The sequence below is a fragment of the Lissotriton vulgaris genome, chromosome 7 (assembly GCF_964263255.1).
Source record: "Lissotriton vulgaris chromosome 7, aLisVul1.2, whole genome shotgun sequence".
Classification (NCBI taxonomy): Eukaryota; Metazoa; Chordata; class Amphibia; order Caudata; family Salamandridae; genus Lissotriton; species Lissotriton vulgaris.
The window spans coordinates 781941224-783094656 of NC_141695.1; the positions used below are offsets into that span (position 1 = coordinate 781941224).

At 45.5% G+C, this 1153433-nt stretch overlaps 3 protein-coding genes and 1 pseudogene across 5 annotated transcripts in view; all 4 read left to right on the forward strand.

Annotated features, from left to right (window-relative positions):
* Positions 1 to 187445: 187445 nt before the first annotated feature.
* LOC147702408 (alpha-N-acetylgalactosaminide alpha-2,6-sialyltransferase 2-like) lies at positions 187446 to 693237 on the forward strand. The gene is made up of 9 exons (XM_086931027.1): positions 187446 to 187763; positions 395116 to 395311; positions 434022 to 434187; positions 458776 to 458953; positions 562800 to 562938; positions 574885 to 574988; positions 589970 to 590053; positions 622620 to 622719; positions 688989 to 693237. Exons 1-9 carry the CDS (start codon positions 187642 to 187644, stop codon positions 689181 to 689183), a joined length of 1284 nt encoding a protein of 427 aa, XP_086787153.1. The 5' UTR covers positions 187446 to 187641; the 3' UTR covers positions 689184 to 693237.
* On the forward strand, positions 649158 to 651331 carry LOC147702409 (uncharacterized). Its single transcript, XM_086928791.1, has 2 exons — positions 649158 to 649865; positions 650141 to 651331. Exons 1-2 carry the CDS (start codon positions 649445 to 649447, stop codon positions 651157 to 651159), a joined length of 1440 nt encoding a protein of 479 aa, XP_086784917.1. The 5' UTR covers positions 649158 to 649444; the 3' UTR covers positions 651160 to 651331.
* Positions 693238 to 1017935: 324698 nt separating the features above from the next.
* The window catches only part of LMTK1 (lemur tail kinase 1), a 419869-nt gene continuing 284371 nt past the window's right edge, over positions 1017936 to 1153433 (forward strand). For 2 of the 3 annotated variants that reach the window (XM_086931028.1, XM_086931031.1), the window contains exon 1: positions 1017936 to 1018353. In XM_086931028.1, coding sequence (XP_086787154.1) covers positions 1018266 to 1018353 — 88 coding nt within the window. In that variant the 5' untranslated portion in view covers positions 1017936 to 1018265. The remainder of the gene's footprint in view (positions 1018354 to 1153433) is intronic. The other variant, XM_086931029.1, reaches the window with a different exon arrangement.
* Positions 1065580 to 1065714, forward strand: LOC147702411 (U2 spliceosomal RNA; annotated as a pseudogene).

Here is a 1153433-nt window from a genome sequence, read left to right on the forward strand (position 1 = left end):
AAGTTATACAATGCTAAGGAGTAAGAAGGAAAAGGAGAGGATGGAAGCAAGGATTAGAAAGCTTGTCCGTTTGGAGGAGGAATTAGTGGCAGCGATAAGCAGGCAGGAACCGATTGAACAAATCCTGTTGGTTCTAGAGGTTCAGAAGGCAGAGGCAGGGGTAAGTTTGGCCCAAAGGGCTGCAGGGAACTTTTCAGCAAAAAAAGAAAAATGTTACGAATACAATGAGAGGGTGGGCCACTTGCTGGCAATTAGGACTAGGCAAACTGTAGCAGCAGGGGAAATAAAAAAAATTAAGGATAGTACAGGGAATATAGTCAATAAGGTGGAGGAGGTACAGGAAGTGTTCAGGAGGTTCTACAAAACATTATATGAACAGGATACAAACAACATAGAGGGAGAGATGAAAGAATATCTGTCACAGATACTGCACGTAGGCTCAAGTTCAGAAGAGCGGGGAAAGCTAGAACAACAACTGATGCTCTAGGAGGTAAGAGAGGCGACATTTAGTCTTCCCTCTGGTAAGGCATCTGGCCAAGATCAAATCCCGGCAGAATTTTATAGGGCTTTCTGGGATGTGCTAGGAATGGACTTGTGGGCAATCTGCTGCATGGCGCAGGGGGGCAGGGTAGTCCCACAGTCATGGGCAGGGGCGGACATAATCGTACTATTAAAAAAGGATAAACCTCCAACAGAGCCAGGCTCTTATAGGCCGATCACGCTGCTGAATGCAGATGCCAAGATATTTTCAAAATCACTGGCTAAAAGGTTGAGCAAGGTTATTGAGGGGCTGGTATCACCGACACAGCATGGCTTTATCCCAGGTAAAGGGACCACCCAACATACAAGGCAGATGATTACTATTTTAGATGCAGCCGAGTTCGCAGGAGACCCTGTCGCAGCTATTTTTTTAGCTGCTGAGAAGGGTCTCCTGGGAGTATCTGTGGAAGGCCCTGGAATGGGCGGGAATAGGCAATGGATTTATAAAGGCAATACAGGCACTCTATAAATACCCATCCGCCAGGATAAGAATTAATAATTCTTATACGAAGGCAGTCCAGATTAGGAGAGGGACAAGGCAGGGATGCCCGGCCTCGCCTCTATTGTTTGCCATTTATTTGGATCCTTTTTTAAGAATGCTCGCCCATAACTATAGGATTCCCCCAGTTAGGCTGCACGGGCAGGAATACAAATTGTTCGCTTATGCGGACGATGTAGCCATTACAACTCCAGCACCGGGGGGGGGGCACTGCTTGAAATAGAGCAAGAGGCAAGGAAGTTTGGGGGATTTTCTGGCTACCTCATAAACAGAGGAAAGACACAGGTAGTGCAGAATAGGTTCACAGTATTCCAGGATACGAGGGTAGTGTTGGAAGCAATGTACTTGGGGGTTAGGGTGTCAGCGGATTTGGACAAATTAATCGAGATTAATATGGAGCCACTTTTAAGGAAGGTCAAAAGAAATACGGAGAGAATTAACAACTTACATTTGACGCTAATGGGGCGAATCAATCTGATTAAAATGGTTACCTTCCCGTAATTCTTATACATCTTCAGAGCGATTCCCCTGTATTTTGATGGCATATGGTTCAATAGGATAGAAACAATTTTGAATAAGTTAATTTGGGCGCAAGGGGAGACACAAAGAGCCTACCGCTTTTTGACACTACCAAGGGAGAAGGGGGGCTGGGGGGCGCCCGATTTTAGGCTGTACTATTGGGCAGTTGCCCTTCAATATTCTCAAGGGCTTTTAGGTGGTAGGGTCCAGAATGGTGAGAGAGAGGGCTGTGCGAATATCTATGAAGCAGTATTGGGGAAGGAGGCAGAGAATGCCCTACTAAACACAGTGGAGTATGCCTACTACAAACACACTAGGTTCAAGACCCTAAGTGCGGTATATAGAATCTGGAAGGCAGTGGGGAAAAAGCTAGGAATTGGCAGAGTCAATAAGTATTTGAGGCTGTATACAAACAATGATCTTCCTGCAGATGTCTTCAGGGATTCAGTTATGAGGGATTGGGATGGTAAGGGGATTAAGAAATTAGGGGACTTGTTGGATGTAAAAGGGGTGTTCTTACAGTTTCAGGACATTCAGATGAGATTTAAGATAACAGGTAACAATTTTTTTAAATACCTTCAAGTGAGGAGCTATTTTTATAAGAAGCAGGGTGGTCCAAAAGGGTTATCACACTGTAGGATTATGGACTATCTGGAGAATAGCATACGCGGCATGATTAGGCAACTGTATGCAGAGCTCTATGTACTAAAAACAGATGGTAGAGAAAAATATGCCAATAAGTGGGTGGAACAAGTGGGGGCGCACCCTGAGGGTTTACAAGCTTCATTAGACTTAGGTCGGTCTGTGCTGTGCTCGGCGACGTTACAAACCCAGCAATATAAAACAGTCTATTCTTTGTACCAGACACCGGCTAGAATTGCCCAGTGGGGAGGAAGCACCGGAACAACCTACCCGAGGTGTAACTCAAATGGAGCTAATATTACACACATGTTTGCACAATGCCCACAACTCTATACATTAAAACTGGCAATCGAAGAATTTCTGGAGGGCTCCTTGGGGCTGAAGATTAAATTAACAGATGAGCTGATAATGCTAGGGGTAAGGGTAGGGGATAATACCGAATACCCAGAATTTTTGTTTATGGTCACGGCAGTCCTCAGGATTATTATTGCAAGGGCCTGGCTAGACAAGACGGCACCTACATTCCAGACATGGATAGCAAGACTTCTCTCCACATACAATATGGAGAAAGCCATCTATGATAGAAAAGGCAGAAGGGCAAGGGCATTGGGGGGTAGGATTTGGTTTCTTATAGAGTAATGGAAGAATAGGGGGAAATAGGCGTTATAATCTGTTTTATCCCTGGTTTTTTTTGGTGTTTTTTTTGTGTTTGACTTTTTGCTGTTTTTTCTCTCGAGTGATGGTCTTTATGTGTATGTTATATTTGTACTGTAAAAATGTATTGGATCAATTGGAAAAATGTGGGGGGGGGGAAATTTAATAAAAAATATTTAAAAAAGAAGTTTGAAAAAGTTAAGCTCTTGTCAAGCTCCGATATGGCCCCAGTACCATCTGTGTACAGGCGTTTGGAGATGTGAGCCTGTGTGGTTTGGGCCCGCAAGCATCGGGTTAGGCATGACCCAACCTTGTCACCCCCTGTGTAAACATTTGATTGAGAGAGAGCAAGAGGCGGTCTGGTTTACTAGTGTAAGCAGAGCAGGCCTCGCAACGCAGTAAGCTGCCATTTATTTTGAAGGGAGGGTTGTTGGTGGCCCTTGCGTTCTAAGGTTTTGAGGTCATTAGTGAGGGATCTGGCTATCGCAATACAGGATATAACTCTCTGGTTGGTTGCCGTTAAAACATCCCATCTGACAGCTTCCGAAGTATCGGCGGTATTGTTTAGGATGAAAAAGGCCTTGATCTCTTTCCGGATATCTGCTGGATCGACTGGTTCCCGGAGGGCCTGAGGAGGTAGTCTCCAAAGGGGTTGAGTGATTCGTTGGGATTGAGGGGCTGAAGTGATATCGTTATATGGGCATGGTCAGATAGTGAAATGTTGGCAGCGGCTAGTGATTGGAGCAGGGGAAGGGAGAGAAAGTATTAGTCAATTTGTGAGTATGAGCGGTGTGCATGGGATAAGAATGGAAAGTCTTTGGCGGCAGGGTGCATATATCTCCAGGCATCATCTCGTTCTAGATCAGTAATGGCATTTTTAAGTGATTCGGACATGGCACCAGTGCCCTGATATGTGTGTGCACTATGATCCCAGACAGGATTCCACACTAGGTTAAAATCCCCCCCAAGAATAATCGCTACTTTAGCCGATTTTAGTAGATCACTTAGGTGTGAGCATAAGAATGCATCTTGGTGCCGCTAACGCTGATGGGCCGTATAACCCTAATGAAGATGATAGTGCTCCCACAGTTTTTATTCCTGTTTAAGGCTCTGCCGATCGTGCTGTCTAAATCCTTCTTCCATCGTCTTACTAGTCTACTGATCAAATTGGCATGGGCGGGCAAACAGCCGCGGGTCAAATGGACCACGCTCACTCTCCCATACAGATCGGGAGGGCTGGCGGCGCCAGATCTGGAATTATACTATAGAGCTGCCCAGGCGTCTCACCTACATACCTGGATCCATGGTGATAAGCTGATCCCGCATGTCCGGCTCGAACGTCTGTTTGCGCACCCAATACCGCTCCCGGCCATGATCTGCCAACCGCAGGATCGACGGACGGGAATACTGGATTCCATATCCTCCACCAATCACGCATGGCATTCACTCCTCTTGCGTCAAGGAGGGGCGTTGCTATATTCGCCGGAGATGCCGATTGAGTGGATACGTTGGCTTCCTCCCATGGCGGATAGGGCGACCACACGGGAACTCGTTAGTCTGGGGCTGAGCAAGGCGGGAGACCTCTTCCGTGACGGCACGGCCAAAACCTGGGACCAGGCGCGGGGAGACGGTGTTGAACCTCCGCTACTCCAGAGTTCCACTTCCACAGGACTCGAAGCGACCTCGCCGAACTCCTGGGTCTGGATATGTCGGAGCCGCCGGACATGCCGGAACTAACCTATGTGATTACACATAAAGACCCCAAGAAACTTCTGACGAACCTCTACGGTGTAGCGAGATCTCAGGGGGAACATCAACTTATGAAGGCTCGCTTGGAATGGCAGAGAGACTTAGATACCGCATTAGATGACTTGACTTGGAGCTACTGCTGTGAAAGCACAAAGCATATGTCCCTAAACGGGAAGCACCGACTCATACACTTTAAGTTCCTTCAAAGAGTGTATTACACTCCAGCACGGCTTCATAGATATGGGCTACGTGCGGAGGCGCACTGCGAGAGTTGCCACGCAGCAGATGCTGACTTCTTGCATTTGTCATGGGGTTGCCCGGGGATTCAAAGATTTTGGCAAGACGTGTTTGCCGAGATGAGTAGAATTCTGGAGGTCGACCTGGACATGGACCCGAGATTGGCGCTAATAGGTAACTCAAGGTGACTTCTGGGGTCAATACGCAGACTCACGGACTTGGGGATGCTGATGGCAAGGCGGGTGGTAGCCCAATGCTGGATGCGGGGCCCACTTCCTACCAAGGATAGATGGACGTGTGACATGCTCTATTGCTGCGCGCAGACGGAGGCCTACAGCGAGCTGTTACCCCCAAAAAACCGCCCGAAGAACTTCTGGGCCCTCTATAGGACCTACTTGCAGGGACAGCGGACCGAGGACAAGGACGCCACAGACAGCTCCCCCCCAGGGGCAGCCGCAAATCCCACACACGAATTGGACTAGGTCACCGTCGCTCACAGAGGACACTGGGAACAGAGCAGGGGGGGGAGGGTAACAGGGGTACACGGAGCTTAAAGTGTGAGGGTGGGGGGGGTTGGGATTCCATGGAGAGGGTCCTCACAGGGTAGGCCGCTCACAGTGCGATCTCTTCAATAGCGGGGGCACCATTTGCGGGGTTTGGGATCAAACCCCAGCAGGGCATCTGTGCTTCCAATGGGTCAGCCTCTTTGGGATTGAGGACCTGGGAGCAGACACGGTCATCGCAGAGTTGGCTCAGATCAAAGGAGCGAGGCACGTTAGTAGGGCGGGGGCGAGATTCGGGGAGGAGGGGTCTTGTGGTAGTTTAGGGGTTGTTGAGAAGGGCGAAAATTGAAAAATGCACAGAAAGGCGGGCACCCGCCCGCTTGTTTGGTCGATACTATACAGTGGAACTTGGAAGTACATGTACGCCGCCGGACCCCCGGGTTGTCGGCCCCAAGGCTGTGTAGAGTGTGTTAAGAACTTGAGACAAATAACTGGGTTGCGGCCGGCCCCGAAGGGGGTTGTAGGCCAGAAGCTGTGTAAACTGAAATTCCTTACTCTGTGCAATAAAAAAAAATGCATCTTGGTTCTGGTTAGGGGCATACATATTTACAAGGGTCACTAGTTGCATGTCCCAGTGTATTTGCATTTGCATCCCTTGTAACTTTAGGGGCATTTCCAACCCGACCAGCCTTAAGTAGTATGGCCACTCCAGCAGTTTTAGTGGAAGAACAGGCCCAGTGTTGAGGTGAATACTTAGTATGTGACATTAGGCGGGTGTCATTGGGAAGTAGGTGGGTATCCTGGAGGATTATAATGTCAGGGTCCTGGAGAAGAAGATGCCAACAGATCTGGCATCTCTTATTAGGGGAATTAAGTCCTTTAACGTTGTCGGCCCAATGAGGTGCCTAGTGTGCTGAGCCCATTAGAAGTGACAGTGAGGACCAAACTTCCCAGCTTGAGGGTCCCCAATACAGTAAGGTGGATAGAAGCATGTGCAAGGCAGTTGGAACAACAGGGTGTCCCCAAACTCCAGCCAAACTCACAAGGCTGGGAATACACAATTGTGACCCCCCCCATCAGTAGCGCATCCCAGGACAGACAACAGGACCAAACAAGGTCAATGTCTACCAGGAACAGCCCAGCGTCCAAAGGACGAGCCATTCTGAAGAATTTGCTCTTCAAATGGACACTGTAGATGTGTGGAGGGGTGGCAGGCGCAGGCAAGTCCTCAGGTCGCCGCTTCCAACGGCCCGCTGCAGGGTATCACCCAGAAGTCGCCCGCCGCCGGATCGCCTCTGGGAAAGCCAAAAGCCGGTGCCATAGTAGGCAATGACAAGGGCAAAAGTCTCAAAACAATGCTAAATGTGTCTTTGTGTCCTTTTTGTGAGGGTCCAAGTCTCCCCAGTGTGTTGAGATGGTTAGGCATGTTGTAGGAAGTTAAATTCTCTCCATCTTTTCTGAACTCTAGGTCGCTATGTTGGATCTAAGAGGCACGGAGAGACAAACATTCCCTGTCTGGATCATTCCTTATGCTCAGGAGATCAAGGGTGCAGAGTAGAGTCACTCAGAGACCAGATGTGACTGATAATCTCCTGTTTAGCCAGGGAGGAATCCCGTTCTCGAGGGCGTCTCCTGTGTTTGGGATGTGGGACAGTAAACAATTCTAGGCGGGGGTGTTTTGGAGCGCCCATGTGAGGAGGGAGGATCCCCATCTTCAGGATATAGTAGATGGAGGAGTTGTTTTGCTTCGTTCAGTGAGTGGAGGGCGCGTTGTTTGCCCTCCCATGTGAATATTAGCGCAAAGGGATGTCCCCATTGGTATTTGAAATTAAGTTCACAAAGCTTGTCTGTGACTGGCTTAAAATCTTTTCGCCTTCAGAGGGTGGCTGGGGCTATGTCTTGAGACATTTGGATCGAGTAGCCGTTATAGGATAAGGGTTTGACTCCCTGAACCTTTTCAAGATGGCTTCTTTTTTAGCGAAAAAGTGGACTTGTGTGAGTGTGTCCGGGATGAAATCCAGGTGATTTCTGGGGCCCAGAACCTGATGTGCTCTGTCCAGGATGAATCTTCGTTCTCGCAGATCACCTGGAGAAGGTCCACTGTGAAGGCCATGATGTCTTTGCCTTCCGCCCATGGGGAACTCCTCTGCTGCGTAGGTTATTATGCCTACTACGGTTCTCCAGGTCTTCCAGCTTGAGCTGTAGGCAAATGTTTTGCTCTTCTAACTCCGCCATCCGATGCCATAGGCCCTCGTCATCCTCTGACCTGGTATCCATGGTGCACTCAAGATCATCCACCGGCCCACCGATTTCTGTGACATCCCTCCGGATATCCTGCAACCCAGTCTTAAAGTCTTATTTAAGAGACCCTGTTTCGGCCTTAATCTCTTGGAGGAATGAGTTCATAAAGGCCTGTGTAATCGGTGTGTCAGGATGGGCTCTTTCCTTTGCAGACTCCAAAGAGACGGCTGCAAGCAGTGGCTGTGAGTTGGATTTTGACCACTGTGTTGTCTCTAGTCGAGGTAGCCTTATTTTTGGGGCCCATAGCTGGGTATCGCTCCTTGACGGCGTATCAACAGCTCCGACTGAAGTATCGCTGCAGCTTAGAGATGATCCTGCCAGATATGTGTCAAGTTCAGCTGTGGCCCAAGCTGTACTGATCCACCCCAGTAGAAGGCTATAAGCGGTAGGGGGGTGTAACTGTGTCTATAAAGCAAGATGCTGAATCCAAGACCCCCTGCTGCTCATTGAGTGGAATGTCACAGGCCTTCAATGAAGATTTTTGACTCACCCCCAGCTCCAGCGTGATCTCCTGGTTAGCCCAGACCGGTGAGCAGAGAGAAGGGCATTGTGCTTGAGATAGGCTTGTGGGAAGTCCTCCCAGGCTCAAGGCAGGGTCATCAGGGGGTCCCAGTAAGCCAGCAAAAGAAGTCAGGAGAAGTAAGGGGTCCCCAGCAACCAGGTCCCAGCAAGCCTGTTCCACCTAGGCCTCATGCAGGGGAATGGCGTTGTCTTTTGCGAGGTCTGGTCGCCAGTGATGCTGCACACCTCCCTGGATCTGTCTGGCTCAGCACAGCAGCATTCAAATGCTGGGAAGGACTCTCACCACCTCCAGGCAGTAAACCCGGTTCACAGTTATTCTTAGGCCCACCGTTATCTTGTAAGAAGCCCCACTATGATCGTCTCAGCTAACCAGGTCCGCTTTAGTTGGGGGACATAGTGCATACCGCCACCATTGAGGTATCCCCCAGGGTCACAGACTCCACAGCTGGGCAATCTTGTCTGCACGCTATTCAGAGTGCGCTTCTTGGTGCTCAAGCCTCCCGTGCCCAGAAGGCAGACCAGTAGGAGGCTCAGATATTTCCTGCTGTTCGTGCCGCTGATAATCGTGCTGCCACAAGGGTCCCGGCGTTAGGACCTGGAGGACAAAGATTATTCTTGGCAGCAAACCCTCCCAACAGCTCCCCAAGTTGCGGGGTTGAAGCAGCAAGACCACTGTCCAGGCCAGGGGTAGAGATTCCTGCAAACCACCACAGTGGCCCAATGGCAGCAATGAGCCTGGCAGATGCTCCCCTCAGTGGCAAACCCCGCTCTCGCTGATGCCCGTGGGACGGGGCAGGCCCAACTAAACGGAGACCACTCACTTCTCAGTATGCTAGGTGCCGGGTTGCACCGGTCATGAGCCTCTCCACTACCTCCGCAGCCTCTCTCAGGTGGAAGGCAGTTCCGCAAATGGTTCCGGCAGCTCTCCTGATGTATACCACCACAGGGGTGCTGGGCTCCGAAGCCGGGGACTTCCTGGCAATCCGAGCACGGTCCAGGGCCTTTTTGGGGCAAAGCAATGAGGCAGCAAGCCCAGCACCAGTGGCAGGGAGGAGATTCCGTTTAGCCGCTCCCCAGTCAAGATGGAGGCGGCGTACTCTGCAGTGACCCACCAGACGGCAGCCCACAGCTTCCATGGTGCCAGCAAAGCTGCCACCACACAGGTAGGAGTACCCCCTGTCATTCCGATGTTGGGCTGGGTACTCAGTGATGGTCGGCTAGTCCGGCAGCAAGGCTTTAAAGCTTTAACAGGCTGCGGTGGAGCGGAGTCTCAGCTATACATGTCTCACTCCATTCGCATCCTGCCCACACCTCCCTAAGCTATTGAAAGAGTCTGGAAAACATAAATCAAACATCAGGTAGGATCCACTGGAAATCGAAGGCAATCAATAAAATGAACACCATCATTTCTTCCTTTTCCCCAAACCTTATAAGTGAAGAAGATGACCCCATAACCAGATATGAAGACATAGTGCAATCAGTTGTGGCGACTGTTCAGGCAAAATTTAAAAAAGTAAAAAGGTCCCTGAAAAACAGAAATGTCTTGTAAGTTGTGGTACCGTCTGCTGCAGTAATACTGTTGGAGGCAGTAGTTGACTCACAATTAACGCAAAAGTACTATTAAAGTTCCCTACCTGTGAGTATACAGGGAGTACAAAACAACCTCAGTGGAAATTCTGTGAAAATACAGTATGCTAAAAAGATTGAAAGTTAAAACATCAGTTTTTATTAGAAATAGACCAAGGCATTACCCTGGGGTCAGTACATAACACAACAATTTCATACACACTGTTCAGGCAAATACAATCAGCAAGGATACAGGCAAAACCGACCACTACAGAAAGCAAACAGATAATCTGTCAGTATACTTAAATAATCTGACCAGAATGCAATGTGTATCCTTCTGTGCCACAAGACAAAGAGAAATAAGAAAGCTGGAAAAACGTTGTCAATGAAACAAAAAAAAAAGAAAAGCAAGCCCAAAGAATAAAAAATGGGTCGACATCCACACTACAGTAAAAAGTGGAAATAGCAAGGCATTCTGGCATATAGTAGCTGTACAAACGGGAATAAGAAAGTCAATCCAAGCGTCGCCAGTCCCATCATCTGAATGGGAAAAACATATTCTAAAATTATATAAATCTAACAATCAAATTCCAGCATCACACAGCCAGTGCCCTGGACGAAAGGGCCAATCAGATCAGGGCATGCTAGTTACTTCAGCTACACAGATCGCCGTGTTTATTAACACTGCCAGACCATCAGCAGCAATGGTTCCAGATACCATCCCGATCAAAGTCCTTCAATCAAACTCTGAAGACTGGAGCAAATTTTCAACCCCTCTCTTTCAATACTGTTTTGACACCGGGAATATACCAAAATCCTGGCGAGGGAGTATTGTGGCCCCCTTTTGAAGAAAGGTTCTAGAATGAATATAACTAACTACAGACACATTGGTATTCTTGATGCCACTGGAAAGATCTTTGCAGCATGTGTATTGGACCAACTAAAAGACTGGGCATTTTCTAACAACGTGATTTCTGCGACACAGGCTGGCTTCTCCCCAAACCACTCAGTCACAGACAATATTGCTATCCTTCAGACAGTCCTTGATAAGTCCATAGTCCTAAAGTCACAAATAGTTTACTGCACATTTATTGACTTTCAACCGCTTTTGACAGCGTAGATAGGCCAAGGCTATGAAAAAAGCTAGAGAGCCTAGGGATACTCCATGATCTCCGTACAATAATCATATCTTTGCACACAGCAACATGGTGTAGCGTCAAAATGGGGAGAGAAAGAGACCTAACTAGTCCAACACCCACGATGAATGGTCTGAAACAAGGTTGCCTCCTCGCCACCTTGTTATTTTTGATCCATATAAGTGGCCTACCGGGGTACTTCTCCCAAATTAAAAATTTTGCCCCAAAGCTAGCGCAAAGTGATATCCATAGCCTAATGTACGCAGACAGCATTGTTATATTCGATCATACCCCAATTGGTCTACAAAGAAATGTAATTGAATGAAATAGATACTCAAAAGATTTTTTTTAGTCACTGGGAGGTAAACCGATTGGGATAGTGAGGGAGTACGTTTATTTGGGCCAAATCTTTACGTATAACCTTCAAAATGCTTCCCATTTTCAGCACCGCGAGCGAAAGGCAGACTCCCATGTTGGGGCCATTACAGAGATTTTACTCCTCAACTGGGAATATGCATTCAAAATCCTTGCTGGAGGTCTAGCATGAAAATTCCACCCATTTTATCTTATGCCTTGGACTATATACAGATTAAAACCTGGCGACCAATAAAAGTGAAAGTAGGGACTATTCTACGAAAACTGCTAAAAGCCACCCAATCAGTCCCCGTAGAAGCCTTACGCCTCAAGCTTTCTTTACCAAGCACATATGCTCTAGCCATTTCTAATATTATACGGTGGGCCTTTAATCTTTTACATGCAGCTCCTGGCTCCTTAAGACAATTATTTGAGACTTTTAGAGAAGATTCGGCACTGCACACTTTTAATAGGAATCTTCAAATACCCCTCTAGGCACCTCAATGCACTTTTGGACTATTGCAGGCTTGGTCTCCAGCACATTTGAAGCTCTTTTTAAAACCTATGACGCCAAGAATAAGCTTGCATTAGATAAGGAGCATTGTACTCCATTAAAGTACTACAAAACATTTGCAGAAAATATAGTATATACAACTTCTGAGCATAATTTACAGTTTCAGCTATTACATAGAGTAAGGTGCTGTATTTTCCTGGTGCAAGTAGGAATTCTCTGTTGAGGAAGAGGAAATTAGGAGAGTTATTCAGTCTCTGTGGTATAATAAAGCACATGGGACCGATGGGTCTACTAGGATTTTTTCATCAGGTCTACCTTTCCCAAGTTGCCCACAAATTGGTGAATCTTTTAAACAATTCTACTAAATGGAGGATTGTTACAACCTCTATCAGTGAGACTACAATCAGGGTCATTCCTATGCTAGGTAGAAGTATGCTTCTTACAGACCTATGGCCTTTCTCAATGTGGATACCAAATTAATCATAAAAACATTAGCCTCTGGACTTGAAACAATTCTGCCAGACCTGACCCACCATACCAGCAGTCACAAGAGTTTTATTTTGTCAAACACCATTGCAGCTTGCTGGGGCCAGATTGTGTTTTCATTGTTCTCTATTACACTGCCATATAAGACAGGTGTTTAAGCAATCTTATGACGTAATAAGCCAAGCATTATGTGGTAGCAACTTCTGTGGCCATTACCGTTAATAGTCTATATGCCCATTGTAGGAAAGTGCCTCTTTTTGCATGGTTAGCCCAAACGTTTTGCCTGTTGCCTTATATGATTTCAAACTGTAAGTAAGCTGGGTCCCCAGTGCCAGATCACTTCCCCAAAACACTGTTCCACAATTGGCACAGTTTCAGCTACCCCTGTAAGTTACTAATATGTGGTACCCCTGGTACCTAGGGATGGGTACTGAAGAGGTTCCACTTAGGCTGCACCACTGATTGTGCCACCCAAGAGCCCCCACACCAAGGCTATGCACTCTGCCATTGCAGGCTACCTGTCTTGGTACAGGAAAATCCGAAGAGTCGACATGGCACAAAGCCATGTGTATCAAAGGATAGGCTAGGTGCACTGCTGGTTAAACAATTTTAAGGAAAGGTAAACACATGTAAATTTCGTTTTTAGGGATGTTTGGGTGCTCCAGCAAGTAACGTATCCGTCCGTGTACGTCTCTGAAATTCAACTGAATAGTGCACACATCAAAGGTGAGTGCATCCCTGCTATTGGGCACCCCTTTAGTTCTTCATTGAAGACTCCAAATGCTAACGTTTGATCAGTATTGATTTATTTTTCAATTTTTCAATTTTTTTTCAAAAGTTCATAAATGTTGTTTCCATTCAATATTATTTGTTCATATCAAATGTATTTGTCAGACATTGTCCGTGAGCTTGTTATAGCTTCTCCAATGCATTTCGGGCTAATAAAGCCCTTTATCAAGGAGCTGTAGAAATGCAAATAAACCATAATGTGTATCATTAGGCAGTTCACAAAGCATTGTCTAGCAAAATTAGGGAGGAGGAATTTGTGTCCAGTCGTTTCCCCATATGTGATATACACTATCAAGAATTAGACTAGGACACTTGTAACTACGTTACATGGAGTGGTATAGAGAACCCTCATAAACGCTATGATTTATCGTTAGTGCGGTATGTTTTGATTCTCCGCCCCTCATAGACGTTTGGCATTCGTCATCGGGTAATCTATTCGTGCAGCATGCCAGCCTCAAGCCTGAGGACCACTCTGGAGCAGCGTAGCAGTGTCCAGAAATGAGTTTGGCCGTTACCACTTAGGTGAAAGTTGAGGGTAGAGTTTTAATAAAAAACAAGTCATCACCTGTGCTACCATTTTATTCAAAAAAGGTGTGATTTGTTTTAAAATTGTTGGGGGTATACTATCAGATCAAGTTACTAGATCTTGGTATATCACTTAAAACATACAGTCGACATGTTTCAGCTTCGTATTACCCAGCCGGGTCTGTGGAGCTTTCGTCAGGACAAAACAGAGATAAAAATATGTATACTTACACTACTTGTGTAGTATAAAGGTGGATTGTATTGTACCCACTGTGTTAGATAAACAAGAATTGATTTTCCTGCAAGAAAAATCACAAATTGTAATGTTTTGTGAGATTATTTTTAGCATGCTATTTAACCAACCTCATTTGTTGAAGTAACATTATTACTCAGTATCAGAAATTTTTTCGATAGATAGAACATATTGAACAGAACATTTGGCGAATTACATAAGGGAAATGAAAAAGTGAGGAATGGCACTAGTCTTAGTTTTCTGTTAGATCAATTGTGAGTGTGAATTAAAATTAAAGTTAACGGCCAGGCTCTTTGTAGTTAACTTTAAAGGTAAGAAATGTACACATTCAAACACGTAGAATCCGTGTTGGAGCACACAGATTAAGTTACCTTATTGTTCACAAAATCAGGTCTCCTCGGGGTTATTTAAACAGGCTATAGTAAAAAGGAAAAGCGAGTGCTTAGTCAAAAACAAGTTATGAGTCAGTCGGGTCGATTCAGATATAAACACTGCATCGACGTTCTCTTACCCGCAGTCTGGAAAGTCTCCAACGTCTTGTGCTGGCGCTGCCCCCGGACACGGAAATGTGTCTGTTTCCCGGTTTTTCTGTATTAGGGAGGGCATAGATATAGACAAGAGACTACGTTTGAGTTAAAGAAATGGTGCAGAACCGGACCAAAAGTCGAAGAACACTGACAAAGGACTACAGTAATGTTCTTCTTATTAGAATCATCGACAAAAGGCCAATATTGTTGTCAGTTGTCCCAAAGTGTGTGAATATCAGAAATCTTGAGCTTGTAATGGTGAACATCATTTTAACAAACGTGACAAGGATAGAGACAGTACATGATGGAAATTTGTTTAAATGATAGTATAGATATTGTGGACTATGTACGGTCAATTTCAGAAAAAAGGGGAGTACATTATTCACGCAAAATGAAGTCATGGGACAGTATCATTGAGCCCTGTTAGATGAGTTTGTAGACGGTTCACCCATCGTTTCTCTCTTTCATATAGGACTTTCTCCGCATTGCCTGTTTTGTCCTTCAGCATTTCAAGAATAGTCCATCTTATGTCTTCCACTGTGTGGCCTGATTCAACAAAATGTGGGCAGAGTTTTGTGTTATTTTTCTTTAGCCTGATGTTGCTTTTGTGCTCACCAATTCTCAATTTTATTTTCCTGCAGGTCATTCCTATGTATTTCTTTTCACAAGGACACATGATCATATATATCACATGTGATGAGTTACAATTGGTATGTTGTTTTTGGGTCCAAAGTAGTGTTTCTGTTAATTGTAATGTTTTGGTTGTAGTTGTAGAATTACAGACTTGGCAGGTTCCACATGGATATTGTCCTGTGAAGATGGTCATATCTGTGTTTCTGTGCTGCCCACTCAGAATTTATTTTTGGGGGCGGGTATGGACCAATAAGTCTTTCAGGTTTCTGGTACGTCGGTTTGCAAACCGCGGTTTGGGCCAGTTGAGGTTGCCTGAAGTTAAGATCTGCCAGTTTTTGTTTATTATTTTCTGAACCTTGTAAGTGGCCGGGCAGTATGTTGTTACACAGGTGACTAGGTTGGGGGTTGGTTCCTTTTTTCTGGTTTCCAGCAAGGATGATCTAGGCTGATTGTTAGCTCTTTTCCGGCATTTGGAGATTGTTTGTGGTTTGTAATTGCGATATTCAAGTTTTTGACTCAGTTCTTGGGCCTTTTCCCTGTAGTCACTTTTCTGGCTCCAATTTCTTTTTAATCGTAAGAATTGGCTGTAAGGTAGATTATCTCGGAGGGGTTTAGGGTGAAAACTGTTATATGACAACAAACTGTTTTTCGCTGTAGGTTTTGTGAATGTTTTAGTTTCTATCTGTCCGTCCTTAATGAAGATAGTGAGATCCAAGAAGTCGATACTGGTCTTGTCTGATGTAAATGTGAACTTTAGACATTCATCTCTTGTATTCAGCCATTCTATGAAGAGATTCAGGTATGTGTCTTTTCTCCAAATCATAAGGACGTCATCAATGTATCGCTTCCAGTAAATGATACTGGAAAAGAAGGGATTGTCAGTAGAGAATACGTTGGTGGTCTCGAAATTGCTGACATACAAACCTGCCACTGAAGGAGCGAATGCACTTCCCATGGAAGTTCCATGTTTCTGTAAATATAATTGTCCCTCATATTCAAAATAATTTTCAGTAAGTGCCATCCGGCAACATTCGAGGACAAAGTGACGTGGCGTTTGATATGACCATTCTTTCATGAAAAGTGTGTCTTCAAGCATTTGTAATGTTTTTCTTTGTGGTAGGCTTGTATATAGAGATTCGACATCTAAGCCCACCAATAGCATGGTGGTTTGATCAAATGGCATCTCTTGTATCTGATTCAAAAGATCTCTTGTGTCTTTTAAATAAGTGGAAGTACTCTGCACAAGAGGTTTTAGAAATTGGTCCGCAAATTGAGACAGGGGCTCCAGTACCGAGCCTATCCCCGAAACAATCGGGCGTCCTGGTGGGGGAGATTTGTTTTTGTGTGTTTTTGGCAGAGAGAAAAAATAAGGTGTTTTTGGTTCCTTAGTGATGAGATAATCGGCCTCTTTTTTTGATATCCAAGCATTACACTCTGCCTCATACACCATCATTGCAATTGAATTCTGTAGTCTTGGGGTAGGATCTGAGATGATTTTTGTATAGAATCTTTCATCAGCTAACAGGGTTAGACATTGTTGTTTGTATCCTTCCTTTTTCAAAATGACGATTCCTCCACCCTTATCTGCGGGTTTTACAGGTGGGCGGATGTATACGCAGGAATGATGACATAGTCATAAAACCCGCAGATAAGATCCTACCCCAAGACTACAGAATTCAATTGCAATGATGGTGTATGAGGCATAGTGTAATGCTTGGATATCAAAAAAGGTGGGTACAATACAATCCACCTTTATACTACACAAGTAGTGTAAGTATACATATTTTTATCTCTGTTTTGTCCTGACGAAAGCTCCACAGACCCGGCTGGGTAATACGGAGCTGAAACATGTCGACTGTATGTTTTAAGTGATATACCAAGATCTAGTAACTTGATCTGATAGTATACCCCCAACAATTTAAAAACAAATCACACCTTTTTTGAATAAAATGGTAGCACAGGTGATGACTTGTTTTTTATTAAAATTCTACCCTCAACTTTCACCTAAGGGGTAACGGCCAAACTCATTTCTGGACACTGCTACGCTGCTCCAGAGTGGTCCTCAGGCTTGAGGCTGGCATGCTGCACGAATAGATTACCCGATGACGAATGCCAAACGTCTATGAGGGGTGGAGAATCAAAACATACCGGACTAACGATAAATCATAGCGTTTATGAGGGTTCCCTATACCACTCCATGTAACGTAGATACAAGTGTCCTAGTCTAATTCTTGATAGTGTAGTTCACAAAGCATACCATCATCATGTTCATTACATACTCGAATTTACATGCTAGACATTGTTCTACACGAGTGTTGGTGCCTGATCGGTGCTATGTGTGCCGATATTCCCATGTGATAGAGTGTGTCATGCATCGCATTAAGCGTAAAAGATGCTTACGTGAGCCGGTTCTCAGTTGGTTCACCGGCTGAAATAAAGATAGTGAGGGAAGGTTAGTGCCCAACATCCTCGCGGGCTAGCGTTATACGCAATTATCGGTACCTGAGGTATATGCAGTTGAACCGCTGACTTACTTGCTTGCGGTATAAGAAGTTGAATCCGAACAGGTTTCAGAGGCTTGGCATAACGCTTCGGGTGTGTGATCCGCTTAAACTTGCGCGCGTTAAATGGTGAAGTTCTAAACACGGAAGTGACATCACGTGCTACACGTAATTGGGGAACGAGCTGTGCTGGCGTATGTGAACGGTGGCGGCCATCTTAGACTAGTGTATTATGTACGAGCAGTAGTTACTGATTAAGGCTACATAACATAATAAGTATATGTAACAAGTTTTACGGGGGGGAAGATGGCGGCCGAGTGAGACGCCCGGTCGGAGAGCTCCTCGTGAGAGACCTGGAGATCGTAATGTGAGGCATGGCGGTATCAGCGCAAAACATAGGGACGGCGCCAACAAGAAGCATTAAGTCGCTCTAAAAGCAGACCTTGTCGTGAGCGTGAGCAAAAGCATTTTCCCTCGGGTGCTGCGTCCCGTTTCTGACCCGTTTCTGGCACCTCGAGCGAGCATAGCAAGAAGAAAGGAGCGGGCGTACAAAGGAAATAATCGGGGATGGTTAGTTACCTGAATCTTGGAGAACTGAGGTGGAGAACGGAGCCCAGTGAGACTGCTAACCTGTCGGTGAAAGTGACGAGACACGCATCGAACTGCAACGCGAGCCTCCTCGGTGTCTGGGCAGAGGCTGGGAAAGCGAAAGCAGTTCACAGGAGAGTGTTTGCAAGGCTTGGCTTCCTGTTCCGAGGTATCAGTGGCAGCGACAGAAACAGCAACGAAGGTGAGCAGAGCGTGATTTCGTGCTGCTCTGGGTTTCAGGACAGAGTCTCTCAGGAGGTGGAGGCTAGCAGCAACGGAGGAGCTCAGAGGGGAAATGAGAGTAAAGAGGGAGTGAATAGTGAAGCGAATTTAGCAAGCACAGTGAGAACAGCGTTAATAAACATTAATACAAATACAGACTGTTTAAAAAAAAGGGAGCCTCACATGAATAAGGAAGTGCAGGAGGAGGATGGTAATTTCAACTTAACTGGATTGAGAAGTGAAAAAGACAAAAATAAAGATACAGACACTCCTGAAAAGTGGGGAGGTTCAATAAAAACAGACAACTTGAAAAGTATAGAGGAAAAAAAAAGTGCAGTAGCTGTGGTTTCAAACTACAGCCTTAGGAACAGGAATTTCCTCAAACAAGAGCAATTCCCTAAAAATATTACCCCTAGAGAAGTAAAGAGAAGGAAGTCAAAAAAACCATCTCTACAAATCTCAAAGAAACTTCTAAAATTACCTGAAGACAAAGCTGACATAAGTCAGAAAATTAAGATCACACCCTCTTTAAGAACTTTTTTTAAAGTTCAGGTACAGAAAACAAAAGACGATATAAAACAACCTGCATTACTATCAGAAAAATTCGAACTAAACCCACTACAAAAAAAAGAGGAGGAAAATCACCTCTCACAAAAGGGGTCTCTCAATATCTCACAATTTAAAAATCCATATTTCTTTTTAAAAACTGGGACTAAAGCTGAGTCACAAAGCGAGATTAGAACCCATCTTGACTATCAAGAAATGGCTGAAGGAGGTGCAGAAATAGTCAAAGCTAATACGCTTACGATACAGGAAACAGTTGAGATAGAAGAAACACATACAGCAGGAAAAACTCAGATCAATAATAATGAAGTGACGGAAAAAAATAAAGAGAAAGAAACTGGGGAGGAGCATCAACGGACCGAGAAGGAAGGCCCAACGGGTCCCAAAAGTCCCAGAAGTCAAACCAATGATTTTCTTGAGAAAATATGGATCGAGATGAGAGACAAATTTGCCATATCTGAGGCAAAGCAGGATAAGATTCAAGAAGTTTGTGAAAAGTTGGATTGCAAATTAAACGCTCTAGGGGAGAGAGTCACTGCAATAGAAGGAGAAGTAAGCAAATTGAGTAGTAGGGTGGAAAGTAACAGGAAAGAAATACACACGCTGAGACAAGAGGGGAAATCTATAAGCGAAAAAATGGAATCTCTTGAAAATCAGGCAAGGAAAAATAATATAAGAATCTTGAATGTTCCTGAAAATAAAGAGGGTAACGACATTAAAAAATTCATTGTGGAATTATTAGTGGAACATTTCCCGTGGTGTGAAGCTGAGACACTAGGAGAAGATATACAAAGAGTTCACAGAGACCCCTACGGAAAGCCCAAAGATAGGAAAACACCCAGGAAAATTCTTATAAATTTCAAGACATACACATTAAAAGAAAGAATCTTGGGTGAAGCCCTGAAAAAGGGAAATTTCAGTAAAGACTCATGGTCTTTCAAAATTAGATCCGATATGTCCAAAGCGTCTCAAGATAGACAATGGGAATTGGGGAAATTCATGCCGGAACTACAAGCTCTAGGAGCTACAGTACAGATGAAATTCCCACCCTCTTTAAGAATTATGTGGCGTAACAAAATGAGGAACATTAGAGACCCTGAAGAGGTGAAAAATCTGCTCTGTCTAATGAAGGACACGGTTCAAATGGAAAACTCCACGATCTGAAAAAAAGGATTTCAAATATATAGAATGTAGAATAAGTGGGGAAAAAAAATCCGATAAAGAGAACGAAAGCGCTAGATCTCTTAATATACTACTCCAGGTCCAAAGAAGAGGAGCGAAAAGGGGGTAAGATGAAAACCCCAAGGAAGGAAGAAGAAGGAGGCTTCCCAAGGGGGGGTAGGAGTAAAACACTAAAACAGAAAAACGCAAAAAAAATACAAGATGGAAAACGGGTGGGGAGCAAAATGGGGAAAAAAAATCAAAAAAATAAATCCTCGATATTGAAAAAAAAATGGAAAAAAGAAGAACAGGACAACACCGAAACTGGCCAGAAAAAAAAAAAAGGATTATAAAAGAGAATGGGAGACACTGGTAGAAGCATAAAAATTCTATGTTGGAACGTAAATGGTATGAGAACTAAAAGTAGAAGGAATAAGATCTTGGAATATCTCAAAACATCTGAAAGCGAAATTATTATTCTACAGGAAACACACCTAGTGAAAGAGGAATGGGATCAGATAATGAAAAACGTAGGATGGGCGGATGCTTATATCTGCACAAACCAGAGATGCAACATTAAAGGCGTAATAATTATTCTAAAGAAATCCTTAAAGGCAAGTATAGAATCCTCAGAAGTCGACAGGAAAGGGAGATGGGCATTAACAAAAGTAAAAATAGGGAACATGGCATATACAATAGCAGGTTACTACGGCCCCAATCTAGATGACCCAGAACCCTTACAGAATCTGTACACACAACTACTAACAGCTAATACCCCAATAATTCTAGGAGGAGACTTCAATCTTATCTTAGATCCTAAAATTGACAGGTCTCCCCCAGGAAGAAATTTCAACTCACCTAATCTACCTAAAATGAGGGAGTGGATTGGCATATACAAGAGAGATTTAGATTTAATCGACATATGGAGAGAAAAAGGGGATAAGGGCCAGCCCTTCACTTTACATAATAAAAGATTGGGACATAGGTCGAGAATAGACTTCTTTCTAGTTGACAGAAGCTTACTGACAAAGGTAACAAGCTTAAATCACATTCCAGCCCATCTATCGGACCACTCAGCTGTACAGCTAACATTACAAACCAAGACAACCCATACACATAAAAGATTCACGGTGGAAAGAGCCATGTTTTCAGATCAAGAAATAGTACAAGCACTCAGGGAAGAAACAGAAGCCTTTTTTGAAAATAATAAAACAGGAACATCCAAACAAATAGTATGGGACACGTATAAGGCAGTAATCAGGGGTAAGCTACTCAGTCTAGGATCATATAGATCAAAGAAATTAAAACAAGAGGTACTAGATATCGAAAAAGGTATAGATGTGCTAGATACACAAATACTAACAGAAAGGGATCCGATTAAGAAAGAAAATTTGCAAAAAGATAGGCAAAAACAGAAAGACTGTTTAAGTGACACGCTAGAAGAAAGAGTAAAAGCTAAATGGGAAGCAAGTAAAATGGCAAAGCATGAATTTGGAGAAGGATGTGGGAAATGGCTCGCGTGGAAGCTAAAGACCGACTTAGTAAGAAACAAAATAAAAATCATAGGAAAACAAGACCAATCAAGTTTGACTACAGAAGAAGATGAAATCAGAAAAGAATTCGAGTTCTTCTTCTCAGAGTTATATGCTGAAGATATAAACCCATCTGAGGAACAAATAGAAGAATACTTAAAAGACATGCCAATGTTAATACTATCTGAGGAGGAGAAAAATGAGCTTAATAAGGAAATCACTGCCACTGAGGTCACAAATATAATAAAAACATTGAAAAAAGGGAAAGCCGCAGGCCCTGATGCACTACCGAGTGAACTATACCAGGTTTTAGCAGACACACTAGTCCCACAAATAACAGAATTAGTAAATTTGATACTTAAACAAAAAGGAATGTTGCCAGATACCTGGAATGATGCAACAATAACAATCATCTTAAAGTCAGGAAAGGATCCTAAAAAATGCGAATCATACCGGCCGATATCTCTGCTCAATGCAGATTATAAAATTTTCACTAAAATTTTGTCAACAAGGCTAGGAAAGCTTATACCCCAACTTATACACTCAGACCAAAAAGGTTTCACAAAGGGAAGACAATTGCATGAATTGACGCATGAACTTATAAGTACAATAGATATTGCCACATCAAAAAATATTCCTCTGACAATACTAACTGTCGATGCTGCTAAGGCATTCGATAGAGTGAACTGGGCTTTCTTGAACAAAATAATGAGTAAAAATAATCTGGGGGAATCCTTCCTTCATGCAATAGGAGAAATCTATAAAAAACCCCAGATCTAGAATCTTGGTTAATGGTAACCTTACGAATAATATAAAAATTGGTAGAGGCACGAGACAAGGGTGTCCTCTCTCTCCTCTGCTTTTTAACTTATACATAGAACCCCTAGCAAACAAATTCAGAAGCTGTAAAGATATAATTCCATTTAAATATCAGGGATGGGAGAAAAAACTATCACTCTATGCAGATGATCTGGTGCTATTCACAGAGGAATATGAGAGATCCAAATCAGCTATAGAAAAAATCATTTCTCAATTCGGCCAAGTTTCAGGATACTTAGTAAATCATACTAAAACAGAAATAATGACATGGAACACCCATTTTCACAGTCCAAACATAAAAAAAGAGATAAGATACTTGGGCATTTTGATAAATCAAAATATAGATAAAATACCGCAAAATAACCTAAACAAAGTAGCCCGAGATGTAAGAAAACTACTTAAAGTATGGTCCAGCCTGCCTTTGAGCTTTATAGGGAGGTCTAACATCATAAAAATGAATATACTCCCAAAATTCACCTTTCTGTTCAATAATATTCCTTTACAATTCAAAAAGGCTGAACTGAAAAAATTACAGGGAGAGATTGCAAGCTTTATATGGGCCTCCAAGGGAACCAGAATATCATGGAGAAAGCTAAGGAGAAAGAAAGAGAAAGGAGGTATCGCCAGTCCGGATTTGACAGAATACTGTAGGGCTTTCCAATTTAAAAATATAAGAAACCTTCTGGGAATACACCAGTATTACCCGGAATACTTGCAAGCGACTACAGGAGCAGAGGACCATTACCTCTTCAAATTTGGACATCCAAAATACTTTAAAAAAGTCAAATTAAAGGTACTTAAGGAAGCAGCAAAACTTTGGATACAATTGAGAACGATTTTAAAAATGCCCTACTACAGTGCAATGGCACCAATATGGAACTCTCCCGGAACCCCGAACTGTCTAAAGGATGCTATGGCCACCCCTTTAAAGCAAAACAATATTACATATTGGGGTCAATTACTAAATGGCTCAACTTTGATATCCTGGGAAGAAATGAATAAAATCACTAATGGTACAATATCAAAATTTAAGTTTTATCAACTGAATAGTTGGGCAAAAACACTACCATCGCAAGATAAGTATAGTAAAACCTTGGAAAAAGAAATGATAAAAATCTTACCCATAAACAAGGAGGTAGCAAAATGGTACTGGACTTTAATAATGGAAGAAGAGGAGAGTTCCCAAATAGCAGAACAAACGTGGGGGAAAGATCTAGATACAGAAGAACTAACAAACCTATGGGAGGACTCAATAGAGAAATGTTGGTCTACACTTAAATCGGTGAGATTGAAAAGAAATCACCTGTATACCCTGCACAGAGCCTATTGGACTCCGAAAAAACTTTCAAAATTTAAGAATGCAGGAATTAAAAAATGCCCAAAGTGCGGGGAAGAAAGAGCAGATGATATTCATATGTTCTGGAGCTGCCCATCTCTGAGAACTTTCTGGGAAGAAGTTGGTAAGACGTTGAGTATGATATTCCGAAAACATCTGAAAGTAAGTGAAACTCTTATTCTTTTTGGGATTGGTAACACAACGGAACAAGTAAAATTAACAGTAATGGAAACAAAACTACTTTTTGTGTTAATGGTGATAGCGAGGAGGGAAATATGCATCAAGTGGATTGGGCCAACACCCCCATCACATGGGGAATGAATGAACTCCGCTATAAAGATAAATAAATTAGACAGACGGGGTAACTGTAGTAAAAGGTTTAATTATTGGGAAATTTTGGAGAAACATCTAAATCCATAAAGAAGGCTAAGGAACACAATATCCTATGATTAAAGCGAAAGCACAGTCTGGAATATGAGTATGATACTCATAGAGTAGCCAAGGTGGCTAGCTCCCTCTCTCTTCGATTACAGACCTGTGAATATGTAATGGCAAGGGGTCTCCTCTGGCTAAACATGGAAAGGGAAAACTCCCACGGCAAGAGAGAAATGGGCAGTGACGGTACACAAAAGTTTCAGAGGTAGAAACCAAATTTTCCATACACATAGAATTTTCGCAATATGAGGATAAAAAAAAAAAAAAAAAAAATGTAACAAGTTTTACAGTAGGCAGCAAAAAAGTGTAATGCATTATGTCCCACCGCTTTGGTGGCTTATAAAAAACAACTGAATTCAGTCCTTTCGTTAAGCCCGAAGGGCTTCATGGCTTCTAATCGATATATCCAATTGATTTCTCTTTGGAGTAACATCTTATTATTGTCTTTACCCTCTTTCTTTTCCACGATTTCCAACACCATGAATTTGAGTTGTGCAATATTATGTTGTTGTTCAAGAAAATGCATTGCAATGGATGATTTTTCATACTTAGTCCGGAAGTTTGATTTGTGTTCATTCAAACGTGTTTTTATTTTTATTTCTCTTTTCCCAATGTAGATTTTGCCACACAGGCATTTCAGCAGATAGTTGAGGTTGGATGAATCACATGTCGCACTGACATTCAATTTGATGCTGTGTCCCTTCATAGGGTGGTTGATGGATGTGCCTTTCATAACGTTGTTGCAACTGTTGCAGTTCAAACACGGTTGGGTACCCTTTGGTTCTTTTTTGTTTTTTGGTTCTCTGGAGAGGATCTCTTTAAGAATGTTGTTACGGGAGTATGCAAATATTGGAGGATCTTTTAAATATATCATTGAACTCTGGTTCAAGTGTGAGAATCCGCCAATGTTTTAAGATAATCCTTTTGTAAGCCTTGCTTTGAGTCGAAAATTTAGACACAAGTACCATTCTGGTATCTTCCGGTTTCGGGGTTCTGGTTAGAGCTTTTTCTCTGGTGATTTTAGAAACACGATCTTCAGCTTCATTAATAATTACCTGTGGGTAGCCTCTTGTGGCAAATCTGATGCCCATCTCTTTGATCCGTTGTTTAAATGTTTCATGATTAGATGTTATGCTTTTGGCACGTAGCATTTGAGAAAAAGGTAAGTGTCGTTTGAGTGAGCCCTGGTGGAAGCTGGAGAAATGCAACGTATTGTTACGGTCTGTTTTTTTCCGAAAAATGTCTGTTTCAAAACCAGTGTGGGTCTTTTTGATTAGCACATCTAGAAAAGTGATAGTATCCTCATTAATTTGCCATGTGAGTTGCATTCTGTTATCTTTAGTGTTAAGTTCAGTGAGAGCTTCTTCCAAATTGTTTTTGGTATCCTTCCAGATAAAAAAGAGATTGTCAATATATCTGACAAATAACTTTAGGTTTTTATTCCAGTTGGGGTTCTCAAAGATGTTGGTGGCTTCAAATTCTTGCATGTAGATGTTCGCGTACGTGGGCGCTGCACAGTTCCCCATGGACATGCCAGATAGCTGCAAAAACCATTTGTCTTCATCTGTAAAATAGCTGTGATAGAGGGTATACATCATGAGTTCCATGAGGAACACTTGTAAGTTCTCATCTATGTTGCTGTTCAAGATCGCTTTTTCAATTGCCTTGATTCCTCCTCCATGGGGGATAGATGTACATAGGCTGTTTACATCGGCTGTACATAGTATCAATTTTTCCTCTTCATAAGTTTTAACTTCAGACAATTTTGTTTGGAATTCTGTCATATCTTTGATATAACTTTTCATTTGTTTGACTATTGGTTGGAGAATAACGATCCAGAAATTTCCCAATTGGCTCATGAAGAGAGCCCCTGGTAGATACTATTGGCCTGAAAGGAGGGTCCAATAAGTCTTTGTGAATTTTTGGCGTCATGTTGATGGTTGGGCTTTTTGGGTGTTCCAATAGTAAGTATTCTTTTGTTCATTCATCAATTGTACCATTTTTTAAGGCTTTATCAAGTATTTCCATTAGGACAGTCTTAAATTGGTTAGTAGGGTTGATTTCCAATTGCAAGTAAGTTCCTTGGTTAGATATGTGCTCCAATACTTTGTTTTGGTACATGCTGGTGTTAACTATTACTAAGGCACCGCCTTTATCTGCTTTTATGCATTTGATGTTTTTGTTTGCTGCTAGTTTTTTCAATGTATCTTTATCTTTTTGCGTGATGTTTTCCCTGGTTTTCTTGTGATAGTTGATTTTCAACAGGTCTTGTTTTACGAGTGACTCAAACATATCAATGCATTTATGACTGGTTGGAGCTAAATAGGTGCTAGCTGGACGAAGGCCTAGTAGTAGGTCCGGTTTTTGTACTGGACTTGGTAGTATGATGTTATCAAAGTGATGACGCAATCGAAGCTTCCGTGTGAATTTAAAAGTGCTGACTTCTAATTCCAATAGATTTGTTGAGGTAGTTGGAATAAATGATGTACCCTTTTGGAGTAATTTGATTTCATTGGATGTTAAGGTGGTATCTGAAATGTTGATGACTAAGTGTTCTTCTTCTTTTTGATGTCTTTCTTTTGTTGTTGGATTGTACTCCTCGTGTTGAGGTGATCTTTTTCCTTTCCTTTTGCCCCTCCTGGGTCTGCTGTGTCGCTTTGGCCTTCCCCTAAAAAAGGCTCCGTTGTAGATGAGTGTTCTTCTCAGGAGGCCGATCTTTCTCTGGTGTCTCTATGTTGTGCTGATGTAGTCGGAGGTGTTTGTCTCCGAGGGCGGTTAGATGTATCACTTCCAGAAGAGGAAGTATCGGTCTGTTGACTATAAGGTTTGTTCCAGCGTCTAATGGCGTATACATCCGCCCACTTGTAAACTTCGTTAAGTTTATAATCCAGAGTGTCACGTCTGAATTTACGGAGTTTTCGTTCGTTGATTTCCTTAGTGTGTTTGTCAATTTGTGTTTTAATATCTTCCAGGATTTTTGACCATTCATCAGATGGGATCTGGTCCTCTAGTTCCTTTTCGATTTCTTGAATTTCTTTAGTGAGGTCTATTAGAATGTTGGATAATTCTTCCACTATCAGCAGAATTAGGTTGAGGCTACATTTATTAAGAAATGCATTCCACTTATCTTGAAAACTTTTCTAGTTTTTGCAGAGAGAGGGTTTGAGTGCTATCCTTAGTCCACTTGGTATCCTGAGGACTTAATGATATTTAATGAGGGTATTTGCATGGAGTTTTTGGTTAATCGTGCGTTTTGACAGATACAATAGTTGTTTAATGCATTGTTCCTTTGAGCGGCCTGATGTTTCTTGTGTTAGATCGTCATTGATTAGGGCGTAAATGCATCTTGTTTCTTCATCTTCGTAGGCGAGTGTACTTGCTCTCGCTTCTACATTGGGAAAACAGAAAGAAAAAGAAAAACACGTTTGAATGAATACAAATCAAACATCCGGACTAAGTATGAAAAATCATCCATTGCAATGCATTTTCTTGAACAACAACATAATATTGCCCAACTCAAATTCATGGTGTTGGAAATCGTGGAAAAGAAAGAGGGTAAAGACAATAATAAGATGTTACTCCAAAGAGAAATCAATTGGATATATCGATTACAAGCCATGAAGCCCTTCGAGCTTAACTAAAGGACTGAATTCAGTTGTTTTTATAAGCCACCAAAGCGGTGGGACAAAATGCATCATACTTTTTTGCTGCCTATTGTAAAACGTGTAACATATACTTATTATGTTATGTAGACTTAATCAGTAACTACTGCTCGTACATAATACACTAGGCTAAGATGGCCGCCACCGTTCACATACGCCTGCACAGCTCGTTCCCCAATTACGTGTAGCACGTGATGTCACTTCCGTGTTTAGAACTTCACCATTTAATGCGCGCGAGTTTAAGCGGATCACACACCCGAATCGTTATGCCAAACCTCTGAAACCTGTTAGGATTCAACTTCTTATACCGCAAGCAAGTAAGTCAGCGGTTGAACTGCATATACCTCAGGTACCGATAATTGCGTATAACGCTAGCCCGCGAGGCTGTTGGGCACTAACCTTCCCTCACTATCTTTATTTCAGCCGGTGAACCAACTGAGAACCGGCTCACGTAAGCATCTTTAATGATTAATGCGATGCATGGCACACTCTATCACATGGGAATATCGGCACACATAGCACCGATTAGGCACCAACACTCGTGTAGAACAATGTCTAGCATGTATATATATCGTTAAATTCGAGTATGTAATGAAGATGATGATGGTATGCTTTGTGAACTGCCTAATGATACACATTATGGTTTATTTGCGTTTCTACAGCTCCTTGATAAAGGGCTTTATTAACCCGAAATGCATTGGAGAAGCTATACCTAGCTCACGGACAATGTCTGACAAATACATTTGATATGAACAAATAATATTGAATGGAAACAAAATTTATGAACTTTTGAAAAAAAATTGAAAAATTGAAAAATAAATCAATACTGAAATGTTAGCATTTGGAGTCTTCAATGAAGAACTAAAGGTGTGCCCAATAGCAGGGATGCACTCACCTTTGATGTGTGCACTATTCAGTTGAATTTCAGAGATGTAAACAAATGGATACGATACCAAACATCCCTAAAAACGAAATTTACGTGTGTTTACCTTTCCTTAAAATTGTTTAACCAGCGGTGCACCTAGCCTATCCTTTGAATGGTATTTATTGGATTGACACAATGTAGTCTCTTTTCCATGTGTCCAGCTACACGTATATCTTCCATGTTTATTAATGTCTCTCGCATGGTGGACCAATCACCTCTTCACCTTTTTTACCACGGGATCTGAACTATTCACCAATCAGAAGCCCGCTATCTGCACCACGTGATCGGAACTTTAAACCATCACACTACTCGTAATTGACTTTTGTGTCAATCCAATAAATACCATTCACCCTATTCACCCTTTCTTTCACTAAATTATTCTTTCTCTATGGATGTCTTTTCAACCTGGCTTTCGGCACATTCTGACTATTTTCTAACGCGCTTACATCTTCACGACCTCACGATCACGTGACTCCGGCACATCACTACAAAAATGCACCCAATAGGCTGACTAACTATTCCTTTGCTTCCGCGTTTGAATTTCATGCGGTATAACCCACGATCGTTACAAACTGTAAGTTATTGCTTTGCACGCTATTCTTTCGACAGTTATTCTTTTGACAGTGACACCGATACGTTTTATTAATCTCTTTTTATCGTGATGTATTGACTGTTTTTCCGAATTTTTGCATTAGATTTTCAATGATTTTAAGATCATAATGTGATTTGTTTTGATGCAATGTGATACAACCAAGGACACGCATTGAATGCTATGAGGATGTGATGAACAAACTTTATTTTTGAATACCAAGATTTTCGTTTTGAATGCTTAGGTCTTGTATGTTTTCGTTTTCCACAGGCCCCTGACGAAGGGTTTCTGTTTATAACCCGAAATGCATTGGGCATAATGTAACGTTGTGAAATACTCATGAACTAAAATGAATTAAAAAATGAATTTTTCCCTGGAAATGATGTCAATTTCTAAAGAAATGTTCTACCAATAAATACAATTGCTATGAACTAAACGATCTGAGAAAACCTTCCTATATGAACAAGGTTCCAAATTGTTTAACCTTAAATAAAACCATTCCGGTTTTATGTTGAAAGAGCGCGCCCTTTGTGATCAAGCGACCACACTTTCCAACCACATTATTAAGGCACTGACAGACACAGTGTTACAAGGACTGCGCCAACACGAGGAGTTCACCTAATTCTAATAACAGGAGAGCACGGAGATATAAGCTAATTCTATTCTGAAATCCCAGTCTAACCCATCTACTAGTGCACCCAATAAGCCACAAGATGCAATTCGACGATATAGCTCAAATTACTTCCAAACAAGCAGAATCGTTAGCCTTCTCACCGGAGGCAGCTCAAGAAATATACAGACTCATTCAAGAGACCAGAGCATTCAGCCCTAATGTTTCAACCACTGCTCAACTAATCCGGCAATTTGAATTTCTAAGCAAAAAAGAAATAAACCAAAGACTCCACGCAACCACACTCATCCACTACCACAAAAACAAAAGAATTACCCGAGGGCTTAGAATCGCCTTGAAGCCGATGTTGTGTAAAAATAATACTCAATTCATTGAAAGATGGTACCAAATCCTGAACAAATGTTCATTAGATCTAATTCTTTTAATTATACAAGAACTTTCAAATGTCCTGAAAGAAATAGAAAATGATCTAAACAACATGAAAAAAGAATTGGAAAAACTACCAGACCTACAAACAATGTTAGAAGACGTGAACAAAAAACTCGATAAGTACGCCAAAGAAGTCAATGATCGGAAAGTACGAAAATATAAAAGAGACACCATAGACTATAAGCATGACGAAGTATACACTTGGGCTGAAATATATAACCAAAGAAAGTGGCAACAACCCAAATCAAAAACACCTGCTACTTCATCTCAAGAAAGTCTAACTTCAGAATCTGATATAGCACAATCCAGACAACCGCTTAATAAAACTCAACAACCAAGTACATCATCCAACAAACCGTCCTTTTTAGACATAAGTCCAGCATCCAATGCACCACCTACAGACGCAACAGAAGGATCAGAAGAAACTGCAGCAGAAATAGCAAAAAGGACAAGGAGCCAGACAGCAAAAACAACTTAGTTATCAATATTTCTTCTAAACAACTCACGTCGGCACAACTGACGGTACTAAACAAAGGAACCTCATTCGTCCCAACATACAAAACTAATCTACCTAAAACAGAAATAGCACTTTTCAAATATTTCAGAATTTTGAAATTAAGATATTTCTTCAAAGATGCATCTCCTAATACCACAGATCAAGCAAAAATCTTTAAACCCAAAAGCTCTTTTTGTGCACCTTACTCTCACAAAACCATCGAAACTTTCAAACGAGCAGTACTTTCTGACATCCAAAAAATTTACTTTCGAAAAAACTATAAAAGTAACTTATCTAAAGCTGAATGGAGCACCATCTCAAACTTAATCAATGACCAAGAGCTAACATTCCAAAGAGCCGACAAAGGAGGGGCTCTAATAATAATGGACACCAGCTTCTATGAAAAAAGCGTAAATGAACATGTGAAGGATATCAACACCTATATTCCTTTAAACAATGATCCGACCGAAGAGTATCAAAAAATTCTTTCAACCATCCTTGATCACGGGATGAACTTACAACGGATTGACGAACAAACAAAAGATTTCCTGATGACCAATTATCCACGTAGACCCAGACTATACATGTTGCCTAAAATCCACAAAAATGATCGAACACCACCCTTCAGACCCATTGTATCAGCTTGCGGGTCAATATCAGAAAGTATAGGCAAATATGTAGATTGGTATCTGCAACCGATTGTACAAAAATCTCAGACCTACATTGAAGATCTTGCACCAGCGCGCTTTACTGCTGAGGCTTTTTAAACTGTGTGTGGCTTTTAAACCGTGTTGCTATTCTTATATTTAATTTTGCGTCGCGTTGCATCGCGCTACAGAGGCTATACTGTTCGCGCTGTTCGCGCTGTCAGCTCTCACCGTTTAGGGCCAGACTTGTAGGCCGGGGAATTGAGATCAGGCTTACCCGCACTGTAATTGTATTTTCACCCGCATTTGCCGGGACACAGCTAGTTTAGCGGGTCCGACCGCCATCTTGGGTTGGGGCGAAGGCGAGGAGCACTCCGGGCGCCATCTTGCTGAAGTCAAGGGACGCTGGAGGTGGACTTCTGCATTTTTGGTAAGCTTATAAGAGCTGCCAGACTGCAGCACAGGTTAGATCTTGCACCAGCGCGCTTTACTGCTGAGGCTTTTTAAACTGTGTGTGGCTTTTAAACCGTGTTGCTATTCTTATATTTAATTTTGCACCGCGTTGCATCGCGCTACAGAGGCTATACTGTTAGCGCTGTTCGCGCTGTCAGCTCTCACCGTTTAGGGCCGGACTTGTAGGCCGGGGAATTGAGATCAGGCTTACCCGCACTGTAATTGTATTTTCACCCGCATTTGCCGGGACACAGCTAGTTTAGCGGGTCCGATCGCCATCTTGGGTTGGGGCGAAGGCGAGGAGCACTCCGGGCGCCATCTTGCTGAAGGCAAGGGACGCTGGAGGCGGACTTCCGCTCGGTTGAATTTCCTATAAAGATGGCAGACCAGGCGCGCAGCGGTCACGCGCAGCGGGCGCGACGTAGGCGCGCCGGAGGTGCGCCAGAGGTAAGCCCGTTTGCTGCCGTTGGCGCATCGGGCGCGCTTAGGGCCGCTACCTCTGGCCATCTGCCCTCCTCTCACCTGACATACTCTCGGACGGATCTGTTGGAACTAAGACCGTCTCAGGCTCCCGTGGTACAGAGAGCCTCCGCACCCTCTCTATCTCAGCCCTTGTCCTGCGGGCTGCTCAATGTTCGGTCGCTTTGTAAGCAACACACTAAGATTGCATTTCTGATCGACTCCTCTGAGTTGGACTTGCTGTTCCTAACCGAAACATGGACTCGGGAGGACTGTTCAGTTGAACTGGGTTTGGCCTGCCTCCCAGGTTTTAAAATTATCCACACCCCTCGACCAAAGAACCGAGGTGGAGGGATCGGCATTATTTATCGCGAAGGGCTGGGCCTTTCCCAGCTTAAAATCAGTGAGGTTCCGGGCTTTGAGCTGATGGGGTTTTCCATCAAGGACTCGGAGAAAGCATTGATTTCTGGTGTGCTGTGCTACCGGCCACCTGGATCGGCACCCTCTCTACCAGAGTTCCTCGACCTAGTGTATGATCTATCCAACACCCACTCCAAGTTGCTAGTCCTGGGCGACTTTAACCTATGGCAGGGGGGCCCTGTAGACGGAGCATTCACGTCTCTTTGCCAGGCTCTTGCTGACATCCAACTGCAGCAACTAGTCCGCTCGGCGACACACAGGGGCGGTCACGTTCTGGACTTGATCTTCGCTGACAGTGACTCGGCAGTGATTAATGACATCTTAGCCCAGTGCTGGACCGACCATTCGCTTGTGGCTTTTTCTCTATGCTTAGGGTACTTTCACTCTGTTGGCGCCGGGGTAGGACTGGCGAAATGGGGCAGATCCTGGTCCTGACTGCTCAGCTCTTCCCCTAGGCCTTCCCTAGTACCCGCTAATTTTCGCTTGAGCAACTCAGCGGAGGAAAGCTACTCCTCGTTCTGCCGGTCGATTACTGACACGCTTGACAAGGTTGTACCCCTCCGTAAATCTAGAGGGAGAGTGAATAGGGCTTTTCCCTGGTACACGGAAGAACTACGACAACTGAAGCTGAGCTGTAAACGTGCTGAGAGAGAGTGGAGGAAGCAGTACTCCGCCCCGGCAAAACACTTGTACAGGCTCGCCTTGCGTGAATATAAGGCCCAGATCAAGAGGGCCAAAGCGACCTTCTTAGAAGCCTCCTTGACTCAGGCGTCTAATAAACCCCAAGCCCTGTTTAAAATTGTCAGGGACCTGTCCCACCCGGCTTGTGCGGCTAATACGGTGCGTGCGTCGCAGGCACTTTGTGACTCCCTCGCTATCGCTTTTGAGGAGAAGACTGCTAAGATCTTAGCGGGCCTAACGCATCCCTCACCCACTACCCCCGGCTCGGGAGCTCCGGTTGGCTCGTTCAATCGACCCCAGCCAGCTGCCGTTAGCACTGGTTTGGGAGCTCCGACCGCGCCTTCCAGTCGACCCCGGTCACCTGCCCCTCCTTCAAGTGTGTCGGAGCTGGGAGCTCCGGTTGATCTGCCCAGTCGACCCCGGACTGTCGCCTCGAGTCTGGGAGCTCCGGGTAGCTCATCCAGTCGACCCCAGCTGACCGGCCGTGTTGAAACCTTGGTAGCCCCGGATGTGGGAGCTCCGGTGGGCCTGCTCAGTCGACCCCAGACGGGTAGTGATGACCTCCGTCTGAGAGCTCCGGTCAGTCCATCCAGTCAACCCCAGATCAAGGCCCCTGACCTTTGTTTGGGTGCTCCGGTTACCCTCCCAGTCGACCCCAACTTAGCACTTTTCGTTCCACCTTCTTTCGAGGAATTTTGTAAGGTGGCACAAACGGTGTCCTCGGGGTCCCCGCTTGACCCGCTGCCCCCCAAATTTTGGAAGGTTTTTCATGCAGACCTTTTCCTGCCTTTGTTCTCGATCTGCCTCCAATCTTTGGAGTCCTCATCGGTGCCAGAGTGTTGGAAATTAGCAGTAGTGTCACCTCTGCTCAAAAAACCCACTTTGGATCCCACCTGTCTTTCCAACTACAGGCCCATATCCTTGCTCCCTTTTTCTATCAAGATTCTGGAAAAGTGGGTGACTCGTTCACTCTCAGGTTTCCTGGAAAACATCGGCTTGTTCGATGAGGACCAGTTTGGCTTCCGCCCCAGTCACAGGACGGAGTCCGCGTTGGTGACCGTGTTGGACAATCTTCGTTCGCGTGTCGACAGTGGTCGGGCAGCCTTTTTAGTGCTGCTCGACATGTCGGCCGCGTTCGACACGGTCTGCCACCGGACCCTTGTCAGGAGACTTGAGGAGTGTGGGGTCACTGAGGGGGCAAGAGACTGGCTGACATCTTATCTTGACGGCAGGCAACAGCTGGTTTCACTCCCACCATTCACCTCTGAACCAAGGAGTGTAGGACAGGGGGTTCCATAGGGCTCGGCCATCAGCCCTATACTTTTTAATTTGTACCTCCGCCCCTTAGTCCAGCTAATAAAATCCTTTGGTATCGCGGCATTTAATTATGCCGATGATACCCAGCTGGTCTTTTCATTGGAAGGGAATAATGCGGTCTCGCTGGATACTTTTCACCGCTGCATGGCAGCCACAGCAGACTGGCTACGAGCTAATTCTTTACAATTCAATAGCTCCAAGACTGAGGTACTCCACTGTTCTATCGACAGGATTCTGCGGGCACTCCCAGACAACTTTTGGCCTAGTACCTTTCTTGAGCCAGTACTGGCGGCGGAATCAGCCTGTAACCTGGGGGTGATTTTTGGCCCTAACCTACAGCTTGACATACACGTCAACAAAACCACCTCTACGTGTATGATGCTGTTGCGCATGTTGCGCAAGGTTCTGCCCCTTCTCCCCGCTCAGGCAAGGCCGGAAGTAGTTCCTGGGACCATATTAAGTCGCCTCGACTACTGTAATGGGCTTCTTTTGGAGGCCCCAAAAAATCTGACCGGTAAGCTACAGCGGGTGCAAAACATGGCCGCCAAGCTGGCTCTTTCCCGCCCTAGGTCCAGTTCCTCCACTCTTGCCTTAAGAGACCTACGCTGGCTCCCGGTTCATCTGCGGGTACAATACAAAGCTGCATGCCTTGTGTTCAAAGCGGTTCACCAACTAGGCCCCATCCCTCCGCAAAAGATGTTTGCTTGGTACTCTGCATTGCGACCCCTCCGCTCTTCTTCGGCGCATCTTCTTGCAGTCCCGAAGTTTCACAGAGTGAGGATGGGTGGCCGCTCCTTTAGTGTTGCAGCGGCCAAACTTTGGAACTCTCTGCCACTCTCTCTGAGAAGCCACAAGGACTACTTACCTTTTAGGAAAGCGCTAAAAACCCACCTATTTCCTTAAAAGGCTGAGCTATAAGGTTTTGGTTCCTGATCAAAGCACCAGGATGCCCTTTGGGTGACAGGTTCGCGCTTTACAAATACACTAAATAAATAAATAATAAAGATACAACAGCGTTTTTAAATTTACTAAGAACCATTGTACTTGATGAAAATACTGAATATTGGTTATGCACTATCGATGTGGTATCACTCTATACCTCAATTTCACACAACGAAGGCCTAGAAGTAGGTATGGGCGGAAAATCCGTTCCGCTCGCGGATTTTGCGGATTTTCGGGAAATTCGCAATCCGCGAGATTCGCGAATCTCCCGCAAAATCCGCAAATCCGCGAGCAGCGGATTTTGCTCGCACTGCTCGCACTGTTCGCGTGAGTTCGCGCCCCGCGAATAAGTGCAAAATTGCAGAAATACGATCTTAGCAAAACTGAAAGTAACTACTTACCAGGTTCAAAAGTTCAGGCTCATCATTAGTAGCCATTTCCTGTAGTGCTTCCTGAGGGGCCCCTCCAGAGTTCAGTTGCCAGTTGAAACTATTATGTGACCCTGCTCTGAACCTCAGAATAGTTACACATATGCCACAAAGGTCCTGAATTACAGCTAAGGGAGACAAGCAGGAGCCAGGCTGGAAGTTAAAATCCATTAATCAGCCCCTAATTCATTATTGTCAGTTGGGGCAGGGCAGGTGTTGTAACTAATTTTGCAACAATGAAAGCACTTAGCAAGTGCAAAAGATCACTAATCAGGGCGCACTAAGGAAGCAGGTGCCAGCTAAAAAAATATTCTGTGACACATTAATCAGCCCCAAATTAATTCAGGTCACTTGAGGCAGGGAAGGTGTGCTTTGCTTTGCCGAAAATAATGTACACTGGACAACCAGAGGGTGTGGTGATGAAACAGAGGGTGGCATGGGTGGGCCAGAGGGTGGCATGAGTAGTCAGAGAGTGGCAGTGGTGACAGAGAGTGGCAGTGATGAAGAAGAGTGTCCCAAACAGGCTGGACACGTAGAAACAACAAGTTCGCAAAACTTGCGACCCGACAGGTAAGTTCGCAAATTGCGAAATTGTAAAAACCCTCGCGAACTGGCAGAAACACGGGCGAACACAAAAAAAAAAAATCGCGGGAATTCGCGGATTTTGCGGATTGCGAGTTCGCAAATCCGCAAAATTCGCGAACGCGAGATCCGCAAAATTCGCCCATGCTTACCTAGAAGTATTAGAGCGGAATTTACTAAGAGAAGAGTATTGTGAAGCGAATAAAATCTTTCTGCTCGAATTGATGCATTTTGCATTAAACCATAGCTACTTTAAATGGCAAAAGACTTTCTACAATCAATGTAATGGCACTTCAATGGGCTTTGGGGGGGCCCCCCCATACGCAAATCTGTACATGACAAAATTTGAACATAATCACATTCTGAACAACACTAATTGGACTGTAAATTTGATAACATTCAAAAGATATATCGATGATCTATTTTTAATCAGGAAGGGAGACAAGGAACAATTACTGACCAACATCTGCACCCTAAACCAACTGAACCCCAGAATTAAATTCACACACACCATCAACAACAACACCATATCATTTTTGGATGTACAAATTAAAATCATCCATCATCAAATACAAACTCAAGCATTCAAAAAAAGCGCAGATCGCAACTCTTGCTTACTTTATCAAAGCTTTCATCCAGAAACTCTAAAAAACCATCTACCAACATCACAGTTTATTCGCTTGAAACGGATCACCTCTGACGTACAGATACTTGAGAATTCACTGATGGAACAACAACACCAATACCTCACAAGAGGTTACCCCAAAGAGATCCTCAATGAATCTATTAAGAAAGTAGCCAAACTTCCAAGAGAAAACTTACTAACAACAGTCCAGAAAACAGTTAATCAAAAAACAGTATGCGTGTTGAAATTCTCAACAGATACCAGGAAAATCAAAAAAATCATCAACCGACATTGGTTGCTAATAAAATTAGAACCTGATCTACACAATGTTTACAGTGATCGCATAACTTTTGCATACAGAAGATCACAAAATCTTAAGGAAATTTTGAACACTCAAGTTCAAGTTCAAGAATTTATATAGCGCACTACTCACCCAGCGGGTCTAAAAGCCCAACATAAAGGAATGGCAAAATGCCTAAATTGCATACATTGCAATAACGTAATAACTGGAAAAACCTTCATGCATCCAACTCAAGGCCACAAAATTAACCTTATGTACACAGGCACCTGTGATTCTAAAATTGTCATCTACGCCATCAAATGCCCGTGTGGTAAAATATACATAGGGCAAACAGAACAAAAAATCAAGATAAGAATATCAGAACATAAGAGTAATATCCGGACTAAGAACATGAAATCTGCATTAGCCACCCACTGGCTAGACTGCAACCATCAAATTGCTCAACTAAAATTTGCTATACTGGAGATACTCCCGCAACGCTGTATTATGGACCCAATTAAACAACCTCTGCAAGCCGAATTTTTTTGGATCAAAAAACTTAATGCTTTGCAACCAACTGGAATTAACGACAGAATTGAAATGTTGTGCTTTCTATAAAACTGTAATTCATCCTACATAACATTCGACCTCCATGGCTGACTCTTTCCCCTAAGCATATAAGATCTCTCAATACATCTCGTTTTTTGATATGTGTTAATTTATCTATGTACCAGTCACTTAACTTAGTAGCTTTATTTATTTATTTTTACACTGTATACCATATATTCGAATTTACAGTACACACTATGTATGTAGTCTCTTTTCCATGTGTCCAGCTTACACGTATATCTTCCATGTTTATTAATGTCTCTCGCATGGTGGACCAATCACCTCTTCACCTTTTTACCACGGGATCGGAACTATTCACCAATCAGAAGCCCGCTATCTGCACCACGTGATCGGAACTTTAAACCATCACACTACTCGTAATTGACTTTTGTGTCAATCCAATAAATACCATTCACCCTTTTCACCCTTTCTTTCACTAAATTATTCTTTCTCTATGGATGTCTTTTCAACCCGGCTTTCGGCACATTCTCACTATTTTCTAACACGCTTACATCTTCACGACCTCACGATCACGTGACTCCGGCACATCACTACAAATATGCACCCAATAGGCTGACTAACTATTCCTTCGCTTCCGCGTTTGAATTTCATGCGGTATAACCCACGATCGTTACAAACTGTAAGTTATTGCTTTGCACGCTATTCTTTTGACAGTTATTCTTTTGACAGTGACACCGATACGTTTTATTAATCTCTTTTTATCGTGATGTATTGACTGTTTTTCCGAAGTTTTGCATTTGATTTTCAATGATTAAGATCATAATGTTTGGATTTGTTTTGATGCAATGTGATACAACCAAGGACACGCATTGAATACTATGAGGATGTGATGAACAAACTTTATTTTTGAATACCAAGATTTTCGTTTTGAATGCTAAGGTCTTGTATGTTTTCGTTTTCCACAGGCCCCTGACGAAGGGTTTCTGTTTATAACCCGAAATGCATTGGGCATAATGTAACGTTGTGAAATACTCATGAACTAAAATTAATTTTTCACTGTAAATGATGTCAATTTCTAAAGAAATGTTCTACCAATAAATACAATTGCTATGACTAAACGATCTGAGAAAGCCTTCCTATATGAACAAGGTTCCAAATTGTTTAACCTTAAATAAAACCATTCCGGTTTTATGTTGAAAGAGCGCGCCCTTTGTGATCAAGCGACCACACTTTCCAACCACATTATTAAGGCACTGACAGACACAGTGTTACAAGGACTGCGCCAACACGAGGAGTTCACCTAATTCTAATAACACGAGCGCACGGAGATATAAGCTAAAACTTACAAGTGTTCCTCATGGAACTCGTGATGTATTCCCTCTATCACAGCTATTTTACATATGAAGACAAATGGAAAGGGGCGACCACTCGGTCCCCCCGAACATATGGTTGGGTGCCCCGATCCCCCCGGGAAACCATTTTGGGCGGGAGGGGAATCCAAGGAAAAGCACTGGAATGGATCACCTTGTTCCTCACCGGAAGAACCCAGAGAGTCCGCCTCCCACCATTCAAGTCAGAGGCCACTGAAGTTATTTGTGGCGTGCCACAAGGATCTTCTCTCAGCCCCACCCTCTTCAACGTATACATGAGCCCCCTTGCGGCCATCGCTCGCCAACACAACCTCAACATCATCTCCTACACTGACGACACTCAACTGATCCTCTCACTCATCAAAGACCCTAACACCGCCAAAACCAACTTACACGAAGGAATGAAAGAAGTAGCCGAGTGGATGAAGCACAGCCGTCTGAAACTGAACTCAGACAAAACAGAAGTCCTCATCTTAGGCACCTCCCCCTCCGCCTGGGATGACTCTTGGTGGCCAGAGGCCCTTGGAAAAGCACCCATCCCGACAGACCACGCACGGAACCTGGGCGTCATCCTGGACTCCTCACTCTCGATGACCAGACAAGTCAACGCCGTTTCATCATCTTGCTTCAACATTCTTCGCATGCTCAAAAAAACATTTTGCTGGATCCCCACCGAAACTCGTAAAACGGTCACCCACGCACTGGTCACGAGCCGCCTGGACTACAGAAACACCCTATACGCAAAACTCCAGAAAAAACTCCAACGCATCCAGAACGCTTCAGCCAGGCTCATACTAGACATCCCGCGTAAAGAACACATTTCTGGTCACCTGAAAAACCTCCACTGGCTCCCCGTAAATAAGAGGATTACTTTCTGCCTCCTAACCCACGCACACAAAGCACTTTACGAACTTGGACCCGAATGCCTCAACACACGACTGTCCTTCTACACCCCCTCCCGTCAGCTACGATCCTCCAACCAAGCCCTTGCCACTGTACCTCGCATCAATAAAACCACCATGGGAGGTAGATCCTTCTCCTACCTGGCAGCTAAAACTTGGAACTCTCTTCCCACTCACCTTCGCCTTACTCAGAACCACCTAGCATTCAGAAAGCAACTTAAAACTTGGATATTCGACAAGTAATTCCCCACCCTTCCTCAAGCGCCTTGAGACCCTATGGGTATGTAGCGCGCTATATAAATCTCTTGACTTGACTTGACTTGACTATGCCTGAAGTGGCGTAGCAGGGGCGCGCCCTTTCCCGCCCAGGAGGGGTTGTCCTAGATACCCGCACGGAAGACCACGCCCAGTAGGCGTACCGGAGGAGGGTCCCCGCCCTCCCGCAGATGAATAAATAGAGCGGGAATCCGAAGAAGCGTCCTCTTGTTCCTGTGCTCTGAAGGCTGCACCAACTCGTTGCTCGTGAGCCCTCGACGGAACAAGCGGCAATTTTGACCCACCCACCAGCCCCTTATGGCAATGTTTGTTTAAATAAAGTTTGATTAGATAGAAATGTATAGGCCTTTTTTCCTTTGTAGAGAAGTAAGGGAATGTGTCATATAATGATGTGGCTTCTGCTTTTAGGATAATGTTTCCCTTTGCAGGAAAATGAAGTTGATGACTCATCAAGGCTATGTCAGAAGTTTTTTTTTTTTAGTAGGTAAAACAACTGTCATATTTATTTTTTGGTCGGGCGGTAAGGTCATGATCAGTGAGCAGTAATTTCAAGGTCCCTAGAGGGGGGCGCCACCCAGAATGGATGGGAGCGCCCGGGGGGAGGCGGCCATTGGCCCCTTCCACGGGGAGGCAGCACCCACTAAGGATGTGTCGCCTAGGGGGAGACGGCCATAGGCCCCTCCCATGGGGGAGGCGGCTAGATGCCCCTCCTACGAATTTCCCGGGGGCCGGATATCCGCGACGGCGGATAGAGGGTGTGGGGATGGGAGGGAGTCCACGCTGTCCTTCCTACAGATACCTCACACGGGAACTCGGACGACCTTTAAGATGGCGTCGAGTGAAAATGGGGCCCCCACGACAAGGGAAGTTACAGGTGGCAATGAGGGTAAAGTCCTCTGCGCATGCGCCACTCACACCGTGAGGGCGGGATTTTGGTAGTAGGGATCTGACACCGGTTAAGACCTTGCCGTTGGCCCTTAATGCTAGGATGTACAATTTTAATTTAGAATGTATGCATTTTCAGGAAGCTAGACTCGGCTAGGAAACCTTTGTATTAGAGATCTGTTAAGGTTAGCCAAAGAACATGTCTTCATCGAAATGTAATAAATGTAAAATTGTACATAATTCATGAAACTTTTATTTAATGTTTTAAATTTTGTTTCATATTTTAATAAATACGGCCGGGGGTAACTCCCCCCCGCCTTCCAAAAGTTCAAACCTGTGTCTGTTTTCTCCCATTGGAAATTGGTGTTGGGAGGGGGTGGCGGGCATCCCGGCCATATGGTTTTTGCAGCTATCTGGCATGTCCATGGGGAACTGTGCAGCGCCCACGTACGCGTACATCTACATGCAAGAATTTGAAGCCACCAACATCTTTGAGAACCCCAACTGGAATAAAAACCTGAAGTTATTTGTCAGATATATTGACAATCTCTTTTTTATCTGGAAGGATACCAAAAACAATTAGGAAGAAGCTCTCACTGAACTTAACACTAAAGATAACAGAATTCAACTCACAGGGCAAATTAATGAGGATACTATCACTTTTCTAGATGTGCTAATCAAAAAGACCAACACTGGTTTTGAAACAGACATTTTTCAGAAAAAAACAGACCGTAACAATACGTTGCATTTCTCCAGCTTCCACCAGGGCTCACTCAAACGACACTTACCTTTTTCTCAAATGCTACGTGCCAAAAGCATAACATCTAATCATGAAACATGTAAACAACGGATCAAAGAGATGGGCATCAGATTTGCCACAAGAGGCTACCCACAGGAAATTATTAATGAAGCTGAAGATCGTGTTTCTAAAATCACCAGAGAAAAAGCTCTAACCGGAACCCCGAAACCGGAAGATACCAGAATGGTACTTGTGTCTAAATTGTTGACTCAAAGCAAGGCTTACAGAAGGATTATCTTAAAACATTGGCGGATTCTCACACTTTAACCAGAGTTCAATGATATATTTAAAGATCCTCCAATATTTGCATACTCCCGTAACAACAATCTTGAAGAGATCCTCTCCAGAGAACCAAAAAACAAAAAAGAACCAAAGGGTACCCTACCGTGTTTAAACTGCAACAGTTGCAACAACGTTATGAAAGGCACATCCATCAACCACCCTATGAAGGGACACAAGATCAAATTGAACGTCAGTGCGATATGTGATTCATCCAACCTCATCTATCTGCTGAAATGCCGGTGTGGCAAAATCTACATTGGGAAAACAGAAAGAAAAAGAAAAACACGTTTGAATGAACACAAATCAAACATCCGGACTAAGTATGAAAAATCATCCATTGCAATGCGTTTTCTTGAACAACAGCATAATTTTGCACAACTCAAATTCATGGTGTTGGAAATCGTGGAAAAGAAAGAGGGTAAAGACAATAATAAGATGTTACTCCAAAGAGAAATCAATTGGATATATCGATTACAAGCCATGAAGCCCTTTGGGCTTAACGAAAGGACTGAATTCAGTTGTTTTTTATAAGCCACCAAAGCGGTGGGACATAATACATTTTAATTTTTTGCTGCCTACTGTAAAACTTGTTACATATACTTATTATGTTATGTAGACTTAATCAGTAACTACTGCTCGTACATAATACACTAGTCTAAGATGGCCGCCACCGTTCACATACGCCTGCACAGCTCGTTCCCCAATTACGTGCAGCACGTGATGTCACTTCCGTGTTTAAAACTTCACCATTTAACGCGCGCAAGTTTAAGCGGATCACACACCCGAAGCGTTATGCCAAGCCTCTGAAACCTGTTCGGATTCAACGTCTTATACCGCGGGCAAGTAAGTCAGCTGTTGAACTGCATATACCTCAGGTACCGATAATTGCGTATTACGCTAGCCCGCGAGGCTGTTGGGCACTAACCTTCCCTCACTATCTTTATTTCAGCCGGTGAACTAACTGAGAACCGGCTCACGTAAGCATCTTTTACGCTTAATGCGATGCATGACACACTCTATCACATGGGAATATCGGCACACATAGCACCGATCAGGCACCAACACTCGTGTAGAACAAGGTCTAGCATGTATATATATCGTTAAATTCGAGTATGTAATGAACACGATGATGGTATGCTTTGTGAACTGCCTAATGATACACATTATGGTTTATTTACGTTTCTACAGCTCCTTGATAAAGGGCTTTATTAGCCCGAAATGCATTGGAGAAGCTATAACAAGCTCACGGACAATGTCTGACAAATACATTTGATATGAACAAATAATATTGAATGGAAACAAAATGTATGAACTTTTGAAAAAAAAATTGAAAAATTAAAAAATAAATCAATACTGATCAAACGTTAGCATTTGGAGTCTTCAATGAAGAACTAAAGGCGTGCCCAATAGCAGGGATGCACTCACCTTTGAAGTGTGCACTATTCAGTACAAAGCCATGTGTGCCATGCCCAACATACACTGTATAAGACATAGGTAAGTCTCCCCTACTGTAGGCCTTTAGCCTACAGCAGGGGAGACTTACCTATGTCTTATACAAGGTTGAGCGCATTATATTCTATGTGTTTGCATATCAGCATGAGCAGATTTGCCCCTATATTGTCAAGTCCATTCTGTGATGTTGTAAGTGAACAACAAGGGGTGGTGAGGGACAGAGTCTCTGAATTAAGCAGAAAGCTCTCACCCAGTCAAGAGATCAGGGCTAGATCCAACACCGTTTTTTAGCTCACTGCACCATCCCAGTTTCAGAACCTGGCTGTATGCAAATTAGTCTGTTCCTGTCCCAGTGCATGATGGGAACAGGGCAAACCAAACTACGAAAGCCAATTCTTACACTGGGAAGGAAACAAGCTCCCGGGGACCGGTTTCTGGCATTACAGCCGTCTTCGGCCCGGTTTGCTTGAATCCTGATGGTGCAATGAGCAAGGGTCTCACATCTGAGAATACCCTTCCATGCTTAGGGTGGACAAAATTATTTACAACAAGGGATGGTGAGGGACAGAGTCTCTGAATTAAGCAGAAAGCTCTCACCCAGTCAAGAGATCAGGGCTAGATCCAACACCGTTTTTTAGCTCACTGCACCATCCCAGTTTCAGAACCTGGCTGTATGCAAATTAGTCTGTTCCTGTCCCAGTGCATGATGGGAACAGGGCAAACCAAACTACGAAAGCCAATTCTTACACTGGGAAGGAAACAAGCTCCCGGGGACCGGTTTCTGGCATTACAGCCGTCTTCGGCCCGGTTTGCTTGAATCCTGATGGTGCAATGAGCAAGGGTCTCACATCTGAGAATACCCTTCCACGCTTAGGGTGGACAAAATTATTTACAACAAGGGGTGGTGAGGGACAGAGTCTCTGAATTAAGCAGAAAGCTCTCACCCAGTCAAGAGATCAGGGCTAGATCCAACACCGTTTTTTAGCTCACTGCACCATCCCAGTTTCAGAACCTGGCTGTATGCAAATTAGTCTGTTCCTGTCCCAGTGCATGATGGGAACAGGGCAAACCAAACTACGAAAGCCAATTCTTACACTGGGAAGGAAACAAGCTCCCGGGGACCGGTTTCTGGCATTACAGCCGTCTTCGGCCCGGTTTGCTTGAATCCTGATGGTGCAATGAGCAAGGGTCTCACATCTGAGAATACCCTTCCACGCTTAGGGTGGACAAAATTATTTACAACAAGGGGTGGTGAGGGACAGAGTCTCTGAATTAAGCAGAAAGCTCTCACCCAGTCAAGAGATCAGGGCTAGATCCAACACCGTTTTTTAGCTCACTGCACCATCCCAGTTTCAGAACCTGGCTGTATGCAAATTAGTCTGTTCCTGTCCCAGTGCATGATGGGAACAGGGCAAACCAAACTACGAAAGCCAATTCTTACACTGGGAAGGAAACAAGCTCCCGGGGACCGGTTTCTGTCATTACAGCCGTCTTCGGCCCGGTTTGCTTGAATCCTGATGGTGCAATGAGCAAGGGTCTCACATCTGAGAATACCCTTCCACGCTTAGGGTGGACAAAATTATTTACAACAAGGGGTGGTGAGGGACAGAGTCTCTGAATTAAGCAGAAAGCTCTCACCCAGTCAAGAGATCAGGGCTAGATCCAACACCGTTTTTTAGCTCACTGCACCATCCCAGTTTCAGAACCTGGCTGTATGCAAATTAGTCTGTTCCTGTCCCAGTGCATGATGGGACCAGGGCAAACCAAACTACGAAAGCCAATTCTTACACTGGGAAGGAAACAAGCTCCCGGGGACCGGTTTCTGGCATTACAGCCGTCTTCGGCCCGGTTTGCTTGAATCCTGATGGTGCAATGAGCAAGGGTCTCACATCTGAGAATACCCTTCCACGCTTAGGGTGGACAAAATTATTTACAACAAGGGGTGGTGAGGGACAGAGTCTCTGAATTAAGCAGAAAGCTCTCACCCAGTCAAGAGATCAGGGCTAGATCCAACACCGTTTTTTAGCTCACTGCACCATCCCAGTTTCAGAACCTGGCTGTATGCAAATTAGTCTGTTCCTGTCCCAGTGCATGATGGGAACAGGGCAAACCAAACTACGAAAGCCAATTCTTACACTGGGAAGGAAACAAGCTCCCGGGGACCGGTTTCTGGCATTACAGCCGTCTTCGGCCCGGTTTGCTTGAATCCTGATGGTGCAATGAGCAAGGGTCTCACATCTGAGAATACCCTTCCACGCTTAGGGTGGACAAAATTATTTACAACAAGGGGTGGTGAGGGACAGAGTCTCTGAATTAAGCAGAAAGCTCTCACCCAGTCAAGAGATCAGGGCTAGATCCAACACCGTTTTTTAGCTCACTGCACCATCCCAGTTTCAGAACCTGGCTGTATGCAAATTAGTCTGTTCCTGTCCCAGTGCATGATGGGAACAGGGCAAACCAAACTACGAAAGCCAATTCTTACACTGGGAAGGAAACAAGCTCCCGGGGACCGGTTTCTGGCATTACAGCCGTCTTCGGCCCGGTTTGCTTGAATCCTGATGGTGCAATGAGCAAGGGTCTCACATCTGAGAATACCCTTCCACGCTTAGGGTGGACAAAATTATTTACAACAAGGGGTGGTGAGGGACAGAGTCTCTGAATTAAGCAGAAAGCTCTCACCCAGTCAAGAGATCAGGGCTAGATCCAACACCGTTTTTTAGCTCACTGCACCATCCCAGTTTCAGAACCTGGCTGTATGCAAATTAGTCTGTTCCTGTCCCAGTGCATGATGGGAACAGGGCAAACCAAACTACGAAAGCCAATTCTTACACTGGGAAGGAAACAAGCTCCCGGGGACCGGTTTCTGGCATTACAGCCGTCTTCGGCCCGGTTTGCTTGAATCCTGATGGTGCAATGAGCAAGGGTCTCACATCTGAGAATACCCTTCCACGCTTAGGGTGGACAAAATTATTTACAACAAGGGGTGGTGAGGGACAGAGTCTCTGAATTAAGCAGAAAGCTCTCACCCAGTCAAGAGATCAGGGCTAGATCCAACACCGTTTTTTAGCTCACTGCACCATCCCAGTTTCAGAACCTGGCTGTATGCAAATTAGTCTGTTCCTGTCCCAGTGCATGATGGGAACAGGGCAAACCACACTACGAAAGCCAATTCTTACACTGGGAAGGAAACAAGCTCCCGGGGACCGGTTTCTGGCATTACAGCCGTCTTCGGCCCGGTTTGCTTGAATCCTGATGGTGCAATGAGCAAGGGTCTCACATCTGAGAATACCCTTCCACGCTTAGGGTGGACAAAATTATTTACAACAAGGGGTGGTGAGGGACAGAGTCTCTGAATTAAGCAGAAAGCTCTCACCCAGTCAAGAGATCAGGGCTAGATCCAACACCGTTTTTTAGCTCACTGCACCATCCCAGTTTCAGAACCTGGCTGTATGCAAATTAGTCTGTTCCTGTCCCAGTGCATGATGGGAACAGGGCAAACCAAACTACGAAAGCCAATTCTTACACTGGGAAGGAAACAAGCTCCCGGGGACCGGTTTCTGGCATTACAGCCGTCTTCGGCCCGGTTTGCTTGAATCCTGATGGTGCAATGAGCAAGGGTCTCACATCTGAGAATACCCTTCCACGCTTAGGGTAGACAAAATTATTTACAACAAGGGGTGGTGAGGGACAGAGTCTCTGAATTAAGCAGAAAGCTCTCACCCAGTCAAGAGATCAGGGCTAGATCCAACACCGTTTTTTAGCTCACTGCACCATCCCAGTTTCAGAACCTGGCTGTATGCAAATTAGTCTGTTCCTGTCCCAGTGCATGATGGGAACAGGGCAAACCAAACTACGAAAGCCAATTCTTACACTGGGAAGGAAACAAGCTCCCGGGGACCGGTTTCTGGCATTACAGCCGTCTTCGGCCCGGTTTGCTTGAATCCTGATGGTGCAATGAGCAAGGGTCTCACATCTGAGAATACCCTTCCACGCTTAGGGTGGACAAAATTATTTACAACAAGGGGTGGTGAGGGACAGAGTCTCTGAATTAAGCAGAAAGCTCTCACCCAGTCAAGAGATCAGGGCTAGATCCAACACCGTTTTTTAGCTCACTGCACCATCCCAGTTTCAGAACCTGGCTGTATGCAAATTAGTCTGTTCCTGTCCCAGTGCATGATGGGAACAGGGCAAACCAAACTACGAAAGCCAATTCTTACACTGGGAAGGAAACAAGCTCCCGGGGACCGGTTTCTGGCATTACAGCCGTCTTCGGCCCGGTTTGCTTGAATCCTGATGGTGCAATGAGCAAGGGTCTCACATCTGAGAATACCCTTCCACGCTTAGGGTGGACAAAATTATTTACAACAAGGGGTGGTGAGGGACAGAGTCTCTGAATTAAGCAGAAAGCTCTCACCCAGTCAAGAGATCAGGGCTAGATCCAACACCGTTTTTTAGCTCACTGCACCATCCCAGTTTCAGAACCTGGCTGTATGCAAATTAGTCTGTTCCTGTCCCAGTGCATGATGGGAACAGGGCAAACCAAACTACGAAAGCCAATTCTTACACTGGGAAGGAAACAAGCTCCCGGGGACCGGTTTCTGGCATTACAGCCGTCTTCGGCCCGGTTTGCTTGAATCCTGATGGTGCAATGAGCAAGGGTCTCACATCTGAGAATACCCTTCCACGCTTAGGGTGGACAAAATTATTTACAACAAGGGGTGGTGAGGGACAGAGTCTCTGAATTAAGCAGAAAGCTCTCACCCAGTCAAGAGATCAGGGCTAGATCCAACACCGTTTTTTAGCTCACTGCACCATCCCAGTTTCAGAACCTGGCTGTATGCAAATTAGTCTGTTCCTGTCCCAGTGCATGATGGGAACAGGGTAAACCAAACTACGAAAGCCAATTCTTACACTGGGAAGGAAACAAGCTCCCGGGGACCGGTTTCTGGCATTACAGCCGTCTTCGGCCCGGTTTGCTTGAATCCTGATGGTGCAATGAGCAAGGGTCTCACATCTGAGAATACCCTTCCACGCTTAGGGTGGACAAAATTATTTACAACAAGGGGTGGTGAGGGACAGAGTCTCTGAATTAAGCAGAAAGCTCTCACCCAGTCAAGAGATCAGGGCTAGATCCAACACCGTTTTTTAGCTCACTGCACCATCCCAGTTTCAGAACCTGGCTGTATGCAAATTAGTCTATTCCTGTCCCAGTGCATGATGGAACAGGGCAAACCAAACTACGAAAGCCAATTCTTACACTGGGAAGGAAACAAGCTCCCGGGGACCGGTTTCTGGCATTACAGCCGTCTTCGGCCCGGTTTGCTTGAATCCTGATGGTGCAATGAGCAAGGGTCTCACATCTGAGAATACCCTTCCACGCTTAGGGTGGACAAAATTATTTACAACAAGGGGTGGTGAGGGACAGAGTCTCTGAATTAAGCAGAAAGCTCTCACCCAGTCAAGAGATCAGGGCTAGATCCAACACCGTTTTTTAGCTCACTGCACCATCCCAGTTTCAGAACCTGGCTGTTTGCAAATTAGTCTGTTCCTGTCCCAGTGCATGATGGGAACAGGGCAAACCAAACTACGAAAGCCAATTCTTACACTGGGAAGGAAACAAGCTCCCGGGGACCGGTTTCTGGCATTACAGCCGTCTTCGGCCCGGTTTGCTTGAATCCTGATGGTACAATGAGCAAGGGTCTCACATCTGAGAATACCCTTCCACGCTTAGGGTGGACAAAATTATTTACAACAAGGGGTGGTGAGGGACAGAGTCTCTGAATTAAGCAGAAAGCTCTCACCCAGTCAAGAGATCAGGGCTAGATCCAACACCGTTTTTTAGCTCACTGCACCATCCCAGTTTCAGAACCTGGCTGTATGCAAATTAGTCTGTTCCTGTCCCAGTGCATGATGGGAACAGGGCAAACCAAACTACGAAAGCCAATTCTTACACTGGGAAGGAAACAAGCTCCCGGGGACCGGTTTCTGGCATTACAGCCGTCTTCGGCCCGGTTTGCTTGAATCCTGATGGTGCAATGAGCAAGGGTCTCACATCTGAGAATACCCTTCCACGCTTAGGGTGGACAAAATTATTTACAACAAGGGGTGGTGAGGGACAGAGTCTCTGAATTAAGCAGAAAGCTCTCACCCAGTCAAGAGATCAGGGCTAGATCCAACACCGTTTTTTAGCTCACTGCACCATCCCAGTTTCAGAACCTGGCTGTATGCAAATTAGTCTGTTCCTGTCCCAGTGCATGATGGGAACAGGGCAAACCAAACTACGAAAGCCAATTCTTACACTGGGAAGGAAACAAGCTCCCAGGGACCGGTTTCTGGCATTACAGCCGTCTTCGGCCCGGTTTGCTTGAATCCTGATGGTGCAATGAGCAAGGGTCTCACATCTGAGAATACCCTTCCACGCTTAGGGTGGACAAAATTATTTACAACAAGGGGTGGTGAGGGACAGAGTCTCTGAATTAAGCAGAAAGCTCTCACCCAGTCAAGAGATCAGGGCTAGATCCAACACCGTTTTTTAGCTCACTGCACCATCCCAGTTTCAGAACCTGGCTGTATGCAAATTAGTCTGTTCCTGTCCCAGTGCATGATGGGAACAGGGCAAACCAAACTACGAAAGCCAATTCTTACACTGGGAAGGAAACAAGCTCCTGGGGACCGGTTTCTGGCATTACAGCCGTCTTCGGCCCGGTTTGCTTGAATCCTGATGGTGCAATGAGCAAGGGTCTCACATCTGAGAATACCCTTCCACGCTTAGGGTGGACAAAATTATTTACAACAAGGGGTGGTGAGGGACAGAGTCTCTGAATTAAGCAGAAAGCTCTCACCCAGTCAAGAGATCAGGGCTAGATCCAACACCGTTTTTTAGCTCACTGCACCATCCCAGTTTCAGAACCTGGCTGTATGCAAATTAGTCTGTTCCTGTCCCAGTGCATGATGGGAACAGGGCAAACCAAACTACGAAAGCCAATTCTTACACTGGGAAGGAAACAAGCTCCCGGGGACCGGTTTCTGGCATTACAGCCGTCTTCGGCCCGGTTTGCTTGAATCCTGATGGTGCAATGAGCAAGGGTCTCACATCTGAGAATACCCTTCCACGCTTTGGGTGGACAAAATTATTTACAACAAGGGGTGGTGAGGGACAGAGTCTCTGAATTAAGCAGAAAGCTCTCACCCAGTCAAGAGATCAGGGCTAGATCCAACACCGTTTTTTAGCTCACTGCACCATCCCAGTTTCAGAACCTGGCTGTATGCAAATTAGTCTGTTCCTGTCCCAGTGCATGATGGGAACAGGGCAAACCAAACTACGAAAGCCAATTCTTACACTGGGAAGGAAACAAGCTCCCGGGGACCGGTTTCTGGCATTACAGCCGTCTTCGGCCCGGTTTGCTTGAATCCTGATGGTGCAATGAGCAAGGGTCTCACATCTGAGAATACCCTTCCACGCTTAGGGTGGACAAAATTATTTACAACAAGGGGTGGTGAGGGACAGAGTCTCTGAATTAAGCAGAAAGCTCTCACCCAGTCAAGAGATCAGGGCTAGATCCAACACCGTTTTTTAGCTCACTGCACCATCCCAGTTTCAGAACCTGGCTGTATGCAAATTAGTCTGTTCCTGTCCCAGTGCATGATGGGAACAGGGCAAACCAAACTACGAAAGCCAATTCTTACACTGGGAAGGAAACAAGCTCCCGGGGACCGGTTTCTGGCATTACAGCCGTCTTCGGCCCGGTTTGCTTGAATCCTGATGGTGCAATGAGCAAGGGTCTCACATCTGAGAATACCCTTCCACGCTTAGGGTGGACAAAATTATTTACAACAAGGGGTGGTGAGGGACAGAGTCTCTGAATTAAGCAGAAAGCTCTCACCCAGTCAAGAGATCAGGGCTAGATCCAACACCGTTTTTTAGCTCACTGCACCATCCCAGTTTCAGAACCTGGCTGTATGCAAATTAGTCTGTTCCTGTCCCAGTGCATGATGGGAACAGGGCAAACCAAACTACGAAAGCCAATTCTTACACTGGGAAGGAAACAAGCTCCCGGGGACCGGTTTCTGGCATTACAGCCGTCTTCGGCCCGGTTTGCTTGAATCCTGATGGTGCAATGAGCAAGGGTCTCACATCTGAGAATACCCTTCCACGCTTAGGGTGGACAAAATTATTTACAACAAGGGGTGGTGAGGGACAGAGTCTCTGAATTAAGCACAAAGCTCTCACCCAGTCAAGAGATCAGGGCTAGATCCAACACCGTTTTTTAGCTCACTGCACCATCCCAGTTTCAGAACCTGGCTGTATGCAAATTAGTCTGTTCCTGTCCCAGTGCATGATGGGAACAGGGCAAACCAAACTACGAAAGCCAATTCTTACACTGGGAAGGAAACAAGCTCCCAGGGACCGGTTTCTGGCATTACAGCCGTCTTCGGCCCGGTTTGCTTGAATCCTGATGGTGCAATGAGCAAGGGTCTCACATCTGAGAATACCCTTCCACGCTTAGGGTGGACAAAATTATTTACAACAAGGGGTGGTGAGGGACAGAGTCTCTGAATTAAGCAGAAAGCTCTCACCCAGTCAAGAGATCAGGGCTAGATCCAACACCGTTTTTTAGCTCACTGCACCATCCCAGTTTCAGAACCTGGCTGTATGCAAATTAGTCTGTTCCTGTCCCAGTGCATGATGGGAACAGGGCAAACCAAACTACGAAAGCCAATTCTTACACTGGGAAGGAAACAAGCTCCCGGGGACCGGTTTCTGGCATTACAGCCGTCTTCGGCCCGGTTTGCTTGAATCCTGATGGTGCAATGAGCAAGGGTCTCACATCTGAGAATACCCTTCCACGCTTAGGGTGGACAAAATTATTTACAACAAGGGGTGGTGAGGGACAGAGTCTCTGAATTAAGCAGAAAGCTCTCACCCAGTCAAGAGATCAGGGCTAGATCCAACACCGTTTTTTAGCTCACTGCACCATCCCAGTTTCAGAACCTGGCTGTATGCAAATTAGTCTGTTCCTGTCCCAGTGCATGATGGGAACAGGGCAAACCAAACTACGAAAGCCAATTCTTACACTGGGAAGGAAACAAGCTCCCGGGGACCGGTTTCTGGCATTACAGCCGTCTTCGGCCCGGTTTGCTTGAATCCTGATGGTGCAATGAGCAAGGGTCTCACATCTGAGAATACCCTTCCACGCTTAGGGTGGACAAAATTATTTACAACAAGGGGTGGTGAGGGACAGAGTCTCTGAATTAAGCAGAAAGCTCTCACCCAGTCAAGAGATCAGGGCTAGATCCAACACCGTTTTTTAGCTCACTGCACCATCCCAGTTTCAGAACCTGGCTGTTTGCAAATTAGTCTGTTCCTGTCCCAGTGCATGATGGGAACAGGGCAAACCAAACTACGAAAGCCAATTCTTACACTGGGAAGGAAACAAGCTCCCGGGGACCGGTTTCTGGCATTACAGCCGTCTTCGGCCCGGTTTGCTTGAATCCTGATGGTGCAATGAGCAAGGGTCTCACATCTGAGAATACCCTTCCACGCTTAGGGTGGACAAAATTATTTACAACAAGGGGTGGTGAGGGACAGAGTCTCTGAATTAAGCAGAAAGCTCTCACCCAGTCAAGAGATCAGGGCTAGATCCAACACCGTTTTTTAGCTCACTGCACCATCCCAGTTTAAGAACCTGGCTGTATGCAAATTAGTCTGTTCCTGTCCCAGTGCATGATGGGAACAGGGCAAACCAAACTACGAAAGCCAATTCTTACACTGGGAAGGATGGGGCAGTGAGATAAATAACGGTGATGGATCAAGCCCTGATCTTTGGTCTGGGTAAGAGTGGTCTGTTTAACTTAGACACTCTGTTCATCACCACCCCCTTTTCTAAATCGTTTTTGGCCACTATAGGTGTGGCAGGGTATACTCAGACATGAGTCCCTTTCTCACTGCTCCATCAGGATTCAAGCAAGCCGGGCCGAAGAAGGCTGAAATGCCAGAAACCGGTCCCCGGTAGCTTGTCTCCTTTCTGGTGAAGAATTGGCTTGGTAGTTTAGTCTGCCCTGCCCTGTTCCCATGATGCACTGGGCCAGGGACAGACTGATTTGCATATAGCCAGGTTCTGAGCTGGGATGGGGCAGTGAGATAAATAACGGTGATGGATCAAGCCCTGATCTTTGGACTGGGTAAGAGTGGTCTGTTTAACTCAGACACTCTGTTCATCACCACCCCCTTTTCTAAATCGTTTTTGGCCACTATAGGTGTGGCAGGGTATACTCAGACATGAGTCCCTTTCTCACTGCTCCATCAGGATTCAAGCAAGCCGGGCCGAAGAAGGCTGAAATGCCAGAAACCGGTCCCCGGTAGCTTGTCTCCTTTCTGGTGAAGAATTGGCTTGGTAGTTTAGTCTGCCCTGCCCTGTTCCCATGATGCACTGGGCCAGGGACAGGCTGATTTGCATATAGCCAGGTTCTGAGCTGGGATGGGGCAGTGCGATAAATAACGGTGATGGATCAAGCCCTAATCTTTGGACTGGGTAAGAGTGGTCTGTTTAACTCAGACACTCTGTTCATCACCACCCCCTTTTCTAAATCGTTTTTGGCCACTATAGGTGTGGCAGGGTATACTCAGACATGAGTCCCTTTCTCACTGCTCCATCAGGATTCAAGCAAGCCGGGCCGAAGAAGGATGAAATGCCAGAAACCGGTCCCCGGTAGCTTGTCTCCTTTCTGGTGAAGAATTGGCTTGGTAGTTTAGTCTGCCCTGCCCTGTTCCCATGATGCACTGGGCCAGGGACAGACTGATTTGCATATAGCCAGTTTCTGAGCTGGGATGGGGCAGTGAGATAAATAACGGTGATGGATCAAGCCCTGATCTTTGGACTGGGTAAGAGTGGTCTGTTTAACTCAGACACTCTGTTCATCACCACCCCCTTTTCTAAATCGTTTTTGGCCACTATAGGTGTGGCAGGGTATACTCAGACATGAGTCCCTTTCTCACTGCTCCATCAGGATTCAAGCAAGCCGGGCCGAAGAAGGCTGAAATGCCAGAAACCGGTCCCCGGTAGCTTGTCTCCTTTCTGGTGAAGAATTGGCTTGGTAGTTTAGTCTGCCCTGCCCTGTTCCCATGATGCACTGGGCCAGGGACAGACTTATTTGCATATAGCCAGGTTCTGAGCTGGGATGGGGCAGTGAGATAAATAACGGTGATGGATCAAGCCCTGATCTTTGGACTGGGTAAGAGTGGTCTGTTTAACTCAGACACTCTGTTCATCACCACCCCCTTTTCTAAATCCGTTTTGGCCACTATAGGTGTGGCAGGGTATACTCAGACATGAGTCCCTTTCTCACTGCTCCATCAGGATTCAAGCAAGCCGGGCCGAAGAAGGCTGAAATGCCAGAAACCGGTCCCCGGTAGCTTGTCTCCTTTCTGGTGAAGAATTGGCTTGGTAGTTTAGTCTGCCCTGCCCTGTTCCCATGATGCACTGGGCCAGGGACAGGCTGATTTGCATATAGCCAGGTTCTGAGCTGGGATGGGGCAGTGCGATAAATAACGGTGATGGATCAAGCCCTAATCTTTGGACTGGGTAAGAGTGGTCTGTTTAACTCAGACACTCTGTTCATCACCACCCCCTTTTCTAAATCGTTTTTGGCCACTATAGGTGTGGCAGGGTATACTCAGACATGAGTCCCTTTCTCACTGCTCCATCAGGATTCAAGCAAGCCGGGCCGAAGAAGGATGAAATGCCAGAAACCGGTCCCCGGTAGCTTGTCTCCTTTCTGGTGAAGAATTGGCTTGGTAGTTTAGTCTGCCCTACCCTGTTCCCATGATGCACTGGGCCAGGGACAGACTGATTTGCATATAGCCAGTTTCTGAGCTGGGATGGGGCAGTGAGATAAATAACGGTGATGGATCAAGCCCTGATCTTTGGACTGGGTAAGAGTGGTCTGTTTAACTCAGACACTCTGTTCATCACCACCCCCTTTTCTAAATCGTTTTTGGCCACTATAGGTGTGGCAGGGTATACTCAGACATGAGTCCCTTTCTCACTGCTCCATCAGGATTCAAGCAAGCCGGGCCGAAGAAGGCTGAAATGCCAGAAACCGGTCCCCGGTAGCTTGTCTCCTTTCTGGTGAAGAATTGGCTTGGTAGTTTAGTCTGCCCTGCCCTGTTCCCATGATGCACTGGGCCAGGGACAGACTTATTTGCATATAGCCAGGTTCTGAGCTGGGATGGGGCAGTGAGATAAATAACGGTGATGGATCAAGCCCTGATCTTTGGACTGGGTAAGAGTGGTCTGTTTAACTCAGACACTCTGTTCATCACCACCCCCTTTTCTAAATCCGTTTTGGCCACTATAGGTGTGGCAGGGTATACTCAGACATGAGTCCCTTTCTCACTGCTCCATCAGGATTCAAGCAAGCCGGGCCGAAGAAGGCTGAAATGCCAGAAACCGGTCCCCGGTAGCTTGTCTCCTTTCTGGTGAAGAATTGGCTTGGTAGTTTAGTCTGCCCTGCCCTGTTCCCATGATGCACTGGGCCAGGGACAGACTGATTTGCATATAGCCAGGTTCTGATCTGGGATGGGGCAGTGAGATAAATAACGGTGATGGATCAAGCCCTGATCTTTGGACTGGGTAAGAGTGGTCTGTTTAACTCAGACACTCTGTTCATCACCACCCCCTTTTCTAAATCGTTTTTGGCCACTATAGGTGTGGCAGGGTATACTCAGACATGAGTCCCTTTCTCACTGCTCCATCAGGATTCAAGCAAGCCGGGCCGAAGAAGGCTGAAATGCCAGAAACCGGTCCCCGGTAGCTTGTCTCCTTTCTGGTGAAGAATTGGCTTGGTAGTTTAGTCTGCTCTGCCCTGTTCCCATGATGCACTGGGCCAGGGACAGACTGATTTGCATATAGCCAGGTTCTGAGCTGGGATGGGGCAGTGAGATAAATAACGGTGATGGATCAAGCCCTGATCTTTGGACTGGGTAAGAGTGGTCTGTTTAACTCAGACACTCTGTTCATCACCACCCCCTTTTCTAAATCGTTTTTGTCCACTATAGGTGTGGCAGGGTATACTCAGACATGAGTCCCTTTCTCACTGCTCCATCAGGATTCAAGCAAGCCGGGCCGAAGAAGGCTGAAATGCCAGAAACCGGTCCCCGGTAGCTTGTCTCCTTTCTGGTGAAGAATTGGCTTGGTAGTTTAGTCTGCCCTGCCCTGTTCCCATGATGCACTGGGCCAGGGACAGACTGATTTGCATATAGCCAGGTTCTGAGCTGGGATGGGGCAGTGAGATAAATAATGGTGATGGATCAAGCCCTGATCTTTGGACTGGGTAAGAGTGGTCTGTTTAACTCAGACACTCTGTTCATCACCACCCCCTTTTCTAAATCGTTTTTGGCCACTATAGGTGTGGCAGGGTATACTCAGACATGAGTCCCTTTCTCACTGCTCCATCAGGATTCAAGCAAGCCGGGCCGAAGAAGGCTGAAATGCCAGAAACCGGTCCCCGGTAGCTTGTCTCCTTTCTGGTGAAGAATTGGCTTGGTAGTTTAGTCTGCCCTGCCCTGTTCCCATGATGCACTGGGCCAGGGACAGACTGATTTGCATATAGCCAGGTTCTGAGCTGGGATGGGGCAATGAGATAAATAACGGTGATGGATCAAGCCCTGATCTTTGGACTGGGTAAGAGTGGTCTGTTTAACTCAGACACTCTGTTCATCACCACCCCCTTTTCTAAATCGTTTTTGGCCACTATAGGTGTGGCAGGGTATACTCAGACATGAGTCCCTTTCTCACTGCTCCATCAGGATTCAAGCAAGCCGGGCCGAAGAAGGCTGAAATGCCAGAAACCGGTCCCCGGTAGCTTGTCTCCTTTCTGGTGAAGAATTGGCTTGGTAGTTTAGTCTGCCCTGCCCTGTTCCCATGATGCACTGGGCCAGGGACAGACTGATTTGCATATAGCCAGGTTCTGAGCTGGGATGGGGCAGTGAGATAAATAACGGTGATGGATCAAGCCCTGATCTTTGGACTGGGTAAGAGTGGTCTGTTTAACTCAGACACTCTGTTCATCACCACCCCCTTTTCTAAATCGTTGTAAGTGAACAGGCAAGCCATAAAGAGCACATGGGTTGGACACTTGACAGCATGGGTTTCATAGCTCCATGATGGCTTCACTGATTTCTAAAATGTTTGGTACAAAACATCTTGTCTTAATAAATCCTCGCTGATGTTAGTGTTGAATATATTAATTATTTCTCATAGGAGATCCTTTTAGAGGATCCCCTGAAAGTTAGCCAAACACTAGTGGGTGTCTGGCTGGTTTTCACCAACCTTCCATCACTAGGCATGTTTCTGACCTCATGGGGTGGAAGCCAGCACTCTCAGAAGACAGAAAAGATACCTGCTCTAGGCGGTGGGTATATCACACCTCCTTCAGGCTATGCTGCCTTTGAAATCCAACCCAGGAACCCCCAGATAGTGGGAGTGTCCCCTTTCCTGCTTCACTTTTGGATGGGGAAAGTTAGTTGGATGAGGAGGAGGGTCCTCCCTTAGCCTGTACCACCCCTAGGGCGGGGCAGGCAAGATGAACCTCTCTCCTCTAATTCCACCATCTTGAGAAGGTAAAAAAACTTCCAATCAGGGCTAGGATGGTGCCCCTTTCCCCATAAAGTGGCCACTAAAGGGTCAGTCAGTCAGTCAATAATCTTTATTCGGATATTCCATTATCCATAAAAGTACACACATAATTATGTACATGGTCAAGATAATAAAAACACTATAAAATTACATTAAAACGTTGTTAAGGTTTCCATATCATTAACGATAGCAGCAATACTTGCATAAAAATTTGTAAAGTGCATTATTTTCCAATTCTTCACCCACTTTCAGTAAAGTTCTATAGCAGCATCAATTGATATATACATATGCAGAGATCACCTTTAGAATAGCAGCAATGTATAAGGAGTAAACATTTCACAGGCATCGGCTACAGTGGTTTGCTAGCCTTTGGCATCGTTATCTAAAGTGCTAAATTAGTAAAGTGCATAGTTCATATTTACTGGACCATCTAGATGAAGTGCATAATACAAGATCACCCATGAAACATTAAAGTAAGCGGGTTACTATGGTTCATGTGTTTACAAATGGCAACGCAAGGTAAAGTGCAACAGTGCAAAGTGCAAGTGTGCAACACCACTAAGTGCATGTAATACCTCTTTGCCAGATAGACATTTATTCATCATTTACTATGGTTCATACATTTACAAATAGCAGCGTAGGATAAAGTATGACTATACAAAGTGCAATTATAAGCCAGCTCCAGCTATATATGTTGCATGTGGGTATAATAGGTGTTAATTCATAGAAGAGCGGGAACGGATGGCCATTTTTAAGAAGGCGCACACACGGTATATAATGCCATCCTCTTTAAGCTGAAGAACAGTCTTGTATGCCACTTTAAAATCCTTTGTACCTCTGGCTCTAAAAAATGGTATCAAGAGGAGTTTACTATACTTTTGATAAAAGGAGCAGAAGAACAGAAAGTGCACCATTGTTTGTTTCCCTGGATTTTGGCATGGGCAAGCCAAATTCTCGATGTTAGGCTGATAGCCCATGGAAAACACAGTAAATATTTTAAAGATCCTGATCTTAAACGAAATAGGAGGCTACGCTCCCAACATGTGATGTCTTTAAGGAGATATCCGGCAAGTGTGCACAGAATAGGCTCGGTGTCACTTTCTATTTGGGTATACTGTTTCACAGTGCTTTTAACAGATTCTTGTTTGTATCTGGTCTCCCCATAATATTTGTAAAGGATGTTACGGATGGTCTTCCCGTTAATCCCGTCTAATTCTTTGGGGCTATCAAAGATTTGCTCGAGGTTGACTGAAGCCAGGCTCGCCCGTACTTGAGCCAGCCAGGGGATTCTAATACCCTGGTCACATTTTAAGCAGTCAGCCAAGATTTCCCTGGTCAGGGAAACTTCTGGATTTTTCCAGACCTTTATCCAGAACAAGACCGGTCGGACCTTGATGTAGTCCTCCAAATAGGCCAGTTTTAGTTCAGTGTGACTTAAAAAAGTAGACAATGAGATTGGTATACCCAGGAGCCTTCTGCAGAATCTATTCTCCTCAGCCTGTGCATTTTTAAAATTTGTATATCCCCAAATTTTACTAAAGGGTGTAATCACCCTAAAGGAAGATAGCCTATTGCCTATTACCTGTCTCTTCTTGTAACACCCCTAAATTCAATATTTAGGTGGCTCCTCGAGACCTAAATCTCAGATTCATTGGACCAAAGAAAACCCGCAGCACAAGAAAGGAGGCCCAGCTGCAAACGAAAAAGGCGCCAAACCCTGCCAGCTGCTCCATGGATTCAACAGTTGCTGCCTGCTGTGTTGTCCTGAACCTGCAAGGACTCCAAGTACCTGCAAAGTTCGAGAAATCACCAAGAAGCTATCTTGGAGTGAAGGTATGACTCCCCTGCCCACCGCAGGCACTAATCCCACGAAGCAAACTTGCTGTTCCCCTATGACCTTGACGCTGCACCAAAGAATGAAGAGGTACAACAGTGCCCTAGGGATAGATATGCCTCTCTATCAAGTTTGAAGCACCAGGACCTACCAGAGTCGCAGCCTACCAATACCTGGAGTATGGGCCCACAATGTTAAAAGCCAAGCAGAAGAGTCCACTCTAGACTCTCAAAGCACCAGACATAAGCACAAGTTGAGTCGGTGACGGAGCGTCTCACGGACCGTTTTTCTGACTTTTTGGAATGCAAATTATCATGGTTGCAATACCAGATGGCTTTAACTGTGGGGCGTTTTTTTGTGAAACTACGACCATCGGCATACTTGTCTGTAGATACTAGGAGCACGTTACTCACTCTCCTGTTCAAGAATGCAGATTGTGGATCGGATATTTATATCTGTATACCATGGGTCCAACACATCAGTGACACCTTTGGCCAACATATACATGAATCAAGATTGGTACTGTGCTTTTATCGGGACTTTCTGTCCAGTTGACATTTGATTTTGTGGCATCTTTCTATACGCATCCTCCTACATATTTTTGGATTTCACTTCTGGATGCTTTTAAGAATTCTTTAATTGGGTACGTTTTATTGGGTTGGATGCGTGGTTCCTGCACAGCTCAAGCGGATTGGGAGACACTCACCAACTATATTTATGCCTTGATGAAGTCTCTGTGTGAGACGAAACACATGTTGGCGAATTACGTGCTGGGAGATTTTATATGAATTATGAACACCAATAAAAGAATTGATGAAATCTGAAGAGAACTATTATTTAATTTACTTTAGACTGTTTGGATCCATGCTAATCTAATTGATTTTTGCTATGTTCTTGCTCTGTTGTTTATGGTAGGCAGACTGTTCCTTCAATAAGCAATCACTCAAGCTAAGACTAAAAAATGTTTGATTCTAAGTTTGCTGTAGTTAGAACCGCATCCCCAATAGCACAAGTTGAGGGACATCGAGACACCTTAGATCCACTCCCTGAGTGCCCAGCTGTTCAGACATCGCTTCTCCAAATTGCCAGCTCCTGACCTCGAGGACCCTAATGACGCACAAAGCACGGCTGACCTGCTCTCTCTGCGCCCTGCCCAACAGGCCCCAGCACCGACTAACCAGGTCTGCTTCTATGGTCCCCAGGACCTTGTGACCACCGCCCTCTAAGGACACTCACCGAAAATACCTGTAAGCCCACCTGTGCAGTACATTTACAAGTGTCCTCCTTGTCGTTGTGTGCCAGTTTCCAAGTCCCTCAGCACTTTGCTCTTGCCTGAACTTGGAAGCGTCAGAATTTCTCCTATGGAACTTTGGACCTGGTCACAGCATTGACCTAAAACGAGAAGGTGATTTTTGTGACAGGAGTCCCAGATATTATATGCATTTTTCCATTGTTTCATATACTGTTTAGTTGCTCACAAAAGTGATATATTTTTCGAACTTTAAGAAATCCGAACTCTGAAAGTACTTACCTTAGAACTGTGTCCTTGGTCTTAGAAAATACATAAAAATAGACTTAATTTTTATAAATTGATCTTGGATTCACTCTTGTGTTTGAGTGTCTCAATTATTGTCTCTGTGAGTAAAACAAATGCTTAGCACTACCTTCTGATAAGCCTAACTACTCACCAACCCTACCACAAAAAAGAGCATTAGAATTATCTGCTTTTATCTCTATGTACCATTTGTGGATTCTCTGGACTCCCTGCACAGTGTACTTCTTTTTAGTAAACTATATAGAGAGCCAGTTTCCTAAATCCATGCATACTATGAAAGGGGAACACTCCATGTTCCTGAGAACTACCCCACTCATTATTGTTCCCACAGTACAGAGCTGATCTCATAATGGCGACACCCCACCTACATACTTTAAAGGCCACAGGACATCAGAGGGAGACTTATATACTGAAAATGTAGATACATTTTCACAGGGTAAAGCCTTTGAGAGGTCTACTGGGATGGAGCACCACTGGTTGCTTACCCTACAGGCTGGAAGAGGTGGTGAAAATCCAGAAATTTCTCCAGAAAAACCCTACCTGCACAGAGATACCTACACAGATGGTCAGTCACTGTCTGTGACTCTGTGTCCTGACTGGTCCTGGTTGGAGGCAGGGTCGCACTGCCAGAGATATCCTGCCTAGGCATGGGCGGTAAATTCCATTTCGCTGACGGAATTTGGGTAATTTCACATTCCGCAGAGAACGCGGAATTGCCAAAAATTCTGCGATCCGCGGCTTCATGGATTTTTTGCTTGTTTGCACTTTCAAAATGCGTGTTCACAAGATATTTCCCCCTGAGCATGCAAACAGCGTTCGCGAACAGGAAAAAAGCATCACGAATGTGCGGAACAAGCAATTCCGCGTGTTTACGGAACTCTGCATGCTTGCAGAGATTTTTTACCATTTTGCGGAGCTTTGTGGAGCCCGACTACACAAATTCCGCCCACCCATAATCCTGCCCTGGCTGTCACTTAAAGGCTGGATGATCACGTTATGGCACAACCTAGCACTGGTTGACTGTGTCCTGCTGCACTGGAGGCTTACAGGCTTCAACAAGCTGGTCCTAGCTACTGTTGGACAGATACAGGCTCTGTAAATGTGTGTGCTTCTGCCTGAGATATAATGGGGAGGATGTGCAACATTTATGTTCTGCTCACATGATCACTTATGCAAAATACCCACTATGCTGCCGTGACTTCCAATAATCTCCTTGGACATGGAGACGTTCTGATACTAAAGGCAAAAAAAATCTGAAGTGCCAGTACTCAGTTCTGCTGATGATCAGCCATTTAAATCACTGGGTGATTGACATTCCACGGCAAGCATTACGCTTAATTTCTCCTTTCCAGTAGGGGAGCTCCTTGTCCCTGCTTGTGTTTGCCCTTAGTATAGAGCTGTCCCAATTTTAAGACTTTTGGTATTCACAGAAGGCATTTAGGAGTCCTAAAGTTAGGACTCCTAACTTCTTTGAATACCGAAATGAGTAAGTGCCTTCTGTGAATACCAAAATGAGTAAGTGCCTTCTGTGAATACCAAAATGGTAGTAAGTTTAGGATTTTGTCTTAAGTTAGTTCTGTGAATCGGGTCCTAGATATTTTTTTTTGAACAGCTACAGAAACTGGTCTTGAGATTCATTTGGAATGGCTCCTGAGAATCCAATTGACACTACTCCTGTGTACAAAAGTAAAAGGGGAATCGGGGGGTGACCAAGTGGGCCAGCTTGGCAGACGCGTGTTAGATTTGCTCCACTAGCCCGACACAAAATCTGGCTGAATCTGAGACAGTTGCTGCCATAATCCCATGAATCAGTCCACAAGAAGTGGCAGACACGAAGGTGCAGGCATCGTATCTCTGTGTGACATGATTGCTGCGGTTGGAGGCCTGGTGCGGCATTTGTTGATTGGCGGCCTGAGTGGAGCTGCAAAGGGGTATGCACGTTGGGCGGCAATGGCTACAGCCCGTGGCTCAGCGGAGGCAGAGACTGTGGTCTCAGGAGTAGAAGATGCCGTCCATGTACTGCAGACTAAGGTCTCCTCCTTGGAGAAGCTCACCAAAGGCCTCACAACGCAGTTGGAAGATGTAGAGGGGCGGGTCCGCGGAAAAAATCTTCACCTGGGGGGCTTCCCTGAAAATTCGAAGGCAAGGACACAGAAATGTTTATTTTAGGATGGCTATTCTCCTGGATGCCTGGAGATGCCCTTTGCACCTGCTTCAATGTGGAACCCGTGCACAGGGCCCTGCTGCAGTGCCCACCTCTGCGGGCATGACCGGGGCTCATAATTGAGCGCATTTTAAACTACCATGATCGTGACTCAGTCTTTAAAAATGCCAGGACAATAGGGGACCTCTTCTATGGCTCTCATAGATTCATGATATTGCCAGACTACACAAGGATGGTCCTGCAGCAGCGACAATCTTTTCAAGGAGCCAAGGCGCGACTGCGAGAGCTCAAATTGTATACTTGCTCCAATTCAATGCTCGCTTACGAGTCGTACATATTTCACGTACTCTGTTCTTTGATACACCGGAAGCTGTTTTTAGCTAGACAGATGAACAGATACAAACCAAGCCTCACTCCCCTCCTCGTCATGATTTAGATTTGTCGTCCAGTGAATCGAATCACCAGCGAACAAAGCAAAAGGTCTACGTGGCGAGCTAAAATACAAGATGACAAACAAGGAAACAGACCGGTGGCATCCATCTAACAGTTTATTACATGTCAACACTGTCTCAATCAAATGAGGCCTCACAGGGTCAACTGCATATCATGAATTGACTGTAAGGGGCCTGCTTGATCAAATTAAACGAGGTACGATACTCCGCCAAGCAAAGCGGTGTAGAGCTGACATAGTACTGTTGCAAGAGACTCACCTTATGGGCACTAAGACTCCCAAGTGTTCCATGTGGGATTTGTGCAGGACTCTAGGGGGGTGGCCCTTCTGATACATCATCGAGTTCCATTTACACACATACGCCATAGGACTAATACACATGGGACATACGTTATCGTCCAAGGGACTGTCTATGGAGAGCAATTAGTTATGGGTAGCTTTTATGCCCCCCTGCACTATCCCAAATCTCCACTGATTGCCTAATAGAGGTATGGGGGCTCCTTCTGGAAAGCCTTGCAATTATGGGCGGTGACTGGAACAACGTAATGCATGTCTCCGCTGAAAGGCCCTGGCAATCGAAGCTACATTCCCTTGTAAACATGTTGGGTTCGGTCGATACATGGAGAAGGCTCCACCCACACGACACAGACTATACGTCTAAAATTCTACAAGGCAATAGACCCCCAATCCTGCAATCCCTGGTCAAGCCATACAAAGCCAACAGGAATCTAAAATCCGAGCACTTCTCGCCAGCTAACGTCCCCAAAATCAAGAAGGTGCGGTCAGGAGGACGCTCATTCTCATTCAATGCCTCCAAACTCTGGAATTCCCTTCCTCTCAATATTCGCAGGGAAACCGACCTACTAAAATTCCATAAGCTCCTGAAAACATGGATGTTCCCGTAGGTCCCCTCTGCCCCTGAGCTAATTCCATGGACCCTGCTCCACTATGACAGTTTCCACCCTGCCATTCAGAAGAATAGTGTACCGTTTGGGGAGTTTTTACGCCTCAGACGGAATTGCACTAATATCTTGGACTATGAGAATAGGTCAGTAACTATAAAACTGAAATTTCAAGCGATAGGTTACCCCAAAAAGATTGTGTGCGATTCATATAAGCGGGCTCGCTTTTACGATCGCCAGCACCTTCTAGAATCCACCAGAGACAAAAAGACCCCAGGATTAGTATTTATAACGAAACATTTGGTACTCAATGACAGAATCAGGCAGGCAGTATGTGCCAGTTGGCACATATTGAATGTCAATACTCCAAAAGAAGACCAATTACCCAAACCCATGTTTGCGTACAAACGCAACAAATCATTAAAAGACCATATTGTTAGGTCTCGTATGAATCAGAAAACGACAATTAAATCTTAACAACATGCAACTAGTGAGAGGGACATATAAATGTTCGAACTGCAAATCATGCAATTCAGTAATTCAAGGCCCAAGCTTGCACTTCAACAGTCAGGTTATTACTCCACAAGATTTAAGCAATTGCAGGGGTACTAATGTTGTGTATCTGGTCATTTGTCCTTGTAAGAAAGGATATGTGGGTCAGACTGGACGAGCCATGAATGTTCGATTAACTGAACATCAGTCAGCCATTAGGCCCCACAAAACTCTGGCACCAATGGTCAGTCATTTTCTAGACAATAACCATGCGCCAGAAGACATGAGATGGTACATCCTGGAAAGGATTCACCAAAACAGAGGTCTGGATTCAGATAAGATCAGGAAAATGCGTGAGGTATATTGGATTTTCATTTTGGAGACAGCAATTAAAGGGCTGAACAAGGAGATACCATGGGAACAGGCAATAAACTAGTACCCTGGGATCTTTATATACCAAGCCCTATGACCACTAGTACAGGTAAAATTGTGGGTGACCAGCCCAAATGAGAACGAGGGACAACAGAGTAATCTTGATCATCAGATCAAAACTCATACTAACAACACACAGTAGCTCTCAGACACTTGGCCAGTCCAAATGAAAATTAGAGGTACTGGTGAGGTCGTTAATATCGGAGATACATTCAGAGCAGCTTCTATAACTTAATTTATAGACAAGCTTCACCCACTACATACCAGACAGATATGGATCTAAGTGTTAAGTTATGTTCACATTACACATTGGCTTTACTGATAACCTGTGCAGGTAGCCCGAGTATCCCAATCCATCATGGCGGCGACATTATGAGGTATTGGTTATACTATTGTATACATACACAGTAATAACCGAGATAAGGTACGTCTAATATAGAAACGATTACATGTAGAATCCATAATTATGAAGTTACTTATAATCTATATAACAGGGAAAATACTGTCCAAACTTTACGGACCAAATGGAAAGAATCATGCACTGTCCATCGCATAAAACCGATAGTGTGAAGAAAATCACGAAGATTTAAAAGAATAGATCTACACGATTTGTTTAGCGTTTAGTGAGTAATCTCCGGTATAACGTGGCCTGAGTCACTAGCTGATCTGTAGTTCGGGTGAAATGGAGTGAGTTTTTTTTCATCCCCGCCCCTCTCAAACATCGCAATGGTTTAGAAATATAGCCGCGGAAATAGTGGCTTTATATGGCACGGGTATTTCGGGCGGACACAAAGTGTGCAGCGCGAAGACGTGGTGGAACATATCCGGTCTACTGGGACTGCAAGTAAGTTACATAGTCACGCGAAGGATTCTCGGCAAATTTTTGATGAGCCGTATGAACCCTTACAGGTTAGAGAGACAGAAACGGGAGGCATTATGTACACAAACCTCGAGCTAATAAGTAGGACATTGTATGGTGTTCTATATATACTTACGGGTCAGTCACCACAAGCATTTGCGATCAATTGAACCTCTTGCAGGCATTTTGGCATACTTCCATCAGCAGTGTTTACCTTTGTCAGGTAGAGAGTTGTCAACGGGAGGCGCCGTGTGTACCGAGTTCAGGCTGGAGACGGGCTCACCCGCTGGTGTTACATGGATGCGTCGGGTGTGGTCGGCATTGACATTCACGGGTAATGGGGCCTCCTATCATAAGAAACATAGCAGTTCGAACATGGACTCTAATTTACGCTGGCTAATCAGAAGGTTTAACTATGTGGAAGGTTAAGATCAGGTGAGACACCGTCTGTCGTGTTCTAATCTACGACCCCGATCAATACTGTGACCTTATGCCCCTATACGGCTTTAATCCATTCATACCCCTATAATGGCATAAACGATCAAGAGCGATATTTTAGAAACTTGTCTCTGGCCTAACACGATCAGAGCCACATTTCAGAATCTCTTCCTCTGCAGCTCATTAGAGCAGATGACACAGCAGAAGCCAATATCTTAGATTCCTAGATTACACTTCGAGTTCTTCAACAAGATAAAACTCAGCAACCTGGGAAAGCCCCGCTTGCTATGTTTTGATTAGTAATAGAACTCTAATGAGCACTGAGAGACGATCACTTCCTAGAGACATCTTTATTGACGTCTTATGTCCAAATACATACGTCAAACAAGGCACCTTTCAGGTATAAATATTACCAACGTTACCTTAAGCAAACGCTGCCGCGATGACATTGATGATAGCAATGGTGTAGTGAATACAGGAGCAGAACAGCTGTCCCTTGCAGAGCCCAGCAGATGCAAGCTGCCCACGGACGCTGCCCCTCCTCCTCCATGACCCGCTGAGAGAGACGCTGTCTTTTCTCTTGCCGAGAAAATCCAGCTCAGACGTTTCCTGCCTACTCTTGCGAGTGACTGGGATATGGAGTCCTGGAAGGAGATGCAAGACCTACAACATTCTATTTCAGAGGTATGGTGTTGTATAAACCCTTAGTGAGAATTCTTGAAGCAATCGTTGGCAAACCCAACTTAACTAAAACTGCTACTTACTTACTCCCTCCCACGTATTAGGCTTAGGTCAGGTAAACTGGTGTAGGCGTAGTTAGAAGCACCAGTTGAGCACGTTAGCTAAATGTATATATGAATGTATATATTTTATTCATTTTAACCATTGTATGGCTAAGAAACCATATCAATGCTTTTACAGTATTATTTCGCAATCCTCATTTTTACTGTACGCACTTTTTATAATAACTAGTCTTGCAATTGTGGCAATTCATTTCTCTTGCATGAGAAGAAAGACTGTTCAATAAATAATACCTTTTTATTGAAAACGCCGTCTCTCTATTCTCTGCATCTTGGTGAAAGTAATCTGCACAACTGACTGAGTAAAATAACTGTCTATTGTTTCACACGACTCTAGAGATTGACTCTTATTCTAAGGAGCAAAGTTGTCATGTTTATGCGGTTGTTGGAAAACTGAATCCCTTCTTGTCTGTACCAGGGAAGCTGATCACTTCCTATTCAGTCAAGAAAGTTTCCAGTGACCTCTGAGCTAGTTGGTACAAACCCAATTAAGTTTAGCATAGTCAGCAGAGACCTGGAAGACCGCACGTCTACGTCTATACTACTGTTTATGTTATTCCAATGCGCAGGGCCTATAGGCAAAATAGGAACTACACTACATGGCGCCCAACGTTTGGTAAGGCGATAAAACTAACGCAAGACGTTAGAGTAACTCAGTCGTGCATTTTTCACACAGACCCCTTTCTACCGTAAATACTCCAATAGACGTCTGGAGTGGGTGAAAGTTTAAAATCCGCCCGAACTTAGTAGGAAGAGATTCTTATGTAAAGCTCTGGTTTATTCAACGTTGAAGGATACAGTGTTCCAAAATATTGTGCACCTAATCTTTGTCTCCTTGGAGACCTGCTCTGCAAAAACCTTTTTTTGCAATAAAATGTCAAACACTGAAAACGGAACCGTTGATGCCGCAGTAAATGCGACTCAGCAGGGTCCCGATGAAATGAATGAACCGGGTGCAATAATCATTCCGGTACATTTAAGAAAATCTATAACGTTAAAACTTATAGACAATGGACTGACCACACAAGGTGGCACAGTTGTCTTCGTGATAGAGGCACACGAATATCGGCAGACAGAGGTATTCTATTCTTGGATAAAATTTCCAGCGGCAAACACCGCAACACACGAGTTCTTCTATTACAAAATAGGGGATCCACCGAAAGGGTACGCTCCTTTCGAGGAGATTTAAATTCCATTAAAATACCAAGAGCACCTGCTCTGGTTTAAAGGCGCCCTAAAACATAATGATCATATTACCAGGCTCGGTCCACTAGGTAGACCAGGAGCAACGTGGCCGATTCTAGCCAGCTACACACCACATCCAGACATTGCAAAAATGTCAAAAGAAGAGCTGCTAGTACAGCTAAAAACATTAATTAAAATACATAGACAATTAGTCCAATATGTAATGCGGACTGCTACAGTCCAAACAACTGTTAATGTACCACAGCTGACCCCTCATCAGGGGAACACAAATAAAATTACACCACAGAACATACAATCATGTCTTGGTAAAACACCCATAAAACGGGAACAAATTCTTTTCTGGTTAGCGTAGAAAATTGCTCAAATAGAGGCAGTATTTCCGAATACTAACCCTATTGAGAAAGACAGAATTCTGACCATCTGCCTTCCAATGGGGGTCGCAACACACGTGGAAGACTGTGACACTTGGGGTACAGTCTTTGCTTCCATTTACACAAAAACACATGGTGTTACGTCAATGGCGGTAATACCAGAAGTGCTAAAACAGATTCAGAATGAATACGGTCCAGAACCTGCTTTAACTCTTGGTATGAAATTACTGAAAGACTTCAAGCAGGTCTCGGCTATATTACTAGCCAATATAAAAGGAGAAGCAGCATCTGTGGCGATCTGCCAGAAATTGAAAGAAACAGATATAACAGATCAACCAATTGAGCTTGCCATAATTATAGAAAAATGTTATGAAGAACAAGGTAGAGACAGCTTGGGTGGAAAACCAGTAAAGCCCAAACTGCTCGAAAATCCTGAAAAATTATTTATTGAAAATAATTCAAACACTCCTAAAAAGAGCTGGGATGGAAATAAACAATCCATTCCCAAAGAAAAAGTTTTCCAGTCCAGAGGAAGGTCTCCTCGACGGAGGGAAAGAACTCCGACTCGAGAATACCAGTTCCCCCAGAGGGAGCCCTCTGAGAAAATATATAACCTTAGAAATAGGGATAATTTGAAGAAGCCTGATAGATATCAAAGTATTGATACATGTCCCTCTCAATCTTTTTCGCAGAAATAGGAAAGAAGAGGACGGTCAGACCCAGGAGAGCACACCAAGTCCAAAGACAAGGAACCTGCTCAAAGTAAAAAATCTCAATTTCCAAGAAAGAAGGTAGGCAGTATTAGAGTAATCGAACATGCCAAGAATACTGAGGACACAGTTGAAAAACGGGGAGTGGGCACAGACAATGCTAGACAGTGCAGCAGAAATCACCATAGCTCGCAAGATCCTGATGAGTCATCTGGAGACAGTGGACACGAATGAATACATTCAAGTAGAAACTGCTGACACCAGAGTTAGCGAGCCCCATAAGATATACGAAATAACACTTCGTATAGAGGGTGATAAGACTAGGGAAATAAGGGTTCTATTTTGGGATAAAATCTCAAAAGGCTATGACATTCTGTTAGCTGAAAAAGATTGGCCCCCGGAGTTTGTCAGGGAGTGCCCTCGTGGCAAAGAAATGATTATGCCTGCCTTCTCGAATCACATTCCGATTCACACTAAATATATATATGCAAGAAAATGGACAGTAGCCCAGGCACCAGCATTATATAAAAATCATGTAGGATGGGATGAGGACTCTCCTCCTCACAAAATCCAGTTAAAAAGTCAACCGACTGCACAAAGGCAGTATCCCATTAAGCAAGAAGCTAAAAAACAAGTCAGGGAGATTTTAGATCAACTTGAATAGCAGGGGGTGATTGAAACATGCACCTCTCAAATGAATAATCCTTTCTTTCCTGTCTCCAAACCAGACGATTCATATCGTCTAGTTTTGGATTACAGACACCTTAACTCATGTTGCAAAACATTTGCAGTACAGAATTTGCATAGTGCTGAACTAATGAATAACAAAGTTAGAAAAAAATATAAAACGACATTAGACATTTCAAATGGTTTCTTTTGTCAAAGTATTGCAGCAGAAAGCAGATACTTGACCGCTTTCTCAGTAATGGGGTCACAGAAAAATTTCTGTAGGCTCCCACAGGGATTCAAGAACAGCCCAGGACTATTTTCAGCCAGAGTAACAGAGTTACTACAAATATATGATGATGAGGCATTATCTTATGTAGATGATATCTATCTCACAGACGACGACTTGGAGACTCACTTGAAAAAAGTGAACACCATAATACTTGTCTCGAATTGCCCGTCTGACAGTATTATTTTTAGGATACGAATTATCAAGTGAAGGAAAAAGCCTAACGGACAACTTCTTAGAGAAGTACGCTGTGCTCCAAGCACCAAAAACGCTGAAGAACTTACAATCGATTCTAGGTTTCCTGAATTTCGGAAGAACTTACATTCTAAATTATGCGGAGAGGGTTAAACCTCTCTATGAACTAATTAAACCTGATTTTAAACCAATCACTTGGACTCAAAAACACACAGAAATTTTGAGATCACTGCAAACAGACATGTTAGCAAAAACAAAATTAGATACACGTGACAACACACGCAATCTTGTAATCAAAGTCATCCCAGGAAGATGCGGATTCACGTACCTAACCTCTAATGAGGGAGAAACGGTACCAATAGCTTACAAATCACACTTGTACACACAAGCAGAAAAAAACATTCAGTCCCACAGAAAATACTGTGAAAGTAGTAGAAACTGCATTAGCGAATGAACGAGAACCAGCACATGGCAAAAGTATCAATATCCTCACAGCGGAATCCGCCTTCGAGGCTCTATTCAGCCCAGTAAACCTGCCTACGGTGTCACTGGATCCGAAATGGATACAGTGTGTAAATTCTCTTGGAGCGGAAGATGTGAAATACTATTTCGCCCCGCAACTGAAAAAACTGAATGATTTGACTTATGAACAAGAATATCCTCTGCCAATCGAAATTCTGCCTCTCCAACAATACTCCTGTATAATCTATACAGATAGATTTGTACAGCATTTCAACGTAGAGAGCAAATCCTATGACGCAGCCTGTGCGATTATTAAAGGTCGCTGGCTGTGCGGTAAATTCAGACTGAAAATAACAAAAACTGAATCAGTGAGAAACTGTTCGGCTCAGAGAGCTGAAATCAGATCTTTACAGCTGGCGCTTGAAAATGCAGAACGTGAATTCCCGACACTAATCGTGTGCGATTCGCATTTTTGCGTCAACTCTTACAACAATAAGTTGCAGAGCTGGATTCGAAATGATTACAAAGATGACACAGGTTCCACAATCAAGCATAAAATGCTTTGGAAACAGGTAGTTCTTTTACAGAAAGAACTACAGAAGACTCACGTGATACACACTCTGAGTCATCAACGTGATAGCGTTCACGTTGCAGGGAATTCATTGGCTAATACAGCCACAGCGGAAGCAACTAAACCGGCTTCCGTAGCCACAAAAAAGCGTTCAGAAAAATACATAGACGGGGAAACCATGCTGGCAGTAAAAACGTCCTTAAAAGGCGACTGTGCAGCAATACCCGTGAACTATCCACTCAATTATGCATACGTAATTGATGCAAACTCCGTTCCTTTTGCTCGAATCCCTGGAGTGGGGGATAGGGTAATTCCAAACATGAACAGGAGAGGCTTCCTAGTGCAGGAAGCACATATGGGGTTGGGTCTGAGACACCAAACAATCAGGGACTCTCTGAAAGAATTACAATCAGAGTACTGGTGGCCGGGAATGAGCGTAGATATTCATTATTTTGCAAAAAATTGTGAAGACTGCAACAGAGATCGCAGTGGAGAACCGGCCAGCGTAGTGTCAGGAACCCTAATAGAAAGCATAAGGGGATCTATACGCATAATCAAACAAGAGAAATGCTTCCCATTGTATATCATTTAAGACTAAAATTCACTTAAAAATGTGGCCCCAGCGCTCGGCTGACGCCTAAAACGGTTATAAAAGATCTGCGAGTCTTTATCGGCGCATACGCAATTGCCATGTTCCATTCTGACCATGGTCCTGCTTTCAGCTCTCGAGCTTATAAGGAGGCCATGGCCAGCATGGGCGTTGGCTTGCGATACTCTTGTCCATCACACCCCAAAGGGAACAGTGTAGTGGAAAGAAAAAAACGGGACAAAAAGCAATCTATAACAGTGAAGGTATTAGGTTCGGGTGATGGGTGGGTCAAACATTTAATAAGTGTCCAGCTCAATCTTAACAATTTGCCAAGAAATTCTCTAAAAGGTTTCAGCCCATACGAACTATTGTTCGGAACTAGAATGTACATTCAGGACTTAGATAGTCAGGTATCAGTGGTAGAAGATAAGAATAAAAACTTTGACATCAAAGATCGTTTGGCTGTTTTACAGGACTTGAATGAAACAAGAAAATCCTTAAGCAACATAAAGTTAAAGCAACAGCCAACTACCACTGAAGAGGCACCACCAGCCCCAGCAAGGCCTGTCTGGATTCCAAAGATTGGGGATCTAGTCAAAGAAAAAATAGCGGTGAAGAAGGAATTTGGGCCTTCTTACAGAAAAGCAGTACCTGTCTTGGCAATCAACGGAACAAGATCAGTAGTACTACCGCCCCTTGCTGGTAAAAAGGAGAACAGAGTTGTATCAATCGACCTGGTAAAACCACAAGCATGTGGCCTATAATCAACAGTAGGCCCAGTGGACTCCCGAGAAACAACAGAATACCCAAACTTGCAACAATTCAAGAGGTTCAAACTGAAAGACTAATCACATTTGATAAACCTGCAGTGCACAGAGAGGGACTACGCAATAATGCCATGGAACTCGTGCCTCTTGAAACACAGATTGAAACAGTTCGTCATGAAACACCAGTCTACAATGATGTGGCATCAGAATGTGCTACCAAAAGACAAATTGAGAAAACAATTCCACAATTGACAGAACTGCCTCTGGCTACTTCATCAATTTCAACAACTTTTCTGAGGATCAAAGCAACCCTGAAGTGATGCCAGAAACAAAGACTTTTAAAGAAAAAGCAACAGAACTCTTTCATCAAATCAAAGAAGTATATCTGGATGCACCATTGATTGAGCATTGGATTATTTCAGGGGTATTTATACTCCTACTATGCCTAATTTTAGTTTTAATTTTAGGAAAGTTTATTACAGTTCAATGGACACAGCAAGTCAGAACATCAACTTAGTCCTCATACCACACAAATCATCCCACGTGAAGAAAAGAGAACTATCAACAGTAAATTTCACAGCCATTCCATTACCCGGCGGGGTAGTATGGGAAAAAACTGACTATGAAGTATATGGTCCGGTTGAAATCCTGAAATATCCTCACCAGTTCAAGGTTTCCTTAAGTGACTTTGTAAAACCAAGTACATTTTCTGATGATTGGGATTTTGAAAGTATTAATAATATGATGTCTGATTTAGTGTTGTCAGCAAGATTTACAGAACATGATTATTTGCAAGGTTCGTCTAGTTATGAACAGATGTACTGCTTCTCACATTACGGAGATCATTACTTACATAAATCTGCACAACCTAGAAATGTTTTTAAATATAACCAATGGGAACATTGTGCTACTGCACCTAAAAGCAGTTCTAAAACATTCTATGAGAAATTTCAGTACTTCTCAGGGTTTAACACCAGTGATGCAGAATCGTTTTATTATAAACTGTTTGATAAAACAGGGTTGAAAACAATGCTGACAAATACTAAATTGATATATTCAGAAGCATTTTATGAAAAAATGATGACATTTTAGTTTTGATTTTTGGAGAAATAATATTGAAACAAAAACAACTGGGGTACAAAAGATTGGCAGGTACAAGGCCTAGAAGCATTATTTTGAGCCTGCATGATCCCAGAACAAATAATGTTTTTAAATGACACAATTCACCAAACAACCTGTCTTGGCCTAGCTAAGATTAAAGACCTTAACAAACCGTCTATTCCAAAGCCAATACCTGATAATGCAACAACAGATATTGAAATAGACGTATCTAAAATTTTACATCTAAACAGAACACATCCCGATTGGAAAAAGTGGTTAATCTGGCCTATTGACACGAATAACTGTCAAGATAGATTCCTGAATAAAACACAGGGGTTAGCAATGACCAGACCCTAGATACTCCCAGAGACAACATCCAGGGATAGTAACAACATACAGTGTAGGGAAACTGTGCCTTGAATGGCTAGAATCACCCACAATGGCAGATATTAAGCAACACTTACCTTTACTTAAAGATGGTGCTGATTTGCGCTATTTCATTCTGGGACCTCGCAAACAGTGTCAAAAGCGTTTCATAGCGACCAGTATATATGCGGCTTACAGCGAGGTTTGGAAAGTAACACAAATTGAAACAGCTGGAAAAATACGAGAAATTGATCGTATTAATTTGGAAAAATCACTTTCTGTTGTGGACAATGGGTTAATGACTCTGTCCTCCAGAATATATTCACTAGACAGTATTGTATCATCTGCCATAGATATAATAGACAAAGACTTGCTAATGTTACAACATGGCCAGTCACAATTGCGTTCTATTGTACAGCTAGGCTGGACGCTGCAAAATCTTCGTTCAGGCTATGTGCCATGGCGTTTAATCAACACAACGTCATTGTTTTCCATCTTTAACCTTACTGATAAACACAGAAAGGAGCAGACTATACAATCCTGAGCATCGAAAAACTTGAGAGATTACCTTTGACAATGTCAGAAAGTCCTGTCATTGAATGGATAATACACGGGATTATCACAATTCCGATAACAACTTTCCGATTTAAAAATTGCCTTGAATACATACCGACTGGCCAGTATGAACGTTTGGGTAAAGGGTACATTAAGTCAGCATGGATATTACCATATACACACACATGCTATAGTGACAGCAACAAAAATGTATTTCTTAGTGGTGAAAACTGCAAACATTCACTAAGCGGTATACTTTTGTGCCAAGGTATTAATTTACACGGAGCCTGTGAAGGAAATTCAAACAACCTTTCATGCCACCAACATATCACACCTGCAACGCAGATAGAGCCTTTCTTTAAGCAACTCTCGAACAGGAGTTACATTCTAATAACGGATCACAGCTGTTGTGGCCTTTTGCCAGGGAAAGCATATCTCGTACAAGTAACTTCCATGGTCAAATGCTGTATGCAAGCATTGTTTCCAAACGGACCTGGAGACGCCGAGACTCCCATATGGCCTCGTTTGAATGTTTCTTTTACACAAATTGATACTTTAAGCAGAATGAAGTCTGTGCTTTTGCAGACAACAGTGCCCATCACGTCATCAAAAGAGACGTATGACCTCCAAGTTGCAAGGACAACATCAGAGATTCATGACCTTTCATCAACAAATTTCCCCGTGCATTTCACAGAAATGCTTAGCCAAATTCTTAATATGTTGAGTGCCATAGGCATCCCAGGCATATTTAAGACCATTTTTTCGGGACTGTTAACACCATTCAAAGCAATTTTGGGAATCATTCCCAAATTTGTCCATTCAGTCTTTGGCGGCATACCCCTGATTTTGGGACTTGTAGCAGGCATTTTATTTTTGACCCTCCTGCTCCGATATGGCAAGCCAAAACACAGACATGACTCCGGCAAGGATGGAAGAAACGATCCTAGCAATACGCTACCGGGCCCGAATAACTAGAGTCCTTGGATTGGCCAGGCTGAGAGATCTGAACATGACCTGGTTTCTTTCACTCAGACCTATATGGCAGACCTGCATCTTACCTGTGCTTCGATGTATGCTATGCGGAGATGAATGCGTGTTAGACACCTGTCTTGCACTCCCATCAGCAGTACCAATGGATATCGATACTTTGCTAAGTCCTGTAACGGCTCACGCATTGTGTTGTCCCCAGCAGCTACCAATCCTGATGACGGCATTCGTTGAGACTCCTGTGCTACGACTAGCTGGTGACAGTGGGGCGAGAAATAAAAGCAACATCACCCAGGTACGACCTTCTGTGAGCCTTGCTGATCCAGACTTTGATGATAGCAATCATTCTCACACCTGCCAAGTTACAGCACTATCGAACTTGCTTGAACTGTCACCTGATTTTGTAGACCAATTCTTTGAGAGCCTGTCTGATATGATGTTCTCCCCCGAACAGAAACAATAATTTTGGAAAGCATTCCGACACACAGCGTTCCCATGAACTCTGAATTCGGCCTTCAGTTTTGATCAACAAAAACTACTGAAAAGCGTTGGAACTCTATTCCCCCGTTCACCATGAAAATTCCTTTTTTTGAATTGAACTATTTCCCAAAATCCACGAAAATCTTTGCTTGAAGTAGACCTATTCATAAAGAACAGAACTTCTATTTTTAGGTACTTCCAGAGACATAATAACTTTACCTCAGCCTCTAGCACATGTTACACGAATTGCATTTCTATGTGATGAAATTATCTCGCCCTTCTTTTCTGTATAAAGAGATATTTCATGTGTAATTTTTTCGCAAAATCGTTCACTGATTACTTATGCTATAATTTTGAATGATTTCTATGCTTAAAGACGTACGGTACCAATATTTCCATGTATTTCAAATACGCCATTTCAAATGCAGATATGTATTTTGGGGTGGGCAATGTTACACATGCATCTTATTGCTTTAGTTTTTAGGAATTTGATGGACATAAATTCGTGGAGTGGGTATCGTGTTCTAATCTAGGACCCCGATCAATACTGTGACCTTATGCCCCTATACGGCTATAATCCATTCATACCCCTATAATGGCATAAACGATCAAGAGCGATATTTCAGAAACTCGTCTCTGGCCTAACACGATCAGAGCCACATTTCAGAATCTCTTCCTCTGCAGGTCATTAGAGCAGATGACACAGCAGAAGCCACTGTCTTAGATTCATAGATTACACTCCGAGTTCTTCAACAAGATAAAACTCAGCAACCTAGGAAAGCCCCGCTTGCTATGTTTTGATTAGTAATAGAACTCTAATGAGCACTGAGAGACGATCACTTCCGAGTGACATCTTTATTGACGTCTTATGTTCAAAAACTTACGTCAAACAAGGCACCTTTCAGGTATAAATATTACCAACGTTGCCTTAAGCAAACGCTGCCGCGACGACATCGATGATAGCGATGGTGTGGTGAATACAGGAGCAGAACAGTTGTCCCTTGCAGAGCCCAGCAGATGCAAGCTGCCCACGGACGCTGCCCCTCCTCCTCCTCGACGCGCGGAGAGAGACGCTGTCTTTTCTCTGGCCGAGAAAATCCAGCTCCGGCGTTTCCGGCCTACTCTTGCGAGTGACTGGGATATCGAGTCCTGGAAGGAGATACAAGACCTCCAACATTCTATTTCAGAGGTATGGTGTTCACTAAACCCTAAGAGAGAATTCTTGAAGCAAACCTTGGCAAAACCAACTTAACTAAAACTGCTACTTACTTACTCCCTCCCACGTATTAGGCTTAGGTCAGGTACACTGAGGTAGGCGTAGCTAGAAGCACCAGTTGAGCACGTTAGCTAAATGTATATATGAATGTATATATTTTATTCATTTTAACCATTGTATGGCTAAGAAACCATATCAATGCTTTTACAGTAATATTTCTCAATCCTCATTTTACTGTACGCACTTTTTATAATAACTAGTCTTGCAATTGTAGCAATTCATTTCTCTTGCATGAGAAGAAAGACTGTTCAATAAATAATACCTTTTTATTGAAAACGCCCGTCTCTCTATTCTCTGAATCTTGGTGAAAGTAATCTGCACAACTGACTGAGTAAAATAACTGTCTATTGTTTCACACGACTCTAGAGATTGACTCTTATTCTAAGGAGCTAAGTTGTCATGTTTATGCGGTTGTTGGAAAACTGAATCCCTTCTTGTCTGTACCAGGGAAGCTGATCACTTCCTATTCAGTCAAGAAAGTTTCCAGTGACCTCTGAGCTAGTTGGTACAAACCCAATTAAGTTTAGCATAGTCAACAGAGACCTGGAAGACCGCACTTCTACGTCTATACTACTGTTTATGTTATGTTATGTTATGTTATGTTATGTTATGTTATGTGGTTTTTATTTGGCGCACAGATGCTCCAGCTAAGGAGCGTCCTGGCGCCCGACAAGGCAGCTACACAACACAACTAAATAAAACAACACAAGCAGATGACTAAGGGAATAAAAATGTTTTCACATTTATGTTATTCCAATGCGCAGGGCCTATAGGGAAATTAGGAACTACACTACAGTCCACATCGGGAACCCATGCATATAACAAACATGCATGAAGGCTTATCAGAAAACCGTGATTGAACAGGTAAACAGTTGCTCGGCATTGAGGGAAGCGGGAGGTACTATGTATATGTCGACCTCGGGCTAGCATCCAATACGCGGGCAGCGTCATACACACATGTGCAGGGTAGCCGCCGTAGGTAATTAAGAGTAACCAAGCTTCCCTAACTACTTGCAGGTAGCGGGGGCAAAACACATTTCAGCTCCTCGAAAAGTGCATGATAATATAAAACCCACTGGAAGAATTGGTTATGAGACATATTTCAAACTATTACAGACACTAGATGATGTTCTTTACCTTCTAGAATCAGAGTTGACCTCTAAGAAGAGTGTAACCTCTACGAACATGGGCCATCTATTGCAAATCACCGCTTGACACATGATCCTTACCTTGAAGCCAGGTATTTTCTGAAAATCGATACTTAAACCTGCTATTTTATACCAGCAAAGTAATTGGTTAACTAGGGGATACTTACACTTAACCTTATTCCAAATATTTCTCCATCTCTTTTAGAATAATATAGATACAGCAGGACGTGTTTCTAGCTACCTAGGTCAAAGGGAGAGAGCAAGCTATCCACGCCACATATTCAGACACGTGATATTGTTTAATCCTTAAACATAGGTTACTAGGTATGTATAAATCTATTACTCACCTCATACTGGTTAAGGTTAGAAATTTGTGATAGCATATTAAATATGGGATTGTTCCTTTTTAACCTAGCACTACGAGATATCTTCAGACACAGGGGATTGTAATCCAGAGAAAAGAAAGATCAATTGACATCAAGACTTGCAGTGTAAGTAGGAGTTATTACTCATATTCCCCCATCTCAACCTAGTCTAAATAGGAGTTATGATAAATAAATAGTGATTTAACATAAGCCTATAATTTGGTCATTCTGGCAGATATGAAAGATATATGTAGAATCAGACATGATGTTGGATCACCTAATAATGCGATGTAACTCAGGAAAGATCAAAAGGATGCTACATATAATTCTTACAATAGACCACAAACAGCTAGGAAATACAAGATTAGGACTACCTAGCTCAGTTTAGTCATATTATTTTCCTGTCCCTATAGGCAAAGGGGGAAAAGGGTTCTTTTAGGTAGCGCAATCGCTATAGAAAGGGTATAAAGAAGACTTTTTGTAAAATATGTGAATAGGTTATGTATAAAGTGTAAATATTGTATGATTGTCTCTTATGTATATAACAATTGTATAGTATTGTATGTAATTAGTGATGTAATTATAAATAGGATGTGTACAGCACTGTATGTTATTAGGTATAAGATAAGTATTGTTTAGTTAAATGTTAGTAGCGCTTTAAGACCAAGATTTAGCATAACATTTTGTCACCCACACGTTATCTATGCCCTATATATATTTTCAGTTGGTACATGTTGTCACTTTAGATAATTGATATACATTTCTTGTCTCATAGTGCTATTGAGTTATACAGAACTCCTGAAGAAGGCAGTGGCCGAAACACGTTTATTGGTTCTGTGTACTATCAGCAAAGATCATCGCGACTATAATCCCTTCATCTTTATGATATCAATAACCTATATGATAAAATAACCATTGTATAACTGGGATCAATTGTCTATTGTTGTTAAAAGATATAAATGTGATTGGTTAGCAAATGATACAAGTAAAAGATGTATAATTTTTAAACAAGTAAACCATTAAAAAAAGGGTATTTAATAAAAAAAATTCTACTTCTTTGTTTAATTTAATTCATAATTAGAAGTGTTCAATGTATGGTTTGTTTTATATATATATGCACGGAACCCGGTGCTGCTTGTCCATTTTTCCAAAACTCCTATTCGGAATACACAAGGAGTGACCCTTACAGACCCAGCTGAGATTGCTAGTAGCTTCGCAGACTTTTATTGGGAACTCTACCAACCTAGAGAAGTCAAACACATCTCATTGATTGAGAGTTTCCTGGATGATATACCACTGCGTACCATCCCCGAGCATGCACGGAAATCCTTAGACACACCTATCACACTTGATGAAGTAATGACAGCTGTGTCCTTGCCCAGGACTGGCCGGGTTCCCTGCCCCAATGGCTTCCCAGTGAGTTCAACAAAACATTCATACCCCATTTAGGCCCTCATCTCCTCAACATAATTCAAGAGAAGGCACGGCTACCATCAGACTGGCGGCCCGCAAAAGTAGTGGTATTCCCCAAGCCAGGTAGACCCCTTGAACAACCCTCCTACCGCCTGATATCTCTCTTAAATACTTAAGCTAAATTCTCACCAAAATTCACGCGAGTAGACTGGTACCACAAATGTCAGGCACTGTCCACCTAGGCTTTATACCTCATCGCTCTACCCGCTATAACATTTGAAGAGCTCACAACGCATTTGCAGTTGTAGATCTCCTAGATAGACCAGCAGCTCTGTTATTGGCAGATATGGACAGAGCATTTGATTCTATTAGTTGGACCTATTTATTACCGATTTACGCCACTGGAGTAAAGCTATCCTGGCTGCAGACGACTGATAGTCAGAAACCGATCCTAGTAAATTTGATTCCGGTCCAGGGAAGACATGGCTTGGCAGTTCGGGTTGCACTGTTCCCATGAGGCACAGGGTCAAGACTGATTTGCATACGGCCATGTCTGAACTTGGGTGGATTGGTGAGCAAAATCACGATGGATTAAACTCAGATCTGAGACTGGGGGTGAATGTTTGCCATTGTGCAACATTCCGTCCATCATCTTGTGTATTTTACTGTTCACCCCATGTGGAAAGGGTATGCCCAGACATGTGTCCCGTGCTCACTACGCCACTGGAGTCAAGCTATCCTGGCTGAGGACGGCTGATAGCCAGAAACCTATCCTAGGATACTTCATTCCGGTACAGGGAAGACATGGCTTGGCTGTTCGGCCTGGACTGTTCCCATGAGGCACAGGGTCAAGGCTGATTTGCATATTTCCATGTCTGAACTTGGGTGGTTTGGTGAGCAAAATAAAGATGGATTAAACTCAGATCTGTGACTGGGGGTGAATGTTTGCAATTGTGCAACATTCCATCCATCATCTTGTGTGTTTTGCTGTTCACCCTATGTGGGAAAGGTATGCCCAGACATGTGTCCCTTGCTCACTACGCCACTGGAGTCAAGCTATCCTGGCTGAAGATGGCTGATAGCCTGAAACCGATCCTAGGATACTTGATTCCGGTCCAGGGAAGACATGGCTTGGCAGTTCGGGCTGGACTGTTCCCATGAGGTACAGGTTAAAAGCTGATTTGCATATGGCCATGTCTGAACTGGGGAGGCTTGGTGAGCAAAATAACGATGGATTAAACCCGGATCTGTGACTGGGGGATAATGTTTTGCCATTGTGCAACATTCCGTCTATCATCTTGTGTGTTTTGCTGTTCACCCTATGTGGGAATGGTAAGCCTTGACGTGGGTCCTGTGCTCACTACGCCACTGGAGTAAAGCTATCCTGGCTGCAGACAGCTGATAGTCAGAAACCGATCCTAGGATACTTGATTCCGGTCCAGGGAAGACATGGCTTGGCAGTTCGGGCTGTACTGTTCCCATGAGGCACAGGGTCAAACCTGATTTGCATATCGCCATGTATGAACTGGGGTGGCTTGGTGAGCAAAATAACGATGGATTAAACCCAGATCTGTGACTGGGGTGAATATTTTGCCATTGTGCAACATTCCGTCCATCATCTTGCGTGTTTTGCTGTTCACCCTATGTGGGAAGAGTATGCCAAGAGGTGTGTCCCATGCTCACTACACCACTGGAGTCAAGCTATCCTGGCTGAAGACGGCTGATAGCCAGAAAGCAGTCCTAGGATGCTTGATTCTGGTCCAGGGAAGACATGGCTTGGCAGTTCGACCTGGACTGTTCCCATGAGGCACACGGTCAAGGCGGATTTGCATATGGCCATGTCTGAACTGGGGTGGCTTTGTGAGCAAAATAACGATGGATTAAACCCAGATCTGTGACTGGTGGTGAATGTTTTGACATTGTGCCACATTCCGTCCATCATCTTTTGTGTTTTGCTGTTCACCCTGTGTGGGTAGGCTATGCCCAGACGTGGGTCACGTGCTTACTACGCCACTGGAGTCAAGCTATCCTGGCTAAAGACGGCTGATAGCCAGAAACTGGTCCTAGGACGCTTGATTCCAGTCCAGGGAAGACATGGCATGGCAGTTCGAGCTGGACTGTTCCCATGAGGCACAGGGCTAAGACTGATTTGCAGATGGCCATGTCTTAACTGGGGTGGCTTTGGTGAGCAAAATAACAATGGATTAAACTCAGATCTGTGACTGGGGGTGAATGTATGCCATTGTGCAACATTCCGTCAATCATCTTGTGTGTTTTGCTGTTCACCTTATGTGGGAAGGGTATGCCCAGACATGTGTCCCGTGCTCACTACGCTACTGGAGTCAAGCTATCCTGGCTGAAGACAGCTGATAGCCAGAAACCAGCCCTAGGATGCTTGATTCTGGTCCAGAGAAGACATGGCTTGGCACTTCGGGCTGGACTGTTGCCATGAGGCACAGGGTCAAGGCTGATTTGCATATGGCCATGTCTGAACTGGAGTGGCTTGGGGAGAAAAATAACAATGGATTAAACCCAGATCTGTGACTGGGGGTGAATGTTTTGCCATTGTGCAACATTCCGTCCATCATCTTGTGTGTTTTGCTGTTCACCCTATGTGGGAAGGGTATGCCCAGACATGGGTCCCGTGCTCACTACGCTACTGGAGTCAAGCTATCCTGGCTGAAGACGGGTGATAGCCAGAAACCGATCATAGGATGCTTGATTCCGGTCCAGAGAAGACATGGCTTGGCAGTTCGGGATGGACTGTTCCCATGAGGCACTGGGTCAAGGCTGAATTGCATATGGCCATGTCTGAACTGGGGTGGCTTGGTGAGAGAAATAACGATGGATTAAACCCAGATCTATGACTGGGGGTGAATGTTTTGCCATTGTGCAACATTCCATCCATCATCTTGTGTGTTTTGCTGTTCACCCTATGTGGAAAGTGTATGCCCAGACATGGGTCCCGTGCTCACTACGCCACTGGAGTCAAGCTATCCTGGCTGAAGACGGCTGATAGGCAGAAACTGGTACTAGGATGCTTAATTCCGGTCCAGGGAAGACATGGCTTGGCAGTTCGGGCTGAATTGTACCCATGATGTATAGGGTCAAGACTGATTTGCATATGGCCATGTCTGAACTAGGGTGGATTGGTGAGCAAAATAACGATGGATTAAACCCAGATCTGTGACTGGGGGTGAATGTTTTGCCATTGTGCAACATTTTCGTCCATCATCTTGCGTGTTTTGCTGTTCACCCCATGTGGGAAGGGTATGCCCAGACGTTTTTCCCGTGCTCACTATGCCAATGGAGTCAATATTTCCTGGCTGAAGACGGCTGATAGCCAGAAAACAGTCCTAGGATGCTTGATTCCGGTCCAGGGAAGAAATGGCTTGGCACTTCGGGCTGGATTGTTGCCATGAGGCACAGGGTCAAGGCTGATTGGCATATGGCCAGGTCTGAACTGGAGTGGCGTGGAGAGCAAAATAGCGATGGATTAAACCCAGATCTGTGACCGGGGGTGAATGTTTTGTCATTGTGCAACATTCCGTCCATCATCTTGTGTGTTTTGCTGTTCACCCTATGTGGAAAGTATATGCCCAGACATGGGTCCTGTGCTCACTACGCCATTGGAGTCAAGCTATCCTGGCTGAAGACGGCTGATAGCCAGAAACTGGTCCTAGGATGCTTGATTCCGGTCCAGGGAAGACATGACTTGGCAGTTCGGGCTGGACGGTTCCCATGAGGCACAGGGTCAAAGCTGATTTGCATATGGCCATGTATGAACTGGGGAGGCTTGGTGAGCAAAATAACGATGGATTAAACCCAGATCTGTGACTGGGGAGAATATTTTGCCATTGTGCAACATTCCGTCCATCATCTTGTGTGTTTTGCTCTTCACCCTATGTGGGAAGAGTATGCCCAGAGGTGTGTCCCGTGCTCAATACGCCACTGGAGTCAAGCTATCCTGGCTGAAGACGGCTGATAGCCAGAAACCGGTCCTAGGATGCTTGATTCCGGTCCAGGGAAGACGTGGCTTGGCAGTTCGGCCTGGACTGTTCCCATGAAGCACAGGGTCAAGGCTGATTTGCATATGGCCATGTCTGCACTGGGGTGGCTTGGTGAACAAAATCATAATGAATTAACACCCAAATCAGTGACTGGGGGTGATTGTTTTACCATTGTGCAACATTCCATTCATAATCTTGTGTGTTTTGCTGTTTACCCCATGTGGGAAGGGTATACCCAGACGTGGGTCCTGTGCTCACTACGGCACTGGATTCAAGCTATCCTGGCTGCAGATGGCTGATAGCCAGAAACCGGTCCTAGGATGCTTGATTTCGGTCCAGGGAAGACATGGCTTGGCAGTTCAGGCTGGACTGTTCCCATGTGGCATAGGGTCAAGGCTGATTTGCATATGGCCATGTCTGAACTTGGGTGGATTGGTGAGTAAAATAACAATGGATTAAAACCAGATCTGTGACTGGGGGTTAATGTTTTGCCATTGTACAACATTCCGTCCATCATCTTGTGTGTTTTGCTGTTCACCCTATGTGGGAATGGTAAGCCTAGACGTGGGTCCCGTGCTCACTACGCCACTGGAGGAAAGCTATCCTGGCTGCAATCGGTTGATAGTAAGAAACCGATCCTAGGATACTTGATTCCGGTTCAGGGAAGACATGGCTTGGCAGTTCGGGCTGGACTGTTTCCATGAGGCACAGGGTCAAGGCTGATTTGCATAAGGCAATGTCTGAACTGGGGTGGCTTGGTGAGCAAAGTAACCATGAATTAAACCCAGATCTGTGATTGGGGGGTGAATGTTTTGCCATTGTGCAACATTCCGTCCATCATCTTGTGTGTTTGCTGTTCACCCTATGTGGGAATGGTAAGCCTAGACGTGGGTTCCGTGCTCACTACGCCACTGCAGTCAAGCTATCCTGGCTCCAGATGGCTGATAGTCAGAAACCGATCCTAGGATACTTGATTCCAGTCCAGAGAAGACATGACTTGGCAGTTCGGGCTGGACTGTTCCCATGAGGCACAGGGTCAAAGCTGATTTGCATTAGGCCATGTATGAACTGGGGAGGCTTGGTGAGCAAAATAACGATGGATTAAACCCAGATCTGTGACTGGGGTGAATGTTTTGCCATTGTGCAACATTCCGTCCTTCATCTTGTGTGTTTTGCTGTTCACCCTATGTGGGAAGAGTATGCCCAGAGGTGTGTCCCGTGCTCAATACGCCACTGGAGTCAAGAGATCCTGGTTGAAGACGGCTGATAGCCAGAAACCGGTCCTAGGATGCTTGATTCCGGTCCAGGGAAGACATGGCCTGGACTGTTCCCATGAGGCACAGGGTCAAGGCTGATTTGCATATGGCCATGTCTGCACTGGGGTGGCTTGGTGAGCAAAATAACGATGAATTAACAACCAAATCAGTGACTGGGGGTGAATGTTTTACCATTGTGCAACATTCCATCCATAATCCTGTGTGTTTTGCTGTTTACCCTATGTGGGAAGGGTATGCCCAGACGTGGGTCCTGTGCTCACTAAAGCACTGGATTCAAGCTATCCTGGCTGCAGATGGCTGATAGCCAGAAACCGGTCCTAGGATGCTTGATTCCGGTCCAGGGAAGACATGGCTTGGCAGTTCTTGCTGGACTGTTCCGATGAGGCACAGGGTCAAGTCTAATTTGCATAACGGACATGTCTGAACTGGGGAGGCTTGGTGAGCAAAATAATGATGGATTAAACCAAGATCTGTGACTGGGGGCTAAAGTTTTGCCCTTGTGCAACATTCCGTCCATCATCTTGTGTGTTTTGCGGTTCACCCTATGCGGGAAGGGTATGCCCAGACGTAGGTCCCGTGCTCACTACGCCACTGGAGTCAAGCTATCCTGGCTGAAGACGGCTGATAGCCAGAAACCGGTCCTAGGATGCTTGATTTCGGTCCAGGGAAGACATGGCTTGGCAGTTCAGGCTGGACTGTTCCCATGAGGCACAGGGTCAAGGCTGATTTGCATATGGCCATGTCTGCACTGGTGTGGCTTGGTGAGCAAAATAACGATGAATTAAACCCAGATCTGTGACTGGGGGTGAATGTTTTACCATTGTGCAACATTCCATCCATCATCTTGTGTGTTTTGCTGTTCACCCTATGTGGGAAGGGTATGCCCAGGTGTGGGTCCTGTGCTCACTACGACACTGGATTGAAGCTATCCTCGCTGAAGACGGCTGATAGCCAGAAACCGGTCCTAGGATGCTTGATTCCGGTCCAGGGAAGACATTGCTTGGCAGTTCGGGCTGGACTGTTCCGATGAGGCACAGGGTTAAGGATAATTTGCATATGGCCATGTCTGAACTTGGGAGGCTTGGTGAGCAAAATAATGATGGATTAAATCCAGATCTGTGACTGAGGGTTAATGTTTTGCCATTGTGCAACATTCCGTCCATCATCTTGTGTGTTTTTCTGTTCACCCTATGTGGGAAGGGTATGCCCAGGTGTGGGTCCCGTGCTCACTACGCCACTGGAGTCAAGCTATCCTGGCTGAAGACGGCTGATAGCCAGAAACCGGTCGTAGGATGCTTGATTCCGGTCCAGGGAAGACATGGCTTGGCAGTTCGGCCTGGACTGTTCCCATGAAGCACAGGGTCAAGGCTGATTTGCATATGGCCATGTCTGCACTGGGGTGGCTTGGTGAACAAAATCACAATGAATTAACACCCAAATCAGTGACTGGGGGTGAATGTTTTACCATTGTGCAACATTCCATCCTTAATCTTGTGTGTTTTGCTGTTTACCCTATGTGGGAAGGGTATACCAAGACGTGGGTCCTGTGATCACTACGGCACTGGATTCAAGCTATCCTGGCTGCAGATGGCTGATAGCCATAAACCGGTCCTAGGATGCTTGATTCCGGTCCAGGGACGACATGGCTTGGGAGTTCGGACTGGACTGTTCCGATGAGGCACAGGGTCAAGGCTAATTTGCATATGGCCATGTCTGAAGTGGGGAGGCTTGGTGAGCAAAATAATGATGGATTAAACCCAGACCTGTGACTGGGGGTTAATGTTTTACCATTGTGCAACATTCCGTCCATCATCTTGTGTGTTTTTCTGTTCACACTATGTGGGAAGGGTATGCCCAGACTTGGGTCCCGTGCTCGCTACGCCACTGGAGTCGAGCTAGCCTGGCTGAAGACGGCTGATAGCCAGAAACCGGTCCTAGGATGCTTGATTTCGGTCCAGGGAAGACATGGCTTAGCAGTTCAGGCTGGACTGTTCCCATGTGGCATAGGGTCAAGGCTGATTTGCATATGGCCATGTCTAAACTTGGGTGGATTGGTGAGTAAAATAACAATGGATTAAAACCAGATCTGTGACTGGGGGTTAATGTTTTGCCATTGTGCAACATTCCGTCCATCATCTTGTGTGTTTTGCTGTTCACCCTATGTGGGAATGGTAAGCCTAGACGTGGGTCCCGTGCTCACTACGCCACTGGAGGAAAGCTATCCCGGCTGCAGACGGTTGATAGTAAGAAACCGATCCTAGGATACTTGATTCCGGTTCAGGGAAGACATGGCTTGGCAGTTCGGGCTATACTGTTTCCATGAGGCACAGGGTCAAGGCTGATTTGCATATGGCAATGTCTGAACTGGGGTGGCTTGGTGAGCAAAATAACCATGAATTAAACCCAGATCTGTGATTTGGGGGTGAATGTTTTGCCATTGTGACACATTCCGTCCATCATCTTGTGTGTTTGCTGTTCACCCTATGTGGGAATGGTAAGCCTAGACGTGGGTCCCGTGCTCAATACGCCACTGGAGTCAACCTATCCTGGTTGAAGACGGCTGATAGCCAGAAACCGGTCCTAGGATGCTTGATTCCGGTCCAGGGATGACATGGCCTGGACTGTTCCCATGAGGCACAGGGTCAAGGCTGATTTGCATATGGCCATGTCTGCACTGGGGTGGCTTGGTGAGCAAAATAACGATGAATTAACAACCAAATCAGTGACTGGAGGTGAATGTTTTACCATTGTGCAACATTCCATCCATAATCCTGTGTGTTTTGCTGTTTACCCTATGTGGGAAGGGTATGCCCAGACGTGGGTCCTGTGCTCACTAAAGCACTGGATTCAAGCTATCCTGGCTGCAGATGGCTGATAGCCAGAAACCGGTCCTAGGATGCTTGATTCCGGTCCAGGGAAGACATGGCTTGGCAGTTCTTGCTGGACTGTTCCGATGAGGCACAGGGTCAAGTCTAATTTGCATAACGGACATGTCTGAACTGGGGAGGCTTGGTGAGCAAAATAATGATGGATTAAACCAAGATCTGTGACTGGGGGCTAAAGTTTTGCCCTTGTGCAACATTCCGTCCATCATCTTGTGTGTTTTGCGGTTCACCCTATGCGGGAAGGGTATGCCCAGACGTAGGTCCCGTGCTCACTACGCCACTGGAGTCAAGCTATCCTGGCTGAAGACGGCTGATAGCCAGAAACCGGTCCTAGGATGCTTGATTTCGGTCCAGGGAAGACATGGCTTGGCAGTTCAGGCTGGACTGTTCCCATGAGGCACAGGGTCAAGGCTGATTTGCATATGGCCATGTCTGTACTGGTGTGGCTTGGTGAGCAAAATAACGATGAATTAAACCCAGATCTGTGACTGGGGGTGAATGTTTTACCATTGTGCAACATTCCATCCATCATCTTGTGTGTTTTGCTGTTCACCCTATGTGGGAAGGGTATGCCCAGGTGTGGGTCCTGTGCTCACTACGACACTGGATTGAAGCTATCCTCGCTGAAGACGGCTGATAGCCAGAAACCGGTCCTAGGATGCTTGATTCCGGTCCAGGGAAGACATTGCTTGGCAGTTCGGGCTGGACTGTTCCGATGAGGCACAGGGTTAAGGATAATTTGCATATGGCCATGTCTGAACTTGGGAGGCTTGGTGAGCAAAATAATGATGGATTAAATCCAGATCTGTGACTGAGGGTTAATGTTTTGCCATTGTGCAACATTCCGTCCATCATCTTGTGTGTTTTTCTGTTCACCCTATGTGGGAAGGGTATGCCCAGATGTGGGTCCCGTGCTCACTACGCCACTGGAGTCAAGCTATCCTGGCTGAAGACGGCTGATAGCCAGAAACCGGTCGTAGGATGCTTGATTCCGGTCCAGGGAAGACATGGCTTGGCAGTTCGGCCTGGACTGTTCCCATGAAGCACAGGGTCAAGGCTGATTTGCATATGGCCATGTCTGCACTGGGGTGGCTTGGTGAACAAAATCACAATGAATTAACACCCAAATCAGTGACTGGGGGTGAATGTTTTACCATTGTGCAACATTCCATCCATAATCTTGTGTGTTTTGCTGTTTAACCTATGTGGGAAGGGTATACCCAGACGTGGGTCCTGTGCTCACTACGGCACTGGATTCAAGCTATCCTGGCTGCAGATGACTGATAGCCATAAACCGGTCCTAGGATGCTTGATTCCGGTCCAGGGAAGACATGGCTTGGCAGTTCGGACTGGACTGTTCCGATGAGGCACAGGGTCAAGGCTAATATGCATATGGCCATGTCTGATGTGGGGAGGCTTGGTGAGCAAAATAATGATGGATTAAACCCAGACCTGTGACTGGGGGTTAATGTTTTACCATTGTGCAACATTCCGTCCATCATCTTGTGTGTTTTTCTGTTCACACTATGTGGGAAGGGTATGCCCAGACTTGGGTCCCGTGCTCGCTACACCACTGGAGTCAAGCTAGCCTGGCTGAAGACGGCTGATAGCCAGAAACCGGTCCTAGGATGCTTGATTTCGGTCCAGGGAAGACATGGCTTGGCAGTTCAGGCTGGACTGTTCCCATGTGGCATAGGGTCAAGGCTGATTTGCATATGGCCATGTCTGAACTTGGGTGGATTGGTGAGTAAAATAACAATGGATTAAAACCAGATCTGTGACTGGGGGTTAATGTGTTGCCATTGTACAACATTCCGTCCATCATCTTGTGTGTTTTGCTGTTCACCCTATGTGGGAATGGTAAGCCTAGACGTGGGTCCCGTGCTCACTACGCCACTGGAGGAAAGCTATCCTGGCTGCAATCGGTTGATAGTAAGAAACCGATCCTAGGATACTTGATTCCGGTTCAGGGAAGACATGGCTTGGCAGTTCGGGCTGGACTGTTTCCATGAGGCACAGGGTCAAGGCTGATTTGCATAAGGCAATGTCTGAACTGGGGTGGCTTGGTGAGCAAAGTAACCATGAATTAAACCCAGATCTGTGATTGGGGGGTGAATGTTTTGCCATTGTGCAACATTCCGTCCATCATCTTGTGTGTTTGCTGTTCACCCTATGTGGGAATGGTAAGCCTAGACGTGGGTTCCGTGCTCACTACGCCACTGCAGTCAAGCTATCCTGGCTCCAGATGGCTGATAGTCAGAAACCGATCCTAGGATACTTGATTCCAGTCCAGAGAAGACATGACTTGGCAGTTCGGGCTGGACTGTTCCCATGAGGCACAGGGTCAAAGCTGATTTGCATTAGGCCATGTATGAACTGGGGAGGCTTGGTGAGCAAAATAACGATGGATTAAACCCAGATCTGTGACTGGGGTGAATATTTTGCCATTGTGCAACATTCCGTCCTTCATCTTGTGTGTTTTGCTGTTCACCCTATGTGGGAAGAGTATGCTCAGAGGTGTGTCCCGTGCTCAATACGCCACTGGAGTCAAGAGATCCTGGTTGAAGACGGCTGATAGCCAGAAACCGGTCCTAGGATGCTTGATTCCGGTCCAGGGAAGACATGGCCTGGACTGTTCCCATGAGGCACAGGGTCAAGGCTGATTTGCATATGGCCATGTCTGCACTGGGGTGGCTTGGTGAGCAAAATAACGATGAATTAACAACCAAATCAGTGACTGGGGGTGAATGTTTTACCATTGTGCAACATTCCATCCATAATCCTGTGTGTTTTGCTGTTTACCCTATGTGGGAAGGGTATGCCCAGACGTGGGTCCTGTGCTCACTAAAGCACTGGATTCAAGCTATCCTGGCTGCAGATGGCTGATAGCCAGAAACCGGTCCTAGGATGCTTGATTCCGGTCCAGGGAAGACATGGCTTGGCAGTTCTTGCTGGACTGTTCCGATGAGGCACAGGGTCAAGTCTAATTTGCATAACGGACATGTCTGAACTGGGGAGGCTTGGTGAGCAAAATAATGATGGATTAAACCAAGATCTGTGACTGGGGGCTAAAGTTTTGCCCTTGTGCAACATTCCGTCCATCATCTTGTGTGTTTTGCGGTTCACCCTATGCGGGAAGGGTATGCCCAGACGTAGGTCCCGTGCTCACTACGCCACTGGAGTCAAGCTATCCTGGCTGAAGACGGCTGATAGCCAGAAACCGGTCCTAGGATGCTTGATTTCGGTCCAGGGAAGACATGGCTTGGCAGTTCAGGCTGGACTGTTCCCATGAGGCACAGGGTCAAGGCTGATTTGCATATGGCCATGTCTGTACTGGTGTGGCTTGGTGAGCAAATAACGATGAATTAAACCCAGATCTGTGACTGGGGGTGAATGTTTTACCATTGTGCAACATTCCATCCATCATCTTGTGTGTTTTGCTGTTCACCCTATGTGGGAAGGGTATGCCCAGGTGTGGGTCCTGTGCTCACTACGACACTGGATTGAAGCTATCCTCGCTGAAGACGGCTGATAGCCAGAAACCGGTCCTAGGATGCTTGATTCCGGTCCAGGGAAGACATTGCTTGGCAGTTCGGGCTGGACTGTTCCGATGAGGCACAGGGTTAAGGATAATTTGCATATGGCCATGTCTGAACTTGGGAGGCTTGGTGAGCAAAATAATGATGGATTAAATCCAGATCTGTGACTGAGGGTTAATGTTTTGCCATTGTGCAACATTCCGTCCATCATCTTGTGTGTTTTTCTGTTCACCCTATGTGGGAAGGGTATGCCCAGATATGGGTCCCGTGCTCACTACGCCACTGGAGTCAAGCTATCCTGGCTGAAGACGGCTGATAGCCAGAAACCGGTCGTAGGATGCTTGATTCCGGTCCAGGGAAGACATGGCTTGGCAGTTCGGCCTGGACTGTTCCCATGAAGCACAGGGTCAAGGCTGATTTGCATATGGCCATGTCTGCACTGGGGTGGCTTGGTGAACAAAATCACAATGAATTAACACCCAAATCAGTGACTGGGGGTGAATGTTTTACCATTGTGCAACATTCCATCCTTAATCTTGTGTGTTTTGCTGTTTACCCTATGTGGGAAGGGTATACCAAGACGTGGGTCCTGTGATCACTACGGCACTGGATTCAAGCTATCCTGGCTGCAGATGGCTGATAGCCATAAACCGGTCCTAGGATGCTTGATTCCGGTCCAGGGAAGACATGGCTTGGGAGTTCGGACTGGACTGTTCCGATGAGGCACAGGGTCAAGGCTAATTTGCATATGGCCATGTCTGAAGTGGGGAGGCTTGGTGAGCAAAATAATGATGGATTAAACCCAGACCTGTGACTGGGGGTTAATGTTTTACCATTGTGCAACATTCCGTCCATCATCTTGTGTGTTTTTCTGTTCACACTATGTGGGAAGGGTATGCCCAGACTTGGGTCCCGTGCTCGCTACGCCACTGGAGTCGAGCTAGCCTGGCTGAAGACGGCTGATAGCCAGAAACCGGTCCTAGGATGCTTGATTTCGGTCCAGGGAAGACATGGCTTAGCAGTTCAGGCTGGACTGTTCCCATGTGGCATAGGGTCAAGGCTGATTTGCATATGGCCATGTCTAAACTTGGGTGGATTGGTGAGTAAAATAACAATGGATTAAAACCAGATCTGTGACTGGGGGTTAATGTTTTGCCATTGTGCAACATTCCGTCCATCATCTTGTGTGTTTTGCTGTTCACCCTATGTGGGAATGGTAAGCCTAGACGTGGGTCCCGTGCTCACTACGCCACTGGAGGAAAGCTATCCCGGCTGCAGACGGTTGATAGTAAGAAACCGATCCTAGGATACTTGATTCCGGTTCAGGGAAGACATGGCTTGGGAGTTCGGGCTGGACTGTTTTCATGAGGCACAGGGTCAAGGCTGAATTGCATATGGCAATGTCTGAACTGGGGTGGCTTGGTGAGCAAAATAACCATGAATTAAACCCAGATCTGTGATTTGGGGGTGAATGTTTTGCCATTGTGACACATTCCGTCCATCATCTTGTGTGTTTGCTGTTCACCCTATGTGGGAATGGTAAGCCTAGACGTGGGTCCCGTGCTCAATACGCCACTGGAGTCAAGCTATCCTGGTTGAAGACGGCTGATAGCCAGAAACCGGTCCTAGGATGCTTGATTCCGGTCCAGGGATGACATGGCCTGGACTGTTCCCATGAGGCACAGGGTCAAGGCTGATTTGCATATGGCCATGTCTGCACTGGGGTGGCTTGGTGAGCAAAATAACGATGAATTAACAACCAAATCAGTGACTGGAGGTGAATGTTTTACCATTGTGCAACATTCCATCCATAATCCTGTGTGTTTTGCTGTTTACCCTTTGTGGGAAGGGTATGCCCAGACGTGGGTCCTGTGCTCACTAAAGCACTGGATTCAAGCTATCCTGGCTGCAGATGGCTGATAGCCAGAAACCGGTCCTAGGATGCTTGATTCCGGTCCAGGGAAGACATGGCTTGGCAGTTCTTGCTGGACTGTTCCGATGAGGCACAGGGTCAAGTCTAATTTGCATAACGGACATGTCTGAACTGGGGAGGCTTGGTGAGCAAAATAATGATGGATTAAACCAAGATCTGTGACTGGGGGCTAAAGTTTTGCCCTTGTGCAACATTCCGTCCATCATCTTGTGTGTTTTGCGGTTCACCCTATGCGGGAAGGGTATGCCCAGACGTAGGTCCCGTGCTCACTACGCCACTGGAGTCAAGCTATCCTGGCTGAAGACGGCTGATAGCCAGAAACCGGTCCTAGGATGCTTGATTTCGGTCCAGGGAAGACATGGCTTGGCAGTTCAGGCTGGACTGTTCCCATGAGGCACAGGGTCAAGGCTGATTTGCATATGGCCATGTCTGTACTGGTGTGGCTTGGTGAGCAAAATAACGATGAATTAAACCCAGATCTGTGACTGGGGGTGAATGTTTTACCATTGTGCAACATTCCATCCATCATCTTGTGTGTTTTGCTGTTCACCCTATGTGGGAAGGGTATGCCCAGGTGTGGGTCCTGTGCTCACTACGACACTGGATTGAAGCTATCCTCGCTGAAGACGGCTGATAGCCAGAAACCGGTCCTAGGATGCTTGATTCCGGTCCAGGGAAGACATTGCTTGGCAGTTCGGGCTGGACTGTTCCGATGAGGCACAGGGTTAAGGATAATTTGCATATGGCCATGTCTGAACTTGGGAGGCTTGGTGAGCAAAATAATGATGGATTAAATCCAGATCTGTGACTGAGGGTTAATGTTTTGCCATTGTGCAACATTCCGTCCATCATCTTGTGTGTTTTTCTGTTCACCCTATGTGGGAAGGGTATGCCCAGATGTGGGTCCCGTGCTCACTACGCCACTGGAGTCAAGCTATCCTGGCTGAAGACGGCTGATAGCCAGAAACCGGTCGTAGGATGCTTGATTCCGGTCCAGGGAAGACATGGCTTGGCAGTTCGGCCTGGACTGTTCCCATGAAGCACAGGGTCAAGGCTGATTTGCATATGGCCATGTCTGCACTGGGGTGGCTTGGTGAACAAAATCACAATGAATTAACACCCAAATCAGTGACTGGGGGTGAATGTTTTACCATTGTGCAACATTCCATCCATAATCTTGTGTGTTTTGCTGTTTAACCTATGTGGGAAGGGTATACCCAGACGTGGGTCCTGTGCTCACTACGGCACTGGATTCAAGCTATCCTGGCTGCAGATGACTGATAGCCATAAACCGGTCCTAGGATGCTTGATTCCGGTCCAGGGAAGACATGGCTTGGCAGTTCGGACTGGACTGTTCCGATGAGGCACAGGGTCAAGGCTAATATGCATATGGCCATGTCTGATGTGGGGAGGCTTGGTGAGCAAAATAATGATGGATTAAACCCAGACCTGTGACTGGGGGTTAATGTTTTACCATTGTGCAACATTCCGTCCATCATCTTGTGTGTTTTTCTGTTCACACTATGTGGGAAGGGTATGCCCAGACTTGGGTCCCGTGCTCGCTACACCACTGGAGTCAAGCTAGCCTGGCTGAAGACGGCTGATAGCCAGAAACCGGTCCTAGGATGCTTGATTTCGGTCCAGGGAAGACATGGCTTGGCAGTTCAGGCTGGACTGTTCCCATGTGGCATAGGGTCAAGGCTGATTTGCATATGGCCATGTCTGAACTTGGGTGGATTGGTGAGTAAAATAACAATGGATTAAAACCAGATCTGTGACTGGGGGTTAATGTTTTGCCATTGTACAACATTCCGTCCATCATCTTGTGTGTTTTGCTGTTCACCCTATGTGGGAATGGTAAGCCTAGACGTGGGTCCCGTGCTCACTACGCCACTGGAGGAAAGCTATCCTGGCTGCAATCGGTTGATAGTAAGAAACCGATCCTAGGATACTTGATTCCGGTTCAGGGAAGACATGGCTTGGCAGTTCGGGCTGGACTGTTTCCATGAGGCACAGGGTCAAGGCTGATTTGCATAAGGCAATGTCTGAACTGGGGTGGCTTGGTGAGCAAAGTAACCATGAATTAAACCCAGATCTGTGATTGGGGGGTGAATGTTTTGCCATTGTGCAACATTCCGTCCATCATCTTGTGTGTTTGCTGTTCACCCTATGTGGGAATGGTAAGCCTAGACGTGGGTTCCGTGCTCACTACGCCACTGCAGTCAAGCTATCCTGGCTCCAGATGGCTGATAGTCAGAAACCGATCCTAGGATACTTGATTCCAGTCCAGAGAAGACATGACTTGGCAGTTCGGGCTGGACTGTTCCCATGAGGCACAGGGTCAAAGCTGATTTGCATTAGGCCATGTATGAACTGGGGAGGCTTGGTGAGCAAAATAACGATGGATTAAACCCAGATCTGTGACTGGGGTGAATATTTTGCCATTGTGCAACATTCCGTCCTTCATCTTGTGTGTTTTGCTGTTCACCCTATGTGGGAAGAGTATGCTCAGAGGTGTGTCCCGTGCTCAATACGCCACTGGAGTCAAGAGATCCTGGTTGAAGACGGCTGATAGCCAGAAACCGGTCCTAGGATGCTTGATTCCGGTCCAGGGAAGACATGGCCTGGACTGTTCCCATGAGGCACAGGGTCAAGGCTGATTTGCATATGGCCATGTCTGCTCTGGGGTGGCTTGGTGAGCAAAATAACGATGAATTAACAACCAAATCAGTGACTGGGGGTGAATGTTTTACCATTGTGCAACATTCCATCCATAATCCTGTGTGTTTTGCTGTTTACCCTATGTGGGAAGGGTATGCCCAGACGTGGGTCCTGTGCTCACTAAAGCACTGGATTCAAGCTATCCTGGCTGCAGATGGCTGATAGCCAGAAACCGGTCCTAGGATGCTTGATTCCGGTCCAGGGAAGACATGGCTTGGCAGTTCTTGCTGGACTGTTCCGATGAGGCACAGGGTCAAGTCTAATTTGCATAACGGACATGTCTGAACTGGGGAGGCTTGGTGAGCAAAATAATGATGGATTAAACCAAGATCTGTGACTGGGGGCTAAAGTTTTGCCCTTGTGCAACATTCCGTCCATCATCTTGTGTGTTTTGCGGTTCACCCTATGCGGGAAGGGTATGCCCAGACGTAGGTCCCGTGCTCACTACGCCACTGGAGTCAAGCTATCCTGGCTGAAGACGGCTGATAGCCAGAAACCGGTCCTAGGATGCTTGATTTCGGTCCAGGGAAGACATGGCTTGGCAGTTCAGGCTGGACTGTTCCCATGAGGCACAGGGTCAAGGCTGATTTGCATATGGCCATGTCTGTACTGGTGTGGCTTGGTGAGCAAATAACGATGAATTAAACCCAGATCTGTGACTGGGGGTGAATGTTTTACCATTGTGCAACATTCCATCCATCATCTTGTGTGTTTTGCTGTTCACCCTATGTGGGAAGGGTATGCCCAGGTGTGGGTCCTGTGCTCACTACGACACTGGATTGAAGCTATCCTCGCTGAAGACGGCTGATAGCCAGAAACCGGTCCTAGGATGCTTGATTCCGGTCCAGGGAAGACATTGCTTGGCAGTTCGGGCTGGACTGTTCCGATGAGGCACAGGGTTAAGGATAATTTGCATATGGCCATGTCTGAACTTGGGAGGCTTGGTGAGCAAAATAATGATGGATTAAATCCAGATCTGTGACTGAGGGTTAATGTTTTGCCATTGTGCAACATTCCGTCCATCATCTTGTGTGTTTTTCTGTTCACCCTATGTGGGAAGGGTATGCCCAGATATGGGTCCCGTGCTCACTACGCCACTGGAGTCAAGCTATCCTGGCTGAAGACGGCTGATAGCCAGAAACCGGTCGTAGGATGCTTGATTCCGGTCCAGGGAAGACATGGCTTGGCAGTTCGGCCTGGACTGTTCCCATGAAGCACAGGGTCAAGGCTGATTTGCATATGGCCATATCTGCACTGGGGTGGCTTGGTGAACAAAATCACAATGAATTAACACCCAAATCAGTGACTGGGGGTGAATGTTTTACCATTGTGCAACATTCCATCCTTAATCTTGTGTGTTTTGCTGTTTACCCTATGTGGGAAGGGTATACCAAGACGTGGGTCCTGTGATCACTACGGCACTGGATTCAAGCTATCCTGGCTGCAGATGGCTGATAGCCATAAACCGGTCCTAGGATGCTTGATTCCGGTCCAGGGAAGACATGGCTTGGGAGTTCGGACTGGACTGTTCCGATGAGGCACAGGGTCAAGGCTAATTTGCATATGGCCATGTCTGAAGTGGGGAGGCTTGGTGAGCAAAATAATGATGGATTAAACCCAGACCTGTGACTGGGGGTTAATGTTTTACCATTGTGCAACATTCCGTCCATCATCTTGTGTGTTTTTCTGTTCACACTATGTGGGAAGGGTATGCCCAGACTTGGGTCCCGTGCTCGCTACGCCACTGGAGTCGAGCTAGCCTGGCTGAAGACGGCTGATAGCCAGAAACCGGTCCTAGGATGCTTGATTTCGGTCCAGGGAAGACATGGCTTAGCAGTTCAGGCTGGACTGTTCCCATGTGGCATAGGGTCAAGGCTGATTTGCATATGGCCATGTCTAAACTTGGGTGGATTGGTGAGTAAAATAACAATGGATTAAAACCAGATCTGTGACTGGGGGTTAATGTTTTGCCATTGTGCAACATTCCGTCCATCATCTTGTGTGTTTTGCTGTTCACCCTATGTGGGAATGGTAAGCCTAGACGTGGGTCCCGTGCTCACTACGCCACTGGAGGAAAGCTATCCCGGCTGCAGACGGTTGATAGTAAGAAACCGATCCTAGGATACTTGATTCCGGTTCAGGGAAGACATGGCTTGGGAGTTCGGGCTGGACTGTTTTCATGAGGCACAGGGTCAAGGCTGAATTGCATATGGCAATGTCTGAACTGGGGTGGCTTGGTGAGCAAAATAACCATGAATTAAACCCAGATCTGTGATTTGGGGGTGAATGTTTTGCCATTGTGACACATTCCGTCCATCATCTTGTGTGTTTGCTGTTCACCCTATGTGGGAATGGTAAGCCTAGACGTGGGTCCCGTGCTCAATACGCCACTGGAGTCAAGCTATCCTGGTTGAAGACGGCTGATAGCCAGAAACCGGTCCTAGGATGCTTGATTCCGGTCCAGGGATGACATGGCCTGGACTGTTCCCATGAGGCACAGGGTCAAGGCTGATTTGCATATGGCCATGTCTGCACTGGGGTGGCTTGGTGAGCAAAATAACGATGAATTAACAACCAAATCAGTGACTGGAGGTGAATGTTTTACCATTGTGCAACATTCCATCCATAATCCTGTGTGTTTTGCTGTTTACCCTTTGTGGGAAGGGTATGCCCAGACGTGGGTCCTGTGCTCACTAAAGCACTGGATTCAAGCTATCCTGGCTGCAGATGGCTGATAGCCAGAAACCGGTCCTAGGATGCTTGATTCCGGTCCAGGGAAGACATGGCTTGGCAGTTCGGGCTGGACTGTTCCGATGAGGCACAGGGTCAAGTCTAATTTGCATATGGCCATGTCTGAACTGGGGAGGCTTGGTGAGCAAAATAATGATGGATTAAACTAAGATCTGTGACTGGGGGCTAATGTTTTGCCCTTGTGCAACATTCCGTCCATCATCTTGTGTGTTTTGCTGTTCACCCTATGTGGGAAGGGTATGCCCAGACGTAGGTCCCGTGCTCACTACGCCACTGGAGTCAAGCTATCCTGGCTGAAGACGGCTGATAGCCAGAAACCGGTCCTAGGATGCTTGATTTCGGTCCAGGGAAGACATGGCTTGGCAGTTCAGGCTGGACTGTTCCCATGAGGCACAGGGTCAAGGCTGATTTGCAAATGGCCATGTCTGTACTGGTGTGGCTTGGTGAGCAAAATGACGATGAATTAAACCCAGATCTGTGACTGGGGGTGAATGTTTTACCATTGTGCAACATTCCATCCATCATCTTGTGTGTTTTGCTGTTCACCCTATGTGGGAAGGGTATGCCCAGGTGTGGGTCCTGTGCTCACTACGACACTGGATTGAAGCTATCCTCACTGAAGACGGCTGATAGCCAGAAACCGGTCCTAGGATGCTTGATTCCGGTCCAGGGAAGACATGGCTTGGCAGTTCGGACTGGACTGTTCCGAAGAGGCACAGGGTTAAGGCTAATTTGCATATGGCCATGTCTGAACTTGGGAGGCTTGGTGAGCAAAATAATGATGGATTAAACCCAGATCTGTGACTGAGGGTTAATGTTTTGCCATTGTGCAACATTCCGTCCATCATCTTGTGTGTTTTTCTGTTCACCCTATGTGGGAAGGGTATGCCCAGACGTGTGCCCCGTGCTCACTACGCCACTGGAGTCAAGCTATCCTGGCTGAAGACGGCTGATAGCCAGAAACCGGTCCTAGGATGCTTGATTTCGGTCCAGAGAAGCACATGACTTGGCAGTTCGGGCTGGACTGTTCCCATGAGGCACAGGGTCAAAGCTGATTTGAATTAGGCCATGTATGAACTGGGGAGGCTTGGTGAGCAAAATAACGATGGATTAAACCCAGATCTGTGACTGGGGTGAATATTTTACCATTGTGCAACATTCCGTCCATCATCTTGTGTGTTTTGATGTTCACCCTATGTGGGAAGAGTATGCCCAGAGGTGTGTCCCATGCTCAATACGCCACTGGAGTCAAGCTATCCTGGTTGAAGATGGCTGATAGCCAGAAACCGGTCCTAGGATGCTTGATTTTGGTCCAGGCAAAACATGGCTTGGCAGTTCAGGCTGGACTGTTCCCATGAGGCACAGGGTCAAGGCTGATTTGCATATGCCATGTCTGAACTGGGGAGGCTTGGTGAGCAAAATAACGATGAATTAAACCCTGATCTGTGACAGGGGGTGAATGTTTTACCATTGTGCAACATTCCATCCATCATCTTGTGTGTTTTGCTGTTCACCCTATGTGGGAAGGGTATGCCCAGACGTGGGTCCTATGCTCACTACTGCACTGGATTCAAGCTAACCTTGCTGAAGACGGCTGATAGCCAGAAACCGGTCCTAGAATGCTTGATTCCGGTCCAGGGAAGACATGGTTTGCCAGTTCGGGCTGGACTGTTCCGATGAGGCACAGGGTCAAGGCTAATTTGCATATGGCCATGTCTGAACTGGGGAGGCTTGGTGAGCAAAATAATGATGGATTAAACCTAGATCTATGACTGGGGGTGAATGTTTTGCCATTGTGCAACATTCCGTCCATCATCTTGTGTGTTTTGCTGTTCACCCTATGTGGGAAGGGTATGCCCAGACGTGGGTCCCGTGCTCACTACGCCACTGGAGTCAAGCTATCCTGGCTGAAGACGGCTGATAGCCTGAAACCGATCCTAGGATACTTGATTCCGGTCCAGGGAAGACATGACTTGGCAGTTCGGGCTGGACTGTTCCCATGAGGTACAGGTTCAAAGCTGATTTGCATATGGCCATGTCTGAACTGGGGAGGCTTGGTGAGCAAAATAACGATGGATTAAACCCAGATCTGTGACTGGGGGTTAATGTTTTGCCATTGTGCAACATTCCGTCTATCATCTTGTGTGTTTTGCTGTTCACCCTATGTGGGAATGGTAAGCCTTGACGTGGGTCCTGTGTTCACTACGCCACTGGAGTAAAGCTTTCCTGGCTGCAGACGGCTGATAGTCGAAACCGATCCTAGGATACTTGATTCCGGTCCAAGGAAGACATGGCTTGGCAGTTCGGGCTCTACTGTTCCCATGAGGCACAGGGTCAAACCTGATTTGCATATGGCCATGTATGAACTGGGGTGGCTTGGTGAGCAAAATAACAATGGATTAAACCCAGATCTGTGACTGGGGTGAATATTTTGCCATTGTGCAACATTCCGTCCATCATCTTGCGTGTTTTGCTGTTCACCCTATGTGGGAAGGGTATGCCTAGACATGGGTCCCGTGCTCACTACGCTACTGGAGTCAAGCTATCCTGGCTGAAGACGGCTGATAGCCAGAAACTGGTACTAGGATGCTTGATTCCGGTCCAGGGAAGACATGGCTTGGCAGTTCGGGCTGAACTGTACCCATGATGTACAGGGTCAAGACTGATTTGCATATGGCCATGTCTGAACTAGGGTGGATTGGTGAGCAAAATAACGATGGATTAAACCCAGATCTGTGACTGGTGGTGAATATTTTGCCATTGTGCAACATTCCGTCCATCATCTTGCGTGTTTTGCTGTTCACCCTATGTGGGAAGAGTATGCCCAGAGGTGTGTCCCATGCTCACTACACCACTGGAGTCAAGCTATCCTGGCTGAAGACGGCTGATAGCCAGAAACCAGTCCTAGGATGCTTGATTCTGGTCCAGGGAAGACATGGCTTGGCAGTTCGGGATGGACTGTTCCCATGAGGTACTGGGTCAAGGCTGATTTGCATATGGCCATGTCTGAACTGGGGTGGCTTGGTGAGAGAAATAACGATGGATTAAACCCCGATCTATGACTGGGGTGAATGTTTTGCCATTGTGCAACATTCCATCCATCATCTTGTGTGTTTTGCTGTTCACCCTATGTGGAAAGTGTATGCCCAGACATGGGTCCCGTGCTCACTATGCCACTGGAGTCAAGCTATCCTGGCTGAAGACGGCTGATAGGCAGAAACTGGTACTAGGATGCTTGATTCCGGTCCAGGGAAGACATGGCTTGGCAGTTCGGGCTGAACTGTACCCATGATGTACAGGGTCAAGACTGATTTGCATATGGCCATGTCTGAACTAGGGTGGATTGGTGACCAAAATAACGATGGATTAAACCCTGATCTGTGACTGGGGGTGAATGTTTTGCCATTGTGCAACATTTTCGTCCATCATCTTGCGTGTTTTGCTGTTCACCCTATGTGGGAAGGGTATGCCCAGACGTTTTTCCCGTGCTCACTATGCCAATGGATTCAAGATTTCCTAGCTGAAGACGGCTGATAGCCAGAAACCAGTCCTAGGATGCTTGATTCCGGTCCAGGGAAGACATGGCTTGGCACTTCAGGCTGGATTATTGCCATGAGGCACAGGGTCAAGGCTGATTTGCATATGGCCAGGTCTGAACTGGAGTGGCTTGGAGAGCAAAATAACGATGGATTAAACCCAGATCTGTGACCGGGGGTGAATGTTTTGTCATTGTGCAACATTCCGTTCATCATCTTGTGTGTTTTGCTGTTCACCCTATGTGGAAAGTGGATGCCCAGACATGGGTCCCGTGCTCAATACGCCACTGGAGTCAAGCTATCCTGGCTGAAGACGGCTGATAGCCAGAAACTGGTCCTAGGATGCTTGATTCCGGTCCAGGGAAGACATGGCTTGGTATTTCGGGCTGAACTGTACCCATGAGGCACAGGGGCAAGACTGATTTGCATATGGCCATGTCTGAACTAGGGTGGATTGGTTAGTAAAATAACAATGGATTAAAACCAGATCTGTGACTGGGGGTTAATGTTTTGCCATTGTACAACATTCCGTCCATCATCTTGTGTGTTTTGCTGTTCACCCTATGTGGGAATGGTAAGCCTAGACGTGGGTCCCGTGCTCACTACGCCACTGGAGGTAAGCTATCCTGGCTGCAATCGGTTGATAGTAAGAAACCGATACTAGGATACTTGATTCCGGTTCAGGGAAGACATGGCTTGGCAGTTCGGGCTGGACTGTTTCCATGAGGCACAGGGTCAAGGCTGATTTGCATAAGGCAATGTCTGAACTGGGGTGGCTTGGTGAGCAAAGTAACCATGAATTAAACCCAGATCTGTGATTGGGGGGTGAATGTTTTGCCATTGTGCAACATTCCGTCCATCATCTTGTGTGTTTGCTGTTCACCCTATGTGGGAATGGTAAGCCTAGACGTGGGTTCCGTGCTCACTACGCCACTGCAGTCAAGCTATCCTGGCTCCAGATGGCTGATAGTCAGAAACCGATCCTAGGATAGTTGATTCCAGTCCAGAGAAGACATGACTTGGCAGTTCGGGCTGGACTGTTCCCATGAGGCACAGGGTCAAAGCTGATTTGCATTAGGCCATGTATGAACTGGGGAGGCTTGGTGAGCAAAATAACGATGGATTAAACCCAGATCTGTGACTGGGGTGAATATTTTGCCATTGTGCAACATTCCGTCCTTCATCTTGTGTGTTTTGCTGTTCACCCTATGTGGGAAGAGTATGCCCAGAGGTGTGTCCCGTGCTCAATACGCCACTGGAGTCAAGAGATCCTGGTTGAAGACGGCTGATAGCCAGAAACCGGTCCTAGGATGCTTGATTCCGGTCCAGGGAAGACATGGCCTGGACTGTTCCCATGAGGCACAGGGTCAAGGCTGATTTGCATATGGCCATGTCTGAACTGGGGTGGCTTGGTGAGAGAAATAACGATGGATTAAACCCCGATCTATGACTGGGGTGAATGTTTTGCCATTGTGCAACATTCCATCCATCATCTTGTGTGTTTTGCTGTTCACCCTATGTGGAAAGTGTATGCCCAGACATGGGTCCCGTGCTCACTATGCCACTGGAGTCAAGCTATCCTGGCTGAAGACGGCTGATAGGCAGAAACTGGTACTAGGATGCTTGATTCCGGTCCAGGGAAGACATGGCTTGGCAGTTCGGGCTGAACTGTACCCATGATGTACAGGGTCAAGACTGATTTGCATATGGCCATGTCTGAACTAGGGTGGATTGGTGACCAAAATAACGATGGATTAAACCCTGATCTGTGACTGGGGGTGAATGTTTTGCCATTGTGCAACATTTTCGTCCATCATCTTGCGTGTTTTGCTGTTCACCCTATGTGGGAAGGGTATGCCCAGACGTTTTTCCCGTGCTCACTATGCCAATGGATTCAAGATTTCCTAGCTGAAGACGGCTGATAGCCAGAAACCAGTCCTAGGATGCTTGATTCCGGTCCAGGGAAGACATGGCTTGGCACTTCAGGCTGGATTATTGCCATGAGGCACAGGGTCAAGGCTGATTTGCATATGGCCAGGTCTGAACTGGAGTGGCTTGGAGAGCAAAATAACGATGGATTAAACCCAGATCTGTGACCGGGGGTGAATGTTTTGTCATTGTGCAACATTCCGTCCATCATCTTGTGTGTTTTGCTGTTCACCCTATGTGGAAAGTGGATGCCCAGACATGGGTCCCGTGCTCAATACGCCACTGGAGTCAAGCTATCCTGGCTGAAGACGGCTGATAGCCAGAAACTGGTCCTAGGATGCTTGATTCCGGTCCAGGGAAGACATGGCTTGGTATTTCGGGCTGAACTGTACCCATGAGGCACAGGGGCAAGACTGATTTGCATATGGCCATGTCTGAACTAGGGTGGATTGGTTAGTAAAATAACAATGGATTAAAACCAGATCTGTGACTGGGGGTTAATGTTTTGCCATTGTACAACATTCCGTCCATCATCTTGTGTGTTTTGCTGTTCACCCTATGTGGGAATGGTAAGCCTAGACGTGGGTCCCGTGCTCACTACGCCACTGGAGGTAAGCTATCCTGGCTGCAATCGGTTGATAGTAAGAAACCGATCCTAGGATACTTGATTCCGGTTCAGGGAAGACATGGCTTGGCAGTTCGGGCTGGACTGTTTCCATGAGGCACAGGGTCAAGGCTGATTTGCATAAGGCAATGTCTGAACTGGGGTGGCTTGGTGAGCAAAGTAACCATGAATTAAACCCAGATCTGTGATTGGGGGGTGAATGTTTTGCCATTGTGCAACATTCCGTCCATCATCTTGTGTGTTTGCTGTTCACCCTATGTGGGAATGGTAAGCCTAGACGTGGGTTCCGTGCTCACTACGCCACTGCAGTCAAGCTATCCTGGCTCCAGATGGCTGATAGTCAGAAACCGATCCTAGGATAGTTGATTCCAGTCCAGAGAAGACATGACTTGGCAGTTCGGGCTGGACTGTTCCCATGAGGCACAGGGTCAAAGCTGATTTGCATTAGGCCATGTATGAACTGGGGAGGCTTGGTGAGCAAAATAACGATGGATTAAACCCAGATCTGTGACTGGGGTGAATATTTTGCCATTGTGCAACATTCCGTCCTTCATCTTGTGTGTTTTGCTGTTCACCCTATGTGGGAAGAGTATGCCCAGAGGTGTGTCCCGTGCTCAATACGCCACTGGAGTCAAGAGATCCTGGTTGAAGACGGCTGATAGCCAGAAACCGGTCCTAGGATGCTTGATTCCGGTCCAGGGAAGACATGGCCTGGACTGTTCCCATGAGGCACAGGGTCAAGGCTGATTTGCATATGGCCATGTCTGCACTGGGGTGGCTTGGTGAGCAAAATAACGATGAATTAACAACCAAATCAGTGACTGGGGGTGAATGGTTTACCATTGTGCAACATTCCATCCATAATCCTGTGTGTTTTGCTGTTTACCCTATGTGGGAAGGGTATGCCCAGACGTGGGTCCTGTGCTCACTAAAGCACTGGATTCAAGCTATCCTGGCTGCAGATGGCTGATAGCCAGAAACCGTCCTAGGATGCTTGATTCCGGTCCAGGGAAGACATGGCTTGGCAGTTCTTGCTGGACTGTTCCGATGAGGCACAGGGTCAAGTCTAATTTTCATAACGGACATGTCTGAACTGGGGAGGCTTGGTGAGCAAAATAATGATGGATTAAACCAAGATCTGTGACTGGGGGCTAAAGTTTTGCCCTTGTGCAACATTCCGTCCATCATCTTGTGTGTTTTGCGGTTCACCCTATGCGGGAAGGGTATGCCCAGACGTAGGTCCCGTGCTCACTACGCCACTGGAGTCAAGCTATCCTGGCTGAAGACGGCTGATAGCCAGAAACCGGTCCTAGGATGCTTGATTTCGGTCCAGGGAAGACATGGCTTGGCAGTTCAGGCTGGACTGTTCCCATGAGGCACAGGGTCAAGGCTGATTTGCATATGGCCATGTCTGTACTGGTGTGGCTTGGTGAGCAAAATAACGATGAATTAAACCCAGATCTGTGACTGGGGGTGAATGTTTTACCATTGTGCAACATTCCATCCATCATCTTGTGTGTTTTGCTGTTCACCCTATGTGGGAAGGGTATGCCCAGGTGTGGGTCCTGTGCTCACTACGACACTGGATTGAAGCTATCCTCGCTGAAGACGGCTGATAGCCAGAAACCGGTCCTAGGATGCTTGATTCCGGTCCAGGGAAGACATTGCTTGGCAGTTCGGGCTGGACTGTTCCGATGAGGCACAGGGTTAAGGATAATTTGCATATGGCCATGTCTGAACTTGGGAGGCTTGGTGAGCAAAATAATGATGGATTAAATCCAGATCTGTGACTGAGGGTTAATGTTTTGCCATTGTGCAACATTCCGTCCATCATCTTGTGTGTTTTTCTGTTCACCCTATGTGGGAAGGGTATGCCCAGATGTGGGTCCCGTGCTCACTACGCCACTGGAGTCAAGCTATCCTGGCTGAAGACGGCTGATAGCCAGAAACCGGTTGTAGGATGCTTGATTCCGGTCCAGGGAAGACATGGCTTGGCAGTTCGGCCTGGACTGTTCCCATGAAGCACAGGGTCAAGGCTGATTTGCATATGGCCATGTCTGCACTGGGGTGGCTTGGAGAACAAAATCACAATGAATTAACACCCAAATCAGTGACTGGGGGTGAATGTTTTACCATTGTGCAACATTCCATCCTTAATCTTGTGTGTTTTGCTGTTTACCCTATGTGGGAAGGGTATACCAAGACGTGGGTCCTGTGATCACTACGGCACTGGATTCAAGCTATCCTGGCTGCAGATGGCTGATAGCCATAAACCGGTCCTAGGATGCTTGATTCCGGTCCAGGGAAGACATGGCTTGGGAGTTCGGACTGGACTGTTCCGATGAGGCACAGGGTCAAGGCTAATTTGCATATGGCCATGTCTGAAGTGGGGAGGCTTGGTGAGCAAAATAATGATGGATTAAACCCAGACCTGTGACTGGGGGTTAATGTTTTACCATTGTGCAACATTCCGTCCATCATCTTGTGTGTTTTTCTGTTCACACTATGTGGGAAGGGTATGCCCAGACTTGGGTCCCATGCTCGCTACGCCACTGGAGTCGAGCTAGCCTGGCTGAAGACGGCTGATAGCCAGAAACCGGTCCTAGGATGCTTGATTTCGGTCCAGGGAAGACATGGCTTAGCAGTTCAGGCTGGACTGTTCCCATGTGGCATAGGGTCAAGGCTGATTTGCATATGGCCATGTCTAAACTTGGGTGGATTGGTGAGTAAAATAACAATGGATTAAAACCAGATCTGTGACTGGGGGTTAATGTTTTGCCATTGTGCAACATTCCGTCCATCATCTTGTGTGTTTTTCTGTTCACACTATGTGGGAAGGGTATGCCCAGACTTGGGTCCCGTGCTCGCTACGCCACTGGAGTCGAGCTAGCCTGGCTGAAGACGGCTGATAGCCAGAAACCGGTCCTAGGATGCTTGATTTCGGTCCAGGGAAGACATGGCTTAGCAGTTCAGGCTGGACTGTTCCCATGTGGCATAGGGTCAAGGCTGATTTGCATATGGCCATGTCTAAACTTGGGTGGATTGGTGAGTAAAATAACAATGGATTAAAACCAGATCTGTGACTGGGGGTTAATGTTTTGCCATTGTGCAACATTCCGTCCATCATCTTGTGTGTTTTGCTGTTCACCCTATGTGGGAATGGTAAGCCTAGACGTGGGTCCCGTGCTCACTACGCCACTGGAGGAAAGCTATCCCGGCTGCAGACGGTTGATAGTAAGAAACCGATCCTAGGATACTTGATTCCGGTTCAGGGAAGACATGGCTTGGCAGTTCGGGCTGGACTGTTTCCATGAGGCACAGGGTCAAGGCTGATTTGCATATGGCAATGTCTGAACTGGGGTGGCTTGGTGAGCAAAATAACCATGAATTAAACCCAGATCTGTGATTTGGGGGTGAATGTTTTGCCATTGTGACACATTCCGTCCATCATCTTGTGTGTTTGCTGTTCACCCTATGTGGGAATGGTAAGCCTAGACGTGGGTCCCGTGCTCAATACGCCACTGGAGTCAAGCTATCCTGGTTGAAGACGGCTGATAGCCAGAAACCGGTCCTAGGATGCTTGATTCCGGTCCAGGGATGACATGGCCTGGACTGTTCCCATGAGGCACAGGGTCAAGGCTGATTTGCATATGGCCATGTCTGCACTGGGGTGGCTTGGTGAGCAAAATAACGATGAATTAACAACCAAATCAGTGACTGGAGGTGAATGTTTTACCATTGTGCAACATTCCATCCATAATCCTGTGTGTTTTGCTGTTTACCCTATGTGGGAAGGGTATGCCCAGACGTGGGTCCTGTGCTCACTAAAGCACTGGATTCAAGCTATCCTGGCTGCAGATGGCAGATAGCCAGAAACCGGTCCTAGGATGCTTGATTCCGGTCCAGGGAAGACATGGCTTGGCAGTTCGGGCTGGACTGTTCCGATGAGGCACAGGGTCAAGTCTAATTTGCATATGGCCATGTCTGAACTGGGGAGGCTTGGTGAGCAAAATAATGATGGATTAAACCAAGATCTGTGACTGGGGGCTAATGTTTTGCCCTTGTGCAACATTCCGTCCATCATCTTGTGTGTTTTGCTGTTCACCCTATGTGGGAAGGGTATGCCCAGACGTAGGTCCCGTGCTCACTACGCCACTGGAGTCAAGCTATCCTGGCTGAAGACGGCTGATAGCCAGAAACCGGTCCTAGGATGCTTGATTTCGGTCCAGGGAAGACATGGCTTGGCAGTTCAGGCTGGACTGTTCCCATGAGGCACAGGGTCAAGGCTGATTTGCAAATGGCCATGTCTGTACTGGTGTGGCTTGGTGAGCAAAATGACGATGAATTAAACCCAGATCTGTGACTGGGGGTGAATGTTTTACCATTGTGCAACATTCCATCCATCATCTTGTGTGTTTTGCTGTTCACCCTATGTGGGAAGGGTATGCCCAGGTGTGGGTCCTGTGCTCACTACGACACTGGATTGAAGCTATCCTCACTGAAGACGGCTGATAGCCAGAAACCGGTCCTAGGATGCTTGATTCCGGTCCAGGGAAGACATGGCTTGGCAGTTCGGACTGGACTGTTCCGAAGAGGCACAGGGTTAAGGCTAATTTGCATATGGCCATGTCTGAACTTGGGAGGCTTGGTGAGCAAAATAATGATGGATTAAACCCAGATCTGTGACTGAGGGTTAATGTTTTGCCATTGTGCAACATTCCGTCCATCATCTTGTGTGTTTTTCTGTTCACCCTATGTGGGAAGGGTATGCCCAGACGTGGGTCCCGTGCTCACTACGCCACTGGAGTCAAGCTATCCTGGCTGAAGACGGCTGATAGCCAGAAACCGGTCCTAGGATGCTTGATTTCGGTCCAGAGAAGCACATGACTTGGCAGTTCGGGCTGGACTGTTCCCATGAGGCACAGGGTCAAAGCTGATTTGAATTAGGCCATGTATGAACTGGGGAGGCTTGGTGAGCAAAATAACGATGGATTAAACCCAGATCTGTGACTGGGGTGAATATTTTACCATTGTGCAACATTCCGTCCATCATCTTGTGTGTTTTGATGTTCACCCTATGTGGGAAGAGTATGCCCAGAGGTGTGTCCCATGCTCAATACGCCACTGGAGTCAAGCTATCCTGGTTGAAGATGGCTGATAGCCAGAAACCGGTCCTAGGATGCTTGATTTTGGTCCAGGCAAAACATGGCTTGGCAGTTCAGGCTGGACTGTTCCCATGAGGCACAGGGTCAAGGCTGATTTGCATATGCCATGTCTGAACTGGGGAGGCTTGGTGAGCAAAATAACGATGAATTAAACCCTGATCTGTGACAGGGGGTGAATGTTTTACCATTGTGCAACATTCCATCCATCATCTTGTGTGTTTTGCTGTTCACCCTATGTGGGAAGGGTATGCCCAGACGTGGGTCCTATGCTCACTACTGCACTGGATTCAAGCTAACCTTGCTGAAGACGGCTGATAGCCAGAAACCGGTCCTAGAATGCTTGATTCCGGTCCAGGGAAGACATGGTTTGCCAGTTCGGGCTGGACTGTTCCGATGAGGCACAGGGTCAAGGCTAATTTGCATATGGCCATGTCTGAACTGGGGAGGCTTGGTGAGCAAAATAATGATGGATTAAACCTAGATCTATGACTGGGGGTGAATGTTTTGCCATTGTGCAACATTCCGTCCATCATCTTGTGTGTTTTGCTGTTCACCCTATGTGGGAAGGGTATGCCCAGACGTGGGTCCCGTGCTCACTACGCCACTGGAGTCAAGCTATCCTGGCTGAAGACGGCTGATAGCCTGAAACCGATCCTAGGATACTTGATTCCGGTCCAGGGAAGACATGACTTGGCAGTTCGGGCTGGACTGTTCCCATGAGGTACAGGTTCAAAGCTGATTTGCATATGGCCATGTCTGAACTGGGGAGGCTTGGTGAGCAAAATAACGATGGATTAAACCCAGATCTGTGACTGGGGGTTAATGTTTTGCCATTGTGCAACATTCCGTCTATCATCTTGTGTGTTTTGCTGTTCACCCTATGTGGGAATGGTAAGCCTTGACGTGGGTCCTGTGTTCACTACGCCACTGGAGTAAAGCTTTCCTGGCTGCAGACGGCTGATAGTCGAAACCGATCCTAGGATACTTGATTCCGGTCCAAGGAAGACATGGCTTGGCAGTTCGGGCTCTACTGTTCCCATGAGGCACAGGGTCAAACCTGATTTGCATATGGCCATGTATGAACTGGGGTGGCTTGGTGAGCAAAATAACAATGGATTAAACCCAGATCTGTGACTGGGGTGAATATTTTGCCATTGTGCAACATTCCGTCCATCATCTTGCGTGTTTTGCTGTTCACCCTATGTGGGAAGGGTATGCCTAGACATGGGTCCCGTGCTCACTACGCTACTGGAGTCAAGCTATCCTGGCTGAAGACGGCTGATAGCCAGAAACTGGTACTAGGATGCTTGATTCCGGTCCAGGGAAGACATGGCTTGGCAGTTCGGGCTGAACTGTACCCATGATGTACAGGGTCAAGACTGATTTGCATATGGCCATGTCTGAACTAGGGTGGATTGGTGAGCAAAATAACGATGGATTAAACCCAGATCTGTGACTGGCGGTGAATATTTTGCCAATGTGCAACATTCCGTCCATCATCTTGCGTGTTTTGCTGTTCACCCTATGTGGGAAGAGTATGCCCAGAGGTGTGTCCCATGCTCACTACACCACTGGAGTCAAGCTATCCTGGCTGAAGACGGCTGATAGCCAGAAACCAGTCCTAGGATGCTTGATTCTGGTCCAGGGAAGACATGGCTTGGCAGTTCGGGATGGACTGTTCCCATGAGGCACTGGGTCAAGGCTGATTTGCATATGGCCATGTCTGAACTGGGGTGGCTTGGTGAGAGAAATAACGATGGATTAAACCCCGATCTATGACTGGGGTGAATGTTTTGCCATTGTGCAACATTCCATCCATCATCTTGTGTGTTTTGCTGTTCACCCTATGTGGAAAGTGTATGCCCAGACATGGGTCCCGTGCTCACTATGCCACTGGAGTCAAGCTATCCTGGCTGAAGACGGCTGATAGGCAGAAACTGGTACTAGGATGCTTGATTCCGGTCCAGGGAAGACATGGCTTGGCAGTTCGGGCTGAACTGTACCCATGATGTACAGGGTCAAGACTGATTTGCATATGGCCATGTCTGAACTAGGGTGGATTGGTGACCAAAATAACGATGGATTAAACCCTGATCTGTGACTGGGGGTGAATGTTTTGCCATTGTGCAACATTTTCGTCCATCATCTTGCGTGTTTTGCTGTTCACCCTATGTGGGAAGGGTATGCCCAGACGTTTTTCCCGTGCTCACTATGCCAATGGATTCAAGATTTCCTGGCTGAAGACGGCTGATAGCCAGAAACCAGTCCTAGGATGCTTGATATCCGGTCCAGGGAAGACATGGCTTGGCACTTCAGGCTGGATTGTTGCCATGAGGCACAGGGTCAAGGCTGATTTGCATATGGCCAGGTCTGAACTGGAGTGGCTTGGAGAGCAAAATAACGATGGATTAAACCCAGATCTGTGACCGGGGGTGAATGTTTTGTCATTGTGCAACATTCCGTCCATCATCTTGTGTGTTTTGCTGTTCACCCTATGTGGAAAGTGGATGCCCAGACATGGGTCCCGTGCTCAATACGCCACTGGAGTCAAGCTATCCTGGCTGAAGACGGCTGATAGCCAGAAACTGGTCCTAGGATGCTTGATTCCGGTCCAGGGAAGACATGGCTTGGTATTTCGGGCTGAACTGTACCCATGAGGCACAGGGGCAAGACTGATTTGCATATGGCCATGTCTGAACTAGGGTGGATTGGTTAGTAAAATAACAATGGATTAAAACCAGATCTGTGACTGGGGGTTAATGTTTTGCCATTGTGCAACATTCCGTCCATCATCTTGTGTGTTTTGCTGTTCACCCTATGTGGGAATGGTAAGCCTCGACTTGGGTCCCATGCTCACTACGCCACTGGAGGAAAGCTATCCTGGCTGCAGACGGTTGATAGTAAGAAACCGATCCTAGGATACTTGATTCCAGTTCAGGGAAGACATGGCTTGGCAGTTCGGGCTGGACTGTTTCCATGAGGCACAGGGTCAAGGCTGATTTGCATATGGCAATGTCTGAATTGGGGTTGCTTGGTGAGCAAAATAACGATGAATTAACACCCAAATCAGTGACTGGGGGTAAATGTTTTACCATTGTGCAACATTCCATCCATAATCTTGTGTGTTTTGCTGTTTACCCTATGTGGGAAGGGTATGCCCAGACATGGGTCCTGTGCTCACTAAAGCACTAGATTCAAGCTATCCTGGCTGCAGATGGCTGATAGCCAGAAACCGGTCCTAGAATGCTTGATTCCGGTCCAGGGAAGACATGGCTTGGCAGTTCGGGCTGGACTGTTCCGATGAGGCACAGGGTCAAGTCTAATTTGCATATGGCCATGTCTGAACTTGGGAGGCTTGGTGAGCAAAATAATGATGGATTAAACCAAGATCTGTGACTGGGGGCTAATGTTTTGCCCTTGTGCAACTTTCCGTCCATCATCTTGTGTGTTTTGCTGTTCACCCTATGTGGGAAGGGTATGCCCAGACGTAGGTCCCGTGCTCACTACGCCGCTGGAGTCAAGCTATCCTGGCTGAAGACGGCTGATAGCCAGAAACCGGTCCTAGGATGCTTGATTTCGGTCCAGGGAAGACATGGCTTGGCAGTTCAGGCTGGACTGTTCCCATGAGGCACAGGTCAAGGCTGATTTGCATAAGGCCAAGTCTGTACTGGTCTGGCTTGGTGAGCAAAATAACGATGAATTAAACCCAGATCTGTGACTGGGGGTGAATGTTTTACCATTGTGCAACATTCCATCCATCATCTTGTGTGTTTTGCTGTTCACCCTATGTGGGAAGGGTATGCCCAGGCGTGGGTCCTGTGCTCACTACGACACTGGATTGAAGCTGTCCTCGCTGAAGACGGCTGATAGCCAGAAACCGGTCCTAGGATGCTTGATTCCGGTCCAGGGAAGACATGGCTTGGCAGTTCGGGCTGGACTGTTCCGATGAGGCACAGGGTCAAGGCTAATTTGCATATGGCCATGTCTGAACTTGGGAGGCTTGGTGAGCATAAAAATGATGGATTAAACCCAGATCTGTGACTGGGGGTTAATGTTTTTCCATTGTGCAACATTCCGTCCATCATCTTGTGTGTTTTTCTGTTCACCCTATGTGGGAAGGGTATGCCCAGACGTGGGTCCCGTGCTCACTACGCCACTGGAGTCAAGCTATCCTGGCTGAAGACGGCTGATAGCCAGAAACCGGTCCTAGGATGCTTGATTTCAGTCCAGGGAAGACATTGCTTGGCAGTTCAGGCTGGACTGTTCCCATGTGGCACAGGGTCAAGGCTGATTTGCATATGGCCATGTCTGAACTTGGGTGGATTGGTGAGTAAAATAACAATGGATTAAAATCAGATCTGTGACTGGGGGTTAATGTTTTGCCATTGTGCAACATTCCGTCCATCATCTTGTGTGTTTTGCTGTTCACCCTATGTGGGAATGGTAAGCCTAGACGTGGGTCCCGTGCTCACTACGCCACTGGAGGAAAGCTATCTTGGCTGCAGAAGGTTGATAGTCAGAAACCGATCCTAGGATACTTGATTCCGGTTCAGGGAAGACATGGCTTGGCAGTTCGGGCTGGACTGTTTCCATGAGGCACAGGGTCAAGGCTGATTTGCAAATGGCAATGTCTGAACTGGGGTGGCTTGGTGAGCAAAATAGCCATGAATTAAACCCAGATCTGTGATGGGGGGGGGGTGAATGTTTTGCCATTGTGCAACATTCCATCCTTAATCTTGTGTGTTTTGCTGTTTACCCTATGTGGGAAGGGTATACCAAGACGTGGGTCCTGTGATCACTACGGCACTGGATTCAAGCTATCCTGGCTGCAGATGGCTGATAGCCATAAACCGGTCCTAGGATGCTTGATTCCGGTCCAGGGAAGACATGGCTTGGGAGTTCGGACTGGACTGTTCCGATGAGGCACAGGGTCAAGGCTAATTTGCATATGGCCATGTCTGAAGTGGGGAGGCTTGGTGAGCAAAATAATGATGGATTAAACCCAGACCTGTGACTGGGGGTTAATGTTTTACCATTGTGCAACATTCCGTCCATCATCTTGTGTGTTTTTCTGTTCACACTATGTGGGAAGGGTATGCCCAGACTTGGGTCCCGTGCTCGCTACGCCACTGGAGTCGAGCTAGCCTGGCTGAAGACGGCTGATAGCCAGAAACCGGTCCTAGGATGCTTGATTTCGGTCCAGGGAAGACATGGCTTAGCAGTTCAGGCTGGACTGTTCCCATGTGGCATAGGGTCAAGGCTGATTTGCATATGGCCATGTCTAAACTTGGGTGGATTGGTGAGTAAAATAACAATGGATTAAAATCAGATCTGTGACTGGGGGTTAATTTTTTGCCATTGTGCAACATTCCGTCCATCATCTTGTGTGTTTTGCTGTTCACCCTATGTGGGAATGGTAAGCCTAGACGTGGGTCCCGTGCTCACTACGCCACTGGAGGAAAGCTATCCCGGCTGCAGACGGTTGATAGTAAGAAACCGATCCTAGGATACTTGATTCCGGTTCAGGGAAGACATGGCTTGGCAGTTCGGGCTGGACTGTTTCCATGAGGCACAGGGTCAAGGCTGATTTGCATATGGCAATGTCTGAACTGGGGTGGCTTGGTGAGCAAAATAACCATGAATTAAACCCAGATCTGTGATTTGGGGGTGAATGTTTTGCCATTGTGACACATTCCGTCCATCATCTTGTGTGTTTGCTGTTCACCCTATGTGGGAATGGTAAGCCTAGACGTGGGTCCCGTGCTCAATACGCCACTGGAGTCAAGCTATCCTGGTTGAAGACGGCTGATAGCCAGAAACCGGTCCTAGGATGCTTGATTCCGGTCCAGGGATGACATGGCCTGGACTGTTCCCATGAGGCACAGGGTCAAGGCTGATTTGCATATGGCCATGTCTGCACTGGGGTGGCTTGGTGAGCAAAATAACGATGAATTAACAACCAAATCAGTGACTGGAGGTGAATGTTTTACCATTGTGCAACATTCCATCCATAATCCTGTGTGTTTTGCTGTTTACCCTATGTGGGAAGGGTATGCCCAGACGTGGGTCCTGTGCTCACTAAAGCACTGGATTCAAGCTATCCTGGCTGCAGATGGCTGATAGCCAGAAACCGGTCCTAGGATGCTTGATTCCGGTCCAGGGAAGACATGGCTTGGCAGTTCGGGCTGGACTGTTCCGATGAGGCACAGGGTCAAGTCTAATTTGCATATGGCCATGTCTGAACTGGGGAGGCTTTGTGAGCAAAATAATGATGGATTAAACCAAGATCTGTGACTGGGGGCTAATGTTTTGCCCTTGTGCAACATTCCGTCCATCATCTTGTGTGTTTTGCTGTTCACCCTATGTGGGAAGGGTATGCCCAGACGTAGGTCCCGTGCTCACTACGCCACTGGAGTCAAGCTATCCTGGCTGAAGACGGCTGATAGCCAGAAACCGGTCCTAGGATGCTTGATTTCGGTCCAGGGAAGACATGGCTTGGCAGTTCAGGCTGGACTGTTCCCATGAGGCACAGGGTCAAGGCTGATTTGCAAATGGCCATGTCTGTACTGGTGTGGCTTGGTGAGCAAAATGACGATGAATTAAACCCAGATCTGTGACTGGGGGTGAATGTTTTACCATTGTGCAACATTCCATCCATCATCTTGTGTGTTTTGCTGTTCACCCTATGTGGGAAGGGTATGCCCAGGTGTGGGTCCTGTGCTCACTACGACACTGGATTGAAGCTATCCTCACTGAAGACGGCTGATAGCCAGAAACCGGTCCTAGGATGCTTGATTCCGGTCCAGGGAAGACATGGCTTGGCAGTTCGGGCTGGACTGTTCCCATGAGGCACAGGGTCAAAGCTGATTTGAATTAGGCCATGTATGAACTGGGGAGGCTTGGTGAGCAAAATAACGATGGATTAAACCCAGATCTGTGACTGGGGTGAATATTTTACCATTGTGCAACATTCCGTCCATCATCTTGTGTGTTTTGATGTTCACCCTATGTGGGAAGAGTATGCCCAGAGGTGTGTCCCATGCTCAATACGCCACTGGAGTCAAGCTATCCTGGTTGAAGATGGCTGATAGCCAGAAACCGGTCCTAGGATGCTTGATTTTGGTCCAGGCAAAACATGGCTTGGCAGTTCAGGCTGGACTGTTCCCATGAGGCACAGGGTCAAGGCTGATTTGCATATGCCATGTCTGAACTGGGGAGGCTTGGTGAGCAAAATAACGATGAATTAAACCCTGATCTGTGACAGGGGGTGAATGTTTTACCATTGTGCAACATTCCATCCATCATCTTGTGTGTTTTGCTGTACACCCTATGTGGGAAGGGTATGCCCAGATGTGGGTCCTATGCTCACTACTGCACTGGATTCAAGCTAACCTTGCTGAAGACGGCTGATAGCCAGAAACCGGTCCTAGAATGCTTGATTCCGGTCCAGGGAAGACATGGTTTGCCAGTTCGGGCTGGACTGTTCCGATGAGGCACAGGGTCAAGGCTAATTTGCATATGGCCATGTCTGAACTGGGGAGGCTTGGTGAGCACAATAATGATGGATTAAACCTAGATCTATGACTGGGGGTGAATGTTTTGCCATTGTGCAACATTCCGTCCATCATCTTGTGTGTTTTGCTGTTCACCCTATGTGGGAAGGGTATGCCCAGACGTGGGTCCCGTGCTCACTACGCCACTGGAGTCAAGCTATCCTGGCTGAAGACGGCTGATAGCCTGAAACCGATCCTAGGATACTTGATTCCGGTCCAGGGAAGACATGACTTGGCAGTTCGGGCTGGACTGTTCCCATGAGGTACAGGTTCAAAGCTGATTTGCATATGGCCATGTCTGAACTGGGGAGGCTTGGTGAGCAAAATAACGATGGATTAAACCCAGATCTGTGACTGGGGGTTAATGTTTTGCCATTGTGCAACATTCCGTCTATCATCTTGTGTGTTTTGCTGTTCACCCTATGTGGGAATGGTAAGCCTTGACGTGGGTCCTGTGTTCACTACGCCACTGGAGTAAAGCTTTCCTGGCTGCAGACGGCTGATAGTCGAAACCGATCCTAGGATACTTGATTCCGGTCCAAGGAAGACATGGCTTGGCAGTTCGGGCTCTACTGTTCCCATGAGGCACAGGGTCAAACCTGATTTGCATATGGCCATGTCTGAACTAGGGTGGATTGGTGAGCAATATAACGATGGATTAAACCCAGATCTGTGACTGGCGGTGAATATTTTGCCATTGTGCAACATTCCGTCCATCATCTTGCGTGTTTTGCTGTTCACCCTATGTGGGAAGAGTATGCCCAGAGGTGTGTCCCATGCTCACTACACCACTGGAGTCAAGCTATCCTGGCTGAAGACGGCTGATAGCCAGAAACCAGTCCTAGGATGCTTGATTCTGGTCCAGGGAAGACATGGCTTGGCAGTTCGGGATGGACTGTTCCCATGAGGCACTGGGTCAAGGCTGATTTGCATATGGCCATGTCTGAACTGGGGTGGCTTGGTGAGAGAAATAACGATGGATTAAAGCCCGATCTATGACTGGGGTGAATGTTTTGCCATTGTGCAACATTCCATCCATCATCTTGTGTGTTTTGCTGTTCACCCTATGTGGAAAGTGTATGCCCAGACATGGGTCCCGTGCTCACTATGCCACTGGAGTCAAGCTATCCTGGCTGAAGACGGCTGATAGGCAGAAACTGGTACTAGGATGCTTGATTCCGGTCCAGGGAAGACATGGCTTGGCAGTTCGGGCTGAACTGTACCCATGATGTACAGGGTCAAGACTGATTTGCATATGGCCATGTCTGAACTAGGGTGGATTGGTGACCAAAATAACGATGGATTAAACCCTGATCTGTGACTGGGGGTGAATGTTTTGCCATTGTGCAACATTTTCGTCCATCATCTTGCGTGTTTTGCTGTTCACCCTATGTGGGAAGGGTATGCCCAGACGTTTTTCCCGTGCTCACTATGCCAATGGATTCAAGATTTCCTGGCTGAAGACGGCTGATAGCCAGAAACCAGTCCTAGGATGCTTGATTCCTGTCCAGGGAAGACATGGCTTGGCACTTCAGGCTGGATTGTTGCCATGAGGCACAGGGTCAAGGCTGATTTGCATAGGGCCAGGTCTGAACTGGAGTGGCTTGGAGAGCAAAATAACGATGGATTAAACCCAGATCTGTGACCGGGGGTGAATGTTTTGTCATTGTGCAACATTCCGTCCATCATCTTGTGTGTTTTGCTGTTCACCCTATGTGGAAAGTGGATGCCCAGACATGGGTCCCGTGCTCAATACGCCACTGGAGTCAAGCTATCCTGGCTGAAGACGGCTGATAGCCAGAAACTTGTCCTAGGATGCTTGATTCCGGTCCAGGGAAGACATGGCTTGGTATTTCGGGCTGAACTGTACCCATGAGGCACAGGGGCAAGACTGATTTGCATATGGCCATGTCTGAACTAGGGTGGATTGGTTAGTAAAATAACAATGGATTAAAACCAGATCTGTGACTGGGGGTTAATGTTTTGCCATTGTGCAACATTCCGTCCATCATCTTGTGTGTTTTGCTGTTCACCCTATGTGGGAATGGTAAGCCTCGACTTGGGTCCCATGCTCACTACGCCACTGGAGGAAAGCTATCCTGGCTGCAGACGGTTGATAGTAAGAAACCGATCCTAGGATACTTGATTCCAGTTCAGGGAAGACATGGCTTGGCAGTTCGGGCTGGACTGTTTCCATGAGGCACAGGGTCAAGGCTGATTTGCATATGGCAATGTCTGAATTGGGGTTGCTTGGTGAGCAAAATAACCATGAATTAAACCCAGATCTGTGATGGGGGGGTGAATGTTTTGCCATTGTGCAACATTCCGTCCATCATCTTGTGTGTTTTGCTGTTCACCCTATGTGGGAATGGTAAGCCTAGACGTGGGTCCTGTGCTCACTACGCCACTGCAGTCAAGCTATCCTGGCTCCAGATGGCTGATAGTCAGAAACCGATCCTAGGATACTTGATTCCAGTCCAGAGAAGACATGACTTGGCAGTTCGGGCTGGATTGTTCCCATGAGGCACAGGGTCAAAGCTGATTTGCATTAGGCCATGTATGAACTGGGGAGGTTTGGTGAGCAAAATAACGATGGATTAAACCCAGATCTGTGACCGGGGTGAATATTTTGCCATTGTGCAACATTCCGTCCTTCATCTTGTGTGTTTTGCTGTTCACCCTATGTGGGAAGAGTATGCCCAGAGGTGTGTCCCGTGCTCAATACGCCACTGGAGTCAAGCTATCCTGGTTGAAGACGGCTGATAGCCAGAAACCAGTCCTAGGATGCTTGATTCCGGTCCAGGGAAGACATGGCTTGGCAGTTCGGTCTGGACTGTTCCCATGAGGCACAGGGTTAAGGCTGATTTGCATATGGCCATGTCTGCACTGGGTTGGCTTGGTGAGCAAAATAACGATGAATTAACACCCAAATCAGTGACTGGGGGTGAATGTTTTACCATTGTGCAACATTCCCTCCATAATCTTGTGTGTTTTGCTGTTTACCCTATGTGGGAAGGGTATGCCCAGACATGGGTCCTGTGCTCACTAAAGCACTAGATTCAAGCTATCCTGGCTGCAGATGGCTGATAGCCAGAAACCGGTCCTAGAATGCTTGATTCCGGTCCAGGGAAGACATGGCTTGGCAGTTCGGGCTGGACTGTTCCGATGAGGCACAGGGTCAAGTCTAATTTGCATATGGCCATGTCTGAACTTGGGAGGCTTGGTGAGCAAAATAATGATGGATTAAACCAAGATCTGTGACTGGGGGCTAATGTTTTGCCCTTGTGCAACTTTCCGTCCATCATCTTGTGTGTTTTGCTGTTCACCCTATGTGGGAAGGGTATGCCCAGACGTAGGTCCCGTGCTCACTACGCCGCTGGAGTCAAGCTATCCTGGCTGAAGACGGCTGATAGCCAGAAACCGGTCCTAGGATGCTTGATTTCGGTCCAGGGAAGACATGGCTTGGCAGTTCAGGCTGGACTGTTCCCATGAGGCACAGGTCAAGGCTGATTTGCATATGGCCAAGTCTGTACTGGTCTGGCTTGGTGAGCAAAATAACGATGAATTAAACCCAGATCTGTGACTGGGGGTGAATGTTTTACCATTGTGCAACATTCCATCCATCATCTTGTGTGTTTTGCTGTTCACCCTATGTGGGAAGGGTATGCCCAGGCGTGGGTCCTGTGCTCACTACGACACTGGATTGAAGCTGTCCTCGCTGAAGACGGCTGATAGCCAGAAACCGGTCCTAGGATGCTTGATTCCGGTCCAGGGAAGACATGGCTTGGCAGTTCGGGCTGGACTGTTCCGATGAGGCACAGGGTCAAGGCTAATTTGCATATGGCCATGTCTGAACTTGGGAGGCTTGGTGAGCATAATAATGATGGATTAAACCCAGATCTGTGACTGGGGGTTAATGTTTTTCCATTGTGCAACATTCCGTCCATCATCTTGTGTGTTTTTCTGTTCACCCTATGTGGGAAGGGTATGCCCAGACGTGGGTCCCGTGCTCTCTACGCCACTGGATTCAAGCTATCCTGGCTGAAGACGGCTGATAGCCAGAAACCGGTCCTAGGATGCTTGATTTCAGTCCAGGGAAGACATTGCTTGGCAGTTCAGGCTGGACTGTTCCCATGTGGCACAGGGTCAAGGCTGATTTGCATATGGCCATGTCTGAACTTGGGTGGATTGGTGAGTAAAATAACAATGGATTAAAATCAGATCTGTGACTGGGGGTTAATGTTTTTCCATTGTGCAACATTCCGTCCATCATCTTGTGTGTTTTGCTGTTCACCCTATGTGGGAATGGTAAGCCTAGACGTGGGTCCCGTGCTCACTACGCCACTGGAGGAAAGCTATCTTGGCTGCAGAAGGTTGATAGTCAGAAACCGATCCTAGGATACTTGATTCCGGTTCAGGGAAGACATGGCTTGGCAGTTCGGGCTGGACTGTTTCCATGAGGCACAGGGTCAAGGCTGATTTGCAAATGGCAATGTCTGAACTGGGGTGGCTTGGTGAGCAAAATAGCCATGAATTAAACCCAGATCTGTGATGGGGGGGGGGTGAATGTTTTGCCATTGTGCAACATTCTGTCCATCATCTTGTGTGTTTTGCTGTTCACCCTATGTGGGAATGGTAAGCCTAGACGTGGGTCCCGTGCTCAATACGTCACTGCAGTCAAGCTATCCTGGCTGCAGATGGCTTATAGTCAGAAACCAATCCTAGGATAATTGATTCCAGTCCAGAGAAGCACATGACTTGGCAGTTCGGGCTGGACTGTTCCCATGAGGCACATGGTCAAAGCTGATTTGCATTAGGCCATGTATGAACTGGGGAGGCTTGGTGAGCAAAATAAAGATGGATTAAACCCAGATCTGTGACTGGGGTGAATATTTTGCCATTGTGCAACATTCCGTCCATCATCTTGTGTGTTTTGATGTTCACCCTATGTGGGAGAGTATGCCCAGAGGTGTGTCCCGTGCTCAATACGCCACTGGAGTCAAGCTATCCTGGTTGAAGACGGCTGATAGCCAGAAACCGGTCCTAGGATGCTTGATTCGGGTCCAGGGAAGACATGGTTTGGCAGTTCGGGCTGGACTGCTCCGATGAGGCACAGGGTCAAGGCTAATTTGCATATGGCCATGTCTGAACTGGGGAGGCTTGGTGAGCAAAATAATGATGGATTAAACCTAAATCTGTGACTGGGGGTTAATGTTTTGCCATTGTGCAACATTCCGTCCATCATCTTGTGTGTTTTGCTGTTCACCCTATGTGGGAAGGGTATGCCCAGAAGTGGGTCCCGTGCTCACTAGGCAACTGGAGTCAAGCTATCCTGGCTGAAGATGGCTGATAGCCATAAACCGGTCCTAGGATGCTTAATTTCGGTCCAGGGAAGACATGGCTTGGCAGTTCAGGCTGGACTGTTCCCATGAGGCACAGGGTCAAGGCTGATTTGCATATGGCCATGTCTGTCCTGGTGTGGTTTGGTGAGCAAAATAACGATGAATTAAACCCAGATCTGTGACTGGGGTGAATGTTTTACCATTGTGCAACATTCCATCCATCATCTTGTGTGTTTTGCTGTTCACCCTATGTGGGAAGGGTATGCCCAGACGTGAGTCCCGTGCTCACTACGCCACTGGAGTCAAGCTATCCTGGCTGAAGACGGCTGATAGCCAGAAACCCATCCTAGGATGCTTGATTTTGGTCCAGGGAAGACATGGCTTGGCAGTTCGGGCTGGACTGTTCCCATGAGGCACAGGGTCAAGACTGATTTGCATATGGCCCTGTCTGAACTAGGGTGGATTGGTGAGCAAAATAACGATGGATTAAACCCAGATCTGTGACTGGGGGTGAATATTTTGCCATTGTGCAACATTCCGTCCATCATCTTGCGTGTTTTGCTGTTCACCCTATGTGGGAAGAGTATGCCCAGAGGTGTGTCCCATGCTCACTACACCACTGGAGTCAAGCTATCCTGGCTGAAGACGGCTGATAGCCAGAAACCAGTCCTAGGATGCTTGATTCTGGTCCAGGGAAGACTTGGCTTGGCAGTTCGGGATGGACTGTTCCCATGAGGCACTGGGTCAAGGCTGATTTGCATATGGCCATGTCTGAACTGGGGTGGCTTGGTGAGAGAAATAACAATGGATTAAACCCCGATCTATGACTGGGGTGAATGTTTTGCCATTGTGCAACATTCCATCCATCATCTTGTGTGTTTTGCTGTTCACCCTATGTGGAAAGTGTATGCCCAGACATGGGTCCCGTGCTCACTATGCCACTGGAGTCAAGCTATCCTGGCTGAAGACGGCTGATAGGCAGAAACTGGTACTAGGATGCTTGATTCCGGTCCAGGGAAGACATGGCTTGGCAGTTCGGGCTGAATTGTACCCATGATGTACAGGGTCAAGACTGATTTGCATATGGCCATGTCTGAACTAGGGTGGATTGGTGAGCAAAATAACGATGGATTAAACCCAGATCTGTGACTGGGGGTGAATGTTTTGCCATTGTGCAACATTTTCGTCCATCATCTTGCGTGTTTTGCTGTTCACCCTATGTGGGAAGGGTATGCCCAGACGTTTTTCCCGTGCTCACTATGCCAATGGATTTAAGATTTCCTGGCTGAAGACGGCTGATATCCAGAAACCAGTCCTAGGATGCTTGATTCCTGACCAGGGAAGACATGGCTTGGCACTTCAGGCTGGATTGTTGCCATGAGGCACAGGGTCAAGGCTGATTTGCATATGGCCAGGTCTGAACTGGAGTGGCTTGGAGAGCAAAATAACGATGGATTAAACCCAGATCTGTGACCGGGGGTGAATGTTTTGTCATTGTGCAACATTCCGTCTATCATCTTGTGTGTTTTGCTGTTCACCCGATGTGGAAAGTGGATGCCCAGACATGGGTCCCGTGCTCACTGCGCCACTGGAGTCAAGCTATCCTGGCTGAAGATGGCTGATAGCCAGAAACTGGTCCTAGGATGCTTGATTCCGGTCCAGAGAAGACATGGCTTGGCAGTTCGGGCTGAACTGTACCCATGAGGCACAGGGTCAAGACTGATTTGCATATGGCCATGTCTTAACTAGGGTGGATTGGTGAGTAAAATAACAATGGATTAAAACCAGATCTGTGACTGGGGGTTAATGTGTTGCCATTGTGCAACATTCCGTCCATCATCTTGTGTGTTTTGCTGTTCACCCTATGTGGGAATGGTAAGCCTAGACGTGGGTCCCGTGCTCACTACGCCACTGCAGTCAAGCTATCCTGGCTCCAGATGGCTGATAGTCAGAAACCGATCCTAGGATACTTGATTCCAGTCCAGAGAAGACATGACTTGGCAGTTTGGGCTGGATTGTTCCCATGAGGCACAGGGTCAAAGCTGATTTGCATTAGGCCATGTATGAACTGGGGAGGCTTGGTGAGCAAAATAACGATGGATTAAACCCAGATCTGTGACCGGGGTGAATATTTTGCCATTGTGCAACATTCCGTCCTTCATCTTGTGTGTTTTGCTGTTCACCCTATGTGGGAAGAGTATGCCCAGAGGTGTGTCCCGGTCTCAATACGCCACTGGAGTCAAGCTATCCTGGTTGAAGACGGCTGATAGCCAGAAACCGGTCCTAGGATGCTTGATTCTGGTCCAGGGAAGACATGGCTTGGCAGTTCGGTCTGGACTGTTCCCATGAGGCACAGGGTCAAGGCTGATTTGCATATGGCCATGTCTGCACTGGGGAGGCTTGGTGAGCAAAATAACGATGAATTAACACCCAAATCAGTGACTGGGGGTGAATGTTTTACCATTGTGCAACATTCCATCCATAATCTTGTGTGTTTTGCTGTTTACCCTATGTGGGAAGGGTATGCCCAGACATGGGTCCTGTGCTCACTAAAGCACTGGATTCAAGCTATCCTGGATGCAGATGGCTAATAGCCAGAAACCGGTCCTAGAATGCTTGATTCCGGTCCAGGGAAGACATGGCTTGGCAGTTCGGGCTGGACTGTTCCGATGAGGCACAGGGTCAAGTCTAATTTGCATATGGCCATGTCTGAACTTGGGAGGCTTGGTGAGCAAAATAATGATGGATTAAACCAAGATCTCTGACTGGGGGCTAATGTTTTGCCCTTGTGCAACTGTCCGTCCATCATCTTGTGTGTTTTGCTGTTCACCCTATGTGGGAAGGGTATGCCCAGACGTAGGTCCCGTGCTCACTACGCCACTGGAGTCAAGCTATCCTGGCTGAAGACGGCTGATAGCCAGAAACCGGTCCTAGGATGCTTGATTTCGTTCCAGGGAAGACATGGCTTGGCAGTTCAGGCTGGACTGTTCCCATGAGGCACAGGGTCAAGGCTTATTTGCATATGGCCATGTCTGTACTGGTGTGGCTTGGTGAGCAAAATAACGATGAATTAAACCCAGATCTGTGACTGGGGGTGAATGTTTTACCATTGTGCAACATTCCATCCATCATCTTGTGTGTTTTGCTGTTCACCCTATGTGGGAAGGGTATGCCCAGGCGTGGGTCCTGTGCTCACTACGACACTGGATTGAAGCTGTCCTCGCTGAAGACGGCTGATAGCCAGAAACCGGTCCTAGGATGCTTGATTCCGGTCCAGGGAAGACATGGCTTGGCAGTTCGGGCTGGACTGTTCCGATGAGGCACAGGGTCAAGGCTAATTTGCATATGGCCATGTCTGAACTTGGGAGGCTTGGTGAGCATAATAATGATGGATTAAACCCAGATCTGTGACTGGGGGTTAATGTTTTTCCATTGTGCAACATTCCGTCCATCATCTTGTGTGTTTTTCTGTTCACCCTATGTGGGAAGGGTATGCCCAGACGTGGGTCCCGTGCTCACTACGCCACTGGAGTCAAGCTATCCTGGCTGAAGACGGCTGATAGCCAGAAACCGGTCCTAGGATGCTTGATTTCAGTCCAGGGAAGACATTGCTTGGCAGTTCAGGCTGGACTGTTCCCATGTGGCACAGGGTCAAGGCTGATTTGCATATGGCCATGTCTGAACTTGGGTGGATTGGTGAGTAAAATAACAATGGATTAAAATCAGATCTGTGACTGGGGGTTAATGTTTTTCCATTGTGCAACATTCCGTCCATCATCTTGTGTGTTTTGCTGTTCACCCTATGTGGGAATGGTAAGCCTAGACGTGGGTCCCGTGCTCACTACGCCACTGGAGGAAAGCTATCTTGGCTGCAGAAGGTTGATAGTCAGAAACCGATCCTAGGATACTTGATTCCGGTTCAGGGAAGACATGGCTTGGCAGTTCGGGCTGGACTGTTTCCATGAGGCACAGGGTCAAGGCTGATTTGCAAATGGCAATGTCTGAACTGGGGTGGCTTGGTGAGCAAAATAGCCATGAATTAAACCCAGATCTGTGATGGGGGGGGGGTGAATGTTTTGCCATTGTGCAACATTCTGTCCATCATCTTGTGTGTTTTGCTGTTCACCCTATGTGGGAATGGTAAGCCTAGACGTGGGTCCCGTGCTCAATACGTCACTGCAGTCAAGCTATCCTGGCTGCAGATGGCTTATAGTCAGAAACCAATCCTAGGATAATTGATTCCAGTCCAGAGAAGCACATGACTTGGCAGTTCGGGCTGGACTGTTCCCATGAGGCACATGGTCAAAGCTGATTTGCATTAGGCCATGTATGAACTGGGGAGGCTTGGTGAGCAAAATAAAGATGGATTAAACCCAGATCTGTGACTGGGGTGAATATTTTGCCATTGTGCAACATTCCGTCCATCATCTTGTGTGTTTTGATGTTCACCCTATGTGGGAGAGTATGCCCAGAGGTGTGTCCCGTGCTCAATACGCCACTGGAGTCAAGCTATCCTGGTTGAAGACGGCTGGTAGCCAGAAACCGGTCCTAGGATGCTTGATTCGGGTCCAGGGAAGACATGGTTTGGCAGTTCGGGCTGGACTGCTCCGATGAGGCACAGGGTCAAGGCTAATTTGCATATGGCCATGTCTGAACTGGGGAGGCTTGGTGAGCAAAATAATGATGGATTAAACCTAAATCTGTGACTGGGGGTTAATGTTTTGCCATTGTGCAACATTCCGTCCATCATCTTGTGTGTTTTGCTGTTCACCCTATGTGGGAAGGGTATGCCCAGAAGTGGGTCCCGTGCTCACTAGGCAACTGGAGTCAAGCTATCCTGGCTGAAAATGGCTGATAGCCATAAACCGGTCCTAGGATGCTTAATTTCGGTCCAGGGAAGACATGGCTTGGCAGTTCAGGCTGGACTGTTCCCATGAGGCACAGGGTCAAGGCTGATTTGCATATGGCCATGTCTGTCCTGGTGTGGTTTGGTGAGCAAAATAACGATGAATTAAACCCAGATCTGTGACTGGGGTGAATGTTTTACCATTGTGCAACATTCCATCCATCATCTTGTGTGTTTTGCTGTTCACCCTATGTGGGAAGGGTATGCCCAGACGTGAGTCCCGTGCTCACTACGCCACTGGAGTCAAGCTATCCTGGCTGAAGACGGCTGATAGCCAGAAACCCATCCTAGGATGCTTGATTTTGGTCCAGGGAAGACATGGCTTGGCAGTTCGGGCTGGACTGTTCCCATGAGGCACAGGGTCAAGACTGATTTGCATATGGCCCTGTCTGAACTAGGGTGGATTGGTGAGCAAAATAACGATGGATTAAACCCAGATCTGTGACTGGGGGTGAATATTTTGCCATTGTGCAACATTCCGTCCATCATCTTGCGTGTTTTGCTGTTCACCCTATGTGGGAAGAGTATGCCCAGAGGTGTGTCCCATGCTCACTACACCACTGGAGTCAAGCTATCCTGGCTGAAGACGGCTGATAGCCAGAAACCAGTCCTAGGATGCTTGATTCTGGTCCAGGGAAGACTTGGCTTGGCAGTTCGGGATGGACTGTTCCCATGAGGCACTGGGTCAAGGCTGATTTGCATATGGCCATGTCTGAACTGGGGTGGCTTGGTGAGAGAAATAACAATGGATTAAACCCCGATCTATGACTGGGGTGAATGTTTTGCCATTGTGCAACATTCCATCCATCATCTTGTGTGTTTTGCTGTTCACCCTATGTCGAAAGTGTATGCCCAGACATGGGTCCCGTGCTCACTATGCCACTGGAGTCAAGCTATCCTGGCTGAAGACGGCTGATAGGCAGAAACTGGTACTAGGATGCTTGATTCCGGTCCAGGGAAGACATGGCTTGGCAGTTCGGGCTGAATTGTACCCATGATGTACAGGGTCAAGACTGATTTGCATATGGCCATGTCTGAACTAGGGTGGATTGGTGAGCAAAATAACGATGGATTAAACCCAGATCTGTGACTGGGGGTGAATGTTTTGCCATTGTGCAACATTTTCGTCCATCATCTTGCGTGTTTTGCTGTTCACCCTATGTGGGAAGGGTATGCCCAGACGTTTTTCCCGTGCTCACTATGCCAATGGATTTAAGATTTCCTGGCTGAAGACGGCTGATATCCAGAAACCAGTCCTAGGATGCTTGATTCCTGACCAGGGAAGACATGGCTTGGCACTTCAGGCTGGATTGTTGCCATGAGGCACAGGGTCAAGGCTGATTTGCATATGGCCAGGTCTGAACTGGAGTGGCTTGGAGAGCAAAATAACGATGGATTAAACCCAGATCTGTGACCGGGGGTGAATGTTTTGTCATTGTGCAACATTCCGTCTATCATCTTGTGTGTTTTGCTGTTCACCCGATGTGGAAAGTGGATGCCCAGACATGGGTCCCGTGCTCACTGCGCCACTGGAGTCAAGCTATCCTGGCTGAAGATGGCTGATAGCCAGAAACTGGTCCTAGGATGCTTGATTCCGGTCCAGAGAAGACATGGCTTGGCAGTTCGGGCTGAACTGTACCCATGAGGCACAGGGTCAAGACTGATTTGCATATGGCCATGTCTTAACTAGGGTGGATTGGTGAGTAAAATAACAATGGATTAAAACCAGATCTGTGACTGGGGGTTAATGTGTTGCCATTGTGCAACATTCCGTCCATCATCTTGTGTGTTTTGCTGTTCACCCTATGTGGGAATGGTAAGCCTAGACGTGGGTCCCGTGCTCACTACGCCACTGCAGTCAAGCTATCCTGGCTCCAGATGGCTGATAGTCAGAAACCGATCCTAGGATACTTGATTCCAGTCCAGAGAAGACATGACTTGGCAGTTTGGGCTGGATTGTTCCCATGAGGCACAGGGTCAAAGCTGATTTGCATTAGGCCATGTATGAACTGGGGAGGCTTGGTGAGCAAAATAACGATGGATTAAACCCAGATCTGTGACCGGGGTGAATATTTTGCCATTGTGCAACATTCCGTCCTTCATCTTGTGTGTTTTGCTGTTCACCCTATGTGGGAAGAGTATGCCCAGAGGTGTGTCCCGGTCTCAATACGCCACTGGAGTCAAGCTATCCTGGTTGAAGACGGCTGATAGCCAGAAACCGGTCCTAGGATGCTTGATTCTGGTCCAGGGAAGACATGGCTTGGCAGTTCGGTCTGGACTGTTCCCATGAGGCACAGGGTCAAGGCTGATTTGCATATGGCCATGTCTGCACTGGGGAGGCTTGGTGAGCAAAATAACGATGAATTAACACCCAAATCAGTGACTGGGGGTGAATGTTTTACCATTGTGCAACATTCCATCCATAATCTTGTGTGTTTTGCTGTTTACCCTATGTGGGAAGGGTATGCCCAGACATGGGTCCTGTGCTCACTAAAGCACTGGATTCAAGCTATCCTGGATGCAGATGGCTAATAGCCAGAAACCGGTCCTAGAATGCTTGATTCCGGTCCAGGGAAGACATGGCTTGGCAGTTCGGGCTGGACTGTTCCGATGAGGCACAGGGTCAAGGCTAATTTGCATATGGCCATGTCTGAACTGGGGAGGCTTGGTGAGCAAAATAATGATGGATTAAACCAAGATCTCTGACTGGGGGCTAATGTTTTGCCCTTGTGCAACTGTCCGTCCATCATCTTGTGTGTTTTGCTGTTCACCCTATGTGGGAAGGGTATGCCCAGACGTAGGTCCCGTGCTCACTACGCCACTGGAGTCAAGCTATCCTGGCTGAAGACGGCTGATAGCCAGAAACCGGTCCTAGGATGCTTGATTTCGTTCCAGGGAAGACATGGCTTGGCAGTTCAGGCTGGACTGTTCCCATGAGGCACAGGGTCAAGGCTTATTTGCATATGGCCATGTCTGTACTGGTGTGGCTTGGTGAGCAAAATAACGATGAATTAAACCCAGATCTGTGACTGGGGGTGAATGTTTTACCATTGTGCAACATTCCATCCATCATCTTGTGTGTTTTGCTGTTCACCCTATGTGGGAAGGGTATGCCCAGGCGTGGGTCCTGTGCTCACTACGACACTGGATTGAAGCTGTCCTCGCTGAAGACGGCTGATAGCCAGAAACCGTTCCTAGGATGCTTGATTCCGGTCCAGGGAAGACATGGCTTGGCAGTTCGGGCTGGACTGTTCCGATGAGGCACAGGGTCAAGGCTAATTTGCATATGGCCATGTCTGAACTTGGGAGGATTGGTGAGCAAAATAAAGATGGATTAAACTCAGATCTGTGACTGGGGGTGAATGTTTGCAATTGTGCAACATTCAATCCATCATCTTGTGTGTTTTGCTGTTCACCCTATGTGGGAAAGGTATGCCCAGACATGTGTCCCGTGCTCACTACGCCACTGGAGTCTAGCTATCCTGGCTGAAGACGGCTGATAGTCAGAAACTGATCCTAGGATACTTGATTCCTGTCCAGGGAAGACATGGCTTGGCAGTTCGGGCTGGACTGTTTCCATGAGGCACAGGGTCAAGGCTGATTTGCAAATGGCAATGTCTGAACTGGGGTGGCTTGGTGAGCAAAATAGCCATGAATTAAACCCAGATCTGTGATGGGGGGGTGAATGTTTTGCCATTGTGCAACATTCTGTCCATCATCTTGTGTGTTTTGCTGTTCACCCTATGTGGGAATGGTAAGCTTAGACGTGGGTCCCGTGCTCAATACGTAACTGCAGTCAAGCTATCCTGGCTGCAGATGGCTTATAGTCAGAAACCAATCCTAGGATAATTGATTCCAGTCCAGAGAAGCACATGACTTGGCAGTTCGGGCTGGACTGTTCCCATGAGGCACAGGGTCAAAGCTGATTTGCATTAGGCCATGTATGAACTGGGGAGGCTTGGTGAGCAAAATAAAGATGGATTAAACCCAGATCTGTGACTGGGGTGAATATTTTGCCATTGTGCAACATTCCGTCCATCATCTTGTGTGTTTTGCTGTTCACCCTATGTGGGAAGGGTATGCCCAGACGTGGGTCCTGTGCTCACTACTGCACTGGATTCAAGCTATCCTTGCTGAAGACGGCTGATAGCCAGAAACCGGTCCTAGGATGCTTGATTCCGGTCCAGGGAAGACATGGTTTGGCAGTTCGGGCTGGACTGTTCCGATGAGGCACAGGGTCAAGGCTAATTTGCATATGGCCATGTCTGAACTGGGGAGGCTTGGTGAGCAAAATAATGATGGATTAAACCTAAATCTGTGGCTGGGGGTTAATGTTTTGCCATTGTGCAACATTCCGTCCATCATCTTGTGTGTTTTGCTGTTCACCCTATGTGCGAATGGTATGCCCAGAAGTGGGTCCCGTGCTCACTACGCAACTGGAGTCAAGCTATCCTGGTTGAAGACGGCTGATAGCCAGAAACCGGTCCTAGGATGCTTGATTTTGGTCCAGGCAAAACATGGCTTGGCAGTTCAGGCTGGACTGTTCCCATGAGGCACAGGGTCAAGGCTGATTTGCATATGGCCATGTCTGAACTGGGGAGGCTTGGTGAGCAAAATAACGATGAACTAAACCCAGATCTGTGACTGGGGGTGAATGTTTTACCATTGTGCAACATTCCATCCATCATCTTGTGTGTTTTGCTGTTCACCCTATGTGGGAAGGGTATGCCCAGGCGTGGGTCCTGTGCTCACTACTGCACTGGATTCAAGCTATCCTTGCTGAAGACGGCTGATAGCCAGAAACCGGTCCTAGGATGCTTGATTCCGGTCCAGGGAAGACATGGTTTGGCAGTTCGGGATGGACTGTTCCCATGAGGCACAGGGTCAAGGCTGATTTGCATATGGCCATGTCTGTCCTGGTGTGGTTTGGTGAGCAAAATAATGATGGATTAAACCTAGATCTGTGACTGGGGTGAATGTTTTACCATTGTGCAACATTCCGTCCATCATCTTGTGTGTTTTGCTGTTCACCCTATGTGGGAATGGTATGCCCAGAAGTGGGTCCCGTGCTCACTACGCAACTGGAGTCAAGCTATCCTGGCTGAAGACGGCTGATAGCCAGAAACCGGTCCTAGGATGCTTGATTCTGGTCCAGGGAAGACTTGGCTTGGCAGTTCGGGATGGACTGTTCCCATGAGGCACAGGGTCAAGGCTGATTTGCATATGGCCATGTCTGTCCTGGTGTGGTTTGGTGAGCAAAATAACGATGAATTAAACCCAGATCTGTGACTGGGGTGAATGTTTTACCATTGTGCAACATTCCATCCATCATCTTGTGTGTTTTGCTGTTCACCGTATGTGGGAAGGGTATGCCCAGACGTGAGTCCCGTGCTCACTACGCCACTGGAGTCAAGCTATCCTGGCTGAAGACGGCTGATAGCCAGAAACCCGTCCTAGGATGCTTGATTTTGGTCCAGGGAAGACATGGCTTGGCAGTTCGGGCTGGACTGTTCCCATGAGGCACAGGGTCAAGACTGATTTGCATATGGCCATGTCTGAACTGGGGTGGCTTGGTGAGCAAAATAACAATGGATTAAACCCAGATCTGTGACTGGGGTGAATATTTTGCCACTGTGCAACATTCCGTCCATCATCTTGTGTGTTTTGATGTTCACCCTATGTGGGAAGAGTATGCCCAGAGGTGTGTCCCGTGCTCAATACGCCACTGGAGTCAAGCTATCCTGGTTGAAGACGGCTGATAGCCAGAAACCGGTCCTAGGATGCTTGATTTTGGTCCAGGCAAAACATGGCTTGGCAGTTCAGGCTGGACTGTTCCCATGAGGCACAGGGTCAAGGCTGATTTGCATATGGCCATGTCTGAATTGGGGTGGCTTGGTGAGCAAAATAACGATGAATTAAACCCAGATCTGTGACTGGGGGTGAATGTTTTACCATTGTGCAACATTCCATCCATCATCTTGTGTGTTTTGCTGTTCACCCTATGTGGGAAGGGTATGCCCAGACCTGGGTCCTGTGCTCACTACTGCACTGGATTCAAGCTATCCTTGCTGAAGACGGTGGATAGCCAGAAACCGGTCCTAGGATGCTTGATTCCGGTCCAGGGAAGACATGGTTTGGCAGTTTGAGCTGGACTGTTCCGATGAGGCACAGGGTCAAGGCTAATTTGCATATGGCCATGTCTGAACTGGGGAGGCTTGGTGAGCAAAATAATGATGGATTAAACCCAGATCTGTGACTGGGGTTAATGTTTTGCCATTGTGCAACATTCCGTCCATCATCTTGTGTGTTTTGCTGTTCACCCTTTGTGGGAAGTGTATGCCCAGACGTGGGTCCCGTGCTCACTACGCCACTGGAATCAAGCTATCCTGGCTGAAGACTGCTGATAGCCAGAAACCGGTCCTAGGATGCTTGATTTCGGTCCAGGGAAGACATGGCTTGGCAGTTCAGGCTGGACTGTTCCCATGAGGTACAGGGTCAAGGCTGATTTGCATATGGCCATATCTGTACTGGTGTGGTTTGGTGAGCAAAATAACGATGAATTAAACCCAGATCTGTGACTGGGGGTGACTATTTTACCATTGTGCAACATTCCGTCCATCATCTTGTGTGCTTTGCTGTTCACCCTATGTGGGAAGGGTATGCCCAGACGTGGGTCCGGTGCTCACTATGCCACTGGAGTCAAGCTATCCTGGATGAAGACGGCTGATAGCCAGAAACCGGTCCTAGGATGCTTGATTTCGGTCCAGGGAAGACATGGCTTGGCAGTTCGGGTTGGACTGTTCCCATGAGGCACAGGGTCAAGGCTGATTTGCATATGGCCATGTCTGAACTTGGGTGGATTGGTGAGCAAAATCACGATGGATTAAACCCAGATCTGTGACTGGGGTGAATGTTTGCAATTGTGCAACATTCAATCCATCATCTTGTGTGTTTTGCTGTTCACCCTATGTGGGAAAGGTATGCCCAGACATGTGTCCCGTGCTCACTACGCCACTGGAGTCTAGCTATCCTGGCTGAAGACGGCTGATAGTCAGAAACCGATCCTAGGATACTTGATTCCGGTCCAGGGAAGACATGGCTTGGCAGTTCGGGCTGTACTGTTCCCTTGAGGCACAGGGTCAAACCTGATTTGCATATGGCCATGTATGAACTGGGGTGGCTTGGTGAGCAAAATAACGATGGATTAAACCCAGATCTGTGACTGGGGTGAATATTTGCCATTGTGCAACATTCCGTCCATCACCTGCGTGTTTTGCTGTTCACCCTATGTGGGAATGGTATGCCCAGAAGTGGGTCCCGTGCTCACTACGCAACTGGAGTCAAGCTATCCTGGCTGAAGACGGCTGATAGCCAGAAACCGGTCCTAGGATGCTTGATTCTGGTCCAGGGAAGACTTGGCTTGGCAGTTCGGGATGGACTGTTCCCATGAGGCACAGGGTCAAGGCTGATTTGCATATGGCCATGTCTGTCCTGGTGTGGTTTGGTGAGCAAAATAACGATGAATTAAACCCAGATCTGTGACTGGGGTGAATGTTTTACCATTGTGCAACATTCCATCCATCATCTTGTGTGTTTTGCTGTTCACCGTATGTGGGAAGGGTATGCCCAGACGTGAGTCCCGTGCTCACTACGCCACTGGAGTCAAGCTATCCTGGCTGAAGACGGCTGATAGCCAGAAACCCGTCCTAGGATGCTTGATTTTGGTCCAGGGAAGACATGGCTTGGCAGTTCGGGCTGGACTGTTCCCATGAGGCACAGGGTCAAGACTGATTTGCATATGGCCATGTCTGAACTGGGGTGGCTTGGTGAGCAAAATAACAATGGATTAAACCCAGATCTGTGACTGGGGTGAATATTTTGCCACTGTGCAACATTCCGTCCATCATCTTGTGTGTTTTGATGTTCACCCTATGTGGGAAGAGTATGCCCAGAGGTGTGTCCCGTGCTCAATACGCCACTGGAGTCAAGCTATCCTGGTTGAAGACGGCTGATAGCCAGAAACCGGTCCTAGGATGCTTGATTTTGGTCCAGGCAAAACATGGCTTGGCAGTTCAGGCTGGACTGTTCCCATGAGGCACAGGGTCAAGGCTGATTTGCATATGGCCATGTCTGAATTGGGGTGGCTTGGTGAGCAAAATAACGATGAATTAAACCCAGATCTGTGACTGGGGGTGAATGTTTTACCATTGTGCAACATTCCATCCATCATCTTGTGTGTTTTGCTGTTCACCCTATGTGGGAAGGGTATGCCCAGACCTGGGTCCTGTGCTCACTACTGCACTGGATTCAAGCTATCCTTGCTGAAGACGGCGGATAGCCAGAAACCGGTCCTAGGATGCTTGATTCCGGTCCAGGAAAGACATGGTTTGGCAGTTCGAGCTGGACTGTTCCGATGAGGCACAGGGTCAAGGCTAATTTGCATATGGCCATGTCTGAACTGGGGAGGCTTGGTGAGCAAAATAATGATGGATTAAACCCAGATCTGTGACTGGGGTTAATGTTTTGCCATTGTGCAACATTCCGTCCATCATCTTGTGTGTTTTGCTGTTCACCCTTTGTGGGAAGTGTATGCCCAGACGTGGGTCCCGTGCTCACTACGCCACTGGAATCAAGCTATCCTGGCTGAAGACTGCTGATAGCCAGAAACCGGTCCTAGGATGCTTGATTTCGGTCCAGGGAAGACATGGCTTGGCAGTTCAGGCTGGACTGTTCCCATGAGGTACAGGGTCAAGGCTGATTTGCATATGGCCATATCTGTACTGGTGTGGTTTGGTGAGCAAAATAACGATGAATTAAACCCAGATCTGTGACTGGGGGTGACTATTTTACCATTGTGCAACATTCCGTCCATCATCTTGTGTGCTTTGCTGTTCACCCTATGTGGGAAGGGTATGCCCAGACGTGGGTCCGGTGCTCACTATGCCACTGGAGTCAAGCTATCCTGGATGAAGACGGCTGATAGCCAGAAACCGGTCCTAGGATGCTTGATTTCGGTCCAGGGAAGACATGGCTTGGCAGTTCGGGTTGGACTGTTCCCATGAGGCACAGGGTCAAGGCTGATTTGCATATGGCCATGTCTGAACTTGGGTGGATTGGTGAGCAAAATCACGATGGATTAAACCCAGATCTGTGACTGGGGGTGAATGTTTGCAATTGTGCAACATTCAATCCATCATCTTGTGTGTTTTGCTGTTCACCCTATGTGGGAAAGGTATGCCCAGACATGTGTCCCGTGCTCACTACGCCACTGGAGTCTAGCTATCCTGGCTGAAGACGGCTGATAGTCAGAAACCGATCCTAGGATACTTGATTCCGGTCCAGGGAAGACATGGCTTGGCAGTTCGGGCTGTACTGTTCCCTTGAGGCACAGGGTCAAACCTGATTTGCATATGGCCATGTATGAACTGGGGTGGCTTGGTGAGCAAAATAACGATGGATTAAACCCAGATCTGTGACTGGGGTGAATATTTGCCATTGTGCAACATTCCGTCCATCATCTTGCGTGTTTTGCTGTTCACCCTATGTGGGAAGAGTATGCCCCGAGGTGTGTCCCATGCTCACTACACCACTGGAGTCAAGCTATCCTGGCTGAAGATGGCTGATAGCCAGAAAGCAGTCCTAGGATTCTTGATTCCGGTCCAGGGAAGACATAGCTTGGCAGTTCGACCTGGACTGTTCCCATGAGGCACAGGGTCAAGGCTGATTTGCATATGGCCATGTCTGAACTGGGATGGCTTTGTGAGCAAAATAACAATGGATTAAACCCAGATCTGTGACTGGTGGTGAATGTTTTGACATTGTGCCAAATTCCGTCCATCATCTTTTGTGTTTTGCTGTTCACCCTGTGTGGGTAGGCTATGCCCAGACGTGGGTCACGTGCTTACTACGCCACTGGAGTCAAGCTATCCTGGCTAAAGACGGCTGATAGCCAGAAACTGCTCCTAGGACGCTTGATTCCGGTCCAGGGAAGACATGGCTTGGCAGTTCGGGATGGACTGTTCCCATGAGGCACTGGGTCAAGGCTGATTTGCATATGGCCATGTCTGAACTGGGGTGGCTTGGTGAGAGAAATAACGATGGATTAAACCCAGATCTATGACTGGGGGTGAATGTTTTGATATTGTGCAACATTCCATCCATCATCTTGTGTGTTTTGCTGTTCACCCTATGTGGAAAGTGTATGCCCAGACATGGGTCCCGTGCTCACTACGCCACTGGAGTCAAGCTATCCTGGCTGAAGATGGCTGATAGGCAGAAACTGGTACTAGGATGCTTGATTCCGGTCCAGGGAAGACATGGCTTGGCAGTTCGGGCGGAATTGTACCCATGATGTACAGGGTCAAGACTGATTTGCATATGGCCATGTCTGAACTAGGGTGGATTGGTGAGCAAAATAACGATGGATTAAACCCAGATCTGTGACTTGGGGTGAATGTTTTGCCATTGTGCAACATTTTCGTCCATCATCTTGCGTGTTTTGCTGTTCACCCTATGTGGGAACGGTATGCCCAGACGTTTTTCCCGTGCTCACTATGCCAATGGAGTCAAGATTTCCTGGCTGAAGACGGCTGATAGCCAGAAACCAGTCCTAGGATGCTTGATTCCGGTCCAGGGAAGACATGGCTTGGCACTTCGGGCTAGATTGTTGCCATGAGGCACAAGGTCAAGGCTGATTTGCATATGGCCAGGTCTGAACTGGAGTGGCTTGGAGAGAAAAATTACGATGGATTAAACCCAGATCTGTGACCGGGGGTGAATGTTTTGAAATTGTGCAACATTCCGTCCATCATCTTGTGTGTTTTGCTGTTCACCCTATGTGGGAAGGGTATGCCCAGACATGTGTCCCGTGCTCACTACGCTACTGGAGTCAAGCTATCCTGGCTGCAGATGGCTGATAGTCAGAAACCGATCCTAGGATACTTGATTCCAGTCCAGAGAAGCACATGACTTGGCAGTTCGGGCTGGACTGTTCCCATGAGGCACAGGGTCAAAGCTGATTTGCATTAGGCCATGTATGAACTGGGGAGGCTTGGTGAGCAAAATACCGATGGATTAAACCCAGATTTGTGACTGGGGTGAATATTTTGCCATTGTGCAACATTCCGTCCATCATCTTGTGTGTTTTGATGTTCACCCTATGTGGGAAGAGTATGCCCAGAGGTGTGTCCCGTGCTCAATACGCCACTGGAGTCAAGCTATCCTGGTTGAAGACGGCTGATAGCCAGAAACCGGTCCTAGGATGCTTGATTTTGGTCCAGGCAAAACATGGCTTGGCAGTTCAGGCTGGACTGTTCCCATGAGGCACAGGGTCAAGGCTGATTTGCATATGGCCATGTCTGAATTGGGGTGGCTTGGTGAGCAAAATAACGATGAATTAAACCCATATCTGTGACTGGGGGTGAATGTTTTACCATTGTGCAACATTCCATCCATCATCTTGTGTGTTTTGCTGTTCACCCTATGTGGGAAGGGTATGCCCAGACCTGGGTCCTGTGCTCACTACTGCACTGGATTCAAGCTATCCTTGCTGAAGACGGCGGATAGCCAGAAACCGGTCCTAGGATGCTTGATTCCGGTCCAGGGAAGACATGGTTTGGCAGTTCGAGCTGGACTGTTCCGATGAGGCACAGGGTCAAGGCTAATTTGCATATGGCCATGTCTGAACTGGGGAGGCTTGGTGAGCAAAATAATGATGGATTAAACCCAGATCTGTGACTGGGGTTAATGTTTTGCCATTGTGCAACATTCCGTCCATCATCTTGTGTGTTTTGCTGTTCACCCTATGTGGGAAGTGTATGCCCAGACGTGGGTCCCGTGCTCACTACGTCACTGGAATCAAGCTATCCTGGCTGAAGACTGCTGATAGCCAGAAACCGGTCCTAGGATGCTTGATTTCGGTCCAGGGAAGACATGGCTTGGCAGTTCAGGCTGGACTGTTCCCATGAGGTACAGGGTCAAGGCTGATTTGCATATGGCCATATCTGTACTGGTGTGGTTTGGTGAGCAAAATAACGATGAATTAAACCCAGATCTGTGACTGGGGGTGAATATTTTACCATTGTGCAACATTCCGTCCATCATCTTGTGTGCTTTGCTGTTCACCCTATGTGGGAAGGGTATGCCCAGACGTGGGTCCCGTGCTCACTATGCCACTGGAGTCAAGCTATCCTGGATGAAGACGGCTGATAGCCAGAAACCGGTCCTAGGATGCTTGATTTCGGTCCAGGGAAGACATGGCTTGGCAGTTCGGGTTGGACTGTTCCCATGAGGCACAGGGTCAAGGCTGATTTGCATATGGCCATGTCTGAACTTGGGTGGATTGGTGAGCAAAATCACGATGGATTAAACCCAGATCTGTGACTGGGGGTGAATGTTTGCCATTGTGCAACATTCCGTCCATCATCTTGTGTATTTTACTGTTCACCCCATGTGGAAAGGGTATGCCCAGACATGTGTCCCGTGCTCACTACACCACTGGAGTCAAGCTATCCTGGCTGAAGACGGCTGATAGCCAGAAACCTATCCTAGGATACTTGATTCCGGTACAGGGAAGACATGGCTTGGCTGTTCGGGCTGGACTGTTCCCATGAGGCACAGGGTCAAGGCTGATTTGCATATGGCCATGTCTGAACTTGGGTGGATTGGTGAGCAACATAAAGATGGATTAAACTCAGATCTGTGACTGGGGGTGAATGTTTGCAATTGTGCAACATTCCATCGATCATCTTGTGTGTTTTGCTGTTCACCCTATGTGGGAAAGGTATGCCCAGACATGTGTCCCGTGCTCACTATGCCACTGGAGTCAAGCTATCCTGGCTGAAGACGGCTGATAGCCTGAAACCGATCCTAGGATACTTGATTCCGGTCCAGGGAAGACATGGCTTGGCAATTCGGGCTGGACTGTTCCGATGAGGTACAGGTTCAAAGCAGATTTGTATATGGCCATGTCTGAACTGGGGAGGCTTGGTGAGCAAAATAACGATGGATTAAACCCAGATCTGTGACTGGGGGTTAATGTTTTGCTATTGTGCAACATTTCGTCCATCATCTTGTGTGTTTTGCTGTTCACCCTATGTGGGAATGGTAAGCCTTGACGTGGGTCCTGTGCTCACTACGCCACTGGAGTAAAGCTATCCTGGCTGCAGACGGCTGATAGTCAGAAACCGATCCTAGGATGCTTGGTTCCGGTCCAGGGCAAACATTACTTGGCAGTTCGGGATGGACTGTTCCCATGAGGCACTGGGTCAAGGCTGATTTACATATGGCCATGTCTGAACTGGGGTGGCTTGGTGAGAGAAATAACTATGGATTAAACCCAGATCTATGACTGGGGGTGAATGTTTTGCCATTGTGCAACATTCCATCCATCATCTTGTGTGTTTTGCTGTTCACCCTATGTGGAAAGTGTTTGCCCAGACATGGGTCCCGTGCTCACTACGCCACTGGAGTCAAGCTATCCTGGCTGAAGACGGCTGATAGCCAGAAACTGGTACTAGGATGCTTGATTCCGGTCCAGGGAAGACATGGCTTGGCAGTTCGGGCTGAATTGTACCCATGATCCACAAGGTCAAGACTGATTTGCATATGGCCATGCCTGAACTAGGGTGGATTGGTGAGCAAAATAACGATGGATTAAACCCAGATCTGTGACTGGGGGTGAATGTTTTGCCATTGTGCAACATTTCGTCCATCATCTTGCGTGTTTTGCTGTTCACCCTATGTGGGAAGGGTATACCCAGACGTTTTTCCCGTGCTCACTATGCCAATGGAGTCAAGATGGCTGATAGCCAGAAATCAGTCCTAGGATGCTTGATTCCGGTCCAGGGAAGACATGGCTTGGCACTTCGGGCTGGACTGTTGCCATGAGGCACAGGGTCAAGGCTGATTTGCATATGGCCATGTCTGAACTGGGGAGGCTTGGTGAGCAAAATAACGATGAACTAAACCCAGATCTGTGACTGGGGGTGAATGTTTTACCATTGTGCAACATTCCATCCATCATCTTGTGTGTTTTGCTGTTCACCCTATGTGGGAAGGGTATGCCCAGACGTGGGTCCTGTGCTCACTACTGCACTGGATTCAAGCTATGCTTGCTGAAGACGGCTGATAGCCAGAAACCGGTCCTAGGATGCTTGATTCCGGTCCAGGGAAGACATGGTTTGGCAGTTCGGGCTGGACTGTTCCGATGAGGCACAGGGTCAAGGCTAATTTGCATATGGCCATGTCTGAACTGGGGAGGCTTGGTGAGCAAAATAATGATGGATTAAACCTAAATCTGTGACTGGGGGTTAATGTTTTGCCATTGTGCAACATTCTGTCCATCATCTTGTGTGTTTTGCTGTTCACCCTATGTGGGAATGGTAAGCTTAGACGTGGGTCCCGTGCTCAATACGTCACTGCAGTCAAGCTATCCTGGCTGCAGATGGCTTATAGTCAGAAACCAATCCTAGGATAATTGATTCCAGTCCAGAGAAGCACATGACTTGGCAGTTCGGGCTGGACTGTTCCCATGAGGCACAGGGTCAAAGCTGATTTGCATTAGGCCATGTATGAACTGGGGAGGCTTGGTGAGCAAAATAAAGATGGATTAAACCCAGATCTGTGACTGGGGGTGAATGTTTTACCATTGTGCAACATTCCATCCATCATCTTGTGTGTTTTGCTGTTCACCCTATGTGGGAAGGGTATGCCCAGACGTGGGTCCTGTGCTCACTACTGCACTGGATTCAAGCTATCCTTGCTGAAGACGGCTGATAGCCAGAAACCGGTCCTAGGATGCTTGATTCTGGTCCAGGGAAGACATGGTTTGGCAGTTCGGGCTGGACTGTTCCGATGAGGCACAGGGTCAAGGCTAATTTGCATATGGCCATGTCTGAACTGGGGAGGCTTGGTGAGCAAAATAATGATGGATTAAACCTAAATCTGTGACTGGGGGTTAATGTTTTAGCATTGTGCAACATTCCGTCCATCATCTTGTGTGTTTTGCTGTTCACCCTATGTGGGAATGGTATGCCCAGAAGTGGGTCCCGTGCTCACTACGCAACTGGAGTCAAGCTATCCTGGCTGAAGACGGCTGATAGCCAGAAACCGGTCCTAGGATGCTTGATTCTGGTCCAGGGAAGACTTGGCTTGGCAGTTCGGGATGGACTGTTCCCATGAGGCACAGGGTCAAGGCTGATTTGCATATGGCCATGTCTGTCCTGGTGTGGTTTGGTGAGCAAAATAACGATGAATTAAACCCAGATCTGTGACTGGGGTGAATGTTTTACCATTGTGCAACATTCCATCCATCATCTTGTGTGTTTTGCTGTTCACCGTATGTGGGAAGGGTATGCCCAGACGTGAGTCCCGTGCTCACTACGCCACTGGAGTCAAGCTATCCTGGCTGAAGACGGCTGATAGCCAGAAACCCGTCCTAGGATGCTTGATTTTGGTCCAGGGAAGACATGGCTTGGCAGTTCGGGCTGGACTGTTCCCATGAGGCACAGGGTCAAGACTGATTTGCATATGGCCATGTCTGAACTGGGGTGGCTTGGTGAGCAAAATAACAATGGATTAAACCCAGATCTGTGACTGGGGTGAATATTTTGCCACTGTGCAACATTCCGTCCATCATCTTGTGTGTTTTGATGTTCACCCTATGTGGGAAGAGTATGCCCAGAGGTGTGTCCCGTGCTCAATACGCCACTGGAGTCAAGCTATCCTGGTTGAAGACGGCTGATAGCCAGAAACCGGTCCTAGGATGCTTGATTTTGGTCCAGGCAAAACATGGCTTGGCAGTTCAGGCTGGACTGTTCCCATGAGGCACAGGGTCAAGGCTGATTTGCATATCGCCATGTCTGAATTGGGGTGGCTTGGTGAGCAAAATAACGATGAATTAAACCCAGATCTGTGACTGGGGGTGAATGTTTTACCATTGTGCAACATTCCATCCATCATCTTGTGTGTTTTGCTGTTCACCCTATGTGGGAAGGGTATGCCCAGACCTGGGTCCTGTGCTCACTACTGCACTGGATTCAAGCTATCCTTGCTGAAGACGGCGGATAGCCAGAAACCGGTCCTAGGATGCTTGATTCCGGTCCAGGGAAGACATGGTTTGGCAGTTCGAGCTGGACTGTTCCGATGAGGCACAGGGTCAAGGCTAATTTGCATATGGCCATGTCTGAACTGGGGAGGCTTGGTGAGCAAAATAACGATGGATTAAACCCAGATCTGTGACTGGGGTTAATGTTTTGCCATTGTGCAACATTCCGTCCATCATCTTGTGTGTTTTGCTGTTCACCCTTTGTGGGAAGTGTATGCCCAGACGTGGGTCCCGTGCTCACTACGCCACTGGAATGAAGCTATCCTGGCTGAAGACTGCTGATAGCCAGAAACCGGTCCTAGGATGCTTGATTTCGGTCCAGGGAAGACATGGCTTGGCAGTTCAGGCTGGACTGTTCCCATGAGGTACAGGGTCAAGGCTGATTTGCATATGGCCGTATCTGTACTGGTGTGGTTTGGTGAGCAAAATAACGATGAATTAAACCCAGATCTGTGACTGGGGGTGAATATTTTACCATTGTGCAACATTCCGTCCATCATCTTGTGTGCTTTGCTGTTCACCCTATGTGGGAAGGGTATGCCCAGACGTGGGTCCCGTGCTCACTATGCCACTGGAGTCAAGCTATCCTGGATGAAGACGGCTGATAGCCAGAAACCGGTCCTAGGATGCTTGATTTCGGTCCAGGGAAGACATGGCTTGGCAGTTCGGGTTGGACTGTTCCCATGAGGCACAGGGTCAAGGCTGATTTGCATATGGCCATGTCTGAACTTGGGTGGATTGGTGAGCAAAATCACGATGGATTAAACCCAGATCTGTGACTGGGGGTGAATGTTTGCAATTGTGCAACATTCAATCCATCATCTTGTGTGTTTTGCTGTTCACCCTATGTGGGAAAGGTATGCCCAGACATGTGTCCCGTGCTCACTACGCCACTGGAGTCTAGCTATCCTGGCTGAAGACGGCTGATAGTCAGAAACCGATCCTAGGATACTTGATTCCGGTCCAGGGAAGACATGGCTTGGCAGTTCGGGCTGTACTGTTCCCTTGAGGCACAGGGTCAAACCTGATTTGCATATGGCCATGTATGAACTGGGGTGGCTTGGTGAGCAAAATAACGATGGATTAAACCCAGATCTGTGACTGGAGTGAATATTTGCCATTGTGCAACATTCCGTCCATCATCTTGCGTGTTTTGCTGTTCACCCTATGTGGGAAGAGTATGCCCCGAGGTGTGTCCCATGCTCACTACACCACTGGAGTCAAGCTATCCTGGCTGAAGACGGCTGATAGCCAGAAAGCAGTCCTAGGATTCTTGATTCCGGTCCAGGGAAGACATAGCTTGGCAGTTCGACCTGGACTGTTCCCATGAGGCACAGGGTCAAGGTGGATATGCATATGGCCATGTCTGAACTGGGATGGCTTTGTGAGCAAAATAACAATGGATTAAACCCAGATCTGTGACTGGTGGTGAATGTTTTGACATTGTGCCAAATTCCGTCCATCATCTTTTGTGTTTTGCTGTTCACCCTGTGTGGGTAGGCTATGCCCAGACGTGGGTCACGTGCTTACTACGCCACTGGAGTCAAGCTATCCTGGCTAAAGACGGCTGATAGCCAGAAACTGCTCCTAGGACGCTTGATTCCGGTCCAGGGAAGACATGGCTTGGCAGTTCGGGATGGACTGTTCCCATGAGGCACTGGGTCAAGGCTGATTTGCATATGGCCATGTCTGAACTGGGGTGGCTTGGTGAGAGAAATAACGATGGATTAAACCCAGATCTATGACTGGGGGTGAATGTTTTGCCATTGTGCAACATTCCATCCATCATCTTGTGTGTTTTGCTGTTCACCCTATGTGGAAAGTGTATGCCCAGACATGGGTCCCGTGCTCACTACGCCACTGGAGTCAAGCTATCCTGGCTGAAGACGGCTGATAGGCAGAAACTGGTACTAGGATGCTTGATTCCGGTCCAGGGAAGACATGGCTTGGCAGTTCGGGCGGAATTGTGCCCATGATGTACAGGGTCAAGACTGATTTGCATATGGCCATGTCTGAACTAGGGTGGATTGGTGAGCAAAATAACGATGGATTAAACCCAGATCTGTGACTTGGGGTGAATGTTTTGCCATTGTGCAACATTTTCGTCCATCATCTTGCGTGTTTTGCTGTTCACCCTATGTGGGAACGGTATGCCCAGACGTTTTTCCCGTGCTCACTATGCCAATGGAGTCAAGATTTCCTGGCTGAAGACGGCTGATAGCCAGAAACCAGTCCTAGGATGCTTGATTCCGGTCCAGGGAAGACATGGCTTGGCACTTCGGGCTAGATTGTTGCCATGAGGCACAAGGTCAAGGCTGATTTGCATATGGCCAGGTCTGAACTGGAGTGGCTTGGAGAGAAAAATTACGATGGATTAAACCCAGATCTGTGACCGGGGGTGAATGTTTTGTCATTGTGCAACATTCCGTCCATCATCTTGTGTGTTTTGCTGTTCACCCTATGTGGGAAGGGTATGCCCAGACATGTGTCCCGTGCTCACTACGCTACTGGAGTCAAGCTATCCTGGCTGCAGATGGCTGATAGTCAGAAACCGATCCTAGGATACTTGATTCCAGTCCAGAGAAGCACATGACTTGGCAGTTCGGGCTGGACTGTTCCCATGAGGCACAGGGTCAAAGCTGATTTGCATTAGGCCATGTATGAACTGGGGAGGCTTGGTGAGCAAAATACCGATGGATTAAACCCAGATTTGTGACTGGGGTGAATATTTTGCCATTGTGCAACATTCCGTCCATCATCTTGTGTGTTTTGATGTTCACCCTATGTGGGAAGAGTATGCCCAGAGGTGTGTCCCGTGCTCAATACGCCACTGGAGTCAAGCTATCCTGGTTGAAGACGGCTGATAGCCAGAAACCGGTCCTAGGATGCTTGATTTTGGTCCAGGCAAAACATGGCTTGGCAGTTCAGGCTGGACTGTTCCCATGAGGCACAGGGTCAAGGCTGATTTGCATATGGCCATGTCTGAATTGGGGTGGCTTGGTGAGCAAAATAACGATGAATTAAACCCAGATCTGTGACTGGGGGTGAATGTTTTACCATTGTGCAACATTCCATCCATCATCTTGTGTGTTTTGCTGTTCACCCTATGTGGGAAGGGTATGCCCAGACCTGGGTCCTGTGCTCACTACTGCACTGGATTCAAGCTATCCTTGCTGAAGACGGCGGATAGCCAGAAACCGGTCCTAGGATGCTTGATTCCGGTCCAGGGAAGACATGGTTTGGCAGTTCGAGCTGGACTGTTCCGATGAGGCACAGGGTCAAGGCTAATTTGCATATGGCCATGTCTGAACTGGGGAGGCTTGGTGAGCAAAATAATGATGGATTAAACCCAGATCTGTGACTGGGGTTAATGTTTTGCCATTGTGCAACATTCCGTCCATCATCTTGTGTGTTTTGCTGTTCACCCTATGTGGGAAGTGTATGCCCAGACGTGGGTCCCGTGCTCACTACGCCACTGGAATCAAGCTATCCTGGCTGAAGACTGCTGATAGCCAGAAACCGGTCCTAGGATGCTTGATTTCGGTCCAGGGAAGACATGGCTTGGCAGTTCAGGCTGGACTGTTCCCATGAGGTACAGGGTCAAGGCTGATTTGCATATGGCCATATCTGTACTGGTGTGGTTTGGTGAGCAAAATAACGATGAATTAAACCCAGATCTGTGACTGGGGGTGAATATTTTACCATTGTGCAACATTCCGTCCATCATCTTCTGTGCTTTGCTGTTCACCCTATGTGGGAAGGGTATGCCCAGACGTGGGTCCCGTGCTCACTATGCCACTGGAGTCAAGCTATCCTGGATGAAGACGGCTGATAGCCAGAAACCGGTCCTAGGAAGCTTGATTTCGGTCCAGGGAAGACATGGCTTGGCAGTTCGGGTTGGACTGTTCCCATGAGGCACAGGGTCAAGGCTGATTTGCATATGGCCATGTCTGAACTTGGGTGGATTGGTGAGCAAAATCACGATGGATTAAACCCAGATCTGTGACTGGGGGTGAATGTTTGCCATTGTGCAACATTCCGTCCATCATCTTGTGTATTTTACTGTTCACCCCATGTGGAAAGGGTATGCCCAGACATGTGTCCCGTGCTCACTACGCCACTGGAGTCAAGCTATCCTGGCTGAAGACGGCTGATAGCCAGAAACCTATCCTAGGATACTTGATTCCGGTACAGGGAAGACATGGCTTGGCTGTTCGGGCTGGACTGTTCCCATGAGGCACAGGGTCAAGGCTGATTTGCATATGGCCATGTCTGAACTTGGGTGGATTGGTGAGCAAAATAAAGATGGATTAAACTCAGATCTGTGACTGGGGGTGAATGTTTGCAATTGTGCAACATTCCATCGATCATCTTGTGTGTTTTGCTGTTCACCCTATGTGGGAAAGGTATGCCCAGACATGTGTCCCGTGCTCACTATGCCACTGGAGTCAAGCTATCCTGGCTGAAGACGGCTGATAGCCTGAAACCGATCCTAGGATACTTGATTCCGGTCCAGGGAAGACATGGCTTGGCAATTCGGGCTGGACTGTTCCGATGAGGTACAGGTTCAAAGCAGATTTGTATATGGCCATGTCTGAACTGGGGAGGCTTGGTGAGCAAAATAACGATGGATTAAACCCAGATCTGTGACTGGGGGTTAATGTTTTGCTATTGTGCATCATTTCGTCCATCATCTTGTGTGTTTTGCTGTTCACCCTATGTGGGAATGGTAAGCCTTGACGTGGGTCCTGTGCTCACTACGCCACTGGAGTAAAGCTATCCTGGCTGCAGACGGCTGATAGTCAGAAACCGATCCTAGGATGCTTGGTTCCGGTCCAGGGCAAACATTACTTGGCAGTTCGGGATGGACTGTTCCCATGAGGCACTGGGTCAAGGCTGATTTACATATGGCCATGTCTGAACTGGGGTGGCTTGGTGAGAGAAATAACTATGGATTAAACCCAGATCTATGACTGGGGGTGAATGTTTTGCCATTGTGCAACATTCCATCCATCATCTTGTGTGTTTTGCTGTTCACCCTATGTGGAAAGTGTTTGCCCAGACATGGGTCCCGTGCTCACTACGCCACTGGAGTCAAGCTATCCTGGCTGAAGACGGCTGATAGCCAGAAACTTGTACTAGGATGCTTGATTCCGGTCCAGGGAAGACATGGCTTGGCAGTTCGGGCTGAATTGTACCCATGATCCACAAGGTCAAGACTGATTTGCATATGGCCATGCCTGAACTAGGGTGGATTGGTGAGCAAAATAACGATGGATTAAACCCAGATCTGTGACTGGGGGTGAATGTTTTGCCATTGTGCAACATTTCGTCCATCATCTTGCGTGTTTTGCTGTTCACCCTATGTGGGAATGGTATACCCAGACGTTTTTCCCGTGCTCACTATGCCAATGGAGTCAAGATGGCTGATAGCCAGAAATCAGTCCTAGGATGCTTGATTCCGGTCCAGGGAAGACATGGCTTGGCACTTCGGGCTGGACTGTTGCCATGAGGCACAGGGTCAAGGCTGATTTGCATATGAGGTATGGGCGAATTTTGCGAATCTCGCGTTCGCGAATTTTGCGGATTTGCGAACTCGCAATATGCAAAATCCGCGAATTCCCGCGAATTTGCGGATTTTTTTTTTTTATGTTCGCACGGGTTTCTGCAAGTTTGCGAGGGTTTTGTACAATTTCGCAAATTGTGAAATTGTACAAAACGCGTGCGAATTTGCAGAAACCCGTGCGAACACAATGTGCCCAGTAGGGTATGTGCCTCTTGTGTGAATAAAAGGTCAGAGAAAGATCAGTTCAGCAGATGAAGAGAAAGAAGCTCGGGTATTGCGCTCGTGAAAGTCAAGGATGCAAAGCCTATCCAGCAACACAGCTGATTTTCCACGGTAGATTTGGGAAGAAGGCACACCTGTCCCGCCTCGACGACGCTCACGATTGTTTTTGGGCTAATGAATGAGTCACTGAATTTGAGCATCAACTAGTTCGAGCGACCATGTGTGTGTTACTATGCAATCGCCCCGAAGGGCGCAGGGGTCCCTTGAGTGAGCTGCAGACCTGACCTGTGCCCAGCCATGCAACTATTTTACAATGGCGCCAGCAAGCTGCCAGCGCCGTTGTAAAATAGTTACAAAGTTAGCTTGCACAGGAAGCACTGAGATAAAATAAAGCAGCACCTGCTTCGTTTTATCCTAGGATGCTTGATTCCGGTCCAGGGAAGACATGGCTTAGCACTTCGGGCTGGACTATTGCCATGAGGCACAGGGTCAAGGCTGATTTGCATATGGCCAGGTCTTAACTGGAGTGGCTTAGAGAGCAAAATAACGATGGATTAAACCTTGATCTGTGACCGGGGGTCAATGTTTTGTCATTGTGCAACATTCCGTCCATCATCTTGTGTGTTTTGATATTATGCAGCATCACACCTTCAGGTGATTAATGATTGGCGCAATGGGCCCAGCGACAATCCAGCATATTCAGTACAATGCTGAATAATGTACGACCCGTCCCTTAATCGCATCCATATAGTAGATCAAATCTCTATTTCTTGCTATCCGCCACCAGAGCAGTAATTCTTTCCTGGTGACAGTCTCTTCGAAGAATGGGGTGGTGGGGTCGTATCACCCGTGAAACACCACCATGGCATAAATAAATATTACCCCCATCTGGCTGGACTCTAGGATTTTCATGGATGGGATAGTATAGGAATCTCTACAATTAGCAATATCATGAGTGTCACAGTCCTCAAATCATTTCAAGCCCTAAAAGACGAATTCTCCATGCATAGTTCCCAGTTTTTATAAATATTTACAGCTTTGCCAAGCCATTACACCCCACATTGATAAACTAAAGTCACTCCCAGAATTTAATCAGTTAGAGGGACCGCTTCTCATGGGTGACCTAGGTGAACATAAGATAGCCAAGATATACCAATCCCTCATTACCCACAGAGCCACAACACTCGAGACACCTAAAGTTGCCTACCAAACAGACATAGGCCGCCTGGACACAGATGATTGGACCGAGGCCCTAGAATCTTCCTGTGGAGCAGCCATTTCCTCCCGCCTATGACTCATCCAGTTTAAATACCTTCATAGGGCATATTTTACATGTCATAAACTGTGGAGAGCTGGATTGATTGATTCCCCCGTCTGCCTACGATGTCAGAATGATGAGGGTTAATTTTTACACACAGTTTGGACATGCACAGCTCTAGATAGGTTCTGGTCTGGTGTATTGGCATGCTTAACTAAAATACTTGGGTGGGAATTGCCTAAATCCCCTACACTCACAATACTTCACATAACAGACGCAATTGGTGGCAACGTTTATAACCATCACCTCCTGTGGCTTGGCCTTACCGTCGCTAAGCGAGACATTGTTAGGTGATGATTATCGAAATCACCACCTACTATCGGGGCTTAGAAATATGGAATGGATTTTTGTATGGGACTAGAAATCCTGGTATTCTTAGCACGTGGATGGCCTCAGAAATATCCGAAATCTGGCATAGATGGGCAGACTACAGTGGTCTGGTCTTACCGCAGCAGACAATTATGTCAGATGTTGTTGACTCTGAAATTCACACTTATGATGCAAGAAGTGAGTTATACACCGAGACAAGATTTCTAAATAATGGTTCACATCTAGTTTCAGTATATGCTATTGGCACAAACTAATGCATTGGGGTTGAATTGTTGTAAAGTTATATCATTAAAAGTATATGATATGATACTGTATGTATATATCTGCAAGTAATGATGTAGTCCATCGGACAATCAGATTGCTTAAAATATATTAATAAAATCTGTTATGAAAAAAAGGGGGAATCTATAAAAGAAATGTAATGTACTACAGCAATGCAACTTCGCACTGTTGTGGAGTGAGACAAACTGGTGCAAGGACCAGGACTCACGACCTTGCCGTTGCCAAACACACCACAGTACTTCAATAGTGAATGTAGTCCAGTAGTAAGAGATGGCCCTTTCCATCAGCAGAGAGAGGGGGATGAAAATCATACCAGATGTATTTTAAGACGGTGTGGTAAAATCCTTTATGCAATGTAATTGGAGACCCACCTTGATGAACTGGAGACTCTGCTATGCCCAACTAAGTCACTGGGTCCCTAACCCACAAATGAAGCAAGCAACTACAAGAAGCAAATCCCTCTTTCAGACTCTGACTGTTAAGGTAGTGGGTTCAAAGATATCTAATACCTACTTAACACTTATGGACTCACTTCCCAAACCTTCCTTCGCACACATGACATCACAGAAGCCTATTTGGTTAAAAGGATCTTGTACCGACAATTGGAGGCATTAAGGAGGGTATACAAAGAAGCTTGACAGCGTTAAGAAATATGGTAAAACCCATATAAACTTCTTTATAGGTGGAACCTGACACCGGTATGGCTTCACCACGCAAACCCAGTTGGACTGTTGGGAGGGTGTTGTGGACATGGAGAGGTTTTACATATATGGTGGGAGTGAACCAGATTGGTGCCATTCAGGGAGGTTGTAGAGAAGATCTTGAAAGAGTTACTGGGGTATTAGAGGACCTGCTGTTGAGGCTGAGACCTGCTGGTTTAAAAGACCGATTCAACCTGACAAGACCTATCCAACCTGGCAAGACCTATCCAACCTGGCAAGACCTATCCAATCTGGCTGACATCTGACTGGGCAAAATTTAGGAGCAGCTAAGATGGCTATAGCATTTAACTGGAGGAAGAGAGAGCCACCCAAACCTTTTATAGATTATGGACCATTTTGATGCTGGAAGGATTGACCAGCAATCTAGTTGGGACTCACTTGCAGTTTAAGGGAAATTGAAAACCACTGTTTTATCATATTTTCAAGCGGCTTCCGCCTACACTGTGTCCTCTGAGGTGGAGAGCTCTGGGAAGGGGTATGTAGGGTTTGGTCATTGAATGAAGTAGTCTTTAATTGAAGAATACCTCAATGTGGCAAGTACAATTGCAGAACCTATGGGGAATCCATTTCTAAGAGAGTGTGAGGTCCCGGGTTGGAGGTGCCCATTCAGACTCTCTCCCATTCTGTAGCTGTGAATGTTATGCAACATACCTATGATTGTATCTGATGTCTAAGGATATACTAAAAAACGTTTGGAGTAAAAAAAAATAGGCGCCACTCTGCTGTATTTTTGTATGCTAAAAGTAGTGGGTTTTAACATTGCAAACTGTGTGCTCAGGGAGGGCCTAGTCTGAAAACAGGATGTTACACTTAGAGAAGTCCGTGTAAGCATAGCAATGAAAAAAACGAAATGTTAAACTAACGATTACTGCATCTATACACATGTCCGTTCATTGTATATGTGTCATTATTTGTTCACTGTATAATTTTACCTCATGTTGACATTGTAAGGTACAAAGGGCCTGTTCACTGCTACTTGCTGTGCTGAACATTATTCTGGCATACTCTGTCTTTGAAGTGCGGTTCATTCTTGTCATTGCATGGGTGCTAAAAAATGAATCCCAACTCTGAAACAATCACTCAGCTGAAAGCCGAAGCCATTTTTCATCGTTGCAACCCGGTTCTCCTTTCTTAACTCAAGCAGAATGTTTTTTGCCCTTCAATCACTTTCTTTTATTTTACCATCTTGGTTATTTAGGGCTCCCAGATTTTCTATTTTACTGATTTCTACAGATAAATACAGACAAAAAACTATCTGTATTTATTTTTAAATATAGAAACATTTGGAAAAAAGGTCTTTTGGATGATTCTCACAACTGTCACTCACGAGTGCCAGGTCAGTAGGTGTGCATATTTTGAGGTAGTGGAGTTTAAACAAAATACAGAAAAAAGATTTGCTAATGAAACTTAAAAAAAATTACTGTATTATACTGTAAACAGCTAAAATCTGTTGGACATTCAAATGTCTATATATATTCATCAGTTATATGAATGTGAAAATATGCCTGTTGTAGCTTCGTTTATACACAAAATAAAAATTAATCAATAAACATAAAATAAGCAAAACATTTATTAGGATAAATATAGATATAACTGTTTTTAAAAAAACACCATAAAACCAGGAGCCGTAGTTATAATGCATTGAATTGGCACCAGTAGGCAAACTCATCACACTCTCCTAAAGACCCAACTGGGGTAATAACCAAAAAGTTAGATAAATCCTGGATGAAAGGATATTTGTCTCTTTTACATTGCTATCATTTCTATCTTTCCTTTTCCATTATTTCCCTCAGCTTCGTTTTGTCTCTCGAATTCGTCTCTTGCCATTATATGTATTGCTTAATTTTCTGAATTTTAATCTTTTTTTGTTCCTTTCTTTATTGTCTTTCCCTATTTTACCATCTTTCTTTCATATTTATTTTGCTTTCTTTCTCTTTCCGCCTTTCTCCTTCATTTTCATTTATTTTCTATACTTTACCATTATTTCATTCCATCTTGTTTCACATATTGTTGTCATTTTCTAACTGCCTCTATTGATTTACCTATTTTGCACCACTGCTTTCCCTGTTTATCCCTTTTCACCTTGCTGTTATACTTTTGAATATTTCACATTTCACTTCATTCTGCCAATTTCTCAGAGCTGGACCCTTTCATTCTCTTCCACTATTATGCCTTTTTGTTAGATATCAAATTTCAACGATAGCCTAACGCTGTCCCTATGTTTAATTAAGGCTGAAACAAATCCGTCTCTGCTTTGATTGCCCCCCCCTCCCCTCCCACGGGACTACGGAGTAAGGGTTATCAGCAGGGGCAGACCTCTAATTCCGCCTACCTAACTTAGATATTTAAAATTATAGGTCAATTTTCACTGCTCATCACTACCAGAAAAAATCTGGCCATAAGAAGCAGTGAAAACTACTAAATGCTCTCCTCCTCCTGGGAGAACACAGACTCATAAATCCAGCAAACATTGAGAACTAGGACAAAAACTAGGGTGACCATGCAGAAAAGGCGGTTTTGAAACATCAGCTAACAATTCTTTGAATTCTGCTTTTAATTTCCAATGTTGCTTTTTTAAAGTTTTATACCACCCTCTTATTTTATTGTTCCCCTCTTTTGTTTTAAACTATCTTGATTTTTTTTGTTTTCCTCGTGGTGTTTTGGGTTCATTATTTCTTATATAGACACATTTATGTGTTTTTTAATTGGTTGTCTATTTGTTTTTTCTTTGCTTCCTTTAGTCAGCTATCACTGCACCTGCCAGACTAATTCAATCAACTACTCGTTTAACGTTAATGCTTCACTTAGTTTAAAATAGAAAAAGTACATGTAAGATGTATCTAATAGTTGATGGAATGTTCTGGTGTTGCCGTAGTTATGATTTGTAAGGAGTAGCCAGCATCATGAGTGTCATCAGCAGGACCGGCGTTAGGGCAGTGCGGCTGGTGAAGCTGCACTGGGCACTGACCTGTGGAGGGAGTGCCAACTTCAGGGGGGCGCTGTGTTCAGCAATAGCTTATGATTGGAAAGATGAGGGGCTCTTTTGTCTGGTGGTAGTGAGAGAATCAGAGGAGGCGGTCATGGGGTGTGGGGGTGCCAAAAATGATTGCTGCACCGGGCATTACCAGCGGTAAAGCCGACCCTGGTTAAGAGTATGGGGATTCACTCGAATACAGCTCTCATTTTCTAGTAAACTTGTTGCAGGTCCGTTACTTCACATGCTTAGCTGTAGAAGTTACCTGTGAGGAGAGACCTTGTTCAATCTGTGAAGATTGACATTTCTGGAAGCCTGTAAACAAATTGCCAGTGGGCTACGGGGGTGTGGGACTGAGGAGGGAGAGCATCAACTTTGATGTAAGCAGTGATGATTGACGTGGGAGATATCTGGAAGCTTTTTCTCACCAAAGTCTCAGACCAACCTCGGTTGTGCTCTTCGGATGATCTGTGGGTCTGTGCCTACTCTTAGAAGCTCATAGTACGGGCACACGGTATGGTAGTAATTTCCCCTTGGGTCACTGAACAGCGTATTAGGTGCCACCTCGGACATGAACAGCTCTTGGGCATCCCCAAAACCCACACTAGCAGGCACAGGTCATACCTTGTGGTCACCCTGTCCTGGGAATTAGCCTGGAGTACAAGGACTCTAAGCAAGCATGGTGAAGTGAACCCTCACCACAAACACACACACAAATACAGGCACACACTGCCTCTTCCACCATGGGCAGAGCTCAATGGTATTCATTAAAAGAGTTATTTACCACTAACTTATATTAAAAGTATTTTAGGTTGATAAACATGATTACCCTGTAAAGATACTGTATAGTCTTAACTCTCTTTTACACACTCATACCAGACCAATATACTTTAAATTTCATAATTTGCAGCACATGTCACCAAAAGTGTGCCACCCAGGTACCACGCAAAGTGCATGTTGTAAAAAGTCTCAAACTGCAATTAGTGCTACTTCTTATAATGGTGTGGCTGTGTGGGCCTATTTTGTGGCCAGAATTAGGATACTTTCAACTGATATTTGTAATCACAGATGCTTGAACTTGCTCTCATGGCTGTATTTTGCGAGCCCAGAGCTAAGAGTACCAGTGAGATATGGTCTGGTCAACTTGATAAGCTAAAAGTTGGGTTGCAGACTTCTGTAGCCACTTTAGAAGTGTAATCATACAGTGAAGAGGCCACCCGAGCAATTATATCAAATATGTTGCATAACCCAAGCAGACATCATCAAACAAAGGAACATTCTGGGAATGCCTAAAGTTAGTAATGGTCAGAGATGAATGACTGGTAAAGGGATTTGTTTTTTTCCTCCTCTATACTAATTACCTCTGTTAAGGTATGTCCATAATCCATTTAGGGCAGGATGCACTAAGCACGGGTCGCATAATACTGCTCACAATTTGCAACCAGTGCAATATTTTTTGTAAACCCACCGTTGTTCAAATAGGTAAGTTTGCAAAATTCTAAATTGCAGTGGGTCACAATTTATTTTATTTATTTTTTTATAAAGTTTTGTATAGCGCGAACTTGATCCCGAAGGATATAGGCCTATTCGTGAATATTAGTGAGGTGTGTTGCAAATTTTGGCCCACGACGATTCGCAGTTGTCACAGGGATAGTAGCCTGCTGGGGCCAGCAGACCCCCATGTCTGTGATGGATTTTAAATAGAGCAATCATTTTTTTAATGTAGCCAGTTTTCCTTAAAGGAAAACGTGGTGCCTTAATAAAATGTTCCTGTGAACAAGTCTGGTTTGAAAATGGGTTACCCCTCTACCTTTTTATAGTCATTATTCAGTCGCAAAACATTAACACATCAAATTCACAAATTGTATTTAGAAGGGACGTCCTAAACACGCCCTTTCCAAATAGCGAAGCGATATGTAGTCGCAAACAAAAATACGATTCGGAAACATGTTACCGAATCGCAGTTTGCCTTTGCTACTTACCAAAAGGCCTTTTTGAAATCACAAGCAGCCCGATCATTCAAATCGAACCCTTCACGAACGCACAAAGCCTTAGTACATCTGGACCGGAGTTCCACAAATTAATTAACCCAAATGGCCTTACCGGCATTGACAGCTGCAAATAACTTTTCACAGGCTCTGAGATCATAAAAAAGTGTTGGTCAAACAAGAGACCAGTGGACCCAAAGACAGATGTTTGCCGATTGGAAAACCTGACATCCTAACCCCAGGGGCTTTGGAACAGGACAGGCCACTTTCAACGCAGCGACAAATGTTGGCCCCCCTCCACATCTCCTCGCTCACTCTATCCATGTCTATCAAACACCTGCCAATGTGACGCATCGTTTGCGCCCATGCTCCTTGCAGTTCCGCGTGTGTGCTCTAATGGCCTCACACAGTTTTGCTTGTACTCAAATGTCCTGGTTGTCTTGACTGTTCACTTGGCGCCAAGTTCTTCACTGCCTTGCCCGCGCTTGAGGCTAGTCTATCTGACCTCCTCGGCTCCTTTAACACTGTCTGTCCGCGGTGTGTCCCATGTTATTCATCAGTGCGTGTCCCTGGGGGCCAATTGCCAACCGTAAAACTATTTACAATGACAAAGAAGTGACTCTCGCAGGAACTAGCAAAGAGTGAGCAGAATAATGCAAGCTACCCAGGCCTGCTGAGCACGCCCTACCCACCCCCGTGTTGGTCCCGCCAGAGGCCTTACGCGTTGTCATAGGAGCACCTGTCTAACCTACCCTCATCTCACGTCTCTCTAATCTCCGGAACAAAGGTCGCATTCGTTGCTACAAGGAGGCAACAGGAAGAATGAACCAAGCATATGTTTGTTTGTCACTTTTCTATCAAGTGTTTTTCTTTTGAAATGATGGCGGGATGCGGCTTTATCGGTTTTGCAGTCGGCTGTGAACAAAATGGCATCAATGATATGTTTCCCACTCGTCATTTATGGCATGGCCTTTGTTCTGTATTGGACAAAGTTCTTTGTCGGACAACTGCAAAACAGACAGCCCTAGAACTGTCAATGGGGTCTCTTCAATGCTGTGGCTGAATGTGTGCAGTTGGTTGGAGGCGTTGGGCACCAGCACTCAATTGTGGGAGCTTGTTTTTGGTCCTTAACTTTCACCCATAGCTAGAATGCAGGACTGCCCCGGGCCCACGCAGGGGCCCTCCTAAGAGGGCGGCCCCACTTAGTGCCACAGGATGGCACACGAGTCAGCCTCCCAGTGTTTAGGATCCTCGAGGGTCCCCTAGGCCGACGTCACTTCCGGCCAGGAGATGACGGGGGAGAAGTACTTATATCTCTCCCGCCTTCTGAACTCCCTCTTTCTCTTGCTTGCCTGACGCTGTTTGGTTCGTCCTGAGGTCGCCGCGTATCTTGGTCTGGCGTCGGGTTGTTACAGTGAGTGTGTTGGCACTGTAGCCACGGTCTCTCACTTTCGGTCTGTGGCTCCGCGTGGGAGTCTGGTCGCACTGGTCGTGGGGTTGGGGCCGTGGAAGACCCCGAGCCTGTTGGCCTTGGGTTGTGTGGCAGAGTAAGCAGCATGGTATTGTGCGGCGTGGTGGTGACTTTAAAGCGCCTTTGTTCCCAGCAGCGCTATTTGTGGGAATTTTCCTGCCCCAAACGTTTTGGTACTGAGAGGGAGGGGTCCCAGGGTAAGTGTAACAATGAACATACAATTTGTAAAAGAATTTAGAGAAACAATTGATTACAGATTATAATCGGTTGTTCGGTGCCCCAAGGTGCATTTCTATGTAAGCTCCTTGTTTGTCAACTTCACGCCAATATTTTGACATTAAATGTAATTTGTGAAGTAGGATATATGTTGATTGATGCATTGAACCAACGGTCTTTTGTTTTGTGTATTGAAACTTACATACAAATGCATCTCTGATACTTGGTTGATTTTACTGTCACAATTCCCTTTACCACACTATCCTCACCTAATCCCCTCGTCCTCCCCTTGGGGCACTGTACAACCGATTATAATCTGTAATCAATTGACACTATATTTAATATACCTATCCCCATTGTGAATAAAAACAATGCGGATTCATTCATTGTTTCTCTAAATTCTTTTACAAATTGTATGTTCATTGTTACACTTATGCTGGGACCCCTCCCTCTCAGTACTTATACAACCCAGGTCCCCGTGACTATGTTTGGGTAAACCCCCCTATATATACACCCAAACGTTTTGGTGGCACGCCGGGGCTGGTGAGGAGTGTTATGTTATGTTAATTATATTTTGATAGCGCACAGATGCCCCAGCAAAGGGGCGTCCTGGCGCTAGACAGGTACTATAACATAACACACAAAGGGAAAAAGAAGAAAATGGCAACTACTCGGAGGCGGGAAACAAAAAAGTTTTGATTGCACGTCTGAAGGTGGACATATCATTCAGGGCTCGAATGTGCACCGGGAGCGAGTTCCACAATCCCGCAGCAAGCACCCGGTAAGAGCGGCCACCCATTCTGCTAAGTTTAAAACGGGGGCAGACTGCTAGGTGAAGAGCCTCAGACCTTAATGATCTCGGAGGGATGTAGGGAGTGAGCAAGTTGGACCGTGCCGGCGATGAAGAGAGTTTCATAATTTTAAAGGCCAGACAGAGTGCCTTAAACTTGATCCGCTGTCTGACCGGAAGCCAGTGTAGGGCCGAGATGGTACCTGACACAGAACAATGTCTGGGAAGACCCACAATGGCTCGCGCCGCGGCATTTTGAACCCTTTGGAGCCTGGATGCCTCAGCCTGGTTTACCCCTATCATCAGCGAGCTACCGTAGTCCAGCCCGGATAGAATTGATGCCTGGACCACAAGCTGTTTGGTGGGGGGATAAAAATATTTCAAGACCGGCCTTATGCCACGCAAGATACCGTAGCAGGTAGCTGCAACCCTCTTCGTGTGGTCAGTGCAGGTGAGTGCAGGATCCAGCCAAATTCCTAGGTTTTTCACTCCAGAAGCTGGGATAGGAATAATGCCCAGCTCTGGGGGCCACCACTGGTTTCCCCATAGCTCGACATGTTTCCCTAGGACCAGCACCTCGGTTTTGGTGGCATTCAACTGAAGGCAATTGGTACGAAGCCAACTCGCTACTGCCACAAGTCCGGCTCGGAATTTGGGGGCCTCCACTTCAGGGTCTCCACTAAGTGTCACCGCCAGCTGCGTATCGGGTATCGTGGTATGGGAGAGACGGCTGGAGGCTTCTTGTAGCGTAAAGGTTTATCGGTATAGTGCTCCGATGTCTTTGGCGCTATATAAACATAGACCTGGAGAATGCATGTGGTGGCTGGCGGGCCCGGTGTGTCGTAATTGGTGGTACGGTGAATATACTGATTGTTCTGTTGGGCCGGAGTGAGCTCGATAGTTGCGGCCCCTCCGGGTGGAGTAGGGTGGCGCCTGGGCAGGTTCAAATCCCGGCGGTTGTTCAGAAGTCGCTACTTATGTAACATAGGCATAGATGCATCAAGCTAAACACCGCTCGCAAAGGGGCAGATTTTCAGAATCTGCCCCTTTGCGACCGGTATTTTTGCATTTGGGATGCATCATCTCAAATGCAAAAATCGCAATTAAAGAAATCGCAGAATTGTGATTACTTAAATTGATATTGCATTTAAGGAATCTCAAATTGAGATTCCTTAAATGCAATGCATTAAAGTAAAAAAAATAGCGATCTCGCTATTAGGGGGAGCAAATTACCATGAAGTTGAACTTCATGGTAATTTGTAAAAACTTTGAAAAATGCACTAAAGTGCATTTTTCAAAGTTCCATTTTACACACAAACATGCCCTTAGGGCATGTGTGTGTGCAAGATGTACCCATATGCAGATTTCAGGGGTGCAACAGGGTGTCCTTTTGACACCCTGGCACCCTTGAAATTACAATCTCAATTTGCGATTCTCTAATTGAGAATCGTAAATTAAGATTGTCTTCCCATTCATTCCTATGGGCCTCTGGGCCCATAGGAATGAATGGGGAGGTATTCCTTAATTGCGACTCGCAAATAGCGATTCGCAATTAAGGAATTTTAAGAAATCGCTATTTTTTAAGCGAGTTCTTCATGCATAGCATTTTGCTATTCCTTATTAGCGAATCCTTATTTTTTGCTAATAAGGAATCGCAAAATGGATGCTTGATGAATCTTTGGGATAATTTCCTAATCGGCGCTGAGGGGCGATTGTGTTGGATATTGGTGGGGAAACTGTGCAAAGCCTCCCTGCCTCCCCCCCCGGAACCTTGGTACTCACAGCAAGGGGTAATGCATAGTTTAGCATTGTAAATGTCCAGTGGTCGGATTTGATAACCATCGCAGTGAAGTGTTTTGAGAGTGAATTCAGCTCGGGACGACGCGGGCAGGCAGGCAGGCAGGCAGGCAAACACAGCCTGGGGTAGAAGGGCAGTAACGTTGGGCGAAATGATGTCCATTTGCAGTCGAGTCCTTCCTGGGTCAGGGTTGGTGGTGCCGACGGGCTTCGCGGGGGAGGGGGGGGGGGAGGAATCTGGCAAGTGCGGTCGTCCGCTACACAGAGGGGCCTGATTTGGGCTTCGCCTGGAGCCTTCAGCGTTTGGGTCGACAATGGACTTCTTTCTTTGAAGCATGTTGAATTTAGTGGATGATAGCTGTTCTGATGTTATGTGGATTTGGAAGAACAACGGCGGACTCCATGTGCCGCACTAGCCTTGGACAGCGTGCTCAAAGTAAAGTCTACAGTTCAAATAAAATGGGGGGTGTGCACTATCCTCTCCTGCACCTGCCGTTGGGGGGTGCAACGCGTGGAAGCCAGGAACAAATGTAAGCTAAACAATGGAGCGGTGCACTTCCCAAGTCATATGGTGTCCAATAAGGAAGCTCAATCAATGTCTTTGTTGGAAAAACTTTATTCAGGTGCATCAAACATGACAAGCAAACATAAGCCAACCCGTTTCATTCGGTTTTCGAACTTCGTCAGGGCTGGAATTAAAACATAATGACAAACATAAGTGTTATGAACAATATGCAGTGAGACATAAGAACATACAGTGTTAAGTCAGGAAAAATGTCCACATTTCAAAGTGGGCCTTGGTATGAAAAACGACAAAGGGCATTATGTACAATACATTTACATATTTACAAAAACTCATTAAGACATATATTTAAAACTATACCACATTATAAAATCTACGTGACCGGCCTGAGCTGGAATTGGATAGAGGGCCATCAGTTTCTTCAGGGATGCTGATGGTCTCTCTGCCTATAGTAGGCCATAGGCTTTAATCCAAAAACAATGTGACAAATACAGTGGGTGGAACACTCAATGGTATATTATGTACAAGTTTATGGAAGATAAATCTCATTTGGCAGGCAAGTCATATTTCCCTCATGCAAAATAACGGGGATAGATTGATTATATATTTGAAGTTATCATGGACTTTAGTCCGCAGGAAAGGGACAGCAGCAACATAGCAAAAAAAAACAGTTTCATAACTCCCATTATACATATTTAATTATACATTTGAAGTTATCATAGACTTTGGTCAGCAAGAAAGAGACAAAAACAACAGAGCAAAAGATTCAGTTTGATAACTTCCATTATACACGTTCAAAATATGTGCAATCCACAAGTTGTCTTAAAACAGATATATTTTTTACAAGTATATTAAAGACATATCTCATATAACAAGCAGACCATATTGCCCTCATTCACACATTCGAAACTAGATTGATAATATGTTACATATTCTCATAAACTCTGGTCAAATAAGGCAAAAAGAGAACCTATTACAGGTCACTTTTGTCAATCCTATTATACACATGAAAATGTGTGCAAAAAACACGATTTATTATAACAAAATGAGTCGATAATCTAATTGATAAAAGCGTATCTATGATCTTTATTCATATTAACTTCCGGGAGTGCAAGGCGTAGCTACATGTTCTAGGGCCTATAGCATCCAAAGCACAACATGTCGAGCTGGATACATACCGTGTATGTAGTATCTTTAAAAGGCGTGTATTCATTCATGAAAAAAGATCCAGGGTCATCAAGTGCAAATAAGCAATCAGCATGCCTGTGTGGCCTCCATGTTAAGAGCTCACAATCGATATTCTAAATCCCAGAAACAGGAAGAAATAGAAAGCACTATAACCAGTCTGTATTATATCATGAAGTTAGCCATAGACGAAGACGCCTGTTGAAGGACTGGGTTTTTCTAAGACCCAGCGGTGCCAGGGACAACACCTGAAACCTTCGTGGGTTACCTGTTCCGGCGTACAAATGACAAAGACACGGGACACTTCCTTCGGCGTCAAAGATTCGAGGTTTATTTACTGCAGGGAACACAGAAGTCACAAGAAGTACATAGCATGTAGGTTCAAGGAGACTGCTTCCAATTGTATCTGTGGATCGCTCCTTTTATACAGTTTTTCGTCATACGACAACATGGCAAACAAAAGGTTACAACCCGGTTCCCACAGTAAATTTCACAGGGGGTCGCTTTCATGTATTCAGGGTCCCGGAACATAATTACAGTAGCATTGCCGGTTCCCAACTGTAAAAGTACATCTTCTCACCATTAGTGCATTCCATTCCGGCAGTAAACGAATCAAGGAAGAGTCAGAAACAGGTGCAGAGGAAGACGAGGACAGTCAACAGATTGAAAAGAGTGTAAGGGGGTGCAATCAGAAACACGATTGCAGGGATCAAAGGAGACGTGCCTAATGAATGCACAACTGAAACAATAGACCGGCACGGCAAGATGAGCCTCGAGCGGGGCCATCTGCCTTGCAGTGTCATCCCCCTTGTCATAAAGACACCCTCAAAGGAACACGTGTCTTCCGCAAGAGTTTGGGAATCCCAGGGTCACGAAGCGGACAGTGTCCGTTCGCTGGCTGCTTGAGGGCAAGAAACAAAATGGATGCCGTATCTAAAATGGAATCCGTGGGTTCAGATGAAGAAACCCACGAAACAGACGAATGGTTTAGGTTAGCACAGCGAAAACGCGTACACCCACTAAACTCGTCATTTGCGGTTCATAGATACCAGACTCGACCATATTCTGGCGAGTCGAAAACACCACTTACAATTGTCACGGAACCTCAGACGCTCCTTTTGCCCTCATGTAGGCAAGCACTAGTCGGAATCAGAATCGATCTCGATATTCATCAGACCATCCAGATGTTGCTGCAACATTATTCTATCCATCAGTGCTTCCTTGGTAACAGGTGGCCGTCTTATACACGTCGTAGCACAGAGGCCACATAAGGCGGGACCACACTGCACACAAAGACAACACGTGAACAGAAATGCTACAACAACCCCAATGATCATCAGAATTTTCCAACCCCACGTCGACATCAGGCCCCAAAACCACCCTAGTAGCGTCCAATCCCCTATGTCCACGTGTATGGACTCGGAGATCTTATGCAACTTCAAGATGGCTTGATAGACAGTTGGAGCGTTGTCAGGAATGAAAATGCAGCTACTCGAATGGATCACCTTACATACTCCACCTCTATCTGCAAGGACAACGTCTAAAACCATACGATTTTGTAACGTCATAAGCCTGTCAGCCTGAAGCTCTGCTGTAATATTACCAAGGGCGCTCGCAGTGATATTAGCGGTCGATTCCACCACTCGAGTCAGTTGTCTCAGGTGGATCTATGACAGAATTTCGACAGACAGAATTTCGACCTACACAAAGATCGGCGTGATTATATCGATAGCAAAAATATCGACGCCCTATGTACAACATGGTAAGTACCAAAATATCGAGAAAAAAAATATCGATGTTAAAAATATCGTTGTTAAATATATCGTTTTTTTTTTAAAATAACATAAAAAATACTGTAAATAATAGTTAATAATTACTTAAACATATTTAAATATATATAATAATGGTTAAAAAAATAATAATACATATTTAATTTTAAAAATAATAATTAAAAATCATATATAATATATAATTACTTAACAATAATTACTATTCCCACTCCAGTGGGTGCAACAGTAGGGAAAACTGACCCTGAACCCTAAAAATACCCCTTTACCCATAAACCTAAAACTGACCCTGAACCCTAAAAATACCCCTTTACCCAAAAACTAAAAACTGACCCTGAACCCTAAAAATACCCCTTTACCCAAAAACTGAAAACTGACCCTGAACACCAAAAATACCCCTTTACCCAAAAACTGAAAACCGACCCTGAACCCTAAAAATACCCCTTTACCCAAAAACTAAAAACTGACCCTGAACCCTTAAAAAACCCCTTTACCAACAAACTGAAAACTGACCCTGAACACAAAAAATACACCTTTACCCAAGAACTGAAAACTGACCCTGAACCCTTAAAAATCTCTTTACCCACAAACTGAAAACTGACCCTGAACACAAAAAATACCCCTTTACCCAAAAACTGACCCTGAACCCTAAAAATACCCCTTTACCCAAAAACTAAAAACTGACCCTGAACCCTTAAAAAACCCCTTTACCAACAAACTGAAAACTGACCCTGAACACAAAAAATACACCTTTACCCAAGAACTGAAAACTGACCCTGAACCCTTAAAAATCTCTTTACCCACAAACTGAAAACTGACCTTGAACCCTAAAAATACCCCTTTCCCAAAAACTAAAAACTGACCCTGAACCCTTAAAAAAACCCTTTACCAACAAACTGAAAACTGACCCTGAACCCAAAAAATACACCTTTACCCAAAAACCCAAAACTGACCCTGAACCCTAAAAATAATCATTTACCCAAAATAAATTAATATTACAATTAAATTACTTCCCACCCTATTCCCCTATAAACCCACAACCTGCTCCAGCAGTAAAACATATAATTTAGTTAAAAATATAGATAAATTATCAATTAATTATTCTATTAATCAATTAAAATAAATCATTGCAAATTAATATTCCATACCAAAATAAAATAATCATTAAAAAATAATTTTTTCATTATAAATAAATTACTTCCCACCCTATTCCCCTACAAACCCACAACCCGCTCCAGTAGTAAAACATATAATTTACTTAAAAAATACATAAATTAGCAATTAATTAATCAATTAATCAATTAAAATAATTAATTGCCAATTAATATAGAATTGCAAAATAAATTAATCATTAAAAAAATTATTTAATTACAAATAAATTACTTCCCACCCTATTCCCCTAAAAACCCACAACCCGCTCCAGTAGTAAAACATATAATTTACTTAAAAAAATACATAAATTAGCAATTAATTAATCAATTAATCAATTAAAATAATTAATTGCCAATTACTATTGAATAGCAAAATAAATTAATCATTAAAATATTTAATTACAAATAAATTACTTCCCACCCTATTCCCCTATAAACCCACAACCCGCTCTGGTAGTAAAACATATTATTTACTTTTATATATATTTTTTTTCTAAAAACATATTAAACACATATTATAACAATTAATTTAAATACTTAACTAATATTTCTAACACATATTAGTAAATCGAAATTACTTACATCGATATATATGCTATCGATATAAGTAATGTCGATATTACTTACATCGATATATATGCTATCGATATAAGTAATTTCGATATTACTTACCTTAGAGTCGATATTCTGGCCATCGATATTCTGGACATCGATATTCTGTCCCATCGATATTACCAACTCGATATTAGTGTAAGTCGAAATAACAAAATCGATATTTTGACTGAGTACCGTCTCAGGTTCCTACTATTGATCATAGGTCCCCAAAACGGCAAGAAACCCTTAAAGAAGTATCCTGCTTCTTGACTGGCAGTGTCCTCTTCGCTAATCACGCCTCTCACAACTCTGGTCTTGTGATAATCCGACCCAACAGTAAAGGTCGGCGGCAACAGATTCGCAATATAACATGTGCCTGAGAAGTCACGAGACAACCATGTATATGCGCGGTCATAACAGACAAAGTAAGTACCCTTGGCAGTCAAAAGAACAGGGGAAGAGGCCGTCGGCAAAACATACGTTTCGGTACAGGCACTCCTCCCGAGCTGAGCTCGCGGGCTTCGGCCAAGGCCTTTCAGACAGAAATTACCGAGATGGGGTACGATCCAGATCGGAGACGAGCTTTTGAGCTGCTGATCACCCACTGACATGCTACACTCAGCCTCACTCAGATCTCTGTATGCTCGCACCTCATCCTCTGGGATAAGCGATGTGTCAAAGATATCCCTATCTAAATCGGCAATCGCTCTTGCCAAAGGCTTGTGGTACGGGCCAGGACCATGATCTGCAGTGCGTGGCTCTCGATGGGGGTAGGAATCTAGTGCGCTACGAAACATTGTTTGGAATGCTCGAGCTGAGCCCTGGGAACTATAAGGAAGGACCAAGTACGGAATTCCCCTATCCGTGGTATGTGGCATTAACCCACACACCCAACAGTTGGTAGTGTTCATCACCAACTGATGCTGATGAAGGAGCTGAACGAAGGAATTGTTCATGAATTCCACACGTCTGACCTGCTCGTGTTGGGGTAAGATGTGAAAGGAATGAGGAGAAACAGTGGAAGTGGGTTTGGGTTCAGAGGAAGGGGTAGGTGAAGCAGAAGGCAATAATGATTGTATCGCATAGTATACTCCACCCACCAGTAATGAGGAAACAGTTAGGAACAGTAGGAACACCTGAAACATAAAGCATTTGGTAAGTACAATCCTATGCAGTTCGAATCTTTACGCTTGAGTCTTCTCCACTTCCGACAACTTTGAGAATGCCATCCTCTAAAACCGTCCGCAACGTTCTTGACGCACTTCGTTCTGTGTAGCAATGGTCAATCCCCAGGAGTTCCTAGGAATCAACGGCCTCCGACCTAGTGTCAGGACCTACTAAACAGAAGGAAGTACCTGCACGGCCCTACGGTCAACCCGGATGTAAGGTTCTTTTAATCAAACAATATATACAAAATCTCCTAGCTGTGGAAAAACACACATATGTGGAAAAGAACTCAGAATTTGATAAAACCACAGTTGTTCAAAAATATTCAGAGTGATAATGGGGGTAACGTGAATTTCAAAAAGGAAAAAGCAAAAATAATTTTATTTGTCTCTGGTATTGGAACGGAGAAAATATCTGCTTCTTCCAGGACGAGTCTGCTCTTCAAACAATTGGTCGGATTGTGGAACAGAGTCCTGTCGGTCAGACGATAGTTCAGATCTTGAATTCTCCAATGGCAAAGGTTCAACAAAGTTATCTGGCTGCACTGAAGTATCTCCCACAGGCTGAGCGTCACTGAACGGCACAAAGTTCGGCAAAGCTTCTGTTTCTGTTGCAGCGATGCCAGTCCTCACCCACGAGTCCGCTGGTAAAGGTATTGGTACCTTTTTGGTGTGGTTGGCGTGCACCAAATGCTTGCGGCCCTCCAAACAAACAGCAGTTCTCGTGGCGAGGAGCACTTGGAAGGGTCCAACAAACCTCGGCTCGAGGTTTCGCTTCCGGCCGAAGTTCCTGGTAACCACCCAGTCTCCAGGTTGGAGCTGGTGGCCTGGACCCTCCGTCTGCGCCGGCAGTGCTTCAAAGACCTGTTGATGAATTAACCTCAGTTTAGCAGTCAGATCATGAAGGTAATCAATTAGCATTGGATATTCAAGATTTGTGAATGCACTGGGTCTAGGAACCCCCCAAATATTTGCAGGACGACCGAACACAATCTCATATGAGCTGATCCCTACTCGAGAGTGTACAGTCGCCCTAGTTGACAAAAGAGCCAGGGGCAAAGCGTCGGGCCATGAGAGACCAGTCGTAGCCTGAATCTTTGCTAGTTTTAGTTTTAGAGTTCCATTGTACCCCTCAACCAAACCTGCTGACTGGGGATGATTGGCGCTGTGGAATTTTTGTGTAGTTCCAAGGCCCTTACACACACTCTTCATCACACTCCCCACAAACTCACTTCCGTTATCAGACCATACAATCCGTGGCATTCCATACCGAGGAAAGTACTCCTTCAGTAGTACTTTCGCTGTGGATGGGGCAGTATTGTCTTTAAGAGGATAAGCTTCAATCCATCGAGAGAATGCACAAACCACAACTAAAACGTATTTCAGGTTATTACATTGCTCCAAATGGATGAAGTCCAGTTGGATTACCTCAAAGGGACATGTAGGAGGAGCAAAATGGCCGTGGGGTGTAGGAGTGCCCTTGCCAGGATTGTACATCATACATACCATGCAATTCTTAACAAATCTCTCAGCACATTTAGCGAACCCATCATTCTTCCATACAGGGGACAACAACTTGCAGATACCTTTCGTGCTAATATGTGACAAACCGTGTGCCATGGTCACAACAGCTAGCACATATGCATCCGGCAACATCCACCTTTGATTCTCCGACAAATCAATCCAACATCCATTTGCATCCAACTTTCCTGTGCTCTCCTTCCACTTGGTCTTTTCAGTTTTGGTGGCCTCATTCTGAATCGCTTTCACACTTTCGACAGTATCCTCACACATACCAGTTTCTGCAGGCCACCTTACCGAACTCGTCACATACATTCTAGTTGCAAGATTTCTCGCAGTCTCCTTAGCAATCTCATCAGCAAACGCATTGCCACGACCAACATCATCCATCACCTTACGGTGCGCACTGCATTTAATAATCGCCACCTGCTTAGTCAATGTGAGTGCGTCTAAAAGATCGTTCACAAGCTGTCCGTGCAGGTTCTTCGTACCATGCGATGTCATAAATAAGCATGGGCGAATTTTGCGAATCTCGCGTTCGCGAATTTTGCGGATTTGCGAACTCGCAATCCGCAAAATCCGCGAATTCTCGCGAATTTGCGGATGTTTTTTTTTGTGTGTTTGCGCGGGTTTCTGCCAGTTCGCAAGGGTTTTGTACAATGTCGCAAATTGCGAACTTACCTGTCGGGTCGCAAGTTTCGCGAACTTGTTGTTTCTACGTGTCCAGCCTGTTTGGGACACTCTTCTTCATCACTGCCACTCTCTGTCACCACTGCCACTCTCTGACTACTCATGCCACCCTCTGGCCCACCCATGCCACCCTCTGTTTCATCACAGCACCCTCTGGTTGTCCAGTCAGTGTACATTATTGTGGCAACGCAAGCACACCTTCCCTGCCTCAAGTGACCTGAATTAATTTGGGGCTGATTAATGTGTCACAGAATATTTTTTTAGCTGGCACCTGCTTCCTTAGTGCTTCCTGATTAGTGAACTTTTGCACTTGCTAAGTGCTTTCATTGTTGCAAAATTAGTTACAACACCTGCCCTGCCCCAACTGACAATAATGAATTAGGGGCTGATTAATGGATTTGAACTGCCAGCCTGGCTCCTGCTTGTCTCCCTTAGCTGTAATTCAGGACCTTTGTGGCATATGTGTAACTATTCTGAGGTTCAGAGCAGGGTCACATAATAGTTGCAACTGGCAACTGAACTCTGGAGGGGCCCCTCAGCAAGCACTACAGGAAATGGCTACTAATGATGAGCCTGAACTTTTGAACCTGGTAAGTAGTTACTTTCAGTTTGCTAAAATCGTATTTCTGCAATTTTGCACTTATTCGCGGGGCGCGAACTCACGCGAACAGTGCGAGCAGTGTGAGCAAAATCCGCTGCTCGCGGATTTGCGGATTTTGCGGGAGATTCGCGAATCTCGCGGATTGCGAATTTCCCGAAAATCCGCGAGCGAAACGGATTTTCCGCCCATGCTTAGTCATAAACCCTCTCTCTTGCCACAATCGTCCAAAGCTATGAGCGACGTCAAAAGCATACTGGCTGTCGGTAAACACATTCACCCGCTTTCCTTTCGACAAAACACATGCTCTCGTCAAGGCAATTAGTTCTGCCGCCTGAGCAGAATTCTGATTCAATCTCGCAGTTTCCACAACCGTACTCAACGTTACCACAGCATACGCAGTCGTCACATCACCATTCGGCAACTTAAAACATGAACCATCCACATACAAAGTACCATCGGGGTCTTCCAATGAAGTGTTTTTTAGGTCAACACGACCCTTCGTTTCTTCCTCAGTTCGCAAATAACAATCATGTGGTAATACCTCGTCTGATTCCATATTGATTGGCAACAACGTCGCCGGGTTTAGAACATTGCAGCGCTTTATTTGAATGTGACTTGCCAAAAGCGTCAACTCATAACCAGACAACCTTGCGCTCGTCAAGTGTTGGGTTTTCGTACGATTCCAGAGAGTGTCAACTGCATGCGGAACCATCACCGTAAGCATATTATCCATGACCAATCCCGCAGATTGTCGAATGGACACCGCAGCTGCCGCTGTCGCTCTTAAACAACTCGGCAATGCTCTAGCTACTGGGTCCAAGGTCGAGGAAAAATATGCACATGGACGCTGCTTACCGCCAAATTGCTGCGTCAAAACACTCAACGCACAACCTTCCCTCTCGTGAACATATAGTGTAAACGGCCTACTGTAGTCAGGGGTACCTAGCACAGGGGCCGAACACAACGCATCACGCAGTTCAGAAAAACTTTTCTGACACTCTTCCGTCCATGGCAAAGGAGTTGGAACATTCTTGCACGTGAGGGCTACCAATGGTTTTGCTAGCAAGGAAAAATTTGGAATCCATTGCCTGCAGTATGTGGTGATACCTAGAAAGGCACGCACATCTCTCTGAGTTGTTGGCACAGTCATTCGAGCGATCGCTGCAATTCTCTCTGGGGTCAACCTTCTTCCCTCCTTTGACAATAAGTGACCTAGATAGGTTACTTCTTGGCAACAATATTGCAGTTTAGAAGGTGACACCTTATGATGTAAGTCACAGAGATGTTGCAACAAAGACACCGTAGCAGTTTTGCAAATTTCTCGCGTGTCCGCAGCCACCAATAAGTCATCAACATATTGGATCAAGGCCGCACCAGCCGGTAAAACAAACGCGTCAAGTTGACTCTTCAGGGCTTGGCTGTATATCGATGGACTCTCACAATAGCCCTGAGGAGCGCATTTAAACCTAAAACTGCGGCCACCTAACGAGAAACCGAATAGATCCCTGCTTTCCTCAGCAATCGGAATGCTAAAGAAAGCATTCTTCAGGTCAATCACTGAGAACCAAGAAGCAGATGCTGGAATCAGAGTCAGTAAAGCCGTAATGTCAGGCACCACAGGGAACTGAGGAACCACAATTTTTTTCACCTCCCGTAAATCAATGACAAAACGATAAACAGGAGGCTTAGATGGATCAGTGCGTTTCAAAATAGGTAACACAGGACTATTACACACGTTTCCCCGAGTCTCCTCGATAACATCTTTCTCGATCAAGTCATAGATGATTGCTAACAACGCTCGCTCACCATCAAGGGAGATACGATACTGGAGAATACGTGGTAATCGCACATTCGATTTCAATTGGACAACATAAGGGGAGATGTCAAGCAGGCCCACGTCATTGGGACCTGTTGCCCACAAAGATGCAGGAAGAGAACTCAATTCCGGTGGGAGCTTATCAATGGACAAGTACATAGGAGAGATTACTCTCTCACCCAATGTAAGCTTTACTCCCGCAGGAGAACAATACAAAGTCGCATACAAACGTTTCAGCAAATCCAGGTCCAAAAGATTTTCACCACAACTAGTGGTCAAAATCAAAGGAGCTTTCAGCTCACGAGGCCCAATTGTAAGGGGCAAAGGGCGAGAAACCGGATTGCTAACAGGGGCGCCGGAGAATCCAACGGAGACATTTGTTAAGCCAGACAAAGGTGCGCCAGGGAGTTTTGAATGTCTGATGGAACTTTTCGCTGCACCAGTGTCCAACAGAAAAGGCTCAACTACGCCCGATGTGGCAACTGCCACGTAAGGCCCTCTCTGATCAACCGGAACTGATACTACTCCCTCTCCTTGTCTATGGCTGTCCTAGTAATTACCATTGTGAGTACCCTGGTCGACGTAATAATCGTCCACATTGTACTGTGCGGATCTACCTGACGATGACCCACGCTGATCAAAACAATTATTGGAATTAGAGGAATTATTAGAACGCTCATTTTGATTCTGAGTAACACCACGACCTCTACCTCGTGAAGCCTGTTGAGGACCACTACGACCTCCTCTAGAGGAATTGCCATTATTCCGATCGCGCAAAACCGGACAATCAAATTTCAAATGACCCTCACCTCTACAATAGGCACACTGATTGTACCCAAGCATAGATCTCTGCGAAGAAGAGTCATTCCGCGATTGCGACCTAGCGGGCTGCGATTGTGATCTATTCCGTTGTTGAGAATCGTTTTGATTCGAGCGCGGAGGATACGCTTGTTGTAACAAAACTTTCGTTTTGAGCTCTTTCGTCTTTTTATCTGCACAATCATTTTCCTCTTTCTCTCTATTTTCATAATATTGAGCCGTAGCCAATATCTGAGCAGAAGTAGAAACAGCCCACGCACTTTCTGAATTTCTTAATTTATTGCTAAGTTCAGGCAACAAATTTGGTACAAATTTATCCACAAACAATCTCTGACCTCCCTCAGTGCCCATATCCTGACCACTATGATCGATGAATGCCTCCTCAAATCTCGTAAAGAAATCAGAGACACTCTCGTCCTTCTTTAGCTTACAAGCAGCCAGTTTATCCCAGTTAACTTTCATTGCTGGCATAAGTGTCTTCATAAGGGTAATTATTCTTTGGGGGAGATCAGAAATGAGCTGTTCAGGCTTAGCCCCACCAACTTGTCGGACATCAGCCGCTGTAAGCGCAGCCCAATCACCACCTAATTCAGCTGCATGATCTTCGTGACGTATTTTCGCCCATACCGGTTGCGGTACAACACTGCCGAACAACATATCAATGTCGGCAAGATTCATTATCGTTGCATCCACTAGCTGGGACAATTCTTTATAGTACCCTGCAGGATTTTTGCGAGGGTCAGGCAAAGTTTGTTTAACCTGCAAAACTTCCGATCGTTTCCATGGAAGGTGTATCCACACTCTCTGGAAATGTGGCAAAATGGCAGGATTAGCAGCAGGATTACCTGGCATCCACACTGGTGGAACTTCTCGCATGGGATACTGACCAGGCGTCGACATCCATTCTTCATGTTCATCTTTAAACAGTGCACGAGGCATCAAAGTGGGACGAAAAGATAGTAGATGCTCGACAGCACGTCAAACATTGCTACCCACAATCATACCACTCGAAAACTGAAGCTGAAGTTCAGTTAAAGCGGCCAGTACATCATCTGCCGCGTCAACTGATATCTTGTCGCGTAAGAGTTTGCACATTTCTTCAAACACGAATCTCTGTGTTGGCTCATTAAATTGAGAGAAAGTGTCAACAACTATACATGGAGGATTCTTAAGGGGATACCTAATCCAATTTTTCGCCATTTTAAATAGCGTATCACGTTCTCTACCACCAGGAAGCTGACTTCGTCTTTGGGGAGCATCAGAATCAGCAGACCCAAGAATCGGTCCAAGAGGAGAGTAAAAGTTGGCAACAATATTAGGAATACGTCGCCGAACAGACGGGGAAGAAGAGAGAAGTAAAGGGGTAACAACAGGAGGACCAAAAACAGAAGGAGCAAGAGCAGTAGGAGTAGCCACAAGAGTGGAAGTAGCGGGAACAGTAGCTTGAGAAGGTATAGACGGTGGAGCAGTAGGGACAGTAGCAGGTAGAGGAATAGGGACAGAAGGATTCGCAAAGACAGGACCAGCGACAGGCTGATTAACAGCCGCCGGAACAGCAGGTTGAGGAACAGTGGGAACCACGGGAGCTGTGGTATCCTGTGCATATGGAGGTGGCGACTTCAGTAGATAGGACAACAAAGGATCCTCTACTGCTTCCTCTCCCTTCTTATCCGTACCCATCGGTAAAGCAGGATAACATTTATCCACGGTCATACGTTGTAATCTATCAAAAATTTCCTTTTCCTTCTCTTCTTTGTCTCGCTGAAACTGCTCTGCGTTTCTCATCATTGTAATGATACCTTCCCTCTTATTACGTTTAAGCTGTTTGATTTCTTTTTGCTTGGCTTCTTTATGCCATAACCGAAAGGAATCAAACATGGTTGGCCTTGCTTTTCTTTGAAACAATTTAGCTTCAAGATTATCTAAAATCGGGGTCTCAAAACTACCATGAGGTGGCCAACTAAGGACACCGTCATCTTTAGTATAACAGACCCAACAATCATTGAATGTGATAGGACCCACACCATGGCGACTATATAATTCATAAATTGGAGTTCCAACCGGAGGTATCGGACATGAGTCCTCCAATCGGGAATCCGCACCACAACCTCTAAAGCAACTGAACAAAGTACTACGGCCAGGCATCGTGCACACTAACCGAGTTTCACAAACGTCAAGGGTTATTGGATTACAATGTCCCACAAAAGTGCAAAAACCCTCGTTTTTTGGCGACTGCAGTCGTCAAATAGAATAACTAAGAGCAAAATACGAAGAACCACAAATGCAATGGAACCATGCAATAACTAAGCACCCACAACAACTAGGGATTTCTGGGGACGACCCACAAATACTTAACTCAAAGAAGCCACTTGTTTTGACAACAGGATCGATGAAGCAGGGTGCATCTTCCCTCGGAGATTTCACACGAAGTTCCTCACGATCGTCGGGCTTTGGACCGGTACCGCTGATGCCGCACCACGTTGGGCGCCAACTGAAGGACTGGGTTTTTCTAAGACCCAGCGGTGCCAGGGACAACACCTGAAACCTTTGTGGGTTACCTGTTCCGGCGTACAAATGACAGAGACACGGGACACTTCCTTCGGCGTCAAAGATTCGAGGTTTATTTACTGCAGGGAACACAGAAGTCACAAGAAGTACATAGCATGTAGGTTCAAGGAGACTGCTTCCAATTGTATCTGTGGATCGCTCCTTTTATACAGTTTTTCGTCATACGACAACATGGCAAACAAAAGGTTACAACCCGGTTCCCACAGTAAATTTCATAGGGGGTCGCTTTCATGTATTCAGGGCCCCGGAACATAATTACAGTAGCATTGCCGGTTCCCAACTGTAAAAGTACATCTTCTCACCATTAGTGCATTCCATTCCGGCAGTAAACGAATCAAGGAAGAGTCAGAAACAGGTGCAGAGGAAGACGAGGACAGTCAACAGATTGAAAAGAGTGTAAGGGGGTGCTATCAGAAACACGATTGCAGGGATCAAAGGAGTCGTGCCTAATGAATGCACAACTGAAACAATAGACCGGCACGGCAAGATGAGCCTCGAGCGGGGCCATCTGCCTTGCAGTGTCATCCCCCTCGTCATAAAGACACCCTCAAAGGAACACGTGTCTTCCGCAAGAGTTTGGGAATCCCAGGGTCACGAAGCGGACAGTGTCCGTTCGCTGGCTACTTGAGGGCAAGAAACAAAATGGATGCCGTATCTAAAATGGAACCCGTGGGTTCAGATGAAGAAACCCACGAAACAGACGAACGGTTTAGGTTAGCACAGCGAAAACGCGTACACCCACTAAACTCGTCATTTGCGGTTCATAGATACCAGACTCGACCATATTCGGGCGAGTCGAAAACACCACTTACAATTGTCACGGAACCTCACTGTGCTTAAACGATCATAAAGGGCGTGCAGAAACGCCACAAGTTAAGTTAAGGGAAAACGGGCAATTGCTAACTGTTAACTGCTTTAGCAGGATAATGCACAATGAATAAAACTCTTCGGTGAATGATGGACAATACGCACTGGCAGCAAAGAAGCATGTCAGGTTAAGACATGCAAATAAGAGACACAGCGCAACAGGTAGAAAGATCCAATATCATATTGGTTCATATCACGAACCGTAAATGCAGGCGCATTGAAACATGTCAAAGCCTTATACGGGCCACACCGGATGGTATAATGTGAGCCCTGTGTTTCTGCAAAAAGTCTCAAAGACTCTGGGGAATAATATCAAGGGGGTTTATCTCCGCTTTTTTGGCTTTAAAAGCCAAGAAAGCGGAGATAAAATGATCTCCCTATTACCTAGCTGTCGCTAACACCAGTTAGCGACAGCTAGTAGGAGATAGCGACCATCTTGGGCCCCACTTTGCATGTCAGTGATATTTATCACTAATGACATGCAAAGTGGGCGTGCCAAGATGTTAGCGACTGGAAACAGTCGCTAACATCGCTATCTCCTATTACAAGCCATGTGTAAGCAGATTACCAAAATCAAAAATAAAAATGCGTAATGTAAACTAAAAAGTGCAAGGTGAAAATCGGGAGCATGCGCAGAGAGCAACATAAATAAGTAGACCTCATAAAACCTGTCTAAACGCGATCTGACACTAAGACAGTGAGTTACAAGCCTTAGCGGGATGCAGTAAGAGGAAAAATAAACAGTACAGAGTGTCAGTGAAATCAGAGGCATGCACTTTCAAACTAACAGTCTATGCCCCACCACAAATAACCTGAGAGGCTGCCGTCTGGTGGCATAGAAGCCCATGCTACATGCAGAATCCAAGTTTGCGAGCATTCTTACCTGCCGCTATGGTCCGGGCAAATCAGCAAAGGTAAGCACCAAAGCTGGTGATTGCGTTTTAAATACGGAAAAATCCCGAAACTCCGGCGCGAAATTGGTGTAAAAAAATGCGCGAAAGGAAAACAGACTCAATTGGCAATCAGCCAATATCTGGAAAGAGGTAGTCTTCCTTTCCTTTCGTCGGCCAGTGCCATGGAGGATTCCAAATCTGCAAAAAGGCAGTTACCATGGAACCTTAAACAAAAGAGAGGGGCTCAGTATAATCCAAAAGGAAATAGAGCGCCAGGGGACGATGAAGTAAAAAAAGTGTTTCCTTTTGGAAGAATCAAATAGTGTCAAGCTCATTCACTCACTCTACTCAGTCAGAATCTCCACATGAGATTCAAACAAATAGCTCACTCCTGTGAAACACTTACAAGAAAAAGCACTAATTATATCAAAGCAGACTATTTATTCGCATAATAAAAAAACATTCCAATGAATGTGCAGTCAATGTAAAATATACATTTCATTTTTTTATAAACCAAAGAGACAAAATTACAATTAAAAACACTTTACATGAAATAGTACAGGAGAAAAAGGGGGGAAAGACAGTAAACTTTGTCTTATTGTTATTAATTCAGACCCTCTGTGGGCAACATGGGGTAGGGCTTCCCTTCCCTATATCCAATCGTTTGTTGACCACTTCCAAATTTAACAGCCTGTTCTCCACGATCTTAACGACGCGGAAAGGTTACCCGGGAACGTTGGCAGTCAGACTGCTAAAGCCACGAGCGATATGTACCCAGTGTCAGAAAAGAATATTGAGTGACAACGGTCTTCCAGGAATTAGGTGTGGGATTCACCGCCACAGAACAGTAATTGATCCTTAGAGAGGACTAACAGGTTTAACCAGCAGACACATGACCTGGAGGGGTAAACCGGATTTCATTTGAATTTATTTTTTCAACCGGTGACAAAGAATTAGGCAATATTGAGTCAAGTTTGCCTATGCCTACAACTAACCTAACAGCTTGGGAAACTGTGAGAAATTGACACAACCCATTCAAGATTTTAACCTAACAAATAGGTCACCCATGTGCGATTGCACAGGTGACTCTTTGGATAAGGAGAAATAAATAGCTGTTGTCCTGAAGAAGGAGGTTAGAAGCAGAGAAAACCTCCGAAACGCATCGACGCATTGTACATTTGTTAAATTTGGAAGTGGTCAACAAACAATTGGATATTGAGAAAGGAAGCCCTACCCCATGTTGCCCACAGAGGGTCTAAATTAACAACAATAAGACAAAGTTTACTGTTTTTCCCCCATTTTTCTCCTGTACTATTTCATGTAAATTGTTTTTAATTGTAATTTTGTCTCTTTGTTTTATAAAAAAATGAAATGTATATTTTATATTGACTGCACATTCATTGGAATGTTTTTTTATTATGCAAATAAATAGTCTGCCTTCATATAATTAGTGCTTCGTCTTGTAAGTGTTTCACAGGAGTGAGCTATTTGTTTGAATCTCATGTGGAGATTCTGACTGAGTAGAGTGAGTGAATGAGCTTGACACTATTTGATTCTTCCAAAAGGAAAAACTTTTTTTTACTTCATAGTTACCATGGAACCGCCATAAACAAAAGAAAGAGAAGCGAGAAGGTACTAGCAAATTAAAAACCACTACCATTACCGGCCCCCATGGTCGAAATTAGATAATTTCAAAAACAAACAAAAACACGGAGCAAATAAAAGGTGAGGGCAAAAAGAAAATATATATAGGCAAAATAAATGTTTTAATCATGCACAAAAATTAAACGAAGCCGATCTATAAGGCTGTAAGAGGTATAGTCAAGCACAGGATTATCCAACCGTCCCTAAATATGGTCACGTGGGTGTATAAAAGACAGGAGGGATAACAACATAATGATTATTTCTACCTGTTCTAACCCCTGCGACTGGTATATAATATGAGGGGAATTACAAAACCGCGGCCATGGAACCGATACACTGGATATGGTGACGTGGGTGTGTGAAAGACTGAAGGGATAACAACATAAAGGTAATTTCTACCTGTTCTTACCCCCGCGACAAGTATATAATACGAAAGGAATTACAAAACCGCGGCCATGAAACCAACACACTGTGCTTATGTCGAAAAGACAAATAAGAAAATTATGTTACAATTTAATTAAATAGAATAAAAGCCTAACCGTCTTTGAGGATAGGACATGGCCATGAATGCCACAGCTGAAATTTCAGCATGTTATCTGTTTGTGTGTCAGAGAGAGTTAAAGAAAAAATACTTTGGGTGATTTAGAGTGAAATATCACACGCAATAAAAGTCCAATGGCATCTTTCTAAACAGACGCAATGAATGTGATTGCGTCCTAAGTAATAGAATAAAGATCCAGGGTGAAGGAGCATACAAGATCAATATGAGATACGAGGTGCCTTAGAATGGGAATGTTTGAATGTAAGCTAGTGAGCAGTTGACTTCACAGTAACACTAGACATACCTAATGGAGTGTAAATGAGGGGGCCCTTTCTCCTCCAAATGTCATTAATATCCTACATGGTACAGAATCGGAGACAATAGTACATTTGTCTTTAGATGCAAGCGAAAAACATCTCCCAAAAAATACAGGGGAACAGCAAAAACGGGAATGGATCAACATCAACATTTGAAAAGGCAAAGGGAATGGCCCAAAAAAATCGTCATCAGCATAGCCCCAGGGACTGTGATGCTGTCAGTTTAAGAAATAGTGGAACTCGTGATCAGAATTATGTCCCTTTGAGACCGATTGAAGTCGACAAATCCATTTTGATTCAATCTGACGTAATCTCAATTTCCTATTGCCTCCCCGGTTATTTGACGCTACATGGTCAATACCTATAAAACTGAACGTACTGTCTCCCATGTGCCTTGTACGGTAATGCTCAGTCATAGGGTATTTCATATCATTATTGACCAATGCCCTGCGGTGTTCCTGTATGCGCTTTTTTTAGATTGCAGGCTGTACTGCCCACATACACCATACCGCAGGGACATTCCAAAATGTATACAACATATTGTGTATTACAATTAATGAAGTGTCTGATTTTGTGTGTTTTATTGGTGTTGTAGCTAAATTCCTTGCATTTATTCCGTTCATACTGACAGACATTACAGGTGGTACTTGTGTAGAAACCATTGGGTGCACCAGGTAACCAGGTTTTGGTGGCTTTAGTAGTGATGTAGCTTGGGCACAACATTCTCCTAAGCGTGCGGCCTCGTCTGTAGACAAGTGCAGGTTTCTGATTAATAAACGGCCGCAATTTGGGAATATCCGAAAGAAGGTGCCAGTGCTTCCTGAACACCTGAAAGATTTTATTACTGTGTGCCGTATAGTTAGTATAAAAAGAGATCTTGCTTCTGTATATGCCCTTGGTGCCATTACTCGTCGTCTTCTTATTGCTGTTCGTTAACAGGGTATGAGCCCTTGGGAGTTTCTGTACCCTTTTTTCTGCTACATTAACAATGTGTTGATCATAGCCCCTATTGGTGAACCTTTGTTTAATGTCAGTGATGTTTTCCCTGAATTCTTTTTCTCTGCTGCAGTTGCGGCGGGTTTTGACCATTTCCCCATAGGGGATATTATGAATTACTGACCGGGCAAGCGCACTCTCGGCATGCAGTACGCTGTTACAGGAGGTGTCCTTCCTGAACAAGGTACTACGTATACGATCTTCATCAATGAAGAAATGGATGTCAAGGAAATCGATTTGCTCCTTATGATGGGCCATAGTAAGCCGTTCATTGTAGGGGTTGTCGTTCAAGTACTCAAAGTATGTACTTAATTCATACGGTGAGCCCACCCATAGACAGATGATATTGTCTATGTACCTCCCCCAGTACACGATGTGTTTAGTCCAGGGGGAGGCACATGGGCTCCAGGCATGCTCCCTCTCATACCAGCCCATCAACAGGCCGGCATACGAAGGAGCAAACCTGGAACCCATCAGCTGTTCTAATGTTATGTGTTTAGTTTGTGAAAGATCGGATGGTTCCCGGTTATACTGTCGCCATGTCCAGACTATATCACAGTAACAGGTGTGTTTAGTGAAAGCCCTGTGGTCTCTGTGGGTTATGGCATAATATGAACCTGCTGGTTGTTTCTTTTTACAGTTTTTTACGATCTCTGTGGTTTTTCTTTGATCTGATAATGAACAGTCACTATGCACTTACTGTCGATCCCATCATCTCTCTTTCCGGGTGGCTTAGCACATTTTCTGAACTCAGGGAAGAGCTAGTATTCTTATTACTGAGCATATTAAACCTGCGTAATGCTTTTTCGCTTGTTGGTTCATCTGGCATGTTCCCACATATTCTGATGTTACGGCTGTTACCCCCGCCCCCCCCCACACGTAAGGGATACATCCAGTTTCGGTATTTCCTGCATTATGGGCAGTCAATACAGGTTTTTTGTTTCGAAAAATTTATTCAGGCCGAGAATTGTTCAGGCGGTGGTTAACGTCTCAAGGATGGCATCACTTGCAATGCGGGTTAGAGACTCCACACCCTTGGGTGTGTTTGCCCAAATGTCTACCTTGGAGTTAAGCGTGCCTAGCTGGTTATTGATCGTTAGCACACCCTGGGTGCGCTTATGTATGAGTGACACTGGCATTTCTAATTTGGGGAATTGCCACTTAACCACCCTGACTGCGGCCAATAAAGAGGAAGGTATAGTTTTTGGTGATATAATCAGGACTATTAATTGGTTGAGTGCGCTACTGGGGTGTATACGCATCCCTGTGATTGGGCACACTTATGTGGTTCTCTGTGTTGAACAACACGATAGATTCCTTAAAGTTCAAATAAAGTTCCAAATGAATATAGTTGTAGGATTTATTGAAAGTTGTAGTTGTCTATTTTTTTTACAAATCATCAGAGTTCTTGATAAACATCATCAAACGACATTAGATTAATGCTCCAATGCATTTTGGACTAAAAAGTCCTTTCTCAAGGAGCGCTGCAACAAAGAACAAAAAATAACCCAAATCAGTTTTTAGTACTATGAAATGTATAAACTAAGCAATGTTACATAACTTATGTGGGTGGATCAACCACATGCATCCAAAACAAACTAAAACACCTAACTTAGTGAAACTGCAGGGGCTGTTTGGACGGTGTCAAGACTGAGGGTGGATGTGCTGGGAGGTGAGGTGGAACGGATCATGCAAGGAAGGCAGAGGGTAGCGAGCTTTTAAAAGGAGCGAGGTGAGGTTGAGGAGTGTGGGGGCTATGAACAAAGTGAAGAAAAAGGAAACAAACTGCTCGAAGTGGTCGAGTCTTACGTAATCATCTTCAAGATTGTAAGAGAATACTCTGAAAGACATGAAAATTAGGAACATCTTTGAGAACAAATGTCAGGGGGAAAGCGGGTAACACGCGAGAGGAGGTCGCGCTTAGACTTACTGGAGTAACGTCGGAGACGTGTCTGGGATGATCGGGTTCAAAGTGCGGTAACTTCGCGTAGTGGACGCGGAGTTCCGGGAAAAAATAGGCAGAGTGGTAGAAACAGGTGAGGGACTAGGACTACTCAAGTGACGGGATTAAAGGGGAAGACATGTTGGAGTGGGGAAGAATAACATGGGAAGGGATTGTGGATGCAAGTAACATTGTAAAAGAACAATCAACAGAATGCGGATACAATGTATCAAAAAATGCCAATAGGCTTTACAGGTAGCAACTTAGTTCAGTCCGGTCATTAAGACCAAAAGGCTTCTGAGATTGGAGCCTGTATATCCAAGCTATCTCTCTTTGTAAGAGAGATTTGTTATTGTCTCTTCCTTCGATCTTTGGGACGACTTCAAGGACCATGTATTTCAATTGGGCCACGTTGTGGTTAGATTCATTGAAGTGAATGGCCACGTTGGATTTGGTGTTTTTTGTCCGTATGTTTGACTTATGTTCGTTGACGCGAACCTTAATTTTCCTGCTGGTTTTACCCACGTAAATTTTCCCGCAGGGGCATTTGAGGAAATAGATCAGGTTGGAAGAGTCGCATGTTGCATCGACACATAGTTTGATGTTAAAGCCTCTCATCGGGTGACTGATGTGATTGACTTTTATGATGTTATTGCAATTGTTGCAATGATGACATGGACGTGTGCCAGTGTGTTCCACTTGGGTGATGCTGGGTTTTGTGAGAATTTCTTTAATGTTCATGGAACGGGTGTATGCAAAGATTGGAGAATCCTTGAAGAGATCCCCAAAGTCTGGTTCAGATCTGGTTCACTCAACCAATTAACTTTAGGACGCACCTGAACAGTTACGTCACCTGTAGGAGCACCTTAAACTTTACTACACCCATCTCAACTTTGTCATTACGAATTTTTCAACCAACATTGCTGTGCGCCATACCTACATCACCTTGTTTGCATAATCAGGACTATCTCATTTGCAGAGTGACCAAATCGGGGAGTGTCCCCCTGGAAACATGACCCTGGTTCCCTGAGGCCCACCTCCGTTCGCGGTGCATGGGGCTCTCGTACATTAACAGGGGTTGCATTGGGTTGTTGCCATAACAGCATCCTAAATTTTTCTGTAAACCTGCAGCAATTTTCTCCACTAAAATTGTGTTGTGTCTGATTATTTCTCTGAAGTATTACTGTGGGAGGGATGGGGAGTGTTGCCGATATTGGCACTAAGAGAAAGATGAAGATCGAGGCTGGAGAAGGACAAAAGAGCTTGGAAAACCGTGTCAAAGAGAGAGAGTAGGGATAAAAAGAACCTGCAAGATTGAGCTAAAGAGACAGAGAGTGTAAGGAGATGGAAGAAAGAAAAGTGAGGTGGAAAACGGAATGAACCAAAACTCGGCAGGCTTGGGATTTGGCAACCACAGCATTCGGCCTCGCAGGCACGGGGCATCTAAGAAAAAAAAGAGTGGGGACCTATCCACGGACTTTTTAACACATTAAGCACAGCCCCTGGCTTGCCAAAGCAATGGCTTGGCAGTCATCGGAGGCGCGGAGGCCACACCCTCATCTGGGTCCAAAGGTAGCGACGCCTCTGACGGGCGGGAAGAGCGCACCTGCAGGTGAGGCGCGTGCTGAGCAGCCACTTAGCGGCGGTCAGACAGATAGCACTCTAGCGTCGGATACAAACCCAGGGGACACAGAGCCCCCGACGGGCAGGGGTGCTGGGCGGAGGAGCACGCACGCTGCCGAGACCGCTTCTGGGCTGACACCAATCAGGGAAGGAAGATGGGTGTCTGCGCGCGCTCCAGGATGAAGAAATTTGCGTGTGTCCTGCTAATCCTCTGCGTCTTGTACGGCGTGCTGCAGGTGGCCGAGCGCAAGCGACTCACTGCCGAGCTCTTTCCCAGGTGAGTACCGAGACGGAGGCAAGCGTGTCCTGCAGTTGGAGCCATTGAAGTGAAATAGCCTATGCTTTATACGCCAGTTGTGGGCTCGCGCCCAATAACCTGCCTCCATGGGTTATAGCCCAGTCACGGGCACAGGCATTCATCCTTCCGAGGTGATAAAAACAAGTACCAGTTAGTAGTAGAACCGCAAGGGGATTGCTCAAGACAGTTCACCTTAAAGAGGCGTCAAGGATGTAGGAGATACTACATTTCTAGTGGAGTGGGGGAAGCATGGAGAGCTAGGTCATAGGTAGAAGGCGAGCTAATTAAAGATGTGCATTAGAAAAAAATGGTAAAAACATTAAAATGAAAAAAAATAATATTATCAACACCTCTCAGTGTCTTAACTGGCATTTATTAAAAGTGATAATGTTTTAACATGAAACATCCAACAATACTTCCATGTCCCACGGACGTTGCCACGAATTACCCCAAATGGGACTGTTTGTCGTGTTCTCTATTTAAAAGGCAAATAGTGTTATTAAATGTGAACCAGAATTGTATATTAACCATGTATCAGTGGAGTTTTTGTATCCGGCAGCGAATTACTTCAATGTGCTCTAAAACTGGATGGTTAATGAAAGAGATAGATGGAGGAGTAAAGCAATGGGTTTTGAATCACACAATTTGGTCAAGTGGGGAAGCGAAGATTTGTGTCAAGGATTTCATACTGTGCAGTTAGAAGCTGTAGAGTTGCATCATTCTCTCTCCTGTTTAAGTCAAAGATCAGCACTTTGTGTTCATTTATCCAATTATTAATATTCAATTAGTATTAGTGTATGGAGTTCAATAAATATTCTTATGTCACCTTAAATAAAACAAACATATGTACATGCATATAGTCATTAGATTTAAAGGTGTGCTTTTCTGGTTTTAATGTTTTCACAGACACTCAAGCTCACACACAGTGCCAGAGCCTGCATGTCTGAAAAATGCTGTAGGGTAAACTTGGAGGGGGTTCCTATTTGAGGTTATTGGGGGTGTTGAGCCCCGTCATTAGCCCCCCCGCCCCCCGTCATCTCAGCCAAGCAAAAAGTAACTGTAGCATAAAAAAATATATACCGCCTTTCTATCCTCTGCTGACTCGCTTGGCTTGACAGACACGTTTTAGGAAAGTCTCAACACCTCAATTACACAATTAACAAACTAAAGATTCCTCCGAGCCCACACAGAGTTTGCTCCTCTAGTTACAACACTTCAAGGAGACTTAAGTGATGTGCAGTATGCCTTCGGAGAGACACTCTGCAAGTGTTTAAAATCAGTTTCTACTTAAAAATCTGGGGGCGAAAGGGATATATCCCTCTTGCCTCCCACGGTTCCTACGCCCATGAGTGGAGTAATGTTTTTAACTACAACTCAGCTCGTGTTTGTTATTTTTACTAATGTAAAGAGCTCTTCTAGTTTCAAAAAAGGGCAGGAGGACCAAGAACCTGGTCACCATAAGTCTAAAAGCACGGTTCGCACTTTAGGGGGGCATTGGAAGTATTTAGTTCCACCAGAACTCGTTGGAGAAATACATATTACAGAATTTCCAAGAAGATTTAATATGTAAATATATCTGTAAGGCTGAACAGGACAGGAGGATACACATTCTTGCTTGTAAAGAAATGCTAATCTTTTTCCAGCCTCTTCACTTAATAAGGAATTCTTTGAAAGCAGAAGGGCATGCATATCTTCAGCATTTCCTCCTGAAATAAAACCTTCATTGCCAGTGTGCCTGGAGTTGGCTGCTGAACCTTTGTACTTCTTTTATTTGTTAATGTTTTTTTTTGTTTGAAGGCTCACTTTGTATGAAAATAAGCATTGGCTAAAAGCCAAAATGTACTTTTTTTTTTTAATTTAAAAGCTCACATTGCACCAGCAGTCACTGGCAGGGCTGGACCGGGAACCAAAAGCAGCACTGACAAATGGTAACAGACCAGCCCACATTTCTCTGACCGAGCACAACTAGACATTCTGTTTCCTGAAGATTTGAGCACATTTCCCTCAAAGAAAGTATTGGAAACAATTAAGCCAAAAGGTGCATCTTACAATGGAATTTTGCATAAATACGTGTTGGTTTTAAAGGCAGTTCTGAAGGGAAACTATTGCACTATTTGGGCCTTGGTCCTTAACCGCAGCGTAAATTCTGCCGCGGTGCAGGAGTTCTAATGAGTGGGCGGGGCTGGGTCAACCAACGGACATGCGCAGCACTAGCCAGGTAGTGATCGCGACGGGGGTTGGCCAACGCGAGCGCGGAAGGGGTTAAGTCGCACCATTCTCAACAGCAGTGACTCGATGTTTCAATGAAGAAGCAGTTCCAACATGGTATACTCAGGGCCCCTGGAAATATGCAACCCTGCAGCCAAAGCTTTTTTTGTATGATTAAGGATCTACTGCATTTGCCACATAATTCATCATTTGCCACATAATCAGCAGATTTGAGCAAAAAATAATTGTTTATAGCTCAAATGGTTAAAAAGTGGCTAAAATGTATTGTTGTGTGTCCACAAGCATTGGAAGACCCTTTCCAAAAGTTAACCAATCATATTTTGTATGCTAAATTATGTATTTGGTTGTTTACCTGATCCTAACAGGGTTACATTTTTGCCCAGACAGTATTTCGATGTGTACAAATCACAAAATAATGACGTCATTCTATAAACAGTATGGCACATAATGACACATAATTTGCAGTTTCTTGCCGCATTATTTAGACAACCCTGCCACATAATTTAGTGCTTCCCTGATGCATAATTCCAGTCGCCCTGGCTTCACTTTTCAACAATGGAAAGAACAGTGGTAATCCCAGTACTAAGACATTCACAGGGCTGTCATGACGCAACTCTATATTGACCTTCATCGCTACACCCAGGGCCACTGGAATTATGTTGCAAGAGAGGACCAAATGATGCGGCAGGGTTAAGTAAATTATGCGGTAAGAAAAGTCAAATTATGCAGCACATTTTGTAATAGTATTACTTAATTATTTCATCATTTTGAAACTTGGTAACACTGTCTGGGCATTGATTGCACCTCATTAATACCTGTTTAATACCCAAATATAGCAATAAGCAACAGAAAGGGAATTAGTCAACTTTGCAAAGGGCCTTTCACTGAACAACAACACATGTTGCTGCATATTTTGTAACTTTTGAACCGTTTGACCTAAAAGATTTTTTTTGTTAAAATCTGCAGATTATGAAGCAGATGGTGGATTATGTTGCAAATGCGGCAAATCTAAAATCATGCAAACATCTCCACGGGCGCACAATCGCATAATTCCAGTGGCCCAGCTAAGCCATTACTGTGACATCCACAGAGCTATATAAATATTCCTCTATTTTATTTACCACTATGCATATAACCCCGGGACCAACAACCAGAGAGCTCCTAAAATGCACCTTCATTCTGACACACCATGCACAACTACTGAAGAGTTGGGTCAGCCTCTTACACTACGCCTTTATCCTTGCATCTATCAACAGACTACCAATAATGGAGCATTCAGGGAGCTCTTACATTAGCCCCTCTTTCCTGACTTTCAACATGCGCTAGAACCTCAGTGCAGAGGCCTGTAGCTACCCAGTGAAGAAATACTATGTACGATGCCTTCGGCCAGTTCTGTTTTTTTTAATCAACTGCGCTTCACATTCAGAGAGTCTTTTGCTTTTTATAATTCTAAGCATCGACCAGCTAGAAATGCTGCGGCTCATTTACGTGAACAACTACCCCGCTTCTTCCCCCACAGATTTAGGTTTCCCTGTCTTCACCTATTACCACTTTTATTCTTGTCAAATTCAGTGACTAAAAGATTTAGCTTTAAACAAAAATATAAAGCACCAATTACAATAAAATTGACACCAATTGAAATAATATCGCACAAGTTTTGGTCCAATGAACATCGCAATAAATCACATCCTCTAAGATATCCTCTAAGCTTTTTTTTTATACTGATTTAAACTTGTCATAAGTAGAAAACACTTGCATCTCTGTGGCAAGCGCATTAACCACTAGAGTTATCTTTAACCGTAGTACTCCTTGAGACTTGCTTGATGCACAGATTGCAGCCGAAGGTGACTTAACGTTCTAAGTTTAGCCTCCTTGTGACCAATAAAGTAACAACAGCTGTGCCGCATACAATACTGTAGGCGTTCATGCCTTTTAAGTGTGCAGATAGTATTGCAAAGTGCTCCGTCGCAACCAAAACAAAACGTGAAACTCTTTTCATAACAAAGATTAGCTCTTCGTTGCTGGAACATAAAGTGGATTTTCTTGAATTACCTGGGCAAGCAGCTGAGGACAGCAAATAGAGATGCCCATGTCTGCGGGTCAGCAAGGAAAAACTGGGCTGCTGGGGCTGGGTGCAGTTAAAGAAGTCCTCCACACATCTGGGGGATTGGAAAAGAAAGGGTGTTCTTCACACGACTCGACGCCACACACTGCCTGGAGGGGCAGGAAGAGGATGCACGTACTCACCTTGACAGGGTCGATCAGTCGTGGGTCCCATTCCTGTGGGTTGTGCACCTTGGCTGCTTGGGCCTCACACTTTACATTTTCTTTTCCATCAGCACTTTTCAATAAATTGACATCTGCGCACTCCGCTCACACAGAGCCTCACAGAATAGTAATTACAATTAACACGTACTTCACCACTGCTCTATGTGCTCTACAGAGAGGCCAAGGATTGGATGAGCTTTATAGTGGTTACTCTTTAAAAAGGAACCGTGAGAAACATGCACTGCTTTCAGCCTCCCTCCAGAGATCACAGTCGCACCGCCTTAGAGACCCATCCACACCCTGAACTCACGTCGTTATAAGCGACTTACATGTTGCATGAAAAACAAAACTACAGAAACATACCACCTAGAAAAAAAATAAAATGTTCTTTTTCTATTTTGGCATACCACTGCTATGGCATCGTGGTGGCAGCTAGGGTTGGAAAGAGTAGAGTCCTGGGGAATGATGTACCAGGTAATTGGGCTTTCATTGCACCACTATAAACTGGTGTGCATTGCCATTTTGTGAAAACACAAGATCCCAGCTCTGCATTAATCAACATGTATGCACACACGCTGGAGGGGCAAGCCGGGTACAACTAGGGTGTTGACCCACTGCCTCGCTCTGCTACTACTGCGCTGCATGTTACAGCTTTTACATGAAAACAAACAATCTCATTGATCTTTTATTTGCACGTAAAAGCTGTAATATATAGTGCCAATATCGGCAACACACCCAACCCGTAAATACAGCAATAACAGAATAAAGAACACACAAGACACATTGGTTGTTGGAGAAAACATTGCTGCAGGTTTATTTTGCATAAGAAATACGCCCACATGATGGGTCAACTTATGGGTGATCCCAGGGCAGGCAGCCCCTTTGCTGCCTGCCCACCTGATGAGCCAAATTACACAGTGTCATGACCAATCGGTGCTAACCATTTAAGGGATTACCCCTTCCCTCCTATGGACCACCAATCCACCCACTTACTTGCGCCCCTTGAGGGGGTGGAGCGTATCCAGGCAAGCCCCCGGTTGCTCAGGTTTACAACCGCCCAAAGGACAACAGGGCGCCGTCGTTCCTCCAGGGTCCTGCCGTAAGGACTTCCTGGGGCTATTTGGCATTTGCACCCTTCTTCTGGTCCTGAAGAGGGTACCCCTATGTACCATTCAGCCACTGGATCGCCCTGTAACTCCGTCACAGCTCTGGGAGTGGCACCCAGACAATCCTGATTTACCTTTGACATGGATACCAGTCCTTCCGGCTGGACAATTCACATTTACCTCTGCAGGTGCTTCCCAGCCCTATAGGGGAAATCTTGCGAGACCATGCTTAATTCTCCAAGCCCTTCAGAGTATATATGATTTTGGATTAGAGTTGACCAAGCCCTCATGCTTGATGTGCTTGCGCATGGCTTATTTACCCTTCCGTAGGCAAGTCCGATTGCCTTCACTTAACTTGTGAACTACTGTTCTCCATTTTACCCACACCTTTATTTACTGTCATGGGCGTGGTCAATGGTTTCCCCAGGGTTGCGGCAACTGATCTCTACTTTTACCACTTTTCAGGAAGACATCCCAATGGTGCCCTTTGCACCAATATGGCCTTCTTGTTAGGTGCTGCCACGTCATGTGTTTACCCATTACTGCTCAGTCCCTGGTATAAGGCTTCCCTTGTAATCAGGGTGGAGTTCGCCTCAAGGCCATCGGTATAATTGTTAACAGTGATTAATTGTGGCTGCACAATACCCTTCTCTCTACCTGCTGACCTCCGTTGTATGGGAGTACAGTGCCGGCCAGAGATATTACCACAGAAATTAAAACTACTTGACCAGGTTTCTGCATCGTATATTCCCTTGTCCACTGTGTACCATTAAGTGCAGTTCAATATGGGGGTTGACTAAGCCCTTGGTTACCCCCCTTGCTTGGCAAGACCACATTTGGGGTTCACTGATGACCCTGTGCGGTACCAAGGGAAATATGGATCCCCTGGAGAGGGTCATCAGGCGGGGGTAGGGGAGTCTTGTGACAGATGCTGTGATGCCATGCTGGTGTCCCCACCCGAGTAGTAGCCCATATATCGTTTAAGCCAACGGAATATCAGAGTGCCAAAAGGTTTGCCAATGATTTTGGATTTGAGGAATTTGAGGACATGAGGTAAAATATATGAGCAGGTGTACCTGCACCTTCTTGAATGTGAATGCACTGCATGCACTGGTAGTGTCCGAATTTGTGCTCCAACCCAGCTTTTTCAACACTGTTGAGGTAACAGCACCCTTTTAGGAAGACAAACTCACGCCCGACCTGAATGAGTAGCGCTTTTCCGTGTGTGGCCTATAACCTTACTTTTGCTAAAGGTATACCATATATGTGCCTAACACATGCCATTGCTTTTGGATTGTGATAACCTGTAGTGAATCATACAAGCAATTTACCTGGACCTTCACTGAAAATGCACATGTGGTCTGGTGGTTGTCAGCATATGTGCTCCAAACTCATCTGTCTCAACACTATCGAGGCCACCGCACACTTTTTAGATGATAACTAACGCAGCCCTGAGAGGGAGCAGGTTGTAATGGCTTAGTTGCAGGGACCCTTAGGCCACACTCATTCCTACAGTATTCTACTTCATGTCAGCCTTGCCTGTAAGCCAGTTACATCTGACAGCGATCTTTAGATCCTGAGTCGCCCTGCTGACGTACTTCCCTAGCGTGAGTAGCCCAGTGCAAAACTGCTGATCTTGTATACCAGGATACAGACCAGCGATAGAAAAGGTTCTGAATGGTGAGAACAGGAAAACAGTATGACAACATCCAATCCCCATCTAGTTGGGTGCTGTGTTGCCATATTGATGCACCCACCCCTCTATGATGTGTAAAGGATCAACTATCCTAAGAACCTAGAAATAAGTGACCGTAAGCAGGGGTCTCTTCAATGTCTCTTCACCTAGGAAAGATACATCAACCACATTGGTCATGAAAACCGTCATAAGCCCAACATTTTAACATGGACATACCTCAAAGTGAGGATGGCTCTACTCAGCCATACGCCCAGAGATACACATGCATTAAACCCACAGATACACCCTTGAGGTATGTTAACCTGCCCCAGAATCTGCTTCTCCCTGCTCCTGAAGTGGGAGCCTGTTGCCTGGAGGTACAACCCCTGTGCCCCTAGAACTGTCAATGATATCAGCAGGCTGAAGCTGCGACTCAATTCGTTACATTTATTTGCACAGGCCTGTTGAAAGGAAATTGAACTCTTTTCATTCGGAGTTTGGGTGAACATGGAGTGGGTGGGGGGACTAATATCTGCCTTTTGCTGTACCAGTATAATCCAACAATAGGGCAACCCACTATTCCCCAAGGAACTGGGTATATTCAATAACATTACAACAAGCGATCCTTGAGGACTCATTTACCATGATATACATTTTTTGAATTTGTCACATCCGTGAACATAATTTCATAAGACTCAAGAAATTTAGTCAAAACATATATCTTTTTTATCAAAGAGTTAATCAAAACATATATAGAGATATCTTTTTAGCATAGCATAGGCAAAAATTCATCCGACATATCATGTATGGCAACTCAATGTCTACTGCCTCTTTTCTTCTAACATATGCAGTATTTTTTTTACACTTTTTACAGCAATATGGACACTGTTAACCCCTTCCATGCTCATGACGGAACGGTTCCGTCATGAGTGTCGGTTGAGCTGTGCTCATGACGGAACCATTCCGTCATGAGCCGATAGGCTCATTAGAACCTTCAGCACAGCGCGAAAATTAGTGCTGCGCTGATGGGGTTAACACTTTAGCCATATATCTATTACTTAACAGTATACATACAGTTTCAATAAATTGATTAGTAATTGTATACAGTAAAACAGTGTTATTACATCGACGTATCGGTCACACACACTCTTATTCTTCGAGACCATCATCAGGACATGTGTTGCACGATGAATATTGATGACAGATGTTGACGAGCAGAGAGTGGATTAATTCAGCGATTCTCAAATAATACACTGATAAAGCACTGTTAAACTCTGTGTATCTATCTGTAAAACAGAAGCGGAAGGACATGACAGGCGGGGTTCACCACTACACTTTATTGGTCCTGATAAAAAGCTGACTAACTGCTCACACATAGGCAGAAACATGTTGACCACACCCTTTGGGATAAAACTGGACTTTTAATTTAGTCCTTTATCCTACACTTCTGTTTTTACTCATGTCTGATTGGCAAAATCAATAAAAGACTTTTTTGACACAATCTGGACATTTTTAACTCACTAACCCACCTTTCACCAATCACTTAACCAGCTTCGCAGTAAACTGGCGTTGTAGCACACTAGGGTGGCATTTGGCCACTCCTGGTGGGTCCCGATGATGAAGGATGTGACCAACTAGGTTGGTGAGTGAGGGCCTTCTGAAAAACCTAAAATTGGTTCTCTTCACAGGAAACTCATACTGTGAATGATAATACATGCTTGCTCTTCTTCCTTTTCATAAATACACTGCTTTGTTGATTCCAATTTATATTCTACAAATTATATAATTTTCCAACTTATGCAAAAAGTTATTTGTAAACAAGTGTGCCATGTTACTTCCTGGTGCCACTGCACTGTTTGCAGGTGCACGTGGTTTTCAAATTACAAGTATGAATGGTACAAAATTAGGTACAATATCTGTAGAAGAAATACTGATTTGTCTTCATCAAATCTGGAGTTGAGTAATACCTGATCTAAAGCTCCTTTACATTCTTCATGTGGAGATACTCCCACAAAGAGTTAGTACATCGTACCTTAATAGTTTATAATCATCCTAAAATCTGCATTTTTACCATCGTACTAGGATATAGGTAGTGCTTTTTATTAATGTACTGAGAAACTTCAAGAGTTCCCATAAATATGCATCTAGGTATATTGGCAATATAACAAAGATAGATTCCTGTCCCACCACAATGGATAGCAAAGGTGGATTTTCAATATTCTTGTGGATCTTTGGTATGCCATAAAGTGCAGTGTAATGTCCTACAGTCTGTAGTATTTTTTCTCTTTAAAATTAATTGTCACATTTTACCTGCATCTACACTCATACTTCCAATTTATGTTTTAATCTCTGCCTAGGAGCATTGTTGTAATGGCATCTACTTATGTTCCCCAATGAGTTGAAGCATTATGCCACTGTACCAGATTGTACTCATTAGGGCAATCATACCCCCCCAATTATTGTTGTAGCCATTTTATAAAAAGTTTTCAATAGTTTTGTTAAGAATCGGGCTTTTGATGAGAGACCCATCTTGGCTTCTAAGGACCAAATTTGCAATCTTTTTGTGCAATGCAGTGTAGCAACCAAAGTTGCTGCACTGCATTAAAGAGAGAGAAAAACTAGCATCATACCTACCAAGATATGTCACTGTTTTTCACTTCCACACCACTTGCCCACTTTACGCTGCCATGCACTAACGCACACACCCTTGCACTATAGTGCAAGTGTCTGTCCAATATGTTAAGCATAGGTTTTGTACTGAAAGAATCCTCATTAATCACAACCATCTCATCGATATAGACTTTTGAAACAGTCATCTTTCCGCCCAACTCATACATGCTGACATTTGTGGAGAGCTAGGGAGAATTAGAGAACAAAAAAGGTTTGCTCTAACTATAACATACCTTTAACCTTTGGTGTTTTTCAGTGAATATCTAAGTTTTAAAAAGTTTAAAGTAGCGCATTATTAATAGAATTCCTAACTCTAACGCCCCTTTACCCTTGCTTTTTTAAGTGAATTTTGAGTGTTGCATAACATAAAATAGGATGTCCATTGACGTGTGCGCTGTGGGTTTGGGTGCAGGGCCTGTCCTGTGGTCAGGCCCTGCACCTGAACCCCTGCAAGCGCCTTACCCCAGTGCGGGATTGACCTCACGGCCTGGCATTTGGTCAGGCACTTCGCCCAACACCCGGCAAGTGCCATACCTCCCATAGCACACGGCCTTCTGGCATGCGCAGTGTACACCTGATCTCGCAGGGCCTAGCTGCACTCAGGCACACTTACTGACTTTATTGAAGAATTACAATACCAAAGTAAAAAAAGTGGGCCTGTTGGCTTTGTCAAAGAGTGGGCATATCAATATATATTAAACAGATCTATCATCTTTCTCCAAAAATCACCAATAATTTTATTCAAATGTATGTTTCACTAATTCACACAATGGAATGCTTAATAAAAGTGATTACTATAAAATTGTTTAATAAAGTTTTAATTAAAAAATAAAATGTCTCTGAGTCTTTCTTTTAAAAATTTTCAGCCCAAAATGAAATGCAATCATAAAAACAACCACAAGAGGGCCTTTCACTTCAGTTGAAGAGGATAGATCGCCAGCAAGGAGTGCTTAAAAAAATATGGTACACTCTCCTGGGGTCATGGATTTAATGACCCAGGAGACTAACCATTTTTATTTATGATACTGGTGGGCTGCTGCACTCCCTGCAGCCCCCCATAAAAAACACTTGTTGGTGTCCCTCCCTGTTCTAGGAGCACCACCAAGCTCCAAAAAAATGTAAACAAAAAGCCATCGAAGGGTATAATGTTATGTTATGTTATGTTATTAACTTTTTGTATAGCGCGCAGATGCCGCAGCCAAGAGGCGTCCCGGCGCTGTTGGAGATAGAAGACATAACACAACAGTGATGACCAAACACAGTGCTATACAGCAGAGAATAGATGGGTTTTTAGTTGTTTCCTGAACTGAAACAAATCGTGAATGGAACGAAGTGAGGCTGGCAAAGAGTTCCATAGAGTAGCCGCCATCACCGAAAAAGAGCGTCCGCCCATTCTGGACTTTTTAAAACGAGGAACAATGGCCAGATTAGACCCTGCTGACCGAAGAGCTCTTGCGGGGACATAGTGGAGGATGGTCTGGGAGAGAATGGGGGGGGAGGCCAGTTTGAGAATTTTGAAAGTGAGGCACAAAGCCTTGAACTTAATTCTTTGGCCTACTGGGAGCCAGTGAAGGTCACGGATAGTACTACGAGCTGAGACAAATTTGGGGAGGCCGACCAGCATCCTAGCCGCCGAATTTTGTACCCGCTGAAGACGGGCAAGCTCAGCTTGGTTAACACCCAGAAACAGAGAACTGGCATAGTCCAATCTGGTCAACACCAGAGCTTGGACTATGATCTGCCTGGTGTCCGCGTCAAAAAATTTGAAAATAGGCCGTAGGCTTTGAAGAGCGCCGAAACAGGTTCCTGCAACACGTTTAATGTGGGGAATAAAAGACAATTGATTGTCGAGCCAGACGCCCAAATTTCTAACTTCGGTTACAGGAGTAGGAACAGGACCCAATTCAGAAGGCCACCATTGGTCTCCCCAGAGCTCGCTGTCTCTACCGAAGAGAATAACCTCCGTCTTGGTGGCATTGAGTTGTAGGCGATTGTTCGCCATCCAACCGGCGACCGCTTTGAGGGCTGCCTGAAAGGTGGAGGCGTTCATATGAGAATCGCCATTGAGTGACACCGCCAATTGTGTGTCATCGGCGTATGACACTATTGTAAGCCCAAAGCTAGCAGCTACCTGCGCCAGTGGAGCAACATACAAGTTAAAAAGGGTGGGGCTGAGGGCCGAGCCCTGTGGCACTCCCTGCAGAATGGGGCGAGGGGCGGAGATATAGGGAGGAGTAGAAACTTTAAAGGTTCGACCCGTAAGAAATGATCGAAACCATTCAAGCGCCTGTTCTCCGACTCCTGCCTCAGCGAGGCGATATAGGAGGATGTGGTGGGAGACCGTGTCAAACGCGGCACTTAGATCCAATAGGATCAGTGCCGCCGTCTGACCTTGGTCAAGTATGTTCCTGATGTGTTCCACCACCGCCAAAATAGCAGTCTCGGTACTATGACCGGCTCGAAACCCGTTCTGGGAGTTATCCAGTATGTTTGCGTCTTGCAGGTGGAGGGATAAGATCTTATTAGCGTGAGCTTCAGCTATTTTAGCCATCCAAGGAAGGAGGGAAATAGGACGATAGTGCTCCGATTTGGAAGGGTCAAGAGACATTTTTTTTAGGATTGGTAGAATAGTGGCCCGCTTCCAAGCAGTGGGAACACTACCAGTTCTGAAAGAAAGATTTATTAGGTTCTGCATCGCCGGATAACAGCAATCTGCGAACTCACGAAATTGCAAGGGTCTCATCGGGTCCTCCGGAGAACCTGATTTAACTTTAACCGTCAGATTTAGGAACTCCTCTTGAGTGGGACCTGGAATGACTAATAAGGGTTTAGAGACGGGAGGGGCACTGGTGGTTTCACTGACAAAAGGCGTGGTAAACGACCTATATATGGCCTCCACTTTTTCAACGAAAAATGAGGCCAGATCTTCACAATGCGTCATAGAAGCAGTGAACGTGGAGGCGGTTCTTTTGTTAGTAAGATCCTTACATACCCTAAAAATGGTTTTAGTAGGATTCGTGCTGCTTTTTATTTCTTGTGAGTAAAAGGCAGCCCTGGCTGAGCATATGGCCTTATGATACATCCTGATGCAAGATCTATAGGTTGCTTTAAGATCAGTATCATAATTTCTGCGCCAGGCGCGTTCTGCTTTTTTACAAGATGCCTTCAGTGCCTGGAGGGATTCGTCATACCAGGGACTGGGGGAGCCGGATTTAGCTTTGCTCCACCTTGCTGGTATGAGGGTATCCAAAGAATGCTCTAGCCACTTGCAAAAGTCGTCGTAGCCCCGGGAAACTTCCTCAGGAGGTTGAGGATGGTGCTGCAGCAGCAGATGGTGAAAGTGCTCTAAATTCAGGTTTCTCCAAGGACGCTTAAGAGTCTTAGGCAAGTTGTTATAGGCTAAGGGAATGTCAATGGCAATATGAGTTTCGATCAGGTGGTGATCAGTCCAGGCCATAGGCTTGGGCTGGAGCACTTTAATATTAGAGGAGATGTTTGTCAGAAAAGGATCCAGCAGGTGTCCACCAATGTGCGTCGGGGATTCAACCAGTTGGACTAGATGAAATGCCTCAAGATCGGAAAGCATGCTTAGAACTGGGTTGGAAAGTGGTGCTTCCATATGGAGGTTCAGATCACCAACAACCGTAAAATTGTTGGTTTTCAATACTAAAGAAGAGACCACATCCGGAAGGCTGGCACGAAAGGGTCCATCCGGACCTGGGGGCCTATAGATTAGTAGTCCCGCAAAGGTGAAGTGGGGACTTACAGTGATGTTAAAATGCGCACTCTCACAACCGGCGATATTAGTGGGAGACCAGGCACACGAATAGCAGGTTTTTAAAGCGACTGCAATGCCACCACTTCTCCCATTACGATGGGATGAGTGTAGGGTATAGCCAACTGGGAGGGCTAAGTTAATCACAGCCATAGAGTTGTCATGAAGCCACGTTTCGGTGAAGAAAAAGATGTCAGGATTTTCATCATTAATCAAAGAATAAATTTCTTGCGAGTGGCAGGCCAGTGACCTCACATTCAGTGAGAAAATCTTAAGAGGCGAAATGACATCAGGGATTGACATGTGGGATTCCTCAACAGATCTCTAAATAATAAATAAGCAGCCCAGCTAATTTATTATTCTATTTCTTCTTTTTTTAGTAATATTCTTTTTTCTGTGACATGATGCCCACTAAGGGTACTCACACCTTTTTTCAACTTTGGGGCTGCAAGGGAGTCTCAGGGCCCTAGCAGCCATGACTGGCTCTACATTAACCATTGTGAAAGAAGCATCTACACATTGATTTTGTAGTGGGCCATAGATGGATCTCCAGGGCCCCCATGGTTTCCCCTAGCTCCCATTGTGGTAGATAGTATTTTTCTGTATTTTTTGCAGGAGCCTCAGTACCTAACCAGAATACCCACATTTCTTCTTTTGTTGAGGGATGAGGGAAAGCCCCAAGGCCCCCACTGTCCTTGCCGGCTCCCTGGCTAGCACCATACTGGGTGCCAACAGAGTCCACCACCTTTGCTTTGCTCCTGCCCAGTTGGGAGCAGCACTTTTTATTGCGCCTGCACCTCCTGGCATCAGGAAGTTACCAGAGTGTGATAGCCGCAGCAGGTGGTGTGTCACAGAGCTGCCTGTCACGTTTCTTCATCTCCTTTCTGGACGCCATGATGCAGAGAATGCATCACTAAATACGCTTCCCCAGCACACAGGCGGCGCTGCAGAAGACAAAGCTGTATTTCTACCAAAAGGCACAGTTCCCACATGTAATAGGCTGCATCGATGGGACCCACATACGAATCTGCCCACCTGCTGCTACAGAATACGTATACCGCAACGGCAAATCCACTCACTCCATCAACGTGCAGGTGATATGTGATGCAGACTTCATCATTATTGACATTGTGGCCAAATTCCCAGGGAGTACCCATGACTCCTACATATTCAGGAACAGTGGGATCTATGCACGTCTGGCGGCTGGTGAATTTGGAGAAGGATATCTTCTAGGTAAATCAATGTGACACACCCTGATGTATACCTTGGATGAACTTATTGGTGACCCAAATTAATGGCACTTTCTTTCCCATTTAGGTGACAGCGCATATGCCGTTCGGTCATTCATACTAACTCAATACCTCAACCCATCCACCCCAAGGGAGAGTATATACAATGTTGCACTTTAAAGCACATGCAACATTGTGGAGCGCACCTTTGGACTACTAAAAAGCAGGTTCCGTTGCCTCCACAAAAGTGGAGGTGCACGTCAGTACCGCCCCATCATCTGCTGCAAAATAATAGCAACATGTGCAATGCGGCATAACATTGCCACAAAGAAAGGAAACGCAGTGGAACTAACTGACTCTGAGGACGAGTATGAGGACAATCCACAGCCAGAGCAGAGCGCAGCTGGTGAGGCAGCAGCACTGGATGGGAGACACAGACGGGTTGAGATAACATACAACTATTTCTGAGTGAGTAAGGAGACATAGCCAGTTACTGTATTTGAGTGATGGGTTTAATGAGCAGTGCACACCACCAAGATCAGAAGCAGTGTCCATACACCCATGGGTCACATCACCCATTTCTGTACAACCATGGCTGGCTCAATTTCTTGAGGCCACGTGCTGCACTGACACGTTCCTTTGCCCCACTGTCTGCACTGCCAGTTTGTCCTGGGCCAACGCTGTGGCGTTCGCTGCGCCTCCTTGTCTCGGTGGGAGAGGGCGTAATGCTACTATGGCTGGTAGCCTCCTCACTTTCCCCCCCATCTGCTGTAGTGCCAACCTTGTCTTTTTGCAGCAGTTCAAGTGCTGAGGTCACTGTGACCATCCCCCTAGTCACATCCCGTCTACAATGTGCCATCTCCTCCTGCATGGCTATTGAGCGTCTGCACATGAGGGAGGTAGCAGTGGACAGACGGTTCACTGCCTTGGTGTAAGCATCCAGTCTCTGCCTCTCGCTGCACCTAGACAGGCGGTCCTCCTCCAACTTGCTGCAGAGCTGCCTCACAGTCGACGTCACGTCACTCAAGCCCTCAGCCATGGTGGTGTTAATGGCACTGATGCCCTTTTCTATGCGATGCATGTGTGCATTCATGTGTGTCATCTCCCGCTGCACTGACCTAATCGCTCTCCCCTGCAGGTGCTGGACATCCAGCATGTTGCCTTCAAGCCCAGCGAACACACTGCCATCTTCGCCCTGGATGTGAGGACTGGTTGTCCTTGCCTTGCAGTGTCTGGAGGATGTGTGGGCGTGCTCTGATGGGGACTGTGATCTTTCCCTGTTGCCGTCCTCAGCCACGGTCAACTGTTGGCCCCCTGTGCTGTCCTCCTCGGACACCTCCATCTGCTGGAGGGTGGCCATGGCATGCCTCCTGTGTGACGTTGGTGGTGGCCTTGATTGTGGTAGTGGTGATGGTGGTGATGTGGCATTGTCTGGAGCTATGGTCATGGTGGTGGTGGTGGTGGTGGTGGTAGTGGTGGGGTGGTGTGCCCTGCAGGCGACTGGTCCTCCTCCTGTTGTCTCCCCTCTGGCCTGGGTGCCTTCCCTCTGTTCCCTCTGCTGCACTGCAAGATGTCTCGCCTGTAAAGACAGAATGTAGATATGCTCTCTTATCTGGCAGCATTTGCATTGTAATAAACATTATGCCTGCCAATCACACTGACTGTCCTCTGCTTGCTAATTGCTGTCACATGCCTCTGGGTTTGCTAGACTGACTGTTCTGAACATGTGTTACTTCTGACTACATCTCCCATAATGCATTGCAGGTTATGAGTAAAACATGGACTGGAGGGGGAGTCCCTATGCCTTTCTGGGGATTGGGGTTGGGGAGGGGGGTGCACAGCATGCTGTGCATGCATCTTACCTTGTTTGGTGGTAGCTCTGGCTGAGCTGTCTGCGTCACCAATGCCACTCACACTCTCTGGCTGGAGGGCGGACTCAACCATGAGCTCTAGGGCTGTTGGTGCAGGTGCTCTGCTCCTCCCTCCACCAGTTTTGCTGGCCTGCTTTTGCCTCTCCGACATCCTCGCCTTCGCAGTCTTCCTCAGGTCATACCATCTTTTTTTTATATCCTCTATGGAGCACTGGGTGACTCCGATGGCATTGATCTTGCTCTGAATAGCAAGTCAGATCTGTCTCTTCTGCGATTCCGGCACATGCAGGGACTGCTTGTCGAGCAACTTCTCATGGTCCTTGGTGACCTCTTTGATTAGTACCTCCAGCTCCCTCTCACTGAACTTCTGCTTTCTTTTCCTTTCTGCTCCCTCCTTCTCTCTCTCCTGGTTTGCCATTTTGCTAGGTTTTTTTGCAAAAAGAGGCTGTGTTGCTCCTGGCTCCTATGCTCAGCTACCTGCCTCACAGTCAGCTCCAGGTTCAGTGCAGCTGCCTGGGTATGGCCACTTCCTGTTTGGGAGGTAATTGGGATGCACAGGATTGGCTGATTCCACAATTTCCGAATTTTTAAATTACTGAATCGGTATTTACCGATTCGGTATTGGGATTCGGTATTTACGATTTGGTATTGGGGTTTCGGTATTTTTTTTACCGATCCATTCCGAATCACTATTTTTTACCGATTAATACCGATTCTGTAATTTTTAATTAATCTTTACGTACATCGGAGATTAAGATTCCTTAATACCGAATCGGTAAAATTCAGTATTAAGAAATCAGTATTTCACGATTACCTACATCTAGCCCTAAATTTAAAAAGGAACAAAATGAGGGCGTTCATTTTGCCATACAAATTATGGTTAGTGCTGTAGAAAGAAAAATTTGGACATGTTTTAAGTGAGATCTCAAATATCTTCCTGTTATATTTCAACAGGAGCAGCCTGTCAGTTGATGCCTTTTGTGTTCTACTGCAGCTTCCCAGAGTGTTCTAAAGAACAACTAGAGAGCTAACAGTCTTACTTATGACACAATTATGGCACACCTGAAGCCATCTTGATTGGAATAGACTGGTAACACTTAAAACATTTAATTTAAAAAGGAACAAAATGAGGGGGTTCATTTTGTCATAGAAAGTATGGTTAGTGCTGCAGAAAGAAAATTTAGGGCATGTTTTGAGTAAGATCTTAAATGCTCTTCTATTTCATTGGAAAATTCTGACATGCAGACTAAAACAATCACTTTCAATACCAGCAGTAGACTTCCAGTTATCTCCCTGGTGAGCAGGAGCTTTACTACAATGATCTAATGAACAACCAGAGTGCCAACATCCTGAATTTATGGCAAATGTGTGACACATCTGAATGCCTTCTTGATGGAATCAAAGTAAAAAACTGAAAGCATTTCCTACTGAGGAGACTGCAGTACATGAGGAAATTGGGAAACTTGATATCAAATAAGTCTCCTAAGATGGCCACCAGAGAAAAAAGAGCCCAAATGTAGCACAAATATCACCCAGATGTAGCCCACATATTGCCCAATGACAGAAGTGTGCAAAACACTATTTATTTTAAGTTTTTCTGCAGTTTAATATAGTGTAGACTGGTCAGGTATTGGAGTGTTACATCTTACTTGGACCCTTTATTGTGTATTTTGCATGAAGTACATGAGATTGATCTTGCTAACATTGAGCTTTACGATTCTGTTAACCTGAAGTTGACCTGAACCGGGCTTTGTAACACCTGTTTTTACCAACTGGTTTTAATTAATTCTCACTGTACTGTATTAGGAAAGAGGATTTACTGTTTTTATGTACACTTTTATGATCTATGTTTCTAAATCATATTGAATAAAGTTTAATGAATTCTATGGCAGGGCGGTGGAAAGGTTCACTTTATTTGCATAGCAGTTCAAAGAAAACGTAACCCAACAATCATTAAACAAAAGACTACACAACCCATGAACCATTAGGGGTGTAGTCTCCAAGGCAACTATAGTCCAATCATATCACCGTCCATCGTACATAATATCGTGACAACCCTTCCACTTCCTCTTTCTTCACTGCTTGTCAGTTAAGTGCATTCCTTACATTCTTGGCTTAATCTGATGTTGTTGCTGTTTGTATAGCAGTTTCTTGTGCACGTTATTAGCATTATTGCCTTGGTATTGTTTCATTATCCCTGCGCAGCAGGCTCTTGCCTGAGAGCGGTTTCCCCCTCGCCGTTTCTCCCGCTGTGCACTCTGTGCACGGTGAGATCCTGTCAGGCGCGTCTGGTCCGAGCGAGGCAGCTCCGTTGAGCGCTCCCACTGGTCTTTATGTGCGTTTGGGAATCCGGTCACTCCATTAGTGTCCGCTTGATTACCGACCAACCCTTTCCTAATTTTGAAACCGATATGCAGTGATTTCCCCACACAGCCATGTGAGTGGCCAGCACCACCTGGTGGTGGTAATTGGTATTGCGCCTCAGTCTATACAGCTTCGGGGAAAGCCCAGCTGTTGGAGCATCGGCGAGGGGGCTGCCTTAAAGGATTTTAAGGGCATTTTAAGGGCATTTGTTCTGTGCTCACACCCTCTGCTATCATGTCTTCTCCAGACGACCATTTTTACTCCTCCTACCAGGAAGTGGAGGAGGCATGGCCCCTCAACTTCTCCCTCCAGCAGTGGACCAAAGCCCTCTCGCTGGCTATTTCTAGGGCCCTGGCTCCTCTTAGGGATAAGGTTGATAAGCTGGCGAAAAGCATCCCTGGGGTGTTCAGTTACCCAGATCTGGTGGTGGCGGCTCCCTGTAGCTTCCAGATGGGGAATAAAAGGGCCATTAAGCATAATGTGGGGCACTTGGAAGGATTTGATAAACTTCCGGAGACCTTCCTCAAGAGTCCTCGAACGCTAAAACATGCACCCTGCCGGGAGGAGAAGGAATCCGGAGAAAATTGCGATGCTGTCACCACTATTGTAGACTCCGACAGCGGGTTTCCCTTAGAGGGAGAGGGTGTATCGGATGACGATTTCTCCTCTGATAAGGATAAGGACTCAGGCGTCCCTGGCATCCAGAGCCCCACTCCAATCAGTTCCAGGTTGGGGACAAGGTCCACTCTGACATGTTCGAGCGTACCCAAATTGACCATCTTAGGTCAGCGGAGTGGACCCCTGACACCAAAGTGGCAGAGTATGTGGTGGGGAACATCCATCAACCCCATGGAAAGGAGGTCAGGAAGAGGATGAGGGGAGAATGCCCCAGGCCCTCACGGAAGGGGAAGGCGGCACACACGCCTGAAATAGATGAGAAACTATGTACCTTTTTCTCCAAGTATATGAGGTATCCCAAGAAAGTAATTGATAGGTCTTGGACGTTGTAGGGCCCTTGACCCAAATGTTTCAATTGGCGGACCATTCAAAAGAGTCAGGATCCCCTCTGTCCACAGATATTGTGGCTGGTTGGACACACTACCCTAGACCCTAAAACACTACCCCCTCCACTACTCAAACACCACTGTACTACCCTAAACCCTAAAACACTACCCCCAGCAAAAAACCCTACACTACCCAAACATAACTGCACTACCCTAAACCCTAAAACATTACCACCAGCACGACTCCCTACACTACCCAAACACCACTGCACTACCCTAAACACGAAATCTACCCCAGCACAACCCCCTACACTACTCTAACACCACTGCAGTACCCTAAACCCTAAAACACTAGCCCCAGCACGACCCCCTTCACTACACAAACACCACTGCACTGCCTTATACCCTAAAACACTAGCTCCAGCACGACCCCCTTCACTACACAAACACCACTGCACTGCCTTAAACTCTAAAATACTACCCCAGCATGACCCTCTACACTACACAAACATCACTGTACTACCCTAAACTCTAAAACACTACCCCCAGCACGGCCCCCTTCACTACCTAAACACAACTGCACTACCCTAAACCCTAACATGCTACCCCCAGCACGACCCCCTTCACTACCCAAACACCACTGCATGGCCCTAAACCCTATAAAATGACCCCCTACACTACACAAACACCACTGCACTACCCTAAACCCTAAAACACTAGAACCCAGCACGACCCCCTACAGTACACAAACAACACTACACTACCCTAAACCCTAAAATACTACCCCCTACACTACACAAAGACCACTGCACTACCCTAAACCCAAAAACAATACCCCAGCACGACCCCCTACACTACCCATACACCACTGCACTACCCTAAACCCTAAAATACTACCCCCAGCATGACCCCCTACACTACTGCACTACCCTAAACCCTAAAATACTACCCCCTGCATGACCCCCTACACTGCTTCACTACTCTAAACCCTAAAACACTACCCCAGCATGACCCCCTACACTACCCAAACACCACTGCACTACCCTAAACCCTAAAACACTACCCCAGCACAATCCCCTACACTATCCAAACACCACTGCACTACCCTAAACCCTAGAAAAAAAACACCCCATGCCCAATCCCCCTTACCTCACTCCTTATGGTTCCTCTCTCCTCTAGGTTCCTGCTTCACATCGTCTCTGAGGGGCGGTGCACGTCGTAGTGAGGAAACGGAACAGCCTCTGCTTCCTTACAACAACGTGGATCGTCTACATGTTTTTTTAGAACGCATGGCCATTTACCATACATACCTTTACAACAAAATTTGTTGTACAGGCATGCTTGGTAAATGACCATGCGTTCTAAAAAAATGTATAGTAATGACTTTGCGATGTACAATGCATGTGTGGTAATGTCGTTGTAACGGCTGTTTACTGATCAAAGCTGGCCCCTGTTCTTTAGTGAGTTGTTTATTTGATTAATTAGGAGGAAGGAATGTGTTTTTTTTACCGAAAAGTGCCTTCCCAGCTGTTGTATTGTGAAAGTGTCCGCATTGCCTGGTTTCACTTCCGATGAGAAAATGGAAGAGTCTGTTTGGATTTAAAGGAGTTCTGTTGTTGGACAGGTCTGGCGGGACACGTCATCATAAAGCATAGCTAATGGAACGCGTCCTCCCTGAAGTGTGGAGCAGTCCCATGAGAGGTCAATGAGTGGGTGTCCCACCGCAGTATGACCGTACCGCGTGACCCGTGTGCTGCCTCCAGGGTACAGGAGGCAGAAGCAGCATCACAGGTCCTCTTGAAGACCGTTGCAGCACTAATTCTACATTTTGGTACTAGGGCATTTTAACTTTGTTGTTCCTGCCAGATACAAAAAGAAGATCCTGTGTTATTCAGTGCCCTCATTACCTTTTTTTTGGGTTGTGGTACTTGTCACTTCCCTGCCCCGCCGGTGCACACGACTGGGCACCCCACCTCTTGTGCCATCTGTTGGGCCTCTGCCCTCGGATCACTGGTTTCGGTTTCTGGAGTGGCAACATAAACAGTTGCTCCCAAAGGACTAGCCTGAACACTTAGGTGAATATCCCCTGCACCAGCATTCCACGGAAATTGTTTCCTAGCTCTCCCACGTCGATGAGGATGCCATAATAGCACGGCTCCGCTCGCGACACCCTATGACATCATCGGAGCCATAAGAGGACCTCGTTGGCGTGCTGACGTCAGTTCCATCCATTTTTTCTTTGCCACCGAGGCAAACAGGTGGACCGGGACATTTTCACATGTATACATAGTATAATAAATATATATATATTAACTGAAAAAAATCATAGGTTTCAGGCACGTTATAGTTAGAAATTAGCATTTAAAAAACCTAGGAAGCAGAAAAAGCTGCATATATCCACCGAGGCTGTCCCCAGATATGGAGGAAAGTGTGGGGAGCATGGAACAAATACAGGAGCTATATCTGTGATCCACATGGGTTGCCAAATGAAGAGATTTTGGATTGAGGAGGGGATGGAAAAAACAGAATGTGTGGGTTAATAGAAGAGATCCATCATGTAATATATGTAATAATGACGTGCTAAATGTCAAAAGAATTTGTATCAATCAACAACAATACGTGTTTACTTTGTATAACTTTACTATGCCCTGACTTTAATAAAAATAATTTTTTTTAAAACTTAGAAATTCACTGAAAAAAAAATAGGTTTCAGGGGCGTTATAGTTAGTTGGACATTTCACTTGTACAAAATCATAGAAATTCCCAACGTTATAGTTAGTCCAGCTAACTATAACTCGCACGCCCGCAATGTACTGCTGATGACGTCACGTATTACATCACTCATGACATGGTCAGTGACATCACTCATGACATCACTGATGACATCTCAAATGACAACACTCATGACATCATCCAGTGAATGTGTGTTTTTCTGAAAGTTAAATATGTTTTATATATGTATATCTCAAGGTCAATGGAAGAATAAATGGGTATATAAAAGTGTCTAAATGGATGATTTGTTTTGTAAAATTGATTGTATACCTGACTGATTGACTGACAATTTCTGGAACCAGCTCCCAGATTTCATCCATCCGCCTTGAATCTGACCATCTTAGATTCAGGAAGCAGTTGAAGACCTTCCTCTTTCCGTGATCAGTGGTGAATTAATATTGTCACAGGAAGCGCTAGGATGCCCATTGGTAGCCATGCGCTATACAAGTGCTCATTCATTCATTCACTGATTAAGTGTATCTTAGTGAATACATGGGTTAGTGAGTAATGTTTAAATATGTAAATATCTGTATCAGTCTCTCACTTTGTGTATAAGTGGCTGCATGTGTTTGTGAGTAGCAACTTGAGTGTCTATATGGGTTATTAATTGTTTTTGAGTATCAGTATGAGTGTGAGTGTCTGTATGTTTCCAGGGGGGTATTACTTAGTGCATAGATGTATGAATGAGTGACTCACTGTTTGTATGTGTTGAAGACAGCATGTGTGCAGGACTGTATAGGTGGATGAGTGTGTGTATGGGTGTGTTAGTGAGTGAATGACTGTCTCAATAGTGTCTTTATGAGTAACTACATATGTTTTAAGTTAGTATATGTGAGTATTTGTGAATATAAGTGAGTATATGTGAGAGTGAGAGATTGGAAGAGTTCCTGTACAAATAAGTAGGTGTTTCTATAAGAGATTGTTTAAGAGAGTAAGTATGTGTAAGTTTATGTAGAAGTAAGTGTGGTAGTGTGTGTATAGCTCTATATGCAAGTAAATGGATGTTTGCATGTGTGACTATGTGTGTGAGTATCTCTATGGATGAGTGGTGGTGTGTAACAGGATGTGTAGTTGTATGAGTACATATGATGAGTGAGTACATATATGAGTGTCTGTATAGGGGCCGTATAGGGACTGTTGGTGAATGAGTGGATGTGTGTGTAGATCTTGGAATTACTGAATAGAAGTGCTGTAACTGGTATTGTTATGTCCATTATTTTGAAAATGTTAGTTTGTATCTTTGAATGTGTGTATCAAAGGTTATATTAGGGTGAGAGGAGGTCTGCCACTCTATCACAAGGATGATGTCATCAGCGATGTCATTTGAGATTTCATGAGTGATGTCACTGACCATGTCATGAGTGATGTCAAATGTGACGTCATCAGCAGTGCATTGCGGGCGCGCGAGTTATAGTTAACTGCACTAACTTGAACGGGGGAATTTCTATGATTTTGTACGAGTGAAATGTCCAATTAACTATAACGCCCCTGAAACCATATATATATATATATATATATCGAAAACCTCCGTTCTCCTGCCACAATCACCTCTGCCCTGATTGCGCTGGAAACAGACACGGACCACGCTTGGATGCTGGTTAGTAGTATTTTATTCAGCTGTCGCCATAACGTTTCGGCTGAAAAGCCTTGATCACATGACAGCATATATATATATATCCATATCCAATTACCGCTCTTGGTGCTGAACCTACCATTCAGAGAAAACAACTCACTGCTGGCTGCAGTGATTCTTTATTTATTTAGTCATCAGCGCAAGAAAAACGGACAGGATGATGCGTTTCGGCCAACAGGGTGGCCTTGCTCACATACTGCCTTGCTGAACAAACTTGATTATTTACACCTGTGACTTAGTCACGTGATTGTGAGAACTACAATTCTGAAGGAAAGGGAGAAAGCACTAACAGGTAAAAACTACACATTTTTTCCCATTTTGCAATAGCTATGTCCCACATTAGATTGCAAGGGTCCGACAAACAGCAAAAAGAATAGAATGTCTTATACACTAAATTCTAATGTGTCATAATATAGTGAAAAATGCTGGCGCTCGCATGACAGGCATAAAATAACATTTCATCTCAAGAATAAATCTGAACATGTTTGCTCTATCAAAGGAAGAACAATATACACGTACAAATACACATGTGATGCTTCATTCAGTCAGGCTTGAACCTAACTGGCATAACGGGAGACAATGTAGTTGAAAACACGTAAGTATGTGTGTATAGAAAATGCTGCCTTTCTGTGTGAAATAACTGCTTAAATGCAGTGAGATGCTCTATGGTCCAAACCCATTTTAATATTCATTCAGCTACACAGGATATTAATATGTCTATGTGTATCAAGCTGATAGATATATGGAAACTGTTCAAATGCAAATTTGAAGGGAATGGAATTTTGAAACACAGGACAATACAATCCTATAGGAGACCTAAAATTTTACATGCTCCGAAGGCCATATAAGTTTCTATTCAAGCCAGCATTATAAGTTCAAAGTAAAGATTAATAAATATCCCTGTTTAAGCCGTACGCCAACATATTTGTTAGTCCGGACCATAATGATCAACTGTTGACCTATAATGTGATAAACTTGATAGAGCTTATAAAGTGACTCGTGCTTAAAAAACAACCGTTATTTTGGGTGTGAACCCGACATGAAAAAACTCACAATAAAGAGAAGGAGGGACGGCATTGAGTTGATAACAAAAAAAACCTTTTGATAAGCATAAGAACAGAGGCACATATGACCGCAATTCCCTTCCCATTGGCTGTGAAATGTCAGCAAAGAATGACCTGACAGTTGATCACCTTGATATCCAATACTTCACATCATTCTATGTGGTAGGGAATCATGAATTATATAACAGGAAGAATCAAATAAATATGTGAAACTCCTTATCAACCAGCACCGGACAAGTAGAATTCGAATCTATCAGTTTAACCTCATCATGACTGTGTATCTAGAGGGGAAAACCTGTACTGATGTTAAGAGCTCTTTAGAGGTAATAATGCAAGTCCTCGCATATATTCAGCCCTCTCGGTGACTTGGTATCTAGCTCTATTATGTATTTAGTCTCTACCAGTCTCAGTTTTTTCTCGCGATTACCTCCCCGCTGGCTGGGGGTGGGGGGAGCTGTCAATGACAAAATATTTCAGTACATTAAGGTTTTTGGCATGCTCCGCCTTTACGTGCATAGCCACCGGATAAGTGGGATCAGAATTTACTGTGGCACGTAAATGCTGAAGGATTCTTTGGTACGCTGGTAGTATGGTACTACCAACGTACTGTAATCCGCAGACACACTGAAGGATATACACTGCATGATCAGTGCGACAGGTGTAGAGTCCCTTCAGACTAATGGGCACGTCAGAGAAAGGACTTGTGTATGTTTTGACGTTTATGCCGAATTTACATGCTCGTCATGTACTGCATTTATGGAAGCCTCTACTCGCACTAAACCACCCTCCTTTTAGGTCGGATTCTGGGCTAGTTCTGTCTAACTCGCTACGCATAGATCGTGCTTTCCTGTATGTAAAATTGGGTTTCGCAGGTAATAATTGTGACAGTACTATGTCAGTTTGTGTAATCGGCCACTGGGCATTGATAATGCTCTTGATAGATTTGGCCTGCCTACTGTATGTTGAAATAAACCTACATATGATAGGTAAACTTGGTGTAGGAACAATGTCCTGCGACAGACATACATTGGAATCTACGTCTACTGCAACTTGTGCAGCTCGTGTCTGTAAAAGTTCCGACCTATCGCGTGAATTGGCTTTGCTGAGAGCAGAGTCAAGTAATTTGGCCCTCTTTGCAGAAACCTATCTCTGGCAGATTTTTGTGCTATTGCTAGTACCTCTGGTGTGCTGCATGCTTGTCGTATCCTCAAGAATTCACCATACGGTAAACTCGTAATTGTATGCTGAGGATGAAAACTACTCGCATGCAGCAGTGTGTTGCCTGCTGTTGGTTTGCGAAACAACCGTGTTTTCACTTTGTTGTTTTGTATGTACACATTGATGTCCCAAAAATTGACTGAACCCTAATCAACATGTGCTGTGAAATGCAAATTAAGCTGATTGTTGTTGATGGTATTTACAAATTCTAGGGCTTGATGTTCAGTACCCTTCCAGATGACAAAATTTCGTCGATGTACCTCCAGATGTGCGCCACATGTCTTTGAACTAACAATTTGTGCTCTTCCATAAGTACATGCTTCTCCCACCAGCCAACGTGCAAGCACGCATAGCTGGGGGAGAAGCATGCACCCATGGTTACACCCTGTAGTTGTCTAAACACCTTTCCTTCGAATAGAAACAAGTTATTATACAAACACCACCGCATTCTGCCCAATAACATGGCATTGTGGTTATACAGTGAAATACACCTATTTGAGTGGAAATACTCAGTTGCTGCAAGCCCTTCATCGTGTCTAATGCTCGTATAGAGCGATGTTATGTCTAATGTCATGAGCATGTAGTCACTTGACCATTGGATGGTACTTAGTTTCTGAAGGAAGTCCTTAGTGTCTCCTAAAATAAGTTGGTAATGCTGCCACATGTTCTTATAGATAGTGATCCACATATCTTGAAGTGTTTTCAAAGACGCTATCTCTTGCGGAGATTATAGGACTTCCGGGAACAGGCTTTGTCTGCTTATGAACTTTGGGGATCAGATAGAAGGCTGGTAACACGGGAAATTCTTTGTGAAGAAAGCCAAATTTGTCTTTGTGATGAGGCCTTCCCTTTTCCACCTGGTTAGTTGTTCTTTATAATCCTTGCTGACTTTGTTAAATGCTACCCCATTAGTCAGTTCATAACATTCAGTGTTGTTTAAATGCCTGTAGGCCTCTTCCTTGTAGGCTATTTTGTCCCATAAAACCAAGTTCCCCCCTTTGTCAGAGTTGTTAATTACAAGGGAATTGTTGTTCTTCAGTTTTTCGATCAATTGGAAATATTGTTGAGCTTTATTCCTTTTCACTTGCCGTTGGCTGTTGATTGTCTTACGATGTAGAATTTTCAGTTCCTCTGTGATGCGGTCATGAAAGATATCCAGGGTGCCACGTGGCATGATGGGCACAAATCTGGAGGGTGCCTTGAAAGGACTATTGCCCGGGGCTGAGATACCAAACCCTTCTGCATCCGCTATTCGTTGAGTGTCCACAGATTGTTCCTGTGAATTTGATGTTTCAGAACGGAGAAAGTGGAGAGATTTTAACAGCGGTATTTGCTGTACCGTTAAACCAGCAGGTGTGGGTGTTGCCGAATGAATCTCTGTGTGTGAGCTATGCTTTTTGATTCCAAAAAAATTTGCCAGCTTGAGTTTACGGATACATTTGTACACATCCACCCTGGTCTCCACGAAGTTGAAATTACTTTCAGGGCAAAAACTCAGTCCCAGTGTCAGCAATTGCATTTCAGCAGTATTTAGTACAGTATCGGTTAGGTTGATGATGGTATTTTTGGAACTATTATCTAGTTCTGCCAGTGTTTCTTTTAGTAAAATTGCCCTTTGCCTTTGTTGGTTGGAGCATTTGCGCCTTTGGCGCCTTTTACGATTTCTGCGCGCGTTTGCTGAGGATTTGGAATCCTTGGTCGTAAGGAAAGTTTTCTCTGCTCTCTTATGTAATCCATTTCCTACGCGTATGTAAGGGGACCCAACGCTGAAATACTGCCCGAGTCTGAGCCACTGCCATCCGTATCAGTTCCGCTTGTTAGGGTGCTAATATCTGAAGCGGAAACAGTTAAATTGTTGGAAGCGCCTGTTTGATCTTGGGCTCGCTTCTGAAGCGCAGCTGTCCCTCTTTGTTTTTTGACAAAATCGTATTTACGGGCAAAAGTAATCGCAAATAAGGAATATGTAGGAATCGCATTTTTTTTGTGATTCCTACATGAATCCCATTTTGCGAGCCTGTAATAGCGATTCCTTATGAATCGCTATTATAGACTCGCAAAACGGGTTGTTGGTGAATCAGGCTGATAATCCTCAAGCCTCTCGGTACGCGATCAACTTCATGGTACTTTTGAAGTGACTTAATTTCCCACCATTTAGTGAGTTCGCTACGGGTATTTTTCTCTAGTAATTTTAACAAGGATTTTACATCCGGACTTTGCTCAGCCTGTGTAGCTTGTTTGCCATTTGCTTCTGGGATTTTTGGTAAGTTAGTAAGCAATTCATCTGCCGCCCTCTCCCTTTCCAGCAAAGCCTCGTCCAACATCGCGCTACAATCAGATGAATTATTATTATGTTTAGGGGGTTGATTCGTTCAACTACAACGCAGCCAGCAGCTTGAAATACCTCTCCACCTGCGATGTGTGACACCGAAGCTTCCGACCTCCAGTCAGTCCTCGGGGTTCTCCCCGCGGCGGCTGCCACGAAAATCCACGCCTCCAGTCCCTGTAAGTCGGCACAGCTGCTTCACTTTTTCGTCACGCAGGGGGCTGTCCAGGTAAAAGCTCAACACAGCTTCCTTTCCAAATGGCTCGAAAAATGGACAGCCGACTTCACGGAGAGGGGTCCGTTACAGGAGGAACAAGCCAACCTCCTTGGGTTATATCCAATTACCGCTCTTGGTGCTGAACCCACCATGCAGAGAAAACAGACGCTTTGTAATTCGATCAACTCACTGCTGGCTGCAGTGATTCTTTATTTATTTAGTCATCAGCGCAAGAAAAACAGACAGGATGACGCGTTTCGGCCAACAGGGTGGCCTTGCTCACATACCTGCCTTGCTGAACAAACTTGATTATATACACCTGTGACTTAGTCACGTGATTGTGAGAACTACAATTCTGAAGGAAAGTGAGAAAGCACTAACAGGTAAAAACTACACATTTTTTCCCATTTTGAAATAGCTATGTCCTACATTAGATTGCAAGGGTCCGACAAACAGCAAAAATAATAGAATGTCTTATACACTAAATTCTAATGTGTCATAATATAATTATATATATATATATATTATACATCCACCTCCTGTCCACACTGAAAAGACAGGTACTGACACCACTAGGATTTTTAAAAATTTTTATTGTCAGCTCACTGCTACGACATGACGAGTTTCGACAGTCGAAGCTGCCTTGTAATTAATATATATATATATCCAACCATATCACATAAGCGCGCACTCAGGAACGATGGGCAGGCAAGTATTCGTCCAAGAAAGATGTATTGCGTCAGTGTGAAGCCTTCTGTTGCACAATAAACAGAATTGAGCATCTTGGTGAGTCCGGAGTATATCCTTTTGAGAAGGAAAGAAGAAATAGATATATATCCCTATATATAAATATATGTATACACACACACATATATATACATATATACACACACATACACACATATATATATATATGCACAAATATATGCGAAAAAGGAAGTAGAGATCTCTGAGTATATATTTTTGGCAGAAATGGTGTTAAGCTAAATAAATATTAACGCACCAACTTTGGGTTTCATCTCGTCTTTTTTGCGGCTGGACTTTCAGTGCTGACGTCTATCTACCTCATATATGTATATATATATATATATATATATATATATATATATATATATATATATATATATATATATATATATATATATGTATATATATATATATATATATGTGTGTGTGTGTGTGTGTGTGTGTGTATATATATATATATATATATATATATATATATATATATGTATATATATGTGTATATATATATATATATATGTATACATACATACATATATATAAACTACAAGTCCCAGCATGCATACCTGTTAAGTATTTCCTTCATTTCTATATATCACATGGAGGGGGTGAAAGCATCACAATCTGAAAAAAAACTGTATAAAAACTAAAAGTGGACTACATGTTTGTAAATTGAGAAAGAATACAGAGGTATTCGAAACGCGTCTGACCTGCATTTTTCCACAATATTTGGAGTCTGTTGTTCGTCCTTTGGTGGTGTTCCGGCTGGGCGCTGCAGAGAGGATCGAAGGTATCAAGATATATATATATATATATATGAATAATCCTGAAGCTCTGCACTTCCATCCACTTTTCGCGTTTCGGGTACCTAGTACCCTTGCTCACAAGTCAAAGTCATATATATATATTTCGTCAAACACTCACTTTTATCCAAAGAGAGAATGTCGAGACACTAGTGGATGCTTCAAAATAGTCCGTTTAATGACACTCCCGACGCGTTTCAGCTTTACGCCTTGTTCGCGGCAATAAAGTTTTTACAAAATACCGCTTAATATTAAAAAATAAACACCAAAAAGTGAAAATGGACTACATACAACACCACGTGATTTCAGTGAAGGGTTTTGGCCATCTTAGCCTGATATTTGCTGTTTCGGCCATTTTGACCTAGTCATAGTTAATATATACGGCAACTCATTATCCATCGGGCAATTTAACATTACACATTTTACTCTTAGAAATTGATGCATTCTCATAGTCTTGCCCCAGTAGGCTCAACATTTAGAAATTAATTAATTACAATGAAATAATCATCAAAATTTGCATCAAGCCAAAAGATTTGCTCACAAAAGACTGAACATCTGTCCTGCCCCAGTGGGCGTTTATACAATTCTCTATTTATAAAATACAATTACATGTCCCTTCAGTCCTCGCTTATCTCGATTTTTGCCAAATAAACATGTCTTGGTAAATCAGCTAGTCAATGATAGACATTTTCAAAATTACAGTACATCTCCTTTAGTACCAATCTACCATCAACAGTAATTCATATCTTGTGTTGCCGAAGACATAGATGACAAAATCAGATGGTTTCTCCAATATACCCTTTAAAACGAAGCTGAAAAGCACCTGTACCTGTGTGAATTTAAAAAAAAAATTGAAATAAAAACCATTACCATTTGAAAAACCATCTGGAAGGAATTTGCAAATTCACATATACATTTGCTTTTACATGCTCAAGTGGATTGCCAGTTCCTCATTGGAATTTAATCCTTTTGGCATCATGGTCTCAAAGTCAATAATATATTTCGATTCCAGCTTCCTAAGTGTTAGCTTTCTGTTGCCACCCCTGACATCAATGTCTACAGCATCAATTACCATCATTTTCAATACATTTTCATTTTGAAAACGGAAATCAAAGAAATTACGCGCCACCGGATATTGTTTGTTGTTATGTTGGATGGCGCGCACATTTTCATATATATATATAACTTGCAGCGAAAGACACGTAGCAGATGGAAAGTGGTTTGTGACTACAACGGGACAAAAATGCACCACCCACTGGAGGGTTAAAATTAGAACAGTCGCTGGTGAACCACAGATCCCATAAGGCAACACTCTAAAGGAAGTGATTCCAAACTGGGCGGGACCATCGGAAGGTGGATAAAAAAAATTACAAGCTCACCTGTGGGAAACTAACGATTGGTTTGGGGCAGGCACACCTTGGAAGAAGTTTCAAGATGAAACTAAACATGTCGGTGACGATGCCGTGTCCCGTTACTCTGCACGTAATAAATTGATGGAGGCAAGTTTGTGTGCGACTCGTTCATCTCGTGAGGGGGATGGTTGTTGGAATATATATATATATATATATATATATATATATATATATATATATATATATATATATATATATATATATATATATATATATATATATATATATATATATATATAAAATCGCACACAAGTTTGCCTGGAATAAGGGAGCCCAATCAGGAAGGTAAGATAAAGCCACTTTATTTGTGGTGATTGCAGTGGCTGTACAGGGAGCCACCTCACGCATTATTTTCCAACCCTGACGCGTTTCGTGTCTGACAACACTTTTTCAAAGGGGCGAGAACTTGCAAGCAATAAAACAGGTGTTTTTCCCAGCATACCTTATATCACTGGATTCATCCCGCCTCAGTGGGCGTGGCCATACGCATGGCCCTATGGTCCTTGTAGTACTGGGGTCTTACTATAGTGAGTTGCCTGTTCCAATCTTGGTGTTCTCGCTGTATCTCTCCTGATAATCCTGTATAAAAACCCCAGTGGGTATGGAGGGAGCTGAAGCACTCAAGTGTGCTGACTTTTAAATGTCCATAACACGGCTCTCCCTGGTTCCAGCGCGTTTGAGTTTTCAAACACTGGATCCGCATTAGCAGCAGGGCGTCTTCGCGGCCGAGCCAGCCACTAAAATCCATCAACACAGGTTGCCCCAAATGAAGACGCCGCTAGCCAGGGAGTAATGACACCTTTAATTAAGAATTTTCAGCACAGTGCGTTGCAGTCTTCCCTTCAATTATTTCACCAGCCCAACACGTTTCAAGCATATGTCATTCATAACATTAATTTTTTCAACAAAAAAACACAGAAATTCACTTGTTATAGTTAGTAGAGCTAATTATAACTTGCGCCCGCGCCATGCACTGCTTATGACCTCACATATTACATCACTTATGACATTCAATGACATCATTTGTGACATCAATGATGACATCTCAAATGATATCATTCATAACATCATACAATGAGTGTGTTAGTTTCTTTTATAGTTTGCATAGTGGCAGTTAGTTACCATGTAACTTTTCTACCTACGTTTTTGCCGCCTGTGCAGAGCTAATGGATGTAAGTGTTTACAAAACGTATGTGCTTCTAATGCATCATGGGTGTGTAGAGGCACTGAACACCTTATAAATCTTTTTATTGAAGAGTAAGTCTGTGTGTAAATGAGAGTTGACGACTTTTGCCCAATATGCTCCACATAAGTTTTCTGGTTACACTGAAAACGTTTCCAAGAGGGTAAAGATTCTACGTAGTAGATACTAACATTTGTAAGCAGTCTTGAGTTATTAGACAGAATTGTCTCAGTTTGACACTTTCTACATAATATAAATGACCTTGTGCTCCAGGGGCCAGATTAATGCAATGCAGCAACACACTCTGCTGCACTGCATGAAAGGGAGAGGGAAATAACATTATACAGCATGTTCCTGCTCTCTGCCTTCTATGCCTAGCGCCAACGGAGGTACCACAGGTTGAACACTGCTGGCAAGCGGGGTACCTGTAGCTGGAGTCCCCTGCACTGCATGGCTAGCAAGCACTGCCCACTGGCACCCACTGTGGGCGCGCAACCCACCTGCACTCCCTGACTCTCCTCACCATCAAAGTGGGCCACCAACCTCCTGACCCTCAACTTTATTTCCCTCTGCCGCGCTAGCCAGGTCGCCCCCCATTAGAGGTGTGGGCAACATCCCAACGTTTGAAAGTTGGCCCTATCGGCGCACTAGGTTGCCCCCACAGGGGCCTGCGGCCTCAACAGGGCCATAATCTCATGCATTGTATCCATCCTAAGACATCAAAGCCTTAATGTTCACATTAGCCTGTGGGTGCTTGGGACGTCTCCTCGGGTCACCCAGCATCCTCGCCCCAGGCGTCCTGTCAAAACCAAAAAAACATGTACCTGCTCACACTCCTACTCGGAAAATTGCAACTACAAACTTGATCCTCTTTTGTAAGCCAAGTGTTAGAACTGGCTATTTCTGGTAGGCTAAGGCTGACGCCAAAGCCAGGCAGAAACCACCATTCTAGTCAGGGCAAGGAAGTCACACGCCAAGATAACCTCTGCTCACCCCCTTGGTAGCTTGGCTCAAGCAGTAAGGCTAAACTCGGAGGCAATGTGTAAAGCATTTGCGCCAGCGCACAACAGCAACAACATACTAGGCACACCACAAAAGAGACTCCACACAAGGTTATTATAAAAATAACTTTTGTATTGTAAAAACACATCAGATAAAATCACACATATACATTGTGCCAACTGGCACGGGCAATATTCACAGGGATTATGTACACAAGACAGGGCCACATGGGCCACTGTCATATTCAGATATAGCACTTCTAGATAAAATGTAGAATATAAAGTAATAATCAAAGATAACAACCAGTAACCACTGGTAACAGGAACCAGGACCTTACTAGGACCACCTGTACTAAGAAAGAAGAACCACCTAAGTATCACTCAGCATTTAGGGGTCTAAGAAAGAATACATTACTCATGATGCAATAAACCTACATTCAGAGGAGTAGAAAAGACAACCACCTAAGTATCACTCAGCATTTAGGGGTCTAAGAAAGAATACATTACTCATGATGCAATAAACCTACATTCAGAGGAGTAGAAAAGACAACCACCTAAGTATCACTCAGCATTTAGGGGTCTAAGAAAGAATACATTACTCATGATGCAATAAACCTACATTCAGAGGAGTAATAAAGAAGAACACATGATGACTAAACATTCAGAGGTGTTAAGAATAGAGCACATGATGCAATAAAATACATTCAGGGGTGCAGCGCAAGAAGACACATGATGACTAAACATTCAGAGGTGCAGCGCATGGTAAGAAAGACACATGAAGCAGTAACACATTCAGAGGTGCATAATAAATCAGAAGTCAATAGCGCAAACAAAACACACAGTAGGCAATTACTATTAAAAACATAGGAATCACATTTGCACCTAACTTACATATGCCACCACCTGGGGCAGTCCCTAGGCCAACTTGTCTTGATGGGGCAAGGATGCCCTGGGTCTAATGTCAGGGCGCGCTGCCATGCAGCGCCAGTCCAAAGTACAAAAGCCTAAACGTGGCAGCTGCCCACAAAGTGCTGGGCAACTGTGTACTAAAAAGCTGTGGCAGGGCTCTCAGTATCCCCTAGAACAAATCTGCGCCACCTGAGCCACACAGGCTCTACAGCAAAACAATTATAGGCTCCTCGAGGCTCTTAACCAATCCCTCGCAGGCAGGAGGGGGGCGGGCACGGCAATATGCCCCGAGGCCCCCTCTTAACTAAAATGGCCCCCAAGAGCCTCTCATGGCTCTTAATAACTATGGGCCCCCTAGAGCCTCCGTGGCTCTAAACACAACTGGGCCCTCTGGGGACGGGCAACGACAATCTGCCCCGATATGCCCCCTTCGTTGGAGTCCCTCGGACTCATGAACACGGAAATGCCCCCGGAGCCTTCTCAGGGCTCGTGTACACAGATGGGGCCTTTGGAGCTTCAGGCTCCGCCGAAACGTTGGGGCAGCCCACTGCCTGCTGGGGCCGCCCTAGTGCTCTCGCCCCCTGTGCCACTCTCCGGCACCAACAGCCGCCGCATCGAGCCCCCCCCAGCCCTTCCAACTCACCGGGCTGTCTCCTGGGCGGGGCTCCTCCGGGCGGCGGCCCTCCTTCATTCTCGGGGCAGCCAGCACACGCGCTGGGTCAGGCGGAGGCGAGTTGGGCTCTCGTGCTCCTTGATGGCGAGACAACATCCTCGGCAGCCGGCGGGACTCTCCCCTCACATGGGAGCACTGCTGCCGCCGCCATCTTCACTCATCCCTTCCGCCTCCTCCCCCGGGCACCTTCTCTCCTCTCGGGCTGCGGGGGCGGGACTTCCGGCGGCCGCGCTGCGATTGGCCGGCCGGCCAAGCACTTCCGGGTCACAGCGGGCAGCGCGGCGGCCCGTTTTCAGTCAGGCAGGCTGGCAGGCAATAAAGATATCGGCGCGGGCAGCCGAAATTAAATAAAAGTCAAGAATAAGCGAGGTGGGCACTCGCCAAGGCGGGCAAAGCGCTCCTCAGCGCCATAATCAAAATAAAGCGCTCTAAAGCGCTATGGGGCAATAAAGCGCTCCCAAAGCGCTAGACACATACAGTAATTTACATTCTAAGTGCTATTTCTGAAAGTGTTACTTCTGATTCCTGACAGTGGTCCATGTGGCCCTGTCTTGTACATATCCCCTGTAAATACTGCCCGTGCCTCTGGCACATTGTAAAGTGTGTGTTTTTATCTAATGTGTTTTGGTGTAATACAAAGGCTATTTTTATATATAACCTTGTGTGGAGTTTCCTTTGTGGTGGGCCTTGGGTGTTGTTGCTGGGGTGCGTGCGCAAATACTTAGTTTAGCCTTGACTGCTCGCGCCACGTTACCTAGAGGGCGAGTAGGGGTTATCTTGGCGTGTAACTCCCTTGCCCTGACCTTAGGAATGGTGATCCCTGACTGACCTTGACGCGAGTCTTGGCCAGCCGGGATCCCATTTCTAACATTGGACGCAGCGGTGAGGATAAGGATTTGTGTTTGCGATGTACCACAGTGGCAACGGGCCACACTACAAAACTCTGCATTTTAGATAATCACATTTTGGGGATTATTGTATGGAGTTTGCTAAAAATGTCATTTCTGTGGAAATGTGTTTCTTGTGCACTTTGAGTTAGGTGTCCCTAGCTCGGGAGGGTAGATCATCCCCCTAAGTGCAGTGTGTTTTCTGGATTCACCATGAGGGTGGGATCCAGTGGTGGCAGCATAATGTGTTCAGTGCATGTGTCCCCCGTCCCTGCCCTCGAGTTATGGTACCTGTGTCACGTGTGGTCAGGTTGAGAAATCAGGGGTGGTAGAAACTGCCTTACCAGTCTGGGGAGGGGTGTGTGTGGATGAATGGTGTGTTGCACTGGATGTGTGTGTGAGTTCTCTGGATGGGAGCTTGCTGAATGCTTGTGTACTCTTGTTTCGCTCAGATACCTAAGTTCCGTATGTTAAACTTTTCCCAAGAACGTCTGCAGACAGTGGAGCCGGCTTTTGATTTCTGTGGTCTATTTAGAGACAGATGTTTGGAGTTGGTAATGTTTTGGGAGGAGAGAGGCATAGGGGATGGAGTGATTCCAAAAGGAGTGGCTGAGGTGTCTTCCAGCCCAGTGTGGTGGAAGAGGTTAAGTGTAGCCCAGCTAGGTCTCGGTGTAGGGGCTCACGTCCTGTCTCAAGAGGAGAAGGAGTGGGTGGGACTGCATGTCTCCATGTGCCCGAAACCCAGTGTCAGGGCCTGGAATGTTTCTGCAGGGAACGTCAGGTCGGGGGCCTAGGCTGTACCAATAGGTCATTTGAGGAAGATCTCCCATAGTATTTGGAGAATGTAGAACATCAGTGAACAGGGTGGCCCTGAAGCTCATGGGAGTTTCCCCTGCCCCAGTGCTATTGTGTTAATTGTTGGGGAGTGACCCTAAGGAAAGGTTCTGGTCTTCCAGCCCAGTGTGGTGGAAGTGGCTCGGAGGAGCACAAGCCTGGTCTTCGTAGTCTGGGTGTTTTTTTCTTTAGGAACACCAGGTGAGGGAGCCTAGCATGTCCGTATGGAGCGTCCTTCTAGGGAGATCTCCCAGCTTGGAGAGAACGTGGAGCGCCTGTAAGCAGGGCTCTAGTAGTTCTGTTGTCTGGCAGTACCGCTCCAGTTGGGAGGGTGCAGAAGTCCAGATGGAGGGGGGCGAGGGGGATAGGTTCCCCAGTGGAGTAACCAGTGGGTCAGGGGCCAACCAGAAGGGTTGTGTCGCCAAGGAGTGACCAGGGTGATGCCGCTTCTGTCCCGAGTGTCAGGCAGACTTGTACACGACACATTAGTTATGTGTCACCCTCAAGGAAGTCCTGGTGCGCCAGGCATCTGACCAAAGGGGTACGTCCCTCGGTTGGGGAGCCAGTAGCCGGTGTGTCCGGATCTGGACGTAAGGGCAACTGTATGTAGTGTCCTGAAGGAACTCCTGCCTGAAGAGAAGGAACCGGGTAAGCTGTATGGGGGATTGACCTGCAGTGGTTGCCTTGCTGCTGAAGGAGGAGTGAATTCGAATCCCAGGTGGTAGACCAGTTAGGGGAGCTGTGACTCTGTCATGACCAGCCTGGTGTCCTGTAGGCACCACACTGAGCCGCGTCTGCCTTCGGCCGCGCAGCCTATGCCGCTTGCCGTCCCCGTCTCGACGCGGTCCGTGAGCCGCCGCCTGCGCCGCATCTGGCAACCCGCAAAGTGCAACGCCTCACTACACCGATCTTGTGCTGGTCTGACCGTGGTCACTGCTCCTGAGGGAGTAAAGGTCCCGAACTGGTGGGAGAGTTGTGTTCTGGAGGGTGCTTCAGAAGTAGAGGTAGGGTGGGGCATTCTTGCCCATGACCTCTGGTCAGCCTGAGGGTGTGGACCCTAGGTTGAAAGATCAGTGGTAGTTTGGAACTACACTGAGAAAGGGAGTGGAGAATGGCTATTGTAGGCCAGGGGTTACCACCCCCCACTCTGTGGATTGGTAGGGACCAGTGGTATCTGGGTGGCCTAGGGCCTGGTCCTAGTCGTGGACAACTAAGGAGTACCAGTGGGGTAGCCTAGTTGGTCCTGTTTTTTTTTTAAGTATGTGCTTGTCATGGATAAACGTGGCATAGAACCGGAGGGTGTCCCTGCAGTGCGGGCCCGCGTCCGTGTTCTATCGCCCCAAGCAGGGAAGTCCATCACGGTGGTGATTGTTCTCCCCTGCGTTTTGGCTGGAAGGGGGTTGTGTTAGACTTGGCCCGTCTGGCAAGTTCACCCCTGAACTTTTTGCCTAGTGATTTCTGGTCTTTGCGCACTTTGACACTGTGGCGCAGTGTAAAGTGCGTGCGCTCCCTGAGTGCGTGTGTGAGATTGGCCTGCTCTCCCATAGGAATGCATGGGGAATGTCTGTGTCCCTGGTAGTTTCTGATGCGTGAGGAGTGCATGGTCAAGTTTGGTATGTGCGAACTCGTGAGAGTGAATGCTTCGCAACGATGTATGTGACATGGTTGTGTCTTGTGCGGAAGTGCTACTCCTAGACATGACTGTGTATGTGCTGTGAAGGTGCGGGCGTGTGATTGGCTGGAGCTGGCTGGGATGCCAGGCTCCAGGAAGTCTGTGTGGGTCTGCCCCGGTGGTGAATGGAGAGATTAGCATGCTGATGTGAGGGAGGGGCTGCGCCTGTGTCCTGAATGAGGCTGGATTTCCCCCACACAGTGCTGGCTCCGCCCCCTGTGGTGCGACTGATGACCCTAGCCTGCCTGATGAATGAAAGGGGTGGTTGAGCCATCAACAGTGCTCACAGACCAGCTGCGACTGGTTCTGCCCCCACCCTGCACCTAAAGACAAAGGGAAAAGGTGTATAAAAGAGGGGCTGTGACCCCAGGAAGATGTTCTTGTTTGCTGCTTGAATCTGCCAGGGGGCTGCTGCTGCTTGGGCTTAGGGGAAGGCTTGCCTCCCTGAGCCCTGCCCAGCCCCTGGACTGCTGAGATGCTGGATTGCCAAAAGGACTGGGTTGCTTTCTGTGCCTTCCTAGCGCCTGGGAGCGCTGTATTTCTATCCTAGCGCTTGGGAGCGCTTTGTCCTGCTTATAGCACTGGGAGCGCTGTTTTCATGCCCACAGCGCTTGGGAGCGCTGTTTATCCAAGCCGGTGCCCACCCGGCATTTGCCCCGTTCTGCGAAGGGCCCCTGGGCCCCAGCGAGTGCCTACCTCGCTTGATTGCTTACTAATTAATATCTCGAGGGAGCCCACTCCTCGGATAATGGGACCCAGCCTGCCTGCCTAAAACGGGCCGCCGCGCTGCCCGCGACGACCTGGAAGTATTGGCCCGGGCCGGCCAATCCCTGCGCGGCCCGGGAGAGGCAGCCGGAAGTCCCGCCCCCGCAACCAGGCCGCGAGGGAGAGACGCGAAGGAGAGAGCCCCACCGTCACCGAGGAAGGAGGATGCCGGTCCCCGACTGAGGGAGAGCCCCGGAGTGCTGCCAGCAGAGCCAGAAGAAGCCTGGCAGAGAGGAGCTGACGCCGCGAGGAGCCGCCGCCTCCCCAGACAGCCGGTGAGTGCGGGCGCCCCCGGGGTCACTTCTCCACCCCAGCGAGGCTCGAGGGCCAGATCGATTTCCGAGTCCCCGGAGGGGGGACTCCAGCATCTGGGGCCACATTCGTGTAGAGCCTGCAAGGCTCTTGGCGGCATTTTTGTTTATGCGAGTCCGGGAGGGACTCCAACCACAAGGGGGCATTGAGGCATTGCCACTCGAGTCCACGAGGGACTCCCACCAGCCGCCCCTTTGTTGTCCAGAGCCACGGAGGCTCAGGGGCATTTCTTTGGTTATGAGCCCTGAGAGGCTCGGGGGCAGAGTTGAAGAAGGAGCCCAGAGAGGCCCCACCCAGCCCCATTCAATGTAAGAGCCCAGAGAGGCTCAAGGGCGCATTTTGATTTCGTGAGTGCCCACATTGTGTTGGAGAGCCCAGAGAGGCTCGGGGGCCATTTATTTACTCAGAGCCCAGTGAGGCTACCACATCGTGTTTGCCCCATTCTCACCAGTTGCCCAGCACTTTGTGGGCAACTGCCACGTTTAGGCCCTGACTTTGGGACACCGGGACTGCCACAGGTGGTGGCGAATGTGGATTTTGCGCTATTGTGTTACTGTTCCTTGCACCTCTGATTGTATGTTATGCTTCATGTGCTTTACCTTTACACCTCTGAATGGGTAGTTTATTCATCATGTGTGTTGTTGCTTTTACACCTCTGAATGTATTTTGATGCATCATGTGTTTCCTTCCTTAGACCCCTACAGGTATTGTAATACTTAGGTGGTTGTTTTCTCCCTAGTGCAGGTGGTACTAGCGAGGCCCAGGTCCCTAGTGTAATCTCCTAAGGTAGTGAGGGTTGCATAGGTGGTGCTCACCTGGTACCAGTAGTGACTGGTTATATGTTATTTTTGTGCTACAGTAATTTACATTCTAAGTGCTATTTCTGAAAGTGTTACTTCTGATTCCTGACAGTGGTCCATGTGGCCCTGTCTTGTACATATCCCCTGTAAATACTGCCCGTGCCTCTGGCACATTGTAAAGTGTGTGTTTTTATCTAATGTGTTTTGGTGTAATACAAAGGCTATTTTTATATATAACCTTGTGTGGAGTTTCCTTTGTGGTGGGCCTTGGGTGTTGTTGCTGGGGTGCGTGCGCAAATACTTAACTCATATCGCCTCCAAGTTTAGCCTTGACTGCTCGCGCCACGTTACCTAGAGGGCGAGTAGGGGTTATCTTGGCGTGTAACTCCCTTGCCCTGACCTTAGGAATGGTGATCCCTGACTGACCTTGACGCGAGTCTTGGCCAGCCAGGATCCCATTTCTAACACCAAGCAAGCTACAATCTCCAAAGCCCGGTGCGAGCAGTGGAAAACAAAATTGTATGGTCAAATCAGATGGACGGTTAAATGGCAATTAAAAAAAAATGTCACTGCACACTGGACCTTAAGTGGGGCAAAGGCTATCACATAACCCCCACAGGGATAATTGGCACTCGAAAACACCAAGAGATTATCTATGCTTGAAACTGAGCCTACAAAATAATTACAGCACCCTGATTCAATCAATCAATCAAGAAATTTGTATAACGCGCTACTCACCCGAAGGGTCCCAAGGCGCTTGGGGGAGAGGGGTCCGCTACTGCTCGAACAACCAGGTCTTAAGTTGCTTCCTGAAGGAGAGGTGGTCTTGGGTAAGACGGAGGTGGATGGGGAGGGAGTTCCAGGTCTTGGCTGCCAGGTAGGAGAAGGATCTTCCTCCCATGGTGGCTCTTCGAATACGTGGAACGGCGGCGGGGGCGTGGCTGGTCAATCGTAGCTGGCGGGTGTGAGTGTAGAAGGTCAGGCGGTTGTTGAGGTACCTGGGGCCCAGGTCAAGGAGGGCTTTGTGTGCATAGGTGAGGAGACGGAACATGATTCTCTTGCTGACGGGGAGCCAGTGCAGGTCGGGGGATGTCCAGTATGAGTTGTGCGGAGCCGTTCTGGATGCGTTGGAGTCTTTACTGCAGTTTGGCTGTGGTTCCGGTGTAGAGGGTGTTTCCGTAGTCCAGTCGGCTGGTGACGAGTGCCTGGGTGACTGTCTTCCTAGTTTCGGTGGGGATCCAACGGAAGATCTTCCGGAGCATGCGTAGGATGTTGAAACACGATGATGAGACGGCGTTGACTTGTCTGGTCATCGAGAGGGAGGAGTCCAGGATGAAGCCCAGGTTGTGTGCGTGGTCCGTTGGTTTGGGTGCGCTGCCCAGGGCAGGGGGCCACCAGGAGTCGTCCCAGGCAGAGGGTGATGATCCCAGGATGAGGACTTCCGTCTTGTCTGAGTTCAGTTTCAGGCAGCTGTTCTTCATCCACTCGGCTACGTCTTTCATCCCTTCGTGTAGGTTGGTTCTGGCGGTGGCGGGGTCGTTGGTGAGGGAGAGAATCAGCTGGGTGTCATCGGCGTAGGAGATGATGTTGAGGTTGTGTTGGCATGCGATAGCCGCGAGGGGGCTCATGTAGACGTTGAAGAGGGTGGGGCTGAGTGATGATCCTTGTGGTACGCCGCAGATGACTTCCGTGGCCTCGGATCTGAACGAGGGGAGGCGGATTCTCTGGGTTCTTCTGGCGAGGAACGAGATGATCCACTCCAGTGCCTTCTCTTGGATTCCGACGTTGCTGAGGCGCTGTACTAGGGTGCGGTGGCAGACAGTATTGAACGCTGCGGATAGGTCCAGGAGGATGAGGGCCGCTGTTTCCCCATTGTCGAGCAGGTTTGGATGTCGGTAGTGGCTGCGATGAGGGCTGTCTCGGTGCTGTGGTTGGCTCGGAAGCCGGACTGTGAGTGGTCGAGGGATCCGTTCGTCTCGAGGAAGGCGGCAAGCTGTCTGTTGACGGTCTTCTCGATGACTTTGGCAGGAAACAGGAGGAGCGAGATGGGGCGGTAGTTCTTGAGGTCGGTGGGGTCCGCTGATGGTTTCTTCAGGAGGACGCAGAGTTCGGCATGCTTCCAGCTCTACGGGAAGGTGGCAGTGTTGAAGGAGCAGTTGATGATGTCCCGGAGTTGGGGTGCGATGACGGAGTCGGCCTTGTTGAAGACGTGTTGGGGGCATGGGTCGGTTGGTGATCCGGAGTGGATGGTGTTCATCGTGCGGATGGTGTCTTCGGTGCTGACCGGGGACCAGGCGCGGAGGGTGGTGGTGGGGGGCGTTGGTTCTGTGGTTGGGTGCATGGTCTGTTCGTCGAAGCTGTTGTGTATGTCTGCGATCTTGCTGTGGAAGAACGAGGCGAGTGAGTCGCAGAGGTCTTGTGAGGGAGTGATGTCGTTGTTTTCGGCGCTGGGGTTGGAGAGCTCTTTGACGATGCTGAAGAGTTCCTTGCTGTTGTGTGCGTTGTTGTCTAGTCGATCCTTGAATGCTGACTTCTTGGTGGTGTGGATCAGCTGGTGGTGTTTGCGGGTGGCATGCTTGAGGGCGGTCATGTTGTCTGTAGTCGGGGTTTTTCGCCAGGCTTTCTTGATGGTACGGCAGTTCTTCTTGGAGTTCTTGAGGTCGTCGTTGAACCAGGGGACTTTCTTGCTTCCGGGCCTGCTGGGATGGTTTTTCAGGGGTGCGAGGTCGTCAGCGCAGTTGGTGATCCACTGTGTGAGGTTGTTGGCTGCTTGGTTGGGGTCCGTTGATCTGGCTGGAGGGTTCTGGTTCAGTGATGTGGTGAGCTGGTCGGTGGTGATCTTATTCCAGCTCCTGCGGGGAACCTGTTGCGGGTGGAGGTGAGTCGTGGTCTTTCTGAAGCTGAAGTGGACGCAGCTGTGGTCTGTCCAGTGGAGTCCGGTGGAGTGGCTGAAGGAGATGTACTTGCTGGAGGAGAAGACTGGGTCAAGCGTGTGTCCGGCGTAGTGGGTGGGTGTGTTCACCAGTTGCTTGAGTCCGAGGTTGGCGAGGTTGTCCAGCAGGGTGGTGGTGTTGTTGTCATTGTTGTTCTCCAGTTGGAAGTTGAGGTCCCCTAGGAGGATGTAGTCAGCGGAGGGGAGGGCGTGTGGGCTGATGAAGTCTGCGATGTCTTCGCTGAATTGTGTGCGGGGTCCTGGGGGTCTGTAGATGAGGGTGCCTCTGAGTGTGGTCTTGGGGTCGGTGTGTATCTGGAAGTGAAGATGTTCAGCGGTTGAGAGGGTGTCGTCGGAATTGGTCGTGATGCGGATGGTGTTCTTGTGGACGATGGCGATGCCTCCTCCTGTCTGGTTGACGCGGTCCCTCCGGGTGATCTTGTATCTGTCCGGGATGGCGATGGCGATGTTGGGCGCTGAGGAGGCGTTCATCCAGGTTTCCGTGAGGAAAGCGATGTCTGGAGATGTGGTGTCGAACAGGTTCCATAGCTCCACGGCGTGTCTGTGGACGGAGCGGGTGTTGAGCAGGAAGCACTTCAGGTGGTTGCTGTTGGTGCTCGGCTTGGCGGGTGCGGGTGCGGTGCCGGTCCAGATGCAGGAGAACTTGCAGGACTGGCAGGTGAAGGGTCCGTGGGTGCGTCCTGGGGTGGCTCGGTGGCAGCCGGGGATCCGGCCGGTGTTGAGTGCGATGAGGGTGGCGGCGTTGTACGTCCGGCGGGTGGGATGGCATCTGCGGGGGCCAGGGGGTCTGGCGCTGGGCGCGGGCCAGGCATGGACGGACGCAGACGGGCTTGCCTTTGGCACGCCTTCGGCGCACAATCGACGCGCCCGCAGCGTGTGGACGCTGCGCGCACGCGTGAACTCTGCCATAAATGGAGAGTGGGGGGCGGAGCGAGGGAGGAGCAGCTGGGAGGCGGGAGCGGGGTGGCGAGTGGGGAGGGGAGCGGATCGGTGATGCTGGAGGGAACGGGGTTGGGGCCGCAGAGGAGCAGCGGCAGGGAGTGGGGAGCCGGGTGGAGGGGCACAACAGTTGGCGAGAACACAAGAATACAATTTACTGGCACAACATACAATTCGGGCAAAACATACAAATTACTGGCACAACAGGGCAGATACAATACGGTTTAAGGCGAGATCAGGGGCACAACAGAGGCACAACGGGCAGCGGCGGCGGCAATCGGAGACCGGGCACACCAAGGATGGGCCACGCGGCGGGTGGAGCGACCGGCTCTGACCAGGTCAGGTCAGGTCACAGCTCCCCACCTCGTGGACACAACCCTATGTTTCCAGTGGGAGGGAGGAGCAGCTGGGAGGCGGGAGCCGGGTGGTGAGTGGGGAGGGGAGCAGATCGGTGATGCTGGAGGGAACGGGGGTGGGGCCGTGGGGGAGCAGCGGCAGGGAGCAGGTAGCGGGGTGGAGGGGCACAGCAGTTGGCAAGAACACAAGAATACAATTTAGTGGCACAACATACAATGCGGGCAAAACATACAAATTACTGGCACAACAGGGCAGATGCAATACGGTTTAAGGCAAGATCAGGGGCACAACCGAGGCACAACGGGCAGCGGCGGATTAGAAAACTTAACAACAGAGTGGGAGTCTACCTTAACCCACTCTCTTGTTCCTAAACACTATAATCCCCAAGCCAGGCCCCCTGTGCCTCCCTCACCTCCACAGCCCAGTGTGCCCACCGGAGCCGCAACAGAGTGCAAGAATCCCAAGAATGCACTCGAGTTGGGCAAGAAAGCTCTCAAGCCAGTGCGGCTCCTTGAGGTACCTTCTACACTGTGGATGGACAACTGGCAGCAAAGCATGCTTGAGACATAGGCCTTGTCATTGAAAATCTGTAGGAAAACAAAAGAAAATTGCAGGAGATGAGGGGGTGCTCAGGAGCTCCTGGTGTTGTCCTAACTGAGACAGAAAGCAGGAAAAAGAAACAGGTCATCGCCTGCTAGCCCCCAGACTACTTTTAGATACCCGAGGCTGGCCATTAAGTTGCACCATATTCTAGGCAGAGATCATCAGACATTTTTGGCAGCCCCTGAGAGGCTCTCAGCCAGATTTTAGACACCCTTATTGACCCTTACAATGCACCCAGACCACTCTCAGAAACCCAGATTGACTTTTGTGGACCACACATCAGGCATGGCCCTTAGGCACCTCCATTTGGTCCATAGTCATCTATGTCACAATCTGATAATAAAAATACCAACTGTGCTCTCAGGAACTCTGCGTGTGCCCTCAGGCACATTTAGGTTGCCCTTATAATCCCCAGTCAGACTCCCCATGCCCTCAGCTGTGCATTCAGCGCTCAAAATCAGCCACCGGAGACCATTGGCTGCCTTCAGATACCTACAGCTTGCTAAAAACAGACACTTTGACTATCTTTAGTCACCACCAGCTGGTCTTAACACTCCCCAGCCAGCCCTTAGAGCCACACAGTGTGCCCTCAAATCCCACTACCAGGTACTCAAAAGACCCTTGCTCCACATTTGTAGCTCTTCAGCCAGACCTCTGACCTCACCCCCAGACATAACCAGGTGCCCTTCAGAGAGTACCAACATGCCTTCAGACACATCATTTAGTTCCTAGACATTGGTTTAACTGGCCCTTACATATGTTTAGAGATGCAGCCCGCAATTGCCCAAAAATGTCCTGGTTTGCAATGACTTAAGGTAAGGAGAAGGGGTGGGGGGGGGGGGCAGTGTCCCCTCTAGACCTCTAGATACTACCATTCTGACATTGGGATCCACAGTAGAGGCAGAGGGGAAACCTTGGTGAGTCCTCTGAAGAGAGGGATGTCTAAAGTCATCTTGAGCAGCCAGCTATCTTGCGGACCACACCAATGAATAAGAATAAATCACCACACAAACAGTGTGTGAACCATAGTGGAATTCGAGAATGGCATTTGAATATAAGCTTTCAAAACCCTATTCGCCATGTTATCCTGAATTTACAGTAAATAACGTTTTCAATCAAGTTATATCTACAAGCAAAACGTATGTTTAACATTTGGGTGGCACTGAATCTTTGACGTGGTCATAATTCTTTGTTGAATCCTTCCCCTGAGAACGGATGTAGTCATTTACAAAGAGGACGTGACAGGCACAAGGACTGTGTGCAACGTGGAAGGTATTTCATGCTTTTCTCACATCCTTTTATATGTTTATAGAGGTAAACAGACTGTAAAGATAAGTTCTGGCAGTTTGAGGTTTTCTTTGCAGTCCTTAACCTTGCTTTTAGCTTTCAATGAGTTAATTTATAATTGATGACTGCCAGATGGCTACTGTATGCTAGGCCCCCTCTCGTTTCCGCTTAGACTAGTTTAATGTTAACCGTTTTTTCGGTTTCACCTACACAGCGCTTGAGCTGTATTTGTGAAATCTTTTGTATTTAATTTAAAACTTAAAAGGGGCTTACCTCCTGCCTCCATACTTTCCTTGCTTTTCATTGGTTCCTGTGCTTGCCACTTACTTTTCCTCCATTTCTATTAGCTATAGCATATGTTCTGCATTTACCAATGCTTTTTTTCCCTCCTGTTTCTTCTCTTATCAGTTTCCCATCTGTAAAGTACTTTATCTATCTGCTTTTGGGGAACTATTTTTATAATGATTTTCCTGAACATCGCTTGCGGTGGGCTTGCTTATAATAAAAGGATAATTACGCACTTATATAACGCACGACTACCCGGAGTCATCTCGGCGCTTGTACGAATACTGCAGAGAAACCCTTCCTGGCCTTTCCCTGTGAGGAGCCCACTCCTGGGCACCCCCAAGGTGAAGGCAGGTATCCTCAGCATTGTTGGGGACGTTGTAGAGATTAAGCAAGCTATTGCCCAGAGGTGCAGAGTGGGGCTCATGATCAGAATAGGCACCGAGGCGAGAATGATCAGGTCAGAGGAAACTGAGCCGAGACAGGAATTGAACCCTGGTCCCGACCAGATTACTGCATCAGGGTCTGCCGCTCTAACCATTGAGCCACACTTCTCTACATCTTATCTAATCTCCCCTGCACAACACGGTCACCATTGTACCCCACATCGCATTTTCATACTTTTTTCCCCCCTTGCTGCATGCATTTTAAGTCAGCTCTGTTGTTTTTTGTCATTTAGCAGTTAGTATATGAGGTTTAGAACGCATCGTGCTCCTAGCCTCAGTTTCAGCCGAGACCACCCTCACAAAACCTCTAAGTGCAGCTTGGTGTGCCTGCACTCATTTAGTAGTACATGAAGCTTGTAACACACCGCACTCCAAACCCCAGTTCCAGTGGAGCCCGCATTCACAAAGCCTCTAAGTGTGGCTTGGTTTGCCTGCACTAATTTACTAGTGCATGAGGCTTGAAACGCATTGCGCTCCAAGCCTCTTTTTCATCCTAGCTCGCCTTCACAAAGCCTTAACGTCATGTCCCCATTTGAGACTCACCCACAGCAGTATAGTTGGTGTCTCACCAAGTATGCTTACAAGCAAACATGCGTGATGCGTTCATTTTGCATCTATTTGTTATAAAGCTGTAAGTACATAGGTGAAACAATTGCATTTACTAATGCTTGTTAATCCACATGCCTTTCCTGCACCAAACCTAGTATACCATTTGGTTCATCACTGATAAATATAAATATGGAATTTAGACAAATGAAACATGATTAAAACAAAATATGAAAATATGAATATGTCGGGAATTCTTCGTATACAATCTCCAGCGTGAGACACAAGTATAATAAAGAAAGAAGCATAATATTGAAGATGAATGCACTTGTGTTGTGCTAGTATTCATGAGACATGACAAAGGTGTGCACAATGTAAATGAGGCTATATTAAACTTGCTGGTTTCTCTTGCTCAACAGCAGAGCAGATGTTGGCAGAGTTGTAGTCCATTGGCCTCTGCATGAAGACTAAAACAAATTAGATTTTGTCCACCTCGCTTTATGCCAATGTTTTCGCCCAAAGATAGATACTAGTCACACATACTATAATAATAAAATAGGTCAGTGGCCATTTTGGGTCATGAAAGTTTGTCATCCTTCTCAAACTATACCACCAAACAACTCCTGAGTCTGCATTGACATTTATCCAGGCAAGTGACTTGTAACAAAGTGCCACGTAAGGTTGGTCACGTGTTACTTTTCAATCACAATAATAAGGTTATAGTTTAACAGGGCCCTTGACTTAAGTAAGGTTCAGGGCCTGTCATGTCACCTGGATGGACACACCACCTGTGCATTAATTTTGCTGATAGTAGACTGCTGACTCTGTCTGTGGTTTAGCATGTAGAATGACAGTAGCAGAATACAGTGTTTTGTAAATCAATAGTTGTTACAGGACCTTTTTATCCATGTCGATCCATTATGGATACCCCTAGCCTGTTCAGTTGCACAAGTTGGAGGTGAGGTTGTTTTCCGTGATAATCAAAGTGTATTTCTAACATTCCTAAAGATGGAATGAGGAAGCCTGGACAATAAAATGGAGAAAGAGAAAACAAGACTTCTTTAGAAATTCAATCAGGACTTTTTCTGAGAGGAGCTGTTGATTAGCCTTACTCTAGCACTGCCATTTGGGGGATGAAGAGTGGGACTGCAGTCTCTGTTTATCAAGGTAAAGAAGATATTTTGGTGAGACCAGCCTTTTGTCTTTCCACAATCACTGTTCAGTGTGGCTGATGATAGCCAGGTGCATAATGCTCACCTGACTACCCTGCTGTGAGAAGCATTGCTCTGCACAAAGGCTGTGTCCTGTGTCTGGGGAGCATCCTGGGAAGGACATCTGAAACAAGAACCACCCAAACCAATTCTGAAAGTGCAGACACTGGACCCACCTCTTGTGTTTTGTTTGACTATATGAAAGTGGGAGCTACAGACCAACTTGCTGTTCTTGTTCCAAGTTATCTTTGATGAAGAAAGACCGTGTTCCTTAGAGGACTGCTGTGCAACCAGTCCTGGTGTCTGCCTGATAGTCAGCGTTTCGGAGGGGAGAGGACAGAACCTGAATTCTTGCCTTGCTAAAGTAACCTTTTCATGGAACCTGAAGAACCCAGAAGACTGTCTGTCTGCTAAGAGGGAAGGACCCTGCTATCGCCACAGGATGAGTGAATGTCCAGTGCTGGAACTGGCACTTTCAGGTTGGGTGAGGCAGTGTTCTTTCCAGGTAGAACATACCACACTCGTCATGGGGTGGGTGATTACACTCACTGTATAACCTGCACTCATCCTTGGGTAGCTTGGAACTGGCAGTCAGGCTTATCACAGAGGTAATCTGTAATGCATTGCCCCAGCACTCTCACACAACAAACATACTGAGCGTCACAAGATACTTCACAAGTGGTGTATGTAAATAAAGTTTGTATTCTACACACACATTAATTAACACAACATGAACATGATGAATTTCTGTTCATAAATCACATTTGGAAATATTACCAGCAGTGCTGGGCCAGACTGTGTTAAAATTACATTAGTAGTATGCACACTCGGAAAAGATTCTACTTTACTCCCCAGGCACCCTTATGAGGTGCAACATGTTGTCAGAACTAGGCCCACCCTGGAAATTATTATAATTCAATACCACACAGTTGTAGGGTGCACCCCAGATCACAACAATATCAAAAATGCATACAATATATAATTACAATACTTTTAAACAGGCCACACAGGTCAAAAACAATGTCAAACGTGGTATTCTTTTAGCAAGGAATCAACGTGTAAAGCAACACCACTGGCCAGTATAATTAATAACAGGTGGTCCTCATGCAGTCACTCCCACACACTCACTCAGCACTGAAACGCGGTGCCACGGATATCAGGCAGGTCTCTTAGGACACACTTAACACACACGCACACAATGTTGTAATGCGATGCCACTGACATCTGGCAGGTCAGTTGATAATGCAAATGCAGACCCCATAGCCCAAGCCCTCCTCCTCCTTTCATCTAACTCAGACTACCCTATGCCCACGGGATGGAGATAAACTACCCACCCCTGATACTAGGCCAATTGTGGCCAGAGTCACACCTAGACAGGGTCCCAGAGAAGAAGGTGGGGAAGGTATCAGAGCTAATTAGTAAGCAGTCGACAAATAGGGGTTTGGCCATTACTCAGGAAATTCACCCATGGGATGCAGAGCAGAAGTAAGCTGAGGGCAATAGCTGTTCAATAACAAGATTCCACAATGTGTCTTTTCTGCACCAGCCCAGTTCTGCGGAGCACAGGAGGATCAAGCAGTCTCTTGATCTGCTTCTGACCACTCTTGAAAGCATTCCACAGTCCAGTCAATTACTCTCACCACCCTGGCCTGAACCAGGAAATACTACCTGGCAACACGAAGGGGTTGGGGCTGGGTGAAGAGAGGGCAGGTGGCCCACCGCACTGAGGGCACAAAAGGAACAATTGGTGAATGGGTGATGAAGCAGGGGAGCCTCTCAAAAGAAGGAGGCATAGCGTCAGACACACGTCGATCAAAGCAGCACCCAGGCAACCCGGGCGCAGCGGGACACAAATCTGTTCCTCCGCACCTCCCAGGAAATGAGGCACAATGTCTGATGTGTATTGATGTTGATACGAGTTGCACCAGACAGTTCTGGTTACACACAATGAAGAGTTTCAAACTCTGTACCTCTGTGGAAATGAGGCACAACCAGTGGTGGGTGGCATGAGTTGTGGGGGCGGTGGCCTCCTCCTGCTCTTACCTGCATCTCAGGGGCGGCACTCACACCTCCCTGTATATTGCGGCCATCACGGGGTGAAGGTACTCTCACCAGCACCCTTCCCCCGCTTTTCAATGTGTCCGCCGCCGGGCGGCAAACGCAGGGACGCCACGGGCGGCCATATGGCTAGCTACGACACTGGGCACTATGTCTAGGGTGCGTTAATCCAAATCGCATCAGACAGTCCCGGTCACACACAATGAAGAGTTGCAAATTCTGTACATCCCTGGAAATGAGGCACAACATCTGTTGCACATTGTTACTGTTCGCACCAGACAATACCGGTCACACGCAATGAAGAGTTGCAAATTCCGTACCACTGTGAAAAGGAGGCACAGCACCTGGTGTGCATTGATAACGGGTCACACCAGATAATTCTGGTCACACACACAGGTGCAAGTTTAGTAATGTTGCACCAGGTACAATGAGGCGCAACAACAGGTATGCCCTCTCTCCAAGGGCCTTAACATGTGAATCAGACACCGCACGCAATGAGCATGAAGTCGGCATGTTGCATGAGAGGGATGCAGCACGACTGACGAAGTGGGCCGTGCTGGATCCCGCAACTGGTGAATCCGCTCACCACTCACCACCATCAAGTCGCTTATAAGTCTTGTGACCCCCAAAATGCAGTGTCCACATTCCTTAAATGCAGACGATAGTTTTGGGGCTTCACACAAGGAAATCCAGTCTCTAGGAACAATACTTAGTTCCACGCTCACACCGAGCCACCACTTGGGGTCTAGCAGATGATGTGCGCACTTGAGAGGCTACCTCTCTCCAGGTGGCACAATTAGATGGTGTGGGTTCCTCCACAAGAGAACAGGTGGCAATCCAACAATGCCCTTGTCGAGCACTTCAGGGCGCCACACAGCAGCAGGTCATTAGCCCAGGACAGCCACTATTTAGGAATAGTGCACGGTCCCTTCTAATGGCAGTAATCGTCCTTGTGCACAACAGATTCCTCTGACAGCGTACACCGCGCAGTTCCTGGATGTATGATCCCACATCCCCACAAGTCTGTCTCTGCCCTGCTGAAGTATGGCCCCAGTTGTTACATTGTAGTGTGCCTTTCAAGTTGGGGGAGTCAGAGGGTTTCACTTTGAACCACAAATGTATCTCCTAAATTTCAGTCCTGTGTGCCATAAGGCCCTGTACTGTAGCCAAGTGTCAAAACCTCTCCTTCCAATCTATCCAGCCAGTCCCTCAAATGGCAGAGGTCTGTTGTTCCAGTTTCATACCCAATGTTTATAGCTGTTGCTGGAGAATGCACAGATGTGATCTTCAGCCTCCAGTGTGGACGGAGTGAAACTAAAAGCACACAAAGAGTTTTAGAGCAGAGAAATTCCCACTTTCTAGACGTCATTACATAACAATGGGGTGACCCAAAAATAATCTGAAGAACCTGGGTAGTTAATGATACGTGACAACAGTGGTCCAATCAGAAAGATCCACTATGAAACACATTTGAATGTATACATTTTTCTGTATTTTGAAAAACACCAGTTATAGGTACACTATATACATATATGGTTGCTCCAAAGAAATACGTGAAGGGGTGCTCATGAAAGGCATTAGAATTTATCAATTGTTCCGTGCTTGTGCATGAAGTTTTAGGAGAGAGGAGGTAGATCTATTACACAGATTATCTTATTTACCCAATCACCTGTTCATATATACTTATTATCCAACATAAGTATGGTTACATCTAAACAGAGGTAATTGTAACATTCATCATTTCCCCTTTGTGGAACCAATTGGCAATCCAGATTGTGGGAAATATCACTGTTTTCGACCTGGCAAGAAGTGGGGGGGATGGGGGCCCCAAAAGCGGCTCTTCATTTGGAATAGATATCCGTTTTAAATTGGGGAGGAACCTGGAAACTCAGCAAATGTGAAGACTGCAGAATTGATCATGTAATTGACAAGGGCTGCCTGGCTTGTAGACGATAGTGGAATTAATCCTTAAGGCAATTGGATGCTATTTGCCTTGAAATAAGATTAACATGTGTAACCCTGACGCAGGAGTCAGTTGATAACCTTGCTTGAAGCAAAGTGGTAGAGTAGAATTGTTTTAATGTGTAAAGGGAGGCTTCCTATTTACCCTGGCTCTCCTTCTGTAGCAAAGCATCAAAACAGACCGCCACCATCACAGAGCTGTGACTGAGAAGTGGGCCAGCTGTGATCCTCTCCACCTTAATCAAGACTTCTGCCTACAGCTGTGCATCGTGCTACTAGGAACCCCCTTTCAGGTGGTGTGGCTCATCTATGACCTATCCCCACATAACCTAGAAGTGGGCTGGAAACAGAGAGGGACCGACCCTGTCCCATGGGTCCTGTGTGTCTCTAAACACCTGTGTTCTTGCTCGAAGTCCTCGAGCGGCATTTCTCTTTGCTGTCTCTCGTCATGACCTACCTTGTCTGACAGAGGCTGCTCCTCTGAACAGTGCGTCTCCTCTCACAATCGAAAACGAGTGAAGATGCATGTTATAGGTTCCCTGCTGGCTGCAGCTTGAACACAGGAATGTACTGATCTGAATACTGCTTATCCTGAGCTGTGGTAAGCTGCACCTGATACTTGCTCTGTGCTGCGCAGGTACCCCAACCCTAGGGCGTTACGGCCTTACCTTAACAGAGGAAGGACACCCGGGTGAGGGACAGAATTGGATAGCATCCTAAGGCGCAGTAGCCCTCGCGCCGGTGCCTGTAGTTGTACCTGTTAGCATGTCTTGTGTAATATTCTGTTTAAAATATCTGTAAGACAGTATTTTTCCTAAGGAAAGGACATGGTTGAACAATCAGTTATTGCACTGCTGGGTGACTGTTGAGCTCTGAGTTTGTACACCCCCTCATTACCTCCCTGAGAAGCCTGTGACTCCTCACCATCGCCACCACTGAGTCAAGGGTAGAAGGGATTGTACTTGGCCCAGTTTGCGGAGCCATAGTAGGGTGTACTTCGGAACACCCGGGGCAGATGATCCCAGACCCCACAGACGAGGCCCTATAGCCTCTACATGTCCCGTAGGTCTGACAATTAATCTAGATATTTATACAATTATTGTCTGCCTCTGTCACTTTTCTGTCAGTTATTCTTACAAGTGTAGAATATGGTGTTTATGCAGCATTAAGGTAACAAACCAGTGTAAATGAAGGACATTTGTGGCCAGGAGACTCCAAGTCCAGCCATTAATAGTAGATTAAAGGAAGCTTAGAAGGTGCAAATATACTTCAGTGGCTAATTAAATTAAAATCCAACAATCAATATCGCACACCTCAAGAAAAAATGCCAGGAGTGGAAGCGTGGGATCTAAGCAATAACTATGCTCAACTCATACAACAGCTGGAAATCATGTTAATCATGATTATGGCCACTTTCACTCTGCACCCACTCACTCCTGTCCATTTCTCTCTAAAGCAAGGGAGCGAACCAGTGGTTCATTTGTGAAAAAATAAGTGGCATGTCTTTCGTCAGGGTGCAGGTTGAACCAGCCCATAGCTCCTATTAGTTCAGCCTATAACAGAACTAACCACTAACCAACAAACCCTACAAGTGGAGAGAGGATGTGGCATTACGACCAGAGCTCCAGACTTTTGAGCTGGGGAACCAGTTTTGAGCCTCGGCATGTGATTCTGGGCAAATCACTTAAGGTCCCGGTGCCTACAAAAAATGAATGTGTCCTTAACTGGTGCTCATGAACAGTGATCCAACACCTTTGGGTCGAGTTCATGCTATAGGCACCGGTGTTGAAGATAAAGGGCCAGTGCCGACCATCTGGAAACCCCCGGCTCAAATTAAGTACTGGAGGGAACCCCATTAACCTAAGTACTAAACAGGTGCTATTGTCCTTACGTGCTGTTTGGCATGCGGTTCCAATCATGTCAGAAATGAGGAACCAAGCTGTAATCTATGGGAAGATAATCTGAGCCCCAATGAGATGAAACTGCTGAGGTACCACAACCAGAGCTGTGTCACTTGGTGTCCAACAGGTGCAGCTCACAGGAAACAGTAATGGTATACAAAGGCTCTCCCAGCAGGTCACCGTCTTGCCGAAGTCAGTTCAGAAGAAGTGAAAGGCAAATAAAATACCAACGGCCAGTGGTGCACAGCAAGGCCCAGCAGCTTTACCAAACTGTCACACAGCACAGCCAAGGTCACGGTGCTGTATTGCGTGATAGAGAGACAGCAGGACAGTACCATAGCTACAGAGCTATGGTACTCTCCTGCTCTCCCTAGTGCTCTTGCACAATCAGGCTGTCAAGCGCTACACATATACCTTTGCACCATAGTGCAAAGGTGTCTGCGTGAGTCTAGCAGAGGTTTTGTACTGGAAGGGAGAATACTGTTGGTCAGCCTCAGGGGAGCAGAGAGTGGCCCAGTGCAGTGCACTGCATGTTCCTCCAAAATCATTAATTCCGGGTGAACATTTTTAAAAGAAGCCTGTGTCTCTTTAGAGACACACTGTCCTTTAAAAATGTGAACTTAGAATAAATGCATATGCAGGGGTTGAAGTCTGCTCTTCCTTGCAAACCTCCATCCTTGTGTTCACAGGAATCCATTGGAGGTCACAAAATACCTTCTGCCTAATTAATATTTATTAGACATATGGTTTTGTGACCTCCTATAAACCCACTAATTTTGATGTGTCTTACTAGTACATCAGTCACATGGCCAAATGATGCCCACGTCAAAACACAGTCAGAATGCAATTTATACATGCTATTTTGCGCCATAGGATCCCTACATAGGGATCAAAAATACTAAACCTTATGCTTCACCCTGATTGTTGACTTAACATGTTGTCCCGGCTATTTGTTTGGCACAATCCTTAACTATTTTGGATTTCAGGTGATGATGAGAATATAGTCGTTTTGCATGTGTTAATTTACTATGCATGTATTTGGAGTACCTCCTAAATGCAGCCAGTGCAGGCAATATGAATATAGCTAACTACCATCTTGAGAAAAATACATTTATACATCTATTAAAATAGCTGATAGAAATATAAAACCATTCTTTATAAAAGCAAACCAAGGGTTGTGCATAAGGCGAACAGACCAAGAGGAGTGTTAGGGTGCCTTGCCGGTATATAAAAAATCCAGGAAATTAGGGGATATAAATCCATAGAAAAAGAAAAGATAACATGCCTTAATAAGCCATTGATAAATCAGACGGGGGGAGGAGGAGAGTAATGGAGGAGTTAAAGGAATAAGAGTGCTAGTAAATCTAATGCCCAGACAAACAATGAGAAGTTGCATCACTAGTAAGAGGAAGATCACTTGCTTAAGCAGGAGTGTAATAAGTTACGATGAAGAGAGAAAAAAGAGTTCTGGAAATATAGTTTCAGATAGGAGCAATTGATCCTGAGCACCTTGCTCCGTTAGAGCTTGTGTGCTTGGTCATGTCCGGTAATTAGGGATTATTGGAGGGTGGCGAGCAGTATTTAATTTGAGCCTGTGGTTTCTGGTGCTCAGCACCAGTACCCTATTGTCAACACCGGCTCTTATAATAGATGCCACATGGTGGGGATGTTAGTCTAATTTTGTGAGAAGCATAACAACAGTTGTTTAATAATTAAATATACATTAAAATCAGTAATACCTGTCATCCAAAGCTTTAGGAATAGCTTGGGCGGCATGTATTATTCATTTTTAAAGTATATTTAAAGTCTGAATTGTCAAACTTGTATGAATGGGATGGTTAGTTGTGATGGTACTGTCACAGGCTGTGCTAATAGGGGCAATGGGCGGCGCACACTGCAATGGCCTCTTAAAAAGGCACTTTTGTTTTTTACAAATTAAGTACTGATGGTGAGTGAGGCCTCTTCTGCAATACCATCACTGAAGGTTGATGCTTCTTGAAGCACTGTATATTGGGGCAAACCCTAAACACAAACAAGAATTGGCAAAGTCAATCGGTCTCGGCAATGCAAGAGCTATTGGCTTTGTCAAGGTCAATGCATTTCAGCATTGCATGGCCAGAGTGTTCCCCAGACAGATGCAGCGCCCAAGCGCCTGCAGCTGTTGCACTGTTACGCCTTTGTGTAACCACGGAAATACATGCACAAGTCATCAAAAATTAAATGTAACATTTGATAAAGAGCAAAATACAATAGGAAATGTGCCCCTATTCTCTTTAATGAGTGGTGGCAAAATTACCTAGTAAAAACATGATATTTATTTTGTCAACCTATCAAGAGCAGAAGGTATAATCTGCCTTTGTGCAATTCATACTTGTGCCTTTCATGTCACACACACGTCTGCTGCAGGCACTCAACCCTCTGAGCTAGCCGACTGGCTAAAAGTATGAAGGCCAACAAACATCAAATGCAGAGATAATTGCAATGGAGTTCAAGTGCTAAATTGAATTCAGACATCTGACTTTGTGCCATCTGGGCCCCTTGGAGGAAAGAGCTCAGGAACCCTCATGACCCTCATGACTGGACGCTCCTGAGCCCTTCCTCCATGGGGCCCAGATGACCTAAAGTTGGGGTACCTATAGGCAGAAGATTTGAGAGGGTCTTGAGGCCAATCACAAATGCATTCTAAGTCAAAAAAGCCATTTTTCTTTTATTTTGGCGGGAGTTAAATTGCTCTTAACTATAGCATTTGTGCTCGTTTTGATTTTAACCATTGTTAAACGCTCACTCTCAGCACATGGTGGATTCCCAGTCAAGAAGCTGCAACCTGTTCTCCGAAGCGACCTGTGTGCACACACTTGATGTACTGCGGGGCTGGCATCGTTGATGGTACATGCACAGACACACCCACTCTGCCCTCCTCCTACAGCCGGAACAAACCTACTGTTGATATTTCACCTGGTAAAGCTCTCCGAACATAGACTCTGCCGATTTCACTCTAGTTTGAGCAAGGAGTTCTGCAGATTGGGCGGGGATTTTTCTTCCTTCTTCGGGTTATTACATTACAACATTTTCATGGAAAACGACACGCACTTCAGCAGGAACTCTCTGTCAAATATCAACTCCATAAAAGCTGGGAGTGTCTGTAATTACCAACCTGAACTGCACACTGACGGAGTAGTGAAAAGAGACACGAAAAAAACATGATTTTCAAACCTGTTTACAGAAACAGCACTTAGAGCTCAAAGCAAATTAAAAGTAAACACCCGAGGAGGGCTCTTAAAAAAAAGGGGAAAAAGTTCCCAAAATGGTTATAAAATGTGAAAAGTGGAGTAATAGTGTAATTGGTCCCTGCTCTTGGGGAGTGGTAAACACAGGAATGGATAAATGGGGAGAAAGAATAGGAGGGTGACGATGGAGCCAGCAAATGGGAAGCCTATGGGTGGGCTGTAGCCCAGAAGGTATTCAGCATGTCTCTTCGAGACTGTCTAGCAGAGACAATAATGTCTAATTAAGGTATACACAGAATCCCAGCTCTACCGAGATTTCGTGCAGTCACACCTTTAAAACTTGCATCAATAAATGTCAAATCCTCTGACAGAATCAGTTGACATTTTGCTCAATAGAAATCCATGATAATTCAAACTAGTTTTGAAATTTACCATCAGTTACGGAAATCGGCTTCTGAAGAAGTATGAACCAACCCATTATGAGGGTAGCTCATCTGCAATTGCAAAATCCAACATTTTTTTTCCTGAAGGGTGACTTCCATTGTAAAAGCTCATAATGCCAAGCAGAACTGCCAATTGTAATGCTGCATACACAACTACAGGGACCTCTCCTGTTCTCCTGCCATTGGAATGTGAAGATCAGCATCTATTGTGGCCATGAAATTATCCCTTGGAATTAAGGGAACAATCCTTTAGTGTGTATCCATTTTGAACGGAATTGTTTTCATAAACGCATTCAGTCTCTACACGTCAATAACAATTAAAAACCCTCTCTTCAGCTGGAGGAACTAGAAAAATAACTGAAAACACTCCTATCCTATAGTACAGGGACAATCACCTTCTTGGAAACAAGGTCATAAACCCCTTCTTCCATGGCCAGTCTCTATATGGCACTTTTGATAGGGTCCAGGTAGCCCCTGACTCCAAAGGCGAGGATAGAGACTCTACAGGCGCTATCTCGTAACATTCAATTTGATGGAACTTGAGGATAAATCGTACTGTTTCCAAAAAGAACAGGAATGCTTCCTGTCATTGAAGATCTTCTGCAATTGTGCATCCAATGCAGTACCCAAAAATATCACCCTTTCAAATGACATTCTTAGTACTGCTGATCTCTGTACTGAATCAGTGTGCCAGTCTTTTAAAACAAATGTCACCAGGCAGCCACAGAAGCAATACATGCTAATGCAGAAGTTCTCACTGTATTGTGCAAACTACCTGATACAAATTCAGCTTGACATTCCATATTCTCGAGTACATCAGAGCACTCTCGACCCTCGTTGCACAGCCGCTTTAAACAGTGCTTTAAAATTAATCAACAGACACTGGGCTGCATAAGTTCACTAAATTTCCACTCAAAGAGCCAGATGAGAACCAGAATACACTCTCTTCAAGGCAGAATCCACTATCTTCTGCTTCTGATTGTGAGAATCTTTTTTTCCGCCTAAAGAGTATCTCCCCAATAAACGTGCCAACACAGTCAAAATGCTTAGAACCAGATAATGTTTCTTCCATTTTATCAAGGTCATAGAGTCTTGGCATGGAGCTTGGAAAATTAATCCATTCATTCAAAATAACATCAAGGACATATCGATGAATAGGTACTCCAACATTAGGCAATTTCTTGAATTGCCTCAACATAGACTCTTTAATGTACCAGGACAGGCTTCAGCACTGGTGGCGTCCTGTGCAACAATGTTTGTTGGCGCCCCCAATTACCTTCTCCACAGGATCCCTCACTATCACCCTTTAACAGTGCCCCTTAAGTCTCAATAACCACACTCTAGCATATACATTTATTTTGTTTTATATCACCACTCGTACCTGTGTAAGGTGTCAGAGCACTTAACATCACACACACATTACACAGAGACAATGAATCATATGTGTGTAAATCAGTGTATAGGCAATGTTACATAAGACTGACGACTACAAGGTGTAGGAGGCACACATGTCATCCATATTGGTAGAGAGTATAGTTTAAGAGTGCTTGGTTTTTAGAATACAAACACAGAATTTAAAATGCAAAACCATGGTTGGGGTTGTCTTTACTAATAAAGATTTATGTCAAATGAACCCTTTTTATAACATTAGGATAACAAAAAACGGGAGGAAAATATCATAGCTCTCCAACCTATAGTTTTCAGTTTGCATGCAGATCTTTGATGATAGTTAATAGATCACAGTTCTATATTAGCATTTTAAACTATAAACTGCAAGTAACAAAGGATCTCTCTGACAAAAGCAGTAACCCACTGAACTAGCTACATTATATGCATTGTGTGATCTGCATGGTACATATTAACTCTACCTGCTACTTTAGTTGAGTCAAAACTGCCACTCGGCAAAACTCCGATCTCTCTCCAGCCGGTCCTTTAATCACCAGATTTATCCTGGCATTTTTATTGCTGCCCGACAATTGCCGGAGTCAAGGAAAGCGGCAACAGGTGCTTTTAAAATTATACTACACTTGAAAACACGGCGCCTCTGGAAGTCAGCACCCGGTGCGGTGGCACCGGCCGCACAGCCATAGAGCCTGTCAGAGACAAAGGATGGTATCAGCACCAAAACCACCCAATCGGAAAAGTTTTTGCAGAAGGGATACTTAAAAGACAAAGCCCCCAACTCCCCCAAGCGTTGCGCCGAGGTGATGGCCATCAAAAAATAAGTTTTAAAAGTCAAGAGTTTTAACTCGAGACCCTCAAGGGGCACAAAGTGAGCACTGGACAGGACATCCAACACCAGCTGCAAATTCCAAGAAGGAAAGGATAGGACAGGGCAAGGAAACAAATTCAACAGACCCTAAAAAAACGAGGCATCAGGCCCACGTCATCCCTCAAATTGCTCCAGGAGCCTCGAAAAGCCTGACTGGCCACTCACACCCGCAGACAAGCCACCGACAACCCCAGATGAGCCCCATCCTGAAGGCCATAGAGCCTGTCCTGTCTGCCGGGAATCCCATATTCTCCTTGATGTACCCAACAAATCACGCAATAAATTCCTGGAACTGGACTTCCTCTTCTGACCCACAGAGGGAGAAGAGTTCTCACTTCTTTCCTGACCCAAATAGATCAAGATATAGATTAATCTGGTTAATAGAGTCCTTTTCCTCAGGGCAGATAAAGTGCCCATAACAATTATTTGTATTCTATTTCTTACTCTCCTCTAGCATCCTTTGCCCTTTTAGGAGTGTGAAAAATGGACCATGAGAAGGTAGGAAGATGGAGACAAGTTTTTCCATTTCCCACAATGCATCTCCATCTTGTTCTGGTCCCAGCTCCAATCACTTCTAGTAAATTCCCAAAATGCTCACCTATATATATAAAAAAGAGTGCCAAACACAGAAGAGGATTGTGCTTTCTTAATGAAAATATGAACAAGCGCAGTGCTGTCACAGTCCGCACATTGGAGCAAAACAGCCCATCATTATCTTCATTCATCAGCATGCAATGAGTACAGCACTTGTGCATGCAGAGTCCAGAATACCTGCAGAATACACTTGTGTGGAGCAAGCAACATCAAACATGACTTTCTAACAAATGCGCTGAAAGCGGTGTCCCAGAAAGAAACTGGTACCCACTATTAAAAACCACAATCCGACAACATTGCCCACTCATGTATAAGGTCATACACCAGGGGAATATAGAGGTACGCAAAACATAACGCATCTTACCCTTAATTTCATTGAGTAAGGAATTATTTCATGCTTGGCACTCCCTCATGGTGTCTAGATTCTCCCACCCAACCCTTGCATGGGAGGAAATGCCATACAAACCAGTATGGAGATCATATTCTGGCAAAAACCTCAGTAGTCCTGGTCTCACGAGTCCGGCAACACAACAAGAGGAGTGCCGGAATGCTAACCCTAGCAGAGTGCACCAGCTAACTGCTTTGTCAAATTCTGCAAACTGCCATTCATCCCTACATTAGTGGTTTGTCGCTATACTCAGTAAAGCAACTTCTTCGCTGTTCTCGGTCTCACTCGGATCTTGTTGGAGGACTGCTAAACAAAAGTTTATAACTCCCTTTTTCAGGATTGTACTGCGTCCATTTCTATTGATAATGGCATTACTCCTAGTCCTGCTCCCTCACCTTTCTTCAGCACAAATGAGGCCCGCCTCCCCCCAGACCTACCCCCAGTCCATAAAAACTCGGCCCGCCCCCACCTCCACCTGTACGTAAACAAGTCGAGCAAGCACTCAGATGTACCGCACCAGGAGGGTGGGAGGGTCCTAGAAGAAAGGTGAGGGAGTAAAACTAGGAGTAATGACATTATCAATAGTAATGGACGCATTACCTCCCGTCCCTCCCTTGCCTTCTTTCAGCACAAATGAGGACATAGTAAGAAGAAAACAAAGACAGGTAACTGAGTGATGAAGAACACCAAATCTAATAATGTGCCCCAAACACAGCAGATCAACATCTCTAGTCCCTCATAGAGGACAGGACCCTGTGGCCCAGAACATTATCCAAACGTTCCAGCCCAGCAATCCGATAGTGACTGACAAACTTAGAAGGGGACAACCAGGTTGCAGCCCTACAGATCTCCACCACAGAAGAACCCTGCAATTCATCAATCGTAGCAGCAATACTGCGAGTAGAACGGCCTTGAACCCTAACCAGAAGATCCACCACACGCAACTTGTAAGCCAGCAAAATCGTGGTCCAAATCCAACGACTCAAAGTAGCCGTGGAAGGCTTCACATCTTTCTTAGCAGGACCAAAATTAACAAACAAAGCGTCCCCCTTCCGGAAGGACTCCACAACCTGCAGGTACCACAGCAATGCATGTTGCACATCCAGACAGTGCAAACAACATTCCTCAGCCGAGGAGGGAACAGGGCAGAATTCAGGTAAAATCACTTTCTGACTGAGTTGAAATGCCAAATTGACCTTAGGGACAAAGGACGGTATCAACACCAAAACCACCCAATTCGAAAAGATCTTGCAGAAAGGATACTTATAAGATAAAGCCCCCAACTCACCCAAGTGTCACGCAGAGGTAAAGGCCATCGAAAAACAATTTTTAAAAGTCAAGAGTTTTAACTCAAGACCCTCAAAAGACTCAAAGGGAGGACAGGAGATCCAACACCTGCTGCAAATTCCAAGAAGGAAAGGATTGGAAAGGGGGAGGAAACCAATTCAAAAGACCCTAAAAAAAACGAGGCATCAGGCCCACGCCATCCCACGTCATCCCTCAAAAAGCCTGATGGGCCACCCACACCACAGACAAGCCACCGACAACCGCAGATGAGCTCCATCCTGAAGGAACTGCATCCCCAAAAAGAGGTCAGCCATCGTGGGGTCAGCCTCCTTATCAGCACACCAGGCCAAAAAGGCCCTCCAATGCTTAGCATAGGGCAGAAGAGTGTAGGACATACGAGAAGCCTGTAAGTAACATCCAGATGGTCAGCGACCCCCAAAACAGCTAAACCCTGTCGCTCAACCACCACCAGGCCATCAGGCGTAACCACTGCAAGGAGCTCAGGGGAAGGGCCAGAAACACCAAAGGAGACAGAACCCCAGGAAGGACCCACTCCTGGCTACAACACAACCCGGTCAGGAGAAGAATCCAATTTGCCCGAGGCCAATGGGGCGCAACCAACAACACCTGAACACGGTCCCTCCGGACCAGAACCAGAAAGGCATACAGAATACCCCGAGGCCAAGGATAGATCAAGCCGTCAACTCCCAGAGCCCTGGGACACCAGCCCAGAGAACAAAACAGGCCCACCTTGGCATTGTCCGGGTCTGCAAAGAGGTCCACCTCAGGGAAGCCCCACTGACCCACCAACTGGTCGAACAAACTGGGAAGGAGGAAGAAATTCTTTGACGAGGTAATGTCCCTGCTCAATCGATCTGCCCGCACATTGTCCACCCCTGAATGTAGAGAGCAGACAGATCCAGCACCCAGATCTGAGACCACAGAAATATGTTGCTGGCAATCAAGTTCAAGGACCTTCGCCTGGTCCCCACTGAAGGTTGACATAGGAGTTCTCCACCAGATTGTCCTTCTGAACCAAAACCCAATGGTCCCACAGAGAGTCCCAAAAGGGAACCAGGGCCAGCCCAATCACCCGCAGCTCCCACCGGTTCGAAGACCTCCAGGAGTCATGCAGGCACCAGTACCCCTGAACCTGATCCGACCCCAGCCAAGCCCCCCTGCCGGACTGGCTGACTTCCGAAGTCACCAGAAGCGGAGCCAGAGGAGCCAAGGAAATCCCGGCCAGAAGATAATGCTGGCAGAGTTACCAGGAGAGCTCCTCAAGGATCCGGACCGTCATGGGCAATGGAGACAACAGACTTTGACACCCCAGATACCAATTCAACAGGATCCAGTTAGCCCAGCGAAAAAGGTGAAAACGAGTCCAGGGAACCAGAAACACCACAGAAGCCAAATGCTCCTGCACCCTCAGCCACTTCACCGCTGGAGGAGTCACCCAGGACATCAAGGCCTGAACCTGTGACTGAAGAGAGACCAGGCACCTGTGGAACAGAGTAACATGGCCCAGCAAAGTCTGAAAACAAGCTACTATGAACACCATGTCCTGAGAGGGGTCCAAAGAAGGTTTTTCCCAGTTCACCAAAAAACGTGTCCCTGAAGAACCTCCAAGGCCCTCCCGACCTGAGTGATCAAAAGATACTCCCCGGCAGCATGTAGGAAGAGGTCTTTCAAAGAAGGATGATTTAAAACCCCTTCTGCGAGAAGGAGAGTCATGAGGGGCGCCAGGACCTTCGTGAAGACCCTCGGCGAGGACTAAAGGCCAAAAGGGAAAAACACAAAACTGAAAATTGGCGTCCCCCACAGCGAACCTGAGGAAATGCTGAGAAGAAGCTGTGACAGGGACATGGAGATAGGCGTCCTCTAGATCCACGGAGGCCAAAAACTCACCCGGCCGAACCAGTGGAATTATCGCTTGAAGGGTCAACATACGGAAGTGAACTGTCCGAACCCAGGAGTTGACCCACTTGAGATCTAGAACGGGGCGAAAACCGCCTGACACCTCCTGCACCAGGAATAGAATGGAGTAGGCTCCTGTACAGATGTCTGCAACAGGAACCCGGCAGATGGCCCTTTTGGCAAGCAAATTGGACACCCCGTCCAGCCAAGTCACTCTGCGTGGACCTGAGACAGGCACTGGAGTCAGCCGAACCCCAGCATCCGAACGAACCTGCCAAAAGTCAATCACGTAACCATGAGCTACAGCTTAAACGCTGAACGGATATGCGATGGTCGATGCTATTCTTCTTTTCATGGAAGCTTATAATGGACTGAAGGCTGAAAACGCTGACTTTTGAAAACTCTAAAGATAAACGGGAATTGAACACTTTAACATCCCTTAGGAACTATATAGTGGCTGCTCAACATATATTTCCTAAGGTTACGCTACCTTATTTCAGGCGCGTTTCCAGCCTATAAACGAGGCCACCACTGGGTATATCCAAAGAGGCACACAATTCTGTACGATATAGGCTGTGCTGTCTTATGCTTGGAGGTTACTCTGGTGAAACGCTGTTACTGTTTGGCACACCTAAAGGAATCAGCATATGAAATAATATAGGCCTTCTGCCCCCCCCTTTTTTTATCTACTTTATGATACACTCGGTGGCAGCACTATCCCTTTGGTTGAATTTGACTTTTGGAGCTTCATCATTCGGAACCCACGATTCACACAATTGAATTAGTATTAAAGTACTGACCGAGCCATTCTCTATGTGATGACAATTTATGGAATTTTCCTCGCCTTTTAACGCAATCAGCTGATATTATGAAAAGCCCTGACGAAGTTCCCGTGGCACTGGGGAACGAATCGCATTGGCTGTGTGCCACTGTGTGCCACTCTTTTCAATGAAAATTTAATAAAGGAGGAACATTTTTATATTGACTTCATTATAGTGCACCTTCCTTTGTCTCTTTCTAATTGTATATAGACATTTCTCAGCAGCATTTGTCGGAAGTGGTTGCACATGTCTTTAAATTTCTGAAACTTAAAAAGTGTAGGTGCTTGACCGTGGTCTGCTGCTGTGTTCATACGAATTCATGAGCTACAGTGTTCAGGACCCAGCCATCCAAAACATCCTGCTGCCACTGTGGAAGAAAATGCTGGAGTCTCCCTCCAACCGGCAGTGAATCATCCAGACAGTTGTTGTTAGGGACACGAGACTCACGCATTGGGGATGACCGAGGGGCCCTATTCCAAGGCCTACTAGATGGAAACGAACCCCATTTATAGGACAAAGCATGCTTCCATTTTTTGAAAGCTTTAGAGATCATGGCCAGCAAATTTTCCCCAAACAGTGCCGGGCCACCAAATGGCAACTTTAACAAAGCCGCCTTCACCCCAGGATCAGCCTTCCAGTTTTGGAGCCAAAGGGAATGATGCGCCGCCACCAAGGCCCCAGTGGACATTGCCAATGATTTAATACCATCAGACGAAATGTCAGCCAACAGCTTAGCCTTCCATTGCAGCCAGAAGGTCAGAGTACTCAGAACCCTCCTGTACATCCGCCCCAAATTCTCGAAATCCTGCACCAATGACTGTGGGAATAAGCAGAGAAATGGCTAGCCCTCAGCAACAAGTTCGCAGCAGCAAAAGATTTCTTAAGGCCAAAGTCCACCTTTTTATCAGTAGCATCAGTCGGGGTACAATCCTCAGGCTGAATAGCCTTTTTGCGAATCAGGGTGGCCAGGATAGAGTCCAATTTCACATTGTGAGGAAAAGGGTCCTCCCATTTCCCTCGGGGTCTGGTAGGTAAAGTTTCTGGAGGAAGTGAGGGACCTGCAACTTGTCCACCTCACGCTATTCCGTTAGCACCATCTCTTTCACTGGGCCCTGAAAGGGCCTACCCAACCTGGAGGGTGTAGTATACTCAGGAAAAAGAGTCCCACAGGCCTCGCCTAGCTGGAACGAGGGAACCCCAAATTGCCCAGTACAAGGTCCCACATCTCCTCCCTGGCGATATACTTGCCGCCAGAGGAGGTAGAAGGACCCTCACCATCCGAAGGGGATAAATCGCCCATAGGATCCAATGCACGAGAACAAGATGGACCAGAAGGAACTGGAAGAGCCTGCAGAGCTCTAGTCACAGCAGCCTCAATCATGCTCTGCATCTCCTCCTTAGACATGAGAGGCACGTCACCCCCGAAAAGAACCTGGCTCCTAAGGCGCTTAGGGGGAAACAGAGAACCATCAGGAGATGAAGAGGAAGAAGAAGAAACCGACACAGGTTGTTGTTCTTAAACAACCTCTTGCAATCCATGTTTGTAGAAGAATGGAGAAGCTACCCTCCTGCACCTTTCTATAAGGAGGAAAACCAATCCAGCCGACAACCAATAAAAACTGCCCTTAAAACAACACCAAAATGGAAAAAAACACCAAATTCCAAGAAAGAAAATAAAATACTGGGTACAAACCCACCCTACCAGGTCTCCTCAAAGTGTGCAGGCACGGGCATAGAGGCTGCCTCATAACCCCCACCCGGAAACATAGCCCCAGCCAAAGGAGGACTTCCATACACGGTCTGGGCTTCCTGAGCAACCGCTCCCCCCACCCAGACCCCGAGAGGAAGCATCGTCAGGAGAATGCTGCTGAGGGCCCCGCCATCGCAGAGAACCAGACCCAAGACTCCCTGACACCACCACAGGGAGGAACTGCCTAAGGTAAATCTCACTTAGGGAGACAGAAAAAAACAGGTGGAGGTGGGGGCGGGCTGAGTTTTTATGGGTTAGGAGTAGGTCTAGGGCGAGGCAGGGCCTCATTTATGCTGAAGGAAGGTGAAGGAGGGACGGGAGGTAATGTTTCCTATCAAACGCTCATACTCCAGGCATTTTGGTTCTGATTGATATAAAAGTTGTAAATATCTGATTGCCAAGATGTATGTAGAGCTTATGAAGTACAGAGATTTAGGACTATTTATTTGATTCATAAAACGCCCAAGTAGATGCACGTGACAGCCGTGAAATTCAAAGTTTTAGCACGGTAATGTTCATTCACTCTTGGGTTACAACGGTTTTCCCTAACCTCTAGTGTGAATAGTCTCTGCATAGCAGAATCATGAATATTGAAGAAGGTCTACCTATGTTCCAGGCTCCAGGTGATTACAGAATGAAGATTGCCTCACAGGCCTGTTAGTTGTAGAATCCTACTATCTTGACTGTTTCAGAGCCACTCTCAATTCCCCCACCCTTATTCTCTGCGTCCAGACATTCTGGATTTGGTGAAGATATTTTCTACTAACTACACGCTAGGGAGTGAGTTATTGGGTCCCCATCGCTTGTTTTTATTATAATTGTTTAGAAAAATAGAAGTAATGGAACATTGCATTTCAATTCCATACAGTTCTCTCTCTTTGAATTCCATATTGTTTAATATTTGTAAAGGTTCATCATTTCAGTTCAACTGAGTTGTGAAATTACATGTAAGAATTCCTGTGCATAGTCAGTTAGTTTGTCAGGCAGAGCTCCAGACTCCTTCCAAACAAGTGGTTCTTAACGCCTGGGGGTCCACAAAACCTACTGACGGGGGTCTGGGACTGCCTACCTAGAAAAATAAATAACATTAACAGAGCAATAAAGTGCCTACAAATAAATAAGTAAAACAAAACTTGCCACTCAATTCTTTTTTTTAAAGTTCAGTAAATGTGAAGGAATTTGAAATTAGAGGCCACAAATTAAAATAGTATCCTTAGATTAATTCATGGGAGTAGTGCAAGTCCATCAAACAGAATTAATATGGACGATGACGGGCATCTCAATTGAATTTAGAAAAGCTCTAATTTCTTTATTAAAAATAAAATGTTTTTTTTAGATTTGCTTGCAAATTAAATAAAATGTTTTAGCATTCTGTATTTATTTGATGAATGCCTGTTTTTGTATTTATTGTTTTGTGGTTCAAATAACTGAAAATGCTTCCTTCCAGTAATGACTCAGTGGGGGGGCCCCAGATTCCAAAAATCATTCAGTGGGGGTCCCCGTGTTCCAGTAATGATTAAGTGGGGGGTTCAAAGAAGTCAAAAGGTTAAGAACCTCTGATCTAAATATTGTACATACTGTGGGATTCAGAGGAGAAAGATCCTCTCATCACATGCGATTGGATGTCTGGTGTATAATTTATTTTTAACAATATTTCAACAATTTCAACAATTTCCCTGTCATGCAGTGGCAATTCCTTCTTCTTTTATCGTGCTGACATAATGGCACACATGCCCCAAAGCTTCTACATCTCTTATGGCTGTTGCAGAATCACTCACTGAAGATGGCGGAGGCACAATCAAAATCGAAATTCAAACATTTGTTGTTAACCAACTTTTACTCTATTGTGAAGTGGCAATTCCTTCTTTTTATTACATTGACCCTAAAGCAAAGGCAGTTCATAGGCTGACACATATGTCCCATACATCTATTTCACATGTGGGCAGTAGAGAATACCACACATTAAATGCATGACACCGCAAAAATAGTGTCTCTAATGATACTGACCGAATCCATTTTGCCTGAGTCAGAAACACTCAGATGCGATACAGACAAGTGGCTTTATTCACAGAGGTACAAAGTAAAGGAGGACCCCGCACAGGCTAATAGGGGACTGGGGGGATAGTAGAAGAATAAGAGACAGGGGTGTCCCCACGCGAGAACAGTCTAAGACTGAGTTCCACACCTAGTTCTTGGGTTCTAGGGTGAATGTTCTATTATCAAAGGAACATATTTGTGAAGCATGCCACTACTATGGCGAGAGAGGTAAAGTTACAATAATGTGTACTCAACTTCTATCCGTGTATGGTAAGAGCAGCTATGTTTACCCACTCTTCTACTTGCTTATATCCCCAATGATGCCGAATTTATAGAGAAGATGACCAATATATACTCTTGTTCAGGATTACAGTTATTTGGTACTACCCACCATGAACACAATTTTTAGTTTTTTAAAAAAACAATGGTATACACAGAAAACAATGTTTAAAAATATAAAAAGGAAAATGAAATTTACCACACCCTGAGTTACTCTGTCAAACATTTATTGTATATACATATTATAAAATCTCATCATTACACAGTATACAATTTTTCAAAAAGTCAACATTAAATACATTTGAATAAATACAGTTAAAAAAAGAAGAATCACAGGTCGACGCGGCGTTTCGGTTTCTTGGATTTCTACCTTCTTCAGGACAGATTCTACATCAGATTTAAAAGATTTTTAAAAAAACAGAGTTACTCTACGTTGCATTGGTGCAGTACATCATGTATTCACAGATTTATGATTAGTCATACTCATGGTACTTAAAACTAATGTTTGGGCATCTCTAGTTACAAAGCAAGCATTCATCTATTAGTGCAGGGTTAGCATTTGCATGTTAAGCATAATCGTTTGACATGCTAAAGATTGTTTTGGTAAAAAGATTTTTTATATTATTTCTCACGTTTAAAACATTTAAGGTACGTGACATATAAACCATATTTTACTGCTCATACACTTCGAACAAAACTAAAACTGTTTACCTCTCCCATGGACTTATAACGTCCAATGCTTATGTCACTAAGAAGAAAGAGCTCCTATTCATACACTCAAGGTATTTCTCAATTAATTGCATACCTTTGGACAAGTGGATTGGATTCACCACCGGTCAGTGCTTTCTGTTCAGAACTTTGTTGCCGTCTTATTTATTGGCTTATTAACAATTTCTGTATGGTGTTTCACCTTGAATAAAATCAATATATGAAAGGAAGTTAGCAGCTGTATATCTACAGGAGATATACATGTATACAGTTGTCACAATGGACGCATTGATAGCTGAAGTGGGAGGTGGAAATTAATCCCCGTGCTGTGTAAATATATACCTTCTATTCACACTAGGTGCGCTTGGTCTTTGACTATCAGGAGGAGCCACCGGATTTTTTCATCATATTGGGTTTCTTCAATGACCCTAGGAAAACATTTAGTTGTTTAATTTACAGGTTCATACCATTTGTTTGGATCCAGAATATGGCCTCAGGGCATTATTTATTTGAATTATCACTCACCAAAAAAGTATTTCTGCTTGTTGCAGTCCCTTAGGTGTTCTGATTCTCAGTCCCTTTCTGGGTTTCAGAGTTCGTGGCTAAATTGGAAAATAGAATTTTTCTTGTATCTTACTGAATTTCATAAAGTTTTTCCCTTACTTATTTCAATCTTGGAATCTATATTTATAAAAAACTATCCAAGTATTAAATTTTACTAAAGGCTTATGTAGACCCTATTTGCATTATTAAAGGGTTTGAACCAAGCCCTCTCTATAGGTAGTCCTTACCTTTTCATTCAAAATCGGCCTCCCTGCTCCTGAATCCTGATAGTCTCTCTCAGCGTCCCTTCCTCGGTCTGCTCCGATCCGTCAGAAGAACTAAGTGTTGGTTACAGCGCAATATACTTATACTGCACGCGCGTTAATTGGCTGAGTATATCGCCAATGCTGATTGGATCCTCATGGGCCAATGAGATTGTGGTTACCAAGGTAACCGAATGCTTTCCGCCGAAACGCGGACTCGGCTTTCTATTTGTCTTTCCCATTAATATTTAGCTCCTTCGATAGGCTTGGTTGGTTGCTAGGGAACCTAGCGCCTTTCTCGTCGCTCACATACTGCGAACGACCTGAATGTAGGTTTGAGCGCGTTGTTCATGTCCTACATGCGCGTTGATTGGGTTAGTCAATCACCATTCCGGATTGGTTCTATCTAGACCAATCAGATCGCGGTTACCTAGGTAACCAAATGCTTTCCGTCAAAATACGGAACCGGCTTACTGTTTACTTGCCCTCTGTTACCTCACTCATTTAATCGGCCCGGTGGGTTGCTAGGAAACCTAGCGCGTTTCTGGTTACCTCGTCGTTATGGCCTTTCTAGATTTGCGTGGAGGATTATATTATTTACTAAGATTCCTTACGTGAGGGATATTACAAAATAACCCACGAGCAGGGTTTAAACGGAGATAAGGGTGTCCAACTTTGTAGATGTTAGGCTAAGCATAGCCGTACATAGATGTACCATCCCATTATTGAAAGCACTCAGGATAATTATTGTAAGAGGTATACGTTTTTATTATACAATAAACATTCAATGACTTGCACTATTACTTATTTAATACTCCTACTGCCTCATATAATGCACTATTTACTTGCCCCTTCCTTGTATATATACTTCACTTTTAAAGAGATGGGAGAGGTGTTATTCCCATTCCCATGGTGGATAGGTACACAAGTTTTGTTCAGATCTTGTATATCTATTGTTTATCATCCTTGTAAAATTCTCTCCCAATCCTCCTTTGAGTTTAAGCCACACCTGACACTGTTCAGGGTTGACATAAAGTATTGTTCCCTTCTTTTCCTCTTATTGTTCTGATTACCGCCTCTGATATTCTCACTTACTCTTTCTAGACCGCACCATTTTAAATCCTCAATTTTATGGCCAGCTTCCCTCCAATGCTCCGTCAGGGGGGCTCCAATTTTATTAGTCCTGATGGCTGAGCGGTGTTCATTCAACCGGAGCCTGAGTTCCCTGGACGTTTCACCTACATATGGTTTATTGCAGGGGCATTGAATGAGGTAGATTGCGTTTGTGGTTCTACAGTTGATGAAACTCCTAATATTGATTTTTTTATCATTCACTGAGATTGTGCTGCCTTTTATAATGTTAACACAATTGACACAACCTCCACACGGGTGGGTTCCTTTCGGAAAAGGCTTGCCATCTATAGTGGTTTGCACGTTCCTGTGGGACTCCTTATATGTATGTACAAGAGAGTTCCTGATAGTTCTATTTCTCCTGTATGAGATCATCGGCTTGGGGATGGACTCCTGTGCCTTGTCTGAGATGAGGTGCCAATTTCTATTTATTATATTTTTTACTTTGAAACTCACTTGGGAGAAGTTAGTCACGAACATGATTGGCTGCTCTTTTTGTTGGTTATTTTGTTCATTATTGAACAGATTTTCCCTGTTAAAATATTTCGCTCTTTTTAAAAGCATGTCTAATCATTCTCTTTGGGTAACCCCTTTCCAAGAATTTTTCTTTCAGTCTATTGGCATGGATTTCGTAATCTGTCATCGAGGTACAATTCCTTCTTAGGCGAAGGAACTGGCCAAAAGGAATGTTATTTTTCTGTGATGGTGGATGATTACTGTTGTAATGGAGCATACTATTCCTATCAGTTGGTTTGGTATATTGTTCCACTGTTAGTCTCCCTTCACGATGTTTGATCAGGATGTCCAAAAATTCTACCTGAGTCCTGCTCCTGTGGGATGTGAACTTTAAATTCGCATCCCCCAGGTTTAACCATATCAAAAATTCATCCAAGGTGTCCATTTCCCCTGTCCATATAAAGAAAATGTCATCAATGTATCGACCCCACTCCGAGATGTTTTCATAGAATGGGGCAGCAACATTGAAGACATGTTTCTCCTCAAATTTGGAAACATAAAGACATGCCAAGCTGGGGGCACAGGTGGCCCCCATACTGGTCCCCTTAATCTGTCTGAAGAGACAGTCCCTGTATAGAAAAATGTTATTCTTGAGAATGATCTTAATGCACTCGATTATAAAGGTTTGGTGATCTGTAAGATCCTGTTCACCCTCTCCCAATATCTCCTCCATAATGTCAATCGTACTGTCTTGAGGGATATTGGTATATAACGCTTCAATATCCAGAGTCACCAGTATCTGTGACTCTGGATTGAAGCTTAGGTTCTCTACTTTCTTAATCATTGCGGTGGTGTCCTTTATATATGCTTTCTGTTGTTGCACAAGAGGTTGCAGAAATATCTCGACGTACTTACTCAAGGGCTCAGTCAGCGACCCTATACAAGACACTATGGGTCTCATCGGGGGGTCACCAATATTTTTATGCACCTTGGGGAGGCCATATAGTGCAGGAATTAAAGGGTCCTTGTTTAACATGAATGCGAATTCTTCTTCACATATGATATCATCCTCTCTCGCTAACCTCAACATCCTCTCTATTTCCACCTTTAGGGTTTGCCACTCTCCTCTGTTCGATTTCCCATCTCTTTTAAAGTGAAGTATATATACAAGGAAGGGGCAAGTAAATAGTGCATTATATGAGGCAGTAGGAGTATTAAATAAGTAATAGTGCAAGTCATTGAATGTTTATTGTATAATAAAAACGTATACCTCTTACAATAATTATCCTGAGTGCTTTCAATAATGGGATGGTACATCTATGTACGGCTATGCTTAGCCTAACATCTACAAAGTTGGACACCCTTATCTCCGTTTAAACCCTGCTCGTGGGTTATTTTGTAATATCCCTCACGTAAGGAATCTTAGTAAATAATATAATCCTCCACGCAAATCTAGAAAGGCCATAACGACGAGGTAACCAGAAACGCGCTAGGTTTCCTAGCAACCCACCGGGCCGATTAAATGAGTGAGGTAACAGAGGGCAAGTAAACAGTAAGCCGGTTCCGTATTTTGACGGAAAGCATTTGGTTACCTAGGTAACCGCGATCTGATTGGTCTAGATAGAACCAATCCGGAATGGTGATTGACTAACCCAATCAATGCGCATGTAGGACATGAACAACGCGCTCAAACCTACATTCAGGTCGTTCGCAGTATGTGAGCGACGAGAAAGGCGCTAGGTTCCCTAGCAACCAACCAAGCCTATCGAAGGAGCTAAATATTAATGGGAAAGACAAATAGAAAGCCGAGTCCGCGTTTCGGCGGAAAGCATTCGGTTACCTTGGTAACCACAATCTCATTGGCCCATGAGGAACCAATCAGCATTGGCGATATACTCAGCCAATTAACGCGCGTGCAGTATAAGTATATCGCGCTGTAACCAACACTTAGTTCTTCTGACGGATCGGAGCAGACCGAGGAAGGGACGCTGAGAGAGACTATCAGGATTCAGGAGCAGGGAGGCCGATTTTGAATGAAAAGGTAAGGACTACCTATAGAGAGGGCTTGGTTCAAACCCTTTAATAATGCAAATAGGGTCTACATAAGCCTTTAGTAAAATTTAATACTTGGATAGTTTTTTATAAATATAGATTCCAAGATTGAAATAAGTAAGGGAAAAACTTTATGAAATTCAGTAAGATACAAGAAAAATTCTATTTTCCAATTTAGCCACGAACTCTGAAACCCAGAAAGGGACTGAGAATCAGAACACCTAAGGGACTGCAACAAGCAGAAATACTTTTTTGGTGAGTGATAATTCAAATAAATAATGCCCTGAGGCCATATTCTGGATCCAAACAAATGGTATGAACCTGTAAATTAAACAACTAAATGTTTTCCTAGGGTCATTGAAGAAACCCAATATGATGAAAAAATCCGGTGGCTCCTCCTGATAGTCAAAGACCAAGCGCACCTAGTGTGAATAGAAGGTATATATTTACACAGCACGGGGATTAATTTCCACCTCCCACTTCAGCTATCAATGCGTCCATTGTGACAACTGTATACATGTATATCTCCTGTAGATATACAGCTGCTAACTTCCTTTCATATATTGATTTTATTCAAGGTGAAACACCATACAGAAATTGTTAATAAGCCAATAAATAAGACGGCAACAAAGTTCTGAACAGAAAGCACTGACCGGTGGTGAATCCAATCCACTTGTCCAAAGGTATGCAATTAATTGAGAAATACCTTGAGTGTATGAATAGGAGCTCTTTCTTCTTAGTGACATAAGCATTGGACGTTATAAGTCCATGGGAGAGGTAAACAGTTTTAGTTTTGTTCGAAGTGTATGAGCAGTAAAATATGGTTTATATGTCACGTACCTTAAATGTTTTAAACGTGAGAAATAATATAAAAAATCTTTTTACCAAAACAATCTTTAGCATGTCAAACGATTATGCTTAACATGCAAATGCTAACCCTGCACTAATAGATGAATGCTTGCTTTGTAACTAGAGATGCCCAAACATTAGTTTTAGGTACCATGAGTATGACTAATCATAAATCTGTGAATACATGATGTACTGCACCAATGCAACGTAGAGTAACTCTGTTTTTTTAAAAATCTTTTAAATCTGATGTAGAATCTGTCCTGAAGAAGGTAGAAATCCAAGAAACCGAAACGCCGCGTCGACCTGTGATTCTTCTTTTTTTAACTGTATTTATTCAAATGTATTTAATGTTGACTTTTTGAAAAATTGTATACTGTGTAATGATGAGATTTTATAATATGTATATACAATAAATGTTTGACAGAGTAACTCAGGGTGTGGTAAATTTCATTTTCCTTTTTATATTTTTAAACATTGTTTTCTGTGTATACCATTGTTTTTTTTAAAAACTAAAAATTGTGTTCATGGTGGGTAGTACCAAATAACTGTAATCCTGAACAAGAGTATATAATGGTCATCTTCTCTATAAATTCGGCATCATTGGGGATATAAGCAAGTAGAAGAGTGGGTAAACATAGCTGCTCTTACCATACACGGATAGAAGTTGAGTACACATTATTGTAACTTTACCTCTCTCGCCATAGTAGTGGCATGCTTCACAAATATGTTCCTTTGATAATAGAACATTCACCCTAGAACCCAAGAACTAGGTGTGGAACTCAGTCTTAGACTGTTCTCGCGTGGGGACACCCCTGTCTCTTATTCTTTATTCACAGAGGTACACTTACACTCAGCACATTAAATGATAGTTGAGTCTTTGCAGTCATAAAAGTACTACATGTAAAATTACACTAGTAGTTTGTGAATAGCAAAAAAATAGTGAACTTACACCATAAGTGGTCGATTACCTTTATGAATACGGCCCTAGAAACCCAAATAGTACTAAGCTGTAACTCATTTGCTCACTAAGGGGATTATTAACAAAGGCATTTTCAGGTACATGAAGTAGTATTCCAGTATTACTCCCTTTTTTTTTTTACATTTTATTGGTATTTTGTCACATATAGCACAGCACAATACATACTGAAAAGCTCCTGTACACTTATACAACAGAAATGTGATTTAACAATATAAAAAGTAGCATAGCAGAAAAAGAAAACACACAAAGAAATTGTTTGCGGATTCCATTAGCATAATGCAGGTCTAACTATGAGCCCGTGGATACATCCTACCTCTGCTATTCCTCCTACCCTCTTTCCACAGCAATATTGGCTTCCAGATTTTCTTCCCTAACGCCCTCTCCCTCCTACCTTTCCTTGCGTATATACCCTTTTCCAGATTATAGATCGTGGGGAGGCTAGAGAGCCACCGTTGCATAGCTGGCGGGGATTTATCCAACCAGGTCCTGGCGATCACCAGTCTTAGGACAGCCATGGCTACAAATATAAATTCTCTGTACATGCTAGTCAATTCTGATGTAACTCCTAGTAGCATTAGACCCGGGGTAAGGGAGATGCTAGCCCCTAGCATCTGTGATAAAAAGTGCCCTTAATGAGTGTATATAATTGTGGGCATGTGGCAAAGATGTGTATAATATCTGCCTCTGGGGCATTACAGCGAAAGCATGTAGTCCCTGAGGTGCCGCCCCACTGAGCGATTCTTGCAGGTGTAAAATAGAGCGAGAACAGTGTTTTATAGTGCTGAGATTGTTGTGGGGCTGAGCACAGCACTGTGCTTCCTAGGTCTAAAGAATCTTGAAAACAGCTTATCTCGGTCCCTAACTTGCTAGCCCACTTGACACCATGTTTCTCAATATCATCTGGTTTTGCGGTTACCAGAACCGCATAAAATCTGCGAATCGTAGCCTCCCCGCCCCTTTCTATAGAATCCAGGATGCCGTTATTAGTGAATCCTGCCGCCCCCCGTTTATTACACAGGAAGCTGCGGACCTGTAGATATTTAAAAAAGCTACTCCTGCTTATGTGAAATTTGTCCTGTAAATCCACAAACTGAAGGATTCCATGGGGGCCCATTAGGTCTCCTATTTTTCTAATCCTTTTTCCTGCCCAAGCTGCCATAACTGAATCTGAAAACATTTCTGAGGGCCAGGATTTGTTTTTATATAGCCGAGTGTACCTGTTGAATCTTCCTAGACCAGATCTCTTCAAGAAGGCATCCCATATTTTATGCGCTGCCCACACTGTCTTGAATCGCATCCTTTTAAAGTAGGATGAATCCGTGCAGTTAGTTAAGGAATGCATTCTCCGCCTCGATCCCAAGAACGGTTTCATAAACCTCTGTGGAATTGGACGTGATTCTAGGCTCCAATCCGCCACCTCCTATCAAGCCCTGCATATACTGTACAGCGGCTGCCCAGTAATACTATCTGAAGTCTTGGCCCCCACATCCTCCTCTATCCCTGGGGAGGGTGATAAATCTGTACGCCCTCCTTGTCTTCTCATGAGACCAAATAAACCTATTCAGGACCTGCTCTAGCTTATTAAACCAGCTGGCTTAAAAAAATAGCGGAATCACCCTAAAAAAATATAAAAACTTAGGTAAAATAATCATCTTAATCACTTTCGTGCAGCCTACCAAAGTTAAGTGTAGATTATTCATTCGTATCAGATCTGAAGTTACTTTAGCCATCAAGGGTGCCATATTACATCCTACTACAGCATCCAAGTCTGCAGAGATCTCCACCCTGAGATAAACAGCAGAATTCACCACACAGTGATCATTGCATATAGCATGAGAGTTCTTAACTACCTGAGTCTTATCCCTATTTAATCTACACCCTGAAGCCTCTCCAAACCGCTGGGCTTCCAGTTCTACCTCTCGTATGGCTAAGGTGGGGTTAGGAGAAACAATTGCCACTTCATGCACGTAAGCGAATGTTTTAAATCGCTTACCGTTTATGCTCACTGCGGGGATATTTACATTGGCTTTTAATCTCCTCAACAGGGGATCCATGTAGAGCGCAAATAAGAGCGGTGATGCTGGGCACCCCAGCCTGGTCCCTCTGTTAATCTGCACTACAGACGTGTATACTCTGTTGATCTTAATACTGGCTGTTGGCCCCCTATACAGTTCCTGAATCACTCGAACATATCGCACGCCTAAGCCATAGCGGCTTAGTACTACCCAAAGGTAATCCCAGGAAACCCTATTTATTTATTTATTTATTATGCAACTTGTACTGCGCAAACTAAACCCGAAGGTGTCAAGGCGCCTATCAAACGCCTTTTCGGCATTTAAGAATAGAGCTGCGATTGGGTCCCCTGGAACCCCCGTGGCGTCAAACAGGGTGATTACCTGCCTGATATGCTACTTGGTTCCCTTCCCTGGGATAAACCCGTGTTGAGTACCACTAACCATACCCTCAATTACCTTTGATAGCCTATTGGCCAGTATCTTTGAATACACTTTCGAATCTGCTTTCATTAAAGGGATTTGTCTGTAGGATCCTGGGACCGTAGGCACCTTCCCCTTTTTTAAGATCACAATAACATTGCCCCTCCCCCCCCAGGATTTTGGAATGGAGTTCCCCTGCTGGGCCTGTAGCAACACATTTAACATCTCTGCAGCAATCACCCCCTGAAATACCTTATAAAATTCGACTAGGATCAAATTCGGGCCTGCTGCTTTCCCCGCCGGAAGGTCCCCCACTGCTCTGGCCAGCTCCTCCAAAATAACCGGGGATTCTAGATCTACCTTCTCTTCCTCCAAAAGGTTTGGGATACTTGCGTCTAAACTGTGATTAAGATATTCAATTATTCCTACCCCCCCACTGCCATCTTCTGTACTATAGAGGTCTGCATAGAATTGCTTGAACACCTCTCTAATGCCATCCGGATCCCTTATCAGATTTCCTTGGCTGTCCATGATCTCTTTAATTTCCCCTGATGTTAATTGCTGTCTAGTCCGGATAGCCAGGATATGACCGACTCTCTCACTTAACTCAAGTGATTGCTCTTTCTTGACTAAATATTTTGCTGCTGTGTTGCTTGCAATATTCTCTACTATTTCTGCTTTTAACTGGATAATTCTAAATAACAGCTGTTCCAGGGGCAAATTTTGCTGTATTAACGAGCTCAATTCTTTCTCTGCCTGTACAATTGTCCTAACTAACTGCTCTACTCTGTCTCTTTCGCACTTTTGTTTATGCATTGTATAGCTCATCGTCTCCCCCTGGACTCCTGCTTTGAATGCATCCCAGACAACACCTGATGCTGCATTCCCCCTGTTAAATTCCCAAAACTCCTGCACCCATTTATTTATATGAATAACATATTTTGAGTCCTTAAGCAGAGCTCTTTCAAATGCCCAGTTATTTTCCTTGACTGCCACCCCTTCTAGATTGACCGACATGACCAGAGGGTTATGATCTGATATGATTCTTGGATACTTTTGGATTTTGGACCTTGCCACTATAGAGTTAGAAATTAAAAAGTAGTCCAGTCTCACCAAAATTTTATGAGGTGCAGAATAAAATGTGGTACCATCCACCTGTGGGTGCATCCCTGCCCATACGTCACACATTGAGTTATGTTGTGCCATGGCTGTAATTGCTCGGAATACTCTTTTCTTCCTACCGGTATATCCCTGACCTGCTTGTAGTCCAATGCCTGAGGGCATACTAAGGTTAAAATCCCTGCAGCATATAACCGGTTCAGGCCAGCGTGCTAATTCTGCATCAAGATATTCAAATATCTCGGGGTCATCCTCCGTAGAGCCATATATCGAAACTATCGTAAACTTAACCCCCTTGTGCATTATTTCAACTATTACCCACCTACACCATTGATCTTCTTGCTTCTTAACCACTAAGCTATCCCTCCCTTTAGCCAGAACCGCCACACCCCTTGTCTTGGACCCCTGCCTAGTATGTGCAAGCAAAGTACAACCTAACTGCTCTAGGGGGAATTTCCCCCCCCCCTCAACATGTGTTTCCTGCAAACACACAATATCTAATCTCATCGTTTTAAGCAATGCAGCCACCCAGAGCCTTTTCTGGGGATCATTCAATCCGCAAACATTGATGGAAGCTATTCGACAAGTCATTTAGAATACATCAAAAGGTCCGTCTAATTTTCTGACTTTCTCTGTTGCTAAAAAAAATAGAAAAGTGCTGTGCTGTATGTGCTGTATGTGCCCCCATCCCCTCCTCCCCACCCCTCTTCCCTCCCTCTACCCCTCCATCCCCCTTACCGGCAAATAGGTCAGAAATGACCTTTGTGTGTACGCTTCAGTCTGCAACTGTCCCATCCTCCCCTGGCCCCCAGCAACCAACTACTACCTCCTTTTAAACATTGCCCATGCCCCAGTTTTTTTTTTTTTTTACCACCCCCCCTTAAGGAGACCTTGTGTTCCCAGCTTCCCCGTGATGTCAACACCCTGATTGGCTGCGAAGTTCTTCCACATACTCCTGCACTTTTATCTCTGAGAAGAATATTCTCGTCTGCCCTCTAGTTACCACCTTTAGCTTGGCAGGATACAGTAAGTAAGCCTCTGAGCCTAGTGCCTGGAGTAGAGCTATAAGCTGCCTTAATCTCCATCTCCTTTCGACTGTAACATGACAGAAGTCAGGTCTCTCACAGAATGTGATGTTGTTGACTGACCGCTTGGCCTCTGGTTTGGCTTTATCCAGGATTTCCTGCCTCAATAGATAGTTGCCTACATATATTAGAATAGCCCTGAGTCTATCAGTCCTGCCAGCCCCCTATGCCTTTCTAACCAATGGGAACCTGTGTGCTCTTTGAATTTCGCTCTCCCACTTCCAGGTAGTTAATTCTGGGAATGCTCCCCTCAATAGGCCTACAACAAAGCTTCTTGTATCTTGTCCCTCCAGTCCCTCCTCCACCCCCAATAGTCTTATGTTGGTCCTTCGCTGGCGGTTTTCATAATCTTCCAGCTTCCACTGAATGTCCGTCGCCATCTTCTGTTGTTCTTGCTTGAAGGATTGAAAGCTGTTGACATCATCCTCCAACCGCCCTGTTCTTTCTTCTACTTGGGTTACTCTCACAGCCACCTCTTCATATAGTTTATTCATTTTACAAAGTGAACTCTGGATTTTTTTGTCCCTTGCCTAGCCCTGCGGCTCTCAGCCCTTGCCTCATTCTGCATCTGTTTCAACGTGCTGAACAGGAGCTCTAGCGAAGTAGGTTGCGGGGGACTTTGGGTATGCCTGTCAATCTCCACCTGTGGGCTAGCATGCTCCTGATACCCCAGTGATGTTGCTGAGTAATCCCATGCTATTTTTTTGGAAGGATCAGAAGGACTCCCAGATGAATTCCCTTTCCTCCTGAATCTGCATTTTTTTGTGTAGATTTCTGGGCAGTAAAACTACTAGCTGAGTCCGTGTCACTGCCTGTATCTATTTCACTTGAAAGGAAAGACTCTGAGTCCTCATTTACAGAATAAAACTTATCTCCCTCTGGTGAGCCTCCCCCTGTTTTCCCCTGCACCCCTTCGCCACCAAAGTCAAATGTGTTGGGCTTGTGGTTGGAATCCTTATGCACACTTTGTGGTGAGCCTGCTTCTCCAACCAGCTGCTTTCCATCCTCGAGTTTATCCGAGTCCCCCACCTCACCGTGCTGATCTTGCTAAGTCTCTTGATTGAGCACTGCTACTGGGGTTACCTGACTATGGGCAACCATGCCGGGGGCTCCGTCACCTCCCGACTGATGTTGGCTTCCTTCAATGACCATCCGTGCCTCGGCGGTCGCGCTCTGTTGTGCCTTCTCCGCCTGCTCCTGGCGTTGCCTAGCAACTGCTAGTCCTGCGTCCACGAGGACGCCGTCAGTCTCCGTACGGGTGCCAGCTGCTGTTTCGTGGAGCCTGATGTTCGTGGTTTCTCCTGCCGCCTGGGTCTCTGCAGGTTTCCCCGGTGAAGACTTCCACTAAGGTAGGCTGCCGCAGGCTGTCCTTGTTTTTTATTTAGCCCCCAGCCCTTTCTGTGCAGGGGTATCAGAGAGGGCCTCAGTGAGATTTCCTGATGCCAGGGCTGAAGTCAGGGCTTCGGGATTCCTACCCTTCTGCTCGCCGCCCTTCTTCAACTGTTGTCTCCGTGCTGCACTGATTGAAATACCGCCTACTCGTTGTCCAGTATTCATTCCAGCGCCTTTCGTATCGTCTTTCTCTCTCTGGGGATCTTCCTTCTGTTCCTTGACTTCTTTGGCCGATTTTGTGGACCGGAGCGACATGGCCAGTGACCCCCTGACCATCAAGGCAAAGAAGCTGCTTAGGCTGGCTTGTGCACGGTCACTGAACCTGCTCAAAAGTTCTCGTAGAGCCGCAACAAGCAGAGGCTTCTTCTGGGTGAATTCTGTGTTTTGTTGAAATCGGAAGTGGTAATCATCATAAAGAACCGCTATTGGGCTTGAGCATGGTCCATCTGTGAGGGAGCCAGGGTTGATGCGACTCTCCGCTACAGACTACCCGCGGCCTTCTTGCCTCCAGTATTACTCCCTTTTTTATTCTCACAAATGCTATCTGCAGTCTTCTGGCCGTAGCTTTCTGCCTCCATCTCCCCTATCTTTTCTGTGCGGAGATTTCGCCATATTGATGTCTTTGACTTAGCAGTAAATGTGGGATAGTAATGGGGAGTGACTAGAAAATGTGGAATATTTACTACTAAATGGGAGGAATTTACAGAAATGTGAGGAAGGGTTTAGAGAGGGGCCATCAAATTCAATTCATTTCAATTCAATTGAGATTTATTCGACTTTTAGTTGCAAAATCATAAAAGCATACCGTGTTTCATTTATTTACAATGGATAAAATCTACAAGTTAAAACATAATTACAAATTCCATATTCCAATATAAAAAAATGGAAACGAGCTATAAAGTCGCAGTATATAATTTCATTATGTTTTTACAAATTCATCTAAATCTGTTTACTGGACATGCTAATTACAGTCACATTGGAATCGTCCTTCCGTTAGAATGATTGCAAATTTTAATACTTAATTGAGAAAGTTTGTTACAACAATAAAAGATGAGATAAAATAAAAGGGGGATAATTTTAGGGAGTTGGTTAGACAGCAGCGTTCAGCAGCAAAGCAAGGGATTGCATAAAAACTCATTATCCCACATGGTCATTCTAAATTATTTCCGTGGTGAACAATACACTTCAGAAAACTGACAATTAATATAGCAACCCGTTCTCCCTCCAGAAATTGTAGGAAGAGAAATGCAGGGCGGCATCTGTTGAACCCCTGTTGCTTTAAAAACAGTAGAAGCCACTTTGTTCTAAGCTCTCTATAGAACTTACAAAAAAGAATGATGTGTATTGTAGAAGTGTCATCACACAGACAAGGAGGGAGATCTTTTGCCCAGTTGTTTTTCGTTGGAAATGAAACTAATCGGTGGAAAAAGTTCAGCCTAAACCGTACCAAAAGAAAACGTTCATAACTGGTGGTGTTATAGGTTAGGTAAGGTTGAATGGCAAAAGTAGTTTGGATAGCCAGGGCGTGTCTAACTGATGGTTTCATGACCTCTCTTGTAAGCCGCACTTCTTCAAGATGGTTAAGGTATTTAACCTGGAAATCCTTCTTTGTTACCTACCGGACCAGGAGGGGATCATGATAGAATTTTTCCCATCCTATGTCAGCCAGAAACCTTCTCACGTATGATAACCATCTGAATCTGTGTGCATTCTCCAGAGTCATGCAATCTGAAATTATCATCTGCGAGAAGGTCGCTTTGTCCGACGTCCAAATGCGACGCCACAATAAAAGAGGTTGGATTCCAGCCATATCGGAGACGTGGGAGAGTCCCAACTCTGAATGACAAGAAAAAGTGGCCGTACTCTTTGGAGCCGATAGGAGGTACCGTGTAAAAACATTTTCCACCCTCTGGAGAGCGTCTGTTGGTACATGTCCCCAAACACCCGCCCCATATGTTGCCACCAACAGACATTTGTTTTTTATAGATCTTTATCAAATCCGACGGGGGCCTTTTCCCCAGTTTCCATGAGAAATTAACCAGTGCTGCAGTTGTCTAAGGAAGAGAAGTTTCCTGGTTTCTATTGCCAGCTTCCAAGTGAGTTTGTTGTCTATCAGTACTCCTAAGTAGGGATATTTTTGTGTAATTGCTAATTTCTCCTGGTTTAGATATATGTTCCTCATTTTGCTAGTGTGTCCAATCCCCGCCTTCATGACAAATGTTTTCCCGATATTGATGTTTAAATCTAGACTTGCCATGAAGGCGTAGTACCTGTTTAGTGCTTTTTGAAGTTCGATGGGGGTACGGGCTAATATTACCGCGTCGTCCGCGTAAAGTAACGCGGGAATCGGGCAGTTATTAGCTGTGGGAAGATCCTGGCACACCTTGAGCATTTGCTTCTCCAGGCCGTTAGTGTAGAGTGTGAAGAGAAAGGTAGCCAGGACGCAACATTGGCTGACTCCCCTCACCACACCAAACGGTGCAGTTAACTCTCCCCCAAGGCCAAACCTCACCCTTGCTGTCACGTCTGAGTACAATTCCCTTAGGAAAGTTACCAGATTCGGCTCAACCCCCTTCTCTACAAGAACAGCCCACAATTTAGCGTGGGAGACAAAGTCAAACGCGGCAGATAAATCCACGTAGACCACGTAGAGGACTCCTTCTTTGATGTTCACATATTTATCTATCAGGAGTGACAAGTTAAGCGCTTGATCAATGGTCCCCAGCCCCTCGCGGAACCCATATTGAAGATCGGATAAAATCCTACCCTCAACTGCCCAGTCCTGTAGATGCTTGAGGATTATGCGGCCCGCCACTTTACCCAGGGAGTCTAAAAGGAAAATTGGGCGATAACACGTTGCAGTTCCCCGATCCCTTTTTTTGAAAATCGGCACCAGTATTGACTTTGACCAAGACTCCATGAGTCCTACTGCACACGATGCGTTCAAGACCCTAGTCAAGAGAGGGGTCCAGAGTTCCATCTGGGCTTTAAAGAAAACTACAGGAACCCCGTCGGGTCCAGGGGCCTTCCCACTTTTGCTAGCTTTCAAGGCGTGTTCAACCTGATTTAGTGTGAACACCAAATTAATAGGGTAGGAGTTAGGTGCCTGGGCCTGGGGATTCTGTTCATAGGTATTTGTAGCCCCATTAACGTTGGAAAAGATCTTAGAAAAATGCTCGACCCATTCTTTTTCATTGATAGCGACTTCTATTCTTGGTAAATCTGTATCGCTATTCAAAAAGGGGGACTTTACCAATAACCAAAAGGCAGCGCTATTTTTTTGGGTGGAACTCTCCTGTAACTGCTCCCAGAGTTGTTGTTTTAGCTCAGTTTTTCTTTTCTTTAATGCAGCATTATATGCTTTCCTTAGGGCAATAATATCGTAAGGAACCCTAATTGTCCTCCGCAGAGCCTGTTTTAGCTTCGAATATGCTGCTGTGCAGTTATGATCAAACCAGCCCTTCCTCTTTTTTGATCGTTGTTTTGCTTTTACCCATAATGCATTATTTATGGCTTTTACTATTACTCCAAAGTTGGCGAGGACCTCACTGTCTGGTGTAGCCATATCCAGGCATTTCTGGATGGGAAGACGAGTACTTGTTATAACTATTTTAGTTATTTCCAGAGGGTCTATATTTCCCCACTTTAGCGAGTATCCGTTAAGCCTATCCAACATTTTCCACCCTCTGGAGAGCGTCTGTTGGTACATGTCCCCAAACACCCGCCCCATATGTTGCCACCAACAGACATTTGGTTTTTATAGATCTTTATCAAATCCGACGGGGGCCTTTTCCCCAGTTTCCATGAGAAATTAACCAGTGCTGCAGTTGTCTAAGGAAGAGAAGTTTCCTGGTTTCTATTGCCAGCTTCCAAGTGAGTTTGTTGTCTATCAGTACTCCTAAGTAGGGATATTTTTGTGTAATTGCTAATTTCTCCTGGTTTAGATATATGTTCCTCATTTTGCTAGTGTGTCCAATCCCCGCCTTCATGACAAAAGTTTTCCCGATATTGATGTTTAAATCTAGACTTGCCATGAAGGCGTAGTACCTGTTTAGTGCTTTTTGAAGTTCGATGGGGGTACGGGCTAATATTACCGCGTCGTTCGCGTAAAGTAACGCGGGAATTGGGCGGTTATTAGCTGTGGGAAGATCCAACGTCAAATTATTTTGTGTTAAAATACTAGAAAGGGTAAATTTTGAATTTTGAATCATTGGCAGGCTAACGCTAATGGGGTAATGATCACTCAGCGCAGTTGAATGTATGGTGAGTAATGAATCTATATTTCTCACTGCGTTAGAAACAAGAATATAGTCTATTGTGCTCTGAAGACCCCGCCCGTGGAAATTGAAAGGCATCACTAAATCTGTGGTGGTAAATTTATTCGCTATTGCAAGGTCCAATTCAAACATGATTTCATTTAGTCGAGTCCCTAAAGTAGTATGTCTAAAATGTAGGATGGGATTATTAGTCTCGTCTTGGATGCCACAAATATTTTTGTTACTGTCCTGGCATGGGCCCAAGTTAAAGTCTCCGCCCCATATGGTTATAACCTTTGTTGACGACCTCTTTATTTTAGTTAACAGCAGTGCACCAATAAGGGATATTACATTCACTGATTCACCCTCCTGGAGGTTATTATAAAAATTCACCAAAAGGAGGCTGTCTGCTTTATTTAAACGTATATCCAGGACCTGAAAATTGGGTTCCAATTTAGCAGGTTTAATTTCAACTGTGTGTAAAAGATTTGATATATATATCGTCAGACCTCCCTTAGCTCTCCCAGAGGGGCTCCTTTGTGCTGGCGAAAAGTAGGTTTTGTAACCTTCCATGTGTATCTCTTCTACCGCCCAAGTTTCCTGAAAGCATAATAATCTAAACCTATGGGTGAAATTAAGCCAAACCTCATTTGTTATTTTGGAACGCTGGCCTGCAATGTTCCAAAATAGAACATCCAATTGAGAATTATTACCCTCAGTAATACACCTCTCGGTATTTGTTGATAGTGTTGGAGCCGGTTCTGGGTTAGATACAGGTGGCAGCCCCAGATAGGGAAGTGGCAAAAGTTCACCTGAGTCCCCGTCCAGTAAATTAATATCTTGCTCTTGCTCATCTAAGTTCTGGGGGGACCCGTATTTTTGTTAAATGGTGCATTAGAGTCATTTCTGAACTTTTCTATTTCCCCCATCAAATTCAAAATCCAACCTCAACCAAGAGTAAGACTATTACAATTCACAAAACATACACCATTACTTACTACAATAGTACTACTGATGAAACAGAACCAAATCTAGTCCAGCCAAGCCTTGAAATAAGTCAAGCACCACACATGGCCAATCACTGGTATTGTAACATATCCTCACAGAAATCAATGACAACAAGGAATAACAGTAACACCACATGAGAAATAATGTAAATATTTTCTTTCAAAATTCATTTCTTTTTTTAAATATATATCAATGATAAAAGTATATTTTTGCATTTTTATACTTTAAATGTAATGTTTTTAAATAAATGTATTTTTAAAAGTAAAAACTGTATTATCAGACATTATACAATATTGATTACATTTATTTGATGTGATTACAATTTGTTTTAATTTTTTTATTTTAAATGCACAAGTAATGCAATAACTCTGTTATAATAAAGTTTCAAACAGATTCACAACACATGATACCGCAAAGGAGGAGAACAACAATAAAACAGTACATGTAATAAAAAAATATATTGTTAAAATGTATATATTTTTTTAAAGTAATGTAATACACGTACTGCACGCAGGTTTTGCATACACTCAAAACACCTGGTATTGCAAGGGGTAGAAATATAGTTAAAAGGCAGTAATTTCACACTCATTAACACCTGAAAGTTATTGTAACATATATACCAATTGGTGCTGAATTGAAGCTGATCATGTAGTTGCCTGTACTGATCAATAAAAAGATAAGTACAAGGCGTGTCTTCTGCTCAGTGAAGTTCCACTATCTCTTAAGTGTATTAGGGTGCATCCTAGTTGGTGTGCTATGATATGTGAGTGAAGGTGAAGAAGAGATAGGTAAAGGTGTTAGCCTACATTTTTTGATTTTTCATGCTAAATGTACGTGAGTTATTTGATTTTTCGGCCAGGTGTGTTGCGCCGTCCTCTTTTCCTCCATTTGGAGGTCTCTGCCCCAGAGTTGGGTAACTGCCTAAACAGGCTTCAGGTTTTTTGTAGTAATATTATGGTCAATAATTTGGTTGTAGAGGCTCCATCCCCTCATGGTGCCCTCCCGGCTTTTGCTGTGTTTATCATCTATAATTAACAAGCACGACCTAGCCCAGCTAGCCGACATATATTAGTTGTCAATGTTACAACTATCTTTAACACTACCTAACAGATAAAAGAACAAAGGGCTGGATTTACTGTTTGACAGGCAGCAGTCCATCCGCCTTCGTGGCAGAGAACATTACCTTTTCCACCCAGGTGGACTACCGCTGGTCAGATCTAGAGATCACTTCCGGGCCAGCAGTGACCTCTGTGCTTTCAAGGTTACTGCCCTCACAGTGATTCCTCTGAAGGTACTGAAAGTATAGTGAGCAGCCACTGTCTTTTAGGTGGCCACGTACCAAAGTTTTTGGTTTTTCAAAAGCAAAAAGAAAGTTTGTTATTGAAAAACAAAAACCTATGAACCCCACACTTTGAGAGTGTTCTCCTAGGGTTAGGGGGCCATCTTTCTTTTTTTTCTGATCGAGATGCCAGGTTTTTCATGGCAGTGACTGACAGAAACAAAAAAATCATCAGAACCTCCGCTTTAAATAAGGCAGGTGGTCTGATGTCCTTATTCTAACTGCCACTACACTGTTGGGCTGTCAGAGTAAACTTTCTGCCAGCAGAGCCAGTAGCGTCACAACTGTCCGTCAGCCCAACTCATAAAACAGAGGGCAGAACGACGACTACCCTATTCATCAAACTCTTAATCGGGCCCTTAGTTTTTCATTTTCAGACACAGTCATGGCGCTTCTGAATTTGCTCTCACAAGCAACAATTTGCTTATTCTAACTTCCATTTCAAGGAAGATTCCATCTCATCCATTACACTTACAGCAATGGATCCTCCTATTGTACCATCTTAAAAAACACAGGTGTAGTCTGTCACATATCTCTTTACATACTTGAAAGTTTATCATTGTATTTCTGTTTAATTGGGCATCATTCATAAAGTAACACGCCATTACCTTTACGATTTGTTTCAGTCTTCACAGGTTTATATTCATTTTGTACCCCCAGTAGCTTTGACAATATCTGTGGTGTTTGCTGTTCGACTGAAATACTTGTTGGCTGTTGGAAATTTGACAATACGTTTTGGATATAATTTGATAAATGTGCACAAAGTGGTACAACACAATAGCAAGCATTGGTACTACCAAAAGGTCTGGTTTCACTATGCTAGCATATGCAAACCCAGAGTTGCCCATATGTACACGTGTGCATGTCTTTGTTTGCATGTGTTAACATAGTAAAGCCTGTCCTTTTGGCGTAGTCAGTGCATGCTTAAATTGTCACATGAATCACAGCACACATCTCAGTCGTTTGTTTTATGTGCTGACCGTTCTAAAACACAAATGAACAAATATTTGGGTACATTTATACATCATAAACTTGAGCCACCTATGTTGGTGTTCTTCATATTAAAGAATGCTCCCTATTCCTTACATTGAGTGCAGGGACGATAAATGCACTATATGTGGCTTCTGGTATGGTCTGTATGGAAGTCTGCTTGAAACTAGTAACAGAGTGTGGCAAGGCTTTCTTGTAGTAATAATGCATGTTACATGCAAGACAGGTGCGACATGTATCCATGATTCCATTTATTATTAGATCATTCGTGTAATGGGCATAGGGCCTACAAAAGCAATGTAAAGCCAGAAAATGTGTGCTTGACCGCCATGTCTTCAGTTTAGAAACTCCAGGGTGAGAAAGCAAAAGACACACAATTGATGGACGGAATGCATAACAAATCAAACCATTCACCCCCAGTCTTTAGATCTGGGTTTAATCCACCATTCTTTTGCTCACAATGCCACCCCAGTTTAGACCTGGCCATATGCAAATAAGTCTTGAACCTGTGCCTCATGGGAACAGTTCAGCCAGAACTGCCAAGCCAGGTCCTCCCTGGACCGGAAACAAGCATCCTAGGACGGATGTTTGTCGTTACTACGTATGCTTTTACAACGCATGCCTTTACCACGCAGTTTTTACAACGCAAGTCGTTACAACGACTTGCGTTGGGGGGCGCTGGATAGTGAATAGTTTAATTTACTATTCCAACTCCAGTCCCCGTGGATAGTAGGGAAGGTTTTGGATAGAAAATTAAACTATTCCCTATCCTACAGCGCCCCCAACGCAAGTCGTTGTAACGACTTGCGTTGTAAAAGTTGCATGGTAAAGGTACTGCATGGTAAAAGTTGCGTTGTAAACGCTGTTCACCTCCTATGACCGATTTCGGCGTTTCATACCTCTTCAGCCAGAATAGCTTGATTCCAGTGGCACAGTGAGCCCTGTAACCACGTCTGGGCATACCTTGCACACTTAGGGCGAGAAAGCAAAAGACACACAATTGATGGACGGAATGCAGAACAAATCAAACCATTCACCCCCAGTTAAGAGATCTAGGTTAAATCCATCATTCTTTTGCTCACCATGCCACCCCAGTTTAGATCTGGCCATATACAAATCAGTCTTGATCCTGTGCCTCATGGGAACAGTCCAGCCCGAACTGCCAAGCCAAGCTAGATCTCTGTATTGGGGTCAATGTATGACATTGTTCTACATTCTGTCCATCAACTGTTGCATTTGCATTTGCTTGTTTCCAGTCCAGGGAGGACCTGGCCTGGCACTTTGTGCTGGACTGTTCCCATTGGGCTCAGGATCATGACTGATTTGCACATGGTTAGGACCAAACTGGAATGTCATGGTGAGCAAAAAAACGATGGATTTAGACCCAGATCTCTGTACTGGGGTGAATGTATGACATTGTTCTGCATTCTGTCCATCAATTGTTCTTTTTGCATGTGTCACCCAGAGTGTGACGGGTATGACCAGACTGTGCTCTCCTTGCCACTGGAGTCAAGCTATCCTGGCTGATGAGGGCAGAAAGCCCAAAAACCAGTCCTAGGATGCTAGTTTCCAATCCAGGGAGGACCTGGTTTGGCAGTTCGGGCTGGACTGTTCTGATTGGGTGCAGGGTCAAGACTCATTTGAAAACTGGAATGGCATGGTGAGCAGAAAAACGATGGATTTAGGCCCACATCTCTGTACTGGGGTGAATGTATGACATTGTTCTGCATTCTGTTCATCAATTGTTCTTTTTGCTTTTGATATCACTATGACAACTACCCGGCTCATCGTCGGAGTGGCCGTGCCCATTGTAGCACACTGGTTGAATAAGGCAGTGAGCTTGGGGATCAGTCGGGATGCAACTATTTTGTAAAAATGAGCTGTGAGCCCGTCTGGCCCTGGGTTTTTGTTTGGCTTAAGGGTTTTAATGGCTGCTTTCACTTTCTCAGGGAGAATTGGGCACTCCATAGACTCTCTTTGATCATCCACAAGTTTGGAGATGTGGACATTATTTAGTAAGGTATCTTCTTCCTCAGGTGAAAGTAATCCACTGGTATAGAGATTCTCAGAAAAATCCCGGAATTCGTCCACTTTCGTAGTCTCTTCGATTGGCATAGTCCCCGATGGAACTATAATTTATTTAACACATTCCCTTTCTCATTTGCCCTAAGGAGTAGAGCTTGTTGGGGGAGTAGGTCTCCATTTTGTCAATCTAAGAGTGATTTTTAAGATAGAGTAGTGAGAGTTCCACCTTTTTGGTGTAATACATGCAAAATTGGCCTCTTGGTTAATGTGTCATGAAGGCTGCTGCAGTATCTTGGCCTCCAGGTCTCAGATTTCTCCCTCGAGTCCCTGGACTTGTATAGGGCAGAGATGTCTACATTCACAGCTGTGGCTTTAAAGTGACCCCATATGAAATCTTTAAAAGCATCCCAAACCCTAGTAATGGCACCTCCTTCTCTTCATTGTGTTCAAAGTACTCATTATGTGTCGTCTATTTCATTTTTAATGACTAGGTTTCCTAGTAAGGATTGATGCAATTTCCAGTTACTCCCGGGCTTGCGCAGACCCAGGTTAAGCCGAACCACTACCGGGGTGTAATCTGAGACAGAGATTAGTCCTAGTTCTGCGGTGCAGTCAGGTTCTCTAGGGCATCGCTTACCCGTTTGTAATCAACCTGCAAGTGTGTACGGTGTGCATGTGAGTAAAAAATGAAGGCCACTATTGAGGGTTCTAATTACCACCATATATCTTGTAGACCTAATTCTCCCAGTGCCTTATTCAGTCTCTTGGAGAAAGTTCCTGAGTGGACGTCCCACCCTCGTTCCTAATCTTGATGTGGGTCCCACACAGTATTAAGGTCTCCTGTTAAAACAATATTGTCTTTGGGCCACCTTTGCCAGTGTCTCGAGGAACTCCACTAATTAAGAGTCATAAGCAGAATAGGGAGCATACACTGTGGCTACCGTTAGCGACCAGCCTCCCGGGGCACCTACCAGGATAAGATATTGGCCTTCTTTGTCCAAACAGGTGTGTGACACAGCCACTGTAAATAACAATTTAGCTATATGGACACTCCTCACTGTTTAGTGGTGGCCAGTGCATGGTAGCATTTGGGATAGGCTCGCTGTTTCAACTTACCCCAATCTTTTCCCAGGAGATGAGTTTCCTATAGACAGATTATATTAGGAGTAAAACTCCTAAGTTCCATCCAAACAGCGTTTGTTCGGGAATTCAGTCCCTGTGTATTAAGTGAGATGATCTGTATCATTGTGGAATATGAAAAGAAGATAAGCCGGGGTGAAAGCACTGACTATCGATGAAGGCAGTCAGTGTGATAGACTCAGTTGTGTATCCTCCCCTCTTCCCTCCTCAACCTCCCCAACAATATTAAAACTGGAAAAAGATGAAGCCAACCCAAACCAATATATACAAACATTATGAGATATTGGCAAATGGAAGCGCCACCCCACCCCTATCCCCAGGAAAACCCATGGAGAGAGCAGCAGCCCCTCAGGAACGCCGTACATGGGGGCAAGAAGATACTCTCCGTGGTTGGGACATGTCTCTCCACCCAGAATTCCTGGCCAGACCAAGGCAATGCACTGCAGAGAGTCCATGGCTCTCTCGCTGCCCCCACCGGTCATAGTCCAGGAACACAACAAAGCACAAATGACCATACCAGAGAATATTTGCACTGGGGGAAGGGTGGAGTCTGCTTCCGCTCACTGCCTCAGAGTGCAGGGACCACCTGATGGCTGCATCTAACTAGTGGGATGGCCCATTTGCAATCTCCCATTCCTCATTAGGGGTCATAGGTAGGGCATCCCCCAGTTTCCTAACAGGTGTGGATTCTCTATTCATAGTAATTCAGGGTACTGTTGTTCTGCAGAGCCATTCTTAAGGCCCTTGGCACCTCTCCAAGTCTGCTTCCAAGTCCCAAGGTGATCCCAAATTCCTGCCAATGCATTGTTTCCACTGGGGTAAAGACGGTACAGTCTCAAACTGTTTGCCCTTCTTGGCCCAGTAGGGCACCTGCTCACTGGACCTCTGCGACCATGTGGCGTCTGTCACAGAGTTCAAAATATAGGCCAAAGGGATGCAGCCAGCTGTAACGAACGCCATTCCCTCTAAGTTTATTATTGATGCGTCGAAAAACCCACATTTCTGCAGTGTAGTTTGGAAAATATCTTGGAAAAACGTGCAGGAGAAATTCAGAAAAGTTACTTCATCAACCTTCTGTGCTTGTTGGAGGATCTTCTCCTTTCTCAGAAAAGTTATGGAATTGTATGAGGAGGTCCAGAGGCTAGTGTTGTTGGGTTTGTCTTTTGTGGCCAATACAACAGATCTGATGTAAAGTGATCTCGGGATGGGCGTCCCCCAGCAGTAAAGATAGTATCCCCACAACAAAGGTTTCGAGATTATGTAAATGTGGGTGTACTTGTAAAGCGCACTGTGACTCTAAGGAGTATCCTGGCGCTGAAGACCGCTGGGGAACCCGTCCTGGTTTTCCCTGTGAGATGGTCCCTTTCTGGGTATCTCCAAGGTGAAACCCGGCATCCCCGGCGTCTGTGGGGGGCCGTTGTAGAGATGAGGCAAGTTTAATCCCCAGAGTTGCCGAGTGTGTTCCCTGGTTAGAGTAGGCACCGAGGCGAGAATTATCGAGTCCGTTTGACCCTGGTCCACCACCCTGCCGTGTCGGGGATTGAACCCTGGTCCCAGGCCGTTCTCTGCTTACGGGTCTGCCGCCTCTAACCAGTGAGCCACACCTCTCCATTATCATCTAAGATCTCCTCGCTAAGGCCTCTGAGGCAGAGGTTTTCTTGTCTCAATCAATTTTCGAAGTCTTCGGGTTTCTCCATGGCAGCTCTTTAGCTTGTTTTCCATGTGTGCCTCGCTGTGGTAGTGTGACCTCTCACAGCAGTATCCAGGCATGCTTCTTTAACTGTTACACGTTGTCATACTGAGCCCACATCCATTCTTAGAGGTGCTATTAGGTTGCATAGTCTGTTCGCTGTTACACTAAGTGTATTGTGAGATCTTGCTTGAGTCCTTCTGTGAGAACCATGTTGAAGATGCACAGACCATCAAGGAGCCCTGCCTATGTCAGCGCCATTGCTTGAGTCGGTGTCCCACTCCTTGAGTCTGCCGCATCAGGCTGGGAGTAGTCCAAATATGCAAGCAGCGTGTTTCTTGCCATACTTTTTAGGGGGCATGGAGGGGACCCCTGTCGGCCTGAGTTATACACCAACTAACAGGTCTCCTGATCGGCTCCTCGCAGTCTAGTTGCCAGTTGCAGCCGTCAGACCTCTGTGAGAGCTGCTGCCGCCTTATATCAAGGCAGCAAGGCCAAGGGCCTCCCTTGGCAGGCACCCTCAGAGGCAGTGGCACCCCGTCCTCATTCCAATGTGACCCACACAGTTCGGGCAGTGCATTCCCAATTCACCCCACTTTGGCTGAGCAGACATCAGGTAAGGTGGAGCAGAATGGTCACTTGGGGCCTATGAAAACCGTCAGCTGACGGGAATGATGACAAACAGAGTCTCAGTGCTCTGCCATCTTGGCCACAGCCTCAACATGTATATATTTTGAGAAGGATATAAACATGTTATGGTATGTGTGTTTAAGACAAAATCCTAAACTTATTACTTTTGGTATTCACAGAAGTTAGGATTTTGTCTTAAGACAAACTTAAGACAGACTTAAGACAGGCTTAAAACAAAATCCAAACTTAAGTCTGTCTTGAGTCTGTCTTAAGTCTGTCTTAAGTCTGTCTTAAGTTTGTCTTAAGTTTGTCTTAAGTCTGTCTTAAGTCTGTCCTAAGTCAGTCTTAAGTTTGTCTTAAGTTTGTCTTAAGTTTGTCTTAAGTCTGTCTTAAGTCTGTCCTAAGTCTGTCTTAAGTCTGTCCTAAGTCTGTCTTAAGTCTGTCTTAAGGCACACTAAGACAAAATCCTAACTCCTGTGAATACCAAAAGTGATAAGTTTAGGATTTTGTCTTAAGTTACTTCTGTGAATCGGGCCCTGTGTGTCTAGCCATGTCTATGGAAGGTTGGTTAATTGAAAAGCCATGTCTGCAGCTTCTTGCAGAATTCAAGAGAGGTGGTTTCTCTGATGTGAAGTATGAGGACGTTCCACACTTAATGAGAGCTGTAAAAGAATGTCTGTCCTCCTAATCTGGTTCTATTTTTGCATGGGATGTGTGCATGTAGAAGTTGTTTGGAGCAGAGGAGTCTGGGTGGTTGATAGAAGAAGAAACTAATACTGTTGAGGGAGGCTGGGCCTCATTTGTGTATTGCCTTGGACATTTTGTGAGGAGTTTGAAATTAGCGTATTTGCGTAACACGAGCCAGTGGAGATCCCTAAGGTCCGGTGTGATCTGAGTTCTGTGTGGAACGATGAGTCTGGCTGCCAAGTTCTGGATGGTTTGTAGTCTTTTAGGGAGTTGCTTGGTGATCCCGCAGTAGTCCAACTTGCTGGTGACTAGGAATTAAGTGACAGTTTTTCTAGTGTTGCTTGGAAGTCATTTAAAGATCTTGATCAGCATTTTCATGGTCTGGAAGAAGGATGCAGTTATGGTATTGACTTGTACAGTTCGCTGGTGTGGGTGCTAAGTGGGGTGAGGGGGGGCCTGAGTTTGGTAGGCCACCAGTTGGGTGTTTTCCCGGATTTCAGCTGTGAGAGGGCGTCCACGATTTCTTCCAATGTAACGGGGTCCTCCAGTGATTGGGAGTCTCACTGAGGGAGCGGAGGGAGGCTGACCGCATCTAGGAGGCGATTGTTGGCTGCCTTGTGTTTGTTTTGTGGTACTTCTTACAATTGCTCATAATAGAGGGATAAGGCTCGGGCAATTTCCGGTAGGGTCTGGTGTTTGTGGCCAGCCTCGTTTCTGATTTCTGGAGCTATTCTATTGGCCTGTTTGTGGGAAGCCAGCCAGTACAACATTTTCCCGTTTTTATCGCCCCTCCATAAATATTAACCATAGATGTTTGGACACTTCAATGGAGTGCCGTCGTATATCTTTTTGGAGAAGGAGCAGTTGGTAAGCCGTGGCTTCTCCTGGGTCAAAGAGAAGGTGGTGTTCCAGATGGACGGCTTGGGCTTCTAGTTGAGTGATGAGGGAATGGAGTTTGCGCTCTCGTGACCTACCCAAGCTCCTCACAAAGCCCCAGATGGTGGCTTTGCTGGCAGACCAGAGTGTAATTACTCAGGCCACCGACCCGGAGTTGGTATGGAAGTAGCATTGAAGTTCTTCTCTTAGGGCGTGGACAAAGGTATGGTCCTGCAAATACCACGTTTTGATGCGCCACATGTGTCTCTGCATCGTGTGGCGACCACCCAGGTCAAGGAGTATGGGAGAGTGGTCCTAGTCCCCTATGAGCAGTATGTCAATGCGGGTCAGTATTTGGCATTCCAGAGCTGGTTGAACAAGGTTAATGTGTGAGTGAGTGCAGTGGGAGGCAGAGGTGTATGTGTTCTGTTGGAGCGTCGGGTGCCAAGTTCGCCAGGCATCGCAGAGGCCCCAGACGGACAACCAGTGTGCCAGAAGTCTGGTTCCAGGATGTTTAGAAGTAGCAAGCCTGGTGCAGTCGCGGGACGGTGCAGGGACTGTACTAAAGTCATTTCATAGCATGGTGAGGCCAGTCGGGAGGCAGGCCAGGAGCGCCAACAGGTCAGACAGGCAGCCCCTCAGGGCGCCTAGGGGGATGTAGATAGGCTATAACAAAACCGCCTGCCCCTCCAGGGGGCCCTCCATTTGGTACAAAGCACCCCTCGGGATCACAAGAGACATGTGAAACCACCAGGGTGAAGGAGCGGTGGAGAAGAATGGTGATCGCCCTCCCCTCCGCGAGAACCCCGCATGGAAGACCTTTTCGTAGCCTTTGCGAGGTAGAAAAGGACAGCGCCCACCTTGGAGGTGGGTTTCTTAATGCAGGTGGACTTCTGGAAGGTGGCAGTGGACAAATGCGAATACCGCTGAATGCTTGATTCGGTCTAACAGGCTGTTAACGTTCCATGACAATACCTTGAACATCAAAGGGTGGGGTTAAGGGTGGTCACTGGATGGGCTGTATACCCAGTGGGGGCACAGGAAAGGCCTGCATGATCGGAGGTGGGTACCCCGGAGGCTGTAAAAATGGTCCATTGATGCCCGAAAGGGTAGAAAGTGTGCTAGTGCATGTAGGGAGAGATACATCTTGAACAGACAGTCAACAATGAACTAAATCCCCACCCCCCAACTCCCACCTCATACTTCTACCCCAGAAGCATCTGTCATCCAAGGAAAATTAAAAATTATAGTTAACATAGGTTTGTAATGATAGTTCTACAGCAGGGGTTGGAGTAAACCAAAGTGAAGACGGGATTCAGAGCGCCAGCTGCTACGAAAGTGTGAATTCAATGTCATGTTGAACTGAAAGTGTCACTAGGCTGCTGTGTCTCGGTACAGGCCGGGTGGAGGGGCCCTGTCGCTGTTTGAGGCTGTGTGGTCCATATCTGAGGCCTGGCCAAGTACGGGGCTGCGAGACAAATCTGAGCCTGCTTGAGGGCTGTAGCTGATTTCAGGGAGGGGGCAATGGGTGTGTCGCATTCCGTGATCCAGGATCTCCCTTTGAAGATGGTCCTTGGATGGGGCACTCGCATTATGACATGGTGATGAGAGGGAACCCGGTGGGGAGGCTGAGCTGCGGCGCTGCCTGTTGGGATGCTGTTAGGATCGTGCAGTTGAGACCACAAGCGGGCCTCAGGTGGCTGGGGAATTGGGTGGGGGGGCACTCTTGCAGTGGCCTTTCCTCTGTCAGCCACTGCCAGGCCTCCTCAGGTGTATCAAAAAAAATTGACTTGTTCCAGAAGATTACTCGGAGGCACAGTAAGAAAAGGAGGCGGTATTGTAGACCTATGTTCCGCAGTTTCTGCTTGACATCTTGGTAGGATCACCTGCATTGTTGGACTAACCCTGGTAAAGTAAAGGAAGATCATGACTTTGCTACCACCATGCATGAGGTCTGGTCTGGCTCGGGCCTCATTCAGGACCACGTTTCGGTCGTTGGGGAGCACAGGGTGGGGGCCGCGGGGCCAGGAGACGATGGGCGATTTCAATCACAAACCATGGAAATAAACGTCCTTAGGTATCCAGGATCTGAGCCACTTTTCCATGAGGTCTGGTATTTGTGGCAGAGTAGTGTCTCTAATGGATTCTGGGACCCCCCCAATATTCTGATGCTGTTTCGCCACAAGCAGTTTTACACATATTTTGTGCCATCTTTGACCATGGAGTTCCGGGACTCTGTCTCTGTGATCCAAGTTATGACGTTAAGTAGGTCTTGGCGAAGCAGCACCACATCCATTTTCACTTCTCCAACTCTTGCATCCACCGCCATTTGCAAGGTTTGGATCGCCTCTAGGATAATGGAGAGATTGCTGGTTGGGACCTCGGCTTTGCCCAGTTCCGCGGGGCCTGAGGCGCCGGAGGTGGGACAAATGAAGTGGGTGGTGTAGTGGTCTATTGTTTTTTTTGTTGTTTTTTTGTTATGGAGATAGCGGATATCAGAGCGCTTTACATGAGCACCAGTTGCATTACATGAGGACACATTCATTTTTGTTAGGCACGGGGAGATTAAGTGATTTGCCCAGAATCACAGGATGTTGGCGTCTTTGACGAGACTCAAACCGGGTTCACAAAATGTGAGGTCGACCGCCCTAGCCGTTAGGCTGTATCTTGGACTTTTACTAGGGACCGCAGTTTAATGCAGGCCTACAACCCCATGAGCAACCCTCGTACCTGAGGTTTGTAGGGTCCCTCACAGGAGAGTTCAATGATGCAGCCATTGTCCTCCAACAGAAGAAGTGGGCGTCCCTGTTTGCAGCAACGGATCTGGTTGTGTTGGGTCGCAAAGTGAGGGAAATCGTCGTCATCGCCCAGTTGGCCCCCTGGTGTTGTGCAGGCCTTAGCGCCGACTCAGCGCTGATCCATGCATCGGAGTCAGGCACAGGACTTTGGGGTGTTGGTTAGTTCTTGCCCGGGCTAAAAATTAGTTGCCGCCACCGGTGTCCCACAGCGGTGCAGCCGCAGCCTGGGTTCATAGGCCGCAGCAGAAGGTGGCGAGGATGATGATCATCCTCGGCTGATGATCCCTCAGGGGTGCTCTGTGGGCTCCAGCGCTGACCCAGCACTGATCCATGCAGCAGAGTCAGGCATGGGACCCCGGGGTGTCAGTCAGTTCTTGCTCAGGTCTGGAAGAGAGTGACCGTCACTTGGTTGGTGTGGTGTTGCGCTGTGACCCAGATTTACCATCCATGGCAGGAAACAGTGAGGAAAATAATCGTTGACACGCAGTGGGCAACCGTGACGCACGGGCATGCACCAGCACCAACACGCACCGATCAGGAGGAGTCAGATGAAGGACCCCAGGGTGTCGGTCAGTCCTTGCCCAGGCCCAAGAAAGGGGAATCAACGCCACTGGTGCCGTTGAGTGGTGTGACTGTGGCCCGGGTTTGCCGGCCATGGAAGAAGGCGGTGAGGAAAGTGGCAGCCGTTGGCTGGTAGTTCCCGTGGGGCATTGTGTGGGCCCCAGCGGAGACCCTGGACCGATCTGTCCTGTGGAGTCAGGCGCAGGTCCGAGGTGTCGATCAGACCCCGATCGGGCCCAGGGGAGAGTCACTGCTCGCGGCGAAGTGTGATAATCCGGCCGCGGTCCAGAGTCAGCGGCTGTGGCAGTGAGGGGAAGGTTTGCTGTCACCCAGTGGGTCCCCGGAGGCACCAGGTAGGCCCGGGTGCCGACTTTGCACTGATCCGTGTAGCAGAGTCAGGAGTGCGGCCCCAAGGTGTGTGCCAGTCCCCACCCAGGACCAAGAAAAATAAATCACCTGCGCCGCTTGGCAACACGGCCACAGCCTGATTTCGCCAGTCACAACAGGAAGCAACACAAGTCCCTGTAGGGGGCCTGGGTGAGGGCGAGAGAAGCACTGCAGTGGGCGGGCGGCCGGCTTCACCACGCCTCGTGGGTGGCTGTCCAACTCCAGCTGTGTGCAAGGCGGGAAGGCCTCCCCCGGGTTAGTCCAGGTCCTTAGGGGCAAGACCGCATCGCTCCACTCTCCTCCAGAGCATTGCTGATCTGGCCTCCTGCGGCCCGTTTGTTCTCTGGGGATTCCTCTGTCTCACTGCAGATCCAACCACTCTCCCCGGTACGTCGAGCAGGGCGTCACAGGTGTAGTGTCCTGCTGGACACAGTCTAGTTGTTCTAGTGTTGCTTTACACTGTGCACCCACCCACCACAGACGTCACTGGTCAGGTGACGCTGCTGCAATAAAAGTGGCCGAGCGCACGTGCTCTGGGCCAGTTCCACCCAGTAACCAGAGCGTCTGTGTCGCAATCATTTCTCCCAGCATGCAGGCCTAGCACCCGACTTTACACTGGCGACGAGGGTAGCTGTGCCCACACGTGCCACAGCTAAAAAGGAAACATCGTGGAAAAAGGGGAAGCGTGCTGTCTGCCTTGAAGGCACCCCCCCTGAACAGCGGCGACGTGCCGAGAGGCCCACGGGGCATGTGTTGAGCCTGCATGCAAAGGAGAAGGTGTCCGGGAGCCTACCCCGCACCTCACAAGCACAGCGTGAGCCGAGCCTTGCCGTGGGAGTGCCCCGGAGCGAAGAGCGGACCGAGCGGTTCCCACCCGCGTCGGCCGCAACGAAGAGACACCACCGTGGAAAGCGATCCGTGCGGAGCCCACCCGCATCGGCCGCTTCGGAGTGCCCCAACATGAAGTGACCAACGCGGAGCCCACCCGCGTGGTTGAACAGGCCCATAGGCCGGAGGTGAGCCCAGGCGCTGGGAAATGCCTGGGGGCAGCGCAAGCCAGAAGCTACCCCCCTTTATGACTGCATATTAAGCGGAGCCCACCCGCATAGTCATGGCACCTTGCTGGGCGCAATGCGGCCAAAAATAAACATATAGAGAAGCAAGGCCAGCGGAGCCCACCCGCGACCTGCCTGCAGCGTTCCCCGTCCCCCACCGCGCAGCGTATGTGAAGTGAGGCTGCGGCGGTGGGGTGAATAATCTTCAAAGGGACTGCCGCGCAGCATGTGGAGAGCTGCCGGGCACTGCCTGAAGTAAGCGTAGCCCACCCGCGAGAAAGCGCCAGAACAAAAGAATAGTCGACCGGAGCACCTCTACTGCAGTCTAGCAAATTCCGGGGCTCAGTAGCGGATGGCGTCTCAGATATTTGGCGGATTGGCAGAGCTCGCAGCTTAAGCGACCGCTATGATGGCCTTCTTGGCCATGCCCCCATTTAACATTAATCTATATTATTTATATTTTTAACTATTTTAGACAATTGAAATTAACATTATTTTCTCTGGGTTTTATTTTAAATCCGTACATCTATTCTTTTTATCGGCGAGTGTTGCAGTACCAGTGGTTGGCCTTGTATATGGCTGGACATACCACAAAAATGTAAGTTACAACGAAAGTGTAAGTTACACTTGCAAGCTACTGCATAACTGTAAATTACTACAAAAGTGAATTTTGTGAAAAGCACCTTCTAGTAAGTTTTGTAGTACTAATGTAGTGCTACAAACGGGACCACAAAATGCAGTTTGTGAATCAGGCCCAGAGTCTTTGAAGAAAAGGTTTTCGATCTTTACCGGCTTTAGAAGGAGGAATGAAATAGGAAACTCTTCAAAATAGGTGAGCGCTCTCAAAGAAGCAATGCTTCAAGTCTATATATTGAGTGGCATATTACCAACAAGTAGCGATATTTATCGCTAAATTGGCTTAGCGACGATTTTTTTTAACGCTGCCTATCGCTGGATATGTTAGCGGAGAAAACATGCTATTAGCAACGTTTTTCTCCATTTTGCTAAAATATCCAGCGATAGCGGCGAAATGCGTGAATATCGCTGAGAATACAGCGATATTCGCGCATTAGCGACAAAATGCTCTTAGCCATGTTATCCACCTCCCATTGGATATCATGGCTAAGAACTGGTCTGGGCAGGTGTTAGTATTTGGAGATATTTGCGCTTAGCGCAAATATTTCCAACGCTCCGCCTGCCTTGCTAATAGGTAATAGCAACGTTAGGGACTGCTTTCAGTCGCTAAATGGTTGGGTACGCCCACTTTGCATGTCATTAGCGATAAACATCGCTGACATGCAAAGCGGGCCTCAAACCGCTCGCTATCGCCTAAAAGCTGTCGCTAACATCGGTTAGCGACAGCTTGCTAATACGGCGATAAAATTATCGCCGCTTAGCGGCCGAAAACAGCAGCTAAATCGGTGATAATTGCCTATCGCCCCCCTTGGTAATATGCCCCTCAATTTTTGCCAATTATATGAATTACTTTAAATGGTGTGTTTGGCCAAGCAGCCACCTATAGGGAAAGAGAGTTACTTAAACAAACAAACAGCAAATCAAGCAGGTCCACTTGCATTACCTACGGCTGCACACAAACATTAAATATAAATAAATCCAGTTACAATAGAAATACGCCCAAAGCACATTAAATATCAACAATTGTTGAAGAGCCCTGCATGCACTTTTCTCCATATCTATAGTTTTCCCACTCCTCCTCATTTGCCCACCTCCCTGGTACCCCCAATACGGTTGTCTCAACGCCATCATAATCTTGGTTCAGTTCCTCTCACTCATCAGTTATTCGATGTCAGACCATACGTGCATCATCACTGACGTAAAAAAGACAACTCCATTGAAGATCCTCACAGTGGCACCTGTTCTCGCCCCTCAGCCGCATACTCGGCCCTACATATGTTTGTGGTTTAGTAGGAAACTGAGCATCAAAAATGTTCTCATTGCGGATGTGTGTACGTTAAGATCTTCAACTTATGACTTTGAAGAAAACATTCAATGTTTGACAACAGCGTCGAACTGGCCTATAGGGCAAACGTATGTCATGAAACAGTGGTTCGAGTGGCAAACAATTAAGTAAAGTAAATGATATATATACTGCACAATGGCATTCAACAAATGGATCATGTGGACGTCAGACAGAGAGGAGACCAAATACAGTTTGATTGAATATTTGCAGTTTATAACAGTAATTCAAATAGTTCCCACATATATACAAAGAAAAGAGTGCGTTGTGTCCCCAGTGTGTATTGGAACCAAAAACAAAAAGGAAACACATTTGTGACAGTGCTATACAGTTTGGATTCCTTCATACGAGAAATGATCAATGAAAAGAAATGATTATTTATTCAAACACTGTATTAAATATACCAATGTTGGTGTGGTGATTTATTTCTCTGAAAGACAGACTCTCACAGACAGACTCTCACAGACACTCTTTCACAGACGCTCACAAACACTCTCACAGACATTCTCACAGACACTCTCTCACAGACAGTCTCTCAGATTCTCACAGACACTCTCTCACAGACACTCTCTCACAGACACTCTCACAGACACTCTCACAGACACTCTCTCACAAACTCTCTCACAGACTCTCACAGACACTCTCACAGACTTAAACAGACATTCTCACATACTCTCTCACAGACACTCTCTCAAAGACTCTCACAGACACTCTCTCACAGACACTTTCTCACAGACACTTTCTCACAGACACTGTCACAGACACTCTCACAGACTCTCTCACAGACTCTCTCACAGACACTCTCTCACAGGCTCTCACAGACACTCTCACAGACTCTCACACTCTCACAGACACTCTCTCACAGACCCACTCCCGCAGACACTCTCTCACACACTCTCACAGACACTCTCACAGATACTCTCACAGACACTCTCACAGACTCTCACAGATACTCTTGCAGACACTCTCTCATAGACACTCTCTTACAGACTCTCACAGACACTCTCCCACAGACTCTCACAGACACTCTCCCACAGACCCACTCTCACAGACACTCTCACAGATACTCTCACAGACACTCTCACAGACTCTCACAGATACTCTCGCAGACACTCTCTCACAGACTCTCATAGACACTCTCCCACAGACTCTCACAGCCACTTTCTCACTGGCTCTCTCTCACACTCTCTCACAGACTCTCTCTCACACTCTCTAACAGACTCTCACAGACACTCTCTCACAGACACTCTCTCACAGACACTCTCACAGACACTGTCTCACAGATGCTCAGAGACACTCTCACAGACATTCTCTCAGACAATCTCTCACAGTCTTTCAGATTCTCCGAGACACCCTCTCACAGACACTCACAGAAACTCTCTCACAGACACTCTCTCACAGACACTCTCACAGACACTCTCTCACAGACTCTCTCTCAGAGACTCTCACAGACACTCTCACAGACTTACACAGACACTCACATACTCTCTCACAGACACTCTCTCACAGACTCTCACAGACACTCTCTCACAGACACTTTCTCACAGACTCTCAGACACTCTCACAGACACTCTCACAGACACTCTCACAGACACTCTCACAGACTTTCTCACAGACACTCTCTCACAGGCTCTCACAGACACTCTCACAGACTCTCATACTCTCTCACAGACACTCTCTCACAGACCCACTCTCACAGACACTCTCTCACACACTCTCACAGACACTCTCACAGATACTCTCACAGACACTCTCACAGACTCTTACAGATACTCTCGCGGACACTCTCTCACAGACTCTCATAGACACTCTCTTACAGACTCTCACAGACACTCTCCCACAGACTCTCACAGACACTCTCCCACAGACCCACTCTCACAGACACTCTCACAGATACTCTCACAGACACTCTCACAGACTCTCACAGATACTCTTGCAGACACTCTCTCACAGACTCTCATAGACACTCTCCCACAGACTCTCACAGCCACTTTCTCACAGACTCTATCTCACACTCTCTAACAGACTCTCACAGACACTCTCTCACAGACACTCTCTCACAGACACTCTCACAGACACTGTCTCACAGATGCTCAGAGACACTCTCACAGACATTCTCTCAGACAATCTCTCACAGTCTCTCAGATTCCCCGAGACACCCTCTCACAGACACTCACAGAAACTCTCTCACAGACACTCTCTCACAGACACTCTCACAGACACTCTCTCACAGACACTCTTCACAGACTCTCTCTCAGAGACTCTCACAGACACTCTCACAGACTTACACAGACACTCACATACTCTTTCACAGACACTCTCTCACAGACTCTCACAGACACTCTCTCACAGACACTTTCTCACAGACTCTCAGACACTCTCACAGACACTCTCACAGACACTCTCACAGACTCTCTCGCAGACTCTCTCACAGACACTCTCTCACACTCTCTCACAGACACTCTCACAGACTCTCACAGATACTCTCGCAGACACTCTCTCACAGACTCTCATAGACACTCTCTTACAGAGTCTCACAGACACTCTCCCACAGACTCTCACAGACACTCTCTCACAGACTCTCTCGCACACTCTCTCACAGACTCTCTCTCACACTCTCTCACAGACTCTCTCTCACACTCTCTAACAGACTCTCACAGACACTCTCTCACAGACACTCTCTCACAGACTCTCACAGACACTCTCTCACAGACACTCTCTCACAGACACTGTCTTACAGATGCTCACAGACACTCTCACAGACATTCTCACAGACACTCTCTCACAGACACTCTCTCACAGACACTCTCTCACAGACACTCTCACAGACACTCTCTCACAGACACTCTCTCGCAGACTTTCTCACAGACTCTCACAGACACTCTCACAGACTTACACAGACACTCACATACTCTCTCACAGACACTCTCTCACAGACTCTCACAGACACTCTCTCACAGACACTCTCACAGACTCACAGACACTCTCACAGACACTCTCACAGACTCTCACAGACACTCTCACAGACTCTCACAGATACTCTCTCACAGACACTCTCTCGCAGACTCTCATGGACACTCTCTCACAGACTCTCATAGACACTCTCTCACAGACTCTCACAGACACTCTCACATACTCTCACAGACACTCTCTCACAGATTCTCTCACACTCTCTCACAGACTCTCACAGACAATCTTGCAGACTCTCACAGACACTCTCTCACAGACTCTATCTTGCAGACTCTCTCTCGCACTCTCTCACAGAAACTCTCTCACAGACACTCTCTCACAGACACTCTCACAGACACTCTCACAGACACTCTCTCACAGACTCTCTCTCAGAGACTCTCACAGACACTCTCACAGACTTACACAGACACTCACATACTCTCTCACAGACACTCTCTCACAGACTCTCACAGACACTCTCTCACAGACACTTTCTCACAGACTCTCAGACACTCTCACAGACACTCTCACAGACACTCTCACAGACACTCTCACAGACACTCTCACAGACTTTCTCACAGACACTCTCTCACAGGCTCTCACAGACACTCTCACAGACTCTCATACTCTCTCACAGACACTCTCTCACAGACCCACTCTCACAGACACTCTCTCACACACTCTCACAGACACTCTCACAGATACTCTCACAGACACTCTCACAGACTCTTACAGATACTCTCGCGGACACTCTCTCACAGACTCTCATAGACACTCTCTTACAGACTCTCACAGACACTCTCCCACAGACTCTCACAGACACTCTCCCACAGACCCACTCTCACAGACACTCTCACAGATACTCTCACAGACACTCTCACAGACTCTCACAGATACTCTCGCAGACACTCTCTCACAGACTCTCATAGACACTCTCCCACAGACTCTCACAGCCACTTTCTCACAGACTCTCTCTCCCACTCTCTCACAGACTCTCTCTCACACTCTCTAACAGACTCTCACAGACACTCTCTCACAGACACTCTCTCACAGACACTCTCACAGACACTGTCTCACAGATGCTCAGAGACACTCTCACAGACATTCTCTCAGACAATCTCTCACAGTCTCTCAGATTCCCCGAGACACCCTCTCACAGACACTCACAGAAACTCTCTCACAGACACTCTCTCACAGACACTCTCACAGACACTCTCTCACAGACACTCTTCACAGACTCTCTCTCAGAGACTCTCACAGACACTCTCACAGACTTACACAGACACTCACATACTCTTTCACAGACACTCTCTCACAGACTCTCACAGACACTCTCTCACAGACACTTTCTCACAGACTCTCAGACACTCTCACAGACACTCTCACAGACACTCTCACAGACTCTCTCGCAGACTCTCTCACAGACACTCTCTCACACTCTCTCACAGACACTCTCACAGACTCTCACAGATACTCTCGCAGACACTCTCTCACAGACTCTCATAGACACTCTCTTACAGAGTCTCACAGACACTCTCCCACAGACTCTCACAGACACTCTCTCACAGACTCTCTCGCACACTCTCTCACAGACTCTCTCTCACACTCTCTCACAGACTCTCTCTCACACTCTCTAACAGACTCTCACAGACACTCTCTCACAGACACTCTCTCACAGGCTCTCACAGACACTCTCTCACAGACACTCTCTCACAGACACTGTCTTACAGATGCTCACAGACACTCTCACAGACATTCTCACAGACACTCTCTCACAGACACTCACAGACACTCTCTCACAGACACTCTCTCACAGACACTCTCACAGACACTCTCTCACAGACACTCTCTCGCAGACTTTCTCACAGACTCTCACAGACACTCTCACAGACTTACACAGACACTCACATACTCTCTCACAGACACTCTCTCACAGACTCTCACAGACACTCTCTCACAGACACTCTCACAGACTCACAGACACTCTCACAGACACTCTCACAGACTCTCACAGACACTCTCACAGACTCTCACAGATACTCTCTCACAGACACTCTCTCGCAGACTCTCATGGACACTCTCTCACAGACTCTCATAGACACTCTCTCACAGACTCTCACAGACACTCTCACATACTCTCACAGACACTCTCTCACAGATTCTCTCACACTCTCTCACAGACTATCACAGACAATCTTGCAGACTCTCACAGACACTCTCTCACAGACTCTATCTTGCAGACTCTCTCTCGCACTCTCTCACAGACACTCTCTCACAGACACTCTCTCACAGACTCTCACAGACACTCACAGACACTCTCTCACAGTCTCTCAGACTCTCACAGACACTCTCTCACAGACACTCTCACAGACACTCACTTACACAGACACTCTCACAGCAACTCTCTCACAGACTCTCTCTCACGGACAGACTCTCACAGACACTCTCACATACTTACCCAGGCACTCTCAGACTCTCTCACAGACACTCTCACAGACTCTCACAGACACTCTCACAGACTCTCTCACAGACTCTCTCGCAGACACTCTCTCACAGACTCTCTCTCACAGACTCTCTCACAAATATTCTCTCACAGGCTCTCACATACACTCTCTCACAGACTCTCACACTCTCTCACAGACACTCTAATAGACTCTCACAGACACTCTCACAAACACTCTCACAGACACTCTCTCACAGACTCTCACAGACACTCTCTCACAGACTCTCACGGACACTTAGACACTCTCAGACACTCTCTCACAGACTCTTACAGACACTTAGACACTCTCTCACAGACTCTTCCACAGACACTCTCTCACAGACTCTCTCACAGACTCTCTCTCACAGACACTAGGACACTCTAGCAGACACTCTCTCACCGACCCTCACAGACACTCTCTCACAGACCCTCACAGACACTCTCTCACAGACACTGACAGGCACTCTCTCACAGACACTGACAGGCAGTCTCTCACAGACACTCTCTCACAGACACTCTCTCACAGACACTCTCTCACAGATACTCTCTCACAGACTCTCACAGACACTCTCTCACAGACTCCCTCTCACTCCCTCTTACAGACTCCCTCTGACAGACTCCCTCTCAATGACTGACTTATTCTCACTGACTGACTTTCTCCCACTGACTATCTCTCACTGACTGACTCTCTCTCACTGACTGACTCTCTCCCACTGACTGACTGTCTCTCACAGACTCTCACACTCTCTCACAGGCACTCTCACAGATACTCAGACACTCTCAGACACTCTCTCACAGATTCTCACAGACACTCAGACACTCTCTCACAGACTCTCTCACAGACACTCTCTCACAGACTCACATACTCTCTCACAGACACTCAGACACTCTCTCACAGACACTCTCTCACATATACTCTCTCACAGCCACTCTTTCACAGACACTCATTCAGAGACTCTCACAGACACACACAGTCTCTCAGACTCTCACAGACACTCTCTCACAGACTCTCACAGACACTCTCACAGACACTGACAGGCACTCTCTCACAGACACTCTCTTACACTCTCTCAGACTCTCACAGACACTCTCTCACAGTCTCTCACAGACACAATCACAGACTCTCACAGACACTCTCTCACTCCCTCTCACAGACTCCCTCTCACTAACTGACTCACTCTCACTGACTGACTTTCTCTCACTGACTGACTATCTCTCACTGACTGACTCTCTCTCACTGACTCTCTCTCACTGACTGACTGTCTCCCACTGACTGTCTGTCTCTCACAGACCCTCACACTCTCTCACAGACACTCTCTCGCAGACTCACTGTCTCACACTCTCAAAGACACTCTCACAGACTCTCAGACACTCTCACAAACACTCTCACAGACTCTCTTACAGACACTCTCTCACAGACTCTCACAGACACTCTCTCACAGACTTTCACAGACACTCAGACACTCTCAGAAACTCTCTCACAGACTCTAAGACACTCTCACAGACTCTCTCACAGACACTCAGACACTCTCTCACAGACTCTCTCACAGACACTATCTCACAGTCTCTCACAGACTCTTCCTCACAGACACTCAGACACACTCTCACAGACACTCTCTCACAGACACTTTTTCACAGACACTCACTCACAGACTCTCTCACAGACTCTCACAGACACTCTCTAACAGACACTCTCTCACAGACACTCTCTCACAGACACTCTCACAGACACTCTCTCACAGACACTCTCTCGCAGTCTTTCTCAGAGACTCTCACAGACACTCTCACAGACTTACACAGACACTCACATACTCTCTCACAGACACTCTCTCACAGACTCTCACAGACACTCTCTCACAGACTCTCACAGACACTCTCTCACAGACACTTTCTCACAGACTCACATACACTCTCACAGACACTCTCACAGACTCTCACAGACACTCTCACAGACTCTCACAGATACTCTCTCACAGACACTCTCTCGCAGACTCTCATGGACACTCTCTCACAGACTCTCATAGACACTCTCTCACAGACTCTCACAGACACTCTCACATACTCTCACAGACACTCTCTCACAGATTCTCTCACACTCTCTCACAGACTCTCACAGACACTCTTGCAGACTCTCACAGACACTCGCGCACAGACTCTATCTTGCAGACTCTCTCACAGACACTCTCTCACAGACACTCTCTCACAGACTCTCACAGACACTCACAGACACTCTCTCACAGTCTCTCAGACTCTCACAGACACTCTCTCACAGACACTCTCACAGACACTCTCTCACAGACACTCACTTACACAGACACTCTCACAGTAACTCTCTCACAGACTCTCTCTCACGGACAGACTCTCACAGACACTCTCACATACTTACCCAGGCACTCTCAGACTCTCTCACAGACACTCTCACAGACACTCTCACAGACTCCCACAGACACTCTCACAGACTCTCTCGCAGACACTCTCACAGACTCTCTCTCACAGACTCTCTCACAAATATTCTCTCACAGGCTCTCACATACACTCTCTCACAGACTCTCACACTCTCTCACAGACACTCTAACAGACTCTCACAGACACTCTCACAAACACTCTCACAGACTCTCTCACAGACACTCTCTCACAGACTCTCACAGACACTACTCTCAGACACTCTCTCACAGACTCTTACAGACACTTAGACACTCTCTCACAGACTCTTCCACAGACACTCTCTCACAGTCTCTCTCACAGACTCTCTCTCACAGACACTAGGACACTCTAACAGACACTCTCTCACAGACCCTCAAAGACACTCTCTCACAGACCCTCACAGACACTCTCTCACAGACACTGACAGGCACTCTCTCACAGACACTGACAGGCAGTCTCTCACAGACACTCTCTCACAGACACTCTCTCACAGACACTCTCTCACAGACTCTCACAGACACTCTCTCACAGACTCCCTCTCACTCCCTCTTACAGACTCCCTCTGACAGACTCCCTCTCACTGACTGACTTACTCTCACTGACTGACTTTCTCCCACTGACTATCTCTCACTGACTGACTCTCTCTCACTGACTGACTCTCTCCCACTGACTGACTGTCTCTCACAGACTCTCACACTCTCTCACAGGCACTCTCACAGATACTCAGACATTCTCAGACACTCTCTCACAGATTCTCACAGACACTCAGACACTCTCTCACAGACTCTCTCACAGACACTCTCTCACAGACTCACATACTCTCTCACAGACACTCAGACACTCTCTCACAGACACTCTCTCACAGATACTCTCTCACAGCCACTCTTTCACAGACACTCATTCAGAGACTCTCACAGACACACACAGTCTCTCAGACTCTCACAGACACTCTCTCACAGACTCTCGCAGACACTCTCACAGACACTGACAGGCACTCTCTCACAGACACTCTCTTACACTCTCTCAGACTCTCACAGACACTCTCTCACAGTCTCTCACAGACACAATCACAGTCTCTCACAGACATTCTCTCACTCCCTCTCACAGACTCCCTCTCACTAACTGACTCACTCTCACTGACTGACTTTCTCTCACTGACTGACTATCTCTCACTGACTGACTCTCTCTCACTGACTCTCTCTCACTGACTGACTGTCTCCCACTGACTGTCTGTCTCTCACAGACCCTCACACTCTCTCACAGACACTCTCTCGCAGACTCACTGTCTCACACTCTCAAAGACACTCTCACAGACTCTCAGACACTCTCACAAACACTCTCATAAACACTCTCACAGACTCTCTTACAGACACTCTCTCACAGACTCTCACAGACACTCTCTCACAGACTTTCACAGACACTCAGACACTCTCAGAAACTCTCTCAGACTCTCAGACACTCTCACAGACTCTCTCACAGACACTCAGACACTCTCTCACAGACTCTCTCACAGACACTATCCCAGCACTGATCCATGCAGCAGAGTCAGGCATGGGACCCCGGGGTGTCAGTCAGTTCTTGCTCAGGTCTGGAAGAGAGTGACCGTCACTTGGTTGGTGTGGTGTTGCGCTGTGACCCAGATTTACCATCCATGGCAGGAAACAGTGAGGAAAATAATCGTTGACACGCAGTGGGCAACCGTGACGCACGGGCATGCACCAGCACCAACACGCACCGATCAGGAGGAGTCAGATGAAGGACCCCAGGGTGTCGGTCAGTCCTTGCCCAGGCCCAAGAAAGGTGAATCAACGCCACTGGTGCCGTTGAGTGGTGTGACTGTGGCCCGGGTTTGCCGGCCATGGAAGAAGGCGGTGAGGAAAGTGGCAGCCGTTGGCTGGTAGTTCCCGTGGGGCATTGTGTGGGCCCCAGCGGAGACCCTGGACCGATCTGTCCTGTGGAGTCAGGCGCAGGTCCGAGGTGTCGATCAGACCCCGATCGGGCCCAGGGGAGAGTCACTGCTCGCGGCGAAGTGTGATAATCCGGCCGCGGTCCAGAGTCAGCGGCTGTGGCAGTGAGGGGAAGGTTTGCTGTCACCCAGTGGGTCCCCGGAGGCACCAGGTAGGCCCGGGTGCCGACTTTGCACTGATCCGTGTAGCAGAGTCAGGAGTGCGGCCCCAAGGTGTGTGCCAGTCCCCACCCAGGACCAAGAAAAATAAATCACCTGCGCCGCTTGGCAACACGGCCACAGCCTGATTTCGCCAGTCACAACAGGAAGCAACACAAGTCCCTGTAGGGGGCCTGGGTGAGGGCGAGAGAAGCACTGCAGTGGGCGGGCGGCCGGCTTCACCACGCCTCGTGGGCGGCTGTCCAACTCCAGCTGTGTGCAAGGCGGGAAGGCCTCCCCCGGGTTAGTCCAGGTCCTTAGGGGCAAGACCGCATCGCTCCACTCTCCTCCAGAGCATTGCTGATCTGGCCTCCTGCGGCCCGTTTGTTCTCTGGGGATTCCTCTGTCTCACTGCAGATCCAACCACTCTCCCCGGTACGTCGAGCAGGGCGTCACAGGTGTAGTGTCCTGCTGGACACAGTCTAGTTGTTCTAGTGTTGCTTTACACTGTGCACCCACCCACCACAGACGTCACTGGTCAGGTGACGCTGCTGCAATAAAAGTGGCCGAGCGCACGTGCTCTGGGCCAGTTCCACCCAGTAACCAGAGCGTCTGTGTCGCAATCATTTCTCCCAGCATGCAGGCCTAGCACCCGACTTTACACTGGCGACGAGGGTAGCTGTGCCCACACGTGCCACAGCTAAAAAGGAAACATCGTGGAAAAAGGGGAAGCGTGCTGTCTGCCTTGAAGGCACCCCCCCTGAACAGCGGCGACGTGCCGAGAGGCCCACGGGGCATGTGTTGAGCCTGCATGCAAAGGAGAAGGTGTCCGGGAGCCTACCCCGCACCTCACAAGCACAGCGTGAGCCGAGCCTTGCCGTGGGAGTGCCCCGGAGCGAAGAGCGGACCGAGCGGTTCCCACCCGCGTCGGCCGCAACGAAGAGACACCACCGTGGAAAGCGATCCGTGCGGAGCCCACCCGCATCGGCCGCTTCGGAGTGCCCCCAACATGAAGTGACCAACGCGGAGCCCACCCGCGTGGTTGAACAGGCCCATAGGCCGGAGGTGAGCCCAGGCGCTGGGAAATGCCTGGGGGCAGCGCAAGCCAGAAGCTACCCCCCTTTATGACTGCATATTAAGCGGAGCCCACCCGCATAGTCATGGCACCTTGCTGGGCGCAATGCGGCCAAAAATAAACATATAGAGAAGCAAGGCCAGCGGAGCCCACCCGCGACCTGCCTGCAGCGTTCCCCGTCCCCCACCGCGCAGCGTATGTGAAGTGAGGCTGCGGCGGTGGGGTGAATAATCTTCAAAGGGACTGCCGCGCAGCATGTGGAGAGCTGCCGGGCACTGCCTGAAGTAAGCGTAGCCCACCCGCGAGAAAGCGCCAGAACAAAAGAATAGTCGACCGGAGCACCTCTACTGCAGTCTAGCAAATTCCGGGGCTCAGTAGCGGATGGCGTCTCGGATATTTGGCGGATTGGCAGAGCTCGCAGCTTAAGCGACCGCTATGATGGCCTTCTTGGCCATGCCCCCATTTAACATTAATCTATATTATTTATATTTTTAACTATTTTAGACAATTGAAATTAACATTATTTTCTCTGGGTTTTATTTTAAATCCGTACATCTATTCTTTTTATCGGCGAGTGTTGCAGTACCAGTGGTTGGCCTTGTATATGGCTGGACATACCACAAAAATGTAAGTTACAACGAAAGTGTAAGTTACACTTGCAAGCTACTGCATAACTGTAAATTACTACAAAAGTGAATTTTGTGAAAAGCACCTTCTAGTAAGTTTTGTAGTACTAATGTAGTGCTACAAACGGGACCACAAAATGCAGTTTGTGAATCAGGCCCAGAGTCTTTGAAGAAAAGGTTTTCGATCTTTACCGGCTTTAGAAGGAGGAATGAAATAGGAAACTCTTCAAAATAGGTGAGCGCTCTCAAAGAAGCAATGCTTCAAGTCTATATATTGAGTGGCATATTACCAACAAGTAGCGATATTTATCGCTAAATTGGCTTAGCGACGATTTTTTTTAACGCTGCCTATCGCTGGATATGTTAGCGGAGAAAACATGCTATTAGCAACGTTTTTCTCCATTTTGCTAAAATATCCAGCGATAGCGGCGAAATGCGTGAATATCGCTGAGAATACAGCGATATTCGCGCATTAGCGACAAAATGCTCTTAGCCATGTTATCCACCTCCCATTGGATATCATGGCTAAGAACTGGTCTGGGCAGGTGTTAGTATTTGGAGATATTTGCGCTTAGCGCAAATATTTCCAACGCTCCGCCTGCCTTGCTAATAGGTAATAGCAACGTTAGGGACTGCTTTCAGTCGCTAAATGGTTGGGTACGCCCACTTTGCATGTCATTAGCGATAAACATCGCTGACATGCAAAGCGGGCCTCAAACCGCTCGCTATCGCCTAAAAGCTGTCGCTAACATCGGTTAGCGACAGCTTGCTAATACGGCGATAAAATTATCGCCGCTTAGCGGCCGAAAACAGCAGCTAAATCGGTGATAATTGCCTATCGCCCCCCTTGGTAATATGCTCCTCAATTTTTGCCAATTATATGAATTACTTTAAATGGTGTGTTTGGCCAAGCAGCCACCTATAGGGAAAGAGAGTTACTTAAACAAACAAACAGCAAATCAAGCAGGTCCACTTGCATTACCTACGGCTGCACACAAACATTAAATATAAATAAATCCAGTTACAATAGAAATACGCCCAAAGCACATTAAATATCAACAATTGTTGAAGAGCCCTGCATGCACTTTTCTCCATATCTATAGTTTTCCCACTCCTCCTCATTTGCCCACCTCCCTGGTACCCCCAATACGGTTGTCTCAACGCCATCATAATCTTGGTTCAGTTCCTCTCACTCATCAGTTATTCGATGTCAGACCATACGTGCATCATCACTGACGTAAAAAAGACAACTCCATTGAAGATCCTCACAGTGGCACCTGTTCTCGCCCCTCAGCCGCATACTCGGCCCTACATATGTTTGTGGTTTAGTAGGAAACTGAGCATCAAAAATGTTCTCATTGCGGATGTGTGTACGTTAAGATCTTCAACTTATGACTTTGAAGAAAACATTCAATGTTTGACAACAGCGTCGAACTGGCCTATAGGGCAAACGTATGTCATGAAACAGTGGTTCGAGTGGCAAACAATTAAGTAAAGTAAATGATATATATACTCACAGACTTTCTCACAGACACTCTCTCACAGGCTCTCACAGACACTCTCACAGACTCTCATACTCTCTCACAGACACTCTCTCACAGACCCACTCTCACAGACACTCTCTCACACACTCTCACAGACACTCTCACAGATACTCTCACAGACACTCTCACAGACTCTTACAGATACTCTCGCGGACACTCTCTCACAGACTCTCATAGACACTCTCTTACAGACTCTCACAGACACTCTCCCACAGACTCTCACAGACACTCTCCCACAGACCCACTCTCACAGACACTCTCACAGATACTCTCACAGACACTCTCACAGACTCTCACAGATACTCTTGCAGACACTCTCTCACAGACTCTCATAGACACTCTCCCACAGACTCTCACAGCCACTTTCTCACAGACTCTCTCTCCCACTCTCTCACAGACTCTCTCTCACACTCTCTAACAGACTCTCACAGACACTCTCTCACAGACACTCTCTCACAGACACTCTCACAGACACTGTCTCACAGATGCTCAGAGACACTCTCACAGACATTCTCTCAGACAATCTCTCACAGTCTCTCAGATTCCCCGAGACACCCTCTCACAGACACTCACAGAAACTCTCTCACAGACACTCTCTCACAGACACTCTCACAGACACTCTCTCACAGGCACTCTTCACAGACTCTCTCTCAGAGACTCTCACAGACACTCTCACAGACTTACACAGACACTCACATACTCTTTCACAGACACTCTCTCACAGACTCTCACAGACACTCTCTCACAGACACTTTCTCACAGACTCTCAGACACTCTCACAGACACTCTCACAGACACTCTCACAGACTCTCTCGCAGACTCTCTCACAGACACTCTCTCACACTCTCTCACAGACACTCTCACAGACTCTCACAGATACTCTCGCAGACACTCTCTCACAGACTCTCATAGACACTCTCTTACAGAGTCTCACAGACACTCTCCCACAGACTCTCACAGACACTCTCTCACAGACTCTCTCGCACACTCTCTCACAGACTCTCTCTCACACTCTCTCACAGACTCTCTCTCACACTCTCTAACAGACTCTCACAGACACTCTCTCACAGACACTCTCTCAAAGACTCTCACAGACACTCTCTCACAGACACTCTCTCACAGACACTGTCTTACAGATGCTCACAGACACTCTCACAGACATTCTCACAGACACTCTCTCACAGACACTCTCTCACAGACACTCTCTCACAGACACTCTCACAGACACTCTCTCACAGACACTCTCTCGCAGACTTTCTCACAGACTCTCACAGACTTACACAGACACTCACATACTCTCTCACAGACACTCTCTCACAGACTCTCACAGACACTCTCTCACAGACACTCTCACAGACTCACAGACACTCTCACAGACACTCTCACAGACTCTCACAGACACTCTCACAGACTCTCACAGATACTCTCTCACAGACACTCTCTCGCAGACTCTCATGGACACTCTCTCACAGACTCTCATAGACACTCTCTCACAGACTCTCACAGACACTCTCACATACTCTCACAGACACTCTCTCACAGATTCTCTCACACTCTCTCACAGACTCTCACAGACAATCTTGCAGACTCTCACAGACACTCTCTCACAGACTCTATCTTGCAGACTCTCTCTCGCACTCTCTCACAGAAACTCTCTCACAGACACTCTCTCACAGACACTCTCACAGACACTCTCACAGACACTCTCTCACAGACTCTCTCTCAGAGACTCTCACAGACACTCTCACAAACTTACACGGACACTCACATACTCTCTCACAGACACTCTCTCACAGACTCTCACAGACACTCTCTCACAGACACTTTCTCACAGACTCTCAGACACTCTCACAGACACTCTCACAGACACTCTCACAGACACTCTCACAGACTTTCTCACAGACACTCTCTCACAGGCTCTCACAGACACTCTCACAGACTCTCATACTCTCTCACAGACACTCTCTCACAGACCCACTCTCACAGACACTCTCTCACACACTCTCACAGACACTCTCACAGATACTCTCACAGACACTCTCACAGACTCTTACAGATACTCTCGCGGACACTCTCTCACAGGCTCTCATAGACACTCTCTTACAGACTCTCACAGACACTCTCCCACAGACTCTCACAGACACTCTCCCACAGACCCACTCTCACAGACACTCTCACAGATACTCTCACAGACACTCTCACAGACTCTCACAGATACTCTCGCAGACACTCTCTCACAGACTCTCATAGACACTCTCCCACAGACTCTCACAGCCACTTTCTCACAGACTCTCTCTCCCACTCTCTCACAGACTTTCTCTCACACTCTCTAACAGACTCTCACAGACACTCTCTCACAGACACTCTCTCACAGACACTCTCACAGACACTGTCTCACAGATGCTCAGAGACACTCTCACAGACATTCTCTCAGACAATCTCTCACAGTCTCTCAGATTCCCCGAGACACCCTCTCACAGACACTCACAGAAACTCTCTCACAGACACTCTCTCACAGACACTCTCACAGACACTCTCTCACAGACACTCTTCACAGACTCTCTCTCAGAGACTCTCACAGACACTCTCACAGACTTACACAGACACTCACATACTCTTTCACAGACACTCTCTCACAGACTCTCACAGACACTCTCTCACAGACACTTTCTCACAGACTCTCAGACACTCTCACAGACACTCTCACAGACACTCTCACAGACTCTCTCACAGACTCTCTCACAGACACTCTCTCACACTCTCTCACAGACACTCTCACAGACTCTCACAGATACTCTCGCAGACACTCTCTCACAGACTCTCATAGACACTCTCTTACAGAGTCTCACAGACACTCTCCCACAGACTCTCACAGACACTCTCTCACAGACTCTCTCGCACACTCTCTCACAGACTCTCTCTCACACTCTCTCACAGACTCTCTCTCACACTCTCTAACAGACTCTCACAGACACTCTCTCACAGACACTCTCTCACAGACTCTCAGAGACACTCTCTCACAGACACTCTCTCACAGACACTGTCTTACAGATGCTCACAGACACTCTCACAGACATTCTCACAGACACTCTCTCACAGACACTCACAGACACTCTCTCACAGACACTCTCTCACAGACACTCTCACAGACACTCTCTCACAGACACTCTCTCGCAGACTTTCTCACAGACTCTCACAGACACTCTCACAGACTTACACAGACACTCACATACTCTCTCACAGACACTCTCTCACAGACTCTCACAGACACTCTCTCACAGACACTCTCACAGACTCACAGACACTCTCACAGACACTCTCACAGACTCTCACAGACACTCTCACAGACTCTCACAGATACTCTCTCACAGACACTCTCTCGCAGACTCTCATGGACACTCTCACAGACTCTCATAGACACTCTCTCACAGACTCTCACAGACACTCTCACATACTCTCACAGACACTCTCTCACAGATTCTCTCACACTCTCTCACAGACTATCACAGACAATCTTGCAGACTCTCACAGACACTCTCTCACAGACTCTATCTTGCAGACTCTCTCTCGCACTCTCTCACAGACACTCTCTCACAGACACTCTCTCACAGACTCTCACAGACACTCACAGACACTCTCTCACAGTCTCTCAGACTCTCACAGACACTCTCTCACAGACACTCTCACAGACACTCACTTACACAGACACTCTCACAGCAACTCTCTCACAGACTCTCTCTCACGGACAGACTCTCACAGACACTCTCACATACTTACCCAGGCACTCTCAGACTCTCTCACAGACACTCTCACAGACTCTCACAGACACTCTCACAGACTCTCTCACAGACTCTCTCGCAGACACTCTCTCACAGACTCTCTCTCACAGACTCTCTCACAAATATTCTCTCACAGGCTCTCACATACACTCTCTCACAGACTCTCACACTCTCTCACAGACACTCTAATAGACTCTCACAGACACTCTCACAAACACTCTCACAGACACTCTCTCACAGACTCTCACAGACACTCTCTCACAGACTCTCACGGACACTTAGACACTCTCAGACACTCTCTCACAGACTCTTACAGACACTTAGACACTCTCTCACAGACTCTTCCACAGACACTCTCTCACAGACTCTTCCACAGACACTCTCTCACAGACTCTCTCACAGACTCTCTCTCACAGACACTAGGACACTCTAGCAGACACTCTCTCACCAACCCTCACAGACACTCTCTCACAGACCCTCACAGACACTCTCTCACAGACACTGACAGGCACTCTCTCACAGACACTGACAGGCAGTCTCTCACAGACACTCTCTCACAGACACTCTCTCACAGACACTCTCTCACAGATACTCTCTCACAGACTCTCACAGACACTCTCTCACAGACTCCCTCTCACTCCCTCTTACAGACTCCCTCTGACAGACTCCCTCTCAATGACTGACTTATTCTCACTGACTGACTTTCTCCCACTGACTATCTCTCACTGACTGACTCTCTCTCACTGACTGACTCTCTCCCACTGACTGACTGTCTCTCACAGACTCTCACACTCTCTCACAGGCACTCTCACAGATACTCAGACACTCTCAGACACTCTCTCACAGATTCTCACAGACACTCAGACACTCTCTCACAGACTCTCTCACAGACACTCTCTCACAGACTCACATACTCTCTCACAGACACTCAGACACTCTCTCACAGACACTCTCTCACAGATACTCTCTCACAGCCACTCTTTCACAGACACTCATTCAGAGACTCTCACAGACACACACAGTCTCTCAGACTCTCACAGACACTCTCTCACAGACTCTCACAGACACTCTCACAGACACTGACAGGCACTCTCTCACAGACACTCTCTTACACTCTCTCAGACTCTCACAGACACTCTCTCACAGTCTCTCACAGACACAATCACAGACTCTCACAGACACTCTCTCACTCCCTCTCACAGACTCCCTCTCACTAACTGACTCACTCTCACTGACTGACTTTCTCTCACTGACTGACTATCTCTCACTGACTGACTCTCTCTCACTGACTCTCTCTCACTGACTGACTGTCTCCCACTGACTGTCTGTCTCTCACAGACCCTCACACTCTCTCACAGACACTCTCTCGCAGACTCACTGTCTCACACTCTCAAAGACACTCTCACAGACTCTCAGACACTCTCACAAACACTCTCACAGACTCTCTTACAGACACTCTCTCACAGACTCTCACAGACACTCTCTCACAGACTTTCACAGACACTCAGACACTCTCAGAAACTCTCTCACAGACTCTAAGACACTCTCACAGACTCTCTCACAGACACTCAGACACTCTCTCACAGACTCTCTCACAGACACTATCTCACAGTCTCTCACAGACTCTTCCTCACAGACACTCAGACACACTCTCACAGACACTCTCTCACAGACACTTTTTCACAGACACTCACTCACAGACTGTCTCACAGACTCTCACAGACACTCTCTAACAGACACTCTCTCACAGACACTCTCTCACAGACACTCTCACAGACACTCTCTCACAGACACTCTCTCGCAGTCTTTCTCAGAGACTCTCACAGACACTCTCACAGACTTACACAGACACTCACATACTCTCTCACAGACACTCTCTCACAGACTCTCACAGACACTCTCTCACAGACACTTTCTCACAGACTCACATACACTCTCACAGACACTCTCACAGACTCTCACAGACACTCTCACAGACTCTCACAGATACTCTCTCACAGACACTCTCTCGCAGACTCTCATGGACACTCTCTCACAGACTCTCATAGACACTCTCTCACAGACTCTCACAGACACTCTCACATACTCTCACAGACACTCTCTCACAGATTCTCTCACACTCTCTCACAGACTCTCACAGACACTCTTGCAGACTCTCACAGACACTCGCGCACAGACTCTATCTTGCAGACTCTCTCACAGACACTCTCTCACAGACACTCTCTCACAGACTCTCACAGACACTTACAGACACTCTCTCACAGTCTCTCAGACTCTCACAGACACTCTCTCACAGACACTCTCACAGACACTCTCTCACAGACACTCACTTGCACAGACACTCTCACAGCAACTCTCTCACAGACTCTCTCTCACGGACAGACTCTCACAGACACTCTCACATACTTACCCAGGCACTCTCAGACTCTCTCACAGACACTCTCACAGACACTCTCACAGACTCCCACAGACACTCTCACAGACTCTCTCGCAGACACTCTCACAGACTCTCTCTCACAGACTCTCTCACAAATATTCTCTCACAGGCTCTCACATACACTCTCTCACAGACTCTCACACTCTCTCACAGACACTCTAACAGACTCTCACAGACACTCTCACAAACACTCTCACAGACTCTCTCACAGACACTCTCTCACAGACTCTCACAGACACTACTCTCAGACACTCTCTCACAGACTCTTACAGACACTTAGACACTCTCTCACAGACTCTTCCACAGACACTCTCTCACAGTCTCTCCCACAGACTCTCTCTCACAGACACTAGGACACTCTAACAGACACTCTCTCACAGACCCTCAAAGACACTCTCTCACAGACCCTCACAGACACTCTCTCACAGACACTGACAGGCACTCTCTCACAGACACTGACAGGCAGTCTCTCACAGACACTCTCTCACAGACACTCTCTCACAGACACTCTCTCACAGACTCTCACAGACACTCTCTCACAGACTCCCTCTCACTCCCTCTTACAGACTCCCTCTGACAGACTCCCTCTCACTGACTGACTTACTCTCACTGACTGACTTTCTCCCACTGACTATCTCTCACTGACTGACTCTCTCTCACTGACTGACTCTCTCCCACTGACTGACTGTCTCTCACAGACTCTCACACTCTCTCACAGGCACTCTCACAGATACTCAGACACTCTCAGACACTCTCTCACAGATTCTCACAGACACTCAGACACTCTCTCACAGACTCTCTCACAGACACTCTCTCACAGACTCACATACTCTCTCACAGACACTCAGACACTCTCTCACAGACACTCTCTCACAGATACTCTCTCACAGCCACTCTTTCACAGACACTCATTCGGAGACTCTCACAGACACACACAGTCTCTCAGACTCTCACAGACACTCTCTCACAGACTCTCGCAGACACTCTCACAGACACTGACAGGCACTCTCTCACAGACACTCTCTTACACTCTCTCAGACTCTCACAGACACTCTCTCACAGTCTCTCACAGACACAATCACAGACTCTCACAGACATTCTCTCACTCCCTCTCACAGACTCCCTCTCACTAACTGACTCACTCTCACTGACTGACTTTCTCTCACTGACTGACTATCTCTCACTGACTGACTCTCTCTCACTGACTCTCTCTCACTGACTGACTGTCTCCCACTGACTGTCTGTCTCTCACAGACCCTCACACTCTCTCACAGACACTCTCTCGCAGACTCACTGTCTCACACTCTCAAAGACACTCTCACAGACTCTCAGACACTCTCACAAACACTCTCACAAACACTCTCACAGACTCTCTTACAGACACTCTCTCACAGACTCTCACAGACACTCTCTCACAGACTTTCACAGACACTCAGACACTCTCAGAAACTCTCTCACAGACTCTCAGACACTCTCACAGACTCTCTCACAGACACTCAGACACTCTCTCACAGACTCTCTCACAGACACTATCTCACAGTCTCTCACAGACTCTTCCTCACAGACACTCAGACACACTCTCACAGACACTCTCTCACAGACACTTTTTCACAGACACTCACTCACAGACTCTCTCACAGACTCTCACAGACACTCTCTAACAGACACTCTCTCACAGACACTCTCTCACAGACACTCTCACAGACACTCTCTCACAGACACTCTCTCGCGGACTTTCTCAGAGACTCTTACAGACACTCTCACAGACTTACACAGACACTCACATACTCTCTCACAGACACTCTCTCACAGACTCTCACAGACACTCTCTCACAGACACTTTCTCACAGACTCACAGACACTCTCACAGACACTCTCACAGACTCTCACAGACACTCTCACAGACTCTCACAGATACTCTCTCACAGACACTCTCTCGCAGACTCTCATGGACACTCTCTCACAGACTCTCATAGACACTCTCTCACAGACTCTCACAGACACTCTCACATACTCTCACAGACACTCTCTCACAGATTCTCTCACACTCTCTCACAGACTCTCACAGACACTCTTGCAGACTCTCACAGACACTCTCTCACCGACTCTATCTTGCAGACTCTCTCTCGCACTCTCTCACAGACACTCTCTCACAGACACTCTCTCACAGACTCTCATAGACACTCACAGACACTCTCTCACAGTCTCTCAGACTCTCCCAGACACTCTCTCACAGACACTCTCACAGACACCCTCTCACAGACACTCACTTACACAGACACTCTCACAGCAACTCTCTCACAGACTCTCTCTCACGGACAGACTCTCACAGACACTCTCACATACTTACCCAGGCACTCTCAGACTCTCTCACAGACACTCTCACAGACACTCTCACAGACTCTCTCGCAGACACTCTCTCACAGACTCTCTCTCACAGACTCTCTCACAAATATTCTCTCACAGGCTCTCACATACACTCTCTCACAGACTCTCACACTCTCTCACAGACACTCTAACAGACTCTCACAGACACTCTCACAAACACTCTCACAGACTCTCTCACAGACACTCTCTCACAGACTCTCACAGACACTCTCTCACAGACTCTCACGGACACTTAGACACTCTCAGACACTCTCTCACAGACTCTTACAGACACTTAGACACTCTCTCACAGACTCTTCCACAGACACTCTCTCACAGACTCTCTCACAGACTCTCTCTCACAGACACTAGGACACTCTCACAGACACTCTCTCACAGACCCTCACAGACACTCTCTCACAGACCCTCACAGACACTCTCTCACAGACACTGACAGGCACTCTCTCACAGACACTGACAGGCAGTCTCTCACAGACACCATCTCACAGACACTCTCTCACAGACACTCTCTCACAGACACTCTCTCACAGACTCTCACAGACACTCTCTCACAGACTCCCTCTCACTCCCTCTTACAGACTCCCTCTGACAGACTCCCTCTCACTGACTGACTTACTCTCACTGACTGACTTTCTCCCACTGACTATCTCTCACTGACTGACTCTCTCTCACTGACTGACTCTCTCCCACTGACTGACTGTCTCTCACAGACTCTCACACTCTCTCACAGGCACTCTCACAGATACTCAGACACTCTCAGACACTCTCTCACAGATTCTCACAGACACTCAGACACTCTCTCACAGACTCTCTCACAGACACTCTCTCACAGACTCACACACTCTCTCACAGACACTCTCTCACAGACACTCTCTCACAGATACTCTCTCACAGCCACTCTTTCACAGACACTCATTCAGAGACTCTCACAGACACACACAGTCTCTCACAGACTCTCACAGACACTCTCTCACAGACTCTCACAGACACTCTCACAGACACTGACAGGCACTCTCTCACAGACACTCTCTTACACTCTCTCAGACTCTCACAGACACTCTCTCACAGTCTCTCACAGACACAATCACAGACTCTCACAGACACTCTCTCACTCCCTCTCACAGACTCCCTCTCACTAACTGACTCACTCTCACTGACTGACTTTCTCTCACTGACTGACTATCTCTCACTGACTGACTCTCTCTCACTGACTCTCTCTCACTGACTGACTGTCTCCCACTGACTGTCTGTCTCTCACAGACCCTCACACTCTCTCACAGACACTCTCTCGCAGACTCACTGTCTCACACTCTCAAAGACACTCTCACAGACTCTCAGACACTCTCACAAACACTCTCACAAACACTCTCACAGACTCTCTTACAGACACTCTCTCACAGACTCTCACAGGCACTCTCTCACAGACTTTCACAGACACTCAGACACTCTCAGAAACTCTCTCAGACTCTCAGACACTCTCACAGACTCTCTCACAGACACTCAGACACTCTCTCACAGACTCTCTCACAGACACTATTTCACAGTCTCTCACAGACTCTTCCTCACAGACACTCAGACACACTCTCACAGACACTCTCTCACAGACACTTTTTCACAGACACTCACTCACAGACTCTCTCACAGACTCTCACAGACACTCTCTAACAGACACTCTCACAGACACTGACAGGCACTTTCTCACAGACACTCTCTCACAGACTCTCACAGACACTCTCTCACAGACTCTTCCAAACAGTCTCTCACTCCCTCTCACAGACTCACTCTCACAGACTCACTCTCCCACTCTCTCTCGCTGACTGACCCACTCTCACTGCCTGACTGACTGGCTCTCTCTCACTGACTGACTCACTGACTCTCTCTCACTGACTGACTCTCTCTCTCTCATTGACTTACTCTCTCTCACTGACTCTCTCTCTCACTGATTCTCTCTCACTGACTCACTCTCACAGACTCTCTCTCTCTCACTGACTCTCTCTCACTGACTCTCTCTCACTGACTCTCTCTCTCACTGACTGTCACTCTCTCTCACTGACTGACTGACTCTCGCTAAAAGACTGACTCTCGCTAAAAGACTGTCTCTCGCTAAAAGACTGACTGACTATCTCACTGACTCTCGCTCTTTCACTGACTGTCACTATCTCACTGACTGACTGACACTCTCACTCACTGACTGACTCCCTCACTGACTCTCGCTCTCTCACTGACTCTCACTTTCTCACTGACTGACTGACTCTCTCCCTCTCACTGACTGACTGACTTTCTCACTCACTGACTGACTGACTGACCTTCACCCTCTTGGAATTTATTTCCCCCATAACAACAAAAAACACAACAAGCAACCATTGGTACAGGCAGATACAAGGTGCCAGCATTGAAAGGACAAAAAAAACTCAAGACATTATTTTTAATACTTTTTTAATATGGTTGTTTAGTTGGACATAAGGCCTTTTTGGTCATATCTAAGGTAACGAAAATGCTTCTGATATGTCTTTATTATAACTTTTCTGCTGCAAACTTCTGTACAGCACAGCTTAAAGACATGTAAAATCAATATCTCTGGCTAAACACTTATAAGTTCCCAAAGGCGAGACCTATTGGCTTTGTCAATGCTTGTTTTTAGAAGTTTCTGGGGCTGTTTTGTAGTCACGTGGGCCGATTTTTACTGTTGATTTCCCTGATATTACCACAAGCTTTCCTTGCAGCAGGCACAAATACATACAATATTCCATATCTAGCCAGATGTAGTTGGGCAAATACCAGTCGGTAATGGTGAAATTTAACGAATTTCATCGTTACTGACCGGTATTTAGCCATGTGGGATGTAGGGAAGGAATCTCTAATAAGGAATCGGTAAATACCGATTCCTTAATACTGATGCCTTATTGGCCTTGCATTTAAGGAATCAGTAATACTGATTCCTTAAATGCAAGGTAGGTAGCACTTAAAACAGTGCACCTCAGCCTTAACGAATCGCTACTTACCACCAACTTCAAGTTGGTGGTAAGTAGCGATTTCCTTTCAAAAAGCACTTTTTTGCTTTTTGAAATATGCCATGTGTCACTCATCCATGCCCTTAGGGCATGCATGTGTGCCAAATGTGCAAACATGGACATTTTAGGGGTGCAACAGGGTGTCCTTTGGACACCCTGGCACCCTTGAAATACCTCCCAGTATTACCGATTTGGTAATACCGAATGTCTTCACATTCATTCTTATGGGCCTCCAAGCCCATAGGAATGAATGGGTAGGTATTTGTTATTACCGAATCTCAATTACCAATTCGGTAATAACAAATATTAAGATTTCTGTATTTTTTACCGAATTCTTACCTACATCTTAATTACCGATTTCTAAATAACGAATCAGAAAAATTCTGTATTTAGGAATTGGTATTTTCCTATTACCTACATCGGGACCGTGGTTCGCTAATTGGGGCCACTTCCACATTGGGGTCCGGGCCTACTTTTTGTCCTAATCTGACCATGTTTGACAGTCCATATGTGTTTTACTTCGTTATCACTGACTCACCTTTATTTAAGGCGGAGACTGCCTCAGTCAAAAGGTGAGGTGCACTTATTACACATGAGAAACACAAATGACATAATGTATTTTCACTTCAGCAGATAACAGATTGATAACCTTCTTCGTAAAGAAAGGGCCAATTAGGCGGGATTGCAATGCGGTATCAGTCTCAGATAAGAGGTGGATAACCACCAGGCCTGATTAGATAATTGACACACAAACTGTTTAGCTTCTTGGCTGACTGTATGTTCTTTTATAGCTGTTTTAAAATGGGTATGATAGGCTTTGGACTTCAGTAGAGTGGTATACATTGAGCTATGCGTGTCTGCCCCATGATGATGTTGCCAACAGCCGTGTCCAGAAAAAGGTCTCCCATTTGCAGAATCCTAGGATGGGGTGAAGTCCATACTTACAGTTCCATGGATAACAGCACACCGAAGCCAGCCATATTAACTCAACCTAATCTTTCAAACTCTGCATCATGTAATGGAGCAAATACTGTGTCTTTTTGTTTTTCTGTTTCTAAATGGTAAGTAGAGGCAGTTAAGAAGGCAGTCTAGAACTTGTGAGGTTCACCCACAAATTTGGACAGATGGTCACCACTGCTCCCTTTAAGCTGCGCACCAGAGCTCCGCGCATTTTTAATATATCTTTGCAAACTTGCTTACAAAAGATCCTCCAGCTGAGTAGCAGGAAAACTCCCTATGTGTTAACTGGGACCAGCCACATAAATGGCAGGCAATATACAGAGGCAGCAGCAATCTGAAAAGTGACACTAAAAGAGGGGTAAATGTTTTGGTACGTTAAAGTACTTCAGATAGTGCTTTATTTCAAATGCAAGAGGCACTTTAACATATCCTATAACTGTAGTAGCATTTGCTGACCGACTAGGCAAACTTTACTGCATACCTCATGTGACAAATAAGATCCTACTTAGATCAAGCAAATCACTGTAAAACTAAACAGGAAACATCTGCTCAGAAGACAAACTTATACATCACAGGGACCTTTTTCTTTTCAAGCATTAAAGTACCCTGTAACGTTTTTGACAGCATTACTAACATTTTAGCCCCTGGCCAAATTTTAGCTACAGGCCAAAGTTATCAGCACTTTACATTGGTGCAAAGTCACCAAACCTGAAGCAAACTGACACAATGTGTTAATTTGCTCTTTACTTTCAGTTGCAAAACTCATTTTGAAAACTTGCCTAAAACTAATGTGCAGCAGAGCTTTGTGCTGTTTTGTGTTACTTTGCATCAAGGGCACCCTGTGGCCGGTACTTGTGTGCTTCCATGCACCCATTCAAGGTTTTAGGAACAAAGCCCTATCCATTGACATTTGTAGATAGGGCTTTGCGCTGAAGAAAGAGGCAGTTTTTCTTTTCTCCAAACCTTTCTAACTTTGAATGCGTTCTGAACTGTCTATTCTACATACAAAGTGGGAAACGTTTAAAGTAAGTCTAAGCATAGTATGGTGTAATGGAAGGACATCCGTTCAGTACAACACCTAGGCTAGACTCACACAGACACCTTTGTACTATGGAACAAAGGTGTATGTGGTGCCAGTGAGCCACAAAGTTTACCATTCCTTGGAAGAGAGCAGAAACGCCTTATCTTCATATATGTGATGATGTCCTGCTATCTTTCTCTCTCTCTCTTTCACACCTCATGGAGCAGCAGCTTTGGTCGCTGTGCTACATTACCTGAAAAAATAGTAAATTTGCATCTACAGGTGCACTTTTCTAAACAACATACACAATAACTATAGAAATACTAAGCACATCAAGTAATGGCCAGCAAAATTCGGTCTTGGAAACGGAAAACTTGAAACCATATTGTAGAGGAAAATGCAACTGGCTGGACATCTCCTTTTCTTAATTTAAATATTTATATTCTGAAAATAACTACATGAGAACACAGGTGAGGAACTAGTGATGGCACTAAAATATAACAGAAAAAACGGTACTAAAAGCATTGATCGTTTTAGTCTCCCCATGCTTTAATAATCACTGGTTCCTCAAGGGGTAGAACACATCCATGTGGTGAGGTACATATCCCCTTTGTGAGGTGCTCACTTTAGCAATTCAAATCCAGACATTCTGCATTTTTGGACCTGCTTTAAAACGAACAGTCCAACCTAAACCACCAGGCCAGCATCCCTTCTGTTGGGAGCACAAGAAATGGTAAACATGTCCTAGCTCAGTTAGGCCCCATCAGTGAGGTATAACTTGAGTTCTGTAGCACAGTGAGCATACATTCATTGTAAAAGAATGTCTGTTGCAACAAACAACATATGGATGCAAGCATTGCTTGAATCTCTGTCACTGGCAAAAACTTGGGTTGCATTTCAGACAATTGTCTTTTTCCTCTACCACACGATTCAAGCAATATCTCTGTAAAGTGGCATAGTGAGTGAAAAACAAAGGACTGGAATGTGGAAGTTGAAGTTGAAGTTGAAAATATTTGTAAAGCACTCTGTGGCCAAGCGGCTTCCTGGCGCTAGGAGGTTGATTTTAGCAGGCGGAAGGAGCACCAGGGATAGATTTAAGAAGAGAAAGCTTGGGAGAAGAGATGGGTTTTGAGTGCCTTACGGAAATGTAAGTAGTCAGTGATGGATCTGATGGTCAATGGGAGGCTGTTCCAGAGACGGGGGCAAGGATGGAGAATCTGGTGCCACCTACTCTGGACTTGCGAAAGCGAGGAACGCTTAGGAGTGCCTGGCTAGAGGAGCGGAGAGTGCGGGGAGGAAGATAGTGGGTGATCATGGAGTTAATAAAGACAGGGGGCGTGCGGGCGTGGGCCATGAAGACCATGCAGCCCATCTTGAAGAGGGTTCTCTGCAGGATGTGTGGCCAGTGGAGGGACCTGAGAAGAGGGGTGGTGTGGTGAGATTTTGGAAGCCGATGGATAAGGCGAGCGGCCTGATTCTGGATGGACTGGAGGCGCAGCAGTTCGTAGGCAGGAATACCCAGGTACAGGCAGTTCCCGTAGTCTAACCGTGAGAGAATCGTGGCCAAGACAATGATTTTGAGGGCATCAAAGGAAAAAAACGGGAGATCTTTCGGATAATCCTAAGAGACAAAAAGCAGGATGAAACAACAGAGCTAACCTGGGGACGCATGGAGAGGTCCTGGCTGATTTTGATTCCCAGGGTTCTAGCTGAAGCAGAGGGAACCGGGGGAGGACCAAAGATGGAAGGCCAGAAGGCAGGGGTCCAGGGGCTGGTGGAACAGCCGGTCAGGACCAACTCCGTCTTGTCCGGATTAAGCTTTAGATGGTTTTGGTTCATCCAGTCAGAAATAAAAATAAGTGTGGTTTGAAATTTAAGAATGGAATCAGAGTCGTGGGAAAGGTCAAAAACAAGCTGAAGGTCGTCAGCGTAATTGTATACGGAGACCTCCATGTTTAACAAAGAAACAATAAGGGGATAGATATAAAGGTTAAAAAGAAGAGGGGAGAGGGAGGAACCTTGGGGGACCCCACAGGGCACCGCACGGGAGGGGGCAGAAAAACCAGAGAGACATAAAGCCTGCGTCCGACCTTGGAGGAATGAGGCGAGCCAGGAGAAGGCAGTAGCCTGGATGCCCGCTGCCCTGATACGGTCGAGAAGGATGGAATGGTCGACCGTGCCAAAAGCAGCGGACAGATCGAGAAGCACCAAGGCTTGGGGGGAGTTAGAATCAGCCTTGCTCTTCAGCTCATCCAAGACAGAGAGGACCACAGATTCGGTCGAGTGGACTGGGCGAAAGCCAGCTTGATGGGAGGCCAGAAGATGGTTGTCCTCGATGTAGCCCGAGAGACAGGCGGTGATGTGGCTCTCCAGGATCTTGCCTAAGTAGGGGAGCAAAGAAATGGGCATGAAATTGGCAGGGAGAGTGGGGTCAGAGCCGGGTTTTTTTAAGATGGGAATAACTATGGCTGATTTGAAGGAGGCTGGGACAATACCCTGGGTGGCTCAGAGTGCTTCATAATAGACAGGCAGCAACATCAGTAACTAATTGCCCCATCATATCCCAACTCGCCCCCACTCTTGAAGTTGAAACAAGGAACTTCTACCCTCGGTGGTCGCTTAGGAGCTTGCCAAAAAGTCTGTGGCATGGCACAAGTCCGAGGATGTAAAGGAGAAAGTAAGGAAAATGGAGCAAATGCACATTTTTACACTGCTGCAGGATTTACAAAGGGGCATGAAAGCAGCATGACAAATAAGTGTAGGAAGTAGAGAAAGAGGATAAGGAGTGAGGGAACTTCACAGATTTGCTGGCTGCTTTTGCGATACTGTTGGTCACTGCTATCAGTAAATACCTCAAACAGGGTGCCCACAATATGAGCAGCAACTGGTTTGCCATTGACAAATTTAGGCAGTATGATGGCAAGTCCTAGTTATAGGACAGGATATGGAATCTCCATCATGACGTTATTGAACCAGAAGGATCCAGATGAATTGATGGAACGAATTGGATCTAGGGTGAGGAACCTGGCCAAGCCAGAGACAGAAAAATGAATGACCAATAGCTAGCAAACCAGACATATTCTGGCCCACAGGCATTTCCCTGCCAAAGCATAGCCATTTTAGGTGCACATTCAATACCACACATTTGGGCGCTTAGGGAGCCAATCCTTCTTGCTGCTGTAGGTCCAAAAACACCTTGTGAGGTCTTGGTTCAGAAGCCCCACACCTAAGCACAGGCCAAATGGATCCAGCCCTCCAGTCTGAACCTATAACAGAACCTGAAGTCCTTGTAATATGTACAGCATCCACAACACTCACATTTGCAGATGTACACCTTGAAAGCACAGTTAGCACTGGCTCAGGGCTAGCAGCGTGTTTCAGGAAATCAGTCCAGACTTGTGATGTCTAAAACAAGATTTTGAAGCACTGAATGATTTAATGTGTTGCACTACCCTTTCTGGAAATTTCTATAAAACCTTGTGCCTATTTAAATAATTTTAGTGGGAATAATATTTAAAACGTATCCTTTACCTCGCTAATAGAAAAAGTGGAACCCAGTTGTACTTTAAGAAGAGGTAGCACACCTCCTCGCATAGCAACTCTTCTTGCTAAGGCTCACATACGCACACCACAAGTGTGCCCCTTTTGGGGAATTTGTTGAACAATAAATGGGCAGCTTTTACTATTCCTATTATAATCTAACCCATTTTGGGGAAATGTTGGACACTATAGTTGTGGCATTTACTATTCCGACTCCAATCTAAACCATTTTGGGGAAGATGTTGGACACTAATGGCCTTATTTATGATGGCTTGCGCCACCGTTGTATCACTTTATTGTGACGATGCAGCGGTGTAAACAATGAGCCACACTGCACCCCATTCTCAAACTGATGCATCTAGGCAGATGGGTCACCTTGTAAAGACATGAGCTACATTATACCTGCATCAGATATAATGTATGCAGAGTTGGCGTTCCCCCATACAATAGCCTCTAGATATTGTGCAGTGAAATCTATGTGATTTCACTGCGCCACTTATACGACTTGACTCAATCACAATCCTTACGCTTGCTTCAAGCAGGCGTAAGTAGTGATGCAGGCCCTTTTACATGGGACTCGCTCCATGTGTAATGGCACATTGTTGGAGTTACATCAGTTTACCGACACGCTTCAGCAAAGCGTCATTACTACGTCACAAGATATGTCAGGATTTCTGACGTATCTCTGCAACCCTTGCTACATGGAGTGCCGTAGTATAAATATGGCACACCCATGGTGTCGCAAGGATGGCGCTATGAAAAGTGTTGCATCATTGTTTTTCCTCAGCGAAGCACACTTTTCATAAATGAGGCCCTAAAGGAGGGACACCTCCTTTTCACACTCCAATTTAAATATTTTAGGGAAGATGTTGGACACTAATAGTTTCTCTAGCCAATCAATACCCCATATTCACAAATAATTGTTTTATGCATAAAATAAAAATAAAAATAAAGACCTATATATATTTAAACCTAAACATCAAAATATAAATTATTATTCTCACTGGTACTTTAAAAATATATATTTATTAATTTTTATCAATATTCTTAACTTTTGAAACCATATATATTTCTAAAGATGTCATAAATATAAATTATATTACATTTCAAATAGTAAATGTAAAATATATATTTCCAACAAAAGAAGGTAAACTAATAATTTAAAAAAACAATTAAAATAGAATGCATAAACCTATAATATATACATATACAAAAACATCTTCAATAGCACGCCATAAATACTAAATGTTTATTCTATTCCCATAATTTAATTTACATAATTTCAAATATTTTAAAAAAAAGAAAATAGATGTTTTTTCCACAATTTATTAACAATAACTTTATGATTTTCAACATTTTAAAAACCATAAATTGATTTAACATTTCTAATACAAATGTCAAATTAAAAAATTATTTACATTGAAAATATGTCATAAAACTCATTTTACAGAATGTTTACATTATTGCATTCACGTTTAATATGTATAAATTTTTCACATTTCTAGAATTAAACAAAAATATTTATGATAAAATACATTTTTATAAAATTATTATAATTTATTGATTGATTAGTAAATATAAAGTATTATTTATACCAATGAATATGTTAGCAAATTGTATTAAATAATTTTGCATTATTACTTTGCAGATCATTGAAAAAATTACATTACATTTAAATTAAAATATTACTATTCAAAACACCCTTTCACAAAATACATGTATAATAACACATACACTAGTAAATATAGTAATATTTTTAAAACAATGTTTTTAATGACATTAAACAAAACACTAAAAATGATAGGTTTACCTTTGATATTCCTGTCTGCGATATTTTTGACATCCCAAGGACAGTTTCCCTCACCCAGCTGTAGGTGGCATGCTTCATCATAGGGTAATCTCGCACTGTAAACCTAGTTGCAGTGCGGGCTACAACCCCCTCTCGTAGAGGGAGGATCTCAGGGATGTTTTGAATATAAAAAAGAGGTATCCTAAAGCATTGAGATGAGCAGGGTGTGGATGGAGAGAAGTAAGAAGTGAAGGTGAACTAAAACAAACTCCCTGGTTTGTCAGAGCAAACTTTAATGGGACACCCAGAGGTCAGGATTAAAAGGGTTGACCTATAGCAGGGGGATTCAACCTGTCATAGACTGGTGGTCGACATGTTATAGCCTGGTACCCTCTGTTAATTATTAATAATTATTAGTTTACTTGAGATGTTAATAACTGTTTTGCAATTTAAAAATAAATGTAACTTCATTGTTTTTTTTAAAAATTTGTTTAAATTATTTCTATATATAAAGTTCAAAAACCTTTTATACATAATAAATGAAAACATTTTACTTTCTATGTTTTTTGTTATAAATCTAAAAAAAGTTTATTTATATATTTATAATAAATAAATATTTAATTCAAAATTGGATTATAAGTACTGGAACAATTTCTTTATTTTGTTCTACATTTAAATTAAGTATATAACATTAATTTATACTATTATTTTAAAAAATATATATTTTTACAATTTAAAAAAACTTTAATAAAGTGTTAAACTTTTTCTTGTACTTTGCCATAGGGAGATCGCTGCTTCAGCAGCAAAGGATTCTGCCAACATGTGAAGAGTTACATAAAGTAGCATTGCTCTCCGTAAATAGAGAAGTATAATTCAACGCTTAGGACCGATCCGGGATCCGGAATGTTTTCCGACAGAGCCAAACTCCTGCAGAACGACCGACCGAGTACGATGCAGCCGAATGCTGCAGGACTCGGTTTGGTCGGACTCCCATAGAAGTTAGTGATAGCCAGTCGTACGACGCGTACATGGGCTCCCATTGACTGAATAGCTATGTCTCATACAAGTGAGCCCCTTACAGTGGGTACGCGTCAGTGCCATCCGCACCGTACATGCCTGTGTTGGGGAGACCCATGGGTCTCCCCCTGTGTCCGAGTCGTAAGGCTGCGTGGAACAAGGGGCCCAACGTGGACCCCTGAAGTCCAACTCCGGGAGCTATTGCGAGCCGGATGCTCCGACTCAAACTAGCTGTCCGAATCGAGCATCGTACTAGCTTGGTCGTCAAACGTCTCCATTGCGTGCCATGGTTTGCCTGTGACTGAGTCGTACGGAGCGGGTCCGACCCAAAATGATTCGGACTGAGATTTTGTGCTTGTTCGCATCGTACTTCAACGTACAGACACGTGTACGACTCGAACGGAAATTCAGCCTCCGAATTGGATCCGCTAATGCCAAACCCGATTTGGTGCCCTACCGACCGAGATTGGAATCGCAATGTAGTAAATTCATACTCAGAAACGGTGAATAGCCTAGAGTAGTGAATTCACTACATAGGCCCTCATTTCGATGTCGGGCAGAATTCCTTATGCCCGACACTGACTCATTACTGGGACTGACCGACACCCGGTCCGCGTTCCCGACCGGTCCATTACAATGCGACTGAACACTGTTTGGTCGCATTGCGTTTTTCTCAATTGGAGATCATGTTACTGCTGGAATCTGATGGTAACACAAGCTCCCGTTGAGAAATGGGAGGTGCAGTTCATCCACAAGGATCAACACAACAGAAGGCCGTGCACCCAAGGGGGCCCTGCTGGGGGCCCCCAAAGTCGAGTTTCAACAGCCTTTTCTTGTCCTAAAGGCCGGCACGGAAAGGCTGTGGAAACCCGACATTGTAATCTCAAGTGCCTTCCCTTGAGATTACAGGCTGAATTCTGACTGGCCGACGAGCTCCCCGAGCCTGTTGTAAGCCAGCCAGAATGACCGGCAGATTTAGTTTACGACCACCTCCATCGTAATGAGGCGTTGTAAAGTAAACCAACCGGTCCATTATGAAACGGCGGTAACGGCTCCAACCAACGGTCGGAGACTTTTACGGCCGCATCTTAATCGGCCCCATAGAGTAGGAGTAAACTTACATGTGTGATTTACACATGTGTACAAGTGTGTACAAAATTACCTTTGTGAATAGTCTCCTTAGTGTTAATGATTCGTGAAGACTAAGGGCCTTATTATGAGAGCGGTGGTCCTCAGGACTGCCGTACTTGTGAAGGCAGCCCAATCACCGCCACCACTGTCGGTCCACCCTCCGAATTCTGAGTGTAGTGAGCAGACTTTCACAAGACCACCGGTTCTGCTGGGATCCAAGATCCCGCTGTGCTGGAGGTCTGGAACCAGCTTCAATATTCTGGCAGTGCCGATGCTGCCACTGCAGAGCATATTGCAAGTTGGCTTTCCTCTGCTCTTTTCATGGCAGTGAGCCCGCCATGAAAAGGATGATGGAGAGGCAAAGGCAATTCTAGGGGGCCCTGATAGGGCCCCCTGTCACTTCTGAGCCTGGGGGTACATGCAGGGGCATATCATGTGCCCCCTGGAATTGCACCCATCTTTCCTGCACAGTGTGGCATGCATGCCACACTGTGCAAGAATGTGTTGCAGGTGCTGTCACAGCAGTGGTCTGCTGTTAATGTACTGCTATGATTCTTACTCAGCCGACGCTGTGAGACCCCAGCAGCACTGCCCGCCCACCCTTCATTACACTCGTAACCCAGCATGTGGGTGCTCAACGGCCCTGCAGGTCCCTTTGTCAGCGAAGCGAGCCGACAGGAAGACCGCCAAACTCATAATAAGGCCTTAATTCCCAGATTTAGGAAGCCTTCGAATTGTCATTACATGCAAAGCGATGCAAGGACAGGCTTCAGTAATATTTACAATTCCATGCACGGGGTGATTTGGGCTGCCTTGCGTGACTTTGTAAAGAAATGTAATAAAATGCAGCTGCTTACACTGCGTTGAATTATATTTCAAGCAGCACAGAGTTTCACTGGTGGAGCATAGTCATTCCCATCCATCCACTCATGGATTTGGATCATTCCCGGATTTACTAAAGAAAGTATCTTTATTTCTCTTTGTTATTTCCTTTTTCCACATATAGAGGAAAATGCCTCTACAGATTGCCTGTAACGCAGACACCCTTACACTATAGCTCCTTTTGTTCAGGAAAAATCCGAAGACCTGGTTGTTTTCAGCCTAGTCTCAGACAGGGCGGAGGGTACCAGCTAGATAGTGCTTAGCGCCAGGACACCCTAGGGTAACAGTGCGCTTTATAAACCTATATAACATAACATAACATAACTATAGTACAAGGGTGCCTGCACTGGGGCTATGCTGCAAACAGTGTGCCAGCACAAAGAGAGAGCACAAATGCTACATATTTTTGTAAATAAGATGCATTTATGTTGTCTACTTTCATGCGCAGCAGCACTATAAACTTTGCTTGCTGCACTGCATTGCGTGAATGAATCGTAAATATGCCCCTAAGGCCTTTTTTTCAGCTTGAACTGAACCTTGCTTCTTAATTAAAAGTAAACAGAAGTAGGTGACTTACTGCTGTTTTGTCCTTGCACTGATGCAATACATCTAATTTCTCTGTTTATTTTAAGTCGAGCTAACTTTCAAATGGCTGAGAGCCACCAGAGCTTCATTCATTGCAGAACAATTGTATTAGTGTGTCCTACCTCTGACCAAATATGTGTACTCATGGGCTTCATATTTGTATGATGTTCAAACCTATAACAGAGCACACAAGATGCTTCTGTAGTGTAGTGCATCAGTTTTAAAAGCGGGTCGGAGAGAAATACTTTATTTCACCAGTGCCATGTTTAAGCAAATGACGCTGCCTATTGCCAACCAACATTCACACATATGCAATGCACCTACGGGATGTTGAAGGTGACTGCAATCTCTACAAATTAAAGGGCTAGATCTAGTTGCAAAAAGTGGCTGCAATTTGCTGTACCAATAGGTCAGTTCACTATATTCTGATTCAGAGTGGGTCGGAGTGTGCCCTATCCAATAAATATCCATTAGGCAGGTTGCAAATTGTAACTCACTCTGATTGGCCACAATAACAGGGATGGTGGTCTGCAAGGGTCACCTGACCTCCACCCATGTGATTGCTTTTTAAAACTGAAAGTTTTTTTACACAGCCCCATTTCCTTTTATGTACCTAAAAGCACCTAGTGAAGAATTATGATTTAGAATGGGAACTCAAAATAAATGTTTGACACAACATTAAAATAAATGATGTTTCTTTTTGAGTCTTCCCGAAGCGGCTAGGACATGAAACATTATGTTAGCTGTGGATAGCGACGTTGACAGTGGATAATGATATTGTTAAAAAAGACTGTGGAAAGACCAGTCACATGATTGATTGTGGGTATAATCACTGAGTACAACGTTAAAAATTATTTTGGAAACTGAAATATTTTATGCAATTTAAGACTTAATAAAGTGGGCTGTTTAATGTAGAAATGTTCGGGCTCGGACCTCCTCTATGGACTTTTGATTTTGCTCTGTCTATGGCATTTTTTGCCACCTGATGGTTATAGGTGCAGTTTAGAGGTCTAGCCCCCGACACATATCTTTTTTACCCCTTTCCTATAAAAAAATAATCTGGTCTTTTGTTCCAGCTTAAAAAACAAATGGGTTCTGTGATACAGAGGGAGCCCGTAGCTCATTCAGAAAATAAGGCCAGCATGCATGGCAAGTGCAACTCCCATCAGGAAAATGTATACGTTGAACATCACTTGTGATAGAGCTTTTTTCTCCATTACACACTGAAGTAGCTTACTGATCTCAGCTTACTTTCTTCCCCAAAATTGGTACCCCAAAAGTGTCCTACATTGACAGAGACTGTGAACAAATAATGAACATTGATGCAAAACAGGGATATGTTACACAGTCTGAGCGTCCTTCCTCATAAACTCCCAATATGCCGGAAAATGTCAGACATGCCTGGGGTCTATGGATTCTGTGGTTTGCGACTTAGGTGAGATCCAAGTCTGGAGCAGTACCTACCTCCTACACAAAGAAACAGTGTCAAAAACCAAGTTCTCTATCTCTTTCCACGGGACTTGGTAAGCCTTTTATATGGAGGCCCCAGTGCCTCCTGAGTGCAACCAGAAATCGTTCGTTCTGGCCTCTTCCAACACCTCATTCTCTCCGGCTTTGCAATGCGTAGTGTTAGTGGAGTTTAAGAGGACCATGATGGCCAAAGCGAATCTGTCTGCCAGTGACGTAACCTTATTCTGGTACCCGTTGCTTCCCTTGCTAAGGTACATTGGCTGCAACAGTGGCATTTCGTCTTCATGCCATCTTTTGTCACATCTTCCAATTAAGGTTTTCAAATGTTTGACGGTTGTGAAGGAGGTATTTGGGAATCTCAAGAGAATGCACTTCTTGAATTATCTTTCAAACCTAAGGGTCTTGTGTTTCACAAAAGAGAAGATCTCTGCAGGTCAGGAAGAAAGTCAGGCAGATTTCCCAATGGAGTCTTGGATAACATTAGAGGAGAAAGATGATATTTTTATATTGGTGCAAAATTTCAATTTATTGTATGTGTTAGTGTGCATGTGTGATTTGGAAAGCATATTGCCAAGTAAGGCAGACAAGCTTGAGAAAGGCCAGTAGAGGAAGGCGTAGACGTTCTGGCACAAAATGATTTTGCAGGAATCCCACCCTATACCTTTGTTTGATCTACCAGAGTATATACATGGAGGCTAGAAAAGCATGCATACAGCAGCATACACTGCTCTATATATATAGAGGCTTTTCAATCTTTCTTCACATAACATTTTAATAAAGCTACTTTGTTTTCACACAGTCAACGAGCACATCAATGAAGGAAGCCAACCTGTGAATTTATTGAGATTGTCCCAATTCTGAAGCTAAAATACGTCATAAAGGGTGTTGGAATAAAGTGCATAAGAAGAAAGTTGCATTTCAATCTGGTATTTACCCCTGCAGATTTGACTCCCTTCAAGAGCAGATAAAGGCTGGAGTTCACTCTCGCCGCCACTCGCTTGCAAACTGGCACTGCATCTTAGACTTGGACTCTCCAGTCAGAGATTTTCTGCCTAAACGCAGCGGGCTAATCTACATGTAAAACGGAAGCAAAGCCACTTTGGTGCCATAGCTAAATATACGATTTTGCTGCCATCACATATGCCTTTACATGTGAGCACGACTCAACAACATGTATGTTTTTCACCTTCTGCAGATTTTCCAGTTGGAATTATATGTAGAACAAGAACATTAGGAGCTGGAAGACAAATTTTAATACATCCCGCCGCATGACATAAAGCGAGAACTGGTGGCAGGATCACAAAGCATTTTTCACTGCCACTATTTGATGTCCTTGGTTATAAGTTAAGGCATTTCCTGTTCTAAACATCTTTTATCAATGTATGAGAACAGGATTCTGAAAGTGGTAATGAACCTATACCTTACCTGTAACCTTCATTGCTCCGACTCAGGAGTTCCTCATCCCAGTACTCATAAATAAAGCTTAATCTTCCATGCAGCACCCTAGCAATCCCAGTTCCAATGGATAGTCCTTCATATATTTCCACCACCCATAAAACCCCCTGTGGTCTGACACTTCCTGCTTTAACAAGAAAGTTTTATAGGTGCCATGCTGAGAGGGTGTGTCGGGAACTTGGACAGGGATTAGGAGTTCCTGATTTAGAGTAATAATTATCACCAGTAAGTCATAGGTTCATTCCCCCCTCATCGTTGCTCCTGGTCCCAGTCCTCAAGAATGAGGATATTAGCAAGCCTCCTTGATAAGTATGAAAGGGAAATATCTTCAAGAAAGCTGTATTCCATTTATAAACAGGCAGGTACAAGAGAACAACTCGTAAGCTAGCTGTCTCCTCTCTAACTGGCTGTCCAACCTCCACAGGATTCACGTTCCATGTTCTATGGAACGGGAAGTCAGCAGAGTATTTGAGATAGCACAGAAGTATTAAAACAAAATATAACATAACACACCCCCATCCTTTTTTTATAACAATCAAAAAAAGTTTAAAAAATATATATAAACCTACATGCAAAAAACAATGGATGAAGAAATGTAAGAAAAAATGTATGAATATGATGAAATACAATAAAAGGAATGCAATTATAAAGTTACAAAGGAAAATGTTCTGAAATATAATCTTTTACCCGAACAGGAGTTTCTTTTCTCTCTTTGACTGCCTTGAATCGGAAGTCAGTTTTTCTTGATTTGATACAGAAGAACTTCCAATACCTGCTTCAGGACTATGTGACTCTAGATCCAGTGAATCATTTGAAGAATTATCGTTTACTATTCCAGGTGAATTCAAATTAGTGTTGATAAGAGAATTACCAATAAACAATGAGTCATCAAAATCATACATATTAGGTACCCATTTAGTACAAAATGAAGGTGCAGAGCATTTAGCAACCCTCCTAAGGTTCCAAACTTTTCCATCAGCGAGGCATACAGCATTGTTCATAATTTCAACCACTTGCAAAGGTTCATAAAAACTACTGTCCTCCTTAGAGATGTTACCAGTTTTTTCTTTACTCTAACCCATTGCCAATAATTATATCAGACTCTTTCACCTTAGTTTGGAATCGTACCATTATTTTCTTTTAGGTTTGAAGAGGATCTGCTCTTTCTCTTACAGTGTCTTCTGACCAGTGCACAATATTAGATTTAAATAACCAGCCAGGTGTAAACTTTGTTCTGGGATACCTACTACTCATAAAAACAAAAGGGGGATATCCAGTAGCATCCCACATCGATACTCTGTAAGCCAAACCCATTTTCAATACCTGGGTTTCCCAATCACCATGTTTAACAAACATCTGAATAGTGTTGTTTATAAAAGCGCTCAACCATGCCATTACTGTTTGGGTTGTACAGTGATGTAGTTCTGTGTTTTATACCCAGTTTAATAAAATATTCCTTGGCTTTATTTGACATAAACAGTACACCGGTATCAGAAGGGATACCTTCCATTTGAATCATGTGGTCAAGAAAATGAAGAACTGTATCAGTGTCTACTTTGCTAATTACTTTGACAAAAGGCCATCTTGAAAATAAATCCATAAGTACCAAAATGTATTTCTGCTCAATTCCAATAGAACCCATGATGTCAATTGCAGTATATTCCCAAGGTGATCTAGGTTTAGACATGACACCCAAAAGAGGTTTGAGAGAGACCAAAGATTTATCAGCAACTTCTGTAGCTGTAAAAAAGAAATTATTTCTGAATATCAGAGATGGATGTTTACTTATTGAAAACAAACCTGAATGTTGAATTCACATAGGGGGTGTGAGTGTTAAAATTTATGCAGATTCTGGCTCACCTTATTCCATTGTAAATGAGGATGTTTGGAAAAAGCACTTCATATGTAAAGTGGGTACCAAACTATTTTCCTCTGATATTTAACCAGAGGTTTTTTTTTGATAATCATCTTTATTGGATTTTTCAAAAGCACGGAAACTCATTGGCAGGAGATCATTCATCATTAAAAGAAACATGTCATTATACACAGTCAACAAGGCATGGACGGCCCAGCTGGGCTTGGTAAGGCAGATCAGATAATCATTGCAAATACATAGAATTAGACAGATCATCACATTGGTAGCAGATTAAACTATTTACCCCACACTTTACCAAATAAGTCAGGGCAGCCCCGGACTTCGAAGAGAGACTCCTCCAGCATTCCACACCAATCCACTCCTCTCTTCCATTTCTGTACAGTTGGCATCTTTGCCTGGGACCAAAGTGTAGCTATTTCTCTTTTCGCCACAGCCACGGCCGTCCTCAGAAAGCGCTTGTCTGCCCTAGAGCCATCCAGGCCATCGAACACCCCCAGCAGCAAGTGTCTCGGATCATGGGGTATCTCCCATCCCCGGGCCCGCATGAGTTCGAGCTCAACCCCTCTCCAGAACGGCGCTAAAGCCTGACATTGCCATACCATGTGATAGAAATCGGCTGGAGCAGAGTCACAGCGCGTGCATGCTGGGAAAGGTCTCAGGTGAGCCCAGAATAGGCGCGTCGGAGTGAGGTAGGCTGCATGAAGGTAGTAAATTTGGACCTGGCGCAGCTTGGAGGATGTGGTCAAGGTTTTGGGTACCATAAGGGCATCGCGCCAGTCCGCCTCCTCTAGGGGGCCCAACTATCCCTCCCATCGAGCCCGGAGCCGGTCCAGGGATGCGGGAACATTGTTCACCAATGGCCGGTATATGCAGGACACCTCCCCCCCCCCCCTCCCAGGTTCCCCATCATCACTTGAGCCTCCAGCGGGCTGAACTTCGGAAAAGAGGTAGGGGATAAAATGTGCGGAACCAGAAGGTTATGGTGGAGAAAAAATTTATATAATTGGTATTGGCTGGTTCAAATTTGAGTTAAAGAATCATCATTCCTATGGCAAATTGTACATTTCTAGAAAAGGTCCATCTGTTCTGGGATTGAAAGCTCAGAAAAATGTACATATTATTCTGGACCCGAACTCTGTGAAACAAGTTTTGGTAATGGATGAGGGCACGAAAGTTGGGGAAAAAAATCCTTCTGTTTTTCAAAAGAATATAGGCAAGTTAAATGGTTTTGAAAACAAAATAATACTCAAGGATAATGCCATACCCAAATTCATAATTTCCCTATTGCTTTAAGGAATGATGTTACTGTGGATCTTGATAGGCTAGTTTCCTCTGATATTATTGAGTCTGTCAAAGCTTCAGCATGGGTTTCTCCCTTAGTAGTAGTCAAACACAGTAATGTAAAATTGAGGCTGTGTGTGGACGAGAACATTGTAGTTGATCAATTTCCGTTGCCTAAAATTAATTAAATATTAACTTTATTAGACGGTGCTAAGTGGTTTTCCACAATTGATGTATCTGCTGCTTATCACCAGATTCCTCTTTCTAAAAGCAGCAAGAAATGTACTACATTTAATGCCCCATCAGGGTTGTTTATAATTCAAAAGGATGCCTTTTGGCCTAGCGTCCGCTGCGGCTGTTTTTCAACACCTTATGCATCAATAATTTTCCCATATCAAACACACTACATTTTTTCAAGATGACATTCTTGTTTTTGGTAAAAACAAAAAGGAGCATGAGAAAACTTTAGAGGCAGTTTTATCCATTTTAGAATCAAAGGGATTAACTATTGAATATTCAAAATGTAACATTTGCCAGCAATAATGTCTCTTATTTGGGACATGTTATAGATTGTGATGGAATCAGACCCAAGGCTAATCTTATTGATGCCATTAACTGCGCTCCTGCTCCCAACTGCAAAGATGATGTAAGATCTTTCATAGGTCTTGCTGAATTTTGTTCGAAGTATATTCCAAATTTTGCCTCAAGAACGTACAACATTAGGCAATTATTAAAAAATAGAAACAAATTTGAGTGGGCACCAGAGTTGAACAAGATGTTGATGATATTAAGGATTGCATTACTAGAGTTGCCTCTTTGAAAAGTTTTGACCCTGATGCCCAGAGTATGATTACAACAGATGTGAACAGCCGCGGCCGGTAGTGGGAGTACCTGCCGGGCGGTGACGTGGGGAGGGGGAGGGGCAGGGTGGGGGGTAGTAATGTATGGATTAGTTACAGACCTTAACCTCTTCTGTGCTGATGACGAGCCTAGGCTCGTCATGCAGCACAGTGCTCGTGTGCTGGTGATGAGCCTGGGCTCGTCATGAGCCGTGGAACGCTCACACGCGGGGATAATTCCCCTGCTGTGCTGAGCGTTCCATTGCACGGGCGGGCTCATGACGAGCCCAGGCTCGTCACCAGCACACGAGCACCGTGCTGCATGACGAGCCTGGGCTCGTCATCAGCACCGCGGCGCCGTGCGCGGCCCCCCTCCCCTCACGCCGTGGGGGAATTAGCCCCGCGGCGAAGGGGTTAACAGGTAAGTAAACATTTAAATAAATAAAACAAATTTTGTTGCGTGCACTGCATCACCAAATGCATCAACGCAATGCGCAACGAAATTCGTTTTATTTATTTATATGTTTACTTCCCTTACCCATCACGGCCGCGGCTCGATGTGAGTATCAAGAGTTTGGGAGCTATTCTTGCTTAAATTGATGCCAATGGTAACGAACATGTTATAGCATATGCTTCTAAATCCTTGTCACCTACTGAGGAGAAATACTCAGTAATTGAGAAGGAGACCTTTTCTTGCGTCTGGGCGGTGGATAATTTTCGGGAATTTGTATGGGGTAAACATTTCTCATTACGTTGTGATCACAAACCTTTACTCAAAGTTCTTCCCACTGAAGGCACTATAAATATGTCTGCAAGAGTTGCCAGATTAGCCATCAGATTACAAGATTATTGCTATAAAATGGAATTTGTTCCTGGAAAGAAAAATTCTATGGCTGATTTTCTTTCTAGAATGCCCAAACAACTTGATGAGTGTGAGGATGCAATTTGGAACTCTTTTCAAGTTGCTTATGTACAGGGTTTTGGCGATTGTGGCATTCTAAAAGAGAAATGGGAGGAAGAATACCTAAAAGATGATGATTTATGACAAGTTAAATTACATCTTAAACAGTCTTGGCCAAGGAAATTAGGCAAAGATCTTTTACTAAAACCATTCTGGGAAGTTAGATTTGATTCAAGTGTTCAAGGTGAAAATATTTGGAGAGGTGAAAGAGTTATTCCCCCGAAAGGTTTAAGTCATGAGGGCCATTTTGGCACGGTCTGCTCCAAACAGACTGTTAATTTTCTCTAAAGTACCAGTTGATTTACGTCAGAATAAGTTTTTTTTTTTAGGCAGATTACAGAGGCGGACAACGGCAGACACACTGACCGCACTTCCCCAGCAGTGTTCCTTTTGTGTAAAGATCAAAAGTCAATCAGGTTGGGTGTGCACAGACTACTCCAGCACCTGCTGTTGTTTGTTGCCAACTGCAACGCAGAGAGATTCTGAACCCAAGAGTGGACTGGTGCACTACCCATTTGTGTAGAGAAAGTTTTTTTCAATAAGTATTATAGTCTTTGTGGAGTTGTCTTTAAACAGTCCTTTACTGTAAAAATCTGAATATAGGAAATTGTCAGCCAACGCATTTCGTTCATAACAATGAATTTCTTCAGGGCACAATTGTACGTGGTGTATGGGTTGTAATGAGCGTGTACAGAGCAGCTGCAAGGGCCTCCTTGATAAGGGCTAATATACAACAGAATCTGTGTAAACGAGTAAAGAGCAGCCGTCAGATCTATCAGGTCGGGATTTTCTTTTAACAAGACGAAAAAATTATCAATTTCTGCCTTCCCAATCTAAAATGGCTGCTGTGCATGACGCACTACGTTCTGTTTCTGGAAACGTGTGATGGGTAGGCAGAATACTCTAAGAATCACAAGCGGCATGAGAGGCCAGCATTGTATGGTAAGACCTAGAATAAATAAACTTAAATCAAAGAAAACGTAATTATTTGTTGCACTGCTCACCAGTAAACTGTGCTGTTGTGTCCGTGTTGATTTTTCAACTCAGTACAAATGAGCTCCTGCAGAGTATGTACACTCTGCAGTCGCGTTGACTCTGCCTGTGTCTTTCAAAAAATGATGTCCTCCTTGAAAATCCCACTTGTTGTCATTTGTTAATTATGACTCTGGAGGAAACATCTTCAAGAAAGCTTTATTCCATTTATAAACAGGCAGGTACAAGAGCACAACTCGTCAGCTAGCTGTCTCCTCTTTAACTGACTGTCCAACCTTCGCAGGCTTCACGTTCCATGTTCTATGGAACATGAAGTCAGCAGAGTATTCGAGATAGCACTGAAGTAATAAAAAAAGTGTAACATAACACTCCTATACAACAATAAACTTTCATAATTACTTTTGTCCTCAGACACAACATCTGACCCCACCAATTCCAGTATTCACAACAATTAATTAATTGCAGCTTTCAATACCACTGTAGTAAAATTTAAGGAGTCATCTTTATTCATCTCCAAGCTATAATGTCGTGCAAAAGGATTAGGAGTGGACCAAGCTCGACACATCTCCTGTACCAACACCCCCACTGGCTCTTCCCGGGATGTTAAAACTACCCTGGTAGGTCTCCCTTTCTGCAGTAGCAACCTTCTAACCTTTATTTGTTGCTCCATGAGCCACAAAAAAATGCATTTGAGGATCACCACTCCTCAGTTCCTTCTAAATAGACTAGCAAAGCTCTTTTGGCACTCAATCCCTCCATGCCTCAGGGACCGAGTCTGCATCAGCTACCACTGCTACCAAAAGCAGGGCAATTTCCTATGAATAGTGAAACTTCTTCTGAATCTTAAATCAGGTCTCAACGCTGTTGAAGATGGATAATTAATAACCAAGCCCCGTCTCCCCCAACCTTTTGACTAAAGTTGTCACCAATTAAGAAACACCTGAGACCCAGGCCCTTTCCGCAGATTCTAATGCTGCAAACCTTTAAGAACCACACACAAATCCCTAGAAGGTGTATGCGAAGAGTTACTGATCTTTAGCTTAAAACTCTTCAAAAGTTTAAAAACCAAAGGAATAATGTTGACATTATCACCCACTGGTTCTCTATCACCTCTAATCACCGCCCGCTGGGCTGTCAAATATAACACAAACCATCACATAAAAAAATACAAAACAAGGAACTGGTCACAAGACCTTCTTTTAGGACCAGTTCTCAAAATTCTTCCCGTGCCTTGCATACAACACAGGAGGTGAAGGCTTTCTATAGGTCTGAATGTTAATAGCTACCCCCTTTGAACACATTTGACCCTTTTAGGCCTGCCGTTCAACCTCCAGGCTGTGAGATTTAAAGTCCCCAATACTACTAGCGACAGTGCCAGAGACGGAAAAGGTGAGCTGGGAAGAAGGATTTGAAGATATTGCCCCACCACCAACTAATTCAGTAGTGGAAACCAAGGCTGTCTGGAACAAAACAGAGCTACCAGAGCCACCTGTATCTGTTTTCTCTGTACCTTCTGCATTACTCTTGAATGTATTGGTATTGGGGTAAACGCAAATAGCATCCCTGATGGCCAGTTGAACTTACATTGCTTCTACTCCCCACACATTCTGTTGCCATACCTCTGAGCAAAAATGGGGTAGAAGGGCATTGCTTGGAGAGCCAAAGAGGTCCAACCAAGGTCTCCTGAACTTCTTTATTATGATTATGAACTGAAATGTTTCTCTACTTAGACGATATGACACTGAAGTTGGCAGATTGCAACTCAGCTTGCCCACCTATTTCTACCCCAGGAAATACATAGCTCTTAATTCCAAGGGGTACCTTGCTACTCATGTAAAAATCACTGAGGCAATCCTTGCCAATTCTCAGTTCATTTTGCCCACTTTTCTGCTCAGATATATACTTTTGCCACTTGGGTATCAGTTCTTAACAAGACCAAGGCATTCTCTATATGGCCTGCAAACTTCTGCAGGGAATACCATACTGCCCTTAACTCTTTGCAATTCAAGAAGTTAACCTTTTCTGCCTTTGACCATTCTCCCTTTACCTCCAGCCTTTTTCGAATGCCCCTCAACCCCACATACTTTTATTGGATGTTTAAGCTCATGGGCAATGAACCCACCTTCTTAGGTTCCCTAGATCCATTCCCCATTGTAAATATCATGTTATTGCTCTTGACACCGGAATTGGTGCCTTGTACTCTTATGTTACTGGGGTCCAATTGTCCAACAGGTGGTAAACCAGCGGTTTCAAATGGTGCAGTACCCAAGAGACCACAGCTGTTGTTGCTGATATCAGCCCCTGGATTACCAACCACAGCCTGGTTGTCACCTTGGATAATGGCAACATCAGGGTCATCTTTGCCTGAAGTAATTGCACCCTGCTCTCCCATAAGAAAACCCGCCTCTCCTGTGTGTCTATAAAGGCCACAATAAATGTCTTGAAATTTTCCGGGTCAGACTGGACATTTGATAGGTCACTATGAATCCCAGATCCTCCAGATAGGAGCACACCTTCTTCACACTGGAGTTCGTCTTCAAAGAGAAGAGTCAAAATAGACCTAGTTGTTGAGATATGGAAAGAACTGAATGCCCTGTAATTGTAAAAAAGAAATGGCTGGTGCAAATACCGTGGTGTATACCCTTGATGCTGATGACAGTCCAAAAGGAAGTGCTCTGAATTCAAATTTGTTCTCCTGAATCACAAACCTTAGGAACTGCAGACTCTTCCCTTACTGATACATGAAAATGTGTGTGTCCTGCAAGTCCAGAGTCACTAGGAAGTCCTTTTAGGAAGACCTACTTTGTCAGGATGAGAATCACCATCTGCAGCGTAAGCATCCTGAATGATGTTTATTGTACAAACTTGTTGAGCTATTTTAAGTCCAGAACCGTCCTGTATTTTCCCTCTGGTTTTAAAACCAAGAAGATGATTGAATAAACACCACCCCTTTTCTGAAAGTCTGGTGCTGGTGCTCTGACACTGAACACTATCTGCATACCCTACAGTATGGCCTGCCTTTTTAGTGGATTGTTCGGTACTGTAGTGCTCAGGAAATTATGTTTTGGTGGTTGGGAAGTAAACTCTATGGAATACCCCTCTCTTACCCCCTCCAAACCTATCTGTCTGATACCGCTCACACCTACTCTGGATATAAATCCCTTAACTGGGCTCCTACCGCCCTGTCCTGTCTGAATCGTTTTTGTCCACCATAAGCGTGGAAGGGTATACTCAGATGTGAGTCCCTTGCTCATTGCACCATCAGGATTCAAGCAAGCCGGGCCGAAGACGGCTGAAATGCCAGAAACCGGTCCCCGGGAGCTTGTTTCCTTCCCAGTATAAGTATTGGCTTGGTAGTTTGGTCTGTCCTGTTCCCATGATGCACTGGGCCAGGGTCAGACTAATTTGCATGTAGCCAGGTTCTGAGCTGGGATGGTGCAGTGAGCTAAAAAACGGTGATGGATCAAGCCCTGATCTTTGGACTGGGTAAGAGTGGTCTGCTTAATTCAGACACTCTGTTCATCACCACCCCCTTTTCTGAATCGTTTTTGTCTACCATAAGCGTGGAAGGGTATACTCAGATGTGAGTCCCTTGCTCATTGCACCATCAGGATTCAAGCAAGCCGGGCCGAAGACGGCTGAAATGCCAGAAACCGGTCCCCGGGAGCTTGTTTCCTTCCCAGTTTAAGAATTGGCTTGGTAGTTTGGTCTGCCCTGTTCACATGATGCACTGGGCCAGGGTCAGACTAATTTGCATGTAGCCAGGTTCTGAGCTGGGATGGTGCAGTGAGCTAAAAAACGGTGATGGATCGAGCCCTGATCTTTGGACTGGGTAAGAGTGGTCTGCTTAATTCAGACACTCTGTTCATCACCACCCCCTTTTCTGAATCGTTTTTGTCCACCATAAGCGTGGAAGGGTATACTCAGATGTGAGTCCCTTGCTCATTGCACCATCAGGATTCAAGCAAGCCGGGCCGAAGACGGCTGAAATGCCAGAAACCGGTCCCCGGGAGCTTGTTTCCTTCCCAGTATAAGAATTGGCTTGGTAGTTTGGTCTGCCCTGTTCCCATGATGCACTGGGCCAGGGTCAGACTAATTTGCATGTAGCCAGGTTCTGAGCTGGGATGGTGCAGTGAGCTAAAAAACAGTGATGGATCAAGCCCTGATCTTTGGACTGGGTAAGAGTGGTCTGCTTAATTCAGACACTCTGTTCATCACCACCCCCTTTTCTGAATCGTTTTTGTCCACCATAAGCGTGGAAGGGTATACTCAGATGTGAGTCCCTTGCTCATTGCACCATCAGGATTCAAGCAAGCCGGGCCGAAGACGGCTGAAATGCCAGAAACCGGTCCCCGGGAGCTTGTTTCCTTCCCAGTATAAGAATTGGCTTGGTAGTTTGGTCTGCCCTGTTCCCATGATGCACTGGGCCAAGGTCAGACTAATTTGCATGTAGCCAGGTTCTGAGCTGGGATGGTGCAGTGAGCTAAAAAACTGTGATGGATCAAGCCCTGATCTTTTGACTGGGTAAGAGTGGTCTGCTTAATTCAGACACTCTGTTCATCACCACCCCCTTTTCTGAATCGCCCTGTCCATACAGTCAGGATTTTTCCAGGCTGCTGAAGTTCAGACTGTGGTATGTTTTTTTAAAAGAGCACTGTCCCTAACCTCGGACCTTGCGGTAAAAGTAATGTTTCTTGTTCAACAAAATTCGCCCTGGTTTCCTCTGGAAAATGACTTATATGACAGAGTGACACGAAATCAGAAATATCTTCCTTCTTTCTGCTGATTTTTTTACCATCTCTTCGAGTTGTGAATCAATTCTATGGGATTCATATTTTGGGGGACGGGATATCCATCACCATTGTGATGGAGTAACCCATCCAACAAGATCTAAATCAGGCCCTCAGATCTTCACCGTCAGGCCACCAGAGACTCTTATTGCAAACACAACTAAAAGTGAGTCATTTTGCATCACTCTTGCGCTGCTTCCCATGAATTATTGTCCACTCTACACTGCTGCATGACCCTGAGAGCGCCAACGGAGCCTGAAGCCTTGGGCTGGGAGCCGATTCGTCTGGCCCGCACACTGCCACTGCCATTGTTTTCTTGCTGCCTGCTTTAGCCCAGCCTATGGCCAGGAACCATGATGGCCCCAATGCTGCTGGAAAGGGCTGGCAGCCACTCCAGCTGCACAACATTTAATATAGTAGTAATATTAGAAAATAAATATCTTACTGAACACCATGCTATTGAAACACCGGCACAAAACAGCACGCAGTACTGAGGGCAGCAAGGGTCTTTATGGCTAGTGGAAATAAAGGAAGGATACACCCATTGGTACTGTGTTTGCGAGGGGAGGCTAATGAAGACTGGGATGAGGAACGACAATGAGGAAGTAGTGCTTGACAAGAATGTTTGTGCATGTTTGCTGTTGTGGTAATGTGGTCTGTTGTTTTTCATGCTTCTTTGTTTTTGTGCTATATTATTGCAATGTAATGTTATTTTATTGTACTGTAGTATGTGTGTTGCATTGTGTTTTGACTGTTTTGTTGTCATGTGCCCTGTTATGTTTTAAATGTGCTGCTATATTGCTTAATGTATTTTATTGTGCTATGTTTTAGTTTTTTACTTTAGATATGTCAACAAACACTACAACCTTTTCTGTACAAAACAGCACCTTATTTTAAAATTCCCATGGAAAGTTACTATTTACTACAGTCTAAAGTCGTAAAATAGCGCCACTCCCTCTCTCCCTCTCTACATATATAATACGGCGGTAAAAGGTGTTTAGAACAAACACTGCCTTATCTTTTCATCAAGAACATGAAATAGTGCCAATAGAAAATGTTTTTATGATCTGGTCCACTGTCCTTGACACAGTTTTAGACTGGCTGGTCTTTTTAATAGTTGCTGAGATAGCAGGGCTTTAGACAGTGATAAATAGTTGCTTGTCATGAACTTTAGAGGCATGTGCTGCCTTTGGATGGAAATGTAGCAGCATTTGCTGGTAAACCAATGACTTTGGATTTACCTTACTGACCCATATCCTCAGATGATGGAGGCCCAGGTATGGAGATGTCCAGACTCGAGGTGACCTCTACTAACAACAAACTTCCATGTGGGTTTATTGATGGTGGGTTGCCCCTAGCCCACACCACCCGTCTGAAACTGCTGCTGAAATCTCAACTAGCATTTTAGCATCCATCTCTCTGGGGGCCCAAATGAGAGCTCTCACAATGAGCATTATCAGGGCGCCCAAGGAACCAGCTGCCCAGGTGAGTCCCAATTCCCTCAAATAGAGGCCCACTTGGAAGAGGCATGATTCAGACGCAGCTGGTTTGGACAGAGTTTCTAAAGATGACAAAACTAATAAACGACATACTATTCTTGCTGTCATCACAGTGTCACATGTATCGCCTGTTGCCTGCCTTGGTGCACACTAATCAAAACGGCTACATCCTAACCACAGAACCTCCATTAGCCTTTGCTATCTTTTCCGCATTCTAAAAAAAGGTTCCAGTGACTACTTAGATGCTATAGTCATTTCCATAAATTTAGAAAAAGCTTTTACTTTGACTCAAATGGAGTCACATTTTTGTGATTCTCCTCTGTATGTTGTTTGGAGTGCTGATGAACCTACTCTTGAGGGATGGGGAACCCAATTAATACAGTCCCGAAATTGCTCCACACTGCATTGAGATTCTGGAGAAAATGTGTGGTATTGATCAAGCAATCCTCATAGTATGCTCTCGTCCCTCCCTTGGTGCACCTGATATTAGTCAAACAGCAGAGACTGTGCGGACTGCTACTCCTCCAGGGTGTTGGAGGCATTTGAGAAAAGGATTGAGAAGGACAGACTGCCAGCTAGATAATTTCTTTTTTTTTCAGTTTAATAAATTTTTATTGAGCAGAAGAAAAAAAAAATGATACATCATAATATCACAACATAAGATAACGCAAAGTCAATAGAATATAATCATGAAAGACATTTTTTGAGATACAAAGAAAAAGAAACGGTAAAGTAAAATCATGTAATGTAAGAAAACCATATAGAGAGGAAAGAAGAGAAAGAAGAAAGAAGAAAAGAGAGAAAGAGGAGGAGAGAAAGAGAAAGGAAGGAAGGGGGGTTAAGGGGGGGGGAGGAGAGGATAAGAAGTTGGAGAAAGGTAGCCAGATAAGATCAGACTTAATTTTTAAGGTGACAGATGAAGAAGAAGCAATAGCAATTCTATGCTCATCACACACAAAATTCCACCATGTCTGCACAGACAGGTTAGAGTTATCCTTCCAGCAAGACAGGATTACTTTGTATGCAGTAGCAATGAATAGGTCAAACAATTTTGCATTATAAGAATGTAAGTCCAAAACATCAGATAAAGAACCTAGAAAAATATGCAATGATGAAAATGGTTCAGAAAAATGAAAAATACGCATACAGTATTTCCAAACTGATTTCCAAAAAGTGAAAACTCTTGGGCAATCAAATAAGAGGTGTTTAAGTGTGCCTGGGTGAGATGAACAGGACCAACAAAGAGGAGAGGAGGAAGGGGAGAATTTGGAAATGCTTATAGGGGTGAACAGAGCTCTATGGTAAATGAAAAAAAGAGACTGAGTAATACGAGCCGAAACCGAAGTCTTAAACAGTTTGGACCATAATCGATCCCAAGTATCAATAGAGAACGGAAAAGAGAAATCAGTTTCCCATGCAACTTCTATAACAGTTTTAGGTCTAGGACCAACATTCTCTAATAACAATTTATAAATAAAAGCAGCTTTGGGGATTTGTTGGGTGAACAACGGGTAAAGAGGGGTGGAAGGAGTAAGAGAGGGAAGGATGTCAAACGTAGGAAGGGTAGATAAGTGAGACACAATGGCATTAGTAATAATATCAAATTCATTACGGTGTTGTACAGATAAATCAAACTTAATTAGCATGTCCTCAAATGAAATAATAGATGAATCTGAAAAGAATTGATAAACAAACATAATATCCTTTTCCTTCCAATACTTGAAGTAGAAAGATTTACCCTTGTATTTAAGATATTTGTTGTACCAAATACTGGAAGAAAGGAAAATTTGTAAGGGCGATAAATCTTTTGAAAAAGTATTGTGTAGCAGGGTATGAGAATATTTCAGCACAGGGTAATGCGACAAAAATGAACAGTTGGACATAAAAAGGGATTGTTGAAAAGTGAAATCCTTTAATAGAGATCTCTCAACTGCAATCCATCTGGGCAGTGGGGTATCAGTGAAATCAAACGCCAATGAAAAGGCTTGTTTTAGTAAAAAGGCCGAATGGTATGATTGGAAGTCAGGGAAGCGAACCCCCCCTTCAGATTTAGGGCGTAGAAGTTTTGGTATGGAAATTCGGGGTCGCTTATTGTTCCATAGAAATTTAGAGCAGATGGAGTTTAGTCTATTGAAGTACAATTTAGGAATTTTTACAGGAAGCATGGAGACAGTATATAATATGTGTGGAGAGATCATCATTTTGATGGTGTCTAGGCGACCCCACCATGAAAGGAAAAGAGGAGACCATGTCTGAAGGAGTGAGTGAAGCTTTTGAGTAAGGGAGGTAAAGGTCAGTTTGAGTGTGTCACGTAGGGTGGGGGAAAACCAGATGCCCAGATATTTGATCTTGGAGGGACACCATGCAAAATCGGTGGAATCAAACATATACTGATAACAGGATGAGTTAAGGGGCAGAACTTCCGTTTTGGAAAGGTTAAGTTTATACCCAGAGACAGATGAATAAAGGCGAACCTCTTCCAAGAATGGGGGGAGGGATGAAACAGGGTTGGCCATATAGACCAGAACATCATCAGCATATGCCGAGATTTTTGTCTCAATCGAGGACTGTTTGAATCCCTGGATGAGGGGGTTGGAGCGGATTTTAATAAGGAAGGGCTCAAGGCAAAGAATAAAGAGTAACGGGGAGAGAGGACAGCCTTGTCTGGTTCCTCTAGATAAGGGGAAAAACTTAGAGAATTGATTATTAACAAAAACACTGGCACGGGGAGCAGAGTAAAGGAGTCTAACCAAGGAAATGAAGTGGGGGCCAAAACCAAACCAATGTAAAGCCTTAAACATAAATTGCCAATTAATTCGATCAAACGCTTTCTCTGCGTCTAGGGAAAGGGCAGCTAGAGGGGCCTTGAGACGGTTACTGTGGGAAATAATATTGGTAAAAACACGGGCATTATCTGCAGCGAGTCTTCCTTTCACAAAGCCAACTTGATCAGTCGAGATTAATAGAGGTATAAGGGATTCTAGACGGGCAGCTAAGATTTTGGCAAAAATTTTACAGTCGTAATTAATAAGGGATATGGGGCGGTAATTTTTGCAAAGGGAATGATCCTTATCCGGTTTGGGAATTATGACTATAAGGGCATCCAAAAATGAACCCGACGCTTTGGCATTTGCAATAAAGGAATTAAAAAGCTGTAAAAGTTGAGGAATAAAAATGGAATGCAAGTTGGCATAAAATTCGATAGGGAGACCATCTGGACCAGGGGCTTTCGCTTTCTTAAGGGAGGTAATAGCCTTGAGTATTTCCTGAGGGGTAATGTCAGTTTCTAATTGCTGAAATTCAGTAGGAAGTGATGGAGGAGGGGGAAGGCCTTCAAAGAAACGAGAAAGATCCTCATCTCCAGGCCGTGTATCGTCTGTATATAAGAGTTTATAATAATTATGGAAAACCTGTGCAATATCCTCATCAGAGGAAACCTTGGTATTAGTGTCTTCATTAAGAATAGAGCCAATTGATTTGCGTTTAGATTTGATTTTAAGGTAATTAGCCAACATTTTACCAGCCTTATTTTGACCCCCATGAAATTTGGATTTAATCTTTAACAGGGTATTGCAAGCTTCAACTGTGGCAATTTGATTAAGTTCAGATTTGGCTTTAATAAGGAGACGGAGAGTGTCAGGGTCCTTGGAAGAGAAGTACGAATGTTCCAGGGTTTTAATGTTGGCGAGTTGGGCAGTGTATTTGGCCCTGTTGATTTTCTTCTTCCTAGATACATAAGAAATTGTAAACCCTCGCAGTGCAGCTTTAAAAGCATCCCAATTGTTTGAAACTGATGTATCTTGGGGTTGATTGAGGGAGAAGTACTCAGAAATAAAACTCTTAACTTTAGACATGAATTCCGAATCAGAGAGAAGGAAAGTGTTAAATTTCCAGCGACTGAAAGAGGTGGTAGTATGGGACAGGTCAAAAGTGGCATACACAGGTGCATGGTCCGAAAGGAAAATAGAACCAATTTCAGATTTTTGGATAGCAGGGAGAAGAGATTTACTGACCAGAATGTAATCAATTCTGGACCTGGTATGGTGTACATTAGAGTAGAAGGTATATTCGAGTGAATCGGGATTACATGTTTTCCACACGTCAAAAAGGGGACGGGAGGCAATTGCAGATTGGAAAGCTTTGTGAGTCTTATCCGGTTGGAATTTGGATGAGGATAATCTATCCGAGAATGGGTCTAACCATTGGTTAAGATCACCAGCTATGACAACATTAGGGCAGTCAATAGAGGAAATGAGGATTTTAATATCATTCCAGAATTTAGGGTCAGGACGGACAGGACCATAGATATTGAGTAGCACCATAGTTTTACTTTGTATAGACACTTTTGACATAACCCAACGTCCCTCAGCATCTGACTGGGAGGATAAAATTTGAACGTCGAGACCTTTACGGAATAAAATAGCAACACCCCCTTTCTTATCAATCGCAGGAGAAAACACCACTTGACCCACCCAAGCCCTTTTGAGTTTCAATGATTCAACATCTGAACAATGCGTTTCTTGGAGAAAAGCAACCTGAGCATTCAATTTGGACAAGTGGGACAATACCTTTTGACGCTTAACTGGGTTGCCAAGACCACGAACATTCCACGTTACAAGGTTACACACGATGGGAGGTAAGGGAGGAGGGTAACAGTTGGGTCCGGTACACTGCAGGTAAGGAACTAGAGGGAGATACAAGGGAGACAAACATGTTAGAAATAACCATCGGGCAAATATAGGGGAACAAAATATGAAGGAACATCACAATCCATATAGCGAGGTAAAGATAACCATGAGGAATACTAGAGACTACGAGATAAAAGAAAAGAAGGGAAACAAAGAGGAGAACTGAACATGAATGAGCAAGAAATATGCAACATTGGCCTGTGAAAAGGGAGAGAAAGAGAAAAGAGGAAAAGAGAAGGAAACAGCTAAGAAACAGATCAAGGCAAGGATGCCAGACCTGAGAAATAAGAGAAGAGCTAAGTAAAGGAAGCATGGAGACGCCAACACGGGCGCCTAGCCAGCAGAGCTAGGAAAACGCGGGAAAATAAGTAAGATATAGTCGATGAAAAGTGAAAGGTTTTAGCAAGACAGGACAGGGAAGAAACCAGGACAAGGCCACAACAGTCGTCAAGACATTTGAAAAGCGATTTCAAAAAATAGAAGAAAGTTAGTTTCAGTCATTGGTGTCCATCGTCGGTGAAGAGACGGTGAGAAGATAGTCTCGAAGCTTCTGAGGATCCTCAAAGGTACGGGTGCGACCATTATGGGTTATTTTGCAGAGGCAAGGGTGAAGAATGCCATATTGGATATTGAGCTCCCTCAGGCGAGGACGTAGATTAAGGAATTCCTTACGACGTGCATTGGTAGCATTCGAGAGGTCCTGAGATACATAGATGGTGTGGCCCGACCATATGAGGCGACGTTTTGCTCTTGCAGCTTTAAGGACAGTCATTAATTCGGTGAATTCCAGAAACAACAGAATGATACCTCTGGGTTTGGCCGGGTTGGACGTTGGTCGACCCAGACGGTGTGCACGCTGAATGTTTAGTGGGATAGATTCAGGTGTAAGATCCAAAAGTTCGTATAGTGGCTTGCGGACGAAGGTCACCATATCGCCCTCCCCATAGGATTCCGGTACACCATAAATTCGGAGGTTGTTTCGCCTGTTACGGTTTTCAAGGTCCTCAGTATGAAGTTTCAGCTGCTGTATCTCCTTTTCGAGGAGAGGAATTTTTGTGGAGACGTCCTGGACGTCACTAATACGTTGCTCCATTTGCAGGACTTTGTTTTCCATGACAACCCATCTGTCTTCAATCTGTTTAAGTTTCTCATTAGTTGCCGTCATGAATAGTTGTAGGCCACGAACCTCTTCCAGAATAGAATCCAGCACCGGGTTTTGAGAGGTGCGAATTGGGGACGGAGGGTCATTCTTGAGGCGTTTTGGCTTCGTTCCGGTGACAGACGCTCTCGCATGGCCTGCGTCCTGAGACATGTTGCCAACAGAGGGGCAGACTATGAGGACCGCAGGAATAGAAACCAATTCAAAAAATGCAAAGTAGTAAGACCCGAACAGACAGGAGGTAGAGAATACCTGGTAAAGGAGGTCGTGGGCTGGGTAACACTGGAGAGGCACCAATTTAACGCATTCGACAGGTGTCAAGAGGCAGCAAAAAGCAGAAATACACATCCAAAAAACCAGCTAGGAATACAATGGAGATGACAACAGCATAGCGTCCATGAGTAATGGAAACGTGAGGATTACTCCTTGAGCAGCGGGAGAGTAGCAGGTATTACCTCAAAATGGCCGCCGGGAGGCAGATCAATAGTGACACTGAGGAGGATTTTGGTGCCAAGAGTCATAAAAATGCAGATGAGACATGATGCACAATAGTTATGACATACCTTGTCTGAATGCGACCTGTGACAACCATATAGAAGCAGGGATATTGCTGGAATCGCCAGAAAAAACGGAACGCGAATGCGACGGCACAAAATGGCGGCCGCTCGCGTCCGTGAATGGAAGGCAGAAGCTGCAGCTGAAAAAGATGTCAGAACGGCATTTTCAATCGCCGCTATCACTTGTAAGGCACGGGGACCATGTTCCGCCGTGCGTGGACAACTTTTTCCGATGTCCGTAGAAGGAATGGAAGCAGATATCGAAGAAGTACTCCCGCGTCGTCACGGAGCTCAGCCGGGCAGCGCCATCACACGCCGGCGCGTAAGCCACGCCCCCAGCTAGATAATTTCTATATATCTCCCTCTTTACTGTCTTGCGCATGTGCTTGGAGCCTGTGGAGGAGAACCCCCAAACCCATACACTTCTACAATAAGAAGTACCCTGCACGAGGGCAAAAGGTACTTTACATGGCTATGAAGAGCCCAGGATGAGAATCAGCTCAGATAGTGTGAGAAGCAAATGAGACCTAGATCCGGGGCACAAATTCAGCAATGAGTAATAGGTGCCGGAATCGACTTAATCTCCATGAAGTTCCTCTATACGTCTATATAATTTAATTACATTCGCAGAAAATATTTCACTCCCCAAAGGCTCTATATCATAATTGTACAAACCACTAGTGCGAGATGAGCATGTGGTGATGAGGGCTTCTTCCACATGATTTGGAGATGGTCCATCATTAATAGGTATTGTTAAAATATCCCTCAGATACTGGATGAGACCCTGGATGCTCTATTCTACAGGCACCAACCCACTGCCTGCCCGGCCTTTTCAATATCCTATACCAAAAAATGGAGAATAGATTTCTGGATTTGGTATGACTGCTAGTGAAAGGAACTACTGGCACTTCTTGGGGTTCATCCACCACACTGCTGATGATTCGATGGCAGAGAGAACTGCGAAGATGGGCAAAGTACAAGAGCTTTGCTCTCATCGCTTAGAGAACAGAGGCCTTGGCTAGGGTGTCCAGATTTTGAGGAGCAAAAACCGGGACAGGTCAGACACAGAAGTAGAAGTAATGCTATCAACCTTACTTCTACGACAGGCCAGACCTGATTTTTTTGGGGAAAACAAACTCTACACACACATTTGCGGTACATTTACATAACATTAGCTAAGGCAAGGCTTCTAACCTCTACCTTGAGTACCCCTGCCCTCCTCTCCGTCTCTCCTCTGCTGCAGCACGCATGCAGCCAAGGTCAACCTGCTGCTCATTGAAACAGATAAATTATTCAACAAAAGCATACCTTTTAATTCTCCTTTGCACGATGACTTAACTTTTGTCCCCAAAAACCGGGACATGTATTTAAAACGAATGAACGCATCGGGACACCGGGTCAGTCCTCTGAAAACCAAGGCCTGACTGACTACCTGGTGTTTTGGAATGCTGCCGAGCTGGGGGCTGATTGCACTGCGATGGGGCTGATTTCGTTGATTGAGACCTGGGTGTACTTCGAAATAATTAAACCAAAGCGAATTTCGTTCAGTACACGCAGGTCCCCATCTGCGAAATCAGCCCCCAGCTCCAGCAGCATTTCAAAACACCCGGTAGCCAGTAGGGCCCTGCTTCAAACCGGGACTGTCTGGGGAAATCTGGGTTGTCGCGTCACCCTAGCTTTGGAAGACGCCCCATTGCCCAGATATGAGACTAGGGGCCATATGTACAAAAACATTTTTGCCGTCGTAAATCGTTTTTTTTTAATATGTACAAAACATAAATTGTGATTCCGTAACATGTTACTGAATCGCAATTTTTGTTTACCAATTCGGTATGGAAGGATGTGTTTAAGACGTCCCTTTCATATACCAAATTTAGGGGTTGTATACAAATGTTTTGCAACTGAATTAAGGTTAGAAAACATTCATTTTGTACACCTCAAGTGTGGTGGTAACCATTCATAAATGAAAAAGGATTCCTATGGGACCACTTCCTTTTGTTGATTGTTGAAACTAATATTTTTTGAATGCAGGCAATGGTCTACTCTTAAAAAATGCTACTTTAACGTTTCTTTTTTTTCCAATTAATGCAATTTTTCATTAAGGAACTGGCTGCATTAAAAAAAATTGCTTTATTAAAAAGCATCCACAGACATAATTGTCTGCTAACCTTAACTGGTCATCATCCGTGTGATGGCTGCAATTCCTAATGGGTCGCAAATTGCAACCTTCCTCAATAATATTCATGAGGTAGGTCGATTTGTGACTCCATTAGGACCGCTTTCTGAGGTATGTAAGTTTTCTCACATTAGGAATTGCTATCTTCAAATTGCAATTAGATGAAAATCGCAATTCCTGTTTTTTACACAAAAGGCGCTCTATCCACATGCAAAGTCACAACCGCACAAGTCTAGGCTCAGGTGAAATGGCACTAGTCCCCTAAACCTCCACCTGAGGTTAGCAGTGTACAGAAAAAGTATGTAAATGACCCTCTGGATTAACTTTCCGCCAACCTCTTGAGGCCAATCTAGTAGCCTTCACAACAAAATACAGCTCCCCATTACACGATTACAGGTAGACAAAACCACCATGCATGACAAACCGCAACTAGATAGCAACACTCCCTGTAACTCCTGCTATCCACGCAACTTAAGGTTTTGATCTATTGCTGCTATCCTATGTGTTTAGCCATCGACGGAATTGTCCAAATATTGGCTCTTTGACCACCAAAAGCATTGAAACAGTAAAATTGTGGACAGTGGTCACATGAGAAAAAACGAGCAAACCAAAGGCTGCCTTATTAAAAAGACACATGAATAAATTGTACTCAGCGACTAGCCTTACCCTCAGACTATTAAGCCCTTGCAGAATATTGGAAAAAGGATGCGTCAAGCATTCCAGAGGCCCGAGGTAGCCAAGATGAATTGAGAAGAAACAAAGAACATTGATGGAGACCTTGGTGGACTCTGGCAAAGCACGCCACATCACCCTCTTGTGAACTAAGACAAGTGAACTAAAGGTCCGACAAACTGAGCATAGATAAGCCTTGTCGCCAACAAAAAAAGATGGGAAGGGACAGTGAGCATTCAGATGCACACCACGGGCAATGAAACGCATTAAAACTCCGTCACCCGGATAACTCCATTCAATTTTCTAACAATCTTGGGGTTGTTGCATTTTGGACCCAAATCCTTCATTGATATTACTCTTGTACAAGTGGTGACTGTGATCTTCTGATCTTTTAAGGCTGGGTACATCTGCATCTTCATTATGCAAACAACAGCTGTGGCCCTGGTTGGCTGATGCGTAGAGGCCGGAAGTTTTAGCTGTAGAAAAACTGGGCCTTTACAATTCAGAAAAAAGAACAGTGTCCCATGCAACTGCACTCTTTAACCGTGGCTAAGTGTGTAGGAACACACATATCACTGTCAGAGCAGAATGGTTAGTTTGCTGGATACTGCCTGACATAAGAGAGAGGGTCCGAAGGTCAACACAACGGTGAGGTGGAACCTCAACACACAAACTTGGGAGTGGCACCATGTCTCTGATACCACCATAGACACAGATGCAGATTAACAAAAGCAATGGCCATGGTCTGATCTGTATTGACGTGCGCCTATGCCGGGGCAGCCGCAGACCATCTTTTGAAGAGGTCCAGACTATGGCTGTGTCCTCCATTCACTAACTGCAGATCCGTATTTCCAGATTCCTTTGCCAATGTTTTGGAAATTTAGCTGACTTCGTTCTCTTTATTAAACAGTTAATTAAAACCGTAACATACTAACGACATATTGATATTCAATAAAATATTAAAATATGTAAAAATTAATAAAAGTTATGTACATATTTATAGATCTGGAAATGCAGGTACATTTAAAGTCCTAAAGGCAACATTCCAAGTTAGTTGAATACATCACAATTGGGCATTTGATCGAGAGAAGGTGTATAATATAAAAAGAAAAACCAATAACAAAGAGTGTCACAATACTTTTTACTGAAGGTTTAGCTTCCATCGACGTTAATTTATGCAATGAGAGTGGCGCTCAGTTTCTTAAGACTGGGCATTATGCAGTGCAGTTAAAATAATATTACCAAACTTCCCAGCTCTTGCTAGAACTTGGGCTGAATTGTTACAGAAGCACAGATCAGATGCTTCCCTGCAATGTCTCAGTAACTTTTCCTGAAAAACTGGAACCAGTAGGCGTCGGCGATCATTGGCAAGATGAGGGCAAAAACATAAAAAATGTAGCCAGGATTCATATGGATAACTGCAGAGACTACATGTTAGTTGGCCATTCCTCCGAGCCCACAGCGAGTTAAAGTCACAAATTAGAAGGGCTAGCAACCTCATATAAATGATTTTATTGTGAGTCTGTGATTGAAGGGAATAGTAAAAATATGGTTGCGGTTTTCCCTTAATACACGAGTCATTCAAAGCTGCAAGGAGTGGTTTTTTGGGGAGCCGAGCAACGGCTCTCTCGAATTACACTAGAATAGTTTTTTTGTTGTTGTTTTTTTCCACATTGACAGGGACACGATTGGATTAGAAAAGTTAACAATTTCAATCTTCAATGTGGAAATGGCCAAGTGCAGCTGTCTGTGCCAAGGGGAGAGTTCATCCGTAAACAATGATTGCAATTGCTCTTTCATGGATTGAGCTGGAGCGAGTAGGATGCAGATGTAGAATTTAATTAAGTCTCCGAGACAATGAAGATCTGCGCTTGCCAGGCCCAGCTCAAGTCTCAACCTCGCCCTCCTTGCATGCTGGGGAGCCTAAAATATTTTCTTATAGGCCATTATTTGATAGTTCGCTAAAAATGAATTCATTTTGCCAGGGAAGGCCAAATGGCCATAGGACATTGCCGGGAGTAGTTTGGCGTGTAGAACCCTTAAAATTGTCTCGGCTGTCGGGCTGTGCAATTGCTGATTCAAGCGCCTCAGACTATGAATTACCCCTGCTCCCTTGGAGCAAAGATGTTTGAGATGAGAAACTTGATTTGCCTTTTCATTAAGCCACACTCCTAGATAATTGTAGCTAGTGCAGGTAACTATGTGCAGGTCGCCTGCTCGCCAGGACAGATTTTTCTTTCTTTTATGTTTCCCAAAAATCATGACTTTGGATTTTGATTCGTTCATCAAAAGATTGTTTTTTATGTTATATTTATTGAGGGCAATGAGCGCTCTTTGTAGGCGTTTTTTTGTATGGTCCACGATGATAATGTCATCAGCGTATTGCAAGACCTGTAAACATATGCCACCCAGTTTTGGGGCAACCAACGTTGCACCTGCCAGTTCTTTGGGCAAATCGGCAGTATAAAGAGTGAATAATAGCGTAGCTAATACGCAGCCTTGCTTTAGACCATTTTTTGTTGCAATTTTTGCAATTATGGTATCCCCCCATAAGTATAGTTTGTTCCATAATGTCCCTCGGTTGACTCTATCGAATGCTGCACTGTAGTCCACAAAGCAGCAGAATAACGGTAGTTGATTGGCCAGAGTAGCTCTCCAGGACAGATAGGACAGTGCTATTATATTATCCGTTGGCCTAAAGCCTGACTGAATGCGGGGAAGAATGCTATTTTCTGTAACCCAGTTTTCAAGTTCTACCAGCAGGACTCGAGCATAGGCCTTAGCTTCAATATCCAGTAAAGCTATTAGCCTATAATTAGCCGTATTTGAGCGATTACCTTTTTTATAAATTGGATGTAATATTGAGCCATGCCAGGTGGATGGGATTGTGGCTGTACGGAAAGTTTGTTTAAAGAGAGGTGTAAAGAGCTCTGCCCAGATTGATCGGTTTGATTTAAAAACTGCGCCGTCATTCCTCATGCGGCTAATGATCTTATTTACTTCAGCTTCAGATATGCCTGAACCCTGGGCATTATCGTAATTTGGTGCTTGAGGTGAGGAGAAGACAGGCGACTCCCCTGTCCCGGTCCTGTAGAGCTGATTGATGTGATCCACCCAAACGTTCTCGGGTACCCCATTCTCCTTGGACTGGCCACTGTAACTGGCTTGGTTGATATATCTCCAGAATGGAGATGGATTTTTTCCTTAAGAAGAGAGAAGATTTTAACCAAGCTTCCTCTATTCGTTTAGTGCGTTGCTCCCATGCACATTTCTTATGGGCAGCTCAAAGTGTGGCACCCTGCAGTGCTTTTTCCCCTTTTTGTCTTGCATTTAGGGTAATTTGACGCCTCCATTTGCTTTCCGGCATTTCCTTGTTTGGGAGCTGATTTAGATTGTTTAGCACCCGTTTTTGTTGGGCATCCAGTGTTCCCCCCCCCCAGCGCCCGATGCAGGTCTAGCAGAAGGGTGGGCCAGTAGTCTAAGAGGGCTTGCGAACCAAAAGCAGTTTTTAAATGATCATTTTTAATTGTCTATGCAGACAGTTTTACAGACAGTTTTGTGCTAAGATTGGTAATCCATTTTATCCTGCATGGGACTTTGTCGCGTTCTTCGCCCGTGGATTCGCCTATAGATGTAGATTTGCAAGATGTGACAGTAGAAAGGCTAAAAGATGCTCTAAATGGCCTATGGTCCCACTCTACGCAATTATCGATGTCAAAGTCATTCGGATGCAACGCTAGTGTGCTTCCAATGAAAAGATAATCAATTGTGGAGATATTCCTGTATGTTGCAGGCGGGGTCCATGTTTGATCCTTGGCTTTCTTAAGTTTATAAGCAAAGGATATGGAGCAGGCATCAAATAGGGCTTGTAATACCTCGGCCCCTTTGGGGTGCTTATTCTCATTTCCTGTTTTGTCGAGAGATCTATTGTTAAAGTCCCCGACTATAAGTGGATTGTGGTGAGGATATCTAATGAGAAAATCTCCAATGATAGCTGCCTGGTCATTAAGTGCTTGATTTCTCTGGTGCAGGGCTGGATTAACATAACAGTTGAATAGTAACAATCTGAGCGGATAATGATGATTTTTTATTCCATTAATAAGTTATGCTTGAATCCCAGGTGAGGGAGGTGCAAGTGTAATTACTTCCAACCTTCAGGAGTGCTTGATAAAAACAGAAAGGCCACCCATTGGCTGCCCAAAAATATTACGTTTTAAAGCCAGGACATGGATTTCGAAAAGAACTACAGTTGATGTTGCCCATGTCTCCTGGAGGAAAATTATATCACTACTTTGAAGGTAATGTAAGGCCGAGTCATTTTTAGTCAGTTTCTGAAAGCCAGCCACGTTCCAAAAATGATTGTTAGGTAAGTATTTTGTTCATTTAATGTATGAATTGTGTTGCCTTTGAGAATCTTAGAGGTGCCGTCGGGCCGAATGAGAGCCATGTTTGGCCTAGTGTCCAAATCGGTTATTGATGTCCTGTTTGCTAGTAGAGACTCTTCTCTGATTAGTAGAGCAGGTGATATTCAGAGGTTCATGTTGGAAAAGAGTGCTGGTAAGTTTGTTACCGGGGTGGATAATGTCAGCGCATTTTAAGATGGAGTACGTTTTTAAAAATGTATTGAGTAAAACGTGACGATATCTATCTTGGGGTAAGCGCCTAATCTCAATGCCCCAGTCTGCCAATTGGTTGACTTCACACAGCATTGCCGTTTGGTGTGACTGTTGGTATAGCCCGACCACTGTAGATTCATCATCGAAGTCGCCTGACAGGCTTTGAAATTTGACCCAGGCGACATCTGCCGAGCTTATATGCTCTAATGATGGTATGTGAGAAAATAGGTGCAAGAGGTTGCCTCTGTTCAAAACGTCGTAGTTGCCTTTGGCATGATATCTTGGTGTAAGTTCAACCTCCACCAGTCCTGGTACTAAACAGCCAATGCTCGTAAAGGTTCCCGGTATGACTTGATTATGAGGTGTAAGTATTGGTTGATGAATTGGGAGGGTGCTATGTACCATTTGGCCTGGAGGGGATGTTGTCACCTGTTGATACTGCATGTCGGAACTATAGGCAGTACTGAACAGTGGTTGCGTGCCAGCCTCCGCCTGTGGCCCTAAGGTTGTGGGTAGTAATGTTGATCTGGAGACAAAACTAATCCTCACATTGGTACCTCCTGTCATTGCCTTTATTTCAGATGGGCGACACAGTGAAGTATCCCGAGCTTTGAGCTCTGTATATGTTTTACGACTGCTTTCAGGATGTAGTCGACTATGACTTTCTTCACTCACTATGATAGCAAAGTTTACTTTGCTGGAAATAGGATAGGGAGGCACCACTCACAAGTTCTTATTTTATGACGTGCAAAGTAATTTATAGTATGAATTATGCACAACAAAAAAGTATATTTGCTTCTGTCTGTGTGCTAAGCTGTAAAATTCCTTTTCTTTGCTGTTTTAAAGAATGCACTGTAGGTCAGGCAGATGACCTGATTAGTTAGCAATTAAGTAGACGAGCTACTGCCTTCCCATCTGCTAAGTGTGCCTTGCCCTTACTCTTTTTATGGTAATAAATAGTTTTCTGTACATAATAAGACAAATATGTATTCTACCTTTGCTTTTACATGACTGCAAGGGAGCTCAGAAACACAGGTATGGAGCTTCTCTCTATTTGTCCATCGGACACCAACGCCCAGCAGCAACTCTCGCACGGACCCACCCCAGAGTTCCACGCAGGGAACACCACGAGCCCCCACATTCCCAATACAGACCCAACACTCACCCCTTCCTTCATAAAATAATAAAGAAAAGCATGAAACACTGTAACATGGAAAATTCAACAGAACTAAAAACTTTAACTGAAACTATCCTAAAGCACACCAAATACAAGGACTAGAGAAATACCAAACAGTCAGGACAAACGGAATTACTGGCTAATATCTGCTATTAACCTTACATTTTGCAGAAACAAAAGGGTGAAACTCTCCTATTGTAAACAGGACTAGGTTCAGAATGTACCCCCAACTTCCCATTCACAATAGCAGCTTTGGATTCAGGCATCACCGAAACTGCACCTTTAGTTCATACTTTTCCATTTTCCAATACCACCACGCAATCTCTCACCTCCTTCATCCGAACAGGTGCAGAAAACAGTGAGGACCCCTTGCAAATAAAACCAGGCTTCTTGACTCTCGCCCAATCACCAATGCAAACCAGAGACACTCTCAACTGTTGTCTTTAATACCATACCTCTTCTGCATAGCAGTTCTCAAATCCACCACCCTTCGCATCTTCTCCAGGTCAACAGTTTTCCTGGACATCCAACTCTTGTTAAGTTTGGATACTGCAATCCTACCTCTTAATAACGTACAGGGAGACACCCCTGTGCCAATGTGTGGTGTGGTCCTTACCGCCCAAAACATATCTGCAGCTGCCTTCTTCCAATGCAACCCATTCACAAGAGCCAATTGCACATGATCCTTAATGATGGGGTTCATCCATTCAAACAAACCATTACTGCAAGGGTGGTAAAGAGAAGTGAGAATGTGTTTGATGCCATTCTCCTTCAGAAAAAATTCCATCTCCCTGGACACCAACTGTGTCCCATTATCTGTCACCAACTCTTCAGGGAATCCTTCTCTGAGAAACACTTCTCTGGAAAATCTAATGATTACATCAGCATGCACACAATCCACGAACTTCACCTCCGGCCATTTTGTCAAATAGTCCACCAAGACTAAAGCATACTTGGGTGAGCTACCAGTAACTCGAAAAGCTCCTGCAAAACCAAATGTAAGTTTGCACCAAGGTGTGTTCTTTACAACTATTGAGTCAACCAGAGAAGGGCACGTAACCTGCAATTTGTCATTAATAACACACATGCCCACACCAGGCCACAAAAAATCTTCCCTTACCCTACGCTTCATGACCCAAATGCCAAGATGACCCTCATGAGCTAGATCCAGGACCTTCATTTGCATACAACTTAGAACCATTAACTGATCACATCTGCGCATAATACCCCTTACAACGGAAAACTCCTCCCCAACTCTCCTGTGTAGAATACATTCAGTGGGCATATTATTACTCTAGGGCAAACCCACAGAAACAAAATTGGCCACACCTAAAAGCTCCTTGTCATCCCATACTGCCTCCAACCTTTTCTGCTCCGACAATGTCCCTTTAACAGCATCATCCACAGAACACACTACATCCAATCTCCAATTTCTCAGTTCTGCCCCTACCTTCCACATTCTTCACTAGAGGTAACCTCGACAAACAATCAGCCACATACTTCTTTGCACCAGCCACATACTTCAGTCTGTCATGAAATCCCTGCAATCTGTACTGCCACTTGGCAATACGCGGAGTAGCTCTTCCGCCTCCCTTTGTGGAAAAAAGATCTACCAATGGTTTGTAATCCGTTCTGAGCAAAAAAGTAAATCCCCACAAGAAGTTCCTAAAATGCATTACACGCCACCACAAAACCAAAGCCTCTTTTTCTATGGTGGAATATGTGCTTTCATCCCCTTGCAATGTTCTGTACGCAAAAGCTATGGCTTCTTCACAGCCATCACATTTTCTGCATTGACAACAGTGCCAAGACCCACATTTCTTGCATCAGTAGAGATGATGCATACATCATTGATATTAAATGTTCTGAGAGGGTAGACTTGCACCATTTTCTTCTTGATTAGTTCAACATTGCTCTCACACTCCTTGTCACACACATATATAGTATTTTTCTTCAAAAGCTCCTGCAAACACACAATCTTATCAGAGAAATTACTCACAAATTTAGCATATTACTCCACCAACCCGAGAAAAGAGCTGAGTTGGTCCTTGTCTTTGGGTTTAGGTGCATTTTGAATGGCTTTCAAAATCTTTACTTTGGGTTCCAAACCTTTACTAGAGATGTGATGACCCAAATAATCCATCATAATCCAGAACTTACATTTAACCCTTCCCAGGGTCAACCATCTCGACTTCACAATCTCCAAAACCTGTCTCACCCTGTCATCATGCTCAGACTCGGTTTTACCAAATATCGATATGTCGTCTTGGAAAAACACAATCACCACTGGGTTTTTAACCAATTTACTCAGCAATCATTGAAACACCACTAATGCCAATCCAAAAGGCATGCGGACATAGCGGTAGGCACCCTTGGGCGTAACAAAAGATGTGAAATGCCTGGAATCCCTACTCAATAAAATCTGGTGAAACGCCAAAGAAACATGCACCATACAAAGTCGCCAACATCTCGTTGATATTGATAAGAAGCTGGCGATCAATCCAAATACTGAAATTCAGATCTCACAAATCTACACAAAGCCTCAAAGCCTTGTCAGCTTTCTGCACCAAAACTGTGGGGGGCTAACCACTCCAACCCCTCAATGGTCTCAATTACTCCCATAGCACACAACCTTCTTAACTCCAGATTTAATTTGTTGTGCAGACATAGTGGTACTCTGTGCACTTTGTGAGCAACTGCTTATGCACCCTCCTTAATAATAAATATGTGTTGAAAACCTTTATTTTTCCCAAGTTCTCACTAAACACCTCAGGATAACTGCAGACCCAGTAATCAGCCAACAAATGTCCAACTACACACATACTTGATGGAGTAGCTCACTGCGGCACACAACGAAGCCTTTTCACCTCCCGCCTGGATAGCACCATGTTGGGATGATTGAGGTCCAAGATAATTCCCAGCTCTCCCTGCTCCTCCCAGCCCAACAGATTGGTGCAATCCTTAACAATTTAACTAGAGGTTTGGAACAAATGGAATGAGTATAGTGGTGTCATATGTGATCCCCCCCCTAGCGCTCGAGGTTGATAACTAGCTGTCAAACCTTGTCATGTCCTATTGCTAGCACATAAATGTACCTGATAGTCCCACTGTGCTCTACTGTGTGCCTTTGTAACTGCTTACGTGACCAATGTATGTTTTGTTTGTTCAAACTGTAATAAAAAGAATAAAAAAAAAAACAATTTAACTGGAACCTGTAACATAATTTCCACCAAACTCTAAATCAGCTTTAGGTATGGGTGAATTTTGCGAATCTCGCGTTCGCGAATTTTGCGGATTTGCGAACTCGCAATCCGCAAAATCCGCGAATTCCCGCGAATTTGCAGATTTTTTTTTTATGTTCGCACGGGTTTCTGCAAGTTCGCGAGGGTTTTGTACAATGTCGCAAATTGCGAAATTGTACAAAACGCGTGCGAACTTGCAGAAACCCGTGCGAACACAATGTGCACAATAGGGTATGTGCCTCGTCTTGTGTGAATAAAAGGTCAGAGAAAGATCAGTTCAGCAGATGAAGAGAAAGAAGCTCCTGGTCACAGGAACAGCACAGGTATTGCGCTCGTGAAAGTCAAGGATGCAAAGCCTATCCAGCATCACAGCTGATTTTCCACGGTAGATTTGGGAAGAAGGCACACCTGTCCAGCCTCGACGACGCTCACGATTGTTTTTGGGCTAATGAATGAGTCACTGAATTTGAGCATCAACTAGTTCGAGCGTCCATGTGTGTGTTACTATGCAATCGTCCCGAAGGGCGCAGGGGTCCCTTGAGTGAGCTGTGAGCTGTAACTATTTTACAATGGCGCCAGCAAGCTGCCAGCGCCGTTGTAAAATAGTTACAAAGTTAGCTTGCACAGGAAGCACTTAGATAAAATAAATCAGCACCTGCTTCATTTTATCTAGTGGTTCCTGTGCAAGCTAACTTTGTAACTATTTTACAACGGCGCTGGCAGCTTGCTGGCGCCATTGTAAAATAGTTGCATGAGTGGGGGTTCAACTTTTGAACCCGTTACGTTCGCGGATTATTTTTGCGCATTTTGCGGGAAATCTGCAAAATTCGCAGATTGCGGATTTCCCAAAAATCCGCAAAATCCGCGAGCGTAACGGATTTCCCGCTCACACCTAATCAGCTTCAAATTTACCTAAAACTTCCACCTTTTCCCCCCATAAGCAAAAATCCTTATGCTGGATTGGTGCAGCTGAATGTCCTCCTACTCCCCAAAATCCAGTGCATTCATGAGCGTTAAGGGGGAACCAGAATCAGCTAAAAGGTAAACCTTAACTTGTTGTTCACAGTGATCACACAAGCTGGAGACTTCCTTTTCCGTGACCTGCCTAAGGACGATATCTCCACTACCCCATTCGCCTGTAGTGATGAGGAAAACCGACGTCAACAATACACTGTTTTCCTCATCAGAGTTATTAAGGTTTTCCTCAATGGTTTTTATAGTTTGCATAAAATCTTTAGGTCAAGCCTAGAGCATCGCATTCGCTGCTTGCTCGACTTTAAGTAAGGGGGTTTTCAAAGTGATACCAGAGGCTTTTGCTGGCCTCAAGCTGGCGGTAACGCGCGAGTGCATGCGCGCAGCTGCCATCTGTCTTTTCTCCGTCATGGGTAATTAAGCAGACTGCACTTTAAACCAGCGATCGGTATCCCCTTTCATCTTCACTCAAAGGACATGCGAGTTCCCACAACTTAAATCTGTATAAAACAAATGTTATTCAAAGAAACACATTATTTTAGGTGACTTAATCTTTTCGAAGCGTTGTCTGTGATAAAAAAAACCAATGGTGGGTCTCTGGGCACTTATTCAATTGGTGCAGTTATCAAATATGTTTTATTTTATTAATCTACAATGGATACAAAGCTGGTTCAATTGCATGGAAAAGTAAATCTTAATTGATAAAGCAGAGATGAAAGGGGAGGATGCTTGCTGTTTTCTCTTCCCCCACCCATTCTTCAATTCCATTACACTGTCAGACCTCCCTTCCCTTTGTATTTTACTTCTTTTCTTCCCCCTTGCCATCGCACGAGCTGGGACCTTCCAGGCTATCACTCCTATTGTGCTTTGCATGCTACGCACTAGGTAAAAGTCAACTCTGGTGCAGTGTTTATGTTCAAATAGCGTGTGGCCGCCCCCCTCCGTAATTTATTTTCATGCCTCCTGATTAGTTAATTAAATACTAATAGTTTTGTGTTTTCCCTCATTGCAGCAAATTATAATAAACACCTGGCTACAGTATGAATGCAGCTCAATATAAAAAGATCCCCGGTGCTTAATTTTGTGACACTGAGTTTATCATGATTATGTTGTACACTAAACTGGTGAGGTGGGAATGGCTGACTTACTCCATTGTGGTCTATGAAGATGAAGGTCCAGACGCCCTGGGCATAGGAACAGCTGCCTGTTCATTTTCACTACACCTTGGCAACTGCTAACTCTCTCTCTATCCCCTCCCACCTCCATCTTTGCCCCTTTCATCATTATTGTATCCCTTCAACTCTGATCTTAGCACCTACACATTCCGAAAGGACAGTCGAGCTCTTACATACAGATAAAAGGCACTTAATACTTATAGTTTAATATCTACAAGGTTGCTAACAGGACAGTATGCATACAATATTCAGCGAAGTGCTCACTCACGCGTGCTCTTCCTATTGTCTCATGCAGTGGTGTAATTGCGGCGCTGCGGGGCACTTTACATGCGCACAGATTCCATCTTTCCTCTTTCTTTTAAAAGCACTATTCCTACCACCCCTGTTTTCCACTGTTTTATCTCCATTCCTTTCCTTCCTATTTTTTTTAGATAGGTCAAATGATCACTCCACTGCAAACAAAAAAGCACAACTAAAAAAATAAGTGTCATGTGCCACAGTAATAGCTCTAACGTTCACTAATACGAGACCGGTTGCATTGCAAATGCTTGTATGAGCAGTTGCCTTCAAGCCAGTCATCTACGCAAAGCCACTGCACGCAACTGCACTCCAACAACACCAACAGAAGCACAGCACCACCTCAGCATCACTCAGCCCAAGCACAGCACCACCTCAGCACCAGCACAGACCCCCTCCGCACCAGCACACTATCTCAACTCCACCTCTGCACCAGTGCAGCACCACTGCAATACCTCATCATCAGTGCAGCACCACCACAACAGCATCAGCACATCATCACTCAGTGCCACCACAGCTTCACTCGGCACCCTCTCAGCAGCAGTGCAGCATTACCTAAGCATCACTCAACACCAACACCTCAGCACAGCATTACCTCTGTCCGCATCAGTGCACCACTTCCTATCCAGCACCAACTCAGCACCAGCGCAGCCCCACCACAGCATCAGGACAGCACCACCTCAGCTGCAAATCTGCACCAAAGCATCATCAGCGCAGCATCACCTGAATATCACTAAAGCATCACTCAGCACCACTCAGAACCACCTCAGCATCACTCGGCACCACCTAAGCACCACCTTGCACAAGCACACCACCACCTCAGTATCAATCAGTACCACTTCAGCACCAGTGCAGCACCACCCCAGTATCAGCACCTGAGCACCTGAGCACCATTTCAACTCCACCACCTCAGCATGACTCATCACCACAGCATTACTCAGCACCACCTCAGCATCACTTAGTACCACCTAAGTATCATTCAGCATCACCTGAGCATCACCTCCAAACCTACACACCACCACTTCAGCATCACCTCAGTATCATTCAGGATCACCTGAGCATCACCTCCACCCCGCTCACCACCACCTCAGCATCACTCCGCACCACCTCAGTCTGGCCTCGGAATCTGGCATCTATTGATTCTTCCCTAGTGTCCGTCACCTGCTCCTATTATAATTGAGGTACTATTGCCAACTTCCACCCTCCTGTTGTTTATGTCACCACCCCCATAAAAAAAAAACTATAACAAATAAGCGTTAGAACAGGCAGGGAAAAGTTGCTAGAATGCATGAACAAAAAAACTAGAACACATTTTTTGTGTTAATTCTGTTTTTATTAGGATAGTTCAGTTGTATATAATGTTTTCTTGGTTGTATATAGGGTGACAAAAATGGTTATAACTCTTTTTTTATTATAACTTTTCAACATGCTGCACAACATTCACAATGCTCTACAACAGAGCTTAAAGACATTAACAAAGGCAGTAACTCGGTCTAAACACTTATAAGGTCCTGAAGGCGAGACCTATTGGCTATGCCTATGCTTGTTCTGTGTTGTAGTGTTCCTACACATGCGCTCAAGGTGCAGTTTCTCCTTTCTTTCCACACCTGAAGCATGTTTGATTTAAATCAAAACAAAATTGAGCATTTCCAAGATGGATGAGACCTGGTACTGCATCGGAAACGCATGAGTTCAGTTTTATCAAATTTAACTCTGGGCGGAGACCTCCGCTCTGCCAGCGGAGTGTGCGGAGATCGCGGAGAAGGCAAATCTCTGCACACACCGGAGCTGAGTTGGCCAACCCCCGCTTCCACCCCCTATATTAACAAGTAAATCTACATTACTTCTAGTAAATTGAAACCTGTTCCCTGGCATGCGACATCCCCGGGCTGCCCTCCAAAGGTTACGGAGACTAACCTTTGTCAAATAAATGAAATACAAAATAGGAGGAGGAGCACTGGAGGGAAATAACAGACGCCGTCAGCAGGAGGGACTCGACACTATTCTGGGATCTAATTAATAGAGCTAGACAGGGCAAATCCCAGCCATTAGCAACCCATATAACCTGCCAGCAATGGTTCAATCACTTTTCATCTCTGTATGGCGGCAGTGAAGATACATCTGGCCCTTTGGTTGCTTGTGGGGAGGGAAGGGAACTTGACGGGGAGACGGAGTGCTTATTCATGGCCTCCGAAGTAGTGGCAGCAATTAATCATCTGACGCCCAAAAAGGCAGCTGGGCCGGATGGGATCCCTGGGGACCTCTTGATTGCTGAACCCATAGCCTGGGCAAACTTAATAGCCACCATAATGAATTTGTTAGTAAAGGGGCACCCCGTGCCAGATTCATGGAAGGGTGCCGAGGTGGTCACAGTGTACAAGAAGGGGGCAAGAGATGACCCTGCCAACTACCGACCGATTAGTCTGATAGACATAATCCAGAAAGTGGTTGGCAGGGTCATTATCGCCAGGGTAGGCGACTGGATGGAGGAGGAAGCCATTCTCTCTCATCTGCAGGCCGGATTTCGACAAAGGGTGGGCACGATGGATCAGGTCTTTCGGCTGTTTGGGATCTATTGGAAGGCAGTTACCATCATGAAGGGGAGCCTATATATGGCCTTCATAGATCTCAAGACGGCCTTCGACCTGGTCCCCCGTGCTAAACTGTGGGAGATTCTGGAAGGTATGGGCTTTCCTGGCCCACTCTTAAGATTAATTGTAAGACTTCACGAGGGGACATACGCTAGGATTAGATGGGGTACACAGGGCCAACTGACAGATAGGGTACCTGTGAGGAGTGGAGTCCGTCAAGGGTGTGTCATGGCTCCGACTCTCTTCTCCTTGTTTGTGAATGGAGTGGTGGACCATCTGAGAGGAGAAGAGACAGATGCCCCAACCCTGGCGGGGGAAAAGATTCAGACCCTACTCTTTGCTGATGACACCTTACTGATAGCTAAGTCCCCGATAGGCCTGCACAAACTCCTGCAGCGTTTCTCCTCCTTTTGTACAGAGAGGGGCCTAACCATCAACACCACTAAAACCAAATTGATGGCCTTTTCACCCTCCAAAAATTTTAAAAACAACTTTCTGCTTAATGGGACTCCTTTGGAGTTGGTCGAGGCATTCGACTATTTAGGGATCCGGCTAAATAGCCGAATGACCTGGAAGGATCACTTAGCGAAAATGCTATTGGGCCACAAAAGAGTGTCGGGGGTGGTCTTACGAGAGCACCGGGCATCAACTAGCAAACCAGTGTCCCCGGTAATGGCCATCTACGATGGCCAGATACTCCCGGCTGCATTGTACGGCTCCGAATTATGGGGGTTCGACAATGTAAATGAGCTAACCTTAGCAGAAAATAAGTTTTTTAGAGATGTGGTGGCTCTCCCTGTTTCCACTCCGCTTATCCCCTTGCGGTTAGACCTTGGTAGACGTGCCCTAAAGGATATAGTGAGGCTGCGACCATTGCTTTTTTGGGTTCGCCTGAGAAGGACTAAGGAGTTGGCCAAATACGCTGAGGTGCTGGACGAGCTAATTTTACTCGACACTGGGTGTAAAATTGGCTGGTTGAAAAATTTGAGGCAATTGGTTTCCCAATTGGGTTTGAGAGATATTTGGGAGTCTCAAGCGCCCCCGCCCAAAATGGTTATCAAGAAATTATATTGGGATTGGGTTCAGGCTGAAGCATTATGTGGTATATCAGGGGGTTCACTTACAGAGTCCTTTCTGGAGTGTAAGAGTGCAAGGAAACTTGAACCCTTTTTTGACTTGATAACTAAGCCTCTAGACAGGTCCCTCTTTTTAAAATTAAGGTACGGTACCCTCCCGGTACGCGAATTCACTTCAAAATGGTCCAACCAGGGCGGCCTTTTGCGATCTTGTCCTGGTTGTGCGGCCCCTAAAGAGTCTGTGGCCCATCTTCTTTTTGCCTGCCCCGCGTATAAAGTGGCGCGGAAAAACTGGTTGAAACCAGTATGTAAAGGTCTGGGGATGAGGTGCCATCGCTCGGCATTACGAGTGATTACATCGGATCTATCATCTACCCCATTGATTTGCGGGGTGGCAAAGTTTTTAGGTAGTGCCTGGATCATTAGAACAAGATCATTGGGAATGATTGCAAGGCCTCTACCTACCTTGAGTGGAGTTGTTTGAAGCTGCTAAAGCAGAGTACCTGGAGTATTTTTCTTGTCTGTGGTTTTATCAATTATGTCAGTGTTGAGTCGTATTTTAAGTATGGTCAACCGTTGTTGCTGCTAGTATAACTTGATGGAATGAATTTTAAAATGTATATTGTTGTCTTTTATGGTGATCAATTTACCGAATAAAGATTTATACAAAGTTATAATGTTTTCTTGGTTGTATATAGGGTGACAAAAATGGTTATAACTCTTTTTTTATTATAACTTTTCAACATGCTGCACAACATTCACAATGCTCTACAACAGAGCTTAAAGACATTAACAAAGGCAGTAACTCGGTCTAAACACTTATAAGGTCCTGAAGGCGAGACCTATTGGCTATGCCTATGCTTGTTCTGTGTTGTAGTGTTCCTACACATGCGCTCAAGGTGCAGTTTCTCCTTTCTTTCCACACCTGAAGCATGTTTGATTTAAATCAAAACAAAATTGAGCATTTCCAAGATGGATGAGACCTGGTACTGCATCGGAAACGCATGAGTTCAGTTTTATCAAATTTAACTCTGGGCGGAGACCTCCGCTCTGCCAGCGGAGTGTGCGGAGATCGCGGAGAAGGCAAATCTCTGCACACACCGGAGCTGAGTTGGCCAACCCCCGCTTCCACCCCCTATATTAACAAGTAAATCTACATTACTTCTAGTAAATTGAAACCTGTTCCCTGGCATGCGACATCCCCGGGCTGCCCTCCAAAGGTTACGGAGACTAACCTTTGTCAAATAAATGAAATACAAAATACCAGCCTGGTGAGAGCACAAAACATTTTCTCTGCCTGCGTTCTCAGGCAGGCAATACAGAATTGCTCCTGCCCGGCGTGAGTTAGAGTAAAGGTGAGACTGCTGTGTGGGATCAATGCTGGCTCACCCTGCACCCAGAATGGGTGCAAACAGGGGAGTCTGTATGGCTGTGGGGGCCATAGGCCTACCCCACAGCCCTCAACGAGGGACATGTTGTGGGGTGCCCCAGGTACTTAAAAAATAAAAACAAAAAGATGCCAGCTCCTGTGGTAACAGTTTTCTGGTGGTGCCACATGGACTCTGGGGCTCCCTCCTGCACTCCACATCCTAAATAATGGTGTAGGGTGTCACACGTGGGCACCGGGGCACCCCAAACTCTCCAAATATATATATATTTAAAAACATGTTGTTAGCTCCTGCAAGGCCCATGTAGCAGCTTGCAAGGAGACGGTGGGGCTCCAGGACATCCAAAATAGAAATAAAAAAAGAATAATAAATTATCAGCAGCTGCTGCTAATTGATTATTCACTGGTCCTTGCAAGGAGTGCCTCATATTTTTTAGTGCCTAGCGGTATCCCTAGAAGGGACAGGGACACAACCAAGCATATTTTAATGTTCTGGGAGCTGCAGGGAATGCAGCAGCCTTCCAGCAATATTGGAAAAAACAAGAAGTTTCCTGGGTCATTACATCCATGTCCGCAGGAGAGATAACCATATTATTATTTTTTTTTTTTTTTTTTTTTTTTTTGAAAACCTTTATTTACAAGTGCACAATACACAGCATCTGCCTACAACCCGACCGGGCCGGCCGCTATGACAAAAACTGGTTGAGCAAAAAATATAATACGAGGCAGTACGTTGCTGGAGCAATCTATCACATCAACATTATCGGCAAGAGCGTAGTATCATACAAATAGGATAAGAGAGGTTTAATTTTATGTTTTTGTTGAAATGAACACAAACAAACAAACACATGGTATCATGGTGGCAAGGGTTGCTGGAGGTGGGAGGAGGGGAACGGATATAAGAGAAGAAACGAGTGTAAGGGGGGTGGCGCGCATAAGAGAGCAAAGCATGTGGTGAGTGGAGGAGAGCAACAGAAATCACGGAGAGGAGGGGAGAGGGATTTCGTAGTCAAGTGGAGGGGAACAGATGTCTCCACGATAAGTATTCCAGGGAGCCCAAACTCTGGACCACTTCCCTGGGCGCCCCCGGGCCTCATATACCGTCTTCTCTCGAAACATGGACCAGTCCATGTTTTCTTTCCAGGCACTGAGCACTGGCGGTCTAGGGGAGCCCCAGAGCTGTGCGATATCCCTCTTCGCGATCATATTGCCCAGGGTGACCCAAAGTGTCTGGGCAGCAGTGCAGTCAGACGGTTCCCACACATTCAACAGACAACGACGCGCCTCAGGAAGCAATGGGACCCCCGTGACACGACTCATAACTTCATGCACCCTCGACCAATACGCTACAATCACTGGACATTCCCACAGAACATGAAGAAAAGTACCATCCATCCCACACCCGCGCTTACAGTGTCCGTCAGCAACCAGACCCATTCGCACCAGACGCATTCCAGTAAGATACACGCGATGAAGGATTTTCAATTGGACAAAGCGAAGTCGTGCCGGAATAGCCACCTCCTTAGGGGAGGACACGGCGGACTGCCAGTCCTCGTCGTCCAATTCAAGTCCGTCAGCAGTCCAGGCAGCCCGGAGCTTCTCGAGCTGGTCAGCTCTGTTATGAATGAGCTTCTTATAAATTAAGGAGATGGTACTGTCTGGGACATGGCCATCTAGAACTCGATCCTCCAGAGGGGAGGACTGCGGAACGTCGGTACCGGAGGGGAAAACAGAAGACAAGGCATGTCTAACCTGCATATAACGGAAGTGCTCCCTATCGTCGAGCCGGTATTCCAGCTTTAGTGATTCAAAGGACTTAACCGCGCCACGTGTCCAAAGGTCCCCCACAGTACTAATCCCAATCATGTCCCATTTCTCAAACCCTTTCGTCTTCCACAGGTTGCCCAGTCGCTCCGAGTCGTACAGTGGCGTCATACGTGTCAGTCTACCACCCCAGCCCGTGGCCACCGTAGCATCCCGCCATGCCCGCACTGCACATTTCGTTGGGCCCGTAAGGAGTCGAAAGGGGGCTTTAGAGTATAGCGCCCTATTAAAGTTGCCGCCGGGCAACAACAGTTTATCCAAAGCAAAGGCAGGGGCTGGCTCCGGAGAATATGTCGCATGGTTGATGGCGCTCAGGTGCGAGGCCCAGTAGTACCGTCTAATATCCGGTAGCGCGATACCTCCATCGTACCAGGAGAGCGTGAGCTTGGATAAGGCAATTCGGGCACGGCCATCCCAGATAAGTTGCCGCTGTAGACTTTCGACTTCATGGAAATAGCGGGCCGGAACGGGGTCGAAGAAATTTTGCAGGGCATAGAGGAAGCGGGGAAGTGACATCATCTTAAAGAGCGCCGCCCGGCCCAATGGAGATAAGGGCAGATCGCGCCATCGCCGAACATCCTGCTTCAGCCTGCGGAGCGGAGCGTACAAGTTCCGCTCATAGCGGACCGAAGAGATCATGGATACATGGACCCCCAGATACTTAAAACCGTCAGTCGCAACCAGGATGGGAAATCTACGGGGGAGAGGCGGTAGAGTACCAGCTATGGCGTAGACACAGGACTTGGTCCAATTAATGACCAGCCCCGAGTTCTTACCGAAGGACGTGAGGACGTCGAAAAGGACATTGAGTGACTTCTGAGGGGAAGTAAGATAAAGGAGGATGTCATCTGCATATAAGGAAACACGATCCTCGAGGTCAGGGGACCATCGGATCCCTTTGATCGAGGGTTCCCACCGGAGCCACGCGGCAAGAGGTTCGAGTGCCAAGGCGAACAAAAGCGGAGAAAGGGGACATCCTTGACGTGTGCCACGGCCCAAAGGAAAGGGGTCTGAGCATCTGCCGTTCACAGCGACCTGAGCTAGCGGCTGTTCATAAAGAAGCTTGACCCATGCGATGAAGTTGGGGCCGAAGCCAAATTTGGCGAGGACTGCCCATAGATAAGGCCATTCAATGGTGTCAAATGCCATCGTGGCGTCAAGGGAGGCGATCACTGCTGGCTCGGCGAGAGTAGAAGCTCTCGCGAGGACACTGTGGAGCCTACGTAAATTTAGAGCAGTGTTCCTGTGAGGGATGAACCCGGATTGATCCGGATGGATCAAGTCGCAGATGACAGTAAGCATCCGATTGGCCAGCACCTTAGCAAGGATTTTGGGTTCCGCATTAAGGAGGGAGATGGGGCGGTACGAGGCACAACGGTCACGAGGTTTGCCATCCTTATAAATGACCACTATGGTAGCAAGGCGCTGCTCAAGGGGGAGGCATCCAGCCTCAACCGCCTCAAGAAACATGTGACGCAGATGGGCGGCCATCTTGTCAGGGCAAAGTTTGTAGAGTTCAATGGGGAGTCCGTTAGGGCCCATTGCCTTACCCGAGCGAAGGGAACGGATTGCGAGGGCAATCTCGTCGACAGTAAAGGGGGCCTCCAAAGCGAGGCAGTCCTCATCAGACACGGTGGGCAGAGCAATATCACGCAGGAGGAACCTGGAGTCGGCCTCATCTCGATCACTAACAGGCGTATAAACCATACGAAAGTGGTCAACAAAACACTCAACAACCTCACCCGGATCCGAGACAGTAACTCCAGAATCACGCACAATGGAGGGAACAACACGACTCGCACGCTCAGTCTTATCCAGCCATGCAAGAAGCTTGCTAGCCTTGTCACCCACATCATACAGTCGACCAAGTTGATTTGACCGCATCAATTTAGCAGCATCCGTGACACAGGCCTTATAGTCTGCTTGTTTCAATTCCAATTCATGCAACAGTGCAGGCGTGTCATTCCCACCCAACTCACTTTCAAGCGCAGTGATTTCAGTTTCAAGAGCCACAACTGCCTCCCTATTCACCCTACGCTCAGTAGCTATGAGTGACAGGGCGGAACCCCGAATAACCGTCTTGAAGGCCTCCCAAAGAACAGTGGGGGAAGTGACAGAGCCCAGATTCTCAGAAAAATAGCAATCTATTGCCTTCATCAAGTCCGAGCGGAGCCGGGGGTTTTTAAAATGCCAGGGGGGAATCGGGGGAACTCTGTTACCATGCAGACCGCCCACAGAAATCGTGATCAACAGGGGGGAGTGGTCCGAGATACCCCGGGGGAGGTGTCGAATCTCACGAACAGTGGACAAAGTGGAGGCTAACATAAGAAAATAGTCAATACGGGAGAGGCTGCCGTGCGCGCCAGAATGAAAAGTGTATTGTTGGAGCGTGGGATGTAATGAGCGCCAGACATCTACTAAGCCAAAAGTGTCAGCCATTTCACTGAGCCACATCTGGGACTGTGGTAATACTCTAGGGGGTAGTCGGTCACAGTCGCCGGACATGACAGAATTGAAGTCCCCGCCCAGGACCAACAAGCCGTCTGGCAGCCCTAGGAGAGTCCTACCTAAATCAGCATAAGTGGTAGCCTGTAGTCCCGGGGGGATATAGACAACAACAAACACGACCTGTTTACCCTCCCACCTCCCCGAAACGGCAGCATACCGCCCACGCTCATCAAGGATAACATCATCAATAGCAAGAGCAAGGGAAGACTTTACCATAATACCCACACCCCGGGAACCCGAAGTGAAACCCGCATGTGCAACCAGTCGATAACCCCGGCGGTCTAAGGCCTTGCAAGCGTTACCAATCAAGTGGGTCTCTTGAAGGAACACAACATCAGGGGCGTGACGCCTCAAAAATTGCAGTACAATGCCCCGCTTAATTCTGTCACCCAGACCATTCACGTTCCAGGAAAGAATCCGCAGTTCACCCCCCCCCCCATTTCGGCAGAAACATTCCAGACCCACCCCCCAGCAGGACCCACTATGAACAATCATTGCAAGATATGAAATACCATGAAACAGAGAACAGAACAAATTAAACAAAACACAAACCAGTCCCCAAACACCGACCCCAGAACCCAAACCCGTTACAACACCCCCCTCCCTGCACCCCTGCTGACTAAAAAGCCACCCCCAACTGCAGTGTGCCTGTCGCCCCATACTTCTACACAAAGAACCCCCCGAGGAGGAAGGGAGAAATCACCCGTTACCGCACCGCCACGGGCAGAGTCAGTAGAGAATCAGTCAATATGTACAGTACGTTGCATAGTCTCAATCGGAACCTCCAGGTCATCTGTTACTCCTGGGCCTCTGCACCACCTTCCGCACCACCAGGGCCTCCGCCCCCAAAGTCATCTGCCGGCAACGAGTCCAACCAGTCGGCAGCACGTTCAGGTTGATCAAAGAAATAGGCACGTTCCCGGTATTCAATCCGGAGCCGGGCCGGAAACAGCATGGCGTATTTCAGTCCCCGGTCCCTTAGGCGACGCTTCACTCCGAGGAAACCAGATCTTTGCCGCTGCACTTGAGGAGTGAAGTCGGGGTATATGGAGACAGAGTTATTGTCATACTTCAGGGGACCATGCTTACGGGCGGCCTGGAGGATAGCATCCCTGTCCCGGTAATGAAAGAGCTTGGCAATGATAGGCCTCGGCGGGTTCCCCAGCTTCACTTGACCTCCGGGGAAACGATAGGCGCGCTCAACGGCGAAGAACTTACTAAGTCCTGCCGGAGCCAGGTGGGCGACTATTAGTTCCTCGACGAGAAGATCAGTAGCTACCGAACCATCGCCCTCCGGAACCCCGACAAGGCGTATGTTGTTCCGCCTGGCCCGGTTATCATAGTCCTCCATCCGCTTGAGCAGCAAGTCGTGCGATGCACGCAGATTGCCAATTTCGGACTGCGCCTCAGCCATGTCGGTCACCAGGCTCGACGTTTTAAGATCCAGTGCCTTCACCCGCTCATTCGTTTTGGCCAGGTCGGCTCGGATCAGAGTCACATCCACCGCCACCGTGTCAATTTTGGTCACTACGGCCTCAAATTGTTGGCCCATGTCGGCCTTGAGTCCAGTGATGGCCGCCATAAGGTCTTGGAGCGATACTTCCGACGTAGACGATGTATCCGTTTGAAGTCCCTCAGCACCCATGCATACGGCCCCGGGGGAGCCTCTCGGCTGGGTATAGCGTTCGATCATGTTCGTCTGGATCGATCCCCCCCGGGTCGCAGCCTTCCGCCGTCTTTCGGCCTCCACTTTCGTCGCCATCTCGCCTTCAGAGTTGGGCGGTTAGCCAAAGGAGGTGACGAGCAGGTAGAAGAGTCTCGAAACTCCGATGCGCCAGTGAGGCAGAGGTGTAGCGGCCTCCTTGCCAGTCCAACGGAGGATCGTTCAGATCGAGTGGGCAGCAGTCGAGGCAGAGTAGGAGGAGACAGGAACAAAGGGAAGGAAACCGAAAGTGAAAGCAATACACCTCCGGCGGGCCAGACGCCAGGCAGCCGTTGTTGTTCAATTACATGTCGGCCACAGTGGGCAGCCGAGTCCCCGGTCGCGCCAGCGGGCAGGCCAGAAAGTTCCAAGTTGCAGAAAAATGGTCCCCAAGGTCCGATTTCGACCGGAAAAGGATCAGTAGCATCAGCGATGATAGTGCTGCAAAAGCCCGTCAAAATGACCAGGATAGGTGAAGGATAGATAAAGGAGGACGGCGCGGGTCTCGGGAGCTCTCTGCTCACGCGACCATCTTAGATGCCCGCGTAGCTCCTCCCAACCATATTATTTTGAAGTACTCCTTGGTGGAGCTTGATGCTCTTCAGCTGGAGTGCAGAACCTCCTTGTGGTTGGTTCTATGGCTCCACTTTGTAGCCTGAATTTTTTTTTTAAAAACAAAGACATTTTGATGTTTTTTCCAAGGCTTTTTAAAGTTTTTCAATGACAATCACTTTTACTACACATTGAACTGTGTGAATTTATTAAATATACATTTCATTATAATTACTGATCCTTTTTTGACAAAGACAATATATGTGCTTTAAATTTGTTGACATCCTGACCCCTTCATAAAGCAAATAGGCTTACTTTTTATATTTTGGTGTACTGACCCTTTGCCAAATTCAATAGCTCTGCTTTACTTTAAAAGACATCCTTTATGTTCAGCCATGTGCACCCTTGGGGGTTGGGTGCTGGGCCTAGCCTGCAGCCAACCCCATGCTGTACATGGCCAAAAGCCATGTGGGTTTCCCTGCCCGCGAGGGGGCCAGGCCCTGCAGTCAACCCCATGGAGCACACAGTCGCAGTCCTGGCATGGCGTAGGGTTGGCTGCCCGTAGGGGAATGGGTGCAATGACCTGTCACAGGCCAGGCCCTGCTGCCAACTCCATACCGAGCACGGCAAAGCACGGCAAGTGGCTTGGAATTGGCTGCCTGCGGGGTACCTTACTTTTACAGAAAGATTACCATTACTCTTTCTGCCTTGGTCTCCCTGCTTATGCTCTTAACCAACTCGATACGGTCAATCTAATATTCAGCCTACCTAGACATGCTCCTAACTCTTTGTTGCAGTCCCTTCATTGGCCCACTTTTCCAAACCACATCCCTCTGCTTTGCCCAACATGCCTTTCACAGAAAAGGGCATCGTAATCTTTAAGTAAAATGTCTTCACCATCTTCCATTTCGTTCTTTAAATTCCACTCCACTAACACTCTCCGTTCCACGGATTCTTTACTCTCTAGACTAGAGGTCTCTCTTTCTCTCTCGCAGTTGCCAAGTTGTGGAACTTTGTTCCCCTCTCTGTTCACGTCATTGATGATCAGCTCAATTTCATAAAGGCAGACATGACACTCTGCCCCTCACCAAGCCCCTGCCCACCCCTCCAAAAAAGATTCTTTTTAAAGGGTCACGCCTGACGTTGTTTGTGCATTGGTTTCTAGCTGTTTTTTCTCTGCCAAGTGTGATTCCGGCTCCTCACCAGATGACCGTGACCGTGTGAGCCAAAATCGTGTGACACACAATGGCACCCTGTGAGTTGGCAGCTCCAATAAAGCTCTCAAAACCCTCCCGTAGAACTCCTCGTTCAACCCTGCAGACCTGCAGATCCGCATAGTTGTTTCCCTCCACAAAGTCATAGACACCTGACTGCAGTACCAGCCACATTTGTATAAATAGCATCATGAGCATCAGCAACCAAGGGAGGCTTAAAGAGTCTCACAATATAGACCTCATAAGGTGATCAGGCTCCTTTGAGGGATGAGAGAATCTTGATGGATTTTGAGGAGGAAGTCGCTCCCCTATAGGTGGAAAGTTTTCACCACTTAATTGTAAGGACACAGTGGCCTTCGGGGATTTGATTTTCAAAAAGACTTTGATAAGAGGTAGTGAGAGGAACACTGGTTCAGAAGAAATAAACTAATTGTAGATCCTGTATAGTTTTTTTCTCTGATAACTACTATTGGTGCACTCAGGAAGTTGACCTTTTTAATCTCAGGTGGAAGTGGAATTATAACCACTGGACATGGGCGTTGCTACCAGTGGTGCAGCTAGTGCAGTATCACTGAGAAAAGGAGCTGTTTGTCCTGCACCAATTGCAGTTATGTTAGAGGGTTCCCTTTTAAAATATTTCAAACATAGACCTGCCTGAGGCCTGGTTTTATGTTTACTCTTTGTGGGAGAGTGAGGAGAACAGAAGAAATAGAAGATAATAGAGACCATGAAAGGCATGAAAGAACATGATCGGGTAAAAGATAGAATAGAGTGGAGGAGAGATAAACATGATCCTAGCTTTACGACTTTCAGTATTCACAAAAGGCATTTTGGAGTAGTAAAGTTAGGATTCCCAACTTTACTACTCATAAATGCCTTCTGTGAATACCGAAACTCGTTAAGTTAGGATTTTGTCTCAGATTACTTTTGTGAATCGGGGCCTTTAATTTTATCCTGTGTTCGGGGTGTTGCCAAGGAGGCCAAGATGATGGTAGAGCTTTAATACCACTTCCACCACCCAACTACAATTGCTGCCCATCCTGCCTGGCAGCACCGATTGAGAGCCGCCATTCTGGCCCCCCTATGAGGGAGATGACCCCCACTGTTGCCCCGTTGGGTCCTGAGATATCTGAGAGGGGTATCAGGGCTACACCGGTGAGCCGACGGGAAACCTTGATTCAACTCAAGATGGTCGACGGGACACTGAGGCCCTGTTGGTCCTGATGCTATGCTTGCTCTCTACTAGGCACAGCTGGTGCAGGGGCCTGCTGGATGCCCCCAGGAGTGGGCTGAAGTGACTTTGCTTCCCTTATCCTGGTTGGCTGCGGTTAGCGACCAACACCGAAGATGGGCCAGACCCTGCTGCATGGAAACCCATCGCGATTGGTGGTGCAGACCTCCTGGCGACCGTTGAAATGTGCCCTTGGATATGTGCCGTCCCAGGTGGCTGTTGTGCCCAGTCCTGAGTCCCGAGACCCGGTGGGGGCTCCCGCCATCGCTGCACTGAGGCCTGCCAGTGGGAGCGAGTCTGAAATTCTCCCTCTCCTCCTTCTCTATCTCCCCCATGCCTATTGTTTAAACAGGAAGTGGGCCGCCGAGGGGATCAGTCTCGGGTCCTTGCAACCCACAGCCTGAGGTCTGTGGGGCCTGCCTCCCAGCGCTGCTCTTCGGGCTGAGCATCCTGTGTGGTGCAGCAGGCGTCCATGGGCATCCGGGGTCTTGCAGAGCTGTGGTACCCTGCTGAGATCGCGAATGGGCATAAGTCCCCTTTCGGGACGGCGATCTTACTGCGGAGGTTCAGAGAGCTTGTAACGGACCTGCAGACCCTGCTGATATGCCAGTGCCCGAGATGGTGGCTGATTCTTGCCTCATACAGCCTCCTGATGAGGACCTCAGTTAAGGCCCCCCCTCCTTCAACAACTCCTGTTTCTGCAGGCTGGGGCTCCGGTTGCACCGCCGCACTTTGCTTACCAGACGTTTTCCTGTTGTTGTGGGTGACACCTGGCCCCTCCTCACTGGATTAGCCACTCCCTAAGAGGAACCAGCCTTGGCCTCCTGCTCCTCTGCCGTTGCGGGCTGGGAGATGCTAACGCCACCAGCCCAACATTGCCTGACGATACCTGGCTGGTTAGTGTGAATCATCTACTGCATCCAGCACTGTGTGCCTAGACTGCACATGCTGCTCCCAGAAAAGTGGGTCATGGGGCAAAACCACATGCATGGTGTGATTGACTGGCTTCAATCCTGCCGTCCAACAACTCTGAAGAGGCTGCTTCACGGCAGCCCCAACAGACTGGATGACCGTGCTGCCCCACCATGGCAAGCTGGCCTGTCCCCAACATACACCCCAACCGAGGCTCTGGCAGACAGCAGTTCAGCGATGGAACGCTCAAGACCACTTCAACATCCCTCGGATCAAACCAAGATGGATCAATATACACTCCCCGCAGATGGTACTGGAGAAGCTGCGTGCAACCTGGAACTTTTGATTCCGCCTCCATCAACATCATATCTCACACCAATTCTCAAGACAATCCAAGAGTCACATCAGGTGGTGGAGGTGCAAAGTGAACAACATCGGTCTGGACCTATCACTGTTGCAACAAGATCAGCACAAGGTGGCAGACAGAGTGACTGAAGTGAAGACATGAATCTCTGTGACTGAAGATGAAGTCGCCACCCTTAAGCAGCAAGTGTCCAAGTTGACGGCCTCGTTTGCCACACTCAGCAAGAGGGCAGAGGATGCTTAGAACCGCTCATGGCTTAACAACCTAAACCTAGTGTGCCTCTCCGAAAACTCAGCAGTGGACACCACCCTTGAAACCTGATTCTGCTCATGGGTCTCAGCTGACCAGCTCTCCAAGGCTTGGGAATGAGCTACGGAGGAGCGAATACTACAACCCTTGAACTGAGAAGACTGTTGAGATGGGCGTTCACAGAGATCCTGGACATGACTCCCAACAAACAGATCTGAAAAGAAGCGATCTCGATCCTGGAGAATGAAAGCCACCCGGTGGGAGTGCCTGAGTGGCTGAACGCCCATCGATCTGGGGCAGCACAGTCGGTGGTGGCACTTGATCCAACCCTTGAGGTGACTCTGCAGTAATCTAACTTACTTGACAACGTCCTGTCTTCATCAGAGTGCCCCTCTTTGCCACCGAACTGGCTATACGTCTTGCATAAGAAACCTGAGATTGCCCAGGGCCATGCCCAGAAATTAGTAAAGTTGCCAAGAGATCTGACGTATTCTTAGAACTGGGAGGAAGTGGAATAACTTTCCCTGGGGTACTCTTTGTTGTGTCAACTGTCAGCACACTGCATGTCCAGTCGCTGTGCACATTATTGTGATTGCATACCCTCAATGTTTTTACCTTATATGTGCTGTCAGGCATAGTATCCATCCCAAAGGTGTGCACACTGCCGTCAGACTCCTCCCCTGCATTACCTTTCTAGTACTTGTGTTGAATCATTATGTTTTGTTTAAATAGGGTGTCAGATGCTTCAAGGGAAGGAGTACGGGTAGGGGAAGTAAGGGGGGACTTCAGTTGGTTTTGAAGGGATTGTTATATTATTATAACTACGATTTTCCTTTCAGGTTTCTACGCAGCAAGCCATCCCAAGTCAAGCTATTGGCTTACAGGTCCACAACTTGGAGCCCTACTCGGGGCAGCCCCTGTCCCTGGCAGACCTCTGCCCAATTCACTAGAATCACACCACCTACCCACACGATGATAATATTGTCTTGGAGCACTAACAGTCTTCTGCACCGTATCAAAAGATCAACTGTATTACGTTACATCAAAAGATTCAAACCTGCGCCACCAAACAAGGAGCCAAAACAAAGGGTGTAGGAATTTTAACTGACAGAAGATCTGCTATCAGTAATCCACGTACCAAATCAGACTCACTAGGGAGGTGGGCCATCACTCAGATTCAACTCCATAATAATATTTCTTTCACCCTCTGCTCATTATATGGGAGCAATGCTGACGATCCTGGGGTCATCAATCAAGTCTCCAGCGAATTAGCACACTGGCACACCCCGATAGTGCTATGTGGGGACTTTAATATACATCTACCTGGCAATTGGGATACTAACACAACCTGGAGATACAAAGGAAGGAAGCCCCAAGTCTTTCAAGCCCTAACTAACCGTATACAGACTCACCGACTGATAGATAGCTGGGCGAGTAAAAACCCTTCACTACCTGGATACACTTTTTACTCGGCCCCGCATCAAGTACTGGTTAGATTGGACTACTTTTTTGTTTCTGCATCATTGGCCACCAGCTTTACTATAGATATTGCACACCGTTTTATGTCCGATCATAATCCTCTTATCCTCACCATAAGGGAGCTCGGGCAATCTAGAGAGGCTTCTAGATGGAGCTTCGAGAAAGCTCTAATGTATGATTCTAGCTATATTAATCACATGCAAGTATGGATACAGGAGTTCCTGGAGATAAATGTTGGTTCCGCTTCCCAAATGACAGTCTGGGACACCTTAAAGGCAGGTATCAGAGGAGAGACCCTCAGGTTCTCCGTCCCCAAAAATAGAGTGGAAAAAAATCAGGTCAAGGATCTCCAAGAAAAATTCAGGAAAATAGAAATAAAGCTACCCCATGCAATTCATGCAGGGCTAGATTGTCAACAAATCCAGCAAAAAGCAGTTCTGGCCAGAGCACAAATAGGGGCAGGGTTTATAGGAAAAAATTGCGGCTAAGTTGGCAGCGGCAAGGGAAAAGACATATGAATGCAGTGACAGCATTGGGCATCACTTAGCGGTTAGGACAAGACAACAAACTACCTCCAGTGAAATTCACAAAATCAGACTTCCTTCAGGCACAGAGGTAACCGATCCTAGCTTTATTCGGCATGAGTTCCAGGAGTTCTATGCAAAGCTATATAAGGAAGAAAGCTGCTTTATGGCCGATACCCTAGATAGAGAGATCCTTGAATATCTCAGCGAGATCGAACTAAGCCAGCTTAGCTTAGGAGGTAGTGAACTTTTGGACCTTACCCCTACATGGGAAGAAATCCAGGATGCCCTCAATAGTCTCCCTGATGGGAAGTCTTCTGAACCTGACAGCATCCCCGTTGAATTCTTTAAAATCTTTGCCAATCAAATCAAGGTCATACTTACAGAGGTAATAACATCAATCTTCGGCGGAGTCTCTCCCCCAGCCTCCTGGTCCAATGCTAGAATTTCCATCTTTCCAAAAAAGGATAAATCCCCATTAGACATGAGTTCTTATAGACCAACAACTCTTATCAACTGCGATTCCAAAATATTTTCCAAGGTATTAGCCTCCAGAATATCCCGAGTAGTAGAACCCCTTGTCTTAGTGTGGCAACATGGTTTTATACCCAAGAAGGGGACTACCGAACATGTAGTTATTACTCTGTTTGATGCTGCCCAAGTAGCAGTAGACCCGATGTCACTTATATTACTCAATGCCGAAAAGGCCTTTGACCGGGTCTCATGGCGATTTCTTTGGAGGGTAATGGACAGTATGGGGTTCGGGAGCAGGTTCATGCAGGCGTCCATAAATGGACAACTGACGGAGCCCTTTAAAATCTCACCAGGCAGGGCTGCCCCTGCTCCCCGTTACTGTTTGCCCTCTACCTAGATCCCCTTATCAAGCAAATAGAGAAAAATCACAACATTTCTCCAGTGATATATTTCCAAAACAGCTGTAAAATCTTGGCTTACGCTGATCTCGCCATTACTACTCTAGACCCTGCCAATTCTACACGGGCGCTAGAAAGCGAGGCCTACAAGTTTGGGAGATTACCTGGGTATGCCCTAAACAAGAACAAAACGCAGATACTAGTAAACAACAAAATTACCTGGACTGACGCCAGAGTGGTACCAAAGGCCAAATACCTGGACGTACTGGTTACACCTAGATTGGAGGATGTAGTCGCAGTCAATCTGGCTCCCCTTGCTGTCCAGACAAAGAAGGCATTAAAACAAATTGATCATTTACATCTAACGCTGGTCGGCACGTGCAACGTTATCAAAATGACTTATTTCCCTCAGCTACTTAATTTTTTTCGTTGTATACCCCTTGAGTTCAATAAAAAAGACTTACTCAAATTTCAACAAATTTTCACCCAATTTATTTGGGCATATGCTCAGCCCAGACGTGCATTAAAATATCTCACGTTACCGAAAGACAGAGGGGGATGGGCTTTTCCTAACATCACCTTATACTATTGATGAAAAAATACCAGTGCACATCCCTTCTAGTTACTTTTATCCAATAGGCATCCAGCCACGACAATCCAATATTTCCAATCTCCTTGCCGTCCACAAATATACATGCACAGTGTTCATTAGTATTCAATATCCATTATTATTGATTCCTTTCTTGCCACACCGTCACAGCCGACGCGCGTTTCACCCTCCGCGGGCTTTTTCAAGGCAAATATTGTATGGTGAGCAGTATGTATTCGCAAGAGTCAATAATTATCGCAGAACCTGTTGAACATTAGTCCTTTAAGCCTTTTGCTTTGTGCACCAAAGAGTTGTCAATATAGTTTCTATGTAGATAATCCAGTCATGTGTCGATACTCAAATTACTGTGCGCTATCTGGAGCCTTGATAAGTTCCATCGCCATAGCGCATTTGTTAGGCGCTCGCAGGGTGTCCTCCGTCCGCGTTCGCCTTCCCAGGAACTTTATACTATTGGGCGGCAGTCCTCCACTACAGTACAGTTCTACTAAGAGACCCCACTTTCAGAGCTGAACCGTCTCTACCCTCACCCTTTCGTTCCTTGTTAGGGGAACAACATTGGAGCTGCTTAATCCGAGAAACAACCTATGGATAGTACAATTGCGTTAAATTCAAGACGCTAATGAACTCTTATAAAGTTTTTCGCCATGTCCGGAGAATCATTGGAATTAGTAGATTCAACTTTTACTCCCCTATAACCAACAACAATAACTTACCTGCTATATTTAGCTCATCTTACCTGTCTGAATGTTACAGAGCAGGGATAATAAAATTAGGGGATCTCATAACAGCCAGGGGGATCAAATCCTTTTCGACTTAACAGACTAGATTCAAACTAAAAAGTCAAGATCTATTCAAATATATGGCCATCTATGACTACCTCTCCAGGAAAGTGGGAGGAGTCAACGGATTTGCTGAGGTTGAGCTTATGAATACTCCCAGGAATATCACTACTGCTCGCATTGGAAGTATATATCAAATATTAAACAAGGAAACCTCAGACGACTTAGAATCTATTGCTACCAAATGGCATGCCAAACTTGATTCCCCTCAAAGTGTTTTTTATAACTCCTTGCGGTCATCACAACAAATCCTAATTTCTGCCAAACTACAGGCACAACATTTTAAAACTATATTTTTTCTTTATATGACACCTAGTAAAATCATCAAGTGGGGATCTGGTAGAGGAACATTATGCCCACGTTGCTCTGAGGTTGGGGCGGACTCTATACATATATTTGCAACATGTCCAATCATTGACTCTACCCTACTCAGAATACAGAACTTACTTGGTGAAATAACAAACCAACCAATTCTCCTGAATCCTACGACCATTCTTTTGGGAACACAATCTGACTCTTTAAGAGTAAAGGAGGAAGGGTTGATTTTCATTGCAATGGCAATTTGGAGGATATGCGTTTCCTCCGGATGGCTAGATTCTGAGTCCCCCTCCTACGCACAATGGCTGGCTAGATTAGTTGCTACATACCATCTAGAAAAATCTGTATATGCCAAGAAAGGACGAATGAAAAGGAGGACTGGGCTTTAAGTTTGGGGGGCATTCTCCAAACGGATTGATCAACAAGGGCAAGGGGACCAAGAGACATAGTAGGGTCACTAGAAACCTACAATACCTCTTTTAGGTACATTCTTCTGTTACTGAGTTCTTTATTTTTGTCTTCTGTTTATGCTTCTTTGTACCTGTGCCATCAGCTTTTATTGGTTGTGAGGGGTGGGGGGAGGATGGGGGGGGTCACGAATTCTCTTGCTTGTGTTTCTTTGTTAAGATGCTGCTTTCGTGAAAAACCAATAAGAATACTTTAAAAAAAAAGATTCAAACCGACTATAGTCATATTTCAGGAAACTCATCTGCTGGGCACCAAATGCTCCCTTCTTGCTTGATTTGATTATTACAGTGTCTTCCACTCGGGTTTTGCTAGGAGCTCCAGAGGGGTTTCCCTTCTTCCCCACAAGGCCCTTCCATTGACAGTTACTAAAGTACACGAGGACCCCCAGGGGAGGTACGTTGGGATTGAGGATCACATGGCCTCTAGGCAATATAGCTTCGTCTCATGTTATGCCAGTCTGCAGCTTTTACAACCTACCCTCCTGGCGCTGCAAATCCCGGTGGAGTTGCTGCCCCCCGGGACTACCCTGGTGGGAGGGGATTTTAACACTGTTCCGGACCCCGTGCGAGACACCTCCACCAAACTCCACCCTGGCAGACAGGCCCACTCGGCAAACCTTGTGATTTGAGCTAACTCCCTAGGCCTATGCCATGCATGGCGCTCCTGACATTCCTCAATGCGGGCATATACCCATCGATCAGTAGCCCATGGCATAGAGGCCCGACTTGATCTGCTGTGGCTGCCCATGACAGATCTCCTTGCACTACACTCTGTCCACATTCTCCAACGTGGTTTCTCTGACCATGCCCGCCTCCAGGTGGAGTGGGTTATAAAACAGGGGCTGACCCAATGTAGTCAAAGGACCTGGGTATTCAGTAGTATAGACAACAATTGGTCCTTGACATAATTTTACCATAGAAAATAATCATTTCATTCGGTCAGGTTGATTTACTCCACATCAAGACTGAATCTATATTCTTAATCACATAAATAATACTAGCCCACATTAACAAAAAGTCACACAGTCAGTACCAATAAACCAATGGAACCGAAAAAAGTCCAATCAGGACGGTCAGTTTAATATGCAATTGTAACACAGTTTGGAAATCAAGGTATCTCTGTACATATATTTACATAAATACTAAATCAAAATACACTTTTATAAAAAGAGAGAACGTGCACAGAGAAAGAGGTAAAGTATGTGCTCAAGTGAATGATCAAGAGGATCAGAAGAACAGTGTAGACCATTTATATACAAGGAAAAACGAGCCTGCCCTGGGTAACGCTTGTAAAAAATGTACTTCTTTCTTACTAGCTGATATGCTATATACAATTCCTTAGTCCTTAAATTGCACCAATAGCAATAGGATTAACAGGAAAAAAGGGGGGGGGGCAGGGGACAGGCGTCAATAGGTGCAGGCTCCCAAAGGGGAATGTCGTCGACGTTTCGACCCAACCAAACAACGGGTGGTTCAAGTCCTCAACAACGGGTCTTCATCAGGACGGGGTAATAGGGGGATTCTTTCAGAGTGCACGTCAATTAAAAACTACTATCATTGGGCACCCTTTCGTGGTGCTTCAACAAAAACAATGCGACGATTGGTCCGCACTCAAAATAAGATAGTTTCCAAAATTATTACCAACGCATTTGTTCGGTGGTGTTTTTCAAGAATATTTCCCAAAGAAACTGACATCGAGTGCCCGTTTTTGCTATGAAAGCGTCGAGTAATTATCCCTCCCGCTCCGCTCAGTGGCGCACAGCTTCCAACTTCCACTTGCGTTATGGAATGTGGAAACTATCTTATTTTGAGTGCGGACCAATCGTCGCATTGTTTTTGTTGAAGCACCACGAAAGGGTGCCCAATGATAGTAGTTTTTAATTGACGTGCACTCTGAAAGAATCCCCCTATTACCCCGTCCGGATGAAGACCCGTTGTTGAGGACTTGAACCACCCGTTGTTTGGTTGGGTCGACATTCCCCTTTGGGAGCCTGCACCTATTGACCCCTGTCCCCTGCCCCCCCCCCCTTTTTCCTGTTAATCCTATTGCTATTGGTGCAATTTAAGGACTAAGGAATTGTATATAGCATATCAGCTAGTAAGAAAGAAGTACATTTTTTACAAGCGTTACCCAGGGCAGGCTCGTTTTTCCTTGTATATAAATGGTCTACACTGTTCTTCTGATCCTCTTGATCATTCACTTGAGCACATACTTTACCTCTTCTCTGTGCACGTTCTCTCTTTTTATAAAAGTGTATTTTGATTTAGTATTTATGTAAATATATGTACAGAGATACCTTGATTTCCAAACTGTGTTACAACTGTATATTAAACTGACCGTCCTGATTGGACTTTTTTCGGTTCCATTGGTTTATTGGTACTGACTGTGTGACTTTTTGTTAATGTGGGCTAGTATTATTTATGTGATTAAGAATATAGATTCAGTCTTGATGTGGAGTAAATCAACCTGACCGAATGAAATAATTATTTTCTATGGTAAAATTATGTCAAGGACCAATTGTTGTCTATACTCCAGGTGGAGTGGGGCACTAATTCACAGATGTTACGACCCATCTGGCACTTTAGTGCATGGCACTTGAAGGCCCCTGAATGTGTCTCCTTCATTGAGGAAGAACTCCAAACATATTTTCAAACTAATGACGGTTCTGTGTTATCTAAAGTGATGCTTTGGGCTGCATATAAACACTCCTTGATTGGGCTGATTAAGGGCTATGTCTGGAGACAGGAGTCATCGCAGCATGAGGAAGACGTGTGGTGCAGTAGCCACGGTGGCTGACTCCGGAACACAGGGGCTCACAGTTCGGTCACCAGCACCAGCGGCAGGCACCTAGTGACTCTGGCCAATGGTTCGTTTAATCTTCCTGAAGGCCCCCAGCGCAGGGGCACCTCGCCTGAGGTAGCTGTGTGTTTTACAAATGCTGTTATTATTATTATTATTATGAGTGGATGACTGACCTGAAAAACAAAATACTCAATTTACCAACTCGGTAGAGGTACAGTGTACGCAAACCGAACTGAGGCAGATCTCCCTCGAGGAGGGTGAACAGTGCTAGAGGGCCTCAGCTCAAAGGGTCTATGAATTGGGAGATAAGTCTATAAACTACTGTACTGGCTGGCAACCTGAGGTTTCCCCACTAGGGTGGTTCCTGTGATTAGAGACCCGACGGGTGACTTCTGGGAGGAGCTACCAGCGATCACACAGGTCTTTGCGACATTCTCTCAGAAGCACTACGCACATCGCTCAGTGCCTCCTTTGCAGATAGAACTCACTATTCTCTGTTACATCCCACCACCCGTGACTCTGCAATCCCTCGCTCTGGACCTTGACCGGCCTCTGATGGAGGAAGAGGTGGACCTAGCCATCTCCAAACTCCATTGGGGAAGACTTTTGGACCCAATGGGTATCCCATTGAATCCTGCAAGAGGTTCTGCTCCCTTACTACGTCCCACAAACTGAATTTCTATGCAGAGGCAATACAGTGGGGATCGTTTCCCACGTCCTTGACTGTGCCACCATTGTGGTCATCCCCAAGGAGGGCATGCCTCTGGACCACTGCGCCTCATATCGTCCGATCTCACTCATCAGCGAGGATATTAGGATCATCGCCAAAATTCTGGTGACCCAATTGACCCGAACCCTCACCTATCTTATTCACCTAGGCCAATGTGGGTTTATGCCGGAAAGGAGCATGCATCATTGCACTTTGTGGGTGCAGGTAGTGCTATCTCAGCCACAGAGTCAACAGCAAACTAGCCCACCTCCTTGTGGACTTTCAAAAAGCCTTCGACATGGTCTCATGGGAATTCCTGGAGGAGGTCATGATGAGGGTGGGCTTAGGAACAAACTTTCAGAGAATAGTCCACCTCCTTTATCATAACACCCTTGCTCAGGTCCGGATTAATGGCATCCTATCCACCCCCTTCCCGATCCTATGGGGTATGCATCAGAAGTGTCCACTCTCCGCACTGGTATTCACCTTAGTCATTGAACCACTGGCATGCCTCATATGATGCAATGCGCAGATACAAGGGTGGAGATGGAGGACTGGCCTTGAAGATCAGGTGACACTTTATGCTGAGGACATTCTACTGATCCTTAGAGGCTCTCCAACCTCCGGTACTCAATGTCTGGAGATTCTTCACCTTCATAGAGAAGCCTCAGGCCTACTTATTAATGCAAGCAAATCCATCCTGGTGGAGTTGAGACGGGATGCTGAGAGTTGAAGCTGGTGCCTGGACATTCCCCTGTGATGTGTTTAAATATTTGGGGATACCCATCTGCCCAGATTCACCTGGAAACTCAAATTCCAGGGCCTGGCCTCAGCCCTTGAAAGTGATCTAGACTGCTTGTGGAGATTGCCGCCTACCCCGTGGGACGCATTGTGGTCTATAAAATGATGTGTTTTCTCTGCATTTGACATGTCTAAATGTACTTCCCACACTCCATGCCCAGATAGCGGTGCTGATCCCTGGCCTCCAAGCTGACCACCTTCATCTGGACTGGGGGCCGCTAAAGAGTGGCTTATGCCTCGCCCCAGTAGTTACTCTTTGATGGCGGGGCTAGGAGTATCAGGTATCTATGCTTACTACTTGGTGGCACATCTGGACCCATTATTGAGTGGTTTCCAGGAGGATAGGATGAATCAGCTTATTTATTGGAACTTCATTTGGTGGTATTCAAGGAGCTTTTGGGCTACCTATTTGCGAACTCACAGAGATGGACTGGATAGGTCGGCGACCTTGAGAAGGCTGACTGGAGGGAAGCATGCCTGTCCCCCAGGGAACTGGCGATATCTGTGCGGGTGATACAAGAAAATTAACTCCTCTTGGCCTATCTGTCCCCGTACCGTATATACATCAGAGGTTCTCTCCGATACCCATCCTATCTGTGCACACTGTAGATCACCCATCGCTGACTTCTTTCAAATTGCATGGAGCTGCCCCAAATTGAAACCCGATCAACAAAAGGAGAGAAAGGGATTCGGGCACTCTCGGTCCCCAGTCAATAGCAAATAAACAAAGGAAGAGTGTCCGTCAGACAAGCGTTCAAAAATGATTATAGCACGTGAGATAGAGGCCAGTTGTAAGTGGTCGTATGGCAAGACCAATTTCAAGAAAAAATACAGTATTTAGGAGACTAAAGTACTGGAAAAAGGCCTAGGCTTTGTCCCGACCTCTCGCCCGACAAATTCCAACTCCACTGCAAACTCTCACAATTCTTTAGGAAACTCAAATTAAAGGCATTCTTTGTGTCCAAAGAGCAATCTACAATGAATGAACAGGAGTTTGATACCAACTTTAGATTGAAATCGACCTTCATGCCACCACCACACCCAATACCTGCAGTAATTACTGCTTTTGAACAAGCTGTTGTGAAAGATCTGGAAACCACTGAAAACCCTAAACGGTTTAACAACTTCACGGCTGCGGAACATAAAGCCCTGGAGAGTCTAAAGAATGATAAGGAAATTACCATCAAACCAGCCGATAAGGGCGGCGGGATTGTGATTCAGGATACTTCCGAATACGATAAAGTGTGCATGACACTCCTGAATGATAGGACAAATTATTTGCCCCTTTCTACAGACCCCACCGCAGAAATGAAAACACGCATAGAATCTCTTGTACGAGAGGCGGAGACCAATGAGCATATCTCCCCACATGAAGCTGCATACCTAATGGCAGGAGGCCCAACGATTCCCTACTTTTACACTTTGCCGAAAACCCATAAAAATGTCTTACCACCTCCGGGTCGGCCGATCGTTTCTGGAATCGGTTCAGTGTTGGAACCACTATCCACTTTCTTTGATCACTACCTGAAACCGCTAGTGCAGAACTTCATCACCTACCTAAAGGACACAAAGAGTCTACTCAGACTACTCCAAGACATCTCTTTTGCAAGGGACTCTGTCATACTGGTCACCATGGACATAGAGAGTCTTTACACCAGTATCCCCCAGGAAGAAACACTGCGGGTACTGGCGGAAGCACTAGATACAGGCAATTGGGAGTACACTACCCCAAAAAAATTCATTTTACAATGTGCGAGAATGGCACTCAGAGAGAATTATTTTGAATACAAAGGACAACTGTACCTCCAGTGCACAGGTACCTCAATGGGGAGTACTTTTGCCCCCAGCATAGCGGGGCTGTACGTATATGACTTTGAAACCAAGCATATTTTACCTACTACAAACCCCTATGCCTCCTCCATAGGATTATGGAGGAGGTACATCGATGACATTCTCCTCCTGTGGACAGGGAATGAAGACAGCCTCACACAGTTCCTGAGCTGGGTCAATACCCTTGACCCATACTTGAGATTCACCCACAACTATAGCAAGGAATCGATTGTCTTCCTTGACGTAGTGATAAGGATAGAGGAAACATCTCTCACCACTGTGACTCATCATAAACCTACAGCTAAAAATAATCTTTTGGAGTTCAGCAGTTTCCACCCAAGACCTCTACGAGAAAATCTGCCCTATGGACAATTCCTTCGCCTGAGAAGGAATTGCAGTACCATCACTGACTACAAGGTCCAGGCTAAAGAACTGACCGAAAAATTGAAGCAAAGAGGATATCCGCAAGGAATCCTTAACAAAGGTCAGACCCGGGCACGCAACCAACCCCGTGATGCCCTTCTTGAGGAGAATGTGAAAACAAACACAGAGGTGCCGCTCACTTGTGTGACCACCTACAGCACTCTCTCAGACAACATCAAGAAATCCATCAATAAAAATTGGAGAATAATCACCAGTACCATGAAAGATTGGGAGAAACCCCTTTTCTCTTTCAAAAAGGGCAGAAGCCTTAAAGACGCCTTGGTACACACAAGGCCCGCACCATGCTCAACATCGGCTACATTAACGAGGTCTGTCACAGAACCCTGGCACCTCCCTCCCATTACTGGTCATTTTCCTTGCACTGACTGTAATGTTTGCCACCTTACCACCCACACTAAACAACTCAATCTGGAACCCGGTAAAATTTGGATTCAAAAATCCCATACTAACTGTAACTCTGCTAACGTAGTCTATCTGATTACTTGCCCATGTGCAAAACGCTATGTGGGAATGACTACCCGTAAGGTAAAGACACGCATTGGCGAACATCGCAGCAACATTCGCTGCAAAAAAGTTACCACCAAACTCAGCGAACATTACCTGCAGGCACATCACACCCCAAATGACATGACCTGGACAGTCATCGAGCAGGTCAACAATCCAAGAAATAGAGACAGCATCCTGTTTGAGAAAGAACAGCGCTGGGTGTATAGACTCAGTACCCACATCCATGGCCTCAATGACCAAATTCCATGGACGAGTATCCTGAAACGTTAAAACCTATCACCCTCTGAACACTAACCAGAGCTTCATATAATGCTAGCCCTGCTCTGTCCTATCACAAGGCCGCACAATGTTTGCTTCCCAAGCCTCGTTTCCATCCCAATTCCAATCCTCGTCTTGACCAAGCCTATCGCGGGATTACGAGACTTGCCTTCCAAGCCTCATTTTGAATAGCGGCTCCCATTGGCCCAAACCCTGTCACCTCCCTCATAACACCGTGCTCGCCCTTCACTCTGGAACCACGAGATCCAGTGAGGGAACAGCTAGGTACCGAGAGGGTGCAGAGCGTTGCGGGCGTAAGGAACTTTTTCCGGACATCTTCCACCAAGATAAGTTTAGTGTACGAGATTCTGCCAGATCTCTAAAATCCTCTCTGTATGTGTTTTTCCTTTCCAAACAGGGTGTGCCATTTTCGCTCCCACCCCCCTCCTGAGTTCTATGGGGCGTGGTTCATTTTGTTTACAAGTGAGGATAATCTTCCTTTTTCACGCCCATGCATATGTGTGCTTGATCTAAGGTACAAGCCACGGCCAGCAGAGTTACCGGTATTAACCCGGCATCTTTGCCTTCATGCTCACCACTTCGGGGACCAACTCCTTGTCTCCCGACCATAGGTAGCTATGTAACAACGGGTGGCCACTCTTGGCCTCCCGCACGGTTGGACTTAACATTGTAAGTCTCCATTTTTTCAGTCTGTTGCCTTTAATCATGCAACAGAACGCGCTGGATCACACTTCTCAGCGCTAGTTGAGGCCCACCACCCAGGTTTGTGGCACAACTTCTCCTCCGCATCCCATTCATCACGGCCACGGCCCTTGATAGGTATGACAGCACGTGTCACGCCACCGAGTTGCATCAATTGTCATTAGAAATGAATAATATCAATTGATTTCTTGTTTCTTTGTCTGTTTACTCGTCTGTTTGTCTCACCATTTTGTCCACAGATTTCTTGGTTCCTCGTAACAGAGGTAAAACCCCAGACTGACAAGTTTGTATTTTTTAATGCACCTTTTTTACACATAGTGCTATTTTAACTTTCACTACCTTTGGCAGGGTGGGCCTTAGCGCGCCCAGACCTGTCAAGGTAACACTCGCTAACTGGTCCTGAAGAAAGCCCTGTAAATTCACACATACCACGGGCAGAAACATGTTGACCTTCCTTCAAACAGGGAAACACCAGTATACTTTATTTGGTTAGTTTTCCCCACACATAGTTTTTATTATGTCAGGTTGACCAGCCAATAAATGATTCTTTGGTACAACCCTGGACATTTTTAAATTCACCACTTTTTTCACCCCCTACCCTCACAAAAAACCAGCTCCGCAGTCGTGTGGCGTCGCAGCACACCGGGGAGGTATTCGATCTCTCCCGGTGGACCCGATGATGAAGCATGTCACCACTAGGGTGAGTGAGGGTTTCCTGAAAAAATACTGTATTTTTTCTTGAAATTAGTCTTGCCATACGACCACTTACAACTGGCCTCTATCTCACGTGCTATAATCATTTTTGAACGCTTGTCTGACGGACACTCTTCCTTTGTTTATTTCCAAATTGAAACCCTTCTGGAACGGGGTGGAGCGGGAGGTCTCAGAGGTCCTGGGACACCCTATTGAGCTAACCCCCAAGATAGCCTTGCGGGGACTGGTAGAAGAGCTTGGAGGTCCCTACTTTGAGCAACTTTTCCTGGGTATGACCTGTTTAGTGGCCAAACAAGACGCCTCTAGAAGCAGCTGATGCCCCTCTCATTATCGACATGGCATGCTGGAGTCGCCTGGTGTGCACAGCAAGAAAAACCCATATATGATGCCCGTTGATGTCCTCACAACCATGAGAAGATGTGGGGATAATGGTGGGCCTATCACAGTCTTTCCCCCTGAGTGGGTGGAGTCCTGCGTGGGTTGTCATGCATGTTGTTACATATCTGAACAGCCACATTTTCTCTCCTTTTTCTGTTGTAATACTTATAATGTATGGATGACGAAGGCTGTATTTCTAAACTAAATAAAGTTGGTTTAACAATATGAATATCTAGGAAGAATTTTGAATCTGAATGCTGGAACACATTTGGATGTAGGATTGCTTTTAATGAGTCAGTATATTCCCCATGAAGGTATTTGCCACTGGATTTTTTCCACTGCATATAGTTCTTTAATCTCTGCAACCACAGCTGAGTTCCTGACTTGTATTTCTACAGGGGTCTGAAGATGATTAATGGACACAACGTTTTTGGCATTTTGATGAATGACTTTATTGCAGTACCCCAAATTACCCTCAATCAGCTGAAAACAACTCCGGCAAAGATTCTGCGCAAGTACACTATCCCTCCTTCTTTTAATGCTACATATATTGGAGATGTGTATCCTGAGGAAGATAAAGCTTACCGGATCACGGTAAGTGCATTTATAGTCATTCAAATACGTTCTTTGATATATTATTTTTTTTTTTTAAACGAATCACGTTCAGGTGCTAGTTACTAATATGTCAATGAAGAGAATGTGGTTGAAATTGAAGGGCCAGGAGAAAGGTGTAAAAATACAGGTTTGAAACTCATGAGAAAGTGACAAGTGGTAAGGTATAAGAAGACTAAAGCCTTGAAATGCCCCTGTAATGTAAATTAAGCAAATACTCCTGGTGCCATTGCTTCATGAAATATCCTTACCTTCGGTTTGAAAACCATACGAGTACAAATATTAGATGACATGGCAAACAATATGAACAGCCACATTAATAGAGTGAGAATTGTGATAAAATCAGGATCAAGTTAAACAAAAATGGGTCTGATATTGCCCAAGTTTTTTTAACTGAAGCATAAAACATGCAAATGTCTATTGCACTATGAAAAGTCCTACCTACTTGGACAGAATAATCCACATAAGTAAACATGTTTCACATACGAAAATACTGAAGCTGTAGACTGTAAAAGTCTCAATAAGAATTGGCAATAAAGTGTGACCTGTACTTAGCAGTGCTCTTACACACACATTACCAACATTTCATGTATAAGATGTTTTTCCCTGAAGTAATGACTATGGGCCATATGTATCATCAAGCTGATTTGCGATTCTAAAATAGCGATTTTTTAGAAATAGCTATTTCAGAATCGCAAATTGGTATGTATGTACAAATTCGCATTTTTTTTGCGAATTCTTAGTATTCCTTAATTGCGAGTAGCAAATTGTGAATCGCAATTAAGGAATACTTTCCCATTCATTTCTATGGGCCAGGAGGCCCATAGGAATGAATGGGAAGTTATTCTCAATTTGCGATTCGCAATTTGAGAATTGCAAATTGAGAATAATTTCAAGGGTGCAGGGGTGTCCGAAGGACACCCTGTTGCACCCCTGAAATAAGCATGGGTGCACATGTGGCGCACATACATACCCTAAGGGCATGTATGTGCGTCACATGGCACTTTGAAAAATGCTAAAATGTGCATTTTTCAAGGAATTCGCAACTTACCACCAACTTGAAGTTGGTGGTAATTTGCGATTCCTTAAGGACAATTTGCATTTTTTTTTTGCTTCATACATTACATTTAAGGAATCGTAAAATTTGCGATTCCTTAAATGCAATTGCAAAATAAGTAATCTCAATTTTTGAGATTCCTTGTTTTGCACCAGATTTTTCTTCATACATACAATTTAGCAAATTCGCATTCGCAAAGGCCGAAATTCTGCGAATTTCGGCCTTTGTGAATGCAAATTTGTTTGATACATATGGCCCTTAGTAACTTAAAAATTGCAAAATAAGTGTTGGCAAATGTTTTAAAGCTAGTTAGCTCCTTTGTTAGTCCTTACAATGTAAAACTTGAATTCAAATTTTAATAATTTAGCTATCTTTAAGATGGTATCTCTGCCCAGCCTGCTATATCATTTACAAAATCATCCATACCCGGTCCCAGCCACATGGTTTTGGCAAATCAATGCTATCCTAAGCCAATTCATGTAGGGAGGGGGTACTAGCCGAGTGGTGCTACACACATGCTACCAGCAATGTTCCCTCTAATTGCTTTCCTCTGTGTGTGGCAGTTCAAGAACTCTGGGCGCTGCAAACAAGGCTATGTGCACCATGCAACTGATTATGCATGTCAGTGCTTAACTCAGCAATATAAATCTGTGACAATCAACACTCCAAACCTTTGTTTACAATGAGGGCGAAACAGGGGTATTACACGCACATATAGTTCTATTTAATAAGGTCTTGAGCCAGTTTTGCAATGTACATACACACTCTCGAGACATGAATTGTTTACTCCTATAGCATCTACACACCAGATTTTGAAAAGGACAGGACACAGAAGGTGCTACCAATATATGTATTAACTGAACAGCAGTGCAATCAAAAGAATGAGGCAGTTATTATTGAGCTCGAACGGGTTTGCGACCTGTTTGCGGATGTAAAATACAATTGGGCCATGTACTCACCCTATTTAGTAAGTCTCAATTCTTTTGTAACTCGCTAAATAGGATTCGCGAGTCACTATTAGGAAGGGGCATTCCGAGGGCGTCCCTTCCTAATAGCGAGTCAGAGGCATATGTATGACTGTTTTCCGACCGCAATTGCGGTCACAAAACAGTTGCAGTTTACCACCCTTCTAAGAAGGGTGGTAAATTACTCGCAAACGGGAAGGGGTACCTAGAGGACCCCTTCCCCTTTGCAAATGCAAGGGAGAATAATTTTTAGGGACAGGCAGTAGTCCCAGGGACCACTAACTGCACTTAAAAAATTAAACAAAAAGGCTTCATTGTTTTTTTTAAATGCATCCCATTTTCCTTTAAGGGAAACGGGCTGCATTTTTTAAAACTGCTTTATTTAAAAGCAGTCCCAGACATGGAGGTCTGCTGAGCCTAGCAGGCAACCATCCCTGGGAGGGCCAGCAATTCCCAATGGGGTCGCAAATTGCGTCAGCCTCATTAATATTCAGGAGGCATGCAATTTGCGACCTCATTGGGAATCGCAAACAGAGTCTGAGAAACTATTGTACATTGGAAATTGCGACTCACAATTTGCGACTTGAAATTTGGTGCAAATTGTGAGTCACAATTTCCAATGGTTGTACATCTGCCCCGAGTGAAATATGCTAAAAACGAATTCCTGGTGTAATCCGCAAACACCTGAACATATTGAGCATGGCCCACAGGTTGTCTGCTTTCAGTTCTGAGATGGAATTTGCAGGCAGTGAAAGGGCATTATTATTTACAATATTAGTAGGCCAAAAACAAAGGCCTCCTTTAAAAGGCCAATAGCCCCACTTTTGTTCAAGAATGATTCTGACTGGAAGCCACCTGGCGTCTAATACCTAGGTTCTAAAACAATGGAGGGTAAACAAAGGCACACAAGTATCAGTTTTAATTTTTATTTAATTTGCACCTTATTCACATACTCACTTGGTCCTGAGGAAAGCCAGTTTTAAATTAAAAAAGGCCTGGCTGAAACATGTAGACCACACAGGACGCAGGAGGTCTTAACTCGCACTCCAACGCGTCTAATTGCCTTTTTTATTGTTAACAGGGGCCCAGTTATTAAAACGTATCTATTTACCCTCGGGTACTGGGACCCACACTATAGCTTTTAATTTCACTTTCTCACTCACTACACTGCACACTCAGCGAACATACCATCTCCGCAGTAATCTGGCGTCGAAGCACACCCGGGACACATTCGGTGTCACTGTGGTGGGCCCGATGATGAAGCATGCCACCAATCAGGTTGGTGGGTGAGGGCTTCATGAACAAACCAACTGGTTTGCCAGCATGCGTACTTCTTTGAGTCCCTCTCCCCCTTGTAAACATAGCTAGTTCTATTTGATTTCTAATAAATATAAACGTCATCTTTTGTTTCTGGGTCTCAACATAGTGAAGAGAGACATAGCTCCGCTCTGGAAAGCGACCATTCATCCTCTGATAGAGGGTGGAAGCAAGGTCTCAAGTTCTGTATGGGCCTAGAGTGCCTGGTGTTAATGGCCCGAGAATGCCCACAGAAACCTGCCACAATATGGCAGCACTGGGTAGACTACTGGAGTATTCTCTTACCTCCCCCCCCGCCACAACTAAACACACACAACACACCCTAATTGAGGTATATATATATATATAAATCTAGGTTAGACTCTATATACAAGAAGTTAATCAGATGTCACTGGGAACCTGTAAGGTTATGCAATGGGGCTATGGCATGCGTTCGTACTATTGTTTTCTGTTGTTTAGTTAATCATATATCTACTATAAAAACTATGCCATTTACATGTATTCTACTGATATGCTCCTGTTTAATTGGCCCAACGGGTCAACTATAGCTACAAATACAAATAAAATATGTTGTGAAAAAATAAATGTAAAAATGTATACTTTCTCTCTTTAAAATACCCCTTTAAATAAATAAGAATCAGTAAAATATTAAGGGTCTAATCTTTCACAATAGTAGTTGCCCTCGAAAATGATGTGATTTCTCACAACTAATCCATGACTTTTCAAGGTTCACTCCATGAAATTGCCTTTATATAGAACATGAACTTATAAGAATATGAGTCACATGTATTGTTGCGTGACCCATCCATATATTCATATGAAGTTTGAATTATTTTCTAACATGAACAATGCATTTCCTAAACTATAAACAATGTATTTTCTCAGATCTTTATCTGGAGATATGTTCATAGGAGACACACAATAGCTTTAATGTGAATATAGATGTTCTGTGAATGTAGAATATGCCTGTTCTCAATTTAGAAACATTAATTATGGATTTTCAGGTTGATTGTCCATTGAATACACATACAAGCCCTTTCCCACGGCCTGCGGTCACTGGGACTTGCTAGCATTACTGATCTACACCTGTTTCCTAACCTGCTTCAGGATTATTCTTTTAAGGATATTCAGCGTGGTACCTTTTGGGACATTCTAATTTATGTCAGTGAAAATATGACAAGCAGCGTTTTGGGGGATTTCTGGCATAGAAAGGTTGGAATCTATGGTAGTCTGAAGTGTAAGTTAAAAGAGTTTGAGAGGTTGGCTCTAAAGAGTGTGGAGATTTGTGTTCAGTAGGACAGGCTTTTTGATGTCCTGTACCCTGTTTGGTCTCACAGGCAGTGCGATCAGAAACCTTTCATTCTTTGTGGGAGCGAATGGTATTTAGACCTCCAGTATGATCCAGATACAATAGACACAAATAAAACAAAATCATAATGTCCACTACACATACTAGATTTTGTTTAAAAGAAGTGAAACCCGTGCTTAACTTTCTTCTTCTCGAAAACTCAGAAGCAACATTAAAAAAGAACAACTAGCTGACAAATCCCAAGCAGTAAGAGGAAGTCTTGAAAAAAGCTGAAAACAAATATCTAACCTGGTTAATGAGAAATTCAATTCACTTTTCTATAGAAAACAGGTAGCTTATCACAACATAGGTCACTAGTTTGGTCGAAGATATTAGGCAGGAATACTATGTTCATATAGCCTTGTGTGCCTTTTCCAGGGTAAAGGTAGTATAATAGTCAGCTCTGTGTCTTTAATGTTATGTTGTGTCATGATTATTTGTATAGGGCACATCTCACCCGAAAAGATATCCGGGCCCTAGAAAGAAGGTGCTGTGCTTAGTCTGCTCTGACAGAAGCCTAATTGAAAAGCCATAGAGGACTAGGCTGGTGACTCTGATGTTCATGAGGAGGTTGTTCCAAGCTTCAGGAACCAAGCATGAGAAAGTGTATCTGCCTGCTCTAACACTTTGGTTGCCGGGGATGTGGGCAAGCAAGGGGCTGGCTGAGTGGAGGTTTCTGATTGGGGTAGGTAAACTGATCCAGCAGTAAATTTGTGGAGCCGAGATTTGTATGATTTGTACATGTGGACGAGGAGCTTCTAGAGTGTGCATTTGTGGACGGGGAGCCTGTGGCAATATTTGAGATGCCTGGAAATTTGCAAGCTGGGTGAGAGTTTGAGTGTGAATGTAGCTGCTGCATTTTGGATAAGCTGGAGCCTCTTCGTGACTTGAGCTCTGATGCCAACATAGTCCAGTTTGTTAGTGATAACAGCCTGAGTGATGGTTCTATGGTTCAATTCTAGGGGGAGGATCTTGAGAGTTTGGAAGCTGGAAGGTGATCGTACTGATTTGGTTACTCATGGAGAGTTACTTCTCCTCTACTATCCATGGGGTTTCTGGCTTTAGTGGCCAGAATGGGTGTTGAGCCAAGGCATCTGGCGACCAGTCTCAGGTCGACAGTGAGGTGTCTCCTCTGCTTTGTCTGAGCTGAGCTTCAGACAGTTGATGTTTATCCAGCTGGCAACTTCGGACATGCAAGTTATGAACCTGCTCCAAGTGTTGGGAGAGGCATTGCAGAGGAACAGGATGAGCTCGGTGTCTTCAGGATACAAAATGATGCTCATTCTGTGGCTTTGGATGATGCTGGCAAGCAGTGCCCTGTGTAGTATCCTTCACAGTACTTGTTAATGATCATGCCACACACGGAGCTTAGTTTTGCATGTCTTTATTCCTCAGTGTGTAATTGTTAGGTGAACATTCTACATCATGAATTTTACCACCCACGCCCACGCACTTAAGTCACTGTTCTATGGAGTCTGTCAGGAACCAAAAGGGCCCCATCATCTCTAACTCACAAGACACTACATCTCCCCTTTGTTAAATGAAAAATACAAATAACACATATATACATCACAACTCTGTTTTGGTGCTTGAGTCAATCACCCAGGCCTGGGCATGTGAGGCTGCAGAGATACCATGGAAGTGTCCATTAATGACACTGGTGACAGAGACATTGGTACAGTCATTGGGCTCTCTGGATTCTCAGGTAGATCAGTCGTGGACATCTGGAGTTGGCGAATGTCAAGGCAGGTGCTTTAAATACAAAGGATCTTGCATAATTGACTTTCTAGGAAGGTGAGCAATCACCCTGTGCTCTTTACTATTCACAAGCATCAGTGGGTCAGCATCAAAAAGAGCACCAGGTTTCTGTTTTTGCCTGACAAGAACTTGATCTCCTCTTTTGAACACAGTGTTCCAAGCACAGCATCTTTTGTCCGCATAGGTCTTCATTTTGCTTTTGTGAGACGAATCAGTGATTCAAAGCTTATTAATTTCAATAGAGCTTTCAGTAGTCCATTGCGGCAATTTGGTTCCTATGGCTCTCCGCAACATTAACGTGGCAGGGCTTTCACCCATGGTAGAATGGGCAGTTGACCTGTATGCACAAAGCGTAGACTGAAGAACTAACTTGAGTTCAAGTTTTTCCAGCGTAGCGTGCTGAACAGTCCTCTTAAAGGTGCACTTACATTTCTCGACCACATCATTCACCTGTGTCCTGAGAGGTGTGCTTTTCTGATGCTTGACATTTAGATGAGTGCAAAAATCTTTAAATTCTCAACTATTGAAAGGCGGACCATTGACAAATTTCCAAATCAAAGGGACACCCCAGATTGCCAAAATACTTTCCAATCTCTCAAAGGGGAAAACAGGGATATTCATAAAAAATTACAAGTAGATGATGTCCATTGTCAAGGGGTCCAAAGAAATTAATTGTAATTTTCTCCCATGAATGCTTTGGAAGATCAGACATATTTAACGGATGTGGGGTTGTTTTGACTGACAAGCCGTTGCATAAATGACATCCACTTAACTATTTTTCAACTCTTTCATTAAGACAAGGGGACCACACTCGGTCTCAGAGAAGTTGTTTAGTAGCAACAACTTCATGATGTACCTCATGGACGGTTCAATAACTTATTGTCTCAGGCTCTCTGGTATGACAATCCTCGACCCTTATAAGCTCATGCCTTCTGGGGTAACTGAAAGTTCTTCCTGCACATTTTTGAATTTCTGGTATTCACATTAGTGTCTCTTTCAGCATTCGTCATCTGAAGGAATCAGATAGACAACCGTCTATTACTCTGAGCCGCCATTGAACTCGTTGAACTTGCATTGCTTGATGAGCGAATCAAGTCTTCATTGTTTCACCAGCTTTCTGCCTTTCTTGGTTGAAAATGTACCTTACTTAGTCAACATTTGGCACAGGATTGAACTTGGTGTTTAGCAACTATTTGATTTGATGGCTCATCACTTCACCACCTGGTGGTATTTTTTGTTATCACTTCTTTTACTCCTTCACCCGCTAATTCTTCAGATATTTAAAGCTCTTTTTGTGATTTTTGTGATTTACCTCTTCCAGTCCATCAATGAAATCATTGAAGGTTTAGATCTAGGCAGTCAATCTATCACCAATATTCTGCTTTTTGGCAGTGTCGAAAGGAGGCGGTAGTTTTAGGAATACAGCAGCATCATAATCTGTGGAACTTTCTGCTGTCGGGGGCGAAGCTCGCTCCAGCAGCGTCTGCTGACCACTTGGCCCTGCACCTTGGTCAAGCACTAGCCGTGTGCTAACATTTGGGTTGTTGTGCCCACTCTCTGGTTGTGAGATGCTGTCTTATTCTCCTGCGGTGAGTAGCGGTTTTGTTTCTTCCACTTGTTCTTCCACCTTCTCACCTCTTTGAATTGTATCTCGTTTCTACTGTCTTTAGGATTTCTTTGCATCAGAAATGTTTTTACTTTTGGTGCTTTCTTACACTTGCCAACCACTGCCTTTAGTGCTTCTCTGTAACTGGTTGTCGCTGCCTTCAGCATTGTTGTACTGTATGAATGACGGCTCTGTGTTATGCTGTGGCACAGTACCTCTAGTCTCGACTTTACTAGCAAAATTCTAGCCAACAACAAAAAACTTTCTGTAAGGCCTTAACTTTTATCACAGGTTTTGCACTGGCTGGATTGGCGCTTTGACTCCACATACAGCAATTGCCGATTTCTTTTTGACTGAGGCACACAAGGCATGTACGAGCAGTTTGCTGGACCACGCCAAACTCTCCGAGATAGTACTCTTGGTTCTTTGGGTCACAGGGTTTGGGTCGTCCTGTATCTTGTCCCCGTAGATGTGTCCTTGCCAGCCCGAGTATTTGCTAATGATCACGCCACACACAGAGTTTGGTATTACACATCTTTATTCCTCAGCCTGTAATCGTTAACTGAATACTCTGCATCATGAATTCTATCACCCACACACTTATGCCACTGTTCTACGGGGTCCGTCAGGAACCAAAAGGGTCCTGTCATCTCCAACTCACAAGACACTACACTCAGTAGGCAATGAACAACTTGCGCCTGATTGAGGATTCTTGTGCACGCCGCAGATCAGGTTACCAGCAGCAGAGATGCACAGTGTCAGGCTGACTCTTTCAGTGCTTCTGATGAGAAAGGAGTTGATCCATTTGAGAGAGGGTATGTGTATGCTGGTTTTGTGGCATCATTGGATGGTGTGGGTGATAGTATTGAATGCGACTGAGAGGATGAGCATGTTTAGGTCTGTGGTGCCTCCTCTGTCCATGAACATGCAGATGTCATCAGTGTCGGCGACAAGACTTGTTTTGGTGTTGTGGTTGGGCCTGAAGTTGGATTGAGGGGGATTGAAGAAGCTTTTGTTTTTGAGGGGACTGATCAGTAATTTGTTGACAAGTTTTTTCAAGACTTTAGCTTGATAGAGAAGCAAGGAGATAAGTTGGTAATTCGCCAGAGTCTTCCATTCTGCTGAGGGTGTCTTCGAGAAGGGTTAGTATGGTGGCATGTTTTCAGGAGTCCGGAAGAGTGGCTGTGATGAGGGAGTCATTGTTTATCAGCGTGAGTGTGTAGTAGATGGGGTAATGTCCATTGGTAAAAATAACGTGTGGGCAGGAATCCGATGGGGACCCTGATTGAATGGAGTGCATGAGCGATGCGGTTTCTGGCATGGTTATGGTTAGATAGCAGGTCATTGTGGTTACCAGAGGGCTTGACTCATCATGTTGAAAGGCAGTGAGGGTGGATGGGTCCGGCTGGGGAGCAAAGCTGTTGTATATGTTTTTGAGTTTGTCACTAAAGTAATGGAGGAGTTGGGTGCAGAGCTTCTGTAATAGGGTGAAAGTCGTGGAACTGGCAGAGGGAGAGGTATGTTCTTCACTATGAATTTTTTTTATTTGGCATTGTTAGAGCTGTTTTCAATTTGCTCAGTTAGTGTTGATCGTTTGGTGGATCTGAATTTCTGATGGTAGAACTGGAGGGCTGAGTTGTAAGCACTTTTGTCATATTTGTCAAGGGTGTGACTCCATCGGCGTTCAAGTTGCTTGCAATGTGATTTGGTGAATTTCAGTTCTTCTGTGTACTAGCTCACATGAGGTTTGGTCACTGGAGTGGTGATAATCTTGAGCAAGCAAAAGAGTCTGTGCAGGCGGTGACCCAAACCTTTGAAGTCGAAGATGGATTGTAAAAAGGTTGTTATAGTGCTGAAGGTGGTGGATTTAATGTTCTGTGATCTATGTTTCTTTGGGGATCCTAAATTGGGTGGGACAGCTCACAGGAAGAGCTGCAGGTGGCACAGGAGAAGACATCTTCAGTGTTGCAGAGGAAGGCATGGGGCAGCGAGCAGAGCACTAGAGCTTCCATAAGGAGGTCGTAGAGGGGGGTAGGAGATCTGGAGGGCTGTGGCCAGGGTTGAGAGGGGACAAAGCAAGGAGCAGGAAAGTCGGTGGAGTGGTAGGGGAAAAGACAGGAGGGCTTCAGAGGGAGCAGGAGAAAGGACGCAAAAAAGAGGAAAGCGAAGGCTGCAGAGGAAAAAGAACACAAAGGAAAAGGAAAGAGAAAGAAAATGGGCAGAAATATAGACTTTGGTGAGGCAGCGCAGTCAAAATGGGCAGATGTATGAAGCATTTTCCCGTTCGCAAATGGGCCAATTCACAGAATCAGCTTGTTTGCGAACGGGGAAAAGCCTTTTGGGATGTATCCTCTCAAAAGGCATTCACAAAATAGGGAATTGCAAAAATTGTGATTCCCTATTTTGCAAATGCATTTAAGGAATCATAATTTGCGATTCCTTAAATGAAATGCAGGAAGCAAAAAAAAATGTGAGTTGGCTTTAAGGAATCGCAAACTTAAAGTTGGGTATTTTTCTAGGTGCCATGTGGCATACATACATGCCCTTGGGGCATGTATGTGCCCAACATGGGCACACATGCATATTTCAGGGGTGCAACAGGGTGTCCATTTGGCACCCTTAAAATTGCATGCGCAATTTGCGAGTACCTATTGGGTACTCGCAAATTGCGCATGCAATTCCCATTCATTCCTATGGGCCTGTAGGCACATAGGAATGAATGGGAAGCAAGTCGCAAATGGGAAGCGAGTAGGAATCTCAATTTCTTTTGAAAAACCTACATACATTGCATTTTGGGAGTTCATAATAGCGAATTGGTAAAATTTGCTATTATAGACTCGCAAAATGCAATGTTGATACATCTGGCCTAATATTCTATGTCACAGCTTTCAAACCACTCTTGGACCCATCCTGTCTATCAGCTCAAAATCCAACTTCTGACAACCTGCATGAGTAGACTAGTATAAGGCTAACATGAGTTCTGTTCCAAAAACCTTAATGGTCATGCATCCTTTGTAAAATAGACAGCAAATTCTCATCTATTTGACCCACCTGTCCAAAATTGGAGGACAAATATCAACAATGAGACCTGGTCTTCTAAGGCAATCATTTTCTTTACCTCATGAGTAGGACTTGGGAGTATATTTTCTTCCTCCACTACAACCCTTTTCCTTTTATCGGTGTTGTCCCGACTCAGAGTAGCCTTAATTTTTACATTGAAAAGAACCAACCTCAAAATTACCAGTCACTGTGTTCAAAAGAAATACCCCATACTGTCAAATGTGTATATATCACTCAAATGTGCACCAATGTGAAAAAAATTTAAACAAACGAGGTAGCACCTCACTTGCGCAATACCCAAGGGGCTGACTGGTTAGTAATCACCAGTTATGCCCACGTTTCTCATCAAAGTTTGCTACCCCGTAAAAACAAAAATTGTATAAAATGTCGTGGCAAATGTCCTGAAAAACCATGAATAACGGTGAACATATTTGTCAAAATAACACAATTCAACCCCGTGCAGGTATAAATTGAGATAAGCCACACAGTCACTTCAGATCCACTTTTATTCTAGACTTGTGAGCTTATTCAAATTAAAACATGCTGCATGTGTGCAAACCACTTAATGATGGGCCAATATGTTTCATTGCCTGTCAACTGTAGCAGCAATTTCTTCAGGGCTCGAGGACTTGGTCCACCTTTTCTGGACCCTTATTCTTGACACACAGAGACCAGTAGTAGCCAGGCCTCTCGTACCAGCTAGCCACCATGTCACACAGGGACTATAAATTCCTTAATAGCCCTGTTCCATCAACAAGACCGATAAAAGGAAAAGGGTTGTTGTGGAGGAAGAAAATATACTCCCAAGTCCTACACATGAGGTAAAGAAAATGATTGCCTTAGCCGACTAGGTCTCATTGTTGATATTTATGATTTGAGTTGGGGGCGACCTAGTCCGCAATTTCCCTCTGTTGCTCCTTATTGTATTCAAAATTGGAGGACAACAAACTGTATGGTATTCTAATCGAAATATACAACTGGTTCACTCACTGCAAGAATAGTACCATAGTCATGAATGAACTCCTACAGTTTGAGACACTTGTCCCTACACATATCCAATTGCAACTCAAGCTAGCTGTATTGAGGTTAGTCTTTGCCTGTATTTGGAAAAGGTTACACCCTCCTATGTGAACACTGAAGAATACATCCCAAGCCCATATACATGATGTTCTTAGTATATGAGGTAAATGATGCAGCCAACCTATCAGTTAGATCTTTATTGAACTGCCTTGACCTGAACATCTGCAACACAAATGTGTTCACCTGAAAGACCCCAGAGGAGATGGAAAACCATAAGATATTTTTAATGATGAATCTTTCACCAAGTTGAAGGGTTTAGTGGGTTTATTATATTAAGGTACATCTATATAAGAAGGGGCTCTGGATGCAACTGACACCCAACAGAACACCGGGGATAGAACATTCTTAGTTAGATCTAATGAAGTCATTACATTCTGAGCAATGCACATTACCACACATCTCCCTTTTTATAAAAAGAACAAAGGATTAAATGAATAAAGAAAGTAGAGCATACAGATAAAATCTATAAATGTGACAATGTTTTAAAATACAAAAACACTAAAATTAACATACTAATGTACTAAACATTTCAATAAGCATTTCATAAACACTTCATGAACATTAAAACTTTCCATAGTCCGCTACCCTTTTCTTTAAAGTTTTAACATGGGACAAAATCATCAAATTTTCTTGGTCTCATGGAAACATGATCACTTTTTCTATGTAAAAATAATTTGTTTTTGATACAATTCTCAATTTTTTCTGAAATTAGAGAATTGCGTGGAACTAATGCCACTCAAGTGATACCCCACCAGTTTCCATCAGAGAGTTTTACAGATTTTTTTCTTATTTCACAAACCTGTTCAGGTTTCTTAAATTGAGATAAGCCTTTGCCAACCAGAACGTGATTTTTAACCCGTGCCCAATCTCCTATTTTCAATCTACAAGACTCTCTTGAGACAGAATTTTTGTTAGTGGATCTTTTATAATTGAACAAATTTGAATTCAACTCAGCCGATTTACACCAACTATTAACATTCCCAGGTTTTGGTACCATTTTTAAAACCCAAGAAGGACAAAACTCCGTAACAGCTTCTCTGCCTCTCATTAATTCAAACTGAGATTTCCCAGTGATGGTGTGTGGAGTGGTACGATGTGACCACACCAGTTCTTGTATGGACTTTAAAATATCATATTTGCTTTTAATTGATGCTTGAATACATTCAACTAATACTTTGTTGAAGCGTTCAACTTTTCCATTACTTTGAGGATGGTATAGTGGTGCTCTTAGGTGTTTAATATTGCAATTCTTTAGAAAAGAAGACATTTCTGAAGGCACAAACTGAACCCCATTATCAGTAAGCAATTCCTTAGGAAGTCCCTCTCTTGAAAAAATCTTTTTGAAAAATTCTAGTACTTTCTTAGTAGTAGGTTCAGAAACAGGTTCAACCTCAACCCATCTTGATAAATGATCCACCATAACAATGAAGTACCTAAAATTGTGAGGTAACATTTGATAAGGACCTAGAAAGTCAATACCAATGCGATGCCAAGCTTCCTTAGGACAAAGATTAACAGATTCTATTTGACGTTAAGTGGTTAACACTTTGCCACTTGACATACACTTAATACATTTGGAAACAAAATCTTCAATTTCTGAGTCCATACGTGGCCACCAGAATTTTTCTTTAATTGACCTTTTTGTTAAAGTGATACCTAAGTGACCACTATGTGCCAAGTTAATTAGCTTTTACCTACAAGAAAAGGGTACAACAACTTTGTCACCACGAACTAAAATGTCATTTTCTAAAGATAATTCTTCAGCAATTTCCCAAAATGGCTGCAATTCATTTTTCAATTGTGATTCTTTAGGCCAACCTGATTTGAGTAAAGTAACTACTTCATTTAGAATGCAAACACTTTTAAGAGCTGTTCTCCAGTCATTTTCAGAAAAAGAAACATCTCATATGTAGGCAATGAAACACTCTTCAATTTCTGTCTCCCATTCTTGGTTTTCTGGCTCTTCAATAGGAAGTCTAGAAAGACAATCCTCACGTGAATTTTTCCCCCCTGGAATATATTGTACAGAAAATGAAAATTCTAAGATTTTTGCTGCAAGTCTAGAAATTCTTGCTGTAGTACGTTTAAAATTTTTTCCTGATAAGATGTTAACTAGAGGGCAATGATCTGTTTTTAAAATGAAGTATCTGCCCCATACATAGGCTTTGAACTTTTCTATACTCCACACACATGCTAATAATTCTTTTTCGATTACTGAGTACTTACGCTCAGTAGGTCTTAAAGTTCGGGAGGCAAAACCAATAGTATACTCTCGTCCTGAATCAGTTTGAGTGAGTACAGCACCAAGGCCGTATTCACATGCATCAACTGTAATAACAGTAGTTCTGTTCTCACAAAAAGATTGTAAGGTAGGTGCTTTAACAATTCTTTCTTTGATAACTTTGAAATAATGATCACAAGAATCATCTGACCAAATAAATTCTGCATTCTTTTTTAAAAGAGGTCTGAAACATTCAGTTAAATTAGCAATTTTTTTTAGAAATTTCGCATAAAACTTGCAAAGTCCTAAAAAGGAAAGTAACTGATCCCTGTTTTTTGGAGCAGGAGTATCCAAAATACTTTTCACCAGGCAACTTTTGGGTTTCACACCATGAGCCGAAAAGACATGACCTAAATATCATCGTTTTAAAAATGCATTTATCTTTTCTTAGTGTGGCTCCTCTAGACTCAAGTATAGTCAGAACCTTGTTCACAACAAGATTATGTTCTGATTCATTCTCTGTAAATATGAAAATTTCATCTTGAAAAACTGCTACTTGAGGTGTATCGTGAAACATTTCTGTCATCAACCTTTGAAAAACTGCTGCAGCAGAAGCTATGCCGAAAGGCATCCTGCAGAATTGAAAGGTTCCTTCAGGAGTCACAAAAGCGGTCAGATGACGAGAAGATTGATCTAAGACAACTCGATGGTACGCCAACCTGAGATCTAATTTCGTGAACCAACAAGAGTGAACAATTTTGGTGATAAGGTCCTCTATTCTAGGAAGAGGAAAATTATCAACCCAAATTGCCTCATTAAAGCTCCTGAGGGCGACACACATTCTAAGTTCACCAGTTTTTTTCTTTACGGGAACTATTGGAGATAACCCACAAGGTACCTTTCACCTTCTCAATATTGCCTTGTTTACATAAGTCCAAGAGCATGTCTGATAGTTCTTTTCTAACACTTAAGGGTATGTTACGCAATTTATGCTTTACTGGTAAAACTTGTTGCTTAACTTTTATGGAAAAAACTAAATCAGAAATTTTTCCTAGTTTATTTTCAAAAACTTTGTTACATTTCTTTTCCCATTCAAATTGTGAAGTTTGTTGCAAATTGTTAATCAACACATTTTGATGTGAATTTTGGTTCTTTTCAATAGATACAGGATTAGCGCTGGGATGCTTTAGGGTTACTACGCTTTAGGGTTACTACGCGCTTTACAAAACCTTTAAATAAATTAAATAAATAAGAGAACCAGGTCTGATGACCAAATTGAATTCAGCTTGGTGAATTAAACCAAGGACATTGATGCCTTTACGAGCAACATAGACTTTTCCATTAATGGATGAATCAAAAACTTTAATACTCGTTAAAAAAATAACCAATCAGATCCACTTTGCTACCTTCAAAGGCCACAGTTGTAACGTCTGGGGGAAGCAGAGCATGTTTACTCCATGAGTGTAGATATTTTTGATAGTCTATGATTGTGATGTGAGCTCCGGTGTCTACTAAGAGTTTAATGGAATTCCCACCAATAAACACTTCAATTTCAGGGTCTGCAACTAAATTAGAATTACATTCCTTTACACATCTGACACCTAATAACAATTCGCCAAAAGAGTCACAATAATCATTATCCGTTTCAACTTCACAATTTTCACTAACTAGTGAGCGAATAGGATTGTTAAATCTAGTACTTCTACAAAATTTCGAAAAATTACCTATTTTGTTGCATTTTTTACATTGTTGACCAAGTGCAGGACAATATTTAAAAGAAGAAACATGGTTAGGAGAACCACACCTAAAACAAATAATATTCCTAGAAAAAAAAGGTTTAACATTAGGTCTGAAGGAAGATTTGTTCTTTTTGTGGTCCACAGGAGGAATAGGTTTGTTGCTGATTGCGCCTGAAATGCTAGTTTTATTCAAAGATTCCTCAAGGAATTTCACATTTTGACAAGAACCTTCAATACTTTTAGCTATGTCAATAGCTTTGTCCAAAGGAGGATTTTTGCAAGATAGCAACCGTTCTTATTTTTTTTAGAACTACATCTAACAACAAGTTGATCTCTAATTAGTTGTGAAGTGAACTCTTCAAATTCACAAGTAGAGGCTAATACTTTTAGAGCAGTAACATATGTGTCAATATTTTCTGAGGGTTTCTGTACTCTAGTAACAAATTATATTCTATGAACCACAAGATTTTTTAATTTGGCAAAGTACTTATCGAGTTGAGCAATTGCAGTATCAAATTCGCCAATGTCATCATCTGATCCATCATACTCAGGTAAGTGATCAAAAATGTTTTGACCTTCAACACCCAGGTGATATTACATTAGGCCTTTTTTTCTTTCAGGCTTGAATTTAGTAGCATCAATTGCTATTAGATAGGCTTTAAAAGAACGAATCCACAACTTCCATTCAAGAGGAGGGTCGCCAGGATCTTGCATGAAGGGTGCTGGAGGAGAAACACTCTGCATATTGAAATATTCAAAGACAAAGCGTGTAGATCGCTGTGAATATTACTGAAATATTCAATGACAAAGCATGCAGATCGCTGTGAAGATTATTCATTTTTGAAGTATAGATCTGCACTCAAATATTAATATATGGATATGCACAAATGACATGAAAGCATGGAAATTGCTGAAAGTGTGCACATCACAGAAGTATTTACTTTTATTAGAATAGTGTGCACATCACAGAAGTATTTTTTTTAAATAATGTGCACTTCACAGAAGTCTCGAGCTCTTCTTGTGAGAATAAAAAAAGAAAGAAAGAGAAAAAGAAAAATATATGCGCAATACTGCCTGAAACCACTGGAGGGAGAACTACATTCCATGACAGACAAACTCTATGGTTTTAAAGTGAAGAAACGATAACTTCACCCCAGAAGAGCTTCAAAACGTGAGTGAATTCTTGCTTCTTCTTGTTTAGATTCGAAATGCCAATTATTAGGAAATACAAAGGCACTGATCCAGCGTCACTATAGAAATTCTGTCTCACATACACCACTATTCACTACCTAATACTCACCATACTAATTAATACCAAGGCCCATATAACTAAGACAGAAAATCTTGGAGCTGAATCATGTGGCCTAATTAAGTAAACTATTCAAACTCATATGTACAATATTTACAACTGCAGTATAACATTTTATTCATAAGTAAAAAGAAATAACATATAACTAGGCCACTTTGGCCGATGGTTCTAACTAATGGTAACGACTAAAATAATCAAGACCAGATTGACGTTTTAAGTCTTTTATTTAAAGATTCAAAGTTTTAGTTTCAAAATCTTCATTAGCTCATTTATTAATTTCAAACATTTATATTAAATCAGTTTTAATCATTAGATTATTGGCTCAAAGGTCTGACACTTCAACATTGCACAAAATTAATAAAATAAAATAATCATCAACCCTAATTCCCTATGTTAAGCTTTCTGACCTGAAAAAGAAAAGACATTTATTATTCATTCATAAATCCTTACGTGTCCAAAGGAAAATCGGACAGCACTTCGCCCTAAGGAATAGTCAGCCCCGCTCCCCTCAAAGGGCTAAGTTCTTATACTTTTTCTGACCCACTAATCTAACTAAAAAGGATATTTTAGTAAAATGCAGCAACCCAATTGGTTGTTGTCCATCAGACCACCGAGAGGCCATCGCATCAGTTCTTGTGGCATCATTATGTCATTGTCCATTGACACAAAGCAACACTGGCTTCCTAGAGATCGCAACATTAAACTAAATGTTCGTAGCAATTTCCTCCAGGATTTTAGCCAAGCTGCCTCTACACGCTTCCTTGGCCTTGACGTATTTACTTTCGGAGCACGTTGCACACATTGTCCATTTGTTTGAGCTTCTACAGGTTTCCGAGGAAATATTTATTAAAAAGCATCAACACTGCTATGCTCAGCTCCTTTCAGTCAGGCCAACCAACTTCCATTAGAACTAGGCCTCAAGCCTTTCTCTCGAGCTAGTATTTAAACAAACACAAAAAAGGTGATTAATTCAAGTAAAATAAACCCTTCTGTTACCCACCCTCCATTGCTAATATTTAACCCATTAATAAATGTCACCTAGCAGAAGCGCACAAATAAAGCAGCACATTTAATATCTACCATTCTTCTTAAAGTTCAGCTGAATTCTTCATTTATCTGAAAGAGTAAAAAGATAAACGAACAAAACATAGATAAACAAATACAACATAGACAAACACATAAGCACACATAATGAAAGCACATGCCACTAGATAATCAGCCGCATTAATAGTGACAAAGACAATAAGACGAACAAGACAATATTAATTATGTGTTACAGAACAAACTCGCTAATGCAACATGAGCACATAAATATTAATCCCGCGTGTTTGTGAATGCAATTTTACTCTAGGTTGGTTTAGTAATACAAATCATGCAACAATTCATTAATAAATTAGTTCATGTTACAGAGAATTAATTTCACGAGCCAGAATAAAATGATTGCTGAAACTCGCTCCATCAGCACTTAAGTGAAATTATATTCACTGCTCGTGTTTCACTTCGAGTGGCCGGAGGAGAGATGAACGATTTCGCTTAGTTCCAAGTGCAGCTTTCGCTTAGTTTCACGCGCACACAGCACGAGCAGTATTTATCAAGAAAAACAGTCCCAAATACTTAGCTCAACTTTAATTATATTACAGTTCACTTTTTGAATGAAAGGTAAAGCTCAACCTTATATTGAACTGCTCGACGTACGTAGGTGCAGACGTCTCTTGTCAGTTCGTTAGTGCGCTGAGCAACTAAATGCGCAGAGAAAGCCCGAAACACTGTGTGCATTTCCGTGAAAATATCAAGGCTACTTTTTCAGTGCGCTGAAGATGATCAGTTCAATATTGACAGAAAACAGGAGTTTCTCTTTAAATTAAGTCAATTTCCGCACTGAGAATTTGAAAACGGCTGTTGCTAGGCAACAGAGATACCGTAGACGAAAGCCAGTCATTTAAATCGATTGAAAACTCGATTATTGAAGACCGGAAATCGGCAAAAAGTGAAGATGTAATCTCTCTTACCTTTCTTGCTCACTCACTGGAAAATAAATATTTCTTCATTTAAAAATGAAAGTTCTTATCTTTTCTGGTTTTCGTTCTCTGGCCCCTTCACCATCAAGGATCTTCACCAAAGTGTAGAAACGATCTCCAAATGTCGCCAATTTTGTAATGATGAATCTTTCACCAAGTTGAAGGGTTTAGTGGGTTTATTATATTAAGGTACATCTATATAAGAAGGGGCTCTGGATGCAACTGACACCCAACAGAACACCTGGGATAGAACACTCTTAGTTAGATCTAATGAAGTCATTACATTCTGAGCAATGCACATTACCACAATAATCTCCACCCAGGGCATCCTGCATGTAATCATGGTCAACTGAGATGACTGAGCTATATACACTGACTGATGCGTAAGCTATGCTTTGTTGCACTAATTCTAGAAGAAAGCTCCAACTTGATGAAAGAAGGCACTTACCCTGAAAATGCCCATATGTTTTAGCACACCTGAATATCTTGTCCTTTCCTAATAGCGAGTCGCAAGGGCATGTACGATTGTTTTGCGATTGTAATGTGGTCGCAAAACAGGTACAAATTACTGCCTTCTTCACGTATGTGGAAAGCCAGTCGCAAACGGGAAGGAGTTCCCAGGGGACCCTTTCCCCTTTGTGACTGGCAAAAAAAACATTTTCTAAGAGCAGGCAGTTGTCCCACGGACCATTGCTTACTCTTAAAATATTTATCTGAAACGCTTTTATTTTTCTTTACATCCTGTTTTTCTTTATTGCAAACGGGATGCATTTTTAAAAAAAAATGTTGTTTCATTTAAAAGTAAATACAGACATGGTGGTATGCTATCCGGAGCAGGCCACCATCCCTGTGTTATTGCCCATTCCAATGGGTCACAAATTGCGACCTGCCTCATGATCATGAATATTGATGAGGCAGGTAATTTGCGACCCCATTGGGAATCACTAAATGTGCCTGAGAAACATTAGTACATTCCATATTGCAAGTCTCTAATTGCAAGTTGCAAGAAATAGCAATTAGCGATTCACAAAATGAAATGGAGGTACATCTGGCTCAAAGTGATAAAACTAAAAAAGGGCTAATCTTGAAGGTAGATGGCCATCACGGAAATTCTCATGTTATTCTGGTGCAAAGTCTGAGCAAATTACCAAATAAATCAATCAATCATTCAGGATTTATAACGCACGTCTAATCGCCCAATAAGGTATCCAGGCGCTTGCAGGTCCAGGAGGCTTATTCGTACAGCCAGATCTTGAGGTCCATACGGCATTCCACAAGTGAGGTGATGGTCTGGATGTATTTGGGGTGGCTGTTCCAGGTCTTTGCTGAGATGTGGGAGGAGTGTCCTTCACTTCTGCTTTGGTAGATGCGGGAGTATGGTTAAGTGAAAGAGAGGTGGAGAGTAGTCTTCTTGACGTTTGGTGGAATTTCAGGCTGTGGTTAATGTAGGCTGGTCCTTGGTTGTGTAGAGCCTTGAGTGCGTGGGTCAGCAGCTTGAATTGACATTTCTTCTGTTCCGGGATTCAATGGACTTGCTTGAGGGGGGGTTGGTGTGGGCTCATCGGGGAAGACTGAGGATAAGTCTGTCAGCAGCGTTCTGTATGGCCTGAAGAATCTGTAGGAGGTATGTGGTGATTCTTACGTAGAAGTCATTGCCATAGTCCAGTCAGCTGGTGATGAGGGATTGTGTCATAGGGCGTCTCGTGTGTAGGTGTAGCCACTTGAAGGTCTTACATATAATTTACAGAGTGAGTCGTTCCATCTGTTGCTGCTGATGCCAAAGATCTTGTGGGTGCTCTGCTGCCGGCAGTTTTTCTTCATCCACTTGGCGATGTTTGTCGTGCATCTGTGGAAGTTGGTTCTGGTGGTGGTAGGGTCATCAGTGAATGAGAGGATGAGTTGGGTGTTGTCCTCATAGGAAATTATGTTGAGACCATGGGATCTGACAATGTTGGCCAGCGGGGTCATATATCTGTTGAAGAACGTGGTGCTGAAGGGTGAGCCCTGGGGGACACTGCATGTGATCCTAACTTTACTACTCCTAAATGCCTTTTGTGAATACCGAAAGTTGCAAAATTAGTATTTTCTCTCAGTTTAGGAGTAGCAAGCTTAGGAATGTTAACTTTACCACTCCTAAATGCCTTTTGTGAATTACGAAAGTCATAAAGTTAGGATTTTGCCTCAGAGTACTTTTGTGAGTTGGGCCCTTTCATTGTAAAGACGCTATTGTGGTTCCAGCATTGTGGTAAAAACATTTGTGGTAAATGCCCTCGCTGTTCTGTCATACATCCCTCTTTCTCTGAGTCACGACCGATGAGGAAAAATAAGTACTTGTCCAGTGCAGTGACCCTACAACATAACTAAAATAAAAGTGGAAGTAGCAAGGCACTGACATTTTCCTGGATCTGCTTGTGGTTTATTCTAGAAAGAGAGGATGATGCAGTGTTTCAGGGGTCTTGAAGAACTCTGTAGCAGATACATTATTCAAGGCTGTAAATGCCTCTGAGAATTAAGGAACTGATCTGATGTATCCATGAGCCGGACCAAGGTTCCATTAATAAGATGACCACTTTTAACTTACTGACTAGTCTTAGGGTCTCTTCCCGTTCCAGAGACTTGCATGTGGTAAACCCGGATTGTAGTGAGTTAGAGGCAGTGGGAGGGCAGTGTGAGGATTCTGGGTTTTTGGAGATGGAAGCTCAGATTCTGAATATTTTGGAATAAAAAAACTTCAGTACAGCATCAAAGTATTGTTACATGACACCAAAATTGTTCTTGAGGGCTTCTGATCCAGACAGTTGTCTTTGAATGTTAATGAAATTCCTTATTTAGTTTGTGGCCTTGTTTTTGCATGTCAAAATGTATATTTTAAGCCCTCTTGATAGCTTTCTGATAGATTCTCGTGTGTCTCTTACAGCATTTCTCATCTTCCCCAGTCAACAACTAATAGGATTGATGTTCAAGACTGGAGCTGATATTTTTCAACTCTGTCAGCTTCCCGTTGTACAACTTGTAAAAGTGTACGAATATGGGGTCATAAAATTCTGAGTAAATATTGTGATCATCATCTATTTTTGCAACCGGTAATGATTTTTTAAAAATGACCTACGTACCATTAGATCGGTACTTAAAAATGTGAATTGTAGGGGATCGCAATCAGGACAGGGTTTCAAAATACAGTTTACTTTTTTTGTTTGATTAAGAGTGGCCATTGCCTACTCTTTAGTAAACATTTTTTTTACATTTAAAAATAAGGAAAGGCGAACAGAGTATATTACCACCTCCATTAGGTGTCGGTAAAATATCAATGTTTTTAGTATTAAATTTGTTTTATTGACAAAATACAGAGCAAGAAAAGATCCACAGTCAAAGTCGCCTACAACCCAGCGGGCCGGCGGTAGAAAGATCAGTTGCACATGCAAATCAATAACCATGAAGGGGTGTCAAACATTAAACACAGCAAGCAGCTTACAACCCAACAGGCCCGGCGCATCTTAAGGAAGGCGAAAAGCAGTGAAAGGGGGTGCTTGCTATCACACTTATCAATAAGGCAGCCAAAGGCCACCAATCATAGCCCACCCCACAGAGGTGACCTCTCTACAAAGCAGTCCGAGTCCACCCCGAAGCCCCATCAAGAAAAGTAAGGGGTGCAGTGTAGCTTACCTCTAAATACATACCCCAATACTGCCCCTCTGGACCACTCACCCAAGTCGGGCCACGGTGTAAAAGAACACTCGCGTTGGATCCCTTCCAACCAACTGTGGGCTAGGCTTGCAATCTTATCGAATATTGCCAACAAGAAAAGGAAACCAAAGAACCGCCCCCAACAAAAACAACAATCTACCCCCCACCCTACCATACCTTCCCCCTCATTACCCACCCCCCCATGGTCCATGTCCACCGGGCACTTTCAGCCAACCAACAACACTCCTTCTACTCCCACCCTCCCCATCTGTAAACTTCTACCCCGTGTCCGTAAGGCGCAACTGTCGGAGGTATCTGGGGTAAGTAACCTCTTGGAATTCGGAGGCCAACAGAGACAGGAAGGGTCGCCACAGATTAGCGTATTTGGCGCCCTCCCTGCTCTGGACAATGAGAGTTTTCCATTCCAAGCACCATCCAGAGGCAATGGAGCCACCCTTGGTGTGCGGGAACTTGAGTCGAGCCCCAGAGTTCCAGTATGTTCTGCATCGTTGACCCCAGGGCAATGGCTATCAGTCGGTCTCTACAGGAATCAGCGGGTATGTCAAATGGTTTGGGAGTCCCTGAAGGACATACGAAGAGAAACGCGGAATCTCTGTGTCAAAGTGGGTGTCTACATCATCAAGGATCTGCCTCCAGTACCCTTCAAGCAACGTGCAGTCCCAAAGCAAATGCACCAACGTACCCACTTGTCCGCAGTCGTGCCAACACAGTGCGTCTTTGGAGTGATCCATCTCGTGTAGGCGCTCAGGAGTGTAGTACCAATAGGTCGCTATCTTAGTGAGGGTATCAGTAAGCCCCATGTGATACGCTGAGTGCCACACTCTATAATATATCCCCTCCCATTCTTTGTGAGTAAGAGTCCTACCCAGTTCTCGCTCCCAGCGCGCCCTACCTGCACTCTATGTGTGAGTGTGTTTGCCCTGGAGCATCTTGTAAAGATCTGAAATCAGTTGCTTGTCTGTTTGATGAGTAATTAACCAACGTTCTTAAGGCATAAGGTGTCTGTCCACTAAAGGGCGTACTTGGTCACTGAGAGCCCAGTGCCTCACCTGCCAATAATTTAGTCACTGCGATTCCGGCAGCCAGAACTCCTGGCGGAACTGTGAAAATGGGATAACACCCTCCGGGGTATACATGTGATGAAGGAACCGGCAACCAGAGGGCTTCCACTTTGCAAAAGCCCCTGTGTCCTGCCCTGGCTGGAAGTCTGGATTTCCCACAATGGGGATGAGGGGGGACGGGAGAGTCGTGAGTTAGTGGCTCATGTTCATTCGGTCCCAGACCTTCAGCGGGACCCTCGTAACGTAGGAAGCATACAGGTTAGGAGGTCTATGTTGTCTATGTAAGAATGGGATCTCCTGCAGGGTTCTACCAGCAATGGCTTGGTCTTGAAATAACCAATGCTTCCCAGACTCCCACTTGCTCCACTCCACCAAAAAGCGTAGTTGTGCAGCTTGAAATTACACTGCTAAGTCTGGGACCCCGATTCCGCCCTGTTCAGGGGGCAACATCGCTAGTCGTAGCTTCCAGTGGGGGTTCCTCCCATTCCATTTAAACTATGACAGCTCAGATTTCACCTGCTTTATCCAGCCTGGAGGGGGCAAATCAATCAATCAATCAATCAAGAGTATTTGTAAAGCGCGCTACTCACCCGCTAGGGTTTCAAGGCAAGGGGGTGGGTGGGGTTGGGGGGGTGCTACTGCTCAAAAAGCCAGGTCTTGAGTTGCTTCCTAAAGGAGAGATGGTCCTGGGTGAGTCGTAAGTGGGTGGGGAGGGTGTTCCAGGTCTTGGCCGCCAGGTAGGTGAAGGATCTTCCTCCGGTGGTGGTTCTGCGGATCCGTGGGAAGGTGGCGAGGGCGAGGCTGGCAGAGTGGAGCTGGCAGGTTGGCGTGTAGAACGTGAGGCGGATGTTGAGGTATTCAGGGCCCAAGTCGTGGAGAGCCTTGTGTGCGTGGGTGAGGAGTCTGAACATGATCCTTTTGCTGATGGGGAGCCAGTACAGGTCCCTCAGGTGGGCGGAGATGTGGCTGTGTCGGGGGTATTGTGCGGAAAAGATACAAAATCTGTGGGAGGACCGTCATTTTGACTGCCTCCACCTTACCCAACCATGAAAGTGGGTAATGTTTCCACTGCCCCAGCTCCCGCCTTATATTCTGTCATAAGCGGGTGTAAGTGATGGTTACAGATTCCGACAGAGAAGGGGCAAGCTGTATCCCGAGGTATGGCACCGTATCCGACGCCCACTGGATGGGGAACGTGTCCTGCAGGAGCGTTCGAGTGGGCTTCTCGAGGGACAGATCAAGGGCCACCGATTTGTTCATATTGACCCAGAACCCTGATACCCGACCAAAGACAGCCAGATCCTCAAGACCCGCCGGCAGTGATTCTCTAGGACTAAAAAGCGAGATCAGAACATCATCAGCATACAGGCTGATTGTGTGAACGTCGCCCCCAAACTAGATCCTCGTTACTCTTGGGTTCAATCTCATGAGCTGCGCAAGGGGTTCCATATAGAGGGCAAAAAGCAGGGGCGACAGAGGGCACCCCTGCGTCGTACCTCTCTCAATGGCGAATCGGGGAGATGTGTACCCATTTACCCGGACTGTAGCCATCGGGAATTTGTAGCAGTTCATTACCTGGGCGCTAAACTTCAGACCCAGACCCACTTTCCCCAGGACCTTCTCCAGATAGGGCCAATGGACCCTTTCAAACGCCTTCTCGGCATCGATGGCCAACATCATGTATTCCCCTTCTGTGCGAGCGGTACAAAAGGGGGTGGCAGAGTGGGCTAAAGAACAGTGATGGATTAAACCCAGATCCCGTCGCCAAACCCTACGTGATCGCTGTATCGCAGGCAAGGAGAGGACCATTGTCACTGGAGCATGATCGGAAAGTGAGGCCAACCCTATGTCCACCCTGGTAACGAGCGCCTGAGTAGGTGTGGATGCAAGCAAGTAGTCCAGGCGCGCATATGTCTTGTGTGCGTTAGAGTAGTATGAATAGTCTCTTTCACCAGGGTGGAAGCTACGCCAAAGATCCTGGAGTCCAAGGTCAGCCAGGTGGGCCAGGCCTTCCAGAGAAAGAGCGCGCGTTTGTGAAGTGCACTGGCATGACCTATCCAGGATATTATCGAAGACTAGGTTCAAGTTGCCCCCCAGCACAATGTAGCGGTAAGCTGTGGTCGTAATCTCCGTGAGAGCCCTATGGAAGAACTTTACTTGGCCCTCATTGGGGCCATACACAGTGCCCACCGTGAACATGGTGTCCCCCATAGAGAACCTGTAAGACAATAATCTCCCTCTAATCTCCGCAGATTTGTGTAGGACCCTGCCCCTAAACTTCTGGGCCACCAAAATCGTGACTCCAGCCGTTTTAGTAGGGTTCAAGGACAAAAATTGCAAGGGAAAATGACAGGAGCGAAGGCGATGACATTCTTTTGGTAGAAGATGTGTCTCCTGAAGGAGGCAAATGTCGGCCTGGGATTGCTCTAAACATAGCAGGACAGCCTTGTGCTTGACTGGATTATTCAGCCCCCGTACATTAAGTGTGAGTATTGTAAGGTCTGTGACCGGCATCTAACCAGGGGAACACCTATTATATTTAAAGAAAAAGGGGTGACCCTGTGTCCCTCAGAACCTGGGTAATCAATGGTTAATAAAACAAGTGGTTCTGTCGGGTGAAAACCAAGAGTGATTTATAAAATATTCTTATTATGTCAGAAGAACGCCCTCTTGTGAAACACAATTCAGAACCTCACAATAAATGACTCGAGGTCTTATTCATTGCATTTTCATGTTTATATGAATTAAAGTCATTCAGTTATTTCATGAGTGCAAAAGACTGTCAAGGTGAATTATTGAGCATCGAGGTGACAATGGTGAATAGTGCTCAAGTGGTGAGAGATTTCCTATCTATGTACAGTGAGAGATACAAATCTATACAATCAATATATACATATATACACAGTTATTCTTTTACAGGCCATTTTCGACAATTGTCTAGAGAATTTCCAGTGTTTCTTTAAGTTTTTGAACTCCTAGATGTCAATGGCCTGATGATGCGTGTCGACGTTTCGACCCTTCTGCGCCCGTGTCTAAGGTCGCAGCGGGTCTTTTTCAAGACAGAAGTATATTGCACAACAGTCCACTCGATTATCAGGTCATATGAATCGCCTGTTAGGACTGAAGTTACTTGATCAGAAGATCCGTTTTCAATTACTGACGGATAAGATCACTGGCTCGGTGGTTCCGGGATCTGCTGCAGACAGTCCGCTTGGAACACCTAGCCAGCAATGGAAGTGCTCTAGAAGCACCGGGCCCCCATCTCGTACACTAGCCCACTCCCAAAGGACCCAGGAGGAGAGACCAAACTCAGACCTAAACCCTCGGTGGACCATGAACCATACCCCCCACCCAACCCCCAAAACCCTCCACAAAACACACACCCAATGATCCATCATCTTCAGATGATAGGGAAAATGTGGAAAGGGGCGACCAATCCGTCCCCCCGAACGTATGGTGGAGTACCACGATCCCCCCGGGAAGCCATCTTGGGCGGGAGGCGAGTCTCGGCTGGTATGCCCGAAGCGGCGTAGCCGGGGCGCGCCTTTTTCCCGCCCTAGAGTGGGCTGGCCTAGACACCAACGCGGCCAGCCACGCCCTCGGAGGCAGGCGGGGGCGGGTTCACGCCCACCCTGAAGACGGATAAAAGGAGCGGAAGCCAAGAAAGCATCCTCTTGTTCCTGTGCTCTGAAGCTGCACCTCCCCGCTGCACGTGAGCTCGAGACGGAACGAAGAGCAATTTTGAGCGTTGTAATCCTTCTTTTTGTCTTACAGATATCCCGTCTAAGAATGCCGAAGAAGGTCGGAAAGCGGGTCGGTACCGAGGAGATGCTCCGCATACTCATGAAGGAGATAGCCGATCTAAAGAGAAAGGTTGAGGCTAAGGACGGGGAGGGAGGATCGAAACGGCCTTTACAGGGAACAATTCCCGGTGGAAAGAGCAAGAGGCCCAGAAGGGGAGCACTTGGGGGGGAGACCCCGGTTCCCGAAGCGCCACGAGAGGAGCCAACCCCGGCGCCAAAGGAGGGGAATCCAATCCCTGTGGTGGTCACGCCTGCGAACAGGGAGGATATGCCCCCCGAGTTAGCGGCGCAATTGGCAGCGTGGTTGGGAAACGATAGCGAGGGCGCCACGGCTGACGACGCCCGGGCAGTGATGAGGCAACTGCGGGAATCTAGGGAGGCTGCGAAGACTCCATCTCTTGTTCCCCCGCAGGTCCCGGCGGTTGGAAGTACAGCAGGCCCGAGTTCGGCGACAAGCGTGGGGTCTACTTCAGGTAAGCGGCCATTGCCGATTGCGGGGGGGGGGAGTCTGCGCCTTCTCGAAAGGAGAAGATTGCCCAGCACGTCCCACTAGAAGTCAAGGAATTGATTTGGGCGGATAAATATGTAAACATGTTTTCATTGCTTACCGACCATTACGAGATCGAGCATGTAAAGAGTCAAAAGGAGCTCATGCATCCGAGTGTTTGGCGCGCAAAAATGGCCGCCTTTAAGGTCGACGAGACCATTGGTACTTGGGGCAGAGCGTGGGGAATTTTTACTTCCATCATGGGGGAGCGCAGACCTGAGTTGTTGACCGAGTTACCCATTTATCAGTCTCGTATTATGGAGTATTCTGTGGCATATGGGGGCAATCAGTGGTTCTGCTATGATAACCTGTTTAGAAAAGCTAAAGAACACAACCCGTTGTTGTCTTGGGATTGTTACGACTCTGTGTCTTGGCAAAAAATGGAGAGTACAGGGATGTTGAAGGTGCCATTAGTAGGGAGTAACGGGGGGGAATCCTCCCGCCAAAACTCTGGGACGCCCTTTCGGACGGGTACAGGTAACGAGTTCCACACGAAGCCGAGTGGCAGCACAGGTAAAAAGGGGATCTGTTGGAACTTTAACAGGGGCAAATGTACCAGGCCCCAGGGGTCATGCAAATTCAGACATGAGTGTGGGGGGTGCGGGCAGCCATCCCATCCTGAGTCCATGTGCAGAGCCAAAACGGGTGATAACGGTGGTAAGGGAGGCGCCAAACAGGTCTAATATAGTCCGAGGGGCGCCTTTACCGACCCCGATTGATACCATGGCAATGATTCCTTGGCTCAGCGAATACCCAGATCATGCTTCCGCTGGGGTGTTACGGAACGGGTTTTCATATGGTTTCCGCATCCCAGTGGGGGATTTTCGGGGGGTACCGGACTGTAAGAATCAAATGTCGGTCTTACAGCACACGGCAGTGGTGCAGGTAAAGATTGGGAAAGAGGTGACTCGAGGTCGTGTCGCCGGTCCATTCGATTTGCCACCAGTTGCTAATTTTGTGTGTTCTCCTCTAGGGGTGGTCCCCAAGAAGGACCCGGGTGAGTTTCGGCTGATACACAATTTATCAGCCCCACGTGGCCTTTCCGTGAATGACGCAATAGACCCGGTAGTATGTTCGGTGCGGTACGCATCTTTCGATGAGGCCGTTGCCATGTTGAATCGCCTGGGGCCCGGGACGCTGATGGCCAAATCGGACATCGAGTCAGCGTTCCGGTTGCTCCCGGTACACCCAGACGATCAGCGTCTCCTTGGTTTTCAGTTTCAGGGTCGCTATTACATGGATAAATGTATGCCAATGGGATGCTCGATTTCATGTGCCTATTTCGAGAAATTCAGTTGTTTTCTGCAGTGGGTATTCACGAGGAAGACAGGTTTTCAACATGTTATGCACTATCTCGATGACTTTCTGTTTCTGGGGGCAGCCGGGGATTCTGAGTGTGGACAGGCCTTACATGAATTTTGTGTCCTAATGAATCAATTCGGTGTGCCATTGGCGCCAGGTAAGACGGTGGGCCCCTCGACCTTGATCGAGTTTCTGGGGATCGAGCTCGACTCGGTGGAAGGTTGTTTTCGATTACCTAAAGAAAAGGTGTTAAAATTCAGGTTATCCCTTGAGACATGTATTCGTGCAACGAAAGTGAATCTGCATCAATTGCAACAGGTGGTAGGTCAGTTGAATTTTGCCCTGAGAGTAATGCCGATGGCACGCCCCTTTTCCCGCTCGATCGCACAGTCCATGGTCGGCTTGAAGGAAGGAGATCATCGTACGAGGCTCTCGGCAGAGGTTCGCCAGGACATGCGCATTTGGATTGCATTCCTGGCGGATTTCAATGGTCGAATTGTCTGGAATAAACCAGCAGTGTCTTCCGAGGAGTTGGGGCTATGGACAGACTCGGCGGGGAGTATGGGTTTTGGCGCCATATTGGGTACACAATGGTCGGCCCAAAAATGGCCGTCATGGTGGCATGAGTGCGGGTTGACGAGTAACATTGCTTTTCTCGAACTGTTCCCTATTATGGTGGCCTTGAAAACATGGCCAGAAGGATTTAGGGATCACTCTGTGGTGTTCTGGTCTGATAACATGACCGTGGTTGAGTGTATCAATAGTCAGGCAGCACGTTGCAAATTGATTCTGAGACTGCTCAAAGAAATTGTGTTGTTGTGCATGCAACTGAATGTACTGTTTAGGGCGCGACACGTGCCGGGGGTGATGAACCAAGCAGCTGATGCGCTCTCTCGTTTCCGTATGCAGGCCTTCTGGGGTTTTCTGCCCACAGCGGACCCGGTGGCAGCACCCTTTCCCGAAGCTCTCTGGTCTCTCGGTGCCCCGAACTACAAAACCTCGTGGGAGAGAGTTTAGCACCCAGGACGAGGATGGCATATCAAGGGGCGTTCCGTTCCTATTGGGCCTTTTTGGGTACTGCCGGGAGGGAGCTTTGGGGTCTGGAAGAGTGTGTAGTGAGATTCCTGCTCTCTTTACGTCACGCAGGCAAGTCAGTAGCCACGGCCCAGAGGCACCGGGCCGCCATTTCCTTCATGACAAAGGCTCATGGGATCCAGGACCCGACAGCGTCTTTCGTTGTGCAAAAAGCGCTACGTGGGTGGCAACGCCTTGAGGGTCGCAGAGTAGACGATAGGCACCCGATAGGTCTGGATAGGTTGGCCCTGTTATTATCCGTGCTACCGGTAACATGTTCATCCCAGTACGAAGCAGTGTTGTTCCGAGCCGCATTTGCGTTAGCATTCCATGGGGCTATGCGGGTAAGCGAGTTAGTGGCAAGGAACAAGCAGGATACGATGGGGGGACTGTGCCGGGAACACATTCAGGTCAGGGAGGAGACAATGACGGTCTCGTTTGTCAGGTCCAAATCCGATCAGGATGCAATCGGGGACTGCGTAATCATCCAGAGGATCCCCGGGTCTGCCATGTGCCCTGTGGGGTGCGTAGAGGAATATTTAGCACAGAGGGTGGCAGCATGGGGGGGAACCTTGTTAAGACACGCTGACGCCACCCCACTGACAAGGTTTCAGTTTCAGCGGGTGCTTGCGATGTCGATTGCTGCCGCAGGCTTGAACCCCGGCGACTTTGGGACCCATTCCTTTCGGATAGGGGCTGCTACGGAAGCTACAGCCAGGGGTCTGAACGTTGAACAAGTAAAACGTGTGGGGCGTTGGTCCTCGAACTGTTATAAGAGGTATGTGCGGTTGCACATGTTGTGAAGCTGTAATGATGTACTCACGCTTCTTGTTTTTGTTTGGTTTTCAGTTGCGCAAGCCTACGAGGCGGGGCGGACTGTCCAGTCGACCCGACACCGGGGGGCCAGCGGTCAGACATTGCCGGCTGTGAAAAAGGAGGTGTGGGTCGAGGGCCACTCATACGTGAGGCGTGCCGCGGACGTATTCAAAGCAGGTGACATGATTCACGTGGCTGGGGAATACGGGTACAGTGTGTCCTTCTACGGAAAGGGCGGGCTCTGTATTGACCAGTTTCGATCATTTTTCGAGGGTTTGTTAGGGCGGACAAGGTCACCGCCGTCTGTAGTCATAGTACATCTTGGGGGCAATGATTTGGTGACCACTGGTAGACGACTTCTTCTTGAGGCGATGCTTTCCACGGTAAGTTGGTTGGCGAGAAGAGTTCCAGGGTGCACAATTGCATGGTCCCATATGATCCCACGGAAAGTGTGGCGGGGGGCTATTTCTGTTTCTGCGCTGAATCATTCAGTAAGGAAAATTAATAATAAAATGAGTAGATTGTTTCGTTCAAGTACACTGCATTCTGTTTCGCATGGTTGTATTAAAGGGGACAGTATGTATTTGGGGGACGGTGTTCATTTGTCCCGGGTGGGGAACGAATTACTCATAGGAGACTTCATAGCATGGTTAAGGAGATTACAGCATGACCTTTAGGTAGGAGTGTTTTGTGGGGGGTCCGGATAGCCGGTCAACTATCCGGCCTGTGGCGGTAAGGTCATGATCGGTGAGCAGTAATTGGAAGATCCCTATGAGGGGGCGTCACCCATTACGGATGGGAGCGCGCGGGGGAGGTGGCCAATTGGCCCCTCAACGGGGAGGCGGTCCTGTCTAAGGAGAGGACGCCGGAAGGAAAGGAAAGGTGGTCAAGGCCCCTTCCTGGATAGGAGGGGCTACGGCCCCTCCTGGGGAATTTCCCGGGGCCAGGACATCTGCGACGGCAGATGGGTAAGTTGTGTGGGGTGCGGGAGGGGGTTTACGCTACCTTTTAGACACCTCACACGAGTCCTCGAACGACCGTTAAATGGCGTCGAGTTTATTGGGGCCCCCGTCAAGTACAAAGGGAAATTGGTAGATGCACTTGAGGTACGCCTCTGTGCGGTCGCTCCTCTCATAAGTGAGGGGGGTATTTCTGGTTTAGGGATCTGACACCGGTTACGACCTTGCCGTTGGCCCTTAACGTTAGGATGTACAATTTCAAGTCAAATGTTTTGTAGGATGTTAGTTCGGCTAGGAGAACCTTTGTATTAGAGATCTGTTAAGGTTAGCCAACATCGTAATGTGGAAATGAAATTGTACATTATATGAAACTGTTATTTTAATGTTTTCTTTTGTTTCATATTTTAATAAATACGGCCGGGAAGGGTGACTCCCTTCCCGCCTTCCAAAAGTTCAAGAACTGTTTCCGGTTTCCCAATTCTTGGGGATTGTGTTGAGAGGGGGTGGCGGGTATCTCGGCCATATGGAAAGGGGCGACCAATCGGTCCCCCCGAACGTATGGTGGAGTACCACGATCCCCCCGGGAAGCCATCTTGGGCGGGAGGCGAGTCTCGGCTGGTATGCCCGAAGCGGCGTAGCCGGGGCGCGCCTTTTTCCCGCTCTAGAGTGGGCTGGCCTAGACACCAACGCGGCCAGCCACGCCCTCGGAGGCAGGCGGGGGCGGGTTCACGCCCACCCTGAAGACGGATAAAAGGAGCGGAAGCCAAGAAAGCATCCTCTTGTTCCTGTGCTCTGAAGCTGCACCTCCCCGCTGCACGTGAGCTCGAGACGGAACGAAGAGCAATTTTGACCCACCCACCAGCCCCTGAGGACAGCGATTCGTGGTAGATACAGCTGATATAGTATCTTTTGTTTTCTCTGTTTCCTTACAGGTTGTGATGATTGTCGTGAAATTTCTTAACGATGCAATAAAGATTGGTTATTTTCAGTATGTTTTGCAAATAAAGTAATTTTGAACAAGGATTGATCAGTATTTACGCTTGATAATAAATGTTGTTTTGCTTTTTAAATCTTAGTAACTTAGGTAGAACTGTCGTATTTATTTTGGTCGGGCGGTAAGGTCATGATCGGTGAGCAGTAATTGGAAGATCCCTATGAGGGGGCGTCACCCATTACGGATGGGAGCGCGCTGGGGAGGTGGCCAATTGGCCCCTCAACGGGGAGGCGGTCCTGTCTAAGGAGAGGCCGCCGGAAGGAAAGGAAAGGTGGTCAAGGCCCCTTCCTGGATAGGAGGGGCTACGGCCCCTCCTGGGGAATTTCCCGGGGCCAGGACATCTGCGACGGCAGATGGGTAAGTTGTGTGGGGTGCGGGAGGGGGTTTACGCTACCTTTTAGACACCTCACACGAGTCCTCGAACGACCGTTAAATGGTGTCGAGTTTATTGGGGCCCCCGTCAAGTACAAAGGGAAATTGGTAGATGCACTTGAGGTACGCCTCTGTGCGGTCGCTCCTCTCATAAGTGAGGTGGGTATTTCTGGTTTAGGGATCTGACACCGGTTACGACCTTGCCGTTGGCCCTTAACGTTAGGATGTACAATTTCAAGTCAAATGTTTTGTAGGATGTTAGTTCGGCTAGGAGAACCTTTGTATTAGAGATCTGTTAAGGTTAGCCAACATCGTAATGTGGAAATGAAATTGTACATTATATGAAACTGTTATTTTAATGTTTTCTTTTGTTTCATATTTTAATAAATACGGCCGGGAAGGGTGACTCCCTTCCCGCCTTCCAAAAGTTCAAGAACTGTTTCCGGTTTCCCAATTCTTGGGGATTGTGTTGAGAGGGGGTGGCGGGTATCTCGGCCATATGGAACAGGGTAGTCCAACGAACCTTCCAGTGGTCTCCCTCCTGCCAACGGCCAGGCGGCCAATACAGAGAATCATAGCCCGACAATTAACCTGTAACGTCTACCAGTGTGGGCCGAACCACCATCCGAAGTGACCGCCTCTACAGCAGCCCTCTGGCCTTCTGCTATTTCCGTCGCTGGGGGCTTCTTCACTCTACATCGCCTACCCTGCTGACGCCATCTTGGCTTGGAGTCGTCTTTGTCAGCCACGGGTCCCTGTCCATCACCTTCCTCGGCGGGCGGGTCGATGCCCAGCAAGCAGCAGGCCTCCGAGACTGAACAAAGCTGGTACAGCTTGTTATCCAATTTGTAGACCAGGCGGAATGGGTGTCCCCAACTGTAGGGTATTTTCTGCTGCTGCAGATGGGCCGTGACAGGCTTAAAGAGACAACGTTTGTGCAAGGTAAGGGCCGCGAGGTCCTGGAACAGCAGCGGTGATTGACCTTGGAATGAAATTGGATGCATCTGTCGAGCCTTCTGCAATATCTCCTCCTTTGTACAGTAGTCTTGAACGCAGACCAGGATGTCCGGTGGAGGAGCCGGCGATGCCCTCGGGGGTCCCACACTTTGTGCCCTATCTTGTCGGAGCTTGGAATCCAGAGGGCGCCCCAGGACGTGGTTGAAGAGCTCCCTTACAAACAGAAACAAATCCTTGGTTGTATCTGTCAGCGCAACGTTTCTGATGCGGATATTATGCCTCCTTGAACGGTCCTCCATGTGCAATTGGAGGTCTACTTACTGGTCATGGAGGCGCACGATTTCTTGTTGCAGGGCTGCGAGCTCAGTGTCTTTGTTGTCACTCTTGCTATCCAGGTCAGCCACCCGCTCACCGATCCCATCCACATCCCGTCGCACCTCCCTGATTTCGCTGCCAAACTCCGTTTTCAAGGTATGGATGTCTTCCCGTAGTGTTGTGAAAAGGGACTCTAGAAATGCTTTCGTAATAGGCTCCGAGCCGGCCTCCACCTCCGGGGCCATCTGTGTCGAAGCCGACGCCATGGCATCATGTTGCTGGGCCGCTTGCACCTTCGCAAAAAGCTCTTTCACCGATTTCTCCTTGTGGCCTCTGGTAGTGGACATCGCCTGTCACTAGTTCCAGTGCCGTCCGCTGGCACCGCTCCGCGGCTCACAGGGCTATGTCCTCGGGTATGGCTGAGCCGAAGCTCCCCACCAGACCGCCGATCCTCCGGCCAGCGCAGACCCCCCCAGCCGCAAACCACAGCAGGGCAAATCACCAAGTGCTCCTCTCTGCCAGCCTGCCCGGTGCAGATAGTTCAGCGCCAACAGTAGCACCTCTCCTGCCAAGAATCTTGCCCCGAGCAACTGCGATGCCTCCGCGCCGACCCGCCTCACTACCAATCCCTCGACAGGCCTCTGCAAACAATGGGCCCAGGCCCCCTGTATGGCAGGACATTGGTCTCCTCGCAGCAGACCTTCACTGGGAACGATCAGGCCTCCCAATAGCATGACTGCTCCAGGGTCCACTGGCCAGCCAATCAACCGCTCCACAGGCCGATGCTCACTTGGGCTCCCCCTGGCCCTCGGCGTACCAGCTCCAGCACCACCAGGCCCAGGGGTGACCAGGCCTCTCAGTGCCCCAATGCCGACGCACCACTCCGGACCCAAAGGTCAATCCGGCCACTGACTTGCTGCGCTGGTCCTCGCCTCACCAGCCCCCTCAATGGGGCCGATCGCTGGTGCGGTCTTGCACAGGCACGGGGCCCCCATCCCAGGTTCGGCCGCCGCTCTACCCACGTGCCGTAACACCGGGGCCCCCCAGCCGCTCACCGTACTCCAGGCCTCTCCGCCTGGCTGAAGGCTCCCTCAGGGCACAGGGCGTCTCGCACAGGTCTTTCTGGTATCGGGTGGGGCCCCACCCGGTCCCTCGCTGCTGCGTCCCCCGGCGTGACCACCTCCAGGCTCAAAATAGCGGCCAGCGCTCTCCCAGCCGTCCTCCTCTGGCCGCAACTGTCTCTGAGAGGCTCCGACTCCCTCCGCCTGCGACCGTCGGGGTCCAGCACGCTGTTGCACTTCTCCGCTCCCGGACCAAGGCAGATCTGGCTCTCGCTCGCGGCCAGCTCCTGCCGCCTCTCTCACCACCACAGGCCCAAGCTCAGCCACGGCACAGTCACTGCAGACGGCACTTCCCAGCAACGCGGCATGGTCACACCAGCGGCACAGGAGGCTCAACGGGCACTTCCTAGCGCCAGATCCAACTGACCCCCGTACTAGGCACCCCGGGAAGGCCGGCATTCGATGCTGCTCAGGCCGTCGACGGGAGCACGGAAAACCTCCGTCTGCTCACGCAGCTATATTGGCCACGCCCCCAATATATCAATGTTTTTAACCTGGATTTCGATCTAGAAACATTGCTACATCCGATACAGATTTGGTATTTGGAAATGAAACTTACAACATGCCCCTTTCAGATGCCGAATTAATATGAATTTGGAATTTAATTTTAGTAGTCGAAAAAACTTTTCTGACTCAGAAATTGGGATTAGGACATAAAGCATTTTAACGGTCACAAACACCGAATTTAAACATTTCGACCATCAAGATGCTTAGTACTACTGACACCCCAAACTTTAGTGATTTAACAGCGCACCATATAGCTTTCATAAGTACAACCACACTTGCCTCCAGGGCTTACGCTATTTCATGCTATGCATCCACATGTGTGCACATAGTAACTTTATGCTGTATATGTCCTTAGTGTTATCAGTGATGCCATCTGTGATCATCAATGATATAATTTGGGAACTAATCAGTGATGTAATCAATGATGTAATTTACCATGTCACAAGCGATGCAATATGTGAGATCATTAGTAGTACATGGCGGAGTTGTAAATTACAGTTAGATCAGTACATCATAACTTGTGAACTTCAATGTTTTTTGTTTTTTAACTGTTACGTTTTATCTCATTTGAACAAACAACCGTGATGTATTTTCACTTTTGTGTTTTTTGTGTGAATTTCTGTGCTTTTTTTTTAAATCATGTACAAAGCTGAGCATATGCCCAACCCCCTAAGACCTCTAACCATCGACACAGCAAGGGATGGTTCCAGGGCCTGTCTCTGGGCAGGCCGTGGACCCAAACCTCTATGGGCATCCAACCTACATTCTCTTTTTTTTATTATTTTTTGTGTACTGCAGCATTCCCTCGGTCACAGCCACGCAAATTTTCACCTCAAGGTATTGTGGTACAGTACAAACTTTCTTGAAAAATCTTGTATGAACCCTGGTACCATGTGGTGGAAGCTTGTATTGCGACTCCTGCTGGAGTATGCGATACCTCACAGGGGGACTACACTGGATCCCCCGGGAGCACCAGGTCTGGGGACTTGATTGTCTTAAATATCGCTATTGTCTTTTTTAATAGCCTGTAAGGTGAGAGCATTCAATACATATCTATCAATGGCATATTATAATGAACCAATAATATTCCCAATTGCTACCTTACATAGAGCTTCCAAAGACAGAGTCCTCTTTTCTTCTGTGACGTGTAGCTGGTGGGCACTGGAATAATGCTTATCTCCAACCACCCCCCAGGAACATTCTTGTCTCATAGTTGCAAAGTCCTTAAACCATATCTTTCCTAGAGTCCTTTTGTTTTTTCTTTTTTAAATATCATTTAAGCTGCTTGTGTTTTCTGCAGAAAGCTTTAAAGTTATCGAATGCTGCAAAAATGTTCAACTTTCATGCCTTTCTAAGTGAAGCGTCCACACGTATGTCATTCGGTTCGCAGGAGACTGAATGCCATTTGTGTGTACCTTGATAATGTCCATGTTATTTTTCCCTCACAACTGAATTTTCTTGGAAAGTCGTTATTACCACTAACTGGAGACACCTATGAAAGTAGCCTGTGATTAAGTAAGTAATCCACACTCCCCTGGAAAACACCTGCAGGCCTATCAGCATACAGCTATGTAAATACAGTGAAATTACATTTCCAAGTCACCAAGTCAAACATGAATATTAAAAATCTAAACCAAACGCAGAATTGCTTAAATATTAACTTTTTTTTCTTTCTCTTTAGGACTGTCCTAGTGCCATAAGGAAGAAAATAATGGACACAGAATTTGCACATATCTATTTAGACAAGCTTCCTCTTTTAGTTTGGGCGAAGCATGCCACCCCAGAGGAGTACAAGAGGCTACGGATATACAATGGTTGCTTTGGATGGGATAAAGTCGCCTGGGACAGTGAGTTTTATGTATTTGTTTTTGCTTTCATGGCAGCCTTTAGTTAAATGAAAAGGTCCCTTCTATTGATATACTTCCATTCAATTAAAATTCCTAAGTTTCAGAAGGATTTAGCAGATGTGCTATACTCCACAGTAAATCTGGAGAGGTGCATACATATTTCCAGCATTTTCTCACCCGATTTAATATGAACTCACATGACTAGCAATTTCAGTTAAGTCATAAAACAAGTCTTTGGTTCACACTTTCCACTGTACACCTCATCCCCTACTATATCACAGTAGAACCATCAATATCGTGGTATTAATATATTGACACCCAGAATTAGAACATCATTATTTCAACACTTTCATTACAACATGCAACACCCTTGAAAATGCTACAAAATTCATACTATCAAAACTTCATCACCTCACTTCAAGCACAAATGAAAGTCTGACATGCAATGTGTATCAGACAACTTACACAGTCCTCCACAAGCACTCATTAATGAACTACTCCTATCAGAAATTGACAACCTTCTTTATTCTTCTTTTGTTGCATTTATTAGGTCACTAGGTAACAAAAGTAACAATCAATCTGTACGCCAAACTTGCCTGACTGCCAATTAAGGGCTGAACTGGTCCTTCTGAATAAGGAACCAGTAATTAAAATAAATCTGAAGGTAACCCTAACACAGGCCCCTGTAAACGGTAATCACCCAATGAAAAATGTAATCTACTCACCTTTACCCTGAAAATCTTCCATTGGTGTAAGATTAGTTGAATAGTAGGTCCTAATATTTGGCAGCAAGAATTCTGTTTGGTCTTCAGACTTCTGTCTCAAAGCCTTTAGACCATGCCTAAACTCAACTCTATGAAGTCTGGGTGTGCAGCTGCTTGAACGATCTGGTTTTCATTCTCACATTGAGGATCCTTCTAGATCCGCTGAGACACTTCAGTGAAATGCTTTCCTTGCTGGAGTGGTACTGCACCAATTTTGTCTTATAGGATGCGTACTGTAGATGTCTTTGTCATGGGTATCTTAGTAACTTATGACTCTTCAGCATCTACAAAATACAACAATTCAACTGGTTTCTGGGCAATTTTCCCTTTACATATCATCTGAAAGTTACTGGTGAATCTCAAGACCAAGATTAAATGCCTTTGTAATATGCATATGGTCTTCTAATTCGTCTGAGCAGCTTTCCCTATCAGCACATCTGAACACTACTTTCAAATCCACAGACTTCTTTGAGGTCTTGGCGGCCTTTGATGAAAACTGGGCCCTTTTCTTTTCAGCCTCAAAAACCTAATAATAATAATGATAAATGCAAATACAAAACATTTAAAAGGTTTCAAAATTGCATTTATAATGTCATATTCATAAAAAACCATTGTGTGTAGACAATAACAGATAAAACTTCCATTTAAAAAGTCATATTCATAAAAAGTCAGTAGGAATAGCAACAACAAGTAAAACTTGACAGCGTTATACGATGGGGGGTCGTAAACTCTGGGCACCTCAATAAGTTTTTTTGCAACGCGCTCCATAAATCTTACTAGGGCACAATTTAATTTAGTGTTCCTAGGGTCAAAACAGGCCAAAACTGCTCCTCTACAGCTTCTAATCATGTTTCTATTCCAATGGTGCTTGAGTAGGGCCCGTCTCTCTATCAATAGTTTTGGGCACAGGCTTATGATGTGTATGATATCTTCTTTGTGGGTCCCACAAAGTCGGCATTGAACTTTTCCACGTTCTCTTTTCCATTTTGGCCAATAAGTCAACAGGTTAATAACTCCCAGTCTCAGTTTTAAAAAACGTAGTTTCGTTCAAGCACTGAACGATATAGTAAGGTACGGCTGTGGAATTAGCAAGGCGTAGGATTGAAGGGTCATCCACCCATGACTTCTTTTTGCAAGGCTGGTTTTATCTTCCACTATTGATAATTGTTTGTTACTGATTTTCGCTAGCCTTTTAGAATTCATTCTGACTAGCGTGCAAGTTCCAGAGGTCATTTAGGCATAGGGTTTTTAAACCTTTTGACCAGTATTCATGTCCTGCTCGCCATGAGTTGTAATCAATGCTGGCCCACAAATGATATCCTAAACTTCCCTCCTTTGATAGCCTCAAAAACCTGTCATTGATGGGTATGGAAGGATCTGCCTAGCTCACAGATCTCTTTATAGATAATTAAGACTCTATATAAATTAGGCACAACTTTAATGGTGGCCTGTAGTCATATGCAAATGACAATAGTATCAACTTACGTGGTCGACCCAGTAACCCCAGGAACCAGGGTAAGTATATTCTGTAAATGAATGTTGTTCACTTGAGTTAGCATTAACCCAAAGGATTAATTATAAGTAGTTAATTAAAACACATGTAAGGGAAAACTAAATCACTTCATGAAGCCTGACAGACATAGAAACACCCAAAAGGAAAATATTGCAAATTTAACCGTAGAGTCAATCTTATCCCATTAGTACCGACCCATAAATTGCTAGCCATGTAACTTTACACATTTTGGACTGGCTTAATTGCAGCTGAATCAGATGTGACGTGACTATAGCTCCATTTGTTTCAAGCACACAGATATTTGACTGTGTTATTGATGCAGCTGTGTTTCGTTCCTGATGCCCAGTATCAGATTCTCCAAGAGATTGCTTTTCCTCGAGGGATCTACGAATGTTCCTATTTAGATCAGCTCTTGTCCTATTCATACTTGGACTTACCTAAGCTCAGTTACTTCTGTTGATGGGTGTTGTTATCCCGGTCTTCCTTGGTCATTACTGTACAAACAATAGGCTGTTGGTCATATGTCTTGGAATACTTTCGTCCTGATGATGGCCATGGTCAATTTGACCATTGGGCTGAAACGTCCACTCCTATTTAATTAATATGGACTACCATAATGTTATGCTTTATTCCCTTTCTTGATACTGCTTCTTTATTAGATTTAACTATGTGTAGACCATTTTTGTTGAATTAATGGAAGCCATTTATTTTGTACACTGTGTATCAACTTTGTATGTGTTGCCTCATAATGAATGGCTTTGATTAAAGCTTAAAGAAGAATTGATGGACATAATGCAGAACAATGTCATACATTCACCCCAGTACTGAGATCTGGGCCTAAATCCATCGTTTTTTTGCTCACCATGCCATCCAGTTTGAATCCAGCCATATGCAAATCAGTATTGACCCTGCGCCCAATAGGAACAGTCCAGCCCGAACTGCCAGGCCAGGTCCTTCCTGGACGGGAAATAAGCATCTTAGGATCGTTTCGATGTTTTGGAAACCGGTCCCAGCATGCTTGTTTCCGGTCCAGGGAAGGTATAGCTTGGCAGTTCAGGCTGGACTGTTCCCATGAGGCACAGACTCAAGACTGATTTGCATATAGTTGTGTCTGAACTGGGGTGGCGAAGTAAGCTAAAGAACGATGATGGATTCAATCTAGATCTGTGACTTGAAGTGAGTGTCTGAAAAGTTTCATTGCTCCGTTCATCATCTCCTTGTGTTTGAATTGTTCGCCCAGAGCTGGCAGGGTATGCCCAGACGTGGGTCAATTACTCACTTTGCCACTGGATTCAAGCTAGCCTGGCTGATGAGGGCTGTTAGCCCAACACCGGTCCCAGGATGCTTGTTTCTGGTCCAGGGAAACACGGCTTGGCAGTTCGGGCTGGACTGTTCCCATGAGGCACAGAGTCAGACTGATTTGCATTTAGCTGTGTCTTAACTGGGGTGGCGAAGTGTGCTAAAGAACGATGATGGATTCAACTCAGATCTGTGACGGGGGGTGAGCATCTGAAAAGTTTCAGCACTCTGTTCATCATCTCCTTGTGTTTGCTTTGATTAAAGCTTGCCATGCCTGACCAACCTTTGATATGTCATGTGTAAAGTTGTGTGGCTAGCAATTTATGGGTTGAGACTCACTGGATAAAATTGACACTGTATGATTTAATTTCACCATACTTCCCTTTTGAGTGTTTCTATGTGTGTTGGGCTTCATTAAATGTTTTTGTTTTTCCTTACATGTAATTTAATGTAACTACACAGAATTACTCCTTTGGGCATATGCTATCTCAAGTGAACCACAGTCATTTGAAGAATACGCAAACAACAAGTAGGTGTACAACAAATTTTCACAGGCGGTGCAACCCCATATAAAAATGCCCCTCTTTTTGATGTAAGGCTCGATAAGACACACCTTTTTCAATTATCAAACACAAAAAATAGAAGTGAAACAAAGTCTAGGGATGATCTTCAATTTGAGACTGAGACATCTTCAGTCTCAAAATAGCTGCTCGAGAGAACATGCCAATGTGGGATTTCGTTTCAATTCAGAAGCACCGCTTAACCATTAAATTCAATCAATGGTTAAAAATATTTTTCCCTCGTATCAGAATCAAACCAGTGCTTCCACTCTTATCCTTAAAGAGCCAAGCTCTCTTGGTACATGCTGCTGTGAATTCTCATATTGATTACTAAAATGCTCTTTATGCAGATCAGCCAACAAATCTTATAGTAAGACTACAGGGAGCTAAAAATGCATTTGTCGGAGCAATAAATGGTTTGAAGACAAGTGACCATGTTTTTGCGATTTGTCATGCCTTCCACTGACTCCCAGTTCATAACTCATGGCTTGGTTTTCATAACCAAGCCTATATAGCACTCTACTTGCCTCAAGAACAAAGGAGGCTTCAAATTACAATCGAAAGGTGAGTTTCTTGAGCATGAAATGAACGAGTTGCTGGTGGTACAACAGGTACAGCAACAATTACCCAATCATTTAAAAAGCAGTCCACATAGAACCTTGATAAACAATAACAAGTGTTCCATGAGTGCATGCACGAGTGCATGTACATAGTTACTACATGGCTTCTCCCTTTTACAAAACAATACAATTTCTTTACAAAAAATGCAAATTCTACATAAAATGTAGCAATTATTACAATACCAAAAATTGGAAAAAAACATACAGGAAAAATAACATCAAACCAGAAATCAAATGCTAGTGTAAGCTAGCAAAATCAATGCACATGTCCATTCTATTCTAACCCTGTGGAATAAGGAATCCAAAAACTGAAACATAAGCTAAACTCCAGATCTAAGAGATACGTTTCTCGGATCACTGACAGAATATCGAGGAGGAAAATATCGACCTGTCAAAATATTGATGAAAAAATATAGTATGACAGAATATCGACTTTCTATCTACAACAAGGTAAATACAAAAATATTGAATCCAAAATATTGTTGTAAATAATATAGTTTGTCAAAATATCGAATTTTTTAAATGTCTTAAAAGTAATGTAAGATAATGAAATAATGAATGTAATGAAGTAAAACATACTTAAATAACCTTAAAATGAATAATTTATTAATGTAGATTTTAAAAAAAATGCATTTTTATTTTTAATACATATATATGTTAACATAATAATACTAACAAATGTTCAATATTTTTAGTGTTGGATAGTGGGAGGGTAAAATTTACAATTTCCACTCCAGTGAGTGCAACAGTAGGGAAAGCGTTGGATAGCAGGTAGCTAAAAATTACTATTCTTACTCCAGTGAGTGCAACAGTAGGGAAAGTGTTGGATAGCATAGGGGTGAAAATTACTATTCCCCACTCCAGAGACTGCATAAGTAGGGAAAGTGTTGGATAGCATAGGAGTGAAAATTACTATCCCCTCTCCAGAGAGTGCAACAGTAGGCAACGTGTTGGATAGCGTAGGTGTAAAAATTACTATTTCCACTCCAGTGAGTGTAACATTAGAGAAAGTGTTGGATAGCGCTGGGGTAAAAATTACTATTCCCACTCCAGAGAGTGCAACAGTAGGGAAAGTGTTGGATAGCGTAGGGGTAGAAATTACTATTCCCACTCCAGTGAGTGCAACAGTAGAGAAAGTGTTGGATAGCGTAGGGGTAAAAATTACTATTCCCGCTCCAGTGAGTGCAACAACAGGGAAAGTGTTGGATAGCGTAGGGGTAAAAATGACTATTCCTACTCCAGTGAGTGCAACAGTAGGGAAAGTGTTGCATAGCGTAGGGGTGAAAATTACTATTCCCACTCCAGTGAGTGCAACAGTAGGGAAGGTGTTGGATAGCATAGGGATGAAAATTACTATTCCCTCTCCAGAGAGTGCAACAGTAGGGAAAGTGTTGGATAGCATAGGTGTAAAAATTACTATTCCCACTCCAGTGAGTGCAACAGTAGAGAAAGTCTTGGATAGCGTAGGGGTAAAATTTACTATTGCCACTCCAGAGAGTCCAACAGTATGGAAAGTTTTGGATAGTGTAGGGGTGAAAATTACTATTCCTACTCCAGTGAGTGCAACAGTAGGGAAAGTGTTGGATAGAGTAGGTGTAAAAATTACTATTCCCACTCCAGTGAGTGCAACAGTAGGGAAAGTGTTGGATAGCGTATGGGTAAAAATTACTATTCCCACTCCAGAGAGTGCAACAGTGGGGAAAATGTTGGAAAGTGTTGGATAGCGTAGGGGTAAAAATGACTATTCCCACTCCAGTGAGTGCAACAGTAGAAAAAGTGTTGCATAGCGTAGGGGTAAAAATTACTATTCCCACTCCAGTGAGTGCAACAGTAGAGAAACTATTGGAAAATGGGTAGGAATAAATTACTATTTCCTCTCCAGTGAGTGCAACAGTAGGGAAAGTAATGATTTAATAATTAAATATATATAAATTAATTATCAATACCAATAAAAAGTGAATCAATATTAATTACCAATTACAAATTATTTAATTATAAATACCAAAAATTAATATGTGCTAAAACAGGTAATAATTGATTAACAGTACATTAATCATCATTACAAAAAAACAATTTCAATAAATACTTAATTACAATTAAATTACTTCCTACCCTATTCCTCTATACACCCACAACCTGCTCAATTAATCAATTAATAAAAATTAATTCCCAGTTAATAATGAATTCACAATAAATAAATTATCAATGGCAATAAATACAAATTAATATTGACTTAATTACAATTAAATTACTTCCTACCCTATTCCTCTATAAACCTACAACCTGCTCTGAATTATAAATTAATACAATTAATATAATGATCAATTAATCAATTATTGAAAATTGATTACCAATTAATTAAAATAATTAACAGTTAAAAATGAATTAACAATACATTAATTATCAATGCCAATAAACAGAAATTAATATTTAATTTAATATAATTAAATTACTTCCCACCCTATTCCCCTATAAACCCACAACCCGCTATAGAATTAAATTTCACAAAAATTACATAAAATTCAAATATACATATTTCTTACCACTATATTTTTGTGATATTATGTCCACTCGATATTTAATACTCAATATTTTGCCATTTTGATACTAAAAATTCGATATTGTAACTGTTCACCAAGTTTCTCACTTGACTGCTGTGTCTCACCCATGCCCCCTGGCCATGTCACCTTCACATGGTCCAGACACTGCTGAATACATACCAGACATGCCATCATTGCTCCAAAATTCCAACCTTGCTTTTGTCCAAAGTCTCCTCTCTGTATCTCACTTTTACCACACATCCACTGTTCCACTATTGTCCATCCTTCACTTTGACACTATTTCCCTTTACTTCCAGGATTTTGGCAGCCAGACCAAACTTGGTTCCACTCTTCTTTACATGTACAGTTTTACACACATGAACCCTCTCACCCACTTTATGCTTTGCAACTTTTACTCTATTCGTTTTCTCAAAATATTTTTTTCTGTTTCTCTTGTACTTTCGCCACCTTCAGTAAGATACCTTCTTTCATCCGAATATGATCATTCGCCTTGACCCACTTGTTCATCCATGCTGGACAGAAACAAGTCGTAGCTCTCCTTCCAAACAATTCGAAAGGCGACACTCCAGTGGATGGACGCGGGGTAGTGCTGTAAAACCACAGCATTAACTTGACATCATTCACCACCACACATCTGTTAGCTATGGTCCACTGAATGAACTCGCCCAACACTTTGTTCATCCTTTCAACAAAACCATTGGTTTGGGGATGATATAAAGAACTGAGATGCTTGATGCCACTAGATTTCAAGAAAGGTTCTTTTTCACTAAACACAAATTGAGGCCCATTATCTGATATTAATTTTGCTGGGAACCCTTCCTTTAGAAATACTTCCTTTAAAAATACAACCACCACCTTCAATGAAATGTCACCCACTAACCTGACCTCTGGCCATTGGAAATAATAGTCCTTCATGACTAGAGCAAAATAAGAAGTACTAGCAAGAGAGTTAAATGGACCCACAATATCTTTTCCAACCTGTTCCCATGGAGCTGTTGGCAATTCAATGGGACACCATGGTGGAGTCCTTAACTTCGTAGACTTGTCACAACTGGGACAAATAACACATTCTTTTACTACCTGATCGATCTCCCAGATTATGGAAGGCCAGCAAAAAGACAATCTCATATGTGTCTTAGTCATTATTGCCCCTAAGTGACCATCATAGGCTTGAACAATATTTGGGTTTCTGAATGAGATAGGTGGAACAGATTTGTCACCAGTCTATAACAACCCATCCTCAACGGACAGTTCTTTCACTATCTTGACAAAAGTCTTCAAGTCTCTCCTTTGGCCACCCTGACTCCACGTACTTCATGATTAGACCCAGGGTGGCATCTTCTTTTAATACTTTGAGTTAGTCATGTTTCGAAAAAGGGCCCATCTGAGGTAAATCTAGAGATGCAACAATACAATCCTCAATCTCTTCCTCAGAGCCAAACTCATTTTTTTCCTCCACACAATTTGAAAACTGTGAACGATAATCTGCACAACCATTTTGGCACCAGGAATATATTCTGGGACAAAATCAAATTGTAGTAGTTTAGTAGAGAGTCAAGCAATATGCGATGTAAATCCTCCAGCTTTCTTTCGACTTAATCTATAAACCACTGGCTTATGGTCAGTTTGAATCACAAAACTTTTACCCCACACATAATTCCAAAACTTTATGACCTCCCACCAGCAAGTCAAGAGTTCCTTCTCTATCACTGAATATTGCTTCTCAGCAATTGTCAAGACCCGGGAAGCATAACCAACTGTTTGAACCTGGGCATCCTTCACCCGAGAACAGCACTTAATCCCATATTTCTGGCGTCAACCATTATTACACACTGCAAATCTGAGTCATAATGTTTCAGTACCTTAGAAAAAGTCAACTGCTCTTTTTCCACTCCAAAACGTGTTGGCACTCCACATTACATTCAAATGCTGTACCACTCATTAACATATGAGGGACGCACGTACTACTAGAAAGGCAGCGAGTGCTGTACGTTTTAGCCTTGCCTCGTTAATTCTTCTGAAAGGCACTATCTCCTTTGTTTCCTAAGAACACGGCACCAGTGACTGTTTAATTCTTTTCTTCACTAAGCTGCTAAATTGTCACACACTGTTTGTTTTTAAACGTGCACTCATCTCGGTCCACCGCGGGCTTTACGCCTATTTGTTGTGGAGGGTGTTGGGCAGAACCAGTCCTCTTTGCTTTCTCACTACTGGCTGGACGAGTAGAGGCGTTGCTCCGACGGTCACGTGACCTAGAGCCCAGTTCACTACTTTAAGCAGATGCAAGTCAATCCACACAGAGGATGCGCGCAATACTAGAAAGGCAGCGAGAAGTGTAAGTCTTAGCCTTGCCTCGCTAATTTTGCTGAAAGGCACTATCTCCTTTGTTTCCTAAGAAACCAGCACCAGTGACTTTTTAATTCTTTTCTTCACTAAGCTGCTAAATTGTCACACACTGTTTGTTTCTAAACGTGCACTCACCTCGATCCACCGCGGGCTTTACGCCTGATTGGTGTGGATGGTGTTGGGCAGAACGTTTTCCTCTTTGCTTGCTCACTACTGGCTGGACGAGTAGAGGTGGAGCTCTGACCGACATGTGATCAAGAGCCCAGTTCACTACTTTAAGCAGATGCCAGTCAACCCGCGCAGCGGGCATGGCGCTAACACACCGAAGGCGCACCAAAGGCAAGCCCGTCTGCGCCCGGCCAGGGGCCACGACCCCTGGTGAAACGTCATCAAACAGACTTATGTTCTCACCTGATCAAATCTTAGCTCCCCGCCCCCCTTCCTAAAAGGCTGCCAACTTTACTCAGCTGAAAATATAGCTGACAAAACTTGTCCTTGCTGCAACTTCTCCCCTTCTACTAACCATTCATAGTACAGCTCCCCCTAATAAGGACTTTTTGTTCCTTAGTCTCAACTGTCGCTAACTCCCCAAACACAAGTTGAACATTTTTAACCTTCTCTGGGACGAACAGCTAGACACAGTATTCCTTACTGTGACCTGGCTCCACGAGAGCGCCAGATCTGATATAGCTGCAGCACTACCACCAAACTATGCTATTGTTCGAAAGGACAGAGTATCCAAATCTGGAGGGGGCATAGCCATTATTTTTAAAAATTGTCTGCAATGCAGATTTGATCCTGTAGACATCCCCAACTGAGAAGCCGCCCTCTTTAAGTTAGCCTTAAATCCCAACTTCACGCTTTCTGGTTTGCTTGTTTACCGCCCACCAGGACCCAATACCATGGGCCACTTCGTTTCCTAGCTATATAACCCCCTTACTTATGAGCTCCAAAAACTTTTTGCTCCTGGGCGACCTTATTTTACATTTGGATGACCTGTCCATTTCAACATGTAGCAATTTCATTGCCAACTTAGCCGCCTTGAACATTAACTTACTTAACTCCGACCCAATACATACAGCTGGTCACCTGTGGGAAACAATTTTTTCTAGTCTTTCCCACATTAAGGGGCCGATTCCGAACCTGGAAAAAAAACGTCTGTACGATTTTCATTCAGAGCCATCGCCGTACGATTCGCACCTGTCCGTCCGAGTCGCGTAGTACAATCCGTATTCCGTCAATCCGTCCGAATCGTCGTGATCCCTACATATTGCAAGGCTGAAACAGTGAACCGTAAGACTCGTACACATGCCGTACGAGCCGACGAGTGCAATTCGGACCGGGGTATGAGGACGCGATTCGTACGGTCCACGTCAGGTAAGGGCGATTCATACGGAAAAGCACACAATCACTTACACACCGTACGGTGTGTACACCCCATGATAGCAGGGGTACAATGCGTACTCCTACAATCATGGGGTGTACGCACCGTACCCCGCGATCGCAGGGTGTACGCATCTTACACCCAGCGAACATGGGGTATGGTACATACACCCCGAGATTGCGGTGTACGGTGCGTACACCCCGTGATCGCAGGGGTACGCACCGTAACCCTGCGATCATGGGGTGCACACACCGTACCCGGGTGGGGGCGTTCCGTACGTGTTTTGGGGTGAACTCTGCTTTTACGGCTGTTTTCAGCTCCCGTAGAAAAAGGGTCGTACGGTGCGTACCAGACACGAATCGTACTTGCCGGGTCGGAAAAAGCAGCCATGAACCGTACAGATGTCACATATAGTGGGTTCGAGGGAGATTCGTACAGGGATTTGATTCATACGGTCTCTGTACGATTCGTACGGAGTCCAGCTCCTGGTACGAATCGTACTTCGTCATATGTATGGGGGACGTTGCAGGGTACGATTCGTACGGGAAAAACCCTCCAAACGGCTATTCGGAGCAGTTTTTCCCGAATCGGAATTGACCCCCCAATGTATTCCTGCAGTACCTTTGAGCTGGTCAGACCACTTTCTCTTCAAATTTAGTCTTGCTTCTCATATCTCCTCTGCTCCTTTCTTCCCCTCCTTGATGACCCCGAAAAGGAACTGGAAAAAATTCGATCTAACTGCCTTAAATAATATTTTGGGGTCGATTCCGATTCGGGAAAAACCGCTCCGAATAGCCGTTTGGAGCGTTTTTCCCGTACGAATTGTACCCTGCAACGTCCCCCATACGTACGATGAAGTACGATTCGTACCAGGAGCTGGACTCCGTACGACTCGTACAGAGACAGTACAAATCAAATCCCCGTACGAATCTCCCTCGGAACCCACTGTATGTGACATCTGTAAGGTTCGCAACTGCTTTTTCCGACCCTGCAAGTATGATTCGTGTCGGGTATGCACCGTACGACCCTTTTTCTATGGGAGCTGAAAACAGCCTTGCAATACGTACGGATTGCGACGATTTGGACGCATTGACGCAATACGGATCGTACTACGCGACTCGGACGGACGGGTACGAATCGTACGACGATGGCTCCCGATGAAAATCGTACAGACGTTTTTTTTCCAGGATCGGAATCGGCCCCTGTATGTTCAAACGTACCTTCTGCTGACCATCAAGTTGACGCACTCGCCACAAATATTCATAATTGGCTTTCTAATGCCATAGACTCTTGTCTTCCTCTCTCTCACAAAAAACTAAATAACTATCGACCTCCTGCACCATGGTTTAATGACTCCTTAAAAAAGGAAAAATTAAAATGCAAAGCATTAGAACGTAAATGTAGGAAAGACTATGCGCCCGAATCTAAAATCATCGACACCAACGCTACAAATATGTACCATAACCTGTGCAGCTCTGCTAGGGCCAGTTTTACTTCTAAAACCATTTCTGAAGCTGCCAACTGTTCAAAAACTCTCTTCGGTTTGGTGAGAGAATTGGGCGGCTCAAAAACAACTGCCAACCCTCTGCCATTAAATGAACGTCAATGTGACGATGTTGCACAATTCTTCACACAAAAGATTGAAAAAATTAATTGCAGACCTCCTCAGTCCCAATCCACAATCTTGCCCCAGACTCCACCTTTCCCTGGCTCATGACTGCTCCAAGGTTTATTAATCTCTTTATGGGGTACCCCAGGGATCGATCCTTAGTCCACTGCTTTTCAACCTGTACGTCAGACCTTTAGCAGACATTGCGGAACAAGCTTGTTTAACATTTTCACTTATGCCGACGATTCCCAGATTATTTTCTCCCTCTCAAGTTCTGACCCCTCTGCACTCTCTCTTCTTCAACAGGGCCTTAGCAAAATCTCTAACTGGAAAAATCATAATCACCTTAAGTTAAACGACGAAAAAACTGAAATACTGATTCTGGGCAAGAAGAAAGATCTTTGGAGTCCTTCACACTGGCCAGCCGAGATCGGTAATCTCCCAAAGCCCTCCATCCATGTCGAAAACTTGGGCGTCATCATTGGCGACGCATTGACCAGGCACCAGCAAACAGTAAAGCTCACAGCACTTTGCTTTACCATTCTAAAATGGCTCAGGTAAATCATTTCAATGCTACCAGTCGCCACCTAAAAAACAGTGGTCCAGGCCCTCATCATCACACGGTTCGTTTACAGTAACATTCTATACCTTGGCTCCAACAAGATAGGGACCTGTATACTTCAGCTAGTACAACATTCTGCAGCTAGACTTCTCTACAGGATTCCCAGAGCCTCCCCTATTTCTGGACATCTCCGTGATCTACATTGGCTCAGGGTGGAGAACCGTATTAAGTTCAAAGCCCTGAGCTATATGTTCAAAATCAAAACAGGCACCCCAGTACCTTCAGTCACTTGTTCGCCCCTATGTTACCTCCCGTCACCTGCGGTCGGAAACCATGGGAAGTTTTGTGGTGCCCAGGGTCAGACTTACCAGGATGGGGGGAAGATCTTTTTCCTACCTAGGTCCGTCCCTCTGGAACACTTTCCTCCTTGCCATCCGTAAGAAAACTGTTTACACTCACTTCCGTTGAGCTCTTAAGACCTGGCTATTCAATCAATAATCTCATCTAACTGCCTCCCTATTCTCTACTCTCTGTCTGCCTTGGTGCAGGGAAACCCTTTTTGGGTAGCTGTTGTGCCCTAGAAATTCAAATAATAAATAAATAAAATAAAGATAAAGGTCCTAACCCATGTTGCATACATTTGTAAGAAACAGGCGTTGGATTCACAAAATGCCAAGGAATAATTTCAAGCCGGCTTTATCTAAGGTGGTCCAGCCTGTGTGTTGCTTTTTAACCAAGTTATCTTTCAGTTCAATTCCATGACTGGATATAAAATGGTAACAGCGAAAATTATTTCTAGGGGTCAGACAAAAAAGTGAAACTCAACTGTAAAGACAGACCTCGACACGACAAGATGTTAGTTCACTGTGGAAAGTAAAAAAACAAACGTGCACTTAAGTGTGACAAAATATATGTGAACTTAGACTCAAGAGCATGGGAATAATAAAGTTAAGCATCTACTCAGTCCAATCCAATTTTAATTCACTTTCACGTACACTTCTTGCACTGCTTATTCATTTGCACTTGCCACTAACATTTATACGTGTTTTGCACCTCCCATTTTTGCTAACACATTACGTAAAGGTTTGCCACAGCCTTGAGAATATCTGTAGGCTGTGGACTTTGTCTCCTGGGTAAGGAGAACCCATATGATGTTAAAAAGGGTGGCACAGAATGGCTACTGATGGGAAAATTTCTCCCATGCTCTTGAGTCTAAGTTCACATATATTTTGTCACACTTAAGTGCAAGTTTGGTTTTTTACTTTCCACAGTGAACTAACATCTTGTCGTGTTGAGGTCTGTCTTTACTGTTGAGTTTCACTTTTTTGTCTGACCCTAGATATAATTTTCGTTGGTATTATTGTTCTTTGGGGCATATATCAAGATATGGGTCACTAAACTTGCCCTTGGACCCTCTTTCTAATTGTTGTTTTTGATATGGATATAAAATGGCCCAAATCTTCAACTTTATCACTTAAGAATATACATTGTCTCTTCAGAGCACAACTTCATGGAGCTGGAATCTCTTTAACAGCTCATCTAGAATTCTACTATGTGTTTCTATGTCTGGTGCACAAATTAGTACATAATCCTGGAAAAATTGATAACCCCTGGATACCCTTACCCTTGAGGATGTTGCACATGACCCTTTGAAAAACGTAAGCTTCTGAACCCAATACGAAAGGCATGCAGCATTACCGATATGTTCCAAAGAGGGAAACAAAAGCTATCAGATGCCTCAAATCTGGCTGCAGCTCTCTTTGGTGGTACACTGAAGCCAAATTTCACTTGGAAAAGTATGTTGCTTCCTTCAACCTAGCCAACTGCTCACTAATGGGTGAGAATAAACCCACATCTCTCTGTTGAGGCAACAGATGTCAACACAAACCCTTAATTATCCACTGTGTTTGTGGGCTACCAATAAAGGTGACAACCACAATGAAGAGTCAATAGGTGTGTTAGAAATTGGGTTTCAAGTTGTCAGCGTATGCACCCTGTACAAGCAGGAACCACCACCCTAGTCAGGGTAAATATAGTACACACTAAAAGTTTACCTGTGCTCACCCTCTGGTAGCTTTACGCAAAGCAGTCAGCCTAAAAGAAAGAGGCAATGTGTAAAGTATTTGAGAACATACACACAGTAACACAGTGAAAACACCGCAAAAGTACTTCACACCAGTTTAGAAAAATAGCCAATATTTATCTGAGTAAAACAAGACCAAACAGACAAAGATCCAACTTACACAAGTTGAGACATAAACTTTCAAAGAATACATCAAGTATTGCTTTTAGAAAACAATAGCTTCAACAGGACTTTCTGGTCGCAATTGACGTTGATGATTTCACAAATGCAGTCCGACCTCCATGGAGCAAGGGCCGGCATCGGCAGCCATGCAGACCCTGGTACAGTACCTTGCAGACATTGGAAATTAAAGACAATGCAAGACGCAGGGGAGGTGAGGCATCGGGGAGGCAAGTGCAACATTGGTACCGTACTGCTATGCAGGTTGTTGGCCCTTCAGCACTCGAGGACAGTGCCTTGTTTGAAGGAGGTTAAGCATCACTACAGCAAGTGAGGCATTAGTTCCTGACGGCAGTGCAAAGTTCCAGAGTCGCTGATGCCCAGGGATGTTGCAGGGCACAGGAGAGTTGATGTGGTAGTTGGCAAGATGAACCTCGGTTCCTCACTACTGGATAAGCAGCAAGGCTTTGGTTTCACAAAATTGAGGTTGAACCACTGAGCAACAGCTGCGACATAGGAGTCGGATTGTCATGGATGTCGGTGGCACGGTGCTCAGGAATCCTGCAGTGCCAGTTTCTTTGGAGGCGCTGCATCGTCGTGGGAGCCTGCGTTGCAAGACGTGATCATTGCGTCGAGTGGGAACCACAGCATCGGCGCAGGTAGCAGAAGAGCGTCAAGGTTGGAGATCAGCACCGGTTTTGAAGTCCCTCAGCATCAGTTTCTTCTTGTAGCACTGAATTCACTTCCAAGGACCCAGGAACTATATTTGGCACCACTTGGCAAGTAGGGCTCTTAGCAGAGGGGCCCAGGTACTACAGGCAAAGTCTTTGATGGCCTGAGACTTCCAACAGGAGGCAAGCTCCACTCAAGCCCTTGGATAAGTACAGAAAAAAGGATATAGAGAGCAAAGTTGAGTCCTCTCACTCCAGTGACAGAAGCAGCAGGCTGCAGACAGCGGGCAAACACAGCAAAGCAAACAGCAAAGTGTCAGTCCCTCCTGGCAGCACAACAGATGTTCCTCCTCCCATAATGTCCTCAGTACAGAAGTGTTCTGAGTATATTGTATCAGATGTCCAGTACGTATACCCATTGTGTCCTTTGAAGTAGGGAGACTTTAAAGAAAGGTCTTTGTAGTGTACAAAATCCTGCTCTTCTTGGCTTCAGACACATTACATAGGGTGGAGACTGCTTTGTGAGGGGACAGGCACAGCCTTATCCAGGTGTCAGTGTAATCTTCTCCCACCACTCTGGCTCAGGGAGGCCCCTCAGCCTGGTAATGGGCCTTTGGGATATGCATGGCACACCTAAGCTCTCCTTGTATGACCATCTAGAGTGACTGCACACATGCCCAACTGTCACCCTGACCCAGACGACTATTCAGGAGATCGGCAGAGGTACAGAATGGTTAAGTAAGAAAATTACAACTTTCTAAAAAGTGGCCTTTTCTGACCTACAATTTAAATACCAGCATTACTAAAAGATGCATTTTTACCGCGAAGTAGAGGTTTTGGTTATGACTGCCCCTTTGCTTTTCCTCATGGCCCGGGGTGCTCACCAGTCCTTTTGTGGAAGGGGTCATGGTCGTGGGGCCCTAGCTGGATCTGTTAGCCTCAGAGGAGATGGCCATCTCGCACATTTTTGCAGCCTAATCCCCTCACAGTAATGTTGGCATGTGCAATAGATGCTTTCTCCATCCTGTGGTCCCAGGGGCTCCTGTATTAACCATGGGGAGAGAACTCAGCTTTGACCCTGGAAATGACCATGCGCGGGCTTGCGCGCCTGCACAGTTTTCTTATCAGTATTTCTACTGCTGAAGAAGAGGAGAAGGGCAGCCCGGGGACGCCATGGTTAAAAGGTAAGTCCTTTTAACTTGCTTAATGTACTTTTCAGTTATATATTAATAGGGGGGTGGAGGCGGGCGGCGGAGCGGGCTACACGGAGTTCAACAGAGTTTGATGCCAATCAATGGCACTCTGCATAGCCCCGCTACACGAACTCCGCCCAGGCTTATCCTGTATGTCTTTCCCCCTTTATTCTTAATTCCCCAGGTCCTCAGGGAGATTCAGTTGGATCAGGTGGAGGCTCTTCTGGTTGTTCTGGAGTGATCCTGAAAGCCTTGGTTTCCCCTTCTTCAGAGTTTGGGAGTGTGTCCTCATTGGAAGTTTCTCATACACCCTTCTCCGCTTCTTTTCAACGCATCCTCTCTCCTGTGCCTTTGGCTGGGGGTATGGCACTTAAGAGGTTGACTTGGTTGAGCCAGGGTTGTTTGCTTGAGGTAGCTCAGAGCATCCAGTCATATTGCAGGCCTTCTATCAAGAGGTCTTACAGTCGTCATTGGAAGAACTTTGACACTTGGCATCACAGGAAGGGTCTGTCTCCTGTTTCCTATGATCCTGTCAGGACTTTGGACTTTTTGTGGGATGGTTTTGCCATGGATCTGGCTGTCTCCACTGTCAGTGCCCTATGGGCCACCATTCTGGCATTCAGGGATTATGCTATGGCTTCTGTCTCTCCCTTGGTGACTCACCTCTCACTGAGCTTTTTGCTTCAGCTTCCTTCCTCCCACTCTCTGGTCCCCACCCGGGACCTTTCAACAGTTTTATCTACTGCATATTCCTGCACAATTGGCTGTGTTTGTAAGAACAGTCAGTGTGTAAGATGCTTCACCTGGACTGGGCAACAAAGGTTAAAAAGGTGAAAAAGGGGACCTCTTGGCCTTTTTTCAATCTGATGCCTTTCAGTGAGGTCAGTGTCAGTGTGTTAATCCTCAGCTGAATGCCTTGCCTAATGCTAGTGGCGTAAAGGAAGGCCAGGTAGCATTAGGTACCTGGCCCTAGGTCTAGGTCAAGCCAGGCTTGAAGCTTCCATTAGAAAGATAGAGATCCTGCACCCACCTGTGTTGCTGGCCCTCAGTTGGTATTTGAGTCACAGGCAACATGGCCCTGTGATTGTAAAGGACAATTTGGTAGGATTTATTTTCTAACAGGTTACAAATGTAAGCTGATGCACCATTAGTGGTGCAGGTGACGGGTTCCCTGTTCAGCAAGTGGGCTGGTAGGTGACTCTCGCTCATAGATAGTGTACAGGTCTAGAAGATTTTTCTTGTCTGTGCCCTGTCTGTCTTAGGGATGCCCTTGGTGTCCCAGGAAATGCCACAAAATGTGACAATGTTGAGATGAAATACTGCAGTATATGGAAGCCCAGAAGGTCACCCGAAAGAGCACTATATTTACTGCCTTAGATTTGTCCGGAGCGCTGGCAGGAATATGTAACCTATATAGTGGTAGTTGAATCTGCAAATCCACAAACCAGCTGCTTCGGCTGGCACTGTGTTTATGCGCTGAAAGGACGTTTGTGAAATTAAGTCCCAGGCAGGAGTATTAGATGCCTATGTATTAGTCGGCACCTACCATCAACCAGTTCTACATACGTTTTTGTTGAAAGTTCATCAAATTGGTGTGGAGGAGACTTTAAAGATTGGTGCCTCTTTTAGAGTGGAACAGCAAACAAATGATGGACGGAATGCTGAAAATGCAAACATTCCCCCCCAGTCAATGCATCTGGGTTAAATCCATTGTTCTTTTGCCCACTATGCCACCCCAGTTTGGACCCAGCCATATGCAAATCAGTCTTTACCCTGTGCCCCATGGGAACAGTCCAGACCGAACTGCCAGGCCAGGTCCTCCCTGGACCAGAAGCAAGCATCCTGGGACCGGTTTCAGGGTATGTCACCCTTCATCAGCCTGGCTCATTAGAGTGGAAGCATGTAGTTCACAAATATGCCATCTTCCATCAGACAGGAACCTAGCATGGGTGAATGCTTGACCACTTTCTCCAATATACTCTGTAAGGTCATGTTGCATCATCCAGTCTGTATCATGCATATACGTGGGGTAGATTGATCCTAATAATCGGCCTAGGACTCTATCCATTCCTAGGTTTGCAGCCTTGCACCCTGATAGGCAGAGTCAGTCGGTCATGTCAAATGTTGAGCTGCAAGGCTTCCTATTGCTTAAAATAGTGATGAGGTGCAACACTGCGGAGCAGTAGCCCCGAATTGCATTGATGGTTTGAAAGCCACCTTCAACTTTCACAGCACTACAGCCCACATAGTTATATAGGCATCCACCCTGAAAGCAGCAATAGCAGTTTTAACAAATAACTGCCTGGGTGTAAAAAGTGGTCGACATGTTTCAGCAAATATGTTGGACACCTGTGTCCATTGCCTTCATCAGGACCTAGATATAACTTATGCTACTGCAGGGTAAAAGTGCAAAAATAGATAAGATAAAGTGACTGCATAAATATCTTGCTATGACAAGGAAAAAGATCACCTGATATCCTAGGTGTCTTCTTAGCATATTACGATTGAGTCTGCATGTCACTGATAGGAAAATAAACAAACACAGACACACAGTAAGTGTACATACAAGTAACAATGGTAGACAGTGTAAAGTAAAGATGTAGTTTCTAACCATACTTTACTATAAAATGATTATATCATAGGCAAAATTAAAGTTTGCTGTCATTTTGATACACAAAGGTATTGAGTTTTCAATCGTACATGTGAAACAAACTCCATCTTATCCAAGTCATAGGAGTTGAGGACGTCACCCCGCCTGGCAGCGGCTCAGACAATGAGGGAAGCACCGCTCTGGTTAAAAAGGAAGCAAAAAACACAGGGATATGTGATTGCTGCCTGTTAAATGAACAGTATACAATGAAGTGAATCAGTACATCCATGATGGTTGGTAAGTAGATGTTTTAACTGATTAGAGAACAGCCCTGGTGTGCACCCGGACCGTGTGAGATATCTTAAAAGACACGATTAGCTGCCCACACATACTCGTACTGGTCTCATCGTCTCCAGCTAACTGATAATACATGATGCAGAAAAGAAACTGCGTTTCTAAAAGACCTTAGTGCACACGATAATCAATGTTGTAATCCACAACGATGGAGCTGGCAACACTTCTATCATGTGTCAGATTTTCTGATGGTAATGTGTCTAAGTGCTCGTCAAGCTACAGTTTAGAATAGCAAAGTAACAGTAGTGAAAAAAAATGCCAGGCATACAATGCGTATTAGCGTGCAGCGGGCGCAGATGGCTTGACATGATGCTACCGCTTTCTAACCTTTGTCAGGAGCAGACAAATTAGCAAAAATTCCGGGCTTACCTTTCCGTCTGTACTTCTCTGCCGGCTTCCGAGCTGACTGGGGAGGTACCGGGGCCGAGATGGAACCTCGTTTAAAAGCGGTGCCGTGATTAGTTCTAACAGTCACATGGCACCGCTAGAGAACCGCCTCTTTGTTTATGTTTTTCTAGGAAATAGAGCCTCATTCTGATGTGATGTTCTCATTGGTTGATCGTAGTCACATGTTCGTTTGTATTTTGATAGTATTAATCTCGAGCATAATTACGGTCCGAGAAAACAACGCTGTGTTGTCACTCAATTGTAAAATCATTATATTTAAACACAGTGCTTGAGCAGGCGAATTATTTAACGCAAGACCCAGGGGTTTGTTGTATAAATTAGCAGTAATAATATTAAGATGGTACATCTAAACCATAGATCTATGGGAGATATATATGGTAGATAATCAGAACTGGTGTCAATGAGGCAATCGCTCAGAAGGTCAGAAGGCTGGGACAGATCTAAAGCGCCCAAATGCTAGAGAAATAGAATATGGCCACCAGGCTAAGATGCAAGAGGCTCATAGCCTGCGCTAGTCAGTAAACTAAGGCAGGATGCTCATGTAGTGACCTCATGGTTATTCGGGCCATAAGTGGTGACATGGCAGGACCGAATAGAGTCCCTCATAGGATGGACCAAGGAATGTCATTGTTGAGTCCTCCATTGTTAGTCCCCAGTTTAAAGACCCATTTCTGTTCCCTATAAAGGAGAAATTTAGTGAGGTCTGTGACGTGGGGTGGAATGTAGAGCTGTTCCAATACAGTCCAGGTGAATGCAGTAGGGGCATGTTGTTTTTCTAAAAAGTGATTGGTGAGTTTGGTTGCCTGTCTTTTGCATCTGGTGGTACTCTTGTGTTCGGAGATTCTAATTTTAACTTTTCGAGTGGTCAACCCTACATACTTAAGCCCACACGGGCAAGTAATAAGATAAATCAACTTTTCGCTGTTGCAGTTGGTGAATTTGGTTTGTAGCCAAGGTCTGTTAGTGCCTATGTGGATCTCAGTAGACTTCTTGGTTTGGGGACAAGATTGGCATGAACCGCAAGGGTGATGGCCTACTACAGGCGGAAGATCCCAGATGGTGCCAAGGGCCCTTGGCATCTTATTGCGTGGTCTTGTGTGAACAATTCGATCTCTGAGATTTGGGCCTCTTTTGAAAGAAAATGGAGGTGCCTGAAAGGTCTTTTGTCCTGAATTCAAGATAGGCCAGTGTTTCCTCACTATTTTCTGTATTTTGTTTGATAAGGTGCCAAACGTGCTCGCACAGGTGAGTCTCTCAGATGTGAGTTTGGGAACAGATGGTTCTAGCAGGGCCTGGCGGTTGTTGTTCTTGGCACGTTTAAGGGATTGACGTACCAATCTGGGAGGATACTTTCTCAGGCAGAGCTGATCTTGTAATTGAGACGAGTGCTCCTTGTACCCCGCCGTTTGTACCCTCAGAAATTGCCCCTAGGGCAAGTTCTCTCTGAGGGATTTAGGATTATGTCTGTCAAAACAGAGCAAGGAATTTCTCGCCATGGGCTTTCTGTAGAGCTCAGACTGGAGTCCCTCTGGGGTGGCAAAGATCATGAGATCTAGAAAGGACAGCCTGGTCTTGTTGGCTTCTACTGTGAACCGGAGAATGTCATTCCTGTTGTTCAACCAAACCTGAAAGTTCAGTAAATCCTCATGAGTACATCGCCAGATCACCAGGATATCATTGATATACCTTTTCCACAGCTTAATTGAGCTAAATTAAGGATTGGAGCTGGTGAGGACGTGTTTTTGTTCGAAGTGGTGCACGTAGAGGTTAGCCAAGCTTGGAGCAAAAATGCTCCCCATGCTTGTACCAGATGTTTGGAGGTACACTGTGTCTTCGAACTTGAAGAAGTTTTGTTTCATGGAAAAGGTGGCACAGGCCATGATGAAGCTCACCGGAGTAATGCTGTCTAAATCACGGGCCATCAGTAAAGTAGAAATAACTTCTAATGTTTTGTCTTGTGGTATTGACGTATAGAGTGATTCACGTTAAATGAGACAAGATGATCACGGTCTAAATCAAATTCTGTTTCAGGGAGGAGTCGTAGAACATCCGTGGTATCTTTGAGATACGTAGGCATCTCTTGCACCACTGGACGCAAGAAGTGGTCAACGAAGGTGGAAAGAGGCTCGAGAATGCATCCGATGCCGGAAATGTTGGGGCGGCCGGGTGGGGGCCTTTGTTGTTTATTCACCTTCGGAAGACAATAAAAGTAGGGCTTCACTGGATGTTCCATACAGAGAAAAGCAGCTTCCTGAGGAGTAACCCAGCCTTCTGATAGAGCTTCTTCTACCTTTTCATGAATGGTGTTGCGCATGCTTATGGTAGGGTCATTATCGAGGGGGCAGTATGCTCGTCTGTCATTCAACTGTCGCAAGCATTCAGTGCGATATACGTTAGTATCCAATAGGACAATGGCACCCCCTTTGTCCGCAGGCTTTATAGTAAGTTCATTGTTAGCTGCTAGGATCGCAGCGCTTCCTGTTCTGCCTTGGAAAAGTTGCAGAAGTGATCCTGGCCCTGTGAGAAGAGGATTTCAATATCTTTTTCTATTGCTTGTTCAAAGGGGAGAACTTGCGCTGGCATAGTATGGGACGGAGGATTGAATGTCGATTTATTTTTCAGACCTGTGTTGGTGTTGACTGGTTCCGTCTCAACCTGCTCCTGTTTTGAGAAGAAGAACTGTAATCTCACTTTGCAGAAAAATTTGGCCATCTCAATATGTGTTTCGAAGTGGTCATTTTTATGAGTTGGCACAAATCCTAAGCCTCTATTAAGGGCTTTCTCATGCAGACTCAATCGTAATATGCTAAGAAGACACCTAGGATACCAGGTGATCTTTTTCCTTGTCACAGCAAGATATTTATGCAGTCACTTTATCTTATCTATTTTTGCACTTTTACCCTGCAGTAGCCTAAGTTATATCTAGGTCCTGATGAAGGCAATTTGACACAGGTGTCCAACATATTTGCTGAAACATGTCTACCACTTTTTACACCCAGGCAGTTATTTGTTAAAACTGCCATTGCTGCTTTTTTAATATTGGAGGAGTGAGCAGAACCAGAATAAAATTCCACATTGCTCCCTCACCCAATTTTATTTTTACCATTTACTCACATTTTCTCTCACATGCACTGCAAATCAGTCTCATATCCACTTGTAATTTTTCATCATCCATACTTAGACCATACTGGCAACTACCCGGTGTTTGGAGGTGATTTGACCAAAGCTTCCTCGTTTACCGGTAGTTCTCCAAGTGGGTAGTCTCTAAGGAATCCCAAATTATGAATGGCGGTTCCGTGTGGAGACTGATGGGTATCCTTTCCAGATCACATTGAGATTAGGGTATCCTTCACTTGATTTTCACTTTCTTTGGTAGGACATCATAGGACAGTCAAGATACATACTTTAATGCTTTGTAGACCCATCAACACTTTCGTGTTATGTATTCATGTAGGGGAATGTGTCTTTGCTCGGTCTTTAAATTCCCCTGGGCCCCCTCCCACCTTCATGTTATTATTGATCTGGAAATGCTGCCATTCGAAAGGTCTGTAGATCTGGAGCAGTCAGACACACGGCAGTGTTCTCCAGCGAACCTATGTGTAACTACCTGGCCTAAATCAGTCAGACATTAAGAAATAACGGCCTGTCTGAGAATGTCTTGATTTAACAATAAGCAAATTCTCCTCTGCATCCCCAACCTATCGGTCATTGTAGAATGATTGTTTTTGGGAATATGCAAGTGTTGTTCCATTGTTTGCAGCAGTGTATTTGATTGCATTTGTCTACAACCCAAGCTAGATCACCTCAGAGTCCATGTGTAGTAAGAGTGGGTCGTCCGAATTGCGGAAGAATGACGATATTGTATTGTTTACGTTCAGTGGGCTCACAGCTCCTTTCTCCTCCTATTTCTAGTCCTGAATGAGACGCTGCCTCTGCTGAATACCACGGCAAATGGCTACATATTCAGTGAGTGGAACCGAGAGCCCACAGCCGAGTCCCCCTGTATCCGCTGTGCTGCCGTGGGCAATGGCGGCATTCTGAACGGATCCAAGTTGGGACAAGAAATAGACCAACATGACTATGTGTTCAGGTGAGTGAGATTCTGTCTCTCGCCCTCTTGCTCCCTGGCTGTCTTTCTCTACGTGGCCCTTTTTTGCATACTTGTCATTTTGCCTTCCTTTCCAATCTTTTTTCCCCATTCTTTTTGCATTTGCGACAAGCTGTCTTTCTCCCTATAGCGTCGTTTAATGCACAAGGGTAATGAAATGTAAAACAAGAGGGAGGACACTAGTCATGAGCCTACTGCTCCTAACCCATAATGTGTGTAAAGAAGGCAAAAACATCACAGCATATATGGAGGGGAAAATCAGAACCTTGATGTCTTACAGCTTTTAAGTTTACTCATTCCCCACCAAGGCCTTTTCATTTATTGTTAGATACAATAGCATATGTATTATCCTACATGCAAAAAAGAGCGTGCCGAGGTCAGACCTTAGCATGGATTTTAGAATAGTTTTTTGCATGGGAACGCCTACCCTGCATACATTATACCTGGCGCAGGTATAATGTGATGCAGGGTTCTACAAACTGATGCTTTGGACCCAATACGTCAGTTTGCAGACATGGAGCAGTGTGGCGCACTGATTGCACCACTGCTGCATCAAATAAAAGTAATGCGGTGGCAGCCCAAGGGGGCATGTAAATACGCTCCTTACTCTCTTACTGCACGCTGGACCCTTGTTTTCTGCATTTGTAATGCATGTTGAAGGAACAATATCTTTCTTTCTAAAGGGCTTGCTGAGCATATTACAGAAAAATATTCTGGAAGTCAAGCCATTTGGGAAAACACACTTTTAAGTGTTCTTTCAATGTACACTTTTATAATAAAAGACTTGTGGGGACTAATTTCATTATTTTGAATTTGAATTCTTTTGTGAAGGAACCAGAAGGATTCATTCATCAAAGCAACATTGATTATAATAAATAATGTCATTTTAAGGTACAAGAGATGTTTAGTAAGCTTTACATGTTCATGTATAGCATATAGTGATCATATTCAGGAAATCCTTCAGCTGCACCACCTCCACAGATAAAGACACGTCCTACGTAGAGCACCTACACATCAAGATAAAAGTCTTGTCTGCTACCCGCTCGAACCAAAATTCACTTTCGACGGAAACATCACTGACTTCATCCCCCCTTTTGCCATCGACTTTAAGAACTACATCCTACTAGGAGATTTCAACCTCCACCTGGAACGCAGAAATGACCCCAATGCAGCTGTTCTCCTCAGGAGTCTAAAGAACACGGGACTAGAGCAACATGTCAACGAGCCCACACACTCAGTTGGGCACACCCTCAACCTTGTCTTAGCCGCCTTCAATAAGATCAAATATACCACAACCACACCCCTCACATGGACCGGGCACTTCATCATCGACTTTAGAATCAACGTCCCTCGCCAAGCCAAGCCCGCCACTACGAACTTGGCCAGACGCGGATGGAGCAAAATCTTTAAATCTGGCTGGCTTGAAATGTTACACATAATCAGCCAAATGACACCTAAGACCTCAAGACCGATATCAGGCAGTTTGATAACCCGCTCACCAACTGTGCTGACTCCCTAGCACTGTTGAGACACAACACCCAGAAGAGAACCCGGGACCAAGCCAACTGGTACATGGAGGAACTCTTAGCAACAAAACAACACTGCAAACAGCTAGAAAGAAGATGCAGGACAATCCCCCAGTAAACTAACACGCATAAGTACAGATCAGCCCAGAGACGTTCCCACAAGCACATTGAGAAGCCATGAAGAAGGCACGAGCCGAGCACATCCACAACAGCTCCAACAGCAGCATAGAAAATCTTCTTGATTGTAAAAGTCTTCACATCACCTACCTCTACCACAAACAACATAAACCTTTCCTAGTAACTGTGCAGCAAACTCTCAGACTTCTAGAACAACAAGATCAAAATCATCTACAGCAACACCCTCATCCCTGACTTACCGATCAGCAACTTGAGGGATAACTCGACCACCTGGAAAACTCTAACCGCAGATGAAATAGCCAACATAATATCACCATCCTCTCCAGGTAATGTGTGGATCCCTGCCCCCAACACATCTACAACCTGGGAACCTCCCCTATCAACAAAGTCCTAACCTGTATCCTAAACAACTCCATTACCATCAAAATGTTTCCAGACAAATATTTATTTATTTATTTATTCATTTAGTTAAGAGTTTTATATTGCGCTGGCTAGACCCGGAGGTATCAGAGCGCTTTACATGAGGTTCCACAAAATTACAAGAAACTAGTGATAGCCAAGGTACTTCTAAAGAAACCCTTCGCTCACCCTACCCATCTAGTAAACTACGGACAATCTAATTTCTACCTTTTCCGGTTAAGATCATAGAGAAAGAAATCAATGGACTATTTGCCCACCATGTCAAAAAACACCAGCTCCTAGACACCATGCAAGCATGCTTTCGACCCAACCACAGCACTGAGACAACCCGCATCTCAGCCAAAGACTTCAAGATGATCCTAAACTGTGGGTACACAGCAGCCCTCATACTACTTGACTTCTCAGCATCCTTTGACACATGTCCCACCCCACCCTGATCAAAAAACTACACAACACAGGCATCCAAGCACCCACCTTCAACTGGATCTGGCCATTGCTTAACAAGAAGAACCCAGAGAGTCAACCTACCTCTCTACACCTCTGGCCCAAGAACCTCATCTGCGGTGTCCCCCAAGGATCATTCCTGAGTTCTGTATTTTTCAACATCTACATGACCCAGCAACCTGACCTCACCAGATCTCACAACATCAGCATACTCTTCTATGCAGACAACACACAACTTATACTTTTCCTGTCGGAAACCAAAGGCAATTTTGCTGTTACCACATAGCTGAAGTCTAACTGCCTCAAACTAAATGCAGACAAGACAGTAGTAGAGGTCTTCGGAAGAGAAACATTGTGGCCTACCAAACCCATCCCCCAGTGGTGGCTCATAGAATTTTAAAGCGATGGGGCTTTAAAAAAATTAACGACTTTTGGCACATGTGTGAGCTAAGCAGGTGAGCCTGATGTTTTCAAGAGTACTCGGGGGGATTCTTGACTCGAGAAAATGTTTAAAAATTGGTGTATACAGATGCAATTTTAGGTCTTTGAATAATTCTCTCATAAGAGACAGCTGCCTCTCCACCTGCAGAGCACCTGGGTAATCTCAGTGGTGATTAGCGCACTAATCAAATAAGCATAACATGACATGTGTCATCAAGATGTGTAATCACAGAGTATTAAATGTTAACTATGTTTCAGTTCCACCCAAAAAATCAGAAACTAAGCCAATCAACCTCATAAGGCGCATACATGTGAAGTTAGAGGTAGTTAAGTTGCAGATAGGCATTGATTTTGATCAGCATTTCACTTATATCTTAATATAATTCAGTTTTAGGAAACTCAACTCATACTAAAGACAGAAAGCATTAGTTATACAGAGGTGGGGTATTGTTAGAACTGGTGTGGTATTACCCCAAACATTTGTTTTCACCCCTCCTGTTTTACTGAATTTGTTTTTGTTGATTTTAGGACTTTGTGCACTTTACTACTGCTACCCAGTGCTAAAGTTCTTTGGCTCTCTCCCTCAAACATAGTACAATTGACCTACACCTTATTGGCACAATTAATTTACTCATAAGTCCCTAGTAATTTGAACTACATGTACCCAAGGTGTGTAAATGAAAAGCTACTAGTGGGCCTGCGGCACTCATTGTACCACCCACTAAGGTAGCCTTTTAAAACATGTCCCAGGCCTGCCACTGTAGCCTGTGGTGCAGTTTTAAACTGCAGTTTTAACCTGACAAGATTAACCTTTTGCCAGGCCTAAAGCGAAACCTTCCTTTCAATGCATATAAGTAATCCTTTTAAAGGCTCATAGGCCAGAGTACATTGTTATTTATAACGTAGGACAGCTGTATTTACATTTTATGTGTCCTGGCAGTGTAAAACTAATAAAGTTGTTTATCTTCATTTACAATCCCTCCCATTTACTAACACTGGCATACTGTATTACATTTTATAACTTTTAACTTTGTATTAGGAGCAGATGGCAATATACTGTTTACATTCAAATTAATTGGAATTTAAAATCCTCTTTAATAATCAAATCGGATTCAAAGTTATAATTCTGCAAATGCCACTTTTAGAGAGTTGGTATTTTCTTTAACTATTAGTGCCTTCTGCCAGTGTCCTGGGTCACATGACTGTGAATGTTTCCAATCAGTAACACAAAGGTGATTTAGATGTGGACAGAATGTGCCTCCGGAGCCACCCCTCAGAACACTCCTGGACCTGTGGAAGTTACAGAAGAAGGACTGCCTTTCTGCTTGAAGGACTGTCTTAATGTCTGAGAATGAAGACTGGACTTGCTTGTCTTCGTTGCAGGCTAACCCATGTTAGAATAAGGGCTAGCTAGCTCACCTTTTGTGTGAGCTAAAGGGACACAAACAGCTTTAGAGGCCTCCCTGCAACTACCCAGTTGACCAGCTGCTGCAGGATTGCCTGGACCTGCAACTGGACCTGCTTGAGTCCTGCTGGCTTCTGCTGGAGTGAGTCCCTGATCCACAAGGGGTGCCTCCCCAGGTCATGGACCATTGGGCGGCATCAGAGTGTACTCCTCAAGAGAAGGTGAAAATCCTAGAGTTTGTGCTCCTCCTGACCTGAAATGGGCCAGTACATGTCAAGACTCTGTCACTAACATGAAGCTCCGATGAGACCTGCTCTTTGAGTTTCGACTGTAAGCCAGCAGTGACCAGAAATGCAAGACTTGCACTTCATGCTGCAGCAACAACAACCTGCAATGACTGCCATTCGAAGCTACAGCAACAAGCATCCAGGACGCCAGACCATTTCCTCGCCCTATAGCGACGACCGTCCGCAACAGCCTGCGCTTTGCACTACAGTGACGACTTTCTGCAACGCTCAGAGTCCAACTTGCAGCATCCTCCAATGTAAACAGAACACGTCATGCTGGACTTAAAAGGTAATTTTTTAACAGGGGTTGCTTGATCTCTGTAGCCGACCTGTGCCCCATTGCGGTTGACATGGACATGTGACTTTCCCGCGGTCGACGTTTGACAAATTGAATGCAAGTGGAGCTTTGTGCTTCTAAGTGCTATTTCACTTGAACCTGAATATCTCCAGTTCTATTGACTGGATTAATATCATTCTGATATCATATTATTTATTAAAACTTACTCTATTTTACTTAATTGGTTTGGGATTTTTTCTTGTATTGTGTGGTTTCCCTTTATTACTGGCTCTGGATTGAATAAATACTTTACACAGTGCCTCTAACTTAAGTCTGCCAACTTTTGTGCCAAGCTACCAGAGGGTTAAGCACAGATTAATTTAGTGACTTTTGTAGTTCACCCTGGCAAGGACTGTGGTTGTTGCCTGAGCGGGGTTTCATCCCCTTCAACCAGTAACCCAGTTTCTTGCAGGTATGTCGATTCACTGTTTAAGTTATATGCAGGATGCACATGGCAGAATAGAAAATGCTTTCCAGTGTGCCTATTTTTGCTCAATCCAGCATGGGAGAGGAGCCTTCTCCAGTGCATCACAATATCCAGTAGGCATGCCATCAGGGCAAGAAGGCTTTGTTCCATAAAGATACTTCTGTCCATAGTTGCATTGATTCCTAAAAAGGAAATCCTTCCTGGTTTATCCAAAGAATCATCTAGATTTGCTATATAAATGAATGGTCATCTCTGTATATTGACACCCTAGTCCAATCTTTTCTCTTGATCCAACATGCAAGCAGCTAGATTACAAGTACAAAGAGAAGAGAAAAATGAGGAGCAATTTGGTCTTAGTACAGGAGCTAGGACCAAATTAACTTTTACTCAGGTTAGGGTGACTACATAGAGTAAGAAGGCCCAAAGATAAACTGCCACCTAGCTGCGTTTTCAGAGACTCGCAAATATCATGCTCATTTAACGGATTGGAACAGGTTCTCAGCACCAAAGTAGAGAAAAATCAGCAGTGCCTCCAACCTTCAAGCGTGTTCTAGACAGCAGAGCATTTGGTGCAAGTTAAGTCTTTTGGACCTACAAGGCAAGAATCTTCTTTGTCTGAATGGACCAGAGAGGTGATAACCCAATGTAGATGATTAGCAAGCAATATTAGCCAGCAGTTTATCATGTATCTCTCAGTGAGAAAGGTCTGTTTGAGCAAAGTCACCTGCAGGCTTCCTATATTTATGTATCAGCACAATTGTGGTTCTTTGTGATCACCTGGGCTTGAAGAACCACACAATTCGTCCCTCAGCCTGACTGGCATCCTCCTGGGTATTACTCAGATGCAAACTCCTTAGGACCCTAAGCCTTCCTATTCTTCAGCTTCAACATAGCCTCAGGCACTTCTCCTGTAAGCTCAACCTCCCAAAAATTCCTCATCATCTAGTTTAACCTAGGGTTGGGAGTTCCTTTACAAAATCCAAGAGGCATATCTCATCAGTCACCTGTTTTGATCTATAGATGGTTCAATAATATAGAGCAAATTATTCTGCAATTTCCATGATCTTCACCACCTGGCCACTAAGCCATTCCTCACCCCACAGATCTATCTAAGCCCTTTTCCCATTTTGGCCAGTTGAGCAAGGAGCTTACCAGCTTTATTGTTCACACCATAAAAACACGCTGTTTACCCAAAAAGCTTTCTTCCATCATACTCTTCAGAATCTGCTGGATTTCAAGCTAGAACAAGGCCAGCCACTGGAAATAAGTTGTTTGTTTAGTATCTTCATTTTCTGGGACAAATGATTTTTGCATCCAAACTCCTGACTATTGCTGAGCCCCTGAGACACACCCTAAAGTCTCCCCAAACTGATGAACTAGATCCCATCCACCCCATGTTTTCCTTAAAATATTGGTCAATGACCAATTCAATATAGACCACCATTTCTTTGTCCACTAGCTCCCAAACACTGAAGCACCAGGTGTACCACCAACTAGCTAGTATAAATAGGAGAACTGAGATGACGATGAATAGTCTGAGGTACGACTTGCCAAATAACTAGTATTCCTACATCTCGGACAGAACATTAAGGAATGCAACTAGTAATCTATCATTGAAAACAACCCATTGGATACAAAAAAGAAGGAAAACTATTTGTCTCCGGATCAGCCAAACATGCAAAAGCCTCCGGGCTCCAGTCTTGCCTTGCCCCCTCCAACCTGTGCAGTGAGTTTTGAGCAGGCCAGACCTTCATCCATAAATAAAGGATTTATCCCCCAAATGCAAACAATGATGGGTGAGCTTTAAAAGTAGAGCACCAACCCGATCCAGCATGAGATTTGGAATCAATGGAAGGAGGTAGTGGAAATGTAACCCCATTTTTTCCTTAACTCAGGACCCCACGACTGTGGCACAGCTTCCATGTGGGCCTATTCTGATCTTTATCTCAAGGAAGGAGACTCATTTCTTTACCAGGATAGCCACAGGTTGGACCAAGAGTTGAAGCTGGAGTGAACTACCAGGTGTATCAACCCTTCTCCAGGACTGTGCACCTATTACCCACCGGATGAGTCTTCTCCACAAAAATAATATCAGGTCCATGCCAGCGAAGGAAAATGTACACTGCAACATGTTTAATATAATGGTCAAGCCCATTCATATTCTTGGGAAAAATCTAAAGTATGCCATGTTCCTACGCCATATACAACAAAAATGTAAGGTGTGTAAGAAATTCCACATGTCCTGTGAGGAAACCATGTGTGAGCTTGATCATTAAAAAACAGGAAAACGTGAATCACCAATGACCCCTCACTCTAAAACCTTATACAGTGTGCCTAGAACTACCATCTACCCATTTGTGATTGTATGGTATTGTACTTGTATAGCGTTTACTACCCCTGCCAAGGCGTCAAAGCATTTTTCAGCAAATAGCATGCTACTCTGGAACCCAGAAAGGATTAGTGGTTGATTAATACTCTGACATTTTAGTTAATTTGAGATGTGAACATGTGAGCCTGTTATTTGGAATGAGATAGGATAATATAATAGGGGGATAGAAAAGGGAAGAGTCTAGAAATTGCTCATTAGGCATGTCATCTGAACACCAAAAATTCAAGATCAATGAAAATGAAAATAACTCACTGTTCCTAATTTTGGGGAGGGGCAGAGTAACTGAAGGAGAGTAGAAGAGGCCACCTCCCAGTCCCTACCATCCAACCGGACGCAAGTAGTCGAATATGCATTTTAAAAACAACACCAAGCATTATCACAGAGAGTCATTACCTACGGGTCGACTTAACCCATATGTCCCCTCAGCATGCAAAGCAACTCTTCAGAAGAGCCATTTGGGACAGCATCCTTCCATTACGTTGATGAAGTGAGCTTCAGTCTTCCTCTACTGTGTAACTATTGGGATCTTCATTTATCTCTTGGTGATAATGGCACATGTCTGATGCAGCTTGTGAAGCCCCATCACCAACGGAGCTGAGGCGGCAGCAGCTGCAGTTCACAAGTGAGGCAAATTGAGAACAGGGTTTCCGAGTCTTCAGATTCACTGCTCTCACCCCCCACAATGGCAGGCACCAGAGACACAATCAAAGACAGACTGGAAGCAGCAGTGAGTATTTTATATCCCATATTCCATTGTTGTAGTTATCTCATTATAGTTTCGAAGTTATGCCTCCCCTGCTGCCTACCCTGCTGCACCACCTAGGTGAAAGCAGGCAAAAAGAGAATCTTGACATCATTCAGAAAAAGAAGACCAAGATATCTGTAGGATCTTATCTCTATCATGAAAATTAAACACTCTGACTACAGTAGCTCAGAGTGAAGAATTCCTTTAAGGCTTGGGTATTGGCTTCCTGGAGGACCTTTGCACGGAAAAAAGAAGTGGTTAGAACACATCTACTTCATAATCTATCTCCAACCCCGCACAATGAAAACATCATTAAACCTCTAAGAGCCCTCTGCTGCCTCTAGTCTTCCTGCAAGTTCTAGGGATACCAGCTAAAGCTTGGAAACGTTTTCTCTGAGGCCTTTTTGTAGTACATTACAGCAAAACATGAGAATACTACACTTTTAAATCACTTGAAGTTTTATGCATGACAAAGACTGAGCTGGTGTAGGTCTGCTCATTGTCCTTGGCTGCCCCAGGAAGGGGCTACTGGCAGTAGCCACGTTCTCACCCAGCGCAGTTTAACACACCGTGAGGTTTCTTGTTAGGAGCATCCAGTTAGGAGTTAAAAAGCACAGACAGATAAAAGCCCTCCTTGGCAATCTGATGGTCATGAATTGGTGATAGAGATTTATGTAGATAAGTCAGGCATCAAACTCCCTCACACCAGGAAGAGAGATAGCCAGGCCAACAAATCCTTAAAATGAATCCAAATGGAATCAAGCTGCAAGAGGCGATCAAGGACAAAAATAGAAAATATCTTAGTGATGAATGTGATGAAAATAGGGAGCGAACGTACTGCAACACATTTTCCTCTTGTGTTTTCCTTTATATATGATTCTTACAGGAACTGAAATCAGAGGAAAGACGTATGCTTCATCTTGAATGGGGAACCTCCCAAACCGTTCTCTAAACAGTCCGCCACCTTGGAAAAGGCAGTTCATGGGCTTCATTATGTCTTTTACCTCAGAATTATGGCAACTGCTAAGCCCATGAAGAAGAAGACCACATTTGACATCCTTTGACTACTCCCAGATTCTTCATCTTCACCACCAGCAACCCAACAATACCAGCACTTCAGCGCAGAACAATCCTCCTGGTGAACGAGATCACAAAAACATCAGCACAAGGGTGATTAGTGGATCCTGGGAGTGCCAGAGGTCAGCGAGGGCCAAACTTTGTAGTGCAGAGTAGTGCCTCATCTTGATGAGGATGCACTCCAATGGCTAGAGGTGAGGAAGAACAGGGGAAAAGCCGATGTTAGCGCCGGGTGTTTATGATGTATCAGTGGAATGCCAACAAGGCTGAGAAGTCACGCTTCTGCCCGAAGAGGATGTTGGTAACGTCTGCCAAGGCAAGGTGTGGTACAGCAGCCCACCACATGGCAGCCAAGCTTGTTGTCTCCTTAGTAATCACACTACTTTGGAGATACTGACAACTAGAGTTGGGTCACTATTTGGCAACCCCACTAATGGGACTATTACTTTATTAACACTTAGAACCCTGCTAAAGCGTCTTCAATAAAACTGTGCCTGGTATGTTTATTGCAGCACTGGAGAGACATGGTAGAAAAATCATTCACCATAGACCTGCCTGTCTGGATACAGAATTAACCTTTTTCTCTTGTTCTGGGTCTGGTTAAGCTATGCTTTGGTGATACAATGATGGCTGTGACCATACCATGAGTCACAACAACAGAGTAAAGTAAAAAATATGCCTTCCTATAAGAGGGTGGCCAGCAAGGAAGTGTAATCCCGCTGTTGTTGTCCAGTCGAAATCAGGCTCTGAACTCGCAATGGAGATGTCTGGCCACTGTCCATGACTCAAAGGCTGCCCTTGATATGAAGATTGATACTGATTCTTCTGCAAGCAGACTCCTCCAACAAAATATCAGTGGGTGTTGTCATATATGGCGTGAGGTGGATGCTGCACAAATGTGATCCAAGACATAGTTGCTAACTGTGAGCAGGACCTGGCTTCACCTATAGCCCACTCCCTTGCTATCCCAGCCTGTGTCAAAATACTGGTTGCACTAGAACTCATGGCCACTGGATCTTTCCAGAGGGTCTCCTCTGACAAAGTTTGCATCTCACAGGCAAGCCAGTCGCACTGCTTTTTTCCATACTGAGATGCATAAACGGAAAAGTGCCACCGTCACTGGTAGGAAGAGAATTGTATGCCTTTGCCCCCTTCCCTTCTGTCCTAGGTGCTACTGACTGTCCACATGTAGCACTTCAGTTACCTCACAATACACCACACCTTTTCCTCTACAAACGCTGCTGGCACTCCATTAATGTGCACGTTGGCTGCGATGGTAGGGGGTGCTTCACTGATGTGTATGCTGCCTTTCAAGGAAGCACACACAGAAGTCTCCTCTTGCACATCATTTGGTTTGTGGGCATTTTGGTGATGTGGCTATTGGTAAGTAACTTACAGGACAGAGAAGGGTAATTGTACCGCACTGCCAGTGCACCACTGGTAGGGTATTATTTACCGCACTCATTGATGGAATATTACCAGTTCACAGGGCAGGGGCCAACCCCCATCCAGAATGTACAGCACCAATCATGGTATTTGGCTGGAAATAACCTATTCAACACTGTTGTAATTAAAAGTCCTTGAGCCAGGTGTATATATAACAGGCTGGATTTAATGAAGCTTAGTTCCAAGTTAAGTTTCAAGTAGATAAGTATAAGATAATAAAACCCCACCAGGAGCAGCCTCCCTGCCGCTCAGCCTGCCTGCCATCAACTGCCACTCCACACACAAGCCAGGCACCCAAGATTCTATGATGTCATCAGGCATTCAAAGACCCGCACCCGCTGAGCAGCAGGGAAGTCACACAAGCTAATTATAACAAACACCCAGTGGCTGCACATTAGCACCCCTGAGTGAGTTTATTTACTTACTACTCACCACTGGTGAGCACTACGACGTGTGTCACCACATTAGTGGACTATTCGATATTAACATATTCAGGATACTGGCCATTATATCCCTGCATCAATCACATCCTTATGAAATCTCTGTATCTGCTGAGGGTCAAAATACCATCATTAATATAGGATAACCAACAAATTACTTTATGTCAATATGCTTTCATTTACTATAAACTCTTGTTTATTATAAAACACAAAAAGTTTTCTTTACAGTCACTACTTTTTAATTACTCTTAGCAGTGGTTTCTCTTCTTTCACTGGGGACACATTGCACTCACATGTTACATCTGTGTTGTGACAATGACTGTTGGATAATGGTTCTGGATAAAAGACTATGCTTGTAAAATAAGGAGTGTGTTGGTTGTATGTTTCATTGAGATGGAAAGCTTTAAAAATGCATACTTCATTTGTGTTGAATATTGCGCATACATGATACCAATGAGAACCACTGTTGATGAATAATTGCTAGTTACTCAGGTTACCATAGGTTTAAGGGTTGCTATTGTTTCATAAATACAGTTATTGGTAAGTAACAACTCAAGCTGTGCCTACATATGTATCTCTGCGTTACATCTCAAACATAATAAATAATCAGTACAATACAATATACACACATTACCTTGACACACATGGCATATAGGTAAGCATGATTTTTTTTAAAAAAAAAGATATTTGTAGTGATTTTTTTACACATACAAACATCTCACAGTTTTTTTGCATCAGTATTCACATGCACTTTTCTCGATTTTTAACATTGGTGTCTGGCTTTGTCCTTTGGGTACTCTTATGCAGCGGAATACTCATTGTCCTTTCAAACATGTGCTTCCTACTACTGATATTGTCCGTTTTATGCCAGTTTGGTTCAGTTGTCCATTCAGTTCTAGCATTTGTGCTATTATTTCAAACATTGCTTACAACCACCCTACCAACTATTCCTCCCTCCCCTGGGTCCCTCCCCTACACTCTCCACTGGTGTGTCCTTCTTCATCACAGTTAACAAAACAAATCATAGTAAACAATATGTCATTAGGGAGTGCCTCTCCTCTGCATCTGAGCTAGATGGTCTGGACCCGTTCAATTCCCTTTTTCGCAACAACGGTTCCCGATAGCGCTAAGAGTCCCATTATGGTCCCTCGATTCAGGATGTGTCCGTTGGTGTATCTGTTGAGTCCCCGTCCGACCCCGTTCGTTAGCAACAGCAGCCCAACCATAGCCTTGCATGCTTTCGCAGCCTACAGCGCCTTATCACTTTTGACTCTCCTAGCCTGCTGGAACCGTACCATACTCTCACCAGCTGCCCATTTGGTTGGTTCTGCCTTCCACCGCTCAATGCTGGAACCCTGCTTGGATTTACAATGCATCGTTAACTCCCTTTTGGCTAATAGCAACCCCAGGTCTAAAAACGTACTCGTGATTTTCGTCCTAGCCGTATGAGGAAACCAATGTAGCATGCACATCCCCATGTCTGGCTCTATTCGCCTGTCGGTTACCTCACATAGGGTATCTATCACTTCCTCCCAATATGTTCCCAGTTGCGGGCAACTCCACATGAACAGCTCACCTCCTCACTCAACAACTCCACCCCAACCATCGCGGAAAACGACGACCCCAACACCGCAGCCCGAACCCTGCATAGATCGATCTCGGACAGCACTAACACCATAGCCCCCCTCAAGAAAAACAAAAGCCGCCTTGAAAAGGCCTGGAGAAACACCAAATCCACAGAAGCCCACAACAACTTCAGAGCCGCCACTAACGCCCACCATCAACTCATCAGAGAAACGAGGAAAAAAGCGATTGAAGACAGAATCTCCACCCACGCACACAACAGCAAGGAACTCTTCAGCATCATCAAGGAGTTCGCCCAACCCACCAGCGAGTCTACCGACATCCCTCCCTCACAAGACCTCTGCGACAAACTCAGCATCTTTTTCCACCACAAAATCAAGAGCATCTACGACAACTTCGACGAAGACAACCAACACACTGAACCCTCACCAACCACCCCGACACCCGGAAACCAGCGATTGATGACTGGACAGCCCTCACCACCGAAGACACACTGAAGACAATAAAGTCAATCCACTCAGGGGCCCCCACGGACCCCTGCCCCCACCACATCTTCAACAGAGCCGCCAACACCATCGCTCCCATGCTCCGCCAAACCATCAACCGCTCCCTGGCGACCGCCTCGTTCCCCGACGACTGGAAACACGCCGAGGTCAACCCCCTCCTAAAGAAACCCTCAGCGGACCCCACCGACCTTAAAAACTACAGACCCATCTCCCTGCTCCCGTTCCCAGCGAAAGTCATCGAGAAAGCCATCAACAGCCAACTCGCCACATTCATTGAAGAACACAACATCCTCGACTCCTCCCAATCCGGCTTCAGAAAAAACCACAGTACGGAAACCGCCCTCCTCGCCGCAACAGACGACATCCGCACCTTACTGGACAAAGGAGAAACAGTAGCCCTCATCCTCCTTGACCTATCAGCGGCGTTCGACACAGTCTCCCACCGCACCCTAATACGCAGACTCTACGATGCAGGAATCCAGGACAAGGCCCTCGACTGGATCTGCTCCTTCCTCTCCGGCAGGACGCAGCGGGTCAGACTCCCCCCTTTCCTCTCGGACCCCACACCGATCACCTGCGGAGTCCCCCAGGGCTCCTCCCTCAGCCCGACGCTCTTCAACGTCTACATGGCTCCACTTGCCCCCATCGTCAGAACCTACGGACTCAACATCGTGTCATATGCAGACGACACCCAGCTCATCCTCTCCCTATCCAACTAGCTCAACACGGCCAGACGCAACTTTCGAGAAGGCATGGAAGCCGTCGCCAAATGGATGAAAAACAGCTGCCTTCAACTAAACACCAACAAAACAGAAGTACTCATCATGGGCCCAAACCCCAATGCCTGGATCGACACCTGGTGGCCCACCGCCCTCAGAAACCCGCCAACCCCCACAGACCACGCACGCAACCTGGGAATCATCCTGGACTCCGAGCTCAAAATGGACCGCCAGATCAACTCTGTCTCATCTTCCTGCTTCCACACCCTCCGCCTCCTTCGTAAGACCTTCAAATGGATCCCCCTCGAACACCAAAAGACAGTCACTCACACCCTGGTCACCAGCAGACTCGACTACGGCAACGCACTCTACGCCGGAATAAACAAAAACCTCATCCGCAAGCTACAGAACATCCAGAACACCGCCGCAAGACTGGTCCTCAACCTGCCAAAACACTGCCACATCTCCCAGCACCTGCGCACACTCCACTGGCTCCCCGTCGAGGCGAGAATCACCTTTAAGATGCTCACCCACGCACACAAGGCCCTCCACGGCACCGGACCAGCATACCTGAACAGCCGACTCAAATTCCACGCACCCCAAAGGACCCTACGATCAGCCCAGCTTTCCTACGCCGTGGTCCCCCCCACCAGAAAGACCAGATCGGGAGGCCGCTCCTTCTCCTTCCTCGCGGCCAAAGCATGGAACGCCCTTCCGCTCCACCTCAGACAGACAACATCGCTCCCCATCTTCGCAAGAAACCTCAAAACCTGGCTCTTCGACAGACCCCCTCCTTGATGGAATGGAACCTGCACCCCCCCAACCCCCCCACCCCTAGCGCCTTGAGACCCTTACGGGTGAGTAGTCGCGCTTCAACAAACTCCTGATTGATTGATTGACACCATGTGGATAAATTCCACCTCCAACGAGTTGCAACGGGGGCACCTGGCTGTATCGACATTAAAATACTTATTTATCCTTGCTGGAGTCAAGTACGCCCTATGTAAAACATAGAAGTGGATCAGCTGAAATCGAGCATTGCGCGTGCTCTTCCATGCTCTCTCTACTATGTTTGACCATGTTGTGTCAGGGATCTCCCAACCCAGGTCAGCCTCCCATTTCCTTTGCAACTGGCTCAATGTCTGCATCCCCTCTGCCACCTGTCACCTGTATAGGCATGTTACAGCTTCATGGGTCCCCACTGCCATCACCACATATTGGCATGCTAAAGATGTCTCCGGCTCCAATAACCCTCCTCCCCAATGGCGCTGGATTACAGTTACGAGGGCTGTGTGTGGTAAGAAGTAGCCTCTGGGTAGTCCATATCTATCTTGCAGTGTCTGATAAGGTAAGAGAGTGCCCCCCTCATAAAGGGCCCCCATTTATTTTAGTTATTTATTTATTTATTAAATTTAGTTAAACGCTAACAATTGCCCATGGGCGTCTCGGCGCTGCGACTTCTGCAAAAATTCTCCACAACTGATTCTTTAGGGGTTTACTGATAAAACAGCCAGGTTTTCAGCTTTTTACAGAATGACAAAAGGGAGGGGCTTGTCCTGATCGACTGAGGCAAGGTGTTCCACAGTTTTGGTGCCGTGACCATGAAGCAGCGATCTCCCCAAGAGACGGTCTTAGTGCGTGGCACCACTAGTTCGTTGAGGGTAGTGGATCGAAGTAGTCTGGGGGGGCAGTAGGGTGTCAGCTGGTCTTTAAGGAACTGAGATCCTTGTTTATGCAGTGCTTTATATACGATGCATAAAGTCTTGAACTTGATCCGGTTTCTGATTGGGAGCCAGTGATAGTTTCTGATTGTATCGGTGATGGGCTTATGTTTGGGGATTCTGGAAAGGAGTCTGGCTGCCCCATTTTGTACGGTCTGCATTTTGTTGATTACACGGATCTGGGCATTGGCAAATAGGCCATTGCAGTAATCCAGTGAGGATAACACCAGGGAACTTATCAGGGTTTTGCCGGCACTGTCAGGTAGGAAGGGGATCATTTTCCTTACCAGTCGCAGCTTGTGAAAAGCTGTGGCCGCTATTTGGTTGGCATGGGCAACATAGTTAAGGTTATCGTCAAAGACAACTCCCAGGTTCCTTACTTTAGGAACAGGTTTAGGCAGGGTTCCGAAAGATGCGGGCCACCAAGCGGGCGACCAGCTTGGGGCTAGTTGTCCAAATATGACAACCTCTGTCTTTTCAGAATTAAGTTTTAGACAATTGGAGGACATACCTGCTTTAAAACTCTCGGTCACCCTTTCTCCATCATTTTTGATGGCCAGGACTAACTGAGTATCATCTGCATATGAGGTAAGGCTCATCCCATGTGCTTGGATGATTTTAGCTAGGTCCGACACGTAGATATTAAAGATTGTCGGACTAAGGGATGAGCCTTGTGGGACCCCGCAAGGCAGAGACAGATTAGCCGACTGGAACGGTCCCAGGGTGACAGTCTGTGTTCCATCACTTGCAGCCCCTGTTCCTCCCTTATCGCCAGTGCTGACCAATTCCCCCCATATGGTAGAGCTGTGCACATACCCAAAGGAATCTCTGGTGCATAAGGCCTAATGACTCCACCCCTTCGTTGGCACCGTATCCAGCACAAGCGCAGCACCCTCTCCTCATGGGTCAATGAGCCAAGCCTCAGTTGCTGACTGAGTATAAGAAATGATAGAACGTGCCGCGGGATCCACCGGCCTGTCGGGTCATCTGGGCCCCTAAACTCTCTCGCCACTGCTTAAGTAAGCCACTACAGTTGGGCTGCTAGGTAATAGAGTTCAAAGTCCGGGACCGCCCAACCTACCTCGGCCTGGGGTCGCATCCTTATTGTCAAAGCCAACCGCCTTCTGCCATTCCACCATATGAACCCCCGTCAAGGATCGGAGGGTTTTGGAGACTGAGCCTGGTATCCAAATCGGCAGTGTCCTGAAATAATACAGCAGCCGAGGTAATGCTACCATCTTAAGTAGTGCCACTCGACCACCACTGACAACGGCAATGTGCCCCAGAATGCTATGCTCCTTTTGATCCCTCTCAGCGCCTTTCCCACATTACCCTCAAGCAGGTCCTCTTGCGTATGGTATATATTAGTTCCAAAAAAAGGCAAGCAATGAGGCTCCCATCGTATTACTCCCACCGTAATATGACTTGCCGCCGTCTGCTTCATAGGAAACAGGCAAGTCTTTTCCCAGTTGACCCAGAGCCCAGACACTGCGCCGAACGTACGCAGCAAACGCCTTTGCTCCCATCAAAGCCTCTTCTATATTGGCCAGAAACATATAGTACATGTCCCAGCGCAGTGCCAGGCCAGCATAGCACTTCCCGGACCTGGCGTGGGCAGCCAGTTGTTTGATTGCAAGAGCAAACAGCAATGGGGACAGTGAGCACCCCTGTCGTGTTCCTCGCCCAACTGAGCACGCTAATGAAACAGTCGCCCAGTTCGCACTCGGGCTGTCGCTGAGATGTAGAGTGTCTGGGTCCACCCAACGAAGGCCTCGCCCAAGCCCATCACTTGCATAACCCAAAATAGGAACAGCCACTCCAGGCCATCAAAAGCTTTTTCAATATTGACCGAAAAGGACCGCTGCACCTGGCACCACACTATGGTCCTCCTCCAAAATACGAAGCAGCCGCCGCACGTTGCCAGAAGTGTTAGGCGTGGGAATGAAGCCCGCCTGGTCCTGGTGGACCGGCTGTGTCATACATGGGAGGAGCCGCGCAACAAGGATCCTGCTCAAGATTTTATAGTCAGTGGTCAACATCGAGAGTGGGCGATATGCTGTCATGTCAGTAGGTTCTTTCCCAGGTTTCAACAAAGGGAAAATACTAGCCTCTCGAGTGGTCATCGGTAACTTTCCTACTTTCCGGGCCTCCTGATATCGCCAATAATCGTGGAGCTAAGCAATCTACATATGTTGAATAAAATTCTATTGGCAGGCCATCCACCCCCGGAGTTTTATTACACGCCATATGCTTAATCGCGCACCGGATCTCTCAGAGCGTGATCTCCTGCCCTAATAGGTCCCTTGTTGTGTGTGTGTGCTCCAATTCCCCCGTCGGGGCCATCAATCCCAATATAGGTAATAATAATAATAATAATCCACATTTGTAAAGCGCACAATCACCCGTAAGGGTCTCTAGGCGCTGGGGGCCATCGGGAAGATTAAGCAAGCTATTGCCCAGAGTCACATGGTGCTGGGCTAATCTGCAGCCGGCCCTGGGGATCGAACCGTGATCCCCAGATTCCGGAGTCAGTCACCCTGGCCGCGGCCCCACCCCCCGGGGATCGGGGGATCAGGTTAGCTAGCCACACCAGCAGTGCGCTCGCTTTATTCCCCTCTGCAAGCACTCTCACTCGATATGCCCTGTGATCAAAAGAGCGGAACCTCTCCACCTGAGCTGCCACTGCCTCTCTGGCCTCCAAGACCTCCTTCTGTGCCCCCAAGTCCTCAGGTCGCGCCCTTTCAGCCTCACGCAATCTGCGCTCTGCTGCTTCAATGTTGTGTAATAGCGTTTTCCGCACTCCCACCATTTTGGTAATACATAGGCCCGCACTACTACCTTGAAAGCATCCCATTCCATTGCCACTGTTGTTGCTGTGCCCTCATTTTCGGCAAAGTACTGAGTTATACCCGTGTCATGGTCCTTGCAGAAGGCTGGGTCTGCCAGCGCTTCTGGTCACAGCGGCCAGGTCGGTATTACCGCTCTCTCTCTGATCCATCTTATCTGTACCAACAGTCGGTAATGATCCGACACTGTTCTAGGGAAGTATTCGCTATGGACACCCCTGGCATAGATGTCAGGTGTACACAGTATTGCATCAAGTCGCATATGTAACTCATGAAGGCCAGAATAATAAGAGTAGTCCCGCTCCTCCAGATGATGCTCTCGCCATGTGTTCACTAGCATCAAGTTAGTCTGCCATGCACATCTAGCCTTGAAGATTCTATGTATTGGAGCATCAGGGAGCGGAGGGTGAGATCTATCCATCTCTACATCTGCTATCGAGTTAACGCCTCCTTCCATCAATATCGAACCGGTCAGGTAAGGCGCTAATTTCCCTGACAGGTGACCAAAGAAAGAAACCTGATGCACATTTGGGGCGTAAATGCTACCTAGCGTCACATCTTCGCCATTCAAGCAACCTGCCACCATCACAAACCTCTCCTCTCGGTCCACTAGTTGTTGCATCGGTTGGAATGGGATTCCCGCTCTGACCCATATCAGTACACCCCTAGCGAATACCGAAGAAATCAAGTAAAACAGTTGCCCCCTCCATCTACGCTGCAGGCCAACCCCTCAGTCCGAGTGATGTGCGTTTCCTGGAGAAAGGCTACGTGGGTTCCCGCCTCACCAAGTAAGCATGCACCTTGTGGCGTCGCAGCATTGTGTGGAGCCCCCGCACATTTCAGGTAACACATTTCAAATCAAGTATCGCCCCCATGCTGCGGCCAATTCCTCCAAAATACCATCCCCCTACATTGGAACACACCAGTGAATCCATCTATCCCAACCAAACCCCAAAACTGTCCCCAACTCCCTCACCCCAAAACAGGCGCTACAACGCTAGTACCCATCCAAACTTCTAATCTACTTTTATTTCAGTGAAAACCAAGGAACCACACCCACACAAAATTAGGGGAGTGGGCCCGGAGCCTCAGAGGGTCGACCGTCTAACCTTCCTACAGTTTGCTCCGTACCCCTCAAGAGATGTAGGCAGCCCCATCTGGGGAAACAATATAGCGGGACCACCACAATATATACTCATCTGGCTGTATTAGTCCCTCCAGCCACCAACACTTGGCCGCTAGCTGGATCAGAGGGAAGCACCCCAGGGGCAGAGCCAGCTACCTTCTCCATCCGGCAACCTTTCTAGACAGTCCATAATGTTATGCGTCGACGATCTCACCTGCTGTCCCAGCCGTCACATGTGGCAAGCGCACACTTCCTGTGTCTGACTCTTCCGAGTCCGATCCCATCAATCCCTTCTCCGATGCCACCGGTGATACCTTTGCATTCTCATGTGAAATGGCCATGACTGCCTGCAAGACAGCAGAGCATTCCTGCTCCATTTGCATCTCCGTGAGTTTTTGAGCTGCAGGGCGTTTTCTGCATATGCGCCGCGATCGGCGCAGATGTGGTCCCTCCTGTGCACTCGCACCATACCCCACTTCCCCAGTGCCCGCTCTACACAACTCCAGCCAGTTCCAGGCGTCTTCAGGGCTGTCGTGGAAATGCATCTTACCATCCATGGATATCCTAAGGTATGCTGGGAATATCAGAGAATAATGGTGGCCCTCTTCCCGGAGTGCCTTCTTACTTCTCGAAACGAAGCTCGACGGCGCTGTACTTCGAGTGTATAGTCCGGGAACAGCATCACTTAACAATAGCCCACCTTATACGGACCCGCAGTCCGGGCCTTGTGCAGCAGTAGGTCCCTGTCTTTGTAGTGGCCACCGCTGGTCTGGGCGGTCTCCCGGGAGCCAAAGGTCAAGCCAGGACCCTATGTGCTCTTTTCAGAGTGTAGAACGATGATAGGCCTTCTGGTGCCACCTCTGTCCTCAGCCAGGCCTCCAGGTAATCCACCATGTTAGTCCCTTCCACTCCCTCCGGCAGCCCTACCACTCGGATATCATTCCTTTGGTTCCTCCTTTCTGCGTCTTCCGCTCTCCGCTCCAGGGTTTGCATTGCAAGCGGCACTGAACCTCCGTCATCTGTGCTTCCAACACTTTTTGAGCAGGCTCTAGGGACTCCAGGGTGACTTCCTTCTGCTTCACCCTATGGAATAGTTTAGCATGATCTGCACGGAGCAATCCCAGTCCGTGCGCCACATGTGCAGTGTCCAGCTGAAGAGCCTCCTTAGTGTCAGAAATGGCTTTAGGTATTTGATCCACTTGTTGTTGCATCATCCCCTCTGTATGCTGTGTGGGCTTTTCCTGCATGCCTGGTGCACCCGGTTCTTCTTCCAGCTCAGGAGGCACACCCACCTGCTTCCCTCTGGCCTTCCCTGTTAGTGATTGTGGCATAGATTCTGGTGCCCTGGCAGTCCCCCCCTTGGTTTCCAACGTTATATCTACCCATGCCACAAAGAATTGAGGCCGTCAGCACGGATTCCGCACTCTCTTCTTACCTTATAAGCTTCTGCTCCACCGGTTCACATCGCAAGCTCCATCAGCTGCGGTTTGTTCAATGTGTAAGCTCTTCCCGCAGTTGTCGTCTGCCGCCGATGGGCAATGCAGATCGGCTCTCCACCGGAGAGCCAGGTCTCCCTCATTCTCAATTTAGTCACCCTCCGGTCAGGGGAGATGCGTCAGAAGTCCTGCACAACCTCAGTGGTCTCATCCAGAGACCCCCCTGTTTTGTACGTGCCACCACCCCGTCTATGTCACTGTTGTGTCAGTATCCGCTGTTCGCTTCATGCCACCCTTCACTGCCTCACGTTGGCGGTCTCCATTTCCCAGCTCACCGCATTACTGCGCAGGCTAATCTTCTAGATATTGGCGTCCGTGCCACAGGGCTCCCATGCGATTCTGTTTTTGTGACTTCCGGTTCCTCCCAGACAGTGATTATGTGTTCTCCTTCTCATTGCCCACCCCCATGCACCATTCCTCATCCAATGTCCTTCCTTGCAGCCGCTGGAGCTCTCCCCATAGTCCACTCTTCAGGTGCCCCCGATGTTTCACCTCTCCTTGCTCTTTCAGGCTTAATCCCCAACTCAGCTCTTCGCATGGTGCTAATGTTCCCAGGAATGTAGAAGTCCAAAATGGCGTCACACACCTCCCCCCAGCAGTCTATCCACTGCCCCTCTTTCGTAATGGTGCTTCAGTGTTACAGGCCCCTGGTTAGAGCACCCTCTCAAGCTCCTGTTGTCCCAGTCTCTCTCGCTATTTCGCTCCTATATTTGCCATCATTCAAGACTGCCTGCAGGTGCCGCTTCCACTTCCACTATTTGTCAGGCCCCAAGTACTCTTTCAGCCCCTTCTTACTGGTGCCCCCAGCAGTCTCCGGGGTCCGCACCACCTCACGCTCCCGCCCGAGGTGAACAACCTAGCAAGCCCTTCACCATGGGCGTACGCTGCAACATTCAGCGTTGGGTATTGTCCCGTTGGCACTCCGTTCTGCCAGACACTCAAATCGGTGGTCCGCCCCTCCAGTCAGCTCAGTATTCAGGGCACAAGCACTGCCCTGGGCTCCCCACTCCGCGGTCTGCACTGTTATGCAGCGGCTGGGTTCCCACAGTGATCGTCTTCATTCAGCAGTCATAACCTGCACCGCTCCCATACCTTCACCCGCCGATGTCCACGGCAGTGGCAATCTCTCTTTGTCTACTTCTTCTGTGACAGGCTCTGGTCTTCCTGGGCCCCCCGCCGCTATCTCGGCAGCAGCATTGAGAGCGGCTCCGACGATCGGGTCCTGAATGAATGAATGAATGAAACAGGTTTTTATAGAGCGCAGCGTTCACTCCAAGGAGCATCTTGGCGCTAGATGACAGAAGACTGAGGGGAAGACAGGAGGGGAAAAAGTACAGAAGAGGATGGTTGCAGAGGGATTAAATGAGTGCTAGGGTTTCCTGGTCTGAAGTGCTAAAGATCCAAGTTTTTAATAACTTCCTAAACATGGACTTGTTGTTGGTGTGTCTTAGTTGGGTGGGCAGGAGATTCCAAGCTTTTGCTCCCAGTGTGGCCAGGGTTTTCCCCCCTCGGGTTTTCATTTTGAAATGGGCACTGGCAAGCAAATTCTGATTGGAAGACCGCAGAGTTCGTTTGGTTTTGTAGGGTCTAGGATGATTTCTCAGATATATTGGCCCACTTCCAATGATGGCTTTATAGGTGATTGTTAGGATCTTAAATAAGATCCTTTTATGGATTGGTAGCCAGTGGAGGGTTTTTAGGGCATCGGTCGAAGATGACCGTTTGGGGAGTCCCAGTACCAGCCTGGCAGCGGCATTTTGGATTACTTGTAGTCGTTTTATCACCATATTTCTGGGGCCACAGCAACAGTTTTTCTGGCGTGCAGGGGAAGCAGATCAACAAATTTCCTCAACATTTTTATTATTTGAAAACAAGTACCTGCAACTGTGAGGGCCTGTTTGTGAAAAGACAGCGAGGGGTCGAATTTAAAACCTAGGTTTTTGGCTGTGTCTACTGTGGCGGGAGGTGGATCTGAGTTAATGGGCCACCATAGGGTTGGGTTAAAGTTGTTAGCTTTCCCAAACAGCATAATCTCTGTCTTGGAGCTGTTACACCTGAGATGGTTTGACTCCATCCATTTCATGACTGAGGTGAGGCAGTGATTAAATCTTCTGCCGCTGTGGAGTTTTTATTCAGGGTCAGAATCAATTGGGTGTCGTCTGCGTAGCTGATTGCTTCAATATCGAAGGAATCAATCAGTGTGAGCAGAGGGGACATGTATAAGTTAAAAAGGGTCGGACTCAGGGAGGATCCCTGTGGGACGCCTGAGGACAGTTGTTTCCCTGTGGACTTGTATCTACCTAAAGTGACAACCTGGTTCCTGTTTCTGAGAAAAGCGGTTAACCATTCGTGGGCTTTGTCATTTAAACCAATATGCTTCAGTCTGTTTATCAAAATGTTATGGGAGACCGTATCAAAGGCTGCAGAGAGGTCCAACAGAATCAGCACCGCCTCCTTGCCTTGATCTAATGCCCATTTCAGGGTGTCTGTGGTGTGGAGCAGTGCTGATTCTGAAGCCCTGTTCTGAAGCCTGATTGCTTGGGGTGAAGGCAATTGGAGTTTTCCAAGAACTCGTTCAACTGAGTGTTCACCAATTTTTCCGCTATTTTACTTAGACATGCGAGAAATGATATGGGTCTAAGATTGGAAAGTATGGTGGGGTCAGATAGTTTCTTTTTTTGGAGAGGTTTGACCGCGGCTATTTTCCACAGATCAGGGATTTTTGCTGTTTCAAAGGTAGAGTTGATAATTTGATTTATGATCGGGTTCACAGTCTCGATTAGTGCATGGAGAATCTTTGGCGGGCAGGGATCGAAAGGGGACCCTGATTTACATGAAAGAATAGCCTTCTTAGATTCGTCTAAACTAATTTTTTAAAAACATTTCAGTTCTATTCTAGGACCTGGGTTTTGGGTTGGGGGATCTTGGCTATACACTCAGAGAAATTGTTTTTTAGCTCGCTGATTTTGTTTTCGAAGTACTCTTCGATATCATTACAAAGTTCTTGTGAGGGGGGTATTTCAGAGTCTAAGCTAGCTGGATGGGTGAAAGATTTAACCATTTTAAAAATAGACTTTTGGTTGTCATTTGCCTTTTCAATAAGGTTCGTATAGTACTTCTTTTTTTCCACCTTTATAAGTAGATGGTAGGAGTTTAATCCTAGTCTAAAGGATTTCAAATCTTCTGTTTTGTAGTGCTTTCTCCATATTTTCTCTAGGATCCTACATTTATCTTTCATGGTTTTTAGTTGGGGTGTGAACCAGGGAGCTGACTTACGTTTAGTGTTCTTGCCCTTCTTCCATGGTGCTAGTGTGTTAGCTATCGATAGCATCCATGTATTAAACAGATTATTGTCCGTATCTGGATCATTAGTAAGGGTGGGTTTAGTGGATTCCGCTAAATGTAGTAGGTTGGAACTAGATAGCAGATTTTTCCAGTTGCGAACAGGCGGGTGGTGATATCATGCCCTATTATAGGTCCGTTTTCATAGTATATATTAAAAGGCACCAGTTTGTGGTCAGTCCAGGCAAGGGTGGACGGGGGAGGTGTTACAATGTTAGTAGCATTGGAACATATCCCATCTAGGGTATGTCCAGCTTGGTGATTGGGACCATTATTATGATCGCAACCCCCCCCCCCCTATTTTTCCTATTCTGTCTAGTCTGGATATAGTGTATCCCAGTGGGAGTGATTGTGCTAAATCCGGATTAGAACTCTCGGACAACCATGTTTCCGTGATAAACAAAGTCCTGCAAAGTATTACCCTTCCCTCGTCGATTCTCGCAGCCTCCTCTTAGAGCTTCCTCTGAGCCTGCATCTTCATGAGCACCGCCATCTTGATCCCTCTACAAGTATTCCTGTTGCTCATCCGTCTCCAGCTAGCGGGCCTCAAATAGTTTCATTAAAGTTGCGGAAGCCCCCAGCGCCCTGCTGTCACCACCTTGAGCGCTTGGGAGCTCATTCCAAGGTTCCAATACAGGATAATTGCTGGGGTTGGCGTGGAGCTCCAAGCTCACACGTCTTCCCTCTTCTGCTCCGTGGCCACACCCCTTTGTAGGTAAGCATGATGTAGTACAAATACAATAGACATCTCTTTAGTAAAAAAAAAAAAAAAATTGTAAGGGATGCCAGGCATCCTTAGTTGCCTACATGCGTATCATACTACACCGTTTAGGGTGTACAGTTGGGAAAAAGTTGCATTTGTTTAGATCAGTATACAGCCAAAATATTGAGTTAAAAATTGCAGTAAAATCAAATTAAAAATCTAGAATGGACAAAATATCGAATGGACAGAATATAGACAACAAAAATATTGAATTTGAGATAAGTAAGTTAGTATCGATTTACATAAATATAGAAGGTCAAAATATCGAAGTATATAAGATAGGTATTAAATATATTGATTTTTTAATAATATCGATTTTTTAAAGTGTTTTTTATGTTAGTATATGTGTGAAAAGTTTATATTTACTTTATAATTTATTTTAAGTAATTAATTTGATGGTATTTAATTTTTGCGGTATTTAATTCTGTAGCGGGTTGTGGGTTTATAGGGGAATAGAGTGGGAAGTAATATAATTATAATTATTTAAGTGTTTTAATTTATTTATTGGTATTTATCTTGATTTAACTGTTAATTAATTTTTAATTGATAATTAATTAAATTATAATTGGTCATTAATTTTAGTTAATTTATTAATTGATAATTAATTTTATGAATTTATTTTCTGTAGTGGGTTGTGGGTTTATAGGGGAATAGGGTGGGAAGTAATTTAATTATAATTGATTAAATGTTTTAATTTATTTATTTATTTATTTATTGGTATTTATCTTGAATTAATTGTGAATTAATTTTTAATTGGTAATTAATTAAATTATAATTGGTCATTATTTTTTATTAATTGCTTACTTGATAATTATGTACTTTTTATTAATTTATTTTCTGTAGCGGGTTGTGGGTTTATAGGGGAATAGGGTGGGAAGAAATTTAATTATAATTGATTAAATGTTTTAATTTATTTATTGGTATTTATCTTGAACTAATTGTTAATTAATTTTTATTTTTTAATTAATTAAATTATAATTGGAAATTAATATTTATTATTTTATTAATTGATAATTATGTTAATTGTATGAATTTATTTTCTGTAGCGGGTTGTGGGTTTATAGGGGAATAGGGTGGGATGTAATTTAATTATAATTGATAAAAAAATTAATTTATTTATTGGTATTTATCTTGAATTAATTGTTAATTATTTTTCAATTGCTAATTAATTAATTGTTAATTGGTAATTCATTTGTATTAATAGGTAAAGATTTTTAGTTATTAATTTTTATTTGTATTTTTAATTGAATAATTATTATATTATATGAAATTGGTAATTATTTTTAATTAATTTGTAATTAGTATTAATATTTAATTTATTTTAATTAATATATAAAGTATTTACTTTCCCTACTGTTGCACTCACTGGAGTGGGAATAGTAATTTTTACCCCTGTGCTATCCAACGCTTTCCCTACTATTGCTGTCTCTGGAGTGGGGATAGTAATTTGTACCCCTACGCTATCCAACGCTTTCCCTACTGTTGCACTCACTGGAGTGGGAATAGTAATTTTTACCCCTACGCTATCCAATGCTTTCCCTACTGTTGCACTCTCTGGAGTGAGAATAGTAATTTTATCACTACGCTATCCAACGCTTTCCCTACTGTTGCACTCACTGGAATGGGAATAGTAATTTTTACCCCTACGCTATCCATCGCTTTCCCTACTGTTGCACTCTCTGGAGTGGGAATAGTAATTTTTACCCCTACGCTATCCAACGCTTTCCCTACTGTTGCACTCACTGGAGTGGGATTAGTAATTTTTACTCCTACGCTATCCAACGCTTTCCCTACTGTTGCACTCTCTGGAGTGGGAATAGTAATTTATACCCCTACGCTATCCAATGCTTTCCCTACTGTTGCACTCACTGGAGTGGGAATAGTAATTTTTACCCTACCACTATCCAATGCTTTCCCTACTGTTGCACTCTCTGGAGTGGGAATAGTAATTTTCACCCATACGCTATCCAACACTTTCCCTACTGTTGCACTCTCTGGAGTGGGAATAGTAATTTTTACCCCTACGCTATCCAACGCTTTCCCTACTGTTGCACTCACTGGAGTGGGAATAGTAATTTTTACCCTCCCACTATCCAATGCTTTCCCTACTGTTGCACTCTCTGGAGTGGGAATAGTCATTTTTACCCCTACTCTATCCAACGCTTTCCCTACTGTTGTACTCTCTAGAGTGGGAATAGTAATTTTTACCCCTACGCTATCCAACGCTTTCCCTACTGTTGCACTCACTGGAGTGGGAATAGTAATTTTTACCCTCCCACTATCCAACGCATTCCCTACTGTACCACTCTCAGGAGTGGGAATAGTAATTTTTACCCCTACGCTATCCAACGCTTTCCCTACTTTTGCACTCTCTGGAGTGGGAATAGTAATTTTTACCCCTACGCTATCCAACGCTTTCCTTACTGTTGCTCTCTCTGAAGTGGGAATAGTAATTTTTAACCTCTCGCTATCCAACGCTTTCCCTACTGTTGCACTCACTGGAGTGGTAATAGTAAATATTACCCTTTCCACTATCCTATGGTAAAAATATTGTATATTTTTTATTAATATTACGTTCATATATATATATATATATATATATGTCTATATATATATATATATATATATATGTATTAAGAAATCAAATTGTATGTTTTTTTAACTTACTTATTAATTTTAAGGTTATTGAGGTATTTTAAGTGTGTTTGGGTTAATTATATTTATTATTTAATTAATTTTTATTTACTTTTAAGCATTTAAAAAGATTCGATATTTTGACTAACTATATTTTTTACAACAATATTTTTGATTCATATTTTTGTACTTACCTGTTTGGAGATAGGAATTCGATATTTTTGCATTCTATAGTTTTTTCCTCGATATTATGGTAGTTCTATATTTGTGTCATCGATATTATTTCAGTGATCCGTTTCCATCCTATATGGGAAGTGTTTCGATGTTGTGTGTGTTGACCACCAAGCAGCTTGGCTTATCGTTTTTTGATGGATGCAGTGCAGATCAGTGTGGTGAATGATGAACGGTGAGAGACACGCTTGCAGTTTTATAGTTTTCAGTTTTCTGGTAGCTTTGAACAGCTCTACAGGTCCAATTATGGTATTTCCTATGATATAGTCTGCTTAGCTGGTTACTGCACTGAGTTGTCCAATCTGAAATTTTGTGTATAGTTTTTGTCCTGAGCTGGCATTGATGGAGTCGTATGTTGGGGGCTGACAGGAGAGAGAGAGAGAGAGAGAGGCATACATAGTGGTGTAGTTCATTATAAATCAAAAAAGCAGATGGTAGGTACAACGTTTCAGTGCACATAAATTTAATTTCTAATGGTTAAAACAAGGCCTAACATATCATAGGGCTAACCAAAGTTTAGGGCCAATTTAGATGACATTACAAATATCTAAAAGAATATGCTGACATGATGCCAATAGAGATGTGTAAGAGAAGACATATATCTACCCTGTCAGTTTTAAATAAAGACAATAGCTCTACAGGAAAAAGACCAGAGATTGAAACTTCCGATGTGTACCATTCATCTGCTGTGTGGTCCCAGTCCTGGTGTTGTAGTCCTGTTTGGGGCAGAAGTTGATGTTTTGCCAAGTGTTGGAGTGGACAAGCTCACAGGGCCTTAAATTTAAAAATAAAAGTCTAAAATACTATGACAGTAGACATACGAAGGTGAGATTTGAATACAACTGAAAGACCTGGCCAAACACACATTGACGTTTCTGTTTTGGATTAAAAACAATTGAGAACAATACTCTACAGTCTGTTATTGATAGACTTGCTAAAGCATATATTGACATTTCTGTTTTGTTAAAAAAAACAGGTGGGGACAGTCATCTATAGTGTGTTAACCATCTTTGTTAGCATAGGGATGTGCCTGTCTTTGTAGGTGGTTTAATTTTGAGACCGGCCCTGTATGCTGCACTGCTGTAGTTGTACTGATTTCAGTTGTAGCAGAAGTAATCAATCTGGCTGTTTGAAGAGCAGTAAAGTAAGCATTACCACAGCAGGTATACATTTTTAGGGCTTCTGTCACAGGGTGTTTAGGAGGGGCATCTATATGATGTGTGAATAACAATGCAGGTGTGAGTGATGGACAGATATAGATGAGTGCTTGTAAGTTTGTTTTCAATCAGATACAGTAATAACTGACTAGGTTTCTAGGTCCATGCATGACCAAGAACACCAGTGCCATTTTCCTGCTTAGAATTCCAGAACTTGTAGTTTTGTTTAACCCAAAGGGGATGAGGCGGAGACGACTCAAACTGCTCCTCCAGAAAGAACTGGAGCCAGCTGAATCCTGGAGAGTTTCTCTTTCAACCACCCCCTCTCATCTTACCATTTCTTCCTAATGCCCCCACAGTATAGACCTCCTACACAAATACATTGCCAGAGTCAGTGGCTTCCTGCCATAAGGTTGCTTTCTGGGTTCCACTGAGAAGGAATAGGAGCAGCCCATGTAGTTGTTTTTAGTATGTAACCACAGATTTATTTACAATGGCCGTTTCCTCCTCAGTGAAATATCTATTTCTCTTCAACACAGGTGGTATCCTAGGTATGGGCAGCATACAGTGGTGGCTGCATGACCCTATAGGTGAAGGGGAAAGAAACTGATTCTATGGTGTGGGTAGTAATTATTATGGTTGTAAGGGAATGTTTTTCAGGTGAGGTCTCCTATTTATTACCATACAGAGCCTCTGCCCCGATGGACAGTCTCTCCACCCCAATTGGGAAGATTATGCCGGATGTAAAATACAGTGCTATTTAAATGTAGAAACTATACATTCATAAATTACAATTATTTTGACTCAAATCGCTAAACTAAGTGAGCGGACACATGTAAGTCTGCCCTTTTGAGAACATTTACACAAGATTTTATGAATAGCCAAAAGTAGTGGATTTACTCAAAAATGTAACAGTAAATTACCTATGTAAATTTACTCACCAGTGTAAGTTACCTTTGTGACTAGCATTGACTGTGTTTATGCTTCCTACTGAAGAAAATACTCTGTCAATCCGTGACATTCATACCATCCTGGCCAAATTCTCACCTCTTTCATGCTAGAAGACGGCAATGAACAAGTGATATTTATTTATTTATTTATTTTATGACTTGTAAAGCGCCTGGTGACCCGAAGGCATCCCCGCGCTATGAGGTTGTGAGATCCAAGAAAGGGGGACCAGGGGACTATTTGGGGAAGAGGAAGGTTTTAAGTTTTTTACGGAAAAGGGCGTGACAGGGTTCAAGGCGCAGATTGCGAGGAAGTGCGTTCCATTTTGAAGAGGCATTGACCGAGAAGCGGCAGCCACCGGTGCGTGACTTCTTGAATTTTGGGACTATGGCCAGATGGTCGCTGTCAGATCGAAGATTTCTGGGGGCTTTGTAAGGTATGACCATGTCTTTAAGGGCGGCAGGGCCAGCCCCGTTGATGAGTTTGTGCGTGGTGCACAGGGCCTTGAACTCCACTCGCTGGCGCACCGGAAGCCAGTGCAGAGCTTTGAGGGCCGGTTTGGTAGAGGCTCTGGGAGGGAGGTTCAGAATAAGCCTCGCCGCAGCGTTTTGTGCGCGTTGGAGCTTGGTCAAGGTAAATTCAGGAGCGCCGAGGTAAACGGCGTTACCATAGTCCAGCCGGGATAGTATAAGCCCTTGAACCAGCAGTTTCCTGGATAGGGGGGGAAGGAGAGGGAGAATCTTGCGAATTGATCGCAGAAGGCCAAAACATGTACCAGCGGTCTTGGCTGCCTGGGTCTCCATGGAGAGGTCCTGCTCCAGCCAGAAACCTAGTGTTTTGATTTCTGTCTTCGGAGGGGGGATATCACCGAAGGCGTCCGGCCACACTGATGGGGGAATGGAGGACCATTTATTACCCAGGAGCATGATTTCTGTTTTTGTACCGTTCAGCTTCAGGGCAGATTCGCACATCCAGGTGTGAATATCTTGCAGACAGTTCAAAAGTTTTTCTGGGTGGTTGTCCAGGTGAGAAAGGGAAACGACAAGTTGGGTGTCGTCAGCATAGTTTACTATTTTTATCCCATATGGGGTCACAACATCTTCCAAGGGGGCCATGTAAACGTTAAACAGGGTGGGACTAAGCGAGGACCCCTGGGGCACTCCACATGTTAGAGGGAGGGGGTCTGAGCGAGAGTTGCTGTCCCACACCTGAAATGAACGACCGGAAAGGAAGGATTCGATCCATGCATATGCAGTTCCCACAATTCCTGCCCTGGCCAGGCGATAGAGGAGGACACGGTGATCCACCGTATCAAAGGCAGCACTGAGGTCCAGGAGGATCACTGCCACTGATCCTCCTGAATCCAGGATGCATCTTGCCTCCTCGATGACGGAGAGGAGGGCGGTGTCTGTGCCCTGGCCCGGCCGGAATCCTGTTTGGAACTGACGCAGGATATTGTTAGCCTCAAGGAATTGGCTAATTTCTCAGCCATCTTGCTGATACAGGGGAGGAGCGATATGGGTCTGTAGTTGGCCATGTCGTCCGGGTCCAGTTGGGGCTTTTTCAGCAGGGCCTTGACGACAGCGCTCTTCCAGGTGGAAGGTACTGTGCCATGGGAAAGAGAGGTGTTAATGAGATCCCTGATGGTGGGGGCTATGCTGGGAGACACAGTTTTTAAGAATCTGGCGGAGGCCGGGTCCAGGGGGGATCCGCTTTTCATTTTTGCCAGCGTGGCGGTGACCTCAACGAGGGAGGCTGCTCTGAAGGAGGTCAACCGCGGGCTGTTAGTGCAGGCGACTGTATTAGCAGGATTGAGCGGGCTGATAGATGGGAGGGAATCCAATATCCGCAGGATTTTGGAACCGAAGTAGGTGGCTAGGTCTTTGCTTCTATCCGGGGGGGGGGGGGAGAGCAGCGGAAGCTGAAGGGATGTTGAGTAGTTCCTTTACTATTAGGTAGGATTCTTTAGCAGAGTTGGACGCATTTTTTATTCTATTGTCATAGAATGTAGACTTGGCTAGTTTAATGGCTGATTTGTAGCGTCTTACCGCGCTGTTGTAGATGTCCTTATTGCTGTGGAGCCAGTCTTTCCTCCACAGTCTCTCAGCCTTTTTGCACTCTTTGCGGAGGTCTCGGAGTTCAGAGGTGTACCGTAGTGCATGGCCCTTTATTCTATTTTTGATCTCCCGGTTTTTTATAGGAATGATGCTGTCAAGGGATGAGGAGATCCAATCTCTAAATTGGGTGTCGGCCTCGTGCGGGTCTTCCGCAAGACTCGGAGTGGAGGAGTCCAGTGCTTTGGACCAATCCTCCGCCGAAAGTTTGGACCAGGATCTATCTTTGGTGAAGATAGGGTGGCATGTTAATTTTTGTCAGGAGCAAAATTGCACTCAAGGTCCATCATTGTATTAACTTTGGGGGTGTGTGGCTATGAGGGTAAAGATGGCAGACACTAGCTACTAGAGCTCCGCCATTCATCCCCCGCCATCCGCAAACATATCCTTCACGGAGCATACAAGGAGACGCAGAAATAGCCCTGCAGTAATGTGAGGTGACTGAGATCGAGCAGAAAACCTTGAAGACTCGATTCTGTGGTGTCTCGGATCAGGCTCACGGGAAGGAGGGTGTGGCAGGAAGAAGCTACTCAAGGCCGAGGCCTCGCAGAGGACCCAAATCAACTGCCACACGACAAGAGTGTTAGCGACCCCTCAGGGTGCCCTCCAAGCACTGGCGGACTGCAGAGGTGAGCTGTGATCCAGCGGGGCGGCAAAGGGGAAACACTGCCAAAAACTAATCCTCACATGGGGAGTAACGCTGTGATGCACCCCAGACGCAGCGTCCACTTGAAGGGTGCTGATAGGGCTTCAGAAGGCTGGGAAGATCTGGTACCCTACTGGTCTCGTGAATTTGCAGAGCGCCGCCATGGATACAGGCGGAAACAGAACAGAAAAGGAAAGAAGCAATAATGGAGAAGCAGAGCACTTGCAGTCGCGATCTGCCTGAAGACTGTGGACCTGATCATACTGTGGTAAGTTGTGGGTTGCATGGGATACGGCGAAGCCGCACAGTGCAGTGCTGTTGCGAGGGTTGGAGCCCTACCATATGGCGAGATGCAAGGGAGGACACTTGGGAAGTCAGGGCAGTCGACAAAAGAGGAATAGAGGCAGCTGGCAGAAACAGAATAAGTGGGACTTGGGCGCACTGAGCGATGTAGAGGCCTGTGCAGTACAGGCAGTATTGGCACTGCACTGTTAACGCGCACTGGAATAGGGGGCCACCTGAGCAGCGACCTGTCACAGACCAGAGAAGCAAAGAAAAGCACCAGATAAATAACAATAATACAGGGGTGGGCAGTTCTATCTGGATATTTTTGATTTTTTCACTTTTCTCACGCAGCAGCATTATCTGATTTAGGTCCTGAAGCAGGCCAAGATTACTTTTAGTCAAAATGGCTGAAACACTTAAACCTTGATTCAAACTCAGGCAGTTATTATTTCAAACTGCTTTTGCACTGGTTTTAGTTTGGTGATCAATAGATGATGAATAAAGGTGTTCTCTATTGTTAACCAATTTTAAATTGCACAATACCACCGACCCTTCAGCACTGCACCCGTCACTCTTAGAAACTTTCTGGTCTTCACATCTGGTGGATTGCAGCAAATCCTATAGATACTCTGTTTTGAAAACATCAGTGAGCTCCTCCCTCTTAGAGAGGGGGCTGTAGCCCTTGGTTGCACCAGGTTGAAACCAAGAGGAGATCCCAGATGATGAAGCATGTCACTATGGTGAGTGATGGGATTCCGTCCTTTTGAAAGGATTTTCCACAGACTACATCTGGGGGTCCTTTCCATTCCTATATTTCTTTTCCTATATTTTTTCTTTAATTGCGCCAGTTGCGTTGCAAGTGACTTTCAGGCTCACTTTGACCCATGGACATTTTGTTGTTTGCTATATGTGAGCAGTTCCACACCATAGCAGGGCAGAATGCTACTGACAATCACAATACAGCCGCTGTAAACGAGTACAAATAAAAGTATCCTGACACCGATGAGGGGGCACAATCTCCTGGTAGAGCACACGCAGGACCATCGCTAGAACCATATTGGGAGCAATAATAGCTCATGTGAGGCACAGGACTCCATTAGTCCCATTGCTGACGCCACATGTTGGATGTGGGCCGACTTGCTGCGGCGCTGGGGGTCCGGCTGGCCAACCACTACCACCCCGATCCCAATCCAATAAATCATATGGTGAGCAATCCGCAGACCCTATGTCCAGTGAATTAAATGCAGTATTGACTGCAGTGGAGAAGCTGGGGACCACAATGAACAAACACGAACTTCACTTGAAAACAAGCTTGATAAAGTGGCACTAGATCTAAAGCTCCTGCATGCAGATTGAACCCACACATTAGAGGTGTCCATGGCAGAGCTCTCCCCGAAGATGCAGGATGCTGAAAAATGGTTGAAAGAACTGTCGGACAGGGTGAAACTACTGAAACGCAGAGCGGAGGACTCTGAAGGCTGCTCTAGACTAAACAATGTACGTCATAGGCCTTCCAAAAAAAGAAGAAGGAAGAGATGCTATCACCTACATTGAAAACTGGATACATGGATTGCTACCAGCAGGAACATTATCACAGCACTTCGCTATAGAAAAGGCGCACAGAGTGCCGGCTCGACCTACTCCGCCGGGGACGAGACCTACAACATTACTGTTCCGCGTGCTAAATTACAAAGACAAAGACTCAATACTGCAAGAGGCAAGGAAACTACAGAAAATACAAGTTGCAAATAGCACAGTGATGTTATTTCCAGACTACACAGCATCAGCACAAAAGCAGAGGCACTCCTTCCTGGAGGTAAAACTGCGACTTTGCAAACTGGACCTTAAATATTCACTAATGTTCCCCACACGTCTACGAGTGGTAGCGCAAGACAAGTCCTACTTTTTTTTACACCTCTACTGCTGCCTGAGAGTTAATAGATGCTACAAACACAGGGGAAGCTAGCCAAGTCAACTAGACAAATTCACGATCACATTTGACCACTGATCTAGGACAACGCAATGGAAAAAGGCGAAAGAGCCAATCATCACTGAAATGTCATGGACCCAACCTGGAGCAAATGAGGCAGGATCAACGCAATGCGCTACAAGCAGCAGCTGAAATTGGAAGCCACATAGGTGATTCAGAGTCGGAAGAAAGCATGAAAGTCCAAGCAAGTGATGCAGAATCAATAGATGAGATCCCGAAGTCACAGGACTCAGGAACTCCACCGGAGGTTATGCCCCAAACTGCAGATGGCATTATATAAAAAATAAAACGCTGTCCGAATGAACTGAACATTGCACCTGCAACCACACTCATGCAAGTACACTATGACTTGATGCAGTCATTAATAGTGAATTAATTGCTTAATTGTGATAATTGCACTACCCCACTTTAGCCACTATCACTGCATACACAGTGAAGATCACCACGCGTGGATAAGTTTCCCGCACACACTTGCTACTGGTCTCACCCTTTACACTTCCACCACCAGATGAATATCTCCAGTCACTTCTCAGGCCAAAGGGGGACCTCAAATCTAACTATCCTCCTTGAAACATAACACCTGTGTTGCTTGGCCCACTAGTCAATGTTGACATTTTCTTTTGCTTGATGGTTTGGACGACTGGATGTTGCAATCTCACCCTGCTGGTATTTTATATTATTGTTTATATTAGTTTAGTTACTCAAAGCACGCCGATTCAGCCAAACATTAGTGAAGATATGAGAGTGGTGTGTTGTGTGCCCCCCTTCTGCACCTCCACGCGCATAATGCAGCCGCCTTGGTCCTCATGTTCCCCTATATTCCACAATCCTCCCCACAATATGACATTCACTAAATGACACACCTGGAATGTCAGGGGTATACACTCTCCTTCCCATAGATATTGTATATAATCCTAACTCAAACAAAGTTAGGATTCAAATACCTTTCTTCCAGGAAACATACCTCACGGCACCAGAGACCCTAACTCGGCAAAGGAGATGGAGGGGGCGTTTATACGCAACTGGTTATTAAGCTTTTGCCAGGGGTGCGCTAATATGGATGAGACCAGGCACTCCCTTTCAAGCAGATGAATTGAATATAGACACAGAAGGACGCTATGTCCTGGTAAAAGGACACCTAGATTGCAGACCAATTGTACTTTGCTCTTTATACATCCCCAATACTAACCAGACAACCTTCCTGGATGCTTTATTTAGCACACTGTCGAACTGGCATGGAGTGCCTTGGTTTATCGGGGGAGACTTTAATTGTGTTCTGTATGTATCTCTTAACCGTTCCTTCCCTCCCCTACCAGGAGCACAGACAACCGCCTCCATGAAGGTGACAAACAACTGGGTCACACAATGGCATCTAGCAGACGTATGGAGACATAGAAATCCCACCAACCGGGTCTACTCCTGCTACTCAGGGTCACATGATTTACCCATCCGGTTAGACAGAATTTTAGGCAAGGAAGATTTACTACCTACAGTACTCCTCACATCAGAGTACCTAGGGAGGACACACTCTGATCACAACCCGCACACAATACAAATGAAATGGGACAATGGCACAGCACCAATTCCCAGACGGTGGCTGCAGCCTGAGAGACTAGAGGAAAAAATATTCTGTGAGTTCCTAAGCACAGCCATAATAAACTACTTTGACGAGAACGGAAATACTGCAACATCAGCCCATTTTGAGTGAGATGCTTTCAAACAGTAATACAGGGGCATTCTTTAGGCACACAAATTGGCATGCCCAGAACCCTCAAGGCAAACCTCACAAAGCTGGATAACGGATTAGCACACCTCAAACAGTGTGCACACGCTGACCAGCTAAACAGAACGAGACTGCAGGAGAGTGGAAAGGGGAGACCTCTCGGTCACCCCGAACGTATGGCTGGGTGCCCTGATCGCCCGGGAAACCTTTGCAGGCGGGGGGCGTGTCCAAAGTGGCGTGGTTGGAGCACGCCCCCGCTGCCTAAGAGGGTTGTCCTAGCACCCGCCCGGAAGTCCGTGCACTTGTGGGCGGGATGGGGATGCTGCCCGCCTTCCCGCTGCAAGATAAAAGGCGCGGGATTCCAGGCAGGCGTCCTCTTGTTCCTGCGCTCTGAAGGCTGCACCACTCATCGCTCATGAGCCCTCAAGGGAACAAGCTGCAGTTTTTGACCCACCCACCAGCCCCTGTTGCAGAAGTTTGGGAGTATACAAAGTTCTGATTCGCAATTGAATGTGATGCATAAACGTCTTGTTTAGGTCGTTTTCTCCCATTATAGATTGATTCCAAGAGTGTGTATGCAACTGAAAACTTGTCTATAGGCCTTTTTTCCTTTGTAGAAGTGTGATGAACTGTTTGCAATAAAATCGTTTCTCTGTTATAGGACCTTTTCTCCTTTGTAGCAATGTTTATAGTATGTTGGGTACTATTCTGGGACGTCCGCTCGACAAGGGCGGGAGTAACAGTGAGGGATATATCTAGCTGTGATATAAGATTAAGCATAGGTTTTTTCCCACTAGTAGGTAACTAACTGTCGTATTTATTTAGTTATCGGTCAGGCGGTAAGGTCATGATCGGTGAGCAGTGATTTCAAGGTCCCTAGTGGGGGCACCACCCATTATGGATGGGAGCGCCCGGGGGGAGGCGGCCATTGGCCCCTCCCATGGGGGTCGGCACCCATTACGGATGGGATCGCCCAGGGGGAGACGGCCATAGGCCCCTCCCAGGGGGATACGGCTATATGCCCCTCCCATGAATTTCCCGGAAGCCGGATATCCGCTCCGGCAGAAAAGAGTGCGGGGAAAGGGGGGGAGTCCACGCTGTCCTTCTTACGGATACCCCGCACGGGAACTCGGACGTGCTTAAGATGGCGCCGAGTGAAAGGGGGCCCCCATGAAAAGGGAAGTTACAGTTGGCTACGAGGGTAAAGCCCTCTGTGCATGCGCCACTCACACGTGAGGGCGGAAATTTGGTTATAGGGATCTGACACCGGTTAAGACCTTGCCGTTGGCCCCTAACGATAGGATGTACAAAATTCGTATGCAATGCATTATGTCATGATGTTAGACTTGGTTAGGAAAATCTTTGTATTAGAGATTTGTTAAGGTTAGCCTGGATACCTGTCTTCATCAAGTGCAATAAAATCTGAATTTTGTACATGATAAATGAAACGTTTTAATTTAAAGTTTTACATTTTGTTTTATATTTTAATAAATACGGCCGGGGGGGGTCGCGAGGCTCCCCTGCCTTCCAAAAGTTCTAACTGTGTCTGTCTCCTACCATTGGGATTGGTGGTGGAAGGGGTGGCGGGCATCCCGGACCATACAGGGCAGAGCACACTCAGCTGTTAGAAAGATTAAGGTGCCTCAACTACAAAGCACACTCGGCACAAACCCACAGCACTGCAGACAAGGCTGGCCGGCTACTTGCATGGCTCATCAGACAGAAAGATGCCAGGTCCACCATTACATCAATCTGCTCCCGCAAGGCACATCACTATACACACACAAAAGGAAATACACCATGAGTTCACATGGCATATTAGTCCACAAACCCGACAGTACCAGACACAATTCACCAATATCGCACAGAAATTACCCTTCCCAAAATAACTTCAGAACATAGATTAGAACTTAATCAAGAAGAAATCCTGGCAAGCATATGTACTCTAGCTACAGGGAACACTCCAGGTCCTGACGGGCTGCCAACTGAATTCTTTAAGGCTTATGCCACACTCCTAGCACCTCAGTTACAAAAGGTATACAACAGCGCACTATCGACTTGCATGCCTTCAGGACAACAACATGAAGCGCTATTAATCTCTCTCCCCAAGCTGAATAGAGATCGGACCGAACTGGGCTCATATAGACCGCTGGCAATTCGCAACACAGACTATAAAATTCTGGCTTCTGCACTGGCGGCACGGCTGGCACCGCTAGTGAAGTCCCTGGTACACCCTGATCAAAATGGATTTGTGCCAACCCGAAACACTTCCTTAAATATCCGAAGATTCTTTAGGATCCAAGTATACGCTGCATGCACCTGGCCCAATTCTGGATGTATGGTCCTTGATCTAGAGAAGGCGTTCGAATCTCTCGAGTAGCCTTATCTTTTTGCAGTCCTACACCAATACGGTTTCGGGGACACCTTTCGCAAACTGATTAAGCTGCTCTATTCGCAGCCTCTTATTCGAGTGTGCAAAGGTAACACAACATCAGAGAATGTAGCCATAAACAGGGGCACCAGACAGGGATGCCCCCTATCCCCTTTGTTGTTCTCATTAGCCATGGAACCATTAGCAATGCACAAGCACATGGGGTGAGAGCATTGGGGCATACCTCTGGGGGATGGGATACACGTGATTTCTTTATATGCGGACAATCTCCTTTTATATCTCAAAGAACTGCACAAAGGGCCCGACACCATAGCAGAAACCCTGTGGCAATTCGCAGTGTTGTCAGGCCTGAATGTAAACTGGAATAAGTCATGCCTTTATCCTTTCAGGGCCGAGTTCCAGAATCCAGACCTCCAGGTCAATGACGTACCCATCAGTTGGCAACCTTTCGATATCTGGGCATTTACATATACCATAACCCAGATGGCATATTAGAAGGTCATTTGACCAGAGCCACCCCCTCAATTCGAACACAAATTACATTTTGGAAAATATTGCCCCTAAATGTAATAGGTTAAATAGCATTAACCAAAATGGTAATACTACCCAGACTGCTGTATTACTTTGCAAATCTCCCCGTCTATATACCGGCCAAAACGTTCCAAGAGCTGGAGCAAGTGACCCCTTATTATGTTTGGAATAAATAGAACGGCACTCTGAAAAATATGTGCACCTACGAGCAGGTGGTATTAGCTGTTCCAAACATGGAGCTCTATTATTTAGCCACACAGCTGCAATGGGCAACAATGTGGTTTGCCGGACTAAATCTAGCTGAAACAGCCACAGCACAGCCAACATAGACGCTAGCCCAGGTTTATCATCTGTTCCTCCCGGCAGCAAGGTCTCCGACCCATCACCAACCTATTTGGCCCTAGTCTACTGATTTCATAGACGTAGTTTATACCTCACTAGGCACACAACCCCACACGCACCTGTACTCCCCCTTCTCGGCACCCTGAGAAACAAGAGGGGCACCTCAAGTGGGGCACTAGCTACCTGGCATGCTGCTGAGATACACACCTTGGGCAACTTATACGAGGATGGTGCGCTGCTAGCCTTTGACAGAATGGCCTGCAAGACTGACCTGCTGGCAGGCCAATTCATACTACATAATTCAATTGTTAGGGCTCATATTGCAGCCTGGGGAGACATGAATGTTGAACCACAGTTACACTTGGTGATTCAATACTTACATATAATGGGGAATGGGAGCCACATCATGCACTGGCTGATAGAAGCGTTACTAATGCACACTTTGCAGCCTCTGAAGTCCTTGCATGAGAAATGGGAAGAGGAAAGGGGCGGCCCATGAATGGATAAGGAGTGGGTTACAATCCTAGCCAGTGCGGTGCAGATCCCACACAATTGTTAATTCCTAATCATACAGACATATATTATACACAGGGCATATCTGTCACCTGACATGATAAACAAATACTTCCAACCTACCAACTAGGCAGGTCCTCGCTGCGGTCAAGTAGGAGCAGACTTCCTCCACATGACGGGGTCTTGCCTTTCGCTAGGATTGTATTGGCCGGGAGTGACAATGGGCCTGTTGAACTGATCGCCCACAAATGCACACATGGGAGGAATGCATACTGGGAATATTCCCCATATCTAAAAACACACATAGCCACTTCCAGATTTATAGCTTAGGAATCATAGTTGCAAAAAGGTTGGTCACCAGGCTATGGAAAAAATAGGCATCCCCCTACCCCTGACAATTGGAAACAATCGCTATAGGTGTCGGCCCAAGCTGAAAGTACTGCATTGCACAGAGAGGAGGTAGCCGGCCTGCGTAAGTACTCTATCGCCCAATACTGGGATACAATAAGGGTGGCAATGCAACACACTGGGCACGCTTCAGAGGAGAAAACTTCACAAAGGGGACCAGAGGGGACATTGACTCCTAACTTGTGCATACCCCAGTTACTGGATGTGGGTAATGGAAACCCTCTAAATAGGTGACACAGGCAATCAAGGCCCAAGACACCAATTCGCGCACAATCTGCATCAGATGACTTATCGCCTGGTGGGGGGATAGGGTATCCCGCACAACACAAAAACTGAAACTGAAATGAAAATGCACATATCGGATGTGCTGTTTTTTTTAAACTAAGTTGATATATATGTTAGCAATGCATTGTTCCAACCCACAAAGCAGGCTAAACACATCAACGACATTTGCTGCAAGATAGGCTTGAAGCACTACAGTGGTACTGTAAGTATATGAAGCACTGCATTACACTATGTGCCGAAACTAAATGTAACACACATTCACCACTATCTTGCATTGCCAACCTACTGGAACTGTTGAGCCTCTACAATGTAAAGCAGAAACCACAAATCAAACAATGACACACAGGCTGTAAAATATATTTTGTGTATGCTATGATTGATTATACCAAAAATGCAAATAAAGAAATATAAATAAAGCATTTATTTTATTAACTTTGGGGTGGTTTGAGTTAGAGGTTTTGTGCTGAAATATGCAGATCTTATTTGGCAATTGTGATATATATGCCTAATTCTGTAGAAAATGTGTTAGCAGAAATCCCTCCTTCTGGTGTCCCTGAATATAATGTGCATAAAACCTGGCACACACCCTTTTTGGTGGTTGCATCCATTTTGTTTTCCCCAAGGGTAGCATTGAGACATTTTATCTCTCTTTCACCTCAATACTATTCCCAAACTGCAGAGTCTCTAAATTGCATTTTTCCACTTGCTCACCCAGGCCTTTTAAACAATGTAGGGATCTTAGCAGACAGGGTTCAGAAGTGTCTAGCCCACATGACTGTATTTATTATTCGCTTTCTCTGCCCATAATAATATGTGCACTTTAGAGCCACAAAATCAAAGTAGGGCACCAAAGTGTTGCGCAAGTGGAGGTTTCTGCTTTAGTCTTCAGTTTCACAAAGACCAGTAAATTGCTTGTGATTTTGTGACTTTGGCATTTGTAAATTGCAGCGTACACCGGATATGGGCATTTGGTACTGAGGAGACATACATAATAAATAAATAAATAAATACATTTGTCAATGATTGCACAGCATATTAATGATAGGTCTACCAAATAGCAAGGTTTCTTGAGTGCTCCTAAATATAAGATGAGGAAAGAAAGAGCTATTAGATGAAAGCACACTGTTCCAAAGCTTGGCAACCAAAGACAAAAGTCAGAGCGCCATCCACCACCTAAGGCTTGTTGATTCTGGATATATTGAGAAATAATGTTTCATAAGTATCAACTCCATTAGCTGACCTTGCTAGCTTGCACAGTCTCTAAAACTAGCTGCATCATTTACAGAGCCACGACGACCAGTGCTCCTGCTCATCGTGCAGACATCTTGTTCATGCATCGCTGGTGGTTCTCAGCACATCCACACCCATTGCACCAGCAGACTGCAGACTGAGAAATGTAAAATAGAAATAAGCACAACAACAACTTTTTTCCATCTATGCACCCAGGATCTCGAAGAACATCCCTGCATCAATTAGAATAAGCCCAAAGCTGAAAGAGGAAAGAGTTGAAGATTACCTTTTTAAAAAGCACTTCTTCACAATGCATTAACCATTCATAACCCTGCTTCCTCTCCTATTACTCATTGACTCAATGCTTGTCTTTGACCACGTACAGCACTCCGCTGTCTTTTGGCTAGGCTTGCGCTATGGTAATACAATGTACATACATCTACATGCATTATTGTAAAGGTAAATATATTTGGAACTATAGATGTATTCTTAACTCCACATCCTGGAATATAGATCAACAGTCCAAATTCAAATTAGTCTCCACTCATGGTGCTGGTGCCCATGACAGGTCCCATTCCCATCCAATATGCACGCCATTCTTCTGTCAAAAGGAAAGTCTGGCACTCCAAAATACTTATATGTTTTTTAAAACTATTTTTTAACAGCCATTAATAAAGGGCTTATAAGGATCTTAGAGTGTCGGTGGGAATGCTTAAAGGCACTTATAGAAAAATAGATAATCGAGGTGAGCAAATTTAAGCGTGTTAGTAGTTTTGTAGAGTACTCCACCTAAGATGTGGTGTGGGAACTACCCAGGTTCCCTACATCCTTTTATTGCACAATTTAAGCCCCGTTTCAAACCTGAAAGAGTATATATATATATATATATATATATATATATATATATATATTTATATATATATCTAGGTAGGAAGATAGATAGATAGAAAGAAAGATAGGTAAGTAGGTAGGTAGGTAGGTAGGGAGGTGGACGGACAGATGGGCAGACAGCGGGCGGTCAGGCAGGCAGGCAAAATTAAAGTGGAGTTATAGTTAGGTCTGAAAAAATATTTTACTTTGTGTAAAAAAACCTCTCAGAAATCAGAAAAGAGCAAGGGTTCAAATAACATTTTAGGTAGGTAAGGTAACAAGAATTTAGGTTACATTTGAAAAAACAAAACCTAGAAATTCACTGAAAAAACAACGGTAAAAGTGACATTATAGTGAGGCATTCTAAAAATATGAAAACTAGCATTTTGAAAGAAAAAAATACTGAAACTCACGAGTTATAATTTTTTGAGGTAATTACAAGTTGTGCCCGATCATGCACTGCTTATGACCTCAAATATTACTTCAATATTGCGAGGCATGGGGATGGGCACAGAGCCACAGGGTTTTTCCCAGTATCACAGTACTCATACAGTACTCCTGCGTGAGTCCCCGTGGTGGAGGGGGTTGCCCTGGGTCATGTAACACCAGTTGATCGAGCAAGAGTATGACAATACTGTTGGGAGTAAAATAATTGTTTGTTTATTATGCCACCCATCCCTCTGAGAACCCTCCCATCCTCACAGTGCCAGAGGATCAACAAGGCCTAATAAAGCCACCCTGGATAGATTTTCATGGTTTTTTTAGATACGTCCCACTTTCAGGCATTACTCTACGTGTAAGGGGCGTTCCAGCGGTCCAGTGGTGCAGCAGTGTTTCTATGGGTGTTCGAACGCAACATCCACGGAACCTGACACATTCTCAGATTCACATGGTTTTGTTAACCTGGGAATGCGTCCAAGGGGAGGAGTAAGGGAGGTGAAATGAGGAGAAATGTTCAGCAGAACTTATAGAAAGAGGAAAACCCCTCTTATGATTGTTTTGGTTCACAAAACAATCACCTCTACAATGCAAGCACCCTTGCACAATGGCGCAAGTTTGCCTGCGTTGACGCATGGTAGCCCATTGTGCGCCACCAAAACAGAAAAAGACAGTAATGCGCTGTATCTTGTAGATACGGCGCATTCCTGCCCATTTGTTTTCTACGCATGGCATTGCAGCAGGAAGGCTTACAATATATCGTAATTGAGGCTCCTAGCTTTCTTCCCAATTTGGTGTAATTCTGCTCAGCTGATATTCTGCATTGGTGTCTAAACTTCCTGTGGGAAATTGCATGGGAAAAATTCATTTGTGGACCCTCATTTTCTCAGCCTCCACTTGACATATCACACTAGAATTTTCCGGTCAGGATCTTAGATGGATGAACTTTTTTTCAAAACTTTCAGGAAGATTTATCAAACAGCAACAAAGGTATCAGGAATACTAAACAAATGCTATCCCTCTGGAAAGTCTAACCCAACCACGGTAGCGCCCAGTTGAAGGCATAGTGCTGAAATGCATTACCTTTAATTTTCCTTGATTGCACCCTTGATTTACATCTATTTTTATATATATATATGTTTTTAGCAAAAACTTCTCAGAAGAGAAAAACGCTGCACACTACTTCATTAGTTGAATTACTGGTTTATTTTCTGTAGGTTCCCCACCTACGCGTTTCGGACATGAAGCTGTCCCTGATCACGGTAACAAACAATTGTCCATCATTACTGTTTACCTTAAGTGACTGTAGACACCACCTGGCTATTAAGATGCATTGGTGGGCTCAGTAGTTTTTGGATCAGAATTATTCCAAACACTGCACTGTGAGTTCCCGGATCGCGGCATTTATGCAACACAATTAGAACTCATTGAGTAATTTTAGAGAGTGATTACCATTGTGCATGATATTTGTCCAAGGGACTGTTAATAATAACGTGGCTCGTTTTGCGCACGTTGAGTAGCGCAAGTTATCACTGCTGGGAGTAACGGACTGAGTGTCCACATTCAGAGTAGTGGCTGAGTGCCTGCAAGTTCCATTGTGCTGTTTCATGCTTTGATCTACAGTGGTCACAGTGCAGAGATAGTTAAAACATTTTTTCTTTATATAACTTGTCACATGCATTGAATTTCATTGTCTATTTTTAGAAACAAAGATTCACTCATTATCAAAGGTATGTCTCTAGATAATGTTCAGTTCGTCATAATTATAAGTGTACATAAAGTTCCTCGTCGGCGTTGAGGCCCCACGGGTTTCTGGTTTTGAATCTTATTATTAACTTTGATTCAAGCCTTCTCAATTTGGTGACTCGATCACCTCCTCTTTCATTTTCACCAACCATGGCGATTCCAGCATATTTCACATCTTTCCAAGTTTTTCCTGGATGAGTTTTTAGATGTTTAGCTGTTGCGTAGGTTGAGTCATTGTTCTGGATAGCTCTGGTATGTTCAAGAATTCTCTTTTTTAGTGGACAGATTGTAGAACCAATGTATTTCTTTCCACAAAAACACTGTATTTGATAGACCACAAATTGCGAATCACATGTTATCTTGTCCTTGATCACAAAACTTCTTCCCCTGGGATCTAGTATCATTTTGACGTTTTGGCCAATTTTGCACGCTTTGCATGTTGCACATTTGCTGAAGCCCAGTTGTCTTTTTTCTAGCCAGCTCTGAGTTTGTATTTTCCTGAAGTGGCTGTTTACTAGCGTGTCTCGAATGGAAGGAGCTTTGCGATATGTGACCAAAGGTTTGTCACCAATCAAAGTACCTATCTCAGTGTCTTTTTTGAGCACATTCCAATATTTTGATAAAATTTGTCGGATTTTGTAACTTTCCTTGGAATAGGTTAGGATTAGTCGTGGTTGGTCTTCTTCCGTGTTGTTTTCTGTGGATTTGTGCCTTGGTATTAGAGTTTCTGCTCTTGATTTGGCTCTTGCTTTTTGTTCTCCTATTACTATATCTGCATGTTTGTATCCACGTTTGGAAAAGCGATCTTTAGTTTCTTTAAACTTGTTTTCCATTTCATTCTCTTCTGAGCAATTCCTTTTCATTCGTAAAAATTCCCCATAAGGGATGCTTTTTTTCAATGAGGTGGGGTGAAAGCTGGTTCCGTGTAGTACACTGTTTGTTGACGTTGTTTTCCTGAAGACAGTTGTTTCTAATTTGTTATTTTTGACATAGATTTTCGTGTCCAGAAACTCTATTTCCTTTTTTTGGATGTTCGATGTGAATTGTAATCCTACTTCATTATCATTCAGGATATTAATATACTCTGTGAGTCTTTGTTTCGTACCTTTCCAAAGGAGGAACAGATCATCTATAAATCTGAGCCATATAACCACGTCTGTGGTATATGGTTCGTTTTCTTCTCTCCAAGCTATGTTTTTCTCCCACCATCCCATGGTGAGATTGGCATAGCTTGGAGAGAAGGAAACTCCCATGGCACAACCGCAAGTCTGTTTATAGATTTTTTTGTCAAAGGTGAAAACGTTATTTTCCAAACAGAAGGTCATCATGTCTATTACCATATTTGTATGACGAAGTTCTGAAATGGGTCTCTGGCTTAGGAAGTATTTAGTTGCAATTAATCCTATGTCTCGTTGGATTGAAGTATAAAGCGAGACAACATCAATGGTTGCTAGCCAGTTCTCTGGTTGCCACTCAACCCCCATGATGATTCTGAGGAAATCCCCAATGTCTTTGATATAGGAGCTGAGTGTTGGGACTATCGGAGCCAAAAAATAGTCTACATAGGAAGATACATTGTCGCATAGTGAGACACAGCTGGATATTATTGGACGAGCTGGTGGTTTAACGAGAGTCTTATGAATTTTCGGAAGAAAATAAATCGTTGGCATTATTAGATTTACAACTGTCAAAAAGTTTTTCTCTTCCATGCTTACTAGGCCATTTTCCTGCCATATTTGTATGCATTTGTGTAATTTGTTAGTCATGTTTGCAGTTGGATTATGTTGCAATACTTCATAATTGGTTCCGTTATTTAGCTGGCGATAGGCTTCTTCCAAGTAGTCTGTTTTGTTTTGAATCACGATATTTCCCCCTTTGTCCGCTGGTTTTATTTCTATTATTGCGTTGGACTGGAGGCTTTTTAAGAGTATACGTTCCTTTTAGGTTACATTTTCTCTTTTGTTGATGGTATTATTCATTGTCTCTAGTTATGCCACAACCAGGTCATGAAAGACATCTATGCGGTTGCCAGGATGTAGGACAGGACAAAATTTTGGTTTGTTTTTAAGATTAGTTTTAGGACGTGCTCCTACCACATGACCCATTTGAGAGAGCGTTTGAGTGTTGGTTAGCTCGGTTTGTTCGACTTCATGCGATAGTTCAAAAGCAATCTGTAAACTAGTAGCATCCGCTACTACAAAAGTTTCAGGTTCATTGTTTAAAGCAGGTTCGATAGCTGGAGTTGTTGTTTCACCCCGTTTGTTTTTTGAAAAGAATTTCTTCAATTTTAGTTTCCGAACATACTTATATATGTCGATCCGAGTTTCAACTTGGTCCTGATGTTTATCAGGGCAGAAAGACAGTCCTTTTCTTAATAGGGTCTCCTCTGGTTTTGGTCTGATAGATTAATTATCAATTTGGAGTCAGATTTAGATGTCTCCTCTATTTTCTGACTGTCCTGTTGCGGAGAGGGTATCTTTGACTTCTTGCTTCTCTGGGTTTTCCTCCTTGGGTGGAATTAGTCATTTGTCCCCTTCCACCTCCTCTCATTGTTGGGTTGCTGCATCCTCTTCCCCTTGTTTTTGGGGTTTGTTGATCTTTGTGGAGTATTTCCAGCTCCTCTACAAAAGTAAGTCTTTTTGATGCCGCTCTGGTTTGTTCACCCTCGCTTACTTCTGATTCGGTTTCGCTGACAGTGGTATCATATTGTACATTAGATGATCCCACCTGAGGTTGTTGCTTCAGCATATCAAAGCGTTTGGCAAACGTAAAGATGGTGCCATTTTCAAAGTCAGCTTCATCGCGTTTGAATTTACGCTGTTTTCTCTCCTGGATTTACTATCATGTCTGTCTAGGTTTTTATCCATGTTTTGGCGTAGATTTTTCAAAGTTTCCTCATTTTCACCCTGTGATTGTATTTGATCTTCAAGCTCTTTTATCTTGATATGTAAGTTGTCAACATCTTTTCTGGCATGTTTCAAGATAATGAGTATCATTTTGCGTGAACAGTCCATATTATTCTGTCCCCACTCTTCCAGCATTTCTGGGCTGGTATCCAGATGGTTTGGTAGGGTGAATATGCGTAGTCCTCTTGGGACTAAACCTAGTTCAGTGTATTTGTCAAGTGTTAATATTTCCCAGCTTTTAGAGATTTCTTTTCTCTGTAGTTTTTCTAGTTGTTGGAATAGCTGCTTCGTGGTTGGTTTAACATTAGTATTTGTCACGTTTTTCGCAGCTGATGGGTTCGATCCAGTCGCATTTTTAGAGAACATATTTTCAGCTTTTTCAAGGCGTTTTGCTGTTCTTTGTTCCATTTAGAGAAGAGGTGTTGATTTGGGATGTGTTGTTTCGATTACCAAATTCAATTGTGACGTTTAATAGTTGCGTGACACGTGTTTGTTATGTGGGGTTATTTGCTAGGTTTATTCGTTGCTGAACATGTTTGTTCCTTCCCACTTCAGAAAATCAAATCAACTCGAAGTAAGTGATGTTTTGTTTCCGACTCGGAAACCAAGACAGAAGTACGCTTTAATTGTTCAAAGACGCACGCTGTTTTTCACTCGCTGCAGCAAATAGGCACATAATACGCTTTTGAACTGAGTTTTCCACTTACCCGGGAGTCTCCCGTCACTGGTGGTGCCCTCCGACACTTTCAGTCGGCGCTCGACCGGTGGAAAAACAGGTTGCTTTCGATGGTGTGCCAAATGTCGTTTCTGCTGTTTGGGAGCCGCCCGTCAGGAAAGCCAAAATCCCACTGTTGCTTTAATCTTGTTTTAAGCCGCTGAGATCTTGATGCCTTTGTACGAGCGAGACAAAGTAAAGTTTCCAAGTTTTTCAAAAGCAAGACGATGATGCTGGGCTCCCTCTCATGAATTATTCAATCAATAAGCAAATGTCCCAAGATGAAAGGAGCAGCAATAGCTGGTGCTGGCGGCAAGGTTTAGGACACCCTCGCAGTAATTGTTTTTAGCAAAAACTTCTCAGAAGAGAAAAACGCCGCACACTACTTCATTAGTTGAATTACTGGTTTATTTTCTGTAGGTTCCCCACCTACGCGTTTCGGACATGAAGCTGTCCCTGATCACTGTAACAAACAATTGTCCATCATTACTGTTTACCTTAAGTGACTGTAGACACCACCTGGCTATTAAGGTGCATTGTGGGCTCAGTAGTTTTTGGATCAGAATTATTCCAAACACTGCACTGTGAGTTCCCGGATCGCGGCATTTGTGCGACACAATTAGAACTCATTGAGTAATTTTAGAGAGTGATTACCATTGCGCATGATATTTGTCCAAGGGACTGTTAATAATAACGTGGCTCGTTTTGCTCACGTTGAGTAGCGCAAGTTATCACTGCTGGGAGTAACGGACTGAGTGTCCACATTCAGATCAAATGCCGCGATCCGGGAACTCACAGTGTAGGGACAGCTTCATGTCCGAAACGCGTAGGTGGGGAACCTACAGAAAATAAACCAGTAATTCAACTAATGAAGTAGTGTGCGGCGTTTTTCTCTTCTGAGAAGTTTTTGCTAAAAACAATTACTGCGAGGGTGTCCTAAACCTTGCCGCCAGCACCAGCTATTGCTGCTCCTCTCGTCTTGGGACATTTGCTTATTGATTGAATAATTCATGAGAGGGAGCCCAGCATCATCGTCTTGCTTTTGAAAAACTTGGAAACTTTACTTTGTCTCGCTCGTACAAAGGCATCAAGATCTCAGCGGCTTAAAACAAGATTAAAGCAACAGTGGGATTTTGGCTTACCTGACGGGCGGCTCCCAAAAGCAGAAACGACATTTGGCACACCATCGAAAGCAACCTGTTTTTCCACCGGTCGAGCGCCGACTGAAAGTGTCGGAGCGCACCACCAGTGACGGGAGACTCCCATGTAAGTGGAAAGCTCAGTTCAAAAGCGTATTATGTGCCTATTTGCTGCAGCGAGTGAAAAACAGCGTGCGTCTTTGAAAAATTAAAGCGTACTTCTGTCTTGGTTTCCGAGTCGGAAACAAAACATCACCTACTTCGAGTTGATTTGATTTTCTGAAGTGGGAAGGAACAAACTCAGCAACGAATAAACCTAGCAAATAACCCCACATAACAAACACGTGTCACGCAACTATTAAACGTCACAATTGAATTTGGTAATCGAAACAACACATCCCAAATCAACACCTCTTCTCTAAATGGAACAAAGAACAGCAAAACGCCTTGAAAAAGCTGAAAATATGTTCTCTAAAAATGCGACTGGATCGAACCCATCAGCTGCGAAAAACGTGACAAATACTAATGTTAAACCAACCACGAAGCAGCTATTCCAACAACTAGAAAAACTACAGAGAAAAGAAATCTCTAAAAGCTGGGAAATATTAACGCTTGACAAATACACTGAACTAGGTTTAGTCCCAAGAGGACTACGCATATTCACCCTACCAAACCATCCGGATACCAGCCCAGAAATGCTGGAAGAGTGGGGACAGAATAATATGGACTGTTCACGCAAAATGATACTCATTATCTTGAAACATGCCAGGAAAGATGTTGACAACTTACATATCAACATAAAAGAGCTTAAAGATCAAATACAATCACAGGGTGAAAATGAGGAAACTTTGAAAAATCTACGCCAAAACATGGATAAAAACCTAGACAGACATGATAGTGAAATCCAGGAGAGAAAACAGCGTAAATTCAAACGCGATGAAGCTGACTTTGAAAATGGCACCATCTTTACGTTTGCCAAACGCTTTGATATGCTGAAGCAACAACCTCAGGTGGGATCATCTAATGTACAATATGATACCACTGTCAGCGAAACCGAATCAGAAGTAAGCAAGGGTAAACAAACCAGAGCGGCATCAAAAAGACTTACTTTTGTAGAGGAGCTGGAAATGCTCCACAAAGATCAACAAACCCCAAAAACAAGGGGAAGAGGACGCAGCAACCCAACAATAGGAGGAGGTGGAAGGGGACAAATGACAAATTCCACCCAAGGAGGAAAACCCGGAGAAGCAAGAATTCAAAGATACCCTCTCCGCAACAGGACAGTCAGAAAATAGAGGAGACATCTAAATCTGACCCCAAATTGATAATTAATCTATCAGACAACAACCTAACAAAACCAGAGGAGACCCTATTAAGAAAAGGACTGTCTTTCTGCCCTGATAAACATCAGGACCAAGTTGAAACTCGGATCGACATATATAAGTATGTTCGGAAACTAAAATTGAAGAAATTCTTTTCAAAAAACAAACGGGGTGAACAAACAACTCCAGCTATCGAACCTGCTTTAAACAATGAACCTGAAACTTTTGTAGTAGCGGATGCTACTAGTTTACAGATTGTTTTTGAACTATCGCATGAAGTCGAACAAACCGAGCTAACCAACACTCAAACGCTCTCTCAAATGGGTCATGTGGTAGGAGCACGTCCTAAAACTAATCTTAAAAACAAATCAAAATTTTGTCCTGTCCTACATCATGGTAACCGCATAGATGTCTTTCATGACCTGGTTGTGGCAGAACTGGAGACAATGAATAATACCATCAACAAAAGAGAAAATGTAACCAAAAAGGAATGTATACTCTTAAAAAGCCTCCAGTCCAACGCAATAATAGAAATAAAACCAGAGGACAAAGGGGGAAATATTGTGATTCAAAACAAAACAGACTACTTGGAAGAAGCCTATTGCCAGCTAAATAACGGAACCAATTATGAAGTATTGCAACATAATCCAACTGCAAACATGACTAACAAATTACACAAATGCATACAAATATGGCAGGAAAATGGCCTAGTAAGCATGGAAGAGAAAAACTTTTTGACAGTTGTACATCCAATAATGCCAACAATTTATTTTCTTCCGAAAATTCATAAGACTCTCGTTAAACCACCAGCTCGTCCAATAATATCCAGCTGTGGCTCACTATGCGAAAATGTATCTTCCTATGTAGACTATTTTTTGGCTCCGATAGTCCCAACACTCAGCTCCTATATCAAAGACACTGGGGATTTCCTCAGAATCATCATGGGGGTTGAGTGGCAACCAGAGTACTGGCTAGCAACCATTGATGTTGTCTCACTTTATACTTCAATCCAACGAGACATAGGATTAATTGCAACTAAATACTTCCTAAGCCAGAGACCCATTTCAGAACTTCGTCATACAAATATGGTAATAGACATGATGACCTTCTGTTTGGAAAATAAAGTTTTCACCTTTGACAAAAAAATCTATAAACAGACTTGCGGTTGTGCCATGGGAGTTTCCTTCTCTCCAAGCTATGCCAATCTCACCATGGGATGGTGGGAGAAAAACATAGCTTGGAGAGAAGAAAACGAACCATATACCACGGACGTGGTTATATGGCTCAGATTTATAGATGATCTGTTCCTCCTTTGGAAAGGTATGAAACAAAGACTCACAGAGTATATTAATATCCTGAGTGATAATGAAGTAGGATTACAATTCACATCGAACATCCCAAAAAAGGAAATAGAGTTTCAACGTCAACAAACAGTGTACTACACGGAACCAGCTTTCACCCCACCTCATTGAAAAAAAGCATCCCTTATGGGGAATTTTTACGAATGAAAAGGAATTGCTCAGAAGAGAATGAAATGGAAAACAAGTTTAAAGAAACTAAAGATCGCTTTTCCAAACGTGGATACAAACATGCAGATATAGTAAAAGGAGAACAAAAAGCAAGAGCCAAATCAAGAGCAGAAACTCTAATATCAAGGCACAAATCCACAGAAAACAACACGGATGAAGACCAACCACGACTAATCCTAACCTATTCCAAGGAAAGTTACAAAATCCGACAAATTTTATCAAAATATTGGAATGTGCTCAAAAAAGACACTGAGATAGGTACTTTGATGGGTGACAAACCTTTGGTCACATATCGCAAAGCTCCTTCCATTCGAGACACGCTAGTAAACAGCCACTTCAGGAAAATAAAAACTCAGAGCTGGCTAGAAAAAAGACAACTGGGCTTCAGCAAATGTGCAACATGCAAAGCGTGCAAAATTGGCCAAAACGTCAAAACGATACTAGATCCCAGGGGAAGAACTTTTGTGATTAAGGACAAGATAACATGTGATTCGCAATTTGTGGTCTATCAAATACAGTGTTTTTGTGGAAAGAAATACATTGGTTCTACAATCTGTCCACTAAAAAAGAGAATTCTTGAACATACCAGAGCTATCCAGAACAATGACTCAACCTATGCAACAGCTAAACATCTAAAAACTCATCCAGGAAAAACTTGGAAAGATATGAAATATGCTGGAATCGCCATGGTTGGTGAAAATGAAAGAGGAGGTGATCGAGTCACCAAATTGAGAAGGCTTGAATCAAAGTTAATAATAAGATTCAAAACCAGAAACCTGTGGGGCCTCAACGCCGACGAGGAACTTTATGAACACTTATAATTATGACGAACTGAACATTATCTAGAGACATACCTTTGATAATGAGTGAATCTTTGTTTCTAAAAATAGACAATGAAATTCAATGCATGTGACAAGTTATATAAAGAAAAAATGTTTTAACTATCTCTGCACTGTGACCACTGTAGATCAAAGCATGAAACGGCACAATGGAACTTGCAGGCACTCAGCCACTACTCTGAATGTGGACACTCAGTCCGTTACTCCCAGCAGTGATAACTTGCCTACTCAAAGTGAGCAAAACGAGCCACGTTATTATTAACAGTCCCTTGGACAAATATCATGCGCAATGGTAATCACTCTCTAAAATTACTCAATGAGTTCTAATTGTGTCGCATAAATGCCGCGATCCGGGAACTCACAGTGCAGTGTTTGGAATAATTCTGATCCAAAAACTACTGAGCCCACAATGCATCTTAATAGCCAGGTGGTGTCTACAGTCACTTAAGGTAAACAGTAATGATGGACAATTGTTTGTTACCGTGATCAGGGACAGCTTCATGTCCGAAACGCGTAGGTGGGGAACCTACAGAAAATAAACCAGTAATTCAACTAATGAAGTAGTGTGCGGCGTTTTTCTCTTCTGAGAAGTTTTTGCTAAAAACAATTACTGCGAGGGTGTCCTAAACCTTGCCGCCAGCACCAGCTATTGCTGCTCCTCTCATCTTGGGACATTTGCTTATTGATATATATATATATATATATATATATATATATATATATATATATATATATATGTATTCCAAACACCAGGTTGCCCCATTGGAATGCCACACACGAAGGGGTATCACGCACAAATGCCGCCGGTAGCAACACACCAGCTTGTCGCACTCCACTCCAGTTCAGGCCATACACGTTTCGGGCGACCTCCCGCCTTTGTTTACTGGCTACACATCGGAAACAGAGGCTCAGTATTTGCACGTGTTTTATTCAACAGTCAAAAGACCCGCCCCAATGGGCGGTGGCAAGAGACCATGCTGGTATATGCAGTTCATTGCCCGACTTGTATCGTACCAAAACCCCAATGGGTGCCTTAATCTGTCCGAAGTGTAAAAATTTCTTTACCCAAGTGGGCGGATTGAAGTAACAACAGTGCCACTCTGCTGCAAATATATGCCGACGGTTCAGGCCCCCCTCGTTCTTTTCACCGCTCTCAACTCCAAGCAGTGTAGAACCGCTGAAACATGCGGTGGGGCATTCCGTGACTGGACTAGCCGCATTTAATTCCAAACACCAGGTTGCCCCATTGGAATGCCACACACAAAGGGGTATCACGCACATATGCCGCCGGTAGCAGCACACTAGCTTGTCGCACTCCACTCCAGTTCAGGCCATATGCGTTTCCGGTGACCTCCCGCTCTTGTTCACTGGCTACACATGGGAAACAGAGGCTCAGTATTTGCACGTGTCTTATTCAACAGTAAATAGACCCGACCCAATGGGCAGTGGCAAGAGAGCATGCTGGTATATGCAGTTCATTGCCCCACTTGTATCGTGCCAAAACCCCAATGGGTGCCTTAATCTGTCCGAAGTGTAATATATATATATATATATATATATATATATATATATATATATATATATATATATATATATATATCTGCCATGTCGATCAGTGTCAGCAATTAAAGAAGATATTACCTGCACTTAATTGGTGTCCATGTCCTGCTTTTCAGCCAGCTGCTGTTGGGAAATTGATGAATTGCATATATATATTTATATATATATATGCACGAAACTCCAGAACACCACCTCCAATCCCAACTCGGATCAGGAAGCAATAGCAGGAGACGGTCCACCAGATCGAATTACAGGTTCTTTATTTCAGTCTCAGCTGTTTGAAAGAGCAAGACGCGTTTCAGGCCAAACAAGCCCTTGTTCACATGCAATGATTGAATGTAACTTTTTTGTTTTTATAGTGCTGGTGACCCGCCTACGTCCAGCCTCTCAGCTGGTCATGTGACCATAGAAATGAACAACATACTGTGCATTTAAGATAATATGTGCAAATACGCAATTTTAGGCTCAAGCAATGGGCCTCTCTTGAGACGTACAAATACTGGAATACATTACATATGCCATCAACAAAAAGTTGGCTCTCACTGGATAAATCCGTGAATGTACATATGAGTCATCAAATTTCTGTATAATACATGGTGACAGCACAATGTTGTATTGACACAGAGAAACTAAAGCATAGACAGGCAGGTTATTCTTACAGTGTTACTAATAGTGACAAATAGTGGATGCCTGAAGTGCAAAAAAGCAGTTGTAAACCGTGCAAATACGGGGATAAAGTGCTAACGTTTTTGATAAAACAACCTGCATAAGAATGAATAAATAATTCTATTTAGACACACAAGATAAAACCTTGTTTTGTCAATTAAAACAATTTTTTAAAAAACAATTCATACTATTTTGGAAGTTCATCATATATACAAGTGATTAAAACACCCTGTGTATAAAAAGTGCTAAGAAGAGGATAGAAAAAAACAGGATATTTAGGTCTATTTACATAGGGAAGCTGAGGAACTGATGTGTAAAAACCAATGGCTAACAGGGAACCTGATTAGCCATTGGAAACCTCAAACATCAAGATCTGCAATAGGACAATAGTGTCAGAACAGAGTATCCCGCAGGCAACAGGGAACCTGACTACCTGCGGGCATAAGGCACACTTTACAGAAGTAGAGCAAGCAACTGATGAACGGGGGGCATCAGTTGCTTGCTGGGGAGCCAGCCACAAAGAATTACTCAAGACAATTAAGGTTAATAATAGGAGCCAGTAACTGGATAATATGGATAATATGATTACAGATAATTATGTAGGTCCTAGGTATTATTCAGCCCATTGGGCCACTTGCTATCGAACTCGAGGATCATACTGGACTCCAATTGTCTTAGTTGGAGCTCCCGATTGCCTCCCCTGCGGAGTTTGGGTACTGCTCCCACCACATAATATGCTAGGCAATTCACATCTTTGTCATGTTTTTTCTGAAAGTGACGCATCACCGTATACGAAGGGTCGCTGTGTAAGATGGCACAGAGATGTTGTAAGATCCTGACGTGCACCTGTAGTTTGGTACTGCCTATATAATTATGGCCACAGGTGCATGTCAGGACGTAGACAGCGCATTCTGTTGTACAGGTGTGATTGCCTATGATAGGAATTTCAGTGGGACTGAAGGGGGTAAGATAGTGAGTTTTATTGGCCCCAAACTTACATGCCCTACAGCTATAGCATTTGCGAAACCCCGCTGCAGGTTGCAGCCATGTAGTTTTTTGTTTCAATTCTGGGCTGCTTTGATCAAGAACGGCCCCCATGCTGGGTGCTCTACGAAACGCGACCAGTGGTTTGTTTGGTAACAAGCAGCCTAGTACATTATCAGTGAGGACAATAGACCAATTTTTGTTAATGAAGTTTCTAATCTTAGTTTCCTGATCGCTGAAGGCCTAATAAATCTAGGGCAGTCATGCTGTTCTTTATTCTCAGAAATGTTGGGTTCAGAGACCTGACTGTTAGGGATATTAGTGGACAAAAGACTTGCCCTGGATCTTGCTCTAGCTTTGGCGAATGCCTGGTCAAACATGGAATCAGAGTAACCACGGGCTTTCAGCCTAACTCCTAATTCCCTCACACATTTTTCGAAATCATCAGTAGAACTGCAAATTATATATATATATATATTACCTACTGGCGGTCGCCAGTACGTAGTTATATTTAGGACCTAGTTCCATAGGAAATCCGCAACATTCTATTTGGAATAACATTGGCGCCGGTCGACAAATCTTTGTGAAATTCTCCAAGAAAATGGCCTGCTCCTCTCCGCTCCTTCCCTGAAAGTTTGGGGGTGATTTGTCAAGCGTTGGCTGGGAAAAAAGGGGGGTCCCAAAACGTGTTTTCCCCATGCAATTTTCCATAGGGACCTTAAAGTGAGGCTACAGCCTGAACTGCTGAACGTAATTACACCAAATTTGGCAAAATGGTAGAGTTCGGGTCGCAGATTACGCTTTTTGTTAAAAGGTGTAAATCCGTTCAGTAGTTTCTTAGAAAATCAAAAGTAAAATCATAGATATATCTATAGACGAAGTACCGTACGCGTACCTTCCCGAGCACGAGCTTTATGCTAATTGGCTGTAAACACTCCAAACCAGGAAGTGTTGGCAGCCATCTTGTGCCTCGGTAGAACTGAGGCACAAGAAAAATGCAAAAAACACGCAAAGCGGCAGGGTAGAAACAACCTGACCCCATAGGCCTGCTAAGGGGGTCCCACAAGGACCCCCAAGGCCCCCAAATTTTTTTTTGTTTTTTTTTTTTTAAATCGCAGGATATGCGTAGGTATAATAATGATGGGGACCTCTAAGGCACCCCGAGCCCCGGGGACCGCCACCCCCCGGGGCACCAATATTTAAAATAGGGGGGTACGTAACGGACCCCCAAGCCCCGGAGACCACCACCCCCCGGGGCTTTTAACTAGTGGGAGGAGGGCCGCGCAGCCCCCTTCCTGGAGCCCTTGATGGCCCTGGGGACCGCCACGCCCCAGAGCTGGCTCCCGCAGTGTCCCGGGGTGCCCACCCCCGGGACACTGCTGTTTGCTATGGTAGGCCGGGAGGGAATGGGGTCCCCAGGGCCAAAAAAAAAAGAAAAAGAAGGGGGGGGGGCTACACAGCCCCCTTCTTAAAAGTAAATTTAAAAAAACGGGATCGGGAGGAGGCCACGCACCCTCCCTACTCCTCTCGGCAAACCCGCCCCCTGGCGCGTTTGCAGAGGTGTAATTAATTCTCCTTGCATACTGGGGTCCCTGGGGGTCAACCAGCCCACCAGGAACCTCCAGTATGTGCCAGGGGGCTGTGTTGCACAGAGGTGTAAAACGGGGCGTGGCCTCAGGACACCTCTCTGCAACGCAGCCCCCTGGCGCATACTGGAGGTTCCGTGTGTGATAGTTGGCCCCCAGGGACCCCCAGTATGCAAGGGGAATTAGTTCCTTCTCTGCAAATGCACCAGGGGGCTGCATTGCAGGGAGGTGTAAAAAGGGACTTGGCCTCATTACACCTCTCTGCAACGCAGCCCCCTGGCACATACTGGAAGTTCCTGGTGGGCTAGTTGGCCCCCAGGGACCCCCAGTATGCAAAGAGAATTAGTTCCCCCTCTGAAAACGCGCCAGAGGGCTGTGTTGCAGAGAGGTGTAAAAAGGGGCGTGGCCTCATTACACCTCTCTGCAATGCAGCCCCCTGGCGCATACTGGAGGTTCCTGGTGGGCTTGTGGCCCCCAGGTACCCCAGTCTGCAAGGGGAATTAGTTACCCCTCTGCAAACGCACCAGGGGACTGCGTTACAGAGAGGTGTAATAAGGCAACGCCCCTTTTTACACCTCTGTGCAACGTGCCCCCTGGCGCATACTGGAGGTTCCTCGTGGGCTAGTTGGCCCCCAGGGACCCCCAGAATGCAAGGGGACTTAATACCCCAACAATTCCTCTTCAATCCAGAGGTCCCCTAGGGTCCAACACCTCTGTTCAACGCAGCACCCTGGCCCATACTGGATGTTCCTCGTGGGCTAGTTGGCCACCAGGGACCCCCAGAATGCAAGGGGACTTAATACTCCAACTTAGAACATGCTACGGGGTGCGTTTGCACAGTGGTGAAAGTAGGGGGCGGGGCTTGAGGTGATATGAGTGCAAACATGCCCTGTGGCACGTTTTAAGTTGGGGAATTAATTCCTCTTCAATCCAGAGGTCCCCTAGGGTCCAACTAGTCCAACAGGTACCTCCAGTAAGTGCCATGGAGCTGCGTTGCAGAGTGTTGTAAAAAGGGGGCGTGCCCTCTGAACAGCTCTCTGCAACACAGGTCCCTGGTGCATACTGGAGGTACCTGGTGGGCTAGTTGGCTCACAGGGGACCTCAGGATTGAAGGGGCATTAATTCCCCAACCTAAAACGCGCCATAGGGGGTGTTTGCACACATATCACCTTAGGCCCCTCTCCCTTCCTTCACTATTGAGCAAAGTATTTCTCTAAAATCAGCTGAACTACGAATTCCTATTTACTCACCTGTTACCAGGAGAGACCTCAGTGCTGCATCTTTCAGCCCACTACTGATCCTGAAAAGTAATTCTAATCGTAGTTACAGAAACTTGAATTTCCTTCCATAGGCTAACATTGACTGGTTTCACTTGGAAATTCTTCTAAGTGTGGAGTTTTGGAACTTAAAAAAATTCCTCTAAAATCAGCCGAACGACGAATTGCAATTTACTCACCTGTTATCAGGAGAGACCTCAGTGCTGCATCTTTCAGCCCACTACTGATCCTGAAAAGTAATTCTAACCATACTTACAGTAACTTGAATTTCCTTCCGTCGGCTAACATTGACTGTTTTCACTGGGAAAATATTCTAAGTGTGGAGTTTTGGAACTTTAAAAAATTCCTCAAAAATTAGCCGAACTACGAATTCCAATTTACTCACCTGTTATAAGGAGAGACCTCAGTGCTGCATCTTTCAGCCCACTACTGATCCTAAAAAGTAATTTTAATTGTAGTTACAGTAACTTGAATTTCCTTCCATAGGATATCATTGCCTGCTATATAAAATTTATATAAATTAAAAAAATATAAAATAAAAAATATATATTACAATTTCAATATTTTTAAAAACAATTTTTTTCAATTTATATTACAAATATGTAATGTAATTTAAAAAATAAAATATCTAAAAATAAATACTTTAAAACAGTATAAAACAATATAACAATTAATACAATTAAAAATGATCATTTACAAAACCTTTGAAATTAACTGAAAAAAACCAGAGGTTTCAGCCACGTTATAGTTAGGAATTAGCATTTAAAAAACCTTAGAAATTCACTGAAAAAAACATAAGTTTCAGCCATGTTATAGTTAGGAATTAGCATTTAAAAAACCTTTCAAATTCACTGTCCCATTGTGGATATATATATATATATTCTTTCCACCATACATCGAAAGTAGAGACGCCCCTCCCAGCAAATACAAAAAAGCAGAGGCATCACTGACTTCTACCTAGCTGACCTTTTAGTTATAAAGTGCTCTTTTTTATAAAAACCACCACCATATCCTAATTTAAAAAACAAAAATATTAGACTGTCACTGGTGAAATGTATACTCAGTGAACATTAGCGCTCAATAGTGTCTGTCATCTTTAAATTCTCAAAATTCAATAGATTTCCATTAGTCATAACTGTTTTAGGATTCATTGAGTTGCTTTTTTATAGTACTGAAATAAATTCAGCCTCTTTGTGTACAAAAATGTATCACATTCATAGCCGAAATCACAGATTTCTCTTTCCACACCATTTGCTAAAATACTTTGGCACTTAATTGTAGCGACTATTTTGTGTGAAGCAAAGTTGAAAAATGCATTGCCTCCAATTTAAAGGAATTAATTACCTACTATCATTGATATTTTTATTCAGTGTCCGGCTTTTCAATGAAGCGTTTCCAAGTCTCATGCTGGGATTTTTTGGGGGTATAAACCCTTTTTTAACCTGTTACTTATATTTCCATACAATCTCATCTATATTACATATAAAGTTACTGTGGTGTCCATGTTTAAAGTATACAGATTGACATTTGTTGTTTTTTTTTTTTAATATGACACAATTACCTTTATCCAAACAAATGCCAGTGATAACAGATGCAGCAAAATAACACAGGTTATTTGTAAACACACTTTCATGCAGTTATTACTAAAGTGCAAAGGTCAAATTCCACATTATTACCAAAATACAGTGCAGTTAACTTGAGAAAACTGTCGTTACTGTCTCCGTTCTAAAATTTGTAAACAGAAGAAGAAAAACTAAAGCGTTTAGTTAATGTGATCTTCCACAGTACATTAATTTAACCCATGGTGTTCTGCATATGGCTATATACCTTTTCTCATAACTAGTGTATGTGGAAGATAGCATCATAAACCATACATGCAGATCTACTGAGTGTAATATGCTATTTATTAACATTGTTTACGGAGACGAGGGCATCATGATCAGCTCGCAACTTCACTTTTCATAATTAGTGGCCCCTCTTCACACTCAGTAATAGTAATAATTTCAATAATATGTACTCTGTACATTTGTATATATACTAGCTTGACAATATTGTGGTAGTAAATATTATGGATAAAATATTTTGGCAGGACTATATTGAAAATTCAAAATTGTGATAGAATACATGTTCAGAGGGGATCCACATAGCATGCCACTAGAGCAGCCCCTTGAAGGTGTATCTAAGACTCGTCATGTAGACAAGGCAGTGGTATTCAGTATTGTATTTATGGTAAGAGGACCTTCCCCAATTTCTTTGATAAGGGGAAAGACTGGTACAGTCCTACCAGTGGTTAATTTGTAAAAACAAGAAACAATACAACATAAAATAAAAATGTCACAGGCCTCTTTATGTCAGTCCCCACTTGACAGATCACCCCAAAACTTTACAGGAACTAGCTGAGTTATGTGAACTTTGTTTTCAAAATGTGATAAAGATTCGTCAAGCAGTGATCAAAAGCCATCGGCTACGAGCATCTGGAGTGCAGCTCCCCAAAAGTGAGTGTCACTGGCTCAAATTAACCAGTGAGCCTGGCTGGCTGGTCATTTGTACTGTGAGATGCTCTGGGAGCTGAACTTAGAGGGCATCTGTCCAGTTGCCTAGCTTTTGGCATATAGCTGCAGTTGTTCTCCGAAATACTGATCATAATTTTTCCTGCACAGGACTAAGGGCCTGATTATGAGAATGGTGATCCAATAGACCGCCAAACCAACAGTGCGCCCTATTATGAGTTTGGCAGTTGGACCGCCATGGGACCGCTGCCACTGCTGGGGATCCGTGATCCTTCCCCCGGTGGCGCAGAGGTCAGCGGCTCATAGAATCTGCCCTTTTGTATACTGCAGAAAACCTACGAGCAGTCCTGGATCAGGGAAAGAAAGCAGTCCTGGTGCTATTAGACCTGTCTGCGGCCTTCGACACAGTCTCACATGCCATTCTTTTAAACCGTCTTGCATCATCTGGCGTATCTGGGAATGTCCTAGAGTGGATTAAGAACTTTTTGCAAGATCGGTGCCAAGTGATCAATCTAGGACAATATAACTCAGAAGAAAAAGCACTCATATCAGGGGTTCCTCAGAGATCGAGACTGATCCCGACCCTCTACAATGTATATATGTCCCCCTGATTAAGCTAATATTGTCCTTCAAGATCAATACCATCTCATATGCGGACAATACACAGCTTATCCTGGTCCTGGATAACGACACTACTGAGGCAGGAGAAAACCTCCGAAAATGTCTCTCAGCAACCTTCAAATCGATGAATAACAACCATCTGAGGTGTAACTCGGAAAAAACAGAGATCCTGCCATTTGGCAAATAAATAAGGCCTTTGACAGGGTCTCTTGGAAATATTTATGGGAAGCCACACCCCCTCCTGATACAATAAATGCAGCTAGAAACTTAGGAATAAAATTTGACACCACCATATCCTTCAAATACCAATCCTTGGCAGTTGCGTACACATGTTTCCATATTATAAAAAGTCTAAAGAAATTCTTTGATTTACTTCCCTATTCAGCCAGGCAAACTGTTGCTGTTGGCCTCATTACATCCAGACTGGACTACTGTAACAGCCTTTATGCAGGAACCAACAAAGCAGTCATGCACAAGCTTCAGATGGTCCAGCATACGGCTGCTCTGCTGGTACTGAAGTGGCCTAGGAAATCATCTGCCTCTGCTGCATTAGACATCTTTCACTGGCTGTAAGTTCATAAATGTGTTCTGTGTAAGATCCTTATCATTACCTTTAGGGCCTTTCACTCACGAGCCCCACAATATCTTCAAACTGGCTTTAAGCGCTACGTTCCCTCCCGTAGCCTAAGATCATCCAACACAAATCTGCTGACCATTCCAAGCAGAGGCATCACTGACTTAAATTGATGTCAAAGGGAGGAAAATCACTTGCGGTTATAGGCTCAAAGGCATGGAATCAACTTCCACCTCAACTCCGCCAGATTGCTTCTAAATTTGTATTCAGGAAGGCCCTTAAAACTTGGATTTACAGTGCACCAGAAATACTGTGTAAAACTCTGATCTGAATACCCTACTTCCCTCTGTTATGAGCAGTAAACCAGTTTATCTTTCCATCTCTGGTTTCCGTATCAGCGCCAAGATGCTCCTTGGAGTTATAGTAGCGCTATACAAGTACGCTTTTACGTTACATTACAGTATGCTGGCGGTGCCCCTGAGGCACAGCCAAGCATATCAAGAGAGTCCTCACCACCACAGTTTTCATGGCAGTGAGGACGCCATAAGAAATGTGTTGGTGTGGAAATAAAGGGACCCCTAAAGGGCCCCCTGTTCCCTCAAGGCCTCCTTTGGGAGACTAGGGAACGAAACCAGTGCTTTGAACCTTCATTAATCCTTCATCAGGAAACTTGAGGTGAGCTACTATGAAATTACCTCAACCTCAATTCATTTTCACAAACATCCACTGAGTCCGTCAAACAGTCACCAGAGACCAGGCAGAGTGGCAAAAGGTCCAGTACTGTCGCAGGGATTCCGTTCTCATACAGAACTGTGCATAGAGACTTGGAACCTCAGTGAATTAGGGTGTGCCAAAACTCACCTTAGTACCCAAAATCCCCTACCAGACTAGCTACAGTGTCTCATTGGTTATTACAAACTCCCAATGCTTAGACAAACCATAACATGGACTTAGTACACCTCAGGTAATGTGGAACACATGAACACTCTTTCGTTATACAATCATTCCAATCCATAACAAGGAGTAAAAGAGGACACGTGCATATTTGAAATGTTTATTCACTAATGCAGTGTTCTCAAACACAGTATCTTAGCTAATGCAAGCTAACATATTATAAGAAACAAAGTAATCAGCATAGTCACTGGTCCGTAGAACACAAAAGGTGAAAGTATAGTATTATGCTAAAACGAATAGGGATCAGTAACACCTAATTCTCACCCTCCCTACCTAGTATATTATATTATATCTAAGAAGGTCGCTTTGGGTTTTAGCAGGGCGGTCCCATACCTCAAGATCCTAGTGGTAAGGGAACACATCATCTTCCACCAGCTCTCTGCATGCAAAGCACCATCAAGTGTGTTTCTATGCTCTGGTGCAAAGCAATATAAAACGCGCCTAAAGCCAGAACTTGGCCGCAGCTGCATGTATGTTATGTCTAGGAACGTGCGAAGATCAGACCTCACAACAATAACCGTGTTGAGATATCCTTGAAGGTTTCTGCACTCACTGTACAGACACAGCTCGCCAAGCAAGGCTGATATCAGAGTAACAACATATTATTATTGCATGAATCAAAACATTCTACTAGGCTCAAAGCTAAAACAACAGCTATGAGCTATGTGTCGTGTGCAGAAGCAGCAGAAAGGTAAAATGGCGTTTAAACTCCTAATAAGCTCATGCTAACTTAACACAGCATATAGGCAATGTATATCTATATGACATCCTCCCTTGATCCGAGCACGGATAAGATAAGATAAGGGACTCAATTTTGAAATGAAGAGTTCAATGAAGTAGTCAGTTCAAATTCGAGTAGGTGAGGAAAAATAATTTAGTCCGCCAAAAAATCCAAAATCTCACCAGCATGGCAAAATAGTGTTCACTATTATTAAAGCCAATAGGTCCGATACAAAAAACTGTCCATCATAATTTTCTAAAAAAATTGGAAAAAGTTTCATGATATCAAAGGCCTCGATCGGAGTCAGCCTAACAATGAGTATGCAAAATAAGCAGCAACAGCTTCCAAAAGGAAGTCACTGTTATCATCCGAAAATAACTCAGCCATCCAATTCAATAGTGAGAAAGAACAAACATGCTATTCAATTACCGGAGCCTCTAGTACCATCAGAGGACAACTCGGTGGGTTTTCAATGAAGCTGTGTGCCAAGAAATCTTGCGCCGCTGCAAATATATTCCAACGACCCAGGACTCCATGAATCGCTGCAAAGGCCATAATCCCTCCGTCAGAACAAAGCAATTCATGAGTAACTAAGGGACTCATGAGATGATTAAAATCCACTTCAGGAAACACCATATTGCAGAGACACAAATGCAGGGCCCAGTCGAAATCGCAGCTCAGGCAATGAAAGACAGGCTGGATAAAGGTGAAATAGGAAAATCGAAACGATAATCCATATGCTGCACTTAAGGTGGCGAGTGGCAGCGTACCATAGTATTCAAGCATCCTGTTGCGAAACAGTGCTAACCGCGACTGCTCGTCTTGGAACACAGGATGGGCATCCGTTTTGAATAAAACAAAATAGCACCAGCAAGCTTGCAACCAGCACAAGTAAAACGGGAAATCCACCAAATAGGCTGGAAAAGATCAATGGAAGAAAGCAGGAATGACTCCAACTATCTTTTGGAAAGAAGTCACTAGACCACTGCTTACTACTTTAAAAAAGTGTGCCAGCCCCGATGTGGAGGATGCGTTAAAAATAGTATGAATCAGCTCACCAAAATGTAAAGGCAGGTAGGAATTTAATAAAGCATGCACTTCTGTGCGGGTCTTAGCTACGTGAAGTACAAATGTTTCACGAGCAGATGTCAGGGCAACTTCCTTTTGTGACAATAAGGCTCTTATTCGACTCATCTTATTGAACTCTGCTTTCAAGGTCGGAATCCTCGGCCAGATGGAAACATCAAAGTACCCATGCGTGATTGGATACAACACATTTTTACAGAAAAGCACCCGCTCACTGACTGTAACTACATAAACTATGCCTTTTAATAACCCACAGCAATCTTCATTATTTAAAAGTATATAACTACCATTTGCTAATAAAGTAAAAGTGGGGACAATAGCGGGCATGGGTGTACCTTTTAAAACACATGCTAAATTAGGCCGTTCCTGATTACAAGAGCCATGCAATTGTATGTGTCTACACATTAATGAGTGATCTGGTGTTTCTGTGCACTCCTCACCTTTCAGATAGACTTTTTTTCCGTCCCTAAGGCATCTGTAAGTGAAAAGGAGCGACCAGGCTTCATGTAAATAGGAGCTACCAAGAGGCTCGTACCTACCAATGGCAAAATATTTCATGCAATTTGTAAACTGGAAAAGCGCAAATGGTAAAGTTAATAACCCGTGGATAAGCCATGTAGCAGTAGTGGCCTCTGCCACTGAAAATGGCAAAGACTCCAATCGCTCAATGTGTAACATGGAAAAAGACGCATCTCTCATTGAAAGCAAACGTTGCTTCTCAGTCAAATTAAAAGGGGCAAATAGAGATGAGACATTCATGTAATTCCAAGGCACTTTTCCGGCCTTCAGCGTCTGCAGGGTCAATGCAAACTGAAAAATAGAACGCAGTTGATTTTGACCATGGTACAAAACAGACACATCATCCTGTACAATTTCAACGACAGATGACACAATATTATCCAATGTGTAAATGCAGGAGGAAAGTGTGTTAATGCTGTTATCCACTACTGCAAGCACTTTCTCTAAATTAGCTCAATCAATAGCCCTAAGGCGGGTAGCTGCTTCAATCTGTGATGTTTTCCAGAGTTCATTATAAACGGCATATATCCATCTTCTAGGCCTACCTCTAGCCGGGCCTTTTATGAAATCATTCAAATCAACCTCGTCAGTCAGTTTAGACAAATGCAGTTTGACTGACGCCAATGTAGAGTATTTGAGCCAATTCTGACACAATTTACCTACTGAATAAATGGTTACAGAATGGTCACTCTGAAAACGGGGATCTAACCTGACTTGTGTAAAGCCATCAGCCAGACCCAAAAAACGATGCTGACACGAATCTGCACTACTGTGCCACATCAACCAACCCTTGTGATCCAAACTGGATATGCTAAAGGATGAATTTAGCAATAGAGTTTGCAACTCTCTAATCGAAAATATTGTTGAATTTTCCCAACCTGAATATTCTTCCAAATCAGGGAAGGAAGGAGTATTTAATTTTTTAGAAGTAGCCAATCCAAAGCATATTGTCAGTGAGATGGTATAATTCAAAAACAACATATGATTTGGGATGAGACATGCACGGTGCAAAGCCTCAGTGCCTTGTACCTACTAACTTTTAGAACCCCAAACTGATTTAAGGTCAAAAGTTTCCTTCCACAACTCGTAGCCTCCAACTGCTAGCTGGTCTAGAAAGGACTTTGAGTACAGTAACTTAGTATCGGTAAGTCTAACTTTGGACATGGATTTTTCTGTCATTCTAAAATAAAACGAAGCAGGATTGGACTGGTTAAAGTCAGTAAAATAAGTGTACTTTTTCAAAAATGTATTGGAGCTGCCTCTTAAAGGAGCTGGGCAATGCTCCCACTGTGTATAGTTTACAGTACTCCTCCTGGAATTAGTTTTATGTAGGTAGTGATTGCCAAAATGTTGGAAGCAAAACAAATCACCATAATTAGCAGATACTAAATATAAATCTTCAGCATCAAAGGCAGCATAATATTTCAAATCAGCAAACAAAGCCTCTACGGCCTGAACATCCCAATCATCAGAACGTATGTTTTGTTTAACCACATCCCCCATGTTAACTCTAAGCACATTAGGAACATTAATAACTTCAGTCGGACCATGGATTTGAAATTTAACAGCATCCCAGACTATCCCATCCAGGACAGGCCAAGCAGTGATGTTAACAAAAGCCAAGTCTCTTTTCAATCTGTGGGCTGAATGTGACGAGGAATGGGGCGCCAATGTTCCATTCAGATGTTGAATGCATGTTCTCTCCTCGACATAGTGTCCATTGATGAGTCGGAAAAAATAAAACACAAAACCAATTGACATAAAAAGGTAAAGTGAAAAAAGCCCCAACCAAATGTAAGTCCAAGGGGGAATCAAAAAATGTTTTTTAAACATTTTTGCATAGGTCCTAAGCCTTGTGGGCTTCCCTCAAGTGTGAGAAACAGTGTCAAATTAAAATCTAGATTCTGTTGCTAAACGAGTTTCCAAATCAGGCATCGACAAGTCAGTTAGGTAGGTGTAGTCAGTTTCATCAAGTTGAGTACCATGCAATGCACTCAATAAAGGACTAGAAACTGCAGTTATGTCAAGGGCCACCTTTGGCACATGATCCGAAGCAGTGACCAATACAGAATTTCTCACCATCGAAGGACATGGGACTGCCGGTATCATGCTAAGAAGAATCGGCCACTCTGTGTATCTTGACATTGTCAATGGAGATATACCTGTTTTCCTTACAACCTGGAAGTGGTGGTAAAATGACTGTTCTCATGCCCTTCACACCAAGCACGGAAACTGGAGCACGGTATGAGGGACCAAAATTCCTTTTTGTTATCGATCTTCTCCCGAACCAGTTCTCCAACTTGGGGTAGCCAGCCAACTACCGGGATCTGCAACACATCATCCGAAGTGGAGGGCAAATGTTCCTTTGAAAGACTGTCTCTTGTCTTTTGTAGAGTCTGTAAAACATTGCCATGTTAATCTACGTCAAAGGAGGCAGCAGCCGCAACCGAGTCTAGACGGTCAAGGTCCTGTACATACATCTTGATACCAAACAGCATTTCGTATGGGGTCCGCCCACCCAGAGACCTTCTAGGGAGATTATTAAGAGCACGCTGCATGCCATTTAGATGAACCAGCCAGTTTCTGCCAGGGCCTATAACTCAAGCTGTCAGTGATTGCTTTAAATCATGGTTCATTCGTTCAACAAAACTATTACCCTCAGGTTGATATAGAGACGAAAACTTGACTTGGACCCCCTTCGAAACCATGGCATCCCTATATGCTTTAGAGGCCAAAGCAGGACCCTGATCCGAATGGAAGGTACCACAGGCAAAAATCCCTACAAAGACACGCAAATCCCCTATGACAGTCCGTGAATCAGCGCTGCGATGAGGCCACACCCATACAAAGCGTGTGCATGAATCAACTGCTACTAAGATGTACTTATACACAGTATCAGAAGAAAAAGGACCGCAGTGATCTAAATAAACACAACCTAATGGTTTATTAGAAATTAACAACTGTGTTTGGGGCAGACGCGTAGCAGTCGAAGGCTTAATCTGCTGGCAAATGTCACATTGAAGGACATAGTCATGCATCTGTTTGTACAGTCCCGCCACCAAAAACGTTGTTGTAACTGAGACACAGTGGCTGAAACGCCCGCATGCGCAGACGCAACACCTTCATGGGCTGCTGTGATCAGTGTATTTCTGCGATCCAAGTTGGGAATCAATCTCTCCCCAACTTCAGGAATTTTCACATAAGGAACCTTATCGGGACTTAAGTGGTATGTGTACTCCGAATGGAACCCCGTAGGATATTTACCTCCCTTCTCAGTGGCAGCAACAGCCGCCAAGATATCATCATCAATCTTACTTTTGGACCGTGTAACTGCTGCAACTAAATATGTCGATACTGCTGATTTCGCTGCTTCATCAGCAAGCGAGTTGCCAACAGCGTGAACTCCTACGCGCTGATTACCGAGAGTATGAATTACAAACACGAGTGGCAACTGCTCTTTAAGCTCAGCCACTCGGACCCAGATCATTTTATGTTTTATTGTGCTACCCTTGGAATCACAAAAATCATTCTGAATCCAAAAGAACAAGTTTTCATTGTAAGACTTGACACAGTAGTAAGAATCACTTATGATTAATGTCGTCACACTAGGATCAGGGTACTCTAATGCAAGCATCAGAGCACGAAACTTGTGCGGTGCAGTCCCCTAGAGTCTGCGTGTGCACGACTCTGGACTTGAACTCATCGTTCACCATGGCACCTACCACAATGGCGCATGCGGAAACGCAGGCGTGTTTAGAACCATGCACAACTTGCGCCGAACCATCAGTGTATATGATGCAGTGGAAATCCACCAAAGGGATGTAACGACCGGATTTTCGGACCAGATAGAATCAGCTCATCAGAGCATCACTAACCCAGCCGAAACGTAACCACCTCCCTCCTTAGGACCTATTTACAACAGTTATCTATGTTTCCTACCCAAGGATGGGGAATTAGCAATATGCATGCTTGGATCTTCTACAATACCACACTCATACAATATAGTCTCGTGACCATATAGGCCCAGACTAATCTACCCTGGGGCTGTTCTGATTACTTACCATTACACACTGGCTACACCCAGTGCTCGCTCAAGATAGGCACTGTATCCCCCCAGTGCTCTCACTATTACATACAAACACAAGCCACAATCCTGTGGGTATACACACTAACCTCAGTCAGTGCTCTCATTAACGCCTCTTTCTCTAGAGACGATCTCATTACACATCGGTATCCCTCCCGATGCTCTCATTAACGCCTCTTTCTCTAGAGACGATCTCATTACACACCGGTGTCCCTCCCGATGTTCTCATTAACGCTGCCTTACAACGACAATCACTTTCCTATGAATACTTTTAGCTCTTCATGTTGGGAAATCTCTCACTATCCACTAGAGGTACAATACTACAATATTATGGATACAAGAATGGCCAAATTACACGGTGTACGACTTATTCTCTATTTCAAGGGCTCCTCTCCCCCTAATTATTCAGTTACCATTTACCTGATCGGGGGTAGCATCCGTTCGTGCAATAGCACCTGACTAGAAGAAAGGTTAACTTTACTGTATAAGAATAAGAGGTGTACACATTAGTTCAATAAGAACTGGGGTATCTTCATTATGATAAAAACAATAACAATATAATACTATACTATAACATATAGCCTGAAAAGGAAAATGAAAGGTTAGAATGTGTGCACGCTAATAAGAAAGGGTCGACGTCACCTTATTAATATGAAGTCTGGACTCAGCAGTCATCTGGGTTCCCTTCTCGTCTGTGCCTTGGCTCGTCTTAGGATCACACCTCTGCAGTCACGGATACAAGTCTGCACCGCTATGCTCTGTCTCCTCCGTTTCCTTCCAAGTCACTGGAACCTTTCTCTTATCAGCTGCTTTCTCTCTGGCTGTTCTGCACTACTCCCCTCTCCTCTCAATCACGGACTGTCTCCACTTCTCAGCTTCAATCTTATAACTCAATTTCTATCACTCTGGTATTCGTTCTCTCAACTTAACTGCTTCACTCTGTATGCTCTGATCTTAATATCAAAGCTCGCCAGCTGCTCCAAATAAAATAACTTCAATCTTTCTAAGAGAGTATCAGCTTCTCGATCTTTCTCGGACTTCAAGATGGCGACTGTCTGCCTTGAAATAATTAATTGCATTGATGCTAACGACTAGCTGCCGCCTACAGACTGACTGACTCACTGCCTCATGCCTTCGCTAATATGGAAGCTTGTCCCTTCATGGAAAGTTACGGCCAGTAACCTGCCGCCCACCAAATTCCTGTACCTCCCCGTACCAAGGACACTTTCTCAGCCAGCCGGCCTGATGTTATGTCTTCGGCATGGAGAAAAATACAGTCTTTCGATAAGGGCCAGCCTGAGCCGGTTCTCTCCAAGCGAACAACACCTCGTAACTAAAACATTAATTTGACCTAGAAGCATCTCAAGCTGCCAGGCCAGAAAGAAAGACGGAGTCTCTCCCGTTTGAGGCCTACAAGGCCCGAGATCAGCATAACTCCATGAAAAGTATACTAACACTCTTACAAAAGGACGGATTATCACTAATACTCATAAATCTATCCCTTAACATAGGTTTATAAGCCCTAATCTAAAGAAAGGGGTACAGGATTGTGTCAACACGCCTTGTGAATAGGCTCTATTTACGGTTCTAATCCTTCTATTAGAATGATAGTAGACTAAAGTCACCTCCAATCACCTTCCCTCATGAAAGGGCCCAAAAAAGTCGGTCAGAACAAGGCCGCATAACCAAAGGTGCAGGATGAACAAATTCATATTGCAAAAACTCCTGCAACCATAAGGAGGCATCAAAAATAAACGTGACATCCGGAGACGTCAATGATGCTGCCCATTGTATCCACTGAGGGTGCAAAGCTTTAGAATTAGGTACACTTGCTTTCGTAACTGCTTCCAAAGCAGGACACGGTGTAACAACCAACATGCGTTTTCCCTGCGACAGAGTGCGTTCCTTCAAAATTGCCATCTGTACAGCCGTCAAAACTTTCTCCACAGTGGAAAATCGCATTTCAGCCGAAGTGTACAAGTGTGACTTGTAAGCAATAGGTACTGTGTCTTCTTCGTTAAAAGTAAGGTATGTGAAACCCAACCTCCCAGGGATGATTCTTATCACCAGGTTGGTGTGGTTATAACGAGTCAATAAGTATTTAGAAACAAGTTGGTTGTATCAAAGCATACAAGGGCTTGATACGCTGGGCATATTCAGGTATGTATGTCCTCCCGAAATTCAAAAATCCCAGCAAAGACTGTAATTTTTTCAGAGTTGTCGGAGAGCGCAATTGTGCGCATTTCTCCAAGAAGTGAGGAGCTAATCCTCGACCTTCATTATTGAGCTCGTAGCCCATGAACAACAATGTGTACTCCGCAATGTGCGATTTTGCAAAGTTGAATTTGTAACCGAAGTCTGCAAAGCTACAAATTAAGCGGTCAACTCGACACAGATGCTCCCACAGTTCGTCATCTGTGAGATAAATGTCATCCACATACGAACAAGCATCTGGGTCAACTCTCTCTAAGAGAGAGACTATGCGGGCAGCAAACACTCCAGGACTATTTTGTAGCCCATCGGTAAACGCTTGAAATGTTCTGGACACCGCCGCAAGTAAAGGAGGTCCATTGGGAACTCAAACCATCCAAATGGTGGGCATAAAAACCGTTGGAAATGTCAAGCGTAGTTTTAAAGCGCGTACGCACGAGACTATCCACTACAGCAGAGCCGTGAGTATTCTGTACTGCACAGGTACGGCAATGCGAGTTTAAATGCCAAACGATATGAACCTACAGGCTTGGACTCCTGTCTCTGTTGTTATTGTTGCTTTCCCTGTTTTTGTTTTTTCGGGCAATTTTGTTTTTTGGTCTGGGGCTGGTCGTCAGTTTCCAACTTCTGCCCTTGGGGTTGTTTTTTCTCTGTGGTAGAAAAAGGCTTGAGACCCCTACTATTGCGGCCCACGGTTTTATAAGCGGCCACAATAATCCTTGCCGACTGCCGGGGTTTGTCGGCATTGGGAATCGCCTGCAAAGCATTGGCAATCTGAAAGTTCACCGCATCCCCCTTGACATTCGCAAGTATGAGATCGGAAACCACATCAAAGGCACCACAGAGGCGCATACCCAATTCAACCGCAGCCTCTGGTCCGTGCTCATCCGGAACACGTTTAAGGACCGTCGGCAGGACAGTCATAGACGGAGTGCCGTAACACCTCGTGTAGACCGCAGCAAACGTCTTACCCCAGGTCTCACAGTCACCTATTTCAGGGGTCAAGTCTTTTAGTAAGCTAATTGTCAGAATCCTGTGTTTTTTACCAGGAGACGTGTTAGGAAACACTGCTTCCAGCTGGTCAAACTTCTCGGCAAGCAAGAAAGGAAAATCATCCTTTTCTTGGGGGCGCTTGCCCATCACAGCGTTGACCATAACAGGACTGAGTTTCATTCCGCCCTGTCCGGCAGGAAGCGCCGCACCACCCAGGGCCCCACCCGCGAGATTATGGGTAATGTATTGGGCCAACGACCTAATCACGCTAATTGCGACTACATGTAGTCGTCTTAACTACGGTACATGCCCTGTATTGAGGAGGAGGTGTAAATCCAGCCAAAACAGGCCAATTTGCGCCCGGAATGGACAAAGGACCTAACCTCGGAGCTGCTAAAGTATGGGGTAGGGCGCCATCAAACCAAACTCGATGCTGCCAAGTATCTACAGGAATCTCCTGTGCCCTATGTGGTGCATATTCCTGTGGCACAGCCATGGGAGTGTACGTGTTGAACACACAAGTATTTGCATTCATAGCTGGGAAGGTCGCCCATGAGTATAAAATCTCATACAGGTAAGCCACCTCTGCACTCACTACCATTATCACGGACATGCCATCTTCGGGGACATTATAATTCTGAAAATGATTGAGCACTGCAATGCGGCTATGTTGCGCAATGTCCACCGCGGCCATAGTGACACAGAAAGTAAGAAGTACAAAGTAAACCTTGTAAACAACTGGGTAGTAATTCAAGGAAACCGTTTAGAAAGATTCAAGCTTGAAAAGACCTATGTAAATATAGGTAGGTTTGTCCGACACCACGGTTAACCGCAAACAATGGTGTAGGGGTTAAGGACGTAACATTGAACTACTCAAGCGTCATGTAATAAGACCACCAACGATTGGGCGCCATGTCGCAGGGATTCCATTCTCATACACGACTGTGCATAGAGACTTGGAACCTCAGTGAATTAGGGTGTGCCAAAACTCACCTTAGTACCAAAAATCCCCTACCAGACTAGCTACAGTGTCTCATTGGTTAGTATAAACTCCCACTGCTTAGACAAACCAGAACATGGACTTAGTACACCTCAGGTAACGTGGAACACATGAACACTCTTTCGTTATACAATCATTCCAATCCAGAACAAGGAGTAAAAGAGGACACGTGCATATTTGAAATATTTATTCACTAATGCAGTGTTCTCAAACGCAGTATCTTAGCTAATAAAAGCAAACATATTATAAGAAACAAAGTAATCAGCATAGTCACTAGTCCATGGAACACTAAAGGTGAAAGCATGGTATTATGCTAAAACGAATAGAGATCAGTAACACCTCCTTCTCACACTCCCTAGCTAGTATATTATATTATATCTAAGAAGGTCTCTTTGGGTTTTAGCAGGGCTGCCCCATACCTCAGTGGTAAGGGATCACATCATCTTCCACCAGCTCTCTGCATGCGAAGCACCATCAAGTGTGTTTCTATGCTCTTATGCAAAGCAATATAAAACGCGCCTAAAGCCAGAACTTGGCCGCAGCTGCATGTATGTTATGTCTAGGAACGTGCGAAGATCAGACCTCACAACAACCACTGTGTTGAGATATCCTTGAAGGTTTCTGCACTCACTGTACAGACACAGCTCGCCAAGTGAGGCTGCGATCAGAGTTACAACATATTATTCTTGCATTAAGCAAAACATTCTACTAGGCTCAAAGCTAAAGCAACAGCTATGTGTCGTGTGCAGAAGCAGCAGAAAGGTAAAATGGAGTTAAAACTCCTAATAAGCTCATGCTAACTTAACACAGCATATAGGCAATGTATATCTATATGACAGTACTGCAAAGTGCAGATGAGATGGGTGGTGAGTCTGGCTGGCAAATACACCTCTTGCTAGGCTAACCATTTTTTGCTGCTTCCTTACCCCCAATATATCTGATGGACCTGCAAGTAGCTGTCTGGCCACCCATTTTGATTTATATACCCTTGTGGCCAACTCAGAGGTCTGCAAGTCCACGGGCTTGCACCTTTTTCTTTTTTTTTTTGCAGTTTTTGGAGCACTTTACATGAGCACCTGTTACATTAAACAAGGAAATGTTCATTTTTTTGGTAGACATGGGGAGATTAAGTAATTTGTCCGGAATCACAAAATATTGAGTCGACGCCGAGACTCAAATCTGGTTCCCCAGTTCCAAAGTGGGCAGCTCTGGCCATTATACCACATCCTCTCCTTTGTTGTGGACCAGGGTGAATCTGTCTCACTGTTCAGAAAACACACCCTCAATCTCTAAGACATTCCTTTGCAAGTGCGACTCAGATTGCTGTTGAGTGATGTTTGTGCTCTTTCGCATTAACACCAACTTGTTACAAAGTAATTACAATGTTTTCTTTGCTAGAGTCCTGTTTTGCTATCCAACATGTTCACAAACAGCTACTGTTTCCAAACCACGTCAACAGCAACAAAGACAATTCAACAAAGGAAACAATGTGACAGCATTCTCTGTTACTGTGTCCTGTGTAACTGTAACATTGGTTCTACGGCAACATTCGGTGGCTTTGTGCTTCTCAGGTTCAGGAATGTTCTGAGCGTCACAAACATTACAACGTCATGTACGCTACACAGAGTGACCTTGAACAGCCAGGGACCAGGTTTCAATGATGTGTAGTGTGATTATTATTTGCTTCATAGGTTCTTTGTGAGAATTTTTTTGTTCTTGTCAAGTTCCCTGTTTCACATCCACATTTGTATATTATGTTTTGTTCCTATTTTCTCATCACTGTTTATACTGTACAGACATATTATAGTTTCTTGGCTGGGACTTCATACTTTATTGCAACTGAATTAAACTTTTACTGCTCATTCGTGTCCACCCAGACGGTCAAGGACGCTTACTGAGGTCTGATTCTCATTGAAATGAAAAATGAAATGAAAAATTGCACTTTTATAGCGCATAACTACCCGGAGGCCTCGCAGCGCTTTTGACTGATTGCTTAAGGCGAGCTCAGAGTAGTTCAGCAGGTTTTGGCAAACAAGTGAGTTTTCAGAGCTTTTCTAAAAGACATAAGGTTGCTGTTCACTCGAAGAGGGAGAGGGAGGGAATTCCAAAGCCTGGCCACAGTATGGGAGAAGGAGCGGCCACCCCAGCGGGCTTTGTTGACTTTGATGGTGGTTGCCAGCTGAAGGGTGCAAGAGCGTAGGGATCGGGACGGGACATAAGGCATGACCATAGGGTGTAGAATTGCCGGGCCTTTCCGGTAGAAGGAATTGTGTAAAATACACATAGCCTTAAACTGTACTCTGGCCGCCACTTGGAGCCAGTGAAGTTCCTTTAGGACTTTCTTCACTGACTGCCAGCGGGGTAGGTTGTAGAGTAGACGAGCGGCCCTGTTTTGCGTGACTTGAAGCCTATGTATTACAGAAGCCGGGGCTCCCAAGTAGAGGGCATTCCCATAATCCAGGCGGGAGAGTATCAGCGCCTGGACCATGACCCTCCTGGCCTGGAATGGGAGCAAAGGGAGCACTTTGCGCAACATTCTCATCAGCCCGAAACAAGTGGCGGCAGTCTTGGTGGCTTGGACCGAGAAATCAAGTGATTTGTCGAGCCAAATCCCGACGCTCTTTATCTGGGACTTGGGAACGGGGGGCGAGCCCAGACATGGTGGCCAGATGGATGCAAGGGCAGAGGGGGGAGGATTGCCCAGTAAGATAATGTCTGTCTTCTCCCCGTTGAGTTTCAAACAGGAAGATTGCATCCACCTGGCGACAGCCTCTAGACAGGGGCCTAGGGTGGTAGACGATCCCTCGGAGTGGTCTAAAGAGACCACCAGTTGGGTATCCTCAGCGTAGGGGACGATCCGCATACCAAAGGGATGGACTATCCTGTCTAGAGGTTCCATGTAGGCGTTAAAAAAGGTGGGACTCAGGGAGGAGCCCTGGGGGACCCCGCACCTGAGTGGGTGTTTGGGGGAGGCCACCTCACCCTCAAAGACCTGGAAGAATCGTTCGTCCAGGAAGGAAGTCAGCCATTCCAGGGCCGCGCCCGACACGCCCAAGCCAGCTAGTCGTTGTAATAGCGTGGCATGATTAACCGTGTCGAACACGGCGCTGAGATCTAGTAGAATAATGGCGACTTTTCCTCCCTGGTCCAACACGGCTCTGTCTTCTTCCGTTACCGCTAAGAGGGCGGTTTCGTGCTGGGGACGGAACCCTGTCTGAGAGGCACGTAGCAGACTATTGGATTCCAAATAGTCCACTAAGGTGTTGTTGACGTGCCTCTCAAGCAGTTTACCCATCCACGGAAGTAAAGAAATAGGGCGATAATTGGCCAAGTTGTTCTGGTCCAGGGTGGGCTTTTTCAACAGGGCCTTCACCATCGCACACTTCCATGGTGGTAGAACAGATTTGGAGGTTATGGATGCATTGAGAACATCCAAGATGACCGGACGAATGACATCCATGACCCTAATGAGGGTCTGAGGGGGTGCTTGGTCATTGGGAGATCCAGAAGTGATCTTAGGGATTAATCTGTCTAGTCCAGAGGCGTCAAGAAGTGGAAATTTGTCAAGCATTGCATGTCTTGTTTTTGGTACCATCATCATCAACTCATTTATGGTGTTTAGTTGCCCCTCCGGCCACATGCCCCAAAGGTTAATCATGAAAAGTAGTAGAGAATAATTGGTAAAGCATAGGGCTACTATCAAAACTAAACGAATCTGTAACTAGCCAAATACATTATTCTTTAATAAGTATGTTGATCTCCCTGGCTGTTTAAACCTGCATGCAGTGCAGAATGGATTTTGATCCACAAAGATCTGTAGCTCACTAGCCAATTTGTTTTTGAGACATATGACCATATATGGAAGAGTCCAAACTGGCACTCTTCTGAGGAGATGCTATTGTGTGTTTCAATGATGGTGGCAGTAAAGGAGTCATGAGGGGGCATCACACGCTGTCAGGAAACACCTAGCATACGATTACCGACCCAAAAAGAGTGTACAAGCTTCTACTAGACACGGACCTAATGATGAACATTTTCTTTGTGCGACTATTATTATTAATATTACCATACAATTTTATAGAGCACTCATTTACCCCCTTGGGGTTTTCTGTAGCTAGACGTCAGGTCATGTACAGTTAAAACTCATAACTTAGAACAGCTAGGTTTTAAGCTGTCTTCGAAAGATCAGCAAAGATGGACACCTTTTCAACCGTTCTGGAAGTGCATTCCAAAGTTTGGGGCCCTCATAAGCAAATGTCCATCCTTCCATGCATGAGTGTTTCATTGTCGGGATACGCCACAGTGACAGTTCACTGGAACAAAGAAGGCATGACGAGTGATAAGATTTAACAAATTGCTGCAGGTATTGTGGACGGATGAATGTCAGAACCCTGCATGCATTTTTCGTGTATGCCTTTACAACACAGTCATTACCCCGACTACAATGTTACCATTTGTTACTTTAACACACAAGTTGTTACAACGGCTTGCTTTGCGGGGTGGGGTGCGGGGTGCTGAACTTTGGAATAGTATGAATTACTGTTCCAACTCCAGTCGGTGTATCAGTAGGGAAGATGTTGGACTTCAACACCAGCCCAACAACACTCCCTCTAAAGTAAGTCGTTGTAATGACTTGTGGGGTAAAGTATCACATGGTAACATGCAGTCGGGGTAGTGACTGCGTTGTAAAGGCAGGTTTTGGTTCTGACTGCGGGGTAAAGAATGTTTCTCAATGTGGCCAACCCCTGATCTTGCTTTATACACATGGTACAAGGTTTTAAACTGAATTTTCTTCTCTACTGAGAGCCAGTCAAGCTCCTGTAAAAGACCTGTTGCTGAGGTCCATTTTGGAAGTCTAGAAAGCATCCTTGCAGCTAAGTTTTGGACCACCTGCAACCATCTCGGCGAGGCTTTGTCTGCCCCCAAATAGAACACATTACCGTTTTTCAATCTTGACATGATAAGGGCCTGTACCACAGTTTGTTATGCTGGAAATGGAAGTAGCCAGATGATCTTCTGCAACCATATCACAAAGGGAAAGAAAGTGGAAGCCTCCTTCATCACCTGGGGCTTCCTCAACAGTTTATTTTCCGACAAAAATCACAGGTTCTCGATCTTGGGGGCTGGATTTAGGAGAGGGTCCAGGATTTCAGGCCTATATTGGGAACCCCAAAGGGACGAATCCCTTCCCAGAACCAATACCTCAGTCTTATCTCCATGTATTTTTTGTGAATAGTTTTTCATCCACTCTGCGAGAATGCTCAAACAGGAGTTCAAGGTTTCCGAGTTCTGGTATTGTGCAGATGACAAGGAAAAAATGACTTTGTGTCATCTGCAGATGAGAATAACATCAAGCCACAACTTTCCACCAAGTCCACCAGTGGGCACACATAGATGTTAACTAGTGCTGGACTTAGGAGGGTCCTTAAGGAACTCCTGAGTTAAGAGTATGCCGCTCTGAGGTGGCCGTGGCTGAAACCACCTGAAATGACTGGATTTAATCCAAGAAAGGGTCATTCCCTATATACCCATCTTGGCTAGCCTTTTTACGAACAAGTCAGAAGGCACAGTATCAAAGGCCACTATGAGATCAAGTAGTATTAGTGCGGCAGTCTTGCCTCCATCTAGGAGACGTCTAAGATGTTCTGTGACTCCTAGAAGGGTGGATTTGATTCTGTGTCCCATCCTAAACCCCGATTGATAGGGGTGGAAATACCCTTGTGACTCCACAAAATTGGAGCGTTACCTATTTACAGGCTTCTCCATTAATTTTGCAATAAAGGAAACCATTGAAACTGGTCTAAAATTAGACAACTTCGCAGGGTCTTCGGGCCATATTATCAAGAAAGGGCGCTACATTATCGCCTCTTTTATTGGCAGGAAACTGCCGCTAAAGCGGGAATAATGGGCTTGATAATATGCCCTTGTGAATTCCCATAGAAGCCCAGGTTTTGGTGTTAACCTGGGCTTCTATGGGAATTCACAAGGGCATATTATCAAGCCCATTATCGCCCCTTTAGCGGCAGTTTTCTTCCGATAAAAGCGGCGATTATGTAGTGCTCTTTCTTGATAATATAGCCCTAGATTCTCTATCTTGAAGAGGGGCCAAACCAAGGCCAGTTCCATGAATGTGGAATCTTCCCTTGCATAAGAGAGTTGTTAAAGAGTCCCAGGAGACCTTGCAAGATATCCGGCTCTAAGGAACTAAGCTTGGCAAGAGGAAGAGGATCTTCCGGAGAGCCTGACCTCATTAAAGTCAGTATTGGTAAGAATATAGGTAGATCCAAAGTGTCCCAGCAATTCAATTAAGGCCTAACTTGTACCGAGGTATACCCAGTTTGGTCCTTGGTAACAGAAGGACCATCAGTAGTACTTAGCGATCAGACATTCTTCTCTCCTGTCTTAAGAGAAGCCTGGATATCAGCCACCTTTTTAGCAAAGTAACATGTCAGTTGCTCACACACACTGAGACAAGACTTGCAGTAATAAAGTTGGGATCGGAGAGTTTCTTCATCACTCTGAAAATAGTTTTTAGTCAATTTTGGGTGGTGTTAATTTGGACTGTATAAAAAGTGGCATGGGCCACTCTTCAAAGACAATGATAACTTCTCACTGCAGTTTTATATATTATCTTACTATCCTTACTATATACAAGTCTCCAGGATCTCTCCAAGTCTTTGCACCTAGACTTCTCCACACCGTAAAGCCTCTGTGTACCAAGAAACTGGAGGGTGAGATCTGACTAGGCAACTAACTTTGGCTGGCAAAACTATCTCCAGCGCTTCCCTCAGTCAGACATCCGTCCTTGGCTGGTCTAACTTAACCACTTGGTTTAGTCTATGCAATGTTTTCCTCAATTGACTATTGAGGACTGAGATACTTAGTCTCTGCCATGTCCTAGACTTGATGTAAGACATCCCCGCCCTTACTATGGCCAGGTCCTGCCATGTACAGAATGAAAAGGGTAGCGTATAGAGGTCTGACCATAGTGAAGGCACTGGAGGAGCTGATTCCAGTGATCTGATTATGGCAGAAATTGGGTCCAACAGATGTCCCGGTTTGTGCGTGGGTGCAGAATTCGCTAGATTAAGACTAAGTACTTTGAGGTCCTCAATCAGAGTGAGACCAGGACCACATACATTGTCGGCAAAGTGGATATTCAGGTCACCCAGCAATATGAAATTGAAGGATCTAAGGATCTGTGGGACCAGGAAGTAATGAATACCAATTTCTGGCACTATGTGGTGAAACTCTGACAAAAAAGGAGTTTTGAATGGATAAAATACAGATTTTCCCATTTTTGGGTCTCAAGACATGTTTGGATAGTGTGCATCAGGTGGCTAGGACCAGGTACCTAAAGGATTGTTTCCTTGTGTAGATTTTGGAGATGCACATTATTCAAAGAAGGATTTGGGTGCTGCAGCACAGGTTGAGATTTGTAATGTAGTGCTATATTCGGTCTTTTATCTATTGTAGAACATTTTTCTACAAGTCTTTCTGCACAGTGGTGAAAGGTTTGCAGGCTATTTATGCAATGTATATCTTTAACAGTGAATGTGTAACTTGTAATGTCACACTACTCCTATTCTCCCATTATCTTTTCCATGACCCTCTCTTTTGCAGTGACTGTTGCCTGGATCGTGATACCCCCTTTTCTCACTTACATTATTTATATCCGGATTTCTCAGTGTCTTTCTTTCTAGACCTCTAGGTACATTTTAGGTCTCGCCTGTCAATGCGCATGCGCATTGAGCTTGCGAGACTATATGGGCTTAAACAGACTTTAACCAACTTGCGATTCCATGGCCATTCCTTGCAGTGCCCGTGATAAGCAAGTTCAATGGGCAAGCGCATTGACATTAAAAGCGCGTGCACATCAAAGCGACAAGGCTCCCTCCCATGGCTATCCCCAGCGTGCGCTGTGCCTCAGGCATTTCTCCTCCCCTAATTTATTCACTGCCCACAGCTTTCACTTTGACGGCCGCCAGGCCCCTTTCTCTCCAGCACGCTCATAAAAAAAACAAAATAACATGTGCAAACGACTTTAAACACAAATCACCCAGCCTCTCTCCCAGTGCACATCAAAGCAACAAGGCTCCCTCCCACGGCTATCCCCAGCGTGCGCTGTGCCTCAGGCATTTCTCCTCCCCTAATTTATTCACGGCTTTCACTTTGACGGCCGCCAGGCCCCTTTCTCTCCAGCACGCTCATAAAAAAAACAAAATAACACGTGCAAACGACTTTAAACACAAATCACCCAGCCTCTCTCCCATTCAGCAGCATACATTTGATACATTCAGACTCTAGGCTCTATACTTGCATCATACCACTTCGCCACACAGCAGGCAAAAATTAGGGAACAACTTCGAGTCACAGGAGGGATGGCTAGCTGTAATTAAAAACATACTTGTCTACAAATACAATCAAACACACAGACTCACTCCCATTCATCATGCCTACTCTTTCACCCCCTCCCTCTACAGCGTGCTAGGGATCGACTATGGCCACAGCCTCACCTTATACTTAAAACACGATTAACACACACAAATCTAACATTCAGCTGCATACTAAATGCAAACACTCTCCAGCATGCGCGCCTCACTCTCCAATTCATTTCACATAAACACACTCACCACATGGCTTTTGGTAACTTTGGACGCACACTCAGCTCATACCATTTCGCCACACCTCAATCTACATTTCGGTCACAAATTATATTCACAACATGCCTTTCAAACATACAGCCTAAACAAATAAAATAAGACCTGCTAACGACTTTAAACGCAAATCACCCAGCCATCTCTCCCATTCACCAGCATACATTTGATACATTCTGACTCTAGGCTCTATCAACACACAGCTCCACCGAGGCACCCACCACACAGCTCCACAGATGAACCCACCACACAGCTCCATCGAGACACCCACCACACAGCTCCACAGATGCACCAACCACACAGCTCCACAGATGCACCCACCACACAGCTCCACAGATGCACCCACCACACAGCTCCACAGATGCACCCACCACCCAGCTCCACCGATGCACCCACCACACAACTCCACAGATGCACCCACCACACAGCTTCGCAGATGCACCCACCACCCAGCTCCACCCATGCACCCACCACACAGCTCCACCGATGCACCCACCACACAGCTCCACCGAGGCACCCACCACACAGCTCCACCAATGCACCCACCACTCAGCGTGCTAGGGATCCACTGTGCCCACAGCCTCACCTTACACTTAAAACACGATTAACACACACAAATCTAACATTCAGCTGCATACTAAACACAAACACTCTCCAGCATGCACGCCTCACTCTCCAATTCATTTCACATAAACACACTCACCACATGGCTTTGGGTAACTTCGGACGCACACTCAGCTCATACCATTTCGCCACACCTCTATCTACATTTTGGTCACAAATTATATTCACAGCATGCCTTCAAACATACAGCCTAAACAAATAAAATAAGACGTGCAAACGACTTTAAACACAAATCACCCAGCCTCTCTCCCATTCAGCAGCATACATTTGATACATTCTGACTCTACGCTCTATCAACACACAGCTCCACTGAGGCACCCACCACACAGCTCCACAGATGCACCCACCACACAGCTCCACCGAGACACCCACCACACAGCTCCACAGATGCACCCACTACACAGCTCCACAGATGCATCCACCACACAGCTCCACAGATGCACCCACCACACACCTCCATAGATGCACCCACCACCCAGCTCCACCGATGCACCCACCACACAGCTCCACAGATGCACCCACCACACAGCTCCACAAATGCACCCACCACCCAGCTCCACCAATGCACCCACCACACAGCTCCACTGATGCACCCACCACCCAGCTCCACCGATGCACCCACCACACAGCTACACCAAGGCACCCACCACACAGCTCCACCGATGCACCCACCACACCGCTCCACTGATGCACCCACCACACAGCTCCACCGATGCACCGATGCACTCACCACACATCTCCACCGAGGCAACCAATATACAGCTCCACCAAGGCATGCCTACTCTTTCCCCCCTCCCTCTCCAGCGTGCTAGGGATCCACTGTGGCCACAGCCTCACCTTACACTTAAAACACGATTAACACACACAAATCTAACATTCAGCTGCATACTAAACGCAAACACTCTACAGCATGCGCGCATCACTCTCCAATTCATTTCACATAAACACACTCAACACAGGCTTTGAGTAAATTCGGATGCACACTCAGCTCATACCATTTCGCCACACCTCTATCTACATTTCGGTCACAAATGATATTCACAACATGCCTTTCAAACATACAGCCTAAACAAAGAAAAAAAGACGTGCAAACGACTTTAAACACAAATCACCCAGCGTCTCTCCCAGCAGCATACATTTGATACATTCTGACTCCAGGCTCTATCACCACACAGCTCCACCGAGGCACCCACCACACAGCTCCACAGATGCACCCACCACACAGCTCCACACATGCACCCACCACACAGCTCCACACATGCACCCACCACACAGCTCCACATGCTGTTTGTGCACATTTACGCATTAGGCAAACACAACAGCTGATGTGAGTACATGCTTCAACAAGGCACACACAAACAGACGTTAATGCATGCTTCCAACACGTACACACACAGCAGCATTAGGCATACACATGGAAACACACTCACCACAGGCTTTGGGTAACTTCGGACGCACACTCAGCTCATACCATTTCGCCACACCTCGATCTACATTTCGGTAACAAATTATATTCACAGCATGCCTTCAAACATACAGCCTAAACAAATGAAATAAGACGTGCAAACGACTTTAAACACAAATCACCCAGCCTCTCTCCCATTCAGCAGCATACATTTGATACATTCTGACTCTAGGCTCTATCACCACACAGCTCCACCGAGGCACCCACCACACAGCTCCACAGATGCACCCACCACACAGCTCCACCGAGACACCCACCACACAGCTCCACAGATGCACCCACCACATAGCTCCACAGATGCACCCAACACACAGCTCCACCCATGCACCCACCACACAGCTCCACAGATGCACCCATCACCCAGCTCCACCGATGCACTCACCACACAGCTCCACCAAGGCACCCACCACACAGCTCCACATGCTGTTTGTGCACATTTACGCATTAGGCAAACACAACAGCTGATGTGAGTACATGCTTCAACAAGGCACACACAAACAGACGTTAATGCATGCTTCCAACACGTACACACACAGCAGCATTAGGCATACACATGGAAACACACTCACCACAGGCTTTGGGTAACTTCGGACGCACACTCAGCTCATACCATTTCGCCACACCTCGATCTACATTTCGGTAACAAATTATATTCACAGCATGCCTTCAAACATACAGCCTAAACAAATGAAATAAGACGTGCAAACGACTTTAAACACAAATCACCCAGCCTCTCTCCCATTCAGCAGCATACATTTGATACATTCTGACTCTAGGCTCTATCACCACACAGCTCCACCGAGGCACCCACCACACAGCTCCACAGATGCACCCACCACACAGCTCCACCGAGACACCCACCACACAGCTCCACAGATGCACCCACCACATAGCTCCACAGATGCACCCACCACACAGCTCCACCCATGCACCCACCACACAGCTCCACAGATGCACCCATCACCCAGCTCCACCGATGCACTCACCACACAGCTCCACCAAGGCACCCACCACACAGCTCCACTGATGCACCCACCACACAGCTCCACAGATGCACCCACCACACAGCTCCACAGATGCACCCACCACCCAGCTCCACTGATGCACCTACCACACAACTCCACAGATGCACCCACCACACAGCTCCACAGATGCACCCACTGCCCAGCTCCACCGATGCACCCACCACACAGCTCCACTGATGCACCCACCACCCAGCTCCACCAATGCACCCACCACACAGCTCCACCAAGGCACCCACCACACAGCTACACAGATGCACCCACCACACAGCTCCACAGATGCACCCACCACACAGCTCCACAGATGCACCCACCACACAGCTCCACTGATGCACCCACCACATAGCTCCACCGATGCACCCACCACACAGCTCCACCGATGCACCCACCACACAGCTCCGCCAATGCACCCACCACACCATGCTGCAGATTCCTCACCTGTAGAACAATCCCCAGTCATATGACTGGATACAGAGATCTTCATAGCAATAAGGTCTCCATTAGAGGCCTTTGGAGTCAGTCAGTGCCAGAAGTGAAGACAGGCAACGTCACAAGGCCATAAAGCGACCACCCTACTGCTTTGGGTAACTTCGGACGCACAATCAGCTCATACCATTTCGCCACACCTCTATGTACATTTCGGTCACAAATTATATTCACAAAATGCCTTGCAAACATACAGCCTAAACAAATGATGCAGGAACAAGACCGGGAGAACAATGCGGCTTTGCTACGCAACTGTTCACGAACATCTAGGAAAGTCCAAAAATAAAAAAACATCCAACCACGCATCCCCTTATGCCCATAAATTGGAAGCAACACCCTTATGCCCACTGTTGCATACATCAAAGATAGTTGGCATACACTTTATCATCTAACACATAGAAAGCAGGCCACCAATAAACACGTTTCAATAACAAAATAGACTGCATACACTACTATCAAGTAACACATACTATGAAAAATGGACTGCTATACCTTCAGTCCATGACACCATACCACCAGACAGCTACACTTTTTAACTCTGCTGTAACACCAGGAAAAAAATACAGTTCCCTGTTGTCACCCCTTACAACGCCTAAAATACAAGGTTAAACGCTCCTGCTCCCAAGGATACTCCATTTCAAGCAGAAGCAATATTGCTGCATAACAATAAGGCATAGGACAACCTTCTCCTACCCTACAGTAATCACTTAAGGGACGCAAGCACACACCCATACAGACTCCTCTAAATACGTACAGGATACATAGCGGACAACCCTCGGCCCACCTTTAAATACACCAGCAACAGGGAGTAGCATGCGTCTACACAGCCATATAACTCGGGTATAAATTGCTGGCCCTGCTGTGCCGAAATTAAAAACAAATAACGCAAAATGTAAACAAAAATTACCGAACGACATAAGTGTGCCAATAGCCTTAATACATTTCATAAATAAAACATAACAGTTCATAAAAAATGGTAAATACAATTTCTAATCACCAACTACATTCGCTAAAGCCAAAAATGTCTAAAAGTTACACTACAACAGTCACATTACATAAATACATTGCAATAAATCACATACAAATAATTTTAAACTTTGCACATCCACAAATATCACATTTCCATAACTACAGAAGTAAATAATAAGTACATACACCAAACCCAACAAAATCGCGATACACAAAAGTTGAAAATTATTATTAAACAGTGTAATAAATAAACCAAAACATCTAAAAAAAATGGATAACACATTCGCAAAATGAACTATATAGTATTAAAGTTAAGACTTACCTATCAAACGACCCTGGAACAATACCGGAAGAACAACGCGGCTTAGTCCCAGTTGACGCACGTCAAACGCAACGCTACGTCACAAAACGTAGCACTGCGATTGGCTAGAAATTACGTCATAGCTAAACTGTAACAAAATGTAGCAAAACATTAGAACGCTAAACACACAACGTAACAAACGTAAAGGGCAAACATCGCGTCCGTCATTTAAAAAAACAAAACTTTACACAAAATGTTAAAACCCAATACATTAACACACAGTACAAATACGTACATATAAAACATACACAAACATGTTCAAATACAAAAATAGCATGCAAGACACCCACACTCACACAGCATCACATCAAACAAAAAAATACATCAAACACTAAGCATAACGCCACAACACACAATACACTAAGAACACTCATCAACACTACAGCAGTAAGATACACCATCACACGAAAACACATGCTCACATCTGCAACAAAAAAGTAACACTCAGCACCACCACATAAAAAACAGCAATAACACAACACCACTCACAACAAACACAGCATTACGTAGCATCAACAGCAACACTAGGCACCACTACAGGACAAATTAACACTACAGCATCACTCTAGACCACAAAAGCACCACTCAGCACTACAAATTACATGGTGGCTTTGGCCAAGCAGTTTGGTCCAGAGACGTCAAGCAGACCAATAACACTAACATTATAACCCATATGTCGCCTACATGGAAGTCATGTCAGCAACGCTAATGCCAGATGGCAACAATACGCATTGTATTCAGAGGTGAAAATACATAGTCAAAAACCAAGAGAGTTTTCAGAATCCTGTATATTACTACTCCATCTGTTGTAATTTTCAACACCCCATGCCAATTGGTTCCCTAACAACTGTGCTCTTTCCAAGGTCTAATTGTCCCAAAGACCTGCTGGATACACTTATTATCTACCTCATCTTCGTGTTTTTTGTCATCCGTGTTTCACATTATCTGTCTTACTTTCCTGTCCCGATCTCTCTCTTTCACTTTCCTTTCCTGTTCTCATGCTGCATTTGCTTGCTTGTCCCTGTGCTTTGCTGTCCTAATGCCTGTATGTCTCTGTGCCCATGGTTTACTGTCCCCGTCTTCCCCCTTTCTTTCTCCTCTGCACTTGTCTCCTTGTTCCTGTGTCTCCTGTAACCTGTGTCCTTGTATAGGTATAATAACTTCGCTGTTTACGTGGCTGTGTATCCTTGCAGCTGCCTTCATGCCCCCTTGTCCTGGAATTCCCCTCACTGGGGTGTTTTTTCCTAAATTTTCTGCAAATGCTACCCGTTGCTCTACGTTTCCAGCCTCCATTATCCAGTGTTCCTATGCCCCATGTCTCGGCAGTCTCACCCTGACACTCACACCGTCCAAGTCCACCCTCAAAGTCCACCCTACAACTACAATACCACCCTACAACTCCACCCTACAACTACAACTCCACCCTCCAACTACCAATTCACCCTCCTACTCCACACTTAAATAGCGTTAGGCAACATTTATTTCAGTAACTAAACATCAGATTACACACTTGTAGGTAGTCAAACATAAAAAATGCTTTTTTCCATTCTTTGTTTTTTAATTGTCTTACTATAGCACATACAACAAATTATGTTTTACTAAGGTGAGTTTTTCAACACCCACAGGAGACATTGGTATAATACAGCATGTTTTCGACAAAAAAAGGCAGACAGGGCTACCATCATTTATAAATATGTAAGACACCACATCAATTCAATCCACAACACACAATTCCACATCATCCCACAAAAATCAACACGACACCACATAATTAAACTACACTACATACAAATCCACAACGCAATCATATCACATAATTACACTTCATGACACAATCCCACTCCAGATAATTATAGTACACTCACAACCACATAATTACTATCCACAAAATTCCAATGCACACTTAACACCTAATTTTAATACACCATACAAATACACTGCATACCACACAATTCCCCACCGAATTCAACACACATAATTCCACTCCAAAACACATATATCCAATCCACTCCAAACAAAAACACATAGATAAAAGGCATTGCCATTTAGTATGCCAATAGCTCAGGTGGTGGTGCTGTATAATAATGCTGTTGTGCAAAGTGCTGCTTTGGTGCTGCAGAGGGATGCTGTGGAAAAGCAGAGTGGAACTGTAGGGGTGCTGAGTGATACTGTGGTGGTGCTGAGTGGTGCTTTGGTGGTGCTCAGTGATGCAGTGGTCGTGATGAATGGAGCTGTTGTGGTGATGCGTAATGCTGGGGTGGTGGTCAGTGAACACCAACACAGCAGCACTCATCACCAACACAGCACTACTCAGCACCACACTAGCATTACTCAGCGACACACTAGCATCACTCAGCAACACACCAGCATCACTCACCACCACTCGCCGTCACAACATCATCACTCAACGCTACTACAGCATCACTCATCACAACAACATCATGATACAGCACAACCACATTATCAGTCTGCACCACCACAGGACCACTCAGCACCACCAAATCACCTTTCACCACAACTACATTGTCACCCATCACCACAACATTATCACTAGACAACAACACAGCACCACTCAGCACAACCACAACAGTGTACAAAAGCACAATAACACTAGTCAGCACCACAACACCATCACAAAATAGCTAACTTATACTAATTAGCAAACATATACAGTTACATTTCATTATAAAATTATACTAATTCACAACATAAAGCAGTTACTAAAGTAAGCAAAATAAAACCATGAAACAATGGCGGGAATAATCCACAAAACAAAAAAAAAGTGCGTAATCACAAGAGCACGAAACTTCAAAGCCTAACTGCAAATCTTCCAGAACTACAATAGAGTATTTCGCTCACACTAACAAAAAAATATAAACAATTAATAAAGGTGGCTTCCTACGTATACTTTGCCATTAATCATACGCATCAAAACATGTAGGTTTCAAACTATACAGCAAATATAGCTTCTACGTACCATTACAATAAGTACTAATATTTTAAAGTCGTCTAAAATCACAGTCTACGGATAACAACAAAAATTAAAACATAAATACTATTTAAGCAACACAAAAAGACAAGGAAGAATACAAGAAAGTACCATCTAAATAACACATTGTCAACGAAACAAATATAGAAACATGTAGGAAGAGAACATCCTAATACATTTTCTTTATAACATAATTACATAAAAGTAAACAAAAAAACATTAAATAAGGAGAACTTGAAACATTCCATGAAAGTACAATAGGTACATACACAAGCCGAGTACGATCGCAAACAAAAAACTTTAAAAAACATTAGTAAACATTACAAAACTTAATAAATATATATATAGTAGAGAAACACTAGATAAACAACAATAAAAAAATGTACATTCACAACTTACCTGTCAAACGACGCAGCTACAACGCAGGAAGCACGACACGCCTTCCACAAACGCCAGTCCGTTAAGATCTGGAAGTTCCCCAATTAACGTGACGCAATTGCAACGCTACGTAGGACAACGTTGCAATTTGATTGGACGGAATAAACATCAATCAAAATGCAAGGTAAATAAGGGAAATAAACTAGAACGCTAACCTAAAAATCATAGGTAGCGTTATGCCACAAGGTAGCGTCCGCCATTTTCACGCACTAACACACAAAAAAAAGGGACTAATTCAACAACTAGGCCAGAATCCTTACTCAGAACGCAAACACATATAAACTCACACAGCCACACACACACAAGCTCACAACACACACACTTACAACACACTTACAGTCACCCCCACTCAATCACCCTCACACCGTCTTTCACCCTCAATGCCTCACACACCCTCACTCTCACACACACTCAATTACCCTCACACCATCACCCAATCACACTCACACACACTCACTTACCCTCAGCCATTCACCCTCACACAACATCACTCACCATCACCCCATCGCCCTCACACCCCATCACCCTCTCACACCATCACCCTCACACATCACTCACCCTCACACACCATCAATCACTCACACACCATCAATCACTCACACACCTCACCCTCACACCCTCACAACACCTCAGCCTTACACCCTCACCCATTCTCACTCACCCTCACCCTCACACATCCTCACTCACCCTCACACCCTAAACACCCTCTAGCACACTCACCCTCACACATCCTAAACAACACAAACCCTCACTTCCTCAAATCCTCACTCAGACACTCACACTCACCTACCCACACACCCTCAAACACCCTCACACACCCTCACTCACATTCACACCCCCACACCTTCACACCTTCACACCCTCAACACCTCATCCTCACACACCCTCACTCACCCTAGACACTCATCCCCCACACCCTCACAACACTCACACCCTCACTCACCCCAACACCCTCACCCTCAATCACCATCACACACCATCACAAAAAATCTCACCCCCTCACACCAAATAACTCTCACACACACTCACTCACCCTCACACACTCTCCCTCCCTAACACTCTCACACACACACACACACACCCTCACTCACACCCACCCACTCACTCTCACACACCATCACTCACCATCAGACTCTCACCCTCACACCCTAATCCGCACGCAACTTCACTCACTCTCACACCCGCACACCCCTCACACTCACAACACTCAAAGCCTCACACACCCTAACACTCTCACCCTCACTCACCCTCACACATCATCACACACCCTCACACACCCTAACCCCCAATCACCCACACACACCATAACACCCCATCACCCTCACACCCATAACACTTACATCCACTCACCCTCACACCCTCAAACTCCAAATCCACAATGCAACTACACCCTCCAACTCAAACGTGCAAGTCCAAATACTACTCCACCCTACAAATCCACCCTACAACTACACCATACAAATCCAACTCCACCCTCCAAATACAACTCCACCGTCAGAAAAAACTCCACCCTTCACCTCAACACTCCAACTGCATCCTCCAAATCCACGCTCAAACTACACCCTACAAATACACCCTCCAAATACACCCTCCAAATTCACCATCAAAATCCACCCTCAAAATCCAGCCACCAAATCCACCCTCCACCATCCAACGCCACCCACCAACTCCACCCTCCAACTACACCCACAAAATCCACCCTCCACATCATCCCTCCAAATACACCCACCAACTCCACCCTCCAACTCCATCCTCCAACACAACCCCCCAACGCCACAGCACCACTCAATGCCACAGCAACTCTAAATGCCACAGCATCACTAAATGCCACTGCACCACTCACTGCCACAGCATTACTCAATGCTACAACATCACTCAATGCCACAGCATCACTTAATACAACGGCATCACTCAATGCCAGAGTAACACTCAATAGCACAGCATCACTCAATGCCACAAAGAAAGTCTACCAAAACAACAAGCGGTCGTGACCATACAAGAATAAGGGAGAGCACAAATATTGTATATAGAAGTGTGGCTCAAGTGGTTGGAGCGGCAGACCCTGATGCAGAGGTCTGGCCCGGACCAGGGTTCAATTCCCCGCCTCGGCGGGTCTTGGGCTCAAATTTCCCCGGACCTGACAGTTCTCGCCTCGGTGCCTATTCCAATCATGGAGTCCCACTCTGTAACTCTGGGCAATAGCTTGCTTAATCTCCACAACGGCCCCTCGCAGTGGGATGCCTGGCTTTCACCTTGGGGATGCCCAGTAATGGGTTATCTCGCAGGGGAATACCAGGACGGGTTCCCTAAGCAAGCGCTGGGACACTTTCGGGCAGCCATGCGCTCTACAAATCAAATTTCATTTCATTTCATTTCGTTTACAATGGACTTCTATATAGTTCAGAGTTCCTTGACCAGCCGGACAAGGAATATTTAATGATTTGATAGATTATTTAATCTCAAAATACAACACATAACCCGAAACATTGGGGTTATAGTAGGGCACAGTCCTGTGCCATACAGAGGGGGGAAGTGAGAAAGTAAAAGTAAGTGAAAGGAAATATCAGGCAAACAGAGTGAGCTTGCAGGTCACTGATATTGATTTACATTGACAGTGTATCCTGGAGTTACTCATACAAACAATAATGTAGTGGAGTTACATGTATGAATTACTCTAAAAGGAGTCGACGTTTCGATCCCAAGCTCGGTTATAACAGGATCATCTTCAGGACAAGAGAATAATTTTGCCTGAACAAAGTTTTTTAACAACACCAAGTTGGTATCATGAAGTAGAGGTTTCTTCAAGTGGAGTGGTCCGATTAATGTCAACAACGCGTGTCGCTCTTCATTGAGTAATATATATTACGTAGCATGCCTTATAGGTATGCGTCCTCGAGGGAAGGGATGGGTGGTGTTGTAAAAAGGCTCCAGGGGTCCAGGATGTGTACCGGGGGAGGCAGGGGTGTGTATTGGCTCCCTTCCTATTCAATCTATACACCAACGGGATTGAAAAAGCAATGTTGGCAGGGAGCCAGGACCTCCCGCAAATAGCTCGCCGCCCTATACCCATCCTACTCTACGCCGACGACTCGGTTATCCTGGCCCGAACAGCCAACCAACTTCAACGACAGCTGGCCAAATACGTGACGTTTATGGACTCATTGGGACTAAAAGTAAATACAAAGAAAACATTTACAATGTCCATAGGATCCAAACCTGGGAACTCAAAATCCATATACATAAACAACACCAAGCTGGAAAAAACGTCAGTATATCCATATTTGGGTATACTTGTAGACGACTCAATGACCTGGCGAAAAGCCATAGAAGCCAGAAACCTTAATTTTCGTCGAGCAACATCTGCACTCTGTGCCTTCTCCAGAAAACTAGGCAAACCTGCTCCGTCAGAACTCCTAACTCTATACTACGCAAAATGCCACAGTGTGGCGAGTTACGGAGCAGGCATCTGGGGTTATGGGTGCATTAAGCAACTACAGGCAACGGAGAACGCCTTTATTAAATATGTATTGGCCCTTCCCCAAAGCTCCCCGATTTTAGCATCCCATCGAGAGCTAGGGATGGAATTTGTGACAGACACCATACGCTGCCAGCCCCTCATCCTATGGCATCGCATATGGTGCAATCCAGAAAGCCATGTATCACGCGCCCTCATCACAGACTGTCTTAGCCTAGCTCACTGGAGAAAAATCCCCTGGCTCAATTACGTTTTTAAATTCTTCCAAGACCTCAACCGTGAGCAATACTTTTTCGACCCACCTTCAATTGAAGATATATCTAAAAAACAGCTGAAAGAACTGTGTATAGGCCACCTGAGAGAACTTCGGAATCAAGCGGAGATAGTGAAAACACAAAACGAAAAAATCTCCAAACTGCAAACAGAGAAACTGATACAGCCTTACCTCACGTTTTTTCTCTCGAATCATGAAAAGTTCCTATTGACTAGACTCCGGTTTGATCTCTTTTTTCGCCTGGTCTCATTTCCAGAACAGAACAATTGGTCACGGATCATGATTTGTTGTCCTTGTGATGGGGCCTCCAAGCAGTCAACGGTCCATGTCACACTGTTCTGCAAATACTACAGTGTGGCCAGGAAAAAATGGATCCTTCCCCTTCTACGCTTAAGTGGCCATAGAAACACATATCCAGCGCTTGCTTATCTACAGTCACCGGCAAACCCGCATGAAGCCAAAATGACAGTGATCTTTTTAAAAACAGTAATAAGAATCCGACAGAACATTGTTTTATAAGTTATAAATTGTAATATGTAAACTTCAGTACAAAAATGATGGTTCTTTTTAAATTGTACTTTTTATGATTATGCAAATTTTTTATAATCGAATAAAAGTTTATGAATACCTGACTTAGATGTATTGATATAACAAATAACAATGGCTTTTAACTTTTTTTAAATAATTAATACGTAAATAAAATTGATTTTATTTTTTATTGCCAATATCTTAAACTTTTGTAAATATCTTTAGTGAAGATTATGTTTTGTGTATTTTATTGTGACGAAAATGTAAGAACAGAAGTGAAATTTTAAGATTTTTTTTTACATTTGGAATAAATCTTGAAACATTGAGAGAACATATTTGAACCAGTGATGCTGTGGTGAAGCTGAGTGAGGCTGTAGTTGCGCTGAGTGATGCAGTTGTTGAGCTGAGTGATGCAGTGGTTTGCGCTGAGTGATGCTGTGTTTGAGCTGAGTGATGTACTTGTTACGCTGAGTGATGCTGTGGTAGCGCAGAGTGATGCTGTGGTGGCGCTGAGTGATGCTGTGGTTGCGCTAAGTGATGCTGTGGTTGCGCTGAGTGATGCTGTTGTTGCGCTGAGTTATGCTGTGGTTGCGCTGAGTGATGCAGTGGTGGTGCTGAGTGATGCAGTGGTGGTGCTGAGTGATGCTGTGGTGGTGCGTAGTGATGCTGTGGTGGTGCTGAGTGATGCTGTGGTGGTGCTGAGTGATGATGTGGTACTGCTGAGTGATGCTGTGCCATTGAGTGATGCAGTGGCATAGATTGATGCTGTGTTGTGGAGTAATGCTATTGCATTGAGGGATAATGTGGCGTTGATTGTTTTTGTGTCGTTGAGTGATGCTGTGGCATTGTTTTATGCTGTGGCGTTGAGGGATGCTGTGCACTGAGTGGTGCTGTGGCTTTGAGTGGTGCAGTGGCGTTGTGTGTTGATCTGGCTTTGAGTGATGCTGTGGCGTTGAGCGATGTTGTGTCATTGAGGGATGTTGTGTCGTTGAGTGTTATTGTGGCATTGAGTGGTGTTTTGGCGTTGAGGGGTGTTGATTGAGTAAGTGACGTTGACTGATGCTTTTGCGCTGAGTGATGCTGTGGTGCTGAGTGATGCCTTGAAAGGGCGTGATAGGTCGCCGCCGATGCCATAACGCACTCGGCCTTCTGCGTTGGTGTATAGGCCCCTGAGAAAGGCCAGTATCTCTGGATCTACTCCAAGATTCGACATGATTTCCCACAGCTTTGAATGCTGAACGCAGTCGAAAGCCGCGCTCAGATCTACGTAGACTAGATAGATCTTCCCTTCTTTAGCCTGGGCGTATTTCCCAGCCAGAAGGGTCAGGTTTAGGGCTTGCTCCACCGTACCGAGCCCCTTCTGGAAGCCGTATTGCAGGTCAGTGAAGATGTTATTTACCTTGGCCCAGGTTTGTAAGCGGTCCAGGAGTAGTCGACCTGCAATTTTACCTGTAGAATCCAGAAGGGAGATCGGCCGGTAGCACGCAGGGTCGTTGCGGTCCCCTTTCTTAAATATTGGTAAAAGGGTGGATAAAGACCATGACGGAAGGAGACCGACTTGAGCGACTGCGGTCATTACCCGGGTTATTATTAACGACCAGTAGTCACTGTTGTGCAAGAACAAGTCCATAGGTACCCCATCTGGGCCGGGAGCCTTTCCAGTTTTTGACGCTTGAATTGCTTTTCTGACCTCGGTAACTGTGAAGCGTAAGTTAATTGGAAGAAAATGGGTTTCTGCTTCAGCCTCGCATTCTGTTCGGGGTGTGTCGGATGCCAAGCCGAAAATTTTTGTGAAGTGGAGGACCCATTCGTTCTCTGTCACTGCAACATCAAGGTGGTTTGGGTCAGTATCATTTTCCAAGAAGGGTGATCTAATGGTCTGCCAAAAAGTGGTGCTGTCCTTTTTTAGTGCGCTCTCGTGTAATTGGCACCAAAGGTCTCTCTTAATCTGACGCCTTCGATTTTTCCTTGTTTCATTATACACTTTCCTCCGGGATGAAATTAGTTGGGCGTCTCTTGGTTTCTGCCGAAGAGCTTCTTTTAAGGCCGAAAGGGCCTTTGTACAGTCCGAGTTAAACCATCTTTTAGTTTGAGGTGTTGGTTTGTTTGTCCTGTATTTGACTAACTCGTCTCTTATAGCCCCTTGTATGTTGTGAAAGGAGGCGATGATTAGTTCAGGGGAAGCTTCTGCGGACAGACAGTCCCTTAGCCAGGGGTGCGTTTTTTCGAGTATCCTTTGCGTAGTCGTCTCAGGGTCGACTTTGGCCCATTTAATTACAAACCCGTTCCTCTTCTTTAAAGTTATTGTTTGCTGATCGAGAGAGCTAGTTCTCGTTGTGGAAGGACCTGCTTTCTCCATTGTGATCTCCACACTTAAAGGATAGTGGTCGCTGATCGGACTGGACCCTACTTTGTAGTTAGTTAACATATTCTTACAGGTATTAGAAGCTAGGATGAAGTCAATGGTGGATGTACAACCTCTCCCATGGAAGGTGGGTCGAAATTCCTGGGCCGGGTCCACTAGCTCATTTACAAAGTCTAGGTCCAGGGTAAATATGATTTCATTCAGCTTGTTTCCACTTTGAGTGTGTGCAAAGTGAGGGATCGGATTGCCGGATACTGATTGTAGGCCACAGATCCCGGTTTTATGGTTTGGACATATTGGGTGGTTGAAGTCGCCTCCCCAAATGTATTTTATTGTTGCGCTTAGATTCGAGTTTTGCAATGTGGATATATGAGCCACCATTTCATCCAGGTTTGTACAACAGTCCTGGGTGCCTGTGTTATTATAGTAGTTAATGAGTATGTAGATATTCCTCAATGCAGTGGTGTGATGTGTAATTTGAATGACTTGGAAGGCGGATGTTTCTTTTGTTAGTTTTACCGTAGTTGCTAGAGTGTTGGAGAAGTAAATCGTAAGACCACCTTTGGGTCTTCCCATTGTGCTTGGCGTTGCTTTGGTGAAAAATGTCTTGTATCCCGGTAGGTGGAGGGGGGATAAACGCCAGGTCTCTTGTAAGCACAAGATTTGATGACTTCGTGCTATTTCTAGCCATTGAGGGCATGTTATTTTGCTGGCTAAGCCTGCAACGTTCCAGAAAGCTATGCCTACGGCGGTGGCCTCATTGATCGTTGAGGTGGCGAGAGTGGTTTTGCTCCTGGTTGTGACTTCAGTGGCTACGATTTGCTCAGTGAGTGGTCTTGCGCTCATGGCCGGGTTCTCTGAGGGACAAAGGGTCAAGAGATTGTTTTTTTGAGTCATAGGGGACTCTGCTAGTTCAGGCTGTTCGGATGTAATTATCTGGTGCTTATCAGGGGCTGGGAAGTGTGGGGCAGCAGCTAAGTATTGGGAGGCAGCTATAGGTTGGTTCGGATCGACCGTGGGTGGTCAATCGATCATATCGAGACACTCATAGCGGTTATGGGTCGGGAAGCCCTGCCAACCTTCGTATGCGGGGTAAGGTCTGTCCTGCCAGTATGGAACTTGGGTATCGACGTACCTTTCTCTAGGTCCTCCCCTATCTAGATACTCACATGGGAAGTCCCGCCGATTCCATGGTGTTTGACGCCATGGGTCCTGATTTCGTCGGGCTTTGGGAAGATGGTGCCATTCCCAGGGAGGGGGGTTGAGTTGTTGTTTCATTGGGGGGTAAAACAGAGAAAGGTGGCAGGCGTCTATTCCCCCTTTTTTCTCGAGTTGTGGCCAGGCACATATATAGTCAACCGTTGCAGGATCTTTGCATGTTACAATAATACAATCACCGCGTATTGATTTCTTGGTTTTGCCTATCCAGGCTACCCTGCGTGCTGATGTGATTCCTCCTGATAGATGGGATTCAAGAGGTCTATTTATGCTAAGCCACTGCATGGCCTTGTTTTTAAGTGACCATGCAGTTTCTGGGGTGTCATCTACTAACTCGGGTACTCCTGTTAAAACTATTGTGTAGGGAGTAGCTTCAGGGGGCAAATGGGCAGGGCGTCTGACTGCAGGGTATTTTTTCGGGGTGGATTCCGATGTGGTCTTAGGTGTTTTTTGGGGAGGTAGGGAGTTCGTGGGCTGAGAGTCAAGTTTCTCTTGAGGAATTCTACTGGAATCTAAATTTTGTGCTGGACATGGGGTTCGTGTCACAGCCTTTCCTTTGGTGTCTATCTGTTGCACTTTGTTTTGTTGTGATGACTTCTGTTGTGTTGGTTTCTCCTGCTGGGGATGGAGTGTATTTGTTATTGGTTTGGGTATGGTTGTCGGTGGATTGGGGTTCGTTTGTACTGTGTGTGTTGCATTTGTAGGATTGGCTACTTTCTGATTTTGTTTCTGGTTTTGCTTTTTTGATGGGTGTGTGGTATTTCGCTGTCCCTTTACGTCTATCCTGGTGTTTGTATCTAAAAGAGTAGCTGATATTATTGTTAATTGAGCCTCAAGGTTTCTTACGCTCAGCTGGATGGGTTTTAGATATTGGTAGAGTAAGTCTTTGGTGGTAGTTAGTACTTGAGTTGTAATTCTACAGGTCTTACATTGCTCAGTTGAATTATTGATGCTGGATATTGGCTTGTGTGGGAGGGTACAGTCAGGAATGTGTAGTATGCTGTTAGAGCATGGGGAGTTTGAGTTGGTCACGGGTGAACTTTGTGTTTTTTCGCTGCGTGGTAGTCGGGTTTCTGATGTTGCCCTTTCCCTCACATCGTGCTGGGGTAGGTTGTCGTAAGTTTGGATGTCTCCTTGCGTTTGACAGCCAGCTAGGTCTGGGGTTGCTTCCAAATCTTCTGATGATAATGATGAGGAATCCAACTCAGAGTGGGTAACTGACAGATCAACTACTGAAGGAACAGTGTTGAGTTCTGTGGTTGGGAGGAGCACTGGGAGTGAGCTGTTTTGGGAGGTCAGGTTGATTGGAGATGCAGCATTCGCTATAGCGCCGAGTGATGAGCGCTTGGCATTTGCGCTCATGAGATCCAATGAGACCCTCTTTTCCATTAGGGCTATGCTTTGGTTGATTGTTTCATTGACCCGCGATATAAACAGGTCAATGGGGCCTGTTACCTGTGCTACCTCCTGCGCATGTTTAGACTTAGGTTTGGGTTTAGAAGTGCTTCTGGTTTTTGCTGGCATGTTGTTTGTTGCCAGGTCGTTGTTGAAAGAGGGATGGCCCGGTCCGGTCTCTATCGGTCTCTATCGGGCACTAACGGGCAACAACGGGCCCGCCCTTGGCCTGGGCTTCGCCCCGGGCTGCGTCCCGCGCGCGTCCCGCGCGCGTCCCGCGCTGCGGGTGCCGCGAGAAGTTATTGCGCTTCGCTGGGGGCGGGGGACTGGAAGGGGGAGCGGCTCTCACAGGAAGAGGACCAGCTGGAGATGGTGAATGCTGGTCCTCGCAGTCCTGGGGCCGGCGCCTCGTCCTCCTCTGCGGCCTCCCTCTCCCAGTCGCGCTGCGGGGCTTCAGGTGATGGAAAGTGCTACTCCAGTAGCGGAAAACGGCAGCTGGTGCAAACAGTGAGTCCTGTGGCGATTAGGCTGTCTCTACGAGTGGCACCCGCGCAGCGTGTGCCGCGAGAAGTTATTGCGCTTCGCTGGGGGCGGGGCACTGGAAGGGGGCGCGGCTCTCACAGGAAGAGGACCAGCTGGAGATGGTGAATGCTGGTCCTCGCAGTCCTGGGGCCGGCGCCTCGTCCTCCTCTGCGGCCTCCCTCTCCCAGTCGCGCTGCGGGGCTTCAGGTGATGGAAAGTGCTACTCCAGTAGCGGAAAACGGCAGCTGGTGCAAACAGTGAGTCCTGTGGCGATTAGGCTGTCTCTACGAGTGGCACCCGCGCAGCGGGTGCCGCGAGAAGTTATTGCGCTTCGCTGGGGGCGGGGCACTGGAAGGGGGCGCGGCTCTCACAGGAAGAGGACCAGCTGGAGATGGTGAATGCTGGTCCTCGCAGTCCTGGGGCCGGCGCCTCGTCCTCCTCTGCGGCCTCCCTCTCCCAGTCGCGCTGCGGGGCTTCAGGTGATGGAAAGTGCTACTCCAGTAGCGGAAAACGGCAGCTGGTGCAAACAGTGAGTCCTGTGGCGATTAGGCTGTCTCTACGAGTCAGGTAAATACAAAACATGTTGTATTACAAATGCTAGAGGTGTCACATTTGGGAAAGTTATAACTATTGGCATTGTTAATAACAAAGCTAATAATTTAGCTATTTTGAAAAACAACACATTAATAACAACAAAAAATCATTTATAAGACCAATAGCTCTAACTTTCCTATTGCGAGACCAATTGCATTTCCAATGGTTGTTTTCACAGCCTCCCTCAAGTTGCTCCCTTCAACTTCACCCCCCAGATAAAAATGATAAGATGTTCAGTTTCGTTTAAGTGCTTAATCCTATCAGCTTAGCGTTTTTCTAAGCATACCCAAGCTTTTGCCGATTGGTCAGTTGATGCACACCCCATGCCCTGTAGCAGATGAGACAGGAACACACAAGTTCCCCTGGAGCCTAAAGGACCAGACCTTACCAACCTGCGAATAATCTGCCACTTGCAAGGGTAGAGGTACAAAATAAATAAACAAAATCCCTTTTTACTTATCACCATTGATCAGTCAATCTCCCTCATTTCTAAAGTGGCTTAATATCTCTCCATCTTCAGCACTCTTATGTTTTCCTTTCAGAGTTAACGGCGCTATTTTGAGCGGACACGAGGAAGATGTAGGAAATCGTACCTCATTCTACTTCTTCTCCACCAACACTATGATGAATTCCTTGAGTGCCTATGGACGTTACGGATTCAAACGCACCCCTCAATCTGAGGTAAAATAATATGTATGTCCCCAAGACATTCAGTAATAGAATAACATATGCATTTTTAATGAGACTGTCCCTGGTCTTTTCACTCTTCCGCTTTAGAGTTCATTTTGGGTATGGTCTAAGACTTGAACATAAGTTATAGGAAATGGATCCAAAATAATATTCCCTGCTTTCCCAAGAAGCAGATATCCATTCGATATTACAGCCAGAACTGGACCTTCTGGCCTAGAGCAATCAGGCACAACTCTATAGCAGTGACATTTTGCTGCAGAATAGATTTAAAATCCTTGGCAATCTTGTGTTCTAGTTCGAAATTTGGGTTGTATGTGATAACCAGTGGGAGCTAATCTTAGGCCTTGTTTGCCTTGTATTTCAAGTGGTTTCTCTTGGATATCTTGGTTGTTGTGTAGATGTGTTTGTCCACAAAGCTTTGGTTGCATCATTGGTTTAAAAAATATTATCTCTGGCCCTTTACATTTAGTTATGCTTTGCTGTCTCAGAGCGGATCTACCCTACCGGTGCAAAAGGCCCAAAACATGACAAACTGTGCCGAGGATCTCGCACACACCTCCTACGATGTAGAGTGGATTTAGTACAGATTCTCTCTAACACTATTGGCAAGCCAGAGCAGTACATGGCATACTCAATAAGCTAGTGTGCACTACAAATGCTGAAGATGCGGAAATATCACCAAATAATGCCACTCATTCAGTCAGTGCTTTACTTTGTAAAATAACAAGCAATTTATTATACACATGGCTAAATATTACACACAACATTAAGATATACACAGGAAACCAGCACCCTCTAGCCACTTTCTAGCCAGAATTCTGGGTTCCAATGTCATTATCATACCTAGGCGCTAAGCACTATAATTCTGTCAAGTTAAGGAAATAGAAATGTTTTTTAAAAGGGTAAAAGGCCTTCCAAGTGCTTACTCCTTGAACCTACACTTTGAGCTACTGAGCACCGTAACCAAATATGCATGCACTGCCACAATTCAGGTCATTAGCCATATACTACAGCCGCAGTTACTTCCAAGAGTGCTCTCTCAGTCAGTGTGTTACATAGAGGGTGAGGGGGTTGAGGGGAGAACGAGTGGGGTGCAACAACTTCAAAGGTTGTCAGATGTAATTAGACTTCTGTAGCTTTGCAAGAGTCTCACCGGCCTCAACCAAGTCCAATACCCAAAATTCCAAGAACAGACATCGTAACAGGGAGATGAAGTGGGAATCGTCAGGTGCTAAGTCCTGGAGATTTACCCAGTGTTGAGGGAGCCCACAACATTGGATAACTAGAAGTAGTCCCTGCATATACACCAGGAAAACTGTTAGTACGTTGAAAATGATGTTCCCAACTGCCAACTGCAGTTGATATTTTAAAACACCATGGGTTGGGAAGGTGATGGGTTTGACCTGGTAGAATTCTTAACTCCACTACATTGTCACAATACATGGTGTACTACTACGGCAATGTATTGTGCTCTTTAGATACATCACCTGCCCAGAGCCCTACTGGTCAGACTTAATGGGACAAAGGCTGTGGGATCCATCTCATAGCTATTGAATTGGATTGATCCTTGCCTATACTAAAGACGCTACCAGCAAGGATCAATTTAGGGTTACAATGCTCAGTTGACTGCACACAGCATGGTATACTACTACATTCTTACACATGGTCTTCCCCTCAAAAACCAGTGACTGCCCAGATGTCGAATGGGTAGAACTGCATTTTTCCACTTTCTCCCTGGGGCGCAGACACACAGGCCGACACCAATGTGGGGAACCTGGGCACTGTTCAATTTTCTTCTTAGCCTTACAAAAAACTAAGCAGCACCTTTCCCCTCACTAGGGAGAAGACATGTGCAGAATGCATTTCCTTGTTGGGGCACAGACTCACTCTCACGTCAGCTCCTCAGCAAGCCGTCCAAACCAGTGCCCAGATCCTCTCTGAAACATATGTTGGGGACTGGGAAAGTTACCAACATCCGACATTTCTGAACACTAGATATCAGGAAGAGTCTTGGGTGGTGTGACTTGCATGGATACAATCACTAACTGAAGGTCCAATAACTTGTAGATAATATCAAAACTCACCCACCCATTTCTACAATAAAAACGTTAACACATGTGTGTGGGTGGGCCTCTTGTAGCTGACAGGAGCAGGCCAGATATGTAACTGTGTGAAGTCAATATAGTATCAATATCCACTTCCTGTGGTCATAATTTTGGCCGATTCCTGTGCTGTGCAATTGGGGACTTTTGCCATTTCTGGAGTATTGTTGTCATAGAAAAATGAAGAAATTAGTTGTTTACCCATGCTTTGACACTTGTAAAGGATTCAGGGTAATAAAACATGATAGGGTTCATCCTAGTTACTTCATCAAGCATTTCTCCTAGTCTCTAGTTTTCCGAAATGCTTTTGTAAGTTTCCCTGGGTGCCAGCCAACCCTGCACACAAAGGATTCAGATATCCGTCATATATTTTCTTTATGAAAAGCCTCCCCTGATGTATAGTGTATGGAGATCCTTGCTGAAACTCATGTAAAACCCACCCATATCTGATAACCCCACACTCATAGAACACAGTGTTGAGTCAAGCGTTTGGAGGGATATGTTCTTGTGTAAGACTGAATGAAACCACCATATTTTGGGAAATAAGTATTGAATCAAGCAGATTTAATGTTCAGCACATTGCTCTAAATAGCCAAGCAGGATGAGAGGGGTCTGGCACCCTGAAATAGAAACTTTAGAAATCTTAGGATATGTAGACATTTCAAAGTTGTGGTAGGGTTGCATATAGCCCAGGGGTGACCTCTATGGCAGCAAGAAGAATGTCCTGAACTGGAATTTTCATTGCAGCTTATTTCCACATTTCCAAAATACACTACACCTGGTTTGTTGCCTGCGGGCACACTGAGCCCATAGGAAACCGGTATATGTCTAGTACTACCATGATTAAAAGACCTAGAGGAAAATAGTTGGTGGTCAAACCTTGGCAGGTATATGTTCCTGCACAAGGTAGATTGGAGAAAACTGCCATTTTTGTTTTTTACATTATAAAAGTCAATTTGACATGCGTCATGCTCAGTAATTTCTTGAGGGCAACCCTAGAGGGTGAGGGTGGCTCTGTAATCAGAGATGAAATCCTCAGGATGTGTAGTTGTTAAACTATATGGCCGAGTCATGTTTCCTTGTGTTTGCTATGTTTCCATACCATCCAGAGTTGATGTCTGTGGCCAAAAGTAGCTAACCTAACCCAGCTTTTTGCTTGCAGCTGCTTTCCAAATTTACAAAATGCACTACAACCAGTTTATCGTCTGTGGGCACTCAGAATCCATGGAAAACCCATACATGTCCGGTAGCTCATGGCTCAAGAATGCCAGCAAGGCTGGGGGTCACACTTTGGAAGAGATTTGTTCTTCCACCGAAAAATGTTTTAAAAACAAATCTGAAATATGTCATATTCAGAGTGTTTTACGGGCCAATCAGTCAGGGAAAAGGAGGTCTAAATCACACCAATGGAGTCCTTTGTTCCTACAAAATTAGAAAATATATAATTTATATACTTTTCATATAGTTCTGAGTTTGGTATCTCTGTCAAATGAACAGTGCTCCATAGATAGTGATTTGCGCTAATAGTACTTGATTGATTGTTCAGACAATACCCCCATAATTAGCATTACTAGACTCCAGATGTTCAAGGCCACACCCTTAGAGTCTGGGGTTTATGTTTTTCCATTCGAGAAATGTAACAAAATATTGAACACATTTGTTAAGAAAATGAAAGTAGTACAACATTTTTAACGATACCAATAGGCTGCAGTGAGATATTGATGCAGGATTTTCACCAATACATAACCCTCTATGAGCCAAAATGGCACATAGCTTTTACAAGTGCATAAAGAGATTAAAGAGGTGCAAATGCTTTAATTAGCCAATTTTCCAAACACCGTGGTATTAAAAGGGCTCAGAATGAGTGACAAAGTAATACTTCACTTGAAGGAAGGATGGAATAGTGGAAGTTAACCTAGAAGGTCATACGCAAGTTATTTTTTTTTAAGTACCTAATACAAAGATGACCATATAGTTGTCCAGCAGATGTTGGCAACCAGGAAGCCTCTGGAGAGAGCTGAGGGGGCAGTCATGGGTCTAGTGGAATGAGTTTGAATGACCTCCAGAGGGCATTTCTTGGCCAAAGTGATACAAAGGGAGGCCTACTACAAAATGTGCACTTGGCTTTTGCCTTGCCCTTCTTAGCTCCAGCAAAGATAACAAAATCCTGATTGTTCACTCTGTCTTGATGAGAGCAGTAGGTTTTAGTAAGACAACGTCTGCTTGGAGTCCAGTCAATGCATTCGCTCCTCCTTCTTGGTGGTATGTAAATAAAGAAAGAAAGTTGGGAGTGCAATAGACGTGGCTACATGAAATGCTGAAACCCTCTTGGGTAAGAATGATGGGTGGGCACGAAGAACCAACTTTTTGGGATAAAAACTGTGGCATGTGAGCAAATTGATCAATCCTGAATTTCTTCAAACCTAGAAGCTTAAATTAATGCCAATAACAAAAATAGTTTTCAATGTACGAAATTGAAATAGGTAACTGTGCATCGGCGTGAAAAAGGAGAACATCAAGAAAGCCAAAAGAATATTCAAATCTTCCTGAGGAATAATAAACTGAGTAGGATGAAACAAGTAAAGCAAATCTTTTGAAAAATGCGCTAACAGTGGTAATCTAAAGAGCGAAGGTTGATGAGGCATAAACATGAAACGATAGAAGGCCACCAGATTATTCTTAAATGTAGCCACTGATAGACATTGCTGTGCAAGGAACTACGCAAATCGCAGAACCTCAGAAAGGTGAAATTTAAAGGGGTTGATGTCTTCCAATTCACATCTCTTCGCAAACCTAGTCCAGCACCACATAGGTGAATTTAGTTGTGGACTTTCTGACCTTCAAAAGGATGGCTGTGTCCTCATTTGGAACACAAATGACTTCTAACTGGTACCTCTCAATTTTAACACTTGCAACCGCATCATTTGAAGATTGGGATGGAGTACCTAGCCTTCCTGCTTCAACAACAGATCTGAAATGTGTGGGAGCCAGCTTGAGTTGACGAGTTGCTGCTAGTACAATTCCCCTTCACTAAACCCACTTCCATGAGAGAATCACCTCCCAAAACTGGTTCCACAACATCACATCGCCCTGTCTGTTAATATAATGGAGAGAGGTTCTTTGCTCCACAAAACTTGAAAGCGATTGAAAGGATAATAACCTTCATTACCCCCAGGTCCCTCCGTCCTCGACACCTTCATTCTAACAAGTGGAGATAACCATCTCCAGACAGAAAAAACAAACAAGAGGAATGCTGGGACACAAATACTGCCCCTCCCCCCGGGAGTACATAAGCAGTACTTACCCAGCAGACCTCCTGTTCTTTTTTTCTGTCTTCGACAGAATGGACTGATGGATGCTGTTGCTGTTGCTGCGCCTGCACCTGCTCCTGCTGGGCTGGGGTGGCGTGCAGGTTCTTCTCTGCTCCCTCTGCCCGGCTGCCTGGCTTCGCGGGCAGTGGTGATGTTCCTGGTGTGCCTGCCTCCCGGCCTGCCGGACTTGCTGGGAGGCATGGCTTCTTCCTGGCCGATGTTCCGGATTATTTCCGGCCCTTTGCGGCTCGTGCGCCGCCTCCCGGTTGCTTCCGGGTCGCTGTGCGCATCTCCCCGAGCTTGGCCAGGTGGGAGACGCGCTGCGCTGGATGTTTCTTTCCCGGAGCCGGCTGTCTGAGTGGGGGCCTTGTTCATGCTGCTCCGGCCCCCGCTCCGGGTGAGTCCCGCTTTGCTTTGTTTTTGTGACAAGAGATGTCTGTGACATTTACAGTGCGCTCCAGTGGCGCTATCGGTTAGCGCGGGGTACTTATTCAGCAGTACTAGCACTGAGACATGCCGAGGTTGTGTGTTCGTGCCTCACCGGGAGCAGCTGCTTGGTTTTCATGCTCTATTTTCGCTACATAGGCCGATTAGACTCTGTGTGCAGACGGCTCTTGCTAGTGAGTCTTTGCTTCTTTTCAGGGTCTACGTGTCCGACTCCTCCAGGTGCCAAATGAATTCTGCTGTGCCCTGTGGTGCGGTTCCTTCCTTGTGTGGTGCCCATGCCGCGTTGATGGAATCGAGCCCTCGGAAGGTCGGATATTTCGATGACATTTCCGGGGTCGTTTGCTGGCTCGGCGGAGGCGTGTTTCTTGCCTGGGATGTGCCTCTACTCTGTCCCGTGCTGACATGGGCCTGTGTCTGACGTTCCTGCTCGGAGGGGGCTGTTGCTCTAATGTGCTAGACTGGCGATGGCGGCATGAGTGGTCTGGCCTCTGTTCCCTCGGGACCGCTGACCTCCCGGATCCTGGTTGTGTTACTGGAGGGTGCTGGTGGTGAGAAGTGCGATTCACATGTGTCTGTGGCTGGGTGTGAGGTTTCTCCTACCACTGTGCTAGCGGTGAGGCGTACATGGGAGGCGCACGTGTTGAACTTGTTCTGCACCATGATGTTTGTGTAGTGGTGTGGTGTGTATTTTTGCTACTGATGTGTTTCTGTGTCTTATGGCTGGATATTTATTCAGAAAGCCTGTCAGAAAAAACAAGTTTTTAGGAGGCTTCTAGCCAAGGAGATTGATGCAAAAGCGAATTTCTGAGGGGAGTGAGTTCCCGAATATAGGGGCCAAAGTAGCAAACCTGGCAACCCCAGTGCGCTTCAAATTAAAATAGGGGATAAACAAAAGTTGCTTGTGGGCTGAGCGGAGATTGCGTGTGGGAACATATTTGTTAATCCAGTTATTCAAGAATTTCGAGCTTCTTCCATTGAGTGACTTAAAAATAAGACACCCCACCTTAAAGGCACAGCGCTGAACAACCGGAAGCCAATGTAGTTGCTTTAGAAGAAGAGTGACATGATAGTGCCTAAGTTGATGAACAATCAGACGTGCAGCCTGATTTTGTACCATCTGTAAACATTTGGATAAATAAAGGGGGATGCCAAAGTATAACAAATTGGCATAGTCGACATGGGACATGACCATGGCGATGACCACCTATGTCCGAGCTTCATGGGTAAGAAATCTGCAGATCCTATTTATTTCCCTAAGTTGGAAAAAGCAGGTGGAGATCACCGACCCAATCTGAGGGTAAGAGAGAGATCCTGACTGGTTATTACCCCAAGGCTCCTGGCGGAGCTAGATGGAGAGGGGGGCTGACCCAGCTCCCATGGCCAGAAATGAGGGCCCCATGGACTTTTAGAGGTGCCACCTGTTAGAACCAACTCCGTCTTATCCAGGTTAAGTTTTAGATGGTTACTGTTCATCCACTGACTAATGAACAGCGTGGTAGACTGAAAGGCATGAACCGACTCTGAGTAGTTGCTGAAGGAAAAAAATACGTTGGAAATCATCAGCATAGTTGAATGCGCAAACGTGACGCTCTTTCAGGGCTCGGACAAGAGGGAGAAGGAAGAGATTGAACAACAGGGGAGAAAGTGAGGAGCCCTGAGTGACTCCACAAGAAATTCTGATTCTAGGGGCAGTGAACTGGGCAGTACAGACTGCTTGGGAACGATTTTCCAGGAAGGAGCTGATCCAGTCCATAGCAGGTCCCGAGATTCCCGCATCCCTCACACGGTCGACCAACCCATTATGGACCACCGTGTCAAAGGCTGCGGGAAGATCGAGCAAGGCGAGGATCTGCGAGGAGCCACCATCTACCTCACTACGGAGAGTATCCAACAGTGTAAGGATCACCGCCTCGGTAGAATGAGCTGGGCGGAAACCCTCTTGGTGAGGATAAAGAAATTTAGATTCCTACCAAAAATCGGTGAGACATCTCGTGACATAGACTTCCAAGTCCTTGGCTAGTTAAGGAAGAAAGGAGATTGGATGATAATTTGCCAAAATTAATGGATCCGCGCCCACCTTCTTCAAAAAGGGGACAACACTTGCTTCCTTAAAAGTTGCAGGGACAATGCTCTGGGACAACGACTCATTTAGAAGATTGAGGGCAGGACTGAGGAAGGCAGTAAACATTTCCTTTCGATGCTAGGAGGACAGCAGTCAGTAGGGGAGCCACATTTAGCTTTAGAAAGGAGGTCCATGAAGGTGTACTCACAGATTGTAGGAAAGTGCGTAAAAATGCTATGATTTTGGGTGGTATGGGAGCTAGAATTCGGATTTTGGCAATCCGGAACTTGATTTTTTTGAATTTGTCATTAAAAAAGAGATTCAATGAGTTGCAAAAATTTGGGGAAGGGGTAGGCTTAATTAAGGATCTGTCGTGGTTAGACAACTCATTCACGACAGAGAAAATCTCCTTCGAGCAATTTGTTGCAGACAGGATTTTAGTGGAAAAGTACGCCGCTTTGGCAGTCAAAATTGATTTTTTATATGTTTTCAAGCTGTTCAAGAAAGACCATTTGTCTTCAGATAGATAGTTACGTCTCCACTTTCTTTCCAATTGCCGCGAAACGAATTTTTGGTTTTTCAGCTCAGTGGCGAACCATTTCTGAGCAACATGGCGACGGGTAGCATGAATCTTCCTGGGAGGTGCAAACTTATCGCTAGCAGCCAGTAACCAGCTAGTTAACTGTGCATCAGCCAAATTAAAGAGTTGACCAAAGGAATAGAGTTGGCAAGTGAGTCAAGAAATGGAAGTTTCTCAATCTTATTCCAGTTTCTACGTGTTCCCCCTCCTGAGCTAGGGGCTTTGCTCAAGAAGTTGTCATCAATGGTGAATTTGATTACATGGTGATCAGACACGGTGAGACTGATACAGGGGACATAGTGATGTTAGCTGTCCAGACCTGGTCAAGGATATGTCCCTTAATATGTGTAGCCTTAGACACCTGTTGTTTTAGGTTCAGTCCTGTAAGTAGCTTGGCGAGTTCAGCCGATTGGGGGCCACCAGATATTTCATTGGCCCAGTAAGTCTGCAGAACTGGTATCGATGATGTAGTCAGAAATATCAGAATCATCTTCCCTTAGAAAGTCAGCCTCTGTGTAGGAGACAGGTGGTACTACTGGACGTTGATGGTAAACATTGATTTATAAAGGCCTCTGCTCTCATTAGCCAGTAGTTGAAATATGAAAACACGCTGGTCTAGATTTAGATTTTGGTGGTGCGAGTGCTCTTTCACAAGTATGAGAAGGTACTTTCCACCAAACTTGTGATCCACCTGTACTATTTAGAGTTGGGAAACTGACATGTTCCTATAGGGGTGCCTATGTTGGCCCTGGGGCTGGAAACTCTACATCATATGGCCTGACTATCCATCAGTGCTAGTGGATCAGATTGTCCGTCCTATTTAGAGCAAATGGACTAATGCATTTTCATTCAGTTTGGGACTGTCAGTTAAACCCTGGTGGTCCAGGAACTGAAAAAATAGAAAATTACCCTCACATACTGGGAGAAAACTCAAGGGTGTCAGTCTGTGAAAGAAAAGTGTACAGAATTCTATTTCCTTCATCTCTTGGTTCCCAAGCAGAATAGTCTGAGACTCATCCTGTATCTTCGCATTGTGCATTTGATAACTCAGCAAGAGAAGTCCAAAATCATGTTCCTGTAATAGGTCTTACTGGCCCTGAGGGTGGGAGACTAGTTGGCATCCCTATATCTTCAGACTGTCTACTTTTTCATCTTTCACTTCTTTTAGCCCAAGATCTATGTGGTGGAATCATGTTGCCTGTTTCGATCTTCAGATTCTTCCCACTCACAGGGGTTACATGAGCTATCTGGCACAATCTCAGCACTACCAGTTAACAATTATTCAATTCACGCTGATGACGGCTTCATGCATCTTTATGAAAGTGTTGGTAGTTGTGGCAGCTTCACAATGATGGTCATTAAAATGAGGGCCTGATTTATCCCACTGCCCATCAGGGTGGTGGAGGTCATTCCCAACGCCACACTGGCTGAACTACCGCACACCAAATTTTGCGATCACTGCCAGCCCTGTCAGAGTATTTTGTCTCAGTTAAACTTAAGGTTTGGTCTTAGGTTAAACTTAAGAACAAAACTTAAGTTTAACTGAGACAAAATCCTAATTTTACTACTCCTAAATGCCCTTTGTGAATACCGAAAGTCGTAAAGTTAGGATTTTGTCTCAAATTACTTTTGTGAATTGGGTCCATAGTTGCTGCATTCAGGTCCCTGTTGCCAGAATTTCAGAAGGTTTGCCGTCTGTTGATATTAGTAGATTCAACAAAAGATTGAACTGATGCCGAGTATTCTTGAAAAACTACTTGTGTTAAGGATTTAGATAGTGTGCTTGACTCACTCCCACTCCTGAAAAAAGATAACTTAGACAGCGCTGAGCCGTGCAAATATCGGCCTATCTCGAGACTCCCTTTTGCTGCTAAACTGGTGGAGAAAATTATGAATGAGCAGATTTCAGAATATTTAGAAGTGAACTCACTGATTGACGAGTCGCAACATGTCTTAGGAAAAACTATAATACCGAATCCGCATTAATCATAGCCACGGAAGAAATACACGAAGTCCTCGATGGAGGAAGGAGAGAGGCGCTGGTAATGCTTGACCTTTAGGCGACATTTGATATGGTCAGCCATGAGATTCGGGTTGAATGGCTCCAAGCTTCAGGGATAAAAGGAACAGTAATTAATCTCCTAAAATCATTCCTAACAAATCGACAGCAAAATGTGGCAATGGAGAAGTTTATCTCCAGGCAATTCTCCCTACCATGTGGAGTTCCACAAGTATCGACACTCAGCCCTCCACTTTTTAATCTATATGTTACACCACTAGCGTCGATTATAAAAAAATGCTGCTTTTACCCTGGCCTCTTATGCAGATGACGCCCAAATTGTGGTGTCTCTGACTACCCAGCTTAGAACTCAGGCACTACTGTGGTCAATCTAATTATCTGACTAATTTGTACATAAACACTGTATATAAACTGCATATTTTGACCACCTTAATCTTATCTAATTTCGCAGTTCACGCTATCTTTCGCACCTTATGTCACCACGCCGTCCACCTTCACTAGCGCGCCCAGTGCTCACCCTGTGTGTTATCGTCATTGTAAAATCATGTACTGGAGTCTTCTTAACTACTTACGGAATTATAGTTTTATATACTCCACTCTACCCTGACGTTGTGGTCTCTCTTCCTTTGTTCCCCTCCCCAATTATGATTTATTTCACCGTTTTTGAATTGTCCTACTTTTAACATTCTCCAGTTGAGACACTGTTGTTGTTGCATACTACGCCCGGTCTCACCTTGGTTAATGGCCCCTACTCCTGTTAATTGTTACTTTACAAATTGTGTTAGTCAACAATGTGCAGATTTTATTTACTACATGAATTGTGTGATGGTGTAGATAAGTCTGAGTTCTGCTAATCTTTTTCACGATAAATAAATACTTTTGCATTTCACACACATTCAATATTGTCAGTCTTTCTCCGTGTAACATAATAATATTAGATATATTATGTTAAAGAACCCTTAATCAATACATGCAAGACGACAAGATTTTATAGTGAAAAGACGCTGCCAATAATGCATGATTTCCCCAGTACAAATTCATCAAACATTTGCCAGCTGGCTTTTGATCTAAATAGAACTTTGAATAAGTAAGTTTACTGAAATTATCAAAATGTCCTCTTTGTACTAGGATTTGAACTACAAAAAATTACGAATGACGGTGATTACTATTATTATTGTCATTACTATTAATGTTGTTATTATTTTTATTTTATTATACTGTAGTATATACTGTAGGATATATATTCTGTATATGTTGTTATATTAGTATATAACATAATATTATATGCTTTATTAGTGTTAATAATAAACATAATAAAACATTGTCATACATTCCTGCTATAACTTTGTGACCTCCCCCATCAGCTCTCCTGTAAATTCTCTCTCTTCTTCATTTCGACTTGTTGCTTCTGGCAGGGAATCAGCTACGTCTTCCTTCCAGACCACGACCGAGACTACTTGCTGGCAAAGGCAGCGATCACTCACCAGAAGGTGGACCGGGGAAAAGACAAGGGCAAGCAGTAAGTCCTCAATGGCCTTGAGAGATTGCAAGGAGGGCTTTTAATATGGGGAATATAACTGCAGAGAGTTGTATGCCATTGTTAGAAGGCCAATAAAGTTTGCCTACAGTTTAAAACACATCCAATGCATTGCCTTCCAGTACCTCGTCAAGGTAAATATAATATTATTTTTACCATCATATTGTCAACATAACCCTGCTAATTACTAAATGGATGTTTTATGCTTACCTTGTGATGTACTGGTTAGGGCGCTGTTGTCAATGTGATAATACAGGATTTATTGTGGGGTATAGTCTGCAGAGTTGCTAACTTCAGCTGACTGTGTGCATAAATACTGCATGTCATCTTCCATGGGTATGTGACCGAGGCAGCAGTGAGAATGTGGCGGGAATATGGCCATTAACACAAACAAAAAATAGCCGAGATGGTGCTTCTGGTTTTTTGTAGAGTTTCAAAGCCACTTCCCAGATACTCCTCCAGAATAGAAATATTCCTTATCGTGATTCCTATGACAGCCAGTAGCTTGGCTTCTACAACATAGTACTACATCCTGCTCAGACTTCACCTCCAGAGACCAAGCCCTTCTACTGGCCCAATGTAAAAAAAACACAATCGGCAGTCTTTACTCATCTCACAGAGCTTCTCCCTATTTTAACTTTCTCGGTTGAGAAGGATTCCTATTTTTGGTCATACTGCAATGTATTCTCTAACTTAGTGCTTCGCTCAAAACAATTTTTTAGTTTGGTGCTCCATCAAGACTATTTTGCTGTTCAGTTGTTACCAAAGAGGTATTCCTTAATCCATTGCCACCCACCAGCCTGCCTCTTCACACAAATATCATTTAATAGTCTATCTCTTCCATCATATAACTATTCTGCCCTATTCCAATGATACAAGATTTTCATTTACAATCACAAGTGGGTTTATTTACATGTAATATTAAACGAGAACAGTGTTATAAAATTACATTTGCCCAAATGTGATCTAGGATTGGGGAGAGGATGCAGCCTAACGTCTAGGGCAGTCGACTTCAAATCTTGGGAACTGGGTTCAAATATGGGCAACGACGCTCAATATCCTGTGATTCTGGGCACTTAATCTCCCCGTGCCTAACAGAAATGAATGTGTTCTTGTGCAACACAGCTGGTGCTCATGTAAAGAGCTATAATACCCGATACCTTTGGGTCAAGTTCGTGCTATATAAAACTCTGGAGAGAAAAAGCAGATTTTGTGTATTCAGTAATGAGGATGCTTGAAAGATCTGCATATTTGTTGGTGTCCACCAATTTTTCGAAGGCCCATTGCTACCTTAGATACATTCCTGTACATTACCCCCTGTTGAGAGCAGAGATAAATCTGGGTCCACAATGTGAATAAGGAGTGCACACCCAAAACTTGATGGTAATGTGGAAGAAGGTGGTTTCTCAGGGAAAAATATTTTCTGTGTGGAAATTGCTGTGAGACTCAAATGCACAACTATAGAGACCACACATGTCTTAAAGAATCCTCTTGAACAGACAAGGGATGGTTTATGCAGTAGGATTCTGTGATCAGGTTAGTTTGTCCAGTGTGGGCTTTCTGTCTATGTTGAGGTAAAAGCTGTTGAATTCTTATTGGTTTCAGAGATGCCTCAAGGTCCAAATCTGTTAAGGTCAATAAATGACAATAATCTCTAAATATTGTATATTATGGGTAGGCCTTATGATAAATCTTTCATCTGTACACTGCGAAGTGTGTTTGATGAGTGTCAGCGCACCTGTACTGATGTAGAGGTTAACGTGTATAGGGAGCCACCTATACACAGAGACAGACAGACTGTTGGTACTGTTTAACTTACAGTCACTAGAAAAAGGTAATCTGTTTACAAATATGAAGCAGAGGGGTCAAACTCTATGGGTACATAGAAGCTAGAATTCCTAATTTAGGTATGCTGTAGAGAGGTGCTTCACAATCCTGTCTAACCTGATGGTGATTTTTGTGTGATCAAGACCACACACAGATATATATATATATATATATATATATATATATATATATATATATATATATATATATATATATATATATATATATATATATATATATATATATATATATATATATATATATATATATATATATATATATGGCATTCCTGCCCTTTCTTCTTCCAATCAATATTATGAACAGTTGGTTCATACGGGTGCAACGTATTTCTTTCACTATATCAAAAATATATGTAGCATTCTGTTGACACTTTACTAAATAAAGGATTTTCAACACAAATTCTTTCTTAAAAGACACTTTGTCAAAAACACTTTGTAAAAAACAGAATCCAAACCATCTATATCATCATATAACGTTTTATGAATTGTACTCATTCATGTATGCTTCAAATATTCATCATTTACAAAAAGACTGAAAAGTGAACAATAAGTGCTATTCGTGACATATAGTGCTCAGTGCTGACGGCGCAAGTGTGACCAACAAAACGTACAAATATTATTTACAGGTGGGACATAAAAAGGATTTATCCTGGCCTATATATTCCAAAATTCAACTGTATACTGCCTTTGTCAGCATTCAATACAGGATTTTGCCGTAATAGGTCCAATAATTTATACGTCGACGTTTCGACCCTCTGAGAGCGCACTTGGGGCGTCAAGGCGGGTCTTCCTCAGGACTGTGTGGGACGGGGGAACAGCCTAAGTGAAATGACTGATGAAAGATGGCATTAATAGGGATTCTAGTCTTGGGGTGTGGCCACTACTTGCCTCTAATAATTTTAAAAGAACTCACCTCCAACCTTTATGCCCAGCCGGGCATCTGGTGGTTAGGGGACTGAGGGAATCAGCTCTGTCGGAAAAAGAGCCTAATTAATGCTATATTCAATGTGTAAGTCTCCAAGGTATTTTTAAATGCTAAAGTTCCTTCTCACGCTTACCTGTCGGTGTAACAGCAACTTATGCCACCGACTGTGGTCTCGTTAATTAATGCGTGCTCAATGAAGACAGTAATTGCTCCTTTCTGAATAAGAGGTAGAGGGTCACATAATAAATACTGAGTTCCCTACTCTTTACAATTGTATGTATTCCATACTAATGATCAATTTTGCGAGCTCACCTCAATTCCAATCTGGTGAGTCAACCCAGTGATGATCAGCTGCGTGTGTTAGGCCATCTGACTTGGAGATTCCATAGTAAGAAAACGCAAAGGGTGCTATTTCCACTGTAAAGGAAAAAGTCACATGCGTATCAAGGGCTGGTGGTCAGCCACCCAAAGTTAAAATTAAAAGTAAGTTTAAAACCGGGCGCGTGTCCATGCTGAACAGTCGCGACACCGAGCTCACCTTTAGTCAAAGTATTAGATGCAAAAACGGGGGGTTTAATTTCTGCCCTTCCCAGTATTGCTCCTACCTCGATAGACTCGCGGGGACGAAGAACGCTGATGTTAATTGACTGCGGTAAGCGTAAGGACGTACGCAGAAAGACGTCGATTGCCGCACGTGACCTAGTTACTAGGGAACCCCAAATATTCAGGACGTCATACTAAACGCAGCAGCTCCGCTCGTCCAACACTCAGATCAAAATCCGTGCGTATCACAAGGCTGTGCAGCCTACTGCTTAATGTCAGCCCCCAAGTACTAACTCCGTTTATGAGACAGTGAATGGAGCTAGCGCAACAATTGTAGCAACACATGTGAAATAACCGCTAGTTATTATGGAGATGTGCAGTCGCCACATTGGTTATCTAACTTGGGCCCCAAAATTTTTGGATTCACATCTAAATCCCTTTAGTGCACAATACAATAAAGTATTTTAAGGGAGGATTTCCAAATTATAAGGCATTTGAAAGTAGTATGGTTAATTACACATCCGTGGTATTACCCTGAAAAACACTATGGTACACAATATACTAAGAAAATGAGAATACCATGCAGATTACTATTCACGTAGGTCAAAAATCTCCTTGACCCACTCGAGTAAAATATCACTCTGGTTTCACATTTAAATCACTTTAGTGCACAATATAAGAGTTTTTTAAGGGAGGATTCCCAAATTACAAGGCAAAACTATTAGTCACAATCTCATTAAAACATTTGAATGCAGTTTGATTAATTACACATCCGTGGTATTCCCCTGTAAAACACTATGATACACAATATACTAAGAAATGAGAATACCCGACAGATTATTATTCACGTGAGTCAAAATTCTCCTTGACCCATTAGAGTAAAGTATCTTTCAAAAAACACTACATATTGACCTTTTCATGTCTGTTTTAATTCTCTTAGCACATGGTACAACCTGATTGGGGAAGGAGAGAATGGAGCCCCATCTACCCCTATAACCGTCCCATTTGTCTGTATGTTTCTTCAATTTCATTCAGCCCACTTTTCACCGAATTCAAAGTGTGAATCCAACGACACTCTTTGTATTTCAATGAATGTGAGACTGAGCCCCCTCTCAGGCCAATGTGTATTCTCTCTAGTACCTTCCACTTGATGTCTTTCGGAGTATGTTTCAAGTTAGAAAAGTGTTCCACTAAGGGTGCTCCTGGTGTATTGCATCTTACCCTACTTACGTGCTGTAAGATGCGTGTCTTGATTTTTTGTGTGGTCTGACCTACGTATATTTTGGCACAGGGGCATTGAATTGCATAAATAAGGTTCGTACTATTGCAATTACTAAACTCGTGGAGTTTATAAGTCTTATTCTCATGTGTGAATGTATCCCCCTCCTGACAGAAATCACAGGCCTTACATGATCCACATTTGTGGTGGCCAGTGATCGGTGGAAAGTTAAACATGCTCCTGATGTCAGGTTGCCCAGTGGAAACGGCAGCAAGAAAACCCCCTGGTTCATCAACGAACTCAAGGAATACAAGAAGAACTGCCGCACCCTCGAGAAAGCCTGGAGGCTCGACCACACCACAGACAACAGGACCGCCCTCAAGCACACCATCCGCAAACACCATCAGCTGATCCGCGCCACCAAGAAGACGCCACTCAAAGAATGACTGGACAACAACACCCACGACAGCAAGGAACTTTTCAGCATCGTCAAAGAGTTCTCCAACCCCAGCGCCGGAAAGAACGACATCACTCCCTCGCAAGACCTCTGCAACTCACTCGCCTCGTTCTTCCACCGCAAGATTGCCGACATACACAACAGCTTCGAGGCACAGACCACGCACCCTACCACCGAACCAACGCCCGCCACCACCACCTTCTGCAACTGGACCCCGATCAGCACCGAAGACACCACCCGCACGATGAACTCCATCCACTCCGGATCACCAACCAACCTGTGCCCACACCACGTCTTCAACGAAGCCGACGCCACCATCGCACCCCATCTCCGAGACACCATCAACTCCTCCTTCCACACCGCCACCTTCCTGGAGAGCTGGAAGCACGCCGAGCTGACCGCCCTCCTGAAGAAACCAACGGCGGACCCCACCGACCTCAAGAACTACCGTCCCATCTCGCTCCTTCCTTTTCCGGCCAAAGTCATCGAGAAGACGGTCAACAAACAGCTGGCCGCCCTTTCTCGAGACGAACGGATCCCTCGACCCCTCGCAGTCCGGGTTTCGGGCCAACCACAGCACCGAGATCGCCCTGATCGCAGCCACCGACGACATCAGAACCCTTATCGACAACGGGGAAACAGCGGCCCTCATCCTCCTGGACCTCTCTGCGGCATTCAACACCGTCTGCCACCGAACTCTAGTGAAGCGCCTCAGCAACATCGGAATTCAAGAAAAAGCGCTGGAGTGGATCATCTCGTTCCTCACCGGAAGAACCCAGAGAGTCCGCCTCTCTCCGTTCAGATCCGAGGCCACCGAAGTCATCAGCGGCGTACCACAAGGATCTTCACTCAGCCCAACCCTCTTCAACGTCTACATGAGCCCCCTCGCAGCCATCGCATGCCAGCACAACCTCAACATCATCTCCTACGCCGACGACACCCAGCTCATCCTTTCCCTCACCAGCGACCCCACCACCGCCAGAGCCAACCTACACGAAGGAATGAAAGACGTCGCCGACTGGATGAGGAACAGCCGCCTTAAACTGAACTCGGACAAGACGGAAGTCCTCATCCTGGGATCATCACCCTCCGCCTGGGACGACTCCTGGTGGCCCCCGGCCCTGGGCACTGCTCCCAAACCGACGGACCACGCACGCAACCTGGGCTTCATCCTGGACTCCTCCCTGTCAATGACCAGACAAGTCAACGCCGTCTCATCCTCGTGCTTCAACCCCCTGCGCATGCTCCGCAAGATCTTCAGATGGATCCCCATGGAAAGCAGGAAGACCGTCACCCAGGCACTCGTCACCAGCCGACTGGACTACGGGAACACCCTCTACGCCGGAACCACAGCGAAACTTCAAAAAAGACTCCAACGCATCCAGAACGCATCCGCTCGACTCATCCTCGACATCCCCCGACACAGCCACATCACCGAACACTTGCACTGGCTCCCCGTCAGCAAGAGAATCACGTTCAGACTCCTCACCCACGCACACAAGGCTCTCAACGACCTGGGCCCCAAGTACCTCAAAGACCGCATGACCTTCTACACGCCCACTCGCCAGCTACGATCGAACGGCCACGCACTCGCCACCGTACCACGCATCCGCAGAGCCACCGCCGGAGGAAGATCCTTCTCCTACCTGGCAGCCAAGACGTGGAACTCCCTCCCCACCCACCTTCGGCGAAGCCAAGACCATCTCGCCTTCAGGAAGCAGCTCAAGACCTGCCTGTTCGAGCAGTAAATTTCCCCTCCCCCAGCGCCTTGAGACCCTCCCGGGTGAGTAGTGCGCTATACAAATGACGTGATTGGTTGATTGATTGATGGTTCCAAATATGCCTGCACCACTTTGTCCTTTACATTCTTTCCCCTCTTAAATGCAAAAATGGGTTTCTCTGTGGTTTGCAGTTCACCTGCAACCAAGTTCCAATATTTAGATATTATTTTCTTAACATCATTACTTTTGATGTTAAACGTAGTCACACACACAATGTTATTAGACACTTCCTTTTTATTTTACACCTCCAGTAGATTCTACCTGGGACTGTACCATGCTCTTTTCTTTGCACGTTTTAACAGAATTCTCGGATATCCTCTTTCCTTTAGACGGTTAGTCAGTTCTTCTGCCTCATGAAAAAAGTATTTTCTTTGACTGCAATTTCTTCTTATGCGAAGATACTGGCCGTAAAGCAGATTATCCCTCAGATTACGGGGATGATGGGACTCGTACATCAGCAGTGTATTTCTCTCTGATGGTTTCCGGTAGAGATCACAATACAGTCTGTCTTCTTCAGTTTTAAAGGTCAGATCTAAAAAATCTATTGACACAGTGCTCCTCGTCATCGTGAATTGTATATCTTCACTCCTCTGATTTAGCCATAGGAAGAAGTCATCTAACGATCCCTGATCTCCATTCCAGATCATGATGACGTCATCAATATATCTTTTCCATACCTCGATGTTGTTTAGGTATGGATTTGAATCGGCATATAGATGATCTTCCTCATATTTGTCCATGAAGATAATTGCCAAACTTGGGGCATATGTAGCCCCCATCGCGACCCCCTTACATGCGAAATAGAATTGATTTTCAAATGCAAAGTAATTCTTCTTCATTGCTATTTCCAATAGCTTAATCAGGAAAGATGTAGGAACCCAAGTGGTCTATCTCCTTGATCCAGGACAGTTGTTATCGTCTCGATCACTTCATCTTGAGGAATTAAATTATATAAAGATGACACGTCTAGTGTCACCAAGATGTTCCTCTGTGGATCAAACGGAAAGTTTTCAAGTAATTGGATAATATGCATGGTATCCCGCACATACGATTTGGTCTGTGAAACAAATGGCTGCAGAAAATAATCAATAAATTGATTCAATGGCTCCAACACTGAGCCACATCCCGAGACGATAGGTCGTCCCGGGGGATTTTCCAGTTGTTTGTGTACCTTGGGTAAGGTATACATTGTAGGTATACGTGGTTCTTTCTGATTAAGAAACTCAGACTCCTTTTTACTCAAGAACCCTTCAGTTACACCCCATTGTGTGACGTCCTTTATTTATTTCTTGATTTCATTTGTTGGGTCCTTAGAGATCCGCCGGTAACTTTCTAGAGAGTAAGACTTACAAACTCCACAAGTTTAGTAATTGCAATAGCACAAACCTTATTTATGCAATTCAATGCCCCTGTGCCAAAATATACTTGGGTCAGACCACACAAAAAATCAAGACACGCATCTTACAGCACGTAAGTAGGGTAAGATGCAATACACCAGGATGCACCCTTAGTGGAACACTTTTCTAACTTGAAACATACTCCGAAAGACATCAAGTGGTGGGTACTAGAGAGAATACACATTAGCCTGAGAGGGGGCTCAGTCTCACATTCATTGAAATACAAAGAGTGTCGTTGGATTCACACTTTGAATTCGGTGAAAAGTGGGCTGAATGAAATTGAAGAAACATACAGACAAATGGGACAGTTATAGGGGTAGATGGGGCTCCATTCTTTCCTTCCCGAATCAGGTTGTACCATGTGCTAAGAGAATTTAAACAGACGTGAAACGGTCAATATGTAGTGTTTTTTGAAAGATACTTTACTCTAATTGGTCAAGGAGGATTTTGACCTACGTGAATAATAATCTGTCTGGTATTCTCATTTCTTAGTATATTGTGTATCATAGTGTTTTACAGGGGAATACCACGGATGTGTAATTAATCAGACTGCATTCAAATGTTTTAATGAGATTGTGACTAATATTTTTGCCTTGTAATTTGGGAATCCTCCCTTAAAAAACTCTTTTATATTGTGCACTAAAGTGATTTAAATGTAAAACCAGAGTGATATTTTACTCGAGTGGGTCAAGGAGATTTTTGACCTACGTGAATAGTAATCTGCATGGTATTCTCATTTTCTTAGTATATTGTGTACCATAGTGTTTTACAGGGGAATACCACGGATGTGTACTTAACCATACTGCTTTCAAATGACTTATAATTTGGAAATTCTCCCTTAAAATACTTTATTGTATTGTGCACTAAAGGAATTTAGATGTGAAACCAAAAATTTTGGAGCCCAAGTTAGATAACCAATGTGGCGACTGCACATCTCCATAATAACTAGCGGTTATTTCACAAGTGTTGCTACAATTGTTGCGCTAGCTCCATTTACTGTATCATAAACGGAGTTAGTACTTGGGGGCTGCCATTAAGCAGTAGGCTGCACAGCCTTGTGATATGCACGGATTTTGATCCGAGTGTTGGACGAGCAGAGCTGCCGCGTCTAGTATGACGTCCTGAGCATTCGGGGTTGCTTAGTAACTAGGTCACGTGTGGCAATCGACGTCTTTCTGCGTACGTCCTTACGCTTACCGGGGTCGATTAACATCAGCGTTCTTCGTCCCTGCGAGTCTATCGAGGTAGGAGCAACACTGGGAAGGGCAGAAATTAAAACCCCCGTTTTTGCATCTAATACTTTGAGTAAAGGTGAGCTCAGTGTCGCGACTGTTTAGCATGGACACGCGCCCGGTTTTAAACTTACTTTTAATTTTAACTTTGGGTGGCTGACCACCAGCCCTTGATAGGCATGTGACTTTTTCCTTTACAGTGGAAATAGCACCCTTTGCGTTTTCTTACTATGGAATCTCCAAGTCAGATGCCCTAACACACGCAGCTGATCATCACTAGGTTGATTCACCATATTGGAATTGAGGTGAGCCCGCAAAATTGATCATTAGTATGGAATACATACAATTGTAAAGAGTAGGGAACTCAGTATTAATTATGTGACCCTCTACCTCTTATTCAGAAAGGAGCAATTACTGTCTTCATTGAGCACGCATTAATTAATGAGACCACAGTCGGTGGCATAAGTTGCTGTTACACCGACAGGTAAGCGTGAGAAGGAACTTTAGCATTTAAAAATGCCTTGGAGACTTACACATTGAATATAGCATTAATTAGGCTCTTTGTCTCGACAGAGCTGATTCCCTCAGTCCCCTCACCACCAGATGCCCGGCTGGGCATAAAGGTTGAAGGTGAGTTCTTTTAAAATGATTAGGCTGAGAGATAGCGAGAACAACTCCGTAGAAACCTTATTTGATGCCGTTACAAATGTATCTATAGTTCTTCATCTGAATTCAGACCATTTGGTGTTTTACTGTTCAACATGATGATATATTGAGACTCCAATCTAAGCAACTTTTGATCTCTGTTTCCTCCCCTCACATTGCTCAGGACTGAATCAATAACAAAGTACACCAGATCATTATTGTTACCACTATGGTTTTCGTGAATATGGCGTGCTACTGGATAGTTTTTGTCATCCCTAGCTATGGCGCGCAAGTCCTGTGAAATTATTATGCGCACCATATGTTTTGTACTGTCTATGTACATCTTGGGGCATGAGCATTGTAGTACATAACCACAAAGTCACACCTACAGTTATAGGAGTGATGGATCTTAAAAGGGGTATATACAGCGGGCTTTGGATTTAACTCTTATTCAGACCTATAGAACATGCCTTGCATTTCTGGCATTTTCTGAACCCAATGGTGGAGGTAAGCCAAGACTCTGATTTAACCCTTTCAGGGCTACTAGTACATAGTTCTCCTCTCATACATTTGGCCTGCTTAAAGGAGAGCAGTGAATGTTTGGGCATAGATTGCCCAATGATCGGGTCACTGCGGATTAGGCTCCAATGAGATCTGAGGATATGTAATGCCATTTGTAAAGCGCACAGCTACCTCCAACGGAGGTGTCCCGGCGATGTCCGTATACCGCTTAGGAACCCTTCCTGGTTTTTCGCTGTGGAATGTCCACTCCTGGGCACCCCCAAGGTGAAGCCAGGCATCCCAGCGCTGTTGGGGCCGTTGTAGAGATTAAGCATGCTATTGCCCAGAGTTGCAGAGTGTGACCCATGATTAGAATAGGCACAGAGTCGAGAATGATCAGGTCCGAGGAAATTGTGCCCGCTGAGGCGGGTATTGAACCCTGGTCCCAGACCAGACCTCTGCATCAGGGTCTGCTGCTCTAACCATTGAGCCACACTTCTCCATATTTCTCACAGAAACATACAGTCACTGGATGTTGTCATCAGTGATGTCATCGGTGATGTCATTTGAGATGTCATCAGTGATGTCACTGACCATGTCATGAATGATGTAATATGTGACATGATCAGCAGTGGATTGCGGGTGCGCGATATAAAGTTAGTGCAACTAACTATATATGCGAATTTCAATGGTTTTGTGTGAGTAAAATAAGGTTTTGTAAATGCTAATTCCTAACTATATATGGTCTATAACCTATGGTTTTTTCAGTGAATTTTCAAGGTTTTGTAAAATGCTAATTCCTAACTATATATGGTCTATAACCTAAGATTTCCTGGTGTGCCGTCTCTGTGTCCTCTGAAATCGGTGAGATCCAGTACTTGATTAATATCGAGGTAGCGGCTGCTACTACCGACGGCACCAGCGTTGATTGGTCGAGGTTCGTTCAAGCAGCAGTGTGGACGTCATATATATATATATATATATATATATATAACATTTCTATGGCAAAATGAAACGCCTCATTTTGTTCCTTTGCAAATTAAATGTTTTAAGTGTTAACACTTTATTCCAATCAAGATGACTTCAGGTGTGCCATACTTTTGTCATAAGTAAGACTGTTGGCGCTCTAGCTGGGCTATAGTTGGGCTACATCTGGCTGATATTTGGGCTACATTTGTTTTTTTTTGTCTCTGGTGCCCATCTTTGGGCTACATTGGGCTACATTTGGGCTCTAACATATATATAGCCCAATGTAGCCCAATATATATTTTTCAAAGTTAATTTTCGTAAAAACCACTGGAGCATATATCTTGAGACATAGCAAAGGCACATCGGGCTTCCAGTCCCTACAATTTTGCCAAGTTTTGTGGAAATCCATTCAGCCGTTCGAGCTAAAAGTGAGTCCAACCGCCCTATGGAAAACTCAATGTTAAAAACACGTTTTGGGACCCCCCCTTTTTTCTCGACCCCAGCTTGAAGAAACCCCCCCCCCCCCAAACTTTCAGGGGATGCGCAGAAACAAAATGTGCCATTTTCCTGAAAATTTCAGCCAATTCCGTCCGTCAACGCCAAAGTTATTCAACATAGAATTTTCAGAAATCCCTATTCAAAAAAATCCTAACTATATATACCTACTGGCGACCGCCAGTAGGTAATACATATATATATATATATATATATATATATATATATATATATATATATATATATATATATATATATATATATATATATATATATATATATGTGTGTGTGTGTGTGTGTGTTTGTGTATATATATATATAAATATATAAATAAATAAAAATACATTCATATATATTTGTATATTTATATATCCAAATGTATACTTACATGCACACACATATACACATAATACTTATTACATTTCCTTTAGAAGTCACAAACCTTACTATATATGCAACCACATGTACATACATGCAGTAATGTTTATATAGTTAGACTTTCACATGTAAGTTATGCATAAATATATATATATTTTTAAATCAAGGAATATATATTTGTTCGTTTTTATTTATGTAATTCCTTATAAAAGCAAGCATAATCCGATGTATGTGGAGACAGATGTCATCTACACATGTCTGAATGTTTCAATATACTTGCAGTGGCAATGTAGATATTTTTTGAGATAATTATATGAATTAATATAACTTTTCAGGTACCACCTATAATCATATTCACATACTGTGACATAGTTGTACTATCATAGAAAGAAGCATAAACCCATAGGAACACACTCACTTACTTCTATGTTAGCTATATACTACGACATGCATATATGTTTAATGCATAAGTATACATTTATGGAATACATGTTTACCATTATTTATATATATATATATATAAATATATATATATATATATATATATATACATATATATATATATATATAACTGCTCACAACTCCGTAGATTTACACCACAAAACACAAGCACTCACAGTGGCGAGCTCTAAGTTTTATTTGCGAGCAAATAAATCTTAGAGCTCGCCACTGTGAGTGCTTGTGTTTTGTGGTGTAAAACTACGGAGTTGGGAGCAGTCATGGATGCGGGGGCACCACCCGCTTAAAGGCACCCGCTTATGAGTGCTAGGATTTGGTGAAACTCTGGAGCAAGCATATATATATATATATATATATAGGCAAAATCTTCAAACAGCACACTCCCGCTGTAAAAATTAAGACACGGACCCCATAGGCTGCAGTAAAGGAGATTTATTTAAAACCTCTCAGGTTACGCGTTTCGAGCAACTTGTGCTCTTGGTCACACCATATATATATTAGGAATTCCGCTTTCGTATTGCGCTGCACCGAGTCTCGCCAGCCAACAATCAAACTCGGACACGGACCAAATGGGCTCTTGCTTTCCTTTATTGCAGAGGTACTGTCAAAGACGTTTCGGCTCAACGGAGCCTTGTTCACATTGATAAAAACAAATGGCACCCTTTTCACAAATGTTGACACCATTATTGATGTGACGTTTCTGGCCCACCAATTAAATATCTAGAGGGAGCGCGTTTATCCACATATGTTATCTTGTGGACAAAACCAGTAAACTGAGGCTTAGCAGCAGTTTTGCTGGGGGACATTATTTCATTTTACTCTGAGCCTGGAGTTTGTGTAAAGGTTCATAACAGATCCAGAGTCTCAGGACGAGTATGCACAAATAGAAAGCTCAAAAAGGGTGTGCATTGACTGCATTGTTATTCAGTCTTCATACAGCTGACATTGCCACAGCTTTTTTGAGGGTAAGGGCATTCTCTGCTAAAAACAAATTGGTGCACAAGCCTATCAGGTTAGGATAGGAAACCTTCTCCCACCTCGCCGCCAAGACCTGGAACACCCTCCCCACCAACTTACGGCAGACCCAGGATCTCCTGGCCTATTGACGTCTTCTCAAGACTTGGCTCTTTGATCAGTAGCAGCACTCCCCCGCCCCCTCCCCCCAACCCAGCACCTTGTGACCCTCACAGGTATGTAGCGTGCTTAACAAATGTCCTGATTGATTGATTGACTGATTGAAGCTCTCTATTTCCTCAGCTAGTTAGGACTGGAACGAGGAAAGGAGGACGTGGCAGTAGCTTCGATTATTTACTTTCTTCTTTACTTTCAGTCCCATGCTTCCTCGTTCCAGTTCTTCACCCCTGCGTTCCCTCCAAAGATCTTTACAATCACAGGAAGTTAAGTCGTGCAAGAACAGGATACATAAGAAGGGGCGGATGTTAAGCTTTAGTTCAAACAGTAAAAGGACCTTTCATATTTTGTTTTATGGTCCATATATAGTAGACTGGTGAAGCAATCCTGTCTCATGAGTAGAAACACCTCACCAAGTCAGTCCTGTGATGAGGAGGGAGAAGCAATGTATGCTCACTTGCATTTTAGCCCTGATCCCAAATACCCGTCCCCCAGCTCCGGCATGCATTCACACAGATCCACTTGTTAAATCGCGATAAGAAGAGATGATTTTGCTGTCGCTATGTCACAGTCGGAAATGATATTGCCTGCATGCACACGTAAGCACTATTTCGGGAAAAACAAGACACTGCTTGTTTTAAATGAATAGTGAAACCTGAAGAGAAATCACTAATTCCAAACAGACCTCAGCTAGCCTATTAATCTATCTGCCCAATAAACTATTGTCCTCGCTGCTTCAACACGAATACCAAGTTTACTTGAATACATTTTGTTTCAAAAGTTCTTTTAAGTCAGTAATCCTCAAATTTGTGTTTGACAATGGAACGTTTTCTTTTTTTGCCAGTGTTGAAGAAATTATTTAACGTGTGAACATGCGCAGTATCTTAGTAAAAACAGTTTTGTGCAGAAACATCCGAGAAAGTGCATTGTTGGTCTGCTTGGTCGTGCCCCACTTCACTAACCTTCAGGCCTCTCTCTCCACAGGCCTTCCAAGTACTTTGATAAAAAGCACACGAGAGAACAGTTCAAGATTCTTCACCCAGACTTCATGCGTTACCTCAGAAACAGGTAAAGGCAGCTTGTGCTGCTCCCCACTTGACCTACGTGGTTATCTTGTGATTTTGATTGTGACATTTCTTGAGTAAATTGTTTGTTTCTAAGGCATGTTTGTACTTTAAATGTAGGGGTGTTTAGACCCACGTCTGGTGCGAATACCATTTTGGAAGCAGAGTGCAGTCTGGTCGACTTTCAAATACGTCTGGTGTAAATACCAGGGCCAAATTACTCCAAACATAGAAAGCTAGCCTACCCACTAAAAGGATGTGTCGGGGTCTGACAATCCATGTTAAAATTCTGAAAACAAAATGTGGTCAAATGGTGCATATGAAAATCAAATGTATTTTCATATTAATGACAAAGAGCAATAGGGGCATTCATGAAACATTCCTGTATTTTAGTGGTGACAGGGGAAGCCACACCATCTCTATTTGGGTTTTGCAGGGCTAAAATGGAAAGATTACAAGACAGCAAGATCTTATTTCTAAAACATCTTGCTACTGCAGGAGACACCTCTGTTGAAACAATGTAGCATGCTAACTGAACAAACGTGTGAAGGGTATTCACTGAAAATAAAAATACCAAAACTTGTAACATTTACCCTACCTCATCGAAACTTGTGATGAACAACTACAGACATCCAAAGAATTTAAGCGAGCATGAAAACTGCTTCAAAGTATGGAAAGGGGCGACCATTCGGTCCCCCCGAACGTATGGCCGAGTACCACGAGCCCCCCGGGAAGCCATTTTTGGGCGGGAGGCGAGCCTCGGCTGGTATGCCCGAAGCGGCGTAGCCGGGGCGTGCTGTTTCCCGCCCTCGAGTGGGCTGGCCTAGACACTGACGCGGCTGGCCACGCCCAAAAGGCAGGCAGGGGCGGGTTTACGCCCCCCCTGAAGACGGATAAAAGGAGCAACAAGCCAAGAACGCATCCTCTTGTTCCTGTGCTCTGAAGCTGCACCCCCTCGCTGCACGTGAGCTCGAGACGGAACGAAGAGCCATTTTTGAAGGTGGTAATCTTTCTTGTTTGTTTTACAGATACTCTGTTGGGGAATGCCTAAGAAAGTCGGAAAGCGAATGACTACCGACCAGATGCTGCGTGTTCTTATGAAAGAGGTGACCGACCTAAAGAAGCGAATGGCGGAGAAAGATGGGGAAGAGGGACCGAAACGTCCGTTGGCTGGAGCAGCTCCGGGAGGAAAAGGCAAGAGGCCCGGAAGGGGAGCAGCTGGAGGGGACATCCCGGTTCCCTGTACCCCACTCGTAGAGCCAACTCCGGTGCCGGCGGAGGGGAATCCGATTCCCGTGGTGGTCACCCCCGTGTCCGGGGAGGATATGCCGCCCGAGCTGGCAGCACAATTAGCAGCGTGGTTGGGTACAAATGACGAGGGCGCCACGGCTAACGACGCACGGGTTTTGATGAGGCAACTGCGTGAAACAAGGGAGGCGGCTAAGGCAGCATCGCCAGTCATCACGCCGGCCGCGGCAGGAGGAAAGCCACCTGGGTTAGGCTCAGCCACGGATACAGCTTCCGGTTCAGGTAAGCGGCCATTGCCGATTGCGAGGGATGAGTCTGCCCCGTCAAGAAGGGAAAAGTTGGGTCAACATGTCCCTCTAGCCATTAAGGAGAAGATATGGGCTGATGAGTATGTAAACATCTTCTCGTTGCTTACCGATCATTATGAGATGGAATATGTTAAGAGCCAAAAGGAGCTCATGCATCCGAGTGTTTGGCGCGCAAAGATGGCCGCCTTCAAGGTAAATGAGAACATTGGCAATTGGGGCAAGGCGTGGGGGATTTTTACATCCATCCTGGGTGAACGTAGGCCCGAATTACTGTCTGAATTGCCGATTTATCAGTCGCGGATCATGGGGTATTCCGTGTCACATGGGGGCAATCAGTGGTTCTGTTACGATAATATTTTCAGAAAAGCGAAGGAGCATGATAAAAACTTAACTTGGGATTGTTACGATTCTGTGTCATGGTCAAAAATGGCGGATACTGGTATGTTGAATTTGCCATTAGTAGGGAGTAGTGTGGGGGAGTCCTCCCGCCAATATTCTGGGACCTCCTTTCGATCAGGTGCGAGTAACGAATACCAGGCCAGGCCGAACGGCACCACAGGTAAAAAAGGGAGTTGTTGGAACTTTAACAGGGGAAAATGTACGAGGCCCCAGGGGTCATGCAAATTTAGGCACGAATGTAGCGGGTGTGGGCAAGCGTCCCATCCTGAGTCCATGTGCAGAGCCAAAACGGGTGATAACGGGGGTAGAGGAGGTGCCAAACAGGTCTGAAATAGTCCGAGGGGCGCCTTTACCTACTCCGATTGATACCATGGCAATGATTCCTTGGCTCAGCGAATACCCGGACCACGCTTCCGCTGGGGTGTTGCGGAACGGGTTTTCATATGGTTTCCGCATCCCAGTGGGGGAGTTTCAGGGTTTAGCGAAATGTAAAAACCAAATATCAGTCTTGCAGCACACGACCGTGGTACAGGAGAAGATTGGGAAAGAGGTGGCTCGAGGTCGAGTCGCCGGTCCGTTTAATGTGCCACCGGTTGCTAACTTTGTTTGTTCCCCCTTAGGGGTGGTCCCCAAGAAGGACCCGGGTGAGTTTCGGCTGATACATAATTTATCAGCCCCATGTGGTCTTTCCGTAAACGATGCGATAGACCCGGCAGTGTGTTCAGTACGGTATGCATCTTTCGATGAGGCCGTAGCCATTTTGAATCGCCTAGGGCCCGGTGCGCTGATGGCGAAATCTGATATCGAGTCAGCGTTCCGGTTGCTCCCGGTACATCCAGACGATCAGCGTCTTCTTGGTTTCACGTTTCAGGGACACTATTACATGGATAGATGTATGCCAATGGGGTGCTCTATATCTTGTTCCTATTTCGAGCAGTTCAGTTGTTTCCTGCAATGGGTCTTCACAAGGAAGACGGGGTTTCATCAGGTTATGCATTATCTCGATGTTTTTTTGTTTCTAGGGGCAGCCGGGGACCCGGAATGTGGTCAGGCTTTGAATGCATTTTGTGTCTTAATGAACCATTTTGGTGTGCCATTGGCACCCGGTAAGACGGTGGGTCCTTCGACTTGCCTCGAGTTTCTGGGGATCGAGCTCGACTCGGAGGAGGGTTGTTTTCGTTTGCCAAGAGAAAAAGTGCTTAGGTTCAGGGCATCCCTGGAGACGTGTATTAGTCAGTCTAAGGTTAAGTTGCAGCAATTACAACAATTGGTGGGACAGCTGAATTTTGCCCTGAGAGTAATACCGATGGCCCGCCCCTTTTCCCGCTCGATCGCTCAGGCCATGGTCGGCATGAAGGAGGGTCACCATCGCACGAGGCTCTCGGCCGAGGTTCGCCAGGACATGCGCATTTGGTTGGCATTTCTGGCGGATTTCAATGGTCGAGTTGTCTGGAACAAACCGGCGGTGTCCTCCGAGGAGCTGGGGCTGTGGACAGATTCGGCAGGGAGCATTGGTTTTGGTGCCATCTTTGGCACACAATGGTCGGCTCAAAAATGGCCGTCATGGTGGCATGCTGATGGGTTGACGAGTAACATTGCTTTTCTTGAACTGTTCCCCATTCTGGTGGCCCTGAAAACTTGGCCTGAGGGGTTTAGAGATCACTCTGTGGTATTCTGGTCTGATAACATGACCGTGGTTGAGTGTATCAATAGCCAGGCGGCACGATGCAAATGGATCTTGAGGCTGCTGAAAGAAATTGTCTTGTTGTGTATGCAATTGAATGTCCTATTTAAGGCAAGACATGTGCCGGGAGTGATGAACCAAGCGGCTGATGCGCTTTCTCGTTTCCGTATGCAGGCCTTCTGGGGTTTTCTGCCCACAGTGGACCCGGTGGCGGCACCCTTTCCCGAAGCTCTCTGGTCTCTCGGTGCCCCGAACTACGAAACCTCGTGGGAGAGAGTTTAGCACCCAGGACAAGGAAGGCATATGAAGGGGCGTTCCGTTCCTATTTGGCCTTTTTGGGGACTGCTGGAGGGGAGCTTTGGGGCCAGGAGGAGTGGGTAGTAAATTTCCTGCTGTCTTTACATCAGGCAGGCAAATCTGTGGCTACTGCCCAGAGGCATCGGGCAGCCATTTCCTTTATGGCTAGGGCTTATGGGATCCAGGACCCGACAGCGTCTTTCGTTGTACAAAAAGCGCTACGTGGGTGGCAACGCCTTGAGGGTCGCAGAGTAGATGAAAGGCGCCCGATAGGTCTGGATAGGCTGGCCCTGTTATTATCTGTACTCCCTTCAACGTGTTCATCCCAGTATGAAACAGTGTTATTCCGAGCCGCTTTTGCGCTGGCATTCCATGGGGCTATGCGGGTAAGCGAACTAGTGGCGAGGAACAAGCGGGATGTGACGGGGGGACTGTGCCGAGAGCACGTTCAGGTCAGAGGGGAGACAATGTCCATCTCGTTTGTCAGGTCCAAGACCGACCAGGGTGCGATGGGGGACAGCATAATCATACAAAGGATCCCCGGGTCCTCCATGTGCCCGGTAAGTTGCGTAGAGGAATATTTAGCGCAAAGGGTGGCATCATGGGGGGGGGACATTGTTGCGACACGCTGACACCACCCCACTGACGAGGTTTCAGTTTCAGCGGGTGCTTGCGATGTCAATCTCCGCTGCGGGCTTGAACCCCGGCGAGTTTGGGACCCATTCCTTTCGGATAGGGGCTGCTACAGAGGCTACAGCCAGGGGTCTGAATGTCGAACAGGTTAAACGTGTGGGGCGTTGGTCCTCGAACTGTTATAAAAGGTATGTGCGGTTGCACATGTTGTGAAGCTGTAATGATGTACTCACGCTTCTTGTTTTTCTTTGGTTTTCAGTTGCGCAAGCCTACGAGGCGGGCGGACTGTGCAGTCGACCCAACACCGGGTCAGCGGTCAGACATCACCGGCTGTGAAAAAGGAGGTGTGGGTCGTGGGCCACTCATACGTGAGGCGGGCCGCAGACGTATTCAAAGCAGGTGACATGATTCACGTGGCTGGGGAATACGGGTACAGTGTGTCCTTCTACGGAAAGGGCGGGCTCTGTATTGACCAGTTTCAATCATTTTTTGAGGGTTTGTTAGGGCGGACGAGGTCACCGCCGGCTATAGTCATAGTACATCTTGGGGGCAACGATTTGGTGTCCACTGGTAGACGACTACTTCTTGAGGCAATGCTTTCCACTGTAAGTTGGTTAGCGAGAAGAGTTCCAGGGTGCACAATCGCATGGTCCCATATGATACCGCGAAAAGTGTGGCGGGGGGCTCTTTCAGTTTCTGCTCTGAATCATTCAGTAAGGAAGATTAATAATAAAGTGAGTCGATTGTTCCGTTCAAGTACACTGCATTCTATTCCGCATGGTTGTATTAAAGGGGACAGTATGTATTTGGGTGATGGTGTTCATTTGTCCCGGGTGGGGAACGAGTTACTCATAGGAGACCTGATAGCTTGGCTGGGGACTTTAAGACATGACCTTTAGGTAGGAGTGTGGGGGGTCCGGATAGCCGGTCAACTATCCGGCCTGTGGCGGTAAGGTCATGATCGGTGAGCACTAATTGGTAGATCCCTATGAGTGGGCGTCACCCATTACGGATGGGAGCGCTCGAGGGAGGTGGCCATTGGCCCCTCAACGGGTAGGCGGTCCCTTCTAAGGATGGGACGCCGAAAGGAAAGGAAAGGCGGTCAAGGCCCCTTCCTGGGTAGGAGGGGCTACAGCCCCCTCCTGGGGAATTTCCCGGGGCCAGGATATCTGCGACGGCAGATGTGGTAAGTTGTGTGGGGTGTGGGAGGGGGTCTACGCTACCTTCTAGATACCTCACACGAGTCCTCGAACGACCTTTAAGTGGCGTCGAGTTTATTGGGGCCCCCGTCAAGTCAAGGGAAATTGGTAGTTGCACTTGAGGTACACCTCTGTGCGGTCGCCCCTCACAAGTGAGGGGGATAGATATTTCGGGTTTAGGGATCTTGACACCGGTTACGACCTTGCCGTTGGCCCTTAAACGTTAGGATGTACAATTTCAAAATTTCAAGTTAATGTTTTGTAGGATGTTAGTTCGGCTAGGAGAACCTTTGTATTAGAGAATATGTTAAGGTTAGCCAAAACATCGCAATGTGGTAATGAAATTGTACATGATATGAAACTGTTATTTTAATGTTTAATTTTGTTTCATATTTTAATAAATACGGCCGGGAGGGTCACTCCCTCCCGTCTTCCAAAAGTTCAGAACTGTTTCCGGTTTCCCATCCTTGGGGAGTGTGTTGAGAGGGGGTGGCGGGTATCGCGGCCATATGGAAAGGGGCGACCATTCGGTCCCCCCGAACGTATGGCCGAGTACCACGAGCCCCCCGGGAAGCCATTTTTGGGCGGGAGGCGAGCCTCGGCTGGTATGCCCGAAGCGGCGTAGCCGGGGCGCGCTGTTTCCCGCCCTCGAGTGGGCTGGCCTAGACACTGACGCGGCTGGCCACGCCCAAAAGGCAGGCAGGGGCGGGTTTACGCCCCCCCTGAAGACGGATAAAAGGAGCAACAAGCCAAGAACGCATCCTCTTGTTCCTGTGCTCTGAAGCTGCACCCCCTCGCTGCACGTGAGCTCGAGACGGAACGAAGAGCCATTTTTGAACCCACCCACCAGCCCCTGAGGACAGCCAGTTGTTTTGAATAAAGTTTTGATGTGGTAATTCTATTTTCTTGCAGGTTGTGGTGACTGTCGTGTTATTTTTTGGTATGCAATAAAGAATGGTCAGCTACAATATGTTTTTCAAGTAAAGGAATTCTGCACTAAGTATTGATCAGTAATCATACGTGAAATGGTTTATGGTTGTTTTGTAATTGAGTAATTTAGTTAAATTGTCGTATTTATTTTTTCGGTCGGGCGGTAAGGTCATGATCGGTGAGCACTAATTGGTAGATCCCTATGAGTGGGCGTCACCCATTACGGATGGGAGCGCTCGAGGGAGGTGGCCATTGGCCCCTCAACGGGTAGGCGGTCCCTTCTAAGGATGGGACGCCGAAAGGAAAGGAAAGGCGGTCAAGGCCCCTTCCTGGGTAGGAGGGGCTACAGCCCCCTCCTGGGGAATTTCCCGGGGCCAGGATATCTGCGACGGCAGATGTGGTAAGTTGTGTGGGGTGTGGGAGGGGGTCTACGCTACCTTCTAGATACCTCACACGAGTCCTCGAACGACCTTTAAGTGGCGTCGAGTTTATTGGGGCCCCCGTCAAGTCAAGGGAAATTGGTAGTTGCACTTGAGGTACACCTCTGTGCGGTCGCCCCTCACAAGTGAGGGGGATAGATATTTCGGGTTTAGGGATCTTGACACCGGTTACGACCTTGCCGTTGGCCCTTAAACGTTAGGATGTACAATTTCAAAATTTCAAGTTAATGTTTTGTAGGATGTTAGTTCGGCTAGGAGAACCTTTGTATTAGAGAATATGTTAAGGTTAGCCAAAACATCGCAATGTGGTAATGAAATTGTACATGATATGAAACTGTTATTTTAATGTTTAATTTTGTTTCATATTTTAATAAATACGGCCGGGAGGGTCACTCCCTCCCGTCTTCCAAAAGTTCAGAACTGTTTCCGGTTTCCCATCCTTGGGGAGTGTGTTGAGAGGGGGTGGCGGGTATCGCGGCCATATGAGATTTAGAACAATCAGTGCTCCACATGCCAAAAATCTGAAGTGGCCTAACTGATATGACACTGCACTGCACTCATTGGAATGTGCCTGCCTTAAGGAGAAAGTGGCAAATACCCCTTTCTTGATGGTTAATTCTATCTGTCCCCATTACATATCTTTGTTAAAGAGGTTTTTAATCTAATCTGATGGGTTAATTTTTTATTCCAATTGGATATTATTAAAGAAAACAGAATATATTGGATTTAGGCAGTGATGTCATATGCAATAAAGCTCAGATTAGAAAAGTGTGTCAGGTTTGCATTACTTTTTTAACGTAGTTTGACACAAAGGGCTCCATTATGATGTCGGGCGGATCGCCACCGCCATGGTGGCGGTGGCGATCCGCCCGACAGAAATGCCCGCCCGCCACCCATTTCCCCCCCGCCACATTACAATGGCGGGGGGGACCGCAGCGGGGTGAAACACCGCCTGCCACTTTTCCGCCCCGGTCGCCTTGCGGCCGGGGCGGAAAATGAGTAACATGCAGGCGGTGTCTGTCAGACACCGCCCGCAATATTACTATGGGCATAATTCAATGCCTTTCCGTGGGGGCAATGCCGCCACGGAAAGGCGTGCGGTGTTCACTCTGGGGGGCCCATGTGGGCCCCCAGAGTAACGGCCATAGGGGGGTGGCACACGGAGGGGACCTGTGGTACCCCCCTTCATTTGCATATACAAAGCGGCAGGCACCGCGCGGTGCCTGCCGCTTTGTATATGCAAATGCTAAAATGCATTTTTAGCATTGTGGCGGGCGGTGCAGAGTGCACCGCCCGCCACAATGCTAAAAATGAAGGATGTGCCCGCCACTGTGGCGGGCGCATCCTAATGCCAATATCGGGACCCCCGCCCTTTAGGCGGGCGGTCCCAATCTCCGTTAGGGTGGCGGACGGACTTATTCCGCCCGCCATCCTAATGGACCCCAAAGACTTCTGCTAGGGTTTACAGACCAGCTCAAATCATGATTTGTGTTAGGTTGTAACCCAAAGTAATTCAACGCAGCACAAAGGTGCGGTGAGGCCAGCCTTAATGTTGAGCCATGGAAGGAAGTTAGGTTCATGTGGTCACAACCACAAGGAGCCTTGGGAAATCAGAAAAGCTCCTGTAATCTGTGCTATCTGTACCACCAGCACATTTCTTCCTCTTCAGGATTTTCATGGGAATTCTCATTTTTTTCTTTTTTCAAATATATTCAGAAATGGCAATATCCACTGATTTGAAGAAGGTGGTGGATAGGGACACCGGGACCATGACAGTGATGAAATTAAACAAAGGGGCTATCATCCTTTTTACAGTGCTCACACGTCCCCACCAGCATATATTTTTTAGACCTTGTGGATAGACCATCTTTAATTTTGATCAGAGTTTTTTGTTAATAGAGAGCAACAGATTGTTTAAGGTCTGATGACAAACAGATTCCTAAGTATTAAATGGCTGTTGGTTGCCATTTTAGTCCCACATCGCTGATGGCAGTAACTGTGCAGTGTACATTTAAAAGGAATACCTCTGTTTTATCTTTATTTAAGGAGTATCCTGCCACTTGTGAATATCTGTCTATTTCGATCATAGCAACTAGAATGGCTTGGGGAGCATCTTCAGTAAATAATAAGACTTCATCACCATAATCAGCCACTACCCATGTGGAAGTGAATATCTGTGATCCCTGGGGATATCTCTAAATGCAGAAACTAGCAGCTCAATTACTAAGAGGTAGAGTAAGGGGGACAACAGGCATCCTTGATGAGTGTCTTGTGAGACAGTAAAGGAATGGGATAAATGGATGTTAACCCTCATTCTTGCAGTCAGTAGAGAGCCATTGTCATCCGTATGAAGTTCTTGCCAAGGTGGTATTTGTGCAGAGTAGCGTATTAAAAGGGACAGGACACCTTGTCAAAGGCCATCTCTGCGTCAAGAGCTAAGGCTGCAGTTGGGGATTGGACTGGTTTCGCTCTTTCTAGGACGTGGCAGTGTTGTATAGCATTTTAGGGCCCTAGTGTAATTTTCCCGATTCATGCCCTTATGTAGGTATAAATCACCATGTCCTTATATTGGCATAGAAATTATAACCATATTTAGACATAGCGCATGCAGTCCAAATATGGCATGGCTACTTCTACTAGTTCCGAAAATCCACAACGATGTCTTGGAAAACTCGGCTTTAGCAGGTAGGGGCTTCCCCTTGCTTGAATATATATTGATTTGTCCAGGAACTCATGGAGTTTTCAAAGAACTGAGACTCTTTGATGACGTTATTATGTCCACCTTTACGTCATACTCAGCACCTTCAAGGTATAAAGATGCCCACACTTGCCCAAGCAAACACACCATGGTTTGGAGCAGTTCGACTATCTACTTGCCCAACGCATCTCGCTACAGCAAGTGCCGAAGGAAGCCGACCCTCCAGCAGACACACTGAGAAAGACGCTGTCTTTTCTACTGCAGAGAAATCCAGCTCCAGTGTTTCCAAGCTCCCTTCGCGGAGTGTTGGGAAATCGAGTCCTGAGACAGAGAGATACCAGACCTCCTTCATTCTAAATCAAGGTACGGAGCTGATTAGACTCTAGGAGAAATCTTGGATAGGTTCTTGGCAAAAGAATACTGAACTTATGCTACATCACACTTACTTCTTCCCTCGTACTAGACTTAGGTTAGGTACATCGGGGTAGGCATATTTTAGAAGCACCAGTTGAGTACTTTTAGTCTCTATTTATTTATGTATGTATTTTATGGCTTAGAAATCATACCATGCTTTTACAGTATTATTTTATAATACTCTTCTTGATGTACGCATTATACTTTACAGCCAGTATTACGATTGTAGCAATTCATTTCTTCTGCATGAGAAAGAAGACTGTTCAATAAATACTTTTATTGAAAACGCCCGTCTCTCTGTTTCTCTGCACCTCTGGTGAAAAGAAGTATGCACAATTGACTGAGTAAAATATCTATCTATTGTTTCCACGACTCTGAAGATACGTTTTATCTTGGAGAAACAAAGTTGTCATGTTTATGCGGTTGTCAGAAACTAATCCCTTCTTGTGAATTCGAGAAAGTTTCTAGTGACCTCTGAGCTAGCTGGCACGCACAATTAAGTCAAATATATTCGATAGAGACCTAGTAGTCATAAGTCCTACGTCACATCTATAGGATATATTATTCCAATGCGCAGAGCCTATTGGGCATATAGGAACTTCACTACATGGCGCCCAACGTTTGGTAAGGCACTAATTTAACGCTAGATACTAGAGTAACTTAGTTGTGCTTTTCACAGAGACACCTTTTTCCCGTAAAATACTCCAATAGGCGTCTGGAGTGGGTTAAAGGATAAAATAACTGAGTAGGACGAAAAATCCTATGTATTAGTTTTTGGTTTGATTCAACGTTGAAGGATACAGTGTTTCAAAATATTGTGCACCCTTATCTTTTTCTCCTTGAAACTTGCTCTGCAAAACTTTCAACAAAATGGCCGACGAGGATAATCCCGGGGCCAGGGGGACTGCAGCATCTGCAAACCGACCAGGTTTAGACGTTACAGGTTTCCAACAAAATGACCCGGATGCTATAATCATCCCGGAAAACCTAAGGAAGACAATAGCTATAAAGCTTATAGAAAATGGCTTATCACCAAGAGGTGGTAGGGTTATATTTGTCATAGAGGCACATGAATATCGGCAGACAGAGGTATTCTATTCATGGATTATCTTCCCTGAAGCAAATCCAACAACACACGTGTTCCACTTCTACAAGATAGAGGAACCTCCAGCGGAATACGTTCCTTTCGAGGACATTGAAATTCCACTAACTTACCAAGAGCATCAGCTCTGGTTTAAAGGCGCTTTACATCATCAAAATCACATTACCAGGCTCGGTCCACTAGGTTGACCAGGAGCAACATAGCCAGTACAAGCCAGCTATACACCTCATCCTGACATTGAAAGAATGTCAGATGTAGAACTGTTAAAACAATTAATTAAAATACATAGACAATTGGTACAATATGTCATGCGGACTCTAACAGTCCAACCTGCTATAAGAATTCCACAGCAAACCCTTCATCAAGGGAACACAAACACAATTACACCACAGACTATACAATCAGTCATTGGTAAATTACCCACAAAAAGGGAACAAATTCCATTCCGGTTAGCTCAAAAAATTACCCAGATCGAGGCAGTTTTTCCCGATAGTACACCTCATGAGAAACACAGGATTCTAACAATGTGTTTACCAATGGGGATTACACCGCACCTGGAGGACTGTGACACTTGGGGTACAGTCTTTGCTGCAATCTACACAACAATCTACACAAAAACTCATGGTGTACCGTCTATGTTGGTGATACCAGACATCCTGAAACAGATTAAAAATGAATACGGGGCAGATCCTGCTTTAAATCTCAGTATGAAGGATTTCAAACAGGTCTCAGCTATAATATTAGCGAAGATTCAAGGTGAATCAGCATCTGTGGCGATCCGCCAAAAATTAAAAGAACTTGATGTAACTGAGCAACCATATGAACTGGCCAGAATAATTGAAAAATCGCATGAAGACCTAGGTAGAGATCGTTTGTGAGGGAAACCAGTAAAGCCCAAACTGACAGAAAATCCTGAAAAAGTTTTTATCAAAAACACACTCACTACTCCTAAAAAGAAGTGGGAAAATACTAGACAGACACTTCCTAAAGAGAAGTGTTCCCAATCCAGAGGGAGATCTCCTCAGAAGGAGCACTCTGAAAAGAGATGTAATCTCAGAAATAGGGATAATTTGAGAAAACCTGATAGATATCAAGAAACTGATACACGTTCCTCTCGTACCTTTCAGACTTCCTCGCAGAAATCCAAAAGAAGATGATGATCAGAACACAAGGAAGAACGCATGAAGTTCAAAGACGATCAACACGTTCCAAAAAATAAGAAAACTCAATTCACCAAGAAGAAGGTAGCAAGTCTAAAAATCAGACATGCCGAGGATCTTGAGGGCACAACTCAAGAACGGGGAGTGGGCCCAGACAATGCTGGACGGCGCAGCAGAAGTTACCATAGCTCGCAAGATTCTGAAGGATCGTCTGGAGACAGTGGACCTGAACGAGTACATTCAGGTTGAAACTGCCGATACCATGGTTAGTGCACCCCATAAGTTATATGAAGTAACACTCCGGATAGAGGGGGACATCTAGCCTAAGGGCTATGATATTCTTCTAGCTGAACGAGACTGGCCACCTGAATTTGTCAGCGAGTGCCCACATGGCGAAGAGATAATTATGCCAACCTTCTCAAATCACATTCCAATTCATAAAAAATACACATATGCCAGAAAATGGGCTGTGGCCCAGGCTCCAGCATTATACAAAAATCATGTGAGATGGGATGAGGACTCTCCTCAGCATAAGATCCAGTTAAAAAAATCAACCTACTGCTCAGAGGCAGTATCCAGTGAAGCAAGAAGCTAAAAAACAGGTCAGGGAGATCCTAGATCAACTTGAATACCAATGGGTATTTGAAACATGCACCTCGTCCATGAACAATCCTTTGTTTCCTGTCTCCAAACCAGACAATACATATTGTCTAAGTTTGGACTACAGACATTTACATTTTTGTTGCAAAACTTTTGCAGTACAAAATGCACACAGTGCAGCACTGATGAACAACATTGTGTGCAAAAAATATAAAACTACATTAGATATTTCAAACGGTTTCTTCTGTCAGAACATTGCACCTGAAAGCAGGTACTTGACCGCTTTCTCAATCATGGGGACACAGCGTCACTTCTTTCGTCTCCCCCAGGGATTCAAGAATAGTCCAGGGTTATTTTCAGCCAGAGTAACAGAGTTACTACAAATGTATGATGATGAGGCATTATCTTATGTCGATGACATTTATCTTACTGACGATGATCTAGACAGGCACTTGAACAGGGTGAACACCATAATACTTGGCTTTGCCTCTGAAGGGTACAAATTCAATGTTAAAAAATCACGGATTGCCCACCTCAACGTCCTATTCTTAGGATACAAACTTTCAAGTGAAGGAAAAAGCCTGGCAGCAAATTATTTAGAAAAATGTGCGTTGCTCCTACCGCCAAAAACGCTGAACAACTTACAGTCAGCTCTAGGATTCCTGAATTTCGGAAGAACTTACATTCTAAACTATGCAGAAAAGGTTAAACCTCTCTACAAATTAATCAAGCTTGATTTCAAACCTACTAATTGGACTCAAAAACACACAGAAATTTTGCGTTCAGTGCAAACAGACATGTTAGCAACAACACAATTACAGACACGCGTAAACAAACGCAACCAACGAATCATCCCAGGGAGATGCGGATTCACATACCTAACCTTTAATGAAGGTGAAAAGGTACCAATAGCTTATAAATCACACTTGTACACACAAGCTAAAATGAAATTCACTTCAACAGAAAAAATTCTGACAGCGGTTCAAACTGCAGTAGCCAAAGAGAGAGCCCTCACGTAGGGAAAGCGCATAAAGGTCGTTACTCCTGTACCTGCCTTAGAGGCAGTGACAAAAGCGAGCATTCCAAATGCAAAAGCTTAACATCAGAGATGGATACAATGGGTTAACTCTCTTGCTGCAACAGACGTTGAATCCGTTTTTGACCCCTACTCGAAAACTCAAGAATTTCTACAATACGAACAAGAATGTCCTCTGCCCACTGAGATTCTGCCTCTAGAACATTACGGATGTATAATACATACAGACGGATCAGCACAACCCGCAATTGGGGGAAAACAAGCTTATAGTGCTGCGTGCGCGATTGTTAAAGGTCGCTGGTGCAATGGTAAATTCAGACCTATGGTCACAAAAACTCAATCCCTAGGAGACTGTAAAGCTCAGCGAGCTGAACTATAGGCTTTCAAGATGGCGCTTGAAAATACTGATTGCCAATTCCCCGCACTCATAGTGTGCGATTCGTATTACTGCGTCCAATCTTACAATGAATACTTACAGAATTGGGTTAAAAATGGTTTCAAAGACGCAAAAGGTGGCACTCCCACCCCTCCCCCTGTTACCGGAAGTACTTGAGAGAGCCTTCGTCCCTGCGGGGCGCGCGTGGGCGTGCGCCGGGCTAAGCCTGGGCAAAGGGCGGTCCGTCTGTGGCTGTCAGGGGCCAGAAGAGGCCTGGCCGGGCTACCCCCTTAAGCATCTCATCAAGGTGAGTGATAACCAGTACTATGGGGAAACGCACACCTAGTTTGGGCTCAAAAAGTTCCGCTACCTTCACCATTGAAAGTATGCTTGAAGAAGCCGTCAGCTTGGTCTCCTCGGAAATTCGCACATGTCTGGAGGGGAAGAGCGGGATAATCCAACGGCACCTCTCCCGCTATCACCCAATGTAATAATTAATAATCCCACACACTAAGAAATGTTACCTGGGGCCCTTGAGACTGATAAGAACGATGTGGTAATTTCTGATTGCCAACCAGGGCCTTAAGCCACTGCTAGCGTTGGTAACACAGCCTCGGTCACTAAAGCGGTGGGGAGAAAAGGAAGAGAGGACCGTCAAAAATGACCAGTAGTAAGAGGAAACAGCCCCCCCGCCTAAAAACTCAACCTACACCTTTGAGCATGTGGAGAAAAGGACTCACTGGTGCGTCTGCTGGCCCTACTGCGCAAACAAATGATAGCACCGTAGACTTAACCATATCAGAAGCTGCACTGAATTCCATCCATACTCAAACTGAACATACAGCAGCAAATGGCCCAAATGGAAGGTTGAGTGACACCCTAATTAGCACTATTGTGGACTCTGTTTATGATCGTTTAAAAGATTTAGTAGATAAACAATTTAATGCTGTTTTCAAACATCTGGATAGACTAGAAAACCTGGTTAAGAAACAGGATGTAAAAAAAAGGGGGTTACCATTATTGATAAAATTAGGGGAGAACAGAACTTAAAATCAATGGAGACAACTGCCCAGGGCGTGTCAAAGGAGAGCAGTGACGCTATGTCACCAAGTATTAATAATGCATGTGACAAGTGTGGTAATTCTAAGATCAGTTTGTTTCCTAAGTTTACTCCTAGCTCGTTGCCCCTATCAAATGCAGCTTTCGATAATAGGACCAGTAGCAATAGTATGTCCCGTATTTCTGCATCGGCTACTCCTGAGATGTTAGTCCCTGTTCCCAAGAATACACCTACTGTTCGGAATAATACTCCTGCCCTTGAAAAACAAGTTAGGAGCCCATCTGAAGAAGTCCTTCATTTACCACCTGATGCTTGTCCCTACGTTGTAATTTTAGCTGGCGTACCTCCTCTGAAGAAAGATCAAACTGGGTCCTGGGAACAACTTAAGAATAAGAGCATTGATTGGCTATCGAAGTATAAGGGACTAGGGATGGCGCACGCCAATGAAATTTTAATGGTGCGACGTGTAGGATGGGTGGGATCATCAAATAAGAATATTACAGGTGACTGCATAGTTGTGAATTTCAGAAGCCCCTCCATGGTAAAATGGCTTTTGCAAGCACAAATGAACCACAATATCGCCTCAACCCTTATATATTAATTACCCCTGGGCTTTTCCTATAAACCTGCCGGGGGAGCCTGTAATTTTACCATTCCCACACCCACCACAAAAAATCGGTTCACTGTTCTGTCTAGCCTAGAGAGCCAAGACTGACTAGTGAATCGACCATCGACTGCTATATTGGGGTTGGTGGAACCCCTAATGATCTGTCCGGACGTTACTGAATCCAGACCTTCATTCCCTATCCTAAATGTACTTAGTTGGAATATCACAGGACTAAGTTCCAAACTGAATTCTGTGGAATGGGTCAATCTGGTTAGTAACTATGACATCTTGATGTTTCAGGAGACGTGGTGTACAAATGAATTGTTTCTTGAGGGATTTGTATGTTATAACGGTATTGTTCCCAGCCCCAAAATAGGTCGACCATGTGGGGGGTTATCAACATGGATAAAGATCACAGCAGGGAGTAACATAAAACCCCTGGTGACAAATAATGAGAGTTTTCAAGCTACGATCTACTCACAGGAAACCACGATATGTTTAATGAATTTTTATAATAATGATTTTACATCACTACCAAATAGGAATTTTAGTAACTTGTGTGAATTTATTGATAACTTAGAGGATGAGCACAGGTATGGCAAACTGGATGGAATCTGCCTAGGTGGGGATTTTAACGTACGTCTGCATAGTGGTACTGATAACACTCTCACTGTACCGGCTATGTAAAAGAGGGAAAGAGCTTCTTAATTACTTATCCCCTCCCAACCTGATTAATGCAATGGAAAAGGTTGGCGTTGATTCGGTGAAGGGTCCATTGCCTACTTACAGAGTACGGGGTTGCTCATCCACCATAGATTATGTATTTATATCATCTTCACTGGTAAATTATTTAGTTAATGCAGAGGTTTTATGTACTATTCAGTGTGATCATAACCCGATTTTAACAACTATCAGACTCCCTACTAAATTTACAACCCAAAAGGAAATAGGGGACAAACATCTGGTGGTATCCACCGACTGGCTTAGAGTTATTTGGAAGGGCATAGACAACAAAACCCTATTTTCATGCATAATAAAATCACATCCCTTATTGGTGGAGACGTGTCTTTCAAGTAGTTCCACGGGTGCAGTGATTGTTGAGGTCTTTACTGGGCTATGTGCCGGTATTAAACATGCAATCTCAAGACCGGTCACAAATTCAAGCAAGAATCCCAGATGGTTTGATGGTACATGTTCCCGGGCTAATAGAGAACTGCATGAGGCACTAGTGGTCAAACTCAGGGATACAACTTTAGTGAGGGCATTGAGAGCATGTTATAAGAAAGCAACCAAATTTCGCTCTGATGAGTTATTGAAGGAACGATGGGTGAACCTTGCTAGTGCTGCTTCACTTAAAGATGTAACCGGATTTTGGAAGGAAGTAAAAACTATGAGGTCGATGGGTTTGAACATCACTCCCATAAGTTGTAAGATATCAAGTGAGTCATGGGAGGAGCATTTTGCCAGAATCTATACAGCCACTTTAACAACATCTAATACTCATACATGCCTCCCAATCTCAAAGGTTGCAATATCTATAACTGAAGTTGAGGATGCGATACACCAAAGCATAGGGAAATAAGCCCCAGGTTCGGATGGACTCCCAATGGATCCTATAAAACACGAACCAGACATTTTGGGCCCCTCTTTTATGCAATGTTTTTAATAATTTAACCGATACAGTCATTCCAAGCACTTGGTCGACCAGCATTATCATGCCTATTTTTAAAAAAGGTGACAGATCCAACCCCAGCTGTTACCGCCCAATTTCTCTGATAGACAATACTTTGAAGATTTTGGGCAGGGTTGTTTTTAACAAGATCAGGAATTGGGCTGAAGACAACCAAATGTTAAATTGCTGTCAACTGAGTTTTAGAAGTAACGTTGGAACTGTCGAACAGTGCTTGAATCTTAAGCTTATTTTGGATAAATATATTATTGCATGAAAAGCACCACTTTATTTGGGTTTTATGGATTTATCCTCAGCCTTTGATTTTGTTAATAGATCACGTTGATGGGAGATTCTTTTAAGTTATGGGTTGGATGAGGCCTTGGTTCATTTTTGGGCATATTTGCACAGGGATCTGAAGGAAAGGGTGAGAATAAGTAATGAAGGGGATGTCTCCGGGGACATCGCCATTGGTATAGGGGTAAGACAAGGTTGTATCTTAGCCCCTCTACTTTTTGTCCTTTACATAAATGAATTAAATAATTCCCTGTCCAAATTGACTAGCGATGTACCCAAAATTAATGGTAAACTATTCCCTGCTCTTTTATACGCAGATGATGCGGTCCTAATGGGCCGCACCCCGAACGCACTTCGCACTTTAATTATGGGGTTTGTGTCTTTTATGGCTGATTTGGACCTTTGCACCAAGTTTAAAAAATCTTATATAATATCGTGTGGGCCGAAAAAACACCATATTAATTTTATAACGTCTGGTAGCGAATCCTTAACACACACAAGCACGTTTCCCTATCTGGGCCAAGTCTTTTCAGACTCGGGCTCTTGGCAAGCACATGTAGCCCATGGTAGAAGTAAATTTGCCAGAGCTGTTAATTCAATCATCAGCCTTCGGCAGCCTAAATGAGTAGTGGTGGTCATATCCTTGCTCCAGATATATAAATCGCAATGCATACAAACGGCCACCTATGGTGCCGAAGTCTGGGGGCATGTGAATTGTAGCGGGATACAACTTGAAGAGAACAGATTTTGTAGGAAAATCCTTGGGGCTCAAATTTCATCCCCAAACTATATATGCCATAAAGAACAGAATCTACACTATGTGGAGGACTTTATTAGGTCCCGTCCTGCCATATTTTGGTTAAAAATATGGCAGAACCCCACTGCGTCCTTAACTCGAGAGATATTCATTGATTGCCTCAATTGTGATAGGGGTGGCAGTATACCCTGTCTTGGCGCAGTTAAAAACCGTCTAGCAAGCGTGAAGCAGGAGCACATTTTCTCTCGCCCATTATCAACGGGTGGCACAAGTATAAAATCATTAAGGGGGGCACTGTATGATTTGAATCGCAAATAAAGAGAAAACATAGAACATCATGAATCATCGATCATAAGATATATGCCCCTCTTGGAGGTACCGAGAAATCAACATCATATGCCCTAGAATTACCTCACGAAAAACATAGGGAAATGGAACAGGAGCCTACTGTTTCGTCTTAGGGATGGTAGTATAAAATATTCACTCTTCTTCCCGATAGAATTCAACAGCAACCTTGAGAAGTTGCACTGCCCATGCGCATCGGCAGTAAAGAAACATTGCTACATTTTTTGTCCTTTTGTAAATTTTATACCAGATATACTAAACAGTATCTAATTTCCTATTTTAAGGAACGGGCTGTTTCTGATTTTAAATCAGCAGATCACGAAATCCTACAGTTAGGAAGCGATGACATGATCCTTTACAGGCCGTGGTAGGCTCACTTGCCTCCATGAATGAATCTTAATGTGTCGAAAAAATCATGTACTACTTTCAGTGCAACGTATTTTTAATCTGTCTTTATGATGGCTTGGCATTGTTTGAAAGTTAAATTGCCTTGTTGGAAGTCGTCATTACCTGAAAAAACTGCATATGGTGCTAAGCTGAATCACATGTATATCTTGCTGCTTATTACTGCTTTACCTATTGCACAGTATTGCACTTTATTTTGCTGATTTTGCACATTGGCCCGAATTTTATAATCTGTAATATGTTATTAGGCATATTGTTTGTCTTATTGCCTGCTACCACACATTATTTGCACTATATTGCACTATATTGCTGACTTTGCACATTGGTTCAAACCTCATAATTTGCACTATGTTAACACGCTGCTAGTTTTGGTAGGCCCATCCAACCAGTCTTCCTGATTTTATACAGTGTAATTTTTTGTATGTATTTGAGAACACCGTGTATTTATTTGTTTTAAAAAATTTTGATTGTATTTTCTATTTGGTGGTGATGAATTGTGCTTTTATGGATATTCTTATCCGAATAAAGATCATTTGACTTTGACTTGACTTGACTCTAAACTATCAACTCAAATATTCAATCATAATTGATGCCAACTCCGTTCCCTTTGCTCGAAACCCTGGAGTGGGGGATAGGGAAATTCCAAACAGGAATCGGAGAGGTTCTTTGATTCGAGGAGCACATATGGGAGAGGGTCTGATACATCAAGGGATCTCAAAATCTCTACTAGAGTTAAAAGAGATGTACTGGTGCCCAGTGATGAATGCCCACATTTACGAATTTGGAATTAATTGCAATGTCTGTAACAGAGATCACAGCTTAGAGCACCGTCAGATTCCTGACTACAGTGTAGCCAGCCCAGTACAGACACCATTGTTAGATAGCATTTGACTATCCACGCTCAGATGTCCCTATGGACAAAAGCGGTCCCACATCTATTAGGACAAGATTCATTTGGATGTGGCCTCAGCGCTCGGCTGACGCCCGAACTGTTACAAAAGATTTGCGTGTCTTTATCGGCACATACGCAATTGGCACGCTACATTCTGACCAGTTTCCTGCGTTTAGCTCTCGAGCTTACAAGGAGGCCATGGCCAGCTTGGGCGTTGCATTGCGGTACTCTAGTCCATTCCATCCTGAGGGAAATTCGGTTGTGGAAAGAAAAAACCGTGACATAAAGCAATCTATAACAGCTAGGGTATTAGGCTCGGGTGACGGGTGGGTCAAACATCTAATAAGTGTCCAACGTAGTCTTAACAATCTGCCAAGAAATTCTCGGGTGGAATCACTCCATATGAAATCATTTTTGGTACTAGAATAAGTCAAAGACCTCGATTGTCATACTTCAGTGGTAGAACAAAAACCCTTTGATATCAAAGACCGTTCAGCTGTTTTGCAGGAATTAAATGAAACAAGAAGAAGTCTAAGCAACACATTACAGAAGCCAACGACCACTGAAGGAAAACCACCTGTCCCAGCAAGACCTGTCTGGATTCCAAAGATTGGGGATCTACTCAGAGAAAAGATTGTGGATAAGAAGGAATTTGGACCTTCTTACAGAAAACCAGTACCTGTCTTAGCAATCCACGGATCAAGAACAGTGTTACTGCCGCCCCTTGCTGGAAGAAAGGAGAACCGGTTCCTGTCCATCGACCTGGTAAAACCACATCATGTGGCCGATAATAAATAGTAGCCCCAGTGGACTCCAAACGTGTAGCAGACAACCAAATCGTGCTACCATCCAAGAGGTTTAAACTGAAAGACTCATCACGTTTGAAGAATCTGCAGTGAGAAAAGAAGGACTATGCAATAAAGCCATGGAACTTGTACCTCTTGAAACCCAAATAACAGTTAATCAAGAAACTTCTGTCTACAATGATGTAGCATCTGACTATACTAATATGTCAAGGGAACAAGCAGCTCCAGCGATTTCAAATAATCCAGATGCAATACCAACAATTGACAGAACTGCCTCTGGCTATTTCATCAACTTTGATACGTTTTCTGAGGATCCCAGTGAACCTGAAACAACGCCAGCAAATAAAACTCTCAAGGAACAAGTAACAGAACTTTTTCACCAGCTTACAAATACATATCTGGTTTCACCATGGGTTGAATTTTGGATTGTGTTAGGTGTACTTATTCTACTACTTTGGCTCATTCTTGTTTTAAGTTTAGGAAAACTGATAGAAGGAAAATACAGTAAAATGGACACAGCAAGTAAGAACATCAACTTGCTCCTGAAGCCATACAAATCATCTCATTGTGAGCAAAGAGACCTGTTGTCAGTAAACATCACATCCATTCCTCTACCTGGTGGAATAGCATGGGACAGAACTGACTATGACATTTATGGTCCGGTCGAGCTGCTGAAGATTCCACACCAATTTAAGGTTTCCTTGAGTGATCTTGTTTCACCTAGTACATTTTCTGATGATTGGGACTTTAAGACTGTTAATAACATGAAGGCAGACTTAGAAATGTCAGCAAAATTTACAAAACATAAATACTTAGAAGGTTCATCAGATTATGAACAAATGTATTGTTTTAACCATTATGGTCATCATTATTTGCACAAATCTGCAAACCCTAGAAATGTTTTAACATTGTCCAACGCCCCCAAAGGGTAGCTCTAAAACATTTTATGAAACATTTCCATACTTCTCAGGCTTTAATGTCACAAATCCAGAAACATTTTACTTTGAAAATGTTAATAAGGCAGGCATGAAAAGTATGTTGACTAATACTAAGCAAATTTATTCTGCAGCCTTTTATGCTCTATTGTCCACATTAGGTTTCGACTTTTGGAAAGACAGCATTGAGACAAAAACTGTCTGGGGCACAAAAGACTGGCAGGTGCAACGTTTAGAACCCTTATGTAGAGCCTGCATCATCCCAGAACAAATAATGTTTTTAAATGAAACTGTTCAACAGACATCTTGTCTTGGCCTGGTTAAGATAAAATTCTTAAACAAACCGTCCATACCTAAGCCCACACCTGATAGTAATGGACTACAGATGTGGAGGTAGACGTAAATTATATTTTACAACAAAACAGAACTAATCCTGAATGGAAAAAATAGTTAATCTGGCCCACAGACATGAATAACTGTCAAGATACATTCCTGAACAAAACACAAGGGTTTACAGTAACTAGGCCAGATCCAAGATATATCCAGAGACAACATCCAGGGATAATAACAACTTGCAGTGTAGGAAAACTGTGCCTCGAGTGGCTACAAAAATCTGCACTCCCAGATATAAAACAACACTTAACTTTACTTAAAGATGGCATTGATTTGAGAGAATTCTTACTAGGACCTCGCAAACAACGTCATAAACGTTTCATATACGCCAGTATTTACGCTGCTTATAATGAAGCATGGAAAGTCACGCAAATGGAAACTGCAGAATGAATACGAGAAATTGATTGTGTTAATTTAGAGAAAGCACTCTCTGTAGTTGACAATGGGTTAACAACTCTGTCATCCAGAATTTATTCTTTGGACAGCATTGTATCCTCTGCCATAGACATAATGGAACAAGACTTGCTCATGTTACAACATGGACAGTCCCAGTTGCGTTCTATAATGCTGCTAGGCTGGACGTTACAAAACCTTCGTTCAGGCTATGTGCCTTGGCGTCTAATCAACAGCACATCATTGTTTACTGGATTTAACCTTACAGATAAATAAATCTCTTTGACACAGAGGGGAGCAGACTATACGGTGCTGAGCATAGAAAACTTGGAAAGATTACCATTAACCGTTTCTGAGAAACCAGCCGTGGAATGGATAATACATGGAACAATCACGATACCAGTGACGATTTTCTAGTTTCAGTATTGCTTAAAACACATACCAGCAGGCCTGTATGAAAGGTTGGGTAAAGAATACATAAAGTCGACCTGGGATTTACCATACACCCACAAATGTTGGAGTGGGGAAAAGGAGGTATTTCTTAGTGGTAAAAATTGCAAAACCACATTGAGCGGTACACTTCTATGTCAGGGTATTAATTTACATGGAGCCTGTAAAGGTTCTTCAACCAACTTATCATGCCACTCACAGGGTTCCCCGGCAGCAGTGATGGATCCAATTTTTAGGCAGCTTTCCAATCGGAGCTACATAATGTTGAATGATCACAGCTGTTGTGGAATGATGCCTGGAATAGCCTATCTAGTTAATGTGTCAGCCAGGGGCACTTGCTGTATGCAAGTATTGTTTCCAAAAACTAAGACAGAGGGGGAGACGCCGCTATGGCCTTCACTGAACATCTCTTCTAAACGAATTGATACTTTAAGCAGAATGAAAGCCATTCTTTTCCAAAAAACTGTGCCACTGACCTCGTCCAGAGAGATGTATGATCTACAAGTTGCAAGGTCCTCTGCGGAGTTACATGCCTTATTATCAACAAACTGCCCCATACATTTCACAGAAATGTTAGGTTGTATCTTAAACATGTCTGATACCAGTGGTATTGTACATGTATTCAAGACAATTTTTTCAGGACTGTAAGCACCCTTTTGAAGCAGTCTTAGGCATTTTTCCAAACTTTGTGCACTCTGTGTTCAACGGCCTGCCTCTCATCTCATAGCAGGGATACTATTTTTGTTCCTTCTGCTCCGATATGGCAAGTCCAGTCAGCAGCGATACACAGATTACCATGGAGAACACTCTTCTGGCAATGCAGTATCGTGAGCGCATAACACAGGTTCTTGGCTTGGCTCGTTTGAGAGATCTGAATACCACGTGGTTCCTATCGTTCAGACCAATATGGCAAGATTGCATCTTACCTGTTCTACGATGCCTGCTTTGTGGAGAGGAATGCGTGTTGGATATTTGTCTGACACTTCCATCAGCACTGCCAACGGATGTTGACGTTTTGCTTGGGACGGTAACTGCTCATGCATTGTGTTGTCCCCAGCGGCTACCAATCCTGATGACGGCATTCATTGAGGTCTCACCAGCAATTCCAGCTGATGGTGAGATACGCGGACCAACAGGCACACAGGTACCATCTACTGCGAACATTGCTAATGCGACTGACGCTGACGGCGATGCTTCTCATCTGTATACGATTGATCTACTTAATGAAGTGGTTCAACTTTCACCTACTGTGGTAGATGATTTCTTTGCCAGCTTAGAAGATTTAATGTTTTCTCCTGACACCGAGAATAATTTTTTTAATTACCACACAGCGTTCTATCAACTTTGAATTCGACCTTTGTTTTTCAAAAACAAATAAACTTCTAACTTTGTAATTTTTATGATTCATTCAGTTAGCATTGCCAATATCATACTTTATGCTTAAAATGAAATCATTGCTCTCAAATGCGTACAGTGCAAATGCTCATTTTCGTGTGCAACCATTTCAAATGCATTTGTATGTATTTCTGGGTGGGATTGTAAACACATGCGTTAGATATGTTTTAGTGCTTAATTTTAGTAATGTCGAACATAATAAAGTGGAGTGGGTGAAATGTCCTTATATAGGTATAGAAATCATAACCACATTTAGACATAACTCATGCAGTCCAAATACGGCATGGCTACTTCCACTGGTTCCGAAAATCCACAAAGATTTCTTGGAAAACTCGGCTTCAGCAGTGAGAGGATTCCCCTTGCTTGAATATTGATTTGTCCAAGAACTCATGGAGTTTTCAAAGAACTGAGACTTTTTGATTACGTTATTATGTCCACCTTTACGTCAAAGTCGGCACCTTCAAGGTATAATTATGCCCACACTTGCCCAAGCAAACACACAGTGGTTTGGAGTAGTTCGACTATCTACTTGCCCGACGCATCTCGCTAGAGCAAGTGCCGAAGGAAGCCGACTCCAGCAGACGCACTGAGAGAGACGCTGTCTTTTCTCCCGCTGAGAAATCCAGCTCCAGTGTCTCCAAGCTCCCCTTGTGGGGTGTTGGGAAATTGAGTCCTGAGACAGAGAGATACCAGACCTCCTTCATTCTAAATCAAGGTACGGAGCTGATTAGACTCTAAGAGAAATCTTGGATAGGTTCTTGGCAAAAGAATACTAAACTTATGCTACATCACACTTACTTCTTCCTCGTACTAGACTTAGGTTAGGTACATCGGGGTAGGCGTATTTTAGAAGCACCAGTTGAGTACTTTTAGTCTTTATTCATTTATGTATGTATTTTATGGCTTAGAAATCATACCATGCTTTTACAGTATTATTTTATAATACTGTTCTTGATGTACGCATTATACTTTACAGCCAGTATTACGATTGTAGCAGTTTATTTCTTCTGCATGAGAAAGAAGACTGTTCAATAAATACTTTTATTAAAAACGCCCATCTCTCTGTTTCTCTGCACCTCTGGTGGAAAGAAGCATGCACGATTGACTGAGCAAAATATCTATCTATTGTTTCCACAACTCTGAAGATACGTTTTATCTTGGGGAAACAAAGTTGTCATGTTCATGCGGTTGTCAGAAACTAATCCCTTCTTGTGAATTCGAGAAAGTTTCTAGTGACCTCTGAGCTAGCTGGCACTCACAATTAAGTCTAATATATTCGATAGAGACCTAGTAGACATAAGTCCTACGTCACATCTATAGGATATATTATTCCAATGCGCAGACCCTATTGTGAGTATAGGAAATAGACTACAGCAGAATGTCCTGATGTTATCCGCTGCAAGTCTGCCCTAAGGAAGCCAGTTTGGGATCAGCTGTTGAATAACCGATTCAAGTCTAAAGGCAGCAATTTTTGCTTAAATTTTACAATCAATATTAGTAGGAGACTGCCACTTCTAAGCAGATATGGAGCAGTTCTAATCTCGCTGGTAGGCACAGCAACTTTACTTGTTGCGCTGTGTTACGTGACTCTTTGTAAATGTGCCCCTAGGTTTAAAATGAGCTAGAAATGTTTGTTAAAATCAATAGAAATTGTACAGTGGGGAAACCATTTTCAAACTGGCTATAAACATTGTAAATGTTTAGGGTTATGCTGGTGTTTAGAGTCATCAGTCCTACATAAACCACTGTATGTACAAAACATAATCAACTGTCAAATATTCAGTTAAAACAGTGGGAAACACATTCTTTTGCATATTACATGAACAAATTCTGAGAATATAAACAATTAAACTACCAGTGAATTATTGCAGCATTCATAAAACTTTCAAAAAATATATCTGCACTACACTATTTACATTAAAAATGTCCACCAAGATGCACCCATTTACACTCTCTTCATTGACACCATGCGTATTGTCCTCCCTACTTACTCCCTCACAATTCGTGCACCTTTCTGCATTCCATGGTCCCCTTTGCCTGTTACGAACAGAAGCAATAGACTTGAAGACTTATGTCTTATCTACTGAAGACATCCATGGTAAACATTGTACAGTAGTTCGATACTTGTGCTATTGAGAAACACTGGTATTAAAGATTTTCTTTGCAAATTTACTCAGTGGAGGCTGGTGACATTTGAGAGTCGTGTGGAAAAAAAGTGACGCCTGAGTGCACCACAGCCAGCAAGCGCAGAGAGCAAGCCCGAGCGACATAAGGAGGGTTCAGGGAGAATCTCCCCCGAGAAATTGTGTTTAAAAGATTGGGCAAATGGTGCATTAATAAACAAATTTGAGAAAGCAAGAAGTTTAATAAAGCAATTCTGAAAGTATAGTTAGTACATTGCACTTCCCCATTCTGGAACTGACCCCAAGGCAATGGTAGTAATGCGCAGATAGATAATATACCTACTGCAAAGAACATATAGCATGCAGATCACAAAAAGGTCATATAATGTAAATAGTTCAGTGGATTACTGCTTTTGTTCGAGTCATGCTTTTTTTACTTACACTTTAAAAGTTACAAGCCTAAGTTGGTTGATAGAGCTGGTAACTGTCATCAGAGAGCTGCATAAAAATTGCAAGGCAGAGGTTAGAGCGTTATGGTTTATTTTCTCCAGTCATTCATTATCCTAATGTTGCAAAAAAGGGTGCATTTGTCTAGAAATTAACTCTTATTTGTATAGTCAACACAACCATGTGTTACAACTGGTTTTAAATTATATGTTTGTGCTGCTCCAGACCAAACAGTCAGTCATAAACTATACTGCCTACCATTAAGGATGACATGTGACACCTGAACCATGTAGTCCACATTTGTTTTATGTAACATTCCCTATGCAATGATTTACACATGTATACCATTGTCTCTGTATAATGTGTGTGTGTGTATGAGATGTAAATGGCTCTGAAATCCAACACTACACAGCACTATAAAACAACAGAACTGCATGTGAGAGAGGGGCTATGGGGAAATGAGGAAGGAGGCTTTGTAGGAGCATAGTAGATGCATAGAGACAAGAGAGTCCCAGATGGATTCGCCTTAAAATGATTGCATGTAAAGATGAAGCTTGACTTAGCTCACTGTAATTCATTTTATGCCTTGTATAATGATGATGACACATAACACAATTACACACTGTGCCATCCGTGGATTGGAATTTGTTACCAGGTATTGAAGTGTAGTTCTTATATTCCCGATAGGCTCTGCGCATTGGAATAATATACCCTATAGATTTGACTTAGGATTTAGGTCAACTAGGTCTCTATCGAATATACTAAACCTAATTGTGAGTGTCAACTAGCTCAGAAGTCACCAGAAACTTTCTCGAATTCACAAGAAGGGATTAGTTTCTGACAACCGCATAAACATGACAACTTTGTTTCCCAAGAATAAGAATATATCTCTCAGAGTCGCGGAAACAATAGATAAGTATTTCACTCAGTGAATTGTGCATGCTTCGCTTTTACAGAGTTGCAGAGAAATGGGAAGACAGGCGTTTTCAATGAAAAGGTTTATTGAACAGTCTTCTTTCTCATGCAAGAGAAGTGAACTGCTACAATCGTACAGCGAGAATAGTATTATAAAATAATACTGTAAGAGCATTGTATGGTTTCTAAGCCGATGAAAATACATACATAAATACACAGGCTAAAATACTCAACTGGTGCTTCTAAAATACGCCTACCCCAATGTACCTAACCTAAGTCTAGTACGAGGGAAGAAGTAAGTATTGTCCTTTGCATAGGTTTAGTATTGCCAAGAATCTACCAAAGGTTTCTCTAGGTTCTAATAAGCTCCATACCTTAGAATGAAGGAGGTCTGGTATCTCTTTCTCGGGACTCGATTTCCCAACACCCCGCAAGGGGAGTCAGAAACACTGGAGCTGGATTTCTCAGCAGGGCAGCTTCCTGATCAGTGCGTCAGCTGGAGAGTCGGCTTTCTTTGGCACTTGCTGTAGCGAGCTGTGTCGGGCAAGTAGGTTGTCAAACTGCCCCGAACCACCGTAGTTTGCTATAGCAAGTGAAGGTATATTTATACCTTGAAGGTTTTTAGGAATGCCATCTTTGACGTAAAGTCGGGCATATGAATGTCATGAATGAACACCTGGGAAATAGTTGTTCATTGTAAAACTAACGGAGTTCTTCGAGAGATCAATATTCAAGCAAAAGGAAGTCCCTACCGGCTTAAGCTGGTTTTCCAGGAAATCGTTGTGACGTTTGGTGAACGGATGGAAGAGCCATGCCTGTATTTGAGCTACATGGGCTTTGCCTAAATAAGGGCTTGATTTCTATGCCTATATAAGGACAGTGTGATTTGTACCTATATAAGGGCATGAATCGGGAAAATACATTCGGAATCTAAAATGATACACAACAGTATGTTTTGCTAGTTTTAGTTTATACCCTGATTACTAGTTTGAATTTTACTGCTAGCATTTGGAAGAGGCTGCTTTCAGCACAAACCAGTGTGTTTATCACTTCCAAACGCAAGTAGTAAAATGCAAGCCATTTCGCATCCAACATAAGCCATTTGTCACTGCCCCCCATCCCTCCCCCTCCCAGCAGGCCACTTTTGACAGCTGAGTGATTAGCCAGGTAGTACGTCATCATCATTTAAATGCAATTTGGGAAATCCAAAATCTTCATACAAGGAAGAAAAACCCATAAAAACAGCAGCATCATCTGATCTGCGTAATGTAACTGGAGCTTGTGCAGGCAATGTGCTTGTGTAAAACGCTCAAAGAATGAGTACTATATAAAAACCTGCAAAAAACACATACACACACACGCACACAGTGTAACAAGAAAAATACTCAGTCATGAGAATGGCCTTTTTTGGCATCACTCATCTGGTCAACCAATTTCTGGTGCATCGACCCTCACCCTCGCGATATAATCGCATCAGATTTCCACTGTGTGGACCAATGACCTGAAGCTTATTCCCGCCTAATCCTTTTCACAGAGTCTGAAGTAGGCAGTAAACTTGCGGCGCCACGCCAATATAATTCTCCCTGCTGCTCTCTCTGGCCAAGATGGCCTCCGGCTGAAGTGCTGTATGAGTCAGAGCACGGCAGGACCAATAAATAGCAGACACAAATGCAGGCCTGCAGGAAGCATACTTATGATATTTTTATTAAATTACTGCCGGCTCTTCTATCCATTCTACATATGGATTGGTAAAGCACATTTAAAACATTCTTTTAGGCACGTACATATATCCACAAACACTTTACACTCTGGCTCCAAACTTGCAGCAGGAGGCATCAACTATGTAAAAAGTTACTTAATGTGGCAGAATTCTTCAAAATGATTGTCTGTTCTCGCAGCGGGACTAAAAGGGAATTACTTCCACTACACAAACAAAAGATTCTGCAAGACAGGCAATCTATTCAGATCCATCGGCGGAGTATTCAAACTACAGAGGTCAACCCCAATGTTATCTGCATTGAAAGTGACGTCACAGATCCGATCAATGTGCCCAGTTTTTGGTTCTTGTACAACAGCAGCTCCATCCAACGCATCATCTCTAGTTACAATTATCTCATGTTACAACTTTCAGCGACAGAACGAGCCAGCAGATAACTAGCTAAAGTAAAAGAATTGAACAGGGGGATGAGGGGGAGAGCGAGGGGCGGACTTTAGATCATTAGTGCCTACTTTCCTTTCCACCAAGGCGAACTTACAATAAATACAAGATCACTTTTATAAAAAAAAATATATATATATTTAACATAATACAGAAGCAAGTGAAAGGCAGCTTGGCTTTTTGCTCCCCCCGCTGAAGGTCTTGTTTGAAATTAGATCAGCCACCCCTAACATCTAATTATTCGGGCTCGCCTTCTCTCCTAATTCAAATTCTCTCACTGGGAGCAGACTGAAAGGCATTGCATATAACGGAGGGGGGTGGGGGGGAGCCTTGGGTTTACCTACGAGTCGAGGAGAGAGAGGTTAGGCAGCGGCGGCTGGCATGCTCGAGGGGTGGGGGCATTGCCAGTGGGGAATAACAAACAATTAAAATAAAACTTACCTGAGTGCTGGGATACCGCACGCCGCCTCCGCTCCAGATCGATGAAGCTCTACTGGTGGGTCTGCATGCTCCTGCTGCAAGAAGCAGCCAGCAGGCAGCTTCCCTCCCATTGCGTCAGCCAATCGCACCGCTGGTAGGCGCAGCAGGAGAGCACCCCAGCCGTGAAGTTTTCTCCACACAGAGAACAAGGGAGAGTGGGTGTTCCCGCTCGAGGGCAGGGGGGGAGTGGCTTACCCACTGTTGTGGGTACTGACTGTTTGGTCGGCTTCAGGACTAAGCATGACGTGAAAAGGGATGGTGATATTAACCCCTTCACTGTGGCGGCTATTCCGCCGCAGTGCTAAGGGGGCGGGGCGGCCGCGCGGCGGTCCCGTGCTCGTGACGGAACCGCTCCGTCACGGCACGCGGGTGAGCTGTGCTTGTGACGGAACGGTTCCGTCATGGACCGCCCCGCTATATAGAATGCTCAGTGCCGGCGCGGAATTCGGGCCGCGCATGAGCGGCGAGCGGGCCATAACGGAACCACTCCGTCATCAGCACAGCGCACCCGCAGCTGATGATGGAACAGTTCCGTCATCAGCGTGCAAAGGGTTAAAATAAAGACATCACATTGACAACAATAATAGAGACTCCTCAATTTTTTTTCACAGAGTATGAGGAGTTCATGTTGTAGGGGGTCGATGGCGTATTTAGTTCTGGGTATGACTGACTGCTACCACGCTGCTGCACCTTTACAAGCACGTCAGTCAAGAAGTTTCTCTATTTTTATATATGCCAATTAATTTATCTCTGCCTTAGGCACAATTGCATAAATGTGTTATTTCTTATTAAACTTTTTCCAAGCAAAACAGTGGAAGTACTATTTATCATACTTAGTGGTCACCTGTGGTAATATGGGGGTGCCGAAAAAAATCTATTTTTGGCTCCCCAGTTATCAGTACCAATGTTGATACTGTGAAGGATCGTCATGCAAGCCATGGCCGCTGTCTCAGAATGGGCTTTCAGGAGCCCCTAATATGCTTGCATGTGAGGGATACTTAAAATATAGACCCTGGCAATGCGGTTTTATTTTGGGGTTACGTTTCTAGTACTCACTTATGGTGGTAGCAATTCTAAAATGGTGCATGGGCATGGTGAAGTTGTCACCAGAGGTTTTCCAAGAGGGAGCTCCCAACATAAGAGTGAAAACTGCTTGGAGGTAAACCAGCCGCCACCATGACAGCAAGTCGTAATACAGCGAACCACATTTTTTACATTGGCAATACTAAAGGAATGAAAGTCATGGTGCTATACCTTCAATCAGTTCCTATGTATGGATCGATAGTCAAAAAGAGGATCATAGAATTGGCATATGTACACCAGAAAATATTTGCAGATGTTTTGTACAACTTTTTCATTGGCAATTATGAAACTGTGAAGTGTTAAAATAGGCAAGAGAGATTAGATGACAAAAAGAACACTGAAAAAAACAAGCAAAGTTGGGAAACATATGTGACCCAAGATGGTCCTCCTTTTTCACAATGATAACTCACAGGTTTGCTTGTAATTTCAATTTCAGATTTGTTCTATCAGGCATTTTAAAAGGAAAAAGTCGAAACATCTACCGTCCATCCACCGGGGCAGCCATGCTGCTGACTGCCATCCACGCCTGTGATGAGGTACAACTCGCTTTATCAGAACTGTTATGACCATGTATTCTTGCCTTGGAATCCATACTGCTCAAACCTAATTAACAACTGAGTTGTACATAGTGCAAATAGTACTGAGATAAGTATGATTGTGTCCAGAGTGGTCCTGTGTCATTGGAAAATGTTCTTGATAGTTTGTGTCTTGGGTCAGATGAGCCCAGGTTCCTTCTCTGTAGCGGGTGAAGAGCTTCGCAGAGGGCAAGGCCGGTCCTCACTCAACACCGCACCTTCACACACAGTGTTCACACTTACATTCCAGTGGAGGAAAAGCCCTGGAGTAAGGTTAGAAGACTTCTAATGAGTGTTTGATATTAAGTCCCCACGGTGCAAGTATCTCCACAAAGTTATACGGATAAGGATGTAGGGATGGGGAAAAAGATGAGAGATTAAGGATACATTCTGGGTGTCCTGGCCAATCCCATGTCAAAATCCCAGGAGATCACTAGAAGTACTATTACTATTCCCATGTGCTGTTTCTCTCCAATAGCCACCTCTGGGTACCACATCACTCAGTTGCAGAACAGCAAACTGCTTCTTTAACTGTTGAATTAGGCTCTGCACATCTGGTACCTGGCCAATGGGCATATAACATATGCAGGAACTCACATGCTTGCGCACCTCTAGTGTGCAGAAACTTGCTGCAAGAGACCAAGTCTTGTTTTTTCCGCTATTTTTGTGTTCTTAACACTCTGTTTTCCTTTTTCTTCAACCCATGTAAACACATAATAAGGGTTAGAAACATGTTTGGTGTGACACCAGCCGGCTGCACCAGCTGATACACTCTACCCCCTCTATCTCATATCTGAGGAGCAATGATTTGTTGCAGACAAGCTCCTAGTGTGGAATCCTCACAGAACTATCTGGGCTGCGTGCACAGATTTGCCTAGATATCCTTCAGGAAATGTAGGATTTCACCATCAGGAAACACATTCCAAACTTTATACAGGGGCTTGGAAAACTAGCAATTTGCCAACATCTCTTCCTTTCAATGAGGCCCTCTGTACAGTGCTGGTCCACTACTATGTGCAGGTCATCACCACTGACACCTTGCATGTGGTGTGAGTAATCCCAGGGAGGATGGAAGTGACTGATCACACCATGTTCTCCCAGTACCTCACAGCCTATATCAGCTAGGTCGAACTATCAAGGCTCAAGCAAGGGGCTCCCAGCATTTGTGAAGTTTAGGAGACAGAACCCTCAAGTGTCCAGGAGACTCCTTTGCATGGTCTGTTTTAATACTGCTGCCCATCTGGATTTAGTGGTGCTGAACTGCAACTGCTTTGTCGGATTCAGCTTGTCTCTCCTTCTGAGTAAATCCACTCGGAGGACATGCATGCCTCTCTTGGTGGACGTGAGCTAGGGCACTCAGTATTTGTTAGCTCCTGTGACTACATGTGTTTATTTCATGGAGTAGGACATACCTCCATCTCTGGGCACCCTCTTCTTACAGCTACTGCCTGGGGGTTCAATGCTGTTCCTATGCCTCCTGTTCTTGGCTTTGAGCTCAAGGAAAAGGAGTTTGCACTGAAGGTGGGGTGCACAAAGAGGTATTGTGTGTAGAGTTATACACTTGATGAGGTACTAGAAGGTGCTGCAGACAATCCTGTTAATTAGTTAATTGACTCATCCTGACAGAAAGAGACAAGTGTCCTCCAGTGCCTAAGTACCATGCCAATCTCCCCAATACACAGGAAAATGCTGAAATGCACCAATCCTCATATTTTCCTCTGCTTTGGTTGGTTGCCAGGAGATGATATGATGGGAAACAGGGCTGTCCTGGAGGAGTAAATGCCGAAGTAGTACATTACATTCACTTCCCCATTCTTTGATCAAATCATGGATTGATGGAAGACATGACTAGAACCCCCAGTGCCATCAGGGGTGCAGCTGTTATTAGCAGTCCACCTTCTCAAGTGCATCACATAATATCTCTACACTGGATGTCCCTCTGTTAAAGTGAACTCTCTAGAGGAGTAGTACAGCGGTTAAGACACAAATGATTAGGATCAACTGGAACTAGATTTATATTGCCATGATCTGCTACCTTCAGGTCTGGGCTTGGTCGGAGTTCGATGCCTCCCAGCTTGCTTCTGGTCTTCTGAGTTCTAATTAATTTCTAGATGCCTCAAGTGCCAGCCTGAAAGTCAGGAAAATTGTTCTAGCCCATATGGGATTGGTAGCTCTCAAATTAGTAGTGGGACTCGTCCAGCTCCAGGCACTTGTGTTCTTGTCTCTCATGGCAACTACCAGCCCTCTTGGTACCGCAGCCTAGTCTCTAGGTGTTTTGGAACAAAGACAAACATCATTGGGGATGCAGCCTTGCGGCAACAGCGGTCGATGTCGAAGCTGGCGAACCAGGTTCGAGTTTCGGCAACCAGGGATGCGCCAGTTAATGTCCGCTACAGTGCGCCACAGCTACGCCACCCATGGTGCGCCGCATTTACAATGCGGTGCACCATGGTGCAAAAACGGCACAGATGCGTGACGCATATGTGCCGGAAATGTGGCACATTGCTGGAGTTGCGTCAAAAGCGCAACGCAGCTCCAGCAAGGCTCGGGGGTGCCCCATCTTCACAATGCTGCGTCAAGACCTACGCCTGCTTCAAGAAGGTGACTGAGTGAAATTTCCCTCAGCCACTTTCAGGAGGCGTTTCTGCGCAGGATCGCCCCCCCCCTGCGTAGGAGCGCCTCCTTATGGCGCAGGGCTTTACAACGTGACGCATCTCCTAGATGCGTCACGTTGTAAATAGGGCGCATTGTTTGCGCCGCCGTTGCGTCAAATAAAGTGACGCAATTGCGGCGCAAAGGCATCATAAATCTGCCCCGATATGTTGAGTGAAGACTGGACAGGGTCAGGGCTTCTGGTATTCATCATATGACCTAGCCCCATGCACCCCAAAGGTCTAGTAAATGATATACATTGCTCTTTCACTGGTCTACCAAATATCCATGTTCATGGGAGCATTCCGACATAGTCTGTTCATCTTCTTTGATATGCAAAGCTTTCCACTCAGTCAGTGCTTCTGGACACTTGGGTTCTTCAGAGGCAGGCAGGCACGCACGCATAATAGAGCAGCATATAGAGTTCTCCACTAGTACGTTGAGGAGATATCAAGTTCCATTCAGGTGGACGGTGTTCAGTTGTACAGGGATCTGGTCCAGAACAAGTTTGGTCTTCTCTCAGGACTCTAAAAGCATGATTCATGTCCCAGAACTGTTAACAACCCCACTGTGCCCCAGAACAGCATTACAAAGGTGAACATTGTCCTTCTGCTGTATTTCGACACTCTGACCAGCATCAACAATAACCTGTCCCTAAACAAACATACTTCCACCTTTACAGAAGTCACCGCAGCAAATTCTAGTGAGACCAATTTTCTAGCCATTCAAATCCCCTGCATTACTTCTTGGTATTCAGAGATGGAGTAAAGCTTAAACTGTAGTTATGAGCAACTATGGTCATTTGTCCTCAGCTTTCTTGTACACCTTTTTGTAAGGCATAGAAGATTCCCTGCTGATTGAGAAGTCAGCAAACCTGGATTACTCCCAATAGTTATAAAAAGGCCCTCACTTTTTAGGTTTCGCTGGGGGGCGGAGCCGTTAGGCTCCTCCTCCAGAGAAATCTAATGAGTACAGTAAGGCACTATGGAACACGCCCCCCGTCCCATTGGCTAGCTCCATAAATGGAGCCTAGCCATTCGACGAGGGGCCTGTCCATCAATGCCGGACCAGACACGGGGGCTGGTCCGGCCCGGCCGTGATTGCTGCTGTCCTGGGCATGTTTTTCCCCGGCACGTTTCCCGCCTCCCTCCCGCCGTTCGTGTTCTCTCCCGCCCCCCCTCCCCCCTCACGCCCCCTGTGTCCTCTCCCGCCCCCTCCCGCCATCCGTTCCTCTCCCGCCCCCCCCCCTGTCCTCGTAGGCCTCCCTCCCGCCGTTCGTGTTAGAAAGGGTGCAATGCTTTTAGTGAAAGAGTACGGGTACTTCTCAGGTGCTATGAGATGTCGAGTATCCCTGCACTTTTGTATTACTTTTAAAGCACTGGCTCACGTCCCTTCCCACTATCTACCTTGTTTTTATTATTTCATTGCACGGCCCGACCACACGGCCAATGCTTTTCCTGTCTCGTCCTCTCATCCCTCTCGCTAATCAGGTTTCTTTTCCTCTTGTCTCACGAGCCATATGAAAGTTCCACAGAACACTCCAGACATTTCCGCAGTCCGTGGTCTCTCCCGCCCCCCCTCCCCCCTCACGCCCCCTGTGTCCTCTCCCGCCCCCTCCCGCCGTCCGTTCCTCTCCCGCCCCCCCCCCTGTCCTCGTAGGCCTCCCTCCCGCCGTTCGTGTTAGAAAGGGTGCAATGCTTTTAGTGAAAGAGTACGGGTACTTCTCAGGTGCTATGAGATGTCGAGTATCCCTGCACTTTTGTATTACTTTTAAAGCACTGGCTCACGTCCCTTCCCACTATCTACCTTGTTTTTATTATTTCATTGCACGGCCCGACCACACGGCCAATGCTTTTCCTGTCTCGTCCTCTCATCCCTCTCGCTAATCAGGTTTCTTTTCCTCTTGTCTCACGAGCCATATGAAAGTTCCACAGAACACTCCAGACATTTCCGCAGTCCTAGCCTTGTACTCTACAGATGTTATCATCAGGTTCTATATTTTTATCCACTGATTAAACAGCTGTTTTCATAACACAAAGTGGTTCCGTTCTGCCCGCTACTAGCGAAACGCAGTGTGCCGTACCCACACACCAACGAGGCACGCTCTTACAAATCCCTCATTTATCTCTAAGACTTACGTTAGGAATACAAACAACTAGACCGAAAGCCCTGGGTGAGTCAACGCTCGGAATAGGACCGACTATGTTTAGTCATGCTGCAGAATCTCGGAAACATTACATAATTACCAACATTATGTCAAAAATTACAATTACTGCTATGTCGTAATTGAGCCCACTCAGTACCGCAGTAGCTGACATGAAAATCACACTCCCGAATACAACCACCCGGGGCGGGGTCAGTCAAGCTGCCTTGCAATAGGGGCATCAACCTCGGCACACGCTCACTCTCGCCCTCTGCGAGCCTGACTACACAGTTTACAATGAACATGGAGGAAGACGGGGAGATAAACGTTTTGTGCCACAAATGGCCCCATACCATGTGGGTGAATTAAGCCATTACTGGCCTCTCAGATTGTAAATGAAACCAGAACCTATAGCCCCCCTTGGCCTCAGAGTGTCTGTCCCTTAACCCCACCAGGCACACCCAGTGGACCGCACCGTTTGCTACCTCTTGTATTTTGTTTGCCCACAATTGTCATTTTTGCCTCATGTAACTTAACGTTTGCTTTTGTAATTTGTTCACTTGTAGTGTTCTTCTCATGCATCAGTTCTGTTCCTATTGTGAAGCGCTCTGACACCTTTGGGTAAAGTCTGCGCTATATAAAAACGCATACAATAAAATAAATAAAAATCCAAGAGGTTTACTCCACACAGTCTATATGAAAAACGGTAGTTTGTTTTAGTTTTAGTATGGCAACCATTCGTATGTCTAAAATGTGACAGTCACTCATTTTCTTTTATGGATTAATTTCGGATAGGAGAGAGCTTTAAAAATATCTTGGCGTTCAGTGATGCATTTTAAAGAACACCGAATGTCAGTCATAACCGCAAAACATAGTGCTTTAAGCTGATATATTTGTGTATGAAGTCAATCAATGGTATGCTACTGCCCACAAGGATACCCATTTCAAAAGTTTATATAGCTCGAGGGTAACTGTCACCAAGAACATTTCCCACGCCTCAACAAGACTGATGTGCAACATGACCTGTAGATAATCAGTTTGAATGCCGATAGCTCATTGTTTAATCCCACTGAGGCCGATAGTGACCTCGCCAAATTTTTTTAAGTAAATAGTTATGCCTCGGTTTAGAAACAATGCATCTACAATACTTACTTGTTTAATCTTTTGTTCACAAATATTGTCCTTGCGGTGCCTAGTTTATTCTGCTGGTCTGTGGTGAGTGTTCCCTGCACTCTGCCCGTTCCATGAAACCTCGCTGCGTCATGTTACCCCCGAGCTTCTCGCCTCTCGCCCCTCCCCCACACTACCATCACGCAGCCTAGCAGTGTGCCATGCAGGTAGAGTTGCTAGTTTCTCCTTCTGTCAGCACAGAAAAAAATGTATATCTGAAAAGATGGTGGGCGTACCTCTATGACCCACTGATAGTAACAACGATTGAAATGAAACTGAAATGCGCAGCTCACAATGGGGCACGGGGGCAGCTCGCTGGGCGCTGCAGCGGGTCCCCGCGGAGCTATGTGGGTGGCTTGAAGTGCTCTTTTGGAATTACAGGTGACCCGGCCCCGCCTCCAATTTGTGAGGGTACATTTAGCTATACACCTACCGCCACCCTGTCGGGCTTCGATATTGCAGTTTCCCGGGCATACACAGAGCTCCAAGGTCGGCGCATTAACCCACCCTACAATTTTACTAGAATTGGAACCTTTAAACCAACCGGCTCGCACAGAGCTCTGCAGTCGGCGAATTAACCTACCGAGATTGGAACAGGCGATCCGCTGAGTACACGTAGAACTCCATTGCCTCACCGCGCTCTCTTAGGGGGACCTAGAACTAACCCACACACGCGTTCCTGCAGATCGTGAAGTAACTGTTAAGAGGAGGGGCAGGCTCCCCAAACGTAGCCTCCAGGAATCAAAGTCTTTTGCACCCGAGCTCCACGGTTGAACCGCTGCAGCCTCTTTTGGGTGGCCGTAGTCACCTTCTCTACCCTCCTCCTGGGGCACTATTACACCGCAGAGGACCGCCGACCTCAAAGTTGGGGAACCAGGTTCAAGTCTCGGTGGGGACGCTAAACATCCTGTAATTGTATAAAAAACTGCAAAAAGCACAAATTTCAAATGTTATCGACCTTTGGAGGATGAACATCTATTCGACCATACCACCTAATTCCCCTTCACCCACCCAGCTCTAGAGTCAATGAAAATCGGTTCCTACTCCTTAAAATTTATTACAGCAGGATAGCTTTTTCATCGGGAGGGGAGGCAAAATGATGTAACCAATACAATGGGCTCACAGTGCATTATGTAATACAGTTGTTACAATAAGCGCTACCTCGCGGGCATCTTCTGACTCGGGTTTAGTGAGAACTTTCGGTGACAAAGGGCCCTTGACGCCGCCTCTCTGTGGGCAAAAAGGAGGTTTTCTATCAGTGTACCACAGTTCCGGTAAACTTCTGCAGACAGGCCTATATGTATTTAATACTAAAACATACACAACCAAGCTATGGACAACGGGGGTCACACACTGGAATGCGGTCATATGGCCAAGATCACACAACCTGTCAACTGTAGGCAGACCATGATGGGTGAATGCAAATGTGGTGCGGGGGCCTTTATCTGTACACCTTGTCTGGGTCTGGGTATGTGTGTTTATCGGCATGCGCGCCTGTGTGAGCATTAGTGTGCTTACCCCTGTGTGCCTTTTGTGTAGATTCATGTGTGTATGTCTTTTGTAGTTTGGTGTCTATACATATGTGCGTGGTTTGGAGTTTATGGACGCTGTGAGTTTGTCTTGATGCATGTGGTTCGGCGTGTGTGGCTGGTGTATGAGTTTTAGCGGTCCAGTGTGTGTGGGTGTATGTAAGGACTAGTGTATAGTTGTTGTGCTTTGGAGAGTTTGATGTGTGTTGTGGTTCAGCGTGACTAGGGAGTGCTAGGGAGTGCAGAGTGACTGCAGAGTGCTAGGGAGTGCTAGGGAGTGTAGAGTGACTGTGGAGTGCAGAGTGACTAGGGAGTGCTAGGGAGTTCAGAGTGCTAGGGAGTGCAGAGTGACTGGGGAGTGCTAGGGAGTGCAGAGTGCTAGGGAGTGCTAGGGAGTGCAGAGTGACTAGGGAGTGCTAGGGACTGCAGAGTGACTGCAGAGTGACTGCAAAGTGCTAGGGTGTGCTAGGGAGTGCAGAGTGACTGCAGAGTGCTAGGGAGTGCAGAGTGACTGCAGAGTGCTAGGGAGTGCAGAGTGACTGCAGAGTGCTAGGGAGTGCTAGGGAGTGCAGAGTGACTAGGGAGTGCTAGAGAGTACAGAGTGACTGCAGAGTGCTAGGGAGTGCAGAGTGACTAGGGAGTGCTAGGGAGTGCAGAGTGGCTAGGGAGTGCTATTGAGTGCAGAGTGACTAGGGAGTGCAGAGTGACTAGGGAGTGCTAGGGAGTGCAGAGTGAGTAGGGAGTGCTAGTGAGTGCAGAGTGACTAGTGAGTGCTAGGGAGTGGAGAGTGACTAGGGAGTGCTAGGGAGTGGAGAGTGACTGCAGAGTGCTAGGGAGTGCAGAGTGACTGCAGAGTGCTAAGTCGTGCTAGGGACTGCAGAGTGACTGCTAGGGAGTGCTAGGGAGTGCTAGGGAGTGCAGAGTGACTGCAGAATGCTAGGGAGTGCTAGGGAGTTCAGAGTGACTGCAGAATGCTAGGGAGTGCTAGGGAGTGCAGAGTGACTAGGGAGTGCAGAGTGACTAGGGAGTGCTAGGGAGTGCAGAGTGCAAGGGAGTGCAGAGTGCAAGGGAGTGCAGAGTGCTAGGGAGTGCGAGTGAGTGCGAGGGAGTGCAGAGTGACTAGGGAGTGCAGAGTGACTAGGGAGTGCTAGGGAGTGCAGAGTGACTAGGGAGTGCTAGGGAGTGCAGAGTGCTAGGGAGTGCAGAGTGACTAGGGAGGGCTAGGGAGTGCTAGGGAGTGCAGAGTGACTAGGGAGTGCTAGGGAGTGCTACGGAGTGCAGAGTGACTAGGGAGTGCTAGGGACTGTTGAGTGACTGCAGAGATTAAGCTAATGGCAATGTAAATGACAATGCCATTTATTTATCTGTTTTCAAAACCAACACATAAATACAAATTTTGTCATTTACAATGCCAAAAGCTCTAACTTTTCCAAAGGCGAAACCATTGCATTGTAAATGCTTGTTTAAATTAGTACAAAGTGTCATTACTGATTCAAGTCTCAAGGTGTGAATGATGCCAAGGCTGTATGTGTATGCATGCATGTGTTGACGCTTTTGATCTTTTAAGAAAAGTCGAGAGGCAGTATCAGTGGGAGGTAAAGTACATTGAGAAATTCAGCCGAAAAGAATTCCACTAAAGGCACTCACTTGATCTTTTCAAAGTATTAGATTTATTTAGCAAATATAATTAACATTACATAAGTAATCTGACTAGAAGAAATAGTACCAATCCTCACAGCACATAAATTGTCTAAGAAAGAAAAAATCAAGCCAAATGAATATGGCTTAATCAAATCGCCTTTGATTGAGCAACTGTGTGCTCTGTACAAGACCAAAGTGAGCTCAAACACGGCTTCTAAAAATATGCCCATAAAGTGTGCTTGTAGAATGAGGTCTGAATGTGCTGTATGCCAATAAATTCAAGTCTTCTTACAGAGGTTTGAACAATGCAAACACAATGCATGCAGAGAGAACTAATAATTGTGACACAATTAACAGCAACAGGAACAGAAATTGAAATGTTACATGAAAATAAAAAGATTTTCTTTCGCTTTCCCTCCAGACACTTGTATGCTCAAAAGTTCACTGTGATTTTCTGTGTGGGCATTCCCATATTTTTCCTCCAGAAGGAAAATAACAACTTCTAAATGTAGGCATCTGGTGACCTCCAGATTCTGCTTGTTCCAGCCTGATCCAGTTACCGCCTTTTGACCAAGTGACACTGCAGCTGTCCGGGTTTTTCCACTCACTGTCCTTCCTGCCAACAGACCCCCTGCCCAACCCAGGCCCTACTTAATGCAGACAGCAGCGCAACTGCATCACTAGGCACTTGGTCACTTAGCTTGGCATTTGCCAGTGGCCCCCAGTTCTGTTTGTTGCAGCCTGATCCAGTTACCGCCTTTTGGCAAAGTGAGACAGCTGTTGCCTGGGCATTCCCGCCTGGGTTTTCCCGTTAACAGTTCTTCTCACCAACAGAAGCCCTGCCCACCCCATGACATACTTAATGCAGGCCGCAGTGTGGCCACGCAGCAGATGCACTGCAGCGCCCCAAATGCAAGCCTGTCAGTGCCTGGACTGCACCCAGCACCAGGAACCCTGGCACCATGAGCATCCAATTCAACATCACAGCCACCACAAGAACCAATGAACGTTGCCACTACCCTCTTCCATTCTCTGTGACCTCAACAACACAAACCGGCAAACTCGTTGCTGCCTCACATCCCCTAGCACCATGGTACGATCTTTCTTCAGCACCCATTGCAATTTCATCTACAACACCTCAGATGCCAACACCACCACTTCCAAACAACTGATGCACGCCACCACAACGCATCAAATGTCCGCCATGCTCCTCAATGTCTAATCCCTAAGGGAACACTCCACCGATATCTGGGACCCCCTCAACAGCAACACACTGGCCTTCTCTTCCTGATTGAAACATGACTCAACACAGCCTCCAACCTGAACATTGTCACAGCCATCCCGCCTGCCTACAAAATCATACATCAAGACCAAAAACACATTCCAGTCAGAGGCTGCACCACCTCCACAGACTTAAACGCCAACCTCATGGAACACCTCCACTTCAGAATACGTATAGACTACAATACCACCCTTAAGGGAACCCTTGCCTGCTGTCCCCCAGCTCTAAAAGTGGAATTCTTCAACCACATTGCAGACTTTATCGCCCCCCTCTCCATCAGATCAACCAACTACATTCTACTCAGGGAATTGACTTTCCACCTGGAAGGTGCCACATAAGACACACTAACTTCATGACCCTCCTCGACAGCCCCAGCAACCTCAGTCTCATCCAGCTCATCCAAGGACAAACCCACACAGCAAGCTATGCCCTTGACCCTATTTCAATCAATCAGGATTTAAAAAGTGAAGCGAATCACCCAATAGGGTATCCGGGTGCTTGCTGCTCCCGGAGGTCTATTTGAACAGCAAGATCTCTTGAGGGCCATCTTGAGGAATATTCAGAATTCCGGAAATGAGGTGATAGTCCGAAGTTGCATGGGGAGGCTGTTTCAGGTCTTTGCTGCCTTGTGTGTGTGGGTCATCAACTTGAATTGGCATCTCTTCTGTTCGGGAGCCAGTGAAGTTTCCTGAGGTGGGGTGTGATATTGGTTCATCTGGGAAGGCAGAGGATGAGCCTGGCTGTGGCGTTCTGCATGGTATGCAGCGATTCCTACAGAGAGGGCATTGCCGGAGTCCAATAAGCTGGTGATGAGGGCTCATGACATGGTGTTTCTTGTGTGTAGAGGTAGCTCCTTGAAGATCTTATGTAGCATGTACAGAGTGAGGAAGCAGGTGGAGGAGACAGCGTGGATCCTTTCAGCATTATGAAAGGCGAGCCAGTAACGCATGGCATTATATTTTATATGCTTTTACCACGCATATATTTACAACGAAATTCGTTGTAAATGCATGAATGGTAAAAGCATGTTTTTTAAAAATGTTTGGATAAGGTAAGTATGGGTATAGGGGTATATGTTTTGGGGTACTGAGGTATATGTTTTGGGGTGTTTGGGTATTTTAAGGGTTCAGATATAGTTTTGGGTTATGGGGTACAGGGGTAGTTTAGGGTTTAGGGATAGGTATGGGTTTTGAGGTACAGGGGTATTTTTAGGGTTCAGGGCTAGGTTTGGGGTATAGGGGTATTTACAAGGTTCAGGGGGTAGGTTTAGGTTTTGGGGTACAGGGGTATTTTAAGGGTTCAGGGCTAGGTGTGGGTTTTGGGGTACAGGGGTATTTTTAGGGTTCATGGCTAGGTTTGGGTTTTGGGGTACAGGGGTATTTTAGGGTTCAGGGTAGGTTTGGGATTTGGGGTACAGGGTTATTTTTTAGGTTTCAGGGTTAGGTTTGAGTTTTGGGGTACAGGAGTATTTTTAGGGTTCAGGGGTAGATTTGGGTTTTGGGGTACAGGGGTGTTTTAAGGGTGAGGGCTAGGTTTGGGGGTACAGGGGTATTTTAGGGTTCAGGAGTACGTTTGGGTTTTGGGGTACAGGAGTATTTTTAGGGTTTAGGGCTAGGTTTGGGTTTTGGGGTACAGGGGTATTTTTAGGGTTCAGGGGTAGGTTTCAGTTTTGAGGTACAGGGGTATTTATAGGGTTTAGGGCTAGGTTTGGGTTTTGGGGTACAGGGGTAGTTTTAGGGTTTAGGGATAGGTTTGGGTTTTGGGGTACAGGGAATATTTATAGGGTTAAGATGGGTTATTGTTTAAGGGTGTTGGGGTATTTTAAGGAGTAAGGGTGGGTTATGATTATGGGGTGCAGGGGTATTTCAAGGGAGCAGGGTGGGACAACATCGGGACGGGCTGCTTGTATATATATATATATAAATACACATATATACAAACATATATTTGATGTTTTAATAATGTACTTTTACAATGTATATGACTTTACCACACATGCATTTGCGTTATAGTGGCATGCGTGATAAAGTCATATGCGTTGTAAAAGTTTTAGAAATGATGTCTTTGCGGAGTAATAGTCCTGCGTTATAAAAATTGCGGGGTGATGGTATGCGGGATGTTGGTTTGCGGAATATCATCACATATTCCCAGGGGAGGGATCGTCCCTTTCTTACTATTTCCGTGGAGGCGGGCCTTGTGTCCGGATGTGCGTGGCGCGAGTCCTGTGCGTAACAGAAGTGGAAAATCTCCAGTGTGAGCTTCAGGCATCACCGGAAGTTAAGGTGAGATTACATTTCCTGCACAATGGCCCCTGTTTGCGCTCCTTTTATCCCTTGGGAATAGCGCCATGCCTGACCTCTATACAGTAAAGTAGGTGCACGTCAGTGGGAGCGCGGGGCAAGCACACCCGGAGCTGGAATGTACAGAACCTGGGAAGAAAAATCAATGAAATATTGGGCCCAACACTCGCTTTTTTTTCCATAATCCCGCGCCCGCACACGCCCACGCCCCCAGCACACGCCCACAGCACACGATATGAGACATGGCATGAAGGTCGGAATGAACCACACGTCCCCAGCGTTTGTCACGCCCCCAGCACACGCACACAGCACAATGCAGACAGGCCCACAAGGGACTACTTTGCTTGCACGATTCTTTGACCTTTTAAATGTATATAGTGGGCGTCTGCATAGCCTATGTGCTTCTGCTGCAACTGCCCTTTCCAACGCTGTATTGGGTGTTGTGATTGGTGCTGTGGTTCCTGAGATTACCCGCCTCAAAGGTTTGGGCTCTCTCTTTATTATATTGGTATAGATTAAGAGCTCCAGCCTCGGAGGCAGCCTTACCAACACATAATTTAATATGTTCTGAGTCTCGCCCGTTTTTTGCAAAGACCTTTCCCAGATACAAATATGAGTCAACTAATTCTAGTTCTTGATGCCCTAACAACCACTTATACCCTTTCTTTATTCTATGACCTTTCTTGTGGAAGATTGAAATGTTGCTTTTCAAAATTTTAATTTTCATAAAATGACCCGCCGCATATTTAGTTAGGACATCCAGCCGACGTTCGTTCCAAGTCGATGGGAGTTAAATCAAACATTGCAACATCGTCTGCATAAAGTAGGGACGCTATAGACAATGAACCAATTCTAGGGGCATCCCCCCTAACTGAATTTAACGTGCATGGAAGCTCCCATATATAGAGGGAAAACAGAAGAGGAGTCAACAGGCAGCCTTGCTTCCGCCCATTATCAGTCTCGATCCTGCATAATAGACCTTGCTAGCCTCCCATCATCACTTGATAACAAGAGGCCCATTATGATGTCGGGCGGATTGCCCCCGCTGGGCAATCCGCCAGACATCCACACTCGTTTTCTCCCCGCCATATTAGTATGGCAGGGGGGACCTCGGTGGACGGAAAGACCGTCCGCTGCTTTTCCGCTCCGGTCGCCTTGCGGCCGTGGCTGAAAAGGAATAATATGGTGGCGGTGTCTTTCAGACACCACCAGCCATATTATGATGGGCGTCTGTAGGTGCCTTTCCGTGGCGGCGATGCCGCCACAGAAAGGCATGCGGTCTTCACTCTGGGGGCCCCCTGCGGGGGTGGGGGCTGCACACTGGGGGCACCACCTTCATGCAAATGCATCAATGCATTTTTAGCATTGTGGCGGGCGGTGCAGAGAGCACCGCCCGCCACAATGCTAAAAATGGAGGATGTGCCCGCCACTGTGGCGGGCACATCCTAATACCCCCCACGGGACCCCAGCCCTTATGGCGGGCGGTCCCGAATTCCAACATGATAGCGGGCAGACAAAGTCTGCCCGTCATCCTAAGTCTGCCCGTCATCCTAATGAGCCCCCAAGTGTCTGTATGTAATTCTATCAAGAGGACCAGGAGAGGGTGTGGCATTCCGAGATGATAAAGCTTACTCCACAGAGTTTGGCGATCCACTTTATCAAATGCAGTGGAGAAATCAATGAAAGCCGTATAGACTGCCATGCTTTGTGAGAAAGTATATTTCTCTACAATGGTTTGGACAGCCGCAATGTTGTCCAGGGTTCCATGATTCCTTCTAAAACCCGCCTGTTCGAGTGGTAAGATGTTCTGAACATTGGCCCATACATAGGCACCCTCAACCTCTTCCACCAACTACAAGAAGCAAAGAAAAACACCATTGCTTGCAAAGAAGTCTTAACCATCATCAAGGAGTTTTCCAATCTTGCAGCTGCCAACAACGGCATCACCCCATCCAAAGAACTCTTCAACAACTCCTCAAACTTCTTTGAACAGAGGAATGTCAGGACCTACAATGCATTTAACCTACAGCATACTGATATAAACTCCCCGAACAGCCAGACACTTCCTTAATCGCCAAACAGCAGCCAAGCAACTGGAAGCCCATCTCAAATGAAGAAACTACCACCCTGATGAATACCATCGAATCAGGAGCCCCCTTAAACCCATGCCCTCAATTCATATACCACCTTGGTAGAACTATCATCTGCCTGCGCTCACCGGTATCATCAACACCTCCATAACCTCCGCCACCTTCCCATCTTGCTAGAACAATGCAGAACTCAACACCCTAAAGAAGAAAGCCTCAGCAGCTACAGGCCCATCTCGCTCCTGCCTTTTCCAGCTAAAGTCATTTAGAAAACCATCAATACCCAATTCACAGACCACCTAGAACTCCATCAAGTCCTAAACAGCTCTCAATCAGGCTTTAGCACCAACCACAGCACACAGACTGCCCTCATTGCAGCCAATGATGACATCAGAAGCATCCTCAACTGAAGAGAAACAGTTGCACTCAACCTCATCAACCTCTCCATAGCTTTTTGATGAAGTTTCCTACAATTCACTCATCACAAAGCTTCAGCACTTGTGTATCTACGGACTGGCCCTCAAGTGGATATCCTCCTTCCTCATGGACAGAACTCAATGAGACTTCCCCCTACACCTCAGAACCCAAGAAACTCATTTGAGGTGTCCCCCAAGAGTAGTACTCAGCCCAACACTCTCCAACTTCTGCATGATGCCCCTCGGGGACATCATCAGACCTCACTGCATCAACATAGTATCCTACGCCAAAGGCACACATCTCATTCTCTTCCTTACCAACTCAAACAACACTACAAAGGCAAACTTCACCAACTGGATGAGCAATGTCACTGCTTGTATGAAAAACAACTGCCTTCAGTTCAACACAGACTGAACCAAAGTCCTAATCTTCTACCACAACCACTCCCCCTAGGACGCCTCTTGGTGGCCCTCTGAACTTGGCCCCTCAACCAGCCAGGCGGACTATGCCATGAACCTCGGGATCATCCTGGACACCACCCTCTGCATGAGCAGGCAGATCACTGCTATCTCCTCATCATGCTTCCACAACTTGCAAATGCTACACAAGACGGTCAGGTGGATCCCACTGAACACCAGAAGAACAGTCACCCAAGCTCTTATCACAGGTAGACTTGATTACGAAAATGCCTTTTACATCGAATTTTCAGCCCATGTCCTACATCGACACCAAACTACCCAGAACACGGCCAGACTCATCCTCAACATCCTGTGAAATAACAAAGGGGCATATTATCAAGGGGGTTTATCTCCGCTTTTTTGGCTTTAAAAGCCAAGAAAGCGGAGATAAAATTATCTCCCTATTTCCTAGCTGTTGCTAACACCAGTTAGCGACAGCTAGTAGGAGATAGCGACCATCTTGTGCCCCACTTTGCATGTCAGTGATATTTATCACTAATGACATGCAAAGTGGGCGTAACATCGCTATCTCCTATTACCAACTTTTGGAGATATTCGCGCTAAGCGCGAATATCTCCAAAAGCTAACACCAGCCCTGCGCAGTTCTTAGCCATGTTATCCAATGGGAGGTGGATAACATGGCTAAGAGCATTAGCTCGCTAATGCATGAATATCGCTGACTTTTCAGCGATATTCATGCATTGCGGCTGATTTTTATCGCACTTGCGATAAACCTTGGTAATAACAAGGTATATCTGCGATAAAAATCGTCGCAGCTCAGCGATAATTTTTTCACGCTAACCAAGCAATAGCGATAATTATCGCTATTGCTTGGTAATATGCCCCATATCTTTCCACACCTCAACAATCTCCACTGGCTCCCAGTCCAGGAATGATGTAAGTTCAAGCTACTCACGAACAGCTACAAAGCGCTCCACAACACCTGTCCAGTTTACCTCAACCACCACCTCAACTTCTACTAACTCACCAGACATCGTTGATCTGTGTCCCAGGCAAAAGCTCACCTCCTGAGCATCAAAAGACCAGAAGCAGAGGATACTCCTCCTCATACCTCTCAGTCAAGACCTGATACGACCTCCTGAAACACCTCTGAACCTCCCCTTCCCTCACAGACTTCCAAAGGAACATCAAGATATAGTTCTTCCAGACGAAACAGGCAAGATCTCCTCTTCCCCACTCAGGCCTGTCCCACTCAGTTGCGGGATACCCTTTGTAGGATTAAATATGCTCTTCTAATTCACATAACATACCATCATCATCATTATCAAAAATTGTTTATTTTGGATTACGAATCAATAAAACGCATACATCGAATCCAACAATTCAATACATAACATACCATACCATTCATGTCTTTACACACCATTGTATTGCACATACTTCGTGCTGGAAGGAAGCACCATAAAATATAAGCATATGGGAACATTTACACATCTGCAGAAACTCGCTGCATACTTCGTCCTTGTAAGGTTACATTTGTTAGCCATGAAAAATACAAGCCAAGTAGATTCAACTTATTCACAATGTTTTTTTTATTTTATAGACAAAGAAATGGGTGGACATTTACTTGTTGTGCATGTTCAAGGCCTACTCTGTGCTGAACTACTAATTGATGTCATATACATTTCTAATTTGTTAAATAGCTTTCTTAATTCCTCCCTCTGATAATTGAAAGTGATCATACCACCACAACCTCACAACATCGTTGTCATCATATCTGACCCATTAGACTCTTCAGACCTATACATTTCACTCTATCTTAGTCTTCAGCTATTCTCTGATCCAGTTAGATTGCTTCTTATGTGGCTCTTTTCATCTTCTTCTTGCCTCTGTACCCAAGATGCAAAATTACATCATAGGTATATGTACATCTAATATTTTCTACTCTGCCTTTACCATTTTTTCCTTATCACACATCCTACACATGTCCTTAGCCTTCTTTACACACCCTAAGGGTAGGATGTTTTGGTGACATCTTAATCACAGTTTTGTGTTTACTGCTAAATCTCAACACTTGGAAACATGCAAGTTTAACATTCTGTGTTTTTGAATATTATATTCTCCAATAAAACAATGCTACACTTCAGTTAGTTTGCACATACTTATTTCTGGAAATGAAACATTCTTCATGTTAGTACTTTTTACATCAGCACTGTGAAACTTTATAGGAACTAACATAAACTCAATTCCTTCAAGATTTGCAATAGCAGTTAACTCATCCATCGGAACAATACAATCTGTATTAACTTCCTCTATGCGAATCTGAGGCATTATTATCAAGCAACATACTGAACAGGACAGACCATAAGACCTATGTAATTACATGCAAGTTACACCTTCAGAAACAGAATAGGGAGATGTGTACACATATAACAATCAGCAGTACCATGTCAGTACGTTCTAAATAATAATTTAATAATTATTTCTAACATCTAATTCATCATGTGTAGTATTATTCTCATTAGTAGTGTTTGAGCGATATCCCATAAAGTATATACCAGCTGTCCAAAACGACAGTGGAAATTAGAACTCAAAACAATTTTGGAAGTCATGCAAATCTTCTCTCTTCTTGTGGACATTTTCTATTCTGATCTATCTTTCAAAAACAAATCTTTCCAAACATTTTGTCAGCAAAGACTTTCCAAAACCTTGTTTCAAAAACAAAGTGCTTCCTAAATCAGTTTGAAAGATGTTCAATGGTCAAACGTTAACTGTATTTCAGAATAACCTATTCCGCATCCAAGATTTTCTCAGTTTCTTGTTCAATAATTTATGTTGACTCTTTTGGATTATCATATAAACAACCAAAGATTTTTCAAATGAATGTATTTTCAGGTTCATTTTTCCCCAAGTACACCCACTCAGTAGTCGTGTACTTTTTGATTGGCTTTCTCTGTCTCATTGGTTACGTGCTGCACCTCCATCTGAGAATTCTTCAGCACTTACTTCATGCTCTCCCGTTGTATTTCTGTCATGTCTTCCACTATTGTTGCATCACCAAGTGCATAACTACTTCAGTTTGAACTTCTTTCCCTACAGTTCGGTTTTTAGCACCTGAACTTCCACTCAAACATCTGTTTTGTTTGTTTCCTCTTAAACTTTGGTTTTTACTGTTTTCGTTTTCCTCTTCTGTCATCCAAATCTTTGGGCCATATTATCAAGATTGGCGATAACATTATCGCCGCTTTAGCGGCAGGAAACTGCAGCTGAAGTGGCGATAAGGGCCTTGATATTATGCCCTTGTGAATTCCCATAGAAGCCCAGGTTCACACCAGAAGCTGGGCTTCTATGGGAATTCACCAGGGCATATTATCATGCCCCTTATCGCCGCTTCAGCAGCTGTTTCCTGCCGCTAAAGTGGCAAACATTTTATTGCTGTTCTTAATAATATGGCCCTATGTTTCAAAAACCAAGTTCTTCAAAAATGAGTTCAAAAAATTAAAACAGTCAAACGTTCATTGTATTTAAGGAAAGCCTACTCAGCAACTGAGGCTGTCTCAGTTTCTTTTTCAACTCAACTCTTTTGGATCTCCAAATAAAAATCAAAGAGATGAGAACCTTTTAAATGAATGTATTTTTATGGTTCAATTCTTCTCAAGTACTCCCACTCAGAAGTTATGTGATTTTTGTTTGACTTTCTCTGTCTCATTGATTTATGTGTTGCATCTCCCTCTAAGGAGTCTACGGTGCTCACTTCAGGATATCTAGTAGCACTTTCTCTCATTTCTCGGGCTACTTCTAAATCACCAAGTATAACACTGAATTTGCCTTCCTTGGGCTCATTTTTGTGTAACTGAACTTCCATTCAAACTTCTTGTTTTTTGTTTGTTTCTGAAATTTGGTTTTCACTGTTTTTGCTGCCTGTTCTGTCACCTTTCCCTTTATATCCAGGTTTTGAGACTCGCTGTCTAACTCAACAACTCAAAATAACAGTTTTTCTGATGCCCTCACTCTCCTAGAAGGCAGTTCATCACACTTTATAGCAGTGTTTGGTACCCGGATTGCCTGATAAGGCCCCTTTTTGTCGGCAATCTTTTCTTACATGCTTTGACAAGAATCCACTCACCTGGTTTTAGATTTTGACATGAAACTGAGAACACAGACGTGGTGGCAAGCTGCAAGTAGTTAAAGATAGAGCACACTGTATCAGCCAAACACATGCAATAATCCAGGATCAAGCCATCAGTAATACTGAGCAGGGCTGCTGGAGGGATAGCAAGAATCTGCATTGGTCTGCCCATCAATACTTCATGTAGGTTTAGACCACTCTTTTGCTCTGAGTACCTCTCATACTCAGCAATACCAGAGGGAGCGCATCTGCCCATTTCAGATGACTGGATGCACACATGCCAGCTTGTTTTTAATTACACCATTCAGCCTTTCAACAATACCTCATGAGTGTGATTAGTGGTAACTGAAGTGAAACCTTTGATCAATGCCTAACACATCACAGATCACCTTCATTAAATCATTCTTTCAGTGTCAACCTCTGTCTGATTCAATTGTCAGTTGCATTACATATCTAGGAATCAACTCCTTGAGCAATAAATTTACAGCTTTCAGTGCATCACATCTTTTTGTCAGGTATGCCTTAGCCCACTTTGAAAACATTCGCACCACTAAGATGTACCTTAGATTAGTATGTGGTGCCATTTCCACAAACTCAACATGCAATCTAGTGAAAGAACCACATGCCTTTTCCCAGATAAATTGTGACTACATGAGTTTTCTTGTCAACACTATTTTGTTGATCCAGTGTCCTCTGTCAAAGACTGTCTGCACTATTCCTTTTGTGAGAGTTGAACCAGTAAAGATTAAGGGCCTCATTTATGATTTTTTTGCCATAGGGCATTGCAGCAGGCCTTGCTGCTGTGGTGCCCTACGGCAAAAGAAAAGGGAAGGAATATCTATTAGATACAGCTCATTTCTGTCTTTTTCCCCTGCGCTGGTGCACAATGGGTGTCCTGTGCCAATGCAGGCACCTTTGCACCAAGGGGCAAGGGCTTCCTGCGTTGCGGTATGAGTATTTTTGTGAGGGAAGGAAAACCTTCCTGCACAATAACAATCACCAGAGGCTTTTTCATCTTTCTATGTGTGCTGCATCTCTCCCCACATGTGTAAGTCCCTGAAACAATATCGCCATTTGTGGTCAACCTGAATTCAGAAAGACAGACCTTTCATCATTGTTTTCCCAGAAGCCATCATGTCCTTGTTTACATCTAGCATTTTCCCACTCTTTCTTTTCTGCATCCGACATTGCATTCTGTACTTCCCTCAATTCATCCTATGTTTTTATTAACACAGAAATAAGAACAGAGGCCGGGTAATTATCAACCCTCATTAGCAATGCAGTACTCGGTTCTGTGTAACGTGCAACTACATCTACATATAATTATTTTCGCTAGTGATATCATCGCCCCCATGTACATGTGCTGCATATTTGACAGTTTCAATTTTACACAGCAATCTTAAAGAATACAACAAATCAAGAATTTGCTGTCCATTTAGAATTGGCATTCCAGCAGAAGTCATGAAATCAAGCTGTGATCACAAGTGTTCAAAATTGCACACAAGTCCAAAGGAATGCTGTGTAATTTGGAACACTCTGTGTGCAAGCAATGCAAGGCTCTAGCATGAGCAATCACTTCAGCAACTTGGGTATAAAACACATTGCACAAATATTATACTTCAACAATGTACATTGATGTGCAAACAGCATATGATGCATGCACATTTCCTTTAATGTCTCTTCAACAAGAGACATCCACAAGTAAAACCAAATCATCTTGATTCACTGGCGCATCTTGTTTGTCAGGTTTTGGTTTTCTGCACAATAATGTAACTTTCAAACAATCATGTTCTTCATTGTCACTGTCGATATCATTCTCTACTTTTGGAAATGGCAAAAGAGTAGCATGATTTAAAGGATCACATTTTCAAATTGACACATTTAGTTCTGCGAGAATATATTAATTCATACTTAGTTAATTTCATATTGGTTAGATATTGGTACCTGCTTCGGGTCAAAGGTTTCCTCTCTCGCTGTGACACAAACACAATTAATGTATTACCCAAGACACTGAATCACGTTATGTCATGGCTACATCAGTAGCTGCAATCGAACACAAACATCCAGGAAGAACAATGGCAGCTATATGTAGGGTTCATAACATTATGCAACTGGTTGTTTGAACTGATTGAGAACAGCAAGAGAGAATCGGTCTTTCGTGACAATTACAAAAATAACTTTTTCTCATAATCCAGCATTCGTAAAGCAGTTGCTGAACACAGTGTGTATCTTAACTCCAGTAAACATTTGATGCATTCCCCACCCCAGAGCACTGGATCAGTTATACTGCTTTATTTATTTATTTTTATTTTATTTTATTTTCTTGTAAAGCGCTAACAATCATCCCAGTGGGATATCACGGCGCTATGATTACTAAAGTGCTTGTACAGTTGGCATAGGTTGAGTGGATTAGTCTGGATTGGGGAAGAGGAAAGTTTTCAGTTGTTTCCTAAATGCCAAGTGGCATTCTGTGAGTCGGAGGGCCATAGGCAGTTCGTTCCACTTGATTGCAGCGATGTGGGAAAAGGCTCGCTCACCCATCCTAGCTCTCTTTACCCGAGGGGTTCTTGCACGTGCCGAGATTTGCGAGCGGAGGTTCCTGGTGGGAGCATAGAACTGAATCCTGTTTCTGAGGATGAGAGGGCCTGTCTTGTGCAGTGCTCTATGTGTGATACACATCATTTTAAAAGTTGCTCTTTGCTTCATTGGCAACCAATGGAGATTACGCAGACAGCTCTTGGCCGAGTCAGATTTTCTTTTCATACAGATAGCCTTGGCCGCTGCGTTCTGTACCATTTGGATCAGTTATACTGCTAGTGTCAGTCAGGGCCAGACTGGGAAACAGAACCGGTCCTGGCAAATAGCTCGGCCAACCCCATGGGGGGAGGGCCGACCTATTTGCTAGGGCCGGTTTCTGACGATTTTGTTACACGGGGCGAGATTGCAGCCCCGGTAACAAAAATGGCCCCCAGGGGCCAAAAACTGGTCCCATAAACAGGTGGCCCACTGGGGAAATGCCCGGTGCCCGCTACAGCCAGTCCGGCATTGGTGTCAGTGTCCGCAATGGATTAGCAGTTAGAGTAAAATAAAACTCATAAACATGTACATCTGGTTGTCAATTGGAACAGGACAGGCATTTCTCATGTCCTCAAGTTGTGTCCTGAATGTTCATTAGTATAAATATCTGATAGAGCTGCCAGGGAAAAGATCCTTTTAGGACAAGAACCCTCACTCACCCAAGCATAACATGCTTCATCACTGGGTTACCTCCTCACACCTGGACTGTAAGGTCCATTGTGTGAGCTACCACTTCCCAATGGGGAGGAGCTGAGGTGTTTTTAAAAGATGAGTGGTGAAATGGGGTCAGTGAGGGACAGAGTGCAAAGAAAAGCCACAATTGTGAAAAGTAAAACTATGTCCAGGGGGCCGGGTAAACGTTATTCAGTAGGCCTCTGGGATAGAGTTAAAAAGAGGACTAGGGATTAAACAAATATACCCCTATCAATGGTCAATATGTAACTGCCCATATATGGTCCCATAAGAGGGGTACTGGGGCATTTGTCAGGACCTGTATAAGGTTATGATAACATAGGTTCACTGTCCACCAGGAAGTCAAAGCAGCCAGGATAACGATGACTGGTGTATTTATCTAGGACCACCGTCTTTCTGAAAATGATAATGAAAAAACAACAGTAATGGGTGAAAACGAGGGACATATATCATCACATCCTACAAGGGCAGCTCAACTTTATCAGTACATGGTGCCTATTCAAGCTCTTGAATAATTCTAATGATCTGATAAATTTCAAATTTCACAACTTCATTTTCTAGTACATACATTGTCTTACCTAATGATAAGAGAAGTAGGATCCACTCTCAAGCCTCTGGTACATCTTGTAGTGTCCAACTGAAAATCAAAAAGTGGAAAAATGCTATTAATACAAAAATTCTGAAAATGTACACACATAGAACTATGGGGAGTCACACACCAAATAAAGGTATTATATACAAGTCCAGCAAGAATGCATATGTGGTATAGTGTTATCATTGGCATATGGTGTATTGCCAAAGCCATTAGTAATGTCATCAAATAGTGTTTTACCAGCCATGATTCAGAGCTTTAGAATCAAGTATACATGTGGACCATATATATATGTTTGAGTGTGCTTGAGAGAAAGTCACACTGTTCTATAGTACAGTTAGATAGTGTATTAATGTGAGGGCAGACAACACTATTAATCCTCATTATGCAGTTGGCGGCCCATGGAGGGAGTTCCGGGGGTGGAAAGGTGGGGCAGGGGAGGGGCAGGGTGGGGGTTAGTAAACACCGGAATATGGATGATTGGAGATAAGTAAAAAATTAAATAAATAAAACAAATTTCGTAACGCGTGCTGCATCGTGTTTGACTCTATATTGTACGTTTTCCACCAAACCCGCTCAAGTTTCTTACAGAGACTTTTCTCTAAACAAAGTTCCAGTGAAAACCAGGGGGCAGAGGGTTTATTCCTAGCCAGTTTTATGGTCTTCATAGGGGCTATTTTGTCAAGGGATGATGTAACCCAGTGGTTGAAGATGGCGGCTTCACTATTAGGTGCATCGGTGGAAAGGGGAAGCTGGTGCCAGTCGGGGCACTATCAGCAGAGCTGGGGAGATAGATAGCACCAATGAATCCCAATGATAACAAAGTTTGGCAGAAAGAAGAGCAGCTCAAACAGGGTACCTGGGATGTCTCACTGCAGGGTCACTGAAAGGCTAAAACTACGAAACTTGTAGCCCAGGCACAGCCAGAGGGCTGCCAACAGCAGTCATCAGTAGCAAGGGGAGCCTAGAAGCCACAGTGCTTGACGCCAGGGGGCCTGCAAGCAAAAGTGTTATCAGCTCAATGATTTATGGTGATGGACTAATGTGATGTTGATGCAACAGGGAGTGATTTATGGCGGTAAGATGGTTAATGGCCACAATTGATCTAATGTGCAGTGTAATTATTGTTCTATGTTTTAGGTCACTGATGCTACACGCTTCATATTAATGAATGGATGACTTATGACCTTGCATGGTTTCTAAAATTGGTTAATAAATTGCAGCCTTTTACACACCAAAGAAGGTCTATTTTCCTCTTCCTGAAAAGGGCGGGTTTGAAGTAAACAGCTAGGTACGCTCGCCCATCTAGGGCAACCCACCCTGCTTTCTTCCATCTTCTTCTGTGAACCACAACAATCCCCTCTGCTGCCTCCTTGTACTCCAGACTGGCACATCAATGTCTGCTCTCACTTCCGCCCTCAGAGATGCTCTACTATCCTATACACTAGGCCTATGCTGGTTGCGGATCTTGAGGAAATCAAGGCTGCCTATGAAGAAGATTTGAAGTAATAGGTCCAGGCGCGAGTCAGGACTGGTCAAAAGTAAATAAAGCTTTAAAGAAAAAGTTGTGAATGATTTGTGATTGTGTGTATGTTGGTGTATGTATTTGTGTGTGCACTTTTCTATATCTGCAGGTGTAGATTGTGTGTGTATGAATGTGTGTGTTTGCAGAAATGTGTGCATATTTCTATGTCTGCATGTGTAGATGTGTATGTGTCTGACTATATAGCTTTATCCATTCATAGTTGTTGCACCACTTGGCCACTTGATAGAGGTAAAGCATTACAAATAACAGCAATTTAGGCCCGAGAAGGAAGCAGCTCGGAACACGAGTCACAGCAAGGGTACCAGAGGCACTAATGCAAGCTAAGAAAATTCCCTCTGTAGCACCTACTTTGGAAGTAAAAGCAACTATAATTTCAACATAGTAGACTATGGCGCCATTGCTCTTCTGCACTACGGCCAGCTACGTCCCTGCAGCAAACTACTGGTGCGTCAGATTAAAAATACAATCAATTCAGAGGAGGGACTACTCAATAGTTTTCAACAATTAAAGAGATTCCTATCATTTGTATGATTTCTTGTTCTTTTATTCCTGAGCACGTGGTCGCCTGCTTGAAATATTATGCGTCACACTTCTTTAGTAATTAGTGGGTTTTTATCTGACACATGTTTAGCTGATGACCACTTTTTCTATGCTTAAAATCTTTGTGTTACATGTTTTGAAACCAAGGTCCAGTTCTGCATCTTATTTCTCAATGATGTAAATGAATCCTTTTCGAGAATATCAGGGCGCTGTTCCTCTGTGATTGTATTATATGCAGGCCTTCCTGTTCAGTCTCTAAACTTCATAATGGTGCTCGCTGTTATGAAAATTAGCAAGTTCTGAATATTTTTAAGCTATATTATGGGTTCGGAGCCCTATGTGAGAGTCTGAAGACTGAATTAACACTCCAAGGGCCCGATGTAGGTAAACGCGATTTTCCGATTTCAAAATACCGAGGCGGGCCGAATCGGTATTCTGAAATCGGAAAACGATATGTAGGAAAAAAATACCGAATGAAAACCGAATCGGTCGGCATCGGTAATGAGAATCGGTACGTTCCGATTCAGCTCGTTCCGAATCGGAAATTACCGATTTGGCCAACAACGAATCGGAAAACACCGAATCGGCTCTCATCGAATCGGATAGTTCCGAATCGGCGAATACCGAATCGGTAAAAGCCGATTCGGTAAAAACCGAATCGGCAATCATAGACCCATGGCGAAAAAGCCCATAGGAATGCATTGCATGAACCGATTCGGCTTTTACCGAATCGGATAATACCGAATCGGATTTTACCGATTCGGCTAATACCGAATCGGTAAAAGCCGATTCGGCAATAGGCGATTCAGCCAATGAGGTGGCTCCCCCTCCCCCACCCAAACAGGGAGTGGCAACCCTGGCAGGTGCAGACAATTAAGAAGTTTCTAGAAGTTACTGGAAAGCCTGCCTGAGCCCAACACACAGTTAGCAGCAGTGGGAGAAGGAGGTTGCAGACTGAACAACAGCAGAATGGCAGATCAGGCAGGAAGCCAGAAGTCCTCCCAAAAGAGGAAGCCCAAATTCACCACCACAGAACTGCAGGTGCTGGTTGAGGAGGTGGTGAGGGTGCACCGCCAGCTCTTTGGCAGGCTGTCCCTCAACGTGCCAGACAGCACGAAGAGGAGATTGTGGACCGACATCGCACAGAAGGTCAATGCTGCTGGAGTCACCCCCAGGTCCATTGAGGAACTAAAGAAAAGGTTCTACGACCTCCGCAGCCTCACGAAGAGGAAGCTGGCCGAAATCCAGAGGCAGGCTGGACACACCGGAGGAGGCCAGAACCCGGCGCCACCCCTCACCGAGCTGGAGGAAATTGTCTCCAGCACCATCGAGAGGGCGAGCATCGTAGGGATCGGGACCCTGGACAGCACTGCGATGGCCACAGCTACAGGTAGGAAGCATGCGCATCATGACACACCCTACCAGACACCTCCCCATTAGACACAATGCATAGGCAAACACCAGCACTGTACTGCCACCAACATACAAGAGACAAGCATCATGGTACATGTAGTCAGCAGAAGTTAGCCAGATATGTCAGTGCAGAATCACAAGACAGGAAACAGTGTGACACGGTGTAAGGAGATGCAAGGACATGTGGAATGCCATAATTGTACTGCCTGTAATACATCGGCACTCAGTTTACAAATGCTTCTTTGTACCTAGGGGCACCATCAGGCAGCACCACTGTGGCAGCAGAGGGAGCCTCGACATCTACTACTGCAGTGGCAGGGCCCAGCACCAGCCAGCCTGGCCAGGAGGAGGAGGATGAGGATGAGGAAGGAGACACCACAGGGCTTGGAATGGAGGGAGTCCTGGTGATTGATTTCCAGGCAGTGCACTCCCCAGTACTGCCCAGCTCACCCCCCTTGCAATTTTCACCATGCAACTCCCCAACAAGGCAGACCATTCCGCCGACAACAGCTCCTGCCACAACCGTGGCCTTGCCACCCGTCCTACCTGTCCTGGGAGCAGGGGCACCGGGACCGGCCAGCACCACACCACCACCAGTGGCACCCCAGCCCACTCAGCAGGCCGGAGGCAGCAGTGCCAGACGCCGTGCCACCACCACCACCACCACCACTGCTGCACCAGCACGGGAGGGCAGTGTGTTCCTGGGCCTGGAGGGCCAGATGGTCAAAATCCAGCGCCAACAGGCCAGATCCACCATGGCCTGCCAACGCCAGCTCCTGCAGCACAACCTGCAGATGGGGGAGTTGGTGAAGGGGTTCCAGGCTGTTGTGGACAGCAACAAGGAGGTGGCAGCAGGGTTGGGCAGGCTGACCACTGCCATCACCCACTCCTCTGCCAGGCAGGAGGAGCATGAGGTTGCGCGCAGGAGGGATGCCCGGGTGCTCAACCGGGCCATGGCCCGCCTTGCATCGGCGACCGCCCAGCTGTGCATCCGAAGCGCAAATCAGGAGTCGGTGCAGAGTCAGCAAACGGCTGAGCTGACCAGGGGGATGGCCAGAATCACCACGGCCATGGAGGCCATGTTAATTTCAAACGCCGCCTCCAATCCTGCCCTGGACCTGGGTGATGCTGGAGACAGCAGCAGCCGCAGCAGCCCGGCCAGCGCTGCATCAGAGCCAAGGAGGAGCACCAGGCGATCCGCTGATGCTGCAGGCCATTCGGAGGGGGCCGGGGGACACCCCAGTGGGTCTGGAAAGCGGGCCAAAAAATAGGCTGGCAAGGGGGGATGATCATACCAGGACCCTGGACTTTATTTGTTTTGACAGACTCCATTTTTTAATGCACTTCAGTGATGTAACTGTGGTGCATCACTATTAAAAATTTTATTTTCCAAGCAACATTTAGCTGTCTTTGCATCTGTACTCAGTCAGAAATAGTTCTCAGTGATCTCCTCACGTCTGTATCTGCCATCACATGGCGTACACACCCCAGCTGGCTGTGTCAGTGGCACAGCTTCGTCGTCGTCATAGTCCTCGTAGTCAGACAACTCCACCTCAGTGCCCTTCTTGACCGCAAGGTTGTGTAACATTGCACATACAGCTATGATCTTGCAGCAGGTGATGGGGGTATACTGCCTTGCACCTCCACTCTTGTGCAGGCATCTGAATCTACTTTTGCAGATGCCAAAGGTCCGTTCCACAACATTCCTGGTGCGTATGTGGGCCCGGTTATACCTCCTTTGGCTGGGTGTGGAGGGGTTGAGGTAGGGGGTGAGTATGAATGAGCGGAGGGCATATGCACTGTCGCCTGGAAGAGAAAGGGGTCACATTAGACACATGCATACATGTATTACACCTACCTACCATGTGTTATGGGGGTCTGATGATGTGGCTCACCTAGGAGGTATCCTTCTCCAAAATCGCCAGCCATCAGCCGTGCATATATGCCGCTCTGTTGGAATATATAGGAGTCATGGGTACTCCCTGGAAATTTTGCTACCAGGTCTGTGATGGTGCACTTGGCATTGCAGATCACCTGCACGTTGATGGTGTGTGTCGATTTCCGATTGCGGTATATGTATTCGGTGTCCGCTGGTGGGCAAATCGGAATATGCGTGCCATCTATGCAACCGATGACTTGGGGAAAGTGTGCCATCTGGTAGAAGTCCGCTTTGGTTTGTAGCAGTTCTGCGTGGGTTGCAGGGAATGAGATGTATTGGTCCATCCTGTCTATCATGGCGTCAAGGAATATGTGGAAGAACCTTGACAGGCTGCTCTGGCTCACCCCTCCTGCTGCTGCTACTCCACTTTGATAGCTGCCAGACGCTACCAGGTGTAGGCTGCATAGCACCTGGACGTGCGCAGGGATGGCGTGTGCCCTTGGGGTGTGGTGGTCCAAGTATGGCTTAAGGTCCCTGATGAGCTCAAGTATGGTGTCAGAGTCCAGCCTGTATCTCTGTAGGATCTCAGCCTCAGTGAGCATGAACAGGGTTATCCTCTGTCTGTAGACCTGTTCATTTCTTAGCCATTCCCTCTGTCCTTCCTGCTGTAGCCGTAGCCGCCTCGCAATGACATAGAAAGCTGCCATCCTGCAAGTTGCAATGCATTTTGGGACTGTTTATATGGGTTGGAGTTGGTTACCACCTGATTGCAATCCATGGTAAATACCGAGTGAATTCTACCGATTTTGAGCCGATTTCGGTGTTTCTGTGCCTCCCTACATCTCCCCAACTGTTGGAATCGGGGAATTTCCCGATCGGAGATTCATACGAATCGGCATGTTTTCCGATTCGGTTCATGTCCGAATCGGTATTTCTACCGAATCGGTACATGGACCGAATCGGTGATTTCCCGATTCGGTGTCACTAACGAATCGGTAGTGGGACCGAATCGGTGAATTCCCGATTCGGTGTCACTAACGAATCGGTAGTGGGACCGAATCGGTGATTTTCCGATTCGGTGTCACTAACGATTCGGTACATGGACCGATTCGGTCTTTGTCACCGAATCGGTGTTTTTCCGATTCGTTACATATCCGATTTTCGGTATGTACGTATCGGATCCTTTCACGTTCGGTACACATTCCGATTCGGTTTTCTATCCGATTCGTTCTGTTTTTGGTTCCCTACATCTCGATGGCTGTTTACCGATCGGTAAGGGCCAAAAATCGGTATTTTCGGCCGATACCGATCGGTAAAGCCCTACCTACATCGGGCCCCAAATGAAGAAAATTGGTGTGGGTGCATCTGGTAGGCTCTGCTGACTCGGGTATGGCTGTTGGTGAGGTGATGTCTTCTTTTGTTAATTACGTTGTTTAGTTTTGAAGCATTGACCAGCTGCTGTGTTGTTAGTTTTGCAGTGTTTCCTACTGTTAAGTGCTCTTAGGAGTTTCATGGTTCCATCCGCGTGGCCCATGTCATCATGGTATGCTGACAGTGGATTGGTGCATCATTATGTCTCGATTGTGTCAGGTCCGGTACGGCACATGGGGTGCCGAGGTGTGAAAGGCCCCCCATGGGTCAGAGCATCACCAGGCCCCCTGCCTGGCTCACGTGGGGGGAGAGGAGCTATTGTGGTCTGCCATCTGTCTTACAGCGGCCACACCCGAGTACTTCACAGGTCTTTAAAAAGACCATTTACTTAATGAGGCTTTGTTGTTCTTTCACCCCTTCTTAGAGCCCCTGCAGCTACACTTGATCTTGACTCTAGTTGCGCCTCCAGGAGCTATGTAATATTTGCTGGTGGGGCTCTGTCTGTGAGGTAGTGCTTGGTGGTAAGAGTGAGAGGATGGTGGAGCTGGGCCCGTAGATGAAAGGGGTGTCTCTTTTACTAGGAATTCATCCTTATCAGTTGTAGTTCTGTAGAAATGACTAATGTTATTTCAGGTTTTGGCAGTTCTAACTTTCTTTCATATCTGTTTCCTTAACACATTACGTGGGAACAGCAAAATTACACACCACTGGGAGCTTAATCACCTGCGTCTCACCACATTATTCTTGAGAACTACCTTTGCCTACATTCCTGACCATGTGTAAACATTTCTTTCGAAATGCTGGACATTGTACAGATTACAGGAAGTAACAATGCAAAAAAAACGACACCTCTCCTAGGAGATGGAGCACATCTAAATAATTGCAGAAATAGCGGCCGTTGTCTGAATGGTATTGTAGTGAATGCCCCAATCAAGCAGCTTAACCGAGGGCTGCCACTGGGACTGGTGTACTTCTGAACTGGGTCACAATAACACTTTAATTATTCACGTGGAGGCCTTTCTCGTCCACATAGAAAGGCTAATTAATGACACGGAATACCATGGGAGCGGGGTGTGGGTCGTTGGCTGACCTGCAGACAAAGTAGGAAATTGAGAGAGAGATATGATGATTGATGAACATGTGAGACAACTCAGAGCGAGCGGCGAACAGAAAAAATGTGCATGAGAGAAATGTAAGAAAGGATGATAGACAAGGATAGCTATTAATAATAAAGAAAGAACTGGAGGAAAAATGAAGGATAAACAGTGAAATAAAATGAGAAAGAAAAGCGGAGAGTGTTGGGGTTGGCTTCAGTGTACTGGAAAGGTTGTCAGAAGCAGGATAGGAAAGGCCGGCGAATTACACTTGGTGCTCCAAGGACTTCTGGTCCTCGACCCGATCGTGTCTGGCCAGGGACGTGTCTCCTCTGAATCTCCGGGGTAGAGCACATGTCTTGAAGTCATGCGAGCCTTGCGGGGACAGGTCTCAGGTGTGCCAACATTACTCCGGAATCCATAGGAACATTTGTGGACGCAGTTCCATTTCTCTGCAGCCTCCTGCAGAGTCCATTGAGAGGTGAGTGATGTTTTGTGTATCATTTTTACCAGGCTCCTGCGAGCCCCAGACCTTCAGGCTTTCAGGAAGCCTCCATTCAAGCTATTGCCATTTAATATTTGTGAAATTTGGGAGACTAGGGTGTGTGGGTTATTTTATGCAGGGACACCCATCGTTTTGTGTTACCCCACTGGCCTGTCACACCCTGAGAAAGGAGCTGGTGTTCTAACTGTTCAAGACCCCATGCATATCCGTGTCTCCCGGAAATAACCGTATTTGCATGCTTCCTGTCAGTAGTGGAAGCGAGGCATAGAAATACTCCCAGATACTCAGTAGGTGGTTCACTTTATCAAAACCGGCCTTCAAATATTTGGGGAATGTGTACTTTGCTTGTTGAGACAGTGGCAAAGGCCAGCAGAGAGCGTGAAAATGCCGGAATGTTTTTCTTCAGCTTTTTGTTCCTTCTTTCCCTTCACAGAGTAAAAGAGAACCTTGTTTCCCTTTCGGACTGAGGCAGCCGAAAGTAGAAATTTTTTATTTGAAGCTTGTAGAGCGCACAGCTACCTCCAACGGAGGTCTCCTGATGCTAGCAATGGATACTAAAGAGGTATGGGCAGATTGCTGCCTGCTGCAGTTACTAAGGAAGGCTAAAAAGCCAAGTCTTTAGGAATTTCCAGAATACAGATTCTGAGTTGGCCTTCCTAATATATTTGGGCATGGAGTTCCAAAGAGAAGCAGTTCTCACAGTAAATGACCAGCCACCTAGCCTAGCTTTTGCAAGCAGAGAATGACTAGGAATTCTTGATGACTGGACCTCAGGACCCTCGTCTGATGGTTTTTGCGGAGTCTCTTCATCAGGTCTTCAGGGCTAGTGTCTCTGACTGCTCTGTATGTGAGAGTTAGAGCCTTAAATTCGAACCTCCTTTTAACTGACAGCCAGTGCAGGCTGTGCAGGTGGTGGGATATGTGGTGTCGTAGCGGGACATATCTGATGAGCCTGGCGGCTGCATTCTGTATAGTTTGTAATGTTCTGATCAGGTAGGCTGCCAAACCCGAGTACAAACTGTTTGCCTAGTCCAGCTGACACATGATCAGTGCATGGACCACCGTTTTCCTACAGTCCATGGGTAGGAGATGAAGAAATCTCCATAAGGACTTCATTTTCCAAAACCACGACGATGACGAGACATGGCTTATCTGAGTCTTACATAAGAGGGTAGAGTCAAAATTGAACCCCAAGTTCCTAGCAGAGGAGACAGGTTGAGCGGGAGGATTAAGCTCAGACGGCCACCAAAGGTCAGAATGTGGAGGGGATGACTGGTTGAAGAACAGAACGTCCATTTTATCAGTGTTCAGCTTCAGACAGTTGTCAGTCATCCAAGCTGAGATATCAAACAAACACTGTTTAAAGTTGGTATATGGTGCCTCAGAGTGTTCCCTGAAGGAGAACACAAGCTTGGTATCGTCAGTGTATGAGACAACACTTACACCATGCTGCTCTACTAGTGGGGCAATGGGGCAAGGTAGATATTAAAAAGATGCGGGCTTAAGCCTGAGCCCTGAGGGACTCCATAGACCAGGGGGCGAGGGGATGAGATGTGGGGATGCAGCAGTACTTTTTGGGATCAACCTTCAAGAAAAGAGCTAAACCAAGATAAGGTGGTTCCCACCAATCCCAGCTGTTTAAGCCTGTCGAGAAGGATCTTATGCGATACCGTATCAAACGCTGCAGACAGATCCAGCGGCACTAGCATTGCACAGTGACCCTTGTCCAAGGTCTCCTGGACTGTACGCAGACCTAAAGCCAGACTGGGAGTCATGGAGTACTTTGTTGGACTCTAGGAATTTGGATATCTGTTTCTGCACTTCCTTCTCGAGGATCTTAGCTGGTGATAGCAGGAGGGAAATGGGCCTAGTTTTTCAATTCTGCCGGGTCTGCATCCTCTTTCCTGAGGATGGGTTGTACAAGTGCAGTTTTCCAGATGGAAGGATAAAGCCTGATGTGAAGGGATACCGAACAGGGCACTTACCTCCGGGAGCTAGGACCCTGATGTCATTGACACCCGTGACGATCTCCAGGAGGATAAACACACCCCTCCATATTCTGCCCACACAGGAATCGGTTCCGCGTGACGTCACAGGAGAAGGAGGGAGTTACCCCAGAAGGGATTGCACGGGGGAGGAGAAAAGGAGCCAATCAGCTGCAGGCAGGAACGAAGAAGCCGGAGAGAAGAGGAATACACCCGAAGAGACGGAGGGACGCGAGGATGCAGAGTTGGAAGAGGTCGAAGAACCCAAAGGAAACAAAGAAGAAGACGGTGAAGAAGATGAGACATGGTGTGAAGACTGGTGGACCCCACAGGAGGAGGCAGGAGAGCGGCCGCAACTCTGGAGAGTTGCGGCAGAGCCGGTGAGTCTCTCAGATCGGGAAGGGGAGGGAGAGGGGTGAGTAGGGAGGGGGGTGATGAAGAGACAGACGGGTCAGTACGGGCACAAGTGTTTTTCCTATTGCACGACCTACAGCACTACCCACACTTCAGGAGTGACCTCCGCCTATGATACTAAACATATTCCTTGTGTAAAGCCTCACTATACTTCTCCCACCAGTTTCCTTTAGCCACATTAAAACCCCTTCCCCACGACTAGCCCTTTCCTCCACTAGCAGTGTGATTTATCCACAACGGTGTAAGGTGACAGGAACGCCCTAGCATATGGGCATATTATGGTAGAGAGGACTGACGGCTCCTTCTTTCTTTAACTCTCATGAACCTCCGTGGGAGAAACCCTGACCGAGGAGAAGACCAGACCGACGAGGGGACTACAGAAGACGACGCTTCCCCTGAGAGAGAGTGAAGACTTGAGGACACCGAAGAAATACTAAATCTCTCTAGCTCCATACCTAAGACTGTCAATAAAAGTCACTGACTGGCACACTATATACAGCCTCCTCATCTATTTATCCGGCCCGCTCTCCAACAAGTGATGTCAGAAGTGGGGTTGACTGGAGACATGGAGGCTCTACTCACCAAGATGGCCGAAAACCAAGAAAGCCTGGGGAAGGCAATGGAAAAATTCCTATCAGAAGACAGACGAAAGTTACAACAGGTCATCAATCCCACAACACCGCCATGGGGAAAATTGCGGATGCCATTGGACAACAAAGGACCCGGAGCACCTTACCATCAGTCATCTTACAAAAATACGTTACAGGAGAAGATCCAGATTTTGTTTTCCATAATTTTGAGAGGATGGCTTTAGCAGCTGCCTGGCCAATGGATAAATGGGGACAATACTTAGGACCCCTGCTGTCGGGAGAGCTTCAAGCTTCTTACCGAGCAGCCAATATACAAGGAGTCACCCCAAATGCAGTGATAAAACAATGTATTCTGGAGAGAATAGGTGTGGATGCAGAAAAGTACCGGATGCGGTTCAGACAGATCAAGTAGGGTCCCCAAGAAACTATCCGACCGGTGGTTGAAACCCACCACTGCCACCAAAGAAGAGATCATGGCCAAGGTGTATTTAGAACAATACTTATCCTAACTTCACCTGCCCATTCAGAAATGGGTAAGAAAACATTCTCATATCATCCTTGAGGCCGCCGTAGAGAGTGCAAGTGCCTATAGTAGAGCCCAAGAATCCCCAAAAAGGCGGAAAGAAACCACTTGGAAACCTGGTGTCAGCGGAATGCATAGACCATCTCGCCCACCCTTGATAAGAAAACCAGATCCTGTCACCATTGTCCCTGGACCTCCTGTGTTTCGAGCACCCAGCGCCCCTGTATTCAGAGCTCCTACTCCTGGACCACAATGTTTTAACTGCGTGATCATGGGACATATAGCACAATTTTGTCTCCAGAAGGAAGAACCAATGGAAGTTGGGATTGCAAGAAAATATTGTTGCCTATCACAGGGTAACCAATCCCCCCTTATCGATGTGGTATCACCGTGAATGGACAACCAATTATGGCTTTAGCTGATACCGGATGCCGGCAGAGTGTGGTACGAACACAGGATTTAGGTACTGAACTAGGAGAAACAGACGGAATTGTGAACATACGGTGTGTTCATGGGTACACCAAGCAGTATCCCACTACGCATGTACAGATACAACATGACACCGATCCAGGATCCCGATTAAAAGTCGGTCTTATTCCCAAATTGCCAGAACAGGTCATATTTGGAAACGATTATGCCCATCTATCGCAGTTGCTCAACAAGGCCGGACAGGATGAGAAAAAGTGGTGGACTGTGGCCCCCTTCTCCCAGGATGACAACCCTGAATGGCCCCATTCCAAAATTAGGAAAACCTCAAATCAGAGAAGAAAGGAGAAAAGAAAGCCTATATCCGCCCTGCCAGTTCAACCAGAATACAACCCATGGGAAAATGACAGGAACTTTCATGGAGCGCAAAGAGAAGATCCGGTATTACAGGAAGCATGGAACCAGGCCCTACCCAATGAAGACCCCCTACACATATGTCCCTACTTCTTTAATTAAGAATGGCCTGTTATACCGAAAATCAGAGGTCACCAAAACTTCACAGCTATTAGTTCCTGGACCCTTTCAAGAGAATGTACTATATATGGCTCATAGCCATTTATTAGGAGGCCACTTTAGTAATGCGAAAACTGAATAATTCATAACAGAAAAGTTTTATTGGCCAGGAATCTATTGTCAAGTGAAACGGTATTGTAGGGAGTGTCCTAATGGCCAGAAAAACAGCCGGCACAGACCCCCTAAAGCGCCACTACATCCCCTACCTATCATAGACAAACGCTTCAATAGAGTAGGGATGAACATTATCGGGCCACTTTTGCCATCACGTAGTGGGTGTTGTTACGTCCTAGTCCTGGTGGACTACGCTACACGGTTTCCGGAAGCCATTGCCCTAAGACATCCGGATGCGTCTAGCATAGCCAAAGCAAAGATCGCTGTCTTCACTCGGGTAGGATTCCCTAAAGAGATTTTAACCAATCAAGGGACCCGTTCGTATCTAAATTGATTAAACAAATATGCACCCAGCTGGGTATCAAACAGATACGAACGGTGGCATATCACCCCCAAACTGACGGTCTGGTTGAACGTTACAATGCGACTCTTAAACTCACTTTGAAAAAACTCCTAGCCCTGGAATCAAAAAGATGGGCAGATATGCTGCCCTTAGCTTTGTATGCCATTTGTTGTAAAGCCCAAAAAAACACGGGGTATTCCCCGTTTGAGCTTTTATATGGCCATCAACCTTGTACCTTGTTGGATATGGTACGTGAGAAATGGGAGACAGAGCCAAACACCACTACACCCCTAGTAGAATATGTAAGCAACCTTAGAACACATCTGGAACAGATCCGTACCATAGTCAGGAACAATATGGAGAGAGCGCAGGAAGCGCAGAAAACACAATATGACAAGAAAACCAAGCATAGAACCTTTGAAGTGGGGGATGTAGTGTTATTAATGATGGCATCCTCCGACCATAAACTTCTAGGACAATGACAGGGACCCTACATCGTGCTTGAACAGGTAACTCCTGTTACCTATAAACTAGAGTTTGACAAAGACAGAGGGACTTCACAAGTATATCATGTCAACCTCCTTAAAAAATGTGAGGGACGCCTTCCAACTCTCGTAGGAAGTGTAGGAGTGAATAAACCCTTATATGACCAATGTATTGATCCTGAACTACCAGACTCCCTAAAAACTGAATTTGTCACCATTACAGGAGGTCTTCTCTCTGACACCAGGGAAAACCAGGTTATTAGAACATTCCATTAAAACCCTTCCAGGCAGGAAAGTACGTCTCCGTCCATATAGGATACCTGTGGCCCGTAGGAACACCATCCGGGAGGAGGTACTCAAGATGCTGGTAATGGGCATAATAGGACCTTCTACTAGTGAGTGGAATTCCCCAATAGTTCTGGTGCCTAAACCAGATGGCTCAGTGTACTTTTGCATTGATTTCCGGGAGGTGAATAAAATCTCGGAATTTAACACTTACCCTCTTCCGAGGGTAGACGAAATGATAGAACGGATAGGGAGAGCTGAATATATCAGTACCTTGGATTTAAGTAAAGGTTACTGGCAGATACCCCTGAGAGCTGAAGACAGAGAAAAAACAGCATTCTCTACCCCTGACGGTTTGTTTCAATTTAGAGTGTTACCCTTTGGGTTACATGGGGCACCTGCTACATTTCAGAGGGCCATGAATGAAATCTTGCGGCCCCATGAAAAATATGCTGGGGCTCATATTGATGCCATTGTCATTCATAGTGAAGCGTGGGAACAACATCTTGTCCACTTATATCAAGTCATCCAAGCCTTAGGAGGGTATGGTCTGAAAATCAACCCTGCAAAAAGTCATGACCAAGTGAGGGGAATAGGATCACCTGTTGTTAGGGTTAGGATGCTGGTGAAAATCAGATCCAGCATGTAACCTGCCATGTGTGTAGGGATTGTGACCTTTTGATTGAGGTTTTGCCCTTTAAGAGTGTCAGCCAGCTGGGAGGCTAGGGGGCACTGATCATTATCCATGTGGACATTAAAATCTGCCAGGACCAAAAAGTTAGTGTTTCTCAATGAGAGACCAGCGATTAGTTCGCACAGCTCCCATAGCTCTACGGGTTTAGAGTCAGGGGGTCTATAAACCAGTATTGCGCAATAAAGAAGGTAGGGGAAATTGTAATACTGAAGGGCATTGCTTCAATCAGACCAGTGTGTTAGATCCTTTTGTGCGATATCTCCCAGTTGTTTCTTATGATCACAGGCAATCCAACCCTCAGTCGATTGCCAGCTCGATTGACCGCAGTTATTTTATAGCCCACAGGGATGAACATCATTATATCAGGGTTAGAGTTGTCTCTTAACCAAGTTTCTGTGAGGAATATGAGATCCCAAGTGCTTGATTCCATCGTTAGCCAGACCTCATCTGCATGTTTGGGAAAGGACCTGCAATTAATTAGACAGGCTTTGTTAGTTGGTTTACGATTAGCAGACAGTGGTCTTGAGGGTGAGGCCATATCAATGCCCATACACCTCTTTCCCAAGATCTATCGAACTCAAAAAGACACGTCTTACAGTGCAAACGTGCAGCGTGGCTGGCGCTTGACGAGGGCCGGGCACGGACGGGCGTGGTTGAGTGCAGACGGGCTTGCATTTGGCGCACCTTCAACGCACCAGCGGCGCGCCCGCTGTGCATCCGCCGGCTCATCGGCTGATATAGGAGAGCATCAGATTAGCTCCGCCCTCTCTCTGTGCAAAATGGTGTCAGGTGTGAGGAAGTGTGTGATCAGCCTAGCGCCCTCGACACAAACAGCACCCGCCGCAGTGGACCAGAGCGTGGGACAAAGTAAAGGCAGTACTGTGCAAACGCGCAAGTAAGCTAGTAAACAGGTAAAATGTTTTGTATAAAAATAGATTAAAACAATTGCCCGAGCAGTTTTAAGTGGCTCCTTGTAGCACAAGTGGCAGCAGTGGCACTAACAATCTCACCTCACTCCGCTGTGCGCCCGCTGTCCCAGCGCGCCTGAAAAAGGAAAAGCTTTAGGGGATGTTATAAAGTTAGAAAACTTAAATGCGGTTTTGTAGTTCACAAATTAAATATTGTCTAGACATTTTATATGTATTGTCTAGATATTTAGGGCCTAATTCACAAAGGTAACCTACACTTTTGAAAAAGTTGACATTTTTGAGTAAGTTTACCACTTTTCCATACATGCCAACAGATCTTATTCAGGTGGGAATCTCCAGATTAAGCATGGGCGGAAAATCCGTTCCGCTCGCAGATTTCGCGGATTTTCGGTAAATTCGCAATCCGCGAACTCTCGCGAATTTACCGAAAATCCGCAAATTCACACGCAGCGGATTTTTTTTCGTGGTGATACAATATTGCGGAGTGCGGCGTTCACTTACCGTCATTCAGCGTTTGCCGAGTTGTTTTTCTCGATATTTTGCGAGTGCTGCGCCATTTTGGATCTTGCTGCGGGATCCCGCAGGAGTTTGGCGACGCATCACGAGAGTTCGCAATTGCGAACATGTAGGTGCGGCGGGCAGCAACAATCTCGCACTCGCGAAATTACAAAATTTGCAATTCTGCACAAGAAATCCACTAGCAAGAAGCATAGACCTTCTAAAAATGATGATTTTTATCAGAATAACTCCTCAGGTTGACATTTGCCTGCACCTTTTTGGATTTGAGGCCTTTTGACTTTCTTTGGATCACTTTTGGTTTAGAAATCAACTTTCACAAGTAAGTTTGTTTGGGGCATTACAGTTGCTGTTCTGCAGAAAAACGAGTTTTGCAAAACTGAAAGCACTCAGCAGGTGCAAAAGTTCACTCATCATTAGTAACAATTCCCTGTAGTACTTCCTGAGGGGCCCCTCCAGAGTTCAGTTGCCCGTTTTGTTTGGGGCATTACAGTTGCTGTTCTGCAGAAAAACGAGTTTTGCAAAACTGAAAGCACCCAGCAGGTGCAAAAGTTCAAACTCATCATTAGTAACCATTCCCTGTAGTGCTTCCTGACTGGGGCCCCTCCAGAGTTCAGTTGCTAGTTGCAACAATTCTATGACCCTGCTCTGACCCTCACAGCAGCCTCATAGAATAGCTACAAGTAGGCCACAAAGGTCCTGGAAAAAATTGCACTGCAACAGAAAGCAAATTACAGATAAGGAAGCAGGTGCCAGACTGGAATTTTAAAACAGTGACACATTAATAAATCAACCCCAAATTAATTCATGTCAGTTGAAGCAGGGCAGGTCTGCTTGCTTTCCCCCCCCATAATCTACAGTGATGAACCAGAGGGTGGCATTGATGTACCAGAGGGTGGCATGGGTGAAACAGGGTGGCAGTGGTGAAACAGAGGGTGCTGTGAACCTGTGATGATGAACCAGACGTAGAAACAACATAGTCGCGACCGTTGCGAGCCGACAAGTAAGTTCGCAATTGCGAACTGGTACAAAACCCTTGCGAACTGGCAGAAACCCTTGCGAACACACAAAAACAAAATTGCGAGAATTCGCGGATTTTGCGGCTTGCGAGTTCGCAAATACGCAAATTCGCGAACGCCAGATTCACAAAATTCGCCCATGCTTACTCCAGATTTTTAAAGCCAACAACAGCTTTATTTTAGATGCCTCCCACCTGAAATTGACTGTGCTTTAATAGGAGCCAACGGGGAAAATACATGCCCCTGATTTATTCTCAAAATCTCCCACTTTCCCAGTACAAAATGTTGACATGTATGCTTTTAGAATTTACAACCTGCACTTTTGTAGTAATTTACACATTTGTAGTATGTCCAGCACCACACATTGCCTACCACTAGTACTACAAACCCCTCCCATAAACAATAATGGAGGTAGGTACTTACTACAAAAGCATAAGAGACTTCCAACTCATTAAGGGACTTCGACTCATAAATTTACGAGTGCAGAGACTTCGCCCTTGTGGTAGAATCGCCCCACTTGGGGCAAACTTTCCGTACGTTGCACTACCTGCAGTGCAGCGCATGGAGATTCCTCACCGAGTGTGGAGATTCTGTCACAAGTGCAGAGATTCTGCACTGGTAAATTTAAGAATCAAAAAGTCTCTGTGAATTGGGCCCACTGTTACTAAAAAAGTGTAAGTTACTACAAAAGTGCAGTTTGTGCACTGGGGAGTGGAGATGGCAGCCTGAAGAGCGTCACTAGTAACTTCTGGTTCTCTGCTCCTAGCAATTTTCCTGCAGCTGAGTGCGCTAAGAGTATGCTGAGTGGGAATGCGAGACAGCGGATAGTGGCGCTGGGCTTGGCTAGGTTCTGCTGGAGCTCGGAATCCCTCGACACAGCAAGTTTACAAGGATGAGGTGCAGCAAGAGGGGCAAGGGGCACAAGGGACGTTAGGAAAATTATTCCCACAGTATAGAAAGTATTGGGGCAGATTAGCGCTGCGGTGCAGTGGATGTGAGGACCTTTCATTTATCATTGGGCTTTTTTAACATTCTACAATCCAGCAAAACAAAACAACAATGAGGATTAGATCAAGGCTGAGTTGTTTTGTTTTATCACCTCATGTTTGCTCAAAATAGTTTTTTTTGGCTTTAGGACTCCTTTACCACTGCTACTCAGTGCTAAAGTGTTTGTACTTATTCCTTTAAACATGTTAACACTGGTTACACCCAATTGGGGCCCAATTAATTTACTTCTATGTCTTTAGTAAAGTGATTCTCCATGTACTCAGGCCCTGTAAATTAAATGCCAGTGGGCCTGAAGCACCTATTATGTCACCCACTTAAGTAGCCCTTTAAAACCTGTCTCTGGACTGCCATTGCAGCCTGCATGTAGTTTTACATTGCAAATTCAACACGGCAAGATAAACAATTTGCAAGGTCTAAACCTTCATTTCTAATAAACATAGGTCATCAATAAGGTAGGCCCTAAAAGGCCCACAAGATAGGGTGTATTATATTTAAATAGTATGACATGCATTTTTAAGTTTTACATGTCCTGTTAGTGAAAACCTCCTAAATGTGTTTTTTGCTACTGCAAGGCCTATTTCTCCCATTGGAGAACAATGGGTTACCTTCTTACATTTAATAAGTGCTAACATTTGATTGGGGATAGATAGAAATGTCATGTTTAGTCTCACATTACTTATAATTTAAAATCTTCTTTAATAGAAAAGACTGATTTTAAGTCTCAATTCCTAAATGTCACTTTTAATAAGTTGCCATTTTCTTTTCCTAATCATTTGGTGCTTGCACCCTGCGTTATGGGTACCATGACTATGAATAGTTGGGCTTTGTGTATTCCTCCCAGACAGTGAGATAAAGGAGAAATAGGTGTTGGCTGTATGGGCCATCTTGCCAGAATGGCTGGGGCAGAGTTGTTCCTTACCCCACTTAATTTTCAAGGGCTGCCTCCAGCACACTCACAAATAACTTGGCACCAGCCTCTTGTCACCCTAGACCTCTTGCAACCTGACATGGGGGAGGAAGGACATTTCAAGAACCAGATTTAGGATAGCGTAAAGGTTTCTCCCACTTCAAAGGCTGATGCCAGGTATGAATATTGGACCTTTGTACCAACACTTCAGTTCACTCAAGGATCTGTGGAGGACCCCCAGAGGAACTTCCTTGTATGTTAGAGGACTGCTATGCTGCTTGAGGCCTGCTCTCTACCTTGTACCTCTTGTATCCTCAGTGGACTGCCGTGCTGCATGCGGTCTGCCTTGCTGCTTTAGCCCAGAGTTACCAGAGTGACTCCAAGGGCTAGGTTCTGGCCTCCCATGTGCACTACAGGGATACAACAAGCTCCAATAACCTGGAACCCTGCTCTTGGAACCTCCAATAAAAAATGATAACACAAGAAAGTGCTGCTAAATGTGCCCAAACAGCCAAAACCTGGAACTTGGGATGATTCGACTGAAGTACATTGCCAGTTGGACTGACTTTGCTGCAGCTCCCACTACATTCTTCTTCACAGCAGCAAATCCAGCTCAGTGGCTACTCTTGGAAATGGTTTTCGGCCTCGTGGGACCCTTACCGGCAGCTTTGTCTCACCTGAGTTTTTTAAATTCCCAAAAAGTGACCAACTCTGAACATAAATATCTACACCGTGACTTCATCCAACAGCTTCCCAATGATTATGGCTCCTCCTCAGACACCGCCAACTGCCTTGCATTGCTGAACTTTACCTTCTTAGCAATGTTTTCTTTTCATTTCTTCTAAGTCCCAAGATAATCTGAGACCTAGCCCAATTCATTCTGTGTACCCGGACCACACTCTATCGCGATTGGCCTTAACATATGATTTTGCCCCAGTTTCAGACAGCAAGATACCCACGGTTGGAGGTTTGATCTTTTAAGTGCTATTTTTTATTTAAAACTTTAAAAATTTCTAACTTCTGACCCACTGAATAGATTGAATTTGCTTTGATGTAACTTTATTTCTAAACATTTTCTCTGGATTTCTAAATTGGTGTGGGATTTTTCTTGTGCTGTGTTTTTGCTTTACTACTGTTTGAGTGGTGCAAAAATTCTTTACACATTGCCTCTGAGTTAAGCCTGACTGTTTTTGTGCCAACCTACCAGAAGGTTCAGGTCAGGATAATTTTGTTATTTTTGTGGTTCACACTGACGGGATTTTGGTTGTGGCTTGAGAAGGGTTTTCAACCCCCTTAATCTAAAACCCATTTTCATACTTTAGTGCTCAGTTGTGGGATCCAGCACTTGTTCTGCTACAGTACAGTACTACAATCCCAGAAACAATCTGACAACAAATTCGTTTTTTGTTTAAATTCTCCTTAGTTTTTGATTTGGTATTTTTTTCCTTTTCTAAATTTAAGTTTACCTCATCTCTCTTTCACCACAATGGACAAGGAACTAATCAAAGTGGATCACCTCATCAAGGCAAAGCTGCAGACTCTTGTCAAGGAGAGACAGCTGAATGTGGGAAAAATAGTAACAAAGATGGACCATCTGGTAGGCCTCCAGCCCTTTGAGGAAGTCAAAAAGATGCTGTCCACCACAAAGGAGCAGGAAGACGATGGTCCTGAGGAGGAGGAGTTGGACTTAGATGAGCATGAAGAGGGCCTGGCCACAGGTCCTGAGCTTCAGCAACCTGGGGAGGACAAGGCGGAGGAGGACAACTTGTCCAGAGGAATGGAGCCCCCTGTCAGAGCAGGAAGCAATGTATGCTCCCAAAATCTGTCCCCAGAGGAGCTGGATAAGAGGAAGGCTGAGAGGGAGCTCAGACTATAGCTGGCCAAATCGAAACGGGAAGCAGCCAAGGAGGAGGCTGCTGCAAAGAGGGCCCCTAGAGGAAAAGAAACTCACCCTGGAGAAGGACAAAATCTGAAGCCGAGAGGATCTTGGCTGAAAGGAACCTGGTCTTTGCAGAGAGGCTCCAGAGGCCAGCACAATGGTGGCAGCATGTATTCAGTGTCCAAACTGAGAGGTGAGGGCCCGCACAAAACAAGGCCTGGTGCCTAGTTATGTGGTGGGAGATGATATTGAGAAATTATTTTTTGACTATGAGGTAGCCCTGAGTATGCGCAGGGTCCCAGGGGAGGATTAGTGGCTGCTTTGGAAATACATGCCGACAGTACTCTTCTAACACTCAGGGGCCTATTCCGATGTTGGACGGACCTGAGTCCGTCCGACATCGGCCAGGAGCTGTAACCGACCGGCCTGCTGTCGTCGGTTACAGCCCTGCTAGTACGATGCGACCGAACAGGGTTTGGTCACATTTGTATACTTTACAATGCAAACATGCATTACGAGCGGAATGCATGTCTGCATTGTAGAAAGCAGGGGTGCAGTTCATCCCGGCACCCCAAGGTGCCTGCAACCGGGTGCAGGGATCAACGGAGGGACGCCACAGGTGCCCCCAGGCCGCCATCTGGCGGCCTAACACCCTAGAGACAGCTTCCGATTGCCTTTTTGTGCCGGAGAGACCGGCTCGAAAAGGCAGTGAAAGTTGCCATCGTACTCCCTCGGTTGTCAAGAGTCGACCGGGGGAGTACTGTGGGATTTCCAGACTGCGGACAGGTTCTCCGAGCCTGTCATCCGCAATCCGGAAATCCGAGTCAGATTCCTTTTCTGACCGAGCCCATCGGAATGGCTCGGTCGTAAAGGAATCCGACCGGCAGTGACCGATTCGGTCGGAATCGGAATCAGCCCCTATATGTAGACGACCAGATAATGCATGCCCCATAAAAGCCAATCTACTCATCAAGTTTGGGCTCACCCCAGAGAAATACTGCATAAGGATTAAGGAAAGTCAGGCCAAGCCAGTCTTGGGTGGGTTTTTTGTATTGAGGGGTTGGGTGGGGTGGGGGCACAGTAAAGCAAGTGTTGTCATGCAGTCTAAAAGCTTTCATCTTCCTTGTGGAGTTCCGCAGGGATCAGCGCTATCCCTGACCCTTTTTAATCTTTACGTTACCCCTCTGGCCAAAGTAGTAAGAAGACATGGCTTTGGATTGGTCTCGTATACTGACGATTCTCAGCTCATCATTTCCATCACTAACCAACCAGAGACCACAGCAATTAGGTTCCATGCCTGCTTTATCGACATTATGACCTGGATGTGTCGGAGCTATCTAAAGATTAACACAGAGAAGACAGAGGTAATGGACCACCTCTATGGAATCAAATTTGGTGGCCACCTGAAGCCGGAGAATGTCCCCGTCCTGTGGAAAAGGTCAGAAATTTAGGGATCATGTTTGACAAAAAGCTGAATTTTGCAGCGCAGGTGAATAATCTCATCTCTTCATGTTTCCTTCTTTTTAAGATTTTGAGAAAAATATTCACATTTATACCTAAAGAGCTCCAAAAAACAGTGATGGTTGCGTTACTCCTGTCAAAACTGGACTATTCAAATGCACTGTTTCTAGGAATTGATAAATTCCAATTGCAAAAACTACAGTCTTTGCAAAATGCGGCAGATAGACTCCTTTCAGGGCTATATAGAGGACAGTCAACGTCAGCAGGAATTAGATCACTGCACTGGCTGGCCATTAGACAGCGCATCAAATTTAACCTTAGTCTATAAGGCAATAAACGGAGGGAGCGCTGAGGACTTTCAAAAACTATTTATACCATATGTTCCGCTCGGGCCTCAGATCGCCAGCCAAGGTCTCATAGAAACCGTGAAGTGCAAGCGAGGCAGATGGGGAGGCCGAGCTATTACATACTGCGCGGCCAAGCTCTGAAACAAACTGCCTCTGTCCCTGAGACATCAGCCGAATCTTCAGTGTATCAGAAAGAACTTAAAAACCTGGCTCTTTACAACTAAATAGGCTATGCTCCCACTATGGTCCCAGCTTCTTCTCTTTCTACCCCTACATTCCAGCGCCAAGACGCCCCGGCATTCAAGTGCTTTACAAGCATCCAAACATAAACATAAACATGTCAATTCGGGTGTATAACCTAATTCTGAGAGAGCCCATGCTCAGTACTTGCTTTACAGAGTTGAGCCAAAACCTGATTGATAGAAATCTAACTGTCTCCAGAGAGCTTGCAAAGGAAGTGAACCCCTGGGTCAGCACCAGGGTGTCCAAAAAGATCTCTGGTGGTGATCCCCAAAAGGGTTGATGGGTCTTTAACAGAAGAAAGAGTGGGGGAGACAAAATTAAAAGTAAGGAGTTCTCTAAAGGCCACCAAAATAGTTTACAGAGTAAGGACACCCACCCTAAATGGCCATAAAAAGAATATGTTTATTAATAAAAAAGACAGGGGAGTTTGTCCCCAAGTGCTATGATTGGTATAGGAATGGGCATGTGATGGAGGTGCCAACTTTCCCAATAGTGCATAGCCCCCCACTTGTGTTGAGGTTTTGTAATTCTCAAGTCTAAATAAGACAAGAGAACTGGGAATTTAAGGAAAAATCTGCACTACTGTTGAAATACCATACACTATATAGGAATAGAAGGTGCTAAGTCCAGACACGTGATCTCCACACGGGCCTTAAGGAAGATAGGCAATCTAACACCCAAGAAGCTAATTTTGGAAATTGGACAGCACCCTTCAAAAATTATGCACCATAGCAGAACAGTTGTTAAGAACGAACATACAAATAGACAAAGTATTAGTTTTCCCAAATGTTCAGATAAGACACACAAAGGTTGTGACTTTGATTTTCTTTCTTTTATTCAATTTTTTATTCTCTCTTTTTTCTTTTTTTGATAGTTGCGAATAGCCGACGCGTTTCGTCCGTTGCCGGACTTCTTCAGGGCTTAAAAGTAATCTTTTTGATTTACACTTTTCACATCCGTCTCGGTTAGGCTTTCATGAAGTTTCTTTTGTTAGTTGAAAGATTGTAAGCAAGATCACAAATCCTAGTAACAGTCGTGTCGACAAAGGACAGAAGTAGGCCCACAGTAAGGTCAAGGGGCTGGAACATATAGGAACATCGCGTTGTGGCCTTCTGGTTCCAGAACGGATGTGAAAAGTGTAAATCAAAAAGATTACTTTTAAGCCCTGAAGAAGTCCGGCAACGGACGAAACGCGTCGGCTATTCGCAACTATCAAAAAAAGAAAAAAGAGAGAATAAAAATTGAATAAAAGAAAGAAAATCAAAGTCACAACTTTTGTGTGTCTTATCTGAACATTTGGGAAAACTAATACTTTGTCTATTTTTATGTTCGTTCTTAACAACTGTTCTGCTATGGTGCGTAATTCTCAAGTCTGACTCCATTTTGTTCTGTGCCACCATTTTGTGTTGCCCTCACGTAGGCCTGTGAAGGTAGCCTGGCGAACAAAGTGGCCTGGCCTTCTTAGTCCATGTATACATTGCCTAGGTTTCTTTTTGACTCTGAAATGAACTGTAAGAAACTGACCTCTGAAGAACCGGGCTTTTAGAACCCAGCGGCGCCAGGGGCACACCCAAAGTCTTCGGATTCACCTGTCTTGGTATACATTGACACGGGATACTTCTGGGTGGCGTCAAAGACCAAATTTATTAGCTGCAGCCAGTAACCGTGATCCTGGAAGTACAGCATGGAGTAATTCTCAGGAGACTGCTCAATTTTGTAAAGCAAGACAGCTCCTTTTATACACAATATTCACTTTTAGAATGTACACCCACTGCGCAAAATTCTAACCAATATGGTACATTCTCAAACAAAGTATCACATGACGAAAAGCTCAGTTTGCAATATCCCAACCCAAAGTTAATCATTGGGAATGTCCCAAATCCAATCTCCACAAGCCGGACAAACCCATAATTGAAAGCACAATGCATGTAATAAAGAGCACAGAAAAGGAAACAATGACTGATAGCGAGCAAGATAAGGCATGTGTAAGGAGACTAAAAGTTAATGATGTCCTGAACAGTGATTGGCAATCTCAGACAACGATCAAACCAGGAAAATTGGCTTAGCAGGGTCAGTTTCAGGTGAAGGAATCAGATCCTTGCAATTTACCTTGGAGTCAAGAAAGACCATGTTAATGTATACTAATACGGAAAGGCCGGCCGCTTCGTTCGTTCAACCACATTCGTCGGCCTGCGTGATGGCAATACAAAATGGAGACTCAAACAAAATGGAACCCATGTTTGAAACGAAGTCTCCAAATACGTAATGAACTCGCTAGTTAATGTGACGAATTCACTCCATATTAGCCGAACTCACTAAATACGGTTCGACATCACCAAAATCATGACGGAACCATAACCTTACGAGACAAGGTCCGTTTTCACTGAACCACACCTCTTCACCTGAAACTGACCTCGCAAAGCCAATTTTCCTGATCGATCTTTGTCTGAGATTGCCAATCAATGTTCAGGAAATCGTTAACTTTTAGTTTCCTTGCACATGCCTTATCTTGTTCAGCATCTGTAACTGTTTCTTTTTTATGTTTCTTCATTACATGGGTTATGCTTTCAATTATAGGTTTGTCCGGCTTGTGGAGATTGAATTTGGGACATTCCTAATAATTAACTTTTGGGTTGGGATACTGTAAATTGAGTTTTTGTTATGTGATACTTTGCTTGAAAATGTACCTTATTGCCTAGAATTTTGTGCAGTGGGTGTACATTTATAATGTGAATATTGGGTATAAAAGGAGACGTCTCGCCTTAGTAAAATGAGCAGTCTCCTGAGAATTTACACCGTGATGTATTTCTAGGATCACTGTTACTAGCTGCAGCTAATAAACTCGGTCTCTGATGCCATCCAGAAGTATTCCGTGTCTCTGTATACCAAGACAGGTGGACTCGAAGATCTTAGGTGTGCCCCTGACGCGCTGGGTTAAACCCTGGTTCTTCAACTGGCACCCAACAATGGGCGACTTCAGCGGTACTGGTTCAAGCCGAAGATTGTGAGGAGCCCCGTGAGGAAATTCTGGAGGACGGCCGCCACTTCATCGACCCCTGCATGTCGACGTGGACCAAAGGTTTTTTTCTGCGAGGCTTCCCCTTTCTGACGGCTGCGAAAGACTGCTGCCCTGACTGTCGCCCTGTCTTTGACCCTCTTGTGATGATTTGTAAGGCGAGACGTTAGACAGTCTTCTGGTAGCGTGACAGACATTTTGGTTAAGTATAAGTGGGTCGCTCCCACGACTTAGTTTTGTTTCTTGGTTTTGATTCGGCCATTGCAATAGTCGAAGCCGAGGGGTTCGTATATTTGCGAGTGTATCATTTTTGATAACCCCTTGAAGCTTGAAGCAAGACTAGTGAGCTAAAAGATGCCTGGTTTTAGCGAATTTAGGAAATGGTTTTGTTGTAGTTGTAATAGAGATTCCCGATTGGAGAACTCGTGTCCGATACCTCCGGTTGGAACTCCAACTTATGAGCTCTATTCAAAGCATGGTGTAGGTCCCATTACCTTTAATGAAGTATGGGTCCTTTATACAAGGAAAGATGGTGTTTTACGATGGCCCCAACATGGTAGTTTTGGATCAGATGTTTTAGATAACCTAGAAGTTGCGCTATTTAAGAAGAAAGCCTGGCCGGCGATGTTTGACTCTTTCCGCCTTTGGCGTAAGGAAGCCAAACAGCGAGAAATTAAGCAAGCTAAGAGAGATAGGAAGGAAAGGAATATATCGGTAATGCAAGCTGCTAGGCAGTTTAAGGAAGATGAAGAAGATCGTACGATTGAAGTGTCAGATAGACAACATTGCATGGCCATTGACAAATGTTACCCGGCTTTGCCACCCCCCGTTTCAAATGTGACTGAAGACACTGAAAAGGATCCTTTGATGTCACATTTACTGAGATTACCACCCCCTTATGTGCAGGGTGCTACTGCACCTTCGTTACCTCCAGTTGTTGCACCCCTTGTTGTCATTCATCCCCCTGTTGTTGTTCAGCCACCCGTTGCTTCAAAGATGGTTCTTCCTCCCCCGGCGCAGCCCCCTCCAGGGCCGCCAACCTTGCCACCAGCCTTGCTTCAAACTACTTTGCCTTACACTCCTTTATCTTCGACTTCTCTTATTTCTGTCCCTACGTCTCTGTCGCCTCAAAACACTTTGTCTCCTGTCCTCATGTCAACTTCTTCTCCTTCTGCTCAGCAACGAATGACTGAGACTGTCACTAGTCTTTTGTCGCCAAATAAAAGGAGAGAGAGAGGACAAGGTAAGCTAGTCCAGATCCCCAGGATTGATATAAGGACTAGCTAAGTAGTGAGAGGAAGACTCAATTAGGTAGGTGTGCTAGTAAACCATTTGGTTTGTTCATGAAGCCCTCACCCACCAACCTAGTTGATGGCATGCTTCATCATCGGGCCCACCACAGTAACACCGAATGTGTCCCAGGTGTGCTACAACGCCAGAAATACTGCGGAGCTGGTATGATTGCTGAGTGTGCGGTGTAATGAGTGAGTAAGTGAAGGTTTAAAAGCTATACAGTGGGTCCCAGTGCCCGAGGGTAAATAGATAAACTTTAATCACTGGGCCCCTGTTAGCAACTAAAAGGCAGTCGGACGTGCTTGAGTGCGGATTATGACCTCCTGCGTCCTGTGTGGTCTACATGTTTCAGCCAGGCCTTTTGAAACTGGCTTTCCTCAGGACCATAGAGTATGTGAAAAAAGTGCAAGTAAATAATAACATACTAAATTATAGTGATTATGTTGTTTTTTTTATAAATGTGTTGCACTCCCTAAGGTGCGTTATATGTCAGAGGGGGATTCCCTCTTGCTGTAACAGGCTAGTGGTCTGTAAAAACCTCCTTGAGTCACTTGGCAGAGAAAAAGACCGGAATTGCCGGTCTGGATCCTCCTTGGACCTGTCGTCCTTCTGCGGTGCCCGAGTGTAAAAAGCATTAAAAGCAATTTAGCGAAACACTGGATAGAACATAAACACAACATTGCCCAGTTACAGTTTTCCGTCTTGGAAAAAATTAAAGTGCATGAAGGGGCAGATCTTAACAGATCTCTCCTCCAAAGAGAAATATTCTGGATTAAAAGACTAGGAACCCAGCAGCCGAGAGGGCTCAATTAAAAACTTGATTATTCATGTTTTCTGTAACACCCTATGAATCTGTACATGTAGGCTGTTGCAAGTGACAATGGTTTTGACAGAACGTTTTTTCTACTGTATGTACAATGACACATTCTCTCATCTTTTCTCTTTATAATTTTCACAGAGTTTTCTTCATTTTACTTTTTCCATTATTGTTCTTCCTCTCGAGGCCCTTTCTGTAGGAGCTGAGAGTGATACACTTTTTCGTTGGTTGATATATGAGATTTTATGTTATTTGGAAACTAGGCGCCCGTTTTGGTATGCAAGATCATGGGCTCGTGCAGTCCTTTGTCGATTTCCCTTTTGAAACTACACGGGTAGTGTTGTCGAGCTAGTTAAATGTGTGATATGATGGAGTACACAGAGAGAAGACGTTGCAGTGCATTGAGAGCATAGAACGGTCGGAAGTTGGTGAAGATCTTTGGAGGTTATGAACGAAGGTAAACCTTGAGCCAGAATGGTTGTTTGTAGGCGGTTGGTAATGGAAGGAACTAGTGACTAAGCGCTTGTGTCATTACTTTTAAGGTGATAGCGTGAGCAACCCTGACGCATAAGATTGTGTTTCCAGAGGCTTCGTACGTTTTGTTGATTCCAAGTGAGCGAGTAAGAGGAGTCATCTGCATAGACAGTGACTTTGAGATTAGCCATGCCAAGCTGTTTGGTAATTTGTTGTTCGTTTTTTGTGTGCATCCCTGTATTTTTTAGGCAGATTTCATTCATTCTTTGAATTGTGAGTATATTTTATTGAAGGCACGTTTCACATTTTTTGGTGAGGTGATGGTTTTCGTCCTCTTTTCTATTGTGTCATACAACTGATTTCTGATTGTTTATATAACGCTATAGTGTTGCGAGCATAGATTTGGAAGAGATATTTGTAGAGTGTAACGAAATAAGTATTTACAATTTTTCTATACATGTGTTCAGTCCTAGGCCCCTGAGGAAGAGTCCATCCGGACTCGAAATGCATAGGGCAACAGCTTGGAATTTACATGAAAGAAATGTTGGGGCATATTACCAAGTAATACCGATAATTATCGCTATTGCTTGGTTAGAGACAACAATTTACCGCTGAGCTGCGGCGATTTTTACCGCAAATAAAACTTGGTATTACCAAGGTTTATCGCAAATGCGATAAAAATCGCCGCAATGCATGAATATCGCTGAAAAGTCAGCGATATTCATGCATTACTGAGCTAATGCTCTTAGCCATGTTATCCACCTCCCATTGGATAACATGGCTAAGAACTGCTCAGGGCAGGTGTTAGCTTTTGGAGATATTCGCGCTTAGCGCGAATATCTGCAAAAGTTGGTAATAGGAGATAGCGATGTTAGCGACTGTTTCCAGTCGCTAACATCTTGGCACGCCCACTTTGCATATCATTAGTGATAAATATCACTGACATGCAAAGTGGGGTCCAAGATGGTTGCAATCTCCTACTAGCTGTCGCTAACTAGTGTTAGTGACAGCTAGGTAATAGGGAGATAATTTCATCTCGGCTTTCTTGGCTTTGAAAGCCAAAAAAGCGGAGATAAACCCCCTTGATAATATGCCCCCTTGTTTCTTTTGAATGAAATGTATTTTATTCTTTAAAATTCTTTTCAATGATGAATAAAATCATGTACAAACAGGTTGTGTAATTCAACACCCTTATGTACTGGCAAATCCAGGGAATAGATTTGGTTTAAGTTTTGAGGTTAAAATTGTGCAAAATTGAGCACTGATTTGGTCGTTTTAAAGTGTTTTCAGAAGGTTTAAAGATTCGCTGTAGGTTTCCAATTGGAACCACAACAGTAACAGTGCACAGAGGTCGTGTGGGCAGTCCACTCGAGGAAGGCAGTAATGGAGACATCCAGTGCCACCGATCTGGATGGTATAGCTGCCTTCAGCTCAAGCCGGTAGGATCACCCATTCCACCTTCAGGATCTGAAACAAACATACCTGACTATCAGGGCCAGCAAGTGCAGGTAGGACAGGATCTGTGGTGTATCTGACAAAGCTGGTAGGCAGGTCAAAGTGCTCCGTCTCCAACCCAGGACTGAAACTATCCTGACCTGAGAACCACCTTAAACCTCAGACTGAGGTGAGGGCCTTTCTGGGCCTCACTAATTAATATAGAAAGGCTGTCAATGAATATGGCAGCTTTGTGGCCCCCTTGACTAGGTTGACTTCTCAGAAGCAGTCCAATAAGGTAATCTGAACCAACGCCTGCTAGAAAACTTTAGATACCCTCAAGGAGGCCATCTGAACAGCACCAAAAATTAAAGCCCCTAACTTCTCTAAGGAGTTTATAGTGCAGACAGATGTTTCAGAGATTAGCTAGGGGAATGTCCTATCACAGTTAAATGAGCAAGGCCTAGACCAACTTGTAGCTATCATCCGTAGGAGTGTACTCCCCAGGAGACAAAGGGGGAGTGCTAATGGGAGAGAAGCATTTTCTGTGGTCCGAGCACTGAAGAAGCTAAGACCATACCTGGTGAACGGTCACAATATCGAAAGAATATTTTCGACTGGACAGAATATCGAGTGTTTTATATAGAATGGACAGAATATCGAATTACAAAAATATAGTGGTGCAGAATATCGAAATTCAGGTAAGAAATGTTGATTTTCATATTATCGAAGTTAGTAATATCGACAATCATAATATAGTTGCTAATATTATTGAATAGTTATGAGTGTTAGTATATGTGTTAAAAGTATGTATTATTTTTGTAATGTATGTTTGAATTTTTTAAAAGTAATGAATTTTATGTTATTTAAGTTTTGCGTAATTTAATTCTGTAGTGGGTTGTGGGTTTATAGGGGAATTGGGTGGAAGGTAATTTAATTATAGTAAAACAAATATTAATTTTTAGGAATTATTATGTTTAATTTAATTTTGCATTTTAGTTCTGTAGCGGGTTGTGGGTTTATAGGGGAATAGGGTGGGAAGTCATTTAATTGTTAAGTAATTATTCATTTTTATTTATTGGTATTGATAATTAATTTATTGTTAATTAATTAATTTTTATTAACTGGTATTTATTTTTTATTAATTGGGAATTAATTGTTATTCATTGATTAATTTATGATTATATTAATTGTATTAATTTATTATTCAGAGCTGGTTGTGGGTTTATAAGGGAATAGGGTGGGAAGTAATTTAATTGTAATTAAGTAATTATTGAAATTATTTTTGTGTATTGATCATTCATTTACTGTTAATTAATGATTAATTGGTCATTTTGTATTGCGTATTAATGTTTGATATTGGAAATTAATTGGTTGTTAATTAATTATTAATAGGTAACCAATTTTTATTAAAAATTATGTATTACTAATTATAATTAATTAATTATTAAATATTTTGTAATTGGTAATTAATTGTAATTAACTTTTTTACTTGTATTGATAATTAATTTACTTTTATTTAAATATTAAATCATTACTTTCCCTACTGTTGCGCTCACTGGAGTGGGAATAGTTATTTTTACCCCTACGCTATCCAACGCTTTCCATACTGTTGCACTCTCTGGAGTGGGAATAGTTATTTTTACCCCTACGCTATCCAACGCTTTCCATACTGTTGCACTCTCTGGAGTGGGAACAGTAATTTTTACCCCTAAGCTATCCAGTGCTTTCCCTACTGTTGCACTCACTGGAGTGGGAATAGTAATTTTTACCCATACGCTATTCAACAATTTCCTTACTGTTGCACTCACTGGAGTGGGAATAGTAATTTTTACCCCTACACTATCCAACACTTTCCCTACTGTTGCACCCTCTGGAGTGGGAACAGTAATTTTTACCCCTAAGCTATCCAGTGCTTTCCCTACTGTTGCACTCACTGGAGTGGGAATAGTAATTTTTACTCCTAAGCTATCCAACACTTTCCCTACTGTTGCACTCACTGGAGTGGGAAAAGTAATTTTAACCCCTACGCTACCCAATACTTTTCGTACTGTTGCACTCATTGGAATGGGTATGGTAATGTTTACCCTCTCGCTATCCAATGATTTCCCTACTGTTGCACTCACTGGAGTGGGAATAGTAATTTTTACCCTCCCGCTATCCAACGCTTCCCCTACTGTTGCACTCACTGGAGTGGGAATAGTAATGTTTACTCTCCCGCTATCCAATGCTTTCCCTACTGTTGCACTCACTGGAGTGGGAATAGTAATTTTTACCCCTACGCTATTCAACACTTTTCCTACTGTTGCACTCTCTGGAGTGGGAATAGTAATTTTTACCCCTACGCTATCTAGTGCTTTCCCTACTGTTGCACTCACTGGAGTGGGAATAGTATTTTTTACCCCTCGCCATCCAATGCTTTCCCTATTGTTGCACTCACTGGAGTGGGAATAGTAATGTTTACCCCTACACTATCCAACACTTTCCCTACTGTTGCACTCACTGGAGTGGGAATAGTAATTTTTACTCCTACGCTATTCAACACTTTCCCTACTGTTGCACTCACTGGAGTGGGTATAGTAATTTTTACCCTCCCGCTATCCAACGCTTTCCCTACTGTTGCACTCACTTGAGTGGGAATAGTACATTTTACCCTCCCGCTATCCAGCGCTTTCCCTACTGTTGCCTTCACTAGAGTGGGAATAGTAATTTTTACCCTTCCACTATCCAACACTTTCCCTACTGTTGTACTCACTGGAGTGGGAACAGTATTTTTTACCCTCCCGCTATCCAACGCTTTCCCTACTGTTGCACTCACTGAAGTGGGAATAGTAATTTTTACCCCTACTATATCCAACACTTTCCCTACTGTCGCACTCACTGGAGTGGGAATAGTACATTTTAACCTCCCGCTATCCTATGTTAAAAATATTTAATATTTGTTATTAATAGTAAGTTAATATATATGTATTAAAAAATAAAAATGTTTATATTTTTAACTTACATTAATCATTTATTAGTTTTAAGGTTATGTAATTATTTTTAAGTATGGTTTAGTTAAAAATATGTATTATTTCATAAATTTTACACTACTTTTAAGACATTTACAAGATTCGATATTTTAGCAAACTATATTATTTCCAACGATATTTTGGATTCGATATTTTTGAATATACATGTTTGTAGATAGGAATTAGATATTCTGGCATTCTATATTTTTTCCTCGATATTTTGGCAGGTCGATATTTTGCTCCTCGATATGATGTCAGTGATCTACCATACCTGTTTGGGACTCACTTCTGTGTTCAGACATACCACAGACCGCTTATATGGCTCATGCAGATGAGGTGTGAGAATCTCAGCCTGTTGACGTGGTCCAACTCCATGGAGGGAATGGACTTTACCGAGGAACACCAACCTGGGTCTGACCACTGCAATGCTGATGGTCTATCTAGGTTATTCCTCCTTACTGATAAGAACTCCCATGAGGTTGGGTAGTTCTCCCTACTTTCTCACTGCCTCACCAGACAGTGAGACAACGGGGGACTATGGGCCTCATTAGGATGACGGGCGGACTTTGCCCACCCGCCATGGCAGGAAAGCATGTGTGCACTTCCATGCATAGCATGACAGGCACCGCGCAGTGCCTGCCATGCTGTGCATGGAACTGCAGGGGGGTACCATAGGTAACCCCCATGTGCACACCCACCCCCCCGGAGTCCCTGGGGACCCGCAACGGGCCCTCGCAGGGATTCTCGGCATGCCTTTCCGTGGTGGATGTCGGGCAGATTGCCCCCACCAGGCTGGTGGTGGCTACCACCAGCCTGGCGGGGGCAATCCGCTCGACATCGTAATGGGCCCCTATGTGTTGGAAGGATAGGCCATCTTTCCAGGATGGGTGTGACAGATCTGTTCCCTCCCAAATTTACATTTCAAAGGGTTGCTGCAGCACACTCACAAATAACTTGACACCAGCCTTTTGTCACCCGAGACCTCTTGGAGCCAGAGCGGGGGGAGGATGAAAATGTCCAGAACCAAATGTAGGATAGCCTACACGTTTCTCCCACTTTAATGGTTGACAGCAGATATAAATATTGGACCCTCAGATCAACTCTTCATTTCATTCCAGGACATGAAGAGGATCCTCAGAAGGATCATGTATTCCATAGGACTGCCATGCTGCTTGAGTCCTACTTGGTACCTCAGCGGACTGTCCTGCTGCTACCAAAGCCTGTCCTGCTTCATGAAACCTGCCTTTTACCCTTGTACCTCTTGTATCCTCATGATTGCCCTGCTGCTACCAGAGGACTGCCCTGCTGCTTAATGCCTGTTTTGTACCTCAGATTACCTTCTTGCTGCGACCAGAGGACTGCCCTGGAGCCTTCCTTGTATCTGTGTACCTCTTGCACCCTCAATGGACTTCCCTGTTGATTGAGACATACCTTGCAGCTAGATCCCAGGACTACCAGGGTGACTCCAGGGGCTGGTTAGCTCCCTTCTGTGTGAGGTACAGGGACACACAACAATCTCCAACAGCCTTGAACATTGCACCCGGACCCTGTCTGAATTGAGTCCTGCCCACCAAGTGGTGCCCACTCAGTCCTGGACCCCACGTGTTCTAAAGGTGTCAAACAGCCAACACCTGAAACTTGGGATGGTCGTCCTGAGGCACATTGCTGGTTGACTTGACTTCAGGGTAGCTCCCGATACATTCTTTTCCGCAGTGTGCATACCCAATGCCCCTCTGTCAATTAGTGTAGTGATGGCTGAGGCAGTGATGGTTACCAAAAAGAGGGGTTGAAGCAATTGGTTTCCTCTGCCTTGCTTGGTGTATAAAATCAAGAATAACGTCTTTCTTGTCCTCACTGTATGCACTGTGATTGCAGACCTGAAGAACCGGGTTTTAGAACCCAGAGGCGCCAGGGGAAACGCCCGAAGTCTTCGAGTTCTCCTGTCTTGGCAAACAGAGACTCTGGATACTTCTCGGTGACGTCAAAGACCAAGTTTATTGGCTGCAACCAGGAACAGAGGTCTACGAAGCACAACACGGGTGGTTCGTCAGAGACTGTACAATTTAGTAGAGCGAGACATCGTCTTTTATGCCAAAAATCACACTCCTGACTAGCATCAATTACTTACGAACTGTCCAATTACACAGTGACATTTCAAAAGATATTACCAGCCAAATCTGTCTGATAAAATTTGTCAAACTAAGAAGTGTTCTTTTCTTCTTTTCTTACCCCTTTTTTTAAACAAAAAACTGTTTATAAGTTAATAAATGATGAAGATGGGAATGTTAGAAAACAGAATGTCGGACACATATAATAATGTGGAGACTAAAGCGTGGTCAGACTATAAATTGTTGAGTTTTGAGTTTTCTGTAAACAGTAACTATGAGATTTTATATTTAGTAATTGTATACTTTTTGTTTTAAATTTAGAGTGATTTTAAATGAAATATTGTCCTGAAGAAGGTGACGATTCACAACACCGAAACGCCGCATCGACATATTTTTCTTTAATTTGATGTATACTGTTTTTTTAATGTATTTTATGAATAAATGTGATGTTTTTAACTCAACACTGGTATGAACAGATAATAAATCTTTAGAGATAAATCCTATTTTGTCTGCACATTCTCATCAGTCCTATTTGATGTATTTTTTAAATTACGGAAACAGATTGAAATTGTTAAAATTGTAAATTTGTCAATCTCTATGCAACCTCATATACATATATGGCTCACCCTCAATCCTTGATTTAAACCCCCTAGAGACCTAAGTCTCTTTACTTAAAGTACATGAAAAGGGAACCCTTATTTTTGTTTTAGATTTCAAAAGATATCGCATAACGACAAGCCCACTTTCAGTTGTCCAGCCCACCATAAATGACAAGGCAAAATCCAACATTCTTGCTCAGACAGGTCGGACAAACCCATAATAAAAGGACCTCAACCCAAACCATAAATAGGCCATAAAAGAAGGAACAGAAACAGATGAGTAGCAAGATAGAAGGGTGTGTGCGTGTACCAAATACCTTATACTCACCTTCGACATAGTAGTCGTCCGCATAGTACTGAGCCGTCCTACCAGGCGCACCATTCTGCTGATCAAAACTATTCATTGAATTCTTTGGAGGCAAGGAACGCGCATTCTGAGGAAACACACCACGTCCTCTGCCTCTCGGAGCTTGCTGAACACCTCGACCTCTCACACTAGAAGCACCATTTGTGCGCTGTAACAGAACCGGACAACTATTCTTGAATTGACCCTCTTCTTTACAATATGCACACTGATTAGGGCCTATAGGAAAACGCTGTTGAGAAGACTCGAACCTTTGCGAGTTTCTCTGATACTACTGAGGTTGCTGATAATCGCGCTGATTATTACGAGGCGGATACGCTTGCTGCAAAAGAACCTTCGTCTTTAACTCTTTAGTCTTCTTGTCGGCTCTATCTTTCTCATCCTTATCCCTATCCTCGTAGTACTGTGCAGTAGCCAATATCTGTGCTGACGAAGAAACAGCCCAAGCACTCTCAGAATCCTTCAACATCTTGCATAAATCTGGAAGCAATTTATGCACGAACTTGTCAACGAACAACCGTTGACCACCTTCCGTACTCATATCCTGACCACTATGGTCGACAAACGTCTCTTCAAACCTAGTGAAAAAGTCAGACACACTTTCGTCTTTCTTCGGCTTACATGCAGACAATTTGTCCCAGTTAACACTCATAGCAGGCATCAAGGTCTTCATGTAATTAACAATCCTACCAGGGAGTTCTGCAACTAGTTGCTCAGGTTTAGCACCACCAACTTGTCGGCCATCTGCAGCACCAATATTAGCCCATGCATCACCTAACTCCTGCGCATGGTCTGTATGACGAATCAATCCCCATATAGGCTGTGGAACTACATTCCCAAACAACATGTTTATGTCGGCTAGATTCATAATACATGAATCTGCAGTCTGTGATAATTCCTTATAGTACCCTGCAGGATTTTTACGTGGATCAGGCAAAGACTGCTTAAGGGCCAAGACTTCAATTCGCTTCCACGGAACATGTACCCAAACACGCTGAAAATGAGGCGGAATAGGTGGACTAGCGGCTACATCTCCTGCTCTCCAAACTGGGGGAACCTCTCTCATCGGATATTGTCGCGCTTTTCTCCTAACTGAAGAATCAGGCTCAAACAATGGCTAAGAAGGAGACTCACTCCTAAACGACAACAATATCGCAACTGCTCTCCCAACGTCGATACCCACTATAGTTCTCTTCGCAAACTCAGACTGTACACGGAACAACTCAGGCGGAGTCTGTCCCAAATCACCATCTTCCCATTCTTCACGAAGGAAAGTACACATCTTCTCGAAAACATATCTCTGCAGACTCCAAATTATACCTTAAAGAATAAGTAACCCATTTGCGCGCTAAGTGATCCAATACTTCCCGTACATCGGGACCAGGCAGTTGGCTACGCAACTGTGTATGCGCTGAAACAGGGGTCATACCCAATGACCCAAAGAGAGGGGAAAAGAGACCAGTAACAGTATCAGTCATTCGCTGTCGAACAGAAGGAGAAGCTGACAGAAAAACAGGAGGAAAAAACGGGATGAGACAAAGTATGCATAGGAGCAGTATCAAAAGGAGTATCGGAAGACATAGACAATACAGGAGACGAAGTCGTAGGAACTGGAGACGGAACAGGTAGCAAAGTCGGCGGCCCTTGAGAAGGTTACACCAAAGGAATAGGAGCCAACTGAAGAGGAGCTGGCGGTTGTAGAACAACAGGTGGCAAAGCAACCGGAGGTTGCACAACTAAAGGTGGCGGAGGTGCGGTAGCACTCTGCACATAAGGGGGTGGCGAACTCAACAAATGTGACATTAAAGGATCTTTTTCAAGGTTCTTCGTCGCACCTTGCTGTTGAGGTGGCAAAGCTGGATAACACTTATCAATCGCGATTTTACGTTGCCTGTGCAACTGCTCACTCACTTGTTCTTCTTCGTTATCTTTAAACTGAATAGCAGCTTGCATTATCGAAATACCTTTCTCTCTTTTATTTCTCTTCGCTAACTTAATTTCTTTCTGTTTGGCTTCCTTACGCCAGAGGCGGAAAGAGTCAAACATCGCCGGCCGGGCTTTCTTCTTGAAAAGTTTAACTTCTAAATTATCTAAAATCTCTGTGTCATAACTACCATATTGGGGCCACTTTAAGACCCCATCCTTCCTAGTGTAGCGAACCCACACTTCATTATACGTGATAGGGCCCACGCCATGTTTTAAATAGAGCTCATAGGTCGGATTTCCAATCGGAGGCACCGGACACGAGTCCTCCAATAGGGAATCCCTATTACAACCACAACAAAATATCTTTCCAAGTCTGCTAAAACTAGGCATCTTTGCTCACTAGTCTAGCTTCAAACTTCAAGGGAAAATCGAATACGATAACCTTGTGAATACACAAGTCCCTTGGCTTTGGAGCTTGCAAGTCCCAAATCAAAGATCCCAAGGGGATACCAAAAACAAAACTAAGGACTGGGAGACGCTCCACTCATACTTAACTGAAATATCGATGACGTCGCCAGAAGACCCGTCTATTGTCTCGCTTTACAAATCATCAAACGGCTCCAAGACACGGCGACAGTCAGGGCAGCAGTCCTTCGTAGCCGTCGGAAAGCGGGGAACCTCGCAGCAAAGACTTTTGGGCCACGACGACATACAGGGGTCGATGAAGTGGTAGGTCTTCCTCCAGAATTTTCACACGAAGCTCCTCACGATCTTCAGGCTTGGACCGGTACCACTAAGTCGCCCTACGTTGGGCACCAACTGAACAACCGGGTGTTTGAACCCAGCGGCGCCAGGGGAAACGCCCGAAGTCTTCATGTTCTCTTGTCTTGGCAAACAGAGACACGGGATACTTCTCGGTGACATCAAAGACCAAGTTTATTGGCTGCAACCAGGAACAGAGGTCTACGAAGCACAACACGGGTGGTTCGTCAGAGACTGTACAATTTAGTAGAGCTAGACATCGTCTTTTATGCCAAAAATCACATTCCTGACTAGCATCAATTACTTACGAACTGTCCAATCACACAGTGACATTTCAAAAGATATTGCATAATGACAAACCCACTTTCAGTTGTCCAGCCCACCATATATGACAAGGCAAAATCCAACATTCTTGCTCGGACAGGTCGGATAAACCCATAATAAAAGGACCTCAACCCAAACCATAAATAGGCCATAAAAGAAGGAACAGAAACAGATGAGAGGCAAGATAGAAGGGTGTGTGCGTGTACCATAAACTCAGCAATGTCCTGTTCTTTGATCTCTATCTGACCAGCTGCCTAACAAGGAACTGGCTCAACAAGGTCAGCTTCGGGCAAGGGAGTCAGTTCGTTCAGGTCACACAGAAGTCAGCTAAAGGTGTACGAGTCCCAAAGACTCGCTCGGCCGCGGTCATCGGTCTATGTGAGGGCAACCACAAAATGGCTGCCGTACACAAAATGGAACCAGAAGGTTCGAACGAAATCCCTGAATACGTAGTGTATCCATCAATCGATTATGACGAAAACACTCGTACATACCGCACTCGTCTTTTGCGTTCCGCTGACACCAAAATCGTCTTCATACGACGACCTTTATTGAACGGGTTCAGAATCACGGAACCTCAGACCATTACTCTTTCTGTTGCCTACCAGTGGGTTCTTATCCAGTGTTAACTGTCTCAGTGCTAGTGTGATGTGTTGCTTCCATGGGGTTCTCCTTCCTTTGTCTCCCCTTCAATAGACTTGGGCAAAATGGTTTGCCTTGCTACATTTCCATCGTGTTTTGCTTTAGGCCAGCCATCTGTCAGGTGTGTGAGTGTGTGCATCAAAATTGCAATGCTGGCACTTTCTCATCGCAGTATGTTGTGCCTTTAGTGCCCAGCGTGGTAATGATCTCTGTATGGCTTTGACGGTTTCTTCTTTGACCCTTACTCAACAGGTGCTGCTAGAGTGTGCATGTCCCTGGGCCAACGCATGTTCCATTTCTTTGGCCTTGCTGTTCGCCAACTTACTTGGCCTGGCTAGTATTATTATATCTTCTAATTGTTTGCCGAGCTGGTGTATTAAATTTCTCAATGCTGATGTCCAGCAACTTTGGATGAGTTACTCCCTCACCTCCTTGGGCTTGTCATCATCAAAGCAGGTGCCTGCTAGTTTTCAGCCTGGGTGTGGAAGCCATTGATAGTCACTTCCTCCCATTGGTGAGCCTGTCGCAGTTTGAACCGCTTATAGTCCAGGTTAAGCTAGTGATCGAAGTGAGCGTTCAGTGTTGTTATGGTGGCATTGCAGTCATGGTCAGCTCTTGTCCCGGGTAGATTATCAAATAATTTATACACTTCTTCCCTGCAAAATGTAGGTGATGGGACCTCCTAAATGTGCTGTCTGTCTCCCTGGTGGCCCTGAAGTAATTGTTCAAGCAGCCAACCCACATTTCCACAGGGATACTGCCATGGCCTGATAAAAAAAGTTCACTAAAGGGTGGTAATGCCATCTAGATGCATGTGTAGTCACCTCGTTTGGCTGTTGGGCCACCTGAGGCATACCTTGTCGTAGGGCTGGTAGTTTTGCTGGATCATCAGCAATGGTTGGGGATGTCAGGTGATCTTCTTAGTTGTCCTTTTATTTCTTTGTGTATATACCCTTAAAGCCCTCTCTTTCCTTTTTTGTGGGGGGAGTCTCCCTCTGTTCCTTTTTTTTCTTCCAGCCTTCTCTGTCCTAATGTCTAATGAGGGGTGTCGGCTACTGCCCCACTCAACATGTTAATTTGCTCTTGAATTCCCACTGTGGACTGCCGATCTTTGGTAACACGACTCCCCTCCATGGGGTCTGTGTGGAAACCTGTGTTCCACATTTAGTGCAGCTCCAGCCAGACTGTGTTGCAGTCTGCCACCTTCAGGGACACTCCAGCGCTCTCTTGCTCTCTTCACCCTCATGCAGCGAATGCGAGTTGTCCTGCTGCAGGGGCTCAAGGGATAGCATGGTGTTGCAGGGAGCGGTTCACTTTGCACATTTTCCCCTCATTGATCTTTGCCCCTTTGCCAAATGGTGGGTTACTAATAATCTTTTTTTTAAATTTAAACAGGAAACTTTATTGAAAAGAAACAAAGGAACTAAAAAAAATGGTAACAGTCACAATATGTTAAAGTCATCAGATGTTAAATATATTACGTTTTGTACACCGTTGCAAAAAACAATATGAGTATTAGTCCATATGAGGGATAGTGGACTAAGGAAAATTAAATTAGCATGCCACAATAATGCAGGGTAAATATAAGAATTAAGATAAAGTCAGGTAAGTACAGAAAAAAGTTAAGGGGGTTTAGATACTTCCGCATCAGTGGGTTGATGTAAAGAAGCCTTTAGATCAGAGCATTCCAGAAAAATAGTTACCAGGGGCCAAAGACTCTCTCTGTAGCAAGGAACAGTGAGGTGATACAGCCTCTGTCTAATCTACGATTGTAATAAATACTGTACCAGCTGGATCGGAAGGAAATGTTGAGAGAGCTTTTACAATTCTTTGTTATTTGCTGGAAAGCAACAGCTATTAATAAATCGACAATTTGCACATTCCAATTACAATCATTCCAGTCAGGAGAAAAGGATCTCCAAGAACAGGTTTGTAAAGGAGAAAGGGACATGTGTGTGGAAAATTTAATTTGTGACCAGACTTGAAGCCAGAATTTATAGGTGGAGAGGCAGGTTACTATTATTATTGTTCTTTTGGTCCCTACCGCTTCCCTACCCGACGCATCCACCATCCTGTTCCAGGGGTTTTTTTGGGGGGTTTTTTTTAGCAGTACTACAAGTTCCTGCAAAATCCAACATTCATTTCCTTAGTTTCATGTACAACAGAGGGCCCATAGAATCTAACCTAAATTATATTACTAAACAGCAAATGCTCACAGATCCTGAATCATTTTACTAAGCTTACTAAGGCTCTTCAGAAGGGGGTGGCAGAGAGTGCATTTTTCCCCCGGCCCTTTGGTTTTTCCCGCCCCCAAGTTTCTGTCGCAAAATGTATTTATAGATTTAGAAACAAGTCTTTTCTGCACATTAATGATGATGCAGGTAACAAAGCTATACAACAAGAAGGTGCTAAGAGCTAAAGCTCTTCTTTTGCCATGGGTGATAGGATTTTTCTTAATTTTAGATAGAAGTATTCTTGCTATTTAGGGCCCTGCACTAAATGTTGGACCTGGGCCTGCGAAATCTTCTGGAATGCCGGGGAACGGAGCAAAGGGGCATGGATTCCATTTTTGTTGAAAGTGTGGACTGCCACTAACATACATGCGTTTTCAGTATGCAATTGTGAGTGTACGCCTGCACAATAGACAAATGTTTGAAGTCAACGAAAATGGACACGTGCAAGGTATCCTAAGTTACTCATTCTCATTCTCACTCCCCACCTATCCTTTCACCCCTCTTAGGTCAGCGCATATGGATTCATCACTCCAGACTACAAGAGCTACTCTGACCACTACTATGACAAGATAAAGAAGAAGATGCACTTTTATGCTAATCATAACTTCAATATCGAAATGCAGCTGTGGCAGAGGCTGCACCGTGAAGGAATCCTAAAGCTGTACCAAAGACCGTCAGAGGACCTTAACGACGCCAGCTGATGTCAAAGACTCCGTGGGCCCTGTCAGTCTAGATCTGTGGGAACTGTGCCAGACTGCAAAAGTCACAGGTAGAAGTGCCTTGCTTTCAAGGTCCAAACACATCTTTCTTATCCCCACCCTTGTAAGTCTAGTTATCTTGTAATGCAGCTCATTGAGCCTTAAAAGCACAAAGGAACACCACACCCAGATCGTGGTATGCACAGAAATGCACATGAATGTTTCGTGAGATGAGATGTTTTGTGAAAGCCTTCTCAGAAGGCTCACCGGAGGCTTCATAACTCGTCAATAATTTTGTTTGACCTTCAAGAAATAATTGAATTCATTGTCTGGTTTTGCTTTGATCTTCTGTAAAGGCTGAAAAGCCTGTGTAGGCCTCCTGTCCCTCCAGGGCAGTGGGGACTTGGCTCTGCACGGGTTTCCATAGCGAGGTGCATATCAGGACCCTCCCCTTTCAGGAAGCTTTGAAGGATTTTGGGGGCTAACTTTGAATGTATGATTTAACTTCAGCTCTTTGGTCCGGTCACTGGCAGTGCAGGCACACTAGTTCAAATTCTAAATGTGTTTACATCTAATTAGCAGGGATAGTGACATATGTTTTCAATATTGTAACAAAGCAGGGGGTCACTAATATTACTGCAAATAATCTCACTGACGACCTCCTGTTTCTCACATGTGAGGTCCGATTGTCATCTAAAAGAAATGGATGTTGAATGAAACACATTTCTCTGCAAAATGTTTGTAACAGGCTCACACATCACCCACATTAAAATAACATTAAATGGAAACTGTATTTGAAACAATCTGTTTAAGATTCTTTCACATTCTCAGGGCAAGATTCTCTGCAGAACAGAGCTGGCTCTATCGTTCAGGGGAAGTGGTGGGGGGGCTGAAAGGCTGGTGAGACCCTAGGCCTGACCCCACTTTGCTCATGCCTTAAAACAAAAGAGGGGCACATGGCTAGCTCAGGTGCCTTCCCTTGAGGGCTTCAGTGGATGGGACAACATAGGGAAGTCTAGAAGACAGGGGCGCTGAAGTCCTTTCAGGAATTAGCACCAGAATTTAATGTGCCACCATCCTAGTTGTTTGGTATTTGCAGCTCTGCCATGCCCTCTCCCACTATCAAGACACTCTCACTGATGTTCGCACATGGAGCACCCAAGAGTGCATGTTTCTTATGAACCACCTGGGTAAAGGAGGGGTGTCACAGATCTACCCATCCTTAATAATACAATCCCCCACAATACTGGATTCCCTACGAACCAAATGGGAGACTTGCCTTGAGGAACTTGATGAGGCTGACTGGTACTACGCTTGCATGGATCCTCGGATGCAAGTGATATGGGTCAGTCTTCGTATTGTCCAATTGAAATATCTTGGCCAAACATACATGACACCTCTGCGGATGTGGAGAGCCGCTTCCGCAGCTCCCCCACATGCCCTCGATACCAAAACTCTTCTGGGGATTTCTTCCATGTTATATGGTTATGCCCAGTCATTTAGGCTTAAGTAATTCTGAAAGATCTGAGTGGGACCATAGGCGACAGAACACTGGTGGGTCTGGACACCCTAATTGCCAAAAGAGACATTGTACATCACTGGGCTGCATCATCGGCACATTCCATCAATGAGTGGAGAAAGGGTATGGACTGTTGAGGCAAAACGGAAGAAACAATTTATGTGGCAAGGGGATGTCCTAGAAAAGTCCGTAGAATGTGGCAGAAGTGGTGAGATTACTACGGCTTGTGGGATAACTTCTGTCCAGCTGCTCACTAGCAGCTTCTTGGAGGCTGTGTTGATGCTTCTGGTAAGGGGATGACTTGTTTATACTATATTTCATTTCTGGCTATGTGTGGTATACGGCACTTTACAGTATTGTGTTTCATAAAAAACATCAATAAAGTGTGTTATTAAAAAAAAGGTCTCTGTCCCCCTCGGGTGTCTGCATTCTGAGTAACAGATTGAGTCCCCCATAGAAGAGATTCGGTAAATGAGCATCTCGGGGGGAGGAGAGGGGGGGGTAGCAAGAGAGTGTGCCATGCAAGCACAATCATCTTGTCTACTGTGCAGCTTCTCACGCACATTTTGCATTCCACAGCCATATAGTCCTCTTGTTCACATGTGCTGTATGCACCTCACAAATGCGCTGGTTGTTCTGTCAGGCATTGAATGTATTGTAAAATGTAAACTACTGAATCAAGGTGATTATACAATGAAGGCGTTTCAAATTGAACAAAGTCATGAAATAGTGGTAAAATGTGAAGGCCCATCATTTTGTGGTTATTCCTCACTTTTGTGCATAGTGCTTAGAAGACACGGCATATCTGTGTGAAAAATATTAATGGAAAATGCTGCTATTCTCAAAAGCTTGCAGATGACATTTATTGCACAAGCGAAATACCAAAAAGTGCGTCAACGCTACAGGAGTGCAACCTACCTCGCCATTCAGACATCCGCCCTCACTCCAAAGAGTCTGGAAGGAGGTCCAGCTTTCCTGCTCTGTGCATTTCATAATGACATTGACTCACTCCACCTACCTTTTATTTCATAGTAGCAAAGGGCAATATATAATTGCCTCTGTTTGAAGGCCAGTACTCCCTCATTTATGTGAAAAGCTAATTTACCGTCTGCACGTTTGATGGTCAAAGGAAAGTATTAAGGGTTAAGGTTCATCGGTGGTGACATTGTGTATGAAATTTCCAAAGTAATAAGACACAACTTAGACAATCTAAAGAGGTTTTGGAAAATGGCAGGTATGTTAAACATAAAAGAAAATCTGTATTTTAAGTACCACTCACACGTTAGACAAGCCATCCAAATAAAGAACTGCTTTGTGAATTAATCCTCCTGGTTTTCGGAAACGCAGACATCCTGTGGGTGGGGGAAATTCATTAGAATGCATGTGGAAGTTGGCTTCCGCTCTACAAACCTAGACCATTTAAAGCTTGCCACTTTCCACAAAGACTGCATCTTAGCAGGACTTTCACCATGTAGTCTATAAAACACCACACGCTCAAATTGCCATGTATTTCGCACAGTGGTTGACGCCTCTTGGGCCCTAATGTAAGCAAGGATATTGGGAACACCATACGCTAGTTTTGTACCAAAAAACACCAACCACTTATTGGTTAAAATGGGCCTCTAGCACCCTTGGGTCCTGGTGTTACTGCACCAGCTGCACTACTGATAGCCAAGCTCCTGATTTCAAGGTAACGAAGACCCACACTAAACTCTTCTGTTTGGAGGTCAGGGTGTTGCTGTTCATCTGCAAAACTTGAAATGTATGTACTTCTGTTCAGCAAAATGTGTATTTCTATGTATATATGAGGGCGAAAACGATTCAGTTCATTGCCAAATACATGTATGTAAAATGTCCTATGACATTATTCAGTTTTCTATCAATAGGGAAAGGCCAGGTGATATTAATAATGTTACAGTTCTACAGCAATGAAGTTGTGTATTTAATTTCGAAACGCTTACAGTTTTTAGTTTGATTGAAACAGTTTTCATACAGATATTATAAGGTATTGAATGTGGTACTGTTGGCACAAATGTATACACTGCAATTAACCTTTTTGTACTGATAGCTTTTAATTAGTACACATATGCATCAATTTTGGGTGTTTGCGGGTGTTATTACATAAAACGGCAGCTGTGAATTCTTTCGGATCTTTCATTTAAGAAATATTTTTTCTTCAGCTTAATGCTTTTGTATTTAATTGTACAGTTAATGGTCAATAGATAAAAGTTGTTATTGTTTTATTTATTTTATTAGGTTTTTATATGAATCCTTGCAAATACAAATTTCTATAAATTTCCCAAAAAGTTACGGTTAATCAACTAAATGCACATTACATTTGGGTAAAAAAAAAGAATAAATTAATTTCACCCAAACTGAGCTCCAAATTACTTGAATTTTTGTCATCTGTGTCCTTTCTATATCTTAATATGTACACTCTAACTTTATAGGTTGAAGCAGTCATTCATATGGGCTAAAGAAGTCTTTTCCATGCTACATTATATGTGTTTTCAAATAAAGAATGCTTTAATGATGAAAGTTTGTAAAACTGTTAAAATTGTATTCTTTACAACATTGCCTACAGGTTCTCGACATGCATGTGTCTGAAATGTCGTTGTCTACTAAATATGAAAATGCAAATCTCACGCATGAAATTCAAAATGAGGAAATTGAAGCATACCAGAGATGCATACCAATTCATTTACTCAGGAATCAAGAAGGGTCTTTGGGATCTAGAATAAACTTGTGGGCTTCCACTGAAGGATGAAAGCTGCAGGTTTATGGGAGAGGGGGCACGATTGGTGTAGTTCATGGCAGTAGTCCACCAAACTGTTTGGTTCTCACCAGGGCTGGTTTTAGGGCATTGCAACTAGTGCCGCTGCACTAGGCTCCAACCTTAGGGACGGCACTTTTTGTCCTCTGACCAAAAATAGGAACGGTATCCGTCTATCTTTTTCATGGTCTGCAGAGCATAACATACTTTCAGTTTCTTTTTATGTTTCTATGAAACTTTAGGGTGCAGTTCAAAAAAGAAAAGTGTGCTAATGTTGTCAGCATGATCGTTAAATTGCACCTGTAGGAATGGGACCACTTCGTTTTACCCTGATGCAACAGGCCATACACCAGAACCAACAGAACAGCTTTCAAAGGAAGAGTACATTTTAAGGAATCATTGTTATTAATTAGTAACAACTGACAACAAAAGCATGCATTCGCTGGTTAGAAAAATTCAAACACGAAACAAGTTCAACTAATTGAGAGACTGTTTTTACCTGACTGTGCGATGCGTTCCCTCGTGGAAGGCGGGCTGTTATTTGTCCTCCTGATAGAAGAGTTTGTGTGTGAGTTTTTAACCTTCAGCGAGAATTGTCGGAGACACACTTTTAAAAGAATATGAAATAATGACTGGGCAAAGACTGAGACCCATGTAATGATTCCCGATCAACATATCATTTCTGAAGTTTTTAAAGGTCTAGACAATATTTTGTACTTTCAAGATGACATATACATTTTTGGCAAGACTATTGAGGAACATAACATTGTATGGAAACAGGCATTACATAAAATTGCTGAAGTGGGTATCACTTTGCGAAAAGCCAAGTGTTGTTTTTTGAAAGAACAGTTGGAATATTTGGAGTATATGATGACAGCAGATGGAGTAAAACCAAAAACCAATGTTTTGAAGGCAATTGAACTAGCTCCGACACCGCAGGACATGGAGCAGTTAATATCCTTTATGGGTTTGATAGAGTACTATGCGAAGTTCATACAGAGGTTTGTAGACAAAACCGAAAGTTTGAGGTCATTGTTGAGGTGTCATGTGACTTAGCTAGGCCCAGGGAGAAACACTGTCTTTTTGCATACACACATTTTTCTTGAGTTGCCTTCTTTTTTACATGATGACTTTTAATACAGATTTGCATGCGTGACAATGTAGTATTAGTTTATTTGAAACTACATTGCCTACACAGTCCACTTAGTAAGAACATTATCCCAACACTTTGAACGTCCCATGCAAGGTCTTTACATACATTGTGCAAACGTGGTCATCTGTATATTGTCCATGAGGCGACACAGCTATCTATAGAATCTAAACATAGCAGCCTGTATAAAGGTCTTGGCTCGGAGCAAGGATGTTATAAAAAAACAAGCATTTCCGAGTTTTGGGAAGAGGAGCTCTTGCTGCTATTGCAAGGTCATCACAACATGAATTCTCAGCCCAGCTTTTTTCTAATCCCACGGCAAAGGATGTCCAACTCGTGACCAAGATGGAGACCTACATTCTTTCACTTCAGGTAATGAGTGTTGGGTCATCCAGTAAGGGTTTTCTTGTTAGAACACACAAAACACATCCTAGACACGCATAGAAGGAGTATGCCAGTATTCCATATTGATTTACATGCTTGCATATCTACATTGTTTTAGCACAATGGTTTAACTATTCATTCTGTTCACTATCCTAATACTTTTATTCGCTTTCATTTGTTTCTGTCTATTTATCTTTGCAACACATATATTTTTTACAAGAATCATGTTTGTTCAATGAATATTATAATATGAAAATGCTGTGTATTGTATTATTATCAGAGAGAAAGAGAGCACAAGTGACAGAGCAAAAGGGTTCTCGATCTATTACCACGATTCCTGGGGGATCAGTGTTGTCATGTTTAGTGGTTGTCAGAACCATTTTCTACCTGTCTAGGTTTAGGGGTTCCTATGGTGGCACTGTGAGCTAGCTGACCTACAGGACAACATATCTTGAGGGTTTGCTTGGAATCAGTCTGGCATAAACTCAACGTTTATGCTGTCTACAAACACACAGTTCCTACTGGAAACTACACAACATGGAGTCGCAACGTTGGTTGGGTTCTTATTTTTATGGATCGCCTGAGTAATTCAATTGTGCCTACTCAGAGATCCATACTTAAAATAATGAAATTAAATAAAATATTAATTTATAAGCGTGCACTTCTACCCTAAGGTGTCTAGGTGAGAGACAGTGATGGCAAGAGTATCACAGAAGTTAACATTTAAAATGCCACGTTTTAAGTCGCAGGTCCCAGGTGAGAGGGTATCACACCACACAGTCTCCTGCACTAATAATGCTTGGACAAGCTTGATGAGGGTAATGGATAAGGTCCTGCCCTATTCCCCACTGGTGCTGCTGCCGTGCCTTCCCTATGCTCCAGTCATATGGGAAGCAGCATGTTGCGACATGCTACGCTAGAGTGGGCTGCATACATGGAGTGATCTGTATCACAAGGGATGGTTTAAAGACCAAAGGGAGTTATGGACTGGAGATAGAGTTACCCCACTGGAGGTGGTTTTATATATAAGACTCAAACACGAAATACGAGCCAATACACCGGATATTCGGCATGAGCCTACCCCATTGGAGGTCCTACACATCACATTAAAGATGTTCAGCCCCTCACACGCCGTATCTCTCATCTATCGAGCGGCACGGTTGGAATGGCCACCCAGTGCCACCAGGTGCCAGGGGTGCGTGAGACCGGGACTTGGAGTCCCCCTTAACTGACACACAGTGGAATTACTGTTGCGCACAAACCGCAGAGATCACAGCTAGCAGTAGACTGCACATAATAAAGTTAAAAATGTTACATAGAACTTACTACACACCCACACTGCTGTGTAAATACAAGCAACAAGGGGATGTAAAAGCTGCCACCAAGAGGGGGCTGACTTTATACATCTGGCAGGAGGTGTTGGAGGCACTAGCCAAAATGATTACACTGCCTTTGGCACTGTCCCCCCTGCTGGCGCTACTGGGGAACACAGCAGACATCCCTAGGGTGCACAGGAAGTTTGCTGCTTGGCTCAGCTTTTGGCCAAGTGGAGGGTGGCCTGTAGGTGGGGCAGAGGCAGAGCTCCCAAATTCAAAGATTGGTTAAGTGACTTTATATACCGCAAAGACCAACTGACAACCTATGCAGAGTTACTACTGAATGCATCTCTTTCCAGAGATATTTGGGAGCCGCTAATAACATACCTTCAGGTCCATAGTAAGGACGCCCAGGATGCTCCACTGTTGGCTGACCATGGATAACGCTCCGAACTGTGGCGCAAAGGAGGGTAGCATAACAAATGCACAGTGAAAATATTATGAACTTTTGATATGCAAATGCAGCATGTGCGACACTGGACCTTGGTTCTTTGATGTTTGTCTTTATAGTAGAGTATCGAGACACCCTGATTGGGCTGCATGCTAAGCAGAGAAAATGTGTCATGTCATAGAACTGTGTAATGCTACGTGCACTAAGCTGGTCAACACTTGAGGATGTCAATGCAGGCAAATTCCAGATGTCATGTCTTTATGTCATGCAGAAATGCTTTACAGTGGATACTATGCTCTATTTTGTAGTTTGCCTGAAAATAATAAATAAAGTTAAAAAAAGAAAGTTTGTTCCCTGCATATTGTATATAGTAGACATTGTTTTTGTTATCCTAGATTTCATTTCATGAGGATGGGCTGAGTGGCCCAAAATGCATTGGGCATGAAAGGTGAAATTGAACATTTGCTGCATCCTCTGGATCAAATGAATTTTCTGTGATTTTAACAGAATAAATGATGTTATTGTTGTAAAAACCTTAAAAAAGAAATAAAATACCTTGCTCAATCAACATTTCAATCACAGGTGTTCCTCCTGCAATCATCTCAGGGTTCATTTTGTAAGGTGGTGTTCCAGGAAATTCTGCATTTGGTTTAACTGTAATCTGAATTGCAGCTTCTCCTTTCATTAATCCAATGTCTTTCCCTGAAAAATCCCACACATCAGGCAAAACAGTATCTCTCAACACAACAGGGAAATCATTTGCTATAAATACAGGATATAAACCATTCACTTCTATACCCTGCCTCGTCATTTTAAAAACCACATCTTCATCCTTTGTGTGGAATGCTATTCCGTCTGGTGTACAATAAATTGAGCAATTCATCTTGCATAATGCCTACAACAAATTAACAGGACTCGTGTCACACACCACGAATCAATGTAAATCTTGGAATCCTCCAAACTGCACTTTCATTTGTTTTGTCACAGGAGTCTTAATAAATTTGTTTGAAACTCCTAAAACTTGGATACTTTCTCCCGAGAGGGGTAGGTTAGGAATTTCCACAGTTCTCACAGTGGAAAAGGGTAGCACCAGTATATACGAGGAATGTAATTGAATTTCTGTCAACCTCGCCATCCACATAGGGACCACACTGATCTACCTCTAAGGATGTGCCAAGCACACACTCCTCCCCCTCAGACACCATCATTGAAATGTACCTGAATCACTCTCTTGCCACTGCATCAAATTCTGTGAAGCCACTTGCACATTTGAATTCATTTGATCATTTGTATGAAAACCCATATCTGCACTTGACCATTCACATTTTGATTTTGCATAAAAGCTTGAGGTATCAAAGCTGGAGGCATACTCTGTCCTCTTCCAACTGACATTTGCTGATTCAGATTCATATTATAAACTTCTTTAACAGCATTGTTTGCCAATAAACTCCAAAACTTGTGCTTGCAATGCCCCACAGTGACAAGGAAACGTCTTTTTCAACTCATCTTTATTACCTCTACCTCTCCCTTGCAGAATCGGTATCATTTGGGTCACAGTATTTCCATCCGATCCACCTCTCATACCAGTAGTAGTCTGACCAACTCCTTGGTAACCTTCTAACTAATCTGCATTGACATATCCTCCTTTCTTCTCCGCTTTTATTTGAGATAACATTAGTTTTTCTTCTAACTTTTTGTGTCTTGTATCACTGTTATCACTACAATACTTCGCATAACGAAGAATCTCATTGATTGTCTTTCTCTGCCAACAAATCAAATGCTGCTGAATCATAAAACTAATTTCTGGTCTCAATCCATACACAAACTTACATACAAAATGCCCCATCTCTTTATCAGTGATGTTCTCAATACCACTGTACCGTTTAAACACTTGTAGGAGCCTTTCATAATAAGAATTAACTGACTCTTTGAATTCTTGAGTAGTTCTGTCTATTTTCACAGAATCTGTTTCCTTTGGTGAAATCTTCCCTTTCAAATATGTAATGAGTCATGACCTGATTATATTTTTTCATAACCTCTTCAGATTGTGCTCCTGTCTTTAAATCTCTTGGATATTCTTCCTATGGCCAATCTACAGCAATTTTACACTCAGCCCACAAATCAGTTGGAACTACAATATCAAACAGACCATCCAAGTCCTTCCACAATACTTTTAAAACATTCACAAACCTCTCTATTTGTGCTATTCCACAGTTTTTTCTCACAATCTTGGAAATCATTTTAAAATGACGATATATCCTGCCTCAACCATGGGACATGTATGAATCCACCTCCTGGTCTTCTCTCATCAGTTATACTGTAGTATCAGCTGCTTCTGCCCCTGACTCCCTCACAGGATACAATGGTGAAGCCACTGAAGTCACCGTCATATCTTCCTTCTTTTTAGCCCATCTTCCTTTCCAAAGATCTAACTCTCCTCATAATTTTAATGTACTAATTAATTCTTTAATTTGCAAAGATTTCCCTGAAGTATTCAAATTCTCCAAATCTTTATCACTGAAATGTAATATAGATGTCTTTTGTAAGGCTTTAGACTTCTCTATGTCAGCTCCATACGTTTGTGCAATCTCCGCAAACCTTTCATGTAGCGCTTTTGCTTTCTTTGTAATATTTTTACACATAAATAGTAATTCTTTATCTTGATACTTACCTAATCTATCTGGGCTAATCGTACCAAAAATAATTTCTTCCAAATCTGCTTTCAATTTACTCACATTTACACCTAAATTATTTCTATTCTGTACACTGCAACCAGGTGCTATTTCTTTTATCCATTGATACAACTCTTCTGGCGAAGGACTAAATGATTACTGCATTTTTTCACTTGCTCCGCTTCTTGATCCTGATGTCGGTGTTATTTTTTCCTCAATCTGTAATGACCTCTTAGGATTTATATTTATACCTCGCTTTGGAGTTTCAATGATTCTTTCTGAAACATTAATCAACAGCTCTAAATCTCCTGACCCTACACTCACATTTGTTTTAGTATTTCCAATTTTTCCTTGATTAGTCTAATATATTCTTCTGTATACTGGAGGAACTCCATTCATACTCCTATCAGGTATTGTTAGAGCATGCACTTGAGAAATACCTTGTCCATCATTATGTAATGGAACTATCGGACCAATGGTTACTAGAATTGACAAAACTTCTGGATTCGAAATCATGTGTGTTATTTTTGTACTAAATCTTCTATAACTGAAATATGATTTTGACTCGTATTTACAGAATTTCTCTCTTGAGGGGCTTCTATCTGAATTAATAGAGCATTGGCAAAGAATTTGTCTCTATTCTGTCCTGTTCTTCTTGATATGGAGGAGATCTATTCATTAACAGTTCATTTAAACATTCATCATCTATGTCATCATTTCCTTCAATCAAATCTGTATTATTAAAGTTTTGTTCCTCAACATTCTTTCTTTCTCCTTAAATTGTTCTCCTTCTCTAGACTTCACTACCATTACCGGAAACATTCTTGCTCCTTCTGCTACATCTCTTCTCCACATTTCATTTGAGCATCTCTTTTTGCTTCTGAATATCTACTCACAGTATTCTTGTATTTATTCTAATTCCTACCTATTTTTCTTTTGTGTGCTTCATGTTCCCATTCTTCAAGAGCTTCATATTGTATAGGTCTAGGAGTAGGCCTCAAAACATTCATCTGTCTCCTTAGATTCTCTAAAATTCTAGTTTTGAAAGTACCATTCTCTGGAAATGTCAAAACACCATTTTGCTCAGTGTAATTCATCCAATTTCCTAACCAAGTACATGTATGATCACCCCTTTGTATGACTTCTTCAGGAGGTACAGGAATTCCTTTTCTAATGGGAATAGGCTCATCTTTACTAAATAAAGTCTTCAACAATTTTAATAACTTCATGATTATTCTACTCTAACCCTAAACTATATTAGTAATTCTTTAACTATTCTTCTACCATATTATGATTTTCTGCAACCAAACAGAATCAATCACACTGTCCAATCCCAGCATGGTTCACACCAACCAACCAACTAATACCAGCGCGGCACTTTCTGTGACGATTTCACATCAACTGACCAATACCAGCGCAGCACTTTTCAGATGTCAGTATAATTCCTGCCACTGACCCTCCCTTTACAAAATCAGCATCTGCATTTTTCAAAGTCTTTAACAAACCAGACTACATAAAATACCAGCTTGTCTGCTCCAATAAAAGAAATTAATCAATAGAAACACATACTCTAAGATTTCCTTTAGCTTCCAGCAAAACCTCAACCAGCGTGATTTTACCCTCACTCAAGTGAAAACTCTCGGGACTTCTCCAGATGCACTCTCCAGAGGTCCCCACATAAATCTCCACTATTCTTACTTCAAGAGTCCCTGTGCAATACCGACAATACGACCATTGCTCAGCACTGCATCAACAGTGACAACGCACTTCCGTTAGTGTATGCCACACTAAGTCCACCATTAGGCTTAACCTGGGATCTTAGATCTACGATGGACCCATTACTTCAATTTCATTAAGGTCAATGATGGACCACAACATATAACTAAATGGTACATTGTCAATAAACGTCAGTCTCTACAAATTCATTCTTCTTCATTACCCAGTATGATTAGTCTAAACTAGCCATCCAATGCGACTAACAGAAACTGATGAAGCGGAAGCAGTGTAATTTTATAGTCATATATGATATCACCAATTTCAATATGGATACTAAATCTTTAAAACCATGTGTTCGGGCCCCTAAGAACACAACAATCACTTACAATTATCGGGTCCTCCGATGGACCTTTCAGTAGAGCTAATAGGGACTCGATAATGAAAAAAGTTATGATGTTTCCGTCATGAGGACCTAAAGTAATGGAAATATCTAACATTCTTAGTCACAATTTGCAATATGTCAAAAACTTCACCAATAAAATATAAACACTGATAACTGATAAAGTCACTTTTATCTAATATTTCAGAAAATGAATGGTCAATACACAAACACAATTGGATACATTTTGATTATCAACATTTTGTTTGATTTTACAGGTAAAATCAGAATTAAGAGAAATACAGCTTATAATGAATTCATCACAATATCAATGACATGTATGAGTGGAGCGAAAGAGAGACAAAAGGAAATAGTTATTTGCAAATATCAATATAAAATTTAATTTCCATACAAACCTAGAGGACTAATGCACATTGTGCAATAGTTGGAAGAGTTAACCCTTCGACAAAAAATGTATAGCTTAAGGCAACATCATCAGCCAATGAAGTGCAAAGGCAATCAGGACAGCTTCAGTCAGGTATGGCAAAGACAGCAGCCAGCCAGCCAGCACAGAGAAAACAGCAGCAAGGCTCCCCTCTCGTAGAAGCAGCTACCCCAAAAATACTTTTGCAAAACTTATTACACCCTTAATGTCAAATGCCCAACCTCCTAAAAGTATCATTCGCAATTTCTTCAAGATTTTATTGGTTTTCAAAATGAGGTGATCATCAGTATATCCAACCCGTCAAAGTTCTATCAGATGGTCCATTGTTAAATTCATAAGATGTCATCATTCCATGGAAGCAGGAAAAGAATCTTGCAATAGTATGCACGTCCTCAGGCACACTCTACATTAGCTTGCAACATTTGTAGTCAAAGTCATTCATGAAAGAAAATTATTTATTTCCGAGAGGAAATTCCTAGAGATTACTTTATACACAACTAAGCAAATGAAACAGGTTTTTAGAACTAGCAAAGGACAAAATACATTTCTTCTGAGGTCTACATTTTAAGAAAAGAAAATCACTCCGTCAATATTTAGAGGACTTCATAGGAAAACCATGAACCGTAAACCGACAAATTTTCTAGGAAATAAAACATACTTCATTATAAAGAAGTAAAAAGAAAATACATAAGAAAATTCATTATGGCAAATGATTGATCTAATTAAGCACATTATTAACTATTATGTATATCTTATGTTATAAGAAAAGAAATAAGCTTTTTCACGTAACATTTCCCATATACGTTCTTGTTATTATTATTCCAAAATTCTACATGAAAGCTTTTTATAATGCATCATTTTATTTCAAGTCTTTTTCTCTTGTAAAGATTTTACTCCACATAAAAGAACACTTCCTTTATTCATGACTTCTGCATGTCTAATGCCACTTTCATTACAACAGTGTTGTGCACTTTTCACGTAAACTTATATAAACAAGGATTGGCATAGCCAATAGGTCTCGCATTTTGGACCTTATAAGTGTTTAGTCATGTTATGTTATGGTATGTTATGTTAAATAGGTCTTCTATAGCGCACAGCTACTCCGAGGAGTGTCCCGGCGCTTTGTACTACATGACCTAAGAAAGGACAAGCAAAACATAACAGTAGAAATAAGAAACAAAAGGACAGGATTCCGAACAGGGCAGGTAGTCTCTAGCAGGTAAAGAGCCAAGTCTTTAAGCCCTTCCTGAACGCAAGTAAATTAGAAGTAGAGCGCAGGGTCAAAGGTAGGGAGTTCCACAGATGCGGAGCTAACAGCCTGAACGAACGTCCACCAATGCGGGCTTTTTTTATTCGGGGCACTACCGCAAGGAAAAGGGACTCCGATCACAAGGATCGTGCCGGGTGGTAAAAAGCCAGCCTCTTTTTGCAAGTATTGAGCTCCCGGCATGCAGCACATTATTCTGGGTCTCATCATCTCTTAACTAACTTGTGCTGGATAACGCAGGTGAATACACAGACGTAACGTTAAATGGCGCTAAAATAGTTGGAACTTACCTATGGAAGGTGATGGACCTCCCCTGCGCATACAGATATTTGGATTTACATTGATTTCTGCAATTTACAGCAGCACAACATTGTGGCATTTCAAATTGTTGTTAAACTCCCTAAAACTCAATGAACAGATGGCATATACTGCATAGAAGCAACTTAATAGGTCAGTACATTCAATGCACTAACCTAAGATGTCTGCTCTGTTCGGCACTTTCTCCCTTTGTCATCTCTTTTTTCACTGCCAGTACGCAAAAATACTGAGACTGAAAACACAAATTAGACTGACCTCTTGCCCCATCTTGTATGCTTTAGTGGGCAGAAGAAAAATGTGAATGATACAGTAACAAACCAAATGATGAGGACTAGCTGAAAGACCCTACGAGTAAATATACTTTACATATAATTAGGAAAACCAAATCTCAAAGCCAACTCCAAACCTAAAAATGTATCTTGTCTACTTTAAAACTGGCCACTTAAATTCAAACCAAAAATAAAGCAAATATAAGCTTGAGCATTCAACCCTGGCAAATAGTAAGTCTCTGCTTGCCATTTGCTAGGCTCTACCACAACCTGAACCACTATGCACCACCCCACCAACAGTCACCACACTCACATTCAGCACAAGAAGGCCCAGCTGAGGCCCTCCCTTGTTGCTGCTACTCTGACATATTAATTCTCTGTTAATTTTCACCTCACCGCCAACTGCAATGCTAAACACATTGTACAGCACTATTGGGCGTCATTCAGTTGTCCGGTGACCAAAGAATACATGGCCCACTAAACTCACAAAAAAATACCAGTGTCAACCACTGAAATTTGTCAAAAAAAGATGGGAATTCTAGAATCGGTCGAATACGACTATGCTGTGGTTAAATATGCAAATATAAAAACTGCAACATTATATGTTAATATGTAAATACAGAACATATTTCCTATCGGATAAGAGTCGCCATTCTTCATTTGCTGGGCGAACACCCTGTGACTTAAATTGCTCCTGTTAATATTGCTGTCCCTAATACAAAGGGGCACTCTGCATGTGGTAAGGACGTGTATTAATGGTGTCATAAATTTGATTTTAGCATAGTGTTCACAGCTGTTGATTCTAAGCATGTGCCCTGAAGAACTGGATTTCACAACTACTTTCCAATAAATCTTCATGTTTGATTCCCAAACTGCTTGATTTGTGTGCACATGGCACAGTATTTTATGATGTACAGAACTGCGTCACTTGCAGAATGTTAGGAGGTATTTTCGATTTTTTATGTGAGACACAAGTCATTTTGAAGAATACACAGAATGACATAGAAACGTTTATGGTCTGTTAGTACTTAGGGTTGCATTACGTATTTGCAATGCATGGCCTCTTATCTCCCTGAGCTTGTTGTGTTCAGTTATATGGTCAATGATGAGTTGCATCAACAGTAAACTCAACATACAGACAAACTTAATCTTACTTTTATTGCACTGGAATAGTTAGCTAAGTGGCGCACAACTCTGCCCCTAACACTTCCCACGCATCCCCTTCAAGTCCACCCCTTTTGCCCCTCACAACCTCACCTGTCGAGCTCAGCTCCTGTTTCCGTAGTGCAGCCTACCATTATGTTAAGGCTATAACCCTAAAATAAAAGATTAGAAGCGGAAAAAAAAACTTACGATTTTTAACGTTTCTTAGAATCAGGTTTCGGGAAATGAACATGTAGACACTAAAATAAACTTTCTTTCAAAAGTAGATAACTTTATTCAAACTGCTAGTATTCTCTATAACACTCATCGGTGTAAGGAGTAGTTTTTTGTAAGAACAAGCCCTACCTAATACGTCAAAGGTGCCTTTTATGTTTAGTATGTTTTATCTGGGTTATATGACCTGTAGATGGCCCCTTTGAATGAGAATAGCGACAGAGATTTCGTTTCAGTTACTGTATACTGGAGTAAATAGTGAGATAAGTGGTTTCATAAGCAGCCTACTATTTCCCATCCAGCATACCTGTGTGCACCTGAGGATCAAAATTAGCGGATGGATTTCTTTTTCTTTTTTTCTTGCCCTCGCCGCTTCTGTCTCTCCTTGGCGGCCAAGGCTGGCTCGCAAACAGCTCCGGTGGCTTTTCAGGCAGTAGACATAAATGTAGAACTACAAAAAACACACACAAAAGGGAGATGGGACTACAAATAAACGCACACAAAAGAGAGGGGTGGTGGGACAGCTGAAGCAACAAAGCATGACTGTGTTGTGGTACGGGAAAATCATGCATAAACACTGAGGCAGACTTACCACTCGCTTTAGTACCGAGATGCTAAACGACCGCCAGCTGTCTCCTGCTAGATTTTTCCAGCAGAGGTAACTTGTTTATTGAACACTCCGTTGAAAACCATTGTGCATGATATTAGTGTTTTCTCTAATTAAGTAATTATTCAACAAACAGGTTCTTGTCCTGCAATTGAAAACCACCAATAACAGGGAAAAAGAAATCCAAGGGAAAGATTGGCCGCATCGGCCTTAACCTAAAGCTGTTTCCTGGGATCCCGGCACCCACCACAAAGATAATGATCGGAAACATAGAGAAACTAGAGCTCAAGAGAAGCTGATACGGCACAGCCGCCGCGCGATGATGAAACATGAAAGCGGGCACCCCACTCCAAAAGCATGCATGCTACCTCCTCGGAAGGAAAACAAGGAATGCGCGTGAGAGGGGAAACATCCTTTACAACGGGGTGTTTACATCGCGGGGCCTTTACGAAGCAGCCATCAGAACGCAAGTCATTACTAGGACTTGTGCTGGATGACGCTCTTGTTTAAGGAATAGTTTAATTTTCTATTCCAACACCTTCCCTACTGTTACGTGGGCTGGATTTGGAATAGAACATTCAAATAATCCACTATCCAGCGCCCTCCAACGCAAGTCGTTGTAACGACTTGCGTTGTGAAATCCAAGTTGTAAAGTACCCCGATCAAAATGATCGCGTTGTACTAACATACAACCGCGCGAGAGAGAGGGGGATCAGGAGGTAAGCCCAGGAGTGGTGCATGTGTGCACACGCAGCCTGCTCATTTTCAAGCACTGCACTTGTGGCGCGCCCCTGCCCACTCTCGCAAGGTGGATACCGCCACAAGCAAGAATGTTTGCTTGAAAATGAGCAGAGCGATGGCTAAATGCCCTCCTATGCAGAGCATGCGTGCTGCGTAGGCGAGACCTACAAAAAGGTCACACATGTTAATAATTTTCACACTATTCGTTATTTGTTTAGTTAATAACACAAATATGAGTAGATTTGATCAAGCAGTATTAATTTAACAAAAATCATGCTTCATCATTAGGAATTTAATTAACACCCGTGTCAACAGAGAGCCATGCATCCCCATTGGATTTCATATCAATCAATTTTATATGATTGTGTAAAGAGGGAAGCTCTTCTTGTCACCCATGACTAAGACAAGTATGGCAGCGAGTCTCCACCAGACCTGCTTCGAAGAGCATAGACAGATGTTTCAGTAGAAGGAGTTGGACAAGTGGCCAGAGCACTTTTAAAGATAACCCAATCACAAGTAGTATTTAAATAGAGTGAATATTGCTCCCTTCATAAAAGAAAAAAGGAAATATATGCAAGGTAAAGGAGACAGGTATGAAGCAGATGAAAGGAAGACGGCTCTGTAAGGGAGTCAGCAGCACCACTGACGCGCACTGAGCCATATTAGCAGACATAACTTCTGTTCGGCTTGATAGGATCACAGAGTCAGCATCTTAAACCTATTACAATACCACTGTCGAGCAGGGTGAGCTGTTTATGACTTCAATAAAGATTTCCAAGACAGAGAACTCGAACTACAGGAGTTTTTATTTTCTTCATCATGAAATTGTCATTTGTAGTCAAACCTAGATAGATACAAACCTTACAGTAGTGGAATGGAAACTACCTCGAAAGGAGAAAGGGAAGTTAACAAAACAAAATAAGCAAAATGGCCTGACCCCTTGAGTGCCAGCCCTGGAGTATGAGTCAAGATAGAAACATAACTATGGGTTGTCTTCCAGATGTCCCACTGCAGATCTTAGCAAGAGGAACACTTCTGCATTTGTAGCAAAATTCCCCCTTGTAGAATGAGCCGTAGCCCTTGCTAGAACAGATTTGTTAGCTTTATGTCGACAGAGCTTGATGCATAACACAATCTATCTTCTGCCTAACCAGTAACTGCAAAGCCAGTGGAGATGGGCCAAAAATTTACAAGCAACAGCTCAGATTTTGTGATGATCCTGATTTTGTGTTGTAAACATGCAAGATTCTTTTAATATCAATCGTATTTATAGATCTCACTGCAAAACCCAATGGATCCTGGAAGTAGATGGGTTGAGATACAGATTGATATATATATAGAAATGAATGCCACATTTGTGAGAAATGGCAAATATGTCCTTACAGATACCCTATTTTTGTGGAAGACTGTGCACAGTTATTGGGAACATAATTGCTGAATCTCACCCATGCTTGTAGTAAGAAATCCAAATAAATCCAAGAAAACCAGTTGGAGAATGAATTAAGAGTTTATTCTCATCAGCAGGACCCACGACTGATCATAACAAAATCTACAATGCTCCCCGTTGGAGTAATGGCCTCTAGGTATTCAGCTTACAATGACAGATGTTATAGCTAGGTACTAAGGGTGGCCCCTGTTAGCTTTCGGAGTACAGTACTAATTTCCTAGGGAGAAGGAGGCTTACTCACTAACAGGAACACAAAAGGAAAAGGCTACCTGGGAGAGGATCTTACTGTAAAATGTAACTGTTGACAGGAGTAGCTTAGTCAGCTTTACTCTCAATTTGCCTAGCTGGAAGTGGGAAGGCATGTTTTCTGTTAAATCCTTTCCACAGACGTCCAAATGCCAAACCTCTTAAAGGAGTATCAAGCCCATAGGCATGGGCATGGACACTTTACTTAGCTGCATATCACCATGCAGACTTGTTACAAGATCAGATGGTCATACCAGAGAAATTGAGGATCAAGGCCACTGAGCTCCAGGAAGGTATGTAGGAGCAGAAGATATGTCTTAGAGCCTGGAGAGGGGATATGACCAGCATAGAAACGTCATGTGTAGCATCTTAGGCATCTGGAGGGGATATGGGCACCAGCACTATCACTGCCATTCTGGTTGATCAATGCTAAGCATAACTCGGATTGCACTTCAGTACTGATGAACAGTACTAGGAGATTGTAAAGAAAGGCACAAAACATCTCCTTGACCGATCTAAAGGGCATTTATCTTTGACTCAGGATCTTCGTACATGGACTCCAAGTCTGGGCATTTCTTGTGAATATGTCTATTTGGAGATAGGCCCACTCTTGAAAAAGTTTACGTAGTACCTTTGCATTTAGAATACATTCATGGTTTTCTAATTAAGGTATTGGCTTCCAAAATGTGGAAACTTGAAATGTAAACCACAGTTACAGTAAGCGAGCATATGACACACCAGCACTAAATGGGTTTCAGTTCACAGTATTGCTGAACTTGCACTCTCATTGTTCAGCAGTGCATTATGAAGTGTACGTTTGAACAATGATGGAAGGTGCCGTATGGATGGGTGAGATGCTTTTAGGGATAGATGGGTGAAGCTTAGCTCCAGTAAAGCAATGTGGTACCTTATATCTTTCTGAAGCCAATTCCACTTGACATCTTGGTGAAATACATGAGAGCCCCATCCTAAGAGTAAAGCATTGGTTACCATTGTTGTTGTGGGGTTATTTCACGCTCTTCTTGTTTCCTTACCCCTTTCCTGCTGTTCAGCCTCGTTGTGTATGGAATGTGATGACTGCATAGAATGTTGGGTGCATGAGGTTAGGCAGTTGGTTTCAGCAGGCTGAGCAGTAAGGATACTGCTCCTGGTGGGGCGTACTTTATGCCTAATTACCATCTTGGCTCTACCTTAAGCTTCCTGTAACTTAATTACAAATAAAGATATAACTTGGAATCTACAACTTGGCATCCTGAACATTCTTCCTTGTAACATTTTGGCGACGATTGGACTCTTGAACCTACAAATTTTGGACTATCTTCCTACTGATTTAACTCCAAATCAACCTGATCTTCAAGGAATTAATCTGAATGAACATATTTAGCAACTAAGGATTCAATTTCGACTTCACTTAAAGAAATTTAACTGTCAACATCTTCAGCAACTCACAGTATTCAACTTGGGAGCCCCAGCCCCACCAGAGACCAAAAGACCTGGTCAGCCACAACTCTGGCATGTCAAGTTTCCAGTTTCACCTTGGTGAGTTATATACTGCATTTTGTTATATCTTTCATCACCAGTCTCAGCTATCTTGTGTGACAGTGAAAGATTACCGTCTTCGTTCATGCATTGGATGCCTTTATAAATTACAAGCACTACGTGAGCTACTGGATTGATTCTGTTTATTTGTCTACAGTAACCACTACCTTGTGTGCAAAATTCGGTGTGGCACATTGACGCTGGCAGCTGTGTAAATACCCAGTGCTGAATAAACTTTTATCTCCGTCTTGAATTTAATTTTACAGAACTTTATGTACTGTCTATGCGCTCATTCAACTTTGCCTTCCTGAGCTTTACCGACAGTGCCTCTAAGTTTTACCCTCAACGGTCAGCATTAGTGCTGGGTTTCAGGAAATTTACATACTTTGTTAGTGATGTTATAAACAGACTTCCACAGAGTAAAACGTTATTTATTTTTGCCACAATCTTACCGTGGGTCTCTTATTTTCTGCCAACTGTCAATGTTTCAAAATTCGAAAGTAAATTACGGCTGACGCTGCAGTAACTGCATTTGCCCGCTCCTGGCGCTTTGCATTCTTTAGGTTGCATGTTTGTACTGTTTTTACTATCTTCAATCTCTGATTTCATGTCGGCGTTTCATTGCCTGAAGACACGTTTCTCACACAGCGGCCCTCATCTCTGTGCGGGAGACGCCGTATGAGTTTCTGTGATCTCCGAGCACCACTGGCTGCTCGCGCTTCACCGCTGCAGCGTGGTCGGAGTTTCTGTTCTGTTCTGCGCTGAATGCGGCCGGCACGCGACATTTGGAGCGCAGTCAGCCTCCCGGGTCCTGGGCACTTGGTGCCTGCGAGCAGTATAGTGGAGCGGGAGATGGGGAGCGAGGTCGCACGCACTCTCACAGCACCGGCCTTGATTTGGCATTGGTTTCGGCCGGTCCGCCCATGTGCTGCGGCCATTTTCTTCGTATACCGCAAATTGAAAGTACGCCTACTGGTATTTTGAGTGCATGAGCATCGCTTGTTTTTGCTCTGGACCCACAACCTTGCCAACCTCTTAGCGAAGCCCAGGTCATGTTGAAGGGCTTTGGGATGGATAATTTTGCGTAGGCTCTGCCTAGAATGGTAGTGCTGGGCAAGCCCTACCTCCACACTTTAGAATTATTTTGCGCACTTGGAATTCTAGGTTCCTGTGTTGCTTGGCTTGCCTGGGGTTTTGCCACTCCCCCTGATTTGTCACTGTCATTACCATTACGTTATTCTGGGCCGCTGACAGTGCATTTTGTCTCCCTTTTTTCCTCCTGTGGGTTGAATTGTCACTTATCAGTGCCTATCTTGTTTGACTATTTTTATGTTGACGCAGTCTACTTTGAGGAGGAACCCTCTGGGTCTTTGGAGACTGAGCTTGTTGAAGCTCTAGATGTGGGAGTTCCACACTCCGTTAACAAGGCTATGGTCAGGGCAATTGAACCTTTAAAACGCCATTTATGCAATTATGCTGTACAGCAGAGCTGGGTACCTGGCGCAGAGTCCTGTGCTTCTTCTGGCGTCAAGGCTTCTAAGAACCCCCACTCTGCGGACTTAGCCAAGCTCACTCAGTCCTTGGCCTCTGACCATTCTTATGGGTCTACGAGGAAGGACAAAGGTTCTGACTCGCCTCGCAGGGATGATGGTGATGCCTCTTCCTCTACTTCGACGTCTGACTCCGATGTTTCTCCTCCCCAGCCAAGAAACAACGCAAAGAGCGGTTCGTTGATGCTCCCTCTCATCCCAATTTACTAACATTTGACCCCACTGCAATAATTCATCCAAATTCTTCTTCTTGGCTTCCCTCTACTGAGGTTGCTGATTATGTGCAGTCCCAGTTGAGGCAACCCTTTGACAAAGATGTCAGGGCGCGTTTACGTTCAGAATGTCCGCGTCCAGATTTGGCGGACAAGGTGGCAGATACCCCGTAAGTGGATCCTTCCATGCTTACCTATTTGAAAAAATATACTAAGGATCCTAAGAAAGGTTTGGATCGTGCATGGAGGTCCTGCCAGGACAAATTACTCAATTTGACCGGCCCCCTAACAAAAAATGTGGATTTGGGTTACAAATCCAAGGCTTCAGGGCAAATAATCAATCCTGATGACTTAATTGGATGGGCTCAGCGTGCTGTTTGTCTGTTGGGCAATGCCAACTGTGCAATGTCTAGTGAGTGCCGTCTCTCTATTTTTCTAAAGCTTGACCCAAAATTAGCGGAGTTATCCTCCACTGAGTCGGGCCCCTTAGCGCAAGGTCTTTTATTTGGCCAACCTTTTTTGAAAGAATTAACTAAATTTGTCGCGACCTTCAGTGGCCTCGATAAGGCTCAGGGTTCCTTAAAACTGGCGTTTCGTCCGGTTTTTGGAAGGGCTGGACGACATAGGGGATAGTAGTTTGGCTGCAGTTACCAACAAGGCACCCAGCGAAGATATAATTCCCAGCGTGGCAAATTCCAAGACTCTAATTCCTTCACCAACTTCTACCCCACTCGTGGATCACGCAACTACAACAAGAAGGGATGCTATGGTGGTAACCAGGGAGGTCAACGCGAGTCCGCTGCCTCAGGTGAGCCTAATTCCCTTTTCAGAGGTTCAATTGGGGGGTCGCCTCCAGTTTTTTCTCAACAAATCGCAAGAGATCTCACAAGATGCATGGATCCTGGAATCGGTTCAGGGTTACAAGATCGAATTCCTTCATTCCCCAACTCAGGATCTTCCCCCGCGTCCAATGGTCTTTTCCCATCAGGATCAGGTCTTTATTTCCAGCGAGATCGAGTCTCTGCTACTCAAAGGAGCCATAGTGCGGACGGTTCGTCATCCCCAGGGCTTTGTCAGCAACGTCTTCCTGGTCCAGAAGAAGGGGGGTGGATGCAGGCTTGTTTTAAATCTCAGGGAGTTCAATGGATGGGTTGTATATCGTCACTTCAAAATGGAGGGAATCCATCTTTTTCACGATCTTCTTCAGGAAGGGGACTGAATGGTCTTCCTGGATCAGAAAGATGCTTATCTGTCCATGCCCATTTACGGACCTCATCGTTGTTTTCTTCAGTTCCAATGGCTGGGGACGTGGTACGAGTACAAAGTCCTTCCTTTCGGCCTCTCGTCAGCACCTTGGTGCTTCACGAAGCTTCTAAGGCCTGTAGTTGAGTTTCTTCCAACCATAGGCGTTCGCCTCATCATTTATCTGGACGACATTCTCATCATGGGTCAGTGTCCTTGTCTGGTGGTACAACATCTTGCCTGGACCATAGACCTATTGCAGAATTTGGGATTTCTGGTCAACCCTCAGAAATCTGTGTTGATTCCCTCTCAAACGATGGAGTTTCTGGGCTTTTTGGTCGATTCCCTTTCTTGTCAACTCCTCTTGCCTCCTCAGAACATCCGATCGATCAAGAGAGAGTTGAGGTTGATTTTGAACAAGCAGACTGTGTCCTTGAGGTCTGTAGCCCGGGTCGTCGGGTTGTTAGCTTCTTCTATACAAGCGATCTTCCCGGGTCCCCTTCATTACCGAGCACTTCAACGGCTCAAGATACGCCATCTCCAGAAAGGCCTCAGGTATTCCGATGAGATTCCTCTCTCATAGTAGTCATCAAATCCGATGCCAGCCAGTTGGGTTGGGGAGCCCGATGCGGTCAAGTGTCCACGGGAGGTCGTTGGTCCCCGGAGGAACTGTCTCTCCACATCAATTGGCTGGAACTTCTGACGGGTTCCTTTGCGATTCGGTGTCTCTCACCCCGTCAGACGAATTGTTGCATCCTTCTCCGCATGGACAACGTGTCTGGGGTTCGTTATGTCAACAAGTTAGGCGGGACCCGATCCCGACTTCTTGTGGAGATTGCGAAGGATTTTTGGCATTTTTGCCTTCAGAACAAATTGTTTGTGGTGGCGGAGTATCTTCCAGGGTGCAGCAACCAGGTTGCTGATTGGCATTCCCGACATCTCCGGTACTTCAGCGATTGACGGATTCATCCTCAAGTGTTCCGTTTGCTGTCCAAGTTGTAAGGCCTTTGCCAGATCGATCTGTTTGCCTCCAGGCTCAACAAACAGATTCCAGTGTTCTTCAGCTGGCATCTGAAAGCCCTAGCCAAGGATGCTTTTCTGCAGGTATGGCCCCTGGCTCTGGCTCTTTGCTATGTGTTCCCTCCGTTCATGATGATTCCGAGGGTCCTGGCCAGGACCAAGTGTTATCAGGCGAACTGATTCTGATCACTCCTCTTTAGAGGGCTCAAGCATGGTTCCCGGTGCTTCTGGAGATGTTGTGTGCGGTTCCAATCCTTCTTCCCCAGCTGTGTGATCTGTTGTTAGACCCTCTCCAATCTCCCCATCCGTTAGTAATGTCAGGTCAACTCATGCTGGTCGCGTGGCAAATTACGGGGATCGCTGGAACGTCCCGGGCCTTTTGAGAGACGCTGCCAGATTTATCAACGAAGCTTGGTCGCCCAACACCCACAAACGTTATGCTACAGCATGGAAATGTTTGTGTGATTAGTGCTCTCAACGGGAAGTGGATCCCTCTTCATTAGATGTCTCTTCGGTAGTGAGCTTCCTAGCGTCTTTGGCCGCCTCCAGTCTTGCTTACCGAACTGTTAACAACTTACGGTCAGCCTTTCAGCGGGCCATGTGCCCATTGACGGCAAACGTATTGGGGAACATCCTTTGTTATGTAAAATACTTAGAGGTATCCGACTGGTTAAACCTCCATGTTCTAAATATTCAGAGCTTTGGGATGTCTCCCCTTGCCAAGATTGCTATGCTACTTTGTCTAGTCTCCTGTAAACGAGTTTCTGATATTCGCGCTCTTGATTTGGTGAGTCGTCAGTTTTCTCCAGAGGATGTTACTTTTTGCATTACAAGACGCACTAAATATAATACCTCTTCCGTCACTTATCCTGCATTTCCTGACAATCCAAAACTGTGTGTGGTACAATGTATCCGAGATTATGAGGTGAGTACTGCAGGTTTTTGTCAAGATATGATGGGTCAATTGTTGATTGCTTTACAGAAGCCTTTTCGCCCAGTGACCCCAGCTACACTAGCAAGATGGGTGCGTTGGCTCATGGGCGAAGCAGGTATTGATATTTCTAGGTTTGGTGCTTATTCTCCTCGTGGTGCTAGGGCATCCAAAGCCTTTTCTATGGGAGTCAGTTTATCAGATATTATGAAGACAGCTGACTGGTCTTCTGACTCTACATTTAAAACGTTTTATTACAAACCTATTATTAATGTGGCATCTGTTGTGGTGATCAGCTTTAAACAAGCATAATCAGAGCCTCCGGTCCTGACATAGAATTCATAATTTGCGAACATTTGTGACAAGAATTTTCAATTCTATTAAGGACACGGAGGCGAGGATTATCCGACCCATGATTCAGGACTTTAATGTCTGATTTGCAATGTTTGTACATGGAGGCGAGGATTATCCGACCCATGATTCAGGACTATAATGTCTGATTTGCAATGTTTGTACTATGATGTGTATGTTTATGCTCTTTTCTACCCTCCCCTTATGATGTACTTCCTTTTGGGGATCTGGTATTGTGGCTTTGTCTTTCGATTTCAGGTTCGGACCTCAAGTAAGACTAGGTGTCGTTCACCTTTGTGGAGACCCTTCACGTTGGATGCTGTTTCATTGAAGATGCCTTCAAGTGTCGTGGTTGCCTGTTGGCCGGTGGATTTCCTTCTGACGGATGGCTTCGTCTTCCCTGTGGTTCCAGATTTCGGACTATGTTTATTATGTTTATTATTTTTTTAACTTACCTGTTATTTTACACAAAGAAAGAGGATGTACTATTCTCTTGCACTCCTTATATAGGGGTCTACTCTATGGTTACCATGTGATACCCTCTAGGGTTCATGGTTATTGTAGTATGTATTTTTATTTTCACTTTCTGATTGGCTGCTGAGAATTTTCAGTAAAGAAAATTGAGAAGCATAATCCTTGCCTCCGTGTACTTAATAGAATTGAAAATTCTGGTCACGAATGTTCGCAAATTTTGAATTCTACATGACGTCTGCCTTCCCCGCTTGCTTTGGACGACTTGGTGCATGTTTTCACCGCAAGCCATCCGGCACGCCGTCATAATTCGCACCGCCATCTTAAGAATGCTGAAGCCTGCATCCATTCTTTGCCTACCATGTTCCTCACAGCATCTCTTTTCTGTCTCAACGCTAACTGGCACACTAATTGAAACCTGCTACAGACAGAGTTGAATGCTCTGCGGCTGTATCATTCTCACTTGTCCTTTCATGTTGCATGGAGCAATCACTAGGAGCTTTTGTTTACTGTGACGAGGTCAGCGTTTTTTTTTTTTATACCAACGAACTCTGTCATTTTGAATTAAATAAGCTGGGTCTACTTCTTCGACACTCAACCCAGCTTTAATTTTTCAAAAGCCTATTATTACCACAGTCTACCAATTACCACAGACTACGGTGACTACGTTTTTTGTTTTAATTTATTGTTTTTCACAGATTCGATGTACATTTAGACATTAGTTGGTTGTCTTGGTGTTATTTCACTTCGGTGCAGTCAATTCTTTTTCTTCACTTTATTTTCGTGCTGCTGTTTGCAACTTCAGGCACTTTCTAGATTTTGAAGTCAATTTCCTTTATATAGTGTGTTTAGTCTGCCATCTTCTGGCATATTTTGGTACTGTGCACTACAGAATTCTAACGTACTTCATTTCTTAGTTTTCACTTTAGTACTTCAGTTAGGTACCGATGAGATTATTTCCTGTGGTATGTGCAATGATTATTATATGCGTTATTAATTGAAATTTGAGTGCTTACATCAACATAATTTCTGTTCTTTTAACTATTACTGTGCATTCCTGTTTTTCTACTTGTAATGCTAGTTTCTGTGCATTCTTGTTATTCTATATGTTCTGCCAAACGCACAGTGTAATTCTAGTATTTCTTAGTTGTTCTTTTGCTTAAGGGTGAGTGTATCCCTTTATTTTCTTAATGGGTGAGTGTTTCCCTGTATGTTTTGTTCACAGGTGAGTGCATCCCACTTTTCTTTTGCTTTACTTGACGGGTGAGTGTATCCCGGTACGTTATTTTTTGGTGAGTGTATCCCAGTATATTGCCTGTGGGTGAGTGTATCCCATGTATTATTTTCTGTGATGGGTGAGTGTATCCCGCCACGTTTCTTTTTGGTGCATTTTATGATCTATCCTAGTGTTGACATTCATTCTTCACGTACTTACATTCTTTCCTATTGTTGTGTGTTTGATGTCCTGCCATGCTTACCGTGCTGGTCCACTATTTGCTATACGGCGGATTTTCTTCAATTTTCATAGGTGTGCCGGAGAAGTCTGGCATTCTAGTTTGTACTTGTTAATTCTTCTTCTGTGTTTTCTTATCCATTCAAAGTTCTTTTAGGTTTCTTATTTCATTATAATTCTACTTTATTTTTGTTGTTCTCTCATTGCGAGAAAAGGGATGGTGTGTGTGTGCTTACTTATGTTGTAGTATTGTTATATTAGGTGTTATTCCTCACCTCTCCTTTAATACCATTGCTTATTATATGCTTTGCATCTTCCTTCATTACGCCACTTTTTTAATTTGGTGTTTTGTTCCTTTTCTTATTCATTCTGTTAGGTGTAAAGGAAGAGGATATTTTGTGAGGTTATTTCACCCCTTCTTCTTTCCTTACCCCTTTCCTGCTGTTCAGCCTAGTTGTGTATGGAATGTGATGACTGCGTAGAATGTTGGGTGCATGAGGTTAGGCAGTTGGTGTCAGCAGGCTGAGAAGTAAGGATACTGCTCCTGGTGAGGCGTACTTTATGCCTAATTACCACCTTGGCTCTGTCTTAAGCTTCCTGTAACTTAATTACAAATAAAGATATAATTTGGAATCTACAACTTGGCATCCTGAAATTCTTACTTGTAACAACTGTCTTGGGTGACAATACCTGATAGAACAGAACTCGGATCAGCACATATTTTCATTGACGCAACAATGACAAACATTCTAGCGCCACTGAATACAGACTGCTTTTGCCTTCTTATTCCTCCAAGCACGGGCTGCATTGGTCATTTAACCTCTTGCACCGATTTCACTGGGTGTAAATCCGCCCATGGCGAAACCGGACTCAATGTCCTTGGACCTGGCACTATCAGGTACAGAGACACTAGGCTACTGGTAATGATCCAACACAGTGTCCCACCTGGAGTTAACTCTCTGGTGGGATACTGCAACTAACAATAAGAGTCTGAGGCACTGAAATGTTGGCCGTGGAATCAAAATGCATCTTTTTAACTTGTGTTGGACACCTGTTCCAGTTTGGGTGGTTGTTTTTTGAGTAAACAAAAATGTTGGACTCAGCTGCAGAGTCTCAAACAGAATGAGTTGCCCTGCTTTGCATCCAGGACCAGCAACTAGGGCAGGCAATAGACAGATCACTTTGAACCAATACATTTTTTCTTTCTTCCTAGCACTTCTTTTACATTGACAAGGTGTTGCTTACCAACACCTTTTAAACTTCCTTCAACTAGACCTAAAGCTTGATCCATAAGCTTGCATTGGAACAAACAGATTTTATTTGTTTTATTTTATTTATTTGAAAGGTTTTCTATAGCGCTGGCTAGACCCGGAGGTATCAGAGCACTTTACATGAGTATCAGACCATAGTTACAGGTTACATTGTTACAAAGGTTACACAGTTATTAGAGCATAGCTACATATTTACATGTTAGGTCGAGACAAACAATAAGGACATATACATAAGGAAAAAAGCAGGCAAGGGTAAAGATTCAGGGGGAGAGGGGGAAGGAGCAGGGGAAGTAGACAGAGAATGAAGGGGGAAAAGGAGGGGGAGGGTGAAAGACACAGCAAGAAAGAAGAGGGGGAGGGTGACGGGGCACAACCCGGTAGACACGAAATAGCTGCATCCAAAGTCCAGTAAACTGTGATCCCAGGGGAAGTGGCATAATTCCTCCATCTCCATTGCAAGAGGCTCCCTATTACGCAGTGGACTCTCTCAGAGGGGTCTCTGAGACTCCAAGACCTACTTACTGGATCCTTCCGCAAAAAGGGGAGAGGGATGGCTTGGCAAGGGAGGTCATACCATACCTCAACTGTGAGTGGCTCCCTTAGCACTGTCGACTCTCTCAGAGGGAACACTGAGACTCCAGAGTATAAATATTGGATCTTTCCCCAAAAAGGGGAGAAGGAGTGCTTAGTCAAAGGGCACAATGGACAGGGCCAAGGCAGCGAAGCAGGCAGGGGGAGAGATTCAAGGGAGATGGCATAGGAGCAGAGGAAGTATACAAAGAATGAAAGAGGGAAAGTGGTGGGAGAGGGTGAGAGACAGAGCATGAAAGAGGAGGGGGAGGGTGAAGGGGGTACAAACTGGTAGACGAGTAAAAGCTGCGTCCAAGGTCCGGTAAGCTGTGCTCCCAGGGGAAGTGGAATCATTCCCACATCTCCACTGCGTGAGGTTCCCTTTACGCAGTTGACTCCCTAAGAGGAGTCTCTGAGACTTCAAGGCCTACCTACTGGATCCTTCCCCAACAAGGGGAGAGGGAGTGCTTTGATAAGGGGCGCCATACCAAACCTCAAGTGTGCCTGGCTCCCTTGACACTGTGGACTCTCTCAGAGGGGTCACTGAGACTCCAGAGTATAAATATTGGATCTTTCCCCAACAAGGGGAGAAGGAGTGCTTAGTGAAAGGGAAACAAGAGACAGGGGGCTAGGAGGTGGGTCGGAACTGGCAGGTCAACAGAGGGGGAACAAACGGCAAAAGAAAGAAAAAAATCACATTTATTGCAGAAAGATAACACATTCAATACCAGGGTCAAGTAGCAATCCCGGAAAAGACAGGATTCACGAAAGGCGAGGGTCAGGGAGGACAAAGGGAAGGAGACAGTGAGTTGAAGAGTCCCACAAAGAAGAGGTACAGATAGCAGAAAAGGAAATGCATATGTTGTAGAAACACCAAATCCACAGAAGCCCACAACAACTTCAGAGCCGCCACCAACGCTCACCATCAACTCATCAGAGAAAAGAGGAAAAAAGCGATTGAAGACAGAATCTTTACCCATGCACACAACAGCAAGGAACTCTTCAGCATCATCAAGGAGTTCGCCCAACCCACCAGCGAGTCTACCGACATCCCTCCCTCACAAGACCTCTGCGACAAACTCAGCACCTTTTTCCACCACAAGAGCATCTACGACAACTTCTACGAAGACAACCAACACACTGAACCCTCACCAACCCCCTCGACACCCGTAAACCAGCGATTGATGACTGGACAGCCCTCACCACCAAAGACACACTGAAGACAATGAAGTCAATCCACTCAGGGGCCCCCACGGACCCCTGCCCCCACCACATCTTCAACAGAGCCGCTGACACCATCGCACCCATGCTCTGCCACACCATCAACCGCTCCCTGGCGACCGCCTCGTTTCCCGACGACTGGAAACACGTCAAGGTCATCCCCCTCCTGAAGAAACCCTCAGCGGACCCCACCGACCTCAAAAACTACAGACCCATCTCCCTGCTCCCTTTCCCAGCGAAAGTCATCGAGAAAGCCGTCAACAGCCAACTCGCCACATTCATTGAAGAACACAACATCCTCGACTCCTCCCTATCCGGCTTCAGAAAAAACCACAGTACGGAAACCTCCTCGCCGCAACAGACACAAAGGAGAAACAGTAGCCCTTATCCTCCTAGACCTATCAGCGGCGTTCAACACAGTCTCCCATCGTACCCTAATACGCAGACTCTACGACGCAGGAATCCAGGACAAGGCCCTCGACTGGATCTGCTCCTTCCCCTCCGGCAGGATGCAACGGGTCAGACTCCCCACTTTCCTCTCAGACCCCACACCTACCACCTCCGGAGTCCCCCAGGGCTCCTCCCTCAGCCCGACGCTCTTAAACATCTACATGGCTCCACTTGCCCCCATCGTCAGAACCTACGGACTCAACATCGTGTCATACGCAGACGACACCCAGCTCATCCTCTCCCTATCCAACAAGCCTAACACCGCCAGACGCAACTTTCGAGAAGGCATGGAAGCTGTCGCCAAATGGATGAAAAACAGCTGCCTACAACTAAACACCAACAAAACAGAAGTACTTATCATGGGCCCATACCCTGACGCCTGGAGCGACACCTGGTGGCCCACCGCCCTCGGAAACCCGCCAACCCCCACAGACCACACACGCAACCTGGGAATCATCCTGGAATCCGAGCTCAAAATGGACCGCCAGATCAACTCTGTCTCATCTTCCTGCTTCTACACCCTCCGCCTCCTTCGTAAGACCTTCAAATGGATCCCCCTCGAACACCGAAAGACAGTCACTCACGCCCTGGTCACCAGCAGACTCGACTACGGCAACACACTCTATGCCGGAATAAACAAAAACCTCATCCGCAAGCTACAGAACATCCAGAACGCCGCCGCAAGACTGGTCCTCAACCTGCCAAAACACTGCCACATCTCCCAGCACCTGCGCACACTCCACTGGCTCCCCGTCGAGGCGAGAATCACCTTTAAGATGCTCACCCACGCACACAAGGCCCTCCACGGCACCGGACCAGCATACCTGAACAGCCGGCTCAAATTCCACGCACCCCAAAGGACCCTACGATCAGCCCAGCTCTCCTACGCCGAGGTCCCCCGCACCAGAAAGACCAGATCGGGAGGCCGCTCCTTCTCTTCCTCACAGCCAAAGCATGGAATGCCCTTCCGCTCCACCTCAGACAGACAACATCGCTCCCCACCTTCGCAAGAAACCTCAAAACCTGGCTCTTCGACAGACCCCCTCCTTGATGGAATGGAACCTGCACCCCCCCTGCCCCCCCACCCCTAGCTCCTTGAGACTCCTACGGGTGAGTAGTTGCGCTTTAACAAACTCCTGATTGATTTATTGATTGACTTAAGAGAGATGCAAACGGGGAAGCTCAGAATCACATAATAGTGATATTAAGTACAAAGAACTACTACGTATACTAGTGGTTAGAGTTGTAAATATGCAAATAGTAAATTCACTCAGGGTTCCCTTTTCACATCGATCAGGCTAAAAACAATTACTTATCTACAGGATGAAAAGAGAAATAAGATATCCCTAAGACTGCCCTAGTAAGCACAAAAGTCGGGGTCTGAGATTAAAATTTCGGGTCTGGCTTTGAGTATGCAGTGTTTGTGTTTTTTTGCTGAAGTTTTTGGAGAGGTAAGACGGGTAATTGATGATGAAGGCATTGGAGCCTGTCTGATCAGGACTATTCTCCATTCTGAGAGCATGTCCTAGTAGGGATGGCAGCCCAGTTAGGAGTATAAGGAGAGAGAATGTTTATATATAAAAAAGGACATGAGTAGGCAGGTAATATTCTTAATGGACAGGCCAAATAAATTGGGAGCTGGAGATACTGTGAGAGCTACTTTGAGCATCAGGGTTGTAAGCCAGATGAGTGAGGGGAGATTGAACTACAGTGCTTAGGAACCATAGGACTTAGGTCAGAGTCGAATGACAAATATACAGGAGGCTAGGCTGCGATTACATCCAGGTATTGCTTGAGATGGGAATACATCTTTATATGGAAGGCAGTGCATGCAAGCGTTTCACAACCTTAAAGGAAATAAATACCTTATTATATATGTGGAAATGAGGCCGACTAAGCCAGACTTCTCCCACTGTGGAGATATTAGGATGATACTAGTAGGTAATGAATGCTCTGCGTTTAGTGTAAGAACATGATGGATTAATCAGATGCCAAGGGAGTTTGATATCAAGAGTGGTACATATGTAAGGCTGCTATTGATCTATTGGCTAATGGTAATGTTTTTATCAGTGGCACATGGATGATTTTAAGAGGAGAATTCCTGAACCAGATGCGTGGGTTAATGTCAATTTGCCTACTAAGGGTGGATCAGCCCACTTCACTTTCTATGCACAGCCGAGCATTGAGACTGGTGAGGAGGGGGCACTCCTCTTCAGTTTCTTTGCCCAAAGGACAAGATGAATGCCCAAAAGCAAAAATAAAAAAATAAACAAAATGGGCATCGTCCCTCAATGTATACACTAGAGCCAGAGAACACCAGACCATCGAAGCGACTCATTAAGGCTCAAAGCACAGATCGGGCTTGCATGTCAAACCGCAATCCTGCAGGCACATCAGTAGGATCAGGCGACTCCTGCATGCAAGTCCTTACAGTAGTGGATCGCCCTGAAATGGGATGTCCTTCCTGAGGCCCCCACAACCTACTCTCACATCATTTAACGGGCAGAAACTGTGCGGAAGCGGGAGGGAGATACCGGCAAGCAGGAGGGTGTTCCAGGGCCCACTTCTCAGACCTCCGCCTTCTGCCAGCAGGGGCGTTAGCAGGCACAGTCAACTAGGACTACTCTGTCTCCCAACAGGAGGAGTGAGCACTCAGTGCAGTGGCCAAAAGAAAGGGACAGGTCCAGGGGTTCCTCCGACTCCCTTCAGGGTGAGGGTTCACTCAGTGAGATGGCCGGACGAAAGAGACAACCAAGGGCAGAACGGCTCCACCGGACCGGAGCCACTCAGCGCTATCTTTCTGAAACTGGCTCAAGCCGCAACAGACCCTCATAAGATAACATTAGCCCCGAGTCCCCACAACGGCTGCTGTTATTTGTTTTTAAAGTGCCAAGCACTTACATGCTATTCAAACATTTGGAGGTGTATGGCAACCACAGAGGGTTCCACAATCTTTTTCGTTTTTTTGTGTGTAGCTCACTGTTAAGTGACATCATGCCTATTTACCTGATTCTTTTGGAACTTATTGCAATGCCTTGATATTCAGCCTGCTTATAATGTATAATTTAAAGCTTCACACTGTTAGTTTTTGTTTATGTTTGGAGTTTAGTATAGGGCACAACTTGTCCTCGAAAGGGCATCTCGGCACTTAGCTAGCAGGACAAAAGCTCTGTGCCACTGAAGGACTGGGCTATTCTAAGGCCCAGCGGTGCCAGGGGACAACACCTGAAACCTTCGTGGGCTACCTGTTCCGGCGTACACATCACAGAGACACAGGACACTTCCTTCGGCGTCAAAGATCAGCGTTTATTTACTGCAGGGATACAGAAATCGCAAGAAGTACACAACGTGTAGGTTCTGAGAGACTGCTTCGAATTGCAACAGTGGATCGCTCCTTTTATACATATTTTAGTCATAGCACAACATGGCGAACAAAAGGTTACAACTCAGTTCCCACAGTAAACTTCAAAAGAGTTGCTTTCATGTATTCAGGAGCCCAGAACATAATTACAGTAGCATCGCCGGTTCCCAACTGTAAAAGTACGTTATCCCACCACTAAATACATTCTATTCTGGCTGTAAACGAGTTAAGAAAAGAGACAGAAACAGGTGCAAGGAAGACATAAATAGACAACAGATTGAAAAAGAGTGTAGGGGGCAATATCGGAAGCATGATTGTAGGATCAAAGGATTCGTGCCTAATGCATGCACGACTGAAACAATAGACCGGCACGGCAAGATGAGCCTCGAGCGGAGCCATCTGCCTTTACAGTGTCATCCCCCTCGTCATAAAGACACCCTCAGAGGAACACGTGTCTTCCGCAAGAGCTTGGGAATCCCAGGGTCACGAAGCGGACAGTGTCCGTTTGCTGGCTACTTGAGGGCAAGAAACAAAATGGATGCCGTATCTAAAATGGAACCCGTGGGTTCAGATGGAGAAACCCACAAATAGAACGAATGGTGCAAGGTAGCGTAGCGAAAACGCGTACACCCACTAAACTCGTCATTTGCGGTTCATAGATACCAAACTCGTCCATATTCGAACAAGGCAAAAAAACGCCATTACGATTCTCACGGAACCTCAGACGCTCCTTTTGCCCTCATGTAGGCAAGCACTAGTCGATATCAGAATCGATCTCGATATTCATCAGATCGTTCAGATGTTGCTGCAACATTATTCTATCCATCAATGCTTCTTGGGTAACAGATGGCCGTCTTATACACGTTGTAGCACAGAGGCCACATAAGGCAGGACCACACTGCACGCAAAGACAACACGTGAACAGAAACGTCACAACAACCCCGACGATCATCAGAATCTTCCAACCCCAAGTCGACATCAGGCCCCAAAACCATCCTAGTAGCGTCCAATCACCTACGTCCACGTGTATGGACTCGGAGATCGCATGCAACTTCGAGATGGCTTGATATACAGTTGGAGCATTATCAGGAATGAAAATACAGCAACTCGAATGGATCACCTTGCACACACCACCTCTATCTGCAAGAACAACGTCTAGAACCATACGGTTCTGCAACGTCATAAGCCTATCCGCCTGAAGCTCTGCTGTCAGATTATCAAGGGCACTTGCAGTTATATTAGCAGTTGATTCTACCACACGAGTCAATTGTCTCAGGTTCCTACTATTAACCATAGGTCCCCAAAACGGCAGGAAACCCTTAAAGAAGTCTCCTGCTTCTTGACCGGCAGTGTCCTCTTTGCTAATAACGCCTCTCACAACTCTAGTCTTGTGATAGTCCGAGGCAACTGTAAAAGTCGGTGGCAAAAGATTCGCAATATAACAGGTGCCCGAGAAGTCACGTGGCAACCATGTATATGCGCGATCATAACATACAAAGTAGGTACCCTTGGCAGTCAGGAAAACAGGGGAAGAGAGCATTGGTAAAACATACGTTTCAGTACAAGCACTCTTCCCAAGCTGAGCTCTCGGATTTTGACTGAGACCTTGCAAGCAGAAATTACCGAGGTGGGGTACCATCCAGATCGGAGACGAGCTCTTAAGCTGTCTATCACCCACTGACATACTATACTTAACCTCACTCAGATCCTTGTATGCTCGCACCTCTTCCTCCGGAATAAGCGATGCATCAAAAATATCTCTATCTAAATCAGCAATCGCTATTGCCAAAGTCTTGTGGTACGGGCCGGGACCAAGATCTGCAGAGCGTGGCTCTCGATGGGGGTAGGAATCTAGTGCACTACGGAACATGGTTTGGAATGCTCGAGCTGACCCCTGGGAGCTGTAAGGAAGAACCAAATACGGAATACCCCTATCCATGGTAGGTGGCATTAACCCACACACCAAACAGTTAGTAGTATTCATCACCAACTGATGCTGATGTAGGAGCTGGACAAAGGAGTTGTTCATGAATCCCGCACGTCTAACCTGTTCATGTTGGGGCAAAGGATGAAAGGAATGTGGAGAAACAGTGGGAATAGAATTCAATTCAGGAGAAGAAGAAGTAGGTGAAGTTGAAGGCAATAACGACTGAATTCCAAAATATACTCCACCCACCATTAGCATGGAAACAGTCAGAAACAACAGGAACACCTGAAACAGAAAACATTTTGTTCGTACAACCTTATGCAATTTTGACCTTTGCACCGACATCCTCTCTACTTCCAACAGCTTAGAAAACTCCATCCTCTAAAAACCGTCTGTTACGTTCTTGACGCACTTCGTTCTGAGTAGCGATTATCAATTCCCAGGAATTCCCAGGATTCGACAAAAGTAACCGACCTAATGTCAGGAACCTGCTAAACAGAAGGAAGTACCCGCACAGCCCTACGGTCAACCCGGATGAAAGGGTTTTTTAAACAAACATTCAATTTTAATACAAATCTCCTATCTGTACAAAAAGAGGAATACACGTGAAAAAGAATTCAAAAATCAATAAAAGATGCAATTGTTCATAATGTTCGTAGCAACAGTAAGGGGGTAATATGAATTCAAAAAGAAAAACAAAAAGAGATTTTTATTAGTCTTTGTCCAGTGAACGAAGAAAATATCGACTTCTTCCAGGTCGAGTTTGCTCTTCAAATAACTGTTCAGATGGCAAAACAGTGTTCGATCATTCTGATGACAGTTCAGGCCTTGAATTCTCCAATGCTGATGATTCAACAGGTATATCTGGCTGCAATGAATTGTCTCCTACAGGTTGGGCATCACTGAACGGCACAAAACGTTGAGGGGTCTCTGTTTCCGTTGCAGCAATACCAGTTCGGGCCCAGCTATCTGCTGGCAAAGGGATCGGGACTTTCTTGGTGTGGGTGGCATGCACCCAGTTCTTTCTGCCTTCCAACCGAACTGCAGTTCTTGTCGCCAGCAGAACTTGGAAGGGAGCCACAAATCTTGGCTCCAGATTACGCTTTCTCCCAAAGTTGCGGGTGACTACCCAGTCACCCGGTTGGGGCCGATGTCCAGGACCCTCTGTCTGTGCTGGTAGAGCTTCAAAGACCTGTTGATGAAATAACCTCAATTTAGCAGTCAGATCATAAAGATAATCAATCAACATTGGATATTCGAGACTACCAAATGCCTTAGGCCTCGGAACTCCCCAAATGTTCGCAGGACCACCGAACACAATCTCATATGAGCTAAGCCCTACTCGAGAGTGCACAGTTGCCCTGGTTGACAAGAGAGCTAGAGGCAAGGCATCAGGCCATGACAGACCAGTCGTAGCTTGAATCTTAGCAAGTTTCAGTTTAAGAGTGCCATTGTACCCTTCCACTAAACCTGCTGACTGGGGATGATTGTTTGCTATGGAATTTCTGTTGTATTCCAAGGCCCTTACACACACTCTTCATCACACTCCCCACAAACTCACTTCCATTATACGACCATACAATCCGTGGCAAGTATTCCTTCAGTAGGACTTTTGCTGTGGACAGGGCAGTATTATCTTTAAGAGGATAGGCCTCAATCCATCTGGAGAACGCGCAAACCACAACCAAAACATATTTCAGGTTATTGCATCTCTCCATATGGATGAAGTCCAATTGGATGACTTCAAAGGGACATGTAGGTGGAGCGAAATGGCCAGGTGGAGTGGGGGTGCCCTTGCCAGGATTATACATCATACATACCATACAATTCTTTACCACTCTCTCAGCACACTTAGCAATACCATCATTCTTCCATACAGGAGACAGCAACTTACATATACCCTTCGCGCTAATATGTGACAAGCCGTGAGCCATAGTCACAACGGCTAGCACATATGCATCCAGTAACATCCACCTCTGACATTCCGACAGATCAATCCAACATCCATGCGCGTCTAACTTTCCCGTGCTTTCTTTCCACTTAGTCTTTTCAGTTTCGGTGGCCTCTTTCTGAATCGCTTTCACGCTCTCAACAGTGTCCTCACACATACCAGTCTCCACCGGCCACCTCACTGAACTCGTAACGTACATTCGGGTTGCAAGATTCTTAGCTGTTTCTTTAGCAATCTCATCCGCAAACCCGTTACCATGACCAACATCATCCGTAACCTTTCGATGCGCGCTGCATTTAATGATTGCCACCTGCTTAGGCAATGTATGTGCGTCCAAAAGATCGTTCACGAGCTGTCCGTGTTGGATCTTCGTGCCATGCAATGTCATAAATCCTCTTTCTCTCCACAATCGACCAAAGCTATGTGCAACGCCAAATGCATATTGACTATCTGTAAACACATTCACTCGCTTTCCTTTAGACAAAACACACGCTCGCGTCAACGCAATCAACTCTGCCGCTTGCGCTGAATTCTGACTCAATCTCGCAGTTTCCACAACCGTACTCAACTTCACCACCGCATACGCAGTCGTCACATCACCATTCGGCAACTTAAAACATGAACCATCAACATACAAAGTACCATCGGGATCTGCCAATGGGGTGTTTTTTAGGTCAACACGACCCTTCGTTTCTTCTTCAGTTCTTAAATAACAATCATGTGGTGGTACATCATCTGATTCCATATTAGTCGGCAACAATGTTGCCGGATTCAACACATTACAACGCTTTATTTGTATATGACTTGCCAAAAGTGTCAACTCGTAACCAGACAACCTTGCGCTCGTCAAGTGTTGAGTTTTCGTTCGATTCAAGAGAGTGTCAACTGCATGCGGAACCATCACCGTAAGCATATTATCCATGACCAGTCCTGCAGATTGCCGGATTGACACCGCAGCTGCCGCTGTCGCTCTTAGACAACTCGCCAATGTTCTAGCTACTGGGTCCAAGGTCGAGGAAAAATATGCACATGGACGCTGCTTACCGCCAAATTGTTGCGTCAAAACACTCAACGCACAACCTTCCCTCTCGTGAACGTATAGTGTAAACGGCTTACTGTAATCAGGAGTACCTAACACAGGAGCCGAACACAACGCATCACGCAATTCAGAAAAACTTTTCTGACACTCTTCAGTCCATGGCAAAGGAGTCGGAACATCCTTGCACGTGAGGGCTAACAATGGCTTCGCTAGCAATGAAAAATTTGGAATCCATTGCCTGCAGTATGACGTGATACCTAGAAAGGCACGCACATCTCTCTGAGTTGTTGGCACAGTCATTCGAGCAATCGCTGCGATTCTTTCTGGGGTCAACCTTCTTCCCTCCTTTGACAATAAGTGACCTAGATAGGTTACTTCTTGACAACAATACTGTAGCTTAGAAGGTGACACCTTGTGATGTAAGTCACATAGATGCTGTAACAGCGATACTGTAGCAGTTTTGCAAATCTGCTTAGTGTCAGCAGCCACTAACAGGTCATCAACGTACTGAATCAAGGCCGCACCAGCCGGTAACACAAACGCGTCAAGTTGACTCTTAAGGGCTTGGCTGTAGATCGATGGACTCTCACAGTAGCCCTGAGGAGCGCGTTTAAACCTGAAGCTGCGACCACCTAATGAGAAGCCGAATAGGTCTCTGCTTTCCTCAGCAATCGGAATGCTAAAGAAAGCATTCTTCAGATCGATCACCGAAAACCAAGAGGCAGAGGCTGGAATCAGAGTCAGCAAAGCTGTAATGTCAGGCACCACAGGAAATTGTGGAATCGCAATTTTATTTACCTCTCTTAAATCAATGACAAAGCGATACACAGGAGGCTTGGAGGGATCAGTTCGTTTTAAAATAGGTAACACAGGACTATTACACACATTTCCCCGAGTCTCCTCAATAACATCCTTCTTGATCAAGTCATAAATGATCGCTAATAGCGCTCGTTCACCATCAAGGGAGATACGATACTGGGGGATACGTGGTAATCGCACATTCGATTTCAATTGGACAACATAAGGTGATATGTCCAGCAGGCCCACATCATTGGGACCTGTTGCCCACAAAGACTCGGGAAGAGAACTCAATTCCGGTGGGAGCTTATCAGTTGACAAGTACATAGGAGAGATCACTCTCTGACCCAATGTAAGCTCCACTCCCGCAGGAGAACAGTACAGAGTCGCATATAACCGCTTCAACAAATCCAGGCCCAAAAGATTCTCACCACAACCAGTAGTTAAAATCAACGGAGCTTCCAGCTCACGAGGCCCAATTGTAAGGGGCAAAGGGCTAGAAACTGGATTGCTAACGGGGGCACCAGAGAATTCAACGAAAACATTCGTTAAGCCAGACTAAGGTGCGCCAGGGAGTTTCGAATGCATGATGGAACTTTTCGCTGCACCAGTGTCCAACAGAAAAGGCTCAACTACGCCCGATGTGGCAACTACGACGTAAGGCCCTCTCTGATCAACCGGAACAGATACTACTCCCTCTCTTTGTCTGTGGCTGTCCTAGTAATTATCGTCAGCATCAATGTCATGCTCGACGTAATAGTCGTCCACATGATACTGTGCAGATCTACCAGACGTTGAATCGCGCTGATCAAAGCAATTGTTCGAGTCTGATGAAGTAGTAGAACGCTCATTCTGGTTTTGAGTGACACCACGACCTCTACCACGAGATGCCTGTTGAGGACCACTACGACCTCCTCGAGCCGAAACACCATTATTTCGGTCACGTAAAACCGGACAATTAAACTTCAAACGGCCATCACCCCTACAATATGCGCATTGATTATACCCAAGCATAGATCTTGGTGTAGAGGAATCAGCACGCGACTGAGTCCTAGAAGACTGTGATTGCGATCGATTTTGCTGTTGTGAATCATTTTGATTCGAGCGCGGAGGATACGCTTGCTGCAACAAAACCTTAGTTTTAAGATCCTTCGTTTTGTTATCCGCACGATCACTTTCTTCCTTTTCTCTATTATCGTAATATTGAGCCGTGGCTAATATTTGAGCAGTGGTAGAAACAGCCCACGAACTTTCGGAATTTTTCTATTTGTGGCTTAGTTCAGGCAACAAATTCGATACAAATTTATCAACAAACAGTCGCTGACCTCCCTCAGTACTCATGTCCTGACCACTATGATCGATAAATGCCTCCTCGAATCTGGTAAAGAAATCGGAGACACTCTCGTCTTTCTTTTGCTTGCACGCAGACAATTTATCCCAGTTAACTCTCATTGCTGGCATAAGTGTCTTCATAAGTGTAATTATTCTTTGGGGCAGATCCGTAATGAGCTGTTCAGGCTTAGCCCCACCAACTTGTCGTCCGTCAGCCGCCGCAAGAGCAGCCCAATCACCACCTAACTCAGCTACGTGATTCTCTTAACGGATTTTAGCCCAAATTGGTTGAGGTACTACGTTACCGAACAACATATCAATGTCGGCAAGGTTCATAATAGTAGCATCCACTAGTTGAGATAACTCCTTGTAATAACCTGCCGGATTTTTCCGGGGGTCAGGCAAAGATTGTTTCACCTGCAAAACTTCTGATCGCTTCCATGGGAGGTGTATCCAAACTCTCTGGAAGTGTGGCAAAATGGCAGGGTTAGCAGCAGGATTACCTGGCATCCACACTGGGGGAACTTCTCGCATGGGATACTGACCAGGTTGTGCCATCCACTCCTCAATGTCGTCATTAAACAATACTCGAGGTTGTACTGTAGATCGAAAAGCTAAGAGACGCTCTAAAGCACGTCGAACATTACCACCCACATTCATACCGTTCGAAAACTGAGTCTGGAGTTCAGTCATTTCGGGCGGTACATTGTCTACCTCATCGTTATCCCACTCCTCTCGTAAGGATTTACACATTTCCTCAAACAAGAATCTTTGTGTGGGCTCATTAAACTGAGAGAACGTCTCGAAAACTATGCGCGGGTTGTACTTAGCAGGATGCCTAATCCATTTACGCGTCATTTTTACTAACGTCTCACTCTCCCTACCACCAGGAATTTGACTTCGTCTCTGAGAGACATAAGAAACATCGGACCCAAGTATCGGTCCAAATGGAGAGTAAAGATTAGCAACAGCATTAGGTATGCGACTACGGACAGAAGGAGAAGAGGAGAGAAGTACAGGGGCAACAACATAAGGACTGAACGTAGGAGCAGTAGGAGTAGTCAAGATGGCAGAAGTAGCAGGAACAATAGACTGAGAAGGTATAGGCAGAGGAGCAGTAGGAAGAAGGGCAGGTAAGGGAGCAGGGCCAACTTGAGGAACAGGAGGATTCGAAGGAACAGGACCAACGGCAGGCTGACCAGCAGCTGCCGGAACAACAGGTTGAGGAACAGGAGGGATCACAGGGGCTGTAGTATCCTGCGCATAAGGAGGTGGTGATTTCAGTAGATAGGACAACAAAGGGTCCTCTACCGCTTCTTCTCCCTTCTTATCGGAACTTGACGGCAAAACCGGATAACATTTATCCACCGCCATATGATGTAGTCTAGCAAAAACTTCCTTTTCCTTCTCTTCTTTGTCTCGCTGAAACTGCTCTGCATTTCGCATCACCATAATGATGCCTTCCCTCTTATTTTTCTTAATCTGCTTGATTTCTTTCTGCTTGGCCTCTTTGCGCCATACCCGAAAGGAATCAAACCTGGCCGGCCTTTCTTTTTTTTTTAAACAGTTTTGCTTCGAGGTTATCCAAAATTGCAGTTTCAAAACTACCATGGGGTGGCCAACTAAGGACACCATCATCTTTAGTGTAACGGAGCCAATATTCATTATATACGATAGGACCCACTCCGTGTCGACTATAGAGCTCATAAATCGGAGTTCCAACTGGAGGTATCGGACATGAGGCCTCCAACCGGGAATCTGAACCGCAACATTCAAAGAAACCAAACAAAGTACTACGGCCAGGCATCGTGCACACTAACCGAGTTTACAAACTTCAAGGGTTATCGAATTACGATGTCCTCGCAAAAATGCAAGACCCTCGGTTTTTGGCAATTGCAATCGTCAAATAAAACCCAACAACTAAGAACCAACAACTAAGAACCACAAATGCAATGGAACCATGCAAACAACCAAGTTTCAACAACAACGACCAAGGATTCTGGGAGCGACCCACAAATACTTAACTGAAAGAACAATGGCGTCACCAGGAAGGCCCGTCTATCGTCTCGCCGTACAAAGGACTACCCCAGGCGCCAAAACAGGTCGACAGTCAGGGCATCAGTCCGTCGCAGCCGTCAGGAGGCGGGAATCTTCGCGGGAAAAGTCTTCGGACCACTTATTTCGACAACAGGATCGATGAAGCGGGGTGCACCTTCCCTCGGAGATTTCACACGAAGTTCCTCACGATCGTTGGGCTTTGGACCGGTACCGCTGATGTCGCCCCACATGGGCGCCAACTGAAGGACTGGGCTATTCTAAGGCCCAGCGGTGCCAGGGGACAACACCTGAAACCTTCGTGGGTTACCTGTTCCGGCGTACAAATCACAGAGACACGGGACACTTCCTTCGGCGTCAAAGATCAGCGTTTATTTACTGCAGGGATACAGAAATCACAAGAAGTACACAACGTGTAGGTTCTGAGAGACTGCTTCGAATTGCAACAGTGGATCGCTCCTTTTATACATATTTTAGTCATAGCACAACATGGCGAACAAAAGGTTACAACTCAGTTCCCACAGTAAACTTCAAAAGAGTTGCTTTCATGTATTCAGGAGCCCGGAACATAATTACAGTAGCATCGCCGGTTCCCAACTGTAAAAGTACGTTATCCCACCACTAAATACATTCTATTCTGGCTGTAAACGAGTCAAGAAAAGAGACAGAAACAGGTGCAAGGAAGACATAAATAGACAACAGATTGAAAAAGAGTGTAGGGGGCAATATCGGAAGCATGATTGTAGGATGAAAGGATTTGTGCCTAATGCATGCACGACTGAAACAATAGACCAGCACAGCAAGATGAGCCTCGAGCGGAGCCATCTGCCTTTACAGTGTCATCCCCCTCGTCATAAAGACACCCTCGGAGGAACACGTATCTTCCGCAAGAGCTTGGGAATCCCAGGGTCACGAAGCGGACAGTGTCCGTTTGCTGGCTACTTGAGGGCAAGAAACAAAATGGATGCCGTATCTAAAATGGAGTGGAGAAGTGTGGCTCAATGGTTAGAGCGGCAGACCTTGATGCAGAGCGCTGGCCAGGGACCAGGGTTCGATTCCCACCTCGGCGGGATCGGGCTTAAATTCCTCTGACCGGATATTCTCGCCTCAGTGCCGAATCTAAGCATGGGCCCCACGCTGCAACTCTGGGCAATAGCTTGCTTAGTCTCCACAACGGCCCCCGATACACAAGGGATGCCTGGTTTCACCATGGGATGCCCAGGAGTGGACACCTCACAAGGAAAAGCCAGGAGGGGTTCCCTTGTGGTAGGAGTACAAGCGCCGGGATGCTTACGGGTTACTGTTCGCGCTATACAAATACAACACATTTACATTTACAAATGGAACCCGTGGGTTCAGATGGAGAAACCCACGAATAGAACGAATGGTGCAAGGTAGCGTAGCGAAAACGTGTACACCCACTAAACTCGTCATTTGCGGTTCATAGATACCAAACTCGTCCATATTCGAACAAGGCAAAAAAACGCCATTACGATTCTCACGGAACCTCACCATTAAAAGAGCCAGGTCTTCAGAGGTTTTTTTAAACTTGAAAACTCAGTGCAGTCCCTAATGTGAAAGGTGAGCTGGTTCCAGTAGAGTGGGGCAGGTATGAAAACGAATGACCACCATATTTTAAAGTTCAAATACGTTGTGGTTGAAGAAGAAGCTGATTGCCGGATCTAAGGTTTCTTTGAGGGGAGTAGGATACTAGTCTATCCTGCTGATATCGAGGTCCTCTGCCTGATCTCGCTTTGAAGGTCAGTCAGAGTAGTTTAATGATTTCTCTTTCCTTTATAGGCAACCAGTGCAGGGACCTAAGAAGGGGGACAGATGGAGTGCCTTGTGGCTGGTTATTCACCAGCTGGGCTGCCGTGTTTTGCACTACCTGTAGTTTAGATATAAGAGATTCATTAAATGCTACTAGTAGTGCGTTTCGATAGTCCAGGTGAATAATTATAAGTGCCTGGACTAGGGTCTTCCGAGAGGACATCGGGAGCCACTGAAATATTTTCTTAAGGAGGCGCATTACCCCAAAACACAAACCACAAGTGTCTTTGACTTGCTCTTCGATCAATAGTTTATCTATCAGAATGCCTAGATTTCTTACTGTATTTTTTGGGAGGGGCACAGTGCCAAGTTCCATCGGCCACCAGTCTGATGTCCATGAGGATTGTGCTTTACCAAGCAGTACAATTTCAGTCTTCTCCCCATTCAACTGAAGACAGTTTAGAGACCTCCACGTGTCAATGTTTCTCATACATGTGGTGAAGCGGGTTTCGACCTTCTCTACCTCAGGTCCAAGAGCAACGATCGATTGTGTGTCATCAGCATATGAGATCATTTCAAAACTGAAAGGCTTGACCAGCTGAGCCAGAGGGGAGACATAGATATTAAAAAGTGTGGGGCTCAAAGCTGAGCACTGAGGCACTCCCCTTCCTAGGGACAAGGTCTTAGATTGAAAAGGAACAAGCATGATTTTTTGTGTCCTGTCCTTAAGGAAGTCTCTTAGCCAGTTGTTGGGATCTGTGGAATGTGCTGAGAGCTCGTCTATGAGCTTGTGCTATGTTGGATTCCACTCTGGAATGGTCTGTTCCACTAGTGGCAGTTGCTGCCTGGGAGTTGCCTTGATGGGACGCAATAAATGAAGTACCTACTTGAGGTTGCCTTGTACTTCTTTTCACTGGCGACGAGTTGTCCCGTCTTCCACCTCCCCATCCTGCCGTGAACCTGCAGCCTGTTGGCTGACCCTGTGTGGCTCCTTTTCTACTGTCGCTGTGGCGTCCCATGCCTGGCGGTCATGCCCCTGGTTATCTGTCATCATTGGAGATTTCTGTGGAGATTCCTGTGGAAATCGAGCTTTGATTGTCCTTATGCTGACAAATCTCGCCAATTTCAAGGTACTTTTTGTTGATTTGGAAATGGGAGCGCGTGATTGAAGAGAGCTTTCTGTTGCTCGTCGTGCCTCCCAGTGACATCGTTTTGGCTTCTGATATACTGCGTGTAATGCACATTCTGTGGAATTCCCTGCCAGACTTGCCTGGCACCGCACCACACTACGTCGTCACGTTGCGTGCGGCCATTTTGGGCTTCCTGCTTCTCTCATCACAGTGCATTGTCTTAGCAACGCGTGTGTTGCCTTCAGTGAGATCGTCAGCATGATGTGTCCTGTCATGCCTTCACTGATAGGCACAGCTGTTGGTCTCACATCCTTGTTAACCACAGGTTGCGTCTGTTTATGAGCCTTCGCTGATAGGCACAGCTTGTGTTAAACCTTTATGCTGGTCACTGCCTGGATTTTTCTGTTGTGCCTTCACTGATAGGCACGGCTTTAATTATTATGTGCAAAGTCACATGTTGGGCCTACAGTTAAGACATACACTTTGTCATTCTATTGTGTCATACTTAGGCATCATTTTTCTACTGTTTGCACACTCGATGATGCACACACCACTTGTTCATTTTAAAACCTTCTTATAATTCCCATGTCAGTTCACATTTTTGTCTGAGTTTTTTGTTTTACCTTGTCTTATTTCAGTACTGTTGTGTTTACATTGGGCAGCAACCTTTACACTTTTTACGGTCTGCAGGTTCTCCACCTGTTTAGTGGTAACAATGGAAAGATACTTTTGAAGCATATTTGGAAGGTGTTAATGGGGCAACCTTTACTTCTAGAAAGAAGAAATTGCTCTTGATTTACAATTTAGGTTCTGAAGGTAGGGTCATTTTGAAAACCTTTTTGTCTTGAGGTAGTAAGTACTCTTGTAAGTGGTGGTGACAATGGTGATTCCCTACTTGTTGATGACTTTGCTTCTGTCATCAAGACTTTGGACAAAAGATTCAGACCTAAAAGAAATGTTGTTCTTGAACGCCATAAGTTCTTACAATGTGCTTAAACTCCCGGTGAGTCAATTGATAACTTTGTTGCTGCTCTTAGAATTCTAGCAGTCACCTGCAACTATAGAGGGTTTAGAGATGAAATTATCCATGATCAATTAATTGAAAGGACATCCAACAAAAAAGATTCAAGAGAAATTTTTCTCCTCTGATGATCCCAATTTAGAAACTGCACTCACCTTGGCTAGGAGTATTGAGCATTCTCAATTTTGTATGAAAGGAATGAGCAGTGTTGTCTCCACTAGCAAAGTCAAACTCTCAAATACCAAACCTGTCTCTAAATCGAAAAGATCTGCCCCTAGCCCCACTACACTCTACTCCAAAGAAAGATCTGAACAGAACACTATTACACCCTCCTCCAAAGTGAAATAAAACGAGACTGTGTGCTTCCGATGTGGGAGCAAGTTACAATTAGGGAATGCCAGGTTTTGTTTTGCTCTTAATCAAACCTATTGCAAATGTGGGAAAAAAGGTCATTACTCCAGAATGTGCAAAGCTGTTATGGTTAAAAAGAAGTCAAGTAGTAAAGGCCATTGGAGAAAATGTTATGGATTATGATGAGGAGAGTTATGAACGGTTGATGTTGCATATAGGGTAAAAGAGTTGAAGTTTTAGGAAAGTTTTTGGCAAATCTGGTTTTTAATACTGATCAAGCTATGGGAACTGTGTTTGTGGTCAAGGATAGTGCAAACTTGCTGGGGCAAGCAGGGCGCTCTTAACATCATCCTAGACCCGAATCATTCTGATTTGGTGGTGCCCCTCAGTCAATTTTACAATCTCACACCTCCTGACTCTTCCTTTACTCACATTGTTACTCCAATATGCTATGACAAGTGGGCTCAAATTTTTCCTGAAGTATTTAAAGGTGAACTTGGTAAACTCAAGGGGTTTCAGCATCGCATTGTACTCAAAACGGTGCAAATGCCTTAGCTCATAGAGTTCGCAAGGTCCCTTTGAGTCTACGCAATGAGCTCAAATGTGAATTGGAACAATTATGTAGTTCAGGGGTTATTGAACCTATTGACGGTTCCGAATGGTTGGCCCCCATTGTTTTAGCGCAGAAATCTGACAAATCTCTCCGGATGTGTGTTGACTTGAGAGATCTCAACGCCAACATCTGGGTTGATCATCAACCTCTACCAAACATCAATGAGATGCTGACCACTCTCCAGGGCGCCAAGCTTTTCCCCTCCCTTGATATTTTTTTAGCGTATCACCAAATTGAACTGTGTAAAGAATTTAGACACAACATCTTTTGTCACTCCTGAGGGTGCTTATCACTACATTTGCATGCCTTTTGGCCTTGCGTCTGTTTTAGCAGTGTTTCAGAGATTAATGAACAATTTGTTCAAGGGCATTGCTGGAGTCATGTTTTTCTAAGATGACAGTCTCATTTATGGGAAATCCGAATCCGAACACGATGAGAGAGTCAAGCATCTGTTGAGCAATATTAGATCTAGTGGTTTAACGCTGAGGGCTGAAAAGTGCAAATTTCTTCAAGAGGGTGTTGATTATCTTAGTCATCCTATCTCATTTAAAGGAATTGAACCAGAAATGAAGATTGTTGAAGTTATCCAGAATGCACCCACAACTTTGAACAAGGACCAACTCCATTTTTATTTACGGTTGGTGGAGTACTATGCGAAAAACGTCAGCAACTTTTCCACCAAAACTGCTTCCATGCGGAACTTGCTAAAGAAAAATGTCAAATATGTATGGGATGTTGACTGCAACAATAATTTTGAGTCAATCAAACAAGAGATTGTACATGCTCTTCCCCTTAATCTCCTTGACATAAATGATTTATATATTGGGTCTACTGATGCGAGTCATGTTGGTTTAGGGGCGGTCCTTCTTCAGAGGAGGGGCGATGGTCGTGAATAAACCATTGCTTTTGCTTCAAGGACCTTAAGGGGTGCTGAGAGCACCTATTCTACCATTGAAAAGGAAGCTTTGGGTTTGTGGTGGAGTGTTTAACACTTCCGAAATTTCTTGTGGAGCAATAAATTCCTTTTAAGAACCTATCATAAACCTTTGCTCGATTTGATTACGACCAAAGGTGGTGGCAAGGCCACACCATGTATTTCTAAATGGCAATACAGATTGCAGGAGTTTCACTATCGGCTTGAGTATGTAGCTGGAGAAAAAAACATGTAACTGATTGCTTATCCAGGTTACCTCTCACATATGAAGATGATGTTTTGAGGTGTGATGATTTAGAGATAGTTTGTGCTGTGTGTTCATTGGAAGATAGTACTGGGATTGCTCTTTCTGAACAGGAATGGTTGGAGTGTATGTCTGAAGATACTGATGGGATGAAGGACATTGATCTCCTAGCAGGTGTGTGGCCTAGTAATAAAGATTGTCCTTCCGAGTTAGTGCCTTACAAAAGAGTGAAGGATGAGTTATCCATGGTCAATGGAGTATTGAGGAGAGGTGGTTTGTTGGTAGCTCCTTTGTCCATACAGAAAAGATTTTGAATTTGGCTCATGAAGGACATCCTGGGATTTGAGACATGAAACGTAGTGTCAGATAAGATTTTTTGTGCCCCGCCTTAGATAAGGATGTTGAGCATTTTGTTTGTGACTGTTGTGTTTGTGTTACGAGTGACAAATCCCAGGTGACCTATCCTTCTCCAGTTGAACCTGTTGTGGTGAAGAACTCTCCTTGGACGAAATTGGCCTTCGACATTGCAGGTCCATTTGAACTTGTTGGCAGTTCTCCTAAATATGTCCTAGTTTTAATTGATTACATGTCTAAATGGCCTGAAGTCAGGTTTGTTGATAATGCTAACTCTTCGTCTGCAATCAGTTTTTTGCAGGATGTTTCTCCCAGGTAGGGCTTTCCTGAAGAGTTGGTGTCGGACAGCGGTAAGAAAATACAATGTTAAAGTAGGGTCCTAGGGCTAGATTAACGACCCAGCAGACACATGCCCTGTTAACACTATACAAATGAAAGAAGTATCTGAGGGTCAGAGAGAAACTACAGTCCTACTGTGAAAACGGTAGGCAGACAAAATATCGAAATTTAAATATCGATAAACAATAATATCGAAGTGTAAATTTCGATGGTATAGAATATCGATGTCCAAAATATCGACAGACAGAATATCGTTTTTATGTTACTAATATCGAAATTTACTAATATCGAAATTATGTTTAGTGTTATGTATTTTATTATGTTGTTTATATGTTTGTTAAATATGTTATTAAATGTATGTTTGAAATTTAGTAATTTACTTTACATTTTGCGTTTTAGTATCAGAGCGGGTTGTGGGTTTATAGGGGAATAGAGTGGGAAGTCATTTAATAATATTTAATTAATTTATATATTTATTTAAATATTTTTAAATAATAATAAATTGGTAAATAATTAATATTAATTAGTTAAATAAATTAATTAGAGTTAATGTGGTAATATAATTAATTTATTGTTATTGTTAATTAATATTTAATTGGTAATTAATTAATATTAATTAGTTATTTACATTAATTAGAGTTATTGTGCAAATATATTGAATATTTTGCTATTAATGTGGTAATAAAAGTAATTTTTTGTTATTGTTAATTAATAAATAATTAGTAATAAAAGATTATTAATTATTGAATTAAATTAGTTAGAGTTGATGTGCTAATATATTTAATTTTTTGTTATTGTTAATTAATAATTAATTGGTAATTAATAATTATTAAGTGATTAAATGATATGATTTTTTTATGTGTAGTGGGTTGTGTGTTTATAAGGTAGTAGGGTGTCATATAATTAAATGTAAATAATTAAAGAGATTGTATTTCTTTATGGGTATTTATGGTTAATTAATTGGTCATTAATATGTGTTAATTAGTTCAATTAAAATTACATCAATGTAATAATATTAATTGTTATTAATTGATTAATTGATATTTATATTAATTGTGTTTTTTGTATGTGTACTGTGTTGTTTGTTAAAGGGGGAGTAGTGTGTGAAGTAATTTTTACCCCCATGCTATCCAATGCTTTACCTAGTGTTGCACCCTCTGGAGTGGGAATAGTAAATTAAACCCCTACGCTATCCAACGCTTTCCCTACTGTTGCACCCTCTGGAGTGGGAATAGTAAATTAAACCCCTACGCTATCCAACGCTTTCCCTACTGTTGCACCCTCTGGAGTGGGAATAGTAATTTTAACCCCTATGCTATCCAACGATTTCCCTACTGTTGCACCCTCTGGAGTGGGAATAGTAATTTTAACCCCTACGCTATCCAACGTTTTCCCTACTGTTGCACCCTCTGGAGTGGGAATAGTAATTTTAACCCCTACGCTATCCAACGATTTCCCTACTGTTGCACCCTCTGGAGTGGGAATAGTAATTTTAACCCCTACGCTATCCAACGTTTTCCCTACTGTTGCACCCTCTGGAGTGGGAATAGTAATTTTTACCCCTACGCTATCCAACGTTTTCCCTCCTGTTGCAGCCTCTGGAGTGGGAATAGTAATTTTTACCCCTACGCTATCCAACGCTTTCCCTACTGTTGCACCCTCTGGAGTGGGAATAGTAATTTAAACCCCTACGCTATCCAACGCTTTCCCTACTGTTGCACTCTCTGGAGTGGGAATAGAAATTTTTACCCCTACGCTATCCAACCCTTTCCCTACTGTTGTACCCTCTGGAGTGGGAATAGTAATTTTTACCCCTACGCTATCCAACGCTTTCCCAACTGTTGCACCCTCTGGAGTGGGAAAAGTAATTTTTAACCCTACGCTATCCAACATTTTCCCTACTGTTGCACCCTCTGGAGTAGGAATAGTAATTTTTACCCCTACGCTATCCAACACTTTCCCCACTGTTGCACCCTGTGGAGTGGGAATAGTAATTTTTACCCCTACGCTATCCAATGCTTTCCCTACTGTTGCACCCTCTGGAGTGGGAATAGTAATTTAAACCCCTACGCTATCCAACGCTTTCCTTACTGTTGCACCCTTTGGAGTGGGAATAGTAATTTAAACCCCTACGCTATCCAACGCTTTCCCTACTGTTGCACCCTCTGGAGTGGGAATAGTAATTTAAACCCCTATGCTATCCAACGCTTTCCCTACTGTTGCACCCTTTGGAGGGGGAATAGTAATTTAAACCCCTACGCTATCCAACGCTTTTCCTACTGTTGCAATATGGGGAGTAAGTATATATATTAATTTATATGTAGACATTTTAATTTATTTTAAATGTATATGTATTACTTATTATTATTTAAATATGTTTTAATGTTTTTATTTAATATTTGTAAAATAATATGTATTTTTAAATTATTTTTACATTATTATTAATACATTAAAAAAACGATATTTTTAATTTCGATATTTTTGTACTACGATATTTTTTTTCCGATATTTTTGTACTTACCTTTATAAAGATATAACTCCGATATTTTTGATTTTGATATTTATGTGTCAATATTTTTGTATGTAGATATTTTGTCTGTCGATATTATGTCAGACATTCTGTGAAAACATCAAATAGAGTGCTATGAGATGAACAATTTAATGTGACTATGTGTCATGCTGCACTCAAATTCTCAAATTTGGAAAAAGTGCCCATCAGCTCCCGCCCGGTACCGCCCTACATCATTTGGGTTCTCCTTACCCAGAAGAAGGTGCAGTAAATGGCACTGTAATTCAGCTACCCACAACAAATAATTCTCCGGTCCTCTTAGTACAACTGTGGATTCTTCTGAAGTTGTTTTTCTATCAATGCTACACTGATAGACATACTGCACCTTCTCCTGTGTAAGGAGAGGCCAAATGATGTAGGGCGGTACCGGCCAGGAGCTGATGGGCACTTTTTCCAAATTTGAGCATGACACATAGTCACATTAAATTGTTCATCTCATAGCACTCTATTTGATGTTTTCACAGTAGGACTGTAGTTTCTCTCTGACCCTCAGATACTTCTTTCGTTTGTATAGGCGGACAGCGGTACCCAGTTGGTTTCTTGTAAGATACAAAAGATTCTTAAGGATATATGTGTGACACACACCCTTACGTGTCTTTATCATCCCCGCAGCAACGGTTTGGTTGAGCGCTTCAACCGAGTCGTCAAAGAACATCTACAGCTGGCTTTGGTGAATCGGTTGCTTGGCAACAAGCTGTCAGTGACATGCTGTGGGCTGTGAGGACCACTCCTCATGTTAGTACCAGGATTGCTCCATTTACTTTACTGAGTGGAAAGGTTGCTGGCTCTAAATTGAACAAGGAATGGATGTCTAGAAGGGAGGTGGACACGAAGAAATTGTCAGTTGTAAGTGATGTCAGGGCTGCTGTTCAAGCTAAGTACAACACCAGCCATGGAATCTGTTCTTCTTTGCCTCTCAAGGTGGATGATTGGGTGTGAGTTAAGAAACCTGGTTTTCCTCAGAAGGGGGAGTCTCACTTCTCTGCTCCTAAAAGAGTGGCTGCTGTGAAGAATCGTGTGGTAGTGTTGGAGAATGGGAAAGTTTGGAATAAGTATGCTGTTTCCATTGTACCTGAGTCCGTGCTTGAATATGTTAACAATTAATGTGGAGTTCTTTCTTCAATAAATCAATCAATCAGGATATTTGTATAGCGTGATACTCACCCAGAGGGTCTCAAGGCGCTTGGGGGAGGGGGGTCCGCTACTGCTCGAACAGTCAGGTCTTGAGTTGCTTCCTGAAGGAGAGGTGGTCTTAGGTCAGGCGGAGGTGGATGGGGAGGGAGTTCCAAGTCTTGGCTGTCAGGTAGGAGAAGGATCTTCCTCCCATGGTGGATCTTCAGATGCGTGGCACGGCGGCGAGGGTGTCGCTGGTTGATCGAAGCTGGCGGGTGGGAGTGTAGAAGGTCAGGCGGTTGTTGAGGTACCTGGGGCCCAGGTCGTGGAGGGCCTTATATGCGTGGGTGAGGAGTCGGAACGTGATTCTCTTGCTGACGGGAAGCCAGTGAAGGTCTCTCAGGTGTCCGGAGATGTGGCTGTGTCGGGGGATGTCCAAGATGAGTCGTGCGGAGGCGTTCTGGATGTGTGGGAGTCTTTTCTGGAGTTTGGCTGTGGTTCCGGCATAGAGGGTGTTTCCGTGGTCCAGTCGGCTGGTGACGAGTGCCTGTGTGACCGTCTTCCTGGTTTCGGTGGGGAGCCATCGGAAGATCTTTCGGAGCATGCGTAGGATGTTGAAGCATGATGATGAGACGGCGTTGACTTGTCTGGTCATCGAGAGGGAGGAGTCCAGGATGAAGCCCAGGTTGCGTGCGTGGTCCGTTGGTTTGGGTGCGCTGCCCAGGGCAGGGGGCCACCAGGAGTCGTCCCAGGCGGAGGGTGATGATCCAAGGATGAGGACTTCCGTCTTGTCTGAGTTCAGTTTCAGGCGGCTGTTCCTCATCCACTCGGCTATGTCTTTCATCCCTTCGTGTAGGTTGGTTCTGGCGATGGCTGGGTCGTTGGTGAGGGAGAGGATCAGCTGGGTGTCGTCGGCGTAGGAGATGATGTTGAGGTTGTGTTGGCATGCGATGGCTGCGAGGGGGCTCTTCTTCTACAGCTGTGCCCACCAGTGTTCACAGCAGGGATACTATTAATTTTGACTGTGTTCCTTCTAGGGGTGCATCTACCAGATTGAAGTTTGTTCCAGCAAAGTTTCAAGATTATAAAATACTGTAAAGTTATTGTATGCTATATCATATGGCTTTGCTATGTTTTCATCATTTTTTTATTATTTCTTTCCGGTATTTTTTATTTTTTATTCATTTGACTCATCTTCTATATCTCTTGTTTTTCATTATTGTGAAGGAAGGGGGGGGGGTGTTGGGATCTGTGGAATGTGCTGGGAGCTCGTTTGTGAGCTTGTGCTATGTGCGATTCCACTCTGGAATGGTTTGTTCCACTAGTGACAGTTGCTGCCTGGGAGTTTCCTTGACAGGACGCAATAAATGAAATATCTACTTGAGGTTGCCTGGTACTTCTTTTCACCAGTTCAGTGCAATACCGTGTATTCCCATCTCAAACACACTTTGGATACGAATGGGATGAGATTCAGTATCAAATGCTGACAAATCGAGCAGGACCAGCATCATGGGTGTACCTGCATCCAAAGAGACACTATGTGATTTGACTACCGCTTCCAGAGCAGTTTCTGCACTATGAGTAGAGCGAAAACCCAATTGGGAGCAATCAAGCAGATGATGTGCTTCTAAGTATGAGGAAAGTTGTTTGTTGACATGAGGTTCTAGTAGCTTGCTAATCAAGTGCAGCAGGGAAATAGGGCGATAGTTTGACACGTCCATGGGATTAGCCAAAGGCTTTTTTAAAATAGGAGTAACAAAAGCGGTTTTCCAATCTTTCGGCAGTGTTGCTGATTACAAGGGTAGATTGCATACAGCAGTGACCGCTGGTGCAAGAGAACTGGATAGCAAGGCTGTGATAGGAGTGGGCGGGGGCAGAGATCTGCTGGTTGCCCGGATTTTGTTTTAGTTAGAAGGTCTAGTACTTGAGAATGTGCGACAGGTTCAAATCTTTCTATCATAGCCTGAAAGCTGCTTCCTGAAGCCTTGTCCAGAGCTATGTATGTTGACGCCAAGGAGTCGTTGTAAAAAGTACTATAGATATTATCTATTTTTATTTCAAAATATGAAGCCAATGAGTCAGAGAATGTTTGAGAGGCTATTCTAACTGCGCTGCAGGCAAGGGGCATGGTGTGCTCCTTTATGACTTTAGACAGCTCTTTGCCGGATTTCCAGCCAGATCAGTTCAACCTATAGTGTAGCGTCTTCTAGCTTATTTGATTTTTTCGTGGTATGCCCTTAATGCTTCTTTGTATTGGTGCCTGTGTAGGATATATTTTGGAGCTCTCCATCTAGGTTCTAGTTTCGTGCAGTTTGATTTGACAGTTTGTAATTCTGCTGTATACCACAGGGCGTTAGCTCTAGATAGTATCAAGCAAGGACCCTGAGAACTTCTCCCATGAGGCTTTGATGTTTAGTGTATTATCCATGTCTGGAGTTTTAAAAAGCTGACTGCAGATAACTGCTTCCAGCATCTAGCTGTAACTTCTTTTTCCTGCAAGAGTTATTGAGGGGGAGTGTTTGACGGTGATAATACATTGAATTAAATAATGATATGTCCATGTGAGAGGTTCAGGTTCGTCAGTATATAGAGACTTGGAGTTGGAAAATAACAGGTCCAGAATATGACCAGCAATTTGTGTGGGCCCTGTTTATATTAGATGGAGGTCAAGCATTATAAGATTGGACCACAGATTAGCAACGTCGGGGTCAGATGCTGGTTCAGTATGATAGTCTGATTAGGAGAAAATTGTACGAGGATATCACGTGGGGAGCTAAATATTCAGTTACTTTAAGATTGAAATCCTTCTTGGTCTTGGAGCCCGGGGGACAGTATATTAAAGCGCCTTTCCATGTCTCCCCGTGGGGTAGTCCCACTTTGAATATTGCTATTTCTGCCCACTTCTGGAGTTTTGTGTCGATTACTTGTAGCTTGAGAGTGTCTTGAAAAAGACTTGCAATTCCTGTTTTCCTGTCTACTCTTTCCAGTGTACAGGAACACAAGGAAGGGGCGATTAGTGAAGCCATGTTTCTGTAACAGAACATATATCTGGGAGCTGGTGACTAAGTATGTCCCATATTTCTAATGAGTGTTTTGGAATAGACCTGCCATTTAGATAAAGACAGTTTAACGTAAGGGGATTTGCAGGGGGTAGCTTAAATGTTTGACACTTGTCTGTAAGTACATTATTTAACTGCATAGACTGTATCCTAGAAGAGGTAATGTTCTCCTCTTTTCTCCTGGCAGTATGGATTCGTGTCTGTCCCCTGCCCCCTCTGAGAGTACATCTTGACTGTCCAGCTTCACCATCCCAGAGAGTTAAGGCCGGAGGAAGTAAAGTGGTTGACTTATTGGATTGCAGCAGTACTAGCAGCCCTTGGTTAATGAACACCAGTGCCTGCTTAGGGTTCCGCTCAGTTACCGCTGACTGCCCAGGGCCACAGCAAATGCCCCCGTGCTGCCAATAAAACGGAACATCTTAAAAACACCAACGCAAATTCATCATGCAATCAACACACTGACAAGGGACAAGAGATGGCAACGCACAACTTCTAACCAACTTTAAAGGCACTTGAATGTCTCAACACCTACAGCATACCTCAAAGACATGAAATGTACCACTGGAACCAGCCCCCAGCACCAAGCAGAGTCAGCAAAACAGAGTACAGTAGACTCGCCGATGCTACATTCCCCTGCAGCCACGCAGTGCCTGCTTCTACTGAAGCAACAAGGCGCTACACACAAGAACCTCCCTATCACTTGCACACAACATGAGATACCATTGTAATGTAACACATGGCTAAATCACACTTAACTCACTTGAGCCCACCAATCTCACATCTCAACACTCAATACTGTTGATGCCGTGTAACAAACTAGATGCATCATACACCACTGTGACACCAGCAACACAGCGCAGGGGCCACAGAGATTGCAAAGTGTAGTTTTATCAGAGTCGCAAATAAAAGCACAATGCTTCAACCTACATCATGAAGACAGAATATGAATTACTGTAACCATGCATCTGCCTCTGGCGCAACAGAACACATCACAGACACAAGCTGTCAATACAGTGCCAGAGCACACACAGATGTAACATGCCTCTCCCCTCATCGGCAGGAGACAATGTAAATGTAAATTAATACTTGTATAGCGCACTACTCACCCGCATGGGTCTCAAGGCGCTTGTACAAATACCACTGTGGAACCCATCCTGGCTTTCCCTGTGAGGCGTCTACTCCTGGGCACCCCCAAGGTGGAGGCCAGGCATCCTTAGCGTTGTGGGGGCCGTTGTGAAGATTAAGCAAGCTATTGCCCAGAGTTGCAGAGTGGGACTCTATGATTAAAATAGGCACCGAGGCGAGAATTATCAGGTCTGTGGAAATTTTGAGCCCAAGACCCGCCGAGGCGGGGAATTGAACCCTGGTCCCGGGCTAGACCCCTGCATCAGGGTCTGCCCCTCTTATCATTGAGCCACACTTCTCCACAATTATAACTCCTCCACACTTTCACGATCACTTAAGCGTACTGGAAGGTATTTTTATTACTGGAAGCATCACTTTTAAAGAGTCTGAGTTGAAGCTTTCAATGCACTCGGTGGACGTCGTACCCGCACATTTATTTAAGAAGTAGTTTTTCCTATGGCTTCTAGTGATGCACATCGTAGCAGCACGTGAACATGCGGGGTGTAAACAGACGTTTTGACGGTAGGTGGTGCTCTTGAGCTGTGAGACACTGGCATGAAGGCTTGGGTGCTGGGATAGTTGGATTAAAGTTTCAAATTCAGGGCAGGCCGCCGTATTTGCATTATGAAAACATCAAACTGGTGAGTATAAGTGATTTACAGCAATAATGTTTAACCACTTGGTACATTGCAAGCGCTACATTACTTTTCTTAAACACCCAAAATAATATTTGCCAAATATTTATTATCAAAGGTATAATGTCTATATGCTGGAAGGTCAAAGGTTAAAGTATTATGCTATGTTATAAATTTGTATTGAGCGTGGTAAGCACCCCGAGGGGTCCCGGAGCTGTGGAATAGCATCTGCAGACAACAACAAAACGAAGCTACGCTTTTCGAAGAGCCAGGCTTTGAGGTCTCACTTGAACAAAACCTGACCAGAGAAGAGAAGGGCCCTACAGCGGCAGGAAGGGAGTTCCAATGCTTTAGTGCCAAAAAAACAAGCATTGGCATAGCCAATAGGTCTCGCCTTTGGGACCTTATAAGTGTTTAGCCATGCAACACTTGATGTTGCACCAATGATATTGTGCTGCATATCTAAATACTTATAAGGTCCCAAAAGCGAGACCTATTGGTTATGCCAATGTTTCTTCCTCCTTACTCTCTTACTTTCTCTCTCCTGGCTATCCTCTCACCTCTCCTGCTCTTTTCCTGCCCACTCCTTGGTACTATTCTGGCGTAATCTAGCTGGTCGTTAATTGCTTTACATTGCAGTTCTTCTCTCCTCTCCATTAAAGGAGACATAAGATACTATGTATTAATACCATCGTATTAAACTGCTGTACTGCATCACTTTGACCTCATGATGCGTCTTCGTTAATGCAAATGGTTATGTGTCCTACTTCAACTCTCATATCCCATTATGCGACTGTTTCTCTCTGTCCTGTACTATGTCCATCATTTTTGCTTTGTAAAATTTTCAATAAAATTAATTCTGAAATTTTAAAAAAACATCACTAAGTAGGTCACCTGTACAGTCTACATTTTTCTAAAATATGCAATGTCTCAAAATCTTTAGCAAAGTTACGCAAGTAAACATTCACACCCTATAAAATCTTCTATACGTAGAACTGGTCTCTGGCACTGCCTAACAACTAGTTAACATGAGTATTTGCCCAGACACCAATTGGTGGATAATATATTGTAAACAGAAGCTTTGTCGTTTCTCACTCTGTCACTCCCTTTCCCTCCCTTCCTTTTCCTCCTTCCCTTTCCCTCCCTCACTGTCACTCCCTTTCCCTCCCTCCCCCTCCCTTTCCCTTCCACCCTTTCCCTTTCCTTCCTGCCCTCTCACTCCCTCACCTGGTCTCCCTTTCCCTCCCTCACTTCGTCTCAACTTCAGGGATTCTGCACTCCTTGATTTGTTCCATAATTTGCCTGCAGTAAGAATAATTCACAATTATTACCAGTGTATTAGTATTAGGCAGAAACTATTCTTGAATCAAAGCTAATAGGATCTTAAATGCAGCAGACTCAAGTGCAAGGGACTCTGCAGTAAAGCACATGGCACCCTCCTAAACTTCACATAGTTAAATATGAGTAAAGATAAGCATTTTAACATTCGTAATGCTGCCATGATAACTTTATCCGCCTACTTTCAGCTCTAATTTACCAATCCATTAACCTGTTACAACCCCAGATACTAACCAAAATGACAGGAAAATTTGAGCCAGAGGATTGTCAAGTTGGATACAAGTGAATTGTAAAGTTAGTAGTTAATGTGTTTATGTGCCCACGATAAAATTAGGCTATCCCTCAACACATCAGTTCTTGTGCTAACTTTTACATACGAGGACTTGGAATACATAATGCAACGCAAGTTGCAGGGGACGGGGAAGCCACCTTCAAGTCCCACAACCCAAGGAAAAGTTACTAGTCACAGCAAATTAAACTGGTCTATTTGGTCACTAGAATGTTGAGCGCTCAATTAAAGAAAATGGTGTAGCATACAACTTGTACATCAGCAATCCAACATTGGTCTTTGTTGCACCCTTTAATTTACAACATTCTACTCGCAGAGTACAGAATGTCAAATAGCCTTTCTGCTGCAGGCTATACCAGTTAGAGTTCATTCTTGTTCGAAACCTTTAACTTTGGTTGAGGGTAGCCAGTAAAGCCAATCCCTTTCCCTCCCTCGCCCTCCCTTTCCCTTCCTCCCTTTCCCTTTCCCTTCTTCCCTCTCTCACTCCCTCACCCGGTCTCCCTTTCTCTCCCTTACTTTGTCTCACTTTCTTTCCCTCTCCCTCCCTTCCCTCCCTCTCCCTCTGTCATTTCACCCTGCCTCTGTGTCAGCCCGGGCTGAGACAGCTTCGAAGCACACACACACACACACAGCCGCACCAAGCGCATTAACAGGTCTTTAAAAGACAATTAACATGTTAATGAGGCTGTGTTGTTCACCTCTCAGCGCCCCTGCAGCTCCACTCTAAACTATGGCAGGAATCGCCCGGCCGGCCCCACAGAGCAGCAGTCTCCGAGTCGCGCTGCGGCTACTTATGTTTTTAGAAACTCTCTAAAATAAAAAATTAAAACACTGGTATGATATGTGCAAGGTCCGCGGGTCGCCAGGGAAGGCTTGCCGGGCCGCTGGTGGCCCAGGGGGCCGTACTATGAGTACCCATGGCCCAGAGTAATATGCACCGATGCGTCATTATGTCATGTGTAACACCTCAAACAGGTGCTTTTTAGCATGTGTAGCTTTGTCTTTACAATGTGGGGTCTCAAAAAATAAAGATTTCTAACTGCAGTGTAGGTCTGCTCTTGCTAGTGAAAAATGCAAACTACAGGTTTTAGCAAAACACAAAGCATTGCCAAAAGAAGACACTTAAGACCTCTGGCTGGTTACACCTTGCACTGTTTATTACAGCAACTGTTTACGAGAAAAACACTAGCAGCTTTCCAACTTAATAATCGTCCACATTATAAAATTGCTATTTACAAAGCCTCAGCCTTTTACACACACTTGTAACCCTGGGTCTGTGACCAACTCTGGGGTCAACAGAGGGTAGGGTGCGTACCAAGTTCTGATGCCTCCCATGCAGATTGTTAACAGCCCATATTCACCCGGTGCACGTACAATCCGGCAGAAGCGGAACCTCGGAATGGGCAGTATGTACTAAGGCAGCCATGGTGAGCAACCTCTGCTGCTGTAGATAGACCCAGAAAGTGGAGTCCGGAAGAAGGGAGCAAGACTGGAGAGTAATCATGTTCTCTACATCTCTGTTGATCGAGTCTGAACGCCACTGTAGCACAGCATTCACTGCTGAACGGCAGCTGCATTGGAGAATCATATCTGGGGCAAAGCAGCAGAAGTAATACAAATATATAACCCACTCAAAAGAAGTATGGACAATACAATGTAATTATGTACAGTAGGGGAACTCTTTGGCATGCAATAAAAATGTAGCTGAAACACGACCCAAACATTGGAATCAAATTCATTGCACTGGCAGACGTTGACAAAGCAAAACGGCTTTGTTTTGCTGTGCATATTGAATCTATACAGGCACACTGTGCCCGACGTAAACCACCATACCTACTCCACGTATGCATACAGAACCCTGCACACGGACCAACAAAATGCCAGACATAATTGTACACATGCATAGAAAAAGACAGTGCTTTTAAGTAGGAATAATGAAACACAAACGCGACACAGCGGCCGCAAAAGTGAAACAGTACTGGGCTAACAAGTGGGAGGAGTGGGGGGAGTGGGAGAGAACACACAGCGATTCCCTTGCGGGAGCGAGCAAACATATGTTGCTAAAGCTCGCTCCCGCAAGGGAATCGCCAAACGTGCACGCATTGCCATTGAAAGAAATGCAATGCATACACTTTTTTGGCTGAAAAGCCAAAGCGATTTCTATAGGTCTTTTTCCTATGCAGCACATGCACGCTGTGTAGGCGAGACCTAAAGAATTACCTTATGAGTGTCATATGGTTACTGCGTTTCTATATATTGTGTTAAGTTAGCATGAGTTTATTAAATGTTTAAACACCATATTTTCCTTCGGCTTCAGTTTGCACACGACACCTAATTGTTATCGTAGCTTTCAACCTAGACGAAAGATGTGATTTATTTGAGAATAATATGTTATTGCTCTGATATCAGTCGTGCTTGGTACAAATGTCTGCACACTGAGAACTGCACCCTCTAAGAATAACCTAACACAAGGTTGCTGAAGGCCTGATCCTCGCACCACATTAGACATAACACAAATAATGTTGCTGCCAACATTGGGCTCTACTCGGGTTTAAGATAGAGTTACAGGGAATGAATCAAGACACTTGATGCTTCGCATGCAGAGAGCTGGTAGCTGTTGATGTGATCTGCTCCTACTGACCATTAGAGGTATGGGCCCGCCCTGCTAAAAACCCAAACGAGACCTTCTTAGATATAATATAATATGCTAAATAGGGTGCGCGAAATATAGGTGATAAAAACTTTATATAGATTTTGCATTATAATATGCTATCACCATTCGCTTACTATGGATTAGTGACTATGCTGTTAACTCTAGTTTTTATAATATGTATGCTGATATTATATAAGATACTGCGTTTGAGAACATTGCATTGAGAAATAAATATTTCAAACTTGCACATGTGTTCTTTGACTCCCAGTTTTTGTTTGAAATGATTATATAACGAAAGAGTGTTCATGTGTTCCACGATACCTGAGGTTCCCTAAGTTCATGTTCTGGATTGTCTAAGTCATTGGTAAGTTGTTATGACCGATGAGACACTATAGCTAGCTTGGTAAGGGGATTTCTGACACCAAGGTGAGCTTTGGGTCACCCTAACTCACCCAGGTTCTAGATCTCTATGCACAGTTCTGTGGGAGAAAGGAAACCCTGCTACATGGCGCCCATACGTTGTTGGCCTTATATCATGACACTCGAGTAGTATATCATTCAAACATTAACCCCTTCATTCCCGTTTCCGGAAAACAGCAGTGTCGGAAAAACCTACCTATTTTTGAAATAGGTCTTTTTCAAGCTTGAATCTATCTAAAAACGGTTTCCTTGAATTACTACCCAGTTGTGCTACAAAGTAATCTTTGTTTTTTCACTTTCCTGTGCTGACATGGCACAAGCCGTGGACATCCCGCAGCATAGTCGCATTGCGGTGCGTGACCATTTGCGGGCTTATAATGTCCCTGTGGACGGCTTGGCTGTGGTTCTGGTGGTAAGTGCGGAACATGCTTACCCGTACGAACTGTTTTATTCGTGGGTGACATTTCCGGCGGTGGACGCTAATTCTGGAGTGTTCCATTCATACACTGCTTCAGCTGTACCGGTTGCGTATGCTCCGTACAGGGCACTGGAAGTTCTTATTGATGCTTGGCAGCATGGAGTTTGGTTTGGTGGCGCCCTACCACATGCTTTAACTGCTCCGAGGTTAGGTCCTTTGTCCATTCCGGGCACACAGTGGCCCGCTTTGGCTGGATTCACTCCTCACCCTAATCGCGCCACTTGTAACGTGGCTGATCTGCGGCGGCTTCATGAAGTCGCAGTGGCAGTGATTAGAGCGCTTGTTCATTACACTGGCCGTAATGTTCAGGACGTAGCCCCTAGGGGTGCACAGCTTCGTGCAGAACAGGCTGGTTTGAAAATCAATCCTGTCATGGTGAATTCCGTGATGGGCAAAAAGCCCCAGGACAAGGATGATTTTCCGTTCTGGCTTGCTGAGAAATTCGGCCAGCTGGAAGCTGTGTTTCCCAACACGAGTCCTGGTGATAAACACAGGATTCTTACACTAAGTTTACCGGAAGATTTGGCACCTGAACATTTTGACTGTGAGACCTGGGATAAGACTTTTGCAGCGGTCTATTTGAGGTGCTATGGCACCCCGTCTGTGACCAATCTGGGTGCGGTCCTTAAACGTGTTCAGGACGAACACGGACCGGAGTCGGCGGTTGAATTGGGTATGCGCCTGTGTGGCACCTTTGATGTAGTTTGCGATCTGATCCTTGCAAATGTCAAGGGGGATGCAGTGAACTTTCAGGTTGCTAACGCATTGGCGTTAGTTCCCGAGGCCGAGAGACCCCGTCGGTTGGCAAGGATTATTGTGGCTGCTTATAAAACGGTTGGCCGCAATGCAAAGGGGCTTAAGGCTTTTCCTGATAAAGAGAAAAAGCAGCCCCAGGGTCAGTCTTCGGATACTAGTGGTCAACCTAAGTCCAAGAAACAGAATTGGCCTAAAAAGCAGAATCAGGGTAAGCAACAACAACAACAAACACAGGTTTCTGCTCCTGCGTCTCCGTTGCCTGCGCAGTCGGATCGAGTTTATGATTTGCGTGATCGCGCGATGATTAAATCACCTGAAAGGTTTCAGGCTTCTGACCAACGCCCTCCTCGTTCCTTTCAGGACTCATCGGCTCCATCAACCGGTGGTGGAGGGGGCGGCAGGGGCCGGGGTGGCCAGCAAGGACGTGGTCAGCCCCGCCCGCGTAACGGTGGAGAGCAGCAGGAAGGCGCTACGCCCAAGAGACCACAGTTTGCCACGAAGAAAGTCGCCGCCCTGACAGCGCATCGATATGCCCCAGATAGTGAGAACGCGGCTTCAGAATCTGACGTGGGCTCTGACCTTGCTGGACAGCGCGGCAGAGATTACCATAGTGAGAGAGGCCCTCCGTCCACTGTTGAAGGTGACAGCAACTGACACTTATGTTGTGATTGAAACTGCTGATACGCATGTTGCTCCCCCTGAACGTCTTTTTGAAATTGTCCTGTTAATTGAAGGTGACATGCAGCGAACTGTAAAAGGGGTATTTTGGGAAAATCTTTCGTCTACGTATGACATTTTGCTTTCGGAGGCTGACTGGCCCCCACCTTTTGTTCTCGCAGCTCCGTGAGGGGAGGAGGTGATCCTCCCCAGTTTCGCGCACACTGTATCGAGAGTGGAAGCGCTGCATTTTGCAGAAGAGTGGGCTCTGGCGCTTGCGCCGGCTGTGTACCGCAATCAATGTGGCTGGGATAAATTGTCTCCAAGCCATGAGATTCCGTTACGGTCTCAGCCGCAGCCTCAACCTCAATATCCCATACGGCGTGAAGCCAAAGCTTCAGTCGCAGCTATCCTTGAACAATTGGAATATCAAGGTGTAATTGAAATGTGTGTGTCACCGATGAATAACCCCCTTTTTACTGTAAACAAGCCGGATGGCTCATATCGTTTGGTTTTGGATTATAGGCATTTAAACTCGCATTGCCGTAACTGCGCAGTACAGAATACTCATGGCTCTGCTTTAGCGAATAGTCTTGAGCGTAAACGGTTCAAAACCACGCTTGACATTTCCAATGGTTTTTATGCACACAGATTAGATGGTCTAAGTTCCCAATGGACCAGTTTTACATGTGGCGGTGTGCAAAAAATGTTTCGGCGTCTCCCGATGGGCTATAAGAATAGTCCTGGGGTATTCTCCGCCCGCATTGTCTCTCTTCTGGAGGGCATCGACCCAGTTGCTTGTTCGTATGTGGATGACATTTATCTCACAGACGACAATCTTTGGGAGCATCTGTGTCGAGTAAATAGCATAATTTGTAACTTTGCAGACATAGGTTACAAGTTTAACTTTGCAAAGTCGCACATTGCAGAGTACACAGTGTTGTTTCTCGGCTACGAGCTTAACAACGAGGGAAAGGGGTTAGCGCCTCACTTCCTGGAGAAATGCGCACAGTTGCGCTCTCCGACAACACTGAAAAAATTACAATCTTTGCTGGGTTTTTTGAATTTCGGGAGAACTTACATTCCGGAATATGCCCAGCATATCAAGCCTTTGCATGCTTTGATACAACCATCTTTTTCCAAATCATGCTGGCTGCCTGAGCATTCAGCCATTCTGCAGTCTTTGCAGGCTGATTTGCTCGCTTCTGAATACTTACAGACTTGTGATAACCCGACCAACCTGGTGATAAGAATTATCCCTGGGGCGGTGGGTTTCACATACCTGACTTTTAATGAAGGAGATACAGTACCTATTGCTTACAAGTCACACTTGTACACTTTGGCTGAATTGCGTTTTTCCACTGTGGAGAAAGTTTTAACGGCTGTACAGATGGCGATTCTTAAAGAACGTGCCCTGTCACAAGGAAAACGCATGTTGGTTGTTACCCCGTGTCCTGCCTTGGAGGCAGTTACGAAAGCCAGTGTACCTAATTCCAAAGCTTTGCACCCTATGTGGATTCAGTGGGCTGCATCCTTGACATCCCAGGATGTCACGTTTATTTTTGACGCCACTTTACGGCCGCAGGAGTATTTACAGTATGAATTTGTTCATCCTGCTCCTTTAGCAATGCGGCCGTTGGAGTATTTCCATTGCATCATTTACACTGATGGTTCGGCGCAGGTTGCGCATGGCTCTAAACATGCCTACGTTTCCACTTGCGCCATTGTGGTCGGTGCCATGGTGAACGATGAGTTCAAGTCCAGTGTCGTGCAGACGCTTGGGGACTGCACCGCACAATTAGCAGAGCTTCGTGCGCTGATGCTTGCATTGGAGTACGCAGATCCTAGTGTGACGACTTTGATCGTAAGTGACTCTTACTACTGTGTCCAGTCTTTCAATGAAAACGTGTTCTTTTGGATTCAGAACGAATTTCGTGATTCCAAAGGTAGCACAATAAAACATAAAATAATCTGGGTCCGAGTGGCGGAACTTAAAGAGAAGTTGCCACTCGTGTTTGTGATTCATACTCTCGGCCATCAGCGCGTGGGGGTCCACGCTGTTGGTAACTCGCTTGCTGATGAAGCAGCGAAGTCAGCGGTATCGAAATACTTAGTTGCAGCAGTCACGAGGTCCAAAAGCAAAATAGATGATGACATCTTGGCAGCTGTTGCTGCGACCGAGAAGGGAGGTAAATATCCTGCGGGGTTCCCTTCTAAATACACATACCACTTAAGTCCCGATAAGGTTCATTATGTGAAAATTCCTGATGTTGGCGAACGTCTGGTTCCCAACTCGGATCGCAGGGCGGCTTTGATTACAGCGGCTCATGAAGGTGTGGCATCTGCGCATGCGGGCGTCTCAGCCACTGTAACTCAGCTAAAACAGAGGTTCTGGTGGCGGGGACTGTACAAACAGACGCGCGATTATGTCCTTCAATGTGACATTTGCCAGCAGATTAAACCTTCAACTGCTGCACGTCCGCCTCAGACACAGTTGTACAGCTCGAATAAACCGCTTGGATGCGTTTATTTGGATCACTGCGGTCCATTTTCTTCTGATACTGCATACAAGTACATCTTGGTAGCAGTTGATTCTTGCAACGCTTTGTGTGGGTATGGCCACATCGGAGCGCTGATTCACGGACTGTCATCAAGGATTTGCGAGTCTTTATAGGGATTTTTGCCTGTGGTACCTTCCATTCGGATCAGGGTCCGGCTTTTGCCTCTGAGGCGTATAAGGATGCTATGGTTTCGTTGGGGGTCCAAGCCAAGTTTTCAAGTCCGTACAGACCCGAGGGTAACAGTGTAGTGGAATGAATGAACCGTGACTTAAAGCAATCTTTGACAGCCCGAGTTATAGGCACTGGCAGAAACTGGTTAACCCACCTCAATAGTGTGCAGCGTGCGCTTAATAATCTCCCTAGAAGGTCTCTGGGTGGGCGGACCCCGTACGAAATGCTCTTTGGTATCAAGATGTAGGTCCCTGACCTCGATGGTTTAGACTGCAAGGCCCAGGCCTCGGCCTTTGACGTAGATGAACATTGCAATGTTTTACAGGATCTACAAAAGACCAGAGACAGTCTAGCAAAGGAACATTTGCCCTCCACATCGGATGATGCGTTGCAGATCCCGGTAGCTGGCTGGCTACCCCAAGTTGGAGAACTGGTTCGAGAGAAGATCGATAACAAGAAAGAGTTTGGTCCCTCATATCGTGCACCGGTTCGAGTTCTTGGAGTGAAGGGCACAAGAACAGTCATTTTACCACCACTTCCAGGTCGTAAGGAAAACAGATTTATTTCTATTGACAATGTCAAGACACACAGGGTGGCCGATTCTTCATAGCATGACACCGGCTGTATCCTGTCCTTCCATGGTGAGGCACTCTGTGCTGGCTATTACATCTGGTGCAGAACTGGAGGTGTCCCTCGAGATGCCTGCCATATCCAGTCCTTTATTAAATACTATTCCTGTTACTAACATTGATGAGCTGAACTACACCTATCCTGCTGATTTATCGATGCCTGATTTGCAGACTCGTTTGGCCGACCAGTCCAGATTCTCTTTTGACTCTGTTTCGGAACTTTCAAAGAAACCCTCAACTATTGCAAAATATGCCACGTTGTTTAAAAAACATTTTTTAATTCCCCCTTGGACATACATTTGGTTGATCCTATTTTCATTTTACCTTTTTATGTCAATTGGTTTTGTGTTTCATTTTTTCCGCCTGATCGATGGTCACTACGTTAAAGAAAGAACAGGAATTCGGTACCTTAATGGAACATTGGCCCCTCTTTCCTCTTCACATTCAGCACACAGACTGAAACGAAACTTGAATACAGTCAACATTACAGCTTGGCCTGTCCTTGATGGGATTGTGTGGGATGCGGTTAGATTTCAAATACATGGGCCCACTGAAGTGATTAATGTTCTGAATGTGCTTAGAGTAAACATGGGAGATGTGATTAAACAAAATATATACGTTCTGATGATTGGGATATTCAGGCCGTAGAAGCATTATTTTCTGATTTGAAATACTATGCGGCTTTTGATGCTGAAGACTTATATTTAGATTCTATTAATTATGGTGATTTGTTTTGCTTCCAACATTATGGTAATCATTTTCTCCATAAGACGAATTCCAGGAGGGTTGCTGTGAATTACACGCAGTGGGAGCACTGCCCAGCTCCTTTAATTGGAAGCTCCAGTACATTTCTGAAAAAATACAGTTATTTTACAGATTTCAATCAATCAAATCCTGAGTCCTTTTATTTCAGAATGACAGAAAAGTCCATGTCCAAAGTTAGACTTACCGATACAAAGTTGCTGTATTCAAAGTCCTTTCTAGACAAATTGGCTTTAGATGGCTACGAGTTCTGGAAGGGAATTATTGACCTTAAATCGGTTAGGGGTACCAAAGATTGGCAGGTACAAGGCACTGAGGCTTTGCACCGTGCATGTCTCATCCCAAATCACATGTTGTTTCTAAATTCTACTATTTCCCAGACAACATGCTTTGGATTGGCTACTTCTAAAAAATTAAATACACCAATTATCCCCGAATTAGAAGAATATTCAGGTTGGGGTAATTTTTCTGAATTGTCTATTCATGAGATACAATCTCTAATACACAATTCGTCCTTTAATGTATCCAGCTTAGATACAAAAGGTTGGCTGTTGTGGCAAAAGAGTTCTGATGCTTGCCAACGTCGATTTCTAGGGTTGGCTGAAGGGTTCACACAAGTGCGACCAGATCCCCGTTTTGAAACTGATTATACTGTCACCACTTACTCTGTAGGGAAACTGTGTCAGAATTGGTTACAACATTCCACGTTAGCTGCAGTTAAACTACATCTGTCTCAGTTAACTGAAAATGTGGATTTGAATGATTTTATAAAAGGCCCAGCTAAGGGTAGATCTAAACCTTGGATTTATGCTGTTTACAATGAAATTTGGAAAGTGTCTCAAATTGAGGCTGCTAAGCGCCTAAGGGCAATTGACCAAGCAAATTTGGAAACGCTTTCTTCCCGAATTTACACATTAAACAATATTGTTTCTTCTGTTGTTGACATTGTGCATGATGAAGTGTCCGTATTATATCATGGTCAAAATCAATTGCGTTCTGTTATGCAGTTTGCCTGGACACTACAGACTCTGAAGGCTGGTCGAGTGCCTTGGAGTTATATGAACGTCTCATCACTATTTGCCCCATTTAATTTGACTGACAAGCAGCGCATGCTTTCCATGTGAGATGCATCATTTTCTATGTTACACTTTGAGAAGTTAAAATCTTTGCCATTCTCTGTGGCTGAGGCGGCTGCTGCTACATGGCTTATCCATGGTATTATAACTTTACCATTTGCTCTGTATAAATTTACAAATTGTATGCGATATATTGCTATTGGGCGATATGAACCACTAGGCAGTGCTTTCCTACATGAGACATGGTCTTTACCATACACATACAGATGTCTGAAAGAAGGAAAAGAAGTGAATCTGAATGGTGAAGAATGCACACAGACGCCTGACCGTTCACTGATATGTAGGCACATCCAATTGCATGGTTCTTGTAATCAGGACAGGCCAAATTTAGCCTGTGTTTTAAAAGGCACACCGGTTCCTGCTATAGTTCCCACATTCACTTTATTGTCTAACGGTAGTTATTTACTTTTGAACAACGAAATGTGTTGTGGGTTAATGGTCGGTATCGCATATGTGGTTACTGTATCAGAACGTGTGGTGTGTTGCAAGAACGTGTTATATCCACCCACGCATGGGAATTCAGATGTTTCCATTTGGCCGCGAATCCCAACCTTGAGAGCGGAGTTCAACGGTTTGAGCCGAATAAGAGCCCTATTGTCTCAAAATGAGGTGGTCCTGAGCTCGGCCATGAAACTTATGTCTTTCACATAGCTAACACACGCACAGAGGTGCAGGCACTTTTAAATACTGATTTGCAGTTTCATTTCTGCGAGCTGGTTCATCAACTCTTTAATGCCTCCTACACGTCTGGCCTAGCACATTTTTTTAAATTGGTTAGCAGTGGTCTCGTGACTACGTTTGAAAAAGTATTTGGTATTATCCCTGCGTTTTTTCATTCTATATTCGCAAGATTGTTTGGCGGATTCCCTGTTTTGCTGGCTTTGGCTGCAGGCGTTCTGGTGATATTTTGCTTTATAAAAATGGATGCCCATCCTGCGCAAGAAAATGCTCAGCCCCTACTGATGCTGTTTCGCAACCGGATGCTTGATTACTATGGCTCCTTGCCGCTTGCGACTTTAAGCACGGCTTTTGGATTGTCGTTTCGATTTTCCTATTTCACATGTGTCCAGCCTGTGTTTCATTGCCTGAGCTGTGATTTCGACTGGGCCATTGATTTGTGTCTCTGCTTACCGACTTCTCCTGACGTAGATTTTGATCAGCTGATGGGCCCCGTAGTTGCTCACGAGTTGGTTTGTTCTGGCGAAAGGGTTATGGCCGTGGCAGCGATGCATGGACTAATGGGTCAGTGGGACATATCCGCAGCGGCGCATGACTTTCTGGCACATAGCGTTCTCGAGAACTCACTGGGTTGTCCTCTGATGTTGCTAGAGGATTTGCTGCTGGAGGAGCACGTATGTTCTTTCCCATTACTTAATTGGATGGCTGAACTGTTTTCGGATGATGACAGTGATTTCATGTTGGAAGCTGTGGCTACCTATTTTGCATATTCTATCCACCCATGAGTGGCTTTGGAGACTTGCACTATTATGGCACGTGACTTTTTAGTAATTCTGAATGGTGCCTTTTCTATTACGAACATTGGACTTTGATATGTTCTGGGCCTATGATTTTATAAATGGCCTCAGGTTCAAGTTTTTTTATATTTTTGTGTGGCCGCTATAGGCATATTTTGTATTATTGATTTTTATATACATTTACATACATTTAGCTTGGCTCAATATTATTGAACTCTGCTTTCATGTTTTGCCTTTCTTATAGTATTGGCTTAATTTTTTCCTTTTTTGACCGTCCTCGGATCATTGGGGGGGTGTCATATGGTTACTGCGTTTCTATATATTGTGTTAAGTTAGCATGAGTTTATTAAATGTTTAAACACCATATTTTCCTTCGGCTTCAGTTTGCACACGACACCTAATTGTTATCGTAGCTTTCAACCTAGACGAAAGATGTGATTTATTTGAGAATAATATGTTATTGCTCTGATATCAGTCGTGCTTGGTACACTTGGTACAAATGTCTGCACACTGAGAACTGCACCCTCTAAGAATAACCTAACACAAGGTTGCTGAAGGCCTGATCCTCGCACCACATTAGACATAACACAAATAATGTTGCTGCCAACATTAGGCTCTACTCGGGTTTAAGATAGAGTTACAGGGAATGAATCAACACACTTGATGCTTCGCATGCAGAGAGCTGGTAGCTGTTGATGTGATCTGCTCCTACTGACCATTAGAGGTATGGGCCCGCCCTGCTAAAAACCCAAACGAGACCTTCTTAGATATAATATAATATGCTAAATAGGGTGCGCGAAATATAGGTGATAAAAACTTTATATAGATTTTGCATTATAATATGCTATCACCATTCGCTTACTATGGATTAGTGACTATGCTGTTAACTCTAGTTTTTATAATATGTATGCTGATATTATATAAGATACTGTGTTTGAGAACATTGCATTGAGAAATAAATATTTCAAACTTGCACGTGTGTTCTTTGACTCCCAGTTTTTGTTTGAAATGATTATATAACGAAAGAGTGTTCATGTGTTCCACGATACCTGAGGTTCCCTAAGTTCATGTTCTGGATTGTCTAAGTCATTGGTAAGTTGTTATGACCGATGAGACACTGTAGCTAGCTTGGTAAGGGGATTTCTGACACCAAGGTGAGTTTTGGGTCACCCTAACTCACCCAGGTTCTAGATCTCTATGCACAGTTCTGTGGGAGAACGGAAACCCTGCTACATGAGGAATGCAAGAGAAACAGATGGAATGATAGAATCAAAATCTCTGCCCATGGCAAGTGGGACCTGAGATTCTGAATCATACAGATTAGGGCATGTTGCACAATCTCGAGGTAACTAATGGGGAAGCCCTAGATTTAAAGAGGTACCTCAGTCCAGTGACTAAGGAGTGGACAACTGTCTTCCTAGTACATTCAGAGAGCCCAGGAAATTATCTTTCTTAACATCCTCAAAAGCAGACAGCACAAACATTGTGTATATAATGAGGCCTACATGTTTGGTTGTGTTGACTGGCCTAGGGAAAGGACCAGGTTCAGAGAACCATCATGAGGTTGACCATGAAACCAATGGATTTCCACAGAACAGGACCTCAGTGTCGTAACACAAGTTTCCTTCATCCAAATGGCTGCTGCGGTCATTCAGCAATGGAATTTCCTCTGGAAGGAAGTAGGATTGTCTAAAACAGCGATGATCATTTAGGTGTCGTCTGCATTTGCCAATATGTCCAATTCATTGAGCGCAGAAGAGATGCAAGTAGGCTAATTTAGATAATAAACAATATGGGGCTAAGCCCTGATCCCTGCGATACTCTACAGATCAGAGGAATAGCCTCTGAATGAGAAGGTGATAAGGTCATAGCCTGAATTCTGGAGGATAGGAGTAAATCCCTGTTTGTGAGACAGTGTCAAAAGAAGCTGGCAGGCTGAGTAAGACCAAGACTGCCTAGCAGGAAGCATTTTTAGATCATTGGTAATCAATAGCAAAGTTTTTATAGAGCTATGTAGAAGACGGGAATCTGCTTTTGCTTGATTTAATAGGCGATTAGAATCTAAATACCTGGAAAGTTGCTTGTTGATTTCTTTTTCTAAGATTTTAGAAGGAAAAGACAGAAGAGAGTTAGGGTGGTAATTGCTAAGGATTTCAGGATCTGCCAAGGGTTCATTTAGCAGGAGAATTATTAGTGCATGTATCAAGCTGTTGGGACAGTGGACCCCTCGCAGTCCGGTTTCCGAGCCAACCACAGCACCGAGACCGCCCTGATCGCAGCTACCGATGACATCAGATCCCTGCTGGACAAAGGGAAAACAGCGGCCCTCATCCTCCTGGACCTCTCTGCAGCGTTCGACACTGTCTGCCACCGCACCCTAGTACAGTGCCTCAGCAACATCGGAATCCAAGAGAGGGCACTGGAGTGGATCATCTCATTCTTCGCCGGAAGAACCCAGAGAGTCCACCTCCCCCGTTCAGATCCGAGGCCAACGATGTCATCTGTGGCGTACCACAAGGATCATCACTCAGCCCAACCCTCTTCAACGTCTACATGAGCCCTCTCGCAGCCATCACACGTCAACACAACCTCAACATCATCTCCTACGCCGACGACACCCAGCTGATCCTCTCCCTCACCAACGACCCCGCCACCGCCAGAGCCAGCCTTCACAAAGGAATGAAAGACGTCGCAGAGTGGATGAAGAACAGCCGTCTGAAACTGAACTCAGACAAGACAGAAGTCCACATCCTGGGATCATCGCCATCCGCCTGGGACGACTCCTGGTGGCCCCCTACCCTGGGCCCCACTCCCAAGCCAACGGACCGCGCACGTAACTTGGGCTTCATCCTGGACTCCTCCCTCTCGATGACCAGACAAGTCAATGTTGTTTCATCATCGTGCTTCAACACCCTGCGCATTCTCCGCAAGATCTTCTGATGGATCCCCACCGAAACCAGAAAGACGGTCACCCAGGCACTTGTCACCAGCCGACTGGACTACGGGAACACCCTCTATGCGGGAACCACAGCCAAACTACAGAAAAGACTCCAGCACATACAGAACGCCTCCGCATGACTCATCCTGGACATCCCCTGACACAACCACATCTCCGTCCACCTGAGAGACCTGCACTGGCTTCCCGTCAGCAAGAGGATCACTTTCAGACTCCTCACCCACGCACACAAGGCTCTCCATGACCTGGGCCCCAAGTACCTCAACAACCGCCTGACTTTCTACCCGCCCACCCGCCAGCTGCGATCGACCAGCCTCGCCCTCGCCGCCGTACCACGCATCCGCAGAGCCACCGCCGGAGGAAGACCCTTCTCCTACCTGGCGGCCAAGACATGGAACTCCCTACCCATCCACCTTCGGATGACCCAGGACCATCTCTCCTTCAGGAAGCAACTCAAGACCTGGCTTTTCGAGCAGTGACGGACCCCTCCCCGCCCCCCCAGCGCCTTGAGACCCCTCCGGGTGAGCAGTGCGCTATACAAATTATGTGATTGATCGATTGAGTGGAAGAGCAAAGCGGTCTATAACAGAGCTATGTCAGAATTGGAGATAGGACGCCTGATAGTAGGGCAAATATGACAGGCGGGCAAGGATCAAGTGGGTGACCCAGATTTTATTGTTCTGAGAAAGTCCTGTACCTCATTAAAATAGAGCTCTGGAAATCTGCTAAGAGTATATTTATTAGAAGAATCTGGAATTGAACTTGAACAGTATAGAGACTTCATAGAAAGTTGAAGAATCAACTTTCTACTGTCCGGATAGTAATGATTCTGTTATAGCAAAGGTATAGAGTAGAGCACAACTTCTAAGCAGGCTATTTGGAATTTCTGCCGGCCCCCAGGTTTAGGAGGTGTCTAACTATCACAAAAATATTGTGCAAGAGGATTTATTACATAATTCTGTTTTATATATGAGATTTGGATCGTGCAAAATAGTTGCAAAATAGTTGCTGACATTTCTTTATGCCAGCTTTTATAGCATTAGAGAGTCTGCATTATAATTTATAAGATAGACGCTGTTGTTGTCCATGTGCTTTTCAATGGAGTTTTGTGCCCCATAATTCTTCAGTATGCCAGGGTGGCTGAAGGGATATTGCATTGCAGAGGGGTGTACGTTTTACGTGATGCAAGTAAGTTGTTAGATATCTAATTATCGAAATGTTCCATAGCAGCAGATATATCTGTGGACTGGAAACTCCATAAGGAGCTGCTTGAAGGGTTCTGGGGAAGTTAGAACTAGTACCCTTGGACTAAAGAAGGCCTATTGCTAGCACCTGAATTGTCATATTTACTCCCATGCGGAAGAGAAACGTTTCTGCCTAATCCAGTTAAGTGGAAAAGCATCAAATGCCTTAATGGAGACAATGATTAGAAACAAATATGGTGTAACAAATTACCCCTTTGAGTAGGGGTCAAATCAATCTGGAACAATCCTAGTATACCTAGACTCAATGAGGGCTGTGATGACAGGCTTGGTTGGAATAGCAAGGTAAAATTATGATTCCTTTTGAATATAATAATTACAAATTTCAAAATAAATGCTTTCAGTCAGTCAGACAGTAATGCACTAAAACTAGATCTAGTGCAGGAGGGAAGTAATGTAAAGTACCTAAAAAGTAGGTGGCAAAATTAGAAGTTAGAAAAATAGCATAGATTATCCTTAAGGGAAAGCTAATGAATCATGTAAAGTGCAGGAAAAGGAAGAGCAATAGATGATGTCTAGTCGGCCATCCTGTCACGATGGACCATAGAATAGCCAGGTGGAAATTTGGCCATGATAGGTTTGTCCAGACACAAGGTAGCACCCAGTATAGGTCAAAACAGTACCCTTTCCAGCATGAATATACCCCTTGAACATCCGCCTGGACCCCGTCATGCTGTCCACCCCTTTGGACACAGAGCAGGAAAAGCGGGGGGACAGAGGAAGCAACTGGAGAAAAGCCCCCCTCTGCGTCTTCCATCATGGACAATACATATTTAAAGTTATGTATTTCATTTTTGTTATTCCTTCTCGGTGTAGTAATACTAATGCTTTTAATACTCTTGTATTTCTATTTATTTTTTCTACATCAACTATTACATGCAGAACAGCTGATAATAATTCTGATCATCACACTCTCCATACTGCTTTGTCTGAGAATACGTGGTACTAGCACATGCATAGTATAGACACATCCACGTCCAATACCAGCTGTTATGTATGCTGTTTCATCCCTACGCCTCCATGGTAGACAAATTGCATTACCCTGAAGAGTTATCCCCAAATGTAACTTACACACTGCCTCTTGCACCTCTTTTCATGTAGAATAAAAGCACAGCTGCAACCAACATATGTTATCCCAATTACTACGCAAGTTAACACAACTAGATTTGATACTACCCCTAAAGTACTACAGATCCTGATAGATAGATGAGATATAAGAGATCAGACATAAAGAATGAAGAAAGCAGGTCATAAGAGAGGATGGCCAAAATGGGAAACATGGAAATAAGACCACAGCATCTTGGGGATTACTCACCAGATGTGCAAATGTATTAACAACAAGGCTAAGCCCCTAACCCCCTGATTGTGCAGGCAGACCAGGTCTCAGCATTACGGGATCAATATTTGCCTACGACATGTGGCATCCTGGGGCCAGGTTCACATGTGGAGCAATACCATTATGGAATGGTACTAATTCAGACAGCCCTTTAAGATTTGACACAATAATAAGAAATATGGGATGCGAACATACAGAGATATACATGGACAGAAACAACCACGCACGTTAGAATAGCAATGAAATTAACACAATTTTCTCGTTGTTTCACAGGAAATTGGAGTGCGGCGTCATGCCTTCATATTTGGAATTAGCTTTGGGGATGGTGGTCAATCCCCAACGTGTGCGCCAGCAGTTAGAGCGCACCGCTCCTGGACTGCTTTGTTTGATGATTAAATATGAGCGGCTGCGCCCAATACCAAAAGAAGTTTGAAGAGATACTTATCTCTTGTTTGTGTACTATACACTTGGAGACTAAAATAACTTGGAGAGGGATTAACTTCCAATACACCGGTCAGAAAACTCTATGACTGTGGCAGGACAGCCTTACCAAGGAAATGCAATGAACATAGGTCCTGTAAAATGCATTGTTTGGATCAATGCGAATGTGACTGAATAATTATTCAGTAAAAATTGGCCGGGGGTCCTATTACATACACCATGAACAAGACTGAAATAGTTGAAACGTGTTGTTGTTTGATGAGATTCAATGACAATTACCATTATATGTTTGAAAATGAGGGGGGGCGTGGCTAACCGCCTAACATGGACGCAGATTGGAGAGGCTCCGGACCTCGGGAATTATAATCCTGTAACGCCATCGTGAGCTTTGCCCCATTGAGCTGATACCACCACACCGCTGCTGCGGCATAACCGGGAAGAGGCTGGAATCGAATATTGAGGCAGAAACTGACATTGCCGGGAAGAACCCTCGAGACGAGGCCTATGTGGCAGTCAGGCCTAGCGGATGAGGAATGACACGCTCTAGCGTGGTGTGGCAGCGGGCTGCCTCGGGGACGCTGTGTACCTACGGAGAAAAGCGGAGGATGTGAATGACCTCATACCACTGCCATCGACTGCCCGGCGCTAGAGGGGTTGGGTTGCAGGGAGCTATTGCGATCAGGACCTGACGTGGGTGCTCAGCACCTACGGCACCGCCCGAATGGCTGATCTGTGAGGCCGATGCTGGAGCGTACTGGTGCTCACTGCCGGGCCCTGGGGGAAGCAAAGTCGCAGAGTAGTCTTCCCCGGGGGTCATTCGCACTTGATAGGCCAGGTAGGGGAAGGGGAGGAGTTAGGGGGTGGGTATTTAGGCGCAGGGGAGGAAGGGAAAACTTTCTTCCTGCGCCTGGCACCATCGGGAGGGAGCAGAAAAGGGAGGTTAGTTTAGAGCTGGCTTCCCAGTTGTTTAGCGTAGTTTGTAGGTCTTTGGGTCAGTCCGATCGGCGTCGGGGCTGTTTACAGGGCAGCCGGTTCAGTTCCAACGCCTGAAGCGTGGCATTTCGCACGATGTCGGGGGCGTCTTCAGAGGAGGTCCGGGAGGCCTTGTTGCTGCTCGCGAGGGCCGGGCGGGAGGATCTTCTCCAGCCGGGGGTGTTAGGACAGGCGTGGGTGGGGGCCACCAGGGGCACACGCGCTGCCTCGGCCGGGGTTAAGGCTGCGGTCGTGGCCTGCCAAGAGGACGAGCCTGACGCGACAGGGCATGGTAGCGATCAGAGGGGGGGCGGAGCGCCCAGGGACCTGGTGAGGGGCAGGAAGCGCAAGAGCCTGCCCCCGCGGGCCTTCCCCCCGATCGAGTTTTTGCCTGGGGCCACGGGGGCTGCTGTGAGGGCCGCGCCTCCCGCGCCTCAGCTCCTGGGGCCTGTGCACGTGCCGGCCGGTGCGGTGCAGGGGGAGGGGCAGGCAGACAGCCTTACTGGGCCTGCTTTAGAGTCGGAGGGAGCCCCGGGTGGGCGTGTGCTCACAGAGTTAGACGGGCAGGCTGCTCCCACCACCCCTGGGGCTGGCTTGACTGGGGACACTACGAGGGAGGTCGGGGGACAGAATGAGGAGGCCCCCATCGACCTGTCCACCAGCTCCAGGGCAGGCACACCTGCCCCGGCAGGGCAGGCGGTGGTGGGGGACCTGGGGGGCCGGGGTGGGCCATCCGCCCTGGTCTCCGTGGGAGGGGGGCCTGGGTGGGCCCCGGGTTTTCCACAGGTGGGTTTCTTCCCCCCGGGGGCTGAATTCTTCGGCTACTGCCCGCCCCCCCGATGCCCCGAGTGGGGCGCCACTTCCTGGGAAGTCAGGGCCAGGGGAGAGAGGATCCTGGAACAGATTCAGGAGGTTAGGTGGGCCGAACAGACTAGGGCCAGAGTGGGTGCTGTGTGGGGCCATGAGGTTGAGGGCCCACCCACCCCGACCTCTGAGGAAGAAAGGGAAGCGGAGTTGGAGGAGGAGCTCAGGAGAGTCCGTGCCAGGAGGCAGTGCAGGACCACCCCCCCCCCCCCCCCCCCCATGGGGGGATGGCAGGAGTAGGGACGGCCAGGACGGCTTTGAGGCCCGATGGTGCTGGGGCCCGCTCACGTTGGAGCGACCTGAGGGGTGGGAGGGGATCCAAGCCGGCGGCGGTGCCTGGTGGGGCGCAAGACGGCTCCAAGACGCAGGACAGAAGCAGTAGAGCAGTCCGCGGCAGCTGTCCCTCCACCGAGGGCTCTGGCTCCTGTGGCACGTGTGGAGACTGGCGTGCTTGTGCCGGGTGGTGTGCAGAAAGGTGTGAAGAGAGCTGTGAAGGAGGTGAACAATGTGCGTGTGGATCTGGAACCGGTGCTTGAGTTGGATTATGGTGCGGAGAGTGATGAGCTGGAAGACGGGGAGGTGCGGGATGACTTGGAAGGTGTCGGGGGTGCTGCGGACAGCGGCGACCTTGGTGTTTTACAGGCCATGGCGACGACGAAGACCAAGGCCGGGACGGCGGCGGTCCAGGTGACAGCGGCAAGAGGACGGCCCCGGGAGCTGAGCTCGGCACTCACAGGTGAAGGTGCCTGGTTGTCGGCCTGGGAGGATGTTCCCCGGGGGTGGGAGGGGCGGAAGAGGACTTGCAGGTCGGTGGGTGTGGGTGATGGCTCGGTGCGGGAGACGGAGAAGCCATCGGGCGGTCCACCCGAGGATGGTAAGGCGGTGGATGGTAAGTCAGTGACTTTGGGGGTGCAGACGGACAAAGGGGACGGTAAAGAGGAGAAGGGAGTGAAGGTGCCTAAGAAGCTGCCATATATGGGGCTGGCGATGCCATTGGGTTCGCATCTCTCGGAGAAACTCAAGGATCGGATCTGGAAACATGAGTTTGTGGATGTCTTTAAGTTGCTACACAGGGAGGTACAGGCTAAGGAGGGGTCTAAGGAGGAAGAGTGGGAGCTGACAAGGCGCCCTAGGGTGCCGGTGACGATGGAGAACTGGACGTCAGCATTCTTGATTTATGCCAGTGTTTACTGCCAGAAGTATTTGGACAGGGCGATTGCGCTTTTCAAATACATGGACATCATTCGCAAGGCCCAGATGCAGTTCGGGGGTTTTGCTTGGCTAAGCTATGATGAGGAGTTTAGAGCCAGGGTTAGCGCGAATCCCGAGAAGAGTTCGGGGGAAGTGGATCAGGAACTCTGGGTTCAGTGGATGGCGTCTTTGCACTCCACTGCATCCACACACACGGCCAGTGGCCTACCGGTTGTATATCAAGGCGGGGCGGGTGGTGGAACAGGGCCCAGCAGCATTGTCTCGGGGCAGCAGTCCAAGCCCGGGGGTTATTCTATGGGGGCCTGTTGGAGCTACAATAAGGGGTATTGTTCCCGGTATCCCTGTAAATTCAAACACGAGTGCTCGAAGTGCGGCGGGAAACATGCCCTTACTCAGTGCCTCACGCTCACCACACCCTCGGAGCAATGGAGGAACGCCAGAGGGCGGGGCCACCCTGGACCGAAGGGCACCTACACCGGTTAGGGTGGAGGCGATGGCCCCGTGGCTCTCGTGCTACCCGGATCAGGAGGCGGCGGCGCAGCTTTTCTGGGGTTTCACGGAGGGTTTTAGGGTGGGCTACCAAGGTCCCAGGGAGCGCCGTTGGGCCGACAATTTGAGATCTGCCAAAGAACGGCCGTGTGTAGTGTCTGCTAAGTTGAAGAAGGAGGTGGAGGAAGTAAGGGTGGCTGGCCCGTTTACTGACTGGCCTTTGCAGGATCTGATCATCTCCCCATTGGGGGTGGTACCAAACAAGGAGGAGGGGGAGTTCAGGATGATACACCATCTGTCATGGCCGGAGGGCCAGTCAGTGAATGACTTTATTGCGGAGGAAGATTCTAGAGTGCTCTACGCGTCGGTGGACGATGCAATCCGTCTGGTGAGGGTGTGTGGGACGGGAGCGGAATTGGCGAAGTGTGACATCAAGTCTGCTTTCCGTTTACTGCCTATTCACCCAGCGGATTTTCCACTCTTAGGCATGCAGTTTGGAGGGGTCATCTACGTGGACAAGGTTTTGCCCATGGGGTGTGCCATCTCCTGCACTCTTTTCGAGCTATTCAGCACTTTTCTGCAGTGGGTCATGGTGCGAGTTAGTGGGTGCCGTGAGGTCACTCACTACTTGGATGATTTCCTCTTCCTGGAGAGGTCGGATACCGGGGATTGCGGCAGGGCCCTGTCGCGATTCCAGGAGATGGCTTTTCAGTTTGGGGTGCCTCTGGCGCCTGAGAAGACGGCTGGTCCCAACTGTTGCCTCACCTTCCTGGGGATCGAACTGGACTCGGTGCAGTGGCTGGCGCGCCTTCCTGCGGCCAAAGTGGTGGAGATCCTGGCATGTCTGGATTGGGCAGTGGGGGAGAGCCGGATTCCTTTGCGGGCAGTGCAGAAACTTCTGGGTTTCCTTAACTTTGCGTGTAGGGTAGTGCGGGCAGGACGGACGTTCTGCAGGCGCCTCGGCATGGCCATGTCGGGGGCAGTGCTTCCACATCACAGAGTCAGGATTTCTATGGGAGTGAGGACGGACTTGAGGACATGGATTACTTTCTTGTAGGACTTCCACGGTGTGTCTCTGGATTTTGACGAGGAGAGGGCAGTCTGGCAATGCCAAATTTACTCTGACGCGGCTGGGTCAGCGGGGTTTTGTGTTTTCTGGGATGGCAGGTGGTGTGCGGAGAGCTGGCCAGCCTCCTGGATCAAACAGGGGAGGCACATTGCCTTCTTGGAATTCTTCCCTTTGCTGGTGGCACTGGAGGTGTGGGGGGAGGAATTTCGAAACAGGTCGGTGCTCTTCCATGTGGACAACATGACGGTGGTGGAGCTGGTGAATCATCAGAGGGCAAGGGACCTCAGAGTGTTGCGGCTGTTGCGGAGGTTCATGTTGGCGTGTCTGCGGTTGAATGTGGTGTTTCGGGCTAAGCATGTCCCGGGAGCGAATAATGACATTGCGGATGCTTTGTCTCGTTCGCAGTGGCAGCGGTTTCGACACCTGGCACCGGGAGAGGATACATGCAAGACCGAGCTGCCGGCCGGCATCTGGGCCTTGGGGGAGTGAGGACGATTGGACTGGTGGAGGGTGCGCTGGCAGAGACCACAAGGAGGACATATCGTTTGGCATGGTCTGAATTTAGTGCTTTCATGGGCTGGACGGTGAATGGCGTCGTGGGTGTGGAGTCGGCAGTGGCACAAGGGCTGAGAGGTTAAGTGTTGGATTGTATGGATCGGGGTTTGACTGCGGCTACGATCTCTGGTAAATTGGCAGGGATATCGTTCTACTGTGTTTTGTTTCTGGGTTTTGACCCGACTAAGGATGTGATACTGAGCAGAATGTTGCGGGGCTGGGGCAGGGAGCGAGGGAGTGGGGGGCCAGGCTGAGGGAGGCGGTAACGTTTGAGTTGTTGGTCCGGCTGGTTGGGGTGTTGCCGGAATGTTGTTATGACCTGGTTGAGGTTGGCCTTTTCCGCTTGTGTATGGTGTGGATGTTTTTCGGGGCATTTAGGGTGTCTGAGCTGTTGGGTACGAGGAGAGGGGCTGGCAGGTTGTTTGAGGAGATTCGAGTGGATGGGGGGTGCTTGGGTATTTGGCTGCGGTGCTCCAAGACTGATCAGTTGGGCAGGGGCAAGTGGGTATGGCTGAATGAGACAGGCGGGCGGTTTGCCCAGTGTTGGAATGGCGGACTTTCCTGGGGGCGGGGAGTGTGAGATGTGGGGAGATTTTTTGTCATGCGTCTGGCGCGAGAGTGACGGCGGGCCAGTTGTTGGCTGTGTTGCGCAAGGCTTTGAGGCGGTTGGGCATGGATGAGGCTGGTTTCGGGACCCACTCTTTCTGGATCGGGGCTGCGACAGCGGCGGCCAGGTTGGGTTGGTCCTGGGATAGGATTAGGAGACTTGGGCGATGGAAGTCGCGCTGTTGCGAGAGGTATGTGAGAAAGTAGGGTGGTCCCAGGCAGGATGTTGGTTGATTCAGGCTGTTTTTCTTGTTCTAACATCTTTTTCTTCGTAGGTTGCGTGGGTGGACCGGGCGGTAAGACGGTGGCATGGATTGTTGGGCACTCCTTCGTGCATTGGGCATCCAAATATGCGGAGCAGCAGGTTTACGGCCGTAACCTGGGACTGAAAGGACACTTGCACTAGGTACAATGGTGGGGCAAAAGTGGCATGCGATGGGGGGCACTACTGCCCTGGCTCGCGAAGATGATCCCACAGAGGGGATGTCCTGATTTGTTGATCATTCATCTGGGGGAGAATGACCTGGTACAACTGTCCAGATTGGCACTTTTACAACTCATGCAACAGGACCTGGATGTGTTGAAAGCGAGGCTTGCAGGGACCTGCATTGCCTGGACTGCGTTGGTCCCCAGGAAAGTGTGGAGAGGGGCTATGAAGCATGGGGCCATCGAGAAGGCACGAAGGAAGCTCAATAGGGCAATGAGACTTTACTGTGGTGACAAAGACATTAAGGTTATTGCACATGGCGGGATCCGACTGGAGGAGCCTTTAGTTTTCAGGGACGACGGGTGCACTTGTCCCAGCTGGGCAATGCGTATTACATGATGGAGATGAGAGATGTAGTGAGCAAGTTGTGGAATGAGGCTATCTGGTGTCGCAAGGAGTGAATGCGGGAGTGTGTGTTGCGGACTGGCGGACCTGGAAGTGGGGGTGGGGCAGTGAACCACCCTACAGGGGGTTCACTGGTTGGCGGGACTTGAAGGGACAGGGGGGTCAAGAGCGGGCACACCCATCCCTTGGGGGGGGGAGTTCGTAGGGCGGATAGAAGCATGAATGGCAGGACGCAAGGAGTGGGCTGGATGACAAGTGATTGAGGGGCAAGAATAAAGCATGGTTGGAGCTTCTAGGGCTTTGTGATGAAGCGGAACGAGTGAAACGAATTAGAGGGGAGTGTGAGTGGGGGTTTGTTGTTATTATTATGTTTATGTTACTGTTATGTACAGATTACGCAGTTCTGGTCTAATAAAATGGCCTTTTACGCTGACACTGCGTGGTCTGTTTATTGCGCGAAGAGGGTAGCGAGGGCATGGCTGGGCTGCCCCCCTCCCCTCTGGTGGTCTGCTCCTTCTTTGACTGCACTGGAGGAACTGCCAGTAAATTGCCTGCTCTGAGGGCTCGCCTGGAGCAGCTAACTTGCCCAATCGACAGGAGCGTGCGGGGGTGATCGGGGGTGAAGCGGTGCTGGATGCAGGTTCGCTGGCCTCTTCTTCATAGGCAACGTGGTGTAATTCTGGGGGAGCAGTGCCAGAGCCTGACACCGAGAAGGAGCCTTGAGTGGGACGCTGCCTTGAGGGGAAGCTCAGGCGCTGCACTTGTGCAGACTGGCTGGTCTGTACTGCTGCTTTCCCCCCACATCTTGGCCTGACCGTGGTCTTGGTCTGAGAAGGCGCGCAATTGGGGGCCTGGTTGTAGCACAGGTAAAGATGGACACCCTGAGCCACCCTGCCTGGGACCTGGAGTGGCTGATGACAGCCGAGGATCGCTGTATGAAACTAGGAACCAGTCTGCAACCAAGTGATATCTGTGGAACCCAGACATGGCTTGTACCAAAGCTGACCCTAAAAGGTACTGTTGGGCATAGAGTGAGTTGCCACTACCTGGGACTGGTGGCGCAGATCTATAACCCGGGGGCTCGGACGAAGTATGGTTGAAGAGACGCCCACACCGCAGTTCACCATAGACTAACCGTACTGAACGTGAGCCCGGACTGGGTTCACATTCCTGAGGGTGGTGGGTGGGGTTCAAATCCAGCTAGTGCTGTGTGTAATAACCAAGAGACCCTGCAGAAGCCCTGACTGAGCAAAGCAAATATCTATCTAGTCAGGCTGTATTACACCCTAATAGCACGGACTCACATAGCTGAGGGAACAGGCGCAAACCCAGAAACGCACCAGGCTCTTATCCTGTCACCACTCGCACACATAAACAATTGTAATTGGAAGGAGGGCAACCACGAGCAATGGGGCGACCCAAGGGGAAAATCCTGGAAGCGACTGTCGCCACCAATCACCCCACGGATGACACGGATAACTCTATGTGACCTTCATCACCCAATTCCACCCCCCCACCCACGAACACATAGGTGCCTCAAGACAAATTGGACTTATTACTCCAGGAAGTTAGGGACTCCAGAAAGGCCATTGAACAGCAAATCGGATCGCTCATGGCAGGCTTCACGTTGCTCAAGACCGACCATGCCAACCTAGCAAGTATAGTGAAATCGCACAGGTAAATCCTGGATGAGATTGAGCCCAATTTAAGGAGCACACGACCCAAATACAACAGTTGCAGCGACAAGTCAATGGCCTACATGACAGGATCGAAGAAGCGGAAGGCAGAAATCGTAGGAATAGCGTGCACGTCATCGGACTTCCGGAGTGCAGTGAGGGCGCCAAAGCTACCAGCTTTATGGTTAATAGTTTCGGGAATATGTAGCTACGGTCCTTCTTCTGTGTGGAGAGAGCCCACCAGATCCCTAAAGGCAAACCAAAAGTTGGAGCACTGCCACTGCCCCTAATAGCTGAGATACTAAATTACAGGGATTGTGAGCTGAGCGATCACAGATTCAGTTTGAAAACCACCTGATATCACTGTTTCCTGATTACACAATAATGGTTCAGCGCCAAAGGTCCTCTTTCCAAACAGTAAAAAAAAATTGCGTGCCTTGAATCTAAAATACGCACTGTTGTTCCCTGCCCAACTAAAACTCATCGACGAGCAAAAAACTTATTTTTTCGACAGCCCGGAAGATGTCGAAGAGTGGATTGAAGTAATGGACCCAGGCTCGAACTACGGAGCCACGTCTCGCACCCCGGCCAACAGTCCTAAACAAACCCAAGATCGTAGATCATGCCGCAATGTCAAAAAAACATATAAATTGCAAACACTTAGCCCTACATACGAGCAAGCCTAACTTAGCAGGAAGGAGGCGTTGACTGTTGCGAACACCTTCAGGGAAGATAATTTTCAGATGGCAACTGACTCATCAGAGGACAGCACTATACAATCTGATTCAGAGGGAAGTATTACACTGTTCCCCACGGTGACACCTCAGACAGCAGACAATCTACTGGGATAGACTATACTGGACAGGCGACAATATCTGACACTAAGGCACAGCAGCGGATGGTGATCGATATGTGATTAAATGGACAAATGTATCCTTTTCTCAGACTGTTAAGATGGTAACTGTTAATGAAAGGACAATGAAATATCTCCCGGGCTTCGTAGAGCATGCAGAGCCAATAACTGTATGTAAGAAGCATGGCAGGCGACAGAGACTAAGGCGCAACAGCGGGTGGTGCTCGATAGGTGATTTCATGGACTAATATATCCTTTTTTCATACAGCAATGATGCCAACTGTTAATGAGAGGGCAATGAGATATTTCTCGGGTGCTATAGAGCTTACGGAACTAATATGTGTATGCAAAAAGCATGGTGGTGGCAGTGACTACCCCCACAAAGTGTATGCACTGTATAGATACAGCAGTATTTGTATGGGTACGTTCTCTGTTTGGCCCAGCATAGTTCAATGGCTGAGCCGTGTATTAATAGTTCAAAGGGAATTTGGGGGTTCTAGCTCACAGCGGTTGCTTAGCTCTAAGTTACTAGAGGACACCCCTTTTCACAGTATGTTGTCCACGGCTATCACAAATTATTTTCTAGAAAACTGGAACACTGCCTCTTCAATTTTGATTGAATGGGATGCACTCAAGGTGGTGGTAAGAAGCATTGCGACTGGCACCCCTGGAGGAGCTAGGCTGAAACACACAAAAACCTAATCAAAGTAGAGTGTGCAATGAACAAGTTGGGACAGGAAGTAGTGGACAACCCGGCTAAACAGGCTCCATTGCAGGAAGCGCGCATACGGCATGCTGAGCTGCTAGAAACTCTCAGGATAATTGATCACAGGGCATACACTCAATTGAAACACACGGATGCTGATACATCCAGGACACTATTAGCAAGAATACTAAGGGTTGACCTGCCCCCTCATGTAATCTGTAATGTCAATGTCACAGGAAAGGAATGGCTCGCTCGCAGTGGGACAAAAATGAAGCATTCTGCACATACTACAGTACCTTGTACAGTGAACCCCCTCACATTGATACCACACTTATTGACAATTTATAGAGGGCCTACCCTACCGCAGCTCACTGATGATACACAGAAAAGCCTAATAGGTCCGGTCACAAAAACTGAAATAAAAGCGGCGATGAAAGGGCTCCCACGAAATAAAGCACCAGCCCTGGACAGCCTACAGATAGAGTTCTTCAACTCATACTCAGAGGCCTTAATCCCTAAATTGGAGAAGTTATACAATAGATCGCTGGAGCTGGGACACCTCCCGTATACCACAATGCAGGCGCTGGTGGTATCACTCCCAAAGCCAGGTAGAGATGTGCCAGATCTGTCGGGCTACCGCCTATTATCGCTCTTGGCATCGGAATATACGTTAAGTAAGATTCTAGCAAGCAGACTCCTTCCACATCTACATACATTAATACACAGGGACCAATCTGGTTTCCTACCGGCGCGCAATATGTTGTTAAATATTAGGCGATTACACCATATCATGGCTGCTACCCCAGTGGAATATGTTGATGCTGGCTGCATCCCTTTAGACCTGCGCCAATCCTTTGACACCATCACATGGGAATATACGTTTAAAGCCCTTGAGAGGTTTTGGTTGTCCCCTGAATATATCCAATGGGTTTGGCTGTTATACACAGCCTCTACTGCGAGGCACGCACAAGCAGCCACATATCACAAGAATATACAGTACACAGAGGCACAAGGCATGGTTGTCCCCTATACCTACTGCTATTTGAGCTTTCCATAGAGCTAGTGGCATTTAAATTATGGCGGGACGCTGACCAGTTGGGGATTCCAATAGGTAATGCAATGCACTTGCTATCAACCTTTGCAGATGACAGCATTGTATATGTACAGGACCTCACAGATGTGTTGGAGCTCTTTCCAGTATCTTTTCCAGCTTCAGGTCTATATCCGGTCTCGCCATAAATGAGGGATAATCGAGTGCCTGCTTCTTGCATGAAGGAGTCTGCCCAGATGTAATCTGCTTTGGTCAATATACTATACAGGTGGCACACAATACATTTAAGTACTTAGGCATGCACATACATGGGTCATAAGCGATAATGCTTGACGGCAATCTCATAGGAGCAGTACCGGCAGTGCGGTCAAAAGTGGCATTCTGGACGTCATTGCCACTATCAGTAATGGGCCGGGTAGCTATGTCTAAAATGGTGATCCTTTCCCCATTGTTGTATTACTTCGCTAACTTGCCAATACTAGTCCCACCATCCATATTTCGTACCATGGAAACCATACTGTTGGATCTACTCTGGGGAGTCGTATGACAGAGGGTGAGCACCAAAAAACTACAACTGGAACCGCATAAAGGGGGACTGGGAGTGCCAGACTTTAGAGAAAACTATTACCCTAGCCAACTACAGTGGCTGTCCTATTAGACACATGCAGGAACTAGGGTACACAATGCAGGACATTAACTGGGGAACGCTCCACTCACTGTTGTTGCCGAAAAGCAGACTCCCCCCCATGTGCACCACCATTGCTCAGAACAGCTCTGCAGTGCTGGAGAAAAGCGCTGCTATACATGTCCTGCTCCATTCCCTATGCTGGAAACATTCCATTACTGGGGATACTAATTCCTGGGGGAAGACTCATGAAGAAGAGGCTCTAGGCCTGGGCTGAAGTAGTAATAGACACGGTTTGAGCCCTGTTTAGCAAAAACAGTCTCCTAGATGACGACAATTTTATCTGCGTCACGAGGCGCCAGGACATTTAGATTTAACGCATGCCATAGTGTCGCATTCTGTGAAGGAGAGTTGGGCCGCTCAATGTATGGAACCTCCGCCACATGACTTAGTCCGCACATTATACTATATGGATGAGGGGCGGCACCTCAAAAAATGGCTGTCTGTTGGTATTCGGGTTCATGTGGCAGTCCCCCGCCCAGAAAGTCCGACTTTGCTTTCTAGATCTCGCTTGTATGCTAGTAATATGATCTATAACAATGAGGTGGAAATCAATGAGACCCCAGAGTTATCCACTTGGCACAGTGAGGTAGTACGATGGAGTGTCGCAGAAAGTGCAGCTATCAGACGGGAGGTGGCTCGGGGTCTGCGCAAGCACCCGATATCCATGATTTGTGATATTATGCTGGAGAGCCTTAAAGCCATAGACCTTTATCCCCATCCTGCCACTCCAGCTACACAGTAACTTGTAAGTCAAACCACAACAGACTGTGCTGCAACAGAACGAATGGGAGTAACACACACCAGCACAAAACAAATTGGAACACTAAGCAACTTTAAGCAAGAGTAATCGACATAACAGACAACTGACATTATGGGCAAGAACGTGGGTGGGGAGGGTAAAGTGGGTAGTTGTTACTAGTTATATTGATAGCCCTAATCCAAATACAGAAACTTCTCAGTTATAGCACCATACGGAATGCTATTGTAACAAATTGTAAATGTGATGTATTTGTATGTAGGCACTACAACAATCTTGTTTGAACATTACAAGTATGTAATGACAAGAAACATCAAAGAAAAATGCTTGTAACTGTTGCATGTGACACCATGGCAATCAATTAAAACAAAAAAAAATTACATGTTTGAAAATGAAAAGCCCCAGTGAGTGCATGCATAGTTATTCCTTTGCAAATAATTTTGGGGATGGTGGTCAATCCCCGAGCTGTACAACAGCAGTTAGAGCACGCCACTCTTTGACCGCGTTCTTTGATGATTAAATATGAGTGGCAGCGCCCGATACCAAAAAAAGTTTGAAGCGATTAAAGCCTGCTATGAAGTGGACAAGAGATACATATCTCTTGCGTGTAAACTATACATTTGGAGACTACAATAACCTGGAGATGGATTAACTTCAAATACGCCAGTCAGAAAACTCTGTGACAAGACACCTTAGTGAGGAAAGACAGTGAGCATCCTGGAAAATGCATCTTTTGGATTGATGCAGCCCTCTGACTTTATAATTATTCAGTTGTAGTGGCCCTGGGGGCCTGTAACATATTTTGAACTGTTGATAGTTAATACTCAATCGCCAGATAAATTGAGTTTGGGAAATGAAGTAGGCAACTGCTGGCTGGATAATTAAAATCAAATGCTAAACTGGGCATGGATACAAACTGTTGAAAAACACTCAGAGAGAGAAAGGAAAATGATGGAGATTATTTGTAATCATTGTGCAAAATTGGGCTGTTCCGAATGCCAGCATTAAGCTAAAATGATATGTCAGAATGATGGGGGTAATGGACTATTGCATTTAAACCCCCGAGTTTGAAAACAAACAAGGGCCACATAAATGGCTGCATATTAAGGTCTGGTAAAATACATAGTAAACGAACAATTAATATATTTGAAAAACAATTATTTCATGTTCTAAGAACTGCGTGTTGTGAATAATCATGTTAAAGTGGTGCTTCAATTGCATAAACCAACACTTTGAGTACATTTGAACCTTTGAATATATGAAAATAAGGGTTAGCCCTACAGTCTTTTCACCATAACAACAATAAAAAACAATAAAACTTAACAGATCACGCCCCAGTGGGCTATGTAAAGCTATGGCATTGACAACACTCAGCAATCTGCTCGTGTTTTCAGAGGGCAAGGATGATCGAAATCAATTGTTTAGGTTCAAAAGTCCATTTGATCTTGTACCAAACTTGGTACCTGGTATATATATATATATATATATATATATATATATATATATATATATATATATATATATATATATATATATATATATATATATATATATATATATATATATATATATATATATATATATATATATATATATATATATATATATATATATTCCAAATGAAGGGTGCCCTATGTTGAAAAGCCACACACATGTATGTGTTTAAAAGCCTTCTTTAATGGTGAGTAGCAGTGAAAAACAGCAGCACTCCCACAACACAATTTACACCAAACATGTTTCGGGCTTCCTAGCCTTTGTTGACTGGTATCCCATGGAGTCACTGCTGCAATCTCAAGCCGCGTTAGCAGCAATTAATTATAGTCCCGCCCAGTGGGCGTGCTCCGCACTAGCATTCTGGTCTTGGTATGTCACTGACCATGTCATGAGTGATGTAATATGTGACGTCATCAGCAGTGCATTGCGGGCGCGCAAGTTATAGTCAGCTGAACTAAGTATAAAGGGGGAATTTCAAAGGTATTGTATAAGTGAAATGTCCAGCTAACTATAACATGTGTGAAACCTATGGTTTTTTAATGAATTTGCAAGATTTTTTAAATGCTAATTCCTAACTATAACGTGTGTGAAACCTATGGTTTTTTCAGTGAATTTTTAAGGTTTTGTAAACGAAAATTATTAAATGTATTAATTTTTTTATTTCTTTGTTTGTATACTAATTTGTTACATTTTTATTATAAATATGTCTATTTTTCTATCAAAGTCTTTAAGCATAGGATTAGCAAAGTGTCATCCACTCCGAGATAGAAAAAGACAAAGTCTTTTGCCATTTCTACAACAAAGTCTTTAAGCATAGGACTAGCACAGTGCGGTCCTTGCCGAGCTGTAAAATGACAAAAGCCATTTATCACTCCAGGAACAGTATTACAGGCTCGAAATGGTAAAATACCAACTCAAGCCAACCTGAAATGAGTAAAAGCAACCCCTGACACAGTGGTGTTGAGAGTGCTCTAACAAGAACTGCTTTCCACCTATACTCGAGAACTACCCAGAGTTCTCTCCTTGTTTTTGCATAATTTATACATCTTTTGCACCATCAGTGCATCACAAAAGTGATGCAACAACTGTCGTAAAAAGAGGCACAAGGGGGTTGTAAATCCACCTGTAACACATAGAAATGCATCCAGGCATTTTCACCAGTAGTGCAAATTGAAGCGCAGACTTGTAACATATTTATGTGCCTATGTTACATTCAAGTGCTTTGGAGGTACTACAGTATACTATAGGTAAACTGCTTATAGATATATGCTGTAGCAGTTCCTTATAGTTCTGCACTTTCACATTCTCCATACTCTAGTAATGTATTAATTTATTCATTTATGAACTGCACATTCATTCTGAGAAACTTTTATACACTTACATAGAAATATAGTTCTTTCTTTGACCAGTGAAGGTAGTTCTAAAAAGAACTGGGTTTTTTTGTGTTTTTAGTTTTCTGTTTTTTTTGTGTTTTGTCAACAAGTTTTTTATACCAAAAAAATTGAACTGGAATGCAAAATGTGTCCAACAGGAACAAAAGAATGAAAAAAAAGAACTGCGTCTTATCAGGTCGATAGACTGTTCCGCATAACACAAATGTTTATCACAATAAATGCATACAATTTTAACTTCACCAAAGTCATGATCTATTTGTGGGTGTGGACTGCTTGCTGAAAGTACTGCTGCAGCAGTTGATGTGCTTGGTGCAGTAGCAGGTGGATTGTCCTGCAACCTCTGTCTTGCAGCTCGAGCAAAGTTGTTGGGGTGCAAGTTCTTCACGTGTCGCACCATATTTGCTGCGCCAAAGCAGTATTTTTTAGATGGATCACCTTAACCTTTTTTTGCCCTTCTGGAAAAGTAAAAAACTTCCAAATTACAGCTTCTTTCCTCTACTTTGGAGGTTCTTCAGGAATAAAATCTCCCTCTGAAGAATGGCTGGAAGATGAGTCCATTGCTGTTATTATGGTGATCTTCCTTCTATTTGACAAGATTCTCAGAAGAGATGCTTCTTCTTAGAAAGTCAAAGTAGAATGATTAAAATGGGACGGAACTTTCAACTGTTGCAATAGGAAGTGTTATGAACCAATCAAATATCTTCTTTTAAAGTCACAAGGCTTTGCGAACGCTTATGGTGTGCTTACGGTGCTCTTACTATACGAGTACGCATGACGTTCTACCGCGATTTGTGTAATTGTTTTTAAAAGTAATATACGATTGTTAAAAGTTCAAAAGAATTATTTTCATAACTATCCCAGATAATGTCTTCACTTAGTATGTACATTAAATACGTAAATATATGTTTTTAAACAGCTAGAAAAATTGGCGCCTTTCACGTACAGGACGCCGTACATTACGTCACACGGAAGCTTTGATACGATGCGTAATGTCAAAGCTTATTCGTATCATATGTGCGGGTATGCGATGAGTAAAGTATGGTGTGATCACCCTCTCAGTGACAAATCAGAGCACAAGGCGCGCTAACGAGAAAGATTAGAAGTGGTCACTCATTGGTGATCCGATTCTGGGACTGCCTCTGGGCACATTATAATCCCGCCCCGTCTCTCTCTGTTGTTAATTGTTGGTGCATACACTCACACTTGCAAATGCGCGGTGCACGCCGACCCACACTCCCCAGATGCCACCACCTAGCTTGCTTGATATCACTAAGCCTGGAAGCCAATACATTAGCCAATGGGAGGTCCTCGAGGACCGTCATTCTTGTATAGCATGAAAATGCTACCAATGACGGCCCTGGGCTTGGTTTGGTCAGCCCCCACGGTTCCCATATAATGGGGGCACTGACGTGAGCACTCTCTCTTTTGCCTGCATGTGCTGCGGTGAGAGATAGTTTACTACAAACTGTTTGCTCGAGCGGAGGAGGACTCGTGACACTCGACGTGGTGTCACTGCTGCTACCGCCCAGCCAGACCACCAGCCAGACCACCATAGGCGCGGAGGCAGCGGCGCCCACGCACAGCCACCCCAGGCCCAGCCAAAGTCCCAGCCTTTGAAGACAAGACAAAAGACGACAGAAGCAAAGGTAAGAGAAGCCATCATGAATTTCTATGTCGTATTTTTAAAGTGTGTCACGTGCTTTCGTGTGTGTTCTTAGAAATTTTACGTGCTGATGGTATTTTTTTACGCGTCACGTGGCCCTCCCAGCTCTGTTTTGCTTTATTTTTGTGGGGTACATGCTTTGTGATTCATTCTATTTGCTCCCTCCTAATTCTCCCATGACTTTTAATATTTATTACTGCCTCACGTGGCCTTCCTAGGCCTGTATTTTTATTGATCGTAATATATTTTTCCTTCTGCATCACGGGCCCTCCTAGGCCTTTCTTTAATAAAATGTGCATGCATAAATTTCTATGTCGTATTTTTGAAGTTTGTCACGTGCTTTCGTCTCTGTTCTTTTACATTTTACGCGTTTGATGGTATTTTTTTCTGTGTCACGTGGCCCTCCCAGCTCTGTTTTGCTTTTTTTGTGCTATACAAGATTTGTGCTTCATTGTATTTGCGCCCTCCTAATTCTCCCATGACTTTTAATATTTATTACTGTCTCACGTCGCCTTCCCAGGCCTCTATTCTTATTGATCGTACTTGTGTGACCCATATATTTAATTCCTTCTGCATCACTGGGCCCTCCTAAGCCTTTCTTTAATAAATTATGCGTACATGAATTTCTGGGTCGCACTTTTGAAGTGTGTCACGTGCTTTCGTGTCTGTTCTTAAAAATGTTATGTGCTTGATGGGATTTTTTTCTGCGTGTACGTGGCCCTCCCAGATCTGTAAAATGTGCGTGCATGAATTTCTATGTCGTATTTTTGAAGTGTGTCACGTGCTTTCGTCTCTGTTCTTTTAAATTTTAGGTACTTGATGGTATTCTTTTCTTCGTCACGTGGCCCCCCTAGCTCTGTTTTGCTTTCTTTTGGTGGGGTACATGCTTTGGGGTCCATCGTATTTGCTCCCTCCTAATTCTCCCATGAATTTTAATATTTATTACTGCCTCACATGGCCTTCCCAGGCCTGTTTACTTATATATTGTGCTTTCATGAATATATATGTTGCATGTTTGTGCTATGCCACGTGCTTTGTGTTTCAACATACCTACTCTCTCCTAATCATCATAATTGCTCCCTTTTAATCCTCCGCTGACTTTTAATATTTCTTGCTTCCTCACGTGACCTATAGTTGTTTTTTTTATGTGGTCTAGTTGGCCTACGAAAGTTTTGCCTCCTCAGACTAGCATAGTTTTAATTGATGATAATTGCTGGATTTGTAAACTTGGAACTACGGTGTTGTACTAGCCCTTTATTTGGCTTAGGTTCCCTAACCATTTTTCCCTCTATCGTACATCTTTTTATGACATGCTTTCGCCAAAATAGATGTTTTGGACACTTCACCACTTCATGATCAGTCTTTAAGTGCAATTGCTGCCTTTTTTGAAAGTGTAATGGTAATTGTTTGTCCATGATTAAAATGCTAGTCTTGATAGTTATGTATACTATGTATACCAGGGCTGCTCATGTAAATGCTACTAGTGGGCCTGCAGCAGTAATTGTGCTATTCACACAAGTAACCCTAAATATAACAGTCAAACCTGTCACTGCAGTGCCTGAGCGCCCTTTGTTAAACTGTCATGTTTTCAAACTGCATCCATTTGACAGACCTTACCCGTATCTTTGTATGGACTGTACTCTGTATCTCTCGCTTAAACTTTGTGAGCGTATTGAGCTTTGAAGACGGGGTGACAGTTCTTTTACTAATTGTATATTCACACACTTTTATAGTCATGTATGTCTTTATTCTTGAATGTGAGCATGTAAAATGTGTTCTTTACATCTATAATGTTTTTCTTTTAAAGTTTTTTCCTGTTTATCTTCATTTTCCATAGAAATGGATGCCACTAAGTACCAAGAGCTTCTAGATTAAATAAGCTGTAATGTGTATCCTGATGGTTTCAATAAATTCCAGAAGCATGGATTGCGTAGACTATCTAAAAAATTCTCTGTTGACGGTAATATCATTTTTTCAGTATTGGCACATAATTTCAATGTCTAGATTAATGATGTTCTATTGGCTGGTGTAATGTTCTCCTATATAGGGGAATATTAATAGGTTGAAAAACAGTACGTGATTATGTCTTTCTGCACAAAACATATTTTACAAACTACACTAATGTAAGAAAGGTACTTCTGATGAACTTTTTGTGTTTGAGAAAGGTTTGTGGTAGGTTGTTAAACTAATTTCTTCTTTAAGGAATGTTATTTTCAAAACGTTTCTAAATTAATTTGCAGGAAGCATGATGAGTGATAATTCACCAGCACCTGTTCCATCTTCAGGACCTGTTCCATCTTCATCACCTGTTCCATCTTCACAACCTGTTCCATCTTCAGCACCTGTATCAGGTACACTATGCTATCCATCTGCAGCATCTATTAAATCTATATTCCTGAAAAAAGTTTTGAATGTGTAGAAGAAACCAGTAAAAAGCAATTGGAAGCAGTAGTGTGGAGCTTTAAAATATACAACAGTTCTTTTTGGTCACTTAAAATGGACCAATGGATAGTTGATAAACTTAGTTTCTACTACATGTAAATTGTGTATACTATGGCTAATAGCGTATGATGTACATGTTGGTTCCTCTTTAGAAGGTCATGTCCTTTCATATATTTTTACAGGTAATCGATGCCTTCCTCTCAAAAATATGTTTCTCAAGAGCAAATGTATGTATATTTTCATTCCTAATACAGTTACTTATCTTTAAGTAATTTCTCATCAATGTGTGTACTGAAATTCTCTACTCTGAAACCTTTGATTGCTTTAACATTCAAGTTCGACTTTTGCTCAACATATACATTTGTTATTATGTTTTCAGTTTGAAAAATGCTACCCAACTCAGCAGCCAGTTGCCCAGATTTTTACTAATATAATATTTCTGGGGAATTATCGACTGAAAATTGCAATGGACCTAATGAAGTCATCACGTTTGACTTTAACATTTCAATGATAAATAAGATCTCACACTCTAGTGTTGTCCTGAACATTGGATTATTCTGTATTTAGTTTTTTCATAGAAGATCTTTTATAGATAAAGACATATCATTACTTTTTAACATAGTATAGTAAGATATTGTCATTATAGTTGTGAATTTTCAAAAGTGTTTGTAGTGAAGCCATTTGAATATGTTTGCAACAGTTGTAACTGTCTCTATTCCTGAATCTGAAAACACCTAGACACATGCATGATATATTGCAAAATAAGTTTTTAATTGTTAGCATTGCTGTTATGATGTGCTAATGTACATCTTTTTTTACATTTAGAGTCTGTTGAAAAGTATTGTGGTGTCTGCAACCAAGATACTTCATCAATATATGTGCAAACGTTAATGGTAAATACCGCCAATGAATGTAGATGTTGAAGATCAAAATTAAGTGATATAAGTCCTTGGGGTGTTTAGAACACATTAAGTCTCCAGTTCACATTTGTCTGATGCAGGGTGTATATTAGCATGTCTCAGATAACTGAGGCATTTGCAAGGGTCTTTTCAGAGTTACGCCCGCCATGTTGGAAAGCTGGCTATGCACCCTTACTACTTATGGATTAACTACCACTTCCCACTGAGTGTTGAGAGGTCACTATGTTTACTATGTAAATACATATAAAGTTTTCATTTCAAAAAGCTATTGACCTTTAAACAATGCAATGTTAATAGCAAGTTACTTTTCACTATCTTCCCAACAGGCCCAATGTTTCGAATGCAGCAGATGGGTCCACCTTGAATTTATAAAACCAAATGTAACATCCTGCTTACCTTTTACTGGTTACAAATGTACAAAATGTATGTTTTAAAATAAAAATGTGATCGCATGCAAGATGTCTAATTAGATGTTTCGCACACTCCTGCAATCTAGTGTTGTGTCCGGATTATCATAAGAAGTAATGTTGAGACACACTTCCTTCAGCTGTCACGATTTACACAATCCTTTTAGAGTTGGACCAGACTTCCTCTAACATTCCTACTTAATTTTCTTTTTCAAATCGAGCAACTATTTTGTTCAGGTGTTGAAATATACATTTAAATCTTCCTACTATTTGAAGGTCAACAAGCAATACCGCTCCTCCACACATTATTGTTCAATGGTAGTCTAAAAAGTAGTGGAAATTCCACTATCACTAAGGTAGACATCTGACAATAGAATCTATGATATAGTTACACCACTATTTCATGGTCATAATCCAAAAGGTGTGTTTAGAGTCAACAAAAAGAACAATTATGCACATTTTATGCTGGACAGTATTGCTTCTAAACACCCTTTCACTGCTTTCTTCCATACCTTCAAAAAAGATTATATAGATGTACATGCATAGTCTTTCAGGTCTGTATATATCTAATGTAAAACAAGCGTACTTGTTTTTCTTTTCTTTTGTCACTGACATATATAAACTAATCATTCACTCCTATGGCAAGTTTTCACAATCCTGAATGCTGAGTGCTGGGTTTTGTGTGAGAGGATGCCCATGCATAACCATGCTAAGTTTTCTTTAGCTGCATAGACACATGTAGTGTAACCTGTCAAACACTTTGAAATGCTACCCTCCCACTAGTCCTAAAGGCGGATGTAGAATTCAACCGTTCTTCATAAAATAGAATTGGATGTCAATAAGTACAAAGTATTTCTGTATTATGGAAGCCCTAATGTATCCCTTAAAGATTCCAGCTAAGTCCATACTAACTGAAACACACCACCCATTAGTAACCTGTAAAATTTGCAAAACAACTCTTTCAATGTGTGATCAATCCAAAAAATACTCCTTTGGCACAGCAAATATAGTGTAACACGTAAACAACTTGCACCCCAACAACTTTGCTTGAGCTGCAACACAAAGACAACCCACTTGCTGCTGCACCAAGCACATCAACTGCTGTAACAGCATCTTCAGCAAACAGTCCATACTCACATATTGATCTTGATTTTGCTAAACTTAAATTTCTATGCATTTATTGCGATGAACTTTTAAGTTACGAGAAACAGTCTATCAACCTCATCAAAAACAAGAAACAGGAGCATCGCTTTCCTCAACATAAGTCATTAGACATTTATCAAGCTTTTTTGTTGTAAGAACTACCCCGTCCGAAGGCAGTGGGAAATTTGCACACTTGCTGCCTTTCTTGGCTGGAGTTATCAATTATTGTTCAATTTGATATTCTAATTCAAAGTCAAGGCCCTTTATCAAGCCTTTTTCATGTAGATACTACCCCGGTAGAAGGCAGTGGGAAATTTGTGCATTTCCTGCCTTTCTTCGCAGAGGTTATGAACTATTGTTCAATGTCATATTCCTATTTAAAGTGCAAGCCCTTTATCAAGCTTTTTTGTTGTAGCTACTACCCCGGCCGAAGGCAGTGGGACATTTGCATACTTGCTACCTTTCTTAGCTGGGGTTATCAATTATTCTTCAACTTGATATTCTGATTCAAAATCAAGGCCCTTTATCATGCCTTTTGTCATGTAGATACTACCCCGGCAGAAGGCAGTGGGAAATTTGTGCTTTTCCTGCCTTTCTTTGCAGAGGTTATGAACTATTGTTCAATTTCATATTCCTATTCAAAGTGCAAGCCCTTTATCAGTATTTTTGTTGTAGCTACTACTACGGCTGAAGGCACACTTGCTACCTTTCTTGGATGTGGTTATCAATTATTCTTGAATTTCATATTCTGATTCAAAGTCAAGCCCCTTTATCAAGCCTTTTTGTTGTAGCTACTACCCTGTCCGAAAGCAGTGGGAAATGTGCACACTTGCTGCCTTTCTTGGCTAGGGTTATCAATTATTCTTCAAGTAATTCAAATTCAAAATGCAGGCCCTTTATTCAGCCTTCTTGGTAACTTCTTCCCGTGAATGACAGTGGGTAATTTCCACACTTGCATCCTTTCTTGCGATGCAGAGTCTGTGTAATGAGCTGGGTATCCAAAGATCTATCCAAAGATCTTCTTCCCTGATAAGGCAGTGGTTACTTTGCGCGTCTGCACCCTTTCTAACTTTTTACCTTATTCATCTTCCATTCAATGAACACATCATCCACACATACACACACTTACTTGCTGCCTTTCTTGGCTGGGGTTATCAATTATTGTTCAATTTGATATTCTGATTCAAAGTCATGGCCCTTTATCGAGCCTTTTTGTTGTAGCTAATACTCCAGCCGAAGGCAGTGGGAAATTTGCACACTTCCTACTTTTCTTGGCTGGGGTTATCAATTATTGTTCAATTTGATATTCTGATTCAAAGTCAAGGCCCTTTATCGAGCCTCTTTGTTGTAACTACTTCCCCGGCTAAAGTCAGTGGGTAATTTGCACACTTGCAGCCTTTCTTATTTTTTACATTATTCATATTCCACTCAATCAACACATCATCTACACATACACACACCTACTTGCTGCCTTTCTTGGCTATGGTTATCAACTATTCTTCTATTTCATATTCGTATTCAAAGTGCAGGCCCTTTATCGAGCCTTTTTGTTGTAACAACTACCCCGGCCGAAAGCAGTAAGACATTTGCACACTTGCTACCTTTCTTGGCTGGGGTTATCAATTATTCTTGAATTTCATATTCTGATTCAAAGTCAAGGCCTTTTATCAAGCCTTTTTGTTGTAGCTACTACCCCAGCCGAAGGCAGTGGGAAATTCGCACACTTGCTGCCTTTCTTGGCTAGGGTTATCAATTATTCTTCAAGTAATTCAAATTCAAAATGCAGACCCTTTATTCAGCCTTCTTGGTAACTACTTCCCGTGAATGGCAGTGGGTAATTTCCACTCTTGCATCCTTTCTTGCGACGCACAGTCTGTGTAATGAGCTGGGTATCCAAAGATCTAATTCCCTGATAAGGTAGTGGTTACTTTGCGCATCTGCAGCCTTTCTTACTTTTTACATTATTCATCTTCCACTCAATCAACACATCATCTATACATACACACACCTACTTGCTGCTTTTTTTAACTGGGGTTATCAATTATACTTCAATTTCACATTCTGATTCAAAGGCCCTTTATCGAGCCTTTTTGTTATAGCTACTACCTCGGCCAAACACAACACGACATAGCAGGACTGTGAAAAGCAAATAAATCTACAGCACTACATGCCAAAAAGAAATGCTTACTCTGTAAGTGACACTTTCCACTGGTAAGATATAAAATCTGTCAATAGAAAAGAAACATGTTCCCAGTGAAGTGAAATGACTTTTTATGATATATTGAAACTATTTTCACAACTTATTTACTGTTGTTTGTTGTTACACTGTTTTTTTGCTCCTCGCGTTCAATATTTTAAGCTACACTACAACTATTTTCACAATGTCATTACTGTAATATCGATGTTTGTACTGCTCACATAAAACATTTTGGGATACCTTGAAACTATTTTTAAAACTTGTTTACTATAATATCAGTCTTTCAACTTCTTTCATAAAACATTTTTGGATACATTGCAACTATTCTAAAAAATTATTTACTATAATATCAGTGTTTGAGGTGGTAACAGAAAATAAATGTGATACATTGTGCTGTGTGACTCAAAACATTATTATTAAATAATAATAATAAATAAAAAATGAATTCTTGTAACATTTCATAATTTAATACAGCTTCTAAAATAATTTCATCATTTATTTCATTTTCCTGAATGTCGTTTGAGATGTCATCAGTGATGTCACTGACCATGTCATGAATGATGTAATATGTGACATCAGCAGCAGTGGATTGCGGGTGCGCAAGATATAGTTAGTACAACTAACTATATTGGAGGAATTTCAATGGTTTTGTATGAGTGAAATGTCCAGCTAACTATAACACCCCTAAAACCTATAGTTTTTTCAGTGAATTTCTAACGTTTTTTAAATGCTAATTCCTAACTATATCAGGCATGAAACTTATGGTTTTTTCAGTGAATTTTAAAGGTTTTTTAAACGCTAATTCCTAACTATATCAGGCCTGAAACCTATGTTTTTTTCTGTGAATTTCAAAGGTTTTTTAAATGCTAATTCCGAACTATGTCAGGCCTGAAACCTATGGTTTTTTCAGTGAATTTCGAAGGTTTTGTAAATGACAATTTTTAAATATATTAATTGTTATTTTTTACTGATGTACTAAATTTTTAAACTATTTTTAGATATTTTATTTTTTAAATTACATTAAATATTTTTATTATGAATTGAAAAAAAATGGTTTTAGAAAATATTGAAATTGTAATATTTGTTTTTTTAATTTTATATATTGTTTAATTTATATATATTTTATATCGCACGCAATGATATCCTATGGAAGGAAATTCAAGTTAATGTAACTACGAATATAATTACTTTTCAGGATCAGTAGTGGGCTAAAAGGTGCAGCACTGAGGTCTCTCCTGATAACAGGTGAGTAAATCAGAATTCGTAGTTCGGCTGATTTTAGATGATTTTTTTAAAGGTCCAAAACTTCACACTTAAAAGAATTTACAAATGAAACCAGTTAATGTTAGCCTATGGAAGGAAATTCAAGTTACTGTAACTACGATTAGAATTTTTTTTCAGGATCAGTAGTGGGCTGAAAGATGCAGCACTGAGTTCTCTTCTGATAATAGGTGAGTAAATCAGAATTCGTAGTTCGGCTGATTTTTGAGGAATTTTTAAAAGTTCCAAAACTCCTCACTTAGAAAAATTTCCAGGTGAAACCAGTCAATGTTAGCCTATGGAAGGAAATTCAAGTTACTGTAAGTATGGTTACATTTACTTTTCAGGGTCCGTACTGGGCTCAAAGATGCAGCACTGACGTCTCTCGTGATAACAGGTGAGTAAATCGGAATTTGTAGTTCGGCTGATTTTAGAAGAATATTTCGCTCAATAGTGAAGGAAGGGGGCGGGGCTTGAGGTGACAAGTGTGCAAACACGCCCTGTGGCACGTTTTAGGTTGGGGACTTTTTTCCTCCTAAATCCTGAGGACACCTGTGAGCCAACTAGCCCACCAGCCTCCAGTATGCTCCAGGGAGCTGCATTACAGAGAGGTGTTCCGAGGGCACACCCCCTTTTTACAACACTCTGCAACGCAGCTCTGTGGCGCTTACTAGAGGTACCTGTTGGACTAGTTGGCCCTAGGAAACCTCTGGATTGAAGAGGAATTAATTCCCCAACTTAAAACGCACCACAGGGCATGTTTGCACACATATCACTTCAAGCCCCACCTCCTACCTTCACCACTGTGCAAACAGGCCCCGTAGCACGTTCTAAATTGGGGTATTAAGTCCCCTTGCATACTGGGGGTTCCTGGGGGCCAACTAGCCCACCAGGAACCTCCAGTATGTGCCAGGGGGCTGCGTTGCAGAGAGGTGTTCTGAGGCCACGCCCCTTTTTACACCTTTCCGCAATGCAGCCCCCTGGTGCATTTGCAGAGGGGGAACTAATTCCCCTTGCATACTGGGTCCCTGGGGGCCAACTAGCCCACCAGTAACCTCCAGTATGCGCCAGGGGGCTGCGTTGCGGAGAGGTATTAGGAGGCCACGCCCCTTTTTACACATCTCTGCAATGCAGAGTCCCCCTCCTATGCCCCCTTATGACCCGGGGACCCCATCCCCCGGGGCCTGCCAATTGGTGGTTTTTTTTGCAATGGTGGAGGGGGGCAACGTGGCCCCCCTCCTGGGCAACTTATGGACCTGGGGACCCCATCCCCCGGGGCCTGCCCTCTCCCTTGGGGACCGTGGGGGTGTCCCCAAGCCCCCCACGGACCCTGCCGGCTCCCCGCATCCTGCGGGAGCCGGTATTGCTTTTCTGCTTGGGGAGCAGCTAACATGCTGCTTCCCATGCAGAAAAGCAATACGCTTTGATTTTTGAAAGAGAGAGTAGGTTTCCTGCTCTCTCTTTCAAAAATCAAAGCAGTTTGATATGGTACAACATACATATACAAGCCCCGGGGTGGCGGTCCCCGGGGCAGTGTGGGGGGGATTGGGGCCCCCCACACTTTTTTTCACAGTGCCCCGGGATTTGGTCCCCCCGGGGCTAATTTGAAAAAAGCAGACCGGGTTTTGTTTTTTCACGGGGTACTCTTACCTACGCGTATCCTGTGATTTAAAAAAATAATAATTTGGGTCCTTGTGGGACCCCCTGAGCAGGCCTAGGGGATCAGGGTGCTTCTACCCTGCCCCCTTTGCGTGTTTTTTGCGTTTCTTTTGCTGAATTCTTGTGCCTCGGTTCCACCGAGGCACAAGATGGCTGCCAACCCTTGCTGGTTTAAAGTGTTGACAGCCAATTACCATAAAGCTCGTGCTCGGGAAGGTACAGAGTACACTACAGAGTACAGTACAGTGTACCGTACTTCATCTATAGATATATCTATGATTTTACTTTTGATTTTCTCAGGAACTACTGAAATGATTTACACCATTTAACAAAAAACGTAATCTGCGAACCGAACTCTACCTTTTTGCCAAATTTTGTGTAATTCCGTTCAGCAGTTCGGTCTATAGCCCTGGCTAAAGGTCCTATGGAAAATTGCCTGGGGAAAACATGTTTTGGGACCCCCTTTTTTCTCAGCCCCCGCTTTACGAATCGCCCCCAAACTATCGGAGAAGGAGCAGAGTGGAGCGGGCCATTTTCTTGGAGAATTTTGCGAGGATTTGTCGACCGGCGTCAAAGCTATTCCAAATTGAATGTTGTGGATTTCCTATGGAAACTAGGTCCTAACTATATCTACCTACTGGCGACCGTCAGTAGGTAGTATAGCTATGGGTATATATATATATTTTTTAAACATTCAATAGTGAAGGAATTGCAGACAAATAGCCACGAGAAAAGACCCACTTATCTTTGCAGTCACCCATATACATGTCAAAAACATAGAATAATGCTACCACCAGCAATATGCACATTTGTTTTGCAGAACTAACTTCTTTTAAAGCATAATTATTCTACACGTCCACCCAAAGCAACACACATATATAGGTACACATCCATAGTACAAATAAATGCCCACATACAGAGGGACATGCTGTACATTCCTGCTTACGTTAAGAGGTTATGTGGGAAAGAGCCAATTCTTGAGTTGTTTTCTGAAGATAAGGTAATTATCCGTGGATCTTATGTTGGGGGTAAAGAGTCCCATAGTTTGGCTGCTTGAACAGAGAAGGATGTGCCACCCATGTTTTTTTTCTTGTAGCTTTACATTTTGAGGTGAGGTGCCACTTAGAGCAGAGGTTCATTTGTTGAATGTGTTTGGTGATTTTATTCCTGATGATGAGCGGTCCAGTTCCATGTATCGCTTTGCGGGTGATACAAAGCAGCTTGAAGGTGGATCTTCTGGCAACCGGTAACCAATGCAGGGCTTTCAAGGAAGGGGAGATGTGGTCTTGCGGTTTTATATGTGAGAGTAGTCTGGCAGCAGAGTTCAGAGTAGTCTGTTCATGGTCATTGAAGGTGATCCATGGTAGAGGCTGGTGGTGTAATCGAGTTTGGACATAACAAGGGAGATGGTACTCTGGACCTTGTGTGGAAATCCCACATGGGGGAGATTAGTCATAGAGTTTTTATAATAACAAAGCTTGATCTTGCTAGTTTGTCCACTTGGGCATTCATCAATAGCTTGGAGTCAATGTTCATTATGAGGTCTCTTACTTCCTTTGATACTTTAGCTGGTGTTCCCAGATCATCAGGCCACGCGGCGAGAAGGTCATAATGTTTCCAATCACCCCACATGAGCATTTCTGTTTTGGAAGCATACAATTTGAGATGGCTCCACGTCATCCATTGATCCACGGCTCCGAGACAACTACAAATTGATGACTTTCCAATGTCTTTCGGGCATTCTAAGAAGTATTTGCATGTCATCTGCATAGTTATAGCACGTGAGGTGAAACTCATTGATCAGTGCCGGTAATTACTTCATGTAAATGTTGAAAAGCAGGGGCAAGATGATAGATGCTTGATGGACTACTGCTTTTGTGGAGTACGGTTTGGACTAGAAAGGACATGGTTTGGATGACATTAGTTCTGTTGCAAAGGTAGGATGCGATCCACTCTAGAGTAGTCCCTTCTATGCCAGCTTCATTGAGTCTTTATATCAGAGTGTCATGGTCAACCATGTCAAAGGCAGCCAAGAGGTCCAAGAGAAGTAGTACAGCAATCCTGTTGCAGTCAACTTTGTTCTTCGGCCCCCCCCCAGATAGTAAGGAGGGCAGATTCTGTTCCTCTTCCTGGACGGAATCCCGTTTGGAAGTCTGAAAGTATAGCATTCTCTTAAATGAATTGTGAAATTTGGGTGAATGCTGCTCTTTCTATCAGTTTGCCCAGGAAAGGTCCATTTGTAATCGGTCTGTAGTTGTCAGGTTTCAGCGGGTCCAAGTTTGTTTTCTTCAGTAATGGGCGTATGTATGACTTTTTGAGTTCTTGAGGAAATATTCCGGTAGTTAAGGAGTTGTTGAGGATTCTTCTTACTGGAGTGGCAGCAGTGGTTGTTAGAAGAATTGTCTTGAAGGATTGCGGTGGACACTGGTCAGAATGGCTGCCGGCAGGCATGCTTGCTTTGACCAGGTCCATAAATTCATCTAGTGAAATGTGTTGGAAGGAACGGAGAGGCTTGGTTAGAGTATTCTTGGATTGTTGTTTTTTTAAAAGGGTCAGTGCTTTGTCTTTGTCTTAAATATGAGTCCAACGTGTCTGATTTGGTTCTGCAATGATTTGCCAGTTTGTCTGTGAAATCTTGAGTAATGGGATGTGATCCTTCTAGGCAATTTGCTTTATGAAATTCATTGAGTATTTTATAGAATTCTTTATTTGAACATTTAGCATTTTGAATTCTGTCTGAATAGTATCTTTCCTTAGCTTTTTTGGTAGCTGACTTGTATAATCTGTTAATTTACTGTAGGCGCAGTTTGTCTTGATTGGCATTTGTTTTGAGCCAGGCACGTTGCACCTTCCTAATTTGTTGTTTTATGTCTTTGATCTCTGTATTTCTCCAAGATGCTTGTTTTCTTTTGTTCTGCTGTGTGGTTTTTAGTGGTGTCAGGATACCAAAATCCTCCTGTAGCCGCTGTAATGACCGGATTTTCGGACCAGATAGAATCAGCTCACAAATCACCACCAATCCAGCCGAAACTTAACCATCTCCCTCCTCAGGACCTATTTATCCAAGCACCTGGGTACCTACCTAAGGATGGGGAATTAGCAATATACAAGCTCATATCATCAAAAACACCACTAAATCTATAGGATTACTAGGAATACTCACTGATTACTAAGGACTTCCATGCTCTACACCACACTCATACCTTATAGTCTCGCGGCAACTCAGACCCAGACTATGCTACCCTCCTACTCATAGTGAAGGGGGCAGTTCCGATAACTTACCATTACACACTGATCACACTCAGTGCTCACTCAAGCCACAATCCTGTGGGTATACACATTGATCACAGTCAATGCTCTCATTAACGCCACTTTCCCTAGCAGCGATCTCATTACACACTGATCACACTCAGTGCTCACTCAAGCCACAATCCTGTGGGTATACACATTGATCACAGTCAATGCTCTCATTACTGCCACTTTCCCTAGCAGCGATCTCATTACACACTGATCACACTCAGTGCTCACTCAAGCCACAATCCTGTGGGTATACACATTGACCACAGTCAATGCTCTCATTAACGCCGCTACACAACGACGAACACTATCCTATGAATACCTTCAGCTCTTTCTCTCTCTGTTGGGAAGTTTCTCTATATATATCTAATATCTACTGGGGATGTCTCATATACAATTGTTATATTTTATGTGGTACACAAGAATGGCCAAATCACAATATGCAAAGGTTATTATCAAATACAAGTGCTCCTCTACTCCCTTGCTCAGTTACCATTTACCTGGACGGGAGATGCATCCGTTTACATAACAGCATCTGACTAGAAGAAAGGTTAACTTTATTATGAATAATAATACTTGCACAACTGTTCACTAAGAACTGGGGTTCCTTTATTATTATAACATCACAATAACTAGCAATCTAGACATTGCCTGAAAAGTAAAGGGGAATAGACACATACACAGATCTGCGGGGTCTCTTTATTATAATGGAAAGCTTTATTACTAACACATAAAAAGGGAAATGGATTATAACAGACTGCACACCGCTGAAAGAAAAAGTATTACTCAGTGTAACAATACAGTAGGGAATCTAGCTTAGGAAATAAAAGACAAGATTAATGTATATGGGCACTAATATAACAGGACAGATATCACCTGATTAGTATGAAGTCTTGTTCTAGCTGTCATCTGGGTTCCTCTCTCGTCTGTGCCGTGGCTCATCTCAGATTCTCTCCTGCACTCTTGGACACACATCTGCGCTGATCACTCTGCACTGGATTCATCTCCCCCACGAACTGTCTTCACCTTCCAACTTCAGTCTAATGATATAGTTTCTGCCGCTCTGATAACCGTTCGCTCCACTAGCTTCTTCACTCTGTCTGATTGCTCCAGCTCCAATGTCCAACTCACTTCAGCTGCTCCCACAGACTAATCCACGATATAACTTCAGTCTCTTCCAAAAGGCATCACTCCAGACTCCAGCTGTTAACTGCCTGCTCCAACTGATCACAACTCCTTCTGATAAGTAACTGCTTCTGACTGCTTTCTTCAGCTCCAAAAATCATCTAACTTCTCTCTTCAGCTCCAAACACCATCTGCTTCTGACTACTCCAGCAACCAACTGACTGCTCTCTCTCTCCAGCTCCAGCAACCAACTGACTTGAACCATTCCAAAAACCAACTGACCGCTCCGCCTCTTCTGCACTTCGCTAATATGGAATGCTCTCCCCTCATGGAAATTTCCAACAGAGAGCTGCCTCCCACCGAAGTCCTGTGCCAGCTCTGAGGCTCCCTGCGCAGCCGCAGTGACCATCTGCATGTTACGTCTGGGCCCAAGAGACAAACACATTCTTTCGATAAGATCCAGTCTCCGCTGGTTTTCCCCTAGCACACAACAGGATTAACTATAAACATCACCTTTACCCTGCAAGCTTTTCAATCAGCAGTGGCAGAGAGCAAAATGGAGTCTCTCTGGTTCCGGGCCTTGTAGGCCCAAAAAGGATGAAATAGACACTTAACTCTATACACAAACCCTACCAATAGATAATATAAAGTCAGAACTACAGGATCCACCCTCTACTATAGGTAGGATGATGAAAGGACACATAATTATGTCAAAACCAATAGGCAATAGATGGATTAGAGTCAGGAATAAGGGATCTATCATCATATAAAGCGGCTAACCTCTAGTTTATGCTTCTAGGTCTGGAAAAAGGCCTGAAAAGGACCAAAACAAGCTAAGAATAGGGATCTAGGATGGTAGCAAGCTTAAAGTCACCATCACTCAGAAATAGAGCTAGAAACCCGGTCAGCACATTCGACCCGTGACTTTAACTTGCTAACATCCGTAAACAACAACAAACAAATAAACAAACATCAACATAATCTATCAACAAAATCAAAAACAAAAAGAATCCCTAAAGTGAATGACAACTAAGGAAAATACCACCTAAAACTTGGTGTAGGGAATGTAAATCTAACAGCCAATTGAAAACTAATCAAAGCACCCTTGACCTGAATGTTGAAATGTAACTAAGATTGATCCGATAACAACAGAAACTAACCAAAGCACCCTTGAACTAAATGTGCCTCAACTTCTAGTGATAACTCATGAAATCTATTGATGTGGGGAAATGTCTGTGAAATAAAAACAACAAAGGGCCTAAATGAGGCCTACCTACTTCGGTCAACTTAAGAAAGGATTTGGTAAAATCTGACAAATAAACATAACAAAGGGTCCTCAACGTCTGGGCAACTATTACTAATAGATCTAGGACATAACCTGACTAAAAGACACACCCCCCCAGGATAACTTAAAGTCTAAGGTGACCACCCATGGAACTAAACCCACTGTTCTAATTAAGAGTTGATGGATCAAAGTGATTGTGTAATAGTAGGGAAACAAGGACAACCCCATCTCTACAAAATAGCTGGTGTAGCACTATGCATATCAAGCAAGAAATCAGAAAAAGGAATCTAAATGTGATGTACATATTCTTCTACAAGATAATTCAGACATAAATAGTCTGTCCAGAAATCCCTCTAGCTAAAATAGCTAAACCATAGACTTAAACTTGGAAAATTGAGTAATAGGAGACCATGCCAAAGGTCATAAGTCATCTAACTCAGGAGACAGTTTGCACCTAATCCCTCTGTATCAATCTGTGGAACACATGTGTGTACCATCATTCAGAACACTGCTTTCCCTTCATTGGCAAGACTGTTTTACAGAAAACAGAAAAACTATAAAATAGGTGAAAGATAAACAAGTGTAAAGTCAATCTGTATCAATAATGAAATAGTGTAGCATACTAAAATCAAAATATCATGTATCACAGGGCATCAGGGCATCAGATTATTAAAGCAGCTCACTAATTATATACTGCACCCTATGACTTTCAAACAATATCATTTGCATATATCAAAAGGAATCATTGAACCAAAGGCCAAATCATTAATGTGGCACTGCATCTTTTAAACTGGAAAATCAGAACCATGAACAGGACTGGGAAATTTAATATTGGCATTGGGGCCTGTTAGTGGTGACTGCAAAAGTGGCATAATGTCCATCTGAAATAGAAACATGGGAAAAATACAAGAATGCAGGCCAAGGAATTACATTGCAGATTCCTTTTGTGAGAAACATAATTATAACCAAATAAAAATGGGTTCTTTTAGATCATCACTTGCAAAAGTCAATTAATAATTTTTTTTTTCAAAAATAGAACTATTGGCTTTGTCAAAACATTTTTTTTTTTAGGAAATCCAGATATGTTATATAGAGTTTTAACCTGACTGCTGAGGCAGCCAACTGTAGATTGTAATATTAATTTTAAAAGTTCAGTCAATGTATTTAAGTGAAAAGTTCTCTTCTATAGAAATCCATCGTTGGTTTCTCCTTAGAAAAACAGTTCATTCGTGTAGGCCACGACCCCCCATCTTCATCTGTATCCTTTGCCAAGGAAGCACGCCCTCCAATCTGGTCATCTCCAGGCACGTCAGCTTCCGGTCTGGATCCAGGCTTGGGGGGTTTTGGGGAAGGGGCACTCACTCCGAAAATAAGAAAAACACACCACTCCAAAATAAGAAAATACAACACTCGTACAGGGCCCCCACATGTCAGTCATCTGAAACGAAAAACAAGCATCATCAATCTTGCAAAAACAAATTTTACATTCAAAAGCACCCCAATTGCTTTTCATTTCTGTAAGAAACCTCCTAATTCATAAAAGAACTCTTCTAAATCCAAGGAATGATTTAAACATTCTACCTATACCCTATTCTTTAAATTTGTTTGGGCAAAATCAAATTTTTTCATACACAGCCAGAAGGGCTGGGCCTAGGCACTCTCTCATTCCTTTGAGAAGTAGCCCCTCCCTCCAGAAAGATGTCCGCGACTCAGAGTTTTGAATCAGCTCCAACCATAACAAGCAGGAGACGGGCTACACTGCACCTCCCTTCGATGAGGTCACTGTTAAAAAAAAACAAAGCTGTTGCCAAGTTTTCTCTCTGCACTGGCTTCCCCTCATTGTGATGTCACCCACGGGGCACCTCCACCCTTTCAAAACTCTGTAAGCGAAGAGCTCCTGAATATTTGCCAAAAAATAACAAGGCAAGGGCAGACCTGCCTCGGACGCTCCAAAAAGAGCCCCTCCTTCCAAAACGCTCCTGAGAGCCTGGCTGAGCTGTCATATCAGCCAAGGTCAAAAAGCAAATTCCTTCTAACTACAAACATACCCGTTCTCAGGCTTCAGAGAAACCCTGCATTTAATTTGAAAGACTGCACAGTTATTTCTAACTAATTTAAGCAAATGAGACATGGTGAAAAGCATCCTGAAAACATGAATCAATAAAGACATTTTTGTAACCTAGACACATGCTAGCATTCTCAAGTAAGAAGCAAAATATTTCTGCAGCCTTATGAAAAAGTAATCTAAGACAAACTATATACCATAATGTACTGTTACTTGCTGAAAAGCAAAGACATTAAGCAGCATTAAAATCAAATGCATTGGTAACGACATAGAAAATCACGACACATTTCTTAAAATAACATGTGGGACACCATCAATTCAAACAAGGGGAAAAAAAAGTTATACATGTAATTTTGCACTGCATAACCAAGAATTCATAAATTTGTGCGCAAGCTTTTCTATTCTAATTATTAAAAGAGTCAGATTTATTTTTGCAGATAGCCTTTTTGTCCTAACTGAGTGGGAACATTTTATCACATTTTTCTCTCTCACGCTGTTCTGCTTCATATCAGCGCAAAATACAGAGTCATTTGCATTTGAACTTTAAACAAAAGGGGCAGCTTACTTTAGGGAAATAATCAGTTATATTTTCAAAATACACTACAGAGCATTTTTTTTAAAAGCACACGGTTGCATTTCACTTTTTTCAAGCACATTCTGCATTGGGTCTGTTTTATTTCCACAACCGGTGAACACTAATTCTAAAATACTGGTTTGTTTATCTCTCTGCACCGTCCATTCTCAGCTGAAAACCCTCTCCTAATGCTCATTTTAAAACACCCCCTCGCAGTCCGACTGGTTGATTTATAACACTCCGACCTCCGAGTCAGACACATTTAATCATGTGTTCAAAGGCAAACCCACACAAACTCGTGGACGCATATCAAACAGTATGTTTAATGAACACTGCTTTTATCCTTTGTGCAAGATGTTACCCTTCTGTCAGCTAGCTGTCAAAGTACATAGATAAACCCTGCAACCAATTAAAAAGTCAAGTCAAACCATCCTTAATCCAAATAGTCACTGACTTTTAGTGTCAGCTCTTGTAACCATGCATGTTAAACAGCATATTGAAATAAACACTGCCGTCTCAATTCAAGATATTAACCCTTTGGCAGCTCAAACACAATCGTTCCCCGATGCCTGCAGATGCATGGGGAATTCTAGAACTTATCTCTCACGTTTTCACATAACATTTGTGCACAATTTCTAAATAGTTTCTCTAATCACTTGAATGAGATCCAGCTCTCTCCTGCCTAACGTAATGATAACATGCTATGTACAAGCCATATTCACAAGGCGCCACAAGCCATATTCACAAGGCGCTATTCACAAAGAACTCAACGATAACATGCAATTTACAAGCCATATTCACAAGGCGCTATTCACAAGGAACATGCTATTTACAAGGCATATTTACAAGGCACTATTCACAAGGATCTCAACAAGTCATAATGATAACATGCTATTCACAAGCCATATTTACAAGGCGCTATTCACAAGGAACTCAACAAATCATATTACACTGAATACATTTCACATTTCACAGCATAAGCAAATGCAGCAAGCCATTTAATAGACAATTTACAAGCCTTTTTCATACACATATTTACAACTGCATCATCAGCAAGATGGTATTGGCTCCCTCACATACTAATACCCATCAAGCCTGTCAGTTCAAACACCAAGATGAAAAGCATTTCTTCAACACTGCATAGGTCAGATGCCATGATGTACTTCAATCTCCTTACACTCCAACTGTTCAAGCCCATAGGTCAGGGACCACACCTCACCATGCAATTCACAGACTGTTCCCAGTTGTCAAATTTTAAAGGGTTCTAAGTCCAAATACATGCCAAGAGCCACTCCCCCGCAACTTGTGCGAACTGCCCGACTACGCCAAATGTAACGACCGGATTTTCGGACCAGATAGAATCAGCTCACAAAACACCACCAATCCAGCCAAAACGTAACCATCTCCCTCCTCAGGACCTATTTATCCAGGCACCTGGGTACCTACCTGAGGATGGGGAATTAGCAATATACAAGCTCATATCATCAAAAACACCACTAAATCTATAGGATTACTAGGAATACTCACTGATTACTAACGACTTCCATGCTCTACACCACACTCATACCTTATAGTCTCGCGGCAACTCAAACCCAGACTATGCTACCCTCCTACTCATAGTGAAGGGGGCAGTTCCAATAACTTACCATTACACACTGATCACACTCAGTGCTCACTCAAGCCACAATCCTGTGGGTATACACATTGATCACAGTCAATGCTCTCATTAACGCCACTTTCCCTAGCAGCGATCTCATTACACACTGATCACACTCAGTGCTCACTCAAGCCACAATCCTGTGGGTATACACATTGATCACAGTCAATGCTCTCATTAACGCCACTTTCCCTAGCAGCGATCTAATTACACACTGATCACACTCAGTGCTCACTCAAGCCACAATCCTGTGGGTATACACATTGACCACAGTCAATGCTCTCATTAACGCAGCTACACAACGACGATCACTGTCCTATGAATACCTTCAGCTCTTTCTCTCTCTGTTGGGAAGTTTCTCTATATATATCTAATATCTACTGGGGATGTCTCATATACAATTGTTATATTTTATGTGGTACACAAGAATGGCCAAATCACAATATGCAAAGGTTATTATCAAATACAAGTGCTCCTCTACTCCCTTGCTCAGTTACCATTTACCTGGACGGGAGATGCATCCGTTCACATAACAGCATCTGGCTAGAAGAAAGGTTAACTTTATTATGAATAATAATACTTGCACAACTGTTCACTAAGAACTGGGGTTCCTTTATTATTATAACATCACAATAACTAGCAATCTAGACATAGCCTGAAAAGTAAAGGGGAATAGACACATACACAGATCTGCGGGGTCTCTTTATTATAATGGAAAGCTTTATTACTAACACATAAAAAGGGAAATGGATTATAACAGACTGCACACCGCTGAAAGAAAAAGGATCACTCAGTGTAACAATACAGTAGGGAATCTAGCTTAGGAAATAAAAGACAAGATTAATGTATATGGGCACTAATATAACAGGACAGATATCACCTGATTAGTATGAAGTCGTGTTCTAGCTGTCATCTGGGTTCCTCTCTCGTCTGTGCCTTGGCTCATCTCAGATTCTCTCCTGCACTCTTGGACAGACATCTGCGCTGATCACTCTGCACTGGATTCCTCTCCCCGACGAACTGTCTTCACCTTCCAACATCAGTCTAATGATATAGTTTCTGTGGCTCTGATAACCGTTCGCTCCACTAGCTTCTTCACTCTGTCTGATTGCTCCAGCTCCAATGTCCAACTCACTCCAGCTGCTCCCACAGACTAATCCACGATATAACTTCAGTCTCTTCCAAAAGGCATCACTCCAGACTCCAGCTGTTAACTGCCTGCTCCAACTGATCACAACTCCTTCTGATAAGTAACTGCTTCTGACTGCTTTCTTCAGCTCCAAAAATCATCTAACTTCTCTCTTCAGCTCCAAACACCATCTGCTTCTGACTACTCCAGCAACCAACTGACTGCTCTCTCTCCAGCTCCAGCAACCAACTGACTTGAACCATTCCAAAAACCGACTGACCGCTCCGCCTCTTCTACACTTCGCTAATATGGAATGATCTCCCCTCATGGAAATTTCCAACAGAGAGCTGCCTCCCACCGAATTCCTGTGCCAGCTCCGAGGCTCCCTGCGCAGCCGCAGTGACCAGCTGCATGTTACGTCTGGGCCCAAGAGACAAACACATTCTTTCGATAAGATCCAGTCTCCGCTGGTTTTCCCCTAGCACACAACAGGATTAACTATAAACATCACCTTTACCCTGCAAGCTTCTAAATCAGCAGAGGCAGAGAGCAAAATGGAGTCTCTCTGGTTCTGGGCCTTGTAGGCCCGAAAAGGATGAAATAGACACTTAACTCTATACACAAACCCTACCAATAGATAATATAAAGTCAGAACTACAGGATCCATCCTCTACTATAGGTAGGATGATGAAAGGACACATAATTATGTCAAAGCCAATAGGCAATAGATGGATTAGAGTCAGGAATAAGGGATCTATCATCATATAAAGCGGCTATCCTCTAGTTTATGCTTCTAGGTCTGGAAAAAGGCCTGAAAAGGACCAAAACAAGCTAAGAATAGGGATCTAGGATGGTAGCAAGCTTAAAGTCACCATCACTCAGAAATAGAGCCAAAAACCCGGTCAGCACAAGCCGCTCATATAGTTTTGAACAGAGTTCATTGTTTCTAGATGTGTACTAGATGTTAGTTGTGTTTCTAAGCACTACAAATTGAGTTTGTTCACCGTCGATAGGTGGATGCACATAGGGTGGTTTTAGGTGTGTCGCTTAGTAATTTTTTTATGTTGGAAAGCAAGCTATTGTTGGTCTGACTATGTGACCGGAGTTATAGTTTGAAAGGTAACTAGTTCTGTATTAGCAAAAATGACATCTAGGATGTGTCCTGCTTTGTGTGTGGGTTTCTGGACGATGTGATGCCGGTTCAGTGCGTCTAGGCCAGCGATGATTGTTTTCGGATGGGGCATATTGGGTTTGTCAAACTAAATATTGAGGTTACCCAGAATGCACATGTTTGAGTGTAGTGTTATCAGATTTGAAACCATGTCTAGAAGCATGTCTGAGAATGTCGCATTGCTAGGTGGAGGTATGTAAAGGAGCAGGAAGTTACAGGAGAAAGACTATGTAGGATTTCAACTAGTGAAAAGGACCTCACAATCTTTTCTGGAGACGTCAGCAACTTTAGTGATATGTAATGTTTACCTGAACACAACAGCTAGGTCACCTGCTTTTTTGCCTATACGATTTTGGGTGATTGTTTGATAGCCTAGAGGAAAGGCTTCATGCAGGACTGGAGCCATATTATCTCCCAACCAGGATGCAGTTATGAATAATATGTCTGGTTTTGCGTCAGAGAGAATGTCGTCGATGTGATGTTTGTTTTTAGAGAGCGATCGAGCATTTATTAGTAGACAGTTTAGAGAAAGTGCTTTGGCGATAGTGTGACTTTGTTTTGTAGAAGAGTGAGCAGTATTTTGTGGGCCTGCAGCAGGTGTGTCCTAAGTGTTGTTATTAGGTATTTGAGGATAGCAATCGTGTAGCTGTTCTTTATCATGGTCCTCGTCCAGCAGGCTAAGAAGGCATGTTGATGGGTCTGAGTGTGTAGGTGGTGGAGATGGTGTTTGAACGTGAGTTGGTGGGCTGTGTTGTTTTTGTAGTGTAACCTTGTTGTGCGGTAGACATGGAGAAGTGAAGCTGTGAGGTGTGGCACATTGCTTACATTGTTTGCATGTGTTTAGTGCGGAAGGTACATGAGTTAGAGGGGTGTTGCAGCATGTGAGTCATGTAGTAAGGTTCGAAATTGCCCAATGGATGAGAGGCAGTTAGAAGAGAGTTGCAGTGTTGCTGTATATGTGTTAGATGTGGTGGAAGAGAGAAAGCTTAGTTTTGAAGTTTGTTCATTTATGTAGTTTGAAAGGTGGGTGTATGCTTGTATTTTGTGATGCTTGATAGAGTTGGTTGTTTGTGATATGTTTTGTTTTTGAGGAGTAGTGAAAGGAGGTGCTGACATATTTGTGTAATGAGATGGATTTGTTTGTATAGTATTGTTTGTGAGTGGAAGTTGTAAGGTTAATGGGGTGGTGATGTGTTTGTGAGTAGAGTGTATCTTGTGTGTAAGAGGTGATGGAATAGAGCTAAGAGTGTCTTAGACTTGTTTGCTGCAAGAGGTAATATGTATGGTGTAGTGTAGTGCTAGTGTTGTGTGGTTGTGTTATTGTGATAGCTGGGATATAGTTAAATATGTTATGGATTTGGCTTGTATTAGTGATGAGTGTATTGGTTAGTGGTATAGGATAGAATTTTGTATTGTTTGTAGGTGATGGTGTAAATGTGTAGTAGCTGCGATTGAAGCTTGTATAGGTGTGGTTTGTGTGGTTTAGTAGTGGGTGCTGAGACATTGACTTTTGCATAGGGGTCGTTTGTAGTAAATGAGTAGAGTGCATTTGGTGTGAGTATGTTAATCTGGTTGTGGATGTGGATGGAATAGGGTGTCTGCTGGTGAATGAGAAAATGGGCAGCATTTTTGGCACTAGGTCCGACCAGTCTCGAACAGGCTCAAACAGGCAACTGCACTTGTTCTCTCTGCCCTTAACCTCTCTGCCTGGGCTGAGACACCCTGACCTTAAGTAGTCCAAGTAATCAGGTGACTCCTTTGGCCCAATGGAAACCCTAGCCCTAACCCTAAGCAGTCACAACACTAGCCCTAAGCCCTACAACCAATAGGTCACAAGCCTCATACAGCCAATCACAGCCCTAGTCCTAGCAGCCAATCAGACATGAAATCCTAAGCCTTATGTCCAATAGATACTGCGCTCTATTGTTCAAGAGAACGGAAATGATGATTTTATAACTAGCACTATCCAGAGTTTAAATAAAGTGAATTGTTTTTTTTATGGATTCAATACAATCATCTTTGAGCGAATTAAGAGGTCTACAGCAGCAACGGTTGGTGCTGGAAAGAGAGGTGGGGCGAGGAGAATTGATAGTCAACAACAAGGGAAAGTACAATTTAAAAAAAGAAAACCACTTACCTTGTGGAGCTGCATCTTTTCTTTTCATTTTAACCTCGTCATCTATCGACTTTCCCCCGCTACACCGCTCTTACCTGCACCGGCTGTCACTGATCTACAGTAGGATGCTCCTGAAAATAAGAAAAGAAAATGGGAGAAATTGGTCTATAAAAAGATTTATCAGGATTTATATGTATATGCAAAACAGAAATATGCCCTACAAGACTCAGTGTTGCAGCCCATATGTAGATATTTGCATAATCAAACTCATGCATTTGATTAGGATCTTGAAAAAATATTGGCAGAACACGGGATTTCGACATGTTGTTAAAGATGTGTGTGGTCATTGTTTGATATGGCATTTAAATAATCAGGATACGAAAATTGCTATAGTTATGAATCACATTGGCAAATCAGAAGGCCCATTTACGAGATTGCAGACAGATTTTTATTGAGATGCCACATTATAATGTCTTGAAATATGTCTTAGTAATTGTCTGCCTGTTCTCCAAATGGGTAGAAGCATTTCTCACAAGGAGAGCAGCTAGCCTTACAGATGCCAAATTGTTGTTGATTCCTTGATATGTCCTCCCAACTTCTATTGAAACTGATTATGGTGCACACTTCAAGAACAAAGTGTTACAGATAATCTACCCATTTTTTGAGGTTAATCAGAGTTTTCATTGTAGTTATCGACCACAATACTCAGGTTTAGTGAGGTGTACAATGGCACTCTCAAGAAAAACTACCTAAAGTTTAATCTTCTACTGGTCTGAGGTGGCCTGATGCCTTTCCTCTTGTTTTCATGAAAATGAGAAGTACACTTGACAGTAAATTGTGTTTATCTCCACTTGAAATAGTGATAGGCAGAGCAATGAGCTTCAGCTGCACTAGTTTAAATAACTGATGACATCATTCTTGAATATTGCAAATGTCTGGCTGATATGGTGAAATCTGTCTTCATCAGGCGAATGCAGCAACATGAGATTACAAAGGTACACCGTGCCATGGATTGAATGCTGGAGATTGGGTGGTAATGCGCAAACATGTTCATAAGGGCTGTCTCAATAAAATATAGAAAGGGCCTGATGCAGGGTAGATGTTATCAAGCATCTGCCTTTATCAATTTTAACCTGGAAAAAGATTATTACAACAAATATTACCCGATGAGACATGATAACCTGCTAGGTCGAAAACATGAGAACACATACTGCATCGTAAAAGAATGCAGAGATTATGAGATGATGAAACAAAAATGTAAACAAAGAAAGAAAAATGAGATTTTCACTTAAATGCATTTACGCGTTGTGAAGAAAATGAAGAACAATGTTAACAGCGAGAGTTTTTGTGATAATAACATTTAAATGTGCATTGAAGATTATATGCATACATGCATAGTAAGATTAGTGAAATGCAAAAATGCTTCTTAAAGTGGATTGACATAGTGCAATCTTGAGCCGTTTTAATATTTATTAAAAATAATACATGCACTGAAAAGGCTCACGTTAGAATTATGCTTGCTTGGGGCGCTAGTGAGCTTGGAAGCAAGATGACCACCATTCGATGAGGCTCTGCACGCGAGACAAAAAATCTGTACCTTATCAGCCACCTATAGCCAGCATCAATGTTTGCAACTGCATGGGGGGTATCCTGGAGAGACCAACGGTCTGAATAGCATCGATTAGGTTGCTGGCAGTGCTCCAACAACAGTCTGTAGCCCGGCAGGAGGGTGGTGAGGCCTAGCCAAGAGACACAGAGCGGGGGTGTTCCTCGCAGGAAGGACACAGTCGCCATGCACTCACCCTGGATGAGGTCTTGTGAGCGCCCTCCCCCGAAGAGGTGATGCACTCTGTGAGGACTGCCATGCAGTCCCGGGGCTCGGAGCTGTGCCATTAGGGTTGGGCGGTGTAGAGGAGCACCCGTAGCCATTGTGGAGGACGGACTGAGGGCTTCACTGGGAAGGTAGGTCTGAGCTGCCTCACACTGAGCGCAACTGCAGTGGAGGAGCGAGGAACTGCGGGTGGCCGCTGCCGGACTGCCGCTGCTAATCCTACCTCACTGGCTGCCCTGCACTGCCCGCTCAGCTGGGGTTCCATGAACTGGGAGGCGGCACTGAGGGAGCTACCTGTAGCAGCAGGACGCATTGCGTGTGCCTTAAGCTGGATGCCGATTGTATGAAGGAGAGAATCCTGGGGGCCCATGCTGTCTCTTCCCTCCTGCCTGCCTTAAAGTGGTAGTGAGCTTCCACCTAGCACTGGGGCGCTTTGTGCCACCCAGAGTGCAGAGAAGGTCTATATGCTGGCCGCTGTGATAACGGGTGAGATCGGTGGAGAGGAGCTGCTGCTGCACTAAGTTCATAGTGCCAGCAAAATGCACCTTCACATAATTCGCCAAGCCTGTGGATAAGACTTTTGAGCTGCACAGGACATGAACCAATGCACACATATCCTACTAATACCTGTGAGGAGTGCGGCGCCCACAGAGAGAGGACAGTAGAAGGTTGGGACTTTAGCCCTCCGGGTGGTGAGCAGCGACCCTTGGTCACCATCGCAGGACCCTAAGCCATAGGACAACCGGAGCATAGTCACCACACCAGCTGTCTGGTGGCAAGGTGAGGCCATGCATGTGACGAGACCCTATCAGAAAACGGTGGGGTACGGATCACCCTTAGAGGGGGTGGTGACATTGTTGTCCCCCTTGTGGATCGATCGAGGGTGTTAGCCCCTGTGTCCCACGTGTGTGATTCGGAGCCGAGGAGGACCCAGCCCAGACCTGCGGCTCTCTTGCTCGGGGTACCCGGGAAGCCACCTGACGAATTCGCCCTGAGGCCAGAAGCCTTTGAAGAGGTGAGAACATGACCCTGTTGAGACCAGGGGGACACCAGCAGAATGGGGAAAGCTGACGCCAAGCAGTCGAAACTGGTCTTTGAGCAACGCAAGCCCGCCCAAGGTCCCCCAGCCATGTTATGTTATGTTAAAATCATTTTTACCGCGCACGGTCACCAAACGGTTTCATGGCACTCATAGACAGTAGTGGACAGGCCAACAGCAGAGTTACACATAGGCTAATTGAAAAAGATGAGTTTTTAATAGTTTGCGGAAGCAGGTATAATTGGGACAGAGTCGATGAGAGATTGGGAGGGAGTTCCAACAGGAGGGGGCAAGAAAAGAGAAGCACGAGCCACCATGCTTTTTGCGTTTATACCTGGGAACAATTAGGAGGTTGTGAGTATTAGACCGAAGATTTCTTGAAGAAATGTGACGCTTAAGGCTAGAAGAAATGAAGGCCGGGGTAGGAGCCAGAAGGGCCTTAAAGACCGTACAGCCCAGTTTGAAAATGCAGCAGGAAGCCACTGGGAGCCAGTGCAATCTCCTCAACAGGGGCGAGACATGTTGGTATTTGGGCTGTTGGAAGACCAGTCTGGCTGCCTGATTTTGTACCAGCTGAAGCCGGTGAAGATGGTAAGCGGGAATCCCAACATAGAGGGTGTTAGCATAGTCAATGCGGGAAGTGACAAGAGCCATGATGACGAGTATGAGAGCCTCAGTAGTAAGAAATCTACGGATTTTAGCAGATCCTGCGTAGATGGAAAAAGCAGGAAGATGTTACTGCATTAATTTGAGGCCTCGTAGATTAATCGCTGGATATAATAGCACCAAGGCTCTTCACCGAGTTGACCGGGCAGGGTGGAGGGCCAAGAGAGGGAGGCCAGAAACTAGGACTCCAAGAGTTAACTGACCCTCCAGTCAATACTAACTCCGTCTTGTTGGGATTAAGCTTCAGCTGGCTAAAATGCATCCACTCAGAGATGGCAAGCATGGTGGATTGGAAATTGGCACAGGAAGAGGGAGAAGGGTCAATAGGAAAGATCAACTGTAAGTCATCCGCATAATTAAAAATAGTAACCGGGGTGTGGCGGAGAGAAACTAACTATAAGAGGTTGCATGTAAAGATTAAATAAAAGGGGCGAAAGAGCAGAACCTTGAGGGACACCACAAGAAAGAGAAGAATAAGGGGCTGAAAAGGTGGACAAATGAACAGACTGAGAGCGCTGGTGCAGAAAAGAAATGATCCAGGTAAGAGCCATGCCCTGAATGCCCGCATTGTTGACACTGTCGATCAAGATAGCATGATCGACCGTGTCAAAGGAGGGCAACCAGCAAGATTCGGAGGTGACGCAGCCCTCCTTGAACCGGATATCCAAGAAATGTTTCGAGACCTCAAACAATTCTTCAATGACACTGACAATAAAATCAACAACCTTGCAGACAGATTTGACTGCCTCAAAGAAAAAATGAGGAATCATGAAGAACGTCTTGAACAAGTTGAACAACGCACTCTGCGCTGGAGAATTAGAGTGGGGCCACCCTGGAAAAACTCCTCAGCATGGAAAAGGTCCTGGAGGTGATAAGGAATAAGAAGGAGGATTTGGAGGCCAGAGCACTCTGGAACAACTTGTGAATTGTAGGGGTGCCAGCCTATGTGGAGGAAATGCTGCAGGCTCTCTTTGGTGAATCGTTGTAACCAATGTGCATTGCATAACAAGCAAACCGATCTCTCGGCCCCAGGCCCCAGCTGGGTGAGCCAGCCAGGCCAATCATTGCTTTTGAACTATCGAGATACGGTGCTCGGTTGGCAAGAAACCAGCAAAACATAGTGCATCAGGGGGCTCCGGTATCTTTCTACCCATACTTCACCGTAGCAGTGTAAGAAGATAATTTCTACCGGTCAAACACAATCTGCAACAACTCGATGACAAATATTCTCTGCTGTACCCAGCAAAGCTGCAGGTGTTCCACGTCAGAAAGACCACATATTTCAAGGACCTGAAGAGCGCAGCCAGGTTCGCGAAGGATCTTTACTTGGCCAAGAAGGCATCTCGATTAGAAAAAGATGTGGAGGAGGGACCAGTGAGAATGATTAACTATGCTTGTTGCTGCCGCTCCATAAATAATAGTGAACGATGACTCATCTGTGACGGCCGGAGCTGCCCTGCAAGACAGTGATTTTCCCCCTCTACAATACTTACAGTTGTATAGTTGTTGTTGCTGCTGGCAGGGGCTGCTTGGCCCGAGCTAAGTCAGGCTGCTCCACTGTGCAGTCTTTTCCTGCCACCCAGCTCTTCCCAGCTGGTATGCCTAGGCTCCCAGTTATTTCTCCCCCAGGGATTACTGCCAAGTTTTGCAAAATTCATGATCCACATTGGGGTTGTGGGGTACTGGGGACTAATGCTCAGCCTGTTTGGGGGGCTGGAGTGGGTGGGCCTTTTGGAGTGTGTGTGTTTTTTTCTTAATTTCTTTTTTATAAATCTTTTTATTAAACATCATCAACAAAATTCACCATTGTAATTCACGAGCAAGAGGCATTAACAATTCCAAATTTTCGATCTGGAACACAGTAAATCAAGTAGCATTTTACAGTACAAGACAACTCAAGGGGTCTCAAGAGTCTCAGAGTCATGCAAAGGAGTCGGAGGAGTACAGATATCACCTCTGTAGTGGTTCCATGGCCCCCACACTCTATTCCATTTCTAGGGCACCCTCTTGCAACATAGACTGACTTCTCCCTAAACATATACCAATCTAGGTCCTTCTCCCACTTTCCCAGTGTAGGTGACTGACGGGCCCCCCAGTGCTATGTAATATTCCTTTTCGCAATCATTAGTGCCAGAGTTGCCCATTGTGTTGTGTAAGAGGTGAGATCCGTAGTTTCCAGAATGTTTAGAAGGCACCTGCGGGCCTCGGGCTGCAGGTCAATATTGAGTACCTCCCGTAAAGTGCGATGTATGGCTGGCCAATAAGACTGTATGTGCACACAGGACCATAAGATATGTATAAATGTGCCATTCTCCCCGCATCCATGTCAGCAGTCCCAATTTTCTGCTCTGCCCATGTGTACCAAGCCCGGCCCTGTCATGTAAATCCTGTGCAGAATTTTGAGTTGTACCAAAAGTAGCCTTGTCTGGACTGCTACTTCTCTCAGGGAGGAGACCGCCACCTGCCAGTCTTCCTCATCCAGTTCTAAGCCGCCTCTAACCCATTTCGCCTTCAACGATTGTAGTGGATCTTCCATATTATTAATCAATTTTTTGTATATCAGGGAGATGGTTTTCTCGAGGAGGTGGCCATCTAGTAGTCTGTCTTCCAAGGGGGAGGTCTCCGGCAGTGTGGATTTACTGGTAACGCGGGTGAGCAAGGCACGCTGTATTTGAAGATATCGATAATATTCAGTATCCGCCTGGCTGTACTGCTGTTGGACGGAAGCGAAGGGAACAATAGACTCCTTACCCCAGATGTCTTTGATCTGTGAGATTCCAATAAGGTCCCATTTATCAAAGCCTTTGGACTGCCACAGACTTCCCAGTCTCTCAGAGCTCCACAGTGGAGTTGCCATGGTAAGTCTATGATACCATCCCAGCTGTTTGTTGGCTACATGCCAAACATGGACAGAATGTGCAGTCGGTCCTGTGAGAGGATACCTGCAGGGCCTGGCATATAGCGCTCTGCCGTACTCCCCCACTGGGAGTAGCCATCTATCCATGGTATATCCTGGGTTATCCGGTCGACCATAAATCCCCTGATTGATAGCTGCCAAATGGGACGCCCAATAATACTTCCTAATATCTGGAAGGCTGATACGCCTGTCATACCAATTAAGGGTTAATTTGGAGGTTCTGCTTTCAGCAGTGATATTGGTCTATAGGACTTACAGCTGGTTTTGGGTTTCCCCTCCTTATGAATGACCACGAAATTTGCAACACGTTGATCAAAGGGGAGCATCCCCTTTTCCCTGCTCTCTATGACAATTGAATGGAGGTACGGGGCTATGTTGTCCGGTCTCAATTTGTACAGTTCAATTGGAATGCCATTGGGATCTGACACCTTTCCCGAATTCACCCCGCATTGCCTGTGCCACCTCATCTGTGAGAGCAGACTCGAGATATTCGCTATTTTCATCGGAGAGGGTAGGAAGTCTAATGTCTCTAAGCAATTCACTGTTGTCGACATCTGTGTATCTACCAGTCGTGCGGTACATCGTTTGATAGTAGCCTGCAAACTGGTCAGCTATTTACTGCTGGTCAGTTATGGGGACGGTGTCCTCACCTTGTAATTTAGGCACCAGACGGCCATCCATTCCCTCCTATCCAACCATGCAATGAGCTTCCCCGCCTTATCACCATGTTCATAGATTCTGCTCTGCCCTGTGCCCTGGCTCTGTTCTCAGCTATGCTTTTAAAGTCGTCTTGTTTCAGGTTAAGGAGATGCAGTTTTTCAGGTGTCACCGCCTGAGCTAATTCCTCTTCCACTCTCAGTATTTCTTCTTCTGCTAGAACTAAATCTACTAGCTTTTCCTTTTTCTTTCCCGCAATCAGGGACAGGGTTTCCCCACAAATAAGTGTTTTGTAGGCTTCCCATAATGTCTGAGCTGAGTCAACAGTCCCCACATTATCTTAAAAGTAGTTGTCTGTAGCTGGGTCTATTTTCCTCTGAATTTCCAGATCCCGCACGTACCAGGAATTAATGGGGGCTATTTTTACGGTGCTCATTTGACCCAGGACTACCTTCATCCAGGACGGAGAGTGGTCTGAGATGCCTCTACCCAAGTTACGAACCTCCCGGATATTGAATGCCTGTGCTGCCGGGACTAGGATGTAATCAATTCGGGATAGACTATGGTGGGCTCCCAACAAGAACTTGTATTGGGTCCTGTATGGGTTATATATCCTCCAACCATCCACCAGTCCCATGGACTCGAGAAAGTCAGGTAACCACTTCTGTCCGAGTCTGATTTCTTGTGGTGGATAACTGTCAATTGTTTCAGACAGCACTGCATTAAAATCTCCTCCTATCACTAGGAGACCTACGGGAAGTGATAAAAGTATAGTGCCCATGTCATTGAATGCATCGTTCTGAAGACAGGGAGAAGCATACCCTGAAACAAATGTGGCAGCCTTGCCCTCCCACATACCCAAGACCCCGATACATCTACTCCGTGCATCAGACCATGTGGCTTGCACAGTGCAAGGAAACAAGTTTTTGGTTAATATGCCCACCCCTTGAGACAAAGTAGTAAAGCCTGCATGTGCCACCAACCTATTTTCTCCCTTGTTCAGAGCCTGGCACGAGTTCCCAATTAGGTGTGTTTCCTGCAGGAGGATGACATCTGGGGCCTGTCGCCTGATGTATTGGTTGACCATGCCACGTTTAATCTTGTCACCCAGTCCATTTACATTTCAGCTAAGAACTCTAAACCCTATGTCCCACTTTGTACCCATCTATATTAATGCCTAGAAGCAACTCCTGCTCGGTAAGCCTTGTTGGTGTTTCGAAAGAAGAAACTCTGCGTACATTTCACGCTGTCCCTGTTCTGTGTTCCATTGTGTGAATGTCGACACAACAAATACAAGCCACAAACAAGAATTCGCAAAACTAATCACCCCTTCCCAACCGCGCCCCTCCCTGCACCGCTGCCCTCTGGGCTTTAAATTGTCCATGATCAAACTTGCAGAGTGCCTGTCGCCCACACACACCAACTAAAATTAGTGAATTGGGGAACGTGGTGTTCCGAACAATCTCTAGGGGTAGAGGGGGAAAGGAGTAGGTAAGGCGGCCCCCCACTCACACAGTATTCAAACAATTGGAGCCTCACCTACATGTAACAGCATCCACATTAAAGACCAACAAGAACGGGACTACTTATCATTAATATTCCCAGGAATTTGTCCAATAACATAAATCCTTAGGTCAGGATGCGTACTTGTTTTAAAATAACACAGGACCACATGCACTTCACCCAAAAAAATGTGTGAAAAATAGAGAGAGTACCTCACGGTAGAACAACCCGAGGGGGTTCCCGGTTAGTAATTACCAGTATACCCACTTCTCATCATTGGCAACTCTCTCTATGTGAAAAGACAAATGAGCACTAGAAGAGAATAATAGTGCGGACGTGAGAATAGTGGTGAAAAACACAAATAGTGACAAACGTATCAACACTGACACACACCTGTAGTGTACAGAAACAAATAAATAGACCCCTAACCAAACACACAGAAAAATGATGGTGTGTAGTAGGGTTTAGCTTGCTTTACCGTTTTATTCTGACGCAGCAAACCCCACTTGTTAAAAATGGTTATTTATATACCATGGTGATTTTTGTCCTCAAGCCGAAATGTTTCATCGCTCCACGTTTTAGCGATTTCATCAGGGCATAAGAGGGGTAAACTATTCTCAGTCTTTTCAGACAGATGTGGACCTGTGTGAAGAGATAAAACAGAAAGACGCTCAGAGCACCATTCAAGCCCCTCCAAATGGGGGGCGTCACCAATGCAGCATAGAGAAGACACACAATTTAGGTACATTTACCTTGAGGGTGCTACGTCAGCGCGTACCAGCACGTGGTGTTCACCCTACCCCCCTCTCATAATAGTGCCATACTAACTGTCCCTAGATACGGATCAACCATTAGCCTGAATTACATTAGACTCTTCTCTCTTTTAGAAGATATGTAGCATCTCTGATCGGATCCCCGGCTCCCACCCGTGACCAAGTATTTCCCAGACAAACCTTTAAGTCCACAGCACCTGCTGGTCTCCTACCCTCCCCTCGCCCCCATATATTACCCCCAGTCCTTTGCCTCTCGACAATCAGAGGGCCGCCAACCAGTCTGCTGCCATCTCCGGCTGATCAAAGAACCAGGCTCTGCCATCTGCTTCCACATGGAGCCTGGCTGGGAACAGCATTGCATATTTATAGCCCTTCTCCCGTAGCCCCTTCTGGGTGAAGTCCGGAAAAAGGTGATTTCCACGTTGTCATTTCTGAGCGGAGGCCCGCTCTGGCATGTTGGCGTATAATGTCCTGCTCACTGCAGTTCAGTACCATGGTGAGGATTAGGAGCGGAGAGGCCCCCGGCTTCGGACGGCCCCCCCGGCACTCTATGGGCTCTTTCAATGACAAAGGACTTTCAGAGTCCCTTTGGCTGCAGGTGTTTAAGGATGAGGTCTTCCACAAAGAGGTCAGTAGCCTGCCCCTCCGGCTTTTCCAGAACTCCCAGGATACGCACGTTGTTATGCCGCAGCCTCCCTCCGTAGTCATCCATTTTTGTTTCTGCATACTTTTGAAAGGTTTGGAGTTCTTTAATATCAGTTTGCACTTGAGAAGTATCTTCAACCAGACTCGCAGTTGTAAGTTTCAGTTGCTTGATTTTCTCACCGTGTTTGTTCTGGTCCGCCCTAAGCAGGTTGACTTCCACTGTTATTGAGACCATCTTTTGCTCCAATATATCTTTACGGGTAGGCTGCGGGTCCGACTCAGGTTGTGCTCCGCTGCTCTTACCTGTGGGGGAAGGATCAGGCAGCGATGTCTTGGGGAGAGTGTGAAGGTTGAATCTATTTTGCTGCACCAGTTTGCTTCCCCTTGACGATGCCAGAGCGTCACTTGTGCCGGTCTCGCCCACACCAACCAGACCGACCAGGCGGCTGTCTAATCAGCGAGGGACTCCCCGGGAGTGGCTGTCACCCGGCGTCACAGGCAATGTCATCAACTAAAATTCGCCGGTCGAGCAAGGCTGTGCCATGCGTTGGAATACCTTCAGAGTGGAATAGTATGAGCTGCAGCATGGGGTGTAAATGCCAGCACCCCTTCGAAACTTTGGATCAGCTATTGTGGGCAACAACGTGTATAAGGGAGGACCGCAATCTCCAGTGCGCCCGATATCCAAACTCAGCGGAGGCAAGCCACTGGGTGGAAGTCTGGACTCGCCCTCCACGCACCACGATGGTTCCTAGCATTCGGGAAAGCACTCCATCCGGGGTAGTCCATCCCAGATTGCTTCTATCTGGCTGGGATCCAAACCTCAGGTCTTCCCTTTACGGTCTGCTGCTGATGGTCCCCGGCAATGGGCGAAATATGGATGTCCCTCGTCCTCTCCGGAGCGTGAGTTGCCCGTTGCACTAGGCGTCTATTCTCACTTGTGTAGAGCCGCGCTCCGTCCGGACGCCATGTCCACTGTGGGTACCAGCTGTAGTGATTGTCCTGACCAGATACAGGGGTGCCTTCAAGACCTCCTCATTTACTGGCTTCTACCCCCTACTGCCTCAGCAAGACCTTGCCCGCGGGGGCTCACCGGTAGGCTATCTTTTACTCACTCTCACCTCCACACATGAGAGCTCGCCGCTGCAGCCTCCAATTAGTCCAGGTTCTATTAATCCTCACCACCAGCCCGATCTTCACCTGTATTTTTGTCCCGACCGCCTGGGCCGGTGATCACCGCCGCGGGTTCCAGGCCACTAAAGCACATCCGATCGGACAAGGAGTCCCTTATCATCCTTCCCAGATTCAAGAAAGCTCGCACGGGTGGAAGACGCTTCTCGGTCCACACCGCACGCCTCTGGAATGCTCTCCCTCGAGACCTGAGAAAAGAACCTAACTACTTACGTTTCAGGAAACGTCTGAAAACTCACCTGTTCCCTTAACTCAACTATCTCACCTTCTGAACCTGTCGCCCCCCCCCCCTTTTTTGCCCCCGGACCCACAGATGTAGGGATCTTCAGCGCTGGGATACCTCAGGGTGACTACGCGCTCTATAAAATTTTTTAATAATAATAAAATCGTCTTCACTGCCGCCCCACCAGTTCAAGGTCTTATCAGTCTTTGCGATTTGCGGGGCAATTAGGAGGGTTTCGGGGGAGCTATACGCTGCCAATACTGACCGGGGGCCAAAGGAACACTCATTCAGCCCTCCCGTCACAAATACCGGCCTCCAGATCCCCGCGGGCACTGCCAAGGGTCAATGTGCCAGATCAATACATCTCTCCCATGGCCGCCACCTGTACGTGAGTCCCCGGCGTCGCCTCGCTGCAGGGCCCAAGTCCCTTCCAGCTCCATGCGTGGCCCCAAGTTTCTGTGGCGCAGCAGGGGGAGGCAGCACCACTCCCGCTCTAGTCCCGAATCAAAGAGGAGATGCAAACCAATGCCTGATACTTGGTGTCGATCTTCAAACCTCCACCGGCGCCATCTGAGAGCAAGGCCCCCGTCTGCTGTCAACTCTCCCGGCCTTTTTCACCGCGCGAGGCCCCAGCGTCACTGCTCCGGGCAGGCCCGATGGCCGGATGTCTCCATCTGTGGGACACCGGTGCTCCCGCAGGCTCCGCCACCACCCCACCAGGTGCCTGGGGTGTTCCGCGACACAGGACAGTGTTGTGTCTAACTGATTATTATCACGGATAGACGGGGAGAAGGGAAGACACAGAGCTCTACTAATGTCAGGGCCATTGCGTCTCGCAGCTCAGCCACGCCCCCCCCTGGAGTGTGTTTTTTGATGTCGAATTTTTAGCATGCCATCCTTTTCTCCTCTTCTCTCCCCCGACCGATCTGCACTTCACTTGCCACATTGTGGAGTCTCCTTCAGGTACAACGCAAGGGAGGGCAACATGACTAGAGTGCAGTGTATTACCTGGAATGTCGATGGCCTGAATGATATGCGCAAGGCGAGGATGGTTGCCGCATAGCTTAATCGCCATGGAGTGGACAGCTGCTTTTCTGCAGGACTGCGCCTCACAGAGCACGTAGGCGGGCAACTGCAGGCAGCGTGGATGGCCGAAAGACACGTTGCATGCTATGCCAACTATGCTCGTGGGGTGGCCATACTCATCTGGAAGGGACTGCACGGGCATACGCTCACAACCATATGTGACAAACTGGTAAGATATAAGATGCTGAAGGGGTCATGGGCGGGGCACCTAATCAGACTAATCTCAATATACGGTCCCAATCCTGATGACCCAGAATTTTTCACAGAGATCTGGAGGCTTGTTGACTCTCTCAGGGCGTGCACAATAATATGGGGATAGGAATACAATGTTGTGCTGGATGATAGAAAAGACAGATCGGGCAACTGTCGTCGTCCCCACCCTAGGGCTGCAGCACAATTCCGGACCATATAACGGATGGGGATCTGGTAGACATATGGCGGCGCAAAAATCAAAATGGGACGCAAGGTACATGCGTTTTTGTCTGCTGGACCCTCCTGGAGGCAGATTGACTACTGGCTGGTTTCCCGCGATGTATTGGCCTGGGTCATTGGGGTGGGTCCCTTTCTGATTACTCCCCAGTGATGCTCACACAGGATATTCTTGAGTACCCGACCCGAGCGTTTAGCTGAAAGCTCCCGCCTGGGGTGCTGCGAGATCAAGTGTTCCAGGAAATTATTAGACAGGCCATATCCAAGTACTTTGCAGTCAATGAAGGTAAAGTTGACTCTCCCTCGGCTTTATGGGAGGCGTTCAAAACTGTCATATGTGGAGAATGCATTGCTAAGAATGCCGGGGTGCTCCACTCGCTCCAAGAGGACCTTAAGCACCTAGAAAAAGAAATACAGGCTTTAGAAGAAGATTTTTATGTTAGCAAAAATGTAACTTTGCAGCGCCAAATCAGAGATAAAGTTGATGACTTTCAGGAGGCTGCCATGCACAAATCCCAATTCATCAGTAAGGAGACAAGAGCCTGACGATATGGAGGGGGTGACCGCACAGGAAAGACACTGGAGGGACTCCTCGGGAAACCTTGGGCCAGCGAATACATCCTAGAATTACGCATAGCTGAGTACGAACTAGCTGTGGGACAGTTGGCTGTTCAGTCTGAAATGGTCTCCTTCTACTCGTCCCTCTATGTAGCACACAACTGGCTTTCCAAAAAGGAAGCAGAATTCCTAGTACAAAAAACTCTGAGAATACCATACTTTTACTGTATTCCCAAAATACATAAAAGTCTGGAAAATCCACCCGGTAGACCAATTGTCTCGGGCATTGGCTCCATTTTGGAACCACTCTCGAAATTCTCTGACGCATTTTTGTGCCCCCTGGTACAAGGGACAACTACCCTACCTCAAGGACACAAAATCTGTACTGCAACTATTACAGAACCTCGACTTTGACCCCAACAGCCGACTATTACTAAGTCTAGATGTTGAAAGCCTGTACACAAGCCTCCCTCATGATGAAACCATTAACATAATTGAGGAGGTGTTGTACAGTGCCAACTGGAAGTACCAGACCCCACGTGGTGTGGTAATGGAGTGCATCACTCTGGCACTAACAAAAAACTTTTTTGAATTCGAGGGAACCCTCTACCTCCAGAGCCATGGCACCAGTATAGGCAGTACATTCGCGCCGAGCTTGGCAGGACTATATGTCCATCCTTTGGAAAGCACGAAAATTCTACACACCGACAACCCATACAAACAACATATCGTCACCTGGAGGAGATATATTGACAACGTGCTTGTAATCTGGCAGGGTGACCACCAAACAGTAACAGAGTTCATGCAGTGGCTGAACCAGCAGAATCATTTCTTGAAATTCACCCACACAGTCTCTAACAAAGAACTGGTGCTTCTTGATCTAAACATTTTCTCTAAGGATGGCAAATTGCACACTACCACACATTTCAAACCAACTTCAAGGAACTGCCTCCTCAGGTATGACAGCTTCCATCCGCGTCATCTACGGACCAATCTACCGTACGGACATTTCTACGACTAAGGCGAAACTGTACCCAGGTCAAGGATTACAAAACACAAGCACAAGATCTGAAAAAGAAATTGCAAAAAAGACGGTATCCAGAAAAGATCATTACCCTTGTGGAAACTGTGCAAGCTGCCACCTCACTCAGAAAAGTAAACATTTGATCTTCAGCAATGGTACCAAGTGGGAACAACGAAAACTAACTAACTGTAATAGCAGAAATGTTATTTACATGATTACCTGCCCGTGTAAATTAGAGTACATTGGCATGACAACGAGACCAGTGAAGGTGCGAATAAGTGAGCATAAGAGCAATATACGTTGCAAAAACAAAAAAATTACTACGGAAATGGCGCCCCATTTTTTGGAGAACGAGCATTGTGTCAACGACATAAGGTGGACAGTGGTCGAACACCTACAATCAGAACAAGGACTCTTTGAAAAAGAGCAAAGGTGGGTTTTCCGCCTGGGGACCAGTACCCAAGGCCTGAACGATGATATTCCATGGGGACAACTGACCTAGGGATGGTCTACCCAAGCATCCCCACCTACACTCTTACAGACCATAAGAAACCACGTTAAGGTCAAGCGCGTGGATTGATAATGTAATACTCACAACTTAGAAGAACCCCATCCGACCGGTTCCAATGTACTATAGAGCCATGAGCGTAAGACTGAGCCATTACATTGATGTGCCTAACATTGAACCCAATCTAGCCTTACCCGATCGACCCGGTGAACTACACCTTTTCATACACCATAGGATCCCGTCCTGGATTTCTTAGGATTTATCACTAATATCTAGTGGGTTTCACCAACCCCCACCAATGGTCAGGAAACACATCCATAACGTTATCGTAGTAACATTTTTTTTCCAATAATTAGCCTAAATAAAGTTCAGGAAAGAAGAACGGTACACGCATGCGCCCGCCCGCTTCAACCTAACGAGCGCAATACACGTGAGATTGAGCAGAACGCATGCGCGGCTCAACAGACACACACGTCTGTGCCGCCCGCTTCAACCCAACAAGCGCAACACACGTGAGGGTGAGCAGAACGCATGCGCGGCTTCACAGACATACACGTCTGTGCCGCGGGCAGCACGCATGCGTGATAACGCAACACCAAGGCATGGGGACGCGAGCAGAACCAGCATCAAGCCCTTACAAGGGCAGGCAGGAAACACCAATTATCCAATCTATCAATGATCGGAACCTGAAAAAAGTACAAATACCGGTACCTGGCACTCCCTTTGACACAACCACCGGAGCCACTGAGGGGTCGGTCGGGAGGAATTTCCTCGCAGAAATCGTGAGTAGAAAAGATAGAGAGCATTTGTTTGACAGGTGCTAAATAGCAGAAAGGGACCCTGACGTTGGGCTCATGAGGCATATCTACCCCTACAAAACAGTATGTTACCAGTGTATAGGGGCATGTAGTGTCTTTTTTTCTTCACAGGAGCACTCAACATTATATTTGACAACCCCTAACCACTAAGGGTGCAATGTTCTAAATATCGCTAAAATGCCGAATTTACAAAGAAAAAGTGTGTGTTTTATGTTATATGTTAGTGAGTCTAGTTTGTCCTTTTTTTCCACTATAGGCACAATGGACACCTATAGTCTGATACTTTTACCGCTATCATGTCACCTGTAACAACCGGTCACCGTAACCTATGGTTTTGAAAAGTAGACCACCACAAAAAACAAATTGTCTATTTCTCTCAACAGGTCGACCAATAAGCGCCGTTTGTAAAGGGACATTATTACCTGCACTTTAAAATCTCACTTTTATTAGAAATCCTGATATAAGATAGAGAAACGTGAGTAAGGTGGGGATTTGTGTACCCCGTCCTTAAGAAGGTGTTTTCACCGAAACATGTCGACGCACACAGAGAGGAGGTAATGCACGTTGTTTGCGTTATTAACCTCCCACACTCTATTTTAATAGCACCAGCCTTGGCGCCCATTAAAAGTTTTTTGTTACCCCACGGGCCAGGTTCTTTTTAAACTTCACTCACTTAGATCTAAACCCCACTATACACTCACATTTAAAATACCCCATCCACACCACACATAGTCATCTTAAGTGCTCCCACGTATCCGTAGGTCGCAGCACGCCGTACCCTGTAGAGGGGTACGATGAGCCCGATGATGAAGCATGACACCAAGGGGCCTGTTGGTGTGTGAGGGGACCAAAAACAACAAGGGTGTTCCCCACATTTGGAGGATACGCTCTACACTCAAGGAGTGGATTCTTTTTGTTTATGTACATTTGACCAGGGAGAACGAATCCATTTAGATATATCTCTCTCTCCCCCCACCTTGTTAGTGATAATCGATTATGGCAACAACACACTAACAGAGGCTTGGAGTTCCCCCCCACCCCCTCCCCCCCACCCCGGTTGAAACTTGTCTCATTGTACGCGTACAATGTCACGCTATACGTGAAACACCCTGAGGACAACCTCGACCCCTTGATCAGGGGGTTCCTTAGGTTTGGTAGGCTTTGAGGGATACTGATAAATTGGGCAAAATCAATGGTTTCGCCACTGACAGGAGCCACATCTAAAGTCCGCTCAGAGTTTCCACTGCAGTGATCTCAAGGCTCAGTGCAGTACCTGGGCGTCTGGATTAGCCGTAACTTTGAGGTGTTATGGCACTCCAACCATGGCCGACTGATGGACTGGCTTGAGCACCACAAACAGAGCTGGATTGCTCTTCCTCTGTCCATGACCGGGCGGTTGGCTATTGCAAAAATAGTGGTCCTGCCTAAATTCCTCTACCTCTCCACAAATCTCCCGCTCACTAACTGCTTCAGGAGAAGACTGCGCTTCAACATGATCACTCTGACATGGGCTGGCAAACAGCCCAGAATCTCCAGGGAAATTCTTACATTACCATTTGAGCAGGGCGGACTAGGGATGCCTGACTTTGATTTATATTACTACTGTGCCCAGGAACAGCTTAGCTTCCACTGTGTGTACCCCATACAATTCATGGCACTTACTGCGCCTGCCCCGCTCCCTCTCCACCTAGCTATATACAGAGCTCAGACCCGACCCTGTGCTTGATCGGACACAGTGGGATGCATGGTGTGGGTGTGGCATGAGCTATGCCATATAGCGGGACTGGAAGTGATGTACGCCCCCTCGGTCCCCCTGATTCAGCACTGCGCTGCCATTTCTGACGGAAGTAGGCCCCTGCACTCCACTGAGAAAACTGCAGCTCACCAAAAGGGGAGATGTATTCCTGGAGGGAAACTTGATTGAGCCTCACCAGATGGGGGAGGCGGGACCTGACTACACTGGAAAAGCTGACATACTATCAGCTGCGAGCCACAATGCGTGCCTATCTCCCCTCCTTCCCAGCTGTGCCACCCACATTCCATATGCTTGAGCCCTTCCTGGGGAACCCCACCCCGCTCAAGCTAACCATGCGCTTGTATACGATATGCAACTCACGGCGCCGTAACGCACCCCGCAAGCTTGACAGGAGTGGGAGGCCTCATCTGCCATCTCAATCCGCAGGAGCAGTGGACACGCCGCTGTGCGCAGGCACTGGCACTGTCCGCGAACTATCAGCTCCATCTCATTCATTTCAAATTTCTCCATAGATTTTATAGAACACCAGTTTAGCTTCACAAAGCGGGACTGACAGATGAGGCATGCTGCCAGCAATGCAGCTCCCCTGGGGCGACCTTTCTTCACCTAGGCTGGGAATGCCCCAAGATTCAGCATGACTGGACGACTATTTGCTTTTTGATGCAATAGAGAAGATTCTTGACATGCACTTGGAGAGATCCCTTTTGACAGAGCTGCTCAGATATGTGAAAGACCTGCCAACGGAAGGAAGAAAACTTGCGCCCATACTCCTACTGCTTGCAAAGCGCTGCATTTCGATGAGTTGGGGGAGAAACCAGGTTCCACATAGAGAGGAGCCGCTCAGGTATTCTGCGTTCTGTTAGGAGCAGCTTTCAGCTTATTGGGACCTTCTGCCCCCTCAGACCCGACCCAGAGACATATGGGCCCGCTGCAGCTCTATATGCTTTCTTGTGCATAAAATGAGACACCTGCACACTCCCACACCTTGGGTGATTGGGAGTAGCACAGAGATCACTAACTGAACAAATTCACCAGGCCCAAATTCCCCTTATGAACTAAGAGATTGAGATGGTTATGACACGTAATTTTTTTTTTTTCAATGAAACGCACCTTGCATTTTTGTTCTGTAATATCTGATGCAATATACGTCCTCGAGGCTCTGAGGCGAGATTGATTAAGAGGTCACAACACTCCTGAGGCGGAAGCCGGGAGCACGCTCGAATTTTTAAAATGTATTTGTTGAAACTTAAAATTGTTTTACCTGTTCTTTACTTCCCTCAGGGCACTCTCCCGCCCTAATCACTGTGAAATCGCCACGCAGCCGATCTTAACGCTGCCACGGCTCTGAGATTTTTGCCGCCATTCTCCTTCCTGAGCCCACAGGCCACGCCCACGGCCCTGAGGCCACGCCCCCTCCTGAACCTCCTACATAAGCTGCACTGATATTCAAAGCTCGCATTAAGAGTTCACAACACTCCTGAGGAGGAAGCCGGGAGTACGTTCGAATTTTTAAAATTTATTTGTTGAAACTTAAAATAGTTTTACCTGTTCTTTACTTCCCTCAGGGCACTCTCCCGCCCTAATCACTATGAAATCGCCTCGCAGCCGATCTTAACGCTGCCACGGCTCTGAGGTTTTTGCTGCCATTCTCCTTCCTGAGCCCACAGGCCATGCCCACGGCCCTGAGGCCACGCCCCCTTCTCTCATATAAAAACAATGTGCCTTCCCCAGACGCGCGCAATGGGCGCGCCGCCTGCACGCCAGACCGGGCCCAGGGGCCAGCCAAGCCGGCTATCCTATCTCATACTCGGCTGACTCCCTCAGGGACCTACAACTCCCCCACCTCACACCCTCTTCCTCCACCATTAGACGTATCACCACAACCGGCATCATCTCGTCTGACCAACGCCCCTCCAGCCGGAGCACTCCCCCGCCAAACTGGCAGAGAGTGATACTACCATCAGGGTGTTATATTTGAACACCCGCTCCCTGGTAAAACATCTAGCCAACATCTTTATCCTTCTCTCCACCGAGAAGCCTGACGTACTCCTGCTCACCGAAACCTGGTTGACTGCAGATTCTCTCCCTGACATCCTGGTGGCCCTCCCCCCAGACTACTACATCCTCCGTGCCGACCGTCCAGGTAACCGTCCTGGGGGTGGGGTGGCTGCCATAATATCTAAACGCCTCAATTTCATCTCCACATCTTCCCTCACCCTTCCGGAAGTAGACAATCTAATCTTCAGCTTAAAACGGACATAGGAGCCTTAACACTCCTCCTCCTCTACCGACCCCCCCACCATATGCCATCTTTTGCGGCCACCTTGATCGAACAGCTGATCAACCTACTCACTTCTAACCCCAGACTCGCCCTCTTCGGCGACCTCAACTACTGGTTCAACGACGCGAACGCCGGGCCCCATGCCACAGAGCTCTTCGAGGCCCTCACCAGCCTCAACCTGATCCAACAAATTACCTCGCCTACCCACATTAAGGTCCACATCCTGGACCAGATCTGGACTCAAAATCTAACATTCTCTCTCCCATCCGTCTCGCCCTGCACCTGGTCAGACCACTACCTAATCGAAACCACCCTCACTCTCACTGGTAGAACCTCTGCCCCTCTGTTGGCTGGCGGCCTTTCACGCAAATGGAGATCTTACAACTCTCAAGGTTTCTTCGCGACCCTATCTGACACCCGGCCAGCCATCAACCCGCTAACCAATATCGACAAGTTGGAAAGCGACATTGGCACCTGGCTTAAATCAGCCAGTGACCAATTTGCCCCCCTGACCAAATTCCCCCCGACCAGACACCATAACTCCCATAGATGGTTCTCGGACGACCTTAAAAAACTCAAATTGAAGGGACACCAGCTGGAAAGGACATGGAGACGCAACTACTCCGAATCAGATAGACTGTAATACACCTCAGCCCTCAGAGATTACAAAATCGCAATCTCCTCAGCTAAATCGGCCCACTTCTCAAATCGAATCTCGTCCACGGAAAACAAAACAAAGGAAGTTTTTAAAATCATGAATGAACTCACCTCCGACGATAGAACTCTTCCAGGTCAGACCCCCAGCCAAGGAACTTGCGACGCTCTCAACCTCTTTTTTATTGAGAAAATCAACAAAATCAAGGCCTCTATTCCCCCCCTCAGACTACTGCTTCCGACACTCCCCTCAACAACTCATCCGCCTTCACCAATTTCCCTACCCTCAACCCTGCCTCCTTAGAGGAGCTCGCGTCCCGGGTCAAATCGGGCTCTCAGAATGATGGCTGCCCTCACTCTCTCCCCGAATGCATCTTACCTCTGCTGAACGGCTCGCTCAGCACGGGTATCGTCCCCAGCACTTTCAAAGAGGCTATCTTAGTACCACTACTGAAGAAACCGGGTGCGGACCCAGCAGAATTGTCCAACTACCGCCCCATATCGCTCCTACCATACTTCTCCAAACTAATCGAAGCGCATGCTACCCGATGCCTTTCCTACTTCGTCGAGACCTCATGCTTCCTGGAGCCCAATCAGGCCGGCTTCAGGCCAGCCCACTCCACTGAGGCCGTCATCCTGGCCGTCCTCAACACGCTGAGGAGGAACGCTGACTCTGGGACCCCCAGGCCCTCGTACTCCTGGACCTATCGGCCACGTTCGACACGGTTGACCATAACATCTTGCTTCACCGTGTCGAACAGGCTGGCAACCAGGGCCCTGCCCTCAGCTGGATCCAGTCTTTCCTGACTGGCAGAACACAAGCCGTCCGCTTGGGTCCCTACACAGTGCCCAAAACCCCCACGACCTGTGGAGTCCCCAGGGCTCCTCCCTGTCACCTCTACTATGCAACCTTTACCTCCGGCCCCTGATCCACTCGCTCCGAAACTGGGACATCACAGTATATAACTATGCTGATGATCTGCAGATCATCTTTCCACTCAACTCCCCGAACGCTGTGGACAATTTCCATTCCGCCATATTACACATCCTGGAGTGGATGAACTGCAACCAACTGAAATTAAACCCTGGAAAAACCGAGCTTCTTCTTCCTGGCTCCAGCCCCTCTTTCTGGGGAGCCCAGTTCTGGCCCACTGAACTGGGTCTCCCCCCGACCCCTGCGAAATCTTTAAAGAGCATCGGCGTGACCATCAACGCCAAACTCTCCCTCTGATCTTAAGTTGGCACAGTGATATCATCTTGCTCGTTCCAACTCTGAAAAATTCGGAAAGTCAGCCACCTACTACCACCAGCTGCTCTGATCCAGGTAATCATCTTCTTGGTACTCTCCCGCCTGGACTTTTCCAATTCCCTCTATCATGGACACCCTAAATCACTTCTCCACCGCCTCCAGGTAGTGCAGAACCAAGCAGCCCGCCTCATTTACAAAACTCCCAAATGGCAGTCGGACAAACCCCTGCTGCACAAACTGCATTGGTTGCCTATAGAACAAAGGGCGGCCTGCAAACTGGGCTGCCTCACGTTCAAAGCTCTCCACTGCACCAGCCCCGCTTTCCTGACTTCACTCATCAACCCATACCGCCCATATCGCAATCTACGCTCAGCTCATCTTCACACGCTTGTTGTACCCAAAACCAGAACTAACAAATTCGGCGGCCGTAGGTTTGCCCTCCTGGCCACGAAATTATGGAATCCTCTCCCCCTGATCATCAAATCCAGCAGCTCCCTCCTTCATTTCAGGAAGCTGCTTAAAACCTTCCTCTTCCCCCCACCCTGCTAATCCCGCAACTTCCAGCCTGTGTCTCACCTCTGTTCTATAGCGCCAGGAAACCCATGGTGTCAGCGCGCTCTACAAATATCACATAACATAACATATGATTTATGATTATTTCGCATGACTAATGTCTCAAGCTCTGAGGATCAGTTGACCTCTGCTATTGTGAATTGTAAGGGGCCTTGTATTTTGGAACATGAAAATGCTGAATAAACAGAAATTTAAAAACAAGAATTATGCTTGCAAAATAAAGTGTCAAATAAAGATGGGGCAGATTTTTTTTTTTAGTACTGCCTAATAATGATATTCAATTAGTAAAATTAGCCATACCTGAATTAATCAAGAAGATTAAATTAGGATGCAAATGTATGATTTTTCTTTCAATTAATATTAATGTGATAATGATTCAGCAAAAATTTCATTTAGGCCTCAAATGCTTTCCTTTACTTTACGCTAATGTAAAATCATGTGAGACAGTCACTTAAGCCTATGAGAACTTTCTACAAAGATTCACTTCTGTTCTGGTTGACAATGAATTTATTTCTGACTAGAAGCATATTCAATAGAATTGTAGCAAATAATATTGCAAACTCCGGGAAAGGCGCCTGGGAACGAACTGACTATGGACAAATACAAGTACCTTCTACTTCCGCGGACAGACAAAATGTTAACTAACTGGAGTAAATGAATATTGATGAGATTTACAAAAAAGGATTACTTAACTCGTCAGGAATTGTATGATGTACTGATCACCCCACAACAGCCCACCGTGAGTGACCAATGAAAGCCCCATTGACTGATGAAATTCTCACGTTAAGGGATATATACCTGCAACATTTACAGTATAATTGCCCTTTCAAGGAGGAGACAGAGGCTGGCTGTCATTTTTATCTTCCTGCCTGGCATGCTGTCAGTTTGACTCTCGATTTCCTATAATGATTTTCACTATCTCTTTTTCCTTTTACTTTTGATGAAAGACTCTGATGAACTGGACTTAAAGTTCACCCTGCGACCTCTATTCCTGTGCCTTGTTGGCTGACAAAGGTGGCGGGAAAATAATCTCCGGCTGAGGGGTTGTCTGACTCCTGCTGTGGCATGCTGTGCTATAGCTTGAACTTGGACAGAGTTATCTGAGGACAGGCCTGAAGCAAACTGCCTTGCTTGGTTTGTATGATTAATAAACAGAATCTGTATCTTTTCCCATGTTTTTTGTAGGCTGCATCATTGTTGTCAAAGTTGATCTGTGCTAAACTGTCTGATTACTTGCATTAACAAATCTATCATTAAATCAAAACATAAATGTGTTTTTGATCAGTCTATGCAATCTGAGGCAACATATAAAGGCTTTTCCTGAATTATCTCTATCGATTCCTTCTCATTCTTTTGATCATAATTGTTTTCCAAAGAAATCTATATGAATGACTAAAGAAAGTTTTAATTATTGAATTGTGAAGGGTATGGTCACGTTAGCAGTTATCTATTCCAGGTCCTCATAGGATAATTGCCTGCATCTTCCAAGTATTCTAGTCCCTATCAGCTCAACAAAAAAAGACCCATCAGAGGATCTAAGTTGCATGAAAATGGTGGGTAACATAACAGACGAAAGACATTTAAATAAGGAATAATAGAATTTGGGCCAAATGATATTAGATTATTACATGTAGTAAAATACATTTAGTACGCTTTACGCTGCAGCAGGCCTTTTCAAGTGATTTTGACAACAAATAGCGGATTCAAGTGCGAGTTGTGCCTCTGTGGATCCATGCTTCTTACACAAAGAGAATACGAGTAGCTGAAGCAGTAGTTGAGGCAAATGATCACAATACACAGTCTGTTCAGAATCAAGCTCAAAGTCAAGTCCACGTCCAGATGTTTCAGGGGAGCAAAAGTTCAGATGAAGAACCTGAAACTCCTAAAGTCCAGTTACAGAGTGATTAGAGTGAAAAGAGTGAAGAGAAGTTACAATGCAAAAGAGCAAAGCATGAGTGGCAGCAGGAAGAAATAGTCTCTGTTCAAAGCAGTGACAATTTACAGTTAAAAATGAAGGTGAAAAAGAGGAAAGAGATTCACCATGGAGAAAGCAGGAGAGAGACAAGTCTGATCAAAGTGCAAGAACAAGTTCAAGTCAAAGTTCAGAATTGGGCTCAAGTCAAAGTCTTGAAGAAGACAAAGAGCGAAAGACTGTTGTTGAAAGAGAAAAGATTAAAGACATTCCAAGAAAGGGAACTAGCAAACTGAAGCAATGTGAGCCAGAAAGAGATTTTGTGATACAATTGAGTTCAGAAACTAATGAGAGTGAATCACTACTAGCCAAAAAAACAACCAGGAGGTGAGTTCCAAATAAAAAATATGCCTCAACTGAGTGGGTGTATTTAGCCACAGTTTCAGAAGGGAAAGAAGAACACAAAATTGAAGATGATTATTTTTGAATTAATAAATTCCAATACAGGTTTGAGATTGGCTTAGATTCTGAAACTGAAGAGGCGCCACCCTGAAAATGAAATAGAGATTTTGGATATCCAGCTGTGTTGAAAAACAGGAGCAGAATCAGACAGATTGATTAGCACTAAAATAACTACTGAGTCTTGTCGATCTATGACAGAATTGTTTCAAATTTGACATTTGAAGTTCTAAAAAAACTGAAAAGCTGAAACGGATTTTGCTTTGCTTAAAGTTTTGTTTTTAATTATTGTTTTAATGAAGTGCGACCTAACCATGATCATACCAATATGTACTCCCGGGGAAGACCCGCCTGTGGTAGTAACAGGGTGCCCACCATGATTTGTATACGAATCGCAGGTGGCTGGCCAATCTTCTCTGTGAGGCGGTCTGCCAGCCATCTTGCAGGCCACTGCAGCTGTGCTGCTAGGTAATAATGCTCGAAATCAGGTGCTCCCAATCCACCCTAATCTACGGGAAGTTGTAATTCCCTGAGTGCAACCCGTCTCCTACCCTTCTTCCATACAAAGGTTCCTAGCAAGACGTGTAGAATCCTGAAGGTGGCCAGTGGGATATGTACAGGGAGGTTGTGGAAAATGTAAAGGTAGCGGGGAAGCATTATCATTTTAGACAATGATATTTGCCCTTGAAACGTAAGAGGCAAGGTGCTCCAGAATGTCATCTGAGGGCGCATGGAGGATATGGCTCTATTAAGGTACTCAACAATGAGGTCCTGGTATCCTGGAATTGGCGTACCCCCGGGTAGCGGAACTCATGTGGTTTTCACTTCAGAAGGTGGGTGTCCATGGAGGCTGGGGACAGCTTGCATGGATCAGGAACGCTCATGATTTGGCCCAATTGACTCCTAGTTAAACAAAAAATGGTTCTGTTGGGTAAGACAGATTACTTGAACAATGCTCATAAATGTAGACAAACGAAAGACAGCTCGCCCAAATTCCCCTATGGACTAAGAGACTGAGATGGTTATGACACGTAATTTGTTTTTTTTCCCTTTGAAACGCACCTATACCCGTGGTATCTAAAGTGTAGGTGACGGGGCGCAATCGGCTGCTCTCCGTGCCTGCATAGGTCTGCGTCCTACACTTTAAATACCACGGGCCATTGTGCCACAAAGATTCAGACTGAGGGTCCCCTGTCTGTTTTACCTGAACTGTCATCCTTCCTTGTCTTGAGAAAGACCCGCCGCGACCACCCATAGGGGCGCATGAGAGTCGAAACGTCGACGCATTTATAGGCCCGGACTCACCAGGATCCTCACAACAATCTTAGGAACCCTTGATCAATATTCAGCATCTGGCCATTGACATCTATCTTGTATATATGTATATGTATTAATTCCGTCGCACTGTATATGTTATCACACCCATTGAGCACCACTTCACAAAAAGTCACAAAATTTGCATGTTTTTATGACGGTCGTATCATGTATTGAAAAATGTATCCTTGAATGCAGTAATTCGGATATGTTTGGAAGAAATTTGTTATAATTTATACAATATAACACGTTGACCTTATGACTGTTTTTTGAGCATTTATTTCTCAAAACGTACACTGTGTATCAGCGAGCTGTCTTTCGTTTGTCTACATTTATGAGCCTTGTTCAAGTAATCTGTCTTACCCGACAGAACCATTTGTGGTTTAACTATTGAATACCAAGGTTCTGAGGGACACAGGGGCACCCCTTTTTTGTTACCCAATTGACTCCTAGCCTGGAGGCCCTGTGAAACTACTAAAGAGTCTCTGAAATTTCAGCAATCCCATCCCAGATGTCATGGATATAAAGAAATAGATCGTTCACGTAGAGGAAGACTTTAGGACATCCAAGTCCAAAGGGATGCCCCACTCCCCGCTTCACTGCCAGAGCTGCTGAGCTAACAGTTCCATTGCGAGAGTGAACAGGATCGATGAGAGGGGACATCCCTGCTGTGTACCCCTACTCACTCTGAATGTAGGTGAAATAAGCTAGCTGATTTTCCTGCGAGCCATGGGCTCCATGTAAATAAGCGGTATGAGTTGCTGAAGTCTGCCGGTTAAAGCCCACCTGGTCCAGGACAGAGAACAGGTAACCAGCAGTGCCTCCTCTTCTAAGGCAAAGAAGCATCACCCCCCATCTCAGAACAGCAGGAAAGGAAAACTAAAATGACAATAAACACATTTTATTGTCTTTTTTTCTCTTTTCTGCCGAGTCTTGGGGGATGACGGCACAGGAGGACCTCCTCCCGGCTGCCTACTTATGACGACCCCACGCACGTGCAGCGTTGACGCGCAGCGGGCGCGCCGATTGTGCGCCGAAGGCGCGCCAAAGGCAAGCCCGTCTGCGCCCATCTGTGCCTGGACCGCGCCCAACGCCAGGACCCCTGGTCCCCGACGATGCCTGCCTACACGACGGACCTACGACCCCGCCACCCTCATTGCACTCAAACCCGACCGGACAAGAGCCTGCCACCGAGCCACCCCGAGACGCACCCACGGACCCTTCACCTGCCAAGCCTGCAAGTTCTCCTGCATCCGGACCTGCACCACAGCCACCAAACCGAGCACCAACAACCTCAAGTGCATCCTGCTCAACACCCGCTCCATCCACAGACACGCCATCGAACTCTGGAACCTGCTCGACACTACCTCACCAGACGTCGCCTTCCTCACAGAAACCTGGATGAACGCCTCCTCCGCACCCGGATACAAGATCACCCGGAGAGACCGCGTCAACCAGATAGGAGGAGGCATCGCCATCGTACACAAGAACACCATCCGCATCACGACCGACTCCAGCGACACCTTCGCCGCCGCCGAGCACCTCCACTTCTAGATACACACCGACCCAAAGACGACCCTCAGAGGCACCCTCGTCTACAGACCCCCGGGACCACGTACACAATTCAGCGAAGACATCTCGGACTTCATCAGCCCGCATGCCCTCCGCTCCGCTGACTACATCCTCCTAGGGGACCTCAACTTCCACCTGGAGAACATCAAGGACCGCAAAACCTCCGCCCTGCTGGACAACCTCGCCAACCTCGGACTCAAGCAACTGGTCAACACCCCCACCCACTACGCCAGCCACACGCTTTATCCCGTCTTCTCATCCAGCAAGCACATCACCTTCAGCCACTCCACCGGACTTCACCGGAACGACCACAGCTGCGTCCACTTCAGCTTCAGAAGAACCACAACCCACCACCACCCGCAACAGGTCCCTCACAGGAACTGGAGCAAGATCACTGCCGAGCAGCTCACCACCTCCTTCAGCCAGAACCCACCCGCCAGCACAACAGACCCCATCGAAGCAGCACACAACTTCACGAAGTGGCTGACCGACTGCGCCGACGACCTCGCGCCACTAAAGAACCCCCCCAGCAGACCCAGAAGCAAGAAAGCCTCATGGTTCACCGACAAACTCAAGGACTCCAAGAAAAACTGCCGCGCCCTCGAGAAAGCCTGGCTCCTCGACCAGACCTAAGGCAACAGGACCGCCCTCAAACACGCCACCCGCAAGCACCACCAGCTTATCCGCACCACCAAGAAGAAATCACTGAAGAAACGACTGGACAACAACGCCCATGACAGCAAGGAACTCTTCAGCATCGTCAAGGAGTTCTCCAACCCCAGCACCGGCAACAACGACATCACTCCTTCACAAGACCTCTGCGACTCTCTCGCCTCGTTCTTCCACCGCAAGATCGCCGACATCCACAACAGCTTCAGCGCACCATCCACGCACCCAACCGTTGAACCAATGCCCCCCACCGCCACCCTCCGCACCTGAACAACGGTAACCACCGAAGACACAGCCCGCACGATGAACACCATCCACTCCGGATCTCCAACCGACCCCTGCCCACACCACGTCTTCAACAAGGCCGACTCCATCATCGCACCCCAACTCCGGGACGTCATCAACACCTCCTTCAACACCGCCACCTTCCCGGAGAGCTGGAAGCATGCCGAGCTCAACGCCCTACTGAAGAAACCAACAGCTGACCCCACCGACCTCAAGAACTTCGCCCCATCTCGCTCCTCCCTTTTCCCGCCAAAGTGATCAAGAAGACCGTCAACAGACAGCTTGCAGCCTTCCTCGAGACGAACGGATCCCTCGACCCCTCGCAGTCCAGTTTCCGAGCCAACCACAGCACAGAGACCGCCCTCATCGCAGCCACTGACGACATCAGAGCCCTGCTCGACAACGGAGAAACGGCGGCCCTCATCCTCTTGGACTTCTCTGCAGCGTTTGACACTGTCTGCCTCCGCACCCTAGTTCAACGCCTCAGCAACATCGGTAGAGAAGGCACTGGAGTGGATCATCTCGTTCCTCACCGGAAGAACACAGAGAGTCCGCCTCCACCCGTTTCGATCCAAGGCCACCGAAGTCATCTGCGGAGTACCACAAGGATAATCACTCAGCCCCACCCTTTTCAACGTCTACATGAGACCTCTTGCAGCCATCGCACGCCAGCACAACCTCAATATCATCTCATACGCCGACGACACCCAACTGATCCTCTCCCTCACCAGAGACCCCGCCACCGCCAGAACGAATCTACACGAAGGGATGAAAGACGTCGCCGAGTGGATGAAGAACAGCCGCCTGAAACTGAACTCAGACAAGACGGAAGTCCTTGTCCTGGGACCATCGCCCTCCGCCTGGGACGACTCCTGGTGGCCCCCCGCCCTGGGCGCCACTTCCAAGCCAACAGACCACGCACACAACCTGGGCTTCTTCCTGGACTCCTTCCTCTCGATGATCAGACAAGTCAACGCCGTCTCATCATGCTTCAACACCCTACGCATGCTCCGCAAGATCTTCCGATGGATCCCGACCGAAACCAGGAAGACGATCACCCAGGCACTCGTCACCAGCCGACTGGACTGCGGGAACACCCTCTACGCCGGAACCACAGCCAAGCTACAGAAAAGACTCCAACGCATCCAGAACGCCTCCGCCTGACTCATCCTGGACATCCCCCGACGCAGCCACATCTCCGACCACCTGAAGGACCTGCACTGGCTCCCCGTCAGCAAGAGGATCAAGTTCAGGCTCCTCACCCACGCACACAAGTCTCTCCACGACCTGGGCCCCAAGTACCTCAACGACCGCTTGACCTTCTACACACCCACCCGCCAGCTACGTTCTACAAGCCTCGCCCTCGCCGCCGTACCACGCATCTGAAGAACCACCGCAGGAGGCAGATCTTTCTCCTACATGGCGGCCAAGACATGGAACTCCCTCCCCATCCATCTTCGGCTGACCCAGGACCATCTTGCGTTCAGGAGACAACTCAAGACCTGGCTGTTCGAGCAATAGCAGACCCCCTCCCCCAAGCGCCTTGAGACCCTGCCGGGTGAGTAGTGCGCTATACAAATGTTATGATTGATTGATTGATTGGTAGGCACTGTTGTCAGTGTGCATGACGGTTTGGCTAGCAGTCTCCGGCTCGCCAAACCGTTATGTGCACTGAAGCTCTCACCAACCCAGTTGCATTACTGGATTGGAGAGAGTAGGCACAGGTTCCCAGTCTCACTGGGAGCGCAAATTTGTGGCACTCAGGCCAGTACTGATGCTATTTTCATGCTTCCACCAACAGCATGAGAGCAGCGTCAAGATCAGCCACAGCGGAGTCTAGGAGCCTGTGCCTGGAGGATAGGAGCAGAAGAGCGCTACATGTCCGGCGGCAGGTACGTTTTTTTAAATGAATTGAATGCATGCATTTTTTCATTTTGTCCTGTGATCCCCTCGCCCTCCCGACCCCCTGGACAGAACTCCAGTCCACAGTGTGGAATGTTTTCTCTAGATCCGAGACCAGGCAGTCCACATACAGCCATCGGGCTGGAGACACCTCCATCAGCCTGTGTAAGCATCTAACATCAAGGGTGGTAGAGTGCTCAGGGATAAAACCATTCTGGTGTGGGTGTACCAGACTCGGCATGTGTTCCATAAGGAGTACTGCTATGATCTTACTGATCAATTTGTGGTCCGTTCCCAAAATGGATAGGGGACAATAAGAAGTGACTTCCAGCGGGCCAAAGTCAGACTTGGGTAAAGAAACCAGCAGGGATTCACAGAGAGATTATGGGTGGCACCCCTCCGTGAGTGCAGCCTGGTACATCTCTAACAACTTGAGGGCTAAGAGCGATTTGTAGGCCTTGTAAAATTCAACTGGTAATCCGTCGAGGCCTGGGGTCTTCTATGTGGGTACACCTCCAATAACACCTCGGATTTACTGAAGCGTTAGGCCGGTATTGAGGGCCTGTCTATCTAAGGGATCTGGGGTGGGCATACCCAGATCATGTAGGAACTCATCAATGTGCACCCACTGATCTGCGGGGGGATCGCACAAAGCCTTATAATGTGTTACAAAAGCCAAGTGTATTTACACATGGGTAACCTGCTACGTGTGTCGGGGAAGCCCTGACCCTGGTGATCAGGAATGTGGTCATCGTGCTTTGCAAGAGCCACGCCAGTAATCATCCCAACTTGTCCCCCTCTGCATGCAATTTGGCCCAATAGGCCTTAAAATCCATGCAACGCAGCTGCTCAATTAGCTGAGTCTGGTGCTCGATAGCCTGCCGGGTTGAGGCAAGCTGTCACTTCTAGTGGCCCAAACAACGCTTCAGTATGGATCTTGATGTAAGGCCGCTCTTGGCCCCTTCACCTGGTTGCACTGCACTCTGAAGACAACTTTGAGCGACTCCCATTCAATTGGCCTGGCGGTGGCCCCAATGTATCTCAAAGTATTGTGCAATGACTTCCCTCATTTCTTCTCTGAATACCTGGTCCTCTAACAGCGCTGGCTGCCAGATGGAAACTGGGGGTCTCAGCCCTCTCCACTTAATATGCACCTGTAGTGGGTTGTGATCCGAGAAGGCTTTCCCTAGATTTTCAGCACATGTTACCTGTGTTTGAAGAGTGGAGTAGCAGAGTATGCAGTCTAACCGCACATGTAGGTCATCTGGGGGCGAATAATAGGAATAGTCCCTAACCCCAGGGTGTAGGGTATGCCAGGTATCAAGAAGAGACCAGTGAGATAGCCATTGAGAAAGCCAAGTGGCAGCCGTGGTGAGGCAGGCAGCTGAGGATGGGAGAAGTCCATTTCTGGATCAGGGGCACAATTGAAGTCTCCCCCTAGGATCCATGGGACATGAGACCAGCGAGTTAGTATTAAAGATTGATGTTCTAGAAAAGCTGATTGCCCTGTATTTGGTGCATAGATACTCCCCACCAATAAAACCTTTCCATCAAGCTGACCCTCCAACAGTACGTAAAGTCCCTCAGGGTCTATTTCTATGTGATACGCAGGAAGGAAACCCCTGAACTGACAGGACAAGTGCGCCTCGTGCAAACCCTGAATAGGTGGTACTGAAGCATTGCCCTTACCAGTGCTTCTGTAGGCAACATTTCTCACCATTGACAATGTGGGTTTTCTGGAGGAGAGCTATATTGTGGGAACTAGCTGAAATGGCTGTTAGCATCAGCTGAAGCCATTTTGTTTTTGGCAGCCATTTTAGTTAGCCATGTGCTCGCCATGTGCTTTCTCCCTCTTCACTGTTGCCTGCCCTTGTATTCTGCTTGAGTAATCAGTTACAGTTAACTCCTTCAGCATTGAGCCAGAGCACTGCACATGCTCAGAATGGCTTGTAGCTGCCAGAATGCGCCTGCTCTTCGAATAACTGTCAGGCTATTTTAACTAATGTCAGCAATACTGTAACTCCTCCCACTCTGTTGACTAAGAGATTCTTATGTATCCTTATATGTATTAGTGTGCACACTTGTACTGCCTCTTTTTGAGTCTTCATGCTAACTCAGCAATAAACTGGCCATAAAAGGCCCTTGGTTTCTGTACTCTTTGGACTGCCTCCTACAGTTGCCTGAGGGTACCGTATTGACGCAGTCTCCCTCATGTGTGGTTAATAAATGCATTCTCTTTGATATTACAGCTTCTGTGCCAATCTCTACTTTGTTGGTTTGACAAGGTGCATCAGTGAACCCCTAAAAAGTTTTTTTTCTACAATATGTGCACTTCTCCTTTTTTTTTTTAAACACACTTTATTGATGACCACAGTATGACAAGTGTAATAGTAGCATGACTCATTAGGTACAGTCTTTTCCAATTATAACAATCCTCTTAATCAAACCACAAAACAATTCCGTTCTCGTCAGTGTATATGTTATTAAAGGACAATCAGGACCCACCCAAGTAAGATCAACGTTACCAATCGAGCTATTGACACATTACACCCTTAGTGTCATTACAGTGTTGTACATGTTTACATTCAACTAACAAGAACTTATACAAACCCCCTTCACCCCCCCACCCTAACCCACCCCGTCCTTCTCCTGGTCTGTCTTGCCTTGGATTCCACAATGAACGTAGGAATTCTATACATAATCATCCTTCTAAAGAGTACAGTGTCCAGAGTGAAATAACTATGTCTTGAGTCTACAGGGCCTACTACTCAAAGAACACTGATCGCCCGTTTGTGTTACTGGGTCGCAGCATCTTGTGTGGAGGACAATTTGAGTGTTTCCAGTACAATCATCATGGCCTCCCAATCCAGTGCTACAGGTTGCTTTCTCAGTCCACTCTCTTCTTCCCTTTGGAGAGCAGATCCCTCCGCCCGACCCCATTGAAGCATATCCGCATGCCAAGCGGCAACCGAAGGGATCTGGTGGACTTCCATCTCATCGTAAGAACCCTGATCGCTAAAATAAGTGCTAGATCTAGGAATCTCAACTGCACTTTTTGCATCCCTGAGGGTCTACGTAGACCCACAAGGCAAAGTAAGGCCTCGTCTGGGACCGGAAGTTGTGTCACTGTGGTCAGGGCATGGCGAACTCCACCCCAGTATTCCCGTAGTCGAGGGCAAGACCACACATCATGTGGATAAAGTCCGCCTCGTCCCCTTTACAACGGGGGAGGTAGTGAGGGGAGTCCGGGAACATACAATGTATTTTTCTGGGGGTAAGATATAATCTATGGAGTACCAACGTCTGGATAAATTTAAGTTTTGCGTTACGCGATACTCTTTTGGGGTGTTCTAGCATGCTCTTCCATGCTCTGTCCGTGATCTCAGTCCCAGATTCGTCTGCCCAGTGTGCCCTAAGGGATGTGAGCAGAATCTCTGCATGTGCCTGGATCCCAGTATACAGCCAGTGTATCAAGGGACCCCCAGGTCCCATATAATATAAATGGTATACTAATTCATGTTGTGTGGGTTCGTTCCTATGTGGGGCCCATGTGGTTCTAATATAATGCGTCACTGTGGCATGTAACAAATACAGGCGTGGTGGTGCGCCCGTGGCCTGCAAGAAGGAGTCATGGTCTAGCAGAGTACCATCCCCAAAGAACGCTCCCACCTCCTCCACCCCACTGTCCATCCAATCCTGTATTCTGGCCCGTGTAAGTCTCCCCTGTGGTGTAGGGATGCCCAATATGGGGATATTCGCTGCGTATGGTGTTACTGCAGATGTGTAGGGTAGGGCCTTCTTCCAGCGGAGCAGGGCAGTTTTTAACAGGAGGGGTGGGGGGCAGTCTGGGGGGATCCTAGCCCTCGGCAGCAGCAAATAATGAAGCTTGCCTCGGTCCAGTCTCTGCGGCGTAAGTCCAATTTCATGCAGATTCCTGCCTGCAGTCCAGCATGAGAGCCACAGAAGCTGACTAGCGTGATAGTACCCTCGAAAGTTGGGGACCCCCAAATCGCCAGTTGACGTCCCTAATTGGAGTTTCCGTAGGCTGATCCGTCTACGGCCAGTTCCCCAGATTAGACTAATCAGAATGGTATTCACTGTATTAAAAATGGACTGCGGGAGGACCACCGGTAGGTTCACAAAGTAGTATAATAAGCGAGGGAGCATCACCATTTTTGAGATGGCGATCTGTCCCATCACTGATAAGGGTAGGGAAGACCAGAACACAACCCTAGTACAGAGCCTTGTTATTGCCCGTAATATATTGCCCTCTATTTGATCCTTTGTGTTCTGTTAACATGTATACCTCGATATTTGAAGGTAGTGGGGGCTACTGGGATAGAGTAAATGGTGAACCCCAGGCGAGTTAGGTGAGGCATCTCTCGGAAGAACTAACTGGTCGACTTTGCAGGGTTTATTGCCAGACCCGACAACCAATCAAAAGTGATGAATATGGCAGGGAGGGGAGTGTTCTCAGCAGTCAGGTCCCGTAAACATAGGATGATATCATCTGCGTAGATAGATATCAGATGATGTGCTCCCTTGATATAGATGCCCAGGTGGTCCGCTGACATCCGAAGGGTCAGGGCCAAAGGTTCTAGTATGAGTACAAACAACAATGGGGACAGGGGGCATCCCTGTCTCGTGCCTCTGTGAACGGTGTATTGGTTGGAGATGTAACGACCGGTGCCGGCCCTGGCTTTTGGGGATGTATATAACAAGCAGACCCACTTTAGGAAGTTATCTGAGAATCCAAATCGTTTCAATGTCTCAAACATGAAATGCCATGATAAGAAATCGAATGCTTGTCTAAGATCTAATGCTATACATCCCGCCTGGTCGAGGTCTCGTGGGGTGGCCGTCATTGTAGAGTGTAATCGCCGAGTATTTAGAGAGGTGCTGCAGTCTGGGAGGAAACCACACTGATCCCTGTGAATAAGAGTGACTGTATACGATTAGCAAGGGCCTTACTTCAAATCTTATATTCAGTAGATAACAAAGAGAGGGATCTATAATTGGACATCTCTAACTTGTCCCGCCCCGGTTTTGGTATGGATGTAACCAGTGCCTGTATGGTGGAGTCAGGCAGACGGCCAGTCTCAAATGCCGCCATGAAAACCACCGTCAACGCAGTCACTAGAGACTCTGAGTAGGTAAGGTAAAATTCTACTGGGAGCCCGTCCATCCCAGGTGTCTTATTACGATTCAGACCTTTAATCGCGACGCGTATCTCTTGGTGGGTAATGGGACCATCAATATCTTTCTGTACATCCTCCGATAGCACTGGGAAAGGGAGATCCTGTAAAAACTCGGCAATCGAGGAGCATTCTACTGGGGCGGAGGGTGCATAAAGTGCATTAAAGTGCTTGTGAAATGCAGTATTTATTTCAGCTTGTGTATTGACTAAATGTTCCCCCAGGGTACGAATGCTGGTTATAATTGGCGGATCAGGTCGATCCCTGACTATATAGGCAAGTAGTGTACTGGGTAAACAGACAAAATATCGACTTAAAATATAGAATAGACAAAATATCGACTTCAAAATATAAAATGGAAAAAATATCGAATGGACAGAATATAGTCATCTAAAATATTGTTTTTATGGTAAGTAATGTAATATCGAATGTTATAAATATAGAAAGTCAAAATATCGAAGTATATAATATAGGTTATCAAAATTATCGAATTTTTAATAATATCTAATTTTTTTATAGTGTTTTGTATGTTAGTATATGTGTGAAAGTGTATATTTATGTTATAATTTATTTTAAGTAATTCATTTTATGTTATTGAATTTTTGCGTGATTTAATTCTGTAGCGGGTTGTAGGTTTATAGGGGAATAGGGTGGGACGTAATTTATTATAATTAATTAAATATTTTAATTTATTTACTGGTATTTATTTTGAATTAATTGTTAATTAATTTTTATTTGGTAATTAATTACATTTTAATTGGCAATTATTTTTACTTAATTGATTAATTGATAATTATGTTAATGTTATTAATTATTTTTCCGTAGCGGGTTGTGGGTTTATAGGGGAATAGGGTGGGAAGTAATTTAATTATAATTAATCAAATATTTAAATTTATTTATTAGTATTTATTTTTAATTATTAGTTAATTAATTTTTATTTGGTAATTAATTAAATTTGTAATTGGCAATTAATTTTAATTAATTGATTAATTGATAATTATGTTAATTTTACTAATATATTTTCTGTCGCCGGTTGTGGGTTTATAGGGGAATAGGGTGGGAAGTAATTTAATTATAATTAATTAAATAATTTAATTTATTTATTGGTATTTATTTTGAATTAATTGTTAATTAATTTTTAATTGATAATTAATGAATTGTTAATGTGTAATTAATGTGTATTAATAGGTAATTAATTCTAATTATTACTTTTTATTTGTATTTTTAATTGATTAATTATTATATTATATTAAATTGGTAATTACTTTTAATTATTTTTTTATAGATATTAAAATATATATTTTTTAAATAATATATGAAGTATTTACTTTCCCTACTGTTGCACTCACTGGAGTTGGAATAGTAATTTTTACCCCTACGCTATCCAACGCTTTCCCTACTGTTGCACTCGGTGGAGTGGGAATAGTAATTGTTACCCCTACGCTATCCAACACTTTCCCTACTGTGTTGCATTCACTGGAGTGGGAATAGTAATTTGTACCCCTACTCTATCCAACGCTTTCCCTATTGTTGCACTCACTGGAGTGGGAATAGTAATTTTTACCCCTACTCTATCCAACGCTTTCCCTATTGTTGCACTCACTGGAGTGGGAATAGTAATTTTTATCCCTACGCTATCCAACACTTTCCCTACTGTTGCACTCACTGGTGTGGGAATAGTCATTTTTACCCCTACGCTATCCAACGCTTTCCCTACTGTTGCACTCACTGGAGTGGGAATAGTATTTTTTACCCCTACGCTATCCAACGTTTTCCCTACTGTTTTACTCATTGGAGTGGGAATAGTAATTTTTACCCCTACACTATCCAACGCTATCCCTACTGTTGCACTCTCTGGAGTGGGAATAGTAATTTGTACCCCTACGCTATCCAACGCCTTCCCTAATGTTGCACTCCCTGGAGTGGGAATAGTATTTTTTACCCCTACGCTATCCAACGCCTTCCCTACTGTTGCACTCTCTGGAGTGGGAATAGTAATTTTTACCCCTACGCTATCCAACGCTTTCCCTACTGTTTCACTCTCTGGAGTGGGAATAGCAATTTTTACCCCTACGCTATCCAACGCTTTCCCTACTGTTGCACTCTCTGGAGTGGGAATAGTAATTTTTACACTCCCGCTATCCTACGGTAATAATATTTTATATTTTTTAATAATATTATGTTAATATATATGTTTCAACAAATAAAATAGTATTATTTTTTTTATAACTTAAATTAGTTATTTAATAATTTTAAGGTTATTTTTAAGAAATTCGATATTTTTACAAAGTATATATTTTTAAACAATATTTTGGAGTCGATATTTTTGTACTTACCTGTTTGTAGATAGTAATTCGATATTTTGTCTTTCGATATTTTGGCATCGATATTTTTAGTAGTCTACATTTTGTCCCTCGATATTATGTCAGTGATCCGTGTACTGGATCTATCTGCCTCAGTGTGTTTTCGTTGAAGGTACGCCCTGTAGTCTATCGTCCGCAATTTTTCCACTGTTTCCGCATGGTCTATGTGGGCAGATTGCAACGCCTCCAGTTTTTCCAGATACACGGCTGCCTCCCTCTCCAGTGTTTGTAAACTGCCCTCAAAGTCCTTGAATCTCTGATGTATCTCCTGTCTGGCCCCTACTAACTGTCCGATTGTCGCCCCCCTAACCACTACTTTCAGAGCGTCCCATTCAATCAGATTAGAGGCGGCTGTATTCCAGTTTTCAGCCAAGTAATTAGAAATAGTATTGGACAAGGTTGTGCGGAAGGGAGCGTCCTCGAGCAGGTGTGGGTGCAATCTCCAGGTGGGCACTGGGGTAGGTACCATACCCCAACGAAGTGCAAGTTCTAGGGGCCTATGATGGGAAAAGGTCTTGGCCAGGTACGTAGATTTGTGAACCCTCATGATCATGGATCTGGAGCAAATGAACCTATCTGTTCTAGTATGAAGGCTGTGCACCGGAGAATAAAAGGAGTATTCCTTATGATTCGGGTAAAGGCATCGCTACGCATCGGAAAATGTCCACCCATTTGACCATGTAGTGAATTGTTCCGCCAGTCTGCTAGCAGCTGTAGTCTGAAGGGGAGGGTGTGATCTATCTAGTCCAGTGTCCAGCACTGCATTCCAATCCCCTCCTAGCACCCAGGGGATCCCGTCCTGGTCCATCAAAACCGTACCCAGCCTATTCAAAATGCGATCTTGGTCAAAATTGGGAGCATAAATGCTCTGAGGACCATCAGGGAGCCACCAAGAGTGCCCTTCACCAGTATATATCATCCCTGGTCATCCACCCGGCCCTCTAGTTCAACAAATGGGACCCCATGACCACCCAGATTGTCGCCCCTCTAGCGAAGGCCGAATAATTAGTGGAATAAATATGTCCCCTCCATTTCTTCCGCATCTCTTGTGTTTCGGAATCAATGAGGTTGGATTCCTGGAGAATCGCAATCTGTGCTTTATGCCTAAGAAGAAATTCATTAATTCAGTGCCGTTTCTGAATTGCTCCCAGTGCCCGCACGTTCCATGTGAGTAGGTTGTATGACCCTATTACGTTAGCAGTCCCTGCCATGTTCCCTTGTGTAACGTGTTGTTCCCATCAGTGCTAAGTAGCCGAGCAGATCGGACCAGGAGCCCCTTTTCCAAAGAACTGGAACAAAACCCGGCACAGCACCTAAACTGCGCTGGGCCCAACAATGGTGAATCAGAAATACAGAACAAATAACGGGGTGTACGCTAGGAGGGTGGTAGCCAATCTTATACTTGACCACAGTTCTCGAAGGGTCTGCAACCCGATGGCTCAACTGTGCCCCCCCCCCTGAGGAGGGGGGGACGATATAGATATAGTCGGAGCGGTAGTATGAACATAATCCTATATTAAACAATGAGTGTCAAGGAACCCTCCGACCAGTAGCTCAAATCCTCAGCTCGCCTGAGTATGTTGAATGTAACAACAAGGCATGTTGTCATGGACTTATGCACCACTACACTTTACAAAGGAGTTGACCAGTTTACATCATAAGCAACACATCAAAAGGATACAGTAGTCTCTCCAGTACTATACATATGTCAGCCATATAAGTAATTGTCACAACAATAGCCCCAAGCGACTGTGGTTCAACCTCTACATTCAGCTATCGATCAAGTCGTCTGCTTCTCTGGGCGTGATGGTGGGGAACAGGATTACACTAGGGGCTCCATTAGGATGACGGGCGGACTTTGCCCGCCCGTCATCCCATCGTAAATCGGGACCGCCGGCCATAAGGGCGGGGGTCCCGGGGGTGCCATTAGGATGTGCCCGCCACAGTGGCGGGCACATCCTGTATTTTCACCATTGTGGCGGGCGGTGCACTTTAACATTGTCATATGCAAAGCGGCAGGCACCGCGCGGTGCCTGCCGCTTTGCAAATGACAATGAAGTGGGGTACCACAGGTACCCCCCACGTGCACCCACCACCTGTACTTCACTCTGGGGGCCCGCAGGGGGCCCCCAGAGGGAAGACCGCATGACTTTCCGTGGTGGCATCGCGGCCGCGGAAAGGCACTGCACAACACTCATCTTAATATGTCTGGCGGTGTCTATTAGACACCACCACCATATTATTCCTTTTCCGCCCCGGCCGCAAGGCGACCGGGGCGGAAAAGTGGCGGGCGGTGTTTCTCTCCGTTGTGGTCCCCCCGCCATTGTAATGTGGCGGGGGGAAAAGGGTGGCGGGCGGGCATTTCTGTCGGGCTGATCGCCACCGCCACCATGGCGGCGGCGATCCGCCCGACATCGTAATGGAGCCTTAGGTTTGGAGTCTGAATGGAGAGTACTGTCCTCCGAGTCGGTAGAGATTTTGTGCAAGTCCTCACGGAAGGCACCGGCCACCGCAAGCGCTCCCTCCTGATCTCGACTCTGCTGTTCTCGCGATGGGCCAGCAACCCCACCGCTTCAGTTTGGGTTCTGGAACCGGCGAGAGGCTCGCTTCGGGAGTCCGTTCGAACCCTGCGTGGAAACATCCGGGAGACTAGCCTGGCTAGAGCCGATGCACATCACCTCCATCCATTCTTCAACGTCTGCCGGGCTTTCGAAGAAGTGAGTCTTCTTGTTGTGTATAATCTTCAACCGTGCAGGATACAGGAGTGCATACTTGAGTTGTGCATTCTGTAGTTTTTACTTCACTGCTTGATTTGATTATCTCTGTCTCTGTACCAACACTGTGTAGTCGGGATATAATGATATGCGGTGGTTCTCGTACTAGATGAGTGCCTTCTCCCTAGCTTTCTGTAACAAAGCGTCCCGGTCTCTATAGTTAAGGATTTTCACGATTAGAGGGCGGGCGGCGCTCCAGGTTTAGGCTTTCCAGTCGGGATTCTGTGCGCCCATTCCACACAGACGTATGGGGAGAGTCCTTCAGACGCCATATGGTCTCTGAACCATTGCTCCATGAAGTCCGCCCCTCTGGTACCTTCACAGCATTCCGGCAGACCGATAACGAGAATATTATTGCGTCGATTTCTTCCCTCTGCATCCTCCACCCAGTCCATGAGCGTGGTAACCTGTTGTTGGAGCTGTTGTAACGTGGAGGAGTGTTCCGCTACTCTGGGAGTGAGATCTGTTAAAGTTTGACCATGATCCTTAACCATGTCCACCCATTTCCAGGGGTGTTTCATTTCCTCTTTTCACGTTAGTGCACCAACACCATTAGTGCACCAGTACTGTTCACACTCGGCCCGCCTCAACCCCTTGCGCGGTTTGGGTCCATGCGGCCGGTGGGGTTTGTTTCAGTGCATTGAGGGTGCTGTGTTCAGCACTCGAGCCTTCACCCCCAGCCCAGAGAGCCTTCATGTTGTGTGCATTGTATGTGTATTTCTCATCATGCTGCCTTTGTGTTGTTTATTTGAAGGGCTGCCATCGAGGAGACGTATTCCAAGGACCAAGTCCATAATGAAACTCTCCCGCGAGCAACAGCAGTCTGCTGGAGTAAGAAAAGGCCTGGGGCGGCCAGGCTGAAAGGCTGCCCCACAGCCCTGAGCTCTGCCCGACATGACGTCACTTGTTGGTTCTGTTCTGCTTCATAACAGTTTTTCAGCGCATAAGGTCTGTAAAAAAGAAGCGTTCAATTACCCAGTGTAATAGTTGGTGCTTACCGGAATTGGAAGGGTTAAAAGACAAGTTGCTCTGTCGGGATTTAAACTTCTGGCCCGCAGATGTCATCTGCGAGTGTTTAACTTGTGCACCCACCTCAAGCCTGAAGCCCAGGCTTTATCTGCCATCAACATTTTGTGGAATTCTGTTTTGAACGGATTGTTTGAAACACAAAGGGCAATATTGGAACCCCTCTCTGTCCCCCTGCTCTCATTGGCAGGTCCCCCTAAAACGTGTCTACACAACTTTGGACCAGTAACGCGGGGTTTTCATTGCTGAAAAAAACACTGGTCTCCAAACTCCTGCTTCACTGTGATGATGTCATACCATTGGAATTATTTTCTCCATATTTCACGGAAATTACATCATGACTGTGAAAGATGGGCTTCCTTCAGAAGGGAGGCCTGTTCGGCCCTCGCTTTACTCCCTCCATCTCATTGATGTCTAGGTCTAGACAGCGCCCCCCCCTTGCAGAGTTTTGTATTGCAACTTGTTTAATTACAACTGCTGTGAAAGGCAAACAAAGGCAGACCATTCTAATCTTAGCCAGGGCTCTTTGTTAGCCCAATCTTACTGGAAGCAGCTTCAAAAACGCAACTTCTACAGACAATGTTTATTTGAATAAAGCAAAACGTGTTTTATCGCACATCTTAGATGTGTGACTGCATGTTTAAATGTATTCATTTCCTATTACTACAAGCACTCTTATCAGTGAATGCATCGATGTTTGAAAAGTCATCTTTTCCATGCAAACAGCACCAAACAAAACGGTAATATAAGTAATATGCACCGGGTAATATGTAATATCGTATATTGCGATTTTAGTGTTCCGGTGGTATGTGCAAAGGACTTTCCGTGGTTTGTGATGTTACAAAACCTTTTGATGGCTACATTGGGCCTTATTAAACGTTGTCTCGTTATGTATAGTTTCATAAGTATATATATTTACTAGCAGCCCCCCCCCGGCGTTGCCCGGGGCAGAAGGGGGCTGGGGCAGCATCGCAGCAGGAGAGGCGCAGCAGAGCGGCCTGGAGCAGCAGAGCGTACTTACAGTGTTTCCTTGCTCCCGTTCTGTTGGTCCTGGCCGCTTCTGCCCATGATCGTGTCCACTGGTTCTCCGCGCTCGTTTTCTTGGTCTGGCCGCTTCTGCCAACTCTCCTGTCCGCTCTTACTCCGCGCTCCCCTGGGCATGTCGACGCTCCTCTACTCGCTCTGGACCTTGGAGGGTGTCGCTTCTGCTGTATCTCCGTGCTGGTTTTCTTGGTCCTGGCCGCTTCTTCTGACTCTCCTGTCCGCTCTTACTCTGCGCTCCCCTGGGCATGTCAACGCTTCTCTACGCGCTCCGGACCTTGGAGGGTGTTGCTTCCTTTCTCCTGTCCGCTCCTCGCAGGGTGTTGCTTCCGACTTCCGCGCTCCCCCGTGATGTCAGCACGCATCAGCACGCACGTCGTTAGCGGGCGCTACTTCTCAGGGACTACTTTCCCTTAAAAATTATGTTTCCCTTCTAACATATATATTTTGTTTTTATATAGCCTATGTCCTTCTGCTTGCCCTGACGTTTTCAAAGATGTATTGGGTGTTTGAATTGGTGGTGTACTTTTCGAGTTTACCTGGCTCAAAGGACACAGTTCTCTCTTTATAATAGTAGTATAGATGTAGAGCAGACGTAAGGAACACTGGAGAGTTCCCAGTATTAACTCGGAGAGCGACGCCTTTAAACAACACAACGACTCTTTAAATCTGCCCACCACAAAGGTTTGTTTTTCTAGCAGATTTTTTAAGGGTAGATTAAGCCCAGTGCCATCCACACCGAGCTAGAAACGTCACAAAGCTTTCACCATTTTATCCAATGTCTTTAAGCCTATTTAGGGTTAGCACGTGCTGTACACTCCGAGCTAAACAAGCTTTGGCATAGCCAATAGGTCTCGCCTTTGGGACTTTATAAGTGTTTAGCCATGCAACACTTGATGTTGTTGCACAAAGGATATTGTGCTGGTTAACTAAACACTTATATGGTCCCCAAGGCGAGAACTATTGGCTATGCCAATGCTTGTTGTATGTGATGCAGCAACTAGGACGTGGGGAAGGGAGGACAGTTTGACCACTCCCTGGTGCTTAGTAGTGTGAGTGCAGCCCAGAAGGCTCCTCTGGTACATGGGGTCAGGAATTACTCCCTGCGGCCGCCTCCCAGGACTCTGCTCTGCTGCTCAAGTCCCCAGTTCACCTCGCGGGCGACCTTTGACCCTACCTGCATGCAGGTCGCCCCCACACCGCCACTCGCCACCAGCTGATCCTGTGCCTCTGCTGCCGCCTCCTGGTCCCTGGGCATCCCTCGCCCTGCGTGCCAATTTCTTTTCCCGCCCACCGCCCCCGTCACAGCCTTCCCGCCGCTGCCTCCCCGCTCCCGCCTACCAGCACACCCATTGGCCTCCCAGCTGCTCCTCCCTCCCAGGCCTCCTGAAATACCAGCCGAGTGACAGCAGAGGGAGCAACCTTTGACCCTGCTTGCAGGCAGGTCGCCCCCACACCGCCACTCGTCACCAGCTGATCCTGTGCCCCTGCTGCTGCCTCCTGGTCCCTGGGCTTCCCTCGCCCTACGCACCAGTTTCTTCCCCCCCGCCCCCCACCGCCCCAGTCACAGCCTTCCCGCCGCTGCCTCCCTGCGACCCCGCCCCCCAGCACACCCATTGGCCTCCCTTCTCCCGCCTCCCAGCTGCTCCTCCCTCCCAGGCCTCCTCATATGCAGACTGGGACTGGCCGCGCAGCGGACGTGCGCAGTGGTTGTGCGCGCCAGAGGCAAGCCCGTCTGCGCCTCACCGCACCTGGACCGCACCCAGCCCCAGAACCCCTGGACCCTGCACCCGCCATGACGCCAGACTCCGATAGGAAGCAAACGCCCTCCACGCTCTCGACACCGGCCGAGACCACCGTTGCTTCCGGGCCGCCCTGAAACGCACCCACGGACTTCACCTGCGACAGAACCACCAAACCTCCAAGGACCAGTCCAAACCACATCCGTTGCATACTCCTCAACACCCGCTCCGCACGCAAACACGCCGTCGAGCTCTGGGACCTACTCGACACCTCCACCCCAGACTTGGCCTTCCTGACCGAAGTGGTGGGACGACTCCTTGGCACCTGACATCACCATAGCCATCCCGGACGGCTACAAGATCTCCCGCAGAGACAGCATCAACGGAATTGGAGGAGGAATAGCCATCGTCCACAAGTCCACCCTTGCAGACGACTTCCTCAAGTCCGCCGAACACCTTCACTTCCGGATCCAAACCGATCCCAACACCACCCTCAGAGGAACACTCGTCTACAGACCTCCCGGAACCTCTTCAGCGACTCTATCGCCGACCTCGCCAGCACCCACGCACTCGCCTCCACGGACTACATCCTCCTCGGGGATCTGAACTTCCATCTCAAGAACAACAACAACGCAAACTCCGCCACCCTGATCGACAACCTCGCCAACCTCGGCATCCGACAACTCATCACCAAACCCACCCACACCGCCGGCCACCGCTCGACCCCGTCTTCTCCACAAGCACCTACATCGCCTTCAACCACACCACCGAACTCCACTGGACCGACCACCGCTGCATCTTCAAGAAGCTAACCACGCACCACCGCACCCAACTGCTGCCTCGCCGCTGCTGGAGCAAAGTCACCAAAGACCAGCTGACCTCCACCCTCGCCCAGAACCCACCCAGCGACCCCACCGACACAGACGTTGCCGCCCGTAACCTCAGACAGTGGATCGATGACTGCGCCAACACTCTGGCCCCGCTCAATAAACCCTCCATCAACCACCCCAGCAAGAAAGCAGCCTGGTTCACCGAAGAACTCCAGACCTCCAAACGTACATGCCGCCTGGGGAAGAAATGGCTCTATGACCACACACCAGACAGCCACGCAGCCCATAAGGACGCCATCAGCAGACATCACCACCTCATCAGAACATCCAAGAGATCTTCCTTTAAAGCCCGCCTGGACAACAATGCACACGACAGCAAAGAGCTTTTCAACATTGTGAAGGAACTCTCCAACCCCAGCGCCAACACCAACAACATCCCTCCCTCGCAAGATCTGTGCGACTCACTGGTCACCTTTTTCCATCGCAAGATCGCTGATATCACAACAGCTTCAACACCTCGTCCACCCCGACCACAACAGACCCCACCACATGCACCAACCAGCTGACCTCCTGGTCCTACGTCAACGACGACGAAACCCGCAAGGCCATGAACTCCATCCACTCAGGATCCCCGACAGACCCCTGCCTACACCACGTCTTCAACAAAGCTGACGCAACCATCGCACTCCAATTACGGAAGGTCATCAACGTCTCCTTCAACACAGCGACTTTACCGGAAAGCTGGAAGCTCGCCGAAATCAACGCCCTCCTCAAGCAGCCCAAGGCGGACCCCAATGGCCTCAAGAACTTCCGGCCCATCTCCCTGCTCCCCTTCTCGGCGAAGGTCATCGAGAAAATCGCCAACATGCAGCTGACCCGCCAACTCGAGGACAACAACATCCTAGACCCATCCCAGTCCGGATTCAGACAAAACCACAGCACAGAGACAGCCCTCATCGCAGCCACAGACAACATCAGGCGCCAACTAGACAACGGCAAAACTTCAGCCCTCATCTGCCACTGCACACTAAGAACACGCCTCCAAGAAGCCGGAATCCAGAAGAAGGCCCTGGACTGGACCACGTCTTTCCTCTCCGGCAGAACCCAGTGAGTCCGCCTCCCACCCTTCTGATCCAAAGCCACTGACATCATCTGCGGCGTACCCCAGGGCTCATCCCTAAGCCCGACCCTGTTCAACGTCTACATGGCCCCCCTCCCACAAGTGGCCCGCCAGCACAACTTGAACATCATCTCCTACGCCGATGACACCCAGCTCATTCTCTCCCTCACCAAGGACCCGCACACCGACAAAACTAACCTCGAGGGAATGAAGGAGTGGATGAGGAGCAGCCGCCTGAAGCTGAACTCGGACAAAATGGAAGTCCTCATCCTCGGCCCCACCCCCTCCACCTGGGACGACTCCTGGTGGCCGACCACACTGGGAACAGCTCCAACACCCACGGACAACACACGCAACCTAGGATTCATCCTCGACTCCTCCCTCTCCATGTCGAAGCAGGTCAACGCCATCTCCTCCTCCTGCTACAACACCCTCCGCATGATTCCCAGGATCTACAAGTGGATCCTGACCAAAACCAGAAGAACGGTGACCCAAGCCCTAGTCAGCAGCAGGCTGGACTACAGCAATGCACTCTAGCAAGGAATCCCGGTCAAACACCTGCGACAACTACAATGCATCCAAAACGACTCTGCCCGTCTGATCCTCAATGTCCCCCGCTGCAGCCACATCACCTCCCACCTAAGAGACCTGCGCTGGCTCCCCGTCAACAGGAGGATAACCTTCAAACTCCTCACCCATGCACACAAAGCACTCCCCAACACCGGACCAGCCTACCTGAACAACAGACTCAACTTCTACACCCCTGCCCAACAGCTCCGCTCCGCCAGCCTCGCCCCGCCGCCGTCTCGCGAATCCAACGAACAACCTCCGGCGGCAGATCCTTATCCTTCCTCGCCACCAAGACCTGGAACACCATCCCCACCCATCTGCAGCAGACCCAAGACCTTCAGAAAGCTCCTCAAGACCTGGCTCTTCGAGCAGTAGCAGCACCCCCTCCCTTCAGCGCCTTGAGACCCTCACGGGTACGTAGTGTGCTTTCCAAGTTCATTGATTGATCAGTGACTCACCTCAGCGGCCGGTACATCGGGTGCAGTGCTTTAATCTGGAGGGCTGGCGGTCCTCAAGTCCCGTGGGCTGTTTTCAGTAGGCCCGCCCCTCATGGTCCGGCAGAGGCACAAGGGCAGCAATCACAGGTGGCGGCCCTGGTTGCAGCCTCCGGCCGCCATCTCTGGTCTACGGTCCATTTCATATCCCCGCAGCTGCACTTTGTAAGTGACCTCAGTCCTCACTGGCCCACACCTTCATTTTAATCACTGTCAGGGCCAGCCAGCAAGACTCTAATTAACACCAGCCGAGGCTCAGGACGTCACCAGTAGGTCACGGCCTCCTGCATGCGGCCAGGGCCCCTCCATGCCCAGGTCCTGGGCTCCACTGGCTCAGAGAAGTATCAGGAGGAGCTGCTGCAGTGTCCCACCCCCGCACTCTAGTACCTGTGGTCGGGGGCACAGGATGGGTCGGCCCAGCCCCCGTGGCTGTCAACAGGGGCTCAGGAAAGGCCGCCCATAGGACGCAGACTCATTCATGCTGTCAAGACCGCCTTCCTTCGTCCCCGCCAGCTTATATGTGCATCAGGAGGTAACGTAGCATCACCAGGTAACGTAGCATCACCATGCCTCGTCCCACTATGTATTCAGCTGGCAGTGCATGGATCGAGGCGATGTTGATATGTGGTAAATAAATATTTACCGTCGGAATTTCTATGCGGTAAAGTTCAATAAAATAACTCAATCGGAAATGAGAGGCAGAGTCCGTGGTATCTGAGTTATAAGGGTTTTATTCCATAAAATGGAATGGTTCGAACCATGGTATCATGTTCCTTTCACCACTAAGGTTCAGGAAGGGATAGACAATACTTTATTAACAGAGTACAATATATATAGTCAATGCATATAGTGGTGATGGATACAGAAGGCGTAACAGCTGAGAGAAACGAGATAAGAACACATGTTCGTAACAGAAGGCGTGCACGAGGGCGTACACAGAGGTGTGTGCTAGAAACGTCACATGAAAGTGTCACAAGTGGGCGGATACATAGAGGAATCTTGCAGTGTCAGCAGAAATCTGTAGCAAGGATGCGCGCGCAGCGGCATGACGTGTGACTGACGTGAGGCTGGAGGGTGCAGGGGATTTGACATTTAGCACTAGAGGAAGAGACAGAAGTCTGGCATGTCAGATCGACTCGTTCCTAAATCATATCTGATATCTTGTGTTTGGGGAACTATATTATCTAGAAGGAAAGGTCTCTTGGGCAGAGGCTACTCTATACTGACTATCAATGCGTGCATATGTGACTACGTGTCTGCGTGTAATGCGAGGGGCCATGGGCCTACCATGGTAACGGGAGCAATGAATTACTTGCATGGAGACAGAAAGGCCGGGCCCTTTGCTCTGCAGCCGGGGAATTGTTTATCTACTCTGCTAGACTGGAATGTGTTTTCGAGGAGCTGAGCTCGGCTATACTGATAACTTGAAGGCAAAATACTGTCTTTGGCAGGCAAGCAGGCCGAGCCGGGCACCGCTCGCCACGCAGGGAGTAGGACAGAGGTCAGGGATGTATCCCACGTTGCAGCTTTCAGGAGGCAGAGAGCAGAAAGGGCTCGATGGCAGAAATCAGGGCCTAGCTCTGCAGGGCTAGGAAAACGTGAAAGTGCACCATGAAAAGACGTTGGCAAGGCATACTTAGGAACTGAATTATCAATCCATTCATGGTGGATCTGAAAGAGGACATGTTAACGTTGGACGCAAATGTATTTGCGTCTTCATAGCTGGTCGAGGAGGGAAGTTACATGCACTTTAAGCTCGTACATGGAGACGGTGGGGTACACGTTAGGGGACATTTCTTGACCATAAAGATTCAAATTACCTCATTCCCTCCTTGTCCCCTACGGACCCTTCATGATATATCGATCTTCATTAGTCCATCTATCTGTTCATATAACATCATTTGCTCATCCTTTCTCAGGCGGGATGTAGAGCGTGAACTTGAACGGGGAATGCAGGCTGTGGCACACAAGCCACATATCGCTGGCCCACATTGAATGCAGAGACAACAACTGAATACTATGGCCAATATAATTCCTAGGAAAGAAAGTAGCTTCCATCCCCAGGCTGTTATCGTACTCCAGAACCAACCGGACCAAGTCCAGGTGCCTGGATTCTGATGAATCTGATCAGCGATCTTATGAAGACGGGATATGGCTCTATATACTCACGGTGCATTTTCTGGAATGAAAACACAGCAACTCGATCCGATGACTCTACAAGCCCCGCCCCTATCGGCCAGGATGACGTCAAGGACAAGACGATTCTGAAGAACAACAAGTCTTATAGCAGACTGTTCCTCCGTTAAGTTACCTAGGGCGGAAGTAGTTTCGTTCACTACTGCTTCAAGGGTTCTGGTCAATTTTCGTATCAATTTACTATTCGAGACAGGTCCTAAAAAGAAAAAGAACCCCCTATTGAAATCTGTATATTGTTCCCATGCTGTTTCAGTCTGATCTACAATTGGGAGTTCTCTCTTGTGTCTAGATTGTATAAGCTGAGGATTTCTATGGTAATCAGGAGGAGCTAGAAAAACAGGGGGCAGTAGGAATGCAATGTAACAAGTACCATCCCAATCTGGGGGTAAACGTATGTATGCGGTATGACCACAAATGAAATAGGAATGACGGGAAGCTTTGAATGTGGACTTGCCCTTATCACTAAATTCGATCACAGTAGTACATTTACTATGACCTAGGTGTACTGAACCATTCTTTCTGACACATAATTCGCCTTTAATGGGTAACACTGACATAGAGGGCAAGTCTAGTTCGGTTCCAGACTGGACATTCAGAATCATGAGGTTAAGTGTATAATTACCTAATCCATATACTTCGTTTTCTAGATCGGTCCCTGTCCTTTGTGGGAGACCATCCTTGTCTGGGAAACATGCTCGATGCATGACTGTGTTCAGATTTCCCCATCCCCAATTGCCTTGGTAAACTATGGAATCAGTGTCTACAGAATTAATTAAGCTGAACCAGGCACCACAAGAACCATTATGCGTAAACGGATACGGGAAGAGGGGCAGAGCTCCCTTGTATTTCTGATAGGGAGGGAGTCGGCCACATATCCAACAATTTGTAGCATTGCTGGTCTGATGGGAATGGTGCAACATACTGATGAATGTATTGTTGCGCAGCGCAAGTCTGTAAGACACTTCATGTGGAGGCAGTTCACTGAACGTGTGCTCTGCAGTGTTATTAAGAGTAGAGTGTGCAATAGGAAAGAACATATGCAATAATACACTTATGCCAATAACCATAAGACTCAGAAGAAACATAATCAATAACGTAATGATGAAATAGCTCCGGAGAGATTTACAATGTTTCTGTTTCTTAATCTGTTTCTGTCTATCTCTCTCTCTATTGGGGTCTAACTTGTACATGTCAGGAACCTGTCTAACCGCTTCACCTAGGGGAGGACTTAAACAATTAAACTGTCTGACTTGCTAGACCTCAATTTCATGCGAAATTCTTGAGAGGGAGTTTTCTCTACCAGGGGGAGTTTAGTATCAGTCTCTGAAACGGGGCAGGGCTGGGAGTCTGTTTTTGGCGGCAGTCCATAGTATTTCTTGATGTGGCTGGAGTGGAGCCAGCCTTTGGGGCCCTCCACCTTCACTGCTGTCCTTGTGGTTAATAAAACAAGCTTCGGCTCCTGCCAGCGGGGCTCCAGCGGACTCCTCCTGTCGAAATTCCGGATAAACACCAAATCTCCAGGGACGATCTCGTGTGGCTTCACCTCGGTGTTGTCGGGAAAGGCTGCAGCTACCTGTGAACGACATGATTGTAGTGCAGACATCAAGGAAGCAAGGTAATCTGTCAGCATATTACAGTCAACATCTGTGATTTTACGAGGCAAAGGCGTCCCCCACATATTCGGTGGCCTACCAAAGACCACCTCGTACGGGGATAGCCCTGTTCTGGAATGAGCTACCATTCTCATGTAAAACAATGCAACTGGCAAGGCGACTATCCAGTCAACCCCTTTCTCGGCACAAATCTTAGCAAGACGTGTTTTCAGTGTCTGATTGTGTCTCTCTACGAGACCTGCTGCCTCGGGATGTCGGACGCAGTGGAACTTCCACTGATATCCTAGCAGGAGTGATACCTGCTTCATTAGCTCGGACGAGAATGGCTGACCATTATCTGAGTACACGACACGAGGCAAACCGTACCGTGGGAAGAATTCACGAACCAACTGTTTGGCAGTGGTCGGAGCAGTGTAATCTGGAACTGGATATGCTTCTGTCCAGCGGGAAAGGGCACATACGACTACGAGGACATATTTGAATCCTCGACATCGTTCCATCTGGATATAATCCATCTGGAGGACTTCAAAAGGGTGATCGGGAGGATTGAATCCACCTTGCTCTACAGGAATGCTTTTACCTGGGTTGAACTGACAACAGATCATGCAAGTACGCACTTTCTGTTTTGCTGCTGCTCGTAAATGTTTATTGTACCAGAGATTCTGTAAACTGTCTAACATGGCTTTTTCTCCTAAGTGTGCCGGACTGTGTGCGGTGTTAATCATAACTTGAACCATAGAGTCGGGGAGAAACCATGTGGCTTTTCCCTTCGTCATCCATCCCTGGTCTGTCTGGATCCCTCCTAGTTCAGTCCATTTCTTTATTTCGTCTGGAGTAGCATGTGTCTGTATGTCAATTACATCTAGTGCGGGATCCTTAACTGTCATGCAATGTGTCGGTGTCGGAACTATTGTCTTTGTCATATCAGCTGCATGTGTATGAGTCAGAGCTGTGTGTTTCGCGGTTCAATCGGCCAGGTCGTTACCCTGGGAAATAATATCTGTGACTTTAGTATGTGCCTTGCACTTCATGATAGCTATGGCCGATGGCAAATGTATTGCTTCTAACAATGCTTGAATGAGCGGACCATGCTGGATCTTGGCTCCGTGAGAGGTGAAGAAACCTCTTTCTTGCCAGAGTACACCGAAGTCGTGTACGACTCCGAATGCATAACGTGAATCTGTGTATATGTTAACGTTCCTGTTCTTGGCTACTATACAGGCTCGAGTCAGAGCAATGAGCTCTGCAGCTTGAGCAGACAGTGTATCAATACGGTGTGTTTCTTTGACTTCAGTTTCAGTGGTCACTGCATATGCGGCCACTAATTCTCCGGTGCTTGTTCTCATACATGAACCATCCACGTAAAGTGTCAGGTCTGGGTTAGTCAGTGCAACATCTGTCAAGTCTCGTCGGGGCTTTGTTACTGCATTAATGATCTCTATACAGTCATGTGGAGCTGGATCTGTTATGTTCGAGGGTAACAATGTGGCAGGATTGAGTATATTGCAGCGTCTGATTTCTATGTGGGGCTGGAACAATGTCAATTCATAACCTGTCAGTCGTGCTATAGTCAAGTGTTGAGTCTGTGTTCTGTTTAAAAGAACTTCCACAGAGTGTGGAACTTGCACTGTCAGGGGGTGTCCTAACACTATGGAATCACTTTGTCGGATTGCTAGGGCTGTCGCTGCAACTGATTTTAAGCACGCAGGCAGGGCCTGGGCTACTGGGTCTAATGTACTCGAAAAATAAGCACACGGCTTATGTGAACCTGCTTGGTCTTGTGTGAGGACAGATAATGCTGTGCCATCACGTTCTGTAACGAAAAGTGTAAAAGGTTTGCTGTAACATGGTGTCGCTAAAACTGGTGCTTGACATAATGCTTTCTTTAATTCATCAAAAGCCTGTGTGTGTTCCTGAGTCCAAGGGAGGACAGTCGAAGTCGCTGCCTCCTGTGTTGTCAACTGTATAAGTGGCTTGGCTAGAAATGCGTACTGGGGAATCCATTGTCTACAGTAAGAGGTGAGGTCAATGAAGGCCCGCACTTCCTTTTGCGTCTTGGGTTGCGGTAAGTGTGCAATTAACTGAATGCGGTCAGGTGTTAGCTGTCTCCCCCTCTTGGACAGCAAGTGCCCAAGGTACACCACTTGCTGAACACAGAATTGTAGCATTGAAGGGGACACCTTGTGTCCCTTGTCAGCCAGAAAATACAAAACTGTCAGTGAGGCTTGCACACATTCTGGTTCACTCCGGGCGGTGATCAACAGATCATCGACGTACTGGAGTAGGGCAGTGTTAACTGGCATGTGAATACTGTCAAGTTGTCTTTTCAATGCTTGGCTGTAGATGCTGGGGCTTTCTGTGAATCCTTGAGGTGCGCGTTGAAATTTGAAGCTACGGCCATTTAAACAGAATCCGAAAAGATATTGGCTTTCCGGATCAATGGGGACACTAAAGAAGGCGTTCTTGAGATCAATTACAGTAAAGAACGTCGCCTCTGAATCAATAGCAGTCAATAATGATGAGATGTCTGGGACCACAGGATACTGTGGTACGATGCATGTATTCAGTTCTCGTAAATCGATAACTAATCGATAAACTGGAGGTGCATTCGGGTCAGTACGTTTAAGAATCGGGATGATAGGGGAATTACATAGATTGGAGTCAGTTTCTACAACCACTCCCTGTGCAATGAGCTCTTCAATGATTTCCAGTAAAGCCACTACAGCATCAGGTGGTAACTTGTATTGTCGGATTCGCGGTAATACAACTCCTGGCTTGAGTGTAACTCGATATGGTGTAATGTGCATACAACCTACATCAGTTGGGCCTTGCGCCCACAGATGTTCTGGTACATTTTTCAATCTGACATCAAAATCTCGTAATACATAGTGACCCTTAAAGTCACGCAAAAACAGTCTAACTCCTTCCGGAGAACAACATATCACTGCTCCTAGAGCTTTTAGCGTCTTGATACCTAACAAGTTTTCTGGACATGATTTCGTGAGCAATAAGTCTGTAGTACGTGACAATGGACCAACTGCTAGGGGAACAGGTTTCGATACTTCATTAACAATAGGCTGTCCTGAAAATCCAAGGGAAACATTCTGTGAGCCTGAGAGGGGTGCCCCTGGAACCTCGTCGTGGCTTATTGTTGTTCGACTTGCCCCTGTGTCAATCAAAAACTTTCTATCTTTTCCTAATACTTGACTATGTACATAAGGACCCTCTTGATCTACAGGAACTTCAATGAGAGGCAAGCCAACCTCCCTCTCTAGGCTGTTTCATGAGTATCGCTGATAATCGGGGTAATCAGACTGTGCATACTGGTACATCTGCTGTGAAACTTGCTGTGTCGCGGCAATGGGCTGTGGATGTGATACCGCTACTGTCTGTACTGTCTGTTGTGGAGCAGGCATAGGCTGCACGTTCTGTGGAATATGTTGCTGGACCTGATGTTGGACCTGATCCTGTCTAGGCTGACGTGGTCTCTCTTTAGTTTTACCTGTTGCTATATTGTGTTTCAGAACTGTACATTCATTCACATAGTGACCTGGCTGTTTACAATAGTTGCATGTCCCTTTAACGGGAGCCGCTGTATTATTAGACTGTGTCATACCCCTTTTCTGACCGTCAGCTGGAACTGACTGAGCAACTAACATTTTCATTTTTGTATCTTTCATACGTCTCTGTTCGTGATCTTGTTCTTCTCTAATTCTATTCTGGTGGTACTGTAACATTTGTAACATTTGGGAAGGCGTATTTGCTTGCCATGTGCTTTCGACTTTCAAAACACGGTTCTTAACTTGAGGCAGGGAATTCTCGACTAATTTTGATACAAAGAGGTGTGGGTATGACTCGCTACTTCTTTTCAGGCCACTGTTAATAATAAAACATTTCTCGAATCTAGAATAAAAATCACTAGTATCTTCATCGTGCTTCTGCTTACAGGCTGAGATTGCGTCCCAGTCTTCCTTTTTAGTCACTAACAGTCTAGGCAAAACCTGTACTAATAAACCTGGTAATGCTTTAGCTTTATCCCCAAGGCCTAACCCTGGGGTACGACCTCTTTCTTCGACTTCCAATGCAGCCCAATCAATCTTTTTGTCTCCCACCTCCCATTCTTTCTCCTTTAGTTTCTCGTAAATTCCTGCAGGCAATAGTACCTTCAACATTTTCATAATATCTGAATACGTGTAATCACCCATGAGTAACATATCTTTAATTTCTCGGTGAAAACCTGCAGGGTCTTTATCATGACTGGGCACTATTTTCTTCATTTCCAATAATTCCATTTTAGTTATGGGTGTGTATACATACACACGTGTAAGGGTATCATCAGCATTCCTGACTGGATGTACTTCTCGTAAAGGATTCTGTCTGTCGAAGTAAAACATTTTTCTTTCTGGGGGTGGTGGGGCTGAAATAAATTGTGGTTTCAGGAAGGCACTATATTTGTGTCGATGTTCTAGAATTTCTTTAATTAAATCAGTACCTAGGCCTCTCCATCTATTCGAGAGTAGTTCTATTAATATATCCGGTAAGGGACCTGGATCAGAATGTTGGCTCTTGAACAACGTAATGAGATGCTGAATCATGTATACACCAGCTAATTTCTGTTCATCAGGGGAAAGGTTCAAAAATGTCTGTGCTACCGTATCATCATTATATGTACTAGAATTGTCAGCCCATTGTACTGCGGACCATGCTAGTTCTTGTTCATCCAAGGAATTGAGTACATGGTACCCCATTCGATCTTGAAGTATTTTATCGGTAGCCTGAAACATATGTTCAGTAGATCTCGGATTTGATATAGCAGAGAGAAAAAGTCTTTTGCTTTCTGGACGTATTGTTTTCTTAAGGTATCTTCCCTTACCTACATATGCTATCATCTCTTTGTCTGACTGTTGCGAGGTTTCTGCTAGATCCTCTATATCATCCTCCTCTTGCGAGGAAGTTGGATCGTCTAATTCAAGTTGTTCTTCAGGTGCTCGCTGGGCATGTATTTCTATTATTTCTTTACGGATCTTTCTAACCATATGATGTACGCTGTTCTCCTTATCATGTTTACCCTCCGCCATATTCTGGCTCCATCTAGTCAGTCTACTCATCTCACTTTGTGGAAAACCTGCCTGATCTTGTTCTCTTATTAAACAATTTACCAAAAATCGCATTATCAAACCTTTGTTCTCAACTTTCTGACGTGACATGGCTTCAGCAACAGACTCCGGTCCTTCTCCTGTTCTAATGAAATAATACAATTTGTCTAGATGTTCTGGCATTCCTGGTAGTAATATCAAATAATCTGTAACGCGTCTCAAACGTAGGGACGCTAACAACATGGGTCCTGACGTACCAGGCACTGGGTCATATCTGCAGTCTGTAAGTTCTCTTCTAAGTTGTTCGGCCGGTGCACCTTTAGGTGTCCGAGCCTTTGCTAAATCTCTCATTGTCACTCGGTGTAACGTGGGGGTGTTTGATAACCTCCTGTAGCACCTCCTGAAGCGGAGGCTTGACCATAGCCTGGTTGTAGGGTCGGTACCTGCTGTAGCTGGGTTGGATCCTGGACCACGCCAGTCCCAAAAGGATTTAATGGATGCAGTTGTTGAATACCGGGGGGAACAACGGGAGCGGGTGCGGGTAGCGGACCTGGAGGGATCTGCTGTTGCGGACCTGGGGGCTGATGATCATGGGGTAGGTGGACGTCAGCAGGTGCAGGTGGTGCGGGTACATGGGCAGGTGCAGTAGTATATGTAGGAGCGACATCATCCAAGTAGGACGAAATAAAAACGTCTGCTGCGGTCTTGTGACATAATTTAGTTGGAACCAATGGAGGGGGCAGATCTTTCGGTATTTCCGAAGTGGCCTTAGGTAAACCCTCGGCCAAAAGAGGATACATACCATTCACAAGAGTGTTTCGTTGTCGGTCTACTTGTTCTGCTTTAACTCGTATTCCTTCTTCAACTAGTACGTTTTCTCGGGCTTTATCTGAATTTTCTCTATGTTTTCCTGCTTTTCTGAATTCTTTCTCTGTACGTCTATGCGATTCTTTACGCCACAATTCTATGGCGTCCTTCTGAGATTGTCTGGCTTTCTTTTTCCATAGCGCTTCTTCTACTCTCATGATGCAATCTGCATCCCATGTCCCTGTAACGGGCCATCTATATTTCTCGTCTAGGTTCTTAGTATAATCGACCCATAAATCTAGATACAATATGGCATCTAAGCCATGTTTATGGTACATAAAATTTCCCGGAGTGTCCCTAGGTGGGATAGGAATCGCTTCCTCTAGTATCCCTTTCCTAGTTCCTAACTGTCTTAACTTTGAGAACAATGGCATCTTGATATTTGGAACTTGACACTTACTTGAACTTGAACACAATTTTTACACAGAAACACAGTAATGTAGATCAAACAGTCACTCATACCACGACATTAATCACATAGAAACATTTTGAACACATATTGACTATGCTTGAATTCTATAACGAAAACAAAATCGAACCGTTGAAGACACGAATTACTTGATATACTGCTAAACAGTACAGATACACTGCTAAAACAGTGCAGACCGGGTCTGTGTACCCAAACCCGTCTTGACCGGATACATAGTAATGCACCCGTCTAGATGCGTCCCCAGCAACGGTACTCACCGGGAAGCACGGAACGGAAGGCCTCGGAAACTCGTCTGGACTGGACCGGACTGGACTTGACTCGACTCATGACGTCACAGGCACGTCGGAACTGGTGGGCCTCTAGACACCTCGGACCTTGCTCTCTCGGCTGGGCTCTGGTCGGGATCCTCCGCACTCCTCACCGCCTCGTCTGGATGCTGATCGCAGTCTCCGTTACCTCCGTAGGCCTGAGGGAGATACAGGAAATCCTGCGGGTACGCGTAATTGTCTGTCACGGCTGTGGCAGGGGGCGAAGCCTGCGACGCACCTACCGGCGCGTGGGGTGGGGGAGGGGTCCCTGTTCGGGCGCCAAATTAATGTGGTAAATAAATATTTACCGTCGGAATTTCTATGCGGTAAAGTTCAATAAAATAACTCAATCGGAAATGAGAGGCAGAGTCCGTGGTATCTGAGTTATAAGGGTTTTATTCCATAAAATGGAATCGTTCGAACCATGGTATCATGTTCCTTTCACCACTAAGGTTCAGGAAGGGATAGACAATACTTTATTAACAGAGTACAATATATATAGTCAATGCATATAGTGGTGATGGATACAGAAGGCGTAACAGCTGAGAGAAACGAGATAAGAACACATGTGCGTAACAGAAGGCGTGCACGAGGGCGTACACAGAGGTGTGTGCTAGAAACGTCACATGAAAGTGTCACAAGTGGGCGGATACATAGAGGAATCTTGCAGTGTCAGCAGAAATCTGTAGCAAGGATGCGCGCGCAGCGGCATGACGTGTGACTGACGTGAGGCTGGAGGGTGCAGGGGATTTGACATTTAACACTAGAGGAAGAGACAGAAGTCTGGCATGTCAGATCGACTCGTTCCTAAATCATATCTGATATCTTGTGTTTGGGGAACTATATTATCTAGAAGGAAAGGTCTCTTGGGCAGAGACTACTCTATACTGACTATCAATGCGTGCATATGTGACTACGTGTCTGCGTGTAATGCGAGGGGCCATGGGCCTACCATGGTAACGGGAGCAATGAATTACTTGCATGGAGACAGAAAGGCCGGGCCCTTTGCTCTGCAGCCGGGGAATTGTTTATCTACTCTGCTAGACTGGAATGTGTTTTCGAGGAGCTGAGCTCGGCTATACTGATAACTTGAAGGCAAAATACTGTCTTTGGCAGGCAAGCAGGCCGAGCCGGGCACCGCTCGCCACGCAGGGAGTAGGACAGAGGTCAGGGATGTATCCCACGTTGCAGCTTTCAGGAGGCAGAGAGCAGAAAGGGCTCGATGGCAGAAATCAGGGCCTAGCTCTGCAGGGCTAGGAAAACGTGAAAGTGCACCATGAAAAGACGTTGGCAAGGCATACTTAGGAACTGAATTATCAATCCATTCATGGTGGATCTGAAAGAGGACATATTAACGTTGGACGCAAATGTATTTGCGTCTTCATAGCTGGTCGAGGAGGGAAGTTACATGCACTTTAAGCTCGTACATGGAGACGGTGGGGTACACGTTAGGGGACATTTCTTGACCATAAAGATTCAAATTACCTCAGATAGATCGTGGGTCTGTCCTCGGAACTGGTCAAGCACACGTCCTTCACCTTCCCAGGCTGGCCACGCCCCCAAGATCATATCATGTTGAATCTTTAGTTTTGCTAATTGTAAATGCATAAAATGGGTATGAAAATCCCAGTTTTTAAGGTTCGGGGAGATGTCTCATTTTCCTCCCTCGACTCTGTCCAATTACTTTGAGACTTGCTAATTCTCCTTTTGGATGTTGTCAGTGCTCTTTATGAGTTTGACACTTAGGGCCCCATTAGGATGACGGGCGGACATTGTCCGCCCGCCACCCTATCGTAGAACGGGACAGCCCGCCATAAGGGCGGAGGTCCCGTGGGGGGAATTAGGATGTGCCCGCCACAGTGGCGGGCACATCCTGTAGTTTTTGCATTGTGGCGGGCGGTGCACCCGCCACAATGTACAAAATGCTGTAGGCACCGCGCGGTGTCTGCCGCTTTGCATATGAAAATGTGGGGGGGTACCATAGGTACCCCCCATGTGCCCCCCAGACAGTGGCACCCACCTGGGGGCCCTGCAGGGGGCCGCCGCAGCAATCACCGCATGCCTTTCCGTGGCGGCATTGCCGCCGCGGAAAGTCCTCTGCTTTTTGCCATTGTAATATGGCTGGCGGTGTCCATTGGACACCGCCACCATATTGATCTATTACCGCCGCGGTCGCAAGCCGACCGCAGCGGTAAAGTGGTGGACGGTCTTTCCGTCCGCCGCTGTCCCCTCCGCCATCCTAATCAGGCGGAGGGGAACACGAGAGTGGTTGTCGGGCGGATTGCCTCCGCCTGGGTGGCGGTGGCCACCGTCACCCTGGCGGAGGCAATCCGCCCGATATCGTAATGGGGCCCTTAGAATCTGGAGCGATTTAATGCCTAAATACTGATTTTACTATAATTTCATGATTATCTGTTCCGTACCTGAGCCTTCATGGCAATCTATGCATTTTTCTGTATTGTTTATATGAGCAATTCTGTAATAAATCTCTTAAAATTAATTCTGATCTAGAACTCAGTAATTAAGAAGTCCCAGTATCTTTTTTTAAATCTACTCAGCTAAATTATTGAGGTATTGATGAAGAGGGTAGTCTAGTGCTGTTATTTCAACGAGAAATCCAGGAGCCGAACTGCTTAAGGTAAAAATTGAGGTGCATAAAGGATTGGGATTCAGTAAACTATTAGGGTTCGGCTCCCACAACATGCAGGTCAAAGAATTCGACATTTCCATTTTTGCTATACCGAACTTGAATATTTTTGAGGTTCATATGAGAAAGCTTTATTTTGAGGTTTTGTACAGTACTATGTAACAACCTCTTAGTTACTCAGACCACTAATGATGCTGTTATATAACACAAGTTCATCAGGAGAATTGGGGTTTGGGAGGCAGCTGACTTTGGAGCTGACTTTGGAGTCTTACCCTGAGTTTTCTGGTGGGTAGTGCAGTCTAGGGTAGTTGTGAGAACACTATTGGCTGGGGTAGTGTTGAGGAGGGGTTTTAGGGGTTAAGTGGTAGGTGCAATGCTTGTGGGACCGCTTTGGAATGTGCCAGTAGTGACTGAGCAGTACGCAGAGGTAGTTTTTAGACTTTTGTTTTAGGCCTTCGTCGTTGTTGGATTGGGGTGGATAGTTCCAGTACTGGTGTCAGGATGAACCATAGTGCGGAGGTAGAAGAGGCCCTGCGAGAAGGGGCATTCGTGGAGGTTGCACAGGGCATTGCTGACCAGAGCGGCAGTCAGAAAATGGTGTGACTGCAGTAGTTCTTATCTGCTTCCCGCTATAGCCAAAAGTAGTGAAGAATGTTTGCGGTGGGGTGGGAGTGGCGGGAGAGCGCAGCACGCTGCCTAGCCAGTATAGTAAGAAGCAGGCGTGCAACACCCAGTGGGCTCACCGGGCTTCCGCCCCTCCCGTCGTGTGTGTCAACCCTGGCTGAGACAGCTTTCCTCTTATTGCAGCTGCACCCGAGTACTCTACAGGTCTTTAAAATACCATTTACTTGTTAGTGAGGCTTTTGTTGTGTTTTCACCCCTTCTTAGAGCCACTCTGCCTATGGCTGGAAGAATTAGCCCCACCCCCCGAAATTTGGTTCAAGTTGCCCACCTGGTAAGAAGCGTGCTGGAAATAGGGTGGTGGCAGAGCTTGTGAGGACAGATGGCGGCAGGGGTTTACCTTGTTTGTCCGTGGCAGAAGGAGGCTTGTGAAGTCATAGAGTATTGTGACAGGTAAAACAGAGAGCATTGGCACTCGAAGCTGCAATGCTTCGGTGTAGCAATGAGGAGGAGGGGGAAGAGTGCATTGGAATAGTTGGAGGTGCCTTGCCATAGATGGCAAAACACACAAGATGATGGACGGAATGTTGCACAATGACAAAACATTCTTCCCAGTCACAGATCTGGGTTTAATCCATCAGTATTTTGCTCACCAAGCCACCCCAGTTCAGACATGGCCATATGCAAATCAGTCTTGACCCTGTGCCTCATGGCAACAGTCCAGCCCGAACTGCCAAGCAATTTCTTCCTCGGACCGGAATCAAGCATCCTAGGACTGGTTTCTGGCTATCAGCCGTCTTCAGCCAGGATAGCTTGACTCCAGTGGCGTAGTGAGCAAGGGACCCACGTGTGGGCATACCCTTCCCCCATAGGGTGAACAGCAAGACACACAAGATGATGGACGGAATGTTGCACAATGGCAAAACATTCACCCCCAGTCAAAGATCTTGGTTTAATCCATTGTTATTTTGCTACCAAGCCACCCCAGTTCAGACATGGCCATATGCAAATCAGTCATGACCCTGAGCCTCATGGGAACAGTCCAGCCCGAACTACCAAGCAATGTCTTCATTGGACCGGAATCAAGCATTCAAAGACCGGTTTCTGGCTATCAGCCGTCTTCCGCCAGGATAGCTTGACTCCAGTGGGGTAGATGGTGACACATTTTGGAGGGTGAATAAACCAATAAAGTGTTATGCTGAGCCGGGTAAACAAGTACAAATCAAACAAGTACAAATCTTGCAGGCACTGGGACATGACTCCCAGGGTGAGGTAACCCCTTAATGTAAGGCAACAGGAGGGGTCATGGGTGGAGTGCGAGACTATGGGGGCTGGAAGGAGAGAGTGAGTGAGAAGGGAAGCTGGGCATGGATCCCCACTGGAGAAATAGAGGAAAGATGCACGGGGGTTAGGGACCACAGCGCACTGGACCTTTGTGCAAGGGAGGAGGTGAATGCTGCAGCGATGCAGCAGATCTTGGGTGAGTTAGATGGGGCTCCCATACCCCTAGTGGAAGGGAAGGCACGGTTACCTGTGACTGGGTGGATGACAGCATTCGACCTAGACCTTTGGGTCTAGAGCGATGGGAAAGGTCTGGGGAAGGCTTTTTGTCCAAAAAACCATTGCAGCAACTTTCATATTGGAGTGATAGTGGTATTGGGGACAGCAACATTCTGGGGACAAATGGCACAAGGTTGAGGGAGTTGGGGATGGAGGAAGTACCAATTTTGTAGTATAAGGAAGAAGAGCCTTGAAAAATGCAAAGTACTGGAACAGAAGAGCAGTGAAGAGGAGTAGTGGAGTAGAATTGATGGGCATATGACTTTGGGGGTCGGAGGGACTGGGGCAAGGATAATTTGGAGGAGACTGGTGTTTTACAGGAAAAGGTGAAACAGAAAGCGGCAGACATTGCCAAGATGGTTACACTAGAAACACAGTTGCTGGTGGGATAGCTTTGGTGGGACTCCAACCTTAAGGCCAGGTAAGAAGACTGAGGTTGGTGCACGAATAGAACTGGTATGATGTGTGTCCCAGGAGGAAAGGGTGAGGGTGGGATTGCAGAGTAAAGTATGTTGCAGATCAAGGGTGAAGTATAGAGCAGGAGCGGTAGAATTAGGGTATTGAGATGTCGCATGGAAAAAAGAAATCTGAGTTAGACATAACAGAGGTAAAGTACAAGGGGAAGAAGGAAGGGACAGGGAAGGGAAAAGAAGAGATAGGCATTGAGATGAAGCAGCGGGGAAAAAGGAGAGCAAGATGCTTGAGGTGAAGAAACTTCCCTGTATGAGGTTTACAAAACCTTTATGCGCACCCTTGATGGTGTCAACAAAGCGGCAGATATGGGTAGGGGAATATATGGAAGTGTTCATGTTATTGAACAGGGAAGTGAGGGCTAAAGAAGGTTCAAAGGAAGGAGAGTATGAGCTGGCAAAGCGAATGTGTGTGCCAGTAATCATTTAGAATTTCATCGCAGCAGTTTTAATATATGCTACAGTGTATTGTGAGAAATACCTGAAAAAGCGGACCATTGTTTAAATATGTAGATCATTCAGAAAGCTTACATGACTTTTGGGGCATATGCATGGGTTTGTTATGATGAGAAGTTTTGGGCAGGCTTAGCAAAGGATTAAGAGGGTAAATGGAGGAGCTGGATAATAAACTGCACCTTCAGTGTTCATTACAAGTGATTTTTCTGGGTATAACAGCTCTTTCGAAGGGTGCCCCACCCAGGGAAGGGTGGTGGGTGGGGGCTATGCCTTGAAAGCAGCAAGGGCAAGTGGGTGTGCTGGGCTTGGAGCATGGAGTTTTGCAATTGAGAGTATTGCAAATTCAGACATGATTGCTCAAACTGCAGGGCCAGACATCCACTCACACAATGCAGTGTTAACATAGGAGGTGGGCAGGGCTCCCAAATAGTTTTGGGCTAGCACCACAATCAGCATTTGGGAGATAGGACTTTTGGGGAAGAGCTCTTACTCCAGGTAAAAAGCAGAGATTGGCTTACAGGTTGCAGTGGGTGATAACATGTTGGACGGACAGATAATTTTTCAGGGTTTCCAGTGGGCTTTTAGCTTGAAGTATGAGGGTCCAGCATGTAGACAATGAACGGAAAAATTGAAGTACGCTAAACGGCACTTACAAGTGGTGCGGAATAAGTTGTTCAAAGAAATACTGGAGTGTTGTTCAAAGAAATACTAGAGGGTAGAATGAGTGTCAGTTTGGAGAGTGGCCGCTGGATGAGTTGATTATTTTCCTGATTGGGGTTTCCCCTAAAAAGGAGCAGGCACAGTTTTTCTTGATTTAGCTTTTATCCTGGCCAGAGGATCAATCCATAAATGATTTTATTGCTGAAGAGCTATCTTCCGTGACATTCTCATCAATGGATGTGGCAAATGAATGTGTAAAAGGCGTAAGGGTTGGTACACAAATTCAAAAGAGTGATATTTAGGTCATGTTCCACCTCTTACTGCTGTACCTAGAGGACTTTGAATTACTAGGGATACAATTTGGAGGCCAGTGGTTTGTGGATAAGGCATTGCCAATGTTTTGCTTTGTGTCTTGTACTCTCTTTGAGAGGTTTTGCTGTGTTTTGCAATAGCTGTTTACATTTGTTACAAGTGTGAAGACAGTGACCCACTACTTAGATGATATTTCTCTTTCATGCGAGCAGTTGGCTCAGCTGACTTTCAGCCGATACTAGCTACTTTTAAAGAGCTGATGATGGACGCTGGTGTTCCACTAACAGAAGAGAAGACAGAGGGTCGCAAACAGTACTTTCTTTTTTTGGAAATGTTTATTGATGGGATGAAAATGCTAGCCGAGTAGTGAAGGCAGGGAGGACTTTCTGTAGGAGGCTGGAATCGGGTTTGTCCCTTCCTCACCATAAGGTCGGACTATACAGTGGGTGTGTGAGCAGTTGTGCGGCTGTGTAAGTCTTTTTTTATGCACTTCAGTGGTGTATCACTGTGGAGCCTGGGTAAGGAGGTGGTATGAAATATCCAGATATTCTCAGATGCAGCTGTGCCAGCAGATTGTGAGTTCATTGGCAGTACATGTGGTGTGCAGAGCAATGGCTGGAGGCATGAAAACAGGGAGAACATAGCACAGCCTTTCTTGAATTATTACCTTTAGTAGTGGCTTTGGCACTATGGAGTGTGAAGTTCACAACAAGAAATTCCAATCTGGACAACATGGCTGTTGTGGATGTAGTGAACAAGCAATCAGCAAAGGACCTGACAGTGTTGCAATTGGTAAAGGTGTTTGCTTTTGACTACTTGAGGTACAACTTTACCTTTAGGGCAAAGCATATACCAGGAACTGACAATGAAATTATGGATGCTTTGTTTTGTTCACAATGGAGAGGTTCCCTGGGTTTGCGTTGAGAGCAGACAAGCAGAAAACACTTATGCCACAGAATCTTAAGGACATGAGGATTATGGAATTAGAGCATGGTTACCAAGTGCTGTCAACACAGAAAAGCATACGCAAAGTTGTGAAATGAGTTCCTGGAGAGTCGGGCACAGAGAAGAGAGACCAGTCAGGGCAGTTGGCAGAAGGGAGAGGATGTAGTATGGTTCATAATGGTGATGATAGGCAAAAGGTGGTGGCCTGCAACAATTGTGAGTACGTTGACTGGCACAGCTTTCAATGGTAAGTTACTGTCTAGTGCTGATGAAATGAGGTGTAGAATGTTGGAAGGTTGCGATAGAGTGATAGGGAATGGAGAGCATTTTAGAGAGCCATAGTCATGGCTTATGTTGTGAAGGTTGTTGAGTGTGCTTCTTCAGCTATGTTGGGACAGGTCAGAGTTACTTCTGTCTACGATGCTGATGCTATTGATGTTTTTTAGGGCATTTAAGAGTGTCTTAGCTTCTCAGCAGAAAGAACTGTGGTGGAGTAGGGATTTCATAATGTGAAAATTGCAGTGGGAGGAGTTTTGATAACAATAAAGGGGTCAAAAACAGATCAGAGAGTGAACTGTAAGAAGGTACTATTGAGGGAAAAGGACTCAGTGTAGGAGGTTGGTTTTTTGCACACAGTGCTGGATCAAGAATAACATCTTTTCAGCTACTAATGGTGTTAAGGAAAGCCTTAGCAGAGTTGGGGGTGCTGGGGGAGGAGTGTGGAACTCATTCTTTTTGATTTGGGGAGCTACAGAGGCGGGGGGAAAGACGCTAGTCTGCGGATAAAATTAAAAGGTTTTGTGGTGCTTCTATAATTGTTACAGGAGACATTTGCTCAGCGAGTTAGAAGTATGTTGAATGTTGTTTGCTAATGGTTGTTTTGGCTGGTTGTTTTTTAGGTTTGGTTCCTGGCCCCCAAAGGGCTATTTGACTATGTGGATTTGTGGACATTCCTTCATAAAATAGGCAGAGAAGCAGTTAGCAACAAGGAGACATGGGAAACAGTTAGGTTTTGATGAGACGCAGTTTTGTGTTAAGTGGTACATACATGACATTTTAACATCTTTTATTCAATTTTGTTTTGGTCTTTCCGTAACTCTGGTCTCAGCCATTTTGATTCAATAAGATTTCTCTTCTTTCTTTTAATTTTTGAATCAGAATCTTTTAAGTACTTCAATGAGGTTTCACTTCCCCTCAGTCAATCTGTTCTATGTCTGCTTCTTCTTCAGATGCTTCATTTATATCTAGATTTCGGTCCACTCAGGTCCTTTGAACTCATTGTTTAATAGTTTCAATCTTGAACTTCTACTAATGTTTTTAGCAATTGACTGTTCAGCCTGCGTCTGACTTGTAACTTTGTTTACTTGTTCTGGATTTTCATTTATTGTTTTTAAACAATATTTTAACCTTTTGACCCCACTTGGCCAATTGTCACCTTTTCTGACCCTTTTAATTTGCACTGCCCTTTCACCTTCTTGGTCTCTTTCAAGAGCCCTTTTATTTTTGTTACGTTGTGGCACAACCTCATTTTTTTTGTCTTCTGAGTTCTTCTCTACTTTCACTCATTCAGGACTTGTCTGTGTGGCTTTTTCTGCCTGAACGTGTTCTTCTGTTTCTACCTGTCCTGTTCGGGTACTCTTTTAGTTAGTTCTTTTTCTTCTTCTTCCCGAACTTGTTCTTCTATCTCTAACTGGTCCTGTTCAGGTCTTACTACACTTTTGTCTTCAGCCGCCTGAACGTGTTTTTCTATACCTATTTGTCCCTGCTCAGGTCTTTCAATTGATCTGTTTGCCTGAGTATGTTCTTCTGTCCCTATCTGGTCCTGCTCAGAATCTTCAGTTTCTTCGTTCAATTCTTCCTGAGCATGGTCTTCTATACCTGTCTGATCCTCACTATTCTCCTGTTCTTCTAATTTTGCTCTACTCCGTGTTTTAATGTAGACTTCAGGTATGTCAACTATTGGCACCCAATCCTCCTGACTTGTGCTCGGTTGTTCGCTGTCAAACTCTCTAGAGTTCCTTGTTCCAGGATCTTCAACTGTACAACCTTCAGCAGCTTCAACTGTTTCTGTCAGTTGTGGTCTTTCCTCATCAGGGGCTGGCACCCTTTTTGTATGACTGGCATGTACCCAGTGTGGCAAGCCTGCACACTTCACTGCTGTGGTAGTGACCAATATGAATTTTAGTGGCTCATCCCACCTTGGTGCTAGGCACGACTCTCTAGTGTTGTTCTTTACCACCACCCAATCTCCAGGACTCAAATCATGAGCTTGATCCGGCTGCCTAGTCACTGCATCTTCTCCACCCTGGTGAGAGATAGAACACACTAGGCCAGTGTAGGAGAGTAGGATCTGCTTCCTATGGTTACCCCCACTTTTTGCTGTGTTTCACTGGTTTTTTGACTTTAGTCTGGCTTTGGCCCTGCTAATCAGGACCACAGCCTCGCTGTTCTCTCTCTAAATTGATACCATGTACTTTAGGTACATACCAGATTGGCTACTGGTTTACCCTTGTGAGTCCCTGTATATGGTACCTTAGGTACCAAGGGCATAAGTACCCCAGAGGCCTACCAGGGGCTGAAGCATGTATTATACCACCCCCGGGAAGCCTTCAAAAATGGCACCACAGATCTGCACTTGCAGCCTGGGTAAGGTGGTGCACGCACCCCTTAATTAGATATAGTATACCTATATTGACCTTTATATATAGACATATAGTAAGCTATAGGTCACTCATATGGCAGGCCTTGACAATCCTGAAGGCAGGGTGCTTGGTTTTGTGTGGGAGGGTGCCCTAGCATGAGCTGAGCCCATCTGCAGCTTTGGGAAATATCTCCTTATAGCTGTTCTATGATATAGCCATACCATATACTCCTAAGTGCATTATAATCCTTGCGGTTAATGCTAACTTTGTTTTTTTTTTTTTTGTTTTTTTTTTAAGTTTTATTGTTTTATTGCAAGGAAATACAGCAAGGCATTATACTAAACAACATACACAAGAAAACATGTAGATAAAAAAGCAGATTGTCTACAAAAAAAAGCAAGTTATATGACAAAATTTTGGCAGAAAACAGATTGGAATAGCGACTATAAAATACATAGAGTTAAATCAAATCCACTCGGCAATTGGTGCCCATATTTTTTCCCCCATGATTCTTTTTTTTACCCCCTTGAGCTTATAGATAGCCGATTCCATATTAAACATAAGTAATAATTTTTCCTTCCACATAAAGAACGTAGGGGGATCCTGGCTAATCCATTCTTTGGTGATACAAGATCTAATTGCGGCCATACACAGAAAAAGAAAATAAGAGATTGGTCTAGGCCGAGTAGTAGTATGATCTATACCAAGTAGTACTAATTCATTAGTCACCTTTATATTACATTTCAAAATAATAGACAAAAAAATTTCAATTTGTTGAAACAGCGATGATAATTTAGGACAAAAAAAAACATATGCAATTCATCAGCTGCATACAATCCACATCGGCTACAATTCGTACCTGCCGACGTACTCCATTTAACTACTTTTTTAGGAGTGTAATAAAGGTTATGAATACACATAAAGGCGTCGATTCCGATCCGGTAAAAAAATCCCCCTGTACGCATCGTATTCGTAGGCGAATCCGTACGAATCGTAAAAATCCATACGACCTGCGTAGTACGATCCTGTGGCGCATATTCCCGTACGAATATCAGTCATCCGTACGAACAACAGTCGAAGCCCCCGTACGACTCGGCTTCGGAAATGTAACCGTACGATTTGTAAACCTGCCGTACAACCACACAAGTACGATCCAGTTGGGGAACTCTGTACGCGATTCGTACGGGCCAAATTATTCGCGCATGAAGATGGTCCCGTACGGTATCCCATGCCTCACAGCAAGCGTAATCAATACATACCAAACGTGTAGCCCTTGCGCAAGCCTACGCGACCGCGCTCCCCCCCACCCCCAAACGGCCCGTACAACTCGCACGCAGGCACAAGTACCGCACGCATACCCCCCCCCCCCAACAAGCGAACCCGAGCCCCCGACCCGCCAACGGCTCGTACAACTCGATCGCAAAGCCAAGTACCGCACACACACCCCCCCAACAAGCGTACCCGAGCCCCCGACCCGCCAACGGCCCGTACAACTTGCACGCACGCACAAGTACAGCACGCACACCCCCCCAACAAGCGTACCCGAGCCCCCGACCCGCCAACGGCCCGTACAACTCGCACGCACGCACAAGTACCGCACGCACACCCCCCCCAACAAGCTAACCGAGGCCCCCCCCTCCGCCAACGGCCCGTACAACTCGTTCGCAAAGCCAAGTACCGCACGCACACCCCCCCAACAAGCGTACCCGAGCCCCCGACCCGCCAACGGCCCGTACAACTCGCACGCATGCACAAGTACCGCACGCACACCCTCCCAACAACCGTACGCGAGCCCCCGACCCGCCAACGGCCCGTACAACTCGCACGCACAAGTACATCACGCACACCCCCCCAACAAGCGTACCCGAGCCCCCGACCCGCCAACGGCCCGTACAACTCGCACGCACGCACAAGTACCGCACGCACACCCCCCCCAACAAGCTAACCGAGGCCCCCCCCCCCGCCAACGGCCCGTACAACTCGTTCGCAAAGCCAAGTACCGCACGCACACCCCCCCAACAAGCGTACCCGAGCCCCCGACCCGCCAACGGCCCGTACAACTCGCACGCACGCACAAGTACAGCACGCACACCCCCCCAACAAGCGTACCCGAGCCCCCGACCCGCCAACGGCCCGTACAACTCGCACGCACGCACAAGTACCGCACGCACACCCCCCCCAACAAGCTAACCGAGGCCCCCCCCCGCCAACGGCCCGTACAACTCGTTCGCAAAGCCAAGTACCGCACGCACACCCCCCCAACAAGCGTACCCGAGCCCCCGACCCGCCAACGGCCCGTACAACTCGCACGCACGCACAAGTACCGCACGCACACCCCCCCAACAAGCTAACCGAGGCCCCCCCCCTCCGCCAACGGCCCGTACAACTCGTTCGCAAAGCCAAGTACCGCACGCACACCCCCCCAACAAGCGAACCCGAGCCCCCGACCCGCCAACGGCTCGTACAACTCGATCGCAAAGCCAAGTACCGCACGCACACCCCCCCCAACAAGCTAACCGAGGCCCCCCCCCCGCCAACGGCCCGTACAACTCGTTCGCAAAGCCAAGTACCGCACGCACACCCCCCCAACAAGCGTACCCGAGCCCCCGACCCGCCAACGGCCCGTACAACTCGCACGCACGCCCAAGTACCACACGCACACAACGCCAAAACCCAAAACAGCACAACAACACCAAACATGTCTCCTGTGTACACACCATTGAGTAAGAATGAACAGGTCACAGCTAAACAGAGGTCAACACTGACACCCACCCCATATATGACACACCCAACCAATTCAAAATAAGCCACACCCACATCTTCACCTACAAAAGGCTCCACACATACAACCCATCATCCTTTGCAACATACCCATTATAGCAAAGAAACTGAGAGCACACCAACAATTGCAGCCACATACCTTCACACATACACCCTATCACATCTACACCCACACCACCCCCTTCACAATCACAACCACACACCCTCATCCATACACACCATCACCCCCTCAACCACATACACCCCACACCATGACCACACCCAAGAATCCAAAGTTCACCAACCCGGAGATGGAGATCCTTACCGATGAAATCATCAGAGTCGAGCCACAGCTGTTTGGCACATTGGTCAGACAGACCAGCATGGCAGAAAAAACTCGCCTGTGGGAGAGGATCATAGACCGGGTAAATGCTGTTGCACCCATCAGGCGCACCAGGGCGGATTGCCAGGCCAGGTGGTACGATCTGCGGAGGATGGTCAGGAGGAAGATGGACCAGGACTACGCCGCTGCACACCACACTGGAGGTGGTGGTCCCCGCAGACCTCCTGTATACCATCCCTGGGAGCAGAAAGTCATGGAGCTGCTGGCACCGGTGGGAGTACACGGAATACCAGGAGCCGTTGAGTCTGGTGAGTGTGCAAGAAAAACATGTGACAGGGGTGGACTTACAACAGTGCCCAGCAGCATGGGGTGGGTGGCCATGAGTCCCAGCATGACTAAACAACATGGGGATTGATGCAAGGGGGAGGCACAAAGGGTGGAAGGTGGAGGGTAGGAGGCTACTCCCATGTCATATGTCTCAGGGACACACCCAAGCACCATGCCCAATGTACAGGGATAGGGAAAAATCACACTACATAGTATATTACAGTTGCTCAACTATTTCATGTGGTGGACACACCTTGCGCAATAAACACACCACGCAGTGTCAGCGTAAAAGGCCATTTCAATACACCAGAACTGCAAATCTGAACATAACAGTAACAGCAACATAATAATAATAACAAACCCCCACTCACACTGCCCCATCATTCGTTTCACTCGTCCCGCTTCATCACCAAGCCCTTGAGCCACCAACCACGCTTCATTCTTGCCCCCCAATGACTCGTCATCCAGCCCCACTCATTGCGTCGTGCCATTCACGCTTCTATGCGCCCTACGAACTCACCCCCCCCAAGGGATGGGTGTGCCCGCTCTTGCCCCCCTTGTCCCTTCAAATACTGACAACCAGTGAACCCCCTGTAGGGTGGTTCACTGCCCCCCCCTCAAGGCTGCCCATCCACCACACACACACCATTCACTCCCTGCTACACCAGATACCCACATTCCACAACTTGCTCCACACATCTCTCATATCCATCATGTAGTACGCATTGCCCAGCTGGGGCAAGTGCACCCCGTCATCCCTGAAAACTAACCGCTCCTCCAGTCGTATCCCGCCATGCGCAATAACCTCAATGTCCTTGTATGCACAGTACGGTCTAACAGCCCTATTGAGCTTCCTCCGAGCCTTCTCTATGGCTCCATGCTTCAAAGCCCCTCTCCACACTTTTCTGGGGACCAACTCCGTCCAGGCAATGCAGGTCCCCGCAAGCCTCTACTTCAAAACCTTCTGGTCCCGCTGCATGAGTTGTAACAATGGAAATGCAGACAGTTGCACCAGGTCGTTCTCCCCCAGAAGAATGATCAACAAATCTGGCCATCCCCTCTGTGGGACCACTTTTTGCAAGCCCGGGTAGTAGTGCGACCCATCGCATTCCACTTCGGCCCCACCATTGTACCTCATGCAAGTGTCCTCTCAGTCCCAGGTTGCGCCCGTAAACCTGCAGCTCCGCATATTTGGATGCCCAATGCACGAAGGAGTGGCCAACAATCCAAGTCACTGTCCTACTGCCCGGTCCACCCACGCAACCTACAAAGAATAAAATGTCAGAACAAGAAAAACAGTCCAAAACAACCAACATCCTGCCTGGGACCATCCTACTTCCTCACATACCTCTCACAACAGCGCAACTCCCATCGCCCAATCCTCCTAATCCTATCCCTGGACCAACCCAACATTGCCGCCGCAGTTGCAGCCCCAATCCGGAAAGAGTGGGTCCCAAATGCAGCCTCATCCATGCCCAAACGCCTCAAGCCCTTAGGCAACACCGCCAACAAGTGGCCCGCCGTCACTCTTGCGCCAGATGCATGACAAACAATCTCCACACAACGCACCCCCCCCTGTCCCCTGTAAAGTTCGCCATTCCAACACCGGGCAAACCGCCACGCCAGACTCTTTCAACCACACCCACTTGCCTCTGCCCAATGGAACCGTCTTGGAGCATCGCAGCCAAATACCCATGCGCCCCTCATCCACACGAACCTCCTCAAACAACCTCCCAGCCCCACCTCTCGTACCCAAAAGCTCAGACACCCGGAACGCCCCGAAAAACATCCACACCATGCACATACGGAAACGACCCAGCTCACCCAGGTCACAACTGCATTCCAGCAACACCCCCACCAGCCTGACCAACAACTCAAACGTCACCGCCTCTCAGCCTACCCCCACCCACCCCACTTTCCCTGCCCCAACCCTGCAACATTCTGGCCAGAATCACATCCTTAGTTGGGTCAAAGCCCAGGAACAAAACACAGTAGAACTATATCCCTGCCAACTTTCCAGATATCGTAGCCGCAGTCAAACCCTGATCCATGCAAGCCAACACGTAACTCCTCTGCCCCTGTACCACAGTTGACTCCCCACTCACTACCCCATCCACCGTCCAGCCCATGAAAGTGCCAAATTCAGACCATGCCAAATGATACGTCCTCCTTGTGGTCGCAGCCAGTGATCCTTCCATCAACCCAATCATCCTCACTCCCCCAAGGCCCAGATGCCGGCCGGCAGCTCGGTCTTGCACGTATCCGCACACGGTGCCAGGTGTCGAAAACGCTGCCACAGCGAACGAGACAAAGCATCGGCAATGTCATTTTTCGGCCCAGGGACATGGTTAGCCCGAAACACCACATTCAACTGCAGACACACCAACATGAACATCCACAACTGTCGCAGCACCCTCAGGTCCCTTGCCCTCTGATGATTCACCAGCCCCACCACCGTCATATTGTGGAGGAGCACTGACCTATCACGAAATTCCTCCCCCCACACCGCCAGTGCCACCAGCAAAGGGAAGAATTCCAAGAAGGCAATGCTCCTGCCCTGTTTGATCCAGGAGGCAGGCCAGCTCTTGGGCTTCGTCTATTCCATACAGACAGTGACACACAGGGGACTAGATGTAGTCAGGATGGTGAGGCAAGAGCTGGGACCAGCCATCTTCTCGGCCAGATCTCAAATTCTCGGCCCAACTGTGCTCCCTGGGACCCTGGTAGGCCACCCGAAAGCCCTCAGTGAAACCCCAGACGAGCCGCGCCGCAGCCTCCTGATCCGGGTAGCACGAGAGCCACGGGGCCATCGCCTCCACCCTAACCGGTGTAGGCGCCCTTTGGTCCAGGTTGGCCCCGCCCCCTGGTGTTCACCCATTGCTCCGAGGGGGTGGCGAGTGTGAGGCACAGCGTAAGGGCATGCTTCCCGCAGCTATTGTAGCACTTGTGCTTGAATTTACAGGGAAACCTGGAACAATACCCCCTATTGTAAATCCAACAGGCCCCCATGGAATGACCCCCCTGCTTGGACTGCTGCCCCAAGACAATGGTGCTGGGCACTGTTCCACCCCCCGCCCCGCCTTGTGCGGGACGTGGCGGAAAAGACTGACACACCACCGGTAGGCCGCTGGCCGTGTGAGTGGACGCCGTGGAGTGCGACAACGCCATCCACTGCATCCAAAGCTCCTGATCCACCTCCCCCCCAACACATCTCGGCATTCGCGCTAAGCCTTGCTCCAACACCTCATCATAGCTTAAACAAGCAAAACCTCCAAACTGCATCTGTGCCTTGCGAATGATATCCATGTACTCTAAAAGTGCAATCGCCCTTTCCAAATACCTCTGGCAATAAACACTGGCATAGATCAAGAAAGCTGACGTCCAAATCTCCATCGTCACCGGCACCCTAGGGCACCTCGTCAGCTCCCACTCCTCCTCTTTAGACCCCTCCATAGCCTGTACCTCCCTATGGAGCTACTTTAACACATCGACAAACTCATGTTTGCAGATCCGCTCCTTGAGTTTCTCAAATAAATGCAACCCCAGAGGCATCGCCAGCCCCATATATGGGAGCCTCTCAGGCACCTTCACTCCCTTCTCATCCTTACCATCCCCTTTGTCCGTCTGCACCCCCAAAGTCACTTACTTACCATCCACCTCCTTACCATCCCCGGGTGGATTGCCCGATGGCCTCACCGCCTCCCGCACTGAACCGTCCCCCACACCCACCGACCTGCAAGTCCTCTTCCAACCTTCCCCCCCCCCCCGCGGGGCCTCCTCCCAAGATGCCCACCAGGCACCCTCACCTGTGAGTGCCGAGGCCCGCTCCCGGTGCCGTCCTCTGGACTCAGTCACCTGGACTGGCGTCGATCCGGCCTTTGTCTTTGTTGCCGTTTTGACCTGTAACACACCAAGGTTGCCGTTGGCCGCTGCACCGCCTACGCCTTCCAAGTCATCCCGCACCTCCCATTCTTCCAGCTCATCACTCTTGGGACCATAATCCAACTCAAGCACCGGTTCCAGATCCACACCCACATTGTCCACCTCCTTCAGCTCACATTTCACACCTTTCTGCACACCTCCCCGCCCACACACTCCAGATCCGCCACGCGTTGCAGGTGCCCGAGCACTCGGTGGGGGGACAGCTGCTGCAGACTGCCCTACTGCTTCTGTCTTGCGTCTTGGAGCCGTCTTGCGCCCCGCCAGGCACCCGAGGGCTCTGCCGACAGCCGCCGGCTAGGATCCCCGCACACCCCTCAGGTCGCTCAAACCTGAGCGGGCCCCAGCACCATCGGCCCTCAAAGCCGTCCTGGCCGTCCATACACCTGCCATACCCCCCCCTGGGGGGGGTGGACCTGCACTGCCTACCTGGCCCTGACCCTCTTAGACTCCTCCTCCCTCTCCGCTTCCCTTTCCTCCTCAGAGGTCGGGGTGGGAGGGCCCTCAACCTCATGGCCCCACACAGACCCCACCCTGGCCCGTGTCTCCTCGGCCCACCTGACCTCCAGAATCTGCTCAAACATCCTCTCTCCCCGGGCCCTATCCTCCCAGGAAGCGGCACCCCAGATCCGAGGGGAGGGTGCGGGCAGTAGCTAAACAAATCAGCCCCCTGGGGGAAGAAACCCACCTGCGGAAAACCAGGAACCCAACCAGGCCCGGCAATGGGAACCAGAGTGGGGGTCCCACTCCGGCCACCCAGGTTCCCCACCACCCCCTGCCTCGCCATGGCCGCCGTGCCAGCCCTAGAGCCGGTGGACAGGTCAATGTGGACCTCCTCTTCCAGCCCTGCAGACTCTTGCAAGGCGTCCCCAAGCACATCCTCCCCTGGATCATTGAGAGCCGGCTGCCCGGAAAACCCAGGGCCCACCCCCCCCGGTGTTCCCGCCTGCTCCAGGGCAGGCCCAGACAGGCTGTCTGCCTGCCCCTCACCCTGCATCGCGCCAACCGGCACCAGCAGAGGCCCTTGGGGCGGAAGCGCGGGGGGCGCGGCCCTCACGGCCGCCCCCGAGGCCACAGGCAAAAACTCAAGCAGAGGGAAGGCCCGCGGGGGACGGCTCCTGCGTTTCCAGCCTCGCGCCGGGTCCTTGGGCACTCCGCCCCCCCTCTGTTCATCAATCCGGGACTGCAGCGTCCTGCTCATCATCCTGGCAGGCCACCACCGCAGCTTAACTAACGGCTGATTAAATAACGTGGTTATTTAATCAGTAATCCACATCCCTGTACTGCCGAGATTACAATGCATCTTAGCGCCGAGACGCCCAAGGGTAATTGTACGCGCTTTATAAATATCACAGACATAAACATAAACCCCGGCCGAGGCAGCGCGCAAGCCCCTGGTGGCCCCCACCCAGGCCTGGACCAAAACCCCTGGCTGGATAAGGTCTTTCCCACCGGCCCTTGCGAGCAACAGCAAGGCCTCCCGGACCTGTATTGCGGATACCCCCGACAGCTCGCCAAAAACCATGCTACAGGCTTGAATAAAAAAATACCCAGCTGGCGTGAAACAGCTCGGGAAAAACTCCTACCCAAACCTGACACTACGGTCACTCCAAGAATAACTAGCCCTAAACTAACCAACTCCTGATCTCCCTCCCGATGGTGCCATGCGCAGAAAGAGGAAGTTCCCTTCCTCCCCTGCGCCTAAATACCCACCCCCGGACTCCTCCCCATCCCCTACCTGGCCAATCCCCTGCGCTAAAGACCCCGGGGGAAGACTAGTCTGCGACTCTGCTTCCCCCGGGGCCCGGCATTCCAGAGAAGCAACATTTTGTGGCACAGTAAGGCAGTGCAGCGAGCAAGCATGCACAAACAACCTGGCTCCATCCCTGTCTCCCTCTCTCTCCCACTACCACTGTTGCCCACTCCCTCTGTTGCAATCTCCCTCGGTTGCCCTCTCCCTCGGTCGCCCCCTCCCCCTGTTGCACTCCCTCCCTCCCTCAGTCTGCCTCCATCCCTCTGTCTACCTGCCTCAGTCACCTCACCTCAGCCCCCTGGGCACACAGACAGTTGCACCCAAGCACTGCACAGCCATTCAAAACACCATAGACATGAATGTCCAGGGACAGCAGTCATCTACTAATAGCCTGCAACACACCCACCTTTTGCAGTGGACAATGTACTGTGTCAGGACACACATTTGAGAATGGTCTGTAGTACACAATGGGCACAGGTGTAGGCACCACAAGTCTCTCATGTGATCAGTGCAAACACAAACACCAGGACAAGGTCACACATCCTGTGCATGAACCCAAAATCACAAATATGCCCGCATGCAACATCAGGGGCCAGCCAAATTTTTAACAAAGGTGGCTTGCTAATCACACCAAAACTACTGACATGGCCTGTCATACACACCCCTTACAGAAACTCATCACCTGGGGACAAGCATCGGAGTGCAACAATGTCACAATTGTCATGTATCACAACTAAACACTCACTCATATGAATATGCATACAAGTAAGACATGCACATTGAAGAAGCTACAGTCCATTGTGCCTTCCAAACAATACTTGCCCCATCTCATGACTGATGTGGATGCACGTAAGTAACAACATGGACATGGGTATTGACAAGGTGATGCGTCTCAGAGAAGTGACACGTTCAATAGCAATGATCGATAAGTGTGTGTACAGGTCCAGGGGTGTTGGCATTGTGTGGCCATCACGGAACAGCAAAATACATCCAATGTAGTTGATGTCATGCTAATTTATGATGCCCTGTCTCTTACATCAACATGCTGCATCTAAACTCTGTGCATGCTTGACGCAGGCATAAGGATTTTCACCATATCCTGGATGTTGCGTCAACCTGAGCAATGCTTAACATGTGTTGGGCCGGCAATACAAGACACAGCAATGGCTGTGTCAGTGATTGACAAGAGATTGGAAGAATGAAAAATACCCCTGAGTACATGTAAAATTACTACCACTACATGCACAACTGAACAATGACAACAATGACAACAATGTAAAGCATGTGGAACAGTGATGCAGATAATGGATAAATAACCAATATATCACTTGATAGTGCCTTAACAGTGTCTCTCTCTCCCACACACAGGGCAACGTGTGGAGCCTAACCCACCCCAGGGGGGAGAAGGATCCCAGTCCCAGGCTCAGCCGGACACAGACCCCACCGACAGCCAGCCCACTCAACGCACTGTGGATGACCCCAACCAACCTGGCACCTCTGGATCCCAAACACCTGCAGCAACTGTACCAGAAACTTCTCTGCCAACCACCGGAACCATTCCCAACACATCACAGCAGACAGGTCAGAGCCTTGCACATGATCCATCAGAGGGCCTGTCTGAAGATGAGGGACACCCTTTGTCGGGCGCCCCTGAGGTGGCTGACAACCTCCACTCTGCCAGCACTCGGGGGGCCCGTCGACCGGATGTGCCCACAAGTGCAGGCGGTGCACATGTGGGTCAGGGTGGTGGCAGAGGTGCAAGGCGGAGGCGGGAATCTGGACAGGCAGCTGCAGGGACCGGTATGGCTGAACTCACTAACATCCTGGAGGCATACCGGCGGGACACCAGGGAGGTAGGCCAGCTTGCGGAGGTCCTCAACCAGGTGAAAGAACAGCAGGCAGAGCTAATAGCCAGGCAAGACCAACATTATGGACGGGTGGAGGAAAGTCTGGCTCAGCTCTTGACGGTGCATCGGGAAATGAACCACTCACTACGTCAGATAGCTGCCAACATGCAGCACCCTCCCTGTGTCACAAGGCCATCAACATCACGGCAAAGTGTGACACCAGCCGCAGGGAGGGGGGAGGCGGAGGAGGAGGAACTCTCTGACGTAGCTTCCCATGCATCGTCCAGGCCTGCACCTGAGGGCCCCCCAAGGAAGGTTGGTCGTCCACGTCTAAGACGTTGAGGGGCAGTGGCCCATGCACGACTCCCAGGACACAGGACCTGGCATATTGCCCCTGGGTGCAACAGTTTCCCCTATGCAACTCTCCCACATGGACTTGCTGGTCACAGTCTACCCGATGATGCCACGCACTGTGGCCTGGACTCTGACGAGAGTAACTGTAAGGCACCACTGGACTTTGGATTCAACACCTTTATGTACTGCACCTATTCACATTTCCAGCACAAGATCACCAAATAAATACACTAAACCACATACGCATTTGTCAAATTATCATTGAACCACAGCATAAAATGTTAGGTGTGTGCAAATGTATACAATGTAAGGGTATGCAGCAAACAGCAGCAATCCACACACTTGCATCAGATTCCGTGTGAGGACACACATCAGTCAGAAATCACTAACAACTACATACATGGATGGCAAAACACAACTGTGTGGGATAGTAAATGCTGGAGGGGGGGTTCGGATGCCAAACTGCTATCACAGCCAGGCCCCGGAGAGTCACATTGAGGTGTACAGATCATTGTGACAAAAGTAGTTGTCCACGTAGGGAGTACCTACAATTGTGTCCTAGGGTTATGTGAACTATCATCAACATGATGCAGTACTGTGGATGTAATGAATGGCGCAAAGGACAAGGGTGGCAGGACAGACTGTGGGCAATGGGCTGTTGCTCTCTACACAAGCACACCTGAGTAGGTGACCTACCCCTATGTAGCTACAAGTACTAGACTCCTGTCACGGGAGCAACGCATACAGAACAACTACCCACGTCGGACACATACCTACACCAGACTGGGTAAATCACACCACACCCAAGAGATGTGGTCATGGTGTGTGTCCCCTGTGGCAACTTGACTGACTGTGACCGCTACGTCGAAGTGGTGTGACCAGGTTGTGTACTGCCACGTGACTGTTAGCAAGATGATTTTTCCTGCAGTGGTGTTGACAAGGTAACAATGTACAATATTGTGCCTATGGAAGGTGTGTGTGTGCTGTGCACCGCACATGACCTGGTGGTACGTAGACCCAATGTAATGTGAATCTGCATAGTTGTGGCAGTATGTGCTTCACACACAGACACATAAGCTGCAGTGGCTGAGTCAGAAGCATTGTGATACCAGGAGGGTGATTGTCTGGTGTTGTCTGTGTGTAGGGTGGCAGGAGCATGCTCTACAAAAGGATGGAAGGAGGGTAATCCTGTGGGTGTCTGTGTACCTGGATCGTGTGTGCTGCATCGTGCCTGTGCATGCAGCAGCAATGAGTGAAGACATGACGGCAGGAGGGCTGTGACAACTTGCCAAATGGGCACATACCGCAAGGCCATTTGCAAGCCACAGACTTAAATGTGAATGTGAAGGCAGGAGTGTCTGACTCACTCGGGGTCAATGCTAATACAATGGCACAGTAATGACCAAAGATCGCAGTCACTCTATCAGGGCCCTTACATACATGTGGGGCACAGGACACACAGCGTCAGCAGGTGTATACTACAGCTAGGGTGTGGAAAGCTGAACAGCTGCTACAAAGCCATCGACCTTACACAAAATATAGTATTACAGCCTTCCCATACACCATGCATGTGCCCGCTGGACACGTCAACACAACAAGCATAAGCATACTACATGCCAAATGCTACTCATGCACATTAGAAGGACATGTCCGTTGACATGAAGGCGGCAGAATCTCAAATATGAACACACGTCATGCACAACATGAGTTAATTATATTGTGAGCCCATGGAGCACTGTCAAACATACATGTGCATTGGCAAGGACTCCAATTTACACTATTAATGATGTCACCTGTAATGCAGCAGTAATTTTGGGTAGAAGCCTGTCAAGGACTGGCCGTACCTTTCTACATCAGAGTGGTGTGATGCTCAAAGGGTTCCACCTCCAAATAGCCCCTTGGTCTGAGTACAAATGACAGACACAAAAGGGTGATCAGGCGACGGAAGGAGAGGATGGGAACTGCTGGGAGGGAGACCTGAAACAGAGGCAAATAACCATTATGAGTACATTCCATTATCACTGCTAATACAAAGACCTCATGTGATACACTACCAGTCACACCTGTGAAGTAAAATGACTGGAGACAACATTACATTAGTCCTCATGCTATCACATCAGATCCAATCCAATGACACGGACACATAAAACCTAGGACAGTCTGTGATCCATTAGAGTATTGTGAAACGCTCACAAGTGAGCAACCATGCAATGTGACCTATGTTGGTAGAAATACATTCACTGGCTCAGATGCGGTGGAACTCACAAACAAATGAAAACAGTTGGCAATACTACTTACGCAGACTGTAATATCTGTTATTGACCATGTGTACCCACAAGGGCCATGTAGGCAATATTTACTTCACCCACAACAGCTGTAAGAATCACATATGATGAGCAAGCTAATGACCTACATGCAATGAAGGTTGTTGGACTTGGCCCGTCTGGCAGGTCCGCCCCTGAAGTATTTATGGTATATGTAACCTGGGGATGGTGATTCCCCCTCTGAGTGCGTGTAAAGAGAGAGCGACCTACCCTTCCCTAGGAATACATGGGGAATGGATGAGTCCTCGGTAGTTCCCGATGCGTAGGTTGTGCAGGGTCAAGTCTGGTATGTATGAACTCGTGACATTGAGTGCTGTGCAACTGTACATGTGGCATGAGTGTGTCTATTGTTGAAGTCCCTATTTCAGAAGTTGGCATATTTGTGAAATGTGTGCCTGGCGTATGATTGGCTGAGGCAGGCTGGTGAGCCTGGCTCCCAGGATCTGGGAGGGTCTGCCCCGGTGGTGAATGGAGCGTTTATCATGCTGATGTGAGGGGAGGAGTGAGCCTGGGACTGCTTGTGGATTGACTGTCTGGTTTGAGTGTCATGAATGAGGCTGGGTTTTCCCCAGACAATGCTGGCTCCACCCTCTGGGGTGCGGCTGATGTTCCGAGCCTGGCCAGTGTAAAGTATCCCCCCCATAACCAGTTACAGCTGGTTCTCTCCCTGCCTGCCCCTTCAGACCAGGAATGTGTGTATGAAAAGGGTGCTGTGACACTCTGGACTTGTTCTTGTTCTTCACTTGAATCTACCAGGGGCTGCCGCTGCTTGGGCTCAGGGTTGGCTTGCCTCCCTGGGCCCTGCCCTACTCCTGGACTACTGATGACCTTTTTCCCTCTAGGGGCTGCTGAGCTCCACCTGAGGTCCTGGACTCTGTTTGGACTGCTGCTCTTCCTCCAGCATTTACTTCTGACCCCCCAGCGCTTGGGGAGCGCTGTTCTTCCTACTTAGCGCCTGGAAGCGCTGCTTTCTGCCCTCGAGCGCCTGGAGCTCTTCATGGAGTTTACCCGCGCTGGGAGTGCTCTACCTCCCCTGCAGAGCGCCGTAATCCTGTCCTATTGCCTGGGGGTACTATTTCTTCCAGCCGGTGCCACCCGGCCTTTTGCCCTGTTCTTTGGGGTGTTCTATTCCCCCAGCAAGTGTCTACCTCACTAACTGCCCTACTCCCTTGAGGGAACCTAGCCCTCGCCAGTTTCCCCGAGGTCACCGGCCCAGGTTCCTTCGTGTTGTCTAGCCCGGGCCGTGCTGGGATTGGCCGCTGACCCGGGTCTAGCTGCTGACGTCTCCCCGGGCCACGCTGGGATTGGACGGCGGCCCCAGGAGCATAGGAGGCATCAAGGAGAGAGCGAGCGTATGCAGGGAGCCGCGGGAGCATACTCCGCGCCCCTGGTATCCCCCCAGGAGACTGCCGCATCCCCCCTGGGGCCCCAAGAGCAAGAGGGAGCCCCGGAGAGCGAGGAGAGACCAGCGCGTCTGCCAGCCGACCGGTGAGTGCTGCAGGAGGGGAGGCGGGGCGTCGGGGCGCATTGCCGGTGCCCGCCCCTCACCTCCAGCGCAAGCCCACATGCGCTTAGAGGCCCGCAGGGCCCCCAGTGACGCCGGGGCCCCCGAGGGGGGCCCAGCCTGCCCACAGTTCCTTTACCAAGCCCCGAGAGGGACTCCTCTGCTCATCATGAGCCCCGAGAGGCACCACCATTGCCCCCCTGTTCCCTCGAGCCGGCGAGGCTCCACCCGGCATCTTTGCTCTGGAGCCCTGGAGGCTCCCTCATGGAGTCATCCTCCCCCGAGCCTGCAAGGCTACATCAAAGCCCCTCAGCGGCCCAGCACTTCGTGGACCGCTGCCACGTTAACGTGTGCCCCGGGCCCCTTGCAGCCCACTCTGAACATCGAGACTCTAAGGTGCCCTTGCCCCAGGTAGGCCATCTGGCCTATGGGGTGCTACTGACTAATATCAAAGTGATGCCTGAGAATTATTATGTGTTGCCCTGCTGATGGGGGCCTCTGTTGTGTTATGTACCTTGTCCCTTCCCTCCTGAATACCCGATGTCCCATGTGCGTGATCCCTGGTCAGAGTGAGTTCTACTGCTAGTTCTAGGAAGCTCCCAGTGGATATGTGTTCTAATGCCAGTGCTATCATGTGCATCCCCCTGGCAGGGTCCCCTTGGCCCTGCCCTGTACCTTCTTCCGTGTAACCCTGGCCTGTGCCTCAGGCCACTTGTACCATGTGTGTTCCTATGTGTCCTTCTTAATACAAAGACTATTTTCATATATACTTGGTGTGGAGTCCTTTTGTGGGAGGCCCTGGATGTTGTTGTTGGTGGGCGCGTGCGCAAATGCTTCACACATGTCCTCCGAGACAGGCCTGACTGCCCACACCTCGTTACCTGGAGGGTGAGCAGGGGTCGACTTTACATAGGAGTGCCGGTCTCTGACTGGCTGTGGCGCAAGCCCTGGCCGGCGGGGGGTCCCATTTCCTACAAAGGCACTCTGTGGCCAGTCTTATGATCTATCAACATAGCATTACTAAGCTAAACATGAGATGCTGTTAGAAGAAATATCAACTTGAAGTCAAGTTGAACCAAACAACAATATGATACCCTACCATTGGACATGAATGCTGACCGGAACTCGAGAATCATGTGCATGACCACATTCCACTGGTGCAACACAATAATTAAGAGATGCTTCATCCCAACATTGTCATGTCTCAAGCAAAACATACATGACATCATGTGATTCAAAACAGAAGTGCTACTCACTGTGAAGGCTGGTGGAGCTGGATTTTCCACCTGCACGGAGGTAACGACATGACAGTGACATGAAATAGTGCAACAAGGGGCAATGCATCCATGTCCACAGATTCACACGACATTTCTCAGGACATGTGGAACATACAGTGGGCAACACCTGCACGACATGGTGGAATGGCAACCAAACTGTCCCAGAAGGTGGAGGCAAGGATCCAGTCACATTCTAATGCACACGGTGATGCTGCAATCCCCCACAGAGTCTGTGTTTGAGAGCTCTGACACAATGTCAAACCATGGTATGTGCTATGTTGCAGTGGCAATGTCTACACACATTGATGCATCCACCAGAATATACAACTACAACAGATGACTGTCAGATGGGGTGACTATCCAGTCATGGGATTGGGCATACATGTAATAAGTAACAAATTGTTGATGCATGTATTCATGGTCGCACTACATGCACATGAACATGTACCACACGTTTCTACACATACCAACGCTAAACAGCCTCGTATGAGTCCTTACCCAAAATGACTTCTCCACATGTCCATGCATGCTCCGTTGATTAGGCTGACGTTGCAATCATCTTCAGCAATAGCAGGGTGACCACAATGACCCAAACGGACAACAGGCGGGGTGAGCTGTGGATGAGAGTGGCACACAAGGGGTCAAATTCTGTACAATGTCATTCAGATAATGTCCTTTACCATATCCAGTTGTTGTAGTACACCTGTACATTCCAAGTATACACATAGCACGTATGTGTGTTGCATTACATCTGCACCTGTGTGACAAAGCACTACAGACATCAAAGTGACATTGCATACAGTCTGCTGCATTCACATCATGCTACCCATGCAACTCTCTCATACATGTATTACATATAACCTGCTATGACTCACCATTATGAGAAGAAGTTGCGGATGAGGTGAGCCCGGATATCATCTTCTACCTCCTCATCACTGGTATCCTGGCCAAGGCCTTCATCCTCTACGGGCGGATGTTCCAGCTCATCAGGGTCAAGGTAGAGCGGCACGGCCTTCTCCACTGCCATGTTGTGAAGCATGCAGCACACAGTGAAGATGTCACACACCTTGCGTGGGCTGTATTGGAGGGCTCCGCCTGTCCTGTCCAAGCACCTGAACCGGCTCTTCAGGACTCCAAATGTCCGCTCTATCACCCGCCTGGTCTTCCCATGAGCATTGTTGTACCGCTGGTCTGCAGCTGTCCTGGGGTTGCGTAGTGGAGTCATGAGCCACGGCATGTTTGGATATCCAGCGTCTCCTGCAAATCAACATCATGGAAATGAGTGTGTAATATGATTCGGATCAAGAAGGTGTGACATACTGACATACATAGCTGACGAATATACTCACCAACAAGACATGCCCGGTGGTTGTGCAGCTGCAGCATCATCTGTGGCACCCTGCTACGCCTCATGATGAAAGCATCGTGGCACGATCCTGGAAAACGTGCAGATACATGCGAGATAATCATGTTGGCAAGACACACCACCAGGGCATTTATTGAGTGGTAGTGTTTCCTGTTGCGATACGCCTGCTCCTGAGCCTGTGGTGGCACCAAACTAACATGTGTACCATCAATTGCACCAATAACATGTGGCATGCGTCCCAGGGCATAGAATTCCCCCTTGACATCTGTCAACTGTTCTGGAGTAGGGAATGTGATGAATTCATCTAGGTGGAGCAACATCGCTGCCAAAACATCTGTCAATACACGGCTGAACATGGTCTGAGACATCCCTCCCACATCAGCTATGGTCAATTGAAACGTACCTGTGGCAAAGAAATGGAGGGCTGCCATCACCTTTACCTTGGGTGTCAGCGCCGTTGGATACCTGTGTCGTGGTTGCAGGTGAGCCTCCAGTCTGTCCGTCAGGTCCTTGATCAGCTGTCTGGTGAAGCGATAACGACGGATGCAATTGCGTTCCCTCATGGCTTCCAAGTCAGGTAACGGCCGTTCCAGAGGGGGTGCCCTGCAAAACACATATGTTAGGAAATGTGTCCAACTGTCTGACTAAGACAATAACAATGTACATGGCACAAGCAACACTGCTTCAACAAATCTAGACAAGTGTGAGTGTGGTGTGGGAGACACACTGTTGTAACATGTTCAAACTCCCAGCCACTCCTCCGTGAACAGTACAAGACCTGTGGTCTGTGGAATGGATATGACATGCATACAAAATATCTGATGGGAAGGTCTTATTGAGCATGACAATGTATCATGTCAGTGACACACAGCATGTGAATGTCAGTAGGAGGTTGTCTGCACATCCAGACAGCTTACAGCAATACACACACCACATGTGGCATCTTTTGCACAGTTCTGACATAGTCATGTTGCGGTGTGATATTTCCCTAACTATTACCTGAACATCATCATCCTGCATAAATGTTTGATTAGTCACAAATGGTCTGTGATGCCATCACACATATGAGCGCTTCATTAATACAAGTGGCATGGTGTGCGTACATTAGAAACCCTGTAATCACGTGAAGGACACAATGTGGATGCTCCAACAGAAGATGTACAGAAATTTATGAACTGGTTACTTACCTTTCGTAACAATATTTCATAATGGAACAGTAGTAAGTAGCATGTTCCTGACTTTGAATACATACCAATCTTCAGACAATTTTGCCTCCCTGGATGCCATCTATGTGAGTCGGGGATATTGAGCCATCACTGGATGTAATACGGTGTTGCTGACTGGCATGCTACAAGTGCTTGGCCAAGTATTGCCCGTACCTACAACGCACACTCTGCCAGCAGTTACACAACCATGTCCCACAGACAGTGTGGGAAGCAGACAAAGAGGCATGTGATGTAGTAAGACCTCAGTCCCAGACTCAGGGAGGATGATGACATCTGTCCGTACTGCTCAGACCTCTTGGATACCCTCTACAGCAGAGATAGGGGGAATGTGGTATGTGATTTGGCGGGCAGGTTGCCCATGCTCTCTGGGGTGGGGTGGGAGGACAGGGCACATGGCCGGTCCAGGGAGGGGTGTGGTCGTCTGACAACGTGCCTATCTACAGCCAAACATGCCGCATGCCTGTATATGCAGAACAATATAGATACAGTACATTCCTCAGGATAGGCCTGCAGACGCTCAGCAGAGCGTGACTGCACTTGAAGGACCTCCGTGAGGAGGTTGGTCCTCACCGCAGCAACGGGGAAATGATTGGGCAAGGCTATGGCCGCACACATAAACATTACACTGTCCGTTAGCCGGTCATCCATGAACAGGTTTGGAGTAGACATCACCAGTGTCTGGCTAGGTGTCCAGATCACTTGCATGCCCCAGTCCACCTGTCCTGTCACCTTGGGACCGACACTCATGTGTCAGTGGGTCTTCACGAACCTCCCAACACTCTTTGACACACATTTCATGTTAATTAGGCCTGTCATGAGCTGTGGCCGGCTCGTAGGAGTTGAACCCCCCCCCTGCAGCATTAATGGCGGTATGCTGCCGCACAGTTCCCACGCCAGTGCCGTACAGGGTGTGGTATTGGGGACACCACCCCCCGAGAACGCCGCAAAGGCTGGCACCTGGGGGACAGTTGCCAGTGAGGTTGTGAGTTGAACCAGCGAGGACCAGGATCAACATTCAGATCCTTTCTGTCACAGCGGGTCTGGCACAAATGCGCCGCCTGCATCAGGGACGAAGTGAGTGATGGCGTCACGGGCAAATCACCAGACGCGCAAGTGCCCCCAGACAGGTCTGCTGGGCCAGAATCCCCCGCTTTGGCCTTTGTTGGTGTGAGGGACATCATGGACATGAGGACCACAGGTCGTGGTGCAGGCTACAACGTCTGCAAATTTGACAGAGCCGCGTGGCCGGTGTCACCCAAATCCCATGCAGCATTGCACGTGTATTGTGTAGATTTGAAAGTGTGATGACATCTCTTTCACATACATGGGTTACCTGACGACTTGGCCCTGGAGGACTGATGTCAAATCCAGGGGCAATGATGTCTCAACACCCACGCCCAGGCACTCCTCCTACGTCCAGACCATGAGCCATTGTGCTGCAGGGACAACTGCTGGAATCTGAGCGGCATGTGTGACCAATCACACCTGCATTCATATGTCTGGTCCCAGCAGTCGGAGCAGCTCTACTTGTCTTGCTTGCCGTGAACACTGTGGAGACACCGACGGTGAGGGTCAGTCACCTACATGAGAGGGTTGCAATCCTCACAGGCTTTGTAATGGACATCCCTATTGGCACCGTCCTGAGTCAGACAATCCAAGTGAAATGGTCAGAAGTGATCGTACTATGATCTGGTTTCAAAAGTGAGTTAGGTTACACTTATACAGGACCAGCACAGGTGTTGTAAATACAGGGGACCTGACGTGAGCACGCTGAGGTCACGTATGAGTACCCAGACAACGTCATCACGGCACACACAACGCCAACAACACACGGTGGGCCGCAGGACATGCCTACCAACACACAAGTGTACTACTGAGTGGAAATTGGCATGTCCAGGATGACACGTGGGGATATTCTAAGGTGAGTACGATGATACTGTCCTGAACATTTCATATGCAAACAGCTGCCACAATATAACATATGGCACACACATGACGTGGTGACTCTGCGTCATGCTGTGCGTCTATTACACCTCTGTCACAGTGGGCATGTTGCTGTCATCATGTGCCAGTTCCCTGTACTGATTGGTGTGGCAGTCCAGTGTTCATGTGCATCGCAATATGTTGTAGACGTTACGTCGGTGCAAAGTGTTGTATGCATGTGATGCACATGTGCTGAAGGAGTAATGACAAGTCTTAACAGCTCTTCACACATCAACTGAGGCACTAGGCCACAGTCCCTGAACTTCTTCAATGTCTGACACACTTGGGGCATGCTGATGTGAGGATGGCATGCTGATGTATGCATCCACATTGTCAACATGGGGTAGAATACATCCCTGCTATGTGATTTCCTAGAGTCACTCTCCCAATGGTGACATGAAGGAGGTCAGGAACGCAGCCTACACAAACGTTCACATGAGCATGTCTGACACACTGTACATACGCCTCGTTTCCCTACAGCTTTTCAGCCCTACGCGAGCAGAGCGTACCCCAATGGTACGTGCGTGTGTACGCCTCGTTTCCCTATAGCTTTTCAGCCCTACGCGAGCAGAGCGTACCCCAATGGTACGTGCGTGTGTACGCCTCGTTTCCCTATAGCTTTTCAGCCCTACGCGAGCAGAGCGTACCCCAAAGGTACGTGCGTGTGTACGCCTCGTTTCCCTACAGCTTTTCAGCCCTACGCGAGCAGAGCGTACCCCAATGGTACGTGCGTGTGTACGCCTCGTTTCCCTATAGCTTTTCAGCCCTACGCGAGCAGAGCGTACCCCAAAGGTACGTGCGTGTGTACGCCTCGTTTCCCTACAGCTTTTCAGCCCTACGCGAGCAGAGCGTACCCCAAAGGTACGTGCGTGTGTACGCCTCGTTTCCCTATAGCTTTTCAGCCCTACGCGAGCAGAGCGTACCCCAATGGTACGTGCGTGTGTACGCCTCGTTTCTCTACAGCTTTTCAGCCCTACGCGAGCAGAGCGTACCCCAAAGGTACGTGCGTGTGTACGCCTCGTTTCCCTACAGCTTTTCAGCCCTACGCGAGCAGAGCGTACCCCAATGGTACGTGCGTGTGTACGCCTCGTTTCCCTATAGCTTTTCAGCCCTACGCGAGCAGAGCGTACCCCAAAGGTACGTGCGTGTGTACGCCTCGTTTCCCTACAGCTTTTCAGCCCTACGCGAGCAAGGCGTACCCCAATGGTACGTGCGTGTGTACGCCTTGAATGGGTTGCATCAGCAAGGGCAATGTCACCTTACTTGTGTGGGTATTTGATTAAGTACATAGGGGACATCTAGGGGAACAGTGGACAGATCAAAATGCAACCAGGTTGTCATGGATACTGCATTTTTTGAACCTCCTACAGGTGTTCTAGAAAATTCAGTTGGGCAAAAGTATACAATGTTGCAAAAGTTGTTGTTCAGCTCAGGCTCAGTTTTCAAACCATGCATATGTGTGTCATGTCCTTCTGTGTGAAGTGATTGGATGGAACGTAGGATGCTAACTATGGTGGCCTATCAGACACTACTCCTTGGACTCACAGCCCCTCTGCAGCACAGATATAAGGCAGCATGTGGCTGTGGTAGGGCACTTGCCTGCACAACATTGGTGTGGTAACCACAGCTGCTGTCTCTGAATCCTCTGGACCCTGATTGGCTTAGCATGGAGAGGGCACCTGCATTCACTGATGGTGAGAACAAGGCGCTGCTGGATGCCCTCCTCCCTAACTACAGCAAGCTGTATGGGAGACCAGAGGATCAGGTGAGTGATGTGTGCAATACCTTGGAGTGTGCACCTGTTTTGTGTGTGACATTATAGCCACTGTGTATGTATAGTGTCTACATGCAATGTTGTTGGGAGTGAGTGGCAGGGGGTACAGTGTTGTTACTACAGGCTTATTTGTTGCAGTGGGGAGTGTGACAGCATGTCACGTGCTGCAGTGCACCCAGACGTAGCATACATTGTTCAGTGGGTGCCATGCTGGGAGAGTGTTTAGCACCCATCATGTCATCTGTAGCCTTTCAATGGCATGTCATGCAGTGGTGTTTGCTCATACGCCACATACTCAGGCCCAACAGTGCTAATGTGTTTATCTTACAATGCCCTGTTATCATCAAGTTTTTTGTGCACATATGTGTGTGTTTGGAACATGGACCAGGTGTACTGATGCTCTTTGACTTTACATTTTTGACAGGTATCTGCCTATGAGAAGGGTGAAATCTGGCTGGACATCGCCAGGGCTGTCAGGAGCGAGGGGGGGCCTCGCAGGAGGCTCCGGAACATCAAAAAGAGGTGGCAGGACATCCGGTGCTGGAGCCGCCGCATTGCCAGAGTCCAACTAAAGCTGGAAGCTCCACGCCGGCATGGCGGCACCCGCCACCTCACCCCCAACATGCTCCGGGTCCTGGAAGTGGTGTTCCCAGACCTCCATAGGCAGTTGCAGGAGGGACAGCAGCAAGTAGTGGGTAGGTTTATGTCTGTATGTTGTGATGTGTGTCACATGCTCCCTGCAGTGCTCAAAGGCATGGTTACACTCCCATAGTTTGAGTGTTGTGGTCCGACAGGCACTCCATGCATTGCCCTCAGAATGTCCCCATTTCTGCTGGTGCTTCTTTACATGCCTTGCCCTAATCCACTTTTGACCTGCGCTTTGGATGATGTTTGTTTTTCACATGTACTCCTATGGTGCAATGTCTATGTATGCATCTTCCTTTGCACATCATCATGTAGGAGGGGGGGGTCTGTGACACCTGTTGGAACCTTACATGTGGCACCACATGTGCACTGTGTCGGCTGTTCTACATATTTGGGCACTGATCTTGAGTCTAAACATGTGTCTTCTGCACGAGTCAGCCTCAGTGGCCTTTGTCCATGTTACTCGTTAGAGTAGTCATGTGTTGCCTACAGGTGCACAATGTACAAGTGCAATATTTTGGGCTTATGCATACTCACACTGGGCATTGCGTCTGTGCATAGTGGCCACAGAAGTCAAATGTTCTTTGTAATTACTATTGATGCTCAGTCACACAATGAGGCTTGGGGTGTCAACAGCTGTGATGCCAGTGTGAGGTTATGTTACACTTTGTTCAGGGCCCAGGATGGCATAACATGTCACTTCAGGAAGGACTTTTCACATGTGGCACAAGGTGTAAGGAAATTCAACATGTGCAGGTCTGCGTTTGGGTGGCTGGGTGTCTACATGAGCTGTGATGCTTCATCAGCTATCCTGTTGTCAGGCAGACAATCATGATTGTGTCGCTCATGATAGATTTTTCCATTCACTGTTGCTTGTATCCTACTATGAATTATGCATGGTGTCTCTCGCAATTGGCCACAACTAGACTTATCATTGTGCAGGGTTCAGTCTCCTGTGACTCATGATGCATGCCATGTTCTGAAATGAAGCCTAATGATTTGTAGCTGACATGTCTGATGTGTACAGGTGACTGATATGTTATTATTCTTCTCCTTGCCCACAGCATCATCATCTGAATCTGGAGGGGACACAGGCGCGGACCACGAAGAGGGACACACCGACAGTGCCACCTGCTTTGAGGAGTCGGAGGGAGGCAGTGGCACGGAGGGTGATGATAGTATGCTGGGCGGACGACATGTGACTGACACATCTTACCATGCCGACAACTCCGAGTCAGACTCTCAGGAGGGGGGGGAATATGCTGCAATGGTCTCTCCATCATCTTTGGCTGGCGTCCCCTCCTCCAGTGCCATCTTCACCCTCCCAGTCATTAGTGTCCCTAGGGTCCGTGCTAGCAGCCGTGTCTCCTTTGTTCCCGGCACCGCAGCCCCTGCCCCTGTGTCCCCTGCTGCCCTCAGTGCTGAGACTGTGGACCTACTCCGACAGATTGCAGTAGGTCAGACATCCATACTGACTGTCCTCCATGGACATACACAACTGTTTACACAGTTGGTGTCGTTCATGGAGGGCATGTCGTCAGCCATGTCTGATCTACGTCGGGGTGTGGCAGCCATAGAGTCAACACTGACGGCAGCAATGTACTCCCAGCACCCTCTGTCTCCCCCCCATCCTTCAGACCCATCCACCTCTGCCTCTCCCATATGTACACCACATACACGCAGACGCCACAGGTCACACACACCCAGCACACCCACACGTCAGAAAAAGCTCAAAGCTCCACGCACACAATCTCAAGGGGATGTAGGCACACCCACAGGGAGAGGGGACACAACGCACACACGCATCCACACACCCAGGAGTACAGACTCACAGCCCTCTACCTCCACCCCCAATGTGTCCCCGGGTTCAGGTGGTAGCTTTTCCACACTGGCTGAGGTGTGCAGCCAGGTTTACATAGCTACTTTCGACGCTGCACCAGCCAGTGTGGATGAATCCACTACACCTGCACCCACTCTGCCTGTCCTTCCCTCTCCTGTCAATGCGCAGCCGGAGGATTCCACAGATGATGCCCCCATAGTTACCACTGCGGATTAAACACCATGTGCAGGCAAGTTAGTGTGGGATCACACCCATGGAGGCACATATTGTTGCTCGGACTTTTTTGGACTGGCCATTGGCCTTTAATGAGCAAGGACTCTTATTTGCTTTTCTTTTTTGGAGCAGCTGAATAAAGCATTTATGTTAATTTTCTGAAGTAGAGTTTGTGTGATTAGGTCTGTGACTGCTATGTGCCTGGGAGCTGATGTGATGTTCAAATGTAGGTATGTTAACATGTGTTAATCTCCTGATGGTAATGATGTTCACAATGGTATGTTGTTTTGTAACAGCTGGGCACTGGTGGGGGTGTTAGCCACACACACACTCTGATGCTGGGCACTGGGGGGCACTGGTGGGGGTGTTAGCCACACACACACTCTGATGCTGGGCACTGGGGGGCACTGGTTGCCACTGGTGGGGGGGTGTTAGCTACACACACACTGTTATGCTGGGCACTGGGGGGCACTGGTGGGGGTGTTAGCCACACACACACTCTGATGCTGGGCACTGGGGGGCACTGGTGGGGGTGTTAGCCACACACACACTCTGATGCTGGGCACTGGGGGGCACTGGTGGGGGTGTTAGCCACACACACACTCTGATGCTGGGCACTGGGGGGCACTGGTTGCCACTGGTGGGGGGGTGTTAGCCACACACACACTCTGATGCTGGGCACTGGGGGGCACTGGTGGGGGTGTTAGCCACACACACACTCTGATGCTGGGCACTGGGGGGCACTGGTGGGGGTGTTAGCCACACACACACTCTGATGCTGGGCACTGGGGGGCACTGGTGGGGGTGTTAGCCACACACACACTCTGATGCTGGGCACTGGGGGGCACTGGTGGGGGTGTTAGCCACACACACACTGTTATGCTGGGCACTGGGGGGCACTGGTGGGGGTGTTAGCCACACACACACTCTGATGCTGGGCACTGGGGGGCACTGGTTGCCACTGGTGGGGGGGGTGTTAGCCACACACACACTCTGATGCTGGGCACTGGGGGGCACTGGTGGGGGTGTTAGCCACACACACACTCTGATGCTGGGCACTGGGGGGCACTGGTGGGGGTGTTAGCCACACACACACTCTGATGCTGGGCACTGGGGGGCACTGGTGGGGGTGTTAGCCACACACACACTCTGATGCTGGGCACTGGGGGGCACTGGTGGGGGTGTTAGCCACACACACACTGTTATGCTGGGCACTGGGGGGCACTGGTGGGGGTGTTAGCCACACACACACTCTGATGCTGGGCACTGGGGGGCACTGGTTGCCACTGGTGGGGGGGGTGTTAGCCACACACACACTCTGATGCTGGGCACTGGGGGGCACTGGTGGGGGTGTTAGCCACACACACACTCTGATGCTGGGCACTGGGGGGCACTGGTGGGGGTGTTAGCCACACACACACTCTGATGCTGGGCACTGGGGGGCACTGGTGGGGGTGTTAGCCACACACACACTCTGATGCTGGGCACTGGGGGGCACTGGTGGGGGTGTTAGCCACACACACACTGTTATGCTGGGCACTGGGGGGCACTGGTGGGGGTGTTAGCCACACACACACTCTGATGCTGGGCACTGGGGGGCACTGGTTGCCACTGGTGGGGGGGGGTGTTAGCCACACACACACTCTGATGCTGGGCACTGGGGGGCACTGGTGGGGGTGTTAGCCACACACACACTCTGATGCTGGGCACTGGTGGGGGTGTTAGCCACACACACACTGTTATGCTGGGCACTAGGGGGCACTGGTGGGGGTGTTAGCCACACACACACTCTGATGCTGGGCACTGGGGGGCACTGGTTGCCACTGGTGGGGGGGGTGTTAGCCACACACACACTCTGATGCTGGGCACTGGGGGGCACTGGTGGGGGTGTTAGCCACACACACACTCTGATGCTGGGCACTGGGGGGCACTGGTGGGGGTGTTAGCCACACACACACTCTGATGCTGGGCACTGGGGGGCACTGGTGGGGGTGTTAGCCACACACACACTCTGATGCTGGGCACTGGGGGGCACTGGTTGCCACTGGTGGGGGGGTGTTAGCCACACACACACTCTGATGCTGGGCACTGGGGGGCACTGGTGGGGGTGTTAGCCACACACACACTCTGATGCTGGGCACTGGGGGGCACTGGTGGGGGTGTTAACCACACACACACTCTGATGCTGGGCACTGGGGGGCACTGGTGGGGGTGTTAGCCACACACACACTCTGATGCTGGGCACTGGGGGGCACTGGTGGGGGTGTTAGCCACACACACACTCTGATGCTGGGCACTGGGGGGCACTGGTGGGGGTGTTAGCCACACACACACTGTTATGCTGGGCACTGGGGGGCACTGGTGGGGGTGTTAGCCACACACACACTCTGATGCTGGGCACTGGGGGGCACTGGTTGCCACTGGTGGGGGGGGTGTTAGCCACACACACACTCTGATGCTGGGCACTGGGGGGCACTGGTGGGGGTGTTAGCCACACACACACTCTGATGCTGGGCACTGGGGGGCACTGGTGGGGGTGTTAGCCACACACACACTCTGATGCTGGGCACTGGGGGGCACTGGTGGGGGTGTTAGCCACACACACACTCTGATGCTGGGCACTGGGGGGCACTGGTTGCCACTGGTGGGGGGGTGTTAGCCACACACACACTCTGATGCTGGGCACTGGGGGGCACTGGTGGGGGTGTTAGCCACACACACACTCTGATGCTGGGCACTGGGGGGCACTGGTGGGGGTGTTAGCCACACACACACTCTGATGCTGGGCACTGGGGGGCACTGGTGGGGGTGTTAGCCACACACACACTGTTATGCTGGCCACTGGGGGGCACTGGTGGGGGTGTTAGCCACACACACACTCTGATGCTGGGCACTGGTGGGGGGGTGTTAGCCACACACTCTGATACTGGGGGGTGTTCTGCTCACCACTTACACTTACAATCACATTGCAGGCGTTTGTGCCACACGTCTATTGCACTGGTGTAGTGCGGTGACGTACAGTCCCCCCTGGTCGATGACATAGGTACGGCCGGTCTCCGTATTGCACAGGTGTAGTGCGGTGAGCTGCCGTACCCCGTGGTCGATGACGTAGGAGCGGCGTATTGCGCTGGTGTTGTGCGGTGACGTACCGTACCCCCGGTCGATGACGTAGGTACGGCCGGTCTCCGTATTGCACTGGTGTAGTGCGGTGACCTGCCGTACCCCGTGGTCGATGACGTAGGAGCGGCGTATTGCGCTGGTGTTGTGCGGTGACGTACCGTACCCCCGGTCGATGACGTAGGTACGGCCGGTCTCCGTATTGCACTGGTGTAGTGCGGTGACCTGCCGCACCCCGTGGTCGATGACGTAGGAGCAGCGTATTGCGCTGGTGTTGTGCGGTGACGTACCGTACCCCCGGTCGATGACGTAGGTACGGCCGGTCTCCGTATTGCACTGGTGTAGTGCGGTGATCTGCCGTACCCCGTGGTCGATGACGTAGGAGCGGCGTATTGCGCGGGTGTTGTGCGGTGACGTACCGTACCCCCGGTCGATGACGTAGGTACGGCCGGTCTCCGTATTGCACTGGTGTAGTGCGGTGACCTGCCGTACCCCGTGGTCGATGACGTAGGAGCAGCGTATTGCGCTGGTGTTGTGCGGTGACGTACCGTACCCCCGGTCGATGATGTAGGTACGGCCGGTCTCCGTATTGCACTGGTGTAGTGCGGTGACCTGCCGTACCCCGTGGTCGATGACGTAGGAGCAGCGTATTGCGCTGGTGTTGTGCGGTGACGTACCGTACCCCCGGTCGATGACGTAGGTACGGCCGGTCTCCGTATTGCACTGGTGTAGTGCGGTGACCTGCCGTACCCCGTGGTCGAGTGCGGTGACGTACCGTACCCTCGGTCGATGACGTAGGTACGGCCGGTCTCCGTATTGCACTGGTGTAGTGCGGTGACCTGCCGTACCCCGTGGTCGATGACGTAGGAGCGGCGTATTGCGCTGGTGTTGTGCGGTGACGTACCGTACCCCCGGTCGATGACGTAGGTACGGCCGGTCTCCGTATTGCACTGGTGTAGTGCGGTGACCTGCCGCACCCCGTGGTCGATGACGTAGGAGCAGCGTATTGCGCTGGTGTTGTGCGGTGACGTACCGTACCCCCGGTCGATGACGTAGGTACGGCCGGTCTCCGTATTGCACTGGTGTAGTGCGGTGATCTGCCGTACCCCGTGGTCGATGACGTAGGAGCGGCGTATTGCGCGGGTGTTGTGCGGTGACGTACCGTACCCCCGGTCGATGACGTAGGTACGGCCGGTCTCCGTATTGCACTGGTGTAGTGCGGTGACCTGCCGTACCCCGTGGTCGATGACGTAGGAGCAGCGTATTGCGCTGGTGTTGTGCGGTGACGTACCGTACCCCCGGTCGATGATGTAGGTACGGCCGGTCTCCGTATTGCACTGGTGTAGTGCGGTGACCTGCCGTACCCCGTGGTCGATGACGTAGGAGCAGCGTATTGCGCTGGTGTTGTGCGGTGACGTACCGTACCCCCGGTCGATGACGTAGGTACGGCCGGTCTCCGTATTGCACTGGTGTAGTGCGGTGACCTGCCGTACCCCGTGGTCGAGTGCGGTGACGTACCGTACCCCCGGTCGATGACGTAGGTACGGCCGGTCTCCGTCTTGCACTGGTGTAGTGCGGTGTCCTGCCGTACCCCGTGGTCGATGACGTAGGAGCGGCGTATTGCGCTGGTGTAGTGCGGGAGTGTGTGGCGCTACATGGGCAGACATTATAATCGTGTAGTGGAGATGTGCGCGTGTAGCAAGACGTACAGGTATGTAGTACCTCCTTGTACTCACCTTCTGCGTCGTCGTCGGTTTCTCATTACGAGGTGGTGGGCGTACAGGATAGGGATTACACGGACGATGGCGTCCATGTCCTGCTTGTCGCGTACCGGGGTGCGGCTTGTGCCGGAGTCTGGTTTTACGGTAGTTTTGAGCTGTCGTAGAAAAAGAGCCGTACGGAGTGTGTGGAACACGGATCGTACTTTGTGGTTCGGGAGACGCCGTTTATGTACGTACGGACGTAACGTCGAGCGTCAGCCGACTGATATTCGTACGGACTTTCGATTCGTACGGCATTTTTTACGAGACGTACGGAGTGACGCATTAAGTTGTGATTGTACTTGCAAATTCGTACGGGGACGCCTTCGGGTTCGATTCGTACGGGGAAAAACGCTCCGTACGAGTATTTGGAGTGCATTTTACCGGATCGGAATCGAGCCCAAAGTGTTGGGATTTCATCATCCCGGTTATAAGACATTCTGCAGCCATTCTTATTGACAATAAAATATCAACATCTACTATGCCTAGACTGTTGGCCCATTTAGTCTGGCATTGACCTAGATCATCACCAAATTCCTGCATTAGGCTTAAATATATAGGACCTATTCGAGGTTTTCTTTGTAAAAGCTCTAATAAAGAATTTTTAATCGGTGGAATAGCGGGGTGGCCCTATAGGAAACTACGAAGTTGTAGGTATTTAAAAAAATCGTTTCTTCCCACGGAAAAGTTGGTCATTAGATCCTGAAAAGAAATCATTTGCCCATTACAAAATAAATCACCCAAGTGCTTTATTCCTTTCTGCTGCCACCTGTGCATAGTTAAATCAAAAACAACTTCTGGAAATAGCTCCGTTGATATAAGAGGAGTGTAGAAATTTAATTTCGCTAGTTTAATATGTTTTTGAATTTTCTGTCAGACTCCAAAAGCAGATTTCAAAGTCTTATATTTAGTTTTTTTGTAGTAACTGGGTTCTACTATTCTCAGAAAGCTACCCTTAACTTTCTCGCCCAGAAGCATTTGATAGATTGATGGGGTCTGGCATTCTGCAAGTTCAGTTCTTTAACCCAAAATGAGAGGACCAATATATTGTAAGACAGCAGAAAAGTAATAAAAAAGAAAATACGGTACGTCCCAGCCGCCACATTCCTTACTAAGAATCATTTTTTTAGCAGCTTTTCTATGGCGTTTGTAGCCCCAAAGGAAGCGAAATGTGGTTCTTTCTAAAATTTTGAGAGAATATAGTGGGAAATCCAGAGGAATTGTGCGAAATAAATATAAAACCTTCGGTAGAACCAGCATTTTTAAGATGTTGGAACGGCCAAAGAGGGACAACCGCAGATGATCAAGACGCTGTAATAGAATGTTGATTTGAGTGATAATAGGGTTTAAGTTACGCTCTGGAATCTTTTCTATAGGTAGCGAGATTTTAATTCCTAAATAAGTAACTTCTAAAGTAGTGGGGATGTTAGCTGGTGGGTTTTCTCCGGAGCACAAAACTTGGATCTTTTCTAAATTAAGTTTATAGCCCGAAAAATATCCGAACTGTTTAGCAATTTGATCAATAATGGGTAAAGCTGTTTGAACGTCTGTAGTAGAAATCACAATGTCATCGGCATAAGCAAGGACTCGGTAGTTAGTATTGGCTAAATGTATGGGTTTAATATCGATTTCCAAAAAAAAACGATTAATTAAGGGATCAATATAAAAAGCAAAAAGTAAAGGAGAGCAGGGACATCCTTGACGGGTACCTCTAGAAATTAATAAAGGTGAAGATAATTGTCCATTAATTCGAATATATGCTTTTGGGGTAATATACAAAGTTTTCAAGGCTTTAACAATCCCCTGACCTAATCCCTTCCTAAGCAAAATTTCCCAAAGATAATCCCAAGCAACCCGGTCAAAAGCTTTTTCAGCATCTAAAAATACGAGTCCAATATTAGACCGAGTTGCTTGGGACCGATCCAAAAAAGAAATCACACGTCGAATGTGATCAGCGGTGTCTCTAGCTGGGATAAACCCATGTTGGTATTTAGAGACTAAAGGGGAAATAATATTAGAAAGTCTACCCGCTAGGATTTTAGAAAAGATTTTGCTATCAGAATTTATAAGTGAAATAGGGCGAAAAGATGAGGGCAATAAAGGAGGTTTACCTTTTTTAAGAAACACCGTAATAATAGAATTGTGCCAAGATTGAGGGGAGTTACCTTGCTGTGCATTTAAACATAAATCCAATAATTCTGTTTTTAATACATTCCTAAAATGTTTATAAAATTCTAACGGAATGGCGTCAGGTCCAGCAGCTTTTCCTGAGGCTAGGGACATTAAAGAGAGTTCAATCTCCTCCCAAGTAAATGACAAGTCTAGTTTCTCCTTCTCTTCAATAGATAGAATAGTATTCAATACTGGATCGACAAATTGATTGATCTGGTCTAAGCACTCAGGACGAACTTCATCCGTATACAATTGGGAATAGAAATCTCTAAAAACTCTCAGAATATCTTCCACTTTGCTAACTGTTATCCCTAAATGATTGTCTATTTTATTGATACTAGCAAAAGCTGCCTTCTGCCTTGCCCTCTTTGCCAAAATTTTGCCCGAATTTTCACCCACTTCATATAACTCTGTCCTAAATGCAGAGATTTGTTGTGCAAATTTCATAGCATATCGTTGGTAAATCGTATTTTTTAGAGCTACTAGTTTCTTTGTAATGATTTCCGTAGATAACCTTTGCTTACATAGCTGCATAAGTTGAATCTCTAAAGCTCTAAGATTTTTAAGTTCAGAAGTTACCTGGCTTCGGGTCTCTTTTTGTTTATTCAATGAATAACTAAGTGTTTCACCCCGAACCCCACATTTGAAAGTATCCCAAACTATTTCTAGTGATGTAGTACCTTTATTGTTGAGAAAAAATTCTGAAATCCAAACGTTCATACGCTCAACATAACCTGGGTCGTACAATAGTTTACGATCGAAAGACCATGCATGGGTAGTATTAACCATATTCAGGACAAGCTTGAGTATTAGAGGGTTGTGGTCTGAGATAACTTTTGGAAGAACCTCAAATTCAATTTGTGCTAAATCATCGTATAATCCCTTATAAACAAAAAAGTAATCTAATCTAAAAAATCTTTGATGCGGTGCAGAAAAAAAGGTGTGCCCAAATATGCTCCCTCGCTTCTCATGCCCTACATCAGTTAATCTATACTCTTCGATGATCCCTTTAAGTGCTGTAAATACCTTCTTCTTCCTCCCCTTGTATGGATATCAAAAGTTTCTTCCAGATGCAGATTAAAGTCTCCACAGAAAATAATGTTGGGTGACCATTGTGCCAGCTCTATACTTAAGAAATCCAGAGCACCCGAATCATCCAATGTAGATCCATACAAGGAGCATATAGCAACTATCAAGCCTCCAACTTTAAGTCATCTTGTCGGACGAAGCAAGATGGCGGCCGCTACTGCAGCCATGTGAGGAGCTGCGCGTGTTTTCCCCGGAGACCTGTCCTGACCTGGCGTGAGAGAGGCGTTTACTGTTGTCGATTTGTCTGTGGAGCTGAGAGGCGTGACGAGGTCTTTTCCGTGGCGCCGAGGAGAGAGGAGAGGATCGGCTGATCCTCCTGTGTGCTACGCGAGCCGCCGGTCCAGGCTGCCGGACTGTGCTGACTTTTTTCCCTGCCGGCTGGTGGGGGACCTGGGTGCTTTCGGGCGTCCGCGGCGTTCTCAACCGCGGCGCTCGTAGGTTGGAGTCAGCTGTGGGACCGGGCGGGCTGAGCTGCGGAGCCGCTGCGGAGTGTGTGGAGAAAGCAGCCTGGGACATCTGTTGCTACATTGCTACATTGTGGATATTTGTGGATATTTAGTTGCCAATACCATTTCGAGGAGGATTCGAAGGATTTGGTTGGTGCTTTTGGTTGCTGTATGGACGCGATTAAGGCGTTTAATGACAGTACTTGCTCAAGCAACTGTAGCAGCTCGCAATTGTAGCAGCTTTCTTCCTCCTGCTGCATGCTCAAACTTCGACACCTTTGGTGAGTGAGGAACACACTTTTTTTCTTGAATTTGCTACACTGTGAAACTAGCTGCGCTTTTTTTTTTTGGCAGTTAGCAAAACCCAGAAAAGATCGTACTTTTTTAGAGTGCACTGGGAAAAAGACTCCTCTTATATTAAATACTCAACATGGCTCCCAAAGGCAGAGTTACAAAAAAGAACGCCTCTAATCTAGTCAATTCTACAAATGCTTCGAATTCTGCAAATGCTGCAAACAGTACCACAGCAGTAGATCTGGAACTTCGTAATTTGCAGACTAGTGGGGTTTTAAAAGAGCCCACAATACCTGAGCTATTCAAGAAAAAACCTACGACTACCCTTAACAAAAGCTCTACGACTGAGGCGACCCCTGCAAGGGCTACTGAACGCTCTAACCCTGATAAATCCAATCTGAACCAATCACCTAAAACTGATACTGGCTTAGCTGCAGCTAACTCTAATGTCAATGAAGATGTTGGTGTAAGGGGGGAAGTTAACAACGATGACGCAGTATCAGAGCTTTGCCTTGCGGTAGAGGGAGTTAGAGTCTCACCCAGACCAAATGACTTACAACAACAACATGATGCAGAATCGGTAGAGTCTGGGGGCCAATTCTTTTCAATGTCTGATTTATCTGTTGCTTCAGAATGTGATATGGAGGAGGAACTCCTTAGCGAGGAACACTCTCAGGTAAAAGATTGGGCGGAGGAGTGTAATCAAATTACAGAGGAAGATATGCTAGGCCCTGACTTTCTAACCAATGAAGGAGTTTCAAACACAGTCCGCAAGGTCATAGAGGGAAAATCTAAGGAGAATATAACAGCTATGGATCAACCTCAATGGGATGGGGCCGGCGCTAATAATAATGAAGCCGAGTATGAAAATTCTGAGACTCCTGAGTTACTAGAAGAGTCTGAGGAGATCACCTTAAAGTCTATATATAAGCTACAGGCCTCAATGTATCGTATGATTTTAACTCACAGAGAAGAAACCAAGGCGGAAGGTCTTCGGACTCAGGGAGCAGTTCGAAAACTTCAAAATGTAGTACGACGTCTGGCCAAGTCTAGTACGGATACTAACTTGAGAGTGCAAGAGACTGAAACGCGTATTTCAGCAGTAGAAGATGAACTAACGCTACATAAAAATTCAATCAAAGATCTGGATAGTACTAGGCAAGACGTGGACTGGAAGCTAACTGATTTAGAGAATCGCGCTCGACGTAATAATCTGCGCGTCCTGGGAGTTGGTGAAAAATCTGAAGGGAAAGACACTCGACGCTTTGTAATAGACTTGTTTGCGGATGCTTTTCAGGATCTCACTGGATGGGACTGGGATAAGGAGATTATAAGAGCCCATCGGTTTCCATTTAACCAAAAGACAGACCAGGAAGGCAGGAACAAATATCCAAGAGCTATTCTCATCTGTGTGCAGAATTATCTTCTCCGTGAGATTCTGTATGACTTGGCAAGACCTTCGAAACCCAGAAAAGGCTTGGGGCACGAATTTTTTGTGAGACCAGATTTTTCTGTGCTGCAACTGTCCAACAACGTTGGAGACTAAAACAGCTGATGGCACCAATGCAAGCTAAGGGGGGTCAAACCTTCCTACTTAATCCTGCTAAACTCAAAGTTGTGCATAAAGGAAGAACCATATTTTTTGTATCAGAGATAAAAGCTCAACAATACTTAGAGACTATGTAGTAAAATGCTATAGGAACAAAGCAATGTTCAATCAGTTCTAATTCAGCTAATTCGAATAGGCTGATCCTCTTAGTAGTATTGGGCTTAGATACTTTCTGATCTTTCTTCTTTTTTCTGTATTGTATTTTCTTTGGCTACTTTTACCAGGAGGGTCAGATCCGGGGGAAACTCACAGCTGATACTCACATTCCATCAATGAGGGCATTAGCCCTTACGCTTCTGGTGGGGGGGTGGTGTGGGAAGGGAGGGGTGGGGGGGAACAACGGGGTGGGAGGGTGGGAAGATTTATTTTTTTTGGGGTGCAAGGTCATACAGCTGGAATGTCTATTTGACTTTTGTTTAAGGCTTATTCTTGGCAGATATCGAATTTTGGCAGGTGTTGCTCATATGTTTGTGTTTAGCTTAGTTTACTCAAAAATACTTTATAATGGCTAAATTATCAATATATTCCATTAATGTATGTGGTTTGAATGATAAAAGAAAAAGAGGTATAATGGCCCAGATGCTATCAACTATGCGGGTGGATGTAGTTTGCATTCAAGAGACCCATATCGCTTGGCCCAATAGAGGGACCCTAAAAGATCTTGGGCTGGAAGTGGTAGGATGCACTCGTCAGGGTTCCACTACACGTGGGGTTGCAATACTCAAGAGACGTGGAATGGGTGAAGTTAAAAGAGTTAAAGAGGATCCAACTGGACGGTGGGTAATTGCTAACTTTGGTTTGGCTTTATCAAAACATGTTGTGTTTGGTGTCAAACACTTTGGAATACTACCCGCTCCTCCACCAGTTCTGGCGGTGGGGGTAGCATTCCACCCTTCTAGAGGGAGAAGACATGCACACACTGGTATACCTGGTTAAAGTTAAACAGAGCCTCAGCATCACAAAATGGATACTGTTGCCACAGACACGAGTCTGACCTCCTGCTGCTGGACGAAACTCCGGCAGGGGAGGCCTGGACAATAGGGGCTCGATTCCGATCCGGTAAAATGCGCTTTGAATCGTCGTACGGAGCAATTTTCCCCGTACGAATCGTACCCGTACACGTCCCCGTACGTACGACGAAGTACGATCCGTACCAGGAGCCAAAGACCGTACGAGTCGTACAGGACTCCGTACGACTAAAATTTCCGTACGAGTCTCACTCGGAACCCGCTGTACGTGAAATCGCTACGGTTCGCGGCTGGTTTTTACGACCCAGCAAGTACGATTCATGTCGGGTACGCCACGTACGACCCTTTTTTTTACAGGAGCTGGAAACAGCCGTAAACGCATAGTTCACGCCGAAACAAGTACAGAACGCCCCCCCCCGGCACGCCGCGTACCCCCCATGATCACCGGGGTACGCGCCGTACCATTGCGATCATGAGGGGGTACGTGCCGTACACCCAGCGTACATGGGGTTCGCACCGTACCCCATGTATGGTGGGTGTACGATGCGCACCCCATGTACGCTGGGTGTACGGCACGTACCCCACATGATCGCAGGGGTACGGCGCGTACCCTGGCGATCATGGGGGGTAAGCGGCGTACGGTGTGTATGTGATGGAGCGCTTTTCTGTACGAATCGCCCTTACCTGATGCGGACCGTACAAATAGCGTCCTGATCACCCGGTCCGGATCGTACTCGCCGGGTCGTACGGTGTGTTTACGAGTCGTACGGATTCGGCTACGAATACGATTCGTACGGGGGATTTTTTTTACCGGATCGGAATCGAGCCCTAGGTGTCCTGCCCAGGGAGGTGCTAGCACCTCCCCAGACAGGCTTTAGTGTATTGGGGCAGGGTGGGTTGCATTCAGTGAATGCTTTTCAGACACTGCCTGGGGCACACAAGCTGCTCCATGCATTTCCCAGTTCAAACGGTTGCTGGGGCACTCTGCCCCAACTCTAGCGCAAAACTGGACAAAGGGGATGGGGTGTAACCACCCCCACCCCGGTCTTCCCATAGGTGGGACCCTAGAGTTAGTCCAACCCCTAAACTTAGTATAAGTATAGAAACCCAGTCCCTAGGATTTTAGATTACCCTGGATGACACTCTGAAGAAGAAATCTTGGACCTTCGACATTCCATATCGACTGGAAGACGGAAGAAATCTCCCTTGAGGTCAAGGAGTGACCTCCCAGTACAAACAGGCACCAAAGATCATCTTGCCGGTCTGCATTTTCGAGGCTCCTGCTGGATCCCGGAGAATCTGTGACACAGGACACAGACTTCCAGACATCTACAAGGCTAACACGAGAGATGTAGGACTGGAACTCCTGGACATCCTGCAAGTCTCCCGAAGTCGTGCTTTGGGCTATTTGTTGCCCTTGCCCCGAGCACCTTTTGCACCAAAGCTGAGAGGCCTACACTCCACGAGTGTTCCGTGGGCCCGTTTTATTCACAGCAGCTCGAGGCTCCTTTGCGATCCATAGTACGTTGGCTAGTGGGTCCCCACAAAGGACAATCTTGAGCGTTCCTGGTTGCTCCAGACATGCTCTGACTCCTCTCCAAAGGGTGAGTCCCTCAGACCTTGCTGGTCTGCCCCAAAGCCAATCTTGTCATCTTGCGTGGGTTGCTGTTGCCAAGGGTTGTTGGGTCCAATCCAGATCTGATGCTGCAGCACTCGACATCCTTTGTGGGACAGCTCGAATCCAGCTCCTAGTCATCGTCGGCGCCTCCTGGTCTTCGTGGCTTCACTTACTTCACTTGAAAGCACCCAACCTCGGCTGGCATCTTCTTGTCGCCATCCTGGTCACTGGCTAGCGACCCAGACTCTGTCCCCTCTGCTTTCAGGTTCTTCACATCTCCGATTCACCCTTGGATCCACACGGACACTTTTCCTCTGGTCGCCTGCAGCACTTCTTCACAGGTCTCCATTGGAATCGACGATGAAACCCGACACCAAAAGGCACCTATGCATCCAGTTTCCCTGGGTTGAGGTTCCGTGACAATTATAAGTGGTGCATTGGACTCGCACGAATATGGTCGAGTCTGGTATCTAAGAACCGCAAATGACGAGTTTAGTAAGTGTGCGCAGTTTCGCTGTACTAACTTGAACCGTTCGTTTGTTATGTGGGTTTTTCATCTGTACCCACGGGTTCCATCTTAGATACGGCATCCATTTTGTCTCTTGCCCTCAAGTAGCCAGCGAACGGACGATGTCCGCTTCGCGACCCTGGGACTCCCACCTAATTTGCGGAAGACACATGTTCTTTGTAAAGTGTCTTTATGACGAGGGGGATGTTACTGTAAGGCAGATGGCGCCGCTCGAGGCTCATCTTGCCGCACGGACTTATTGTCTCAGCCATGCATCTCATTAGGCACGTCCCTTTGATGCCTGTATCTCGTGTTTCCTGATACCTCCCTTTTACACCCTTTCCGATCTCCCCACTGTCTCCGTCTTCCTCTGCACCTGTCTTTGTTCCTATTTCGATCTGTTTTACTACCGATTGGAATGCACTAATGTTGGGAAGATGGGTTTTTACAGTTGGGAACCGCCAAATGTTTCCGCAATTATGATTTGGACCTTATGTGTTTTCAAAGTGACCAAAGCGACCCCTCTGGGGGATAATGGTGGGAACCGGGTTGTAAACTTTTGTGTTCAATGTAATCCTATGGATAAAAACTGTATAAAAGGAGCGATACACAGAACCAATTTGAAGCAGTCTCCCCAAGTTGCACGTGTGTTGCTTGTCGTGATCTCTGTGTTCCCTGCAGCAAATAAACCTTGAATCTTTGACGCCGAAGGAAGTGTCCCGTGTCTCTGTGATTCATACGCCGGAGCAGGTTACCCACGAAGGTTTCAGGTGTTGTGCCCTGGCACCGCTGGGTCCTACAGAACCCAGTCCTTCAGTTGGCGCCCAACGTGGGGCTGCATCAGTGGTACCGGTCCAAGCCCGACGATCGTGAGGAACTTCGTGTGAAATCTCCGAGGGAAGGTGCACTCCGCTTCATCGATCCTGTTGTCGAAATAAGTGGCCCGAAGACTTTTCCCGCGAAGATTCCCGCCTCCGGACGGCTGCGACGGACTGCTGCCCTGACTGTAGACCTGTTTTGGCGCCTGGCGTAGACCTTGGTATAGCAAGACGATTGACGGGCCTTCCTGGTGACGCCATCGATTTTTGAGTTAAGTATTTGTGGGTCGCTCCCATAGTTCTCGGTTGTTGACACTTTAGCGAGTGTTTTTGTTGTTAACGCTGTGTGAGTGTTTTTGTCGGTGACACTTTTGCTAGCGTTTTGTTGTTGTGTTATTTGACGACTGCAGCCGCCAAAAACCGAGGGTTTTCGTTCTTTGCTGGGACTTGGTAAATCCCGTAACCCTTGAAGTTTGTGAAACTCGGCTAGTGTGCAAGATGCCTGGTCGTAGTACTTTGTTTAGTTGTTTCAGACCCTGTGGTGCGGATTCCCGACTGGAGGACTCGTGTCCGATACCTCCGGTTGGAACTCCTACTTATGATTTATATAGCAAACATGGGCTAGGCCCAATTACCTTTAACGATTATTGGATTAAATATACAAAGAAGGACGGCGACCTTCGTTGGCCACCTCATGGTAGCTTCGAGGCGCCGATCTTAGATAATTTAGAGATTAAGTTGTTCGAACGAAAATCAAGGCCGGCCATGTTTGATGCCTTTCGGTTGTGGCGAAAAGAAGCCCGACAGAAAGAAATCAGACAGAATAAACGTAGTCAGCGAGATAATGTTGCTACAATAGTGAAGAAAGCAGAGCAATTTCAGCGTGATAAGGAGGTTAAGGATAAGGAAGTGTTTGACAGACTACAGCGTATGACCGTAGATAAATGTTATCCTGCTTTGCCTACGGAGTCGGAAAAGAAGGAAGAGCCAGTTGAGGATCCTTTAATGTCTTATCTTATGAAGTCGCCACCTCCGTACGTGCAGGGTACCGCAGCTGCAGCTCCTGTGGTTCCTGCCGTACCTATTCTTCCGCCTATTCTTCCTGTGCCTGTTCCTCAGCCTGTACCCGCTCTTCCGACTGTTCCTGCTCCTTTGCCTGCTTCTATCCCTACTGCTCCTCCGCTTCCACCTACTCCTGCTCCCGCTGCTGCTCCTGTTTTGTTGACTCCTGCTGTTGCTACTGTTTCTACTCCTTCACTTGTTAGTCCTGTGTCTTATACTTCTCCCTCTACTCGTTCTCGTAGTTCTCCTCTTGCCGCTAGCTTCTTTCATTCGCTTGGGCCTGTTCATGGGTCCGCTAGCTCCGATGGTCCTCAGAGACGTAGTCAGCTTCCTGGAAACAGAGAACGCGTTGCGCTATATAATATGGCGATGGGTTGGATGGTAAACCCGCAGAGAAATCCACCCCGTGTTGTACTCGAAACATTTTGTCAATTTAATATACCTACCCAAAGATACGTGTTCGATGAAATGTGTAAGTTCCTTCGCGATCAGATAGAGGCTGATGCGCCTGACGAGGTGCTGACCGCCCTGTCTGAGCTTCAGCTCCAGTTTTCACATGGACTGATAGTAGATACTAATGTTCGACGTGCTATTGAGCGGTTGTTATCTCTTCGCCCCGCTCTGATACCTCACGCATTGTTTGTTGAGGATATTGAACCACAACCAGACGAATCTGGCCAATATCCTATGCGTGAAGTTCCGCCGGTCTGGGTACCAGCTGATCCTAATGCTCATCCTCCGACATTGGCGCATTTCCAGAGAATATGGATACATCTTCCATGGAAACGCTCGGAAGTGTTACAGGTGAAGCAATCTTTGCCTGACCCACGCAAAAATCCTACAGGGTATTATAAAGAATTATCACAGCTTGTAGATGCTACGGTAATGAATCTTGCCGATATCGATATGTTGTTTGGCAATGTAGTACCGCAACCGGTATGGGCTAAGATTCGACATGAAAATCACCCGGCTGAATTAGGTGGTGCTTGGGCTGCCATTGTAGCGGCAGATGCCGGACAAGTAGCTGCTACTAAACCCGACCAGTTGATTCTTGACCTTCCCCAAAGGATTATTACGCTAATGAAAACTCTTATGCCAGCTATGAAGGTGAACTGGGACAAATTGTCGGCCTGTAAGCAAAAGAAAGATGAGAGTGTTTCCGATTTCTTTACGAGGTTCGAGGAGGCATTCATCGACCATAGTGGTCAGGATATGGGTACCGAGGGTGGTCAGAGATTGTTTGTGGATAAATTTGTTTCAAACTTATTGCCCGATTTGAGCAATAAATTGAGGAATTCGGAAAGTGCATGGGCCGTTTCTACCTCAGCTCAGATATTGGCTACGGCACAATACTATGAAAACAGAGAGAAAGAAGAGAATGACCGTGCTGACAAAAAGACGAAAGAGCTGAAAACTAAGGTGCTATTGCAACAAGCGTATCCTCCGCGGTCAAATCAGAATAATTCACAACAGAATCGATCGCAGTCGCAATCGAATCGATCGCAGTTGCGTAATGATTCCTCCTCCCAAAGATCATCGTTAGGGTACAATCAATGTGCTTATTGTAGACAGGAGGGACACATTAAATTTAACTGCCCTGTTTTAAACGAACGTAATAGTGGTAAATCGTCTAAAGGAGGTCGTGGTGGTTCACAGCAGGCGTCACGTGGTAGAGGTCGTGGTGCTCAGAATGATCGCCCAGATAACTCATCTAATTCTAATAACTGTTTTGATCAACGTGGATCATCGCAAGGACGATCTGCGCAGTACAATGTAGACGATTATTACGTCGATCAGGGAACTGACGACAGTAACTACTAGGACAGCCAAAGACAAGGAGAGGGAGTGGTATCAGTTCTGGTTGATCAGAGAGGGCCTTACGTCGCAGTTGCTACATCGGGCGTCGTTGAGCCTTTTCTGTTGGACACTGGTGCAGCGAAAAGTTCTATTCAGCATTCGAAACTCCCTGGCGCACCTTTGTCTGGCTTAACAAATGTTTCCGTTGGATTCTCTGGCGCCCCCGTTAGCAATCCAGTTTCATTCCCTTTGCCCCTTAAAATTGGGCCACGTGAGCTGGAAGCTCCGTTGATTCTAACCACGGGTTGTGGTGAAAATCTTTTGGGCCTGGATTTGCTTAAACGTTTGTACGCAACTTTGTATTGTTCTCCTGCGGGTGTGAAGCTTACGTTAGGAGAGAGGGTCATATCTCCTATGTATTTGTCTCTCGATAAGCTCCCACCGGAATTGAGTTCTCTTCCTGCGTCTTTGTGGGCAACGGGTCCGAACGACGTGGGCCTACTTGATATCTCGCCCTATGTTGTTCAGCTGAAATCTAATGTGCGTTTGCCACGTATTCCCCAGTATCGTATTTCCCTTGATGGTGAGCGAGCATTGTTAGCGATCATTTATGATCTGATTGAGAAAGATGTTATTGAAGAGACTCGGGGAAATGTGTGCAACAGCCCTGTGCTGCCCATTCTAAAACGTACTGATCCTTCGAAACCACCTGTTTATCGTTTTGTTATCGATTTACGGGAAGTGAATAAAATTGTGGTTCCTCAATTTCCTGTTGTGCCTGACATCACGGCGCTACTGACTCTGATTCCAGCTACTGCATCATGGTTCTCGGTGATTGATTTGAAAAATGCGTTTTTCAGCATCCCGATTGCCGAAGAGAGCAGGGACCTTTTCGGTTTCTCTCTCGGTGGACGAAGCTTCCGGTTCAAACGCGCTCCTCAGGGCTACTGTGAAAGTCCATCGATTTACAGTCAAGCCTTGAAGGGTCAACTGGATGCGTTTAGGTTGCCGGTTGGTGCGGCCTTGATCCAATACGTCGATGACTTATTGGTGGCTGCCGATACTCAGGACATTTGTAAAATAGCTACGGTGTCATTGCTGCAACATCTCTGTGAGCTAAATCATAAGGCGTCCCCTTCTAAACTCCAATATTGTTGTCAAGAAGTAACCTATCTAGGTCACTTATTGTCAAAGGAGGGAAGGAGGTTGACCCCAGAGAGAATTGCAGCGATTGCGCGAATGGCTGTGCCAAAAACCCAAAGAGATGTGCGTGCCTTTCTAGGTATCACGTCGTACTGCAGACAATGGATTCCTAATTTTTCATTGTTAGCGAAACCATTGGTGGCTCTTACGTGCAAGGATGTTCCAACTCCTTTACCATGGACGGAAGAATGTCAGAAAAGTTTTTCTGAATTACGTGATTCATTATGTTCGGCTCCTGTGTTGGGTACCCCCGACTACAGTAAGCCATTTACATTATATGTTCACGAGAGGGAAGGTTGTGCTTTGAGTGTCTTAACGCAACCTTTTGGTGGTAAGCAACGTCCATGCGCATATTTTTCCTCGACCTTGGACCCAGTAGCTAGAGCCTTGCCGAGTTGTTTGAGAGCAACTGCGGCAGCTGCGGTCTCCATCCGACAATCAGCAGGATTGGTTATGGATAATATGCTTACGGTGATGGTTCCGCATGCAGTTGATACTCTTTTGAATCGTACGAAAACTCAGCACTTGACGAGTGCGAGGTTGTCTGGGTACGAATTGACGCTCTTGGCAAGCCACATTCAGATCAAACGTTGTAACGTTCTAAACCCGGCAACTTTGTTACCAATTAGCACAGAGTCAGATGAAGTAGCAGAACATGACTGCTACTTGAGGACTGAGGAGGAAACAAAAGGTCGAGTGGACCTTAAAAACACCCCATTGGAAGATCCGGATGGCACTTTGTATGTGGATGGGTCATGTTTTAAGTTGTCGAATGGCGATGTGACTACTGCTTATGCAGTTGTAACATTGAACACTGTTGTTGAGACTGCAAGATTGAATCAGAATTCTGCCCAAGCTGCGGAATTGATTGCTCTCACTAGAGCATGTGTGTTAGCAAAAGGTAAACGTGTGAATGTGTACACCGACAGCCAATACGCTTTTGGTGTAGCGCATAGTTTTGGACGATTGTGGCGAGAGAGAGGTTTCTTGACGTCGCACGGTACGAAGATTCAGCATGGCCAGCTTGTTAATGATCTTTTGGATGCATTGACTTTGCCTACGCAAGTCGCGATTGTTAAATGTAGCGCACATCGTAAAGTGACGGATGATGTTGGTCGTGGTAATGCGTTTGCGGATGAGATTGCTAAGGAGACTGCCCGGAACCTTAGCACTCGAATGTATGTGACGAGTTCGGTTAGGTGGCCTACAGAATCAAGTATGTGTGAGGACACTGTCGAAAGTGTGAAAGAAATTCAGAATGAGGCCACCGAGACTGAAAAGGCGAAGTGGAAAGAAAGCACGGGAAAGTTGGATGTGAATGGTTGTTGGATTGATTTGTCGGATCAGAAAAGATGGTTGTTGCCTGATGCGTATGTATTGGCCGTTGTGACAATGGCACATGGGTTAGCACACATTAGCGTGAAAGGCATTTGTAAATTGTTGTCGCCTGTGTGGAAGAATGATGGAATTACGAAATGTGCTGAACGGTTGGTGAAGAATTGTATGGTGTGTATGATGTACAATCCTGGCAAAGGAACCCCAACTCCTCCTGGCAGTTTTGCTCCCCCTTCGTATCCCTTTGAGGTGATTCAATTGGACTTCATCCATATGGAGCGATGCAATAACCTGAAATACGTGTTAGTTGTGGTTTGTGCATTCTCCCGATGGATCGAGGCCTATCCTCTCAAAGACAATACTGCTTTGTCTACTGCGAAAATCCTACTGAAGGAATATTTTCCTCGGTATGGAATGCCTAGAGTCGTGTGGTCAGATAACGGAAGTGAGTTTGTTGGAAGTGTGATGAAGAGTGTGTGTAAGGGCCTTGGAATAAATCAAAAATTCCATAGCGCCAATCATCCTCAGTCAGCTGGATTGGTTGAAGGGTACAATGGCACCCTGAAACTAAAGCTAGCGAAGATTCAGGCTACGACTGGTCTTTCGTGGCCTGACGCTTTGCCCTTAGCATTACTGTCAACTAGGGCGACTGTACACTCCCGACTAGGGCTTAGCCCTTATGAAATAGTGTTCGGCCGTCCTGCGAATGTGTGGGGGGTTCCTAGGCCAGGAATGTTTTCTGATCTTGAGTATCCAATGTTGATTGACTATTTACATGACTTGACTGCTAAACTGAGGTTAATTCACCAACAGGTTTACGACGCACTGCCGACGCAGACGGAGGGTCCAGGCCACCAGCTCCAGCCTGGAGACTGGGTGGTGACACGGAACTTTTCACGCAAGAATAATCTGGACCCGAGGTTTACCGGACCTTACCAGGTGCTCCTGGCCACGAGGACTGCCGTTCGTCTTGAGGGGCGTAAAAATTGGGTGCATGCCACCCATACGAAGCGAGTCCCTATCCCTTTACCGGCAGACCCGTGGGTAAGGAAAGGTATTGCGTCAACAGAAACATTGCCGGCATTTGTACCTTTCAGCGACGCGCAGCCTGTTGGAGAATCCTCAGCGCAGCAGAAAAACACTGTTGAACAATTGTCAGCAAAAGACTCAAGACCAGAACAATCGACTGATCAGCAGGACGTTGTCTCTTCAACGGATCCTTTGTTCGACGAGCAGACACGTCCCGGGAAACACCGATATTCTTTGCGATCTCGCACTAAGGACAAATAAAAATATTTTGTTTTGCTGAATTAACGACTGCATTATCCCCGTTTCCCGTGATCAGTTTTGAACATACGTATCACTATAATTTTTGTATATATATATATATATATATATTGAGCTTCCTCCCTTGTATCTTTTTACTTCCACAGCCAAGAGATTTCGTGCTTGTATATACATATTGTGTATTGAAGGCCGTAGGGCCGCGCGCGTACTTCCTTCTGGATAGTAGGTCTTGACGCTAGGTTGAAGGCCGTCGGTCCCTGGGAACTCCTAGGGGTTGACTATTGCTACACAGAACGAAGTGCGTCAAGAAACGTTGCGGACGGTCGTAGGGAATGGCATTCTCGAAGCTGAATGATTTGGAGGGAGCTAAGGCGCACAGACTCAAGCTGCAGCAACTTAGTCGTACCAAATGTTTTATATTCCAACTGTTTGTGTTATTTTTGACTGTTTCTGCATTATTGGCGAGTGGGGTGTACTACATGATGTCTTACTTTTTACCTGTTACACCTACTCCTACTCCTTACCCTAATCTTACCTCTACTGTTTCTCCCCATTCCTTTCACATGTTACCGGAACACGAGCAGGCTAGACGTGTAGAATTCCGCAACAATTCCTTTATTCAGCTCCTTCACCAGCATCAGTTAGTGGTTAACACTACTAATTGTTGGGTGTGTGGGTTGATGCCACATACTACTGATAAAGGAATTCCATATCTGGTGTTACCGTATAGCTCCCAAGGGTCAGCTCGAGCGTTCCAAACAATGTTTCGAAGCGCACTGGGTTTCCACCCCATTCGAGAACCACGTTCCCCCTACTCTGGTCCTACCTCGTATCAGAAGCCTTTGTCGATAGCCATAGAGGATTTAGATAGCGATATCTATGATCCCTCGCTTATTCCTGAAGAAGAGATACAAGCCTATAAAGTCCTAAGTAGAGGTGAATATAGTGTGTTCACTAGCGAGAAGCAGCTTAAAAGCTCGCCTCCGATATGGGTCGTACCCCACACTGGTAATTTCTGTCTTATGGGTCGTGGTCGAAGATCGCAAGCCCGACTTGGAGCAAGTGCTTGCACCGAAAATTACATTCTGCCAATGTTCTCGTCCCCTGTGTTTCTGGCTGCCAAGGGTACATACTTTATCTGCTATGATCGTGCATATGCATGGTTGCCCGCTGACTTCATGGGCTCATGCTTCATTGCAAATCTGTTGCCTCCGACGTTCACTGTAGATGCCGATTATCACAAGACTAGAGTTGTGAGAGGCGTAATTAGCGAAGAGGATACTGCCGGTCAAGAGGCAGGAGACTTTTTCAAGGGTTTCCTCCCGTTTTGGGGACCTATGGTTAATAGTAGGAACCTGAGACAATTGACTCGAGTGGTAGAATCGACAGCTAATATTACTGCCAGTGCCCTTGGTAATATTACCACTGAACTTCAGGCGGAGAGACTTATGACGTTACAAAACCGTATGGTTTTAGATGTCATCTTAGCAGATCGCGGTGGGGTATGTAAGGTGATCCAATCGAGCTGCTGCATTTTTATTCCAGATAATGCTCCAACTGTCTATCAAGCCATCTCGAGGTTGCATAAGATCTCCGAATCCATACACGTGGATGTAGGGGATTGGACGTTACTCGGATGGTTTTGGGGCCTGATGTCGACTTGGGGTTGGAAGATTCTGATGATCATTGGAGTTGTTGTGGTGTTCCTGTTCACGTGTTGCCTTTGTGTGCAGTGTGGTCCTGCCTTATGTGGCCTCTGTGCTACAACGTGTATGAGACAGCCACCTGTTACCGATGGGACTCGTTTGGACAGAGCTATGCTACAGCAACATCTCGATGGTTTGATGAATATCGAATATGATTCCGACTAGTGCTTGCCTACATGAGGGCAAAAGGAGCGTCTGAGGTTCCGTGACAATTATAAGTGGTGCATTGGACTCGCACGAATATGGTCGAGTCTGGTATCTAAGAACCGCAAATGACGAGTTTAGTAAGTGTGCGCAGTTTCGCTGTACTAACTTGAACCGTTCGTTTGTTATGTGGGTTTTTCATCTGTACCCACGGGTTCCATCTTAGATACGGCATCCATTTTGTCTCTTGCCCTCAAGTAGCCAGCGAACGGACGATGTCCGCTTCGCGACCCTGGGACTCCCACCTAATTTGCGGAAGACACATGTTCTTTGTAAAGTGTCTTTATGACGAGGGGGATGTTACTGTAAGGCAGATGGCGCCGCTCGAGGCTCATCTTGCCGCACGGACTTATTGTCTCAGCCGTGCATCTCATTAGGCACGTCCCTTTGATGCCTGTATCTCGTGTTTCCTGATACCTCCCTTTTACACCCTTTCCGATCTCCCCACTGTCTCCGTCTTCTTCTGCACCTGTCTTTGTTCCTATTTCGATCTGTTTTACTACCGATTGGAATGCACTAATGTTGGGAAGATGGGTTTTTACAGTTGGGAACCGCCAAATGTTTCCGCAATTATGATTTGGACCTTATGTGTTTTCAAAGTGACCAAAGCGACCCCTCTGGGGGATAATGGTGGGAACCGGGTTGTAAACTTTTGTGTTCAATGTAATCCTATGGATAAAAACTGTATAAAAGGAGCGATACACAGAACCAATTTGAAGCAGTCTCCCCAAGTTGCACGTGTGTTGCTTGTCGTGATCTCTGTGTTCCCTGCAGCAAATAAACCTTGAATCTTTGACGCCGAAGGAAGTGTCCCGTGTCTCTGTGATTCGTACGCCGGAGCAGGTTACCCACGAAGGTTTCAGGTGTTGTGCCCTGGCACCGCTGGGTCCTACAGAACCCAGTCCTTCAGGGTGAGGTAACACGAGTACTCCAGGGCTCCCATGGGTCTTGACTCTCGAAGTGTCCAAGTCTAAAATGGTTCCTTCGTAGTTCACCTCTAAATGTCCTTCATCTTTAAAATTGCAACTTGTTAGTTTTCCATAGAAAGTCAATGGTGATTCGCGGCTGTGTTTAGACACTGCACGCGTCCCCCGTGGGCCTCCTGCATCCCTACCTTGGGTGGTTCCTGGTCGCCCCAGCAGTTCTACAGGCCCTAGGCCTGACTTCTATCCCTCACATGGTTCTTTTACCACTATTTTAGTATATGGTTTGTGAGGCCCCTAGGGCAAAACGTATACTGTGCAATTTATTGTATTCTAATTAAGTTCCTTGTATTGTACTTTGGCCTCTAGCCTCATAAAGAGACTGGAGGGGTTGTGTTTAGAATAAATACATATATATTTATATATATATATATGTAGGAAGGTACCTCCTGACTATGGTTGCCCCCAACTTTTTGCCCTGTGTTTTAGCTGGTTTTTGACATAGTCGACCTGGGACCCTGCCAATCAGGACCCCAGGCCTACTGTTCTCTCTGTAAAATGGATTCCATGTACCTTAGGTACATTTCCAATTGGTACTGGGTCACCTTATCAGACCCTGTAACTCAGGGCATAGGTGTACCCAGGGCCTACCAGGGGCTGAAGCATGTATTATGCCACCCCTGGCTGGCCTCCTAAATTTGACACAACTGGCTGCATGACAGCTGGGGCAAAGTCGTGTAATCACCCTTTGCTGTAGATATAGTATACCTATATCTAACCCTAAAAATGGACACACAGATTCCTATCAGTCACTCCTATGGCAGGCCTTAACAATCCTGAAGGCAGAGTGCTTGGAATCGTGTGAGATGGTGCTCTGGCATGAGCTGAGCCTGTCTACAGCTTGCGGAACCAAGTCCTAATAGCTGTTCCATGATATCGCATACCATATACTCTTAAGTGCATTATAATCCTCGCGGTTAAATGCTATCTTTGGTATTGCTTTATCAAAACATGTTGAGTAAGGTGTCATACGAATTGGAATACTAACCCCTCGCCAATTCTGGCGACGGGGTTAGCATTCCACCCTTCTAGAGGGACACGACATGTATGTAACTGTGAACCCCGGTTAAAGTTAACTGAAGCCTCAGCTCCACAAAATGGATGCTGCCACCACAGACACGAGTCTGACCCCCTGCAGCTGGGAGTCCTTCCAGCGAGGGGAGCCTGGACAAAGGGTTTCCTGTCGAGGGCGGTGCTAGCACCGTCCCAGACAGGGTTTTGTGTATCCTGGGTAGGCAGGGCTTTACAGGAAGGTGACTGCTGAGTGGCACCCCGGTGCTCACTACGCATAGGCCGGTCAGAACCAGTTCCAGGGGCACACCAGCCCCTGGCCTGGGGAAAGTCCGGCATGGGAGAGGGGTGTAACCACTCCCCTCCTAGTCCCACCCATAGGCAGGACCTAGTCACCGGGTCAGCCCCTTTTCTTAGTATAAAGATAGGAGCGGGCCCCCTGTTCAAATTAGATCATCTTTGGAATCAAGACACGACTTTCTGCGAAAGGACATCAAGATTTCTTCTTCAAGATTCTCCCTTGTGGCTAAGGAGTAGTCACCCTGCATCAGCGGGCACCATCTTAAGAACACTGCGGTCTGCTGCAAGTCCTTCCTCAGGAATCCGACGACACAGCTCGACGAGACCCGGCTTCCCTGGCACCTCTGACCTCTACTCACCTCTACAGCCAAGCTGAGAACCGTGAGTGCGACGAGACCTCGAGGGACCGACGATCGCCAAGACTGCACGACTTCTTTGCAACAAGCCCACCGAGTCCTCCACTGGTGAGTGCTTTGGGGTCCAAAAAGCCCCAACCCTGAGCGGCTCCAGCACCGAAGATCAGCCCTCCAGCATCTCCATGATCTGCGTGGGGCCCTTCTGCTTTTTGCTGCTCACCGCGTTGTTTGGCTACTAGCCGGCTGGCTTGTGGCCTTCTTAACGACGCCCGACGACATCACTGCTGCTGTTCTGGTTGCTCCAGACTGGCCCTTGCTTCCTTCTTCAAGAGAAGCACCCCGGACCCTCCTGGTCCACTCCAGACGCCATTTTGAGTCCACCGCGTGGGCTTGAATTTGCCAAGGCTTTGTTGCCCAATCCTGGGTCCAGCGACGCCGACAGCTTCATCCATCGTGGGACAGCTCGCTCCTCCATCCTGGTCGCCGACAACGCCTCCTGGTCCGTGAGATCTGCAGAGCACAGCGTCACCCACTCACCTAGTCGAGGTGACTACCATCCGGTGCCCTCCTGGTGCCCCCTGACTACTGGCTAGTAGTCACGAACTTGGTCCCCTCTGCTTTCAGGTGTCATCCATCTTCAAGATCCAGGCTTGGATCACTTCGAACTCTCTTCACTGGTCGCCTGCCAGCATCTTTCTTCCAGGCTCCTGGTCCGTCTACGAGGATTCCCGACGTCTTTTGAGCCATATGCAGCTGCAGCCCCTGGGCTAGGTAACTTCGGCATTTTGGTGCCCCAGCATAGCCTCACTATCCAAGGGTCAGGATCCACTTTCGTTTTCCTCCTACCAGGTCGGGTTCGCCCGAGAACACTAACTTTCTGAAATCTAGCTACCATAGACTTTGTCCCGCATCCCGCGTGAGAGTGCACACTCTGCACCCGAGTCCCCTAGGCCTCCTAGAAGTAATCTGAAGATTCTATAGTCAAGACCTAGCGATTCCAAAGCCTATTAGTACTGTACTTACCTGCTAGTAATTTCTCATTCCACTTTCAGAGTATATGGTTTTCCGTGCCCCTCGGGCATTTGTATATACTGTGCTAACTTAAGTATTTTCGTAAGGGTTTTGTTTTGTGCTTAGTACCCTGTCCTCATAAAGAGTACAGGGCTGTTGTGATTTTAATAAATGCACTGTTTATTTTCATAACACTTGTGTGGTGTCCTTTCACTGGGTGTTCAAGGGGTACATGCGTGGTATAACAGCTGGCTTAACACGCCCTCTCGAGTCTTTAGCCTTAGACTGCTCGTATCCATGCTACTAGGATAGCTGGTCTATAAGGTTGACTTACAACCAATCATCAATAAGGGTTGTTTGGACTGATACAAAGTGCTCACTAGAATAGTGAACATTATATATCAGGCCAACTTCTCACAATATATACCTTATGTGGTGTACTTTCATTTGATCATTCAAGAGATTACAGACAGGTAAAACAAGCTGCTTTACATTCCTTCAAGTCTTAGCAAGAAGGCTGCTCTCCACAGCTACCACTAGGATAGATTGCTATAAAGGTTGTCTTAAATCTACCATCAATAAGGGTTGTTTTGACTGGTGCAAGGTGCCCACTAGAATAGTGGACATCATATGCCAGGCCAACTTCTCACAGTCAGCCAATCCAATACCAGATCATCAGTTATACTCAACAATCTATGTCCTGGTAGAAATGCCTGACTCATTGATCTTCCCATTATAATGTCATGGGGACTCAATCCTGTATTCCTGGCAGGAATACTTCTGAGTCCCATCAGAAAAAGAGGCAACGTATCTGGCCAACTCATTGAAGTGGATGCACACACCTTTGCCAATCTTGACTTTATTGTGCCATTCAATTGTTCTACCACTCCAGAAGCCTCTGTGCGGTATGCACAGTGCAGTTTTTGTTCAATCTTGAATGCTTCACAGATTATTTAAATTATTCCATTGTTAAAGTGAGTTCCTCTATCTGATTCCAAAGTTACTGGAAAACCAAATCTTGGAATGAGTTCCTTCCACAATAACTTGGCAACAGGTATGCTGTCATTTCTTTTTGTGGGGTATGCCTCCATCCACCGTGAAAACAAACAAACAATCACAAGGACGCACTTCAATCCCTTGCATGGTAGTAGTGCTATGAAATCTAGCTGTAGCCTCACAAATGGTCCTTCTGCTTTCCCAATGTTCTCCAACTGACCACTGTCTTTCTTCCTGGGTTTATTTGTTGGCAGGTTAAACATCTCTGGCACAGACTTTCTGCGACTGCTCTAAAACTTAGATTGTACCAATCTTGCCTGAATAGTCGTATCATTGCATCCCTGCCTACATGTGTGTCTCCATGGTACATTCTTTCCATTTGTGAGAGCAAACAATCTGGCATAGCTAGTCTGTCATCATGGTACACCCACACACCATCTGCTTCCCTTCGTTCACAACCCTGCTTTATCCAATTTTCCTTTTCACTTTCTTCCACTTCTTCCTGCAACTGTCTTACCTCCTCCCATGTCTCAAAAACTTAAATTGGCATAAATTAGCAGCTGATTCCACTTGTTTTCATTTTTCTGTTTATTGACATTTTGTTTCTTGCACAATACTGAGCAACCTGTTCAGAATAACGATTACCAGCTGTCCCTTTGCCATTTCCTGACTGGTGAGCAGCACACCTGACTACTGCTAATTCTTTTGGCAATTGTATTGTTTCCAATAGTTCCTTCACACATTTTCCATTTCAAATAGGGGATCCTGAAGAAGTCATGTATCCCCTTTGTGACCACAATTGGCCAAAATCATGCACAACCCCGTAACCATATTGGCTATCAGTAAATATGGTCACTCTCCAATATTTTCCCTATTTTGCATGCTTTGATTAAAGCTATCAATTTGGCTACTTGTGTAGATTTTACTCCAGGTAAACAAGATGCTTCAACAACCCCAGTCAATTTGCATACAGCATAGGCTGCACTCAGTCCACCTTCTTCAAGTCTTAGACAGGAACCATCAACGAGTAACTCGTGGTCTGGTTCTTTCAATGGTTCCTCTATGTCAGGGTGTGGCTTGGTGCACATCTCGGTAACATCGAAACAGTCATGTTCTACCTCATCTTTCACTTCTAAACATTTGGGCTCTGGTAATAGGGTGGCTGAATTCATCATTGTCACATTTTCTACTCCTAGAATGATTCTTTCGTACTTAGTCATCCGACTAGGGGTAAGATGCTGTGTTCGGGCTCTTGTTAATAAAATCCCTACTGAATATGGAACTTACACTTTCACTGGATGTCCCATCACAATTGACTCACTCTGTTCTATGCTCATACAAGCAGCAGCAACTGCTTTTAAGCAGCCTGGTAATACTGAAGCCACAGGATCCAAAGTCGCTGAAAAATAGGCTACTGGACGTCGGCTTAATCCATGTCTGTGTTAAGACTGAGAGTGCACAACCTTCTCTCTCACAACAGAAGAGTACAAACTCTTTTGTATAGTCAGGCATTCCTAAGGCTGGGGCCTTGCATAATCAGCTTTGTAATTTCACAAAGGCTTCTAAATTTTCATCATCCCATACTATTGGATCTTTTGATCTTTTTCGTGTCATCTGAATTAAAGGCTTCACCAGCAAGGAGAATCCAACAATGCACTGTCATCAGTATCCTACGACTCCTAGGAACATTCTAATCTCTCTCTGAGTTTGAGGTAATTGCATTTGTCTTATTATTCGGATTCTTTCTGTGGTCACTTTCCTCACTCCTCTTTCTATTTGATGACCCAAATATTTTACTCCTGTTTTGCTAAATTGTAATTTTTCTGGAGATACCTTCAGCTAAATAATTTAACAGTGCAATTGAATCAGTGACACAATCATCTCTACACTTTGATGCCTCAAGCAGGTCACCAATATACTGCACCACAACTGAATTTCAGGGCAGAACTAACTTTTCTAGACACTTTTTCAAAATCTGATTAAAAATAGAAGGACTTTCTTTATACCCTTGAGGAACTCGATTCCATACCAAAATACCATCCTCAAATTTAAAAGAAAGAAGATACTGACTATCTGGGTGTAAAGTAAACGAGAAAAAGCCTTGACATAAATCAATCACAGTGAACCGGCCAGCATTCCAAGGTATCTGATATAAGATCACTGCTGGATTTCACACCACTGGACAACATGGTACTACAATTTTATTGATTTTCCTTAGATCTTGCGCTATCCTATACTTCCCACTCGGCTTTTTGAGACCTATTATAGGTAAGTTACAAGGACTGCTCATTATTTCCTTTGAATACCTTGCTTAATCATTCAATCAATTTCAGAAGCTACTCCTGCTTTAACTTCTGGACTCATTTTGTATTGTCGGGTATTTGGATAAACTGCACCTTCTTTCACAGTCACTTTTACTTGGTATACATTCGTCATTAGATCTATTTCTTTTCCTGTGAAATCCCATACTTCTGGATTTACTGTAGTTTTTAGTTCTTCTGGTAAGTCATTCTCTGTCATTAATGAACACATTTTGTTTACTTCACTACCTTGCTTAGCTAACATTATTTTTAAATCATATCTTCGCCAGGGGTTTTAAAAGCAACACAATCCAGTGTGCAAGAAATTGTGCAATTCATTTTACACAAAAGGTCTCTTCCTAACAAATTCACTGGACTTGAATCACAAACTGCAAATGCATGCATATCTTTGAAGGTTCCAATTTTTACCTCCATAGGCTTTGTAATTGGGGTTCTGATCTGCTGGTTGGTAACTCCAAGCACTTGGATAGAGTCTCCCGAGAGGGGTAGGTTTGGGATGTCTGCTGTTCTCACAGTACAACAGGTAGCACTAGTATCCAATAGAAGATGTCATTACTTTCCACTTTCGCATCTACAAATGGACCTGACTGATCTACCGGTAAGGATGTACCAAGTACTCATTCCTCTTCCTCCCCCTCAGGCACCATAACTGCATCAACATATTCTCTTCAGGGGTGGTGGCCAGGCAACGAGGCAAGATGGCCGTGTAAGGTGCAGCACCGGGACCGGCCCCATCCCACCTTCTATCCTGTTGACGATCCGGCCTGCCCGATCCCAGCTTTGTGCGTCGGAAGAATAGCGGACATAAACCCTCTAACTCCGGGATTTCTCTGACATTGGAGACTGAAGATCTGCTGGCTGCGGAGGTGGGGCCTAGTGTCTGGGCTTGCGCCGGGACCCACAGTGCTGAGTGGGGCCGAGACGGAGCTCCACAGGACTTGGCCTGCACTCACGGTGGTGCCCTGTCTGGAGGGTGCCGCGGCTGGAAAGCAAAGAACGCTCCTGCCTTGCCGGACCCGGACCCCTTGACCCTGCCGCATATGAGGACGGCCCGGGACTGCCTCGTGAGAAGTATACGGGCCGCTCAACTGCCCTGCATTACCGCTTGACTTTTATCCTGTGGCAGTTTTGGGTGCTGCGGGTGCCCGTAGTACATTGCTTCCCCCAGTCCACCCCTCGCTGTGGAGGTGGGGACTGGTGTCCGGAGGTGTGCCGGGACCCACGGTGTGTCATGTGGCCGAGACGGAGCTCCACAGGACTTGGCCTGCATTTGCGGTGGCGCCGAAGTTGGAGGACGCTGCCGCCGGAAAGTAAAGAACGTCCCCGCCCTGCCGGCCCAGGCCCCTTGTGGTAAATGAGGACGACTTGGGACTGCCTCAGGAGAAGTAGGTGGACCGCTCAACGGCTCCGGATTACCACCTGACTCTTACCCTGTGACGGTCTCGGGGAGTGCGGGTGCCCGTAGTGCATTGCCCCTCCTCCCATCATCCCCCAGAGTTACAGATGGTGCCGGGGGTCGCAGGAGGACACGCAGCCATTAGGGGATGCTTGACTGCGCTGTCACTGCTCCCGCGGGGCTGGCGCTGCCTTCGAGGGAGCATACACTGGCTTCCTGGGCCCCCACATTGTCAGGGTGTACCCGGCGGGCCCATTGCACCGGTTGAGTATGGTCCGCGACCTCCAGGAGCCTCAGTGAGGGAACATGGACTTTGATCACTCGGCAGGACCCCTTGCGCTGCCGCCACTCTCGCGGCCGACGCGGGGGCAGACCTCCTTCTTGAAATAGCCCTGCAGAGGTCCAATTTATTGCGCACAGGGACTCTTTGGCACCCCCGGCATCAGTTGGCTCCTTTCTTGTGACTGGAGTTGGTGTTACGGCTATGCTGGGGAACCTGTGGCCGGTCTAGTGGAGCACGGAGGGGGTCACGATGGAACATGTCAAGGCCACAGGGGCCCGTGGATCTAGGGCCACACAGTCTAACAAATTAGACTGCTATATTGTCCTGAAGGACACGCAATTATCCCGGACGACCAGGGACTCCGACTTAGGGGGTTTGGGCGAGGAGGAGCAAGAAATCTCGATGAAATACGTAATGGCTGCCATCACTGGTGTTAAGGCTTCTTTGGATACAGTGGCAATCGATGTCAACCTCATCAGGGCCGATATGGGCAAACTGAGCGAGAAGGTCAAGCAAGTTGAACTTACCACTGCAGTCTCGTTAGGGATGTTGCACAGCTCCAGGGAGAGATTTGCAACCTCCAGGACTTCTGCAAACTTACAGTCCTCAAGCTGGACGACTACGAAGGCCGCCTGCGCCGCAATAACCTGCGCATCCTGGGGGTTCCGAAGAAATCAGAAGCCTCTATCTTTGTAGCCTTTGGGCTAGTGGACTCAATTAGAACAGAGGTAACTGCTTTTGGGTGGGTTTACGACTTTACGTTTGTCTTTTAGGGGCCGTGGAAGGGTGTGCTTTAATTTCACCCCCTATTTCTTCTTCTTTCTTTCTTGAATATTTTTCTAGGGCGATAGGCACTCTGCAAGTTTTGCATGGGCAGTTTCAAGATCAGAGTGCAGGGCAGCGGGGTGGGGGGTTGTTGGGCAGGGGTGTTTTGTTATGTTTTTGAAGCGTATATCACATCAGCAACTACTATTGCAACATTGATTGGGGGAGTGGCTACACGTTCTGTAATCTCAAATTGTATACTTTGCAATGGCATCAGGTTGGGACAGTGGGGTTAAATTGTTAAGTTGGAATGTCAATGGACTGGGGGACAAAATCACACGTAGCTTTGTTCTTTGATATATAAAACATCATGCCCCCAATGTTATCCTACTTGAAGAAACTTATCTAGTTGGTAATGCATGTAGGGCATTGCACAGAGGGGGTTACGTATTGCTGGCCCACGCAGGTTTCACCACGGGCTCCCGAGGAGTTGGCATACTGATGAAAAAGTCTTTCCCCCTGGTAGTGCAGAAAACCTGGTCGGACGAAAGGGGGAGGTATGTTGGGGTCTCGGGCACTTGGGAGGGGCATCCTCTGTCATTTCCTTTTGATTTATGTGCCCCGGGCTTCCAGGTTGTTACGTTTAGGGACCATGGTACGCTGTTGTTGAATATCCCTGAGGGCCTATTGGTGTTGGGGGGGATTTGAATTCTGTGGTCTCCGGTTGCTTAGATCATCATCCTCCACACAACCTCGCTCGTTCATCATATTGGCTGCCTGATTTACTAGAATCCATGGGGCTGGAAGATGGCTGGAGGGCCTTTCACCCTGACACTCTTCAATACACCTTTCATTCCTGGGCTCATGGGAGTCTATCTAGAATTGACAATTTTTTTTTCCCCGCATCTCAAATCACCCATGTCCGGGAAGTAAAACATCTAGCTAGAGGCATCTCTGATCACTCCCCGATCTGGATTCATGTGTCGCTTCACTATAAACAGGTGGGGCGAGTGGCCCCCATTAAGCCGTGGAAAGTTCGGGATTCCCTTATCCGCCGCAAACTCCTTGTGACCATTGATAATGATTTCAGAATGAGGGCTTGGTGGAATCCCCGCAGCTACTTTGGGAGGCCTTTAAGATGGTGATTCGGGGACAGGCCCTTTCCTCGATCTCGGGGAAGAAGAAAAAACAATGGAGGGAGCTGGTGGCCCTGGAGGAGGAGGTGGGGCGATTAGAAACAGACTTAGACTCAGATGTTACACCTGATAAGCTCCAACTTCTCAAACTCAAACAGCAGGACTATAGGGCATTGGAGAGCAGACCAGGCTAAGGCCTTGGGGAGAGCGGTGCAGGGGCAGTTGTATGAGGGGGGCGACAAAGCTGGGAAACTATTAGCCTGTCTGGATAAAAGAGACTGGGCAAGTAGATTAGTATCTGAGCTCCAGGGGCATGAGGGTGAGTCCCTAACAGATCCACAAGTCATTGTGGACCATTTTGCGGCCCACTTTGAGGCAGTCTACACCTCGGCTGCCCCCTATTCCAAAGATGATTTTCACCAGATGCTCACTGATATTGTTTTACCCAGACTGTCGTTGGTTGACCATGACTTCATGGAGAATAATATATCCAATGAAGAAATAGAGGCAGCAATACGGTCACTTACAACGGGCAAAGCCTCTGGCCCTAATGGGTTGCCGATTGAACTGTACAAACTCAAGCCGGACAGATTGGCCCATATTTAAGGGCTATGTACGGAGAATCGAGACACTCGGGACTCCTGCCCTTGGACCAACGGACGGCCACTATTGTTACCATCCACAATAAGGGGAAGCCTAAAACCGATTGCGGGTCTTATAGGCTGATATCCCTGTTGAACGCGGAACCCAAGATTCTGGTTAGGCTCCTTGCTAACCAGCTTCTGACGGTGGTTGAGACCCTGGTCCACCCGGATCAGTCAGGTTTTATACCCCACCGCAACACCGCTCTGAACTTGCGTAGGGTTCACAGGGTTCTAGGCAGGGCGGCCTCCATCTTGGAGCCAGCGGCCATAGTCTCTTTACACGCTGCCATGGCGTTTGACACCATCGAATGGCCATATTTGTGGGCAGTCTTGGAGAAAATGGGGTTTGGCCCAAAATACATACAATGGGTGCAGCTACTGTACTCTCGGCCCATGGCCCAAGTTGTGGTTAACAATAGAAAATCAGCTGCCTTTGGATTGGGTAGGGGGACCCGTCAGTGTTGCCCTGGCGCTGGAGCCGTTGGCAGCCTGGATACGCAAGGGCCCGATGATTAGGGGCAAGCGCTGGTCTCCGGACTGGGAGTACCGTATTTCCCTTTACGCTGACGACATTCTTCTGTATCTGACCTCTCCGAGAAGATCCTTGATAGATGTTTTAGATATCCTTACGATCTTTGGTAGATACTCCGGCTACTCAATAAATTGGAGCAAGTCTCTCCTGTTCGTGATAGCGGGTTAACCGCCGATTCCGCCACATGGGTGTTCTATATAGTCATGTACTGAAGGATTTAAATATCTGGGTATCTTCCTCTCGCTAGACCCCTCTCTCCGTTATTCTCACAATTCTCATGAAAGCAGTGTAAGCGATTGTTAGTCTTCAGAAGTTTGTAATGAATGTATTTAGGATCTGGACAGCGACTCGGCACCTGTGTCACACCATCCATCTACTACTACTTAGGACCTTCGTGATCAGGCCCACCTGCCGCACTCACGCCGTACACTGGACCATTCCTTTATGCCACCAAACGGCTCCTAAATACATTAATTCAGAATTTCTGATGGCTTACAATCACTTACACTGCTTTTCATACTAGGAACAATTCCTGATACCGTCCTGACAAGTTTCAATTCTGGACACCCAGCCGGGTTGGAATGATCACCGGTTTGTGGCCCAATCCATTGATATTCGTAACCCATACAGCCCTGAAGAAGCCACGGGATCACTCCCACAAGTGACGAAGCACTTGTCAGCTGGTTGTTTTTTCGTGCCACATTGATTAAAAACTTTTCGACTCATCATTCTGGTGTTGACCACAAATTATGTTATTGAACACAGAACATTCTATGACCATACTTTAACTCCAACTACGTGTGCCCGGGACTTCATTACTCATTAACAACAACATATAAACATTTGCTACTCTGTCTGTTCCACTAAATCAAAGGACAGTTAACTTCTTTTCACTGCTAGTAAAACCTTCTACTCACTCTTCTTTTGAGTAAGACCTTCTGTTTACTTTTCATACACGGCAAATAAAACCTTCCGTTTTCCCTTCAAACAAGCTCAGAAGAACCTGCTACTCCTTCAGTGTTACCCTTACGAGGTGATATAACACAAAGTTTCACCAGTGAACTGTTCGAAATCAATCACTCTCACTTTTACACGAAGTAGTCCCTAATTCAACACTACCAGCCCTACCTAGCTTCTCAGTGTTTTTCCAACAGACGAGTAACCTCACCGCAGTGTGGTTTCTATCACCACCACCTATTCAATTTCCCCGGGAATTCTGGACAACATAAAAACGAAACGTACCACGAACAAATAATCAATATTCAATGCTTATCACCAAACTAGTGAATAATAACCATCCTCTGCTACCAGAAAACTGATCCAGCGGGTTAACAGCAATAGATAATCCAACACCACATACTCACCTGGGTCAACAAATTCATTCACAACACACTGGCAATAACCGCTGGGGTCATGTTTTTGTAATTCTCTAGATTAGTTATTTCTAGTCCCTAACTAATCTTTCCCTGATCAAAAAATTCTTTCCTCTGGTGAATGGACTATTAGTTGAACTAGTTTATGGTGAAATGACATACAATTTCAATATACTAACACATTGGAAAGCATTACAAAGTCTGAATGTATTTTAAATGTTATCTCAGATGAAATTCATGTGAACCACTCACACAGTATAGAATAAACTCTGTCTCTCACAGGAAGGAATGTTCAAATAATCAATCAAAAGGCATTCATTTACACTTTGCAATGACACTGCATGAAAGGGAGAGGATAGAGAGAAAAGCACATGAGCGCATACACAAATATATTTATATTTTCCCAGAATGGTGTGAAAACCAACTACCAGGCCTAGGAATTGGTAAGGGTTCCCCAGGAAAGGTCTGTCAAACAAAGGCTTCGGGACAGGACTGACGACCTCTCTATTACCGACGCTTGCGTAGCACCCCTCTCTGACACTCTCTTCCTCCTTGAGATTCCTCCGCGATCTTCTTCTAAATGAATTTGCTTAATATAATTATCTCAATAATTTGATTCTTCTTCAGCATCACTCGTCACTCCGACAGCATCCCGATCTGGAGTTCAGCATCTCCGTCTGGAACTTCTGTGCTCTCGGTCGGACAGCATCCCAGTCTCAGTGCCAACTAACTAACTAATGCTGCCTCAATTATACCTTTCTGTATGCTAGTACCACCCATTAATGTTTCAAACATATAAAATTACTAACTCTGATTGGACAGGTGTTAGACCTGGCACCATAGGTGTGAGTCTCCTTTCCATTTTGACGGATTGCCTCCTCTGTTTTTATATGCTGTTGCTGGTTTTATGCTTTGGGCACTGTGCCACTGCTAATCAGTGCCCCAGTGCAAGCGCTCCCTATGTTAAATTAATGTACAAATTGGTAATTCCATGATTGGGTGATTTGATTTATCTGTCAGCCCCTAGTACAGTGCACCATGTGTGCTCAGGGCTTGTAAATCAAATGCTACTGGTGGGCTTGCAGCACTGGTTGTGCCACCCACAGAAGCCGCTAGTAAAGTGTGTCTCAGGCCTGCCCTTGCAAGCCCTGTGTGCAGTCTAGCACTGCCATGTCGACTTGGCCAAGTGCACCGACTTGCCAGTCCCTAAACCTTCCCTTTGCTTTATATAGACACCTCTATGGTAGGCCCAAGGGTGGGTGCATTGTAAGTATAAGGTAGGACAAGCCCTGATGTGTGTAGCATGTCCTAATAGTGAATTACAGCCATTTTTGTTTTTCACTATTGAAGGCTACCTGTTCTCCATAGGCCAGAATGGGCAGATAGAATATTACATTCTTATAATCCTAACTGACTCAGGGAACATGGTAGAAATTCGAATTTAGTATGCCTGAACTCATGATAGTAAAATACATCTTTTAGTAAAGTTGGTTTTAATATTCTGTGTTTGAAAATACCACTTTTAGAAAGTAGGTATTTTCTTGCCTAACTGTCCAGGCCTGCCTCTGCTAGGTTGTGTATTCCTTGTCTGGGTTTGTGAGTGACAGGGCTGGTGGATTCCAGGAGACAGGCTGGGGCAGCCCGGTGGTGAATTGGGAGGTCTGCATCTTGATGGGACCAAGGAGTTGTACCTGGGACCTGAATAGGGCTGGGCCTTCCCTCTACAATGCTGGCTCCACCTCCTGTGGCTTGTCTGATGTCTCTGCCCTGCACTGTGAAAGGAGAGAAGGAATCATGTCAACAAAGTTCTCCAGAGCTGTGCCTTCCCTCCCCTGTGCTGGCTCCACCTTCTGTGGCGTGGCTGATGTCTCTGCCCTGCACAGTGAAAGGAAGGAGAGAGTCATGTCAACAAAGGGCTCAGAAACTGGTTCGGACTAGGCAGATGCCTCTCTGCCTTCAGAGAACAAAGGATTTGAGGGTATAAATATTGGGACCCTGATCCCAAGAGATTAGATCACTTCTGAAACAAGAAACCTTTTGCCAAGGAGAAGAACCAAGGACGCTGCAGGAGTTTTACTGCCCCTCTGCCAGTGTGCTGTTTGCTGAGTTGGCCTGCAGTGGTTGCTTCATTGCCAAGGAAAGGAGAAGAAACGTTTTAAGGACTTTCATCATATACAAAATATTCTCCAAGGGCTTGAACTGTGCTTGCCTCCTGCTGAAGTCTCAGGGACAAAAGACTTCACCTCCAGCTCCCCTCTGAATTTCCTTGATGGGAATTCTCAACTCCAGACATTTGCGTGTTGCTGAAAGCGCAACGCATCGAGAGGAAGTGTGTTGCCGCCACAGCTGAAATCATCGCATCACCGAAGAAGCGAGCCTTCGCAGCACCTCCCTGGAAGCGTGTGTTCATCGAAGCTGCCTGCTGTCGCATCACCGGAGAAGGGTGATGCCATCGAGAGAGTCGCCATCGCATCACCGGAGAAGAGTGTCGCAGGGCCTGTTGCGGCTCCAAAGTACAGAGTGATTTCAAGGCTGCCATGGCGCCTACCCATCGTCATTGCATCGCCGAATCAAGGGCACCATCTTCTCGCATCACAACTGGATCATCGCATCTCATCAAGGCGCCATCTTGCGCACCGCAACGGGCACTCAGGCCGCGAATCTACGCATCACGTCCGCACCGGTAAGGAGCACAACCCTTCCCATACACTGCGCAAGCATTGAGGCACAACGCATAATCTCCCCCGGATCACGGAACCAACGCATCTCCCTTTTTGCGAGCCTTTTGTTTACTTTGCGTTACGCATCCAGGTACTTTGTTGAGAACTTTGTCGCATTTATCATCAACTTGAACTAAGCAACGTTTTATCATCTTTAAGCAATCTTAAGTTTAGTATTGTTGATCTTTGTCGTTTGTGGTCTTGTATTAAGTTTATATAAAGAATACTTATCTTTATAAAACCTGAGTTGTGTCCATCTGTAGTGTTTTCACTGTATTACTGTGTATATTCACAAATGCTTAACACACTGCCTCTGACATAAGCCTGTCTGCTTGTGCCAAGCTACCAAGGGGGTGAGCAGGGGTTATTAAGGAGTGTAATCCCCTTATCCTGACTTAGAAGTAAGGGTCTCTATTTGGACAAAGGTGAATACCACTGCCAACTACAGACCCCCAGATCTAACATTGGTGGTCAGCGGTGAGGATTTGGACTTTGCATTTGTGTTTCATATACAGTGATTGGTGTACACTACTAGTGAGTGCAGACCAAACGCAACCACAAACTGTTTTTTAGAATCTTTTTCCTTGGAATGGTAGTTTTTCCTGAAAACTTCCAATTTTTACTACAATGAGTAAACCAGCATATGTTGCATCTATGGATCTTAAATCTGAGGAAGAGAGGTTGGATACCTACACTGTGAAACAGCTCAAACTTCTGTGCAGGAAATTGAAGGTTGCTACACCAGGCATTTCTTAAATGGAAGACTACCAAAAGGCGTTGAGGGCCTGGGTAGAAGCAAGTAATCCCCCTGATCTTGTGTCGGAGCCAGTTGTGGATGCAGATGGGCCCATTGAGAGGCCAGTGTTTTCAGCTAGGGGAGGAGGGCTCTCTCCACCTGGCAGCAGTATCTCTTCCAAAGGCCTGTCCCCCAGAGAGTTGGAAGACAGGGAGAGAAATAGGGCACTGAAGCTGGAGTTGGCTAAGCTTAAAATGGATAGTCAGAGGGAAACAGAGAATAATAGGCTGTCCTTGGAAAGGGAGAGAATGAGAATGGAGCATGAGAGGATGTTGAGGGAGTTAAAGATCAAGGTCAATGGCTTAGATATCAATCCCTCTGGTGGCAGCGCACCATCTGTGCCTTCAGAAGGCAGGGTACATATTCCCAAGGATGTCATCAAATATTTCCACAAAAATGAAGATATTGGGCAGTGGTTTGCAGCCTATGAGATGGTAATGTTGGCCCACCGGGTCCCTGAGAAGGATTGGGGAGCAGGGTTGTGGGGCCGCTTTTTAACTAAAGGTAGGGATACTTTGTTAGACTTTCCCAGTGATGATAGGATGTCTTATGCCCACATGAAGGAAGCACTGATGACAAGGTATGGGTTAACTCCAGAGCTCTATAGACAGACGTTCAGGAATTGTAAGAAGCTGGAGGGAACCACTTGAGTAGAATATGTGTCTTTCTTTTGCAGAGCTATGGATGATTGGGTGAGGGGTAGCAATGTGGATAATTTTCAAGCGCTCTATGATTTCATTGCTAGGGAGCACTTGTCTGCTAATTGTTTTCCAGAGCTACGCCAGCACCTAATGATAGCAAGTTGACTAACCCTAGAAAGCTTGCTGAAGAGGCGGACCGCTGGGTCAGTACCAGGGTCTACAAGGGTCTTGTGGGAGACTCCGCCAAAGGTGGGCAGGGTCCCGAGCAGAAGAGTGGGGGGGACAAGGGTAAACAGAGGGAGTTCCAAAAAGGTTCCCAAAGTAATTCCCAAGGGAACCAAGGTAAGGGTTCCCAGCCTCCCCCTGAGAAGAAGCCAGGATCCCCAACAGGTAAACCTGTTCAGAGGGGGCCTGTTACCTGCTTTCAGTGTAAGCAGGTGGGATACCGTTGATATGATTCCCAGTGTCCCCAAAAGGGTCAGTATGTGCCACCCCGTGCACCACCCCGTCAGATGGCCAGTGTAGCCCTGGGTGGGGAGGAGATGGGTGCCCAAGGTGGGTGGGGTCCCGCAGAAGTGTCCCTTGTCTCATTAGGAGACTTTGAGATGGTCCCTAATATGCAGCTGCCTGAAAACACTAAGAAATACAGGCAGTGGGTGGCCATCAATGGCCATAGAATGAGGCTCTGAGAGACAAAGGAGCAAATGTGACAGCTGTCAAGTGTCACTTGGTGCCTGAAGAGCAGGTAGTCCCCAATGCATTCTTCCCAGTTGTTGCCGCTGATAACAGACAGAGCCATTGCAAAGTGGTGCAAGTTTCCTTTGAGGGGGGTCTCTAGTACTCTTCAAGTAGCTTTGAGGCCATTCATGCCTGTTGATTGTCTGTTAGGCAATGAGTTAGAAAGCTCCCCTTGGGCTAAGGTGGAGAGGAAGGTGCATTTAGAGATGTCGGTTCTGCCAGAGTGGGCATGTGTGAGCACTCAGTCTATGGCAGCTAAGGGTGTTCAAGAGACCCTGGAGCCTGAAAGTATGCCCCAGGGACCTGCCTTAAAGAGAAGAGGTAGGGGGCACAGGAAACAATACCCCATTGCTTCCACGGTCCAGGAGGAGGAAGACCTTGAGGGGGATGCCCTGGAACCTACAGGGGAGCAAGTTTCTGAACTGGGGAGCCTACCTGAGCTGACCCATATGCAGCAAGATGGGGGTCCCTCCAGGAAGGAATTTTGTGAAGAGCAGCAGAAGTGTCCTCTTGTGGGGAGGAGCTACGACACCAACCAAGATGGCCGCATAGTCTCCCGGCTCCGTCGACCCCCGTCCTACGCTCGCTTATCCTGTCGAATATCCTGATCTCCTGCCCCGGATTCGTGTGGGTGAACTAGTCGGCACCCCGATGGTGTGATCACGGAATTTTTCTGATGTTCTGGGGCTAAGTAACATCGAAAATGTTTTGAGGCCTAACTCAGACTGGAAGCCGGGGTCTCGATTGCTGGTCTACCCGGGTCCAAAGTGAACAACAACGGACTGCTGATGGTGGTCGGGTCCGGTCCCTGGAACTTTTGAGATTTCTCTGGACTGCTTTGCAACCATCTGCCGCCTGGCGCTATACCTGAGGTGAGGTGACGGGTGGCACGCGGCGCTGAGTCGCGGGGGCCCCGGCCCAGAGGCCCGGCACTAGCCCCGCTGGCGCCCCGGGGTGGGGATCCCGCTGTGCGTTGCTGCGTGCTGCTGGCCCGTCCCTCACGGCGTGTTTCGGCTCCGCCGTATCCTGCCCCGGAGAGGGCGCCCCTCCGTGGGGATCGTTAGGTCTGCGGCCGTATGGAACCTGGCGGAACGGACTCAATGTGGCCCTTCTTTGCGGATGGTAATGGCGGAACTTGCGGCGCTTCACGCGATGGTGAGGGCCCAGGTTAATCATTGGCTGTCGGCGACGGATGGGATCGTAGAACCGGGAGCAAGCCCTGATCTGATTTTTGAGACCCGGCAGCCGACCTGCCCCCTGTTGGAAGCATTATCGGCACTTCTAGACCCGGTGCTGGACACTATGTATGCCCCCGAAGGAATGGAACTCATTGTGAGTGCTGTGATTGGTGATTCTCTCACGTTCTCGGAACATCAGTCCTACAGTTACCGGAGCATTACTCTGCCTCCCCCATCCTGGACACTGTTGACCCATACTTTGATCTGTATCGGAACGAGTCGCATTCCCTCCCCACTCGGTCTCCCAACATGGCGGATGGAACGATGCTTGGCCTCAGAGACGGGGAGGGACATCGTTGGTGCAAGCCACGTGCGTTGGGATTTGCTATTCCTCTCCCATTTGCTGACTCAAGCTCCGGCTGCTTCTGTGTGACTTTTGACTTTCTGGGGATGGGGCCTTTCTTATCCGAGGGACTCGGCAACTTTGTTAGACGGAGCCAAGGCTGAGATTGCGGGTTGGATTGTCTACGATGGATCTATTGGTAACGGGACTGCTTCATTAACAGACAGATTCTGGGACGGGGGTTTGTGGTTCCCCCCGGGGTATTTATGTAATGTGAGCAATTCTATTCGTGTTGGCTTAAGGGGGGCCCTTTGTTAGGGCGGGGGGGAGAGACCGGGAGCGCATAGACTATTGCCCTCCTCCACTTCCCCGTTAGGTGGGGTTTCCTTTCTTTTTACTTTTCCCTGTTTCTTCTATATTTCGGGTTTGGTTCTCGGGCGACAGGCACTCTGCCGGGGGGGGGGGCCGTAGTCATATGCAGGGGTGCAGGGTGGGGGGTTGGGGGAGGGGATTTTTTGCTTTTAGTTTGTTTCTATGGCCTTTTTTCACTTCTCTTCTCTTCTTTGTCTTTTTCTTTTCTGGATCGTGCATGGGTTTCCTTTGGTATCAAACACTGCTTTTTCATCTGTGCCTCAATTTTCGTGGTGTTCTCTGGGTCTTAGGGCAGGTGACTGCAGGTGCGAATTGACCGCAATATTCCTTTATATCCTGTACCCCCTGTTTCTGCGCCATTGATTTGATCGATTACTGTTTACTGTGGACATGCTTACTATTCTGCCTGCCATTTTTCGCTGCTAGGAAATTGTTCGGCACCTGATCCTTCCATCCTATATTATAAAATGAGAACCTTTTATATCCTGTTTTCCTAATTGTGCTGCTTAGTGACCAAGAGTACGCTAGCATGGAGATTCTGCTCCCCGAGGTGCTGCATGTGATTGTAAATTGCTCTCTGCTACTCTAACTGTTTAGCGGCCGGCCCGGGTTTTGTAGGCCCATACTTGTATTTGGTTGAAATGTCAATAAAGGTTTTCAAAAAAAAAAGAAGTGTCCTCTTGTGGGTTTGAGGCAACAGGCCACAAACCAGGCAGCAGGTGATCAGTCTGGATCAAATTGGATGTACTGGGAGAACGGTCTCCTGTATAGTGAGCCTAAGGTTGCTGAACCTGGGTCAGCCAGTGTGCTGGTGGTACCCCAGCACTTCAGAGCCTTCTTACTGGGTTTGGCACATGATGTTCCTTCAGCTGGTCATCTGGGGCAGAACAAGACCTTTGAAAGGCTTGTCTCCCACTTTTATTGGCCCCAGATGTGGAAGAGTTCAGATACTCATTGTAGGACCTGTCAAACTTCCCAGGCAAGTAGGAAAAGTGGAAAGAGGCACAAGGCCCCTCTCTAACCTTTCCCTGTAATCAGTACCCCCTTGGAACGGGTGGGCATTGACATTGTGGGGCCACTGGACTCCATGACAGCCATGGGCACCCGTTTATCCTGGTCTTGGTGGACTATGCTACCCGGTACCCAGAAGCTATCCCGCTCAGGACAGTGACGGCCCCCGTGGTGGGACGTGCACTGATGGGGATCTTCTACCATGTGGGGTTCCCCAGAGAGGTGGTGTCTGACCTTGATACAAACTTCATTTCTAATTATATGAAGTCTCTGTGGAAGGAGTGTGGTGTTAGCTACAAGTTCACCACTCTCACCACCCACAAGGTAATGGGCTGGTTGAAAGATTCAACCTGACCCTTAAAGGCATGATCATGGGTCTTGAGGAACCAATGAGGCGTAAGTGGGACGTCCTCTTGCCATGTTTTCTGTTTGCCTACCGAGATGTGCCACAAAAGTCTCTATGGTTCAGCCCCTTTGAGCTTTTGTATGGTCGCCCGGTAAGAGGACCTTTGAGTTTGGTCAAGGAAGACTGGGAGCAATCTCCCAGGAAACCTCCCTAGGATGTATATAGTTACATGCTGGCCTTCAGGAACCACACTCGGTGATTCAGAGATCTCGCTCAGGCGAATCTGGAAGCCAGCCAGGAGGAAATGAAGCAGTGGTATGATCAGAATGCCACTCTCATTGAGCTTCAACCTGGACAGAAAGTTTGGGTCATGGGCCCTGTGGAGCCTTGTGCGCTTCAAGACAGGTGGACCGGTCCATCTGAGGTGGTGGAGCGTAAGAGTGGTGTCACTTATCCTTGCAGTCGCCCAGGAACCCCTTGTGGGGCCTGCATGTTAACCGCCTAAAGCCCCACTTCGAAAGGTTCAAAGTGGGCATGCTCCTAGCAACGGATGATTGAATGGAGGAGGAGACCGAGCCTCTTCCTGACCTCCTGTCTACAACACAGCAAGATGGGTCAGTGGATGGTGTCAGCCTCTCTGCCACATTTACCCCTGATCAGTAGCAAGATTTTCGCCAACTGTTGGGCAATTCTCTGATCTATTTTCCTTGGTTCCTGGTGTCACAGAGTTGTGCGTCCATGATGTGGACACTGGAGACAGTCCTCCTGTGAAGCACAAGGCTTACAGAGTGACTGACAAGGTTAGGGCTTATATTAAGGAGGAAATCTCCAAGATGTTTGCTTTAGGGGTCATTGAGTCCTCAAACAGTCCTTGGGCCCAGCCCAGTGATCTTGATCCCAAAAGATGCCTCGACGGGTGCCACACCCAAACTCCGGTTCTGTGTGGACTACAGAGGACTCAATTCAGTCACCAGGACTGATGCACACCCCATCCCCAGAGTTTATAAGCTCATTGATCAGTTAGGGGCTGCTAGGTACCTCAGCATGTTTGATTTGACGTCTGGGTACAGGCAGATCGCCTTGACTGATGGGGCTAAGAAGAGATCGGCATTCTCCACACCAGATGGGCACTACCAATTCCGGGTTATGCCCTTTGGGATGAAGAATGCCCCTGCCACCTTTCAGGGGTTGGTCAACCAGGAGTTGGCTTGCCAGGAAGATTTCAGTACCGCCTAACTGGATGACATTGCAGTGCTCAGCGCCAGTTGGGAAGAACATCTGCAGCACCTCTGGGAAGTTTTGATGGCACTGCACGAGGCAGGCCTCACGATCAAGGTGAGTAAGTGCCTGATCGGGCAGGGTTCTGAGGTGTACTTGTGTCACCAGGTAGGAAGCGGCCAAGTGGCACCCCTACAACCCAAGATTGATACCATCCTGACATTGGAACCCCCAAAGACTCAGACACAGGTGAGAGCCTTTTTAGGACTCACGTGGTACTACAGGAGGTTTGTCAAGGGGTATGGCAACATTGTTTCACCCTTGACTGAGCTGACTTCCAATAAGCAGCCCAAGAAAGTGAACTGGACTGACACCTGTCAGAAGGCTTTTGACGCCCTGAAGACTGCCATGTGCACAGCACCCGTGCTTCAGGCGCCCAACTTCTCAAAATAATTCATTTTTCATACAGACACTTCAGAGCATGGTTTGGGGGCTGCTCTATCCCAGATTAATGAAGAGGGCCTAGACCCACCTGTAGCCTTCATCAGTAGGAGGTTACTTCCACGAAAACAGAGGTGGAGTGCAATTAAGCATAAGACATTTGCTGTGGTCTGGGCACTGAAGAAGTTGAGACCATACTTGTTTGGGACTCACTTCCTGGTTCAGACCAACCACAGGCTCCTCAGATGGCTGATGCAGATGAGGGGTGAGAACCCAAAGTTGTTGAGGTGGTACATTTCCCTACAGGGTATGGACTTTACGGTGGAACACCGCCCTGGTACAGAACACGCCAACGCTGATGGTCTGTCCAGATTTTTCCGCCTTAGTGAAGAGAACTCCCAAGGGGAAGGGTAGTTCTCCCCACATTTCAGCTGGAGGGGACACGTGTTAGACCTAGCATCATTGGCGTGAGTCTCCCTTCCATTTTTTAGGATTGCCTCCTCTGTTTTGATATGCTTTTGCAGGTTTTATGCTTTGGGCACTGGGCCACTGCTAATCAGTGCCCCAGTGCAAGTGCTTCCTATGTTAAATTAATGTACTAATTGGTGATTCCATGATTGGGTGATTTGATTTATCTGTCAGCCCCTAGTACAGTGCACCATGTGTGCCCAGGGCTTGTAAATCAAATGCTGCTGGTGGGCTTGCAGCACTGGTTGTGCCACCCACAGAAGCCGCTTGTAAAGTGTGTCTCAGGCCTGCCATTGCAAGGCCTGTGTGCAGTCTAGTACTGCCATGTCGACTTGGCCAAGTGCACCCACTTGCCAGGCCCTAAACCTTCCCTTTGCTTCATATTAGACACCCCTATGGTAGGCCCAAGGTCAGCGTGCATTGTAAGTATAAGGTAGGACATGCCCTGATGTGTGCAGCATGTCTTAATAGTGAATTACAGCCATTTTCGTTTTTCACTATTGAAGGCTACCTGTTCTCCATAGGACAGAATGGGCAGTTAGATTATTACATTCTTATAATCCTAACTGACTCAGGGAACATGCTAGAAATTCAAATTTAGTATGCCTGATCTCAGGATAATAAAATACATATTTTAGTAAAGTTGGTGCTAATATTCTGTGTTTGAAAATACCACTTTTTGAAAGTAGTTATTTTCTTGCCTAACTATCCAGGCCTGCCTCTGCTACGTTGTGGATTCCTTGTCTGGGTTTGTGAGTGACAGGGCTGAGGGATTCCAGGAGACAGGCTGGGCCAGCCCGGTGGTGACTAGAGAGGTCGGCATCTAGATAGGAGGGAGGGTATACAGTCAAAATATCGAGTTTTAAATGTCGAGGTACTGAAATATTGAGTTCTAAATATCGCAGGTAAGTAATATCGATGTTTTTAATATCGAAGTTAAAAATATCGTTTTGTGTCGTATGTAATATCGATGTGAATAATGTCGAAGTAAGAAATATCGATTTTGTAAATATCCAAATGTTAAAATATTGTTATATGATGTATTATATTTATGTTATTTTTAATAGATATAAATGTTTATATAATAGGAAGAAATAATAATTAATTAAAAATGTTCGATTTTTTTAGGAGCGGGATGTTGGGTTTATAGGGGATACGGGTGGGGAGTGTTTTAAAAAATATAAATTGTAATGTAATTTTTGTAATATAAATATAGGGGCCCATTAGGATGGCGGGCGGATTGCCTCCGCCAGGGTAGCAGTGGCCACCGCCACCCTGGCGGAGGCAATCCGCCCGCCATCCTTCCCTGCATTCCCCCCCCCGCCATATTACGATGGCGGAGGGGACCGCAGCGGTGACAAACACCGCCCGCATGTTTTCCGCCCCGGTTGCCTTGCGGCCGGGGCGGAAAACCAGTAACATGGTGGCGGTGTCTGTTAGACACCGCCCCCCATATTACAATGGGCTGGTCTCAATGCCTTTCTGTGGCGGCAATGCCGCCACGGAAAGGCATGCGGTGTTCACTCTGGGGGCCCCCTGTGGGCCCCCAGAGTGAAGTACAGGTGGGGGGTGCACATGGTTAATTTGCATATGCAAAGCGGCAGGCACCGCGCGGTGCCTGCCGCTTTGTATATGCAAATGCTGACAAGCATTTCTAGCATTGTGGCGGGCGGTGCTGAACGCTCCGCCCGCCACAATGCTTGAAATGCAGGATGTGCCCGCCACAGTGGCGGGCACATCCTAATGCCACCCCCGGGATCCCCGCCCTTATGGCGGGCGGTCCCATTCCCCGCTAGGATGATGGGCGGACAAAGTCCGCCCGTCATCCTAATAGGCCCCATAATGTTCAAATTATAAATGTGAATTTTTTAATAAATATATTTTTGTAAAATGAAATATAAATGTAAATTTGAATTTTTAATTTAATAAATAGTAACTAACTTTAGGAGCGGGATGTTGGGTTAATAGGGGATAAGGGTGGGGAGTGTTTTAAAAAATATTAATTTAATTGTAATGTATTTTAGAGAAAATTTAAATTTGAAATTAAAAAAATTCAATTTTATTATAAATTATAAATGTAAATATGACATTTAAAAAGATATTCTCGAAATTTTTAAATGTAAACATGAAATTTTAATTTCTTTTTTTGAAAAATTGTAACTAATTTTAGGAGCGGGATGTTGGGTTAATAGGGTATAAGGGTCGGGAGTGTTTTAAAAAATATTAATTTAATTGTAATGTATTTTAGTGCAATTTAAATATGAAATTTGAATTTTCTTTTAAATTCAATTTTATTATGAATTTTAAATGTAAATATGAAATTTAAAAATATATTCTCGACATTTTTAAATGTAAATATGAAATTTTCATTTGTTTTTGGGAAAAATTGTAAATAATGTTAGGAGCGGGATGTTGGGTTAATAGGGGATAAAGGTGGGGAGTGTTTTAAAAAAATATAAATTTAATTGTAATGAATTTAGTGAATTTTAAATTTTAAAATAGAAAAAAAACTGTATTTTACATTTTAAATGCAAATATGAAATTTTTATTTATACTTACAAAAATGTTTAAATAATTTTAGGAGTGGGATGTAGGGTTACTAGAGGATAAGGGTGGGGAGTGTTTTAAAAAAATATAAATTTAATTGTAATGTATTTTATTGAAATTTAAATTTGGAAAATTAAATTAAAAAAAATATTAAATTTAGTATAAATTTTAAATGTAAATATGAAATTTGATTTTATATTTTCAAAAATGTTTAAATAATTTTAGGAGTGGGGAGTGTTTTAAAATATTTAATAAAGTTATTAAATATTTTCACAAATTTGAAACTTTATTTTCAGAATTTTTAAATGTATGGTAAGGATTTGTAATAGTGTTATGTACATTTTATAGAGGATAAGTGTTTTAAATTTTTAATATATGTTAAAAGGAAATTTAGAATTTAACTCTGAAAATAAAATTGGAATTTCTAATTTTTAAAAATTTGAAAATACATTTTATATTGATATGTTGTGTTTATAGGGGATAAGGTTGGTGAGTTTAAAAACAAAATTGTATTTAAAATTTAAATATTTATTTTAAATATTACATTTAAAATTTAAATCTAAAGTATTTATTAAATATACATTTTTTATAGAAATGTGTAATGTAAATTGGTAATGACAAAATATATTTTATTAAAATTATACTAATTTTTAGAAGTGAGTTTTTGTTTTTATAAGGGATAAGGGTGGGTAGTGGTTAACAAATTAAATAGGTTCAGCGTCCAGCACCTAACCTAATTAAATGTAGATTGGAGTTGGAATAATAAATTAAATAGGTTTCGTGTCTAGCATATACCCTGATTAAATGTATATTGGAGTTGGAATAGTAAATTAAATAATTTTAGTGTCCAGTATCTATCTTAATTAAATGTAGATTTGAATTGGAATACTACATTAATTAGGTTCAGTGTCCAGCACCTACCTTAACTAAATGTAGATTGGAGTTGGGATAGTAAATTAAATAGGTTCAGTGTCCAGCACCCACCCTAATTAAATGTAGATTGGAGTTGGAATAGTAAATTAAATAGTTTCAGTGTCCAGCACCTACCCTAATTATATGTAGATTGTAGTTGGAATAGTAAATTAAATAGGTTCAGTGTCTAGCATCTACTAGAATTAACAGTACCTTGTAGTGATATTATTGTTTGAAAAAATACGTTTAGAGAAAAGGTTACATTATTTAAATTTACAGTAAGTAAAAACACCATGCACAGTTTTTCATATCGTTTATTTATTTTTATTATTTAGAGAATAAATAAATGTAAGTAGATAATTTTTAAAAATCAAAGTGTAAATGTATAAGTTTTTGAAATGTTTTATTTTCACACTCAAAAAACCCTTATTTTTTCAGTTGTTGAGTAAGGTAAATAATAGATATATTGAAAAAATACAGTACAAAAAACATACATTTAACATAATAATATACTTTGTACATACTATTGTAAACAGTTTTATGTTCCAAATTTCAAAATATTTAGTGCTGTACATTTTATAATATTATTAATACAATATTTTATTGTGGAAGATATGTTATAAATGTCATTTTTAAATTATAACAGTTCCATAATATATTGATACTAATATTGTATAAAATATAATTTGTATTATAATGTCACTTTTATTTCAAGTAATATTAATATTAATATTGTATTATTAATATTAATATCTTTCAAATGTTCAAATAAAAAGTACATAAAAGGTATACATTTTTTAACATTTTTTACAAACTTATATATTTATAATTATAATAATAAATATTATTTTTTAATAATATTTAATTTTATAATTTTACCATTTCTACACATTATAATATGGTTTATAATACATAAGCATAAAAATGCACATATAAAAAAATACACGTTTTGTAATGTTTAACTAATTTTTGTTTTGTTAAATAAATTATTTAGTCATTTATTAACTATTTTTATGTTGTCATTATTATTTGGGTGTTATATTTTGTAACTGCTCTTAGGGCCTCATTAGGATGCGGGCGGGCTTTGCCCGCCCCCCACCCTATCGGAAAACGGGACCGCCCGCCTTAAGGGCGGGGGTCCCGGGGGTGCCTGCCACTTTGGAAATGAAAATTAAGGGGGGTACCACAGTTACTCCCCCGTGTGCACCCCCCCCCCACTCACCTTCATTCTGGGGGCCCCCAGAGTGAAGACCGCCTGCCTTAACCGTGGCGGCATTGCCGCCACGGAAAGACATTGCACTCTTGCCATCCTAATATGGCTGACAGTGTTTAATAGACACCGCCACCAAATTAAACATTTTCCGCCCCGGGCCGCAAGGCGACTGGGGCGGAAAATTGCCAGCCTGGTGGGGGCAATCCGCCCGCCATCCTAATGGACTCCTTAGTCTTTTTGGGTCATTTGGGAAGATTCAAGATCGCGGTTGGCAGCTACTTCGCGTCTGAGAAGGTAAGAGTTCTAATCTTTAAATTTAAGTATTTTAAGTATGTTTTGAAGGTAGTAGTTTGTTATTTATGGTGTGTGGACTAGGGTTTTAGGAGTTTTTGATGTTTGTAGTTAGTTATTTACGTTTTAAGTGTTATCGTCCTTTGCACGTCATTAGGCCTAGTTTGAGTTGTTTGTTTTGGGTATATTTTGTTCGTTTTAGTGTTAAGTATATATTTATTGTTAGTGAATAATGTATATTTTTATATTTTGTGAGGCTGGGAGTGTTCTTTTTTCTTTTACAGGTATTTGGTTACAGTGTTTTCGTTTACGGAAGTATTCCGTTTTTTTAACTAAAGGAAGTATATTTCACTTGTTTAAAGTAATACTTTTTTTACACTTCCTTTATTATTCAGGTTTCCTGGAGCGTTTTTTAAATTTTCACACGTTTTCGGATTTTTAATGGATTCAAGTTTGCCGACTTTTTATGGATTTACAATGGATTTGGCACAGTTGTATTTTTACATTTTCTTGGGCTTTTTATTTTAATTGAACATTTAATTGGATGTGGATTATTTTCGATCACTTGGATTTGGGATTTTAATTGCAGTTCAAGGTAAGTGGTTTTATATTATTTTTATTGTGGGTGGGGAATGTACTGTTTAAATGCTGATGTTATTTATTATATATTTTTTTGGTCTATTTATTTAATTTAAAAAAATTAGTAGACAAAATAAATACTTGTATTTTGTAACGGAAATGTGTTTGTTGATATGGTAGGTTTATTTTATTTGATTTTAATTGGATAGAGTTTCTATTGTTAGATTAGTGTTTTGGCAATCATTTGCAAATATTCTAATCCTTTAGTTGTAGGATAAAGTTGTACTTGTTGCTGTAAATATTGATACATTTGAGCTGTTTGTCTTGATACTTTTGGTTTTAATTGCAAGACTGATTGCTCCATTCTTAATTCTTGAAAACTTTGTTCTTTTTGTATTGCCATTACCAACTTGTGTAGTGAAGGAGTTGTATGGCCTGTTGAAGCTAGGAAGGCATTATGTCAACCCTCAACTAAATTGTTTGTTTTGGCTTCTTGATTTAATGTTGGGAGATATACATTCCACCAAGGTATTTGGAATCTAGGTTGTCGTCTGTGGCCTGACCTGTGTAATCTGCCCACCCAGTTGTCCTCAAAATAATCTAGAAGAGGGGCTAGTTTTTGTTCATTTTTAGTATAGTATGCACTTTCAATTGAAATGTTATAGTGCTCAGCTACGTCTGTTATTGGTACGTATGCTAGTGCTATTATGGGCTCGATTCCGATTCGGAATCAAAATCCGTCGTACGATTCGTATTCGTAGCCATCTCCGTACGAATGACAAAAGTCCGTCCGAATTGGGTAGTACGACCCAAATTCCGAAAATACGTCCGAATATCAGCGAACCCGTACGAACCACAATCGAATACCCGTACGAAATGTTGTCGGAACTCCAACTGTACGATTTGTAAACATGCCGTACGAACTAACAAGTACGATCCAGACCAGGGACCAAGTCCGCGATTTGTACGGGCAAACGTAGTCCCGCATAAAGCACGATTCGTACGGAAAACATCGCGTCTGAGCGAGCCGCACCAACAAATACGTCTCGCACACCCCACAATCAAGCGTACACGTACCCCGGGCCCGAAAAACGACCGTAACTGCCAGGCGCACCAACAAATACTACTCACACACCCCACAATCAAGCGTACACGTACCCCGGGCCCGAAAAACGACCGTAACTGCCAGCCGCACCAACAAATACGACTCACACACCCCACAATCAAGCGTACACGTACCCCGGGCCCGAAAAACGACCGTAACTGCCAGGCGCACCAACAAATACTACTCGCACACCCCACAATCAAGCGTACACGTACCCCGGGCCCGAAAAACGACCGTAACTGCTAGCTGCACCAACAAATACGACTCGCACACCCCTCAATCAAGCGTACATGTACCCCGGGCCTGAAAAACGACTATAACTGCCAGCCGCACCAACAAATACGACTCGCACACCCCACAATCAAGCGTACACGTACCCCGGGCTCGAAAAACGACCATAAATGCCAGCCGCACCAATAAATACGACTCGCACACCCCTCAATCAAGCGTACACGTACCCCGGGCCCGAAAAACAACCGTAACTGCCAGCCTCACCAACAAATACGACTCGCACACCCCACAATCAAGCGTTCACGTACCCCGGGCCCGAAAAACGACCGTAACTGCCAGCCGCACCAACAAATACGACTTGCACACCCCTCAATCAAGCGTACACGTACCACGGGCTCAAAAAACGACCGTAACTACCAGCCGCACCAACAAATACGACTCGCACACCCCACAATCAAGCGTACACGTACCCAGGGTCCGAAAAACGACTGTAACTGCCAGCCGCACCAACAAATACGACTCGCACACCCCACAAAACAAGTCTATAGTGTACACACCATAGGAAAACAATGTCCTGCCCACATCCAAACAGGCAAACAGAGGGCCCAAGTCACAACCACCCCTAATGACACACCCACCAAAAATTCAAAATAAGCCACACCCACAAACGGACCAATAAAAGGTGCCACACATATGACCCAACATCCTTTGCAACATACCTATTTGTGCAAAGACACTGACAGCACACCAACAACTGCAGCCATACACCTTCACACATACACCCATCTCATTCACAGACACCACCCCCTTCACAATCAGACCCACACACCCTCAGCCATACACACCATCACCCCCCCAATCACATATACCCCATACCATGACCACACCAAAGAATCCAAAGTTCACTAACCCGGAGATGGAGATCCTTACAGATGAAGTCATCAGAGTTTTTCCACAGCTGTTTGGTGCATTGGTCAGACAGACCAGCATAGCTGAAAAGACACGCCTGTGGGAGAGGATCGTCGAGAAGGTCAATGCTGTTGCACCCATCAGGCGCACCAGGGTGGTTTGCCAGAACAGGTGGTATGATCTGCGGAGGATGGTCAAGCGCAAGATGGATGAGGACTATGCCAACGCTCATAACACTGGAGGTGGCCCTCCCCGCAGACCTGCACAATACCATCCCTGGGAGGTGAAAGTCATGGCCCTGCTACCACCGGTGGGAGTTCATGGAATCGAAGGAGCCGTTGAGCCTGGTGAGTATACAAACAAATCATGTAAAATGGGGGGACTCTCAGCAGTGCCTAACAGTATGGGGGGGTGGTGGGGTGTGGCCATGACTCCCAGCAGTGCCTAACAGTAGGGGGGTTGTGGGGGGGGTGGCCATGACTCCCAGCAGTGCCTAACAGTAGGGGGGATTGTGGGGGGTGTGGCCATGACTCCCAGCAGTGCCTAACAGTATGTGGGGGGGGGGGTGGCCCTGACTCCCAGCAGTGCCTAACAGTAGGGGGAGGTGTGGGGGGTGTGTGGCCATGACTCCCAGCAGTGCCTAACAGTAGGGGGGTGTGACCATGACTCCCAGCAGTGCCTAACAGTAGGGGGGTTGTGGGGGTGTGTGGCCATTACTCCCAGCAGTGCCTAACAGTATGGGGGGGTGTGCAAGGGGAGTGGCAGAAGGCTGCAAGGGGGAGGGTGAGAGTGTGCAAGGTGTAGGGTAGGAGGCTGCACTCAACCCATATGGCCCAGGTACACACCCATGCAGCATGCTCAATGCACAGGGCATGTGAAAGTACTGACAAGATAGCTGGCACTGGCCCCTGGTGTAGGCAGCACAAGGACCTCCTGTGACCAGTGCAAACACTAACATCAGGACAAGGTCAGATATCCTGCACAGGAACTCACAACGACTATCATGACAGTATGCTTCATGGGGGGACAGACACACCACGAGGGACGCCCACTTGCCAATCACACTCAAAGTACTAGCATGGGCTGTCACACACACCCCTTACAGAATCTGAGCCCCTGGGGACAGACAATGGAGTGCACAACTGTCACAATCGTCATGTAACACAACCTCAAAAATTCTGATCTGATGACGTATCCAAACAAATAAAGCACAGTGCTGAATCACAAGTCCATTGTGACTCTCACACAATGCTGTTGCCACAGCTTCGTGATAATGTGGATGCACTCAAGTAGCACCATGGACCTAGGTATTGACAAGGTAATGCATCTTTCAGAAGTGCCATGTCCTAAAGCCCTGTGCCTGAAGTGGGTGTACTGGTCCTGGGGGTTGTCAGTGGGTGGCTGTCACGGCCGAGCAACACCTCACCAAAGTTGCTGAATTAAATCAGCAAAATTCCACTCAGTCGCCATCATAAACATGCTGCATTAAAGCCCTGTGCATGCTGGAACCAGGCATAATAATTGACACTGCATTGTGCAGATTGTGCCTCACAGAGCACAGCTGGATCTGTGTGGTGCTGGCGACACAAGCCACAGCAATGGCTTTGACAGTCATCGTCAACAGTACCCAACATGGCAAGCACGCATGAGCACATGTCAATCTCACCTCACAACATACACATACACAAGTGAACAATTTCAACAATACAAAGCAGGGGGAACATTGCTAACGACAATGTATATTAAATATGGATGTTGCATGATAGTGCATTAACAGTGTTTGTCTCTCACAACAACAGGTGAACGTGTGGAAACTACCTCCAACCAGGGGGAGACGGATCCCAGTCCCAGGCTCAGCACGGCACTGACCCCACCGTCAGCGTACCCTCTCAACACACTGTGGATGACCCCAACCAACCAGGCGCCTCTGGATCCCAAACCCCTGCAGCAGGTGGAACAGATACATCTGTGCCAACCACCACACCCATTCCCGCGACATCCCAGCAGTCAGCTCGGAACCCTGCCCGTGATCCACAACAGAGCCAGTCTGACAATGAGGGACATGGTTCACAGGGCACCCATGAGGTGGTAGACAACACCTCCACTGTCAGCACTCATGGGTCCCATCAACATGATGTGCCCACAAACGCAGGTCCGGCTTGTGTGGGCAGGGGTGGTGGGAGTGGCGCAAGGCGGAGGCGAGAACCTGACCACCCAGCTGCAGGGCCCAGTATGGCCGAACTCAGAGACATCATGGATGTATACCGGCGGGACACCAGGGAGTTCAGCCTGGTAGTGGAGGCCCTCAACAAAATGACAGATCAGCAGGCCCAGCTACATGCCAGTCAAGTACAACACCAGGGACGGATGGAGGCAAGACTGGATGAGCTCCTCACGGTGCATAGGGAAATTAACCAATCACTCCGTCTGATCGCTGTCAACATGCAGCGCCCTCCCTGTGTCACAAGGCCAGACACATCTAGGCAAAGACCAACAACAGGCACAGGGAGGGAGGAGGAGGAGGAATTGTCAGATGGAGAAGCCCATGCATCGTCAAGGCCTGCACGTGAGGGTCCCCCAAGGATGGTGGGTCGTCCACGGTCCAGACGTTGAGAGGCATAGGGCCATGCACAACTCCCAGGTCACCTGGTCTGGCATCTTGCCTTTGTGGGCAACAGCATCACCCGATTGACTTTCAGACTTTCCCACATGAACTTGCTGGTCGCAGTGTGCCCAATGAAGCCAAGCACTTTGGCCTGGACTCTGTTGACTCATACTGTAAAGCATCACATTTCCTGCTGTGAACTTTGAATTCCCCCCCTGTTGTACAGCACCTACTCACATTACACGCACAAGAGTCAAAACTAAATCTAACTAGCACAAAATTCATTGAAGTATTTGTATGTACCCAGATTCAAATACATTTGTGAGGTCAAATGTATTCAAATGCCACAGTGTCCTGCAAACTCTAGCCATCCACACACTGCGATCTTAGTCCGGCTGTGGACACACATAGGTCACAAGATAGCCAAAAATACATACATGGATAGCAATACTCACACGTGATGGTTACTAACTGCAGAACATGGTGTTTGCTTGAAATACTGCAATGACTGACAGTCATAGAAGAGTGTGTGAGGTGTCAAGAACATGGCTAATATGTAGGTGTCCACGGAGGGAGCACCAGGATCTGTGTAATGAGGTATGATAACTAGCAGCCACATGCTGTTGTACTGTGGATGTGAAGATTGATGGCCTGGCCAAGGGTGCCAAGACAGACTGTGGGCAATGGGGTGTTAGCTGGTATACGTTCATGTCACTTATTGTGCCTGGGTCTGTGGAGTGCTGACTGAGTGTGGCTGAGGAGTATGAAGGTGAACCTGCATTTGACTGCGGAACCATTGGAGGTATCTCAGGCGGATGGTCATGTGGCAGTAGCAGGGGATGGTGAGGATAAGGTGTGTGCATGCACCCTGGATTTCCACAAGTACTCTGGAAGTCAGGTTCTTGTTCCTGTGTAGAGGTTGTTGCTATTGTTGGGCTGGCTGGTGTTGTGGACGGCAACCAGGATGAACACCACCTTGCCAACAGACATCACCATAGCCATACCAGAAGGCAATGACAACTCCTGCAAACACCGCACCTACAGAGTGGTAGGAGGAATTTCCATCATCCACATTAACACTCCCAGAGTCACTACAAACAACAATGACACCCTCACCACCGCATAGCACATGCATTTACAGATCCACACCAACACCACCCTCAGAGGAACACTCATCTACAGACCGCCTGGAGTCATACCACTATTCATCAACTCCATCGCTCACCTCATCAGCATGCACGCCCTCGCCTACACGGATTACATCCTCCTTTGCGAAATTTACTTCCACCGTCATAACAACAATGACTCAGACTCCACCGCCCTGATGGACAACCTTGCCAACCTTGGATTACAACAACTAGAGACAACCCACACCGCTACACACACACAGGACCCCATCTCTTCAGAAAATCCACACGTCTGATCCAACAACACCACCTAACACCACTGGACAGACCACAGAAGCGTCCACTTCACCTTCAGGAAACCCACCACACCCCCCACACACAGACCATGCCACGCCGCTGCTGTGCAAGCTCACCGAGGACTAACTGACAGCCACCCTTGCCCTGGGACCACAAGCTTACCCCACCTACCCCCACACCGCTGGCATCTGCCTCAAACAGTGGATCAACGACTGCGCAGACACCTTCGCCCCACTCAAGTCCTCCACCACCTAACACAACAACAACATTGCCGCATGGTTCAACAAAGACCCCAGGACCTCCGAGTGCACCTGTCGGAAGCTGTAGAGGAGCACGCACTGCAAACAATCACCAGAAAGCTACAACGCACACAAGAGTGCCATCCGCAGATACCACGGACTCATCAGGACCGACAACAGCACAGCCATCAAGGATCAGCTAAACAGCAACGCACACTACAGCAAATAGCACAGCAACATTGCTATTCAACTCTCAAAAGCCAAATACATGGCCAACGACATTCCACCATCACAAGATCTGTGTGACTCACTGGCCAACTTAGCTCATGGTAAGATCATCGACATACACAACAGCTTCTACTCCACTAGTCCCACATCCACAACCGAGACCACCCCCCCTACGACCAACACCCACTAAATTCCCCTGATTGCCTGCTACAACGTCAGCAATGAAGACACCATTGTAAGCAAGGACAACTTTCACTCTGTATCCCCATCTGACCCTTGGCATATCCACATTTCCAAACAAGCCAGATAACCCATCTCACCCCTTCTCCGTTAAAATATCCTACACCTCCTTTGAGACAACAACCTTCACTGTGAGCCTGGAGAATGTCGTGATCACTGCCTTACTGAATAAACCTAAGGTGGACCACAAATACCTCTGGAACTTACTGCCCATCTCCCTGCTCCCCTTCCCAGAACAAGTCAAGTAGGAGATTATCAACAGACAGCTGACCCGCCACCTCAAAGACAACAACATCATAGAACCAACACAGTCTGGATCCTACATCAACCAGAGCACAGAAACAGTCCTCATTTCCGCCACCAACTACATCAGCATCCTCATGGACAAAGGAGAAACAGACGCACACATCCATCTGGACCTATCAGCAGACTTCCACATGGTCTCCCATGGCACCCTAACAGTACGCATACATGATGCAGGAATCAAAGAGAGTGCCCTGGTCTGGACCACATCCTTTTCCACCGGCAGAACCCTGAGCATCTGCCTCCCACAGTACTGTTCCAACACCACTGACACCATCCACAGCCCAAGGGGCTGAAATATCCACATGGCACAACTCACCCATGTGGCACAACAACTGAGCCTCAATATGATCTCCTACGCCAATTACAACCAGCTGATCATATCCCTCACCAAAGACCCACACACTGGCAAAATCAACCTCCACAGAGGAATTAAGGCTGTTGCAAAATGGAGTAAGGACAGCAGGCTGATGCAGAATCCTCACAAATCGGAGGTACACATCCTCGGCCCCACCAGCTCAGCCTGTGACGACTCCTGGTGGCCAACATCACTTGGAACAGCACCATAACCCACCAAACATGCACACAACCTGGGGGCATCCTGGACTCCTCACTCACCATGAACAAGCAGGACAATGCCATCTCTGCTTTCTGCTTCAACACCCTCTGAATGCCCCGCAGGATCTTATAAAGGATCACCTCTAATACACAAAAAACAGTCACCCTGCCCAACTACACCAGCTGACTTGAGTAAGGGAACGCCATCTACGCAGCTACAACAACCAAACTCTTGAGCGTGCTGCAATGCATCTAGAACACCTTGGCACGTCTGATCCTCCACATCACACGACACCCGAGAGGCCTGCAGTGGCTCCCTGTCAACAGCAGCATCAGGTTGAAAATCCACATCCACGCACACAAAGCTCTATACCAGGCAGGACCACCATATCACAACCACAGACTCTGCTTCTACACACCCACCAGCAGCCTCTGCTCTAACAACCATGCTCTCGCCACTGTCACTCACATCGGGAAAAACACGGACACTGACAGATCATTCTCCTACCTCGACTCAAAGCCCTGGAACACCCTCCCAACAAGTCAACAACAGACCCATGACCTGCTGCCCTTCCCAATACTTCTCAAGCCCAGGGTGTCGTGATCAGTAGCAGCCCCCCCCAGCACATTGAGACCGTCACGGGTAGGAAGTGCGTTTGACCAATGAATCGATTGATTGATTGATAGATGGCTTTGCCAAATTTTGTGTGTAGGATAGGAGAGCTGTAGATGACAGTTACAAGGAGGCTGGTCAGGATGCTGGTGTGAAACTGGCTGTGCAGATGTTTGACAATGCAGAGTGTGTCCATGGTGTTGGATGTGACTCTGAGGGTGTACTGCATTAAGTCTGACCATTCATAATCCAGGATTGGGTGTGTGATCCCTGTGGGATTTTGACAATCCGTCTGTGATGGCTATTCAGAAGTGGTGTTCTGAGGTTGCGTACTACCACGTTCCAGCATTTTAGGCGATGTGTGGTGCTGTTGTGTCAACGAGGTAATAGACTACAATGTGGTGCTGCTGGAAGTAGTGTGTGTGCATTACTAGGCACATGACCTGGTTGTACGTACACGCACTGTTGAGTGTGTCTGCGTCGTGTTGTCAGTATGAGTTGCACACACAGCCTGAGAGGCAGGTCATGGGTGCGTTTGTGGTAGCGTGTGAACAGGTGGATGATTGTCTGGTGTTCACTGTGTGGAGGTTGGCTGGGGCATGAGTCTGTTGTGTCACATGTGTCATTCCTTCAAAGGGTTGACACCCTTCTAACGCCTTATACTAGTACAAAAAGACTGTAATTAGACTGTAAAGGTGTTATGGTTTTTTTCATGTGACATTTTGTCAGAATTGTATTGGAAGTGTCACAAACCAACTGCTTTTTGCCTAAAAAAACCCTTGTGTTTTGTTTGTACGTAATTGTGTAAGTGTGATCTGTGGGCCACAGGCTTGTGCCCCACCCTGTAATATTGTTTTACGAACTTTTAAATCAATACACTTCAGACCCTTGCCTAGCTGGGCTGGTCTCTTTACCAAATATAGCTACGATTGTGTCTATATTTGATTGTCTCTCCTTTAATTTACTTTTTGCAATGGACCACTGTTGTTGATAAAATTCCTTCAAAAGGAGCACAAGGGAGAACAAAGTGAAAATGCCACCCCACATTCAGACACTGTTCAACAACAAAAAGGCCTAAACCACCTCACACCAACTTCCTTGCGACAAATGTCAGAGTTACATGGGCAATTTATACCACTGCCTCAGATGTGTACCTTGACACAAATCCATAGGGTCATGGTGTGTTTCACGTTTACATGAAAATTTCACCAAGGTCTGATCCCACTCTACAAATTGAAAATGAACTAAGCAAAGAGAGAGAGCCTCACGGTAGCAACACCCGAGGGGGTTCCTGACAGACAATTTGCAGTTTAGCAACCTCTCATCATCGGCCACTCTCTCTTCGTGTGAATAAAGAACGAAAAGGAAAATACAAATAGTCATACCCAAACTAATATTAATATTGTGCACAAATAAACAACCACTAAGTCCCCTCATATCAATTAAGGTGAAACTAAAGTGTGTGTGCACCTGGAAACACTATGATAGGCAAAGACAATCGGCCACCACTATTAAAAAGGGTAGGGACTTGCTAGCTAAACGACTTTCTACTGATGCTGTCACATGTGTCATCAAGTGAGCTGAGTGTCATGCAGTGTGCATGTTGCAGATGCTGACGGACCTGCCATTGTCATGGCGGTTGTGCAACAGTGGCACAGACAAGCTGCAGCATGCTTCAATAATGGATGGATGGAGGAGTATCTCATAGGTGTGTGTGTGGCTGGATTGGGCCACGCGGTGCACCGTTGTTGCTGGGGATGCTGCAGCCGGGAGGAGTGAACATATGACGGCAGAAGGGGCGATAGAACATGCTAAACAGCACACAACACAAGGATTCTTGCAAGGCAATAAGTGAGATGTGTATGTGAGCCTGGAGTGGCTGGTTACCCATGGGTCACTGCCTGAAAATGTGTGAACAGTCACCAAACATCACGGCCACAGGACGAGTCAGCATAATGCCAAGCGGGGCACAGGACACACTGCGTCAGCAGCTGTAGGCCGCACGTTGTGTGTAGCAAGCAACAGAACAGATACACAACCATGTACATCATGCACAATATGGTCCATTAGCCATTACGAACAGCATGCTTGTTGTCACTGTACACATGACCACATACGAAGAATCATCGTAAACAATGCCATATTGAACGCATGCAGACTGTAAAGATAACAGCGTTGACAGCAATGAGGCACAATGTACAGTGTGAAACACAGTTCCTACACAATAGGATGAAGTTATTTGCAAGGCCATGATGCATCAGCCAATTTGCATGCCCAGTGGCGTTGCTCTGACGACAATAACACTCTTGCAACGATATTACCTTTAATGCTGGTGATACACTCTCCACACAACTGCCATGGACTGTCCGTACCTGTGACCATCAGGGTGGTGTGATGCTGGAAGGGTTCCATCTCCCAATATCCCCTTGCTCTGACTACTAATGACAGACACATTAGGGCGATCAGGCGAGGGAAGGTGAGGATGGGAACTGCAGGGAGGGAGATCTGAAACAAAGCAAACAAAGCATAAGGATTCCATACTTTTTGTTACAGATTCCAAGATTACCTTGGCACCTAGACTGTACCACTCACACCTGTGTAGTGTAAGCACTGCCACTCTGTCCTATTACTGATCACAGATCTTGCAATGAGATTAGATCAGATCCTTCAACACGGACACATGAGAGTTAGTAGAGGTTGTGACCAAAGTGGAGCATGTATGACTCTCACTAGGCTGCTACAATGCAATTTGAACCATGCATTCATGAACGACGTCACAGTGTATGATTGATGCTCGATATCTCAGTAATTGTGACGTATAGCAGTGCAAATGACACAAAGCCAACAATCCGTAGTCAGCCCTGTGAATCAGTAAGGGTAATGAAGGGAAAGTAGACATCATCCACAAGAGCCGTAAGCAGCTCCTCACATGAGGAAGGAAATAACCTGAACACCAGGAACCCCCATAGGGGCCAGTCATTACCCCTTGCAACTGTGCCTTACTATGCTAGACAGGACAAGCATGTGTAACCAAAGTCTACAGCAAGTAAATAGGAACAATGCAAAAAGATACAACCCTACCGTGACCAGGATATGCTGCATGGCAGAAGAAAATTCAGGCAATGAGCTCACCAGACTGTTGCCACGTAACTGTGAACATTTGCTACAGCCCAACGTTGTGATGTAATCAGCACAACATACCTGGCATCATGAGAATGGAAAGTCAACATCAACTTACTGAGAAGGATAGCGAAGCAGTGTTCTCCACCGGCACTGAGGTAACGACATGACAGTGACATGACATACTGCCACAAGGGGCAATGCATCCATGCAATCAGACTCACAGGACAGTTGACAGAACATGTGTGACATACACTGGCCCACACCGGCACAACATGGTCACTGGAAATCAAACTGTACTGGCCCACAAATTTGAGTGGATGATTCAGACACATCCTGCTGCACACAGTGAGGCAGCAATTGACCACAGAGCCTGTGTTTGTGATGTCACATACAATGGCAACCCGTGCCATCCGCAATGTGTCAGGGTCAATGTTAACACACATTGATGCATTCACCTAAGTCAAAACTCTACTACAGATGACTGTCAAGAAAGGTGACTGTCTTGTCATGGGAGTGGCGCAACATGAAACTTGATACATGGTAATGTGACATGTATGTATGGGCCTACAACATGTGCATGAATAGTTTCTACACAATCAGAAACCATACCAACAATAAACTGCCTGTTTGGAATCCTTACCCAAACTGACATTTCCACATGTCTGTGCAGGGTACGCAGATTCATCCGACGTTGCCATCATCAAGAGGAATTGCAGGAGGACCAAGATGACACAAACAGACAACAGGCAGGGCGACCTGGAAAGGACAGGCACACAAGGGGTCATGTACTGAATATATTCTTTCAGACATGGTCATGTACAATACACTAACAATGTAGTACACTTGTACATTCAAACTTCAAGCATTGCGCTCATGTGTGTGGCATGACATCGTCACTTGTGTGACACTGCACCACAAACATCAAAGTGACTTTGTGTACAGTCTGCTGGACACACAGTATGCTACACATGTCACTCTATGGTAGAAGATTGCACACTATTTTACCGGTACTCACCGTTATGAGAAGAAGTTGCGTATGAGCTGACTCCGATATCATCCTCCTCCTCCTCATCGCTAGCATCCTGGCCAAGGCCTTCGTCCTCAACGGGTGGATGGTCCTCACCATCAGGATCCAGGATGAGTGGCACGTTCCCCTCCACTGCCATGTTGTGCAGCATTCAGCACATGGTGAAGATGTCACACACCTTGAGCGGGGAGTATGGTAGGGATCCACCTGTTTTGTTGAGACACCTGAACAGGCTCTTCAGGAGTCCAAACGTACGCTCGATCACACGCCTGGTCTGGCCGTGTGCATTATTGTAACGCTGGTCTGCGGCAGTTCTGGGGTTGCGTAGTGGAGATATGAGCCATGGCATGTTTGGATATCAGGCGTCTCCTACAACAATACATCATGTCAATGAGTATGCAATGAGAAGCCACGAGAGAGCAAAATTACATAGAGACATACATGAAAAACAGTGTTTACCCACCAACAAGACATGCCCGATGGTTGCGCAGCTGCAGCATCATCTGTGGTACCCTGCTCCGGCTCATGATGAATGCATTGTGGCATGATCCTGGAAAACGAGCACAAACATGGGAAATCATCATGTTAGCAAGACACACCACCAGGGCATTTATGGAGTGGTAATGTTTCCTGTTGCGGAAGGCCTGCTCCTGAGCCTGTGGTGGCACCATCCAACATGTGTCCCATCAATGGACCCAATTACGTGTGGCATGTGTCCCAGGGCATAGAATGCACCCTTGACATTGTTCAACTCTTGTGGAGTAGGGAACTTGATGAATTCATTAATGTGCTGCAACATAGCAGCTAAGACATCACGTAGGACATGAGTGAACATGGTCTGGGACATCCCCCGCACATCACCTATGGTAAATTGGAACGTACCTATGGCAAAGAAATGTAGGGCTGCCATCACCTTTACCTTGGGTGTCAGCGCAGTTGGATACCTGTGTCGCGGTTGTAGATGTGGTTCCTACCTGTCCGTCAGATTCTGAATCAAGTCCTGTGGTAACCTGTAGCGGCGAATGCAATCACGTTCCCTCATGGCATCCAAGTCAGGCAACGGCCTTGGCAGAGGGGGTGCCCTGCACGACATGTGTGCGTACAAAGGTGTGCAACAATCAGCAAACAACTATTACAATGTACATAGCACAATCAACACTGCTTAAATACATGAAATCACTTATGAATCTGGCGTGGGCTATACATCATGGACACTTATGCCAGCTAGTTGGCACTCCTACAACAAAACTGATTCCCCTGTTGGCTGTGAAATGGACATGACATGCACACAAATGATCATCTGGGCATGTCAGAGTTAGCAGAACAATGTATTGTGTCAGTGACACACGTCACGTGACCTGCATGAGAAGGTGGTCAACACATCCAGACAGCTGACTGCAAGGAACACACCCACATCACATGTGCAATATGTTTAACATTTCAGTGGTATTGTGCATGAGTAGGGCATTTTACTAAACTACACCACAGCCATCCTCTGAATGCAGATCTGTATGTCTGTGGCCTAATGCTCTATGATGCCATCACACACATGAGCTGTTGAACTGCCCCTGTGGCATGGTGTGCGTACATGTGAGACACTTGCTATCACGACACAGACCCATCATCTGTGGTACCCTGCTCCGGCTCATGATGAATGCATTGTGGCATGATCCTGGAAAACGAGCACAAACATGGGAAATCATCATGTTAGCAAGACACACCACCAGGGCATTTATGGAGTGGTAATGTTTCCTGTTGCGGAAGGCCTGCTCCTGAGCCTGTGGTGGCACCAGTCCAACATGTGTCCCATCAATGGACCCAATTACGTGTGGCATGTGTCCCAGGGCATAGAATGCACCCTTGACATTGTTCAACTCTTGTGGAGTAGGAAACTTGATGAATTCATTAATGTGCTGCAACATAGCAGCTAAGACATCACGTAGGACATGAGTGAACATGGTCTGGGACATCCCCCGCACATCACCTATGGTAAATTGGAACGTACCTATGGCAAAGAAATGTAGGGCTGCCATCACCTTTACCTTGGGTGTCAGCGCAGTTGGATACCTGTGTCGCGGTTGTAGATGTGGTTCCTGCCTGTCCGTCAGATTCTGAATCAAGTCCTGTGGTAACCTGTAGCGGCGAATGCAATCACGTTCCCTCATGGCATCCAAGTCAGGCAACGGCCTTGGCAGAGGGGGTGCCCTGCACGACATGTGTGCAGACAAAGGTGTGCAACAATCAGCAAACAACTATTACAATGTACATAGCACAATCAACACTGCTGAAATACATGAAATCACTTATGAATCTGGCGTGGGCTATACATCATGGACACTTATGCCAGCTAGTTGGCACTCCTACAACAAAACTGATTCCCCTGTTGGCTGTGAAATGGACATGACATGCACACAAATGATCATCTGGGCATGTCAGAGTTAGCAGAACAATGTATTGTGTCAGTGACACACGTCACGTGACCTGCATGAGAAGGTGGTCAACACATCCAGACAGCTGACTGCAAGGAACACACCCACATCACATGTGCAATATGTTTAACATTTCAGTGGTATTGTGCATGAGTAGGGCATTTTACTAAACTACACCACAGCCATCCTCTGAATGCAGATCTGTATGTCTGTGGCCTAATGCTCTATGATGCCATCACACACATGAGCTGTTGAACTGCCCCTGTGGCATGGTGTGCGTACATGTGAGACACTTGCTATCACGACACAGACCCATCATAGATGCACAAATAGAGGATAACGTTTACCCGATACAAACAGCATGTCCAATATATTACATGGCACACACATTACATAGTCACACAGGGTCACGCAGAGCGTCAATTGGTAAAGTGAGGCAGTGCCCCTGTCCCTGGCATCATGCCCGTACTCAAGAGTGTGCCATCACAGTGTTCATGTGAATGACAACATGTCCATGATGTTACTCATGTGACAAGTGTCAGGGTAATGTGAACCACATAGTGGCCCATCACAAATGTCATGTATCCACAGCCCATCACATATCAACTGTGCCACTAGATCACATGCCCTCTGCTATATGACTGTGTGCAACACCTAGGGCCTGCTCATGTAAGTATGCCATGCCAACACATACATGGACATTCTCATTATGATCTCAAACCCACATCCCTGCCATGTGTTTCCCTGTTATCACTATAGTAATGGTGCCATTCGTGTGCTTCTGGAACGCACTGGACACATGCATTCACTAGAGCATGTGAGACGACCAGTACCCCACTGGTGCGTGCATGTGTAAGGCTCGTCCCACCATTGCATTGTGGCCATACGCGTGTGGAGCGTACCCCACTGGTGCGTACGTGTGTACGGCTCGTCCCACCATTGCATTGCGGCCATACGTGTGTGGAGCGTACCCCAATGGTGCGTGCGTGTGTACGGGTCGTCTCCCTAATGCATTGTAGACATACGCGAGCAGAGCGTACCCCAATGGTACGTTCATGTGTACGGATCGTCTCCCTATTGCATTGTAGACATACGCGAGCAGAGCGTACCCCAATGGTGCGTGTGTGTGTACGGGTTGTCTCCCTAATGCATTGTCGACATATGTGAGCCGAGCGTACCCCAATGGTACGTGCGTGTGTACGGGTCGTCTCCCTATTGCATTGTAGACATACGCGAGCAGAGCGTACCCCACTGGTGCATGCGTATGTACGGGTCGTCTCCCTATTGCATTGTAGCTATACGCGTGTGGAGCGTACCCCACTGGTGCGTGCGTGTGTACGGCTCGTCCCATCATTGCATTGTGGCCATACGCATGTGGAGCGTACCCCACTGGTACGTGCGTGTGTACGGCTCGTTCCACCATTGCATTGTGGCCATACGCGTGTGGAGCGTACACTACTGGTACGTGCGTGTGTACGATTCGTCCCACCATTGCATTGTGGCCATACGTGTGTGGAGCGTCCCCCAATGGTACGTGCATGTGTACGGGTCGTCTCCCTATTGCATTGTAGACATACGCGAGCAGAGCATACCCCACTGGTGCGTGCGTGTGTACGGGTCGTCTCCCTTTGCATTGTAGCCATACGCGTGTAGAGCGTATCCAAATGGTACGTGCATGTGTACGGGTCGTCTCCCCATTACATTGTAGACATACACGAGCAGAGCGTACCCGAATGGTACGTGCGTGTGTACGGGTCGTTTCACTATTGTATAAGTTGTATTCGCGACGGAAAACGCACCGTACTTGTGTGGGGATTCCAGATAATACATATGGAACATCTAGGGGACGAGTAGAATGCCCAGAATGCAGGCTTGTTGTCAAGGAAACAGAGATTTGAGTGTGTTCTATAGGTGTTCTGTAAAAAGTCAGTTGGACAAAACTATACAATGTTGCAAAATTTGTTGTGGTGCTGTACCGACCGGATTTTTCGGACCAGATGGAATCAGCTCCTAGGAGCCCCTCTAACCCAGCCGGAACGTAATCACCTCCCTCCTTAGAACGTATTTACAATGGGTATGGATATATGTATGTACATCTTGTACCTAAGGATGGGGAGAAATCGCAATAAACATGCATAGGTTTTCTATAATATCCTATTCATACCAACTAGTCTTGAGCCACTTAGGCCCAGACTAATCTGCCCTGGGGCAGGTCTGATTGTATACTCTCACACACTGATCTCCCTCAGTGCTCACTCGACACGCAATCCGGCGTATCTACAAACATGGGCCTGCAGTCCCAGTGCTCTCATACACTCACACGGTCCACAATCCGGCAGACCTACACACCGTCTATCTTAGGTGCTCTCATTCATACACGATCCGCAATCCGGCAGACCTACACACCGTCTATCTTAGGTGCTCTCATTAACGCCGCGTACCAACGACGATCACTTTCCTATGTACACTTAGGGAAGAAGTCTCTCATTGTCTACTCAGGATAAAACTACGATAATAGAAATTAGTATGGCTTTCCAAATTGCAATATGTACCTTCTGCCCCTGACATCAAATGTCCCCTTTCCTCCTCATTACTCAATCATCTCTTACCTGATCGGGATTCGCATCCGTTCACGCAAACAATGTTTGACTAGAAGACAAGGTTACCCTGATTGAACAAGAATACAAGGCACATGTCGGTTCACTAAGAACTGGGGTGTTTTATTACAATAAAAATGAACACAATACTACACAATATATATTCTGCAAAGAAAAGTAAAGATTAGAATGCACGCTTTGCAAGGGAAAGGGTAGAGGTCACCTGGTTAATATGAAGTCGGGGTTCGGCAGTCATCTAGGTTCCCTTCTCGTCTGTGTCTTGGCTCGTCTCAGAATCACACCTTAGCAGTCACGGGTACACGTCTGCACCGCTATGCTCGATCTCCTCTGCTTCCCTCCAAGTCACTGGAACCTTGCTCGCTATTAACTACCGTCTCTCTCTCTCTCTGTCTCTGTGCGCTCCGCGCTACTTCTCCTTCAGTCTTTCTCAGAGAGTCTCGGTTTCAGAATCTTTCTCGGACTTCAAAATGGCGACTGTCTGCCTGGAAAATAATTAATGGCATAGATGCTAACGGCTAGCTGCCGCCTACAGACTGACTGACTCATTGCCTAACACTTTCGCTAATATCAAAACCTGTCCCTTCATGGAAAGTTACGGCAGTAACCTGCCGCCCACCAAATTCTTGTACCTCCCCGTACCAAGGACACGTTCCCAGCCGGCCGGCCTGAAGTTGTGTCTTCGGAGTGGAGAAAAATACAGTCTTTCGATAAGGGCCAGCCTGAACCGGTTCTCTCCAAGCGAACAACACCTCGAAACTAAAACATTACACTTGACCTAGAAAGCCTCTCAAGCTACCAGGCAGAGGACAAGATGGAGTCTGTCCCGTTTAAGGCCTACAAGGCCCAAAATAAGCATAACTCCATGGAAGATATACTAACACTCTTGCAAAAGGATGGATCATCACTAATACTTATATATCTATCCCCTAGCTTAAGTTTATAAGCCCTGATCTAAAGAAAAGGGTACGAAAATGCACTACTGTGCCTCATGGATAGGTCCTACTTATAGTCCTAATCCCTATACTATAAGGGTAATAGGCTGGAGTCATCTTCCATCATCCTCCCTCTAAAGAGGGTCGAAAAAGTCGGTTATTACACTTCACCCTTGACTCCAGTCTATTAGCCATGTCTATATAGAACTAACAACAGTGGAAGAGTAATAAGAAACAAAATTAACTGATCTATTTTTCTTGCCAAATCTAAAATATTGGAATAGAGAAGGAATGCACTGAATAAAGCAGCAAATGGCAACTAGAATACAAATAGAAATCATAACACCCCCTATAATCTGTCGTAAAGAATGTAAGTCAGGCAACCAATGAAAGAGCCAGTCAAACCAGCCCTGATCAATATGTTTTCTAACTTCTGCAGTCAAGTCGTGAAGTTTGTCAATATGGGCTTGGATCGATTTAGAGTGGTCAGACAGATTAAAACAACAAAGACCTTCAAAGTCAGAACAGTCATGTCCATGTTTTAACAGGAGATAGACAATTGCAGCACGATTTTGCAACATTGCCCTTCGGTCACCCTGGGCATCTAATAACAGGTCAGATAACACGGTAGAAGTCTGATTAATGGATTTAACCATCCAGCAAGCCATCTTGCCAATTGTTTTAGCATTGTAAACGGCCAAAGCCGGGACACCAATAATAGAAGGCTAAACTAAGATACTCAGACTTAGAATAAAGATGAATGGAAGAGTCACAGTCCTCATGTAACGTCATAGAGTTGCGGACCACACGGGAATGGGAACCAGGGTGCGAAGAAAACATCAATAAGCTTAATCTAGTGATAGTACATGGACCTCCAGAAATATTTGCGGGAATATAGGGCCAAGAGGAATTCCCACACGAGAACAACCAGCCAGAGGGCAGCAACATTGCACGGTAATAACTAGGAGCAACTAATATACGTTTACATGTCATATTATTTTTTACGGAAACACAGGAATTCGGAAGTCTTTGTAAGCACAGCAATCGTTGATGAGCTGAAAAAGAAGTGGCAGCCTGCAGTTTCAATTTAATACATTCAGATATAGCCTTCGGATCACATGTTAAAATGAAGCATAAATCACCCTGCGAAATGTTGTAGGTGGTAATTCGGGAATGAATAGGGGGAATGGAGTCCGAAAGGATGGTACACAAAGGGCAAAATTAATGGGCTGCAAAATCGCCCAGAATAATATTGGGTCGGGCATTCGAAATATTGAAAATATGCCGCAAAGTTTCAGTGGAAGCAGGGACAGCAACCAAGCAGGTCGTTAGGATATCAGTCACAGACCTCATGGGAGTGAGGCAGAAATGTGGAGAGTTAGTCACCCTTTTCGCCAGGGTAATCCAAAAATTTGCTGAAGAATCCCACGCAGCGAAGGAACGCGGAACTCGGGTTCTCCAATCAACCGAAGTCGGTGGGTTCTCTCCTCTCCCGGCGTAGCAGACCAAAAGGAGTCGGCACATCTTGCAGCAGCAGTCCAGAGAATGATCTGAAAGAAACAAATACAGGCCTTACTCATTCTCGTAAATAACATTTGTCAGCCGGGGCAGCTTCCCAGCTATCTTTCCCTGGTCTCATCACCAAAATGGTATTATCATGACCGGTCGCAATGACTTCAGCTTGTTCAGGGGGATGTTTAGGCGATTGCACTCATACCTTAGCGCCAGGATTATCCGTGGACCCGAAGCCTTTTTGGCCTCGTACTGTTAGCAAAGTCGGGGCAGTGCCTTTCTTAATCTCACCACTGAAAACAGGCATAATGAGCAACTGAGCAACACGGTCAGATTTTTGAATGGACAAATCAATCTCACTGCTGTTAAGCAGGAGAACCTTAATCTCTCCCTGATAGTCGCTGTCAATCACTCCTCCGAGAACTTGAACACCTTTCAAGGCAAGGCCCGATCTAGGGGCAATCAGTCCAAAACTACCGGCAGGTATGCAGACACCAACGCCAGTTTCAACAATTATTCGATCTCTACCTTTCAGGACAGCGTCATTCATGGCATGCAGGTCCAAGCCTGCGGAACCTGGGGTTGCTCTGCATGGAGCCAAAGCTCCGGGGGTAATTTCCCAGTACATAACAGAATTAACCTTGGTATTGGGCTTTGCATCAACAGATGGAGGAAACAAACGCATTAAAGGAGATTCAGCATGCAACAAGGGACGGTTATTTAAAATTAATAACGCCTGGAGTAAGAAATCTCTCCAGTTCTTGTAATGTTCATCAGTTAACTTACGCAGCTGTTCTTTTAGTAAACCATTCATCCTTTCTATAAGGCCCGAGGCCTGTGGATAATAAGGAATATGAAACACCCATTCAATGTTATTTTCCACACAGAATTCCTGTACCAATCTTCCACGAAAGTGGGATGCATTATCAGATTGAATTTGAAATGGAACACCATAGTATAATGTAAGCAATTCCAGAGTTTTAATGGTATTGACTTGGGTAGCTTGTTTGCAAGGGAAAGCAACCAATAGGCCACTATAGGTATCAACAGCTGTACAAACATACTGACAATTTTTGCTCATAGGGAGCGGGCCAATATAATCAATTTGCCAAATTTGAGCGGGCATTTTTCCTCGATGTAAATGGCCTTTAACAATATGAGGCACTGTTCTCTTTCGAGCATGCTGACAGATAGGACAATGCAGAATGACATCTTTAATCAAATTTAAAGGAATATGAATTCCTCGGTCGGCAGCCCACCTGCTAGTGGCTCTTTCTCCAAAATGTCCCGCTTTTTGGTGGGCCCATTTCGCCAATCCCGCCAAATCAGAATCTTGCATGTCCACCACTGCCTCAGAAATTTTAGACTTTTCATCTGCAATGTTATGAAAAAATTTGTCAAGGGAATCTATCGGGGTGTGAGCATCCACATGAAAGATTGTTACAGTACTCTGTGGGAGCATTTCCCAAATTTCTTGCCATAATTCTTTTCCCCACAGTTCTTTCGAATGCAATTCCCAATTATGAGAATGCCAGGTTGGTAACCACACCGCCAGTCCATTAGCAGTGGACCAGGAATCAGTAAAAATGTGACATGTGCCAGGTAGTTCTTGTTTCAAAACTTGGTAAACTGCATATAATTCAGCATATTGACTACTCTTTCCATCACCAGTTGTACTCAATAATTTTTGAGTGATCGGGTTATAGGACACTGCTTTCCAATGCCGTTTCTCACCAATGAACCTCGCTGAACCATCCGTAAACCATACATGTTGTCTGTCCTCCGCGGACAAATCATCAAAAGGCTTACCCCACTTGACAGGAGATTCCTGCACTAAAGGTACAGAACAATCATTTCCACTCTCATTCGATGGCGCCTGCGCCACTCGCTCATGCAACACAGCCACACCTTTCGGACCCACACGTGCTCTGTCCTGAATGTACCATTTCCATTTAATCACACTCGCCTCTTGAGCATGTCCAATACGATGGGATTTCGGCGAACTCAAAACCCACTGCATGATAGGAATTTCAGGTCTCAAAATCACAGCATGACCCAGAGTCAATTGCTCGGTATCCACCAGAGCCCAGTAACATGCAAGCAATTGTTTTTCAAAAGGTGTATAACGCTCACCAGCCTCAGGTAACTTTTTAGTCCAAAAACCCTAAGGGCACTTTTCGCCTGCCCTGCTTTTGCCACAAACTCCAATTGGCATACAGACCTTCCACAGAAACATTCAAATCCACATCACCCTCGCCCACAGGCCACAAATCCAAGGCGTACTGAATCGCTTCTTTCGCCAAATGAAAAGCATTCTGTTGTGGTTCACCCCATTCAAACGCATTCTTTTTACGAGTGACTCGATATAAGGGAGCCAAAATCTGACTCAAATGGGGAATATGCTGACGCCAAAAACCAAACAAACCAATGAAACTCTGAGACTCTTTTCTATTCCTCGGAACTGCAAAATCCAAAATTTTCCGTTTCACCTGCGGGATCACCTCTCTGTGACCTTCATGCCAATTAATTCCTAAAAATTTAACATTCTGTGATGGACCTTGTAATTTATCAGGATTAATTTCCCAACCTTTTGCACGCAAACAGTCAAGGATCTGATCTAAATGGGACTGGACCTGATCTTGCGTTTCACCTTGAACCAAAATGTCATCAATATAATGACACACCTGAATTTGTGGATGTACGGGTACCTCAGACAAATGTTCCGCCACCAGCCGGTGACAGATCGTAGGACTATGTACATAACCTTGAGGAAGACTCCTGAACGTCATTTGACGGCCATTCCAGGTAAAACTGAATTGTTCCTGACACTCGGGGGCAATTGGAATAGAAAAGAAAGCATTAGCAATATCAATGGACGCATACCATGTACCAGGATGCTTTTGAATTCTCTGAATCAAAGTAACCATGTCTGGCACTGCAACAGCTAAACGGGGTGTGTGTTTGTTCAATTCTCGATAATCAACAGTCATGCGCCAAGAATTATCACTCTTGCGCACAGGCCATACGGGATTATTCCAAGCAGAAGTGATTGGAGTTACAACCCCTGCGGCAACCAAATCCTGAATTGTAGCACTAATTTCATCATGACCACCTGGAATACGGTATTGTTTCTGAGAAACCACTTTCGTAGCTTGGGGAATTTTAATGGGGGGCATACGCAAACGGCCAACCCGAACGGGTCTGGACGAAATGTAACACATAGTTCCAAATTGATAACAACCATCATCCAAATGCAAAGTCATTCCTTTTAAAATATCAATTCCAATAATATACTCCAAAAGCGGTACAACCAACACAGAATATTCTTTACGGGGAATTCTGCCAATTTTCATCTCAAGTGTAGTTTGCACTGCGGGGGTCTCTTTACCACCTAAACCAGTAATCGTAAAAAACTGTCCTTTAAATTTCTTCGATTTACCATGAATTAAAGTGGCCTCCGCTCCAGTATCAACCAATGCTCGGGCCCTTTGGATATTACGATGTTTCCAAAAAATTTCAATATCTACATAGGGTCTATTATCTTTGTGAGCCCACCTGCGCACCGGAGCTTGACCAATTTCCTAGTCATTTTTATCGTGGTCTGTCAACCAAGACAAATCAGGGTAAATGTTATCAACTTTCTTGGGAATCAGAACATCCTGCTCGTATCCATCTCTATTACGAAATGGATTATTGTCATTTTCAAAGAATTGAGAATTGCGGTCAGAAAGCTAGTGACGATCCTCCCTTCTCCTCATGTCAGGAGAATAACCTCTTTCATCTCTGTGTCTGTTAGAGACACGATCATCTCTCCCCCTGTCCCTGTCTCCCTCTCTCACCCTCACACTTTCACGGCGGGGGGAAACATCACGTTCATAGCGCCGGTTATCACGGCGATCAGCATCCACACGACGTCGCTCATCACCACTGCCATCGGAACCACGGTCACAATCATTCTTTCGCACACGACGGGCACCCTCCTTCCGATCTAAACCACGCTTACGAAACATGTCCCATAAGCGATTATTAGGTTCACCATCAATGTCCTCTCTTTTCACACCATTAGCCAAAAGTGCAAGAAACATATCACGTCTAGAGAATTTATAATCCCCAGCGGTACGACCTTCAGGTCGGGACTGTCTCTCAGGTTTAAACCATTCACCCAACTCACCAAGCTGACGAACAGATTCAAGCACCATAGACAAAGGATTGCCAGTTTGATTGATCAACAAAGTCATCATAACCTGCTTATAAGCAACAGGCGAAGAACGGATAATGCGATTACGCACAGAAGATGTTAAAAGCCCATCCAACAATCTGTCAGAAGTACTGAGAAAAATCGCAGTTTTCATCACTTCCTCCTTCAAACGTTGCGAAGCATCGCGCAAAGTGTACCATGGCTTGTCATTGACAGGCCAATCAGATTCAGTAGGGTATTTATGGTTACAGCCATCATTTGCAAGCTGGAGTAGACTAATTTGGCCAGCACCATTATAATTCCGAAAATGATCTTGTACAGTAGAATCGGAACTCAAAGAGCAAAATCGTAAACAATCACCAGCATCAAGCAGGATACCAGCAGCACCCAGTTCATAAAGGCGCACCATCCATGTAAGCAAAGTTTCACCGGGCCGTTGTCGAAATCGTTGCAAAATGTCACTAACCTCCTGTTGAGTAAAATCTTCAATACTATCCAAATGAATACCATTCGGCATACCAGGAGCCTGTTGTAATTTTCGTCGAAACACAGGGTGAGCAGAAACCTCCGGAAGAGCTTCCGAGGAAGCCCGGTCCTTAGATTTAGAAGAACAATCAGGGCGTGACACGTCATCAGAATGGGTAGAGCGACCACGGTCGCCAGAAATGTCGTCTTTATTACAAGAAGCAGATTTACAATCACGTCCGGAGCGAGAAGACTCGCGCTTGTCACTCTCCTCAGCCGAGGAGCCAGAATCATTCGAATCCCAGATATTACCATCCCACTCGTCGGGGTTCCAATCCAGTCCGGCTTTCGCCACAACCAGACGCACTTTCCGCGTAGACACACGACCACGACGGTGTCTGTATTTATATTTCGCAATGCGAACTGCAGCCCTTTCGGCTATAGTTTGATAAGTCTCAAGTTTGTCGGCAAGCAATTTATTTTGACACCGCAAAAGAGTAAGCGCATTTTGCACTTCAACAAACTTTTCTTCCATATCCACAAACCGTTTTTGCAACTTAACAAACCTTTCATGAAGAATTCTATATGCAGTTAGCACAGTCCAACCTCTGCGTCTTAAAATAGAAAGCTCATCACCCTTCACTACTGGTGCTTTTTGCAAGCAAGAAACCACATCAGCAGGCTCCACCTGCTCCAAACAAGAAGTCCAATTCTCACTCAAACCAGTAGAATCGGCTCACTCACGGGCCAAGGCCTCGTAAGGCGTTGATTCCCAGCCGGGAATATCAACAGGCAATTTGAAAGTAGATTTCGACTTACGCGAAAACATTTTGACACACAAAAAATATATACACAATTATCAACAAAGAAAATACGTACAAGGCGAGCGCAAACCAACAAGATTAAAACAATACAGCGCACCCAGGCTTCGTAAACAGTTCGTGACGCCAGATGTACCGACCGGATTTTTCGAACCAGATGGAATCAGCTCCTAAGAGCCCCTCTAACCCAGCCGGAACGTAATCACCTCCCTCCTTAGAACGTATTTACAATGGGTATGGATATATGTATGTACATCTTGTACCTAAGGATGGGGAGAAATCGCAATAAACATGCATAGGTTTTCTATAATATCCTATTCATACCAACTAGTCTCGCGGCCACTTAGGCCCAGACTAATCTGCCCTGGGGCAGGTCTGATTGTATACTCTCACACACTGATCTCCCTCAGTGCTCACTCGACACGCAATCCGGCGTATCTACACACATGGGCCTGCAGTCCCAGTGCTCTCATACACTCACACGGTCCACAATCCGGCAGACCTACACACCGTCTATCTTAGGTGCTCTCATTCATACACGATCCGCAATCCGGCAGACCTACACACCGTCTATCTTAGGTGCTCTCATTAACGCCGCGTACCAACGACGATCACTTTCCTATGTACACTTAGGGAAGAAGTCTCTCATTGTCTACTCAGGATAAAACTACGATAATAGAAATTAGTATGGCTTTCCAAATTGCAATATGTACCTTCTGCTCCTGACATCAAATGTCCCCTTTCCTCCTCATTACTCAATCATCTCTTACCTGATCGGGATTCGCATCCGTTCACGCAAACAATGTTTGACTAGAAGACAAGGTTACCCTGATTGAACAAGAATACAAGGCACATGTCGGTTCACTAAGAACTGGGGTGTTTTATTACAATAAAAATGAACACAATACTACACAATATATATTCTGCAAAGAAAAGTAAAGATTAGAATGCACGCTTTGCAAGGGAAAGGGTAGAGGTCACCTGGTTAATATGAAGTCGGGGTTCGGCAGTCATCTAGGTTCCCTTCTCGTCTGTGTCTTGGCTCGTCTCAGAATCACACCTTAGCAGTCACGGGTACACGTCTGCACCGCTATGCTCGATCTCCTCTGCTTCCCTCCAAGTCACTGGAACCTTGCTCGCTATTAACTACCGTCTCTCTCTCTCTCTGTCTCTGTGCGCTCCGAGCTACTTCTCCTTCAGTCTTTCTCAGAGAGTCTCGGTTTCAGAATCTTTCTCGGACTTCAAAATGGCGACTGTCTGCCTGGAAAATAATTAATGGCATAGATGCTAACGGCTAGCTGCCGCCTACAGACTGACTGACTTATTGCCTAACACTTTCGCTAATATCAAAACCTGTCCCTTCATGGAAAGTTACGGCCAGTAACCTGCCGCCCACCAAATTCTTGTACCTCCCCGTACCAAGGACACGTTCCCAGCCGGCCGGCCTGAAGTTGTGTCTTCGGAGTGGAGAAAAATACAGTCTTTCGATAAGGGCCAGCCTGAACCGGTTCTCTCCAAGCGAACAACACCTCGAAACTAAAACATTACACTTGACCTAGAAAGCCTCTCAAGCTACCAGGTAGAGGGCAAGATGGAGTCTGTCCCGTTTAAGCCTACAAGGCCCAAAATAAGCATAACTCCATGGAAGATATACTAACACTCTTGCAAAAGGATGGATCATCACTAATACTTATATATCTATCCCCTAGCTTAAGTTTATAAGCCCTGATCTAAAGAAAAGGGTACGAAAATGCACTACTGTGCCTCATGGATAGGTCCTACTTATAGTCCTAATCCCTATACTATAAGGGTAATAGGCTGGAGTCATCTTCCATCATCCTCCCTCTAAAGAGGGTCGAAAAAGTCGGTTATTACAGGTGCTTAAGCTCAGTTTTTAAACCATGCAAATGTGTGTCATGGCCTTATGTGTAATAGGATTGGATGAAACATATGATGCAAAGTTATGTGGCCTATCACACTGTACTCATTGGGCTGACAGCCCCTCAGCAGCACAGATTTAAGGCTACATGTGGCTGTGAGAGGGCACTTGCATGCAAAACATTGGAGTGGACAACACTGCTGCTGTCTATGCATTCCCTGGAACCTGATTTTGCTGAGCATGGAGAGGAGGAGAACCAGGCCCTGCTGGATGCCCTCCTACCTAAATACAGCAAATGTATGGGAAACCAGGGGATCAGGTGAGTGATGAATGTGTCAGTGTCACTGCAGCCATTGTGTTTTTAGGGGACTGAGAGATGCAATGTACTTTGGAGTCAGTGCCTGGTGTGTACATTAAGGTATGTACCATGCAGTGAATGATGTAGATAAATAGTGTATACTGCTTACCGGCATTTTGCTAAGTGCATTCACTTGAGCATGTGTTGTCTGCTGAGAGTTCATAGGTGTAGTGGGATATATGGCAGCATGTCACGTGCTGTGCACCACCCTGCAATAACATATCTTGTTCAGTGTTAGCCATGCTCAGTGAGTGGTTTGCAAGCCTTAGGGCATCTGTTGCCTTTCAAAGGCATGGAGTGAAATGCTGTTTGTTCACAGGCCACATTCACATGGACTATGATGCAAGTCCTGTCAGCATCCTCTGCCCTGTTCTCATCATCAATATGGTGCAAGTGTGTGTCTTTGGGACATGGCGCTGGTGTACTGATGTTGTTTCACTTTGTCTTCTTCACAGGTATCTGCCTATGAGAAGGGGGAGATCCGGCTGGACATAGCCAGGGCTGTCAGGGATGTCAGGTCTGAGGGGGGCCCTCACCGCAGGATCCGGAACATCCGCAAGAGGTGGCAGGACATCCGGTGCTGGACCCGCCGTATCGCCCGGGTGCAGCTGAAGCTTGAGGCTCCACGCCGGCATGGCGGCACACGTCACCTCACCCCCAACCTGCTCCGGGTCCTGGCCGTCGGTTTCCCTGACCTCCATAGGCAGATGCAGGAGGGACAGCAGCAAGGAGGGGGTAGGTACATGTCTGTTTGTTGTCATGTGTGTCACATGCTACCTGCAGTGTTTGTTATCCTGGTAACACTCCCACAGTTGGGATGGTCTGGTCAGACAGGCACTTTATGCATTGTCATTACAATGCACCATATTGAGCAGATGCTCTTTTACATCCCTTCCCCTCATCCACATTTGTCCCCTGCTTTGTGTATTTCATTTTTAAGCATGTCCTCCTAGGGTGAAATGTATTGGTATGCATACTGCTTACCACATCATCATGTTGGAGGGGGGTCTGTGACACTTGTTGGTACATTAACAGTTCCACAACCTGTGCACTGTGGTTGCCCTTCATTACATTTTTGCACTGATCATGAGTCTCAACATGGAGTTCTGCACAGGTCTGCATCAGTGGCCTTTGTCCTTGGAGTGCTTTGCATTTCTCATGTGTAAGCTGCATGTGCACACTGTCCATGTATCCAAAATTTGGCTTGTGCATACTCACACTGGGAAGTGCATGTGTGCATATTCACAACAAATGTAGCATGTTCTTTGGGACTAATATTGATGTGCAGCCACACAATGTGACCTTGGATTACCTTATATAGCTTCCCAGTTTTTGAGAGACAGATTCTGAGTATTCACTACTTGGCCTGTATTACTCACATTGACGGAGTGATTGGGATGTTGTGCATGGGAGGTGTGATGGGCCTGCCTGTTTAGCATTGTCAGTTGTGTGCTGCGGATGTCATATCTGAAGTGGACTTGTCACTATGCACTTAGACTGTGCTGCTGGACAATGTAGTCATTGTAGGATTTATAGCCAATGTCATTGGCTCACAGAGATGATTGTTCAAAATCGTTTTATGCTACATGTATGTCTTGGTGGTGCAACTCAGTTATGGCTTGGTGTCCACAGTACTGTATTCACATTTCCCATGTGGTTGCGGATGTGTCAAGAATGTATCAATGTTTTTCATTCACAATTGTAGGCACATTAGCTTTGCCTTTTTCAGGATTTTTTACATGTGTGCCACTTCACTTGACAGCCAGTGTGTGTTATGTGCTAGCAACTGTATGGTCTGGGGATAGATGGCCATGTGAGGAATTTCAATAAAGTGTGTAGTGTTGGAGGGAGCCTTTGTTCCAATCATATACTCACACCCAGTCATAAGGTCAGGGTTTTAAACATCACCTCTCTGTTGCACACTCTGCCCCCAAGTTCAAACATGGTCATGTGCAAATCTGTCTGTCTATGTGCCTCATGGGAACAGTCTACCAATATTTGTCTGTCCATGCCTTCCCTGGACTGGTAACAATGTTCCTGCAACCACTTTCTGACATTACAGCCGTCTTCACCAAGCTTGTTTGTATACACATCTGTCTTTCACACAAGCCTGGCTGTAGACAGCTGTGAAGGCAGTGAGAGGTGATGGAAAACTTGTTTCTGGTCCAGGGATGGAATCACATGGCAGTTCGGGCAGGACTGTTTCCATGTGGCACAGGGTCAAACAGATTTGAACATGACCATCTCTGGCCTTGGGTAGCAGAGTGGGCAACTGGACGGTGATTGCTCGACACCTATCCTGTTGACAGGCAGTGGCTCATCACTGTGACTGTAATACAAGTTGTGGTCTGGTCTGTTACCTGTATCTTTGGATACAATGAGCGTTGTGTCTATTACAATTGCACATTACTAGACTTATATCTGTGCAGAGTTATGTGGCATGTGACTCATGATACATGGCATGATTTGAAATGCCTCAAATAAATTCTTGCTGATATGTCTGATGTGTACAAGTGACTGATATGGTTTTTCTTTTTCTCGTTGCCAACAGCATCATCACCACAACCTGGAGGAGACACAGGCACAGACCAGACAGAGGGACCCAGCAACACTGCCACCAGCTTTGAGGAGTCGGAGGGAGGCAGTGGCACAGACGGTGAGGGGAGTCAGGCGGCCGGACAACATGAGCACGACACCTCCTACCATGCGGACGGCTCCGATTCTGACTACAAATATGGCTGTCCCCTCCTCCTCTAGACCCATCTCCACCCTCCCAGTTGTTAGGGTCCCTAGGGTCCGTGCAACCCCTCGTGTCTCCTTTGTCCCCGGCACCGCAGCCCCTGCCCCTGTCTCCCCTGCTGCCTTCAGTTCTGAGTCTGTGGACCTGCTCGGGCAGATCCAAATTGGCCAGACATCAATGCTGACTGTCGTCCATGGAGATACACACATCATGACACAGTTGTTGTCATGCATGGAGGACTTGTCAGCAGCCATGTCTGGCCAAAGTCGGAGTTTGGCAGCCATAGAGTCATCACTGACGGCAGCACTGCCCATCCTGCAGCGTCAGCCCCCCCATCCTTCAGACCCATCCACATCACCCTCTCCCATACCTGTCCAACGTACACGCAGACGCCACAGGTCAGACACCACAACAGTCACACCCAGCACACCCACATGCAAGTTTAAACACAAATCTCCATGCACACAGTCTCAAGGGGAAGCAGGCACACCCACAGGGAGAGGGGACAGACATCACACACGCATCCAAAGACATGCGACAGCTGAAGCACAGCCCTCTACCTTCACCCCCATTGTGTCCCTGGGTTCAGGTAGTAGTTTGTCCGAGCTGGCAGCAGTGTGCAGCGCAGAATATCTGACACCCTTTTGCGCTGCACCATCCACTGTGGAGGAATCCATCCCACCTGCAACGACTACACCAGCCCTTCCCTCTCCTGTCCCTGCGGTGCCGGACCGTGACTCAGATGATGCCCCCCATGTGTCCACAGACATCTGAACTCGGTGTACAGGCAAGTTTGGGTGTGTGAACATCCACAACGCCACCACTGTTGGACATTTATTTGGACTGGCCATTGGCCTTTCGTGAGCCTGGACTCATTACTTTCTTATTTTACATTGTTTGGCTGAATAAAGCTTTACTTTTTTCATTCAGAACTTTTGCATTTCAGGATATTACTTAAGCTGCTGTGTTCCTACAAGTTGGTCTAATGCTCTTTTTGGGTATTGTTACAGATGCCTATTTCATGATGGTAATGAGGTGGACTATGGTATGTTTGTGCTATCCAAATGTTGCATCAAATTTTCTAAATTGGTGTGTGCACTTTGCAGGCAGACATTGTCCTAAAGAGTGTTCCTTCCTCAGTGACACAGGTGATCTGCACTACGGACAGTTACACAATTGTTGTGATGAAGTTTGTGTTGCTTCCCTATAGATTTGCAGCTTCCCTTCCGCAATGGCCATGCCTGCTCACAAATCCATTCTGATAATTGGTCAGTACCATCAATGCTACTCACTGTGCTTGGGGTTGCAGTATGTATTAATGCCTTTAGGAAGACCATCAAACTTTATCACACTATGCATGACAATGTTATGAGCCTTCAAGTTATGAATCAGATTGTACATTTTTTTAATTTGGACACACAAAATACATGTTGGTGCTTTGTGTCTAGGGGATTACTACCCTGTTACATCCATGAGGGACTACATGTTGCACCACCTGGACATTGACCTCATGTCCGGTATGTACATGACACTTCATTAGTCCATTTGTGCATCATTTATTTGTGGTCTGTTATACGTCTACACACTACTGGCTCATGATGGTGGGGTGTGTGCAAGCAAACTAGACGGGTGGATATACATGTGGGATCTGACAATACACCCACATGTGGTGTGTCACCCAGTGTGTGACAGGATAAAATTCTCTGAGGAGTTGGCCACTGCTGTGTGTGATGTGTTGATATGCAACTATCATGAGTGTTCCCAGTTAGGGATATACACATACAGGCATGTGCTTGCTGTATGATGTTGGACATGCACACCCCTATGACTGAGCACTGCTGGGGGTCCTCTGCACCCACCCCCTATACTGTTGGGCAGTGTTGGGCACTGCTGGGGGTCCTCTGCACCCACCCCCTATACTGCTGGGCACTGCTGGGGGTCCTCTGCACCCACCCCCTATACTGTTGGGCACTGCTGGGAGACGTCTGCACCCACCCCCCATACTGTTAGGCACTGTTGGGCACTGCTGGGGGTCCTCTGTACCCACCCCCTATACTGTTGAGCACTGCTGGGGGTCCTCTGCACCCACACCCTATACTGTTGGGCACTGTTGAGCACTGCTGGGAGACCTCTGCACCCACCCCCTATACTGTTGGGCACTGTTGGGCACTGCTGGGAGACCTCTGCACCCACCCCCAATACTCTTGGGCACTGCTGGGCGCTGCTGGGAGACCTCTGCACCCACCCCCTATACTGTTGGGCACTGCTGGGGGTCCTCTGCACCCACCCCTATACTGTTGGGCACTGTTGGGCACTGCTGGGAGACCTCTGCACCCACCCCCTATACTGTTGAGCACTGCTGGGGGGTCCTCTGCACCCACCCCTATACTGTTGGGCACTGTTGGGCACTGCTGGGAGACCTCTGCACCCATCCCCTATACTGTTAGGCACTGTTGGGCACTGCTGGGAGACCTCTGCACCCACCCCCTATACTGTTGGGCACTGTTGGGCACTGCTGGGAGACCTCTGCACCCACCCCAATACTCTTGGGCACTGCTGGGCGCTGCTGGGAGACCTCTGCACCCACCCCCTATACTGTTGGGCACTGCTGGGGGTCCTCTGCACCCACCTCTATACTGTTGGGCACTGCTGGGGGTCCTCTGCACTCACCCCCTATACTGTTGGGCACTGCTGGGGGGTCCTCTGCACCCACCCCTATACTGTTGGGCACTGTTGGGCACTGCTGGGAGACCTCTGCACCCATCCCCTATACTGTTGGGCACTGCTGGGGGTCCTCTCCACTCACCCCTATACTGTTGGGCACTGCTGGGAGACCTCTGCACCCACCCCCTATACTGTTGGGCACTGCTGGGGGTCCGCTGCACCCACCCCCTATACTGTTGGGCACTGTTGGGCACTGCTGGGAGACCTCTGCACCCATCCCCTATACTGTTTGCCACTGTTGGGCATTGCTGTGGGTCTTTCCACCCACCACTCAGATGTGACGAACCGTACCCCGAGGTTTCAGACGTGTGTGCGGCACGTATCACTATTGCAATGGTGATATGCCTAGCGTGTGACGCACCGTGCCCCGAGGTTTCAGACGTGTGTGCGGCACGTATCACTATTGCAATGGTGATATGCGCTAGCGTGTGACGCACCGTACCCCGAGGTTTCAGACGTGTGTGCGGCACGTATCACTATTGCAATGGTGATATGCGCTAGCGTGTGACGCACTATACCCCAAGTTTTCGGATGTGTGTGCGGCACATATTACTATTGCAATGGTGAGATGCGGTAGCATGTGACGCACCATACCCCAAGTTTTCATTCGTGTGTGCGGCACTTATCACTATGGCAATGGTGATATGCGCTAGCGTGTGACGCAGCGTACCCCGAGATTTCTGACATGTGTGCGGTAAAGTATCACTATAGCAATGGTGATATGCGCTGGCGTGTGGCGCACCGTACAGGTATACTACCGTTGTTGCGGTGGGTTGTACTCACCGTCTGCGCGTCGTCGGTTTCTATGTACGAGGTCGTAGGCGTACAGGGCTGGGATGAGACGCTCGAAGGGGTTCATGTCGTGTATGTTGCGTACCGCGGAGCAGTTTGTCGGACTCTGGTTTTACGGCAGTTTACAGCTCTCCTACCAAAAGGGACGTACGGAGTGTCGTGAACACGGATCCTGCTTCCTGGTTCGGAATTGGCTGCCTCTTTACGTACGGACGTAGCGTACAGCGTCGGCCGCAGTGAATCCGTATGTACTTTCGAGTTGTACGGTGTTTGGTACGAGTCGTACGGAGTGGCGGTTTGGGTACGGATCGTACTTGCTCGTTCGTTCGGGGACGTTGTAGGTGTACGATTCGTACGGCAAAAAGGCTCCGTACAGCTAATTGGAGCGCTTGTTCCCGAATTGGAATCGGCCCTTAGTGTTTGATTTGATATGCAAATGTTATATTAGTTGCATATTCAACACTTAGGGGTCCGTTAGGATGGCGGGCGGTAGCCACCGCCAGCCTGGCGGGGGCAATCCGCCCACCATCCTTCCCTGTATTCCCCCCCCGCCATATTAGAATAGCGGGGGGGACCACGGCGGAGCAAAACACCGCCCGCCACTTTTCCGCCCCGGTCGCATTGCGGCCGGAGCGGAAAATGATTAATATGGTGGCGTGTCAAGCAGACACCGCCAGCCATATTATGATGGGCTGAGGGTGATGCCTTTCCGTGGCGGCAATGCCGCCACGGAAAGGCATGCAGTCTTCACTCTGGGGGCCGAGTGAAGGAGGGGGGGTATTGCACATGGGGTGGTACCTGTGTTACCCCCCTTCATTTGCATTAACAAAGCGGCAGGCTCCGCGCGGTGCCTGTCACTTTGTTAATGCAAATGCAGAAATGCATTTCTAGCATTGTGGCGGACGGTGCTGAGAGCACCGCCCGCCACAATGCTAGAAATGCAGGATGTGCTCGCCATTGTGGTGGGCACATCCTAATGCTGGCGTTGGGACCCCCACGTGAAGGCGGGCGGTCCCGTTTACCGATAGGGCCAGCCCTCCATCCTAATGGACCCCTTAGTGTTGATTTTTGTAAGTGTCTCCAGAGACATTGGTTGAGGTGAAAGTAACATCCTTGTATGGATGTGTGAGGGTATATTTTCAGGATGGACTGTATCATGGCCTGTTCGAAGTCTATTATTATTTTTAGGGGAAAGTAGTCTGTGGTTTTTTCTTTTCTTTTATTTAAAATTTCTGCATACGTTGAAGCTTGTTTGGTAATAAACAATAAATAAAAGGTATGCAAGTGTTATGGTATTGTCCATGTATAGTACATAGTTGATAGAATGGTTTGGGGCATATGCTAAATGTGCCAACCATCATCCATGTTTGGCTTTCTTTTAATTTTCTAATATTGTTCACTGTTGCAAACATTATTATCCTTTTATCTTTGTTATTATTATCGTAGAAAGTAAAAGGTTCATCATTGTGGGTTATGGTAAGTTCACATGGAATTATTACCTCTTCAAAGGTTTTAGGTGTTGGTATTGTACGCCTTGTGGATATTTTTGTTCTAGCTATTGTTCTTTTTATGGAAGCAATCGTTGGTAGTTGACCTCTTGCTTCTCTAGGTACTTTAGGAAGTAATTCTTTTAATATTACACTTGTTGGTAAATCAGAGGTGCTACTTAATTCTTTTAATGTTTTCTAGAGTAGATCTAACCTCTATTTCAGAAATGTTAGGTGGATGGTTGCTTGTGTTCAGTTGTATTTATGACACTAGTATCTCTAGTTGTTGCTCGCCCATAACATTTGTTAGAGTAATACTTTGTAAATTTCCAGTTTACTTTAAGGTCTTTTTGTTTCTCTTGGGTATAAGTATACCCCATAACAAAAACTTCCCTTTTTGAGAAATGATAAATTTTGCATCTTCAGTCATAGTGAATGTCTTTAATCTAGGAAATATGTATTAAATATAATTAGAAAATGTTTTTATAAAATAGGATTCATTTATTTTATTTATACTTTACTTATGTACTTACCAATTATCGATGTGTTGACTTTGAAAGTAGATATTTGTTTGTTTAGTTGATGCTGTTTTGTCTTTTAGTGCTCTGTGAAAAAAAGTTAAATATGTTTTAGTCAATGTTTAGATATGTAAGTTGGTTTAACACTTTGCAGGATAAAACATTTAGGGCTAGATGTAGGTAATAGCAAATTACCGAATGGTAAATACCGAATTTTACCGGTTCGGTATTTACTAATCGGTAATTGCTATGTAATTACCAAATCAGTATTTGCCATTGATTCTTATGGGCCTTGAAGCCCATAGGATTCAATAGCAAATACTGATTCGGTAATTACCGAATCTGTAAAAATACCAAATTTCCAAGGAGGACAGGGTGTCACTTTGACACCCTGTTGCACCCCTGTTTCTGGCTTGTGTGCCATGTGACACACATACATGCCCTTAGGCACAGGTGTACATGCACAGATGTGCATGTACACAGAAATTCGTAATTTACCACCCAATAGTATTGGGTGGTAAATAACGAATTTCTAAGGGCCTGTGGCACTGTAAACTGTGCCACCTACATATTGAATTACAGAATCGGTATATTTACCGATTCGGTATTTTACCGAATCGGTAAATTTACCGAATCGGTAAATATACAGATTCTGTAATTTTCTAGCCCCCTACATTACAATATCCAAATACCGGTCGGTAACGGCCGAAATTGGCTGTTACCGATCGGTATTTGGGCTCCTACATCTGGCCCTTAATTATGGATACGTTATATTAATTTGAAAATATTTTAAACATGTTTTACAAATATAAGTTACTTATTTAGTCTAAGTGAAGTTTTACAATATGCTGTATTTCACTAGAAATATAGTACATTTCTATTTATTTTATACTTACCAAGTGTTATGCATTTGAAGATTAATGTAATGTTTTGTTGATCTGTTGCTTGTTTTATTTTGAAGGTGGTCTGTGGACAGAAATAAAAGAATGTTTTATTTAATGTATTATCTTTAATGCAAAGTTGTAGATTTTTTTAGGCAGTTTGTCTAATATCTTTATTTAAACAAGTTTGTACATTTTTATACATTGTGCAAATTTAACATGGACATAGGGCCTCATTAGGATGGCGATGAATGCGCATCTTCCGGGCCGGCCGAAGCCACCGTCGGCCCAGAGGATGCGATTCACCGCTGCGGCCACAGGAAATACCCACCGCCAGATTAGGATGGAGGTGGGATGGTTGTGCTTTTTTTAAATGTAGAAATAAATAAATTAGTATACTTACTTTTGTAGTTTGTAGTTTTCGTTACTTTTAAATGTTTAGATTATTTGTAAAGTTGGATCTGTTGTGGAGATATAAAAAGAAAGAAATGTTAAGTATTTTAGAATTGTTTAAGCATAGTAGTTTGGTATTAGTTATCTAGTTATTTTACCAAGTTGTGTCTACTTACTTTTTATAATCTGAAGTAGATTTCTTTTCAGTGTAGTATGTGATATAGTCGAAAATTGTAGGTGTTAGTGGTTAGAGTTTTTTGGTTTATATGGTCGATTCCGATTGGGGAAAAAAAAAGTCCGTACGATTTGTATCCGGAGCCCTCTCCGTACGAATCATACCCGTCCGTCCGAGTCGCGAGGTACGATCCGTATTCCGTGAATCCGTCCGAATCGTCACGATCCGTATGTATTGCAAGGCTGAAACCGTGAACCGTACGACTCGTACACATACCGTACGACTCGTACACATGCCGTAGGACCCGACGAGTACGATCCGGACCGGGGTATGAGGATGCAATTTGTACGGTCCACGTCAGGTAAGGGCGAGTCGTACAGAAAAGCACACAAACACATACATACCGTACGGTCCGTACACCCCATGATCGCAGGGGTACGCACCGTACCCCTACGATCATGGGGTGTACGAGCCATACCCCATGTACGATCGGTGTACAAGCCGTACCCCATGTACGATTGGTGTACGAGCCGTACCTCCATCGTACATGGCATTGACGCCGAGGGCTGGGATCTGACTTTGGCGGCCATATTGGGGGTAGGCATCGCCGTCCACGCGCTCTAGCAGCGCTATAAAAAAAACCTGCACTCTTCTCCGCGCAGCGGACGCGTATAGCGGACGCGCCGGATCTGCGCCGGAGTCGTGCCAGAGTCCTGCCCGTCTGCGCCCGCCAGCGTCCCAGAGGCGTTCGGCGTGGCAGATTGTCTTTTACCCCACATACTCTCACTTCAGCGCCACTATGATACGCTACTCGTCTCTGGAGCTTCGCTCTTTTCAAAAACCTTCTGACGCCTGTCATGTGGTATTTCCTGGCCGTTTTAAGGGCAAGCATAAATGTCCGGGCTGTAGTTGGCATCTTGCCAGTGTCCCGCCTCCTACATCCAGCAGGGAGGTGGGGAACGTTAACACCAGATCTGTCCACAGACATGCCCAGGAAATCTTTGATCTCCTGGCTACTGAAAAACCGGTATGCCTGATGTTGACAGAGACATGGCTGAATGAGTCATCACACCCCGACATTGCCATCGCGATTCCCCCTGATTATAACATCTTCAGGCAAGACAGAGTGATGGGTAGAGGGGGGGTGTGGCTCTCGTGGTACAAAAAGCCTTTATGTGTTCCACCATCTACACGGAGACCATCACGGGCGCCGAATCCCTTGCTTTCTCCATATCTCTGTCATCCAAACAATCTTTTAAGGGGCTTATAGTTTATAGGCCTCCAGGCCCGGCAGGATCCTTTTTTGAGGAACTTCAGTCATTAATTTCTACATTGGCTCTAAGAGCAGAGCACTGTGTACTGGCCGGAGATTTTAACTTCCATATGGAAGACCGCTCTGACCCGGATACTTCCAAAATGATCGATATCACGGCCTCTCTGTGCCTGCTCTCCTATCTTTCTGGACCAAGTCATGATAAAGGCCACACCCTAGATCAGGTTTTCTCTACATCCCCGGTCGAGGTGACAGCAGTGCTGCTGGTCTTATGGTCCGACCATCGGCTAGCCTACTTTTACATACCAGGCACTAAGAAATCAGCAACCACTGCCATGAGACATCTGGGAACAGCAGCAAAGGGCGTATCACCGGGTGACCCCGGAGATGTTGGCCCAGGCCCTACAGGACCATCCCGTCTCCTATACCGGTGATCTGGATAAAGATCTTGAAACCCTGCAGATGTGGCTTGTAGATAGGTTGAACGATCTAGCCCCTGTGACTCCCCCGCGGACCACCTTGAAGCGGGTTTCAGCACTGTGGTTCACCGAAGTGCTGGCCCACTCCCGTAGGCAGTGTAAAGTGGCCGAAAGGGTGTGGCGGTCTCAGTATAATGCCGAGGCAAGGCTTACCTACAGATCAATGATCAAAGCCTACCATCGGGAAGTTTTCCAGGAAAAAAAATGCTACTTCGCTAGGAGAATCGAGGAAGCTGCAATCTCCTGTAAAGAGATTTTCTCGATTGTCAGAGAATTTACAACCTTGCGCCCTAATTCAAATCAGGCTGCTCCCTCTGAGACATGGGCTGCCACCCTTGCCAACCTTTTCACCACTAAAATCAGGTTGATACAGGACTCCTTCCCTATTAGGCCGGTGGATGGCTTCTTGAAACTCCCGGTGGGGCCAGCCCACCCTATTACTTCAGGCCCAGTCCTCGATGCTTTCCCGCCACTTTCGATATCGTCGTCACTGACACGGATGACGAATCTCAAATCTGGCTCACCCCTTGATCCCTGTCCGGCCAAATTCCTAGCTAAAATGGCAGCTATCGTCAATCCCCTAGCCAATCCAATTTTTAACCTGTCCCTGAGTCAGGGGGCAATCCCGCAGACTTGGAAGCAGGCTATGGTTATCCCCCTTCTTAAGAAACCGAGCCTTGCCCCAGAAGTCCCTGCCAATTACAGGCCCATCTCGCTTCTTCCGGCATTGACTAAGATCCTTGAAAAGCATGTACATGGTGTGCTCTCCAATTTTTTGAAGACTCACGAGCTATTACATGCCTCTCAATCCGGCTTCCGCCCCAATTTAAGCACCGAGACGGCGCTATTGGAGGTTTCGGAAGCCGTCAAGGAGATGCTGGATTCAGGAGGCAGGGTTATGCTGGTCATGCTAGATTTGTCGGCGGCCTTTGACACCGTCCCCCACGAGGGTCTCCTCGCTAGACTCCATGAAATCGGTCTAAGGGGGACGGTGTTCAGTTGGTTTTGTTCTTTTCTTGCCGACCGCCGACAAACGGTCTGGGCCTCCCCTGGCTCCGCCGAGATGTCGCCATTGGGAGTCGGAGTTCCCCAGGGCTCCGTGCTGAGCCCGACTCTATTTAATATCTTTATGACCCCTTTGGCGACACTGGTAGAGTCCTTCGGGGCCCAGATCGTATCCTATGCCGACGACACCCAGCTTTTCTTCACCTGCCGGAAGGGAGAAGAGTTTGACGGAGAGAGTATCCGTGAGTGCCTTGGGGCTGTTTTTAATTGGTTCCAGCTAAACAGCCTCAAGTGCAACTCAGATAAATCAGAGATACTCTTTTTCGGATGTCCATCTGATCCAGGCTGGCAGGTGTGGTGGCCCGCTGACATGTTCCCCCCAGCTCATTCGTCCCAGTCAGCTAAGAACCTGGGAATTAAAATCGACAACGGGCTAACGCTCAAATCCCAGGTTCTGGCTCTTACAGGAACATGTTTTGGCATCCTCAGGATGCTCCGGAAGTTCTTCCCGTTACTCTCTGAAGAACATAGGAGAACGACAGTTCAGGCCCTGATAGGATCAAGATTGGATTATGCGAACATCCTTTATCTGGGCCTGCCGGAGTACCTCTTACAACGCCTGCAGGTGGCCCAGAACGCGGCTGCGCGAGCCATCTTCGGCCTCCACAGGCGGGCCAGTGCCTCTAGCCTATTACAAGTGTTACATTGGCTCCCTATCCGGAAGCGGATAGTATTCATGGCTATGACATTGGCCCACAAGGCTTTGCACGCCTCGGGAGCTCAATACTTGCAAAGGAGGCTGGCTTTCTACCATCCGGCACGATCCTTGAGATCGGAGTCCCTTTTTTTAGCTGTGGTGCCCCGAATAAAAAAAGCCCGCATTGGAGGACGTTCCTTTAGGCTGCTAGCTCCGCAGCTTTGGAACTCCTTACCTTTGACCCTGTGCTCTCTACCTAATCTGCTCGCGTTTAGGAAGGGCCTAAAGACATGGCTCTTTGCCCGTTAGGGACCTTTTGCTCCGTTGTGAATCTTGAGCCTTTGCTTCAATCTTTACTGTTATGTTTTGTCCGTTTTCCTTCAGGTCATGTATGATAAAGCGCCGGGACACTCTTCGGAGTAGCCGTGCGCTATAAAAGACCTATGCAACATAACATAACATAACATGGGGTACGGCTCGTACACCGATCGTACAATGGAGGTACGGCTTGTACACCCCATGATCGCAGGGGTACGGAGTGTACCCCTGCGATCATGGGGGATACGCACCGTACCCGGGGGGGCCGTTCCGTACATGTTTCGGCACGAACTCTGCTTTTACGGCTGTTTTCAGCTCCTGTAGAAAAAGGGTCGTACGATGCGTACCCGACACGTATCGTACTTGCTGGGTCGTAAAAACCAGCCGCGAACCGTACAGATGTCGCGTACAGCGGGTTCCGAGGGAGAATCGTACGGAGATTAGAGTCTTACGGTGTCTTGTACGATTCGTACGGAGTACGGCTCCTGGTACGAATTGTACTTCGTCGTACGTACGGGGGACGTTGCAGGGTACGATTCGTATGGGAAAAACGCTCCGAACGGCTATTCGGAGCGGTTTTTCCGAATCGGAATCAATAGTGTGTATTTAATTATTTCTTGTGTTTGATTGGTTAGATCACTTTCAAATGTTTTCTATTGGTTAGTTTGAATTTTTTTCCAGTTAATTAAATGTGTTAGTTGTATGTGAACTCCTAATGTTGAGGTATTTGTTTTATTCGTGTATTTAGAAGTGTTTTTATAAGTGGTTTTGCATTTAAAAATGTATTATATTATTTTAGATATGTGTATAATTTATTTGTGTTTGTTTATAATGTTTAATTTGATATATTATTTTTAAATTGTTAATGTGGGCATATTTTAATTTTAAGGTGTGTTAGATAAGTATTTTAAATATTATATGCGTGTATTTATTATATTTTGAATTTATAGTGTGTTTAAATAATAATTTTAGGTGTTTTTGTGATGTCTATAATTTTTTATTGCGATAATATTGATGTAGATATTTGTATTATTGATGTTTTTGTTAGGTGCTATCTTTATTTATGATTGTCGATATATTTAAAATCAAAATGTGTGTGTATGATATTTTTTGAGTCGATATTTTTGTTTTGCGATAATGCGTCATCGATGTTTGTTTAGTTTATTAGTTAAATATAGAGGGTCGATGTATTTGTTATCGATATTTAGTAGACAATTATTTTGTATGTCGATTTTTGTAGTTTCAATATTTTGTCAGTGATTCGGGAGGGAGGAGTTGCACCTGGGACCTGAATAGGGCTGGGCCTTCCCTCTACAATGCTGGCTCCACCTCCTGTGGCTTGTCTGATGTCTCTGCCCTGCACTGTGAAAGGAGAGAAGGAATCAGGTCAACAAAGTGCTCCAGAGCTGCGCCTTCCCTCCCCTGTGCTGGCTCCTCCTCCTGTGTGGCGGCTGATGTCTCTGCCCTGCTCAGTGAAAGTAAGGAGAGAGTCATGTAAACAAAGTGCTCAGAAACTAGTTTGAACTAGGCAGAGGCCTCTCTGCCTTCAGAGAAGAAAGGATTTTGGGGTATAAATATTGGGACCCTGATCCCAAGAGATTAGATCACTTCAGGGACAAGAAACCTTTTTCTAAGGAGAAGAACCAAGGAAGCTGCAGGAGTTTTACTGCCCCTCTGCCAGTGTGCTGTTTGCTGGGTTGGCCTGCAGTGGTTGCTTCATTGCCAAGGAAAGGAGAAGAAACTTTTTAAGGACTTTATCATTTACAGAATATTCTCCAAGGGCTTGAACTGTGCTTGCCTCCTGCTGAAGTCTCAGGGACAAAAGACTTCACCTCCAGCTCCCCTCTGAATTTCCTTGCTGGGAATTCTCAACTCCAGACATTTGCGTGTTGCTGGAAGCACAACGCATTGAGAGGAAGTGTTTTGCCGCCGCAGCTGAAATTGTCATATCGCTGGAGACGCAGCCTTCGCCGCACCTCCCTGGAAGCGTGTGTTCATTGAAGTTGCCTGCTGTCGCATCACCGGAGAAGCGTGAGGCCATCGAGAGAGTCGCCATTGCATCACCGGAGAAGAGTGTCGCAGGGCCTGCCGCGGCTCCAAAGTACAGAGTCGTTGCAAGGCTGCCAGGGTGTCTACCCATCGTCATCGCATCGCCGCATCAAGGGCACCATCATCTTGCATCGCAACCGGAGCATCGCATGGCATCAAGGTGCCATCTTGCACACCGCAACAGGCCCACAGGACGAGAATCTACGCATCATCTCCACACCGGTAAGGATCATGAATCATCTACACTGCGCAAGCATTGAGGCACGACACATCATCTCCCCCGGATCATGGAACCAAACCATCTCCCTTTTTGCGAGCCTTTTGTTTACTTTGCGTTACGCATCCAGGTACTTTGTTGAGAACTTTGTCGCAATTATCATCACTTGAACTAAGCAACGTTTTATCATCTTTAAGCAATCTTAAATGTAGAATTGTTGATCTTTGTCGTTTGTGGTCTTGTATTAGGTTTATGTAAAGAAGACTTATTGTTATAAAACCTGGGTTGTGTCCATCTGTAGTGTTTTCACTGTATTACTGTCTATATTCACAAATGCTTAACACACTGCCTCTGAGATAAGCCTGTCTGCTCGTGCCAAGCTACCAAAGGGGTGAGCAGGGGTTATTAAGGAGTGTAATCCCCTTATCCTGACTTAGAAGTAAGTGTCCCTATTTGGACAAAGGTGAATACCATTGCCAACTAGAGACCCCCGGATCTAACAACAGGCAACGGGAGCTGACCATCACACCATGCTTATTTTACATTCTTTTCTTTCTGCTCTTTATTTAAAATCCCACCCCTTCAGTTTTATACATCAGTCTTTTTTCCCACCATTATTCACAATGTAATTGTCACATATTAGAAACAAAACTGTAGTTCCCATCCATTTCAGTGGACTGTCATACCTGTTCTCATGAATGTATCCATCGGGGGAACCTTGGACGAGGTTCAAGTTGACATCGCATCTGCTAGCTTGGTTGCACTACGCATGTGGTGTAGAACGAGAGGGAATAGACTGAGGTTCATGTTTCTAGGCCCATAATAAGCACTATTGAAAGAGTCAAAAAGACAAATGTTAAAATCGAAAAATGAATGGTTTCACTGTATACCACCTATCTCTACTCTAATCCCATGTACTTATTATTATTAGTCCCACATTAGCATAAGTAGAATAGCTGGGTTTCGTTTTTCGGTTATTATAAAGAAACAATGGACCAATTATTCAAGGAAGAGTTAGATTAACAGAATTATCAACTTATTTGAGCTTACATTAATCAGCTCACAAACGTCTGTAAATCTTCAAAATAATTAAAACAAACAGAAGTGCAGAAAAACCACTAAGTATTATTACAATATATTTACTTAGTCATTTAAAGGAACAATCATTAGAGGGTCAAGAAGGTAGGAGAATGTTATAGGGAACGTGTAAGAAAGAGTGCTGAAGTGTACATGAAGGTGTCAAGAGAGCTCAAAGTGTGTAGAAAAGCAAAGGGCATATATTGACAAAACTTTACAAAACTGATATCCAATAAACAACCACATGCAAATTATTCCTTTGAATTATATTTTCTAAAGTTGTAAGGAGAGTTTCCTAAAGGCTGTGAACGGGGATAATGGGGAAGGGGAATTGGTCCAGGTGCGGTAGGGGGTAGCGTTGATGTTTCGATCCAGCTTATAGGCAATTGAGGTACTTTGATAACTCATCCATACGGATCTTCTTCAGGACCAGGGGGCAGGTGCAGTGACCCTCATCAAACTTGCAATGCTCCGTTGGAGCCCAAAACCTGGTTACACCAATGCCCGCCCATAAAGTGGCAAGGGCCAACTAAGGACAAGTCCCGTTATTCAGTAGAAACCATGACGGCGGAGCCCAGACCATCCATGGAATGCAATATTCAGGCCTGTATGTATGGCAAGAGTTTGCTGAATGAATCAGGCAATCCGGGGCACAGCGTAATTTATACGACCGGAGACGATCTCTTCAATGTGCTTACTCCATCACGAAGTGGACGTCGATGGAGTAAGAACGTCGATCAGATCGTCTCCAGCCGTAAAAATTACGCTGTGCCCCGGATTGCCTGATTCTAGAACATTCTCCTACCTTCTTGACCCTCTAATGATTGACCCTTTAAATGACTAAATAAATGTATTGTAATAATACTTTTTCTGCACATATTTGTTTTAATTATTTTCACGATTTACAGATGTTTGTTAGCTGATTAATGAAGCTCAAATAATTTGATAATTCTATTAATATAACTCTTCCTTGAATAATTGGTCCAGGACCATTGTTTCTTTATAATAATCGATACCCAGATCCAGGGAACATTTGGGAATACCCCATTGTTTATAATAGGTTTAGTTTTTCAGCAAGCAGGTGGCAAGCATGGGAGTTTCAAGCAGCCATTTTGTTAGCTACTGCACAAGTGCAGAAAGTTCCCTCTAAGCAAAAGATAAGTCATACTACGTAGATGCAGTAGACGCATGCGCACTAAAGATGTTCAGTTATCTGCCATTTTAGAATCACCCTCGAGTTACTGGTTAATAAGACATATAGGCAAGCTTTATTCTAATTCATTAATGTTTGTGTAATGCATGTTATTTCAACAATACAAGTTTAGTACAGGGTTAGTGGTTATATCAGAAGATTGCTTCCAAGCAAGTCTCTTTTTCACGAGTCCTTGCTCCATCAGTAGTCTATCGACTCCCCTCGCCCTGGCCACAGTGCTCTTACCTGCACGGCCGCGACTGTCAGGGGTAGCAAGCATTATATAAATAGAAACTAATAGTGACACTAAAAAAGTCCTTTTATGGCAATCAACCAAGATGAAACTTCAAATTGACCTTCTACAGGCAATTGCGGGCCACCTGGCTAACCTAGGATCCAGGGTCGGGGTCCTGGAAAATAGGCTCTCCCAGTACCTGGCCTCAAACCCAGGGGACTGCTTGTGTCGTTGTTCACTCCTGATAGAGAAATGGGCCTCCCTCCCCGAGGTGCTAGTAAAAATAGTGGATATTGCCAAAGGTCGCAGGGAAGCATTAACTCAAAGTAACACAGTCGGCAGGGTGGTGCTGGTGAAGCCAGATTCCTATCTGGGTTTTTACCTTACCAATCCTTAGAATCCACGGTTGACTAGATGTTTGTTGTCTGCTAAGAAGTGTAAAGGGGAGATTACCAAATTCATACTCACGACAATTTTATAAATGACCAAATCAATCTAATCTCAAAAGACCACTGACTCCGAAATAAAATTTAAGAGATTTATTACAAAGCCAAAAATAATTGAACATACAAGCACCTCAGCAAGAGGTTTAGAAAATAAACCGGTACTCATACAAACATAATACTACGCACAGTCTCAGACGAGTCAAGATGAAGATCAGTGTAAGCTCCAAAAGCATCAGGCATACAATGACAGGTCCTGCTTTGAGCCTTAACTGCATTTACTCAGAAGAAAAATAGGTTAGTCTATCCCTACTCTAACTCTAAAGTGCCATCCCTACTTAGCATCCCTTCCAGGCAAGAGAAATGGTGTCAGCCGTGAAGAATTCCTAAGAAGTACATTCACTTTTCCATACGTAAGTAACTTAGCTACTGAGCTCCTTCTAAGATGCTCCTTCTATTCTCCTGATCAACTCCCACTAAAACCCAAAACCCTACTCCATCTGACACGGCTAAAAGAATTCTGAGAACTGACCCTCCTTCCTCCGGTCACTTTCCCTAATACAAAATCCCCAAAACAGTACACACGCCTTAAACACGCCCCTTTAGGTAGGTGCTTGCTTCTGGATTTTTCCACAAGGCTCCAACTCCGTCCAAAAACCGTTGCTGTGTCCTTGGCTACCAGGCACCATCTCTGCCAAAAGTATCTTCGGTGCATTCCGGTGTACTCCCTCTGTGCTCGCTCCTACTATCCTAACTCCTAAACAAAGGAGGATTCTACCTAACGAAGCAAATGTCCTTGCACCTGCAACAGAAACGTGTGAGAAAGCAACCGTGCACACACACAATATTGCTATTCGAAATTCAACTGAGAACTGAGCCTTCTCAAGGAAATACATCTCTAGTCCATAACATGAAGTCAAGCTAAGAAATTGCAGTTAGGCCTCTGCTAGCGTTTCCATGTCTCAGGCCTTTACATTTTTAGATGCATTTTTAATACGACAACATCATAAGCATGACATTCTAAGTCATTTTATAGGCATTATTTCATTTTATTTCTAAAGCATCACTTCTACATGTGTTAGAACATTACGCTATTTCATTAATAGGCAACCTACTCGCGCAACCTTAATATGGCACGTTAATCCTAATGCAACATTTTACACATGAGGCAATAATTTCTGCATTACATAAGGCATATTCTTGATTAAAACACTACATGAGTCTTCAAATGATATGAGCACACTTCTACATTTTGCAATACACTCGATTAGTTCTATTTTCTAATAATCACACGTTAATACAGTCCTCTAAATATGCGGGTGCTGACTACTTGTGAATATAGTGCACCCCTACATACTTCAGAATAACATGGCGCTCTATCAGTCCCCCCTTTGATGACCTGTGTCATCACCAAACTACACCATCCTTGGCAAAAATACCGAATTAAACACAACTTGTTGCCATTATCCCTCGTCTAAACATCTCCATGTTTCGGATACTTCTATATTGACTGTCCTGCAGTCTCTCCATTCAGCATTCGCCTCTCTTGCTCTCTCAATTACCTAGCCATTCTGTTGGACTTATACCACTTACAAGCCCTCATCAATCCCCACAATCCAATCACACTAGCCACAGCTATAACAAGAGGTTTCAACACATAGCCAAGGAATCCTTTTCCCAAGCTCGCAAACCAACCTCCCACCTTGCCAAATCCTTTACCCAGTTTCTCCCAAACACCTTCCTCAGTCAGGTCCTAAATCTCATGATGAATTGTATTAATGTTACTTATATATCTCTCCAGATCCTTGCTGTTATCTGGGATATACGTGCAACATTCCTGGACCGTCAAAAGTTTACAGACTCCTCCCTCTTTAGCTAGAAGGACGTCTAAAGCAAGAAACCATGGTCCTTATCGACAACATCTCTCCTATAACCAACACCAATGATTTAGCTGTATTCATTGACAATTCATCCACAACAGTCGCCAACCTTCTAATCTTCACATCATTCAAGATCACTCCTAGTCCTGGTATCATTGCTCCAAAGATATCTCCAACCACTGCTCCTGCACTTGCACCTTGTTTCACTCTTACATGCTGTCCTCCTTCTAAAAGCTCCAAATCTTCTGCATGATAAATCTTAGGGAAAATGTTCACTAAATAACACGTTCCATACCATTTCGCAGGCAATCTCACATAGGCATTCCTCCCATAAACAAAATACACAGTCGGTATCACTTGCACCACACTCTGCAAAAACTCCTTTGCAGATTCTTCCAATGTGAAGATATGATCACACTTGGTCTGTCCCACATTAACATTCTCATAATATGTCTGTGGACACCTTATGCATAACTTCCCCTTCTGTACTTCATCCAGAGCTATCGGACCATAACTCCCCTTCGATTTGTGCAGCCTCTCCTCATCTGTCCAATCCACTTTACCTTGCCCTGAATCTTGCAACTGCTTTTGTTTCCGGTATATATCTTCTACTTGATCTACAAACTTCTTCTCTATTTCCGACAACCTACATGTCAGATTATGGCGATGGGCATAAACTCTACCTAACTCTACGGTAGGTATGAAATATTTCCTACGCCTATCTTCTGATTTGTAATAATCGTACTTGTTCAAATGCTTGTGGGCAGGTACTTCAGGAAGCACTGCATCATAATTCGAAAGGAAATACTCAAAACGATTACGTCCAGTCGAGGGTAGATGCAGGTACACAGCGGGTGCCGAGCGTCGAGGGTGGTGTGCCAATTACGTTCCCACCCTCCTCCTGTGACCCATGGTGTGAATCCTGCACACCACAAAAGTGCAGAAACCGAAAAGCCGGAATCCTCCTAAACCAGGAGTAATTAGGAAGACAATATTTTCTCCTAATTTTTTTGCACTTTACACTTTTTTGTTAATTTTCACTTTCACGTCCTTAGGTAAGGGTGGGCCTTAGAGAGTCCATTCCACCAGGGTTTAGTACACGCTGAAGTCCTGATGAATGCCAGGTAAATTCATACCGTTTCGTGGCTGAAACATGTTGACTGATAACTAGGAAAATACCACTTAATTAATTGTGGACGAATTTCCTACACATAATTTTTAATTAACCTGTCCCTAGTGATCACCAGAATAAAGTTAATTTTTATACACTACGGACTATTTTTAACCATCCATCACTCACTAGTTTTCTTTACACAACACTGCCTGAACTCACCGACCCGCTCCGCAGTAAAATCTGGCGTCGTAGCACACAAAAGAGACACGCGGTCTCTTTTGTGGGGCCCGATGATGAAGCATGTCATCACTAGGTGGTGAGTGAGTGCTTTCCTTAACGCCTTAAGTGAAGCCGTTTACTTGCTCCTGACGGTGGTTTAATACTACCATTGGACACTCTTTTCTTGTTTATTGACTAGTACCGGGGAATAAGAGTGTCACACTACTCTCCCTGCCTCTCTTTTTGTTTGGACATAGAAAATACTAGTAAAGAGTGACAATATCTCAACTGGATTTACTTTGATAACAGAAACATTTGTATGTTCAAGACATTACAAAAGATCTGGACATAAAAGAGAGACGCGAGATTTTAATTGATTTAGAAGTGCATGTAGCATCATATATTTAGAAACATATTTTCATCACGGCAATTTTGGAAACAGTTTTGCAAAAAACAGTTTGGATAAAACAGCACCTGAGACAAATAATGTTTAAGGCAACCCAAGGGGGCTTAATGTGCTACGTGATCGTGAGACAAACGGTGATGTGGGTGAGAGAACAGCGAAGGACGCAAAAAAAACAAGAATGAAAAACAATATATACAAAGTAGTTGGTTCCTCTTTGGTGAATGGGTATTTACAATTAGTATTGGAACCAAGGAGTGCACCGCACCACAAATTTGTTTTGCCATCTGGTTCAATAATTCATCTGGCAACACTGCTCTCCCATCACTTGAGACCCAAATGTCCAAATCTCCTTTCATGCAGCTTGAATTAATCCACACATTCTTCTCCTGATCTGAAACCTGTTCCTGCAGGCACTTGAGCTCATCCCAAGTATCTGCCAGGGCGAACATCATGTTGAACTCGGTTCTTTCTTGGCTCCCTTCTATATATCTTTCAGTAAAGAATAACCCTGTTCAGCACAGAAACATGCAACTTAATCCACATAGCGGTTTCCAAGCGACACAAAATCTGTCCCTTTTCCATGAGCCGTGCACTTTACAACAGCAATCTCTTTGGGGTGCTGCAAGGTTTCTAGAAGCAACCTCACAAACTCCCCATTCTGGATGGGTGATCCAGACGATGTCATGTAACCTCTCTGGGACCATAGCTGTCCGAAATCATGAACCACACCAAATCCGTACTGGCTGTCAGTGTAAATGGTAATTCGAATCTGGTCTGCTGCCAAGCAGGCACGAGTCAAAGCAATTATCTCAACCACCTGAGCGGAGCATACTTCTTCCAGGCACGCTGCTTCAACTACTCCGGTAATGGTGCATACAGTAAATGCTGCTGTCAACTGGCCGACACTGTCCCTTAAGCATGAACCATCAACAATGAAAATCTCATCAGGGTCAGGCAATGGTTCATCAACAACGTCAGGTCTCGGTTTAGTGCAAAGATCAGTCACATCAAGACAATCATGGTCCGCACAATCTTCATCAAGTGTGTTTGGCAATGGCATCAATGTTGCAGGATTCAAAACAGAACACCTCCTAAGATTCACATTCTCTGCAGCAAGAATTACATGCTCGTAGTGTGTGAGTCTATTATTGGTCAAGTGCTGTGTCTTGGTCCTTGTCATCAACAGTTCAACAGAATGCGGAACATGCACAGTTAACTGATGATCCATAACAATACTTTCACATCTCTCAATGCTGACACCCGTTGCAGCAACGGATTTGAAACATTCAGGCAACGCTGAAGCTACTGGATCTAAAGTAGCTGAAAAGGGGGCAACTGGTCTACGGACACCTCCATTATCCTGAACTAAAACTGATAATGCACAACCTTCTCGTTCACAACAGAATAATGAAAAAGGTTTGTTGTAGTCAGGCATCCCCAGTGCCAGAGAACGACAAAGGTCCTCTCGCAACTCTAGGAACGCCTTCATACAGTCATTGTCCCATGGTACCAGATCACTCACGACCTTATGCGTAAGTCTCTGCAAAGGTTTTGCCTTCAATGAGAAGTTGGCAATCCACTGACAACAGTAGCAAACCATCCCTCCGAACATCCTGACTTCTCTCTGTGTAGAAAGCACCGTCATATTCATGATTGCTTCAATCTTGTCAGGTGACACCTTTCTCTTGCCTTTTTCTATTTGGTGACCCAAATACTGCACCTCATTCAAGCCGTACTGTCACTTATTTGGAGACATCTTGTGTCCATTCTCTGCCAAATGATTCAGTAAGGCGATGGTATCAATTCTACATGCATCTTCCGTTTCTGACGCCACAAGGAGGTTGTCTATATACTGTACGAGAATAGAGTTCTGCAGCAGTACAAGACTCTCAAGATTCTTTTTCAAGATCTGAATAAAGATCGATGGGCTTTCTGTATACCCCTGAGGGATACAACACCATGTTAAAACATGGTTTTCCAGCTTAAATGAAAAAAAAATTGACTCTCCTCGTGCAATGGTATTGAGAAGAATGCCTGACAAAAATCAATCACACTGAACCACTCTGCTTCACATGGTATTTTAAACAATATCACAGATGGATTTGGTATCACTGGACAACATGGAACAACTATGTTGTTAACCCGGCGTAAATCCTGCACAATCCTAAATTTCCCGCTCGGCTTCTGCAATCCCATAATTGGTGAGTTACATGAACTGCCCATTACTTCCTTCAGAATCCCTTGCTTAATCATGGATTCGATCACAGGCTTGGTCCCAGCGACAGTTTCTGGTGTCAAATTGTACTGAGGCATCCTCAGGACTTCAACATTCTGCTTAGTCTGAATCTTAACTGGCTCCACTCCTTTGATCAAGCCTATATTCTCTCCGGTAAAGTCCCACACTTCTCGTGAGACTGAATCTCTCAAATCAAGTGGAAGTTCCCCCACTGTCAGCACTGGGTACATTTCTATGCACAAGTGCTGATTTGTAACCTTAAAGGTTGCATCATCATCATTGGTCTGCAGTTCCACTCCCTTAGAGGTGCAATAGATTTTTGCACAAGAGGTCTCTCCCTAGCAAACAAACAAGGCTGAAATCACACACCACAAATTGATGTCTATCCCTAAACGTTCCTATCTTCACAGGAATCTGCTCGTTCAGAGGGTTTGTCATTTTCTTATTTGCGACACCTACAACTTGGATGGATTGTCCAGAGAGGTGTAGGTTGGGGACTACTGGAGATCTCACAGTAGAACGGGTAGCACCAGTATCAACTAGAAAGGTGGTCGGGTGACCATCAACATCAGCTTCCACAAATGGTCCCCTCTGGTCTACCTCCAAGACTGCCCAAGAGTGCAGTCTTCCTCCCACCTCAGGCACTGGCATGCCAACGGGTCTAGGTAACAATCGTCGCTGTCATCAAAAAGAGGCATCTGCTGGTAAGACCGGGTCCCTGTCTGCATCCTCAGTCGCTGGGGAACCTACACTCGCGGAGCCGAAGTCCCCCCTTTCATCGACCTTGGCTTCATTACTGTCGTAGTTACCTCAGGCGCCTGCACTTGTACTACTTCTTCCTCCTGCTGTAACTGATTCCCAGGATTCAAGGGACACTCGCGTCTCCAGTGTCCAACCTGATGACAGAGGTGACACTCAGTAGTCTTTTTCAGAGTTGCCAAATATACTCTTGGTTTACAGTCCTCTACATTTCCCTTTTTCGAACCATTCTGTATCCTACCCAGCGTTTTTCCACTTGCTGTACTTGACCCACCTTGTCAGCTGCTTGCATCTGGACCAGCATCAGTTTGTCCTTAAGTTTCTTATGTTTTGAATCTACCTCATCACTGCAATACCTAGCATACCTCAGTATCTCGTCCAGTGGTTTATACTACCAACAATGCAAATGTTTCTGGATCATAAGGCAGATCTTAGGACTCAATCCTAGGACAAACTTCGACACAAATGGTCCCATATCCTTAGGGTCCATTAAATCCAGCCCACTGTATTGCTTAAAGACTTGCAACAGTCTTTTGTAATAATCATGCACTGTCTCCTTTGGTTCCTGAACGGTCCGATCTATCTTCACCCAATCAATATCCTGTGGTGATACCTTGGATTTCAACCATGTGATCACCTGTTCATACTTTTTAATGACAATTGGTGATGGGCCATTCGTGACAACGTCTCGGTCTGGTTCAGAAGTGGGCCACTCAACAGCAACCTTACAGGCAACCCACAAATCACCTGGAACCACAATGTCGAACAATGTATTCAAATAAAACCATAATACCTGCGATGTCTTAAAAACCTGTTTAACCTGCTTGTACCACTCAACTAGGCTCTTAGCTTTGGGAAATCATTTGTGAAAGCCGCCAAATCCCCACGACTCCATGGCACATGCACATACCCTCCGCTAGATACCTCTCGTAAAGGGTAGTTTCCTATTCCTGGCATTCCCCCTCCTGGAGGAGGTGTCTCTGCCACATTCCTATTGACACTCTTTTTCTTGGACCATCTTTCTTCCCACTTATCCAGCCTACTCCATGCTCATATCTCTATAATCAACTCTCTAATGTGGGTCTTTAGTCCATTCACCCTCTTTTCGTCCAAGTCTTGATCAGTGTACTGTAACCTGTGACTACCCTGTAACATCATAGTTTTAGATAGATCCACCTCATATCTGTTTGCCAATTCAGTTAACTTCTCATGTGCTGACCTCACTTTGCGAGTTACATCCTTCACTACAAACAGCAACTCATCTGGCTCATAAAGTTCCACTCTCTCTAAAGACAAGTTTCCATCAACTATCTTCTCTACCTCTGCTTTTAACCGCATCACATCTATCCTCTTTGCCTTTATTGCTGTTCTCAGTGTACCTCGACTGGATGTGCCACTCGCCTCCCTACAATCGTTATCCTGTTCTCGGCACCTATTTGCTTCATAAGTATCCCTAAAACCCATCCTGTTTTCTGGATTACCATGGTCCCAATCTTCCTTTGCTCTGACACTCTCATTACTTTCGGGTGAATCCCACGTTCTCAGGTCTGATCTTAATTCAGCAATGGATTTTGGTCTCGGTCCCCTCAGATCCATCGGCCCCCTTGACGAATCTGCTGTAGCTGGTAATGGGGTACTCGATTCTACAGGCCTTGGTAGCTAAACCAATCCACCCACTACACTGTTTCTTCCAAAGCTAGTACTGCCTTCCATTCCTATTTGTGATGGATTTCCACTCCTCACCTGAGCTGGATTGTACACCAACACTATGGGACCTATGATAACCGGTACTGTAAGAGCATCTGGCAACCTCTTAGAATCAACAATTTCGGGATTCTGCATCCGCATCCCTCCTGTTGGGAGTTTTCCCACTACTTCAGTACTAGGAGGAGCTTGCGGTTCCCTAGCTCCCTCCATCATGGCTGATTTCTCCCCCTCTGACTCTGAGTTGTATGGAGGTGGTCTCTCAGATAGCAGCCTTTCTATCAAGCTATCATCGGTATCACTGTCATCTTCCTCTTCAACCCCCTTCTGGGTGTTTCCTGTCTTGACCAACAGTGGGTACAGCTTATCCCCCTCAATCGTCTGTACTCTCCATCTCTTCTCCAATGTATCCCTTCTCGCATCTTGGAATGCCCTGACTGATCTTTTCACTCTTTCTTGTCTTCTGTCCCTGCTCCTTTTGTGTGCCACCCTAATCCACGCATGTAGTGCCTCAAACTGTGTTGGTCTAGATAAAGGCCGCAAAGAAGCCATAATCAGTTTCAATTGATGTAACACTTCCAATCTAAAGGTTCCGTAATGGGGAAAAGTCAGTTCTTCATTTCCTTAAGTCATTTTGCACAAATTCTCAAGCCAAAGTATAGTATGCAAACCCACATTCGTAGCCATATAATGAGCGGGGGTATACTTGGGCTGAGCCTCTTCTCCTCCCGAGCATCTAATTTTTTTTATCTTCTAAACAAATCTCGTAATACTTTAAAACATTTCATGATGAAACCAACGTCTCTCTTCGCAGTGCTCTTTTACTTCCTGATAGCAATCCACCAATACCACCGCGGCTTCACACCAACCGCCCTATCACAGCCCCCGCTTGCAGCAGTTCCCCTCCTTTACAGTTCAGTTCCCACTCCCGCATACGTCCCATTCATACACTGAAATAATTGCCTGTACGTCCAAGCAATTACTTCGCTGACTGTACGTCCACAGTCTCTGTAATTGTTTACTGCAAACTGGCAACTGTCTGTTCACGAAATGACTGGACAAACACCTCAAATGATAGGTTACATACGCTCAAATTCCACACATGCAACCCATGACCAGAGTCAGCTACTCACGCACTCACACATTCGTTCCCCCTATCTCGGTCCAAACAGGCAGTCGATGGTACCTCACGATTCCCTTAACAATGGTCGACAATTACTCTGGGTGTCTGCTACACCCTAATCACTTAAGCTACTCCGCACGGTCACAGCCTGATCTCCTTTCATACAACAGGCAATCCAACTCCGCAAGACATCACAACACAATACACCGCAATCTAACACCATATAACGCTGTCCATACTCACTCTCCCACGAACTGCTGCTTTCACCGCACCATCACTCTCCGTCGGTTTCCATGAACTGCCATCTTCTACCGATAAGCCACTGGACGGTCATCGCCTGAATTCTATGGGCCTTGGGGAAACTCTTATCCTAGTCTAGATCTCCCCTTACTTTAGAGACAACCATCCTCGGTTGCTACCAACTGGGGAAGCCGGATTACTATTTGGATTTTTACCTTACCAATCCTTAGAATCCACGGTCGACTATATCTTTGTTGTCTGCTAAGAAGTGTAAAGGGGAGATTACCAAATTCATACTCACGATAATTTTATAAATGACCAAATCAATCTTATCTCAAAAGACCACTGACTACGAAATAAAATTTAAGAGATTCATTACAAAGCCAAAAATAACTGAACATACAAGCACCTCAGCAAGAAGTTTAGAAAATAAACCTGCACTAATACAAACATAATCCTACGCAAGAGTCTCAGACGAGTCAAGATGAAGATCAGCGTAAGCTCCAAAAGCATCAGGCATACAATGACAGTTCCTGCTTGGAACCTTGACTGCATTTACTCAGAAGAAAATAGGTTAGTCTGTCCCTACTCTAATTCTAAGGTGCCATCCCTACTTATCATCCCTTCCAGGCAAGAGAAATGGTGTCTGCTGTGAAGACTTCCTAAGAAGTACATTCACTTTTCCATACGTAAGTAACTTAGCTACTGAGCTCCTTCTAAGATGCTCCTTCTATTCTCCTGATCAACTCCCACTAAAACCCAAAACCCTACTCCATCTGACCTGGCTAAAAGAATTCTGAGAACTTATCCTCCTCCCTCCGGGTACTTTCGCTAATACAAAATCCCCAAAACAGTAAACACGCCTTAAACACGCCCCTTTAGGCAGGTGCTTGCTTCTGGATTTTTCCACCAGGCTCCAACTCCGTCCAAAAACCGTTGCTGTGTCCTTGGGTCGCAGGCACCTTCTCCGCCAAAAGTATCTTCCCTGCATTCTGGTGTACTCCCTCTGTGCTCGCTCCTACTATCCTAACTCCTAAACAAAGGATTATTCTACATAACAAAGCAAATGTCCTTACACCTGCAACAGAAACGTGTGAGAAAGCAACTGTACACACACACAATATTGCTATTCGAAATTCAACTGAGAACGGAGCCTTCCCAAGGAAATACATCTCTAGTTCATAACATTAAGTCAGGCTAAGAAATTGCAGTTAGGCCTCTTCTAGCGTTTCCATGTTTCAGGCCTTTACATTTTTAGATGCATTTCTAATACGACAACATCATAAGCATTACATTCTAAGTCATTCTAAAGGCATTATTTCATTTTGTTTCTAAAGCATCACTTTTACATGTGTTAGAACATTACGCCATTCCATTAATAGGCAACCTACAAGTGAAACCTCAATATGGCACGTTAATCCTATTGCAACATTTTACACATGAGGCAAAAATTTCTGCATTACATAAGGCATATTATTGATTAAAACACTACATTAGTCTTCAAATGATATGAGCACACTTCTACATTTTGCAATACTCTTGATTAGTTCTATTTTCTAATAATCACACATTAATACAGTCCTCTAAATATGCGGGTGCTGACTACTTGTCAATATGGTGCACCCCTACAAACTTCAGAATAACATGGCGCTCTATCGGTGCCCCACGGTCACCTCCCGGAGACAAAACGTTCAGCAGGGGCCCCACCGGGACAGATGGAAAAAGCTGAACAGGGCAACAAAGCAGCACATACTATCAGCACCTCTAAATCAGCCAAAGACACACAAAGCCCCAATAGAGGGTGTAGAGGGGCAGCAGCACCCTCACTACAGGAACACTCTTTAAGTATAGCAGCTACACGCGGAGCCAATCTATCAAGGAGAGCAAAAACAAAGCTGAAGAAGCAATTGAAAAAGACAACGATAAAAGGGAACATTCTCCAGTTATTGAACATCGACCATCCACCCCAACAAAGCTACCCCACCTTACCCAATTTTTATATCCAAAACTGGGGGAGAAAGGACCCTCAGGGGCCTCGGATTCTGGGAAACCAGCCAACGCACATACCACCTGCCATCACCTCTAGTGTGATGGGCCAAAAGCCTCCTGCAAGGCCAAACCAGCACATAGGTAATGATGCAAACGCAGGATCAAGCTCACTACCTCCTGAAACACTCCTTCAGTTAGAGTGGGCAACAGTATCATTGTGGCCGGACGCTATAAACGTACCACAGCTATACCTCAGGCACCAGTCTGGCTCTAGGGACAAGCAAGGATACAGCAATCTGCCCAAGCAGGACCAGTCACAACCGCCAAGCAAGCATGAGCTCATTAATAATTCTGGTAGAGCTTGCCTTGGAATAGGGAAAAGCCGCTGAACCATTGGGCGCAACAACAGCGGCCTACGAGGTAGTCCTTACGCCGAGATTTCTTAGTACAGGACAGCACAATATCCTGAATAGGAATAACATTCTACGCCTCTTTAAACATCTGGCAAACCTAGAAAAGACTCAAACAGGGGAGGTAGAATGGGTGGAATTTCGGAGCATGATGAAGGACACACATTGGAGACTCAACAGTGGTAGGCTTGAAGTATAAGGAAACACAACAAGCCATCTTGAACAACTCCACACAACTCGCTGAGTGGGGATATGTCATCCAGTTGGTGCCACATCCAAAATACCCACACGTCCTAGCATCAACCAATGGTGGCAAGTCACCCTGGTCGGTCCTGCACGGGACAAACAGCGTAGGCTCCCGGGGCGGTAGTCAGTTGGGCCGCAGGGACCCAATGGGCTTCAGTATCTTATGCAGAAATAACCATTGTGACATTCGTTTAGCCTCCCCTACCCCCGGCCATACCGGACCGCCAGGAAGGATGCTCCAATACTCCTAACAGTCGAGAACGCCAGCACAGCAGGGGAGAGGTCGGGAAAAAAGTTTCCAGCAAGCAGCAATTAACCATAATTTCCTGGAATTTAGCAGGGATCAGCAAAATCAACGGAAACGAAAACCTGAAGCAGTTCCTGGAAACCGGGGACATACTCTGCCTCCAAGAGACATGGGCGTTGTCCAGCACACCACTGGCCGAGTTCCACCAACCATAAAAAGAAACCTTTTCGGCAGACCGGAGGGTGGACTATCAGTTTTCATAAAACACAAATGTGGCCTCGAAGTCACAGACATTAATCTGAATTCAACAGGACTGCAAGCCCTAAAGATTGGAGGCCTGGTCCAGAACTCACACAATTCGCCTGTTGATAATAAACTGTTACATTAATCTCATGCAGACCACCATAAAAGCCAGCTGGGGATACTGACATGGGAAATAGATGACCTCCTATTCAAGTTTCCATCACATCTGGTCATCCTAGTCGGGGACTTCAATCTGAAGGACCTCAACAAAGCAGACTCCTCTTTTCAGGGACATGGCAGGGCAGCACCCCTTCACTACCTTCTCAATAACCATAAGCTGACCTTAACCTACATATTGAAAAAACCTTGTTTAAACACATGGAAGCCCTTGTCCACCTTTCGGGATGCCTCAAGGATCGACTACATCATGGCCTGCGAAGGGATGGTGGCCAGATTGAAAGATTTTGCAGTTGATGATCGGTCGGATAGCGACCATAGGCCACTGAGAGCAATGTTCCAGCTGGAAGTTCTGTCAGCCAACAGCTTCCAAATCATTGGTGAATCACTAAGGGATGAAAGACAAACCATCCTGGGGAGGATGAAATGGTCCGACAGGACAGAGCATACACTCCGAACTTGGATGGAACAAAAACATGAAGGGCGTCTGTCTCCTTCCAGCTCACCCATAAAAGGCTGAGTGAATACTGATGAGGAATTACAAGCAAAGTTTGGGAACCCCAAGCCCCATTGCACCAGGGCCAATGGGCAAATAAATGGTCATCAAGACTATAAAGAATATGAAGAAAGACAGGGCGTCGTGGCTCAACTAGATTCAAGCACCGGTCTTCAAAATGGCCCCCGATTTCTGGGCAGTAAACCTAACTCCGCTCTACAACTACACTTTCTTGACAGCTAAAACCCCTGATTCTTGGAAGGGCTCAATATTGGTACCCCTTTTCAAAAAGGGGGACAGACTCAAGCCCTCAAACTACAGGCTTATAGCCCTGCTTGACCTGGAAGCAAAGGAACATGCCCGCCATCTATTGAAGGATTTGGAGAAGTGGGCCGAAGAGAAGAGCATAATACCCTTCTACCAGACCGGCTTTAGGTCACAGTCATCAACCCTGGACAACGTATTGGCACTGACTTATTAAGCATCTAAGGCAACCTTGAAGAACCATTCCCCACTCTTCTGTTGTTTTGTGGATTACAGCACAGAATTCGATAAAATGGTCCGCAATAGATTATGGTGGAAGCTAGAAAACTGGGGCATTCCACCAAACCTCTTGAAGGCAATCAGATCACTCTACAAAGACACTTGGGTGCGTGTTAAAATCAGCGGCTGCACAGTGGCCTTTAAAATAAACACAGTGAATGGGTTGAAGCAAGGATGCATGCTGCCCCCCCTCCTTTTCAATTTAAACACAGCTGACCTGGGGGAGGCCCTAAAAGGAGCACATCTAATAGTTTCTAGACTAGGAAGCATGAGGTTGCTGGTGCTACAATACGCAGACTATACTGCCATATTGGATCACACAAGGGTGGGCCTACAAAGAGCCCTAAATGCATTAAATTGTTTCAATAACATCAACAACTTGGCAGTCATTCAAGGAAAAACCAAGGTGGTCATTTTTGGGACATATCATCGGAAGAAGAACACTCAATGGGGAAGGGGAAACCTGCAAATCAACACAGTGTATTCATATAATTACTTAGGAGTTTGGCTAATGGAGCGGGACAAGGAGAAGGCCCACCTGAAACAACTGAGCTCCAAGGCCAGCAAGGTCATATACCTACTAAAACAACGAAGCCATCATTTGATTAGCCCGTCTGTTGGTCCAATACTAGCTGTCCTGAAAGCAAAACTATTACCAGCTATTAGTTACGGCCACCCGGCCTTCCCCGGGCTACTGGATGCCCTCCTCAACTCAGCCCAAGTAAAGGCATATACATCTGTGCTACATATTCCAAGGTCAGCTAGGAATTCAAGGTTAAGACTGGAGCTAGGCTTAGCAAGGCCTAACCTGACATGCCAGGGGGAGATTATTAAGTTATACTTAAGGATACTTAGGGCCCAGGTTCACTCTCTGAAACACCACTTGAGAACAATCTTCGAGATGTCAGGTAAGGCCTGGAATATCAGCCTAGGAAAAGCGCTTAAAACATTGAAGATCAAGGAAGAAAGTATACCACGTCTGGACATCCCCCTGAATGCTTGGAAAAGATCAATAAACCAGCAAGTTCGCGAAACCTCCTTTGATCTGGACATTAAATATTTTAGTTCAAGCGCCCACCTAGACCCACTGACAGACTCCTCCAAAGTAGGCAAAGCGCAACCTTATCTAAGCAAGGCTCTCACTCCACTGGTCCGAAGCAAAATCCTTTACATGAGACTAACTATATTAGGGATTGCCGACTTTAATCCTGCATGGGCCCGTAAGGGGGAATCTACAAACTGCAGACTATGCCCCTATATGAGGGAATCCTGGCTGCATCTCCTATGCTGCTGCCAGAACATTAACAACGACAGCTGGCGACTGCTGCGTCCAATCTGCATTACTAATGGAATAGAGTCCTGCAGTGAAGAGTCAGCCTTGTGTCTATCCACCACCGACACAACAAACCTAGCAAGACTGGCAAAATGCATCCATCAAATCAGGATTGCCCTAAAAGCTGCCAATGAAAGCAACAGAACTTTGGTGAAGTGCACCGCAAATCTGGCTGAAGTAAGCTCAGCGGCCTCAAACACTCCTAGCCAGCTAGTCTAAGAAAGCATTAACACCAGTGAGGGCCAACTGGAATGTAAGAGGCGCTGTCCATTATCCTGTGTAGCAGTTTACCTATCGAGGCTCAAAGGGGATTTCATGAAAGTGATTAAAGCCAAACCGCATTGACTATAAACCCCGGGGAGGGACAATTGTGTTGGCACTTGGGTGGGGCGCTCAATTTTATGTAAGATAAACAGAAGTTTTTAGTATCATTGTTTTAGCTTTTATATGCTGAATGTTTTTACTGTAATGATTTTAATTAATTGAACAGTTAATAAATAAATATAAAGAAATACAAAGAAACGATTTCCCTTTTTATCCCCCCACTATCCTTTTCAATACAAATAATAGACTAACATGTCCACCGCTCAAATTTATTTCATATTTCCAGATCCTAATTCACCATTTATTCTTTTTGGGTTCCGGAGTAGTGTGATACTTGATGAAAAAGCGCTTTGACGCCTCGTCAGAGGTAGTAAGCGCTATGTAAATGCAATTAGAATTACAAAACCGAAATTACAGCAGAACTCTAAGTCTTCCAGGCCTTAAATGAGTACCTCATGCAGATCAGGTTTTCACTTTGCATTCTGGGTTTTTAGACATGTTGACATATAAAATCCGGAGAATAAATCCCAATATGAAAAGAAAATATATTCAAAATATGCACTGAACGAACTACTCACTCATGAACATAGGAAACTTGAAACATCCCGGTTATTGACATTTTGCATGTGGTGGGTTTATATGAGAAAAGTAAATACTTTCCCCGTGGATCACATCAGAGCTGTGCCATGCGTCCATCAATACAACCATCTAATACTGAGTTCAGTGGATAGAATATAGTATTTTTGACATAAGTAGGAACCAAATGCCGAATATCCGAACCTAACAGGCGGGTGACCTCCAAGCTTAGCAAAAAATCACACTTCAATATGGCAGCCTCTTTCCCTGCGGTATACAGTGCTCGTCCGTTTTTAGTGTCTATGCCCCTGGTCTGCTTACATTCCTTTTCAGTAGTCCCGCCCTCGACTGCCGGCTAGTCCACCCTTGGTTTCCTTGGCACTGGATGCTGCCAGCCTTGGCAGCCTTGCAGCAGCAGTGATGCAGCCGGGGCTGCTGCAGACTCCAGTGCACTGGCTGTCACGCGAGTACTGCCTGTTCCCTGCCTCTTGGGTGCGCTGCGGGGGTTGCTGCAGCGTTTAGCACCATGGGAAGACAGCAAGGAGTACAGCACCTGCAGCAGCACGAAAAAACAATTTGTTGCCCAATTGAGGAAAGGCATGCAGACTCAGAGGATACCAGGTTTTGCTGATTATGCCATTTTTTATTGCCATATTTTTTCCGCCCAATTCCATATTTTTAAATATATTATTTCGGTCCTGCTTTTATCTCGTGCTTTGCAATGGGACTTGCTGCAGATCTCCTTGCCTTTGCCATGTCTTCTTCCCTGTTCAACCCCAGCTTTGCCTTCAGCTCCCACTTTGATCCTGGTAAGTGTCCTGTATATGTGTGCGCGCGGCATTTCTTGGGGCAATGGGGTACCTAAGCTCTGAGCATGCGATAGGCCCTTACTTGCTGCTTGCTACCTGCGCTGATTCCTTATACACCTCTGTGTGCTGGGGGAGTCGCTTTTGGCTCTGCCCTGATTCCATCCCTCGTACACTCGGCGTGTGCTCTGTAGCAGTACTGACGGCAGCGGCTGGGATTTGTGCCACTATTTTAAGGAGTGGGCCACTTTAGGGAGCAACACCTTCTCAGAATTCACCAGGTGACACACTCGTTTGCCTCTTAATGCTGATGTGAAGTTGGGCCGGCTGGGTACCATTATTCGTCTGCCCTGGAGGTGCGGTGAGGTCGCTGATGTACATTCCCATGTGTGCTGCATTGGCGGTGACATCGGATGAAGGGAATAGGGGAGGGTTGGGGGTGGGGTAAATTCTGCGTCTGTGCTGATTTTGGCAACGGGTGCTTGGTTTGGAGCTGGCATCATAGAGATGGGCTGGCATGTCTCCCTGTACCCCACTCCCAGGTGTAGTCCTGGGGGTTGGTGGAACAGTGGATGAATATCGGTGCTGCGTTTGCATTGGGAGGGCACATGTATTCCCAATCCCCATTTTACATGATCTTCGTTTTATATGAATAACTTGTATTGATGTGCAGGGCATCCTCATAATTTTTCTGGCGCAGGTGGTGGGCGGAGGGTGGGGGGAGTGAGGGATGCTTACTGTAACCTTTTCAGACTTTTCTAGGAGGGAGAATGCATTTCCCTTGGTCTCATTTCGCTGACGGACAAGCCTGGAATCAAAAGATGTGTCCTGATTTGACCGAGGAGGGTGCATTCTCCTATACTATTTGAGAGGAATGGGGGGTCGGGGAGGAGAGGGGTGTATGTTCCCTCCTATTATAGCCCGACTTTGGTGTGATGGGCGGGATGTGTTGTCATCGCTATTGATTATTATTGGGTGAGCTTTCTTACGGGGTGATCATCACCCCCCTGTCTATCTAACTTGAATTTGCTGTTGACGCGAGGATAGAGGGTCTCCGTGGCCGGTGTAATGTGCACTGTCAACTGATTTGGCAGCGGCCGGGGTGATGCATTTTTCTGGGGTACGTCTTGATCCTACTCGTCGTCAGCTCTCAGCTCTTTATACCGCACGAGTTTATTAAAGGCGATGCGCATTCCTCTCTGAAGTATTTGCACCCAAGCGGGAGGTGACATTATGCTGCGTCTTCGTCACCTCCGTTGATTTATAGGGGGGTTGAGCCATTGATGGGCATCCTGATTTGTCATGTCCACCCCACGCGCCCGGGGATTGCCGGTGGTGTGACTAGGCGTGCCTGCAGCAAATGAAAACTGGAGGACAGCAGGGGCTGTGGGTCCTGATTAGAAAGCCCAGGTGTATTCAGAAAAGCAACAGAGTTTTGGAATGTGCGTCCCTCGGCGCAAGGGGACACCGGAGGCTATGTGCACGAATGCGCAACGATACCTTCCCACTATCCTCCGGGGCGTTGGTGGGAGGGAGGGTGCGGGTTTGTGTGATTTTCCCCAAAGCATGCATGTACAGTGAGTTAGTTGTGTGCACGAAGAGACTGCAGAGAGTGCACACCCATGGTGAGTGCAGAGTTAAGGATTATGCAAGGGGACCTTGGAAGTTGAGCACTCAAGAGAATAGCGAGGGCTGCGGACAGGCCGTGCATCGATCGCCACGTGAAGGGAACAGCAGCAGCTGCTATGTACATGAGCTGCCCCCTCCCTCCCGGCGCAGATGTGAGCTGAGTAACAATGTGCGTACCCGCCGAGGATGGCAGTGGACAGCAGCGAGGGCTGTGAGCTGGAAGAAGCGCCCTCAGTGCGTGCAGGAGAGCGACAGGTGCAGGATGTGTAAGGACTGCACACTTTCAGACCACGCATATTTCCCAGTGCGGAAGGAATATCACTGTACGTGCCACCGCGCATTCAGTGTTTGCAAGAGGGCCGCCATGTGCACGATTGACGCAGGTCGCCACGAATGAAAAGGCAGCTTACATTGACTGGCTTTTGAGCAACCACAGAGACACTGTTCACGAATTTGCAGCTGGAGAATGTATGTATTTGCTAACTGCTAAGTGGGGTCTGTGGTCCTCTACTACTGTGTGCAGAACAGATCAGAATGTACGTTTCACCTGTGAATGCTGGGCGGCATAGGCTGAGTGCACATCTGTACATTCCATAGTGCACTTAGGAGAACAGAGGACATTTAAATGAATTGGCAGCCCTCAGTCGACACATGCGACAGATTGTATTCACGAATGTACACCTCTTCTCGCTGCAGAAAGTGCAGGCCACCATCTTCTCGAACGTCAGGACGTCGGAAGAGGCTGTGGTCTGGAATGAGCTCTCCTAAGTGCATTCAAGCCTGTAAAAAGAGTTTGCAAGGATGGCAGCTCTCCTAACTCCCACAGCATAGGTAAGGTAGGAAAGTAATGAGCACCCCATCAAATTTAGGGCGAGCAACCAAATAGATATACATTCCAGCCCAGGAAGAGACCAATTTTTATATGTGTGAATGTATACCCTTAGAACATACAGAATAACCACCTCCACGGCATGCAGTAACACTTCCGGGCTTGTGTACAGGAAGATTTATACCACCAGGACTGCAGGAGGTCAAGAGGACCAGCGTGTAGGAATGCCCACCTCCAGAACATGCAGATCCTCAGATAGGGCTGTGTGCACCAATGCATATCCCCACTGTTCACAGATGGACAGGGTGTGATGTTGGCAGAAATGTGCGCCCAGCTGTGACATTGATGCCAGCAAGTACTCATCTCTCCTTGCACTGGACACTCCGAGAAAGGCGGGAGTTGCTCCTATGAAGGATGCAGATCCTTTAGATTTAAATTCCTCCACAGGCAGATTTTTATTTTTGTTGCGAGAACTCTTGCCATCAATAGATCAGGAAGAAGGCCAGAGAAGTATATGGCGAGTATGCTTGGGGTCAGCTCACTTCAGCCATTGGCTTTCATGTCTTTCTCAAGGTTTGCCTTGGTTTGGATGGGCTGACCGTCAAGAGCAGAGAATTTTGAGGATGGTTACATCAGGTCATCCTTTTTTAAACTGCAGATGCAAGAAAACCTATAGGTTGAAACTGAGTCCCAGTGTGTTTTCTATGACGTATTTGATTTGATTTGATTTTCTGGCATAACATGTTTCATTGCTGATGTATGACTTTACTGCTTGCTGTTTGGATGCGTAAGCCTATCCTAAAATACGGGCACTGTGCTACCACTCTTTTCCCCCTTAGCATTCATTTGTTTTACCATGCTGTCACGATAACGTTATTGGATTTACCGTTTTTGTTCACAAAACAAGAACTTGTATGCACATACCCTTTCTTAAAGATGCAACAAAGTGTTGTCCGTTTGTCAAAAGTATGGTATTAAACATTTGTTTCCGAATAACTGTGCTGTGATTTGTAAGCACGATATCGAGCTCAAACATTTAATTACCAGGCAAAAATGTTATTTCCTGCCATGCCTCACCATCCATATCATACCTGACTTCTCATACCTAACCTATCATACCTACCTGCCTACTATATCTACAAAACCTTACCTACCATACTTGTTCTAACCATATCTAACATACCTAACCTACCTATTGTACCAAACCTCACATACATAACCTGTTACACCTCACAAACCTACGATACCGTAATGTACAGTAGCACTTACCTGCCATATCTACATACCATACATAGCAAACTGTGTGTATCGTAACTACCATGCGTATCTTACCTACCCTTCCGTTGGTGCCTACCGACCATTCCTACTATACTTAATCTACTTTACCCAATGTAACTAATGTACCATACCTTTCATACCATACCTACTTTCCATTCCGAACCTACCTTATCTAACTTTCCATACCAACCTACCATATTCACTATAATACCTACCATAGCTAACCTGTGTTTTTATCTTTCTTTCATCACCACATGCTCATCATACCTATGGACCTACTTTCCATACCTGCCTATAAGACCTACAATACTTAACTACTTTACTTAATCACAGCTTAACTATCATACCATCCATACTTAACCTATCATACTTACCTACTATATCAAGCAAACCTATGTACCTTACCTAATTACTTTCCATACCTATCATACCATACATTATATGATTACTTTACAAAACTACTTATCTACCATACCTCCCTAGATTAGATTAAGTATTTGTTAAGCGCTCAACTCACCCTGGGGCATCTCAGCGCTGACTAGGGACTGGACTACTGCTGACGGAAAGCCCGGCTGGGGCAAAGATTTAAAACAGAAAGGTCTTCAAGTGTTTCTTGAAGGTGCCATAGTGCTGAATGGATCGGGGAGCCAGAGGGAGCTGATTCCAGTACCTGGGAGCCAGATAGGAAAAGGCTCTCCCCCTGTCCGGGTCAGACGGATTCGGGGAACTTGTAACAGATCCTGTGAGGTAGATCTTAGTCTCCTACTGGGGCAATATTTAACCAGTTTACGTTTTAGGTAACGGAGACCTTTGTCATTGAGGGTGTTATGGGTTAGGCAGCAGACTTTGAAGAAGGTCTCTTTTTTACATTAAGCCAGTGCAGTTCTCTAAGCAGCGGAATTGATGGAGAGCCGGCCGGCCGGTTTAAAATCATTCATGCGGCCGTATTCTGAACAATTTTCAATTTCGCCAGAAGAGTCTCCCCCCACTTCTGCCAGCAGGGCGTTGCCATAATCCAGACGGCTGGTTATCATTGAGTGTACTAACGTCTTACGATGGGAGGTGGGTATAAACGGAAGTATTTTCCGAACAAGTCGGAGACCATAAAAGCATGTGCTGGTCGTAGTCGCAATATGGCCTTTCATTGACAAGGAGCCGTCAATTTTTATTCCTAAGTTCTTTACTGAGAGTTTAGGGGAGGGTGCAGTGCCCAATTGATCAGGCCACCAATCATCCGTCCAGATTTCTGAGGCTTTCCCCATTAGCATAATTTAAGTCTTCCCTGGGTTCAATTGAAGATAATTCATAGTCATCCAGTCTGAAATCTGCCTCATGCCTTTGGCAAAGCGCATTTTTTCTTGCTCTGGACATTTCCCAATCGTGAACATCAGCTGAGTGTTGTCGGCGTATGAAACGATTTCAAAGCCCAGCTGTTCCACAATCTGAGCCAGAGGGGCCATATATATGTTAAAAAGGGTTGGGCTCAAACAGGAGTCTGTGGGACCCCCTTCTCTTAAGGCATTTTTGCCGAGGAATAGGGACCTAACGTGAACATTTGTGTTCTTTCTGACAGAAAGTGTAGAAGCAACTTTAAGGCTGTTCCTTTGACACCGCAATTTGATAGTCTCTCCGTTAGCTTAATGTGAGAGATCGTATCGAAAGCTGCAGAGAGATCTAAGATAATCAGTATTGCGGAACCGCCCCGAGTCCATAGTTTGTCTTAATGAATCAGTTACTGCCAAGACAGCTGTCTCCGTACTAAAGCCGGGGCGAAAGCCCGATTGGGAATAGTCCGGGATTTCATTCTGTTCTAAATAGGTGATTAGTTGTTGATTTATGACACTTTCCAGCAGCTTCCCCAAAAGGGGTAAAAGAGAGATGGGCCGGTAATTACTGAGAATTGCCGGGTCTGCTGTGGGTTTTTTGAGAATAGGACGCACCACTGCCTCCTTCCAAGAGGAAGGGATTGTGCCTGTGGAGATGGAGCAATTAAAGATATCACGGATAGCTGGTGCGCAGCTCTTAGCTAAGAGAGCCATAATTTTTGGGGGGCATGGGTCATAGGGAGACCCTGATTTCGCCAAGGCTAAGCCTTTTTGTACCTCCTCACTGGTGACTAGCTTGAAACTCTTGAGGGAGCAATTGTGTACCCTCCGCTTCTTCTCCAGTTCTACTAGAGATTCCACGACTGAGGGAGATATCTGAGGGAAATTGTCGTTGACGGTAGATATTTTATCTTGAAAGAAAGTGGCAATGGAGTTACATAGATCTTGCGACTCATTAGGGGACTGGCTACAGGCCTTAGGGGAAGTCAAGTCTTTAACTATACTGAACAAAGTCTTCGCGGAGTTACTAGACTGTTCAATTTGTTTAATGATGAATCTTTGTTTTGCTGTTTTTAAATTCAAATGATACCTGGCCAAGGCAAGTCGATAAGCCAGTTTATTTTGGTGGGCCTTATTGACCCGCCAAGCTCTTTCGAGGCATCGACAGTTTGCTTTTTCTGTCTTTAGAACCTCTGTGTACCAGGGGTTTGAGGGGCGCTGATGAACAGGGCATCGCTTTTTTGGGAATAATTTCATCAAAAGCAGACTCCAGAGCAGCCTTAAACGCCTCCAGTTTGTTAGGGGCTTCTATCTGATTATTAACTGGTTCATTAGTTAAGACCTCCTCGAAATGCTTCCATGGTGAGATTACGCCATGGCCTTCGGTGGGCTGAGTTGTTTGTGACCAGATTCACTATTTTTGTTTACAGGAGACTGATATATAGAAAAGGTGATCAGGGAATGATCAGTCCATGTAAGGGGAATGGGGGGATCGCACCTTAGTCGATCATCGGTAGTAAACACTAGGTCCAGCAAATGTCCGGCTTGGTGAGTTGGACCTTCCACTTTCTGAAAAAGCCCTATTGCTTCCAGAGCGGAGAAAAGTTTGCTAACCTCTGGGTCAGAGGTGTTCTCTCCATGGAAATTGAAATCTCCCAGTAGGAGAAACGTACTGGTTGCTAGAGCATGTAAAGCAATTTGTTCGACCAGGAGGTCAGTAAAGTTCAGTTTGGATCCTGGGGGGCGGTAAATTAAGGCTCCATACCAACATTCCGTCTGAGATAATATAGCCTTAATAATACCCATTTCTATACAGCCCTTGCTAATAGTTGATAGCCAATTTACTGTTATGTGATCCTGAAAGGCAATGGCTATGCCGCCGCCTATTTTACCCTCCCTATCCAACGGAATCAGTTTATAATTCTCTGGCATAGCGAGGTTAATCATGGTAAGGTTGGAGGAATTCATCCAAGTTTCCGTTCGGAAACACAGAGTTGGTGCTTGGGATACTATCATGTCCCAAATTTCCAAGGGGTGTTTTGCATAAGACCTCACATTGCACAATATGTTTTTTAATTCCATAGAGTTGGTAAGGGGGGCTTTCGTACCTGCTAGGGGCTCCTCCTTCCAAGGAATGGTGGAGAAATGACACTGCCTGCAAGTAATTGGTGCTTCCAACACAGTCGGAAATCTGTTGGTGCAATTGATGGAATTTTGACAGTGATTCCTGGTGGAGTGAAGCCCTCTTATAGCCCTCAAGGAGTCAGCCGAATAGAATCTGGTAGGGGAGCTCGCCTGAATAGCCTTCATTACCTTAGTAGGGGCATGGTCTCTGGCCTCTGGGCTACAATACTTAACCTACTTTACCTACATACCTAACTACCACACCTCACCTACTGTGCATACCTAACAAAACCTACCTAGCAAGCCTACATGCCATACCTATTTACTTACCATACCTACTTTCCTCTTATAATTACATATCACACTTAACATACCATACTTACTTATCAAAACTTCCATACCTATGTATCCATCAGACCTACAATACTTGAAATCCCATATACAGCCTACCATATGTAACCTAACATACCAACCCACTATACTTTTCTAGTCCTAATTAACCTACCATTCCTTCCATGCCTAACCTATCATACCTACTAAGCATATATAACAAACCAATGCACCTACTTACTTATCAAATATATGTATTCACCATACCTACCTACAGTAACTCTCAGACACCTCAACACCTATCTGACCTACTTAACTTACTATATCTATCATACCTTCTATACCTACCAACCATACATAACCAATCATACCTAAATAGGTCCAATACCTAATCTAACATACCCTACCTGCTGTACTTACCATCCCTACATGGTAACTACACTTACGTACTATACCTAATGTACCATAACTACCTGCCTTAACTACATTTTATATTCTCCTATCATAACTTCAATAACTTACTTGCTATACCGTACCTATCCTACCATAACTTAACCTGTCTTCATCTCTGCACCTCTGCCTTGAGGTGGCCGTTTTGTAAAAGCTGCAAGTTATGCCCATGGGATCTTTTGTAATGATTGAAGTATTGCAGGCGGCTCCAGAAAGCATGTGTGTCTAACTCGAGGAACTACTAGTAAACCATCTAGAGTGCTGCAACCAGCATTGGGAAAGTGCTGATTTCAGCTTTTGAAAGGTATACAGATGTTAATGCAATTGCTTTTTTAAAAGCAGCATCAAAAATAAAATAAAGTAATAAGCATATAATATGCAAACTATACATGAATGGTGCCCCCCGTTTCATCAATTCATAGGCTATGCGTTCATGCAATATAAAACATATTGGATGGTAGAATTGATGGGGTCATCATCCATCCTAATGCCACATATTTGTGTTCTATAAAACAAAATAGATGGATTAATGAACGGTGGTGACATTTATTCTGACCATCCAACAAGTCCTAAATAATTAAAATGCACGAATCATAAGCACTTACTTAAAACATAGCTATTCCCACTAGTTCCTTTTGGATTGTCTTCCTCAACCCAGCCATTCGATTGTAGTTCACAGTAACAAATTCCAGTGAGCTCGAAATGGTATCATCACGTAAGAATGAATAGAGCACACAAATAAAAAGTCACTTTCATCCTAGAAACTCAAGTTATTCTACATAAATCTTGGGTAGCAGTCTAGCTGCTGGGTGACGTGATAGGCACACAGGAGCCCATTTAAGACAGATAGGCTTGGGCGCTCCCCCTGAAAGGTAAGCGCTGCAGTCCTGAAGGATACTTGTTCGTTTTTAAAGCTGTTTGCACGCGTGATTGGCGCTACTCGGTCGCGCTTATTAACTGTCATTTTCCCATATTAAATGTTCGTGGCTCTCAGCCGCTTTTCTTTTAATTTAAATCGCCGCGCTGTCTGAGAGGGTAACGGGGACTGTTAGGACATTGCTAGCACCTAAAATTTGTAAACACTCACCGCTGCTTTAGCGGGCCTTTAGCTGCTTCTTCCTGCGAGGGGGACATCTTGGGTGAGGTAGTGCCGGTTGCGGCAGACATCTTGGGTAGCAGTCTAGCTGCTGGGTGACGTGATAGGCACACAGGAACCCATTTAAACCTGCCATTATGCAAGCGCGCTGCGTATGCGCGCAGCGGGCGCGCCATGGGCACGCCGGAGGCTCGCCAGAGGCAAGCCCATCTATGCCCATCCAGGACCAGACGGGACCCGGGGCCAGAACCCCTGGTTCGCGCATTATATATGGCAGAGGTGAGCTTCTGGAAATACATTTGCGACACTCACCACTTGAGGAGGGGAGCGAGGCTGCGCTCCGACAGTCAGGACTCTGGAGGGCTCAAGATAAAAATCTTGGCCGGGCTCTCACTCACAAAGCGGGGGTTGTGCACTATGGGCTGTTAAACACCCGCTCTCTCCAGAAACATAGTGGAGAGGTGTACTCACTGCTGGAGGATGGGGAATTCGACGTCTTGGGGATCACGGAGACATGGTTGGAGGACTCCTCGCTACCGGATTTGGCGGCTGCCCTACCGGCAAGCTTCTCAGTCCTACATCGCAATAGAGCGGGAGAGAAAAGAGGAGGAGGGGTGGCACTTTTCTTTGCGGACCGTATGCATGGAGAAACAATCCTGGCCGAGGATATAGGCGGGGCGGAGGTTCTAGGTGTTAAACTTAGACTGGGGACAGATTGTTTAACTGTCCTGGTAGTCTATCGTCCTCCCTGGGCCAGGCCGGAGTTCCCGGATTTATTTTTGAAACTTGTGCAGGACATGCGCTCGAGGTTTGATAATTTGGTCATCCTGGGAGACTTCAATTATCATTGGGAACTTACCCCAAGAGAAGGGCAGTCTGGCCACATTGACGAGGCATTATCTTCGCTAGGTTTAATCCAACAAGTAAGGGGACCGACACATGCGAAAGGTCACACGCTTGACTTAGTATGGACGTCAATGCCGGTACAGGGACCGACGACCTCACAACCGTGTGTTTGGTCGGACCATCACTTACTGAAGGGTGACCTCTTGTTGAACTTACGTAAAACGAAACCGGCAGAAGGCCAGAGGCGAGTGAGGAAATGGAAGGACATCAATGGAGAAAAGCTGGTGGCACATCTTCTAGCAAATTCTTCTCTGACCCGTTCAGTTGACAACCCTGATGCCCTCTGTAGTAACCTAGAGGAGAGGCTTCGAAGTGCGGTCGACCATGTGGCGCCAGCACGCAGGGTCAATCTACTAAATAGAGGTCGGAGGTCCCCTTGGTACAATGACTCTCTAAGGGAGAAAAAGAGGGCCTTGCGCAAGACGGAGAGAGCTTGGCGCAAAGCCTATGATACTAAGGCGAGAAGCATCTATATGCTTGAACTAGCGAATTATAAGCGGGCAATAATAGCTAGGAAGGCGGACTTCTATGAGGAAAGGATCACCACAGCTACAGATCCTCAAAAGGAAATCTTCCGAGTCCTAAATGAACTCAAGAAAGTAAAAGAACAAAGGCCGGAGTTCACTTTAGAGGACTGCCAGAGATTTCAGAACTTCTTTACCAGCAAAATTAGAGATCTTACTGCGGAAATTGCTTGCACTCCCATACATGCTTGCCCCCCACTGACTACGTCTGTTAAAAAGCTGGTGGATAGACCTCTGGATCTCCTTCCTCCCATTACGAAAGAGGAACTGTCCCTGCTCATTGGGAGAGTCAAGTCTGGATCCCAGGCAGACCCTTGTCCCCCTGACGTCTTCAAACTGGCTATGCCAGGAATAGAAGAGGAGGTGCTGAATCTTTTGAACTCATCTCTAGTATCAGGAAAGGTTCCCACTGCCTTTAAGGAAGCAAGGTTGATCCCTTTGCTAAAAAAGCCTGGGGCAGACGTGAAATGCCTAAAAAATTTTAGGCCTATTTCCCAGATCCCTTTCCTGGCCAAAGTGCTGGAACAGCATGTTTTGGCCGACCTTTCTGACCATCTAGAAAGGAACGGTCTGTTGGAACCAAACCAATCGGGGTTCCGTGCAAATCACAGCACGGAACTGGTCATGCTGTCCATCATAGATGAGCTTCGAAATAGGGCAGACAAGAAGATACCCGGCGCCCTGGTGCTGTTAGACCTCTCCGCGGCGTTTGACACCGTTTGTCACAAACAACTTCTGTCGCGGATGAGGGACTTCGGCATCCAGGGCACAGCCCACGCCTGGTTTGCTTCTTTTCTACAAGGGAGGACACAAAGAGTTCAGCTGGGAGAATTTCTCTCTACTGCAACACCAATCTCTTGTGGAGTGCCACAGGGGTCGGCTTTGTCGCCCCTGTTATTCAATATATATCTTCAACCTTTGATTGCACTCCTGAATCAAATGGATTGTCAGGTATACAACTATGCGTACGACACCCAAATTATTATCCAAATGGATAATACGCCTGGGGCGCCAGCAAATCTGCAAACCATCTTGAAGCATACAGCTAATTGAATGTCGCTGAACTCCTTAAAAATTAATCCGGACAAGACGGAAGTTCTACCTATTACCATCGCTGGCAATCCATGGCATGATGGATTCTGGCCGAGGGAACTTGGACCGCCTCCGGAGCCGGCAGTGGCTGTAAAAAGCCTAGGCATCTATGTGGATGACAAGCTCTCCATGCGGAAACAAGTTACCACGGTGGTAGGAACTTGTGTTGGCCTGCTTCGTCAACTTAGAAAAATTGCGCCACTACTGTTCCATTCCACACTGAGACGGGCAGTTTCCGCTATGATCCTTGCTAGATTGGATTACGGCAACTCGCTCTATTTGGGTCTACCCCAAAAACTCCTAGACAAACTTCAGATGGTGATGAATGATGCCGCTAGGCTCATTCATAAGAAACCTAGGAGCACGCATGTGTCCCCACTTATGCGTGAGCTACATTGGCTCCCAGTAAGGCAGAGGGTGCTTTTCAAAGGGTTATGCATAGCACATAAATCCCTTTACGGTAAGGCACCAAGATACATTAAGACCCGCCTGATTCCATATAAACCTGCCAGGGTGTTAAGATCTGCTGAGGCAACTCTTCTCATGCAACCTCGTTTCAGATTGGCGACAGTGGGCGGTCGTGCCATCTCGAACACCCTCCCAGGGGCTTGGAATAGTCTACCGGCGGACTTACGCAAAGAACCTAATTTGCTGTCCTTTCGGAAGAGGTTGAAGACTGTTCTTTTCCAGAAGGCCTGGGGAGGGCTATAAATTTCTGGGAAGTATCTTTCTTTTGGTTTCCTGCGGTGCTTATTGGACAAGCGCTTAGAGACCCCTGGGTTATAGAGCGCTATACAAATCGAAAGAAATAAATAAATAAAATAAAAGACCATTCATTTGTAATATTCACAATCTGAACTTGAGAAGACTCAAGAATTTCAGAATGAGTTCAACTAAGGTCGTTTTATGTACACGATAATCCAAATATAGCCCATATTTAGGGCAGCATCACACCTCTAAACATTTTGAACTCCATTCTTGAAAACGTTATTCTGGGTTTTATCCTCAAACTGACCCAAAAGAACAGGACCCTCGTGGATGCCACACGTTGTGTTTAAAATTACGAATTCATTTTTAGAAGGGATATAAGTAAAACCCACTTAGGAAAGCCAGTGGATTTCCTTGCATACCTATTTACATAAGTTTATAAATATTTAGGGTTTGCCAATCCCCATAGCTCAACACTACATAAAGCGCTACATTATTTCTTCATTTGATATACATTCTGTGGAGTTGAAATTGGATCTACACCCATTTTTGGGTTACTCATAGTAATATGGCAGGAGTTGCCCAAAATCAGTTTGCATATATTCTCCCGGACACAACAATTACAATTAATATTGAATCTGAGCCCTAAATAATTGAACTCCGAAACAATTACCCTCAAGTTTAAACATTTTCGTTGGTGTATATATGTTTTACAACTACCAGCATCTTTACTTTGCTGAGTTCTTTCATGGTAATACTCAAAGCTATTTAAGAGATTATGGATAACATTGTCTTTGCAGGAAATGAGGATTAAATTGTGCCTGTAACGTAAACATCATATTAACATCCTGATTAAAGTCGGGGCATCCATGGAAACACCCAATAGTAAGACAAACAGGTAATTTATTAAGACATTAAAAAAACCAGTGCTAAAATACATCCCTAACTCCCAAGTTATAGCAAAACTCATGGAGTGTTTCCTAAAGCCTACAACTGGACTTTTGCGAAATTATAATAAAATGTCCTTAAAACAAGTACTTTTAAGTTTCTCAAAGCATCAATCGATCCTCATTATCAAAGGGCACCTTGCGATGCAAAAAATGCTAGAAAGAACCTAACATTTTTTAGAAAAAGATATTTTATTATAGGTAAGTCCCACCGCAGACACTGCTCTACTGACCCTACGTCTAGGCCTGCTTGAGTATTCGCGATTCCCACTGTAGATTTTAAAAAGGCTACATACCTATCTTATAACATTTTCCCACAAAAGGTTCCTTATGTTATCTAAAAGATGTATACATTTTTGTGCACATTTTTGTTTCCTTTTTTTTAAGTATATCTACAATTAATTATTTTTTCCCTGCTTGAGGAGCACAGTAACTATTAAAGATATAATTAAATAAAAATGTCACAGGAGCAGCCATAGCTCGATACTAGTAAGCAAAGGAGTCTACGTGAACTAAATCTGGGCTCGATTCCTTGACTCTTTGAAGAGGGCATTGCTCAAAAGAGAAGGAGATCATGTCTATTGAACTATTCACAGACTACTGGTGGGGTTTCAAACATGAAGTCAATGAATTTGGCGAGGTGGACAGCCTGGGTACGACCCCCTAGAAAGGAGCTGACCCAGGTAAGGGCTGGGCCCCCGATGCCGGCCGACTTGACACGGGCAAGAAGGATGGAATGATCAACCGTCTCAAAGGCGGCGGAAAGATCTAAAAGAACGAGGGCCTGGTGAGTGTTGGTATCTAGCCCCTCTCTAAGCTCATCCATCACCGAGATGACAACCTTCTCGGTGGAATGCCGGGGTCGAAAGCCGGCCTGACTGGATGCAAAACCCCCGCTCTCCTCCACAAAAGCGCCAAGGACCTGGGTGACATGAGCCTCAAGGACTTTAGCCAGGAAAGGGAGAAGGGAGATAGGGCGGTAGTTGGAAAGAGGGACAGGGTCAGCCCTGGGTTTTTTTAGGATAGGGATGATGACAGCCTCTTTGTGGGCGACAGGCACGACACCCTGTTCAAGAGAAGCGTTCAGAAAAGTAAGAGGGGGAAGGTAAAAATCTGTGAAAATCTTGCAGAGGATGTGTGCAGGGGCAATGTCCACAGGGGATCCAGATTTGACACGGGTCAACAAGGAGAGAAATATTTCTCTTGTTAAGGGAGGTAGGAGGGTTAGACTAGACATAATAGGAGGGGGCTGGGGATCACCAAATACAGGGGAGGGGGGCGGGATCTTGGACTTAATGAGTGCAACTTTCTCAATGAAAAAGTCATTGAGAGAGTTGCACAAGGATTGGGAGGGGGGAATTTTGGGAGAGGCCCTGTCAGAAGAGGCCAACTCTCGAACTATAGCAAATATTTCTTTGGACTGGCTCTCTGCAGCGAGGATTCTCCCAGAGAAATAGGAAGTCTTTGCAAGGAGAATATCCCTTTTGTACTCGTTCAGGATAGAATTATAGCATAGTTTGGAGAGAGGGCTATAAGCCTGCCTCCAAGCTTGCTCTGCTTGACGCACTGCCAGTTTTTTTGCCACAAGGGCAGGGGAGAACCATTTATTTGCCTCATGGGCACGTTTAATCGTGACGCGCTTCAAAGGGGCTGCTTGGTCGCAGGCCCGTCGAAGCCAGCTGTTAAGGGCATCCAGTTGCCTCGATGGTTCAGAGCCAGCCATGGCCAAATCAGGGGCAGATAAAGACGAGCAGAGGGCAGGAATATCCACTCTGCTCCAATTTCTTGCCCAAGTATGTTTGGAAAAGGGGGAATCACTAGTCTGTTATTTATGACCATTCTGGCCATATGTTGAACAGGGATAAACTGAACCAAAATATTGTAAACAAGGTAGGGTAGCATGAACTTGCATTAACCTTCTCATGGTCACTTTCTAGCCTATCTATTACTTGCAAGGCAAATGGATGCCCTAAAATGTCCATTTCTTCAATACGTAATTAATCACGGAACACAATGCTTCACAGCAGAGCATTAGCTTTGATGGAACTTAAGAAACATACTTAACATTTAATTTTCTAAAGCAAACTTTCCGACTCCTTTATGCCAATTGTCGGCAGACTTTGTTGTTTCATGTTTGTTTTAGAAGTGGCTAAGAAACCCACTACTCAAAATCACTTCCCAACACTTCCTGGGGCACAGGACGTGCATGTGTGATGGATAATTAAAATCTACTATGGCTGCCTGGTAACAAGCGCTTTTCTTTTCAACATGCACCTTTTCAAATAAAGTGGGAGAACCCTTCCTGAAGAATTAATTAGATTTTCAGTACTAAACGCAGTGTTACACGATGAGTTGCTAAATCAACAATTTCCATTACATACATTTCGGAGGTACTATTATTCCATCTATTGGAGGAGGAGCATTCATAGATGTGTCTAAGCAGCATCTGCCTACCACCCACAAGGCTTCTAAAAGCTCTCTTGCAGGCCAAAATAAACATTATTGAGAATCCTTGCGGATGTGGTGATGCCAACCCATACGTTTCCTGAAGGCAAATTACATCATAATCCGAAATAAATTGAATCCAAACAACTATGTTCCAAGTTAGAATAGTAGGTTATTTATATTCCTTGCTCTTTCTTTGAATCATCTTATGAACAATCAGATCTGAATGGTTCCATTATCCATTGATTCCATCCTAATGCCACATGTTCATTCTATTTACAAACAAACTAGATGGATGGTTGGCTTGTCTCGTTTTCCACCCATACAAATTTCAAATTTCAAATTTGTTTATTTATTATAACGGAACTCAATTGAGGTCCACATAAAAATTCAATAAAGAATAAACAACAAATGTCATGAGAATACAAGAAAGAAGTTTTACAGAATATTCAGTTATCAATATAATGTTAAAAAACATTTAAAAAAGTTAAACAATTTAAAACAAAACATTTCGTTTGGAGGATTAAGCATTGCTTCAATAAAATCATAAGCTGTGGAAATACCCAATTGGAGGCACATAGGTCTCAACCATTTGCGTCTAAATGCCATAAGAGCCGGACAAACAAAGACAACATGGTACAAATCCTGGGAATTACAATTACAGAAATTACAAATATCTGAACCACCATGCCATTTGGACAGAAAACAGTTCAGAGGAAGTAAGTTATACCTTAGCAAAAGAATAAAACGCCTAACTCCATGGGGGAGGTTCCAACATATGTATGGTTGGGGGGTTTTTATTTTACAGAATTTACCAATGGGGAACATTCTGCTCGCAGTTTTACTTGACCCACTATCAACTCTAAAGCTCAACTCCCAAGAGGCAGATTTTAAGGATAACCTTAGTTGGGCAGCAGTTTGTAAAAATAGGTTTTGTTCATCTAGCTGTAGTAAGGTAACAGCCTGTCGGAAATTCCTTACAATAGAGGAATAAGCATTAAAGGAACCCAACAGCTCACTTCTTATTAAATATCTCAAGGTACCAGGCGTTCCTCCAGCAATATTGAAAACCCAACGTACCACACTAGCAGCTGCCTGGGCCCGAGAGCTGCGCAGTCCAAATTCTCGTCTTAACGAGGACGTAGAATTTGCAGTATTTACAGGAGCTTTTCCACCCATACAATGGCCGCCTGTGTATTGTATAAAACAAAATGTATATTTTGAAATGGAGTCTCCATGGAATCACACGCAGGGATGAAAACAAACCATTTTGTGTAATTTCCTGCCTGTCCTACAATCACAAATATATTTAAACTCTTTACAAGAGCCTACATGTGTTAATTTAATGGTGTTGCTTGCTTTATACATTCATACAGAGGTTCAAACTTCAGAGCCCATCCAAACTTCCAGAGGATTCCATTGGGGCTGTGCAAATTAAAAAAACTGCTGAATTACCCCAATCCATTTACTATACAATCAGTTTGCACTCACCTAGGTGCTTCTTTGGAATAAAATCCCATATGTTAGTTTTCAGCATACCCAACATTAGTGGTGTACTGATAAGTTGATATCAGTGCTGTATACTTGAAATCACCAGAATGCGGCAGTAGTTTATTAAATAATATGACTACATATCCACACAAACTTGAGCTGCTCTCGAAATCCCCACATAATGTTTACAAACCTTAAAAGCCTTGAAATATATCAGCTTGAGGGAGAGATAGAAGGTTACAGGTGTGGGAGAGGACAGGCGAGATTGGACGGGGAAACACCCAGACAAGGGTTGGCGAGAGGGGCTGGGGCAAGTTGCGGGACAGTTGATCCGGGGGAAACCGACAGGCTACAGAGGGTGGGTGGGAGGGCTGGGGCAAACACACGGGCAACACAGGTTGGGTTGGAGGGTCTAGGGACAAGCACACGGACAATGGAGGTTGGTCTGGAGTGGCAAGAACACAAACTGCAGATGGAACGGTTGAGAGTAGTCACACAAATAATGTAGAGTGGACAGGAAGGGCAGGGGCAACAATATGGACAGTGGAGGGTGGGCAAGAGAGGCTTGGGGCAAGCAGACGGACAATGCAGGGTGAATAGGAAGGGTGCCGGTGGGCAAAAAGACAGACAACAGAAGGTGGATGCGTGGGATGGGCTGGAGGCAAGCATATAGACAATGCAGAGTGTCACGCCAAGATGGCCGACGACTCCGGCCCTGTAAGGAGCTCTTAGGGCCTTAGAGCACTGTCACTGAAAATCCTACACTTACCTCCGACATTCATCTCCAGGAGCAAGGAGAAGAAGTGCAAAACCTCTACTACAAGACACTGATAGGGAATAACTAGAGAAATTGAATTCCCACAGGTGAAGGGAACATGACTGCGCCTGCACCCAGTCCTGCATGTGCGGCAACTGAACCGAGACCGCCTGTAACAAGGACCCACTGGAGAGCAGATTGTTGAGTAGAAATGCCACAAGTTCTAGAGGTGAGTATTTCTTAATTAAGTATAAAACATGAGGCAGGGACAACACGTCTGACCTCCATGACATCTGCGAGCAGCTGATATTCCTTGGAATGCGTGCGCACTGCATTACGCTATTAACATTCCATTGCTCATAATAAAAGGAATTCAAGAATAAGTACAACACATCTCCCTTCTTACATAAAAATAAAATTACAGTCAACTCTGAGAATTATATCTTTTTACATAAAGCAAACCTCTATTCAATTAAAAAAAGAAAAACATGTAATTAAACCTATGAAGTCCTAATAGAACAAAAGTATACAGTAGGAAATACTAAAGCACTACATTAAAATTCTAACACCTATTAAATTACATAATCTTGTACGTATGTACGCCCTTCAATTTCTCTCTCAGACCTGCGATTGAACTGAAAACCACGTTCCACATTAGTACTACCGTCATCCTGAAACGCAGTCTCACTTACAGTTCCACTCTTATTTTCACTTTCCCCACCTTTCAGATTGATATCTTCGCTATTGACTGTCTTTGTTTGTCCACCACTACGCTCAACTCCACTATCATCTATGCATAACTCAACAATCCAATTATACTTATCCTTGTCAGTCATTTCTTCTTCTTATCCTTTCCTGCCTTCCACAAAGCGACTCATATGCCATACTCTCCATCGGTTAACTTAGCTGAATTTGTACGCATTTCCTTGACCTCTAAGGGATTAGAAAATATACTATCTTTTTTCCTGACCCTAAAAGGTAACTTCACTCTCACCGTATTTCCTTCCTTAATCTAACATTCCTATTATCCTTTACCTCAACAGGTGACCATTGCACCAACTTGGAATTTACCAGCCATCCTTGATTATCCTTCATGAACAATACTGTTCACCTCATAATAGTAAACAGACTAAACCCAGTAACTGGCAGAGTAGTGTAGTACATCCACACCATTCTTTTTACACATACTTTCCAATTCAACTTCTTGCTCATTGCCATCTGCAATGATCCCTTTACCACACTGTTAAATACACCTTGTTAAATATCTCAACAACTCTGTTTTCACTATGATGATAAAGAGAGGTAAATGTATGCCCAATAGCATTACACAAGAGAAAACTTTTCATTGCCTCACTTCTGAACTGTACCCTATTATCCATAACAACTCTTTTGGGAAGTCCTCCTCTTTTAAAAAATCTCATCCATAAATTTTACAACATACTCCGCATTTGCATAATTCACAAATTCAACCTCTGGCCATTTTGAAAAGTAGTCCATAGCTTTCAAAACAATCCACGTTCTACCATCATCTTCACACACTGGGCCCATAATGTTAACTCTGACAGTTTCCGTTGCCATGTAAGGACAAGGCATAGAACATAGTTGCGGCTTCAACAACACTTGCAATTTGACTGCCCCCTCATTCCATTTACACTGTCTAACAATCCATTCCACTTCCACGTCAATACCTGTCCATCAATAACACTCTTTAACTTTCTTCTTACTTTTCACTGTTCTGAATTGTCTCTCATGGCACAACATTAATAATGGAACTCCTCATGCCTTTAGGCAGAACAATCACTCTTCATTCACAGACTTTTTATCTGGCCAACCTTCCATCGCAAACCTCTTGACTTCCTCCAAAGACACATCTTCATCCCAAGCCTTTCTCCATTCTTTAGTAATAGCATTTATTTTTTCATCCCAGACCCATACAACACTCAAATCATCCTCATTCCCCTTTGACATTTTTTCAAAGGGTAATGGTAACCTGCTCTTACAGTCGGCTACTTTGTACTAGCTATTAGGAAGATAATGCAATTTGTACCAATAATCTAATAACCTCATTCTTGGAGTAGCACTGAGAAAACCTTCAGGAGTCCAAACTTTCAATAGAGGTTTGTGGTCAGGCTTTATGTCAACCTCCTACACCCATACAAAGTTCCTAAAATGATCCAATCCTGACACAATGCAAGTTTCTTTCTCAATCACAATATTGTTCTTCAGACAATTGTGTTCTCTAGAAGCAAATGCTATAGTAAACTCATTACCTTTGATGTATTTCTGGCTAAGCATTGCTCCAGTACCTTTGTTACTAGCATTTGTAGTCTATTCAATTCAATAAACTTTATTCGATCTAAATATTTAGAACATAAAAGCACATCAAAAAGTGCATATACAAAAATGCAATAAAAGTCCCACATCATTTAGAACAATACATATTTTAAAATCAGTTCATTTCAATGTAATAATCGTCTGTTACATCACTTAATTCACCCTGCTGGAATTTTATACCTACAATTAGAAAATATACAGGAGTGTAAAAATCTCAAATCTGGGTCCGACATACATTCCTTTTCTATTCACTTGCATTGATTCATGTTGATAAGATTATAAATAAAATCCCTATTTTTAATATTTATTGTACAAAAGGTGAGTTAACCAAAGGATGTATGTCATTTAATCACGTGTCCGTTGTCGTACAAGGTTATTCATGTCATATATCAAGAGGTTCTTCCTGGCATAAAAAACACTCCATAAAAAACTGGACATACATATATCAGTGGTGGACAATATCTGTAAAAAAAGATATGCCGGACGACATTGAGTAAACGATAATGGCTTCAGAAAACTTAGAATATAACGTTTCCTCCATATATTATACCATTTGAAAAAGAGTACAACATGCATTGTACTCTGAGTCACAGGGGCATTTACATAGATTTGAAGACCAATCATTATGTTAAGGTAAGCTAACCATCTGGTGAAAAATACCCATTCTGAAACGAGTCTGGATGACTCTATGCCTGTGATTCAGTACAACTATCAGGTAATGCTGCATATCATAACTAGTTAAAATAAGCTGATTCCTTAAAACAGTAGACTTTTGAAATTCGGCTGACAACCTTATGTTCTCTAAGTGCATTAAGCATTCAGTTTTTAGATCTTTCCTACTAATTTCTGCTAGAGATTCAGGGTTGTTAAAATAGTCTGGATGCCCCACGTCCTGGCAGAAACGTTGTATGCCATGGCTGACATTCATACATGTGTACAGAATTGATTTTAGACAATCCCCTATAATAGAGCGGTTTTGGGCAGTATGTTCAGATGTCCAGACTTTGTGCCACAATAAAAATCAGTTGAATCCTAAGTGAATCAGTAAGAAACGGTGCTCCCAGCTCAGCATGGCACACAAGCGTAGGAGCCCTTTTAGGTGTGGCAAGCAAATACCTCAGAAACTCCTTTTCCACAAGTTGAAGCCCTGTACAGTTTGCATGTCTCAATATACCCGCCCCGTTTAGGGCTTTGCTAATGCATTTAGCCTTAGAAATAGTGAGCATCATTTGAGGGGGATTTGTACCTAACCTGGGGGCAAATTTTCGTAGGGCCATACAGGCGCTTCTAAATAGTAATGCCCTGGTCTTAATGGCATGATTCCATGTGCCTTGTTTATCAAATAAAATTCCCAGATACGTAAAAGTGTTGGTAACATCTATAGTGGTATCCAGGATTTTAATGGCACAATAGATACCGGTTTTCCTGCCACACTTTATTATAAATGTTTTGGTTTGGTTCACTTGCAGATCAAGATCCAACATAGAGTCAACAAAATCATGAAGTACAGACTGCATCGCAAGGGGTGTTCAGGCCAGCGTCATCAGTGTAGAGGAGGGCAGGCACGGGACGTTGACCCACCTGAGCAAGATCTTTAGCATGTAAGGTCATAGCAGTGCCTATGTTGTTTATATAAAGAGAAAAGGTTCTAGAATGCAACCCTGTCTCACCCCTCTCTCTACGCTGAAAGGATGTGTACATTCACCCCTGGTCCCATATCTAACCCTTGCTTTCGAACCAGAGTACAAATCCCTCAAAAAGGTGATGATCGAAGACTCCACTCCCATTTCCGTCATAATTGCCCATAGGTTAGAGCGATTAATCCAATTGAAAGCGGAAGACAAGTCTACAAATCCAAGGTATAAGTTCCCTTCCTTAATCTTGGTATATTTTCTCAATAACATAGTCAAGTTACGGCCCTGTTCTATTGTCTCCATCCCGGTTAGAAACCCATATTGGATGTCAAGACAGAATTCCCTTAGATTGAGCCCTCTCTTTAAGCCTATTTAAAATTATTCGACCCGCTACCTTCACTAAGGAGTTAAGCAATGAGATCGGCGTATAGCAGGCAGGGTTATGTTGGTCTCCTTTTTTTATAGATCTGAACTATTATGGATTCCGCCCAAGAAGGGAGAAAAACTGAATGACAACAAGCCCTTAAAACAACAGTTAAAATAGGTCCCCACAAAGCATTGTTGGCTTTATACAAGTCCACAGGGATAGCATCGTGACCAGGTGCCTTACCCCCTGAGGTCAAGAAACAATCCAGTTTGGGGTCAAAACCGTGTAAATTTTGCGCCCTACAAATGTTTTTCTTTATACATTCAAAATTATTTTGTAACTCACTTGCCCGATTAAATCTCACTTTGTTTTTTAACAGTTTACTCAAATGGTAAGTTTTTTTCTGAAGTTTTGAACAAACTGCGTAAAACTCTGCGCATCCTAGAAGTTCTATTAGCTCCTCTTTATTAGTGGGAGCATAACTGACAGCACTCAAAAGTTCTTCTTTCGGGCTTATTCCATCAGCTGTAACCTCATTACCCAGCTCGTTTAAAGTTTTTGCTTTAAATTAGCATTTTGAAAACTCTGGTGTTAACCCATTTTCTTGCAAGATCTGTAACACTTTATTCAACTTGACGCCATGCAGTTCCTTACTTTTGCCAATGACTAAGATGTTATCTTGGAAAATATGACACCTGTGCTATCCTTGAATAATCATTGCATACGTTTTCGAAAAATGGCTGTCGCCAAACCCAGCCCGGATGGCATACGCACATAACAAAAGCATCCTAATGGTGCCATAAAGGCTGTTAAAATGTTATTCTCGTCTCTGCTGTTTGGCTCTAAAATTATGTCCAATGCTCTTTGATTGAGCCTCCCAAGTACGGATGGACCCTCTTCTGCCTCATAAAGGTTACTGATGGTTCTCCTTCTTTTCCGTTCAAAGCTCAATCTCCGGTAACCTACCATAGGAATCGGTTCCCCATTGAAACTTTCTGGAGCAACATCTGACGGACTTAATGAATTCTCCAGTACATTTTTCATCCCATACTCTCTTGTCCACAAAGATGTATGGTAACCCAGAGTCTGCAACTATAAGTATCTCCACCCCACCTAACTTAAAACAAGTTCCTAGATTGTTGGAAAGATGATTCACACACTCGTTTTCCCGAGCCTCCTTAATTCCCAAAACACACTCATTTATCATAAAAAATAAATTCTTCACTAGACTTTTCCAAATCTGACCCAGAATCACCTTTTATGTTAAATTTACTATTCCTACAGCCTTTACAAAATGTCCTATTGTACCACACCCGCCACACTTTTGGCTGTATGTTGGACATTTCCTACTATAAGCTAAAGTGGTCCTTACTACCTCACCTATAGTATTTCTTTTCTTGCTGTGTGGAAGAGTACTTCTTATTTTCATCCCGACTTCTGGTTTCTTTTTTTTCTCGTTTGTTTGACTTTACAGACAACTTCCTTCTGCTCATCTTTAGAATTCGCCTCAGCTCTGTGACACATTTATTTGAGAATTCAGCCTTTTTTTTTTTTTTTAGAAATCCACCCTGAAGGACGACGTCAATCCGCCCTGCCGATGGTTTTCTGTTCTCACACACAAGATGTGCACAGGTGTCAAGACACGCTAAATAGCTAAAGCACTGACTGAAGCCAGCAATGCAGACTATTCCTCTGCTCCCTCCATCCTGCAGGGCCTTAACACTGGAGGTCCGAGGCTGGGCTACCACTTTGCTGGCCACTTTACCAGCGCTCCCACTTCTCCTCTTCCATCACCAGCCTGGTGGGTTCCTCTGGCTCGGCCTGAACCATGCTGAGTGGTCTGCATTCTGGAAAGAATCTTTGAACACACAGATGTATGTATCAAACTCCATCAAAATATCTTATGGGCTGAAACTTTCCACAAGGCCCTCATGTTTTTAGAGCGGAGGTGTTGATTTCATCCATAAGAATGGAAACATTCTGATTGATGCATCTGACCTGAACCTGGAGATTTACGGTCCTCACTTCACCAGGCTAAGGACCCTCACGCATACAGTAGCTCCAAGCTCTATCTCTTTTGCAAGCGGATCCTGCACCGACCACCATTTTGCAAAACTCCTCTTAACCTATGAAGCCCGCGACTGCTACCCTCATGAACACACACTCCTTCCACTTTCTGCTGCCCAACATAAAGTCTCTTCCCACAACATCATCACTCCCCTGTTCTAGCTGGTAAACCCAACCCCAAAATCACAAATCAGACTCCCTCAGCCCAACCTGAGCCCCGATACACTCCTAATCATTGCAGGAAATCCCCTTGCTTCTCTGTCCCTGAACTTTCAGTGGCTCTCAGCGCCAATCATACGGGTCAGCCTTCAGAAGTCACTCCATACCCCTTCGCCCTAAAATGGCTCCAGAACCCCACTGCTTGTATCTCTCACATAGCCGGACCTAGTCTTTCTTCCCTCAACATGTGATGTGCCTTATCTAGTTGATACACCTTTGCTAATCCCTAGTCCTATAGCGTGGCACATCAGTTCACACCTCCCTCCAGTTAAACCAGTTACCACTATCCCAAACTAGTAACTACCTCACTACTGGCAACTGCACCCCACCCTGTCCTCTCAACTTGGACTCACTCAAATACTCTCATATATCTTGCCCTGTACTGGAACTCCCAGACACCATCTCCCTACCCTCTCCCACAGCAGAACGCTGTTCCCCCTGGAAATGAACCCTTCAAGGCCAGGAACTATGCCCCACAACCCTCACACTGGCGATGGCTCATCTGGGATGAAACTGACTCTGGTTCAGGAAATTCCTACACAACATCTTCTTCCTCTTACTCTCACACAAAAGCTGATTACTTATAAAACGGTCCTGAAAAGACCAGAAACCACAGCCATGGACCATTGTACTGGTGATAACACACCTGGGACACACCTGCCACAAGCCCTGTACTCTTAAGCCCATCTCAAAAACTCCCCTTTCCCTCTAACCTTTCTCCGGTCCTTCACCGGGGCACCAATGACCACTCAGACAATCATTACACAATGTAAAACACTGTCGTCCTACCCCATACATAAACCACCACCAGCCAGTAATCAGATCAATCTCCAATCTCTTCACCACACCCCAAATGGCCTCGGCACTACCTTCAATAGCACCGATGACCCAAAAGAGGGCGCTAACAACCCCTAGAAACCCAATGAATATCATGTGTTCTAGATCAGCGGTGCTCATGCACCCACCTTGATGCAACCTTTAATACAAATTAAACAAGGTGGTGGACTCCATGTCAAACTGCCACAATGAAACAAGACTCTAAGAGTGCCACATTCATGCACTGCTGGACAACCATGTCCCAAATCCCAGGGGAAAAGAGCCTCCACCCAACCGTCGATCTCTATGCTTACACAAAGCAACACACAACGACCCAAAAGATCACACAACAGTCCCACAGTAGAGGAAGTTGACTCACTACTACAGTCCTACAGCAGGGGCTCTTTCACCCCAGAGAAGACAATATACGACATCCAGAACATTGATAGCTCAGCTGTATGGAGCGATGATCGGAACACTCCTGGTCATGACCCAGCGAACCTCATCTTGATCCTGTGGACCCATAACTGCAGATCAACAGGGAAACATGCACAATATAGACATTGCAGAGATGGTCAGCTAACACGAACTGGGCTTTCTATTTCATGCGGAAACATTGAACAGTTTCTCCCCCCTTGATCGATATCTTCTTCCCACCTGACTTTTACATTAAATGAAAGTATAAACAATTGGAGAACATCATCAGCGGACTCAAAATTGCCGTTTCAGACCAAGCCACAGCAAGGAACTGGCCATTATACAAATTGTGGATGATGCTCTTAAAATGTAAAACAAAAACAACTTTTGTTTCCTCATTCTTCCAAGCCTATTCTCAGCTTTGACACTCTCAATCACCTCACGCTCTTAAAGACACTCAAATACAGATTGAGGATCTCCGGAAATGTGCTCAACTGGTTCTCCTCCGATTTAAATAACTGCTCACAACTGATTAAACTGGAGGGCTCACGATCAAACCCATCCATGGTTAGGCTAGAAGTACCCAAAGAGAACACCATCTCTCCCACTCTTTTCAACCTACACATGGAACTACTAATGGTGATACTCCACCTCACACATCTAGCACACAATATACACAGTTGACACACAGCTTATCTTAAAAATATCCTCCCGGTATGACACTATCCACCTAAACTGTGGCTTAGCTGAGGTCGAAACTTGACTAGCTCAGAACCACCTCAAATTCAACTCCCTCAATATGGAACTCCTCATCCCTCCCTACCCCTCCTCATTATCAATACAAGAATAGATATGAAGGAGATATATACAGTGTACCCGGATACAAACTGGAATCATCGACTTCACTAAAATCAATCTTGCACAAAAACGTAAACACGAAAGCCTGTATCAACGCAGCCACATGCACTGTTCACCCTCAAACTCAGTCTCCTATCGAAGATCAAGTCATTCATCCCTCCAACTGACTGGGGCAAGTAGACAGGCAACAGGAGTTGGGAGGAAGGGCTGAGACAAGCACACGGACAACATAGCATGGGTGTGGGGGGCTGGGGATGCACTTGGACAATGGAGGGTTGGGTGGAGGGGGTACGGCAAGGTCACAGACAATGGAGGGAGGGTGGGTGGGTGTGTGTTATTGGGCGAGCCGTGCCGAATGGGTAGTATATGAGGGAAACTGCTGAAAAAACACAGACACACCGACCATGGAGGGCGGATAGGAGGGGCCAGGAAAGCACACAACAATGAGGGTTGGGTGGGGAGACTGAGGCAAGCACACAGACCATGATATTAAGAAGATTGCTGAAAAACACGGACACTATTGTAGAGTGTTAAAACAAAAAGAAGAGAGCTGTGCCTAAAAAAGCACAAGCAATGCACCCATCCTCTGGTGGAGGGACAAACACAAGAAGAGGAAAGAAGTTGACGGTTATATAATAAGAAGCAAGCCAGCAAGCAGGCAAAGAAGAGTGATAAAGAAGCCAACTAATGATAAACAATGAGCGGCATCTAATCCCCTTGTAAGGTAAAAAAGGTTTTGATAAGAGACAGGGCATGCAATGTCATGGGCAAGACCTAAAAGAAAATCAAAGGTACCGCAAGGTGAAAACATACAATCGGGCATTCTCCAGGGCTGCACCAAGAATCCGGAACTCGCTTCCTTCCTCCATCAAAAAAGCTAAAACCTTCTTAATGAGCAAATTCCTTCAATAACACTCCCTTGGTTCACATAACGCATTTTCTTGATTTATCTCTGCACCTAATCCCCTTTATTGCTTGGCCTTCTACGTGTAACAACTCTCACTCCTTCCAATGCTCCCTGTACCATTTATTGTACATATCTTTTCTTTTGTTCTACTGTAATCAATTTGCTCGATGAATTTGGGACCGTATTGACTCTTGTATTTATCCTTGGCTTTGTCCCACTATTGTCATTTCCCTAACCCCCATCCTTGTATTTTGCCAATGCCATCCTGTACTTGGGACTGTACCATTTATTGTATATATCGCTGTCTTGTGTCCTATTGTAATCAAATCGCTTGCTGATTTTGGAACTGTATTGACTCTTGTATATATCCATGGCTTTGTCCCACTATTGTCATTTCCCTAACCCCCGTCCTTGTATTTTGCTTATGCCATCATGTACGCAACGTATCTTACCCTGTAAAGCGCTCTGATACCCTAACGGGTCATGTCCGTGCTATATAAAACTTCAAATAAAAAAATAAATAGTGAGGCAGAAATACAATTGAAACATAAAGCAGAGACTCAGGGATGATGGCCACTCTTCAGGCCCTACTGCATTTTGCGATCCGCGAAATGATCGCGAAATCACCTGAGGAGCGCGATGACCGTGATATTTATCTTTTCGGCCGCAAAACACTGTACAGCCCTGCGGGACATCACGTTCACAGCCTGCATTCTCTGTTGTGTGGATCCAGTGCTGCACATGCCTCATAGAACAAAGGGGAAATCAATGCTGTAAAAAGAAAGACAAGAAAATTAAAGTAGCGCTTCACTGGCAAACTCTGTAACGTGGCTCTAATGTGTTTGAGTGTGAGTTAAACCAATCTGGCCACTCTGTCTTGTTTTATTACCTTTGACGGAATTTGGAGAAAAAAAGTATTTTTTTTCTCTGTCCCGAACCTGCACTTTGGAAGGGAAAAATATCGGAAAAAGACAACATTTTCAGAAATGTGTTTTTTCTCTTTTTTGGATCCATTTCACAAGGTAACGAATGAAGGAAAGGAGAGGAAACAAAGGGTAAGATCCGTTTCTTAAAGTCAAAGTTTTCAGCCGGTGAGGATGAGCAAGATAGAAACAGTATGAGGGGACAGAGAAAGAGAGAGAGAGAGAGCTGCCATTAGCCTCAGTGACAAACTGACAAATGTGAGCTGCAAGGGATGAGTATCACTGTAAGATGAAGGCTTGGTTCCGTGTCCGTGCCAAGCAGTCTGTAGGGTACTTGTGGACATTGTGGGGACCCATTTAAGAGTTATTTGCATAAACCTCCCTCAGTCTGCCCTTAAAGTACACAGGTGTTACACCACTTGCCGAAGCACTTGACCGATCTGTCTCTTAACCACTTTATGTGCACGTCTTTCATCTCATCTCTTGAGAGCACTGACCACATAGTGGCACAAAGTTAAAAATCTGCATTTAGATGGAGTTGTTGTTTATTGTACCCTTCTATTTTTATATTAATTTATAATTTAAAGCCTGTAGCAAAATAATTTGATGAACTATGCACACAATAGAGAAACCACCTTTGTTTGTTCTCCAAATCATCACAGTTGACAATTTGGATAAAAACACAGTCAGCGAGACTCTGCTGTGACACATATATTATTTGCATATTCTTTTAATATTATCTAGGTTTTCTGAGGTCACTCAGCGACAAACCCTCTCTAAAGGACCCTTCGGCTGCAGAAGGTGAGCCCTACCTGCAGAAGATGAACCTATCCGACTAGATATTCCACAACATTTGAGGCACTTACGAAAATGTATCTAACCTCACGGCCTAAATAGAAATAGGTTTAGTGAAGGACCCTAAAACCTCCAACTGTTAAAATCATCCTGTCTTTGCCACATTATCGGAAGGTGGCTGAATACAGACTCCAAAATTAGTCTAGGAATCAGATGGGATATCATTAGAGCAGGGCAATTTAGTCTCTATCCTCGATCATGGCACTTTTCAACTTTTTGTGGTCCACCATGTATTTTGACTATCAGCAAATCCACTGAGAGTTCCTCATGTTTTTCTTGACACACATTTTCCATCAGAGCAACAGGCTCTGCTTGCAATGAGGTGGGTCTAAACTGAACCAGTATCCACAGATGATGGTGACTACTGAACTCTCCAATCACATTATATGGAGTCCAGTGTCTGACTGGGACGGACAATAGGCCAGGGCACCAAAATAAAAGTGGCCCCTATTAGTGCATCGGTTAGCTATAAATGTGCCCACATCGGCAAACAGGGCAGTTCTGAACTTCTGGATACACTATAGGTGTTTTGTAATGTATTCATGCATTTGTGTTTACTAAAAGCAATGTTTGGAGTAATATCAGTAAAATCAACAGTAAAAACCTGCCCATCAGACCATAAAAGAGGCTCACAAACCTCCAGAATTCCGCCCCATACACTGTTGTATCAGACCAGCCCCTCGTGCACTGCCTGATAACCTATATGCCAGTACAACCCTAATAAATACTGATATTCACTCATACTTAGCTTGATAATTTAGGACCACAAACCATTACTCCTGCACCACTTGTGAGAAAGAAGTCTACAGCCCCCTAAAGTCTTCTAAGCACCTCATAAATGGATTCCATTATGGAACATGTGTTGTGTGTTTGGGTCCATGTCTGTTGTTCATGGGAACTGGGTATTGAATGTCTTTTATGTTCCTTAAGGTTCTTGCATACAGGACACAATGGTGGTCCCATGCCAGTTATTCTGTCACTGGAGCTGTTCATAGGGTCCACCTTAAATACCTTACTGTAATTTCACCTTTTATGGTGTTTTTATTTTATTTTATTATATTTCATTTTGTGTGACCCCTGCCGAATAACTCATGGAGAGCTGAACAATCATTCTTGTACAAAAAAAATAAAACCACCACAATACAGTGAAGATGCAAATAAAAAAAATAAAAAAAATCACATAACTGTCCTTGAAGCCCCAAACCCTTGGAATACTACAAGTTAAATAAAGGACGTGTCTATTTGTGAAATCCAACAAGGTAAGAGGCCAGGCGAAGAAGAAGTGGAAGGATAATTGCAGGGCAGCTGCTGGAAAACCATGAATTTGGCTTATGCACATAATGGGAATATCAAAACGTGATGTCCTACCGCAGATGGGTCTCGGGCTTCGAACCGCTAGCCCCAAGTCAGCACAATGCTACAAAACACAGGATGACTAGCAACCCTGTGCTATTATGCTTGGCTTAACCTATGATCCAGAATGTTACCACAAAGGAGAATATGGCAAACAAACACTCTCTGACACATTAAATATGCCTATGTCAAAGAGGAATACTCTGCTAAACAAGTTTCCATATAGTTAAGGCTGAAAAGGAATGATTTCAAGTAAAATAAAGTGTTGCAATAATGCCTTAAAATTCCAATTTTTATGCTGCAAAATTTCCAAATCTAAGCCGCAATATCCTGGGGGGATCTGACAATATAGTTATAGTTAGGACTACGTTTCCATAGAAAATGGCTTTATTGGTTTGCTAATAACTTTGATGCCTTTTGATAACTCTTCACAAAACTTTCCAAAAACGTACTCTTCTTTCCTCAGCTTCCTGGAAAGTTTTACTTTGATCTGTCAAGCAGGGGCCAAGTAACCAGGGGAGAGGGGGGCAAAAGGCAGTTTCCATAGGGATTTTTGGAAAGAAAGACATCCAAAATGCCTAAACAGAATTACACCAAATTTGGCAGAAAACGAAATTGTGGTCCAGAAAGTGTGCTTTTTGAGATGTCGTGTAAATCCATTCTGTCGTTTTTGAGAAATTAGTTGTGCAAAATAAAGAAAATAAAAAGAGCCATCTGATTGGCTGACGGTTTTATTTTTCCTGTCGGCTGTCTCGCAGGAGCTTGTAATGTGATTAGCTGGCTCTAGCATGAAGAAAATGTTTAAATGTATGTCCATTGTTTCAGGACGTGGGACTCAGTCCCAATGTCCTTAAAATTAAAAAAAATGTAAATGTGTGGGGGTACCCTGACCCCATGGACCATGTAGGGGGTGTGGGGTGGACCGGTGGTACTCCCCCGGCCCAAATTTAAATAAAATAGTTCTGGGGTACTTGCAAACAGGCTGTTTGCCATGGGGCCTTTAGGTGTGCAAGTCAGTGGAAGGCAACTTAAACTCGTACCCCCACCATGCATAGTGTTGTCATCAGTGATGTAATTTGAGATGCTGCATTGATGTTATCAATGGCGTTATGGAACATGTCATGAGTGATGTAATATGTGAGCTAATTAGTAGTGCCTGGCGAGGGAACGAATATAGTTAATTTAGGCATGAGTCATAGTTACTTGAGAAAATTATAACTGGCGAATTTCAGTGGTTTTGTTAGTTTAAAATGGTATGTTTTAACTAACATTTTCACATAGGTAGAATGCCCCTCTAGCCCTTGTTTTTTTCAGTGAATGTATATATATCAAAACAAATCCCATCTTCACCATGAAAAAGGGGGCACGCACACGAGAATTCATTATTCCAGCCAGTTTAATGAGGTAAGGTCCCACCACATGCGGCAGAAAAATCACTGAGATGCGTTTCGGCTGTGAGCAGCCTTTCTCAATCAGTGAGTGATCAGATTAAACACTGCTTTTGAAACCACCCTGATCATGAACATAGAAACAGTACTAATATAGATTTCAATAAATGATAATAATGAGCAGGAGGTGTAAAAATATATACATTTTGCAATTGCACGCGTAAACAACATTTGGGCCATGCATGCATATTGTAATACTGATCTTTAGCCACAGTGACCTTTCAATGAAATATCATTGCCTGACGTTCTGCGCAATTGCAATAAACGCAATCCTGCCAATATTACAGTCCAACTGATCAAGATTTATAGAAACGGAAAATCAGTTGTTACAGTCTGTTAAATGGTATGTTTTACCTGACATTTTCACCTACAACGCCCCATTAGCCCTTGTTTGTTTCAATGAATGTATATGTGTATATATATATATATATATATATATCGCTTCCACCACCGCTGGTAAAAGAGGAATGCTGTCGCGTGCGGTCTCGTTGCAGCTACCAGCAAGCTGTATATATTCACTCCAAGAAACATCAACGTTATGATGAAAACGAGACACCCAGAGCTCCGATTTTGAAGATTTTATTAGGCAGATGAAAAAATCTCCACAACGCATTTCGCCATTACGGCTTGGTCATATAATGTGTATGTATGTAAAGCACAATCATAAATATACAGATGCCCCGGTGCTATGTGAGGGTATCAAACCAGATACAACAGATAATGTTGATTCTGTGCTGAGGAGAAAATTGTTGTAAGGAAACAGACTTGGGTAAGTTCATCATGCAAGAGTTAAGCCAAGGAGCGTTATGTTGGCCAGAGGCTGGCAAAACTTTGCAATCGAAAGAATCCAGGAATTTTGCTTTGGGCCCCAAGTGTGTTCCTCCTTAGGATATGTTTCAGAATTACGTTAGCACGTGTTTTTTGAGCACTCAGTAGCCCACAATAATACATTCTAGAATTGCCCAGTCGTTTTCTTTTTCTCAATGTATCTTTGGTCAACTTTACCAGATTAACACTTGCCAGCTACGCCCCTTTCTCTCGCCTTACTATTTTCCGACCTTTTAAAGTAGAAGAGACATGTACATTTTGTGGAGCATTCCTGCCAGTGTATTCATATAAATTATTGTTAATGATAATATTTTTACGTATGAATTAAAGAATAGTGCAGCCAGGTCTTATAAAAGGTAAAGATGTGGCTTTAATTGATTTAAAAAATAAAAAAAAGTTCTTGATTTTATCCCCCCTTTTGAGATTTTCTTCTGTGGGTGCTGCAGATCAGACTGGAGTTGTATTTACAGCAAGAAGTACCTTGAGAGAACATGACGTTAATACCTCTGTGTTGACTGTCCATTGTGGAATGTATGGCAGTGTGTTCAGTATTAAGTGCCAGACTTAGCAGCCCTATGGAATGAGACCAACGCCCTCAATCTATAGGTCTGGTGGTGTTCATATGCAAGTGCAGGTGCACAACACCTGCAACCGCCAGCAGAAGTTAAGCACTGATATAGAATAATTCCCTTATTTACTTGGTGGAGGGTGGGTTAGGAAAATGGAAGTTCTCCACATGGAAACATAATTATTGTTGTGTATGAAAATAGTTAATGGTCCAAATGGACAATTTTGCATGCTTTTCTAATGCAATATTTTCACTTGCAGGAAAATCTGCCTGGGTATTTGTTTTTGCAATTTATCATACTCTTGCAAGTCTTCAACAGTCGTAATGAAATCTCCTGGGTTGCTTTATGGCCCCCATCAAAGTTGAAAACCAGCTCCAAATATAGGAATAATGTCTCAGGAATAGATTTACGGATTTTGACACCCAAGTTTTTTTAATCCGGACGAGATGTTGAGAATGAGTTCTCTAGGTAGCAGAAACACTTAATTTTTCTTTTCATTCATCTTGAACATCTACAGAGTTGGTGAAAACGTGAACATATGCTTCATTCTATAAAAGCTGGGACAAGAATACAATATATATACAACATGTTTGTTAACAAATCAGTCCAGATATTTTAAAAATAAAGTTCAGGTCCTATTCAATCCATGTATTCATTTTTAGGTCTCGGCTTAGAGACGCGTGAATCGCGTTCTCGGCAGAGAACTATAGCAATCGTTTCAGCCGACAAAGGGAGACAAGAGCTGGGCACGCGCCCAGCATTCTGAATGGGAGAGGGAGCGAGAAGAGCTCTCCACGCGTGGATTTGGTCGCGCGCACGCTCACGGTGCCAGCGTCTCCGCCGCGCGCCAATGACTGCGCTCTTCCTGGCCGGCTTCACGGAAGGCAGCATGCTTGTTTCTTTAAGTAACTAATTGAATGTGCCACATTATTTATTATGATTAATTTTAAAATTCGTTTCAATTCCTAAAAGACTATTTACTACAAACTACATAAACCATTAGGGACTGGTCCTCGGGGATTACCACCATGACCCGGAAATGTCACTGCTCGGTACTGTGTTGATTTTTTTCAAAGCTGGTTTGGGTACCATGGAGACCCATCCTAACATCCACCTGTATCACACCCAATGAGATGCAAAGAAGAGAAAAAACACTTTTCATTAACAGGGCTGAAAGGATAAAATTGACTTGGATTAAATGGATAAAATTTACTATCTGCTGTTTTAGTGAGTAAAGTTAAATCCGTTAAATGACAAGGGAGGGAGGGCTGGTCCAGTGAGAGGTATGTACGGTCGGTTTCGGACGCTCTTATGCCACCAATAATGTCCCTGGCATTCTGTGTGGCTTCTGAAGTGAAAACGATCTGAGGCGCTAGCAACGCTTTTTCCAAGAATATAACTCAGACAGGGTGCGGGGAGGGGGCTAGGAGGGAAGCAAAGGAATGTGGCTCACACTCGGCAGCAGCAGCACAATGCCTGCCCCTTCCCCGCCATACCGCTGCCTGCTGGCACTGCTGCCGGCCTGAGGATTTATACACAGCAGCAAACCTTAAATAAAGACCTAAAACACACAACAGCGCGGATGTCCAGCACAGCTCTGAAGGGCAGGTTTCCTCTGCATATTGGAGAAACAGCTTTTGACTTTTCGTTGTATTTCTATATCGCTGTTACTGCTGTGAGGTTGCTTCAAGGCACTTTGCGTGGAGGGAAGCGAGGTTGTAGGTTGCAGGATGAGAGCTCAGGATCCTCAGTGACCGCAGGTTTCAGGACCAGTGCATTCTGGTCCAGGGAATGGAACCATGTAAACAGCCTGCTGCACCAAAACGTGTATGACTTGCCGGACGGTCTTCTGAGACAGGCTGTGAGGTGTCATTCAGCTGGACAGAAGGACGGTACAGAGCTGTAAACACAAGGCACATAGACAGATCTAACCGAACATGCTCTTTGGACAGGGGACCGTGTAGAGGCAGCGGAGAAGGTGGCATGGGCAGTGTGCATCACACAAAGGATGAGGCGCTGGCAAGGATTTGTGGGGTGTGAACCTCTCCATCAGCCAGGCAGAGTAACTCACAGATAGTACGAGATGTTCACCTGTGGAGTCAGAGACAGGTTTGAACCTAGAGTGACTCCAAGGTTGTGCCTTTTGTTTCAAAAGGATGCAACAGACTGCCTATTGTGCACAGGCGTGCAATCCGGGGTCTTAGTACCCAATGGCAGGACCTCGATCTTGGCGGAATTAAAACCCACCCATTGCTAATGGAACCAGCTATGAACATGTCAGGCAGTCTATGATGTGTTGACAGTTCACATATTTGTTGGTAATTGTACTATTTATCCATATATTTGTGGAGCCCATGTTGTAGCTGCTAGGCTGAGATACCATATATGGACTGAAGAGGGTCAGCATCCGACCCGGGAGTAAATCCTTGAGCTGGATAACAAGGAGGCCAACGTGACCTGGTGAGGTCTGTCAGACGAGAAGGAAGTGAACTCTTGGAAGGCTGTTCCTCAGATAGCATGGGATGCTCAGACCCCAGTTAAACAGACGTAAGGTGGTTTGAATCATTAATTGTATTCATTCTATTGTTGATTACATCACGGGTGGTCTTTGGTAACACCCGCCTAGCAATAAAACTGTAAACACAATAAACGTTCTATATTTTTGGCTACCAGTAAAAAGGGCTGTTAGTATTGATTCATTTTTGTAGGAGTTTTATGTAGCGCTGTGCATAGCGTCACTATAACTTCACCATGCCAATATATGAAGTAGTATTCATATTTCCATTGCGCATGCCCTATACATTGTGTTGATGAGCAGCCTATGCAGCACAGAACTCTATTGCACTGAAAAGCTCATAGTGCACGTCTGTGACACACATACACTAAGGTACTCACACAGACACTTACTTACACGCACATCATTCGCTACAGCTGAGTTTTAGAAATGCAATATCCAAGTTGTACTTTTAATGCATGTGTTACCCTGATGATTAGTGACACCCCCTCTACCACCTTCCAGCAATATGCAGAGTGGAGATGCAGGGGCTCTAAAAGGGGTGAAAACACATCAAAGCCTCATTAGCAAGTAAATGGTGTTTTAAAGACCAGTGAAGTACTCGGGTGCGGCTGTGTGTGTGCCCGGGAAGCTGTCTCATCCGGGCTGCCACACACAAGGGAGGGGGTAGGCTGGTGAGGGGCTGAAGCCCTTTGAGCCATTTATTTAACGATTAAGCTATTGGCAATGTAAATGACAATGCCATTTATTTATGATAAAAAAAAAAAAAATCATGAGCAATGCCAATAGCTCTACCTTTAATAATGCCAAGACCATTGCATTGTAAATGCTTGTTGTAATTGTTCAGAGAATTACAATGTCATTGAATGACTGGAGGGCTCGCCAGTTAGTCACTTTACCAGGCCAGCATCAAAGTAAACAAGAAATGTATTTAGCCTGCAGTCCCATGAATCCTGAGGTTGTGTTGGTCGCCTTGTGCTGGTCACCTGCAATGTGGGGAGACGGAGAAGAGGTAAGAGAGGTGGGAAGAAATTATCAGGAAAGCAGAAAGGAAGCATTAGAGGAGAGGAAAGGGAGAGGTGGTTTATGCATAGTATGCTCACTGCTCCAAAATGATGCACATTCTTAACCAACTATCGAAGACGTTGTACATTATGTGTAGTCAAATGTAAGTGTATTATCTGCTGGACAGGAAGATGAGTGCAAGAAAGACCAGGAAGGGGACAGTCAGAAGTTTTCCCCGAATTTGCAGCACCCAATCTCCATTTCAGATTTGAGGGGTTTACATGTGAATCTAATATTGAGATATGCAAAACAGTGGCGTCATAATTGACGCCATCCATTTAAAGTTTTCAACCCTAATGTGTAATGGTATTTGTATATCCTACTACAAAATTATATATATATTGTTTTTTAATTTTGAAGACTGTTTACCCCTTTAGACCGCCCCCTCGATCTACCTTGGGTCAGATTGTTCTGCTACGGACTTATTTTGCCCCCACAATATTTTTTTTGTGATCTATTTCAAGAAGGTAGCCTTTCTGCTTCGAGAGATCCATTGTCCCAGTCAGATGTGTGGATCCAATGACCAAAAGATATATATATATTTGTAATTTTAATGACTGTTTATCCATTTGGGTGACTTCCCCATACTCCATCAAGTTGTGGTATACTCCAACATCTCTTAACAAAAGAGGGATCAGGGGCTTAGAGGTCCAGCATACGCGCCCCAAAGAATACGTATAGGAGATGGAGGTTGCAGTTCCTATGGGGGATGGAGGAGGAGGAGGATGCTGGGTTGGTCAACATCCCTACCCTAAGATGGAGACACAGTGCCTCCCAAATTGGGAAGTGGGGCCCTCCCACACCCGGTTGGGTGTCATGCTTCATCATAGGGCTTGCTTCGCGTCAGGCCATCTCTGCAATACCTGATGGGCGCCCTATGAGGGGCTCTTTGGTAGAGATGTTTTTCCCAAGCCGTTTGGTGATTTTTTGGTGTGGGGCCTCATGGTGTAGTTGTGGGGAAAGTGTGTACTGAGGTGGTGTGTGGAAGGCTAAAATGAGGCACAGTGGTGCTCCAAAACAAATGTATTCTCCGAGCCCACTGGTCTCAATTCAAAACGAGTGTCAACGCCGATATAATGGTCAGAGGTGGCTAAGTTTGAATGGTCAACATGTTTCTTGACTTAGGTGTAAGAAATCACGTGGCGATTTGTCAGGACCGGTGATACTACACTACCTACACAGTGGTTGGTTACTCACAGATGGACCAAGCACTCTAAAACCTAACAGTGAGGTACCTTTTCATTGTTCAAAGTTAACGTGAGTTCTCTCGGAAACCCGTGCCGGTAACCTACCCCTTGCTCCGCCAAGAGGTTACAGGCACCGGTTTCCGAGAGAACTCACGTTAACTTTTCGTAACGTGCAGTCCTCTGCCTGCTAGTCGAGGGAGCCAGTCTATAACCCAATTCGGGTTGGTCAATCCTAAATACATTGAAAATGTACCTCACAGTTAGATTTTAGAGTGCTTGGTTCACCTCTGAGTAGTCTGAATAGACAATTCATACATATATAACACAAACGTATAACAGTTAAAAAATAATTTATTATAATTGCAAACATATAACATTAAAACCAATAAGTTTACCTAGCTAATCTAATAAGTTAAAAAAGTATGAATACATAACAATCAATTATGGCCTGCATAATTGAATGAGAGACAGATGTAAAACATAAAATTGTTGAATACAATTTGTACATTCGGACTCCTTTATAAGTACATCGATCTTATGTTACTATCGAATCTGTAAATCAACCATCGATGCTGGAGTTTGAATTGTACCAAGGATGGCGTTGACGCGTTTCGGTGCAGTAAATGGATGAGAACCACCTTTATCAAGACTTTCTGTATGTCTGTCACGGTAGGGAATTAGTTGAATCTCCCCTAGTTTTACTGACAGCTGGTATATTGGTATCCAAGTCTGTGTCTTGTATATATAACAAATATAGGCTGAAATTCGGTCAATTCTTTTTCCTATTTAAGCTTTTGCGAATATTGTGCAGATGTTTGCAATTTTATGCCATTATTCACGTGCTGGACAGATAATTCCAAAAGATGTGACCAATGTTAAAAAGGTTTCACAGAACCTGCAGTTTTATGAGTCTGAGCACAGAGTCTCCCTGGTATAATAAATGATTTTTTAACTGTTATACGTTTGTGTTATATATGTATGAATTGTCTATTCAGAATAGTACGTTGACAAAATTGTTTGCAAATCATCTCAAGTGAACCTCTGCATATTTCGGGTTGGATAACCCCATTTCCCTTGACTAGATTAAGGGGTACCTCTCTCTTCTTACACACTCACCTCTGAGTAACCAACCACTGTGTAGATAATGTAGTATCCCTGGTCATGGCAAATCACCATGTGACTTCTTACGAGTATCACCAGACAGTCTGGTCACAATCAGCCCACAGTCTGGTTTGCCATACATCCCTGGAATGAGGCACAACATCTGGTGAGCGATGATACGAGTTGCACCAGACAATCCAGTCCCACACAAACAGTAGCAAATTCAGTAGTACAGCATGTTGTAGAATGAGGCACTACTACGGATGTGCCGTCCCTCTGGGGGTAGCACCTGTGAATCGGAAATACACACACCAAACCTGCAACAGCTGGCTTGAGACCTGTTTGAAAGGCTATTTTTGTGGGTAGCACAATCAGTGCTGTGGCCCTCTAGTAGACAGTGCAGTACCTGCCCTGGGTATGTAGTATATCTCATACAGGGTACTCACAGGTACAGCACCTAAACCAATCAGGTAAGCACCACTTTCTAGCATGTGTTAGAAGGGCGTGTGCGCTTTCACACTGCATTACAGTGGGAAAGTGCTAGGAGTCCTAAGGCCACGAAGAGAGAATTAGCAAAAACCAGGTGGGAAAAAGCAATACGTTTTAGGGAAATTCCCTAAGAAAGGCCATTTCCACCAATGTGTTTTCTAGCTGTTTCCCTCATGCGCTTTTCTCCTCCCCACATGCTTCTCTCTCTCTCTCTTCCCAGGTGCTTCACTCCCCTCACCTTTGTTGCTCTCTCTCACCTGTGTATTTCTTCCCTGCTCCACATTGCTCTCTTTCGCCCATGATCCCTCCTTCGCTTGCCTCTCCCCGGTCTGCTGTGTTGCTTCACCCCCTCCCCCATACCTAACCCTCTCCTGAAACCTGCTCATCAATTTCATGTTTATCTTTAAAAAGCAATTTTGCTGGTGTAAAAAGTGTGTGTGTGTGTCGCTAAAACATTTTGGCATAGAAATCAGTATAATAGGTGAGATCTGTTGTCGTTGCCAAATTTTGTTTGGCAGATATCTCAAACTACTGTTTGAATGTACACAAACATCATTAAAAAATTCTTCTAAATAATGTTATATTTTCATACAAGTTTGGTGTCATTTGATCCTTTTTTTTGCTCTACCACAGGGCAAAAAATCCTATGGGAGTTAAATTGGAAAATACTACCTTTGAAGTGCCCCTAATTAATTTGATCTTCACCTGACCAATCTGCATGAAATTTTTAATGAAACCTCTTAATGGGGCATTCCAAGCGCCAGCCAAATGTCATTCAAATAGCACCAACGTTGTTAGCGAAAGCAAAGCACATTTCTTTTGCACAATTATACTCAACGAGAACTAGAGAGATGCGGTTGTTGACTGTAATATAGATTGCTTTCAGTCTGATTACATCAATTGTATGGTTATATTAATATATAGAGTATTATTTGATCACCTGCTATGAACCGCTAGCGACTATCCAGTCTGTATGTGACATATATTATTACTATTTATTATTTTTAGTAAAGCATTTGCTGATCAGAATTGTTTTTCCGGGCGGCACCTTGGCACCAGCAGATGGAAACTATCATATTGGTTCTCCAGTAATGTAACATAAGGAACAAAGTTACCATAAACTTGTTGTTTGATGCCTTAATGTGAAGGGTGATTCTTTTCATGTGCATCGTGCCGTTGTGCACATTGCTGTAAGGATGGAGTAAATAACCTGTTTTACGCAAATAAGCCTTTTGAAAACATTTAAAAACTTTATTATGCCATTTTTATAGCATAGATAACCACCAGGAGTAGGACTAATTGCATTCTCCTCAAACTTTGTATTGTATTGCAGTGTTTACATAGTGCTACATAATCTCCCCAACAAATCATCTAAGTGCTTCAGTTTGCTTTGGGGTTTCTTTGGACTACATATTGGTAGAACAAACTATACAAACTAACTGCTTTTGTGAATGTAAAATTTGAAAATATTCACTCCAAAATAGAAGTGCAGAGCTTCTTAGGGTGAAAGATGCAACCGAAAGCTAAGGGGGATGAAATGTATTTATTCCGGTTTCAGAAATTCAAGTTATCAAACTAAGACATGGAGAGGAAAGATGCTGTCTTTTTAATATCTTTAAATAATATCAGTTCCAAGTTCTGCTGTATTCTCTCACAAGTATGTGTTTTTCATCACGAATCAATTCGTTATAATGCGCATGGAAAAAAGTAGTACATTTTTCATTCCTCGAACCGTTTTTAAAATCCTTATTGAAATGCTTTTTGTGACAGCTTTTTGTGTTTTCATCACTGCCGGAGATTCGCTCTCAATTTCGCTTTAGTTCCTGTGACCAGTCAGGAGAAGCTCTTGGTGATTGAGGGCTAATGAGGAGGCAAAATGTAAATCGTTGAGTTTGTTTACATACACCTTTTGGCCTGTAAAAGCAGCGAGGTGAGGTGAAGAGAAGTGGTGTGATTTTCCCCTTGACCACACAATGTGGTCAGGATTCAAACCAGGGTCGGGCCACGGCCACTAATTTAGTCACTAGATCACAATTCCCAAGCAGAGGCTTCCTGACCTAAGGAAAGTCTAGGTTTTAACACATATCGTTGTTAACCACCAAATGTACCCCCCAGTAGAACACCTGAAGCTACCTGCTGCCAACATGATGCTGCTTGGGTTTTACTAGCTGTCATTTCTTTATTTTGCGCCTTTCCCTAGACTTGCCCTTTTCTACACTCCAGAGGCTGCATAACAGAAACCAGTTTGCCCAGGATTTCATAATGTGATTAAGTGTGGGTGCGGAGATTAGTGCCCAGGTTACCTGAGATCCGTCACCAACATACAGGTATTCCCATCTCCTAAGTAGAGTTTAGCTGGCATATGAGACAACTGGAGCTGCAGCAGCAGGGGCACCTCCAGGGCTTTAAGTGGGACCGATCCTGCCAGTGGTCTGCACCAACAGCAGTGGTTAATTTGTAAAGTAAGTGCCAGAGCTCTCTTTAGGAAGCAGCTTGCACCAGCCCATTTCTCCTGTTAGCGCCGCCTAAAACTGAACCAATTTTTAACCTTTAAAATTGAGAGGATGTGGCGTAATGGCCAGAAATGCCAACTTCTTAGCTCTTTTGTCCATCTTTTCAGTCTTGCATAACACATACTGCAAGCTGAGCTGTATCTCGGTGTCTGGATGAGTTTATGGTGTGAATGGGTGTATGACCGGGCACAATTGTAGCTTGCACCTGCCATTTTGAAGCAAGCATTGACGATGCCAGTAGGTCTGTCTTTAAAGAAATGTTGCATAGTAGTGTGATGATTACAAGTTCATAGGGTGGAAATATATATGTGTTTGTGTGTAAGCAAAGAACCGTAGAATAATTGTGGTGTAGGTTTAAAGGTCAGATGACACTTGCATTGTCAAGCTAGACCTAAAAATTCATGTTGGTTAATGACTGCCCTCTTCCCATCTGTGCTGCTGCCAGAGAAAATCAACATAAACTATCTACACTTTAATACCATTTCAATGTCCCAATGTCATGTGTGTACGCGTCCCCCTTAAAGGTCAAATGTAGGCAGCTAGATAAACAAAATGATCACAGCTGCATGGAGGACAAGCACTTTCTTTGTGGAAGCACACCACTTCTATCTAATCAAAACATGTAATCATGGCTCCCAACATGTGGTTGGAGTCAAAGCCCGTTTCTATTGGTGCTCACATAAATGTCTGGCAAGAGCTGCGCTGTCAAGCCAGACCATAACAAAACACTTTATATGCGAGGTGGTAGAGGGGCCTTGAAGAGGGTGTGGTCTGTAGAGAGATGGGACCTAAAGCCCTTTAGTGTTTAACTATTCACAGAGAACTTCTGAGGAAGTGGCTCTATGGAAAGAGGGTGCAGCTTTGTGCAGAGCATTGCGGAAGATGGGGAAAATCACAAAATCTTCTGAGGCTGTTGCTGATGCCGTGGGGTGATTGCTGACGCCCTATGCCTGCCTCCTAGGAGATTGGATCTGTAGGAAGTCCACAAAAGAGCTGAAAACACACTTTCTGTAGGGTTTCCCAGCTTATGTTGTCTTACACAGTGTGATATCAGGTCTTCACTGGGTGACCGTGTGAAGGAAGCCAATATCGTGCGACAAATAGTGCTGCCATGTAAGTTGGCAGGTCTGCGATTGCGGTTGAATGCAGTTTGAGTTTGTGCCAGCGCCTGTCAAAGGTGATCAGACTAAATGGTCATCCAATCATTGGACCTTATGTAGGCAGATTGTGGGTCTGTTTTATTGCTTGCTAGACTGATTTTTACTGTTGGTTTCCCTGATATTGAAACAAACAGTGTCTGCATTAAGCTCAAATCCACACAGTCTTACAGAGTATAGTCACATATGTGCCAATTGTAATTGCGATTCTTTGTGAAGCGTTTGAGGGAGATATGCACAGGCATAGGAATCTGGAGCCAGACGAGACTGTATAAGGAGAACGTGAAAAGAGTGATGCAGAAAAAGCTGAGGAAGTGAGAGACATGCATATGGATGGACTAAGGGAAGGGTAGTATGCAGATGATGGGACAACAGAAAGCTATGTTTGGAAAAAGGGGTGTGAGTGACTAACACCAAGAGTGAGACTGCAGCGAAAAGTGATGTGAAGAGAAGAATTGGGTCTGTTACTCATGTAGCTAATGCATAATAAAAGTCAGTGCTAGCAAGCACTAGCAAAGCCACTAGGTAGGACTTGCTTTAGATTATGTTCTTTGTTATGTGATGTATTTGGATGGATTCAATGAAAACAGGCAGATTCAAATACAGGGTGGTGGCGCTATGTCAAGCACAGGATTCTAGTTCACATTTTAGGCCACACTCGTGATTACATAAGGCGAGGGCTCTTGTAAAGGACTCTTAGTTGTGCTTCATTGTCCATGCCGCTTTTAGTGACCACTCCATCTTTTTTAATCTCACTTGAAGCACTGGGCAGGACGCAGAAGCAGAACAGCAGCTTCCGTTTCAGATTCCTTGTTGGGTAGCAGACACAACACAAGACCCAGGTGTGAGTGAAGTGCCCATGGCGTGCTAAGTAATGCAATGTGTGGGCTCCGGTGACGGCAGTCAGGCAGTGCCCAAAGTGCTGGTATGACAGGTCACTGTTTGGACTGTTTTTTTTTGCTGTTTGTGGGTCTGTTTTATGGCTTGCTAGACTGATTTTTTACTGTTGATTTCCCTGATATTGAAACGAACAGTGTCTGCATCAAGCTCAAATCCACACAGTCTTCCACACCTTACAAAACACTTCTATAGAAATTCTTTACAAGGTCAAAACTGCTCCACTTTGCAAACCAGGACGCTTTCTAGTGTTCTAATCCTCCAACGGGCGCCACTTTTATTTTGGTGTCCCAGCCCGACCCTGACTCCCTGTGCCGCGCGCCACTTATTTGTACGCGAGGTCAGCGTGCCCTGCTGCTGCTGTCCTCGCGGCCTGCGAGAGAAGGTAGACTGAGGGAGGCGGCTGTGCATGTGACTGTGAGCCTCTGCCAGGCCTGTGCGAAGGAAGCTGATAGGTGCTGTCTGTGCCGTGCCTGTTTTGGGTGAAAGGGCATAGTGCAAGATCGCTGTTCTGTGTGAGAGGAGCTTTGCCGGCTGCGCCATGCCTGTGCCTGTTTAGTACCTGAGAGAAGCTGCTGTCTATGAATAATGTTACTGTATTTAATAGTGAAACTTGAAAAACATGTTTTGTTGTTGCATTAAATAATCCAAGGCGTGTTGTTGCTGCTGCTCTGCAGGTTGACCGCAGAATCCATCAGGGTCGGAGCCTCGTGGCTGTTGAAGAGTCCTGTATGCTTTGGTGAAACCCAGCGTTTCCCATCCCAGACAGATCCATTAGCAGAACAGAGCCAGCGCGTGCTCGTAAATCGAGTATAATTGCAGGCGGGGGAAAAACATCTGACCCTGAAATAGAATGTCTCGCTTACAGAGGCACTCGGCTGCACTTAATATAATCTTGGCTGGACGGCCGGCCGTCCGTCCACTGTCCTTTTGTCCAGACCGGCGGCCTTAAGTGACCCTCCCAGAGGGCGATCACAGGGTCGACTCCACAGCCATGCCCTTGGTTTTAATGATAATAACATATGCTCTTACTTATCTGGGGTTCTAGGTCAGCGCTATGTTCCAAGATGGCGGTGTCCTGTACTCAGCAGGTAGCGGTAAAAGATCGCAAAAGAGGTAAAGTGTTGGGTGCATCTGAAGGAATTTTGAGTTCTCAGTTCTGAGGGTCAAGGTCAGAAACAGGAAGTCTAGGCCCATTGAGGAGGGATAAGGGGATTGAGGCCCAGTCAATATTCAGCCAGTTGGGAGGGTTGTGCCACGTCACGATCAACGTATAGTGTAGGTACCGTTTGGAACAAAGTGGTAGGTGTGGCGATTTACTTGAGAATGAGGCCAGTCTGTTAGGCGGTAGTCAAGCTGCTATCATTGAGACAGCTTTGTCGATTTGGGTTTTCACAGTGTGAGCAGCTTGAATGTGTGTCACTGATGTGGGCCTAAGGTCATTTCCTGTGGTGGGGGTAGTCCCCTTGAAATAGTGCCCATTCCAATGGGTGTTGTGTTTTGTGTTTGGAATCAGGTTCACTCTATTGACCAGTTGTTGCCTAGAGTCAGCATATTGTTAGGCTGACATGAAGTGATCCTCGTGGGTTGTGGGTGATTACATCACCTACCACTACACCCACACCAGCACATCAAGAGTCACAACATCAAGACTACTACTTCTTCAATGCTAACTCCTAATTATGTGTGTGTGCTTATGCGTGTACATACATATATATGTGTATTTATTTTCAGCGCTTTCAATGGAGGGGGACTCGCAGGTATGAGTAACTGCATGTTTTAAATGTTAAAGGGAGAGTCCCTGCATTTCTCAGAGGGGGGCTTAATACTTTCAATGGGAGAATACCGTCACTTCTCAGTAACACACTCTGGGGCTATACTTACCTACACTTCATTAAGTGTGTGTGTGTTTTTTTTTAAGGACATTATGGTTCTGGGTCAAACAAGGAACATCACTGAAATTTCCCAGTTATGGTTGCACATTTACAAATCAGGTCCTTACTACCTGTTCTTAAAACTGCATAGGCATTAGGGCACTTTATATCTCTCTCTAGAATTTATTGCAGATGAAATAATTATAGGAGAGTAATGTTGTATTATGAGTTGTTTATTCTGATGAACATTTTATGTACTTTTTGGCTTTTTAACTTGTTAGCATGTAAGGCAGATAAAAGATTGTAAGAGATTGAGTTTATGATTTAGTTTTTACTTGCTGAGTGCTTTGTGCAATATTGGCTTTTGTTCAAGTGATGTATGGTTTCTGCTCTTTACTGATTACAGCCTATATTGAAGCAATAATGTCTTGTGAAGGTATGGATAGATTTCCAAGCTGCTGCTTTATAAATTTAGAGGAGTTTATTCCTGCTACCAAAACTTTAGGCAATGTCATAAAAAAATGTGCATACTTCAGCACAAGATAAATGTAAATATTGTCGCTTCGATGTACATATTGGATTGGTATTTATGTTGGGGTTTTCTCCACCCAATAGAATCTTACCAAGTTTCCTGTGCAAATCTGTATGTATAACATAATTTCAGATTTCTTCTATAAAAAAATCTTCCTTTCAGCCTTGTCCCACCCCTCCTCTCTTTGAATTATCCGAAACCCTTTTGATTACTATGAACCCCCAAACATCCTTCTCAGACTTTTCCCTCCTTTATTAGCCTTCTACCCCAACTATCAGGCACTACTTAGTTGGAGGAGAAGGCTAATAAAGGAGGGAAAGGTCTGAGAAGGATGTTTGGGGGTTCATAGTAATCAAAAGGGTATGGGATGATTCTCGCTTCTCGGCCTTTTGGCTAAGATCATGTGTAGTAACAGGCACTACATATAACAAGCATTTACAATGCAATAAGTTTTGCATTTGTAAAAGTAAAAGCTACTGGTATTATAAATTATAATGTTTTAATTGATATTTTTGAGTTTGCAATGGATTAATTATGTAAGGAATAAGTGCACACAATACTACATTATGAGATTTTATATCTCATTCTGCTTAGCAGTTGGCATCTAACCTTACTCACATTTCTGTGTGATCCTATCACAAGTCCTCAATTGCTCCAAAGTTGTTACGGTGGCAAGCAAAATATAGGCTTTCTTAGTGGGCTGATATGCAGATGTGTGTGTATTCGCTTAGCTTGTCTTTGCTCCCATAGCTCAGTTGTTTAGACATCACCAGGAATTTGGGTGTTTAACGAGGAATGACCCTAAATATACACACTAAGCCAGTCTGGCTCAACCTCTAACAGCCCAGTACCTCTGATAGTATGAGGCTGCAATGACCTCACAGGTGTTATTATGGATGCGGCCCATGAGGGAGACTCATACTAACCAAGCTGAGGTCCAATGGGGCCACAACAGACACTCTCTTTTCTCTCCCCTACACTAAACGTTCCTTTTGTCAGGGGCGTGAGTAGGCTAATCTCTCACAAGGTGCAGTGTCCATCTTAAAAATACAGACAACAGCCACTTCAGCTACTTCCAGAGGGACGCCAACCGAGACTGCAATAAAGACATGTGCTATTAATGGGCAGTTCCGTCGGGCCTGTAATTAAATCATCGCTAGGTTTAGCTACTTATTCCACATATTCTCCTGAAAAGCCCATATCTAAAAATTTGAAAATACTATTCTGATTCATTGCAGTACATTCATGCAAACGTTGTAAAAATGAACTACCAGGATGTAATGCAGCTGCTATTGCCAAAACACTACAGTTAATGAGTAAAGATAACAATGCATCATATTAAAGACGCTGTTTCCGTACAGTGTCCTGATGGGAACCAGCGTGCACTGCCCTTTAACATTTGTTGCTGTAGAAGAGTGCTAAGTTTGCTTACTGCTTACTTCAGTACTGTCTGTCTAACTTTCACATTTTTGTCAACCAGTGGAACTTTAGCTGTAGAAAGCTGCTTCCTGTCCGTTGTTCCCCCGGGCATCCTCCAGCATCCTGAGGCAGTATTTTCGTGGCCGTACAGAGTATGCAGCATGGCTGGCAATGTAAAGTGAGCGGGGGCGGGGGCGTGGGGGCGGTACCTGGCCTGCTAACAGTGGAGGCCGCAGTGTGAGCCTCATCAATCAGCTGGTGCCTGCATTCCTCTATGCAGTACCTTTGCGCCTCCGCATGCACTACCCTTATGCCCAGAACTTCACTGCTCTCTCTGCTGGTGCTCTTAGCTACAATTATCAAGGCGGCCCTGGCAAATGAGCCTTTCGCTTTCGCCCTGCTCTCAGGGCAGCTAGCTGCGGCTCCTGAGCTGGGCTACGCGCCACGGCCGCCGTGTTACAACAGGAAGTGTGGCACCTATACATAATAAATTTAGCAGGCGCTGTGTTTAATTGTGAAAGTGGGCGCCGTGCTACATCATCATGCGTGGCACTCCTGCATATAAAAATAAGCAGCGCCATGGTAGAACATAAAGCGCGGCACCCTGTACATTAAATTAAGTGGGCGCCATGCAACAACATTAAGTGTAGCTTCTGGGCAGGTTAAATTTACACACACCAAGTGCCATGATAATACAAAAACATACATGAAAGGAGTGGCCCGTGAAGCGGCTGCCACAATGAAACAAGCACAAACATGAATGCGGGTGCCCTGTTATGCGTCATACTGATACAATATCCCTAACACCATATAAAGGAAGTAGTTCCTAAACCAAAGCCCTAAACATCTAGTAGCAAAAGTAAACTGTAGTTAGTCTGTGCTGTTTCTATAAAACAGAAGTGATGCCTAGGGAGAACCAACAAATAACGAGCTAGGAAACCAGAGCAACATAAGCGTGAACCAATGGCAAACAGCAGGCAGGAAGCAGGCAGGACTAATCTCCGTATACTGATTACACCAGGTCTTCCAGACAGCGAAATGCGTGCTGCCTAGGCTCGACCTAACATTTTTGTACTACTTTCACTTTCACATGCATTCCAAGGTATCCCATCTCTAAACTTTACTAAATACACAAGAAATCAGGAGTACAAACCTAACACAACTAATGCGAAAACATTAAAAAAAGAAAAAATACTACTAATCTACTATTAATTTCTAAGGCCCTATTCGTTTGCAAAGGAAGTTCTCGTGGTATGCGCTGACCCACAATCTACGTTTCTCCTTGGCCAGGTTGGTGACCATACCTAGGTTTAAGAAATCTAAAGCAGGAGGTAGATCATTCGGCGTGGCTGCGGCGAAACTATGGAACGCCCTTCCGGTTGAATTTAGGCATGCCTCCTACCTCCTCGCGTTTAGGAGGCACTTGAAAACATGGCTTTTCCCGAACCCCTAGCTTGCTATCAGTTGTCCCCCCTCCGATATGAGTCTGTCCGCGCCAGGATGCCTTTTTTTAGGTGCTAGTGCGCTTTAGAAGTTAAGTAAATAAATAAATAGTACTGGGTTCCGGAGTAGCGTGCTACTCAGTGCGAAGCGATTCAAGACCTCATTAGAGGTAATAAGCGCTATATAAATAACATTTACAATTACAACGCATTCCATAACTTGCACCGTTTGCCATATTGTTCTCTTGATAGCTCTTTCTTTGTTTCTGTACTGTTGGCAAATTAGTCCTTTGAATATAGTGGGTAGCCATAACCAATATGTACTTTTTTGATGTTATTAGTGATGTAATTCGCAAGATCATAAACATGCATGAGGGGGCACAACCTATAGTAAGTTCGCTGAACTACAACCGGCCAATTTCAGAGGTTCTTCGGATTTTAAATGTTAACTCCAACCTCATTTCAACACCTAACTATTAGGTCACTTTAACCTTTGTTTTCTTCAGTGAACACACATGTACAAACATGGCAAAGTTAAGAAGATTATTCAATAATTGTAATATTTCCGTATACTTCCCTCTGATGTAAGGGCAATCATGAGGTAATGACCCCTGATGGAATATACATAAAACCTACCCAGGATGTAGGGACTCCCAATGTTCTGGCTGGGATGAAGTGGCGCATAATGTAAAGCCCTTGATGCAATGGCTTCCTCGTGTAGAGGACAGTGTTTGAATTCATTCCATTAGCTGATCATGGAAAATTAAGGAACTCTACTCTTGATGCAATGGGTCACCCGTGTCTAAGGCCTAGTGTGAATGTCCCACTGGTAATGGGGACTAAATCAAATAACAGGTCGTTAATTCTTTGCCACAACCTTCATTTTTACGTAGAAAAATACTACAACCCAATCCATGAGATTTCCAGCCAAATCAGTATCAATAAAAAAGCTGCAAACACTTAAGTTTGCAGCTCTCTTGGAAATGTATTTATAGAGCCCCAACATCTGATGTGAGTTGGAGGGCGCCTGCTCTTCTGTCTAGGTGGGTGAGTTTGTAATGCTTTCATTGTAATTCTAACACAAGCTATAGTTGCATGTTGCTCGGACAATAACTACTGTATTTTCCGGCATATAAGACGACCCGGCGTATAAGACGACCCCCTACTTTTTTTGAAAACATTTAGGTTTTGTGCTATACTCGCCGTATAAGACTACCCGTGATTCTAGCCCTCCTCCGTGACATGAAGTGTAAAGAACTGTCCATCCGATCTTAAAAAGAATGCAGTGTCTTGGTGATTCAACAGGAATGTACTGTAATCACCCTTCTGAAATACCGTACGGTAACTGCAGCAAAACATTATGTTGCTGTATTGCCGGCGGGAAAATATTACAGTCCCCTTTTTATGGCCATTAACTGACGCTCCGCTCCTTCCGATGAACGCGAGATTTAAGGCCACATCGGAAGGAGAGAGACGCCAGATCAGCACATGCTGCTGCATCCCCCCACCCTCCCACGAGCAGTGGCAGATAACAGGGCGCCCGAATTCCTCCCCACTGGAGCTGCTGCGCTGCCATCACTGACTGCACCAACGCGGAGGCATATCTTTTGGCCCAGCTGAGTGGCATCAGCACCTGGGTCGTGAAAGCGGAGCGGCACGACTACCATAGCCGGTAAGGACAACGGCCCTAATCTGCTCCAATTTCAAGGTTGGTGGAGCGTTGTTTCCACTCCCAAAATTTGGTTACCGGCGTATAAGACGACCCCCGACTTTCGAGCACATTTTAAAGGGTTAAAAAGTCGTCTTATACGCCGGAAAATACGGTACCCCAGTTTTTCTTATGCACACTGTAAGACCGTGCATAGTTTTGCGGTGTCCCACCCATCTTTTTAGTCTGGGCATCTGTGTTTTTAGTTGAGTGACAGAAGCATGTTAAGCAGTTCTCATCTACATATGCTCAGTTTAAAAGGACAGCCAATTTTATTTTCAAATTGCAATAGCTGTCACTCTACTAAATCTTCTGTGCTCGGGTTATTACACATTTTTACAGAGTGCAAATCAGAGTTGTGGGCAAGAAGGAAATATTTTTCATATCTATACCCAAACAACATGAATTTGGAATACACCTGTTCCTGCAGCCGGGTTGAAGTGTGGACACGGTATTTAAACATTCAGGGCCTGATTTAGATTTCGGCAGAAGGGTTACTCCATCTCAAATGTTGAAATTAACCTGTATGCTGTGTTACAAGTGCCATGGAATATAATACACTTGTAGTATGGCTCTAACCAGGCCCTCAGTTTGTCAATGTTAAAAGGAAAGTGCTTACAGGTTTGCAACATTTAAGTGCCTGTAGCTAAATAGACCAGTAGTAAAGGTAAACGGTTATTGTCCGTAACCCTGACAATAGTTTAGGAATCTGAGATGCATATTCTGTTGACTCTTAGCTGCTTCGTGCATTCCAAAGGAAAATACATTTCTGTCTGGGATCACAACTCTGTAATAGCTTCTGGGAATCTAGGTCTGCTATCTGCTACTTAAAAGGTTGTCCACACAATAGCCAGGAAATGAGAGGTGCCAAGTGGTGCATCTGGTTTGCAACACCCCACTAAAGCATCTTTTCTATTCAGACTAGGGACCCTCTCAACCTTATTGAAGTCAAGCACTACATAAGGACTTAGCCACATGAATGCTTAAGGGAGCATATTTCATTTGAAGATTAATGGGAATTAACTGGAAAGGCTGGGTTTGAGTTAGAGAAGAGGGGCGAGCTCTCCATTGCTGTTCCCTGGGTCCCCAATCTTAGTTTTTCAGTTGCATGAAACTCTGGAAAAGTTTTGTTGTCACAATGCAGGAGAATGGAGTGGAAACCTGAAATTTAGCCTTTAAAATGTAATGTTTTAATGTTTGACTCAGTCCCAGGAGAAAATCTGTGGGGAGCTGAAGAGGAGAGAATATCTGCTTCCCACTTCTACGCTGAAGATTTTTTGCCTATCTGGATGATGAGTGGAGAAAACTAACCCCAGCCCAAGCCCGTAGGCTGGTGAGTGCAGCATCATCTAAACAATTTTTGCGAACCTGAGCCAGATATATTTTAGGCCCCCCTGTTCGGAACAACCTATTGCCTATTTTCTGCTAACTGAAGTCAAACAACATTGCCACGTCTGCTCCTTCATGGAAAGGTTTGTGCTGCTCCTTCTAGCGGGGGACCAAGAAAAAGGGGATCCCAAAACTTTGATTTCCCATGTATTTTCCCATAGGGAATTTTGCTCTCCAATACAGAAGAACGATTCAACGAAATGACACCAAATGTGGCTAAAGGTTGGAACGTTACTCATAAAGCGTGCCTTTTCTGATTTTATGTAAGTCCATTCAGTCGGTTTCGAGAAATTTGCCTTTAAAGAGGTGCTTGGGGTTAGCTTGAAGGAGTAAAAAAAAAAATCAGTTATATAACAACTGTTGGTCCCGAGGGAGTCCTGTGGTACAAAAAACTTGCAATAAAATAGAACCCTCCGAGTAACAGAGGGAGCATTTTCTGATCTGATTGGCTGGTCTTAGCTTAGAAGTCAATATCGCGACCCCCATTACAGGACTTGGGGATTCTATCCCTGTATTTATTTATTTTTTGTCGCAGGTATTACTGTACTCCAGAGGAACCAAATGCAGCCCTTCCGTAAAGTACTGCAGTACTCCTGCTGGAGTTTTGCTGCTCAAGGTTTACTCTCATAGAACCGCAGTACTGTGGGATGTAGTGGGCACTGCAAGAGTATAACAGGACTTGCAAAAACATTAAAAACAAGATGTGGGTTAGGTGTTCACGGGGGGGGGGTTGCAGGACCCAGTCAGGGGTCAGGCCCTGTGGCCACCCCCCCACTGTGCACTGCCATGGTTGGCTACCCCTGGTGGGGCCATAGGCTGTGAGCAGTGGTAAAGTTGGCTTAATATGAAGAAAAAAAAGAAATTCACTGAACAAAAAAATTAAAGAGTAACATGACATTATAGTTAGGGATCGTAATAAGAGCTTCTTTTGTGTTAAAAAAAATCTAAAATTCACTGCAAAAAAAACAAAGGTTTAAGTAGTGTTATATATACTGTGATAGATACAGTGTGAGATGAACGATCTCTAAGCAGTTTACGCCTACATTCAACTTTTTTCAAAAAACACTAGAGCAGGGAAATCCTCAGCTAAGTTCTTGAGAGAAACATCCACACCTTATAAACTTCCTCACAACATTGAATTTGTATATTCCAAAATTCTGGAAAGTGCAATGAACCAGGAGCTAACCAAACACCTTGAGGACAACCACCTATTAGACCCCACACAACATGGCTTCAGAGCCTGTCACTCAAAGGAAACTGCTCTGATCATAGCATCTGATGACATTTGTCAAACCATGGACAAAGGAGGCAGAGCCACTCTGATCCTATTGGATCTGACAACGGCGTTTGACACCGTTAATCATGATGTCCTCATAAATAGACTAAGAATGCTGGGCATCACACACACCGCCCTAAAATTGCTTCAGTCCTTTCTAGCGGCACGCATCCATCAAATTCACTGGGATGGTCTTCTCTCAAAGGAGTTCCTTCTACCATGTGGAGCCCCTCAGGGTTCGGCTCTGTCACCAACCATTTTTAATGTTTATGTCACTCCCTTAGCTGCACTGATAAAAACCCATGGCCTGCATTTAGTCTCTTATGCCGACGACACCCAACTGGTGGTCTCACTGGCACAGACGGTAGAAGCCACCGCCACCAGTTTCAGGAACTGTCTATCAGATGTTAAGACCTAGATGAACGCTCATTTCCTCAAACTAAACACTGAAAAAACGGAGGTGATCGAATGTGGCCAAAAACCCTCCATTTGGAACGATCTTTGGTGGCCCCCAGAAGCTGGTATCTGCCCGACTCCAGCCAACAAGGTCAGAAACCTAGGTTTTATAATGGACCAGGACCTTTCTTGTACAGCCCAAATAAACCAGGTCACTTCGGCCTGCTTCTTTACTCTTAAGGTCCTTCGGAAAATCCTGCCCTACATCCTTTCTCCTTGAGGAAAATAGTAGTGGGAGCCCTGATTATGTCCAGGGTAGATTACTGTAATGCCCTGTACATAGGTGCCGGCGAAAAAAAACTTAACCGACTCCAGTCAATCCAAAATGCAGCGGCCAGAGTACTGCTTAACCTCCCCAAACGACATCCTACTTCTAAAGCAATTAGTGAACTCCATTGGCTTCCGGTCAGGAGAAGAATTCAATTCAAGGTCATGTGCCTGGCCCACAAATCCCTCTATAGGCAGACCTCTAAACAGCTTTCCAATCTTCTTTCCCCGTACGTACCTGAGCGCTCACTCAGATCCAGTTCCCAAAATCTACTGTACATCCCTAGGACTAAGAGAGTCCGTTGGGGCGGCAGATCCTTCTCCCATCAAGTTCCAAAGCTCTGGAACAGTCTACCATCTTCGCTTCGTTCCGAAAAGAGCATAGCTAAGTTCAGAAAGGCACTGAAGACCTAGCTTTTTGTGCTGCCCTAATCCAACTCCTCTCTCTCCGTCCTACAGCGCCAAGACGCCTCGGCATAAGAGCGCTCTAAAAATAATTCAGTCAGTCAGTATATAGCACTGTATTACAACATTACAACTATAAACATGGGCACATGCCCAGATATCTACTGATGGATAATCTATTGTCAACAGAGTCTCTGGAATTATTTCTCATAGATTTTTTAAGACCTGTTTAGGTTTTAAGCCTCAACCTATTTCACACATACCTCTGCAACCCACATCAGGTGCGCTCAGCTTTTACCCTGTTCAACGTGGAGTAATACTTGCACCCCAAACTTTAATGATTTGTAAAGGATGCACTATATGAATTTCAATAAGCACTATTAAATTTGCTGTAAGGCCTATGCTATATAAGACTATGGTGTTATCAGTGGTATAATCACTGTTCATTTGAGATGACATCAGTGATAGCTTCAATAATGCCATTTATCGTGTCATGAGTGGGGTCATTACCAGTGCATGACGGGTTGCAAGTTCTAGTTAGCTCAGTAAACTATAACTGGTGAATTTCCGTGTTTTTTGGTTTTCAAACTAGAGTTTTTATCTTCTTTCATCACCTAACTATAATATCACTTTTTTTATCTAGGCTAAGATCTTATTACTATACCTTACTATCTAGATCTATTACCCAGTGGCAGTCGCCACAGGTTAGTTCTAGTTAGGATTGTTATTTCATAGGCATGGCGTTTTTTGGTTTGCTATTAACTTTGGAGCTGTTTGATGATTGTTCACAAAACTTTCCCAAATAAAAGCTAATTCACTCCAGCCCCTTCCTTGAAAGTTTCGGAGTGATCGTCAGGCGGGGGCTGAGAAAAAAACTGCGGTCACAAAAGTAAATTTCCCCATGCATTTTCCATAGACTTCTTTAGGCAGGGCTACAGCAAAAACTGATGAACGGAATTACACCAAATTTGACAGGAAGCTAGATCTTGTTCCACAGATTGTACTTTCTGTAATTTAGTATAAATGCGTTCAGAAGTTTGTGAGAATTTAAGGTTTTAAAATATTTGCATTTCAGTGTCGATGGGTCCTAGAGAGTATCACTGACAGGCAATTTAAAAACAGAACATTCTGATTGGCCCAGGTAGCTTTTTCTCCCTTGGGCCATCTCGCTCCCACGGGACTCAGACTCCTGTGAGAGCAAGCGCTCTGATTGGCAGCCAGCAATATGATAAAAAGTTTGCTGGATGCCATAACAGGACTTGGGTACTTAGTCCCTTATCCTGAAGTTGCAAACAAATTGATGTAAGGGGGCAGGGAAGGGATACCCTGCCCTCCCGAGCTTCATGGGGGGGACCTAGAAGAACCACCACTTGGGCTAAAATGAAGAAAAAAGCGTAAATATTTTCTGAAGTGGGTGCCTTGGGTAGGTATCAAGGGCACCCTGGGTGGGCATCAGGGCACCCACCTTTAAATGATGCGGGTGCCAGTTGATTGCTTCCCCTGGGCTAAAGTAGGCTCAGGAAGAGAGGCCTCATGGCCATCCTCCCCTTTTAATACAGCCCACAGTATGGTGTCCCCAGGACCTCAGAAAGCCAGGGAAGGTGATGCCCTTCCCTTTACAATAAAGTACTGCTCCGGTGCATGGTGTCCCCAGGGCCTATAAAGCCCCCTCCATTTTGTTCCTGGGAATGGGGTCTCCGGGGGCCTAATTAGGCTCAGGGAGTGAGCCTGCATGCCCTCCTCCCTTTATTAATTACTCCTCCCAGGGGATGGGTCCCCAGAGCCTAATCAGAGTTGGTGAGGGGGGGGGCTGCATGGACCCTTCCCCTTTATCATGTAATGCGAACCCGGGGGATGAGGTCCCTGGGCCCTAATAAGGCTTGAGGAGAGGGGGCCATGTGGCCCCACTCACCCTTAAAAATGAACAGCCCTGGGGGGATGGGGTCCCCGGGGCCAATAGAGGCTCTTGGGAGAACAGCTGTATGTTCCCCTTCCCCTTTTAAAAAACAGATGATCCTGAAGCGCGTGGTCTCCAGGATCGAAGAAGTGTTGTGGAGGGGGGCTGAACGCCCTCCTCTCCTGTTTAATTGCATTTGGATTGGGGAATAGGGTTCCCGGGGTCTTTTATCGTTTGGGTAGAGCGGCCAAACAGCCCCCTCTCCTTTTAATTGTAACTGGACCAAATAAGAGTTGGGAAGAGAGCTGCACTTAATATATATGTTTTGCCCCAGAGGATGTGGTCCCTGGAGCCCGAAGGCCAACCCTGTGCTGCGCAGGTCAAAGGCTCTGCACGGTGTGGCATTTTCAACCTGCTGAGGGTTTGGCCACAGGGCTTGGCGGCAGGCCAAATCCTGTGGCCAACACTCCACTGCCAAAGGGTGTGCACAGCTTGTGGTTGCATGCCTACGGGGATTTGGAACCAGGACTTAGTTGCAAGATGGGCCCTGCAGCTAACCCGACACACACAACCCAAGGCTGTGTGCTTCATGGGGTTGGACATAGGACCAGGCTGTAAGCCAGGCCCAGTCTGATAGTGACAAAAGGCTGTGCGCAGCGTGGGGTTGGCTGCCGCCAGGGAGGTTGGCACCAGGACTGGTTGCCAAAACCCAGCTGTGCACAGCAGAAGGCCGTCCGCAGCATGGGGTTAGCTGCCGCCATGTAGGTTGGCACCAGGACTGGTTGACAAAACCCAGCTGTGCATGGCTGTAGGCCGTCCACAGCATGGGGTAGCTGCCTGTGTGGGGTTTGCTGCAGGGCCTGGCCACAGTCCAGGCCCTGCAGCCAACCCCCATGCCCCCCAATGCTCATGGCCAAAGGCAATGTGCCGCGGGTGGTTGGCTTTATGTATGGTTATGAAATATTACTTTATGTTTTTAAAAAAACTAGAAAGTCACACACGAAAAAATAAGGTTATAGTAACTTTATAGTTAACTTTAATAAAATTATCTGTTTTTGTTTATAAAAAACGTAGTAGTTAGGGGAATATGTCAGTGACAACATTAATGTTTTGAACTGGAAAAAAAAAAGAAATGTACAAGTTATAGTTCGCAGAGCAGAGTTGCTCCCCTGCCAAGCCCTGCTTATGACATCACATATTACACCACTCTTGACATGTTCTATGACATAATTTATAATATCACTGATGACATCCTAAATGACCTCATTGATTACATCAATAATGACATCCCTGATGACCTCATCCAAGCTTCTTTTGTACACATTACTCTATTAACTAGTATGGCATTAGAGGTCTAAAAGTAAGTACAAAATAGCTCAGAATAATATGAAGCATTCATAATGCCATCACAGATACAACCCCCTTAGGTGTAGCAAGAATGGGTTATGTGCAGCATTGACCCTATACCATATACTTGACGGGTAGCCTGGTTCAAATTAACCATCAACCACAGTTATATGCGAAACCCTCATAGCATACAGTCTTCAGTATGTATACAACTGTTTCAGAGAAAGCAAAGTTACTCAAGATACTCAACATCTGTTCCAAAATTAATGCCCTACTACGGACAGCTTTTATCTGTATCAAACCCCTCTCAGCCACCAAACTTACAATGAGAAAGGAGGTTGATATAAGTAGAAAGTGAGTACTGTAAACAGTGCTTACTCTATACCACACTGTTTGCAGAAAGTGTAACTCTCATAAGAAATACACCAGAGTATTAAAAAGTATCTACTAAGAACAGTGTACACTCAATGCAACACTGATGAAAAAACACATTATTTGCTTAAAATATCCATTGTTTGGAGGTGCTAAAATTATACTATCTGCAGCCTTCATATTGTGGTGAAAACTTGACAGATAACCAATCTTCTGAAGCAAAAGAAGCACATGAACATAGTTTAGTACCAAGTGCAAACTGTCTTCTATGTTATATAGAAATTGTCATGCTGAGACAATTCCGTCTAATAACTCAAGGATGCTTACAATACTTAGTATCTACTATGTAGTACCATTGCCCTGTTGAATTTTTTTCTGCAGAACCAAAACACTTGATACTGGACACAAGTTGTCAACTGCACACAGAATTACTCTTCAATACAAAGATTTATAATGTGTTCAAAACGTATACACACCTTTGATGTACTAGCAGCACATGCATTTTGTAAACACTTACAACCATTAGCTGGATGCTGGCTGTACAAGATAAAGTAGAAAAGTAATATGATTGTTTCCCACCACTATGTAAGCTAGAAAATATACTAACACACTCTTTGGATGATGTCATTAGTGAAGTCAATATTGGTGTCATCAATGATGTCATAGAACATGTCATGGGTGATGTAATATGTGAGGTCATAAGTAGTGCGTTGCTAACTATAACTGGAGAATTACTGTGGGTTTTTTTTTATTCAAAATGTTAATGCTGTCACTGACTTACTCATCTAACTATAAAGTTACCTTAACCTTTGTTTTTTCAGTGAATATCTATCTCTAGAAACCTTAAAAGAGAGATCCTGATCCAGAAGTACATGTAGAAAAGAGACAGAGAGAGAAAAGTTCAGTTACAAAAATTGGCAAAGGTGAGATAGAATGAGAGAAAGATACCATTACTCGGGGGGGGGGGGGGGGCGAATTTGGGGGGAGACTACAGCCCTGCACAATTGCCCACGCCTTAAAACTATTCTGGTTGAGCGAGCCTCCTGCTGCCCCACAAGGCATAACGGGACCAATTTACACATGCTTTTCCTGTGATCTTTCCTCCTATGGTTTGAGGGAGCAGAAGGCCCCTTGCTCTAAAGAATTTCAGTGAACACGTTTGAAATGAACATTTTCTTGTGACTTGAAAGGAGAGTGCCTTCCAGTGCTTGGAATGAAGTGACTGTTGGGTACCATGTACGACATAAATGTCTTGATGATGTGGATGCAGTGCTGAAGATTTGAGGACTTTTTCAATATAGTACTTATATTAGCACATTTTTGCAGTGTTTTCCTATAGGCCACTTTTATTTTATTTATAACGATTGATCCCTTTACTTAATTTTCTTTATTTTTGTAAAATATTCCTCACGAAAATCAGCTTGGATGCTCAGTTACAGTAAACATTGAGCTTTAACATATACCTCCGCGATCTGATTTCTTTAAAGCAAACAATGCAGCTCAGAAATACATTTAGAATAATACTAAATTAAGAAAGTGGTGCAGTTAGGCATCACTTTTGATAAAATTGTGCCATTGGCAGCAACATAGAAAAAAACTAAACTTTTTTAATGCCATGGGCAAGAAAGCTGTAGCAAACAAATTAGGTTTTCATTCTCCCTACTATTGCTACAGAGAAGGCTGGTGGTGTTTCTAAATAGCATGCTCAAACACGTACACACGTCAATAGCAGATATAGTGCATGGCAGAGATTTAAACCGCTAAAAAGCGATTTTCAGGAAATGTAATGCATTATTTTTTAAATGCTTGAATTTATTTCATTTTCCTATTTTTGAGTACACAGAAAAGCCTAGTTACTACACTGCTTTAGTGTCACCCAATGCATTCAATCTTACTAGGCGATTCTAATATAGTTTGACATGACAATACGATTTGCTGTTTTTTTATATTGTAGACTGCTTTTATGATGATTTCTTGGATCAGAGGTGCAGCGCGGTGGGGGGAGGGATGGGGTAAACCAACACTGTAATGGGGCCCCAGGCATTCAAAGAGGGGCCCTTTCAATCCAATGCCAAGAAACTCGGGACCCCTCTTCACATTTGCAAGGGGGCCTATCATTTGCTCTGGGATGATGAAGATGGGAAGCAGTTGCTAGGATAGGTTGTGTGCAACATTGCCAAAGCGCAGTTGAGGCGTGCTTTGTGCCACGTTTATATTGCCATGCAATTGGCTGTTGTTGTTCGAAATGCACCACTTTCTGCCAGCATGACAGTTTTCCACCGCTTTCAAAATAGAACCTACAACGGCTTGGGAAGAATGTATTCCCCGAAACAATATTTCCTCAACCTGAACGAAGGAATCCTGGCAAACTGAGGCTTCCTTGGAGCCCATCCACTTCACAATATCATTGCCCTTTTAAAAAAGACACATCTCTGCTTGAGGGCACTTATCTATACCAACAGTCAAATGCCAACTTTTTTCGTCAGTGCCCAAACAGGGAAGACACCTTTCTGATAGGAACAGCCCTCTCAGCAAGGGCTGGCTTTTGGTTTGGCTGAGCTGTGCCAAAGCCCAGGGCGCCAACCTTTAGAGCCGCGGACTTACCTGTCTGTTAGAGACTGTGCCCTCTGACCTGGAACCAGTGATTCTGCCTAAACTGTTCTTAATCTTTTTTCTCCTGACATGCTGCAGGCACCGTGTTTAATACATGTCAACCCCTCCAATTCCTCTCCCATCTCTCTCTCACCCCCTGCCATCCCACTCTCACCCCCTGCCATCCCAATTGTTCACACCCCATTACCCCAGCACTACCACCACCACCACCACCAACTTGTCACCAGTGTGCATAAGGTAAGTTCTGGGTAAATGAGGAGAGTTGGGGCAGGAGCAGAAATGTTTGTACCCTGAGCACACTGTCACTGCAGGAATAAATCCACCGAACAGGCAGAGGCGGCCTTAGGCATGTGCAAGCTGTGCACCAGCACAGGGCCACCAAACCCCAGGGGCCACCACGCAATATATATCCTTAATATAATAATCCTCTGAGGATGGATACATATTTGCGTGGCGGCCCCTGGCAGTGATTTGGCGGCCTCCGGCTCTGTTCCACTTCCAAACACCCTGACCCCCCTCTTTACTGGCCTCCGCGCTCTGCCCCGCCCAGACACTCTCTTCCGGGGCCCCCTGCCTACGCTCCCTGCCCAGGGCCACCATGAGCCTAGAGCCGGCCCTGGAACAGGTAATAGAAAAGATCCCCCCTTTTACTTCTCGCTTTAGTTGGTATCAGCAGCCTAAGTGCCACATGTATTTACGCCCTGTGCTGTGCGCTCAGTGCAAAGGACGTGGGTAAATTACACAAACCTCAGAACATGCTTGAAATCATTTCTACATTCCAGATTCATTAGTTGTATAAGGTTAAGTCATTGTATTGTTTACATTCTGGGCATTTTCTTCTCTGCCATAATACTTTGAGATTAAATGTACTTCTGCTCCATGGGGCTCGGTATGAAATTCCATTGCCAGCAAGATCAGCAGCTCACAGCGCGCATTTGCGACACTCAGTGCTCCTTTCATTTATTGTGAGGGGGACATCTTCCGCCCTGCACAGGCTAGGCTGAGTGGAGTCCCTGACTACAGGCCCTTCATTGGTAGTAGACTCACGATCAAAGAGTGCACACTTGACGTTTTACACAAGAACATGGATAGTGGCACTGTTCTGAGGAGTTGGAATCCTACTAAGATAAAGATAGGGAGGATATGTGGCCTAATTCCAGAGCTGCTGTGGAACTGTGGAACCAGGTTCGAGTCCCAGCGTCAGTAAACACCCTGTGATTCTGGGCAAATCGCTATCTTCTTGTGCCAAAACAAATCAACCTGACCTTATATAATGTAATCTGGTGCTCATGTAAAATGTTCCAATGCACAAGGGATCGAGTTCACACTATTTAAAACTGCATAACAAATAAAGTAAATGGTACAGAAAATTGAAAAATTGTGAGATTCCATCTAGGTCAGCATGATCACCTATATTCAGTAATGCGAAATACACAGAGGGAACTGGTGAGCACGTTCTTGACACAGTCCCTGGTCTGTAAAATGAAATTCCTTCTCTCCCTTATGTACTAATGGAACCATACATCTAACGTACATTTTCTCATAATTTGACAATATTCACAAGAACATGATTAGAAATATGCTGCTGCGGTTAAAGGTATCGAAATGAATTGAGGCGCTTACTACCCTGGGTGAGATGTTGAAGCACATTATGGATAATAGCACGCTACTCCGGAACCCAACGTTAGTGGTTAGTCCCGTGGTTATTGGTTACTGTTGGTTATTGGGATTAGTCTTGTGCTCTGAAGGAAACCATTCCATGCATTTTCTCCAGTACTTTAGTGGGATATTCATGAGTTAGGTGTGATCATTAGTGTGGGCCATGTGATAAACAAACGCTTAATGGAATGAATACACATGATAGATCACAGGGATATGGTTTCAAAGAAAGAGAGATTAAGGCAGCGAAAGGTGCAAGTCTGTATAATTGAGAGGCATCCAGAAGTTGGAAGGGAAGAAGCAGGTCATTTAAAAGAAATTTAAGAGGGAGCAATTTTTTTTGCAAGACTTTAGGAATATACCGGACAGAGTTCTTTTCAGATTGCATAAGATATGTGGATGTGAAGCTGGCGTTATTGTTTTATAATATGTTGTTTTATGTTGTTTTTATGTTTTGTGTGTATTTTCGGGAATGGTGTTGGGTAGATGAAACGAGGTGTTGCATAAAATGTGCTCTGTTATTTAAGGTTTGTATAACACCTTGTTGCAACACTTAACATCTTATTTAGTTATTTTCTAATTTGTTACCTTTTTATATATGTTTGTATCTGTTTATTTGAAAGTTTACAATGAGCTAGCCTCAAGAATTTAGCTTCTTTTGCTGTACATGAGTTTTTAACTTAAATTAGCAGCAAAAGAAATATTGCAGGAAAAATGTGAAACTGGTTCGGAAAATGTATCCCCTTATATCATTCTTGTCATTTTATGTAGCACACATCACAGCCTGGACTATCTCTTTTTTAAGGTAATATAGTATATTACTCGACAAGTCTTCGTAGTTCATATAGCCGAGATACCCGCCACCCCCTCTCAACACAATCCCCAAAAGGAGTGAAACCGGAAACAGTTCTTGAAGTTTTTGGAAGTGGGATGGAGTGACCATCCCGGCCGTATTTATTAAAACAAAATTAAAACATTAAACGTTTCATGTTATGTACAATTTCATTACCATATTGCGATGTTTGGCTAACCTTAACAGATTCTCTAATACAGAGGTTCTCCTAGCCGAACTAGCAACCTACAAAACATTTCTTGACATATTGAAATTGTACAACCTAACGTTTAAGGGCCAACGGCAAGGTCATAACCGGTGTCAAGATCCCTAACCGGACTTACCCCTCCCACTTGGGATGGGCGACAGCACGGAGGCGTACCTCAAGTGCAACTACTACCAATTTCCCTTGACTTGACGGGGGCACCTAAAACTCGACGCCAGTTAAAGGTCGTTCGAATACTCGTGTGAGGTATCTAGAAGGTATCGTGGCCCTTATCCCAACCCCACACAACTTACCGCATCTGCCGTCGCAGATGTCACTGGCCCCGGGAAATTCCCCAGGAGGGGGCTGTAACCCCTCCTACAAAGGAAGGGGCCTTGACCGCCTTTCCTTTACTTCCGGCGACCCATCCTTAGAAGGGACCGCCTCCCCATTGAGGGGCCAATGGCCACCTCTCCCGAGCGCTCCCATCCGTGTTGGGTGACGCCCACTCATAGGGATCTACTAATTAGTGCTCACCGATCATGACCTTACCGCCTACCAAAATAAATACGACAGTGCAAATTAACCTAAGAATACATTGGCCACTATGACCGAAAGAGCATACATCAAAATTCGACACTAACTGAATATCTTTAATGGCAAACATACTCAAAAAACGAACATTCTTTATTAACTCAAAATCAACATGGCACTACAACCTGGAAACGAAAACAAAACAAAATTAATCAACTTTATTATACACAACTGGCTGTCTTCAGGGGCTGGTGGGTGGGTCAAAATTGGCTCTTCGTTCTGTCCCGAGCTCACGTGCAGCGAGGAGGTGCAGCTTCAGGGCACAAGAACAAGAGGATGTCTTCTGGTCTTGCGTCCCTTTTTATCCGTCTTCAGGGCGGGCGTATACCCGCCCCTGCCTGCCCCTGAGGGCGTGGCTGGCTGCGTCGGTGTCTAGGCCAGCCCACTCTAGGGCGGGAACGAGCGCGCCCCAGCTACGCCGCTTCGGGCATACCAGCTGAGACGCGCCTCCCGCCCAAAAATGGCTTCCCGGGGGGATCGAGGCACTCGGCCATAAGTTCGGGGGGACCGATTCGGTCGCCCCTTTCCATATAGCCGAGATACCCGCCACCCCCTCTCAACACAATCCCCAAAAGGAGTGAAACCGGAAACAGTTCTTGAAGTTTTTGGAAGTGGGATGGAGTGACCATCCCGGCCGTATTTATTAAAACAAAATTAAAACATTAAACGTTTCATGTTATGTACAATTTCATTACCATATTGCGATGTTTGGCTAACCTTAACAGATTCTCTAATACAGAGGTTCTCCTAGCCGAACTAGCAACCTACAAAACATTTCTTGACATATTGAAATTGTACAACCTAACGTTTAAGGGCCAACGGCAAGGTCATAACCGGTGTCAAGATCCCTAACCGGACTTACCCCTCCCACTTGGGATGGGCGACAGCACGGAGGCGTACCTCAAGTGCAACTACTACCAATTTCCCTTGACTTGACGGGGGCACCTAAAACTCGACGCCAGTTAAAGGTCGTTCGAATACTCGTGTGAGGTATCTAGAAGGTATCGTGGCCCTTATCCCAACCCCACACAACTTACCGCATCTGCCGTCGCAGATGTCACTGGCCCCGGGAAATTCCCCAGGAGGGGGCTGTAACCCCTCCTACAAAGGAAGGGGCCTTGACCGCCTTTCCTTTACTTCCGGCGACCCATCCTTAGAAGGGACCGCCTCCCCATTGAGGGGCCAATGGCCACCTCTCCCGAGCGCTCCCATCCGTGTTGGGTGACGCCCACTCATAGGGATCTACTAATTAGTGCTCACCGATCATGACCTTACCGCCACAGGCCCGGATAGTTGACCGGCTATCCGGGCCCCCCACCAAAACTCCTAGCTAAAGGTCATGTTCCAACGTTTTTAACCAAGCTAAGAAGTCTCCTATGAGTAACTCATTTCCCACCCGAGACAAATGCACACCATCCCCCATATACATACTGTCATCATTAATACAACCGTGCGAGATAGAATGCAATGTCCTGGAACGGAACAACCTACTCATTTTGTTATTAAGTTTCCTAACAGAATGGTTCAAAGCAGGGATCGACATAGCCCCCCGCCACACTTTTCGTGGGATCATATGAGACCACGCAATTATGCACCCCGGAACTTTCCTCGCCAACCAACTTACGGTGGAAAGCATTGCCTCCAGGAGAAGTCGTCTACCGGTGGTGACCAAATCATTGCCCCCTAAATGTACTATGACTATAGACGGCGGTGACCTCATCCGCCCTAACAAACCCTCAAAGTAAGCTTGAAACTGGTCAATACAGAGACCGCCCCTTCCGTAGAAGGACATCCTGTACCCGTATTCCCCAGCTACGTGAATCATGTCACCTGCTTTGAATACGTCTGCGGCACGCCTCACGTATGAGTGGCCCACGACCCACACCTCCTTTCTCACAGCCGGTGATGTCTGACCGCTGGCCCGGTGTTGGGTCGACTGCATAGTCCGCCCCGCCTCGAAGGCTTGCGTAACTGAAAACCAAACAAAAGACAAGAAGCGTGAGTACATTGTTACAGCTTCACAACATGTGCAACCGCACATACCTCTTATAACAATTGGAGGACCAACGCCCCACTCGTTTTACTTGTTCAACATTAAGACCCCTGGCTGCAGCTTCAGTGGCAGCCCCTATCCGAAAGGAATGGGTCCCAAACTCACCCGGGTCCAAGCCTGCTGCGGTAATTGACATCGCGAGCACCCGCTGAAACTGAAACTTTGTCAGTGGGGTGGCGTCCGCGTGTCTCAACATTGTCCCCCCCCATGATGCCACCCTTTGTGCTAGGTAATCCTCTAAACACCTCACCGGACACATGGAGGACCCTGGAATCCTGCGAATGACTATGCAGTCTCCCACCCTACTTTGATCGGTTTTTGACTTGACAAAGGATACCGTCATAGTCTCACCCCTGATCTGAACGTGTTCCCGGCACAAACCCCCCGCCACATCCCGCTTGCTCCTTGCCACCAGCTCACTTATCCTCATAGCCCCGTGAAATGCAAGCGTAAAAGCGGCTCGGAACAAACAGGCCTCGAACTGAGACGAGCATATGTCGGGGAGTGTGGCCAGCAACTGGGACAACCTATCCAGACCTATCGGGCGCCTCTCATCTACTCTGCGACCCTCAAGGCGTTGCCACCCACGCAGCGCTTTCTGTACAGCAAAAGACGCTGTCGGGTCCTGGATATTATGAGCCCTGGCAACAAAGGAGATGGCAGCACGATGCCTCTGGGCTGTAGCCACCGACTTCCCAGCCTTACGCAAGGACATCAGAAAATGTACTACCCAATCCTCATGCCCCCAAAGTCCCCCTCTCTCAGTCCCCAAAAAGGCCAAATAAGCCCGAAACGCCCCTTCGTATGCCTTCCTCGTCCTTGGTGCTAGACTCTCTCCCACGAGGTAACGAAGTTCGGGGCACCGAGAGACCAGAGAGCTTCGGGAAAGGGTGCTGGCTCGGGGTCCGCTGAGGGAAGGAAACCCGAGAAAGCCTGCATTTGAAAACGAGACAGTGCATCAGCAGCCTGATTCATCACCCCCGGGACATGTTTTGCTCTGAATACTACGTTCAGTTGCATACACAGTAAGACAATTTCTTTAAGCAGCCTCAAAATCATTTTACAACGTGCTGCCTGACTATTAATGCATTCTACAACGGTCATATTGTCAGACCAAAATATGACAGAATGATTTTTGAAACCATCGGGCCAGGATCTGAGGGCCACCAAAATAGGAAACAGCTCAAGGAAAGCAATATTACTCGTCAGCCCCTCATCGTGCCACCATGTTGGCCACTTTTGTGCCGACCATTTTGTGCCGAAGATGGCGCCGAAACCCATGCTTCCCGCTGAATCCGTCCATAGACCCAGCTCTTCAGAGGACAAGGCCGGTTTGTTCCAGACGACTCGACCATTGAAATCCGCCAGGAATGCTAACCAAATACGCATGTCTTGGCGGACCTCGGCCGATAACCTCGTGCGATGGTGACCCTCTTTTAGGCCGACCATCGCCTGTGCAATCGAACGGGAGAAGGGGCGTGCCATCGGGATCACCCTTAAGGCAAAATTCAACTTCCCCACCAATTGCTGCAATTGATGCAGCGTAACTTTAGATGCAGTGATACACATTTGCAGGGCTGTCTTGAATTTCGATACTTTGGAAGCTGGTAAACGAAAACAACCCTCACTAGAGTCCAACTCGATCCCGAGGAACTCGAGGCAAGTCGTGGGACCTACAGTTTTACCTGGTGCCAACGGCACGCCAAATTGATTCATTAAAACACAAAATTCAGTCAAGGCCCGGGCACATTCATCATCCTCAGCGGCCCCAAGGAACAGAAAATCATCGAGGTAATGCATCACATTCCGAAAACCTGTTTTCTTCGTGTAAACCCATTGCAGAAAACTACTGAATTTCTCGAAATAAGCACAAGATATCGAGCACCCCATTGGCATACACCTGTCCATGTAATACAAACCTTGAAACGTGAATCCCAACAAACGTTGATCATCTGGGTATACCGGGAGCAAACGGAACGCCGACTCGATATCTGATTTCGCCATCAGCGTCCCGGGCCCCAGGCGATTCAAAATGGCTACGGCCTCATCGAATGATGCGTACCGCACCGAACACATTTCTGGATTAATTGCATCGTTTACAGAAAGGCCATGAGGGGCTGATAAATTGTGAATCAATCGAAACTCACCCAGGTCCTTCTTGGGGACCACCCCTAAAGGAGAACAAACAAAGTTCGGTACCGGGGGGACAGGAAACGGGCCGGCAACCCGACCTCGGTTAACCTCTTTCCGGATCTTATCCTGTACTACAGTAGTATGCTGCAAGACGGAAAGTTGATTTTTGCACGACCCGACACCCTGAAAGCTACCCACCGGGATGCGGAAACCATATGAAAAACCGTTTCGTAGCACCCCAGCAGAAGTACGATCTGGGTATTCGCTGAGCCAGGGAATCATCGCCAGGGTATCAATCGGGGTTGGTAAAGGCGCCCCTCGGACTATATTAGACCTGTTTAGCGCCTCCTCTACCCCCATTTTCACCCGATTTGGCTCTGCACGAGGACTCAGGATGGGGTGCCCCACAACTACTACATTCGTGTTTGAACTTACAAGACCCCGGGGGCCTAGTACATTTGCTTCTGTTGAAATTGAAACAGAACCCCCTCTTCCCTGTATTGCCGGCGGGTCTCGGGTAATCGTCTGTACCCGTACCCGACCGAAAGGGCGTCCCCCCATTTTGGCGGGAGGACTCACTAACGGCACTCCCTACCAATGGCACTTTCAACATTCCCGACTCTTTCATCTTATTCCATGTTAAAGAATCGTAACAGTCCCAGGTTAAACTTTTGTTATGCTCCATCGCTTTCCTGAAAAGGTTGTCATAACAGAACCATTGGTTACCTTGGTGTGATGTCGAGTACCCCATAATTCGTGACTGATATACTGGAAATTCAGGGAGCAAATCAGGCCTCCGTTCCCCCAAAATTGCCGTGAAAATTCCCCAAGCATTACCCCAGTTACCAATATTTTCATTCACTTTAAAGGCGGCCATTTTTGCGCGCCAAACACTCGGATGCATCAGATCCTTTTGACCCTTAACAGTTTCGACCTCATAGTGATCAATGAGCAGGGAGAAAATGTTAACGTATTCCCCCGCCCAAATCTTTTCCTTTATTGGCAAAGGAACATGTTGCCCCAATCTTTCTCTACGAGAGGGTGTTGACTCATCCCTTGCAATCGGCAATGGCCGCTTACCTGCACCGGACACTGCTTCCGTCCCTCGTGGTTTGTCTATCGCCGCATCCGGCGCGGGCACCTTGGCTGTATCACGTTTCTCACGCAACTGCTTTATGAGAGCTTGCGCTTCGGTAGCCATGGCGCCCCCATTACTGTCCCCCAACCATGCTGCTAACTGTGCCGCCAACTCGGGAGGCATATCTCCGGCAGACGTCGGGGTAACTATCACGGGAATCGGATTCCCCTCATCCGGTACCGGGGCCGGTACCGGGGCTGGCGCCTCGAGCGGGGAACAGGGAACCGGGACGTCTCCCCCGACCGGCCCCCTTCTCGGCCTCTTTGGCTTCCCTCCGGCCGGTGGACGCCCCGATCCCTCCTCGCCGTCTCGCTCCGCCAACCGCTTCTTAATTTCGGACATGTCCTTCATGAGTGCCCGAACCAACTGGTCAGTCGACATTCTCTTTGCTCCTTTCTTGGGCATCCTTCCGACGAAGTATCTAAAAGACAAAGAGAGAGATTAAAACGCTCAAAATTGGCTCTTCGTTCTGTCCCGAGCTCACGTGCAGCGAGGAGGTGCAGCTTCAGGGCACAAGAACAAGAGGATGTCTTCTGGTCTTGCGTCCCTTTTTATCCGTCTTCAGGGCGGGCGTATACCCGCCCCTGCCTGCCCCTGAGGGCGTGGCTGGCTGCGTCGGTGTCTAGGCCAGCCCACTCTAGGGCGGGAACGAGCGCGCCCCAGCTACGCCGCTTCGGGCATACCAGCTGAGACGCGCCTCCCGCCCAAAAATGGCTTCCCGGGGGGATCGAGGCACTCGGCCATAAGTTCGGGGGGACCGATTCGGTCGCCCCTTTCCATTATTTCAATTTACAAGGATAAGAAGCAGATCGACTCTTCGGACTACCGTAACCTCTTTCTGCTCCACTTTGTCCTATTAGCGCCAAGATGCCTTGGCATAAGAGCGCTTTATAAATACTTCACTCACTCACTCACTCATCGAGACTATGCCATTTAATCAAGGCCTGGTGTTGAATTGGTTTCATGTCTGTGGCATGTCTGGTCCCATGTCTGGAATGCACTTGGATACAGAGTCTGCCCGTCCAGAACAGGCCTGTTTCCTAGTCTGGAGCAAACCTACTTCTGGTTGGCGCTGAGTTTTGACTGCTCTAGGTCCGGATCTGGCCAGCTTCTGGGCTTAGGGTCAACCCGTTTCCATTTCTGGTCCAGACCAGGTCCATGACTGCGTTTGAAATGGTTCCCAAGTTAAAAGTTTGACTGTTTCCGGCCTGATGCCACCTTTGCCCCAAAAGACGACAATCGAGCAGGATAGTGAAGGAGTCCGGGCTGTGTGCTGGTTTCCTGTTTGTTTCGGATGCTGAAATGATTACAAGCTAGTAAAGGTCACAGAGTAAACAGACGTTCGTTTCAGAGCGGTACATCCTAATTTTAGTCCTTTGGATCCTGAGTCCAGTAGGTGGTGGTGGTGGTGGTGGGGGCGGGGGGGGGGTCCAGTCTCCCTCTCCTGGATTATTCCATGTAGGGAACAGAGAAAGAACTCTGAACAAACTACAGGAAAGCATCTCTTTGGAAAGGTTGTAGTCCTTCAAAAAAGATGGGGCGCACTCTGTCCGCGTGTCAGGCGCAGACCATTATCTCTCTTGGGTAGTGTTATGAAGTTGGCAGTGCCCGCTCTGTTTTCTGGAATAAAGTAGAGGTTGCATAATGTCCTGTGGAACATGGGATTCGTTAGAGGATGCAGGAGAAATGTATATTGATTTTAAAGCTAGTGTTTGTGAATGTCCGAGGGGTGGCTGGGGCTCTAGAGATGCCTTTGAAGGCTGGGTGTGGGAGAGGATACCAAAGTTGGAAATTCCTTTTTTAATTTCAGGTCTTGTTATTGACCCGTTATTCGTGGGTAAATGGTCATCATTCATTGGCAGTAAATGATATATGAGCGTAGAACAATTAGCGGATTGTTTATTTTTATTTCTAAATGTATTCAGACTGCGGATAACGTAATTGTGAAAATCAAAGCACTCTACATCCAATTAAACATCCATGTTACGTGCCATTTTAAGCCAACACCAGATAACAAACATGATAAAACATTAAAAACAGATTAATGCAAGGAGTCATTATCACCCCGCAAAGGCTTGAAGTAACACCTATCCTGGTTTCCGAGGTTGAAGAGGTGACTTGAATATTATTCTTTTCAAAGTGTTTCTAAAACTATACTTTAAGGCAAGATTATGCAATATTTAATATTGATGAAAGTTTGGTGAAAATATCTCTCTTACATTATTTGTGTGGCTAGTTTAGTTAGTTAGTTATTTAATGCTCTACTTGAAGGTAGTGTAAGAGGGAGTTCGGAGTGCACGGGATGCCACAAAAATGATGAAATGAGAGATTTTGTTTCATGAATTTTTAGATTTCTAGATTGAGTATCTTTTTGTTCTTAGACTTTCAGATTTTTCCTTGGAGCTTTATATGTGATCCATACAGTTCTAAGAACGCATATTTTGTCCACTGAAAGCTACATTTGTGAATTTAGCTCTAGAGAGATATGAGATTTTTCATATTTTAAATTATGCGTTCAGGACTACTTTAAGGAGTGACTGTGTCGATTTGTGAATGCCAGTGAGGCGATAAATTCTGTAGCATAGTCTCGATAGAACAATGTCCTGTGCTACGGAATGAACCTGCTGCTTGAATGTCTCCTAAGGCATCGGTAGGTTGGTGAGTGATATTCTATTGTCTTACACATCAAATGGTTGACAAAGGGCCTGCTCACGCAGTGCCAGGCACCCACACCCCCTGCACTCGCTCAACTTCACGTGGCATGACCTGGGAGCGGTCCACTGTCCCTCTGTCTAGAGAGAATGCATGAAATAGTTGCTTTGTTCTTTTCAGTGATGCACAAAGAACTAATGTAGGCACTCTAATGAGTGGTCCAACCGACAAGCAGTATGTCTTTTCTTTAAGGTATCTGTATTCTTCAAACCCACTGTCTATACCAGCCCGCTCAGGCCAGTCTCCCTTCTGGGCTTCTGAGCTCTCTCCGCCCTGATCTATTTCCTTGCATTGAAACTCCTAGTAGCCCCCACTGCATCCGCACCTTCATCTGCTCACAACATGTGGGGTCAGGACATTAGGAATTACTCAGTTCTATCCCATGAGTCTTCTTGATAACATCTCTCACTTCACTCTCTTTCAGTTTACAGTGATAATGTTTTACTTATTCCAGCTGTTAATCACTGTCACCTTCATCATATTGTCCCCTCAGGGACGTCTCTTCGAACATAGGAGTGTCAGGGGTCTGCCTGTCCTAAATTGTATTTAGTTATTGAGGCTGTTGACAGTCTATGACCTCAACCAGTAGGGGTTTTGGTTATCTGTTGTACTCATGATCATTTGTACCAATTATATAGCCTGATGGTTATGATTCTGCCTTACTCACCACAACTCTTGTTCATCACCAGCTCCCCCAAAAGCCTTACAACGATTTCCCCCAAAGTACAACTGCTCCGAAAGCATTTGTTGTCCCAAAAAATTACAGACTTTCCCCTCTTCCTGTTTGCCACAAGTTGCCTTCAACCTGCTATCCTTAATTATCGCACCCAGTAGCATCACCCTACCTTTCATCTGTAGTATGCTTATGCCTTGTGGTGATTATCCACCTATCTCCATGCCTTTCCCCAGGGCCACCATTGGTTTCGAGGGCCCAGCATTAAGCTGGATCAAGAGTTACCTGACAGATGGGTCCTCCAAGGTTCAAATATGTGTTTTCTCCTCCAAAAAGCAGACAATTGACAAGGGAGTCCCCCTAGAATCCATATTGAGCTCCACGCTCTTCAACCTATATGTGTCACCACTGACAAGGATAATCCGAGCACACTGGTTCGATACAGTGTCATACACTGATGACACACAGTAACCACTTATTACTCAATGCAAGCAAAACCGAGATCTTGCTCTTTGGCAATTCTCAGAGAGTATGGACCGTTGACTGGTGGCCACCGTCCTTGGCACACTGCCCTCCTCCCAAATCCATAGCGCAAAATCTGGGCATTATAATAGATAATAAACTCTCCATGGCAGACTACATAAACAACATGGTACGCACTAGCTACGGCCTAATAAGAATCCTTAGAAAATGTTTTAAGTGGATTCCCCTACCATCCCGCATGCCCCTGGTACAGGGACTTCTCCTCAGCTGCTTAGATTACGGAAATGCGCTGCTGGCTTCCATCAATGAGGAGCAGTTGTCAAAACTTAAAGTCCTACAAAATACAGCGGCCAGACTGGTTTTAAACCTCCCTCCAAGCACCCCTTCCGCGCCCAGCCTTAAAACCCTCCATTGGCTCCCCATAAAAAAAGAGGATCAATGTCAAAATATGCTGCCTGGTCCATAAGACCCTAAATGGCCGGGGGCCTAAATATCTAGCAAAAAAATGAATAAAATACCAACCAACCAGTTTTTTGCGTTCGACAAGTAAACTATTCCTAGCAGTACCAAAAGTGCGTACAGTAAGGAACAGAGGCAAAGCCTTCTCCAAAATAGGCCCTGAAACCTGGAACGCCCTACCTCTTTATCTCCGAATGGAACAAGATCATAAGAGGTTTCGCAAATCTCTTAAAACCTGTTTTTTTCAGTTCTGATGAGAGACCTACCAGGGGTACCTGAGTATCTGCTGGCGCTGCGAGACCTACGGGTGATACATGCGCCTAACAAATACCAAATACATACATACACCACCCCAGGTGACAGCTCACCTTCTCGCACAAGGTTACCTGCGCCTTGTGGGGTAAATTGCTCCTCAGTATAGTCCACCATCTCTGTCTCTGGCATCCTTCTTAGCCCATTACTTGTCTGCCATACCTGATACTTTTTGCTAGTATTGAATTCACTTGTATTCCTAGACTCCTTTGCTTTTGATAGTTTGTTGGTATTTTCTTCGAATCATCCCCAAAATCTTTCATGTTTTCTCTTGCATCACTCTTGCTTTCCGCTGCCTAGACAATCGCCAAATAAGGGGTCTCAAAAGAGAAATTTCCCATTGAAAAGAACCTTGAGCTTTCCCATGCGCAACAGCGTGTACTGTAAGTTAAATCACATTTAGATTTTTCCTAACTTCTTTAAAAGGATTTGTGTTCGTTCTACACAAACTTTGCATGGGCATAGAAAATATAAGCCCCTTGTGACAAATAGTGAGTCTGCATATGCCTTTTTATTTATTTTTTTACTGCAGAAAGACATCTTCGACATTGTAATTTATGATTTTTTGCAATGAGCGATATTGGCACTGGCTTTGGTGCAACTCTTTGGGCACTGTCCACCACAAAAGACAGAGTAGCACATCTCCAACCAGTTCTCTAATCCAATTTTCAAGAAAAAGATACAGGTTTGTCTACCTTCTGGCCCTTGTGGAAGCACTCCTACCCTGCTTCGCCAGACGCGCTGCTCCACACCTTCTGCTCCTCACCTCCAGGTATTTCATGGTGCATTTTAATACGGATAGCTTGGTTCTCATCTCCTAGACAACAACTTCCATTCCAAATCTTTTCCCCTTGCAAAGTTTGCCTCATCCCCGGCTTCTGCCAATCTTCCGGTGATGCAAGGGAGTCATTTATTGCTTTTAGGATAATTTTAGTGAAAGCGTTGTGCTCTCCTAGTGGTTCCAGGAGGTTTTTCCAAGAAGCTGGCCACATCTCTAGCAACTCTGGTGCTGTTGCATGTTTCTCTTACTTGCTTTGATGTTTTCTCAAAGTTCTTTGATTGTCATCCTGTCATGTCTGCCAGTATGGCTTCTACTCTGTTTCATGTACTTATTTTAGCAGCTCCTTTCTCCACATATCATCTTTCAGTGGTGTTCCCCTGCTACCAGAATCCCATACTCTGTGGCCCGTATCCTTCCATACTTTGAGCCACACCCCTAAAGAGAAGCAGGATTCAAAAGTGGCGGTAACCGTGTGTTAACAAGACCCTAAATCCAAGGGCTTGCAGCACTTGTTCTGAAGGATAGAATGGAACAGATGAAGCCAGATGTCTGAATAGTGCAAAGTCATTGAAAACAACAAAGGTTATAGAAATGTCAGGTGGTAAAATGAGATAAGAGCGAACATTAAAAAAGGAAAACACACTTCTCTAGTTTTAGTTAGCGAACTACCAATAACTTGCACCCCGACATGCGCTGTTAATGATCTTGTACATTACATCACTTACGATGTGATAAATGGCATAATTGATGACATCCCGGATGACATCTCAACTCACCATTGATTACATCACTGATGGCATTATATCATCCATGACACTGCTATTCACATTGCTCCATAAACCTATACATCATTTAAAAAAAACATGTTAGTACACAGTCTATAGCCGTATACAGCATAGAGTTACCGTGCGTATATGTGCGGGTACATAGAATGACAATAGTGTAAGCCCTAGAGGCAGGGCTGGGTGTTCGTGTTAAAAATTATATAGTACATCAGTACATTTTCGGGTGGTAGTAGTTCTCCATTTAAAAAAAGGTAAAGGCTGAACGCACATGGTGTGGGTTGCATCGGCATGTTTCATAGTAGGCTGTGGTTCAAAGCCAAAACCTATTGCAAACCATCTGTGAGAAATGCCACATATTCTGTTGATTATACACCAGTGGATGCCTGGGCACTTGCGCATGTTAAATAGTTGTAATACTGTACTATTGAAAAATTCTCTGTAACATGGAATTTTTTGGGGCGCGGTTTTTTATTTACGGAACTTCACAGAATATTCTGAGCCATTGCAGATTGTTGAATAATGTAAAATGTAGGGGTGATCCACTTTACCAAATTACAGAGGGTTGTCCATGGGTCCTGCCTGAAGGTGTTTTATCAGTGGCAAATGCATACCTGTCAACTGCTTGATTTAAAATTGTTTAACACTGTGATCCTATTAATGTGAATACAATTATGAAATCTGTTTTGGAGGGTATTCGAGGTTTAAAAAAAGTGCTACCCCTTTAAAGTCTGTGGTAGTATTTGTTTGTTAGGCAGGCTGATGCCAGTAAAAAGAAGATAAAATCCAGCAAAAGTGGGTGACTTGTCAAATATGTGAAGTTTCCAGCTTTTGGTCACATTTTATGTTTAGCGTGTGATTAGTGATAGAAAATGTTGCTTAGGGATAGCATGTTGAATTACGTCAAATCTACAAATACTATAGGGCGCTGTCACAGTGACCAGTGATGTTCTTTAACATATCATGAGTGTTGTAATATGTGAGGCCATAAGCAGAGCATAATAAGGGTTCAAATTATAGTTTAGTTCACATATGATTTATTGACAATGTGTATGTGTGTTGTAAAGCTCTCCGATACCCTGGATTGTGATAAGTAGGGTAGACGGCGTCCACCCTGTGAAACGAGTGGGTAGACACCGCCTATACCCTCGATTTGTGCCTTTCACCCTGCTATGCAGTAGGTTAACCCGAGGGAATGTTCGAGGTAGCCCTGCTCAGTCTGCCCGGTACATTGGGGCACACTGAATGCTACATCCCCTGTGGATATGCTGCTGAGTGAATGCCACGAGGGATTTCCCGCGTACCTCTGCAGGAGGCACAGTGCCAGGGCAGGGGTGTGCAGTATACCATATAACCTGTGCCCAGCGGAACTCTTCTTAAATTCACCTGGGCGCTGGGAATGCTTCATCGGTGGCTCGTACGGATCTACGCAGATATGGCATTTTTTTTCTCATTGCGGACCTTTAATTTGAGGATGCAACGCGGGCCAGACACTGGCACTCATGAGATCCCTTCTGACTTTGCGGCAGCCTGCTCCCATGCCAGGCGTTTCCCTGTGTTTGTCACAGCACGTCCTGTTCTCTGGGACGAATGCCAATATTTCATATTACCGGAAGGTGCAGTGAGTGAAGCGAAATCTAAGCCAGGTCTCTTGGCAAAACAGCGTTTTTCTCTTCGGTCTGATGCCTTCTTAATGTGTCGGGTTTCATAAGTCAAAAATAATGATGTTTCCTTGCAGGGGAGCGTGTCTTCGTCGATCGTGGTTGTCGGTGCTCACTGTACGTGGTGTTATTTCCTCTGCGACATCCCTCAACGCTCTCGGTCAGATTCTTTCTGCTTTTGAATGTGTGTCTGCCTGATTTCAAGCATACTTTTTCGCCCCACCGCATCTCTGTCATTTGCGCAACATCACTGTAGGTCACGTGCTTGCTGCACTTTTAAAACAATGACCCAAGGAAGGCCTCCCTTGAAGACGAGATGCTCCTGAAGAACAGCTGCTTCACAGAAAGGTGGTGCAGTCATGGGAATGTGCCTGCTGTCGAGAATAGAGCGCCCTCATTCAAAAGAAACCATTTCATGTCCAAAAAGACATCATCTCACAAAACACTAACCCCATTACATGTAGGACAAAACCGCACATGCTTTTATCTGTTTAATAGCCATTACATATTCCTACATGTATTATATCTAACCTTCGCACTACTGTTTTCTTCCCATCTCACTCGCCTTCATATTCATGCAAATATGCTTTCTCGTTCTAATTTTGTGACACTACAACATCCTGGCCTTTGTCACTTGCATCAGGTTGAGATTACTGTTTTCAAATTGAGGTAAAACCCTTTAATTGTTTAGTGTTATAAATCTCTTCTTTGATCGGCTCAATTGATATTTGGTCATCTTCACTCAGGTTTCTGTTCTAAATATGTGTCACAATGCGTATCTTAGTTTTGCATTTTGTATCCTCCACAGTTAAAACCCAAATCGAAGAGTTCACCTAAAACGTTTCTCATTTGTTTTATAGGTGCCTTGGTTTGTTCATCTTTTTTACGGTCTACCACAAATATGTTATTTTGGAATTATTTTACCGCTGTCATATCCCTAGACGGCCTATGCAGAATGTGTTGGAACACAGCTGCAGCCGAGGCCAGACCAAAAGGCATTCTTTTAAACTGATAACATCCAAAGGGTGTAATTAATCCCTTAAATGGTCTGAACTCTTAGTGCAGTGGAACCACTCAATAGTGCTAAACACAGTTGGACATTTTACCTATGATAACTTTTTGTTGTTGTAGGAAGGCACCTAGAGACCTGTATTTTATTATTAAATTCACTCAGGTCTATGCAGAAACAACCCATCACTTTTATGGCTTCAGCATGGGTTGACATCCATATAGAAGTTTATACGGGCTCAATAATATACAGCTTTTCAAATTTGGAAAATTATTTGTCCACTTATATAAATAGAAATCTGTCTTTATAAACCATTCACACTAGCTCATCCTTAAGTGCTATTTCGTTAACAAATTCTTTTAATTTTGTCAATATTCCTCTTAGCACATACAGAAAAATAATTTGTTTCCACACTCATTTGGTTCTTCTTCAGTTTTACCATTTCCTTACATTTCCCCATTTGGATACAAGTAAGGGGCTGAGTGAAGGTGCTATTTATCACGCTCATAAATAATGATATACCAGGTTACGTTATTTTACACGTGAGATGATTGTTGCCTGTTACGAGTTTTTGGGGAATATCTCATGGATTTTGTTGTTTAACAAACCAAAATTTGCTTGGTATGGTAAATATCATACACATTTCCCATGTTAAATTTTGACAGATTTGACCTGCAGAAATTTAATGAAGTTTGAGATATTTAACAAATCCAGTAATTATCGGATGCTTTAAATATAACCAAACTCATAATTTTGCCCCCTGTGCAAACAGGGGTTTCAGCAGGAGTCAGAAAACCCACTCCTAATCAGGGCCGGACTGGGACCCAGAACCGGCCCTGGCAAAGAGCTCGGCAGGCCTCCTCATCCCCCCCCCCCCCCATCTGGGAGGAGGGGGAGGTGCAACCGCGCTCTGTGCCAGGGCCGGTTTTTGGCCGTTTTTGTTACAGGGCCGTTTTTGCAGCAAAACGGCCCTATAACAAAAACGGCCCCCAGGGGGCAAAAACCGGCCCCCAACCATGCGGCCCACCGGGGGATTGCCCGGTGCCCGCAACGGCCAGTCCGGGCCTGCTCCTAATCAGGCCCTAAGTGGATAATAAATTTAGTCTCCACCAACCTAAAACTGAGGGCTCACGTTTTGCTGCATACAATAGTGCCTCTTCTCTTAAATCTTCTCTCTAACTCTAACATATTCGTTGCTAATGAGTTCTTGCCATAGCTTTACTCCGCTTTAAAAGATGTTTCTTCAGCCGCAGTGGTATTCATAAACCTGAATATACTACCAACTGAAACTTATCCTCCTAATGTCCATCAAGCACTGTGGTGCCATGCGCTCACAAATTCTATTAATATTTAATACTAAGGTATCAATTTCTTCAAATTAAGTTTAGGGACCCGTTTCACACAGGTGCTTTTGAAACTTACCACATATTTACTACTTAAACACATATCTACCAAATGTGATTTTTTTTGTATTTTCTATGTCTCCGTTTTTATTTTCGATTTTCTTTTTAGCCATTTCCTGCTTGTAAACTTTTGTGCTAATTCTGCCACTTTTTCACTTGTTCTTCTCACCTGTAACCTGACTTTTGCACGTTCCTATTAATTCTGCTATGCATGTTAGTACAATAACGAACTGTCATTTAATACACAGAATGTCTTGTGCATATGTATTATTTAGTGTGCATCACAATACCATCTTGGTACCTCCTGTCAAGTTCCAACGTTGGAATTGAAAGACAAATGTCTTAAAATGAAACTTATTCGTCACCTTTTTTCCTTGTTTTGTATCTTTGAAAAAAGATGAAACCTGTACATGGAAGCGCTAAGCATGCGTTTGATGTTGTTTCCGTTCTAAACATGTGTGTGTGTGTGTGTGTGTGTGAGTGTGTGTGTACACACACACACAATGTTCTTCTGCTGACAAGAAATTATTTTTATATCACTTTGTTTTACTACTGACTTACCAACATTTTCAGCAGTTGGTAATTGATTTATAAAATAATCTTTAGATTCCGTCAATTCGAATACTGGATCTCCTGGAACCAAATAGAAAGGTTTAGATAGACCCATTTTTAGACCTTGTTCATTCATTACTAATGTGAACATTGTTCATAATACCTTCTTCACCATAGGTATCTGTCCGATGTCTACTCTTCGCCCCGAAAATATAATTCTTGCTGGTTAATAATCACTATAATTAGTGCAGTAGCTCGCCAAAAGTGAAAGAAGTTTTTAAAAAAAGACAACAAACTATTAGCCCAAGGGTATAAGAGCAGAAAGACCGAATCTAATAGCTCCTTTGCGGGCTCAAAATTCATCTGTATTAAGCAGATGGAACCTGCACTAAGACTTGGAACATCCGGATCCTCCCACCAATGCCTTTGTCATTGTTTCTTCCTAAAACTGGCCTCTGCCTTCTGTGACGCAGCCCCTGGTCGCTATCTCTGAAAATGGTAATAGTTGTTGTCACTCTAGTAAGGTACAACTCTGGTTTGTTAGTCCCACCTCGCACCTTGCGCCAGCACTGCAGGTTCACACCTTGCGTAAGCATGCTCACCTTGTCTCCTTCCAATGCTGTCCCTTCTGCTCACACAGTTCCACGTGCTGTGATGATCCTAACAGGGTCTGTTTTTAAAGTTGACTCGTGGTGTGACCAGTCAGATTTCATGCACTTTTCTGCAGTCAAGACTTCATCTCTAATATGCTGATCCTGTGCTGTCTTCTCAATTACAAGTGTGTACTTTATTGTGTCACTGTAACTTGTCCCGGCTTTGCCTCTGAATTTGCAATGTCCTCACAGGTCCCGACCTCAAAATGTTTGCCACTCTCGTCGCCAGTTGAAGAATTATGCTGTAAACAGATGATGGTAGCTACATTAGTATTAGACTCTATATGAATGGCAATCATTTTTGCACCTTATTTATTCCAAATCCCACAAATCGACTTGTGAACATTATCACAAGACTTAAGCACAGGACAAGGCATCCTCACTTGTACAATTCCTAGCTTTAAAATATTTGAAGGAAGAACGTCTTATCAAAGATACCTGCGGTCTTTCCGCGTGGAATGAATTTATGGTTTAGGAATCAGTTGCAGCTTCATGAAATCCAGTGTGCTCTGCCTTGAGGAAGTAATCTCATTATAGAAACGTGATCAGACCATCTCTCCACAGCTCCTGTGGGCCCTTCTTTTGGAACTAATCCCATTATAAGAACATTCACCGATGAACCCCCTTCACTGGCGCAGTGGTCTCCTCTGGAAGAAAGTAATTCCATTATCAGAGCATTACCGATCTAACCATCTCTCTACACCTCGGGGGACTTTTTCTGCACGTAATCCTCTGATAACTGTCTGCCCACAGGCCATCTTGGCATTCCTATACAGTAATTCCTGTCTCGAAATACCCCCTGATAAAAACCTCACTCCACAGCCCTGGGTGGTATAGTAAATTCTATGTACAATAAATTCTATCATAACATTCGGTCTTTCCATGCCTTTTAAAGTAATTCTTGCAATAGGAACATATAGTAACTTATGTCCGTGGCACCAGCCTATCTCATTCTACAAGAAAGTTCTTTAATGAGAGCATACATTGTTAACGCTCCACCACTCAAGTGTATGTGTGTGCATATATACACTAGTCAATCGGACGTTGTACCTACAATATTGTTCCAATTGGCAGAGACCTAAAGCCGGGGTAAGTCACTAGGTGTTTACCTAATTACACCTGTATGTTCATTGAATTGACTGCTGTGACGTATTGACATATAACATGCATAGAATATTCGAGATGGAAATATAGCCACTCCAAAATGGATGCTGTGATTACTCTGTGTAACAACACTCACCAGTTTCAATATCCCTTTCTATTCTTACTTCCTGTATGTATTATGCGGTCCACAACATATCCGGTGTGCGATCAAGACTGCGTTGCAGTTGAAACGGGTTACTGGAATAAAACAACTGCATGAAGGAATATCTCCTGAGTGAGTGCTTTATTTTTTCTTACGCGGAATTATGAAGTGAGCTCTGCCGGCTGCAGCGCTCCACCTATCGATGGGCGAGGGAGAAAGGAAGGAGCAAAAATGTGGAAGGAGATACATATATACACTGAAAAAAAACATAGGTTTCACATCCGTTATAGTTAGGCAATAGCATTTAAAAAACCTATTAAATTCACTGAAAAAACCATAGGTTTCACACCAGTTATAGTTAGCTGGAAATTTTACTGACATAAAACCATTTAAATTCCCACGTTCTAGTTAGTTGGACTCACTATAACTTGCGCGCCTGCAATGTACTGCTGATGATGTCACATATTACATCACTCATGACATGGTCAGTATACACACACACAGAGTGGTGGTCGCCAGCATGTAGGTATTCATTTATAGTTAGGGCCTACTTACCATAGGAAATCGAGTTTTTAGTTTGCTAATAACTTTGGTGCTGTTTGACAAATGCTCACAAAACTTTTCCCCAAAAAAAGTTTATCCACCTTAGCATCTTCCATGAAAGTTTTGGGTGATCTGCGGAGCAGGGCCTGAGAGAGTAAAAAAAGTGAGTCCCAAAACCCAATTTCCTTATGGAATTTTAGAGCCCACTGAAGCCAAAACGAATTAACAGAATTATACCAAAATTGGCAGAAAATCAGATCTTTATCCATCAAGCGTGCTTTGTATGATTTGGTGTAGATCTGTTCAATATTTTCTGGTAATTTAAGTTTCGAATTGTTTGGATTGCCTTGATCTGCTGCCCTCTTGCAGAGCCAGCGCAACACCCTTACAGCTGTGAGAGTCTTACTGGAGCACAGGGGTCACACTGGTGTCTGTGAGAATCCCGCCGGATCGGAAAACTGTTTTAAAAACAAAAGAAGGCGTGGGAACTTGTGGTGGGTTGGCTGTGGATGGGCAGTTGGCCCTGCTGCCAACTGTGCTGCCTACAGGCCATGTCCAGCCCTGCGGCCATCCCCACACTGCGTACGCACTCGCCATGCAGTGATATGACCTCACATATTACATCACTCATGACTTGTTCTATGGCATCATTGATAATATCCCTGATGACGTGTTCTGTGACGTAATTGATGATACCCTTGATGAGCGCTGAAATTTTAACATTGATGACAACACTGTGCATGGCAGAGGTGTGAATAATAGTTACTTCAGTTAATCATAGCTGGTGAATTTCATTGTTTTCTTATTGAAAATGTTACGCTTAAGCTGACATTTTCACATAACTATAATGTAACTTTAATCTTTGTTTTTTTTTCAGTATGCATATCTGTATGTTTGTGTGTTATGACTTTCGGCAGTAATGATTCCTGCTTTAAGAACACTTTTTATGGAAGTTGCTTTGCTGGGTCCTGGTGTGCCCCTCCCTGTGGAAATAGTTTCGCTGGCTAGCACATTCCATAATCGGGAATAAGGCTGCTCAGCCTAGCGTGTTCCTTCCTGTAGAAGTAATTGATGCGGTTGGAACATTATGCCTGCAAGAACATTGTTACCTGGTCCCTGAGGTCTGTTTTGCTGACGGATCTACTGCACAGACAATTAATGTTGCATAAGGTAACATCCTGCTGTGGGAGTGCTGAGAAATGTTCAGTGCTCTTCTGCACAGAACCCGTGCCACACTGGAGTCCAGAACCACTTGTACATTCAATTTGGAGCCTGTGCCTGAACAGGATCCAGAAGGTGATCAGAAGAGCTACAGTGCCACAGATAAAGATGGACCCAGTGGAAGTTATGATGACAATCTAAAACCTGAATTTGCAAGTATTGGTTTGCTGTTTAGCAGTGCTTATACAAAGCTTTTGGACTCTTCACATGGGCTCGCAATTGAAATAATTGATAACCCACATACGATATCACAAATGGCATAATCAGTGCATATGGCATGGCTAATGGTACTGCATACATGGTGCAAAAGGCATTGTCTTCCTACATTGTTTTAGGTACATAGAAGATATTAGGTGTACAGGGCATAGCCAGTGTTCATGCCCCATATGTTTAACACACAAAACATGCCTTTGATCATCACATATGCCTTTTACATACTGCATTCAAGAAACGACCCTGGACACCTTTGTACCCAGTTACGATGTTGACAAGATCATGGTGGTATCTGGTTTAGCACGTGGCCCATGGCTTTATCCTTTGACCATTATCTATGCTTAAAGTACCCTTCTATGCCCTGTGCCAAGCAACTGTGCTCCCAGTGGCCTTTCCTTGCCCTTAACAGGCATAGGCACAGATGCTGTGTGCTCAGTACCCGCGCTTCTTGATTTTTTTTCATTTTTTTAGGTATCTTCGTAGCTCAGAAAACATTGTGGTCAATCCAAAGTGTATAAGAGCGACCAAACCTTTGCGTAGCTCTGCCCACCCGATCTGCAGACTTTGGTTAAAAGATCAACAGATGCCGTGCCAAGAGGCAAGTTTTTTGGTCAAATGGGGATTTTTCTGGTCCTGTCTTCAGGTACTTTGTGTTTGCTGTATCTCTGTGCCGTCTTGCCCACTGGTCCCAGCAGAAATGATGTTGCAACATGGCCATTGAACCCTATAGTCACTGCTGAAGTACACATTTTCAGTTTATGGGAGCCATTCGGATTCTGACCTTCGATTTAAAATATGGTCCACACTACCACTTGCCAAAATTTCCCTTACAATGTTAAAAAAAAAATGTATTTGCATTTTTAACCAACACAAACATTTTTAGCACTCCACCAGCGATTAACCATACTCCTCTGCGATCCCCCGCCCCCCACCCACCCATTATAATAACAATACCATAATCAACAGCATCTCAGGACCCAGCACCCACCCACCGTACATCTGTTTGTATGGTCCTTTAAACAGTCATCAGCCCCCTGCAAGTCCGGGCCACCTCTCAGCACCCCAGAACCCGGCCCACTCCAGCAGGACGCTTAGTACATCAATCAGAGCCCAGCCCCCTATCAAGGCCATGATAACTCCTCCACTTTCCCCATACTCTTCAGAATTTTCTAGGACAACCCTTTGCCTTATAGGTGACCCTTTCCGCCGCCTTATATAGATCCATACCCCGTCTCCATTCCTCCACCTGGGGCGGTGACAGCGCTCCCCACCCCCTTTGCCACATCTCTCTTTGCCAACACCAGGGCCAGCATAGTGAAGATCAGGTGCGGGCGGCTCAAGTCCACATCATTAGTGATTCCTAGCAGGACAAACTTAGGTTCCATGGTAAGCTCAGTCTCCAGCACCTCACCCAACTCTCCTAGTATCCGTGTCCAATAAGTGCGGATAATAGGGCACTCCCATAGGATATGATAAAAATCCCCCTGTGGGTGTCTACATCTTAGACAGCAAGAATCACTTGCCCGCCCCATGCGATGTAGCCTGACTCTATCATAGTAAGTCCTATGTAGTATCTTGTAATGAATGAGTCGTAGCCATGACTTTATTGCCACCTCCCTGTGGTGCATCAGGGCGGCTTCCCAGTCTACTGTGTCCATCTCACCCACATCCTGTTCCCAGGCTGCCCTTAGTTTCCCCAGCCCATCAGGTGTGTTATTATTCAGGGTCTTGTACGTCAGGGATACCAGCTTGTTAGGTACCTGTTCCTGCAACAGACGCCCCTTTAACGGGGCATACTCCAGCAAGGGAGAGGAGAGCGCCTGTTCAGCCCTCCATGCATGGCGTAGTTGCACATATTTAAGGAACTGTGTGGGACGGAGGCCAAACTCGGTCTTCAGGGTTTGGTAAGATTTAAGTTCCCCTCGCGCCACCAGGTCCCCCAGTGTGGAAATTCCAATGTTGACCCACTCCTTAAACCCTCTGAGTTTGTGGAGCTCCTTCAGCCAAGAGCAGGACCATATCAGTGTCTTTTTTGTAGGTTTATGCCCCACTCCATCATCTTTGTCGCCCTGTCCCAGACTTCTATGGTTTTTTGTGTGGCCGGGAGTAGTCGTCTCCTGTCAGTTCCCCTATATAAGTAGTGCAAACTGGTACGTCTGGCCATGGTGTCCCGTTCCAAACGGTATGTAGGGTGGTCAACCGAGGCATGAAGCCAGTCATTGATCGGCGCTAAAAGCTCAGCCCAATAGTAGGCCTCCAAATCCGGTAAAGAGATCCCTCCATTATACTGGTTCCTATGGAGCGTGGCAAGAGCTATTCTGGGTTGTTTTCCCAGCCACAGCAGGGAGCGCAATTTTGTGTGTATCATTGTGAATGTGTGGGGAGTGGGAAATATTCATTTTGTAGGGCATAAAGGAAGCGAGGCAGCGTGATCATTTTAAACATTGCAGCTCTGCCTAGTATCGTGAGGGGAGAGCTTTCCATCTAAGCCCATCCTCCACAAAGTTTGCCAGCACTCGCGAGATGTTCTTTTGATAGGACGTGGTTCTGTCAGTCGTCAAGTATATACCCAGGTATGTAAACCCCGTCTGAGTAACCAGGAGGGCGGTAGGCAGGGGGGGCCATGTTACTTCCTTTCACGGACTATACAAGATTGATTTATGTCAGTTTATCGTATACCCTGAGACACAAATATTGATTGAGCACTGATGACATGCTCATCCCTATGAAGGGGAGTAACCGTTACAAAATATGAATCCCTTCATATTCAGTCAGAATATATTTTCCCTATTTAGCTGATAACGTTCCTTAAGAATGTATTGTTTTAAAAAAAACTATGCAAGTGGCTTACATCTAAAATGTCAATCCATCAGGATTTGTAGAGCGCGGCAGCTTCACCCTTGCAGGTCTTGAGGTGCTGTGGGATTGTGCTGCGGGATCACGCTGCCTGTTCCTGTTGGTTGAACATGCAGGTTTTGATTTCCTTCCTGAACTACTGGAGATATGGTGAGGCTCTGAGGTGCAGGGATAGAGAGTTCCAGGCCTTAGCCGCCAGGTGGGAGAAGGAACGGCCTCTGCTGTTGGCCTGGCGGAAGCTTTGGGTAACTGCTATTTAGATGGATCCGGAATGGAGTTCCCTGGTCAGTTGGTGGTAATTCACTCATTTGTTGACATACGCCAGTCCTTTATTGTGTAGTGTCTTGTAAGCGTAGGTGAGCAGCTTGAACTGGCATCTCTTTGTGACTTGCAACCAAGGAGTTTCCCGAGGTGAGGGTTGATGTGCGTCTGTCTGGGGAGGCTGAGGATGAGTCTGGCTACTGCTTTTAAGCATGGTCTAGAGCAGGGGTACTCATAGTACGGCCCGCAGGCCGCTGGTGGCCCGGCAAGCCTTCTCTGGCGGCCCGCGGACCTTTCAGACATCTACCCGAGTTTTTTGGGTTTTTTTTTTATAGGCTGTCTGCAACCAGAGCTCGACTCCTAGACTCTGCTGCCTGTGGGGGCCGGACGATTTCCACCGTAGTCAGAGTGGGGCTGCAGGGGCGCCGAGAGGTGAAAATAGCCTCATTAACATGCTAATGGTCTGACCATTAGCATGTTAATGAGGCTATTTTCACCTCTCAGCGCCCCTGCAGCCCCACTCTGACTATGGCGGAAATCGTCCGGCCCCCACAGGCAGCAGAGTCTCTAAGTCAAGCTCTGGTTGCAGACAGCCTTTAACACCTTCGCTGCTAGGTGTTTTCCCCTCCGGTGCTGGATGATGCCCATTTCCATAGTTTCATGACGAGCTCAGCTCGTCATCAGCACAGCTCAACCGTGCATCATGACGAGCTGAGCTCGTCATGAGCATGGAAAGGGTTAAAAAAAAAAGGAGAGAGACAGAGGGAGGGAGGGAAAGCGAGGGAGGGAATAGTGCTACATGCCATGGAGATCTTTGGATTTTCGTTCAGCAGAGACCAACTCCAATGTTCTTAACGAGATTCTCTTGCCATCATCAGCCACATCAGAACCTTAGCTGTTCTTCAATGAGGCTTTGATGGCACCTGTCGTGACAGCTTGGGAAAAGCCATCATCTATGCCAGCGGCGGATAGACTTGTGGCATAGAGGTACAGTTCGGTACCAGGCAGCAACTCACTTTTTCTCTCCACACACCCATCTCCAGAGAGCCTGGTTATTTAAGCTTCTTTCTCCAGTACACAATTGAGTGGTGCCTTATTTACTCTACATTCAGATAGGGAGTCTAAAAGACTGGAAGCACGGAGCAAGAAAGCCTTCTCAGCAGGGAGTACAGCCCTGAAATGCTTTATTATGGGGTATAACCCAATTGATGTAGCCCCACATCCCGCAAACATGAAGGAGCATTTCAGGAGGTCAATGCAGATTGTCAGAATGCTTCCAGCCATATGATTAAATCTGAACTGGACACAGCTCTACTCCGTTGCCCATACTATGAGGACATCCATTTGTATCTATCTGCATATTTGTCTTCGGATGTCCAAATTCACTGAAGACGTCGAAAGCAATCTGATGGACCTTACCTTTGTTAAAGTAGGAGGGAGGGAGGGAAAGGAAGGTAGACGGAGGGAGGGAGACAGAGGGAAGAAAAGGGAGGGAGTGGGAGACAGAGGGGGGGAGAGCTAGAGGGAGGGTAAGAGAGGGAGAGGGAAAGGGAGGGAGAGGGAGGGGAAGGGATGGGGAGGGACGGAGAGTGAGGGAGAGCGAGGGAGGAAAAGGGAGTGAGGGAGGGATGGAAAGCGAGGGAGGGAGGGAAAGGGAGGCAGACTGAGGGAGACGGAGAGGGAGGGAGACAGAGAGGGAGGGAGACAGAGGGAGGGAGGGAGACAGAGGGAGGGAGGGAGACAGGGAGGGAGACAGACAGAGGGAGGGAGACAGAGGGAGGGAGGGAGACAGAGGGAGGGAGGGACACAGAGGGAGGGAGGGAGACGGAGGGAGGGAGACGGAGGGAGGGAGACGGAGGGAGGGAGACAGAGGGAGGGAGACAGAGGGAGGGAGGAAGACAGGGAGGGAGGGAGAGTCAGAGTGAGTGAGACAGAGGGAGAGATGGAGAGAGAGTCAGGGGGAGACAGAGACAGGGAGAGGGAGAGGGAGAGGGAGAGAGGGAGAGAGTGAGAGGGAGACAGAGAGTCAGAGGAAGACACAGAGGGTGAGGGAAAGGGGGAGGGAGGGGGAGAGAGAGAGAGGGGGTGAGAGAGAGAGAGAAAGAGAGGGGGAGAGAGGGGTAGAGAGGGAGGGAGAGGGAGAGAGATGTGTGTCTATGCCGGGTCTGGTGGCTCAGTGTACGAAGGCGTCCGCTACAGGGACCTATGATCAACCTTATGGTCAAAGTTTTTCTGTTGCTCTAGCCCCGCCCCTTCCCCACTGACCCCGCCACCACCGGTGCGGCCCTCGGACACAAACCACACTGTAAATTTGGCCCCTGAGAGAAAGTTTGTGAGTACCCATGGTCTAGAGTTTCCTGAGGAGTTGGGCGGTGATTCCTACATAGAGGAAGTTGCTGTAGTCAAGTCAGCTGGTGACGAGAACTTGCATGACAGTTTGCTTGGTTCTGGGTGGGTCGCATCTCAAGACCTTCCTGAGCATTCAGAGGATGAGGAAGCAAGTGATGGGGGCAACAGTCTGCCGGAGGGGATGGATCTCATGATGGAAGATGTTTGCCTACCGGTGAGGGTGTTCCACAAGGTGAGCTGGTGGGTGTGGCCGTCAGTCTGCATGAGGACATTGGCCAGAATTCTGTGGTGTTTTTGCAGAGTGAACATGTGTTGATCAGCAGACAGTTGATCTTTCCGGAAATGTTGCTCTGGGCCTTGTTAGTGGGTGTGTGTGAGACAGTTTGGCGGATTGGGGAGGCGTGGTTGTTAGCCATGGTGATGCAGGTGAAGCGGCAGTTCTATCAGGAAAAGGGGCCTTCTGTGGTCCTGGGAGAGGCATGGGCGCAGTTGTTGTTGTTTGGGCTTCCTGGGTTCAGGCCTCGAAGTTCGTCTGAGGTGAAACGGTGGCGGTCCATGGGAGTTTGGCTCCTAGCACTGGGTGTGGTCCAGGCATACATGCGGCACGCCCTCTGCATGCATCCACTGCGTGGTTGCGTTGTGGTCTCCATGCCATAGGGAAACTGAGTGCTGCAGGAGGGGAGAGGGTGGGAGTTTTGAAGGCTTCCGCGGGGCAAGAGGTACCAGACACAGCGAAGGATGGAGACAAAGCACAGGGGACAGCTTACCCTTAGGGTAACAGTGGGGGAGGGCACCGGCAGTGCTCTGAGCAAGAGGCAGGACCAGGGGCAGAGTCAGGCTGGGCTAGCCCAGGGGATGGGCAGGTGGTCAGATAGACACTGAAGGGCTAGAAAGGGCATGTGTAACAGAACAAGGCTGCCAGGCGCCGGGGGGTGAGCTGCGGGAAGGTTAAGTACTGAGGAAATACAGGTGCCGGGGAGGCAGAGGGACAGACGTTGAGCGTGGCTGCAGAAATGGGTTGAACGTGGTGGCGATGCAGGTGCGACGACTTACCTGAGACTAAGGCAATAGAGGGGTGGCCCAGGCTAGCCTCTTCCGGGCGCAGATGGGCCCGCCCTTGGCCCATGCACTGCCCATGCACATTCCGTGATACGGCAGGAGGCGTCCTTTAATGAGGGAGCCAGCAGCTGGGAAACAGCAGCAGGTCTCCATTCAGTAGTGGAGGCTGCTGTGACTTGTGGTCCGTAGGTGAGGCCCCATAAAGTCCCACAATGCGAGAGGAGGCGTCCTCCAATGAGAGAGCTGGCAGCGGGAAACAGTAGCTGGTCTTCTCCCATTAGCAGTGGCTGCTGGGAGTTGAGGTCCGGTAAAGTCCAGCGATGCTGGAGGAGGCGCCCTCAAATAAGGGAGCCAGAAGCAGGAAAACGGCAGCAGGTCTCCTCCCAGTAGCTGAGGTGTGCAGGTGAGGTCCGGTAAAGTCATGGTAATCTAATCAATTAAAAGTTAAGAAGGCTCAAAGAGAAAAGATGAGACAGTAGTAAAAAGACAGTAATACCTCTGCATTTTAACTTTTCTGATACTGGAAAAGTGAAAGGATGGGAACAACATGCATTCACTAAATGAACAATGAATAAATAAGATGGCCTGATTATTTGATGGTTGGGAATGTTTTGTCCAAATGGAGAAAAAACACTTTTTTGAGGATATCATGGTGTCGGTCCATGGGAGTTTGGATCCTAGCACTGGGTATGAAGATTGATAAAAGACTGATAATTGGGAGGGGACAATACCCGGGTGCCGTTGTGAGGCACGAGTCTGTACTACACTGTGAACTTCCAGCATACATCGTAAGAGAAAACAATTTCATTCATAAATAAGAGCTGTATAAACCGCTATAAGAAACCACCACAAATATTCTTGAAAGTCCAGAACTAATATTACTTGTGTATAAAATGTTAAATATCAAGTGAACTCTGTAGTTGTGATGTTTCACCATCTCCCTCTGTGGATGAACAAAATTATGTTTTGTCAACATTTAAGCATTTGTGATACAGCCTAAGTTTATCAGGTACATGCAGAGCCACTTGTAGAAGAGAATATAGCCTATAGCCGGATGCTGAGGGCTATACCAGTTGTTAACGGCCCTGAATCCGTATAATGAGGGTGAGGGCCTTTAACATCTGGTATAGCTGAAGGCAGAGGGATATAGGCCTATTAGAACATTCCCCCCACTAGGGGTAGAATGTTATAAATTATAGAGGGAAAAACAGGAAGACAATCATTGGAATGTTGGCGCTCCGGGCTTGTACCAGTCATTATACGCTCAGAGCCACTTCATTGTCTTCAGTGGAGCACTCAACATTACATTGTTCTACTATAGCCTTAGAGTCCGACCTAGCAGGCTCTACCGGCCATTAAAGGCCCGCTCCAGCTTTAAAGGCCCAAGTCTAAGGTGAGGGCCTTTATCAAAGGAGCAGGCCTTTAATGGCCGGTGGAGCCCACTAGGAGGGCTCTACGGCTATTAGAACATTCCTCCCCTATAGGGCATATTGTTCTAGTTACTAAAAACAAAGGCCTCTCTGAGCCCAAAGTGGTGTAAATCCCCTTGGGCTCCGAGAGGCCTTTGTTCACAGCAGCAGCTGTGAACAAACATTGAAATATCGATGCTCTGGGCGGCTAGCAGCCATTGTCTTCAATGGAGCGCTCAACATTTCATTGTTCTAATAATTATTAAAGAAGGTTTCTAGATTCCAGTCTTACAGAAGGAAACCTGTACAAAATGCTGCTGATGCAGCTGCCATAGTTTTGCCAATCTGACACTTCACCATCCTTTTCTCCTAGCAATGCATATTGATTTTACCCTAGATAGCCATCGAAAGGCTCCCTTTGTTTGAGTACCAAACTTGTTTGTCAAGTATTCAAATGCTTTGGGTTGTGATGCATTTTGGATTATTACTGCTGAATTCAATAATACTCTTTTCCTAATTTGGACCCCTTGAGATCTGCGCCAAATAGAAGCGAAGTGAATCTTGCTTCTATTCTTTTTTTTTTTTTTTTTTTTTAATTTTTGAAACCTTTATTGTGCAACATAAGCAGACAGTTACGGGCCCACAACCACACGGGCCGGCCTCGAAAACAATTGGTAGCACAAAAAGCAAGGATAGTACAGCCCGGCAGTCCCAAACAACAAAATACAGCAAGTGTCCAGGACATGGCCTATAGAAGGAGGGGCCACCGGGTACAGGAGTAGTGAGGTTAATTTTAAAGTTTATAGATAAGAAGGATCAGATGCGGCAATCCACCGAAAGTACATGGCAGGCAACGAACCAGCGAATTAGCAACAAGACGAGGGAGAAGAATTAAAAAGGCAGCAGAAAGCAATACCCATCAGGATAGTAGCACATTCAAACAGTACATGCTGGTCATCGCCCGCCCCACGAACGTAGTACACCCAAATCCACTAAAGTAACAGTATCGACAACGGAGAGAGTATACAGCGCTACACCCTAACACCTGACTGACCCAAAATAGAAAGGAAAAAGTAAGAAATATCAAGAAAGAAAAGAGAAAAGAAGGCCCATAGAAACTGAAACTAAGCAAAATCCCCACCCCCAACCCCCCACCCTGCACGCATGCGGAGGCTACGGCCTACCCCCCCGCCCTAGCAGTGTGCCTGTCGCCCATAATCGAACCCGAAATTTAGAACAGAAAAGGGAAAAAGAAAGAAAAAGAAAGAGCCTAATACACATAAGTCCGGAGGAGGGCCATACGGATACACCCATAACTACCAGCATATGTCACTCCGGCCGCCCGTTCCCAGACCCCGCCACCAATACAATACCCATATTCAATATCCCCGGCAGTCCATCAGCATCCCAGCAGTACAAGCGAAGACAGTCCCGACATGAGAGGAAGCACCCTCAACCTTGCCCCCTGCGATGCGAAGCAGCGACGTAGTCCAGCCTCGCAGCAGACATCACGGAAGAGGCGAGCGAGCAAAGTGACCACATCCAAGTGGGGTGATGCCCAATAAAGTCCATCCAACATACAATCCTGTAGGTGCCAGTGGTACGGAAAGAGGCAGCGCACAGCAGTGATCCTCCATAATCGGCGAGCCCAGTCGATAAGAACCGCTCCAGGGCAGGGGAGTAAGTCATGCCAGTAGCCCCCGGAGGAGTCGCTAAACATGGCGCCCGGCTACGTTGTCCCAGCCACAGCGCAGTTCCAGAATCTTCAATCCTCCCCAAGGATAGTACAGCTGGCACCTCAGCAGTATTAGGGTCACGCACCCCCGATGTATCAAAAGCAACCGAGGAGGAGGAACCACAGAAGGCAGAAACAGGGTGCAACACAGTATCCTGCTCTCTGAGGCGTCCGCGGGGAGGCAAGGGTACTACAGATAATGGCACATCCAGCCGGTCCCCCAGTTCACAGGCAGCAGTACACAGGGCCGCTCTCAGAGTACCCAGGGCACCCAGTATGTCACCAATCAGCACTGGTACATCGGGGAGGGAGGGCATCACATTCCCCTGCACATAAGGCGAATCGATGCAGCACTGTCCCGGAAGCCGGCCGTCATCACCCTCCGCAATCCGCTGATCCCCACGCCAATGCATACCATAGCACAGCAGTTCTGAGGGCACAAGAGAAGCACACTTCATGATCACACAATGTCGAAGTGGCGTGGGTAGACGCCCGCTCCTTCAATAACAGCCCATGGTCCGCCGGCTCCGTAGATACATGCAGGCTGTAAGATGGCGCTCGGCACAGCACATCGGGAAACAAAGTATCAGGCAAGCCGACCCGGGCAGAGGATACAACACAATGTTTCCCCCTCAGCAGCAGTGCCCAAAGCCTGTGAAGCAGAGATGCAGGATACAGAAAACAGAGCGTGCCTGCCGCGCTACCCGGCCGACTCCGATCCACCCGTAATGGCCGCTGTTGTGTGGAGCAGGACAGGCCAGTCGGAGAACAAAGACCCGGCCACAGCAGCGCAGTGCCAGGAGGAGGCGGGGGCGTCGAAGCACTCCCGCTGCCGGGATCAAGCAAAGAAGCACATCAATAGATCCGGGTTGGCCTCCCGGTTCCGCGAACGCCACTCGGTAGAAGGATAAACAGCAGGATAGCGCGGAAACCGGGAGAAAGACGAGAGGGTTGGCGGAGCCGAGGAATCAGGCGGCCATCATGGTTGCGAGCTAGGCTCCTCCCCCCTTGCTTCTATTCTTGTCACTCAATCTCAATTCTGTTAGCCAAAGTTATTTTTCTGTTGGTGTTTTCAATATACACAGCAATCAAGATGAAAGCGTATAAAACTATACATAATCAAATTTGGCCAGAAAAACAACTAGAAGTCCTTTCATAATTGTGTAATCCCACTCCTCTTTCTAACATCAAGTCATGTAAAAGTTTAATATAATCATTAAACAGATGGAGAGAGAGAGAATATCCCTCTTGACCATCGCACTACATCTGGCTTACGTTTGGTTCACTAGCACTGATAAGCACTCTAGATTTCTCATTCATCAAAAAGGAGATCCATCCTTCAGTAGTTTTCTTTATTCAGTTCCATACATTTCTTGAACTTCTGGGCCCCTCTTTTATGGTCTGCAGTATCGAAGGCAATGAAATGTTTGAACGTTTTTAAAAGTGATGTCTCCCATCTGTGCTCTGGTATCAGCTGTTGCTGTGCTCCTACCCAGAAAGAAACTGACTGCTTGACCCCTATCAGGTAATTTCTTTTCTAAAACGACCCCAGTTGAGCAGTTACTACTTATTCCATTACTTGTGCTGATAATGGTTCTTTGGAAGTAGGTCACAAGTTAACAGCCTCTTTAGGCTCCTGTGGAGGCCTTTCCAGCAGAGGCTTCACACTGGCTGCTTTTGATTTGTTCTGCTCTTCAAAATTGCCAAAAGATGTATTAATAAAATTTTAATAAATGTTGAAAATATGTCACGATCCATTACAACATGTGCTCGAAGAAGAGGTGCGTTTGTCCATTGGAAATTTATGATTTTATTTAGTCTTGTGTAACGTGTTACTTTGACTGATGTTATTTTTCCCTAATCCTATTTATGTTACCATTAAAGAAATCTTGAACATGCAATTCTCATTGATTCATCCGTTGTTGACCTATCTATAGGGTTTACGTTGTATTTTTAGATAGTATTTCTTTTATTTGTGGAATTCATTACTTTTTTTATTCTATGGGACTTTGAGAAATACACTTGTTTTTCTTTTCATTATATTGTTTCTATAGTGAGTTTTCAATTCACTAGTTTTGACTTTAACCATGTCTGTACTCGATATTCTTCAATATTTTTCCAGTCTCTTTGTTTTTTTCTGATTTTTTTGTAGGTCTATTGAACTGATTTTTCGATGAACTTTGATTTGATTTCTTCGTGTTCCCAGAAGCTGGGAACAGTCTATCAGCAGTATGCTCAATTACAGAGAGCCCATATTCTGCTGTGGTATCATTTAGGGGAATTCTGTTTTCATATCCAATTGTAATGAAGACCCAGACCTTCATTGTGAACCTGGTGAGAAAAACAACTAAGAATTTCCCCCTGGGGGCATACGGATACAGCTGGGGTATGCATCATGTCTAGTGCGAAATTCTTGGGGAATGTTCAAGTGGTGACCTTCTTTTTGCTTCACCCTCCACAACCTGTTATTTGCTCCTAAACCCCTCCTCTTGGCTCCAGCCTCTTGCCACCGCGCGGCTCATAAAACCGGTGGTGGTTGTATGGGCACAACGATCCAGACATCGCAGAAGCTGAGGATTCAGCCATCGCCACAGTAGTTCACTCACAGAAAGCTAGCAAGCTTACGTTAAATGGTTTGTGCTTCAGGGACAGTGCCACATGTGGCACAACATTGCAACACATGCAATGGGAATACTGTTGACGTTCCTTCACCTGGGTTAAATGCCTCCTGTTATCCTTCTTCCAAAATATCCCCTATCTCCACTCTTTGACTCACCCCAAACCTCTTTTACTACTGTGATCTCCTGATTAACCCTTTTCAAACTCTTCCCTTCTCTGTCGATCCTTATCCGATTCATCCAACTAACAGACTCGCAGGTCTACCACTCCCACCATTCTCAATGACAATGAATACTACCCTCTACTAATGTACCACAGATCCACCTGTGGGTTCTGGAATAGCGTGCTACTTGACAAAAAGCGCTTCAAACTTCTTCAGAGGTCGTAAGCGATATATAACTACAGTTACAATTACAATGGGAAATAACAGCTGGAATCGTTTCTCCACTGATTGTTTTCCACCCATCCCAGGCCTCTTTCCCCATCTACGTTTGACAAATGTTACCTATCGAAACGTGTGCGGAGCAAAAAAACAGAGCAGCACTGCTTTTTAAACCCTCAACCTGTGATTCCTGTGCAGTTGGAAACTGCTATTTTCGCCCAGGTGGGACATAAGAAGGACACGTATAATAAGGGCCTTAAAGGGGCCGTCCATTGTGGAGAACCCAGTCCTGCCTCTCTAACAATCCGCAGTAGTGGGCATTCTAGAATGTGCTCTCATGACGTCAGCTAGGGTGTTATGATGCATTGTGACATCATTCACCGGGTGCCCCGTTTAAATCTCCACCTGAAAGTTATTTCTTGACCTTGTGTCTTGGCAAGTGCATCTGTGAGGGACGGCATGAGCTGAATTACACAGAGTCGTTGCCTGGTCCGTCTAAACAAGCCTGTTTGTTTCACCGTGACCGAGTGTAGGAGAATAGCACGGCATATGTTCATTTCAATCATTACAGACAATGCAAAAGCGTGGTTAATTAGGTTGTTATATAGTCTTTCATACCTTTCCTATGAAGCTAAATAAACTGTGTCGCAGCTGCTTTAAATCGATCGGGTGCAATGCTGCTTCACCTCAGTTACCTTTGGCTGGTTTGACCAGGACTGACAGATTTATTGTTAGGTGTCAGAGACACTCATTGTTCAGTAAAGTTCCATTGCTTCTTAAACGAGGCAGCACAACTTTTTCACTTACAAAGTATTTCTGTAAAGTGATTTCTACTCGTCGCCCAGCACCCTGCTGGCCGTTATGGCTGATCCGGGAGCATGTTTCAGATGGCATTCGAGGGGTGCCCGAACTAACTGTAATAGCCGCGCATCGAATACTCTTCTAGAAACGGGAGTCGCTGCAAAACTACAATTTAGTAATGGGCGCATGCAGAATCAGTCTTTATATTGTAATATCTGCTCGGGTGCGTCAGTGTCAGTCTGTATGGATCAGTTGCAGTGTGCTTGTCAATACGTTTTAAGTCATCGTTCCATAAGGTTGAAGCGGTCATTCCATGTTGTTCGCCATCTTCTTCCTGATTTCAGCATAAATGTCAGAAAAACACGTATGTTCTCTTTCGGTCTCTCTACCAAAATCACCACATAGAGCTCCCCCTCCTGCGTCATGGTGGCGAATGTAGGGCCTTGTGCGTTCCAGCCGAGGGGTGAGGGAGGGTGGTAGCTTTCATCTGTGCAGGCTGCAATTCACTGAAGGTAAAAACAGATGAATTTACTGATGGAAGTGAGCATGTTGCTTGCTAGCGTGTTGCCAAGACAGTGTGGTTAAGCGAGAACATCATTTTGTATGCTTTTAATTTCAATGTTTGCTTTATTGGTATTGCCTGACCCAGTTCCCATCAAATACTGCTCTAGTGTACACCATGTAACTGATTTCAAAATTACCTTTCTACTCTCCCCTGATTAGTAAGCCGCAGCTGCTTCTAAGTATCACCTCGCAAGAAGCCAATGGAAAACATGCGTTAAGGCTGGTGACTTGCCACCCCCAGCCTGTGCAATCACCGACAGGATGGCAGTGGCAGCCAACACAGGTAAAGAGTGGTGCGGCAGGTGGAGGGGGCACGGGGAAATTACTTACCTGGTGCTGCCAGCCACCTCGCACTCCTCTGCTTCCAGTTCCTGGTCCCAGCAGTCCCTGGGACAGCATCACGGACTCCCCATCCAATCCGCACTCTGCTCTCAAGCATGAAAGCAGCAAGGGGATTGGCCTGAGTGGACTGGAGGATACTATTTAAAGAATATGAACGACAGCTAAAACAGAGTTAACCATCAAGTTACTGCTTTTATAGTGATAGCAGGGTCTACATTGTCCTGATCTGATAAACACATAAACTGCTGTTTATACATCGCCCCACTATGTCAAACTTCTGATGAATACTTCTAACCGCAGATTCCTCAACTTGTGAATATTCCTCAGATGTCAGACTGGATCTGGAAACTTTAAAGCACTACTCCTGTTGGCCAGTAGAAGGTGACGTGCGGCTCAGCACTAAAGTCGTTCCTTTAGGAAGTGACATACGGAGTTGCATATAAGCGCCAGCCAAGCGCACTGACTTCCGTTTCATACTTTCTGCACCTTCAACTGCTGATCACTTGGATCAGCACCAGTCAACACTGACTTTTTTACACAACACTCCACATTAGAGGGTGTGGTGGTGCAGGTGTCCACCAGTAATGTAAATCCTAACGTCGTCCCTACCACCCCATTTGACAGTGGATCTAAACGGATAGAAACATATCATTTTCTCCTCTTTGAGCCTTGCTCTGCATTAGGTAAATACTTGCTCCCTTCTTGGCTGCCACTCCCATGCCGTATGGAACAGTGGCCTAAATTTTACTAGCAGTTCTGGATGACCTTCGAGCATCCATGAACACGGGGTATCCTGAATGGCTGCACTTATGCGGCCAAATTTGTGATTCTCTGTGGCTTGGACTCGACCAACGGCTTAGGTCATGCAGTTGGCACAAGTGTGGTGCTTCAGCAGCATGCCTGAATGAGGTCTATGGGCGTCTCTGCTGATGCCCAAGTATCCCTAATAAACATACTATTTGAGTGCTCTCTCGCTTTTTGCAAGAAGGCGGACTAAGCCCTGAAGTGTTTTCAATAAAGCAAGGCCACAGCACATTCCTTGGGCATGTCTTACCCCTCTAGACGGTTGCATCAACTATTCACTCCTGTCAAGGCTACGGCAGGGTTTTCAATACCGCCAACATCAGCCCCCACCTCCAGCACAACATATCTCCCAGCCCTTTCATAGCGGAGGCCTTGGTTCACAAAGACCTTCAAGGGTGACAAGCCATCACATCCGGAAAGTGGGCCCTCCAGATTGTCAATCTAGGCAACACCCTCCCATATCTTTCTTCCTCACCGTGCTTTCCACCACCATCAGGACGGCTGTGGTTCACAGTGGTTCAGCAGGGCTGACAGTGGCCTGTTTTTTAGTATCAAATCAAACTATATTCAGCAAAAGAAAAGAGATGAAAGTCACAAATAAAAATATAATGTGCAATAACATTTCATAGAGTACTTGATTGGTAGAACATCATTCTTCCATAAAAACAGAGCTAAAAAATGGTCTTTTGTAGTAGGACGTGCAGGCACATCTGGCCAAAGGGGCCATCGAGAAAGTTTTGGTCTCAGAAATAGGAACTGGGTGTTGCTCCCGCTACTTCATGCGCTGAAAAAGGCTTCCTAGGGGCATAACCCCACAACTGCTCCCCAAAAGTAGTAGTGGGGACCCCTCTAACCTTGTATATATACAGGGCACGAGTCGGGGTACCACGCGGGTGGACGGCATCCCCCCACTTATTTCCGAGGGTTGTTCAGGGTGGACGCCGTCCACCCTGCTAAATAAAAACCACGTCCACCATTAAAAAACGGGAGCGCGGCGCGCACAAAGTAAATAAAGCATTCCCGCATATGTCCGTAATTTTAAACGGGCACAGCTTGCCCCCACCTCCATTCTTGACTCCGATGCTGTATAGAAGCTCAGACCCCCAGCAGCACTGTAGAGGCACAGCGGGATGGCTACCCTCACACCTCCAGCCCTTGATGAGCTGTTAAAAGGTGCTCGAAGGTGACAGAGGGAGGGCGGCAGCTTCGGAGCAGCAACATCTATTCACATGCAAACAGCCCTGAATGCGTCTTGTATCTGCGATTTAGAGAGGGGCTCACACATTCCATTTCCACCCAGGGCCCCAAACATCCGAGACTCGGCCAGATTACACCCCGGATTACACCCAGGCACCACGTGGTTCTCTTCACATAGCTTAATTACTGTCACTAAATTGTAAGCAAACCTCGGTTCTTCAAACATGCAGGCTATAATGTAAGAAAATAAAGAAATGGCACAATCGCACCCACACTGAATAACAAAGTATGGAGGACAATCAGTTCAATCAGTTCTCTCGGAGTATCTCCTGTAAATACAGTACATCACAGTGGGGGATGGCATTTTGGACAGAGAGCCTGTCTTCTCGTTGTCTTGTGCAGGAGAGGAGCCCAATATGATACTAGAATACTGCATGCCCACCCCTGTGCTCCCTCTCCTGTGATGGTTCCTGCCCTCCCCTCAGTGATGGCACCTGTCCCCCCATGTTGTGGCTCCAGTCCACCCCCACCTGTGATGGCTCCTGTCCCCCCCCCGTGGTGGATCCTGTCTCCGCCCTGGGTGGCTTCTATCCCAGTCCTGGAACGGCCCCTGCAGTGAGGGTGAAGTTCTTGATGGGCCTCTTCTCAAAAGGGCTCAGCTCAAAATTAATATGGAAAGGTGGGCGTGTAAGTAAGTGAAGGGATGTGTGAATGGCTGGATGAATTAGTGAAAGGGTGAATGGATGAATGAAAGATTGAATAAATGGATAATGAGAGAGGATAGATGGATTGATGAGTGAGGGGAAGGATGGAGAGAAAATGTAAATAGCTGGATGTATGGGTGGAAGGGTAGCTGGATGATTGATGAGGGGAAAGATGGATGAGGGGAAGGATGAGGGACGGAGGGAAAGGATGGATGGATGAGGGGAAGGATAAATGGATGAGGGGAAGGATGGAGGGGAAGGATGGATGGATGAAGGGCAGGATAAATGGATGGGATGGATGGGTGAGGGGAAGGATGGATGAAAGGAAGGATGGATGACGGGAAAGGATGGATGATGAGGGGAAGGGTGGATGGATGAATGATGAGGGGATGGATGGATGGATGATGAGGGAATGGATGGATGATGAGGGGGTGGGTGAAAGGATGGATGGATGATGAGGGGAAGGATGGATGGATGATGAGGGGAAGGATGGATGGATGATGAGGGGAAGGATGGATGGGTGATGAGGGAAAAGGATGGATGGATGATGAGGGAAAAGGATGGATGGATGATGAGGGAAAAGGATGGACGGATGATGAGGGGAAGGATGGATGGATGATGAGGGGATGGATGGATGGATGGATGATGAAGGGAAGGACAGATGGATGGATGGATGGATGATGAGGGAAAAGGATGGATGGATGATGAGGGAAAAGGATGGACGGATGATGAGGGGAAGGATGGATGGATGATGAGGGGATGGATGGATGGATGGATGATGAAGGGAAGGACAGATGGATGGATGGATGGATGATGCGTGGGTGAAAGGATGGATGGATGGAGAGTGGGTGAAGGGATGGATGGGTGGGTGAAAGGATGGATGGATGGATGGAGAGTGGGTGAAGGGATGGATGGATAAGTGGGTGAAAGGATGGATGGATGGATGATGAGTGGTGGGTGAAAGGATGGATGGATGGATGGATGATGAGTGGGTGAAAGGATGGATGGATGAGTGGGTGGGTGGATGGTGGATGGGTGAAAGGATGGATCAGTGGATTGGACGGTGGGTGGGTGAAAGGATGGATGAGTGGGTGCGTGGATGGTGGGTGGATGATGGGGGGTAGGTGGATGAGTGAAATGATGGATGGATTGATAAGTGCGAGGGTGAATGAATGGACATATGAGTGAAAGGGTGGGTGTAAGGATGGATGAGTGAGTGAAAGGGAGGGTAGATGGAAAAAAGGATGAATAGATGTGTGAAGGAGTGAAATGATAGATGGATGAGTGATAGGGGCAATGGATGGATTCATGAGTGGATGAGTGGATGGATGGATGGGTGGATGGATGGATGGAAGGAAGGCTAAGTGAAAGGGTCGATGGAGAGAGAAAGGGAGGATGGATGGATGACTAAAAGAATGGATGGGTGGAAGGATTAGTAAGTGAAAGGATGGCTGGATTGGTGAAAGGGTAAATGGCTGAATGGATGAGTGAATGGATGGATGGGATGAAGAGTGGATGGATAAGTGTACAGATGGATAGGGTGAAAGGGTGGATAGATGGATGGATAATGGAGATGAGTGAAAGGATGGATGAGGGGATGGATGAAGAGATGGATGAGTGAAATGATACATGGGAGGATACATGATGGATAGGTTTGCAAATGGTTGAATACTTTTGGAAATGGCTGGGCTTACTTATATACTATTGCGTGACCTCTGATGTGTCTGTAAAACGTACCTATTGTCCTGAAGTTTTGTCCTAAATTTTGACCTCCTGTCCTGAATTTGTGTCCTGAATTTTGACCCTTTGTCCTGAATTTTTACACTCACCGTCCTGAATTTGCACCAATGCCAGTTGGTCACCCTAATTCTTTGTGCGGTAGAACCGAGGCTCTTTAACACAGCAGCATGAGAGTGACGAGAGAGAAACCTGGCAGAGTGCTGCCAAAGAGCTCTCCCACTCAGAATATTTCATTATTCAAGTGATCGTGAACAATTAAGGGTAAACTGAGATGTGAAAAACTAAACACAATGCGATGCGGCTGCACGAGACTTGAGGAGTTAATTAAATATTAGTACTAGCAAGTGTGCTGTAAGTTAAATTAAAACATTTTACATGCACTGTGCGCCTCGTGCGTGTAGAATCAGAGTACCACTAGACCCGGCCCTGCCAATTAAGTGCCGGCGCTAAGCACTGGCACAAATTAAGCCCTGCATTGAACAATTGACACCAGGCTACAAAATGTAAGTAGTATGATGGTGTACCCTTGTGTGTTCTTCCGTGTGTCGCTGTTTCCACATGGAATGTTTAATGATGACAGCAACGCCCCCTTCTAGTTTGTGTTGTCGGTCTGAATTGTATAATTTTGTGGAATGGGGAGGTGTAGGATGGCGCTGGATTGTTCATTTAAACATGACTCCATGATGACGTCTGACTTGGCATTACGTATGTCAGTATATTTTTAATTTAGGCTCAATCCTGTCAGTGTTTGGATAATTGCACTACTGGATAGGGGGGCACAAAGTTTTGCAAAGGTTCTGCCCGCTTTCTTCAAGCGGTCCCCACAAAATGACATCATGAGCTAGGCCCACCCCAATTTTATAGTAAGTAGTCTCTGTAAAGGGGGAAACAACCATTACAATGCATGAGTCATAATCGGCCCTTTTTTTAGGAACTATCACAAAAATAAACAGTATTAATACAAAGTAAAGCAATGTTTATATTTTGTTGCACTGAAGTAAATGAAGGCAAATAAGTCAAACTAAAATATACCAAAACTAAATACATTTCCTAAAATAAATAGAAATAAATAAATCTGCTAAAATAAATACAATGGCCAGTTAATAGATCTAAAATGTAGGCATTGACCCAAGTAAATGCCCCGGCAGCTCCATTGTCTTCAACCAAGATTCCCAATGTTAGACTAATGTTCTGATTTGTTACCTTTGCTGCAAATTGTAAAGCGTTCTGATATCCTTCAGGATCAAGTTCGCGCTATATAAAACTTTATAAATAAAATAAATAAATCTAGCCACAGCTAGAGAGAGGCAGCTGGGACAAAACTATGTAATACAGAGTCGCTAGTTTACAATAGGTGGGGAGATACCATATAACACTCATCGATAGAATAACGTGAATATGGAGCCCTAGTGTGTGTAACAGTCATTGTCGAGTGTGGGAAGCAGCCTCTCTGGGAACCTGTAATGTGTACAAAATCTTGCAGTCAAACTTTCCTGTAGTGTTTTGAAAATGTGTTGATGTCACCTTCGCCAAACTTCATCCACATTTGGGCTGCTAATTCCTCCATACAGGGACTTTAAGTCACAGGCTTAAGTACCAAGCAGCTTCAATTGTTAAATCTTGCATTATATGCAAATGATAGATCTGCCTTACATGTGATGTCACTTCCTGTCGTGATGTCACTTCCTGTCGTGATGTCACTTCCTGTCGTGATGTCACTTCCTGTCGTGATGTCACTTCCTGCTGTGATGTCACTTCCTGTGACCACGTCTACCTTGGAGAGTCCCCCCACTTCTTTTTTTAGGACTTGTGCCCTGTATATATATCTACCATTCCCCTAACAGGTTGGCTACGCAATTTATAGGACAACCTACAAATCTCATGACAATAATTTCTGCTCATCTTGGATCTGGCATTTAGGACCTGCTGGGACCAGGCACTTGAGAATAAGATCCTCAAGTAGCAGAAGGAATTTTCTCTCGTTATCGGGAATCCCCAATGAAAAAGGGTCTCCATTTTTGCTTGTTTTTTACGCATGCTACTGTATAGGATTTTGCTTTGTTAATCAGCCTTTTCTTGGATTCCATAAAGGCCCCAAATGCATTCATCAGCTTCTGCAGGCCAATGGGTGTCCAGATAATAAAACAGCATAATCGGTGTATAACACAGGAATGGGGCGTCCGGCGATGCTCTGCATTTCGGCTTGCAGAGCCTGAAGAGCACCATCGACTTTGTTAAGGAAAAAGAAAAAACAAAAGGGGAGCCAATGCACAGCCCTGCCTAATTCCCGTTACAACCCTAACGGGGGTGGAGCATTCACCATGAGGGCCATATCGAACCTTCGATAATACATTTCCATACAGATGTGCAAGGAAGTAAATGATCTCCCCGGGGCACAAAGGGAAATCAGGGTTGACCAGAGAATGGAATGTTCAATCAAGCCAAACACACTTCTTAAATCAGTGAAGCATAGGTAATGGCTTAGCCCTAGTATACTTTCCGATCAGCAACTCCAGGATTACACATTGCTTGACCATCCCCAGGCCCTTCCTAAATCCAAACTGTGCTTCTGATAAGATAGTTACTCTATATCCCATTCCTCTAATCTCATTAATACTATCTTACACATCAGTTTTACTGATGAATCTAGGAGGGAAATGGGATGATAACATTTAGGGTCTGATTTATCACCCTTCTTAAAAAAAGAGTACAATTATTGAGACCGCTGAGGAGAGAGGAATGGTAAACTCTGCAGCCATGTTAAATAACCCTGTCAGACTAGGGCCACAAAGATCCCGCCTGCTTTAAATTCACTGACTGGTAACCCATCTGCGCCTGGTGCCCTCTCGGCTGCTCTTTGATGTAGGGCAAGGAGGACCTCCTCCAGAGTAACATTTAAAGGGAGGAAATTCCTGTTTAAACCCCCTCACACACAGTTGGGTGACTACCCGCCTCACTAGAGTTAAAAATGGCTGAGAAATGTGCTACCCATGATTCACAAGTGACAACAGCGTTACGCTCCAGACTTAGATCACTTTTTTAAAAAGGGGCATTAACCATATCCCAGAATGGCTTAGTATTCTTCATCTCAGCAGCTTGAATCAGTTTGGACCAGGCCTTTTCCTGTAGCACCTTCTTCCTGGCTGCTAATACCTAGTTATAGTTTGTGATTAGGAGCTTGACCTCTCTATGATCTCTAGGGGAACAGTGTACGGACAATGTCAAGCAACAAGAAGCCTGGGTACATGAGTGGTCAACCCACCCGTGGTTTCTGGTTTTAGTGGGTCTCGGGGGTCGTGTAAGAAGTAGGTTTATTGTGCAAGTAATCTGATAAAAGGTTGACAACAACTTTACATGGTCTAACACCACCTCCAGACAGTAACCAAACTCTGCTAAATTCCAATTTACTACTTGATGTGGCACTCTACTGGGGTCTTTTCCTGCCCATTTCATGCGTACACCATTAGGTCTGACTGGGCCAATATGTTGTACCGATGCAGATTCTACAGTAGTATTAGCCCAAAAGAAAAACGGTAGTACTACTGGATTATGGTGGCTCCTTGCAGTCGGGATAATACTAGGAGTACATACACGATCACAAGCAGAGATGGAAATCAGGACATGATCAATGATGGCGTGATCATTTCTACCAATAAAGGAGTGAATCTGTTCCCCATCGGCTCGGCATTTACCATCTCGCAAAAGAAGATCATATTTAACAATTAGGGAATTCAATGCATACCTATAGTCATGATAAGGAAAATATGAAATACCATCCCATCAGCATGTCTAAATATTAAAATCACCTGTCCATATCAAAACGAAGTTGGAATGAATAGCACGCAGAAAGGCTTCCAATCCAACATCAAGGGCAGGAACCACCTTACTATGTAAGGTATCAAATTCATTATTGTAAAATTTGACTTCCACTAAATTGAGGCCACCCGTAGTTGAAAGCCGCTGAAACTGGGAATGGAGCGCAGCAGGTGAAGGCCTTTTAACAGTAACAGGTAACTTAATATATATTAAAATCTGCAGCCCCCTTTGGCACTCCCTGCTAAGGATGGTATAGAACCCAGGAAATGGGAAGAGAGACCCTCAACATAGATTGGGTCCACACTCAAGGTTTCCTGGATTCAGATAATATCGGAAACAGAAGTAATGTGTAGTGAATTTGGTGAACCCGACTTATTCTGTAGCCCAATCACATTCCAGGTAACAAATTTATATACACCTTCTTGACCCAGTCAGATGGTACTCAGTGGGGGCCACAGGTACCCGCATTAACATTTACAATTGGCTGTTATGTAATATCTGTGGTGCAGCCTTCAGATCAGGTACACAAGATAAATTCGAATTAAATGATTCTGCTACTAAGTTCAGCAGATTGGCCCCTTGTCTGTCCCCACAGCAGAAGACCTCCCTGTGATAGTCGGTCATTATCTTGCAATGAACTCAATTCTTGAAACCTGTTGAACAAGACTATAGGGGGAATATATGTGAAGTTGCGCCCTGTCAATTGTTGAATGTTTTGATTTACCACTAGAAAGCTGTATAGGGCCTCATCAGTGCTGATGAAAGAAACCCAGTAGGAGTAAAGCAATATTTTTAGCAAATAGAGTGTTTGGCATCGACTTTGATAAAGACTCCCCTGCAAATCTGGGTATTAATGTAATGCAATCCCCCTTGAAGACTTTCCTTAGCGGGCCAATTCATCCCACTCGTCTAGTCATCAAAATTTGATCAGCACTGCTAAGCGGGAATATATGTTTCGAGTGGCGCCAGTGAATAACTTTGTTCTTTAACAGCTTCAGGGGTTTATTCATGCCTGAAGGCTAAATTAAGTAAGTTGGCTACTATCCTTCCCAATGTCATGGTCAACAGACCTGTAAGGAACATCTAATGAGGCTTGTGGCAGGTCAGAAATGGAGGATGTGGCCTCATTTGAAAGCTGCACGATTGTTCCTGGAGGCAATAAGGTACCAGGGGCTGAGGCTACGGTGGCAGATAGGCATCGTTCTACGTTCTCTATTTCTTTGTTTAGGGCGCCCACTGGTTTCTCAATGTAACCATGGAGAGTAATATCACCAGTCTTTCTTTTAACCATAATGCTGCGTGACAGGGGAAAGACACCTACTCACAGACAGATAACAGTAATATCACAGTACCTTAGTATGGGGCCCATAGATTAAAACCAAGAAGGAAGGCACAGCCCTGCCTCGTCCGTCTGTGGACAAGGTGCATATGGACCCAATCTTGGCCCGGGCATGTGCCCATATTCGATCTGCCCTGCGGGGACACGGAGTGTGCTTTCAAGCGCCTCCTGGCACAAAAATGGAGTCAGCGGCCCTCCTCGCCACGAGTCAGACTGGGGCTTGTGGTCTGGAGCCTCTGGCCAGCAGTAATTACCTCTCATCAGGGGTACCATTTTTCCACTGCCTCGATGACTGGTTATCGAAGGTGAACTCACCACAGACTGTCAACCACCTTCAGACGGTGGCGAACCTCCTAACCTCTTTAGGGGGCTCTATCCACAAGCCAAAGTCATGCCTGACTCGTTCATAGCCGCTTCCATTCATCCGGGCTACTCTGGATCCAGTACAGGTCTGTGCCTTGCCCCCGGAGTGGAGAGTCCAGGACATTCGTGCTACAATCCCGCTGTTTCAGCCTCTGTCCTGGGTCTAAGTGTGTATGACTGAGTCTTAAGGGATTGCTGGCCTCCTTCATCCTGCTGGTGAAACATACCAGATGGCAAATGCGGGCTCCACAGTGGAATCTAATACCTGTGGGCATAGCACCAAGGGAATCTATCAGACTGTATCCAGATTTCCAAGGAGTCCGCAGAAGATCTGTAGTGGTGGCTGCTGGACTGCAATAGGGTCAGTGGCAGATTCCTCTCCTTATCCCACTGCTGGGGTGGCAGATTCATCACTGCAGTGTCTGCAGTCACCTTTTGTGTGTTTGATGTAACACCCTAGGTTGCCAAGGGTATGCCCAGATCAGATATGTGTCCTTTGCTCTGTGTCATAGGAGCCGGGTTTTACTGCACTGGTGATGCTAATAAGGCTGAAACCATTCTTGGGTTGCTGGAGTTTCCTTCCAAGAAGATCTTCCCTGGCGTTTCAGGTTGGACTAGTCTTAAGAAACAGGATCAGGTCTGATTTGCATAAGGTGGGCCTCTGTCTAGAGTGGCACAGTGGAAATCATGAGTTGGATTGCCAGTGCTTTAGACTATTTGCTAGCATTCCTTCATCAACTTTTGTGTGTTTTTCTCATTTGAACAACGTCACAAAAGTAGTAATTGATCCACAAGCGAGCATTAAATAACCCAGATCACCTACGGTCCTAGGCAGCTGGCACTTCACAGGGTACGTTCACAGGTTGCCGCAGCATCGGGGTATGCTTACAGGAGGTTCTCTCGATGCATGTACGCTTCCTTTTATTTATTTGAGGTTTACACTGCAGGGACCACGTCCTTGTGTAAGTAAGAAGGCATTTACAGAGAAGCAAACGTTCACAGTATGTCAAATTGCATATTCTGTGTCCAGGCACACAGGACAATCATTCCAAAAATGAACTGGCCTTAACAATAAGCTCTCCAGAATGTTCCTTCGCATAATGGATAACGTCCTGCCTATCGCAGGAGGAAGGGGTTTCAGTTCACCCCTCCCTGCTGTTTTAGTTGAGATTAGAGTTTGCTGGTGGTCGAGACGAAGGGTGTGCGAAACTGCTTACATTTCCCCCGCAAAATGTTGTGAACAATTCTTGAAATTGTGTTTTTTAGTGCAAGATGTGGTCTGTCAGTATTTGGCAAAGGTTTTTTTATGAGAGGCCATATCTCTTATTGAAGAAAGTCACACAGGACACCAGCCGAACACTGGTTCAAGAATATAATGTCCCGGGGAGGTATTTCCTGCTCAGGCATATTTTCCAGGCATAAACTATGTTGTGAAATTGTGCGATGTGAAAGTCTGCTAATTTAGAATAACGTGACATTTTCGGGTTTCACGCAGTTCACCTGCGTAATTAAAGTTTCGCCAAAACGTATCCGAGAGTGTGAATCGATTGGGCTGTCTAACAGGATTTGTTTTCATCCATTTATTGGGTGGCACAGTTGGAGGCGTTGTTCTGAGTGCGGAGTGTATTTGCTGTAGTAGATTCTTGGTGCAGAGCCAAAGAAGGATTAACTGGGAATGATATGTTTAGTTCATGATTTTTGGAGCATTACATAGACTACGCTTGGTCTACTGTTCTATTGGAGACGGATGTCATTGGCTTATGGCCTTTACAGTTATCATGTTGGATGTCGTTAAAATTTACCCAACTAGGAGTTGTTTCACCTTTATCATATAGGTCCGTTTTCTATAAAGATTCTATTTAGCAGGAATCAGCCCGCGACTTAAACTCTGTCTCTCCGTCACTCAAATAATCTTTCTCTCTTTCATTCGCTCTTTCTGACTCTCGCCGTCTAATTCTCTCCCTCTCTGTTCTTTATCGCTCGCCGTCCGCCTTCTCGCCCCTTAAGGTCCAAGCGTTCTCAAAAACACCATTTATCAGGGCCATATCTTAACCCGTGCTTTTCGGGGCGCCTAGAGACGATCCAGTCTGCAGGGAACGCTGTATAAGGCAATTCACGCGCCTACATGTATGTCCTTAACCCAACAGGTTTCGAGGTTATTATCACACCATAGGCGTTCACGGTGCCCAGAATGTCCCCGCAAGCCCCCCAGTGCCCCTCCTTCGTCTCCCATTGCAGAACTGGAAACACACAGGGTGTCAGAACAGGAAGACATCAACAATAGCCCTGCGCCCCGCGTGCAGGCATGAGTCACAGCCGGGAAGGACTCGAAAGATCACAAGAGAAGAACAAAAGCCTGGGAGAAAAGGGGAATGTTGGGCGGGAGGAGAAAGGGAGACAAATTACAGAGGCACGAAATGTTCTGGATCCGCGCGGTCATTATCCGCTTTCCTCTACAGACGAAACCTTAAAAAATAAAAATGTCAGCGCATAAATGCCACTATGTTAATGACTTAAATTTACCATACACATAAATCATTCTTATGTAGCACTGTATTGGTGCCTTAAATGACCAAACCACAATAATCCTTACATTTATGATTAAAGACCCCTCGCAGGTTGTTGCCTTGTGGCATAAGTAAAATGACCACAAGAGGGTGCCAGAAGGCAACAGATGACGTCAATAAGCCTTGTTGCTAGCAAAAAGGGAACGTGTGAACCGCAAAATGTAATTGTACCTGGGGCAACAGAAAACTACTGCGCCTAAATTGCAGGAGGGTCCTAAAGCATGTTTTATAATGTCACTTTTTACGTATATGAATTGAAGTATGTAGACTAGACTCAACAACAACAATTTTGGTACCCCTAACCATGTCGCAAGAAAGTATTTAACAGTCAAAACAAACATAAACAAGCCAGCAATACATATATTTATTTGCTAAATAACACAGTTGACAGTAGGGAGGGACAAACAACTAGTTACAAGATTTTTAAACAATTATTTTATGTCTTTTTTGTTTGTATATAATAAGCAGTAAGTACATAGAAATTGCACTTATGCATATATGATCAAATTAATACACACTCAGTAGCTACAAATCCATCAATTCTTAAAAATAAAAATTTCATCTGTTTTGAAGAGCAAAAATGTCTATGCATCATCTGTTTAAGTCCTCCATATAAAAACTCTTCACATCAAAATCATAAAGCAGCACCCTCATTTCTCCCATTCATATTCAGTACTATCTAATTCATTCATCACTTGCATTTCGGGTAGTCCCACGAGGTCATAGGTGAGCCTAAAGTGACACCTGCTCAGAGCCAAGCTCCCATTTCCTGTCCACTGTACAAATCTGCGTAACATAACATGCACACAATCCTTAAAATCATGATAGTGCATTGAATTTAGTTTCCTTCCTTTTTAGGTCGAGCCTAGCTATTGCGTAAGCAATCGCTATGCGACAGATATAGAGGAGCACCAGAAAATCCTGCCAAGAGGGCTTTGGAATGCGGATTATGGCCAGTGCATGTGTGCCGGGCGCGCGCTCGGCATTTGCTCCCCCCCCCCCCCCCCCCCCCCGATCAGACTTGAAAGGAAGCCGCTCGCACACCACCATTTGTCTGAGCCTCGGCATCAGACTTCAAAGGAAGCCGCTCCCCGCCCCCCCATCAGTCTTCAAAGGAATGCGCTCCCGAACTTGCTGGCCTCGCTCTCATGAGCCTTTATTTGTTTTCATGGTCTGTTCTTCATCCAGCTCTCTCTCTCCTTACCTCTGTTTCTTCCCCTCTCTCTCGCTTTCAACCTTGTTTCCATAGGTTACTTTCCTTTTCCCATTCACTCTATTTTTTCCCCTCCCAATACCTGCTTTCCTTTCTCTCACAGCTCTCTGATTTTTCTTTCCCACATTCTTAATTCACTTTCATTTTTCCGTGCTCTGTTTTCCATTCTGCTAAGCTCTGTACTTTTCTTTCATTTTTCGTCACTCTCTGCTTTCTTTTCTCCTATTTTCTCCTTTGTTTCCTCCCACACGCCGTCTTCCTTACTGCCATTCTTTGCCTTCCATTTTGTCACATAAGCTGCCTTCTTTTTTCACATACGCTCTTTGCTTTATTTGATACCGTTTACTTACTTTCTCCTAGTCTACCTTACATTCTTTTCTGTGCACTGTGCCCCAAGTTTCTCATGCACTCTGTTTTTCTTCTCCCATGATCTATCTCTGCCTTCCTTTCTCCCATGCACTCTCCCATCCTTTCTCCCTTGCTGTCCGTGTTCATTTTTTCCATGTACTCTGCCTTCGTCTTTCCCCTCTCCCTCTGCTTCCCTTTCTCCCAAGCCCTTCACCTTCCTTTTCCCATGTCTGCCTTGGTTCCCCGGCATGAGCGTTGGCTAGGAATTCGGCGCGGCTCCGTAGATGGAGAGGACATCGACTACGAGGTGTCCACTGGCCGGGTGATACCGTAGGAACACACGCTCCTCGAATTACGGGTTTCCAGAATGCGGAACCTGTCACACATTAGACTAGAATAAAGAAATGTACTTCTAGTAGTGTAGATAGTTTCTCCTGGTCCTGTGGAAATGCTGAGTATCACTTTGAACATATGAGCATGAAACATGTCGACCATTCTTTGATAGAGTAGGTTCTTGCTTCGACGGACCTTTAAGCCTGGTAAAGCAACAACTCTTTCTGTTTTTACTGAGGCGGCCTACCACTTTATTAAATTTTCTTTGTGGACTACCCTACCTCTTTTAAATCACCTTTACACATCTACACACACATATCGGATGTATGACGGTACAACGCGTGCTTTTACAACGCTTATCGTTACGACGGAGGTTTTACAATGCAAGTTGTTACAACGACTTGCGTTGGGGGCGCTGGATAGTGAATAGTTTAATTTACTATTCCAACTCCAGTCCCCGTGGATAGTAGGGAAGGTGTTGGATAGTAAATTAAACTATTCCCTATCCTAGAGCGCCCTCCAGCGAAAGTCGTAACAACTTTCTTTGTAAAACCTGCGTGGTAATGGTACCGCGTTGTAAAGGTTTTGTGGTAAAGGATGTTTCCCCACATACCTCCCCTCGATCATCCCCTAGGGCCCTCACACCCACCGCACCATACAGCAGGAACAAAAGATCCCTGCCAAAGAGCCCCTTTATGGGTACCCGCCGGGTATTGCACCGCCGACCCGACGAGGGGCGAGCCCATATGATGAAGTATGGCACTTAGCTTGCTGGGTGTGTGAGGTCTCTAGTTCCGAAAGGAGGATTCTCCTTCTATGCTTCTATGTGCCTTCACTCACTTTCTTTTTACAACTGTCTTTCCCTAATTTTTGTTTAATCCAGGGGAACTGTGCACTCCTTCTTTTTTTAAATTGCCTTGCTGTCACCCACGATCTCAGCCTTCCTTTCTCCCATGCTTTCTAGCTTCTTTTTCCCTTTCTCCCATACTGTCCGCCTTCCCTTTTTTCCATTCAGTCTGCCTTACTCTCTCCCATGAACTCTGCCTTTCCTTCTTCCTTGCTCTCTGCTTTCCGTTTTTCCATGTCGGCTTTTCTTTCTCTCATGCTCTGTCTTACTTTTACCCTTGCTCGCTGCCTCCCTTTCTCCCATAACGCCTCCTTTCTATTTCCTGTTCCCCGATACACACTGCCTTTTGTTCTGTCTTAAGGTCTACTGTTGCTTCTTTCATGGTCTCTCATCCTTTCTTCCATGCAGTAGGGAGTAACTTTCCCCTTAGTCTCTGCCTTCTGTTCTCCCATAAACAGTTTTTAGGTTGTGCCTTCTGTCATAACTTCTTCCAGAATCTGCTCTCATTTCTCCATTAGTCTATTTGTCTTCCATACAAATATTTTATTTTGCATACACTGTATCGCCCTTTAACTCGTGCACTCTATCATACATTATCCCATACAACCTACCTTACTTACTCCCAGACAGTCTATAGTCTTCTCCCATTCAACCAGACTTTCTTTCTCCTATATGCACAGCCTTCCAGTTTTTTACAGTCTCCCTGAATTTGCCTCATACATGATGGCTCATTTCTTAGGCTGTCCTGTCTCCCATACACTATACCTCCCTATTTCCCATACAGTATTTGTTCCTTTCTCCCATGCAATATTCTTAACTTTCTCTAACCTAATCACTCGGGGACACCATCACATCACTCTGGGACACCATCACATCACTCGGGGACACCACCACATCACTCGGGGACACCACCACATCACTCGGGGACACCACCACATCACTCGGGGACACCACCACATCACTCGGGGACACCACCACATCACTCATGGGCACCACCACATCACACATGGGCACCACTCAGGGGCACCACCACATCACTCAGGGGCACCACTCATGGGCACCACCACATCACTCAGGGACACCACCATATCACTCGGGGAACCACCACATCACTCGGGGACACCACCACATCACTCGGGGACACCATCACATCACTCTGGGACACCATCACATCACTCGGGGACACCACCACATCACTCGGGGACACCACCACATCACTCGGGGACACCACCACATCACTCGGGGACACCACCACATCACTCGGGGACACCACCACATCACTCATGGGCACCACCACATCACACATGGGCACCACTCAGGGGCACCACCACATCACTCAGGGGCACCACTCATGGGCACCACCACATCACTCAGGGACACCACCATATCACTCGGGGAACCACCACATCACTCGGGGACACCACCACATCACTCGGGGACACCACCACATCACTCGGGGACACCACCACATCACTCGGGGACACCACCACATCACTCAGGGGCACCACCACATCACACAGGGGCACCACTCAGGGGCACCACCACATCACTCAGGGGCACCACTCATGGGCACCACCACATCACTCAGGGGCACCACTCATGGGCACCACCACATCACTCAGGGACACCACCATATCACTCAGGGACACCACCATATCACTCAGGGACACCACCATATCACTCAGGGACACCACCATATCACTCAGGGACACCACCACATCACTCAGGGACACCACCACATCACTCAGGGACACCACCACATCACTCAGGGACACCAGCACATCACTCAGGAACACCACCACATCACTCAGGGGTACCACCACATCACTCATGGGTACCACACATCACTCAGGGACACCACCACATCCATCACTCAGGGACACCACCACATCCATCACTCAGGGACACCACCACATCACCCAGGGACACCACCACATCACCCAGGGACACCTCCACATCACCCAGGGACACCTCCACATCACCCAGGGACACCACCACATCACCCAGGGACACCACCACATCACCCAGGGACACCACCACATCACCCGGGGACACCACCACATCCCTCGGGGACACCACCACATCCCTCGGGGACACCACCACATCCCTCGGGGACACCACCACATCCCTCGGGGACACCACCACATCCCTCAGGGACACCACCACATCACTCAGGAACACCACCACATCACTCAGGAACACCACCATATCACTCTGGGACACCACCACATCACTCAGGAGCACCACCACATCACTCAGTGGCACCTCTCAGGGACACCACACCATCACATCACTCAGGAACACCACCACATCACTCAGGGACACCACCACATCACTCAGTTACACCACCACATCACTCGGGGACATCACTACATCACTCGAGGACATCACTACATCACTCGAGGACACCACTAATCACTCAGGGACACCACCACATCAGTCCGGGAACACCACCACATCAGTCCGGGAACACCACCACATCAGTCCGGGAACACCACCACATCACTCGGGGACACCATCACATCACTCGGGGGCACCACCACATCACTCGGGGACACCACCACATCACTCGGGGAGACCACCACATCACTCGGGGAGACCACCACATCACTCGGGGAGACCACCACATCACTCGGGGAGACCACCACATCACTCGGGGACACCACCACATCACTCGGGGACACCACCACACCACCCGGGGACACCACCACACCACTCGGGGACACCACCACACCACTCGGGGACACCACCACATCACTCGGGGACACCACCACATCACTCGGGGACACCACCACATCACTCGGGGACACCACCACATCACTCTGGGACACCACCACATCACTCATCCCAACCACATCATCACTCAGCACAACAACAGCACTGTCCTTGCTTGCTGCCAACAAGCATTGCCATAGCCAATAGGACTCGCATTAGGAAAGTGTAAGCTATTGGCTTTGTGAATAACAATACTATTAATTTATACATTTTTAAAGCCAACACCTATTAAAAAATGGTCATTTACAATACCAATAGCTCACACTTTCCTAATGCGAGACCTATTGCATTGCAAATGCTTGTTTAACATGCATATATACAACCGAGCTCCATGTGACAGTCCATTGGACACATAGAGAGTGTCAAACATTGAGACTCAGGTGTCCTAATGGGTAGTGGCTGTAGTTTCCTTTTTTTTAATATACATGAATACATCCTCGCTAGGTATCACTTTCCTGTGGACCCATTGAGAGTGTTGACATGCGTTTCGGTAGAGAAAGCCAATCAAGGTAAAGCCTTCTTCAGGACACATATACTACTTCTTCTTTAGAAGTAAGTAACAGGCTTTAAGTGGGGCGAGTATCTCCGGGTCTCAGACCCAGTGGTAACTAACCAACCTTGAATCAGGTCCCCATTGGTCCCTATATTCATCTCCCTATCTTTACAGGAAAAACAGTGATTGATTTTGAACAATCACTGTAAAAGCTGTTCAGGTGATCCATTTCAGATATGTAGTTCTTGTGAACATTTTACTTAATCTTGCTTTCCCTTTGACCCTAAGAGTCTTTTTTATTTTTACAAGATATAGTGTATTTTTTTCTTACAGCATATGGTTTTCTCTAGGTGTCTGAGGGGTTCAGGTTGTGGGTGTGTTTATAATGAATCACGATTGAGACCTCTGGGGATGAGACTGAAGGGAGTGCACTTTTATCACAGTGCTTGCCAGTGCTTGTGAGTCATTAACATGTTCAGAACATGTTTATCCAAACCTTTACATCTTTGCAGAGCACAGAGAACAATAGTCATGTGTGGCAATTCTAAATGTAATTCTATGAAAAAGTGTGAGAAGGCGGTACGCAGCTGTCAAAATATTGACAAGGCTAAAGTAAAAGAAAACACTGCCTCCGTGTGAGTAGAGTGATGGTGAAGTGAAGGAGATGCACGAAGCAGAGAGTGAAAACTGGGTACACAAGAGGGAAGAGATGAGGTGCGAGATATGCAGATGGATAATTTTAGAAAATGGGGAGAAAAAGAGCACAAGTGTCTAACAGAGTGAGAGTCTGCAGAGGAAAGTGATGTAAAATAAAGAGAGGGAGTGATTGAGATACTCCAAAAACCTCTGACCCTTAGCAATGTGTAATTCACAGTCTCATATTTTCAGAGTATGAACATTTTCAATTCAAATTATTCACAAAAAAGTCATTGTCACTCCTGCACCTGATACTGCAAATAATCATTGGCAAAATTAAAATATCTGACTTGTACTTGGTGCTTGTCTGTTATTGTGGGACATGTCGGAATGCAATGACCAAGAGCTCATGTAGCTTCCCCAAAATACTCGTTTGATGGCACATTGTGGGATTAAAAGGATACTAGTTTAAATGTTTTGAGCCACGCCCTTCTTTACATGCCTCTTGGAAAGGATTACCAATGGCACTTCTTAAGGCACGCCCCTTTTAGAGAGGTCCCCACAACACTAGCTTCATCCCACTGAAAGACCTGCTGAGGGGTCACCTTAGGTACATAGATGGAAATTTACAAATACTTCATCTGTTGATATGAAATGGGGGTAATATAGCATGCCAAAACAGATGGAATGTATATCTTTAGGAATTCCTGGACCTGTAACTAATGCTATTGGATCACTGTAGATATGTATAACTGAAATTCCAAGGTCCCTACTGAAAATGATGTAAAAATAAATAAAATCATTATATAAAGATCTTGGAACTAGTTGTTCGTCCCTCCCTGAGTCTATTATCAGCTGTGTTGTTTAACGAAGAAAATAGGCTTGTTTACGCCTACGTTCCCTCTGTGTAGCTACATTGGTACTATCACCAGCCCACCCCAGAATGTTTCTGTTCGAATTCTTGAATTATTTTTTCCTTCCATCCTAATTAATCTCACAGTGAAATGACCTAATTTTTGGGCACAGTCTCCTGTGTAATCCAAAACCCTGCGCCCTGTCTGATTATCAGATCATTTTGCATGCCTCCATTCAGACCTCAGATGTTATATTAAATTATTTATTTAAAACTGCTTGGTATGCGCTCAGAGCTGCTGAGGCCCACAACTGTGTTGGCATTGCGTTCATTTGGAAGCACCGTTCTTCCCCCGCCAACCCCCCGTACCCGCACTTATAGAAAGTTGAGCGTATGACATGTTCGTTGATCCTTAGACTTTACCTATATTCTGTGCTGTTTATTGTTCAAAAAGTTTCCCACTGTGGCCAATGTCCTGGTGTGGAGCCCGGTGTAAAACTGTTTATTGTAGGAAGATAAGCCGCGATTTGTACACTATTTACCAACTGTCATTAGCACAACTCACCAGAGTTAGCCTTTGTTTGCTTGGCATTCCTTGACGCGTTTCCTAAGAGTGTGCTCTTCGTCTCCTCTGGATTGGCAAACTTCTGTAGGAGGGTGCAGATTGAACATGGACCTGGTTTGGGCCCTGTGATCTGCTGTGCCATACTGGGCGTGGCATATATACCCTTATGCTGGTTACAGCTGTCCCACTCTGTGCTCTGGGATCTGAATCCATATCCTCTTCAAATTACCCCACACAACATTGGGACCTTGTTGGAAAGAGACATATTGCCTGAGGTCGCCCCAGGTGCATTGGCTTACGGCTTCCAGTATGGAACAAAAGTGCTAGGCCAGCCCCAAAGTTGTAGCCTCACAGCAAAGTATGGATTCTCTTAAATGGTGTCAGTTTTACCTATATCCTTATACGTCTCAGGCGTAGCTTCGCGTCAAAAACACTCGTAGAATTACATTGGCTGCCTAGTTAAAATTCTGGTACTGGTTTTTAGGGCCTTTTGTGCCACGGGCCCCAGATATCTATCCGTCCGGTTTCGCCATTATAAGACTCAGAGGACGCACAGATCTTCTAATGCCAAGTGGTTAAAGCCTCCTACCTTTAGGCTTAAAGCCATAGGAATTAAATCATTTATGGCCTTCGCATCAAAAGCTTGGAACCGTCTTTTCGGCTCATTACGAATGAAGCCAGTTTCTGATTGTCCCAGATGCATTTTGTCATCATCTGATATAATTGTTTGGTCAAGGTCTGTTGCTTTCTCTCTGCTGTCTCTTTCTCTTCTGTAATTTCCTTTGCGACAGTCTATTTGGGAATGGGGTTTTGAGCTAGGGCCAGGATGCTCTAGTTTGAGTGACTGTGCGCTTTATGAGTACTGCATTCTTTAATTCATTGTATAGACAATGTGATGTATATAATCTTTCATACTGCTAAAAATATAATGCACTATGTATTGTTTTGTTGATAAGATATCACCCAAAGTCATTGCTCTAGCTATGTCTGGGGCTTAAGATGGCGAGTAGGCATGTTCAGTAAATCCTGTTGTCTAATCAATAAGCCCGTTTAATTGGGAGAGGTTTTATTTTTCTTGTGTGTGGGTGGGAGTGTGATATAGCCATTTTGGATAAAGTGTATTTCTTTAAATTTAAGTTAATTATTGTATGTAAAAAAATGTAAGCCTTTCTTTTGCCACGTCAGCATTATATCAAACTAAATAAACTTGACTTAACTTGACTTGAAATGCTATCGGGTGCAGACCCCCCTCAGTAGTAGCGGGCATCAGTGAGGGGCTTCTGCTGGAAGAGCCATAGAATGATGAAGGGTTGGCATCCGCGGAGTGGGACGTCCTTTAAAAAGGGCGTAACAAGGGAGCAGGGTAACCTGTCCAAAGGCTACAGCATTGTTTGAAGATTAATATACATCTCCTGTACAGTACCGTTTACCATCTTAGACTGACCAAAAAGCTACACCCTGCCTTTTCTGCCAATGTTAAAATAACCTGGTTCTGGCGGTGGTGGGACCCCTCCTGGTGTAGTGGGACGTGTTGTTCCTGGCGCTCTCAGGAGTGACACTAGCCATCCTGCAGACAAGTCTGGATCTGATAGCAAGGCTGATAATGACCAGTATCCTGGGAAAAGCCGTGCCCTGCACTAGATGCAATGTGTTCGCTCCCAGAGGCACAGCAATACAATGTTAGTCCCCCAGTTCCCTCCATTGACGATACTTTCAACAAGCCCCAAACGATCCGTTCCTGAAGTTCAATCTCTACTGCTACAGTAGGCCGCTGCTACCCGGCGCCTGTTGCAAAATGGCCCCACGCCCATGTAATGTAGGGGCCACTGCCTGGTGGCAGCAGGACTATTCTTTGTACGGTGCTGCTGCCAGGTCAAAAAGGGAGAGTCTCTCTAAAGGGCCCTACGTTTCACACAAGCCTACCAAGGGTCACTTTTTGTACAAAAAAGTGGAATGACGTCCTGTGCAAAACCCCGGTCATATATATAGAGCTACCAGCTCAAGGCCTTCAAATGATTGGCCAAGAGAGATCCCCGCGCCATTAATGCTACTTTTTTTTTTAACTCGGTTCTTGGTAGATGTAGCACCCAGGAGCAGGCCTGCCCTTGGGGATGTCTAATGTACCCGGCCTAGAATGTCAGAAATACAATTATATGCTCCACGTGCATTTTGTTTAATATCGAGGCTTTTCCAGACCTGAACACTAGACCTTCACAAAGAGCACATTTTATCCAGCATTCGAGAAGTCTCCTCAGCCCTAGGAAGGAGCTTTAAGCTGGTACTTGAGCACGCCGCCTTTGTGTGCGAAGACGCACTCTTCTTCCGTTCCAAGTCTGATCGCAGGGCCTCCGATACTCACCCACTCGCCTCCGCTGTTAGGCAGGGGGATGGATCTATCTTTAGTGACAACCAAGCTTTATATAGCCCTGTTATTCTCCTTCCTTCCAACCTCCTTCAACCCTCTAATGGTCTTAATGACGATTTTATTTTTTTCTGCAGCTTTCATTGGAAATGGCTGCCTCCCCGGTTACTATGGTTGTTCAAGCTCATATTAAGAGCTGTCTTCTACTAATAATCCATATATAACAGAAGACGAAGTCGTGGTTTATCAGGAAGGACGCCCTCCCCGCACACCCTTTGGGTTATCAGTGGGATTGCAGGGTATTTTTTTTTGTTCAGAAAGAACTCCGAATTTCAGCGCGCAGTGTGTTCTTGGCTTTAAATAAAGTAAAGTATTCCAGAGCCGTGGAACAAGTTCTAGTAGGCAGGGCAAAATACGGAGGACAGATCAGAGTACGTGAAGAAGACCGGGTGGGAGTAATTTCTGTGTAAAATGAGTCTGTAATACAGCGGCAAAGTAAATACAGCTTTCTGTGGCGACCTGCTAAACCAGTGTGATGTTAATTAGAAATACTACTACTGAGAACTTTGTTTGCCAATATCGTAGTATTTTTGTTGCCATATTTAAGTTGTGTATATGGAAAAAGTACAAAGAAAGATAAAAGATAAAAAATATATTTTGAATAATAAAACAGTTTAATTCTGTTTGCCTTGCTTTTTGCGAAATAATTGACCGCGCTTGCGGCTATTTGAAATTCATTGAATGTTGTTTGAATAATTCCTATAGGGACACTTGTGTTCATTGTTGTTAATTAGAAATGAGCATCAGTTATTACAGATAACAGTAGGTGCCACAACAGACTGTGGGACAAATTAGCATGGTACTGATGCTAATAGTTAGATGATGGCTCACTTATCATTTGACATCACCAAGTGACAACCAAAAGGCGTAAAGCACTTTACCGCCACAGCGGCTCCTAACAAAAGCGGTCCCCCACTCAGTATAAATCTGCTTCCCTGTGGTTTGCTGCACAGCGGCACTGGATAATGTGGTGGTATATTTGTATTATGCGGCCCGCGTGTGATTTCTGGCTACCAGGTTGGCGTATATTTCCAAATGCAGTGGGCGCTTCTACTCCAGCCTTCCTCTCCTCCACCTGCACCAATGATGATGCCTGCAGGTGGTGTGCAACGTCACTCATTTTTGGGGACTGAGACTTACTTTTCATCATAAGATTGTGACCCAGCACAAGAAGCAGAAAGGCTAGGCATCTGTTTATAATTGTTTCTCCCCAGTCTCTGTTGTTCGTATTTCTTCAACAAGTTCCCAGTGTACTTGTACCACTCACTGCACTGCTTTCTCCAAAAGGTCGCTCCTCCCCAGGGGCGTAGCTTCAGAGGGGGTGTTTAGGGTGTTACACCCCCCTAATAAATGTAAAGGCATGCATGGTAAAGGCATATGCGTGGTAACATTTTTTGTGGTTAAGACTAATGCGTTGTAAAGACGGCATTGTTAAGGCCTGCGTGGTAATGGCATGCATGGCTCTGTCATACAATCGATTTTTAAAACTCCACAGTTATTCCTGTAAACAGTATATAAGAAGCCCTCTTGTTTAATATGATTTTCTGGTTAAATGATTTGAGAACATTTTCCTTTGAAAGTTCATGATGTGTCCTAAATGAAAAACACTGTTTCATGGAGGACGACAAGGTCCCCAAGCAAGAGAGCTTAAAGCCACCAAAAATGAGACCAAAGTCTAAAGTCTCAGGTCTATAATTCTGAAGTGCAAGTGTCTCCAGAGACCCCTACAGGTCAACAACGAGGGTGTGGACCCTCCACCAGGGCTTAAAGGAAACCGGCAACCAACAGGGTACAGGTGGAGGGCGGTGGGTGGTTCTATCATTGGGAAAGATGAAGCGGCATGGAAGAGCGACCATGTGACTACTCAGGCACTGTTACTACTTGCTGGGTCACCTGGACGTTATTTGTGTTCACTTAAACTGACTTCAGCTCCTGGCACAGCTCCTCTAGCACTGCTTGCCCTCTCACTGAGGCACAGCTCACACTCTCCAGTGCAGAACAGGCAGTCCCTTGATTCTATCTCGTTCCGCTTGCTGCGGTTACCTCTGACTCTTCCATGCTGTTCATTAGCAGGCAGGTCTCTGCCCAGTTTGATCTCTAGCCATATTGAAGTTCCATGACATGAAGAGAAATCTGATCATAAGTCTAATGGGGCAAAATGAAGTCACACCTTTGTGATGTAGAAGGTGCAAACATCCGGGATCTGTCGTGGCTCTGGAAGTTGAGCAGGAGTCTGTTGCCCATACACTGATGGTGCTGCCTTCTAAAGTGTTGGCAGTGGGAGCCTCAGCTGGATTCTCCGTATTTCCCTGCTAAGAACCCAGAAAACTGGTTTCCTTTGGAGATGGTTGGCAAATAAATTAAGCCTCAATCCGGACAGGTTGTCGCAACTCTTGATGGAATGAGAGTGTGGGGGAAGGGCACGGAATAAAGGAGAATTTTTCGAGTCGAAGAGGAACCATGACAGAACCACAAGAGTGGGAAAATGTGGTCCTGGGTATACCTACTGGTTTAGGAGATCCCAGCCTGCAGAAATTTGAGCGGATGTGCTCCCACATATAATACACCCCTCCGAAGGCATCATTCTATAGATGTTACTCACAAGAACGATAAAAGCAGGAGTGATCATCGTGCAGGCAGAATCCAGTTCTACCCATTAGCACCTTCATACTGGTTGGGGTGGAGCCCTATCCACCAGGGTGTGGCTCCCGAGGGTCCTAATTAGCCCCTTCCTTTTTTGTCGCAAGCAGATACATGAAGGGGAATCTTTCCTCAGTTTTGCAAATAAAATAGGATGGGTCGGTACTGGCACACTGAAAGAGGTCCGGGGGACCTTGAAACCCGTACTGTCTTTGTGTTACACTATCCAAATTTTCAGTAGATGAAGTCAAAGCCAATAAGCGTTATGTTACTGTTTTGCGAGACAGTCTGGCTCTGCCTTTTCTACGGCACTAGATTCCAATGCTGTCAGACAATCTGCACCAAACGGCCTCCGGACTCAGCGGGTAAGAATAGACAGGTTGAAAGCTTTTGAAATGGCCTTCGTTCTCCTGGCTTCCTGCAGAATCTCTGTCGGCTGAAGCCTCGTTTTCATCTCCTGTTCTTCTCCTGCTTGTGCATTAATTATTCACCTGGTACAGGTGTCGCGCTCAGCATGACAGGCTGCAGCGAGCAGTGTGCAGAGGATTATGACCCTGCAGGGGGCTAAATTGCAAGCTTGGTCTGGACTAGCAAAAGCGTGTAAGCCCAGCAGGAGCTCCACATCAAACACAGCCTGGTCTCCTGAAAGATTGCAAGCCAACCTCTATCTCTTGTCAAATGAGGCCAGGCCTTTTGAAAGCTTGTAGGCCACCCTGTAACCCATGCAAAACACTTCCTGGCCTCGTGAAAGCCAACCTGTATTCCATGTCAAGCACAGCCTTGCCTCCTGAAAGCTTGCTAGCCAACCTGTATCCCTTGTCAAAAGATGCCAGGCCTTTTGAAAGCTTGTAAGCCACCCTGTAACCCATGCAGAACACTGCCTGGCCTCTTAAAAGCCAACCTGTATCCCATGGTAAGCACGGCCTGGCCTCCTGAAAGCTTGCAAACCAACCTGTATCCCTTGTCAATTAACGCCAGGCCTTATGAAAGCTTGTAAGCCACCCTGTAACCCATGCAGAACACTGCCTGGCCTCTTAAAAGCCAACCTGTATCCCATGTCAAGCACGGCCTGGCCTCCTGAAAGCTTGCTAGCCAACCTGTATCCCTTGTCAATTGACGCCAGGCCTTATGAAAGCTTGTAAGCCACCCTGTAACCCATGCAGAACACTGCCTGGCCTCCTAAAAGGCAACCTGTATCCCATGGTAAGCACGGCCTGGCCTCCTGAAAGCTTGCAAACCAACCTGTATCCCTTGTCAATTGACTCCAGGCCTTATGAAAGCTTGTAAGCCACCCTGTAACCCATGCAGAACACTGCCTGGCCTCTTAAAAGCCAACCTGTATCCCATGGTAAGCACGGCCTGGCCTCCTGAAAGCTTGCAAACCAACCTGTATCCCTTGTCAATTGACGCCAGGCCTTGTGAAAGCTTGTAAGCCACCCTGTAACCCATGCAGAACACTGCCTGGCCTCTTAAAAGCCAACCTGTATCCCATGGTAAGCACGGCCTGGCCTCCTGAAAGCTTGCAAACCAACCTGTATCCCTTGTCAATTGACGCCAGGCCTTATGAAAGCTTGTAAGCAACCCTGTAACCCATGAAAAACACTGCCTGGCTTCTTAAAAGCCAACCTGTATCCCATGGTAAGCACGGCCTGGCCTCCTGAAAGCTTGCAAACCAACCTGTATCCCTTGTCAATTGACGCCAGGCCTTGTGAAAGCTTGTAAGCCACCCTGTAACCCATGCAGAACACTGCCTGGCCTCTTAAAAGCCAACCTGTATCCCATGGTAAGCACGGCCTGGCCTCCTGAAAGCTTGCAAACCAACCTGTATCCCTTGTCAATTGACGCCAGGCCTTATGAAAGCTTGTAAGCAACCCTGTAACCCATGAAGAACACTGCCTGGCTTCTTAAAAGCCAACCTGTATCCCATGGTAAGCACGGCCTGGCCTCCTGAAAGCTTGCAAACCAACCTGTATCCCTTGTCAATTGACACCAGGCCTTATGAAAGCTTGTAAGCCACCCTGTAACCCATGCAGAACACTGCCTGGCCTCTTAAAAGCCAACCTGTATCCCATGGTAAGCACGGCCTGGCCTCCTGAAAGCTTGCAAACCAACCTGTATCCCTTGTCAATTGACGCCAGGCCTTATGAAAGCTTGTAAGCCACCCTGTAACCCATGCAGAACACTGCCTGGCCTCTTAAAAGCCAACCTGTATCCCATGGTAAGCACGGCCTGGCCTCCTGAAAGCTTGCAAACCAACCTGTATCCCTTGTCAAATGAGGCCAGGCTATTTGAAAGCTTGTAACCCATCCTGTAACCCATGCAGAACACTGCTTGGCCTCTTTAAAGGCAATCTGTAACCCATTCCAAACACTGCCTGGCCTCTTGAAAGTTTGCAATCCATTCTAAAGCACTGCCTGGCCTCTTGAAAGTCAACCTGTAACCCATGCCAAACACTGGCTGGTAAAGGCTCATACGCCCACCGGGATCCCCACATCGAACACTGACTAGACTCTTGAAGGCTTGTAAATCGAGCTGGATCCGGACACATGTAGACGTGGCAGCCCCATATCAAGCAGGGGCCAGACCTATGAAGGTGTGATTTGTGCCTGTTTTGAACCAAATATTAAGAAGGGGCTGGTGACAGATACTTATAGGACCACCAATATGAAGCATGGACCTGTCTTCGAATGCATGTAGGCTCAATTGGAACTCTCTACGTCAATCAGGATGTGTGGGTAGGCAGAATTGGGAAAAGTAAACTATAAGTAGGCTATTGAGCAGATAAAAGTAGTGTGTAGATGTGTGAGAGTGTGTCAGTTTGTGTCATGGGCAAAATAATGTTTAATCCCTACTCCTTCGCAGTTAGCCATGCATGACAAAGGATAATCTTAAATTGTCTTGAAAATAAAAAGAGGGCAGAGGGCTTCAAACTGTGGCACGCCCCCCCCCCCACCCCCCCCCCCAGGCAGTCCGTGGATGGTTTCCAAGGGGGGCACGAATGTCTCTGCACTTACATGTAAATGAAGATGGCCAGGAGCTGCGGCCTTATTTATTTGCTGCATTTCCTCTTCATTTACACGTAGCCCGGAGTGCTGCAAAGGGAGGTCACTGAGTGTCAAGAAGTTAGTTAAAGGAAAAGAACTTACTAGTCTGAGTATTTTGTTTTTTTGCTGTCCGCTAACGGCATATAAAATAATGAGCAAACAGATTCATTGAATAATAAAATCAAGTTGCATTACACACAGTCTAACATAGGCTGCTGCAAAATGATGCAGTGTTTGAAATAAAAGCCCTACCTACAAAAAAAGCTTTTAGTAATAAGGGATCAGACTTTACCTATTGTAAGCATTTTTATAAGTATAAGATAACATTACCTCTAAAAAAAAAAATCTTTGTCACTTTGATACATTAAGCAGGGCCACTGGAATTATGTAGCAAGAGAGGACCAAATTATGCAACAGGGTTGATTAAGTTATGCAAAAACAAAAGGTAAATTATGCAGCATAGTTTGACACGTTTTGTGGTTAGCTTTACTTATTATTTTTTTCATTTTTATTCATGGTAACACTGTCATATATTATACATCATTAGTACCAATTGAACATCCACATACATCAATAAGCAACTGCAAGATGACCAATCAACCTTTATGAGGGCCTTCTACTGCTCTGGAACACATCACCAGCCATGCTTTAAGTACTTTTTAATCCGTTTGAATAAAAATCATTTTTTTTTGTTAAAATCTGCAGATAATGCAACACCTGATCGATTATATTGCAAATGCGGTAAATCCATAACAATGCAAAAAACGCTTCTGCCTCAGAAACTCATAATTCCAGTGGCCCTCGCTTCAAGTGACTAATCAATTAATGATGATGTAGTGTAATGGCCATAGTGGCCACCTTGAAGCTGGGGAACAAGGTTTGAGTCTTGACGGGAGGCTCAAGCATCCTGTGATTCTGGGAAAATCACTTAATCTACCTGCACCTGAAAAAAAATTACATGGCTGTCTGTAATGCAACTGCCGCTCATGTGAAGTGCTGATACCTTCGGGTCGAGTATGTGCTATATAAAAATGCACACAAAAAGCCTTGTTTCTTCTTTGACTGTTTGCACTACCACCCAATCCTTGCTTTCAAGCACAGCCACCTCAAAGTCAGCACTAACCATTTAGGGGCAGATGTATTTGTAAAAAATGAGTCCAGGGGTTAGCAGGGAGGAAGTCAGCAGAGTTCCATTCAGATGCAGAGCTCTGGTCCTCTGGGCCCCTAGGACCTCAGAGTAATGGTCCAGGAAAAGAGGAAAAGAGTGAGATTCATAAATATAGTGAGCGAGATGGCCCAGAAGAGAAAGCCCTCTGTGTGGGCCTCATTTTTATAGTTACAAATGGCCAGATACCGCTTCCTCAGAGATACACCAAGGAAGAGGACGATATAAGGGAGCCTTTTTATATATCAAAGACCATCCATTAGTGCAGTAAGTAACGCTGTGTGTAAGTGGCTACTGCTGCGCAATTATGGCCTTCTTACCGTGGAGTGGATGACTATTTCCCTTGCTAGTATTGGAGCCCAGGTCATCCTTGCTGCTTTTAAGCATAAAGGGGCAGAAAGAATTACTGGAACTGTACGTACAGTCGCACCAGGAACTAGACGTATGATGAGCCAGCTAAACCTTAAATATGGTTGTTTACTATCCTTCCTTCTTATCATTAGGGCCCACTGTACACTTGCTAGTGTTGATTTGGGCATTAGAGCATTGACCCACGAGAGGGGAAAAATTAATGCACTGGGGACACCTTTGTTTGGCCTCCGAGAGATGGCAGAGAAGGGTCTGTGGCTAGATGGTAGTCCGTGTTTTTAACAAAGGGCAGAGGAGACTGCCCTCTTTGCCCTCTTTGCAAGGCAGTAGCTAACATTAGTGAAGCAGGTTCAGTAGCACTGGGGCCTAGGGGGTCAGTGGGCCCCACTGCATCACAATTATGACTATCTCACTTAAAAAAAAGGTAGATGGGAGCTTATTTTTTAACAATAGGACCAAGGGAACCATTACAGATTAAGGAAAACAACATGTGGGAGCTCTTTTTATCTGAAAGGGCCTGTTTCAAGATTGGAGTTAGAGATAGCCTACTACTCAGGACAACAGTTATTATTTGTGCTGCAAGTGTAGTTGCATTGAGGGCCAGGAGTGCGAGGGGCTCACAACACCTCAATTATAGGGGGCAGTATTTTTGGGTCAATAACTTTTTGTTTGATTCATTTGCTGTTTTTGAAGACTCCTATTTAATGTGGTTTATGAGCTATAGAAAAAGTACTCCTGAAATAATCTCATGAGCCATGCCTCCTGCACTCAGCCCTCACCCAATCGCTCCGTAAAAAATGTTTGGGGGGTGGGAGGGCTTGACATTAAAGCATTTTGCTAAGGAGGGCTCAGAGAAAAAAAACTTTGAAGACCTCTGGTAAAGGGGCCAGTGACTCTCTGCTGCCATCCACTTATGTAGCTGGGGCATTCCCAGAATCTGCCCCAGAGGGATGTGGGGTGTTGGCCCGATGAGATAGTGGGTGTTGTCGTGTGGGAAAAGAAACTAGCCCCCACTCATGTGTTGTTCTGCTTATAAACAAACCTTTGTGTCTACCGTGCCTCAGCGTTTCAGCCCCCTGGGGGTGGAGATTGGAGATGTTCTCGCTCAGCAACCAGATCGTAAATTTCATTGAATGTACTTGTATTGAATGTAGCCTGGGATTTATACATTTCTGTTTTGGGTTGTAGCCAGTGTAAATGCCCCTCACAGAGTGGCTCCCCTAAAAAAACTGGGATTTTTGCCCCATGTAGCCAGCATCCAAAGCACCGTAGAGGGGTTAAAAGCCAAATTCCAAACCCCCTCAATACATCCTTGTTGGATTTGTTTTTATAAGAACCAGTGATTTGATGTTGTGGCGTCGTCTGACCCCATCTGTAGGCTGGTATCTCACTCCCCAAGTGAACTTACATTTTTTGACGAAGACCGGTGGATCCTGGGAATAAGTTTCCCATTGCATATGATGGCCCCAGACTATGTATGAGGGTACTGGAAGCAGTGCGAGGGTTAGGGTGGAGTTCCGAGCGGTGGTGGGGCTGTATTTTTAATTATCTTGAACGCTTAAAAGCACCTGCTGTAGAGTTCCTTGTGTACCCACTAATGTTCAGACAGTAATAAAAATGTCACAATAACTCTGGTGATTAATTTACGCGCTGGAGAGATATGAGTTTTGTCTCGTGGCAGAACGGAGTGCAGAGGGTTAATGTGCCTGCTGCAATGCATGTTTAACATGCAGACCACAGAATTGTATTTGATGCTGATACATTAGTGTGTTACTGCTTTTGTCGCAGAGATCCTTTTGTTACTTACAGTTCATAAGTTGCGAACTTAACATAGCAAGGCGAGCTAGGACTGACATCAAAGAGCTGCATACAAGCTGCAAGGCATGGGTTTAGAATCTTCTGTGGGTTTTTCCATGCCTTTTGTAATCTTAAGGTTGGTAACACATTTTTGGATAGAAATACATTCTTATTAGTAAAGCCAACCCAAACCAATTTGCTACATTTTAGATCCCTAGTTTGTGCATCTCCAGAACAAGCACTCTGAAAATGTAGTGCTTACCAGGATGGATGACATGCAACTCTTACTCCTTGTATTCCTCATGGTCTTATGTAAGGTTCCCTATACATCAGTGTTTAATTTTAGCCAGTGGTATCCAGTGCTCGGCACCGACACTTAATAATCAACACCTGCACTTGTGATAGCCTGCCACAAGGTGCCGCTGGATGGCTACTTTAGAGATGACCACAATAACAGTCAATTATTTATTCAATATACAATAAAAACGACTATTACCTGCCGCCCAAGCAATCCGTATAGCTTTGGGGACCTTAAATAGTCCGAATTGTCACACTTGTAGGAGTGTGATGGGTAGTAATTGTGTTGTTCCGATCATTGGCAGCATGGTGTGAACCGGTATGTGTGGTGCAACCTGCCACAGCCTTCTGGCGAGAGCGCTGGCACTTATTTTTCTACAAATTGAGCGCTGCTGTACATTGATTTACACACTTGTATGATTCATTGTCTCTGTATAAAGTGTTTGTGTGATGTAAAGTGCTCTGATGCCCTACATTGGCATGAGTAGCTCTATAAAAGTAATTAAATTCAAGTGAAAGAGGTGCCTTGGAGAGATGAGGGTCACCCTTGGAGGGTGGCAGTGAGGGAGTCCGTGGAGAGGGAGGTCATTGAGAGGTACCAACAAAGATTGTTGCATCAGGTGCCACCATCAATAAAGCTGACCCTGGCTGGAAGACCCTCGTATCGTGAAGGAACCATAAAGTCCTGACCTTTCTTTACAGATATGATATGAAATGATTTGATTCTTATGCAACATTGAATAACTTTAATTATGCATGATTAATGCTCAAAAACTCACTAAAGAGTTATATCTTTATGGTGAGGCTCAGTACCGAGTACCCAAGGGTACCTTTTTGACTTGGATACGTGTATTCTTTAAAGTACCTTTGTTCACCGTCGTGGATACAATTGTTACAGGCCTGTCCGGAGCAACCTTGGTTTTCTTTTATGATTGTCTTGGTTTATTGCTTCCAATGAGATGTGGTCTGTGGAGTAGTACTCAGACCTGTCTACAAACCACAGAACAGGGCCGCTGCTTAAGCCTTTTATTGTGTAACACCTCTTAAATAGGTGGGGCTAGAGACTCGAGTATAACTGCTCGTGTACGTTTTGAAGGGGACATAATTCTGAAGCGTTTATCCAGTGTTGTGTCGCAGGAAGTAATAAGTGACATATATGTTGTGGTTTCAGTGTACAGTACCCACTGTGTACTGATTGTGTTTTGCAGTATCGGGCCCAAACTTCACACCACATGCCATGAGATAGGTCGACTGCTCGCTCACTTGTCTTGGAGAGTTGCTAAGTACTGGAGTTTGGTGTCGGACCAAGGACTTAACTTCCTGGACACCAGTGAAGACATGGTCTCGACAATTTCAGGATCTCAGGATAAATCTGGTTTTAAACAAGGGTTACAAAAATATAGCCTGATACCCCAAGTTTAAAAAGACAGCCATGCTTATATTGGTACTCTCCATATCCATAGCTAAATCCTCTCTTTCCCCCCTCCTGTCTTCTCTTATCTCTGTTGAGTTCTCCTCTTCCATCCTGCAGTGGAGACCTGTCTGTCATACACTTCTCTGCCTAAACTCTAAACCCACGAGCCCGTCTTAGTTCGAATGCGGTCTCTGTGTTCTCTCCCCATCCCTTGCCTCCGGGTGGGCTCATCTGCCCAGGCACCTTGCAGACCCTCAGGACTGCCCAGGCACCTTGCAGACCCTCAGGACTGCCCAGGCACCTTGCAGACCCTCAGGACTGCCCAGGCACCTCGCAGACCCTCAGGACTCCCGCCATGAGCACGGCTCGGGTTTAGGTGGGTTGTAGTGGCAGGAGGCTGATGTCCATCAGTCAGTTCCTGACACTGTCGCCTTCCACCTCCTCGGACGCTGTTTGTAGGAGACAGCTGATAACCTTTTTTTATCCACAAAATCCCGGGGAGTTACCCCACACATGCCTCTTACATCCCCAAGTTGGTCTCTACCCTGGTCAGGCTTCGCCCACGGTGTCCTCACTGAAGCATCTTTTGTTCAGACGGATCTAGCCATGGACGCCTCAGCCGGCCTAAACAGGCCCTCGAAGCACTATAGACAGGTAGATCCTTTCACAGCAGTCTAATGGTACCCCTCCTAGTACACACAGTCTAGCTCAGAAGACCGAATCTCGGTACCGAGTATTGCTGCCAACTGTGCACCTGCCTTGTGGCAGACGCGGGTACAGCGGTGTCCCCTTTACATCACCGCCGAGGGCCTAGTTTGGGATTCGATCTCTTGCGGGTTACTTTAGGCCACACGCTAGGCCGGGTCTCCCTCCCCCCCCCCCCCCCCCCCCCCTCGCTGCCTCTGAGGCTCTCCGCTCCTGCCGCGTTTGTATTGTGCCTGTGTCTGCCCTGCGGCATGTAGCGTTCATGGACATGTATTCTACAGAGAGTAAATCCCTGGGGGCTGCAAGAGCCCGTGCACGCTGTAGAACATTGAACTGCCGAAGTAGGAAGCTCTACTTGGAAAGCGGGTACCTTATTATGTTGGGCTTTTAGCCCAGGCATCATCCTTAGATGCCCGGTCAGTGCCACCAGTGTAACGTAACGCCAGTCTCTGCCTTCCGCCTCTGTGTACAGCCAGTTCCCGCGCACTGCCGCCATCTGCAGGGGACTGAGGTGGAGCAGCGGCCGTGACGCACCGTGACAGCTTTTCCCGTGGAACCATTGCCTCACCGATGGAGCTCACCGGCCCAGCCGGGCATCCATTTCCTTCGGGTCCTCCGCTAAGCTGTGTGAGGATTAATGCGAAATGAGAGGGCACTCACTCCTGACTGCTGCTTGCAGACGTTCCAGAGACAAAGCTAGTCATTGAAATAAGCCTCATTCTTCTGAGCCCATTGTAGGAGGAAAAGCTTCTTATTTAACTAGCATAGCCACCGAGTGGCGGCTTTCCTGCTTCCTTGTGCGCATCATGTGTTAAATCTTTCTAACTGGTCTCACTGGTGGGCCGGTGACAGCACAGAACTCCTGCTGACATCTCATTTCGGAATCTGGAGAAAGTTAAGCTGCTGTGCATCGCACTGCTCAACAGTGTGTGTGTGTGCGTGTTTGTGTGTGGGTGTATATATATATATATATCAAAACATATGCAAAAAAGAAGCAAAGAACTCTAGGTAGTTCTCAAGTTTAGGTGGAAATCAGCTGCTGTGTAGGGCACCCTCAATGACACTCTAGTTCTGCTCACCTCCAATGTCTAATTTTCTATCAAAGTCTTTAAGCATAGGATTAGCCCAGTGCCATCCACACCAGGATAGAAAGGGAGAAAGTCTTTTCCCATTACCACAGCAAATATATATGTATATATATATACTCACCAGTAGGTAGTTATAGTTAGACCTCGTTTTCACCAAAAGAGTGTTGTTTGACTTGCCTAAATCTTTGGCACCATTTGATGAATCTTTATGAAATTTACCCCAAAAATCTACGCTCACTTTAGCTCCTGTCTAGAAAGTTTTGGGCCATCCATTAAGCGGGGGCTGAGAAAAAGGGGGAGTCCCAAAACACATTTCCCCCATGTTAATTCCCTTAGGGATTTTGAACATGACTACAGCGTGAACTGCTGGATGGAATTACATCAAATATGGCAGAAAGCTAGCTCCAT

Excerpts from the sequence above, each read along its gene's own strand:
- LOC147702408 (XM_086931027.1), top strand. The coding sequence starts at position 187,642 with ATGGGTGTCTGCGCGCGCTCCAGGATGAAGAAATTTGCGTGTGTCCTG. Across the intron at positions 434,188-458,775 it reads GGATAAAGTCGCCTGGGACA|TCCTGAATGAGACGCTGCCT; the intron begins GTGAGTTTTATG and ends TCCTATTTCTAG. Across the intron at positions 562,939-574,884 it reads AACGCACCCCTCAATCTGAG|GGAATCAGCTACGTCTTCCT; the intron begins GTAAAATAATAT and ends TGCTTCTGGCAG.
- LOC147702409 (XM_086928791.1), top strand. The coding sequence starts at position 649,445 with ATGGCAGATCAGGCAGGAAGCCAGAAGTCCTCCCAAAAGAGGAAGCCC. Across the intron at positions 649,866-650,140 it reads TGCGATGGCCACAGCTACAG|GGGCACCATCAGGCAGCACC; the intron begins GTAGGAAGCATG and ends CTTTGTACCTAG.